This window comes from Tursiops truncatus, chromosome 3, assembly GCF_011762595.2.
Source record: "Tursiops truncatus isolate mTurTru1 chromosome 3, mTurTru1.mat.Y, whole genome shotgun sequence".
NCBI classification, from domain to species: Eukaryota; Metazoa; Chordata; class Mammalia; order Artiodactyla; family Delphinidae; genus Tursiops; species Tursiops truncatus.
Window position 1 is genome coordinate 72123437 of NC_047036.1, and position 1135618 is coordinate 73259054.

The 1135618-nt window shown below is 37.2% G+C and overlaps 2 protein-coding genes, 5 long non-coding RNA genes and 1 pseudogene across 12 annotated transcripts; 4 read left to right on the forward strand and 4 right to left on the reverse strand.

The window, feature by feature from the left end:
- The first annotated feature begins 4176 nt into the window (after positions 1-4176).
- On the forward strand, positions 4177-568246 carry ADGRV1 (adhesion G protein-coupled receptor V1). Its single transcript, XM_073801943.1, has 90 exons — positions 4177-4204; positions 40775-40959; positions 43190-43339; positions 44429-44524; positions 47266-47370; positions 48791-48904; positions 51185-51750; positions 52122-52392; positions 52762-53091; positions 59523-59699; positions 61895-62118; positions 66767-66893; positions 67878-68063; positions 68819-68999; positions 69721-69884; positions 71182-71305; positions 72336-72602; positions 82783-82909; positions 83559-83776; positions 84293-85036; positions 87486-87859; positions 103507-103683; positions 107217-107397; positions 108382-108584; positions 116203-116332; positions 118979-119059; positions 120469-120608; positions 124300-124909; positions 128263-128478; positions 129931-130146; positions 130853-131097; positions 132361-132542; positions 133366-134177; positions 136490-136699; positions 144807-144937; positions 146034-146133; positions 146778-146957; positions 147593-147756; positions 151313-151406; positions 154530-154608; positions 154713-154851; positions 155497-155638; positions 156664-156926; positions 159042-159217; positions 160028-160152; positions 162823-162980; positions 163071-163217; positions 163552-163659; positions 166730-166994; positions 167742-167864; positions 173599-173821; positions 174154-174358; positions 179310-179456; positions 181681-181936; positions 183611-183813; positions 184882-185058; positions 185428-185610; positions 187741-187920; positions 191051-191215; positions 194231-194348; positions 196213-196336; positions 203659-203797; positions 203970-204155; positions 204423-204655; positions 206824-206972; positions 208791-208992; positions 209511-209730; positions 211787-212026; positions 213692-213841; positions 220080-220553; positions 223523-223666; positions 226127-226301; positions 226957-227092; positions 228553-229589; positions 233194-233311; positions 234167-234338; positions 239435-239677; positions 243626-244033; positions 259107-259291; positions 264319-264568; positions 265096-265235; positions 266764-266924; positions 274192-274292; positions 394098-394214; positions 404198-404376; positions 482954-483111; positions 509649-509770; positions 555468-555659; positions 558069-558246; positions 567787-568246. The coding sequence occupies exons 1-90, from the start codon at positions 4177-4179 to the stop codon at positions 567903-567905; spliced, it is 18864 nt and encodes a 6287-aa protein (XP_073658044.1). The 3' UTR covers positions 567906-568246.
- Positions 459575-470243, reverse strand: LOC109549094 (uncharacterized). Its single transcript, XR_002175285.3, has 3 exons — positions 468707-470243; positions 467807-467896; positions 459575-465052 (listed from the first exon to the last, which is right to left on the reverse strand). It is a non-coding gene; the product is annotated as an uncharacterized lncRNA (long non-coding RNA).
- Positions 568247-656303: 88057 nt separating the features above from the next.
- Positions 656304-665860, reverse strand: LOC141278297 (uncharacterized). Of its 2 annotated transcripts, none has more exons than XR_012330753.1 (2): positions 665332-665860; positions 656304-664553 (listed from the first exon to the last, which is right to left on the reverse strand). It is a non-coding gene; the product is annotated as an uncharacterized lncRNA (long non-coding RNA). The 2 variants fall into 2 exon arrangements; XR_012330752.1 differs by having other exon boundaries at positions 665328-665860.
- A 62819-nt stretch (positions 665861-728679) lies between these two features.
- Positions 728680-743069, reverse strand: ARRDC3 (arrestin domain containing 3). 5 transcript variants are annotated; one of them, XR_002175283.3, is made up of 8 exons: positions 742552-743069; positions 738520-738601; positions 736221-736368; positions 735051-735153; positions 734445-734701; positions 733953-734115; positions 733528-733720; positions 728680-731422 (listed from the first exon to the last, which is right to left on the reverse strand). XR_002175283.3 is itself a non-coding variant. In XM_019929705.3 (8 exons), exons 1-8 carry the CDS (start codon positions 742829-742831, stop codon positions 731366-731368), a joined length of 1245 nt encoding a protein of 414 aa, XP_019785264.1. In that variant the 5' UTR covers positions 742832-743068; the 3' UTR covers positions 728680-731365. The 5 variants fall into 5 exon arrangements, 4 of the variants coding, with proteins under 4 accessions (XP_019785264.1, XP_019785267.1, XP_073658390.1 ...); XM_019929705.3 differs by having other exon boundaries at positions 733528-733682; positions 742552-743068; XM_019929708.3 differs by lacking the exon at positions 736221-736368 and adding an exon at positions 738706-738790 and having other exon boundaries at positions 733528-733682; positions 742552-742676.
- Positions 740141-790795, forward strand: LOC109549093 (uncharacterized). The gene is made up of 4 exons (XR_002175284.3): positions 740141-740632; positions 746381-746471; positions 755356-755491; positions 781096-790795. It is a non-coding gene; the product is annotated as an uncharacterized lncRNA (long non-coding RNA).
- Positions 790796-839227: 48432 nt separating this feature from the next.
- Positions 839228-850441, forward strand: LOC141278195 (uncharacterized). Its single transcript, XR_012330542.1, has 3 exons — positions 839228-839319; positions 846450-846533; positions 850404-850441. It is a non-coding gene; the product is annotated as an uncharacterized lncRNA (long non-coding RNA).
- A 124750-nt stretch (positions 850442-975191) lies between these two features.
- On the forward strand, positions 975192-980950 carry LOC141278196 (uncharacterized). The gene is made up of 3 exons (XR_012330543.1): positions 975192-975247; positions 979933-980354; positions 980850-980950. It is a non-coding gene; the product is annotated as an uncharacterized lncRNA (long non-coding RNA).
- A 27862-nt stretch (positions 980951-1008812) lies between these two features.
- Positions 1008813-1009955, reverse strand: LOC101322783 (protein tyrosine phosphatase type IVA 2 pseudogene; annotated as a pseudogene).
- Positions 1009956-1135618: the final 125663 nt, after the last annotated feature.

Consider the following 1135618-nt stretch of genomic DNA (forward strand, 5'->3'; position numbering starts at 1 on the left):
CAGGGCGTGCTTCAACCTTAAAACAAATGTCCTTTTAGGAACAGAACAAGACTCAGTAAATGTTTTTTCTCTCCGGAAAGAACACCAGCAATTGCTTACAGTGGTGTACGTAGGGCGGAGTACCCCGCTGTCTAGGCGTGTGTGGGGTTCTTGTGCCCAAGGGGTCAAACTAGCAAGTTTCGTCAAAGCTGTCTACCAGAAAGCGCAGTCCGCTCTCGAGGTCGAAGACGCGCTGCTGCTGCAGGACTCGCGTGTTCCTGCGCGCAGGCAGGTCAGCTCGGGGGCCTAGCTGCTGGAAGAGTCCATTAGGGACGGCCAAGACAGGGTGTTCCCGCTGCCGGAGCGCGGACCTAGCTGCCCGCTGCGCAAACGAGGGCGCGCTGCCTTGGGTGGCCACCCCCACTCCGCTGGTCAGGTGAGCGCAGCCCGGGGAGCCGCGAGTCCTATTGGAGCAGACGAGGATGGAGGGGTAGGAGGCGGGGGAAGGATGAGAGGGGGAGGATGGAGCCACCTTCCTGAGCCGACAGCGGGAGAAAGACTCGGCAGCCCCGGCGAAGCGTGGGGACAAGAGTGAGAGGCAGAGCGAGGCTGTGCGAAGGGAGGACCGACGGGGACCTCGGGGAGCGTGCGGATGTCGGTGTCCCCGGGGCCAGGTAGGCTGTGGCTGTGGGGTGGTGCGGCGGACATCCCGGTGGCCCACGGGAGCGCCGCCTCATCCTCGGCGGCACGGGGTCGTTCGCCAGCACCTGTTGCTGGAGGTGGGCGGCGAGCGTGCCGCGGGCTGCGGCTAACTCAGCCGCGCCGCCCGCGTCCGCCCTATCTACGGCCGCGGCGGTGCATTGAGCGTGGCGTTCCTGTCACCCGCCCTTTCCACAGCTGCCTCATCTCAAAGAAGGTGAGAAGAGAGTGAGCAAAGGGAAAAGTTTCTTTTATTCTCTTTCTGCCTGTTTGAAACTCGAATCCTAGCTTTAATTTTAAAAAGTCTGCCTGAAAAATAACCGATCAAGAAAGGCGCGCCTTAGGAAATAAATAACGGGAAGGTTGAGATAAATTTAAGGAGTCTTATGTTCCAGAATAACCGCTACGTCGAAGAACTTTCAGGGAATTGATTTAAGGGAATTAGAAATTAGCCTGGAGCTGTAGAATAATACACATTAAAAACTTACACATTTATAATGTTTTAAACTATTTTAAAATTGATTTTTTTCTTAAAGCTAAAACTAAGAAATTATGGCAGTTTTCATCGGGGTGCAGCTGATTTTAAGGTGCAGTGTTTTTTAATTCTGTGTAACTACTGTTTTAAAGTAAAACAAAAATTTCACAAAACCCAAAACCTTTAAAAACTTGTGTAATGTGTTTATATGTTAGATGCACACTGTTTTAGAGATTACTAACATCGAATCTTGAAGGTGCATAATTACTGACAATTAGGATAAAGCTCAAAAAGTGTACTGTAACTGATGCATTCAGCATTATATACAAATTCTTGCAGAAGTTATTACCTTACATCACCAAAGTTCTTTTTCCTCCGCTGTGTGTCATTTATCAAAAGAGCCAGATGGAACCACACAAAAGAAAAAAGAAAAAAAGATGTTCTATGTTCTAGTCATGATACAAATGAACACCAGCAATTTATTTATTTTGGGGTAATTTCCTAGGATGCTGGGACGTGCCAAATACGTCTTGAACTGTGTTGCAATAAAACGTTTTAAATATATGCGTTTAGGTATAACATGCAGGCTTTGCCATTAACTTACCGTGACTTTGGACATTCACCCATCCTTCTGTGCCTTAGTTTCTTCATTTATAAAGTAAAGGGATTGGACTAGGTGCTTAGAAAGACTTATTATGTCTCAAGATTATAACTTTTTAAAAAGGAGCAACCAAACTGTATACGCTGAAAATAAGTATGACCGAAGCCTATCTCCATGATGAATGACAATAGCAGTCACCCAGTATTGAACGCTTGCTATGTAATGAATTCTGAGAAGGCCTTTATATGCGATATTTTATGTAACACTCACAAGACCATAAATTAAATAGTATTATCCCAATTTACAGATAATGGCACTGAGGCACGGAAAGTTTAAGCTCCTTGTCCAAAGTTAATAAGAGCTGGATCAAGGATTTTTCCCAAGTGCTTTAAGCATCTACACTATAATGAATGTGAAGATTAAAAGCTGAAACCACCCATAAACACCAGCTAAGAAATAATCTTAGACTAAAATGCAAGTTCATAATGGAGTGAAAGTAAATTATGAAACAACACTGAATCTTGATATCATCACATATAGAAATGATGTATCAGTCAACATTTATTATATTTTAATAACAACGATTATAGTTTATATTGTATATATATTTATCAAATATTGAGTGCTAATTGTATTCATTGTCCCAAAATGAAAACATGAGGAATATTTGGAACACAAATGCTTTTGTGGTAATAAAAAGTAACAATTAGAAATAATATGGGAAGTCAGAGGCTAGTGTTACACAAAAGTATTTCAGATTATCTTTCTACTTGGAGGTGCCCTTGCCTATGCTACACTCAAAGAAAAAGTGTTCATAGAAGAATCAGCTGTGAGTAAATCCTTTTGTACATATTCCCACAATGAATGATAATAGTATGCCACATATTTTGAAGGTCCGCTATATACCAGGAATTCTACTAAGCCCTTTAAATAGAGTAACTTTATATTTAGTTGTCAAATACTATTTCCTTGATTTGCAGATGAAGAAACTGAGGCAGAAAGATCTATGCTCTGGGAGAGTCCACAAAGAAAATACATTTTGACTTAGATTAGGTGTGTGACCCTTTATTGTTCAGAAATTCATAGGCGGTGAATATATCATTGAACTCCTCAAGTACTGGGAGGAGACCTGGAGCCAAACTAGACCAATTCCTTTATTTTATATTTGGGGAAACTAAACTTAGAAAAGTTAAGAGATTCACTTAAAGACATATATTCTATTTTCCCATTTATGACTTTAGTCATCTGTACATTCCTAGAAACTAATAAGTGAGAAGCATGTTACCATTAACTTGGTCATTAAATGTTGAATTTATTGCCACTCAACCAAATGCTGCCCCATGCCCTTTTTTATATTGCTGTCTTACTGTTATTGAAGATTTCAAAGTTGCCCCAATTAGGATATAAAATCTTTGAGGACAGTGACTGTATTATATATTTCTCTAGTATCTCTAGGGTTTAACAAAGTGGTTAATATATTGAACAAGTGGCTTTGTTAACTATTTACCTGTGACAAGGGATTATTTTATGTACTGGGTCCAAAATCTGCATAGTGGAAGCACTATGCCATCACCACTTTGACTTCATGTAGAGGGTAACTAGACAGTTTACACTTGCTTATAAAGCATATTAAGCTGCTTAGATCATGATTGTTTAATTTGACTATGAAATATAGTATGTTGGAGAGATGTGGTTGGGCATTTCTCTGATGTTGTGAGAAAAAAAGTCACACAGCTAAGTATTACACACAGTTGAGTGTACATTTCTCTCTCGCTGATTTGCAAATAACTTTTTTTTTCCAATTGTAAAGATAATACAAAGTCATGTAGGAAATTCAAATAGTACAGAAAAAAAGAAAAATTACCAGGAACTCCACTATCCAAAGATTTTGGTGAACATCCAGCCAGAGAGATGTCTTTCTTCCCTTAAATCCTGCCGAATCAGGGTGAGAACTGAATTATTTATTTAACCGTTTACGGTTTAAAGCTCTATTTAGTCTTAGTATTCTCTCACTCTCAGGCAGCTCAAACATTATATAAACAAAGATATCTGTTGAGAAATGAAGATAAACATACTGCTAATAAACCAGACTCTTTCCCTCTCATGCAGAATGAAGTAGTACAGAAAGTTGATTTTGCCACGTATGCAGGCCTGTTTTTTTTCCCTTCAGAAGGCAGGACTGGGGGGACAGGAGGCATCTTTGCAAGTTTGGAGGGTTCCCCAATATGCTAGGATCTCAGGCCACACAGGAAGCTGAGCTCTGTTGTCCTGATAGAGGTGTGACAGAGGAGGAGGAGGGTGGAGCTGGGACACAGGAGGCTGTGGTAATGCAAAGGCTGTGTTTTCTGATCGCACTGTGACACACTATACACTTTAAAACGTACCACACCAAGTCCCTCCCCCAGCTGTTGGGCAGGTGGTCATGGGGGCCCTTTCTGGTGCAGTCAGGCGTAAGTCTGCCTGTACCTCAGAATGAGGGCAAGATGCTGAAAGGACATTTCTCATTCATTTATTCAGGATTCTGAAAACCCAGAATGGACGTTCTTTCATATAAATGGCTAAAACTGACTGTTGGAATAGATGTCCATAAATGAGTTTTGAACTAATACAAAATTATTAGTTAAAAAGGAGGGCCGGGGGCGGGGGTGGGTTCTCTTTGAGAGAGGCAATGCCAGCTCTCCATATGCATTTGAATGTAATTACGTTGAAAATATTCATTTTAAAGATTATATTATTTGACTATTTAAATTTAATAAATGTATTTGTTATTCAAAATTCTTTTTCCCTAGGCATGTTTTTTTGATTTGTACTATGTATTTGGGAGTAGAGTTCTTTCATGCTTTACTTTATTAGGGGCTTAACATGGCTTAAATCCAACCATCTGTTCGCATCTTGGCACATCAGGTTGGAGGTGGTGGTACAGGCTGAATAAAATTCCCACAATTTAAAGGTTAGGGAAAGAGCTACTTTTATGAATAGATTTCCAGTGATTCTCAGCAAGACAATAGTGCAGAAGTGGAATAAAAATGCACTTCTTTCTCTGAAGCACAAGGTCCCCTGTCTGTCTTTAGTTTTGCTGAAAGGCAATTAGCATTTCAACTAGCCAATTTGGTTACATGCAACGAAGTACTTGGGTTTATAATTTGCTGCTCTCTGTCTGAGGCTGTTGAGCTCCAGCTCTTATGTAATCCTCTCCAAGTAGCCTTCTCTCCAGTATAGTTATTGTTGCTGGTCTTAAATAACTAATCAACAGAGAGTGTTCCTTGCCTTCAGCTGTAGGGTGCTATAGGGCAAGGAAAATGAAATGCCAAGCTACTAAGGGGATGATTGTAATTATTAAATAGTCATTATTGAAGTGTGGCACAGGTTGAAAGATACTGAATAGCTTCAAATCGAATGCAACTTCAAAAAGGCATTGTGTGATACTCTTAATAGTTTATTTCTGCATGTAGTATGTGCAATAAACAGAGGGTATATATATTGGAATTAATTAAGATGACTCAAAATTAACAAAGAAGAAGCAATTCTTAATTATTTATATTGACTTTGCTCCTTTCTGCAAGAAAGAATTCTGTGGGGAATATGTGTAAAAGAGAAAATAATTTTTTTCTTAAGGGTTATAACAAATGAACAAGTGCTCTGAGGCATATTCTGGAAATAATTCAACAGTTTGTATTTGTGTGCTAATCGGAAATAAGATTTTGCTAGCTTCTTTAGTCATGAATTCTGATAATTATAGTACTGTTGATATATTTCATGTATATAGTCATATCCCTCTGAAGGAACCACTGTATGTTATGATAATCCTTTTGTTAGGATAAGTGGAATGATATCCTTTAATCCATGTCATGTGGCAATAATTCAATTTAGCTCATCTTTTAATGCAGTCCTGTTTTTGCAAAGTGCTTATGTAATTATTTGGAAAAATAATACATTTCTCATTTTTTTCAAATAATGTTTAACTGAAAGAAGGCATGTATTAGATACAAGCCTTGCACGTGATCATTATAATTGAGAACATATATGAAAAAATTGCCTGAGCTTCTATATTTCCAATCTGCGATATAAAGTGAAAGCCCTATCTGCAGCTACAGTTAGAGTCATTTGTATATTATTCAACTAAATTCAGCAGTGTTGATGATTAGGAATGAAACAAAGAAGGCTTGCCTGTCCTCTGGCAGACTAGTCAACTAAGGATGGAAAGTGTTCTGGAAAAAGTGGGACTTGATCTGGACTTTGCAGAGTGGTAAAGGAGAAGGAGTGGGGAGAGGTAGGAAGAAGGGCCTGGGGAGCATCTCAGATCAAAGGTGCAGAGATAAGAATGTTCCGGCTGTCTTGTCCCAGATACACATTATATCAACTTGACTGGAACTGTTGACAGAAGAGAAAAAGACGACAATGTACAGGGTGGGATGGATTTTTTTTTTTAATTGAGATATAATTCACTTAACAAAACAAAACAAAAAAATCACCTTTCAAAGTAGATAATTCAGTAGTATTTAATGTATTTACAAAGTTGTGCAACTGTCACCACTGTCATTCCAGAACATTTTCATCACCTCAAAAAGAAATCCTGTTCCCGTTAGCTTTCACTCCCCATTCTCTCCTCACCGCCAAGTCCTCAGCAACCCATCTACTTTCTGTCCCTATAGATGTGCCTGTTCTGGACATGTCATGTTAATGGAATCATCCAGTATGTGGCCTTTTGTGTCTGCCTTCTGTCAGTTACTATGATATTTTCAGGGTTCATCATGTTGTAGCATGTATCACTACTTTGTTCTTTTTTATGGCTGAATAATATTCCATCGTATGAATATACTACTTTTTGTTTATCCATTCATCAATTGATAGACATTTAGGTTGTTTCTATGTTTTGACTAAATATTATGGACATTTGTGTACAAGTTTTTGAGTGAACGTATGCTTTCAGTTCTCTTGGTTAGGAGTGGAATTGCTGGGTCAATAGAGAGGTAAATAAAACAGCCAGGATGCATTTAGAAAAACTTTATCCCTTCTATACATTCTGTTAAGCTTAGGGTCGCATTATGAGGCAAATGCATCAAGTATGGCCTGAAGGTTTATCACTTAGAACTCTGCTTGCATAGATCTCTGCCAATTATAAGACATTTAATACAACCAAACTGTGATAAAACAAAAAAAAGGAACAATTTGCAGCTTCTCCCTCACCACTGGCTGTAGGTTTTCTTAGGAAGGGAAGTATGGTGATGGCTGGCATAATGCTTGACCTATCTAGGATATGCTGAAATCGGAAATATGATTGTATATTATCTGATGCAACTGAATTCAGTTTTCTGATGACTTCTTTCCTTTTGGTAGGCACTCATCTAAATGATATGGTTGAATTGACAAAATGAGATAATTTTTTTTTGCTACTAAGACAAATTACAGAAGCTTTAAAATGTTATTTTGTTAATGAGGGTAATTCATTAAATCGCTTGATTGAGAATTGGGCTTTAAGTAAAAGACATGTCCAATTCACTAATGTATAGTTTGCTAGATATCACTAATTCTGGTGTGTGTGTGTATGTGTGTGCATTCGTGTATTTGTTTATCTGAAACCTTAAGTAGTTTCCTGAAAGGGTCTGGTGTACTTTATAAAATAAATTGACATTTGAACAAATTTGTCTAATTTTGGTTGAGGCAAAATATTTTAAGCACTTTTGAAAAAAACCTAAAAAATATATTTGCTTAGTGCCTTATGATTTGGAACATATGTTCACATAAATTAATTCATGTCATCTTAATAACCACTTCATTGTAAGTTAACTGTTTTTACTTTATAGATGAAAGGAAGATTCATAAAGGTCAACAAAATTAATTAAAAACAACAAACCCAGATCTTCAACTTAATGTCCAAAAGTTGTCCACTCATTAATAATAATCACAGTAATGATCGTATTGTAATATTTTGTTATTTTTGGTGTCTCACAAAAACATTTTTCTATTAATTTTAAAATGAATTGACTTCCTATCTTAAATCTCCTAATATAAACAAATCTGTTTCGTTGGGTAGCATTACACTAAAAACCTCAGTGTAATAAAAGTATAAGGAAAACCTCAGCCAAGACTTCACTTCTTTTGAACATTTGTTACCAAAATTATAAATAATTGGAGATAATCTTTGCATACCAGTGTAAAGCAATTTGATCATTGTGTAGCAGTTTTACATAGTATGTAAATACCTTTCTTAGAGAAAGTCGGCAAATTTTGGAAATTGTTCTTGTTTTTAGGTGACTAAAATGCCCTAGCTTTTATAAGTCAGTGCTGTACCTACTACTTGAGACCTTGGAATAATATGAGTAATAGAATTTCCAAAAGCTGTTTTAGCTTGCAGGGAATTTTATTACTAATATTCATGAAAGATATTATATTGGCGGTTGGTCATTCATGCATTCATTGTTCCCTGAAGCACTCTACCGTGGACTTGGAAAACACACTGAGCTGGTAGTGTCTACTTTCATATTTTATTATATCTATTGACCTCAAAATTTATTTCGATTTTATAGTGATTTTTAATGATACAAAATTCCAGTGATTTCATAGCACTGCGTGTTTAGAAATCCTAATGCTACTCTTCTAGGCAGCCAACACCTTTCCCCTCCGCCCCCAGGCTCACTTCTTTCAGCACAGGAGATGAATGTAGCCATGGAAAGAATTAGGGCTGCTTATTTGCCTTCTTTCATTGCTTCTGCTCTTATTAAAGTATCATGTCAGCTACAAATAAAATCTATACTCACAACTAATTACCTTGCAAATGGCCAGTCACTCTGGGTGTGAAATTGTACATAATGTGACCATTCTTATTACGTCATTAAGCATTGGGTATAGGGCTGTTCTCTTCACTAGACTACGAGAGTGAGTAGGTTGTGGCTGCCAGTAAGAGGATGAGTTTGACTATAGAGAGAAGAGAATAAAGATGTGCACTTTTCATTTCATGGCTTTTTTATATGGTAGGCTGTATGGAGTGGTGACTTTAAAAATTATCTTCCCTGGGGCTTCCCTGGTGGCGCAGTGGTTGAGAGTCCGCCTGCCGATGCAGGGGACGCGGGTTCGTGCCCCGGTCCAGGAGGATCCCACGTGCCTCGGAGCGGCTGGGCCCGTGGGCCGTGGCTGCTGGGCCTGCGCATCCGGAGCCTGTGCTCCGCAACGGGAGAGGCCACAGCGGTGAGAGGCCCGCGTACCGGAAAAAAGAAAAAAAATTATCTTCCCTGTATGACTGTTAGCAAGATTTTATTGTTAATAGAGAATAGTAATCTAATATTTACTTAAGACCATAGGACCTGGACCTTGAGAGGCTGAGTTTGTAACCTGGCTTTGCATTTCCAGGGTACAGTCTTGAAAAATATATGTAATCTCTCTGTATCGCAGGTTCCTCGTCTGAAAATGAGTGTGATAATAGTACCCATCTTATATTTCAAATGGTTGCTATGAGGATCAAACGAGTTAACACATGTGAAGCAATTAGAACAACATCATTACCTAGCTTAGTAAAGTTAGCTGCTATTAGCTAATATTGTCACACATGAAATCCAAATTATTGATGATTAAGGTGCCTAGGGATATCTTCTTCCTTAGCTCCTTTTGCCTTCTCTAGATCCCTGAGGAGGATTTAAATTTACCTCGAAGATACTGGAGCTCAAGCTTCAGGCCCTAACGTTTTTTTCTTTTTTACTTTGTAGGCTTATTTTGGATCCTTAGAACATTAATCTTTAGCTTTTCTATTTTTTAATATAAGCACTTCCTTGAGAAAGTCTTCCACAAACCCTCAAATTAGGTTTTACATCATTCAGGGTCCTGTGTCTATAATGATTGCTGCTTTGACCCATGAGATTTTCTAGAACTTGTTTTTTTAAAAAAATTTACAAGTAATGCTGCTCTATTTTTGGTTTTTGGTATTATTAATTTATCGATGAATTTTATTGTATTCAGCATACAAGCTCAATATGATAACCAGTTTTTGGAACTTACTGTCAGTTTTTATAAACCTTTCCTGTGTGTTCAAAAGAACATTGTGTTCTCTGATTGTTGGGGATGTATTCTATATGCCCATCGGATCATCACGTCAAGCTTATTAACTGTGTAGTTCAAATCCTCCAAATCCTTCCTAATTTTTGTGTACTTGATATAGCAACTACAGAGCGGGGGCGGGGAGCGGGGAGGGAGAGGTGGAGGGAGAGAGAGATAGAGGATATGAATTGAAATCCCACACTTCTTTTTGGGGTTCTAGCAATTTTTGCTTTATATATTTTGAAGCTATGTTTTAGCTTGTAGTATCTCCTGGTAAATTGATATTTTTGTTGCTGTATAATGACTGTCTTTATCTGTAGTAATGCTTTTTGCCTTGAAGTCTGTTTTGTCTGTTAGTAACAGACAACAGTAATATTTCAGTAGTATTTGCCTATTATCTCATGAACTTCAGAAAGAAGGGAATGATCCCAGAAGGATCTAAGGTATAAGGAATGTTGACTAAAGTAGAGAGTAAACATTTGGATAAATGAAGAAAATAAGAATGATTAAATTCTATAGTCTAATGTTAAATATTGAGAGTTAAGTAAAACAAGATATAGCTTATGTTGTGAACAAAATTAGTATGATAGTGGGGTTTGTGTGACAGATGGTTGGGTTTAAGTATTCTAAGATATTTTTATTGTTCAACAGTAAGGTGAAGATATTAACTTTATTATTTTTAAAAATTAATTTTTGGCTGCATTGCGTCTTCATTGCTGCGCGCGGGCTTTCTCTAGTTGCAGCGGTGCATGGGCTTCTCACTGTGGTGGCTTCTCTTGTTGCGGAGCACGGGCTCTAGGCGTGCAGGCTTCAGTAGTTGTGGCTTGCGGGCTCTAGAGCACAGGCTCAGTAGTTGTGGTGCACGGACTTAATTGCTCCACAGTGTGTGGGATCTTCCCAGACCAGGGATCGAACCCATGTCCCCTGCATTGGCAGTTGGATTCTTAACCACTGTGCCACTGAGGAAGTCCTGAAGATATTAACTTTATTTATTTTCCATTTTAAAATTTAATTTTTAATAAACATATAATTGACATATAACATTGTATTAGTTTTAGATGTACATAATGATCTTTAAATTGAGGTAAGATTGACATACAACATTGTATTAGTTCAGGAGTGCAACATAATAATTTGATGTTTGCATATGGTGTGAAATTATCACCACAATAAGTCTAGTTATCATCCTTCACCTCACATAGTTACAATTTTGTGTGTGTATGAGATGAGAACTTTGTTTTTGAAAAAGCTTTATTTTTTATTATTATTTAATAAATAGGTTTTTTCTGTTTTTTTTATACAGCAGGTTCTTATTAGTCATCAATTTTATACACATCAGTGTATACATGTCAATCCCAATCGCCCAATTCATCACACCACCACCCCCATGCCCCGGCGGCTTACCCCCCTTGGTGTCCATACGGTTCATCTGTACCATTTTTCTGGGTTCCACATATATGCGTTAATATACGATATTTGTTTTTCTCTTTCTGACTTACTTCACTCTGTATGACAGTCTCTAGATCCATCCACATCTCAGCAAATGACTCAATTTCGTTCCTTTTTATGGCTGAGTAATATTCCATTGTATATATGTACCACATATTCTTTATCCATTCGTCTGTTGATGGGCATTTAGGTTGCTTCCATGACCTGGCTATTGTAAATAGTGCTGCAATGAACAGTGGGGTGCATGTGTATTTTTGAATTGTGGTTTTCTCTGGGTATATGCCCAGTAGTGGGATTGCTGGGTCATATGGTAGTTCTATTTTTAGTTTTTTAAGGAACCTCCATATTGTTCTCCATAGTGGCTGTACCAGTTTACATTCCCACAAACAGTGCAAGACGGTTCCCTTTTCTCCACACCCTCTCCAGCATTTGTTGGTTGTAGATTTTCTGATGAAGCCCATTCTAACTGGTGTGAGGTGATACCTCATTTTAGTTTTGATTTGCATTTCTCTAATAGTGATGTAGAGCAGCTATTCATGTGCTTCTTGGCCATCTGTATGTCTTCTTTGGAGAAATGTCTATTTAGGTCTTCTGCCCATTTTTGGATTGGGTTGTTTATTCTTTTAATATCGAGCTGCATGAGCTGTTTATATATTTTTGAGATTAATCCTTTGTCCGTTGATTCATTTGCAAACATTTTCTCCCATTCTGAGGGTTGTCTTTTCGTCTTGTTTATAGTTTCCTTTGCTGTGCAAAAGCTTTGAAGTTTCATTAGCTCCCATATGTTTGTTTTTCTTTTTATTTCCATTACTCTAGGAGGTGTATCAAAAAAGATCTTGCTGTGATTTATGTCAAAGAGTGTTCTTCCTATGTTTTCCTCTAAGAGTTTTATAGTATCCGGTCTTACATTTAGGTCTCTAGTCCATTTTGAGTTTATTTTTGTGTATGGTGTTAGGGAGTGTTCTAATGTCATTCTTTTACATGTAGCTGTCCAGTTTTCCCAGCACCACTTATTGAAGAGACTGTCTTTTCTCCATTGTGTATCCTTGCCTCCTTTGTCATAGAGTAGTTGACCGTAGGTGCGTGGGTTTATCTCTGGGCTTTCTATCTTGTTCCATTGATCTATGTTTCTGTGCCAGTACCATATTGTCTTGATTACTGTAGCTTTGTAGTATAGCCTGAAGTCAGGGAGTCTGATTCCTCCCACTCTGTTTTTTCCCCTCAAGACTGCTTTGGCTATTTGGGGTCTTTTGTGTCTCCACACAAATTTTAAGATTTTTTGCTCTAGTACCGTAAAAAACACGATTGGTAATTTGATAGGGATTGCATTGAATTTGTAGATTGCTTTGGGTAGTATAGTCATTTTCACAGTATTGATTCTTCCAATCCAAGAATGTGGTATATCTCTGCATCTGCTGGTATCAGCTTTAATTTCTTTCATCAGTGTCTTTTCCTTTTTTTAAAAAAATTATTTTATTTATTTATTTTTGGCTGTGTTGGGTTTTCGTTGCTGAGCACGGGCTTTCTCTAGTTGCGGTGAGTGGGGGCTACTGTTCGTTGCGGTGCATGGGCTTCTCATTGTGGTGGCTTCTCTTGTTGTGGAGCATGGGCTCTAGGCGGGTGGGCTTCAGTAGTTGTGGCGCGTGGGCTTCAGTAGTTGTGGCTTGCGGGCTCTAAAGCGCAGGCTCAGTAGTTGTGGCGCATGGGCTTAGTTGCTCCCCGGCATGTGGGATCTTCTCGGACCAGGGCTTGAACCTGTGTCCCCTGCACTGGCAGGCAGATTCCTAAACACTACGCCACCAGGGAAGTCCTCATCAGTGTCTTATAGTTTTCTGCATACAGGTCTTTTTTCTCCCTAGGTAGGTTTATTCCTAGGTATTTTTTTCTCTTTGTTGCAATGATAAATGGGAGTGTTTCCTTAATTTCTCTTTCAGATTTTTCATCATTAGTGTATAGGAATGCAAGAGATATATGTGCATTAATTTTTTATCCTGCAACTTTACCAGATTCATTGATTAGCTCTAGTAGTTTTCTGGTGGCATCTTTAGGATTCTCTATGTACAGTATCATGTCATCTGCAAACAGTGACAGTTTTACTTCTTCTCTTCCAATTTGTATTCCTTTTATTTGTTTTTCTTCTCTCATTGCCGAGGCTAGGACTTCCAAACTGTGTTGAATAATTGTGGTGAGAGTGGACATCCTTGTCTTGTTCCTGATCTTAGAGGAAATGCTTTCAGCTTTTCACCATTGAGAATGATGTTTGCTGTGGGTTTGTCGTATATGGCCTTTATTATGTTGAGGTAGGTTCCCTCTATGCCCACTTCCTGGAGAGTTTTTATCATAAATGGGTGTTGAATTCTGTCAAAAGCTTTTTCTGCATCTATTGAGATGATCAAATGGTTTTTATTCTTCAGTTTGTTGATATGGTGTATCACATTGATTTGCATGTATTGAAGAATCCTTGCATCCCTGGGATAAATCCCACTTGACCATGGTGTATGATCCTTTTAATGTGTTGTTGGATTCTGTTTGCTAGTATTTTTTTGAGGATTTTTGCATCTGTATTCATCAGTGATATTGGTCTGTAATTTTCTTTTTTTGAAGTATATTTGTCTGGTTTTGGTATCAGGGTGATGGTGGCTTCATAGAATTGAGTTTGGGAGTGTTCCTTCCTCCATAATTTTTTGGAAGAGTCTGAGAAGGATGGGTGTTAGCTCTTCTCTAAATGTTTGATAGAATTCACCTGTGAAGCTATCTTGTCCTGGACTTTTGTTTGTTGGAAGATTTTTATTCACAGTTTCAATTTCATTACTTGTGATTGGTCTGTTCATATTTTCTATTTCTTCCTGGTTCAGTCTTGGAAAGTTATACCTTTCTAAGAATTTGTCCATTTCCTCCAGGTTGTCCATTTTATTGGCATAGAGTTGCTTGTAGTAGTCTCTTAGGATGCTTTGTATTTCTTCAGTGTCTGTTGTAACTTCTCCTTTTTCATTTCTAATTTTATTGATTTGAGTTCTCTCCCTCGTTTTCTTGAGTCTGGCTAATGGTTTATCAATTTTGTTTATCTCCTCAAAGAACCAGCTTTTAGTTTTATTGATCTTTGCTATTGTTTTCTTTGTTTCTATTTCATTTATTTCTGCTCTGATCTTATTGATTTCTTTCCTTCTGCTAACTTTGGGTTTTGTTTGTTCTTCTTTCTCTAGTTCCTTTAGATGTAAGGTTAGATTATTTATTTGAGATTTTTCTTGTTTCTTGAGGTAGGCTTGTATAGCTATAAACTTACCTCTTAGAACTGCTTTTGCTGCATCCTATAGGTTTTGGATTGTCGTGTTTTCATTGTCGTTTGTGTCTAGGTATTTTTTGATTTCCTCTTTGATTTCTTCAGTGATCTCTTGCTTATTTAGTAAGTAGTGTTTAGCCTCCACGTGTTTGTGTTTTTTACATTTTTCCCCTGTAATTTATTTCTAATCTCATAGCGTTGTGGTCAGAAAAGATGCTTTCTTAAATATACTGAGGCTTGATTTGTGACCCAAGGTGTGATCTATTCTGGAGAATATTCCGTGTGCACTTGAGAAGAAAGTGTAATCTGCTGGTTTTGGATGGAATGTCTGATAAATATCAAATCTATCTGGTCTGGTGTCATTTAGAGCTTCTGTTTCCTTATTTTCTTTTTGGATGATCTGTCCATTAGTGTAAGTGAGGTGTTAAAGTCCCCCCACTACTATTGTGTTACTGTCAATTTCCTCTTTTACAGCTGTTACCTGTTGCCTTATGTATTGAGGTGCTCCTATGTTGGGTGCATATATATTTATAATTGTTATATCTTCTTCTTGGTTTGATCCCTTGATCATTATGTAGTGTCCTTCCTTGTCTCTTGTAACATTGTTTATTTTAAAGTCTGTTTTATCTGATATGAATATTGCTACTCCAGCTTTCTTTTGATTTCCACTTGCATGGAATATCTTTTTCCATCTCCTCACGTTCAATCTGAATGTGTCCCTGAGTCTGAAGTGGGTCTCTTGTAGACAGCATACAGATGGGTCTTGTTTTTGTATCCATTCAGCAAGCCTGTGTCTTTTGGTTGGAGCATTTAATCCATTCATGTTTAGGGTAATTATCAATATGTATGTTCTTATGACCATTTTCTCAATTGTTTTGGGTTTGTTTTTGTAGGTCATTTTCTTCTCTTGTGTTTCCCACTTAGAGAAGTTCCTTTAGCATTTGTTGTAGAGCTGGTTTGGTGGTGCTGAATTCTCTTAACTTTTGCTTGTCTGTAAAGCTTTTGATTTCTCTATCGAATCTGAATGAGTTCCTTGCCGGTTAGAGTAATCTTGGTTGTAGGTTCTTCCCTTTCATCACTTTAAGTATATCATGCCACTCCCTTCTGGCTTGTAGAGTTTCTGCTGAGAAATCCGTTGTTAACCTTATGGGACTTCCTTTGTATGTTATTTGTTGTTTCTCTGTTGCTGCTTTCAATAATTTTTCTTTATTTTTAATTTTTGCCAATTTGATTACTATGTGTCTCGGCGTGTTTCTCCTTGGGTTTATCCTATATGGGACTCTCTGTGCTTCCTGGACTTGGGTGGCTATTTCCTTCCCCATGTTAGGGAAGTTTTGGACTATAATCTCTTCAGATATTTTCTCGGGTCCTTTCTCTCTCTCTTCTCCTTCTGGGACCCCTATAATGTGAATGTTGTTGCATTTAATGTTGTCCCAGAGGTCTCTTAGGCTGTCTTGATTTCTTTTCATTTTTTTTTGTTTATTCTGTTCTGCAGCAGTGAATTCCACCATTCTGTCTTCCAGGTCACTTATCCATTCTTCTGCCTCAGTTATTCTGCTATTGATTCCTTCTAGTGTAGTTTTCATTTCAGTTATTGTATTGTTCATCTATGTTTGTTTGTTCTTTAATTCTTCTAGGTCTTTGTTAAGCATTTCTTGCATCTTCTCGATCTTTGGCTTCATTCTTTTTCTGAGGTTTTGGGTCATTTTCACTATCATTATTATGAATTCTTTTTCTGGAAGGTTTTCTATCTCCACTTCATTTAGTTGTTTTTCTGGGGTTTTATCTTGTTCCTTCATCTGGTACATAGCCCTGTGTCTTTTCATCTTGTCTGTCTTTCTGTGAATGTGGTTTTTGTTCCACAGGCTGCAGGATTGTAGTTCTGCTTGCTTCTGCTGTCTGCCCTCTGGTCCGAAGATATTAACTTTAAACCTTTAAAAGTTTATAGGATGAAAATGAAATCTCTCAAAGAACAAACACATCTGCAAGCACAGCGAAGGGAAGAAAGAGAAGAAATAATAAAACTGTAAGAGCAGGGCAAAATAACCACAAAATAACATGACAGAAAAAAATCTAAATATAAGACTAATTGTAATAAATGAATATAAATTTAACTCTTCAGTAAGAACACAGAGATTATCAGAAATGACCAAAAAATATAGAAATCAATTATATGTTGTTTACAAGAGACACACAATAAACGTAAGGACATAAAAAGGTGGAAAGCCAGAGAATGCAAAGAGAGATAACAACCCCTGACAATTTTGTATTTAACTTTGTACTCTTACTTGCAGAGGAGCCCTCGCTTATGTATGCTTCAGTTACAACCAACCACTCTAAAACTTAATGGCTTAAAATAAACACTTATTTTGCTCATGAATCTGCAACTTGGGTAGGGCTTGATGGGCACAGCTTGTCCTGCTCCACACAGTGTTTTCTGGGACAGCTTACGTGGAGCTGGAGGGTCCTCTTCCAAGGAGTCTCCCTCCCAGTGGCTGGCAAGTTGATGCTGGCTGTCGGTTCCTCTCCACGTGGACTGCACTATGAGGAGACTTGGACTTCCTCACAGCATGGTGTTAAGTTCCTTGAGCAAGCAGTATTTAAGAGACAGGAAGTGGAAACTGTCAGTGTTTTAAGGTTTGGGCCTGGAAGCTAGTACAGTATTCACTTCCACTGAATTCTGCGGGCAAGTGGCCACAGAGTTTAGATTTAAGAAGAGGGGGCATATAAGCCCATCTCTCAATGGAGAAGGGTCAAAAAGTTGTGGAGCCATATTTGAAAACTACCACACTGCTCTTGTTACTAAAAACATAATAAGAAAAGTAGCTCTCATGGAGTGCTTTGTTGAAGTGATGGCAGTTTGGCAGAGGGTATGTTTTGTGGGTTATTTAAAAGGGGAAAAAGCCACTTTGACTTCCCGATGGCAGTATATTCATGCATTTTTTTAGACTGGAATTTTCAACTGAGGCACCAAAAAATATGCATATTAAATGTCAAAGCAAATTGTGAGAAATTACTGAGACTCAAAATTTCAAAGAAGATAACAAACTTATTGCATAATTAAAAAAATTCCTCGTATAAAGTGTATAAAAATTCAAAAGAGTGAAGTCTGAGAGAGGATTTTCTGAGGAGAATGTATATTTTAAGAACCGTGGAAGTGCTGTGACTGTCCCCTTTCCTGGGTATATCTGTGCCTTATCTTAAATGTGGTGAGGAGGACTTCAGCTCCCTTTGGAGAGTTTGATTTGTGGATGAGGACCATAGCAAAAAAGTTCCTGAATAGTTTCTGAGAGGGCTCAGCACGATGGAGGGACGTGTCCAGGCTGAATGCATCACCTCCCACAACAGGGTAAAGGGAAGTAAGCCTTAAGGGCCAGCCATGACACTTACAGTAGGGATGTTAGCCTGAGGTCATTTTAAAGAGATCTTGCCTAAGAGGACCGCTTGCAGGCAGCCCTAGTTGGGGTAAAAGAAAAGTTACTGTTAAATTAATTAGAGCTTTGAATTGTTATGTGGGTTTGCCAGTAAATATGTATTATTATGAAAGCTTTCAAACATACACATACATAAAGAGAATAGTAAAATGGACCCCTTTACAACCACTGCCCAGAATTGGCAGTTTTCAAGATTTTGCCATACTTGTTTCATGTATCTCAACATATCACAGAAGGAAGCTATAAAAAATGTGGTTATTTTCTTACATAACCACAATGCTATTATCTTACCTAACGAAGTTAACAATAATTCCATAGTCTCATTCAGTAATGAGTTCATATTCAGATTTCCTTGAAACTCAAAAATGTCTTTTAGAGTTTGATTCTTCTATTTATTATGTAAATAATTCTTAGATATTCTATCTGACAGCCTCTTAAAGTCCCCTTGAATCTCCCCTTTCCCCCATACCTTTGATGTGTTGAAGAAACTTGGTAATTTGTCCCCTAGAATGTCCATGTTCTGGATTTGATTGTTTCTTTCTTTTTGGAATACTTAATGTTTCTTTATTCCCTGTTTTATTTTCTTTCCTGGTAAACTTGGAGTTAGCTTTCAAGCCTCCATTGGATTCAGGTTCTGTACTTTGGGCAACATAAGTGGTGCTCTGAACTTTATATGATATTTGTATGGTCATGTCTGGTTCTCTCTCTTTAGCGATACTAGGAGTCAGCAGTGCGTTTGGGTGGTAAAAGCCCAATCCCTCCATTCACAAGTTTCCCATTAACCGCCCTCTGACCCCCGGCAGTTTTTATAATTGACATGTAACATTGTATTAGTTTAAGGTGTACAGGAAACTGATTTGATATATGTATATATTGCGAAATGATCACCACAGTAGTTGAGATAACATCCATCACCTCACATAGTTACAAATATTTTTTCTTATGATGAGAACTTTTAAGATCTACTCTCTTAGCAAGTTTTGAATATATTGTCAACTGTAGTCACCATGCTGTGTATTACATCCCCAGGACTTATTTTATAACTGGGAGTTTATACTTTTTGAACACCTTCACCCATTTCCACTCCTACCCCGCTCTGGCAACCACTGATGTGTTTTGTTTCTGAGTTTGTTTTTTAAGATTCCACATGTAAGTAAGACTGTGCAGTATTTATCTTTCTAGGTATGACTTGTTTCACTTAGCGTAAAGTCCTCATGGTCCATCCATGTTGTCAAAATGGAAGGATTTCCTTCTTTTTTATGGCTGAATAATATTCCACTATATATATATATATATATATATATATATATATAAATTTTCTTTATCCATTCATTCATTGATGGACACAGGTTATTTCCATGCTTTGGCTATTGTAAATAATGCTGCAGTGAACATGGGGGTGCAGATATCTCTATGATGTAGTTAATTTTTTTCCTTCAGATATATACCCAGAGGTAGAATTGCTGGTTCATATGGTGGTTCTATTTTTAATCTTTTTGAGGAAACTTTTTAATGTTTTCTACAGTGCTGCACCAATTTACATTCCCTCCAACAGAGCACATCCTTCTCAACACATGTCTTGTCTTTTTTGATTATAGCCATTCTAGCAGTATGTGATATTTCATTGTGGTTTTGGTTTTCATTTCCCTGATGATTAATGATGTTGAGCATATTTTTATGTACCTGTTGGTCATTTTTATGTCTTCTTTGGGAAATGTCTATTTAGTTCCTTTGCCCATTTTTTTTAATTAGATTTTTTTTTTTTGGTATTGAGTCTTATGAGTTCTTTATATATTTTGGATATTAACTCCTTATCAGATATATGATTTGCAAATATTTTCTTCCATTCTGCAGGTTGCCTTTTCATTTTTTTTGATGGTTTCCTTTGCTAAGCAGAAGCTTTTTAGTTTAATATGGTCCTACTTGCTTATTTTTGCTTTTGTTGAATTTGCTTTTAATGTCAAATCCAAAAAATCATTGCCGAAACCGATGTCAAGGAGCTTACCCCCTATGTTTTCTTTTAGGAGTTTCATGGTTTCCGGTCTTATATTCGAGTCTTTAATTTATTTTTTGATTTTTATCTAATTGTTTCATCCATGAATGATCATTTCTTTAGTTATTTTTTTAGGAGTTGCAAAAAGGTGCTTTTCCAACTCTGTCATTCTTGCCACATTAGCTGGAATTCTTTAAGGAAAAACTTTTTCCTTAACTAGGCTATTTGGTTACTCTGTAAAGGAATTTACCCAGGATAGACAGGATAAATATTTAATTGTTCTTCTTAAATGTTAATTTCAGAGTAAGGAGTTGTTGCCCTAGTTGCTTTCAGTGGTGACCAATGAGACAGGCAGATAGATTGATTTTAGTATCCTTTTGAACATAAGGATTTATATATTCAATGTGTTTCAAACAATTGCAGTCATTACCCTTTTAGATGCACAAAATTTTAATCTTTGATCAGTGGGAATCCTTTCATGTTCCTCTTGTGTCCCATTGGCATGACTTCATTAATCTTCAGTAGCTTCCTTGCTGGTATGAGATGTTGAGGTTCATTTTGTGTATTTCCCTCCCCAGACATCAGTTATTCCTCTAAAGAGCCCTGGTTCCTTTTGCGGGGGGGGGGGGGGGGGACGGGAAATGGTGTTTAGAGACAAAAATCTGGACACTAGTGATGCTTATTGTTTTGGGTTTGTCATTACTTCTAAGCCTTTTTAATGCTCAATAGTCAGGAAATACCTATTTTTACAAAGAAAACTCATGAAGTGATACTGCTATTTCCAACTTAAGTTTAACCTTATATAGACTTGGCATAATTTCTTTGGTTTTATTGTCGTTTCTTTCTTTTCTTATGTAGTTACTTATTATTTGTTCTATTCTACAACATATATAGTTTCAAAATATATTCTACAATGTATAAAGTATGGTCCTGAAATGTATATTCTACAATATAAAAATTTAATTTAAACAAAATAATACTGATATTACCACTGACAATAAGAATACGGAATGAAGTATAAGCTTTCTTTGCAGGTGTATTTGTCCTTAGAATTTATTCTACTTAGGGCAGACAGTTGAAATACTATGTTCTAAACACACTAGAGATAATTATTTTGTCTGTGTGATTATATCACCACCTGATATACAGTTACCTTATTTTGTTTCAGTTTGTTTGTCTCTATATAGTTATGTTTGCCAAAGAAACATTAGCAACATAATTCCAGGGCTAGTAAAAATGGTTTCCTATAGGGAGAAGAAAGGAATAGGTGGACGGAGGTGAGAATTCTTTGAATACACCTTGTTATACTGTAGGTTTGAGCTTGTATTCATAGAAATGAGTTATATATTTTGAAAATTAAAATTAGATTAAAAGATTACCTACACCTTGAGGTGTCAAATAGTCTGATTGACATCTTCGCCCCAAATTTAGGGCGAAGTTTGGCTGGAGGTGTAAATTTGGAAGACTTATGTTTAAAGCAGTGAGGTGAATGAGATCACAGTGAGAGTGAGTGTAGATGGAGAAGAGGTCTGGGCCTGAGAACTGGAATATTCTGTCACGCAGACATCAGGAAAACAATAGGGATCCAGCAAAGGAGGCTGAAGGGTACCTAGTGAGTGAGAAGGAAAACCGGACGTGTGTGGCGTCAGGAAGCTGCATGAGAAGGTGACTCAAGAAGCAGGAAGTGTCCACCTGCTCTTTCAGTCACATTTTGTATTGCTAGCTTTCTAGTATATCCTAAACCACAAGAGCGTATTTAAAGAGTTATAGGAGGTTGCTGAACTTAGGGAAATGGGAGATATTTAGAGTGGGAGGAGTTGTGCTCTGATAACGGGAAAGCAAGTCCAAGTTAGAAGAGAAATTCAAGTAAGCCAATTTTTGTAAACCCTTCACTCCTCGTCTAACTACCTCCTCACAACCTCAACCTTCTCAGTGGATTTTGTAAGTGTAAATGACACTCGGGATTTAAAATAGGATGAAGTTAAAATTTAAAGTTGAAAGAATAAGAATTAACAAAGAAAGTATTGTCTTTCATGAGTTGTAAAAAAAAATTCAGACAGAAAAATGATACATCTTTTTAAAAAAGCCAATTAATCTGATAAATTTTATGATGGAAGGAAGGGACAATTACCATGCTAGAAAGTGAGGGCCGAGTGGGTAGTATAACTTCAGAGTATTCTGTACCCTGGACACATCGATCAAAGGCAACATAAAAAAAGGAGCAAGTCTGAGGGAGTCATTGCATTATGAGAAAAAGACTCCCTGTATTTCAATTCGTGACACCAGATCTCCTAAGGCAAAGTCAAGAGATGAAAGATATTGTAGTTGATACACACAGTGAATTCTATTAAAGGCTTCCTTTCATTTGTGAATTTTCTTCAAAGGTAAGTTTTGGGTATAAAGGATTTCATAGAAGGATGTGAAATACATGTGTGTGGGGGGAACTGTGTTCTCTTCTCAAGTCATGTAATGCAGCTGAAAGAAGAAAATGGAGAATGGAGCATAAGGAAGAAAACAGGTAAGGTACAAAGATGATGAGAGATTTGTTTGTATTCGTATTTTGATTAAATGATGTTTCTGCCTTTTTTGTTTTATAAACACACTTGGGTACTAAACATATCTAGAAGTTCCGTATTTTGATAATGGGTTGAGAATACATTCACAGAATTCTAAGGTTGTAATTCTTGGATTATAATTAAGCCCTGGGGATTTATATCCACAATTCAAGTGTTAGGATGGGGGTAATAAATGATCTTAGTTTTCGGGTTTAGTTTCAGAGATCTATATTTTGCTCTTCAAAAACAGGATCAGGGACTTCCCTGGTGGTGCAGTGTTAAGAATCTGCCTGCCAATGCACGGGACATGGGTTCGAGCCCTGGTCCAGGAAGATCCCACATGCCGCCGAGCAACTAATCCTGTGCGCCACAACCACTGACCTGCACTCTAGAGCCCACGAGCCACAACTACTGAGCTTGTGTGCCGTAGCTACCGAAGCCCGTGTGCCAAGAGCCCGTGCTCTGCAACAAGAGAAGCCACCGCAGTGAGAATCCTGCACACCACAGTGAATAGTAGCCCCCGATCGCCGCAACTAGAGAAAGCCCACACAGCAACGAAGACCCAATGCAGCCAAAAATAAATAAGTAAATAAGCAAATAAATAAATAAATAAATTTATTTTAAAAAAAGCCCAAAAAAACAAAAACAGGATCAGAAATGACCAAAGTAAAACATACTCAAATGCGGTAACTATGGGAAATGTAGAAAAGCACAAAGAAACAGCAAAATCACTTCAAATTTTTTTTACCTGAAGTTGACCACTGTTCTTTCAGTACTTTTCTATGTGGATACTCACTTGTATACATAAATGTGTGTGTATGTTTAGTATTTACTTTTTACATAAAGTATTATGTTTTAGGTTAACATACTGTAGCATAAAATTCAGTTAAAATAGACTATAGTATTTCATAATATGATGTTCTTCATTTTTTTTAAATAATTATGTAATAAGAACTAAAGTGACACATTATATTTGATTTGGGGAATTAATATATATTAAAATGGCAGGATCATGAACAGAGATATTCAAGTTGTCTATTGCTGCATAAATGAACCATCCCAAAATTTAGTGGCTGAAATTAATTTATGATTATCTCTCACAGCTCTGGGGTTTGAAGGGCTGAGGGGTCATCTTGCTTAGGATTCGTCACAGAATTAAAGCCAGATAGTGACTGAGGATGAGTCCTCTGACACTTAATTACTCACATAACTGGTCTGACTTATGAGGTCTGGACATGGCATGTGTGGACAACTAGAAGCTGTCTAGGTATCTCTCTTTCCTTGCAGCCTTTCCATGTGCCTAGCTTGGGTTTCCTCAAACCATGGCAGTCTCAAGGGAGGCACGTGTCCTAAATCGTGGTTGGCTTCTGCTGGGGCAAGCATTCCAAGAGGACTGGGCAGAAGCTTCAAAACTTTTTATGACCTAACCTCAGAAGATCCAGAATGTCACATTTATGCTACATTTTATTGGCAAGATTCAAGAAAAGAGGAATTAGATTCCACTGTCACAGGAGGAGTGGCAAAGAATTGGCAGCTATCTGTAACCTGCTGCAAGTGCCCTCATCCAATTTTAAAGTGGAATAATGCACTTCAGTTCCAACTTTCTATGATAGTAGACTCATACCAGCCATGGTATATATTCATCTAACTACTGTTTGTGAACACGGACATTTAAAAATAAAAATGCTCTCAGTGTAATATTGTATTCATCCTACTTTTTTTTTTTTTTTTTTTTTTGCGGTACGCGGGCCTCTCACTGTTGTGGCCTCTCCCGTTGCGGAGCACAGGCTCCGGACGCACAGGCTCAGCGGCCATGGCTCATGGGCGTAGCCGCTCCGCGGCATGTGGGATCCTCTCGGACCGGGGCACAAACCCGTGTCCCCTGCATCGGCAGGCAGACTCTCAACCACTGCGCCACCAGGGAAGCCCTCATCCTACTTTTTAACCTTGAACGTTTTCTCATGCCTATAAATATTTTTATAAAAAATGTTTAAGGACTTCTTATTGCTCTGATGCAGTACTTCTTAAAAAATAGGTCTTTGCACAAGGATTATGTACTGGTGTTACTGTATTAATGACAAAATAGTTTAAATTGTTTACTCTAAATTGCAGAGAGGTTAAGCAAACCAATATAAAGGGCTAAAGTAACTAGAGATCTGCTAAAGGAAAGGTATAACTGCTGATGGCTCATTACTTAACTAGCCACTAGGGAACTGTAAATGATTTAGGAAGTCAACTAATCAGAGACATTTAAAGTGAATTCCTGTCTTAGTTGCTAAAAATAATTTCAACCTGGTGGAATTACTACTTTTTGATACATCCTTATAGAAGCTATGGTTTTGTTAGTATTATTTGGGTGAATTAATAACAGTAATGCACAGTTACTGAGTAGTTACTCTAAGGTAGACAGTGTGCTAAGAGTAGCTAGATGGAAGTGTCTAGGTAGTTGAAAATATGAATCTAGTTCTTCATAGATACCAGTAGGGGTGAATTGTTCTGTGGTCATTATAGGCTTGGGAGATGATGGGTTAAATAAAGTTAAGTCTGCTGTGTTTAGGTCATCTTGGTGCTTGTTGTTTGCTTTAAGTATTTTGAATATTTAGGAAGGTATGTATAGTATCTATACAACTGTTTTTCCTAAACATAATTCACAACAGGTTTCTTTAGTCTGATCAAAATGTGGGCATAGCATTGCATAGCATATTGGGGAATATTGGTTGGAGCTTACATGAGAATTTAAGAGTTGGACTTGGGAGTCTTTTATAGGGGTTAGGAAAAGTTGAAATTGCTAAGAGGGAAAGTTTAAATTTGATATTGAAGGGAAGGATAGAGTTGAGGTAGAAGCTTGAAGAGGAAGCAAGGTTGAGGACTAGGTATTGTTTGACTGCGTCTGGGGCACAGGGAGGGCTGGAGAGAAGGAAGGAGAGGGAGAAGAGAAAAGGTAGAGAATAGGTAGAGAGACAAATAGGGGTAAAGTCTTAAGGAAGCATGAACGAATAGGGTCAGAAGCATAGGTGGTGGATTAGTCTTAGCAGTATGGGTGTTCCATTTTGGGAGACAGTCATTGGTGATGGAGGAAGAGAGGGAATTTTGAGGGAAGGGAAATAAAATCCCTAAAGTGTTTGAAATATAAAATTTTAAATGTGGGCAGTTAGTATTAATAGGCATTCTGATGCAGTAATGAAAGCAAAGAAGAATAAACCTTAGTTTAATTTTGAATTTACTAAGATGTACAATCCATTTTCCAGTTACTGTTTACACATCCATGTAGAGTGCGTAGTTGGGAGGCAAAAACTGATCTAAAGAGGATTTACCTTTCATTTACCTAGGAAGAAACTCAAGATGAAATTCTATTTTAATGTCTTGATTTTGGTCACGTTAACTGCTGTGTGCTCAGGCCTTAGACAATGCCTGGCACATAGTAGAGACTCAGTAAGTATTTTTTGAATGTTGTTGAGTGATGAATGAATGTTAGACACAGCCACAGTACAGCAATAGGGTCCACGTGCTGCACATGGGTTTCCTTTGAGCTCTTTCAAACTTGTGTGCATGAACGAAAAAACTAAGCTCTTGAGAGGACTTGACAGTAAACTCTGTTGCTGGAGGGAGCTGGTTAGGGACTCTGTGGGCTGAAGAAGTGGTACAGTCCGTGCAGTGGCCCTCCTCTGAAAGGTGGTGCTGACCTGTGCTGGGAGCTCGGAGCAGTGTGGCACGAGGGCCACAGCCTGAGGCAGCAGGTCCAGGCAGATGGAGGAGGACCGGGTTCAGACAGTGTACAGGGTTCTGAGGCTCAGTGGCAGCTGGAGCACTCGAGTCTGCGAGACACCAGACCTTTTTTTTTTTTTAAAGAAGATGTTGGGGGTAGGAGTTTAGTAATTTATTTATTTATTTTTGCTGTGTTGGGTCTTCATTTCTGTGCGAGGACTTTCTCTAGTTGTGGCAAGTGGGGGCCACTCTTCATCGCGGTGCGCGGGTCTCTGACTATCGCAGCCTCTCTTGTTGCGGAGCACAGGCTCCAGATGCACAGGCTCAGTAGTTGTAGCTCAGGGGCCTAGTTGCTCTGCAGCATGTGGGATCCTCCCAGACCAGGGCTCGAACCCGAGTCCCCTGCATTAGCAGGCAGATTCTCAACCACTGCGCCACCAGGGAAGCCCACCAGACCTTTTTTAGGAATGCATAATCCACTCAAATTCTTGGAGCATGCAAGTAAAGAGCCTCCAAGAGGTAAAACTGGCTTTCCTTTTAGCATGGTGCATGGAGCCTTGAGTAGGATTTAATTTAATTTGGAGAAATAATGGCATGGTGACATATTTGCACCATGGTTGTTTTGGACTAGTTCATACTTATTACATACTAAGGATTCCAAGGAATTAATAATTTTCATTATATCATAGCCGTAAGAAAATTTTAATCAAATCTAACTCTGTCATCCTCCCAACGCCCAGCATAGCGCTGAAATAGAGTTTGGGCTACATTTCAAACAACAAACACTATATCCTTTAAGAGGAAGAAAGAAGAGAAATATTTAATTTTGGAATACGTGTAGGCAGTGGATCATGGCCATGAAAGGCCCAAAAGAGTGGAAATTTAAGGTAAGAAAAGAAAAAAATTAGATGAGTTAGAAAGAATGCTTTGAGGGCTTCCCTGGTGGCGCAGTGGTTGAGAGTCCGCCTGCCGATGCAGGGGACATGGGTTCGTGCTCCGGTCTGGGAAGATCCCACATGCCGCGGAGCGGCTAGGCCCATGAGCCATGGCTGCTGAGCCTGCACGTCCGGAGCCTGTGCTCCACAACGGGAGAGGCCACAACAGTGAGAGGCCCGCGTACCACAAAAAAAAAAAAAAAAAAAAAAGAAAGAATGCTTTGAGGAAAGCACAGATATAGTTACCAAGCATGTTTATGAAAGCAAGAAAGAGTAAAGTCAATATAGTTATTAGGCATTTACTTTTCTGTAAAGATGAGTTTAAATCAAACCTAACAAATATGTTATTTATAATGAAAAATCAGAAGATCTTTCAAAATGTTTTATACAGCTCAGACCAATCTCAACGATCTATTAATGATAAACTCCTGGGCTTTCCCTGAACTGGAAAAATTTCAAACTTTGACATAGAATTTTGAAGTGATGCTTTGATGGATGTTATAACATTAATAACATCTATCAGAACATTAGTCAAAATCCAGCCTGAAATGAATTTACTCTGGAGTCAGTGGCACTTCCGGAGGGTGCTTAACAGTATATAATGAGTTCAGTGAAGAGTATTTTAGCATTTGGAAGTTTTGACCTGCTTGATAGGGATACTTTTGTAATCTACAAAGTGTTTGAGAGATTTATCAAAATGGATTTTTGGCTTTATCGTGCTGCTTTTTATTTGTAAACCATTCTGTGTAATTGGACAGTGTGAGAAGCTTAATCTCAGTGATTTCCCTTAGAGATACAAGTATATAGACAAAACATGGTAGCATACCGAGGTGACATTAAATCTATTTCTCACAAGTACAGTGTGTGTGAGACAGATGGAGAAATAAATTAATATTGAAAGATCATTGGCTTCAAACTTTTTGGGATGGAAATGTTTGTAATCCAGTCTTAAATTTTACAAGTTTCAAAGTTGCTGAGGACTATGGGCGTTGAAGGAAGAGTAGAAGGTGTTCAGACATTTTGGTTTCAGATTAATTTTGTTTTAACATTAAAATTTTGAACAGCTCTTGAGGCCCTATGGAAAATTGTTAATTGAAGGGGTTGGGTATCTAAATTTGTTTAAATTAGAAGAGGACTCCTGGCAGTTGTAACAGATTGCATGGCACGTAATACCTTACAAATGGAAAAGAGGAATTACTCATCTGGACCATAGGTGATTTTCTATCATTTTACCTAATTCATCTGAACATTACATATTTAGGCAGTGTAGTTACTTTAAAGAAGCTATTTACTTTACCTTAACAAAATTTTGGTGAGACCAAAGAACTAAAGGCTTTTTTTCCCCCTTTTTTCTTTTTTTTCCCCATATATTGTTTAGCTCACACAATTCAGTTTTGTTTCAAACTTAATAAGTGAAAGGGATTAACAGAAAACAGAATGTTATGAACAAAATTAAATAAAAGCCTACTTTTTATTAAAACAAAAGTAAAAATGATAATAAAATTTTAAAAAACCTCCCTTCTGCTTGGAAACAAGAGAAAACCCAGCTCTTCTAAGTAATCCTTGTTTTACCGAGGAACTAATATCTGCAGTAACAAAATTTTTACAATATCATAACAGCAAAAACTTAGCTTATCAAAACCTATGAGATGCAGCCACAGCTATTCCTGTAGCAAAACCATAGCTGTAGAGGCTAAGGAGTAATGAAAACTAAAATAATTTTTAATTTATGAATCTTAAAAAAAATACTATAATAAACCAGTCAGGAGAGAAATTGATAAAGATTAAAGAAAAAATAGGTGAATTCAAAAACAGAAAATTTGTGGACTTGGTAGATAAATGCAAGGTCAAATTAGCCAGATAAAGTCAGTAGACTTATTACTTCATTTTACAGATGAGGAAAGTAGACTCACAAGGGTAAGTGACTGCCTGAAGTGGCTCAAGAGTTTTATTAACAGAAGCAGGAATGAGCTTATGCACATATAACTTCAAAGAAATTGAGGAGCAAAATCTGAAATTGTTAATTAACCAACCATTTGGCTACATATCTCCATAATGACCCTATATTTTATTCTATTAGACTTCCATATGTATCCCTGAAAGATACCTATCTTCCAAGGATACATATGGAAGTATCTGCATCTTTCAATTAGATTCCATAGACAAGTTATTACAGATTTACAATACTATATCTAGAAAATGTTTTGATGCTTGATTTAGTTTTTTTTTTTTTTTTGCGGTACGCGGAACTCTCACTGTTGTGGCCTCTCCCATTGCGGAGCACAGGCTCCGGACGCGCAGGCTCAGCGGCCATGGCTCATGGGCCCAGCCGCTCTGCGGCACGTGGGATCCTCCCGGACCAGGGCACAAACCCGCGTCCCCTGCATCGGCAGGCGGACTCTCAAACACTGCGCAACCAGGGAAGCCCTGATGCTTGATATAGTTTTTAATAAGTGGATGGATGGATGAAAGGAAGTTGAACTTGTTTGATTTAAAGGAAAGCAATAAGAAGCTTAAAAAATAAAAGGGTAGTTGGCTGCACATAGTGACATCCTTCCAAAGAGTATAGTATGGAAAGGGGCAGAGGCAGGGGCTAGTAACTGTGCAGTGGAGAATCTGACAAATAGTACCTCAGTCAGGCGATCAAGGGTGGCAGCAGCAGTGATGTCATTTTGATAGAATGTACCTTGGACACCATGTGATGAGAGTGTCACTATGTCTGAAGTCTTCCCCATAACCCCAGTCTAATCATGAGAAAGTCATCAGAGGAATTTCAGTTGAAGAACATTCTACAAAATACCTGGCCAGTACTTTTCAAAACTGCCAAGGTCGTCAAAAATAAGAAAAGTCTGAGAAACTGTCACAGCCAAGAGGAGCCTAAGAAAACATGACCACTAAATGTAACATGGTACCCTGGATGAGATCCTGGAACAGAAAAAAGACATTCGGTAAAAATTAAAGAAAATCAGAATAAAGTGTTGACTTTAATTAGTTAAAATACGTGTTTTGTTTTTCTATTTCATTATGAAAATGATTAATATTTATTTAGAAACCATGATATAAAGTCATGGTGATGACCCAGCAGAAGCCAGGTGGTTAAAGGCGTGTAGTGTTTAAGCCTGAAGATATCACTGGGCTCTGGCATAAAGCGGCTGTGGCAGGGGTTTTGACCTCAAGACACCGTCAGGGCTTCTTGGTCTGTCTTCTGTTTTTCTACCCTTTTTTTTTTTCCTCAGGAGGAACCTCACTTTACTACAGATAGAATACAAACCAATTCTTCTAACTCTGAAAAGTACTCTCTTTCTGGGTTGATAGGTTGGACCAGGAGGGTGGGCATTTCCCACGTTCCCAGACCTCCCTTCTACCTATGCTTCCCATGCCAGGTACAGTGTTGTAGAGGTAAGTTGATACTGTGGTTCAAGTTTTGCAGGTCATCCAGGAACATCAGGAACCCCATTATTTTGTTCTTCAAATACTGTGTTGCAGTTCATTCCCCTTCTGACCTTGAAGTTAGAACCCATGATGGGTTTTCATTGTGCTTTTTGAACTTTCCTAGGTTCTCAACGTTTGCATTTACCACAGACATCCTCCTTTCATTCTGTTGTTGCTGCTGTGAGGGTGAGTGGGTGGGAGGATGGGCTTTGCACGGGCAGTCTAGGATACCCAATCTATTTCCTTTGGTCTCTTGACCATATGGACGTTGAAGGCCTAGAGCCTGGGATCTGGCACTTGGTGGCATGCTGGGATGATTTCCTTCCCCTGAACCTTACAACTACCCTAGTGCTGTAGCTGTTCTTTTTTCCTCCCTTTAACAGTTGAGGGAACTTGAGGCCCAGAGAAGGGAATTGATTTGTCCAAAGTCACCCAGCTGGGAAGATGGTTGAGACTAGAGTAGAGCCCATGTCTGACTCCAGAGCCAGTACTTACCTCCTGCTTTAGAGGCATCTAGGGGCTCATAACCCCCAGAGGCCTTGGCAGTGTCCAGCTACAGGCTTCATAGCATCTATAGCAGGATCTTCAGGTATAACAGGAATGCTTTCCCGTTGTCTTATAAAATCAAATTCCTGAAACTGCAGGGAGGCAGTCTGCAAAGTGTGTGAGTGTGTGTATCCATATGTATGTGTGGGCACACACTTGTGCTTGTTTTTCTACCTTTGATTGGCATAAATAGTCTGAGGAGACGTTGGCAGGGTACTGGAGAGCAAATTGTCTGTCTAAATAACAGCTGCTGGACAGATCCAGCCAATTGATGTCATGTAAAAATGTGGACTCAGATTTGCCAGTTCTGTAATTTTTCAAAATAGTCTAGAAATCCATTTTTTAAAATGCAAAATCTTCACATTTGATCTTGGCAAAAATTCTTGCAGTATTATTTTGTAAACACAGTTTAGACTAAAAAACACACATCTCTAGGCTTCTTTGGGTTGAAACCTCTGGGTTTATATCATGAACCTCTCTCCCTTACCTGCCATGAGTGCAAATAATTCATTTAGAAAATACAAGCACCTACCTGCTCAGTAAAAACAGTTGATATTCATTAACTAGGTACAGAATAGAAAGAAACTCACACAAAGTGACTAAGAGAACCTTTCCCCACCTTTTTTCTTTAGGTTAATACTGAATCTAAGAGGAAAGATGAGAACTATTAGAGCTCTCATAGTGAGATCTTAATTTCAAGAAAATTACTCTTGTGACTTTTGTCTTTGAGTTCTATGAAGAATTAAAAATCGTATTTGTAGAGAGTTATGGGTGGCAAAAATCTATCTTTAAATTCTCATAACCTCTTTTCATAATTTGAGAAATGGTTTATAGATTGTTTTGGAAGATGGAGGGGTGCCATCTAATGGTGGTTCAAGAAACCTTCCTTTAGACACAGGATCCTTGTATTTCAAAGGAGCAAAAAGGCAAGTATGTCTTACTGCTCCTTGACAGCTGCCTTTCACACACTCAGATTTGGCGGCTGCGTGAACATATCTTGACTTAATTTATTGCTTCTGAGTTTGTCTCAAAGGGTTTAGTATAGTGAATCTTTCATTTTGCGTTTTGCCAAAGTGGCGTTGAGAGAGCACAGTTGAAATCCATAATCTTCTAGAGCTCCACATATGTGCTCTAGAACTGAAGCATCTCTACACTGTTCATCCTTTTTCCTTGATGGGCATTTGTAATCCAGATATGAGCAGCTTGAATGGTTTTTGTGATATGCTTATTTGGTGACTTATGAAAATGAGAGTACATGATCTCGTGGAAAATGAAGAAATTTTACATAGAAGATAGATTCCAGAGTAAATACCAAAGCAACTTAGAGGTAACAGAGACTATAAAGAGAATAGAAAATTTTAAAAAATAAGTACTTTCTGAAAGGTAAAAGAACGTTTAATGGGATAAAGGAAGAAGAACAGGATACCACTAAACTCTTAGAAATTGAAAACAGAGGGGCATAAATTAAAAAAAATTAGTAGAAGAATTGAAATTTAATGATGAATTAAATTCTCTGAAAGGGCAGAAATCAAAGGATTGGAAATTAGAATTAAAGATTAGAAAATCAGAGGGTTAGTCAGAGAATACCAATATCAAATAATAGGAGTTTTAGGATGAAAGAACAGTGAAAATGGAAGGAGGATAAATCATTGTGAAATAATATAAGAAAAATTTCCAGGTCTGAAGGATGTGTGTCAGATTGAAAGGAACTGACTGAGTGCTTAGCCAAATGGACAAAAATAAACCCATTCCAAGAAAAATCCTCTGCAATTTCATAACACTTTTGGACAAAGAGGAGAACATTCCAGAGAGGGGATGACACAAATATGCAAACACATATAATACTTCAGAATCAGAATGATTTTGGATTTCTTAACAGCAACACTGTTCCATTGAAAACAATGGAACAAGTCTTTCAAAATAATGAAAGGAAACTGTTTTTACCTAAAATTCTATACCCAGTGAAAGTATTAAGTGGAAGATTAATATTACGGTAATTTCTAATATGCAAGACCTAAAACATTTATCTCTACACACCCTTTCTTGGGAAGTTACTGGAGGATGTTCTCCATCAAAACAAGGGAATAAACCAAGTAAACCAAAAAAGAGGAAAACATGGAATCAGCAAACAGGACGTCAAACACAGGGAAGAATCAAAGGGAATCCCAGGATGATGTTAAAGGGGATCTCAAGATGACTCTTGTGTTTCAGGTGTAGAGATCATGCTTAATGTAGGTCTTAATTAACGTAGGTTTTATAATGTGTGATCTAGGAAGGTGCAGGTTTCCAGATTTGTGTCTACCATTCCCTAGAGGGTGAATTGATAGGTATAGTAAAAGTCAGCAGAAACCATCATTTTATTGATGAGATCTACAATATTGACGGGGATGTAGTTGAGACGATAAATATGTTTCCATTATGAATGTCTACATCGAAGCCTAGTATTTACCTCTCTGTTAACCACTGTCTTGAAAAAATGTGTTGATTCCTGTAGTCTGTATGTAGAAGAAAACAGAATTCATTGCAGGCATTTTCTCCTATAGACGTACATTTTTTTTTTTACGTGGACCATTTTTTTTTTAAAGTCTTTATTGAATTTGTTACAATATATCTTCTGTTTTTATGTTTTTGATGTTTTGGCCACGAGGAGGCATATGGGATCTTAGCTCCCCAACCAGGGACTGAACCTGCATCCCCTGCATTGGAAGGTGAGGTCTTAACCACTGGACCGCCAGGGAAGTCCCTAGACATACATTTTAATACGTGTATAATAGATTCTCTCATGAGAGACAGACGACATTGATAACTGTAATGGACTGTGGGTAGAAGAGGCATTTGGCAGGTGGGGGCTGGTGTGAGGGAGACTGACTTTTTATTGTTTAATTTTTGTTCCTTTTTAATATTGTACCACCTCTACGTATGTTAAAGATGAATAAAAATATATTCCTTAAAATTGCGAAGTAAGTAAAAAATAAAGGTAAGAAACATCATTTATAGTCTGAATAACTATGAGACTATTCCCTTTATCATTTTTTTTTTTAAGATTTATTTATTTATTTGGCTGCGTTGGGTCTTCTTTGCTGTGCGTGGGCTTTCTCTAGTTGCGGCCAGCAGGGGCTACTCTTCATTGCGGTGTGCGGGTTTCTCATTGTGGTGGCTTCTCTTGTGGCGGAGTACGGGCTCTAGGCGTGTGGGCTAGTTATGGCATGCAGGCTCAGTAGTTGTGGCTCACGGGCTCTAGAGCACACGCTCAGTAGTTGTGGCGCACGGGCTTAGTTGCTCCGCGGCATGTGGGTCTTCCCGGACCGGGGCTTGAATCCCTTTCCCCAGCATTGGCGGGCAGATTCTTAACCACTGCGCCACCAGGGAAGTCCCTCCCTTTATCATTTAAAAGTATTTAGCATTTCCTCAATTTGTAACATTAGATTATTTTGCTTTTGAAAGTTGCACATTTAAATTCTATTTTGGTATGGAAGAAGGAAACGGCTAATTTTTTGTAGTACTCGCCAAATACCAGTAACACAGATTAAGAATTCTTAGAGGCTGAATAATTGATGATATGAATGATGAAACTTCTCTTGTTCCACAGGAGTAATTCTATAGTTTTAGAATGCTCTTTAGTAAATGTAATAGAATTCAAGTAATTCTAAACTTGAAAACCTTGCTCCATTAGGATCATATTTTCAGTATGAATTACCTGGTGGTCACACCGTGGGAAGATGCTTGCTATGGCATTGACAAGGCAACAGCTGAAGCTGAAAGGTCAATGTATCTCTTCAATTCATCACTAGTAATGTTTGTCTTTTCACCTTCTCCTGTCATTCACAGAGGTTGTACAGTTTTTATTGTGAAACTTAAAAAGACCAAGTTAACTTTCACATTGGTGAAGGGTTATGTATGAAAGTTGATCACTTCAAAATCATCAAAATCAGTTGAATTCTCCTGTTTTTCTTTACACTGTCGTCTATTGGGTTCTGATTCTCATTTATATATTTTATTCTATTTTGTTTATACAGACTTATCGAAACTTAAAGTAGAAGACTATTCCCATTTATTCAAAATATAGTATACTTGCTACCTTTCCTGAGGTACCTATTAATAAGAGGCAAGGTGGGAGGAAGGTAATATCCTAGATAAACAGAATTTAGAATTCAGTGATTATTATAACTTATTGTGGGGGCAGGTATTTTTTTATAAATGAAATTTAGTATGTTTCTGTGCTAAGTAATACAAGTGAGGAATGAAATTAGCAAATACCAGTAGATTTTTAGAAGGGAAGAAGAGCTAGGCATCAAGGGAAAAAAGCAAGAGAAAGGAATTAATGCCTGGCTAATTTGAAGAAGCATGATATTGGGGTTCCTTAGGACAATCAGAAGGGCATTAACTTTTTCAGAATGCTGAATCAGTGTGGTATACTCCTGTCCTGCTTTGTTCTATTGTGAAAGCATTTTTGGTTTGTCTGTGTGTCCTAAATTTCCTCACTAGTAATTGTCCATTTCAAGGTGGAGGAGATAATATTGTAGATGGTGGTAATAATTGCATGAGAACAGGAAAGATAGCTGGTGTGGTGTCCTTTCACAAATGTTTAGAAAAGACCGTGGCTGTTGAGTGTGAGAGGGGAAGAGGAGGGATCTTCCACTTGGTGTATCCTGACATGAGTTCACAATATTACAGGTTTGAATTTAATGGATAAATGTTGATGCTGGAAGTGACCGAATATCCAAACCAAGCTGGCTATAGCAGAAAATGTAATTTATTGCCTCAGCAACTGAAAAGGCAAGGGTAAAACTGGATTCAGGAACCTGAGCTCGATTATCAAGACTTGGCTCTTCTCCACCTCTTAGATCTGTCTTTGGCTGTGTTGGCTTCATTTTCAGACTTCAGAGAAAACTGGCCCCAATCAACATGATCCTGAGTCCAGCAGTAGAGGGAATCTGCATCTTTATGCTTAAGCAAAAGTCTCAGAATTGTCTTTAAAAATTTTTTTTTAAATTTTATATTGGACTATAGTTGATTTACGAGGTTGTGTTAGTTTCAGGTGTACAGCAAAGTGATTCAGTTTATACATATACATATATCTATTCTTTTTCAAGTTCTTTTCCCATTTAGGTTATTACAAAATATTGAGCAGAGTTCCCTGTGCTATAAACTAGGTCCTTGTTGGTTATCTATGTTATATGTAGCAGTGTGTATATGTTAATCCCAAACTCCTAATTTATCCTGCCTCCCCCAGCCTTTCCCCTTTGGTAACCATAAGTTTGTTTTCTAAGTCTGTGAGTCTGTTTCTGTTTTGTAAATAAGTTCATTTGTATCATTGTTTGTGTTTTAGATTACACATATAAGCGATATCATATTATATTTGTCTTTCTCTGTCTGACTTACTTCACTTGTGTGATAATCTCCAGGCTCCATGTTGCTGCAAATGGCATTATTTCATCAGAATTGTGTCTTGTTGGCTTTGATGGCCGATCTAAATCCTTTGCCCACCCCTGTGAGTATCTTGGAACCAAGGGCCATCTCTTGTGGGTCTTTGTGTCCTCAGTGATTAGCACAGGTGTTATACAGTGTATAGTAGGCACTCAGTATACAGATGTTATACCAAACTGTAAGCTGCTCTTCTGAAAGCAACCAGTTTGCATTGTTAGAGCTGTTCTAATATATTCCTGATTTTAGTTTTGAAGTAATTTTTGTAGAATTAGGTGACTAGTTGGTTAGGCTGAATATGCAAGAACCTGAGACTTTGTGTCTGCATGCTATCAGGACTCTATGCAAACTTCATAGTGTAATCCAGGAAATAAGAAAGTAACCTAAATCTCATATTGTTTTAACACAATAAGAGATTTATTAAGAGATAAGAGATCTACTGGCAGGAACAATTTTCATTTTTTTTTTTTGAATCATGCTGATCAGGAGTGGGAGGTGTGAGGGTAACATGGGTGATAGCTGGAAATGAGAGGATTTGAATATTGGAATATCATGCCATTGCAGAGCAGAGGAATGATTCAGTGAAGCTAAAATTATTCTTTCACAATTGTGACAGAATATGAATTAAGCACATAATGATATTTAAACATATGTGGTTTGAAATTCATTTCATAGAGACGTTTAAAATAGGTGGTCTTGTGGGTCATGTAAAACATTCATTAAATCTAATAAGAGAAAAGTGACCTGAAATAGACGTAAGATTTATGTGTTGTGTCAGTTACTAATGCCTAGTTTTCTGAGTTTAATAAAGGGAATTCCAAAGACTAGATTTTTAGTATGATAGAGGAAGATGTACCTAGTTACCCTAAAAAAGAAACTATTCAGCATTTGTGTAATTATGCCTGTCTTCTAATGGGAACTTCACTTTCAAAGCTTTTTCTTCATCTTCTAACTTCTATTGAATGCCAACTTTGCCTCAACAACTTTTCTTACAAGTTGAAAAGATGAAAGCAGAGGAGATTCAATTATCAATGATGTCACAGAATTTGAGGCATTTCCAGTGATGCTTGTTTGTTCATTTTGCATAATCTCAAAACTCACTGATGTGAGTCAATTTAAAATGAGTTTACTGACTTAACCACAAGATCTAATTGCCTGGGAGACTGTAGGAATGCACCATTTGAGCTCATTGGTCCTGACATTAAAAGACGTTAAATATTTAAAGTAGTCAAGAGAACCGTAGTTTTAGTTAAATAAATTTCATGTTTATCAGAATAATAAGGTGCAGACCTTTAGGAGATGCATTAAGTATGCAGTTTTATGGTAGTTTTGGTTATTGTGCATGAGTTTAAAATAATAGAAAGCTTGGAAACATGTAGCATAAATTACCTACCATGTTATTAAAGACAGAGATGTGTGATTTGTAGGAATAATGTGTAAGAGGCAGTCTAGTGTGGTTATGGGTAGAGTGTCTGGAGGTAGACTCCTGGGTTCAAATCCTGCGTAGCCACTTACTTAGCTAAGTAACACTGCCTGTGTTAACTAATCTGTCTGTGACTTAGTTCCCTGAGCTATAGAATAGGGTTAATGATATCAGCACCTTCTTCACAGATGTGTTGTGAAGATTAATTGTGTTATTGTGTATAAAGTACATAGAACAACACTATATAAGCATCTGCTGTTATGATTTCGTTCTATAGGTCATGACATCTTTTCTTCAGGATATATGGAATCATAAAATGCTATATAGTAATATGTAGAAAAATATATGAGGACGTCTGCAGTAAGTTCAAGCGTATTGCATTGAAAAATTCAGTAATTAACTTAAAGCTACAAATGTGATCTATTTCATGTCTCCTCCAAGACACATCCCTCATAATTTCTCACACTCTTGGATAATGTATTTCAAAGGGTGTCTCAAGGATCAGTTGTATTAGAATCGATAGGGCTGTCCGTTAAATGCAGATTCCTGGGCCCCACCCTAAACTCACTGGATCAGAATTTCAGGGTTTGCAAATCAGCATTTTAACAAATGTTGGAGTTGATTGTTATGCATGACAGATTTTGAGAACTTATGTTCCCAGTCATACATGATTTGCCCTTCTCATGCTATAACTCAGTCTCACTTTTTCTTACTTAGAACTTCAGGTGTCATCTTATTTCTCTCAACTCATGGTTCTATTACATCTCATGTTCAAGGATTTGAGATTTTTCTTTCAAAATTGCAACAGACCAAAGTTGTCTTTTTCTTACACATCCAAGGCCTGGGTTGCTACCTCCTCACCCCTCCATTCTGTATTCTCTTTCTTGGCCCTAGTTTCTTTCTTTCCCACTATTTGTCATAAGTGAGATGTAAAATCATCCTGGCTTTAGAATTCCACAAAAGATCTGCAATTGTCTCTGGTTTAGCCCAGAGCTCCCAGTTTCCCACCTTACCTAGGCTTTCCTGTTTTCCTTCTCTTTCATCTTTTTTCTTTCCTGCTCTCTCAGTACACACTCTTGGCTTAGAAGTCGAGGAAGAGTTTGCAGTTGGTGAGGGTGAACTATTTTATTTCTTCTCCCAGGTCCCTTAGCCCCATGGCAGCTTTCTAAGAGAGAAGGCACAGGTGTAAAAAATGCCTCAGTGCTCCAGAATCTCTGTCCCTGTTGGTCTACGTCTGTTTCCTGGACTCTATCTGAACTCTGCATCCCTGTCTATGGATTTTGCAGCCATAAACATGTGAGACATCATTAGGCAATCCCAGACTGCACTGTTTGAATATACTCGACTGAGAAAATTGCATTTTAACCCTAAAATATATCAAGGGCTGGTTTATGTGGTAGTTCCTAAATAGAAAGCTATGTTTCGCCATGTGGAAATGCCAGATACATGAGAATTTTATTACTTCTTGACCAAGGTAAAGATTAATAGGAAGCATTTTGGCTCATAGAGTACATAATGCAACTCTTCTTTAAAACGCATGAACTTGTTATGTTCGTGTGACTGATCACATAATCCTTTGGAATCTTAATGATCCGTGAGATAAATTGTTCACATTTTTAGAGGTACATCTACATTACAAAATAGCAGCTCTTTCGAGAGGCCACTGCACTGTTAGGCTTTTGAAAACTTGAATTACACAGTGTTAAAAGTAGGAACAATATTGATGACTCATAAACACACACATTGTACTAAGAAAACTATAAGAGTTATGGAAAAGAAAAACACTTTGCCAAATTTCCTTAGTTTTAAAGCAACGTGGACATTTTCTAAGAAGTGATATTAGTATTTTAGCCAGGAAAATGGGAGAAATTTAAGTCCTGGAAATTTGTGTGTTCTTTGAAAGGATTAGCATTTCCTTGCAATAACTAAAAAATTAAAAAACATTCTCAAGACAAAACTATGGGAAAAGTAGATATAAACAAGATATAAACTTTTAGCTTCAGCTGCTTTATGTAACAGTTCCAAAAGTTTGCTCATATTTGTATAATCATCAAATAAATAATGTCCCATTAAGATTATCAATCCATTTGGTAATTTTTAGTTTTGACTTGTATTTTACGGTTTGATTTGGGAGAAGATGGGCTTTAACTCAACTTTCATGTTGTTGCTTAGGTTTTACTTAGAATAAATTGGAGGGACTTTTTTTTTAAGATTATTCTTTTTTAAATTAATTAATTTGTTTTTATTTTTGGCTGTGTTGGGTCTGTGTTGCTGCACGCGGGCTTTCTCTAGTTGCGGCGAGCGGGGCCACACTTTGTTGCGGTGTGCGGGCTTCTCATTGTCGTGGCTTCTCTTGTTGCAGAGTACGGGCTCTAGAGCGCAGGCTCAGTAGTTGTGGCACACGGGCTTAGTTGCTCCGTGGCATGTGGAATCTTCCCGGACCAAGGCTTGAACCCAGCTCCCCTGCGTTGGCAGGTGGATTCTTAACCACTGCGCCACCAGGGAAGCCCTGGAGGGACAAATTTTTTTAATAAACTAAATTTAATAGATAAGTTTAAGGCAAGTTATAACTATTATGTTAATATGTAAATTAAAGAACAAAAAGTACTTATGGATAGTAAACAGTACCGAAGAGGGTTGTGATTTTTGACTTATTTCTGTGATCACACATCTGCATTGGGTGGCTTAATATTTGATGGATTTTTATGTCTTAGTTGCTTACTAACTCTTCACTCTTATCTGTAGGTAATGCAACGTAATGAAAATATATTGGATATATTTTGTGAACGAAATCTTTTTTTGTTTTTTCCCTGTAGGGATGCCCTCTGCATCTTTATTAGTAAATCTTCTTTCAGCTTTATTCATCCCTTTTGTGTTTGGAGAAACAGAAGTAAGGTTTGCCGGACAAACAGAATTTGTAGTTAATGAAACAAGTACAACAGTTATTCGTCTTGTCATTGAAAGGATAGGAGACCCAGCAAATGTCACTGCAATTGTATCGGTAAGAAATGACAATAGTTCTGTTTTTACAGAAGTAGATAGGAAATGTTTTAGTTTCAGTGATAAGAATTTTTTAACTCTTTGAGTAGTTCCATTATGATAAACAATTTGCAGATAAACGATTTATTCCTTTTATATCTGTTAGAGGTTTATAGAGTGCTCTAAGGTAGCATGTGCATTTGACAGTAAAGATACAGTATTTTAAAGATATAGGCTGATTATTTTAAAATGTTCATATGTTTATTTTAAAACAAATAAACCCCCAAGATATGAAGAAGTATTTCTAAGTAAAAGAACATTTTATTTTGAATAACTTGAATTCTCATTATCTCTGCTTGGATTTATTACTTAGTATCAGGTGGCTTAGAGAAAATATATGAAATATTTAAATGTAGAGAAATGGCAAATTAAAAAAACCCTTATGTCAGAGAGCTCCTTTTTTGGGAGAAATTAAGTATATTAAGTAGAAGTTAGATGGAATTTGTTAAACTATTGCTCTATCTTGCACACAGTTTAGTTAGTAGATAGATTATATGTACATATATTTGTGTTTAACCAGAAAATCATGTCATATGACCACTAAGGACATTGATATATTTGAGACCCAAACTACTTGGAATTTTTATTTTAAAAAATAAGTTTTTTTTTTTTTTTTTTCCGGTACGCGGGCCTCTCGCTGTTGTGGCCTCTCCCATTGCGGAGCACAGGCTCCGGATGCGCAGGCTCAGCAGCCATGGCTCATGGGCCCAGCCGCTCCGCGGCATGTGGCATCCTCCTGGACCGGGGCATGAACCCGTGTACCCTGCATCGGCAGGCGGACTTTCAACCAATGCGCCACCAGGGGAGCCCCTCAAAATAAGTTTTTAAACAATAGGTTAAATCGTCACATTGGGACACACTGTAAAAAGACACAAAGAAGAAAAACTATCTATGAAAGAAACACAGTATTATAATTTGGTGCATTGCTTTTAGTTTTTAATTTATGACATGTATATATATTTATTGAATTTATTTTTAGTTTGAGTATATATTATATTTAATAACTTTTTACATATAATTTTGATTGTATCGTAATAATTTTTTCAGGTTGCTCTGTCGTATTCACAACTTTTCTTGATGGTGGGGTCATCATTTCCCAGTCATTTCTCAGCAGTTTTTCATAGAGGTTGCTTCCAATTTTTGCTGTTGTAAATATTGCTCTGATGAAACTGTTTACGTACATATCAATTTTTGTATATTTTGGATTGTTAAATGATTTTTTGGGTTGGATTACTGTGGTTTTACTCTTTATTTGTATCAGTGTCTCTTGATATTTAATACTTTCTAAAGAGACTGTGCCACTTTTTGTGTCACTTTTTATATTAAGGTGTGAGAACAAGTTTTCCAACACCCTTAACAACTTACTTGGATTTTTCAAGTATTTAAAACTAACTTTATTTTGTAAATGAGAACTAGAAATTGACTACAATATCCCTATAGACATCCTTCATTTTTAGTTTATACTAAATGGTTTTTTTTTTTCTAGTAGCTAAGTTACTCATTTTGGGTTCTTTGGCAGAAGAAATCTCATTTGGATTTGCACAAGAAGTTGCTCCATTATAATTTCATAATTATTGCTCCCTTGAGAATCTTAGCAATGCTGATGTTACAGAATGAGGTCTTAAAAAGTTTTGAGGAAAAATTTATAATGACTAATAACTTGGTATGCTAAAAGAATTGGGTCCTTATTGGTGTTGTGGGAGAATATAAATAAAACTTCAGGTTTAAAGTTTTGGAAAGAGTAGTTTCTTTAAAACTGATAGGGAAATAATTGATTTTCCTGATGTATTTTGGCTACTTACACCTCTTCTTTGGGAGAGTTTTAACTACAATTTGTCTTCCCTGTTAGGTTTGCTGTAATCCACTTCACATCAATCAAGAGGCAGAGAAAAAAATTTCACATCATTACTTTCCTTTATAATTATTACTTTTCTGTGAGGAATCTAATGATTCCTTTACCTTCTAGAGCGTAAACAAATGTTTTTATATAGAATCATTTCTTCTTATAATGCTTTTTTTAAGGTGATTTTTTTTGGTTGTTAGATATTCGTTTTGTTTTTCCACATCCTGTTTATAAACATCAGTGTCATTTGATGATTCATGTTTGTTTTGCCTGTTAATTGCTCTAATTAGCATCAATTTTGCTTGTCCTGACACTGTGTTATGTAAGAACCGTGTTTTGCATTTGATAGCTGTATGGAGATGACACCGGTGACTTTTTTGACACATATGCTGCAGCTTTTATACCTGTTGGAGAAACAAATAGGACAGTGTACATAGCAGTATGTGATGATGATTTACCGGAGCCGGATGAAACTTTTATTTTTCACCTAATTTTACAGGTAAGTCCTTTTTACCCCAGTAAGCTTAAACTCATAAAAATCTTACAATGCTTAAAAATCATTTTCTCTAGAGATGAGCCAATTTAAGTGCCTGGCGGTGGTTTTCATAGAAGCCAGAACTGACAGTCTCTTTGGCAATTCCATGGTCTGGTTATTCCTCAGACAATCTTGTTTAGAAGATTCTACAGCTAGTTTTTGGATTAATTCAGCTTATTTAGGAATTGCCATGACAGATGCTCAGGAAAACCTTGTCTTCCCTTTGGCCCTTTTCTCTTTTATCCCTCTTCTGCTACCAGATGCACAAAGAATGACCGTGACTTCTGAGTTCAAAGGAGAAGGGTACAAAAAGCAGGCTTGGCAGTGGGAGGTCCCTGTGCCTTAGAATAAATTTGGAGCGCCCCTGGGAAAAATGCTTGACTAGCCTAAGGTTTAATTGTCCTTTATGGCTGAGGCAGTGATGGCTAACACTGCTCTACTTAATTTTTCTGAAGTGAACTGAGAATTTTTTTGGAATGACTGGGTTGGTGTGATTAAAATTTTTGTGAAAATGGCACTTGAAGCAGTCATGTTTTACTTTTGTAAGACACTCTTTTTTCGTATTTCTTTATGCTGCTATTGAATGTTAATAGAAATGTAGCAAACTCTTCCCATATTTATTAGAAAAATTGCTTTAATATTTTAGCTTTAATTTGGTTCTATGATTTATGGAATAACTAATTCTTAAGTTTCAGTACCTTCTATAGTGTAAGAAAAAATCACATTATGAATAGAATTTCATACTGTTACTTAATTCTCTGTTATATTGGTAATGAAATTAGAATATATTACTAGCCAGTGATTATTTATATTTATAACAATTTATATTTTAATAGTGATTAATGGTTTTCAAAACTCTTTTGAAGAATTCTTGTTTAGAACTTAACCACGTTGACTTAGTTTTAATGTATTTTCTTAATCTGTGCATTAAAAATATACTTGTATTTTTATTCATATTCTGAATGATTACATAAAGACCAAAATCCTTTTAAAATAATCTCTTTTTTCCTCTTATGTTTAATTGCTTAATTTACTTTTGGGCTTTTATTTTAGAAACCTTCAGCAAATGTGAAGCTTGGATGGCCAAGGACTGTTACTGTGACAATATTGTCAAATGACAATGCATTTGGAATTATTTCATTTAATATGGTATGGTTATAATTTTTTTTTTTTTTTCGGTATGCGGGCCTCTCACTGTCGTGGCCTCTCCTGTTGCGGAGCACAGGCTCCGGGCGCGCAGGCTCAGTGGCCATGGCTCACGGGCCCAGCTGCTCCGTGGCATGTGGGATCTTCCTGGACCGGGGCATGAACTCGTGTCCCCTGCATCGCCAGGCAGACTCTCAACCACTGTGCCACCAGGGAAGCCCTATGGTTATAATTTGATGAATCTTGTGGTTGCTTAGATAACCGTCTATTAAATTTTGTGATTACTTTCTATGCTACCTAGAATCATCCTGTCTTTTGATATATAAATAAAATTTGGTCTAACTCCATCTGTATTCCACATTCTGTAGACTGTCCTTTTGTTTTACCTAAGATTTCTGTGAAATGAGGGGACCCCTATGATCGTGGTCATCTCTTGCCCTAATCTCTTTCTGCTGATCATTTCACCTGACTCATTTGTTACCTCCTCTGGTGGTCTCTAACTCACATGTTGTCCTTGTCAGTTTGGTCTGCTATAACAAAATACCATAGACTGGGTGGCTTAAAAACAACAGAAATTTATTACAGTTATGGAGGCTGAGAAGTCCAAGATCGGGGCTTTAGCAGATTTGGTGTTTGGTGCAGGCTGACTTCCTGGTTCATAGACAGCTGTCTTTTTGCTGTGTTGTCATGTGGTGGAAGGGGCAAGAGAGGTCTCTGGGGTCTCTTTTATAAACATACTAATCCCATTCATGAGGGCTCTGCTCTCATGACCTACTCCCCTCCCAAAGGCCCCAAATCCTAATAACATCACTTTGGGGGTTAGGATTGGAACATGAATTTTGGGGGGACACAAACATTCAGTCTGTAGCAGATGTAACACAGTTCCTTGTGCTTGATGTCCCCAACTGGCACTTCAAAAAGCATTGTCTCTTAGCCTCCTCTGAAAGTTTAGAGTGATTCTAGACAAGAAAAATATATTGAAAGAACACTGAAAAAACCTATAGTAAACTTACAATTGAATAGCAGATGTTATAGCTGTTAAATATAGTTATTCTATATTTATTCCCTACCCTGAGATTTTCCTATTAATTACTATTTCTTGAAGGTTAAAACTCCATGTCATCTTCCTCAGTTTTGCTCAACAGTTCATTTTTTTCTCCTTTATCACCAAATTCCTGTGTCCCTGGCCAGTCCTGTGTTCAGAGGGTTTTGTTCTTTAGAAAAAAACACACAACACAGGTCCCCCCCACCTTTGAGAGAAATTGTTTTCAGCTCTGAAATAAAAGAAAATTTATCTCAAGTAAAATTGGATATTGCAAGTAAGTTTTAGTCTACAATAAACTTCCTGGTGTGGAGTCTTTTTGAATCATGTTATTAATTATCATTATTAAAAGGTAATGTGACACTCCCCAGCTTTTTTTTTATTTTCCAATTTAGATTGCTACTTCAGTTGGTGTATTGTATGTCATTTTCTTAGCACCTTGAATTATCTTTGAAACAAGGTGAGCTTTAGATAAATATGATCTTTATAGTTGCAGTATCTTTATTAAAATGGATATGTGAATAATGCCAAGGTAGTAGACGTTTTGTAACTTCCATTATATCAACATTTACAAAAATTAATTAATCAATCGCTTCTATTTGAATGATCTGGAATTTTTAGTTAATTATGAACTAGGCTCCCTTAATTGCTTAATTTTTCTCCCTACTTCTTTTCCTCTACACTCACTCCCAACTTTCATCCCGCACCTCATACTGACTTGTTTAAAGGTTTCTTTCCTTCTTTCTTTTGACATTAAATTAAATATCTTAGCCGCTGGGAGTGAGTCCTAGTCTCTAGCATTTGTCCTAGGTCCCTGAGTGTTGTGATCTCAGAGCTGCCAGGAAGCCTCTGACTAGGCACCTGCCCTGTGTGATTAAAATTAAACTAAGTAACTGTTGAGCTCACAGTCGTTACTACATAGGCTGGCTTTGTTTTCCAGACTGCATGATGATTATATTGATGATGAAGGTAACGATGATGATGATAACAATTATAGCCAACATTTGCTGGGTCCTCACTGTGTGACATGTACTAGGATAGGCACTTAGACGTGCATTATTGACACCTCATCACAACTGTTTGAGACAGGCATTCCTATTCCTGTTGATGGATGGGGATACTGAGACTTAGTGTCACCTGCGGCCTTAGCTAGCGTGTACCTGCCCACTCATCTCTTCTACCCTGCCATGCCAACACTGTGCAACATTTGAAGTCCTGGCTTTTTCTTCCCCTCAGTGATCATGTCCTGAAAAAGTCATTAGCAGATGTCTGTTTTCAGTGGCTAACTGACCAATGAGGAGGGAACAGTGGTTGGGAGCAAGGCTGAACCGTAGTCCCAATGAGCTGCCCTGGCTTGGAGGCACAACTCATTTCTGTGACCTCCTGGGCCCCTGGGAGCATTTGAGTTCATCATCTTTCAATGAGATTATCTTTAAGATTCCTCAGCGGAACAGCTGCTTGTTGCTGGAAGCAGGAAAAGAACCTACGTCTTTTGCCTGACTAGTTTTATGTTCCCTTTATACTATTATTTTAACCTTTTAAGCGTTATTAGCTACAGTTAGTGAATGCTAGGAAACCCCACATTTTTAGAGCACAATGTAGATTGATTTGTCTGTGGAAAATTAGGATTTCTAAGGTAACAGTTTGCATGAGCTCCTGTCTCTGAGTGATCAGCACCTAATGGTCTTTGCTCTTCCAATAGCCTTTCTCAATCACAGTGAGTGAGCCCCCGGGCAGAAATGAAACTGTGCCTCTTACTCTCATCAGAGAAAAAGGAACCTATGGGATGGTCAGTGTGACTTTTGAGGTAAGTTTACTCTGAAATCATTTTAAATGGTAACGCTTCAGAGTTCATACCAGATGGCTGTACTTTTAAAATCAAGGTCCTTTGTATAATAAGCATGACTCTTAATGAAAATAAAATAAAAGTAAATACTTTGATCATCTGATAAATTTCATGTTTAATATAAAACTGTTTTCCTTGCTTCTTGGATATACTGTGCTTATGTGAAACACAACATATCATTTTAGATTACAGGATAATAATAAACCACAAATTGAACAATAATGTTAATTCTATAAAATTCATAGAACGTTTATGATAAATCTTTTCAAGGATATAAAATTTTAAAATGCTCATGGGTTCCTTAGGCTTATATAAAATTATTTAATATGTAGTCTTCCCCCATATACATTCCCCATTTTAAAAAATATACTTAATGGATGGTGTTAACAGCAGTTGTACTCCAGAATTTGGAAGAAAATTGGCTGTAGAAATGATGAGGCATCATAGTGTTTTCACTATGTTTTCACTATGTGTTTTCAACTCTCTATGGATGTCTGAAGTTATTTTATTAGCTCTTGAGCCTTCTGTTATGTTGAAATAATTACAGCTAACATTTGTGGAGCACTTAATATTGCCGTATACTGTTCTAAGTGCTTTACACTGATTATCGCTGCATGTAAACTGCAACTCTTCCCAGCACTCAATCTCCCTCATGCCCTTTAAAATTTTTTCTCCATAGTACTTACCATCATCGGACACACATTTATTTATCTTCCATTTGTTCCTTTTCATTAAATGTAAGGTCCTGGTGGGTAGAAAGTTTGCCTTGTTCACTGCTGTATCCTTAGTACCTAAAAAAGGGTTAGACACAGAGTACTTAATACTTTTCAAAAGGAATATGATTTTATTAAATATTCATATCTAGCCTGGAAAGTGGACATTATTACGCTCATGTTAAAGATGAGGAAAAAGCTGGACAGAGTTATTAAATACCTTGTCCAAGGTTACACCGCCAGTGGTGGAACTGGTATTTGATTCCGTTACTTAAGAGAGTACACTAATTGTGAATACATTCCGCTCCAGAAAAAGTACTTATAAGTTTTTTGTCAGGTTTAATAGTACGGTTGAGAAAAAAAGAGAAAGCTCTTAGAAACCATGTAGTTTAATGTAATTATAGTCAAGATCTGTAATTATATTACAGGCCTTGACTATCAGTTAGAAGGGCAGACTTAATATAGGTTAGTATCATTCTTCTTCTTATTCTTTTTTTTTTCTTTTTGGTGGAAGTACCAGGATATATTTGTTTATTAAAAATTTTTTTTAAAGTATCATTCCTCTTGCAAAACATTTTTAACTAAATATGTCAGCTGATATCACAATAATGCTTTCTTATTCTTCTGAAATATTTCATGTTTATTGATGGCACTGTGTTTCCTTGCAGGTAGAGGGTGGCCCAAACCCACCTGAAGAAGATTTAAGTCCAGTTAAAGGGAACATCACTGTTCCTCCTGGCAGTGGAACAGTAGTTTATAACTTGACAGTTCTCGATGACGAGGTAGGATGTGTTAAGTGCTTAAAAGGGACAAGGCCTCTCTCTGTGTTACAGACATGTTAGAGAATATTATGTCAAGTATTAAATTATGTTCAGGATTTAAAATTATTCAACATAGTCCTATGTGAAGTTAGTGTATTATGGCCAATTATGCCTTAGCTATAAATATCTCTTTTGAATATATCTTGTTAATATTTATCTTATTTAATTCACATGAAGTTGTGTATCTAAAAGGTGATGAACTTGCATGTAACTGACAACCACACTTAATACAAACATTTAAGCATTTTGTAAACCTTGATGATTGATTTTGCTTGTGATTTCAGTTTTGAGCAGGTACAGTACTGCTTACCCAGCATAAATATTTTACTATAAAAGCAAAGAAAATTTGGTTGCATATGATATTCATTTTTTTTAGATATTTTAAATGTTTACATTCATAGGAAGGCTTTTGTTATTTTTAATTTCACATTGAAGCTACCAAGGATTGAGATACATGACACAGCTAGTTTAACTGGTAAGGAAAGAATGAATTTGAACAATATGTACAAGGATGTCCCCCATGAGCTAACCAAAAGAAAACATGACTTTTAATAAAATAATCTTAGTATTATTATTAGTAGTATTACTTAGTAGTATTATCAGAAAAAAAGGGAATAGCTGGGAATTTATCCCCCTACCTTCCCACAAAAAAAATCATGAAACCAAATCACAAGAGAAGAAAAATGAATTAGAAGACATTATTAGAAAAAAGTATTTCTCTTGAAAAAATGAAATATTAGATAGCATTGATAACTCTTAATTCATCTGGTTGTGAAAGCTAACAAAAACCTTTTGTCTATAGATCCTGGAACATTTAACAGGTTATAATTTGGGGGCAATGATTAATTATACATTTTAATTATAAATTTAAAAGATCATCCTCTGAGGATCTACTATACAGCATGGTGACTATAGTTAATAGTATGGTATTGTATACTTAAAAGTTACTGAGAGTAGGATTTAGGTATTCTCTCCACACACACACACACACACACACACACACACACACACACACAGAGTTAACTATGTAAGGTGATAGATGTGTTAATATCTTGATCTTTGTAATCACAATTTATATGTATATCAAATCATCATGTTGTACCCCTTAAATATATTAGTTATATTTGTTGATTATTCCTCAATAAAGTTGGGGGGAAAAGATCATCAATCAAATCATTACATTTTCTTTTTTGAGATAAATAGCTTTACTTTTTATATTTCTATTGATGGAGGTAAAACTATATATTTTTTCACTTTCAATCATTTATAATGAAGTAAAAACTCAAATAGCACAGTAGAGATAAGTCCTAGGATTTCTGTGTAGTTAAAAAAAAAAAAGTTTTGGGACTTCCCTAGTGATGTAGTGGTTAAGAACCCGCCTGCCAATCCAGGCGTCACGGATTCGAGCCCTGGTCCAGGAAGATCCCACATGCCTCAGAGCAGCTATGCCCATGCGCCACAACTACTGAGCCTGTGCTCTAGAGCCTGTGAGCCACAACTACTGAAGCCCGTGCACGCCTGTAGCCCGTGAACTGCAACTAGAGAAGCCACTGCAATGAGAAGCTTATGCACCGCAATGAAGAGTAGCCCCCGCTCGCCGCAACTAGAGAAAGCCTGCGCACAGCAACAAGGACCCAACACAGCCATAAATGAATAAATTTATTTATTTATTTATTTATTTTAAAAAAGTTTCATTTTAACAGTGTCATCATTTTGCCTAATAGTGACTCTTGTAGCTTGTTCTCTATAGAGACATGATATGTATTTTGAAAATCATGTGATTGGTATCATATGTTTAAATCTTGAGATAGAAACTGTTTAGAGAGAAGCAAGAATAATTTGACATGATTGAAAACTAACAATTTGTATGTGATGTTAATGTAGTTTTCCAGATTCTTATCTATTATCAGACCTTGAATGCTGCTTCTGACCCTACCCACCTGATGAAACTAGTTTTTACTGTCAGATCTTTAGTTATCTAAAGATTGATCAAGGTTGAAAGCCATTATACTGATACTTGCTTACTTGTTCTTATCATTGCTTTATCTAAAATATGTTGTTTACCTTTGGAAAATATTTTAGTAAATAGACACTGAACAACCCTCTTTATCTACTCCCTTCAGGTAAAGATTTTTTTATTTCTATGTAATTGCATTGAAACAGAGGGACTTTTCACACTTTGGTTTTTTTGCAGGTGTTTTGGTTATTGATGTTTTACCACTGTTTATATTTCTCTGACAGGTACCAGAAAATGATGAAATATTTTTGATTCAGCTGAAAAGTGTAGAAGGAGGAGCTGAAATCAACACCTCCAGGAGCTCAGTTGAGATCATCATTAAGAAAAATGACAGTCCTGTGAGATTCGTTCAGAGTGTTTATTTGGTACCTGAGGAAGACCACATACTCACAATTCCAGTGGTTCGTGGAAAAGATGACAAGGGAAATATGATTGGATCTGATGAATATGAAATTTCGATCAATTATGTTGTTATAACTGGGAATTCAACAGCACACGCCCAGCAAAATTTAGACTTCATTGATCTTCAGCCAAACACAACTATTGTTTTTCCACCTTTTATTTATGAATCACACCTGAAATTTCAAATAATTGATGATGCCATACCAGAGATTGCTGAATCATTTCATGTTATGTTACTAAAAGATACCTTACAGGGAGATGCTGTGCTATTAGTCCCTTCTGTTGTACAAGTCACCATTAAGCCAAACGACAAACCTTATGGTGTCCTCTCATTCAGCAGTATCTTGTTTGAAAAGACAGTTATAATTGATGAAGATACAACATCAAGGTAGGGTTTATTTTAAATGTTGTATTGCTACAATTATTTTAATATGTTATTCCAAGATTTAATATTTGTGGTGTTGGACACAGTGCTGAACTGTTAGTGTATGTGTCATTTCCTTGACCATGGTTTCACTGTTTTTTTTCTATTTTGGGAGTGATATTTAAATCACATATTTAAATATGCAAGTTAATTCACATTATGGTAGTTTCCTAGGGCACATCTACATATCTACTCCTTCATATTAAAAACAGTCATTCTTTATGATTTGGATTCTGCTTTTACCAGTGTCTGGTGGCCACCTTGACATTGAAAATGCCCATTTTAAGGGAAATAGAGTGTATTATATGACCATATATATATTTTTTTAATTCTAGATTTGAAGAAATTACAGTGGTTAGAAATGGTGGCACTCATGGGAATATTTCTGTGAACTGGGTATTGACACGGAATAACAGTGATCCTTCACCGGTAACAGCAGATATCAGACCAAGTTCTGGAGTTCTCCATTTTGCACAAGGGCAGATGTTGGCATCAATTCCTCTTACTGTGGTTGATGATGATCTTCCAGAAGAGGCAGAAGCTTACCTACTTAAGATTCTCCCTCATACAATACGAGGAGGTGCAGAAGTGAGCGAACCAGCAGAGGTAGATCTCTTATTATGCTTTACTTGTGGGAATATTTCTGTGTCATAGAACAGCTGAAGAACTTGACCACACAAAGCACATTTATGTTTAGTTTGATGTGACAGGAAGAGCACTGGTTTTAGAAATGGTGGTTACTTCCCTTGCTGAAGGTTGTCCCTCTGTAAATAAAAAGTTTGCTCTTAAAAAAATTCCACAAAGTTTTCAAATGTGTTTTTGATTCATCTGTTACTCTATTACCTATGAGAGTAATCATTTTTAGATGTGATACATAAGTAAATATTAAAATTCAAAATAGCCTAGAAAATAAACCGTTTGGTAATCTCAGATGTGAGAATTCTGCACTTTAATATTTTATTCCTTTATCTGCAGCTTTTGTTCTACATTCAGGATAGTGATGATGTTTATGGCCTAATAACATTTTTTCCTATGGAAAACCAGAAGATTGAAAGTAGCCCACGTGAACGATATTTATCCTTGAGTTTTAAAAGACTAGGAGGAACTAAAGGAGATGTGAATATGTTTTATTCTGCACTTTATATTCCTGCTGGAGATGTGGACCCTTTGCGAGCAAAAGATGGCATCTTAAATATATCCAGGAGAAGCAGCCTCATTTTTCCAGAACAAAAAACTCAAGTCACTGTAAAATTACCACTAAGAAATGATGCATTCCTTCAAAATGGGGCCCACTTCCTAGTACAGGTATTTGAATGATTAAAATAATCTCAACTTTGGTTAAACTACAAGTGTGCTTATCTGTGTGAGAGAGTTAACCAGTCATTATTTTGCCTTCATTTATATTTTGGATTCTGTTGCTTACTAGAAGTTATGTAGGGAGTCCAAAGAGAGCCTGTCTGCCCCAACACATATAAGGATGAATAAAACAAGGATTATACTAAAGTCTGTTTTAATCATGTGATAATAAAAGTAGATCAGACATGAAATGTAGGTCAGAATATAATGGATGATGTAATGGAGAAATTCATGAACTGTGAGTGGGGGAGGGCCAGGAGAGAGTGAGCCATTCTTTTGAGTTGATTTAGGAAAATTTGACGTAGGAATATAGTTTGTAGAATAAATATGTTTTTCATGATGGATGCTGCAGGGAAAGCATTCCAGAAATAAAAAAAGCAATATGAGAGAAATTGTGTATATAACTTTAAATAGTATACTAAAAAATCTATTAACTGTAGATAGAATCTATGGACTTCTATCTACTTAGTAAGAAGAAATAAGGGCCCTATATTTCTCCATCTTATCTCTTTTATTTCTTAACTTTTATTAACCAGAGCATATTTTTATTGCCAAAGTTTGAAACATCTGTACTTATTTATGCTACCATGGTTATGTTTTCCATATGGTTGGTATTGGTTGATTTTGAAAATTAGAAAGCAATAAAGGGTGCTTATCAAATTTTGGTTATGTAAATAAATTTAATGCAGAATCAGATAGTGTGAATAGATCAATAAAGAAAGAATGTATGATCTATGTCACCATACATTTTGCTAAGTGGAATATATATGAAATGAAATCTCATATTCCATTAATTTCTTTGAATAGTACTGCATTTAAATTTGTTTCATATTTTCGCCTAGGCTTTGTTTTATACTTTATTATTGCTTTCTCTGGAGTTTCTAATTGCCCCTTTTATTTATTTATTTATTTTTGGCTGCACTGGGTTTTCGTTGCTGCACGCGGGCTTTCTCTGGTTGCGGCGAGTGGGGGCTACTCTTCCTTGCAGTGTGCGGGCTTCTCATTGCGGTAGCTTCTCTTGTTGTGGAGCACGCTCTCTAGGCACACGGGCTTCAGTAGTAGTTGTGGCACGCGGGCTCAGTAGTTGTGGCTCGTGGGCTCTAGAGCGCAGGCTCGGTAGTTGTGGCACACGGGCTTAGTTGCTCTGCGGCATGTGGGATCTTCCCAGACGAGGGCTTGAACCCGTGTCCCCTGCATTGGCAGGCGGATTCGTAACCACTGCACCACCAGGGAAGCCTTGCTCTTTTTTATATGCCATTCTTACCAAATTAGGTCTTCCACCTGTCTTAGATGTGTTGAATGCTGAGTTTAGCTGTACCAACTGCTTTCTTCACTTGCTTCACGCCTGCTACTTGGGACTGTTTTTTTCTGAACTCCTCAGTTTTCTTGATTTCTTGCCTTTTACTTCTTGGATTGTGTTTTAGTTTTTTTTTTTTGCGGTACGCGGGCCTCTCACTGCTGTGGCCTCTCCCGTTGCGGAGCACAGGCCCCGGATGCGCAGGCCCAGCGGCCGTGGCTCATGGGCCCAGCCTCTCCGTGGCACGTGGGATCCTCCCGGGCCGGGGCACGAACCCGTGTCCCCTGCATCGGCAGGCGGACTCTCAACCACTGCGCCACCAGGGAAGCCCTGTGTTTTAGTTTTGTTGAAATATATCTATCCTCAAATACATGTGCAGAAAAAGTATGTGCAAGGTAAACTTTTTGAGTCTTTGAGCACTGAAAGTGAAATTTCATACATTGATAACTGGCTTCGTAGAATTTCTAGATTAAAGTAACTTCTTCTTCAGAACTTGAAAGGTATTGCCTTTTAGCTTCCAGAGTTGCGATTAGAAATTTGAGGGGAAAGAAATCATTTACCTTTAGGTTAACTTGCTCTTTATCTCTGAAAGCTTTTTTTTAAATCTTGGCATTCTGAATTTCTCAGGGCTGTGTCGTACCTTGCTTAGCACTTGGTGGGGTGGGCCCTTTTATTTTGAAGACTTTTGTCTTTTTTTTTGGCTAAGTCACTGCTCACGCTTGTATGGTTTGTGCATTAATTGCGGACTCCTAGTGGAGGTGTCTAGTGAGTGGCCCGTTATGGGGATATATGATTTGTCGGTACGTAGGGATGCCTTTTTGCAATTGGCCTACATGTAGGGAGACCTTTTGTCAGCATTCCAAAAGCTTTGTGGTGGGAGATCTGCTTTTCACCTTTGTTATTATAACTATTATTATTATTCTATTGTGTCTCCTCGAAATGGGGAAATTATGATACGATGCATCCTTCTGTCTATGAGGATAACCCACTTTTATGGAGGACCCTTGAATTCTCTTCTTGGGGTGATGGGTGAACAGAACATGGTGTCATTCACAGTTGTTTCCATTCCCCCTGCAGCTTGTGGAATGCTCTTATGAGGTGACTGGCCAAATGGTGGGGGATCTGGGTCTGTGAAGTGGAGTTGAGCAAGTGGTCAAGCCCATGGCCCTGACCCCATTGAGCAAGAAGTTAAGGCAATTAGAATGCTGCCATCAGAGCACATTTAGAGAGATATTTAGAAAATTTTAAAAAGCTTTAAGTTTGACCTTCTAAAAAACATGTCATAACTTACTTTTTAAAGTTGGTCCTTTTAATATATGGAAATACATACTAATTTCACCAGTTTGCAATTAGGGTAGCATTTCCCAAACTTAGGAATTCTCAGGTGCCTCTGGGAGATTTAAATAACTTGCTGAGAGGAGTGTCAGAGTTTATTGTGGGTTTTTGTGGTTTTTTTTTTTTTTTTTTTGGCATCAGTGCTCTCCTTTGCCTTCTCTGTGGTTGGTGTCCTCTGTATTCAGAGCATTCTTATTAGTAGACATTGTCTTGGTCAGTTCGGGCTGCTATAAAGACTACCACAGACTGGGTGGCTTAAACAACGGACATTTACTTCTCACAGTTCTGGAATCTGGGAAGTCTGAGATCAGAATGCCGGCATGGTGGGGTTTTGGGGAGAGCCCTCTTCCTGGTTTTCAGACTGATGTCTTTGCTTTTTGTCCTCACATGGTGGAGAGAGAGAGAGAGGATGCAAGCTCTTTGGTGTCTCTCCTTATAAGGGCATTGATCTATCATGAGAGATCTACCCTCCTGACCTGATCACCTCTCAAAGGTCCCATCTCCAAATACCATCAAATTGGGCATTAGGGTTTCAACATATGAATTCTGGGTCTGGGGATACAAACATTCAATTCATAGCATATATGTTTAAGGCTTTTGTCCCTAGAACCTCAGTATTCAGTTCTCCCTCTGTCTCCTATCCTGCATAGGTCAAAACTCATATAAGAAACAAATTATTAAAACAAGTGAAATGAAGCAAAGGTTTCACACAGTTGCTTTTGCTTTCATGGAGGCCTGGGCATCCTGGAATTCCTGTAGTAGTTGCAGTGACATGACATGAGTTTGAGAACTGATGATGCAGAAGGATTGATTTTGAGTTGTAGAGAACTTTTCTGTTTTACATTTCTGATATCTTTTTTTACTCTGCCTCAAAACCAGTTTTTACTGTGGATAGAGACCCCGTATATCTATGCCAATATTAGTAACCTTTATATTAAGCTTTCAGTCTCTTGAAAATATCCAGTATCTCTATCCAAGTTGCTGCAGAGAATCCTTTTGTAAACAAAACTTTATTAAGAACCTTCAATTGGTCAGATATTATTCTAACTATTTTATTTCAGCATTCTATATGAATATGACAGAATTTATTTTAGACAACACTTGAAAAGAAAGGAAAAGCTTGAAGAAGCATGTAATATCTGAATTTTGGTGATCCCAGGTTAGAAATCTGTTTGCACCACTAATTCCAGACTCAATTTTTTATCTATCTCTGTATTGAGTTGAAAAACAAAGGTCTTACAGTGCAGACAGTCAATTTAATGCTTTAGGACAAAAGGTCATTATTAGTCACTGACACAATTCCTTAAAGTTCAAAACAGCTGTAGGTTCTGGAAGGCTAGTTGGAATTAGAAGGTTGTGTAGTTTGTATAGTACGTAATGGATGAGCAACTCAAGAATAGGAGGCATCAGACTCTGCATGGAAAGCTGAATGAGGCTGAAGAAAGGAGAATCTGAGACATGAGCTCCTCATTCTTCAGTAAGCCTCTCAGCTAAAATACGTTAGTCTGGGATACCGTTTTTGGCAGGCATGGGGTTACTAATGTGCTGTCTCAGTTGCAAACTGTCTGGAAGCAAAGAACGACTCTTTATGAATGGAGTAGTTTGATTTAGCAGATGCTTAAGGAACCCAGACAAAAAGGCTTAGAGACTAGGAAATAAGCCATGGGAGATTAGCATTTTTCTTTTGATCAGTTCATTCCGTAGCCTTCTATATCTTCTTTATCTATATTTTCCAAAAATACTATATTTAGAATTAATTCTGTAACTGTTTTGATAAATGTAAGTAGAATATGAATTTTCTTCCTTTCTTTTTGAAAAGTTTTGAAGTAAAAATAAATCATTATTTTACTTGATATATTCAACAGTATTATCAGTTTAACTCTTTGTGAATGCATGAGAATGAGAGTGTTCATTCACAAACACGTGCTAACTCACACAAGACCAGTGTATTTTAAAAAGTCTTCACCTCCATCCAATGCACACTTTATATTTATATGCCATTCAAATATATATTTTTAGTTTCTTGTGCTATTTTTAAAGATAACTACATATATATGGGTATGTATATTCTTTTTCTCTAGAAGGAATGACAGTTATACTTACGTGGTTTTAACTATGTATCTTTATGTTTCATTTATTTTATAAAGTAAATGCAGTATCCTAAAGAACCGCATGTTATATATTTTACTTGACTTAGTCCACATACCAGTATTTAGCAAAATTGGTCAGTCTGATTTCTTTTTTTTTCTTTTACCTGAGTGACTATTTACCAGTCATGGAATTTTTGATATTCTTCTCCTGTATATTATTTTCAAAGCAAAGTGTGTTACATTTAAAAAGGCATTCACTTTTACCCTTAAAATATGTATTGTTCATCACAAAATGTGAGCGTATGTGCAGGATCAGTACAGTCCTTGTCCACAGATGTCCACAATATCAACTTAAATCACCAGTCTCTACAGGTGGTTACTTAGTATCATTGTTTCCACATTACAAAGCCTAACAGAGGGCTCTGAAGAGTGAGCAATCCATAATGCCCTGTTAAGTTCACAGTTGCTTTTTAACTTAAAATCTCTATGCTTTTTGCAGTCCTGTAATGATTGTCTATGCCTATACTCATGTGAACACTGTGAGGATTGATAAGTTGGATTTTGAAAAGTTAGAATATTAAGATGTTGAAAGTTTTGATATATCAGGATTCTTATAGAGCTCATTTTGTCTTGTAGGGATAAATCAACAAGTCTATTGTGTAGCTGCTGTACTTAATGTCATGTTGCAGGAAAATACTGAGAAAGACACAGACACACAAGAGGTTTATAGTCCTGTTGGGAAGTAAAAGTCTAGAACACACAAAATGCTGATAAGCAAGCAATATGTGAAGTTTAATGTTAATTTCCACGTTTAGTGAGTGTAGCAGTAGAAGTTCAGGAAGAGGTAGAAGAAAGAGGGCTGGAGAATCCAAGGAAATCTTCATGGGAGAGAGGGATATTTAACTAGTCTTTAAGAGCGAGTACATTTTGACTTGTGAGATGATGGAAGGAGGCCATTCTACATGAGGAGAAACTGTGAAAGTTACTCTGAAGGTCATGTTCATTAATCACAGGGACATTATATGTTATACATGTGTCACATTTCTTTAAACATAAAGACATATTAAGTCACATTTGGAGTTCTGAATGGTCTTCTGATCGTGAATTTTCTCTGGCAGAGAAGGGGAGTGGGTGATTTGATTGGAGGTGTGGGTCAGTGGAAGAGAGGAGGGAAATGTGGGCAACTCGCCAATATTTGGCTTTACATCAAGGTAGTTGGGTATAGGTAACAAGGAGGAAAAGCGGATGGTGATATTGGTGAAAATAGTGGTTAGAGGACATGGAGCAGAGATAGTGATTTCTCTTTGGCACGTTCTATCTGCAAGGTGTCTCTGTGATGTTTATGTCATATTCAGTGGCAGTTGGTTATAAAGATTTGGAATTTGAAGGAGAGATCCAGAGGTTATTATGGAGAGGGTATGGAATTATAAGATAAAGGTCTTAGGAAGAACCCTGGGGAATAATAATAATTGAGGATCAGAAAGAGCTCAAGAAGCCAGTGTGGGAGGTTGAATCAGATGGTGAATGAAAAAGGAAGTTGCCAAGTTATTGGTGGCCTTACCCATGCTTATTTTGTTTTCCCATGCAATTAAGACTTTAACATTTTTCTTAAAAATGTCTTTTCTTTCCATTTTTATGGGTTTTTTTGTTTATTATAGTTGGAAGATCTGGAGTTGGTGAATATAGTTCCCCCAATCCCACCCATAAGTCCTAGATTTGGAAAAATCCGAAATATTTCTTTAGTGGTTACTCCAGACATTGCAAATGGGGAAATTGGCTTTATTAGCAATCTTCCAATCATTTTGCATGAACCAGAAGATTTTGCTGCTGAAGTGGTAAGTAGGCTTTTTCTTATTGATGGGGCCTAATGAGTTTGAGATAATGTAAAGACACTGTTTTTTTGAGGGGGAGGTCGGGTTAGTTTATAGAGTTAACAGATCTTGAAAAGCTTCACCATTTACAGCAAGCCTTCAATATGTAATTTGACATAAGTAACTGATGAATGTGTGATTTTCATCATCTTTTGCCATATTCGATAGAATAAAATTAGAATTAATTGCTCACAGCAAAAGTAGGATATTTTGATGACGCTGCGTTCAGCTAGTGGTATGACATTTGGTAGAGTAATAGCCAAACACAATTTTTTTTTATTGGCCAAGTCATATGTACCACAGGAATCCTTGACCTTTTCTATTTCTGAGCACTCCTCATGCTTGCCTTGGGCAGGATTCAGGTGACGTCCTATACTTGGTGGTGGAGGTGATGGTGGTAAAGTAGTGGATGCCAAATCTTCGGAATTTTTTATATATATATATGTGTGTGTATATATATATACATATATAAAATTTTATTTACATATATATGTAAATTTCTGGATACACACACACGGACACACACAAACATGCTCACATATACAGCACGTCTCCCTGCCTCCCCCCACCCTGGTTGAATTTTCCTGCCATCTATATAGGGACCATACTTGTTTTTGACCTTACCATTCCCTGAGCCACAGTCTGTCCCTAAAACCCTCTCCAAGTCTCTTACACTTAGATTTAGTTTAAACTGGGTTGCAGTTGAGATCAGGAATGTGGAGAGTTGTTTTTGTTATCAAAGCCTCATATCAAAATATGGTGACCACAACTTCCTTTGTTTGTATATTTGATTCTGTGAATTGGCAGAGAAGCTCTATTTTTCAAGATGGTTTTGACTTTTTATATTTTCATAATATTTTAATATTTTTCTTCTAAAAACTAAAAAGTATTCAGTTTTTTCTGAAAGAATGGGTTGTTTTTATTCATTTATCTTACAAAGCTGTACATTTACCATTTCATATTTTTCCCTAGAGGGAAATTAGTTTCTAGGGAAAGTTTTGGGCTCTGTGAAACCTGCATTCTTCCCATCCTGGGAAACAGCAGAAAGAGTGAGAATTTCCCTTTGTTCTCTTTGTCCCCATCTACAGCCTGGCCACGCCCACCCTCTTGGGGTGATTTAAGGGCCCAGTCCTTTCTTACTTTTTTTTGTCTTTTCTAAGAATCTTACTTTGCTTGCTAGTCTACAGACTTGACCGTTGCTAGCCAAATTAGAAGAATGGTTAGTGAGGAAATATCTTCCATGTTTTTCAAGACAGCCTATGTTCAAGGGCAAAGAGCAGAGGATACCTTTTTTAGCCACTTAAAAAGAATAGCATTATATACTATTAAATATTTGTTTACATTCTTTGTTTGAAAAAAACTTCATTATGATCTTCAATGATCCTTTTCTTATACATATTTAAAGTGTGCTGCACTTAAATAAAACTACCGAATACAATTTGTTTCAGAATTATTATAATAGTTTACATTTATTTAGCTCATGCTATGGAGAGACACTTTAATCTTCACCAGGAACTTGCAAAATAGGGAACCACTAGCTTCATTTCACATGTGGAAATTGAGGTCAGAGAGGTTAAGTAACTTGCCCAGGGTAACCCAGAGCCATGGTTTGAGCATCTGATTTTGTTTCTGCTGCATTTGTTGTGTTGGTTAGAAACATTTCTTATTTGTATTATTATTTTCTTATTTTGCCCCTTATCACGTTAGGATGCATTTGACATAACTGTGTACTTCCCAGATTTAGTCACAAAAGCTTATTTTTCAGTTTGTACTGTGATATTAAATTAATTCTTTTTTTCAGAGAACCTCTGATGGAAATTTATTCTTTAGCCATTGTTCTGTGTTTTTCATGGTTCTTTGGCTTTTAAAATGAAGTCTTTTTGTTAAGACAAATCCCAGGTTAGGCGGGTTTTTGGGTGGGGGAAATTTAATAGAGAAGTTTGATTAGCAAAAACTAATATAAAATAGTCAAATCTGAAATTATCATCATACTTAAAGAAAGCTTGTTCAGTTGTGCTTTTAATATCATTTTAATTGTTCACTTCTCTATGCACAATACCTAAACATATTCATATAACAAGTGTATGCACTAACTGAAAAGCTTATGTAATTTGTGAGCATGTATTTCAGAAGAACTTGTTCTGTTTTCTTTTTATAAGGTATGCATTCCCTTACATCGGGATGGAACTGATGGCCAGGCTACTGTCTATTGGAGTTTGAAGCCCTCTGGCTTTAATTCAAAAGCAGTGACCCTGGATGATATAGGACCCTTTAATGGCTCTGTTGTGTTTTTATCTGGGCAAAGTGACACAACAATCAACATTACTGTCAAAGCTGATGACATACCGGAAATGAATGAGACGGTAACACTTTCTCTAGACAGGTAATAACCCATTTAGGTAATGTTTAGTGACATTTATATGTTCACGTTCTCTGAAATAATTTTGTTTCTTGTTTTAATTCTTTTCTTCACATAAAGTAAAAAGAAAAAACTAACTAGATAATGTCATGCTGACCTTCTTCTGACTTTTCTGATGTTTGTTGATGGCTTTTGGTTAGACTGTTACAACATAGTGAACTCTTACCCTGCTATTTATCATGAAGAAACATTACATAGAGAATTTATAGAAGGTATTAGATACATCTTAATCATAGCTAATATGTTGCTATGTTCAAAAAATAGGCAGCAGCAAACCCAAAATGTTAGGTTAGGCAAACATCTCTGCTGGCTTCATTTTCATCAGGGAAGAGGATTAGAGCTTGCTTCAGTGAGTAAAAAGAAAGTGTTAATCTTCATATAATGAAATTTTCTTTTTTACATGGAATTTAACATTAAATAATACTAATTTTCCAGAGAATAAAAAATAATACAAATTTAAGGGGTATTTTTAAGTAATAATAAGGATTTAGTTAACATTTCTCAGTAAGTAATTTATATCAAGAAAATATCACAATCTCTCAAAGAGAAATTTTTTTCAGCGATTCAGAAAATTCCAAAAATAAAAAACTACTGTGCATAATTGATGTTAATTAAAAAAATTGAAACCAAGCTTATCTACTACAGGTCTCTATATTAAAGTTGATACATATTAGAGAAGGTTAATATGTGACTTGAGGGCTTTGCAAAATTTTTATTTTAGAAACAATAAAATTCATAGATGAATCAATACCTGTTATTTTATACTGTTTTAATGAGGACTGAAGTAGTAATAATTATTTTATGTAACCCCTGGTCCTCTCCAAATTTTACTCTCAGTCTGTTGTAGGTTTTTCTATGTTGGTGTATTGTGTAAACACATTTTATAAACCTTATGAGTAGTTGTTTTTATTTTTATGTGGAAGAAAAATTCAGAATATAGGGAACAAATCTGTTGAATGTCTGCTGTTCATTTTGTGTGCTTTCAGTACCACATTGTGTTTTCTTCCTTTTTCTTAACATAAAAATTAAAACAAAACAAAATAGGCAAACAAACCAAAAAAAGCAAAAACCAAATACAACACACACACACACACAAACACACATGCACAGTCTAAATGACTTATGGTTTTAATATATATTTTCCATTAAATCTTAAGGAAAGATATTTCATATGATGAAAAAATTGGTGAAATGTAAACTGAAAATTATTAGTTTTTCACTTGTGTGCTTTTTTTCCTTAAGTTAGATTTGAGTACTTATTAAATCAGTGGACAGTCTTAAAAACAAACTAAAGAAAAATGAACAGCAATTATAAACCAAAGAGGTAGCAATCTATAGGAACTTTGTTAGCTAAGCTGCAAGTTTCTGCTCTGAACTAAATGTCTAAAGAATGATTTAAATTATACCTCTGCAAGTTCATAAGTGACTATTCTTCATATTCTTTCAAAATAGTCATTTTCAACCTTATCATGTAAGTCTTCGAAATTAACTAAATATAATTTTAAAGTATTTTCTCTCTCTTTCCTCTGGGTTAAGGCAGTACACAAGAAAGTATAAACCATGGGGCAGAGAATTTCAGAAATTAATGGTTCCTCTCTTTTCAAGCAGAAGAAATTAGTTCAAATTTATACTAAAATGTTTTAATGCAATTAGTAACTAGTGCATACTTGTATTATCTCAGTTGTGCATGAACAAATTACAATTCAGTGTTCTAAGACATTTAATTAAATAAATGTGACAATCTCCTATTTTATCAAAATCTCCGTCTCAATTTTGCAAATTTTTAACAAAACTAAAATGAAAGAATGAATGAATGCTACTGTGATTACAGTAAGTTACAATAAAATATTGCAACAAAAAATAATTAACATTTTACTGTGATACCATTTACGATTTTCTTTTAATGTCAAATTCAAATGAAAATTCTCTATATTTCAATTAAATAGAGATAAAAGTTACCCTGGTACTGAGTGATTTATGATGCTTCTAATACCATACTAATTAAAAATATTTTGTTGTTTAGTTCTCACCAAATCAGAAACAATATTATTATGCCAATTTATTTCAGAAAAAATTGTAATATATGTAGTATACAACTCCTTATTTATAGTGTTATTTGACTTGAAAAATGAAGCACTAGGACTCTACATTCTGACATGTTTCTCAAGGCTGTTTAAAAATACAGCACATTGGGAATTTGGCAAAGTGTTTAGATTTCCTGATATGAAGTTATATTTAAGTAATATTTGTCATAATTAAAAGATACAGCGATATCTTTTGGCTTCTTGAGTATATTCCTGTGCAAATGATGAAAGATATGTTTTTCTCTGCTGATAGAGTTTTTATATTTTCAAAGAATAACTGGCGTTAGATCTGAGGATGTGGGATTTTATTTTTTTGAAACCTAATTAAAGCTACTAAGTAATTAAAAGTCGGGCTGAATGAAATTTGCTCAGCTGCCGTGGTTTTGTGAGCGTGCACAGTGCTTGGCAGCCTCCAGCGCCTTGGAGCAGGCCTGGAAAGGAATGTCTTCAATGGGTCTTGACGTGCTGGCTGGTCATGGGGTCATCTTGCCTAAGTGGGAACTGCCGAACCTTTTGCTAGCATTTGTGAATAGCAAAGAACCCAGTGTGCAGAGTTCCCTTAAAGTGAATATGACTAGCTTGTGCGGGGGGAGGGAAAAAAGAGAGCTTTCTTTAGCTTTATTTTTACCCTGCCATTCACATTTCTAACAGTATTGGTGAGATTTTGGCAAATAGTGTCTCTGTCTTACCCGCCCCCCCACGCCTCCCCTTCTTTCTGTGTTGACAGGGTAGAAACCGAAAGGTTTGTCGTGTATTTTGGGTAAGTGTGCTAAAGAATGTCTTGTTTTTGGTGATTCAACATTTTGCTTTGCAAGTCAGTGTTTCGGACAAGGCTGCTGTTCTGCATGACCACCAGTCTTGAGAGAGTTTGCTTGTCCACCTGCCTGTGCATGCTTTGTGTGTCCTTTCATCTTCTAATGATAAGCTTATATGAAGAGTTTTTTTTTTTGTATTAAGAGTTTTAAATTATGAATGCATTTAAGATATCTGATAAAATTTTTGAGAATTTATGTAATTTCATGTTTTGAAGAACTTAAAAATTTTAACTTTCCTTATAGTGTACATATAACCAAGAGAACAATTAGTGTCCTTTGCTTGTGAGATTCTTATTTAACATCTTTTATGAATCTTGTGGTTTAACAAAGAATTCAGAAGCAGGGCACTCATCTCTTCCATTGGTTTTTGAGTGCATCTAAGCAATTTCTTGCCTACATTCTCTCAGTTGTCGTATAAAGAACTTTTCAAAATTTTGCCTTTTTCCAAAAGGGTAGCACATTAAAAATAAATTCATTTGTTTAATGCTCAGAACGGATTTTTATATTTCACATTCTGATCGTGTATTTTTTGTCTCTTAGCTTATATAGACATAGGAAATTTTAATTGATTAAAATATCAATGTAAATGAAATATGGACAAATTTGCGATGAAAATCATATGACTGCATTAATAATCCAAAAAGGATAACTATCTTATTATTTGGATTATATCTTCTGTGGCTACTAGTATGCTAGGTATTGGCTGTCAGATTTCCAAAAGCTGGGGAAAGATGTTAATTCAGATTCTCTATTACACAGGAAGTGTGCTGTCCTTTTTATATATTAATTGTGACTGCATTGTAATTTTGAGGTCTGATCAGCAGTACGTTTTGATTCAATAGAAAGTGACATTTGGAAAGGTTTAGAGCAGCTTGCAGGATTGAGAATTCTCAAAGAGTATGCTGGCTTTTAAACCCTCAGAGCGTTACAGTCCTAGTCCCTTTGATCATTCTAATTATAGGCTGAACATAAAAACCAGAAATAAAAAACATCTTGTTTTAATATGTTCTTCTGAGATTTGTATAGGAATTGCTATAGCATGTCACGTATCTCAGATCTATTCTATTCCATTTTTTTCATGTATGTCACGCATTTTCTTTTGTAATAAAACAAAAGAAAATGCGTGAGGTTAAAATCAAGGTGAATAGAATCATATTAAAGGTCACAAAGTATCTCTAAAATCTAATCACAATTTTATTTTTGGTGTGTCTTGCTTTAGTCCAAGCAGTTAACCAACTTGTATTCAGTTAGTATAATCTTACGTAATGAGTTTTTTTTTAAAGAAATTCATGTGTATGTAAAGTTAAAACAATTTTATTTAAATTATTTTTAAACTACATGTTACAAATTAACTTTTGCTAAAACTGGAAACAAATTTGTGAATTTGATACTACTTTATAAAATATATTTAAACCTTTGATTAATGTATTTTTAAGGTACACATGCAGTGTTTGGTTTCAGTCAAATATGAAAGAACCAATGAATTCAGAAATAGAAGTTTTCCCATAAATGTTATCAGTAAAACTGTTTTGATCTGAAGTGATTTTAATATACTTAAATTCAACTTAAATTTTACCTCCTAATAACCTTCATATTCATTATCTGAAGTGTTGTAAATATTTTAAATAAGACTTCAAAATTCAGAAGTAAGACTATAGGTAGTCTGTAAGACTTAGAAAGCCTGTAAAACTTTTTCCCCTCTGACTTCCCCAGGGTCAATGTGGAAAACCAAGTGCTGAAATCTGGATATACAAGCCGTGACCTAATTATTCTGGAAAATGATGATCCTGGGGGAATTTTTGAATTTTCTCCTGCTTCCAGAGGACCCTATATTATACAAGTAAGTATGAAAGAAACTTCAATCTATTCTGTACTCACAGCTTCAAAAGAACAATCTCGAAAGATTTAAGCTTTTGTGGACTTTTTTTTTCCTGTCCTATATATGGTACTTTACTGACAAGAACACAGTTATCATCACTATTATTGTTATAATCATATAGATAGCATATAATGAGGGCCTTCTATATTCTCTTCCCTGTTCTAAGCACTTTGTAGTCACAGCCCTTACTCTTCACAATGAGTTAAAGAGGTCTGTGCTCTATTTCACATTTTACAAACGTGAAAAAGAGACACATTGGCATTTCTAGCTGAGCCTTAGACAGACTGCTTAAAGTTGTGATGCCAAACCTATTCAGTCCAAAATTCAGGGTGTGTGATTCTTTTGTTTTTTTTAAATACAGTTTTGAAAGGTTACTTTCCATTTACAGTTAGTACAAAATATTGGCTGTATTCCCCATGCTGTACTATATATCCTTGAGCCTGTCTTACACCCAATAGTTTGTACCTCCTCTCCCCCACCTCTCTGTTGCCCCCCCACCCACTGGTAACCATTAGTTTGTTCCTGTATCTGAATCTGCTTATTTTTTTGTTATATTCACTAGTTTGTTGTACTTTTTAGATTCCACGTATAAGTGATAACATACAGTGTTTGTCTTTCTCTGTCTGACTTATTTCATTCAGCATAATGCCCTCCAAGTCATCCATGTTGCTTCAAATGGCAAAATTTCGTTCTTTTTAATGGCTGAGTAGTATTCCATTGTGTGTGTGTGTGTGTGTGTGTGTGTGTATATGTGTGTGTATATATATGTGTGTGTGTATATGTGTATATATATATATATATATATATATATATATACACATACCACATCTTTATCCATTCACCTGTTGATGAACACTTAGGTTGCTTTCATATCTTGGCAATTATAAATAATGCTGTGAACATTGGGGTGCATGTATCTTTTTGAATTTTGTGGATTTTTTTAAGGAAGGAGAATCTGTAGAGCTCCACATCATCCGTTCCAGGGGAGCTCTTGTTAAGCAGTTTCTACACTACCGAATAGAGCCAAGAGATAGCAATGAATTTTATGGGAACACAGGGGTACTGGAATTTAAACCTGGGGAAAGGGAGATCGTAATCACCTTGCTATCAAGATTGGATGGAATACCAGAGGTATGGGATTTTATTTTTTCCGTGTGCTTTTGTGGAAAGTTGATCGTATCTTGTATATTATGAATATAAATATTTTGAACACTGGCAAGGAGATACAGGAAAGGAAGTGGGCAAGAAAGGATTGAGAAGTGCTTATGTTTGGAAAATAAAAAAAAAACAAGCTTAAGAAACAAAGTAAGACTTATTCCAATTTGAATTGTCCATGTTTGTTGTACGTAAAGCAGTACCAAACAATCTGAAACGTTCAGTGTGTAATCAGTTTTCATCTCCTTTTAGGTTTATATATGTTAAACCTTATTTTATGTAATCTGTATTGACTGAACTTTCAGTGATACAGTTTTGAACTGAAGAAATTTTTCTGTAAAATTACTCTTTTAAAGGAAATAAATTTTAGTTGTATATTAAGGGAATCAGATATTGTTCCATTATGTTTACATACCATTGCATATGTAGCTTTTACATTAATTTTATTTACTCTTATTATTTTAAATGACTAGATCATCAGTGATAAGGTTAAGTCTTCTTACAATTTTAATATAGTATCATGGTTTATCTTTTCCCTTTTTGAATAATGTATACTTATATCTGATGTCTCTCTTAATTGATGGAAGGATGTTAAAAATTAAAAAAAAAATCAGCTTTGTTTTTTCAGTGAGTGGCATGTTTGTGAAAAGCTGATTCTTGAATATATATATTCTAATTTCCTCTGAAAATTTCAACTTTATATTTTTCCTAATTTAACATGTTCATTTTAGTTGGATGAACATTATTGGGTGGTCCTCAGCAGCCATGGTGAACGGAAAAGCAAGTTGGGAAGTGCTACAGTTGTCAACATAACGATTCTAAAAAATGATGATCCTCATGGGATTATAGAATTTGTTTCTGATGATCTAATTGTTACGATAAATGAAAGTAAAGGAGACGATACCTATAGTGGTAATTTATTCTACTTTTTATTTTCTATTACTGTTTACTAAAGAAGAAATTAGTCATGTGTTTAGTTTATTTTTTTAGTAAATAGTTATTTGTAGTTGTCCAACTGCTGAGAAATTACATGTAGTACAGAAATTGGTGTTTTAGAAAATCATATTTAAGATTGCTAGTTTTATTTCTTACATAGTATTGTGATGATGACTTCAGTTATATTTTGATTTCAGTTAACCATATGTGGTAGAACTCAAACACTCAAAAGAATGAGTTGAGTCAAATAGGAAAAGCTTTAGGAGTTACTGCTAGGGAACTATTGCAGTGGCACAAAATGAGATGTATTGATAGGTTATTTTTAGAGCTGTGTCTCTCTGGGTAAGATAATCACTTTTGAGTATGCAGCTTCCTCTAGCTGCCCTTAACAAATATCCTTATAGGACTTTGTGATAGGTGTACCTAATTAGTCACCATTCTGCTCCTTTTGCTGAATGACTTTTAAAATCGCAAACTGTGATAGAAAAGATCAAGTCCATTTATTTGATCAATTGTATACCTACAGAGGGAAGACTAGGTTAATTTATATATATACCTTGAGGCTGGGCTAAGGAAATAATTGGTTTTTATTAAAAAGAGGGCTTATTTTTACTTTTATTTGAACAATTTCTTCACTCATCATTTTAAAATTGTTTAATATATGCTCATATATGTTATACCCATTTGTATTTCACAGCTGTTTATGGTGTAATAAGAAATCGAGGCAACTTTGGTGACGTTAATGTATCATGGGTGGTTAGTCCAGACTTTACGCAAGATGTATTTCCTGTCCAAGGGACTATTTTCTTTGGAGATCAGGAATTTTCAAAAAATATCACCATTTACTCCCTTCCAGATGAGGTAAATGTTACACAAATATTTTGTTTAATAATTATTTTTTAAAATAATTAAACATCTGGTAATTTACTCTGTCATGAGAGTATGTGATAAAGCAGCAGTCCCCAACCTTTTTGGCACCAGGGACCGGTTTTGTGGAGGACAATTTTTCCCCTGATGGGGGTGGGGGTGGGCAGGGGGCGGGGGATGGTTCAGACGGTAATGTGAGCGATGGGGAGCGGCCGATGAAGCTTCACTTGCTCACCTGCCGCTCACCTCCTGCTGTGTGGCCCAGTTCCTAACAGGCTGCCGCGGCCCGGGGGTTGGGGACCCCTGTAAAGAACTCATGTGTGATAATGTTTGACTATAAGCCAAAATAGAAATATTATTTTTGGTTTCCCTGAAGGCATTTTTAACTCTTAGAACTGATAGTCGCTGGTGACACTGCGTACGTGCCAAATATCAGGGATTCATACTTGTGAGAGAGGTTAAGCACTTGGTTTGTACTTAGGCCCTTTGAGGATGAGGTCACCATCTACCAGGTATCCTATGATGCACTCTCAGAATCAGGACATTGGACCAGATGGATGGTGGATTCAGGATAATGCAGAGAAAGAAGTTAGTAACAATGGGGTGGACCTTTCTGAGGGACACTGTGCTTCGAATAGGTATGGAAACCTGTCTCCTTTCCTTCACACTTGTGCCTTGAGAGACAAAATTCCAACACTGTTCCATTTTAGGGTCTGGAGACCGGCTTACATGGATGAGAAAGAGAAACAGTGTCCATCTGGGGAGCCATATAGGCTCAGAGATGTGGGGAGTCTCATCTTGTTAGGACAGGAGAATGAGGTCTTTGTGATGTACTTCGGTGAAACTTAAGTAAGGTTTGTAAGGGGCCTTTGAGAGCTAGCTGAGCTTTTGTTATGATTATGAATTCTGTTCTAAGTGTGTCATAAAGTTATTTTTCTGTTCCATTGTTTTTCCTTAAAAACAATATATATCCTATTTTCTTATAGAAATAACTTAAGCTATGTAGTATTTCTGTTTTTAACTTACGTAAGGCATAATATCTCTATTTCCATTAAATTTTATAGTGAGTCAAAATAAAGTGACTGTTTGGATGAATGTACATTAAAATTTTGGGGGGTTCTGAGGCCTACTTGAATAATTTAGAGTGGTTCTGCCTCAGAAGTAGAAACAAACATTAGTACCGTTATTAATAACGCTCTTTTTTAAAAAAGATAAAAATAATTTAGGAATATGTAGTGGAATTATTTATACAAATCACCTGACTAAAAGCATGTGTAACATTTTCCAAAAGATTCCAGAGGAAATGGAGGAATTTACCATTATCCTACTTAATGCCACTGGAGGAGCTAAAATAGGAAATAAAACTACTGCAACTCTGAGGATTAGAAGAAATGATGACCCCATTTATTTTGCAGGTGGTATTGCTTTCTTATTTGAGTGAGTTCACATCTTTCTTGAACAGTATAAAAATACTTTTTTTCAATAATTGTTTTAAGTGAACATTTTCAATAAAGCACAATTGTTGCTTGTTTAAATAGGATTTCATAATTTGTTTGGATGATCATTATTCAATTTCTTTGACATTTTAACAAATACTTTTAAGGATCTTCTGAAGGAAAAAGAAAATAAAATAACTACTATTTTATTAGCTTTGTTCTCCTCCCACTTTTAAATTCCAAGGTATTTTCTTTCCATTGTGCAAAAATGAACACTCTTCCACATAACCTCTTCCAGTACACAGTGTAGCCAGTTCAGGGTCTGCATATTGTACTTGATGAATGGTTACTTACTATAATTACTATTACTTAAGGGACATATAAGTTAACATATAAATTAAGGTCTCCCCATTTTTGCCACTTTAATGCTTTCTTTAGAACTGTCTTTTCCACCTGAGATATCTTTTAGTTTTATTTGGTATCTAATCTATTGGTATCTAATTCTTTCTTAAATCATTTTTGCAAGATGTTCAATTTACAACTGTAGGACTCTTAAACCTCTTGAGTATTATTGAGTTATATTTTAACCTTCAGTTAACATGTACTTAATGAGTTAGTCCTGTGTTCAGTCTTCTACTAACCCTGTAGAAGAAGTGGCAAAAATAAAACCTAAGATATCTGGGCCTATTGTCAAGGAACTTATGGTCTAAATTTGAAAATAAAGTGTATGAAACAGTAGTCAGAGGATTCCAGACAGTATGTAATTTACTGACAAATTGGGTGTTGAAGACAATGGATTCCATAGGAGTCAAGGCAAGAGGAAGGCCATTGACTAGAAGTAATCAGAGGAGACCTCATGTAGGCGTTGGGATCAGAGCTGAGTCTTTAAGTAAAGACACAGTGGAGTTCATTTCTTGTGGGGGGCAGGGAGAAACATATGTGATCTGAAAATATGGAGATGGAATCAGAAAAGCTCACACGTTTCTTCTTATCTTTATGAATATTTCAGAACCTCGTGTAGTGAGGGTTCGGGAAGGTGAGACTGCTGACTTTATAGTTCTCAGAAATGGATCTGTTGATGTTGCCTGCACCGTCCAATATGCTACCATGGATGGGAATGCTACCGCCAGAGAGGGGGACTTTGTTCCCATTGAAAAAGGAGAAATGCTTGTTTTTGCGGTTGGAAGTAGAGAGCAGAACATATCTGTATTCATTAATGAAGATGATATCCCAGAAACAGATGAGTTCTTTTATATAATCCTCTTTAATTCAACAGGTAAATAAATTACATTTATGGCATATCTGTTGTTTCAGTGCTTTTATGAGATGACATTAAGCATTTAACTGTCACCTGGGATTGTTCAAGAGCAAAATTGTTTATTTCATTGCTTTCTTGAGGGAAGGGCTGAGGAATATATGTGTTGAGACTTCGTGTACCTGGTATACTCTGTGTCATTATTCTTAATCTTTTTTCACAATATAGCACACATAGAAAATTATGTTATTATTATATGAGGAATAGAAATCTTTTAGCTAAAGCTACCCTAAGTCTTTTCTAGTCATCCAAGGGCTTAGGGCATCTGTAGTCTCTTCCCTCCTAGCAGGGTGCTGGGCATGGTGGTTGGGAAGCTGCATTCTGTGGGTGACTTGAGCCCAATTGGCTCTACAGCCACAATGCATGACAATTTGCAGGAGGGGAAATTCCTTCTTCTCCATGCTATAAATGAAGCAGGATGTTTTGTCCCCATTATATGGGTCCTGAGAATGTTTTGACCCCATCTTTAGTAAATTAGAGGGATTATAGCTTCTTTTGGTATTTATTTTATTCTTTTAAGAGTACATAGAGTTATTTTTTTCCTTAATCTTCTAGATTAAGAAGACATGATACTCCATCACCCCTGAATACGCGAGTGTGTTTTTTCCTATATACTAGGACATTGTCCTACATAACCACAATATAGCCATTGAAATCAGGTTAACATTAATACAATTATTGCCTCAGACCCCATTCAGATTTCTCCAGTTTTCCCAAAAATGTCCTTTCTAGCAAAAATGATCCTTTCCTAAATCATGCATTGCATTTAATTGCTGTGTCTCTTAATCTCTTCAGTCTGGAATAGAGTCTTTCCTTGACTTACATGACCTTTATAATATAGAAGATTACAGGGCAGTTGTTTTGTTGAATGTCCTTCATTTTGGTTTGTTTGATGTTCCTCATGATTAGATTCAGGCTTTGCATCCTTGGCAGGAATTTCATAGTTGTAATTCTGTGTTCCTATTATATCTCTTCTGTTGGCACATGATTTTGTTTTGTCCCTTTACTGCCATGTTTACTTTGACCACAGTTTAGGTGGTGACTGCCAGGCTTCTCTACTGTACTTTCTGTTCCTTTGTAATTAATAAATATTTTGTGGGGGAGATAGTTTATGTAAATATCCTGTTACTCATCAAACTTCCAATTTTTTCATTGATATATTTATTAGTATGGACTCATGATTTATGTTTAATGCAGTGGGTTATATTTCGCTATCATTTCTTTTTTAACATCTTTATTAGAGTATAATTGCTTTACAGTGTGTTAGTTTCCGCTTTATAACAAAGGGAATCAGCTATACATATACATGTATTCCCATATCTCCTCCCTCTTGCGTCTCCCACCCACCCTCCCTATCCCACCCATCTAGGTGGTCACAAAGCACCAAGCTGACCTCCCTGTGCTATGTGGCTGCTTACCATTAGCTATCTATTTCACATTTGGTAGTGTATATATGTCCATGCCACTCTCTCACTTAGTCCCAGCTTACCCTTCCCCCTCCCCGTGTCCTCAGGTCCATTCTCTACATCTGCGTCTTTATTCCTGTCTGCCCCTAGGTTCTTCAGAACCATTTTTTTTTTTTAGATTCCATATGTATGTGTTAGCATACGGTATTTGTTTTTCTCTTTCTGAGTTACTTCACTCTGTATGACAGACTCTAGGTCCATCCACGTCACTATAAATAACTCAATTTCGTTACTTTTTATGGCTGAGTAATATTCCATTGTCTATATGTGCCACATCATCTTTATCCATACATCTGTCAATGGGCACTTAGGTTGCTTCCATGTCCTGGCTATTGTAAATAGAGGTGCAATGAACATTGTGGTACATGACTCTTTTTGAAGTATGGTTTTCTCAGGGTATATGCCCAGTAGTGGGATTGCTGGGTTGTATGATAGTTCTATTTTTAGTTTTTTAAGGAACCACCATACTGTTCTCCATAGTGGCTGTATCAGTTTATATTCCCACCAACAGTGCAAGAGGGTTCCCTTTTCTCCACACCCTCTCCAGCATTTATTGTTTGTAGATTTTTTGATGATGGCCATTCTGACTGGTATGAGGTGATACATCATTGTAGTGTTGATTTGCATTTCCGTAATGATTAGTGATGTTGAGCATCCTTTCATGTGTTTGTTGGCAATCTGTATATCTTCTTTGGAGAAATGTCTGTTTAGGTCTTCTACCCATTTTTGGATTGGGTTGTTTGTTTTTTTGATATTGAGCTGCATGAGCTGCTTGTATGTCTTGGAGATTAATCCTTTTTCAGTTGCTTCATTTGCAAATATTTTCTCCCATTCTGAGGGTTGTATTTTCGTCTTGTTTATGTTTTCCTTTGCTGTGTAAAAACTTTTAAGTTTCATTAGGTCCCATTTGTTTATTTTTGTTTTTATTTCCATTTCTCTAGGAGGTGGGTCAGAAAGGATCTTGTTGTGATTTAAGTCAGAGTGTTCTGCCTATGTTTTCCTCTAAGAGTTTGATAGTGTCTGGCTTTACACTTAGATCTTTCATCCATTTTGAGTTTATTTTTGTGTATGATGTTAGGGAGTGTTCTAATTTCATTCTTTTACATGTAGCTGTCCATTTTTCCCAGCACCACTTATTGAAGAGGCTGTCTTTTCTCCATTGTATATTCTTGCCTCCTTTATCAAAAATAAGGTGACCATAGGTGTGTGGGTTTATCTCTGGGCTTTCTATCCTGTTCCACTGATGTATATTTCTGTTTTTGTGCCAGTACCATACTGTCTTGATTACTGTAGCTTTGTAGTATAGTCTGAAGTCCAGGCGCCTGATTCCTCCAGCTCCGTTTTTCTTTCTCAAGATTGCTTTTGCTATTCGGGGTCTTTTGTGTTTCCATACAAATTGTAAAATTTTTTGTTCTAGTTCTGTGAAAAATGCCATTGGTAGTTTGATAGGGATTACCTTGAATCTGTAGATTGCTTTGGTAGTATATTCATTTTCACAATGTTGCTTCTTCCAATCCAAGAACATGGTATATCTCTCGATCTGTTTGTATCATCTTTAATTTCTTTTATCAGTGTCTTATAGTTTTCTGCATACAGGTCTTTTGTCTCCTTAGGTAGGTTTATTGCTAGGTATTTTATTCTTTTTGTTGCAGTAGTAAATGGGAGTGTTTCCTTAATTCCTCTTTCAGACTTTTCATCATCATTAGTGTATAGGAATGCAAGAGATTTCTGTGTATTAATTTTGTATCCTGCTACTTTACCGAATTCATTGATTAGCTCTAGTAGTTTTCTGGTGGCATCTTTAGGATTCTCTATGTATATTATCATGTCGTCTGCAAACAGTGACAGCTTTACTTCTTCTTTTCCTATGTGGATTCCTTTTATTTCTTTTTCTTCTCTGATTACTCTGGTTAAAACTTCCTAAACTATGTTGAATAATAGTGGTGAGAGTGGACAACCTTGTTTTGTTCCTGATCTTAGAGGAAATGGTTTCAGTGTTTCACCATTGAGAACGATGTTGGCTGTGGGTTTGTCATATATGGCCTTTATTATGTTGAGGTAAGTTCCCTATGTGCCTACTTTCTGGAGGGTTTTTATCATAAATGGGTGTTGAATTTTGTCAAAAGCTTTTTCTGCATCTATTGAGATTATCATATGGTTTTTCTCCTTCAGTTGGTTAATATGGTGTATCACATTGATTGATTTGCATATATTGAAGAATCCTTGCACTCCTGGGATAAACCCCACTTGATCATGGTGTATGATCCTTTTAATGTGCTGTTGGACTCTGTTTGCTAGTATTTTGTTGAGGATTTTTGCATCTGTGTTCATCAGTGATATTGACCTGTAATTTTCTTTCTTTGTGATATCTTTGTCTGATTTTGGTATCAGGGTGATGGTGGCCTCATAGAATGAGTTTGGGACTGTTCCTCCCTCTGCTATATTTTGTAAGAGTTTGAGAAAGATAGGTGTTAGCTCTTCTCTAAATGTTTGATAGAATTTGCCTGTGAAACCATCAGGTCCTAAGCTTTTCTTTGCTGGAAGATTTTTAATCACAGTTTCAATTTCAGTGCTTGTGATTGGTCTCTTTATATTTTCTATTTCTTCCTGGTTCAGTTTCAGAAGATTGTGCTTTTCTAAGAATTTGTCCAGTTCTTCCAGGTTGTCCATTTTATTGGCATAGAGTTGCTTGTAATACTGTCTCATGATTCTTTGTATTTCTGCAGTGTCAGTTGTTACTTCTCCTTTTTCATTTCTAATTCTATTAATTTGAGTCTTCTCCCTTTTTTTCTTGATGAGTCTGGCTCATGGTTTATTAATTTTGTTTATCTTCTCAAAGCATCAGCTTTTCGTTGTATTGATCTTTGCTATCATTTCCTTCATTTCTTTTTCATTTATTTCTGATCTGATCTTTATGATTTCTTTCCTTCTGCTAACTTTAGGGTTATTTTTTGTTCTTTTTTCTCTAATTGCTTTAGGTGTAAGGTTAGGTTGTTTTTTTGAGGTGTTTCTTGTTTCTTGAGGTAGGATTGTATTGGTATAAACTTCCCTATTAGAACTGCTTTTGCTGCGTTCCAGAGGTTTTGGGTCATCATGTTATAATTGTCATTTGTTTCTAGGTATTTTTTTGATTTCTTCAGTGATCTCTTGGTTATTTAATACTGTATTGTTTAGCCTCCATGTGTTTGTATTTTTTACAGATTTTTTCCTATAATTGGTATCTAGTCTCATAGCATTGTGGTTGGAAAAGATACTTGATACGATTTCAATTTTCTTAAATTTAGCAAGGCTTGATTTGTGACCCAATATATGATCTATCCTGGAGTTTGTTCCATGAGCACTTGAGAAGAAAGTGTATTCTGTTGTTTTTTGGATGGAATGTCCTATAAATATCAGTTAAGTCCATCTCATTTAAAGTATCATTTAAAGCTTGTGTTTCCTTATGTATTTTCAATTTGGATGATGTGTCCATTGGTGAAGGTGGGGTGTTGAAGTCCCCTACTATGATTGTGTTACTGTCAATTTCCCCTTTTATAGCTGTTAGCATTTGCCTTATGTATTGAGGTACTCCAGTGTTAGGTTCATAAATATTTACAACTGTTATATCTTCTTCTTGGATTGATCCCTTGATCATTATGCTGTGTCCTTCTTTGTCTCTTTTTGTAATAATCTTTAAGTCTGTTTTGTCTGATATGAGAATTGCTACTCAGCTTCCTTTTGATTTCCATTTGCATGGAATATCTTTTTCCATCCCCTCACTTTCAGTCTGTATGTGTCCCTAGGTCTGAAGTCGGTCTATTGTAGACAGCATATATACGGGTCTTGTTTTTGTATCCAATCAGCCAGTCTATGTCTTTTGGTTGGAGCATTTAATCCATTTACATTTAGGGTAGTTATCGATATGTGTGTTCCTATTTCCATTTTCTTATTTATTTTTGGTTTGTTATTGTAGGTGTTTTCCTTCTCTTGTGTTTCCTGCCTAGAGAAGTTCCTTTAGCATTTGTTGTAAAGCTGGTTTGGTGGTGCTGAATTCTCTTAGCTTTTGCTTGTTTGTCTGTAAAAGTTTTAATTTCTCCTTTGAATCTGAATGAGATCCTTGCTGGGAAGAGTAATCTTGGTTGTAGGTTTTTCCCTTTGATCACTTTAAATATGTCCTGCCACTCCCTTCTGGCTTGCAGAGTTTCTGCTGAAAGATCAGCTGTTAACCTTATGGGGATTCCCTTGTATGTTATTTGTTGTTTTTCCCTTGGTGCTTTTAATATTTTTTCTTTGTATTTGATTTTTGATAGTTTGATTAGTATGTGTCCTAGCATGTTTCTCCTTGGATTTATCCGTATGGGACTCTCTGCACTTCCTGGAGCTGATTATTTCCTTTCCCATATTAGGAAAGTTTTCAACTATAATGTCTTCAAATATTTTCTCAGTCCCTTTCTTTTTCTCTTCTTCTTCTGAGACCCCTATAATTCGAATGTTTGTGTATTTAATGTTGTCCCAGAGGCTCTGAGACTGTCCTCAGTTCTTTTCATTCTTTTTTCTTTATTCTGCTCTGCAGTAGTTATTTCCACTATTTTATCTTCCAGGTCACTTATCCATTCTTCTGCCTCAGTTATTCTGCTATTGATCCCATCTAGAGAATTTTTAATTTCATTTATTGTGTTGTTCATCATTGTGTGTTTCATCTTTAGTTCTTCTAAGTCCTTGTTAAATGTTTCTTGCATTTTGTCTATTCTATTTACAAGATTTTGGATCGTCTTTACTATCATTATTCTGAATACTTTTTCAGGTAGACTGCCTATTTCCTCTTCATTTGTTAGGTCTGGTGGGTTTTTATCTTGCTCCTTCACATGCTGTGTGTTTCTCTGTCTTCTCATTTTGCTTAACTTACTGTGTTTTGGGTCTCCTTTTCATATGCTGCAGGTTTGTAGTTCCCGTTGTTTTTGGTGTCTGCCCCCAATGACTAAGGTTGGTTCTGTAGGTTGTGTAGGCTTCCTGGTGGAAGGGATTTGTGCCTGTTTTCTGGTAGATGAGGCTGGATCTTGTCTTTCTGGTGGGCAGGACTGCGTCCGGTGGTGTGTTTTGGGGTGTTTGTGACCTTATTATGATTTTAGGCAGCGTCTCTGCTAATGGGTGGAGTTGTGTTCCTGTCTTGTTAGTTGTTTGGCATAGGGTGTCCAGCACTGTAGCTTGCTGTTCGTAGAGTGGAGCTGGGTCTTAGCATTGAGATGGAGCTCTTTGGGAGAGCTTTTGCCACTTGATATTACATGGAGCCGGGAGGTCGCTGGTGGACCAGGATCCTCAATTCGGCTCTCCCACCTCAGAGGCCCAGGTCTGACACCCAGCCGGAGCACCAAGACCCTGTCAGCCACACGTCTCAGAAGAAAAGGGAGAAAAAAAAGGAAGAAAGAAAAAATAAATAAAGTTATTAAAATAAAAAAATAAAAATAATAAATAAAAAAGTTATTAAAAATAAAAAAATTTAAAAAGTAATTTAAGAAAAAAAAAAGAAAGAAAGAAGAGAGCAGCCAAACCAAAAAACAAATCCACGAGTGATAACAAGCACTAAGAACTATACTAAGAAAAAAAAAAGGACAGATAGAACCCTAGGACAAATGGTAAAAGCAAAGCTACACAGACAAAATCACACAAAGAAGCATACACATACACACTCACAAAAAGAGAAAAAGGAAAATAAAAGTACATATCTTTTGTGAAGTCTGAGGTCTTCTGCCAGCGTTCAGTAGGTGTTCTGTAGGAGTTGTTCCATATGTAGATGTATTTCTGATGTTTTTGTGGGGAAGAAGGTGATGTCCACATGATACTCCTCCACCATCTTGAAGGTGTCTCAGGAAATTTATTGCAGATGACCTCATCGTCTGAGGGGCCCACACGCCGCCAGGGTGACTACCTTCGCCTGCCGTCCAGTACCTTTCATGGTGACTGTGGCCGCCACCTCCAAGCAACTGACACTAACAACTAACTACTTGCCCTATTTCGCTATCATTATTTACTTTGATGGTCACATTGTCCCAGATTTGGCCAGTGGTAGCCTGTGCAAGATGACTTCTTTGTCTTTGTGACCTGTCGCTATTATTCTGTGAGCATTTTCTTACTTCCTGAAACAGCAAGCTATTCCAGACTCATCTTATACTTTTCCTGTCAAAACCCTGAAATCAGTCATTTTTTCAAGAAGCCCTGACTCCTCTTAGGGAGGAATGTTATTTATTTATTTTATTATTTTTATTTTTTGGCTGCGTTGGGTCTTTGTTGCTGCGTGGAGGCTTTCTCTAGTTGCGGTGAGCAGGGGCTACTCTTTGTTGCGGTGCAAGGGCTTCTCATTGCGGTGGCTTCTCTTGTTGCAGTGCATGGGCTCTAGGTGTGCAGGCCTTAGTAGTTGTGGCTCACGGGCTCTAGAGGAAAGGCTCAGTAGTTGTGGTGCACAGGCTCAGTAGTTGTGGCTCGCAGGCTCTGGAGCGCAGGCTCAGTAGTTGTGGTGCACGGGCTGAGTTGCTCCGCGGCATGTGGGATCTTCCCAGACCAGGGCTTGAACCCATGTACCCTGCATTGTTAGGTGGATTTTCAACCACTGCACCACCAGGGAAAGCCCAAGAATGTTATGTAGAAACCAGGACCTCTGCACTAGGTATGCTAATTATTATTGAGTTTATGGTCCTCCTAGGCCCTCTTACAGAGATAGAGAATATATGTATGTATGTATGAATTTATGTATATACACATGCACATTAACATCTGTAGTTCTGTACCCAACTGTATACATTGAAGACCATTAGTTCACCTAGGGTCTCCATTTCTATCCAATACCACAAGTTTCCTTCTCGTTTTCATATTTATCCCTTCCTCCCCTGGTAATGAGCAGTCCAACTCCGATTATCTTTAATATCAATATATTTACTTATTTGATTAATTCACCTTGTGTGTAACCACTTTCCCATTGCTTCGTTTACCTTCTTCCCACAATGAGTCTGCTTTTCTTACTGCAGTAGTATTCTAGCTTCCTGCTCTAGGCCAACCCCTTACCCTCATGTGGATGCCCTCCCACACCACTCAGACTCCAACATCAAACCCCAAGCTTTTCTCTGTTGGAGATGCCTTCCTTACCCTGCGTGAGCTCTAACCTTGTGTTGGGTCACTGTGGTATCGTATCCCTAACTCACAGTGTGCCTGCATTGTGCTCTACCTCTTAGACTGAAATATTAAGAAAGAAGAAGAGGAAAAGAAAGAGATCACTTAATTTTTGTTTGTGCTGTGTTTATCATTCTCCCTATTCCTTTGTCTCTTTCTCTTTGTGTCTTTCTTCCTATTCCCCTTCCTCTCCATTATTTTCAATACCACCTATGACATGTTGCATAACAAATGCACATTATAGCAGAACCCTGCCAAAATTAGGCGTTCTTGTTTTTATTTGTTTTTGTTAGATTTTATGATATATTTTAAGTTATTTTATTACTCCATAATGTCAGGATTTTCTATACAGTGATTTACTGTCTGTTTTTATGTTCCTTTCCTCTTTCCATTTGCTAATCATCAAGTAAGGTTGAGTACAATTGTATATTTATATAAATTATTTTTAATGTGCTGGTTTGCCACGTATTTCTTTTTCTCTAATTTTAGTTTTAGGTGTTGTCCTCGTCTAATTTTCAAAGTTTTATTTGTATCAGTTCAGCGAACTTTGATAAATACCAATGACTGAGCATCTACCCTGCTAGGGGATGAAATTGATTGAGAAGCATTTGTACAAGGACTTAACAGTAATATTGTGTGTGTGTGTGTGTGTGTGTGTGTGTGCCTGAGTGTGTGTACGTGTCAGTGTGTGTGTGTATTAATATAAGGTGATAATCACTATGCCAGATTGAAAGTGCTGTAGGAACACAGTGGAGGATGCACTTAACTTGGGAATTCAAGGAAGAATTCCCGGAAGAGTTGTTGCTTGAGCTGGGTCCTGAGGAGTGAAAAGAAGTGAATAAAGGTTGGGAAGACTTTTGCTCACAGAGGGAACAGCTCCAGTAAGAGGAAAAGCTATGGACCTCAGGGGAGTGATGAGAAGAGACCTAATTTATTGGCTGTAATGGTGCTAACATACTGTGGAAACAATTGGAGTAGAAAGGAATCAAGTTCAACATCATAAAGATTGCTTTGTTCTATGTATGACCAGATCAGACTCTGCTGCCTAAAGGCTGAGATCTAAAGGGAAATAATTGGGTTGCCCAAAAGGTTCGTTCAGGTTTTTCCATCAGATGTTTTGGAAAAACCGGAATGAACCTTTTGGTCAATCCAATATTTAAGCCAGTGATTCTAATTAATATATCTTATGGGGTAATACTTTAATTTTTATGAAATGAAAGAATCTACCTCAAAATGTTGAAATTTGATAAAGCTATGTTTTTAATTTCTAATTAAACTATTGAGGTGATATCCCTATTGCAAAGAAAAATATGTATGTTTTTCAGTAAAGTAGTTCTTCTGTAATTAAACATTTCTTCAGAGACAGGTCACATTAAACTTATTTAGCCATCTCTTTCATTTATTTATGACCTTCAATGAGGAAATTCTTCCTGGAATTTGAACATTATTTTAAACTGTTTCTTAGTTTAAAAATACAAATTTAACAATAAGTCAAGTACTTTTTTGTTATTTTGACTTTTCCATTTTTAATTTAGGTGATACAGTAGTATATCAATTTGGAATAGCTACAGTGATAATTGAAGCTAATGATGACCCAAATGGTATTTTTTCCTTGGAGCCCATAGACAAAGCAGTAGAAGAAGGAAAGACTAATACATTTTGGTAAGTATATTTGGACAAGGCAAATTCAAAATTGGTTAAAATAAAATAAAATCTTTATGTATGCAAAAATTTGAAACATTGTTAATCTTTCAAAATTAAAAAAATGGTTAAGAATGGAATAATTTCAAAGTTGGTAGTCTGAATGAATTGTAAACTTTGTTCATATTGTTTCCACTTGTTAAAAAAAACCCTGACACTTTAGATGGAAAGCAGAAAATACTCTCCCCACCCTCCTTTACCCCACTTCTGTTCCTCGTCAAGACTGAGAGACTTCAATTATTCAAGGTCTTCTGGAACTCTTCTTTTAAATGATATGTGACTACCCTCACCCTAGGCTTTGCTTTTGAAGAACTTTTGCCAATTCTCATCTAAATATTTTTCGATTGGATTTATCTTAGACTTTATCTTTCAGTTTGGACTTCGAAGATTATGAATTTTAAGACTGCTTCTTTTTATTATTTGAAGTTCTACTTCGTTCTTCCTTTTCCATGAGATTCTTCTTGGTTGCTCAGTAAGAACTGGCTGGCTGGTTTATATTAAACATGATAAATAGACAAAGTGTATTTCTGAGATAATACAGAAAGTTCTCAGTAGAGTTACTACTTATACATTTTTCATAAGAAATAATTTTCTTTAATTTGTTATACAGGATTTTGAGGCACCGAGGACACTTTGGCAATGTTTCTGTGGCTTGGCAGCTCTTTCAGAATGATTCTGCTTTGCAACCTGGACAAGAGTTCTACGAAACTTCAGGCACTGTTAACTTTATGGATGGAGAAGGAGCCAAACCAATAATTCTCCATGCTTTTCCAGACAAAATTCCTGAATTCAATGAGTTTTATATTTTAAAGCTTGTGAACATTTCAGGTGCTGTGTTTTCTCATCTCTTTTATTTTACCACCAAAATTTACTATTTTATGCTGGAATAATTAGAGCTGTATAGAAAATGCAGTTAAATGAAGTTTTATGGATGGAGACATATCCATCCTCAAACTTGTAAATAGATTTTTTTTCCACACCAAATAGAGTATCTCAAACAAAACATTAATGGTAGTTAGGAAGTACAGATTCATGGTAGCTTAAAGTTGGTCTTCATACCATAATTTAAATAATCAATTTTCCCATCACTTTTGGTTTTAAGCATGGGAATTAAACCTTTCTAGTTAGTATCCTCTTTTCAGGCTCAACTGGTTGTTAATGAAATACTGAACCAGAATACCCTTGAAAATGTGGTGAAGGCCATATGGTGACACTATTGTTCATTGATAAACAAGTAAATTACTTAATGAGAAGTTTGCTAAACAAATTCTTTTTGTCTTCATCTTGTACTAGAAAGTACTCCCAATGCTGGTTTTTCATTCCTTATAAATTATCTTATTACAGGTGGGTCCCCAGGTCCTGGGGGCCAACTAGCAGGAACCAACCTCCAGGTGACAGTAATGATTCCATTCAATGATGATCCCTTTGGAGTTTTTATCTTTGATCCAGAGTGCCTAGAGAGAGAAGTGGCAGAAGATGTCCTCTCAGAAGATGATATGTCTTATATCACCAACTTTACTGTTCTGAGGCAGCAGGGTGTCTTCTGTGATGTACGAGTAGGCTGGGAAATACTGTCTAGTGAGTTCACTGCTGGTTTGCCTCCAATGATAGATTTTTTGCTGGCTGGAATTTTTCCCAGCACTGTGCATTCACAACCGCACATGAGGCGTCACCATAGTGGAACAGATGCTTTGTACTTCAGTGGACTAGAGGGTGCATTTGGAACTGTTAATCCAAAATACCATCCCTCAAGGAACAACTCAATTGCCAACTTTACATTTTCAGCTTGGGTAATGCCCAATGCCAATACGAATGGATTTGTTATAGCAAAGGATGATGGTAATGGAAGCATCTACTATGGGGTAAAAATTCAAACAGATGAATCCCATGTGACACTTTCCCTTCATTACAAAACTCTGGGTTCTGATGCTACATATATTGCCAAGACGACAGTCATGAAATACTTAGAAGAAAATGTTTGGCTGCATCTTCTAATTATCCTCGATGATGGTATAATTGAATTCTACCTTGATGGAAATGCAATGCCCAGAGGAATCAAGAGTCTAAAAGGAGAAGCCATTACTGATGGTGAGTGTTATCTTTACAATTAGGACCCTGAATTTTGAGTTTTTAAAAATTTTGACGTCTTAAAAAGGCTAGTGGGTATTTAAAAATCTGCTCATGTATTATTGGTTTATTTTTTTAAATAAAGCTACACGTCTACCAAGACCATAAGTTCTGTGCTGAGTGTTGCAGAAATGAATCAGGCAGAGTCTCTGCCCTTAAAGTACCTGAAATAGGCTCTGGGAGAGAGGTGTGCAAACAGATCACTTCAACACATTGTAGGAAGAAAGAAAAAATTAATAAGGAAGAAAGAAAAAAATTCCTCTTGTGATAGTAGGAGGGATGGGTGTGATAATTCCAGGTAGAAAAGAGAACAAAGGTGTAGAAGTGTGAAGCAGAGTATTGTATCTGGAGAACTGCTGTCAGCTCAGTGTTCTGGAGGTAAAGGGTGGTGGAGATAAGGTTAAAGAGAAATTAAAAGAAAATCATATTGAACAATCCAGCAATTACAGGGGTTTATAGTATCAGGAGTTAAATTGATGAATTCTATGGTGTGCTTTAAAGAGAGAGAATCCTTATCTTTAAGCTGAATTATGTGCTGTTTCCTTGAGAAACACACTTGTGTGCATGTTTATGTCCAAATATCAGTTATTTCTGTTATAATGACCAGTTCCCTCCCAGCCCCTCTATCCTATAATTTGATTTTGTTTTTTTATTTAGTAGGAAAGTAGAGCAGAGCTTATATGGTTATATCTTAACAGAATATTTTCCTTCTGAACCTCCTGCATTAAATATCTGATTGTATTTTTTCTTTCCTAGTAGGAAAAAAGATGGGCAAAAGAATAACATACCCACATTACTGATTTCAGCCTGTAGAACCGTGCTTACAACAATCTGTGGCATTAAATTATTAATCTTTTTTTTTTTTTTTTTTTTTTTGCGGTACGCGGGCCTCTCACTGCCGTGGCCTCTCCCGTTGCGGAGCACAGGCTCAGGACATGCAGGCTCAGTGGCCATGGCTCACGGGCCTAGCCGCTCCACGGCATGTGGGATCTTCCCGGACCGGGGCACGAACCTGTGTCCCCTGCATCGGCAGGCAGACTCTCAACCACTATGCCACCAGGGAAGCCCAAATTATTAATCTTTTGATTGTGTGAATATATACATATGTCTGTTAACATTGATGTTAACATCAATTTTTTTGACATGATGTTAACCACCATGATGACATGGTGGTAGAATGGGAAAGATTGGGGAAAATAAGAGCTGGTGTTTCTTTATGTAGCTTACTGCAAGGAACTTATATTGTCTATGTAATTTGTAACTTATAAATAAAATTGAAAAGGTATATATATATATTTAGGTTATTAATGAAATATAGGATATTTTATGTATATTATAAAATATACAAAAGTGTATATAGGTGTACAGGTAGATGAATTTTAAAAAATTTAAAATTCATCAGTTTCAGCACTCCATGTAACCAGCCCCCAGATCAAGAAACAGTGTTCCAGAAGCCCTCTTTGGCTCTTCTCTAGTCATTGACTCATCATCATGCCCAACTACGATTGCCATTTCTAAGAGCATAAGATTAGTTTTAAATGTTTTTAAAATTTATGTACATAGAATTGAGCAGTGCGTACGCTTGAGTGTCTGGGGTTTGTTCAGTATTGTGTGTGAAGTTCATCTGTATTTTTGTCTATTGTAGATATTTCACTCTCATTACTATATAGTCAGTCCAGAACCTCTGGAGAAGGCATGGAGGCAATCCCAAATCACTGCCAAACTCTCATCTTACATAAATATCTTAGTTGAGTTATTGGAGAGGGAATAAATAAAGTAATAAGAATTGGTGAATTCCTAAAAAGGGTTATTATTGATGCATAGTAAAGAGTTGAGCTGCATATTGTTACTATCATGAAAAAGTCCTTAAAACTCATATAATGTTGTTCCTGGGAAGGAATATTTCTTTTTCTACATATATTGCATTAGTTGTTTGGATTAAAAGTTATTTTTGGTCCACAAAAACTCCTTTTGCTGATTCTCACAACTTCATTTAACTCAAGGTGAATTTCTAACAGATCAAGAATTGAAGTTCTCAAAGAATAGTAATACTAAAGTTTTAAAATTGTGACTGAATTGAATCATTCCATTCTTAGATGTGCAAGGAAATTTTTAGATTTCCCATAAGAAATGTCTATCCAAATATATACATATACATACGTATATACACATACCTACGCATGTACAACATATCCTTTGGTACAAAATATCTTAAATCCCAGCGATTACTTTACTGATTCATTTTTCATTATAATAGATAGCCTTTATTTAATTGTGTTCTAGTTATGTGAAAGCTTTACTTACCTAATAAGACTTTTTAATAAAATCGCTTCACTTTCTGAATCACACTTGTAATTTAGGACAGGATAATTGTGGTTATTGTAGCATTTAAACCCATTTCTAATTTCAGGTCCAGGAACACTGAGAATTGGGGCAGGAGTGAATGGCAACGACAGATTTACAGGTCTGATGCAGGATGTGAGGGCCTATGAGCAGAAATTGACCCTTGAAGAAATTTACGAACTTCATGCCATGCCAGCAAAGAGTGATTTACACCCTGTTTCTGGATATCTGGAATTCAGACAGGGAGAAACTAACAAATCATTCATTATTTCTGCAAGAGATGACAATGAAGAGGAAGGAGAAGAATTATTCATTCTTAAACTAGTCTCTGTATGTGGAGGAGCTCGCATTTCTGAAGAGAATACTACAGCAAGATTGATAATACAAAAAAGTGACAATGCCAATGGCTTGTTTGGTTTCACAGGAGCCTGTATACCAGAGGTAAGTAGTGAGTCTGGTGAATTTCAGAGTTAGTTCGTGGATTTGTTCGGGAGTGGGCTTTCTTTCATTTGGTAAGATTGCCTGAGTATTGACACTAGGCCCAGAAGTATGCTATAGCCAGCGGTGCAAATGTAAATTATAAGGTCTTTTCTCTTATAAGTTCACAGTTTGAATCAGAAGCTTAATAAGCTGAGAGAAGTAGTAATAAGTTAGCAAATGAAACTTTAGAAATTATCTTTAAAGTTAATGCATTTCACAGAATGCATAATTGTACTCCACATGTAATTTACGTTTTGGCTACTGTGTAAGTAAATGAAATAATATATATTGAAAGCTTCTATGAATAATTGTAATTGAGGCTTTATTAAAATATGATTTTTTGAGGGTTTTTTCCCCACATATGAAACGTTCTTGAGTAGTTACAGTGTTCTTCCATGTTGGATGTAAATGCCTTTCTTATCACCCATCTTGGCCAGCTTAATTCATTAGGCAGTTTTACTGCCCTTATCAGTCCTTTCCAAGCTTTCAAGGATTCGTAATCATCTTGGTTTCCTGTTCAGTAATGTGAGATCTTATGAAACCGCTTCACAGGTGTTCTGTGTGAAGCAACAGCTCAGTGTCCATGAAAGGATGCCAACGAACAAGAGAGGCTTTCCTTTTGCAAGTTGATTCTTGGAGGTTTAGAGGGGTGCATATGTAAATTGAAGCAATTAAGAAAAACATGAATGGGTAGAGCTTGAAAAAAATATCTAGGTCATAGGGCTCATTGTATCAATAGCTCAAATTGGGGTGCCTGGCTCTCTGGAGTGTTTTATTGCCCCTCTTATTCTTTGGTTTGGTGACAATCATAAGAGATCTTCAATAAGTGTTCTTTTTCTATACCAGAAATAGAATATCCTAGACAGGGAGGACAAATGTCATACAAATCTATGACTTAAAAGAGAAATATGTTTATCTATAATGATAATACTTTTAGATACTTAGTTGTCAAACAACTTTACATGCTAGTTTTTTATGCACCTTTCTGATAATTTATAATGTAGCTGCAACAAATATTAATTATTACCTTCTCCACTTCGAAGGGTTAGAAACGGCAGCTTAGAGACCTGAGAAAATAACTAACCCTAGTTGAATTAAATGAGATAGGATCAAATACCTGATTCAAAGTGTGGCAATTGGGCTTCCCTGGTGGCGCAGTGGTTGAGAATACGCCTGCCTATGCAGGGGACACGGGTTCGTGCCCTGGTCCAGGAGGATCCCGCATGCCGCAGAGCAGCTGGGCCCGTGAGCCATGGCCGCTGAGCCTGCGCGTCCGGAGCCTGTGCTCCGCAACGGGAGAGGCCACGACGGTGAGAGGCCCACGTACCGCCAAAACAGAAACAAAGTGTGGCAATTACTAGTATTTAATAAATACTAATTTTCTCCCCCTGCCTTCTTTTGTTTCTAAGATACAGTGGGAAGAACTGGAATTTGAACTTATGTCTTGTGAATTCTAACCTGTTGTCTTTCCCCCATGTATGTTTGATATCATCATCTCTATTTTTAAAAAGACGAAGTGACTTCCATCAGGTTGTGAGAACCATTCTGTGCCATCTAAAATCAGCTTCCCTTCATATCACTTCATGACCTGGCACCTGCCTATGGCTCTGACTTCTTGTGTAATTCTCCTCTTTGGTCAGTATGTTTCAGTCAGAGTTTCCTTGTTTCAGTTCCAATCTCAGGGCATCAGCACTTCCTAGCCTTTCAATCTGGAACACTCTTATTCCACATCCTCAGAATTAGTCATTCAAGTCTCAGCTCCAAAGACATCTACTCAGTAAAGACTTTTTAATTTAAAGTAATCCTCCCACTTCTCCTAACTGGTCACTCTCCATCCCTTCACCTAGTTTTACTTTTTTTTTGTAGCATTGATCACACGCTTCAATTCCGTATGTTATTAATAAGCCTGCTTATATACTGCCTATCCCTTTCTACCACAGAGGTGAAAGAGTTTTATTATTGTTCATTATTGTATCTCTAGGACCTAGCATGGCACATAGTAGGTACTCAATAAATCTTTGTTGAACTTGTGAATGTATTTTAATATCAAGACATGAAAAGGCTCATAGTTCAAATAACAAACACAACCAGATTCAGCTAAGCTGCATAAACAGCCAAACTGAAAAACAAAACAAAACAATACATAAGTTTTTAAAACCTGCCTAAAATGAGTAGTTTTTGAGTGTTTCTCTGACTTTCTGGGACATGATAGTAAGTCTTCAGTGCTGGCTTATCTCACAATTTCCATTGATAGATTGTGTTGGTGTTGGTTTAGTTCCACCTAGGTATTCCACCTTTGTTCCCAGATATTTCAGAATTTGAACAGGGCCAGTCAACCTTTGATTGCAGAAGAGAACTTCCTTATAGGAGCCACAGCATATATAGTTGTATAACCGCTGGAAAGAAAAAGAAAACTTGACTGGTTATTCTCCAAGCCCACCTGAGAGAGAAATAGAATACATCTATACTGGAAGGAGTAAAGTTTAGATGGTTAATATAGGGAAAGTGTTGTGTCTAAAAGATCAGATATTGGAATTTGATTGTCAGGAAGATTACAGAATTTTCATTCTTGAAAGTCTTAAGAATTGAAGTATAAAACTCGTACTTTCATCTTGGTGTGATATGAAGACAGGAGTGATATGAAATATTTTTGTCGTGATGACCGTCATCAATATTTATTGATTGCTTACTGAAGTCATTCTCAAAGTGTAGCGCAAGGACCCCTAGGGGTTCCTGAGATCTTTCAGGAGTTCTACAAAAGTCAAACCTAATTTTATAAAATGCTATGATCTCTTTTTCATTTTATTGACATTTGCACTGCAAAAGCCACGGTTGCCGAAACTGCTAGCTGCTAGTGCCTTTGTATGAATCAAGGCAGTGGCACAAAACTGTACCAGTTGTCATTGTTTTATTTATCACCACACACCTGTAGTTTAAAAGGTGAATATTTCACTTGAGTATCTTTGATGAAACAATACAAAACATTAATTTGATAAAATTTCTACCCTTGAATACCCACCTTTTTAACATTCCGTGTTGTGAAATGAGAAGCACAAATAAAGCACTTCTGCTACATTAACAAAACATGATAGTTGTGAAGAAAAGCGTTTGTGCAGATACTGAGTTGTGAGCTGAACTGGCTGCTCTTTTCGTGGAACACCATTTTTACTTGAAAAATGACCAACAAAGTTTGGTTATTCAGACTTGGGTATCTGGCAGGCATTTTCATGGAAATGAATGAAGTGAGTCAGTGACTACCTGGAAAACAACTGATAGTATTTGTTGCCAGTGATAAAAATTTGAGCTTTCAAACAAAAATTAGGGTTGTTGGGACATTTTACCTGCCAAAGTGAACTTGATGGTTTCCCAATACTTAAAGACTTTTCAGATAAGATTGGTAGTGATATTAGCAAGTGTGATTTACTTATTTTGTATAATGAAATACATCAACATTTGGAAGATCTGTATAACTCAGTGAACCAATATTCTCCAAATAATCCACGTGTATTGTTACAGAATCATGCATGGGTAAAGACTGATTTAAAGTGCAAGGTAGACCAATGGATTTTAATGTCTTAGAGTATGATTCCACATTGCAACTAAACTACCACTTGTCAAATTTTGGTATAATATTGAGGAAGAATACCCACAGCTGTCTGAAAACACTATTGTAATCCTCTTCCTTTTCCAGTTATATATCTATGTAACGCTGGATAGTCTTCATATACTTCAACCAAAATAACAAATAGCAACAGACAAATTGATTACAAATGGAGATATGAGAATCTAGCTGTCTTCTGTTAAGCTAGACTTTGAAGAGAATTGCAAAAATGTAAAAACAATGCCCCCATCATTATTTTTTTGTTTTAGAGAATATAGTTAGTTTTCATAAAATACGTTGCTTATGTTAACATGAGCTTATTATTGCTATTTAAAATGAGTTAGTATATCAATATTTAATTTTTTTTCAATTTTCATTCATAAAATGGTAAATATCAGCAGATTTCACCAACATAAGCAAGAAACTCCTTGGGGTTCTCAGTCATTTTTATGAGAGCTCAGGAGTCCTGAAACTAAAATATTTGAGAACTGGTGGTTTATACCTGGAATTATCTTGAGTTTAAATTTTATGGTTACTTGCTTCATTTTCAGAAATAAAAACCACTGTCACTTCCATAGATTCTTCTGCATTGTGATGTTTCAGTGACATTGAAAAGTTAACTTTTTTCTTATTCCTCCAAAAATGCTGAAGCCGATAGAGATCGTTTAAAGACTTCTCTCTGAATTATGTTATGCTTTTGCATTTTTCATAGATTCATATGACATAAAGTAATATTAAGGTTAAAATGAAAGCATAATAAGATCTTAAACAAATAATGAAAATATGTGGAATATGACATAGTCTACTTGATGGCATATTGAAAGAGATGAGATTATTTTGTGATTTGTTTCCTCCTAAACAGGTACACCGTGTCCTGTCAAATAGCAGGTGCTTAATAAATTTAATTGAAAGAATGAACAAATGTAGTTTAGAGCCCTGGTGGGGTATGCCAGATAATTCTTTGGATTCCTAGTGGGCTCTGTATTGAACAGATGGCTGATTTTTGTTGGACGTATTGCCTAGTAGTCACATTATCATGTTGCCTTCCTGTGTTTTGTTATTCTTCGTACTTAACAATGTTATTTTCTCTCCACCTTCTTTTCGCACTGTTTTTTTTATGTCCTGCAGTCTTGTATACCACATAATTATAGAGTTGCTTTTCCTAATGATTCATAGAATTTGCTAGTCTTACTTTACTTTTACAACTACTATTTGGATTATGTTTTATATTTATAAACTCATGGCTTAAGAATAAATTTAGAGATATTTTGAGAGGATCTTTTTAAAAACGAGAGTATTATTTAACTTGGACTGTGTTTGTTTTTATGTGCCTGCCCTATGTTATGTGAATAGATTCCTTTAGATATAAGTGATATTGGTATAATCTGATATCCCAGATCATCAGCCAAGCATGAAACAAAATAAAAAATTAAGTGGATGTGTAATTGTTTAGCTTTAATCTTCTGTCTCAATAGAGAAAGCCAAATTCATGTGGAATAATATATTATTTTTTCTAGGAAAATGTATTTCAAAAACTCTTCTCATTGTTAACCTTTATAATTACTTTTCTGATGGTCTGAAGATGTGTCAGGTTCCTGACTCGAAAGAGAAAACAGTAGCGGCTGCTACTGTTTCTTGTGAAAAACTGAGTGATGATGGTTCTGATGATTATTACTTGATGTTATGCCCCTTCATATATACTGGCCTGTACTTTTGCTTGATTTATGATTCTAAAGTCAATTAGATGGGGGCTTCCCTGATGGCACAGTGGTTAAGAATCTGCCTGCCAATACAGGGGACACGGGTTTGAGCCCTGGTCTGGGAAGATCCCACATGCCGCAGAGCAACGAAGCCCGTGCGCACAACCACTTAGCCTACACTCTAGAGCCCGCGAGCCACAACTACTGAAGCCCACGGGCCTAGAGCCCATGCTCCGCAAAAAGAGAAGCCACCGCAGTGAGAAGCCCGCACACCACAACAAAGAGTAGCCCCGGCTCGCCACAACTAGAGAAAGCCTGAGCACGGCAACGAAGACCCAACGCAGCCAAAAATAAATAAATAAATACATAAGTAAAGTCAATTAGGTGAATTTCTTTTAAATTTTTTTTTTTTTTTTTTTTTTTTGTGGTATGCGGGCCTTTCACTGTTCTGGCCTCTCCCGTTGCGGAGCACAGGCTCCGGACGCGCAGGCTCAGCAGCCATGGCTCACGGGCCTAGCCACTCCGCGGCATGTGGGATCTTCCTGGACCGGGGCACGAACCCATGTCCCCTGCATTGGCAGGTGGATTCTCAACCACTGCGCCACCAGGGAAGCCCTCTTTTAAATTTTTTGATCAGTCTTTTTAAATATAGAGCAGTTAAACCGTTTCCATTTTTTTCTTTTCTTTTTTGACATTTTTAGTTTTTTTTTTAATTTTATTTTAGTTTTTTATACAGCAGGTTTTTGTTAGTCATCCATTTTATACACATCATTGTATACATGTCAATCCCAATCTCCCAGTTCATCACACCACCACCGCCCACTGCTTTACCCCCTTGGTGTCCATACGTTTGTTCCCTACATCTGTGTCTCCATTTCTGCCCTGCAAACCGGTTCATCTGTACCAGTTTTCTAGGTTCCACATATATGCGTTAATATACAATATTTGTTTTTCTCATTCTGACTTACTTCACTCTGCATGACAGTCTCTAGATTCATCCACGTCTCTACAAATGACCCAATTTCGTTCCTTCTTATGGCTGAGTAATATTCCATTGTATATATTTACCACATCTTCTTTATCCATTCGTCTGTCGATGGGCATTTAGGTTGCTTCCATGACCTGGCTATTGTAAATAGTGCTGCAATGAGCATTGGAGTGCATGTGTCTTTTTTAATTATGGTTTTCTCTGGGTATATGCCCAGTAGTGAGATTACTGGGTCATATGGTAATTCTATTTTTAGTTTTTTAAGGAATCTCCATACTGTTCTCCACAGTGGCTGTATCAATTTACATTCCCACCAACAGTGCAAGAGGGTTCCCTTTTCTCCACACCCTCTCCAGCATTTGTTGTTTATAGATTTTCTGATAATGCCCATTCTAACTGGTGTGAGGTGATACCTTATTGTAGTTTTGATTTGCATTGCTCTAATAATTAGTGATGTTGAGCAACTTCTCATGTGCTTCTTGGCCATCTGTATGTCTTCTTTGGAGAGATGTCTATTTAGGTTTTCTGCCTATTTTTTGATTGGGTTGTTTGTTTCTTTAATATTGAGCTGCATGAGCTGTTTATATATTTTGGAGATTAATCCTTTGTCTGTTTATTGGTTTGCAAATATTTTCTCCCATTCTGAGGGTTGTCTTTTCGTCTTGTTTATGGTTTCCTTTGCTGTGCAAAAGCTTTTAAGTTACATTAGGTCCCATTTGATTATTTTTCTTTTTATTCCATTCTCTAGGAGGTGGATCAGAAAAGATCTTGCTGTGATTTATTTCAAAGAGTGTTCTTCCTATGTTTTCCTCTGAGTGTTTTATAGTGTCCAGTCTTACATTAAGGTCTCTAATCCATTTTGAGTTTATTTTTGTGTATGGTGTTAGGGAGTGTTCTAATTTCATACTTTTACATGTAGCTGTCCAGTTTTCCCAGCACCACTTATTGAAGAGACTGTCTTTTCTCCATTGTATATCCTTGCCTCCTTTGTCATAGATTAGTTGACCATAGGTGCGTGGGTTTATCTCTGGGCTTTCTATCTTGTTCTATTGATCCGTGTTTCTGTTTTTGTGTCAGTACCATATTGTCTTGATTAGGGTAGCTTTGTAGTATAGTCTGAAGTCAGGGCATCTGATTCCTCCAGCTCTGCTTTTTTCCCTCAAGACTGCTTTGGCTATTCGGGGTCTTTTGTGTCTCCATACAAATTTTAAGATTTTTGGTTCTACTTGTGTAAAAAATGCCATTGGTAATTTGGTAAGAATTGCATTGAATCTGTAGATTGCTTTGGGTACTATAGTCATTTTCACAATATTGATCCTTCCAATCCAAGAACATGGTATAGCTCTCCATCTGTTGGTATCATCTTCAATTTCTTTCATCAGTGTCTTTTGTGCATACAGGTCTTTTGTCTCCCTAGGTAGGTTTATTCCTAGGTATTTTATTCTTTTTGTTGCAATGGTAAATGGGAGTGTTTCCTTAATTTCTCTTTCAGATTTTTCATCATTAGTGTATAGGAATGCAACAGATTTCTGTGCATTATTTTTGTATCCTGCTACTTTACCAAATTCATTGATTAGCTCTAGTAGTTTTCGGGTGGCATCTTTAGGATTCTCTATGTATAGTATCATGTCATCTGCACATAGTGACAGTTTTACTTCTTCTCTTCCAATTTGTATTCCTTTTATTTCTTTTTCTTCTCTGATTGCCGTGGCTAGGCCTTCCAACACTATGCTGAATAATAGTGGTGTGAGTGGACATCCTTGTCTTGTTCCTGATCTTAGAGGAAATGCTTTCAGGTTTTCACCATTGAGATGATGTTTGCTGTGGGTTTGTCATATATGGCCTTTATTATATTGAGGTAGTTTCTCTCTATGCCCATTTTCTGGAGAGTTTTTATCATGAGTGGGTGTTGAATTTTGTCAAAAGCTTTTTCTGCATCTATTGAGATGATTTTATGATTTTTCTTCTTCAGTTTGGTAATATGGTGTATCACATTGATTGATTTGCATGTATTGAAGAATCCTTGCATGCCTGGGATAAATCCCACTTGACCATGGTGTATGATCCTTTTAATGTGTTGTTGGATTCTGTTTGCTAGTATTTTGTTGAGGATTTTTGCATCTATATTCATCAGTGGTATTGTCCTGTAATTTTCTTTTCTTTTAGTATCTTTGTCTGGTTTTGGTATCAGGGTGATGGTGGCCTCAGAGAATGAGTTTGGGAGTGTTCCTTCCTCTGCAATTTTTTGGAAGAGTTTGAGAAAGATGGGTGTTAGCTCTTCTCTAAATTTTTGATAGAATTCACCTGTGAAGCCATCTGGTCCTGGACTTTTGTTTGTTGGAAGCTTTTTAATCACAGTTTCAATTTTATTACTTGTGACTGGTCTGTTCACATTTTCTATTTCTTCCTGGTTCAGTCTTGGAAGGTTATACCTTTCTAAGAATTTGTCCATTTCTTCCAGGTTGTCCATTTTATTGGCATAGAGTTGCTTGTAGTAGTCTCTTAGGATGCTTTGTATTTCTGCGGTGTCTGTTGTAACTTCTCCTTTTTCGTTTCTAATTTTATTGATTTGAGTCCTCTCCCTCTTTTTCTTGATGAGTCTGGCTAATGGTTTATCAATTTTGTTTATCTTCTCAAAGAACCAGCTTTTAGTTTTATTGGTCTTTGCTATTGTTGTCTTTGTTTCTATTTCATTTATTTCTGCTCTGATCTTATTGATTTCTTTCCTTCTGCTAACTTTGGGTTTTGTTTTTTCTTCTTTCTCTAGTTCCTTTAGGTGTAAGATTAGATTATTTATTTGAGATTTTTCTTGTTTCTTGAGGTAGGCTTATATAGCTATAAACTTACCTCTTAGATCTGCTTTTGCTGCATCCTATAGGTTTTGGATTGTTGTGTTTCATTGTCGTTTGTCTCTAGGTATTTTTTGATTTCCTCTTTGATTTCTTCAGTGATCTCTTGGTTATTTAGTAAGTAGTGCTTAGCCTCCACATGTTTGTGTTTTTTATATTTTTCCCCCTGTAATTCATTTTGAATCTCATAGTGTTGTGGTCAGAAAAGATGCTTGATATGATTTCAATTTTCTTAAATTTACTTAGGCTTGATTTGTGACCCAAGATGTGATCTATCCTGGAGAATGTTCCGTGCACACTTGAGAAGAAAGTGTAATCTGCTGGTTTTGGATGGAATGTCCTCTAAATATCAATTAAATCTATCTGGTCTGTTGTGTCATTTAAATCTTGTGTTTCCTTATTAATTTTCTGTTTGGATGATGTGCCCATTGGTGTAAGTGAGGTGTTAAAGTCCCCCACTATTATTGTATTACTGTTGATTTCCCCACTATTATTGTATTACTTTTGATTTCTTTTTGAGCTGTTAGCAGTTGCCTTATGTATTGAGGTGCTCCTACTTGGGTGCATATATATTTATAGTTGTTATATCTTCTTCTTGGATTGATCCCTTCATCATTATGTAGTGTCCTTCCTTGCCTCTTGTTACATTCTTTATTTAAAGTTTATTTTATCTGGTATGAGTATTGCTACTCCAGCTTTCTTTTGATTCCATTTGCATGGAATGTCTTTTTCCATCACCGCACTTTCAGTCTGTATGTGTCCCTAGGTTTGAAGTGGGTGTCTTATAGACCGCATATATATGGGTCTTGTTTTTGTATCCAATCAGTGAGCCTGTGTTTTTTGGTGGGAGCATTTAATCCATTCACGTTTAAGGTAATTATCGATATGTATGTTCCTATGACCATTTTGTTAATTGTTTTGGGTTTGTTTTTGTAGGTCCTTTTCTTCTCTTGTGTTTCGCACTTAGAGAAGTTTCTTTAGCATTTGTTGTAGAGCTGGTTTGGTGGTGCTGAATTTTCTTAGCTTTTGCTTGTCTGTTAAGCTTTTGATTTCTCCATCGAATCTGAATGAGATTCTTGCTGGGTAGAGTAATCTTGGTTGTAGCTGCCGCAGTGAGAAGCCCGCACACTGCAACAAAGAGTAGCCCCGGCTCACCTCAACTAAAGAAAGCCTGCGCGCAGCAATGAAGACCCAACGCAGCCAAAGATAGATAAATAAGTAAATAAATAAATAAAGTCAATTAGGTGAATATTTTAATAGTAGAAAAGATCTTTTAATTATTTATTCTCCATGTCTTAATCCCCTTCTTGTATTGCTAATTCCATCCTCTGGTCTGCTATTTCCCAAAGTGCTGTGTGTGGATGGCCTTGGTTGGAAATATCTAACGCATTTTCCTGGATACCATTCCTGAATCAAGATCCCATTTCTGAGTCACAATCTCTATTGGGGGATGGGATGGGAGGCAAAAAGCTGAAATTTAAAAATCTTTTACAATGGAAAATATCATACGTACAGAATAATAGAAAAAGTAGAATAGTCACCCCAGTGACCCATCACCTAGCTTAAACATTTATTAGCCTTTTGCCAGTCTTGTTTCTTATATTTTGGCTGAAATAATTTTTAAAGCAATGTAATGCATTATGTCATTTCTCTGTAAATTCATAAGTATGCAAGGTGGATTTTTACCAGGCATCCTATGTCATTTTTTTTTAATGGATGCTTGGCTCTTGAAGCTTCTTCCCTTGTTAAAACTTTACAGAGTTTACTTTATTGTGTAAATTATTAATTCATTAAAATTTCTATGCAATTTTGATATATACCACACGTCTGCACTTATTTGTATTGAATATGGATAGTCTTTTTTTCTCTTCTTTTTCAAACTGAAAATAGTTAGTAGGTGATAGATTTTAATGAAGGCTTTACTAAATGAAAGTGTGGTTAGATAACTTTTCCCCATGTGATTCCTGCAAGCAAAATGCTTAGTCCTGTACGCTGCATGGTATTGTCATTGACTTGGTAAAAAGCTATAAGAAAACATCACACTCCCTAGTGTGTCTTTGGATCTAATTAATCTATGTCTCTTGCTGAAAGGGAAAGGCTGAATACTCATATGTTGGGATTAATGATTTATTAATTTAACTCATTCAAAATAGTCATTCTGATTAAAATTTGGGGTGGGAAAAGGGAGCAAATATGTCCCCACTCTGATAGGAATCTAAATACATGGGAATTTGCTTTTTTTAAATATGCAAGCATTTAAGTTTCTTGATAAAATAAGGGAATGTTTTTATGTGGCATTTTTTTGTTACTGTGTTTGTGTATCTGTATTTTAAGGGGAAGAAATATAAGATTTGTTTAGCACTTACTATTTTACTAGGTACCATGTAAAGCACTTATTTAACCTCCACCAAAATCCATGAGACATTGTGATCTTCATTTTAAGAAGAGATCACTGAGACAGAGGACTTTTGGTAAGTGGTGGAGTGAAACAGTCAAACGGGACTGTTTGACCTTAAAGCCATGCTGTTTCCACCACACATATGTTTGTATACCATTCAGCTATGATGAAAATGCTGATGTAAATGTCTAAGTGGAAATTAAATTAGTTGCTGTATTGAGCACCTATGTCTTTGCTGCTTCCTCTTCTCTTCAGCCTCTTAGGGTTGGAGGGCCCCACCTTCAGAACAGTTAATTCTGCCGTAACATGATAGATGTGTTCCTAAAAATCACCACACTGTACCAAATTGCATAGTGAAAAACACAAGAACTTATGGGAAAGATGAGTTAGGCGAACGCTATCCAAAAATTTGGTCAGTGATATGTAAAAAGAAAGGTAGGGACCTAATAAAAAATAGGTTTACACAATAAGTGTTTAATTTTTAAGTATGATAATAAATATGGCATATACCTTGAAAAAACCTTAAGTTTGCTTGTGGAAGTGAGCATCAGAGGAATGTAGCTTGCGTGCTACTGTGAAGTGATGGAAGGAGGTTTATTCGAAATCAGAGGGAACATTGCCACATTCACTGCAGATAAATGTGGCTGGTGACACATGCGTTGAACTGAGGTAACTGATGTTTGGAGTGTGTGTGTGTGTGTGTGTGTGTGCGTGTGTGCGTGTGTGTGTGTGTGTGTGTGTGTGTGTGTGTGTGTGTGTGTGTATTCCCATGTGGCTTGTTTCAGGTCGTACAGTTTTCTGTGTTCACCATGTTTCTTGTGGATGAAATTATACATAAACAAATGTGAAATATGTTCAAAGTGCTCCCTGATGTATCAGTTGCATTGGAACAGTTTCATTTCAAAACCAGTGTTACAGCAGAACTGATTGTACTTGGTCCTTTTCTATCTATACTTACTTCCCTCATTGTCTTATCCAGTCTTTAAATATAATTTATTGTAATGGCCTTAAAATATACCATTTGTATATGGCCTTAAAATACCAGACCATATGTTAAATACCATAACATTTTTACAATGTTATGCCAATCTCTGCTCTACAGCAAAGTGACTCAGTTATACACATGTATACATTCTTTTTTAATATTATTTTCTATTATGGTTTACCCCAGGAGATTGGATATAGTTCCCTGTGCTATACTGTAGGACCTTGTTGTTTATCCATTCTAAATGTAGTAGTTTGCATCTACTAACCCCAAACTCCCAGTCCATCCCTCTCCCTCCCCCTCTTCCCCTTGGCAACCACAAGTCTGATCTCTGTCTGTGAGTCTGTTTGTGTTTTGCAGATAGGTTCATTTGTGCTGTATTTTAGATCCCACACATAAGTGATATCATATGGTATTTGTCTTTCTCTTTCTGACTTACTTAATCCCTAGTTGCATCCACGTTGCTGCCGATGGCATTATTTTGTTCTTTTTATGACTGAGTAGTATTCTATTGTATATATGTACCACATCTTCCTTATCCATTCATCTCTCAATGGACACTTAGGTTGTTTCCATATCTTGGCTATTGTGAATAGTGCTGCAGTGAACATAGGGCTGCATGTATCTTTTTGAATTAGAGTTTTCTCTGGGTATATGCCCAGGAGTGGGATTGCTGGATCATATGGTAATTCTATTTTTAGTTTTCTGAGGAACCTCCATACTGTTTTCCATAGTGGCTGCACCAACCTAATTCCCACTAATAGTGTGGGGGGGTTCCCTTTTCTCAGCACCCTCTCCAGTACTTGTTATTTGTAGACTTTTTAATGATGGCCATTCTGACTGGTGTAAGATGGTATGTCATTGTAGTTTTGATTTTCATTTCTCTAATAATTAGCGATGTTGAGCATCTTTTCATGTGCCTACTGGCCATTTGTATGCCTTCTTTGGAGAAATGTCTGTAAAGGTCTTCTGCCCATTTTTTGATTGGGTTGTTTTTTTGTTGTTGAGTTACATGAGCTGTTTGGAAATACCAGTTTTTAAATTGAACTATAGTTGATTTAAAATGTTGTGTTAGTTTCACGTGTACAGCAAAGTGATTCAGTTATACACACACACACGCACATATATATGTGTATTCTTTTTCAGATTCTTTTCCATTACAGGTTATTACAAGATATTGAATATAGTTTCCTGTGCTATACAGTAAATCCTTGTTGTTTATTTTACATGTAGTGGTGTGTATCTGTTAAGCCCAAAGTCCTAATTTATCCTTCCCTCACTTTCCCCTTTGGTAACCATAAGTTTGTTTTCTATGTCTGTGAGTCTGTTTCTGTTTTGTAAGTAAGCTTATTTGTATTATTTTTTAAATTCCACATATAAGTGATAGCAAATATTTGTTTTTCTCTGTCTGCCTTCACTTAGTATGATAATCTCTAGGTCCATCCATATTGCTGCAAATGGCAATATTTCATTCTTCTTTATGGCTGAGTAATATTCCATTGTGTGTGTGTGTGTGTGTGTGTGTGTGTGTGTGTGTGTGTGTGTGTATTATATGACATCACCTGAAGCAGCTGGCCTAGTGCAGCAATGGGATTGCCTGTTAAAGACTCAGCCAAGGTGCCAGCTCAGGGACAACATCTTGAAGTGTTGGAGTTTTGTGCTCCAGGATCCAGCATGTGTGCCCAATGGCTGATATCTAATTCCTTGCCCCCAGTAATTAGATCACATGAGCTCAGGAAGCAAGAGGTAGAAGTGAGACTCTTAACTCCATCACCCCCAGTGACCCACTGTCAGAATTTGTGTTTCCTGTTCCCATGTTTTAAGTTCCACTGGATTAGAAGTTCTGGTTGGACCTGGAGATGGACCATTTCCATCAAGAGACAGACTGAAGGCTCTTTTGAACAACCGTAGGGTCATTTTGGGCTTCTTAGGCTGGCAGACGAGCGGACAAAGGAGATATTGCCCCAGGGGTCCTTGATCTTGTGTACTATGAGGCAGTAGAGTTTCTGCTGCATTTTGGAGTAGGAATGCTGATGCTCAGTGAAACTCGAAGGATTTACTGGAACAACTCCTGGTGCTTCCATGCTCATTGATAACTGTTTTGACTATTGCCTGTTTGCAGACAAATTTCAAATCTGTTCTTTCTAGCTCTGATGTTGGCACCAAAATAGCTCTATTTAATGCTGATCAGAGGTGCTTATGATTGATGTGAAAAGTAGAGAATGCCACTATATATATTAAGATTTGTATTTTGAGCTCTATTTATTCAGTTTTAGTTCTTTTTTCTATGAATTTTATGTTAGATACTATAAAAATAGAATTGAGAGATGGAGAATTTAAGAATAGGAAGACCTATTCTAAAAGATATTCCAATTTCCTGCTCCATGTAATTTCTAAACATTATCTTAAATTATGTAAAAAAAATACTTTTCACATGAAAAACGCACACATGTATGTATACATATGTATATGTATATATGTCAGAAATAGCAAAAAGATATTAAGCATGATATCAGTGCCCTCCTTTACCTGACTGTTGTCTCCCCACCAGGAATTTCTCCAGGCTGTCCCCACTGGATAGTTTATAATAACCACCCTCAAAATGATTTCACCAAATCCACTCGATTACTTCTTGTGCCTGTGCCTAGAAAGTTCTCCCTGATGTCATGTTCCACTCTTTACACCCTACTTTTTGTGCTGAACTCATCATAAAATCATGAGTTTGTTTTCCTCTTTAGACTTACCCAGATAAAGGATTGTGCTTTTTTAAAAAAAATCGTTTGTAACTGTAGCATCTAGCATAGTGGCTGACACACAAGAGGTTTCAATGAATGAATTACATTTGTAGTTAATTAATTATTATTGTTTCTGCTTTTATTTATCCCTTTAAAGGAATGAGTGGAAAAACCAATGATTGTAAATACTTTTTAGCAGTCAAAAATACATCCGGAGGAATGTAGAGGCCGCCTTAGAGAGGTAGAAAGTTATAGAATTAAGTTTATGGTAAAAGGATTTCAGGAAAGCCTTGTAATTTTATCACTGATTTGAATTGGTGTATACTTATAAAGAACTTATGTTCAATTTCAGATTGCAGAGGAGGGATCCACCATTTCATGTGTGGTGGAGCGAACCAGAGGAGCTCTGGATTACGTGCATGTTTTTTACACCATCTCACAGATCGAATCTGATGGTGTTAATTACCTTGTTGACGATTTTGCTAATGCCAGTGGAACTATCACATTCCTTCCTTGGCAGAGATCAGAGGTAAACTCTACCTTCTCTGTTTCTTTGAAAGCCTCCTGGAAAGCTTTTCCTGATCTGTTTGTTCTGTAATTTATTTGCAGCTTCCTGCTTTTTAAGCAATTTAGAATATTTAGACAATTAGTTATATATCATGGCATAAAATATTTTTGTATTTATTTCTGCAGTGAAAAATTAAGGATGTTAAGTAATGTCTGTTATATCTGTTCTTTAATCTCAATATAATAAAAATGGTATGGCTTGAAGATTTATCATTGTGGGTTTTTGGTTATTACTGATACAATGAGAAACTGCAGAATTCTTAATGGTACTCTTCCGGTCAGCCAAGAGGAATTCCTAAAACTGTAATATTTTATTTTTAAATTTGGAAAAAATAGGTAATTTTTCTTTGTTTTGAAAGTACAAGCGATCACCAGTTTTATCAGAAGCTTTCTGTGGATCGTCTGATTTCTGAATAGATGCTCCAGAAATAAGTGACACTTATTGTAAGTGAAATTGAGATGAGACCTTCTCCTATATAAATTTTTTTTACATTCTAATATAAAATGTCTGATATGTTAGAATATTCATATCAGTATAACTTTTCATTAGAAATGTAAATAGTTTATAGGTCATCAGGGATAAATAGTAAAATAACTTAAGACTTGCAAATATCTTTGAAGACATTTCTAAGGGACTTAGGAGTTGATTGGATGAAAAAGATAAAATTAGGAAAAATTTAAAATATTCTTAAGATTTAAAGAGTTCAAGCTAAAGAAAAGTGATCAAATCTCTATAATTTGGGGTAAGAAGGAAACAAATTAAATAACTTACAACAGAAGTTCCCAATAGCAGTCTGTAAATAAGAGCCATGATAAATGTTTTACTGGTCTTTGGTAAAATGAGGAAAATTAGGACAACGAGTAAGTTTTCGTAAGGCTGAAATTATTCCATTTAAAGGACTATAATTTATTCTGATCCTGTCTTTTTCACTTCTTTTTTGGATTTAAATTGCTATTTCTTTTATCAAGTAACAGTGATGATATGTGATAACTTTTTAATGTTCCCACTTGGAAAACAGAGTTGATCCTCAAAATATTCCCCTGGAAAATTTACCCTCTATGAAATAAAAATATAGCTGGGAACCACTGTTTTATAAAGAGTATTCATATATATTTTGGAAGAGCTAAGAGTTAATAAAAGTTTGGTCAGGAAAATAGTCGTATACGCTCCTGTCAAGATTTATTTAAAATATTTTCTTCTGTCATTTAAAAATTTCTTTAAAAACGAATTGACCTTTAAAGCAACAATAACACTGAATACTGGGGTTGGTTTGTAATGCTGTGCCTGCTGGATCTACACTAGCTTCTCAGTCTTACTAAGCCAGAGACTGGATACTGTGGTGTCTGCTGATGCTCCGTGACTATGCTTTCCAGCACAGATAGCAGTCAGGTGACCTCCACTTTGCTATTGCCTTCCAGATGTCTGGGGAGTACATTTAAATCACATCTAGAAACCTAGCAGCAAGACAGTCTGGGAAGGGTGTGTGTGTGTGTGTTTTGCTGCAATACAGGAATGTCTACTCGAAATGTGTTTTTCAAGTGTTTTTAAATGGCGCATTAGTTATGAAATCAATTTAGTGAGTTATGAGGAATATTTTCAAAAGAGAATAGAAAATAGCAGAGTGTATAACATATAGTAAAGGTAAATACTGTTTTGTGTACTGAGTCACCATGTGAGATACATTTATACCTTGATAGGGTCTTCAGTTTCAAACTCTTCATTTCACTAATTGAATTGAGCGAGTACTGTGGTATGCTTCAATACTTTAAAAATATTAATTGCTTCATTTTTAATGTACATCTTGATGTTTTGGTATTGCTTTTCATAGCAACATTTGTCAGCTTACTTTCTAGGGGCAAGATATTGTAAATCTTCAGACCGCTATTGTTCCCTTTAGTTCAAAAATAATGACAAGATTTGGATAGAAGTGTCATTTTTATACTTTGAGCACATTGGCCATGCCATGTATTACTTTATTAATTAAAATTTTGATTAAAATGAACATTGAAACCAAATTCAGATTCTGTCTTGGGCCTACGTTAAAAAAAGTTCTTCAAATGCTTTTAGGCCTAATGACTAGTGTTTTGGAGATTGCATTTGGAGTTACAGTTTGTTTTCAGACTGTTGTCACCCTCCTTTCTGGAAGAAACCAGGAAATCATACATCATTCCTTCTTGTCCCTCACTCCCTATGCTGAGTCTTTAAGGCCTCGGTCTTCTATTTCCAGAGCAAATTAAAATCCATCCATTTTTTCTCATCTCCGTTGTCACTGAATTAGTTCAGTACCTCATTAATTCTGGTCAGTCGCCTCCTGACCCAGCACCTTGCGTCCTTTCTTGCTCTGTCCACTCTGTTTACATTCTGCCATGGTATTGATTCTAAAATGGAATTCTCATTTTGTCAGTCCCCTGCTTATGATTCTTCCATTTTCCTTTACTGTCTATGGAACGAAGTTCATTTTTTTAATGATAGCATGAACGGTCCCTATGACCTTGACTCCTGTTTATCTGTCCAGACTTCTCTCCCACTCCAGCCTTAGTGGTCTAATTGTAATTACCCAGATGTCTTATTCTTTCATGCTGTTGTTTCTTTTACTTGGAATGCCCTTCCTCATTATTACTCATAACTACAACTAATTCATTAAGACTTGCTTCAGACTTGTCTGTTGTAAAACCTTTACCAGATAGAGTTGATTGTTTTGTTCTCAGTTTACTTTGTACATAACTCTATTATGACATTTTTGCATTGCATTTTAAATGCTTTTCCACAGATCTCTCTCCTACAGAAGACAGTGAGTCTCTTAGCGACTGGGGCCATTTCTAGCCCTGGCATATTGTAGATGTCAAAACATGCTTGTTCAGTTAATAAAAGAAGGAGGAATGGTTTTTTTCACTTCAAATTTTGACTTATATATTGTAGAGCATGGCTGAGTTATTGCTACTTCCTTTCCTAATGTTTTTTGAGCAGTTTGTGTATGCCAGACTTATAGGGCTCATTGTGGATCTGTTTTCTAGCATTTATTGTGGATCTGTTTTCTAGCATGCAGATGCTAGGTATGTCAGGCTTTCCTTAGGCCAGAACTAGACATGGCTACATTGTCCTTTCCTATTGCCTTACCACATTCTGTCAGATAACGTGCAGTTCCTTAACCAGGAACTCTATACATGAGGTTGGTAATACCACTGTCTTTGGTACAAAGAATATATGATACTATATTGATATATCAATGTATAATATATGGTATGATATTAATATATGACTAGGATATTTTTTACAGAAAGTATTACTCTTCAACACCCATTATTGATTAAAGAATTAATTTCTCAGATCTCTTTCTCTCTTACTTTCTCTCTCGCCTCTATTTTTATGTCTAAGTTTGTGTAGAAATCTGTCATGTTAAAAAGTAACTTTGGCTGCTTTATTTTCTTCTGATAAGTGGCAAATAATTTCTACATGCCTCATTGCTTAATGCCTTTGGATTTTTATATTTATAGGTCCTGAATCTTTATGTCCTTGATGATGATATTCCAGAGCTTAATGAGTATTTCCGTGTGACATTGGTTTCTGCGGTTCCTGGAGACGGGAAACTAGGTTCAACTCCCACCAGTGGTGCAAGCATAGACCCTGAAAAGCAAACAACAGATATCACCATCAAAGCTAGTGATCATCCATATGGTAACCAAGCCCTTTTGCAAGAATAATCCTCTCTTCTCTGGGTGTACTTGATCTCGCTAAGGGTTTAAGGGACTTCTGCACATGATTGAAGTAGAACTCCTTCGGATGCTCTAACTTCCAAGCTCTTGGAACTTCTAAGCTGCCATTTTGAGGGACAGTGCTTGTGAAAAACATATAAGGATCGATTTCTAAAGTTTAGTAATATATTTTGAAAAGTATTTTTAAATGCAGGATAATTTTAAATGAAAAAAGTATTTTTATTCATGGTAATCAAATTTTTTTTAATTTTGAAAATTGTCCTACTGTGATATGTTAACACCTAATTGGAATACTTTGTAATTTATATTTTATTTAACTTCAAGAAGTAGCGTTATCACTGTCTGTTTATATTAGTTTCTTTTTGTCTTATGCTAAAAAGTGATAATTTTCTTAATTGGGAAACTATCATAGATGTCTGTCATAATAAGTTGAGACTGTTTTCTGCATTGAAAAGTAATAGTTCTTTTGTAGGAATAAAGCAAGACCATCCAATAAAAGATCTGTGAAGGAAACCTGGGAAGTTCTTCAACTCTGATTTTCATACTTAAATTTTCAAAAAAGCGTGTTGCAAATCCTTTAGGGTGCCATTAATTTTGTTCTATAAATTTAAGGATGACTTCTAGAGAGTCAAATATGAGTAAATATTTGATAATAATATTTTAAAACTCCATCACTATTCTTTTTATTGATGCTTCCATTAAAAATGCTTTCTTTGAGTAGAGACAAGGAAAATTAGCATTTTAATTTTTAACATACTGAAAACTTACTAACATATTCGGTCAAAAGCATGTTAGTCAAATCTTCACTCAAGTCTTTTCTAAATGAGAGCCCTCTGAATTTTATCCTGGTGATCAAAATAATTGTGTAAGATTGTTTCAAGTGAATAAGAGATTCTTCCACAGATAATTGGGGCAAGAATGCCCTGCTTCTCTTTGTATCTGCCAGGCTTGCTACAGTTCTCCACTGGGCTGCCTCCCCAGCCTGAGGACACAATGACCCTGCCTGCAAGCAGTGTTCCACACATCACCGTGCAGGAGGAAGATGGAGAAGTTAGGTTGCTGGTCGTCCGTGCCCAAGGGCTCCTGGGGAGGGTTATGGCGGAATATAGAACAGTATCACTGACGGCATTCAGTCCTGAGGACTACCAGGTAAATCACTTAATCCTTTTGAAGCAGTATTTATGCTCATAAAACAGACACAGTCCTCTTGGGGGTTTTGAAGGGACTTGGCACTGTACCTGGAACTTACTAAACAAGGAAAAGAAGCATTGATGGCTTTTTAGCCTTTAAATTTCTGTGAATTAAAGTATTTCAGTCCACTAAAGCCTGACACTTAAATAGCTGTCATATTGATTTCTCTTGTACCTTATATTTGTCGTAGGCTTCATTTGTATTATTTATTTTAAGTTCTAGGTTTTAATCATATATATTTAAAATTATGTTTCTTACACATTTTAAATCCTTTTGTCTGTGTCCATTGAACAACACCAAAATTGTAAAAATATTATATGTCTATGTCATTTCAATTTAAATTTTTTTTTTCTCCAAATGAGAACCAGTGTGGTACTGGCAAAAAACCCAAACCAAACCAAAACAAAAAACCTGGAATTTGAAACTGGGCAGAACTGGGTTTAAATTGACCTTCTAAATATGTAGCCTTGGGAGACTCAGTCTTTCCTGACCTCAGTTTCCTTATTTGTAAGGGAGAGATAATATCTGCTGGGCCAGGCCACTCTGAGGATTGATGGCAGCATTTTAAGTGTCACGTGTAGTACGTGGAACATATATAGTAACCCTCAATAACTGTTGCCTAGTCGTATTATCACCAATACTCATATTAAGTGAATGCTCATAATTTCTTCTCAGCTATACTTCTCAGGAAGTATTTTATATCCTTCAACATTTGTTTTCCCAAAGAATCTTTCTCTTTAAATTTAATATTAGTTTTCTTGATTTTCCTCTTATTCCTAATAAGACCTGTACAAGGGTGTAGTCTTCAGTAATTTGTACATACTTTTTCTCCCAAACCCCAGAAAACTTGGCTAATTGAATTCAATTAATTTTGGCTGTATTGCAGTTAGCAGAGTTTTCTTTGCTAACTGCAAGAAGATGATTTCTTCTTTCTCAAACGCTTTTATTGGGCACGTTATATTTCTCTTGCCCTGACACTTATTTCTTTAGTTTGGTATGTCGTATACTTCATAGGGCATCTCAGCTTGGCTTAGTATTGTCTTCTCTGTGTTCTGTTAAAGAAATACTTTAGTCCTTATATTGATGGTCCTTTAAAATTTTTTTTAGCTTTATTGAGGTATAATTGACAAATAAAAATTATATATATTTAAGATTTACAACTTAATATTTTGATACACATATACATTGTGAAATGATTACCACAATAAGCTAATTAACATATCCATCACCTCACATAGATATAATTTTCTTTCCCTCCCTCCCTTCTTTCTTTCCTTCCTTCCTTTCTTCCTTTCTCTCTTTCCTTCAAGATGCTTAAAATCTACTCTCTTAGCATATTTCAAGTGTACAATATAGTATTGCTCCAGAACTTACCTTGCATAACTGAAACTTTGCATCCTTTGATAACTTCTTATTTTCCCCTTCTTCCAGTTCCTGTCAAGCACCCTTCTAGTCTAGTTTCTGCTTCTATGAGTTTGACTGTTTTAGGTTCCACGTATTAGTGAGATCATGAAGTATTTGTCCTTCTGTGTCTGGCTTATTTTACTTAGCATGGTGTTTTTCAGGTTCATCCCTGTTGTTGCATATGACAGGATTTCTTTCTTTTTTTTTTTTTTAAGGCTGAATAATATTCTGTTCTATCTACTATCTAATTTTCTTCATTCATCTGCGGAAAGACATTTAGGTTGTTTTCATATCTTGGCTACTGTGAATAATGCTTCAATGAACGTGGGAATGCAGATATCTCTTCAACATAGTGAATTCATTTCCTTTGGATATATATCCAGGAGTGGAATTACTAGATCATATGACGGTTCTATTTTTAAGTTTTTGTGGACCCTCTATGCCGTTTTCTATAATTGCTATATGAATTTGCATTCCTACCAACAGTGTACAAGCATTTACTTTTCTCCACATCATTTCCAATACTTGTTATCTCTTGTCTTTTTAACAGTATCCATTCTAACAGGTGTGAGGTGATATCTCATTGTGCTTTAGATTTGCATTTCCATGATGATTAGTGATGATCTGCACCTTTTCATATAGCTGTAGCCCATTTTTACGTCTTCTTTTGAGAAATGTTTATTCAGGTCCTTTATTCATTAAAAAAATTAGGGCTTCCCTGGTGGCACAGTGGTTGAGAATATGCCTGCCGATGTAGGGGACACAGGTTCGTGCCCCGGTCTGGGAAGATCCCACGTGTCGCGGAGCGGCTAGGCCTGTGAGCCATGGCCGCTGAGCCTGTGTGTCTGGAGCCTGTGCTCCACAACGGGAGAGGCCACAACAGTGAGAGGCCCGCGTACCGCAAAAAAAAAAAAATTAAAAAATATTTTGTACGATTTTTAAAGGTTATGTTCCATTTACAGTTATTATAAAATATTGGCTATATTCTACATGTTGTACAGTACATCCTTGAGCCTATCTTACACCCCATAGTACCTCCCACTCCCTCAACCCTATTTGTTTATTTATTTATTTATTTGCGGTACACGGGCCTTTCACTGCTGTGGCCTCTCCCGTTGCGGAGCACAGGCTCTGGACGTGCAGGCTCAGCAGCCATGGCTAACGGGTCCAGCCACTCCACGGCATGTGGGATCTTCCCGGACCGGGGCACGAACCCGTGTTCCCTGCATCGGCAGGCAGACTCTCAACCACTGCACCACCAGGGAAGCCCCCTTTTTCTTATATTCACTAGTTTGTTGTATTGTTTAGATTCCACACATAGATAATATCATACAGTGTTTGTCCTTCTCTGTCTGACTTATTTCACTTAGCATAATGCCCTCTAAGTCCATCCGTGTTGCTACAGATGGCAAAATTTCATCCTTTTAATGGCTGAGTGATATTCCATTGTGTGTGTGTGTGTGTGTATATATATATATATATATGTATGCCATATCTTCTTTATCCATTCATCTGTTGATGGACACTTAGGTTGCTTTCATATCTTGGCAATTATAAATAATGCTGCTATGAATGTTGGGGTGCATGTATCTTTTCAAATTAGTGTTTTGGGTTTATTTTGGATATATATACTCAAGAATGGAATTGCTGGGTCATATGGTAGTTATATTTTTAGTTTTTAGAGAAACCTCCATACTGTTTTCCACTGTGGCTGCACCTGTTTACATTCCCACCAACAGTGTATGAGGATTCCCTTTTCTCCACATCCTTGCCAGCATTTGTTATTTGTGCTCTTTTTGATGATAGCCATTCTGCCAGGTATGAGATGGTATCTCATTTTGGTTTTGATTTGCATTTCCCTGATGATTAGCTGTGTTGAGCATCTTTTCATGTGTCTGTTGTCCATCTACATTTCCTCTTTGGAGAAATGTCTATTCAGTTCTTCTGCCCATTTTTTTATTTGTTTTTTTTTTTTTCATGTTGAGTTGTATGAACTGTTTACATATGTTGGATATTAATCCCTTGTTGGTCATATCATTTGCCAATATTTTCTCCCATTCAGTAGATTGTCTTTACATTCTGTCGATGGTTTCCTTTGCTGTGCAAAAGCTTTGAAGTTTAATTAGGTCTCATTTGTTTACTTTTTTTTTTTTTTTGGCGGTACACGGACCTCTCACTGCTGTGGCCTCTCCTGTTGCGGAGCACAGGCTCCGGACACGCAGGCTCAGCGGCCATGGCTCACGGGCCCAGCCACTCCGCGGCATGTGGGATCTTCCTGGACCGGGGCACGTACCTGTGTACCCTGCATCGGCAGGTGGACTTTCAACCACTGCGCCACCAGGGAAGCCCCCATTTGTTTGCTTTTGCTTCCATTGGTCTAAGTGTCTGTTTTTGTGCCAGTACCATACTGTTTTGATTACTGTAGCTTTGTAGTGTACTATGAAGTCAGGGAGTTTGATTCCTCCAGCTCTGTCCTCAAGATTGTTTTGGATATTCACTCTTTTGTGTTTCATACAAATTTTAAAATTATTTGTTCTAGTTCTGTGAAAAATGACATTAAGGGACTTCCCTGGCAGTCCAGTGGTTAAAACTTCACCTTCCAATGCAGGGGGTGCAGGTTGGTCCCTGGTTGGGGAGCTAAGATCCCACATGCCTCGTGGCCAAAAAACAAAAACATAAAACAGAAGCAATATTGTAACAAATTCAATAAAGACCCTAAAAAAATGGTCCACATCAAAAAAATCTTTAAAAAAATGACATTAATATTTTGATAGGGATTGCATTGAATCTGTAGATTGCCTTGGGTAGTATGGTCATTTCAGCAATACTGATTCTTCCAATTTAAGAACACAGTATATCTTTCCATCTGTTTGTGTCGTCTTAAGTTTCTTTCATCATCATCGTATATTTTCGGAGTACAAGTCTTTTACTTCCTTAGGTGGGTTTAGTCCTAGGTATTTTATTCTTTTTGACACGATTGTAAATGTGACTGTTTCCTTAATTTCTCTGATACTTTGTTGTTAGTGTATAGAAATGCAACAGATTTCTGTATATTAATTTTGTATCCTGCAACTTTACCAGATTCATTGATGAGCTCTAGTAGTTTTCTGGTGGTCTCTTTAGGATTTTCTATGTATAGTATCATGTTGTCTGCAAACAGTGACAGTTTTACTTCTTCCTTTCCAATTTGGATTCCTTTTATTTTTTTCTTGTCTGACTGCTGTGTCTAGGACTTCCAATACTATGTTGAATTAAAGTGGTGAGAGTGGGTATCCTTGTCTTGTTCCTGATCTTAGAAGAAATGCTTTCAGCTTTTCACCATTAAGTATGTTGTTAGCTGTGGGTTTGTCATATATGGCCATCCCCAATCTCCAGTTGGATTATCATTTTCTTTAATAACTAAAACAAAATGAAACAAACAAACAAAAATCTATGTATGTATCCTTCACGACTTTCAGAAAGCTAATACCCTTGGAGATGTTTCTGAGAATTTTCAGGCCATGGGTTGCAGAATGGATGTTGTGTTAGCAGGTATGAAAGCAACATGAATCTCATTGTACATCTCCATTAGAGCTCTTGTGACCAGGTGCATTGTCAATGAGCAGTAATATTTTGAAAGGAATATTTTTTTTCTGAGAAGTAGGTTTCCACAGTAGGCTTAAATAATTAGTAAACCATATTGTCAACAGATGTGCTGTCATCTAGGCTTTGTTGTTCCACTTACAGAGTACAGGTATAGTAGATTTAGCATAATTCTTAAGGGCCCTAGGATTTTTGGAATGGTAAATGAGCATTGGCTTCAACTTACAGTCACCAGCTGCATTATTAGCCCCTGATAAGAAAGTTAGCCTGTCTTTTGAGGCTTTGAATCCTGCCATTGAATTCTCCTGTCTAGTTACGAAAGTCCTAGACGGCGTTTTCTTCCAATATAACACTGTTTTAACTACATTGAAAATCCCTTGTTTAGTGTAGCCGCCTTCATTCTTTATCTTAGCTAGATCTCCTGGATAACTTGCCGAAGCTTCTGCATCAGCACTTGCTGTTTCATCTTGTACTTATGTGTTATAGAGATGGCATCTTCCCATCAACCTTATGAACTAACCTCTGCTAGCTTCAGACTTTTCTTCTGCAGCTTCCTTACCTCTCTCAGCCTTTATGGAACTGAAGAGAGTTAGGGCCTTGCTGTGGATTAGGCTTTGGCTTAAGGGAATGTTGTGGCTGGTTTGATTTTCTATATAACGACTAAAACTTTCTCCATATCATCAGTAGGCTGTTTTGTTTTCTTATCATTCATGAGTTCACTGGAGTAGACTTTTAATTTCCTTCAAGAACTTTTCCATTGCATTTAAAACTTAGCTAACTGTTTGGCTCAAGAGGTGTAGGTTTTGGCCTGTCTTCGCTTTTGGACATGCCTTTCTCACGAAGCTTAATAATTATTTCTAGCTTTTGATTTAAAGTGAGAGACATGTGACTCTTCCTTTCACTTGAACACTTAGAGGTCATTGTAGGGTTACTGATCAGCCTAATTTCAATATTGTTGTATCTAAGGGAATAGGAGGCCCCAGAAGAGGGAGAGAGATGGGGAATGGCTAGTCAGTGGAGCAGTCAGAGAGCACACACAATTATTAAATTAGCTGTCTTATATGGGTGTAGTTCCCTGTGCCCCAAAACAATTACAATAGTAACATCAAAGATCACTGATCACAGATCACCGTTAACAAATATAACAATTAGGAAAAAGTTTGAAATATTGTGAGAATTACCAAAATGTGACACAGAGATAAGAAGTGAGGGAATGCTATTGGAAAACATGGAACCAATAAACTTGCTCTACGCAGGGTCGCTAAAACCTTTAATTTGTAAAAAAATACAACATCTGCAAGGTGAAATAAGGCGAAGTGCAATGAAATAAGTTTTGCCTGTTGAAATTTGGAAGGTGGGAACATATACATGACATTAAAAGCCTAGAATATGGTAACCTTGTCTAGAGATAGGGTCTAGAGGGAATCTGATGAAAAATAGTTTTTCCAGGTCCTAGGAGAATGTTAAAATTCAAAGAACACAAAGATGAGCTAAAAAGGTAGGAAAAATAAGAAATGTGGTATCATGGAATACCAGAGAGAGAGGGAGCGGCCAATTGTGTAAGATATTGCTAAGGTCAAATAATATGGTTTCCTAGGACAGTCAAATGTTGTTTCTGCTGTTAAGATTTGTAGAATTACTCCTTTGATGACTGCACTGTAGGCAAGGTTAATTACTTTTTTTTCTTGAGCTGCTGTATGTCTTTTATAGCAGTTGTTTTCTATCCTGTGCTTGATACTCCTTAGGGAATGTTTTCGTGGAGATACAGATATGATTTGGCTGTTTTTGAATCCCAAGCATCTAAAAGGGTGCAACGCACATGCTATGTGTTTGAAAATATTGAAAAAAATTAGTAAGTGAGTGATTAAGTTCATTGGTACTTGGGTTCCTCAGTTTAACTTTAGGATCATTAATTGCTCCGCAGGATGAAATATACTTGTCCACAAAAGCTAACCCTAGAAAAAATTTAAACATCTTTATTTATTCTCATGACTTGAGCGGAAAATGCTTATATTAGATAGTGGGAGAAAAAGGGCCTTAAGGCTTTAAAAAACTACTTTTCTAGTAGCTATGAACTTTTCTGATGGGAGATTTGTATCGCGAATTGCAATTGTGATATAATCAAGGAAAGATTAATGCCCAGTGGATTGATATTTATTACTGCTAGGGGAAATTTTTGGAATGAAAATACCATTATTATTATGCAGTGAGTATTTAAATTACTCAATGACATAAACCAAATAGTTCTCAATATACTTAATCAAAGGAATTCCATGCATCTCGTTGACTTAATTCTTTAGGAATTTGTGGATGTCACCTATTCAGATTTCTCATTTGCCTTAACAGGTTTTTTTTGATGAATAGGAAAATAAGAGAGATAAAAATCCATCTGCTTTATTTAGTTTGAGGATATTTGTTTAGAATTCATATTGAACACTATTCATATCTACTTCAATGTTTTCAATTTTATATTTTACTTCATCTGTTTCAGTATTTATAACAATTTGGGATATAGTAAACATTCTCATTTTACACATTCACATACAGAATAATTATAATCTAATGGATAAATCTTTTATTTATATTTCAGAGTGTTGCTGGTACCTTAGAATTTCAACCAGGAGAAAGATTTAAGTACATTTCTGTTAACATCACTGATAATTCTATTCCTGAATTGGAAAAATCCTTTAAAGTTGAGTTGTTAAACTTGGAGGGAGGAGGTAAGACTCAAAAATGTCAAATATTTACTTGTGCACTCACCATGGTGGTAGTAGATTCTATTAAGGAAATAGGTTCTTTTGAATTAACCTATTGTGCTGGTTTTCCCCCTTTCATTACCCATTGGTCTTTTCCTAAAGTCGGTGTGCTTTTACAATGAAATAATTTAATTATACTGAATCACCAAATTATAGCTATCATTCAGAGTAGGTGCCCCTAAAAATCACCTCTCTACCTTCTTCCTTATTTCAGTTTTCACAGTAGCTCCTTTAGAGCTACCTCCAGCTGTAGAACAGGTCAAAGTTAATCTCTTTAGATAATCCATTATGAGGTGACTATCAATAAAACAGGTTAATAATACCTTACTCTCAATTCTGTAATGCCCAAAACTCTGATTATCACAGATTTTTGGAGTCAGAAATCCATTTTGTGGCAAAACTCATCTGTATTGAAGAGAGGCTACTTTTAATCTTTATTTATCCCACTTAGATTAACTATATATGTTTCTTTGCAGAAGTATCACTGTGTTTCATTATCAGGTGCTACTGGGGGTGTTACAGTATACCTGAGATGTGTACCATATTACCTTTATAAATGTAAGAATTTGGGAGTTGGTATGGTATTCATCAGGTCAGTCTCTTCCATTACAAAAGCTGGTATTATTAGCTTATTATTAGTTTTACGTTTTGATGAAGAAAGTCATAGTACTGAATAAGCCATCCAAAGGGAGAAATTGGGTAAGACAGAAATACTAAGATTGTCTTTTAGTATGCAGTGAGACTTTGGGGTGAGTATGACAAAATTTTCCCATGTTTCCCTTCCTTGTTTTCCCAAAGCCCAGGTGGCAGCAAAGGAGGACAAGCCAGGGAAATGATTAAACAGCGCCACAGCTTGGTTGACTACATAAAACAGTGAAAGTATGCTGGACAACCTGCTGGGCTGGTGTCATGTAACAATACCAGCGTTGCTTGTCTTCTAGAGACAAGTCCTTTCATTTCCAAATCATTATTTTCATGAAACGACTTCATTAATCAGAGGTCACTATAAAGTATTTGAAGAGTTGTTCTTTGTATTACTTATAGCTAAAAATACTTGTGTAATAGAGAAACTGTTAGTGAGCATTACCTAATATTGACTAATAAGGAGCATCAAATATTCTTCAGAAATGATATTTGTGATCATAGTGATACTTCTGATTTTATATAGAAACTTCCTCCTATATCTCTAGAGTATGCATCGTTATGTATTAATTGGGCATGAGTACTCATTTGAAAACCAATCTTGCACCGTAAGTGGGCAATACTGGCAGAGAAGCTGATCCTCTCCTCCCCCTTTGAGTGTAGATTGGAGGTAGAGGAATCTAGACGCTGGCCTCCATTCCTCCATTCGTAGCTGGGACTGCCTAAGAGGTGAAATAGCTTGTAGAGCTAAATTCTTTTGAGGATCAAAGGAGAAACCCTTATTCCATACTGTTTTGCCTATAAGACTAATTCTACATATGATAGCCACCTGAGTAGATGTTTTATGCTAGCCAGGGTACATTGCTGTTAAATTTCACCCCTCTTCCTCACAACTTGTGGTTAATATGGAAGCCAAGCCATGCACTGGATAGTCCCTGAAATCCATTTTGCCTCCAATGTCTCTAAGATCATTTCAGGTTTTGGGCGCCATAAATTCTCATGTATATCCCAGTCCTTTGGAGGGGAAGCACAGAAGAGCAGGGCAGATCTTAGACTGGCATGTCAATCAAGGATACTGGTAGAAGCACATAGGTGTGGATGTGGTCTTGCTATTCTTACTCCTTTTCCACTGCTGCCATCGCTGCCCTTCCTGTCTTCTATGTTTGCAAATATTTGGCAAAATAATGGTTGGCTTGTGAGATGCAGTGGAAGTAAAGTTAGAATCATTTTCTCTTTATTATAATCTTTATATATTGCCAGGGTACTTCATTTTCTACAATATTATTTATTTGATCTTTACAGTAGTTCTGTAAAAGGCAGCAGGCACCTTTCATAGGTGAGAAAAGTGAGGTACCAAGAGGTTTAGTGACTTGCTGAAGGTTTGACAACTGCTGTCTCTCACAGCCAGGGCTGAAGCTGAAGTTTTTAGGCTGCTTGTCCAGGGTTCTTTGAGAAATGTCAGTGGCAAAAGGGTGATCAAGCCTGAGAATAGTACATACGGTGGGAATTTAAGCATGTGGTTGAAGGGAAATGTTAGATGCCTCTCCCTTATTTTGAATTGGTGGTTGTAAGTGGTAAGGTGACTGTCAAAGGTATATAGGACTCAGTGTAAGCTGATACGTGCACACAGATGTTTAAAACATATTTAAAATGTTAAAAACAATTTACACTGTTGTAAAGTGAAAATTTAAAAATAAAACTAGTTAAGTTGGCAGAAATGGGACATGCCAATTACAGCCTACATGGAATATTTCCTGAAGCTATGAATGAAAGTTTTATGTATTGGTAGGTTGACTAATATTATACTATTACCACCTAATATGTTGTTGTTGTTTTTTTTTTTTGAAGAATGCATGTCTAATATTACTGTATTTTCCTCTTTGCTGGATATGTTTTAAGAGCTCTCAATTTTCTCATTGTGTCAACGTGTGTTGCGTGGGTTGTGTCTCTGTGTTTCTCCTTGTGAAGTGACTGAACACTTTAGGGTTGATGGCAGTGGTAGTGGTGATGGGAACATGGAATTCTTCCTTCCAGCTATTCACAGACGTGGTAAGCAGCTGTTCCAAGGCCCCTTTACTATTCTACATTTTAACTTTTCTTTTTAGAGACAAGAAAATTAACCATTTATTGATACCTACTACATGCAGGTCCTTTATGTATTTCATCTCATTAACCAGCACAACTTTAAGAAGTATTCTTTGTTCCATGTTATTGTCAGCCAGCTAGAAAGTGATCAAGTCACAGTCAGGTCCTGTCTGCCTCCAAAGCCCAGACTCTCCTCCTCCCTGTGTGAACCTAATGCAGTTTCCTGATTCTAATTATAACAGAAATTTTGCTTGGTATCATTTACAAAAGTGATTATTGAAAAAGATTTTACATCGCTTTGAGTACCTGAAAGAGATAAATAGAACATTTATACTTTCATGTAAAATGTATCACACTGATTTTCTTTACAAAAACAAACGGGTCTTTATATGTAACTTTTAATCAGAACAAATGGGAAAGAGAAATTAAGAAGAAAACAAATGGGGAGAATAAGTTGCCAGTTAATGGGTGGGAATATTGAAAAGAGGATACCTTTTGAATCATATTCATATACAAACATGATTCAGCTTTTTACCTCAAATATTTTTCACATTAAGGGAGAATACATAGAATACTTGTTTTCTTTAGGGAGCACTCTTACTAACCCTCAAAAGGATTCCTGTTGAGGAATCCTCAAAACATTCCTTTTTCACCATGTCAGGTTTTATATTTTAGTTTCAGAACTCATGTTCCCACCCCTCTCATTCCTGACTTCCATCAACGCCTCATGTAACTTCTGTATTTAATTACTCTCCTAATTTTGGGATTGTTTATTTTCTCATTCGAATCCATTAATGGAACATAAAAGTTGAACATACTTCTTAGGAAAAAATTAAATACTTCTTTAGATCTCGGCATCTTTTTAGTTATAGGACTGGATGAGACCAGGAGAGGTAGATCTATAATATCATAATATGATGAAAATAGGCCTAGAATTAATGCACATTTGGAAACCAAGAATCTGTGCAGTCAGATTGATGAAAATAGTAGGGAAACTACTGTTTCCTAAGTGTAAGAATCATTTTGGCTCACGTTCTTCTGAGGTTAGCAAAGGTCATGGGAGAATTTCCTCATATGCTCTATGTGGAAGAATGTTCTCTTTCATAGAGAAGAAAAAGAAAAACAAGTTTTCCTTATTCATCTTCAAGTGCTTATGCAGCACTTGTATATCACGTTAGTGCCCAGACAGAGGAAGGTCATAAAAGCATGAATATGTGTGGCAGCCATTTGTGTGTGCCTTTCTTTCTAAAGCAAATTAGAACATGCTCAGTGAATGGTACATCTCTTTTCAAAAAGTTGTTCCTTGCTTTTCCCTTTGGTTTGTAAATTACTGATTGACATTTTCTTCTGTTTGTTGGAACTTATCCATGCAGCCAGTCTAGGAGTGGCTTCCCAAATTCTAGTGACAATTGCAGCCTCTGACCATGCTCACGGTGTATTTGAATTTAGCCCTGAGTCACTCTTTGTCAGTGGAACTGAACCAGAAGATGGATACAGCACTGTTATATTAACGGTGAGTACGTTTTCCTCCAGTCCTAGACATTGCTTTTAACACTGTTTTATTGTATTATTAAGGTGTACTTTTTGTTAATTTTTTTTCTATTTAAGTGGAGGGGAATGACCCTAGAGGCACAGACAATTCAAACTGATACTTAAACAGCGATTTGGCACTTGTCTTTGTCTTTCACTTTGCATACAAATTCATCTTATGACTCTGAGGATTCCTGACTCTTTAAGGAATACAGTGGCTCTGTCCTACATAGATTTTTATATTGATTCGCATAGGCTGTGGAAACAAACATCTCCAAATCTCATTGGCTTACTACAACAAAGATTTATTTTTCACTCATGGTTTATGTCCATCTGAAGTGGGCTGTCATCAGTGACTTAGGACTGAGGATTGTAGAGGCTACATCTCAACAGGTGCTTCTTTCTCCACGGAGTGGGGAAATGTGAATGTGAGGAACTGCACACTGGCTCTTCAGCTTCTTTCTGGAAGTGATTCACAGCATTTCCACTTAACTTCTTTGGTCAAAGCAAGTGCAAGTCACATGACAACGCTAATGTAACCAGGTAGAGAAGTGCATTCCTGGCTTGTATCTCTCCCAGAAGGAATGAAAATCTAAAACATTTGTGAACAGCAATAATAACAACTCTATGTGTGTGTGTGTGTGTGTGTGTGTGTGCGCGCGCGCACGCACGTGTGTATGTCTGTGTGTGTCTACTCTGCATTCATCCAGTAGGAATTAAGTAGGATTCTATGGTTAAAGAATTTAGAGGAGCTAGAAACTTGCTCAGCTTTCTCAGATTTTATACAAGTGATATGAAGGATCACTCAAAATATATCCTTTCTGTATTCTCATGGCAGATCTTCAGTAAACTGTTGTGGAGTAAATTAAACAACTTCAGAAGGGATAACTAATTTATTTTATTATTATTTTTTTGGCTGCTTTGGGTCTTCGTTGCTGTGCACAGGCTTCTCATTGCGGTGGCTTCTTTTGTTGCGGAGCGCAAGCTCTAGGTGTGCAGGCTCAGTAGTTGCAGCATGTAGGCCCTAGAGTGCGTGGGCTTCAGTAGTTGTGGCGCATGGGCTCAGTAGTTGCGGTGCGCAGGCTCTAGGGTGCGTGGGCTTAAGTAGTTGTGGCGCTCAGGCTCAGTAGTTGTGGCTCATGAGCTTAGTTGCTCTGCAGCATGTGGGGTTGAGTGGGGGTTACTTTTTGTTGCGGTGCGCGGGCTTCTCATTGCAGTGGCTTCTCTTGTTGCAGAGCATGGGTTCTAGGCAAGCGGGCTCAGTAGCTGCAGCATGCGGGCCTTAGAGCACATGGGCTTCAGTAGTTGTGGCATGCAGGCACAGTAGTTGTGGCTCATGGGCTTAGTTGCTCCATGGCACACGGGATCTTCCTGGACCAGGGATTGAACCTGTGTCCCCTGCATTGGCAGGCAGATTCGTAACCACTGTGCTACCAGGGAAATTCCAGTAACTAATTATTGGATTGGCCAAAAAGTTCCTTCGGTTTTAAAGTAAAAATAAAAGACATATTTTTCATTTTCACCAAGAACTTTATTGAACAACATATTCACCCTTCTGTTCCACTACCTTCCGCCATTTTTCAGGCAACGTCATAATTCCATCTTCCCAAAACTTTATCTTTTTGAGCAAAGAACTATTCCAGGTGTCTTTTACAGTCTTCCAGGGAATTGAAATTTTTCCATTAAGAGAATTTTGTAAAGACTGAAATAAATGGAAATCCGAAGGTGCAGTGTTTGGTGAATATGGCGGATGAATCAGAACTTCCCAGCCAATCTGTAACAGTTTTTGCCTGGTCATCAAAGAAACATGCGGTCTTGCGTTATCCTAATGGAAGATTTTGTGTTCTCTGTTGACTAATTCTGGACGCTTTTCGTCGAATGCTGCTTTCAGTTGGTCTAGTTGGGAGCAGCACTTGTTGGAATTAATCGTCTGGTTTTCCGGAAGGAGCTCATAATAGAGGACTCCCTTCCAATCCCACCATCATATACACATCACCTTCTTTGGATGAATACCGGCCTTTGGTGTGGTTGGTGATGGTTCATTTCACTTGCCCCACGATCTCTTCTGTTCCACATTATTGTACAGTATCCACTTTTCATCGTCCATCACGATTTGTTTTAAAAGCAGAACATTTTCATTACGTTTCAGTAGAGAATCGCATGCGAAAATGCAGAAGGTTTTTTTTCCCTTGACTTATGCGGAACCCAAACATCAAAGCGATTAACATAACCAAGCTGCTGCAGATGATTTTCAGTGCTTGATTTGGACATTTTGAGTATGTCGGCTATCTCCTGTGTGGTATAACGTTGATTGTTCTCAAGTAATGTCTTTATTTGATCGCTGTCAATTTTAACTGGTCTACCCAACCGTGGAGCATCGTCCAGTGAGAAATCTCCAACATGAAACTTCACAAACCACTTTTGACATGTTCAATCAGTCACAGCACCTTCTCCATACACTGCACAAATCTTTTTTTGCATTTCAGTTGCGTTTTTACCTATCTTGAGATAATACAGCTATGTGCCAAAAATGTTGCTTTTTTCTTCCATCTTCAATATTAAAACGGCTACACAAAAATTCACCAATTTTGTTAAGTTTTTTTTTTTTTAATGCATGCTGATATGATAGTCGTTACAATACAATCTAACAAAATTGTTTCTAATGAAGTTAAAGACAACTAAGCACTACTAGAGCCATCTTACGGAAAAAAAACAAATGAACTCTTTGGCCAACCCAATACTAAAGAAAGAAAAAAAAAGGATTAAGGGAAAGCATCAAGTTTTATAAATTCCTGTCTCTAACTTTATTTTGAGCCAGCATTCATATTTTAAGTATAAATAAAAATTACTTTTAGTTGGGACTTAACTTTAAGTGATTTTTTTAGGGTTTTCATTCTTTTTAATATACTGTTGACAAAATATTTCTTGCTTCTTAAATGTGTTTTATATAACCTTGGGTTATGTACTTTTTTGGTGAATTTTTTGTTTTGTTTTGTTTTTTTGCGGTATGCGGGCTTCTCACTGTTGTGGCCTCTCCCGTTGCGGAGCACAGGCTCCGAACGCGCAGGCTCAGCGGCCATGGCTCACGGGCCTAGCCGCTCCACGGCATGTGGGATCTTCCCGGACCGCGGCACCCGTATCCCCTGCATCGGCAGGCGGACTCTCAACCACTGCACCACCAGGGAAGCCCGAATTTTTGTTTTTTATATTATATTGAACATACAATTAAATATAATTTGCTTTTAAAAATGAGTTTTATGGCTAACTTTTCAGAAAAATTATCAGTCATCTATTCCTTACAGTAAAGTATATACCTTCTTTGAAGGAAATGTAAACATTTTCATGAATATACGTAAATATAATACACTGTTAATTACATTTGCTTTATTACTAATGTATATTATAGTTGCAGAAGTGATAGAGCTATAGTTTAGTTAGAAGCTAAAAATGTTCAGTCTGTCATTTCATGCCACAATCACTTTTTAAGTGGGACTCCCTGAGGGTCTTCAAATATGGGTAGTACATTGCTTTCAAGAATTTTATATTCTTGAGAACAGCTTATATATAAAATAAAATAAAAAGTTAATATCCCGTTATCATTCTGTATTTACAGACCTCTAAGTCAATGGTTTTAATTCCTCTTTTAATACATTTTAATATTAAATATTTTAAAGATTATGAGACGTCATGGGACTCTGTCTCGAGTGACTTTGCTTTGGAGCATAGACTCTGATCCTGATGGCGATCTGGCCTTCACCTCTGGCAACGTCACATTTGAGATTGGACAGAAGAGCGCCAACATCACAGTGGAAATATTGCCTGATGAAGATCCAGAATTGGATAAGGCATTCTCTGTGTGTATCCTCAGTGTCTCCAGTGGCTCTTTGGGAGTTCATACTAATGCCACATTAATAGTTCTGGCTAGTGATGATCCTTATGGGGTCTTCATCTTTTCTGAGAAAAATAGACCTATTGAAGTGGAGGAAGCTACCCAGAACATCACTTTGTCAATAATAAGGTTAAAAGGCCTCCTGGGAAAAGTCAAAGTCACATACGCAACACTGGATGATATGGAAAAACTGCCTTATTTTCCACCTAATTTAGCCAGAGCAACTCAAGGAAAAGACTATATTCCAACTTCTGGATTCGCTCTTTTCAGAGCCAATCAGAGCGAGGCAACAATAACTATTTCAATTTTGGATGATGATGAACCAGAAAGGTCGGAGTCTTTGTTTATTGAACTGCTCAACTCTACTTTAATAGAGAAAGTACAGAATCGCCCAAGTAAGTAACCATTAGTGTGTTGTTATTATTATTAGAGGTAAGAATCCTGAAACAATAAATTAAGAATTTGGTATAGTAGAAAATTCTATAAAAATAATAAGTTCTAACTTTGAAAACATCTTCTTACAAAAGTTTATCGATAAGGCAAATGGAAGTGGGACACTTGAAAACATGAAATCATGTTTTAAAAGCCTGTTATATTCCCAGACTAAATTTTTAGAAGTGTCTGTGTAATCCAGTGTAACTGATCTCTAGTACTATTGTACTTGATATTGTAGCTTCCAAAACATTCTGGAATCAATCTGGGGATTCCAAGGACAGTCCTGGTAGCAAGATCCTGAGTCTCTTTTGCCTTGATCCACTTTGGAAGATTCCTTAACCAACAGAGTCTCCTTGTATTAGTGAGGAGCATGAGTGAGGATTTGGCAACTGCATGAGGGAAGTTGGGGGACAGGGCTATGTAGTAGTAAGAAATCCTGGAAATATTGTAGGTCACCATGAGAGCTGAGAAGAAGGCAGTGGTTGGGGATAAGAATGAGGAATGCAGAGTGACCCGTGTTGGGCAGAGGATCTGGTGCAGCGGCTTCTGTTGGAACATAGCAGCCTCTACCCCTGGGGTTGTGGCTCAGTAGCTTTGTAGAGAGGGGGGCTACTAGTTGAGGGCAGGGCCTGAGCTTGGGGAGCTAAAGGTAGTTATTGCACTATAGCTTGTTCATTAGTCACATCTCTCTGCGAAGATGTATAACTTTAGAAAGGGGGTTTGAAATAAAGAGAAGAATCTAGATTCCTGGAACAAGACAACAAGGAAAGGAAGAATGGTGATATTAATTTAATATCAGTTTTAGGATAATATTTGTAAATATATGTAAGTGTAATACAGTAAATAAATATTATATATCTAACAATATAATAAAACCTTCTTAAGGAAATTGGAATTAAATAGTCCAAAGAGTACAATTTAAGATCTGCATGTTGACTGTGTTCTGCCATATAGATTAAGGTTTCTTACAAGTAAACTTCTTCACCTTACTGATATACTGTGTAGTGAGCACCATTCTTGCCCACAGTGTAATTGTAGTCCAGGGTTATAGAAGGAAATTTACTTTCTAGGACAACTGCTAGCATTAAATTTTCAGGTTACAGTCAAGGTTAAAATTCTCACACAATAACCCATCCCTTTTTTTCTTAGCAAGATTTAGGATCAGTTATAATAGCAAATACATTGAAATAAAACCCAATAATTAGTCTTATTAAGTAAGAATTATAAAATATAGCCCTGTTTTCAAGGAACTCACAGTTTATTGAGTGAGCTGGAAATAAAACCGGGAGGGAGGATCACGTATAGCAGTGACTAGGAGCGATGGTTGCTGGTGCAGATAACTTAGGTTCAAGTGTATAGTAATAAATTGTTGCCCATAAACTTTTAAAGCCCCAGTGTCCTAATCTATAATACAGAATTATTATAGGGCTTAAATATCATAATATATGTGAAAATGAATACAGTGTCTGGCACGTGGTAAGCATTCAATAAATGTGAACGATTATTATTAATAAAATGGTATATGCAAAATATTAATGTACTGTGGAATGGGAGAAACAGTCAACATGTATTTATGCTTGATATGTTCCTGGAACCATGCAGCATACTTGGGGCGATTCAGAATAGGCATAAGCTATGATGTGAAATAATTAAAGAACAATTAAGTGCATTAGAAAGACAACAGTAAATGTCATTAAAAATGAAAAAAAAAAGAACAATTAAGTGCAAATCTATGTGATATTGTTTCAATTTTAATAGCAAAATCAGTGTAGGACTTGATGGGGTCTCTGTACTCTGCTCTGAGTGTAATCATCAACCTTCCGGAGAGCCGTGTGAGAAGACTGGTGATGAACAGGCGCAGGGCAGGATGAACAGTCATGAATAATTGAAGGTTTGATGAGGAATTGCATATAGGGAGCAAGAGATTAGACAAACCCTTACATGATGCCTCTTAATTGTGTCCAGCAGGTACTAGTCTAATGCCTTAGCTTACTTCCTCAACATCCTTGTGCCCTTGATTCCTCATCTGTAAAATGTGGACAGTGCTACCCACCACATAGAGATGGTATGGGAATTAAATTCCTAGATGCAAGAAAAGTGCTTAGAACAATGCCTTTTGAATAGGGCATACTCAGAAAATGTCATCTGCTTCTACAACTCTGTGTTACTGCCATTTTTTTCCAATGTAGTTAAATTTAATTGTTATATTGATTTATAGTTTTGTGTTTTTAACTATATAATTTAGTGCAGTCTGGGCCTGTATCATTGAAATTAAATTGTGTCATTACTTGTTTAGACAAGGGTGCCAGTTGGAATTGAATCTAGAAAGTAAGTCAGGGAGTTTGTGGAGGGTCTTACATGCCTTCAAAATAAGTTTTGCTCTCTCTAAAATCAGTGGCAAGTAAGAAGAGAGTCTTAAAAGTAGGCTTAAAAGCATAGCCTTAAAGTATAGCCTTGAAAGCCTGAGTGAGCACACTCTATTATAGCAGCGTTGGGATAGCATGACTCGGCTTTCTGGATGAGGTAGTTGCATAACTATTAACTGAGATGGGGCAAGGAGAACAGGTTTGTGAGGAAGGACAGTGAAGCAGGGAGAGAGGCAGTAATTGAAATAGAGTGTGATGATTTTCAGCTCCTCTTTGAGGGCAAGTAACTAGATTACTTACCTACTCAATTTTGTAACTGTAGTGCCTTTAAAAAAATTTGTGGCATGCTGGTAACTAATTAAAAGAGCATAATTCTGTAGGTTTCATCATTTTCTGTTATATTTTGCAAAGTGATGATTAAATATACTCTATTCATTTTTTTGCCTTTTTACAAGTTTCCAATAGTTATTAAAATAATTCTTGTAGGGTAACTATTCCTTTGCTATAATAAAAATCTCCCTATAAGTTATAGGAGAGTTGGGACTTTCCGTTTAGTTTATTTTTGTATCCCCAACATCTAGATTAGTGCTGGTACATAGTAAACGATAAATATGTTTTTGCTAAAAATAGTAGAAAACACAAATGATTATCCCATTTGGCTGATGGATCTTGCCAAGGCTTTTTTTTAATTTAATTTTTTTATTGAAGTATAGGTGATTTACAATGTTGTGTTAACTGTACAACAAAGTGACATGGTTATACATATATATACATTCTTTTTCATCTTCTTTTCCATTATGGTTTGTCACAGGATATTGAATACAGTTCCCTGTGTTATACAGTAAGACCTTGTTGTTTATCCATTCTGTATATTGGCTGAGGCTTCTTGATGACTTTTTGGCCAGTTCTTAGAATTTTGCTATATTAGCTTTTCTTCTGTCTTTCAGTTCCAAACTCTCCACGCCTTGGGCCTAAGGTAGAAACTATTGCTCATCTAATTATCATTGCCAATGATGATGCGTTTGGAATTCTTCAGCTCTCAGCCCCAATCGTTCGAGTTGCAGAAGATCATGTTGGACCCATTATCAATGTGACTAGAACAGGAGGAGCATTTGCAGATGTTTCTGTGAAGTTTAAAGCTGTGCCAATAACTGCAATAGCCGGTGAGAAAAGACAGCTAAGGAGCAGTGAAGTGTTTTGGAGGGAAATTGTATCCTTGATTAACAAAGCCCCTTAAAGATGTAGTTAAAAAAAATCAACTAGAAAGCAATAATACCCTTGAATGTTTTTAAGGCACAGACCTAGAGTTTTTGTTATATATTTATCACATTGATTTTGTAGAATTTGTGAAAACTGTTGGCAAATTATATATGAATTTAAAAGCTTTGATGACCCAAATATGCACAAACCAATGAAAAGTAAACCCAGGAAAGCATTGTTAGGCTTTCTCTGTGTGTACTTTTAAGGTTTTTGGAAGGGATTCATGTGTAAATAATACTGAAGAATGCAGGATAAAATGTGCAGCCATATGATTGCAGTGCTTGGCAACAGTCTTGTCTCTCAACTCATCTTGCTTATTTATTTATTTATGAAGAACATGGTAGAGGCAATGATTAGCATTAACTATTTTATGTATTAGCAAAAGGATTTCATTGTCAAGTGCAAATATTAGGAGACAGCCTTCTTTGGTAGTGCAGTTACAGCATCTAGAGGGAGATTTGCCTAAGAGCTATTCAATCAGAACCTCTCTAGTGTGCACTCAAAGGACATGAGTGTGAATGGATGGGATAACATGATTGATTTTTTGAAATAAATCATCTGGATGTGATACTTGCTTGAAAAGACAATGAACCAGGCTCACCTAGTCCTTAAATGACATGTGTGTAAGGGGTGGGGTGAGGAGGGTAGCTCAGAGGAGTGCCTGTCTGTAGAGGGCTTTACACATTGACAGATGGTGAGGGTTGATCACTGTTCTAGAAAATTAGCACCCAAATTCCATAGGAAGCCTCTCTCTTTTCCTCATTCACTTTTTGACCAGAGACAAAGCCACCCCGAGTGGTATGCAGTAGCAGCTTTTAATCCAACTTTGTAGAAAATTTCGTAGCTTCTAACCATAAGATTGATGACGCTGACATGCCTGTCTCTGTGCAGCACTGTAATTTATCTCCCCAGTGAGATCAGAATTCTAGTTTTGTTCTTTGTTTTAAGGTACCATACACATTTTTTTTTACTGTTGTAGATAAGGGGCCATCTCTTGCGGTAATGAATGACTCTCTATGTTCATGTGCATATCCATGTCCGTATCTATATGTCTGTGTCTATATCTGTATCATCTATATGTGTATATGGCAAATAGAACACATTATGTATACATTGTTCTAAAAATGAACTTGAACAACCCAGATGTCTCTTTTGTTATTTTGTTGTATCAAACCCATTTTTTTTCTTGCAAGAGAGGTGAATCTTGTTTAGAATAAATGTAGTCACTATCCTCAAAAAAGTCTTTCAAAGTATGTCCATGGAATGTGATATGTCATAGTATTTCCCTAGAGTATGGGATGTTTATTATCATATACTGGAATAAGTCTTAGCATTTTTCTTTTTTGTCTTTATAGGTGAAGATTATAGCATAGCTTCATCGGATGTAGTCTTGCTAGAAGGGGAAACAAGTAAAGCCGTGCCAATATATATCATTAATGACATCTACCCTGAGCTGGAAGAATCTTTTCTTGTGCAACTGCTGAATGAAACAACAGGAGGAGCCAAACTAGGGGCATTAACAGAGGCAATCATTATTATTGAGGCCTCTGATGACCCCTATGGATTATTTGGTAATGAGACTAGTTTGTGTCTCTCTTTTACTTGTCTGTATAGATTCATACCTTTCTTTATTTTTAGAGACTCAGAATTGATTTGATCTTGTTCCGTTTTAACCTGCTATTGCTGATATATAGGACACCTATGTGTGTTCACTAGCAGTGGTTAGTAAACCTAGCAGTGGTTAGAAATCAACCTCTCAGAATAAATCTGGAAATCATACACTTTTAGGCTTTTAGGTCAGATCTGGTTCCTAGATGTGTTTTGTGAAGTTTAGACGATTCTTTAAAAAACTAATTTAATTCACAGAAATTTGTACAAAAATCTGAATTTCTGGCCTATCTTTATAGTAGAAAAATATGGTGACCTCAAGCCCCTTTCCTTCACAGTATCAGTCTTAGGAGAAAAATCGCAACTGCCAGGTTTGTCCCATGCAGTTGGCCCCCGAACTCACTAGACCTACTTCACTTATGACTGGTATATTCCTGACCTCTGTGGACATCTGAGTTATGCTTTCTGCTTCTATCGTAATGAAAATAATTTGGAAAATTTGGCAGGCCTGACCAATTTGTATCACAGCATGTTTCTCTGATTTTGTAGGGTTTAGCTTCTTAGATTGCTTAGGGGAAAAAAAGAATCAACTGTAGGACAGCAATTGGTTTGTTCTACATTGACTTAGTTTCACTTTGTATTTGAAATTATCTCTGCTTTGCCCTTTAGGTTTTCAGATTACTAAACTTATTGTAGAGGAACCTGAGTTTAACTCAGTGAAGGTAAACCTGCCAATAATTCGAAATTCTGGGACACTCGGCAATGTTACTGTTCAGTGGGTTGCCACCATTAATGGACAGCTTGCTACTGGCGACCTGCGAGTTGTCTCAGGTAATGTGACCTTTGCCCCTGGGGAAACCATTCAAACCTTGTTGTTAGAGGTCCTGGCTGACGACGTTCCGGAGATTGAAGAGGTGAGAGGAATGGCTACTCTAGAATGACACTGTAAAACGTATCTTGTCTTATAGTGACTAGAACAGATGGCTGTTATTGTGACATTTATAGAGGTGTCTGATAAATTATTTCTGCAAGAATGTTCAAAATATGTTAGTGTGAAAGTGATCCTTAGAGATAACAAAAAACAAGAATGTTCTAGAAATAGGTCTCATACACATACTAGTTTACTAGTATAAGATTTTTTTGGTACAGTTATGTAATATTTTTCTACATTTTGGTTAAATGATTAAACATGTATAGTCTGTCATAAGTTTTGCTGTATTGTTTCATATAAACTCTTAATTTGTTTGTATTCAGACTTCCTTTTGACTTGAGTGTGAGCCAGTCAGTCTTAATTAAGTGTAGATTTTGATTTTCCACTCATTCGTTTATTCTTTAGGATTTACTATGTGACAAATACCATGCTAGATTTATCTGCCTGATGTTTATTTTTCATCATGAAGAGGCAAGGTGGCAAATAAAGATAGAGTCTCAGTGGGGAAATTGATTCATCACTAACATATATTGGCTGAAGATAATTTTATTTTATTAAATTCAAGTATTAAAAGCTGGAGCTCATAAAATTACATTTAATAGCATTTATTCTTTAATAGTGTCAAATTTTTGTAGAAGGGAAATCCATAAAATTTCTTTTTGGGTGCTAATTGTGTCATTACTCACTTCTTAAATATTAGATATTAGTTAATACATATACAACATTTCTCTTTCCTTTTCTCTGAATTTAGGTATGAAAACCTAAAAACTTATCATAACTTTCTCTAAATTTATGATATGTTTTTAGTTTTACGTTTTATCAGAGAATTTTCATTATGAGAATGTGGGAAATAAAGCATAATAAATGAACTATTCATAAAACACATATGCAGTATCCTCCCTAAGTAAAAAAAGGTATAGGGGTTAAAAGTATATTATTGAAGTGGTAAACATAAACAGGCCTCTTAAAATTGATTCACAAGATTGTATAACAGAATATTAAGGAACTTAAACAGCCTGTATTTCTTCTGTGCCATCATGCTCTATCGTTAAAAGTTGGTGATGGATTGTTCCGTTACGTGTTGGGATTGTAAATGTAATGGAGGAGTTTCTTTGAGTCCATTTATATTTTACTCCATTTTGTTCTTGTACTTGTATGGATAGTTTTGATTTTTTTTTTCCTGCATCATTTTTATTCTAATTTCAGAACCGGGATTCTGTTAAGGAAGTTTTCACTGTATTTTTAGGTTATCCAAGTGCAACTAACTGATGCCTCTGGTGGTGGTACTATTGGGTTAGATCGAGTGGCAAATATTACTATTCCTGCCAATGATAATCCTTATGGTACAGTAGCCTTTGTTCAGTCGGTTTATCGTGTTCAAGAGCCTCTGGAGAGAAGTTCCTGTGCTAACATAACTGTCAGGAGAAGGTATATGAGATGTGGCTGCTTGTATCCGGCGGGGGAGGGGGGCAGTGATGGAACTTGTGGGGTGGTGGGAAAGGATCTCTTACACAGTCAAATAAAGTTTGGTAGTTTTTGTAGAATGTAACTTATTTTATACGTTGTTATAATTTGTTAATTGAGTTATGCCTATTAATATAAAGAGCTCATTGTATCTATCATACCTTTTATTAGTGAAATGGATTATACATCATTGGGCTTTGTAGCCCCAGACACTTATTGCTTTAATTGGTGATGTGTTTGAATTAGAACTTGAATACAACTGGCTTCTAAATTAAAGAACATTCAGATGCCATATGAAGTGGTTGACTTTCAGGTTCCATTTTGTCTGGATTTCTCTTGTGAGACAGCATCCAGTTCACTGAGCTCCTTCAGAAATAGAAAATAGCTGGTCTTGCTTGTGACCTTGTGGCAAGTAGTTACATTTCCTTAAAATGTACTCAATGTTGGTATCATTGTTACTTTGTTTCAGTGAAAGCTAGTAATGAAGATTCATTTTCTAAGTCTTTGAAAATTCTGAAATGGATATGATTTGCATATGGTGCAAGATATTTTCATAGCTTGGTTAAAAATAAGTAGTATTTGATTGAAAATGAGCCAGATTTCCTTACATGAGAAAACATAATGTGAAAGACAAATGTTATTAAGAAACATGGTTGTGTTTGCGCTAGTACGTTATCCACTTAAAAAAAAAAGTGAAAACCACAATCAGCATTCTCTTCTCTATTATGTAATCCACAGATGGCTTTGAGTGCTTAACCTGTCTTTTAATTGTCACTCCACATTTTAGCGGAGGGCGCTTTGGTCGGCTGTTGTTGTTCTACAGTACTTCCGATATTGATGTAGTGGCTCTTGCAGTTGAGGAGGGTCAAGACTTACTGTCCTACTATGAATCGCCAATTCAAGGGGTGCCTGACCCACTTTGGAGAACTTGGGTGAATGTCTCTGCAATGGGGGAACCCCAGTACACCTGTGCCACTTTGTGCCTCAAAGAACACGCATGCTCAGCGTTTTCCTTTCTCGGTGCTTCTGAAGGCCCCCAGTGTTTTTGGATGACATCGTGGATCAGCCCAACCGTTAACAACTCAGACTTCTGGACCTACAAGAAAAACATGACCAGGGTAGCGTCTCTTTTTAGCAGTCAGGCTGTGGCTGGTAGTGACTACGAGCCTGTGACAAGGCAATGGGCCGTAATGCTGGAAGGTGATGAATTTGCAAATCTCACAGTTTCTATTCTTCCCGACGATTTCCCAGAGATGGATGAGAGTTTCCTAATTTCTCTCCTTGAAGTTCATCTTATGAACATCACAGCCAGTCTTAAAAACCAACCAACCATAGGACAGCCAAATACTTCTACAGTTGTCATAGCATTAAATGGTGATGCCTTTGGAGTGTTTGTGATCTACGGTATTAGTCCCAATACCTCAGAAGATGGCTTATATATTGAAGTTCAGGAGCGGCCCCAAACCACAGTGGAGATGATGATCCACAGGACAGGGGGCAGCTTAGGTCAGGTGACAGTCCAATGGCGTGTTGTTGGTGGAACAGCTACTGAAGGTTTAGATTTTATAGGTGCTGGAGACATTCTGACTTTTGCTGAAGGTGAGTTATGGTTCTAAATGGATTTCAGTTCCCCCTGGTAAAGTCGTTATAGTCAGTTTTTATGACAAGGTTCATATGAATTCTTACTGTATACATTCTTGCTAATGTGTAAAAGTGAATGATGGTTTTGAAATAATAGTAGTTGGCTTGTTAATGGTTGACATGACATATGTAGGCCCATGGCATAGGGCCCTACATGTGTATCTTTTTTAGTTTATTAAAAAGATTTTCAGGGAATGTGAGAATTTTATCCCTTTTATGTGTGGTAGCAGAGCCTTCAAGGAAGTGTAGAGGCAGCTCTAAAGCAACTTTTAATTTTGTAAGGGAAGTTACAAGAATGAGCCGGGTAGCTACAACCAAATGTGGGTAAGAAGTATTGGTAGCTAGGAAAATGGGTACTAACTGGGAAGCTTTTTCATATGCACTAGACAAATCAGGATAAACCTCCAAAGAAAATAATTTGTAAGTATAAATAGCATAAACTTTGGTGACTTGATTCATATTAAATTAAGACTAGTGGTAGATCAACTTATAATACTGTTCTTAGCCTTGGATGGGACCACTATTTAAAATTTTCATGAACAATGAAATTACAGAGAACTTAGACGATAATTAGAATTAGGGTCAGATTCACTGATTCTTTTCCAGGGTTGGTTGAATCATTTATATTTGAAAATTTCAAAAGTTCATATATTTAAAATAGTTTTCTTTGGGTAGAAGAACGATATCTTTACTGAGATCATTATTTAAATCCTGATTTAGGCAATTATAAATTCCATATAGTTTTTTAACATAGTGTTTTTCTGATTGAAAAGTAATATTTATTCATGAAAACTTCAGGTTATACAACAAAATGAAGGAAGTAAATGTTACTCACAATTGCATATCTTAGAGCATTCATTCATTGCATCTTTTATCATTTAATTTTAATGCATATACTTTTTTGGAAACAGTAGTCAGGGGTCATGATACATATAGATTATATACTTTTTGAAACATCTAATAAGCATTATATTTTAGAGTAAATTTTTAAAATAGTATAAAACTTCTCAAAATGATTGTTTCCTAGTAAATGATTTTGGGAACGATAGAATAATGATATGCTTGATATATGGGTTTGTGTGTGTGCACAGGTTAGTAACTGGTAACATTTCTCCCTATTTCAAAGGAAATATTGAACTTTGAGGAGGGAGTGGAGATGAAAATTTAAAGTTAGGTTTTTTTAATGGCTTTGGTAACAATAAAGAAGCTATCATATAAAGTAGTGGCATTATACAAATTAGTATTACCTTGAATTGTAACTTTAGAATCACACGAAATGGACTATATTTTATAGTTAACCTAGATTCTCAGATAACATACACTCTCTTGAGGCAGTCTTGACACTGAATTGATAAAATATACCAGGGTCGCGCGAGAGAGAACATGCATTCACATCCATTTTCTCCTTTCTCCTGCCTTTTCTCACCCTTTCAACATCTTTCCAGAAAGTGGCAAAGAATTAGATGGGGAACACTGTAGGTGAACAGCAGAAGCAGTGTTGGGTTTGGGGGTTTTCAGTGATGCCCTATCTACTAGTGGGGTCCTAATTGCAAAGTAGATTGCTTGGCCCTTGTTGCTGTTATGTGTCCTAATTGCAAAGTAGATTGCTTGGCCCTTGTTGCTGTTATGTGTCCCTTTGAATTCCTTTTCTGCCTCCTTCCCTTATTGCCCGAATCCTGGAGACTAGTATTTGATGTTGTCATCTCATCTGGCTCCCCGAAGACTTATCCCATTTACGTGGGTTCTCTTGCTCAGAATTTACTGTCCTTTTCTGTTTCCCATTTTGACCACTATTCCCTAAGTGTTCCTGGTCTTTCAGGGAAGTTTTGGCTTGATTACCTGAAAACCATTCATGGTAACGTCAAAATGAGAATGAGAGCCCACTTTCTAGAGGGATCAGTTTCTAAACAGTAGATGCTTCAGAACCTCTTCCCCTAGCTAGGTCATGGTTCTAGGCTAAAGACCAGGAAGTAAAACCATGATTCCTTGAAATAATTCTACCCTTTAACTTTGCATAATTCAAAATGTCCTTTTCCACAATCTGCCCATATTAATGAAATTTTTACAGTGTTTTATAGGTGAAAGGGTATACATACTTACATACAACATTTGCTTATAGTGGCACTAATATTACTCATGGTATTGAACTGTTATAATTCACTCATGTATTTTTACTTAACTTTTTTCTTTGAAAGAAGTTATCTTGGACCTTTGTGAATTCTCTATTGATGATTTTCTTACTTGGGTTTTATTCCATTAATTCTTTATAGGTGAAACCAAAAAGATAGCCATTTTAACCATTTTGGATGACTCTGAGCCAGAGGATGATGAAAGCATCATAGTCAGCTTGGTGTACACCGAAGGCGGAAGTAGAATTTTGCCCAGTTCCGACACCGTCAGAGTGAACATTTTGGCCAACGACAATGTGGCAGGAGTCGTTAGCTTTCAGACTGCTTCCAGATCTGTCATAGGTCATGAAGGTGGGTTCCTTTCTTTGTTGAGCACATTCATTCTCTTTTCCATGGATGTCATTTTTTGTCTAGTTTTTTAAAGTTTCCCATTTTAAAAATTCTTCCATTATTTTGTACAGCTGGGTGTGTTAATGTACAGGGAGCTTATTTGGGAGAGGGCTGTATAGGGAACTGTTTAACTAGATTTAGGAGACTCGCAGATTGGTATTGTGTTCTAGCTTGCCGCTCCCCACTAGTGTGATTTTGATGAAATTGGTCAAACCTAGGATGCTCAGCTTTCTCATCTGTTAAATGAAGGGAAATACTACTTCCTTCGTAGGTTTCTGTGTGAGGATTAAGTGGATAAATGTAAAGTGCTTAGCATAGTTCTGGGCACATAGTGTATATGTGCTCAGTGGTAGCTGTTGATGTTAAATGGTGAAATATTGGCTCTCTGTTCAAAAAAAAAATAGCAGTTTCTGATCAGTGAATATTTTAGCTTGGATTTTATATGTTTGTATATTTTATGAACAAAGTGCCAAACTAGAAAAAAATTATACAATGTCCTCTTTTCCCGTAAAAAAACAGTAATTTCCATGAATCTTAATATTTTACATCATCTATAGGGTTTACATTTATAGGCTACTTTTTGTTTAAACCATTATAGCAGTGTTTTTGTCTTTGAATAAGTCTGTTTGAGATAAAACTGTTATTTATAGTCTGTTTCACTATAATTTGTGTTTAAAATTAAAAAATAATTGTACCTAAAAGAGTTAAGAAATGAAAAGGATATAGATCATGCATTTGGACTTCGACTTTATGGATGAGAAAACTGAGACAGAGAGATTAAGTGACTGGACAGAATCATACAGCTAGTTAGTGACTGTGCTGGAAACTGAATGCATTTTAGTGTGCATCACCTTTTACCTTACTGTACTCCCAACTTGCAAGTTTGTTTAACTTAATGCAAATATCTGAGCCATTTTCCAATACTTTTTCCTTTTATTAACGGTTTAAAAATCTCATGTTGTCATAGCAATAGTGAGTAAAAGTGACTAACAAATTGCTATAAGTCAATCTAAAGACAGATCATCAACTCTCGAAAAATTATTTGTAGTATAATACAAGTAAAAAGTCACTGGAAGATAAGTTAATCTCAATAATAATGACAACAACAATAACACTTATTGAGTGTTTTCTGCATGCCAGACATTTTACATCCATCATTTCACTTAATTTTAACAAAGCTATGAAGTGGGTATGACGATATACACCAGTTTTTCACACAAGGGAACTGAATGTTAGAGAGATTACCCAGCACATAGTTATTCATGGTGGGGCTTAAACCTAGTGTTGTCTGAATCCAGAGCTTACGCTATAGGGCACCTTGTGAGAAGAAACTTGTTTTGCTTGAACTTACATCTACTGCAGAACCTGACAATGCAGGAACGTCCGGTAAATATTTCAGGATTTGAGTTGGAAGAATAATGAATTTGAGTAACAGTGTCCATGTGAGAGGAGGAAATTTGGTGAGAAAATCTGACTCTATCTTAAGCTAGGGGTGGAAATTGGATTTTTAGAGATAATCGTTGAAATCAGGAAAATTAAAGATCTAAAATTAAGATCTTAGTGGATAGAGGGAGAAAAGCAAGTTGTCAAGGATGGAGCTATGTGGGGCACCAGGGTAAGGTGCTGGGACAGGCAAAAGGCAAAGGGGAAAGGGGAAAGAAGGCTCTGCCAGAGAGGTGGGAAGAGACCAAAATAAGAATGTGTTTTCATTAGTTATCAGAAGAAAGTAACCAGCGTGTCTCGTACTACATGGGCAACAAGTGAGATTAGATTCCCAAATGGGCTAGAGGGAACAGTAGTAACTGCAGAGGAATTGTAAAGGAAAACTTCGCATGGAAAGCAAATAACTAAGGATAACAAAAGACAGGACTGTAGAAGCCTTGGGGGCAGTGCTCCTCAAAGTACGGTCCTCAAGCTGACACCTGCACACAAAGTGTTTGCTTTTTGTTTGTGACAAGATAAGTTTGAAAATGGAAAGAATCTTTTCTAGAGACTTTTATAACGATTTCATTTTGCTGTGATATCCAAAAGTGATATCTATGGGCTTACATTTTGTATGTGTGTTCTTTTTGCCATTTAACTTATCTAGTCATTTATTTTATTGTGTTTTACAAAAATGTCAGTTTATGATAGATCAAGGAAAACAAAACAAAACAAAAAACAGACAAAAACCCCTTGTCTGGGACTTCCCTGGTGGTCCAATGGTTAAGAATCCACCTGCCAATGCAGGGGACACAGGTTCGACCCTTGGTCTTGGAAGATCCACATGCTGCGGGGCAGCTAAGCCCGTGCGCTCTAGAGCCCGTACACTGCAACTACTGAGCTCACGTGCTACAACTACAGAAGTCCATGTGCCTAGAGCCAGTGCTCCGCAACAAGAGAAGCCACCGCAATGACGCACACCGCAACAAAGAGTAGTCCCCGCTCACTGCAAATAGAGAAAGCCCGTGTGCAGCAACAAAGACCCAGTGCAGGCAAAAAAAAAAAAAAAGTGCTCAAAGCAGAATAAAGGCAACCCAGAATTCTATACTAGTGAAAACATTTGTCAAGAATGAATGTGAAATAAAGATATTTTCAGATAAAAGAAAACTAAAAAAAAGTATTAAAACAAAACCAAATCCCATCCTTCACTGCATTAGGGTGAGAAGCACTGCCTTAGGGGATATTCTGTTTGTTGGCTCTGTGAGCAAGGAAAGGAGAAAAATTGGTGAAACCAGATTAAAGCGTAGAGTATTTTGGACTTGCTTTGTTTTGTTGAAGAAATATAGAGAAGAAGGCAATGTAGAAGAGAAGAAAAGTGTTAGTGGCATGGGGGTGGGTATAAATAAGTTCAGGGATCAGAAAGGATTAGATTTAAGGGAGGACACAGAGCTGGACTAGGTATGTGATTTTCAGCAATATGATGGGATTTTTTTTTTTTTTTAAGAATACAAAAGTATTTGGATGTCCAGGATCACTTGAAGGGCATTTTAACCGTAAAGGAGCTAGTGTCATTACATGCGTCCTATGGAAGTCTGGGTGGTGACAGTGGTGGTGGGTTGGAGGCTCTGAAGAAACCCAGGCTCTTGTGCTGAGCACCAAGTCATCTTGGGGAGACTGCAGGGTCTTGGCACCTGTGTTCTCTTTCACTGGAACGAACTTAACACCTGAAAACCAGATTGTGGTCTCTTTAGTCTCCAACAGCTAAATATCTGCAGGGGATGCAAAGAGAAAAAATGATTAGTCGTTAAAACACGTGGTCCAAACGTGTTATTGGTTTATCATATCAAAAGCATATCCTATCTGCTTCATCATATCAATCTATGAGCATGAGTTTGGTACAGGAAATAGAACAATGAATTGCTTTCATTAATCAGTACTCCCTAGAATTTTTACATTTTCTAAATAAAAATTGGTAGGAATTTCTATTTTTTTAAATTTACTTTTCTTTCCCTTTTCTCCTAAACCTTTTCCTAGAGTCTAAATTAATTTTCTTTTTTCAAAAACATTATGTCTAACCTCAAGAATTCAGTATTTTGTGCATGTATTCTTTGTATTACTGCAAAATTGCATAGAGAAATGTATATCAAGCAGATGTTTACAAAAATGAAAACTTCATGGTGTTTCTTCAAAGATAACTGCTAAAGAAATGGGGTAAAGAAATCATGCCATGTAGGCTTTTGACAGTGTTAACATTGCTTTTGACTTAGTGTTGGAGTTTCATTTATGTGATTAGATTTAAAATGTGGACAATGCTGAATTTCTGGCTCTAGAATACATTTTCATTTCATGGGGAGGAATTGCCTTAGTGTTTAACAGTGTTTTGAATTCTGTAGACTCCTATTTCTACATTTTTGTCCTAAAGCAATTGGACAGATGCCCAGTGTTAAATATTACTTTCTTTCAAATGTAATGGGCAGACTTTAGAAATATAGGACAATAGATTTTTACTGTGGTTGCAAAGTATGTATAAACGTGCTCTTTATAAATCTGTGTTAAACGTTTCACTTCACACATCTCTGCAGCATCATAATCATTATGTCATGTTCAATGGATTCAAAATTTCTCCTTTTCTCAGAGACAGCATGTATTTTTTCTAGGTAAAGATTTGAACAAGAGATGTGATTCTTTAAAAATATATATCGAACTGCTGTATTAGAAACACTCAACTATTTTTCTTATTGACAGTTTGTGTTTCATATTATCCCTGTAATTGTTTTAAGTCATTTTCTATTAATTGTAGAGCACAATCAGTTTGGATGGTTCTTGTATACCACATATACATGAATCTATTAAAATATATTTCCTGTATTTTAGTTTTCCATTATTTTTGTACACATTGTAGCTGACGTTTATCTTTGTAAAAACAATCCTGATTTGTTTTAGGAAGAAATACACGAAATACTCTGGGTTATTAAAATTAATTTTATATTCATATTATTTGTGTTAGGCTAGGTCTAGAACCCATATGATAGATCTTCCTCTTTTTTGGTCTTTTATGGCCACGCCACGTGGCATGTAGGATCTTAGTTCTCAGACCAGGGATCGAACCCATGCCCCCTGCAGTGGAAGTGTGAAGTCTTAACCACTGGACTGCCAGGGAAATCCTTTTTGTTTTTGGTCTTAGATCTTCTGCTTAAAGTTAAAATGTATCACCGATTTTTTGGTGGACTCTAGATTTCATATCAAGATGATCTTACAGGAATTAGACTCTTTAGTGGGGGAGGGCCCTCTCTAGGTCTTCATTCTGGGCAAAAACTAGAAGGCAGCGTGGTAAAATATTGGCTATCTGAAAATTTTACCTTCCTTCTTTAGGACCTATCTTCTGTCCTTCCCTCGTATTTAGAAGACTGAGCACTTGTTTCTAATTTTTTCCTTTTCCTATGTTCTTTGACTTCTCCTCTAGGTAGAAGGTAGCTTTCTGGTAATTCTTCCTAGAAGGCTTTTTTTTAAAAAAAATAAATAAATACATTTATTTTTTTATTTATCTTTGGCTGTGTTGGGTCTTCGTTGCTGAGTGCAGGTTTTCTCTAGTTGCGGTGAGCGGGGGCTACTCTTTGTTATGGTGTGTGGGTTTCTCACTGCGGTGGCTTCTCTTGTTGCAGAGCACGGGCTCTAGGTGCGTGGGCTTCAGTAGTTGTGGCTCGCGGGCTCTAGAGCGCAGGCTCAGTAGTTGTGACACACGGGCTTAGTTGCTCCATGGCATGTGGGATCTTCCTGGACTAGGGGTCGAACCCTTGTCCCCTGCATTGGCAGGCGGATTCTTAACCACTGCACCACCAGGGAAGTCCCTAGAAGGCATTTTAAATGGACCTGATTCTTGGCAGTCTGCCTTAAAGAGGCAGTTAATACCTCTATTTTGATTCTTAGGAAAATCTTCACACTATTTATGCTGTGGACGTGATTTTTAATAGGCTCATGAAATTATGTGTTTAAGGAATACTTGGTTTACCTTTTATTTGTGTGTGTGTTGTGCTTCAAATTGTGTTTCTTGTAATATTTTCTTGCAAGTTAAATTCTTGCATGGTAACATTAAATTTTCAAAGGTGATATTAAGTGGTATTAGACTGAGCATTTTAAAATTAATTAATTAATTAATTTATTTATTTATGGCTGTGTTGGGTCTTCGTTTCTGTGCGAGGGCTTTCTCTAGTTGTGGCAAGCAGGGGCCACTCTTTGTTGTTGTTTTTTTTTTGGCGGTACGCGGGCCTCTCACTGTTGTGGCCTCTCCCGTTGCGGAGCATAGGCTCCGGACGTGCAGGCTCAGCGGCCATGGGTCACGGGCCTAGTTGCTGCGCTGCATGTGGGATCTTCCCGGACTGGGGCACGAACCTGTGTCTCCTGCATCGGCAGGCGGACTCTCAACCACTGCGCCACCAGGGAAGCCCGGGGGGCCACTCTTCATCACGGTGTGGGGGCCTCTCACTATCGCAGTCTCTCTTGTTGTGGAGCGCAGGCTCCAGATGCGCAGGCTCAGTAGTTGTGGCTCACGGGCCCAGTTGCTCTGCGGCATGTGGGATCCTCCCAGACCAGGGCTCGAACCCGTGTCCCCTGCATTGGTAGGCAGACTCTCAACCACTGCGCCACCAGGGAAGCCCTAGACTGAGCGTTTTTACATGTAATAAGTTTGTAGGAGGATTTTACTTTTTTCTCTCCTTAGCATTTCATTTTTAGTTTTGCCTTTAATGGTGTATTTATTCCCAAATCTCTATGTACCATCTTACAACCATAATTATTTTTATTATGATATTTACAGGTTCCCCTTCAATATGGATTTTCATTGACCTACATTTTTTTTTTTTTGCCACTTGTATTCCCACTGCATTTTTAGCACTTGTTCAAACTTCTATAATTTTCATTTTGAAATATTACTGGGTTTTGTGATTTAAAAAAAAATTGAAAACCATGACTCTATACCTTTTTATTTGGGTCACCAGACAACACTGTAGGCGAAAGAGCTTAATAACTCCAAGGTTCTCTCTCTGCCATTCAGTAATAAACCCTTGAGAAATTCTGCCTGGTATACAATAGAGAGACTCCAGCGTTTCATTGTAGTGCCTGTGTTTTATTCATATGAGTTATATAAGTATAAAAATTTTAAATGGCATGGCAATTATGGCTGATTGTACCCATTCTTTCAGTTATATCCTATCTTCGGACACTCTTATTTCTAATAACATTTCCTTTATGTTTCAATAAAAACATCCAAGTCATAGTCTGCTATTGTGATAGCAATTAAAAATTTTTTTTTGTACTGAAATATTTTAAAATGTATACATTAAACATTGAACTGTTTTAGGAAATTTTATTTAGAAGTCTGTTTTTGCTTTCTTATATTTTCTGCTGTCCCAAAATAATTTATGTAATAAATGTATTAAAGTTATGTATGCTTAAATTTAGTATGAAAATTTTATTTTGTTTTTTAGTAATTGAAATAAGATAATCTCTAAATTAATGAATTTATGATACTTTAAGAAACCTTTCTATTAGAAATAATTATTTAATTTTATTATTTAAAACATTTAAAAAACTGTGGTAGTTAAAACGTATTTGGAAAGGGTGTTTATATTTTACTGTGTTATTGCTACTCTCATTTAAAAGTGTCAGAAGTGTGTATTTATTTGGATAACTAAGTAAAAGTGATATTTTTAATGAACATGCATGGATTTCAACTATACGTCTATGCTATAAGGATGTGTTCTTTAAAGCCTTTTAAACATGAATTCATTTATCTTTTAACAATTATTAGTTTTTAGTAATATAGTTCATTAATGTACCTCCACTTCTGTTCATCATCATAAAATTTTTGAATTCAGCATATTTTCAGCAAGACACATGGCCATCACCAGTACTCCCTAGGAGTTACTTTTCAATTCCAGCAATTTAGAAGAAATGACTTTTATGATTTTCTTCAATTTTACAAAATATTACATGAGGATAAAAGCCAGGAATGGAAAGTATCTAAAATGCCTCATTTATCCAGGAAGGATAGCTGTAACTTTGGTGAAGTTACAGAGGTTGATATACAGATTTGACACCTTTCCTTTGTATTTCTTTCTATAAAACAAAATCATTGATGGTATATGTAAGTTACAATTTCAAGAAATGTGATTTTCAGGTATTTGCAAGCATTTTTATGCATGCATTATGTAAAATCACATTGCATACCAGTGTAAGGAATTTTTGTCCTTTTGGGAAGTGAAGGAAGAATTTACTTGTGTTATTACTAGTTTTGACCACGAGGACTTAATTATTTTCTTTAATTTACAGAACATTTATGTTCTGGTGCATGTTTTGGAGTGAATAAAAGTTTGTGTTTTCCATTTTAGCATGTGCTTTTGTAACTTTTACATGTTAAACTTCCTGAAGTTCTACTAAATGGAAGTATTTAGAAGTGGAATAAACAATAATGTGTTGATAAACAATAAGCATGTATAAAGCTTCTAGAAAATTGCAAACAGAACAGCTTTGTAATATTCTTAGAAAAGGTACTGTAGTAGTTGCATGTTTGGGATTTGGGTTTTGTTGACTTCAAATGTTAAGCTCATTTTACACTAAACATTCATCAATCTGTACATTTCACCTGCAGGAGAAATTTTACAATTCCATGTGATGAGAACACCCCCTGGTCGAGGAAATGTTACTGTTAACTGGAAAATTATTGGGCAAAACCTAGAACTCAATTTTGCTAACTTTACCGGACAACTCTTCTTTCCTGAGGTAATACCACCAAGAAAAGCTTTACTGCAATATCTGGAGGTAACTGTGTTTTGTGAGGAAAATGGGAAAACTCTGATTATGTAATACAAAGATGAATAGAGATCCATGAGGGAGCTGCTTCCTTAGAAACCTAAAGGAAGAACATTACTCAAAGAATTTCTAAGACTTAAGGAGGGGGTTTGTTTTTCCATATGTACTAGGTAGATCTCCTTTAAGGAAACAGAAAAAGTTGACTTTGTATTTGAGACAAGCCCTCTTGTTGCTTTCTTGCCCTCCCACTGTTGGTGTCAACTGTGTCATTAAGAAGATGATTAAAAAAAAAAAAAAAAAAAAAGAAGATGATTACTGCTTGTCCCTCTTCTCTTACCCCTCACTGTCTTGGAACTTTCAATGCACTTGGAACTTAAATGTTTCACTGCTATGAAACAGCAAATATAGCCTGAGAAACAAATGTCTTTTTATCTTCTGTTCACACAGTATTTTTGAGGTTACATTTAAAAGCTCTTGCTGACAGTTTGAAAGAAGATGATTGGTGGAAAATAACTATAAGAAAGCAGTTCTTGGGTAGAAAGTTAGCACTACTTTATTGTTTCTCTTCGTCTTCTCTTCTCCACGCTCACTTGATATGAATTCCTGTTTGGTAAATTGTTTCATTCTTTTTCTCTTCATTTTCACTCCCTCAATATTAAGCCTAACCCCTATAACCTTCTGCCTTGAGGACTACATTTGACTTCTAATAACTGGTTTCCCTACAACACTGGTCTTCTTTTCCATACTCCAGTTTTTCCCATTAACCACATAGAAATCTCTCCAACTTATTGCTTTGTCTGGAATTTTCAATAGGGCTACATTGCTCACTAGATAAGATCTATATTCATGAGCTCAGCACTCAAAATCTTCCACAGTTGTTCCCTATCTACTTTAAGCCTGTTTTCTTATGAGTCAGTGGTTTTTTATTTAATTTATTTTTTAAGCCACAGAACACTTTGTTTAAGTGAAAATATAGTTGGATGCACAATTTATAAGGCCAGTAAAAGCAGGAGTTAGTTTGTGCTCAGTGACAGTAGAGGGATGAATTTCTTTCTGTTTGACATAGGGGTCATTGAATAAAACAATATCTGTGCATCTGTTGGATGACAATATTCCTGAGGAGAAAGAAGTATACCAGGTCATTCTGTATGATGTCAGGACACAAGGTAATGCAGAATTTAATTAAATTATTTTTCCGGTGTATTATTCTTTTCAGAAAAAAATAATAGTTGCTGTCTCTATATTTAACAGTTAGATGCATAGCGATTTTAAAAATGTTATTTAAATATCGTCTGCCCCATAACATTTAGATCCAAAAGAATCAGCTCAGAATGAAAATACTTATCTTTATGGATTCAAGTTAAAACCTCTAAAAATTTTGCTGAATATTTCCTATGGAGTAAAATATATTTCCAAAGGTAGAATTTAATGAAATTAATTTTATGCTAAGCTGACCAATTTGGATTCTGGATCAGTTTTATGGATAAATTAGATTTACTAATTTGAGCAAGTTATCTGGGTATTTTCCTCAGTTTCTAATCAATTTCTGTAATTCAGATGACCAGTATAGCACATAATGACAATAATAGGTCAAGCCAAAAAAAAAAAAAAAAAAAAAATTTGCTATCTAAGAAGAAAAAAAAACTAAAAGGTAACTTCTGTTTTTCACACTGAAGATTTCTGTTAGAGGAGTGAAAGTAACCACTTTCTGGTTACTTTAATATGTTTCAAAAAGTGGGGTTATATTTTAAGTATTTAGAAGTTAAGGTCAAGTCACTGTTAGATTTCTTGTGGTCCCTGACTTTCTTAGGAGTTCCACCAGCAGGAACTGCTCTGCTTGACGCTCAAGGATATGCAGCTGTTCTGACCGTAGAAGCCAGTGATGAACCACATGGAGTGTTAAGTTTTGCTCTTTCATCAAGATTTGTTTTGCTACAGGAGGCTAACATGACAATTCAGCTTTTCATCAACAGAGAATTTGGATCTCTAGGTTTGTGTTACTCTAGAATGAATGGAGTTTCCAGGCAGGTGCTTTTTTAATATTCTACTAGGGTGGATGAAAGCCATTGCTAGAATAAATCAGGGACAGGAAAACAATTAATATTTCTTAATTCAGGACAGGATTTTATAGCTTCTTTATTTTTGAAAGATTAAACGAATTTATCTAGTGTCACAGAATGCTGTGCAACAAACAATCATAAACTCTCAGCAGCATATGGTAATGAGCCAGCCGTGGGTCCACTGAGTCTGGGCTTGGCTAGGGTGGCTGTATTCCACGTGTCTCTCATTCTTCTCCTGGAACCAGTAGAGGCATAAGAAGGCAAGCAAAAACACGCCAGACCCCATGAGGTCTAGGCTCAGAACTAGCGCACCATCACTTTTACCTTGTAGCCCAAATAAGTCACACAGTCAAACTCAAAGTAGAGGTAGGCAGGGATGCCTTGCCCACAGTGCAACATCACTGAGCCATTACATGGTAAAGGCCAAGAACAGAGGAAGGGGTGAAGAATTGGGGCCAATAATACAGCTACTGACGTGCTTTTAGGAAAGTCAACAAGTTCATAATGAGATAATATTTTTTAATTTTAAATAATTTAAAAATCCCTTCCCATCCAATTCAATTAGGAGCCATTAATGTCACATATACCACAGTTCCTGGAATGTTGAATCTAAAGAACCAAACAGAAGGAAACCTAGCTGAGCCAAATGTTGACTTTGTCCCAGTAATTGGCTTTCTGATTTTAGAAGAAGGGGCAACAGCAGCAGCCATCAACATTACTATACTTGAGGTAAAACGCTTATTTTGCTATTACTGTATTAAACGCGAATAACCAGATAAAAAGTAGAAGTTGATTAAATGTTCTGGTGTCTTTAAATCAACTTACTTCTTTTTGTGACTTTTTTTTTTTTTTTTAAATTACACAGGGGATTCTTTTCTTGTCTAGATAGGCTGGTCTGTTGTTGTGTATTTTATCACAGAAACAACTTGTGATAAAGAAAATTTCCTTAGGGCAGTCCCGTTTAAGATGTCATTGGCCTAAGAGATTCCAAAGGAGCATTTTGATTACTCCAAAGGATTCATTGGACCAGCAAAGCCATGTAGGTCAGCGACTTAGTTGTTAGGACCAGTTAAATTAGAGATAGTGAGAAACTCACTAGAGGCTGATGGTATAAAATGTGATTATGGTCAAACTTAAAGTAGTCATTTCTGACTGAAATTGTGTTTTAAATGATTTTTCATGTTGGGAAATCTTGTGTTGTTTTGGGACTTAGTGTTTCAACTACTTAAATTCATTTCCAAGAAGTTTATGAAAATAGTACATATGGAGAGGGTAGGACATGGTGTGTGGGGTGGAGGGGTAGGGGAAGGGAGAAAGAGAATGAATATTGCCTTAGAAAAATAATTTTCAGTTACTATGTATTTTGGGGTTCTATTTTTTCAAGTTTTAATTTTCTCAGAGGCCTTTTACTTTTACAAAATTATAAGTACTGTAAACCATCTACCATCTGAAATCAGTAATTCTTATTTTGTTGATTACTGTGGCACTGTGACCTAATATGGTAGTATGAGAACTCTAAAGCCGTAAGATGAAGGGTAATGTTATTTCAGTACGTGACATACAACACAAGTTTCCATAAAACTTTAAGGTAAGTCTTCTTCCAAATATATAATCTATTAATGTAATTGAATACAAATAAATGGATTATTCCTTAGATACGTTAGTTTTTTTTTGTTGTTGTTGTTGTTTTTTGCGGTACGCGGACCTCTCACTGTGTGGCCTCTCCCGCTGCGGAGCACAGGCTCCGGACCCGCAGGCTCAGCAGCCATGGCTCATGGGCCCAGCTGCTCCGCGGCATGTGGGATCTTCCCGGACCGGGGCACGAACCCTTGTCCCCTGCATCGGCAGGCGGACTCTCAACCACTGCGCCACCAGGGAAGCCCGATACGTTAGTTTTTAAAGCAGAAAATATATAGCCACCTTCAGAGGTCTGGTTTACAGTCTTGTTTTATGAACACACGGTTTCAAAGTTTCCTTTTTTCTCCCCAGGTTTTTGCAGTCGTTTCTGTTCTCAGAGTAGCACAAGATTAAGAGACTGTAAGCCTGTATTTACAGAAATAAGCCAGCCTGGGGCATGATAGGGGAGAGTTGTTGCATGGAGGTGGGGAACAGTGCGGGTAGGCTGGGGACAGTCCCTTTTACATCGCTGATTCTGTAACTCACATTTGTCCCTGTTTTACAGAAGATAGAAACTGTGACCTTCATTTTCTTATTTTTTCACATGCCAACACATCTCCATTAAATACAATGAAGAGAGAGGTGTATGTACTAATATTATATATTCATATATATACATTGGGTTTCTATGTCACAATATTGTTGGCTGTCTGGTTACTACTGATGTGGGTTTTGCTCGTCCTCATGTTTTGAGCAGCTGCCTTATTAGTGATTAATAGTAATATTGTATTAAAATTAACCATCACAAATATCTGTCACTTTGTAGGGACTCTCTCTAGGCCAGGTACTCCATACACATTATTTTTAATCATTATTAAAATCCCCAAAGTAGCAGTTACTTCCCTCATTATAAAGATGCCAGAATTGAGGCCTTAAAATTTAAGTAACTCACCTAAAATTACAGAAATTTGGTACTAGTTCTCTTTGACTGCAAAGCCTATATTTTTCCCATAGTATTATTCTATTCCTCATTCTAATCATTGGATTAGAATCATTTTTTTAAGATAATTAAAAAGGTAATTAAGGTAATTAAAAATATTCAGCTCTTATTATATTTAAGGTATACTAAGTTTGTATATTTATATAATTGGTTTACATATTATATTAGTCCAGGTAAAAAATGATATAATATTAGCAGTTTCATGTGGTTCAACCTAATAACCTATACAACCAGGTGTAAGTTTAATAATTTTATGTTTCTTTAAAAATTTCAGCTTTACTGAAGTATAATTAACCAGCACTGTATGGTAAACTTATGCAGAATCTAAAAAATATATAAAATTATAAGATATTTGAAGTGTATATTCTGTTGATTTGATATATGTTTACATTGTGAAAGAATTCCCCACATCTAGTTAATTAACACATCCGTCACCTCATGTATTTATCTTTTTTTGTGTGTGAGAACATTTAAGTTCTGTTGTCCCAGCAAATTTAAATTGTACAGTACAGTGTTGTCAACTGTAGTCACCATGTTTTACCTTAGATCCTTAGGCCTTACTCATCTTATAGCTGAGTTTGTACTCTTTTACCAATCCCTCCCTATTCCCCCTGCAACCCCAGCCCAGCCACTGGCAACCAGTTTTCTGCGCTCTGTTTTTACGCATATGACTTTATTTTAGATTCCACGCCATGCAGTATGTCTTCCTCTGTCTGGCTTATTTTGCTTAGCATGATGCCCTCAGGGTCCATCCGTGTTGTTAAAAATGGAAGGATTTCCTTCTTTCTTGTGGCTGAATAATATTCCATTTTATATATATACCACATCTTATCCATTCATCTGTTGATGGACACTTGGGTTGTTTCCATAACTTTGCTGCTGTGAATAATGCTGCAGTGAACATGGGAGTGCAGATACCGCTTCACTATTGTGTTTTCATTCCCTTTGGATAAATACCCAGGTGTGGGATTGCTGGTAGTTCTATTTTTAAGTTTCTGAGGAACCTTCATATTGTTTTGCACAGTGACTGCACCAATTTACATTCCCACCAACAGTGTGAAGGGTTCTTCTTTTTCCACATTCTCACCAACACTTACCTCTTGTCTTTTTGATAATAGCCATTCTAATAAACGTAAGGCGAGGTCTCATTGTGGTTTTGACTTGCATTTCTATGAGAATTAGTGATGTTGAGCACCTTTTAATGTACAGGTCGGCCGTTTGTATTTCCTCCTTGGAAAAATTTCTATTCTGTCCCTCTTCCATTTTAAATCAGATTATTTGTTGTTTTGCTATTGAGTTGTATGACTTTTTTAGATGAATTTTGGATATGTATGATTTGCAAATATTTTCTCGCATTCCGTAGGTCGCCTTTTCTTTTGTTGATGTTTTCTTTTGCTGTGCAGAAGCTTTTCAGTTTGATATAGTCCCACTTGTTTATTTTTGCTTTTATTGCTTTTGCTTTTAGTGTTAAATCCAAAAAAATCATTGCCAAGACATGTTTATTTTTTCTGATTTAAATCTTTTCTACTCTATGTTTGCATTTTATGTTTTCTGTATACTATTTAAATATATATATTTATATTTAAAAGATAATTTTTCAAAATAGATTGTAAGGTAATTAATTTGAGAGCATAATTATAGATAATTTAATGGGTGTAATTTTTGCAGGACGATGTACCAGAACTAGAAGAATATTTCCTTGTGAATTTAACTTATGTGGAACTTATCATGGCTCCTTTAACTTCATTTCCTCCTAGACTAGGTATGATGGGCTTTTTTGTTTGTTTCTGTTTACTCACTGCAAACGAAGTAAAGTTTCTTCATTTTTTAATCAGAAGTGATCATTGTGAAGTTTGCTAATGTCAGCTATATGTGTAAATATGTGAGCTTTTAGATTTATTTAAATTTAAAGACCATCGTATATTGTAGCTTTGTACATTGGACAGCATAAAGAAATTTAAAAATTGTGTGATGCTTTTTAAACATTACAGTTATTTTATAACCAAATTTGTAATCTTCAAAATAGAATTAGTTCTTATGAAGGCATTTTCCTTTTAATATTTAATTTGCTATTTTCATTAGATCTCCAAACTCTCAGATGTTTTTATTTTCTCTTAGATTGAGTAGGGTGTTTGTTTGCTGTGTTCTCTGCTTCTTTTTTGACTTTTTATCTCTTTCTTTTCATGCTTTAGAAAAGACTCAGTTAATTCATTACAGACTGAAAGGTAAAACTTGAACCTTAGTACAACTTTATATAGATTACTTTAAAAAGATATATTCCTATTATTAAAACACAAACTCTTGCTTACGATTTGGACATTTGATATTGGAAATTTTGTCTGCAAGTTTTAGGTGTGACGGCCTAGTGGGGGTTGGTGGTGAGTTGCCCTGAAATAGCCTGCTCCCCATCCCTTGGTTAGAACAGCGGTCCCTAACCTTTTTGGCAACAGATACCGGTTTTGTGGAAGATAATTTTTCCAAGGACCAGGGCGGGGGTGGGGATGGTTTTGGGATGATTCAAGCGTATTACGTTTATTGTGCACTTTATTTCTATTATTATTACATTGTAATATATAATGAAATAATTATAGAACTCACCATAATGCAGAATCAGTGGAAGCCCTGAGCTTGTTTCACTTGCCACTCACTGATACGGTTTTTTTTTTTTTTTTACATCTTTATTGGAGTATAATTGCTTTACAATGGTGTGTTAGTTTCTGCTTTATAACACAGTGAATCAGCTATACATATACATACATCCCCATATCTCCTCCATCTTGCATCTCCCTCCCACCCTCCCTATCCCACCCTTCTAGGTGGTCACAAAGCACCGAGCTGATCTCCCTGTGCTATGTGGCTGCTTCCCACTAGCTATCTATTTTACATTTGGTAGTATATATAAGTCCATGCCACTCTCTCATTTCGTCCCAGCTTACCCTTCCCCCTTCCCGTGTCCTCAGGTCCGTTCTCTACATCTGTGTCTTTATTCCTGTCCTGCCGCTAGGTTCTTCAGAACCAATTTTTTTTTTTTTTTTTTTTTTTAAGATTCCATATATATGTTAGCATACGGTATTTGTTTTTCTCTTTCTGACTTACTTCACTCTGTATGACAGTCTCTAGGCCCATCCACCTCACTAAAAATAACTCAATTTTGTTTCTTTTTAAGGCTGAGTAATATTCCATTGTATGTATGTGCCACATCTTCTTTAACTGATAGGGTTTTGATATTAGTCTTCAAGCAATTGATTTATTATGATCTCTGTGTAGTCAAACCTCTCTGCTAATGATAATCTGTATTTGAAGCCACTCCCCAGCGCTAGCATCACTGCCTCAGCTCCGCCTCGGATCATCAGGCATTAGAGTCTCACAAGGAGCGCGCAACCTATATCCCTCGCACGCGCAGTTTATAGTAGGGCTTGCGCTCCTATGAGAATCTAATGCCGCTGCTGATCTGACAGGAGGCGGAGCTCAGGCGGTAATGCGAGCGATGGTGAGCGGCTGTAAATACAGATGAAGCTTCACTTGCTTACCTGCCTGCCGCTCACCTCCTGCTATGTGGCCTGGTTCCTAACAGGCCACGGACTGCTACTAGTCTGTGGCCTGGGGGTTGGGGACCCCTGGGTTAGAAGGTGCTCTGGGCAGAGGGAAAATTAGTCTGAGTTAAAGGGGCAGAAGCATGGCCCAGAGCAGGGGCCTGAGGAATGGGAGTTCCTCACTCACTTCTAAGGCTCAGTATGACAACTTTGAAAATAGCAAAAGGGAATAATCAGTTTTTAACATATTATTATATTATTACTTGGAAAGTTTCCATTTTTATGCAAAAGAAATATATGATTCCAACAACTAGGCTGTTTACATCATGCAATTATTACCAAGTTAATTATTGTTCACACTAAGAAAACTGACAGAATACATCGTATTTCCTTACACTCAGAGGTAATTTGAATAGTTTAACTTTTGATAAGTGCTTTCTAATGCTCCTGTTTCAAGTGCTTTGTATATTAGTACCATTATTCCTTATGTTTGCCCATTTTATAGATGGGGGAGCTGAGCTAAGTGCCATGCCGAGGTCAAACAGCTAGGAACTGGTGGGGCTGGGCTTGTGCTCTGTAGCTTCTAGCTTGATGGGCACAAATCCTGATTTTATATTCTTTCTTCAACATTGTTGATCCCTTCACTCAGAGAGAATTCCACTTTCCTTACCCATTCTTCACCCAGACAGCTGTCATACGTATCCGAGAGTAAGGTGGACCTTCTGAAATTTAAAAGATAAAGGATGAACATATTAAAGAACAGAATAAAACAGTAACAGGGTTAGTTACTATTTCAAGATTGAATAATGGAAATTGGTAACATACTGAGCTTGGTGGACAGAATACAGAATAAAAAGGGATAAGAGAAATCTACTTTAAGCTTAGTCTTTATTCCACCTAACCTTCCCCCATCTTTCCTACCTTCTCAACTTCTGTTTGTATCCCTGTATCTCTCTGTCTCATTTTCACACCTGTATTTTTCTCTGCAGCACGTCCTGCCTTTCTCTTCCCATTTTTTCCCTCCTCTTTCTACTCCTTGCAACTATCCCCATTTTCCTTTCCTCTTGAAATGGATTAAAATAATAGAAATTAACCGTAACTTCAGTTGCTTATTTTATACTGTTCTCAGTTGATTAGATTTCTGTAAGTCAGTGGTTCTTGTTAGCAGAAGTTTCCTCATTCACATGTTATTAAGTATTTATGTCTTATTTTCTGAAACATCTTTTGAGTAATGTTGGCAATACCTCTATGTTAGGAATTATATAATACCAAAGGTCTTTAAATTCTATATCAACGAATTCTCTTTTTAACTACTTACATTTATTTAAAGGTATGTTTCTGTGCTTTTTCAGATTCAGAGGGCTTGACTGCACAAATTATTATTGATGCCAATGACGGTGCTCGAGGCATGATTGAGTGGCAACAGAGCAGGTAAACCGAAGCCTGCGTAAGAGCCCTTTTCTGAGTTGCAGATTCTCTACTATCTACTGAATAAAAGCTTATAAGGAAAAATGAATGTATTCTTTTTATTATAGATTTGAAGTAAACGAAACCCAAAGAAGTTTAACATTGGTAGCCCAGAGGAGCAAAGGGACTCTTGGCCACGTTTCCTTGTTTGTGTATGCCCAGAATTTGGAAGCACAGCTGGGGCTGGATTACGTCTTTACCGCAATGGTGAACTCATTGAGAATTATAGTGATTTAGGCCCTGTAAATAAGTTAATCTTGAAATAATAAACTACTGTATATTCCATAGTAAATTAGGGCAGAAGATTTCCACATGGTGGAATAGCTCTCTTCACTATTTTGGTAAATTCTATAAATTAAACTTTCAGTACTGTTTTAAAGATTCTTCTGTATTTTACTTCATTCATTATTTTATTGTAATATTTGATACCCACTTCTTATTAATTTACTACCTTATTGCAGTATTTGATACTGGAGAACACACATTATTGTGTTACACAATTTATATCATTAGATGACCTTTCCAGAGTGTTTCTTAACGCTTCTTGAAAATGTTAACTCTTCCATTTCTTTGTTTTACTTTACCGAAACACCTTTAGTGTTTGAAAATGTTTATCTTGTCTCTTCGTGCCTTTTACTGCTTAGTCAAATGTTTCCTTTCTTCCTCCACAACTTCTACTTTTTAAACTTAATATTGTCAGTTTAAATAAAAAGAGATCATGAAAAAGTAAGGGAAAAATCCTGTAAATAGGTTAGTTCACATTCAAAAGTATATTGTATTTATTTCCAAACATTTAAAAAAAACTCAGAGTGTATTTAAATATAATACTGCTACTTTTACTTTTTTGACCAGATTCTTCATTTTGCTAATGGAGAAAGGTATAAACATGTTGACATCATGATTCTTGATGATGACATTCCGGAAGGAGATGAAGCATTTCAGCTGATTTTAACAAATCCTTCTCCTGGACTGGAGTTGGGGGAAAATATAATAGGTAGTTGATGATTTCTTATACACAGCTCCTTTTCACCCCTTCACTCCTGAGTGAGCCACAGGCTATGGGTGATGCACTGACACCATCTGCCGCAGTCACACATTAGCATTTTACAATTTTTTTCATGTAGGTCTTACTTTTTTACTTTGATTGCTAGGTATTGTTGCTATTATGAACGAGGTCCGTTTTTATTATATTTTTAAATGGTTATACCTGATATATAGAGGTATTACAATAATCTTTTTGAATGCATGCTCCAAAGCAGACTTCCTAGCTTTGAGTGCCAGTACTGCCACATCCTAACTTGTGAATTTCCACAGATTGCCTGTCTGTGCTTCAATCATCACTTCTTAAAATGAGAATGATAATATAATCAACCCCATAGGGTTATTGTGAGAATTAAATGAGTTAGTAATATAGGTTAAGCAACTTGTAAGATCTCAGTAGTATTAGTTGTTGTTTCGGCTATTATTATTAACATTATTAGTAGTGGTGGTAGAAAATAGAAAGCTCTTGATTTCTGAATGTTACTCACCTTATATTTTAAACTCTTATAATAGTTCTAATAATGTTTTTCTCTAGTCTTTTCTAAGAAGACAATCATGATGTCTAGAAAATAGTGACAGTCTTGGCATTTCCTTTCCATTGCTTTTATACCTGTTACCGGCCTGTTAGCTCCAGGACGATGCTGAATAGTAGCAGTGATGACAGGTGTCCTTGTCTTGTTCTGTTTTCAGTGGCAACCCTTCTAATGTTTCAACATTAAGTTTAATACTTTCTATTGGCTTCTGAGACATATCACTTCATCAGGTTGAGGAAGCTGTCTTTTATTTCAAGTTTACTGAGTGTTTTTATTTATATCATGAGTGAATGTGGAATTTCATTAGATGCCTTTTAAAATTTCTCTTGTTTTTAAGATGATCTAGAAAAGAGTTGGCCTGGTTTACAATGAAACATGCACATGCTTCTCACTACTTACAACCCATTCTATTTTCATTTATTGTTTTAATATTTTTATTTGACAGCCTTAATCACTGTCCTTGCTAATGATGATGGCCCTGGAGTTCTAGCATTTAACAACAGTGAGCACTTCTTCCTACGAGAACCGACAGCTCTCTACATCCAGGAGAGTGTGGCAGTGTTGTACATTGTTCGGGAACCTGGACAGGGACTGTTTGGAACTGTGACAGTTCAGTTCATTGTGACAGAAGTGAATTCTTCAATGGAGTCGAAAGATCTGACTCCTTCCAAAGGCTATATTGTTTTAGAAGAAGGTGTTCGTTTCAAGGTACAGGATGAACCTTTACTGAGAATGAATGATTAATAGTTACAAAATAATTTTCTCTTGGAGGAATACCCTAGATCTTAGAAAGAAAAAAAAAAATCCGGGGGCTTCCCTGGTGGCGCAGTGGTTGAGGGTCCACCTGCTGATGCAGGGGACACAGGTTCGTGACCCGGTCCAGGAGGATCCCATGTGCCGCGGAGTGGCTGGGCCCGTGAGCCATGGCCGCTGAGCCTTTGCGTCCAGAGCCTGTGCTCCGCAATGGGAGAGGCCACAACAGTGAGAGACCTGAGTACCAGGGAAAAAAAAAAAAAAAAAAAAAAAAATCCAGCTTAGGTGATTGGTAAAAGCGTGATTAGATTACCACATGAAAGTGCTCTAGTGCTGTATTGTCTACATAGAGTGCAACCGGAGAAATTTGTTCCATTAATAGAGTAGTGGAATGCGCAAATAATAAAGAAAATATGCATATTGCTGTTTTAAATGTTAAGTATATTTAAATGGCATACTTCACTATATATTGTCTATAAATCATAAACTAAAAGAAACTCCAAGCAATTCATTGCAGTCATTAAGCCATAGCCAGTCATTCTTTTGCCACATTTTCATTAAACAAAATACAACTGCTTCCTTCAGACTGCTTATTTGAGGAGCAAATATCCTATGTAAACAGGAATAGCTTATTGGGGGAAAAATGCTGGATTTGGGATTAATCATAAATGTGAACTATACTTGTAGAAGTTTACCTTCTGACACTTCAATTTCTGTATATTAGTAATTTTTTGTTCCTACTACTAAATTTTATTTTTAAGACACAGTTTAAGTTTAAAATAACTAATTGTATTAGCTTAAGATATTTTTTAAGCCAGCTATATGAAGTATAATTCTAAAATAATATACTTTAAACTATTTCATGTAAAAACAGTCCACCTAATTATTAATTTTATTTATGATCAGTTTGTATAAACTTCAATACATTCTTGAATTCATATTCATTTGCATGTCTACTTTTTTCATGTTTCTGGAAATTTAAAACCTTTAATTGATTTATTCAAGGATGCTTACATCTTGATATAGATAAAAAGAATTCAAATTTGAAGTATTTTATGAATTTGCTATTTTTTTACATTCACATGCCTTTTTTAAAAAGTTTTAAATTTTATTTCATTTAATTTTTTGTGTATTTTAAATTTATTATATTTCTATTGTGTTTTATTCTTAAAAGACTCTTTTTCAAAGTGTGTTTAAAGACCTTTCAGTTCATTAGGCAAATTAAATTTTTAGAGCAAATTGGATTAAATCGATTTTTCTCTCACCCACATAATTATCTTTTTGTCCACATGTTTTTATTCTGAGGTATAAACAGTAAAATATAAAAATCTTAAGCGTATGGCTCAGTGACTTTAAAAATATGTATACACCAGTGTAACAACCACTTGAATTAGTATATTAAACATTAAACAAACCATCACACAGAAGTTTCCTTCTTGTCCCTTACCCTCCCCAGAGGAAAGTGCTTTCTGGTTTCTGTCACTGAAGACTCATTTGCTAATTCTTGAACTTCTTATAAATAGAACCATACAGTATGTATTCTTTTTATGTCTGACTTCTTTTGGTCAACATCATTTTTGGTTGCACACATGAGTAGTTGGTTCTTTTTTTATTGCTCAGTAGCATTTCATTGAATAGACCACTGTTTGTTTATCCATTCTTCTGTTGATAAATATGTGGGTTGTTTCTGATTTGTGCCTGCTGTGGCTATAACTGCTTTTTAAGAGTGAATTCTAGGCTAGAAAGAGACTTAATGCAGTTACATAGCCAGGGCAGGATAAAGAAGTAGCAAAAATGAAGATCTAAATTTAATTTTTTAATCTCAGTGATGTTTTCAAATGCCATAGATTTTATTTTTAGACATTTCAGTTAGACTGTGTCACAGTGTTGATAATCTTGAAAGTTGTAACTTGAAACAGTTGTAACTATTACTTTATGAGGATCAGTATTAAAGTAAAAAAGAGGTACTGTTTTCCAAAAATACTATTTTGTTGTCATAAATGTTTAGCAAATTACTCTGTATGTGTGTTGCTGAATTCTAGTAACTTTATCTTTTGATTGTGTTTTCAGGCCCTACACATATCAGCCATATTGGACACGGAACCAGAGATGGATGAGCATTTTGTCTGTACCTTGTTTAATCCGACTGGAGGTGCTAGACTAGGGGCCCGTGTTCAAACCCTGATAACAGTTTTGCAAAACCAGGCCCCTTTGGGGCTATTCAGTATCTCTGCAGTTGCAAATAGGTATAATTTATTCGTAAGGAAATTGTCACTTCTGAAGCTAAGTAGGAAGTAACTTTTGACGTAAAGAAAATGCAGAAGAAAACTGATCTCTGACTCTCGTAATGGGGACTTTTAAAATGAGCTCTAGCAGATAGATCGAGAGAGGCCATATGCCCTCTCATAACAGGGAGCATCAAAAACCTAATCGTGTGCTGTGCAATGGTGTCATTAGAATTCTTATTTTCTCAGAATCCACACTTTCAGGTAAAAGCACTATTTTGTGTTTTCAGTAATAATAAAAAGCAAGAAATAGTTTAACTTATATTTAGCTGCTCAAACCAAATGAATGACTCTTCAAACATATATTAACATGATTTTAGTTAAAAAATTCCCTCTGGAAATTGACAAATATTTGTTTTTTTTTATATCTTAGAAATATTCTAATAGATCTAGTTTTATTAATATGTCAAGAATTTCCTGATTCATTTTTTCTCTGTAAAATGTTTTTAGTTTATGTGAGAGGAAACTTAAGAATGACAAAGCTTTATTTATTTTAGAATATGTAAGGTGAAGTTACTGAAGTTACTGACCCTCAGTATTTTCTTACTATCATAAGTATCAGATAATAGTGCTTTTTAAATGTCTTCATAAATGAATATTTTTGAGCTCTAGAGTCTAGCCTTTCTCCTGTATAAAATTTGTGGATGGATGTCACCTTGACTTGCGTAAATTTAAAAGTGTGTTAAATATATACTAGCAATGTGATGTAGGTATTTACCGTGTAGAAATTACATGCTTTTTCTGCTTTCTGCAACTGTTTGTTTCTTTTAGAGCCACCTCTATAGACACTGAAGAAGCCAACAGGACTGTATATTTAAATGTGTCACGTACTAATGGCATTGATTTAGCTGTGAGTGTGGAGTGGGAGACAGTTTCTGAAACAGCCTTTGGCATGAGTACGTTTAGTTTCTTATAAAAACAAAATTCTATAACCAAGAAAGATTGCATGCATAAGATTTACATTTTCCCCCATGAATTGTATCTTACAGATCTGTTGAAAATGGAGAACAGATATCTAATTCTTTTACTGCATTCACAGATATTTATTGAATGCCTGTCCTGTGACAGGCATGGTACTGAACTCATGGAACTTAGAATTTAGGGGGAGACAGAAATAAATAAGTAAAAATCAATGTGTAGTTTGAGTATAATAAATGTTTTAAAGGTGAAGTTCTAAGTGTTGTGAGAACATCAAGGAATGCCTCCGAGGGGAATCATTGTTTGAACTAAGACTTAATGATGAGTAGGGATTATGCAAAGACTTGAGTTGGAGGAACATAGAAGAGAAAGCGAGAAGCTATCAAGGCAGAAGTCTAGAGCGTATAAGTGAAGAACTGAAGAGTGGGCACTGGGTTTAGAAATAAGGGGGAGTGCTGAGTTTGGAGAGCTAGATAAGACTAGATCATTCAAGAACTTGAAGAATATATCACGTACATTAGTCTTTATCTTAGGGTTATGGAAAGTCTCTGAGTGGTCTAGGCATGAGGGAGGGTTCCCATGTATAGATGTGGGGTGGTCTGATCACATTTGCACTTTGAAGGTATCATTCTTGGTGCCAGGTAAAGAATGGATTGGCACAGGAGAAATTAGAGGATGAAGGGAGACAAACAAAAGGGCAACAGATGATGGTAGCTTGGACTGGGTGATGGACTGGATGTGAAGAAGGTACCTGAGATGACTCTTATGTTTCTAGTTTCTGCAGTTGGATGGAGATTCATGCCGTTCAGTAGGAAAGGGAGTGCCTAATGGAAACAAGGTGTTACTTTGGTGAGGGGAGTAAAATATTTGAATTTGAGTTAACTTTTTAGAAGATATTTCTCTAGACTCAAAAGAAGATCTCTGCTGGAGAGATAAATTTGGGAGCCTTTAGCAGGCATATTGTTTTTAAAGTCATGGAAGTTGACGTAAAAACCTGGAAAGCGAGGATGAAGATAGAGAGGGAAGAGGACTCAGACTGAGTCAAATTGAATGACCAGGGAGAGGAGAAGGGGACTTCAGAGACCTGGTGAGAAACCCAGGGGAATGCAGGATTGCAGGCAGCAGTGAAAGAGCGTTTTAAAAAGAAAGGAGTGGTAAATCGTGTCAATTGCTGGTGAGAAGTCCAGTAAGTTGAGAACTGAAAAAATACTCATTGTCATCAGCAATGTAGAAGACATAAAATCACAAGAGCTATTTGTATAGAGGGATGTGGACCGAATAACATTTTGAGTGGAAGTGAGAGAATGCAGGCCTCAAATATGTACAACTAGTTCAAGAAGTTTGGCTGAGAAGGGTAGGATCTAGTAAGAGTAGTGATGGGGTGTAGGAGTCAGGGTTTTTGTTTATTTGTGTAATTTGAAGAGACCTAAGCATGTGTAAATGCTGATGGAAAAGGCCTGGTAAGTAGAGAAGGACTGAATATTTAGAAGAGAAGGGATAATTAATAGTGGGACAATGGCCTGGAAGCCAGGAAGAGATGGGATCTAAAAAAGAAAGATTATGTTTTCTAATTCAGAGTTATCTCATTATAGTTTGGGCTCTGCGTGTGTTTTGTGGACGTGCTTGTGGGAATATGTGTTGGAGGTTCTTAAATGTCAGCAAGCATTGTTTATTCTTCATTCACCATCTTCTGGAATTACGGTAGGGCAGGATTTGACCATGTGGTCGACTTCAGTGCAAAACATTCAGACTCTTAATGCAAAAGCTGTAGTGTGCCTTTAAAAGGTGGCAAAGCAGGAATCTAAAATATTGGATTTCTAGGAAAGGATATTACCAATGGATAGTACCTAAAAGACACTGACATTATGACTTCATCAACTGGTAATCTAAAAATGATCAATAATTTACAAGGAGCCTAGGTTTCAACTTGGACATTTGTTCTTGGTGCATCACGTTCACACCATTAACTAAAGTTTAAAAAGAACTAACTTTCTATGGGAAACTGTCATGATAATAGGACACACAAGGTGTTTTAAAGGTATTCTTCATTAAGCAGGAAGTTTTTGTTTCTGTCTTTGTTTAGTTGTAGCACAGAATTTTAGGACATGTACCTGTTATAGCAGGCTGATAAAACTTGATAGCTACTTGTAGTAGGTGAATCTGTTTTGGCATTCTTAAAATATACAACATGTAAAGTTAGAAATCATTGGATGGGGATAGCTTCAAATTAATAGTGTAAGTTTTAAAAACCTGTCATTTAGCATGTTTCCATAAAAGGTGTTTATTATTTCTAAATTTCTCTGTTATATTTTCATCATCTTTATGAAAGCTGATAAAAATCATACTGAACATATTTCCTTTTAAAGTATAAATTCAGTATTTATTTATAAATATACCCTGGAAAAGTCTTTGTGGGTTTAGAGCACAGTGTTAACAATTTTTCTTGTCTTTGGGTATTGATATTTTTAGTTACTATCTATTTTGAAGTTCTCTAGTTTGTCTCTTCTCTTTCTCATACACATACACTTACCATGGAAGCATTTTCTCTTCTAGTAACAAACTCACTAGTTTCACTATTTAAACAATAAACAGAATAGATAAAGTTTGAGAGGATTTTACAGAAACAAATCACGATTTATGTTTTTCAGGGGGAATGGATGTTAAGTTTTCTATATTTCAAAGTTTTTTGGATGCATCGGCTTCTGGCTGGTGTTTCTTTACTTTGGAAGATTCAGTATATGGTATAATGTTAAGAAAATTGTCTTCTACTGTTTACCGATGGCAAGGGATTTTTGTTCCACTTGAGGTAAACATCACTTATTTTATGGTACACAAACTATAATGTACATATAGATTTTGGATGCCCCGTGAATTACTGTTATTCCTTGTTTCCTAGGATTTACATATAGAAAATCCTAAAACTTGTGAGGCCTTTAATATGGATCTTTCCCCCTACATTGTGATTACTCATGAAGAAAGAAATGAAGAAAAGCCTTCTGTTAACAGTGTGTATACATTCACATCTGGATTCAAATTATTCCTGGTAAAAAAAACACTTCACTTTTTTTTGTAGATTACTTTATTTAAAAGAAAAATCAGATTCTTGAGATTGAGCTAAATAGAAGATAGTGTATGTTCTATGTTAATGTGATAAGGGGTTTTTGGCAAATTGATACACATTTTAGCAAGGTGTCTTAATCCAGGGATATTTTGGTCTTTCTTGAAATGACATCTGGATATGCATACCTGGGGATCAGAATGATTTTTCAAGTTTTGAACTTCAAATATTTACTCAGACTATTAACTGTAATTCAGAGCTTTTCTTAGTTAAATTTTCCTTTAAATTTTTTATTCTCACTGTTCTGTCTTCCTTGCAGGTACAAACAATCACTATTTCAGAAAGTTCTCAAGTAAGATATTTTACTTCAGACAGTCAAGATTATGTAATTGTTGCAAGTCAAAGGGATTATTCTGAATTAACTCAGGTTTGAGTCTTTTAAAATGAATTTTTTTAATGCCATAATTGAAACACATCAAAGATGTAGTCTGTAGGTTTAGTATAAAAGAAAACCATAATTTGATTATGGTAACATAGTAAAAAGAATATAGATATTGATTAGTCATAGCTAATTTTTAAATGATAGAGTTTTGAATATTATATTGTCTTCAAGAACCAGAGCAAGTATAATAATAAGCATGAACATTTAATTAGATTTTAATTGCATTGGAAAATTTGGAGAAAAATCACACAACTGGATAGATGGTATCACTAAAAATTCATGATTAACATTGCCAGATGGACACACAACGTCACTCCAGAAATCCCGTATTTCTCTAGTAAACTATATCACGGTGTCTTAATAATATTTATTTGATAATTTTCGTCACTCCTCAGATTCCCATACCTGCTTCTCATCTCTTCACTTTCAGCTCATGACTTTGTTGAAATGAAAGCTACCAGAAAGATTACTCATCTTCCCAACAGCAAATTCAGAAACTGTCTTGAAAACCAGTCTTATTCCTGCCTCCTGTTACAATGGCAGAAGTGTTGCTTCTATAAAAGACAGGCGCCTAACATAGGCTCCCCTCTTGCCTTCATAAGGGTCAGTTATTCCCTCTAGTGCCACCGTAACTAGCATCTCTCTCTCTCTGTAGGATTATTACAGTCAGCATAAATGCAGGATTTCCAAGCTTAAAAAGTGATTTCTCTTCTGATCTTATCCCCCTTTTCTTCCTGCTTCATTTCTTTTATCCCCTCTATATTGAGACCTTGAAAGAATTTTCTACTTGCTTTGCAAACTTCTTCATGGTCACCAGTGACAGCTGGGTTGCAAATACAGTGGGTGTTTTCTTCTGTCATTATTTTGCATTGCTTCCCATCTGCACTTGACAGTCACCTCATCCTCAAATTTAAACCATCTCTTCTCTTGATTTTTGAACTACCACACAGATTTTCATTCTTTCTTTCTGTATCTCCTTCTCAGTCTCCAATGCCACTTCCTTCTCCCTTTTCTGAACTTAGATCTCTTGAAGTTTTTCAGGTTCAGTTTTGGTTCACATTTCTTTTTTCTTTCTCTTCACTCACTCTGAGTACTTTTATCAGTCCTATGGCTTTAAATATCAACTATAGGCTGTCTTCCAAATTTATCAGTAGCCTTTCCTGTGTACTCTAGATTTTGTGTCTAACTGCCTGTTGGCATGTACACATAAATATGTTCTAGGTATCTAAGATTTAACATATCTCAAATTAAACTGTAGATTTTCTCTATGAAACTTGTTTCAAGTGTTTGCTTTCATCTCGGGAAATAGTAACCTCATAAATGCAGTTGCTTGAGATAGAGTGCTGGGTTGTATCTTTTTTAAAAAATATTTATTTATTTATGTTTGGCTGCGTTGGGTCTTTGTTGCTGCGCGCGGGCTTTCTCTAGTTGAGGTGAGCCGGGGCTGCTTTTTGTTGCGGTACACGGGCTTCTCATTGCAGTGGCTTCTCTTGTTGCGGAGCACAGGCTATGGGCGTGCAGGCTTCAGTAGTTGCAGCACGCGCACTCAGTAGTTGTGGCTCGTGGGCTCTAGGGCACAGGCTCAGTAGTTGCGGCGCACGGGCTTAGTTGCTCCACGGCATGTGGGATCTTCCCGGACTAGGGATCGAACCCATGTCCCCTGTATTGGCAGGAGGATTCTTAACCACTGTGCCACCAGGGAAGTCCATAACTTTCTTGATTTCTGCTGATTATTCATTCCCATCTAATTTATTATTAAGTGTTTTTGATTATATCTCCTGATACTATTTTGAGTACAGATGTTTCTTTCCATCTCTGCTTCTTCTTCCCTAATCTAGGTCCCCATCACTTCTCACCGTGCTAGTAGAATAGTCTCCTAGCTGGTCTCCAAAATTCTCTGATCTCCTCAGATCCATGTTTCAAGTAGCTGGAGTAGTCTTTTAAAAATATTAATTCATGTTGCTCCTCATTTTGAAATTATTCAATGATTTCCAATTATGTTTGGAATAACTTCTAAATTATTTAATATGGACTGTAAATAAGGTAACCATATGTCCTTATTTGCTCACCACAGTGCTGGGTTGTGCCTGTTGTCCTACAATGATTAAGACTGTCTCTTTCACTCTCTAAAGCATCCCTGTGTTAAATTATATGGGCACCTTAACAAAAGGTACCTCTCCAGTATTATCTTCATTCCCCCAGTGCTGTCAACTGCATTCTAGCTGCACCAGTCTTCATTCAGGTTATGACAAACTTTTTCTGCATTAGAAACTTTGTCATGTCATTCTTTCTAATTTTATTTCTTAGGACATTCATAATTCTCTATCATACCTTCCTAATTGTTGAGTACTTGTCTCAGTTTAGTAGTCATACATTTATTTAATGATTGATGTATTTATTGTTTGCCTTTCCCTAGTAGTTAATAAGATCCATAAAGGAAGAAGTGATTCTGTCCCTTGCTTCTTGCATAATGCTTGGCTTATATAAGATTCCCAGTTTTTACTGAATAAATATAATTCTTTGTGAAATTGACTGGATGGCGTAAGAAATCAGGTAGATTCAGGGTTTTCTTTCAGTTTAAAATACATGAACACTCACCTGAAACCTTGTATGCAGTGCCACCTTCAGGACTAAAAAGTTTAGATGTTTTTCTTTATATTCTATTGCTTGAGCAGTGGGTAATGATAATACAGCATTAGAAAGTTTCTTATCTCACTCTGAATTTTTCATATTTAAATAAATTTTCTCCTATTTTTGGCTTCCCCTTCTCTTGCTGTCACCCACCCCTGCCCAGATGCATATTTGAAATTGATTTATTTTCAAATAACTTCTCTTTCATTCTCTGTGTGTGTACTCAGGCACACACACATACACACACAGATAAAAAGAGGGAGAGAGCAATGAGAGAGGATCAGTTTTGATATTTTCTCATTTATGAAAGTATCTTCCTAACTAAGTTAAGGGGTCTAGGAGAGTAAACATGTGATATTGGCTAAATTCTCACAAGTGCTGAATTCCTAGTCATGAGTGTTTTGTGTCTGAACATTCCCTGCAGGTCTTCAGATGGAACGGAGGAAGCTTTGTGTTGCATCAGACACTCCGTGTCCGAGGTGTGCTGAGCATGGCCTCATTCACCAGAGGAGGTGCTATGTTCTTAGCCATTTCCCAGGCTAATGTCAGGTCAAACTCCCTTTTACTCAGGTGGTCTGGAAATGAGTTTATTAACTTTCAAGAAGTTCCCATCAGTGGAACAACACAAGTTGAAGCCTTGACTTCAGGCGATGATATTTACTTAATTTTTGCCAAAACTGTTTTTCCAGGTAAGACGATTTAGTGTTTGCAATGCATACATAGCTGTTATCGAAATTATCTTCCATTCATTTTATGTTCATATGAAAATGCTCTTGTAATAATTTTTTAGCTAATCCATAGTGTGTTTCTTGATGGATCTAAGTATTGATTGTCAGCTAACAGACGGATTTTGGGAAAAAAGAAAAACATTTTAAGTGTTATGTCCATAACCTGTGGGTGTTCTAAACCACTACTTTAAAGATATTAAAATAAAATTGGGGATGGGTGGGTAAAGTAGAAAGAATTATGAAGATTTTACACCCAAGGTACAAACAGGTAACTTTTTATATGGCTGTACTTGGGATGCCATGGATAATCTGCAGTGGTAATAAATAGTGCCAAGCAACATTCAATAAGACCATTTAAAAATGTTCTCTGAATACAAATATGCATTTTTCTGCTTAGTAGGACTTTCATAGGTAACATTTCAACATTCCTGAAAAATAAAACATTTGTTACTATTCTTTTTTTGATATCAGATCATGATTAATGGTTAAACCATGTATCAATATATACTTCATGTGGTAAATGCAAGAAGACTTTTAAAGTGTTTCCAACTAAATTGTATTTTTGTTTAATTGAATGAATTCTGAGAAATGTCCTAAATTTGTTTCTTTAATTAAGTTTAATATTTTTATTATAGTTTTATTGTGTAATTTTGTCATTTTTTTCTGTAACTTTTGCCTTCAGATTTGCCTTTTATTCTGTTATTGTAGGAGATCAGAATTCAATTGAAATTTTCATCTGGGAGGGAGGACAGTCTTCTTTCAGATATTTTCAATCCCTGGAATTTGCTACTGTTAATAAGATCCACTTCTTCACACCAGCCTCAGGAATAGGTAAGGGCATTTAAAAAAATTTTTTTATTTATTTATTTTTGGTTGCGTTGGGTCTTTGTTGCTGTGCACGGGCTTTCTCTAGTTGCGGTGAGTGGGGGCTACTCTTCGTTGCGATGTGCAGGCTTCTCATTGCGGTGGCTTCTCTTGTTGTGGGGCACGGGTTCTAGGCGTGCGGGCTTTAGTAGTTGTGGCTCGTGGGCTCTAGAGCGCAGGCTCGGTAGTTGTGGCGCACGGGCTTAGTGGCTCCACGGCATGTGGGATCTTCCCGGATCAGGGCTCGACCCCGTGTTCCCTGCATTGGCAGGCAGATTTTTAACCTCTGCGCCACCAGGGAAGCCCTCATACGTTTTAATTTTAAAAACAAAACCTTTTGTAAGAAGAGTTTTCATTGCTTTTTTGTTTTTGCAGATCTCTTAATGTCTGGTTTAATAGTTCGATTCTCATGTTTGCATCTGTAATTCAGCCTTTTTCAATAATAGTCATCTGGCCTCTGGAAGATCCCACTGTGCACTCATGAGAGAAGGAGAGTGAAGTAGACAAACAGCATCTTAGTATTATTAGGGAAACAGTTTTGACCTCACAGAACCTCTTGGAGGGTCTCAAGGACTCTTAAAGGTCCTTGGACTCTCTCTGAGCATTACTGAGGTAGAGAAATCCTTGAAGGCATTTCAAAGGCAGGTGATGATCCAAGGCGTGTTTTTCAACTCCACCTAGCTTCAGTGTGTAGAACTGGGTGCAGTTTGCAGTGTGTAGATGCTGGGTGCAGTTTGCAGCTGTCTGGGCAAGAACAATGGAGAAGGCTTTGTGTGTGGTTAGAGGTGAGGGACTGAAATCAGGAGGACATTAGTAAGAGGACATGTTGATGCATGGGGGTAGTTCAATTCACAAAAGTTAAAAATCTACAGAGGGAGTGCTGTTGAGAAGAGTAGAGGATTTCGCACAAATACAGGAATCTATTCTTGGGTTTTTCTCTTAGGTGCCGCACTGCTGCTTTCTCTATCAGGTGTTATATACTTTAGTCACCTTCAGTCATCTCAACTGCTGACCAGGACTCAGAGGTTATTTACCTCATTTTTCATAGTAGATTGTTTATCTCATTGTACTTTGCTTCCATGTGTCCTACTCCCCCCTCCTTAGCCCTGCGTCCTCCCAGATGTTCATGCCACGTGCTCCTCTCGCTCTGGACTCTTACATCATTTTCCAGCCTCCACCCCAGGTTTACTCTGCTGACAGTCCTGTGTCTGTCTCTGCTCTGCTCTGCTCATCCTCTTCTTAAATAACTTTCCTTTACATTGTCAGCCTCTGACAGGCCATATAAACCTGTGATGTTACCCTGTGATTTCCAACTCTGTGACTTTCTTATCATTCACTCAACAATTGATTTACTGAATAAATTATGATCCTTCATCATGTATTTGTTTGGCTTTTGTTTACTTGTCCTTTAATTTTTGTGCCTTTATCATTTTTGCTTTCCTTATACCTTAGGTTTTCAAGTGGACTAACTATATCTACTTGAGTCACTTATTATGATTCAAAATAGTTGCTTAATGAATGTTTTTAAGGATGAAGAGTGCTGCCTGAATGGGCCATTAATTGAAGTCATAGAATTCTCTTTAAAGGCTTAAAAAAATAGAATAGGCACTCTTTCTAAAAGAATTTGTGAAAAATTCTGCCAAAGGCTTGTTCCCTTTATTTCTTTTGTTTCTGTGACTTGAGGATGTAGAAATATGAAAAGATTGTAGGTAATTATTTAGAATGGCTTATTATAGATCCCCTGAAAGCTGAAATTATGCATTAAATAATATTCAAGGACTTTCTTATTTTGAATGTGTCAAATATTTTATTAAATGTATTAGATTAGAGCCATGACTGTGAGGCTTACATATTTATTCTGGTTAATGGCTTGACAGAGATTATTGGGTAGTGACTGAATTCTTTAAATGGCAGAGGAAGAATGAATATGACAGAGACTGCAAAGACATATAAACCTAGCTTCCCCTTCTCCCTTTTCTCCTTCATTATTTAATAGATATTTCTTAGTGCCAGTTATGTGCCCAGCACAGTGGTAGACCCCAAGGAAAAAAGGGTAAGCAAAATCAGGTATAGCCCTTGCCCTGAAGAAGTTTAACATCTAATAGGGAAGAAGGCCATTATATATAATCACACAAGTAAGTTTTTAGGTACAAACAGATAACTACTATGAAAGAATAAAGTACTTGCATAACACGAAATGGAGGGGAGATGAATGACCTGGTCTGAGGGATGCCCAGAAAGCTTTCTTAAGGAAGAAACATTTAATTGTGGACTATAGGATGAGTAGGAGTTAATGAGGCAAAGACTTGAGCATGAGGCAGCCTCTAGGCACAAGGAGCAGCAGGGGTAAAGAGGTGAGAGTGTGGCAAGGGACCAGGAAGAGGCCAGTGTGGCAGTGAGGGGAGAGTGGTCCAGGGTATAACTGAAGATGTAATCAGATAGGCCAGATAGGGACTTAAAGGGCTATGGTCTTTATCCTGTAAGTATTAGGGTGCCTTTTATGAGAACATAATGAGGAGATGGAAAATAGAAGGGTTCAGAGAGAGAAAGAGAGAGGGAGACAGACACAGAGACAGATATTGTGTGTGAGAGTGAGCGAGTGTTTATATGTGTGTGTGTGTGTGTGTGTGTGTTTTAAAAATGGAATGTAGGGCTTCCCTGGTGGCACAGTGGTTGAGAGTCTGCCTGCCAATGCAGGGGACACGGGTTCGTGCCCCGGTCCGGGAAGATCCCACATGCCGCGGAGAGGCTGGGCCTGTGAGCCATGGCCGCTGAGCCTGCGCGTCCGGAGCCTGTGCTCCGCAACGGGAGAGGACACAACAGTGAGAGGCCCGCGTACCGCAAAGAAAAAAAAAAAAAAAAGGAATGTTGACTGCCAATAGGAGAAAAGCTTAGAGGCTGGTAAGAGAAAATGTCTGTAGTCAAGCTGGAGGCTCTTAGCACAATTCAGACTGAAGATCTCGCATGCTGGAGCTTGGAAAGTGGTCGGTGATACAGGTGCAAAATCAGAGAAGTAGATTAATCCAGAAGCTGTCTCTCAAGTAAAATCCTGGGAGTTGATGATAGATTGCATATGGGGGTAGGTAAGAGTGAATATCAAGGATGAGCCCTAATTTCTGCAACTAATGGATGAGTGGTAGTCCCTTAACTATTATGGTGATCACGGGGAGGAAACCAGGCTTTTGGGGGCAGAGATAATGAGTTTTGTTGGGATAATTTGAAATGCCTTTGAGTCTTGATATTTAGATACCAATAAGTGTTATTGGTTGGAGCTTAGAAGAGAAGCCTAGACCACAGCTACACATTTTATACGTACAGAGGGTCATTTTACTACAGACAGAGGTGAAATTGTCTAGAAAGAGACGGTGTAGTATGTATGAGAGAAGGGGGCCTTGAACCAAGTTTTGCTGAATTCCACTTTTTAAAGAGAATATATGATAAAGGAGTCAGGAAAGATGGAAATCTATAGCTAACACATGCTGAATGTTTATTATGTCCAAGGTCCTATTCTAGTCCTTTACTTTATCTCATTTAATCCTCAAAGCTCTGTATGCTGCTGGAAAAATTCACCCCTCCCTCCCTAGTCCCTGAGCACTCTCAGTTTCCTCAAAACGATTACCTTTGGAAATCATGGCCTTTGGAGATTATTTGTATTCATTCATCACTCTCTTCATCCCTGTTTGATCATCCTAAGAAGACCAGGCCCCCTGGGGATAAAGAGACTGTCTTCCCCATGTGGTCTATGCATGCTGTAGACCATATGAGCCCTAACTTCCAGACCAGATGCTCAACTCGCACCTCCCCCAACTCCCCTTCCGTGATGCCCTGTGTATTGTATCTCAAACGTTTGTCAGAATCTTCCCTTCATCTCAGTGCTCTGGAGCTCAGCACTCTCCTGAGGACACCGCTTCTCATGCAGCCCTCTCTGGCTGCTCTGTCTCTTACTGGTTTCTTTTATATTCCCAGATCTCTAAATGTTAGGAATGCTTGCTCTTGCATTTTAGTCATGGAACTTTTCTTTGTCTGCACTCACTTTTTAAATAATATTATCCAGTTTCCTTCCTTTGAGATATTGTTTCTTTTCTTTTCTTTTTTTTTTTTTAAATAGTTGTGCTGTATGGAAGAGAATTCTGTAATCAGTACTAGTTAAAAATCCTGTTCCCCAGAGTAGATAGAGATTTAGGGAGGTTTTTTTTTCCCCTTATAAATTCCCTGTCTCATATTATCTTGAACAAATATGAATGTCTGTTTTCTGAGAAAGTACTCTCTGCATACATATATGTAGATTTGAGCCCCTACAGGTCCTGCTCTGAATGTCTGATTATCTGTTTGCTGCCTTGTCATTCCGATCAGATTGCGAGGAATTGAATAGGGTATATCTCTAAGGGTTAAGATAAATAATCAGTGATGTTCAGAACACTTTAGTTTATGATTTTGGTTAGACTATAGCATCACTTAAACTTGAGAGATGTGATTCGTCTGAGGAATTTGCTCTTTACTGAATGTATATAACTTTATAAAACTTGGTGAAAAATGTTTGATCAGTTTTAAAATGAAAGTTTATTAATAACAATCTTTTTTGATCTTTATTATGTAATATTTACTAAACTGAAATAGTACTTAAATTAATTACCATAAGTAAACATTATCAATAGTTTTTGATATTTAAGAGTAAGGATATGGGATTTTCCATTTCAGCCTATTGGCTAAAATTTTAGAAGAGTCTCATGGTTTCTGGTTCTACATGTTATTTTAATGCCCAGTAAAACTTATTTGATATCTTCAGATTCCAATGTGTGTTTCCAAGTACTGGAATTTGTACGTTTCTCCATGATTTCCTACTTTTCTTCCCAGTTTTAAGTCTGAAGATTGCTTAATGGTATACACAGAGTAGTAAGCCCCCTTCCCCTCCTAATTTCTGCAGATATAAATATATGCATATATAAATATATGCTTTCCTACTAACATTTCAGAAAGCATTGGCAGAATATACTCTAAGATCATAAATTTGTTAATATCCTTTGGACACCTTTAAGAATTTATCAGGTGGAAATAAATAAAATGATGAATGCTGTCTCTAATTAATATTCACAAGTTAAATAGAATACAACAATAAACGTCCAATGTAGGGGAATAATTAAATATATTTAAAAAATCAACTGTAGATTAGTATCTGTATATTAAAATTATAAATCTGAATGCTGTATAGCAAAATATAAAGCTATATATATGTATAAAATGTATACTATAAATATAGCATTAAGCTTTTTAATTAAGATTTTTTGTATTTAGACTGTGTCGATTATGAATTCATATGAATGGTGACTGGAAAGGAAAATATAAAAATGAAACATTTAGTGGTGGGATTATGAGTCTTTTTCACTTTAAAAATATCCTACCATGCTATCCAATAAATAAATATTAAGGTGAATACAAAAGAGTTCAAAATTCATTTCTGTTTTATCATCCAGTGATTTTTTTTTTTTTATCAAGTGGATTGTGGGTACACTGTCAGGCTGACTTGTACCTTCCACAGTATTTAAAAATTATTATTTATATCTAGTTATTTCAGAAATTGAATCATATTTATTTACTGCAGCAATCAAAATGGAACTTTGAGAGGTGGGAGGGTTTTGCTTTGGGGAGCTGGTGAGGTGACATTCACTTTTCATTCTCGCTGCCTTTTCTTTCCTTCCTCTAGTCCACATACTTCTTGTTGGCCAAGCTGTGTCTGCTCTTTACTGCTGGAATTCAGAGCTGAATCAATTCTCTTTTATTCTGGAAGCACCATCTGCTCATGATGCAGCCTCTGTTACAGTAAAGTCCCTTAATTCAAGCAAGCATTTAATTGCTCTTGCGGGACCCATCCACTCACACACATATGAACTGGCCTATGTCTCGAGCCAGTCTGACTTCATTCCTAGGTAGGTTCAACATTTTATGCTGAATGTCTTTGTCTCACCATAATTTTATATGGTACCTAACTTCTGAGTCTTTATCTAGTGATGGAAGCATATACAAAATACAAGAACTATTAATAAGCCAGAAGTTCAGTTATTATCCATATTTCTAATATCTATTCTACCAAGTTAATTAGTGATATATGAACATTTTGGATTAAAATTTTACTTACGAAATGTGATTTCTGCAAACTTTTAATAGTAATCAGTATTATGAGAATTTTATGATTAATCTACCATTTATATGTCTTTAATTTGTTGTAGTTGACTTATTTTATATATACTTCTTATGCTAGTTCAGGTGAATTGATATTTGAACCTGGAGATAAAGAAGCTATAATAGCGGTAAATATCCTTGATGATACAGTTCCAGAGGAAGATGAATACTTCAGAGTTCAGCTTAAAAATCCCAAAGGAGGAGCAGAGATTGGTATTAATGGTTATGTAAAAATAACTATTCTGTCTAATGATGATGCCTATGGAGTGGTTGGATTTGCTCAGGTAAAGATTCCACACTTTGACGTCAAATGATTTATTCATTGTATTTATTTATTAGCTGCTATCAACACTCAGTGAGTGTCTTAAGCCTCTCTTCTCTTCCTTTCCCTGCTTCATTCCGAACTCTGCATTATAAGGTGAATTCTACTGATGATTGAAATTTACAGACTTGCACAATGGACCCTTGAGTCAACTTGTCTTAAACTTTTTTTTGGTACTGATTCCTTTCCTAAGATTGAATTTATAATGTTACCAGTTGGCCTTGGTCCAGGAGTTTGGCTCTGCTCTTATCCTTGTTTCCAGAGGGTAATGGTGAAGCAGATTCCAAATACATACTACACACTGTGTCTTGTCACGCACATCACCTACAAATATATTACTGTCCTTTTACGCCTTTGTTACTTCTGTGTATTAAGAGAAAGAGAGAAAGATGTTTGTAACTGTATGTGCATTGTACACATGGAGATGCTTTCTCCTGAGGAAAGAGAGCTATCCAGTTATTCCAGTTTGACTTCCATACCCAGACTTCATATTCCTTTACCAGTGAGCAAAAGGACAAACCTTCATATTGCATCATTTAGTCCTATTTGCAAAATGTATCACGATTTCTTAGTTAGAGTTACAGCTGCAGGTATCTTGTGTTTTTCTCTGAAATATTCTGCAGATAAGGAAAACTGAACTGAAACTGACTTAAAACACCTAGGGCGTGTCCACAGAGAAGGTGGGCTTGGGGTTGACTGGATACTCTGCTGTGTCACTATGGCTCAGATTCTTTGCATCTGTGTATTTTGCCAGCAAAAAGCTAACCTTTCGCTTTGTTGTTTGAAAGCTGATGCTATCATTAGGGCTACTGCTTTCTTGTTCATGTCCATTTGCAGAGAGAGAGATGCTTTATGTGGCTCTCTGTGTAAGGGAGAAGTTTCCCAAAAGCCTCTTCTTATGTCTCATTGGCTGGAACTGGGTAACAGGCCCACTTACTGAGTCATTTATTCATTCATGTAGCAGGTATTTAATAAATACCTTCCATGTACCAGATGCTGTTTCAGATACTAGAGATATGTTAGAAAATAAAACAGTAAAAATCTCCATCCTCCTGGTCCTTAAATTCTAGTGTGGACAAGGGGAGACAGACAATAAGCAAAGACAAAAGAAACATCTGTACCATAGCTGATGTTAATAAGTGCCATGGAGAAACAGACAGGGAAGGCAGATGGTGAGTGAGGGAGGAGGTGGAGGTTGTGTGCTGGGAAATCAAAAAAATCAGGGAGGGCTGCGCTGAGCAAGTGACATAGGGCAAAGGCCTGGAGGAGATGAGGGAGGGAGTTTTGTGCATATCTTAGGGGAGAACATTCAAGGCAGGGGCACCCATCAGCAAGGACAGAGGCCCGGACGTGAAGCCTTGCTCCTCTGGTGCAGCGAGAAGGCCAGTGTGGCTGAAGCCAGTTACTAGGGGAGATGAAGGGCCAGGGCCCTGTGTCGGGGTCCCCACCAGCACCCACAGTTGTGATGACTTGCTAGGAGGACTCACAGGATCAACATTTAGTCTTTCTCATGTCTCTGATTTATTGGAGTGAAAGGTTACAAAGCACAATCAGCCAAGGGAAAAGGCTCATGGGTGAACTCCAGAGGGAACCAGGTGCCCTCTCCCCCAGTGGAGTCACACAGGACACACTTAAATTCCCCCCAGTGTCAAGTTGACTTGTGATAACGCATGTGAGTGTTGCTGACCAAGGAAGCTTATTAGAGACTCAGCGCTCAAGGTTTTAACTGGGGGCTGATCACATAGGCACCCTGTACCTGGCATAGAACAAAATTCCAGAGTCCCAGAAGGAAACGGACTGTTTAGTATCAACCACATTGTGTGTACAAACAGTTCAGGCACAAGAAGCTGGTTATCAGTTCTGTGGGTGGTGAGAACCCTCCCGATATTCCAGGTTCCCAGACATCAGCCAAGAAGGAACCCCATAGGCCTTTTGAAGTATAGCGGTCAGGCCTGCTACCTTAACTCTTTCCTGCACGGGCCCCTTAGTGTTTTCATGAATTTGGCCTCTGAGGGAAACTGGGAGCTTTTGGAGGATTGGGGTAAAAGAGAAATTTGATCCAACTAGCACTTTTTTTTTTTTTTTTTTTTTTTTTTGTGGTTCGCGGGCCTCTCACTGCTGTGGCCTCTCCCGTTGCGGAGCACAGGCTCTGGACGCGCAGGCTCAGCGGCCATGGCTCACGGGCCCAGCCGCTCCGTGGCATGTGGGATCTTCCCGGATCGGGGCACGAACCCGTGTCCCCTGCATCGACAGGCGGACTCTCAACCACTGCGCCACCAGGGAAGCCCCCAACTTGCACTTTTAAAGGACATTCTCTTCATAGAATTGAGACTAGATTGTAAGTGGGCAAGGACAGAAATAGACTAGGAGGCTATTGCAGTAATTCAGCAGCAAATGATAGAGCTATGGGGAACAGGAATGTGCCTTTCACCAAGACACAACCACTGTAAGAGGAGCAGTTTGCGGGGGATAAGATTGGACTTACTAATACCCTGAGTCAATTCCTTGCAAGGATCGTAGGGTCACCCTGTTACCCGCTCTGTCCCATCTCTGGAGCCAAAGGCAGGTCAGCTTCCTCTGAGGCACCTCTGCCCAATAGAAATATAATATGAGCCCCTGGGTAATTCTGAGTTTTCTAGAAGCCCTATTAAAAAAGTAAAAAGAAACAGATGAAGTCAGTTTTCATATTATATTTCATTTAACCCAATCTATTTGAAATATTATTGTTTCAACATGTAATCAATGTAAAATTACTTATGAAATATTTCACATCCTTTTTTTCCCGTATTTTGTCTTCGAATCCAGTATGCATTTTTACAGTGAAAGACTAGTCACATTTCAAGTGCTCAGTAGCCACATGTGGCCAGGAGCTGCTGTGTAGGACAGAGTAGCTCTAAGATGTGAGCTGCGCGGGTAGGGTTAGAAAGAAAGCAGACAACTTCTTTCCCCACCAGGTATTCACATGACTTGTTTCCTCACTTTGTTTCCTCTCTGCTGAAATGCCATCTTACAGAAAGGCCTTTTCTTGCTGAACATTGTGACTCCCACCATCATTCTTTATTACACCTTAATCTTCCTTATTGGCACTTACAATGGCCTGATTGGTCTATTGCCAGTTTCTTTTTCTACTAGAATTAAAGACTATGAGAGCTGGCATACTGATTTCCTCGCAGCTTTCCCTGAACCAGACAAGTGCCTGGCACTCTGTAGGTGCTTCCTGTGAGCCTGTCATTATGCAGGGGAGGAAACAGAAGACTCACGGGGCCTTCTCAGGATCTCATACAACTATGGAGGGCAGAGCTGGGGCTCCTGGGGCAGAACCCAAATGCTCTGCAGCTCAGCTTCATCTTCTCACCAGAAGCTGTGCTGCAGATGGGGAGTACATTCTGTTCCTCAACTATTTAAGCATAGATCGTGCTTTATGAAGCCTGTTTCACAATTGTTCTAGAGACACGAAGTCACCGTGGCCTGATCCTTGCCAATAGATATAGTATCCTAGGTTTCTTCAATCCGTTCAGGAAAATTCCTCAATACAGGCCTCTCGTGTCTGGACAGCCTGGTTCCAAGATGGGACTTTAGATGTTGAGAATTTCTTGAATATCTTCTGGCTGTATTAATCCTCATTTTACTAATCCTTGTTAACAGATGGCATGAAGCCTGAGAGAGGCTTCTCTTTTTAAAAAGCATTTTCTTTCTTTCTTTTTTTAAAGGCATTGTCTTTTGTGAGCAAATTATATGCATATTTTAAAATCAAAGCATTTTCTGTAGGAATGTGTGATTGCCTTGAGCAAGATTTTACTACTATGTAACATCTGTAGCAATGTGTTAAAATGCTGTGTAAAACGCTATAGGATTGGATATCTACTCAAGTTAGCATTCTAACTGGAAGCTTACATAAGCTTAAATGAAATTTCTTAATTTTATTTAAGAAATTAATAGGGGAGTCTTTTTTTTTAGATTAAGTAAAAGTAAGTAAAAAGACGAGAACAATATTACTGGAAATATTTTAAAAAATCTTTATACTCTGTGTTCTTGCTGTATTGCCTATGGAGAAACAAAAGTTATTGTAAGAAGAGAGTTTTTGGAGTATTAATTTTGAGGAAGCATTCATTAAATGGCTGGCAAGAGAAGTCTACAGGCCTTGGACAAAGAATGTTATAGTCACACAGAGGCAGAAATCAGTTTGGAACAAAGGAAAGAGGCTCAGAAGTATAGGTGAGAAGAAGAGAGTAAGGGTCTAACATGAGGGAAAAGGATCGTTCTGGCAGGAAAAACAGTTGTAAAGACCATGAGCTAAGAATGAAACATCATCCATGGAAACATCACAGCCTATAGAAATGTTTCAGAGGATATGAATTTAAGGATAAGAGACTTTTGTAAATGATCAGAAAGAGCTCACTGCTTCTCATGATGTCATTACATTTGGATGGGTCCTTGGGGACCACATAGACCAAACACTTATTTTACAAACAGGAAACAAAGACCTAGAGGGATTGCCAGAGCTTAACATAGGGGAGGAAGAAGATTTCTCTGTTCTCCTAACTCTCTCTGTGACACTTCTGTTGTATAAGCTATTTACATGCTATGTATACTCCTTTTAAAAATGTGTATGCTTTCTGAGTATAAAAATAATATGTTTATTGAAGAAAATTTGAAAAATATAGAACCTGGAAAAAAATCCTATAAAAATTAACCTTTTCATTTACTTTAACTTAGTCTTTTACTTATTCAGACACGCATGTTTTAAAGTAAAAATCATGGTCATCCTATATTACTGTTTTTTAAATATTGTTTTTAACATAATATGTCATGTTGCTTGGTACTGTGAAGTTTGCAAATGCATAATAGCATGACCTAAAAGTCTGCCTAGATGATTTCAAATAACCCCTTATGACTTCCTGTGTATTTTTCAGAATTCATTATATAAACATGTGGAGGAAATGGAGCAAGATAGCCTAGTAACCTTGAACGTTGAACGCTTAAAAGGAACATATGGTCGTATAACTGTAGCGTGGGAAGCTGACGGAAGTATTAGTGATATATTTCCTACCTCAGGAGTGGTATGTAATTTACAAAATTATAGGAGAGTCACTTTTAAATTATGGTTACTTTTGATGCATGGGACCAAACCCTGTCTTGTGGGTGAAGTGTTTGAGTTTGACCATGTCAGCATTGGATTCCTCCTAATCACCATAGAGAGGGATACAAGTTAAGGTTAGTTTTATTGTTGTGATTCTTCTTTTTTCCCTATAATACCAAAATTATCTGTAAAAACATCATCCCTTTTGAGATTCAGTACACTGGTTGGCCAGATTATGGATGTATTACGCTGTCAGAAAGATAAAAGTAATCCAGCTGGGGCTGGAAATGTGGTTTTGAGATTTGGGTAGAATAGAAGCAGTAAATCGGGAACAAGTCCAGTGAAATAACAGGAAGTATGGAAGAGTAGACCAGAGTTGCTGAGTGATGTAGGTTGAGTTTCCTATAAATAGACTCTGAGATTGAGAGTTGTGGGCCAAAAGTTCATTGGGAAGAGCACGTATAAGGAAGTGAGGAAGGCAATCATGAGCAGAGGGAGAAGTTGATCCACAGACAGTTGTCCCTGAGGTGGAGTTTATGAGGGAGTTTTGGAGCTGAGCTTGTCCTCTGGAGTTGTTTCCAGTTGGGGCGAGGGGATATAATGTTGCATCCTGTTTTAGCTGTCCTTGACCTCTGGTCACTTTTTGGTTGAGGCATAACCTGGGGTGAAGAATATTATGGCAAATTTTATTGCAGTGAATATTTACTTTATTCAAGCTACCAAAACTGCAAGTTGTATCTCTCAGGTTCTGTGTGTTCTGAATTATAATATGCTTCCCCAATTAATATTTCTTATATAAGCATGATTAAAATGATTTCTAATTTAAATACACAATAGTATCTTAGGTATGGACTGTATTTTTTTTTAATTTATGTATTTATTTTTGGCTGTGTTGGGTCTTTGTTGCTGTGCATGGGCTTTCTCTAGTTGTGGCGAGCAGGGGCTACTCTTCGTTGCAGTGTGTGGGCTTCTCATTGTGGTGGCTCCTCTTGTTGCGGAGCATGAGCTCTAGGTGCGTGGGCTTCAGTAGTTGTGGCACACAGGCTCAGTAGTTGTGGCTCACGGGCTCTAGAGCGCAGGCTCAGTAGTTGTGGCACACGGGCTTAGTTGCTCCGCGGCATGTGGGATCTTCCCAGACCAGGGCTCGAACCCGTGTCCCCTGCATTGGCAGGCAGATTCTTAACCACTGCGCCACCAGGGAAGCCCTGGAGTGTATTTTGGAAGAGAATTATTTTATCCAAAGGTCAGTAAGTTCTGTAAAGGGCCAGATAGTAAATATTTTAGACATTGAGGGCTATATGTTCTCTTTCCCAGCTATCAGCTTTGCCCTTGTAGCACAAGGGCAGCGATGTTATCAAATGACCTTTTCTGTTTTCCAATAAAGCTTAATTTATAAAAAATGGATTTGACCAAAGGGCAGTAGTTTTCTGACTCTTGATTTTATTAATAAAGCTCTTGAGTTTATATCCTGAAGTGCCTTCTTTAGGTAGAGAGATGAGTGTCAGCAGAATAGGCCTGTAATGCTAGTTTGAATTGTTGTAAATAGTATGTGTCCCTATTACTAGAGAATAAAGTCTGAAATGGGGAAAAAAGGGAAATGACATTCAAGAAGCAGACAGAAGCCCTATCAGAAAGGACTTCAGATGCTTTTTAGCAAATTTAGGCTTGACTCTTCAGACAGTGGAGACCCAGGAGGAGAGAGAGACTCTGATTTGTATCTCTGCCTATCTTTCTCTCTCTATTTCTATTTTGATTGATTCATTGTTAAATAATACATCTATTCAGAGTTTAGGTGAGGGAAGTGGAAGTAGCACTCCTAGCAAAAGTTTTGTAGAGAAAAATGTTTAAACTATATGCCACCTTCTTTTATGTTTTTAGATTTTTATATATGGTATCCAGGGCTTAAATTTCCAGAAAGAGTATGTACTCAATATTTTATTAAGAAGGTAGGTTTCAGGATAGGACAGTTTGGCTACATGTTTTATTAGCTAAGTTTTAGTAGTGGTTTACTTTTTCTTTTTCCTAACAATCTTCTACTTCTCATGTGAAAGGCATTTGATTGATTTGTAGGATCATATTATGTTGCTTAAATATCTCATTATTTAAGATATGGTCGATATTAAAAGATAATCTAACCTTTTGGTATTCTTACTGCACAGTGATAAGTAGAATATAAATAAAATCTTCTTTCTTTAAAATTTTAGATTTCATTTTCTGAAGGCCAGGCACTGTCTACAATTACTCTGACTGTTCTTGCTGATGACCTACCAGAGTTGTCAGAGATTGTGATTGTAACACTCATCCGTATTATCACAGAAGGGGTTGAGGACCCATCAAAAGGTGCTACTATTGATCAGAAAAGAAGCAAGTCTGTGATAACCACTCTGCCCAATGACTCGCCCTATGGCTCGGTGGGCTGGCATGCTGAGTCTCTCTTCGTCAGAGTAGCAGAGCCTAAAGGTAAATCTTGTTAAATATTTTTCAGGTTCTAGTAAGTTTTATTGGATGACTTAATTCTAATATTTACTAGGGATGTAATTTTCTTTTTTTACATGATATTTTTCAGTTTGACAGGTCATACTCAATCCTTTTTTACTTCTTGTTTGTTTCTATTAAATTTTCTGATCCTGTCGTTACACAGTGATATGGCTATATGAAATACTTTTACTTTTTTTTCTTTTTTGCGGTACGCGGGCCTCTCACTGTTGTGGCCTCTCCCGTTGCGGAGCACAGGCTCTGGACGCGCAGGCTCAGCGGCCATGGCTCATGGGCCCAACCGCTCCGTGGCATGTGGGATCTTCCCGGACCAGGGCTCGAACCCGTGTCCCCTGCATTGGCAGGCGGACTCACAACCACTGCGCCACCAGGGAAGCCGTACTTTTACTTTTTGAGACATTACTGTCATAATAGAAATAATAATATTTTAGTAAATCATTATAGTAGAAGTGTTTGGGTTTTATTTTACTTTCTCTTTTTCATTTTTGATATATCTGTTCTCTTTCCTCACTCAGATTTCTCCGCTATAGATTTTCAATAGTTATAGAAAACAATGAGCAGCACAGAGAAATGCATGTGGTACTCGAGGTGTTAATTATTAAACCCAAAGCAGTAATTAGAATAATATTTTTTCTGTGAAGCATAAGTGATCAGTGCCTCTTTTCCTGTTTCCTTTGAGCTTAGTGTTGACATCTTTGTCTAAATGACTATTCTTATCAACTGTAGAATAAATAGATTTTTATAGATAAAGGTCATTTGACTTATTTGAATAAAAGGTTATATATAATATATATGTATTAAGAATATGTGAAGGCTCTAAAATTTTCAGATAGGAACATGGACATCTTTCAAGGACCTTTTATTTAAATAGTTGATGGAAAAAAATGACGTGTAATTATGCATCTAGGTCTTTATATATCTGTACATATCGGAATAGAAAGAGTAATCTTAAAATAAAATGATCTGTTCATTTATCCATTCAACAGTCATTTTTGAAGCACCTAGTAAGTACCAGAAATTGTGCTATGTGTTCTGGAAACAAAGACACGGTATTTCGTCATTAGAAATTCACAGACTGGTAGGGAAATTGACAAGCATTTTTTTCATTTATATAGCAAACTAAATTTTAAAAATCTAAGATACGAAATAAAAAATATGTGCTGGGAAATACTTTGAGCTTTGTGATAGCCACCTTTACTGTAAGAACGAAATTGCTCTTCTTCTAATGATTAGTTATTAAATGATGACTCTGTGTGCTTAATTTTTCATTTTCAAAGAATCTTCCTGGCATTTGTAATTAGCCCCTCTGCTCAACCAGCAGGTATGCACTTTCCTAAGATTTTCAGCAGTTTCTGTTAAAGTGTATGACATGTGCAACATAGGAGAGTGAATTAGAGTACCAGAAGTGGGGGTTTAGAACTGGGATATAATGCTAACAGCGTGTGGTGATTCTCACCACAACTTTGGAGACAAGGGATAAAACACTAAATACTCCTTGGGAGTATACATTGTCTTTGTTTTACCTCTCTTTTTTACCTGTCTGAAAGGGGTAGTGCAGAACATTCTATCCTAAGTGCTTGGAATAGCATCAACAGCAAGTAGAAAAGCTTACTTACTTAAGGCATGTCTGTCTCACAGAGAACATCACCACTCTTCAGTTACAAATTGTTCGAAATAAAGGACTACTTGGAGACATAGCCATTCAGTTGGTAGCTAAACCCAATTTCTTACTGCACGTCAGTAATCAAGCCACTGAGAATGAAGATTATGTGCTACAAGAACCAATGATCATAATGAAAGAAAACATAAAAGAAACTTATGTCAAAGTTGCCATTTTGCCGGTGAGTCTAAGGCTGCAATGAATGTGATGTAAAATAAAGGAAAATACTCTTGAAGGTAAAATTTTTAAAAAGGGTGCCTTTTAAATATAAAGATACAAGTACTCTAATGCTCCCACCCACCCTAATATTTAATAATGAATGACTATTTAATAACTGAAAGATAAAATAACAAGTGTATTAATTGTTTATATTTATTTGTGAACTGGAATATTGTTTGAATGAACTTTGAAGCATTGAATCTGGATTGATTATGTGTCTGGTTGGATCCTCTATTCTGTTGCTTTGTTAGTTGTTTTCAACTAATGATTGAATGAATAAAATACCCAAGTCAATCTGGTTATTTTTATTATTGCTTTTACAGGACAGTGTTTTCATTCCATGATACAATCACTTGAATTAAGATTAGTCTTCAGATGGGGTTTAGATCTGGTGTTAGTGCTCTCACTCTCTTTCTCTCCTTCGTCTAAAGAGAATGTGTATATACGTCTGTAGTGATGCCCAGGAAACTGAAATTTGTTAATAGTATTATCACTAATATATAATTAAATATTGTATTTATATATTATAGTCCTACATATATTAATTATTATCATTCTTTTGAAATTTTTTATTACCTATTGAAAAATAAGGTAACAATTTTTAAAAAGTTAATTAAAATATAGGATTATAATTAGATTTACAAGTCCAGAGCTTTCACTTTTTAAGATGTATGTAGCATTTACCAGTTTCTCCTAAATTGAGGGGATGTTATATATGTAAAACATATTCAGTAGGATGTGGTCAAAATTGTGGGATAGATACTTTTAAAGAATTATTTTACTTGCTCATGAGTATGTGGCTTCCATTGAAACATCACCAATAAGCTTGAATATCCCCTAAGATTCTGAAGTTGTCAGTGGGGATGTACTAAAATATAAAAAGGAATCTTTTTTTATATGTGTGGTAGAGCTGCCCGTGCCTGTGGACAGTCGTTCTTTACTGAAAAATATTGTATTTCCAATGCAAATCAAATATATTAAAAAAAATAAAACACCATCTCTCTCCCCTCCCCCTGTTCCTTACCCCCAGGATGATGCCCCTGAGCTGGAGGAAGGGTTTATTGTCAACATCACTGAGGTGTACCTGGTGAACTCTGACTTCTCTGCAGGACAGCCAAGTGTGCGGAGGCCTGGGATGGAAATAGTTGAGATAATGATTGAAGAAAATGATGATCCCAGAGGAATTTTTAATTTTCATGTTACCAGAGTGAGAGGAACTTTCACACATTTATAGTAATAACAAAAGCTTGTATCTGCTGATTTGGCCAGTATCATATATTTTCTGAAAAATAATTGACTTTTCTTGTAGGTATTAATAAATACCCATCTTGAAGTTTTTCTTATAGACTAATTCTTAGTTCTCTTTGAGCTAGAACAAAGGATTAAGCAAGTTTATTTACATTACATTTAAATGTAAGAGTTCTGAAGACCGAATATGCATACTTATAGTCAACTATTGATTTCTACTTTGAAGAGTGAAGTATAAGAACTAATAGTAGAAATAATAAGTTTAGAAAGTGATGACTTACATGAGTTACTTTTGTCTTGCATTTTAACTTATATTCTTTATTTAAAGGATGTTGGTGGAGTTATTACTGCCTATGAGGTACCTCCACCCCTGAACATTCTTCAAGTTGCTGTAGTCCGGCTGGCTGGAAGCTTTGGGGCAGTAACTGTTTATTGGAAAGCAACACTGGACAGTGCTGGCCTGGAAGACTTTAAGCCATCTCACGGGATTCTTGAATTTGCAGATAGACAAGTATGCTAGTTACAGACATATTAACATTTTTTGGTTGTACTTGAAACATTTTATAGGCATCCACCAAATGAATGTGCAGCAGTGATTGCTGAATGTATTAAATTCTAAATTTCCATGTCAAGCCAACAGAGGTATCGTTAGTTAATGTATAATTTTTTAATGGACATGGGAAGAGAATATAAATAGGCAAGAATCTTACCCTCTCTGAAATTCCCCACCTTACTCTATTTTAAATAGAAGTTATAAAATGATAATAACTGGCTTGGAAGTGCCTAAGAATGTATAAAATACTGCCTGATGAACTAGACTATTCCTATGAACTTTAGGTTCTTATATTCTATTTGTTTCTTAATGATTATAAATATAATTTTTTTTTAGGATTTGCAGTAGAAGTGTATGCATTTATTACTAAAGACATTTATTATTATGTACATTTATTATTACCCAAAGATTTTTTTACAATTAAAAAACACTAAAATGATAGAAAAGGAACAAAGTAGTTAAAACTGGAAAAAATTGAAAAACAGTATTCTAGATTTGGGCCAACCAATCTTAAAAATTACAAAATATTCTTTAAGAATTGTAAGCTTGTGAACTGGGCATTTTGCAATATGTAAGAATTTTTGATAAATTTTTAAATCAGTAAGTGGAAAAAGCATGTGAACAACCATGAAAATGTTAGTAACTTCAAATAGCAGTATCTGTTTACATGCAGTCTGATTTTGCCTGCACAGATTTGCACAGTGTGCATCAACTTATTAGTTGCCGTTAGGGGGATAGTAAATACTGCTAAAAGATAAGCATACAGATCTAGATTTTCCTACACATAAAGGTCTATTGTTAATATTTGAAATCATGAGATTTTAACAAATTTAAGACTTTAAAACATTTCCTACTAAAAGGAGGGGAAATGCAGATTTTCATGTTAAAAGTAGAAACAAATAAATTGATTTTTCATTGAAGTAACCTTCCAACTTTATATTATCAGGACTTTATTCTTTTCATGAAGTTAAAGTCCCATCACTTAGCAGCACCCTTAGGATCATCATCATTCTTAAATTTAACATCCTGTAGGGAAAGTATTCTGTGTTCTACAGTACTGATTTGAGGTGCAGACATTTTGACAAGCTTATATTTTAGCATTTGATTTTGTTCAGGTTTCTCTTTCTCTGAATGTGACGTCCAGATTTCTCACTTTTCTCTGTTACTATATTAAAGGTGGATTTAGATAGGAAAACTTTTTTTTTTGATAAATGTCTGTGTCATTTCCCTTTGGGATATAGAAAATATTTTAAATATGGACATACAGCTGGGCTATTTTTATGACTAATAGTGAAATCACAAGCTGGACCAAAGTTTTACTCATTTATAAGTTATAAAAACTTGTAACATAGATCCAGACAGATGAATGAACTCCTGATCACAGAGTTCTAAAAACATGAAATTTGGGTTTTCTTCCTGCCTTTTCCCCTACATTATAAGAACAGTAATTTGAAACCGAAGGGATTTATTCTAGTTACAGAAGACAGTAATAATTTATATGGTACCATTTTATATCAGGTCGTATTAATGCTAAGTATACTAAAATTTATGTTTGTGCAATGGTAATTAGAGCCTGCATGACATTTTAAATATTTTTCTTCAAGAATAAGCCTTCATTGTTTTTTTGAATCTATAAATTATCCTATATTTTATTACATATATAATTTCCTCTATCTTGGAAACAATAGACTGAAAAGTTTTGACTTTGAAATACTATAAATATGTGACTTTTTTTTTTTTTAATTTTTAAATTTTTATAGAAAAGTTTTGGCCACACTGCACGGCTTCTGGGATCTTGGTCCCCTGACCAAGGATTGAACCCAGGCCCTCAGCAGTGAGAGCACAGAGTCCTAACCACTGGTCTGCCAGGGAATTCCCTGACTTTTAAATAGTATTATGAACACCATAATAAAAAAGCAGGCAAAAATTCCTGCTTTTTTCTTTGGTACTATGTTTCTAAGTTTCAACTAAAAGGTTAAAATATATGCGATCAAAAACTGCTATTACATTTTACCCTCTCTGCCTCTCTCCCTCCCTTTTTCCTTCTCTCCCTCCCTCTTTTCCTTCTTTCCTTCTTTTCTTTTATAGGTTATCGCAGTGATAGAAATCACCATAATTGATGATGCTGAATTTGAACTCATGGAGATATTCAATATTTCCTTAATCAGGGTGGCTGGAGGTGGCAGACTTGGAGAAGATGTTGTGGTAACTGTTGTTATTCCACAGAATGATTCTCCATTTGGAGTGTTTGGATTTGAAGAAAAGACTGTAAGTGAAATATATCAGGAAGGGGGGGGTGCCTTCCCCTAAACTAATTTTTCATGTAATTTATAGTAGAAAGGTCTTTTTCTTTTTTTAAAAAAAAAAACAACTCTGCATTACTCTTTACTTACAGTTCTTTTCTCAAGGCTCTTTTGAGTTGGCTATTGAATTAGGGGCCAATCTGCTAACCTGTGCACACAGTTTTTTAATAGTGAGAGCTCTTAACATCAGGCAGTTACAAAGGGGTGTAATAGACTATGAGGTACTTTTTGTCTATACATTCTGTTCTGTACCGGCTCTGCTACCAGACTGCCATCCTGGTTACAAGGCAGGATTCTGTCATGCTCCAGTTTTACACCCCAGGAATGGATTTAGCTGAGGAGGGATTTATATTCCCCACCTTTCAGGCCCTCTATCTTGATTTATACTGAACAAAACACTACAGTCGCCCCAGCTCCTGTGTTTCTATGTATTTCTTCTCTCTCTCCCCTCTTACTTCTCATGGGCTGCCTACTTCTAAGACCTGCAAGAGTGAGCCTAAATATTATTATTAATATTCTCTCCCCTGAGAGAGAAAAAAAAGCTTTGGCTAGTACAAAATTATCTCTCTACCTTAACTATACAATGAGGTGCTATAAACTATATCATAATTATTATGACATAATGATTATATCATCATCATTATGACTTTACCTTTCAAAGGAAATTTCAAGATGAAATAATCATACAAATATTTAGATAATTTCGATAGACACAGCAACTTTTCTGGCTTCTTTGTCACCATTCCCTTTATTTAATCACTTATAGGTAATCAGTAATTCACCATAGATCATTTTAAATAATAGCAAATTGTCTAATGCCTATTGTCTTTACTGTTCAGTGGATGCAAGGCTAGACCTGCAACTTGCATATCAGGGCTGGGCTTCCTAGATGCTCCAAAATTTAGATAAACCCTAATAATTGCCTAATTATTTGATCATTGAAATTTCAACTTCATAAGAAAATGGAAACTATAAAAGGAACAGAACCCTTCTACTGCTGTAGCCTATTTGAGACTCTTTTTCTTCCTTGAGAAAGGAATGAGCAGAAATAAATGTAAAGAGTGGTAGATTCACAAAAGAGTAGCTGTGAATGTTTTCTAGGCAACCTAAAAAGTCTGGAAAATACAAAATGTATAAAGAAAAGTGTAAAAGTACCCATAATATTATTGTTCTAAGATAGATATCGTTAGTATTTTGTCATATTTCCATCCAGGCCTTCTTTGCATATATGCAGAGAAATATTTTAATATATACGAGTATGTAATTTATTTTTATAAAATGTATTAAATGTACTAAAAATGTATTCTCTGTTACCTTCTGAGGTTAGATAAAAGGTTCAGGGTTTAAGTAGTCCAACCTCCAACTGATGAAATGTTATAATAATGTTTTTGCTTTTAACTTTGTCACACTTTTGGACTTAGCCATTGGATGGTATATTTACAGGTTTCTCTCACCTTTTGAGAAAATGAAGGAGTTATGCTACTATCCATAAATAATTTCTGTTTATTCATTTTATCTTAACTGCTGTCGTAAACCTTACTGCAATAACTTTAGTGCATCCTTGATCTGGGAACTACTGTCTTATTGTAATAGCCTCAGATTTCCAACTTGTCTTATAGTCTAAAAGTAAGATTTAAGGTACCCAAACCCTTGTTGTGAGGAGTGAGTTGATACATGTAAAGCACATATAATTGGGCTTTACCCTCAATAGGTGTCAATTGCTGTTTTAATTGTTGATAGTATTAGTAGTAGCTTGTGGCTCAACCCTTTGTGGCTACTTTCCTTGTATCCTATCTTTCTTATAGCCGATAGCTCTTGATAACTTGGAGTTTATCTTTTAACCTGTATCTAAGATACACAATATTGTGCACATAGTGAACATTCTGGTAGCATTATTTGGTGAGACAGATTATATTCAGAACTGAAGAACACTGAGAAAGGATTATTGGTATTAATCTGTCAAAATTAATAAGCTTCTCACAGGGAAATGTGCTGAGTATACCAAATCACTGGGAATCGCAGAGACTCCTGGAAATATGCTTGTGAAACTGAAACTAGAATATTATTATCTATGGAAACGAAAAGGACTTATATACGCAGTTTGTTTATAATGGATTTTTTTTCTTTCTCACTTTGCTTTTTTCTTACTTGATATTTCTGGTGTCTGAGGAGTGCTTTGAACAGCACTGCGTGTGGAGTCAAACATCTGAACTAAATCTCAGGCTCCTTTTCTCCAAATACATGTATATTTGTGCTCCTCAGCTTTCTTAGAGTTTTTGTGAGGCTTAAATAAGATAAAGTATGTGCAAGAACTGACACATAATAGAAGCTCAACAAATATCGGTTGGCTCCAAATCCCTACTCTTGGCACCAATGCAAAAATCTCATGAAATAAAAACCCAACGAGAGTGAATTATACACTCGTTAAGTGTCTTTCTTGAAAATGGAAAGCATTGTGTTATATTTTTGTATTTACATAACAAGTGCATAGTATAGGCTCAGTTTGGACTTTGCTTCACAGAGTCAATTTGTGTAATTCATATTAGGTCTGTATTATGTGGGGAGCCTGACTGCCGTAAAAGAACCCCCAAATCTCAGTTTCTTAATCTAATAAGAGTTTATTTCTTCTTTATGCAAAAGTCCTACATCACTGTTCCTAGTTGGGGTCTTATGGACACCTCTTCTCCAACTGGCATCTCAGGCACCAGAGTCTCTCCATCTGTGACTCTGTCCTCCTCTAGTCATCCAGCAAATGGAGAAAGAGGGAATGTGGAAGATTGTGTGAAGTTGATGGCCAGACAATGATTAGCATACTTCACTTCTGCCTGAATTATTTTGGCCAGAATTCAGTAACAAGCTCCACCTAATTGAAGAAGGGGCTAGGAAATGCCAAGTAGCTGAGTGTCTAGGGCAAAAAGGGAATGGGATTTGGTGAAACATTTTTTTTCTGCCACATGATTGTAACATGCTGTGATTAGAGTTCTAAATTCAAAAATTGCCGTCATTGAGAAGAGAAATGAGATTCTGTTTGTTCTTCCTGCTGCTTTTCACTCTTTTTTTTTTTTTTTAACCTTACTGGATTTTCTTTTTTTCAGGTAATGGTTGATGAATCCCTTTTGTCTGATGACCCTGATTCATATGTGACATTGACAGTTGTCCGGTCCCCAGGAGGAAAAGGAGCCATCCGACTTCAGTGGACCATAGATGAGATGGCTAAAGACGACCTCAGTCCTTTGAATGGGACACTTCATTTTGATGAGGTATGATCGTCATCAGGACTCCTGTAGTTTTTCTCTAATTTGTCTTTGTTTGATTTTCTGAATTTTTTGAAATCATATGCACCGTGGAGAAAAATCACACACACACACACACACACACCACACACACACACACACACCCCACCCCAAGATGTCTGAAATTTATTTCAGGCACTACCTACATCCCACCCTTAAAACTGCTCTTTTCTTGACATATCCTCCCCTGATTGAGGGCAAAACCAGTCAACTGAGCCGGACATGTGGGTGTCATCCCCATCTCTACCCATTCTGTAACTCTTGCATATATTTGACAGCTGAGTTTAGTCACTTTTCCCTTTTAAATACCCTTTCTGTTCTCATACTCTGTCATGGCTGTGACAATCCGAGCCTCCACCATCTTTCCTTGGATGGTCTTTTAACTGATATTCCCACTCCATGTCTTTTCCCTTTTCTGTCCAGTATCCGTGCCACTGAGTAGGGTTATTTTTCTATAAGGAAGATCTCGTTATGCCACCTCCTACTTAAAATGATCCAGTGGCAGCGTCTTACCCACAGAACTTCAGGCTCTGAAATGTGGAACACAGAGCCTCTCGGAGGGAATACAGGCTGTACCTTCCCCCCAGTTAATCTGAGCACAGAGTTTCACTGTGAATGCAGTGTAACCAGAACCAAGGAGCATTTATCTATCAAACTCTGAACTCTTTTTTTCCTGGAAGGAGGAATGGAGAGGTGGAAGAGAATTGACAGGCTGATTCTTAAATCCATATGGAAATGCAAAAGACCAAGAATAGTTTCAGAAACTCACAAAGAAGAATGGAGGGTGCCCCTTCCTAACTAAACTTAAGATAATATGTAGCACAGGTAAATGTGACAGTATGATATTGGCTCTGGGATAGACAAATAGACCAAAGAGAAGAAACTGGAGAGTCCAGATTTATCAATCTTTTATGGTTTTTGCTTTCATGTTTTCATAAATCTTTCCTAAATTAGTAAAAACGAAAGCAAAAGGAAATTAGTTAAAAACCAGAAAACATGATGAATAAGTTTTTTTAAAAGCAACAAAAAATAACTTCACAAAATAAGAACAAGCAAGAAAGAACCATTAAAAGAGAAAGTATAAAATTTTAAGAGATTACTTTGTACATATCTAGACAAATGAATGTAAATATCTATATGAAATTGACTCTAATAGGTAAATAGTAGATATAGAAAGTCTAAGCAGATGAATTTCTGTAAACGAAATAGAATTTAAAAAATTAAATAGGAGACTGGAAGGTCCCCAAGGTGGTTTTCTAAAAGAAATTTGGCCAAACATGTAAAGGTAAGATGATCCCAATGAAACATGGTCAATCTATTTTTTTTTGAGTCTATTGACCTTTTATCAGAGCTTTCAACACCAAACAACACAAAAGCAAATACTTTTTTTGCATTCAGTTTTCTAATAGGTGATGAATAAATTAATCGGTGATGCCCTCTGGCAATCCATTTGCCACTTAGACATTCTGCCACCATTTTTGAGGTGTTGGTTACTCTAATAGAATTAAAGATCTCAAGCCAGATGGCACAGATATTTCATCCACTCATTTCTTAGGTTCTGATATGCAGTGCCTCAAGAAACATTTCGGTTGCATGCCCTAAACCTCTATAAACTTCTCATTTGTCATGAGAAGAATTTAGAAATTACTTTGAAATTTCTGTAAAGATTTTCCATAGTAATAATGAGCAGTCATTTCCCAGTTACTAGATCTACTTCCCAGATGATTAGAAAGATTTTCTGATGTTGAGCAGGATATCTGTACCAAAATGGCAAATAGTCTGATCTTTTACCCCAGGGAATAAGGCCATCCTTGTTCAGAGTACTGTATCAGGAGGGGTGAGTTTATGGGTCACCCTGGACTTGACCCTCTCCGTCTTGTTCTTTGCTCACCAACCTGGTGCGTTCCATGTACCTCTGCATAATAGCTTTACTGTTCTTGTATACTCAGCTACTGACATACCTACGTCTCCATTCTAACAAATGGCTTTGTACCTAAGCATATAGTTCAGAGCCGCTAATTGACAATGTGCAGAGAGTAAAAGGGATGGGAGTGATTAATTGCATGCCAGGAATTATAGATTTTCCATGAGTGCATTTAATAAGGTCTGAGGCAGGAAGTATACATTTTCCTAGCAGCTCTTATAAAATTTTTAAGAAGTACAGTTACTGTAAAATATAAAAAAAGGACTCTTATGAAGAGAGGACAGCTTGAGTGAAGAGATTAGAATAATGCTTTTAATAATAAAAATCTCAAAGAAGAGATGCGATTGCGGAACTAAGATGTACATAAGAAGCAATAAACAGCAGAATTCAAACTATAGAAAATTAATCAGTGATGCATAGGACAAATTTGAGGGTTTTTTATCAGTATACGGAGGAGGCGGTGAAGATAAAAGTGATTTCTGTCACGGTTATGTCTCGAAGTATTAAGCTGGTTGTCTTCTATATATTTGCTTTTCCTTATTCTTTCTCTTCCAGCCTAGACTGAAAACTTAGCCCATGTTCCAAGAAATTACTGAGCTAAGTTTAAGCCAAGAGAGGGAAGGAATAATAGTGAAAATGCTTGAGATCAACACCTATGGAAGGAATGGGAAGGAAGCAGGAGTGGGTAGAGGGCAAGGAGTAAAAATGGGTAGTAGAAAGATAACCTTTATAAGTATTAAACCTATGACGTTCATCTATTTACATCATGCTATGACCATTTAATTCTAAGTGATCGAACTTTGAATGGTTGAAAATTTTCAGGAAATTTAAAAGTTGTGTTAACATTTCCCCCCCTTTTTCCTATTACGAACCTTAATTGGATTTATGCTCAGAGCTAATTTTTACATAGTAATTCTCTCTAGCAGAAACTCATAATTCTAGGGCACAGAAAGGACACACTTTAAAAAATGCTTATGAACATAAATGTTATTCTGCTAATGAGAATTCAAAACTTCGATCAATCTGGAAAATGTGTTATTCCTCCTCATTTGATATAGACTGAGTTCCAGAAGACCATTGTGTTGCACACACTTCAAGACGCCATGTTGGAGGAGGACAGGAGTTTCACCATTCAGCTGGTACCAGTTGATGAGGTAGAAATATCTCCAATAAAAGGTAAGAGAAATCGACATTTTTGGAAAAAAAGTAGATTTTTAGAAAAATGTAACCAGATACTCAATAGTTACAAAGATAGGTAGTATTAGTTTTTATAATTCCTAAAACATTTTCTAAATCATAAAGATGTTATTTCCTACTTGTATAACAGCTAAAGACTTTTTAAAGCTAAAATTACCATACCCAATGTTGGTAAGGTCATACGCCAAAGACTTCATACTACTTAGCTGTGTGATTTTTTAAAAGAAAAAGATGTTTGTTTTAGCAGTGTTTATAAAGTAAAATATGAAAGCTTCTTAAATGATCCTACAGTAGGAGACTGGTTAAATGTAACAGAATACTATGCAACTATTCAAAAAATGTGGAAGAAAAAGCCTTACTTACATTAAAATTAAGAACACTTCATTACATGGATAATTGTTACATTAATAAAATAGGCTTTGTAACAACATGTTCAGTGTAATCCCGTTTTTGTCACGTGCATGTCATAAACATGTTTGGAATTATTTATTTGAAATGTTGATAGTTGTTTTTGATTACCTATATTTTCTACACCTACTTACAATGATCACGTTACTTTTCTAATAAAATGTTATTTTAAAACTTAGCATCTTATTATGTCTCTTTCAGCCTATCTATTGCCTATTTTGATCAAAAAGTAATTACTTAGATTTTGACATTTCAGAAACAGGCATCATAATTCTCACTTGCCTGTGGTCCACGTGAAAATTTGTTTCTTCGGTCTGGAGAGAAAGGATTACTGGATCTAAAATGGTTTCATTATAGTACAAATAGTAATAACCATAAAAAATGGTCCAGCAACTTTGATATGAAAGCTTAGTTACTGTTGCATGTCCTTTTTTGCCATCAAGAACTTCATCCTATGCAAGGGTTCGTGGTCAAAGAAGCAGAATTCCGTGGCTAAGGAAATTCGCAGAATTGTAGAGTATTGTGTACTGTCACCTATGAAATCACCTAGGGTAGTTATTCCTTTTGCATTTATATATAGAGTACTTCCAGCAAGCATTTGAGGGAATCATATCTTTGCATTATATTCTTCCATAAGTCTTAAGTCAGCTCAGTTGTCTACATCGTGTTAAATGTCAGGGTTGATATTATATAGACTAATTAGACGCAAGAACAAGAATATACCAGTGGATCAAGGTAAATCATTTGTTAATATAAAAGATTCATAATATATTTCTAACTGTGATATACTTGCACTTGACAAACCACTCTTGATCCCATTAATCCATTGCCAAAGAAAGTGATAGTATAGTAATCCAATCCTTTATGTGTGCTTCTGCAAACAATTTTATTTAAGTTACTGCTAAATTATGATATGAATTTTATTTAAGTTACTGCTAAATTATGATATGAATACTCAAATTACTTGATATGGTTTTTATTTCAATTTTAGTAGGAACACTTAGAAGCAAATGGCAGAGTCAGAAAATTAAAAATAAAAAAGGGCCCCCAAGAATTCTAGTTTTTGCTACATAGCTAATACATACAGCCACATAACCCATTTCAGTGAGCTACAAAATGGTAGAAGTGGATTAATGCACATGGTAGAAGAGTACTTACTTATCATGGGAGTGATAGTGGAAGTACTGCCCACTTTATCCCTTTCATTAAAACGTGATCTTGGGCAAGTCATTTGCCTTAGTGTCTTCAATGCCTCTATGTGCTTAAATGTCTGTGCTGGTAAAATGAGGGTAATATTAGTACCTAACTTATATGATTGTCATGAGGACTAACTCACAAGATTAGTATATCAAAGCCCTTAGAACATTGCCAGGCATGTACTAAGTGAATCCATGTGTTTTCTACATAAGTGGTATATATATCATCTTCAACTCAGGTAGCGCATCAATAATCATTCGAGGAGATAAGGGAGTGTCAGGAGAAGTTGGGATAGCTCCATCATCTAGGCACGTCCTCATTGGGGAACCCACTGCAAAATATAATGGTACTGCTATCATCAGGTAAGGGTTTTCTAATTTTTGTTTGCCTAGGTGAGGGTTTTGAGTTTTATTTAAATAATTAGTATTATTAATTAAATACATTGTTCTGAATACAGACATATTCTTCAGGCATTGTCTTTTTATATATTTGTAAAATCCTGTGGAGAGTAGAACATATTTTTGATAAAAACTGAAGGTATGTTTTGAGTTATCTTGATGTTAGATCCTGAGAAGTTTTCTTTTCTTTTTTTTTTACACCTTTATTGGAGTATAATTGCTTTACAATGGTGTGTTAGTTTCTGCTGTATAACAAAGTGAATCAGCTATACATACGCATATATCCCCATATCTCCTCCCACTTATGTCTCCCTCCCACCCTCCCTATCCCACCCCTCTAGGTGGACACAAAGCACCGAGCTGATCTCCCTGTGCTATGCGGCTGCTTCCTACTAGCTATCTATTTTACATTTGGTAGTGTTTATATGTCCATGCCACTCTCACACGTCGTCCCAGCTTACCCTTACTACTCCCCGGGTCCTCAAGTCCGTTCTCTATATCTGCATCTTTATTCCTGTTCTATCCCTAGGTTCTTCAGAACCTTTTTTTTTTTTTTTTTAGATTCCATATATATATATATGTGTGTGTGTTAGCATATGGTATTTGTTTTTCTCTTTCTGACTTACTTCACTCTGTATGACAGTCTCAAGGTCCATCCACCTCACTACAAATAACTCAATTTCGTTTCTTTTAATGGCTGAGTAATATTCCATTGTATATATGTACCACATCTTCTTTATCCATACATCTGTTGATGGACATTTAGGTTGCTTCCATGTCCTGGCTATTGTAAATAGAGCTGCAATGAACATTGTGGTGTATGACGCTTTTTGAAGTATGGTTTTCTCAGGGTATATGCTCAGTAGTGGGATTGCTGGGTTGTATGGTAGTTCTATTTTTAGTTTTTCGAGGAACCTCCATACTGTTCTCCATAGTGGCTTTATCAATTTACATTCCCACCAACAGTGCAAGAGGGTTCCTTTTTCTCCACATCCTCTCTAGCATTTATTGTTTGTAGATTTTTTGATGTTGGCCATTCTGACTGGTGTGAGTTGATACCTCATTGTAGTTTTGATTTGCATTTCTCTAATGATTAGTGATGTTGAGCATCCTTTCATGTGTTTGTTGGCAATCTGTATATCTTCTTTGGAGAAATGTCTGTTTAGGTCTTCTGCCCATTTTTGGATTCGGTTGATTGTTTTTTTGATATAGAGCTGCATGAGCTACTTGTGTATTTTAGAGATTAATCCTTTGTCTGTTGCTTCATTTGCAAATATTTTCTCCCATTCTGAGGGTTGTTTTTTTGTCTTGTTTATGTTTTCCTTTGCTGTGCAAAAGCTTTTAAATTTCATTAGGTACCATTTGTTTATTTTTTTTTAATTTCCATTTCTCTAGGAGGTGGGTCAGAAAGGATCTTGCTGTGATTTATGTCATGCAGTGTTCTGCCTATGTTTTCTTCTAAGAGTTTTATAGTGTATGGCCTTACATTTAACTCTTTAATCCATTTTGAGTTTATTTTTGTGTATGGTGTTAGAGAGTGTTCTAATTTCATTCTTTACATGTAGCTGTCCAGTTTTCCCAGCACCACTTATTGAAGAGGCTTTCTTTTTTCCATTGTATATTCTTGCCTCCTTTATCAAAAATAAGGTGACCATATGTGCATGGGTTTATCTCTGGGCTTTCTATCCTGTTCCATTGATCTATATTTCTGTTTTTGTGGCATTACCATACTGTCTTGATTACTGAAGCTTTGTAGTATATTCTGAAGTCCAGAACCTGTTTCCTCCAGCTCCTTTATCTTTCACAAGATTGCTTTGGCCATTTAGGGTCTGTTGTGTCTCCATACAAATTCTAAGATTTTTTGTTCTACTTCTGTAAAAAATGCTATTGGTAATTTGATAGGGATTGCATTGAATCTGTAGACTGCTTTGTGTTGTATAGTCATTTTTGCAATTGTTGCTTCTTCCAATCCAAGAACATGGTATATCTCTCCATCTGTTTATATTATCTTTAATTTCTTTCATCAGTGTTTTATAGTTTTCTGCATACATGTCTTTTGTCTCCCTTGGTAGGTTTATTCCTAAGTATTTTATTCTTTTTGTTTTGTTTTTGTTTTTATTTTCTTTTTGCGGTACGCGGGCCTCTCACTGCTGTGGCCTCTCCCGTTGCGGAGCACAGGCTCCGGACGCACAGGCTCAGCGGCCACGGCTCACGGGCCCAGCCGCTCCACGGCACATGGGATCTTCCCGGACCGGGGCACGAACCCGTGTTCCCTGCATCGGCAGGCGGACTCCCAACCACTGCGCCACCAGGGAAGCCCGTATATTTTATTCTTTTTAAGGCAGTGGTAAATGGGAGTGTTTCCTTAATTTCTCTTTCAGATTTTTCATCATTAGTGTATAGGAATGCTAGAGAATTCTGTGCATTAATTTTGTATCCTGCTACTTTAACAAATCCATTGATTAGCTCTAGTAGTTTTCTGGCGGCATCTTTAGGATTCTCTACGTATACTATCATGTTGTCTGTAAACAGTGACAGTTTTACTTCTCCTTTTCTAATTTATATTCCTTTTATTTCTTTTTCTTCTCTGATTGCCATGGCTAGGACTTCCAAAACTATGTTGAATAATAGTGGTGAGAGTGGACATCCTTGTCTTGTTCTTGATCTTAGAGGAAATGCTTTCAGTTTTTCACCATTGAGAATGATGCTTGCTGTGGGTTTATAGTATATGGCCTTTATTATGTTGTGGTAGGTTCCCTCTATGCCCACTTTCTGGAGACTTTTTATCATAACTGGGTGTTGAATTTTGTCAAAAGCTTTTTCTGCATCTATTGTGATGGTCATATGGTTTTTATTCTTCAGTTTGTTAACATGGTGTTTCACATTGATTGATTTGCATGTAGTGAAGAATCCTTGCATCCCTGGGATAAATCCCACTTGATCATGGTGTATGATCCTTTTAATGTGTTGTTGGATTCTGTTTGATGGTATTTCGTTGAGGATTTTTGCATCTATATTCATCAGTGATATTGGTCTGTAATTTTCTTTTTCTGTAGTATCTTTGTCTGGTTTTGGTATCAGGGTGATGGTGGCCTCATAGAATGAGTTTGGGAGTGTTCCTTCCTCCATAATTTTTTGGAAGAGTTTGAGAAGGATGGGTGTTAGCTTTTCTCTAAATGTTTGATAGAATTCACCTGTGAAGCTATCTTGTCCTGGACTTTTGTTTGTTGGAAGATTTTTAATCACAGTTTCAATTTCATTACTTGTGATTGGTCTGTTCATATTTTCTCTTTCTTCCTGGTTCAGTCTTGGAAAGTTATACCTTTCTAAGAATTTGTCCATTTCTTTCAGGTTGTTCATTTTATTGGCATAGAGTTGCTTGTAGTAGTCTCTTAGGATGCTTTGTATTTCTTCAGTGTCTGTTGTAACTTCTCTTTTTTCAGTTCTAATTTTATTGATTTGAGTCCTCTCCCTTGTTTTCTTGATGACTCTGGCTAATGGTTTATCAATTTTGTTTATCTTCTCAAAGAACCAACTTTTAGTTTTATTGATCTTTGCTATTGTCTTCTTTGTTTCTATTTCATTTATTTCTGCTCTGATCTGTATGATTTCTTTCCTTCTACTAACTTTGGGTTTTGTTTGTTCTTCTTTCTCTAATTTCTTTAGGTGTAAGGTTAGATTTTTTTATTTGAAATTTTCTTGTTTCTTGTGGTAGGCTTGTAATGCTATAAACGTCCCTCTTAGAACTGTTTTTGCTGCATCCAACAGGTTTTGGATTGTCATGTTTTCATTGTCATTTCTGTCTAGGTATTTTTTGATTTCCTGTTTGATTTCTTCAGTATCTCTTGGCTATTTAGTAACACATTGATTAGCCTCCATGTGTTTGTGTTTCTCAGTTTTTTTCCCTGTAATTGATTTCTAATCTCATAGCGTTGTGGCCAGAAAAGATGCTTGATATGATTTCAGTTTTCTTAAATTTACTGTGGCTTGATTTGTGACCCAAGATGTGATCTATCCTGGAGAATGTTCCATGTGCACTTGAGAAGAAAGTGTAATCTGCTGGTTTTGGATGGAATGTCCTATAAATATCAATTAAGTCCATCTTGTTTAATGTATCATTAACAGCGTGTGTTTCCTTGTTTACTTTCATTTTGGATGTTCTCTCCATTGGTGAGAGTGGGGTGTTAAAGTCCCCTACTATGATTGTGTTACTGTCGATTCCACCTTTTATTGCTGTTAGTATTTGTCTTATGTATTGAGGTGCTTCTATGTTGGGTGCATGAATATTTACAATTGTTATATCTTCTTGGTTTGCTCCCTTGATCATTATGTAGTGTCCTTCTTCATCTCTTGTAATAGTCTTTGTTTTAAAGTCTATTTTGTCTGATATGAGAATTGGCGACTCCAGCTTTCTTTTGATTTCCATTTGCATGGAATATCTTTTTCCATCCCCTCACTTTCAGTCTGTATGTCTTCCTAGGTCTGAAGTGGATGTCTTGTGGACAGCATATGTATGGGTCTTGTTTTTGTATCCATTCAGCCAGTCTATGTCTTTTGGTTGGAGCATTTAATCCTTTTACTTTTAAGGTACTTATCAATATGTATGTTCCAATTACCATTTTCTTAATTGTTTTGGGTTTGTTATTGTAAGTCTTTTCCTTCTCTTGTGTTTCCTGCATAGAGAAGTTCCTTTGCATTTTTTGTAGAACTGGTTTGGTGGTGCTGAATTGTCTTAGCTTTTGCTTATCTGTAAAGATTTTAATTTCTCCATCGAATCTGAGTGAGATCCTTGCTCGGTAGAGTAATCTTGGTTGTAGGCTATTCCCTTTCATCACTTTAAATATGTCCTGCCACTCCCTTCTGTCATGCAGAGTTTCTGTTGAAAGATCTGCTGTTAACCTTATGGAGATTCCCTTGTGTGTGAATTGTTGCTTTTCCCTTGCTGCTTTTAATATGCTTTCTTTGTATTTAATTTTTGATAGTTTTATTAATATGTGTCTTGGCATGTTTCTCCTTGGATTTGTCTTGTATGGGACTCTGCGCTTACTGGACTTGATTGACTATTTCTTTCCCCATATTGGGGAAGTTTTCAACTATAATCTCTTCAAATATTTCTCAGTCCCTTATTTTTTCTCTTCTTCCTCTGGGACCCCTAGAATTTGAATGTTGGTGCATTTAATGTTGTCCCAGAGATCTCTGAGACTGTTCTCAATTCTTTTCAATCTTTTTCTTTATTCTGCTCTGCTGTAGTTATTTTCACTTTGTAGAATGTTCCTCTGCCTCAGTTATTCTGCTCTTGATTCTTTCTAGTGTATTTTTTGATTAACTATTTCCTTTCCCATATTAGGGAAGTTTTCAACTATTATCTCTTCAAATATTTTCTCACTCCCTTTCTTTTCCTCTTCTTCTACTGGGACCCCTATAATTTGAATGTTGGTGCATTTAATGTTGTCCCAGAGGTCTCTGAGACTGTCCTCAGTTCTTTTCATTCTTTTTTCTTATTCTGCCCTGCAGTAGTTATTTCCACTATTTTATCTACCAGGTCACTTATCCGTTCTTCTGCCTCAGTTATTCTGCTATTGATCCCTTCTAGAGAATTTTTAATTTCAATTATTGTGTTCTTCATCATTGTTTGTTTGCTCTTTAGTTCTTCTAGGTCCTTGTTAAACGTTTCTTGTATTTTCTCCATTCTATTTCCAAGATTTTGGATCATCTTTACTATCATTATTCTGAATTCTTTTTCAGGTAGCCTGCCTATTTCCTCTTCATTTATTAGGTCTGGTGGGTTTTTACCTTGCTCCATTCATATGCTGTGTGTTTCTCTCTCTTCTTATTTTGCTTAACTTACTGTGTTTGGGGTCTCCTTTTCGCAGGCTGCAGGTTCGTAGTTCCCATTGTTTTTGGTGTCTGCCCCCAGTGGCTAAGGTTGGTTCAGTGGGTTGTGTAGGCTTCCTGGTGGAGGGGACTAGTGCCTGTGTTCTGGTGGATGAGGCTGGATCTTGTCTTTCTGGTGGGCAGGACCGTGTCTGATGGTTTGTTTTGGGGTGTCTGTGACCTTATTATAAGTTTAGGCAGCGTCTCTCCTAATGGATGGGGTTGTGTTCCTGTCTTGCTAGTTGTATGGCATAGGGTGTCCAGCACTGTAGCTTGCTGGTCGATGAGTGGAGCTGGTTCTTAGCATTGAAATGGATGGAGATCTCTGGGAGAGCTTTCGCCGTTTGATATTACATGAGGTCAGGAGGTCTCTGGTGGACCAGTGTCCTGAACTCGGCTCTCCCACCTCAGAGGCTCAGGCCTGACAGCTGGCTGGAGCACCAAGACCCTGTCAACCACACAGCTTTTCTAAAAAATGCTACTTTAAGGTCCCTCTACCTCTTTCTTTGCAGAATGGGAGTGTGTACCTTCTGCCTTCTGCCTTGGACCTGTTAGTGTTGGAGGGTCTCCTGCAGAGGTGGAGGGGTGGCTGTGGCTCCCCGTGGGGACAAAGACACTTGCAGCAGCAATTCTGGGTAGTACTCCTTGGTGTGAGCTCTCCCAGAGTCCACCATTATCCCCACCGAAGAGCTGGGTAGGCCATGAGAAGGTTTCTGACTGTTCTTTAGATTATTTGCACAACCCCATGCCAAGGAGAGCACACTGAGTAACATCAAGAGATCTGTGCTTTCAGCCCTGTTCTGTCACTAACCATGTAAAATAGGAGTTACTTCATCTCTGTAAGCTTGTGTGCCTCAGCTCCAGAATCATCCCTTAAAAAATCATCTGGATCAAAGATTTGATGATTCTGATTGTTCTAAAATTAGGACCTATTATTTAACTAGGGTAGTATGATCATAGGCAGTTTTGTTTATCATAAATTTTCTCATGAGGAGTGAGATAGCAGTTATCAATAAAGTAGCTGAATTTGTGTCAAAACTTTATCTTTTTGGTAGTTTTTTCATTAGCACTGCATGTGTGAAGTGTTTACCGTTCTTTATTCGTATTTTGTATCTTGTGTAGTAAGTGGAATGTCCATACGTACTTTTTTTTTATTCCTTTAAACCTTCTACTTTTAGTGTTCTGCTTTTCCTAGTATTCTTGTCAAGCAGATTTACACAAGCTCAGTATTTTGGGTGTTACTGTCTTGGAATTAAAAGACTTTTTTTGCTTTATAGTTGATAGATAGGGTTATTGAAATTCATAATATTCTTGAAATAATTGAAAATTGTTTATTTTTGAAGGATAGAGCAAATATTTAGGAAAAGCTCTTTTCAATAAAAAGTGAAATATACATTTGTGTGTTGTTATAGCCTCGTTCGCAGCCCAGCGATTTCTGGGGAGGTCACAGTGTACTGGAGGATATTCCCTCCTTCCATGGGGGAATTTGCTGAAACTTCAGGAAAACTAACAATGCGAGATGGACAGTCTGCGGCAATTGTAGTGTTACAGGTATCAGTATTACTGATTGCTGTTATGCCCTTTGCTGTGTGTGTGTGTGGTTGGGGGGTGGGGTGGTGGGAGGTGGTCAGTATTAGAGAGTTCATTGTTTTGCTTATATGATAGATATATTTTTTTAAATGTTCAGATTCTGCTGCTCATGGCTCTTTCTGTCCTTCTCTAGGCTTTGAATGATGACATTCCCGAGGAAAAGTGTTTCTATGAGTTTCAGCTCACTGGAGTCAGCGACGGGGGTGTATGGCGTGAAGCCAGCAGCACTGCCAACATCACAGTGGTGGCTAGTGACTTTCCCTATGGACGATTCGCCTTTTCACAAGAACAACTTCGGGTGTCAGAGGAAGTGCAAAAGGTGGAGCATGAAATGCTTAAAATGTTAAATATCATTTTTATTTTTTATATCGTGAGTGATCTTTAAAATGTGTTTCTCTGTTCATATTCCAAAGTGTTCACAAACTGATTAATGTGTTCCTGATATCATTTTAACATAGAATTTATATACTTTGATACATTTACGTGTAACTTCGACATAATCCTGGTAAATAGGATTAGAGACACTCAAAATTAAGTCTTGTCTGGTAGAGTACTCATCCAAAATAAAAAACTGCTTCTTGCATAGGTTAACCTCACAATCATCCGTTCGGGTGGCTCTTTTGGCCCCGTGAGGCTCTGGTTTGAGGCTGTGAGTGGGACAGCCGAGGCCGGCGTGGATTTCATCCCTCCACCAGGGCAGCTCCTCTTTGAAGCGAGGGAGACGGTGAAAAGTGTGCACATTGAAATCCTTGATGACAACCTTCCTGAAGGCCCTGAGGAATTTTCCCTAGTGATTACAAAGGTGGAACTCCTGGGAAGGTAAAGTAAAAGAGAAAAATAGGAAAAAGGAAACAAAACAGAGAGAAAGGATGAGTGAAAGCTAGGTTGCGCAGGGATTAATACTGAACTGACTGTAAAACAGTCTTTCCCTGCTTTGTCTCACATTTATGTGACACTAGACCAGGACAGTGGTGGCAAAGACTGTTAATTATACAATGTTCTAAGTAAAATTTTTTCCTGAAAGTTGAAAGTATGTGTTTCTGTTGTGTGAAGGCACGCTGGGCAGCAGGGGAATTGAACATGGTGTGGACTTGTAGTAATTTGGTGAGGAAAGAGAGGAGCTGTTCTCTAGGTCAAAGGTCAGCTGGTGGGACAGATTTTGGTTCCTCCGTCTCTGTCTCTACACCAGGGAACAGGCTGGACTGAGAGATTTCTTTCCCTGATGTCTCTGAAGGCTGTACAATATTGTCTTCTTTGTGATGAATGAGGTAGATGTTTGCCCAATGGCATTTTTAAAGCAGGGGAGAAAATTTTGAGTAAAAGATGGTTGGTAGTTAATGCACCATGTTTTCACTGAAAAACAAGAGTTAACCATATTGAGTCCCTCTCATTCTCTGATTTAGTGCAGTGACTTGATTAACAAGGGTGGGAAACACGTGTTGCATGATGAAATAGATGGAATACCTACAGGTTAAGTGGCTCAAGAAGCACCTCTGCACCTATGGCTTACATACAACCTTCAGCTGGAATAATGTTTGCACTTAGATATGTCCTAAAGGAAGTTTACTTGTGCATGCAATGAAAATGCTTTTGCATGTGTGATATTAATGCAATGCTTTAAAGCTTTTTTTAACTAAAATATTTCACTGAATGACTTAGGCAGAGTGTATATCATTCCCCTGGGAAAAATTATTGTGGGCTCACTAACACTTCAACTCTTAAATTTCCCAGGTATGATTCTGTGTCTGACGATGGGAATGAATTTGTACTTATATTAAATGTATTAAAACTTGAGATGGTCACTGACTGTTTTAATTGAGTGAAGTTTGGTAAATGTAGCTCATTATGTGTGAGATTATATCTGTGTTTTTGACTAAGTGGGGCTTGAGGCATTTGTCCTCGCTGCTGCCCTTTAAAAAGGGCAATTCCTACTTAAGCTTAATTCTGAGGAAACAAGTTTTTCTTCCAGATAAATTTCTAGGCTTCCTTTGATCTGAAAAGGAGAGTAGTATAAACCCAATTTGCCTAGTTGCTAGAAAGTTTACTGCCTTGATATTCAGTTACGGTAAGCAGCTAAACCATGATCCATCTCAGACTACTGATAACGGTTTCTCTTATCATTTAATGTTTTAACCCCCAGTTTTCTAATTTTGTCTTGTATATAATCTAATTAATGAGCGTTCAACCTTTCCAAACTAGGTAGGTTAAAAATACTAGGTAAATAGAATTTGGGAATTGAAGGAAGGACTAAAATGGTTTAGTGCCATCTTTTTTGGTAGCTTCAGGAATTAAAGCGATGTAAAGCCCAGGAAGTCAAAACTTTTCTTTGATGGGAGTAATAGCAATCTTTAAAAGAGACTTTCTCAGCAGAAATACATTGCTAGACAAGTAAGCTACCATCTATGTGAAAGAATAGAGGCATTGATTTAATTGATATTCACAGAAACTGGAATATTTTCTTGAATCTTGATGGTTTAGCTTAAAATTTCTTTAGTGGCATGACACTCATTATATCCTTAAAGTAACTCTCTCTTCCATAAAAAAAATAAATAAATAAAGTAACCCTCTCACCTAACACTGTAGATCTCTAACCAAGCTGGTTTCCATCTTTGAGTGCACTACAATTTCATGTACATTCCCTTCCGTGACCCATTACTGTAGCATGTGTTCAGCAGTACATTCCCAGCCCCAGAGGTTCATTTTCCAACTTCTTCCCAATTTCCTAATAGTTTTATTATCTTTTCCTATTGCCTAAGTTTAATAACTTTATATTAGTTCTGGTTTTATGCAGGCGGTGATAATTGGGAACAGCACAGAAATATATTTCAAACATCATTTCAGAAAAGAAAAGTATTTTCGTGTTGGGATCTTTAAAAGGATGAAAAAGCTTAATAGGACTAAATTATAGGAGCTAATAGGACCCTTCTTCAATTCATGCTAAACAATTATACTCAATTTATTTTATTTATTTTTTATGACTCTGAAAGAGGGTATGATTTTACCATCCAAGAAAATGGACTTCAGGTGGATCAACCTCCTGAAATAGGAGACATCTCCATTGTCCGAATCATCATAATGAAAAATGATAACGCAGAGGGAATCATTGAATTTGACCCAAGTTATACTGCCTTTGAAGGTAGGTTCAGTAACGTTACTTATAAATTTACCACCAATTTCTGAATTAGAGTACCTCAGCACGACATTGTCAGTTTGAATTGCTGTATGCAAATTTTCCTGATTTGGGGTGTGTGCATGCGTGTGTGCGTGCGTGTGTGTGTGTACACATATATACACCTTTGTATGTATTTATATATGCCTTTATATATATTTACATATTTATTTTAAAAATATATTTTGAATTACCTTTGGGCAGTCTTGAATCTCACTTTTGTATGGCAAAGTGGAATGGTTGGGAATAAGGCATTTAGAGAAACTATGTTTAACTTTAAGATTGTTGAAATGTTTATATTTCGAACACTTATATTTCTAATTTATGTAATGCTTAATTTCCTTTGTGATTAGAAATCAGTGAATATTCACTTCCTAATGAATAATCACCTTTGAAATATTTTACTGGACCGCAGGTGCAGGTAGTATCTGGACTCCTAATCATGCTTTCTTGAAACAGTATCTAATAGCAGCTTGCCTTATCTTGCCAATTCTCCCCTCTTATAGAAGCAGAATGCAGAATATATGGTTATATTTCCTCCTGGTAGAAGGAGGTGGCTGCTTTTTCTGATTTTATTCAAAAGCAGAATATGAATATACCTTTCAAAATAAACATGGTATCTTGTTGCAATTAATTTATTGGCTTCATTGCCTCCGTGAAATTCTTTCATTATCTAGCCATTTTTTAAGTTCATCAGAAATCACTTTAGGAGTTGATTTGTATTGACTTCATGGGTAAAGTCCTGGAAAACATCACCATTTTGTGAACTTCAGTCTACAGCAAGTAAAAAAAGGCTGCATTTTTATACCAGCAGAAAAAAGGGACTTGGATCTTTTTTGTTCACTGATTTCTGTTTGATTCACTATCTTTGGGGATATTTGGGACAATGCATTTATAATTACAATGTAAGTTCAGTACTGTTTAGCCCTGGCTAGTGTGAACTCTATTAAATGATATTTTAATATACATATGTTAGCATAACTGAAGAAGAAATAAAATATGAATAGAAATTTTAAGTTGAAATCAAGCACTGAGGAAACATTTTCAGATTTACAAGTAGATTTCATAGGAACTGAAAATGTAACAGAATCATCTTTATATCTGGAGTTTTCAAACACTCATATGATATAAATAACATACACCTTATTTTTTATATTACTGATGTTTCAGTTAAATATGCAGAAACAATCCAGAAAGGTTTCCTTTTTTTTTTTGCGGTACGCGGGCCTTTCACTGTTGTGGCCTCTCCCTTTGCGGAGCGCAGGCTCTGGACGCGCAGGCTCAGCGGCCATGGCTCACGGGCCCAGCCACTCCGTGGCATGTGGGATCTTCCCGGACCGGGGCACGAACCCGTGTCCCCTGCATCAGCAGGCGGACTCTCAACCACTGCGCCACCGGAGAAGCCCCCCAGAATGGTTTCCTTTGAGTACACATATTTTAAGTGTTTTTTGTGCTCATCTAGCATTGTCAAAAAAGCAAGGGTTATTTATTTATATGTGGCACACAGAGAAAGAATGGCTATGCTAATGATTAAATCGATTATTTAAATTCTAACTTACACTGCTCACTATAATTTTCAACTTGTGACATACTGTAGTTCTCCTAAAAAAAAAAATAAGTCATGACATTTTCACTAATTGTTTTTTAAAGCAATAAATGAACTGCGGAAAAATTGAGTGCTTGTGTTGTACTGTTATATTTAATTGTCATGTTTGATTTGACTGAATCTTATAAAAGTCACTTGCTTTTTCTGGCGTACCAATTAATTTCAAATTCCTGTTACAGTGGAGGAGGACGTAGGGATGATCATGATTCCAGTGGTGAGGCTTCATGGCACTTACGGCCGTGTGACAGCTGATGTCATCTCTCAGAGCTCTTCTGCAGTTCCTGGTGGTGTTGATTATATACTGCATGGTAGTTCAGTCACCTTTCAGCATGGGCAGAGCTTAAGTTTTATAAATGTTTCCATCATTGATGACAATGAAAGGTAAAACTACTTAGTGATATTGGAAATAACATGGGCATATGTAAAGCATGAGTATTGTGCTCCAGTCCTTACCTGTGTTTTGCACTGATAATAGAATTTTAGATTATACTTGTACCCATTGAAAAATGAGTGAGAAACTTTAGGAGGTGCTGAGATAGGGAAAAAGGGATTGGGAGTCCATTGTGATAGTGCCTCACTTTTTCTCAAACAGAAGAAGAAATAATAATTTTTATTCTTCTAGATTTGAAAAGTCTAATCAGAATGTGGAAACATCCTGCAGATCACTTCCTTAATGCATTAAGCAATTAAAAAGAGGGGAAGAAAGTCTAATAACTATCCCAGTTTATGTAATATTGAAGTGATCATTTGTGCTTTTAGCTAAGCACCCTCTTCTTACCACTTGGTGTGTGACTACTGTGCCTTGAATATGTATGACCAATTTTGAAAATGACTAGTTATTTGGATTTTAGAAGCATTTTAATATGTTTAGACTCACAGAATTGCTCCTTGCTATGCAGTGAATTTGAGGAGCCCATTGAAATCCTGCTCATTGGAGCTACTGGTGGAGCGGTCCTTGGGCGCCACCTAGTGTGCAGAATCACGATTGCCAAGAGTGACTCTCCCTTTGGTGTAGTAAGATTTCTCAATCAAAGCAAAATTTCTATTCCTAATCCCAATTCTACAATGATTTTACCCTTGATGCTGGAGCGGACTGGAGGACTCTTGGGAGAGATTCAGGTAGAGTTATTCTTCCCATGATTTAAAAAATAATTTGGATTGATAGATATGGTGTTGGATTTTCTTATTCCTCAAATATAGTCATTTATTTATTCACAGTCAGTAATACTTATTAATTACCTAGTAGGTATAAAGCAGCTTCTAAAATCCTTTGAAGTACATAAAAATGCATAAGGCATATAGCTGTCCTCAGGACACTCTTGAGAGAAAGTTAAAAATTAAATGAAGGATTCTGGTAAAAGTCAACAAGTATTTGTAGAGGGCTTTCCATGTACCAGACCCTGTTATAGGCCCTGAGAACGCACTGGTGAACAAGACAGACTTCATCTCTGTTCTCATAAAGTTTTCAAACAATAAACAAAAAACTGAAGAGAAAATGATCTGATAACACTAAGTTTTTTGCAGGAATGTAAAATCAGGAGACACAATCATAAGTGACCTGCTGGCCACTGTTGATTGGATGGTAAGGGTGTGATATTAAAGCTGAAAGTTGATAAGAAAGAGGTGCTCAAGTAATTGTTAGAGGGATGAGCATTTGGGCAGAGGGATTAGCTAGTGCAGATCTACAAACTTGGCATGTTTGTGGTATGCAGAGGTCCATGTGGTGGATGGGCTTGGAAATGAAGGGATAACAGCACAAGATAGATCAGAGGGGCCAGTAGGTGTTTGGTCACAGAGAACTTTCTAAGCCAGGTTAAAGATGATGAGTCTAAGTGCAAATAGGATGCCATTAGAGAGTTTTAAGCAGGGGAATGATGTCAGTGTCACCAGGTTGTCAGTGCACTTATAACTGCTGTGAGGAAAATGGGTTGTCAAGAAGCCGGAGTAGAAGCAGGGAGAGCAGTTAGAAGGCTCTTGCCCTCTATAGCCCAGGGCAGAGCTGACGATGGCTCAGACAAGGGTGGAGATGGAGCTGGCCAGATGGGAATGGGCATTGAGTATGTTTTGGAGGAAAAATTCACTGGGCTTGTAGAGGGGAAGAGAGTAATCAAGGATAACTGCTAGAATTTTAGTTGAGCAACTGGTTAAATTGTAGTGCTGTTTACTGAGATGCCGAAGCTTGGGGGGAAAAGCAAGAGTTCTGTTTTGGCCTTGTTGATTTGAGATAGCTACTAGACACCCCAGTGGAGGGGCAGGTAGGCAGGGGGAAGTTCGAGTGTGGGTTGTGGGGAGGTCAGGACTGCACACAGATTCAAAAGATGTTGACACACCTGGAGGCATTTGAAACTCTGTGACCTAAGGAGTGTAGACAGGGATGTAAGGGGTATAGACCCAAGCGCGGGCTCCCAACATTTAGGGATCTGAGGAGGGAGAGCCAGCCAAAAAGATTGAGAAGTAAAGAAGGAAAACTAGGAAGGTATGTGTTATGTGAGTAACATGTAAGCCAAGGAAGACAGGACACAGTGTTTCAAGAAAAAGAAGCGGTCAGCTGTGTCCAATGCTGATGAAAGATGAAAGAAGCAAAGAGAAGTGCCCAGTTTTCTTTCTTTATGCATATGAAAAGTATACAATTTTAAATTATAGAAACTTTAAAAAATGCATTTGTTGCAATATAAAATTTTTGTTTCTTGTAACAATTTATGAAAATTTCTGTTTCTCTTACACTAGGAATTTAAGTATATTTATTGCTGCACGCCCAGCAGACCTTTCACATGGTTTTATAGTCTGATTCAAATAGGTTTTGATGGACAGAAGCTGTGCACTAGCAAGACAGTTTGTACTCATATTTTTAAAGTTCATATTACTCTAATATATATATTTAGAATATGTACCTTTATGTTTTTGTTATCCTGTGGTGATAACAAATGACTGGGTATTCAGATCTTTCTTTACTTGTTAGACATTGCTATTCATGAAAACAGATATTCTATATATACATAGCTTATATTTGCAAATATTGTTTTAAACAACATGAGTTGATAACATAGGAATTTGCTGGAGGTATTCTAGAATAATTTTCACATGTATTATATATATTTTAAATACTACATATCCTGCTAAGTAATTCTTTGTTTAAAGCTGATCGTTTCTATTAAAAAAAACAAACACCCTGCAGGTAAACTGGGAGATAGTCGGACCCAATTCTCAGGAAGCCTTACCATCACAGAACAGAGACATCGCTGACCCGGTGAGCGGGTCCTTCTCCTTTGGAGATGGGGAAGGTGGAGTGAGAAGCATCACTCTGATAGTCTATCCTCATGATGACATTGAAGTTGAAAAGACTTTCATTATTAAACTTAAACTTGTGAAAGGAGAAGCTAAATTAGACTCCAGAGCTAAAGATGTTACATTAACAGTAAGTCCGAATTTGTTTCGCCCACAAAATTTTGGATTTAACGATTTATTGGAAAATGCATTTACATTTGTTGAAACTCTATGGGCTTATGATGAATTTAAAGTTATAAGACCAAATGAAGTCATAGTAATTCCTGTGGGTCAGATGTTCTGGTTGTTATATTAATTTATTCCATAGCCTTATTATTGATATATATATATATATATATATATTTTTTTTTTTTTTTTTTTTTTTTTTTTTGCGGTACGTGGGCCTCTCACTGTTGTGGCCTCTCCCATTGTGGAGCACAGGCTCCGGACACACAGGCTCAGCAGCCATGGCTCACGGGCCCAGCCGCTCCGCGGCATGTGGGATCCTCCTGGACCGGGGCACGAACCCGTGTCCCCTGCATCGGCAGGCGGACTCTCAACCACTGCGCCACCAGGGAAGCCCCGACTGATAATTTTTAAAGGCTTTAAGATAATGAGAAATACTTATTTTACACTTTCTGAGAAAATCTGATGTTTTGGGGATATTTGGCACTTTTAGAGAGGAGGCATTTGTCATATCATACGCATTGGATATCTTTGCCATTAAAGTACATAAAAGTTCACAGATGTCACAAGTCAGATTGTTGGAAGGAAGAATGGTACTTGTACAATTAGGGCAATGATGGTGTGGATCAGATCCGAGTTCAGCATATTTTGCATGAATCACCCAGTCCATTGGGGAAGAAAGTACTGGGGACCAAGGTTACTGAAAAAAAGACTGAAAGATGCACCTTTTTTTTAAGTTTGTAAAACACTCATGTCTGGGGTCTGTATCAGTCAGATGTCTCCAGAGAACCAGAACTATTAGGAAATATATATGGAGAAGGAGTTTTTTTTTTGTTTTTTTTTTTTTAAGGAATTGGCTCATGGGATTGTGGGGTCTGGCAAGTCCAAAATCCATAAAGCAAGCTGGCAGGCAGGAAGCCCAGGAAAGAACCGAAGTTGCAGTCTTGAGTTTGAATTTTGTGGGGCAGGCTGGAAACTCAAACAGGATTCCTAAATTACAGTCCTGAGGCACAATTCCTTCTTCTCCGGGAAGCCTCAGTGTTTGCTCTTTAAGGTTCAACTGACTGGATGAGGTCCGTTCACATTATTGAGAATAATTTTCTTGACTTCAAGTCAGCTGGTTGTAGATATTAATCATATCTGCAAAATGCCTTTACAGCAACATCTAGACTAGTGTTTGACCAAACAATTGGACACTGTAGCCTAGCCAGGATGACACATGAAATTAACCGTCACAGGGCCTTTGCTACTCTCCGTATTATATTATATCATAATGAGTAGAAAGAGGTAAGCTAAACTTAATGAAGCAAATGAGAGGTGAATAAAGCTAAATTCAGTCATTGAAGTATTATCCTTTGGTGATTCTACAAATTGTAGTTTTCTGAACACTTATTCCCATTATCCTTGGGGGATAAGAATCTACCTGTTTTGGTAACAATCAACGTAACAAAGGTTTTTAAAAATCAGGTAGCTAGGTGGATTATATCCAAGTATCGTGATTGTGTTTCTTTCATTTCCTCAGCTTATCTTGTACATACACAATACACCAGTGTGTTGATATATTGGATACCGTAATTTCATCCATAGCTGTTATATACATTTTCACTCTGCTCTCTGTTTCTCTTTCTAGATACAAAAGTTTGGTGATCCAAATGGAGTGGTTCAGTTTGCTCCCGACTCTTTATCTGAGGAGACCTATTTGGAGCCGTTAGCTCTGGAAGGGCCCCTGATCATTACTTTCTTTGTCAAAAGAGTCAAGGGCACTCTGGGAGAGATTATGGTATCATTTTTCCTTTGATTTTTAAGTAGAGTAGTAATTTGCCTAACAACTGCGGTTGAGAGGAACAGAGAAACGGCGTGTGCTGGAGAGTTAAAGTTTTAGATATACTGAAGTGACATGAGTTTTCACGCACGCTGAGAAGGCTCATTGGAGCACGTTTGGACTCTAGCCGGCACCAACCTCTGGCTGTCTTTCTAAATTCAGTTACAATTAAGTTAAAAAGATCTTTCTCATATTTAATGATGAAGAAAATGAACTATTTTATAATTTTTTGTTTGCTATAATGTGAAGCTTTTCCTACTGAACAGGCGTATCCATGATTTTTATAAATTGTTTAATATAGTCTTAATATATCCTTTTTTTGGATATACCTCTTTAAATGTGTTTATTATTTTAGAAGTTTAGAACATTGTTTGAACTGAGTTAAATGTTTGTGGAATCCTTGAAACATTTCAAGAAAACATGGCTTGGAATCACTGCTCTAGATCTATTACTCTCTTAGATCAATATGCATATATTCTTTATTTTCAATATAATCGAGATGCTCTTGTAAATCATGAGTATATTCATCGAACTGATCAAGGTTATCTGTTTGCTAGCAAAACATATTTTGTGAACTCTCTCTATAAACTTACCTCTTTTCCTGTATTGGTGATTAATTGTTACTTCTTCAGTTGAAACTTTATGGTTTGGAGGTAAAAAAATTCTTAGAAGATAATTTTTTACAGATTTTGGGAGGGGGAAATTCTTAATTTCTGAAATCTTAGATATCCTCTTTTTTTTAAAACATTCCATTTTCTCTCAAGGTTTTTGGTTTTTTTAAAAAGTCTTTATTGGAGTATAATTGCTTTACAATGGTGTGTTAGATTCTGCTTTATAACAAAGTGAATCAGCTATACATATACATATATCCCGATATCTCTTCCCTCTTGCGTCTCCCTCCCTCCCAGCCTCCCTACCCAACCCCTCTAGGTGGTGACAAAGCACCGAGCTGATCTCCCTGTGCTATGCGGCTGCTTCCCACTAGCTATCTATTTTACATTACGTAGTGTATATATGTCCATATCACTCTCTCACTTTGTCCCAGCTTACACTTCCCCCTCCCCGTGTCCTCAAGTCCATTCTCTTGTAGGTCTGTGTCTTTATTCCTGTCCTGCCCCTAGGTTCTTCATGACCATTTTTTTTTTTTAAGATTCCATATATATGTGTTAGCATATGGTATTTATTTTTCTCTTTCTGACTTCACTCTGTATGACAGACTCTGGTTCCATCCACCTCACTACAAATAACTCAATTTCATTTCTTTTTATGGGTGAGTAATATTCCATTGTCTATATGTGCCACATCTTCTTTATCCATTCATCCGATGATGGACACTTAGGTTGTTTCCATCTCCGGGCTATTGCAAATAGAGCTGCAATGAACATTGTGGTACATGACTCTTTTTGAATTATAGTTTTCTCAGGGTATATGCCCAGTAGTGGGATTGCTGAGTGGTATGGTAGTTCTATTTTTAGTTTTTTAAGGAACCTCCATACTGTTCTCCAAAGTGGCTGTATCAATTTACATTCCTGCCAACAGTGCAAGAGGGTTCCCTTTTCTCCACACCCTCTCCAGCCTTTATTGTTTGTAGATTTTTTGATGATGGCCATTCTGACTGGTGTGAGATGATATCTCATTGTAGTTTTAATTTGCATTTCTCTAATGATTAGTGATGTTGAGCATCCTTTCATGTGTTTGTTGGCAATCTGTGTATCTTCTTTGGAGAAATGTCTGTTTAGATCTTCTGCCCATTTTTGGATTGGGTCGTTTGTTTTTTTGATGTAGAGCTGCATGAGCTACTTGTAAATTTTGGAGATTAATCCTTTGTCAGCTGCTTAATTTGCAAATATTTTCTCCCATTCTGAGGGTTGTCTTTTCGTCTTGTTTACGGTTTCCTTTGCTGTGCAAAAGTTTTTAAACTTCATTAGGTCCCATTTGTTTATTTTGTTTTTGTTTCCATTTCTCTAGGAGATGGGTCAGAAAGGATCTTGCTGTGATTTATGTCATGCAGTGTTCTGCCTATGTTTTCCTCTAAGAGTTTGATAGTGTATGGCCTTACATTTAACTCTTTAATCCATTTTGAGTTTATTTTTGTGTATCGTGCTAGGGAGTGTTCTAAATGCATTCTTTTACATGTAGCTGTCCAGTTTTCCCAGCACCACTTATTGAAGAGGCTATCTTTTCTCCATTGTATATTCTTGTTTCCTTTATCAAAGATAAGGTGACCATATGTGCATGGGTTTATCTCTGGGCTTTCTATCCTGTTCCATTAATCTGTGTTTCTGTTTTTGTGCCAGTACCATACTGTCTTGATTACTGTAGCTTTGTAATATAGTCTGAAGTCAGGGATCCTGATTCCTCCAGCTCCGTCTCTCTTTCTCAAGATTGCTTTGGCTATTTGGGGTCTTTTGTGTTTCCATACAAATTGTGAAATTTTTTGTTCTACTTCTGTGTAAAATGCCATTGGTAGTTTGATAGGGATTGCATTGAATCTGTAGTTTGCTTTGGGGAGTAGAGTCATTTTCACAATGTTGCTTCTTCCAATCCAAGAACATGGTATATCTCTCCGTCTATGTATCATCTTTAATTTCTTTCCTCAGTGTTTTATAGTTTTCTGCATACAGGTCTTTTGTCTCCTTAGCTAGGTTTATTCCTCGGTATTTTATTCTTTTTGTTGCATTGGTAAATGGGAGTGTTTCCTTAATTTCACTTTCAGATTTTTCATCATTAGTGTATAGGAATGCAAGACATTTCTGTTCATTAATTTTGTATCCTGCTACTTTAACAAATCCATTGATTAACTCTAGTTGTTTATGGTAGCATATTTAGGATGCTCTATGTATAGTATCACGTCATCTGCAAACAGTGACAGCTTTACTTCTTCTTTTCCAATTTGGATTCCTTTTATTTCTTTTTCTTCACTGATTGCCGTGGCAAAAACTTCCAAAACAATGTTGAATAATAGTGGTGAGAGTGGGCAACCTTGTCTTGTTCCTGATCAGAGTGGAAATGGTTACAGTTTTTCACCATTGAGACCGATGTTGGCTGTGGGTTTGTCATATATGGCCTTTATTATGTTGAGGTAAGTTCCCTCTGTGCCTACTTTCTGGAGGATTTTTATCATAAATAGGTGTAGAATTTTGTCGAAAGCTTTTTCTGCATCTATTGAGATGATCATATGGTTTTTATCCTTCATTTTATTAATATGGTGTATCACATTGATCGATTTGCATATATTGAAGAATCCTTGCATTCCTGGGATAAACCCCACTTGATCATGGTGTATGATCCTTTTAATGTGCTGTTGGATTCTGTTTGCTAGTATTTTGTTGAGGATTTTTACATCTATGTTTATCAGTGATATTTGCCTGTAGTATTCTTTCTTGGTGATGTCTTTGTCTGGTTTTCGTATCAGGGTGATGGTGGCCTTGTAGAATGAGTTAGGGAGTGTTCCTCCCTCTGCTATATTTTGGAAGAGTTTGAGAAGGATAGGTGTTAGCTCTTCTCTAAATGTTTGGTAGAATTCACCTGTGAAGCCATTTGGTCCTGTTCTTTTGTTTGTTGGAAGATTTTTAATCACAGTTTCAGTTTCAGTGCTTCTGATTGGTCTGTTTATATTTCTGTTTTTCCTGGTTCAGTCTCGGAAGGTTGTGCTTTTCAAAGAATTTGTCCATTTCTTCCAGGTTGGCCATTTTATGCTTGTAGTAATCTCTCATGATCCTTTGTATTTCTACAGTGTCAGTTGTTACTTCTCCTTTTTCATTTCTAATTCTGTTGATTTGAGTCTTCTCCCTTTTTTTCTTGATGAGTCTGGCTAATGGTTTATCAATTTTGTTTATCTTCTCAAAGAACCAGCTTTTAGTTTTATTGATGTTTGCTATCGTTTCCTTCATTTCTTTTTCATTTATTTCTGATCTGATCTTTATGATTTCTTTACTTCTGCTAACTTTGGGGTTTTTTTTTGTTCTTCTTTCTCTAATTGCTTTAGGTGTAAGGTTAGGTTGTTTATTTGAGATGTTTCTTGTTTCTTAAGATAGGATTGTATTGCTATGAACTTCCCTCTTAGAACTGCATAGGGTGTCCAGCACTTTAGTTTGCTGGTTGTTTAGTGGAGCTGGATCTTGGCGTTTAGATGGAGATGTCTGGGAGATTTTCACTGTTTGATATTACGTGGTGCTGGGATGTTTCTGGTGGACCAGTGTCCTGAACTTGGCTCTCCCACCTCAGAGGTACAGCCCCGAAACCTGGCCAGAGCACCAAGACCCTGTCATCCACATGGCTCAGAATAAAAGGGAGAAAAAAAGAAAGAAAAGAATAAAATAAAGTTATTAAAGTAAACAATAATTATTAAAAATAAAAAAATGTTTATCAAGTAATTTAAAAAAAAGGAAGGAAGGAAGAAAGAAAGAGCAACCAAACCAAAAGAAAAATCCACCAATGATAACAAGCACTAACTGTACTAAAAAAAAAAAAAGAAAAAAAACGGACCGACAGAACCCTAGGACAAATGGTAAAAGCAAAGCTATACAGACAAAAATCACACACAGAAGCATACACATACACACTCTCAAAAAGAGAAAAAGGACTTTAGTTGCCCCCAAAGTCCACCTCCTCAATTTGGGATGATTCGTTGTCTATTCAGGTATTCTGCAGATGCAGGGTACATCAAGTTGACTGTGGAGATTTAATCCGCTGCTACTGAGGCTGCTGGGAGAAATTTCCCTTTCTCTTCCTTTGTTCACACAGCTCCTGGGGTTCAGTTTTGGATTTAGCCCTGCCTCTGTGTGTAGGTCGCCTGAGGGCGTCTGTTCTTCGCCCAGACGGGACGAGGTTAAAGGAGCAGCTGATTCGGGGGCTCTGGCTCACTCAGGCTGGGTGAGGGAGGGGTACGGGTACGGGGCGAGCCTGTGGCGGCAGAGGCCGGCGTGACGTTGCACCCGCCTGAGGTGCGCAGTGTGTTCTCCCGGGGAATTTGTCCCTGGATCACAGGAGCCTGGCAGTGGTGGGCTGCACAGGCTCCCGGCAGGGGAGGTGTGGATAGTGACCTGTGCTTGCACACAGGCTTCTTGGTGGCTGCAGCAGCAGCCTTAGCGTCTCATGCCCCTGTCTGGGGTCTACACTGATAGCCGTGGCTCGCACCTGTCCCTGGAGCTCATTTAGGTAGCGCTCTTAATCCCCTTTCCTCGTGCACCAGGAAACAAAGAGGCAAGGAAAAGTCCATTGCCTCTTAGGCAGGTCCAGGCTTTTTCCCGGACTCCCTCCCGGCTAGCTGTGGTGCACTAACCCCTTCAGGCTGTGTTCACGCAGCCAACCCCAGTCCTCTCCCTGGGATCTGACCTCTGAAGCCCAAGCCTCAGCTCCCGGACCTCGCCCGCCCTGGTGAGTGAGCAGACAAGCCTCTCAGGCTGGTGAGTGCTGGTCGGCACCGATCCTCTGTGCGGGAATCTCTCCGCTTTGCCCTCTGCACCCCTGTTGCTGTGCTCTCCTCCACGGCACCAAAGCTTCCCCCCTCCGCCTGCGAAGGGTCTTCCTAGTGTGTGGAAACCTTTCCTCCTTCACAGCTCCCTCCCACTGGTGCAGGTCCCGTCCCTATCCTTTTGTCTATGTTTATTCTTCTTTCTTTTGCCCTACCCAGGTATGTGGGGAGTTTCTTGCCTTTTGGGAGGTCTGAGGTCTTCTGCCAGCATTCAGCAGGTGTTCTGTAGGAGTTGTTCTACACGTAGATGTATTTCTGATGTATTTGTGGGGAGGAAGGTGATCTCCACGTCTTACTCTTCCGCCATCTGGAAGCTCCTCCTCGATATTCTCTTTTTATTAAAAACAAACAAAAACAAATTCCAATGTGAATGTCAGATTTTCTACTTACTTTTTACCTTCAAATATTGTCTGTGGTTCACTATTGAATGTATTTGTGGTACTGGTATTTTAAAGTTAACTTGTTTATCTTTTCAAATTATGTTATTTTAGAAGCAGGTGAAATGAAATTTTATAATCCTGTCTTGCAAATTGCATACAACAGCCTGAAAGAGTTAAGATACTTTCTAAATTACCTAACTACTTGGAAAGTTTCACTTGGAATATAATGAGGCACACTTAATTTCTTTTGTATATAGTAGAGGAAAACTAATTTAAAGGATTTTTGATTCAGTATACTGAATTGTATAACTTTGTTGGGGTTTTTTTCCTTTTATTTTAGGTTTACTGGGAATTAAGCAGTGAGTTTGATATTACTGGAGACTTTCTGTCTACAAAAGGATTTTTCACCATTGCTGATGGAGAAAGTGAGGCCAGCTTTGATGTTAACTTGCTACCAGATGATGTACCTGAGATAGAGGAAGTTTATGTGATTCAGCTTGTTTCTGTAAAGGGAGGAGCAGAACTTGATCCAGAAAAATGCATCACACGGTTCTCTGTTTCTGCAAATGATGACCCACATGGGGTATTTGCCCTGTATTCAGATCACCAGTCAATACTTATTAGGCAGAACCTTAGTAGATTCCTCCAAATTAATGTAACCCGGCTTGCTGGAACATTTGGAGATGTGACTGTTGGGTATCGAATATCATCTGATCCTAAGAAGCAGTCTGTTGTTACTGAAGATGCAGAGAGGCAGCTGGTGGTCAAAGATGGCACCAGATATAAAGTGGACACAGTGCCAGTCAAGAGTCAGGTTTGTAGCATTTCTTTAATTTCCTGATCATTCCAATAAAACTCCTTCAGGAAAGCCCTAGTTAATCTCATGATCAGTTTAAAGTCTTATTCTGATATTTAAATGGAACCATGAAAAATACCTTAGAAACTGCATGCTAATTATTGGATAATACATATACTGAAGTATTTTCAGATTATAAGTAAATAAATATATTCTTATTTGGAGATAAAATATTTTTGTCTAGATAGTAGCAGGCACTTATTTAGTACTTCAGAGTTCCAGAAATTGTTCCAAGTGCTACACAAACACACACACACACACACACACACACACACACAGTCTGGATGCTTGTTGAAGGGAAGATATTTGTAGACTTCCTAGGACAGCAGACTGTTCTGCCGACATATCAGGTGAGAGTGCTAGGAATACATGGATTTTCTGTGGGTCAAATAGATACCTAGCAGTCTTTCTCAGTGTGATCCACAGAAAGTGATTGGAGCAACTGTTTTCATCCTCCCAAGAAGATAACTAGTATCATTCCATATGCATGGCAGAGAAGTTAATTTATTTCATGCATGAGATGCATTATAGCTGTGAGGATTAATTATCTCATGGTTGAGAAAGTCTGTACCAGAGGACACTTTTAGATTATCTCCTGTGGTGGTACCTGGGACATTCTGAAGGATGGTAGTCCTCTTGTCATTTTACTTTGAAAACTTAATGGTATAGTTGATAAAGATACTTAGCTTTCTTAATACCTGTTTGAATTATCTATGGATTTCTTAATATCTGTTTTGAAGCTCTATTATTTTTATGATTTCTGTCTATTTTCAATAAAGAGTAACAAAAGTTTACTAGCTTACCCATATATGAAAGCTTCCTCTTATTTGCTTACTTTAACATCTTTCATTAGTGTATTTAAATTTGCATGGGTTCCTTCTGTCTCTTACATTCCACTATGTGTAGTGTAGACTGCACATAGATTATTATGTGAGTTAGACTTCCAAGGTGACTATTTAGGGCAACATGTGACATGCGCATAAACTGAGGGGAGGATTTTTCCAGCGGTCCCTTTCTCCCCTCACACCCTGGGTGTAATGCATTGCTCTTTAAAGTTTGGGATGTTAGTTACAAGTTACATATAGATCTACCTGATCTACTGCCCTGATAAAAGTTAGGACTTCGGACAGGTCCGCCACAGAGAAGGACCTTCAAGTGGGTCTTGGGACAGAATGAGTTTCCATTAGGCTCTGAAAACTAGAAGACTCTTGATGTTGGTTTAACATGAGGACCAGGGAGTGAACAGTTACCTCACCTGGGTAACAACAGGCTTCTCAGATGAAGTACTCACTGATGGTAAGAATCATTGGCACGATAAAGAAACAAGTCTGCGTTTAAAAGAATTTAAGTTAGAATGCAAGATAAGATTATATTCACGGCTGTCATTTATTCAGATATTTATTGAGCACTTGCTGTGTGTCAGTCATTGTGAGAAGCACAGCAGCTACAGTGATCACAAAGACATAATCTCTGTTGTCAGGTTGCTCCCTGTCTAGTGCAGGAGAAGGCCCTTGAACAGCCAATTATAAAAGCAAGCAGATAAGCAGTGTTCAAGATGCACACAGGATATTATGGGGCTGTAAACTCCATTTGTGCCCAAAGCCATCAAGAATGATGGGAAATATGTAGAATAGTATTGGTGATGCAGTCCTGGATCAGGGACATGGAAGGGCAAAACAGAACACCCTCAACTCCTAAAAACCTTCAAGGTCGTTTTCAAATTAGTCTACCTGCTTTTCTTCTGTAGGCAAACCAGCGTTTCTCCAAATCCATCATTACTCCTGTTCAACTTTAATGTTTAATTACTGCACCTTGGGGACCTGCCACACTCCATAAGTCTGTGTGCTGCACGGACCCATGAACAGAAGAATTGGGTAGGAAGGCACAAATGCCTGGGAGCTTTGAGCTGACATCTGGCCGTTCATTCTTTAGGAAATAGGGACAAAAAAAATCCTTAGCTGCCCAGCCAGTGAACTGCATGGGGAAGGGGCACACCCTTCAAGGAGAGGAGGGAGGCACATGATTGAAGTCAGGACACCATGATTTATTTCTGTTTCCTCAGCACTTGATCTATGCTTCATGTTCAGTGAATGTGATTTTGAAAAGATGAAGGTTGATTGTATGAATAAAACATCTGTTCCCCTCATGTTGCACATTTGAAAGCACTATAGTACATATTTTACACATTTCAGAGTGTGTTTTGTGTTTTAAGTACATTACATTTAAAAGAAGAACAGACTTCATAGAAATAGTTATTTGTACATTCAGTAAAGATGTACAGAGTTAGTAATATTCCAGGTTACGGGGACTTATCCATTATCAGTAACAAGGTTTCTATGGAAAAATGTATTATATCAATAAGTGTTAAAAAAATCTTTTAAAGTAATACCAGGTTTTAAATTCAGGATTTCCCTATTTTGTTGGATTCTAAAACTTTGAAAATTGGTAGTCTAATAAATGGTGTTAGTAGTCTTTATTTGTCCAAAGTATTCAAATAATCAGTACACCTAAATCATTATCTGTTTTAAGTAACTGTCATTAGAGCTCTTAGTTTCTACACAATGAAAAGGGAGAAAGTGAGTTTTGCTGGTTTTAGGAGCTGACACTGTTCACCAGTGAGCTCTTTCCATTCCTGTGGCACGTGATTCTATCACTAATACTACTTCTGAGATTCTCATCATTCTTCAGGTCATTTGGGCACACAGAGAGTATTTGCAGATTTGTGTTTTTTTAATACTGTATGGCTCTCAGTGTTAGCGTCAAAGTCTTCCTGCTGGTGCTTTGTTTTGTAACATGGGGGAAAGGGCATATACTGATGAAACTGATACAAAAGGAGGAAATGCTAATGACTCATTTCAATTGTCAGTATTTTTCTTTGAAAATTATTTTTTACTATTAAAAAAGTCATTGATACTGTTTATATATAGGTCTTCCTACCCCTGGGCTCTAATTTCACCTTGCAACTGGTGACTGTGATGCTTGTTGGTGGAAGTTTCTATGGCATGCCAAGAATTCTCCAGGAAGCAAAATCTGCTGTCCTTCCAGTCCCTGAGAAAGCTGCCAATTCTCAGGTAATTGGCCCTGGGTATGGTACTACCTCGGAACCACTAGAGGGCAGCTCTTATAGGAAGGACTAAGATTCTTAGAATTTCTTAAGATTCACTATTTCCTTAAATCTAAGTAATCCTATGAATATCAAAGTAGACACTGTGGATACACTATATGAAAATAATTTGTCAGTTTTCAACATTAGATAGAAAACTATATCTCCTTTCTGGAGTTTTAGAAAGTTTCTGTCTTGTAGAATGTAAGGTGTAGAATTTTTAAATTAATTAATTTTTGGCTGCATTGGGTCTTCATTGTTGCACGTGGGCTTTCTCTAGCTGCGGCGAGTGGGGGCTGCTCTTTGTTGCGATGTGCAGGCTCTAGGCGCTGGAGCTTCAGTAGTTGTGGCTTACGAGCTCTAGAGCGCAGACTCAGTAGTTGTGGCGCATGGGCTTAGTTGCTCCGCGGCATGTGGGATCTTCCCAGACCAGGGCTCGAACTCATGTCCCCTGCCGTGGCAGGCAGATTCTTAACCACTGCGCCATCAGGGAAGTCCTAGAGTTTTTAAAATAACAGTCACCTAGAGTCAAAACTTCAGGTTTTTTCTTGAAAATGAATATTTAACATTGAGATATTTTATGCTAAATAATTAAAATTAGAATGAAACCTCAGTTCATATTTCAGACTTTCTCATTTACTAAGATTGTAAATATTTAACTTGTGGGGCTCTTTTTACTGTGGCAAGTTTGTTCTGATATAGGTTAATGCTAGTGGTGCACCTAAGTATTTGAACCTTCTACCTGAATTCATTTTAGGGAAGATTGTTCCCTAATCACTTTATAAATTCACATGAGAACAAAGAATACCTTGAGGGCTTTGCTTCCTGTGTAGGCCAATTCTGTCAATATAGGAACAAGACAGGGCTCCTGTCTCTGGCTACGGTAATGTGTGTATTTTATAAACCATAATAAGGGATAAGCATGCATCCTACTCCTTCAGGTGGGAGTTCCTTCAGTTCCTTGACCAGGATGTGGAATCTGTACAGGAGGGGCAGGAGTGTGGGCAGATCTGGCCACCAGCTTGTGTAACAGGGTCTCCGGCCATTAAGGGGATGCTCTCCAGTTACTCCCACCTGGGCTGCTTCTCCCCAGGGAATGAATTTGCTTTGCTCCCTAAAGTGGAATCCACCAGCATTAAAATTAACTGAGAGGAATTGTCTTCTTTCTGCACCTCCTCTTTTCAAGAAGGAAAGAGGGTATAGAATTTAATGCTTTGACATTTTCTTACCTTCTTTTTGTTCACAGGTTGTTATAACAAAGATCCCTTTCAACCTGAATCCTTCGTTTGGTGTAGTAAACTATTTTCTTCTCCTTCTCCATGCATGTTGTCACAACATTATGTCACATCAAAGGGCCAGATCAGGGCCAGTCATGGAGTATTCCTGTCCTTGGTGTATCCTCTGTACTCCTTACCAGTATTTGTATGGGGTGTGTGTGTGTGTGTGTGTGTGTGTGTGTGTGTGTGTGTGTGTGTGTGTGATGTGCCTAGGACACTTTCAAACAGCCTCTAGCCATTTGGCAAGCATGAGCTCAGATATGCCAAAGATTTTGGCAGTTGCTAACCAGAAGCCTCACTGTAATAAGGAATCTAGGCAGGTGTCAAATTGAAGTTGTTGTTTTTTCTTTTCTGTGGCTTCAGAAGCTGTCCTGTGGCCCCTCTCACACTTTCTGCTCCTCTCCATTCCAATTTAAAATGGGGAGAATGAGTCTTAATATAGAACTGTTGATTCTATGGTATTCCAAATGTATAGATATTGGGACCAAAGAGGTAAACTGAGTTGTCTAAATAACAATGTGAAGCCAGGAATCTGGTTTTATTCTTATTCTTTGACCAGAACTTATTTCATCTATGAATCCCAGGGTACCCTGGGAAGGTTGCCCTGAAAACCAGATCTTACTTGGTGTGGATGAAAAAGATTGTTATTTTAAAAAAATCTTTGAGGGTTTCTGATCCTCAAAAAAAAGATATTGTATTGAATCAAAGAGCTGAAAAGAACCTTAATAGAAAATCTAGTTCATGGTACTCACTTTATAAATAAAGAATTTATTATTATACCTTAGAAAGAAGTCAGATTTCAGTTCTAGACAAATTAGGTTCTATAAAGACCCGTCAACAAATCATATTAAAATGCCATGTTTAATCTTTCCTTTCATTTAACCATAATTACCATTATATTTTTAGATATGGTTAATTCAGGGGTTTACATTTTGATAAAAAAATAAAGCTGTAAACTATAATCAGCATTATAAAATAGAATAAATTTTCAAATTTCACATGTCATTTCTTAACTACTACTCTTTAATTGACTATATTTTAGAACAGGAAATATACTGTGTAAACAAAGAGAAAGTTGACTTTTAACCCACTCTTCAGAAAACAAGAACCTTTAGAGAGAAATAAAATGTTCTAAGCATGTTTTTCCTCAGGTTGGATTTGAGTCTACTGCTTTTCCACTCCTGGACATCACCGCTGGAACAAGCCAAGTTGTGATTTCTAGGAGAGGCACGTATGGCTCTCTCAAGGTTTCCTGGGCGGCTGGATATGTTCCTGGGTTAAAAATCCCTGAATTCGTTGTTGTTGGCAATATGACCCCCAAAGTGGGTGAGTTGTGGCTTTTCTAGGATTTTCCCTATAGAACATGGAAATGTGTAATTGGCCACTAATTTTCCTGAATCCTCTTTACTCTGGACAGTGAGCTATTTGCCTCCTAATACAGTCCTCTCAGATTTAAGTGATCAGAATTTCGCAGGCTGCTTGATGAGAATGAGAGGAACTTTATTCGTTCAAATGGAAAACTTCATACCTCACCTGGAAATAATGGTCACTAAGCAGACTACTCTGTTTATACCTGAGGAGTTAGTTCTAAAAACCTAATGTGGCCCATACGATAATCAAAAAAGACACACCTTTATATCCATTTACATGTTCATCTGAATATTTCTGACAGTTGAGCAGCTGTTATTTCATCTACTTTATTTTTAGTTATACCATAAGCTCTGTGAGGATCAGTGAGGTGCAAAAGTTAGGTGGTTTGACCTCTACCTTGTAAAGGAGGCATGATTAAAGGCAAGGTGTGTGGTCTACGGAGCTTCCTCTATTTACACTCCCTCCCCCACTGACTTTTTAAATGTTTTACCTTTTGTAGACTGTCATAGAATTTTGGAAAAGGAAAGATTTCACTCTATTTTTAAGAGTTGAATTCCAATTTAAGAACTCAGAAATGAAACCCAGCTTCCCTTTTCATGTTCCCTGTCAGGGAGTCTTTCATTTTCCCATGGAGAAGAAAGTAAAAGAGTCTTGCTGTGGACATTTCCTAGCCCTGGTCGGCCAGAGGCCTTTGTCATTCACCTCTCAGGAGTGCAGAGCAGTGCCCCTGGTGGGGCTCAGCTTCGGTAAGACCAACTTGATTTTCAGCCAAGAAAGTCTCTGAGGAATAAGCTGGAATTTACCTGTTGAAACAAAAAAAAGACGCAAGGATCTCTCTCCTTGAAGCAGAGGTGAAAACAGTTTTAGTGTAGAGCAATATATGGCCTGCATTGCCAAAGATGCCACCACCCACTGCTTGCTTGAAGAGCGTTTCTCATGACCTCTCACTCAAGAATGTTGGCCTGAGGTGACATCTCCAAAAAGAACCATGATGGCAAAGCCACCTTTTTTTTTTTTTTTTTTTTGAAAATGCATTTATTCAGGGACACACATGGTTTAAAATACTCCTTCTACAGGGAGAATTCCAACCTGGGTCTGGCAGCTTTCCATGGTTTTGGTTGGGTGAACAGTGTTATTTCAAGAACAGTCCTATGAGCTGCTGAGTTGGGGTTCAAGTTGCTGAATTCAGGAGGAAAGGAAATTCTGATTCCCCTTCAATCCAGGAGCCAAGAGACTGAAAGCCACAGGAGTCTAACTTAAAATGACAAAGCCACTATTTTTAAAGGAAACTGTCTTCTGAAAGGTAGCCAAAAATACCTGATTTCTCCAAGAGATAAAGAATAAGAAATCACAGTAGGATAATAATGTGACTTGAACTAGTAGTTCTTTTGAGTTTAATTTATATCAGTATATTTGCAGATAAATATGTCCTGGTCGAAAGCAATTGACTTTTCTCATACGTGAGATGGATTTGATCAGAACAACAGAGGACCGATCTTAGAGCCAGACTCCTGGGTTTAATCCTGGCTGTGTCACTTACTTTCTGTGTGACATTGGGAAAGTTACTTGATCTTTCTGTTCTTTAGTTTACTTATTTGGAAACTGGGAAAAATGTGCGGGCAAAACCAGTGTGTGTTCAAGTGTGTTTGTATACATATTTATGTATAGGAGATATTGGTTGGAATCCAATATGGCTTTTGATTATACATATGCCATTCAAAAAGTGTTTGGACACAACGTATTTTAGCTTAAAAAATTCACATACCTTTAACAATAACAATAATAGCTAACAGGTTTTTTTAATTTCTTATTTTTAAATTTATTTTATTGAAGTATAGTTGATTTACAATGTTGTTTTAATTTCTACTGTACAGCAAAGTGATTCAGGCTAACAGTTTTATAGTGCTTACCCTAGGCCAGGCATTGCCTGCCTCCTCTCTCCATATATATATATATATATATATATATATATATATATATATATACCTTGTTAGGTCCTATCACCTGTGACTGCAGCTCCTGTTCTTATCTTTCTTATGCTCTGGTATATTCATCAATAAGTAAATAGGGTTTTATGGAATTTGAAAGGGCATGTCATTTTTAAGATGTCCTCATGAGCAGTATCTTAAGTGTGTGAAAGTTGAATCTCTATAGTGGTATTCCTGTTTTTCATCAGTTCTCTCATGGTTTAATTTTTTTTTTCCAGATCAGGTCTCACCGTTGCTGAAATTGAACCAATGGGAGTCTTTCAATTTTCCCCTAGTTCAAGAAATATCATAGTGTCAGAGGATACACAGATGATCAGATTGCATGTACAAAGACTGTTTGGGTTCCACGGGGATCTTATTGAAGTTTCCTATCAGACAACTGCAGGAATGGCAAAGCCCCTGGAAGACTTTGAGCCTGTTCAGAATGGGGGGCTGCTTTTCCAAAAATTCCGTGCTGAGGTTGATTTTGAAATAACTATTATTGATGATGAGCTTCCTGAGATAGAAGAAATTTTTTACATTAATCTAACTTCAGTAGAAATTAAAGGATCACAAAAATTTGATGCTAATCAGAGACCTCGCCTGAATCTAGATTTCAGTGTGGCAGTGATCGCAATATTGGATAATGATGACCTGGCAGGAATGGATGTTTCTTTCCCCAAGACAACTGTGGCTATAGCAACGGACACAGCTCTTCCTCTAAAAACTGACTCCTCTACCACACACCCTGACACAACCAAGATAACTGCCGAAGTGTTTGCGACTGGTACGTCTGCTATGTCTGAGAAGCCTGATGTGCTCACTGTAACTGCAGATGTTTCCCCTCATGGAACATTTAGTCTTGGGCCATCTGTTGTTTATGTCGAAGAAGAAATGAAGAATGGCACGTTTAACGCTGCAGAAGTTCTTGTCCGAAGAACTGGTGGGTCTACTGGTGATGTCAGTGTAACAGTTAAGACTTTTGGTGAAAGATCTGCTCAGAAGGAACCAAATGCATTGCCCTTTCCTGACATCGATGGGATTTCCAGCCTAAGATGGGCAACTGAAGAAGAAGATTTTGAAGAGCAAACTCTTATCCTTACATTTGTAGATGGAGAAAGAGAACGTAAAGTATTTGTTCAAATTTTGGATGATGATGAGCCTGAGGGGCAAGAATTCTTCTACGTGTTTCTCACAGACCCACAAGGGGGAGCACAGATTGTGAAGGGAAAGGATGACAGTGGGTTTGCAGCTTTTGCCATGATCATCATTACAGGTATATATTTGGAGTGATGGAGTTAAAAATGTACTTTTGTGATACAGAATTTGTAATAAGATCATTCTATCTTTAATTTAAGAAGGGGAATTACTTGACTCACCCATAGTGAATCATTAAAATTTTGTTTTCCTATGGCATGAACCCATAATATAAACTCATGATGTTGTTCGGAGGTGCCAGGCTAGAGTTTAATGGACTGTAAATGTCACTTAGCTCAGAGCCAGCTAAACAGTTACACAATTTATAAATCTGTACTTTCACAATAAAGGGAAAACCTTAAAAATACTTAAGTTCATATACTTCTTCTGAAATATATTTAATCACCCAAACATGATTGCCTGTCCTGTTTTGAAACCTCATTCTGAATTTCCCAACCACTTTCATTAATCTATCCCAGAGTCTAAGATTTCATTGTCAGAAAATTCTTTATATCTGTTGGGAAATATATTAAAACTGTTTCCTTTTGTTCTGCTTTTGAACCAGTGCAGTTTATATAAGTTTTGGACTATTGGGGAGGTGTGTGCATATATAGAGTTCCTCATGCATGTTATAAAATTTTTTGGTGATAATTTGCAGTTTTCCTCTGAAATCATACTATATTTCTTTAAGTGGCTTAGCTCAGCTTGTCAGTACCTTACTGTAATTAGAGTATTGACAAGGCTGTCTCATGATTCTTACCTACTCCACTCTTTCATACAAACAGTTATGAGTTTTACACAGTGTTTTAGAGTTTCAGATAACACTATGGTAAAACATAGTAAAAAGAAAATTAAAAGTTATGAAGCCTATATTTTGACCCAGCTCAACCATTAATTGAGGAATTAATAAATCATTTAGTGTTTATGCTTTGTTTTTTATAAAAGGAAATATTTAGAATAAACATGTTTATGATCCCCTTTTAGGATTTGGTGCTTCCTAGAATTTTATTTATTTTAGCCATTCAGTTATAATTCAGTCATAATTTTACAATCGTGTAACTTTTATACCCAGCATCATCTCATTTATGCTACCCTGCAAATTTACACCAATTAGAACTGTCATTTATTCCTATTCCTTCAGTTTATTGAATATTGTAAAGTCAAATTCTGTTCTCCAAATTACTTACTGATTTTGATTCACATTAGCTTAATGCCATCTATATATTTCTATTAAAATTGTTTTGGCACTCAACAGCCTCCTCCCCCATTCCATGAAATAGATATTTTATTACATTTATTTGAATAAGACCAGAGCTGACAAAGTATTTAGCAATTAGTTTGACAGAGGCACAGACCAATCACAATGGTTGCTGGAGGCTTTTTGCTGTCCCAAACATTACCCCATTAGTTACTGGATCACAGGGAGATCTCATACTGGTTAGGCTGGTGACAGAGGGTTCTCTGGGGGCTCAAGACAGCAGCTGTATTCCAACTGGAATGGAAGTGCTCCTCAGTTCAGTTTGGCATACCAACGCATACCAATATGGCGTGCTGATACTATATCAATATGGCGTACCAGTGCCTACCCATGCATCAGCTCTGAGCCTAACTCACCAGGCAAATTCCCATTTATCAGCTCTGAGCCTAACTTACCAGTCACTCAGTTGAGCCTCGATGAAGTTCTCTAATGAGAACTTCCCTACCTAACACATGGCATCATACATACTTGGCAAATGATTGGCTCCTCTTAGCGTCACATGATGTAATTCACCAGCACTTTTGCATGTCGTGTACCCTAAGTTCCCTTACTCTGTCTGTGAATGTTCCTATCATTTTCTCCTCACCTGGCTTTTTAAAAAAAATATTTTATTTTACTTTATTTTATTTTATTTTTTTGGCTGCATTGGGTCTTCGTTGCTGTGGGCTTTCTCTAGTTGTGGCGAGCAGGGGCTACTCTTCATGGCGGTGCATGGGCTTCTCATTGAGGTGACTTCTCTTGTTGCAGAGCACGGGCTCTAGGCGTGTGGGCTTCAGTAGTTGCGGTGTGTGGGTTCAGTAGTTGTGGCACACTGGCTTAGTTGCTCCACGGCATGTGGGATCTTCCCGGGCCAGGGATCGAGCCTGTGTCCCTTGCATTGGCAGGCGGACTCTTAACCACTGTGCCACCAGGGAAGTCCCTCCTCACCTGGCTTTTTATTTTAACATAGTATTTCTGTTTTAACTCTATCATTAATTTTGCTGATTCCTCTTATTTTTATTTGTCTTACCTTTAATCTTCATAATCTCACATTTAGATTTTAGAACAAACTTTCAAGATAAATCAGGGGAAAGTAGTTTATTTTGTTTTGTTTTTGATCATTGGCACATTAGAAGTTTTGATTCATCTTACTAGAAATTTGACATCAACCTCATTATTGTAGATGTGGCAAGGGAAGTATTATACTCATTAGAACCATGCTAGTTGCTATTGCATTGAAAAAGAAAACGAAGGTTCTGCCTGTGGGAAGCTTATAATCTATTATTAACTGAGAGACCAAATTCCCATTAAAAGTGACAAGAAAACAGTTGCTGCTGAAGAAAAAAAAGTTGAGGTCTGGTTCTGACGCAGGGCTAAGAAGCGATTGTAGTGATTAATTGGTGAGGATGAGGATGGGCATCTGGCTGAGACAAAACACACATGAGGCACCAGGATAAAAGTCGTCCATCACCTCCACGTCCCTAAGCCATGGGCTCCACATTTGCTCACACTTCAGACCTGCAAAATATGGGCTGGTAACCACCAGCTTTCCCCTTTCGGGACAGTTCAGTGGTTTTCTGTTTCCTTACAGAAGTTCTGTCTACTTGGAATCTCAGGAGTCAGGTTTCAGGGTGAGGGGTACGAATGGTTTTTGAGGCTGATTGATTTGGATCATTGCTTTTAGGATCACTTTGCAAAACTGAGTCATTGAGAAATAGAAAGCAGCAGGAACTGTTTATTGGTATTTCTCTCGTCTGAGAAGCTAGTTTACCTTTTGGCAAGGATTTGGAGTGACTATTTCAGTGTAGTGTGGGCCCTAGGTTTGTTCCAGTTTAAACACAATTTTGTAGAATGATGCTGCCTGTAACCTCAAGAGTTGCTCAGAGGAGTTTCTTTTACTCAGAGGTTCTCAAGAGTTCCTTAATAGTTCTGTTTTTCTCTGGGGAAAATAACCAAATGTGAAACATAAATGGTCTTTCGGGTCAACTCTCTTATAGAAAAGTAAACAGTCAGATGGAGTTCATGTATTCACTAAATATTTATTAAACACTGTTTTGGTACCAGGGATACAGCAGTAAATAAAACAGTTGCTTCTCAGAAGAACTTACATTCTGTCAGGATGCACTGATTTTAAACAGTAGTATCAAGGACTATGAAATAAAAAGTAGAGCCTCATCAGAGAGAGATGAGCATGTTGTCATTATGGGAAGCAGGATTTGATGTTTTTTTCCTTTTCATCTTCTGTTCTCAAAGTGTCAGCTACCTTGATGTGATCATTTTGATTCTAGTCTGTTTTTAGTAAAGATCATTAAATGTTGTAGCTCCCGCCCACCCCATTCACTTTTGAATGTCTCAGTTTTATACCATCTGAGCTGGAAAGATTAGTGAAGCATTGGAGATCGTTTAAAGTCTTAAGTATATTATAATCTTCTATTTTTCTTTTCAGGGAGTGATCTTCACAATGGCATCATAGGATTCAGTGAGGAGTCCCAGAGTGTACTGGAGTTGAGTGAAGGAGCTGAGATGAGCAGACTGCATCTTGTTGTCACAAGGCAGCCAAACAGGTATGTTTATATATATGTGGAAGAAGTAACATCCTGTGTATCTAATTTGAATTCATAAAATGGTAGAGGCAGGATGAAATGTTGGTAGAAGAAGGTAGGGTGGAATTTGGCATGTCAGTGTTCAGATGCTGTAGTTCCTAATCTGTGGTTTAACACACTTGGTTTATGAACATAACTTGGGGCTGCCTTAACATTTTGTACTTTATAAAGTACCATACAGATGTTAGATTATGTAAGTCATCACTTTATCGTATTTACTCTTCTCTGATCACTCTGAATACACAACCATTTACTGTTAGGGAGACTTGGATTACCTTCGTTTTGCTTGCAACTTAGTACAGTATAGTGTACATGAGTGTTCATCATGTACATGCACTTGGTATGCACACATGTACATGTATTTGTATTACCTTTTCCATTTTGGGAATGAATATTCTCTGAAAATGTAAGTCATCTCTTGCCCTTTATTTTTATAGTAACAACCATTTTGGCAGTAGTGTTTTTCCTTTAGAAGGATTCTTGTTAAAAGACAAATGAGGAACACTTAGTTGAAGGCAAAAGTTCTCTATAATTTTTATTTTCATATTTCTGGTACATAGCATCAGGAATCATAGTTCAATAAATACTTAATTAGTACTGAATAAAATGTGGTTAAAGAAATGCCATGTAAACTCTGGCCTTAATTTCTTAACTGTAGTGGGGAGAATTGGTTATTTTTGACATTATCAGTGGGAGAGTAAGTGCTCTGCTTTGGATGTAGAGGTACACTCAGGCACAGTGATAACACATTCTGCATTAGCTACAGGAATAATGCACTCTGTGACTGCATTTGCATAGGTTTTGCTTTGTTCCTAGAGCCTTTGAAGATGTCAAGATCTTTTGGCGAATCACGTTTAACAAAACAGCTGCTGTGCTCCAAAAAGATGGTGTGAACCTGAGAGATGAATTTCTGTCTGTGTCAGGGACCACAATCTGTACAGCAGGTCAAACAAAGTGCTTTATCACCATTGAGCCCAAACCAGGGAAGGTAAGACACTATGAGACACAGTACTGGCAAATTCTGATTATATTTCTTTACAATTAATCATTCTAAAGCCACTTTGTTGAAACTTACACATTGCTTATGTGGAGATTCTTTGTGTCTCGCGTAGCCGTAATGTCTAAAGCTCTTAGATGAGCAATAGATGTCACACTTAGAATTTATTACGTTATGAATTTTTGTAAATAATCTTATCACTTGTGCACTTAAGACTTACACAATGTTGTAAGTCAGTAATAAAAAAAAGCTTGAATCTCAGTGCTAAAAAAAACAGCTCATCAGTTTTCTCTGTTCTGTTTCTTGTCATTTCCATGATTCTTCCTGGCCCACCTGCTCATTGTGTGAATGATCCCTTGAGTCATTTTCAGCCAGAGTAATATCTCTGATTACTCTGAATGTTTAGTGTTTTGCTTTTATCATATTGATAGATTTGGTCACATCGTGTTATATCCATAGATTTCATCCAGAATGAAAGTTCTCTCGTTCTCTAGAGAGTTCAGTTCTGACCCACTGAAGAAGCACCGAGGCCATGCTTGATGAGCCTTTGGATACACTTCTATTGGTTCATGTTGCACATGGCACCCAGGAGCCAGGTGTTCCCCCCTCTTTCTAAAGGAACCTCCATTATTCAAACGGTATCGGTCACTGATGACCTAACAGAGCTTTAGTCATTTAGTAATCATGTGTGGCTTTTTTTAATGACTATTTCATGATACTTTAATGCCTAAGGAGCACTCAGTAGTATTTGTTCTTTGTCTACTACTTAATTTATTAAACTCAAGTATTTATACAAAAACTAGCCATAATATTATGAATGTTCAAAAGTATCATGATTTCTTTGTACATGCCAAACACTTCAAACAGCAGAAAAAGCATTGCACAAATAAAGTTATTTCCAGATGTATAGCTATATTTAAACTCATTCTAAATAGCAGTCCTGTAGATTTAACTCTTTATTCATTTTTTCTCTACCTGTTTTTTCACTTTTTGAGAATTACTGAAACAGTTATATTGATCTTCTCTAAGATTACAATGATACATATTTTCATACCTTCCCAGAACTGTAGTAATTGTATTGGTTCCAGAAGAGAAAGAATAATCGTCCCAGATCACTTAAGGTTACATGCTCTTGGTTATCAAGAGCTCTTTGTTCTTTGCTAGGACCACAGGTCCTGGTGCTTCTCTGAAGCTGTTTCAAATGCGAATTGCTGGTCATCTAATTGGGGTTCATTTTATGACTTGACTTGTGAGATCAACATTTTTTTTTTAAGTTCATGCTTTACAAATTAATTTTTTCAACACCATGTGTTTTCCTCAGAATGATTTGTTCTTTAAATTTTGCAGTGCCAGCTTTAACTTAACCATTGCCCTGTCACTGTTGAACATGGAGCTGGTCTATTAGTGGTATTGGAAAGGTAGACCTGCCTTGTTAATATCTTGTTAATTTTTAAGAAGGCAACCTAGAGGCTTTACCTCATAAGAAATGAGATAACAAATCTGTGATCTTAGTGCATCTCTGCAGTTCATCTGTTCTGTCGTATTCAGACAAACATACAATTGCATCATCTTTCAACTTCTGGGTGACCAACAGTACTCTTTAACTTCTTACTTGTTTTCATCTTCATTTGTATGTGTTTCACAGGTCCTAATAATTTATTCCTATTTTTGGTGCAATTCTTACTTTTTCTAGGAATAATTGTTTTATTAACATCTTTTATTAACTCTTTACTAACATACAAAGAGAAGAATGTTTATCATTCCTTAATAAATGAATATATACTGAATAAAAGATATAACTGTCTTGATATGTTAACATTCTCCTACACATTAAACTTAATAAAATATTAGGTACACACTATTATACTCACATTTTTCATTTTAACCATTTTTTAATACATTACAATAACTTTTCTCCATTAAGTACCATTATAGATTCAAATTCAACTAATTTTAATTGCTTACTAAATGCTTTTCTTTTTGCTACTCAAATAGTCATGTCATGGACACTGAAAGATCTATTAAGCTGGTCTTTTGTCTTTTCATATTGCTTTAAAAATCTCTGGATGCTTATTTGCTTTATAGCAATAACCTGTGTTCTAGAGCCATCTTGATTTTTCCTGCTCTAAGACATCCAATCGACTGTTGTCTAAGAACTTGATTTCTTTCATCAAAAAGAGTTTCAGAGATCTGAGTGTATGTTCTGGAGATAGGCATGAGAGGTCATGGTTGACAAAGATGCTTCTGTGAGCCATCTTGGTAGTGACAGAGCTAGAAAATATGTTTTTTAAAATATTGAGTTCCCGCTGATTTTTTTTTAAACTTGGGAAATTCCAAGAATTTTCTTTTTAAAAGTTTTTAAGGGGCTTCCCTGGTGGCACAGTGGTTGAGAATCCACCTGCCAGTGCAGGGGATACGGGTTCAAGCCCTGGTCCAGGAAGATCCCACATGCCGCGGAGCAACTAAGCCCGTGCGCCACAACTACTGAGCCTGAGCTCTAGAGCCCGTGCACCACAACTACTGAGCCCATGAGCCAAAACTACTGAAGCCAGTGCGCCTAGAGCCCATGCTCTGCAACAAGAGAAGCCACCGCAATGAGAAGCCCGCGCGCCGCAATGAATGGGTAACATTAGACAAGTTGCTTAGCCTTCCTGAGCTTCCCAGACTTGGTTGAGTTAATAATAGGGCTGTTAGATTAAATGAGATAATGACTAAGAGGTTTTTTCACACGGTTCTTGGCAAGGAGTTGGCCCTTCACAAGGGAGGGTTACTATTATTCCGAATGGATGGGAACAGAGCCTGAGGTGATTCAGTGACTTGAGTAGTAGCCACATCAATCCTGGTGGCAGGGGAGTGACAACAAAACAACACAGCAAACACAATGCACACTTTCATCTGTAGAGTTACGCCAGTGATTGATGGTGGTTTCTCCTAAAGACGCTCAACTGAAAGTTTTTCTACTCTATCATATCTCTAATTATCGTCCCTATAGTTATTCAAAATTTTCATTTTCAAGTTATAAAGAATTTGAGTAACTTTCCCCAGGTCAATTACTTGGCAAAGATTAGAACTCATCTTTTGAATTCCAGTCCATTTACCCTTTCTCTGCTGGGTATCTTACTGTTCTGTGGTTCTGTCTTATGGTTCTGTATTAGCAAAATGTATAAAGGTCATAGTTAATTAACTTAGGATGCATTTCTTAGCCCACAAAATCTGTTTAAACCAAACAGATTGTCTAAACATTTGTTGCAAATATTTTTTAAAAGTATTTAAGTAAGACATTATTTCATTATTATTTTGTTTGCTTCTGAGCAGGTCTGGGCCCAGGAAAAATTATTTTATACTAGTTGGGCAAAACATCATCCTGGAATGCTGCTGCCCTAACTAGGAAAGGAACTTGAGTTCTTGTGAGGTCTCCAGTCATATTTAGGTCCAGAGAGGTTCAGATAATGATCTGTGAGTTTTGCTTTCCCAATACACTTCAGGCATATTGTTTGAAGAGAGTATTTTGTTGTAAGACTGGAAGATTCCTTTTGTCTCTTCTAATTATGTGTTGGCACCCATCTGCACACTGTTCAATTTGCGTGGTTCCTTACTTAGATTATAACATATTCTTTTGACTCAAAGTAGTTATAAGTAATGTTTTAATCATCATCACAATGAGAAGAAATATTATGCTGAAAAACAAAGACAGGAGTATGTTGGAATGTAATATTGAAATCCTTAGTTAAATGAAACTATTGTGAGTTCAAGCTCATTGGCCATTAGGGAATAATAGTTATTGAATATAGTTACCCATACTTTTCTAGTGCTTCAGTTTATTGTATTTGCCAAGTTTAGTTTCTCAAAAGTGGGAAGAGTGCATGTACCTTCATTTCAATATTTACTGAGAGTTGATCAGCAAAAGTAAAGCATAATATATACCACAGGAAAACTAAATATATTTCTTTAGACAATAAAAAGAGATTAAGTTCACTTATTGTGCTACTAAGAAGCAACTCATTTTGAATAATACTAAAGAATTTGTTGTATTGCTTCATGACATAATGATTCTCATTAAAATGATCACAAAACAAATGATGAATAAGGTCCTTGCTGATAAATAAAAATGATGCATTATAACAAATTAGACAATGATACATGCAGTTGAAAATGCTTCAGCTTAGCTCTTGGAGTTATGCTAGGAAGCTAAAAATGCTGCTAAGATTTTTAGATTATTGTGTAAGAGCAAGTAAGTAAAAACAGGTGATTGACAGTATGTTATAGAATTGAATTCAGGCTTTGAAACATTATTTGAGATTGTTGAGAAAGAACCAAGGTAAAACATGAGCAAACTGTAACCAACAGACTAAATTTAGATTTCTTGATACAGAATTTAGGGAAATTTTGAAAAATACATAAAATCACTAAATTAACTCATCAATATTTGGTCATATTTATGTAAAACCCTTTAAAAATAAAACCTTACAAAACTGAAGCTCCCTTTCACTCCTATCCCATGTTTTTTCAATTCCACACCCTGCCCTACCCGCATTGCCACCCGTCCACCTGAGATAACTACCATCATGGTGTCTTATTTTCCTTTTTACTCTTTAAATAAATATGTATCCATTAACAAAGTGTAGTAAGCTTTATGTAATTTAATATTTTACATTTATTGTAGCATGCCATACATATCATTATGCAACTTGATTTGTTACTCATTATCATGATTTTGGACCCACCCATGTTGAAAAATATTGAAATAGTTCATTTTTTTTAACTACTAGGTAACATTTCATTGTACGAATATATCTTATGTATCCTTTTGTTTATTGAAGTATGCATAGGTTGCTTCCTGACATTGATTTTCTAGTAAGAAGCTCACCCAGAGAGAGTAAAGGTATTAAAGAAAGACCAAAAATAATCTCATGGTAATCTAACATAAGAACTTAATTCTGTAATTATACAGAATGTATCTCTATATGTATACTTATTTCTGTAATAATGTATATGAATAATACTATTTCTTAATATCAGAATTATCTTAAAATAGAAATCTATTAGTAATCATCCTTTTTTTTTTTTCCCTTTTATCTCATTGTCAGATACGTCAAGTTGGAATGCAGTTTTTTGTGGAACTGTATGAAGTAACTGCTGGAGCAGCCATAAACAATAGTGCCAGATTTGCACAGATTAAATTATTACAGAGTGATAAACCTCTAAGTCTCATGTATTTCTCTGTGGGTTCTCGGCTGCCGGTGGCTCATAAGAAGGCCACTCTAATCAGTCTGCAGGTGGCCAGAGACTCTGGGACAGGACTAATGATGTCTGTTAACTTCAGCACCCAGGTAAGCATGCAGTGTGTATTATCACACAGTAAGGTTTTCTTCTTTAACTGTAGCATGTATAATGAAACAGAAGAATTGATGTATTATTTTCTGAATTACCATCATAATTCACATTATGTTTATTACATTAAGCTTTATCCTTGAAACAGTTCAATTTTTTTCACTTAGATCATGTTTTAAAATGATAGTATTTTGTCTTTTTTTATCTTTTGGAAAAGTTGATTATACAGTGCAAAGCGTCTTACATAAATCTGTTCTATAAAATCTGTAGAGAGTTGAAATTTCTTCAGAATGAAACTGTATAAGACCAGAAACAAAAAGTATGGGTCTTTGTTCTGATTTTTACCTGAACTAGTTGAAAATCTTCTTCAGGACTTCAAACAGTAATTGATCTTTATGTTTCTTTAAATCCATGAGTTCATGAGGTCTCACAGCCACTTTTCACATCCATCATATTAGGTGACATCAAGTGAAAGAGAAGGAGCAGGTGGGTATCCAGGGATTCAGAAGAGTAATGCTACGAAACGCTAAGCAACTAGAGCCTGGGGCTGGTCCACACAACATGCTATACCTTCCGAACATTATGTTTTAAACTTTGTTTTAGGAGCAAAACTCTAACATATTAAAGCAAAAGTGTGCATCTACTTTTCTTCAAGCATGATTGTAGAGGTTGGAGCTTGCCCACCTTAGCCCTCTCTTATTTCCCCTTGACTCGTATAACTCCCAAAACCCCACAATTTGGAAACTACCATTCCGGACAGTGCTACCATTTCCCCGGTTTCAAGATTTCAAAGCTGATGACACTTTAGGCCTCAAGGTATCAAAGTTGTTTTCTGTTTTTTTATACAAAGTGCTGTTTAGTATGTCTTTGGTTGTTGAGTGGCTCAAACACATAGAACATTCTGTGTATATAAAATACAACATTTGTGCAGCCAGTTTGCTGTAGCAATCATGTGAGTCAGGGATAGGAGGTTAAGACTGGAGCTGTGGGTAGTGAGCTGTCCTGGAAGCTTGCCAGGAAGAAAAGTTGTCTTTATGACAAAGTCTACAGCTTGGCAGGTGAGAAGACACTCTATATCATATGAGACTCTAGAAATCAACTCCATCCTAAATAACGTTGAAATAGTACGAACATGAAAAGAAGTACTTTGATTCATGGAGATTTTGGCTTTTTTTTTTCTTTTAAGCATTTAATATCGTAAGAGAAATGAGAAAAAAAATTGTGCTTCTTTCTTCTCCCATGAAATATATATCATCATATGCTCACTACTTTGTAGAGTGGAAGACGGGAAGAAGGGATAAAAAGATTTGAGGCATACTTTAGTTCACACACTCAGTTGAAAGGGGAGATGAAAATGCCAATATAAGAGTGTGAATGCCAATATCTCTTATCATATTTATTTATATTCTTTCTAGATTATCCACAAATGATTCCTTGCAAAATACATGCTGTCACTAGCATGTAACTCATAGCATTTTTATAACACTATAAAAATCAACATAGAGGATCTCTGGTGATGAAAATGTATCTTGACTCTATCAACGTCCATATCCTTGTTGTGATATATTATAATAATGCAAGATGTTACCAGCGAGGGATGTTGGGTAAAGGGCACAGGAGACCACTCTTTATTATTTCTTATAACTGCATGTGAATCTATAATTATCTCAAAATAAAAAGTTTCATTTAAAAAATTAGAAATAAAAGTTTTACCTCTCTGGTATGATTTTATTTTCCTGTTGCTTCATTGCCCCTGCATTTTCTCTCTCAATGCTAGGCACCTTGTTAGAAGAGAAAGTCATACAATTCTAGTTTCCAGTAGCTGACAAGGATGAGAAAATAATTATGGACCAAGTTGCTATTCTGTTACAGTGATATTAATTTTGCTTTTACTTTAAACAGATTTTAATAATGTAGGTAAAACAATAGCTGTAGCATACCTACACTTCAGTAGGTCAGCACTCCTGGTACATAAATACTATGTGGTACATAAGTTCCCTTATATCTACATATTTGTGATCTAAAGTTAAGGGATATAAGGATTTGAGATAATGAAAATATCACTCATTCCAGTTATCTTTAAATTAAATAGGCCTATAGCTAAGCCAAATTTGAAAACCAATTCCAGATATTTCATTTGTATCTATGTGTACTAGACCAAAGCCCTACAAGTTCAAGAAAGAATATGCCTTTCCTTCTTATTCTCACATTGCTTATTCTATCAAAGGCTATTTCTGTATTGATTTTCGTTGTTGCTTTTCAATTGCATAGTGCTTCTTGTTTGTGTTTGTTATATGTATTTTATAAACACAAGAACATTTTGATTGTTCCATTTCCTTTAAATGTCTGAATTGTGAAATAACTTCTACCAGAAAATAGTGAACAGAATGTATATGTGCAGTTTATAGTAATAAAATCATCACCACCTACCTTAAGAAATCCAACTTAATCAGAATCTTAGCTGCCATGACCTCTTCTCTGATGCCATCCTGCTGTTTCCTTTGCAGAATAACCTCTCCCCATCTTGCAGATAACCTCTACCCTATATTACGTGATGAATTATTACCTTGTTTTTATTTATAGTTTTACCACATACCATATGCTGTTTAGGTTTACCTGTTTTGGAAATTATGCAGATGAGATTCTTCCAGTTGTATTGTCTTATGGTGCGCTTTTTTTGCTCAACAGTGTTTTTGAGAAATATGTGTGCTAATGTGTATAGTTCTTTCATTTTTCCTGTTATATGGTATTCCAGTGGATAGTTTCTCCATTCTGAGGCCAATAGACTTTTGTGTTTTTTCCTTCAGCAAGGCTTTTTTTCCCTATCATTATGCTGCAGAGGCTCTTGAAAACCCTTTTTCTTCATTGATTTTTCACTTTTTGTAACACTTGATCACTTCCTCCTTCTGGATGTGTGCTCTCCTTTGGGCCTCTGGAGCACCACACTTTCCTACTCTTAACCTTTTCTCTCTGGCAGCTCCTTCCTGTTGCCTGTGTTGGTTTTCCTGACCAATAAATATTGGGGTCCACCTAGACTTACTCTCTAGGCTAGACCATCCATACCTGTTTTCTTTAAACATCATCTATAAAATGAGAACTCCTGAATTTTTATCACTACCCTCCTCACTGCCCTGGATCCAGACTCATATATCTGATTGCTCTTACCTGACATCTTCATTTGAATTGTCTAAAAGGCATCTCAGGCTTAGTACATATAATACATAACTCTTGATTTCTCCCTTAGCACTATTTTCCCCCAGTTTACTGCCTTTCATTCAGGCACACAGCCAGGAGTTCTCCTTGCCTCTCCATCCAGCACTGAATTAATCAGAAAGTCCTGCTGACTCTACATTCAAAATATATTCCCAGTCTGAGTACTTCTTACTCTTTCTACTTATACAACCTAAACTACTGTTTGTTTTGTTTTTTTTTTTTTTTTTTTTGCAGGAACTAATGTAAAAACGTTCTATCTCTTCTTCCTGCTTCCATCCTCATCCCCTTCTACAGCCTAACTATCCACAAGAGCCAGAATACTCATGAAAATATGAAATAAAGTGTGTCTCTCTCCTGCTGGAATCCTCCAGTGTCTTCCTGCCATACTTTGTATGATGGACATACATGATCTGACCCCTGGGCATATATGCCTCTGAATATCTTCAAATTGTTAGTAAGCTCACAATTGGAGAAATTCTGTGAGGCAGTAGTGACATTTCTTTTCTAATTCTCTTTCTTGATCTATTCTAAGGCATCTGTCTTTCCTGATCTCATCACTGTATGATGTGTATTTATCTCTCTAATTTGTTTTAGGAAATTAGAAAAAGTATAAAACCTCCCGTTTTAATAGTAACATTGTTGTGGCCCATCAGATTGTTTAGGAGAAATAAAATTTGTTTAGGACTAGATCAGAGGTTTATAGTTTCACTTAAGTGGTGTTGTTTAATTTCTAGGAGTTAAGGAGTGCTGAGACAACTGGTCGTACTCTCATATCTCCAGCTATTTCTGGGAAAGACTTTGTGAGAACTGAAGGCATGTTGATCTTTGAACCTGGCCAGAGAAACACCATATTGGATGTCATCCTAACACCAGAGACAGGGTCTTTAAATCCATTTCCTAAACGCTTCCAGATTGTGCTTTTTGACCCAAAAGGTGGTGCCAGAATTGATAAAGTGTATGGGACTGCTAACATCACTCTTGTCTCTGATGCGGCTTCTCAGGCCTTTTGGGGGCTTGCGGATCAGCTGCAGCAGCCCCTGGATGATGACATTCTCAACAGGGTGCTCCACAGCATCAGTGTGAAAGTGGCAACGGAGAACACAGATGAACAGCTCAGCGCTGTGATGTATTTAATAGACAAGGTAAGAAGCCCTCGCAAATGTTAGCAGTTGCAACACTGCTTCATACACTTTTTTTCATAGAAATTTACTTTATGTGGGGAAGTTCTTTCTAAACATAAAACAAAACCCCAAAGTCATAAAGGAAATGATTGATAAACTTGACCACATAAAATGTAAACAAAATTTCTCTTTGCATATACCACAAGCAAAATCAAAAGACACCTAATGGTTATATATCAATTATATCTCAATAAAACTGGGGGGGGAGTAAGAAAAAAAGCGCTAATAGGTGTGGGGAATATTTATGCAATTATATATATAATAAGAATGTTTATTTCAGCGTTACTTATAATAACAAAAATTGGGAAAAATAGCTATTAAGAGGGGCCTGGCATATCCATAAAATGTAAAACTTTTTCATGATTTAGACATATAGTAATTAGAATAAGACAATAATGAAACCGGCATTGAAAATGTAGATAATCACATGGTAGGGTTGAAATTTTAACAATAAAATACAAGATGCCCAATTAACTTTGAATTTCAAATAAACAATGAATATATTTTTTATTATAGGTATATCACAAATAAAAATATTTTTATTTACAGGCAGTATTTGGGACATACTTATATCAAGCAGTTATTGGTTGCTTATCTGAAATTCAAATAGAGTCACTTATACTTTATCTGGCAACCATTCTTATGTCCCATATGTACTTCATATGTGCTCTAAGATATCCTCGAATTCAGGAATACAGAATAGAACTTCCAAGTACTGATACAATGTCATTCTATAAGGTCTTGTATTTTATGTGAAATTGTTTCATATTTGTAAGTTTTATTATCCCTCAGATTCTAACTTCTTTGAAACAGAATCTGCTTTATGCTATATATTTCTTTATAGGAAGAGCTCAACAGATCTTAGTTATTGTTTAGTTAGTAGTAGAAGTGACTACTTATTTATGTTCAGTAGAAACAGCTACTGTGCTAAAAAGAGCAACAGCCTTAAATGACTCACTATAAAGATGTTCTGGATAAAACTCAGCTGTGGTTTGGGCAAATTTTTGTCATGACATAATAGTCTATCCCTTGATTTTCCTAGGTGTGGTGCAATGAAAATTATTTAAAACACTGTCATTTGCTTTAATAATAGTATTTGTCTTTTAAGACTGCTGGATTTGATATGCAAATTTTTAATTTCATTGGGTTTTGGTTTCCAGGTCATTGAAGCTTGGTAAAACACAAGTCAGGAGGCATTGCCTCTAATTGTGTGTTGAAAAACCACAGGAATAATTTCTTCTGTGAGACTTTGATAGACCCTCCTTTTCCATAAACGTCCCCCACTTTTTTGTTTCTCTCCTGACAGTTTTTAAAGTTTTCCCCATGGTTGATTCAGGTTTTCCACTTTTTCGAAAGACAGTTTTGATAATTTGGGGAGTTCTTTTCATTGCTGTTTATGTAAAATGGCTACTTAGATCCAGCATATTTCTTTTTATCATATACTTTTTAATATTATATATCTTATATTTCAATAATTACTTTTTACATTTGATTTATTTTATAATCATACGAATGATGATATAGACTTGGCTCTGTATTTTCCTACCTGGTTTTGTGTTTCATGCTTGCAATAATTTTGACTGGACTGTCTGCAGACTGAGTCAGTCTGTGTTGTTATTTTAGGACGAGCAAATGGGGGGATGTTTTGAGTCAGGGAAGGGTGGCTGTCACAGGTGCCTCCTGGGATTGGCTGTTCATCATCTCTGTCTCCCTGGAAAAGCTAGGCATCCTCTTTCTGCCTCAGGTTCCTTATCTGGAAACAAAGCAAAATAACACTAGCATCTTCCTCACCGGAATGTTGTGAGAATTAGAGAAGTTAGTATAATGTGCTGAGAACAGCACCCTTGCAAACCAAGGGTTACATGAATAGCCTTTTTGGTTTTATTTATTTATTTATTATTATTTTTTAAACATCTTTATTCGAGTATAATTGCTTTACAATGGTGTGTTAGTTTCTGCTTTATAACAAAGTGAATCAGCTATACATATACATATATCCCCATATCTCCTCCCTCTTGCGTCTCCCTCCCACCCTCACTATCCCACCCCTCTAGGTGGTCACAAAGCAGTGAGCCGATCTCCCTGTGCTATGCAGCTGCTTCCCACTAGCTGTTGGTTTTACATTTGCCACTCTCTCACTTCGTCCCAGCTTACCTTTCACCCTCTCAATGTCCTCAAGTCCATTCTCTACATCCACGTCTTTATTCCTGTCCTGCCCCTAGGTTCTTCAGAACCATTATTCCTTTTTAGATTCCATATATGTGTGTAAGCATACGATATTTATTTTTCTCTTTCTGACTTACTTCACTCTGTATGAGAGTCTCTAGGTCCATCCACCTTACTACAAATAACTCAATTCTGTTTCTTTTTATGGCTGAGTAACATTCCATTGTATATATGTGCCACATCTTCTTTATCCATTCAACTGTTGATGGACACTTAGGTTGCTTCCATGTCCTGGCTATTGTAAATAGAGCTGCAATGAACATGGTGGTACATGACTCTTTTTGAATTATGGTTTTCTCAGGGTATATGCCCAGTATTGGGATTGCTGGGTCATATGGTAATTCTATTTTTAGTTTTTTAAGGAACCTTCATACTGTTCTCCATAGTGGCTGTATGAATTTACATTCCCGCTAACAGTGCAGAAGGGTTCCCTTTTCTCCACACCCTCTCCAGTATTAATTGTTTGTAGATTTTTTCATGATGACCATTCTCACTGGTGTGAGGAGATACCTCACTGTAGTTTTGATTTGCATTTCTCTAATGATTAGTGATGTTGAGCATCCTTTCATATGTTTGTTGGCAATCTGTATATCTGCTTTGGAGAAATGTCTATTTAGGTCTTCTGCCCATTTTTAGATTTGGTTGTTTGTTTTTTTTCATATTGAGCTGCATGAGATGCTTGTAAATTTTGGAGATTATTCCTTTGTCAGTTGCTTAATTTGCAAATATTTTCTGCCATTCTGAGGGTTGTGTTTTCATCTTGTTTATGGTTTCCTTTGCTGTGCAAAAGCTTTTAAGTTTTATTGGGTCCCATTTGTTTATTTTTGGTTTTATTTCCATTTCTCTAGGAGGTGGGTCAAAAAGGATCTTGCTGTGATTTATGTCATAGAGTGTTCTGCCTATGTTTTCCTCTAAGAGTTTGATAGTGTCTGACCTTACATTTAGGTCTTTAATCCATTTTTATTTTATTTTTGTGTATGGTGCTAGGGAGTGTTCTAATTTCATTCTTTTACATGTAGCTGTCCAGTTTTCCCAGCACCACTTTTTGAAGAGGCTGTCTTTTCTCCATTTTATATTCTTGCCTCCTTTATCAAAAATAAGGTGACCATATGTGTGTGGGTTAATCTCTGGGCTTTCTATACTGTACCATTGATCTATATTTCGGTTTTTGTGCCAGTACCATACTTTCTTGATTACTGTAGCTTTGTAATATAGTCTGAAGTCCGGGATCCTGATGCTTCCAGCTCTGTTTTTCTTTCTCAAGATTGCTTTGGCTATTCGGGGTCTTTTGTATTTCCATACAAACTGTGAAATTTTTTGTTCTAGTTCTGTGAAAAATGCCATTGGTAGTTTGATAGGGATTACATTGAATCTGTAGATTGCTTTGGTAGTATATTCATTTTCACAATGTTGCTTCTTCCAATCCAAGAACATGGTATATCTCTCTATCTATTTGTATCATCTTTAATTTCTTTCATCACTGTCTTATAGTTTTCTGCATACAGGTCTTTGGTCTCCCTTGGTAGGTTTATTCCTAGGTATTTTATTCTTTTTGCTGAAATGGTAAATGGGAGTGTTTCTTTAATTTCACTTTCAGATTTTTCATCTTTAGTGTATAAGAATGCAAGGGATTTCTGTGCATTAACTTTGTATGCTGCAGCTTTACCAAATTCATTGATTAGCTGTAGTAGTTTTCTGGTAGCATCTGTAGGATTCTCTATGTATAGTATCATGTCATCTGCAAACAGTGACAGTTTTACTTCTTCTTTTCTGATTTAGATTCCTTTTAATTCTTTTTCTTCTCTGACTGCTGTGGCTAAAAATTCCAAAACTGTGCTGAATAATAGTGGTGAGAGTGGACAACTGTGTCTTGTTTCTGATCTAGAGGACATGGTTTCATTTTTTCACCATTGAGACCAATGTTGGCTGTGGGTTTGTCATTTATGGCCTTAAATTTTGTTGAGGAAAGTTCCCTCTATGCCTACTTTCTGGAGAGTTTTTATCATAAATGGGTGTTGAATTTTGTCGAAAGCTTTTCCTCCATCTATTGAGATGATCATATGGTTTTTCTCCTTCATTTGGTGAATATGGTTTACTACATTGATTGATTTGTGTATATTGAAGAATCCTTGCATTCCTGGGATAAACCCCACTTGATCATGGTGTATGATCCTTTTAATGTGCTGTTGGATTCTGTTTGCTGGTGTTTTGTTGAGGATTTTTGCATCTGTGTTCATCAGTGACATTGGCCTGTTGTTTTCTTTCTTTGTGACATCTTTGGTTTTGGCATCAGGGTGATGGTGGGGCCTTGTAGAATGAGTTTGGAAATTTTCCTCCCTCTGCTATATTTTGGAAGAGTTTGAGAAGGATAGGTATTAGCTCTTCTCTAAATGTTTGATAGAATTTGCCTGTGAAGCCATCTGGTCCTGGGCTTTTGTTTGTTGGAAGATTTTTAATCACAGTATCAATTTCAGTGCTTGTGATTGGTCTGTTTATATTTTCTATTTTTTCCTGGTTCAGTCTCTGAGGGTTGTGCTTTTCTAAAAATTTGTCCGTTTCTTCCAGGTCGTCCATTTTATTGGCATATATTTGCTTATAGTATCTCTCATGATCCTTTGAATTTCTGCAGTGTCAGTTGTTACTTCTTTTTCACTTCTAATTCTATTGATTTAAGTCTTCTCCCTTTTTTTCTTCATGAGTCTGGTAATGGTTTATCAATTTTGTTTATCTTCTCAGAGAACCAGCTTTTAGTTTTATTGCTCTTTGCTATCGTTTCCTTCATTTCTTGTTTTAAATTTTATTTCTTTTTAAATTTTGTTTCTTCAATTTTTGAATTTTATTTATTTTTGTATACAGCAGGTTCTTATTAGTTATCCATTTTATACATATTAGTATATATATGTCAATCCCAATCTCCTATTTCATCACACCACCACCACCACCCCCTACCGCCACTTTCCCCGCTTGGTGTCCATGCGTTTGTTCCCTACATCTGTGTCTCTATTTCTGCCCTGCATACTAGTTCATCTGTACCATTTTTCTAGGTTCCACATATATGCATTAATATATCATATTTGTTTTTCTCTTTCTAACTTACTTCACTCTGTATGACAGTCTCTGGATCCATCCATGTCTCTACAAATGACCCAGTTTCGTTCCTTTTTTTGGCTGAGTATTCTTCCATTGTATATATGTACCACATCTTTATCCATTCATCTGTCAATGGGCATTTAGGTTGCTTTCCCTCACCTGGCTATTGTAAATAGTGCTGCAGTGAACATTGGGGGGCATGTTTCTTTTTAAATTACGGTTTTCTCAGGGTATATGCCCAGTAGTGGGATTGCTGGGTAATATGATAACTCTATTTATAGTTTTTTAAGGAACCTCCATACTCTTCCCCATAGTGGCTGTATCAATTTACATTCCCACCAACAATGCAAGAGGGTACCCTTTTCTCTACACCCTCTCCAGCATTTGTTGTTTGTAGATTTTCTGATGATGCCCATTCTAACTGGTGTGAGGTGATACCTCATTGTAGTTTTGATTGCATTTCTCTAATAATTAGTGATGATGAGCAGCTTTTCATGTGCTTCTTGGCAATCTGTATATCTGCTTTGGAGAAATGTCTATTTAGGTCTTCTGCCCATTTCTTGATTGGGTTGTTTGTTATTTTAATATTGAGCTTTATGAGCTGTTTATGTATTTTAGAGATTAATCCTTCGTCTGTTGATTCGTTTGCAGATATTTTCTCCCATTCTGAGCATTGTCTTTTCGTCTTGTTTGTAGTTTCCTTTGCTTTGCAAATGGTTTTAAATTTCATTAGGTTCCATTTGTTTATTTTTATTTCCATTACTCCAGGAGGAGGGTCGAAAAATATCTTGCTGTGATTTATGTCAGTGTTCTTCCTATGTTATCCTCTAAGAGTTTTATAGTGTCCAGCCTTACATTTAGGTCTCTAATCCATTTTGAGTTTATTTTTGTTTATGGTGTTAGGGAGTATTCTAATTTCATTCTTTTACATGTAGCTGTCCAGTTTTCCCAGCACCACTTTTTGAAGAGACTGTCTTTTCTCCATTGTATATATCCTTGCCTCGTTTGTCATAGATTAGTTGACCATAGGTGTGTGGGTTTATCTCTGGGCTTTCTATCCTGTTCCGTGATCTGTATTTCTGTTTTTGTGCCAGTACCATATTGTCTTAATTACTGTAGCTTTGTAGTATACTCTGAAGTCAGGGAGTCTGAATCCTCCAGCTCCGGTTTTTTCCCTCAAGACTGCTTTGGCTATTCAGGGTCTCTTGTGTCTCCATACAAATTTTAAGATTTTTTGATCTCGTTCTGTAAAAGATGCCATTGGTAATTTGATAGAGATTGCGTTGAGTCTGTAGATTGCTTTTGGCAGTATAGTAATTTTCACAATGTTGCTTCTTCCAATCCAAGAACATGGTATATCTCTCTATCTGTTTGTATCATCTTTAATTTCTTTCATCAGTGTCTTATAGTTTTCTGCATACAGGTCTTTTGACTCCCTTAGTAGGTTTATTCCTAGGTGTTTTATTCTTTTTGATGCAATGGCAAATGGGTGTGTTTCCTTAATTTCTCTTTCAGATTTTTCATTATTAGTGTATAGGAATGCAAGAGATTTCTCTGCATTAATTTTGTATCCTGCAACTTTACCAAATTCATTGATTAGCTCTAGTAGTTTTCTTTTTTTTTCTTTTTTTTTTTTTGTGGTACACAGGCCTCTCACTGTTGTGGCCTCTCCCGTTGCAGAGCACAGGCTCTGGACGCACAGGCTCAGTGGCCATGGCTCACTGGCCCAGCCGCTCCGTGGCATGTGGGATCTTCCCAGACTGGGGCACGAACCCGTGTCCCCTGCATTGGCAGGCAGACTCTCAACCACTGCGCCACCAGGGAAGCCCTCTAGTAGTTTTCTGATGGCATCTTTAAGATTCTCTATGTATACGATCATGTCATCTGCAAACAGTGACAGTTTTACTTCTTTTGCAATTTGTATTCCTTTTATTTCTTTTTCTTCTGTGAATGCCGTGGCCAGGACTTCCAAAACTATGTTGAATAAAAGTGGCGAGAGTGGACGTCCTTGTGTTGTTCCTGATCTTAGAGGAAATGCTTTCAATTTTTCACCATTGAGAATAATGTTTGCTGTGGGTTTGTTGTATATGGCCTTTATTTTGTTGTTGGTAAGTTACCACTATGCCCACTTTCTTGAGACACTTTATCATAACTGGGTGTTGAATATTGTCAAAAGCTTTTTCTGCATCTATTGTGATGGTCATATGGTTTTTATTCTTCAGTTTGTTAACATGGTGTTTCACATTGATTCATTTGCGTCTATTGAAGAATCCTTGCATCCCTGGGATAAATCCCACTTGATCATGGTGTATGATCCTTTTAATGTGTTGTTGGATTCTGTTCGCTAGTATTTCTTTTTTTTTTTTTTTTTTTGCGGTACGCAGGCCTCTCACTGTTGTGGCCTCTCCTGTTGTGGAGCACAGGCTCCGGATGTGCAGGCTCAGCAGCCATGGCTCACGGGCCCAGCCGCTCCGCAGCATGTGGGATCTTCCCGGACCAGGGCATGAACCCGTGTCCCCTGCATTGGCAGGCGGACTCTCAACCACTGCACCACCAGGGAAGCTCTTTTTGCTAGTATTTCATTGAGGATTTTTGCCTCTATATTCATCAGTGATATTGGTCTGTAATTTTCTTTTTTTGTAGTATCTTTGTCTGGTTTTGGTAACAGGGTGATGGTGGCCTGGTAGAATGAGTTTGGGAGTGTTCCTTCCTCTGCAATTTTTGGAAGTGTTTGAGAAGGATGGGTGTTACCTCTTCTCTAAACATTTGATAGAATTCATCTGGTCCTGGACTTTTGTTTGTTGGAAGATTTTTAATTACAGTTTCAATTTCATTACTTGTGATTGGTCTTTTCACATTTTCTGTTTCTTCCTGGTTCAGTCTTGGAAGGTTACACCTTTCTAAGAATTTGTCCATTTCTTCCAGGTTGTCCATTTTATTGACGTAGAGTTGCTTGTAGTAGTCTCTTAGGATGCTTTGTATTTCTGCGGTGTCTGTTGTAACTTCTCCTTTTTCATTTCTAATTTTACTGATTTGAGTCCTCTCCCTCGTTTTCTTGATGAGTCTGGCTAATGGTTTATCAATTTTGTTTATCTTCTCAAAGAACCAGCTTTTAGTTTTATTGATCTTTGCTATTGTTTTCTGTTTCTATTTCATTTATTTCTTCTCTGATCTTACGATTTTTTTTTCCTTCTACTAATCTTTGGGTTTTGTTTGTTCTGCTTTCTCTAATTCCTTTAGGTGTAAGGTTGGATTGTTTAGTTGAAATTTTCTTGTTTCTTGAGGTAGGCTTGTATTGCTATAAACTTCCCTCTTAGAACTGCTTTTGCTGCATCCCACAGGTTTTGGATCGTTGTGTTTTCATTGTCATTTGTTCCTAGGTATTTTTTGATTTCCTCTTTGATTTCTTCAGTGATCTCTTGGCTGTTTAGTAATGTATTGTTTAGCCTCCATGTGTTTGTGTTTCTCATGTGTTTTTCCTTGTAATTGATTTCTAATCTCATAGCGTTGTGGTCAAAAAAGATGCTAGATATGCTTTCAATTTTCTTAAATTTACTGGGGCTTGATTTGTGACCCAAGATGTGATCTCTCCTGGAGAATGTTCCATGTGCACTTGAGAAGAAAGTGTAATCTGCTATTTTTGGATGGAATGTCCTATAAATATCAATTAAATCTATGTGGTCTATTGTGTCATTTAAAGCGTTTGTTTCTTTATTAATTTTCTGTTTGGATGATCTGTCCATTGGTGTAAGTGAGGTGTTAAAGTCCCCCACTATTACTGTGTTACTGTCGATTTCCTCTCTTAGAGCTGTTAGCAGTTGCCTTATGTATTGACGTGCTCCTATGTTGGGTGCATATACATTTATAATTGTTATATCTTCTTATTGGATTGATCCCTTGATCATTATATAGTGTCCTTCCTTGTCTCTTGTAACACTCTTTATTTTAAAGTCTATTTTATCTGATATGAGTATTGTTACTCCAGCTTTCTTTTGATTCCATTTGCATGGTATATCTTTTTCCATCCCCTCACTTTCAGTCTATATGTGTCCCTAGGTCTGAAGTGGGTTTCCAGTCACAGGAGAGGGGAATGACATTTTGATCAGTGATAACTAGACTAATTAGGTTCTATCTTCCTGGACTCAGAATTTGGCACGTTATTACCTGAAAGAAAGGTGGATGGATAACCCAACACATTGCGGTTCTTGGAATGACTCTTCACACCAGCCAGTAAGAATCTGTTTATATGAAGATCTCTTTCCTGCTAGTGTTGGAGGGTTCCTGCGGAGGTTGGGGGTGGCTATGGCTCACCGTGAGGACCTCCTTCATTTCTTTTTCATTTATTTCTGATCTGCTCTTTATGATTTCTTTCCTTCTGCTAACTTAGTGTTTTTTTGTTCTTCTTTCTCTAATTGCTTTAGGTGTAAGGTTAGGTTGCTTATTTGAGATGTTTCTTGTTTCTTGTGGTAGCATTGTATTGCTATAAACTTCCCTCTTAGATCTGCTTTTACTGCATCCCATAGGTTTTGGGTCATCGTATTTTCATTGTCATTTGTTTCTAGGTACTTTTTTATTCTTTCAGTGATCTCTTGGTTATTAAGTAGTGTATTTTTTAGCCTCCATGTGTTTGTATTTTTCTTTTTTGCTTTTTTTTTTTTTTTTTTTGCGGTACGTGGGCCTCTCACTGTTGTGGCCTCTCCCATTGCGGAGCACAGCTCCAGACGTGCAGGTTCAGCAGCCATGGCTCATGGGCCATTCCGCTCCACGGTATGTGGGATCGTCCCAGACCGGGGCACGAACTCTTATCCCCTGCATCAGCAGGCGGACTCTCAACCACTGCGCCACCAGGGAAGCCCGTGTTTGTATTTTTTACATATTTTTTCCTATAATTGATATCTAGTCTCATAGCATTGTGGTCAGAAAAGATATTTGATATGATTTCTATTTTCTCTGATTTACCAAGGCTTGATTTGTGACCCACGATATGATCTATCCTGCAGAAAGTTCCATGAGCACTTGAGAAGAAAGTGTATTCTGTTGGTTTTGAATGGAATGTCCTACTAATATCAATTAATTCTATCTTGTTTAATGTGTCATTTAAAGCTTGTGTTTCCTTATTTATTTTCATTTTGGATGATCTGTTCATTGGTGAAAGTGGGGTGTTAAAGTCCCCTACTATGATTGTGTTATTGTCGATTTCCTCTTTTACGGCTGTTAGCATTTGCCTAATGTATTTAGGTTCTCCTATGTTGGGTTCATAAACATTTACAATTGTTTTATCTTCTTCTTTGATTGACCCCCGATCATTATGTAATTTCCTTCTTTGTCTCTTGTAATAGTCTCTATTTTAAAGTCTATTTTTTCTGATATGAAAATTGCTACTCCAGCTTTCTTTTCATTTTCATTTGAATGGAATATGTTTTTCCATCCCCTCACTTTCAGTCTGTATGTGTCTAGTTCTGAAGTGGGTCTCTTGTAGACAGCATATATACAGGTCTTGTTTTTGTACCCATTCAGCCAGTCTGTGTCTTGGTGGGAGCATTTAATCCATTTACATTTCAGGTAATTATCAATATGTATGTTCCTATTACCATTTTCTTAATTGTTTTGGGTTTGTTATTGTAGGTCTTTTCCTTCTCTTGTGTTTCCTGCCTAGAGAAGTTCCTTTAGCATTTGTTGTAATGATGGTTTGGTGGTGCTGAATTCTCTTAGGTTTTGCTTGTCTGTAAAGGTTTTAATTTCTCTGTCGAATCTGAATGAGATCCTTGCTGGGTAGACTAGTCTTGGTTATAGGTTTTTCCCTTTTATCACTTTAAATATGTCTTGCCACTCCCTTCTGGCTTGCAGAGTGTCTGCTGAAAGATCAGCTGTTAACCTTATGGGGATTCCCTTGTATGTTATTTGTTGTTTTTCCCTTTTTGCTTTTAATATTTTTTCTTTGTATGTAATTTTTGATGGTTTGATTAACATATGTCTTGGGGCTTCCCTGGTGGTGCAGTGGTTGAGAGTCCACCTGCCAACGCAGGGGACACGGGTTCGTGCCCTGGTCCAGGAAGATCCCATATGCCATGGAGTGGCTAGGCCCGTGAGCCATGGCTGCTGAGCCTGCGCTCCACAACAGGAGAGGCCACAACAGTGAGAGGCCCACGTACCGCAAAAAATACATATATATATATATATATATGTCTGGCGTGTTTCTCCTTGGATTTATCCTGTATGGGACTCTCTGCACTTCCTGGAGTTGATTATTTCCTTTCCCATATTAGGGAAGTTTTCAACTATAATCTCTTCAAATATTTTCTCAGTCCCTTTCTTTTTCTCTTCTTCTTCTGGTACCCCTGTAATTCTAATGTTGGTGCGTTTAATGTTTTCCCAGAGGTCTCTAAGACTGTCCTCAGTTCTTTTCATTCTTTTTTCTTTTTTATGCTCTGCCGTAGTTATTTCTACTATTTTATCTTCCAGGTCAGTTATCCATTCTTCTGCCTCAGTTATTTTGCTATTGACTCCTTGTAGAGAATTTTAAATTTCATTTATTGTGGTGTTCATCTCTGTTTGTTTGCTCTTTCGTTCTTCTAGGTCCTTGTTAAACGTTTCTTGTATTTTCTCCATTCTATTTCCAAGATTTTGGATCATCTTTACTATCATTACTCTGAATTCTTTTTCAGGTAGACTGCCTATTTCCTCTTCATTTGTTTGGTGTGGTGGGTTTTTACCTTGCTGCTTCACCTGCTGTTTGTGTCTCTCTCTTCTCATTATGCTTAACTTACTGTGTTTGGGTCTCCTTTTCGCAGCCTGCAGTTTTGTAGTTCATGTTGTTTTTGGTGTCTGCCCCCAGTGGGTGAGGTTGGTTCTGTGAGTTGTGTGGGCTTCCTGGTGGAGGGGACTGGTGCCTGTATTCTGGTGGATGAGGTTGGATCATGTCTTTCTGGTGGGCAGGACCGTGTCCTGTGGTGTGTTTTGGGGTGTCTGTGACCTTATTATGATATTAGGTAGCCTCTCTGCTAATGGGTGCGGTTGTGTCCCTCTCTTGCTAGTTGTTTGGCATAGGGTGTCCAGCACTGTAGTTTGCTGGTTGTTGAGTGGAGCTGGGTCTTAGCGTTGACATGGAGATCTCTGGGAGAGCTTTTGCCACTTGATATTACATGGAGCTGGGAGGTCTCTGGTGGACCAATGTCCTGAACTTGGCTCTCCCACGTCAGAGCCACAGGCCTGACACCCAGCCAGAGCACCAAGACCCTGTCAGCCACATGGCTCAGAAGAAAAGGGAGAAAAGAAGGAAGGAAGGAAGGAAGGAAGGAAGGAGGGAGAATAAAAAAAAAAGGAAGTAAAGTTATTAAAATTAAAGAAGAAAATTATTAAAAATCAAATAATTGGAAAGTAATAAAAGAAAAGAAAAAAGAAAGAAGATAGCAACTGAACAAAAAAACCAATCCACCAGTGATGAGAAGCACTGAATACTGTATTAAAAAAAACAAACAAAAAACGGACAGACAGAACCCTAGGACATATGCCAAAAGCAAAGCTATGTAGACGAAATGACACAAAAAGTATATACATACACACTCACAAAAAAAGAAAAAGGAAAAAGAAATCTATATATAAAAAAGAGAAAAAGGAATAGAGCAACCAATCAATAAACAAATCTATTAATGATAATAAACTCTAAATACTAAGCTAAGTTAAACATAAAACCAGAAACAAATTAGATGCAGAAAGCAAACCCCAAGTCTACAGTTGCTCCCAAAGTCCACCACCTCAATTTGGGATGATTCGTTGTCTATTCAGGTATTCCACAGATGCAGGTACATCAGGTTGATTGTGGAGATTTAATCCACTGCTCCTGAGGCTGCTGGGAGAGATTTCCCTTTCTCTTCTTTGTTCGCACAGCTCCTGGGGTTCAGCTTTGGATTTGGCCCCGTCTCTGCATGTAGGTCGCCTGAGGGCATCTTTTGGGAAGTCTGAGGTCTTCTGCAAGCGTTCAGTCGGTTTCTTATAGGAGTTGTTCCACATGTAGATGTAGTTTTGATGTATTTGTGGGGAGAAAGGTGGTCTCCACATCTTACTCCTCTGCCATCTTGAAGGTCTCCCTCCTTGTTTTATTTTTTGTGTGCTTTGCTGAAAGAAACTTTCTCTTACCCTTGAATATGTATGAAAGTTTGAGTGGCTCTAGAATTCTTGGATCACAGCCTTAAAATCTTGAAACTGCTTATGTTGCTCTGTTGGCTTCTGTCATTTCATTAGCAAAAAAAGTCTGATGTCAGACTGAATTTTTATTTCTCTGTTAGTAATTTTTTTCCTGTCTGATTTCTGGTAAGATTTTTAAAAAACTCTTGAAATTATATTTAAAAATCACCCAAATACATCTGGTGTTGTTTCTTTTCCTAATTTTCTCTGGAAGAAAGCAAACTCTGCATTTTAGACGTATTTCTTTAGCTTATCAAGGATCTATGTTGCTTTTTTCTTTTACCTAATATTTTATATGCTTGTTGTATCTTACAGGTTTGTCCCATTTGTCTGTAATATTTTCTCTGAGTTCTGGGAGTGTTTCTTGAGCTTATTTTTCATTTAACATATTCAGTTTGATCGTTTTAGTAACCAATGGGCTGTTCCCTATCTCCCCATTGTAGTTTTTACCTTGTTAAATTTCATTTTGTACCTTTTATCTTTACCCTGTGTATTATTCTCCATTATTCCTAATTGTCTTTAAGATGGTTACTCTTATAAACTTAAATCTTGAGTTCAGCCATCATCTCGGCACTCTATAGATTACAAAGTTATTAAAAAATATATAGAGAATATTGAGCCACTTTCTCAGTGAGCTCAACTAATAGCAGTAACAGAAAAATCATTTCAACATTGTCATAAGTTCATTAGTAAAAGTATGTGCAACTTACAGAGTGTAATCATGTATGCCAGCAGCTGGGGCATAGGGTAGAAATCACAGAAAAAGTGATGACTAATTTGGATTTTGAAGAATTAATAGGGACTCCTCAGGTATCTAAGAGTGTAGTGGAATAACAAGTCAGTGGCTTCACACCCATGCTTACTCTGACAGTAAAAATGTGTCCCCCATCATTCACGTGAGGGGTAAAAATTAAATCATGAAGGCTATTTTCCTCTTACTCTCCTTGTCCCTCAAACAACAAATAACCCAGTCCGTTCAGGTAGGAAGGCTCATACTTACCAATAAAGGCAAGAGTATCAGGAGCTCTTGACTACTCTTGGTTGGAAAAGGATTTTCTCCTTTGATGTTTGAGAAATTTAGTGATACGTGGTGGCTTCTGTCCAATAAAAAACAGATAAGAATAAATTTTGTTCTATTATAGACATATATTCTTGTGTCTATTTCCTTAGTTGTTGGTCGAAAGAAAACAGAATCTTGGGGTAGGTGTAAAAGTGAGATTAATTTGACTCGTGATGTTAATTATTGTAGTTAAAATTAAGTGACCAATGCAACTGTTTGGGGCTTTATCTAGATATTAAGTAGAAGATATTTTGGTGATTATGCCTTTTCTTTATAAAATGATTATTTATTGCTTTTTAAAGTACAGATGCATTTGAAATATGATTTTGATGCTGACTTCTCTTAAATTCTTCATAGGTTCATCTTCATTTTTGTTAATGTTAGTAACTGGTAATAAAGAACAAGTTATACCATATATATTATTTAAGCAGTTTATTTTTGAACATATATTTTCATACTTGGATTTTTTTCCAGATAACTGTTGAAGGAAAGAAGCAAGCATTAAGCATTGAAAGCCGAAATCTTTTCTATGAGATTCTTTGTGCTCTTGTTAACCCAAAACGCAAGGACACTAGGGGATTCAGTCACTTTACTGAAGTGACAGAGAATTTTGCCTTTTCTCTACTGACTGATGTTACTTGTGGCTCTCTTGGTGAAAAGTAAGTATCATTTAATATAATAGCAGTACCTTATATGTATTCCTTCACAGTTTACAAAGTAATATGCAGTGCAAGTTGATGTTTAACTGATGTAACTCAGGATTATACAATCAATACATTGTACCTAATGGGCAAATTCAGTTAATTATTTGAAGAAAACATAGAAACTACATCAAGAGAAATTAACTTATACTGTCAGTTATATATTCCTCTTGTTTTGAAGGTTCTTTTAAAAATAAAAATGTGTTATTGCTTACTCATATTTATATAATGAGTAGAAGATACATTTCTGAATGGAAAAAAAAGTAAGATGATTCCAACTTTTAGACATATTTTAGGCCATATTTTTTATTGTGGTAAAATACACATAAGATGAAATTTACCATGTAAACTGTTTTTAGGTGTACAGATCAGTGGCATTTAGTATATTCACACTGTTGCCACCATCACCACTTGCATCTCCAGAACTGTCATCTTCTCAAATTGAAAATCTTTACCCATTAAGCAGTAACTCCTCTTTCCTCCCTTCCCCCAGCCCTGGTAACCTCTATTCTACTTTTCAGTCTCTATGAATTTGCCTATTCTAGGCACCTCATAAGTGGAATCATACAATATTTGTCCTTTGTGTCTGGTGTACTTTGCTTAGCGTGTCTTCAAGGTTCATCCATGTTGTAGCATGTGTCAGAATTTCACTCCTTTTTAAAAAAAGTTTTTTTAAATTGACTTGTAGTTTATTTACAACGTTGTGTTAGCTTCTGCTGTATAGCAAAGTGATTTAGTTATAATATATATACATTCTTTTTTATATTCTTTTCCATTATGATTTATCACAGGATATTGAATATAGTTCTCTGCTCTATACAGTCGGACCTTGTTGTTTATCCATTCTATATATAATAGTTTGCATCTGCTAACCCCAAACAATCCGTCCCCCTACCCTTGGCAACCTTTGTCTGTTCTCTATGTCTGTGAATCTGTTTCTGTTTTGTAGATAGGTTCATTTGTGTCATATTTTAGATTCCACATATAAGTGATATCGTATGTTATTTTTCTTTCTGACTTACTTCACTTAGTATGATAATTTCTAGGTCCATCCATGTTGCTGCGAATGGCATTATTTCATTCCTTTTGTTTCTATGTAGTATTCCATTGTATATATGTACCACATCTTCTTTATCCATTCCTCTGTTGAAGGACATTCAGGTTGTTTCCATCTCTTGGCTATTGTGAATGGTGCTACTATTAACATAAGGGTGCATATATCTTTTTGAATTATAGTTTTGTCTGGATATATGCCCAGGAGTGGGATTGCTGGATCATGTGGCAACTCTATTTTTAGCTTTTTGAGGAAGCTCCATTTTGTTTTCCATAGTGGCTGCACCAACTTACATTCCCGCCAAGAGTGTAAGAGGGTTCCCTTTTCTCCACACCCTCTCCAGCATTTGTTATTTGTAGGTTTTTTAAGATGGCTCTTCTGACTGGTGTGAGGTAGTACCTCATTGTAGTTTTGATTTGCGTTTCTCTAATACTTAGCCATGTTGAGCATCTTTTCACGTGCCTGTTGGCCATCTGTATGTCTTCTTTGGAAAAGTGTCTATTTAGATCTTCTGCCCATTTTTTGATTGGGTTTTTGTTTTCTTGTTGTTGAGTTGTATGAGCTGTTTGTATATTTTGGAGATTAAGCCATTGTCAGCTACATTATTTGCAAATATTTTCTTCCAGTCTGTAGGTTATCTTTTCGTTTTGTTTATGGTTTCCTTTGTTGCACAGGAGCTTGTAAGTTTGATTAGGTACCATTTACGTACTTTTGCTTTTGTTTCTATTGCCTTGGGAGACTGACCTAAGAAAACATTGGTATGAGTTATGTCAGAGAATGTTTTTCCTATGCTTTTCTTCTAGGAGTTTTATGGTGTCATGTCTTATGTTTAAGTCTTTAAGCCATTTTGAGTTTTTGTGTATGGTGTGAAGGTGTGTTCTAACTTCACTGATTTACATGAAGTATGTGTCCAACTTTCCCAACACCACTTGCTGAAGAGACTGTCTTTTTTCCATTGTATATTCTTGCCTCCTTTGTTTAAGATTAATTGACCATAGGTGTGTATGTTTATTTCTGGGCTCTCTATTCTGTTCTGTTGATCCATATCAACTTTTAGACATACTTTAATATACTGTTAATTGTGTTTCTCCCTGGAGTTTTGGTTCAATTTCATCCATTTGGAGGCAGTTCTCTGAATGTTGTTGAACTTCAGAGTCTTTTGTTTTAGAACATATTGCTGAACTTCAGAAATGTTGTTTCATGGCTGGAGTTTCAGGGCAGAGAGCAAGTAAGAGGAAAAGGAAAAAGTAAAATGTGGTTTGTGTATTAACTGTATAGTTAATTTTGTAACTATATGTTAATATTCTCCAGTTCTGGTGTTTTATTGATAAATTACATTCATAAGGTAAATTGGATCATTGTAGTACAAAGACCTGAATCATGTTTTAATTCTGTTTGACTTAACATAAAAATAGGTCATAATAGAACATGGTTGGAAGTTGATATTTCCCTCCAATTTTCACAGAGTACTATGTTATTTAAAAAGCAATTATTGTTATTTAGCGGGACATGTCTGATTAAAAGTGTTGTTCGGTGAAGTCAGATAGTTCATTGCTTTGTATAGTCTCAGTCCTTTCTCTTTGTTTTTCCATATTTATGCAAGATCACCAGGATGTTGAGATAGTGGTAGACGTGAACCATCTACCCTGCTGTGAATGTTGATTCCATCTTTGCTCTCAAAGGCCTGGTGAGAACTCAAAAGGGTATAAGATGCACAAAAGGAGTGGCTTTTTCTGTCTTGTTGCCTAATGTGCTCTCAGGGCCTAGAACAGTGTCTGGTACATGGTAGATTCTCAGTGGTTATGGTATAATGAGTGAATAGAATGAATAAAGGAATCAGTATGTTTTGGGCCATGTGCATCGTCCCTGCAGGCTTGCTGTTTCGCATGTATAATGGCAGTCAGGCAAGAGGAGCAAGCATGGCACATTTCGGGAAATCATCACTTGGGGAGATCATCAACCTTTAAATATTGAATATAGAATACGTTAGGTAGGGTGTGTGTATGTGTGTGTAGGAATCCGATTTAGGATTTTAGAGCGATCGTGTTGAGGACTATGTTAAAGATGAGTTTTTTTTAACTCAGGGAACTCTAAAGATGTTGACCATTCTAATATGCATTATTTATACATTGTCTTAAGCAGTATTCAGGGGCATCTACTGGGAGTGAAGGGTTTGGGAATAGAGCAGGGATATTGAGGAGAATGATGGTATCTAGAACAATCATTTGGAAGCCAAGTAAAAACAATGTCAAGTGGCATTGAGGGTCTGACTGAAGTCGGTCATTGTGGATTTGTAGTGGTGCCAATCTACATGTTAATGTGGGTTTTTCCCCCTCATTTAAACCTAGGTGTAAAGCAGATTTGGGGATTGATCAAAGTTAGTGCATTGGAAGGGCATGGATATAGGAGGTTAAAGTGTCAGGGAGAGTGTAGTTGTCGTCAGGCCCTCTTAAGGGGCCACGGATTTGACACACTTGTGTCAAGGTTGGGTAGAGTCACTGTACCTGTTGTGTTCGTCTGAGAATGCCAACGTAATGGGGTCCCTGATAGCACTGATGGGTTAAATATCAGAAGATTCCAGGGTGGGTGGGTAGGGCGTAGGTTCACTGGTCTCAGTCACATTGTACCTGGTCAGGGGTGGGGAGGTCGACAGTGGCAGCTTTTTAGCTCTGAGTCACCAGTGAAGATGTAGGAAGCTAGATGGGAAGATGAAGAGATGAGCTTTTTATAAGCTGTTGTGGAGGTGCAGATGGCCTATATGGATTGAACTGTTTTAATAGGAGTCTTGGACACAGGGGTCTAGAGCCTGGATGAATGGCTGGACTAAAGATAGATTTTAAAGGTACCAATTCAAATGTGGTAGTTAAAGATTTTTTTAAAAGAGAGTATATAGCTAGAGGAAAAAGTTAGCCCTTACCCTTTCTTTTCTTTTTCAAATCTTCTGTTTAAAATTCTCAACTCCATTTCCCAGGTTAGGGGCCTTGACGAGGTATTTGTATCCATGATACATTTATATATACTCAGCATCTCTTGTGGCCCATGTAACTTTTAAAACTTAATGCATGATTTTTATCCTAATATATTCTCTATTCTTTTTGAGGCAGGTTTCGGGTACGATTCACCTTTGTGTCTCTTCATTGTTTGCAAACATGATAGATCCACAGAAAAAATGTATCAGATTTTTTGGAGGACTGGTTAAAAAATACAGATTCGTAGAAACTCTAGCCTCCCCCAGGCAAGGTTTCTGATTTAGTAAGAGTGGGATGTGATCTAGAAATCTGTGTTTTAAAACAAGCTTCAAGGTGATTTCAACACACACTGAGGTTTGGAAGCAATTTCACTGAGCACAGGATCTCGTGCCTAGGGAATGTTAAAAACAGTTGTTAAATGGATAAAGATCCCTGCTCAGGGCTGTTTCTTTTATCAGATAATATGGTTAAATTGGAAATGCTCTGATGGCTTAGAAAGGGGTGAGGTAAACTTGATGAAAACATGGCTCTAGGTATATAAGTTTTATGATATTCTTGAATATAAAGCAGAGTTTCAGTTTAGTGGTGCATCCTTTCCTCAACCTATTCCACCAATGCTGATGTGACTAATACAGAAAAGTACATTTTATAACCACAGATCTGATATCTGTGAAACAGCTTGCAAAAGCCCATGTTTTAGGTTATAAGGGGGATCAGGCAAGAGGATGCAGAAAGTTCTGTGCAGAAAATCCTAACAATTCACCGTAAAAGAACTGAAAGCACATTCTCTTTACTGCTCCTGGGTAGGTAGTGTCATGGTTATACATAAAGGAAGGAGCTCCAAGGTGATGAATTTTAACAAATATGTTTTTAACAAATATGTTAAAAAAATTTAACAAATATTTGCAAATACATATGCAAATGCATGCCATTTTAGCAGAACCTTTGCTTTTCTGTCATAGAAGCAAAACCATCCTTGACAGTTGCCCGTATTTGTCCATACTGGCTCTTCACTGGTACCCTCAGCAAATCAATGGGCACAAGTTTGAAGGAAAAGAAGGTGATTATATTCGAATTCCAGAGAGGTTATTGGATGTTCCGGATGCAGAAATAATGGCCGGGGAAAGTATATGTGAATTAGTCCAGTTTACAGAGTATAGCAGCCAGCAGTGGTTTATAACTGGAACTAATCTTCATGCCCTGAAAAATAAGGTAATCTATCATTTAAAGAATTATGTGGTTAGAATCTGATTTTTCCTTAGCAAACATATTCCTCAGGATACATTCACTTGATCACATTTGTGGTAAATGCTAGACATGGTGAGCTAATTACGAAACATGTCCTATCTTTATGAGCTAGTTGTAGAATGTTTAGTCTCAAAAATAGTTGGAAATATTTCCTTCATGTTTTATTAAGTAAAAAATATATATATAAGTGGAGAAAGTGAAAAAAAAAAACATAGCTTTCTCTAATGCTATATTGTATTGTATATCCCGCTTGTGATGAAGTCTGACAATAAAGTCTGTCAGCTGGAGACTGCTCAGCAGCTGGAGTAGAGGTAGAATGTTTGCAGTGGAAAACCAACCAGACAGCCTGCATTCATAAGCTACGAATAATAGTGACAGTAAGCAAGTAACTAAAATGCCTGGAAAAATGAAGCGAAGTTCAGAATGGGAGATTCAGTCATGACATTAATTTGAAAAAATCATTACATTTTCTATTCTTTTTGGCATTGTAGGTATTATCTTTGAGTGTGAAAGGCCAGAGTTCACAACCCCTGACCAACAACAATGAGATTCTCTACAGGATTTATGCTGCTGAGCCTAGAATTGTTCCCCAGACATCTCTGTGTCTCCTTTGGAATCAGGCTGCTGCAAGGTACTTGTTAATAATGCTTTAAAATCAGAATTTGTTCCTTCCCCATTCCAGTATCATTAAGCCCAGTGGTTTTTTTTGTACTGAACATAGAGGTCTCAGGTGAGATTTTAGACTGGAGAATAACCTCTACACTAAATGAGACAGAGCAGCATAGGAAATGGTCTAGCCTTGTGCAGGTGGCAAACGCAACCAAACAATTTAAATATGTGTTTAACACATTATGTACTCCTTTATTATTACTACTTTCACGGGACATAGTGTGAGTTCTACTCAATTCAGATAACCTCCCTGTGGTTATTGGTTAATTTATTGAGCAGGGAAGGAATTTCTTTTGACCCCTTCCATCTGGGCTTGTGGTTCTGGATCTGCTGCTCTATGTTTAGAGGGAGTAGTAGGGATTTATAATTCTAGTCCACATATGACTTGGAGTACATTTTGGGATTAAAGCCATGCACAAGAATGAGAAGAAGGGCATGATTCTTTCTTTAACTCTCCTTGGCCTAAGACATGTTTCTGAGCAGTTCTCTCTCTGGGAGCTCAACCAGGGCTGCAGGGTCAGGCATTGCTGGCTTAGAAGGTTTAGGGTTCAAATCAGTCACTAGGTTCTGTTTGTTACTGACTTACAGCCACACCAACTAAAATTCTAAAGAGGGTTCAACAGCTTAGTTGGGTAACCAACTGTCCTTCAAACACCAAAACTCTCCTTAGTCTCGTTGTGAGAAAATAATTTTCCATTGAAATTCCTAATGTCCGAGGACACATCTTAAACCTAATACACTCTACAATCCTCAATATATAATTAATACTGAATGTTTCAAGCTTGAATCTGCAGTTGGGATTAAGAAGTTTTATGTCCTTAGAAAAGTAAAGGGATCAAGAGGCACTGGAAGGGAAGAGGCTCAGTCGGTAGTCACTGAGGGATGCTCGGAAGGCATGGAATGTGACACTGTATTTGCTATAATCATGACAGTTATTGTGGTAAAAGCCAAACCTTATAGAAGGAAACACCTGAAAGAACCCTGCGAAACATTTACATAATACAACTGGCTCAAAATCCAAAAAAGCTGAGCTAGGAAACTTAGAAAAGCATGTAAGTAATTTATGTGGCTCAAAATAAAGGAGTTGTGAAAAATGAGGAAGGGTGAACACTGCACATTTGATGGCTATGTTGACCTTTTGGTATTCTTGAATGCTAGGGAAGAGTACTTTCTGTTGAACACCTTGAGTGTGTTTGCTTTAGATTAGGTAGGGACTGATACTGCTCTTTTGAGAGGACCAGCTTCTTTGGTATTGGGAATGCTTCTGCAGGTTTAGTTAGTATTTAGGCTGCTTCTTAAAGTATCTGTGGGATCTTTGTGTCACGTCTTGGACAAGGTGTTCCCTCCAATGTTTCTTCTTGAAAATGTGGTCTGCTTACGTCTTGAGTAAAGAATACTTAGGTTCAGTAAGTTATTTTTTCTTTAAAAGCCATCTCAACGCCTAAAGTATTGATGAAAGAGGAGTAGTGACGATTGTGTTTTTGCCCTAGCTGGTTGTCTGACAGTCAGTTTTGCAAAGTGGTTGAGGACACTTCAAACTACGTGGAATGTGCCTGTTCCTACATGTCCGTGTATGCAGTCTATGCCCAGACTGACAACTTGTCTTCATACAACGAAGCTTTTTTCTCTTCTGGATTTATATGTATCTCAGGTGAGTTACAGTATTTTTGAGTCAACAATTTAAAATATCGATGAGAATAAAACCCATTTTCCCGGAGTCTTTTTATATATGCAAGATGTGGGCATACTGTAATTCGTCAACACAAGGAGAAAATAAACTTTCCCATGGTCTTGTTCATTAATTCATACAGCAGTTGTTTATGGAGGACCAACTTTGTACTGAGGGAAAGGAAAGAACAAGACATAGTTCCAACTCATCTGTAATATAAAGTACAGTGTGGGATAGAAGCTAGATAGTAAGAAAGGGTATAGTTGATAGTGCTGTGATTTAGAAGGCAGATTCTGCAGTGGAATATCAGGATTGTGTGAGATAATATAAACAAAGCATTTTGTATTTTCATTAGAAAATAAACCTATCCCTTGGCTTGATTTGTATTCTGCAGTCTAGAAGCTCTAAATATGGCTTAACCACTGTGTTAAAAAAGAAATTGTCTTTCACCTTCTACATCTAGGTCCCATTTCTGGCAGGAATAGGAACTTGAGTTGTGTTAATGTCTGTCAAACTATTTACCTATAACTTAGCTTTGAATAACTATAGAATTATTCTCATTTGCTGTTTTGATTTTGTGGTTGGGAGTCTGAGAATTCCTTACACTATATTTCTGTCCCCACCCTCATCCATTCTGTGCCCTGAGTCATCTTTTACAGACGTACAGCAGCTTCTGTGAACAACATGCTACATAGAGGACTGGGTATAGGGTAACTCTGAAGCCAGATGGCCTGGGTTCAAATCCTGGTCCTGCCATTGGCTAGTTGTGAGACCTGGGCCTAATACCTCCATTTCCATACCCACAATATATGATTTTAAATTGTGTTAGGGCTTCCCTGGTGGCGCAGTGGTTGGGAGTCCGCCTGCCGATGTAGGGGACACGGTTTCATGCCCCGGTCCTGGAGGATCCCACATGCCGCGGAGCGGCTAGGCCCATGAGCCATGGCCGCTGAGCCTGCGCATCCGGAGCCTGTGCTCCGCAACGGGAGAGGCCACAACATGTGAGAGGCCCGCGTACTGCAAAAAAAAAAAAAATGCTTAAATTGTGTTAACAGGGTGGTAGATATACTAAGTCAGACATTCTGCTTTCATGATATTTTGTGTGTAAATGTGATTATCATTGAATTTATGTCTTTTACTTGGTGTGCAAACAGTCCCCTAGCAATCTTTATCGATTAGGAAAATTTTGTGGAGGTAGAAGCATGTAGTTAATTATTCTTCTTTATCCTGGTTGTTAAATCTTTCTACTATAATTTAATGTTCTGTGTCCTAGTTAAAATATTTTCATTATAATTTCATTTTATAAAGTTATACATTTTCCTTAATGTATCTTAATTCTAAACCTAACTTAGATTCAGTAGCAAAAGTTAACAATTTCTTATTCTTAATAGCATCTTCCATAAGAATGATGTTTCTTGCTTAATAGATTCTTCTAGGTACACAGAGTTCCAAAATCAGATGGAGACATCCTATTTTACTTTGATGCAATCTATTTACAGAAATTTCATAGACTGATGAAATAGAGCCAAAAGGTAAAATCCTGAAATAAAATCTATTTAGATATCATTTCATGTATTTCCATAGAGACATAAATCTAAGTGCTAATATAACCCACAAAATCCTTTGCTTGTTCTAAATACTAAACATCAAAGCAAAGAGTTTTAAAAACTAAAGAGAGAATGTTACCTTGGTTTTTTTTAGAAGACTAGCAGGACTGTAAGATATTTCCTGAGAGGATTGTTAATAAATATGCATTTTTGCAACTAACTCTTGAAAAGGCTGCATAGATTTACTCATGTATTTGAGAACCAACACCCAAATATTAATATCTACATTTATTACTTTTGACTTGGACTCATATTTGAAATTATTGGTTTTTTTCCCCTCTGTCCATGACATATTGTAACATGGATTGCACGTTCTGTGGATCAGGAGACATAAAGTCCTATCTTTGTGCTCAGTTTCAGCTTCTGGGGAGGATGACATTCTATCACTCTGAGGGCCCCCAGGAACGAGGCAAGAGACTTTTATATATCTTACATACACATTCTGTAATTTAGGTCAGGCCACACCAAATATCCCTCTGAATTTGGAAGCAATCTGACAAACTCTTTTCATGAAATGCGGTAACATACAAGTAGACAGAAATTAAACCCTTTCTAAAAACAATCAGGATAGATCACAGTGTATCTGTTCCAATTCTAGTTTACAGTTCTGGTTACTTTACTAGAGCAGAACAACTAAAATGATCCAAGTGTATGAAATGGGCATGTAGGCCAAGAAGTTAATAATCCTCCATTTAGAAAGGTGAAAGACTAGGCTATATACCTGTGACTTTTAAAATTGTAAACCAGTTTATCAAATTCCAAGAAATTAAAGTTATCCCTTGAAGCTAAAAAAAGATAGAAAGGACGAGTAAATAACTGCACAGCAGTGTAACGTTATGGGACTCACCTCAAAGGTGATTTGGAAGAATCACAACTTACAATAACTTTAGATGATAATGCCATAATTTTATAGTTATTGAGGAACCTAAGCATGGTTTGAGGTACTATTACTATTCGGAGAATAATATCAAAGAAACCTGCTCTGCTTCCCATAACTCTGTTGATGTTGATCTATCAGAGGTAGACATTGGGTTAAAATCATCCTAATTTTGACTCTGGAGTACAATCCATATGGCCTTATGAACTTAATGAGACGCTGTAACGTTCCATAATCCACTTCGTTTTTAACATCAATACATGAACTAGGTCATGTTTGATGTACTTGTAGGTGGGTGAGTCTCCTGTTTTGAAGTGCTTTTAAGCTGAGACCTCACATTTGTTCTTTTTTGTTCTCTTATGATGGAGAAATGCTTTAATACATTAGTCAAACTAAAGCTTTCCCTTTTAAATGATGAATAGTTTTATTTACTCTATAGATTACTAAGTATGTAAGTGCCAACACAATGTCATTGTTTACAGTAAGTAACAGGAGATAATTGTCTATAAATTGCTAAATACTAAGACTTACAGGATAAGTAAATCAGCCCAATCCAGAATACTTTGAAGCATGCTTATTCTTTTGTTCAGGTTTATTAAACTGCAAGACTATTCTAAAAAAAAAAAAAGAATATTCTAGTTGTGCTTTTATATTTTACCAGCTGATAGTCTAATGGTTTTTCTAGCGGAAAAAAAAACTATCAGGTGCCACCCATTCATTTTTAATTATTTTTAAATATAAGAGATATTTACTCAATTTCTGTGTCAGATTCTTCTAAAGATACTAAGTTCATATTCACAGTAATCGTTGTCCTAAGATAGCCATTATAATTATCAAAACAGTTTCATTCTATCTAATGGGGAGTTATTGACAAGAAGAATCGAAAAAATGTCAGAACTTAAAAAAAAAGCAGTTTTAAGGGGTTACTGCAGGTGATAGAAGTCAGAGAGCTTAGTCTAATTCTGACATGGCATAAAAATGTTGGATTTCTCTAGCTATGTATCGATAATAACATGTATTGTTTAGGATGGCCCTGATTGCAAGTGACAGAAAGCAAATCAAATATCTTAAATAAGCAGAATTTAGTTTCAGGGTTGATTAGTTCAGCACCCCAATGGCATCATCAGGGGCCCAGCCTCTTTACATTTGTCTGTTTTGCTCTCTCAAAGGTTTTATTTTATTTTCTCTGCCTTGCCCCTTCGTGGTCTTGAGCTGGCTGCAGCAGCTCTAAGCATCCCACAACTCTGCCTAGGCTTGCCAAGGGAAAAGCACTTATCTGGATTCAGTTTTAAGAGCAATGAAAACTTTCCTGAAAACCACCCAGAGCGTTTTCCTGCACATCTCTTTGACCAGAATTGTGTTCTGTGACCCTTCATAAACAGTCTTGGGACAGTTTAACACAGCATTTTTCAGTAGATCTTTCTTCGATGATGGAAATGTTCTGCCCTCTTCAGTGTGGTGGCTACTGGCTACATCTGGTTATTGAGTCCTTGAAATATGGCTGGTACAATTGGAGCCTGAATGTTTAATGCTATTTAATTTTAATTAATTAACATTTAAATAGCCACATGTGGCTAGTGGCTACTGTATTGAACTTCATAGGTCACCCAGAGGCTGGTCTCCTGGCAACCTCTTCCCTCTGGAGTAAACCCTTCCCTCTAATACACAGAACTTGTGCACTCTAAGGTGTTTCATATTGACTTTTGTTCACCCTAGAAAACTTTTCAGGATTGACAACTTTGTTTTCCTGTCCTTAGCTTATTAGTAGCTGTAATCAAGAGGCATCACGCTGAAGGGAGAGTTGCAGGAATATGGGAATCAATAGAGATGAGCAACAAAAAGTAAAAAAGGTGACAGTTACAGCTATCATTAGGTGGGAGAAGAGAAAAAAACCTAAGCTAACAAGCGAATAACTGATTTAATAATCCAGTGATCATTTGGGTTTTAGATTGATCTGTAGAGAAGACAGAGATACATAAGTAAAGCAATACAAAATTTATAAATATTTTAAAGAGATTTTCCTGGGAAAAAGTGTTAATGTTTGGCTTGTGGAGGGATAAACTTCAGTGATTTGGACAGTATGTCCCGTTTGTAAGTGATGCTAAACAGTAGTTATTTACTGGATATCTATATTCCTATACAAACAGTACATATGTATATACACATACAAACATTCGAATATTGTATAGATAGATAAGATCTTTGGTCCACTTTGGTAATAGCAAAAGAATCCAGCGGTTCTTTAGAGTTTTTCTTATCTAAATCAAAGATTATCAATGTTATTATTTTGTTAAGGGTAATTTATCTTCCATCTTACTGTCTAATCATATAGAAAAGTTATTTGTGTTAGTAAACTGATTAATTGCCTTTTTCCAACGGATTCTGTAACCTACATAGTGCTAGGGGAAAAAGCAAATGAAAATTATTCAATCAGCAACTTGTTTTTCTACATAATTGCCAAGGAATCAGTTTTTACAAACCTGTTTAGAGTATACCTTTAGGTAATACCTGGAATTGTTACACTTTATTTAAAAAAAATTTCTATTTATAATTATACCTTTTTGTACCCTGTGATTTACATATTAAGGGAATGTAAACCAGAAAAAAGTTATAATTTTTAAAAAACTGACTTGTAAATTTAAATTATGTTTGATGAATACAGCTCTTCAATATCAGATAAGAAAATAAAAGATAAATACTTAGCATATAGTGTTTAGGAACTTGGTAATTGAAGTATTTATTTCTTTAAATCTATTCAGTATCTCTCCCAAGGCCAGTTGAGGCTAGGCTGCTTGAGGTTTTTTTAGCCGCATTCTTTTCTCCTAAATAAAAAATGCATCTAGATAATCATCATACATTACACTTACAGGCTAATAGAACCTAGCCCATTCTCCTGCCACTGGCTTTGAATCCTGGACTGCCACCAGGTGTCATGCTAGCATTTTAATTGAAGCTTAATAGACTTAATTAAATATTACTGATCTGGTCAAGTTTAACTGTACTAAATTTATATCATGAAATGGGAGTATAGTGGAGAATTACCAAGTTAGGGGAAAAGGCTGTGAATAAGTTCTTCTTGTGAACTAGAAAGAAACAGCTGGCTCAGGAGTATTTCTCCTTTGCCCAGCCCTAATCCCCTTGCCTCATATTGTTACCATCCACCACAGTAAACTCACAGTAAAGCACATATTTGTGATCATGTGGCCGGCAATGAAATGAGACTTCCAAGGCCCTGCTTTTAAGTCAGTGTGGTAACACACACAGACCCCCTCCACACACACACTCATATACACACACTGTCACACTCAACCTGAACCTTCAGTTGAAGGTGACTCTGACCATCACAGGAAGTTCAAAGTGTACATTTGTGAGTTTGGAGCAACAGCTTAAATCGTTTATAAGCTACCTAAGTAACAATGCAGTTTCTGGCTACACTGTGTACCTGTGTGGGAGGATTGGGCAGGCAGCCCCAGGACCTGCGCACCTGTCCCAGAACACCTCATGGCAGCCTTCCTAAAAGTGGATTACTCCTGATTTCTTGGCCAAATTTCTAGGCTGAAAGCCTTGGCTAATGCAAAGCCTCACTTCTTGTGTGGAACTTTGTCTACCTAACGCGAACCTAAACATATTGAAAGCTTTTCCCAGAAGGATTTCTGAGAGGCATTTCTGTGCTGACAATTAGTCACAGACCCCATGTGCGCATTTTGCAGATGCCCAGTCCACTTATGCCAACGTGTGGTGTACGTACTTGAGAAGTTTGTTCCATGGCTTCAGAAAAGATAATGAAGAAACAAAATGTTAAACAAATGCAGCGTCTCCTGCTTGCCACGGAGGCGTTGATGAATGAGCTAATGCATGCAGAGTACAGGGCAAAGCAGCATACACAAGCCAGTTGTTATGTTTCAACACTTCTTAGACAAAATAACCCTACTGAGGATGAGAGTGGAGTAAAAGGCTTAAGTGATAAAGCAAATAGGTTACTTTGTGCAGCACATTTAAATTTTAAAAGGCAGGAAATATTTTTAAAATATATATACATTCTACATTTAAAACCTAACATTAAAAGAAATTTATACAAATTGCAAGATAAAAGATTTATGCGTTAGTCTTGAGATTCTGATCTTCCCCTTGAAGTAGTATAGGTAGGTGAATTCAAGTAGATTTAAAGAAAATAAGAATAATGTTCTTCACACTACTTGGAAATGTAGATGTTTAGGTTAAAAATCATCTCAGTGAGAAAGAACACATTTTGTTCCTGGTTTTGGCACCCAGGAGCATAAGGTTGCTTTAAAAATTCATAATCACCACTGTTGTAATTACATAATTATTTCTAGTAGACAAAAAGGGGTAATTACCAAACCTGAGTTTTGGTAGCACCATTCACAATTTTATGCCTGAAAAATCCTATTCACCTCCCTAAATATCTCTATTTAGCAAGCCACCTGATCATGGAAAATTAGATTGGAATTTGATTCTTTCCTTAAACAGTAAAACTTGTCTAAATTATTAATCTGCTTAATTTGTGCTTTCCTTTTAGTAGGGAAATAAGCAAGTAGATATTTGAAATTTAAAGTTACCCTTGGGCTTAATAAGTGTGAGGATTTTATATGTCTTGTCAAGTGGACTGGATTAAAATTGGAACATGAATGTTCCCTGAGATGTTGCGCTATGCGGCCTTATGTGCTTACCTTTTCCAGAGATTTTACCATGCTTCTGTTTATTCATGGATTGTAAAACCACACATGCGCTTTTTTTGTTTCTACAGGTCTCTGCCTGGCTGTTCTTTCCCATATCTTCTGTGCCAAGTATTCCATGTTTGCAGCTAAACTTCTGACTCACATGATGGCAGCCAGCTTAGGTACACAGGTAGGAGAGCGCTGGGATTTCCCACTTTCATGTGATGTTCATGTTTCTTCTTCTGTGATCCTTGAGTATAAGTAAAGTTTAATCTCAATTTAGTTGAAATAAGCTTGTTTAAGTTGTAGTGGAGGAGGCTGGGGAAGGAGAGCAGTAAGAGGAAATGAGAGTATCAGGTCTAAAAAGTGTCTTTTGTGAACTTTCTACAGAGAAATACCTTAGTGTCGCCGCTTACAAGAAAATAACTGCTGCTTATCGTGAAGCATCATATTGTCAATTTATGTATTACTAATGTGTATATATGTTAAAATGAGCACATTTTAATTTAATCTGAATAAAATATGCTCTGTTACAGATCCTTTATATGGAGGGCATTAAAATGATATATTTTATTTATTTATTTATTTATTTATTTATTTATTTATATTTGGCTGCATTGGGTCTTTGTTGCTGCGCGCAGGCTTTCTCTAGTTGCGATGAGCAGGGACTACTCTTCGTTGCCCTGTGCAGCTTCTCGTTGCGGTGGCTTCTCTTGTTGTGGAGCACGGGCTCTAGGTGTGCGGGCTTCAGTAGTTGTGGCACGGGGGCTCAGTAGTTCTGGCTTGCGGGCTCTAGAGCACAGGCTCAGTAGTTGTAGTGCATGAGTTTAGTTGCTCCGTGGCATGTGGGATCTTCCCGGACTAGGGCTTGAACCCGTGTCCCCTTCATTGGCAGGCGGATTCTTAACCACTGCGCCACCAGGGAAGCCCAAAATGATATATACTTTAAGACATCTGGATAATATATTTTGCTTCATTTAATATTATAGAATACAGTTTGGTAGAACATTCTTTTTTGAAAAACCGTTTCTATGGCAGAAGAAATAGTGTGAAAAGCATTGAGTCATTCATTAGCATGCATTTTAAACCACACAGTTTAAAGCCCGGAAGGCAGATCAAAAAGATGAAATTAAATGCCTTTTCTGTCCATAAGATATTCACAGTCTGGAACAGTAGATGTACATACAAATAACTCTAATGCAGTGTAATTAGTGTGAACACAGACTATTTGTAAATATAGTTGAGGACTTAATATTTCTGCGAAGGTAAGGGAAGTCTTCACAGAGGAGGTGATATTTGGGGTGGGCTCAAATGAGAAATTCATGCAGTTTGTTGATTAGGAGTAAGATGGGCATAGACATCTATATAAGCAAACAGGAAAAAGCATAATCACTTCTACTTAAAGACTGTAATTACAGTTTCAACCGGAAGAATACACTATATAATGTTATTATTGAGAAAACTTTGTAATATTGTTTTATAAAATTTCCTCATTTCTGGGTAGGTGGGTGCACTTCTGAAGTGCAGAAAATGCTGGTGCCTGATTGTGTGCTGGTGTATGCATGTGTTCAGTTTACGTAAATTTATTGTGCTGTCCCTACACTTAGGAGTTGCACACATTTTAGAATGCTAATGGCATTCTATTGAACTCCAAACAGAACCTTTAAAAATAATACTAGAGGAGGAGCTGAAATATAAAATGGAAGATTATCTGGGACATTGGACTTCTCTTGCCTTTTTTGGTCCCAGGAGTGAAAATGACATGAGTAAATTTCATAACTCTATTTTTTAGGGAACAATGAAGTGCTGAATTCTAAGTAGAAGATCCCAGATTGTGCTTTTAAAGTACCTATGAACTATGAGAGGTAACAGCTGTTACCAAAGGGGGGCTTACATTGAGTTTGACAAGACTATTTATATTGCCTTGGTAGCTATCTTAGTTGTCTGATCTTGCCTTTGCTTCTTGTATTTAAGATCTTAGAAAACCCACCTTCCATAATTAGAGTTTACTTGGCTGTATTCACCACCCACTCTGGTGATTTTTTGGCAGCAGAATTTGTACAAGTCTTAATTATAGAACCATAGAATTACAGACAACTCTTCAGTGTCCTAGCAGACAAATTTGCTCATGTCTAGGGATGTAAAAAAAAGACAGGATTTATATCTTGGGACACTGCCTTCAGATTCACATTATACTTAACATTAATTTTGGAGAAAATAGTCAAATCCATGTTATTCAGTATATTTTTAGAATAGATAAAGCAACGTGGCATGAAAAATCCTACAATGTATGACTTATCATGTGACGTAACTAAAAAAGAACTTCCGTAGTTTATTTTTGGCAGGAAGAATTGTTGATAGGTTGTGGATAGAAAGTACTGTTTCCTCAAAATGTTTTACCTATCTACTTTGATTTTTAAAAATACTCTCTAAATTAAAGAGAATAATTTTCTCCTTTAAAACCTTTTAGCAAAGCCTTTGAAAAATTCTTAGACTCTCCAAAAAAAAGGAATGAAGCTGACTGCAGGAACTTGAGCCTATCCTTTCATTTATGAATTTTAAAATCACGTTTATATCTCCAGTTACAGAATCTTGCCAGTGGGAGGATTCCAGTTCCAGTCTTGGACCTCTCATTTGGGATCCTCCATCAACTATATGTTCACATTCTTACAGTTTAAGTTTCCTGTAGAGAAGTCTTAAAAAATACAGTTTGGCCTGTGGGTCTTTGGCTAAAAGAGTAAAATTTCTCTAGCTGACCTCAAGTGTTTGAGTTGTGAATACTCTGTAGACAGGTCTGCCAAGACCATTTGGTTTTAAATCTTTATTGCTGGCCTAGGACTAAGTCGAATGGCTTTTGTGGAAAGGGGAAGAATAAAAATGTAATGGCCTCTGACTTCCTTTTAGGGCAGTGTGTCAGTGAGGGAAGCAATCAGCATCAGGAAAATGTGATAGTCTGTGTTTCTCGAAACATATATTGTATCTAATGTTCTTCCTTTAAAAGACAAAAGATTCTGCTTTAATCTAGAATTTGTGTCGTTCAAGCATCTTTGAGAACCACTGACTATAAATTACCAGCAGGTGGCAGTAAAAGATTTTTTTTTTTTTTTTGCAAAACCGGTTTTTAGTCTCTAGCAAAGATGGAGTTCAGTAGAGAACTTAAGATGTTTTCACAGCACTTCTTGCACTGGGCTAGAGAGTATTCTGCAACTTAGCAAACGTGCATTTGTGATTTTCTACCTTTCTCTTTTTATCCCCTTTGTTCAGAATTGAACTAATGAGTCTGAAAGGCACGGTAAGAAAGCTTGTGCATCACTAGCTTGGACTATATCTTTCTGTCATTTATCATTTATAGTTAAATTCAGGGGTATAACATTATTTTCATTATATTTATGTTGTATAAGCTTTAAGAAGTGCGTTGTTGGAGAAAAGTATGTTTAAATGTCGCAGAAGTTTTAAGATAAGATCTGTGTTTTCAGTATTGTTTATTTTAAAAGTATGTATTTTTCGAGGCTTCCCTGGTGGCGCAGTGGTTGAGAGTCCGCCTGCCGATGCAGGGAGCACGGTTTCGTGCCCCGATCCGGGAGGATCCCACGTGCCGCGGAGCGGCTGGGCCCGTGAGCCATGGCCTCTGAGCCTGCGCGTCCGGAGCCTGTGCTCCGCAACGGGAGAGGCCACAACAGTGAGAGGCCCGCGTACCGCAAAAAAAAAAAAAAAAAAAAAAAAAAAAGTATGTATTTTTCTTCAGTGCCAAGTTAATGTTTCTCACTCATCTAAAAGAAAATGATTAAATGGCAAGAAATTGTGAGATCATTATCTTTAAATATGAAGGAGAAGAGAGCAAACAAATTTTCATGGCATTGGTGATATTTCTTGGAAAAACATCTAATTATATCTTAGGAATTTTTATCTTAGAATCACATTGCCAGCCCATGTGTGCCCTGATAAGGCTGGTAAACAACTAGGACAAAGGACAAGTTTGCAGTTCAGGGTTCTCAGTTCTGGGGGTTCTGTCAGTAAAAGCAATTCTCCAAATCTAAAAAAAGAACAGAAGTTTCCTCATAGAAAGATGATAAGATAGAACTGCATTTACTCTGATTAATAAACTTAACCAGAGGGAAACGTTTGTTTGTTTGTTTGTTTTCTCTGTTTTTTGTTTGCATGGCTTAAGCACCTTTTTCTGAAACTGAAGAGCAAATTAGTCTAGAAAAAAATGTATGTAAAAATACTCTCTGAATTCAGATGACACCGAATATCTGAGAATTTGAAATACTTAAATATGAATTTTGGGTAGCCGCTGGATGTATGGGAGTTTTAGCTTCCATAGGCCCTCTCCATAAGAAGGGACAAGGAAATCGCCTTAAAATTCAGAGGACAGTCCTCTGGAATTTAGCAAAAAGTTGGACTGTAAGTGACTTGTCCAGTTTCCTCATTCTGTAATGCTTTGGGATGTCGTCTTGCAATGTCATTTTGTTTCCCGGGTAGGATTCTGTGTAGATACTCCTGCCAATAGATTCTGCTTTAATCTTCAATTTATGTTATTATGTTATTTTAGCTTTGAGTATCTAGCACTTTTGAGATGCAGAATCATTGACTGTACGTGAAGAAAGCCAGAAGCCAACTGTGACCTCTTCAGTACTGATTCCTTATGGCTACTCCAGGGTCTGGTTTCTCTCCTGGCAGCTTGTGTTGTGTTGAGTCTGTCAGCTCAGGAAAGTCATTGTGTGTGTAGGGTCTGAAAACATGTATCTTATAGGCATATCTTTTTGGATTGAAGCAGAGTCAGACAGAAATTGTAAAATGTTCATTACTCAGAACAGATTTTTCATTGGCTGGAAGTTTTAGTTAATTGCTTGTTAAGCAGGGTATCCTTTGTTATTTCTGCTTTTGTTATTTAAGAAAAAGGAATTTAAGAGTTTGAGTACAAGAATAAAAATTGGACCTTGTTTTGAGGATTGGGAAGCACGAAGGATCATTATTCAGTGAAACATTTATGATCATTTGTTCGTGTAGATGTAAATGGATTAGGAAAGTGTTTCCTAAAGTTGGATGTAGGCATCTTGTTAAAATTCAGATACTAAATCATTAAATCTGGGTGGGTTTCTGGATCCCACTAGTTGAGAGATGAGGTTAGCTCTGTTAGGACCCAGATACATTTCTGGTTGTTGTTGCTGCTGTTGCTGTTATTGTTTTTATTATTACTATTATTATTATTACTAAACCCATAGTACTAACCTATTTTCTTTACTCTAAAAATAATTTCTGTAAGAAATTCCATTAATTAAATTTTTACTTCATTTAAAGTGTCATTGTCTTGAAACCGCTTACAAACATTTATCTTTCCATCCTGAAGGGAAAACTTCGGCTACCGTTTCCTTCTGGCTTTCTTTTCTTCCTCCTGGGTTACTAAGAAAAGATCCTCAGACATGGGAACTAATGTAGGACTGAGAGTGCAGACCAGACTTTTATTTTGGTCTTTCTCATAGCATTTCACACTTGCAGAACTTCTCGGTATTGTACGTGGACGTAAACCACTAGAAAGAAGGTGTAACCAGCACCTCCACCACCATGTCTTTCCTATAAAGAGCTTGTAAGCTCCTCCACTTCAATAGTATTGAGTATGTAAGGCTTTTATTTTTTATACAAAAAATTGTTAGGTATTTAACTGTACCTTTCCTTCACATAGACATTAATTTGGTGAACATGAATAAAGAGCATTCTGCACACAGATATGAATATACATTTGAGTTGAACTTATTAAACTATTTGATTCTAGTTTAGGTATGCTTATTAATGTGGCCAAAATAGTATCACTATTCATGACTATGAATGCCCATTCAATGATCCAGCAGTGAAATTAAAGCAAAAAAAAAAATTGAACAAACCCGACTTATCCCCCATCAAGATCATCATTAATCTATGAACTCATCTGCTTCCACCTCATCTACCATATGCACAGTATTGAGATTGTGCAACGGGAAATACCAGGCAAGATATATACACATGAAGCATGTAGATAACAGTCTGAAAATGAACCTTATGGTGAGAACCAAGTTGTATGTAGAAGAAAGTCTCCTCTTCTCTAGGATACTAGGTAGTATTGCATAAGCTGTGGGTGAGGGCCTTAGCTTGAAAAGGCTCCACAGAGCAAGTGGAATCAGACTTGGTTGTTGAAAGATGGATAAGATTTGAAGAAATAGGATGTGGCACATTCTAGGCAGGGGAAAAGAACAAGAATAAAGACCTGAAGGGTTTAGTGACCCTGGGAATTCCACTTAGGTAAGACCTGCCCCTGGCATAGGGAACTAGATAAGCCATCGAAGGTGAGGTCGTTGTATATTGTCTGAGAATTGGTGGGAGTCACCGATGGAGTAGTCCGAAAGGGCACAGTGTGAAAGGATTGTTCCAAAGGATTGATCTGGCAATTAGGGTTTAAATAAAAAATGGATTAAAATAGAAGAATGCCTGGAGATGGGTTTAGAGAGGCAGGGTGGGGAGCTTCTACCATCATCTGGTTACCTTGGGTCACGTAACCAGTGGCAGTGGACAGTGGTAGTGGCAATGAGAATTCAAAGGAAAGAAGAGGAACTAATAAAAAACACCCTGTTTTGTGCTATGAAAGTATTACTGTTTTAGTTTTCTATTTAAATCAATACAAAGGTCACACTGTAAATTTTATTTTATTTAATAAACGTGTTAATAAACATTAATATAATACCTACTAAGCATTATATGAGGTTGGCACTAGTACTCTTCCTATTTTACAACTGAGGAAACCGAGGCACAAAGAGTTTTAAGTTATTTGTCCTAGGTCACGTAGCGATACGTTACAGAACTGGAAATTGAGCGTAAGCACCCTTTAACCACTACGTATACTGCCTCATAAATCGTGAATTAATGAGATTTACCCTATCACCAAAGAGATAGATAGCCTTTTCTTATTTAAGTCATTTGACTTAAATAGAAAAGGCCAGAAGTTTTAATAGATGGAGAAGGATACATGCAATTTTGGGCATTAGGAATTTAGAGTTCTCATAGCACATTTAAGCTAGTGATTTCAATGTTAGCTACATAAACAAGTGTTGACACTATAAAATAGTTCTTTGGGACAGGTTGAGGAGAGAACCTGATTATAGAATACATGTAACTAATGTCACAAGGGCTTGCCTTTATGGCACTGAACTGTGCCGTAAAACATTTACATGTATTGCTTTATTCACTCCTTGTAACAACCAGATGAGGTGGGTACTTTTATCATCCCTATTTTACAAATGGAAAGAAGTTCAGTTACCTGCCCTAACCTTCAGAGCTAGAATGTGGCAGCTGGAAGGGTCTGAACTCAAGTCCATCTGCTTCCAAAATCTGTGTGTTTTAAGACACTGTGCTGTGTGGAATGAGAAGGATCGTTAGAAGCAGCTAACTAAAGCATAGTTAAAGTTTCTGAGGCCAAGGAAGGAAAAGATGTTTCAAATGGAAGGATTTAGCATCAGTGGGAGATTAGTCCTCCAGTTTGGCAAGAACAAAGTCACTGGAAACCTTGGTGAGAGATGATGAAAATAAGACACAAAAGGTTAGGGAGTTCAGTCGATCGGGAGGAAATGGAAGGGTTGTTTCAGACCACACCTGAGAGAAGATTGGCGGTGAAAGAAGGGACCTGTTGGGGCACAAGAAGCGGGAACAGCTCTGGCGCCTCTGATATAAAAAGCTCGCTGAAGGGAAGCTGGACCCTGGGGCTACCAGCTACCACCCACCAAAGGGGTAGGTCTCCTCTTCTCCCATCCCACTCCCCCTCCCACATTGGTATTTTTATTTTCTTGAAATAGAACTTTCTTTAGCAGTTTGATGAAAGGGTAATAGGAATTGGTAAATTTCTCTGTGATCCATGTTTTTATTTATACTTTTTGATTACTTTGACATTTTTTATGCCTAAGACAAGTAACTTCCTGCTCGTGTGCCTAACCTAATCATGTTATACCTAGGAGACAATTAAAGCTCTAGTTTGAGCTCGTTTTTTCCCTGCATTTCTTGAATCCAAATTTTCTTTGATGACCTTACATTTTTGGTATTATTATTATTGAATTTCACGTAAACTTGCAATCAGTCATGAAGTAAATCTGTAGCTAGTGTTTATCAAATAATGTTATAATCCATTCTACAACCAAAAATATTAATATTATGCTATTCACAAGTATGTGCTTTGAGGGATTAAGATGATATTGGTATTTAAATGGAGGAAAACTTGAAGAAATAATAAGTTTCATGTTTGCTTTCTTCTTAAGAACATATTTATATATCAAAATTTTTTATTCTTAAAATCTTTTAATAATAAAATCCAGCTCCTTTTTTCCAGCAAGCTTTCAAAATTCAGCTCAACCGTAGATTCACTAAATTGAAAATAAGTGGACGCTGAAGATACAAAAATAGTATCATGGTCACACTACTGGGAAATTCAAACTTTCCCAAGTGCTGAAGTAGCAAAGCAACAGAAAGAGTGAGTAATATTCTGAATGAGGCTACAGTGACATTATCATGTTTGCAACATGGCTTTTGTTACTAGGAAAAATTGTGAAGCAAATCCAGACTTTACCAGAAAATACCAGTTTGGAATCTTCTGTTACAGCCTCAAAAATATAAACTATCCTTGACTTTTAAAAGTCTTCTTTTGATCTCCCTAAGTAAGGAAAATCAGCATCTGAGAAAAAATGTTTTTATGAAAGTTTAATGATAGCTCTAAAGAACTTTAAGTAACAAATATGGAATGTAGGAGGAAGAGTCCCATTTTTGGAATTAGAGGACCAAATGGCGGAATATCTCTGAGCTGCAATCGGAAAATCATTGGAAAAATAATAAGAATGCCTGGGCTTCCCTGGTGGCGCAGTGGTTGGGGGTCCGCCTGCCGATGCAGGGGACATGGGTTCGTGCCCCGGTCCGGGAAGATCCCACATGCCGTGGAGCGGCTGGGCCCGTGAGGCATGGCCGCTGAGCCTGCGCGTCCGGAGCCTGTGCTCCGCAACGGGAGAGGCCACAGCAGTGAGAGGCCCGCGTACAGCAAAAAAAAAATAAGAAAAAATAATAAGAATGCCTGCCTTGCAGAGTTGTTAAGAGGATAATAGGTCATGTTCAAAAATCTTAAAACACAAGGCCTAGGGAACAAACGAGGGGCAAAGGCGGAGGGTAAGGATGATTCCTGCTGCCACACAACACTGCAGAGGCCCGTTGGGTTCTGCTCTGAGTCCAACGCTTCCTAATGCCCTCTGGAGAGCTGAGCCTGCTTTTCTCTTCCGGAGGTTTTCTTAAATCAACAGCAAGGGAGGTGAAAGTTTCTTCGGCCCCACTGTTTTTAAATAATTGGCTCTATCATGCCTATTATCACACCTCTCACTGTACTCTCCCAGAAGGGTTTTTATTGTTGGTCTGCATTATCTTTAGACACTATTAATTTTTGCTTTGTTTATATTTTTCAAATGTGATTTTTTCCTCCTAATCTTAAGTATCTTCTAAGTGTTGTGTCTTTATTGCTTGTGTTGCATTGTTAGAACCTTAAGAACGGTAGAGATATAGATAGATATTTGAAAAAAAACTGCATGTGTGTCTGTGTGTATATGGTTTGACCTTGGGAATGTGGATGTGTGTACATTTGAAATTTGCAATAGGTATTTAAAAAAAATTTATAGAAGTATAGTTGATTTACAATGTTGTGTTAATTTCTGCTGTACAGCAGAGTGACTCAGTTATACATATATTCTTTTTCATATTCTTTTCCATTATGGTTTATCACAGGATATTTTTATTTTAACATCTTTATTGGAGTATAATTGCTTTTCAATGGTGTGTTAGTTTCTGTTTATAACACAGTGAATCAGCTATACATATACATATATCCCCACATCTCCTCCCTCTTGCATCTCCCTCCCACCCTCCCTATCCCACCCCTCCAGGTGGTCACAAAGCACGGAGCTGATCTCCCTGTGCTATGCGGCTGCTTCCCACTAGCCACCTTTTTTACATTTGGTAGTATATATAAGTCCATGCCACTCTCTCACTTCGTCCCAGCTTACCCTTCCCTCTCCCCGTGTCCTCAAGTCCATTCTCTACGTCTGCATCTTTATTCCTGTCCTGCCCCTACGTTCTTCAGAACCATTTTTTTTTTTAGATTCCATATATATGTGTTAGCATACGGTATTTGTTTTTCTCTTTCTGACTTACTTCACTCTGTATGACAGTCTCTAGGTCCATCCACTTCACTACCAATAACTCCATTTCGTTTCTTTTTATGGCTGAATAATATTTATCACAGGATATTGAATATAGTTCCCTGTGCTATACAGTAGGACCTTCTTGTTTATCCATGCTATATATAGTAGTTTGCATCTGCTAATCCCAAACCCCCAATCCTTCCCTCCCCCGCCACCCCCTGACAGCCACACATCTGTCCTCTGTGTCTGTGAGGATGTAGATGTGTTAATTTGTGCCGTATTTTAGATCCCCCATATAGGTGATATCATATGGTATTTGTCTTTCTCCTTCTGACTTATTTTGCTTAGTATGGTAATCTCTAAGTTCATCCATGTTGCTGAAGGTGGCATTATTTCATTCTTTTCTATGGCTGAGTAATATTCCAGTGTGTGTGTGTGTGTGTGTGTGTGTGTGTGTGTGTGTGTGTGTGTGTGTGTGTATCTATCTAGATAGGTAGATAGATACACACACACACACACCCCCCATATCTTCTTTATCCATTCATCTTTCAGTGGACATTTAGGTTGTTTCCTTGTTTTGTCTATTGTAAATAGTGCTGCTATGAACATAGGGGTGCATACATCTTTTCCAATTATAGTTTTGTCTGGGCATATGCCCAGGAGTGGGATTGCTGGATCATATGGCAACTCTGTTTTTAGTTTTTTTCGAGGAACCTCCATGCTGTTTTCCATAATGGCTGCATCAGTTTACGTTCCCACCAACTGTGTAAGAGGGTTCCCTTTTCTCCATACTGTCTCCAACGTTTATTATTTTTAGACTTTTTAAATAATGGCCATTCTGACTGTTGTGAGGTGGTACCTCTTTGTAGTTTTGAATTGCATTTCTCTAATAATAGTGATGATGAGCATCTTTTCATGTGCCTATTGGCCATATGTATGTCTTCTTTGGAGAAATGTTTATTTAGATCTTCTGCCCATTTTTTGATTGGGTTTTTTTTTTTTGTTGTTTTGTTTTTGAGTTATATAAGCCATTTGTATATTTTGGAAATTAAACCCTTGTTGGTCGCATCATTTGCAAATATTTTCTCCCAGTCCTTACGTTGTCTTTTCATTTTGTTTATGGTTTCCTTTGCTGTACAGAAGCTTGTAGGTTTGATTACGTCCCATTTACTTATTTTTGGTTTTATTCCTATTGGGAATAGGCATATTTTTAACAAAGGGACACTATTTAACGAAACAGTACAGCTAAGGACTACCGTAAGCCCTTGATCTGCGTAATTCCATGTAATCCTTACGACACCCTGTGAGACCGTCAGTATTATTATGATTGCCTCTGCATTGCACATGAAAAATCTGAGACCCCAAAAGGTTACATTACTTGCCCAGGCCCAATGCCCCATCTCTGTCTGAGAAAGACACCTCAGAACCCTTCAATGGTGCCTTTCCCCTCCACTTCCATGGAGCATAACAGCATGGTCTCCTGCAGACAGCTTAAAAAAAAAAGAAAAAAAAGCCTTGTTGAGATTGAATTCACATGCCATACATTGCAGCCATTGAAAGTGTACAATTCAGTGGCTTTTAGTGTATTCACCGAGTTGTGTACCCATTTCCACAATCAGTTTTATTTTTGTAGCTTTATTGAAGTATAGTTAACATTTGCTACTAGAGTAATCATGTTAGTAGGCCTCTCTTTAATCTTTTTAGCTCCTCAACATCTTGCTTCCTTTTGTGGCTCTTTTCAATGACTGGCCCTCACAAAATTGGTTTTTATGTTTCCATATACATCTGTAAGTCCCAGGAAGCTGTGCCTGAGTTTTAGCTTCTTGCTTTACCTACAGTGTCTTACACTTAATTGCCTATCTGCCTAACTGAACTTTAAGTTCCTGAGCAAAGCAACTATTCTTTTTTTACATCATATACTATGCCAAAAGGTGTATAAGAGGGCCAAAATAACAGCAGTTATACAAGTAAAGTAGCGTTTTCTATCGGCTTGTTAGTTGTGTGAGTCCAGAACCACCTTTCTGGCAGAGCCCCATTTGGATCCCATCTCCTGGGAACGTGTACTTTGTGTTCTGCCAGGGATGAGGAGGAACCTGGTTTCAGGCACTATGTTTTTGTTGTAAGCGTGAATGTTATTGCCAAGTTGAAAAAGTTACATGTCACATATCAACAACCAAGTGCATTTCCTGGCCAGGTTTCACGTGTAGAAGATGGCATGTGCAAATGATTTTATGGGCCTGGAAACGGAGAAATTCCACAGCAACCCCAGACCTCACCTCTAAGCCGCACCCCAACCCAATCTATGCCCTTGATCCTTCTGGAATACAGAAATCAAAGTTAAATGAAAGTCAGCTTCTGAATTGATATTCTCAATTTTTGCATGTTTTAAAACTATTTTAGTATGGATATCCCCTTTGAAAAATATGTATAGGATTAACCATATTTGGAAATTAAATGCATTTTATCTCTCTTCTTCCAGAGGATATCTCAATTGTATCCTTTTCTGTCAATCTTTACCTTTATCATACTCATCTAAGCCATCTCTCTTTTATAGTAGTGTCCAAATTATTACCCATGGTTTTGCTTTGGCCCCTTTCTTTATAATCTATTCTCTTCTCAGCAGCCACAGTAGTCCTTTGCAAGACTAAATCAGCTCAAGTCACTCTCCCACCTAAAATCCTTCAGTGACTTCCTACTGCACTAAAAGAGAAACTTCTGACCTGCATCCAACAGACCATGAGGATCACGCCTGCCTACATTGATCTCTCCTCCTCCCATCTCCACCCGTTCACCCAGCACCAGTGACAGTGGACTCTTTTCAGGGCCTTAAACATGCCACCTCCTTCTTGTCTTGGGTCTTGGGTTCCAGTTAGTCTCTAAGCCTGGAAAGTTCTATACTAGTGCTTTGCTCATTCATGTATTCATTCATCCATCCTTCATTCACACTCAGCAACCATAGTATCACCTCAGAACAGCCTCCCTGAGTAGCTCTCCCGCCCCACAATATCGCATCCTCATTATGTTTGCTTTATATCATATATCGGTATCTGAATCCTCTTGTTCATTTGTTGTATTCATTCCCCTTCCTCGCTCCCTACTCCCCTTCTCCTAGAACGTAAACTCCATTAGATCAGGACTCCCCTGTCTTGCTCATTGCTGTGTTTCTAGCACTCATAAAAAACTTTTTTGACACGTACTAGATTTCCAATAAAAACTAGTTAGAATAACAGAACAAACAGTGAGGTGAAAGAAATTGCAGGCTTGCTCCTAATGAACATCTTCAATTTAAAACTAACCTATCGGGCTTCCCTGGTGGTGCAGTGGTGGAGAGTCCGCCTGCCGATCAGGGGACACGGGTTCGTGCCCCGGTCCGGGAAGATCCCACATGCCGCAGAGTGGCTGGGCCCGTGAGCCATGGCCACTGAGCCTGCGCATCCGGAGCCTGTGCTCCGCAACGGGAGAGGCCACAACAGTGAGAGGCCCGCATACGGCCAAAAAAAAAAACCCAAAAAACTAATCTATCACCATTTTCTCATGAAAATAAACTTCCTGTATTCTCAATTCCTTAAAAAAAGTCAGAATTAAAAAAAAAGGTTATTCATATTCTTAAAGAATTGTAATGTTGTAGTGATCTACAACTTATAAATAAATTGTAGTATAAATTTTGGTTTATAATTTAAATGTGTTCAATTCACAGTTAGCTTTTCCCCCAAAAGTAGTTATAAAGAGAAGTTAAGATCCCAAGCCAGCCACTAAAGCCCTTTAACTCTTAATCTAGCTATTGTGGATTCTATTAGTCATTTTTCTTCATGTAAAACACATTTCGATGTCTGGTGGGGAACTTCAAGAAAATCCTCCCTCCTTCCACAGCCTCTGTTACCTGGGTCGCCTTCCTTCAGAATTCCATAGAAGCAGACATGACGGCTCAGAATGGGGCAGGGAGAGGGGAGAGGAAACTTGAGGGGAGAGGGAGACTTCTTGAAACCAGCTTCCTGAGTTTGGGTGGATGCTTGTGCAAGTGAGTTGGATAGCAAATGTGAAGGTTTTCTGGAGCTTGGGGACATAGTGTCAGGATAGAGAACTGGCTCATAAAGTAGCTTCATTAACTTCTTATTGAGAAGCAACGTTAGAGATGAGAGACCCGCCACTGGAGTACACAGAAGAAGTTTTTCAATATTCCACAGTAAAATTTCTGTATCCCATAGGAACAACGTTTTGTGCTAAGATTGAGTGTAGACACTCAAGATAGATAATAACTAATTATAATAGCTACTTCTGATAAATAGTTAACTAGTAAATGTCTGTAGTGCCAAAGTAATTAAAATGGGCCGTTAAAAATAAGGATACAAGTAACAAGGTTGTCATATTGGTAGTGTGTTGGAATTAGGGCTGGGATGACATACCCCAACATACTGTAATATGTCTACACATAATGAACAATCCTGCCTTGGTTAGAGTCATGATGAAACCAATGTTAGTTTCTGAGCTTATTGTATATATCTAATACAACATCCCCAAAGCCTTTGAACTTATGAGTAAAGCATTCATTACAATGCCTGGTATTACAAGTGAGTTAATGAGACAAAACAGTCACAAAACCCCATTCCTTCCCCCCAAAAAATATTGTAAAAAATTAGAGACTTTGCCTTTAAGGAGTATGGTTTTGTACCTTGGAAATCTTTAATTAAAAAAGTAAAAGTATTGGTTAAGTTTCTTTGCCTCTTTGAATCTGCCTAGAAAAGTGTTCAATAAATATTTGTTTTAGAAGGGCAATATAAGCATGTTAAATTATATAAATAGAGGCGTGTAGGTATTGCTTACACAGTTTCTTCACTCCACAGAGGTACAAAGGCCAGAGGAGTTTAAGAGATTAACCCCAGGAAGACAGAGTAGCTGGAGTGCTGGAGTTAGCTCAGGCCATGGTCATTACTATTGTTAACTCACTAGGTGCTTGTGAAACTCCATAAAAAATGGTCTTATATTGTACAAACAGTCCTTACTTGAGCAACTTTCAACTCTTAGGATTAGGGATTGCTCTTGAAAATGTTTGTCAGGGTAATTATTGAAGGCTCTTGTGTGAATGTAGACAAGTCAAATGAGGACAGGGAGGTCTGTCTATTACCTTGTGTTTGAGTCTAAATCAGAGCAGCAGAAAAATATATTTATTCTGTAGGTAACAAAAAGACCTTTTGTGAAGTTTTTGTGGAAACGCAATTTAAATTTATCTCCTTGTATATGCAACCACCATTCATTGTTCCCATTCTGCAAATATTATTGTCATATATAATGTATCAAGCTCTTTGGTAGTAACTGCAGACATAAAGATAAATAAAACATAGTTTAGACCCTGGTGCATTTATAGTCTACTGCAAAGGGGATAAACATGTAAATAAATGAATGCAATAGAGTGTGATAGGCAGTCTGTACAGCATACAGTGGGAACCAAAAATAGGGGAGTTTTTAATTCTATCCAGGATGAGGGGTGGCATCAGGAAAATCTTTATAGCAGTGAGAGTGCTAAAGCTGTCTTGAAAGATGAGAAGTCTTTACCAGGTAGACTCTACATATAATTAAAATACAGACTTTAGTAAAGGCAGAGGAATGGGCAGTGTCTGGCAGGATTGCTCTGCATTGGATTATATTCTGTTTATTTCGCAGGGCTTTTGGGATGTTTCCGCTGGTTAAGGGTTGATGGTGACAGAAGGAGAATTACTTCTGCTGCAGACCTGGAAGAGCTGGAGAGTAGTCTCCAGACCTGAGCAGAACTGATATTTGGGGAAGAAACAGGAAATGAGAATTTCTTACAGGTTTTTCTAGGATAAAAATTTGGAGGCCACAGATATATTTTTGTGTCTCATGAGCATTTTTCTTAGAAGTGTGTTAACTGGTCTAACCTGAAAAGGCTAACATATCCAATTCTATACCACAGCTCATAAAAAAATCAGAAGTCTCTATTCTGTAAAGTGTCAGTAGAAGTTCAGATGGGTTTTTTTTGGTCGTTTATTAATGCATGAGGTAATATGTTTTAGAAATCGAAGCATTCATTATGCATGGAGATAAAAAGCTATTTCATATTTTAAAGAATAATTCCTCAGAACAATTCTAATGAACTCTTTGTTGTTAGCTTTGGTGAAGAAATAGGAAAAAGCTGATCAGGTATAAAGTATTTTTCAATGTTATTTCAAATATAATCTGCAATCATATGTTAAAGACCCATAAAGGCCTAAATCATTATAGTCATATATATTGCAATATTTAAACTTATTTAAAAATATTAATACACCACTACATTTTATATGCCCTTTTAAGTAAGCCCTAGGGACAAAATTCCAGAAAAAAAGCTACAGTGAAATTGTGATAACTCCAACTGTATAACAGTAGGAAATATATCCTGTGTATATTTTCTGTGATACTACCCTTTGTGAACTTCCTATTGAATTCATATTCTTGAGGTAAAGATAGAATTCAGAGCATAGAGAAATGCAGTGAAAATACCACAGGAAAGTATTTGTGGTGTTGTTTAAAATTCAGCATGTGTAAAGTTATCAACAGGCTTGAGAACAACAATATAAGCAATTTTTTCCTAAATAGAAGCTAGTCTGAGAGAATAGACTTCCGTCAGAAGTGGCTGCTGTTAGGGAGAGGGGAAGCTGAATTCAAATTGTTTTGTGAGAAACTAGAAAAGAGGAAGCAATTCAGTTTCACAATCAATCCCTGACGTTTGACTTACTCTCTTCAGGGTTTACAAGTAGCTGACAAGTTACATATAACGCACCCTGCCTAATCCTGGGCGGCCTCTCTTCCAGCTGATGTCTGCGTCAGTGGTGGCCATGAGAGAGGAAACAACTTGAAGAAAAGATTGTTTACCACTTCGGTGTAACATGAAATTTAGAAGGAAGTGGTTTAGAGCACCCTTGGAATACTGCTTTGTATAAATCTAAAAGATGTACTTAGCAGACAGTCCTAAACGATAATTAGGATCTCATTCTGAAGGGCACCTTCTTACTACTTCTTCGGGGGTAACTACAAAAAGTCAAAGACATACTTTTAATAAATACCTCTTATCTTTATAGTCATTTGTAAATTCTGCATGAGACTAAACAAATAATCAAACTGACTAGCAAACACCAAAGTAGTCACAGTCATGTCCTCAAGAAGATTGTAATCTAAGAAGTACTGGGCCCACTTATACAGATACGGAGTAAGAGAAAATAAGGAGAGCATGAAATCAGCTACATGAATGTGGTGTAGCTGTCACACATTCTTTGTTGCTGCACATTTATACTTCTTGCTACTTAGAGATGATAATTTACTTGAGGGTAAGGACTCTAACCACATTTGTTTGTTACATCTCTTTTGGTGGACAGACTGGAATAAATGGGGAAAGAAACCATTGACCAGTTGCATGTGAGTAATTCTTTCCCTGGAATAAGCCTACTTCAGCTTTCAAGGGGAGAATGACTTGGGGAAGGTGTTGTAGAAATAAGGTCACAGACTCAGACTTGTTTGAAAGGAGGCTTTTGCTGCTGTTCTCCCAGTCTGCAAGCAGGAGGAGGGGAAGGGAGCACCCACCAGCAAAAGCAGGGTGAGGACTCCGAAGTCACTTCCACAGTTCACAACGCAGGAGTGGAACCCAAGATTCCCTGCCCCCACTATCTTTCCAGAAATCATTTTGAGAGCGACAGGAAAGATGGGTCTTACACTCACAAGTAGGCCCACTTCACATATGCATCTGAAGGGCGATACATGTGCACATTTTTTTTTTCCCCCGGTACGTGGGCCTCTCACCGCTGTGGCCTCTCCCATTGCGGAGCACAGGCTCCGGACGCGCAGGCTCAGCGGCCATGGCTCACGGGCCCAGCCTCTTCGCGGCATGTGGGATCCTCCCGGACCAGGGCACGAACCCGTGTCCCCTGCATCAGCAGGCGGACTCTCAACCACTGTGCCACCAGGGAAGCCCCCAACATGGATCTTTTGATTGTGGAAGATCCGATTCCCCTCATCAAAGGAAGTGTGGCCTTTCCCCCAATTCCTTTCAAGGTTTAGCCTTGTTTCTTGAAGTTTCAATTTTATTTTTCATTGTGCTGCTTTGATTTGTTTGCTTTTTTCTCTTCATTTTCCTAAATGGTAAGTGACATATATTTAATTTTAAATTTAATTCTGTTAAAATAAATTCTTTTAAGAGTCTGTGTTTAGGGCTTCCCTGGTGGCGCAGTGGTTGAGAGCCCACCTGCCGATGCAGGGGACACGGGTTCGTGCCCCGGTCCGGGAAGATCCCACATGCTGCAGAGCGGCTGGGCCCGTGAGCCATGGCCGCTGAGCCTGCGCGTCCGGAGCCTGTGCTCCGCAATGGGAGAGGCCACAGCAGTGAGAAGCCCGCGTACCACAAAAAAAAAAAAAAGAGTCTGTGTTCAGGATTTTTTCCATTTCATTTATATAACTTTTAGGGAGGTAATGGCATTGTTAATAATATTCTTTTTGAGCTCCTGGTATTATCCAGAGACTTTTAAGTATGGCTACTTCATTCTGTTCTCAAAATAGTGCTCTCAGTAGGCATTATCATCTTCACTTTATAGCCGAGACTTAGTTGAAGGCTCACAAAATACAATTAAATTTGCCCAAGATACCACAACTATGAAGCAGGACTAAGATTTTAACCCGTGTGTGTCTGATTCTCTTTTATCCACTAAACTACCCCAAAACCTGTATATGCACATATATGTCACAAGTACATGAATGTGTGTCATATAGAGCAGTACTTTTCCCTTTTCTTGGAAATTACTGAAGGCTTTAGCCAGATAGATGAAATTGGAATAGTCAGAGTTAGAAGGTGACTTTCAGTGGGAAGAAAGCATTTTGAGTAAAGGAAGCAGCATCAGTGACACCTTGGGTCTTTGAATGAGGGTGTCGAGGGAAAAGCTTGGAAAGGCAGATCCAGATTAGCTTATGGGAGACCTTGAAAGCTCGATTTTCCAGACATTGGAAGGTGTTGGTCAGAGAACTGACATGGTCAGAAGGTCCCGGAGCTGCCTCTCAGCTCAGCTTCTTTGGGCATATGGAGTTACTGACTTCACACCAACAGTTTCTTAGCTCTCAGCAGCGGCAGCCACCATCCCAATATGTCAGTTTTCTGGAGACTGTTGTTGCTGTGTTACGATATGGTAGTAATCTCAAATTTCCCATTGCTTTGTAGTCTCTTACCCTTATAAGTGAGCTTGCACTGAGCAGTAGACAGAGTTTAGCAAGGACCTTTTCTGATCAATGACTGCTCTATAAACCCCATGGCTCTGCTTGGCCACTTAGAGTTCTGACATCCCCTGCTATCACTCTTTGGGGAAACTTAAACTCTATCTGCTTGGTGATGCATCCTTTTCTTCATAGCTGGATGATGTTTGGAGCTGCTTTATAGCCAAATCAGACTCTGAGGGTGAATACCAATGTGAAGAATTTTGTTGTACATTTCATCCCTAGTTGATAATTGATGGAATATTTTGTATTTCTTGGATCCTACCTCAGTCCATTGCCAAGAAACTGCTGGATTCCACCTGTGCAATTTTTAAAAAGAAATTAAACGATGCGTTCCAGGAAGGGTTCACATTTGCTCATTATTTCTGGCTTAATCAAGTTAAGGAGAAAGAATAAAAAATAGTTAAGACCAGAGCACCCATAACTAGTGTTGCCGGAAATTATGACCCTGTTACTTTGACATTTTTGTGTATGTGGCAAAGGGGTCTAATTATTGGGGTGTTAATAATATTATTTAGGTACTCATTAAATGTGCTACCATTTAATAGACTTGTCTCATCACAAACCTTCATTAAAAGTCTTAGAAAGTTTTTTTTTTTTAATCTTGTATTTTTCCAAAAAATTCATGTCATTGAACATGCTCAAGAGAGGTGGACCTTGGCCAGTGGGTCACAGTAAAGGACAAAGATTGGGTATTGTGTGTGAAGGATGCTCAAAATTTGTAGTATTTCACAGATGTCCCTGCGGTATTAATGCAAATTGTGGAAAACAAAATCTGGAAAATGATTAGTGATTGGAAAGAAGAGATAACAAGAATAAAATTTGGGGGGGATTTCATCTTTAACATTTGACTATAAGCTAACTTTTACTGAGAATTAAGTCAATGGAAAAACTTCTAAAATTCATCTTTGGGAGAAAATTGCAGATTTTCTCACAGGCGTAAAACAATTAGCTTTTCCATTAATATGTTTGCTTCCACACAGAAAGCTATTTCTGGATTTTAAAATTGAATTTGATTTAATGTAATTATTTTAAAAGAATATTCTTCTCATTTCTGGAAGCAGTTTTACAAAGCTCTTCAGTGCTTGTGTGTCTTTCTCATTCATTTTGGAGGTGAGGATAGGAAATAATATTGAATACTGTGTTGAGAAACAGGTATTTTATCTTTTTGAAATCCCCATTTTACAGGTGTGGAGACAGACTTACCCACAGTCACCTGCCTAAGTAACTGAGGAAGCTGTGAATATAACTTGTATCTGGCTCATTTCAAAGCCTATTTTTTTTTCTATTACACATATAACTGTATATATATTTTTCGCGACAGACTTTTAAAAACTTCTGTGTTATTTGTCATTTAAAGTTTTCAAGAAAGCTATTGTTCTGCTTGGGAAAACACCACCTGTGCCCAGACAGGCCTTTGGACACACTCACCACTTACCTTCCTGTTTAGACATGATCAACTGCTCACTGTGTTTGCATTTCACATCTAGAAAATAAATGCCTTTCCTTTTTCTAAAGAAACTTGTATATATGGATCAAGTTCATGGAAAATGAGAGACAACATCCAAAAATACACAGATGTTTTTAATCAATAAGTACCTAAATATATAACAAATAATTTTTACTGTGTACGAATAGTGATTTGAAAATTCTAAAGATTCTATCAATGTCCTTAAAATCATGTTGAATTAAAAAGTCTTACTTTAAAAAATGTCTGTGACCATATTATATATTATTCTATTTGTAATTAGAGATATGTAAATTAGATTTATTTTGGTAGTAATATTTCTATGAAAATAGCAGTGCAGTAAGAAAAAATTCCATCTCCACTTCGAAGGTTCAGAGAGCCTTCAGAGGTTAGTGGATATGTCCCTAACACTACTGTTTGCCTTAATTATCTCTGAATTCATTTTGTTTGTTCAACAATATGATTTTAAAGAATCATGATTCTTTCTAAAATATTTTCGGATGAACCCTAATAGATTTTTAGTAATAGAGATATTATACTAAAAATTACATATTCATCTTTGGGTACCAGAAAGAAGGCCATATCTTGCTTTGTCTTCTAGACTAGCTGCATGGTATTTCAGGCCTTGAAGAAAAGAGGCAGCAAATATGTGTTGATTCTTAAATAGCTATCTGGCTTTTTTCCCCTCTTTTTCATATTATTTCAATAAGTATAAAGTCCAATATTGAGTTATATAGAAAATGCTGGTCTGCAAATCCCTAGTTAGTACTTTGAACATTTCATTTTAATTAATGATTTCCTTACCAACTGGTCCTTTTTATGATACATAGTTCCCTTTCACAGCTTCCAGATATAACTGGGAGAAATACTTGTCCTTTGTCAACCTAGCAATCACACTCCTAGAATAAAAATACTTTTCATTCACTTTAATGTCACTGGTATTAACTAAGTGGTTTTTATAAAGGTTTTATGGACCTAAACTAAGATTTCCCAACCTCTGCACTATTGACATTTGGGCCAGAAAATTAGTTGTGAGGGACTATCCTGTGCATCGTAGAATGTTTAGCACCATCCCTGGCCCCTCCCCACTAAATGCCAGTAGCACCCTGCCACCCAACTGTGATAACTAAAAAAGTCTTCAGGCATTATCAGATGTCTCCTGGAGACCAAAATTGCCTCTAGTTTGAGAGCCAGAACTCTAGACAACCAGTCTATTCCTTTTATCATTTTTATCTACATGCTTTATGAAATGTATCCTGTTGTTTTTATTTTATTTTTTCTTCCAGTTTTATTGAGACATAATTGACTTACAGCACTGTATAAATTGAAGGTGTATAGCAAAATGATTTGACTTCATGAAATTAGCACTGCAAGTTTAGTGAACATCCATCATTTCATATAGACACAAAAGATAGAAAAAAATTTTTCCTTGTGATGAGAACTCTCAGAATTTACTCACTTAATTACTTTCATATATAACATACAGCAATTTTAATTGTATTAATCATGTTGTACATTACATTTCTTGTACTTATTTATCTTATAACTGGAAGTTTGCACCCTTTTTTTTTTTTTTTTTAATTTTTTTGGCTGCATAGCAAGTGGGATCTTAGTTCCCTTACCAGGGATCAAACCTGCGCCCTCTGCATTGGAAGCGCAGAGTCTTAACCACTGGACCACCAGGGAGGTCCCAAGTTTGCACCTTTTGACTGCCTTCATCTTATTCCCCCTACTCCCACCTCTGGTAACCACAAATCAGATCTCTTTTCCTATGAGTTTTTTTGTTGGTTGGTTGGTTGGTTTTTGAAGAATAATTGACCTAGAACAGTATGGCAGTTCCTGGTGTACAATATAGTGATTTGATATTTCTATACATTTCAAAAAGATCACCACAGTAAGTCAAGTTACCATCTGTCACTATACAAAGATATTACATAATTATTGACTATATTCTCACTACACTACATACCTGTCACTCATTTATTTTGTAACTGGAAGTTTGTACCTCTTAATCTCCCTCACCTATTTCTTTCTTCCCCATCCCACCTACCCTTCCCTCTAACAACCTCCTGTTTGTTCTCTGTATCTATGACTCTGTTTATGTTTTGTTATGATTGTTCATTTGTTTTGTTTTTTATATTCCACATACAAGTGAAATCTTACAGTCTTTGTTTTTGTCTGACTTATTTCACTTATCGTAATACCCTCTAGATCCATCAGATTGTTGCCAAAGGCAAGATTTCATTCTTTTTTATGGCTAAGTAATATTCCATTGTATGTATATACCACATCTTCTTTATCCATTCATCTGTTGATGGACACTTAGGTTACATCCATATCTTGGCTATTGTAAATAATGCTGCAGTGAACATAGGGGTGCATATATCTTTTCTAATTAGTGTTTTCCTCTTCCTCAGATAAATGCCCAGGAGTGGAATTGCTAGATCATATGGTAGTTGTATTTTTAATCTTTTTTTGGAACTTCCATACTGTTTACCATAGTGCCTACACCAACTTGCATTCCCACCAACAGTGGGAATCCTCGCCAACATATGTTATTTGTGGTCTTTTTGATAATTGCCATTCTGACAGGTGCGACGTGATATCTAACAGTGGTATTGTTTGCACGTCCCTAATGATTAGTGATGCTGAGCATCTTTTCATGTGCCCATTGGACATCTGTATGTCTTCTTTAGAAAAATGTCTATTCAGGTCCTCTACCCATTTTTAAATGGGTTGTTTTTGTTGTTGTTGAGTTGTATGAGATCTTTGCATATTTGGACAGTAACCACTTATTGAATATATCATTTGCAAATATCTTCTACCATTCAGTAGTTAGCCTTTTCATTTTGTTGATAGTTTTCTTTTGCTGTGCAAAAGCTTTTCAGCTTGATACAGTCTATTTGTTTATTTTTGCTTTTGTTTTCCATGTCTGAGAAGGCAGATCCAAAAAAATGTTGCTAAGACTGATGTCAAAGAGCATACTGCCTGTTTTCTTACAGAAGTTTTGTAGATTTGGGTCCCACATTTAAGTCTTTAATCCATTGTGAGTTTATTTTTTAAACATCTTCATTGGAGTATAATTGCTTTACAATGGTGTGTTAGTTTCTGCTTTATACCAAAGTGAATCAGCTGTACATATACATATATCCCTATATCTCTTTCCTCTTGTGTCTCCCTCCCTCCCACCCTCCCTATCCCACCCCTCTAGGTGGTCACAGAGCACTGAGCTGATCTCCCTGTGCTATGCGGCTGCTTCCCACTAGCTATCAGTTTTACACTTGGTAGTGTATGTATGTCCATGCCACTCACTCACTTTGTCCCGGCTTACACTTCCCCCTCCCCATGTCCTCAAGCCCATTCTCTAGTAGGTCTGCGTCTTTATTCCTGTCCTGCCCCTATGTTCTTCATGACCTTTTTGTTTTTTTAGATTCCATATATATGTGTTAGCATACGGTATTTGTTTTTCTCTTTCTGACTTATTTCACTCTGTATGACAGACTCTAGGTCCATCCACCTCACTACAAATAACTCAATTTCATTTCTTTTTATGGCTGAGTAATATTCCATTGTATATATGTGCCATATCTTCTTTATCCATTCATCTGTCGATGGACACTTAGGTTGCTTCCATGTCCTGGTTATTGTAAATAGAGCTGCAGTGAACATTGTGGTACATGACTCTTTTTGAATTATAGTTTTCTCAGGGTATATGCCTAGTAGTGGGATTGCTGGGTCATATGGTATTTCTGTTTTTAGTTTTTTAAGGAGACTGCATACTGTTCTCCATAGTGGCTGTATCAGTTTACATTCCCACCAACAGTGCAAGAGGGTTCCCTTTTCTCCACACGCTCTCCAGCCTTTATTGTTTGTAGATTTTTTGATGATGGCCATTCTGACTGGTGTGAGATGATATCTCATTGTAGTTTTGATTTGCATTTCTCTAATGATTGAGTTTATTTTTTTATATCATGTGAGAGAGTAGTCTATTTGATTCTTTTGCAGGTAGTTGTCCAGCTTTATCAACACCATTTATGGAAGAGGCTGTCCTTTCCCCATTGTATATTCTTGCCTCCTTTGTCATTGATTAATTGTCCATGTAAGTGTGGATTCACTTTTGGTCTCTTTATTCTGTTCCATTAATCTGTGTTTCTGTTTTGTGCCAGTACTGTGCTGTTTTGATGACCATAGCTTTGTAGTATAGTTTGAAATCAGGGAGCATGATACCTCCAGCTTTGTTCTTCTTTCTCATGACTTTTTTGGCTATTTGGTTTTTTTTTTATTTCCAAACAAATTTCAGAATTATTTGTTCTAGTTCTGCAAAAAATGCCATTGGTATTTTGATAGGGATTTCACTGAATCTTTAGATTGCTTTGGGTAGCATGGTCATTTTAACAATATCAGTTTTTCCAAACCATGAGCATGGTATCTCTTTCCATGTGTTTGTGTTATCTTTAATTTCTTTCATCTTTGTCTTATAACGTTTTGAGTACAGGTCTTTTACCTCCTTAGATTTACTCCTATGTATTTCATTCTTTTTGATGCAGTTGTAAAAGGGATTGTTTTAATTTCTTATTCTGATAGTTTGTTTTTAGTGTATAGAAATGCAACAGATTTCTCTATATTAATTTTGTATCCTGCAACTTTACTGAATTCATTGATAAGTTCTAAAAGTTTTTTGGTGGTGTCTTTAGGATTTTCTCTGTATACTGTCATGTCATCTCAAATAGTGACAGGTTTACTTATTCCTTTCCAATTTGGATTCCTTTTATTTTTTTTCTTGTCTGACTGCTGTGGCCAGGACTTGCAATACTATGTTGAATTAAAATGGCAGGAGTGGGCATCCCTGTCTTGTTCCTAATCTCAGAGCTGAAAGTGCTTTCAGCTTTTCACCATTAAGTATGATGTTAGCTGTGAACTTATCATATATGGCCTTTATTATGTTTAAGTATGTTACCTCTGTAACCACTTTGTGGAGAATTTTCATTGTGAATGAATGTTGAATTTTGTCAAAAGCTTTTTCTGCATCTTCTGAGATGATCATATGATTTTTGTTCTTCAGTTTGTTAATGTGGTGTATCACATTGATTGACTTGTGGATATTGAACCATCCTTGCATCCCTGGGATAAATCCCACTTGATCATGGTGTATGATCTTTTAATATATCGTTGGATTTGGTTTGCTAAGGTTCTATTGGGGATTTTTGCATCTGTATTTATCAGTGATATTGGCCTGTAATTTTTTGTGTGTGGTAATTTTGTCTGGTTTTGGTATCAGAGTAATACTGGCTTCATGGAATGAGTTCCAAAGCATTTCTTCCTTTGCAGTTGTTTAGCATATTTTGAGAAGGATAGGTGTTTACTCTTTTTTTAAATATTTGGTAGAATTCACCTCTGAAGTATCTGGTCCTGGTCTTTTGTTTGTCAAGAGTTGTTAAATTATTGATTCAATTTCATTCCTGTTTATTAGTCTGTTCATATTTTCTATTTCTTGCTGATTCAGTCTTGGGAGATTGTACATTTCTAGGAATTTGTCCATTTGCTCTAGGTTGTCCATTTTATTAGTGTATAACTGTTTGTAGTAATCTCTTTTGACTCTTTGTATTTCTGTGGTGTCAGTTGTACCTTCTTTTTCATTTCTTTTTTTTTTTTGAGGTATGCAGGCCTCTCACTGTTGTGGCCTCTCCCGTTGCAGAGCACAGGCTCCGGACGCGCAGGCTCAGCAGCCATGGCTCACGGGCCCAGCCGCTCCGTGGCATGTGGGATCTTCCCGGACCGGGGCACGAACCCATGTCCACTGCATCGGCAGGTGGACTCTCAACCACTGCGCCACCTGGGAAGCCCTTCATTTCTGATTTTACTTATATGGGCCCTCTCTCTTTTTTACTTGATGAGTTTGGCAAAAGGTTAATCAATTTTGCTTACATTTTTAAAAAGCACCTCTTAGTTTCACTGATCTTTTCTATTTTTTAAACTATATTTATTTCTGCTCTGCTTTATTATTAAATAAACTATTATTTCTTTCCTTCTACTAACTTTGGGTTTTATTTGTTCTTTTTCTAGTTCCTTTAGGTGTAAGGTTAGGTTGTTTATTTCAGAATAGGCTTGTATCGCTGTAAACTTCCTTCTTAGAACTGCTCTTACTATGTCCCATAGGTTTTGGATTGTTGTGCTTTTGTTTTCGTTTGTCTACAGGTGTTATATGATTTCTTAGTTGATTCCTTCAGTGACTTATCGGTTGTTCAGTAGCATATTGTTTAGCTTCCACATTTGTGTGTTTTTTGCAGCTATTTCTTGTAGTTGATTTCTAGTCTCATAGCATTGTGGTTGGAGAAGATGCTTGATATGATTTCATTTTCTTAAATTGACTGAGGCTTGTATTGTGGTCTAGCATGTGATCTATCCTGGATAGATGTGCACTTGAAAAGAATGTGTATTCTGCTACTTTTGGATGGAATGTTTTATATATATATATTAAATCCATCGAGTCTAATGTATCATTTAAGTCCAGTGTTTTCTTACTGATTTTCTTTCTGGAGGATCTGTCCATTGAGGTAAGTGGGGTGTTAAAGTCCCCTACTCTTCTTATATTACTGTCAAGTTCTCCCTTTCTGTTTGTTAATATTTGTTTTATGCATTTAGGTGCTCCTATGTTGTGTGCATATATATTTACAATTGTTATATCTTCTTGTTGGATCAGTCCCTTTATCATTATGTAATGTCCTTTGTTTCTTGTTACAATCTTTGTTTAAAGTCTGTTTTCTCTGATATAAGTACTGCTACCCTGGCTTTTTTTTCATTTCAATTTGTGTGGAACATATTTTTCCATCCCCTCACTTTGAGTTTGTGTGTGTTTTTAGACCTGAAGTGAGTCCTTTGTAGGAAGCATAACATATATACAGGTCTTGTTTTCATGCCGACTCAGCCACTCTCTGTCTTTTGATTGGATCATTTAGTCAATTTCCGTTTGAACTAACTATTGATAGGTATGTACTTATTGCCATTTGTTGATTGTTTTGAGGTTGTTTTTATACTTCTTTATTGTTCCTTCCTTCATCTTTTGCTCTCTTCCCTTGTTATTTGATGACTACTTTAGTGTTATGTTTGGATTCCTTTCTCTTTTTTGTTTGTGTATCTGTTATAGATTTTTGGTTTGTGGTTACCATGAGCTTTATATATAGCAATCTATATATGTATATGTGATTATTTGAAGTTTTTCATTTCTTACATTCAAATGCTGTTAAAGAACTCTGTATTTTTACCTGTCCTTCTGTTATATTTAATGTTTTTGACATAATACTTCACATTTTTTGTTTTGTGTATTCCTTAAATATTTATTGTGAATATAGATGATTTTACTAATTTTATCTTTTAGTCTTCTTACTAGCATTATAAGTGGTTGATTTACTTCACTCTATATTTTCCTTTACCAATGAGAGTTTTCCTTTTGTAATTTTTGTGTTTCAAGTTGTGGCTTTGTCTTTTCTGCTTAGAGAAGTCTGTCTAACATTTCTTATAAAGCCTGTTTTGTAGTGTTGCACTCTTTTAGATTTTGCTTATCTATAAAACTTCTAATCTCTCCATCAAGTCTGAATGAAAGCCTTCCCAGGCAGAGTATTCTTGATTGTAGATTTTTCCATTTCATCACTTTAAATGTATTATGCCACTCCCTTCTGGCCTGCAGAGTTTCTTTTGAAAAGTCAGCTGATACCCTTTTAGGAGTTCCTTGTGCATAACTTATTGCCTTTCCCTTGCTTCTTTTGATATTCTCTCTTTATCTTTAATTTTTGCCATTTTAATTACAATGTGTCTTGGGGTGGACCTCTTAAGGTTGATCTTGTTTGAGACTCTGTGCTTTCTGGACCTGGATATCTGTGTTCTTTTCCAGGTTAAGGATGGTTTCAGCTATTATGTCTTCAGATATGTTCTCTGCCCCCTTTGTTTTCTCTCTTTTCCTTCTGGGACCCTATAATAAGAATATGAGTATGCTTGATGTTGTCTCAGAGGCTGCTTAAATGGTCCTCATTTTTTAAAATTTATTTTTATTTTTTTCAGTTCAGCTTGACTGATTTCTACTACTCTGTCTCCCAGTTGGCTAATTTGATCCTCTGTACCATCTAATCTACTATTTCTTCTAGTTCATTTTTCATTTCAGTTGTATTCATCTCTATTTGGTTCTTCTTCATATTTTCTAACTCTTTGTTAAACTTCTCACTGTGGTTCATCCATTCTTCTCCCAAGTTATTTGAGCATCTTCATGATCATTACCCTGAACTCCTTATCAGGTAGATTCCTTATCACCACTTCACTTAGTTCTTTTTCTGTGGCTTTATCTTGTTTCTTTGTTTGGAACACATTCCTCTGTCAGCTCATTTTGCCAAATTCCCTGTTCTTATTTCTATGTATTAGGTAGGTAGTTACAGTTCCTGATCTTGGAGAAGTGGCTTTATGTAGGAGATGTCCTTATGGGCTCCAGAAGCACACTCTGCTCTGGTCACCAGAGCTATGTGCTCTAGGGGTGCCCTCTATGTGAGCTGCATGGGCCCTTCTGCTGTGGTGGGGCTGACTACTGTGGGCATGCTGGTAGGTGTGACTGGCCCCCAGTCCAGTTGGTAGCCAGGCCCTACCTGGTGGGGAGGCTGCCAGCTCCTGCAGGGTGGGGCTGGAACCTGGCACCATTAGCTGCTTGGCCTGGGGAGTCCCAGTCCTGGTTCCATCCTGCTGGTGGGCATGGCTGGGTCACAGGATAGCTGTCTGTGGGGCTGGGGGTCCTGTGCTGCTGTTGGCCTGCTGGTGGGCAGGCCAGGTCCCTGCTCGGCAGGCTGCAGGGCCCAGGAGTTCCCAGGGCTAATGTTGGCCCACTGGCCAGTGGGACTGGGTCCTGGGTTCTCTGGTGGGGAGGGCCGGATCTCAGGCACCTGGGGTCTCTTGAGTTTCTCAAGAGCATTATTCATTCCTTCTTCTGCATCACCCACAGTATCTGATCTATCAGCAGGTTCCATTGATTCTGCCTCCAAATTATGCCATGACTTCATCTACTTTTTTACAGATCTATCCAGTACCTTCTGTGCAACCCACCACCCAAACTTATGTGACTACTGAAATTGGCTTCTAATTGGTCTGCCTACTTCACCTCTGGCTCCCTTCCAATTTGTTGTCTCTTGAGGAGCCAGTGTCATCTTTTAAAAATGTCATGTGTATCCTCTATTGAAAATCTTTAATGACTCCCTGCTGCTCTTCAGATCCAACTCAGACATCTTACTGTGGCTGGTAAGATAGTACACAGCCAGCTCAGTCTGCCTCATCAGTCAGCCCCCACCTCCATCACTCTGCCCCTTGTTCACTGGGCTCCAGCCACACTGGCCTTTCTTGGTTCCCTGTCTTGGAACCTCTGTGGGTATGGTGGCCTCTTCCTGAAATGCTCTTTTTCTTGATCCCTGGCTCTTCACATTGCAGATTCCTTCACTCACTTCAGGGATCAGGTTGAATGTTACCTTTTTAAGGAGGCCTTTCTCATCACTCTGCTTCACTCTGTTTAATTCTCCCTCATCCTCAGCACATGATATTCTCTCAGTTCATTTTTCCTTCCCTCTATAATGCTAAGCATGTTGTGGTTATTTATTCATTGCTCTTTCTCTCATGAGACTGTATACTCCATGAGGGCAAGAACTATGGCTGTGTTCATCACTACTGTACATTCAGTACCTGGAACAGTGCCCGGCTAATAATAAACATTCAGTGCACATTTATTAAATTAATTAATTAAGGTTTAGGCTTTATTTGTTTGTATTTAATGTAGGCCCAAGAAATGTTAGCTGGGGAATAGAATCTGGGTGAGATTTTTAAAAATTATTGATTTCATATTGAAAGTGGATACCTACAGACTAAAACCTAATGTGGAGTTGTAATAATTCAACTCTGTGTTATCTGTCATCTATCATGCTTTTATGTAGTTTAGGTGTAAATATTTAACAGGATTAACTAGCCAACACTTAACTTCCTTTATTTGTATAATTCACAGTAAGATTCTTGTGCTACTTTTTTTTCACATACAGCGTTCCAGACACAGTAACTCATTTTTTTCATTTATGTGGAAAAAGAACAAATACAGGCTTGACCTTAAATACAGGTAGAAAATGACCATCTGCCTGCATACTCCAACTTCAGGGAGGTTATAAAAGCAAAAATAACTGAAAAGTATTCTTTTACTCTTGATTTTTGTGCCTGAAATTTTACCATTTTGCATATTATCTTGTCCCTGGGGTTCTGTTAAAATTATATATACATGAGGGATTATTACACTATCCAAGTTCAGTATACGTGAGATCTATTGCATCACTTTTATTTTGACTAGTGGAACTGGATAGCATTAAAATCATTTTTTTTCCCTATAGAAGGAATAATGAACTTTAGGAGAAAACTGATCTCCACATATAGGCATACCTCAGAGATATTGCAGGTTTGGTTCCAGAGCACCCAAATAAAAGTGAATATCACAATAAAGCGAGTCACACAAATTTTTTGGCTTCTCAGTGCATATAAAAGCTATGTTTACACTACACTGTGGTCTATGAAGTATGTAATAGCATTATGTCTAAACAACCAACGTACATAGATTAATCAGAAATACTTTATTGCTAAAAATGCTAACCACCATCTGACAATGCAGGTTTGCCACAAACCTTCAACTTGTACAAAAAGAAAAAAAGAAAAGTACAGTATCTTCTTAGACATATCTCATTTTACTGTGCTTCACTTTATTTTTCTTTGCAGATACTGCATTTTTTTAAAAATTGAAGGTTGTGGCAACCCTGCATTGAGCAAGGCTATTGGCAGTTTTTCTCAAACAGCATTTGCTCACTTCATGTCTCTGTGTCACATTTTGGTAATTCTTGCAGTATTTCAAACATTTTCATTGTTATATTTGTTATTGTGATCTGTGACCAGTCATTTTGATGTTACTATTGCAAAAAGATTATGACTTACTGAAGGTTCAGTTTTATGACTTACTGAAGGTTCAGTTTTTTTTAGACATAATGCTAAAAATTACATAATTGCACACTTAGTAGACTATAGTGTAGTGTAAACATAACTTTGATAGGTGCTGGAAAACCAAAAAAAAAGTCATGTGACTCTTATTGCAGTATTCTGGAACTGAACTTGCAATATCTCTGAGGTATGCCTGTATATATTAGCAACTTCTTGTAGCTGTTCAAATTATATACACAAAAAACTTGAGAACAATTGGACTGATATATTAAAACATGCACAAATATGCTTATGGACTTTGGAGGAAGAAATGACTCTAGTTGGCCTTTTTTCATAGATAATAAAGTATTTGATGTTGGATATCACGTGTCAGTTACTTGGTGTTTTTAATCATAGTAGTACAGATTAGCCTAGTCAACTCTTACATTAGTTTTCTTCTTTCTTATCTAGCCATTTTCACCTTCTATGCTTGGCTTATTTTTGTTAAGTGGTACAAACATTGAGTAACATTTATTGATGTTGGCACACTTTCACAACCGCCCCCCATTGTGGCCTTTCTCCTTATTACCTTATCTGACCTTAAGCTGTATTTTTACTATTCTTTTACAACTGATTCAGGTGAAACAGAGAAACCATAGTTTCTAATCCCATCTACTCTTTTTCTCACAACAGAAGCTGTGGCTACATCTGGGGTATCACCAGTGAGTTAAATGCTGAATATCACATCTTGGATTGTGGCCTCTTATGAGTCATTTGTCTTTTGAACAAGGTGTGTCCAATGTTGGAAAGAAATCATAGCAAGGTGTACACTGGAGTGCCAACAAGTTTTTCAAAAGAAGTTGCCACACCTAAACCTAAAACATTTTTTCAACGGCTAAGATTAAGAATAATTAACATTAAATATAGCCCCACTTATTTGTCCATTAAGTTTCCATGAAAACTAACATTTTAGCCATGTGTGTCACTGCTTACTTTAACTTCTTGATCTTTCAAAGATTTGTCTTTATTAGGTTGGTCTTTTCTCCGTAGAAACCTTTTTTTTTTTTTTTTTTTTTTTAATATTACTGCTGTTCCATAGAGAGTATGGAACTGCTCTGTGGAGGCTGATGGTCTAGATGAACTGCCATCAACATTGTGATCTCTTGACAGGCCTTCCTTGTTCATTATGCAGAGAAGTCTCATTTGGGGAGTGAGGGAGAAGAGCTCCATGTTATGACCTTGTACAGATCATTGTTTTCAGAGCTAGAATCTCCCTTAAGTATATCTTCTTAAAGCAAATACTTTTTTGTTAAGAGTCTATTTCAGTAGGAGGGAAATTCCTTGATAGGCCTATCTTCTCAGACTATACAATATGAAAACTATTACATTTTATTTTGTCATCATTTGTTCATCTATTTTGGTCATGTAAAAGTAACCAGATTTCTTTTTTATTATATGGTTTTCTATGAATACTTTTTGTATGCAATTTGGTATGTAAAAACATTTCCATGTATTTGTGAAAACCATGTCTACTGTGTGTTAAAGCTTAGTGAAGTTGTTATACTGTTAAGGTTTTTGAGTTTTGTATGAAGATAATTGTCATAAATCAAGAATATAAGCCTTAAGATAATTATGTGCCCACGCATTTGATGAGAAGCCTATGGAGAGATGATAGAGAACATTTTCCTTCCTTGCACATAAGCAGATTTCTTTAATTACTTGAAAGACTTTACGTGCCTGCTCCAAACAGCTACAAAATCCTTCACCATGCCAGCTGCTCACTCCAAAACCCAATCTAGTTAGTCAATCTTGCAGTTCCCGGAACTGACACATTTTTTTTGAGGTGTTATCAGTCCTTAACCCAAGGGCAAGAAAAGGAGCCCTTTTTTTGCTCTTGATTCTGTATTTTTATTAATATGTATAGCCTAAGAGTGCTTTAGCTTCTTTAGCTATTGGTAATAAATCATAAACACGGTGTCGTGCAGTACAAATCATTTTGCACCTTGCCTTTTCCCTCCATGCCAGGCTGTTGGCATGTATGCAAGCTACTGTGTGCAGTCTGGCTTTTGCATCTTACTGGATGGTCTCTTCTGCTCCATGTGAATGTACTGCCAGGTGTTTGTTCCTTCCTCTCTGATGGGCTCTTGGATGATTTCAACCCTTTCACTCTTCCATGTGGTACTTCAGTGACCCATACATAGTGATTAACAGACTCCAGAACTAGATTGCTTGGGTTTGTGGTCCCACCACTACTAGTTATGCGACTTTGGCAAGTCATAAACCTCTGTGCCTCAGTGTACTCATCGGTAAAATGTGGTATATTTCCTCTGAGGAAGGCATGTTATGAGGGTAATAGAGTGAAAACATAGGAAGGACTTAGAACAGTGCCTGGCACATAAAAGGCTCTGTACAAGTCTTAGCTATAACATTTATTAACGTGGTTCTTTTACATGCCTTCTGAGGTCTAAGGTGACACTTTCTCATGAGTAAATGCCTAGAAGGGTAATTTCTGGGCCATAGCATAGGAATATTTTCAGTTTTGCTTGAAAATTATTAAGTTGTTCTCTAAAGACATTGTACCAACTGACACTTCTGCTTGCGGTGTGTAAGTTCCTGTTTTTCCTCATCTTCACCAACACTTTCAGTCTGATAGGTGACAGGATATTTCTCTGTTATTTTAATTTACATTTCTTGAGGAAGAGTGAAGTTGAAAATCTTTTCTAATTGGCCTTTCTGGGAATTGCCAAGTAATATTCTTTGTTCGTTCTTTGTTCAAAACAACATGTATAATGCTGGATACAAGCAGATGAAATTAAAATGTAAGGAAGATCACTTTTTACCTCTAGGAGGAAGGAGCAGGAATGGAATGAAAGAATAAGACTTAAATGTATCTGAACATTTTAAACAACAAAAATTTCAAGAAAATTTGGAAAAAATTTAAGTTATATCTGGGTGATGAGTAGCTGGTTATAGTTTACATTATTTGTCATTTTCAATATTTTATAATTTTTAAAAGAGAAATCAATTAGGTTTTATTGTCAAGCCAGGTCATGATGTGTTTGAGATTCAGACCCTCTTTTTGATTGGACATACTTTTGTACTTTTCTTACTTTTGGGTGGAAGGCATTGGTTTTCTTAGTATCTCAAAGAGTAGTTAGCAATAGGTGTGTGTACAGAGGTAGTCATGCACTGTCATGTAACACAAACTGAAAGATACTGTCTTAAAATAGCCTTTATATGAAATCATCTTCCCATAGATAACCAATAATTAAGTGATAGCAATATTCTAAATATCACTGATGAAGAAAATTTAGTATGTACATGTTACTACAAGATAACCAGTTACTTACAGTAAAATCTTAATTATAAAAGTATAAACAGTAAATTAAAATGATAACATTCACTTTATTAAAAAATATGGAAAATATATTTGGAACGTAATAGGATCAGAAAAGGGAAAATCTTCAGCTTCTTCACGATACAGGATGATTATGGCGTGATTAAATAATAAAATATCCTATAGAATATTCTATTTTAAATGTTTTATTGAATATAAGTTACAAGAATTAACTATCAGTTATTATACTTGGACATCTTATAAAAGTACTAGTCTTCTTCATTTTAGAATGACTTCTGTTTTAGATAACATCATTAAAATAGGTTAAATGTTATTGCCGATGTAAGGAAACAAATCACATAAACCCACTTGCTCCCATTGCTTGTCTGTTGAGCACATTTCAAGGCTCGTGTGTATTCAGCCCACAAAATCCACTTTAGCAGGGTCCATTTGCCTAATATTTATTGGCTGATTACATAACAGTCTTACAACGTCTTGAATAATAATTTTTAAAAGCACATATTTATTTAACAGTTTACTAATAGCCATTGAAAATAACAATGTTGCATTTCCTTTAAATATCCTCTCTATTTCAAGAACTTTTTAATCTGGTGTATTTTGTCCCTTTCTGTTGATTAAACCTGCAGCATGTTATGAAAGAATCTGATTCTATTATTTGTAGTTTTACTCAGAAGGATTAATATTAAATTAGAAACATTAGCTAATTCAATATTTATTTTTCCCAAACACTACTGTAGCAAAAAGTTGTTCATTTTGAGGACTGTTATTGTGTTGTTCACACTTTTCAATGTATCTCCTATATTTTAGGTGTAGATACATTTAAAATTCCTTCTTAGCGTTGCTTTGAAAACTGGTATAGGGAGAAATAAAGAGGAGGATTTGAGTGTAAAAATATGCCCCACTTAGAAATTCAGCATACTTTTAAAAGATCATCTAAAGTTAAATTATAGCTTACAGTTAAACTCTAATAAAGACTCAAAATATTAATAGATGTTCTCACATATTAACAGTAATAGAGTATGTGACTCAAAATAGGCCCCCAAATGCAAACAATGAAACTAAATGGAGCACAGCATCAAAAAATCTGGCAGTAAAATCATTTTGCCCCACCCTATAGCTCATGCTGCTCCCAAGGAAGAAGCAGCGAGTTCTAAGGCTTAAGTTTTGGCAAAGGTTTTCATCATTCTCAGACCTCCTTCAAACTCCTAGGTCTGTATTCAATTTCACCATTCTTTCCATACCCCTGTTCCATTTCCTTATCCTCCGCTCCTACTGACCACTTTATAAACATCAGGAATACCTGCACAACTTGATGTAATTTAACTGCACCCTAAAACAAAGCAGCATCTGAAATGAGTAGGTAAAATAGCTTGCCTTCGCTTAGTAACTTTTTTTTTTTTTGCGGTACGCGGGCCTCTCACTGTTGAGACCTCTCCCGCTGCGGAGCACAGGCTCCGGACGCGCAGGCTCAGCGGCCATGGCTCACGGGCCTAGCCGCTCCGCAGCATGTGGGATCTTCCCGGACCGGGGCGCAAACCCGTGTCCCCTGCATCGGCAGGCCGACTCTCAACCACTGCGCCACCAGGGAAGCCCATTTTGCTTGGTAACTTGAAGACTCACTTGTTGGGTGGTAAGGGTAGGAGGGAGACTGAATTTGTTGACTAACTGACAAAACTGAGTAGACTAATACGTCTTGACTATTCTATTCCCAGGGCAATTCTTTATTTCACTGATATTTTATTACTTTGTTCGGAGCTCAGCGGTCACAGACTCTGCAAGGCAGACTGGTTTCTCAGACTCCAGCAGGTTCCCTGAGTGTTGGCATAGATGCACCAAGCCCAGCACACGGCAGAGCATAGGGCACTGAGTATCATTTCCAAGAATGAATGTGGAACCTGATTCATTCTTTACCTTGAATTTCTTCAAGGTAGATTTTGATTAAATGTCAGTATTAAGGAACAGTGTCTTATTTCCAAAATTTGGTCCTTAAAATGCTTTTATTAGATCAATTTTAATCACTCATTACTTATCAAGTTTCTAATAAGGGCCAGGCAAGGTTCATAGTGGTGAATTTTTCATTCACATGGGATATATATTTTATAATATTAGTTTCTAATAATATAATTTACTTTTAAAAAACTATCATAAATTAGTTTAAATGCAGTAGATCTGCAGTTTCTTTCTGAGATATTTCAAAGTCATTGGAAAGAAATTTATCTTGTTCTTTCCTGAAATTGTGAGTTTAGCCTGAAGTGATTAAATTTAAAAACAAATCTGATATTACAGTGAATTATTTGTATACTCATTATATAAACATCGGGGTTTATTCTTAAGAACTGAGTGGTTCTTAGTTTGTTCACTGTGGTGAACAAAAAAGGGCAAGGTCTCTACTTTTTGTGTGTAAGTATCATAACATTTGAGACAGACGTAAAGAGGTAAATAAACACACTTTACATACTGGTAAGTGTTAGGGTGAAAATCAGTTGGAGGGAGGTGGGGTCAGAGAAGACATTATCACTGTAGAGGTGACGCGTGAACTGAGAGGAAGCGCAGAGACTGGGGCAAGAGCATTCTTGGCAGAAAAAACAGCAAATGCAAAGAAAGGCCCAGAAACTAGAACAAGGTTGGCATACTTGAGCAGTAGAAATGGCAGTGTAGCACTTGGTTAGTGAACAAGATGGGAAGTCTTAGAAAATGTGGTCAGGAGGTTGGCGGGGCCTTGGTAGGACATATCTTTAAAGCTTAACATTTGTTTTCTTTTTTCTCAGTTCAGTAAATGCATAGGTTATCTGCCTCTTTTTCAGCAAATTTTAGGTTAGAGGGCTAGCTGATAATAATGTCATTATTTTGGCTATTTAGGGTTGAAATAATTTTTATTTTGCCGATATCTCCAGCTTGGGAGATGTACTATATAACATGGAGTGAGCGTATAGCCAAGATCATCCCAGACACTTGTAAGCAAGCAGTCAGGAGGGACATATCAAAAAGAAGGTAGTATCCACACTTTGCTTTAATTGAACATGCATTTTTCTATTAATTTTGTGCTGAAAGTTGTTTCATCTATAGATCTGTGACTCATTAGAATGAGATGTACTCTGATCTGTCTAGACTCAGGAGTGCCTGTGGAGTGACAAATAACTCCTTGAACCCCAGCCTCTGACACAGCTGACAATCAAATGGTCAAGCTAAGCGGACTTTACTGCAGTTGAAAATATAAATTGTTGGACCATATACTTTTTAAAAACTATCATAAATTAGTTTAAATGCAGTAGATCTGCAGTTTCTTTCTGAGATATTTCAAAGTCTATGGAAAGAAATTTATCTCTTTGTTTCTTGAGCTTGTGAGTTTAGCCTGAGGTGATTAAATTTGAAAACAAATAGGCTGTTACAGTGAAATTATTTGTTACTCATTTATATAAACATCAGGATTTATTAAGAATTCAGCAGAAAACAATTTGTATTGTTGTAGCTAATATATCCGGCAGCTGATACCTATTCAGTGTGTTTGGTCCCTGACTGCTGTGTTTTATTCTTATGGTTTCAATATACATGTATTAGAAGTGAAACTAATATTATAAAATATATATCCCATGTGAATGAAAAAGTAAGCACTATGATTTCTCAAGGAAGAAAACTATTAAAAAATAACCTTGTCATGAACTCCTTTTTACTGCACCAGCACAAAGCAGAATTAAATGCAGAAGAGGGAACTGCCAGGTCTACATGTAGCTTTCATTATGGTGTGATCTTGGTGAGCAAACCAACATAGGGTGTAGACGGTGAAGTGCCTAAGTGCTGAAGCTCCTTTGCAGACAAAGACAAAATAATGGATAACACTTTCTGTTCATAACCAGAACACAAGGGTCTCTTATGACTTTAATCAGTATGCTTGGGCCAAGAATTAGGGATCCAGCAATTCAGTCACTTTTTTGGGGTCTTCAGTGGTCATTTCATTGCCTTAAATGGTTGATATATTTTAATTTAGCTCTGCATTTCAAACTGGTCATAGAAATTAGTTTTTAAAGCTTCATAAACACACAAATTCCAAGGTTTGGTTTGCTTAGTCAGTCTTGAGTCATCAGTGTATTCTCACTTTCGTAGCAAAATGTCATCATTAGGGTTTGTTATACTGAAGTACCTTCCTTCTGAATAAAAATGTAGGTTAGCGTTTTCAATGTGTCTCACTTTCAGGCATGCTTGAATAAATTTAAATGCTGGTAACTGGTTGAAAGTAACTGAATCAAAGGAACTGGGGATGGTGTTACTGATTCTTGGAAGTCAGTTATGGTTAAAGATTAGAATGGACTCTGCTGCTGCCTTTCTCTCTTATGCAAACATAAAGTACAAGGATCACATGATATAAAAAAAAAATTACTAGCTTCTACAAAACTTTTTTTTAACTCTTTCTTTAAATAGTTTCCTGATAATATCCTGTTTGCAAAGCCAATGAAACAGTTGAACTAGCTGGCTCTTGGGTTTTAGCAGGAATATCTCATATGGCACACTCACTGGCCTCGTTCACCCACGGTGAAGGAAGATGCACTGCTCTGTCTTGGGTCTCTGCTCTGTCCAGACCTGTGGGACAGTATTTCTGGCCTCCAGTCTACTTGGGGAACAGATCACCCCACATACCTCTCTGTGGTTGTGTTCTCTCTTCTATCTTGACCCTTCATAGGTAAACATCCCTTACCTGGCCAAAAGCAACAAAGTTGGAAAAACTTGGCTGAATCGGAAACCTGTTATTAGTCTGCCTCTTCCTGTTTCCCAGGGTCCAACTTCAGGCCACTGTGCTTCCTCGCTGTCCTTGACCTCAGCACGCATCTAGTATATGAATTTGGACCTTCCTCTCTCTGCCTCATTTCACCCTCTTTCTTTGTACCCTGCCACAAATCTTTACACTCCAGATACCTTTGGTTTTTCTTCTTTCTTTGAATGGACTTTCAGGTTTCCCCAGGCCTGGTACGCCTGTCCACTACATCTTCTAGACTCTCACTCTTCCTTCTTCCCACTCCTCCCCCACTGTTTCCCCATCTATTCCACCTCACCTGAACAGTCTGGAATCAAGTGTGAGCTTCTTGCATCTCAGTCTGATAGAATTTGGGGCAGTTAACGTTCCCCCACCATCTAATGGACCTCACCAATTTGTCTTCTGTCCACCAAGGGTGACACCCTTTGCCACTGGTTCTTTAGGAGAGGGAGTTCTTACTGTGGATTTGTCCTGATTGATCCCTCTGGTTTCCTTTCTTTGACTTACCTTGTCCTTGCACTTTTTCTCACCCCAAATTTCATGTTGGATGCACAATATAAGAAACATACGTACTTCTTTCATTTACTATTTTAGTAAATTTTACCACCTGGCCCTCATTTTCGATCACTCCACTAATCTTGTTCAGTCTGTTAACATGTGATAGAAACTTAATGATAAGCAGAATGAAATCAATTTTACTAGCAGAAAGTAATACTTTAGAAATGTCTACTGTTAGATAGGGATGTCTCCATTTAGATAGGGATTTAATAGTTCTTTTAGTCTGCATATAGACTACTGTTGTTCTTTTCTTTGATTTAGAACTGTGCTTCTCAGACTTTAATGTGGATATGGATTTGTATACAAAGCAAGTAAACAAATATGTATCTCATACTTGAAGGGCAAAATCACCCTCGAAAATCACTTAAGTTTTTTGGCCCCTAAGAGAGCTATGTGTTTTGTTTTTTATAATTTAAATCATTTGCCAAGATTTAAAAACCAGGAAATTTCAACAAACATCCAGATTTCCAGTGTCAAAAAAATTTTTAATCTGGCAACTCCACTACCTGCATTTCTCTGCAGCAGCTGTGTCCTGGCACTGAGGAACAGCTGCCTCTTGACATGGGATTATGCTCACTGGTTTGACACAATTCCCATCTTGCAGGCCTCACTCCCTTATATTAGCTGCTGGGCCTTATAGGCATTTGAGTTCGTGATCCTTGTCTTAAAAGGAAAAGAAGCGTTGGAACCAAAGAGTTAAAGGCATAGATTTCCACCAGGCAGCACTTTTTTTTTTGAAGAATTAAAACGTACAAAAAAATTACAAAGAATAAAATGTCTTTTGTATTGCCACAACCCAGAATAAGTTACTGTTAAGTTCTGAGAAATTTGCGTTCAAGGTTTTTTTTTTTTTTCCCTTCTGTCCAGCACCATTTTATATCCTGTAGAATTTTATTATGCTGTACAGGGCTTAATTTCTCCCTCAACAAGTTCCCCCACAGTTCTTAAAGATTTTACTACCTTTTTCCTCAGGAGATTCAGTAATCTCAGGTTTGCAAAGTTCATTCACTTTGTAACTAGGGCATTAGACGTTCTCCAAATCAGGAACTTGAATGGTTCCCAGTCAGGATTCTCTCTGGCCACTAGGCGCAAGTAGGAAATGTGGTTGTCACTTGGTTTCATGGTGAACAGCACAGCCCTGAGTCCTTTTAACAGGTTAATTGGTGAGTACTCATAAATGTGGAATATTTCAAGGCAGTTGGATTCATCTTAGTCCTGACCTCACCTGTTTAGGTGTGTTTTTCAAAGATTCTGGCCAGCTTTGGGCCAATGGAAGAAATGAATACAATCCAGTATTCATCTGGACCAAAACTGGGAGAGTCAGCTGCCATTCTTGTGTGATATGATACCCCCAGCCCCACCTCCATTGCCTTCAAACCTTTCAAACCTTTGCAAGCCCTCCCCTTGGGAATGAACGTGAACCCATTTGACTTTTGTTCAGACTACGTATACAGTTATCAACCTCTGATTTGTATTGAATAGTTGCTGTGCATTTTAGCAGTTTACCTTACTTATACGTAGGTGTTCAGGATGCAACTAATTTTTTAAAATTCGTATTTAGACTCCTTTGCTTGCTCCCAAAAAGATAATTTAAAACCATAATATGGCTGTGACATATAAATACATATATATTAAGGTTATAAAATCAATTTTTCAATGAGTTATTAAAGTGTAGAGCTCAACACTTTAGTATTTAATTGGTGTTCAGTTGAGGTCAGTGTCTTCCTTATTAAAAATGTGCACTGTCCCAGCAGTATAATGGATTTAATAGGATTCTGTGGTCTGTTTGGGAAGCCTCGCCATCTCACAGCATGGTTTCTATGGAAAAGTGCATTCTGTACTAAGCATGTTAGAAAAGGATGCAAAGATGCTGGGATGCTTTCTTACTCGGCCACAACCCCTAGGCATGGTGGAAAAGTGTATGTAACAGCCACTGCCTGCTGACTCTGGAATCTTAGGGATTAAGACTAGAGCCCTATCTCCTCCCCTTATCCCAGCCCCACATAGTATGTACGGCACATTTTGGCACCTATGCTACACCTCTCTTCCTGTCTCTCTTTTCTTACTATCTCTCTCCTGTTTGCTCCCATGCATGCAGTATTGGTGAACATATCTCATGCTTACAAGGAACATATTCACCCATAGGCCATTTCTGTGTGTCTTTCTGCTTATTGTTCTTATCTTAAAGATAAATTTGAAAATGCCTGTACTGTACTGCTTTATTTGTTCTGTAATCAGGTAAGTCACCACTGCTGTTATTTCCAGATGTAGATTTGTACAATTCAATTCAATAGCAAATTCTCCTAGCTAAGAGAGGACACATGATTAAACAATTCTGTACGTGGTCAGGTTTTAGTGCTGCATGAAACAGCAGTTAACTGGGATTTTGAATTGAGTACCAGCAGGAAGTCCAATATGTCTTGGCTGGTGAAAGCAGGGCAGAGAATGGAAGAGGGTGAATTTAAATGGAGAAGTAGGGTCCAGATAATGTAAGGTCCAGTCGCTTATGATAAACAGTGTGATGCAAAGTCACTATAAAGTTTTGGCTGCCGGGTGGGGTATAGACCGTGGTGAATAGTGGATGATGGGGAAGAGTGAAAACAAAGAGAACAGTTAGGCCTTTGCAAGAGTCCAGGTGAAAGATAGTGATGGCTTGAGCTAGGGGATCCATAGTAGGGAGAAGAGGTTTCGGGTTTGCACTATACTTTGAAGGTAAAACCAATAGGATTTACTATTGGTAAATAGTAAATTTACTGGATGAGATAGATGTGTGTAAGGGGAAACGAGGAGTTCAGGAAAACCCCTGGTTTGAGTCATTTAATCTAATTGATTCCTTTTCATCACACCAGTTATCCAAGCTCCTCCTTCCTATGAGAAATCAACTTTGAGCCATACTCCATTACTCAGTTGCTTCTCATCACTTCTGTCACCACCCACCTCTGGAAGCTTGCTGATTGTACCTGTTCTGTGAACTTTCTAACAGATTTTGAAATCCTTGCTCTTTCATCAAGCTCTTCTGATTGACCAGAGACCAGACTATTTCCACATAGTTTATTCAGTTGGGAGGAAGAATTTCCATAGCTTTTCTGTCCTCGACCCAGTTACATATGTTGCCTCCTTGCTGCAGTGCGCACTACCTGTAACAGAGAAATACTAATGCCTCATTTTCCGTTCATATACTTGCTCTGCAAGTTTAATTCTGTGTTTCAATATATGTGCATTTGTGTAAGTGTCTGTCTTTGGTTTGTAATACCTAGAGGGCACTTCCTGCCTTATACTTGTGTAATTTGGTTTTAAATAAATGTGTTTTAAGTGATGATAATATTTTGATTCCACTGTAGTGACAGTGTTTGGTAAGAATTTTAATCACACTTTTGCCAGTAGTCAGGCTCTTTCCCTCCCAACATATTAAGTGATGATACATGTGGGTTTTTCAGAAGGCAGCTCTGTGCTGTCAGGTTTCAAGGGCTGTTCTCTTCACCACACTGAGTTTACTATACTCTCCATTATGCCAACCTCATATCTTTGCTAATCTGCACATTCACCCTATATTTCCCAATACTGGAAAGCCACTTTTGTGTTAGAAACTGTTTGGAAAGGGATGGAAAAATCTCTTGTTTTATAAAAAAAAAAAAGATGACACCTCATTTTAGTAATAAATCTAGATTTTTTTATTGAGTTCACTTTAATAATATGTTTTTATGAACCATGGTTAGCAAAGGGAATTAATTTCCTTTGAGACTCACCATGGACTTTTAGAAACCAAGAATGATTTATTTGCTTTGTGTCTAAGATTAACCAAGTTAAGAATGGAAAAATCCTATTAGATCATAAGAGACTGTTCCCTTCCCCACTGCAGGGTTATGCGCGAGAGTATATTTCCTAATCTTTGTTCTTTTTAATAACATTCTTCCTGTATTCATTTGAAAGTCATTACCCCAAAATATTTCCACGAAATTATAATATCGTGCATGATTTCAGGTGGAGATAAATTCCTTATGTTTATTTTATAAACATAAAGTTTATTTTATAATACACACCAAAGTTTATTTTTTAAAAATATTGAGTAATGTTTATCTCTTTGAAATGGGACAATTATGTTAGCTTTCTTTTAAACTAATTTTAATTTCTTTTAAACTCTTTTTCTTAAACTTTTAATATAAGTTTAAATAATAGCAGTACTTTCTTTTACTTGAGTAACTTTCACTGTTATTTTGGAATAGTGATATTTTGTTTGGAATATACTGTGGACTATGGATTATTGTCAGATATGCTTTACAAAGAAATTAGAATGTACCCTAAACTGAGAGGCAAGCAGATCAGGGTTTTTTGTTTTTTTTGGGGGGGGGGTCTTTTTGGTTTCCATTTTTTAATATAAAAAGGGCAGAATTGGTAGACTAATGATCCATTGGGACATGAATAACTCAAATAATAAAATAGTAGTTTTGTAATACTCCATATATATAAATGGGTATATAAATTATATATATTTATATATATATATAAATTACTTCATCTATATCTCCATGTGTGAAGATGCTCATGTAGCCCACCAGACCTTTCAGCAAGTGACTTCTGCTGTGGTTCATGATTCCCAGATGATAGTCCAGGTAGGACTTAATTTTTTCAAAGTTAAGATATGTCTAGAAAATGCAACTAGAAAATAGTCTAAATTAAATTAATTAGCAAATTATTAGGCATGTCATTATTAATACATTAAATGCTGTCACTGTGGACATTTCTCTTTCAACCTAAAAGTGTGTATGTTTTGAATTATTTTCAAAGATAGTTTGGAAATCAGCTGGCTTTTAAAAAAAAATAGCTAACTTGGAAACAAAAGAATAAGCCTGAACGTTATGTATCACTTCTGACTCTCATATTATCTTAGTAACAGTTTGAAATTAATCACTTAAATCAATAAATTTTAATTTTTGTTTACCAACCCAGATGAAATCTACTGATTTACTACTTAAAATTAGCCATGGCTCATCAGGGCCTCCAAGATGAAACCTAAACTCCTTAACACAGTGTATGCTTCGACACCAAGCTATGCTTCAGTCTCACATTCCATCCCTTCTCTTTCTCACATACCCCTCGTGCCCCACACACATACTCTGGTGGTCTCATATCTTTGCCCCTGTGGATTGTGCTGCCACGTGCAGCTTCTCCCCTTTCTTTATCTAGTGAGTTACCACTCATTCTTCATGCCCAATATCAAATGGCTGGACAGCCTTTCTGGGCTTGATTAGGTGGACTTGAAATATTTCGTATTGTCTAGGTTTTTCTAAGGCTGAGATGATGCTTTATTCATCTCTGTACCCCTCTTTTCACCTAGCATCTATCCCAGTGTCTTCAAAGTATTCAATAGCAGGGATATTGTGGAGGTTTATGGAATATGTCAATAAATTAATAAGTGAATGTTATGGTAATCTTTCCCTGAATGGATAGTAATCAATGATTTAATGACTAGTGTCTAATATTTCCTATTCTAATCTTTCATATTTCACAGAAGTGAAGAAATCTATATCTATTGTATTTTGGTACAGAAGCCTTTTTTTTTTTAAATTTGCTAAATAACCTTTACTTTGAATTCAGTGGTAGAATTTTGTTATAATTATCTCAGGTAAACTAGGTAAATTACCTGATCTTGTATAATTATATATTAAATAGTGTGTGCATGCCCTTCTCTGCATTTATGTGAGTAAAGAGTGATATCACAGTATTCAAAGAACTCAGACATTTAAGAAGCACTGACTACTAAAAGTCAAAGTGTACCGTGAATTCATAGCTCACCACTTGTTTGCAATCTCTTTGGGAATGCTGACACATGGAACAAGAAAAAAGTGCAAGGCTTCACAGAGTAGTATCAAAATGCTCAGAGGATAAAATAATTGCTGTAGGAATTCATAGAGTGGTATGTTGAGATGGTTAAAGAAGGACTAAGAGAGCAGGTAAGATTTGTATGTGATTTTAAGGATGAATAGGAGAGGCAAATACTCCAGGAGGATGGGAGCATCATAGCAAAGGTACAGGCTATGGAGAATATTCCCTTGATCCCTCCTCCTTATTCCATCTTTTCCTCCATACACTCACATCTGTACAGGGTCACACTAGCCAAGTTCTGGGAAAGGATCCAGTAGGAAACGTGTAAGAAACTTCCTGGCCATAACAGAATTGCTTCAGTATCAAATTGCTTTGTTGCTTGGGTCTTGCATCTGTTTCCTTGTCCTTTCACCAGCCCCTGTGCTAGTTAAAGTGGATCTCCTGATTCCTGACTCCTCGACCTTTTGACCATCCCTGAAGCTTTGCCATTGTGACTTGAGGTTCTCATCTGCCTGCTTGATTTCTTTTCTGCATTTGGTACCTGAGCTCCTCTGACGTGTGTGGTCTAATTTCTGACTGGCTGAGGTTTCTGACTTGCTGTTCTCACTCAGACCCTTGGCTTGTTAGTATAGTTAGCTTACTATCTATCTAGTTGCTGACATACTGCATAGACTACATTTCCAACCAGAGACTGTTGTAATCTCAGTTTTCTGTGCAGTTTCTTTTTCTATTGTAACAACCAGCTTGCTTGCCATGAAAGATTCATTTGTGGGAATACTGAAAAATATTTGTGGAAATACTGAAAGAAAAAAGGTTAAATTTGGGCTGTGAAGGAACTTTCAAGACAGGTTGAATTTTACATTTCTATGTCAGCGGTCTTCAAAGTGGGGTGTTGGCACCTGAAAAATATGCAGAATGATCCATTGGGGTGTGGAAAGATATTATTATAGTGATTACTTCAATGTATTTTTATCTTTAAAATTTTTTAATGAGTATAATTAAAGTACAAGATAAATACAAAATTAAAATATTTAAAATAAAAATAAATCAAAAATACAAATATTTAAATTATAGAATGGCCCAAGTTACTCTGTATACTAGATAATCATGTATCAATTGTGGTAACAGTTTTCTGGAGGGAGCAGTCTAAACTCAACAACCTAGAAGGGTTGACAGTGGGGACCTTATGTGTTTATTCACTTACAGCTTTTTTGGGGTATTGCAGTTTATATGTGCCTAGATATACAGATTGTGTTTCTAGCTTTAACCAAAATAGCACTCACAAAGTGATCAAGAGCCTTAAAAAGGTTCTTGCCTGAAGACTGAAGAGACATTTAAGAAGCACTGACTACTAAAGACTGAAGCTACTACTGCAGACTGAAGCTACTACTCATGATGCAGTCACATGTTGAAGCTGATACTTATACTCCTAATACTCCTAATACTCCTGATACTCATACTCCTAATACAGACCCTTCCTTAACTACACGTAGAGCAAAAAATCAATGGTATTTTAGTCAGGTGTCACAGAAACCCCACCAACGGAAATAGATAATTTCCAAGTAGACTATTACAAAAGTAGATATATACCAGTATCTTGGAAGAAGAACCTCATCCTAAGTGTATATTCTGTTTTGAGATAGTAAGCACTGTGAGTGTGATATTATCATTTAAAAATAGTGTTTACTTCATTTTTATACTCAACCTTTAAAATGTCCACTTTTCCCCACGTTTAGTAATGTATGTATTTAATTCTGAGAATAGATGCATATATATTATACGTAAATAATAGTCATGTTTTGAGTATATGACCAAACATTTTTTTAGTGATTGGGGTTATTTTGTGGTCAGCTGATTGAAAATGTTTGGAGACCCACAGGTTCTCCCAGAGAGGGGTGGTTTCAATATGGGAGTGACAAGATGAATTTAGACTTTCCTGAAGTTTATTCTGAAGAGGTTGAAAAGAGAATATACCATTTATTGAATCGTTAGGTTCTCATTTGAAATCATAACCCAAAAGAATTTAGTTCTCTTGGAAAATTAAATTGTGTATCATTTTCCTGAATACTCAGTATAGGCTTAATGTGAACTAATTAATTTTTGAGGAAGAGGATATATGTGGATGGATAGATAGATGATGATGATAATAGATAGATTGATCAGCTTTGACATGTGATCATGAGTCTTCAGGTTCTTGGAATCTTTTTAAAGACACATATGTATATAATTTCACAATTTTACTTTAATCTTTAATAGCAATAAACTGATTACTGACTAAAAATCTGGTTTTTTATGGGAATTAATTTTTTTTTTTTTTTTTTGCGGTACGCGGGCCTCTCACTGCTGTGGCCTCTCCCGTTGCGGAGCACAGGCTCCGGATGCGCAGGCTCAGCAGCCATGGCTCACGGGCCCAGCCGCTCCGCAGCATGTGGGATCTTCCCGGACCGGGGCACGAACCCGTGTCCCCTGCATCGGCAGGGGGACTCTCAACCACTGCACCATCAGGGAAGCCCGGAATTAATTTTTTGACAGTGGTGATGGCAAGTTCTTTTGTCAGCATTTCTATTTCCTACTAAAATTTTGGTCAGATATTTGAACTTTGCAACTAACAAGAGAAAGAAGGATAATGTTAACCTAGTCTGAGATGGTCCTTATGTTAACTAAGTAGTGGCCAAATCTTATTTAAAATAGAAAAATAGAGTTCTAGTTAATGTGTTTTCTGTCTGTTCTACAAAGAAACATGGTGAAGAAGTCTTAATAGAGAACTATAGCATCTTAAACTTATTTGATAATGGTTTTACCAAGGAAAGTAATGATGGCTGTAAAATCAGTGTGGCTCTATTTTTAAGTGAAGTTCTTCAGGAAAAGGAGGTAGGCAGCATAATGAGAATTCTATTTTTAACTTAGGTCAGTTCTTTCATGTATTGACAATATGTGACTCTTTCAGACAGACAACTTGGCATTTACCTTTTGAACTCTTTTGTATTCTGTAAACATTAGGAAGGATCAGTTTGTCTCTTGATCCAGACATTCTCATCCAGACCTCATGTGCTGAATCTCTGATCAGTTAACCTTTGTTTATTCAAAATCTATTAAAAGGTGTGATTTGGATCTGTTCTCTCAATATTTCCATAGAAACTAAAAAATCGGTCTGTAATATTATTTTACATACTGGCTTATCTAGAAGGAGAATAAAGTTTATTTTAGCTTTTGGTAATTTTTGTTAATATAAAACATAAAATGAATCACACAAAAGTTGACCTTGAAACTTCTCATTTGTTATATTAGTGGTTTTAATATTATTACAGCTGAATTTCAAATAAGAAATATTAGATATATAATATTTCCTCCCTTTATTTATGTATTTATTTTGGCTTCTGCCTTCTGCCTTCTTAGCTTTCTGCATCTCCAAAAGAATACACAATTTTTGAATCAGAAATGGTATCATGGACTTTTTTCCCCTTGTCCTCTCAGGAAGTTAATTAAAATGGGAACTGTCTCAGGTCCCACAAAAAGTGTCTTCCTATAGCTCAGGTTGAGGATACACTATACATAGGAGAACAATTGCAAAGTCTCCTGTGGGAGCAGCCCCATAATGATTAGAACATTGAGTCTGCAGTGCAACTACCTGGGTTCACATCTTGGCTCTGCCAATTCTGAAATGCCTGCTGTGGGCAGCTGACTTAATGGGGCCAATCTCAGGGAGTTGTTAGGAGCATAAAATAAAAATTAAAAAAAAAGAAAGCATATAAACACCCTCACAAGGTGCCTAATACATGGTAAGTACCTTATAAATAAAAGGTGTTGTTATTATCATCATGTTTGTGGAGAGGAGAGAACCTTGTTTAACAGAGGTGTTTAAGGAGATAATTAACTTCTCAAAAAGACCAGTGATGAAAAGCAGAAAGCTGATACCAGGTCTCCTTGTAATGAAGGAAGGGGGAAGGGAAAGGAAGAAGAGAAGCAGCTGAATGGGAGGACCTGAGTAGACTTGTAGCCCCAGTGGCCTTTATGATTTTAAATGACAGTACCAAACATTTCTCTTGACCGTCTGCCGGCATCAACTTTTGCTCAAAGTTATTTAAGTCCAGTTATTCAACCTATATTGTCCATGCTTACTGCTGTAGAGTAGAAATTTGGGACTTTGAAGTTTCAACGTGAAACATATTTTCATTCTCCGTAACACTCCTTTTCATACTGTATGAAAAGTAAGACTAGATAAACATAGTAGGTCTTGAAAAACTATTTTCTAGATTGAATTGAATAAGAAAAATTGTTCAGAAGCAAATCCTAAAATCAAAGGATGACCATTCCTACCTTTGAAGAAGAGAACTGGAATATTCACAATTGTATTATTAGAAACACATTTTAATGCTTTATTAGGCACTGTTCTAGTCCCTTTGTACATACATACATATATATATACATATATATATATATATATATATATATATATCAACTTATGTAATCCTCACAATTATCCTAGGTACTTACTGCCATTTTACAGATGAAGATATTGAGGCACAAAGTATTTAACTTTCCTGAGGTTAAACATCCATTAAATGGCTTAGGATGTAGCTAGGCTCCAGAGCTCATGCCCAGACCTCTGCGTCCCATCACCTCTCTTAACCTTATTCTGTGTTAATAAAATACACATAGATTTCTGATCATTAAAAGGCTCACTGTAAAAATTATGTGCTGCACTTAACCAGGAGTTGGTGGTTTTGCCGGGCAATTTGCGCCCCAGGCAAACTGTGTGCAGAAATGAAGGTCAAGTGCCTTCTCAATGAGTTAATACTGAGGGCACGGTGGAAGCAGTGCTCTGCATTGATCTGGGTCCACCCTTGGAATGAAGTGCTATCTCACATGGTAGCAGCACTTACACTAGCCATCAGAGAATTAGCACTTTCGTGGATTTCACTCCTAACCTAAAGCATAAGCCTGAATTTGTAGACTTTTTACTGCAATTATCCTGTTATATCAATGTTTGCCATTTTCTTAATGAAATTTCTTATTTTTATGGTTTGGTATAAGTTACCTAATTAGGTCTAATAGAAGTTTTACTTCTGAAAGTGGTAGCATTTAAAAATTAGTTTTGGGGGGACTTCCCTGGTGGCCCAGTGGTTAAGAATCTGCCTGCCAATGCAGGGGACACAGGTTTGAGCCCTGGCCCGGGAAGATCCCACATGCCGCAGAGCAACTAAGCCCGTGCGCCACAACTACTGAGCCTGCGCTCTAGAGCCCACGAGCCACAACTGCTGAGCCCACGCACTACAACTACTGAAGCCCGCACTCCCAGAGCCCGTACTCTGCAACAAGAGAAGCCACTGAAATGAGAAGCCCGCGCACCGCAATGAAGAGTAGCCGCCGCTCGCCGCAACTAGAGAAAGCCCACGCACAGCAACGAAGACCCAACGCAACCAAAAATAAATTAATTAATTAATTTAAAAAATAAGAAAATAAAAATAGTTTTGGATTTAATGACTGATATAGAATTGTAAAATAACTTTAGAAGAGTACTGATTATATTAAAATTTTAAGAAATGTCAAGTTTTTTTTCTCAATTGCAAGAAATGTAAATTTGATATGGAAACCTAGGTATCCTTCATTCAGAGTTTTTCAGCTGTGTGCCTTGTAAGCCCCATTGTCACAATTCATGCATATCTTCCCGTTGCAGAGTAGTTTTCTAAATATATCACAAAGGGTCAGCTTCCTTTCTGTAGAACCTCATTCTAAAATGAGTTCTATGTGAGTGTCCACAGGGAAAACCAAGCCAACCCAAAGTCACTGTCGTGTTCATTTTATTTGAAAATATTTAGAATTAGTTGTTCATAGATGTGTGATACTTTTGTCCTGCTTCAGCGTCATAAATCTTTGCAGGTGAATTATCATGCTATACTGTTTTGTCACATGGCACAGATTTTAAAGTTTTGATAAGACCCTCTTATTAGCACAGTTACCCTGACAGTGAAAATCTAATCCTTTGTTAGGTATGTGTGGTAGTGGGTGGGACTAAGGTAGTGGATCCAGGCTTAGCTGAATAACAACATAACTTTATTGAGGGAGGCTTGACTCTGTGCCAGCCACTGTGCTAAAGCTTTCCTGGAGACCATATCATTCAATCACAACAAATCTTTCAGTGAGCTTCTCTTATTGTCCCTATTTAAAGAATGATAAACCTGAGGCTCAGAGAGTTTATTCAGCTTGTTTAAGGTCACACCACTATTAAGTGGTGATAAACTCTTTGGTCCTTAATTCCAGACTAACGAATTTGGATATTATACATAGTGAAGCATAATTGTACAAGTGTATTACTAAAAATTATATAAGAAAAAATTTTGTAAATATGATTATTTTATCTAATAATTAACCTTTAATAAAGGAGATATTTCCCCCATTTCTCATTGGTTTTCATTTACCAGAAGCTGCTAGATTCTGTTCATTAAGTTTATAGGTCAAGTGGTTAACAATCTTTACACAGAGCTTTAAATCTGCCAGATACGTTTATTTATTAACAACAATAAAAACAAAAACAGCCTGTTTTCCAAGAAACCTTTTCTAATTTAACAGTAGTCATAGTATCATGATATTTTAATTACCTTCAAGATCTCGTAAAAGACAAATTCTCTAAGTAACTGTTGGAATATTTATGGACAAGGAGAGTTTATAGTCTCTGCCTGCATGCTCTCTTCAAAACTGGATGTTGTGATTCTTTTTCAGTTACATATTTTATGTATATATATGTTTGTATATATTGCTGTTTGCCACACTCACCATCCTGTGCTGGCTCCTGGAGTCCTTGTCTCTCTCCTTACTTCTCTGCCTTGGCTAACAAAACTGACACCAATCATAATTAATAAGTAGAGGCAATGTCCGTTGCTGATATCCTGAAGAATGCAAAATGATCTGATATTTCTCCTAACTATACAATAATGAGTTGGACCCCATAGGCCACTACTGTTTTGTGATTTATTCTTGTAAAAACATTCAGTGTATATTATGCATAAAAATTCTCCAAAGGCTGTCATTTTGCAGTGGCAATGCAAAATAACTAAATAAAACCTTGGGAATTTTTTTAAAAAGCATATTATATGTGTATATATATATATTTATATATATATTCTTTTTTGGATTCTTTTCTCTTATAGGTTATTAAAAGATATTGAATACAGTTCCTTGTGCTATATAGTAAATTCTTATTGTTTATTTTATATATAATGGTGTGTATCTGTTAATCCCATACTCCTAATTTATCACCCCCCTCTTTGGTAACCATAAATTTGTTTTCTATGTCTGTGAGTCTATTTCTGTTTTGTACATAAATTCATTTGTATTATTTTTTAGATTCCACATATAAGTGATATCATCTGTTTGTCTTTCTCTGTCTGATTTAACTTCACTTAATATGGTAATCTCTAGGTCCAACCATGTTGCTGCAAATGGTGATATTTTTTTTTCTTTTTATGGCTGAGTAATATTCTGTTGTATACACATACCACATCTTCTTTATCCATTCATCTGATGGTGGATACTTAGGTTGCTTCCAGATAAGTTGTGATGTTTATAATTTTTTCTTTTGCTTTCTTTGTTTTTCTTTTAACTTTGAGAAATTTAAACATAGTTAAACTTTTTTTTAATATTCATTGTTATTAATTGGTGGGAATTATTACCTAGAAAAGACTAATTATCAAGACTGTAATCTTAAAGTAATCTTAGAAAATATAATGTCTTCAAATGTAGTGTAGGATAACTTTTAAAAAATTATTTGTTATAGGGTATTATCATTTTTAAACAAGAAATAAATAATTTAAAATAATCAATATTCTGGTTTAAACGGACATTGACGTTAAAATATTATTTTTAAATCTGTGTTGAGTGTGGAGTTTGGCTTAAGAATTCAGTGGTTGTTTAATTCTCTGACTTAATATTACTTATTAATCTCTGTGACCTTTGATCAGAAATCTGGGAAAGAGCCACATGAACTGAGCATGATAAAGTCCATGACCTTGTTTGTTTGTTTTTTTCATTGTGTCTGAAGGCTAAACTCTTCTAGGAATGCAAAAGCACTCTGCAAAAATGAATGCTGTGAGATTGGTAGAAAAGGGGTGGGAACAAAGTAAAAAATACACATCGAATTCTAAAATTAGCCACTATTAATCAATGCGCTGCCCACCAGGGGCTGTTGGCTGGCCTGTGGACCCTCCCCCTCCCACTGGGATGCTCTGGGGAGGAGGAGCCCAGCCTCGTAATCACTGGCTTTGCCCGTGTAAGTGTACTACGTGGGCATGCTTCATCCTTAGGCAGAAAAATTACCAAAATCACTTCAGAAGAGTAGATTGGTTGATTTTACTCGTAAATATACATGTAATTAACAGTTCAGCATTTCATAATTTATACGTGTAAACATTCAGACTCCAATAATAAGTCTTCTGGCCCTCCTTAACAGCATCATTTGTTCATACTTTCAAGCCCTTGAATGTTTCTGATGCTCCTATATTTGGAGTTGACAGGTTGTTGTTTAGGTGAGTGTGGGCCAGGAATCTTGACCTCCTTGCAGTGTTGCCAGGAGGTTTTCTCTGAATGTGGACTAACACCAGAGCTTGGAGAGATGTGGAGGGGATATTGGGATGTGGGATGCTTTTGGCTTCCCCACTAAGTATTCAGTGTAGCCACTTTGTAATATTTTTATGGGATTGCTTCTGGAATCCCATTCTAGTGAGTTCATTGAAAGTAAGGATTATATTTAATAAGGCAATGGCAATTTTTGAAAACATAGATTTAAGATAACAATTTTTATTTAATTTGAAGTGGCAACAATTAAGGTGATTTAATAACATTTAAATCAACTATGTGATTTAATAACATTTAAAAGTATGAAGGTATTTTGAAATTGATAACATCATTACACTAAATAAAATCTAAAAGAAATGTAGATTTTCAACAGTTCCACCATCAGTAGATCAATTGATTAGGATCCTTTTGTGATAGAGCCTTGGCATTTAAATATTTAGGAATCTCTGCAGGTGGTCTCATGTGCAGCCCGGTAAAGAACCAATGTTTTACATAGTTTTCACTACAGTGTATATATTATTTTATATCTTATTTATATATATGCTATTTTACTTAATGTTATAGCAAATACTTTCAGTGCTTCTTCATAGTCTTCAAATGTTTCATTAAAATGTCCATATATGTATATATCATAATTTCTTAAAATCATTCTTACAACGTCGAGTGTTTCACGTGTAAACCAGTAGAAAACAATGGTGCAGTATCATTTGATTTCTGTTGGATCATTTCCAGACCAAATCAAAGAGAATGAACAAACCTTGCTTTTCATGGTTGCCACATTGCTTTCATAAGGGATGTAGCAATCACAATACTATCAGCAGTGAGTGCTTGTTTCACCACAAATTTCCTGGAATTGGGAATTATCATTTACTAAACACATGTTAAATCTTCATTATTTTGGGGACTCCAAAAATGAGAAGAGGGGGAAAATGCTGCAAATAGCTACATTTACAAATAGAGCCATGGGCAGTTCCCTACGAGTAGGGGGATGTACGTAATATGTGTCTGTAAAGATAGATACAGGTATGTTATTCTAATTTAAAAGTGACTTTCTAAATCATTACCAACAAAAAAATTTTTAAATGCAAATTACCTACAGCAACCAAGAATGGATGAAAATTGACTACCGTGACTTATGCTAGCCATGTGTTAGCAGTTGGAATACTCAAAATAAGCAAACAAGATTGTGGTAAATCAAAACAAAATGAACAGGTGAAATCGGCTTCACATTCTTAAGGTTTATATTAAGCTCTAAATCTGACACACTGCTGAAGAAGTAAGTTTCAAACCCAATAATCTCTTTAATTGAGAGACCAAACTTCTTTCCTTAAAAGAAAAACCACGTAGAGCGTCTCATCTTATGTTGTTTATTACCCCTTGACTATAGAAAGCATGCTTCCGAGTAGAAAGAAGGTTATTGGCTAACAAATACATAGAAAAGCAGATGTAAAGAGAATATCTCTGAACCTTTGAATTGGACTCCTCTTCTTCCCCCTCCTCGTCCTCTATCATTTTTATCATCATCATCATTTTTGTTAAAGGAGCATTTGTACAGTACTATACTGAGTACTTTCTCTGCCTTATTTTATTTCGTCTTTATCATAGCTGTTAGGGAGATGTATTTCACGGTTTCCTTTTTTAGATGAGGAAACAGCATGGAGAGAATAAACACCCAGTTCAAGGTTATACAACCAGTAAGAGCAGAAGCTGGAATTTGACTGAGGCCTATCAGATCCTAGAGTCTATCCTTCTAATCCCTGCAATCAAACATCTAAGTGGACTTTCTGAGACTGTTTGGCTCTCACAGATGCTATGATTTGGGTGCTAGATCATTCCAGTCTGGTGGCTATAGAAGGTGCTAATTCCTATAGGAAGTAGTCCCAGAGTTTTGGACCAGCTCTGGCTCTAATCATTCTCCAGAAGCATTCCTTGACTTTCAGGAATCCTGCAGTGGTTTTATGACAAGCCACATCTGCTAGAGTAAATGAAGGCCCAGATCCAGAGAGAAATGATCTAAACTTCTATTTCCCAGACGCTAGTTCTCTTTTATTAACATTCACATCACTAAGTTTAAATCTTGAGGCTATTTTCAGTGATTTTAGCTCTTGCATCTTCCATGTCTGTGAGTCACCAAGTTCAGTAGGAGAGGTAGGTACAAAGATTAGTGTGGAAAGACTAGATTTTGAATGTAGCTATTTCCGATTTTGAAATCCAGCCCCACTATTTACTGTTTTTGTAACTTTGGACAGCTAAGTTACTTAATGTCTCTGTGCCCTGGTTTTTTGTTCTTAAAAATGTATATAACAAGTGTTAAATGAGATATCTGTATATAAATTTTTTATACAGTTTCTGGTACATGTAGGCTCTTTATCCCTGGTATTTTTCACTCCACAATGATTATTTAAACCGTTCTTTTACATTTCCACTTCTAATATCACTACAGCCAAGGCTTCCCTCTCTTCACTTCTTAGTTAGTGGAACATATACATATACCAGCCACCAGGATCTTCTCAAATAATCCTTTAACTATGTCTTTCCTTAGTTTAGGAATTCGGTGTTCATCACCCAGAGGCTTAATCAGTCTGCCCCCAGGTCCTACACTGGACCATCCTGCCTAGTGTGCCTTTCTCTGATAGGGATTTAGGGATATATATTGTGTCTAAAAGTACTCATCCCAACCCATTTTGTCAGCCTTAGGAAACAAGGCACGTTTCCCAACATAGTCACTGCTCCTTATTGCTGTACTCCATTAATTGCTATAGATCTGTTTTTTTCTATAACCACTTTTTTGTGCCGTAACACAAGCTTCTCTAAAAGTTTACCATCTTTGATCTTAAAAAAAAAAAAAGTAATATTGGGGACTTACCTGGCACTTCCACTGCGGGGGACTGGGTTCCATCCCTGGTCGGGGAACTAAGATCCCCACATGCTGCGCAGTGTGGCCAAAAAAAAAAAGTAGTGTTTATTTTAAAGTGAATGCTTTAGGCTTTACTGATGCCTTCTAGTTCCCAGTTTCTATTTGTGCTTATTCTTTCCATATTTGTGACTGTATAGTCGATTCTGTCTCCTCTCAGCCTTCTCCTCTTGAATCTTAAAGACTGACTTTGTCAGGTAGTCACTGCAGCACCTCTTCCATCCCCTTCAGCATTTTATTTGATTGATTCCAGATATTATTACACATTGACTTTTACAAGCATAAGAACTTTTTCTTTCTGGGTCGATTATAATGCATAAACCTTTGCTTGGGCGCTTTGTAGCAGCATAGGGCTTTGAGGAAGTAGCCTTCAAGGACCATAATATTTCATGTTTATCTTTTAAAGCTGGCAGAAAGCTCATTAATCAAACATGGAGTTTGGGCTAAGTTTCTCCAAAAGTTTTTTTTTTGTTGTTTTAATTTGCCTACTAAAGATCATCCCTCGGTTTTCTGACTACACATAAAGCATTGTGAACTACCCACTACCCCAAATATCAAACCCAAACCTCTTTTTCTAGTTTTTAATATTTTCCAGCTACTAATAGCATCCTTCCTCTCACCTGTATTTAGAATGACGGAATCATAAAGGACCAAGGAACTCATCTGGTCCAATCATTTCCTTTTTGCCCAAGTCTACACTCTTGTTCCTATCTCATCTCTTATATACTTCTCTACAGTGTCTCTATATTCACAAATAGTAGTGAAATAGAAAATCTTGTCCAGTCATAACAGCAATTTATTCTAATGATTGTAGGGATGGTATTTAGATGGAATTAGAAATTTCAAAAAGAAGTCGATAAGAGAAAATAATGTTGGGAAATGTAGTTCGTATATATAAAATTCTTGTACTACAGATTCAAATTAGAAGTTCACTTTCTTTTATTTTACCAGAATCTTATAGTGATTGTAATTTTAAATAAGAAGAAAAACAACTGAAGTTTGAAAAATTAAAGTTCTTCCTTGAAAGTAATCTCTTACCTTGATAAAATATACTACAATTACTTAATGTACTTATCTGCGATTCAGGTGAGATTTAGTTTAAGCTTTGAGCTTAGTTCCATTAGAGGAAATACAGACAATAGCTTGAGATCATCACTGCTAGAATAAATAGGAAAAATGTTTTGAAAGAGGATTATTTTGCAGTACTCTTGAAAGTTATTTGTATAAAACAACTTGAATAAAAAAGATATTTTTTTTCCCTTCAGAGTCAGGTTTTACTTTCCATTATTCTAAATTCTGCTGCCTCCTAGAATTTATATAATTTTATCAGATATGGGATTTATTTTTAATATGCTAATGGAGAATGATTAACACTTTATTGTTTATTCCTATAATGAGCTAAGCTAATCAGAAATTTATGTTTTGTTAGATGAATTGAAGTTATAATCTTGTTAGTATTTTTTTCTCTAATTACTGAAGAAACAAAATTCATTTTTTTGTCATAAAATAATTATTTAATTTCCTTTAAACTGAAAAGCTCAACAGAAACAGTGCAGCTAATGTTTAAAATTTAAACATGGAATTCTACTCCATTAACTAAAAAAAAATCTAACTCAAGTTCTTCTGTACTTACTAAAATTTTTCTTATAAATGTCATTAACAAACTGCTGTCTGCCAAATTCAGTTGTTTTTCCATTTCTCATCTTTGAAACTGTTTACAACATCCTACTTTGTGAAACTTTTTTTCCACCCTTTTAATTAGTTTCAAAATTTTATTATAAAGTAAAAATGTGAGCATTGGGCTTCCCTGGTGGCACAGTGGTTGAGAGTCCGCCTGCCAATGCAGGGGACACGGGTTCGTGCCCCAGTCCGGGAAGATCCCACATGCCGTGGAGTGGCTGGGCCCGTGAGCCATGGCCGCTGAGCCTGGTGCGTCCGGAGCCTGTGCTCCGCAACGGGAGAGGCCATAGCAGTGAGAGGCCCGCATACCGCACCAAAAAAAAAAAAAAAATGTGAGCATTCATGTGCCCCCTACCAGTTTGATAAATAAAATATTATCAACAGAGTTCAAAGTCCCTGTGTGTTCTTCCCTGATGGTAATTTCCTCCCTGCCCAGACAGAAGTGTAACCATTATACCAAAATTTGGTATGTATCATTCTCATACATTTTTTATACTTTTACTGAGTATGTGTGTACTCCTACCTCAGTATGTCATATGTCACATTTTTATGTTTTAACCTTTATGTAAATGATATGAAAGTGTGTGTGTGTTATTTAGCACCTATTTTTGTATTTTTTACTTGACATTGTTTTATGAGATTTGTCCTCTCTTTTGCTTTTTTAAACTTCTTTGACACTGTTTTCTATTTGCTCATTCACTCCCCCTACTCATCTCCTTTGGTTGGACCCTCCTCTTCCATTGGTTTTGTTCCTAGGACCCTATAACTGACAGTACCTGTATTTGTAACTAGTACCCATGTGATCTGATACTGCTGGTGCTCAGGCTTTAGAAATAGTATCTATATATTTGGTTCTTGATGCATTGACAGGAACTGTATCTTGTTCGATTTGGAGTCCTCAAAAACTTCTACAGAGCATCTGTTACATAGTGGCTGTCAGTACATTTATACTGAGTGACCAGGTTTGTATTTCATCTTGTCTTCTCTGGAAATATGTTGTCATAAGAAATTATGCTTGGAATTTGGGTGTTTTCAACACTAAACCAACCAAGTTGTTTATCTCCATGAGAAATAGAAGCATATTTTGCCCCACCCAGACCATGTCCTTTTAAACTTGTGAGCATTACATGTATGTGTCACATAAATTGGATAGAATAAATTGCAGGTTATGCTCATAATGTTTGCTATGCTTATAAGGGATCCATTAGCTAAAAGGATATTTTCATACACAAATGTTAGGGTAAGATTTAATATATTGTATATAAAAGATAATCACCTCTAATTTAATATGTACTATAAAATTCCATCACAAGTTACAGATTTCCTATGAATTCAATTTAAAAGGAATTGCTTTTTTTAAGAGTAAGGGAAGCATAATCTAGAATTTAAAAATATACTAGAATATATATATGTATATATATATGTATGTGTATACACACACACAACTTGGAAGTTGAAAGGTACTGTTAGTATTTTTCTTTTTTAATTTTGCTATTTATGATTAGGCAGATCTTCTCTAAATAGGTTTTGGTCATGAGTTGGTCCAATGTGGATTATACTGCTCTGAGTATATTTAAGTTGTTGACTAATATATAGACACATGAGTATTTTTTTCTGTACAGAAACATTTTGTTAAGGAAAGTAGGGTGATAACTATGGGCTACAATCAAGGAAGATTTGTATTTATGTTTATATTTTAGCTTATTTGTTCATCCATGTTCTGCTTTAAAATAGAGGAATTTAAGGTGGCCAGTCTATATTTAAGTATGCATTAAATTCGGCCATGGGTTTTGGTTTTCCATTGAATGGACTGACCTGTTAAGATTTCTTTTGTTGTTTGTTTCTGTTTTCTTTAATATGATTTACCTAAAATTCTTTGGAAAAAAAACATGTTTCGTAACAGTACTGGTTTAAGGACAGATCATGGTGTGATTCTTGATTCGACAGCTTCCTGAGCTATAGGACGTGAGGTGCAACTTTCTCATTAGATACACTTGATGCCAATATTTACTTTCACTGTTGGTCTAACAAAATTTAACAAAGGTCCTTTTGGCAAACTGAAAAAAAAACAAATATAGTGAAGGAGTATGCCAACTTAAAAAATTGTTTTCATTATGGGCTTATTTGTCCAGGAACATTCGTACACAATCTTCTACACAATTCATAATAACCAAGTGGTAATGCCTTTTTATTGTCTGGTAGTTTTGTATGCAGATTTTTATAACTCAGTATTTAATGTATGAATTTGTCTAAATGCAATAATATTGTTTTATGCATGTGTGTTTAAGTTTCTTACCCCCAAAAAAGTGGCCAAATGTTGGTGTTAGCCAAATTTTTAAATGTTAGAGAATTATTTTTAGATTTACATGAGTCCACATTTCTGAGTGGGTAATATAATTCTCCTTTGCTCACGTGTTAATTTTTATTGTCCTCATCAGCTTGGTCTTGCACTCTTTTTTAAAATTTTTATTTATTTATTTTTGGCTGCGTTGGGTCTTTGTTGCTGCGCGGGGTCTTTCTCTAGTTGTTGCAAGCGGGGGCTACCCTTTGTTGCGGTGCACGGGTTTCCCATTATGAGGGCTTCTCTTGTTGCGGAGCACGGGCCCTAGGCACGCGGGCTTCAGTAGTTGTGGCTCGCGGGCTCTAGAGGGCAGGCTTAGTAGTCATGGCCACACGGGCTTCGTTGCTCCATGGCACGTGGGATCTTCCCGGACCATGGCTCCAACCCGTGTCCCCTGCATTGGCAGGTGGATTCTTAACCACTGCGCCACCAGGGAAGTCCGGTCTTGCAGTTTTATAAATGACTCCATTTAATGGAAAAGAGGATATATTGTAGTTTCAAGTTTAATAACAATTTTCCTGGGTTTTGAAGAAGTTTCTCTCATGATGTGAGACCCTATATAATATGGATTATTCAACTCAATGAACACTTGCAGAGAACCCACTATGGGCAGTGCATGTTGCGGGGGGCTAGGGATAAACAAAACCTGACTTTGAGAAGGAGAACCCTAAACAGATTGGTTTACTACAGGGTATCAGTGCTAGAATATGACTTAAGAACAGGTGCCATGAGAGCTCAGAGAGACGGCTACTTCATTGATCCCAAGGTAACTTGGAATAGATGACATCCCAGCTGATCACTGAAAAATTAGCTTAGTAGACTTTTGATAGGTGAAGCAGAGGAGAGGGGAAGAGGAGCTACTGGCTGCAGTGTGTCCAGGTAGAGAGAGTAGCCTTGGTAAAAGCAGGCAGCTCTGACAGAATTTGTCATGTGTTGATGGAGAAAGAAGATCAAAGTTCAGTTTAAGATGACTGGAGTGAGTGTAAAGTAAAATTAGGCCAAAGTGGGAGATGAAACTAGACTGGTAAGCAAGAGCTAGTCGTGAAGGTCCGTGTATCCAAGAAGCTTGTATTTTACCGTCGATGGGGAGACAGTGCAGATTTAGAGTAGAGGGGTGATATGAAAGGAATCAATTATCCAAAAGTTCGTCATTTATCCAAGAATATAGCTAGCTAACTTAATGGAGCTTCTGTAAAACAAGTGTCTTTTTTTTTTAGTTCAGTTCTTATATTGCTGCCTAAATCGATGAATTTCATTAGGCAAAAATGTTTAATTTCCTAAGAGTAATACAGTTCTATTTAGAAATTAGTAAGTCTTTTAAAATCACAAATGCTAAGAATAACTTTTTGGTATTATCAGTGCTTTTGAGCAAAATTTTATACAATGATTAAATTGAAATATGGAAAGTAGAGACCATTCAACAACATGCAATTGATAACACAGTTTCTTAAGAGAAATATTTTAATAATTTGTCCATTCCTTCTTCTTTGATTAATTCATAATTAGGTATGTTTCCTACCTGGTGGGCAGACATGAAATAACTATTCCTGGGCAGGCATATGCTTGAAAACCTTTGCTATATATTGACTGAGAAAAATCACTGGCAATTTACTGCTGATCTAAATTTGAGCACCTGAAATCTTAACACTTAATTGAATATTTAGTGGTCATAAAATAAGTGGTCCATAGGAGCAGAGGTACCAAGTTAGAACAGCAAGAACCATAAAGAACTCTGGCTTTAGGTTTTCACTTTACTCACTTGGTTTTGTTTTCCTTCACCACACAAATTGTTATAAATTTTCCACTTGCTAGAAAGGATTTCTCAAGCATTGCTGGACAGTTTAGATTATTTTCCTCGTAGATAAATCTGTATGTAATCATTTTAACAGGTGAGAGAATTCAAGGAAGTGGTGACTTGCTAGGAAATGAGTTTGCAAGGCTGTAAGTTGTTTTTTCTTTATTGGTATGATTTCCCAAATATCCCATTTCATTTTCACGTGAAAGGTACTTTTCCATCTTGTCACTTCTACATTGAACAAGTCTACCCGCTAGGAGGCGCTCTTTCCAAACTCTATTTTTCGAAGCACCCGGAAAACTTCCCCAATAAACCTTGTGGGTATTTATTCACCTTTTCTGTTTCTGTTTCTAAACGAAAGATGTTTGCACGCAGTCTCTATTTGCTAGTGGAGACAGGTCTTTTTATTGTTGTTAAAGCAACAATAACAAAGACTGCCAAATGTTTTGGTTGGTGCCTGTTTTTCTAGGTGCTAGTTTTTGGACAGAGATATTTAATTTTTTAGAAAAACACAATCTATTTGTTAGCACATGTTCACTAAAAGTTCTATTAATACCTTTAAAATAGTGATTCTCTCCCCAGTATTTTTTTCTCTTAGGTAAAAACATATAGATCTCTAAGTTTATCTCAGTTGTGAAGAGTTGAGGATACTAAGCCACAATAGCATGCAATGTTACAAAAACTAAACATTGATTTGCGTTAGAAAGAGCTTTCAGGTTCAAAAAATCGTCAGAGACTGTAAGATTGGTGTGTAGTATATATACACAAACATAAATACAGTTTAGAATGACCAGACCATAGAGAACATTTTCTTAGTGGCTTGTGAAGGTCAGTCTTATTACTGCTGGTCACAGACTGATATAGGCAGGCCCCTTGTGATAAGGATGCATATAAAATTAAACTAGAGTTATTAGTGATGTCCGAAAAAAAAATCACACTCTGAGTTTTAGAGATAGTAATTAATGCAGTTATTGAATTTTTAGATAGTTTCAGATTTCTATTATCAAAGATTGTAACTGAACATTTAAAATGCATTTCAAATTGAAATTGGTTGGTTTACTTAAAAAGCATGATTTTTCAAATTTGTTATATCAGAGTTAGAGGCCTGGCTCCAGGTATTCATTCATTTATTGAGTGCGGACTGTGTCAGGTCCTGTTCCTGACTTGGTTTATAGCAGCAATCATAAGGACAAAATCCCTTTACCTGTGTTTGTATTTGGTAGTGGTGGTGACAAGGGACAAGGGTACATTCCAGGTTGCAACAAAAAAGGGTTAAGCACTTGTAAAAGGTTGAGAGTAGTAGAAGCTAAGCTACTTTATACAGAGAGGCCAGAAGGGTCTCACTGAAAAGGTATTATTTGAGAAGAGATCTGAAGGAAATGAGAAAGAAAGTCATGCATATAACATTCTGGATAAAAGGAAAAGCAAGCAGTCCTGTGGTTTATTTTAGGAAGAGTCAGAGAGCCTGGGCCTGGAGTGTGGAGGAGAGTGGTAGCAGAGGAAGTCAGAGAGATGTGAGAGGGCCTAGTAGACGGGATGTCACGGGTGGGATTTGTGCAGAAGAATGGGCTGATCTGACGTAACTTTTCAGAGGGTCATTCTGACTTCTGAGGTGAATCTCAGAAGGGGCTGGGATGAAAGTATGAAAACTAGTTTAAATCGTTTTGCAGTAGTCTAGGCAAGAGATAATGGTTCTCCGTGAACGTGAGGAAGTTCCTTAACTTTGTCGAGGCTGTTTCCTCCTGTTACTGGGAGATAACGAGACCTATGTATCAACTTGTTTTGAGGATTAAATGACAGAACATGCTGGGTTAATTTGGCCAAGACTTTGTGGGACTGATTCATGTAGAAGGTCATCTGTTGAGTTTTATATGCAGGTACACGTGCACACACACATATATATTGTATATATATTTCACCCAGTCAAAATCATATCTTTGATTATTGCAAGAATCAGTCAACTTAGTGTTCTCTCAGTCTCCTGTCTTCTCCATCAAATACATTTTACCATGAATTGTGTTTCTCAACACAGTTCTGAGAATGTGTTTCTTTGCCTGCATGCTCCCAATTCCCAAACCTGTGATGGTTCCCTGTAACTTAGCATAAAATCAGAACTTTTGAATCCAACGTTTGAAAGTCTTCGGTGTTCCGTTTCCTTTACCCACTGTTTAAGCAATGCCAAACTTATTGCTATTTCCTGTAAATGCCCGGCTCTCCAATCCTTCTGTTTTATTTAGGGTCCTTCTGCCTGGTATGTCGAGGGTGTGAATCTCAGTTCACCCACACAGATATGTAAGGAATATAACTCTATTTGATCATAGCTGAATTGAGCCCCATTCTGCTTGGGGCGGAGGTGGAAACTTAATCTGGCAATTCTGATCTCCCTTGGCTTTTTTCCTGTGGCTGTACTTAGGTTCTTGGGGACTCTAATAATTGTAAGCCATCGGGGGAAGGAAGGCAGGGACATCAGTCTGGTCCTCTGCGGTGATCCATTGGCAATAACATGCTGGCTGGCATCCCTGAGATGTCTGCCACTCAGCTGCTCTAGAGTTGGAGACTAAGGTCTTCACTTCTGCTCCCTCAGAGTGTGTAGTTATAAGCACCACCCTTCAAGGGTGAGTAGTACTGGGAGTTTGCATCTCCTTATAACACTCACTCCCAATTTCTGTAACCCCTGGGCCCTAACTGCTAGCAGTGGACTGAGGGGAGTAGCTGTAACTTATCTGGGCAAGTTTTGCTGTCTTATATAGAGAGGAGAGATTGATTATGCTCTTGAAACTTCTGGAAATTCATAGTCTGTATGTTCAACAGGAAAACATGGGCATGTGATTTTCTAATAGTTCTTTTGTTATTGTTTTTAGTTACTAATTCTGTAGGCACCACAGAATTTATACCTTTACCCCTATACACACACCTATGGTATGTGTTCACCACAGTTAGGAAGATATATTGAGCTTTTATAGATAGATGTCCAAATGTCTTATGTCTTAAAGCAGTGTTTCTCACAAGGTGGCTGGAGGGCCGACTCTATCAGGGTTACTAGGAATGGTTGTTTAAAATGCAGGTGTTACAGAATTTTTGATTTAGAATCTCCCATGATGAAGATTGATAGTTTGTAATAAATTTCCAAGGTGATTCTTTTGTACCCTAAACTTTCTGAATCATCGCTGTAAGTTGTAGAGAAAGACAGTGACCAGAAGACAGTGTTCTTCCAAACAACCCTTTTGATTTCTTCTGGGCCAGGATATTATGGATTGTGGATCACATTTGGTTAATTGTTACTGGATTATTAATTATTTTATTATCTGTTTATTTCCAGCTTAAATTGTAGTTTTCTAAATCTGTATTTACATCTATACCTTTCAAATTTGTTACTTTATGAATTTTTGTATCTCGGTATGATTTTTAAAGTGCTATCAATTTACCTATAAACATCTTCCCCTTTTCATACCCAGTATTGTTTATTTGTGCCTCTTTCTTGATAAGCCTTTCTCTAGGTTTATCTATTTTATTTATATTTTCAAAGAACAAGGTTATGGTTTTGGTTACTGTCTCTGCTTTTTTCCAGTAAGTTTTTTTATTATTTATTTTTCTACCTAATTTATTTACATTTAAATCTTTAGCTTTTGAATTAAATTATCCCTTTTTAGTTTTGTTTTGTAAATAAGTGCAATTAAGGCTATAAATTTAGCTTTCAGTGTCACTGTAGCAGCTTTACAATATAATTTGGTACCTTCATTTAGTTCTAAATATTTTGTGATTTTCATTTTAACTTCTTTAATTAGTTTGAGAACACTTTTTTTTTTTAATGTTTTTAGGACCCCTCCATGTGATCTTCAAAATCTCAACATTATTATGTGGTAAAAAAAACTATGAATTCTGTAGTAAAGAATCCATTACAAATCCAATGTTTGGATGATGGGATTTTCTGGTTGATACAATTTTCTGGTTAAAGAAAAGCTATCTTAAATCCTTAAAAGATTTTCACAAATCTTTTGAAGTTGTGTTTGTTCAAGTTACTACCCTACCTGCTCGATAAAGCCCTAAGGGCTTCCATCATCCCCTGAATAATCTGACTCCACTGCCCAGTTTACTCTCACACCCCTCTCTCTCCCTTTTTTTTTTTTTTTACACCTTTATTGGAGTATAATTGGTTTACAATGGTGTGTTAGTTTCTGCTTTATAACAAAGTGAATCAGTTATACATATACATATGTTCCCATATCTCTTCCCTCTTGCCTCTCCCTCCCTCCCACCCTCCCTATCCCACCCCTCTAGGTGGTCACAAAGCACCGAGCTGATTTCCCTGGGCTATGCGGCTGCTTCCTACTAGCTATCTGTTTTACCTTTGGTAGTGTATATATGTCCATGCCATTCTCTCGCTTTGTCACAGCTTACCCTTCCCCCTCCCCATATCCTCAAGTCCATTCTCTAGTAAGTCTGTGTCTTTATTCCTGTCTTTACCCCTAGGATCTTCATGACATTTTTTTCCCTTAAATTCCATATATATGTGTTAGCATACGGTATTTGTCTTTCTCTTTCTGACTTACTTCACTCTGTATGACAGACTCTAGGTCCATCCACCTCATTACAGATAACTCAATTTCGTTTCTTTTTATGGCTGAGTAATATTCCATTGTATATATGTGCCACATCTTCTTTATCCATTCATCGGATGATGGACACTTAGGTTGTTTCCATCTCCGGGCTATTGTAAATAGAGCTGCAATGAACATTTTGGTACAAGACTCTTTTTGAATTATGGTTTTCTCAGGATATACGCCCAGTAGTGGGATTGCTGGGTCACATAGTAGTTGTATTTGTAGTTTTTTAAGGAACCTCCATACTATTCTCCATAGTGGCTGTACCAATTCACATTCCCACCAGCAGTGCAAGAGTGTTCCCTTTTCTCCACACCCTCTCCAGCATTTATTGTTTCTAGATTTTTTGACGATGGCCATTCTGACTGGTGTGAGATGATATCTCATTGTAGTTTTGATTTGCATTTCTCTAATGATTAATGAAGTTGAGCATTCTTTCATGTGTTTGTTGGCAGTCTGTATATCTTCTTTGGAGAAATGTCTATTTAGGTCTTATGCCCATTTTTGGATTGGGTTGTTTCTTTTTTTGTTATTGAGCTGCTTATAAATTTTGGAGATTAATCCTTTGTCAGTTGCTTCATTTGCAAATATTTTCTCGCATTCTGAGGGTTGTCTTTTGGTCTTGTTTATGGTTTCCTTTGCTGTGCAAAAGCTTTGAAGTTTCATTAGGTCCCATTTGTTTTTTTTTGTTTTTATTCCCATTTCTCTAGGAGGTGGGTCAAAAAGGATCTTGCTGTGATTTATGTCATAGAGTGTTCTGCCTATGTTTTCCTCTAAGACTTTGATAGTTTCTGACCTTACATTTAGGTCTTTGATCCATTTTGAGCTTATTTTTGTGTATGGTGTTAGGGAGTGATCTAATTTCATACTTTTACATGTAGCTGTCCAGTTTTCCCAGCACCACTTATTGAATAGGCTGTCCTTTCTCCACTGTACATTTCTGCCTCCTTTGTCAAAGATAAGGTGACCATATGTGCGTGGGTTTATCTCTGGGCTTTCTATCCTGTTCCATTGATCTATCTTTCTGTTTTTGTGCCAGTACCATACTGTCTTGATTACTGTAGCTTTGTAGTATAGTCCGAAGTCAAGGAGTCTATTCCTCCAGCTCCGTTTTTCGTTCTCAAGATTGCTTTGGCTATTCGAGGTCTTTCGTGTTTCCATACAAATTGTGAAATTTTTTGTTCTAGTTCTGTGAAAAATGCCAGTGGTAGTTTGATAGGGATTGCATTGAATCTGCAGATTGCTTTGGGTAGTATAGTCATTTTTGCAATATTGATTCTTCCAATCCAAGAACATAGTATATCTCTCCATCTATTTGTATCATCTTTAATTTCTTTCATCAGTGTCTTATAATTTTCTGCATACAGGTCTTTTGTCTCCTTAGGTAGGTTTATTCCTAGATATTTTATTCTTTTTGTTGCAGTGGTAAATGGGAGTGTTTTCTGGATTTCACTTTCAGATTTTTCATCATTAGTATTTAGGAATGCCAGAGATTTCTGTGCATTAATTTTGTATCCTGCTACTTTACCAAATTCATTGATTAGCTCTAGTAGTTTTCTGGTGGCATCTTTAGGATTCCCTATGTATAGTATCATGTCATCTGCAAACAGTGACAGCTTTACTTCTTCTTTCCCGATTTGGATTCCTTTTATTTCCTTTTCTTCTCTGATTGCTGTGGCTAAAACTTCCAAAACTGTGTTGAATAAGAGTGGTGAGAGTGGGCAACCTTGTCTTGTTCCTGATCTTAGTGGAAATGCTTTCAGTTTTTCACCATTGAGGACAATGTTGGCTGTGGGCTTGTCATATATGGCCTGTATTATGTTGAGGAAAGTTCCCTCTATGCCTACTTTCTGCAGGATTTTTATCATAAATGGGTGTTGAATTTTGTCAAAAGCTTTTTCTGCATCTATTGAGATGATCATATGGTTTTTCTCCTTCAATTTGTTAATATGGTGTATCACGTTGATTGATTTGCGTATATTAAAGAGTCCTTGCATTCCTGGAATAAACCCCACTTGATCATGGTGTATGATCCTTTTACTGTGCTGTTGGATTCTGTTTGCTAGTATTTTGTTGAGGATTTTTGCATCTATGTTCATCAGTGATTTTGGCCTGTAGTTTTCTTTCTTTGTGACATCCTTGTCTGGTTTTGGTATCAGGGTGATGGTGGCCTCGTAGAATGAGTTTGGGAGTGTTCCTCCCTCTGCTATATTTTGGAAGAGTTTGAGAAGGATAAGTGTTAGCTCTTCTCTAAATGTTTGATAGAATTCACCTGTGAAGCCATCTGGTCCTGGGCTTTTGTTTGTTGGAAGATATTTAATCACAGTTTCAATTTCAGTGCTTGTGATTGGTCTGTTCGTATTTTCTATTTCTTCCTGATTCAGTCTTGGCAGGTTGTCCATTTCTAAGAATTTGTCCATTTCTTCCAGGTTGTCCATTTTATTGGCCTAGAGTTGCTTGTAGTAATCTCTCATGATCTTTTGTAATTTCTGCAGTGTCAGTTGTTACTTCTCCTTTTTCATTTGTAATTCTATTGATTTGAGTCTTCTCCCTTTTTTTCTTGGTGAGTCTGGCTAATGGTTTATCAATTTTGTTTATCTTCTCAAAGAACCAGCTTTTAGTTTTATTGATCTTTGCTATCGTTTCCCTCATTTCTTTTTCATTTATTTCTCATCTATCTTTATGATTTCTTTCCTTCTGCTAACTTTGGGTTTTTTTTGTTCTTCTTTCTCTAATTGCTTTAGGTGCAAGAGAGCACATTTTTAAAAAGGTTTTAAATATTTTATTTTTATTTTCCTGCTGAGCCCTAATTTAGTAATATTGGGTCAAAAGCATAGTGTGAATGACATCATTTTGAAAAACTTTTTTTGAGATTTTAGTGGGAATCTTGTACATAGTAGTTTTTATCAATATTTTCTGTTAACTTGTCAAACTTTTTGTTTGTTCACACCTTTTCTGTCCTTGCTATTATTTTATCTGCTTGATCTATCAGTATCTGATAAAAGTGTTTTGAATCTTTTATTTTGATTGGGTATTTCTCACTATCTCCTTTGAATTCTGTCAAGTTTTACCAAATATGTTTTAAGATTACATTGATATTTTTCAAGAATTTTGATAGTTTTTTCTATTACAAATATCCTTTTATCCTTTTAATGCTTTTTTTCTTTTAAATTATATTTTGTCCAATTTTCTTATTGCTAAGGTAGTGTCTTGTTCTTGTTTTAAGTGTATTTCATATTTTATTTTCAGCCTTTAGTGTGTTTTTGTTTTAGATTCTTGTAAACAATTAATAGCTTGATTTTTTTTTAATAAATTCAAGTATTCTCTCTCTTAATAAGTCAGTTTAGTCTATGTACATTTATTGTGATTACTGATACACTGGATGACGTCTACATTATTTTATGTTTTCTGTTGATCATCTTTTTTTTCTTTTCTTCTTAATTTTTCTCTTTCCCTATCTTCTGGTGAACTGATAGTGCCTTCTTCAGCCTCTTATTTTTTTTGATAATTTAGAAATTGTGGATTGTATTAATGTTTCCTCATAAATTTTAACATGTATATTTAATTGTGAAAATTTTAACAGTATCTATATTTATTATTTTTGTCCTCTTTCTAATTGAAACAAGTCATCAATGTTTTGTTTATAGATTTTTTCAACAAGAATTATTATCATTTGTTTAGTACATAGATAAAAATTTTGGCCCATTTTTGCTGTGGCCGAAACACTTGCTGTGTTTATCTTTGTTTCTTCTATATTATACCTTCCTGATGAGTTTAATTTTCTTGTTCCAGAAGAATATACTTTAATAAGTCTTTTGGTAAGTATGTTGGTGCCAAGTATTTCAGTCTTTTTGTGTCTAAATTATATTTATTTTTCCCTCAGTTCTTGAATAACTGTTTGGGTCAGTATGAAATTTTAGGTTAAGAGTTATATTTCCTTGGCACCTTGCAAATATTGCTTCATTGTTTCTTGACATCTGTTGCTGCCTATCTGTCATTCTAACGTAGATAATTTGTATTTTACTCCCTCGGGTAGTTTTTAATGTTCGCTGTTTTATTACAATATGTTTAGGTCTATATTTATCCTTATTTATTCTACTTATACTTGAAGTGCATATCAAGTAATGACATGTTTTTCATTAATTCTGAAAAATTCTAAGCAATTGCCTTATCACAAATTTCTTTTTCAATTCTCTTTTTCTGGAGGATATATTAGGATACTTTCCAGTATCTTACCTATTCTTTCATAATTTTTAACCTTGTCTTTCTGTGCTGCATTTTGGGTGAGTTTTTCAGTATTTACTACCCTTTCATTAATTCACTCTTTGATCCCAGCCTAAAATTATCCCATTTATTGCATCTTTTAATTTTAATAACTGTATTTTTAAATGTCAAGGTTTATATTTTTTCACATTTACCTATTCATATTTCATTTCTGTGTATATTTTGTAGACTCTTGTTATTTTTATTGATAATTTTGTCTGCACTAATTCTGGCCATTGTTAACCTACTCTCTTAAGATCTTTGTCAGATTGTTTCATGAAATTAATTTCATCTGGAGCACATTTATATTCAAATAGCTGATTTTATTGATTGTCTTTATTTTCATTAGATTTATTCATGTGTTTTGAAATACTGGTTGGCAGACTCATTTTGAGCAGCAGGTTTTTTGTTTTCTTTCTCCTCCTCTTTTTCCCTTCCTCTATCATCTCTTCACGTCTAATAGTACTGCAGTGGCTTCCACCCAAAATTTAGAGCCCCCATTCTGGAACTCAGACTTACAATAACAAAGTAGTACGGGGGATATGGTCAGTCTAATCTTGGAGCCAAATGATGACTTGGCTCAGTTTCTGGTCAGGAGGCTGTATTGGTGTTTTCACTTACCCAGTCTTACAGCTTCATAAAACACTAACACAGGCGACAGTTGACAGAAACTGTTTCAGTCTGTTTTCAGCAAGTTGAGCTAGAGAGGCGTCAACACATGCCACGTGCAGTCCCCCATCTCCTGTGAAACATTTTAGTTTCTCTTTATCCCACAGGAGCTGAAATTTCTGATGTCTCAGCATACTTCCAGACCCATAGCCCAACAAGATCACTACTTCAGCACCTGTCCAGTTCCTTGATTTTTGTTCCATTTCCAGTTCACTAAAATAGTCGATTATATTTGACCTTGGCTGTAATTTTTACTCTTCCCACCCTTTTTTAAAAAAAACTCCATTGTTGGTCTGTATTTAAAGTGGACTTTCCTCTGTGACGCTATTGTGCATCTTGAATTGGAAGTCCCGAACAGCTTGTTGGAGCAAGAGGAAGAAATAAAGAAATAATTTTGAGTTGTCATTCAGTAATTTTTAATGTCAGTTAAGGCAAAAGTAACTTTTTTATTTACTGGTTTTCATTCTAGTTGTAGAATTCATTGCTCTGAAAAATTCACTTTCATTGCCTTGAAGTGTTTCTTATTTAGATTGACTCAATTTTAGAACTGCTTGGTTTTGACTTGTAATTTGTTGCCAAATTTAATACACTACCATAAGTATTGAAGAGTATGCTTTTTGGAGGGAAAGTATAACAGCAAGGCTCACAATGTTTCACTGTCAAAAGAGGTATTATTTTATTAAAGGCTTCCCTACTGAACACTTCTATTAAAGCTTTTTGTGATCTACTCTGGATAATATTACTCTGCTTAATTCCCTAATATTTTTCACTCAACAAATATTTTATTGAGTGCCTATTATGTGCCAGGTACTGTTCTGTGCATAAAATATGGGCATATGACAGCAGACAAATCATATAAAGTCTCTAACTTCTTGGAGCTTACATTCTAGCTTATTGTTAATAATAGCTTTGATCAAGCAGCATTTTTATTAATCACTAAACACTGAGGAAAGTTATAATTCTGGGATTGGTTATTATGTACTGTATTGGTAAGAGAAGTGCAGTTGGTGCTTCTAGGTTTACTTTTATTATCTTTCTACGCAGGTGCTATATCTAGAGGAACTCAATTGACTCTTCTTGTCACATGCCTAGAACACTGACAAAAGAAATAACTACCCAAATCTGTACATGCTTGTGTCTTTCTATATATTTTCTATTGTAAATCTACAGTGGTAGAAGACTATCAGTTATTCCAATGCTATAGTTACGGAAGTTATGGACTTAAAGGTAATCCAGGAAAAGATAGATAATATATTTTGTTTGTCTAAAAATTAAACGTGCCCCTTTTAGAAAACCACATTGAAATCTTCTAGCTTGAAAAACAAAGTTAAACTAAGACGATGAAAGAAAAATGTATTGTCAGTTTAAGCCTTGGTATTATGTTTTAAAACATAGTAGTCAAAGAAGGGTCCCATTTTTAATGAGGTACAAGATGTGGATTAGAGTTTCTCTCATTAATTAGATAGCTGTGTGGGGAATGACACTTAAAAGCAATTTTAGGGTATTTATTAGTTTTCATTGACTTACTCATTTTGTTCAGATTTGCTGCTGTGATTAACGAATTTTTGAGCAATGACGATTAGGTTAATTTGAGTTCATTATTCAAATACCAGGGCCTAACAGATGGAACACTAAACTGAAGGTCAGGAAATGTGGATTCCTGTCTAGGCTCACTGTTTACTTTCCCTGCAATTTGAATTTCTTCCTGCCTTATAGAGATATTGTGGATTAATGTTACTGTGAATGAAATGCTTTAAAGGACAAGGATATAAAGTAGTATGAAAGTACATGTGGAAAAAAATAATAATTTAGAGAGAAAAAATTTTCTTGTTCACCTGGGAATAATATTTGGAATTGATAAACAACTTTTCAGTGGAAATTTAGATACTGTGCTCTACAGTTAGAAGAATAGCTTTTCCTTTCTGTTTTTTTGTTTGTTTGTTTAATAATCATAATACCTAATATTTTGAATAGTGATTTCTAGATTTTTAAGTACTTTCTCATCCTAACTTCATATAATACTTACAAAAGCCCTGTAAATTAGACCATTTCTGTATAGTCTCATGAAAAAAAAAGACAATAATCTTTTCTTGGAGAGCTTAAGAGTGACTGGACACATTTATCTTATCCTTCAGCACTGATGTCATTTTAGAATTTCCCCATACAGCCAGGAGATCCTGTCATTCTTACCTCACCTCACCTCACCTCACCTCACTTCACCTCTTCATGGAGTTCAGAAATAACATATTTCCCAAGCATGCAACTTGATATTCTGATTCTCCTTAGGCCTTCAAAACACCATTGTTGACTTTGTTCTCTTAAGACCTGTTCCTGTAAATAGCTCCTAGCATTTATTGCAGACTAGCAGAACAGCAGAAGAACTGCAGTTATTTCAGACAAGGAATGTAAAATAGGCTAAAAATCTACCACCCTCCGCCGACGGTCCTTTGGACGTGGATATAAATCTGATCCTGTCTTATCCAAAATATGAGCTGCTCTTATTTTGTGACATACGGAAGCACACTCTGCATTCAAACAATTTCACAAAGGGAAAATACATTATTTGTATCAATTTTTAGTTTTCTCTAAGAATGCAAGGTAATTCAAAAAGCCAAGTTTAGTTTGGCATTTACTCTGAATTTATGAGTCATCCATGATTTCGATGATGTTACTTCTTATTCCAAGTTTGTCCATTGCTGGCAAAGGGACGCTACACAGGTGAACTGGCTAAGTTTCAGTACAAAGCTCTGTTGAATTGTAAACGTTTACACTGGGGACAGACAGTGTAGGATTATGTATATATGGTCGTGTCTGTTGTCACAGTGAATTTGCTTCTGAGATGAAATTCCTGAAATAGAGAGGAAAATATGTGTCAGGACCTTGGAGGCTGGCTTTAGAATGTGGTCAGTGGAGATGCTGGGGCATAGGACTCAGTTTCTGAAGTGAGGTCACAAAGTTTAAGGCCTTCAGGGGCCAGTTACGTGAATGAAGACAAATATAAGGCAATGGGGAATGGTGACAGTGGGGACCCGAGGAGTACAGGCGCTGCCTAGGGGCATTCACATTCAGATTATTAAAAACACTGTACTGGCCAAACAAAACACACGTGCAGGCAAAAGTTCACTTTCCAGCGTGTGACGCCTGCTGTTAGGCCAAGTTCAGTTCCCTCAGCTGGTTAGTGTGGTAGATCCCATTAGATCTGTCAAGTGTATGTTAGCATCTGAGGGGCTCTGGAACCTTGCCTGAAAGTCACCGACCCTGTCACAGTGTCCTTACTGTTCCTCTGTGCCTCCTCATCTTCCCATAGTGCCCATGCACAGCCACAACAGGCCCAGAGATACAGGAGCCTGAGGCCAGAACTCCACTCACAACAGGCTGGCGTATGAATCCTCAGCACTAGAAGGGGAACTGCAGTTAATATGGGGCGGCAGATGTTTGGTGTTATAAATAATGCAAATTTTTATTTTATCAGAACAGACTATTTCTTTTTTTTTAATTATTCAAACAGAAAGTCACAAAAATTATAATCATCCTCATCAGTTCACTCAGTCCCATGTAATTTTTTTTCATCTTGATCTTTTGTTAGCACTTTTATGAATTCATCACTTTTCCATTAGAGTTCTGAAAATGCTTATTCATTCAGTTCAGCAGTGTAGTCAGTTACCAGAAACCTGTACTTGTCAGAGTCTTTTCCATGAATTCCTTGAAGATGAAACCGTTTTATAGGAACATTTTTGTGAAAGCATCAGAGTACACCCAGAACTGTCTGTAAATGACGAAAGACTTAAAAATGACCATGGTTAAAGATTTGATGAAGGTTCATAATAATGCAGTTGACAAGAAATTTAGTTATTTCTGAGATACACATTTTAAAGTAATAGCTAGAATTATGACTTATAACATTATACCAGAACATATAAGATTTTTAGAAATTTCATGTAATGTCTGAAACATTTATTTTAACATATTTCCATACAAATAACCCAAAGAAAGTTTAGTATTAGTTGTTTTTTTGTTTGTTTGTTTTTTTATACTGCAGGTTCTTATTAGTCATCAATTTTATACACATCAGTGTATACATGTCAATCCTAATTGCCCAATTCAGCATACCACCATCCCCACCCCACCACAGTTTTCTCCCCTTGGTGTCCATACGTTTGTTCTCTGCATCTGTGTCTCAACTTCTGCCCTGCAAACCGGTTCATCTGTACCATTTTTCTAGGTTCCACATACATGCGTTAATATATGATATTTGTTTTTCTCTTTCTGACTTACTTCACTCTGTATGACAGTCTCTAGATCCATCCACGTCTCAACAAATGACTCAATTTCGTTCCTTTTTATGGCTGAGTAATATTCCATTGTATATATGTATCACAACTTCTTTATCCGTTTGTCTGTGGATGGGCATTTAGGTTGCTTCCATGACCTGGGTATTGTAAATAGTGCTGCAGTGAACATTGGGGTGCATGTGTCTTTTTGAATTATGGTTTTCTCTGGATATATGCCCAGTAGTGGGATTGCTGGGTCATATGGTAATTCTATTTTTAGTTTTTAAGGAACCACCATACTGTTCTCCATAGTGGCTGTATCAATTTACATTCCACACCAACAGTGCAAGAGGGTTCCCTTTTCTCCACACCCTCTCCAGCATTTGTTGTTTGTAGATTTTCTGATGGTGCCCATTCTAATTGGTGTGAGGTGATACCTCATTGTACTTTTGATTTACATTTCTCTAATAATTAGTGATGTTGAGGAGCTTTTCATGTGCTTCTTGGCCATCTGTATGTCTTCTTTGGAGAAATGTCTATTTAGGTCTTCTGTCCATTTTTGGATTGGGTTGTTTGTTTCTTTAATATTGAGCTGCATGAGCTGTTTATATATTTTGGAGATTAATCCTTTGTCCGCTGATTTGTTGGCATATATTTTCTCCCATTCTGAGGGTTGTCTTTTACTATTGTTTATAGTTTCCTTTGCTGTGCAAAAGCTTTGAAGTTTCATTAGGTCCTATTTGTTTATTTTTGTTTTTATTTCCATTACTCTAGGAGGTGTATCAAAAAAGATCTTGCTGTGATTTATGTCAAAGAGTGTTCTTCCTATGTTTTCCTCTAAGAGTTTTATAGTGTCCGGTCTTACATTTAGGTCTCTAATCCATTTTGAGTTTATTTTTCTGTATGGTGTTAGGGAGTGTTCTGATGCCATTCTTTTACATGTAGCTGTCCAGTTTTCCCAGCACCACTTATTGAAGAGACTGTCTTTTCTCCATTGTATATCTTTGCCTCCTTGTCATAGATTAGTTGACCATAGGTGCGTGGGTTTATCTCTGGGCTTTCTATCTTGTTCCATTGATCTATGTTTCTGTTTTTGTGCCAGTACCATATTGTCTTGATTACTGTAGCTTGGTAGTATAGTCTGAAGTCAGGGAGTCTGATTCCTCCTGCTCGGTGTTTTTCCCTCAAAACTGCTTTGGCTATTCGGGGTCTTTTGTATCTCCATACAAATTTTAAGATGATTTGTCCTAATTCCATAAAAAATGCCATTGGTAGTTTGATAGGGATTGCATTGAATCTGTAGATTGCTTTGGGTAGTATAGTCATTTTCACAATATTGATTCTTCCTGTCCAAGATCATGGTATATCTCTCCATCTGTTGGTATCATCTTTAATTTCTTTATAGTTTTCTGCATACAGGTCTTTTGTCTCCCTTGGTAGGTTTATTCTTAAGTATTTTATTCTTTTTGTTGCAGTGGTAAATGGGAGTGTTTCCGTAATTTCTCTTTCAGATTTTTCATCATTAGTGTATAGGAATGCAAGAGATTTCTGTGCATTAATTTTGTATCCTGCAACTTTACCAAATTCATTGATTAGCTCCAGTAGTTTTCTGGCAGCATCTTTAAGATTCTCTATGTATACTATCATGTTGTCTGTAAACAGTGACAGTTTTACTTCTTCTTTTCCAATTTGTATTCCTTTTATTTCTTCTTCTTCTCTGATTGCCGTGGCTAGGACTTCCAAAACTATGTTGAATAATAGTGGTGAGAGTGGAGATCCTTGTCTTGTTCCTGATCTTAGAGGAAATGCTTTCAGTTTTTCACCATTGAGAATGATGTTTGCTGTGGGTTTGTCATATATGGCCTTTATTATGTTGAGGTAGGTTCCCTCCATGCCCACTTTCTGGAGAGTTTTTATCATAAATGGGTGTTGAATTTTGTCAAAAGCTTTTTCTGCATCTATTGAAATGATCATATGGTTTTTCTTCTTCAGTTTGTTTATATGGTGTATCACATTGATTGATTTGTGTATATTGAAGAATCCTTGCATGCCTGGGATAAATCCCACTTGATCATGGTGTATGATACTTTTAATGTGTTGTTGGATTCTGTTTGCTAGTATTTTGTTGAGGATTTTTGCATCTAAATTCATCAGTGATATTGGTCTGTAATTTTCTTTTTTTGTAGTATGTTTGTCTCATTTGGGCATCAGGGTGATGATGGCCTCATAGAATGAGTTTGGGTGTGTTCGTTCCTCTGCAATTTTTTGGAAGAGTTTGAGAAGGATGGGTGTTAGTTCTTCTCTAAATGTTTGATAGAATTAACCTGTGAAGCCGTCTGGTCCTGGACTTTTGTTTGTTGGAAGATTTTTAATCACAGTTTCAATTTCATTAATTGCGATTGGTCTGTTCATATTTTCTGTTTCTTCCTGGTTCAGTCTTGGAAGGTTGTACCTTTCGAAGAATTTGTCCATTTCTTCCAGGTTGTCCATTTTATTGGCATAGAGTTGCTTGTAGTAGTCTCTTAGGATGCTTTGTATTTCTGCGGTGTCTGTTGTAACTTCTCCTTTTTCGTTTCTAATTTTATTGATTTGAGTCCTCTCCCTCTTTTTCTTGATGAGTCAGGCTAATGGTTTATCAATTTTGTTTATCTTCGCAAAGAACCATCTTTTAGTTTTATTGATCTTTGCTATTGTTTTCTTTGTTTCTATTTCATTTATCTCTGCTCTCAGAGCAGACTGTTTCTATGCTTTAACTTGCTTTTATTTCCTTTGAATTTTGATAATGACATACAGGGAGAGGGAGGGGAAGCTGGGACAAAGTGAGAGAGTGGCGTGGACATATATACACTACCAAATGTAAAATAGATAGCTAGTGGGAAGCAGCCACATAGCACAGGGAGATCAGCTTTGTACTTTGGGACCACCTAGAGTGGTGGGATAGGGTGGGTGGGAGGGAGGTGCAAGTGGGAGGGGATATGGGGATATATGTATATGTATAGCTGATTCACTTTGTTATACAGCAGCAACTAACACACCATTGTAAAGCGATTATACTCCGATAAAGATGTTTAAAAAAAAAAAGAGACGTATTCTTATTCCAAAACCAGAAATTGCTTTGCCAGAGTTTGCTTCCCACAGGTATTGTTACAGAATGGACACATATTCTGTGCTTCAAATAATTGATTCTAAAACCAGTGCATTGCTTAAAATAATGCCACTGTATCAGTGACATTTTTCCGTTTTCCCTTTGTTGGATGATTCAGGACTGTTCTGTTTACTCTTCCTGTCTGTCCAGTGGAAAAACAGAAAAAGTTAGGATATTTGAATGAATTTTCCTTGGATTCTTTTCAAATTCTTTATATAAATATTTCTGTAGGACTTTATAAGCAACCAAACAATAATTATACTGAATGACTTATACAGAATCAGGAGAATAGAGGAAATACAAATATGTCTGATAATAAACAGTAAAGATGCAGTTATATTTGCTTTAGATTAATATTATCTTTTCAGCTAATTAAGACATTAATAGGTTATTTAATGAGGTGTTTCAGTTTGGTGGTTAATTGCACAGGCTACATGGAAGCAAAAAGCCATGCTCTGTTCTAACTCAAACAAAAGCCCAGAGAAAGAGAGGAAGGATGATGCAAAGACTGGAGCCAGCCAGTTTGAACCGGCACTAGTTGGTAATGACAGGGAGAGCTGAGGTGGGACCCGCAGAGAGGAGGAAGGCGCAGAAGGGGAATTACATTCATTCAGCCTGGGCTCGTTTCAAGGTTCGCTGTGAAGGCCATTTAGAAGCTCTCATTTAAATGTGTGGTTACGGGCATCATGTTCTCACAAACTTCTTATTCTTCTGTGAAAGAAACACAGAAATAGCTGTTTGTGCTAGAGCAGAGCTGTCTATATTCCCCCCCCGCCCCCCAGGATTTGCCCTTGTCTCCCCATCCTGTTTAGAGCAGAATATGAATACTGATAAAAGGGAATCCTTAATTTTGAACATTTCCTGAGAAAAAAAAACAAAAGCAAAATATAAATAGAACCTGCTTCTAGAGAATTCCTAAGCAGGCTATGCTAAGTAAAAGCACTTCTTTTAAATGTTGTAAAAGCAGACGTCACTATGCAAAGCAAATGAAACTTCACTTCAGATGATGTCTAATTGCAATGTTGTAGACTGTGCATCAGAGACGCCCATTTGCCGTCAGTCAACAGACAGGAAATCACTTATAACCTTCTGTGAGGATTAAAGTCACAGAAGATTTTAAGGAAATGAAATTGGTTGATGGTAAATGATCAGTCTTGTGAAAATGTGTAATACACATAGCTATTTTTTAAAATGAGAATGACCTTTAGGAATGAGTTAAATTGAGTGGGCAAGAGTGTGGCTATGGGGCTTCTGGTATATTTCAAACTCATTATTCTCAAATCAGTTCTGTCTCATTAATTTTGGTTTTACTACTACTAGGCAACAATCCAAAACCATTTAGAACCTGCTAGACGGTTTCCACTCTAGGAGTCACTGCCAGCATGGTCCCCCAACTGAAAATACAAGAGACAGAACTCGGAGAACGGTCTAACCCCTATTCTCAGCCACGCACATATCTTAGGAATTTAAAGATGTGACTTCAGAGCAGACTCTCATGCAGATCAAGGGTGGTCTAAATTCAGGTGCATATGAAATAAAACCCATAGCTAACTTGACATTGCATTTCGTAGAAGCCATCCAGGATGAGCTCATAGTGTTAAAACGATTTTGGAAGCTAAAATATGATGATGAAATTGATTTTTATTTTTCCATGGTAATTGTGATCACAAAAATCCTAGGTAATCTAATTATCTTATTTTATCCATCGATTTCAATCTTTCTCCTCATAAAGCCTTATGTTAGAGCAGTCACGAGAAAACCATACCCTTCTTTTTATTCTCCCCACTCTTTGATAGATGCCCATCAAATAAGGAATTGTCTAGAAGTAAGAGGGTGAAGCCAAAAGCCTAGCTAATCTAATCCAAAGTGTGAATAATTAGAATTATTAACTAGCCAAGTCACTAACACCATTCACTCATCAAGCAGTTTATGGAACTAACCACGAGTATTATAAGTGTTAAGTGCTAAGATGATAGCAAAGATATTCATGATGATCCTATATAATCTTTAGCTTAAATACATGTACTTGACAATTAACTAGCAATGCCAGTCAGCATTCAGTTAAGAAAACTCTAAGTAGCAGACACAATAAGGAGTTAGTTCTAGAAAAATAGTGGGCCAGGTATATTTGGAGAAGATGCCATAACTTACGTTGTTCCCTGGCAGAGGGTAGATTTGACTAAAAGAGAGATGAGGAGGAGAAATGAATATGAAGTATTTACAGAAGAGTTGAGGAATTTCTCAGAGTTAATAGTAGGTTCTGAGTTTGAGACTAGTGAGAAGTTTAAGTGTACAGATAAAGTGGGGTCAGGTTGGAGATTGTAAAGTTAATCTTTACGGAGCAAGGCTCACAAACCCAAGTGCCTGCAAGAGACCAGAAAAGCTATTTAAGTGAGTCTCTAGGGACTGTGGTAACCCATAACTGCATGCCCTAAGTGAAAGCCATTTTCCAACTCAGACCAATCATTCCCTATGGCAACGGCTTCTGACTTTTTAAGAAAAATTGAGTATCTGAACTGTTGTGTGAAGTATCCGGATTTTTTTTTTTTTTTTTTTTTTTTTTTTTTTTTTGCGGTACGCGGGCCTCTCACTGCTGTGGCCTCTCCCGTTGCGGAGCACAGGCTCCGGATGCGCAGGCTCAGCAGCCATGGCTCATGGGCCCAGCCACTCCACCGCATGTGGGGTCCTCCCGGACCGGGGCACGAACCCGTGTCCCCTGCACCGGCAGGCAGACTCTCAACCACTGCGCCACCAGGGAAGCCCCAAATATCCGGATTTTTAAAACAATAAGCAGATCAAACAAGACCTACCTGGAAGCTGATTTCAGCCTATGACACTACAGCTACAATTTGTGTAGGAAAAGGTGAGCCTTGCAGCTTTTTCATCAGGCCAGAGAACGTGATGAATATTTCAGGAAGGTTTCACAATGGTTGCCTCTAGGTGGTTTTGAATAGGAGAGAGCTACAGCCTCCAGGAAGCCTTTTCTGCCCCTCTCCAACCAGGAGCTACAAATAATCACCAAGACTTGGAGTCTGATTAAGCTAGTTTTCATGTGTGTTTCTTGAGGATGCCTTGGCCTGGAGGGAAAATTATAGAGTACCTCTTTAATACTAGCCTTTTCCTGTCCCTCATAAAAATGTCCTTTGTCAGCAATATCTGCACTGCCTGCCTCTAGCCATACTTCACTTTTAATTACCAATAACATTGAACAGCGAGGGGTGAATGGGTGGGTGAGTTGGCTGGTTGGTTGGTTGTTCTGAGGATGTTCTGAGATCTGGGATGTAGTAGGAAAGCTTTAAGCCCTGGTCTTTGAATTAGAAGTCTTGGAACCAAGTCTCAGTTCTTCTCTTCCTGGCTTTATGACCTTGGACAAATCATTCAGCTTACTGAACCTGACAGACTCTTCTCCATCCTGGGGCCAGACTCTTCTCCATCCTGGGGCCATGGCACATGCTGTGTTTCCTTGGCCTGCAAAGCGTCTCTTACCTTTACCTGACTGCCACTTTCTTGTCTTTAAGATGACAGCTAAAATGTCATTTCTTCAGAGAGGCCTCCCATGACCTTCCCATCTAAAGTGGAGCCTGTATTCGTTTCCTAGGGCTGCTGTAGCAAAGTACCACAACTTGGAGGCTAGAAATCTGAAATCACAGTGTCAGCAGGACCGTTTCCCCTCTAAAAGCTCTAGGGAAGAATCCTTCCTTGCCTCTTCATAGTTTTTGTTGATTTCCAGCGATCCTTGGCATTCCCTGGCTTATAGCTGCACTACTCCAGTTTCTGCCTGTATCATCACATGGACTTCTTCCCTATGTGTGTCTATTTGTCTTCATATGGTTTTTTTTTAATATTTTTTATTATTTTATTATTTATTTATTTAGGCTACGCCAGGTCTTAGTTGCGGCACGCGGACTTCTTCGTTGTGGCATGCAGACTCTTAGTTGCAGCATGCGGACTCTTAGTTGCAGCATGCATATGGGATCTAGTTCCCCGACCAGGGATCGAAACTGGGCCCCCTGCTTTGGGAGCATGGAGTCTTACCCAGTGAACCACCAGGGAAGTCCCTATATGGCCTTCTTATCAGGATACCAGTCATTGGATTTAGGGCCCACTCTAAGCCAGTATGACCTCATCTAAACTAAGACCCTGCTTCCAAATAAAGTCAATTTCTGAGGCTCCAGGTAGATCTGAATTTTGAGGTGACACTATTCAAACTAGCACAAGCTCCCCTTTTATTTTTAAAAATGCAATTCTAAAATTCCTAAGCAAAACGGTACTAGGCCTTACCTGGCCAACGAACTGAATTTCTTCCTATTCAAAGGACAGATTTTTCTTCTTTCTTTCTTTTTCTTTAGTATTCTAAGGAGGCCTAAAATATCAATATTTAATAGAGGTAGGAGGAAGAGAATGCAGGTTCTGAAACAGCATGGAGAAGGTCATGGTAGTCTATTCTTGTCACAGGTATATTTATCCCCCAGATAAGGAGGACAGTGTTACAGGGTGAATGAGAACCCATATGTCTGTCCTATCTTCCTACATCATCAGTTATCAATGTTATTTTACAGCATAATAAAATTAATATGTAGTTAAAGTTAAATAAGCATGATGATATTAAGCAACATGTAAATTCACATAGTATTTAGGATTAAGTATGACACACACACAAAAGAAGTCTTTGTCAAGGATACAGCCCCAGACTTCCCAAGAAGAGTCAGACATGCATATTCTTCTCCAAAAGAGGTACATGAATAGAAAAGTTTGAGATATGCTAAATGTGTTATAACTTATTCTTCACAACAACCCCACAAGATAAATATAATTTTAAAGATGTAGATACTGAAGTTCGGAAAGTTGAATAACTTCCCTGACATCGCTGTTAGCTGATGATAATATTAAAATTTGAATCCAGGACTCTGATTCAGAAGAATGAAATCTTTATGTTATATAAGGAAGAAATTTAGGAGCAAGCAAGTGCAAAGGAGGGCATGCCAATAACATAAAATATCAAACAGATCAAGTTGGATGAGGACTGAAAAGTAGTTTTGGTGGCTACTTGGTGACTATGGAACCTAGATTAAAGAAGGTTGAAAATGAATGTGAACCAGAACGATATACAACTGTTCATCAACCAGAATGACTAAAATTAAGAAAAAAACAAACATACAATTCCAGGTGTTGCCAGTGGGGATTTCTGCTAAACATATAAATCACATGCCTATCCTACAACCCATCAATTTTACTTTTAAATATATACCCAAGATAAATATGCCATAGAAGACAAGTCTGTAAGATATTAATTGTAGCTTTATTCATAGTATTCCCAAATTGTAAATAACCCAAATGTCCATAGGAAGTAGAATGGATATATTTTGGTATATTCACTCAGTGGGATACTACACAACAATTAAAAATGGAGTGAAATAGTATTACATACAACAACATGGATGAATCTCACAGACATTTGTTAAGAGAAATAAACCAGACATGAAATAGTACGTACTATAGTTCAAGAACAGGCAAAACTAACTGATGGTAATACAGGTGAATATGGTGATTTCCTTAAAGCTGCAGGGTACTGACAGGGAAGGGTCACAAGTGAATCTTATAAGATGTTAGAAGTGTTCTATATCTTGATCTTGGTGGTGGTTTGTGGGTATATATAGATGTAAAGTTTTATCTAATTGCAATTAAAGATTCCTGAGATCAACTGTATGTAAGGTAGACTTTAATTTTAAAAATTTGAAATGAACATTTTTCTTACGGTATCCTCATGAGCTGGATGGGGAACAAGGAGGTAGTAAATAAAGAGAATATATTTTTTAAAGAAGAAAGAAAGAAGGAATCAGGCCAGAAGGTCCAATATCTGGATAATAGTAGATCTAGAAAGTATGAAAAGAGAAAATAGAGGGGAGGAAATTATCAAAGAAATAATAAAAAATTCCCAGAATTGAAGACTGTGATTCATAAAAGCCCTTCAAATGCTTAGCAAACAAAACCAGACAAGGCACATAATCATCATGACATTTTAGAACACTGTAATAAAAAAAAGCTGTAAAAGTTTCCAGAGAACCCCACGCCCAGTGTCGCACATCGGGGATCGGAATGGTGTCAGACTTCTTAACAGCAGTGCTGGAGGACAAAAAATTAGTAACTTTAGAATTCTGACAGTATATTGTTTCTGTATCACTGCTACTTTCCCAGCTAAATTAGTATTCAATTGACAGAAAAAGTAAAACATTTTCAGTCATACAAGACCTCAAAAAATGATCTCTGTGTACTCTCACATAGCTACTAGAGATGTGCTTCACTAAAAGAAGGAGGGAAACAGAGGGAAATATGGAATCCAGAATGCAAGGGAAATCTCAGGATGATAGCTGCACAGCAGGCCTTAGAGAGCAGCTGGTCTGTTATGAACCTTCTAAAACAATTTTTCTCTTAAAACCATGTACATGAATTTCTTTTAACCATGTACATGAATTTCTTTTAATGAATTTAAAAATTAATTGGGCTCAGATGGTAGAGGTAATAAATGGAAGAGCAGAGTCCCAGAATAGGTTACCAGAAGAGGGATTTGGTTATGAGCACAGGTGTAGAAAAGAGATGGGACATGCCTTTCCCTGTTACAGGGAAACTCTAGGGGTTCTTTGCATAATAAGATGCCTGTGCACATGATGGCTAGATTTGGTTTAGAGTCTGACCCAAGTATTCTGAGATGCTTTTATATAAGTCAGAAAATGAAGGGAAAAAATCGTGGTATTTTAGAGCAGTATGGTAAGGTATGTTCGCTTGCATCCAGCCCAACCCTCTTAATTTTAAAATGGATTGTGTTCCATTGACTGTTTGAAAGTGACTCAGTAAAGTACACGGTGCTCTGATGTGGAGTTTCTTTGACAAAGGAAGGATGACTTCACTCATGCTTGATTAACCATTTCCAGAATAATGCATTGTTAAACATGGACTTTGTACAATGGCTGGTCCATAATTCCTATCAGTATCTTAACAATCAGATGTTTCTGAATATAGGAGAGCTGGCAATCAATTCATAATTATGGTAGTTATCTCAATGAAAAATATAGTAATGCATAGATTTAAAAGTTTCATGCTTCATTTTAAACTGTTTTTATCTCCTGGATCAAATTGAATATATTATATGGAGAGAAAGAGAGAGAGAGAGGTATAGAGTGTATATATTCCTGTACATTAAGGTAATTACACCACCCTGTTCACCATGGAGAGGAAGTAGTCCAGGTGAAAGATAATAATAGAAGGACGGGGAAGGATTGACATATTCCAGAGGTACTTGAAAAGTATAGCTGATAGAATTTGAGAATTAATTGCACAGGATGAAAAATAAAAGGAGTCAAGGTCTTGAGTAACTGGTTGAATGGTGGAGCCATTGACTAGGACACAGAACACTGGAGTAGTAGGAGTACTTTTGATGGAGAGGATCAAAATTTTAGTGTGGAGCATTGTAGGGAGAGGTTATACCTGAGTATATATCTTGCATTAATTCCATAATCATAAATAATCACTTTATAAATAATGTTCTCTTATCTGTATCTCTCTTTCTATAGATGAGAGGCTAATTGAATAAAACATTAATGCTATTTCATTTTACTGCCATCAACAGAAATAAGCCTCAGTCTTCTTTTATATCCTTATTCCTACTTTGCAGAACAAAGAATAAACCCTTTATAAAGTTTGTGGTTAAGACATAAAAACAGTAGGAGGGAGGGCATCTGGTGTGTGACCCAGCCTTGATATAAATCGGCTCATCTTAGCTTCTAGATGATCCACTGTTCCCAACTAAGTAACGTTTCTTCTGATCTTTAATCTCTTCCATAGAGCCCACCTCAATGCTAGTTATTCTCTGCCTGCTAGGTAAGAACTAGTTGGATTGGGTTGTAGAGAGGTAATGAGACTGCTAGTTTTTCAATGAGTCAGAAACAAGGCAGAATTATGGATTCTTTTTAAAGTGACACAAAATTTTGAAGATGCCTGTTCCTCCTACTTTATTGAGGAAAGAATGAATAAAATTTCATCAATTACTGTGGATCCTTGAAAATAGACTGTATGATTTTAAACATTTCCTTGAAATCTTAAGTTTTAAATTTAGTACCATTTATCATTACTTATCTCATAAGCCTACTAAATTCTATTTTATTTTAGTCACTGCTTACTCGTAAAAATTAGCATTTTACTTAAGTTAATGCAATTTCTGTTTTATTGGAAACAAGGACTGTGAGTAAATTGACACAGTTAATATTTAGAAAAAAAAAACCAAATAACTTTAAATGGTGCAAGCAATCAAATGAATAGGTCTCCAATTCAAATTTAATTTCTAAATCACAGATTTGTCAACATTTCCAAATGAGTTGATATCCTACATGAAATAAATTCAACAAATATTTTAAAATTAAATAATAAATATTTTATTTTATTTTATTATTAATTTTTATTAGGGTATGGTTGCTTTACAATGTTGTGTTAGCCTTCACTGCACAACAAAATGAATCAGCCATACACATACAGATATCCCCTCTCTTTTGGACTTCACTCCCTTTTAGGTCACCACAGTGCATTAGGTAGAGTTCCCTGTGCTATACAGTATGTTCCCATCAGTTGTCTATTTTATACATAGTATCAGTAATGTATATGTGTCAATCCCAGTCTCCCAATTTCTCCTTCCCCTTTCCGCCTTGGTATCCATAAGTTTGTTCTCTACATCTATGTCTCTATTTCTGCTTTGCAAATAAGATCATCTGTACCATTTTTCTAGATTCCACATATATGTGTTATTATATGATATTTGCTCTTCTCTTTCTGACTTCACTCTGTATGACACTCTCTAAATTATTGCTTTAAATAATAAATATTTCTTTAAATTAAATAATAAATATTCAACAAGTATTTATAAATTCTCACTAGATCTTAGCCAGTGTACTAAGTATTAGGGTTACCTCAATAAACAAGACATGAGCCCTGCTGCCCTCAAAGTGCTTAAATCTGAGCTGAGAATTTATTAAATCCAATTACATGGAGTTGGAGCTATTTTTAAGGATATATATTATGCTGTATATAAAGATATATTAATTTTTCCACACAATGGATTATTTGCTGTAGTACTCTCATGCCAATCAATGGCAATATAGATAAAGCTCAATTGTCATTATTAAAGTAGAAATTTTCTCTAAAGATGAAAGGTGGAAATTTCTATGCAGGCTTAAAATTAATGAAAATTTTTTATGCACATCCAAAATTCCATTATACAAAAAAGTGATAGTTGCCCATAGTCTACACTGAATCTTTAAAAATTCTCTCTCTCTATTTTAGTGCTGACTTTGCTGCCAAGATAGTGCTCCACTTCTAACCTCTGTCCTGCTGCCACCCCTCCACCTCAGTGTTTTCTCTCTGGTTTTCTTTTGGTTTCTGCCACTTCTCCAGAGAATCCTCACTTTAGTTCCACACAGCTGACTGTTTATGGACATCATTAGGCAGTTGGCATGCTCTTTTCCTTGTGATCAATCATGGGCTACCATTTATTCTCTCTGAGCCCTTTTTATTTTTCTTACAACTTTCTGTCCAAGGGTGGTCATTGTGTTAAATCTCATTTGTGCCTCAGGGTGCGACCATGGGAAAGATTGGGATATGTGGGAAGGTGAACAACTTTGAAGTTTGAATCATCCTGGATACCTGAAGCTGCTATAAGGCTGATCTGTAGATACCCAACATGTATAATATGATCAAGTACAATTCATCTTCCCTAAGTCCTTGTCTTATTTCAAATAGTATTTTTTTAACCCTCTCAGGAGAATAAGATTTTCTTCTTTGGGGCACAAATTCTCTGTTTGGATAATAATAAGAGGATAATACCAAAATATCCCCTCAAATGCCTACCATTTAGATACAGGAGTAAACTTTTATGTAGATCTTGACCTGTTTATGTTGACTCGCCCTGTTTTCTTATACATAGCCCTCTTTTGTGTTATTTCCTTTATGCTGCTGAATGGTCTATAGAAGGAATTCTTCATTTTTAAAAATTGTAAAAGAGAGGCACTTGGATTTTATGTTGATAATTATGTCACCTAGTTTATCAGTTCAAGATATAAATTTTAGTATTAATATAAATTTAAAACAGTTTAATAAAATTTATTCATTGAAAAGAACAGGTTGAAGCACTTGTGAGAGTCATTAGCTTTGACCAAGTATATGAGAACACTGGTATTAACAGAAATATTCTTTAAAGCCATGCAGCAAATCTCAATTCTGTCTCCACATTCAAAGAACTAATGGCAGTCCTTGCCTGAATTTTAGCAGTTATCATTGAAACAGCATAAAAGCAGCAGAGAATGGCAAAAAGAGCATTGAGTTAGTGGTCAGATAAGTCCAATCCAAATTCTGTCATTGGTTAGCTGTAAAGCCTTTGAGTTTCTGTTTCCTTAGCTATCACACAAGGGTAATAACCTAATAGGACTGTTAGGAAGATTAAAATGAAATAACCTATCTACAGAAACCACAGAAAGCCCACCACACCTGAGAAACCCAATAAGTGTTGATTACTTTCCTCCCTGTTTGAGTCAAAACATTGCCCAGGGACTTCCCTGGTGGCGCAGTGGTTAAGGATATGCCTACCAATACAGGGGACACAGGTTTGATCCCTGGCCGGGAAGATCCCACATGCCGCGGAGCAGCTAAGCCTGTGCACCACAACTACTGAAGCCTGTGCACCTAGAGCCCGTGTTCCACAACAAGAGAAGCCACAACAATGAGAAGCCCACGCACCGCAACGGAGAGTAGCCCCACTCGCCGCAACTAGAGAAAGCCCGCGCACAGCACTGAAGACCAACGCAGCCAAAAATAAAATTAAATTAAAAAAAAAAAACATTGCCCTGGGGCTTCCCTGGTGGCGCCGTGGTTGAGAATCTGCCTGCCAATGCAGCGGACACGGGTTCGAGCCCTGGTCTGGGAGGATCCCACCTGCCGCGGAGCAACTGGGCCCGTGAGCCACAACTACTGAGCCTGCGCGTCTGGAGCCTGTGCTCCGCAACTAGAGAGGCCACGATAGTGAGAGGCCCGCGCACCGTGATGAAGAGTGGCCCCCGCTTGCCGCAACTAGAGAAAGTCCTCGCACAGAAACGAAGACCCAACACAGCCAAAAATAAATAAATTAAGTAATTAAAAAAAATATTAAAAAAAAAAAAAAAAAACATTGCCCAATGTCCCCATAATACTGAATAGTTTCAGACAGTTCTGAGGTTTATGTACTCACTTCTAGACCCAGGAATATTGGGTCTTCTTGGAGGAACTAGTTTATTTTTAGTGCAGGTTTTGGTTTTGGTTTTGCATTAACTGACCTACTCAAATAATGAAGACTCTCGACAATTGCTAAACATCCTGATGTTTCTACTTTAAGAACAATTATGCAAAATTAAAACACAATGCAAACTGAGAAAAATCTGAGAAACTCGTAGGAAATGTGACTTCATTTATACCATAGTATCCTCTATTTCTTTAAAATATGATTTTATTAACTAACATGTTATTTACTGATTGGAAATAACTGGAGTCTTTAGTTGCTAGCTGTTCATCAACGTTCCAATTTGAGACTCTCTTTAACTTCAATTTTTTGAAATTAATTTTAACTTGCCCTTTAATTTCAAATATTAAATGTCTTTAGCAGATTCTCATGACAACACAGATGAAATTTGCATTCGTGGCTTCACTTTTTTCCAAAGATTTTTATGAACTGGAAATACTAAAATAGGCCAGCCTAAATTCTACAATTCTGGCCCTTTCCTTCATCCCATCAGGCAATGAGCTTTGTTACTTGCAGTGTCCAGAGCACAACCTTGCTGGATTAATGGTACAGTGGAGAAATCTAGGTATACACACTTATTCTTCTGATTTGAATAAAATGTGTAATCTTAGTTTTTGTTTTCATCATAGATTTATGTTGTCTGATAAAAGAACATGGCTTGTTCATATAATACTCAACTTCTCAGTTTCCTTATGAGCAGATGATTAGATGCTTTAGTTCTTGTGGGCTGACTAATGCGATTACAAACTGCTATAATACCTCAGGAGCCCTCACTCTGTATCACAGGTATCCTGTTTCTTCCAGAGGGCCACATGTTCTACACGTAGAGCAGGCTTCATTTATTTGAGCTGTCTTTTTCTAAATAATACATATCCCTCACCAGAATTGATTCAGTCATGTCACTTTCCAGATATGCTGTTGTTGCTCTAGACCCTGCAGATGCATCTATTTTGCTACTAATGAATCTAATGACCTCTGTGAAATTACGGATAAGGTCAATGCAACTTGCCCTGCATTTGAAGAATAGCAATTCAAGTGAAAAGTTTAAAAAGTTGTGTATAGAAGTTTAGCTATTTGATTTGATTTGAAGTAAAAGTATGAATTGAAACTAATTAACCATGAAAATAATGTATGCCTTTCCTTTGTAATAATTGTTATAATTTTCTTGCATAATTCTAAAAGGGGAAATGGTGCAAAGAGTAACATAAGAACTTCAGTTAGCTGTACAGTAGAAACTAACACAACGTTGTAAAACAACTATACCCCAATTAAAAAAGAAAGAAAGAAAGAAAGAGTGTGGTACTGGTTGTAGAAAATGTATTTGCTTGGCCAAAAAGTTTGTTTGGCTTTTTCTGTAAGATGTTACCCGAACAAACTTTTTGGCGAACCCATATTTTGTTTTTTTATTCCTTAAAAATCTAGATGAAAGATAAAAGCTTCTTTCTTTAAAGGTCTTTAAAAATGTGTTTAGTTTTCCTAATTGTGAATTAAATTTCTGCCATGCTTATTTAATTTTAACTATGCCAGTGGATTGATCAAATAATTATCAATAGTAAACAAAAAGTACTTCATATATTTAAACAAATATTGGGGTAACTGTTAATCTGACATTGATTTTTAAAGATAACAATATATTAGATACCCACAAACTATGTAAAATCCTAAAAAGTTTTTTAAAACTTTTATAAAGCCTCAGTGTTCTCCTCTATAAAATGGAAGCAATGATCTCTAAGTTGCCTGGATTATTTAGGAATAGGATGAAATAATATCTTGTAGGACATTTAGCATAGTACCTGGCACATAATAGCCATTCATTAAATGGAAATTATTATTATTACCATTAAAAATAAGTTTTTACTTCTTTGGCTATGTGCCAGATAAAAAAGACTGGTCTTGGTGTTAATGAATGACTCCTAAAGATATGTTTCTCAGAGAGATTACTCTTTAAAGAAAAACAAAGAAGTAAAAACACAATAAAATAACTCAAAAAATCAGAAATGGGGACTAAGAGAGTGTTAGATTTTTTGGAAATTCTGGTGTCTTTTACAAGATGGCCTTTTAAAATGTCTTTTTCTCTCGGTGGCATATGTCCCAAGCAATCTACTTTACCAAAGATGAGCTAGGAACAAAATTAAGATGTTTATAGACAAGCCATAAGGTTTTTATTTTTTAATGATAATTAACAACATTTTATAGACCAACTTTTTTTAAGTCATATACCTAAACAGATAATCTGACTGTGTCTACAGTTTGAGTGAACACTCCCAATCTCCATCTGCTTCTGACTAAGAGCTACTGATTTACTTGTGTTCTGACAGTACCATGCAGCATGAGTAGGAGATCTGTGTTATTTACAGCAGTTAGGAACAAGGATACACTGAAGACAGGACATGTACAGAATGTGCCATGTGAAAACTATAAATATGTTGATTCATTTTTTTATTGTATTTTCACTATGACAGCTATAAAAAAGTAATAATTATAAAAACCTGTTGAGACCAGTTTGTGACATTCAGTAGTTGCCAGAAACTTGCATAAAACACCTTCCTGACACACCTAGGCATTCACAGCCATATTTACTTTATCATTCAAGGGTCTTTGATTCCATGCATTTTATATAATAGTCAAAGTAAGTATAAAGTACAGGGAGTTGGGATTTGTTTGAGACGGAAGGAAGAGAGGGAGGGAGGGAGGGAGGGAGGAGGTTGGGAGGAGGGAAGAAAGGAAGGGAGAAAGTCGTGAAAGGGAACATAATAGATTTTGTATTCCTTGACATGAAGACCATAAGAAAGCTATTCAAGAATGTTTAAAGTCTTCTAGCCAATGTACGACAATAATAGCTGTGTGAAATCGGTGAAAATAATTAGAATGTTAAGTCAGATATTTTTAATAATAGTGAAAATTAAGATTTGGTATTGACAGAACATTCCTGACACTTAAACACTCTCTTAAGGGTTAGGGTAGAAATACAAGTGAAAAATACGCTAGCCCAGAAAAAAAAATAGTCGCAAACATACTGTGTGATCACAAGGTAATGAAGAAAAGATATAAGAAATTAAGACATTATTCCAAGTGCTGTGTTCTTAGGAACATCCTCCTGGCAACCTCTTTTGGGCACAGTCAAGCAGGAAAAAAAAAATTGATAACCTTTCCTCAGAGTTACTTTTCCACTTCTGGCTTCTATACTACTGCATAAGGAATTAAGGATTATCACTAAGTTCTCTTGATATTTTATGTTTAATACTGTGTTAAAGTTCTTCAGACAATTTTAAATGTTTTTTCAAATAATTTTTAAAATTGCACAGGTAATGCTGATAAAAAGTTAAACAAAAGGGAGTCTGTTACCACAGAATGCATTAGTGTCATGGAAATGTCATTACACTTGTGATGACACACTTGGCATTGCCACTGTGGCCAGTGCATCAGCAGCATGCAGAGGTCTCTTTGTCTCTAGCATCAGATTAAAGTTATACACAATTCTCCATGAATAAGTATTTTGCAGACATAAATGATTTACAAGTAACCGAGATAATTCAGAGCTCAGCATTTTGTGATTTTTTTTTAAACTTAAAATATCTTGTTTTTTGTCATTGAAACTAATGTGTAAAATAGCTTACTTACCAGCTAACTTTGAAAGAAGAGAGTGTAAAACTTTTTGTGGTCAAGAGAAGCTGAGTATGTTAGAAAAAGTGAGCTATAAAAATTCACAAAAGAGATTATATTGATAATCTAGATTTCAGTGCTTTTTAGTTGAGCTTAAGACAGAGCACCATAACAACAGAAAAATTTTAATTAAAAAAAAAGTGTACTAATAACAAGATCCAATACCTTGAATACCTACTGGATTCTGCCTCAAGCTAAGATGAAATGACAGGGATCAGATTTACCCTCGAATCTGAAACAAATAAAAAATATTTTAATATTTTAAATTAAAAAACTGAAGTAACAATTTTCAAGAGACTGGAGATCAAGCAGTGAAGTATAGTGATTCCTGAGGTGTGGGAAAGAAAGTGAGCTTAACAATTGTCCTGAAATACTGCCTTATGAGAGTTTCCAGCCTGTGGCAGAAGGAGGAGGAACCCAGGTGGAGTCCAGCAGACTCACAGAACTTTTTTAGCATATAGTTTGATGAAGTTTTATATATATATATATATATATATATATATATATACATATACACACACACACACACACACACACACACACGTATATATGTACATATACACACACATTTGTGTAATCAGCAGCTAGATTCACAAAAGATATTTCCAGCACCTCAGTCAACATAGAGATAAATAAATATAAGATATATGATATATGATATAATATAATGTAATATATGAGGTAAACCCTTGCCTTTTTTTGTGGTAAGCACTCTTCAGATTTAGTCTTTTAACAATTTTCACACATAACATAAAGCACTGTTAATTATATTTACCATGTTGTACATTGCATCCCTAGTACTTATCCTATAATTGGAAGTTGGTACCTTTTGACTGCCTTCATCCAGTTCCTCATCTGCCCACCACATGCTTCTGATAACTACAAATCTGATCTCTTTTTCTATAAGTTTGCTTGTTTTTGAAATATAATTGACCTACAACGCTATGTTAGTTCCTGTTACAAAACACAGTGATTCAGTATTTCTGTGCATTTCAAAAATGGTCACCATGAGAAATCTAGTTCTGATGTCACCATAAAATATATTACATTTTTATTGACTATATTCCCCACACTGTACATTTCATACATGTAACTTATTTATTTTGCAACCTCTTAATCTCCATAACCTACTTCTTTCCTCCACCCACTCCCCTCCAGCAACCTCCTGTTTGTTCTCTGTATCTATAGTTCTGTTTATGTTTGTTCATTTGTTTTTTTTTTACATTCCACACACAAGTGAAATAATGCAATATTTGTCTTCCTCTGACTTATTTCACTCAGCCTAACATCCTCTAGGTCTATTCATGTTGTTGCAAATGGCAAGATTTCATTCTTTCTTATGGCTGAGTAATATTCCAATATATATCACATCTTTATCCATCCATCTATTGATGGGCACTTAGGTTGCTTCCATATCTTAGCTATTGTAAATAATACTGCAGTGAACAGAGGGCTGCATATATCTTTTCAAATTAGTGTTTTTGTTTTCTTTGGATAAATACCCAGGAGTGGAATTGCTGGATCATTTGGTGATTCTATTTTTAATTTTTTGAGGAGCTTCCATACTTGCATTCCCACTAACAGTGCCCAGGGGTTCCTTTTTCTCCACATACTTGCCAACATTTGTTATTTGTGGTCTTTCTGATAGCCATTCTGACAGGTGTGAGGTGATATCTCATTGTGGTTTTGATTTGCATGTCCCTGATGATTAATGATGTTTAACATCTTTTCATGTGCCTGTTGGCTATCTATATGTCTTCTTTGGCAAAATGTCTTTTCAGATCCTCTACCTATTTTTCAGTCAGGTTGTTTGTTTTTTTTTGATGTTGAGTTGTATGAGTTCTTTGTATATTTTGGTTATTAACACCTTATTGGATGTATAATTTGCGGATATTTTCTCCCATTTAGTAGGTGGCCTTTTCATTTTGTTCATAGTTTCCTTCACTGTGCAAAAGCTTTTTAGTTTGATGTAGTCCCATTTGTTTATTTTTGCTTTTGTTTCCCTTACAAATGAGGAGACACATCCAAAAATATATGACTGAGACCAGTGTCAAAGAGCTTGCCTATGTTCTTCTCTAGAGGTTTTATGGTTTCAGGTCTGATATTTATGTCTTTAATCCTTTTGAATTTATTTTTGTGCATAGTGTGAGAGAGTAGTCCAGTTTGATTCTTTTGTACATAGCTGTCAAGTTTTCCCAATGCCATTTATTGAAGAGGCTGTATTTTCCCCATGTATATTCTTGCCTCCTCTGTCATAGATTCATTGTCTGTGTAAGTGTGGGTTCATTTCTGGGCTCTCTATTCTGGGCCATCCATTTTTGTGTCTGTTTTTGTGCTAGTACTGTGCTGTTTTTGATGATTGTAGCTTTGTAGTGTAGTTTGAAATCAAGGCATGTGATGCCTCCAACTTTGTTCTTGTTTGTCAAGATTGTTTTGGCTGTTCGGGTCTTTTATGATTCCATACAAATTTTAGAATTATTTGTTCTAGTTTTGTGGAAAATGCTATGGGTATTTTGATAGGGATTGCATTTGAATCTGTAGATTGCCTTGAATAGTATGGTCATTTTAACAATAATAACTCTTCCAATCCATGAACATGGTATATCTTTCCATCTGTTTGTGTCATTTTCAATTTCAGGTCTTTTACCTCCTTATTTATATTTGTTCCTAGGCATTTTATTCTTTTTGATGCAATTGTAAAAGGGACTGTTTTCTTAATTTCTCTTTCTGATAGTTGCTATGTATAGAAATGCAATAGATTTCTGTATTTTAATTTTGTGTCCTGCAACTTTACTGAATTCATTGTTGAATTCTATTTTATGGTGGCATCTTTAGGATTTTCTATGTATAGCATCATGTCATCTGTAAACAGTGACAGTTTTACATCTTCCTTTCCAATTTGGATTCCTTTCATTTCTTTTTCTTGTCTGACTGTTGTATCTAGGACATCCAATACTGTGTTGAATAAAAGTGGTAAGAGTGGGCATACTCGTCTTGTTCCTGATCTTGGAGGAAATGCTTTCAGCTTTTCACCCTTGAGTATGATGTTAGCTGTGGGCTTGTCATGTATAGCCTTTATTATGTTAAGGTGTATTCCCTCGAAACCAATTTGTTGAGAGGTTTTTTATCATACATAGATGTTGAATTTTATCAAAAGCTTTTCCTGCATCTATTGAGATGATCATATGTTTTCTGTTCTTCAGTTTGTTAATATGATATATCACATTGATTTATTTGCAAATATTGATTCATCCTTGCATCCTTGGGATAAATTCCACTTGATCATGGTGTGTAATCCTTTTAATATATTGTATTTTGTTGAGGATATTTGCGTCTATATTCATCAATGATACTGACCTGTAATTTTCTCTTTTTTTGTGTGATATCTTTGTCTGGTTTTGGTATCAGAGTAATGCATTCCAGTAAGTTGAGAAGCATTCCTTTCTCTGAAGTTTTTTGGAATAGTTTTAGAAAGATAGGTATTAACTCTTCTCTAAATGTTTGCTAGAATTCACCTATGAAGCCATCTGTTCCTAAACTTTTGTTTGTTGGGAGTATTTTTATCACTAATTGAGTTTTGTTATTGGTAAGTGGTATGTTCATATTTTCATTTTCTTCCTAGTTCACTCTTGAGAGATTGAACATTTCTAGGAATTTGTCCATTTCTTGTAGGCTATTTTATTGGTGTATAGTTGTTTATAGTAATCTCTTATTTTCCTTTGTATTTCTGTGCTGTCAGTTGTAACTTCTCCTTTTTTCTGATTTTATTGATTTGGGCCCTCTGTTTTTCTTGATGAGTCTGGCTATAGGTTTATTAATTTTGTTTATCTTTTCAAAGAATGAGTTCTTAGTTTCATTGATCTTTTCTTTTGTTTTTGTAGTCTCTATTTATTTCTGCCCTGATGTTTATGATTTCTTTCCTTCTACTAACTTTGGGTCTTGTTTGTTCTTCTTTTTCTAGTTCCTTTAGGTTTAAGGTTGTTTATTTGAGATTTTTTTCTTGTTTCCTAAGATAGGCTTGTATCACCATAAACTTCCCTCTTAGAACTGCTTTTGCTGCATCCCTTAGATTTTGGATTGTTGTGGATTTTTTTCATTTATCTCTGGTAATTTTTTATTTCTCTAGTGATCCTTGGTTGTTTAGTAGCATACTGTGTAGCCTCCATGTGTTCGTGGTTTTTGCAGCGTTTTTTTTCTTGTAGTTGATTTCTAGTCTCAAAGCATTGTGGTTGGAAAAGACGCTTGATATAATTTCAGTATTCTTAAATTCACTGACTCTTGCTTTGTGGTCTAGCATGTGATCTGTCCTGGAGAATGTTGCATGTGCACTTGAAAAGAATCTGTATTCTGCTGCTTTTTGATGGAATGTTCTATGTATATATCTACTAAGTTCATTTGGTCTAATGTGTTATTTAAGTCTAGTGTTTCCTTATTGATTTTCTGACTGGATGGTCTTTCCATTGATGTAAGTGAGGTGTTAAAGTCCCCTACTATTATTGTGTTACTGTCAATTTCTCCCTTTATGTCTGTTAATATTTGCTTTATGTATTTAGGTGATCCTATGTTGAGTACATATATATTTATAATAGTTATATCTTCTTGGATTGATCCCTTGATCATTATGTAATGTCCTTTTTCTCTTGTTACAGTCTTTGTTTTAAAGTCTATTTTGTCTGATATAAGTATTGCTACCTTGGCTTTATTTGCATTTCCATTTGCATTAATACCTTTTTGTATCTCCTCACTTTCAGTCTGTGGTGTCTTTAGATCTGAAGTGAGTCTCTTGTAGACAGCATATAGATGGGTCTTATTTTCATATCTGTTCACCCACGCTGTGCTTTTTGAGTGGAACATTTAGTCCATTTACACTTAAATTAATTATTGATAGGTACTTACCACCATTTTATTAATTGTCAGGGGTTCTTTTTTGTTCCTTTCTTCTTCTTTTGATCTCTTCCCTTGTGATTTGATGATTACTTTAGTGTTACGATTAGATAAAAGTGAGTATATAGTATATATAGTATACTATATATATTTGATTAAGTTGCTGATCTCGTAAGTTCAAATGCATTTTAACAACCCTACATTTTTACTCCCCCTACCCATTTTTACTGTTTTTGACATCATATTTATCATCTTTTTGTTTTTTGTATTTATTAACTACTTACTATGGATACACATGAGTTTACAGTTTTGTCTTTATCCTTCCTACTATCCTTATACATGGTTGATTTACTACCTATACTGTATATATGTTTTTAATGAAGAAACTTTCTCTTTTGTTATTTTCATGTTTCTAGTAGTGGCCTTGTCTTTTCCTCATAGAGAAGTTTCTTTAACCTCTCTTGTAAAGCTGGTTTGCTGGTACTGAATTCTTTTAGCTTTTGCTTGTCTGTAAAACTTCTGATCTTTCCATCAAATCTGAATGAAAGCCTTGCCAGGTACAATATTCTTGGTTGTAGACTTTTCCCTTTCACCTTTTTAAATATATCATGGCACTCACTTTTGACCCTCAGAGTTTCTGCTGAGGAGTCAGCTTATAGCATTATGGGAGTTCAGCTGTTTGTAACTTGTTGCTTTTCCCTTGCTGCTTCTGAAATCCTCTCTTTATCTTTAATTTTTACCATTTTAATTACAAGGGGTCTTGGTGGGTTGCTTTTATCTTGATCCTGTTTGAGTCTCTTTGTGCTTCCTGGACGTGGATGTCCTTCCTAGGTTAGGGAAGTTTTCAACTGTTATGTCTTCAAATATATTCTCTGCCTCTTTCTCGTTCTCCTCCTTCTGGGACCCCTGTAATCCTAATGTTAGTACACTTGATGTCCCAAACTGTCCTTATTTTTTTAATTCCTTTTTTCTGTTCAGCTTCAGTGATTTCCACTACTCTGTCTTCCAACTCATTGACCCATTCCTCTGTATCATCTAACGTTTTGATTCCTTCTAGTGTATTTTTTATACCTATTATTGAATTCTTCATCTCTGTTTGGTTCTATTTTATTTACGTTTTCTAACTTTTTAAAAGAACTAATAACTTTTCACTCTGTTCCTCCAATCTTCTTGCTCGTTCTTTAAGCATCTTTATGATGATTGTCTTCAACTCATTATCGGGTGGATTGCTTATCTCCATTCTACTTAGTTTTTCTTCTGGAGTTTTATCTTGTTTCTTCATTTGGAACATGTTTCTATGTCACCCTATATTGTGTGACTTGCCGTTTTTATTTCTGTGTATTTGGTAGGATTGTTTCATTTCCTGATCTCAGAGAAGTGGCCTTTTGTAGGAGATGTCCTATGTGTCCTAGAAACACATTCACCTCTGGTCACCAGAGATGTATGCATTAATGGTGCCCCCTGTTTGGGATGTGTGGGTTCTTCTGTTATGGTGGGCTGCCTACTGTGGGTAGCCTGGTCAGTGTGGCTGGCCCTGTCCATTTCGTTGCCAGGCCCTGCCTTGTGAGGAGGCTTCCAGCCACTGGTGGGTGGGGCCGGGTCATGAAGAGACTGCAGAGCCCCATGGGGTCCTGGGGCTCGTGCCATCTGGCTGATGGGCAAAGCCAGGTACCAGAGTCTCTGGCTACAGAGCCCTGGGGGTCCCAGAGCTGGTGTCTGCCTGATGGTGGGTGGGGCCAGATATCAGGGCAGCTAGCTGAGGAGCCCAAGATATCCCAGAGCTGATGTTGGCCTGCTGGTGTGTGGGCCATGTCCTAGGTTCTCTGGCTGCAAGGCCAGGGGGTCTTGCAGCTACTTTTGTGTTGCTGGTAGGTTGGGCTGTGGCCTAGGGGGTCTCAGGGCTAGTGTCAGCTCACTGGTTGGTGGAGCTGAATTCCAGGCTCTCTGGCTTCAGAGCCTGAAGGGTCCCAGAGTTTCTGTCAGCCCACTGGTGTGCAGGGCTGGTTCCTGGGCCCTCTGGTGGACAGAGCCAGGTCCTGGTTTGGCGGGGCTGGGTCCCTGTGCTAATAAGCTGGAGTGAGGTTTGCAAAATGATGCTTGCCAGAACCAGTGTTCACATGGTAGAACAAACTCCCAGAAGGAGCTGCCACAAGTGTCTATGTCTCCAGGGTGAATTTCAGTTGCTCCTGCTTCTCTGGGAGGCTCTTCAAGATCAGCAGGTGTGTCTGACTCAGGATCCTTTCAAATTATTCCTTCTACCCTGTCTCCCAGGGCATGTGAGATTTTGTGTGCACCCTTTAGTAGTGAAGTCTCTATTTACTACGGCCCTCTGGGACTCTTAAAATTAAGCACTGCTGGCCTTCAGAACCAAACATTCTGAGGTCTTTCTTCCCAGTGCAGGACCCCCTGGGCTGAGGAGCCCTGTGTGGGGCTTAGACCCCTTGCTCCTTGGGGAGAACCTCTGCAATTGTAATTATTCTCTTCCATGTGTGTTGCCCACCTGAGAGTATGCAGCTCCGCCCCTCCTTCCCATCTCGATGTTGTTCCTTCTTCCTATCTTTAGTTGTAGATCTTTTCTGCTAGTCTTCTAGCCTTTCTCATCAATAGTAACTGTGTAGATTGTTGTAATTTTGGTGTGCCCATGGGATGAGGTGAGCTCAGGGTCTTCCTACTCCATCATCTTGGTCACTCCTCCCAGACCCACAGAGTTAAGAAGACAAGATGAGAGTCTTGGGAAACCAAGGCAGCTAGAGTTTGCAGGACAGAGTACTGGAGAAGAAAAAACTATAAAAAAGAACTCCGGAGATATGCAGAGGACTTGGGGAAAAGCATTTGAAAAAATAATGATTTAGGGCTTCCCTGGTGGTGCAGTGGTTGAGAGTCTGCCTGCCGATGCAGGGGACACGGGTTCATGCCCTGTTCCGGGAAGATCCCACATGCCGTGGAGCGGCTAGGCCTGTGAGCCATGGCCGCTTAGCCTGCGCGTCCGGAGACTGTGCTCCGCAACGAGAGAGGCCGCAACAGTGAGAGGCCCGTGTACCACAAAAAAAAAAAAAAAAAAAAAAAGAAAGAAAAAGAAAAAATAATGATTTACAAATTTTCAAATTTGTTGAAAGTGTAAACCTACAGATTCAAGAAGTTGAAAGAACTGCAATGAATCACAAACAGAAGAAACATAAAGAAACTGTACCAAGGCACATCATGATCAAATTGCTTAAAACCAGTGATAAAGAGAAAATATTAAAAGCAACAAAAATTACAAAAAATAAATAATTTCATACAGCAGATTTCTTGTCAGAAATCATGTAAGTGAGGAGATAGTAGAAACCATGCTTAAGTACTGAAGGAGAAAAAAACCTGTTAACCAAAATATCTTTCAAAGTAAAGATGTTTTCACATATATTAAAGCTAAAATTATCACCAGATAATTTTCACAGATGTGACAACTAAAAATCAAATAATGAGATGATAGATTTTAACTTTAGCCCACAAAATCACATTAAATGCAAGTGGTCTTAAATATGCTGTTTAAATGGAGATTTTTCAAAATGAATAAAAAGCAGAGCACAGCTATATGTTGCCTGCAAGAAGCATCCTTCAAATGTAAAGCCACATATATTTAGGTTAAAAGTAAAAAGATGGAAAAAAATTGGATTGACTGTATTAACATCAAAGTAGATATCAGAGCAAAGAATAATATAAGAGAGAAAGAAGTTTATTCCATAATAATAAAAGGGTCAGTTTGTTGAGAGGATATAGTAATTCTAAATATTCACATACTTAATAACAAAGCTTCCAAATATACCATGTAAAACTGATAGAATTACAAGGAAAAAATGACAAATTCACAATTACAGTTGGTAATTTAAAGACCTCTCTTTAATAACTGAAAGAAAAAGACCCAGAAAATCAGTAAGAATATAGAATATCTTTAAAATGTTATCATCCAACTTGACCTAATTGTGATTTATAGAACACTTCGCCCAGCAACAGTAGAATATACATTTTTATCAAGTGCACGTGGAATATAGGCTAGTAAATTTAAAATGATTAAAGTCATACAGAACATGTCCTGTGACTACAATGGAATTAAATTAGAAATCAACAACAGAAAGATTGATGGAACATCCTCAAATATTTGGAAACTAAATAGCTTACTTTAAAATAATTCATAGGTCAGAAAAGAAATCAGTATGAAAATTTCAGAGTATTTTGAACTGAATGAAAATGAAAACACGATATAAAAAAATTTGAAAGATTCTGTTAAAGCAGTATTAAGAGGAAATTTAAAGAACTAAATGCCTATATTAAGAAATATATGATTGCATAAAACGAAAAACAATTTTTAAACTCAAAATAAATAATAAATAAATGATAAAGAGAATTACTGAAATAGAAAGAAGGAAAACAATATAGAAAATCAGTGAAACCAAGATCCAGTTCTTTAAGAAGATCAATAAAAGTATCAACCTTTAGCCAGAATGATCGGGGAATAAAAGAAAGTAGATCCAAATTACCAATATGAGGAAAGAGAGAAATGACATCACTACAGGAAAGATCTTAAAAAGATAATAAGGAAATATCATACATGACTTTACATCAATAGATTTGCCAGTTGTGGTGAAACAGACAATTTTTTTAAAAGACACAAATTACCAAAATTCATTCAAGAAGAAATAGATTGCCTGAATATCTCTATGTCTATTAAAGAAGTTGAATTTATATTTAAAAATCTTCCCACAAAGAAAATTATAGTCCAAAGGTGGTTTTACTGGTAAATTTTCTCAAAAATTTTAGGAAGAAAAAATACCAATTCTACACAAATTCTTTAAGAAAATTTAAAAGGAGGAAATGATTCCCAGCTTACTCTCTGAAGCCAATGTTATCCTGATAACAAAATGAAACAAAGATACTACAAGAAAAGAAAACTATCAACCAATGTTCCTTATGAACATTGATACAGACATTCTTAATACAATTTTAGCAAATCAAAAGGATAATACATCACAGTAAAGTGATAACTATCCGAGTAATGCAAGGTTGGTCTAATATTCAAGTCTCAATCAATGTAATTTATCATTAACAAACAAAAATAGAGTGATATTTTTCAATATCTCAATAGAGAAATAGCTTTGTCAAAATTCAACATCTATTCCTGATAAAAACTCCCAACAAAGGAGGACTAGAAGGGGGAACTTTCTCAACCTGATAAGGGCATCTACAGAAAAAAAAACATAGCTAACCTCATACTTGTTTTAATTTATTGGGGCTTCCATTACAAAATCACAGACCAGATGGTTTAAATAGCAGAAATTTATTCTCTCACAGTTCTAGAGTCTGAAGTCTGAGATCAAGGTATTGGCAAGGTTGATTTCATTTTGACCCCTCTTTTCTTGCTTTTTAGATGTTCATCTTTCTCCTTTGTCTTCATATGATTTTTTTCCTCTGTATGTCTGGATTGCTGTATCCAAAATTTTCACTTCTTATAAGGACACCATTCATATTGGGTTAGGTCCCACCCTCAAGACCTCATTTTAACTTAATTACCTCTTTAATGACATCATATTTGAATATAATTACATTCTGAGATACTGGACTTTGGTACTTGGACATATGCATTTTGGGAGGACACAGTTCAGCTCATAAAAATACTTATGGTGAAAAACCAAATGTTTAGCCTTAAGATGAGAAGTAAAACAAGGATGTTCATTTTCACCACCTTTGTGTGTATATATACACTGTATCTGTATTTGTATCTATCTACCTGTCTATCTATCTATTCATCTGTCTATATCCAGTGAGTATAGTAAGGCAAGAAAAAGAACTTAAAGCCATTCTGATTTTAAAAAATAAGTAAAATTTCCTTTATTCAGAGATCCTTTATGTAGAAAATATAATGTTTTCTACAGAAGAACTATTCAAACTAGTTAAGTGTGTTCTATAAGTTTGCAGAATATATATACAGAATCAATATGCAATCAATACTTACAATCAATACAATATATAAAATTAATATACAAAATTAATTCATATGTATAGTCAATATACTAGCAATGAACAATCAGAAATTAAAGCTTAATGAAATACCATTTATAATAACAGCAAAATATAAAATACTGAGGGATGAATATTTTTTAAAATATATGAAGGACGTGTGCATAGAAAATTACGGAACACTCCTGAGAGAAATTAGAAAAGACCTAAATAAATGGAAGGATAAAATGTTCATGAGCCTCAAGAGTCAATATTGTTAACATGTCAATTCTCCCAGGTTGAGATTCAACACAGTCCCAATCAGAACCCCAGCAGGACTTTTTTGTAGCAATTGAATACCTGGTTCTAAAATTCATATGGAGGGGCTTCCCTGGTGGCACAGTGGTTGAGAGTCCGCCTGCCGATGCAGGGGACGCGGGTTCCTGCCCCAGTCCGGGAGGATCCCACATGCCGTGGAGCGGCTGGGCCCGTGAGCCATGGCCACTGAGCCTGCGTGTCCGGAGCCTGTGCTCCGCAGCGGGAGAGGCCACGGCAGTGAGAGGCCCGCGTACCGCAAAAAAATAAAATAAAATAAAAAAATAAAATTCGTATGGAATGCAAATTACTTGTAATAACCCAAACAACTTAGACAAAGAAGAAACTAGAGTCTAGTACTACCTGTTTTCAAGAACTACAGCTACAGTAATCAAGATGACGTAGTATTGTGTAAACGTAGACAAACTGATGAATGGAAAAGATTAGAGAGTTTAGAAATGGATCCCCATGTATATAGGAAAATATGCAAAGATAATTCAGTAGAGAAAGGGTAGTGTTTCAAAAAAATTACACTGAAAAAAGTGGTTATCCACCTGCAGAACAAAAAGCTTTGGACCATACTTTGTGTTGTATTCAGAATAGCTCAAAGTTAATCAAAGACCTAATTTTAAAACCAAAAACTGTAAAACTTCTAGGAAACATATGAGAAAACCTTTGTGAATTTGAATTCGGCAAATTTTCCTTAGATATGATAACAAAAGTATAATCTATAAAAGGTCAAAAATGTATGACACAATTCGTAATTGGGTTTCATCCATGTTAAAAAGTTGTTTTTCAAAAGACAGTGTTTAGAGAATGAGAACACAAGTCACAGACTTGGAGAAAATATTTTCAAACAAGTATCTGATGAAAGACTTTTATCATAAATATAGAAAGTACTCATAAAACTCAATCACAGAAAAACAAACCAACTTTAAAAGTGGGCAAAAGAGTTAAGTGGGAATTTCTTCAAAGAAGAGATATGGATTGCAAATAAACACATGAAAAAATGATCAACATCATTGCTGATTAGGAAAATGCAAATTAAAACCACACTGAGGAACTTCTGTGTACCTATTAGAAAGGCTAAAAATTTAAAAGCTAACCATTACAAGTTTTAGTGAGAATGTGGAATAACTGGATACATACATTTCTCATGGGAATGTAAAATATTACAGCCACTTTGGGAAAATAATTGATCAGTTTCTTAAAATATTAAATACACACTTACCATATGATCCAGCCATTCCTCTCCTAGGTATTTACTCAAGATAAATGAAAGCATATGTCCATACAAAGACTTGTACGTTCATAGCAGCTTTCTTTGTAAAAGCCCAAAACTGGAAACAACCCAAATACACATCAGCAGGTGAAAGGATATGTAATTAGAACACTATTCAACAATAAAAAGAGAATGAACCATTGATACATTATTTTGGATGAATTTCAAAATAATTATACTAAACGAAATAAACTAGAGAAAAAAGTACCTATGATTCCATTTGCATGCAATTCTAGTAAATGAAACTAATGTGTAGTGACAGAAAACAGGTTGTCTGGGGAAGTGAGGAGTGGTGGTGGTGTGGGGGGGGGGGTGCTGCAAAGGTCATGATGAAGATTTGGGGATGAGGTATACATTAATTATCTTCCTTGTGAGGATGGTTTCACGGGAGTATCTATGTGTCAAAATCATACACTTCAAATATGTGCCATTATGTATTGTCTGTCAATCATACTTCAATAAAACTTTTTAAAATAGCACTTACTATGCTCAAAATCATGATAGGGTCTGTATGGGATACTGAATACTTGCTATGTTTTCCTTCTTAAAAAAATGTATTTCAAAATAATAATACTAGAGAATATGATTGAATTGTTGCCTTTAAGGAGTTGACAGTTTTCCAAGAGCTTAAGGCTGATTTTTGTATAAGAGTTGGGAGAACTGGGTAGGAAAATCAATCCTTATGTTAATAAAATCCTGTTTTAAAAATTCAGAGGAAGGAAGAGTTATTTATGGTTGAAAGCAATAGCCGTATATTCATGACAGAGTTGACATTTCAACCACACCTTGAAAAATGGACTTTCAACAGAGAAAGATGAGAAACAATTCTAGCAACACAGAAGACAAAGAACAAAGGCAAAGCGTTGAGAGATGATGGAACGTGTTTTAGGGAATGGCAGTCAATGCAGTTAGAGTAGCAGGTTTGGAGTATGCAGGGTCCTGTGGAAGGTAAGCTTAGGAAGAGAAGGTGGGGCAGATGGGACTTGTAGACAAAGCCACTGCAATTCTGTTTCTTTGAATATTTCTTTGACTTCCACAAGCAGAACTACTCAGTCTTGACTTTGCATTCCCCTGATATTTTACCCCATATTCTATTACAACACCTGTTACATTTTATTGCATCATGTGTGTCTGGCTTCACCCATACGCACTCTCCTATTAGAAAGGACAACATTTGGCCCATTATAAATACTCGACAACACGTGCTGTTAACACTCTAAAAAATAGGGAAGTCTAGGAGTCTGTCATGATCAGAGTAGGCAGGCGGAATTTGAACTGCTCCTGTAAAAACTGAGTAGGTTTTGGGTAAGATGGAGAGTAGAGAGAAGAGCATTTCATAGAGAGAGGAGTGAGAATGTCCATAGTAAAATGTGGAGGAGGGGTGGGGAGTGTATATTAAGAAGTACTGAGAATTGAGGTTTATAGGAAAACCAGTTTTTATTATTTGTTATTATTTAGCCCAAGTAAGAAAAGACATGTGCTATATTTTTTTATGTTTTTTTATCTTTATTACAGTTTTGTCCAGCAGTAAATAGTATATAATGTTGTCTCTTGTGTATAAAATTTTTTAATAGATCTTTATTGGAGCATAACTGCTTCACAATACTGTGTTAGCTTCTGTTGTACACCAAAGTGAATCAGCCATATGCATACATATGTCCCCATATCCCCTCCCTCTTGAGGCTCCCTCCCATCCTCCCTATCCCACCCCTCTACGTCATCGCAAAGCACGGAGCTGATCTCCCTGTGCTATGCCGCTGCTTCCCACTAGCTAACTATTTTATGTTCGGTAGTGTACATGTGTTGATGCTACTCTCACTTCGCCCCATATTCCCCCTCCCATCCCGTGTCCTCAGGTCCATTCTCTACGTCTACATCTTTATTCCTGCCCTGCAACTAGGTTCATCAGTACCGTTTTTTTTTTTTTATTCCATATGTATGCGTTAGCATACAGTATTTGTTTTTCTCTTTCTGACTTACTTCACTCTGTATGACAGACTCTAGGTCCATCCACCTCACTACAAATAACTCAGTTTTGTTTCTTTTTATGGCTGAGTAATATTGCATTGTATATATGTGCCACGTCTTCTTTATCCATTCATCTGCCGATGGACATTTAGGTTGGTTCCATGTTCTGGCTATTGTAAATAGTGCTGCAGTGAATATTGTGCTACATGTCTCTTTTTGAATTATGGTTTTCTCAAGATATATGCCCAGTAATGAGATTGCTGGGTCATACAGTAGTTCTATTTTCAGTTTTTTAAGGAACCTACATACTGTTTTCCATTGTGGCTGTATCAATTTACATTCCCACCAACAGTGCAGGAGGGTTCCCTTTTCACCACACGCTTTCCAGTATTTATTGTTTCTAGCTTTTTTGATAATGGCCATTCTGACCAGCATGAGGTGATACCTCATTGTAGTTTTGATTTGCATTTCTCTAATAATTAGTGATGTTGAGCATCTTTTCATGTGCCTCTTGGCCATCTGTTATGTCTTCCTTGGTGAAATGTCTATTTAGATCTTCTGCCCATTTTTTAATTGGATTGTTTGTCTTTTTGATATTGAGTTCCATGAGCTGTTTGTATATTTTGGAGATTAATCCTTTGTTGTTTCATTTGCAAATATTTTATCCCATTCTGAGGCTTGTCTTTTTTTCTTGTTTATGGTTTCCTTTGCTGTGCAAAAGCTTTTAAGTTTAATTAGGTTCCATTTGTTTATTTTGTTTTTATTTCCATTTTTCTAGGAGGTGGGTCAAAAAAGATCTTGCTGTGGTTTATGTCAAACAGTGTTTTTCCTATGTTTTCCTCTAAGAGTTTTACAGTGTCTGGTCTTACATTTAGGTCTTTAATCCATTTGGAGTTTATTTTTGTGTATGGTGTTTGGTAGTGTTCTAATTTCATTCTTTTACATGTAGCTGTCCAGTTTTCCCACCACCACTTATTGAACAGGCTGTCTTTTCTCCATTGTATGTCCTTGCCTCCTTTGTCGTAAATTAGGTGACCATAGGTGTGTGGGTTTATCTCTGGGCATTCTGCCCTGTACCATTGATCTATATTTCTGTTTTTGTGCCAGACCATACTGTTTTGATTACTGTAGCTTCGTGGTATAGTTTGATATCAGGGAGCCTGATTCCTCCAACTCCATTTTTCTTTCTCAAGATTTTGTTGGCTATTTGTGGTCTTTTGTGTTTCAATACGAATTGTAAAATTTTTTGTTCTAATTCTGTGGAGAATACCATTGGTAGTTTGATAGGGATTGCATTGAATCTGTAGATTACTTTGGGTAGTATCGTCATTTTTACAATATTAATTCTTCCCATCCAAGAACATGGTATATTTCTCCATCTGTTTATGTCATCTTTGATTTCTTTCATCAGTGTTTTATAGTTTTCTTAGTACAAGTCTTTCACCTCCTTAGGCAGGTTTATTCCTAGGTATTTTATTCTTTTCGTTGCAATGGTAAATGGGATTGTTTCCTTAATTTCTCTTTCTGAGCTTTTGTTGTTGGTGTATGGGAATGCCAGAGATTTCTGTGCATTAATTTTGTATCCTGCAACCTTACCAAATTCATTGATTAGTTCTTGTAGTTTTCTGGTGTCATCTTTAGGATTTTTTATGTATAGTATCTTGTCATCAGCAAACAGTGACAGTTTTACTTCTTCTTTTCCAACTTGTATCCCTTTTATTTCTTTTTCTTCTCTGATTGCCGTGGCTAGGACTTCCAAAACTATGTTGAATAGGAGTGGTGAGATTGGACATCCTTGTCTTGTTCCTGATCTTAGTGGAAGTGCTTTCAGTTTTTCACCATTGAGTATGATGCTTGCTCTGGGTTTGTCATATATGGTCTTTATTATGTTGAGGTAGGTTCCCTCTCTGTTCATTTTCTGGAGAGTTTTTATCATAAATGGTGTTGAATTTTGTCAAAAGCTTTTCCTGCATCTGTTGAGATGTTTTTTTTCCTTAATTTGTTAATGTGGTGTATCACATTGATTGATTTGTGTATATTGAAGAAACCTTGCATCCCTGGGATAAATCCCACTTGATCATGGTGTGTGATCCTTTTAATGTGTTGTTGGATTCTGTTTGCTAGTGTTTTTTTCAGGAGTTTTGCATCTATGTTCATCAGTGATATTGGTCTATAATTTTCTTTTTTTGTGACATCATTTTCTGGTTTTGGTATCAGGGTGATGGTGGCTTCCTAGAATGAATTTGGGAGTGTTTTTCCCTCTGCAATTGTTTGGAAGAGTTTGAGAAGGATCGGTGTTAGCTGTTCTCTAAATGTTTGATAGAATTCGCCTGTGAAGCCATCTGGTTCTGGACCTTTGTTTGTTGGAAGATTTTTAAATAAGATTTCAATTTCATTACTTGTGATAGGTCTGTTAATATTTTCTAAGTCTTCCTGGTTCAGTCTTGGAAAATTGTACCTTTCCAAGAATTTGTCCATTTCTTCATGGTTGTCCATTTTATTGGCATATAGTTGTTTCTAATAGTCTCTTATAATCCTTTGTATTTCTGTGGTGTCAGTTGTGATTTCTCCACTTTAATTTCTAATTTTATTGATTTGAGCCTTCTCCCTATTTTTCTTGATGAGTCTGGCTAAAGCTTTATCAATTTTGTTTATGTTCTCAAAGAACCAGCTTTTAGTTTTATTGATCTTTGCTATTGTTGTCTTTGTTTCTATTTCATTTATTTCTGCTCTGATCTTTCTGATTTCTTTCCTTCTCCTGACTTTGGGTTTTCTTTGTTCTTCTTTCTCTACTTGTTTTAAGTGTAGGGTTGCATTGTTTATTTGAGATTTTTCTTGTTTCTTGTTGTGAGATTGAATTGCTATAAACTTCCCTCAGAACTGCTTTTGCTGCATCTTATAGGTTTTGGGTCATCCTGTTTTCGTTGTCATTTGTTTCTATATATTTTTTATTCTTTGATTTCTTCAGTGATCTCTTGGTTATTTAGTAGTGCACTGTTTAGCCTCCATGTATTTGTGTTTTTTACAGTTATTTTCCTGCAGTTAATTTCCAATCTCGTAGTGTTGTGGTCAAAAAAGGTATTTGATACAATATCAGTTTTCTTAAATTTTCCAAGGCTTGATTTGTGATCCAAGATGTGATCTATCCTGAAAAATGTTCCATGTGCACTTGAGAAGAAAGTGTATTCTGCCACTTTCGGGTAGAATGTCCTGTAAATGTCAATTAAGTCTATCTGGTCTATTGTGTCATTTAAAGCTTGTGTTTCCTTATTTATTTTCATTTTGGATGATCTGTCCATTGATGAAAGTGGGGTGTTAAAGTCCCCTACTATTACTGTGTTACTGTCGAGTTCTCCTTTCGTGGTTGTTAGCATTTGCCTTATGTATTGAGGTGCTCCTATGTTGGGTGCATAAACATTTATAATTGTTATATCTTCTTGGATTGATCCCTTGATCATTATGTAGTGTCCTTCCTTGTCTCTTGTAACATTCTTTATTTTAAAGTCTATTTTTATCTAATATAAGTATTGCTACTCCAGCTTTTTTTGATTTCCATTTGCATGGAAAATATCGTTTTCCATTCCCTCACTTTCAGTCTGTATATGTCCCTAGGTCTGAAGTGGGTCTCTTGTAGACAGCATATATATGGGTGTTGTTTTTGTATCCATTCAGCCAGTCTGTGTCTTTTGGTTGGGGCATTTAATCTATTTACATTCAAGGTTATTGTCAATATGTATGTTCCTATTACCATTTTCTTAATTTTGGGGGGTTAGTTTTTGTGGGTCTTTTTCTTCTCTTGTGTTTCCCGCCTAGAGAGTTTTCTTTAGCATTTGTTGTAAAGCTCGTTTGGTGGTGCGGAATTCTCTTAGCTTTTGCTTGTCTGAAAATCTTTCGATTTCTCCATCGAATCTGAATGAGATCCTTGCTGGGTAGAGTAATCTTGGATGTAGGTTTTTCTCTTCATCACTTGAAGTATATCCTGCCTCTCGCTTCTGGCCTGCAGAGTTTCTGCTGAAAAATCAGCTGATAACCTTATGGGGATTCCTTGGTATATTATTTTTTGTTTTTCCCTTGCTGCTTTTAATATTTTTTCTTTGAATTTAATTTTTGTTGGTTTGATTAATATGTGTCGTGGTGTGTTTTTCCTAGGGTTTATCCTGTATGGGACTCTCTGTGCTTCTTGGACTTGAGTGACTATTTCCTTTCCCATGTTAGGGATGTTTTCGACTATAATCTCTTCAAATATTTTCTCAGACCCCTTCTTTTTCTCTTCTTCTTCTGGGACCCCTATAATTTGAATGTTGGTGCATTTAGTGTTGTCCCAGAGGTCTCTGAGATTGTCTTCAATTCTTTTCATTCTTTTTTCTTTATTCTGCTCCTTAGCAGTTACTTCCAGCATTTTGTCTTCCAGCTCACGTATTCGTTCTTTTGCCTGAGTTATTCTGCTATTGATTCCTTCTAATGTATTTTTCATTTCAGTTATTGTGTTGTTCATCTCTGTTTGTTTGTTCTTTAGTTCTTCTAGATCATTGTTAAACATTTCTTGTATTTTCTCAATTCGTGCCTCCATCTATTTCTGAGATTCTGGATCATCTTTACTGCCATTACTCTGAATTCTTTTTCAGGTAGACTGCCTATTTCATCTTCAGTTATTTGTTCTTGTAGGTTTTTAACTTGCTCCTTCTCCTTCATCTGTGACATAATTTTTTGTCGTGTCTTTTTTTTTTTTTTTTTATGAGTGTGATTGTGTTCCTGTCTTACTGGTTGTTTGGCCTGAGGCTTCCAACACTGGAGTTTGTAGCCTGTTGGGTAGAGCTGGGTCTTCATGCTGAGATGAGGACCTCCATGAGACCTCCCTCCAATGAATATTCCGTGGGGTCTGAGGTTCTCTGTTAGTCTAGTGGTTCAAACTTGGAGCTACCACCCCGCCTGACCCCTGGCTCATGAACCAAGATCCTGTAAGCCACATGGGGTGGAAAAAGAAAAAAAGAACAATAACAAAGTTAAAAAAATATATTAGACTAGGAAACTAACAGGTATGTTAGAAAGAATATAAAAGTAAAACTATAGATGAATCAACAACTGGAAGGTATAACAGTATCACAATAGTAAAAAAAGAGGAGGAGGGAAAAGAAAAAAAATTGGGGGGGGGGCCCTTGGCTGTGGAGGGTGGGGCCTAAGCAAGGGTGAGGTTTGGGCCTGGGCAGGGCCTATGCTTCGGACCCACAGGGCTGGAAGAGGCCCTGGGGGCTGTGAGGGGTGGGGCTTAGGCTCAATGGAACAGAAGGAGCCCAGGCTTGCCCCTCACCCCTGGTCTCAGAGGGTGGGAGACTTCACCTGGGAGCCCAGCAGGCTTCCTGGGCTCAACTGGGTGGGGCAAATGCCCTCCTCTCTGTTCCTGACCCTCCAGTCCAGAGGGCCTCTTCCACCTGCCTCTCCTGTTCTCCCCTTGGCCTCCTTCCCATGCCCCCAGGACCAATGCGGCTGGGCGCAGTGGGGGGTCTTGGAGGGCAGGGGACTGGCCTGGGAGCTCAACAGGCTCTCTGGGCCCAAGTGGATGGGGGAAACGCCTTCTGCTCCTCTTCCGCTCCTCTGGGTGGGCCCCTCCCGCCTGCCTCTCCTGATCTCTCTTGGTCTCCCTCTTATGCCCCCAAGACCCACATGGCCTGCACAGGACTTTGGAGGGGGTGTACCAGCCTGGGAATTCAGCAGGCTCCCTGGGCCCGAGTGGGCGGGGCGATTGCCCTCCACTCCTCTCCCTCTTCTGGATGGCTCCACATGCCTGCCTCTCCTGATCTCCCCGGCCTCAGGGATGCTGATCCTGTCTGGCTTCCACTTCTTCTCCCCACCTCAGTCCCCCCACATCCTATTGGTTCACTTGGGGGTTCCTCCCGTCTCCTTGGGTGTCAGGGTACCCCACCAGCGGCCGGCTCGCACCCTAGTTGTGGAGAGACGCTAACTCTGCCCCATATACATATATATATATATATATATGTATATATATATATACATTTTTTTTTTTTTTTTCGGTGTGTGGGCTTCTCACTGTTTTGGCTTCTCCCATTGCGGAGCACAGGCTCCAGACGCGCAGGTTCAGCGGCCATGGCTCACAGGCCTAGCCACTCCGCAGCATGTGAGATCTTCCCAGACCGGGGCACAAACCCATGTCCCCTGCATTGGCAGGTGGACTCTCAACCACTGAGCCACCAGGGAAGCCCTGCCCCGTATATATTTTAAATGAAAAAAAAATTAGGTATTTCCTCCCTTGGTTATTATAGTAGAGCTCTAATCAACCAGAAGAAGAAAGAATTTTACAAGTTGTTATCAAAATATATCAGATACTCTCTTCTGGAAATATATATATATATATTTTTTTGGTTAAGACGTACATATAGTATATCAATGTAGAATTAAGAGTAGTATTATATTTGCCACGGGCATTATGTTCTATTGCCATTGTGAACCTGTGGTGGCCCATGGGTTAAAAAAGATTGAGAAACAATGAACCAGAATTTCGGCACTTTGAGACAGGGCTCACGCTGGATGTAGCTTGGTGGGCAGCAGTGTGATGTTCTAGAAAGAACGCTGGCCTCTCAAATCAGAACACCAGGATTTGAATCCCACTTTAAAATTTGTTCAGTGACCCTTGAACAAGTTAGTTCCCCTATCAGACCTTCTTTCATCTTTAATTAAATTGGGATAAAACAATAATGACTTCACATCATTAATATGTGGCGCGTCTGCACGCACACACATGGACAACAAAAAAAAACCAAGAAAACATGTAGCACCATGCTGGTACATGGTACACAATTTTCCACCATAACATTCTTCATCTTGCATAGGTGGCATAATGCTCTGTAGATAGTAGGTATGCCAACACTTGCTTACTGAATGAATCAACACATGAATGACTGAGAACCATTGAAAAATTCCTTGCTTTCTGTTATGGTGTTCAACTTAGTGTATCCAGAGAACTGACTGAAAATAACCTTTTTCCTGATCATCTCTAGGTGTTTGAGTAAAAAAGCAACGGTAAAACTTCCTCTCTTCCTTGGTTATGTACCTTAAGAATATGTGAACTAAATATGCTAGGAGATCTTATTTTATTTTACTTTAACCATTTAATTTATATTTTAATTCAGTTTAATTTTAGATAGGCCCCATGACACATAATCTCTGGTTCTCCAAGTATTCTTAGCTCATCCCTGTTGTAGTAATGTGTATTGAGAGCTCAGCCTTGTCTTGCTTACCAGCCTTCTCCCATACAGAGAGAAGCATTTCTCATATTTTAGAGAACATTCTGGAAGAATGTTCATAGTTTACAAAAGTAGGTATGTAACTGGTCTTATGATTTAGAAAAAGAGATTAAAACGTAATAAAATATGAAGAAGCCATATCTTAAAAATGGAATTTTGGATGTTAAAACTGTATTCTGGAAATAAATATAGTTTTAAGCAATAACTTGTACTAATTTGCTTCAAAGAAAAAATATTGAAAAGAATAAGAGTTATTTAAATTAGCATACCATTTATAAATAGTTTCATAGTTAAAACTAAACACATTCAATTACAGTTTGGATTACACTATTGTTTTACCTAGCAAACCATTCAGGTTGATTCGTACAAAACTAGGAAATAAATTCAACACAATCCATATTATAGAATCTGAATTAGAGAGGCTCAAATTTATTAGAAGTACACATATAAAGACTTTATGAAAAGATGCCACTTTGTGCAAATAAAAAGCATAAAATGTTAAAATTATTCTTTTTGTTTTTTGGATTTTTTTGTTTGGCTGAATCTCACAGTTCTGTGTTTCTAAGGTCTTTTAAGGCATAGTTTTCAGTTGTTTAGTGTTCATTGTTAGTGTTTTGGTGAAGGTGTTCAATGAATTTTTGTGAAATTTAGGAAGTTTAAATGTATGACCTATAATATATTACAATTCAGAAGTTTGAAGCTAAAATCTAGGGAAATCTAGGCGTGTTTTTAAAATAAGCTCTAATAATTCAAAAGCTATTTGTGATACATTCTGGAAAGGCAAATTTGTTGGCTTTACTTTTTCCAGGGAGCTAATTTGTACCAGATTGTTAGGATATAACCAGACATACATTTCTAGTGTCTGCTTTTTTTTTTTTAAATTGTGTGTTACAAATACTCCAAAACTAGAGTTAAAATAAACAAAAAGTTGAGTCAGGAATACTTCTCATTTAAAAAATAATCCTGGAATTTTGGAGTAGAAAGAGACTTTAGAGTTTATTTTTCCAACTTCCTCCTCCTACTAATGAGGGAATTAGTCCCAGAAGGGTAAACTGACTTGTTTAGAGTCCATAGCTTGAAAAAGAAAAAAAAAACGGAAAAGGTTTCCTTTTCTTCTATACTTGGTACAGGAAGTACTCAATAAATAATTACCAAGAGGGAAGTCAGCATGGCATGAGATATGTATTATTGTGAATTTATTAATTAGCATTTTGGTTCTTCTGTAATTGACTAAGGAGACTGGTTAAGGTAAGTTTTTCCCCATGAAATAGAGATGCTGGGAGCATGCAAGTTCTTATCCCAGATCCTGACATTCGCCACAATGATGCCATCCTGGGAACACTCCTGGGCAGAAATTTTCAAGACGATTTAACATACACACCTTTGAAATAAAAGGTTTGGGGAGGGGTATATTTCATTTGAAAATAAAAACAATATTCTGATTTGATTTTGAGCACAGTATTCATTTTTTAAAATCCAAGAAACATTAATGACATTTGCATTTCCTTTTTAGAAGTTGAGAGATTTTGAGGCCTAAGTCAGCTACTTTTCTCCTTACAGCACCCCTCTGTTGTTTTGGAATCAATCATTCTTTCTTTCAACAATTATTTATTGAACATTTCAGGCATATTCCAGGCATAGTGGTAGTTTATTAAAACATTAAGTTAAAAAGACTTGGTCTGTGTCTGAAAGAGGAAGGGAATTTATTCCTTGAGAGGTTACAGTCCACTATTATTGCTCCAAATTTTCCCTTGCCATCTATACTTTCCATTATAAAATTTGACATAGTAGTCATATAGTAGAGAAAATGATAGATAGAAATCACAGGAGTGTTTCACTGCATTTATTTATCCATTTATTCAACAAGTATTTATTGAGTACCTCCAATAGAGACTTTGAGAGTACCTACTGTGTTCCAGACACTGGGCTGTGTGAGTGTGGGGTATACCAGTGAGTAAAACATTAAGTGATCCTGCCTTCATAGGGATTACATTCTAGTGGGTGACACTAACAATGACCAAGAAACATAAGAAATAAACAAATGACAGAGCATGTTAGAAAATGACAAGCACTGTTTAAAAAAGAAACAGAAAGGTAGAGTAGGGAGATCACATATGTGGGAAGGAGAGAAGAAAAGAGGGTGTAATTTTAAATAGTTTGGTCAAGAAAGATCCCATTGTGAAGGTTACTTTTGAAGAAAGACTTGAGGGTAGTCGAAATAAAAATCCAAGAATTAGGGTAACCATAGGGTTTGAAATTTTACATTTATTTTAAGTCTATTTTGTTATATGTGTACTTCCTGACCAGAGGATGCAGATGATGGTAGCCTCAGAGCTTTTTTTCTTCTCTTTCTTTTCTCTCCTATTAGCTTTGACTTACACAAGGAATGGTATTTCCACTCTATTTTCTCTTTTGTACTTAACTAAAATAAATGTATTTCATATGATTTTTGTCCATCTGTAAGAACAGAGTTTACTTTGAGAATTTCCTCTTGACAGTCCGATGCAGTGTGTAGCATAATTTCATATAATTCATTGTTTCTTATAAACATAAAAATCCATGTATTGCCATTTTTAGAGTGACTTAGTCATCTCATTTTGGGCAACAAATCAAATTCTTTTCCCTTTGAGTCATTGAATCGTCGATTCAGATAAGAAAATGTTTTATTTTCTTAATATTCTTGAATGACTTTAACATGATTTTAAAATAAAAGTATTTGTTTCTTACAGATTGTATTTCTGGCATCTGCATATGCAAGTCCCCAACTCACGGAGGAGAGCTGTTCAGCCGTGGCTGCTGTCATACATTACCTGTATCTTTGCCAGTTTAGCTGGATGCTCATCCAGGTTGGTACCTCCTTTCCTCCCTCTGCCCCCTTCAGCTTTCCAATGTGTCTGGATGGAGTGGCCTTTATATCTGATATTCTTTATACTGAAATGGAAGTAATTCCATATATCCGTCACTGCATTCCCAGGAGATCAATGCAAGAGAAACCTTATAAGCTGTACAACATTAGAAAGTGTAGTGAATTTGAGGAAATGAAAAGAAATCTAATAGAGTTGGAAATAAGAGAATGGTAGGAGATGAGGCCCTATAAGGCACAGTAAGAAATTTTAACTTTTTTTCTATGAGAAGTCATAGAATTATTTTTAAGCAAGAGAGTGACATGATGAGATTTGGATTTTAGAAGGAACTCCCTGTTTGTAGTGAATTGAGTTCAGCAAAGAGTTGACATGGGAGCCAATTAAGTAGCTTTAGCTGTATTCAGGGGAAAGAACGTGGTGGTGTGAACCAAAGGGAGCAGAAGAGACAAAGGGAAGTGAACAGCTTCTAAGAATTGTTTTTTTAAACTAGAACTATAGGATGTAGAGATTGGTTATAAAGAACGCAGAAGGTGGAACCGAGGATGTCACCCAAGTTTCTGGCATGAATGAATGGGTAGATAGTGGTGCCTTGAACTAAAATAATGATCCCTGGAGACTGGGAGAAGATGATGGGTTATTTTTAAGGACATGCTGAGTGTGAAGTTCTTGTGAGATCTCCAATGGAGACTCAGGGAGAAGTGGAATATGCAGAGCTAAATCCCAGAACAGAGGTCCATGCTAGAGAAATACATTAGACAATTACTGACTTAGAGTTGGAAAATGGAGCCATTGCTTTGGAAGAGATCACTTTGGGAGAGAGTACAGAGTGAAACCCAAAGAGATCTAGCATACTCTCCTGAGGAAATAGTAAGGGCTGGGGAGAGATTTGAACTCTCCTTTTCTGACTAAAGTCCCAAATTCTCTCTATTGTCTAATGCTGATTTGCTTGATAAAGAAGGTGATGTGAGAGTTGGATCCACTTAAGCACTATTAATTTCACTAATTCAATAGCTCAACTAAGATGCTGCCTTCGAAAGTGATTTCTGCATGGTGGTATTGTTCCATCTTTCACGTGATAGAAATAGTTTCATATGTGTTTCTGAGTACGCAGGTGAAGTATACTATGTAAACAGATGCATTCAGGCTCTTGCATATTCTTTTCTCTTGTTGAATAAGAAGGATGTGGGATGTCTACCATCTGGCAATATTGGAGGAAGGTGAGGTGATACTATTAGTAGAGAATACCATACAGATTCAAGGAAGGGATCTTTTCCCAAGTATCATATTATAGTTGTCTCTGAAGCAGAAGAAAACTGAACTGTTTAGTTAATAGAACTACTTGGAACAATTGGAGGCCTGCAACTGGGTTTGAATTCTGGCTCTGTTATTATCTTTGTAACCTTAATCAAGTTATTGACTCTCTCCAAGGTTTGTTTCTAAATCTGCATATGGAGATAATAATTCCTACCTCATAGAATTATTGTCTTATAGCTCTTTGAGCAGCTCTAATTATGGAAAATTTATGGTGTTCTCCAGTCCCCCACCAAACAATTAAAAAATAAATCTAAACCATACAACATAAAATAAATACTTGCTGAAATTACAATAGCATTTGCAAGATTCTCTGACTCCCTTTAGTAGTTTATCTAAGTTGAACTTTTTATGTGTGCCCTGTGTATGTTGTCATTTATCTTCCTGAACTGAGGTCCATAGTGGTTTGCTGAAGGTCTTTGTCCATGTCCCTGACCTATTCAGTTCTTGATGAATGATCTGGATGAAAACACAGGGAGCTGTCTTATCAGGTATGCAATGATACAGAGCTGAAACAAGCTAAAACAGCAAGCTGCCTGTGTTAAGAGTACAGGTAGAACAAATATAGAAAACCTGTACTGCGACAGCTTGAAAATGAGAGTGCAAGAGGCATAATCTGATGGGGGTTAATGTAAACAACTTGAAATTTTAATTTAACCCAAACTCAGTAGCAATCAAATGTGTGACCAGATTACTTAAACCATAGCAACTACGGTAACTACAAAAACAACACAGACCTGGGTTACATTAATAACAGTATGAAGGCAGCTGGGGGAGCCATGTTTAAATTATAATCTACAATAGTCAGACAACCCTGGCTCCCTGTAACCACTTTCAGCAGGAATATTAACCAGCCAATGAGAAGTTGGAAGACAGTCCTATAAGAAACTTGGAGGCAGCTGGAGACAACTAACCTGGAAAGAACTTAGTGAGATGTGATGGCTGTCTACGGATACTGGGAGGGCTGCTACAGGAAAGAAAGAATGGACTATATAGCTTCATCTGGAAGAACCAGAACAAATGGGTCAAAAATTAGGGAAGCAAATTTTGAATCACGTTAAGAACTTTTATAGTCAGTAAGAATTTCAAAGTTGAAAAAGCTATGTCTAAAAGTAGAGAACGTCCAATCACTGAAATATGTTCAAAATGGGGGAAATGACCAACTTTCAAATATGTTGTAGACAGATTTCCTGCTTTAGGGGATGGCATATAAAATTTCATCCAGCTTAATAGAGATTGCTGTATTCTGTATGTCTTCTTCCAGTTTTGAGTAAATATGATTGTGGCTGATGCACATTTAGTAAACTAATTAGATTTCTGTATGGCTGATGGTTTAGGAAAACTATTTAAAGTACCAGTGAAGTTTAATGTGTTTCAGATGGTACACCACACACTTTCATGGTTTGTGGTGTGACCACAAGGGAAAAATTCAATAACTTCTGATTCTAGGTAGGTTACTTCTAATGAGTTACTTTGTGGTCAGAGGTTGTCGCCTTTACTAACCTGTGTTTTCCTGTTTATAAAATACTGTCTGCTAAAATCTTTTTTTTTTAATGAGAATTCGTTTTTAAAACATTATTTAAAAGATAAGACTACTGTTAATCCAATCTTGTTAGTCAAACAGTTGAAAAAATTGAAAGAATATTAACATTTCAATAATTCTACTTTGTATTTCTAGCAATGTAGGAGAGAAATTGATATATGTATGTGTGCATAGCTTATGATGAAAAGTTAATCACTAACTTTTAATCATTGAGCTAAGCATGCAAGAATTATTTATTTTGATCTGTATTATATCTTCAATCTTAGAATAAATACATTTAAATGAATTTATCTTGAAAAGTTATTTTACTTCTACATCATACTTTTAATACATTGTAGTAAAAAGGGATTCTATTTTAGAGTAGGTAAAGAGCAATTTTGTTGGTAAACATGTTACATAACTTCTCTGAGCCTAGATTTTCTTATTGAATGATTAGATTTGTAATAACAATACCTCTCTTTGAGGATTGTAAAAAGACAAAATGAATGAATACATGGAAAGAGCTTGGAATGATTCCTGGTACAGACTGCACACTCCATACGAATTTACCCATATTATCGGCTAAGCAAATATGTAGACTAATAATTCTTAGATTTTGAAACATGTTGAAATACTCTGTTTTTCCAGTATAATTTACACTTTTTTTTTTTTTTTTTGGCAAAAGAGAATTAGCTTGATATAGGAGAACGAGAGGGCTGACAGTGTGAGGCAGACATGAGCTGAAAAGCCTTAGCAAGCTGATAACCTCTAACCTCTTTACTGAAGTGCACGTGTGGCTCATAGCAGGCTCCAGACCAGAGCTGGTGGCCTTTACTGTTTCTTTAGACGTCCCCTTTCCTGAGTGTTTCTTTAGGCTTCCCCTTTCTTTGACAGGGAAGTCACACTGTGCATGATGGGAATAGAGTAACAAATTATTTTGCATATTTTTTTAGAAGTATACAACTCACAAATTCCTTTTTGCCCATGGAAATTGAGTTAGCCTTCTGTTTGCTCTTCATGTAAGATCACTCGGAAATTACTGAAACAGCAGGGTTATGTCTACTCTAAGAAAAATTGACAGTGAGAATTTAAGCTCTCATGGTACTTTTGCTCTATTTTCCTAGTTATTGTTCTAACTTTTGTTTCTTTTTTCTGTTTTGATTGGCTTTCATTTTAGAAATAGCATATACTAATTGTACAAAACATAATCAAACACTATAGAGAAATATTAAATGAAAAGTACATCTATTTCTCCCTCTTTCATATGCTCTCCACTCTCTGCTCTACCCTCAACCCTACTCCCAAAGTTAAACACTGTTAATGGTTTACTGTGTATGCCTCCAGATATATTCCACAAGTATATAAATATTTATAAATATATAAAGAAGCACATGTGTGTGTTTGTGTGTATATAGTGTATATATGTTTATAGTGTGTATATATATATAAGTTTACCCCATACTGATATACTTTTTTTTCTCTTCTATAATATGGTTATTCCATAATTTTTTTTCTGATTCCTATTAATGAAATGCTGGTTATTTCCAGTTATTTTTGCTATTATAAACAATGTTTCTTCGAACATCCTTACACTCTGAATATTTGTCTATTTACAGAATATCCATAGAATAAATCCCTAGAACTAATGTCTTTGCTCTTAACATCTACGTGAAACATGCTGCCAGATGGATTGCCAGACCATGTGTGAATTCATGCAGGAAATAAATCACAAGTAAATTATTTGAGATATTAGTATTTAATATAGGTAAATAGAAACTTAATTTTGCCTGTATATTCATTTGGCCCAGTTTTATGATCGTTTCCTGTCACCAAGTTAAATTATATAATAATCTGCTTCAGTTATGATCAGTATCCAAGCCTGGATTGTCCTTGCAGTCTGTTCATTTCATGCCAAGGGACACAGCTTACTCAAAACTATAACATTTTATTTTGAAACTAAAGCTTACTTGAAGAACATATTTCTTAAATGGTAGAATAAAGTTAGAAATCATTTCACAGTTGTACTTGAGCATTCATAAGGAAAACAGACTGGTAATTATCAAGATAAAAATGATATATCCAGGAAATACTGAATTCTCCAATCCTCACAAAGCCTTGTAAAAATTGTTAAAAGGGAGGATAACTGGAACAAGGACACATGGTAACATTTCTTAGACTCTCCTCTGAAATGAATGACTAAGAACGTATGGTGATGACAGAATTAATAGCATCCGTGATCTCTGACTGAACTTGATGCTATATATCAGTGCATGGTTTCTGGTGACACAATTAATAACCAAATATTAAACAACAGGCTAGATTCCAATCTTATTCCACACATCATGAAAATGTATGGGATTCAAGCAGCCTATTTTAACTTAAAAAAAGAAAAGGCATTTCTCCTTTATATTTTATAAATATAATATGTATTATATTAGCATATATTATATGAGCAAACTAATGAATCTGTGTTTATGGAGCATAGGAAAGCATTTATGACTTATTACCATCAAACAGTTAACGCAGTATAGCTTCAATTTTCCTGTGCAGACGCTTGGAAGATAGTAGCGGTAATCACTGAAAATGTTACTCTAAAAATAAATAGACATGTACGTATACGAACGTAAGTAAATATGCTTATAGACACACCATCTTTTAGTTTATTCCTATCTATATTTGAACTAAATTGTATCTGGGTAATTCATTTGGTTGGTTTGCATCTTAATCAGAATCAGTTTAAATTCTAACAGCCTCAATTCCCAATTCTGAGAAATACGCTTCTCCTGTCTTCAGTTTCCTCCTGTATTAATAATAATAATAATAAAACTTAGGAGAGCAGTTGTCTTTATTAAATGAGATATAGCTTAATGTGGGGTCTACATTTATTAACCAATTAGTAAATACTGATTCCATTCTTATTCTCTTAAACTGTTGTATTTAACATTTGCAAGTTTCCACCAGTTTAACATTGACCCCCTTCATTAGGAGTTCAATCAAATCAATTCTACAATTCTTTCTGAGAAGGTAGTATATAAATAAATAAACTCAACAACTAAACCAAATTATGAAATTGTTATTAAATTCAATGAAAACTTAAATATTGAAATTGTGTACATCTTCGTTTATTTGATACTTCTCAATAAAGATTGTATGCAGAGCATTTTACTAGGTACTACAAGGTATACAAACACTAATCTACCATAGCTCACAGATATGTTTCAGCCATTTCTATTCTGATTAAGCCCTTTATAAGTTCTCATTTAGTGCTGGCAAAAAGTGGAGAGGGAGAGAGAATGGGTTATCTCCATACTTGAACCAGGAAAATACATCTCCACTGGCACATACAATGAGTGCGGGAAAATGAGGACAAAAAAATAAGCTCTCATGGAAACAATAATATTGTCAGCATTTGTGTGACCTTCTATGGAAATAAATCTTAACCTTAGTCTTCACAAGATGCTTTGTTCTATAACTAACCCAAATATGAAAAAGCTATGTTTTTCTCTCGCTGCCTCAGCTTCCTTATCTCTAAATAAGATGTCTTGAGATGGTCCATAAGAGGGTTCTAACAAAGTGTTTAAAGCCTAGAGATAGAAATGTAACTGGAGACCTAGGTACTGAAATTTCGATTCACATTTAGTCTTTAGCGATAAATATGTAAGTGTGGTAAGCTGTGCTCAGTCAGTATGAAGCATGTTGGTGAGAGTGACACCTTTAACTTATACTGAATTTTCATAATTCTTTTAGTTCTAACATTGGATAAACACAGATACTGAGGCACATATGCTATATATCTGGCAACATAAAAATATTAAGCAAAGATAATGGTCTCTTGATACTCTAACCTTCGATTACAAAGGAGGAACCACGATTACAGGGAAAGGAATGTATCTCAAATGTTCCACTCCCACCTTATTGTGGAGAATGCAGTACTGGAGCTTTTAACCCAAGTGCTTCAGAGGAGCAATATATGCCTCAATGTTTTTAGAACAATGAAGAAAAACTAAGTTAATCCAAGCAAACTTTCAAATCATAAAAGGAATAATAAGCATATAGGCTAACTCATTGAACCCAAGTTCTGTAAGTACAGTTGGACCTCAAGGAGCTGTGAGCAGGAATGGAAGGCTTTGTCCCTTCTTCTTCTCTACAAACACACTTTCTCTCTTCACTGTGCCTTTGGCTACTCCTACCACTAAAGTTCATATGTTTTCTTTTCTCAGCTGACCAGCTTAACTATCACAAAATTTCAGGGAACTCAATGAGAGATGATTGGTTCAGCCTGGGTCAGGCTTTGTCGCCAGATCCACAGCTGTGGGCAGAGGAACAGGGTCGTGAGCCCACCCTGCATATGTTGGCAGGGGGTGGGGGAAGGTAAGGAGGGAGACAGGGTTCAGAGAAGAGTGCTGATGGCCTAGGCATACATCCCAAAATATACCTACCATACATACTATATTAAAATATTTTAAATTTCAAGTAAAACTTGAAGTGAGTTAGTCAACACAAGTCTTAGGTTTAGGCCATATGGTATTTCCAGAATAGTTAGATGTTGTTTCATTACATAGTGTTTCCATTCTTTAGCAAAAAAAAAAAAAAAGTCATATAGTGGTAAATACTGTCCCTAGAGTATACCTCAATGATTGGATTCTTTTGAGAAGGAAAGAGATTTTTTTTTTTAATTAACAAAAGCTTATGACATTTGGAGCTTGATTTGCTTAACTGAGTATTCAAGAATCAGTGACCCTGTACCTTGAGCTCTTTAGAGCAGAAGCATTGTGTGTGTACATCTAACAAGCAGTTACATTTGTCTCAGTCTTATCTGAGGCTGTGGTAAAGGTCAGACGGTTGCTGAAACGTTCAGTGATTCTAAAAAGTGTAAAAGTGGACATTTTGGAAATGCCCCAATCTTTATCATGATGAATCAACTTACAAGTCATTTACCAATCTGTGCGCTCCTTCCTGATTCTTCCACCGACTGCACCACTGAGTTACCATGTTATAAGGATACATACAACATCGATTTAAAATAAATAATCCGTACTTTTATTTTGGAAATGGGTTAATCATCCTTACTTTGCATGAATTTTCATTCTCTTAACAGGCAGTATTGACCACTCCAGCATCAGACACTTGATACAGTCCCACCTATTTGAGTCATGTCCCTACACTAATAATAGAAAGGAGGAAAAAAGCCTCTTGGACCTAATAATTTTTAAAAAGAAGTTAGAACAAATTTACATAAGCAGCAACTCAAAACATCCTCCATAATTTCAGATAGATGCAGATGTACATAAAGATATGGAGTGCTGACAGGAAATAAAATTCAGAGACAAAAATCTTCAAGTAACCAAACATTTTTATCCTTTCCTGGTTTAGGCCAATCAATACTAATCCTTCAAGGCTACTTTGGTTCAGATAGAATCTTACCTGGAAGCCTCAGTAAACTATCTGAAAGCCTTCCTAGGAACATTAGGCATGTTGTTTTTCACATAGAAGAGTTTCCATTGTATCACTGCTTACTTTTGGTCTCTATTTATCTTTTGTTTTTCACACTGTCCGACATCCTAATAGGAGATTTAAGTGAGGTGGTCACATTTTTTAGTGCTGACTATGTGCTTAGCACTTTATATGTAGTGTCTTATGTAATCTTTGTAATAGCTTTGTTGTACACATGAAGAAACTGAGATTGTTGTCACTTGCTCTGGGATTGTTGTCACTAATGTATAAAAATATACATATATGATTAATCTGTACTCACACTTCACAATATGAAATTGAGAAGGGGGTTTATCTAGTGGATAAGCATCATGTGTGAAATATATATGATATGCCTTTCAATGTTGTTTCTGTAATAAAAGATAATTAAACATAAGTGATCTCATGGGAAAAGAACACTAGAAGGCAGAATATATAAGTTCTAGATTTGGCTTATATACACGCTAGGTGTGATTTGGGGCCAACAGTAACATTTCCAGGCCTCGGATTCCTTCTTCTATTTATCTAATATATCCCTTCATCCCCCTCACTCTTTATATACACTTGTCCCCTATATATATATATATATATATATATATATATATATTTTTTTTTTTTTTTTTTTTTTTTTGCGTTACGCGGGCCTCTCACTGTTGTGGCCTCTCCCGTTGCGGAGCACAGGCTCCGGACGCGCAGGCTCAGCGGCCATGGCTCACGGGCCCAGCCGCTCCGCGGCATGTGGGATCTTCCAGGACCGGGGCACAAACCCGTGTCCCCTGCATCGGCAGGCGGACTCTCAACCACTGCGCCACCAGGGAAGCCCCCTTTTATATTTTTATCTTAAGAAGATAAGAAATAACATATAAAGTATGATATAAATTTAAATGTTTTCCTTAATGATTTCTTCCCATTTGTTTGGAAAGTAAGATTCAAGAAGGTAAATACCCCTACCACCTCTGTTACTGTTATAGCCCCAGTGCCTAGACGGGCCTTTGAAATGCAGTAAGCACTCAATAAGCATTTATCAAGCGAATGAATGAAAAAGAGAGAGTGTAAATTGAGAAAGGAGAATGGCCGCAAAGCCTACCCCATCACAGTACATTTTTCTCTGTGCAAACATTTTCTGTTTACTTGTCTGTCTCCCACTTGGGACTGAGACTGGGGCTGTTGTCACAACTATATCCCCATTCCCTGGAACAAGTGTCTGACTCTACCACGTGATAAACCCTCAATAAGTAAACATTGTTTAAAAGTCTGGGACATAGGGCTATTTACTTCATTATCATCATGAAGCTGTTCATATAGAAAGTAAGTTTGAGTATCTGTGTGTTTCTTCAAAGACATTGACAGAACAATCACAGACGATTATGACTGAGTCAAATCGTCATAATCAAAACAAATTAAGCAAAATATAAAGTACAGTAAATAAACTAAGTATTTACTAATGTTTTCGGACTTTTGAGATACCCTGAATTTCTCGGGTATATGAAAAAAATGAATGTGTGAACTGACTTAAAAAATCAAATCAAAACTATAGTTATTGAGTAGAGCCTGGCCCTTTGTTGATCTGTTGTCACTCTTTATGCCTAAGCCAGGTGAGTGTGTTTCCTGTGCCACTAGACCAGAGCCTGTTCATCTTATGTTCTGCTTCTTTCCGTAGTCTGTGAATTTCTGGTACGTGCTGGTGATGAATGATGAACACACAGAAAGGCGGTATCTGCTGTTTTTTCTTCTGAGTTGGGGACTTCCAGCTTTTGTGGTGATTCTCCTCATAGTTATTTTGAGAGGAGTCTATCATCAGAGCATGTCGCAGATCTATGGACTCATCCACGGTGACCTGTAAGTACATCCAGGCAGAGCACACTGCCTCCTCAGCCTTTCTGTATCCAGGCAGCTTTACTGGTAGAAGGTGGGAGCAGTTGACTAAGGGGTCTGACTGAAGGAGCACCATGAAGACCTTTGCCTTCCTGCCACACCTTCTAAATCTCTAATTATCTCTATAAGTAAGAAACTATTGCCTCTCCAGTCCCTTTGATAGGTGCAGTTTTCTCAGGTGAATTGGTGTATCAAACAGTTCACAGCAATTTATACTTTACCATAATTTAGTTTGTTAGATTGGGGCAAACAGAAATACCTAGTGAAATCAGAGAACTATGAAAATTTTGGTGAAGAATAGAATCAGTGACAAATTTTGAGTGTGGCATGTTATCTAAGGAGTCTGATATTTGGGGCAGGTGGATGGGGAGCACGGCAGGCACCATCATTCATAAAATCCCTAAATACCAAATCAGAGTGAATGGAGAGTGTCTGCAAAAGTACATGGGAAGGAGGCAAGGTCAGCTGGGTCCTTCTGATAGATTCTTATTAAAGTACACTGTAGTCTTGAAATCTAACGGATCTTTATACACACATATATATGCACGCCTTAATCCTGAATCTGGTATCTTACAGCTTTGAGGACCACTCAGCCCCTTTTATTGACTCCACATTAAAAAAAAAAGACAACTTTGGGTAATAAAGCTTAATCAACTCCCTTGGTGTAATGAGGATTTAGAGGAAAAAGTAACATTTCTAAATAAGAAAGAATAGCCTAGTCACAATCTTATGAAGACAGTATTACCTAATTATCTCACAGGTTATTGTGAAGATAAAAATTAGTTAATAGATGTAAAGAATCTTTTAAAGTAAAAGTACTATATAAGCAGAAGTCATTTTCATATTATTATTGCCTCTGATCAATTATGATCATCCATTATATACTTAATCAACACTTGTTATTGATGTATGCAGATACACTTCACACGTGGGCAGTCGCAGACTAATATCCCATACCACATTAAACCAAAGGAGATGAGCTATGTAATACACACACACCCATTGAGATACCATATATAATAATTTAGTCTTTTTATTGCAATTCAGTAAGATTCCCTCATACTGATTAATTTATAGCATTACAACAATAGTATTGAAATATAGTATTCTATTTTGTTGATATAAAACTCTAAAAGCCTGATCTTCTAGAAGGGAATGGTTGTGTCTTTTCACAGTTATATTATGACATATTACTACTCCTGGCATTAATTTAAACCTTGGGCTGCCAGGATTAATTTCAGAAAGTTCTGCATCTTTCTTTGTCAAGTACAAAGTAACCATGAGACAAGTCCTGGTGGCCAGTAGCCATCTCTTTCATGAGCTCCCTGGCAAGATCGGGGTTATTTGGCAGCAGTTTTAGCATCACATGTATACACACCCAGTCTGGATAAATGGGTGTGTATCACCCGATGAAAGTGATGTTAGCTAGAAGAAACTCCCTCTTGATGCTTCTAAAAGGATTTTTAAGAGAGAAATAAACTGTTATACAAGAATGTCCAAATCAACTGACTCTTAAAATATTTGCCTTCTGAGGCTTTTGCAGAAAGTTCTTTATTACCAGCTCAACTATAATAAATGCAATGAAAAATACATTAACCTTTACCCAATCTTAAAATTATAGCCTTATTCAACCAAAAGTGACTAACCTTTGTAAGTAGTATAGGTTACTTTTCTTCTTCATTCACATAGAATGTTCATGTGAATTTATTCCAGCTTTTAAGAAATTCTGTATTTTTAATATTACTTTAATCTCAATGTAAGAATAAATTACTGTGTTATTTTTGTAAAATATTGTATACTTATATCATCATTCAAAAACATGCCTTTTCTCTGGAGATAGTAGGATTTGTGGTTGTAAAATAACTGGACATCTGTTGTGCAGTGGTTGTTTTCAGTAATAAAACTTCCTTTTTAGTGAGGAATTTTCTTTAAGTAGATCTCTAATGTATTAATATGCTCAAGTTGTTATATTTACAATGTTTTTGCCAACTTTTGGAACCAAAATTATGATAATTTCGTAAAACCAGGAAGTTATTGCTCTTTTCCTATTAGCTGAAAAAGTTTGCAAGTTTAGTGATATTTCTTCTTTATTATTTTGGAAGAAGTCACACATGAAGCCAACTAGGCCTCAGGTTTTCCTTGTAGGAAGACTTTTAATTACAGATTCATTTTCTTGTAAACATATAGAACTATTCATATTTTCCATATGCAGTTCTTTCTGTGTCAATTTGATAAATTGTCTTTTTTTCTAGGAATGTTTCCATTCCATCTAACTATTCAAATTTTTTAGTGTTTGTAAGAGATCTGTAGTAATGAACCTTTTTTCGTTCTTGATATTGACAGTTAGTGTCTTCTTTCACTATTTTTTCCTCTCCTCATCAGTCTTGCTGGGGTGTTTATGAATAGTACTGTTTTTTCCCAAATTCAGCTTTTGACTTCTTGATATACTCTATTGTGCATTTATTTTAAATTTCATTTCAATTTCATCAATTTCTAGACTTATCTTCTTGATTTACTTTTGGATTTTATCTGACTTTTCTCTTTCTTTATTCTATTTATCTTATTTATTTTATTTGCTTTGCTTACTATGTGCCATGTACTATGTATTTATTTTGTTTATTTTAAAAATTTTCCCCAGCTTTATTGAGATATGACTCACATATATAATTTTGTAAGTTTAAGGTGTGATGCTTTGATACCCACATCTATTGTGAACTAATTACCACAATAAGGTTAGTTAACACCTCCATCACCTCACATAATTACCTTGTGTGTGTGTGTGTGTGTGTGTGTGTGTGTGTGTGTGTGTGTGGTTAAGAACATTTAAGATTTCTTCTCTTAGCAACTTGCAAGTATGTAATATATTATTGTTATAGTCACCATGCTGTACGTTGGATCCCCAGAACTTATTTGTCTTATGCTAGAAATTTGTACCTTTTGACCAATATCTCCCCACTTTCCCCATCCTCAGGTCATGGCAACCACCATTCTAATCTCTGTTTCTATGAGTGCAGCTTTTTTAAGATTCCTCATATAAGTGAGATTATATAATATCTATCTTTCTCTGTCTAAAGTACTTCACTTAGCATAATGCCCACAAGGTCTATCCATGTTGTTGCACATGGCAGGCTTTCCTTCTTTCTTGTGGCTGAATAATATTGTAGTGTATTGTATATATTGCAATATATATCTCACATCTTTATGCATTCATTCATAGACAGACACTTAGGTTGTTTCTATATCTTGGCTATTGTGAATAATGCTGGTGTGAACATGGGGGTGCAAATATCTCTTCAAGATCCTGATTTCATTTCCTGGATATGATGGTTCTATTTTTAACTTTTTGAGGAACCTCCATACTGTTTTCTGTAGTGGTTGTAACAATTTACGTTCCCACCGAAAGTATATAATCTTTATTATTTCCTTCCTTCTGCTAACTTTGGGCTTAGTTTTTTCTTTTCCTAGTTCCTTGAGGTGTAGAGTTAGGTTGTTTGAGATCTTTCTTTTTTCGTCATGTAGGCTTTTATCACTACAGACTTCATCTTAGAACTGCTTTTGCTGCATCCCATAAGTTTTGGTATAACTTTTGGTATATTGTGTTCCATTTTTGTTTGTTTCAAGATTTTTTTTATTTCCCTTTTGATTCCTTCTTTGACCCATTGGTTGTTTAGGAGTGTATTGTTTAATTTCCACATATTCGTGAATTTTCCAGTTTTCTTCCTGTAATTGATTTCTAGTTTCATACTATTGTGGTTGGAAAAGATACTTGATATGATTTCAGTCTTTTAAGATTTGTTAAAACTTTTTTGTGGCCTAATATATGATCTCTCCTAGAGAATGTTCTGTGTGCACTTGAGAGGAATGTATATTCTGTTGCTGTTTGATGGCATGTTCTCTATGTCTTTTAGGTCCATTTGGTTTAAAGAATAGCTCAAGTCCAACATTTTCTTATTGACTGTTTGACTGGGTGATATATCCATTGTTAAAAGTGGGATGTTGAAGTCCCCTACTATTATTGTATTCTCGTCTACTTCTCCCTTCAGATTGGTTAGTATTTGCTTAGTATATTTGGGTTCTCTGATGTTGGGTACATATATATTTATGATTATTATATCCTCTTGATAAGTTGACCCTTTATCATTATATAATGGCCTTCTTCATCTCTTGCTACACCATTTGAGTTAAAGTCTATTTGTATGATGTAAGTATAGCTACCCCTGCTCGCTTTCAGTTCCACTTGATGGAATATCTTTTCTCATCCCTTCTTTTTGAGCCCATATGTGTCCATAAAGCTGAAGTAAATCTCTTATAGGCAGCATATATTGGACCCTTTTTTAAAAAAAATCTACCCAGCCATTCTATGCCTTTATATTGAAGAATTTAATATATTTACATTTAGAGTAATTATCGATAAGGACTTACTAATACATCTTATTAATTGTTTTTTTGCCTATTTTATTGTTCCTTTCTTCCTTTTTCCTCTCTTGCTATTTTCCTTTTTGAATCGGTGCTTTTCCATGGTGATATGCTTTGATTCCCTTCTATCTTTTGTGTGTCTACTGAAAGTTTTTTGCTTTGTGGTTACCATGAGGCTTACATAAAATATCTTATTGATGTAACAATCTATTTTATTGGTCAACTTAACTTCATCTGCATACAAAAACTGCTCTTTTACTCCTCCCCTTTTCTTTTTTGGGTCACAATTTACCTCTTTTTATATTGTGTATTTATTAACAAATTAATGTAGCTATAGTTATTTTTAATACTTCTGTCCTTCAACTTTTTTAGTAGAGTTAACTGGTGAACACACTACCTAACTACTGTATCAGAATATTCTGAATTTGACTACATGCTTACCTTTACATGTATTGTATATTTTTATATGTTTTCATGTGACTAGTATCCTTTCATTTCAGCTTGAGGAACTCCTTTCAGTTTTTCTTGTAAGGTGGGGCTAGTGGTAATGAATTCCTTCAGTCTTTATTTCTCCTTAATTTCTTAAGGACAGCTTTGCCAAGTAGGGTATTGTTGGTTGGTAGGTTTTTCTTTCAGTGCTTTGAATATATCATCCCACTCTCTTCTGGGATACCTCTAAGGTCTCTGATGAGAAATCCACTGATGGCATTATGAAGGTTTCCTTGTAAGTTACAAGTTTTTTCTCTTACTGCTTTTAAGATGCTTTCTTTGTCTTTGATTTTTGACAGTTTTATTATAATGTGTTTTTCAGAGAAGATCTCTGTAAGTTGAGTTTGTTTAGGGACTTCTATTATTTATTCAGAAGTCCAATAAACATCTTTACCAGAATGACATGCAGCTATCTTATATTTAACAGGTTTAAAATTAATCTCTTAGGGCTTCCCTGGTGGCGCAGTGGTTGAGAGTCCGCCTGCCGATGCAGAGGACACGGGTTTGTGCCCCGGTCTGGGAAGATCCCACATGCCGTGGAGCGGCTAGGCCCGTGAGCCATGGCCGCTGAGCCTGCGTGTCCGGAGCACAGTGAGAGGCCCGCGTACCGCAAAAATAAATAAATAAATAATAATCTCTTAAATGTGTGCTTTGACCTACATTCCCTAGGAAAAGTCCACCATCTACCTAGGTACCCATGTTGTGAACTTGAGAGTTTTTCTACTATTTTCCCCTTACATTTCACATCCTATTAATCACAAATTGTTTCCTAGTCTAACTCCTAAATGTCTTCCTACTACTTTCTCATTTTCATCTCTTATTTTATCACCATCTCTTCAGTTCATTTGTGTCATCTTTGTCTTGTCTGTTGGGTTGCCTCTTAACTTGTGTTCTTATCTCTAATTTCTTCCTTTTACAGTCCATTCACTAAATTTTGAAAAATGGAAATAACCATATCACTCTGATGCTTAAAACCCAGGAGGTGCTCTTCATTACCATCAAGGTCATGGATTGTTAGGTTGTCCACGGTTTGACTCTAAACTATTGAACCAGCTTTTTTTAGCATCCTTCCCACCCATCCTTTCCAGTTATCCTTTGTAACTGAATCACTTGATATTTCCCATGGTCTCCTATGCATATACCTTTAACTATATCTTCTATGTCTCAAATACTTTTCTTTCTTTATATCTGCCAAAAAAATACCTATTTTTCCTCTAAACATCAACTTAAATATCAACTCTTTAAAGTGTCTATTTTCAGATTAAAACACTACCTCTTATATATAACCTTGGTAGACTCAGAACCCGTCATAAATCCTATGATTGTGCCAATCATACTATATTATGAATACTTGAGTAAGTTAGCTATGTAAATTGAAATTCATCCTGGAGGTCAGTGATTAATTACAGAATATATGGTAAAAATAATAAATTTATGAAGAATGTGGGGCTTAATTTACCCCTTGATGGAAATATCTGAACTGGAAAAAAGAAAAGCCTTAACAACCAAGGCAAGTTTACACAAATGTGGGTTTAGAGAAAACTTTCATGATTTCTCTATAATATACCTAATAAAATCTTACACAGTAATATGGTTAGCGAATTGTATCTAAAATACCTGGAAGTCACCAAATGATACTAATGTCTCAACATTTTAAATACTGCATGAGGCATGTCATATCTTATGAGAAAAAAATCTTCTTATACATATATAATAGATAAAATTCTAATTTACCAAGCGTAATGGATTTTTGAATCTAGATTTAAATCACACAACATGATTTAGAGAAAGGTTTTAAAGAGCCTATAAAATTTTAAATTTACTTTTGTCTATGAAGTAGAACACCCAATATAGACTTGTTACCGCTTCTTTGTCACTGAGCCGGTTAATGCTATGAAACTATGAAAAACTGTACTATACTCAAAGTTAACAAAAGAAGGCTTCCTATACCTTTAAAAAATTTTAAAGACATTTTCATCACTTTTTGAAAATTGTGCTAGAAATTCTTCTAGCTTTCTTTTTTATCGTATAATTGAACAGTGTTTAACTAAAGTAAAGCCAAAGTAAATGAAGTCTGTCCTTAATTGATTTCCATTGGTTACCAGAAGTAACTCTGTTGAGAGTACCTAGAGGTAGTCTCTATTGCGTGGTGTATATTTAGTGTCTTTGGAAGTAGCCACCGATTTTTCTTGGGTTGGCTTCTCAACTGCTCTAGGAAAAGGAACAATCTGAAGAAAAATCCCTAGCTTTATCATGCCAAATGCAGAGGAAAGAGAATACAGAAGGGTCAAGAGCCAGGGTAGAAGCCAAGGGAATATGGCCCTGAGACATTGTCCCTAAATAGATAATATGCTGTTAATCTGGGGTCACAGTTACGTGACTATGGAAGGATAGAGTAATTGAGAATGAGTGGCAGAGTCATGTCATACAGAGGGGAGGAGAGTGAAGACTTACTTATCTCCATATTCCTACCTCTGAGCTGTAAGACCCTGACATATTAATAAATGTCAGTAACAGTAAAAATGACATAACAAAAATGATAGGTTATTTTGTACTTCCAAAACAGTTGCTTTTTTCTCTTTCTTGCTAGGTCATATGAATTCAACTTTAAAGAAAAAATCAGCAAATTGCTTACTGAATAACTATTATGTGCTAAGGCCTAAGTGAATTCTCTTCTATTTAAGCTAAGAATTTGTTTGCTCATGATGAAAAAATGCATAACTTAATTTAAAAATTTATTACAGTTTTTTAGTTTTTCAGTATTTTAGTTTCTTAATATTTTGGCATCATGTTTTATTTTAGATACTCTTAACAAATCTTAATTATAACCTATTCTGATTTTCCTGCTCCTGAACTGAATTACTTGTTTTATAAATAACTCAATCCTCTGAAAACAATCTAATTTTGCTAACTATATTAGGAGAAATGTTGTTAACGTAGAGGACAAATCTGTGTATTCTGAATTAGAACTAAGTAGGAGATACAGCTCTGTATGGGAAGTATGATATCATATGAGAGTCTTTATTTTCATTGAATTACTTAAAAAGAGAATCATGAAAAATATTTATAAATACAGGGAGCCTATTTACCTATCGTCTGAGGATTAGAGAAAATTGCAGTAAATCTATGGAAGAGAGATGTTGTCAGGATCTCTTCAAGGATTTTCTCAGGTGGGTGGTATGTTATTGCACACGGGTGTGTACACACACACACACACACGCACAAATACATGAATAGAAATAGCAGCTTTCGACTCGCATTTTCCATTTATTCAGAGCTCCAAATAAAAAAATATTGAGAGTATGCTTCTCCACAAAGTCTTAGAATCATAGAATCAAAGGGTTGGAAAACTTCCAGGCATGTCCTCAAAGGCATATCATGATTCAAAACCCTGTTCAAAGACTTGTTAGCTTCTTGAACTTCTTACTGTAAACATACTCAGTTTATATGACCTTTTATAGCTACTGATTATACAACTCATTCTACTACCCTTACCTCATTCTCTTAGCTTATGTTAGCTTTAGCTCTCCTAGCACCAGCCTCAGCTTTTCTGACTACTGCTGTATCTCTCCGAGAAAAATTCCAACTGATGCTTTGACTTACACCCCTCATGACTTCTCTTAAGTCCCTGGATCCTCTTCTTCACATGCAAGATGGAATCTAGGTGAAAAAGAACTTTATAAAGCATTGGATCCAGTCTCCTTTACAATCCTTGGGTAATCTTTACAGCAATCCCTGACAAATGTTCATTCACTTTATATTTGAACTCCTCTATGAGAAAGCATGTATTTCCTCCCAGGACTTCCCACATAGAGTAGAAATCTTTTAGATTCTGGCTCAAAATCTAATTGCTGGATTCACACCAGAAAAAACCCTAAACATTTCAATTAAATAATCCTTCAGTTTGTCACTGTTATTTTGTTTCCAGGCTAAACATTTCTTATTTGTTCAAATATTTCCACATATAGCATGGTTTTGCATCTTTTCACTATCTTAGTAGCTCTCCTCTAAACTTGTTCTGTCTATCCATCTATATCCATCTTCTTCTCTTACATTTTATTTTGGAAAGAATTTTAAACACAGAAAAGTTGAAAAAATTGCCAGAGTTCACATATATCCTTCACTCAAGGACATATATATACATACTTATATAACCATAGTATAGTGATCAAAACCAGGAAATTAACTATGATAAAACACTATTAACTAAATGGCAAACCTTCTTCACATTTCACCAATTTTCTCCATCTTTGGAGACAAGCATATGATTTTATTAATGTACCTCAATATATTAATGTGATGTATGATATTATTAGATAGAGCATACCTACCATTCCTCGAAGAAATCCCTCTTGGTCATTGTATTATTTCTTTTTTTTTTTTTAACATCTTTATTGGGGTATAATTGCTTTACAATGGTGTGTTAGTTTCTACTTTATAACAAAGTGAATCAGTTATACATATACATATGTTCCCATATCTCTTCCCTCTTGCGTCTCCCTCCCTCCCACCCTCCCTATCCCACCCCTCCAGGCGGTCACAAAGCACCGAGCCGATGTATTATTTCTTAATATGGAGTTGGATTCTCTTTATTTTTATTTCACTTAGTATTATTGTATCACTATTCATGAATGATGTTGGTTTATAGTTTTTTTTCCCCTTTGGACTGCCTTTATTTGGTTTAGGTAACAGTGTTTTACTTGCTTTATAAAAGGACTTAGGAAGTTTTTCTTCCTTTTAACAGTGCATGAGACAGTCTGGTCTCAAAAGGTTTGGTAGAATTCCCCTGTGAAATCATCTGGGCCTGTTTCTTTTTGTGGAGTTGTCCCTCAATAACTTTTTCTAGTTCTCTGTAGAAATTGGTCTGTTTAAGCTTTCTAAATCAAATGGGAACAATTTTGATAGTCTGTATTAAACTAGGATTTTATCCATTGTGTGTAGGTTTTCAAATTCATCTGCATGGAAGACTGAAAATCCTCATCACTTCTTTATGATATACCCACAAACATAAAATTCTGTTCTCCACAAATGGTGTCACCATAGTGACCTAGTTTGGCTAATGTCAGACAGCATGACAGAGTTCTTTATTAATTGCTTGTATCTGTGGATAATGAAGAGAAGGCATATAATAGCCTTAAAATGTGTCTAGCATACCTTTGCCATTATTCAGTTTAATTTGAATAATAATTACAAGGGTTTTTGTATTCTGTACCTGTGTCCCCATGATGTGGTGTATTACTTAAGATACACAAGCAAAATAAGTTTTCTTAGTCAAGTAAGAGAAGTTGCCGTTAGAAGACAAAAGATGAGAATTATCTGTGATCAATTTAATATTCTAAGTTAAATGACCTGAGTCATTTTAATTACTGTACAAATTCATAGATAGATTACCTCCTTACTCCTTCTTTCCATAAGCATTCATTGAATACTATATAGGATAACCAAAAAACCAATTCTACCATGTCCTATATTTGAGTAAAAATTACACATTTTTTAATACTCATTTAAAATCCACCTGTAATATCCTTCTATGTAAAGGAGATAGCATCACCAAATAGCATTATCAGTAAAAAGAATATGTATTTAGTCACTCTAGCTGGTTGACACTTACAAATAAGCACCCATGGCCAGATGCAACTCTGACTCTTATTTCTAGTACACAGGCATCCAACTCTTAAGTAAGTGTCCTTAATATTTGGCACACCCAGGTACTGAAATGTAGGGACCTAAAAAAAGTGTACTTTAGCCAGTTCACTGTACTCACTCTGTGTAGGGAGGTGGCTGTAAAATTTTTCTTGATCGGAACACAGTGGAAAGAGCAGAGGCTTTGGAGGTAGATAGACAAGACGTCAACTGCTGGCTCTCCTATGTTCTAGCTCTGTGACCCTGAGCCGGTTACTCTCTGAGAGTTTGCTGTTCCCCATCTGTGGAATAGGTATAATAAAACCTGTGTGTCATAGGATTGTGATGTGGATTGAGTGAGATAATGCATGTAGAGAAAATGCATGTGCAGTACCTGGCACGGGGGTGGGGGGGGTCAGTTCAAGACAGCCTTGTGATGGGTCTGTGAATGTGTGTCACACGTGAAGTAATAATTACATGTAATCTGTCAGACAAGCCTGGCTAAACATTATTGACCCTATGAATTCCTGAAGGGCAGCTTATCATTTTACTACCTCCAGTTATTCTGAAACTATTATTTAAATTATTTCTATCATTTTCTTTTGCATCTTTGACATTAGGATTACAAATAATACACTCTTTAATATTTCTGAAACTCAGAAGCTTTTATCAACCAAAGTCAGGACTTTGGTTTATTTTGCTTTCTTTTGTGTTTGTCATAAATGAGAATAAAATGCCTCTAAAGTTTGCAATCTTCTATGATACTATCTCATTTGGTTTAGGTTGATATAACAGAATACCATTGACTGCTGGGTGACTTAAACAACAAACATTTATTTCTCACAGTTCTGGAGGCTGGAAATCCAGATCAGAGTGACAGCAAGGTCAGGTTCTTGGTGAGGGCCCTCTAGCTGGTCTTGTCCTCACATGGCCTTCCTTGGTGCATGCAGAGAGAGATCCTGTGCTTCCTCTTATCTCAGAGCATTAGTCTCATCACAAGGCTCCACCCTATGACCTAATCTAACAGAAATTATTTCCCAAAGCTGCCATCTCCAAATATATCACATTGGGGGTTAGAGTTTCAACATATGAATTTGGGGAGAGGAGGAACACAAACATTCCGTCCATAGCTGGTATTTTTATAGTTTATCTGAATGTAAATACAATCTGAAGTGAAAGATTAAGTATCCATTTAGTTCCAGGGAGTCCTTTTTGGTAAGGCCACAAGTTGTAAAAAATAAGAGAACATAAGCTTCATTTATGTTGAAAGATGAGGAACTGAATCCTTCCATATCCAGAAACAACTAGATTTATTCTAATATTATTTTCGGACAGTAGTGTCATATAAATATTTTTATTTGTGATTACTTCAGTAGTATTAGTAATAGCTTTTTCCAAGTCTCAATACTTATAACAATATTATAATAATATGTAACTTCAACTATAACTTCATATTAAAGGTATTTGGTATGTATTTTTCTACCTTTTCTCTGTATATTCTAATATATGTATATGCACACGCTCATACCTACATAAATACGCACTGACAATGAAAACAGGATATATTCTGTTTTGCAATCTACTTTTTATTTATGGGACAATTTTCTATATCCGTATATATCAATCACATTTTGTACTGTAATGTTCTATTATATTTATTTCACCAAACTTCTATTGGTAGACTTTTGGACTATTTCCAGTTTTTCTTTAGAACATTGTAATGAATATCCCTATATACTTGTATACTTGTGTTATTGTTTGCCATAGGATGAATTTTGAGCAGTGGAATGGCTCATTCAAAGAAGACATATATAATTATTTACTTTAAAAGATATTACCAAAGCGTTTTCTAAAATGGACATATCTATTTACACTCAAATCACAAAATATGACAGAACCTGTTGCTCCATGTTCTTGACAACTCTGGGCATTGTAAGTTTTTTTTCAGTGTTTGCCAACGTGAGGTAGGTAGGTAGGTAGGTAGATATATAGATAGATAGATATACACATACACACATAGACATATATGTTTATATATATATATACATATATAGATAGGTATGTTTTATATGTATATATAGACATATATGTTTATATATACACATATATACATATATAGATAGGTATGTTTTATATGTATATACAGATATATGTTTTTATATATATGTTTTAATAACATCATTTATTATGTATCAGACATCATCCTAAGTACACGTCTCATTTATATATCATTGCATACACTTATTTACCATTTTTATCTATTTTGTGACTTGCTTGTTCATCTTCCTCCATTAATTTTTCTGATTGTTCATGTTTTCCAATAATTTGAAGAGTAGTGTTTCCTTGTTTTCTTTTTCACTTTTTTTGGAGGTGAGGTGCACTATATTAGGGCTATTAGCTTTTGTCTCCCTTGAATTTTTATTTCTCTATTAACACATCTTTCTCCTATCCATTTGTAAGGAAAATTTACATTTTAATGTATGAGATAAGCTTTTGTGTGATATCAGATTATTTCAGAGAATTAGTTTAAATGTTTTATGTGCTAATTAAATTTTCCAAGTACAATAATGGTACAGTTAACACATTGAGAACATTTAAAGTGATTTACTCAGGGTCAAAATGGTGAAAACGTGTTGCCACAAGAATCTCAGTCTGTGTTCATCCTAATTTATTAACTAGAGGCAGAATCAGGAAGAATAATGATTATGTTTTAATGCAGAGTGCTAAGAACTTAGGCATTTGAAATATCAAGCTGAATAAAGCATTAGGAAAGAGGTAATTGTAAAACTGCAGGAGGTGGAGTTGTAATGAGAGATGCTTGTGAATTGCATTTCATCTTGCTTATTTTCTTTAAAAATTTTACAGATGAAATGAAAAAATTGATCAGCTTTCATTTTCAGATGCTCTGCATTACAAGGTATTTTGCAATATATCAAAAACTCTCATTTGGAAATCTAAGAAACCTCGTACAACCACAAATGGTCAATTGTGTATTAGTTCAGGAAATAAATCAGTTATTTATAGGGGAAGTTTTGTTGAAGTCTCTAATGGAAAAGGAAATGCCCACAAATATAAACAGTTTGTCCAACAGGATATTTAGTGACTTAAGAAAACCATTCCTGGCTCAAAAAGATTTTCTGACAGTTGATTTGGGGGTTATATTTTCTACTTTGTGGCTTTTCAGGAGCAAGGAATCTGCTTGCTTTTTTTTTTCTTAAAATAATATTTTTTTAATTATAAAATTAATCATTGTTTTAGAAATTATGGAAAACTTAGAAAATATAATTTAAAAAATAAAAGTCAGATATATTCCCATCATTCAAATATTAGTACTTCTGTTTATATCTAGATTTATAGATTTTTATTATGTAAAATTGAGGTCACACAGTTTTATCTCCTCCTTATTTCACTTAATGTCATATCATTAGAATTTCCCATGCCATTGGGTATACCTCCACATTTTTTTAATGACATCACAATATCTGTCTCAAGATGGACTTTATCATAGTGTGTTTACCATTCCCCAGCATTGGACATTTAAGTTCTTCCCTTTCCTCATTTTTAATATAAAAGGTCTGCAGTGTGTGTGCTGTGTCACATTTCTACGTCACAGATTTCCTGAAATGAAATTACTGGATTAAAACTATGAAATTTTTAGAAATATTGCCAAACTGTCATCCAGAAAGGTTCAAAATTTAGTCTTAATGATGTTTCTGGAGAGTACCGGTCTCCCAACAGCAGTGCTAGGCTTGATTGTGAGCTTTATGGTTTTGACAGGTAAATGCAGTGTGTTAGGGTTGTCCAGAGAAATGGATCCAATAGGATGTAGGTAGGTAGGTAAGGAGATAGATAGTTAGATAGATAGATAGATAGATAGATAGATAGATAGATAGATAGACAGACACAAATTTATTGTAAGGAGTTGGTTCATGAGATTACGGAGGCTAGCAATTACCAAAATCTGCAGGGAAAGTCAGCAAGTTGGAGACCTGCGAGAAACAATCGTGTAATTCCAGTCCAGAGGCTGGCAGGCTTGGGGCCTTAGAAGAGGCAATGTTTCAGTTGGAGTCTGAAGGCAGGAAAAAAGCCAATGTCCCAGTTCAAAGACCATGAAGTAGGAACAATTCCCATTAGGAAGAGCAATCTACTTTATTCAGTTTATCTACCAATTTAAATGTTAATCTCATCCAAAAACACCCTCACAAACACAGGCAGAATAATGTTTGACCAAATATCTGAGCATCCCATGGTCCAGTCAGGTTGACAAATAAAATTAACCATCACATGCAGTGATTTATTATTGTTTCTATTGCTATTTCTTTCATGAGACCAGGGAGTTTGAATACAATCATATATTTATTCGGCCATTTGTACTTCTCTTATAAATTGTTCATGTTGTTTTTCTATTTTTTTTTTATAGATTTGCGAGAGCTTTGTCCCTATTAAAGACATTATCCTTTGTAGTATTTGGTGAAATATTTGTCACAATTTGTGATCCACGTTTTTAAATTGTAGTAAAACCTATCTACCTTTTCCTGCATTGTTCTTGGCTTATTATTTGTATGCTTAGAAAAGTTTTGTGTTCTTTCAGCATGAAGATTTATTTCTTCCTTAATTTCAGAAAATTTTTCTTCAATTACACCTTTAATGCCTTTCTATTCCCTTCCATTTAGGGAGGTTCTTTATTTCCTGAATGCCAGTTAATTTATTGGATCTTTGTATCTCCCGTATCTGCATTATATTCTCCCTAATTTCTTTTCCCTTTGTGTTTTGTTTCTCTCAAACATTTTCTACTTTTTGCTAATTCAGTTGCATACTGTATTTTTTATTTCTTACGCTCTTAAATAATTTATTATTTTTGCTGGATATTATTTTTCACATCAGAACTCAGGAAATAATATATTATTATTGTCTGGCATTTCGTGTTACAGAGATTAGCCTGATACTGTTTTTCCATTCAGGTTAATTTATTCTTTACCTTCTTGGATGCTTGTAGATCTTTAACATTTTATTTCTATAATGTAAAAATTGGGACTGAATGTATATAGTTATAGCTATTTTTTCCTTTAAATGTGTCTGGTACTTGGGCTCTTAACTCCACAGACATAGCGTGTTCTGCTTCATTGAGTTTTTCAATCATATACATTTTCTTTGCTATTTTCCCATTGTTCTAGAATCAGAGATAACAAAGTATTATGAGTACTTATCACTATACCTTGTCTTCTGTGATCATAATAATCACACTTAATCGTTTTCAGCTCTTTGACTTTTTCCCATGCATCCTGCCACAGCTTCTCAAGTTTGTCTGCTCTGTTAGTCAGCTGAGTTTCTGCATTGCTATTCTGCTTACCCCTGCTTCCAATGCAGATTTCAGTTGTTACACATTTTTTTCCCATTTCTTTTGCTTCTTTGACAGTTCCTTCAGACCACATTTGTCTGGGCCTTATTTTGCTGCTTTTCCTTAGGCTTTGCCTTCTTATATTCTATTTAAGTTCTAAGCAGTTAGAAAAAAATTTTTTCTGGCACCTTAATAATTTTCAAAATCAGTATCTTTTTACTATTTTATTTTGGGGGTTTCACTGTTTCTTCTCATGTATCCCATGTTGATTTTTCACAAATTATTTACTCATCCTAGAATGAGATTTCCATGGAGCCGTCTGTTGTCCAATACATGAAGCTGTGATGGTTAGCTCTGTTCGCTTTGTTCTTAGTTAGAATCTTCTTTTTAAATATCAAGGTTGATTTAACGTCTATGTACATAATAATAGCCCAATTAACAATAATGTATAGCATACCTCTGCTGCAGGTCTATAGGATAGAAGTGGCATTTTCATCTGCCTGCATAGCCTAGTTGTCTGACACTTCAAACCGATAAAATACGTGAAAAATGTTAGACCCCAACAGACGTTGCTGCCAGGGTTTTTCCTGTCTCTGTACCTGTGAAATACATCTTTCCTAGGAACCATACCTCTCAGAGTACCATGCCCAACACAGTCCCCTTACTCCTACTGCTCCTATGGATTTGGTGAACTGCAGGCTTGGAAACAGTGGCTAAAGGTCATTAGTATCAATTGGATGAGTAGACTGCTGGCAGGAGGAAAAGAACTCTGGCTACCTCACAAGGAAATTTCTGTGAGCTGCCTAGCTTTCTAGTGATAGAGATCCTGGCTGTTATTAGCTAAATGAATGCCATGGGAATTTTTAGGTAACTTGTTTCTTCATGAGAAATTAAGGTGCAAAGAGGTGGAAAGTCAGAAAAATTATGGGTAGCACAGCCGGGATTAAACCCAGTGGGTTTGATTATCCATAGGTCCATAGCTGCTCTCTCACATGCACACTGGAAATCCTATTCTGCTTAAAACAGAGTAACTAATGATATTTTATTTGAATATCTGACAATTTCTCAGAAGGTAGAGGAAGCAGTGAGGCAAACTTGACATAATTCGTTCAATTCGAGAAATAGAAACAATAAGATCCAGCAGCTATCAACCTTTGCCAAATGGAGCCCTTGATAAACAGAGGGAAAGCTTGAACATAATTAGATATGTGTTCACACTAAAATTTAGGAAGTTCAATTTTAAAACACTCAAATAAAAATTAGACAATATTAATATTTCACGACCAGAGACTGTAAAAGGAAACAGTACTAGAGGAGAAAGTTTAAAAATTAAATTCAAATGAAATGGTTGAAATAATTTTAAAGACAAAAAAGGGAAAGATAGTCATAGAATCAATAGGGTATATGTATTCTTTCTGGTGGGCTCAAATGAAACAAGGACAGGCGTAGTGAAAGAAAATAGGAATATATCATTAATAGAAAAAGAATGGCTAATATAAGAAAAAGGGAAGCTTAAACCTCAAGTGACGTGAGGCTTGCTAAAAAAATGATAAAATGACAACTGAAGGGAAGGAGGGGCCATTTAAAGTTATTGTTCAGATTAAAGATACACTAAAGAGTGAGGAAAATGTCTACTATAGGAAGGCATTTAATATTAGAAAAAGAAATCATGATTAAGGTAGATTTTGCTTTACCTTTCTCTGTTAAGTAGAAAGAGTCTCTAGAGGGAAGGAAAAAGAAGGCTGCTGGTAAAAGACTTGAAATCTCAAAGAGGTGAACTGTTTATGAGAGCACCTAAGTGTTCTAAATAACTTCACATTTCTCTTCCTGCATTAATGATAATATTCAAATATGAGAGAATTTGCTGAACTGACACTGAGGAATGCAGGACAGTTAGGGAACAAATGGAGAATAAGCAAATATTGTCCCCAGTTTCATACATTGGATTCTCAATCTTCCTGGTCCTGAAAAAAGTTCCCAAAATATCTTCTTAAATTGATTCCTTAGGAGCACTTAGAAAAAAGAAAGTGGTGATAAACTAAAAGATAACATATACTCTTAGACCAATTTCCTTTATAAGGGGTATATCAGTATATCAAGAGAATCCTATAAATATTGTAATCTGTGACATATTTTCCTATGATATTTTTTTAAGGATAAGATGGTAAAATATGGATTGGATATGATAGAGTTGTCTTATGCTTGCTTAAATAAATGTATCTAACGGGTATTGATTTAATTACTTGTTTTGAATTCTGAAGGTAGAGAGACATGCAAAAAACAATAGGCTGTCAGGAGGAGAATGGCCATGATGGTTAGGAGGATGTCAAATGACATTATGTAGGGGTTTATGAATAGAAGCGGGGCCTTGTTATAAAGGAAAAGTCTTAGGGGACACAATACAGCTTTCTTTAAATGTGTGAAGGACTGACATAACAAAAAGGGAGACCGGGAGAGTCAAGCTTTGATTGAAAGCTAATTAAATGACCATTAAAGTTCTTCTACACTCAATGGTTTATAATTTGATTCTCTTTTATAAACCTGAAATGCTGATCTGTATTTTTTAATTGCTTTTAAACGTAACATACTACATTTAATCCTCCACTAAAAGAGCATACTGTGTATGCTTTTTCAGAATTTATTTTAAACTTTATAGCTTATCTGTTCTGGTTTTAGAGTAAATGCTCAATAAATACTCAATAAATATATTTGGTTAACTTGATTTGCTTTAAGATTCTATTTGTTGCTAAAATATCAACAAGGATATAACTGATAACCCCAAAATTGACTTCTCCTAAGGGGAGAAGACAGCCCAAGATAATCATAAAGGAGAAATTTGACAGTATTTTAACCAATCTATTTGAAAAGTGTACAAAACTTTTTAAGGCAACAATTCTAATTTGTTTGCCATTATTACGTATGTTGTGAAAATCTGCTTATGCTGCATTCTCCAACTTATTATCAGCCGTATTATTCCTCTAGGTACTCAAGCAAGAAAATTGAGTCATCTTTGGCAGCTTCCTCTCACCTACTTTCCACATCCTGTTAGTCACAGAGCTGTTGATCCTTTTGATAGCACTTGAAACCTGTTCCCTCCTGTCCTGTTCTCTTTCATAGGTCTAATTCGGGTCCTCATAGTCTTGAACAAAGTCTACTGCAATAGCTTCAAAGTCAGTTATTTTATTATTTACTCCGCATTTTAATTCTTTCCTTGTACTATCACCAGAGTTATTCTAAAACAAGTTCTGCTTAAAACGCTTCGGCAACTCTCTGGAAAAAAAAATTCAAACTCCTATAAACAGCAAGCAGCACCATTAACGCCTATGCTTTTCTCAGCCGTTCATATCCACTTGTGTATGCTAAGCCCTGATTCTATACTTTTCAAACTAGAGTACTTGTAGAATGCCCCAGAGTCGTAGACAGAGCCTCAGAATAGACGTGGCTTACCTTCCTGAAGTTTCTAAATATCTAGGGTAAACATAAAATAGTTTAGTTGGTACATAAATTAAAATATTATTTTTATACTAGACATAATATTATGCTCTCTGACATTTGAGTGGGAATACAGGCACAGGGCCTTACAGGGGCTGATCCAGATTCCAGGCAAACTGTGGAGAGACTGAAAAGATCAGTGATTGCCAGGGGTTATTCTGTATTATATTATAATGATGGAAACATCATTATACATTTGTCCAAACTCATAGAATGTACAACACCAAGAGTGAGCTGTAATGTAAACTATCGACTTTGGGTGATTATGATGTGTCAGTGTAGGTTCATCAGTTATAACCCATGTACCACAACTATGGGGAATGGTGATAATGAAGCTATGAGTGTGTAAGGGTAGGAGATAAATGGGGACTCTTAGTACCTTCCCCTCAATTTTGCTGTGAACCTAAAACCATTTTTAAAAAATCAAGTCTTAGTAAAAAAAAAAAAAGTATATAGAGTATTTATCATTTTATTCATTAGATATATTCTGACAGAAGAGAAAAGGGGTCTAATCATAATTGGAGGCATTTTCTACAGGCCAACTTCTGAGTATATACATTCTAAACCTTGTTCCTCCACCATGCTCTTCTAAGGCTGCACTCATTTGCACATTTTCATATTTCTGTATAACCTCTGACCCTGCATGTCCCCACCACTGATGCCCAGCGAAGTGGTACCATGGATGATGTCTAACAGTAACTTCATAAATGGAAGTGACTCTATGCCGCATGAATATATCCCACACATTCCAGCGAAATTTACTCCCATCTGAACTTCCCCTTAGCCACATCCCAAATTATCAATCATTCCAGTATCACCTAATGCAAGAGGTAATGTGACAGAAGGAGAGTTGGGATTGAAAAGACAGCAGGCTTAACTGACTGCAATTAAAATATCTTAGTTTCATAAATTTTACAAAAACTCATAACCAGGTGAACATACTGCTAGGGCCATTCCCAGGCCCTTGAAAAGGGTTTATGCAAGTGAGTAGTCCTAGAGTTTAAGCTTAAGCTTCGTTAGCTTCCTGGTACATCCAACGGTGGTTCGTTATAAGAAAGAAAGTCTGCTGATACCTGATCATATACATATTTGGAGTCTAGGGGACAGTTCGAAAACATATCTTTACAGTGTAGCTTTCAGTGCTTAGAATCATTCCAAGAAGCTTTCCCTCCTTGATCTCTCTACTTGTTTTCTATCTCATTGGCCCTGCTCCATCTTGCTACTGCATCTTTGCCCATTTTTCTCTCCATCCTGGGAGATTATTAATGGGTGCTTACACCCTCAGAGCATAGCATATACAAGAAATACGAATATTTCCCTTCATAATATTGATTTTCCCTCATGCCTTTAAATACTTGATGTGTTGAAAGACCTTTTCCCTCCTAGTGGAGAGGTCAAGGTGGAAAAAAAGATGAAGAAGGCAAACCCTATCCCAAGTGTAAATATCAATACATAGGGATGATGGAAATTTTTGATGAATTTTAAAGGCAAAATAGATGAAATTAAAGAAATATCTCTTAGTAGTGAGCCTTTTCAAGCTGCAGCTTCAGATCACCCGAATAACCCATTCATTCTTTGCCATTAATGGTTCTGAGTGGGAAAGTCTCACTGCCCTCAACATATTCAATTATTAGCCCTTTCCAAAACATGCCAGGGCATTTCATCCTTTACCCTTTGTTCTTTTTTTGGAAGAGCATTTCCCTTCTTCTCTGCTAGTGAATTTTTACTCAATGTTTAAGGTCTAGTCAAAGGTTGTTTACTCTATGCGACCTTCTAAGAACACCTCAAGCAAAATTAATTACATCTCTTTCTTTTCCTGTAACACCTTTAACCCCTATTTTGTCACTTACAAGACAATCTTATAGTTAGATATTTACCTGTCTCCCAATTAGGTCATAATTTCTATGAAGGCAGGGTCTTATTCTTCTTTGTAATCCTGGAACCCACCCTGCCAGTATTGTGCTGGTAAATGTTTAACAAGTGGCTCATGGGAGCAGGGCACAACTGATTGTAGCATTAGTTAGCTTCCATGTTGTAAATGCTCCCACTATGGCTGGGTTCAAGCTATCAGTGTGCCATCCTTGAAAACAGAGGTGGAAAGGGATGCATAATAGCACACCATTATATGACATTTCCACCACACGAATATAATAGATGCATGGGTAATAATCAAATGAAGTAAAATAATTAGAAAATGGTGAGTTTTGAGTATTTATTACCTTTGCTTTTAATATAATTAACTGTAAGTCTGTATAATTTCATTTTTAATAATGGGTCTGTTTAACAACTGGTTCACAAAATTCTTGAAAATTTAACAATCACTTCTCATGAGCTTGTACAAGCCAACCTTAGCACAACACTGTTTGTAGTTCCTTAGAAGCAAATGTTGACAAATCATAACAATCATTTTCAGAGGATTCTATTAAAAAATCATGTTGGTAGTGGAGTAGGGACGCTAATACCTCCCCCAAATTGATAACTGATGTTAGCCTCATAATCTGTTGCATTTGTATGTGACTTGCTATCTCTTCAATTCATAAAAGTCTTCAAAATACGTAGTCCATAGCGGTGAATCACAGACTAAGGAAAAGACTATTGACTATTTCCTAAGGTTCCTCCAAGTGTGACTTTCCCCTTCATGTAGATATGAGGTGAAAGGAAGCAACTATGACCTTCTACTTTTAGGATCTCTGCAAAATGATCTTTCATCAAGGAAATGATGGAGAGAATAGATGTGGTATCCAGAGCTGTCAGTATTTCCTCTGATAAGGTTTTACTAGCCCAGCATCATAATCAGGCCACATGTCCTCAGATTGTACCTCCTGGTTCTGTTGGACAGAAGTGAAACAAGACGAGGAGAACCATACAGTCCTGGCAAGTCCCCAGAATGACTTACTGCTGATTTCCCTTGACATGAAATAATATACTCCTGGGAGATTTCAGAATGCTTTTTTTTATTCCAAGTGTTCATACCTGTGATGTTTGCTTTGTCATAAATGTCTGTCTGTGACAGATAATTAGAGCCAAATAATGAAAAATAATTACAAATTTTCTTTTGTTAAAGCTGTAACTTTTGAGTATGATTTTAATAAAAAGAATTCCATTTAAGTTTTTTTTTTCCATTTTGTAATGGCAAAAGAGTGGCAAGTCAGTCATGTCATGAACTAAAGTTATATAATATGTGTTTATTAAGTTGTGGTATAATGCCTATGTCACTAAATTGGGTGGATTTGACAACACTCTATCATAGCCCTTCAGGTATTTGGAGTCAAGGAGGAAGAGAGACTAAAAGCATCAGAAAATTAAGGCCATATATTTAAATATGTATCAGTAATTTAAGGGTAGTTATGTGAATTATAATTATGCATTTCATGTGTCTCTAAAACACTGAAAGTTGCTTTTATTTCTGAGTTCCATTAAGGTGTTACAGAAACAAAGGGACACCGACTGGATCAGGGTCACCCTAGTAATACTGCCATTGTCTTAGCATCTCATTCACAAAAATTTGTCTATGGTAGGTCACAAACAAAATAGTCTTTTAATGTGAGTTACTGAAAGCTGGATGGGGTAGGAAGTAGATGTTAGTAGGGGAACAAAATGAATGGGAATGTATAAAAGCTAAATGCAGCATGACACATGGGCTTTCTAAGTAATGAATAATGATCTCATTCAGAGTTTCCGAGAAGCGGTAGTTACATACGCAGTTCCTAGGGTGGATCAAAGAACCACCTAAATATGAGCATACATCTGTCCATCTTCTAAAAGAAGGGGCAATGCTTGACTGAACACAAAGCCTGAGTTAAAACACCAGTCTTGTTCTCAGAGATCAGATGATCTCTGAGGCACTTTTCATTGACTCTTGTTTGCCCTTGTACAGGCATAGTTATGAATAGTAAGTGAAGTTTTGTTTTCCTCCGAGCCCTAAAATATTTGGAAATAGAGAAATCAGTGTTCACAGTTGTTCAATGGATTTTTGATGGGGCAAAAGTAAAATGACAATTTTTAGGTCAAAGATGTTTTCAGTAATTAAAACCACTGGAGAATGAACACCTTAAGTGATAGTCACTCTGTAATATAAAGAAACTTTGCCTGACTTATCTGAAAATGCCTGGCTAACTCTTGTACTATTTGCATTAGAAACTTTCTGAAAATCTAGATTTGCATCCTAGAAATCACCTTTCACTCAAATATGTTAATTTTAATTTCTAAACATTTTCTGAAGTTTTTGAAATATTCAATATGCATTAGACAAAGTAATGATTCTCATACTACTAAGTTCTGTATTATAATAATTAACTTCTCTCTCTTTCCTGATAGTAAATTCCCTGAAAATAAAATCCAGACACTTTTTGACTTTAGATTCTCAGCATAGTGCAGAATTACTATTTGATAAATGAATGATTTCTTGGAAAGAGATAGCAACATATATTATTGAATTCAATTTATATTACAAATGTTAGTATGCATAGAACAAATCTGTAACAGTGTACAGGAAACCACTAACAGTTGTTTTCTCTAGGGAAGGAGATGGGGAAAGGGGTCAGGAGGCCTTTACTTTCTGCCTTGGAGTCTTCTGATTGTGTTTATCACAGACTTGCTCTATTACTTTCATAATAATAATGTTTAAGGCTAAAAACTTATGGCACCTTAAAGCTTCATAGAACGGAAAACTTGGCAACTAACTCTCTCTTACATTCATATTGGAGGCTTCACAAAGTTTTGTTACTATTTATTTTGTTTCCAGAGGAAGAAAATTTTAATTTGAACATTTTTATAATTATGAATGTGTCATTTCTAGTTCTTTTCTGATTCCTCAGATTCAGCTTCTTTACATAGTTCTGTATCCATTTCCCTTTCTTCCAGTTTCCTCATTTAGTCATATCGCCTTACTAAGTGGCAAAAAACACTGTATCCTAGAAGATTTCACTCCACATTTTTCCTCATTCATTTAGAACACTATTAACTTCAAAATATTTACTTTCATGGACCCTTTATATGTATTAGTATATTAGCATGTTGTGTACATATACAGCATTTCTCATCTATAAAACTAGAAAGTGACGAATTTTAAATTTCTGTATTCTTCCTCTTACTATCCCTGTATCATTGTCAATTTATCTGTTAATAATATGTACTTTGAACAAGTCCTTGAAGGATTCTAATGCAAATTGAAGTTTGAAAGCTAGGGACCTAGAAGCAAAAGAATCTTTTCCTGTCAGTCAATGTAACTAACTGGTTAATAGAAATAAAATTATAATAATTACATGTTCAAAAGTAGAGAATATATGTCATACACTGAAAGACAATGTAAAACAAATTTATCTTATTGAAACTTCATAATCAGCCCCACCCAGTTTTTGCCAAGTACATGCTGGGTTTCCCATATTTGTTTAGAGAAAGAAAGCAACCTCCAGAGACCCAATAAAGAATCTGGTCCCGAAAGGGAAAGGAAAACCTTTTCTGCAAGCCTCTGAGCCATCTCCTGCCCCTTCTGACCGTGTCTGTTTTAAGAGCTGGTGTCCTGCAGGAAGTCCCAGGTGGGCTTTCTGGAATGCAATTTCATACTCTGCCAGCTCTCCCTGCCCTTAACTACTTGGAGTTAATTGAAGCTCCAGGCAGCTCTGGCAGCCAGCTGCGTTTCTCGAGCAGTTCCGTCTGCTGTCCCAGGACCTGGATGTAGATTCCATGAGAGATGCCGTAAGTAAACTTGATATGGGAGATTTACTAGCTTGTAGGACAGAGGTTTTGGCAGAGCCTCTTCAGAGAGGTGTTGATAGAAAAGTTGAGATTTATGTTACTCAACATCTTGACCTCAAACAGTGTTTGTTTTGGGTTCTTAGGTGTGAAAGGCAACTTTTGCCCTTCTAAAAAGTAACAGACACTGTAAGTCTTGCATCTTATGTTTGCTTTAAATCAGCTAATAGAAAAAATGTACTGTATATTCATGCAAATAAATTAAGAAGTGAGTCTGAAATCCTTTTTTGCAATAGTCCAATTGATACTCCTTTCAAAAGCAGTTTTCTAAAGTACATTGATACCGATTCAATAAAAATCCCCACATTTTATGAAGCAAGATTATATTACTCAGAATTCATGCTAATACAAAAAAGTTTGCAGAAACCCAGTGCAAACTGGCAGGGCATAAGCCTTAAAGATTATGTATGTTAATTGATGTGCTGTGAATGAGTGGCTTCAGGCATTGCTGAATCCAGGGGTTCAAGATGTCATAGCACTGTGACTTTCACCATCCGGGGGTGGAACTCATGTCATAGCGATCAGTCTTTCAGTCATTTATCACTGCGAGATGCTTCCCTTATGGTGGCAACATGATAGCTGGTGGCTTCAGACTCTCATCCTACCAATATAGATGAAAGAGATTTTTCTTTTCAAGAGTTCTAGGGCTTCCCTGGTGGCACAGTGGTTAAGAATCTGCCTACCAATGCAGAGGACATGGGTTCAAGCCCTGGTCCGGGAAGATCTCACATGCCGCAGGGCAACTAAGCGCATGCACCACAGCTACTGAGCCTGTGCTCTAGAGCCCGTGAGCCACAACTACTGAGCCTGCATGCCACAACTAAGTGAAGCCCGCGTGCCTAGAGCCTGTGCTCCACAACAAGTAGAAGCCACAGCAATGAGAAGCCCACTCACCGCAGCAGAGTAGCCCCTGCTCGCCACAAGTAGAGAAAGCCCGCGCGCAGCAACGAAGACCCAACCCAGCCAAAAATAAGTAAATAAATTAATTTAAAAAATAAAAACAGTTCTAGCAGAAGTCCTAAATATGAGTCTCATTGGCTTCATAGAGTCAGTGTCCAGCTCTGAGCTTGTCCCTGTGGACAGGGGAGTAGGTGACATCAATTGGCCAGGTCATAGGTCCATTCTTAGAGCAAGGAAGAGTGAGGTAAGCCATGACCAAATCACACGGATCTCAAAGGAAATTCTGAAGTGCTATGACCAGAAGAAGGAGGAATAAATGCTGGTCAGGCAACTAGCAACTGTGTCTATTACATAGGTACATCATAAGTAATAATATGTAAAAATCTACAGGAAATTAATCCTAGGGTTAGGAAATATAAGGGAAATAGCAGTGGACTTTTTGATCCCCACTCTTCTGATGAGATTGCGGTCTAATTTGATCTAGTATAGATGACCATTCTTAGATAGAATACTTTTAATAATCTCTTCTTCCCTTAAACTGTTGAATAAGCAAGGATGTTACAGTTTAGTGTAAAATGAAACCAATTTAAGATTGCCCTTTAGTACACTTGTCTAATGGTAATAGATGTGGTAGCTTGACCATTGCTGTGTCATTAATTCACTTAGTTTTTTTCTCATTCTCTGGGGAAAAATTTGAAATGATGGCATTAGGTCTTCACTTTTTTCATAGGAGTCTAATGATTAGGAAACTGCTTTGTTATTTATTTTTAATTATAAAACACCCAGGATTCTTTGTGGTAGATGTCATCCAAATAAAATGGCTGTTGGTGAAAATACCATCATCCAAGCACATTTTTTAAATGAATATTTTTAGTTCTTCACATATTAACTCTTTAGATTTGCATAACTATTTAAATATGTATGGAGAGAGGTCCAGTTCTTCTTTCTCAGAGAATTTCCTTATTCATTTGTCTAACTATTTCCTACTCTCTGCATCTCTCCCACTCCCAGGTCTCCAATACTTCCTCGTTGTATAATTATCATTTGAGCAGCTGGAACTTTAAAATTCTCATCAAATAAGTTGGGCTTAGCTAGGCCTTGGTGATCAAAAACGGTCATGTTTAAGAAAAATTTAAAGAAAATACGATGATGTTTTTAAATGTGATTTCTTCGTGGCTTATAGTTATGGCACAATGACTGGTTTCTTCCCCATAGATTGCATATGATGCTACATCTGTGTAATATTTGCTGGTTTACGTTATTTCTGGGCAGGTCCCAGTAGTCATTCTTATCGGGCTGCCATGGGTATATGCTTTTGGAAGCTGGCCTTGATCCTAAGGAGTGAGACTAGGAATCCAACATGTGTCCAGTTCCATTCTCAGCCCTCTAAACTATGTGACTTTCTTAGTGCTGACATAGGCACTGGCCTGCATTACCTAATCAGTGGATCACAGAAAAAAGAACTTTCCAGACAGCTTCCATTTGTATGTGACTTTCCGTTTTAGAAACTATTTTCATGTACATTATCCCACTTGAGTCTCATAATAGATGAGGTATCGTTTTCCTAAATTTTCGGGTAGACTGGAGCTTGAGGACCTTTCGTAAATTGTGCCAAGTTATGTAAGTAGGAAATGACAGTGTCAGGACTTTGACTCTGGAGTGAGTGTGTATTCTTTCCATCATGCTGTTGCCTGAAATCCATTCTGGCATTGTAGACTGTGAGACAAAGCAAAGCATGTGTGGAAGACCCTCTGCCATTGTTCATGTGGAAGGCTGCAAGGCTGAGGAATTTCAGTTGGCAAGCATAAGGGCTTGAGAGAAATTGAGACACTGGGAAGAGAATGAACCAGTAGGAGACATCTTAAAGGACATTAAACCTACTGAATGCCATTGCCTTGCCATCTAAATTTCTGAAATATTATTTAAAAGGTACTGACTGCGTATAAGTTCTTGTGCTGCTTGTATCACAATTCAAATAAAATATTTTCATTGAATGTCATGTATTTTGAAATATGTAATGTTTAACTTCGAATTCTTTCAAACTTATCCCGTTTACTAGTATGCAAAAAGAAAAAGCATGCTTTTTCTCTTTTAAGTCCTTTTTATATTTTTTCAAATTTTAATGTAAATTTAGAGCATATATTTCCATATCAGAAAGAGACACAAATCAATGATTTGGATCCCTAAGGGCAATTATTTTCTGTCAGTTACTTTATTGTTGGGACTTAGAATTGCAAGAAGAAAATATTTTATTTTATCTAACCTGATTTTTATCTTGTTTTAAGAATGTCAATTACCACTGTCACAACTGATTTTGGGGGGCTATAATGCAGAATGGCATAAGTTTGTCAGTTTCATTCATCAGTAAGTAAGATATGACTTGATTTCTAACCAAGGGCTACTGTCTTTCCCTTGGTGGTATTATTTTTCTCTCGATTTCCTCACAACGTTGTAATTACACAGTTAAGCACATAAAATCCAATTTGAGTGGCTGGAAGTAGATCAAATGGTTTAATAAACTCAACTTTATTTATATTAGGTGAGGAAATCAAAGCTGAGACTGATAATTTCTGTGCCCATGAAAGAATCAGAGACCTAATTAAGCCCACACAGAGAACCAGGTTAGAGACTGCTTATCTTCCACATTTCCTGTATGAAATAATCCTGTGCCATCTCATCAGCTTTTATGTGAATCTCTACCAAGGAAGTGCTAAACCAAGGTAAGTGTAAATCACACTGGCTCTTGACAAAGGCTGGCAGCAGGTAGATATAGTGTGGTTCTACCACCAAATCATTACATCTGTGTGGCACAGGCCCATGGTGACCCTTGCCCTGGTTTTTCAGAAAATCCTGCAGCAGTTCTGAATTTTATTTTAAAAGAAGGGTAGTGTCTAGGTAGAGAGCATAATAGTATCTGCACCTGGAGCAACTGCAACACTCGGAATTCAGATTTAGGTGCTTCATATGAGCCAGGGTATCGTACATCCAGGGAGGGAGCCAGTGAGGATCATTTTTTTAATGATTGCCTACCCGTGAGAATAGGGCAGCATGATTATTAGTGTCCTCTTCAGTTAGCACGATGGCAATTGAGGATGGGAATACAGTGACAGATTGTAAAGTTGTGCAAGCAGTTGTATAGCACGCAATGCAAAACACTTTGAAATTTAAAAAAAAAATGGTGGAATGGTTCATAAGGTAATCACCACCTTCAAAACAATTCCATTTTGAACTAGTTAAAATAGCATAATCATTGTCTGTCTTGTAGCCTTATGTGTCCAATTCAACAATCCACTGTGTGTATCAATGCAGTCTCAGTTCTGTGATAACAGATCTTTATGAGTAGAATTTATAGCCAAGTAAACATTTCTGCTAAAGCTAGACTTAAGCTTAGTTACATCCAACTGCTTATAGAATGTCCATGGAGCTCAGGCGTGAAGAACCACTAAGATTACCATCAGAGAGAGTTGAATAGTTGAGCTATAAAAATTTTCTATGACTTCTAAGAATTTCTTTTTTTTTCCTGCCATGAAAATAGGCAGCAGGAAAAAGAAATCTGACTGAAAGATTTGATTCAGATGCTCAACATAGAGTACCCCCTGTGCTTTAAGATTTATGGAAAGGAAAGCCTCTAAGCAATTTTCTAAGTCCTGAATACATTTGGGTTCTTATTTGTGTAATGCCTGTAATCGAGGCTAAATAAAGACAGCTAAGAGTTTAGCTTGGCCTCTGTTTTCTTGAAATGGCTAACATCCATTTATAGGCTCATAAATCCTTCAAGTGTCTCCAACTGGGGGGTTTGCGGAACCCCACCCCCATTTATGAGCAGCTAGAATTGGGTCACAGATAAGCTTGATTACTGGTAGAGATACAATTTTGGGGAGATGAATACAGCAAGTTAGTTTCCCTTAATGTGAGGACTAAATTTGTTCCAGTAGGTTTACAAGTTACACTTTTAGCCTACAGCTTTCTGTATTGCTGTTTTAAGATGTTACATTTAAAGAAGACAAAAGAGCTAACAATTCCTAAATTTAGGTGTGAAATCCTGGGACCTTTGAAAGGAAATTTGAGATCCTATGATTATTTCTGTCATTTTTAAGCTCCCTGTTGTCTCAGGTCTTACTTCCTTTCTGTGCAGTTAAATTAGAAGTGATTTCTTTTTCCCTATTGAAGATCCTGCAGGTGAATTTAAGATCTCATAATTTTAAAAGGGGATCGATGCTTAAACAGAAACGCTTACTTATAAGCAAACTTACATATTACAGTTTTACAGTTAATAAGGCCAGTGTTTAAATGTTAAAAACAGTCTTATGACTAAAACACTGTAACATGTAGTTAAACTATGACTTTAATACAAGCACTACATACTCAGAGCATTAAGATTAATCTGCAGATGTTCACAGGCTGAATTAAGGGTGGGATATCAGAGCCCAGGGGAAAAGTGTGATAGTCTAAAGAAGTGGTAAAGGTGAGATGATAAAGACCTTACTTAGAGATGCAGTGGGAATGGAATGGAAAACAAGGACCTGACACCAGAAATAACAATTGTTGCTATATTTTCAAATTAAAAGGTGTATGTTTCCTCTCCCTTTCTTTTGTTTGGTTTTTGAGTTAGAGAATTGTTAATTTTCCTGAACTGTTGCAGGTTTAGTTGCCCAAGAATAGTGGGTGAAAGATATTTGGAAATGCTTTCTGGTATCAGATTCAAAAATAAATCATATCCACACCTATGTTTTCTATCATAATCTCAAAAGGATCCTAGGCCACCCCCAAGATGCAGGGGTAGCTTAGGGGACAGGGAACCCAGAGTCCTAGCAAAGCTTCCCCCTGGAGCCCTGAGCAAGGCTGTTAGAGCTACATTTCCTTTTTTGAAAATGCAAGTGTTTATACTGACAGAGATGGGATGAAAAACACAGAGTGTTACTTAAATGCTTTTAAAATATTATTTTTGTTTATTTTTAGAAAGTAAATGTAATAATTAATATATAGCAACTAGTAACTACCCATACTAGAACTTCACACATTAAAGTTTATCCCTTCATGGTTTTCATACTATAGACCAGTGGTTTTCAACCTTGACTATACATTAGAATCACTTTTTGAAACTAGTACTAAACCAGTTTCTGCACCTAAGGCCTAGGGCCCAGATGTGAGTAGGTTCTAAAAACTCCCCTGCTGATTTAAATATGCAGCCAGAGTTGAATTCCTCATCTCTGGATGCCCAACCACGTAGCATTGCTTTGTCTCAGCTGTTTGTTCTCTTGGTGATCTTAGCCATTTCCTCCATGGTATTCCTAGCCTTATTTACTGTGTGATGATTTTGAGACAGAAGAATGGCAATGAAATTGAAGGTTTGAGCATTTTCACTCAAGATGAAGAAAGGAAATTCATGTTCGTAATATCCTGTTTTAGAAAGGGAAGCAATCTCTCTATTGCCTGAATTATTTTTGTAGATTAATAAACCCGAAGGTAATGCTCTATGAAGTGCTCTTTTTACTCTGCCAACATTTAGGGTTTGAAAACATTAAACCTTTGTTTGCATCCTCTATAAATCAGCAGCGATTTGTTTCTCTCCTGGGATTTAACTAAGAGCAGTGCTCAGTTACACACACATATTAACAGACTGAACAACTATACAAAATGATTAAAAGATGTAAAATTAAATTCCTAATCCCTAGAATATGCCTCTGAATATGTGCATATTTCATAATGAGGGCAACTAGTTTCCACTAAAACTTTTACTTTTTGGTTAAAAAAAAATCAGTTTGTTCTCATAGACACAAACTAAAGCATGAGCATTCCTGTAGGGTTTAGAATGCTGCTTATTGCATAATGGGCTAAAGAGGTGAAATCTTTCATTTAAGGAGAAAGCATGCCCTTTAAATTCCACGCCAGGCTAAGTGACAGAGACAGTTTGCATCCACTGAGATTTCAGTAACTTGATGCAATAGCCTTGGCAACAAAATTCTACCAAATGAAAAGCGTCAAATTGCACAGAATGGTGTTGGTAGCCAGTGGGTCTCCACATCGACTTCCCTGGGAATTGTGCCAAGATAAAAGGCTTTAAAGTTTCCATTGCTACTTCTGAGTTATAAACTGCAGCTTTTTGAGCTCTCATTAGACTAGGAAAGTTGAATGCCTATAACAACGTTCTCTGACCAACCCCAGTGACCTCGAGAACATTCCCAATCCATGCAAGTAGGAGACCTACTACACACTGAGTAACATATCGCTATTCTGCATAATTCTCCCTCCCTTCTCTCTAGCATCCCCTTGGTTCTCTGTTCTGTTTTTCCATTTACTCTTTCTCCCATTCACAGTCCCCCACCTCCTCCCCCATGCAGAACTTAGCTAACTTACATAAAAATCCCACAAAATCAGGAGCTAGCGTTATTGTAAAACAATAAAGTTGCCCAAGGGCAGAAGGAAGATTTTGAGGCGTGTCTTACCTAAGCCTGACGATTAAGCATTTTAATACCAATTATCTAAATGGATGCACAAATACCTTTAAGAGAACTTGGGATTAATTTAGGATAAAATGATTGACCTTTGTGGACAGAGTTGGAACAATGGATATAATTACTTTTGAAAATGTAGGATCTTTTCGGTTGTGAGAGACCTTGAGGAAAGGCAAGCTCTGAGATAAATAAGGTTTATTTCTGCTGATCTCTCAATGGACTGCCACAGGCAAAAGACAGAGCCAGTGGTGTACTCTTCCCCTCCCTTCTGCCACAACATTCAGCCTGTAAACCACAGCCATCACCAGTCAGAAGCAGTGAAAAGACACCACACAAACTCTTAATTTTTGTTTCCATGAACGGCCACTGCATTTATGCCAGTACCTCCACTGATAGCCCAAACAGGGAATGGAAAGAACACTGTTTTAGTGCTCTTATCCCACTGTGGTTGGCCCAGGAACTCTGGATATACTGGTAAAAAATAAGGCATAGTACGTAGAAAAGCTCAGCAGTTGAGCTTCAACACATGAAAGCACCTCAATTCTCAATAAGGCAGAGATGACAAATTTGAAGAATCAGGCACATTATATTGATGAGATGATAACCCAAAAAATGCCATCTAACAATAATAATAAATACCGATTGAATGCTTACTACAAAGTGCTGCTATGAAGTACATACTATTATTATCATGTCCATTTTAGAAATGAGAATACTGAGGCACAAAGTAATGACGTAAAACTTGTACAAGTCACTCAGCTAACAAGTAGCTTAGCTGGGATGTGAACCTGCTCCCAGGTCAGTGCTTTAAACCCCTAGCCTACCATTCTGCTAACTTTTAGGAAACTTCTGTGACTTACAGACAAGATTAAATATTTGCAAATGCTTTAAAGCAGAATCAGTATGATGCCAACAAATGAAATGTAAAGTATTTCATTGGAGCAGGGCATACAACAATGCCTTTTACTTTCTTTTATTGGAGTATAATTGCTTTATAATGTTGTGTTAGTTTCTGCTGTACAATGAAGTGAAACAGCTATATGTATACCTGTATCCCCTCCCTCTTGGACCTCCCTCCCACCCCACCCCTCATCCCACCCATCTAGGTCATCACAGAGCACCTAGCTGAGCTTCTGTGCTTTATAGCATGTTCCCACTAGCTATCTGTTTTACACATGGTAGTGTATGTATGTCGATCCTGATCTACCAATTCATCCCACCCTCCCCTTCCCCCTCTGTGTCCACATGTCCCCGTCTGTATTCCTGCCCTGCAAATAGGTTCATCTGTACCATTTTTCTAGATTCCACATATATGCGTTAATATACAACATTTGTTTTTCTCTTTCTGGCTTACTTCACTCTGTATGACAGACTCTAGGTCCATCCACATCTCTACAAATGACCCAATTTTGTTCCTTTCTATGGCTGAGTAATATTCCATCGTATATATGTACCACATCTTCTTTATCCATTTAAATGTCCAAATGTCGTTGGACATTTAGGTTGTTTCCATGTCCTGGCTATTGTAAATAGTGCTGCAGTAAACATTGGGGTACATGTGTCCTTTTGAATTATGGTTTTCTCAGGGTATATGCCCATTAGTGGGATTGCTGGGTCATATGGTAGTTCTGTATTTAGTTTTCTAAGGAACCTTCATATTGTTCTCCACAGTGGCTGTATCAATTTACATTCCCACCAACAGTGCAAGAGGGTTCCCTTTTCTCCACACCCTCTCCAGCATTTATTGTTAGTAGATTTTTTGATGATTGCCATTCTGACCAGTGTGAGGTCATACCTCATTGTAATTTTGATTTGCATTTCTCTAATAATTAGTGATGTTGAGCATCTTTTCATGTGCCTCTTGGCCATCTGTATGTCTTCTTTGGTGAAATGTCTATTTAGTTCTTCCACCTATTTTTTTAATTGGACTCTTTGGTTTTTTTTTGATATTGAGTTCCATGAGCTGTTTGTATATTTTGGAGATTAATCCTTTGTCTGTTGCTTAGTTTGCAAATATTTTCTCCCATTCCGAGGGTTGTCTTTTCGTCTTGTTTATGGTTTCCTTTGCTTAAAAGCAAAAGCTTTTAAGTTTAACTAGGTCCCATTTGTTTATTCTTGTTTTTATTTTCATTACTCTAGGAGGTGGGTCAAAAAAGATCTTGCTGTGGTTTATGTCAAAGAGTGTCTTTCCTTTGTTTTCCTCTGAGAGTTTTATAGTGTCCGGTCTTACATTTAGGTCTTGAATCCATTTTGAGTTTATTTTTGTGTGTGGTGTTAGAGAGTATTCTAATTTCATTCTTTTACATGTAGCTAGCTGTCCAGTTTCCCCACCACCATTTATTGAAGAGGCTGTCTTTTCTCCATTTTATGTTCTTGCCTTCTTTGTCATAAATTAGGTGACCATATGTGTGTGGGTTTATCTCTGGGCTTTCCATCCTGTACCATTGATCTATATTTCTGTTTTTGTGCCAGTACCATACTGTCTTGATTACTGTAGCTTTGTAATATAGTTGGAAGTCAGAGAGCCTGATTCCTCCAGCTCCATTTTTCTTTCTCAAGATTGCTTTGGCTATTCAGGGTCTTTTGTGTTTCCATACGAATTGTAAACTTTTTTGTTCTAATTCTGTGAAGAAAGCCATTGGTAATTTGATAGGGACTGCATTGAATCTGTAGATTGCTTTGGGTAGTATAGTCATTTTCACAATATTGATTCTTCCAATCCAAGAACATGGTATATTTCTCCACCTATTTATGTCATCTTTGATTTCTTTCATCAGTGTTTTATAGTTTTCTGAGTACAGGTCTTTTGTCTCCTTAGGTAGGTTTATTCCTAGATATTTTATTCTTTTTGTTGCAGTGGTAAATGGGATTGTTTCCTTAATTTCTCTTTCTGATCTTTTGTTGTTAGTGTATAGGAATGCAAGAGATTTCTGTGCATTAATTTAAGCTTAATTAAAATAATTAAAAATAAAGCAGTCAAAGAGTATTTGACCACTGTGTTGCTTTGGAAACATTAACCGAACTACTATTTTAAAAGCCTGCAATTTAATTATTACATTATATATATTTTTCTATCTTGGTGCGATTCCCTTTCCCTATGTTGGAACACAAGTCTTGAAAAATGGAAAATGTCAAGATTAAATCTCTGAGCTCGATACTGAGAAGTAGTAGGAAAATAAGTATATGCTATTAACTAGGGATGACTTTGGATTGGTGCCTCCTTGGATTTCAGTTAATAGAAGGAATGTGTTCAATGTTGAAGCTCTTAGGGAGGTTTAATAGCACTTTGAACATGAACATTCCTGAACTCATAGGTGACACAGCCATCTGTGCTGCGACTGGATTTTAGAGGCATGCCAAAGAGACCTGGCAGGTGGGAGATGGGAACACAGAAAGCCTTAGTCAAATACCTCGTCTATCAGTAAGAATGAATGTTTTCATGAAGACAAGTTAACCTCAGCTCTTATAGTGTGATGAGGATAGGACCAAAAGTCCACAGGACTAGAAATCAGTCCTCCCTGCCATTAACGAGCTGCCTGACTGGAGGAAAGGAACAATCTCTCAGTTATTCATTTTCCAATCCATAAAATAATTAATGGACTAAGTAATGGTTGCTAACCTCTTTGATAATCTAATGAAAGCTCAGAACTCTCTCTTTTGAGAAACGTGCAGGCATAAATTCAGTGGTGTTCTTGGCTCCTAAACCTCATCATAGAACCTAGGTTAAAAACATATAGGTTAAATCTCTCACGTTCTTTACAGTGCCTACTTTGATGTAATGCTGAGAAGTTGAGATACAGTGTGTGTGTTTCCTTGTTTGGGATCAAGGCAAGGCCACCCCAGAATATGGAAAGATATAGGAACGGCATGAGAAAGGGCATCAGAAGGTTATTGGGTTAATTGGGACAGGCAGTCAGTGACAAGAGGGAGGTCATTGAAATGAGAAGGCTCAGCTCTTTGCCGAGGATAAACTGGAGTGACTTGACAGTTGTGCTTGCAGGGGAGGGGGTGACAAAGATTTTAATTTTGCTCTACTGCTTTGGTGTACTGTGCTTTATACCTTCGTCCAGACTGTCTAATCGGGATCTCATTAAGGAAAAGCTTAGCATTGTTTGAGTTCTCTTTCCCACAGCAGAGCGAAAAGTAAACAGCAGCCAAAGATAAACAAGGAACATTGCTCTTTTCCTGCGTTGTACAATAGTAAGTCTAACTTATTGACACTATTGTTGGTGGTGTAAATACTGAATCTTACAATGAACTTTTTTTAAGAGCCTGCTGGTTTCTACGCTTTACCAGGCCAGTAGACTTTCTTTTGTTGTTAATGGTATTTGTTTTCTAAATCGGGATTTCTTAAATAACGGGCTTTGTGTACTAGAAGACACTAGAGACCATTTGCTATTCAGGTCCAGTGGTTTGTTTTGTTTTGAATTCTTTAAACCAATGAATGGCTGAATTTCAGCTTTTCTCTGTTTTTGTTTCTTGTAAAAAGAGTAGAAAGACAGATTTATGAGTAAAGAAGAGTTATACATCCCTGCTCTTGAATCTGTTCTGAGGCTGTCTGGATCATGGTGTAGGGAAGGATTCCTACCAAAATCCATTCCTACCAAAATTCCTCTTCACCCTCGTACCCAGTTATCTACATAAACCTAGATAGAGGGCCTGACCCCATAGAACCTAGAGTTTCAAACAGAGCCACGGCTGGCCTGGGTTACAGGCCGGGTTTGTGCCAGAAAATTAATTTACCGAGGTCTGCTTCACCATTCCATCTTGACTGCTTGCTTATTTACTTGTGGCTGTATTTTCAAAAGAATTTAAGCTGTCTTTGATATTCTTAAGGTTGGTTTTGGTATCCTTTTATTTTGCGCTTTGTCTGTCTGACCCAACTGACATCCTGCTCCTAAGCCGATTCTCCCAGCAATAAGGCCCATTTAAACATGGCCGGAATCTAACACACTAGAGACATCCTAATCATCTGGTGATGCCTTGCCCTGCCCCAGTGTTAAGACATCTCTACCATCCAGGACAAGACTCTTTAAATACAGCCTGTCCCAGACTTACCAGACTCATTGAACATGACTGAACCAAAGTCCAACAAGTGAAAATGTTAGACTTTTTTTCTTAGTTTTCTTTTTTAAAGGCATACTACATAGGTACAGTTCAACTTCCCTTTCTATCCTCTATAGTATGAAGGTTACTGTATATCTTTTCTACCAATGTTTGTTTGTTTTTTTTATAAATTTATTTATTTTTTGCCTGCGTTGGGTCTTTGTTGCTGCGTGCAGGCTTTCTCTAGTTGCAGCGAGCAGGGACTACTCTTCGTTGCGGTGCGCAGGCTTCTCATTGCGGTAGCTTCTCTTGTTGCGGAGCACGGGCTCTAGGCGCGCAGGCTTCAGAAGTTGTGGCACGCGGGCTCTACAGTGCAGGCTCAGTAGTTGTAGCGCACGGGCTTAGTTGCTCCTTGGAATGTGGGATCTTCCTGGACCAGGGCTGAAACCCGTGTGCCCTCCATTGGCAGGTGGATTCTTAACCACTGCGCCACCAGGGAAGTCCTCTACCCATGTTTTGTTTTGTTTTGCTTTTTTATTTTTGGCTGTGTTGGGTCCTCATTGCTGCACGCGAGCTTTCTCTAGTTGCGGTGAGCAGGGGCTACTCTCCGTGGCGGTGCACAAGCTTCTCATTGCAGTGGCTTCTCTTGTTGTGGAGCACGGGCTCTAGGTGCACAGGCTTCAGTAGTTGTGGCATGCAGGTTCTAGAGCGCAGGCTCAGTAGTTGTGGCACATGGACTTAGTTGCTCCGCGACATGTGGGATCTTCCCAGACCAGGACTCGAACCCGTGTCCCCTGAATTGACAGACGGATTCTTAACCACTGCACGACCAGGGAAGCCCTATCCATGTTTTTATACTGTTCATGAGCTACATAGAGTATTGATTTATTTAAATCTACCTATCCTTCTGCCATTTGGTTGTTTAATCAATGCAATGTTTTAGAGGTTATTCCAACGTGGTACATATATCTTTAGTTTACCTATTTAAACTATTCTCCTATATGCCAAGGTATAAATAGACTATGATTTATTTCTCCAATTTGTTAACTATCAATAGATAGACATGTAGATTTTCCCTAATTTTTTGTTGTTATAAATAATGGTTCAGTGAACACATTTGCATATGCAAAAATGTGCATATGCAGAAAATAAACAAAAATTTCTCAGGGACTGAGAAATGAATGGAGGCACATCTCAAACACTAGCGGAAATTGACAAATTGCTCTTGAAGATGGTTGCAGCCATTTATACCCCACCAGACGTATATGAGCATATCCCCATAGCTCTGTCGACACTTGGTAACTGGTCCTTTCAAATAATTGCCCATTTTTCCAATAGATAGTTTATCCTTTTCTAATTGATTTTTAGGAGTTTGAATAACTTTTTTTCATGATAATAATTTGTCTTAAATATCTGCTTCCAGTCTGTCCCTTGTCTTTTTAATTCTGTGTATCTAGTGAATATTCAAGTTGATGTAGTCACATTAAACAATATTTTCCTTTAACATGTACTTTGCTTAAGAAAAAAATCTAGCCTGATACCATTAATAATCTTTTATGTTGTCTTCTAAGATATTTGAAGTCTTACTTTTTACATTTAGATATTTTATTTATCTGGAATGTATTTTTGTGAGTGGTGTCAAGTAGGGATTTATTTTTTTAAAAATAGCCACCAATTGTCTCAATACCATTTATTGAGTAATTTATTCTTCCCCCATTTATTTGTCTTATACTAAAATTCCCCTTCGCATGTGGGTAGACTCTTTCTTCTGTTCCTTTTGCTTATCCCTGTACCAAGATCATACTCTTTTAATTGCTGCATGATATTCTATAATCTGTGCATGATAAATTATATTTATAGATATCCTTATGTTAAGCTATCTTTGAAATCCTTGGATAAACCCTACTTTGTTTTGGTCCACTCTTGGATTCAAATTACTAATATTTAATTTAGATTTTTTGCATGCATCTTCATAAGCAAGATTGGTTTATTATGATCCTTCTCATATATTTCTGGCCCTTTGATACCCAGGTTATGGTAGCATCAAAAAATGAGGTGGAGAACTTTCTATTTTGTAATATTATTTGTATAAGATGGAGTTATCAATTTCATAAAAGTTTATTTAACACTCACCTGTAAAACCTTAATGACCTGAAAATATGGGGTGAGTTTTTAGTTTCTAATTTCTTTAATAATTTTTAGTCTATTCATGTTTTCTATTTTTATTGAGTCACTTTAGAACTTTTTTTCTAGAAAACAGTTTATTTCACCTAAGTATTCAAATTTTTTGACATAAAGTACTTGATATTATTTTCTAATACCTAAAGTTATATCCCCCTTTTCATTTTTAACGTGTTTTTTGGCTTTCTTTCTTTTTAATGACCAGAAATGCCAATGATTGTTCGTGTCTTTTCAAAGAAGTAGCTTTTTAAACAATTACGCTTCATTAAGGTGACTAGTAAACTCCACTGAATAACTACTGTATGCCAGACTCGGTTCTAAGTGATTAGGTTGGGGATAAAAAGAGAGCAGTGAAAAATAAACAGATCGTGCATCCCTGCTCCTGTGGAGTTTATGAGGCAGAGATGAAAAACAAATGTAAAATATAATTAATTATATGAAATATCTTAAGAAAAGCTATGGAAAAAAGTGGAGCAGGGTAAGCAGGATCAGAAGTGCTATAGGGTATGAGGGGGCATGTGGGTTGCAATTTTAAAGAAGGTGGATAAGGGAGGTGTCACTGAGAAGACAAGAATTGAACAGATTTAAAGGGGGTGGGGAAGTTAGCCATGTGTGTACCTGGGAAGAAATTCCTTGTAGAGGGAACAGCCAGTGCAAAGGCCCTAAGGCAGGAGCATTCTTGGTATGACTGGAGATTGAAAAGAGACCAGTGTGGCCCAAGTAGAGTGACTGAGAGAAAGAGGAAAGGAGAAGTTAGGGAAATAGGTAAGTGTAATCACTCTGGGTCTGAGTGATTACACTGAGACAGCTCTGGTGGGAATGACAGGATCTGATTTCAAATGTAAAGGAAGCAGGGTGAAGTTAAGAGGCTATTGCAATGATAGAGACAAGAGATAATGACCACTTAGCCCAAGGTGGAAGCAGTGGGACTGCAGAGGTAAACTTGGAATCATCTCTCTCTGCTGTTTTTGTTTATTCATTTCTATTTTAGCAGTGTTGGCTGATATCTTTATTATTGTCTTCCTTCTACTTTCTTTAGTTGAATAATTAACCACCCTTTCTTCTTAACTATTTTGTTCTACTAATTATAATTAAACATTGTATTTAGCCAAATCCCTAATTATATAGTTTATTCTTTCATTGTTTTTCTAACTTTTTTGTTTTTGTCAACTGGATCTATCAGTTTCTGAAAAGAATGAAATTTCCCAATTAGATTGTAGGTTTGTTGATTTTACCTTATATCAGTGTTTGCATTATGTATTTCAAGACTATCTTGTTAGGTGCATATAGGTTTCAAATTGTTATATCTTCCAGGGAGGAATTGTTCTTTTTATCATTAAATAATATATCTTTGTATCTCTATCAATGCTTATAAGCTTTCTCCTCTGTTTGGTTTTGTATTAGTATTACTATCCCAGTTTTCTATTTTACTGTGGCATTTCCTGACCTTTTACTTTAAACTTTATGGGTATGATTTTTAGGTAAATCTCATGTGGCATGTATCTGTATTTGCTTAAATCAAATCTAAGCTTTATTAGCTAGTGGGTTTAATACATTTACATTTACTGTGATTGTTGGTAAACTTTGAGTTATTTCTACTAATTCATTTTGTGTTTTTTGTGAATCTGAGCTTTCTGTTAGCTTTTCTTTTTGCTGTTCTTTCATTGGTTTAATTAAGCAATTCAATTTTTACTTACAGGTTTGTGTAGTTTTTGAATATATATACTTAGCAAAATTTTTAAAGTTAATAATGTCTTTAACATTTTATTGAATGATACAAGGACCTTTATTTCCTTGTGTGGTGTATGATTTTTTTTAGTTTAAGTTTAGCTAGACAAGGGTTGCTTTCTACAGGAATTCTCTGTGCACTTTAATGGGTCCTATACAATTAACATGTTCCAAACCAATTTTATCTTAATTTCTCAGCTTGATATTCCTGATTATATGAGTATGTGAATTTGGATGCCACATCTAAATACATAGGGTAGGGGTTGGAGTTCAAATTTCTGGCTGGTAACTGTTTTCCACTTCTTCAGGGCAGTGAGCAAAGATTTTTTTCTGTTTCCCCTTTCATGATCTTGGCAGCCATTCACGGGTCCTAGATTTCTGCATGTAACTCAGTTCTACAGCTTGCAGGCAAAGCCCTGCCACCTCCGCACAGGCATTAAACCCAGACCTCCCTGGTTCTGATTGCTCTGTGTCACAGGACTTGCAGCCCCCATTGACCAATGTGTGGCTTTAATTTTGGCATGTAAGGATTTGTTGTGTTATATGTTCAGTTAGACTATATGTTTACATTTTTAGTATTCTTATTTATTTACTTATTTTATCTTGTTTATTTTTAAAGTAATTTATTTGGAGTAGAGGGGAGTTCAGTATAGTCAACCATATTGACTTAAAGTCCACTTCAACATTTTTACTTTAAATTGATATTCAGAATATTAGTGATATTGTTTCATATTTCTAATACATTGTTCACTGTTCAAATACATTGTTCATTTAAAGTTTTTTTTTCTTCTTTTGGGTCACCAAATATTTTAATTCCTTTATATAAGGAAAATAAAATTCAGTATGTAGAAATTCTCAACCAGCTGCTGTTTTGTGATAACTTGTTTTTATATATGAATACCAAAATTTAAAAATTTTTTAACTTTTAATGTTTGGTTGAGTGCTTCTAAGAACATGGGAACAGTGATTGCTTTCTCTAAATCTTCCAAACTGCAGCTGGAAGACCGAGGCCAGGGTAGGCTAGGAGGTTACCCACACATTTTTCTGAGACTTGTAAAAACCAGTCAAGGTCAGTCTAAATACAAACACATAACATTTGAATCCAATAAGACCTGGATGCAAACTTTAAGCAGGTTAAAATCTGACTACCACGAAACTCATAGAAGAATTAACACAAAAATTCATAGATTACTGCACTGAAGCAAGGTTTACTGAACATCTGAAGAGAGATTCAAGAAGGGTGACATTATTAACATCAATTAATCTGTTTTGTTTTTAAAAAAGGATCCTTTTAGAACTTTTACTTATCAAGTATTCCATCCTCCCGCGGTCACCCTTCCATTTAATGGTTTTGAGAACTTGACCCGATTCCCCATCACAGGAGAGGTGAGGAGTGCAGTGTCCTCACCTGTATCTCCATGAACACTTGTGCTTGGATTCCTGCATTTCTTGTATTCCCTCTCTACTCTGCATCTAGCTTCTTTCATGAATTTTCTTCTCTCTTTCTCTTACCGATAAAGACAGAAAACATAGACTTCTTTTACTTTTTTGTGCCCTGCCAAATTCTACAAGCATAAGTCAGGGTAAAGAGGAGACAAAACAGTATAATGGACATCTTGCTTGAGATCCCTACTTTTAATTATTCTCCTGTCTTCTGCAACATAGAGACTTTCTCTGTGGCTCTATCTTCCAGCCTGGTCCTTCTTCCATCATCCAGCTTTCATATCTTCTCTATCCTCCACCCTCTTTTATGTCCTAAGCTTCCACTACCTCCCACTTGGCTGCCCCTGGAAAGGAACCAATTTTTTCTCACCTTCTTTGAAGAGCAAATCAATCTTCCCTTGGTCTCACCTTTTCTTTCTCTTGAGGCCCATGCATTTACCTCCCAATGGCCTATTAAGAAGTGTTGCTAACTAAATTAGATCCATAAGAAGAATTCTGTTTATCACATTTTGAAATCAGATTTTTTTCTTCCTCAACATATGTTTTAGAATCATTTTTGCTTAATCTCAATTTTCTGAAATTCTTCAGCCAACTTTGATTTTGTCAAATAATAAAAATTATAAGAATGTAATTTTCAAGAATGTGATTGGTTAGCTCTTATTTCATAGTTATATTATTAACTAGCCCAACTTAGTTAAATCAAATCAAGTAGCACACATAGGCCAATATGTAACAGCAAAAGGAATCCAAAAGATCTTGAATTTTTAATCAAATTGAAAATCTAATATAGCTTATGTGTGAAGGTCATATATAAATTCATGTATCTCCCTGTCTAGTTTCAAGTCTTCCGTCACTTACTAGCTGTGTGACTTTGGACAAGTGATTTAACCTCTTTGCTCTTCAATTTTCTCATCTGTAACATCCAATAATAATAATAATAATAATAGTACCTACCTTATATGGATGCTGTAATAAATGAGTTAATACACGTAAAGCTCTTAGAACAATGCCAGGCACCACATAAGCTAAGATTCACATATTCACACCACACACATTATTTCAAGTACTTAAGAACAAAAATATGATATAAAGAAGGTTGACCAATTGGGATTTTTAGATTAAGTATCACAGATATCTGACATTTAAAACATACTTAATGAAAACATTGCTGTTTTTCAACCTATTCTAGTATATCATAAATAAATATAAAATATTCATAAGGAGATAAGGCATACACCCTTAAATTGTTCTTAACATTTTTTCTGGCCTTTTGGAAAATATAATAAAAAGCAGTTTACTCTTTTCAAGAACTCTGTTAAAACAGTAGTGCTTATATATTGGATTCTTTATTCCCATGAAGCCCATCCTGGTACCTCAGCTTAAGTATTCATGGCTTAAATATTTTCTTAGATCAGTCTCCTAAGGCAAAAGAAATAAAAGCAAAAATAAACAAATGGGATCTAATTAAACTTAAAAGCTTTTGTACAGCAAAGAAAACAGTCGACAAAATGAAAAGACAACCTATAAAATGGAAGAAAATATTTGCAAATGATGCAACTGACAAGGGCTTAATTTCCGAACTATACAAACAGTTCATACAACTCAACACAATAAAACAGACAAACCAATCAAAAAATGGGCAGAAGATCTAAATAGACATTTCTCCAAAGAAGACATGCAGATGGCTAACAAGCACATGAAAAGATGTTCAATATTGCTAATTATTAGAGAAATGCAAATCAAAACCACAGTGAGGTGTCACCTCACACCTGTCAGAATGGCATGAAAAGATGTTCAGTATTGCTAATTATTAGAGAAATGCAAATCAAAACCACAGTGAGGTATCACCTCACACCTGTCAGAATGGCTGTCATCAAAAAGTCTACAAATAGCAAACGTTGGGGAGGATGTGGAGAAAAGGGAACGCTCATACACTGTTGGTGAAAATGTAAATTGGTGCAGCCACTATGGAAAACAGTATGGCAGCACCTTAAAAAACTAAAAATAGAACTACCATATGACCCAGCAATTTCACTGCTGGGTATATATCTGGAAAAAACAAAAGCACTAATTCGAAAAGATACATGCACCCCAATGTTCATAGCAGCCCTGTTTACAATAGCCAAGACATGGAAGCAACCCAAGTGACCATCAACAGACTATTGGATTTAGAAGATGTGATATACATTTACAATGGAATGTTACTCAGGCATAAAGAAGAATGAAATACTGCCGTTTGCAGCAACATGGATGGACGTAGAAAATATTATGCTCAGTGAAATAAGTCAGAGAAAGATAAATACTACATGATATCACTTATATGTGGAATCTAAAAAATAATACAGATGAATCTATATGCAGAACAGAAACAGACTCACGGATATAGAAAACAAACTTGTGGTTACAGAGGGAAGGGGGGAGGGACAAATTAGGGGTATGGGCTTAACAAACTACTATACATAAAATAGAAAAGCAAAAAGGATAGGGTATAGTGTATATAGCACAGGGAATTATACCCATTATCTTGTAATAACCTATAATGGAGTATAATCTGAAAAAATACTGAATCACTGTGCTGTACACCTAAAACCAACATGATATTGTAAATCTACTGTACTTCAATAAAAGAAAATCATGGCTTAAGAGTTTCTAGTAGTGGGGATATATGTATACATATAGCTGATTTACTTTGTTGTACAGCAGAAACTAACACAACATTGTAAAGCAATTATACTCCAATAAAGATATAAAAAAATAAATAAATAAGAGTTTCTAGTAGGAAATCAGATGCCAAAAGAAGTTTTAGCATTGTTTTTTGTTTGTTTGTTTGTTTGTTTTTGCGATATGTGGGCCTCTCACTGTTGTGGCCTCTCCCGTTGCGGAGCACAGGCTCCGGATGCGCAGGCTCAGCGGCAATGGCTCACGGGCCCAGCCGCTCCACGGCATGTGGGATCCTCCCCGACCGGGGTTCGAACCCACGTCCCCTGCATCGGCAGGCAAACTCTCAACCACCGCACCACCAGGGAAGCCCAGCATTGTTTTTAATGTTAAGGATTACAAAGAATAGATGATCTCAGGATCTACAAGTTTACCTTCCTTCCTAGCCTGCCACAGCTCCTGGATACTGGCAGATATGAGAATTCTGGGTCAGAGACAAAACAACTTTAATACTCCTGACACAGCCAGCAGTTCAGCTCCTTATAGCAATTCCCCTTCCCCTGCCCACTGCCCCCTGCCCCAAGATGCACAGGGGCAATGCAGGGCAACCTAGGTGGATGCTGTGCACAGAATGGATTTGCATCCCAGCTGAAGACCCTCAAGTTTAGGAAACCTCAATCTTTTATAATGGGCTGCAAGCAAACCTATCTGATCTTTGCACAGGAAGGACAAATATTTATTATACCAGACAGTAACTAAATCCGCCTTCTGCTCCACAAGGAAGCAGTACCTCTACCTTCCAAAGCTGTCCGTACATTCTTCAAAAGATAGTCCAGAACAAAAGCTGTCAGTGCCTCTGTTTGCAAGCCATCCAGAAAGAGAGAGACCCATGGAGAACTGTCTCCCAGCATTTATCCCATCAAGTCAGGGGAGAAAGGTATTGTCATATGTTCTTTGGGGGAGGGGGATTAAAGTTAGTTATATGGATAGATAAACAATGATCTCTTCATTATAATAGGAGGAATATGAAAGGAACAAGATACACATAGTGTTTGCCTTCAGGAAGCTTACAGGTTTTAAACAGATAGGCCTTAAAATGATTAATTGCTATTTGGATAAATTCTACCAGAGAAAATTAAATGATGAAATTATATATTGGGGGGCCTTGATCTAGTTCATGATGTCAAAGAAGGTGTCACTGAGGAAGTGACAGTTGAAAACAAGGCCTAACAGAGTAGTAGGAATCATCAGGTTAAGAGTAGGGCGTACAGTGTTCTAGGTAGAAGGAAGATCCTATTCCTACTGGATGAAGGAAGCCTAGGTTATTGGAGGAACTACAAGAAGCCCAGGTTTATTAGATCAGAATAAAATAAACAGGGGCTAGATTGGATTTTGGACTTGATCCAGATGACAGTGCAAAGTCACTGAAGGGTTAAGAGAGAGAGTGCCATTATTAAGTTTGTGGGTTTTTTGGGGGTTTTTTGTTGTTGTTTTTTTTGCGGTACGCGGGCCTCTCACTGTTGTGGCCTCTCCCGTTGCGGAGCACAGGCTCCGGACACGCAGCCCAGCGGGCCATGGCTCACGGGCCCAGCCGCTCCGCGGCATGTGGAATCCTCCCGGACCGGGGCACGAACCCGTGTCCCCTGCATCGACAAGCAGACTCTCAACCACTGCGCCACCAGGGAAGCCCTATGTTTGCGTTTTTAAAAGCTTCCCTCTCACAACCATTGTTGTATAAGAAACAGGTTGTAGGGGAATAGTGAATGCAGACAGTGGAATTGAAAGTTTATTTCCATAAGCCAAGCAGGAGGTGATAGTGATCTGGTCTATAGACAGTGGCAATGTAGATGAAAAGAAATGAATGGATTCAAGAAATATTTATAAAGTACAGTATAGTTGTCAGGCCTGGGTGATTGATTTGATTTAGAGAGAGAAAAATAAAGTCATGGATGATTCTCAGATTTCTGGCATGGGCAACTGCACAGGCAGAGTGCCTAGAAAGAATTAACTAGCCTCTTGAGGATTTATCTCATAAATTCATTTCTATTTCAGTGACAGCAAGCATTTTAGATATATACACATAAGGAACCTGATTCTCTCCAGGGCTCTAAGAACTAACTTTGGTGCGGATGAAAGATGAGCTGTAGGGAATTGAGATATTGCATATACCTCTTAACCTCAAAATATAGTGCTTTTTTGCTTAAGTTCATTGAAGAAAGAAGACCCTTATGCTATCAGTTGGTAAAAAATAATGCCTCAAATTTTCCTACCAGTATGATCCCTTCCAAACTCCTACAATTAAAATTAGGGTATAATGCCATCATTAATGCTCCCTAAATTCCCAGCATGTTAATTCTGAGGTTTATGTCCTTTTCTCATATTGTCTTACTGCTCAGATATATAGTAGATAAGCAACTATATCAAATATGTATTGAGCCTGATGTTCACAATGTGTAAATTATTTCTTAGCATTTAGGAACTCCTAGAAGCGTATTCTTGGAGTATTTAAAATGTAATTGACAAAAATTCAATTCAAAGTAGCATAAGAAAACATATAGCACATGTATGTAAAATCCTTCAGAGCAGAGTAGGATTCAGCAGCTATGAATACAGAAGAAGTCATCAGGGTTCTGTCTCACTCCATGACTCACCTCTGGATTCCTTTGTTACTTTCATTATTGGCAGGCTTTCTCCATGAGGCAGGAAAAGAGGCCACTGGCAACTCCTAGCCTATGTGGTCCTTCTGGTTTCCCAATGGAAAACTGTATTGTTTACCCACCATGAAAACAGGGAAGACCATTTGAGTCATGTACCTATCTCTGAACCAATCAGTGTGGCCAAAGGATGAAGCACTTACTGTCCAACTGAAGTCACCTGTTTGCCTTGATCAGCTTAACCAGTGTTATATGTGATCTCCTCTCCACAAGAATGGGGGATGTGATCCCAGAACATGAGGAAGACATGATGGATGGGCATGCAAACTAACGAACAATAGATGTCATTTCAGGTAGGAAAATAGGAAAAGTGCTGAAACATCACTGAATGATTTCAATAAGGCCAAAAGCAGAATTACAGACCTGAAAGGTTAAAACAAAGTATATAAATGTAAGATGAAGAGGAGGTAATTATGCGATAATATAAATAAAAAGATGAAAAGACTATATATTGTGTTGCATGTGAATCAGTAGGTGCCAAAGTTTTAAAGTCAAGAAAGTACAAGGATGAATACAAACTATGTATAGGACTTCCCTGATGGTGCAGTGGTTAAGAATCCGCCTGCCAATGCAGGGGACGTGGGTTCAATCCCTGGTCCGGGATCGATCCCACATGTCACGGAGCAGCTAAGCCCAAGCGCCACAACTACTGAGCCTGCGCTCCAGAGCCCACGACCCACAGCTACTGAAGCCCGCACACCTAGAGCCCGTGCTCCGCAACAAGAGAAAGCCTGCGTGCAGCAACGAAGACCCAACGCAGCCAAAAATAAATAAATAAATTTATTTAAAAAAAAAAAACTATGTATAGAATATGGGAATGATGATTTAGTTTTACTATTTTACTACCCTTAGATGCTTGTATCTAAGCTGGTACTCTTCAACTAAAAAAATAGACTGAAAACAAATTGGAAAAGATTCAGAAGAGTTTTACGAAGATGTGTAGTGGGTAGAAAATGAAATTTAAAAATCAATAATATGAATGTAGTGCTTTGTCTATGCAAAACAAAGCCTTTTGAGATAAATAAATATGTAAAAGTATTGCACCAGTAAAAGAGAAATTGAATACTTTTATATATATATAGTTTTAATTCAGAAAATAATGCATCTGTACTCAAGATTTAAAAAAAACAATACAAGAAGTTTGAGAAGAAGCATGGGGCTTCCCTGGTGGCGCAGTGGTTGAGAGTCTGCCTGCTAATGCATGGGACATGGGTTCGAGCCCTGGTCTGGGAGGATCCCACATGCCACGGAGTAGCTGAGCCCGTGAGCCACACTGATGAGCCTGTGCATCTGGAGCCTGTGCTCCGCAACGGGAGAGGCCACGATAGTGAGAGGCCACGATAGTGAGAGGCCCATGCACCGCGATGAAGAGTGGCCCCCGCTTGCCACAACTGGAGAAAGCCCTCACACAGAAACGAAGACCCAACACAGCAAAAATAAATTAATTAATTAATAAACTCCTACCTCCAGCATCTTCTTTAAAAAAAAAAAAAAGCATGAAACATTTGGATTTGAGATAGAAAAATTTTTAGCTAAGAGTTAATAAAGCATTGGAATGAATCAGAAGCCTTTCTGAAATGTTTTAAAACAGCTGTTCCTTCTTATATGTTTGATTGGTGAGGACCCTGTGCTGTTCAGAGTCAGAGTGAAGAGTTAGATGAATATAGGCTTCATGAGGGCAGGAATCATGTGTTTTGCAAATTTGCATCTCAGGGGCTGGAGCATAATAGACCCTAAAATATTTGCTGAGTAAATGTGTGTCGATGCTAATTTGTATAATATACTCAATTCTTAATTATCTGTGTATGGAATCTGTTTTGTGGATCTGCCAAATAAATATTATATTTATGCTGGTGTTGTCATCATGCACAACAGATGCCTAGACTGCCAATTTTCTAGCTGCTGTGTTTTCAGTGAATAGAAGCATGATATGCTGTTAATCCAAGTGAAAGATTAATGGCAGTGTGAAACGATATAATTTCTAATTATTTGCAATTTTGGATCCTCTGGTCCATAGTCTCCCTCTATTATTGTCATCAACTAAGAGTTCATTTTAACAATAATTATGAAAGATGGCACTTATTAATATCATAAATTATACTAAATAAAAAGCACATGTTCATAGCACCTTTATAAATAGATTTAATATTGAATCCAGGTTAAAATGGAATTGAGTGATAGAATTTGGGTTACAGAAAGAAACTGAAGGCCCATCTTCTACCTAACCTCTCCTTCTATAATCATCTCATTATTTACGTGATAATGAGATTGAGGCCTAACTATGTTAAATGATTGCCCAATGTGAAATAACCTCTTTACGGCAGAACCTGGACTAGAACCTGCTTAAAATCTGAAAATTTCCTGAAGTCAGAGGAGAGTTTTCACAGGCTCTTTCTTCATTGAAAGATTCATTCCAATTGGTTAATATAATCCGTACCTTAATACCATCTTGAGATTGATTTGTAATTTTCTTTTTCGCAATGCTCTGAAAACAAATTCCACACATGCAGATAAATACAGGCTTAATATGTTTTCCTTTCTCTTAGAAACATCTTAGATTTGAGAATTGTGGTTCTTTTTTTTCTTTTTTTGGGGGGGGGTTGGTGCACACCAAGCAGCAGGTGGGATCTTAGTTCCCGGACCAGGGATTGAACCCACGCCTCTTGCAGTAGAAGCACAGAGTCTTAACCACTGGACCACCAAGGAAGTCCTGAGAATTGTGTATTTAAAATTAGGTCTCCGTTAGAAGGTGGTTTTAAGGATAAAGAAATAAGGAAGTTGGGCTTCCCTGGTGGCGCAGTGGTTGGGAGTCCGCCTGCCGATTCAGGGGGCACGGGTTCGTGCCCCAGTCCAGGAGGTGGGCCCGTGGGCTGTGGCTGCTGAGCCTGCATGTCCAGAGCCTGTGCTCCGCAGCAGGAGAGGCCACAGCAGTGAGGGGCCCGCGTACCGCAAAAAAACAAAAACAAAGAAATGAGGAAGTTATTTAACTGCATTTAAACTTGAGGTTCTTAGTCAATTTTACCGATTTACCTTCAATCTGATTACACCACTGGCCCAGGAAAACATGCTCATTCAGTTCAAAGATCTCCCCAAGCTCTGCCTAAACTTTTCTGAAATCAGTTCAGTAGTTAATGCATTATGAAAAGATTGTGCTTTGCTACAGACAATAGCTTTTATTTTGAATAATAAAGTAATTCAGTAATCGTGCTGTTGGGAGCCACCTAAGTGACAATGGGTTATATTAAGCATCACAGTACAGTTGGTATATTGAAAAATAACACCTTTCTTACAGCCACAAAGAAAACTGTTTTATTTCATTCACAGCTGGGCCAGAGCTGTCCATTTGGACTTCACAAGACACGTCTACCACCTTGGACATTAAAGCAAATGTTACGCTGCTTCGGCATGATGCATTTTGGTTTTTAGCCAATCATAGTGCAGAGAGCTATCTATTAAATCAGGATAATTTAATCTGAATAAAATGTCAGCATTAGAAAATACAGCAGACTTTAAAAAATAATACCCTACACATTAGCAAACAATCCCTTTCCTGTTTCCTTTATGCATTTCTAACGTTATGTATGTCAGAGCTTTAATAAACTTTTGCTTGTACATCCATAAATGGGAGGCACCCTAGAAGGCAGCCTGATTTTTTTTTTTTTTTTTTAACATGGGATTCCTAGTGCTGAAAGCATTCACTGTTTCATTCCAACTCTTTATTGAGATCCTTAAAACTTGATTTCTGGCTTTTTTTTTTTCCTTCCCAAGAGAACAAACAAGCTATAGTTTGAGCCAATAGTAACCCCCAAGCATTTTTATTAATGTGTGCTCAGCAACAGGCTGAGCTTTCTATGGTTGTTTTATCCACAGTCCAATGTTTATCTGCAATTTCCTGTTCACCATCTGGGAAAACCAGATGTAACTCTTTTGAGAGGAAGCACCGAAGTTTCATCTCTGCTTCATTATTTCAGATGTAATCAAAGAAGTAAGCCTATGGAGTGTTTTTGACTCTAATACAGTAGAGTTGTCCCTAGCCTGGACAAAATTCCATCTGTGTTCATTATTCTTTTAGAGGAATTTCTATTCCAGATATAGTTATATTAAGTATTATGTTGGTTCAAGCTGATAAATCTTAAGTTTTTAAATTAAAGCCAGTATCTTACATCTTGATAGCAATACTCTTTGAAGCTCTGGAAGTTCTTGCTACAACTTTTTAAGGAGACTTCACTCAGTGCCCAACCCCCAGAGCCCCCTTGTTGAGACAGGGAATGTGGTGCAGTGGTTAGAGAAGGGACTCTGGAGGTAGACCAACTGCTTGGGTTCAGACTCTGGAGGTAGACTAACTGCTTGGGTTCAGACTCTGATTCTGCCTCCTCTTAGAGTTAACCTGAAACAAGTTATTTAACCTCTCTGTGCCTTGATTCCCCCATTTGTAGAATGGAGATGATAATACTAGTACTACCTCTTAAGGATTAAGTGTTATTCCACTCATTCTGCCCTTCTACTACTGAGAAGAGTGCCTAGCATTTAGTAAATAACACTTATGCGTTACATATTTTTACAGCTATTCCTGTCTCAAAACCTTTGCACTTGATGTTCCTTCTGTCTGGAATGTTCTTCGTTCAGATACTCCCATGGCATGCTCTTTTTTTTTTTAACTTTTTTTTTTTAATGTATTATTTATTTTTGGCTGCATTGGGTTTTCATTGCCGCACGTGGGCTTTCTTTAGTTGCAGCGAGCAGGGGCTACTCTTCGTTGCCGTGCGTGGGCTTCTCATTGCAGTGGCTTCTCTTATTGCAGCACATGGGCTCTAGGAGCGCGGGCTTCAGTAGTTGTGTCTCACGGGCTCTAGAGCGCAGGCTCAGTAGTAGTGGCGCACGGGCTTGCTTGCTCCGCAGCATGTGGGATCTTCCCAGACCAGGGATCGAACCCGTGTCCCCTGCATTGATAGGCAGATTCTTAACCACTGCACCACCAGGAAAGCCTCCTATGGCATGCTCTTTCACTTCAACTATCACGCCTCAGGGAAGCCTTTCCTGACCATCTTTTTCACTCTCTATCTCTATTCGCTACTTTAGTTTATTATAGCTTTGATCACCACCCGATATTATATATTATATTTATCTCGTCTTTCTAACTCTTTGTTTCTTCAAAAAGAATGTAATCTCAGTAAGGATTTTTGTGTAATGTTATATTCCTTGAGTCTACAGTGGTGTCTGGTGTGTGTATGTATATATATATAGTAGGTGCTCAACAAATATTTGATGACAGAATAAATGAAGACTTTGTGTTCAAAGGATATTTACATTAGAGTACATTTCTATAGATACATGGATCTTTCTAGCAGAATTCTCTAAAGCACAAAATAATCACAATTACTCCAAAATGAACTAAATTAAATAACTAGGTAAATACATGCATACTACATCAAATGGCCACATATGGACACTCGTTGCCCTATGTCTTAATGCAGACTTGTAACAAATACTATTATTCAAAGTATTTACTGGATAGCTTGTGCTCAGGCAAATACTGGGATTTATGGGATGACTATAATCAAATGAATTGGATTCTAATAAGATAGAAAAAAATGTCACCCTCAGGCAAATTTAAGGCTCAAATCACCAGTGTCTTCTGATCATTTTTGAAGGGAGAATGCTTCAGGCAAAAGATATAAACTGACGGTAAGTGAGAAAAACAATACAGTGTATGAGGTCTCGAAATGCCTCATATAAATCTGTAGACTTATCAGGTAGTCAGTGCAACTATTTTACTGACATGGGTCACGTGCTGGCCTGTCAGGGAGAATTCCAGATGTCCTCCTCCAGATCCTCCTGATAAGAATTAGAAAAATAATTAACCATACCCATTTGGGTACATATGGTGACAATGAGGATCTTTATGTTTTAGAAATAAAGTGATAGGATTTTTTTCCAGTAGAGTAAGGTGTTCATTGGGTGATATTCTGCCTTTTCAAGACTTAGCATTAATTTGTTCAGGACAACAACATGTTGGTAATAATACTGGAATATTACTATCTTTTCCTGTTGTTTGAAAGAGACATTCAGTTCACTGATTTGTTTATAGAAAAATCTCATATCTCAGTTGAGATATATCTCTCTGACTCTTTCATGTAGTATTAGTAATTCCCAGAACTTCCTAGTGACCTTTTCCTATTTTATTTTCCGTCATGGCATTATCACCATCGGATGTAGTATCTATTTATTTATTTGAATGAGTTTTTTTCATATTTTCTTTCTCTCAGGTATCCATGTCAGATTCCAGTTGTGGTCTAAGAGGAAGTTTTTACTTTTTAATTTCTTTCTAATAACTTAGCTCAGGACAAGGTTGATTACAAAGAATTAAGAAAAAGCAGTATCCACTAGAAAGTAAGCTCCAGAAGGGCAAGGACTTTTTGTTGTGGTTATTCACTGCTCTAGTCCTGGAGCCTTGAATAGTCTCTGGAATTTAATAGGTGCTCAGTAAGTACTCACTAAATGAAAAAAATGGAGAAAACACTGCTAGTCTTACGGATTTGTCCTGAGGATTAAACTAAAGGTTGTGTGCAAAAGTACCTAATACAGGAGGAGATGGAATCCAAAAACCCTGAAAGGACTGATGTGGCACCCAGAAATGCCAGACCTGACTTTAAGTGTATGAACGTCAGCCCTTAAATATTGATACTGATTAAATGCATGTTTCAAATAAATTTGACTTCTGAAAATTATATTCAGCATCCTCATTTTTATAGTGAATGACTTTTTTATAATGATGAGAAGCTCATTATGATTTTCATTAGCAATTTGCTTTATGTTTGGTTTATACAAGCTTCCCTCTTATAAAAGACGAAATAGTATCCTAAACATTTTACCAAACCATAGACAGAACTACTCATGATCTTTATTTGACTGGTGTCTTGGCACTGTTCATTTGATAAAGATGACACTTAAACTACTGAACGAATTTGTTGGCTTTGCTTTTCTTTTTTTTAAGTTAATATCAAGGAAGGCCAGAGACAGTGCTCCACTTAGGACTCTAAGCAAATGCAAATATTAACATCAGGACCTCTGCAGTGAGATTTTACAAGGATTAAAGAAAGGGAGTTACAAAGCATTAGACATCTGATATTAGTGTGTGTGATAGGCTGATAGCCTCTTTATTTTCTTGATCCTTTCTCCTCAAAAAGATGCATCTTAGAATCTAACTTTTCAAAATTGCATAGTAATTGCATTTATTAGGTGGACTGTAGTGTTTTATACTCTGTTCTTGTTGAAAGCATTGACATACAGGAGAAGCTCTGCCGTATTTCTTTACAAGATAGATGCTTTACATGCTGATGGTGACACTTCTTTCAGGCTATCAGGAGAGTCTAGCTTTTAGACCTAGCACTTTAAATATCTTGTGACTTGTTAAAGATGTCTATGTCAGAATCCAGTTATAGCTTAGGAAAAATTTTTATTTAGCAATCAAGGACAAATTTACCTTGAAAAGATATGGAGGGGGGGAAAGCAGTATCAAAGGCCTCTTCTCCCTCCAGAAATATTGCTTCTTCAGTGTTCTTCAGTTTGCTGGTCATGTCCATTGGGTTGAAGGGTCCTAAGAAGAGAGCATTGGTTCAGTAACTGCTTCCTTCCTGAGGCTGCTGTGATTTCTGGATTGTCTGGGCTTCTTCTGAAATTCTTATATGGCAGTTCTCTTGAACTTTCTTCCATAATTATCCTTCACACAAACTGTATTGGAGGGGTTGTGAAATGACATGTCTCTCTTTTACTCTGGGCCTTTTTTCTAAAATTAGTAAAATACACAGTCCTTGTATCTTTGGACCAATCAAGCCTCTGTTTTAATTCTATGTAGTTATTAATTTTGGTCCCTGCATATGCCCCAAATCAGGGTCTATACACAAATCCTTGTCCTTGAAAGTTTTATAGCCCCAGAGGAACAAAGATTAATCATAATTATGTTATCTTCCTGAAAATCTCAGACCATGCTTCCTTTTTAAGAGCACAGATGATTCCTGAAGCAACAGGAAACAAAGCTGAGAAGTTTCTGAGCATTGCCTTTTCTTTGCCATTGTCCGGGAAAGGGAGTATGGCTCTCCCAAGACTGTCCAAATCATTTTCCTATCAGGTGACTTGAGTAACAAATGTCCTTCTCGATTCTCATCTCTTTTCTTTCTTGGCAAATATGATTTCACCATTCAACTCCCCTTGCACACAATAACTCACGCCTTCCTTTGAGCTCCCGCCACCCTCCAGGTGGCTGTGCTGTCACATTTAACGCGTTGCAGTAAAATTTGGCACTCTCCTCCACTGTAGACTCTAATCTTCTCCAGGTCAAGAGGCATGTATTATTCATCACTGATGAATAGCTTGGCAAATAGAATGCACATAGTTTTTGCTTAGTAGGTGTATGTTGAATGAATGAATAGCAGTCATGTAACATGAACATTGTAACATGTAGCAAGAACATTGACCATTGTATGACACAGTAACCATGTTGCTCTCATATTGGAAAGAGTTGTACTTCTCTTGAACTACTGTGTGTGCGTGTGTGCGTGTGCACACACGTGCGCATGTCTCTGAAACATCTGCTGGAAAAAGCACACTGGAATGAATGTATAGCTGATTTTTAGCCAATAGTATTTTGATACCCCACTCCTGATGCAGTCTTAGTTTATTTTTTATTTGCCTCGTTTCTCTCATTTTTATTTTATATTATCTAGATTATATGTCTTTATAAACTACTTAAAACAATTTTAAGAACATTAGTTAAACTTTCGTATTTTATAGGAATAATAAGGAAGCATAAAGAGGGTCCAGTACCTCTTTGCTGAGGAGGAAAGTAGGGGAAAAAACACCCTGAAAATGCTATTTACTATTACCCAGGTATTGAAATAACATGATAGGCAGCTTATTTACAAAGTTGCCTCAGCTGCCAAAGAAAATGTCTTCCAAGGACAGTAACATAGCTGTGAAAATAACAGCTTAGTCATAACAAAGGAGACCACTGTGATGGCATGTGTTCCTTTACCCTTCAAAACAGCAACCATAGGGACACACATCCCTAAGCAGTTAGGCAATCTATATCCCAACATGAAGACTTCACCACACCTGACCTTTCTGTGGTTTTAAACCTAGGATTTAGTGCAAACAATTTTGGGTTACCTCAGCAGTACCAATTGAAGATTTAAACATACATTTTTTAAAGATTTCACGTCTGTCTTAGCTTTCAAATGACTACATATTGACCCAGAGCTTTAACATTTTTTTAAATTAATTTAAAAAGTTTAATTTTTTTATAATTGACTCACACTATATATTAGTTTCAGGAATACTGCATAGTAATTCAATATTTTTATACATTACAAAATGATCACAATAACTGTAATAGCCATCTGCTACCATACAAAGTTATTACAATACTATTGCCTATATTTCCTATGCTGTACATTGCATCCTTGTGACTTGTTTATTGATATTTTATAACCGAAGTTTGTCCCATTTAATCCCCTTCCCCTACTTCACCCAGCCACTCCCCCTTCCTGGCATCTACCAGCTTGTTCTTTGTTTCTATGAGTCTGTTTCTGTTTTACTATGTTTGTTCGTTTGTTTTGTTTTTTAGATTCCCTATATAAGTAAAATCATATGGTATTTGTCTTTCTCTGTCTTATTTCTTTTAACATAATACCCTCTGGGTCCATTCATGTTGTCATAAATGGCAAGATTTCTTCTTTATAGCTGAGTAATATTCCATTGTGTGTGTGTGTGTGTGTGTGTGTGTGTGTGTGTGTGTGTGTGTATACACCACATCTTCTTTATCCGTTCATCTGTTGATGGATACTTAGGTTGCTTCCATATCTTAGCTATTGTAAATAATGCTTCAGTGAACTTTGGGGTGAATATATCTTTTTGAATTACTGTTTTCATTTTCTTGGGATAAATACCCAGAAGTGGAATTCTTGCTGGGTTATATGATAGCACTATTTTTAATTTTTTGATTCAAGTCACTGCTATGGGTGTTAAAGGAAATGCTTGCTCTTCTGAGAAATGGTGTTGGACCTTGGGTTAGAGGTGATGATGACTTTGTGGATAAGCTTGCTATAACAAAAAAGTCAGTGATATTAACCAAATACATGAAACAATCTGAGTATAGTTAAATGCCACATATAATTTCTATTCACAAGTTCACATTACAGTGTTTCAGCAAAGTAATGTAACCAATTCACATGCTAAAGTGAATGGTAACGGCTGTCCTTTATGGAGTCTTTACCACATGCTAGGCATTGTGCTAAGCACTTTAATCAAGTTAATCTAATTTCATTCTCACAGCACATTTATGAAAAAAATAGATTTTATTCATATTTTATAAACAAGGATACTGAAGCTCAGAGAGGTAACTTCACTTGCCCATAGTCACACAGCTATTAAGTAGCAGCGGAGGTTCAAAGCCAGGCCCATCTGATTCAGAGTCCACATCTGTAAGCACTTCACTTTCTCACTCCCTGTTTTGTGAAATCATCATATTCTTCCTGTCTTCCATTTAGAATGTCCCAGACAGTAGTGGGTTTTGATGCATTTTCACCCATGATCAAAGCCAGTTAGATTAGTCTCTGTTTTTAGTGATAACAGGCAGCAGAATCTTCAAGCAAGTGTTTGATTTAGAGGAGATGATATCTCCTGACTCCTCTCTCCACACACCTGAGTAATAGGCCTTGACATTTGGTCAAGAACAGTCTTGACATTTGGTAAGATTTTATCATAAAAATACATGATACCCTCCCAGACAGCATGTATATCACACTCTTGCATTTTCAGCATGTTTTTTAAATTATTTCCATTTTGTGGCACATGGAACTTTCATTTGAAGAAAGAGAGACTAAGAAATAAAGAAGAGAATACACTAGTATACCATCATGAAGGCAAGTTTTTCAAGACTTTAGCTGGCCCAGCTCTACATTTAAGAAGTTTGGCTACAATGAAAAAGTTAAGAATTTTAGCCAAAACAAAAAATCTTTACTGCATGTCAGATCATGATATTTTTTAATTAAAAGAAATTCAGAAAATTCATGAAGGAGATAGGCTTTTTTAAAGACAGGTTTTAGACTACTTGGGTTTTCCTCATACATTCATGATTATGCTCAGAAATTAATATTACTCTGCTGTTCCCATTTCATTTCACTGCCCTGAAATCCTGTTGTTGAAACTACAGGACTTGAAAATAACAGGAACATCCTGTTGTCAAAAATAAATTCCTTAGGATAAAGTATTAATTCAACTGAAGCCAATTTTTTTTTGGAGGGTGGGAAGTTCCTCAGTGGGAGGGGAGCTTATGAATGACAGAGTGCCATTCACTGCCCTTTCTTCATATCTTTGGATTCACTGGCCTTTTTTCATATCTTTGCTATATCTCTAACTAAATGAAATTTAGTCTTTTATATGAATATTTATATGTTGCAAAAACTTAATATGTGGTGTCATTAAAAACTTTCATGAGAGGGATAAGTAAGGTCTAAGCTGCTTGGGTCACTACTATTGAGTATTATATTCAGAAATATGCATGTTTATTGTTTCATTCTATGATTTATTTAGTAGTCCCCTAGCCCCTGGGAATTCATATGCAAGGTAAAATAAAACACTGGGGACACTTCCTAAAAAAGGAATTTTTAGATTATTTGCAGAATATGGCCCCTGAAAACATTGGGGTTATTTTTCTTGAGTCTGACTTATGCTTTGGACCCTCATTTGGAACACTGACTTAGGAGTTTAGACAGTCAGGTTCTGGGCAGGCCTCAGAAGTCCTTGGTTCTTGGGTTCTTCACCCATACAGCTAGAGGGAGGGTGGAATGACCTTTATTATTTCTTCTAGTTTTAAGATTCCATGAAGAAAAAATGCCTTCGTGAAAGGAGGAGGTACAGTTATCTTTCTGGTGGACGGGTCAGGTTGATGGGACGTTCACAATGCCTTGCTTTCTGATAGTCAACATTGGGCGTCCTTCAGCAGTCACCCAATCCAGACTGTGGGCTTCCCAGTGGCTTGAAACTCTCCCTCTTCTAGAAAACCATCAGCTAATTGGCCTTTTCCCTCCAGAACTGTTTGCCTTCTCCTTAGAGGACAGCAGGTAAGAAACCATCTGTTCAAATGCCTAGAGAAGCCCCTGAACCCAGCTCTGTCTCCTGCTGCTGACACTTCTGGACCAGGCCGGTTTGTCAGCCTGTGGCAGTGCAATAATGTTATGTTGGACTTCCTTGAGGGTTACCTACCTCTTTTTGAATGACCGACCCATAATTACCTTGACTTTTCAAGTTGGAACCAAGTTTCAACAACTAGTTTTGCAGAAACACAGATGAGTCATGTGGAAAAGCTGCAAAGGGAAAGTTTTCCTCTTTCCCCTCTTGCAGAGCCTCTGTGGACAAAGGCAGATCATCTTATTTGCATGACTAAATCACACGAAGTATCTGCTGATTGGCAAGGAATTCCAGAGGGAAAAAGCTGATTATCAAATCCCACGTCTTCCATGAAGTCTTCCCTGACTACCCCAGTTTAAAGACTTTTCTATCATTAAACTCGTACCATTCAGCACTTTTCCCTAACAGATAAAAAAGGTGCTAGGTGTTCACACTTCCCTCTGTACTATTTGGTATCTTCCTTTTATTCAAATACAGCCAAGTCTTGTATAGACATAAGAGGATTTGGGGCTTAGTAATAGATGATATATATGTAATCATTGTAAATATCTTTATTGAGCACCTACAGTGTTCTAGGCTCCCATCCAAGAGCTTTACATTCAGTTCTCACTCTGCTCTTATGAGGCAGATGCTGTTGTTCACTCCATTTTATTTTTTAGGAAACTGAGGTATAGAGAAGCTCAATACTGGCTCAGGTCACAGAGTCAGTAAAAGGTATACCTAGGATTGACTCAAGACAGTCTGCTTCCAGAGCCTTCATTCTTAACAGTACACTCTTTTTTTTGTAGGCAGTATTATCCTGATCCAGTAAGAAACTTTTTCCTACTCTGTCCTTCTTCCCGCACATAAATTGTCAATAGCAACATCATTTTCTTTTGAGAAAATTCTTTACATAAATCATAAAGGAAATCATTTTATATCTATGTATCTGGTATCTAGTGTAAGACTTTCCAACTTCGGACTTTCACATATTGCTTCTACATCTGTATGATCTAATCCTTAAGATTTCAAAACTTCAAGGAAAGTGAAATGTGTCATTTCCCATCAAAGCTGGGGATTCCCCATAGAGTGGACAGAATTTTGCCCTCCATTTGCTTCCAGTTTTACTTTCCTTTTCTGAAATTAATCCATAAACTCTATCTCCTTTCCCCCAGATATTTTGGCCTGTATTTCTTAACCATTTAAGCATTTATTAGATATCCCTCACATGTTGGCAGTGTATTATGGGATTTTACAATGTTCTCTCATTGTTATATTGTACGTCTCTTGCCCCAAGACCCTTCAGGGAAGAAGTTATGCCTTTCACATTTGCTAAGTTTCCAGCTGTAACTGTAACAGTGCAGGAGGTATAAAAATACTCAATAAATATCCATTAATTGTAGTATCATAGGCCAGCTGTAACAACCACCCAGTATGAACATATTAAGGGTGTTTAGCTATCTTAAAACACATCTTTGATGTGCTAACCCATTACTCTGAAGACCAACATCCTAAAATATTTGTTCAATAAAAAATTCACATCAGATTGAATTGAACTCAGCAACAGAGTGAGTATTGGAGTTGAGACATAACTATGTTTTCTACAACTTGACATAATGACCTTGAAATAATTGACGTTATCACCTCATCTACTTAACATTATCCTGTTCTCTCAATAGTTAAAAGTTAACACTGTTGTTTCCAGGATTAAAATTTTACAGAAAGCACAAGGAAGTGTATAGTGTATTTTAAACAGGGTATGACTAACTTCAATTAACAATTTCTTAGTGATTTTAAGTCAATATTTAGGAACATTACTTATTGCAATGTGTTATAAATGTTAATGTGAGTATAAATGATACAAGATGTGGGTATGACTGAGCATTCACTCCTACAGGGAATGCTCTAGGCATTTTTTCTTGGAGTATCTGCAACTTTCACATAAAGCCAGAGAAATCTGTGGGCCTAATCTTCAGGACAGTGTAATGTGGCTACTGTTCAGTAGTATATAGTCGATTAAAAGTTAGATTATCCTTCTACCAAGTGATTTTGCCCTTTTGAAAAATGAGTACCATTGCTCTCAGGATTTTTTGCCACTTGAAACACCTATATCATTAATAGAGTGGCCACAGTGACATAGACATGCGTAGACATGCACTTCTACCTTTCTCATAATATCCATGGGCTCTAAATGAAACACTACAAGTGTGTTCTAAGACTGTTTGTGGAGGGAGCAGTACTCCAAAGTCTACAGAGTCTTAATCAGGAAAAGGAGAGAATATTTATGCTCTCATGAAACATAGCCCCTAACTTCTTCTAAACTATCCCTTAATGTTTTGAGTTTATTGAAATCACAGATTCAAAGCACAAAAAATAAAAAATTGTATCTTCAACATCAATCTAAGATCAGAAAGTATGGATACTTCATCCTGCCTGTGTGATGAGGGATTACCTCACCTGAATCTGCTTTCCTGCTTTCCTCACTCTGTTGCTGAGTCCAGTTCAATCTGATGTGAATTTTTTATTGAACAAATATTTAAGGATGTTGGTCTTCAGAGCAATGGGTTAGCACATCAAAGATCTGTTTTAAGGTATCTAAACACCCTTAATATGTTCATACTGGGTGGTTGTTAGAGCTGGTCTATGATACTACAGTTAATGAGTATTTTCTGAGTATCGTTGTCCATAAGTACAATTGTGAATGAAGATAGGGGGTGCAAAAAGATAAATATTTCTTGGACTTTAATCTTGTATTCCCATGGTCACCTCTATCACCTTTTCAGATACAAGAAGGTGATAGGATTAGTCAGAAAAACACTTTTTAGCCATCCATTCAGAGGCTTGGTAAGCAAGAGATTAAGGAGGACAATGACATTTTCCAGTACCTATCAATTTTGTTTTATGAGGACATAGAGCATTAGTACGTGCAAAAAGTAACGAGTCAGACCTTATTCTGATTAAATTCTGAAGGGGCTTGATTCACTGGAACCTACCTGGAGCGCAGTTGACAATCGCTGTCCACTGGACCAATTTCAACAGTATCATCAAGTTGTTAAGGGGACAGACTGCTCAGACTTGAGTTTCTTGGAAAAAGAACAAAAAGAAAAGGTCATTTGGGGGTATCATGATTTTCAGACTGTTTTTTATCTATTCTTTCTACGCTGTTAATACTTGAAGTTTTTAATGAGCTAATTATGAACAATACAAGGCTGCATTTTAGTGTATGTAGTATATCTGACTACTTCAAAATTGTAGGCAGTTTAATATTCAGTGAATCAAAATATCTGCTCCTTTTGAAGTAGATGAAACAGTATTGCTTGGATATGTCCACATTTTTCTTAGCTCAATCTTTTCAACTAATATAAGCATGTGGATACATTGTAAATACTAAAAGGTGAGACTGATTCTTATTCTTTGATCACTTGTCAGTGCATAGAAGTAGATAGCAATGATAACCATGGAGTAGATTTGAGCTCTAAAACTGGTAGACATGGCAGTGATATTGGCAGGAAATGAGGTGTAGTTGGACCTCAGAGGACCTGGAATTAAAATGCTGAAGACCAGACCACACTCTTCATCTCTTAGGGACCACAGAGCCTCACTTCTTGTTGTGGTGAACATCGCAATGCCCCTCCCAACCCTTGCCTCCCCCCGCCATTTTTCTATCCATTTATACTTGATATTCGTTGTATGTTTACTCCAAGATGGCTGTTTGCCCTGAACTTAGAATGGTTCTGGTGCCCACTACTAACTGGCAATTATCCATGTGAAATTCTCAAGACCAAAAAACTGATTGGCTCAGCTCAACGTTTAGAGCAGAGCCACCAAGTTATAAATCAGAGGCAAGCCAGAAGAATGTCTAAAGGGTTGTTTAGATGCAGCTGATTATTTACCTGCCATCCACACCTGTCACAGCCCAGCACTCCCCTTCTTGTTTTGTTCCACCGGTCTGCAGATCGCTTGTGTCCTCTCTCACTTTATTTGCTTTCTCTCTCTCCTTTTCTGTAACGAGCATGTTCAGGTTGCGAATCACAGGCTTCTAAATGTGACAGGAGCTAATTGCCAGACTTCTAAATATGGCACATCTCTGCTTCTCTATCCCTTTTGCTTCCTGCTGCTTTTCCCTCTCTGGTTCTTCAGGCTGCTGTGACCACCATGTGCTGCAAAATCTCTGGGCCTAATTCTCCTTTTGGGGTTACACTTGGCTTCACTGCCAAATAGATGTAAAGATTAGTTAATTTTGTTAATTAGTTTAAGCTACTTTATGCCTCATGAGTGCGCTAGAAGAGTGCTTCTCCAACTTTTCAATGTGCACATGAAACACGTAGGGATCTTGTTAAAATGTAGTTTCAGGAACTCTGTCATGGAGTGTGAGATTCTGCATGTATAGCAAACTCCCAGGTAGTGTTGATGATGCTGATGAATTAACAATGCTTTGAATAGAAGATTAGATTGACTTATTGTAACTATGATCTTCTTGATGGGAAGGACCGTGCCTTAGGCATCTTCATCTGCCCTTCCATGGCCAGCACCGTACCTGATACGTGGTAGATATTCAAATGTTGCTTGGATTTTGAGTAAACTAAGCACACAGGAAATACAGGATTTTCTATGCCTACTTTTTAAAAAAGTGAGTGGTTTCAAAGACTGCTAAAAATCAGTGAAATAAATAAACATTTCTTAAGGGTCTGATTATGCAAAGGACTAGGAGAAATACTAAAAAAAATTACAGTCCAAGTCCTCAAGGAAACACTGTCCTACTAACTCTAATATGTCTTTGCTAGAATTGTGAAATAATTTTAGAACTGTAGGGGTAGCAGAATGAGCCTATTTATGCTATAGCATTTGACCTCATATACTTTGTGTCATATACTCATATACTTTTGTGTACGATGAGGCTAAGGGGACTGTTGTGATATTTATGTGTGATAATACATGTAGGGATTGAGTTTCATGCCTGGCACACAGTAAATGATCACTGCTAATACTGTTAGTAGTGGTAGAAGAAGTAGAAACAGTAGTAGTAATATTTAAGGTTGTTTTCATTACTAGCTAATTCAGTTTAAGAAAATACTTTGCTCTTCCTCTTCTTCTCTAAGTCCATACATTATCCTAATACGAGATTTCACTTTGTAGGGCTTATCTGCAATTTAGTCTTAATATTGTTCTTGTTTAGAGTTTAAAGGAAGATGAATTTTAGAATTCAGTTGTGTGCAGTACAACAGAAGGACTTCTAGAAGAATTTGTTTTCCTAACTTGCAGCTCGTTAAACAGTTATTTTCTCTTCACTCCAATGTCTTCATAAATTTATTCCTGAGAAAAAAATGAATGTGCTTAAAGGGCTCTCTCGAAACCTCTCCAGTCATTTTGAATGGGACAGGAAATGCACACATATACACAGAAATACATGCATACATACATACATAAATTCACAGGTGAACTATAAGTGTGTGTTAAATAATAACATCATCTTTGGAAAGAAAATAAATTGAGCGGGCAAGGAAAGGAATATTGAACTCATAAGTATTGGCTTAGATATTATTTATAAGCATCGACATAATGAATAACATCTGTATTCTTCAACTAATAGGGCCAGTACATCGATGTATTGTACTTTCTACACAAAGTAGAACTCAGTTTGCAATAAGTGGACAATTCTTGATCCATCATACATTTTAAAATTTCTGGAATAAAACTGACAGACCATCTCTTTTTTTCCCATATAAAGTAGGGCATCACTATGAGCTTCCATGTGGAAAAGAAAAAGCTGGTTGCAGCGGCAAATGTAACTGTGACATAGGTGCCATCATTAAAGAAATCTCCCCTCCTGGGGGAGGTTGGCATATGAACCTATGAGTCATAACTATCATCATTGTCTTGTTGAGGAGAAGTACTTATAAAGACCTTAGAAACAAACATCTGTTATTCTTTCATTACCTAGTTCCTTTTTCATTACCTATGTAACCCAGATGTAACGCACATGTCTGCTGCCTGGATTGCTTCATGTCCTCCAGTGCGCCAGGGTCAACTTGTTCTCTAAAATATAATTTAAATGGACTCAAATTACAGTTTCACGTACAGGGAGTTCCCAGCATCTCTTCCAATATTTTTAGCAGTTGTAAGTGAAGCTTTTGTCTCTCCTGGACTCTTTGCTTCTGAGCCCCGCCTTATGCTGATTTCATACAAGAATTAAAAAAATTGAAATACCGTATACCACCCACATAATTTTTTTTAATCAAGTTGGATAATACAAGTAGAAACACTTCAATAAGTATAAAGAACTACCTGGGAGTGGTGGGGTGAGGGGGTAATAATAATCTTACTAAATGAGAAAGTGAGGGGCTTCCCTGGTGGCACAGTGGTTAAGAATCTGCCTGCCAATGCACGGGACACGGGTTCGAGCCCTGGTCCAGGAAGATCCCACATGCCATGGGGCAACTAAGCCCGTGCGCCACAGCTACTGAGCCTGTGTGCCACAGCTACTGAAGCCTGCGTGGCTAGAGCCCATATTCCACTACAAGAGGAGCCACTGCCATGAGAAGCCCACGCACCACAGCGAAGAGTAGCCCCTGCTTGCCACAACTAGAGAAAGCACACGCACAGCAATGAAGGCCCAATGCAGCCAAAATAAATAAATAAATATATATATATATATATATATTTTTAACATCTTTATTGGAGTATAATTGCTTTACAATGGTATGTTAGTTTCAGCTTCACAACAAAATGAATCAGTTATATATATACGTATGTTCCCATATCTCTTCCCGCTTGCGTCTCCCTCCCTCCCACCCTCCCTATCCCACCCCTCCAGGCGGTCACAAAGCACCGAGCTGATCTCCCTGTGCTATGCGGCTGATTCCCACTAGCTATCTACCTTACGTTTGGTAGTGTATATATGTCCATGCCTCTTTATCGCTTTGTCACCGTTTACCCTTCCCCCTCCCCATAGCCTCAAGTCCATTCTCTAGTAAGTCTGTGTCTTTATTCCTGTTTCACCCCTAGGATTTTCATGACATTTTTTTTTCTTAGATTCCATATATATGTGTTAGCATACGGTATTTGTCTCTCTCTTTCTGACTTACTTCACTCTGTATGACAGACTCTAGGTCTATCCACCTCATTACAGATAACTCAATTTCGTTTCTTTTTATGGCTGAGTAATATTCCATTGTATATATGTGCCACATCTTCTTTATCCATTCATCGGATGATGGACACGTAGGTTGTTTCCATCTCCGGGCTATTGTAAATAGAGCTGCAATGAACATTTTGGTACAAGACTCTTTTTGAATTATGGTTTTCTCAGGGTATACGCCCAGTAGTGGGATTGCTGGGGCATATGGTAGTTCTATTTATAGTTTTTTAAGGAACCTCCATACTGTTCTCCATAGTGGCTGTACCAATTCACATTCCCACCAGCAGTGCAGGAGTGTTCCCTTTTCTCCACACCCTCTCCAGCATTTATTGTTTCTAGATTTTTTGACGATGGCCATTCTGACTGGTGTGAGATGATATCTCATTGTAGTTTTGATTTGCATTTCTCTAATGATTAATGAAGTTGAGCATTCTTTCATGTGTTTGTTGGCACTCTGTATATCTTCTTTGGAGAAATGTCTATGTAGGTCTTCTGCCCATTTTTGGATTGGGTTGTTTGTTTTTTTGTTATTAAGCTGCATGAGCTGCTTATAAATTTTGGAGATCAATCCTTTGTCAGTTGCTTCATTTGCAAATATTTTCTCCCATTCTGAGGGTTGTCTTTTGGTCTTCTTTATGGTTTCCTTTGCTGCGCAAAAGCTTTTAAGTTTCATTAGGTCCCATTTGTTTACTCTTGTTTTTATTTCCATTTCTCTAGGAGGTGGGTCAAAAAGGACCTTGCTGTGATTTATGTCATAGAGTGTTCTGCTTATGTTTTCCTCTAAGAGTTTGATAGTTTCTGGCCTTACATTTAGGTCTTTAATCCATTTTGAGCTTATTTTTGTGTATGGTGTTAGGGAGTGATCTAATTTCATACTTTTACATGTAGCTGTCCAGTTTTCCCAGCACCACTTATTGAATAGGCTGTCCTTTCTCCACTGTACATTTCTGCCTCCTTTGTCAAAGATAAGGTGACCATATGTGCGTGGGTTTATCTCTGGGCTTTCTATCCTGTTCCATTGATCTATCTTTCTGTTTTTGTGCCAGTACCATACCGTCTTGATAACTGTAGCTTTGTAGTATAGTCTGAAGTCTGGGAGCCTGATTCCTCCAGTTCCTTCTTTCGTTCTCAAGATTGCTTTGGCTATTCGGGGTCTTTTGTGTTTCCATACAAATTGTGAAATTTTTTGTTCTAGTTCTGTGAAAAATGCCAGTGGTAGTTTGATAGGGATTGCATTGAATCTGCAGATTGCTTTGGGTAGTATAGTCATTTTTGCAATATTGATTCTTCCAATCCAAGAACATAGTATTTCTCTCCATCTATTTGTATCATCTTTAATTTCTTTCATCAGTGTCTTATAATTTTCTGCATACAGATCTTTTGTCTCCTTAGGTAGGTTTATTCCTAGATATTTTATTCTTTTTGTTGCAATGGTAAATGGAAGTGTTTTCTTGATTTCACTTTCAGATTTTTCATCATTAGTATATAGGAATGCCAGAGATTTCTGTGCATTAATTTTGTATCCTGCCACTTTACCAAATTCATTGATTAGCTCTAGTAGTTTTCTGGTAGCATCTTTAGGGTTCTCTATGTATAGGATCATGTCATCTGCAAACAGTGACAGCTTTACTTCTTCTTTTCCGATTTGGATTCCTTTTATTTCCTTTTCTTCTCTGATTGCTGTGGCTAAAACTTCCAAAACTATGTTGAATAAGAGTGGTGAGAGTGGGCAACCTTGTCTTGTTCCTGATCTTAGTGGAAATGCTTTCAGTTTTTCACCATTGAGGATGATGTTTGCTGTGGGCTTGTCATATATGGCCTTTATTATGTTGAGGAAAGTTCCCTCTATGCCTACTTTCTGCAGGGTTTTTATCATAAATGGGTGTTGAATTTTGTCAAAAGCTTTCTCTGCATCTATTGAGATGATCATATGGTTTTTCTCCTTCAGTTTGTTAATATGGTTTATCACATTGATAGATTTGCGTATATTGAAGAATCCTTGCATTCCTGGAATAAACCCCACTTGATCATGGTGTATGATCCTTTTAATGTGATGTTGGATTCTGTTTGCTAGTGTTTTGTTGAGGATTTTTGCATCTATGTTCATCAGTGATATTGGCCTGTAGTTTTCTTTCTTTGTGACATCCTTGTCTGGTTTTGGTATCAAGGTGATGGTGGCCTCGTAGAAGGAGTTTGGGAGCGTTCCTCCCTCTGCTATATTTTGGAAGAGTTTGAGAAGGATAGGTGTTAGCTCTTCTCTAAATGTTTTATAGAATTCACCTGTGAAGCCATCTGGTCCTGGGCTTTTGTTTGTTGGAAGATTTTTAATCACAGTTTCAATTTCAGTGCTTGTGATTGGTCTGTTCATATTTTCTATTTCTTCCTGATTCAGTCTTGGCAGGTTGTGCATTTCTAAGAATTTGTCCATTTCTTCCAGATTGTCCATTTTAATGGCATAGAGTTGCTTGTAGTAATCTCTCATGATCTCTTTTATTTCTGCAGTGTCAGTTGTTACCTCTCCTTTTTCATTTCTAATTCTATTGATTTGAGTCTTCTCCCTTTTTTTCTTGATGAGTCTGGCTAGTGGTTTATCTATTTTGTTTATCTTCTCAAAGAACCAGCTTTTAGTTTTATTGATCTTTGCTATTGTTTCCTTCATTTCTTTTTCATTTATTTCTGATCTGATTTTTATGATTTCTTTCCTTCTGCTAGCTTTGGGGTTTTTTTGTTCTTCTTTCTCTAATTGCTTGAGGTGCAAGGTTAGGTTGTTTATTCGAGATGTTTCCTGCTTCTTAAGGTGGGCTTGTATTGCTATAAACTTCCCCCTTAGAACTGCTTTTGCTGCATCCCACAGGTTTTGGGTCGTTGTGTCTCCATTGTCATTTGTCTCTAGGTATTTTTTGATTTCCTCTTTGATTTCTTCAGTGATCACTTCATTATTAAGTAGTGTATTGTTTAGCCTCCATGTGTTTGTATTTTTTACAGATTTTTTCCTGTAATTGATATCTAGTCTCATGGCGTTGTGGTCAGAAAAGATACTTGATACAATTTCAATTTCCTTAAATTTACCAAGACTTGATTTGTGACCCAAGATATGATCTATCCTGGAGAATGTTCCATGAGCACTTGAGAAAAATGTGTATTCTGTTGTTTTTGGATGGAATGTCCTATAAATATCAATTAACTCCATCTCGTTTAATGTATCATTTAAAGCTTGTGTTTCCTTATTTATTTTCATTTTGGATGATCTGTCCATTGGTGAAAGTGGGGTGTTAAAGTCCCCTACTATGAATGTGTTACTGTCGATTTCCCCTTTTATGGTTGTCAGTATTTGCCTTATGTATTGAGGTGCACCTATGTTGGGTGCATAAATATTTACAATTGTTATATCTTCCTCTTGGATCGATCCCTTGATCATTATGTAGTGTCCTTCTTTGTCTCTTCTAATGGTCTTTGTTTTAAAGTCTATTTTGTCTGATATGAGAATTGCTACTCCAGCTTTCTTTTGGTTTCCATTTGCATGAAATACCTTTTTCCATCCCCTTACTTTCAGTCTGTATGTGTCTCTAGGTCTGAAGTGGGTCTCTTGTAGACAGCAAATATATGGGTCTTGTTTTTGTATCCATTCAGCCAATCTGTGTCTTTTGGTGGGAGCATTTAGTCCGTTTACATTTAAGGTAATTATCGATATGTGTGTTCCTATTCCCATTTTCTTAATTGTTTTGGGTTCGTTATTGTAGGTCCTTTCCTTCTTTTGTGTTTCTTGCCTAGAGAAGTTCCTTTAGCAGTTGTTGTAGAGCTGGTTTGGTGGTGCTGAACTCTCTCAGCTTTTGCTTGTCTGTAAAGGTTTTAATTTCTCCATCAAATCTGAATGAGATCCTTGCTGGGTAGAGTAGTCTTGGCTGCAGGTTTTTCTCCTTCAACACTTTCAATATGTCCTGCCACTCCCTTCTGGCTTGCAGAGTTTCTGCTGAAAGATCAGCTGTTAACCTTATGGGGATTCCCTTGTGTGTTATTTGTTGTTTTTCCCTTGCTGCTTTTAATATGTTTTCTTTGTATTTAATTTTTGACAGTTTGATTAATATGTGTCTTGGCGTATTTCTCCTTGGATTTATCCTGTATGGGACTCTCTGTGCTTCCTGGACTTGATTAACTATTTCCTTTCCCATATTAGGGAAGTTTTCAACTATAATCTCTTCAAATATTTTCTCAGTCCCTTTCTTTTTCTCTTCTTCTTCTGGAACCCCTATAATTCGAATGTTGGTGCGTTTAATGTTGTCCCAGAGGTCTCTGAGACTGTCCTCAGTTCTTTTCATTCTTTTTTCTTTATTCTGCTCTGCAGTAGTTATTTCCACTATTTTATCTTCCAGGTCACTTATCCGTTCTTCTGCCTCAGTTATTCTGCTATTGATCCCATCTAGAGTACTTTTAATTTCATTTATTGTGTTGTTCATCGTTGCTTGTTTCATCTTTAGTTCTTCTAGGTCCTTGTTAACTGATTCTTGCAATTTGTCCATTCTATCGTCCATTCTATCTCCAAGATTTTAGATCAACCTTACTATCATTATTCTGAATTCTTTTTCAGGTAGACTGCCTATTTCCTCTTCATTTGTTAGGTCTGGTGGGTTTTTATCTTGCTCCTTCATCTGCTGTGTGTTTTTCTGTCTTTTCATTTTGCTTATCTTACTGTGTTTGGTGTCTCCTTTTTTTTTTTTTGGCAGGCTGAAGGTTTGTAGTTCCTGTTGTTTTTTGTGTCTGTCCCCAGTGGCTAAGGTTGGTTCAGTGGGTTGTGTAGGCTTCCTGGTGGAGGGTACTAGTGCCTGTGTTCTGGTGTATGAGGCTGGATCTTGTCTTTCTGGTGGGCAGGTCCACGTCTGGTGGTGTGTTTTGGGGTGTCTGTAGACTTATTATGATTTTGGGCAGCCTCTCTGCTAATGGGTGGGGTTGTGTTCCTGTCTTGCTAGTTGTTTGGCATAGGATGTCCAGCACTGTAGCTTGCTGGTCGTTGAGTGAAGCTGGGTGCTGGCGTTGAGATGGAGATCTCTCGGAGATTTTTGCTGTTTGATATTATGTGCAGCTGGGAGGCCTCTTGTGGACCAGTGTCCTGAAGTTGGCTCTCCCACCTCAGAGGCACAGCACTGAGTCCTGGCTGCAGCACCAAGAGCCTTTCATCCACAGGGCTCCTTAATTTGGGATGATTCGTTGACTATTCAGGTATTCCACAGACGCAGGGTATATCAAGTTGATTGTAGAGCTTTAATCCGATGCTTCTGAGGCTGCTGGGAGAGATTTCCCTTTCTCTTCTTTGTTCTCACAGTTCCCAGGGGCTCAGCTTTGGATTTGGCCCCGCCTGTGCGTGTAGGTCGCCGGAGGGCGTCTGTTCTTTGCTCAGACAGGACGGGGTTAAAGGAGCCGCTGATTCAGAGGCTCTGGCTCACCCAGGCCGGGGGGTAGGGAGGGTCACGGAGTGCGGGGCGGGCCTGCAGCGGCAGAGGCCGGCGTGACGTTGCAGCCTGAGGCCCGCCGTGCGCTCTCCCGGGGGAGCCGTCCCTGGATCCCGGGACCCTGGCAGTGGCGGGCTGCACAGGCTCCCCGGAAGGGCGTGTGGCTAGTGACCTGTGTTCGCACACAGGCCTCCTGGCGGCGGCAGCAGCGGCCTTAGCGTCCCATGTCCGTCTCTGGGCTCCGCACTCTTAGCCGCGGCTCGCGCCCGTCCCTGGAGCTCTCTCAAGCAGCGTTCTTAATCCCCTCTCCTCGTGCACCAGGAAACAAAGAGGGACGTAAAAGTCTCTTGCCTCTTCGGCAGGTCCAGACCCCTCCCCGGACTCTCTCCCGGCCAGCTGCGGCGCACCAACGCCCTGCAGGCTGTGTTCACGCCGCCAACCCCAGTCCTCTCCAGGCGCTCCGACAAAAGCCGGAGCCTCAGCTCCCAGTCCCGCCCGCCCCGGCGGGCGAGCAGACAAGCCTCTCGGCTGGTGAGTGCCGGTCGGCCCGATCCTCTGCGCTGGAATCTGTCCGCTTTGCCCTCCGCACCCCTGTTGCTGTGCTCTCCTCCGCGGCTCCCAAGCTCCCCCACTCCGCCTCCCGAAGTCTCCACCCGCGAAGGGGCTTCCTAGTGTGTGGACACTTTTCCTCCTTCACAGCTCTCTTCCGCTGGTGCAGGACCCGTCCCTATCCTTTTGTCTCTGTTTAGTTTTTTTCTTTTGCCCTAACCAGGTACGTGGGGGGTTCCTTGCCTTTTGGGAGGTCTGAGGTCTTCTGCCAGCGTTCAGTAGGTGCTCCGTAGGAGTTGTTCCACGCGTAGATGTATTTCTGGTGTATCTGTGGAGAGGAAGGTGATCTCCGCGTCTTACTCTTCCGCCATCTTCCTAAATATATATTTTAAAATAAATAAATAAATGAGAAAGTGACATAAGGCGTTGTGAATGCTCCAGGGTAGACTTGAAGAGGAAAAACTGAAGATAGTGAAACAACATCTACTTATTTCATCTGGCTTAAAATAGAGAAAAAGATGAAGTCCTGGCAAGATTTTGAAATAAAGTAGGATTGTCTGAGGGTTATAATAAGAAAGGAAATTTACCCATGAAACTTTAAAAGGGAACAGCAAAAGTTAGTCATGTGATTACAAGAACCCAAAAGAATATTTAACACCAAAAGAGAGAAGGGTCGCCAGAATGCTTTGAAGCTGGTTGAGCTAGTAATTACAAGGAACAACTTTCCTTGCCGTTTTTAAGACAGCAAATCCACATGGCCTTTGTCTCATTTTCTGGTAACTGCCACAGCTGTCCTTGAAGCAATAGTTGCCAGCAGGTTAATCAGCTGCTTCCACAGCCCTGTGTATGCATAGTATTCAGTCTGCTTGTTTCTTACATTACATTGTTTTTCCAAGAATTTGTTCCCAGCCTTACTTCAAAAACTGTTTTGAACATGATATTCAGTTTCCTAACTCCCCACATCACTTTCATGTGATCTAATCTTCAGACTACCTGGATGTACTGTACATCTTAGTCAGTTGGACTAAAGAAAATTCTGGTTAGTGAGGCTTTTTTTTCCTTTGAGGGTAGGGTACAGTTCATTTATCTTGGGAACTTTTAAATGTATGTCGCAAGTTTTATTCTACATCAGTAGAAATTCCATTCAGAAAAGATTGATCAGAAACTTAGAATACGTATTAGCTTTAAAGGAAAAGTTCAATGAGAATTTAAAACAAGGAAGTGTTAGTATATAAGATAGAATGTAGAATGACATAGCCAGCTCCACCTGCATTCCATGGCCCAGGTCACATGAGTAGGGGCCCTGACTGCGGCCTGCGCTTGTGGGTTTACCCTTTCAGCCCTGTCTCATTTGCAATTGTTAGTGTTTGTTGCAGGAGAGTTGTCTGACCCCCTAACCCCTAAGAGGGGTGGTACACAAGGCAGAGAGTTTGTTGGAGGGAGACTGGGATGGAGTCACAGCTGGACAGGAGTGGGCGAGGGAAGCCCCTGCCGGACTGTAGTACCTGCGCAGGAGAGGAAGGCAGAAGGGGCTGCAGACAAGGCAGGCGCGCTGGGGGCCCAAGCCCTCCTCATTCATGATCTGGCCCCACGCTGACCAGGACAAACTTAGGGCACTCTCACCAGCCTGATGCTAATGAGAGGCCACGATTTGTAGGGCTCTGAAGAAACAGAGGGGAAAAGGGTTGCTTCAGGATTAGATAATTTTCCTGCCCCTTTCTCTGAAAGAATGGCCCAACATGGCCAAGTCACTGTACAAACAGGGAGAATTGCAAATGAGATTGTGAAGAGCTGTGACACTTTGGGAATTCTCCCCCTCTTCCCAAAGCCACTGCACACATGCCTGGTTACTTCTAACCTCCCAGAGGTCCACTTTGCCCAATTTATTTTTTGACCAGGATCGCACGGCATTCATTGAAGTCCTCCTTTCAAATGTTTTCCTCTATAATAAAGGAAAGTTTTCAGGAAAGCACTTCAGATAGAGATGAGAACCAAACATGGCCAGCCACCGGCAAGTGTAGATGTTGGAGAGCCAAAGCTATACGCCATAGCACTGTGTACAAAATGTTTATTATCCTAAAACAGCTCACAGTAGATTCGGTAATTATCCCCATTTTACAGCCTGAAATTGACTTGTGATGACATTTTTCAAGATAAAAAATAAAACACTGAAGCCCATGTGACTTCCTTTGTCAGTGTCTGTGTTTGTCTAACCTGCTTTAAGCCAGCCTGTGGCAGTGAATCCACAATTCAGGTGAAAACAAATTAGCTCAATAACAAAAAAACAAACAACCCAATCCAAAAATGGGCAGAAGACCTAAACAGACATTTCTCCAAAGAAGATATACAGATTGCCAACAAACACATGAAAGAATGCTCAACATCATTAATCATTAGAGAAATGGAAATCAAAACTACAATGAGATATCATCTCACACCAGTCAGAATGGCCATCATCAAAAAATCTAGAAACAATAAATGCTGGAGAGGGTGTGGAGAAAAGGGAACACTCCTGCACTGCTGGTGGGAATGTGAATTGGTACAGCCACTATGGAGAACAGTATGGAGGTTCCTTAAAAAACTATAAATAGAACTACCATATGCCCCAGCAATCCCACTACTGGTCATATACCCTGAGAAAACCATAATTCAAAGAGAGTCATGTACCAAAATGTTCATTGCAGCTCTATTTACAATAGCCTGGAGATGGAAACAACCTAAGTGCCCATCATCAGATGAATGGATAAAGAAGATGTGGCACATATATACAATGGAATATTACTCAGCCATAAAAAGAAACGAAATTGAGCTATTTGTAATGAGGTGGATAGACCTAGAGTCTGTCATACAGAGTGAAGTAAGTCAGAAAGAGAAAGACAAATACCGTATGCTAACACATATATATGGAATTTAAGAAAAAAAAGTGTCATGAAGAACCTAGGGGTAAGACAGGAATAAAGACACAAACTTACTAGAGAATGGACTTGAGGATATGGGGAGGGGGAAGGGTGAGCTGTGACAAAGCGAGAGAGAGGCATGGACATATATACACTACCAAACGTAAGGTAGATAGCTAGTGGGAAGCAGCCGCATAGCACAGGGAGATCAGCTCAGTGCTTTGTGACCGCCTGGAGGGGTGGGATAGGGAGGGTGGGAGGGAGGGAGACGCAAGAGGGAAAAGATATGGGAACATATGTATATGTATAACTGATTCACTTTGTTATAAAGCAGAAACTAACACACCACTGTAAAGCAATTATACCCCAATAAAGATGTTAAAAAAATTAAATTAAATTAAATTTTAAAAAAAAGAAATCATTTAAAGCCAATGTACATAAAAACAAGTAGCCAACATGACCCCTATTTTTAGTGCAGAAATATATTCAAGATCAAAGCCATTAGTGTTTGCCTGTTTTATTTAATCACATACCTTTTACCTGGAAGATGTGGGTCTTATGGCATACAAATGAGTGTACAGGAAAGGATTCAGGCTTTATGCTGTCCAAATTAAATTCTAAAAGCCAGAAAATTCATCATTCTGACATCTCTTTGCAGATGCAGAATGTGTGTTGAAATATCTCTTGAAATGTGTCTTGTTTACTTGAGGAATACATTTAGCAGATCATATTAATTAGAAATAATATCTGAGTAAAGTCTTTAATAACGTATCTCTTTTTAACATAAATCAAAGGGACTGATTTCCCAAGTTGCAAGAATGGGTGTTTCCCCTGATTACCTATAGTTTGGATTTTGAGGTTTTCTTCTTAATAAGTTATATTTTTTTCCTTGCGTTATCAGCATCCATTATTTTTGGCTATATTGCAATCTAGGTTTGCAGATATTATGTATTAAAAAATGGCGAAGTTGGGGAAAATATTTCACAAGAGACATTCTCTACTATTAAGATTTCTTGTAAAGTATTATTGCCATTATAAGTTGTAGGAGGTGTGTCCTCTATAAGAATACCTCAGAAGCACAATTTTAGATACTGAGAACCTATTTAACAGTCCTCCATTTGGAGATTTTTTTGTGAAAGATTTTATGTGAACAAGATGATTTTTATAACCCGTGAGTAAAATCTTCCAATTACATCTCTAAAACCTTTTTCCGTGGAATTTCAGTATTACCAAAATATATAAATGATGTTAAGTTTACCTTAAACCTCATTGATCTAAATAAACTCCAGTAATAATGGATACAGTTATGCAGTATAGCTTCTAAATGGAAAATTGTCATCATTTTCAAGAGAATGAATGGCTCTAGGGAAATGTACAGCTTAGGAATGACAAAACTGTCATCCAAGCAGAGAACAAAATTGTGGAAATTACAGAGTTGAGCCCTGGGAATCCTCAAATTTGCCTTTAAACAATACCTTCTTCAAACTAGTGGTTACCAGTGGGGAGAGGGAAAGGGGAAAGGCAACATAGGGGTAGAACTATTAGGTATAAAAGAGGTAGGAACTAAGAGGTTACACTATTAGGTATAACGTAAGCTACAAGAGAATATTGTACAACACAGGGAATATAGCCAATATTTTATAACAACTATAATTGGAGTATAATCTTTAAAAATTGTGAATCACTGTATCGTACATCTGTAACTTACATAATATTGTATAACAACTATACTTCAATAAAAAAATTTAAAAGATAAAAGAAAACAATTACCTTCCCTCATGTGGTCCCTAGTGAAACCGTGGTCTCATTAGACGAAGAAGACAGAGCTGGAAAAGCAAATATGCATCTCTGAAATTTGTTTGGCCGTAACCTTTTTTGAAGTTTTCTGAGCACCTCAGGATATGCATGTTCCATGGAACCTACTTTGTGAAGCAGTGGGTTAGATTTAGTCATGTAGCCTCTACTCAAACAGAGCTCCAATTTGGCAAGCCAGAAAGCTGCTTTTGCCAACATTTAGATACAAAGAGCTAGTATAAAGCGGTGATGTAATGCATGGTGCATTTAGAAATGTTTGTGTTGAAGCTGAGTAATCTCTTCTCTTGTCTCTTCCAGGTGTTTCATCCCAAACATCTATGCAGCTCTGTTCAGTGCAGCTCTTGTTCCGTTAATGTGCCTCGTGGTAGTATTTGTGGTGTTCATCCATGCCTACCAGGTGAAGCCACAGTGGAAAGCATATGATGATGTCTTCAGAGGAAGAACAAATGCTGCAGGTTTGAAAGAAACTGTATTTGTATTTTAAGATGGGGACTTTTAATAGAGGGAAAAGGTCACTGAATATTCTTTATCAAGAAAAGGAGTGAGGGCTTCCCTGGTGGCGCAGTGGTTGAGAGTCCGCCTGCCAATGCAGGGGACCCGGGTTCGTGCCCCGGTCCGGGAAGATCCCACATGCCTCGGAGAGGCTGGGCCCGTGAGCCATGGCCGCTGAGCCTGTGCGTCCGGAGCCTGTGCTCCGCAATGGGAGAGGCCACAGCAGTGAGAGGCCCGTGTACCGCAAAAAAAAAAAAAAAAGAAAGAAAGAAAAGGAGTGAGGTTTGACTTAGCTTTCAGCTCTGAAGCCATAAGTTAAATTATAGTTCTCCAATTTCTCCCACTCCTTGGGACTTCCTGACATCTCTCTTTCTTCAGGGCTCTGTAGGTTTTATTCTGATGCCAGTTTTGTCCCTGAGATATTAATATTCAAGTAAGTGGCTCACAGCCTTTGGGAGCTGCTTCCCCAAGTGTTCTTCAACTCAAGCAGTAACAACCTGTGTTCAACTTGTGAAATCTGTTCATTTCTTTCAGATTCTGAGACTTCTTCACAAACCTCCATAATGCTTGGGAGTGCTGTATTTTGCATGTGGAGTTCTGACTGTGCTGACAAATGTTTAAAAACATATGTGACCAGACAGCTTCATAAGTGGCTACACATGTCTGGTTACTTAAGAGTACAGTCTTTCCAGCTCAAATTGGCTTTCACTACAGCTCATTTTTTCCCTTTGAATCATACTTAACACAGGTTTTTATGATGTGTTTCTTTTTCTGTTGTTAGATTAGCGTCTCTTAGGAATTTTTTTAAGGAACAATAACCAAACACCTTCATACAGAAAAGTCACTCTAAAATGGTTTGAGTGATATTAGGGAGAATCTAATGAGCTGGGGGTGGGGGAATCCCACTTGGGCCAAGAGGAAGACTAGTCTTTTCTAAGCTTTTGAAAGCCAAATGAATGGAGAAGTTCTTCACTTTTTAAGTGCTTTTCAGAGTTTAAGCAAGATACCATATATGAAGTCCCTAGAATACATAATATAATAATGTCTAATACATTATTAGAGACTCAATAGATATTGTCATTTATAGGCTAATAAAAGGATTCATTCTAATATAAGAAAAGCCTGTAGTTCCTAAACTGTGTAAGGGAAGATGCAAAACGATTTTCCTTGTTGTGTAAAAAGAAGGGACTCTTGGGCTTCCCTGGTGGCACAGTGGTTGAGAGTCCGCCTGCCGATTCAGGGGACACGGGTTCGTGCCCCGGTCCGGGAAGATCCCACATGCCGCGGAGCGGCTGGGCACGTGAGCCATGGCCGCTGAGCCTGCACGTCCAGAGCCTGTGCTCCGCAACGGGAGAGGCCCCAGCAGTGAGAGGCCCACGTACTGCAAAAACAAAACAAAACAAAACAAAAAACAAAACAAAAAGAAGGGACTCTTTTATATTAGTCTGTGGGGTAGTTTGTAGATAGTTGTATCTAGCCAACTCTTCCCTCTTCTGTCTCATTTAGCATGCAATTATTATGTGGGCAGAAATATTATTTAAGGTTATGATTAATCTTAGATTCTTCAGTTAAAAAAGCAACATTCAATGTAGAAATCCACCTTTTTCACGGGATATAGAATTTATCTAGAAGCTCTGCTTTTATTCAACTTAAGATTCATTTTATTAAAATGCATATTCTCTTTCGAAGGAAAAGTTTGTTTCTTTCCCCAAATAACCAGATTTATTTTGTTCTGTATATTATGTAAAAGTGCCAATGTTTGCATGTTTTCAATAATGATAACATCATAAGGGCCTAACCTAACGAGTTAGTCCTTTCATGCCTGAATCACCCCTGTGCCTTTTTGGATATGATCCATCATGGATACAGTAGATAAACAATGCTCTGATTATCTGAAAAACAGCCCTCAAGCATTGAACATAATGCTAAAAGCCCTAGCACACTTCTATCTCAACTAGCGAAACCTCTCTTGCAATGAAATATTAATAGAAGCATTGCTCTTATTGTAGCTTTTCAAATAAAAACAATTATGGCAGTTCTGATTCCCCTATTCCCACTCAATCTAATAGTCATTATCTCACTTGGACTCTTACAGTGTTTTCCTGATAGGTCACTAGTTCTAGTTCTTCTCCAGTATCATTTTCTCAGATGTCTATATTTCAACAAAGTGGCTCCCCTCACTCTCTAGCTTTACAGTCATTCGAAGTCTCTCTCATTGCCCAGAAGAAAGTTCAGTCTTTTTATAACACAAGAGTCTCTATAAGTCCACCCCTGGGCCATCTTTTCGTCCCCAAGTTAGTTACCATTCAGCCTGCATTCTGACCATGCCATCAACTTACTCCTCTTACTCGTTCTTTTTTTTTAATAAATTTTATTTATTTATTTATTTATTTTTGACTGTGTTGGGTCTTCACTACTGTGTACAGGCTTTCTCTAGTTGCAACGAGTGGGTGCTACTCTTCGTTGCAGTGCACAGGCTTCTCTTGTTGTGGAGCATGGGCTCTAGGCATGCGGGCTCAGTAGTTGCAGCACGCGGGCTCACTAGTTGTGGCTCGTGGGCTCTAGATTGCAGGCTCCCTAGTTGTGGCGCACGGGCTTAGTTGCTCCACGGCATGTGGGATCTTCCCAGACCAGGGCTTGAACCCATGTCTCCTGCACTGGCAGGTGGGTTCTCAACCACTGTGCCACCAGGGAAGCCCCTACTCTTACTCATCCTTAAAATTGCCTGATACTGTCATCTTTGCTCATGTAAGGCGCCCTCTATGAACTCCTCATCATCAGTTGATAAAACTCATGTGTTTAGTAAGTAATGTGAGAAAATGTGGATGAAAGAGAGGTGGAAGGTGCTTATTACCCTTCCATAATCTTCATTATCTCCCCAAAGCTGTCCTAAAGAAACCCATAATCTAAGTAAAAGAAGTGTGCTGAACAAACACAAGTTAATCCCTAGGAAGCCCTTCCAGCAAGATACTGCTCACTCTTTTATAGAAATCTTGGAAGCTCCCAACATGCTACCTCTTCTGTGACGCCTTTGGAATTCCCTCTTTACAGAGCCACACCAAATAAGCATTACTCATTCCTTCTTCTATGCTTTTAAAGCACTTTGTTCCTACAGCCATTACAGCACTTAGCATTTATTTCAGAATTAAATGGTGACTTGTTTTGGTGTGTGTGGCTGATTTCCTTAATAAATTATGAATTCCTTGAGGGTAAGGACCATTTATTATTCATCTCTGTATCACCAGAGCCTGGTAGAGTGCTCAGTAGATAGCAGGAGCATAATTAATATTTGTTGACTAAATGAATAAATTAATAATCATCAATGCACCATAAAATCTTATGATTATGGGAATGGATCCCAAAGCTAAATATAGCTTTAAGAAGAAAAGGAATCTGTCATATCATCAGAAGTAGAAATTATAGAATTTATCTCATTGATCTGTTTGTAGGTATCCCTTTAAAAGTTATTATTAGGACTATCATTTTTGCCTTGACTTCTCTGATTCCCAAAACTATGTGTTCAGCTTTGACCTCTAAGCTGATATCTTACATTTTATTTGAAACCTCCTTTAACTCTCTTCCATCTGAACATGTGCCACATACCTCGAATTCAAATGTTCAAGAAAAAAAAAATGTCAATCTACTCTACCAAGGAGCATTTGATACTCTCTTTGAATCTGTCTACTAGAATTCCATTTCATTGACCTGAAAAATATCCAGTCCAGAAGGACTGTAAATTCATGTTTTGCCCATTTCCCTGCTCCATATACATAGCAGTTAATGACAAGATATAACAAGAGAAAATTAAAAAGAAGATGAATTGTGGATCAGAAAGAGCAGAAGCACAAAGTATAAGCTGGGCTACTGTCAAGGACCTGATGTTTTCTGGGTCCACAAGCCTGTGAATGCAGGAGTATCTCAACTGCTGTGGTGGTAAGTTGGGAATTAAAGGTCTCACCCAAGGCCGGTAGACTGGAGCAGTAGCACCTGTAGGAAAGGAACCTGAAAAAGAGCTGCCATAGTAGCTTGGGCTTTGGCTGAGGGATCTGGGAGCCCAAAGAGAAAGCAGAGGAAGCATCTCACCAAGTTCCTGGGCCAAAATCTCTAGAGTTCACAGAGTTTATCTGCCATATTCATATGTATATGTCATTATGGGGACAGAAGACCCATGACACCAAACTAGTCCTTTTTGGACAGAAGGGTTAAGTGGAGGCCACCACAAAACCATTAGACAGAAAAAGGTAGCCAGAGAGAAAGACAGAGAGTGAGTGAGAGAGAGAGAGAGAGAGAGAGAGAGAGAACAAGCAAGGAAGCAAATGCTTTCTACTCAAGATTAGCTGCAATATAAAAGTCCCAAACATTGGAGGAAAACTAACAAAGATAGCCCTTAAAATCAGCAAAGAGATGAATTTAGCATAGAAAAAAATATAAAAATAGAATAAACTATAAATAACTTTCTCAAGTTATTTAGGTTCCTCAAAAATATAAAGTAGGAATCATCAAACTATGGCCCTGCCAGCCACTTACCTGTTTCCTCATTTTATCTATTTATTTTTTTAACAGCTTCATTGAGATATAGTTTACATCCCATAAAGTTCATCTGTTTAAATTGTACAGTTCATTGGTCTTTATTATATTTATATAGTTGTGTAACTATCGCCATAATCTAATTTTAGAATACTTGCATCATCCCCAAAAAGAAACCCCATACCTGTTAGCAGTCACTCCCCATTCTCCACTTCCCTGAAGCCTAGGTAACTGCTAATCAATTTTCTGTCTCTATAGATTTGTCTATTCTGGACATTTCATATAATGGAACTATAGAATAGGTGGTCTTTTATTAAGTCTGGCTTCTTTCACTTAACATAGTGGTTTCAGAGTTCATCCATATTTTATATCATGTATCAGTACATAGTTCTTTTTATTGCCAAATAATATTGCATTGTGTGAACATACTACATTTTGCTTTCCTATTCATCAGTTGATGGACATTTGGGTTGTTTTCACCTTTTGGCTATTATGAAAAACATTCCTATGGTCATTTATATATAAGTTTTTGTATTAACATGTGTTTTCGTTTCTCTCGGGTATATGCCTAGAATTGGAATTTCTGCGTCATACAGTAGCTCGATGTTTAACATTTTGAGGAACTGCCAAACTGTTTTCCAAAGTAGCTGCAGTGACCTGTTTTTGTAAGTAAAGGTTTTTCTTGACACCCAGCCACACCCATTTGTTTACATATATTCTATGGCTGCTTGCAACAAAAACCATGTGGCCTGAAAAACCTAACATTTAATATCTGGCCCTGTACAGAAAATGGTTGACCATTGACCCCTGACATAAAGGAAGATGTATCCATTCAAAGCACTTAAACATTAAAAAAAAAAAAAAAAAAAGATATAAGCAAATAAAATTAAAAGAGACCAATATGAAAATGAAAAAATTTCAATAATCTTGACAGTGAAAAATAACACTAGTCGAAAGTTTTAAATATCTTTATATTTGAGATAAAATATAGATGAGACACAGAGAAGAGAGAATTAATTAATTAGAATCCGAAGCTAGGATTAAGGAATTCATGTGAAAGATACAAAAAAAGAGAAAATATGAAAACAGAGCTAAGAAGTATGAGAATACATTGCCAGGAGAAAAGAATACAGGGAATGGAGAGTAATCAATATTTGAAGAGGTAATGTTGAGAATTTTCTAGAATTAAAGAAATTAACATAACTACCCATAAATATCTACTTTGTTTAAAAATTGGGGGAGGGGGTAGGGGAATGCTGAAAAGTCTACTATATTAGTAAAGTTCCCACATCTGTATTTTTGAAAACTGGATAGTAAGTACCCTTTCTTTGCTTCTAATATTCTTTATTGTTAGAATAATTGGCACAAACCCCACTCAGGAGTTTGAGTCCACAGTGCAAGCAGTTGCCACTATGTTCTCTAAAAGCCAAAGCTTCAGATGCAACACAGACTGGTACCAGGCCTCTTCTCTTCTTTCCTCTGAGATTCCTGCACTTTTTATACCCCGTGTGTACGTGGTATCTGAGAAGGAGGGCAGTTCCAATTACAGTTGGCCCTCTGTATCACCAGGTTCTGCATTTGCAAATTCAACCAGCCATGGGTCAGAAAATATTTGGGGAAAAAAAATTCCAGAAAGTTCCAAAAAGCAAATCTTGAATTTGCCACACACCAGCAACTATTTACATAGCATTTACATTGTGTTTACAACTATTTACGTTGTATTAGGTATTATTTTAAGTATTCCAGGGGATGTGCATAGGTTATATGCAAATAGTATGCCATTTTATATAAGGGACTTTGAGCATCCTTGGATTTTGGTATCTTGCAGGGTCCTGGAACTAATCCCCAATGGATACAGAGGGAAGACTGTAGTCTCAAGCAGATCTGGCTTAGTTCTCTACAATTCCAAACATGCAAAATAGCCCTTTTTCCTATGGCAGCTGAGATGGTTTATAGTTTAGTTTTATTTTGCCCTGCATTTTTTAAAATTTATTTTAATTTATTTTAAATTAATTTATTTATTTTTGGCTGTGTTGGGTCTTCGTTGCTGCGCGCAGGCTTTCTCTAGTTGCGGTGGGCGGGGGCTACTCTTCGTTGCAGTGCACAGCCTTCTCATTGTGGTGGCTTCTTTTGTTGTGGAGCACAGGCTCTAGGCACATGGGCTTCAGTAGTTGTGGCACGCGGGCTCATTAGTTGTGGTTCTCGGGCTCTAGAGCACAGGCTCAGTAGTTATGGCAGATGGGCTTAGTTGCTCCACGGCATGTGGGATCTTCCCAGACCAGGGATCGAACCCGTGTCCCCTGCATTGGCAGGCAGATTCGTAACCACTGTGCCACCAGGGAAGTCCCCTGCATTTTTTTAATTGGATGAGTATTTTCAGATATTACAGTTGACCGTTGAACAGCACTGATTTGAACTATGCACTTATATGCAGATTTTTTCAATAGATACGTACTACAGTACTATACCATCCACCGTTGGTTGAATCCTCAGATGCAGAAAATATATATATATTAGTATATATATAATTGTAAAGTTATATGTGGATTTTTGATTGTGAGGGGGTTTGGCACCCCTAACCTTTGCATTGTTCAAGGCTTAACTGTATTAGATAGTAGCATGAGAAATATATTCTCAAATAATAAATCAAGAGTTGAAAGTAAATCCCCTTTTATTACAGAAGCACAGTTTCCTAATTTTCCAAATTATGTTAAATTTTGAGTATTTTTGGTCAAACCTTGTCAAGAGTTTTTTGTTTATTTATAAATTACCTTTAACAATGAGTACGATGCATTATGAGAAGGAAAGGTCAATTTATAGTTTCCTTATAGCCAAGCTGTTTTCTGTTTTTAGTAGCTAGGATGATTATGGTTATTTATTTACCTTAGAGTTTTAGGTTTGGTAAACAGATGTGATTAGTTAACACCAGCATCAGCCCTGTTTGAATAACTGAAGAGCTTATATCAGTCATTTTGTTTGGGCTGGAATCTTCCATATTTCTATAGAACTGTTCTCTAGACTGTTCACTCTGGTGCAGATTAGATGTGCCTGACAACAGGAGCAATTTTACATCAACACTTGTGTGTTGGTTATGTCTGCTCAGTATCAACCCCTTTATACTCTATATTTTGAGTGACTTCTTCACTCCTGACATCCGTTAATTTCAGACTCAAATTTCCACTGAAATCCAAAGGAAAGGGGGAACAGAGGAAGAGCTGCTAGTAAATCAAATACACTCTGTGCTGTAGTCTCCAAAGACAGCCACTGTCAGTCCCTCCCTTTCTGAGCGTGGCTGGGACAGCGATGTCAGCTTTGCTTCCTTCTGTGCCCTTTTTGCTGCTCGACTGCTATGAACCACATTTTCGAAGGTCGGTGGCTCCTAGTGAAATTTACTGGCCTCCTCCTCCTTCAGTGAAGTGAGTGTGCAGTGAGAATGAGTCAGGATAAAGGTATGTTCCCTGAACTAAACTTCAGTGTCTCAAAGAGCATTTTAAACAAAGCCTGTAATTTTAGGGTTTGGTTTTGATCTCTGGCAATGATAAGCTTGTCTCTCCTTTTAGGCTCATTAGAATTTACTGACTTTTCTGATTCTTCAGCCAGTTCTTATGTGAGGAGTGATTCATGGATCAGGGAAGGAAAATTAATTTGAATAAAAAGAGGAAGCAGATTACAAATCCCTTTCTTATAAAAATCCCATGCATATGTTTCAATATGATATATAAAAAATGTAAAGGTGGCTTGATCCAGCTAGCCATGCATAACATGAATCTGAGGTATTTGGAATCTCCCCGTACAATAATGGCCACTTCTGTGCTTGGTAATATATTTGAGGATGAATGCTTCCACTTCTTCTGAGTCTCCATGTCTTCATATTTACAGAACAACAATACTAATGTAAATCAAGATTCCATCGCTATTATGAAAATCATTGGAAACTTGCTCTAATGAATATTATGAAGTATCATCCCTTTCATCTTAAGGTTGAGTAACTTTTCTTCTCCTGACATCTTAGAAATTTCAAAAAGAGTTCAGAGAAACTCATATAAGCCAAAGGAAAAAGAAGAAAAGGAAATAGCTCCTAGTAAATGCAGTACACTCTGTGTTGTGTTCTCCAAAGAGGGCCGCCATCAATTATTTCCCTCCCTTTACATGTGTGCTTCTCCTCACATACAACAGTGGAGTCTATTTCCCCTCCCTTTAACTCTTTGGACTTGCGAAGTGATACTGCCCCATAATGGGTCTAACCTTTAAGAGGACTAGCAGTTTCAGCTTCCTTTCTCTTGGAAGCCAGTCACAGTGTAAGAAGTCCAGTTACTCTGAGACCACCATGATGTTAGAAACTCCAGGCTAGTCATATGGAGTGGCCATGTGAATAGGCATATTTGACCAGCCTCCAGTTGTTTCAGGCGTCTGATTCCAGACATGGGAGTAAAAAGCCTTCCTGTAGGTTCCAGCCCGAGTAGACACCACACAGAGCAGAAAACCGCCCAGCACAGATTGTAAATTATTTTAAGCCACCAAGTTTTGTGGTGGTTTATTATGTAGCAATCAATAGCTGAAACACTCTGGTTCTAGTATCCTTATTATTCTCATATCAAAATTCTAAGTATGTCATTGTCATTTTTAATTTTATTTTCATTCTGATTTTATTGTGCTGTTTTATTTTAGTTTTTATTGCTTGTCATTTCAAATACATATTACAGAATTCTAAGTGTGTCATTATCATTTTAAATTTTACATGGTTTATAAATATAAATGGAAAAACACAATATGATTTTTTTTCCCTAAACCAAAATTAAGGCTTCCACTAAAGCAAAGTAAAAGTAATCTTACCTAACAACAGTATGTACTTGAATCAGATCCAGAATGACCAATATAACAGGTTTCACATGTCCTTGGCAGTAAGCTGCTTGTTTGCAGTCTACTCCCAGTTCCATTGCTGAAAAGAAAATAAAAAACAATGCCTAGGGACCTAAGGAAAACCCCAGAGCTCCCCACTACACAATGAACAATCTCTTCCACTTGAGCTTAAAAAAATCTTTGTGAGCACAGTTTAGTCTTCCCACATTTTGTCAATAGTGCTGGGGAAAATCCAGAATATTTTTAAAAACATTATGCATGCTCATCCTCTGCTTAGAATTATATCTATGACCTCAGTCTTCAAAGATTCAAATCAGAAATCTTTGAGCCTGAAAGATGATGTGTAGTCATTCAGTGTGTGTTGGTTTTTTTCATTATTGTTTTTGAAAACATTGGGGATTTGATATTGCTCATTAAAAACTCCTAGAACAATAGCATCAGGAATTAGTTTCCTAAGGCTTGGAACCTCAAGATAAAAAGTAAAAAATAAAATCAGAGAGTTGAGAGAAAGCTTGAATTTCTGTTTGAACTCCTGATTTACACATGTAACCAATGAAGAAAATGGACTAGTAATTTGTGGCAGAGCTGGATCTTTCTAAAACTCAAGTTTCCTGAATGTCTATACCTCAGTGACTGCCTTTTACCTAGTCTGTTAAAACTGATGAGACAAGGATGGTTCTCTCTTCAGACTATTTCAGTACTAAACTGTTAAATTCAATTTACATTTGTTTTCTAGGTGGGCAGCGGGCATAGAGCATGGATGTGGTAGGTTTGGGAGAGAGAGTAGAAGACATGTAAGTGGCAGCTGTGAAAGGACTTGGGCCCTGGTGGCAATCATCATTATCCTCATCACCTCTACCAATCACCGTATGCCAGACACCGGGCTAAGCATTTCGTATATATTATCTCAATTTTTACAAGAATCTTGTGAAATAGGCATTTCTATTCCTATAGTGAGACAAGAAAATGAAGGAAATGAAAGGCTTAGGAAGGTGTCCAGATTTGCAAAGCCGTTAAATTGTGCAGTTGGATTAGAACCACAGGTGACTCTGGCCAACACCAATGCTTCACAGTTTACCATTTTTTTATCAAAACTTTCATTGAGAAAAATAACATGTAAACATTAAATTAAACCTAGAGAGCTCTAATTCCATAAAAGGAATTGTTCGATTTTATTCCTGAGAAAGAATTTGAAGTGATCCAGGCTAGCAAATTATTTCTTCATCTTATTTCCAAGAAAGACTGCCCCCTCTCTTTATGGTACTGAAACATGCCTAGTTTTCCTCACTATTCTCATATGTAGTGCAGGCATAATAATAATATATAACTTTATAGCACTGTTTGAAGGATTAAAGTATTAAATGTCAATTCATATAAAGTCTTTAGCCCACTCTCTGAAACACAGTAAGCAGTCAGTAGGCTTTGGTATTTTTGTTAGCATAACAACTCTTTCAATATGTAATTGGTGCAGAATATACTCAGACTTTGTCCTGTATACTTACTAAATGTCTCTCAGATATGCCTCTCTCTTCCTTTCTTCATGATTATGCCTGATGTATTAATCAGCTCGAGCTGCCATAACAAAATGCCATAGACTGGGTGGTTTAAACAATTAAAATATATACCTCACAGTTCTGGAGGCTGAGAAGTCCCATAATCTGGGTGCTGGCCAATTCAGTTCCCGATGAGGGCCCTCTTCCTGGCTTGCAGACAATCATCTTCTTGCTATGTTCTTACATGGGGGAGAGAGGGAGAGAAAGAGAATGAGGAAGAGAAAGGGAGAAAGAGAAATGTCTCATGTCTCTCCTTACAAGGACACTAATCCCATCACGAGGGCTCTACCCTCATGACTTAACTCCGTAAGTCCCTATTTCCAAATACCATCACATTGAGGGGTGGGGCTTCAACATATGAATTTGGTGGCGGGGGGTTGGGGGGGGGGACTCAATTCAGTTCATAGCACCTGGGTTATATCCTCCATCATCTCACAACTCTCTTAAACTGATATTCCTTGATTCTTGTCTGTCCCCATTCCACATTGAACATCTAAAAGGTGAAATTGATCACATCATTAATTCATCCAGTAGCGATCCTTAGGGACTTCTCTGGCCCTCCAGTGGTTAGAACTCTGTGCTTCCAGTGCAGGGGACACATGTTCAATCCCTGGTTGGTCAGGGAAAGAGGATCCCACATGCTGTGAGGCGTGGCAGAAAAACAAACAAAGACAATAGCAATCCTTAAACCGTAGGATAAAAGGAAAATTCCAATACTTCCTGCATAAACTCTCCATATGCACAGCCATACTGAACTAGTGCTGTTGCCTAAAAGTGACATGATGTCTGATAAGTCTGGACTTAAACAACATAACTGAATTCACTCTCACTTGCTGAGTTCATCATTTATGGTGGTTGGGGAGGAGAAGGAATGGAATTGAAATTAATTTCTTGATACCCATCATGAACAGGCTTCAGTAGAATGTTAGTGGAAGATGTGGTCAGTATGATATACATTTAAAGCCAGTGTCTAAGAGCATCACAGTGGCATTGCTGCTCAGATTCACTGCAAACTCTTTGCCCTTCATCTCTTATTGACATAGGCTTACCATTGCCATGCGAATACCATTGCCATGCCTCAGCTTGACCCAGAGGGTCAGTGAAACTTTCCCCATTGTTTATAATTTTTATGCATAGGCTGAGTTTCCCAAATATTTCCTTGGCAGTTTTTTCCCAAGTTAATTAAAAGTTTACATTTTAACTTTCCTGGCATACTCCACTCTTTCAAAGGACTTTTCCCCCCTTAAATCCTTTTTTTAGTTATCTTGAAAAAATTACAGTGAGGCATTACTTTCTACTCTTTTGAAAATTAGGTGAAACAGTTATTCATATTTATTACTTTCATCTAAGAGCACATTCAGTTTTTTAACGGGTGACTGAAGTCTTCCATTCATCTCTTAGCTAATGAAAATACAATTTCTGATTTTTTTAACATGTCTCTCAAATTTGTATTTAGACCATTGCCAAAGAATGTATTATAAAACTCTACTGAAGAGTAGAAAAATGAGTTTTTCAAGCCTGTTTTATCTTGGAATATTTATGGCATTGAAAACACTATATTCCCACTCAACCTGGTCTGTGAGCCACCTCAGTTGGTGTCAACATTGTGATCTTGTGATACTCCATGGTTCTCTGTAATCAGGCAAATCCCAAGTTCTAAGGTGTAAATTCCATTTGTGATTTGCAACTTTTTTCATGTATTATTTATTACCATTCTCATTATTTAGAGACACTTTCAATTATTCAGTGCCTATACAATTCTTTAAAGAATACATAGCCACAAAATAATAGTTTGTTTGATCACACTTTAATAAATCAACTGGTACAGAATTAAAGGGAAGATCCAGAAATAAAGGAAAATAGCGTTGATAGGTCTAGGGAAATAGGCAGTGGGGACAAGTAATCTGGGGAATCAGCAATTGCATCATAAATTTCTTTAAAAATGTATAGTTGGCACATCTGTGATCACAATGGTATACTTAATAGTTTATGCATTATAAAACTGAGAAAGTTGAATAGTGAAAAAGGACATCTTTATAATAAGTTGTTTCCTTTTGGAAGAAAAGGACATCCATATCAAAGGTGAAGTTTGAATTTCGTTGGGCCAGAAAGGCAGTAACAAACTTGGTCTGATCCTTTTATAAAAGGACTCAGTTGCCTTCTCATAACCAAAATGGTGGCCTCGTAAACCAATCGCTTTCCCTACAACCAGTTGTAAGAGGCTACTCCTTCCAACTAACAGGATGTCAAAATATTTTTGTTCCATCTTGCACTTGCTTCAAGGTCATGATGTCCCTGCTTAATAACTTTCCCTATTTTTAAATTTTTGCATTTTGCTTACACCACCCTTTCCCTATTCATATTACCGTGATTACCATTTCTCATGATATCCTCCCTTCCTGGGTCAACGTTTCCCTCTTCATATCTCTCCCTGCCCTCTTCTCCCAGTTCCTCACTCCTACTGGTCTTCATCTTCACGTGACCGCCCTCTCTTTGACCTTGTGATTGAACATCCAAGGATATTTTCATTAGCTCCCTTGATTTCCTCACCAACTTGGCTCTCTCCTTAAGCAATTTTGCCAATCACCATTCCAGTCTATGTCACGTACTTCTCTTCTTTTTACCAGCCAATTAATGCTACTGTGTAATAGATACAAATTTAGTCTAAGTAATCTTAGCTGAGCCATCTCTGCTTCTCAGTAATCCTTTGGATTATTTTTAATTGATTCTTTGGTAATCTTTGAAACAGATTGCCCGTAAGTCTTATGCTTAATACCTTCTATTCTCACTCTCTATATAAGATGTGAAAACAACCTGATGATCACTCACTCAACTTTCCTTATATTATCTGATCAATTCTTTTTTTTTTTTTTTTCTCCCTTCTGTGCCATTTTTCCTTCCATTTTAGGAAGGGAGTAAATAACTCATTCTTACCAAAGCCAACCCTCCCAATTGTGCTCTCCATCTCTTTTTCCTTTTTTGGAACTTGTTTCATTAAATTTTCCACAATTGCCTTACATCTTAAACATCTCTCTATTCTGGGTCTTTCCTCTCCATCTAAAAACATGCATCACTTTTCAGTGCCTGAAAGAACTTACTCATAATGCTGCTGCTTTATCAAGTTACCTCCTTGCCTGTCTCCTTCACCAACAAACTTCTTGTAGAGTAGTCGTTATGAGCTATCTATACTCATCACCTTATGTTCACTGCTAAGCCTTGAGAGTATCTTGCTTATTCTCTTCCATTCAACACCTATAACCTTGGACACCAAATCTACTGACCACTTTTCTGTCCTTATCCTTAAACTTGTCTGCGTAAATCGATAACTTCCTTTCCTTGAATAGTCTATCTCCCTTGGTTTTCATGATGCTCTCTTCTTTTTTATTTTCCTGTTAAATCCCAGGCCATGACTCACTCTTTTTGTGACTCATAACTCTGGAGTGTATGTGTTTTCCAGGGATTGCCTTTGCCTTTTTCACATCACAGTAGTTATTTTCAAACCTGTCAACTTGAGCTCAACTTGTCTTCCCATCTTCTTTTCTGTCCTCTTCCTGGGAATAATATCTTGTCCTCAGAATGTACAAAACTTGTCAACAACTTGCCTACCCCAATTGCTCTGATCTCTGTGTTACTCTTTCTCCCTCTTCCTTCTCTTCTTCCTCTTAATCCTTTTCTCATTTTCCTAATTTTGATGCCAGTGTAATTTCTTTTACTCCACACTCCTAGACTTTCAGGTCAGTAGTTGTCAAAACTGATCATCAAGATCACACTTTCACAAATGATTGTTTGATGAGTCTCTCTAAAGGCTCAGTGAATTGGAACCTCCAGAGATGAAGTCCCAATATCTGTATAATTTTTAAAGTTTCTCACTGTTTTCTGATTTGGGGGTACTTCACCTTTAGATTCTCTATAATATTTTTGTGTCCATCCCCTTCTTTCCATTGTGGGAGTCCCTCCTCCGCCACTGCCCCAGGCCTTCAGTATGTCTCACGTTGAGCACTGCAACAGTTACCTAACTGGAATCCCTGCCACCAGCACTCTCTCCACCAATCTGTTTACTTTCCTGTGAGATTAAGGAAATTTCTGTTTTGATTGGGCCACACATCTTCTCAGAAATTTTAAATGTCTCTCCATTTCCTGTAAAATAATTCTGTACTGCTTAACCTGGTCCTCAAGATCCCTTCATGACCTCATGCTACAAATATTCTTCTCACTATTTACCTTCATGGACCTTTCACGCCAATCAAAAGGGATATTTTACACTAATTTATGCATTTGCCTTTTTGCCTCTCTTTCCACTACCTTGAGTTCAAAGTCCACATGTTCAAATATGGCTCATCTTTAAATCCCAGTTGAAATGCCAGTGGCCTCTCTGATACCATCAATGGTAAGTAACTGCTGCTTTCCCTGAATTTTTGTATAACTTTATCCCTCTTTTCTAATATTGATCTTCTACCTTTTGTTATAGTGGATATATATTTTTTATATATATATAATATTTAAAAGAAGACCCATACGTAATTCATCCTTTTACCTGTCACATTTTATCAAATACATTTTTGAATCTTAAATAAATATATATTTCTTGAATAATAAGCAATAGCCAAAGTTTATATAAAACTGTTCTAAGCGTTCTGCATTTTAACCATTAAATCCTAACTGAATTCAGTATTCTGTATTTAGGAGGTACTAGTGTTATTCTCATTGTACAGTTGAGGAAATTGTGCATCAGAGCAGTCAAGTAACTCACCAAGGTCACACAGCTAGTAAATGGCCCTTAAGTAATCTGGCTCCAGAGTCCATGCTCATAACCACTATAGTATTCTGCCTTTTGATGAATAAATCCCACTCAGTCAACCTCAGCGCATGCTTTTTATTTTTCATTTATTTATTTATGTATTTATTTATTTTGCACGCGTTGGGTCCTTGTTGCTGCATGCAGGCTTTCGAGTTGCAGCGAGCGGGGGCTACTCTTCGCTGTGGTACACGGGCTTCTCATTGAGGTGGCTTCTCTTTGTTGCAGAGCAGGGGCCCTAGGCGCACAGGCTTCAGTAGTTGTGGCACATGGGCTTAGTTGCTCTGCAGCATGTGGGATCTTCCGAGACCAGGGCTGGGACCCGTGTCCCCTGCATTGGCAGGCAGATTCTTAACCACTGGGCCACCAGTGGAGTCCCAGTGTGTGCTTTTTAAAAAAGTTTATTTGACTGACTGCCCATATTCAAAACAGATCTTTTTCTTTTAATTGAATTTAACAGAAGGAAATTAGAAAACTTAGTATAAATAACCTTCAGGAAAGCAAATGATGTGATTTATAATTAGGATACATCAACTTCAAGAAAGAAGTAGAAATTGGGTCATAGGAAACACTAAAAGTATTGAAGAGCAATTTGAAGCTCTATTGTGCAGTTTTATAAAGACAGTATAAATCCATGTGGTTGTAAATTAACAAGTAATTGAAATGAACAATAGTTGATACTTACACTCATTTAATTTTATGGTTTCCAAGAAGTATGGTGATCTCCCTCTCTATCATTTTCCCACTAATGCCAGAGTCTTTGCAAATAAACACTTAATCTATGGTTATAGTAAAGCTGCTTTGCCACCGTGAAAAAAAATTGTTTTTTACAAATGTGGCTCACAAACTTTGTAACAGAATAAACTTCACCTGGTTTAAAAAAAAAAAAACAGGACAGAAACAAATAAATGAAAAATATAGCAGGATCTGTCTAACCTATTAAAGATGGAATTGAATAGTAAAAATAGCTCTATGTTGGGGGCTTGGGAAGCAAGGAAGGGAGGGAGGGAGGAAGAGGGGAAGGAAGGAAGGAAGGGAGGAAGGAAGAAGGGAAGGAGGAAGGAAGGAGTGGAAACATAATTTTGAGCCTGAGGCAAAAATAAGCTCTAGTATCTACCTTATATTTGCTACTAACATCTAACACTTGTGAAACAGTGTAACCATTAACAATTTTAATTCCACATGAAAGAGGAGAAAGAGTTGGAATTAAAATCTTACAGATTTTAAGGTCTACACATGACATTGACAAACAAATACAGAAAGAAAATTTTAAAGTTTATCATTGGGTCCAAATCACTTCGTTAAAATTACTTTGATCATTAATATAGAAATATTGTCAATGTAGATGTTTTTTTGGACAGCTTCCTTCTCCCTAGATCATACACATGCCATTCAATCTGGGGATTACCTTTCTTTCTTAGCACAATGGTTTCTTTCTTTTCTCTGTAAGGGCTTGATCCAAGGTTGTTCGTAAGAATGAGCAATAAAATATTAGTTCATTCCCATATGCATAGACCTTCCTGGCACAACTGTTTCTGTGCCATTATTTAATGGTTAACGATAAGCTTTTATATAACACAGGTATTATACCACTTTATGGTCTGTTCTTGTATATTCCCGAAAACAGCTCTCTATATGGGTTTGATACTAGTTTTCTGTATTTGCAGATGTAGTTATTTAACAACAGAGGGTAAGTAATATCCCCAAAGCTTTTGAGAAATACATAACATTATTTTTATGACAAGACAATGCCCTGATAATCTGATACCAGAATATCTTTTGGGAGAAGAGATGCAATTAATCACATTGACAGAGAGGAACCGAAAGATTTCATTCAATTAGACTTTTTAGGATAGTGACATGGCAAAGGAAATTAAAATAAACTAAAATTTTAAATTGGTGTTACAGTTTTGTAATGTGAGGGCTACAGAGCCCAATTAAAGAAAGGAAATAACGCGTTGAGGTCAGCTGGCATTTATCCAGATTGAGGGTCTCTACCAGGAAACAGTTCTGGGAACTGACATACTTAACACACTGTAAAAATATTTTCTTGAACATATAGAGTTATTTTTAGTGTTAATTTTTCTGAGACATTGTGTCAGAATTGATTCAAGACTTCAGTGTTGAATTTGAGCCTATTAAATGGTAATGACTGCTCTGTGATGTACTATCAAACTATCTTTAAAACATAACTGGCTAGTCATGGCCAAATACATAGCAACCTGATTCCCCAAATTATGGGACCATCTAGTAAGACTTAAAATATAGATATAGCAGGTTGAAAGATGCATTGTGTGTTTTCATTGTGTTACGAAAGCAGAGTGTGTTGGGAATTGCTGTTAGGTGCCTGAGCATGCCTGGAGATGACTGTTCTGAACTCCTTAATGGCTAATTAACTGGAAATGTAGTTAGGAAGCTAAGTTAAGCCAGTCTTCGATTGTTGGTTGGCTGACTTCATGGTTGTTTTAGAACTCTGATCTTCTAAAAACGTTTGTCATAATGTGATTGTATGAAACATTTCTGAAGTGTGTAGAAAATTACTATGTTGGCTATGAAACCAAATGGTAATTCTCCTTCCCATAGTTTCAAGACATTTTCCCTCACAAGAAGAAAACAGATCATTTAACCTTTTCCTTAAGAATCACAGAACTATCTGATCCCCGTCAGTAGGATATTCTCTGGCAACTTTGAAGTACACAGTTCAAATGGTATTACTCTAATAACAGTGCGTGCAAGGTCCATGTGGGTAGGTCTCATCTAAGTTGATTATTCTCCTTGGATTCAAAATTATAGCCTGCAAATTGAAAATTATACATAGTTTTTGCAAGGCGAGACCATAATTCTAGGCTTTTGCCATTTTGTTTCAATCCCAATAAATCACCCTCAAAGTAGGCCTGACACTGAACTGTCTTTAGCATCCAGGAGAGCCTCAAGTCAGCCATTGACAAAGTACCGCTATTTAGGGTCCCAGCGGTCTTGAGACTCCTCTGAGAATTTGCTCACATTCCTCCTCTTTACCCCTGGAAAATATACTCTAGGCCAGTATTGACTCTCTGTTCTGCCTGCAGATCTAATGTGTCACCTGTACAGATCCCTCCAAATTAGGCTTGCCTCCTTCGTATAGCCGGAAGGGTCAGGGTAAATCCATGTCCGAACATGGTGGCTGTAGGCCTCCCACGATAGTTACATTTACTCTATCTACCTTGTGTCTGAGATATCCTACTAGCTACTTAAATGACCTTTTAGAGCAGAGTTTTACACATTGTGGGTCACAATACATTGGTGGGTCTCATTGCCAGCATTTTAAAGTGGAGTGGGATGAAACGGGATGGGATGGGAGGGGATGGGAGGGGATTGGAGAGAGTAAAGTAGAATAGAATAGAGTAGAGTAGAATAAAAATAGAATAGAATAGAAAGTATCAAAGAGAGACAGAGGGGAATAGAGGATACGGAGAGGTCCATGTTAAATAGGTTGGTCAGGAAGTTTTCAGTGACAGTTTGGATGTGTTGGAACTTAAGAGTCTGCACATTGAAAGCAACCCTCCTCTCTATGTGATCATCATATTACATCAGGATAAACATAAGTGTTCTAACACCAAATAAGTTTGGGAAATCCAGGTACAAAAAAGTTAAACGTGTTTATTACATGATTTTTTGGCCTTTTAAAGATGCAAGAGAAGGCTATCTATAGCCATATGCTGTTTCTCTAACTTGACTAAAGTCATGGTGGTGATGAGGGTGAGGATGATGGGATGAGGGTGAAGATGACAGGAGGTAAGGCTCTTTAAGCACGTGCTTTGTGCCAGGCTCTGTGCTGACTGCTTTCTGTGCGTGGTTCTCTCCCCCTCCCCCCCATTTGGTGCAGTGTATGAGGAAAAATGAGTCATGGGGTAAATGCATTTGGAGGGTGGTACCTGTACTCAGAAGGAAGAGACAGTTTGAGAGGAAGGATAGCGAATTTAGCTTTGAATGAACTGAATTTGAGATGCTTTGAGGATCTCCAGACCTGGAGGTCTAGAACTCAGGAGAGATGGAGATGCATATTTGGATATTGTTGGCCTAAAATGCTCATTGAAAGCAGGTGACACTAGAGATTATGAGTTTGATAAGGATGGCTAAATAAAGTGAAGAGCCTGGCACATCATCCAGGTGACATACACACAGTCTAGCCTGCTGCAACAAACGTTTGCAGCTGTGTCTGGACACCAGCGCCACAGGACTCAGAGTGGGTTCCCTGTTGCCCAGATGGTTCTCAAGAGCTCTTTTGGGAACGTGTTGAAGTACTGAGGCAAGAAGGAAACTCTTAAAACTAGAACCAGGTATAGGACTAGTGACCAAAGGTTAGGAATGCAAACTACCCAGATGAAGTATGGAGTGTTTCTTTGAACAATTTACAAATCCAGTCCATAAGTTTATTGTTATCTGTTCCAGCCACAGTATCCTAATACTGATTTGGCAGTTCTGTGAAATATGTGCCTTGTTCTCTTCTACAACATTAGGTTTATTTGCTGAGAATACAGGTGGGTGACTATACATTGTGTATTAACCCTTGTTAAGAAAGCTCAAGAGCACATTTAATATTTTCTCACCAGGAAATGGATCAGATCAATGAAACTTCTTGACCTTCAAGTATCTGCTCATTTCAGAATAAAGGCCCATATTTTAGAAATAAGACCTTTTGATGCCTTTTTTTGATTACCTTTTTTTTTCTAATTTAAAAATAATGCATGATTATTGTTGGAAATAGACCCATAAATATCTTAGATCCACATTATTTCACAGTTGTGTTCCTTGTTTTACGTTGATGAGTTTGTTTTAGTAGCACATCCAAATTGTTAGAATCAGAAGATCAGTGAGGTAAAATTAAAACAAGTACTTTAGAAGATTGTAAACACAGAATAAATTTCAGCTTCATGTAAATGAGGTGTGATTTCCATAATAAAGCCATTATTGTTGTCACTGGTGCATAGCAATAAAGCCAAGACTGCAATTACAAAGAAAAGACATAATATAGAACCACACTTCCTTTACAAATGGCAATTCATTGAAATCATATTTTCCACTAAAAAGTAAAGAGATCTTATGGAATCTACTGACTCCCATAAGTAGACTTTACTAATGATAGTAGTACTAAATAACAAATCCACTTGTCGGGCTTTTTTTTTTTTTGATACTTTCCACAAGTAATTTCTTTCACTAAAACCTTTTCAGATTACTTTGTTTATCACATGAGTGACTCTTGCTAATGTAAGTATTTTAAGTACTTTGAGGATTGTTTTCTCCCTCATTGTGGAACTTCATCTTGACACAAGCCTGTCTTTTTTAGCATGTAGTAAAATATGCATAACACAAAATTTACCATTTTAACTATTTTTAAGTGTACAATTCAGTGGCAGTAAATGCATTCACAGTGTTGTGCAACCATCGCCACCATCTATTTTCAGAACTTTTTCATCATCCCAAACATAAACTCTGTACCCATTAAGCAATAACTCCCTCTTTTCCCCCTCCCAGTTCCTGGTAACCTCTATTCTACTTTCTGCCTCTGAATTTGCCTATTCTAGGCACCTCATGTAAGTGGAATCATACAATATTCGTCCTTTTGTGTCTGGCTTATTTTACTTAACATAATGTTTTCAAGGTTTATCCACGTTGTAGCATATGTCAGAATTTCATTCCTTTTTAAGGCTGAGCAATATTCCATTGTATGTGTACATTGTATTTTGTTTATCCTTTCATCTGTTGAGGGACATTTTGGGTTGTTTCCACCTTTGGGATACTGTGAATGATGCTGCCATGAACATTGATGTACAAGTCTCTGAGTCCCTGGTTTTAATTATTTTGAGCATATACCTAGAAGTGAAATTTCTAGATTATGTGGTAATTCTGTGTTTAACTTTTTGAGGTACCACCAAACCATTTTCCACAGGAGCCGCACCATTTTACATTCTTACCAGCAAGGCACAAGGGTTCCAATTTCTCCACATCTTTGCCAACATTTGTAACTTTCTCGTTTTTTGACAATAGCTATCCTAGTGGGTACAAATAATATCTCATTGTGGGTTTGATTTGCATTTCCCTAGTGACTAGTGATGTTGGTCATCTTTGCCTGTGCTCAATGGCCATTTGTATATCTTCTTGGGAGAGAAATGTCTGTTCAAGTCCATTGCCCATTTTTGAATTGGGTTGTTTATTTTTTGTTGACTTCGAGGGGTTCCTTGTATATTCTGGATAGCACAGTCTTTATATAGATACCCTTATTCCATGGGTCCAATACTGTGTTTTTAGGGTTCCCTTTTATCGGGAACATCGAAATGATTCTGTTTTCTATTAACTAATTCACTCCTAAACATATATTTCTAACATTACCTATCATAAATGCCTGCTTCAGTAAGCAGTGACTTATATAGGCAACAGAAAAGTTACTAGTATTTCACCAAACGTGAAGTATCAGCTTAGGAAATATATAACTAAATGATTTTCATTAAAAGGACATTAATTTTCAATTTGCCAAGTGGAATTCATAGTAGCTTTTAAACAACAACATGCTCCTCCCCACTTTCATCACCATCACCCACTCTCACACCCCTTCTCCCTTTGGTCATTGTTACTCTAGGCCCCAGAGGTGAAAGGTACCTCCTTTAGGTTCACCATAAAGCTGATGAGGCATACGTTTTAGGGCCTGTTACTTGCATGGACCTCTTCCAAGATCTTCTACCTAATTATGCTTTTGAAATTCTTATTTTTTAAAGAAGGCTTTCCAAATTTTATAAAAGTTCAGGCCCACAAAATCCGGATGTACCTCTGGATATGTTTCTTCCATCTGAAATCATGTCTTCGTTAGTGTTGCACTGCTGGAAAACCAGCCTGGGGTCTGTTGTGCAGTATACTGAGTTATTTATGACTGGCTTTCTTTCCTTGCAGTTTCTGATCTGGGTTGCCAAACTACCACACTTTTCTGCAGAGTTCCAGAAAAGCATGAGCCCTGGGTGTTCCTAGTCAGCCCCGGTATGCTCTTCTGGCTTCCGCAGGGAGCTTTTCAGCAACACAGCACTTGTCTGGCTCTAGGCACTCGCAGGAACATGCGGGCCAAATTTTGAAAATTTGGTTCCTAGCTGTTCATGCAAAATATGCATGTCCTTTTACACTGTACACAGAGACATAAATAGAATTTTGTACTTGCACAGTGAGAGCAAAGGATGCAATTGCCAGACTAATACCTAATCTCTGAAAACTTTCACGAGCATAGCTTAGGCAATTTCCTAAGTATTAAGGTATCTTGTCAGAAGTAAAATAAGAGCCTTCTGGCCCTTTATCAAATTGTATGATTTCATTAAACAAAAATGATGTTTTTTAAAAAAATTAAATAAATCTTAATATATTTGCTCCTGTCCTGTGGTAAGGCATCGATGACTCAGGAACTATTCATCTGCAGAAACTGTGTCTTATATTATTCTTATTTTCTCTGTGCAGTTGTAATAACTTAGACAATTGACATTTTTCTAAAAAGGGGATATCTGACAAGATATCAGTATGGTGTCCTTCGAAAGCCTTTTTTCTTCTCAAAAAAAAAAAAAAAAATGCTCAGGTTCCCTCTTCCTTTCTTTCTTTCCTTTCTTTTCCCTTCCAGAACAATTCCATCTTAAAGCCATTAGTTTGACAGAGCCAGGTATGCATCCAGTGGAAGGTGTCAAGCATGGAGTGTCACAAGCCAATCATTGTGAGGGGGCATCCGTGTGAAGGGTGGAGTGTACTCACGGGGCTCCTAAGAACCTGAGTGGATTTGGGAGGCCATCTGTGCAAGGCAGGGACAACAGCAGTGGGAGACTGGTTACAATCAATAGAGTTGATCAAATAGGTAAATATTTTAAGAATAATGAGAAATACATTTCTTGCCAACAGAGAAGGAAGTTACAAATACAGAAAAAGATACAATTCCAATTAACCTTGTGGCATTGGATTGGAATTGGAAATATTGGTATACTATGATTTTCATTGTACAGAGATAGATATAGAAATCTAGATGGAAATGAGTGTGTGTGCAGATGTGTGCAGACAGGTATTCCCCAGCTCTGTCTACTGAGAGGACGTAGGAGCAGCAGCGCCCCAATAGCAATGACCATACCCAGCCCCAGATCTTGGTTTCTGAACGCCATTCTACCCTAAAGGAAGCCAGGACTGGGGCAGGGAAAGTACAAGATGAGCTTGAAACATCTTGTTGGGCCAAAGCAGAATGATGAGGACATAACAGAAGTCACAGAAACCATCTTCAAGGGGTTCCCACTAATCAGACTTAGGACAATTTGAGCATCAAAATAAATGGTAGTAATAGATGATAACCCATTACGTTGAGAATATATGAGTCCATATTATAAAAATAAGTAAACGCATAAATCAGATATTTGATAAGTGAAAGGATAGTTACCTAGTTTCAAAGTAATGTCATGCAAGATACATACTAATTACAAAAGGAAAAAGACTAACTTTACGATGGAGAATTCATGCAGCCACTACCTTAATCAAATGACCAAAATGAGCCTCCTAGATAATGGGACAAATAGAAATCTTGTGCCATCCAATAGAATGTTATGAAAAGAACCCAGGATCACTTCTGTGATTTCTGGCAAAGCTTATAATCTAAATCATAGGAAAATATCAAACTCAAATTTAAGGGCACTCTACAAGACAAACTGGCTGGTAATCTTCAAACATGCCAGAGTCACAAAAGCCAACGACACTCAAAGGAGCCATTTTATTTTTATTTATTTATTTTTTAAACATTTTTATTGGAGTATAATTGCTTTACAATGGTGTGTTAGTTTCTGCTATATAACAAAGTGAATCAGTTATACATGTACATACATCCCCATATCTCTTCCCTCTTGTATCTCCCTCCCTCCCACCCTCCCTATCCCACCCTTGGGTCACAAAGCACCAAGCTGATCTCCCTGTGCTATGCGACTGCTTCCCACTACCTATTTTACATTTGGTAGTGTATATATGTCCATATATACACTACCACTCTCTCACTTTGTCCCAGCTTACCCTTCCCCCTCCCCATGTCCTTGAGGACATTCTCTAGTAGGTCTGCATCTTTATTCCTGTCTTGCCCCTAGTTGCCCCAAGGTTCTTCATGACCTTTTTTTTTACATTCCATATATATGTGTTAGCATACGGTATTTGTTTTTCTCTTTCTGACTTACTTCACTCTGTATGACAGACTCTAGGTCCATCCACCTCACTACAAATAACTCAATTTCGTTTCTCTTTATGGCTGAGTAATGTTCCATTGTATATATGTGCCACATCTTCTTTATCCATTCATCTGCCGATGGACACTTAGGTTGCTTCCAAGTCCTGGCTGTTGTAAATAGAGCTGCAGTGAACATTGTGGTACATGACTCCTTTTGAATTGTGGTTTTCTCAGGGTATATGCCCAGTAGTGGGATTGCTGGGTTGTATGGTAGTTCTATTTTTAGTTTTTTAAGGAACCTCCATACTGTTAAAGGAGCCATTTCAGATTAAAGAAGACTACAGAAAAGTCAACTGGATTCTTCTGCTACAGAGGAAATTACTGGAATAATCGACTGATCTTGAGTGGGATCTGAGGATAGTTGTAACATATCAGTGTTAATTTTCTCATTTGATGGTTGTATTGTGTTAATGTAGGAGAATGTCTTTGTAGAAAATATACATTACAATGTTCAGAAGGTGATGGGGGATCAGGTTCGCAACTTTCAAATGGTTCAGGGAAAAACAAAACTTTCTTGTCATACTGTACTTGCAACCCTTCTATAAGTTTGAGATTGTTTCAAAATAAAATAAGATTTTTAATTTGCTAAAATTGTAAATAACTGTTCAGATTTCTACAATGTATGTAGATTTTAGGCATTAATTGATGTTGAATATATATGGACTTTGAGGTCTGTCATGAGAGTTGTCAGTGATGTGTGGTCCTTCCTGATGTCTTTCAGTAGCTTGAAAATGTGTTTATGTGCAGCTGCTAAGATCTGATTCAGTTTCCAAATATTCTATAGCTTGCCATTTAAATATTAATAACCCTTCTTTAAGATTGTTATTCTAAATCCCAAATATCAAAAATAAGTAGAAAGGGTAATGAAGTCCTTTGGCCCTGAAGAAATCTGTTCTGGAAACTATTAAAACAAATTGCACAATAAAATGATGGGTAGAATAAGCTTAGTGTTGTCAGTAGTGAATCCTTCACTTCATCTTTGCTCTTAACCATAGCTGTGACGTTTGGTGTCCACTCAGAAAAAGAGATAAATATGTATTTTTCCATTACATACAAACAAGTTATATCACTTAAGTTTTAAAATGTCAGACTGGACTACAGTAATTTTGAGAGCACACTGCTGCCTACCATTTTCTGGTAGAGAGCTCTTTCAAGGAGATTTATATACCCGGTCTTCCCTGGGATTGAAATGTGATTGCATCTCCCCAGTTGTTGGTGGCAGTTCCTGAACAGTCCAGCAGGTGGTAGTCTAGGAGAGGAACAGTTCTCATCCTTCTTCAGTCCCCTGCCTACCAGCAAAACAGAAGGAAGGTGGACTCAGCAACGTTACCGTTGCCTTCTCTTCTCTGTTGTAAGAATGGTATTTCCAAGGTTGTTCTTTCAAAATGAGTGCTTAGACATAGAGAGTATCTCCAGAAAGTAGCTAAAAATAATTTTGTGTATATGTATGATTATGCAGTATTCTGAAGTTCAAAAATTCTTTTTCTTTTCTTTTTATTTTATGGTGTCTAGAAATTCCACTGGTTTTGTATCTCTTTGCCCTGATTTCAATGACATGGCTTTGGGGAGGCCTGCACATGGCTTACAGACACTTCTGGATGCTGGTCCTCTTTGTCATTTTCAACAGTCTGCAGGTAAGCCTTACAGTTTGGTTACAGCACACATAAACACGAGGCAGGGAGTTTCAACGTAAAGAAATCAAGTGTCCACATGTAGGTGAATTCGTATGCACAAAAACGTCACGCAGAGTTTTAGAATAAAATGACAAAGATTATGTTAAAATTTTTTAACACCTGAAATATGGCTGGACCCTCTAACTGCTGGTTATACAAATAGGGAAGACATAAAATATTTACCCTCCTTCATTTTGACAACACCTAAGTAGCTACAAAAACATGTTTCTTTTTCAATAGGATTGATGTTTATAAACTTCACAGATGGCAGCCATCTAGGGCATATGCACATATTTGGGGTGGGTCTGTGTCTAGAAATTAGATCAACTGAGAGTAAAATAACAGTGATGGTCAAGCAATTCCCTCTTGAGTCTGGTGCTTAGTGTTTTGGTTCACTGAAAACTGATTGACATCCTCCAAGTCTGGCAATGCCTAGCTTAAATTAGCTTTGTGAGAATGTTTGGATAGCGTAACCAGGAATTATATAACTGTAACAAAAGTTAAAGCTGACTTTTTTAGTGCTTTTGTTAAATGGAAAAAAAGTTGTACCCTGAAATTAGCAAACTGAACAAATGAACACATTTTTTCTTATTTTTCAAAGTGAAAAGATGTGTCCTAGACTAAAACAATTTATTGAATTTGCCAAGGATATCTGTAAACAGCCCTTGTTTGGACCACCATCTTACAAGAAACCTCTGTAGGAAAAATATTAGGATTATAGCATAAAACTGAAACATGACTCAAAACATATTTAGGTTTGCTTTGTAGGAGACAGATTCATTAGTGAGATCATATCTAACAGCATGGTGCCTAATCAAAACATAATATCGATTTAGGGAGGGAAAAATACAAAGTGGCTTAAACATTTGGAATGAAGTTGATACAAGTTGATATATAGACACCTCCCAATAGAGTTATAATTGAGTACCAGCTACTAGCACAGTGTGCCAGTGCTACCATTACTAGGGTGAAGATGACAGCACTGCTTCTCTAGGATCTGATGATTCAGGGAGTAAGCAAACAATTAGCTGTAAGGGTATACTCTGGCAGGTGCCATGTAAACAAAGTGTTATGAGAGCAGAGTAGAGGACTTGTTTACTCCTGCCTGTGCTAGTGTTTGAGCTGGACACCAAAGGTGAGCCACTCAGGTCAGAGGCCCTGTCTTGGTCACCTTTGAATACCTAGGCCTAGCAGAACTAACACCAAAGTCCACACTGACAGCCTGTAGATGTGTTTTATTTGGTGGACACACAATGGTACACAGAGCAGGGTTTTAGATTTTTTTAATATACAGAGTGAAGTAAGTCCAAAAGAGAAAAACAAATACCGTATGCTAACGCATATATATGGAATTTTAAAAAGTGGTACTGCTGAACCTAGTGGCAGGGCAGGCATAAAGACGCAGACGTGTGGAGAACAGACATGAGAGCACCGGGGATGGGGGGAAGGGGGAGCTGGGATGAAGTGAGAGAGTAGCACTGACATATATACACTACCAAATGTGAAATAGATAGCCAGTGGGAAGCTGCTGCATAGCACAGGGAGATCAGCTTGGTGCTTTGTGACCACCTAGAGGGGTGGGATAGGGAGGGTGAGAGGGAGACGCAAGAGGGAGGGGATATGGGGACGTATGTATATGTATAGCTGATTCACTTTGTTATACAGCAGAAACTAACACACCATTGTAAAGCATTTATATTCCAATAAAGATGTGAAAAATAAATAAATATTTGCTCAATTTTTAAATTGAGAAATTTCACATGAAAACCTGAATGTCTGGCTTTTCTCTAATGGCAGTATTTGCATGGCAGCAATTTTCAAGTCTTGAGTAGATGCTGCCCTCTTTAGATGGGGCACGTTACCTCATTATACTCGATACATTCAATTTGTTCATTTTACCTGCCCCTGAGTTTGTGTCATATTTAATGTTTATTAAATAAGTGATGAGTAGATAGTTAGAGATGGGTATTCCAGGCAGAGAATACAGTGTTAGCCTAGGCTGCAAAAAAGAAACGTGATTAATCTTGCCTACATTTACCAAAGGTTTGGGGGAGGAAGAAAGGTTTTGCAGTTAGTGGTGGGAGAGGAGACAGAAGGCTAGGTTGGCTTAATCACCATGTTACCATGCTCAGAATAGGATGTTAAACTTCAGCCTTTAGGTAAAGGGAAGCCATAAAAGTTGGGTGTTTTGTTTGTTTTATTCTGATTAGTTTTTTAAATTTTGTTAGGGTTTTTTTTTTTTAATTTTTAAATTTTGAATGGGAATGACATGCTTATACCTGCTTTTTAGAAGGATAACTGGAAATGTTTAGGATGGTATTGAAAAGAAGAGCAGCTCCAGGCAGGAAGGCTGTTATCATATTCCAGCCTATAATGTTTGGGAGTGCACCTGGGGATAGAGATAGGTGACAGGTTTGAGAATATTCTAGAGATAAATATTGACGAAATTTGGTTAGCCAATTAAATGTAGGAATGTAGGGGTCAAGAGAGCAACGTCACCTAGAGATGCTGGCTGTGGTGAATGGCTGGGCACTGACTCCTTTGGTCAACATGGAGATTACAACAAGAGAAGGTCCTAGGGAACATGCAGCAAAGTTGGTGAGTTGGTGAGATTTGGGAGACATTGGTAAAGCTAACCAATGTTTTAGCAGGAAGGCTAGTGAAAGAGATTGTTAGTGAAAGAGAATCAAGATATAGTAGTTTGGAGTTTCTGGTAGAAAAGAAGGCTTCAAAAGAAAACACCTAGCTCTGTCAAGTGTAGCAGAGAAGTTAAATAGAATGAGAACAGAAGGGCTTTGTGGTCTAGTGCACTGGTCCCCGCACTGTAGTGTCATCAGAATCTCGTGAAGGGCTTGCTAAAACACAGATTGTAGGTCCCACACCCAGAGCTTCTGATACAGTAGATCAGGGTGGGACCTGAGAATTTGCATTTCTAACAAGTTCCAGGAGATGCTGATACAGCTGCTCTAGAGACCACAGCTTGAGAACCATTGGTTAAAGTAAGTGTGATCGTAACTCCACCAGCCTACTATCTGGTTGACTTCAGCTGAGTCACAGATGTTTACCCAGTTCTACTTTCTTCATCTGTGAAACGGGAATAAATACCATTTAGGATTACAGTGTGATTTAATTAAATGGCATAATGAACATAAAACAATTGTACAGTAACTCACAGTTAAAGAGCAGTTTTTTTTGTTTGTTTTATTCAAGAAGTTTAATGGAGAAAGCAATAATAGCTTAGGAAGGAAGGTTGGTTGGTTCAAAGGAAACTTGGGGGTTTGGTTTTCTTTCCTTGTGAAAAGAACCAACAGAGAAGAAGAAACTGACAACTGGAGGAAAGGCTCATTGCCTTGGCAAGATCATGGACAGGGCAGGAAAACAGAAGAGACAGACGGCCTGTCTGAGGGAGGAATTAGACATGTTTCTTTCACTGAGGCTCAGGAAAGAAGGAAGGATAGGTGTACACGAAAAACTCTTCTGGAGCTGAAAGTCTGGAAAGTTGGGGTTTGTATGTAATGCTCTCTCTTATCTCTGAAAGGCAAAAAGCAAGGACATTTGTTGAGAGGAATGGATTAAAAGCTTGTGGTAAAAATAGTAAAAGGTAAGGAGCAGTTTCTAAGCAGAAAGTAAATAATAAATTACAGTGGGTTGGAAGATGGTAAAGAAATGACTGCTTAGAGAGAAATTGGTGGGATTCGGGTTGGACACCTGAAATCTGTAATTGTAATTCAGCAGTAATTAAATAAATTAAGCCTTACGATTGAAATGGTAGCCATTGTAACCTATCAAACCACACACAAGAGAAAGGTTTATTGAGCTCTTATGGAGGTTAGAGGTTTGGTAATAAAGGAGGATTGTTGAGGATTAAACTATGTTTCACAGGCAGATAAAAAAGGAATTGTTATGATCTCTTTCTTTGAGGAACTGAAAACAAGCTAAGTATAAGTAAAAACTAAAAATATTTCAAATTCATGTTTAATGAGCTTAATTCCATCTGTGCGGCACCATTGAAGCAATGACTTTTTGTATCACTGTTGCCTGGTATCTGGTGCACTGGCATATTCCTAGCACCAGTGCTCAGTGAGTCAGTCCTAAAAGGAATGCCTGTTAAGAAACACTTGGAAAATATGGTTTCTCTAGGGTTTATTAAAGTTCATTTAATTTATAAACTACTTCACGTCTTCAACTTGGGCATTTCCATGATTCCATGCTTTTTTAAAATTAATTAATTTATTTATTTAGGCTGCTCTGGGTCTTAGTTGCGGCATGCGGGATCTTTAGTTGCAGCATGTGGGATCTTTTAGTTGCGGCATGAGGACTCTTAGTTGTGGCATGTGGACTCTTAGTTGCGGCATGCAAACTCTTAGTTGCCGCATGCATGCAGGATCTAGTTCCCCAACCAGAGATCGAACCCAGGCCCCCTGCATTAGGAACACGGAGTCTTACTCACTGGACCACCAGGGGAGTCCCTGACTTTTGTATTTTCTTATTGGCTTTTGTCAACACCTGTGACCGGAAAAGTGTACTATATATCTTACGCTTGGCTTTTATATTTTGCTCAGAGGTGATTACTGCCTCACTTTTTAATTCAGATTATTATTATGCCATAGGTGCTCTGAAACTGACAGATGAAAGTTATATTTTTATAATATTCTGATATTTGATATTTATTATTGGGTACAATTTAAAAAAGAAAATCTTGATCATTTGAAATATTATCAGAAATTTCTTGATCACTTTCTGAAGATTCAGGGTTGAGCTACCAAACTTTTAATATGTTTGAGCATTTTAAGAAAATGTATATGAAATACTTTCTAAAGCATGATGGATGCAAATGCAAAAGTGATGTAAAAAAAGTTATCATTCTAAATATGTCTACTGTTATTTTTATTACTTCTTCCTTGAACTCTAAGACGTTTTTTCCTCAAGAACTGAACTTTAATTCAATTTTTTATTGATTTAGGCATGTTATTTACATCTTCTTGACTGTTTAAAAAAATTTAAACTGTTGAGTATCGAGTAAGCAGAACATAGAGAATAAAGGGGGAAATGTCCTCTGAGTTTATTTCCTGGGTTGTTTTTTTTTTTAATTCTAGGAGTTGCTTGCTAGCATGTCAGCATGTTTATGGTATCTGCTGTTTTTCCACTTCCCCATGATGCACTTGATGTGTGGATGTGAGGTGAACAAATCCTGATTTCCATTGCGCTTTCTTTTGTATCAAAAGAGGGACTCTAAAATTTCCAAAAAGAAAAAAGTAGTTCTGTACATACTTGCTTAGCAATCCCAAATCCCAAAGGCCTCGGGGCTCTATCTTGTTTTTTGCTAAATGGGCTTTCTGAGTGCGCTGAGCATGGTAGCCACCACCAGTCTTAATTCCTACCGGCTTTCCAACCCCAGCAGGGAAAATCCTGTGAAGGACTTAAATTACCCTCACTTTGAATCACCCATTATCCAGAAACCAGTCACAGGGTGGCAGGTACTCTGGCCAGGCCTGGGTCATGAGCAGACGCTAACAGTGGAAAGATGAGTTGATCTCACAAAAACCACATGGAATGGAATTCCCACCAGAAGAAAAGAATCTCTTACCAATAGAATGGTAACAATGCTAGGCAGACCAAAGTAACAGGTGTCCATTATATATATTTTCTAAATTTTCTTGTTCATCGATATGTTTGGACAAGGCCCAGGGCAGCTATTGTCAGACTACTAGGAAACTTAATCAATGTGACATAGGTTTATTATGAATATCCTTGGGATCCATCATATAACCAAATGTCTCTGTATTGTCCACAGAAAAGTCATAAGGGACTACATTATTTTTCTTAATTTTCTCATCCATTAACTCAATAACCACTATTTTTTTAAAAATAAAAAGTTGAGTTTGTCATTTCTAAGTAGATTTATGCTAAAACTTACAGATGACAACTTTCTTAAAATGTTTAGTCCAAGGTATATCCACATTTGTGTAACAATTAAAGAAAATAATCACTAAGTTTGATACTCAGCTGGTAGTCACTAGTAGAACCCTATCAGTCATCATAATATTGAAATAGGTACTGTCTAAACCCCCTGCAAGTGTCCCAGACTTCTAGCTATTTAAGCTAGAAGCACCACAGACCTCTAGCAGCTAAAAGGCTAATGTTGGCTAGACAGGGAGCGCCAGGACCCTGCTCCAGCACTAGACCTGCAGTCTGATGGGTCAGTGCCTATGCCACACTCTAAACGTTTTGTGCATCGCTCCTAGCTTAACTATGTTCTAAAATACATTTCTATTTTTAACCTAACCACTCAGCTTCAGACTTACATACAGCATATATTTCAGGTTTCTCTAGGGCTCGCACATTGACTACGTCAAAATTTCACTAACTGACAATCTTCTTACATGTAGGGAATCCCAGGTAAGATAATGAGGGTAGCCGGCAGTAAAGAGGCATGAGCTTCTTGGAGATGCTGAAAAATAAGTTCTGGAGAAGATTCATATACAGAGAAGAACCTTTCCAAAAGCTGAAATGCATTCTTCTTGGAATGCATAAGTTGGCAAGGGAGCAGAACTTTACATAGTATGGGGATATGACATTTCTCAGTATGTGAGTTATGAGACCATTCTTCAGAATCTTATTTGACTGTCTCCCTGTAACTGACTTAAGTACTTGTTCGTTTATGTGAGCATCTGGTCTCGAGATGTTCCCTGGCAGTTTTTGAATCATTCCCTATTTCAGAGAAGGGAGTTACAACATGGAATTTGTAGCTAAAAATATATAGCCTGTATTCAAATTTAAGGTCAGCTAGTTAAAATCATTTTCATTCCTAGCCCCACATCTTTAACAGCTAAATCGCTAGGGAAATAAGTGACTTAAAGGTGGGAACAGTTTCTCCTACATTTTAAAAAATTATTGTTTTTTAGTGGCCACTAGATTGCCTTGAACACATAAAGCATTTTTCTTCTACTAAAAAATAGTGTTTCTTTTCTTTATCCTCCTTCTTTCTTTCTCTCCCTTCTTCCTTCCTTCCCTCTCTTTCTACCTTCTTTCCTCTCTTCCTTCCTTGCTTTCCATGTCTCTCTTGTTGTTCTATGTTGAATTTCAGCTTTAAAACGAAATCCATCTTTCATGAAGAGATTTTCCCAATAAAAATAGTCCTTGAGGTATCATGAGAAATGGAATATGTTTCCTTGCTCACGGAAAGGTACAGGGTTCATTGCAAATGGAATAGAAAAGAAAATAATCCTCCATTAATTTTCTTCTGTGAGAATCCCCGTTTCGCATCCAGAGGGCTTCAGTGCAGGTGTCTACATAGATACAGTACCTATTTAGTCTTGGCTGCTTCCTTTTGCGGATAAACAGCTCTTGGGAAATATGCATTGTTAAATAATCAGTTACAGAGGACTAATTGTTTCAAGGCACTCCCTTTGCCATTGCTTTCCAAGGGCCAGCAATAATAAGAAATGTCACTTTGTTTCCATTGGAGACTAGCACATGAAGAGTGGAAAACCAGTGTTCCCAGAAAACCCTGGAATAAACATGTAGAAGCCAGAGGAGGTTGGGATTCTATCATTGATTTGTCCCAGAACCATGTCAAGTTCAGTGGAAAAAAATTACTACACTTGTTTTGTAGAGTGAAATTCAGAAACTAATGAATGCCTCGTGTGCTCTTCAGAACGTCCCAGAACATTTCTGTAACTTTACAAATAAATATACAGAAGCTAGCTCTTCAGAACGTCCCAGAATATTTCTGTAACTTTACAAATAAATATACAGAAGCTAAGACAAGTAGCTGTATTTAAATTGTCTTGATTAGGTCATGCAACTCTGTTCAGTGTTCAGTAGCATCTGGGCTGATGAAATATCTTTGAGTTTTCATGTAATAAACTTCTTACTCCATTTGACAATGAATGATAGCGTTACCTTCTCATTAACCTGTTGATTGGCCAAGCAGGGCTCTTAAGACAGACTGCAGGGTTTTTACTTTTGTTTGTGCTGGGTTCTCTAAATACAAATGTCGGGATCTGATCTGCCAGTGAATGTCTTCTACAAATACAGGTTTAGAAGTGATGGGATTGAATAGACTACGTTTTGACACCTGGCTGCATCCTTGCAAAACAGGTACCCCATTTCTCCTGCCCTAATCCTATGTTAGTTTCTTACTCAGTGGTTTTTCCATTTCAAAGTTTTTTCCTGTGCCCTCTATGACTGCATGTTTTCCATTTTAACCGTGTAACACGGCTTCTTGGGCTTTGTGAGCCTTTACTTTACCTGTGAAAGGATTTAGCACGCTCTGATTCTGAATTATCAAACCTACAAGAATTAGAGTAAGCGAGACACATACCTCCCCTTGTTAAAACAGTTTTGGGAGAAGAAAGCAGTTAACGTTTGAGCCAGTTTTTACTCAGTCATTCAGATTCTTTGTCTTGGTGTTAATTTATAATTTTTCCAGGGTCTAAAATTTTGTTTTTATCTCATGTATTACTCAGACATTGGGGTGGGGAGAATACATTTTTTTGGTAAATACATTGATATGCATCTTTTATGATAACATTCTTTAATATTGAGCTGTTTAGGTATAGTAGAAGAAGCATACAATTAAGTGTCGTGCAACCTCTATTCTACCAAATGACTTGACATCTCTGAGCTTTAGTTACCTACTTTCCAGAGAGAGATGCTAATTCTTGCTCTCAGTTTTGTCCTAAGTATTATATAAAAATATATGTATAAAATATAATTGGTAAACTACATGTTTTACAAATACAAAGTTCTATAAATGAATAAATGGACAAAAGAAATGTTTGTCAGAAGCTACATGAAGGCAAATGAGAAGCCAAAGAGAGGAAGTTTGTAAGCTCAGTCTTTTTTTTTTTTTTTTTTTTTTTTTTGGCGGTACGCGGGCCTCTCACTGTTGTGGCCTCTCCCGTTGCGGAGCACAGGCTCCGGACGCGCAGGCTCAGTGGCCATGGCTCACGGGCCCAGCTGCTCCACGGCATGTGGGATCCTTCCGGACCAGGTTATGAACCTGTGTCCCCTGCATCAGCAGGCGGACTCCCAACCACTGCGCCACCAGGGAAGCCCCTCAGTCTTTTTTTTTTATTGAAGCATAGTTGATTTACAGTATTGTGTTAATTTCTGCTGTATAGCAAAGTGATTCAGTTATACATATATACATTCTTTTTTAAAAAATATTCTTTTCCATTGTGGTTTATCATAGGGTATTGAATATAGCTCCCTGTGCTACACCATAGGACCTTGTTGTTTATCCATTCAATATATACTAGTTTGCATCCGCTAACCCCAAACTCCCACTCCATCCCTCCCTCAGTCCCCCTCCCCCTTGACAGCCACAAGCCTGTTCTCCATGTCTGTCGGAGCTCAGTCTTTAAATCCTCTCTTCAGCCACTGGTTCTCCCCCTGAATGGTCTCATCCCCTCTTGGGTATTCGCCTCATGCAGTCCCTTGCGATTACACTCACAGTGCTTGGCTTACAACATAGGTTGTTGTCATCACTCATCTGCTTTTAAATGTGTAGCACATGCCTTCAGTTTCAGGTAAGTAACTTGTGGGGGCAAAATAGGTTTATTGTGAGACTGCAGGGATTGGTGGGGACTGTAGAAGAACCAGACAGTAGAGCCTCCTCCCCAAAGCATGCAGATGAGAAAAGCAAACATTGTGTGGGCCAAACAAAAGCTTTGGCAGGTAAATTCTCATAGGTGGCAGTCAGTGTGCAACTCCCATATAAAAAGTTCAAATTTCTTTCTCTGAAGAGGATTTAATTTTCTTTTGGAAGCCAAAAGAGAATACGGGCTGATCACCTCTTCGGTCCAGCAGAAACTGGGTTTCAGGCATTGCGATGGTTACTCTAGTTATGTTTTGCCCCCTCTCTTGGGGCAAACTAAAAGTTTGTTCAGGGGACCCAGGTGACTCAGCTGACAGCCTGTCGTGTTTCCTGGAACTCCTCTTCCTCTCAGTCTCTGGACTCCGTTGTTTCATTCCCTGGTACTGTGAGCCGACTGAATTCTCTGCTTAGCTTTTGAGCCTCTGAGCAGCTGCTTTCTGCTTAGTTTCTTAGCCTTTCAGCCCCATGCAGCTTGAGAAGTGGCAAATGCCTTTACCATTCCCTTTCTCTTTGGAGCCTTGGCCCCTCAAGTCCTGGTTGCTTTAGTAGATTTGAACTCTATTTTTTGTCTCCCCAACTTAGTCAGATTGCTGCAAGTCCCAGCTACAACTTTCTGTTCAGCCTCTGGGCATCTCACTTTGAATTGGAAAACTCCCTGAAGAAAAAAAAAAAAGCAGTGAATATAGGGCTCCCCACGCAATGGGTTTTGCTTCTCTCTAGGGTCTTGGTCCCTCAGATACTAGCTGTTTGGATGCCTTCCCTCTGCTGTTTTGTTACTGTATTTGTTGTTTTGTTATTGTCTATGTGTATCTGAAAGTGTATTCTCCAGCTTGTAGAATTGTAATCAATTAGAGTTAATCTGATATAAACTCTATCAGAGCCAGAAACCAAAGTCTCAAATTTATTTCAACAAGTATCTAATAAATGTTTAATATAAACAGAATGCACATTAATAAATGAAGATATTTAGAGTCACTGCAGTTCATCAGATATCCAGTGGATACCTCTTAAAACATATGCACTGGGCTGGTGGTGCTCCTGGGAACACTGATGAGGAAGCCTATACATGCAGCTTCTTAAGGTCAACTGATGAGGTGTACTTTATGTCTTCTATATCACCAAAACATATATATAGTATATATATATATTATATATATTATATATATTATACATATAGTATTTTGAAAAATAAAAACTGAGTAAGGTCTTAGAATTTATAATCCATCAGTTGAAGACTGAGATTCAAAAAGGATTTTCTGGCTGTAGAATAACCTCATACCTATTTCACAAAACTAAAATACACCAATAAGACAAACAGACAAACAATGCAGAGGAGCAGCTAAAGGTGCGTATTTTGAAAGGTTACTGCTCTAGGAAACAGGTCGGCCTTCTCAGAATATGGATTTTAAAAAATGCCAACTAAACTCCTACTGAAAAAAGTTTTAATGGCATGAATTCAAATATAAACTGAAATTTTTAAAGAAATCATTTTAGCTAGATGGATCCAGGAAGTTCTCTCTTCATCCTGCAGAATAAATCAATTCCATGTTACTGTTTTCCTCTGCAAATATTTAAATAACATTCTCGTTAGCTTGAGAAATACCATGAAATAGTGAGGTAAACGTATTTTGGAATACAGATACTGTCCTACAGATTTTCAGCTTTGTGGTCTTAGGCAAATTATTTAATTCTTCCAAAATGGGAATACTACAATTTACTTTGTAAGGCATCTGTGGACATCAAGCAAAAAATATTTTTAGATTTCTAGCATGTAATAGGTGTGTAGTAACATTAACTGCACCTATGCAGGGGCCACGGCAGTGAGAGGCCTGCGTACCGGGGGGGGGAAAAAAAAAAAAAAACATGATCCCTACCTTCAGAGGCAGTAAGAGCTCTAAAAACACATGTGATGTTGGTGGTATGTCTATGGCTTCCTTAACAGATCCCTTGCTTTCTCTTCCCATCTCTCATTGTCTCTGCCACTCTCAAAGCCCAAGCTCTTAACTGCTGCTGCAGCTGAACTGCCTTCCATCTGGACCAATTGCCTAGTCTGTCTTTTTAAATATCATATAGACCTTACTGGGTAGGAAAAAACTTACATATGGGACACAATTAGAGACTAAGACAGGGCTAGAAGAAATCAAGTGTTGGATTACATGACCCAGGCTCCAAGCATCTAGGAGGATGATCCTTAAAGGAGATCCAAAAACCATATGCCTTGAGCTAAATAGGCCAGATGGAGTGGTTTCCCAAACCTCTGGTAAGACTCTTATCTATGAACTCCACTGTTTTCTGAAATCCCTAACACATTACTTTTCAATGAATATCAACTAAGTTTAAACATGGCAGCAAAAGCACAGTACAGTTAACATTCTTCTAGGAAAACATGATAAGTCTCTGGCTTTATTTTTCTCCACTTACTTGATATTTACAGTGAAGACAAAGACATAGTAAACTTAGCACTAACTAGGGCTAGACAAGCCATCTGAAATGATGGAATTGCAAAAAAAGGAATGGAAACTTTAGATTCACTGGCTGTATTCAATCCAAGGAGCGATTGTCCCAGATGTGCTTGGGTCTCTTAAAATGAAGTCAGGGAATTGATGCTTGAGAAGCCATTGTCTCCCTTTGGCTTCTCTGCTTTCTCTCCTCTTTGAGGGTTTAGGCAGTCTCTTGTCTGCTGATGTGGTCGCAGCACTTTGCACTGAAGATTCCTTGTTTCATCACTGAGTGCCCACCTCCATCCCCAGCACTAGCAAGAGTTGGAGAATCTTAAGTGAAAGAGTGCAGGAAAAAAGATTACTAGAACTGTATAACCTGATTACTAGAGCTGTATTAGTGACCTGATCACTTGCTAAAAGGAAGTTTTTCAAAGGAATTTTTTTTTCTTTTTTCAATGAAGAGTGATAGGCAAATTAAAATTGAATAAATTTATCCATGATTGTTTTTTTTATCAGAAAACCCTCGAATACTTTTCCCCTTTAAAGTCTAACAGTTCATGGGGTAACCAGAGCTATTACAATGAGTTGGACAGGGTATAGTCTTACTAAATGAATTTTGCAATAGTTGTAAATGTTACCGAATTACAGATGATATGCTTTTAAGTTATCCACTTTTCATGAAGAATCGCTATAAAAATAAAGGGGAGGGCTTCCCTGATGGCGCAGTGGTTGAGGGTCCGCCTGCTGATGCAGGGGACACAGGTTCGTGCCCCGGTCTGGGAGGATCCCACATGCCGCAGAGCAGCTGGGCCCGTGAGCCATGGCCGCTGAGCCTGCGCGTCCAGAGCCTACGCTCCGCAGCGGGAGAGGCCACAGCAGTGAGAGGCCCACGTACCGCAAAAAAATGAATAAATAAATAAAGGGGAGACTGTACAGGGATGCCTCCCTTTTCACTTCTCATCCCAAGTGTGAAAACTTAGTTAGGTGTTTCTGAGTCTGTGAGGAATCTGCTTCTTTTTAATTTTCTCATAATAATATTGTATTAGTAATAGATTTATTTATAATAATTTTCCTATTAATAACGCATTTATATTTCTCTGGGTCTTTTAAAAATGTACATGCTTGAAACAAATTTAAGAAAAGTTGTCATCCCCATGGACGCTTTTCAACATCACATTCCTATGAGATACTTTTGAGAAATTTAACTTTCTGCGATAGCCTTTTGCTTTTCTTTTATTCATATTATCTCATTCATCATATTTTAAAGGTTTGCTTTCTTCCAAAGAAGCCAATTAAGTAGCCATTATAGAAAAAAAATCTGCAAAAGTTTTTCACATCTACTTGAATTTTGTCCATTTGCAAATTTGGTTACTTCTAGTCTAGTCTCAATATTTTAAAGAAACATCCAAGAAAATATTTTTTATTTCTAAATGCATACTGGCCTCAGGTAAAGTGTTTGGATGTCTCTCATCAGTGCCAGTGTGACTTTATGTGTGTACAGTCTTCAGTAAAATGAAATAATATACTACAGGTAAAGAGAGAGTGACAAGTTCCTGTTGACTACACTAGTTGAATACAGGTTCTATACGAGAACCTCTGCTCTGTTCTTCACTCATGAGCTCCACTTCAAAATTAAATTACCTGAAAAACATTAACCTAGAATAATATAGATGTGTACTGCCAGTGCAAGAGTTATCTTGAAGAATGGGTACCTTCAAATCATTGCTGCAAATTTTGTGGACTTGCTGTGTTTATCACCCCAACTGTTGTAGGTTTTATTACGATGTGCTTGTAAAATTCTTATTTCGTCCTCTTCGTCCATGCTTCAGTATGTTACTTACGTATAAATGATAAAATCCACAGTGTTTTGTAACTGGTATGTTCTCTTAGTACACTATAATTTAGTACTTTCGTCTTTGGACAGAGTCCACAGTGTTTTTCTATGCCTCTAAACCATATAAATCAAACATTTTATTCGGAAAAGTAGAGTCAGAGAAACAGAAAGGTCATCTCTACCAAAACAAAACCACATTTCGCTAGTCCTTGATACTTAATTTCATCATGTGCTCTTCTCTCTCAAGCATGGAATGCACATTTTTAATGCAAAAGTGAATTGAAACCATATATAAAATCTGTTTGAAATCTGGCTTTGTTTGAATCACCAGATGGGTTCATTAATTGGTGTGAATTAACAAAATCCTATACACCCCTGACCTTGACGCTCACTACTCTGTTCCTTTCTCCTGCCTCCCTTTACTGACTTGAGGGAAAGAGACTTGTTCTGTCGTGCTATAGTTATAGCTGTGCTCCCCCTCTACCTGCCACTGTGAATTTTCTGAGAATCCTGTCTGGTTGCCACTATTACCCCACACACCTGTAGGATTCATTCCAGCTTGTTCTTTCTTTTACACATTACTCTTCTTCTGCAGACCTCTCCTTCTCATTGTATACAACCATAATTCTGAGAGATTCTGCCCTTTTCTCCATTGGTATCCATACTGTTTATAATTCCCTTCTTCTGCTTAAAACAGTCACCTGCCCCTGCCTAACCTTCTTTGTTTTCTGCTCCTCTGGATTATTATCTCCTATTACATATATTGCATTTTTTGCTCCTTTCACTATGACAACTTGGGTAATTCTTGGGCACCAAAAGTAGTTTTATCATTCTATCAGATTCTCACTGACTTAGTAATCTTATTTATTTATTTATGTATTTATTTATTTATTTTAGGCTGCATTGGATCTTCATTGCTGTGCACGGGCTTTCTCTAGTTACGGTGAGCAGGGGCTACTCTTCGTTGCGGTGTGCGGGCTTCTCATTGCGGTGGCTTCTCTTGTTGCAGAGCACAGGCTCTAGGCACGCGGGATTCAGTAGTTGTGGCACATGGGCTCAGTAGTTGTGGCTCGCGGGCTGTAGAGCACAGGCTCAGCAGTTGTGGCACACGGCCTTAGTTGCTCTGTGGCATGTGGGATATTCCCGGACCAGGGCTCGAACCTGTGGCCCCTTCATTGGCAGGCGGATTCTTAACCACTGTGCCACCAGGGAAGTCCCCTGATTTAGTAATCTTGCATCAACTACTTTACCTTATGGATGAAGAAGCCAAGGCTGGAGAGGTTGACTTGCTAAGTCACTAAGTTTTCTTTCTAAAATTTCTCCTTTTCCTCTTTATTTTCATTTGGGGCCAAAATAGTCTTTGAAGAACACCATCATAAAAAGAAATCAATTACAAATGTATTACTATATCGCCCAAGTACAAAAAGACATGTATAGACTTGCATATACAATAGGTTGTACTTATGGGCTGTGATAACCCATGAAGAAAGCTTTGAACTAAGAATTAGGAAGCACAGATATGTCACTAGCTAATTGTGTGGCACTGACCAAGTCATGAGAGCAGAATTTCTTCATCTATGAAACAAATAGAATCAAATAATATCTTGCCTAGCTCTGGAACTTAAAGATTCTTTTCCAAAACTTTATAAAAATGACTGATGCTCTGTGTGAGGAATCAGAAAAGTTTTAGAGACATTGCTTTTTCCATTCGTTCTTTTTATAACTTGTGCAAGTACATGTTTTCAGCTATTCTTTTGTTTCAGTTGGAAAACCGAGACCTCAGAGAGTAAGATGAGCTCTAGGGTAACTGACCAATGAGGGGTTGGTCTGGGAACTGAACCCGGGTTTCCAGCAAACAACCACTGGTCCCAGATGACATCCCAGTGTTCTTCTGTGCTGTCACTGCCCTTTCTTCACTCATAGGTGCTTTCCACGCTTCTCTTTGCTCAATCTCAGATATCTCCTAAGTCTCCCAGAACCCTGAAGAGCAATCACAAGATTAACAGAAGAGTACCTTTTGTATTTGAAACCCCAGTTTTGTTTCATACTAAAACCCCTTTCCCAAACAGTGCATTTAAAATAGTTTAATGGGGCTTCCCTGGTGGTGCAGTGGTTAAGAATCCGCCTGCCAATGCAGGGGACATGAGTTCGAGCCCTGGTCTGGGAAGATCCCACATGCCTCGGAGCAACTAAGCCTTTACAACACAACTACTGAGCCTGCGCTCTAGAGCCCACGAGCCACAACTACTGAAGCCCACGTGTCTAGAGCCCATGCTCCACAAGAAGAAAAGCCACCGCAATGAGAAGCCCGCACACCGCAACGAAGAGTAGCCCCTGCTCACCGCAACTAGAGAAAGCCCACACATAGCGACGAAGACCCAACGCGGCCAAAAATTAAATAAATAACTTTATTTTAAAGAATAAATAAAATAAAATAGTTTAATGACAGTAACAAATAGCAGCTCAAGAGACACAAATATTCATAGTTAAATGCTAAATTGATGATACTGACAAGAATGCTCTATCACTTACTAGGTGTCACTGGGAAATGTACTTCACTTCTCTAAGCCTCAGTTTCTCTCTTCTGAAAAATGGGGATGATAATAGTACCTACCTGAAGATTGAATAATATGAAAACATAATATATGGGAACCATGGTCAAGTTTGTGGAGTTGAAAGACTGCTCAGAAATATTAGTTACTCTTACTGTGATGGTTGTGATCTAGTCTTATTCGTAATTATTCTTAGCAACAATAATAATAATTAGAGAAGTTCGCTGAAAGGTCTAGAAAAGGCAGAGATGACTTCATGAAAGATGTGGTCCTAGAGCTGGGCTGCAAAGGATTCCAAATTTGGATGAGTTTGGAGGAGAGGAAAGTCTCTTCAGGGTCTTCAGATAGAAGAAATGGATCAGTCAAAGGCACAAGATGGGAAAGAACATGGTCATCTTCATCTAACTGGAATGACGCTTATGTAGGAGAATAAAAAGAAATAGCATTGAGGGCTTCCCTGGTGGCTCAGTGGTTGAGAGTCCGCCTGTCGATGCAGGGGACACGGGTTCGTGTCCCGGTCCGGGAAGATCCCACATGCCGCGGAGCGGATAAGCCCGTGAGCCGTGGCCGCTGAGCCTGTGCGTCCGGAGCCTGTGCTCCGCAAGGCCACAACAGTGAGAGGCCCGCGTACCGCAAAAAAAAAAAAAAAAAAAAAAAAGAGCATTGAAAAGGCCCTGGAGTGGGAGTGGGGAGGTGGCATGAGCAAAGTCTTTTCGCCACATTGTTATCTATTAGAACAGTTTCAAGAACTTTTTTTAAAACTTCTTTAAAAAAATCATTCTTTTGTAAATACCTTAACCACTGTAAATATTTAATTCAGTTCTTTTGCATTCCATCTATAAAGGCAAGTTCAAAGACAGCCACCAGGGTGTTTATTTTGCTGGAACACAGAACCATAACCACGGATGCCCTTGCTCCTTCCACTGTCACTGCCTCAGCATGAGCTCCAAGCAGCATGGAAGAAATTTATTATAAATAAATAAAACGTAAATGCATAAAATAAAATTGTGATCCAGAGTGTAATCTTGAGATCAGGGGCCATGATTTGTAAATCTTCCATGCATCTCACAATCCCAGCCCTCCCGATAGTGCTGAGAACCTGCTGAATTGAATCCAGAAAGCACTTACAGTTTTGGACAGTGCACCAAGGGGCACTGCTGTGAAAGAACCTCATCCCAACCTTAAGGCACGGAGAATGGCACCTGAACTTCGCACTGTTGTTATCCATCTAAAACCACTGGCCGTTCTCTTTTTTCTCTTCTTATCTCAGTCTCTATTCCATCAGCTGGACTTTGTTATCATTTTTCTTTCCCTTTCAACATCTGTTTTTGATTGCATCTGTTCTCCTTGTTTTTTAATCTGTCTTGATCATTCTCACACATTCGGGGTTCCGTCAGTAATCCTCAAGATAATTATGTGTGTTATCGTCTGAGACAGCAAGGCTTCCGCACACAAGGACCCATCTCTGCCCTGAAAACACAAAGCCAAGAAATCCACCTAATAGTGTTCTGCAAGGCATTGTTTGTTTGTTTGTTTTAGGAGACATGCTGAATTTCCCAGTTCAGGAAGGGTGAAAAGACGGAATAAAACATCCAGATGTGCGCGATTTCAGAAAGCCAGTGCACATTCCTAGTAGCAGTTAATGATGGCCGGTGCTGTGAGGAATCATAGGCAGGCAACTGGATTCCCCAAGTCAGCCCAGAGTTGATTGCTTGTGTTTTCAGAGCTGTGTGAAAGAAAGAACTGTAGCTGCCTCACTGCTGTGCAGTCAACGGGCGTCTTACAGCTGCAGGCCCTGAAGCACTTTGAAAATCACCCCAATTGTCTTTTGCCTCTGTGTTACCAACTTATCACCTAGCCCTGCAGCAGGTTTCATGCTGCGTTTCACCAGAAGCTAGCCTCTGCTGTTTTCTAAGGAGAGAACTGGCAGCTGTCCTGAATACGGAGTCTAAACGTAATCTCCACAGTTTCAGGTTGAAGCAAAGAAACTATTTGAGTGCCCTTATCTTGACTTCGGACATCAGGCCTTACGTTTATCAACTTTGCATTCCAATTTGGGGCCCGCATTAAGAAATAAAATAAAATCACACACACACACACACACACACACACACACACACACACACACACACACACACACACACACACACACACACACATTTCCCCTTTAGCCCTTAGCACTCTCTCCCTTAGCATGACGTTACATCTTTTTATCGACAAATAGTTGGCTTAGTTATACGAGTTATCTGTCTTCCTCACTAATAAGTCTTTTCCTGCCAAAGCAATTCGATTCACAGACACAAGGCCATCAGAGAGGGGAGGAATTTGGGCCTTTCTTGAACTTCTGACCCTTTGGCAGAGGAATATGGTTCTTACTAGTAAATGCCCGCATGCAGCTTCAGGGCAGCTCCGAGGCAGGTAGAAAGGGGAAGGAAGAGGTTAGAGAAAGTACCAGGCAAATTGCCAAATATCTGCTGACAACAGCCTAGCGCTTCCACCAGGTCCTCTCTTAGGAACTTCGGCTGCTTTCTCGAGCAGCTGCACACACTCCCACGCTCCAAGGCCTGAGAGCAGACAGGCCGGGCCTGCGGTCAAGAGGCAGCGTGCATTGTCTAAAGGGGCAGCAGCTACTTGGCTCCAGCTAAGCGTTTACTAGACAGGAAGCAGTGCTGCTGTCAGCCCAATCGTATGATTTTTCTAGAGAAGCCAGAAACCAGATTTTGATGTGCAAGCTCCTAACTTGTTAATGTTGGCAACTAATGTAAAGGCAACCTTGAAATAGTGTACAGGCCAATCACAGCGTGTTAGCAGGCGATGCTCAGCTGCCAGGGTGTGGCCTCTGGCTTTACCTAGGAGGCACTCATGGAAGGGCTTCTTCCCTCGTGGTCCATGTGGATCAGGGACAAGAAACTCTTTCCCGGCTTCGCTGTCATTTACACATTTTTTTTTATACCAGACATTTTTTAAAAAATCAGAGTTGTTTTAAGAATTCTTGGACCCCTTTTCTGAACATAGTCTGGAACGAGCCCCAACTCCCAGGGTGGCCACAGGATGGTCCATCCCCTCAAGTGACCTCCAGTCCGTGGCTGATCCGAGAGGGGAAGGGGAAGAGGCTGGCCCTTCTGGATGACTGCGAGACACGTGGTTCAACCTTGCTCAGATCTACAGCCCGAGAGCAGGCGCAAATCCAGTTATCCTTGATAGATGGGGAAAAGCACACGCCTGGCAAGTCGGGCCAGGACCTCCTCAGCTGTGCTTGGCAACCTGCAGTTATGTCCGAGCATACGGGAATGAGATGCTGTGGGAGACGGAGGAGATAAGGGGCGATGGAATGGGGAGTGTCAGGGAATGGTACTCATTCCTATTCCTCAACTGGAGCTAAAAACAGGCCATGAAAATCAAAAGTAAAGGAGCTCAGTAACCATGCTCTGTGCTGCTTCCTTACGTGTTCCTTGAATGTGCCCCTCCATCCACCAGGCTATTGGAAATTTTCACCAAAAATAGAGGCAGTGCCAGTGGTCCAGTGGCTGGGATGGAGACAACAGACGATTTTTGTTCCAGGTGGAGGACTGGGGCATGTGAGCAGATGAGACGTGGGACAAGGCAAAAGAAATGTCAGTCCCTGGGCTCATGGGTGTATTTCTTCTTTACGCTTCTTTATGGTGTGTGAGAGTTGGGCCAGAAGTCTAATTAAGTGAGTCAGGACCTGCAGTTTTGGCTTTATCCAGCCGCACTTCAAAAATGCAGCTCAGCATTTGAGACGGTGTCATCTGTGTCTTGTATTTGTTCCTTTGTTTCTTTTTAATTGATTTTTTTTTCCCAGAGAGGCGAGGCTGACATCAGTCAAGTATGTGAAGCAAGCTTATCTAATTAAAATTTTGTTTATTTACTTGTGATTTTAAGAAGAATATGAAGCATGTTTGTGAGACGTTTGTGTCTGGAAAGTGTTGAGCAACTCTAAAGCTCTGTAGCATGTGGCTATTGGCTAAAAATTGCTAAATTATGTTTCTTTATTTTCCACAAAATGTCAGATGTTGTTCTTGTGCTTCTATAAAGGTCAGTATGACTTAAAGAGAGGGGAAAAAATGAAACTTGGACCATTCACTTGTTATTGAACTTCAGAAGTGTTTTATTTACCAGTAAAATTAAATCTAAAAATGTTTTCCTGGCTCTGAAACAAGAGGAACTAGATTGCAATAAAGTTAATGACTTTATATTACTTTCCTCTTCTTTCTGGGCCTTTCACTGAAAAAGCAAGGAGAAAACTAGTTTGACAGGAAAAGTTGTTTATGATTACTCTGTGTGTACATATATGTGGAATATATATTATCATGTGGTGTGGGTGCGTTTTGTCATAATTTTTCTCTTACGCTTTTCTACCCTTTGTTGTTCTTGAACAGAATATAGTTGTGGAGATAAAGTCTATTACTGAATACATTGCATAGGCAGTTACCAAATGCTAACCAGGGACTTGCTTCTCAAGCAGAGAGGTCGTCTCCTGTTTATAATTGATGATGAACAACCGAGCACACACACACACACACACACACACACACACAGGGCTAGAAAAAGAGAAAATACTATCTGTTCTAGGTTATTTCCAAATTACCATTTTTATTTATTAGCAATGTTTGATCTGGTCATGGTGCACTGCCACCTCATAACCTCTTTTGGGGGGAAAAAAAAAGTGAAGATAATAAAATAGCATTATTTAACAGTGAGAAGCCATAAATTTCTATTGAATTGCCTCTTCTGATCCTGTAACAATGGCTGAAAGTAGTCTGGCAAAATACAGGTCAGGAAACTATCATTGAGATCAGTGACAGAACACATACTGGTAACATTTTCAAGGCAGAGTATGCAAAAGTTTATCTTTAGTATCTCCCCACTCAGCTTCCCATGTCGTTTTCCTTCTCCTGCCCCGTCTACCCCCTACCCCCTAATTGTGCTTTTTTGTTGAGTGTGGTTCAGTGTTACTTAAACCCCGATGACAGTTTCAAGGTGCCAGTCTCAGGTGTGCCTCTTGCCAGAATATTGGCATCTTAGAAAGGGACCCCCCCGCCCAGCCCTCCTCCCATTTCTCCTATTGCCAGAGAGAAACAACCTCCTAAAACCCATGTACCTCAGTTGTCCACCTTCCAGCGTGTGCAGATAGCAGGCACAAGCTCTCCACCACACTTCCTGGGTTCAAATCCCAGCTCACCATTTGCTAGTCCTGTGATTTAAGATGAGTTACTTAACATCCCTGTGCCTTGGTCTCCTCATCTGTAGAGTGAGCATGATAAATGGTACTGATCTCACAGTGCTGCTGTGAGGATTACATGAGACGATATATGTAAAGCATTTCAGAGTGGTAGTACCTAGTAAGCATTCAATAAATGTTCATCTTTTTTGTTTTTACTGTTATTCTCAATGTTACCTCCTGTTTTACAAATCTCATTTGCTGAATTGACTTGTAATAATTGCTTCTCTGTTCCTGGACTATGAATTTTCTGTAGTTAGCACTAGAAGATGGTTAATTTTAATTAATTGATTGACTAATTAATTAATTTACTCTGTTTCAAGAACTGTTATATGTACTTAGGATAAATCAATTAACAAAACAGACAAAAATGCCTACCCTTGAAAAACTTGCACTTGGGGGTGGGGAGTTGGGGTGGGGGATGGATAGATAATACAAATAAACTTAATAAGGAAATTAGGTAGCGTGTTAGAAGGTGATAAATGCCAAGTTCAGGAGAGTGAGGGTCAGGCAAGTGGGCTGCAGTTTTAAATTAATGGTCGGGGATGCTCATTGAGAAGGCAAGTGATGACCACATCTAAAAGGAAACAAGGGAAGATCTCAGAGTCCAGCTTCAGTTGCTTTTACTTCCTTGTCTATTTATTTTTAAAATTTTTTCCTGACTAGAAGTTTTTGTTTGTATTATTTCTAATTTATTTATTCATTTATTTATTTATTTTGGGGCTGAGTTGGGTCTTCGTTGCTGTGCGCGGGCTTTTTCTAGTTGCAGCGAGTGGGAGCTACTCTTCGTCGCGGTGCGCAGGCTTCTCATCGCGGTAGCTTCTCTTGTTGCGGAGCACGGGCTCTAGGCATGAGGGCTTCAGTAGTTGTGGCTCGCGGGTTCTAGAGCGCAGGCTCAGTAGTTGCGGCACACGGGCTTAGTTGCTCCGCGGCATGTGGGATCTTCGCGGACCAGGGCTCGAACCCATGTCCCCCGTGTTGGCAGGCAGATTCTTAACTACTGCACCACCAGGGAAGTCCCTGTTTGTATTGTTTCTGAGTAGCCATTAGTGAGTTCCATTACATTATTAGTATCACAAAGTGTCTCTTAGACTAGCTCTTTTCATCTATTTTTTTTGGCCTTTATCCTAAAATTTCCCATTGCATTAATTCTGGTGTATTTTGAGTTCATCCATCCAAAGGCACCACAAAATTAATTTTTAAAAATGTTTGTCTTGTTTTTCTCTCCCAAGTAAGTAGGGTAAATGTTAGGTTCATTATGTAAAGTTTCAATTTCACCTTAGGCCAATCTAGTATTGCTGCATCAAAAGGAAGTTAAAACTTATTTGCTTCACATCACTTATCAAGATAGGTGCAATGTGAGGCAAAGTAGGACTAAAATACTAGATCTGGAGATTGAAGAGTGCCAGTGGTGACTTTACCACAGCTGTGGAGAAAACGTTCTCTCTCTAGTACAGACACCTGAAGTTAACTTAATGAAGGACAGAAAAGGTAACAGATGGGACAAAAGCAAACTTTCTGTAAAATGGAGTTTTCCTCAAAAATATCTCTTCATAACAGACTTCGGCATTCCCAAAAAACAGGAAGAAAAATTTTAGATTGGTTTAGTTCAGGGAAATTACATAAAAATATATGACTCTAAAGTTTTCCATAATACTCTCTTATATTTGAATTTGTATGAGTTTTTATAATGAACATCAAAAGAAATATTTTAATTATTTAATATTAAAATTAAGTTTCACTTCAGATGTGAAGTTGAAAAGTCTCTGGGACTGAGATGGTCCCTCAGAGACAGGGTTTCAGCAGTTTTGCTGCGGGCAGTGCAGACCTCAGAGTGACCAAGATAAAATCAACAGAGTAGAAGAAGGGGAGTCACGCACTGCTTTTCTCTCTACTTCCTGTTGAGGTATTGTCAGCTCTCAAGACTTGCTTCCCCTGAATCTATGCAGGGAGAGAAGAGCGACCATTGCCGCTCCCTGAGTGTGTTGCTTCCCAGGCATTTTAAACTGTGGGCTGCTGACGTGATCCGTGAACACTGGTCATTAAAAGTACATATCTTTCACCCTGGGTGGGTCATGTTATGCAATACCATTTGCCCCAAAAGTAGGCTTTCCTTTGCTTCTCTGCATGGATCAGGAGTGTAGTTAGAAGATACAGTGAAAGCTGTAATCTGGAGCAGCACAGCACAGCATTAGTAGGGTGAAAAACCTGAATGCATTGAAAATCCCTAAGGTCCAGAGAGAATCCGGGCAACACTAGCCTTGATAGATTACAACAAAGAGTTAGGGATTTGGAATCAGACCCAAGTTTGAATTCCAGGTACAGTGCCATCCCTAAGTCCCAGTAAATGAAATAATACACATAAAGTGCTTAGCCCAGCACTTGGCACATAAGTAAACACTCAGTAAAGGTAGTTTTACTATTGGGGAAAAAAAAAAAAGGAAAAAAGAAGAGAGGAAGAGAAGAGTTGCACGGCCTTAAATAATTCTCCAGATTTATTTTGAGTAAATACATTTTGTGCTAGAGCTTTTCATGGTAACCAGGTCACCGAAGCATGAAAAGCACTGTTGCTAGGGCATACTGGCTGGAATGAGCAAATACAGCAGTTATGGTCGTTTACGATACAGAGGGGTTTTATTTCATTCCCATCTCCTTGCCTTCAACCACGCTGTTACGTTCATGTGTAATTGTGTTCCCCTTTAAAATTTTTTCCCAAATCTTACCTTCCTTAAGGATCCAGCTTTAAACGTCCATTTCCCTGAAATCTTCTGTTCCTCCCTAGTTTACCATAATCTCCTGATCGCTCCACATCGTATTCTGTATTTTCACTCACTTGGTACATCCTACACCCCCTGGAGGTGTTCCCCAACCAGTTCCCTGAAGACCCACTCTCCCACTTCTTTTGTACTGCCCAGAATGCCTAATTAGAGGGCTGGCAGAAGGTCCTCAGTAAATTCTTGTCGAACTAAATCTCTTATTTGAAATTTCCAGTGTTTCCACTTCCCTCCCACAAATCTCCTCAATTTAGGGAAGTCTCTTGAAATGACTCACAAGTTTTAGCACCTCATCCCAAGCTGACCTTTTCGAATTATTTACATGCTTCATAGTTTTCCAACATGTACCACCAAAATATTTATATTAAAATAACATATTTAATTATCAAACATTGGCCTTAAGAGCTGTGTGATAGCTGGAACAGCAGCATTGTTCCAGTTAAGAGCTATTTTAATAGCTAAAGGTTACATGCTTTGCCTCAAATCATAGACTTAGTGGTGGGGTTAGGAGTAAGAGTAAGAGTAGCCTCCCAGGGCAGTCGGGTGGCCTTAACCAACCAGGAAGGTGAAGTCGGTGCCTCAGCTAACTCACTAAGTTTACTGGAAGTGCATATTTTCCACGTGCCAAATTCATTAAGTCATGGAGCAAATGTTGATTTTGCTATGCTTTGAAAAGTTGCTTTGCTTCTTGTACGTTTTCATGGTGGAAGAATTACAAGATGTGACTTACTCTATGTTTGCAGCATTCAACTGGAAACAGGATTTGTTATGTGACTTGGCTCTGTCGTTTATGGGCCACTTCTGCAGGGAAGGTGTGTGGAAGCAACAGGAGAAATGCCTGTTTGAACAGTTGTCTCTCTCACAGAGGCAATAAGCAATATACCCATATTACCAAGTTTGTTTTTTTTTCTTTTTTTCATAAAACCAAGTTTTTGATTTTCCAACATCTGAAGGCAGGCATGCAACCTTAGAGAAGAGTCATGTGTCCATCTTGTGGATTACTGTCACTTATTTCCAGAATTACAGTAACCAGGTTATACATGGGGTCATCTCATTGGACTTCCCAATAACCTGGACAGAGTACACTTTTGCACTTTGCTGTAGCTATTATGGTTTGACGGTTTTTATAAACTGCCTCAGGCCAGAGGTGAGCCAGCCATCACAGTAGGGAAGCCCATCCCGTCAGGGCTGTTATTATCCCTTGAACTTACTCTGCAGGCGTCCTATAAAGCATTGAGACTTAGCTTGTTAACTAATAATAATCTTCTTAGAGATTTGATTTATTACAAAAGGGACTACTAAACAGTTTATGTCTCAGAAAAATCTCTCCTCAGCTGGATAAATAGTCCATGTAGTCACACAGTAGACAAAGCCAAAGCAAGACTTTCTGACAGCTTGAATCCTGGGTAAGAAATTAGGAAGCTAACTTCATAGGTGACACCAGCACTTGGCCTGCACCATTTCAAGTTTTTTCTATTTTCATAATACAAATTTGGGCTGTTTTCAAAATCAACAGACTGTCTTGCCGTTGATTCACCAGCTAAACAACTTTGTTAAGCCTTTCCTAAAGTCACTCTGATTCTTGCACTCACTGGAAGTGTAGTAGCTTTACAAGTCTTCAGAATTCCTCAGGCCCCCCGCAAAGCAACACTCCACAATATAGTTTAAAATCTAATCAGACTTCTTGGTACTATAATTTTGAACAATCAACAGGATTCATTTGGGGTTTGCAGTGTACTCACTGGAACAATAATGCCCCTTTAGTAACCATCTGTGATTCCCTTTAGTTGTACACTGAAAGTAATATGCTACATGAAGATGTGGTTCAGTCTGATATCTGAAGCTTCACTGCTCTTCTCCACTGCTTGCTTGAGCATGAACATGTTGTCTGGTCCTCTTGGAGGACCCTTCTACTGCCCCTTCCTCCTTCCTCCTGCCTGCTGCCTGGCTTCCTAATTGTTTTTTTAAAAAAACTCACTTAGGAGTCAAGTCTTACAAGGGGTCTTCTCTGCTTGCCCTCAACCACTTTTTGTTGTATTTCCTCTGAGTTCCTACAATATGATTATCTTTCCTGATTCATATGCTATAATAGCATTACTTTTGTTTTTCTCTCACTCACCTGCTGGCCACTTGAAGACAAGTGTTATGTGTTTTATCTCTTGGTTCCAAGCTCTAACAATGCCTATGCCCAGTAAATATTAAATGAATGAATGGATCCATGAATTAATGAATACTTGAATGAATGCTAAGAATAATGAAAGGTTTATTGTACCTTTCCAACATGTTGACTTATACTGGTGTGTCCTAAATTTAAATGGCTCTCTACCACCCCCCAACCCACCATCCACACACACACACACACACACACACACACACACACACACACACACACGGGAAAAACTAGTAAAGACAGGAAGGCCCATTCTGCTGTTCTTGCAGTGAACTGATAAGGACCACACTGATTCCAGAATGGTCTATCCTGTATTCCCAGTACTTAGTACTCAAATCATCAACATTGGTCAGTCCTAGGCAAATCTGAGAGGCTTTACTGGGAAATAAAACTTCTGTTTAAGTTCCTAGAGGATTATTATAAAAACAATGAGGCAAGGATTCTTTAATGTTAAAAAAATAAAGCAAGACTTCTGTAATGAAAACCAGAAGTTATAGTATAGATGAAGAAAAACAGTAATCAGCCTGAAATAGGAAAAGCCTGAGTTTAAAGTATTTAATTTTCTCTGGACTAAGAAATTGATGCAGACTACTGTCGGTGTTTTAAGATCAAAATTATTTAGACAGATATATGCAGAATGTTTTGCTATTTTATTTATGGGTTAGAACTAACTCTGAAATTCATTTCCTTTCTTTATAAACAAATATGGTTGACATTTACTAGAGATGCTCTTTCTTCTCTGACACATAAAATGCGGATCTACGTAACAAGAAGAGCAAAAATCACTATTAAAGATCTGGTTCTTAATCTTCCCCTATTACCACTCTCAGTCATGCAGGCCATGAGCCAGGCTAAATGAGAAAGCACTTTGGAAAGAAGGTAGACTTCTTCCCTTCCTATGAATTCTATCATGACTTGCTGTGATTGGATTCACTAGTATTTTTATGATATGTAGGATGAGGAATTACTTGCTTTTTCTCAAGTATCAATATATTGTAGAAACTGCCTTTATCTTTCAGGACACCATAGATCAGAGTTTGATCCTTAACTTTGCAGGCTCAAAAACTCACACTTAACAAGGCTCCAGAAAGCTGATTCACTACTCAAGTATTCATGATGTATTAATTTACAATGAGATTTGTGTATGGCTGGGAAATAGACCAGTTGTCTACAGAAAGTAAATTTGTAGATTCAAACCTTCTTTGTGATAAGCCCTAAGAGAAGACAGAATATCTGCAACTATGTTATGTTCTGCAACGATAGAAAAAAAAAAAATCAAACTTTTCATTCTAGAAAGATTCATATAAAATCCGGTCTACAGAACACTTTGGTTTTGCACATAAGAAACTGGGACCCTAGGTTTTCGGCACTATTTGTTGACAGAGCTGAGACGAGAATCCAGGTCTCCTGGTTAGAGATCTGTGTACTTTTCACGGCCCCTGCTGTCTCCCTGATTTTAGAGTGAAATGAGTAGTCAGAAGTTGGACCAAGAGATGGTTGAAATTCTTTAGTGACTATAAAATTAAACAGGACGGGCTTCCCTGGTGGCGCAGTGGTTGAGAGTCCGCCTGCCGATGCAGGGGACACGGGTTCGTGTCCCGGTCCGGGAAGATCCCACATGCTGCGGAGCGGCTGGGCCCGTGCGCCATGGCTGCTGAGCCTGCGTGTCCGGAGCCTGTGCTCCGCAACGGGAGAGGCCACAACAGTGAGAGGCCTGCATACCGCAAAAAAAAAAAAAAAAATTAAACAGGAAAAAAAACTCAAAAATAATACTTCCATTAAGCTAAAGTCGTCTGCTAAAGCACCTTGTCTCCACTTTGGGTTGGGGGGACTGGTAAATTTCTAAATTTAAAAATGGAAAGGACATCAAGAAATAAAGGGTCTGGGTCACTGGTTAGTGATGGAGAATCTCTGGCAGATTCTCGCCTCTCACTGGCTACCTAAGTGATCACCTGTCATTGATTTCCTAAAAGTTTTGTCTTTATAGAACAAACCGTTAAACTTATTTTAACTGTCTACACTTTCGATTAACGTGTCTTTAATTATAAGGTCCTCTGGAGTTTCTGATAAATTTGAGTTTTATTACCTTCATCAGTAACACATTTCCAAATCATATTTTAGGTTGTAACTGAAAAGAGTTCAACAGGTAGCTTCCCTCATCATTTATTCATTCGAAGGTATTTATTAAGTTGGCCACTACATCTGGTTCTGAGGGCAAACAAATGGTCTTAAAAAGAATGCATAAAACCACAGAGGCTGCTTCTCCTGTAGGAGGCATATTTTGATAAGATAATCACACAGACATTGTTAAAAATCGTGATAAGTTCTACAAGAGAACAGTGCAGGGTGCTATTAAGGAAAGTGTAAACAGAAAGAAAGCAAAAACAGAAGAAAGTCGTCTTATCTGGGGGATTCCTAAGGAAGTGAGGTCAGAGGTTTGAGTAAAGTGGCACCAGGCCCAGGAGGGACTATGTGTTTTAGAAGAGTTTTCCAGAGGGAGCAGCACTTAGAGCTGTGCCTGGCCGTTCTACCTGTGTAATACACACTCATGGAATGATTGAAAAAAGGACTATGCAAAGGCCCTGAGGTGGGGCATTTGAAATCAGACTAGTGTAGCTGGATGTGATGAATGCAGGCTGGGTGGTGACGATGAGCTTGGAAAAGTGGATAGAATCCAGGTCATGCAGAGGCTTATAAAACATGGTGGGACTGGGGCCTTTATCTTAAAAATAGTGGTAAGCCTTAAAGGGTTATAAGGAGTCAAGTGACATTTTCTTTTACGGAGAATTAATTATTGTAGGAGAGGAAGGGAAGTGAGTAGGGGCAGGTTGATACAGAGATTCTTGCCATGAGGAAGGTGTGAGATTCTGGTTACTTTGACCAGCATATGAGCAGTGGATTTGGAAAGAAGTCCAAGGTTCAAGGAATGTTTTGGAGGTAAAATTGACTGGACTTCCTGATGAATTGGATTAGGAGTGGGGAGGATGTGAGAGAAAGTGTCCTCCCAGGTGTCCCAGGCCCTCCTGGGGACCTCAGTATGCGTAGGTGATCCACCCTACACAGCTCTTGGTGCGCTCCGGCCCCACTCATGCAACCTGATGCCACCGGGACTTTGCCATCACCTCCAATTACTTCACTGCTCCAATATAAGGGAAGCACAAACTCCTGTGCTTCCAGCCGCTTCACACCTCGGTTTCCGAGCCTGCTAAGGAGAACTGTGTACTTGAGGAAGTTACTGAATCCCTCTGAAGGAAGGCTTCATAGCATTGTTAAAAGGTTTGAATGACAATGTTTGCAAAGCCCCTAATACAGTGCGTGGCACACACAGAATGCGATAAGATAGAGATTACCTTTCCTCTTTTTTGTGCTGATTCTTGTATCTTATGCTTCTGAGAATCCCCACTAACCTTGTCTGATTTGCTACTACAGTAAACAAGTATGTTTTTACTACAGCACTTCTTTGATCAGGTTCTTGTACAGAGGTCAGCTCCACCACACAGCTAATTAAAGATACATACTTGCTATCAATTAGGCAGTAATAGGTGTTCTGAGGCCAGATTCCAATGTGTTTGGGAGAGTGTTTTCCCCACACCACCAACTAGCAATTCTCAGGACACCAGTTGGATGTCCTACCATTCAACTCAATTCTGACACTATCTACCTGGAGATAGCATGAGATTCCACAGGTTAAGGGTTCAGTATTATAAGACTGCCCATCTCGGCACCTCCCCCCCAACTTCAGATGTAGTTGCAAGCCCAGATTTTTACCTGTACTTCTTTTTTTTTTTTTTTTTTTTCGTGGTACACGGGCCTCTCACTGCTGTGGCCTCTCCCACTGCGGAGCACAGGCTCTGGACGCGCAGGCTCAGAGGCCATGGCTCACGGACCCAGCCGCTCCGCGGCATGTGGGATCTTCCCGGACCGGGGCACGAACCCGTTTCCCCTGCATCTCAACTACTGTGCCACCAGGGAAGCCCTACCTGTACTTTTGACTGTCTATAAACCAGATTCCCAAGGCCCCCGCCTCAGGTTCAATTAATTTGCTAGAGCAAAACTCAAAGAAACATTTACTTACTAGATTATTGGTTTATCGTTAAAGGATGTACCTTGGCGACAGCCAGATGGAAGAGATACAAGGGCACGGTGTAGGGAAAGGGTGAGGAGCTTCTGTTCCTTCTCCAGGTGCACCATTCTCCCTGAATCTCAGTGTGTTTGCCAACCCAGAAACTCTCCCAACCAGGTCCTTTGGGGTTTTTATGGAGACTTCATTACATAGGCATGATTGTTTAAATCACTGGGCGTTAGCAACTGATTCAACCACCAGCTCCTTTCCCCTCCTTGGAGGTCAGGGGGTGGGACTGAAATGGCACCATTGGCATCCAGCCCCCGTCTTAGGTGCTTTCCAAAAGTCACTTCATTAACCTAACCAAAGACACCTTTATCACTCTCCTCGCTACAAAAATGTCCAAGGGTTTTAAGAACTCTGTGCCAGAAATGAGGGTGAAGACCAAACATATATTTCTTATCACAATATCACAGGCAGTAACTCTGTTTATAGCACCAAGAGGGTGCTTGCTCCTTTCTTTAAAATGTAGCTACAATTTTTTAAAAAAACAAAAGGTAAATGCTCAGGATGCCACTGACTTCAGCTTTCTATATTAAAGATTGAATAAAATGGAAAAGACCCAACTACCAATATCTCAAGCCTGTTAACTTCAAATCTATGCATAAAATATGTAGGAACGAGGAAACAATATGTAACCTGCAGAGATACGTGTCCAAAATTCCCGAGGGAAAGAAAAATAGGCAAGCCTACAGCAATCTGTTTTACCCCATGTAACGTATTGTCAAGGCATGGCCTGATGCTTCTCTGTGTCCAGATTTTGTTATTATTGACAAATAATATAAAGGACCTCAGTCATCCTTTTGCCATGTGGTAGAATACATAGATTCATTATTTTTCACCGATAACACGTAAATAAATATTTTTAGATTGTTTTTATTGACTGTACAAACATTTCCTTATACAAACTTAGAATGCTTTCTTATAATTTTTAGATTATTTTTTCAGAGAATATGGGATTTCATTTCTTTGTCTTGTAAGTCCCACATTTTCATTTGTTTATAAGACTTTTTTTTTCTTTTGGCCACGCCGCACGGCTTGCGGGATCTTGGTTCCCCAACCAGGGATTGAACCCTGGTTTCACAGCAGTGAAATCTCTGAGTCCTAATCACTGGATTGCAAGGGAATTCCCCACATTTTCATTTGTCCTAAAGATTACAACCTAGGTTAGAATAATGTTGCAAAATACGCATTCTTTTATAAGGGTGGTAAAATTTAAAGTCAAGGTACAAACCCCTTTCTGCATTGAAAGATTTGCAGAAGTACATAAAGTACAAAATTTGGTGTTTGGAGTTTAGTTCCTTAATTTTAGCAAAGCTTCATTTTAGACACAGCTATTGCTTCATATACTTAAATTAAAAGTATTTTTAAACCAACAAAATAGTAAAATGTATCATGCTTTCACATATACTCCCAAGGGCTTTAAACACACACACACACACACACACACACACACACACACACACACACACACGCACGGGGTTCAGCTTTTATTGCCTTTCCCATAACATGCCTTTCATCCTCTCCCACTATAGGTGGTTTTTGTTCCAACTTAATAGCCTATAAAAATTTGTGATTACATACCCTCATACCCCCTACTCACTTGGGATCTGAGTCATGAGAGCGGCTGCCAAAGAGAGCACCCCAGTTTGTCTTCTAGAATTTCTGGGAAGGTGTAGTAAAGAAATGGCATAGATGGTACAGCTATACCCATTTCTTAGTTAAGAGTAAGCCCTTAAGGCATCAATGCTGTTCGTAGTGGGATCCTGGTTTTTCTTGCCCTTATTTTTCAAGGACCCAGATAATACAGATTTGGCGGGGGACTTCATATATTCACTCACCCACTCAACAAAGATTTATGAAGAACTTGGTCTTCACAGGGTGCTGTGCTGTGCTTATGGCAGTGATGCCCAGGGTGTGGGACAGAGTGTTGGGTTACCTAACCCAGAATGGAGTGGTGGGGTGGCCAAAGAAGCATCTCAGTGTCCTGGAGGAAGCTGATACTTACTTAAAGCCTTAGCCAGGCTAGAGGAGGAGGAGGGAGCAGAGAGAACAGCAAGTCCACAGGGCAAAGCTGAGAAAAAGTGCAGCACATTTGGAGGAATTGAAAGTTCCTGGTGGTTCATTTTGCCCGGAGTGTGGAGTCTGAGGCAGGGAATGGTGACAGACAGGACCAAACCGCGGAAGTCTTTATTAGCCAAGTTACAAATTGTATACTCTGAAGGTACTGGGAACCACTGAAGCATTAACACCTCACCACTACCTTCGCATTTTTGTGAAATGACTCAATAAAGAATAAACCGTATCAGTGAAGAAACTGATGCCCACGGTATTTGTATTCTCTACCAGTTCTGGGAAAGAAGTGGTTCTTAGCCATGTAAAATGTTCAACCACCAAGAGCCTGCTTGGCTTTATAGTGTGACATTATCTCTCGGAACACGACCTTGTGGCGGGCCACCTCAACTGGTAGGAATGTGCTACACAAAGGAATAAACCAACCAGGTTAAGGATGAGACTAACTTTGTGCAAATCCTTTTAGCATAAAAACAATATCACCTTACATTTATAAAGCAGATTTACAGTTTACAAATATACCTTGCATTTCTTTTATCTGAGCCTTATAATAATCCATGGAAGTAACAGTTATTGATTCCCATTTTATAGATGAAGAAACTGAGGTTCATATAAAATATAACTCAATATAACAGTATTTAGCAAATAGCAAAGCAACATATACTAATTATACTAATTGGTATATAATTATACTTATTTACTAATACTACCTATTACACATTAAATTCTAAGACATATGACTTTAAATCCCATTCTCCACAAGAGAATGATTATAACCAGTCAAGAAAATTAAGTTTAGGGCTAGAATAAAATCCTTATTTCAAGTTTTTGTTAAATTATCAATCGTAAGAATTAAACACTCTACTTCCTAAAAGAGTAGAAGATAATACATAGTGTTCTTGGACTCCAGATATAAAACAATATAATACACACTTTGCTGATTGGTATACTTGTTTTGGTCTAAGGAAGAGAAATGCTCTGTTTAAAGTGTTCTTTTTTTTTTTTAACATCTTTATTGGGGTATAATTGCTTTACAATGGTGTGTTAGTTTCTGCTTTATAACAAAGTGAATCGGTTATACATATACATATGTCCCCATATCTCTTCCCTCTTGCGTCTCCCTCCCTCCCACCCTCCCTATCCCACCCCTCCAGCCGGTCACAAAGCACCGAGCTGATCTCCCTGTGCTATGCAGCTGCTTCCCACTATCTACCTACCTTACATTTGGTAGTGTATATATGTCCATGTAAAGTGTTCTTTTTTTAAAAAAAAAAGAAAAGTTAATTGATTGACTTAAGGTCATGGTCATTAAAAGAGGCACTAACTAAAAAATTTTTCTTTTACTACCAGTATAACATATATATAAATTGTGTTCTGAAATATTGGCTATGGAATCAATACATGAAACGAAATCTTTTTTTCCTTTGACATTCATCACAAGAGATAATACATGCCCACATTTTAAACTTACCGACTATCACAAAGTTGAAAATTTCTGTTGTGAAAGAAGTTTGGGAGTGTGGACCTGCATCATAGGAAGCATTTTAGGCCACAGGACTTAATTAATTTATATGCCTCATATTTTTAACTCTAGTGTAAACTCTTTGAAACAGATACCACATCTTTTATATTATTTTACGAATCACAGAATTTTCCTATACTAGACCCTCAAAAACTTTTCAAAGAATAGTATACAACATTATTTTGAGTAAGAAAGATAAAATATTTGGAAGAGTATCCCCAAATTTAGGTAAGGCCAGTCACTGGACCCATCTTCCACTTCACTTATTTCCCCCTCAGGCAGCGATCTGAGATTTAGGAAGCAGAGGAGCTCCTGGTGGAGCTCCAAGCATTGAACCATGAGACTGGGCATGAAATACTCGAGAAAGCACTGAGCCTGTCTGTCCACTGCCTGTGTGGAACCTAAGTGCACTTCTTGGTGGACACTCAGCTATTATGTATTAATGAATGAATTGAAGATCGTTAGGAGAGAATTTAAATTGCAGACCATCCTTACGTAAAGAGGGCTGGTTAGAATCTGGATTTTTATTAGGATATACTCAATAGCTCTGTTGTTTCAAATAGGATTTCTTCCACAATGCAGGATCCTTCTTGAGCCCTATCTAGCCCTACTAAATTGCCATATAATTCACTGTCATTGACACTTGAGTGAAAGGGGGTGATGTTAATAAAAATGCTGAGACAGCAGGCTAAACCAGGAATCCCAAGCAAACCGGGACTATTCCAGGCAAACCGAGATCTGAGGTTTCTTCAGCTATCGCCCAATTGTAAATCCAACCTTCAGCTCTCTTTCCCCAAAAAATGCTTACATATAAAAATGTGTCCTTACATAATTAACAGCGTGGGGAAAATAAACCCTCTCTAGAAATTGTAGTTTTAAGAAAGGTCATAGACAAGATAGAGTGGTATTTCTGAGTGTTAAGATCTGGTATAAATTTGGGGTGCAGGGGGGTTGACTTCTCTGTATTTTCTTTTCTTTCTTCTTCCCCCTTCTGCAATAAATGTTAACAATTGAACTTGGGCTGCTTTAAATTTTTGCTCTTTAAAATTAAAATATCCATACATTTTTAGAGCTTTGTTAGTAAATTAATTATTCCGTAGAGCATTCCTAGAGCTATCTTAGTGTCCTTGTTTCACTGACTAGAAAATTGCAATAAAAAGATACTAAATGATTTCTCCCTATTAAGTAGCTCATTAATCATCAGAAAAGAGTATTTGAAAATAATAACAAATAATATTTTGATAATATGTAATCTGGTTCTTAATATCTAGAATTATTATTGATATCCGTTTACATGCTATATTATCTCAAATCTATAAAGGCAAAGATTCCCAGAAGTGTGGTAACTCAGAGTTTCTGTCTGCTGGTGAGATGTCTCAGAATTTGCCAGTTTTGCCAGTTATAAGAAATCTCTTTCTCCTCAGTGCATGATTTATAACCTGTGAGTTTCAGTACAGCAAATCATAGGATGTTGAGTTCCACATTTCTATAAAAGTCTCTATGGACTGTATCCTTATTTTGGAATTGACTCATCAAGAATGTTTCTAAAACAAGGCCATTTAGATCACCTTTGATATTTGATTAACCATGTTATAATGAAATGAATAATTTCTTAGAAGCTTACTAGATTTTTTTCCTTTCAAAAGTGATATAAAAGATGTAGAAGCCCAGTAGTTACATGTCATTGGCTGACTGTCCGCCTTCAGCAACCTGTGGGACAGGAATAAGTCAAAAGTACAAAAATTGGGCATTTCCCAAAGGGGCCTTGGTATCAGAGTTGACTTAATATTGGCAGGCAGGCACACCCATCGTAGAAAATGTGAAATATTCAATGTTCATTGAGTATCTTCAGATGGAATGCCTGAAGTTTGTAGTTTAAAGGAATTAAACTCTGTGCTATATAGTCTTTTGCTCTAAGAATAATAATGAATGAAGTAGATGAGGAGGAAGGAGGAAAACCCCCCATCCAGTGTCAGCATGTAGTTATCAAACTGGCTGATCTCATGTCGTGTGTCAGATCATTCTGTAGCCTAAGGGTACCTTTTTCTTGACAACTCTGTGTATTATGTATTTCAGTCTCTTCTCATTGCTCTCTGGATGGGGGTGACAGTAGACTGCAATATATAATGTATAGTGCTATCAAGGAAAAGCTACCCTTAGGTTAGGGAATGATCTGGTTGTGTTTTTCCCAAAGATATCAGTTACATCTGCAGTGAAGAAATGCCTCCTTTCGCTTCTTCTTAATGTCTGTTTGTGCTGATGTGGACCACCTCGCTCTCCTGGAACAGTTCTCTTGGGGTCCCTGATATAGTGAGCTGTGGCTGTTCTCTCATCTGACCTGCCTGACCAGTCGGTCGTTCCTTGTTTACTTCACTTGTTCCTCTTCCTGTTCGTGTTCTCCAGCTGTGCCGAATCCTGAGCACTCAGCATTTTCCTCTACATAGTGTCTTCCTTAAAAAAATTATATACCATATGGCTTCAGCTTTTACCACTGCACAGCTATTTGCACACTTATGTCTCTAACCTTGCCTTCTCTCCTGATCTCCTGTCTAGTACTTACAATAATCTTATTTTCACTTCAGCATGGATGGTATGTAATTTAGTTTCCACAGCAAAATGATCACTTCTCCTCTCTTATTTTTATTGTCACTGGGTCATTTAATTTTCCCTTTTCATCATCATCAACATTATTCTTTGGTCTCCTGTCACTGCACAAACAAGATTAATCCATGGAGTTGTTAACAGATACCTGAATGCTAAATTTTTAAGGCCTTTAGAAAAAGCAATTTAAGGATGCTGACCAAAACTATGTTAAAAAGTCCTTATAGGGTTAAGAATGGTTTTTTCATTTTTAAATGCTGGAAAAAATAGAGAGGAGAATGATATTTTGTGACATGTGAAAATTGTATGAAATTCAAATTTCAGTGTAGTTTCGACAGAGACCATATGCCCTGCTAAGTCTAAAATATTTACTATGTGACTCCCTTCAAGAAAAACGTCTGCTGACCCTTAGTTTAAAAGATTAGTGTTCACTTTATTAAAACAACAAATTCAAAACTCTAGTTTGTTCTTCAGCTTTTAAAAAAAACCAGGTGGTTACACACTTATGAAACCACAGTCAAGATACAGGACATTTCCATCACCCCCAAAAGATTCCCCAGGCCCCCTTGCAGAACATCCCTCCCTTTGCTTCCATAGCCAGGCAAATACTGATCTGCTTTCTGTCACTGTATATTAATTTGTAGTTTCTAGAACTTTGTATAAATAGAATCATACAGTGGGTACTCCTTTATGTCTGGCTTTTTTTTTTTTTTTTTTTTTTGCCGTACGCGGGCCTCTCCCTGTTGTGGCCTCTTCCGTTGCAGAGTACAGGCTCCGGACGCGCAGGCCCAGCGGCCATGGCTTACGGGCCCAGCCGCTCCGCGGCATGTGGGATCTTCCCAGACCGGGGCACAAACCCGTGTCCCCTGCATCGGCAGGCGGACTCTCAACCACTGTGCCACCAGGGAAGCCCTATGTTTGGCTTTTTTTTACCCAGCATACTGACTTTGAGATTCATTCATATTGTTACGTGTATCAGTAGTTTGTCCTTTTTATTATTAAGGGGTTTTTTTTTTCAGCTTTATTGAGGTATAATTGACAAATGAAATTGTAAGATATTTAAAGTGTACATCTTGGTGATTTGCTATAAATGTACAAATTGGCAGTGGGCCGATTTGACCCATCACCATAGTTTGTTGGACATGCTGCAGACTTTTTACTGTTAGACAAAACAAATAGTAAACTTTTGAATAATCTCTTCTGCATAGGAAAACCACCCCAGAGGACCAGGAAACGGCTCACTTTATTTTATTATTGTCGTTGTTATTATTATTATTAATATTATTCTGCAGACTCTAGGTATTTCCAGTGCCTGTGGCAGAGATTTCTCAGAGTAAACCAAAAATGGTTCAAATTATTTTTTAAGTACTTATAAATATAACAATATTTAAATAAATAGTCATGGTACAATTTAGCATTTTTGTCATTTAAGTTAAAAACATTTTTCACATTCAAAGCTTAATCCAACTTGAATCCCTTCTCCACTTTTTATTAAAACCTTTAAAAAAAATTATCCTCAGATTCCAAACCTCTTCTCCATTATTTAGTTCCATCCCAGTACTGTCATGACCACTTCCAGCCTTCTCTGCCCCTCAGTCCTACCACCAACTCAATTTGTACTTCTGAAAATTTTCTTATCTAGGAACTCTCAAAGCAGGGTGTTGGTGGGATCAGGGGCTTGTGTTGTTGTAACTTAAAAAAAAAAAACACCTTAATTTTCAGTTCCTTCTATCTTGTCAAAAATAGTCTGGCTCCTGATAAGTAGTATCATGATTGATTAGCACTCCATGCTTTGAAACTTAACAGAAGCATAAAGAACATTGAGAGTCTCTGTGATGAAGTCCTGTAGAACAAGTTTCAAGAAGAAAAGCTGAAGGAAAAGGGACCATACCATCTGGAGATGAAATTGCTGAGGCATAACCTAATAATTGTCTTTTGATTCATGAGTATTAATCTCAAAAAAGACTGACCAAATGTTTCTCCTGTCCATAAGTGACACACACAGAAATATGTTCTTAAATTGCAGATAGAAACTTCAGTTGTATAAAAGAAAAAATATCTTGTCTATGCTCTGGATATTTATGATAAAAAGAACACATAGAATTGTTGCTCCTAGGACTTAACAATATTTAGAATAGACGTCTTTCGAAGCCCCAACCTTGAAAGTGAAGCCCTGCTACCCAGATATTTCAGTCACAGACATGTCTGAAGCCAGCAGACTAAGTTAACTGAACTTCTGTTGACTCTCCTTGTTCTGAATAAATCGTGTCCCTTAAGTTAATAAGAAATTTTAGAAGAACTTGACATAACCCATGGTGAACACTAGGTAATTACTGATCCCATCGAAGTATTTGTAAGAGCAGTTGGGTGATAATTGTTCCCAGAGAGTTCTAAATGTTACAATTGCACTGATAACCAATGGCCATCAAGATGACTCACTTGTTTCCTTTCTCTGTATATTTAATGCACATGTTAGATTGAAGATTCTTACTGTAAATAAGAACATTAACAAAAGCAACTTAAACTGTGAAAAATAAGAGCAGTTCAAAAAATATGAAGCGATGAGAAATGAAATTCCTCCTTTTCTCACACCTAAAAATATGTACAAATGCATATACTGCATTTGTCTTTTCAATTCTGTCATTGGCATGACATCCAGTCTTTGCTGCTTAGTCACTGGTGATGCAAAACAGCAGTAGGTCAGCAGCCCAAGAGCTGTGTGAAGCCAAAAACAAGAAATCACAGAGACTTCACAGGGGTGTCTACCAAGGGAGAACAAAAGCAGAAGCTGTGAAGCCCTGTAAGGAGAAGTAGTCACAAGAAAAAGCAGCAGCATTATGCAAACCCAGTCCCAGCAGAGAAGGCAGAGACAGCCAGGAAGTCACCTGGGGATTCAGCACCAAACAAGCCTACCACCAGAGGGTCACAGACCCAGAAGAGCAGAGACCCAGCCAAGAGTGGATGCTTCACTCTCCCATAAGAGAGTCTTGGCACATGTAATGTATAAAACACAAAGACTGAGCCAAAACAAAATTTTATTGAGCAACTACCAAATTACCTAACTATAGTGAGAAAATTAGAGGACTAAAACGAACACTTGCCTGTCCCCACTCCATCGTACTCTCTCCCACTGATGAAACTTAAACACCAGAATTTCTTATTTAACAGATATTTCTTAAGCTCCTCCTGTGTGCCAGGGACCATGCTATAAACTAAAAAATACAAATGTGAGCTAACTGGACATAATCTCTTGCTTTCTAGGAGGTTACAATTTAATGAAAGATATTCTTTTTGTAATCCCAAATTTGTAATTTTTGAGTTGAAAAAAAAAAAAGCCTAATTTTAATGAAGATTTCATTCCTCTAAGTCCTTTCTCCTACATTGTTTTGTGCTCCTTCTTAGGCTATCCAAAAGATAGGTGGTTTTGATTAGGCCATTTGTAGGATTACACTGCCTATTTCTTAACTATTTTTCATAACAGAATTAACATATACCTGGAGATTTTGAAATTATACATTTTCCCTGGGTCTCCAAAAACAATATTCCTATTATTTTAATATCTTTGTGCTACAAAGTTTTAAAAACATAGAAAAGAAAAGCAGCATTAATAAATGGTCCCTGTGTCCATGTTCCCTTTATTACTAATATACTGACAAATTTGCTTAGACTTTTTTTTAATCATTATTATTTTTGGAAAAATGATAAATATTTATTATAAAGAATTGAAACAAATAATAAAAAGATTAAAAACTTTTAAAGTCACTTCAAACTTCATCCATAAGTAATCCTCATAACTATTAGGTGACTATAATGATGGCCAGGAATTTTCCAAATTTGTTAGTACAAACCACAGATCCAAACAGCTTAGAGAATCCCAAGCAAAGAAAAATATGCCTAGGCATATCATAGTCAAACTCTTGAAAATCTGAGTAGGAAATCATGAGGGCAGCTTGGGGATGTGAAGGGAACATTGTATTCAAGAAAATAATGATAAAAATTAATACCATTCTCATCAGAAACTCTGGAAACCAGAAGACAATGGAATGACGTCTTTAAAGTCCTATAACAAATGAGAAAACAAAACCTGTTAACCTAGAAATCTATGTCCGGTGAAAATATCCCTCTAACAGGAAGGTGCAGTAAAGACATTTTCAGGCAAAAGCTGAAAGAATTATTTTCAAAACATCTGAGCTTTAAGAAATCCTAAAGAGAACTTATGCAGGTTGAAGGGAAAGGGAAATGATATAAGAGAAATCCAGTTATATGGAAATTAGTGGAGAACACCAGAAAGAGTAGGTCATTAAATATACAAGATCATTTAACAAATCATTCCTACTTTATACATATGTATGTCATTTTGTCTCAAAGACTATTGACTATTTTAAAGTAAAAATAACAACATTAAGTGAACATCATTTCAGGCATCTTTCTAGACATACTAAATATGATTGGATGCCTAATTATAAATAAAATTTAAATAATGTGACCATATTATAGTTGCTATAATATATTGGGTGGGCCAAAAAGTGCCTTTGGTTTTTTTAAGTAAAAATAAAAGACACATTTTTCATTTTCACCAAGAACTTTATTGAACAATGTATGCACTCTTTTGTTCTACTACCTTCTGCCATTTTTCAGGCAACTTCATAATTCCATCCTCCCAAAACTTTTTATCTTTTTGAGCAAAGAACTGTTCCAGGTGCCTTTTACAGTCTTCCAGGGAATGGAAATTTTTTCCTTTAAGAGAATTTTGTAAAGACCGAAATAAATGGAAATCCGAAGGTGCAATGTCTGGTGAATACGCAGATGAATCAGAACTTCCCAGCCAAGCTGTAACAGTTTTTGCCTGGTCATCAAAGAAACATGCGGTCTTGCGTTATCCTGTTGGAAGATTATGCGTTTTCTGTTAACTAATTCTGGACGCTTTTCGTCAGGTGCCGCTTTCAGTTGGTCTAATTGGGAGTGGTACTTTTTGGAATTAATCATTTGGTCTTCCCGGAAGGAGCTCATAATAGAGAACTCCCTTCCAATCCCACCATATACACAACATCACCTTCTTTGGATGAAGAACAGCCTTTGGTGTGGTTGGTGGTGGTTCACTTCCCTTGCCCCACAGTCTCTTCCGTTCCACATTGCCGTACAGTATCCACTTTTCATCGCCCATCACAATTTGTTTTAAAAACGGAATGTTTTCATTACGTTTCAGTACAGAATCACATGTGGAAATATGGTCAAGAAGGTTTTTTTCGTTTAACTTGTGTGGAATCCAAACATCAAAGAGATTCACATAACCAAGCTGGTGCAAATGGTTTTCAGCGCTTTTTATCGGTTATATTTTAATATCTAGACTGATTCAATTCTTTGTGTTTTAATGGCTAGTGAGACACTATCACCAGCATATTTTTATCACATATAATAACTCTTTGCCAGAATCTAAAATAAATACTAGAAATAGAGGCCATGTGGAGTCAATATGTCAGGTTGCTGAACACATCAGGTCAGGATTGCTGAGAGCTCTTGCTGTGTGGGTGTGTCCATGCTCACTGTTCTGTCACACTAGCTCCAACTGGCTGTGCATGCAGGCCAGCATTCAGAATGCAGACAAAATAATGAACTAATATTTCACTTTATTTAGAGACATAAAAGTAAAGGAATGAGCCTGGGCAGCTGTTAAATGGGTTCATTTAGTGCATTTGATAGTTTAACCACTTTTCTGTAACCTGAAGAAATTATGGGATGGGAGAGGCAGAGACAAAAAAGACTGCTGCCTAAGACTGTGCCTTTAGTTACAGTTTGATACCTGGTTTAACCCTCCTCTGAGATCTTTTTACAAGTCCTGAGAAGCTTAACTATTCTTACTTAAGGGCTATATCCTAGTCCTCAGAGGGGATAGTCAGATCAGTATGAAGCCCTGAGACTTCACTTCCTTCAGAGATAGGCAGCTTAATCAGCTTCCCATTTTACCCACTTCTCCTCTGCCATCACTTCTCGGGTAAATTTGGCAAATGGCAATGTTGATTCTTTCGCACCTCATATGGAACCAACATAAATTTTTGAGATAGGCAGCCAAAATCTTCTGTACTTATTGGCTCCTTCAGATGTTAAGAGTATTTATTAACTCCTTTAGATCATTTTGGTCTCGTTTGTGTCTCTGCTAATAGGTTTAAATTCCTGAATCAAAAGGAATCCAAGGTTGGCCAATCCAGATACAATCTAACTAAAGACTTTTGAAAGCATTTTTCATCATTGTAAGTAGGAGACCCAACAAAATAATCAAAACAGCAATGCACAGAAAGAACTTCCTTCTCTGTAAGCTTTCACTAAATAAGGAAAAGGAAGGACAGATGAATTATATACGTCCTGCTTCTGGAACAGTTAACCTATTATTTTGTAGGATATTGTCGTTGTGAGCAACTTGGGAGTAGCAGGCAATGTTCTATCCTTGCATCTCATTATCTGGCAGTGCACATAGGGGTGGTCTGCAGATTGGATTGAATAATTGAGATTCTAGATTCTCTCTTAAAATTCTTTCACAGAACATCATACAAAGGAGAGCCTGAGATTTAATATACAGCGTTTGGAGTAGGGACTTGTTTTTACTGTGAGGTCAGAAACCTCCACAGCTGAGTACTTTGGATAATGAAGGTCCTTTTTCTATATTCGCCCAGGCTGGGCTGAGCACAGGCAAATGTCATACAATCTGCGTTTAAACATTCTTTTCTTTCCATTTTAACAGTGTTTATGTTTCCTGGCACATGTCTAAAAGATTCAGAATATTTACTATATATGTAAATATGCTTTTAAGGAAAAAAAAAACATGCAGTTTTCACATGCAAGTTGTTTTCAGCAGACAGTTCCTTCTCTGAAACACAAAAGACTAGATATAAAAACAAACAAGAGAGAAGTGCTGTTTTAACAAATGGATCCTTGGAGATGGATTTTTAGGTCTTTTTTTTTTTTCCTGATCCAGCTTTTACCCTATCACTTAGTAACGCTAAGAGAAATCCTGAAATAAATCGGTGACATTCTCACAGTTTTTAAGGCTGACAGTTTAATTTTTTTCCTGTTTTGTCTGTGGCCAATATAATTAGGTCATACCCATGTGAAAAATTACTTGTACAAGAAAAATTTTGGATGTGTATGTTTTCAGGAAGATTTGTTTCTGCTAATGTACATGACATCATTTGCATGTGAAAGTAATTCACTTACCCTACATAATTTAGAATATTAATGTTGTTTCCAAAAAACCAAAACGAGCCCAATTCAAAAGGAAATGAATGTTTCTGTTACTAATTTTATATCATGGTTACATTTTAAATGTAAATGGTTACATTTTAAAATATTTTTAGCAGGTAAACCACTGATTTTAAAACATATTTGTTAATTACATAGACTGGAAGCCAACTCAGGAAGGGGTCATTCCAGTAGAAAGAGGAGAAAGGCCTAATTTATAACAGTATTCCAGAAATGGCAACAGAGATCAAATGCTAGCATTCCTACCTTGCAGACTGTCCTCTAATTTCATTTTACATTAAAAGTTAGTTGTAATTCTTGTGCCTTGAGGATTTTCTAATAGACTTTTTACTATTTATACCAGCAGATACAAGTTTTAAGCCCACAATATTGTTTGCTTTACTGCTTCTACACTGCCAGAAATATTAGGAGATACGGGAGAATGCAAACTTAAAAAAAAATGACCATACTTATTTGTGTTTTATGAAGATCTTGACATTAACTCCTTTTTTTTCTTTAACAAGCTGAGTGTCTTGCTTTCATTTTTGTGGATTAATTTAAAAATTTTAGTAATTAAGGAGATTCTTATTTGCTTCCAAAACTTAAACACCAGGATTAACAGACACAAAAGTCACAATTTAACATATTTTATTGGCTGAGTGTAAAGGTCAAAATTACCAAGCTTTGTAGAAGCACCATTAGAAGTATACAGTAGATCCCTTGTAGAAATCATGAAGGAAAGCCAGTGTAGGCAGTGTCTGGAACACAACTATAAAATGTGAGTTGCTCTCTGTGACGGAAGCAGAGCAATTGTCAAGAGTTTGACTAGATTGCAAAAGAATTTAAAGGGCCTGCAGATGTTTAAGAATGCACAAGATAGCTTTGTCATTCTCATGTAACGTTTACTGAGAAGCAAGGCATGCTAAATATTAAGCAATCCATATTGAGTCCCTACCCAGCGATTTTATTTCCAACTGAGATAAGTAGGTGAGATATTTAAACAGAATTAGAAGGCTTAATTAGTGCTGCCCTTCCCTGAGTCACCAAGGTGGCTGGAGCATTACTCCCCATTTTGCTAAGGAAAAAAAATGAGATTAAGTGAGATAGGTGGGAAAAGATAGTAATTTTTCAGAAGGCAAGAGGTTTGCCCTCTAAAACAAAATGTACACAGCTAATCAGATATACTTCTGCAATTCTGTTTTCATGTATTCGTAGAGCTGGATTCAGTTACTGATGTTCTAACCAAGAAAAAAAAAAAAAAGACTTCTAAGTGAGAGAGCAGTTTTCTCAAATGACACTGAAGAACTTTTGTGACATTCAGAAATTTACAGGGGCCTGTTGGTAGACTTCGAACATGTTCTGTCATTCCCAGCTTTGGGTAGCATTTGGAGAACACTTGTAGAAAATCAGCTATGCTTACAATCATGTTTATTCTTTAGCTATGGTAGCAGGACTTCCTTTAATATGCTAGTGGTCTCTTCTTTTGCAGGGACTGTACGTTTTTGTGGTTTATTTCATTCTGCACAACCAGACGTGTTGCCCTATGAAGGCCAGTTACACAGTGGAAATGAATGGGCACCCGGGACCCAGCACAGCCTTCTTCACACCCGGGAGTGGAATGCCTCCTGTTGGAGGGGAGATCAGCAAGTCTACCCAGAATCTGATCAGCGCTATGGAGGAGGTGCCTGCCCTTGCCCTTTCTCCTTCTCTGTTTCTCTCTCTCACTCTTTGATATACAACCTTTCCATTTTATGGAGTACAAGTTAAATGGTGCCATGTAACTTTTAAATCCTTTTCCTACTGACATTCTCTGATCTCTGGTATTTGCTGTGCTCACCATGGTATCATGTCTGTTATCTAATTCTTTTTCCTCCTTGCTTTGTGAGCTCTATTAACCAGCAGTTTGTACCGGGAAATCAGAGCTCTTTCTTCAAAAGCTTCCTAATTGGTTACGGCAGTGACTGAATCTGCTTCAGAAATGGTTTTTCAAATACTGTTTCTTCCTGAAAATATTTTCACAGCTCTCTTCCTTTACTCATGCCAATCCACTACTTCAATCCCAACAAAAAAATAAACCTCCCAATGTTCTCCCTCCACGTCATTTTGGCTTCTTGTGTCTAAATCACATTGCCACCAACCTCTCAGTAGTGCCACCCATAGCATTGGTACCACTGCTTGTATTTTGAAACATACCTGAAGACATTTGTCCAGGAAGAGATGGTAAACAGGTCCCTGACAATTTCTGCAGTGCCTGAGTTGTGCTTGCCTACCATTCCTTACACAGCCCATGTTAGTGTCTCTGTATGAAGGAGCCAAGGCGAACAGTATTTGTGTTTGCATCCTGAAAAATGGCAGGAAATCAAAGTGCATATGTCTGAAAAGAAAACAGTTTATACATAGTTAAGTAGGTAAATAGATAATCTACCTGCTCAGTGATTTTTTTTTTTGTCTTCCGTGTTAATTTAGAAAGTAACTTTATTCATGTCAGGCGAAAATTAAGGTAAGTGATCACAAATAAAATACCATATTTAAAAATCTTGATATGTGTTTAGTACCCTAAAGGGTTCAGCAATCTAGCACCATTTCTATATCCCATAAGCTCTTAAAACTGAATTATTTTCACATCCCAGGTGATAACAATAGAAACAGATATTTTTAAGATCAGCAGTGTGGGAGTAAATCTTTAAAATAATGGTTTTTGTCTCTTTACTTGGCTACCCAGTTTAGCATTTGTCTAGATCGAGACTATACATTAGCCATTAGCCATGTATGTCTGTTTAAATTTAAACTAGCCACAATTAAATAACAATAAAAATTCACTTCATCAGGGCTTCCCTGGTGGCGCAGTGGTTGAGAGTCCGCCTGCCGATGCAGGGGACACGGGTTCGTGCCCCGGTCCGGGAAGATCCCACATGCCGTGGAGCGGCTGGGCCTGTGAGCCATGGCCGCTGAGCCTGCGCGTCCAGAGCCTGTGCTCCGTAACAGGAGAGGCCACGACAGTGAGAGGCCCATGTACCGCAAAAAAAAAAAAATTCACTTCATCAGTCACCCTGGCCACATTCTAGTGTTCCATAGCCACATATATCTGGTAGCTACCATAATGGAGAACAAATGTCTAAAACATTTGTGGCATCACAGTGCTATACTGAACTGTATTGAACCATCACTGTGTTGAACAGTGGTAGTCCAGATGTTCCACTTCTTCGTAAAATCCTTTAATGTTTCATGTTCTCTCAGATTTATTTCTCCAGCACTCAAATCATTTTTCTCAGTGCAAGGCATCCCCGCAGTGTCTCAGAGAACCTTATATTGGGAGGCAGCAGCTGTGACAGTTCAGTTCCTGGCCTGAGCCACTACTTAAATGTTCACTGGGGGTGGAGCGCAGTGGCATACCCTAAAGTGTGCTCTGCATTCCTCAGCGGCTTAGAATTGGCCTTGATCCAGCTGTCAATGAGGCACTGGCAGAGACATTCCAGAAAGCCACGCAGAGAAGGGAAAGCATTAGGAAAGGAAAGATTAAGGGGTGTTTACCAGTAACCACAAGGGAAGCAAATACATTTACTCATTTCAAGATAGAATTATCTTTTTAATCATTTAATTTTTAAAAAGGAGGACTTTAGCATTCTATCAAAGAGCTTTTCTTTTCAATTCAGTATATCCTCATAGATAGCTACTATACTTAAAATTATATGTTGTATCTTAAAGATTTAGGAGGGTTCTCCAGTTCTTATATTTTTAACAGCTTTGTTTGCACATATTCTATGAAAAAATTTAACGTACTGATTGGGTTAAAAAATAATTTTCTTCTTCCACGCATGACAGCTTAGAAATCTACAAGTAATCCTCGTAGAGAAATTGTTTAATCCTCGTAGAGAAATTGTTTAGCATCACCAGATTAGACTGTCTCATGGAGAGACATACTTTTCTAAGGAACAAAGGTAAAATGAAAGGTCAATTCTAAACAGTTCAGCGGCCCTTTCACTTAGTCTTTGTAATGAGATGCAGAGATAAATAGCTCATACAGATTTCAGGATAAGTATGTATGTATTCATATTATGGTTTCCTTTTCTCCCAACCCCCACCCAAAAAGGTGCCACCTGACTGGGAGAGAGCATCCTTCCGACAAGCCAGCCAGGCCAGCCCTGACTTAAAGCCAAGCCCACAGAATGGCGCCATGTTCCCTTCCTCTGGAGGATATGGCCAGGGGTCACTAATAGCCGATGAGGAGTCGCAGGAGTTTGATGACTTGATATTTGCATTAAAAACTGGTATGTGAACCCACAGACCCCCTTGGAAGTAGGCACTCTCGCTATGCTACAATTTGTATCTTCTTCCCATGAAGTTGCAAAAGTACAATCAGTCACCCGTACCACATCCCAATTCTCATGACCCATTCCTAATCCCAGCCGAATTCTAGGATATTTTGTTCTTGGCACCAAATATGAGACAACCTAAAAATAATTGACAATTTGCTTTTAAGAAAAAGGAATACTCTAACCAGATGTAACTCTCTGTGCACTGGAATCTTGCTAGAACACCAAGATACTGCTGAGTCATAAGAATCTGGTAGTGATCTCCCTGAGAGAGTGTTGCCTCTGACCTACCAAAGAGAATTTCTTATGGAGTATCTTTGGAGCAGAAACTTTCAAAGGCAACATAATGGGCCTCATATAGTTCTACAGTTTTCAAAGTGCCATCATATATATAGTATTTCATTGGCTCTTCCTATACGTTCAACTCCATTCAACCTGTGACCCCAATGGAGAGTTGTTTTCAGATCAAATATGCAACTTTTTTCTTTTCTTTTTTCCCTCAGAAAAATGTTGAACTGTCACTGTTAGAAAAAGTTCAGTGAACTTTTTCATTTCTAGATGTACAAACATGCAAGAAGATGTGTCCGTGCTCAGATGAACCTATTGAAATAGTTATTCAAAAGTGCATGCTACTATATATATATTCCCATGTCAGATCAGTGCTTGGCAGTTGGTAAACCTTTTGTAGATGTTGTTGGAGAATGAATGAATGAATTCATTTCATGAATGAGTGAAAGAAAAATGAAACTTAGAGTTTGCTTGGAGGAGTAGACATTAGATAAACATGACATAAAGAAGAGTAAAATAAGTAGTGGAAAGAGTTATTAATTATTGAGAATTCAAGGAAATGTTTTTAAAAACCTGCTCAGCTGATTCTTGAAGATATATAGAGCTTAAGTAAGTAAAGAGTGGAAGAAAAGCATTGCAGACTGAGGGAATAGAATTAGCCAAAGCCCAGGGCTGCAGGTGCATGACCTGCTTGGGGAGAAGAAGCATGCAGTGTGGCTGGGAGGGAGGGTGAGTAAAGCCAGGCAGCAGGAGAAAAGCCCAGAAAGTAGTTTACCTACATTGTTAATAAGTTACTGTAGTTCCTCCACTGGGTTTCAGCAAGCACCCTCCTTGGGATATTCCTAGACATCCTTGGTGAAAGGATCCCCTGACCAAGTATATTTGGGAAACTGCAGAGATTCACAACTCACTTGAGCATTTTAGCAGCTCTAAAAAGTCCTAGAGTAAAGAAAACCACTTCACTTAATTTAACTTGGGGCTTCCAGAATACATTTAGTGATAGATTCATTTGGGGGAGCAGAAGACTTCCTGATACCCTGCATAATATTAAAATGCTCTTCAGATGCCATGCTAAGGGATGGGATTTTTATAGAACTCAGTGAGCCATCGAGGTTTTTGAGGAGAGGCACAACATGTTCCCACTGGTTTTGAGGCAAAATAACTCTTAGGGAAGTCTGAAGAATAAATTTAGAAGCAAAATCAGAAAGGCTGAGAGGTGTTTACCATGGTCCCAGGGAATAAGGTTTAGACCTCAAATCTGGTGAGTGGAAAGAAAAAGGACAAGAAGAATGCTGAGGAAACACTGAGAGGACAGTCACCAAAGGCTCCTGCTTCTCACCTAGGTGACTGAGGGATCATACATAGAGCATTTGCTTGTTTATTTGTTTTCAAGGGGAAACTGATGAGTTCAGACTTGGATAATTTGATCATTCTGCCTGGTGGCTCTTCAGGAGTCAAGTTGGGATCTTTGGCGAGGGATCGGGGTTGGAAGTAATGGTCTGAAAGGCATCATGCAGAGATTACATTTGAAGCTATGGGGATGAATAAATTTAGTCTGGAAGAGTGGAAGCTAAGAGATGAGAAGAAAAGTGAGGGAGGGAGAGGGAAGAAGGGAAAACACGAGAAAGGAAAAGGAACAAGAAGAACATCTGAGATGATACCTACGTTTAAGCGTAAATAGAAGAGGGTCCCACAGAGGACACTGTAGCATGGTCAGCATGAAAACTGGAGAGAAGAGTTTCACGAAGGAGGAAGGAACAACTGTATAGAATGCCCATTCGAGCTAGGACTGAAAGGGGGCTTTCAGATTACAAATAGTTCCCAGGGTAGATTATGTCCCCAGCACTGCAATGCAGTGAGTTGATGTTACAGCACTGGAAGCATAAAATGAATTCTTGCGACGTAATTAAATTAGATCTGGGTCCTATATATATATAACAAGTACTAAATGCATTCCATTCCGGAATGTATGGAATGACTTACTTACTTATAGACTGAGTTTAGCATTCCTTAGAGTTCACTAAACTCTTTAGGAAGTAAATACTTTAAAAGACCACAATAGCAGTCTCTAACACTGGCCCCCTCTATTTTTAGAAAAGGTACGATAATAATCAAGTTCCACCCCCTAGATGCTTTCCATCATACAATATGGTCAAATCAAAGGAGCAGTCCACCTGCCACTCCATCCACAGTGGAATTCACAATTGATACATAGGCCAGATGTGGACCAACAGGGAGTTTTATTTGACCTTCATTGCACTTTAACAATTTTTTGTGGCAAAATTTTAAAATTCAGAGATATCCTGTAAAAATCCAGAATATGTTTTTTAAAAAAAATCTACCAATAGAGTGCTTAAAATCTAACACAACACTGCTTGATTGGAGCTGAGTAATGGCTGCCCCTTTAGACAGGACATGAGCTCTTTAGTTTGTCCAGTGCCCACCAGACGACCTGTGTCAATGATTTACGTGAGCCTCCCTGGCACCTGTGATGTTTGAGTTTGCAAACCTTGACCTATCTCAGGTCCACCTTAACTGCGGGCCACTCCAAGTCAACTACTGGGAACAGTGGGACTTCCAAGTCTTTTTCATCTGAACCCCTAAACAACTTTGAAAAGTTATATTACCCTTTGCATATATCTAAATAAACATCCAAAGGTTTTCATAAGTTTAAATAGAATCAAACAATGTCATTTCTATTATAAATTTTAGGGTTTAAGGGCCTAAGTACCAGAGCAATTTGATACCCACTGCTATTCATTTTATTTTAAATATGTACAAGAAAGCTTTTCTTTTACATTTGGGGATTTTACACTATGCTCTTTTCTCTTTGAACTTGTATTACCATTCTACTCCCAACACAGAATTTTATCCTAATGTAATATATTTTATGTTTGAAATTCATTTAATTGGTATAAAATAGAAGCCCTTGTCCCAAAGCCACTCATGGACTTGTTTTTCCATTTGAATTTTAGCCATATTGAATTCCTTAAAGCAAAAAAAAAGGACACAAAGGAAAACACTTGACCTTTTTTCATTTTTAAAATAAATTATCTTTCTATGAGAAATTCACATTTCACTCTAAAAAGAGGACATCATATCTTTCAATTAGTTGTTCTTGAAATGCATCAGCCTCTCCACAGGCAAATGAGACACTCAGTTCTAGACTAGTGATGCCATGGTTATTATTAGTTATTTTAATAGAACTTTCCAATGTATCATCAGTGTCCCCAACCAGGACTGTGGGAGAATGAGAACAGTCACCCTGGGACAGCCTCCATTTAGGAAAGAGGAGAAGGTAGAGAGCTAACTAGAACAGATTCAGCCTACACAGAGTGTGAGTCCAGGATGGAGGGGCATGTATTCTATTTACATCCCTAACAAGAAGTGTTTTTTTTATTTTAATGTAATAAAAATGATTTTTTATTTTAAATGTATTCATTTTTAAATCATGGCATTTTTATGTTGATCCAAAGCTGACAAGACTCTAGAAAATGTCAAACTGGGAGCCTGTTGGGCTTAGAAACAGGGTGTTTTTCCACAGGGGCTTCTCCCAGAGGGACTAATCTGATTCTCCATCATCCTTAGTCCCTTAACTTCCTTATTTTACCTCAGACCAATGACACTAAAGTCATGGTAAACGTTTCCCTACTGGAAACGTTTTGTTTGTTTTTTTGTTTTGTTTTTTTTATTTTTGGCTGCGTTGGGTCTTCATTGCTGTGCACGGGCTTTCTGTAGTTGTAGCGAGTGGGGACTACTCTTCGTTGCAGTACACAGGCTTCTCACTGCAGTGGCTTCTCTTGTTGTGGCACGTGGGCTCAGTAGTTGTAGCTCGTGGGCTCTAGAGCGCAGGCTCAGCAGCTGTGGTGCACGGGCTTAGTTGCTCTGTGGCATGTGAGATCCTCCTGGACCAGCACTCGAACCTGTGCCCCCTGCATTGGCAAACGGATTCCTAACCACTGTGCCACCAGGGAAGCCCAAATTTGGAAAGATTTTGATTTTTTTTTTTCCTCAGAAGAAGACTGAAGGAGTATGACCTTTGTATCACGTCCGCATTTTAAAAGGCCATAGAAAATAAGAATGGGCTCAAAGAGGGTTCAGAGAGCTCTGTGTTGGAATCCTAGCTCTGCAGTCAACTACCTGTGTGACTTTCAGTAAGGAACTCAACCTTTCAGTTTCCTCATTTATCAAATGTTCTTTTTTAAAAATTTTATTTATTTTATTTATTTATTTTTGGCTGCATTGGGTCTTTGTTGCTGCACGCAGGCTTTCTCTAGTTGGGGCGAGCGGGGTCTACTATTCCTTGCAGTGTGTGGGCTTCTCATTGCAGTGTCTTCTCTTGTTTGCGGAGCACAGGCTCGAGGAGCGCAGGCTTCAGTAGTTGTGGCATGCAGGCTCAGTAGTTGTGGTGCATGGGCTTAGTTGCTCTGCAGCATGTGGGACCTTCCCGGACCAGGGCTCGAACCCGTGTCCCCTGCATTGGCAGGTGGATTCCTAACCACTGTGCCACCAGGGAAGCCCATCAAATAAGTGTTCTTATTGTAAGTTTTCATGAAGTTTGGAGATTGTCTATGTGAAAATTCTACCACAGTGTCTGGCAGAATTTAAATTCAGTATGTGGTATAAATTATTTGTTGGGTTCGATTTGTTGTTATGTTTAAAAACAGTTTTAACTATTCATAATGTGTTGTGTAACACCTGGGTGTTCACTGCACCATAACTATTGAGTGAGGGAGGTTCGTGCTTGAATGTGTGCCAAGGAGTTTGAAATTTATTCTATAGACAAATATGAACACGTGAAACCTGTGGGACAAAGAAGTCACACGAATAGAGCTGCCCCCATAAGAGGCTGTAGGATGTAAAAGACAACACCCTACGTCTGGGGTCAGAAGTCCAGTTGGGGGACTTCCCTGGTGGTCCAGTGGTAAAGAATCTGCCTTCCAATGCAGGGGACACGGGTTCGATCCCTGGTCAGGGAACTAAGATCCCACATGCCGCGGGGCAATTAAGCCCACGTGTCACAACTACTGAGCTCGCGCTTCAGCTAGAGCCCACATGCCACAGACTACAGAGCCCACACGCCCTGGAGCTCACACCACAACTACAGAGAGAAAACCCACACACCACAACTACAAAGAGAAAACCCACATGCCACAACTACAGAGAGAAAACCCGCACACCACAACTACAGAGGAGCCCACGCACCATAAGGAAGAGCCCACACAACAAAAGATCCCACACGCCTCAGCGAAGACCCCGCATGCCTCAACTAGGACCCGACACAGGCAAACAAAGAAAATTTTTTTAAAAAAATTTAAAAAGAAAAGAAGTCCGGTTGGATATCTTCATTCTGTGACTTCCCTGCTGTGTGACGTGGGCAACTCAGTGAACACCTGTGATCCCCATTCAGTCCCTATGTCTGTAAAACAGGACTAATAATCATGCTTTCCTAATTAAAGCATGTTTGAAATGTTGAGGAAAGGAGAGACTCTAGATGAATGTGAATTATTACTTGTAGTTCCTTTGACATTGCCCGTTCAGTCTACCAAGGGGGAGAGTTAACTGTTATCACAGTTGCTGGATTTTTCGTGAATTTTTGGCTTAAAATTTAAGCATGAAAATACCTTGCAGAAAATCAGGATACTTACTGCCAAATACCTTCCTAGACCATTGAATGAATTACAAAGAGACAAGAAACCTGGGCTGTGTTCCCAGTTCTGCCGTGTTATACTTGTATGTAGAATGTGTCCTTTCTGAGTCTCAGCAAGGGATTAGGATTTGGGTATTGTGCATTTATGTCAACTGGGAGGAAATTGAAAAGGAGGACGAGGTGGATCATACAGATGTGGTGACTCAGGGGAGGCTGTATCTAGAACTTGCTGACATCTTCCAGGGCTCTGGGCTACTGAACAAGCTGGTGACACCCAGTCGCTTGTAAAGCTGCACCCCACATTGAACCTTCCAGCCCAGTGTGCTTCGTCCCTCACAGTCTGCTCAGCAGGCTCTTAGTTCAGAACTTCTAGTGTGCTTTGTCTCCATGCTGGGCAGGTGCTTATGCATTCCTAGTGGCATTTAGAGCAGGCCAACCTTGAAATCAGAGGAAGTCGGTGCTCATTTGTTCATTAAACCCCACTCTTCCCTGGTGCTAATGCTGGGGTCCTCTCTGTTTCTCTGTAGTTGACCCCATATTGGGCAACTCTGTTACTCACCGAGATCTAAGCTGCTATAGGCCTCAGGGCCTCAGTCACCTTCTCTTTATAAAATGGCAATGTGTCACTGGTCCACTTGGAGGTTCTTCTAAGTCAGACAGTTCCTCTGCTTCCCTGGCAGAGAAACATGGGCCCTTTGTCCTTCAAAGGCAGTGTGGCAAACTCAAATGTTACTCACATGTAGGGTCAAACACCATAACTGATTCAAGAGAGCTGATAAAAAACAGCGGCATACCAAAAGGTAGTACCTGGTCCATGTTTTGGTGGTTGTTGTTTTATATAATCCAGAAATACAGGCCCAGTGTTGCCTTGTCTTCTGCTTTTTAAAGAGAAACCCCAAATCTGATTTTTTATTTTAAATGTATTCATTTTTAAATCATGGCAACTAACTAAATTTTTGAATATACATTGTCATTGGTAATATGCTAGTTCTTAATTGAGGAAAGAGTTCACAGGTGTTTGCCATGTTTTGCTTCATGACTTACATGTACATTATATATAGAGGTACCCTACAATTTATCATCCATACCAGGACAATTCAAGAGAGTAAAAGGGATGGGATTAATAATTTTTTCAGGTATAAACTAGGACATTTCTTTTCAAATATTGCATCCTCCAGCTCCCTGCTTGAAGGAATAGTGAAAGAAGTATTTGTGAAAGGGTGTGGAAATGGGCCTTGACGGATAGGTAGGAAGACGCTCAGGCTGGATTTACATGGCACTGCAGGACCAGTCAAGAGAAATCACTTTGAGAAAGCTCTCCAATGGGCAAAAGTTGGAATATGTCTATCTGGTGAGGTCCAGCTGGGTTAGGAGTATCTTGAAAGGCAAGGCAGAGGGTTCCAGGCTGACACAGTTGACAATAGGAACTAATGTTTGTTCTTGAGAAGGCAGTGGAATGCAGAATGGATCAGAGGAACAGAACAGGCAATACAAATGGAAGAGGAATTTTCAAGAACTAGGATGCAGAGCATAATTTATTAATACACTGAGCAAACATTTACCGAACACTCACAGTGTGCTGGGCACTGTCCTATTAGCTAAGAGACATAATCCAATGGGAGAATCTGAAATTTTAAAAGAGAATCATCATGTTTCCAAGGGTAGCAGAGGGGATACTACCTGAGTTGATAATTTATAGGAAGAGTGGAAGCAGCCAAGCTAAAGCATTGAGGGGGCAGGGAAAGAGCATCCTAGGCAGAAATGCTTGAATAATAACACGGTGGGGAAAGGGAGTGACCAGCAGCTCTAGTGAGACATTAGGCTAGAGAGCAGGCAAGAATCAGGTGGATCGTGCCTTGAAGCTGGGCTGAAGACAAGCCCTCCAGAGGTCAGACCGCAGGAGGAGATGCAAAAGAAAGCAGAATAGCTTTGGAAAGGGTCAACAGAGGACTTCCCTGGTGGCGCAGTGGTTAAGAATCCACCTGCCAATGTAGGGGACACGGGTTCGAGCCCTGGTCCATGAAGATCCCACATGCCGCGGAGCAGCTAAACCCATGTGCCACAACTACTGAGCCTGCACTCTAGAGCCCACGAGCCACAACTACTGAACCTGCACTCTAGAGCCCGTGAGCCACAACTACTGAGCCCACGTGCCACAACTACTGAAGCCCACACACCTAGAGCCTGTGGTCCACAACAAGAGAAGCCACTGCAATGCGAAGCCCGAGCACCACAAGGAAGAGTAGCCCCCGCTCGCCACAACTAGAGGAAGCCTGTGCGCAGCAACGAAGACCCAACGCAACCAAAAATAAATAAATAAATTTATTTGAAAAAGGAAAGAAATAAAGAGTCAACAGGTCAATGGATGAGTGGATGAGATGGGCCAGTGCAGTGTCAGAGAAACAAAGCCAGGAAATGGGGTTTCAGCAGCAGCCTTTAACAGAAAGAGGGTGGGAAGGACAGAGACCCAAAAGAGGGAGGGTTTGGCTAGAAAGAGGTCATTAGTGGGCTCCTGCTTCCATCTCCGAACAGGTTAAGAAGAAGCTAATCCACTATCTTCCCATAGCTACTAACTGCAGAATTGCCTTTCCTACATGTCAGACAGATAGGGAAGTCTCAGCTGCCCAGGCAACTGGTTTTTCACTTCCCTTCTTGTTTGCAGTCTTGTGCCCAGCAGAGGGGGTGGGGCTGGGAACTGTAATCTCTGGTGATTCAGCCAACAGCACACCCTGTGACCACATACCTAGTCCGTGTGTGTTTGTGTGTGTGTGTGTGTGTGTGCATGAGAGAGAGAGTGTGTGTGTGTGTGTTTATGTGTTCCTCTGCACATTACAGAAGAAAACAACAAGGTGTTAGTCTAACATCGTGTCAAGTTTTCTGAATTATTCTGAGTTGTGAAAAAAGTAGTAAACAGTGGAGCGTCCTCAAAACAGAGATTCCAGGCGCTATCTTCAGTTAACAGCTAGCTTTGTGGGATTCTTGTGCGGATCTGTTTTGGCACTGTGTTACATAATTATTTTTATCTTAGGAGCAGATCTGAGTCATTGAGAGCCAGTGTCTTCTGGGCACTGATATGATACCAGGTGTTGTCAGTGCACAGTTTTCTTCTCGGATGCCTGCCACACTGAGTCTCAGCTGAAGGACTTACTAGGTTTGGTACATGTAGGGTTGGAGGTTATATGTTTTCTAACAGCAAATCCTACCCCCCTGCTGAAAAATTCTAACAACTTGCCTGATCTTTTTTATTTTAGTAATCCCCCCATTAAGAAATGCTATTCTTTGGAGTAAGTTATACCTGTCAGCCATGTAGAAACAGAAAAAAAGATTGAGAAGCCAAATTCATGTCTTTAGAAATTAATTTGTACTTATAAAAACTACCAAAAGGAATTTAAAATACAGTTTTATAATTGCTAGGTATTAATAATATTTATTCTAAATGTATAGCTCACTTTTTACTAATATAATAGAAGTAAACGTGTGTTGACTTACTGTAACTTGACCGTTAATTTGCTGGACTAATAGTTGGGCGTTTTGTGTTTATTCTTTTTCTATTGCAGGAGCTGGTATCAGTGTCAGTGATAATGAATCTGGTCAAGGCAGCCAGGAGGGAGGCACCTTGACTGACTCCCAGATCGTAGAACTCAGAAGGATCCCCATCGCCGACACCCACCTCTAGCACCTCAGTAACCATTAGAATAAGGGTACTTCCCTGTTTGTATTGGCTCTGTGCTAAAACTTTCTAAGTACATGCAGCCGTATAATAGGACTCTGTGAATTGTACTGGATGACTAACCCAGAGGTGATTGTTGTGTTTGGAATATAAATTACTTATCTTTGTGCAATCTGAAAATTAACTGCTATAATGAAAGACTGGATTGATTTGTATCAGTTAATAGGATTGGCATGTCAGTTAATAGAATGTACATATTCCAAGAGTATTAGTTGTTTTTTAATGATGCTACATGGCTAACATTGTTTAATAAAAGTAATAACAATCAATAAAAACCATAGAATCCATTTGGCATGACCCAGGCTCATTATTTATGAGGAAATACTGTGCCTGAGCAAAGAAACAAACTCTATCTAGATGATGTCCAGCACCCCATTTCTTCCCGCATTGATACAGGTGATCCAGATTTAAGACTTCACCTTCATTCCTAAAAACTGTAAAATGTACTGTCTGTTGATTTTGTACCTGAGTGTCGACGGAGTACTGTAGTTTACATAGTCTTTCATCAAAAGTATGTATTTCTGCTCATTATAAAATTAGGGATCTGGGGCTTCCCTGGTGGCGCAGTGGTTGAGAGTCCGCCTGCCGATGCAGGGGACACGGGTTCGTGCCCCGGTCCGGGAAGATCCCACATGCCGCGGAGCGGCTGGGCCCGTGAGCCATGGCCGCTGAGCCTGCATGTCCGGATCCTGTGCTCCGCAACGGGAGAGGCCACAGCAGTGAGAGGCCCACGTACCACAAAAAACAAAAAAAATTAAAAAAGAAATTAGGGATCTGAACATTTTCCAGAATGAATGTTCTGTTCCCGGTTAAAAATAACTCCATCAAGCATTTTAGTACAGCTAAGAAGAGGATCATCCAAACAGTGCAGAGTTTGTTTGGGAGAAATATTTCTTGGTTTGGATTTTTCAGTCTTTGTCTTGGAATGAGAAATCAGCAAGTCTGTCCTAGAACAAACCCTATTATGTTCAAGATGATTTCATTGACTATGGTTCCAGAGGAATCATTAAGAACAGAACAAGTTTGTTCTAAGAAAGCCTTTTTGACCTTTTATTTTTGAATTCCTAAGTATTTGGGGGAAAATCAGTAGTCATTTCAAGAAAAAATTTGAAAATCTGCCTAAGGGAAAATTTTGTTCTGTTAATCATTTCACTTAAAACCATAATTAAAACACCCAAGTGTTCTATCATCACTGTGAAGCATGGCTTTATTTTTTATAAAATAAGGTGGCATTACTGATCTTGATGAATTATAAAATGACTCTCCTTTCTTCTTCCTGTTGGTCCTCCCCTACTTCCATCTCCTCGTATATTAAGCTTTGATCAGTGACTTTTTAGGTAGGAAACAGAAGCTGCACAACAAAATCAAACAGCCTAAAAGACAAAGGCAGCATCATTGGCAGAGTTATAATCCTTTTTAGGAAGTTTAGAAATGGTGCTAATAAGATTGAATTTACGTTACATGACAAATAAGTTAGTGTCTCTCTCAACCTACAGCATTGTACTGTAGTCTCTTCCAAAATAAGAAGCAATTGATGGAATTGATTGTAAAATAAAAATTTAACATGAAAATTTTGAAATTGGTAATAAGCATTTTAAAATTGTTAATAGGTTTTAATGAATTTGAGGCTAAGATAATGATTACAGAAATGTGAGATTTCATGGTGTGGAATCCATGAGTCATAATTACTATAACTTTTTTTTGCAGATTCCTCGATTCCTATTTGTCACTTAAGGTAAAGTTATTATCAGCATTTTTGAAGTGCCTAAATGGATTATAACTACACCATAATGAATTCTCTAACAAAGACAATTGTCAGTAGCTATTTTCATTTCTACGTGTTGTCAGAATTTGGGAAAATCTGGCCAAAAACATGACCAATCACAGACACCTTTCTTACTTCAGCTTACTGAATTTCTATTGTTATCCCAAACGCCATCTTGATAAAGAATCAAAAGAAACTCCTGCCACTGATCAGCATGATTCTTTAAACATTAGAAGGAAAGGGCAAGATTTCTAGAAGCCGCAGTGCTAAAACAAATAAGCTTCATATTCCAACAGCAGCAATATTTTGCCATCCGGTTTCCTCTCAATGTAGAGTGAGATGGGACATCAGCCAGGGAAGGATAGTACCAGGTAGGAGGAAGCAGATCAAATCAAAGTCTTAAAAATGAAAACTCGAAGACTAGAACTAAAACACCTTGTGATCTTTGTTTTTCAGGAGGTTTTATGCTCCCTTTCTCCATGACTTTTTTTTTTTTTTTTTTTTTCCGGTACGCGGGCCTCTCACTGTTGTGGCCTCTCCCGTTGCAGAGCATAGGCTCCGGACGCGCAGGCTCAGCGGCCATGGCTCACGGGCCCAGCCGTCCCGGGGCATGTGGGATCTTCCCAGACCGGGGCACAAGCCCGTTTCTCCAGCATCGGCAGGCGGACTCTCAACCACTGCGCCACCAGGGAAGCCCCTCTCCATGACATTTTTAAAATAGCTTTATTAAGATAGAATTCACATGCAATACAACTCACCCATTTAAAATGTGCAATTTAGTGGTATTTGATTATATTTGATTATTGGGGGGTTTTACAATTAATTTTTATTGGAGTATAGTTGCTTTACAATGTTGTGTTAGTTTCTGCTGTACAGCAAAGTGAATGAGTTATACGTATACATATATCCCCTCTTTTTTAAAATTTCCTTCCCATTTAGGTCACCACAGAGGATTAAGTAGAGTTCCCTGTGCTATACAGTAGGTTCTCATATTGGGTTTTTTTAATTGTTGTAAAATATGTGTAACACCAAATTTGCCATTTTAGCCATCTTTAAATGTAGTTTTTAAATTCAGTGATATTAATTATACTCACAATGTTGTATAATCATTACCTCTATTTCCAAAACATTTTTATCACCCTCAGACAGAAACTGTGTATTCATCCCATCTCTTTGACATTTCCTTCCCTCTGTCAGTAGACACCTAATATTTCTTTGGGAAATGTCTCTGCTTCTGCACTTTTGTAACTATTTAAAATTTGTTTTTCTTGTTGCTTTAGTTTTTTTCTCAACTTTTTTTTTTTTTTTTTTTTTTTAAAAATGTTAAGGCAAAAAAGAAGGATTTTCCTAATTTGGATGCAAGTGCAGACAGGTATGCATTTGAGGTATGGAGCAGCAGTAGAGCCCACAGAATTCCAACCAAGACGGGAGCCTAGGCAAATGAAAATCATAGTAAGCAAAACACAGAACGAATTCCACCCTGGAACTGTATCTTTGTGTTGGCTTTCAATCTCTTGAGGTGTTTTAGGGTTTAATTAATACTTTCCATGGTTCCTAAATCTGACCAGAGAAGTTTAAATACGCAGTGGGGGTATGGCTGGAAAAAGAAAATGCCATTCAGGAATATAGCTCCCAAACAACTTAGCCTTGTGTTTACCAGCACTTAAGATCCACCTTGAGTTTAGCCTTAAGTACTCTGGGTAGATCGTTTGAGGGTAGGTCTCAATCAGATCGGTAGGTAATGTTGAGTTTTCAAAGCAGCTGGGTGGCAGAGTGGATCTCCTCTAGACAGCCTGACCTTGATAGGAACAGAGAAAGCAACGTGGGAAATTCTGTGTTTCATGTGGTTTTTAATTGTTAATGGCATGGACTCAGTTCCCCAGTACTGCTCTAGCAGGATGTAAGTCAAAGGACCACATTGCCTATAAGTAACATATTTAAAGAATGGACCAAGTGACTGAGGCTTGGAACTCTTCCATTATCTTGAATCTCTTTTAGTCTAATTGACTAGTGAAATAAAGGTGAATGATATTCTTATTGGTAAGATTTAGTTGGTACATTGATGTTGTTATTCAATACATCTCACGTACCTAAACTTTTCACTCATAAAAATAATTTCAACATCATAATAGAAAACCAAACTCACCTTTGCAAAAATCTAGAAAGCCCCAGATGCTTTATTAAACTATAACACATACTAGCACATACAATGAATACATGCACAGTATTTTTAAGAAATAATAGCCCTGAGGGGGAAGAAACTTTACTTCTGTTGTGGTCTGTAACTATTCAAATCACCCTGACAAGTTTGGCAACCCTCTTAATTAAAAATTACTACACTGGAGATAAAAGAGTTTAACAATTATGGTTAATAAACATCTTTTACTTAAGTAACTTACATGGTTTCAGGAAAAGAAGCAAATGGAGAATAACTTTGTTGCCCATCATCTATGACAATGGGATGCAGTTATCAAACACTGTTGCCATGGTCCTTGGGAGCACTATGGGATGCTTCAGTTCAGTGCCCAGCCTGCCCCTGCCAGGGACTCAGCAATGGGGCCCAATAGCTTAGGCAGTGCTGTGAGCACCAGGGTTAGTGCTGAAGTCCCTAGAAAGACTCAGCTCAAGGAAGCTGTTAGCATTTGCAGGGCATGAAATGGTATGTTAGTCCTGTGAGAAAAGATAAGTACTCACTGTTTTCTAACAGATAAAAGGATTCCAACTTAAGCAGAGTAAACTATGTTCTTCCCTGTGATTAGCCTTTAGGAGTCTGAGCAAAATCACAGATTTGATATTTTTTTAAAATTTAAGAATGTATCGATACCATTTGTTTTATAATAAGAATGAAGGGAAGAGGCAATGCAAATCATTTCAGTATCACTTATTTGATTATATTTATTTCAAAGGTAAGGGTGTATGCTCATGAGAGAGAGAAACAGAAAAGAAAAAGGAAGGAAGGGAGGGAGGGAAAGGAGGAAAAGAAAGAGAGATTGAAAAACGAATAAAAGAATTCTGGGAGGGCTTCCCTGGTCGTGCAGTGGTTGGGAGTCTGCCTGCCGATGCAGGGGACATGGATTTGTGCCTCGGTCCGGTAGGATCCCACATGCCGCAGAGCGGCTGGGCCCGTGAGCCATGGCCGCTGAGCCTGCGCGTCCGAAGCCTGTGCTCCGCAACGGGAGAGGCCACAACAGTGAGAGGCCCGCGTACTGCCAAAAAAAAATAAAATAAAATACTGCACGATTCCACTTATAAGGTATCTAAAATAGTCAAATTCACAGAATCAGAGTGTGGAATGGTTGTTGCCTGGGGCTGAGGGCAGGGAGAAATGGGGAGTTACTAGTAAACAGACATAAAGCTTCAGTTAGGCAAGATGAATAAGCTCTAGAGATCTGTTCTTCAATATTGTACCTATAGGCAACAACACTGTATTGTACATTTAAAGTTTTGTAAGAAGGGTAGACCTCATGTTCAGTGTTCTTACCACAATAAAATAAACAATTTTTCAAATTGTTAGCAGGACTGCTTGCTCACTGTTCTTCACTGCAAGTGCTAGCATTGCATGGAGAAGGAAGTTCAAACAATTTTTTTAAATGTTTTCCAGTCTCTTCTGGAACTCCTAGTTAACCTGTCACAGAACCCCTAATGACATCTGCAGAGCCCCAAAAGAGAAACGCACATTTGCCTGTAAGCTCCTGAAGAGCAGGAACTATGTCTTACTCGTTTTGGTATCCTGAGCACCTAGCACAATGCCTGGAACAAAATTGATGACCAGTAAGAACTTGTTCAACTGAAAAATAATTACCCTATTCGGATAGCTAATTAGAGAATAATTTTTCTTGATCTTTTATAGTTTTAGTTACAGATGTTTTGCCTTTAAGAATCCAAATGAATGGCAGTTATTGCACAAATCAGATGCCGTATCATCTTCACGTTACCAACAGCTTTCATTTCCAAAGCTATAATTTGTTGAATTATATATATGTAATTCATGCTGCTTCCTAGTCATCCAAGGAGTCTTGAAAACCACTGAAGACTATGAAAAACTTGTCATTTTCATTTTGGCAGTAGTCTATATAACAAGTTTCAAACTAGGATAGTTTTTTTAAGGCTTACTAGGCAAGGAGGAGGCCAAACCAAAAGTAAACAGACAACAAGAGGTGATGTTTACTCTTCATATCTCATTGTTATTCCATGACCTGTTAGTCATAAGGGCTTTGTGTGGGAAATTACATATGCATGAATATTTTGTAACCAAAGGGTTATAATCTACAATCTTTCTCATACTTAATTGGTTCCACAGTAGGAAGTCAAAGAAGTATATATGTGTCATTTCATGGTTGATTCATTACGCCCGTACTAAATATATTTGAAATAACGGTCTGCATTGTAACACTCAAACCTAGATAACATATAATTTCTAATCTTAGTGAGCCAAGGGAATAAGACTAATTGTACTCTGAAGCTAAGAAGTCAGTGTCTACCAGATTAATTGTTAGTGTCCAAGGTTCAGAAGAACACACTATCATCTTCATAACTGAGCATGCCTTTACCCCATGCTGTTAAGAACTGATTATGAATAAGAGTCAAGACCTTCCCATATTCAACCACTTCGTGATTTCTCAAGACAACCCAAAAGATTATGAGTCAAAAGTCATTGTTTCTTGTCATTATCCAAGATAAAGACTGATCTGTGGAAAGTAGACTTTCTTTCTGGCAAAGGACAAAAATATGTTTGAAGAAAACAAGTAATTTTTTAAATAAACATTTTAAAGTCAGCCAAAAATAGTTGATAAATTGCTCAAAAATCACAGTTTGCCTGTGTAGATGCTATAGACTATATAACAGAATTGCCAGATTGGAAGGATGAACAGAAAGATGAACAGATTTTATTTGAATTTATCTTTGGTCCAAGTATTTTAAAACTCTGTAAATTAGAACTGTATAAAATATTTTGAAAGAGAGAAAAAACATTTGTTTAATTCTACAAAATCTCCCTTTTTGTCTTAGCTTGTAAGACTGCTCACATAATAAAGAAGGTTTTGGATCTTTATCCTTTGTCTTCCTATTTACCGTTTCCCCTTTTCCTCATACTGGCACACTTATTTTATATGAGAAACAATTTCTTAAAATTTATATTAAAATCATGTATTTTGGACTTCCCTGGTGGCGCAGTGGTTAAGAATCCGCCTGCCAATGCAGGGGACACGGGTTCGAGCCCTGGTCTGGGAAGATCCCACATGCCATGGAGCAACAAAGCCCGTGCGCCACAACTACTGAAGCCTGCGCACCTAGAGCCCGTGCTCCGCAACAAGAGAAGCCACCACAATGAGAAGCCCACGCACCGCAACGAAGACCCAATGCGGGCAAAAATAAATAAATAAATTTATTTTAAAAAACCCAAACATTAAAATAAATAAATAAAATAAATAAAATCATGCATTTAAATAAAGTATATCACATTTTTCACTCCATATGAGAAAGTTTGATTATAAATAAGGATTCTGATGGATAAACAACAAGGTTCTAATGTATAGCAAGGGAACTATAGTCAATGGAAAAGAATATGAAAAAAGAATGTCTCCATGTGTATAACTGAGTCGCTTTGCTTTACAGCAGACATTGGCACAGCATTGGAAATCAACTAGACTTCAATTTTTTTTAAAAGGAAAAAAAAATAAGGATTCTGATAAAAGTTTAGCTTATATTAAGATGAAGTGCACCTGCTTGCTCATCAAAAAGAAAAGAGAAAAAAGACAAAAAATGGAGATGGGTGATGTTCAGCCAGTTCTCCTGAGAGCCTAAGTCACCACCTGATCATGATTCATCTGCTGGAGATGAGCTGTAGGCTCAAGTACAAAAGCATGCATTAGAGGCTAGACAGCCAGACAGGGAGAGCAGAGCAATAGAAAATGTTTCTATTTGTGTTTTTATCTTATCGTTAGGGTTTGTTTAAGGCTGATAGCAGCTCTAAAATATTGCAGTTTACTCCTTAACACAGAGATGTTGACCCTTAGATTGGATTAGCTACTGCGTTAGAGGCACTGTTACAGTATTCAATCACACTAACTTCTTCACAGCAAGGAAGGTCTTCTGTCCCCAGAGAACAGATTGACGTTGGAGATCTGCAGCCCAGAACGAGAATCTCTCCCCTCCCAACCTCAGCTGCCCCGATGCAGGCACCTGCATTTGTGCCTCAGGTGCTTGGGGATATTTGAGAGCCAGAAAGGCCCACTTTTGTGTGCTGATCGTGCTCAGAACAAGTAAAGGACCAAAACGGTCAGCATGTTCTTCTCACCTCACATCACTTCCACTTTGTAGCTGGAAATACCAGGTAATTTTTTTCCTTTCACCGTTCCCACCTATATCCTCCCCACTGAGTGTTGAAATATGGGGTATGTAATCCACACTGGATTTTTTAGAAACTCATTTCATAAATACCCCCACTCCATTACTGCCTTTAGGGAAGTGAAAAGCAGTTGGTGTTTTCTACCTTCTAGGATTTTCACCAACAAACTATGTTTTCAGCGTAGATGAGGCAGAAAGACACTTAACTGTAAGTGTTCTCAATGCAAGTTGTGTTTTTGGTAAAGACAGGCAAGATTTTTCTGTATGTGGGTGAATTATTTTGATATAAGATAGAGACAAGAGGCGAGATGGGATGAACCTCTTTGCTCTCTCCTCAGCTCAGGAGGTTTTGGGATACTCTCCTCCCCTCCCCTCCCCTCTCCTCCCCTCCTTTCTTCCTCCTCCTCCCTTTAGGTTCTCTGAGGTAGTTGTTAGGGGTTAACAAATTAGCAAGTCCAAACAATTATTCATAGTAAGTTTAATAATGATTTATTTTATTTAAACAGTGATCAGTTTCCTTATGACATTCAGACTAGTAGACTATGCTTGTTAATAGCTAGGAAACCCTATAAGGAAATTACTTTCTTGGACTTGAAAGGAACTTATACAAATAAATATGACCAATTGTATACTCTACAACTAAAGAAAAATGTATAGAACATATACTGGATTTTCATAATAGAGCAAACAATAAAAGGAATGAATCCCAACAGGTGGAGAAATTTATTTTTTGAAGGGTCACAAGTAGATGCAGTTATTAGAAATAAAGTAGGAATTGAACATGCTTTAAAGACAAGGTAGGGCTTCCCTGGTGGCACAGTGGTTGAGAATTTGCCTGCTAATGCAGGGGACACGGGTTCAAGCCCTGGTCTGGGAGGATCCCACATGCCGCGGAGCAACTAGGCCCGTGAGCCACAACTACTGAGCCTGCGCGTGTGCAGCCTGCGCTCCGCAACGAAAGAGGCCGCGATAGTGAGAGGCCCGCGCACCGCGATGAAGAGTGGCCCCCACTTGCCACAACTAGAGAAAGCCCTCGCACAGAAACGAAGACCCGACACAGCAAAAATTAATTGATTAATTAATAAACTCCTACCCCCAACATCATCTTAAAGACAAGGTAAATTGGATTTATTTTGCAATACAATTATTGAAGTCAAGGAGTAAAAGACAAAAGCACTATAAAATATCTGACAAATTTGGAACACAAAAGATTTGTGTTGGAAAATGGCAGATTAATGTCTGCCTATTTTACTTAAAGGTGAGCTTAGAAGCAGAATTATTCACTAAGTGATTACTCTGAAAAGCTCTCTTTGCAAACGCCCAAAATTTTCTAAAATTCTATTGGATTTAGCCTGCTGCTTCATTTCTACAAGAGAGTAGCTTATATTTTCTATTAAAACACATACAACTGCTTACTTTTCTTGGCTTCATGGTACCGTACTTGAGATTATATACTCCTATCTCATCCAATCAACAGATGTTTATAGGCAAAGTTCAGTGGATTTTGTATTTTGCTCAAATATTATCTCTAGAATACAGGGTTGTCCATTTGGAATTAAAAGATTCCTTCACTTTCCAGCACTTTAGCTATTTGTTTTGCTGTCCTTGGAGAACAGCCATTCTTTGCAGGACTTAGATCGCAATAAATAACACTGAGACCACAAGCTAGAAACTCTCTAAAGATGACAAGCCTTTTAATTTCAGTGATTTGTACTTCTCTTTGCATCCACACCTCCAAAGCATAGTTGCTGAAGACTTAGACCTTCAGAGTGGAAAAATGCCAATCGGATATATAATAAATTTCATGCATTTCATCAACTCGATTCCAGTTGTCATATGGTACAATCTTAGAAACCAAGGCCCTGTATGGCTTTTGGAATACACAATAGTTGGTTACTGTTTTAGGACTAAACTGTGTAATGTGAAGCAGAGTGGGGAATTGCTCACACTCTGCCTGCTTCAAGGCAAAGTAAAAATTAAGCTCAGCATGTCATCACATATTTACAAGTGACTTATGTGAGCATTCTTTATAAATAGATTTTGACAGTGCCAAGGTTTCCAATAAAATAGGAAACCATTAAAATGGTTTATCGTTTATCATTTTTATTATGGGAAAAACAGGGAGAACCCTGATTCACCTCAGGCAGTAATTGACCCTTCAGGAACTGTAAAAGAATCATAGACAATGGTGCAAACTATTAAATTCATTCCCAAATGAATTTCCCAAATAGGTAGGCTTTTTAAAATATGGCTTCTACAATGACCACCTTGGCAGTACGTATGTTCATGGCATGCGAAGAAGTACACATAATAAAAGATTTTATAAGCTTTCTTTCGATGACATTGATGAGCTGTAGTTCAGTTTTCTCTAATAACTCTAAAGCTTCATTTCAAAGAAGAGACCATCATTTGTTTTAAAGAAAAATGTAACAGGGGTAAGATTAGAAATGTACACATGATACGTGCCCTTCTATGGTACAAATTTTATGGACAGTGAAATAAATGTAGGAAGAAAGCTCTTGTGAAGTCACTTGAGAGAGAATATTTTTAGAGTGTCTTAAAAATATGAATGAATAGGACTTCCCTGGTGGCACAGTGGTTAAGAATCTGCCTGCCAATGCAGGGAACACGGGTTTGATCCCTGGTCCAGGAAGATCCCACATGCCGCGGAGCAACTAGGCCTGTGCGCCACAACTGCTGACCCTGCATTCTAGAGCCCATGAGCCACAACTATGGAGCCAATGTGCCACAACTAATGAAGCCCATGTGCCTAGAGCCCTTGCTCTGCCACAAGAAAAGCCACTGCAATGAGAAGCCCGCACACCGCAACGAAGAGTAGCCCCCGCTCACCACAACTAGAGAAGCTTGCCACGCAGCAACGAAGACCAAACACAGCCAAAATAAATAAATAAATTTATTTATTTATTTAAAAAATATGAATGAATAAGACAACTTTTATAATACAACCAAAGTTTATAGCTAACAAAGTTATATACAGTAAAATTCTACATATTTACATATATGCAAATATAAAAATATATTTCCATATTATATGTATATAAATATATAACATATACATTTATATATTACACTTACAATGTAAGTATATATTTACACACATCTTCACAGACACACAGCATACATATATATATAAAACAAGTTAATAGTGTTCAGAGATTTTCCATTTTTTCTTAGGTTTTCGTGTATTTTTCAAGTTTTCTACAAAGAACACGTATTATCTTTGAAATCAGAGAAAGTATATAGCTTTTTCGAAATTATTTTAGCCCTGAATTTAGCACAGGTGGTATTTAAGACACCTCTTTTTTTTTGCTCAATTTCTAGTGAAACAATTATAGCTAGTGAGATCTTTTTAAAAGCAGTTTTAGGTTTACAATAAAATTGAGAGGAAGGGACAGAGATTTCCCATATACCTCCTGCCCTGATACTTGCATAGTCTCCCCTATTATCAACATCACTCCCCAGAATGGTACTTTGTTAGGACTGAGGAACCTACGCTGACACATCATAATCATCCAATATCCAAAGTTTACCTTACAGTTCACTCTTGATGTTGTAATTCTCTGGGTTTGGATAAATATATAATGATGTAATCCATCATTATTAACTCATACATAGTATTTTCACTGCCTTAAAAATCTTCTGTGCTCTACCTATTTCTCTCTCCACCACCCACCCCTACCCCTGGCTGGTGAGATTTTTAGACTGAGGTGAGGACCTTGAACACCCTGTTCCTGGAGGAAATTACCTGCTTTTATAATCTGCTCCGTAGATGATATTAGGAGACCTCAGTGATTGACTCACAGTGACCACCATGAGCCTCGGGACCACTGGAGCCATGGGCGCTAGAGTCTTGGGGAGCTCTACTCATAAGCTCTTAGACTTCCCTCTCAGCCTAAGGAAATCTTGAATTTGTGTGTGGAAAGCAAGGGGGAAAAGAAAAGGGAAGCTCCAACCCACAGGAAAGGTCTGTCACTGGCAGTTTATAGACGGAACAAAGGAGTGCTTTTATCCCAATCAGTGCGTGCCACAATGTTAGCATACTTTAAAGATAATGACATATATTTGGTGGTTATTCACCGAAGAGTGAACATTTGGGGTATTATTTTAGATGTTTGGATTTTTTATATGTTTCAGAAAAAAAAAAAAAAAAAACTTCTATATTTTAAAGAAACTGTTAGCTCTAATTTTTTACCCTTCAGATGTTTGGAAATTTCAAATAACTGCTCCAAATCTGATCACTAAATATTTCTTTTGTTGCACAGAAACTGACTTTTAAGTCACTGTATTTAAGTACTAAAAAGCAAAGGGAAAAACGGGTCCTCTTCTGCCACTTTCTCTGGACTCCCAGGCCCAGCATGCTTCATATCTAACTGCATGCAATCCACACCTTCTCCTCATACAGTTCCCATCCTCACAGCACCCTCTACTCAGCAAGCTCACAGCTTCCAGCCTCTCCTATTTTGAAATACATGTAGCATAACTCAGTATTGTTTTAAAAAATCTTTTTCTATATTAAAGAACTTTATAGTTCTTTGATTTTTTCCTATCTTATATTTTTAAATAAACTTAATAGATTGTGCTTCATTTACAGTTGTATGAAATAGATATTCTTTTAATTATAGTTGTCAAAAATAAGTCAGTCTACTTTTATACAAATTGAGGTCCATTGAGAGGTGTCCTGCTCAGTTCTAAAATTAGATCAGTACATCCACAAAGTGTTTTCTATCTAGGGAGGCCCTCCATGCCCGATGCCATCTGTTTTCTCCTGCTTTTCAACCCACCCCCCTCCCCTTGAATATTCTCTCTCTGAGTAATATTTTTCGGCTTCTTTATTCTTTCTTTTATTCTCTTACTGTGACAATATCAAAGACAATATCATAACCAAAGAGATACTATGTTAATCAGGATAATTAATGTTACCTATTGTAAGAAACAAATAGCAACTTTCAGTGGCTTAAGTTTATTTCTTGTTTTGCAAAATTCAATATTCCTCCCCTCCAAACAATGACTTAGGAGACCCAGCTCCTTCTATCTTGTGGTAGCATCATCTTTCAGACCCTCAGAATCCTTCATTTTTAGCAGAGTGGCCTGGGAAAGAGAGAGAGAGTAGAAATCTTCATGGGATATGTTGTGATCAGAACTACAAGTTCATTGGCCAGAGCTCAGTCACATGACTGAGTACAAGAGGGGCCAGGAAATATGTTGAACTGTGCACCATGAAGGAGTGTATCTAGGTAAACACCAAGAGCCTATACCACTCAATTCTTTCCATAATCACACCATCTCAGGTGACCAACCCTTATCTGGGACATGTTTTATGCACACCCTCCTCTTACCATCCAAGCCACCCTGTTGCCTTCTCTGTCTTACCTCTCTGGCACTATCATTTTAACTCACCCATAGCTATTCGTCCCACAATCCCAGTAAATTCCTTCCTGCCAACCCTCACCACTGTACTTCAATTTCCAGGTAAGAATCAAACACTTCCAAAGCTAATATCCTTGCCTCAGTTTGTGTTTGTCCTTTCAGTGTTTGTAAAGAACAAAAAAATGATGGAGAAATAAGCCAGTAGAATCATCACCAGCCACCATAGGAAACTATTAATACTAAGAATAAGAAACAATAAAAATGGCTATGATGAAAATTCTAGAGAAGAGAGAAGCTGAAGTAAGAACTTAGAGTTTTTCATAAAAGATTAACACAATATTACTTGATACTCTGATACAGGTCTACAATCCTTCAAAATTCCCTGAGATGAAAAGGTAAATCCTCAGTGCCAGAATAGAATGCCTGGGGGTAGAAACTAGAGTTATGAAAGAGAAGTGCTCCAAAGAACAAGCTACATGAGGAAACATCTTTTCAGACCTGAGGTCAATGACCCAAAGATGAGTTGAAATATTCTGAAATACAATCTCTTACACCAGACGTCACTACTAAAGCAGATATTTTTCTTCCCCGGAAACAAAAAAAAAAAAACCATGATGAAAAGACCTCACAACTCTTCTGGAATTCAAAATCATACAAACACTGCTGGAAAAATAAATAGAGGGAGGTACTAAGGGATTTCCTAGCCTTTGCTTGTATCCATTAAATTAATCATATACAATAAAATTAAAATGTTCCTATTTGACTTTATAATAAGTCAAATTTGACTTTTCTTTATAAGGCATTTTATAGTTTTTCAAACTTTGTTTAGGTTTATCTTATTAACTTCTTTATCTGTATCTCTTGAATAACTTAAGGGAGTATAACAGTCCTTCTGATTTAGATTGACTTGTTGCTATTGAAACTTTTTTTTGATCAAAATTATTCTAAAGCTTTACACCAGGTCAGATTTTTCTTGGCTGATTGGGGCAATAGTAGGTATTATAATTAAAAGTGAAGAAACAACTTAGATCAGAATAAAAAATTTTCCCTGGCTCTTTTACGTACAGGAAATCATAGATTATTCTTTTCCAAAGGGTAAAAAAACAAGCTTGTGTGAGTAATAAGACAAATTTTTACACAAATAACCAATAACATGAGCTAGGCAGATGTTTATAAATTCTTTCATTTGTGCCATTTCTCTGGGAAGTTATTCAATTTAGGAAAAAGAAAATCATTTAAAGCGCAAGAGAATAGATGCTTTGCTCTTGGGACCTTATTATAATATGCCAGAGACAAAGTTCGAGTCATTCTTATTGTTAATAAGTCTGAACTGTAAAATCATGAATAGTGTGATAGATTCTTTTGGTTGCAGAAAGATCCACATATAACCAGCTTCTGTGATAACAGGAAATTGACAATTTATTATAAAATTACTGGTCATGGTATGGAACTCTTTTCTCTACCCCTCTGTCTCCCTTCAGACTAGATTTCTGTGCTTCCTGGGTAGCTATGAGAGAAAATGTGGCTGACAAAATATACCAACCTATCCTCCGTTTAGGAAAGTACCTCGGGCTTCCCTGGTGGCGCAGTGGTTAAGAATCCGCCTGCCAATGCAGGGGACACGGGTTCGAGCCCTGGTCTGGGAGGATCCCACATGCCGCGGAGCAACTAGGCCCGTGAGCCACAACTACTGAGCCTGCGCGTCTGGAGCCTGTGCTCCGAAACGAGAGGCCGCGATAGTGAGTGGCCCCCGCTCGCCGCAACTAGAGAAAGCCCTCTCACAGAAACGAAGACCCAACACAGCCAAAAATAAATAATAAATAAATTAAAAAAAAGAAAGTATCTCAATCAAGTCCCAATTCTTAATTCCTGCAAATGAATCTCAGGTTGTTGCAGTTTGAATCAGGGTTTCAACCTCTGATTCAATCAAATTTGGGGCTGGGTCATTTCATACAAATGGGGGTTAAAGGTGCACTGCTGGTACAGTTCAAGAAAAAACACAATATACAGTAATAAACAAGGGCAAGAACAATGTTAGCATTAAAGGCTGGAAAAGTAAGCTTGCACAATGATGAATCAACCACCTTAACTAAAATTATTTATTAATCTGGCTGATTAGCTGTCAGCTTTAGTAGCACATTACACACAATCTCAATGAGCTACTTAAAGAGCCAGGTTAATGTACTAGTTGCATCATTGGCCTCCTCAGACAACTCACAACCACGACGAAGATTCCCAAGGAATGGCTCATCCATCTACCTATCCATCTGTCTGTCTCTGTCTTCTGTCTCTGTCTCTATCTGATCCACTATTTTGTGTTGCCACACAGGCTCTGAATTGTTTAGCTTTAGGGCACTCAATGCACAAAGACTGTGATGTGTATATCATCTTCTGGTTCTACTGTACAGCAGTCCTCTTCATATGACACAACAATTAAAGGCTTGTTTTTGTATCCATTCAGCCAATCTGTGTCTTTTGGTGGGAGCATTTAGTCCATTTACATTTAAGGTAATTATCAATATGTATGTTCCTATTCCCATTTTCTTAATTGTTTTGGGTTTGTTATTGTAGGTCTTTTCCTTCTCCTTGTGTTTCTTGCCTAGAGAAGATCCTTTAGCATTTGTTGTAAAGCTGGTTTGGTGGTGCTGAACTCTCTCAGCTTTTGCTTGTCTGTAAAGGTTTTAATTTCTCCATCAAATCTGAATGAGATCCTTGCTGTGTAGAGTAATCTTGGTTGTAGGTTTTTCTCCTTCATCACTTTAAATATGTCCTGCCACTCCCTTCTGGCTTGCAGAGTTTCTGCTGAAAGATCAGCTGTTAACCTTATGGGGATCCCCTTGTGTGTTATTTGTCGTTTTTCCCTTGCTGCTTTTAATATGTTTTCTTTGTGTTTAATTTTTGACAGTTTGATTAATATGTGTCTTGGCGTATTTCTCCTTGGATTTATCCTGTATGGGACTCTCTGTGCTTCCTGGACTTGTTTAACTATTTCCTTTCCCATATCAGGGAAGTTTTCAACTATAATCTCTTCAAATATTTTCTCAGTCCCTTTCTTTTTATCTTCTTCTTCTGGAACCCCTATAATTCAAATGTTGGTGCATTTAATGTTGTCCCAGAGGTCTCTGAGACTGTCCTCAGTTCTTTTCATTCTTTTTTCTTTATTCTGCTCTGCAGTAGTTATTTCCACTATTTTATCTTCCAGGTCACTTACCTGTTCTTCTGCCTCAGTTATTCTGCTATTGATCCCATCTAGAGTATTTTTAATTTCATTTATTGTGTTGTTCATCGTTGTTTGTTTCATCTTTAGTTCTTCTAGGTCTTTGTTAAATATTTCTTGCATTTAGTCCATTCTATTTCCAAGATTTTGGGTCATCTTTACTATCATTATTCTGAATTCTTTTTCAGGTAGACTGCCTATTTCCTCTCATTTGTTAGGTCTGGTGGGTTTTTATCTTGCTCCTTCATCTGCTGTGTGTTTTTCTGTCTTCTCATTTTGCTTATCTTACTGTGTTTGGGGTCTCCTTTTTGCAGGCTGCAGGTTCGTAGTTCCCGTTGTGTTTGGTGTCTGTCCCCAGTGGCTAAGGTTGGTTCAGTGGGTTGTGTAGGCTTCCTAGTGGAGGGGACTAGTGCCTGTGTTCTGGTGGATGAGGCTGGATCTTGTCTTTCTAGTGGGCAGGTCCACGTCTGGTGGTGTGTTTTGGGGTGTCTGTGGACTTATTATGATTTTAGGCAGCCTCTCTGCTAATGGGTGGGGTTGTGTTCCTGTCTTGCTAGTTGTTTGGCATAGGATGTCCAGCACTGTAGCTTGCTGGTCGTTGAGTGAAGCTGGGTGCTGGTGTTGAGATGGAGATCTCTGGGAGATTTTCGCCATTTGATATTATGTGGAGCTGGGAGGTCTCTTGTGGACAAGTGTCCTGAAGTTGGTTCTCCCACCTCAGAGGCACAGCACTGACTCCTGGCTGCAGCACCAAGAGCCTTTCATCCACAGGGCTCAGAATAAAAGGGAGAAAAAGTAGAAAGAAAGAATTAGTACAAGCAGAAAGAAAGAAAGGAGGGAGGGAGGGAGGGAGGGAGGGAGGAAGGAAGGAAGGAGGGAAGGAAGGAAAAAAGAAAGAAAGAAGATAAGTAAAATAAAATAAACTAAGATAAAATATAATAAAGTTATTAAAATAAAAAAATAATTATTAAGAAAAAAAACGGACGGATAGAACCCTAGGACAAATGGTGGAAGCAAAGCTATACAGACAAAATCTCACACAGAAGCATACACATACACACTCACAAAAAGAGAAAAAGGGGAGAAAATCATAAATCTTGCTCTCAAAGTCCACCTCCTCAATTTGGGATGACTCGTTTTCTATTCATGTATTCCACAGATGCAGGGTACATCAAGTTGATTGTGGAGCTTTAATCCGCTGCTTCTGAGGCTGCTGGGAGAGATTTTCCTTTCTCTTCTTTGTTCTCACAGCTCCCAGGGGTTCAGCTTTGGATTTGGCCCCGCCTCTGCGTGTAGGTCCCCGGAGGGTGTCTGTTCTTCGCTCAGACAGGACGGGGTTAAAGGAGCCGCTGACTCGGGGGCTCTGGCTCATTCAGGCCTGGGGGAGGGAGGGGCACGGAGTGCGGGGCGGGCCTGCGGTGGCGTAGGCCAGCGTGACGTTGCACCAGCCTGAGGCGCGCTGTGCGTTTTCTCGGGGGAGTTGTCCCTGGATCCCGGGACCCTGGCAGTGGCGGGCTGTACAGGCTCCCCAGAAGCGGGGTGTGGATAGTGACCTGTGCTCGCACACAGGCTTCTTGGTGGCGGCAGCAGCAGCCTTAGCGTCTCATGCCCGTCTCTGGGGTGCGCGCTTTTAGCCGCGGCTCGCGGCCGTCTCTGGAGCTCCTTTATACAGCGCTCTTAATCCCCTCTCCTCGCGCACCAGGAAACAAAGAGGGAAGAAAAAGTCTCTTGCCTCTTCGGCAGGTCCAGAATTTTCCCGGACTCCTTCCCGGCTAGCCGCGGTGCACTAGACCCCTGCAGGCTGTGTTCACGCCGCCAACCCCAGTCCTCTCCCGGCGCTCCAACCGAAGCCGAGCCTCAACTACCAGCCCCACCCGCCCCGGCGGGTGAGCAGACAAGCCTCTCGGGCAGGTGAGTGCCGGTCGGCCCTGATCCTCTGTGCGGGAATCTCTCTGCTTTGCCCTCCACACCCTGTTGCTGTGCTCTCCTCCGCGGCTCCGAAGCTTTCCCCTTCCGCCACCCACAGTCTCCGCTCGCGAAGGTGCTTCCTAGTGTGTGAAAACCTTTCCTCCTTCACAGCTCCCTCCCACTGGTGCAGGTACTGTCCCTACCCTTTTGTCTATGTTTATTCTTTTTTCTTTTGCCCTACCCAGGTACGTGGGGGGTTTCTTGCCTTTTGGGAGGTCTGAGGTCTCTGCCAGCGTTCAGTAGGTGTTCTGTAGGAGTTGTTCCACGTGTAGATGTATTTCTGGTGTATCTGTGGGGAGGAAGGTGATCTCCGCGTCTTACTCTTCCGCCATCTTTCCGGAAGCCGTCTGATTTTTTTTTTTATAAATTTATTTATTTTATTTTTGGCTGGCTGCGTTGGGTATTCGTTGCTGCACATGGGTTTTCTCTAGTTGCGGCGAGCGGAGACTGCGCTTTGTTGCGGTGCACGGGCTTCTCACTGCGGTGGCTTCTCTTGTTGCGGAGCACGGGCTATAGGCTTGTGGGCTTCAGTAGTTGTGGTGCCCTGGCTTCAGTAGTTGTGGCACACAGGCTCAGTAGTTGTGGCATGCAGGCTTAGTAGCTGCACGGCATGTGGGATCTTCCCGGACCTGGGCTCAAATCCGTGTACCCTGCACTGGCAGGTGGATTCTTAACCACTGCGCCACGAGGGAAGCCCCTCCACTGATTTTCTACATAGCTCATGAACAGGAGAGATCTTAAAGTTACAAAGACTTGGAAAGACTTATTTTTATGGAAAATTGAGAAACTGGATTTTGAGAATGAACCTAAGGGTTTAATTAATCTTTACAGTCAGCTTGTGACCTTTCAATATATTGATGTCTCTAGGATCTGTGAAGGGCACTGGCATGAGATTAATACACTCCCCTTAATCCCTACCTCAAGGGGACTTTTGTTTAGCTACCTGTTCCCAGCAGCCCTGCACTCCTGCCAGCAGTCCCAGGCCTTCCCAGAGGTCTTTTAGAGGTGCTTTATCAATGGAAAGAACCAAATGGTAATTCCTACCAGGCTCTGGAATTTCCAGATGCTCACAGAATTTTTATCATTATATATAATACAAACTTGGGAAGCCCTCACAGCTCCTAGAAGCAACACCCATTTAGAAAGGTAAACTGATTTGTTTCCAACTCAAGCAGGTAGTTTCAGTTAGAGCTCTGCTAATCGGGCAAATAAGCATTTTAATCAGTCAACATATAAAATGTATAATAATAAAAGTAATATATATAAAACATATTTACTTTTATAGAGTGAATATAAAATTTATCATTTAAAGCAAGATACTTAAGATCAAGAGAGACCACTAATAACAATCACACCAGGACAACAGATATAAACCTGGACTGCCCCAGGCAAAATAGGACATGTGGTCAACCCACCCATCAGTGAATATTTAAAAGTTTTTCTCTGTTTCTAATAATATTTTTATTACAGTAGAGTGTGGCAAGGATCTTCACTTTCTTTTTTATACTGAGAAGTGGATGTGTTCTAATTTCTTGAAAAATAATCCTACATTCTAAGTCTCCACTAATCTGTTCATCGTATAATTTACTTCTGTGAAACTGAGCTGTAGGTTTCCCACATACATAAGTTTCTGTGAACCCTTCAGAAGATTATTTTAAAATACTTGAAGTCCTTCCCCTGATTTCAACATTTATTCAAAGATTTTAGTTTTATTTTGAACAAATTCAAAGTTTATTTTGGAAGTAAAGTGTCAGGTTTTCCCTAAAATGCTCCAGTATTTAGTAGAGCAATGGACTTACCTTTGGGACGAACTTTGAGTACCTGAGTATATCAGCAATTTACTGGTCATCAAATGTTATAAACTAATTCTCCAGCCCCCGCCCCATGGGTCACTTGCCTGCCTAGTTTATATATAGATGTAGATGTAGAAATATAGAGACAGATACGCAGGTAAATTGGTAGACAGATACATACATTCTATTGGGCCTAGGTCAGACAAACATACAGGGAAAATCAGTTTGAACATCCTAGATTTTAAGAGGGCTTATTTGGCTACATTTCCAATTTAATTTTATTTAACAGTGTGCTATGTATTTTTTCTCCTGCTGTACATATTTTTGTAAGCTTTCTCAAGTTCTTTGGAACTAGGTAGAGCACAAAAAAACAATCACAGGGTTGTGACAGAGGGTGTGAAAGCAGGGGGGCTTAGAACTGGTAAATTCAGAGGTTTAAGCAATGGCTAGTTAGGGGCAAAAGTGACATGTTACCTGCAAGAAATGGAGAGGATTCCTAGCACATGGGTCCTCCAGGTTGCATTATGAGGTGTTTTTAATTTACCGATTTTTCTCCCCTGTACTAGCATCCAAATATTAGTTTGCATTTTTGCATTAGTTGACACAGTTGCTTAAGGTAAGGGCACTACTCTAAGGGATTTCTGGAATACCTGTTTTCCAATAAAATTATCAGTTATTTATGAACATTCTAGAATCTAACTTGTTGGTATTGGGAAGCTATTCTGGATTTTTTGTGTGTGTGTGTGGTACGCCTCTCACTGTTGTGGCCTCTCCCGTTGCGAAGCACAGGCTCCGGACGCGCAGGCTCAGCGGCCATGGCTCATGGACCTAGCCGCTCCGTGGCCTGTGGGATCTTCCCAGAACGTGGCACGAACCCGTGTCCCCTGCATCGGCAGGCGGACTCCCAACCACTGCGCCACCAGGGAAGCCCTATTTGGATTTTTTTGAGCAAGCGATGACATGATAAAATATGCTTAGGAAGATTGTGCAATGAATAAAATAACATTTACATAGTGCTTGCTCTGAACTGAGCACAGTAAGTATTTTATATTGATTATATCACTGAATTTTCAAAACAATATATGTAAAGTAGATACTTTTATAATACCCATTTTCCAGGTGAAAAAATAGGATCTATTTTTATTGAAATAACTTGTCCAAGTTCATGTAACTATAAAAAGGTGGAGGTGAGTCAAACCTCTGCAAGTAGTGCTGAAGGTTGTTTGATCATCCACTATACTATCAAGACTAGATTGACTAGAAAAAGATACTGAAAGCAGGAAAATGATGTAACTGACTATTGCAATAGTCCAGACACAAGAGGATGAGGCAAATGGAAGGGGTTGGCAGTAAGGAAAATGTTACAAAGGGAGAAATAGTAGGATTGTGATGTTCCATGGATTTGTCAGGTTGTAAAGAGGGCACTAGATATGATTAGCTTGATTAATAGTAATTAATCGACACTGATAAACTGGTAAACATTGATAAAAGAGTAGAGGTTTTTTGTTTGTTTTCTGGTAAATTTCCTTTCAATCTTTATTCCATGCATAGACTATTTTTTTCAAAAATTTTGAGTCATATCACATACAATGTTTCATTTCTTAGCCTTTTTTTAAAGATATAATTTACCTTAGCATAAAATTTGTAACATAACATTTACCCTTTTAAAATGTACAATTCACAGAGTTGTTCAGCTATGATCGTAATCAATTTTAAAACATTTTCATCACTCCAAAAATAAACTCTTGTACCTATTAGCAGTCACTCCCCCAGACCTTGGAAGCCACTAATCTACTTTGTGTCTCTTTGCTTATTCTGGACATTTCATATAAATGGAATCATACAATATGTGGACTTTTGTGACTGACTTTTTCACTCAGCATAATGTGTTCAAGGTTTATCCATGAGTAGCATGTATCAGTACTTCATTCCTTTTTTGGCTGAATAAAATTTCGTTGTATGGATATACCGCTTTTTACTTATCCATCCAGTAGTTATTAGACATTTGGATTGTTTCTACCTTTTGGCTATTGGGAATAATGCTGCTGTGAATGCGTGTACCAGTTTTTTGTGACTATGTCTTCAATTCCCTTGGGTATATACCTAGGAGCAGAAATGCTTGGTCATATAATAACTCTATGTTTAAAATTTTTAGATATCTCCAAACTATTTTCCAAAATGACTGCACCATTTTCATACTGTTTTACAGGCTGCTTTTTTTTTTGAGAGAGAGAGAGAAAAAGACGGAAATGATAAATGTACTTCCCACATCAAAGTTTAGTTACTAAACCATTTAGGTTCTTACTGAAGAGTAGAGGTTTTGCTGGGTGGGGGAATAACTCCTCTTTGGATGTTTTGAATTTAAAGGATATCTAGAATAAACCAAGATACTTGATATATTGATATTGTTTGCAAAGCAAAACTAAATACCCAAATGAATGTTTGCTGGACTTCTGTACAATATTTTACTTCATTATGAGGAAATCCTGTTGGTAGGACTTATGGGATGTCTAACAAGAATCATATAAAAGAACTATGATAATTTTGTTGCAGAAATAACAGGCCCTTGAGAACTTAAATAACTTGTTCAATATCACACAACTTGTAAATAACCAAACCTTTTGTGTTTCTTTGGTTGTCAATAAGAAGTCAGAATACTTACCACCAATGATGATTCTCAATCCCTTAGGCAAGGAGAGCTCAAAGTGTGAAGAGGACAAGGGAAGGAATGAACAAATGACAGACTGATGAATGAATGCATGGTATGTAAATTACAGGAAGAAAGAAATTCTCACCACTTGGAATTTACTTTTCCTGCTTTCCACTAAAACCTGTAGGTTGTTTTTTTAAAAAACATTACTCAAAATTTAACCTTGGTTTCTTAAATCTTTCTAAATGGAAAATCATTTGCCTCTTATCCCTTTGTTGTTGTTTAGCAACCCTTCATACACAGAGTGTAATCTCAAGATATTTCTACTTAGAGCCTATGTCGATGTTGGGCTTGGTCTCCTTTAGGAAATACTGCTGTCCCAAAGGATTGGGCAGGAACTTTCTGTCTTCACTTTGTTCAGAAATTCATGCTAGGCCATATTTTATGGTTCACTGGACGAACATATCTTGGACACTGCCTGTGTCTTTGTATTTGTATGCAGATTCGCTTATCTTTTGGCTTCTAAAGCACTAGTTGTGGGAACAGGTTTCCTTCTGCTAACTAAATCTTGACTGGTGAACTCCTCCTTGTTTGGAGGTATTTTAATCCTTTCCAAATAGATGTTAATTTACCTAGTTGATTGACTGGAGTTAAAATTCAACTGCAAAGTGAGAGCAGCTTGTTCTCTTCCTTCTGACAGATTCATGTCCATCAGAGTACATAATCTTCAACAAAAGATGACCAACCCAGGAGGTGACTCTGAGGGTTAACAAGGTTTGGCAATGTTTATACAACTTTAAGCTCTTATTGGAAAAGTGCTTTGGTGACCATAAAAAGTTGATCTTAATCTATCTATGCTTAGAATAAGAATGGCTTTCACAAATTCAACTTTTTTCCAAAAGTAGTTTGCGTTAGCAAGTTGCTCTTTTCCAAAAAGGTCAACCTGTGTTTGAGACCAGTTTAAATTATAGCTGGTGTGAATTCAGTTGTTCCCTGGAACAGAGGTCCTCAAATTTTAGCATGCCTGCAATCACCTGGAGGGCTGGACCTGGGCCCCAGAGCTTCAGATTCAGCAGGTCTAGGAAGACGCCCAAAATGGTGCATTTCTATCAAGTTTCCAGGTGAAGTGGATTCTCCTGGCACCAATACTTTGAGAACCACTGCCCTGGGAATTGCACACTCCCACCAGTGGGACTGAGGGCAAAAACATCCAAGGGAAGTTGTATAAACTTCTCCAGAGAGGTTCATATGTGGTCATTTTAAATTAGATCTGGTTTTTGTTTGTTTTCTTATCGTTTGTATATTATTTGTCTTGGAAGGGAGCTATGAAGGAAAAAGAGATAGATTCTAATACTCGTATCTAGTTCTTTTGTTACTTGATCGAATTTCTATCAATGCCTGCTTCTAAATCCAGTATCTCCACTCACATCTTCTCCCTCCACTCAAAACAGAACAAAACAAAGCAAAAACCTAAACTGAATGTGTTGTCTCTTGCCAGAACTTAAAAAGTTACCAACAGCACCAAACAGAATCGCTCAGGTTAGTGGAGGGTAAAACCAGCATTTGGAAATGCTATGAGAACACAAATAGTTTAAACTGTAGAAGAGGCCTGAGGAAATTACAGCAGGAAAACTTGCCGTCCAAGGTTCCATTTGCCAAGGAGTTTGTGTAGGTTGCTGGAGACCTCACCCCTCCATGGCTCCGCTGTGACTCCCTGTGTCCCTGGGAAGCCTCATATTCAGCAACCAGAGAGAACTCAGAAACTCTGCCTTTGATCTCACTGGGATGCACCAGAGAGCTTGGTTTCTAAAACATGGATGTTTCTGATCAAATAGATGGTAGGGCTTCCCTGGTGGCGCAGTGGTTGAGAGGCCGCCTGCCGATGCAGGGAACACGGGTTTGTGCCCCGGTCCAGGAAGATCCCACATGCCACGGAGCGGCTAGGCCCGTGAGCCATGGCCGCTGGGCCTGTGCGTCCGGAGCCTGTGCTCCACAACGGGAGAGGCCGCAACAGTGAGAGGCCCGCGTACCGGGAAAAAAAAAAAAAAAAAAAAAAGATGGTAGCAGAGCCAATACTCCAATTCCTAGAAATCAGTCTGATTCTGGCCCAGGTGCAGAGGTTGAGATTAGAGAAAGCTGTGTCATGGGTCCCACTGCAGTAGCAGGAGAGAGGCAGGCAGGGTTAGAACACACTTGGATCCAGTTTAGATGTCTGGCTGGGTTTGGTACATCAAAGTCACTCTTGTTATGTTCTTGGAATCCAGCTCCCAGACTCCCCTGTTTTAGACTTGGATGGCCTCCTGCGGGTAGAAACTCCCACCCCTGAAACAGTTTTTCTTTCTGGATACATCTTATTCTTTGCCATTTCACATTTGCCCTTGCTGGTTCAAATCAAATACTAACCAGAGGCAAATATGTTAATTGTCTTTTCCACAGCAACGAGGAGAGTATAACCTAATGCTGCAGTGCTTAATCAAACATTTTCTGGGTTTACGTGAGTGCTTCTGACACTTCAGTGTGCGTGTAAATTATCTGAGGATCCTGTAACGTAGATTCAGTAGGTCTGGGTTGGGGTCTGAGACTCTGCATTTCTAACAAACTCCCAAGTGCTGATGCTGCTGTTCTGAAGGCCAGGCTTTTTTTTTTTTTTTTTTTAACATCTTTATTGGAGTATAATTGCTTTACAATGGTGTGTTAGTTTCTGCTTCATAACAAAGTGAATCAGTTATACATATACATATGTTCCCATAACTCTTCCCTCTTGCCTCTCCCTCCCTCCCACCCTCCCTATCCCACCCCTCCAGGCGGTCACAAAGCACCGAGCTGATCTCCCTGTGCTATGCGGCTGCTTCCCACTAGCTGTTTTACCTTTGGTAGTGTATATATGTCCATGCCGCTCTCTCGCTTTGTCACAGCTTACCCTTCCTCCTCCCCATATCCTCAAGTCCATTCTCTAGTAGGTCTGTGTCTTTATTCCTGTCTTACCCCTAGGTTCTTCATGACATTTTTTTTCTTAAATTCCATATATATGTGTTAGCATACAGTATTTGTCTTTCTCTTTCTGACTTACTTCACTCTGTATGACAGACTCTAGGTCTATCCACCTCATTACAAATAGCTCAATTTCGTTTCTTTTTATGGCTGAGTAATATTCCATTGTATATATGTGCCACATCTTCTTTATCCATTCATCCAATGATGGACACTTAGGTTGTTTCCATCTCCGGGCTATTGTAAATAGAGCTGCAATGAACATTTTGGTACATGACTCTTTTTGAATTATGGTTTTCTCAGGGTATATGCCCAGTAGTGGGATTGCTGGGGCATACGGTAATTCTATTTGTAGTTTTTTAAGGAACCTCCATACTGTTCTCCATAGTGGCTGTACCAATTCACATTCCCACCAGCAGTGCAAGAGTGTTCCCTTTTCTCCACACCCTCTCCAGCATTTATTGTTTCTAGATTTTTTGATGATGGCCATTCTGACTGGTGTGAGATGATATCTCATTGAAGTTTTGATTTGCATTCCTCTAATGATTAGTGATGTTGAGCATTCTTTCATGTGTTTGTTGGCAGTCTGTATATCTTCTTTGGAGAAATGTCTTTAGGTGGCCAGGCTTTGAGTAGCAAAGGGATTAGTTCTCAACTTGGGCTCCTCAATAAGATCACCCTGAGAGGGCTGTTTGTTTGCTCTTTTTTGAGACTAATACCCAGGTACCCAGAGATTTTGATTCGACTGCTCTGGAGTGGAGCCTAGTAGCTCTCAAAGAACTTCCTAAGTGATTTATTATGCAACCAGGATTGATAAAACAGATAAATTAATGTCTCTCAAACTATGAGTAGCAATCATTAGTGGGTCAGAATCAGAAATAACATTAGAAATACTGTTTAAGTGAAATATAATGTGTTCTACTGTGTGCTGCTCAATTCTTAGTGTAAAGGTTGTTTTGTGAAACTTTTCAGCTGTGTGTCTGTGTCAATATATAGCTCTCAGTGTAAAATATATTACTGAGGCGGCTTCCCTAGTGGCGCCGTGGTTAAGAATCCCCCTGCCAATGCAGGGGATGCGGGTTCAAGCCCTGGTCCGGGAAGATCCCACATGCCACGGAGCAGCTAAGCCCGTGCACCACAGCTCTTGAGCCTGCGCTCCAGAGCCCGCGAGCCACAACTACTGAGCCTGCGCTCTAGAGCCCGCGAGCCACAACTACTGAGCCTGCGCTCTAGAGCCTGCGAGCCACTGAAGCCCGCACACCTAGAGCCCGTGCTCCACAACAAGAGAAGCCACTGCAATGAGAAGCCTATGCACCACAACGAAGAGTAGCCCCCACTCGCTGCAACTAGAGAAAGCCTGCGCACAGCAACGACGACCCAATGCAGCCCAAAATAAATAAATAAAATATATTACTGAGGATTACAGTCCTCAAATTTCAAAAATTTGAAAGTTTCTGTTGCAGCTACTTAACCCTGCCATTATAATGTGAAAGAAGACATTGACAAGAAATGAATGGGCATCGGTGTTTGAAATTTGTATTTCATACTAATTTTTACATATCACAAAATATTTTCTTTTGTGCTTTTCAGCCATTTGAGTATATAAAATCATTATTAGCCCATGAGCCCTGTGTAGATTGCCTACCCAGATTAAGATACCTTCTTGGTTTTGACTTTCAACCTGATGCAATCAGTTATAACCAATTGCCTGAGACTTGGTCCCAGAATAGCCTTCTATTATGGTTGGCTACTTTATCTTTTTATTTTGATTAAAAACACCTGGATTTAGACACGCGGCCTTTTGTGGTGGTAGTAATAATAATTGTTGTTGTTAAAACAAAATAGTATTTTGGGCTTTAAAAATCTATGTCAAAGCCCTATGTTAAATATGGCAAAGTAGTTTTGGCAAAGAAGAACTGAATCACTGGATAGAACATGTTTGCTCACACTTTGTGTAGCAGCATTTCACTTTGATAATGAAATCCCAACACCTCCCTTAATAAACCGGCAGTTTATCATAAGGAATAGATCTAAAAGGGTGTGCTTTGCAAATGCACAATTGATGACAAATAATTACTAAATGCAGGTAAGTTCCTTACCAAAAAACATGATTCTTTCACACTATTTACAGGAAAGTTTTCTTGAACCAAAAACGAAACAATTTCAATGAAAGCCATGGTTGAAACACCCTTCCCTTTTCTCAGTTACTTGGCGTATTGTACATTTTGTAGTAACCTGTTATTGGATTTTACTTTAAGCCATTCAAGGGACCAGAGATAAAAGCCCGAAGGGTACTTTTTGGGGTGAGGGAGAGGGTTCCATTTATTTTGGCTACAATAATAAATACTTAATGATTGCCCACTGTGTGCCTGGTACTCAACTCAGCCCTTGAAGATATGGAGATATGTTAAAAAGTAATAGACCATAGAGTTTACAATTCATAGAGTTTACAATCTCACGGCAGATGCAGCTCTTGGGCAGTTACAGATAAATCTGTAATTACCAACCATGATAAAATTAAATGTAAGTGCTGTAAAGAGAATGCATTAGGGAGACTCAGTTTTTTTGTTTGTTTGTTTTGTTTGTTTGTTTGTTTGCGGTACGCGGGCCTCTCACTGCTGTGGCCTCTCCCGTTGCGGAGCACAGGCTCCGGACGCACAGGCTCAGCGGCCATGGCTCAGGGGCCTAGCCGCTCCGCGGCACGTGGGATCTTCCCGAACCAGGGCACGACCCCGTGTCCTCAGCATTGGCAGGCGGACTCTCAACCACTGCGCCATCAGGGAAGCCCAGGGAGACTCATCAGTTTTGATGAGGTGTTTCACGGGAGGCATCTTTGAAGAGTGATATTTTAGTCAAGGCCTAAAAGAAGTGGCAGTTACTCAGGACAAGAGTGAATTTTCCCCAGACTGGGAGGATCCTATATGAAAACTCTGAAGGGAGAGGCAGGTGGAAGTTTCAAAGGGCTGTGAGGCTATTGCAGTCAGAACGCAGAGAGGTTGAAGGAGAGCTCTACAAGCTGAAACTGTAGAAGTAGCCAGACCACACAGGGCCTGGTGGCCAGGTAAGAATATTGTCCTTTATTCTAAGGGCAATGAGAACTAATCTTTAAGGACTTTTATAGAGTAGTTACATGAACAGATTTGCATTTTTAATCTCCAGGGGAGCCCAAACCCATGTTGAGTTTATTCATCTTCAAGTGCCAATAGAGTAACACATAGTGGAATCCAATACCCGTTCACTACTGTGATGAAATACCCAGCATCACTCTGGCTACTGCTTAGAAAATAGTTGGAAAGGTGTGCCAAGACTAAAAGTGGGAAGATCTGTTGTTAAGAAGCTGTGCTCCAGGCCAGAGATGATGGCATTAAGGACAGCAGTGGTAGAAATGGACCAAAGAGGACAGAGTCATGATGTGTTTCGGAGATAGAATAAGAAGATTGCTTATTGACTGGATGTAGGGAGGCAAGGAAGAAGGGGAAATGAAAGGTGACTCCCAGATTTTGTTTGAAACACTATATGAAGGGGAGCATGGGAGAAGACATACATTTCACGGGATAGATTAATCAATTTGGAAACTTTCACTTTGAGATGTCTATGAAAGAGTCAAGGGGGACAACGTATGTGTAAGACATTGGCATGTGCATCGTATTTCAGTTTTGGTAATAAATGCTAACTTAGTACCTACTATATGCCAGGCACTGTTCTAGTCACTGAGGATATAAAGAGAAACAAAACAAAAGCAAAATTTCCTATATGAAGTCCTTTGAAGGCACAGTGCTTATAGTAACCAGAATATACAGTTAGAGAGAACTAGAGAAAGAGGAGTGCCTCAAGGTGACAATTAAGAAGGTAAAGATGAAGATGGAAAACAAGCCATTCAAAGATGTGGAAAAGTGTGCTCCAGAGCAAGGAGCCAGCAATCGCAGAGTCCCTGAAGGAGAAGTGAGTAGGTGTGTCTGAGGAGTGGCAAGAGACTTGGTGTGGCCGGAGTGAGGTGAACAACAAGAAACTGGACGAAGGAAGAGGGTCTGAATCATATGGAAATTTGTAATCCACCGAACAATGGTTTCTAAGTGTGATTGGAAGTCATTGGAGGATTTTGAACAGGGGAGTGATGTTATCCGATCTATATTTTTCAAAAATCTGTCTCTGAGAATAGATTATAGGGTCTAGTGAGGAAGAGGAAGATCCATCAGGAAAACTAGTAGAATACTCCTATTCATGTATTATGTTAGTGGTTTGCGCTGAGTTGTGTCCTGCCCCGAATTAGCATGTTGAAGCCCTAACCCCCAATGTGATAGTATTTGGAGATTGGCCTTTGGGAGGTAATTAGATTTGGATGAGGTCATGAGAGTAGGGCCCTTAGGAGAACTAAGAATAGGAATTAGATACCTTATAAGAATAGACACTGGAGAGCTTGCTTTGTGTCTCTCCCTCTGCCTTGTGAAGACACAGCTGGAAGGCAGCCATCCGCAAGCCAGGGCAAGGGCCCTCACCAGGAACCCTGGTCATGCTGACACCCTGATCGTAGACTTCAGCCTCCAGAACTGTGAGAAAATAAACTCCTGTTGTTTAAGCCAACCAGTCTATGGTATTTGTTATGGCAGTCTGAGCAGACTGACAGAACCAAGCAGAAAGTGAAAAATGACCTGTGGGGTGTGGTAGGGTCCAGAAATATTCCCTTACTGAGTTAGCTAATCTAGGTACTGTGCAGAGTTCTAATTTCCAGTGTGAACAAACAAAAGTCGTGAGTGTGCTTGGCATGGGAAGGAAGTTACTATGGTTTGGAATAAGATTCAGCTCCTGAACAGTACAGACAAAAGAACGGCTTCTGGGCTTTCCTTGTGGCGCAGTGGTTGAGAGTCCGCCTGCCGATGCAGGCGACACGGGTTCGTGCCCCGGTCCGGGAAGATCCCACATGCTGCGGAGCAGCTGGGCCCGTGAGCCATGGCCGCTGAGCCTGCGTGTCCAGAGCCTGTGCTCTGCAACGGGAGAGGCCACAACAGTGAGAGGCCCACGTACCACAGAAGAAAAAAAAAAAAAGAACAGCTTCTACACTCTGGCAGCTAGTTTTCCTTCTGTCAGTTTCCCTGTCATATTCATTTTCGGTCTCTGAGAAAGACCAAGACTTAAATGTAAAGAGAGCAGTTCCACAGGTTGTAGGATCAGTCAGTTCTCCGAGGAGACTCAAAACGCCATCTGCTGCAATTTATTAGATCACTGTGAACCACACGAATCTACGGATGAATGGTAGCCAATGATACCCCATTACAACAATGGAGATAATGTAATAGCCATGTCATAAAACGATTACCATCATTATGGTTATGTTTCAATTGTTTCTCAATGCACTGAGCATATTAAAGGGCTGTATTTCTACCTGCTAAACAGAATTCTGGTGCTGGAGCTCCTTGGAGACACCTGCTGTGAGCGAGAGGTAATATTGTGATGATTATTTCTGCCTGGAGAGCGATTGCACAGACCTGTGCCAGCTGCCTGTCCCTGTGCTGGACTATGTAACAGTGGGTTTAAATCCAACTGAAAATCAAATCAGTTAACTTTAAATTATTTAAATTTCCCAACGAAGCAAAATTGCAGATAGGCTGACTTATCCTGTCCAATTTTGTGGCCATACTTTGGGCAACAGGCTGTAATGAGGCTGTAGTGAGGCACAGATATATTACTATTATATATCTATTACTATTATATATTACTATTCTACACTATTCCTAATATTACTAATTCTAGACTATTTCTAGGATACCAGTTTCACAGTTCATTCAGTATTTATTTTTCCTTCTGAGGAGCACAGAGGCCTGCAAAAAAAAAAAAAAAAAACAAAAACCTCATTTTTTGTCAGATGTTTGAATCTGTCCAGTCTTATTTCTCAGTTCAGATTAATGAAGAAAAGCATCCTACCCTTGCAATATTAAGTGAATGACAACTGATTTCTAATCAGTTTCCCAGGGCTGCATCAAAGCGACCCTCTGAGCTCAAGAATGAGAGGTTTTCAAACATGCAGCCTAGATTCATGGGCTAACTGATCGTAGGTCTGGGATAGCTGAGAAGCCTACAAGTAGCCCCAAACCTAGGATTCTACCCCAGCCTTTGCTCTCCTAGTGCAATCTCTGAAAAGCCTGAAGGAGCCCTAAAACACAGAGCCCTAGATGAGATCTACATAGTCATCACCCAGGAATGTATCCCCACCCCACTGTGTCTCTGTTATCTCCTGCAACTTTTTTTTTTTTAATTTGAGTGTTTTTTTTAATTGAAGTACGGTTGATTTAGAGTGTTGTGTGAGTTTCAAGTGCACAGCAACAATGATTCACATATATCTATATATAGATATATATAGGTATATATATTCTTTTTCAGATTCTTTTCCCTTATAGGTTATTACAAAAATACTGAGTATAGTTCTCTGTGCTATACAGTTCCTTGCTGGTTATTTTATACGTAGTAGTATGTAAATGTTAATCCCAAACTTCTAATTTATCTCTCCCCTCCCTTTCCCCTTTGGTAACCATAAGTTTGTTTTCTATGTCTGTGGGTCTATTTCTGTTTTGTAAATAAGTTCATTTTTATCTTTTTTTTTAATTTTTTTTTTTAAGATTCCACATATAAGCAGTATTATATGATATTTGTCTTCGGCTTACTTCACTTAGTATGATAATCTCTAAGTCCATCCATGTTGCTACAAGTGGCATTATTTCATTCTTTTACATAGTTGAGTAATATTCTATTGTGTGTGTGTGTGTGTGTATATATATATATATATATATATATGCCACATCTTCTTTACCCATTCATTTGTTGATAGACATTTAGGTTGCCTACACTGTTGTGAATGTAAATTGGTACAGCCACTATGCAGAACAGTATGGATATATATATATATATATATATATGCCACATTTTCTTTACCCATTCATTTGTTGATAGACATTTAGGTTGCCTACACTGTTGTGAATGTAAATTGGTACAGCCACTATGCAGAACAGTATGGAGGTTCCTTAAAAAAAGGGCTAACATATGATCCAGCAATCCCACTCCTGGGCCTATATCTGGAGAAAACCATAATTCAAAAAGACACATGCACCCCAGTGTTCATTGCAGCACTACTTACAATAGCCAAGACATGGAAGCAATCTCCCATAGCTTTTGCTCAGGAAACCTATGGAGATGGAAGTGACCTTTCCTTTTTTTTTGAATTTTATTTGTTATTTTATACAGCAGGTTCTTATTAGTTATCCATTTTATACATATTACTGTATATATGTCAATCCCAGTCTCCCAATTCATCACCCCCCACCACTTTCCCCCCTTGGTGTCCATACGTTTGTTCTCTACATCTGTGTCTCAATTTCTGCCCTGCAAACCGGTTCATCTGTACCATTTTTCCAGGTTCCACATATATGCGTTAATATACGATATTTGTTTTTCTCTTTCTGACGTACTTCACTCTGTATGACAGTCTCTAGATCCATCCAGGTCACTACAAATGACTCAAGTTCATTCCTTTTTATGGCTGAGTAATATTCCAATGTATATATGTACCACATCTTCTTTATCCATTCCTCTGTCAATGGGCATTTAGGTTGTTTCCATGACCTGGCTATTGTAAATAGTGCTGCAATGAAAAATGGGGTGCATTCGTCTTTTTGAATTATGGTTTTCTCTGGATCTATGCCAAGTAGTGGGATTTCTGGGTGATATGGTAATTCTATTTTTAGTTTTTTGAGGAACCTCCATACTGTTCTCCATAGTGACTGTATCAATTTACATTCCCATCAACAGTACAAGAGGGTTCCCTTCTCTCCACACCCTCTCCAGCATTTATTGTTCATACATTTTTGGTGATGGCCATTCTGACCAGTATGAGGTGATACCTCATTGTAGTTTTGATTTGCATTTCTCTAATAATTAGTGATGTTGAGCAGCTTTTCATGTGCTTCTTGGCCATCTGTATGTTTTCTTTAGAGAAATGTCTCTTCAGGTCTTCTGCCCATTTTTGGATTGGGTTGTTTGTTTTTTTAATATTGAGTTGCATGAGCTGTTTATATATTTTAGAGATTAATCCTTTGTCTGTTGATTTGTTTGCAAATATTTTCTCCCATTCTGAGGGTTGTCTTTTACTATTGTTTATAGTTTCCTTTGCTGTGCAAAAGCTTTGAAGTTTCATTAGGTCCCATTTGTTTATTTTTGTTTTTATTTCCATTAATCTAGGAGGTGGATCAAAAAAGATCTTGCTGTGATTTATGTCAAAGAGTGTTCTTCCTATGTTTTCCTCGAAGAGTTTTATAGTGTCTGGTCTTACATTTAGGTCTCTAATCCACTTTGAGTTTATTTTTGTGTATGGTGTTAGGGAGTGTTCTAATTTCATTCTTTTACATGTAGCTGTCCAGTTTTCCCAGCACCACTTATTGAAGAGACTGTCTTTTCTCCATTGTGTATCCTTGCCTCCTTTGTCATAGATTAGTTGGCCATAGGCGGGTGGTTTTATCTCTGGTCTTTCTATCCTGTTCCATTGATCTATATTTCTGTTTTTGTGCCAGTACAATATTGTCTTGATTACTGTAGCTTTGTAGTATAGTCTGAAGTCAGGGAGTCTGATTCCTCCTGCTCGGTCTTTTTCCCTCAAGACTGCTTTGGCTATTCAGGGTCTTTTATGTCTCCATACAAATTTTAAGATTTTTGGTTCTAGTTATGTAAAAAATGCCATTGGTAATTTGATAATGATTGCATTGAATCTGCAGATTGCTTTGGGTAGTATAGTCATTTTCACAATATTGATTCTTCCAATCCAAGAACATAGTATATCTCTCCATCTGTTGGTATCATCTTTAATTTCTTTCATCACTGTCTTATAGTTTCTGCATACAGGTCTTTTGTCTCCCTAGGTAGGTTTACTCCTAGGTATTTTATTCTTTTTGTTGCAATGGTAAATGGGAGTGTTTCCTTAATTTCTCTTTCAAATTCTTCATCTTTAGTGTATAGGAATGCAAGAGATTTCTGTGCATTAATTTTGTATCCCGCAACTTTACCAAATTCATTGATTAGCTCTAGTAGTTGTCTGGTGGCATCTTCAGGATGCTCTATGTATAGTATCATGTCATCTGGAAACAGTGACAGTTTTACTTCTTCTTTTCCAATTTGTATTTCTTTTTCTTCTCTGATTGCCATGGCTAGGACTTCCAAAACTATGTTGAATAATAGTGGTGAGAGTGGACATCCTTGTCTTGTTCCTGATCTTAGAGGAAATGCTTTCAGTTTTTCACCATTGAGAATGATGTTTCCTGTGGGTTTGTCATATATGGCCTTTATTATGTTGAGGTAGGTTCTCCCTATGCCCTCTTTCTGGAGAGTTTTTATCATAAATGGGTGTTGAATTTTGTCAAAAGCTTTTTCGGCATCTATTGAGATGATCACATGGTTTTTCTCCTTCAGTTTGTTAATATGGTGTATCACATTGATTGATTTGTGTATACTGAAGAATCCTTGCATCCCTGGGATAAATCCCACTTGATCATGGTGTATGATCCTTTTAATGTGTTGTTGGATTCTGTTTGCTAGTATTTTGTTGAGGATTTTTGCATCTATATTCATCAGTGATATTGGTCTGTATTTTTCTTTTTTTTATAGTATCTTTGTCTGGTTTTGGTATCAGAATGATGGTGGCCTCATAGAATGAGTTTGGGAGTGTTCCTTCCTCTGCAATTTTGGGATGAGTTTGAGAAGGATGGGTTTTAGCTCTTCTCTAAATGTTTGTTAGCATTCACCTGTGAAGCCATCTGGTCCTGGACTTTTGTTTGTTGGAAGATTTTTAATCACAGTTTCAATTTCATTACTTATGATTTGTCTGTTCATATTTTCTATTTCTTCCTGGTTCAGTCTTGGAAGGTTATACCTTTCTAAAAATTTGTCCATTTCTTCCGGGTTGTCCATTTTATTGGCATAGAGTTGCTTGTAGTCTCTTAGATGCTTTGTATTTCTGTGGTGTCTGTTGTAACTTCTTTTTCATTTCTAATTTTATTGATTTGAATCCTCTCCCTCTTTTTCTTGATGAGTCTGGCTAATGGTTTATCAGTTTTGTTTATCTTCTCAAAGAACCAGGTTTTCGTTTTATTGATCTTTGCCATTGTCCTCTTTGTTTCTATTTCATTTATTTCTGCTCTGATTTTTATGATTTCTTTCCTTCTGCTAACTTTGGGTTTTGTTTGTTCTTCTTTCTCTAATTGCTTTAGGTGCAAGGTTAGGTTGTTTATTTGAGACATTTGTTGTTTCTTGAGGTAGGATTGTATCACTATAAACTTCCCTCTTAGAACTACTTTTGCTGCATCCCATAGGTTTTGGATCGTCATGTTTTCATTGTCATTTTTCTCTAGGTATTTTTTTTTTAATTAATGTGTTTTTTTTGGCTGCGTTGGCTCTTCGTTGCTGTACGCGGGCTTTCTCTGGTTGCGGTGTGCAGGCTTCTCATTGCGGTGGCTTCTCTTGTTGCAGAACACGGGCTCTAGGTGTGCAGGCTTCAGTAGTTGTGGCTTGTGGGCTCTAGAGTGCAGGCTCAGTAGTCGTGGCACACGGGCTTAGTTACTCCGCAACATTTGGCATCTTCCCGGACCAGGGCTCAAACCCCTGTCCCCTGCATTGGCAGGAGGATTCTTAACCACCCCACCACCAGGGAAGCCCTGTCTCTAGGTACTTTTTGATTTCCTCTTTGATTTCTTCAGTGATCTCTTGGTTATTTAGTAATGTATTGTTTGGCCTCCATGTGTTTGTGTTTTTTACGTTTTTTCCCCTATAATTCATTTCTAATCTCATAGTGTTGTGGTCAGAAAAGATGCTTGATATGATTTCAATTTTCTTAAATTTACTGAGGCTTGATATGTGACCCAAGATGTGATCTATCTTGGAGAATGTTCTGTGTGCACTTGAGAAGAAAGTGTAATCTGCTGCTTTTGGTTGGAATGTCCTATAAATATCAATTAAATCTATCTGGTCTATTGTGTCATTTAAAGCTTGTGTTTCCTTATTAATTTTCTGTTTGGATGATCTGTCCATTGGTGTAAGTGAGGTGTTAAAGTTCCCCACTAGTATTGTGTGACTGTTGATTTCCTCTTTTAGAGCTGTTAGCAATTGCCTTATGTATTGAGGTGCTCCTGTGTTGGGTGCTTATATATTTATAATTGTTATATCTTCTTCTTGGATTGAGCCCTTGATCATTATGTAGTGTCCTTCCTTGTCTCTTGTAACATTCTTTATTTAAAGTCTGTTTTATCTGATATAAGTATTGCTACTCCAGCTTCCTTTTGACTTCCATTTTCATGGAATATCTTTTTCCATCCCCTCACTTTCAGTCTGTTTGTGTCCCTAGGTTTGAAGTGGGTCTCTTGTAGACAGCATATATATTGGTCTTATTTTTTTACCCATTCAGTGAGCCTGTGTCTTTTGGTTGGAGCATTTAATCCATTCACGTTTAAGGTATTGATATGTATGTTCCTGTTACCATTTTCTTAATTGTTTTGGGTTTGTTTTTGTAGGTCCTTTTCTTCTCTTGTTTTTCCTACTTAGAGAAGTTCCTTTAGCATTTGTTGTAGAGCTGGTGTGTTGGTGCTGAATTCTTTTAGCTTTTGCTTGTCTGTAAAGCTTTTGATCTCTCTGTCAAATGTGAATGAGATCCTTGCCGGGTAGAGTAATCTTGGTTGTAGGTTCTTCCCTTTCATCACTTTAAATATGTCATGCCACTCCCTTCTGGCTTGTAGAGTTTCTGCTGAGAAATCAGCTGTTGACCTTATGGGAGTCCCCTTGTATGTTATTTGTCATTTTTCCCTTGCTGCTTTCAATAATTTTTCTTTGTCTTTAATTTTTGCCAGTTTGATTACCATGTGTCTCAGTGTATTTCTCGTGTTTATCCTGCCTGGGACTCCCTGTGCTTCCTGGACTTGGGTGGCTATTTCCTTTCCCATGTTAGGGAAGTTTTCGACTATAATCTCTTCAAATATTTTCTTGGGTCCTTTCTCTCTCTCTTCTCCTTCTGGGACCCCTATAATGCAAATGTTGTGTTGAATTTTGTCCCAGAGGTCTCTTAGGCTGTCTTCATTTCTTTTCATTCTTTATTCTGTTCTGCAGCAGTGAATTCCACCATTCTGTCTTCCAGGTCACAGAATGTGACCTTTCCTAATGTTCCTGAGTCTTAAAGGAGCTGCAGTGGCAAAGTTGCCAAGGTTTTTCTCAGTTTTAGTTAAAAAAAAAGAAAATCACCGTTTGGCCTAGCGATTACAGTACTCAACAAATATCCATGTGCTTTCCACATTTCCCAGGCTCCCTGACAGTAGATCTGGGCCATGTGGCTAGCTCTACACATAGGATAAGGGCAGAGGAACACAGTCACTTCCAGGCCTGGCTCCTTAATATCCCCATCCCTCCAGCTCTTCCCTGCCTTCCCCTTTGGAGGCACTGGTACAATTGTGAAACTACAATGGTGGAAGCCACCAGATCTGTATCAGACCAGAAAGTGAGGGAGAAATTCTTTGTTATATTAAACCACTGAGATTTTAGGAGTCGGTGTTAAACCTGCCAGCATTGGTAATCCTGACTGAAATAGTCTTCTGGCTGCCTCATTGAATTAGTATCCAGGCTCTGTACCTTGCAGTTTGGCCATTCTGATCAAGTAGTAGTAATCTTAAGGCTTGTACTAGTGGGCAGGAAAACAGGTAAATGCTTACGGTTAAGCACATTATGTATTGCTGACTATATGTACAAAGCAGTGAGGTGAAAGTTGTGGGAAACACCCAAAAAAAAAAAAAAGAAAAAAGAAAAAGCTATATTCAGTGAGATTATGTGAGAGACAAGGATAAAACAATTAACAGATAAAACAGATAACAATGGTTCTTAGGAAAAATTTCAAAGTATGGGAAGGCCAATGTGGGTTGGACTTATCTGAGGAATCTTCAGGTATAATCTAAGGTACAGTCCCAAATAAAACAAAAAACGAAACAAGTTCAGGAAAGCCCAATATTGAGAGTGTGTGTCAGTATGAGCTCACTTTAGTTCAAGAAAAGATTGTCCCTAAACATATAAACCTGGAGAGATGCCCTATGTACTATTCTTATTTTTTATTATAATAATCAGAATCATTATTTAACTGAGTCAAATGTGAACATTTCTAACAGAGCAAATAAAACCAATCAAAAAATGTTCAGTAAGACTCTATAATAGATATCAGGTTGCTTACAGCACAGATGTTGCATTGCCTTCTGAGAAAATAAAAACACAGTATTCCAGGCAGCAAAAGAAGAAACATAATAAGTAGATAAAAAATAGGTGAGAGGAAGCATATACACTGTTTAAAGATCAAAGTTTAAATGAGCTCTAGGGCAGCTGGTGTAATCGAGTCAAGTGTTAAATTTATATGAAAAAAGAAGAAATAAAGGCAAACTGAAAGTTAAATTTTTGTTTATGTAAAATATATCCACATAAAGATATAAAATGCCAAGCCACAAAGACACTTAATTTTGGGTCAGTGTGTCCATTTTCTATCTTTGGGCTTTAAATTCTCAACTGCGTCAATATTTCACTGAAGGATAGAGACTATTTGTCCAAATCTTACTTTCCTTACATTTGCCCAGATAGCAGCAATCCCTGTGGCAAACTTCAAAGGACATTTTCTTAAAGCTCACTTCTCTTTGCTGGGTGATTTTTGCTGTTTACCTAATGAAATAGATATTATCTGTAGAAATGATGTTATTTCCTATTTAATAAGGATACTATCCCACTAGTTTCTTAGAAGTCTATATTTGTATGGACCTTCTTCACACATGTCTCACAATCGTCCAAAAAGGACATGTATTTATCCTTCCTATGGTACAGATAGGGAAGCTATGCACATTTAGTGTAAGGTAGAGCTGGGACTCAAACTTGACTTCTTTGACTCTAGATTTGTCACCTCTGTTCTATGTAGCATTCAAAACTAGAATAAAACTATCTTATTAACTGTCTAGCACAGCAGATAAGTAGCAGTAACTTATTATAAGCGTTAGAGAAGTAGAAACAAAAGAGAAAAGGGTTTTTTTATTGACTTGACTAAAATGACACAAAATTAGTGGCATTGAAATACAAAATATTTTATTTTCTTTAAATTATGAATTATAATAAAAAATTCTTAGAGAACCAGTTGAAAAGTAGGAATGAAGCAACATGGATCCACAGATAGTCTAAAAAAGAATTGTTTTTCCCATGAGAAATGGCTTCTATTCTCTGCCATTAATTCACAAGATAAAAAAGCAAATAAAATGCACTTGGTTTGTACTTCAGATACACGTCTTTTGGGATTTTAGAGAATTAAAGAAAACCAAAACAACAAAACAGCAACAACAAAAAAACACTGTGCTATAGCCTCTAAAACAATCCTTTCAACATTAATTTTGCCTCACTAAGCTAATTTAACTGCAAACTTTTGATATTATGCTTCTTTTCAGATGAGTCAGGTATATCCAATAAATCAACATTTAATGCATATGTTGAGTTTACAGCTCTGTCTATGGTGACGTCTCCCCCCTTTCAGTTTTATGCCAGAGGTCCCACTGGCTCTGAAGAGCACAGAATGGTTAGTACAGAAGGGACTTTCTCTGTAGAACCTTCACGAGAAATGGTTTCATTTCAGAGCCAAAGTACTGGAAGCTGCCAGAATGATTCTGAGTAATGGAAAGAGGCCTCACATGTACCTCATGGCTCATTTAAGAGTTTGCCCTTATCCCCAGGCTTTTTCATCTTTATCATAGATTGCTTTCAATCTCCAGCCATTTTGCAAAATTTCTAGAAAGAATAGTGATATCGGATGCTTCCATATCTATACTTCCCTCTCAGTCACCATAATTGGCTTTCCTCCATTCTAAGAAATTTTTTCCCCAAAAGGTCTCCAAGGGCTTTGTATTAGTAAGCATGGAAGCCTCTGGTCCTTCCTGTTGTGGCATTTCAAGCGCCTGACGGCTTGCCATGACAGCCTTGCTCTGAACTCGAAGGCTTGCTTCACAGCTGCTTTCCTCCTTCTCCTTTAGTCTCTCCTTTTACTTAGTTGGATGCTGAAATGTAAGTGGCTCCTAAGCCTCCATATTTGGCTCTCCTTTCTTTCTGCTCACCGTGGACAATCTCTCTTGCTTTCATGCAGGCTTCTACAGGGACTTCTATATACTGATGACCCTCTGCAATTTATCCCCCACTTCCCTGATCTTTGCGAGCCTGAGCCTGTATTTCTTTCCAAATAAAAGCTCAACATTTCCCCTTGGATACCTCAGGATCAGTTTTCCAAAAATCAAATGTTCTGTCCCCCCAATTTTTCTTTTCCTATGTCTTGGGCCCTTCTTGGGTGAATAGCATTGCCATCTCCCTGTTCATTCAAAATCGAGAACTTCAGTCATCTTCGATACTTGCTTCCACCTAAGGTCCCTCCTTAAGTTGTTTAATCTGCATCTCGAGTTCTTCTCCTCTTCTCTCTTTCCTTTGACTCCACCTGAGCTCAGACTCTCACCACCAGAGTTCTGAACAATACTGGTAGCCTCCTAAATTGTCCCCTCACTTCCACTCTTTCCTAATCCAGTGCATGATGATCCCCATGGTGATCCACGAGCACCAAAACTATTATTTCTTATCAAATGATAAGGTAAAATTCAATGGGAAAGCTCATCTCAATAACATTTTTGATAGGGGAAAAAAAAAAACAAAACACCGCCTTATTGAAAGTCTTCCTGAACACCAGTGTTTTCCACATGACTCCCTGCCAGAGGAATATTTGTAAGGTGAACATAAGTTCCATTACTTCCCTGCTGAAAACTCCTTAGATGGTCTTATCTTCCACTCCCGTCTCAATTTCTTACCGACCTTATTTTCCACTCCTACCTCACTCCATCTCTGCTAATTTGTGTTTAAATCTCTAGAGATCACTATGCTGTTTAATAACTCTGGGCTTTGTACTTTCTGTTTTCTCTGCCCAGAATGTTGTCTTCCCACCTGTTCTTTGCCTGTCAGATGTCTATTCCTCTCTCATTAGCTAGCTCCACTTTACCCTTCTAGGCTCCTGTCTCACCATTCTCCTTAAAGTAAGTCAGCATTTAACCCATCCCAAATGTCTTTTAGTCCTTTGACATTACTCTTTCTTGCCTGGGGGACTTTGTACATACAAGTCTGTCTTGAACACTTCTTCCATACTTAGCTTGCCTGACATTTACTCAGCCTTCAAAATTCAGTTCAGATGTTATCTCCTCTGCCCCTGACTCCCCAGGCCATCCTCTGTTCTTGGATCAGAGCATGTTTTACCACTATCAGAGCACTGTACTATATAGTGGGGTTTTTTTAATCTATCATCCTGTTTGGTTTGGGGTGCAGTGTATTAATTAGGGCACGGCTAGTTATTGTAGGAGATAAACTCTTACATCTAAGAAGTTTAATGCAATAGACGTTTATTTCTTGCCCATAAGAAGTCCAAAACAGATGTTGCTAATTGTCAGGTGGCTCTTCTCCAAGCAGGAGTCAGGGTCTTAAGTTCTATCTTGTGGCTCATCCAGTTTCGATACATATTTACTTTGAGAAAGGGGAAGGAAGTGCTACGGATCAGGCCTGCTAGCATCACACTTGACTAGCGCCCACAAGCCACTGGGCTTGGGCGCACGGCCACACCTAATTAGAGGGGCTGGGAAAAGTGGTCTAGCTGTGCACACTGGAAGAAGAGCAAATGACTTGAGTAACAGTCATCCAGTCTCTGCTGGAGTTAGACACTACTTTTTATCTCTATCACCAGTGTCTGGCATAAGCCTGACAGTAGAAGTTGAATGGGTGAGTGATTGGAAGGTAATAGAGCTTCCAGTTCTCAGCCCTGAGCAAACAAGTACAATAATCCATAAATAGAAGCCCATGGAGAATCTGGAAAGATTCAGAGAAGAACAAGAAGAGATTACTAAGCAATTGGAAAATAGGTATCTGTGGAACAATGAAAAGTTCTGGATTGTTACTCATGGAATAAAATAGCCCGAGAAAAAAATTCATTGTGTTCCTAAAAGTTATCAGTCTAATAAAAGTACTTCAAATATTATACTTAATCATTCCACCACCAAGCTTTTTTTCTTGGTTGTTGAAGAGTTTGGGAGGTATAACTAGGATTTCTAACAAGAGATAATACCTTTGGTAATTTTTAAAATGTGCAGGTGATATGAGATTTGCTGAAAGAAGGTCATGATATATAAATCTCAAGTAACATCTGATCTGTGGATCTTTGGAAATGCCAGGTAGGGACATATTTATCTTTTTTTTAATTGTAGAAAAAGAAGTAAGTTTTCAGATTAAAAATAAAATCTGGAATAGGAATTCACTCTGTTGGTGCTGTATAATGATTCTTTCTTCTGCTTGCTTCTACCGTGTGCAATAAGAGCAGAAAAGTTAGGCATAATGAACTAGGGTAGAATTTCTGTGTGATTTTCTTCTCACTAGCAGTTTTGTCTCTTGCATGAGAGAGAGGAGGAAAAAATGAAGAGAGTGCTGATACTTCGGTTGGTCTAAAGTTCTGAGGTTGAGATCTTAGTCGCAGAAGATGTCTTTTTTCAAGATCATGGTCAGGGTTTTAGACAGGAGCACTTTTAAAAATCAGCTTCCTGGGCTTCCCTGGTGGTGCAGTGGTTGAGAGTCCGCCTGCCGATGCAGGGGACATGAGTTTGTGCCCCGGTCCGGGAAGATCCCACATGCCGTGGAATGGCTGGGCACATGAGCCATGGCCGCTGAGCCTGCGCGTCTGGAGCCTGTGCTCTGCAGCGGGAGAGGCCACAACAGTGAGAGGCCCGCGTACCGCAAAAAAAAAAAAAAAAAAATATGCCTCCTGTTAACCATGTGAATGACAATTAAATATATAAGACAAAGACATCAAACTTTAACTCAGGAATTCTTTTTGGTATATATAATCTCTTTAGGCATAGAGCCCAGTAATATTGCTCTAGTTTATGTCTCAACTAAAATGTACATGGATAAGCTGTATAATTGGAAGAAGCGTAATCTAATGGGAAAATAATTGGTATGGAAATCAGGACACCTGAGTTCTTCTCCCAGTTCTGGCATAAACAATGTAATCCTAATAAGTATAAAATTGAATTCATCTGAAAGTGTCATGGTTATAAGTCCTATGTATCTGAATACTAGGCAATATAGAGCTTTTCATGTAAAAGCACTAAAGCGTAGTGGTTTAAAGATGGGGCTTTGGAATCAAATAAACTGAGTTTACTTCCTGAACCTAACATATACTAAATGTGTGACATTGGGGAAGTTACTTAATCTCTCCAAGCTTCAGGAAATGAGGATAATGAGGGTATAATAAAATGACCCACTGCCTTGCAAATAGTTTGTGTGAAAGTAAGATGAGATGATGGATATAAAGCTTTAAATTCAGGGCCTGGCCCTTTGTTGACTATCTTATACACTTAAGCTCATATGTATTAAAAACAATTCTGCACTCATCTGGCTGCTGATGCTAATTTGTGGGCAAATAATTTAGCATGAAAGAGTGTCCAAGAGGACTTACCTGGTGGTCCAGTGGTTAAGACTCTGCACTCCCAGTGCAGGGGGCCCGGGTTCAATCCCGGGTCAGGGAACTAGATCCCACATGCATGCCACAACCAAGAGTTCGCATGCCACAACTAAGGAGCCCATGAGCCTCGACTAAGACCCGGTGCAACCAAATAAATTTTTTTTTTAAAGTCTCCAAGAACGCTGAATTGCAAACAACCTCACAAGACAGAGGTTACTTGATTCTCACTTTCACAAAGAAAAAACTATAACATTGAGAAAATGGGTTATTTAAATGCCGAAGAATGTCTTTTTCATTAATTGTAATTGTTAAACACGAGAATGGCTTATTTAATTCCAGAGCATTTTACAGCCATTCAGATTCAGTTTCTATAGGATTCTTTTTTCCATTATCTCCAGTTTTAAAGATCTCAAGTCTTATATCTGAATTGATAAAATAAGAGGACTATAGGCAAAGGAAATCCTTAGTAAATTAGGCTTTGCTACATTGGGAAGCTGGTCACACACATACACACACACACACACACAATCTGCTTATAATGCAAAAATTAATATTTCAGTTACAACCACACTTGCTTCAGGTAAAGGTAAAATCAATTATATCAGCCACAACCACTAGCCAGAGAAAAACCTAAATAATTAAATTTACTTCTATATTTCAACTGATATTCACTCATAATAAGAGCTTAAAATAATAGGTCCCTGGCCACAATTAGGAGTATGTGAAGTATATCGCCCTGGATATTTCTTTCAAATTGCAGAAGAGTGATGAAATTTTGTCAGGGAGTGTGGAGTAAAACTTCTTTATGTAGGCATTATAAGAAAGGCTAAAAGAAAAGCTGTAACAGGCTAATGTTACTCTTAAAATGTTTAGTGGGTGGAATATAAGGAGTGAGGTGGAGAGAAATTAATATCAATTCTACGCTTGGGTACATATAGGTCATTCACTCAACATACTTTTAATCACCTATGGAAGATACCATGCTTGGTACAGGTTAATATTATACAGAACAAGATAGAAACAGTCCCTCCCTTCATGGAGCTTAAATTTTAGAAGGAGAGACGTATATGAAACAATGAAATCCTTAATTATTTGTTTAATTGGAATTGTGACATGCTAGGAAGACGTACAGAAAATTGATAGAATATAATCACGGAGACTCTCTTGGTTTGGGAGGATCAGAGAAAGCCTTTAAATGAAGTGTCATTGAGCAGAGCTCTGAAGGATGAGCTGGAATTAATTAAGAAAGGTGGGGCAGGAGAGAGCAAAGTGGGGTATGTTTCAAGCAGAGGAACCTCTTTGCTCGGAGATGCAGAGATAACCAGTATAACTAGAATCTGGCTATGCTAAAGGGGTTGGCAGGGGACGTGAGAAGATTTTTGTCTTTATCCTAATAGCTGTGGCAGATCATAGAAAGGATTTAAACGAGGAAGTTAATTGATTGTGTTTGTATTTTGAAAATTAAATTTTAAAAATTTACCTCATTCTGGCTGCAACTAGGAGAGTGGTTTGGAGGAAGCAAGAGTCATTAGGGGAGTTAGGACCTTTTACAGTGGTCTAGAGTGAAAGATGGTGGTGGCTTGAAAGAGGCATGCAGGGGAAATAGAAAACAGTGAATGGATTCACAAGTTCTTTTTGAATCCTGGAAATTTCTCTTATTTCCCTAAGAAGTCAATTATGCATTTTAAAGGATATTTATTATATTTTAACTCAGTACCTCTAATGGTTTTTTAAGAACACTTAGACCACAAGTCCACTTAAAAGTCTTCTTCTATCCAATTACCTAAAAAAGAAAACCAAAACAAAACATTTTTTTTAAGGAAAATGTAAAATAAACAATACTGGTGATGTGTACTATAGCAAAAGTCATGAAAATGTTACTCAAATGACATTTAAGAAATCCCCTCTGGGGCTTCCCCGGTGGCACAGTGGTTGAGAATCCGCCTGCCAACGCAGGGGACACAAGTTCGATCCCTGGCCCGGGAAGATCCCGCATGCCGCGGAGCAACTAAGCTTATGTGCCACAACTACTGAGCCTGTGCTCTAGAGCCCGTGAGCCACAACTACTGAGCCCACGTGCCGCAACTACTGACGCCCGCGTGCCTAGAGCCCGTGCTCCACAACGAGAGAAGCCACTGCAATGAGAAGCCCGCACACCGCAACGAAGAGTAGCCCCTGCTCGCCGCAACTAGAGAAAGCCTGCGTGCAGCAACGAAGACCCAACACAGCCAAAAATAAATAAACAAATAAATAAAATTAAAAAAAAGGAAATCCCCTCTAGAAAATTAACAGTAATGGTAGTTGTATTCATTTGCTGGCACTGCCATAACAAAGTGAGTGGCCTAAAGAAAGCAAACAAAAAATTGTCTCACAGTTCTGGAGGTTAGAAGTGTGAGATTAAGATGTTGGCGGTATTGGTTCTGTTACCAAATTGGCCAACTGGACCCACGCTGGGGTCCTAGCCTGGGCCAAGACCCCCTTTATAGGCCAGGGAGGTTCTTTTTCCAATTGGATTCACACAGCCAGTAATGATGCTGAGACTAGAACAGCATGAGCTTTGTTCAACAGCTAAAGAATGAAGAAGTGGAAGCTTGTTCGCTGCAAATCAACTTCCCAACCCAATTCAGGTAGAGACACCAAATACATAGGAGGGACCAGGTAAAAGAGAGAGAATTGGAAAGAGTGGGAGGAATATTCATGAGAACAGGGGTGTGGTTTGGACCTGGAACTCATGGCAACTCTCCTTTTCAGTCCTTGTATGGGCTTTTCTGGTTGTTGTAATGGCAACAGTCAATTGTCATGGTGCTGGTGGGTGTGTCTTTCAGCATGCTAATGTATTACAATGAGCGTACAATGAGGCTCAAGGTCTACTGGAAGTCAAATCTTCCTCCATCTTGGACCTAGCTGGTTCTAACCAGTCCTTGTTTTTTTCTCTTTGCAGCCTCCTTCTGAAACTTAGATAAGAGTGATTGGTTTCTATTCGAGGGAGGGGCAGGAGTATGATTCTGGGGCTACAGCCTTGGTAACACTTCCTTCTGAGGGCTGTGAGGGAGAATCTGTTCCATGCCTCTTCTCTAGCTCTGGTGATTTGCTGGCATTCTTTGGCCTCTGCTATATCACCCTGATCTCTGCCTTCATCTTAGCATGCCATTCTCCCTGCATGCCTTTGTCCAGATTTCCTCTTTTAATCAGGACCCACCCTACTCCAATATAACCTCATCTTAACTAATTACATCTGCAGCCAATGACCCTATCTCCAAATAAGGTCACACTCTGAGGTACTGGGTGTTAGGACTTCATCCTGTGAATTTTTGAAGGACATAGTTCAACTGATAACAGTAATATTTGTGAAGTTCAGATGTGTTAGCCTCCCAATTTATCCTTACCTTGACATAACACTTAAAAAGAATCTCCCCATCTGGATTAGACTCTTTTCTGTTAAAGAGCAAACTGTGATTCCAAAGGACCTTACTAGCTGAAGAGGGACGATGAGATGGAAGGCAACCCTGACACCAAGTGCACAAGCCCCACTTGCAACAACAATACTAAGAATTAACCTTCCCAGATTACTTTCTTCCTTTGAAACAGAACTAATTAAACCTCTAAATGCCCATTGTAAGTCTGGTACAAATTTCAAATTGGTCAGAGAGGCATAAAACATACTGAAGACCTGATATAAAGCACTCTTTTTTTTATGTAGTACAATGAATCATTTCTGATGATGGATCTGTAGCTTGGATTAATTCAAGCATTTAAGAAGAAAAGGGCTAGTCAGTACAAGAAAATGTGAGTTTAGCCCTTATTCAAATTTTATAATTTTGAATTATCAGAGAAAATTTGTATTATTTTAATGCTTATGGATCTTAAGACTACAAATAAAATAATTCTATGACCAAAAAAAAAACTACCTTCCCAACAACTGATACTGAGCTCTTAGAAGAGACATATTTGGAAACCAAGGTAGAGTACTTTGCTTTGACTGGAAAGTCAATATCAACTGTTCTTTATGAGTACATTTTATTCCCCTGAAGTTCCATCTAAATGAAAATACATGAGGAATCTTCTCTTTTCAACAAACACATATACTAACTGATATCTAGCAATTAAAGTAACAGCTTCAATAAAAACCTGATTTCCCACATCATCTGGTCCTTTAAATCATAAATATCACAGTCATCAAAGAGCCTTGACAAACACTAACTGGAACAAAAGACATATTTTCTCTTCTTCTGTAGGGTTTTCATTAAAGACCTCATAGAATTGTAGAATTAATGAGCTTGAAGCAATTGTGGAGGTTATCTGGTCTGGGGAATTTCCAGGTGTGCTCAGCAGAACTGTCAGAGTCCATGGGAGTCCCAAGGACTGGAGGTAGATGGGGGGGTGGGGCATGGGTAGAGTAGTGGGGCATTGGGAAGGGAGCCAGGGGAAGAGGGTCCTGGCCTTGTCAGCCCAACCCACCCCGACTGGACCTGGGGCAGTCTATCTTCATCATATCCACAAAGTACCTATTTGTGGCTTTGTTTGAAGAAAGGATTTCACACTTTATAAAATGAGAAAATTGAGACCCAGGGGAATTGTGACTGGGGCATTTTTAGCTCAGCCCTCCCTCACAGCATAGTGAGGATTTTCATGATCTAAAGTCATAAATCTTATAGATGACCTATTATATTTCAAGTTAATAACAAATCTAGACCTTTATTCCTCATCTGCAATTCTTTTTCTCTCAGTTCAATGAAGAGCATCTAATTTTTAAAGACCAGTTAGTGCCACTGAAGCTGATTGAGCCAGAGAAGTGTTTCATCAAGTCAAACATTACAAAAGGTTAAATTTCAAAGATAGTAACAAGCATTTTCAGTTGCTACATATAAAGACTGTCAAGCCAGCCTGAAGCTGCTTCTTAAATTCAGTGTACTTAACAAATGGGCTATTTTAAATAAATATACTCCACGTATTATATTTTAGTATAAGCAGTCACTTTCTCATTTGTGCCCGAGTGGTCCTAGGAATGTCCCTCTGCTCTTTTCCTCTCCATCCTGGCCATTTATTTCTATTTAGGGCAGAAAGAGTCAATACTTGTAGAAGAACAGAGGTGGGAAAAGGAAAAAAGGTCCTCTTGCTCTTTGAAAGGGAGAACAGAAGAATGTTAATAGTAGGAAAGGAAGAGCATCAAAAGAATCAAGGAGCTGGAGAAAGAGGAAAGGGAGAAAGAAAAGTGAGATGGAGGAGGCAGCAGAGAGAATAAGATACAATTTTGTCTTCTCTTCTCCCAAAACCTTGTTGTCCTGTCATCAGGAGCACATTTAAATTAGCTTAAGTGAAAAAGAGGAATTAACTGGAAGGACACAAAAGATATTTCACAGAAAACCCAGACCACAGGAGGGACTGGCATCTACAGCAACAAATTGACAGGTTTCAAGGAAAACTCTCTCCCTCTATTTTTTTTATTTGTTTGTTTTCGCTCTTTCTCTCTCCCTTGTCTACTTTTTCTCCCTCTCCTTCCCCACCCACAACGCATGGTTCCTCATCTCTTCTCTCTCTCTGTGTCTCTCATTCTTTTTCCATGGATGCTGGCCCCCTGCTGGTCCATTCCATTGAAATGACTGGCCCCCTTGTAGCCCCTGGAAATCTCTTCATTTCAGGTAACGAGCAGGGGTTAACTGGTGTATCTGTCCCCATTTGCAAACTCTTAAGTTAAAGTATCTGGTTGACTTACCTTAGGTCATGTGTCCACCCATGGTTCCATCAGTTTTCGCCTAATTGCCAAAGTAACTACTCTTGTTGGATATCGTAGTAGGGAAGGCAGTCGACTTAATATATTTCTACACCCCCTGGTAACCCTGTCTTGGGCTCTCAGCCAATGTCCTCAGTCTCCTGCCCTTATCACAAGGGTCTTCACCCTTTTATAACAGTGTTTCTCACAGTATTGTTCAGATCACTTGCATCAAAGTGTGTTTACAAAAAAAAAAAAAAAAAAAATACAGATACTCAGGCCCTTACCCCTCATCTATTCCAGATATCCTATGTGCTGAATACTTTGGGGACTGGCGTGAAAAACTCACTGTTAATAAGATTTTTTGTATTGGAAACCATGCTCTGAGTTTCAAAAAACCTATAGACAAATTAACTTCTGGAACAAATGTATTCCAGATAATAAATATAAAACACTAGTGACAAAAACTATATAGCACTTTGAAGATTAAAAAGATATGTACTTTAATATTTCAGATGCTATCATGCAAAAATTAACATGCAGGATTTTCTCCTTTATTTATTTGCCATGCCATTGACTTCGTACAGCTGCAATTGCCGTAGGTCTATAAGGAATCTAGGAAATGTGCACTGGTTTAATCACATTTCTGCCTCTTCCCCATCCATCTTTATGACTCTGTATTTTGACTTTATTGTCTCTTCAACTCCAGTGCTATCTAGATACTCTTAACATCCCTGTCTCCTACAACTATGTACTAGATCTTATCATCAAAAGCCACTGTTCCCCTGTGAATGTCATCCACAGCAGAGGGCTAATCCTCCTTACCAACAGATTAATCATTAATACCCATTCTTCCCTGACTAGATCCTCTCCCTCACTATTCTTCTAAGTTTGTGCTTCTCAAATTTGAATACATGTAATCCTGGGGATACACAATTTTAGATCATAGGAGCCACAGGTTAATAGTGATGTTTCTTACTGGAACATTTATTTAACTGAAGATTTAATAACTTACCTGAAAGCAACCTACACGTTATTTTTGTCTTAAACACGGATAGGTTAAAGAGAAAGATACAACTTTCACATTAAACTTTTAAAAAAAAGGTAAGCCTTCAAAAAATTTGAGCTATGTTTTCCAGGTTCCCAATCTCAGGCACATTATTAGTTTGATAATGTGTTATGGATTTAGCTGATCTTCATGAAACACATGCATTCAACAGTTATGAGAATACCAGCTTAAACAATGAGAAAGTTTAAAAAAGCACATCAAGTCCAGCTGTCATCTCCCCTCTCTATCTAATTCTAATTGAGCCTCAAGGTTCTCTGGTTTTCAAGGGGCTGGGTGGGAGCCAAAAGAAAGCAATTTCATTTTCAGGCAAGTGTATCTTTCAGTAGATCTTCAACGAAGTAAATATCCTCTGGAGCTGGTTTCATAATAGGTTCCTCTTACGAAGACTGGCTCTAACCGGTTCTTGGGAAATGTGCTTGCAGACGGGGATTGCCCAACTGATTTCAGTAGACAAGAAAGTACATAGGGCAACAGAGGTCATGCCAGTGAATGTACACCCTATACACATCTTTATGGACAAACTAATCCACCAAACAATGCCACATACTTACCTATTATTAGTATTTAGATAATACCCTCTAAAAGAGGTATTCTTCATAAAAATTAAAAGTAAACAAAGTTGTTCAATCTTTTCCTGCTTAGCAGATTAAAAATTACCTCTGTGAGGGTTGGCCATATAGATAGCTGGAGTGCACAGCTGCCCGCACAGTTTAATTTGATTTCTCAGAACATAGCCTTCTTCATATGCCTGGCCTCTAGTCCCACCATTAATCACCAATAAATTAGACTCTAAGTTGAAGTGTTATCTCCATGAGGTCACTGTGGAAACATATACTTAAGTGATCTGGGAGGGGTGTTGTTTTTTTTCCCATTTATACAATAAAATACATTACTCATTGACATGGGTTAATTTACCTGGATTAATTGTCAGCTTGGAAAACAAATCTAAGATTCCGATGACATATGACATAAAGTGGTAAGTTTTTAATGAGTGTTGAGCCATGGGTTTCATGGGCTATTGCCCAGAATTAGAACTCCTGGTTGGAGCCCAGCAGAGGGCACCCTAGGAAACCAACACAAGGAGACTAGATATATAGTAGTGGAGACAGATTTACTAAACCTAACCTTTTTCTCCTTTGTAATTTTTGCTAAGCCAGCCCTGATCACCACAAAGCAAACTGGACAACTTCAAGGTTAAATGGGCATGAGTAGAGTGGTCAGGAGGCAGCCAATCACTTCTGAATTCTGTAAAATACTAAGATAACAACAGTCATCATCATCATCATCACCATCACTCCTGTGAGCCATATATAACTTCTCAATTGCCTCTGGTAGAATCAGTCATTTTCATTCCTCTGGTATGTGATATAAAGTTGCTGGCAGCCACAGAAAATATAAAGAAAGATAATTAAGAAGGCACAGAGGGGAGTCAGGACTGATAAGCACAGTCAAGGGAAAATAGTCAAAGGGTAGCTTAGATAACATTCTCGCTGATTGCTCCATAATGTCTATTGCTGGAAAAGCCATCAAATTCCTTTTCTCTTTTAGACCTGTTTGCACACATACCTGTAAGTTCTTTATAGAAACTGACAAATGAAGCCAGATTGGTTTTTAGAGAGCCAAAGGATACCTTATCTGCACGCATACTAAATTATTTCTAAGGAGAAGTATGGAGTTTGCTTTACATTCACGAAGATGATCGCAGAATTAGAATTGAGTGTGTGCTTGCACTATGTCAAGGAGTAGGAAATGAACTTTGAAAATGTATCAAAACAAAATTAATCCTTGGACTTCCCCCTGGTGGACCAGTGATTAAGACGGTGTGATCGCACTGCAGGGGGCGCAGGTCCGATCCCTGGTCAGGGAAGTTCTGCATGCTGCGTGGTGCGGCCAGGAAAAAAAAAAAAAAAAAAAAAAATCTAAATCATCCCGATCGTGTAGAGCAAAACATGAGAATCCAACATAACTTAATATAGCCAATAACCATTTTCCTTGCCATTCTCCCCCCACAAGAATTTAAAATAATTTTTTAAACAACGATCCTATTTTGTGACATAAACAAATGTAAAAGTGTTAAGCTTTGATGAGAAAAGAGGATATAGGGATGATCAAGGCCTACAACTGTCCCTGCCCCTGTACTTATTACACCTTCTGTTGTCCATCTTCCCCCACGATTCTGTAAATTGTGAGTGCAGAGCCAAAGTGATTTGATTTGGCAAATGCTCGACAAATACTGATTTAATGAATAAATCCAATATATTCCCTAAGATCGAGGCAGTATTTGTGGTGATACCCAATCAGAGGTACTAAGAAGAAGTCTAGTTGGGCGGTGGAACTTGGTGCCAAATACGTGTACTTAGAGGCAACAGGTATCAGTGATATCCAGAAAGTAGTTCTGGAATGTGCCAGTGGTTGAGTGGCACGAGCCCAGAAACAAGAAATCTAGAAGGGGCAGCACACAAATGTATATGTGCATGGAAAAATAAGATCAGGATAATCTGTCAGCAGGCAGCAAAATCCGAACCTCAAGCTGGTGTCAAGGAGAGATAGTCATTGAGAAAGCATCCATACAAAGAAGGCAGAGGCTAAGTCCTAGAATATCAGATGATCAAGACAGGACTCTAGATATTTTAGGAATAGAAGCTTCCAAAGCTAGGTTAAACAGGAGAAGAGGTTTGGTTTCATTAACAAGGCAAGCAATTGTAGCAGATCAGCAACAGGTGTTATTGGTCCTTTTACAGATGGGGAAGCTGAGGCTCAGTGAGAATAAGTAACATGTCCAAAGCCTTACAGCTAATTTAAGTCTCTGATCCCAGGTTTAAAAATAAAGCCTACTACAGTCTAAAGCTAATTATCCCTCTTTTTCTTACTTCCACTTGCAAATCTAGGAAATCAGTTAGTGGAACTAGTAAGTCAAACTAGCTTTGTAACTTGGGTTTGACTTCTCCAGACTCCTCAGAGCACTGTGCTAGCACTCCTCAAATCACCCCTTAAATGATTCCAGAGCTAGGGATGGAGCTGGGTCTGCAGTAGTGTTTCTCAACTTTGCCTGCACACTGGAATTATCTGTAGTGTTAAAAATACTGGTGCCGGGGTTCTGCTACCAGAGCTGATCATTTCATTGGCCTGAGGTGTGGCCTGTGCCTCAGTATTTCTAAGAAGCCCTCCAGGTAATTCTAATGTGTAGCCAAACTGGAAACCACCGGCTACCAGCAAAAGTCAAGAGCCCTCTACTGCTTGTGGAGGAGAGATATGAGGGCCAAGCTTGTATAATTCAATGAGCTAGGAAAAATACTACAAGACTCATAGGCTTATTTTTTTTCTTGGACAAGTGGACCATAACTTACTCTTTGCTTTTACAGTTTAACCTCTTAGAAAATATGCCAAAAGTAAACAGGTGTACGATTAACCTTGCAAATCAAAAGGTTCCATGTTTTTAGATTCTAAGTGCTAGTTGTGTGACCAAAGGCAAGGTTTTAGAACTGGATCTCCCAAATTGCTCATTACTATTCTATGCTTGGTTAGAACTCTTACATCATTCCACAATGGAATGTGACCCAAGTTAAGAACAAAATTAAAACATTTACATCGCTTTCATGATTAGTAATGATATTGGAGAGGGGTTGAGGTGTCTCAAAAGAACTTGTAATTTTCCCAACCTATTTGAGAGATGATTCATGTTATTTACTAACTTTGATGCTCCCAAATGATATAGCAAATGTATAATTTCTGGATATGTAACTCTAGATGTGCAATTTGCTTGGACTAAATCCAAATCCAGAAACTCATTTATTATTTAAGATATATTCTTTTTTTTAAATTAACTAATTATTTTATTTATTATTTACTTTTGGCTGCATTGGGTCTTTGTTGCTATGCGCGGGCTTTCTCTAGTTGCGGTGAGCAGGGGCTGCTTTTTGTTGTGGAGCACGGGTTTCTCATTGCAGTGGCTTCTCTTGTTGCGGAGCACGGGCTCTACGTGCACGGGCTTCAGTAGTTGCAGCACGCAGGCTCAGTGGTTGTGGCTCGCGGGCTCTAGAGCACAGGCTCAGTAGTTGTGGCGCACGGGCTTAGTTGCTCCACGGCATGTGGGATCTTCCCGGACCAGGGCTCGAACCGGTGTCCTCTGCACTGGCAGGCGGATTCTTTACCACTGTGCCACCGGGGAAGCCCTAAGGTATATTCTTAATACAGCAAATACAACAAAGCCCCTACTTCCAACTTCCATTTTCAGAATTCTTGTCCACAGCTCCCTAATAAAAAGCAATTAACTATGAAACAAGTACACATTTGTCTATGGTGACAATACATCCTGGTTTACCTAGGGCAGTCCTGGTTTATGCCTATTGTTCAAGCATAATTATTGATAGCACCCTCTCTCATTCTCAAAAATGTTTCCATTTGGGTGATAAATTATCTGGTCACCCTACATATAGCTCACTCAATCTGCATTCCCTCTACAAGTGTTATAGGGAAACCTCATGATTGGAGTGTGGCCCCTTTATATTTAGAATGCTCCTGTAGCTATACACGAAAGTAAGATCATTGAAATATCAATCAGCTGATCAATATTCCTTCTTTAAATACAAAATAATAGAGATTTCTAAAATATTTTCCTGTTTAACTCCATTAACACAGAAGATCCCATTAAACGAAAGTAAAAACCCTGTACTTTTCCAGCTTAAAACCTGCTTTCTTTATCTATTTCTGCTAGAAACTAACCATGTGGCCTTGAACAAGAAGTCTATTCTTTGTGATCAAGTTTTCTCCTTTGCAAAAAGAGTAGATTAAACTAGGTGGTCTCTATCATTCTTTGAGTGACAATTCTGACAGTCTACATTGCTACTTTCTCTAAGCATTTTATTTTAACCAGTGTTTTGCCAGTTCTGTACTTCTGCACTGTTTTAAACTAAGCTCATATATATCTAAAACCAAATCTATTGAATTCACTTTTTCAGTCTTTACTTTACCATCATAATCTATACATGTGATAGTTAAATATTTTTGAAGTTAGTCTTGATTCCAGCAATATTTATTTAATATTTACTATCTGTGAAACTCTGTCCTGGGCACATGGATACTCTAGTAGTTAAGTTTTTACTAATTAAATTTCATTTATTTGGCCATTGTTCACTCTCTATGGCATTATCTATGAAATATTTAGGCTATTTTGAAAAATATGTAGCAAACTATTTTTAAGCACTTAAACATATCAAAACATATCACTTGTTTTAAAGCATGCATCTGCCAGTTATATGTGTATTTTTAAGGGCAAGTGCAAAGTTTTGTGTTTAAGCTAAAAACAATATGATTAGATTTATCCACCCCCTTATTCAATAAGCATGTATTTAAATATCTACTATATCCTGGAACTGAGCTAAGCTCTAGGAATACAAGGTCAAATATAACATAGTCCCTCAAGTAGCTCACAGCCTAGTGCACCTGTGCCTGTGGAATAACCTGTCACATCAGTAATAGGTAGTGGTTCAAGACTAGGGTGACCAACATGAGATTCTGAAAGTGAAAAGGGCACCAATCATAATTACACTACCCCAGAAGGCATAACTGGGGCTGTCCTAGGCAATGCAGACTATGGTCACTCTAGTCAAGACAAAATATAAAGTGGCCTATTGCAGCCACTTTATGTCTAAGTCCAAGGATTGGTATCCTAACCCAACTGGACTGCTTGTAGAAAGATGGGCCCCATTTAACAAAATGACAGTCTGTATTTCATGGTGTAATCTTGTTTTCTTGTTGTTTCATTTATCCTTTCCCAAAGCATTCTTTTATAGGAGCATATTTTTGATACCCTAGTAAAAGGAACATAGAGAAATAAGAAAATGTCTTGAGGAAAAGTGTCCAAGACAATGAAGGTAGTAGAAGATGTGTCATTTGAGAAATGGCTGAGGAAACAATACTGGGTGGGAAGCATGATTTGCATCGTATCTGACCTCTTACACTTGAAAGAACATCATTTTTTTTTTTTTAGATGTTGGGGGTAGGAGTTTATTAATTATTTTATTTATTTTTGCTGTGTTGGGTCTTCATTTCTGTGCGAGGGCTTTCTCTAGTTGTGGCAAGTGGGGGCCACTCTTCATCACCGTGCGCGGGCCTCTCACTATCGCGGCCTCTCTTGGTGCGGAGCACAGGCTCCAGACGCACAGGCTCAGTAGTTGTGGCCCATGGGCCTAGTTGCTCCGCGGCATGTGGGATCCTCCCAGACCAGGGCTCGAACCTGTGTCCCCTGCATTAGCAGGCAGATTCTCAACCACTGCGCCACCAGGGAAGCCCAAGAACGTCATTTTAAAGTAGGAAGGGGCAAATGCTATACTCCAGAGAGCAGAGCGTAGATAGATTGATGGTTTCAAAGTCCAAGGAAGCAAATTTTAATTCATTATAAGGAAGAACTTTATCACTTATTGGCAACAGAATGGATTGCCAAATGAGAAAAAAGGTGTATCAACACAAGGAGTGTACAAGTGGAAGCTGAGTAACAGTCAGTGGTGTTAGAGAGGAGCCTGATGCTCCAGGTGGTTCTTAGAATCCAAGGTCCTCTAGTGAAATGGCTGTTATTTCTGCCTGGTCAGCATCCCATTCCTTCTTCTTCTGGTAGTAGCATCCCAATATTCTTTGCTGAACAACTTCTCCACTTCTACGAGGTTTGAGGTTTGATAGAGCTGAAGTCATCCGAGGGTTCTAGCAATGGGAATGTGATCCCAATACAGGCATTCAGTGTCCTCCATATTCTTGGCCAAAAATGGCACATGGATCATGTTGGGTAAATCTGTGTCAGACCTAGGACTTTTTAAAAAACTATTGGGGAAAAGAAATTTTTTTTGAAAAGATTGCTGGAAGAAAACGACGTAGGCCCAGAACTTCTGGCAGCCAACTTGCGAGCAGTAGGGGAGGGCTTGCCCAGGAATGAAACCAATACAGAGGAAAGTATAGCCCAACAATGGGGAGAGTAGACTTGAGTTCTAGTGATGTTTAGCCCCTACATCCAGCGATGCCTGAAGCCAGACTAACTGGATTTTTCAGTTCTGTATGCCAAACACGTTCCCTTTTAAAATTTAAGCCAGTTGAATTGAGTTTCTATTATTTGAAACAGAAAGAATACTGAAAAATACAGGTCCCGCTCAACAAAACTTGATTGTATGGTCATGTATTCTATAAATCTAGCTTGGCAGATTTCTAGTAATTTCTAGTAGATTTCTATCATCTCCAGTAATGCTTTGATGGTATTTAGATGTAGTTACTTATTGTAAATACTTGGAAATTATAAAAGTTCATTACTTTAAAAATTGGTATTTTTACATTGACATGGAAAGTCCTTCCTCCTGTTTAATTTGAACTAATGAGGCTTTGTTGCATAGTGTGTACATTATCTCAACCTGGTGATCCTCAATCTAAAAGTAGTGATGAAGGCATATATCTTATTTTTAGGATTTTTAAACTGATGAATGGTGTAATTTCATCTGAGCTAAAGTTGCACAGACTTAATAAATGCATTTTGCTTAATATTAAAATACTTTAAAATATGAGGTCTGTGACTGACTTTTTAAAACAGCTTTTTTTTTAAAGGGATTGTTTTGAAGGTATTTTTAAAAAGTGATTCAGAAGGTTGACAAAATGTTGGAAAGTACCTCAACAGATGATATATTAGTTGGGACTCTTGATTTCTAACAATTCCAGCTAGAGTTAAGTAGAAAAGGAATTTATTAAAAGGACATTGACTAGTTTACAGACACACTGGGAGGGCTAGGGAGCCCAATTTCAGGCTAAGAATCCAAAGGAAAACCTCCAAACTAAATCTCAGTCTTGTTTTTCGTAAGGAAATTATTGCTGTCATTGACACGGTCACAAACACACAGAAAAAAGCCTCCTATTCTTGGTTTCTTGCATTACTAACTACTTGGTCAAAGTCCAGCTATGAATTTAAGTCTCACAGTAGTGTTCTATCTTTAAGGGAAATTGCTAAGTATCTAACATTCTCAGCTTCTATAGCAATAGACTCTTTGCCCCACTCTAATACTCCTAAGTGGAGAATTCCTCAAATATAGAAAGGGGCTTGGTTGCTATATAGCCACATGAATCACAAATGTCCTCTATAAGTCAAACCTTTTGCAGCCCAATATCAATTTACGCCTTCTCTTGCACTTAGCCTAAAGTAACTACTTTTCCCCATATAAAGGGAACGAGCTGAAGTCTTATCCAAATTGAAATCCAGGCTTTCTGGAAGATGTCCAATTCTTCTGGAGTTATGCCATGGTCTTGTCTCAATATTCTATAAAATATCTACTAATATTTAAGCTAACCACCAGTAAAATACACTACATAAATCTCAGGAGAAATGGAGAGAAAATGTAGGAAAACCTGATAAGATATATAAATACACACCTGAAAGAATATATGCGTAGATGCAATCCTTATTTCTGCAACTCATCGTTGGTGCTGTATTTATGTTGTTGGCTTGCCTCCTCTATCATCAATTTCATGTTTCTTTTGCCCTTACCCATACCTTATGGGTATGGGTTTTACCCAAGAGTTTACCTATACCTTAATCCCTGAGAAAAGGGGCCCCTGGACCATCTTTCCCCTATTGGGTTGTTGTGGATTTCCTTTAACTTTTTTTTTTTCTTTACATCTTTATTGGAGTATAATTGCTGTACAATGGTGTGTTAGTTTCTGCTTTATAACAAAGTGAATCAGCCATATGTACACATATATCCCCATATCTCCTCCCTCTTGCGTTTCCCTCCCACCCTCCCCATATCCCACCCCTCTAGGTGGACACAAAGCCCTGAGCTGATCTCCCTGTGCTATGTGGCTGCTTCCCACTAGCTATCTATTTTACATTTACATGTCCGTACCACTCTCTCACTTCGTCCCAGCTTACCCTTCCCCCTCCCCTTTAACTTTTAACACTGGAAATGGCAGTATTAGAAGGCACCTCAGAAGATCACTGGGTTTCCATTAACACCTTTGTGATCCCATTTTGTAATAGCAGCACTGTTTCCCCATTATAGCTAGGATCAATCATTCCTGTCATACCGTAATCCTCTTTTTGACTATTCATCCTGTGGTTTCAGAATCAGAAATAGAAAAGTGGCAATCTCAGCTTCCAATTCAGTTAAACCAGTCTTTACTTGATTCATGGCAGCAGCCTCCCCGAGCCTACTAAGACCCCTAAACCCATGGAGCCTAAAGGGACTGGAATAGGATGCAAAATTTTTGTGAATGAGCCATTAGGTGAATTTGTGGGAGGTGTCACTTCCACTTTTGCCCCTTGCTTACCTGATTCATGTATTCTGGCTGTGGAAGCATCAGTGCCATAAATGTTTCCTGGTTCAGAGCACATACCATATGTATACTATGGTATATAGTATACCATATATACTAGCACCCCAACTTCCAAGCTAACATAAGAACTGAGTATTTCCAAAATTCTGTAAGGTCAACTGCTGCTGGATAACGGGAATACATGGTAAAGCCAGTAGTACTGTAAACACTAGTCCATTTTCTTACTTCTTTCACCGTAAGTTGCTTGATTGGAAGTTATGTTGTATGGTGTTTCATGATGGAGAATACATACACTAAATCTATGAATGGTGATTCTGGCAGAATGGGCAGGAAAAGCAAATACAAACATAAAATAATCATCTAATCATTTATTCCCAAATAATTGTGCTCTTCATTATGGAAGGAGTCCAATATATTCAACAGGCCACCAGGAGGCTGGCTGGTCTCCAGACAGTATGGAAACTGAAATGTTGGTAGTTCAAGCCCAGCTGGGGGCAATATCATCCTAAAATGTATTTAGCAGTTTTCTTCCCAGGGCCAGTTCTGGTTTTGGGTGTTTGGGGGAGATTTTCTTGATTAATTATGCCAAATTCTGGTTCTTCAGCCATCCCAATAATGCCATGAGGTACCCAATATGCTACCATAACTGCTTAATTCAACAACAGTTAATTTCAAGTGCTTATAACTAAGTCATAAGTAACCTTCCTGAAATAGATGCTTTTATGAAAGTTGGTTATGAATCAACATTCCACAAATTGAATATTCATCTAACTGCTTATTCCAAGTCACCAAATGACTGTCTAATATGCACCTCAATCTTAACATGTTTAAAATGTAACTCTTGATTTTTCTGCCTTTCCTCCCCTAGTCCTGTTTATCTTAGGTTATGATACCACCATGCTCCCTCATGCTCAGGCCCCAAACCATGATCTTTTTCTTCCTTGCTTCTTCTCATTGTTTTATCCACCCACATCTAGCAAGTTTCTACAGCTCTGCTTTCAAAATATAATCTGAATCTACATATCATCCCAATTTCCACCACTGTCATACTATTCAGAGCCTTTATCATCTCTTACCTGGACCATTGCCTTAGACTTATAACTAGTCTTTCTGTTTTCACTCTTTCCCCCATGTGGTCTATTCAGCACACAGGAGCCAATGTGATATTTTTAAAAGTTAAGTCAGATCATATTATTCCTGTTATGGCCTGAATGTTTGTGTCCCCACCTCCAAATTCATATGCTAAAGCCTTACACAGTGTGGCCATACCATAGATGGGGCCTCTAAAAGGTAATTAAATTTAAATGAAGTCAGAAGGATGGAGGCCCTGCTCCAATGTGATTAGTGTCTTTATAAAAAGAGATATCACTAACAATAAAATATCTGAAAATGAAATAAAACAATTCCATTTACAATAGCATTTACAAAAAAAATTAGGAATAAGTTTAACCAAGGAGGTAAAAGATCTGTACACTAAAAACTGTAAGACTTTGATGAAAGAAATTGAAGAACGCACAAACAAATGGAAAGATATCCCATATTCATGGATTAATATTAATATTAATTAATTCAAGAATTAATATTGTTAAAATGTTTACTCAAAGCCATCTAGAGATTCAATGCAATCCCTGTCAAAATTTCAATGTCATTTTTCACAGAAATAGGAAAAATAATTCTAAAACCTATATGGAACCACAAAAGATCCCAAATAGCCAAAGCCATCCTAGGAAAGAACAAAGCTGGAGGCATCACACTTCCTGATCCCAACTATATTGTAATGCTATAGAAATCAAAACAGTGTGGTACTGGCATTAAAATAGACACAGAGATCAATAGAATAGAATCAAGAACCCAGAAATAAACCCATGCATGTACCGTCAACTAATATTTGACAAGAGTGCCAAGAATACTCATTGGGCAAAAGATAGTCTTTTCAACAAATGGTGTTGGGAAAACTGGATAATCAAATGCAAAAGAATAAAATTGGACTCCGTCTTACACTACTCACAAATATTAACTCAAAATGGATTAAAGACTTAAATGTAAGACCAGAAATTGTAAAACCTGAAGAAGAAAATGGGAAAAGAAAGCTCCTTTACATTCATCTTGATTTTTTGGATATGACACCAAAATCACAGGCAACAAAAGCAAAAATAAATAAATGGATCTACATCAGACCAAACGCTCTGTACAGCAAAAGAAATAATCAACAGAATGAAAAAGCAACCTACAGAATGGGAGAAAATATTTGCAAATTATCTATTTGATAAGGGGTTAGTAACCAAAATATATACGGAACTCATATAATGTAGTAACAAAAAAACAAACAATCCAATTAAAAAATGGGCAAAAGATCTGAATAGATATTTTTCCAAAGAAGGTACATAAATGGCCAATAGGTACATGAAGAGGTGCTGAATATCACAAATCGTCAGGGAAATGCAAATCAAAACCCCAATGAGATATCACCTCACATCTATTAGAATGGCCATTATCAAAAAGACAAGAAATCACAAGTATTGGTGAGGATGTAAAGAAAAGGGAACACTTGTGCACTGTTGGTGGGAATGTAAATTTGTACAGCCACTATGGAAAACAGTGTGGAGGTTCCTCAGAAAATTGAAAATAGAGCTATCAACAATGATCCAGCAATTCCACTTCTGGGTATTTATCCAAAAGAAATGAAAATATGATCACGAGGAGACATCTGCACCCCCATGTTCACTGCAACATTATTCACAATAGCCACGGTCTGGAAACAACTTATATGTTCATCAACAGATGGACAAAGAAGATTTTATATATATATATATATATACACACACACACACACACACACACACACACACACACACACAATGAAATATTATTCAGCTATGAGAAAGAAGGAAATCCTGCTATTTTCAACAACATGGATAGAACTTGAAGGCATTATGCTAAGTGAAATAAGCCAGAAAAAGAAAGACAAATACTAGATGATCGCACTTATATCTGGAATCTGAAAAAGCCAAGCTCACCTAAACAGAGAGTAGAATGGTGGTTGCCAGGGGCTGGGGGGGTGGGGAAAACGGGGTGATGTTAGTCAAATGTTACTACCTTCCCATTAGAAAATGAATAAATTCTAGGAATCTAATGTATAACACAATGACTCTAATTAACAATACTGTATTATACACTTGAAAATTGCTAAGAGAGATCTTAAATGTTCTCACCACAAAAAAAAGGTAATTATGTGATGTGATGGAGGTGTTAACTAATCCAATTGTGGTATTATTTTGCAATGTATAAGTGCATCAAATCATCATGTTGTACACCTTGAACCCACAAAATGTTTTATGTCAATTATATCTCAATAAAGCTGGAAAACTAAGAAAGATACCAGAGCTCGCTCACATGCTGACTCTCCCTCCCCCATGCAAGCACATATGGAGGAAAGGCCATGTGAGGACACAGTGAGAAGGGGGCTGTCTGCAAGCCAGGAAGAGAGTCCTCACCAGAAAGCAACCATGCTGGCACCCTGAACTCAAACTTCCAGCTTCCAGATCTGTCAGAAACTAAATCTCTGTTGTTTAAGCCATCCAGTTTGTAGTATGTTGTTATGGCAGCCCCAGCTCACTAATACGACTCCCCACTTTTACATGAAGAACAAAATCCAGAATTCTCAGTGTTACTAAAGGAGACCAACATTATCCTAACTTGTCTGTGACCAGCTTCTCCTGCATTGACTTAGCACCAGGCACACTGGCCCTCTTGATGTTCCTTAAACACACCATGCCCAGTTCAGTCCCATCTCATGGGCTGTGCACTTGCTTCCCCTCTGCTTGAGTCAGCTTCCTCAGGCCCTCCAATGTCTCAGTTCCTCACTTGGTCTCCGTGTAAAATCTTCTCTTCACAAAGGTCTTCTCTGACCACCTCATCTAAAACAGCAACTCCCATTTTCACTCATGCTCCATCATTTTATCCTCTCACTCTGTTCTATTCTTCTTTGTAATGCTAATCCCCACCTAAAATTGTTTATTTATCATTTTACTTATTTTCCTAAAGTATCTCCCCCACTGGAAGATAAACTCCATCGGGGCAAGAATGTAGCCTGTCTTGTATACTACTGTATTATAGGAATGTACATATTCCTATTGAAAATTCTAGCCTTCCAGATATTGGTTTTAAAAAGCCATGCATAGTCCAAAAAAAAAAAAAACTTTTGCACATGAAACAACAGGCAAAGTTTTAAAAACTACATGTTAAACAGAGTAATGAAAACTTTCTAGGAAAAATCAATAACATTTTAAGTCAAGCATTGTGCTAAAAATGTAACACTGCAGAGTAATGCATAGCATGACTTCATCAGAAATCCATAGAAGGGAAAAGCCCTTGGTGTACTATTTATGATAGAAACACCTAAAAAATTATGTTTAAGGGACTATTAAAAATAGGTGTAAAATGAATGAACTTACCTATGAAACAGACAGACATAGAGAACAGACTTGTGGTTGCTAAAGGGGAGGGGAGGTAGAGGAGGGGTGAATTGGGTGTTTGGGGTTAGCAGACGCAAACTATTATATATAGAATGGATAAGCAACAAGGTCCTACTGTAGAGCACAGGGAACTATATTCAATATCCTGTAATAAACCATAATGGAAAAGACTATATATATGTATATATGTGTGTGTGTGTGTGTGTGTGTGTGTGTGTGTGTGTGTGTGTGTGTGTGTATAACTGAATCACTTTGCTGTACAGCAGAAATTAACACATTGTAAATCAACTATACTTCAATAAAACAAATTTTAAAAAAGAAAAATAGGTGTTCAAATATAGTTGCCTTGAACAATTTCTTAACCTGTGGTTATAGCTTTAACCCACTCATCTCATCCCCAAAATTTTTGTTTTTGATAATGAAGCTATAGTAAAAAAAAAAAAAAAAAAAAAGGAAAAAACCCAAATAGCATGTATCTGTGATACTTTCAGGTTGAGAGTGTAATTAAGATTAGCAGCTGGAGACAAAAAAAAAAACCCAGCTAGAGATTTCTGTACTTTAGTAAATTCTCCTAACAGCAGTAGCACTGCCACTATGAGCAATGCTGCAAGATAGTTTGCTCACACACCCTGCTTAGCCAGGAATGGGTGGCTTGAAGCAACCAGGAAGCCAGGTTTAAATTGGCAACATCATTTTCCTGCTTTGACCCTGTGACCGAAGCATCCTCACAGAACTTGGGTCAGTGAATCAGCAGGTATTTATCCGGTGCTTACTTGGTGTCCAGAGGCTATTAACTCAGCAGGATAACACAGGCAAGGCAAAAAGTTAGAGGCAAGAAAACAAAAAGGCAAAGGAACAAAAACTGAGAATAGAAAATCATATTTCACTGAAGAAAATTTTAGTACCACTAAAAAGTAGGAGATAATTATATTCACAAATACATGAAGTAAAGAATCGGGGCTTCCCTGGTGGTGCAGTGGTTGGGAGTCCGCCTGCCGATGCAGGGGACACGGGTTCATGCCCCGGTCCAGGGGGATCCCACATGCCGCGGAGCGGCTGGTCCCGTGAGCCATGGCTGCTGGGCCTGTGCGTCCAGACCCTGTGCTCCGCAACGGGAGAGGCCACAAAAAAAGAATCATCCACAGCTATAATCTAAACGTACCTATCAAACATATGCTAAAAACATTGAATGAATATATATATATATATATTTTTTAAGTGTTTTGCTTGTTATTTCTATTGAGAACAATAGGAACTGCCTAGCTATTTATTTTGATGATAGAAAATTCCATACATCACCCCTCCCCTCAAACTTCTCATTCCTCTCAAAATTAAGCAGTTGTTTAAAAACATTTAAAAGTTCAAATTTGAGTACAGTCAAGCATTATCAGACAATGCCTCAAATTGTAGTGATTCCTAAATGCACTCTAATGGCAAAAAGAAGGTGGTGTCAAGGCCTACACCAAAAAAGAATCAGTCTCTATGACAGTCTGATGTGCACATTCAGAGGGGATCTCACCTTCTGTCCCAGCTACTTTCACATCCTTGATCTTGGAACCTCCTCCTCTGGCCTTGCATCCCTATTTCTGGTCCAAGAGAGACATGTCTGCAGCAATGTCACAGCCTTGAATATTTTATTTTTATGTGTGGGTCAAGTCCTCATAACCATTTATATATAATACCATTATGGCTTAGCACCATGAGATATATCTGTAAAGTTACTGAGATCAAGTTGCTACTTTCACATCCTCTGGCCTCTTAGCAGTGACCACATCTCCTACCCCACTGAGGAGAATTGCAGCTAACAGATGTGTAAGGAGCCCATGACTCATTTCACCTTTTTTTCCCATCTCAAGAGTTTGTTCCTGCACTAAAAGGTAATTCTTCTTGCTTCAAAAGTAGATCCCCGGGCTTCCCTGGTGGCGCAGTGGTTGAGAGTCCGCCTGCTGATGCAGGGGACGCGGTTTCGTGCCCCGGTCCGGGAAGATCCCACATGCCACGGAGCAGCTAGGCCCGTGAGCCATGGTCGCTGAGCCTGCGCGTCCGGAGCCTGTGCTCTGCAACAGGAGAGGCCACAACAGTGAGAGGCCCGTGTACTGCAAAAAAAAAAAAAGTAGATCCCCTACTCTCTCTTGCAATATTTTGTTTCATAAATTATTTCCTCAAAAACTGTATTTTAGTATCACACTTCTTTCCCCTGTAAAACAGATGTAGTCTCACTACTATAAAAAATATAATTAAAACACTCTTCCTCAACTTTGTACCCACTTCATAGCTGGCCGCCCTGTTCCTCTACCCTTCACAGCCCAGCTCCACAAAAGAATGGTCTTCAATCTCTGTCTACATTTCTTTTTTTTTTTAATTGAAGTATAGTTGATTTATAATGCTGTGTTAGTTTAAGGTGTATAGCAAAGTGACTCAGATATATATATATATATATATATATATATATATATATATTCTTTTTCAGATTCTTTTCCATTATAGGTTTTTACAAGATATTGAATATAGTAGCTCCCAGTGCTATACAGTAGGTCTTTGTTGTTTATTTATTTTATATATAGTAGTGTATATCTGTTAACCCCAAACTCCTAATTTATCCCTCCACCCACCCCTTTCCTCTCTTGTAACCATAAATTGTTTTCTACATCTGAATCTGTTTTGGCTCCACTTCTGTATATCCCAGTTCCTCCTCAATCTCCAGCTACTTTCCGTGTGGCTCAGTTTCTCATATTTTCCTGGTAAAACTCATCAAAGACTTTCCTATTTCTAAATCCCTGTGTCCTTTTAGTCTTCACCTTAATTAAATTATCTTCTGTGTTTCTGCGGTAAGAAGTGGACCAATTCCTTTTTGAAACCCTCATCTCCCTTGTCTCCAGAGACAATTTCTCTGACCACTTCTTTATCTTCTTTACTGGTGCCTGATATTTAAATGTTGGCATTTCTTTTTTATTACTCTGCAAATTTTCCTAGGAAATTGTATGTGCTGATAACTCCTAGATCTCTATATCCTTCCCTGCCTTTTATGTATCCATCCCATAATCTTCCCCACATACCCAGTTGCCTATCTCTATCAATCTCTATCCTGCAGTCTCAGATAAATCAAACTCAACATGTCCAAAGCAGAGATCATTCTATCTCTCAAAACTTAATCCTCAGTCTATTTTTCTTATTTTAACAAATGTCAGTGATATTTCTATGTCAGAAGGTTTCTTGCCATCTGTATTTTATCTATTCTGTTCCCTCTGCTGAAATTACACTTTTGTCCCACATGTCTGACTAGGAAAGCTTATTCATCTTCAAGTTTGAGAATCACTCTGTCATGAAGCATTACCAGCCTGGCCCAGTAAAACTAACCACTGCCTCCTGACCCTTAAAGAGATGTCTAGAATAGTACATGCAGCACTAAATTGTGAATGAGAAGCATATTCCAGGGAGAGGGAAAAGCACAGGGGAAAGCCTAAAGATAAGGAAGAACCACAAGAGCTCCAAGTGCCTGGAGTCAAAGGGACAGTGGCTGGAGAAACAATTGAAGAAGGAGGGTCCTAATCAAGCAGGGTCTTATAGGTTATGGCAAAATTTTTGCATTCTATCTTAACTGCAATGGGAGGCAAAACTTTTCAGTCTCTTGTTTAGATCCAAATTAGGTTTTAAAATGATCTCTAAGACTAAAGTGTGAATAGACTTCAGGGAAGCAAGATTATTAAAGAGGCAACCAGTTAGTAAGTCATTACAATAATTCAGCTGAAAAACAATGGTTACTTAGTCTGGCATGGTGGTAGGAATGATAAAGAACAGAGTCAAGATCTCTGACAAATTCTCTCTTACAAGCAAACAAATGAGACTATGTTGCTTGACTAAACTAATAATGTTTCAGGATGTTCCATGGTCATTACTGGCTGCATCCTGTGACCATCTGGAGATCAGAATGACCAGCCAAGCCCTGTGTCTTCACACACACCAAAAAACAACTTTTACAAAATTCATTGGCATGTTCCTCAAAGTTTGCTGTGTTCTTTGAACTCTCCTGACCTTGGGAAAATGCTTTGCCCACAGAAAACTTTTCAGCCAATAGAGCTTGGACTCTTCTTAAAGGTCACATGGACTCCTGTATTAAAAATGCTATTTTGTACATTTCTATTTCCTTTTTGGCTCCAGATTCTACATTTCTCTCATAGGGCAAGCAAAGCATAAAGTGAGATGCATGAAGAAAATGGGTTGTAGGGACCAAAGTACCGGGTCCAGCTCTGAATTCAAAGTTATAGGCCTAGTTGCAATGATATTTCATTATTAAATCAGTTATGCAACGTTCATTCCATAAATATTTATTGAGAACTGATTATGGTCTCAGATCCATGCTAGGTGTTAAGGATGACAAAGCCGTTGCCCTCCAAGGAACTCACAGACTATCAGATGGAGACTTTTTGTTAACCATTCAGCAATTTAAGCCCTACAGACACACAGATAACTCAATTTTTTAAGTATCATATAAGAAAGAGATAGAAGTATGGCTTTTTTTTTTTTCTACTAGCTTTATATAATCAAAGCCAAGCGAAAAAAATAGGCTATTTTCTAATGGATTTACATATCTTGTAAATCTGGATAATCTGAATTCATATGGGTTGGCTATCTTCCCACTATCCAACCCATGTCTGCTAGTTAGTTATCAATTTTAATCTGTTTCTACAGTGGATCTAAAATGATTTTTCACATTTCCTTTATAATATAATAATGGTAAGAATAAGTAAATAGGGAAAGTTGTTGAAAATGACAGCATATCTACATGGGAATAAATTTCCCTAAGACCACCTTTAAATATTTTTTAAAAAAACTCTCAATGAGAATATGGATCTCCAACATAAGGAAGGAAAATCATCTTATTTCATTTCATTGTTGAAAAGTGTCTGATCTCTGGGACTTTTAGGGATGACTGAGTTTGTTCTTTAAAACAAGGTTAATTAGGACTTCCCTGGTGGTCCAATGGTTAAGAATCCTCCTGTCAATGCAGGGGACACGGGTTCTATCCCTGGTCCAGGAAGATACCACATGATGTGAGGCAACTAAGTCGGTGTGCCACAACTACCGAGCCCACATTCTAGAGTCCACGAGCTGCAACTGCTGAGCCCATGCACCACAACTACTGAAGCCCATGCACTCTGGGGCCCGCGTGCTGCAACTACTGAGACTGTGTGCCACAACTACTGAAGCATGCGTGCCTAGAGCCCGTGTTCTGCAACAAGAGAAGCCACCTCAATGAGAAGCCCACGCACTGCAACAAAGAGTAGCCCGTTTGCTGCAACTAGAGAAAGCCTGACGCGCAGCGACAAAGACCCAGTTTAGTTATTTGTACTAAGTTGAGATGTGACATCTGAAACATACTTTCAGTGTTTAGTAAGCTAGGTGCAAGTAAGCAACATTTTTATGCTGGGTTTATTTGTGTATCTTCTCTATTTCTGATTTTAATGGTTGCTGTGGAATCTCAAATAGAGTAGAATCCTGAAAGTTTTTAATCATTGAAATTTCTTCATCAATCTCTGTGTTAATTATTTCATCTACTTATTCAGCAAATATTCATTATCTATCATGTGCCAGTTGGTAAAAGAACATAGCAGTGGCAATAAAGTAATGAGCAAACAGAAAAGGCCCTTGCCTGCATAAGCCTGCACATTCTAGTGGATGGAAATACATAGTATAAGAACAGTCAGAAAACTATGTAGTGTGATAAATGCATGGAGAAAAAATAATCCAGGAAAGGAGATACAGCATGGTGATTAATAATAGAACAGTAATTACAAGAATAGGCCTAATTATCTGGAAATCACGGTGGCTTCACATACTTGAATATACATCTGTTTATTACTTATAAATATTTTTGATAGCTGGGTTCATATTATATTCAAAATAACTGGTTCTATATTTTATATATAATCAATCAAATTACATATTGAAATTGAGCTATGATAACTATAAGAATGAGTCTTTCTTCATGAATTTCCACTGTGAAACTCAACCGGAGTTAAATTATAACATCTTAGAACTTTGTCTGTTTTCATTGCTCTGAAGTGAAAGCTGACTTCTGTTGGCTCTACAAAGTGAAGAATATAATTACCTGGCCCCTGCCAATGAGTATGCATTTACTTTCCAGTGTACACCAACCTACACCCTACATTTGAAGGACTTCTGGTCCTCCACATCAGGTTTGGCTGAGGTTCTAGGGAAGACTAGTCTTGTTTCAAATCAGGATAACCTGCAGCAGACCAGAACCAAGGTGCTTGATAAGATACTCATTTAATTACATTGCACATCCCTTTTACAAACATACTAGATTCCTCAGAACTTCCCATAACTTAAAATTCCGAGTAGCTGCTTCCAAATTTTCCAAAACTAATTGATCTCACAGTGCTGAAAATATTCTTCAAGTACATGACATTTTGAATATACTCCAATTCTAAATCTGACTAGTCATTCTAAACTCCAGTTCCAAATTCCATTGCCTTCTTACAACTAAAACCACATCCATGTTTTCTTTTCTTTTTTCCCCCTAAATAGTGATATGCAGGTCAGTGTTTAACAGCTGATACTCCAGGGTAAGAAGACCGGATTTATAGTGTTTTCCCATTCTGTGGTATAACTCCTCTTGCCAGGGCTGATTCGAACTATCAGTATGATGTCACTGAATGTGGGGTTAGAAAACACCCACATTGGTTCTCAAGAGTCAGTTTGCACCAGCTCTAACACACCATGGACATAACACACCTCTTTATATCGCACTGGAAGGTACACAGAATTTGACCTGTGAAAATTTTTGTTTAACTGTTTCAGGCAGCTTTGGGGGTTGTAGTTGAGAAGGTTGGGCATAAGATATTCGGATCTGGTATCTAGTTTATAAACCAGACAACTGCCCAAGATACAGTCTTTTTTAGTATCAATAATAATGATTATTAATGATAATTTTACATCTCAAAAGAAAGAACTAAAGATTTATTTGAATTACAAATTCCTGATCTTCAAATACCCCCAAATACATTCTTGATAAAAAAAAAAAAAAACTATTATTTTTCATTGAGAGGTAAAGGCCTTATGAAATTTTGTTCTTGGCATCCTCACACAGAAATACTAGCCAGTTCACCATCAGCTGGCCAGCTCATGATTAACATAAAAAGTATTATAAACATAATATTTAATTACAATGATGTTGGGTTACTTTCATTGTTGAAGGAGAAAAGTGTGTTTTTCTTGAAGATAACTCAAAAGGAGCTATTTTGAAATTTTATGCAGTCTCCAATAACAAGTATTTTGACAATTCCAGCAAACTGAATTTAGAAATAGCAACACTTTAAACTTTCGAAATATTACACAATACATTAAGTTCTACCTCATGCTTATAAATTACACATGAAATCACACAAACACACAATTTTTTGTCACTGCACAGATATGCATGACCTTCCATTTGCAGTCTGTCTACATGCCTGGGAGAGAGTATATAGTTGACAGTGGCCTTTGCACAAGTATCACTGATAGTAACATGCAAACACAAGCAACACATACATGCAGAATGTTGCTTGTGCTGAGCTGGAAGTGAAGAAACTGTTCAGAAAATATTTGTTAATCAGTATCACACTTAGTAGAAATATATGAGATATTTTTATTTCAACTACTAATTACTTGAACTATGAATTGGAAGTAGACGAAAACACAGTATTTTTGTTTTCCATTACATTTTTAGACAGACATTAATTCATTTGATAATTTCCATCTATACATGTCCTACAAAATTATCTGAAAATGGAAAATTTTTTCATTTAATTTTATTGGCCTATCACCCCTCCAAAATTTAAGTGTTTTTCTCACAAACTAGCTAAAATTTCCTGTCAAAATCACTAGCTTAAAACTCTTATTGGTCTTATCTCAAAGGAGACTGAGCTTAATACTAATACTTTTCACTTTAGAAATGTTTGCTCCAGTGATTCTAGAATTTTTATTCCCATTTACACACGTACACACTCGTGATGTGTGATGAGTTAGAACTGAAGTGCAGATTGTTTTTAACTACAAATTCAAAGCATTTTATAACACTTGTTGGAAACAGCATTTATTTCAGAACCTATTACTAGAGGCTTCCCCCAGATTTTATGGATATATTATGAAATCTCCTTTGAATGCTTTTCTCCTTTTACCTTCTTAAATGTTGATGTTTTGAGGGTTCCCCCTTCTTACATTATATTTTTTCTTGTGTGATGTCGAGTAGAATTCTTCTTACCTTGTTTGCCATATGTGTCTTACTTACACTTGGCCTTTTGTATTTTCATGGAAATTACAGACTCAGCTTATTAAGTCATATGCACACGCTAGAATTGGAATGGAAGATGGAAAAGTGTACTGGGAAGGAGAATGGGAAGAGAGATTGGGAGGTTTTGTGGGGCATGTAAAGTACAGTGGTCGAGAGATCCACACCTACAAACTTGGGCTACTCTGCTAACTTGTGTCAGGCAAAAGGAAGAAAAACAAAAAATAAATGCTCGTTTTTCCCTCTAATAATCCAACTCCTCTATAGATAAAATTGTTTCCCTACAAGTAGCTAACTCCACCACTATGCCTCCAAAGATTGTGATGCTCTTCCCCACCATTTGAGGTCGTTGAGAAAGAGATTAACATTAGAGTTAATGGAAAAGTCCATGCTTAGCACCATAAAATCTCAAGGCTGTGTGATAGAAGAATGCAGTTGAATAACATCGGCTGGAAAAAAGGACCAATATGCTTTGCTTTTTAATTCTTTCTGATAAGACATTAGACTCATAAATGACCAGATTTCCAGAGATTTTCATTTTAGGGACTGTCAATCAGGAACAGAATTGAGGACCTAAACGTGTGCATGTCTGGACTCCAAGACTGCTAAAAATGTTCCAGCTGCCAGAGGGAGTGAATATTTTGTCAGCATGCAGCTGAGGGGTAAATGAAGACAGCCAGGCTGGGTACACTGTCACAGTTGCCTCTGTATGTTCAGCTCACGTCATAGATTTCCTTCCCCCACCAGTCGCCTCCGTCTTTCCCTCCTTTATGCTTAATAATACTCGTATACTTAAATTTAAATATGTTCTTTGTATATTTGTGTATGCATTTAGATGTGTTTTTTATCTCTTTTTGAGATAAAGCTGGTTAAGGTTAGAGATCATCTTTCTTCCCTTATAACTCATGTGATCTGATTCACAGTAATATGAACCATGGAACAGGGCTGTGATATAGACCAGGAAGTTTGTTAATTTCCTCAGCTCTTGGGTGGGGCGGGGCAGTGCATGGCAGACTGTGATCTACTAATTCTAAAGAGTCTAGAACTTCAGATTTAATGGTTTAGTACAAGAGATAGGATCCATTCAATATAGAAATTCTTTTATGAGACACTCCTCCGACAATTAAAATTTGTTCCCTTCAATAAGACAACTAAGAAAAAAGAAAATAATAAAGAAACTTGCCTCTCTTAACCTGCTGTATAAAATAAATAAATAAATAAATAAAAATAAATTTAAAAAATTTTTTAAAGCACACTTATTACAAAAGTAAATATTAATGGGACAAATGAAAGATAACAATGATTACCAATGTTATCTTTATGTGGTAAGTCTATGGATAAATTTTTTATTCTAGTTTTTCTAGGCTGTCCAAATTTCTATAATTAGCACTCATTACTATTACCTAAGTAAAAAGTCATTATTAAAACACTCCACAAGGAAAAAAAAAGAAAGAAAGAAACTTGACTCTCTTGATCTTAACTCTGGATGAGGGTGGGAATTCTTCCTTGACAATATTTAACCTAAAGCTAGCCCTCAACCTGAGTTTAGGTCAAACTTTATTCTCAGTGTCACTCAAAATGCCCAACCTAAAAATTTACATCAAAGTGGTCCTAGGCTGACAATGTTCCCAGGTAGCACTGATAGAAGGAAATGTAGGGGGTTCAAATCCAGGTCTCAAAGAGTACTTACAGATACATTTCCAAGGAACAGGAGTACAAAATGAAAAATCTCAAAACATATACCACAAGAGGCCACTCTGAACAGGAGAAACAAGAAGAAGAAAACAAAATGGCATCACCACAGCAGAATCAAAACTGCAAAGGCTGAAGATGCTGATATTATAGGCTATAGAATATAAGATAATGAGCATGTTTAATGTATGTAAAGTAATTATTTTTAGAAGAACTAAATAGATTCTAGAAATTATATAATAATTAAAATAGAAGCTCCACATTCAGTTTAAAGCAGTTTATAGACAGAGCTGAAGGGTGAATTAGTGGGCTAGCTTGTTACTTTAAAGAAGTTGCCCAGAATTGTGCACAGCTTTGTGTACATTAAAACTGTTAGTAGAAGATAATTTTTAAAGATGTAAATGAGAATATTCTAGGATTGAGAAAAGATACAAATCTTCACATTCAGGAACATAAGGAACCCCAAGCAAGACAAATGAAATCTACACCTAAACTTGTATTTAAATTGCAGAACACCAAGAACAAAAAAAAAAAAAAAGGGGGGGGAGTCTAAATAGGACTCAGAAAACTAGATGAATTTAGCAGAACTCAAGAAGCTTCCTACTCTAAAATGACAGTAGAGAAAGTAAAAAGAGCAATCCAGTATATACCCCAAACTCACTGATATCTCAGCATTGCTAGTATCTGATCATTTTGGAAGTGGGAGTAAAGTTAGGCCTAAAAAAGGAGGACCTAGCTACCCAGAGCCTTGCAGCTCTTTGTAGCCAGGGGGTTGTTGTTTTCCTACCCCAGCAGAACACTGGAGGTTTATGCCCTGGAAAGGATAGAACAGAGTGTTTCTAGACTGGAGGGCTCAGGGCACAGCTGAGGACAGAACTGGCTACCACCCTGAAAACAGAGGGATTAAATGAAATGTTTACAAACTGGCTATTGAGATACCACCATCCCCCACCATCCTCCTGACTCTGAAACGTTAGCAGTCAGGTTTTACAGGCAAGGGAGGAGAAAGGAAGAATCTCTTCTGGGGAATCTTCCAGCTCTCATAAAAACACTGATAGGCAAGATGTCAGAGATTCCCCAATAAAATTGTTTAGCCAAAACATCTTAAAATAAGCTCACAGTCAATAAGTCCAAGACATGAATATGGAACTCTGAACACATTTTTAATGCCCCATTCTTAGGACAAGGATCACTATAAGATACTAAAGAATGTGAGAAAGAGTCACCAAAACAAAGAAACAGAAAACATTTCCAAGAAAATAGAGACCACACAAAGAGGAGAAAAATATTTTTCAAGTTATTTATATATTCAGAGAAATAAATAAGATAGTGTAGCCATAAAAGCATCTGAGACTTTAGTGAAAGAACAGATGAGGAAAAGGCACTGTATAAGAAAAATCACCCCATTTTTCCCTTCTGTGTCTCTCCTTTACTACTCACATAGAACACTTCACTTCTGACATTCTGGTCACCAAATGCATGGAGGTTTTTCCCCACATCAAGCAATTCTCCATGACTTCAACTGGGTGTCCTACTTTTTAAATTAATTCTACCTGGAGATAGTGTCAGATGCCACATGTTAAAGGCTCAGTCCCACAAGACTGCTCCCACCCCACTTCAGATGCCAATCACAAGTAGTAGGTTCCCAGGTTACCCACAACTTCTGTCCAGTTTGTCTACAAATTGAAGGTTCCCATGACCCCCTCTTCAGGCTTGATCATTTCACTAGAGCAGCTCACTGAACTCAGGGGAACACTAACTTATGTTTACCAGTTTATGAAAGGATATGATAAAGGATACAGATGAACAGCCATACGAAGAGATACACAGGGTGAGGTCTGGGAGCGTCCAAGAGCAGGAGCTTCTGTTCCCATGGAGTTTGGGGTGTACATTACCCTCCTGGTGTGAATGTGTTCACCAACGTAGAAGTTCTCTGAACCCCTTACTACTGGGATTTTTATGGAGGCTTCTTTACGTAGGCATGATCAATTATTAACTCCATTTTCAGCCTCTTTGCCCTCTCTAGGGAAGTGGGGGACAGGGCTGAAAACTCTAAAGCTTCTAATCATGGCTTTGTCTTTCCTAGAGTCACCTCATTAGAACAAGAGATGCTCCTAGTGCTCTTATCACGTAGGAAATTACAAGGGTTTTAGGAGCTCTGTGCCAGGAACCAGGGGCAGAGACCAATACATATATTTTTCTATTATCTCATAGGAGCCATTGGAAATTATAAACATGATAGAAAGAAATTAGAAGGGCTTAAAGATAGAATTAAGAAAATGTCCCAGAAAGTACAGCAAAAAGGCAAAGAGATAAAAAAAAAAAATGAGAGAAAATGTTTAAAAAGTTAGGACACCAGCCCGTCGCATCCAAAATTTAAATTAAGAGCAGGGAACATAGGTAATCGTCAAAAAAGTAATCTAATAACATTTCATGGAGCAGAAGTTCATGAATTTCCAGAGTGGAAGGGTTCAAAGACTGCTCAGCACATGGATAAAAATAAAGCCACACTGAGACATTGTTGTGAAATTTCAAAACACTGCAGACAAAGAGCTTCCACAGAGAGCAAAAAGCAGGTTACATACAAAGGATAAAGAATCAGAATGGCATCAGGTGTCTGAACAGCAACACTGGAAGCCAGAAGGCAATGGAACAGTGCCTTCAAAATCCTGAGGTAAAATTCTTTCCAACCTAGAATTCTATACTCTGTCAAACTATCAGCATTGGAGAGGGAAACACAGGGGTTTCTAAGATAGGAGTAATGTTTTATCTTTTAAACTTGCTGGAGAGTACATGAGTAGTCATTTTATTACTCTTTAAGTCAGTTTAAATATACTATTTAAACTGTCTAATCTAGCACATAGTTTAAAAGAATAATTTTTAAAAATGAACAAGTAATGTTAATGTTAAAACAAAATGTTAGGCAAAATTTAAGAACTTGATGGAGTTGAATGATGGGTATGTATATGTGTGTTATGGTATTCTCTGTACTTTTTGTATACTTAATAGATATTATGATAAAATATTAAAAAAATTTTTTTCAAAGAATAAAGGTTTCGAGGGGAGATGGTGTGGAGAAAGAGTGAGAGAATGAGTGACAGCACACCAAAAGAACGTTCTCTCTGTCCCGAATTATAAAAAGACTCTTCTTCATGGTGGGCTCTGATCCTTACTACCTTATCTTTACCATTTTTATAGGTGTAATCCTAAGCAGTGGACTCAATGAGTAGTCTATTCCACTTACAAACCACAACATGACCTCTTCTATCAACTTATTGACTCTTGGCTTTTTGCATATGCCATTCAAAATTCATGTTGGAGTCTTTCTTCTTCCCGTATTCTACACTAGAAATAGGCAGGCTGTCATGATCCATGCAATGCTGTCATTATGTTCGTACAGTTTTTACCTTGTGTAGACTAGCTGGGTTCTAACCACTTAGTCATAAATTTCTTAGTAAGTGTCTACCCTCTTTTTCAGTATCCTCATCAGTATACTGGGAATAATAACACTGTCTGACTTGTAGGGGTTTTGTGAGGATTAATGTTAGCTATTGTTATTATCACTATTTGCAAATGGCAGAGTTGTATTGTCATAAACTAAAAGTGGTCATCATAGTTCTCTAACATTGTTAAATAAATGCATAATGAGTATTTTGACTTGTAAGCTTAGATGTAAACATAGTCATATTGCAGAGAGACAATAAAATAATACTAAGACAAATATAAATATGACAACACTAAAGATTGGTATACATCAGTACTAAAAGGGTCTCTCTGAACTACGGCACTGTTCATTACTTTTGAAATAATTTTGTTAGCATGGAATTTTGGGGTTTTTCCCCAATCAATACTCTTTACTTCTTACAGTTCAAGGTAGTTGAAGGACAGCTAAGGACTTTTGGTTTGCTAAAAAAATATATTACCAAAAAAGAGGGAATAAATGAAGATGGCCTTACCTCCTTGGAAACCAAAATTGCAATTATTTCTACCAAACAGGAATTGTTTGGCTGAAGTCTTACAGAGCAGTAGGATAGCCTAAATACTAAATTTCCTATAGCCAACGGTTGCCTCATAACAGGTTGTGTAGGTCACAATACTCATCAAAAATAATATTAAATACAACATTTAAAAGATCAAGCAGGGGCTTCCCTGGTGGCGCAGGGGTTGAGAGTCCACCTGCCGATGAAGGGGACACGGGTTCGTGCCCCGGTCTGGGAAGATCCCACGTGCCGCAGAGCGGCTGGGCCCGTGAGCCATGGCCACTGAGCCTGCGCGTCCGGAGCCTGTGCTCTGCAACAAGAGAGGCCACAACAGTGAAAGGCTCGTGTACCGCAAAAAAAATAAAAAAATAAAAAATTAAAAAAAAAAAAGATCAAGTAAACTGCATATAAACATGTTGGTAGTACTAAAATTTGTCATAAATTCATATTGTCTTAATTTTAAATTATATAGCAATTTCTGCTCTTTGACTATTAGTACAATATTCCTGAATAAACTCTAAAATTATAATGCTGTTTAAACTCAAAAACTTATATAATACTTCCTTAACCTGAAGGCATCAATTATAGAGAGCTTAACATTAGTGAATTTTGGTGGTAAATCTGGAATAATTTGGTTATGATCCTGATTACATCAGAGGAAAATATTAAATGAACTCTTGTCCTTTCTGGCCTGTGCAATCCTAAGACTTTTTTGAGTTTGAGTTATACTATAGTTATAGATGCAAATACAAAATGCATTAAAAATTTTCCAAGCCTATTATCTTTTTTTTGTCTGACCAGACTCTGCTCATTCTCAATCCATGAGGCTCAGATAAAACTGACATCACCACTGGCTAAAGTGTTGACTCAAGAAAACAAAAAGAATAGCACATCCTCTTGGGCAAGAGATTGCTTCCCTCACTGGAGCTACTGAGAAAAAAACCTCCCTTTATCTGCTGAGGTTTCTAAACCATTAGCATATAAGTCTGGAGCTGCTTAGAGTATGTTTGCTGGGATTGCCTGCCTGAGAACGAAGGTAACTCGGAAGAAAACAGAGCAGATCAAAGGAGTGACATCGTTTCTTAATGACAATGTCTGAATCTCTGTATCTGAAGTAGGTCAAACCACAAACTTCCCAATTTCACAAATGAAGAAACAAGACAAAGACCGACTCTAAGGAAAACAAAAAATTATGCAGGAAAGAAGAAAAGAAATTATAAAATGCTACAGGGATCAGCTGTGAATAGCTTGTACGTAGTCATAATAATGTAAATATTGAATATTGATTTAACCAGAATTGCAATATAATTATATTAGGTGGATTTGAGGATGAGAAGAGAGAGACAGATGAAGGGGGTAACGGTGAAACAACACTAAATCTACATCTATCACGTTAGGGAGTCAATAGATAATACCTAAAGCTGCAAAATCAAGAAGCAGCAATATAAGCACATTATACTGGAATATGGCAAAAAATTACCCCCCATCCCCCCCAGAAAAACCACTGGAAGATTTAGTAATCTTTGTTGTGCGTACTTGGTAATCCCTTTTAATGGGGGAATTCAAATCTTTCATTTCTGCAAAATGTTCTTGATTTACTTATTTGATTATTTTCTTCTAGCCATTTTCTCTTACTTCTGTTTCTTAAATTTCTGTTACTCAGATATTGGACCTCCTGGATGGTCTGTAGTCCTCTGATTTCAAAATCATTTCTTCCTTCTTATCCTCTCATTGTCTTTTTCCTCCACTTTCAGAGAGATGTCCTCAACTTATCTCTTTATATTTCAACCCTTTTATTATTTTTGTTTTAAATTTCTACTCTCATAATTTGAATTTTTAGGAGCTCTTTATTTGTTCTCCTTAGAGATGAGATAGATGATAGATAGATAGGAAGGTAGGTAAATAGTTAGATAGATGATAGATAGATAGTCAGTCACCCTGTTCTAATTTATGGCTACCATACTACCTCTTGTCGATCTGGGATACGAAAGACAGTATTTTCGTTTTCTTCCCTTGCCTATGTTCATCTCTTCAATGCTGCTTTTATCTGATTGTTTCCATCTTTGTCTTTCACACAGAGGCTCCCCTCAAATATTGAGTGACCTCTGGTTTTCTAAGAGTGGGGGGACTAGAAAGCTGATGGGAAGCTCTGAGCACTTCTGGGTGCAGTATGCTGAGGGGGGCTTTGCTTTTGGTGGGTGATTTGGGTGACTCATGTCATTGAAGGAACCCTGATGTCAGGATCCTAGGGCTGATCAGATTCCCCAGAGGTGACTTTTCCATTCCTAGGCCTAGGAAGTAGTGGGTGGAAGCGAGCACTTTAGGAACCAAGTGTGAGAAGACAAGATGGGTGTTCTTAGAATTCCATATGTTAAAGTTCACTTAATTCTACTTTTTAGCAAGGTACCAGTAACTACGATTTTGCCTAGTGTCCTTCTTTTCAAAACTCCTCTTTAGAATAAACCTGTGATCTTCTGTACTAATTAGGAATGCTCAAGTGGTCCATTTTACAGATAGGGAGAGAGCTCTGTGGGGGGAAGTGTCCAACTGCATCCCACTGACATTCAACCCATTCTCCTGTTTGTAGCCTCACATTTAACACAGTTCAAAATCACCTAGTGCCAATAATTTTGAGCCCTCAGAAAATCTGAAATGTAAATTAATTTGCTTCTTGACTTTCCCCACAGTTGCTTTCTAAAGTTTTAATAGGCAGTTACCACTTCTGAGTCTGCTTCTCAGTTTCTAGAATTTTCTTGTATTGACTCCTCTTCCATCCTCTTTGTCTTCATGGGTTTGTTCTTTTTAAATCACTCTCTATCATTTTGATGATATTATAGAAAGGAAGCAAACACAAGTACCTATATTTGGTCCATTATCTAGAAGTCTAATCTCAATTTTTCATCATTTTAGCTCTTATAGCAAGCACCCTAAAACTATAGATATTAGGTTTATATAAAATATCTGAAGATAGATATCTTTTAAATGGTTTAGATTGAGCAGATTTAGGCAAATCATGGAAACTCCTATTTGGCCACCAAAATTTTATTGAGTATTATTAGCTTTTATAGCAGTTTATGAATTTCTTAAATTGACTCAGAAAAAGTTCCCCTCTCATTTTCTAGGTCCTAAAACTGATTTATTCTTTTTTTTAAATTAATTAATTTATTTTATGGCTGTGTTGGGTCTTTGTTTCTGTGTGAGGGCTTTCTCTAGTTGTGGCAAGCGGGGGCCACTCTTCATCGCGATGTGCGGGCCTCTCACTATCGTGGCCTCTCTTGTTGCGGAGCACAGGCTCCAGACGCACAGGCTCAGTAATTGTGGCTCACGGGCCCAGTTGCTCCGTGGCATGTGGGATCTTCCCAGACCAGGGCTCGAACCTGTGTCCCCTGCATTGGCAGGCAGATTCTCAACCACTGTGCCACCAGGGAAGCCCTAAAACTGATTTATTCTATACATAATTTCCTCCATATTTTGAATTCAATAGGAGATTGTTTCACTAACATAAGAGAATATTTTCAAATCTGTTTTCACCAAAATATCTGTGTGTGTGTATATATATATATATATATATATATATATATACTTAAACATATATATAATTTTTTTATGGCATATAAACAATGAGCAAGCTCTAAAAACTGTTTTCCCTTCAGTCCTCATTCAATTTTTAATGATAAAAGTAATATTAGTCTATTTAGTTTGACAATAACATATCCAAAAGTGCAGTTTTCAGGTACATCTTAGTATAAATTCAACTTTATAGAATTTATGGGATTATCTCTGCTAGATGGTAAGCATCTGGACATCAAATATAGGTTAATGTTTGTGTTTCTTTCCATGTCTAGCACAGTGAATTGTACCTCGAACTTGGACAATAAATGATTATTGAAGTGCAATTGATATTCAGCATAATGATCATGAGTCAGGATTACATATAAGAAATCTAACAGATTAAACCTTTACCAGTCTCTAGGTAATTTTTACCAAAAGTTTGGAACCAAAAAATGATTATTTTTTTTCCTTCTAAAGAACAAGAGGAAGCATTTCGGACTATGTAGGGATTAGGAGAGATGATTGGGCAGAATGTCCAATAAGATTGTATAGTTAGTCAAATTTTATTTTTAAGCTGTCTTCCTAAAACTTAAAAGCTTTCCTCTTTGATGTTTTGGGAATCTCTTTGTTAGTGACATTGGAGTCCTTGGTGTACAATTGCACATTGTCTCATGTGTTCCTGGCCAGCACCAGGTAGCAGAACCAATATTACTCAATGTTTTTTTCTTTCTAAGGGTGAAGAAGTTCACGTAAGCCACCTGGCTGGTCTAGGCTTCTTCCACACTGAGATATTTCAAACAGGTATGTGGAATCTTTACTCACTGAATAAAATAAGAACCTTGTTTGAAGCAAATGTTTTCAATATTGTTTATTTATTCCATGGTATTGTCTGAAGGAGTCCTGTGATTCTGACAAAATTTGGTTCTCTAAAGAAGGGTATCAAGAAGCACCTAAAGCTTTTATCTACCAATCTGAAGCAAAACCGTCACTAAGAACTAACTAGATTATAAATCCTTTGAGGGCAAAAACAATTTCATTTTATCTCTCATATTTCTTCATCACTCTAAACCACTGATGGACATAAAATAGATGTTCAATGCCCTTGTTGGCTGAATAAGCAGTTTCCAAAAGGGCTTATCTTTTCCAATTTTAAATGGATTTTATTGAAATTTACTACCTGGGCAATGTTAATTTGTTACTTCATTGAGGAAGAGCTATAATTCACATTTCTACTGGTTAGTAAGTTTTCCAAAGTTGTTTAGCAAAATGAATTTGATGTTAAATCAGCACAAAGGTTAGAAAAGTCACTAAGAAACTTTGCTTATTATTTTATTTATTCTGCCTATTCTGGTATTCCAGAATTACATGAATCCCAATTTTGCTTGTTCTTAGAAGCCTGCATTTTATTTGGAAAAGGAGATCCTTCCCACTAACAATTTATTCCACTCTCAATATACACCAGTATAGAATGTGCATTTGTAATCTCTCCATCAGCAGATTCAGCAAACATCTTTGCCAAAAGAACAGCCCAGAAACAGAGATATTTGGGGCTCACTGATCTGTAAATCTAAAATTAGTGAATCATGTTCTGGTACTCATTCTACTGTTTGTGTGATTTTTAGCTTGTTGTACCACATTTAAATAATTATACCTCTGTCTGTAAAATAGAAATACTACCTCCTGAATAGTTTCAAGGAATAACCAAGAAGATCCATTTTAATACTAAAATATATGTGTGTGTATTGATGTAATGAGTCATGATTGATTACAGAAAAAAATGATCAAGTATCAAATTGTATGTGGCACATTATTAGGTAATATAAAGAAGGTTAAAATTTCAGCCTTAGGGACTTCCCTGGCGGTCCATTGGTTAAGACTGTGCTCCCACTGCAGGATGCGCAGTTTCAATCCCTGCTTGGGGAACTAAGATCCCTCATGCTGTGTGGCGTGGCCAAGAAAAAAAAAAAATTCAGCCTTGGAAAGAAATGTTCTCCTTTAATTTTCCCCAAAATTAGGTAAAAAGCTTTCTTTATAAAATTTTAAACTATGTAGTCTTCACTATTTAATAAAATATGTTTATATCATATCAAGTAAACAATAAGAGTCTTGCTAGCCATCTTTGCTTTGATAAACAAGGCTCTGAGAATTACTTAACCTAGTTATCCTTAATCTTTCCAAATATACACAGCTCTTGTGTTTAAGAGTGGCAAGTTACAATTATGGACTAATTACTGGTGCTTGCTCTAAACATATGCAAAATATTTACAGTGGAATAAAAGAATCCACACATCCCAATTGCTTTGGTACAGATAAATTCTACAGCCCTCTCTTTTTTAATTTTTAATTTTTAATTTTAGGGGAAATGCATGCTCAGCATCAAAGAAGTAAAAATTACAGTTCTCAACCCTGCTTTGTTTAAATGTGTTTGCAAATGTTCTTTCTGTGTGGATTTCTAAACATCCCCCTCACTCCACTACCAGCAACACACACATATTTGGACATATTTTGCCATTGCAAAATAAATCTACACAATTGTAGTAGCATTAGATGTTTTAAAATACTTAGAGTTACTGATACAGATCATAGTTTTCCTAGAAATTGGTTTGTCCAAGTTCTTTGTACTTCACTGAGCTGTCATTTTGTGGATCTTACTAAATGAGCTAACATGTAGAATCTTCTCATAGTCATCTATTGAGGTTTCAGGACATATGTCATGGGTATTAAAGATATTGATATTTGATATCCTTCATTAAAATTGGCAGAAATGATAGGCAGCCCTGAGCAGCAGTCAGCAATTGATCAAAGAGTATAACTGAGCTAGAATTCGAATCAGTAGACTCTGATCCTAGTCTCTGACTCATTAGATTTGGCCATATATTTATCTCGTTTTTAAATTTATAACCTATAGAATAGTAGGACTAATAGTTGTTCTTCTCATATTTTGTAGGATTGCTATGATTCTCATTTTACTCTATTATTAGTTATTTTCCAAACTTTAAGTAAAGTATTTTTATATGCTCAGAACTCTAAAGCATTCACAAATCAACATACAACCTGTATATTACATTTTTTCATAACATTGAATTTACTTTAGGCACACACCATGAGCCATTTAGATTGAAAATATTTGGGGTGATTAAAATGGTTTGGATTCACCAGTGACCATGAGTTTCAACTTAGTTTCTTACAGTTTTTAAGCATACCAACTGTGTGGGTTTTTTCTCCCTTTTTCTTCTTTAAACAGATTTTTTTCCTATACTTAGAGAAAGTATAGGTTTGGAATTAAATTGATCTGAGTTTGGCTCCTCTTTACAGAATAGTTCCAATCCATTGGGTATATTGTCAGCTCTGCCTTCAGAATATGTCCAGAACCCCACTACTTCTCTTCAGCTTCACTGCTACCATACTGGTCCAGTCTTTCATCTGGGCAATTGTAATAACCTCCTAACTGGTCTACCTACATCAACCCTTGCCTCCTATAATTTATTTCCCATATCAGAGTGATCCTTCTAAAATACAAGACACATTGTATCTTTTTAATGTTCAAAATCCTAAAATGACTTCCTATTTCATTCATTCCAAAGTTCATTCTCCTAAAAGCCCTTTATGAGCTGGGCTTCCTACCTTTCTGACCTCATTTCCTGTGCTCCTCTCTCACTCCACTGCAGCCCCCTTGGCCTCCCTGATATTCCTCAAACACACCAAGCTCTTTTGTACATGCTGTTTTCTTTGCCATCTGAATGCTGTTCCCCGAGATATTTTCATGGTATTCTCCTTCACTTCCTCCAGGTCTTCACTCAAATGTCTAGAAAGCATTTTTTTTTACCATCTTCTGCAAATAACAATGTATCATCTAGGCCTTTTTTACATCTCTCTATAGCACTTATTCTCAATGAATATATTATACATTTATTTATTAGTTTATAATCTGATTTTCTCCATTAGAATGTAAGTTCCATAGGCCAAGGACCATGTGATAACTTCAGTAGATGCCAAAAAGGCATTTGACAAAATTCAATATCCACTTATAGTAAAACTCTCAGCAAATAGAAAAGAAAGGAGTATCCTCAGTCTAATGAAGGGCAACTATAAAAAACCTACAGGTAACATCATACTTCATATTGAAATACTGAGTATTTCCCCACAAAGACTAGGAAAAATGCAAGGATGTCTGCTTTCACCACATATATTCAACCTTGACTAGAGGGCCTAGCCTTTGCAATAAGGCAAGGAAAAGAAGTAAAAGACAAAATTGGGAAGGAAGAAGTAATGCTGTACTTACAAATAACATGATTATAGAAATAGAAAATTAAAAGGAATCCACAAATAAACTACTGTGACAAGTGAATTTAGCAAAGTTATAGAATACAAGGTTAATATAAAAAAGCAATTGCATTTCTACATGCTAGTCATTATCCTCTGGAAGTGAAATTAAAGAAAAATTATATTCACAACAGCACAGAAAAACATGAAATACTTAGGGATAAAATTAACAAAATATGTGTAATACCTGTACATTAAAAATTTCAAGATACTAATGAAAGAAGTTTTAAAAGACTTAGGTAAATAGAAAGATATACTGGATTCATAGATTAGTAGACTCAGTATTGTTAAGATGGAAATTCTCCTCAAATTAATTAATGCAATCTTAATCAATAGCTCAGCAGGCTTTTTGTAGAAATTTAAAGTCAATTATTTTTAAGTTTACATGAGGTTGCAAACAACCTAGAAAACACTTTTGTTAAAGAAGCATAACATTTCAAGACTTCTATTGACTGATCTCAACATTTACTATAAAGCTAGAGTAGTTTAGGCAGTCTGTTACTGGAATCAGTATATATGATTCCATGATTCCATTCTATACACATATATTTCAATATAATCAACAGTAAATTTTAAAAAATTGGCTCAAACGATATTGTTAATTGATTTTCAACAAAGTTTATCTTTTAATCAAATACTACTTGAAATGAACCTCAACACGTACTTTATACCGTAAACAAAAATATAACTGGAGGGCTTCCCTGGTGGTGCAGTGGTTGAAGGTCCGCCTGCCGATGCGGGGGACACGGGTTCATGCCCCGGTCCGGGAAGATCCCACATGGCGCGGAGCGGCTAGACCAGTGAGCCATGGCCTCTGGGCCTGCACGTCCGGAGCCTGTGCTCTGCAACGGGAGAGGCCACAACAGTGAGAGGCCCGCATACCGCAAAAAAATATATATATAAAAAAAAAAAAAATATATATATATATATATATATATATATAACTGGATATTGATCAGAGACTTAAATATAAGAGCTAAAATCATAAAACTTCTTGAGTAAAGCATAAATGTTCATGGCAAACTTGGGATAGGCAATGCTTTCTTAGGGCATAAAGCATACAAGTCATAAAAGAATGAAATTGATAAATTGGACTTTCTCAAAATTAAAAACTTTTGCTCCTTGAAAGACACCATTAAAAAAATGAAATGACAAGCCAAAAGGTAGGAAAAATATCTGTAATACATATATCTGATAAAGGGCTGGTTTTCCGAATATATGAAGAACTTTCACAACTCAGTAAGAAAATAACAATCCAAAACAATATCGGCAAAAGATTTGAACAGACATTTTATTAAAGAAGCTATCCAAAGGGCCAATAAGCACATGAAAAAATTGTTTGATGTCCTTGGTCTTCAGAAAACTGCAAATTAAAATCACAATGAGACAGCTCTATAAACCCACTAGAATGGCTAAAATTTTAAAAAGTTGACAAAGCCAAGTGGCGCTGAGGATACGAAGCTACTTGAATTCTCATATATTACTTGTGGGAATGTAAAATGATGCAATCACTCTAGAAAACAGGTTGTAGTTTCTTAAAAGCTTAAATGGGTACTAATCATACAACTCAGCCATTTGCTCTTAGAACTTTGCCCAGGAAAAAGGAATATATTACACAGAGAATTATACACAAAGGTCCATAGTGGCTCTACTCATAACAGCCCCCAAATGGATACAACCCAAATGTCCCTCAACAAGCAAATGGATAAACAAATGGTATATCCATAAAATGGAATACTTCTCAGAGGGGAAAAGAAAGAACAAGTTACAGATACATGCAACAACACTGACAAATCTCCATAAATTTATGCTAAGTAAATAAGCCAGACCCAAAAGAATACATGCTGTTTGTAGGAAATTCTGGAAAAAGTAAAACTAATCTATCATGTTAGAATGCAGATCAATTGCCTGAGATTGGGAGTGGAGGTAGGATTGACTGAAAAGTGTATTAGGAAGGCTTTGAAAGGGGAGATGCTCTTATTTGTAGTGATGGTTTACTCAAGTATATACATTTGTCAAGATGGTACACGCAGTATGGGTGCATTTTATTGTATGTAAACTCTAACTCAATATAGTGTTTATTTTTTAAAGGAGGCTTCATGAGAAGAAAAAGAATATAATCCATGGCTGAAAACAGTATTTTTAACTATATATCTTAGAAAAGGGGGGGATATGAGAGTACATCATTGAAAATGTTTATTCTTTTTTTCAAATACAATTTCACTGTGCATTACAACTTAAGATGGCTGGTAAAAGCATCCTAGTTGGCATGATAAGAAAAGTGAAGAAGTCACCCTGAAATCAAAGCTGTGATTCCTGTTAAGCTTCTGAGCTAGTACAGAAGCTCTGGTCCTTGTGAACATACAAAGCAGTGTCCTGGAGATGCAATGTCACAAAGAATAAAACCCAAAAGGTTGGGGAGGTGGCGAAAGGGGGATAGTGCTAATACCAACCTGGCTCCTTTGCTGGGAATTCTTGTTATCTTGTTCTGTACTTATCTAGTGCCGTATTTAGAAAAGATTAAATCAAAACTGTGAAATTAAAACATGATGAGTGACAGTTGTGAGAGACAATAGCTGTGGCATTAGATTTTCATCATGTCAGGCCTGAGATCTGTATTTCAGATTACTTTTTTCCACTGGCACCAATCTTGAACTATATGTAGAAAAAAACAGATCACTCACTGCTGAAGGTTGGGGGAAGGTAGGACTTGACTTTAAATGAGTTGGAGGAGACTTTGAGGAATAATGAAATTGTTCTGTATTTTGACTGTGATGGTGGCTGTGTGTCTGTATGCATTCGTCAGATCTCACAGAACTGTGCACTAAAAAGGGTAAAAATTACTGCATGTAAATTATACCTGAATTTTTAAAAAGAAAAAAAATCAGGATTTTCCTAGAACTATTTCCCCAAAAATGTGTTTTAATGCGAAGGAGCTATTAATGGTCATCATAGGTATTACATATCTAAACATCCTCATTAGACTGTCAGTGTAAAAAATGAGTCATCAGGCTGTTCTATTAATAGAAATTGAAATGTGTGAATAGCAATATTTTAGTAAGGATATAAGACATAAATAGCTGTAGATACTGTTGTGGGTTTTGGTTGATTTTTTTTCTTTGCATTTGTGTTCAAATGTAGTAAGTATAAGAGTTATTGTATATTTGAATGTTGCTCTTTTACATTTGCAAAATTAAGACACTTGATTGAAAGGAAAGCAGGAACTTCCCACCAGTAGATTACTCACGTTTAGTTTTAGAATGCTCTATATATGCTTTTTAATTACCTTTGTAAGTTGTTTAAAGTGAATAGATTGTTTTGTTTGTGCATATAAATACTAGTTCTCCAGCCTGAAAATGTATTTACACATCTATTTATTCATCATTCTATTGTATCTAACATCATTCTTATTAGTAATCTTTCTACAAAAAGAGCACTTTAGTAATATTTTGTGGGAGTGGCACTTAGTACAATATCTGGATGTAAAAATCAGGAAGAAAGTAAAACCTACCCCTCTGATCACTTTCCTTTTTATGCTAATGGAACTATCACTCTGGGAGTCAACTCAGGCTTAAAACCTAGTAGACAGTTTTGATTCCTTCCTCTTTGTTCTTTCTGTACCCAGTCATTTGCCCAGTCCTGAGCCTCCTACATCTGCTTTATCTTATATAGTTACCTCCTCCTCAGGAAACTAGTAACTTCTTGGTAGTGCCGGAAACTGAATGTGTGCATGAGCCAGGGAAGGTATTAAAAAAAATACAGATATCTAGACCCATCCCAGATGTGCTGAATCAGGATCCCTAGGTCGAGCCCAGGAATCTGTACTTTTTGAGAGTTTCTAGGAAAATGCAGAAGGCTGCCTATTTGTACCACCCAAACAGTCTCTCTTCTTAGAGACTGAGAGATGTAAGAAAGGATAACAGTGAAAAGTGGGACAAAAACATCGAGAGAAAGTGAAAGTCCTGTGGAGAACAGTGAATGAACAATGTTCCCCATTTCCCTACTTCCAGCCATCTAGCTCAAAACATGTAACCATCAGGCATTTGTGCTAATCCAAAACAAAAAGCAAAAACTGAAGATTTTCATCTAGGGGCATTGAAAACAAACATTGCCTGGGAGAACTATGACAGCTAGTAGCAAACTTGATTCTCGATGCCCTAAAATAAGATCATTTTGGAATTTGAGGACCTAGGGGCTTATGTATCCTAAATTGATGTATTTCTGGTGCTTTTCATAATACAAAAACACAATCAACGATTCCTAGACATTAGAAGAAAACCTGCAAAATGAAAGAAATGCATCAATAGAAAACCCAGCATAAGTAAACATAAATAATTCAGGGAACAAAGAACTCTTAAAAAAAAAAAAACTCTAATAAGTTTATCAGAGAAATTCGAGCAGATAGGATGTTATAATAAAAGAACAATCAGACACTAAGTAAAAGTTCTCAGAAACTGAAAGTATATTTGCCAAAGTGAAAACATAATTGGAAGGATTAAAAGATAAAATTAAGTAAATGCATGAAAATAGAAAAAAATCAAGAAAACATAAGATAGAAGAAAGTTATAACAAAAATAGAGAGTTCATCCAGATCCAAGATCTAAATAATAACAGTTTCATAAAGAAACATCAGAGAAAATAGAAACAAGAATTATTTAAAGAACTGAAGGGAGCCATGAGTCCTCAGACTAAAAGTTTTTACTAAATGATAAATAGAATAAATGAGAAAATGCCTACAAACTCCATGAACTTACAGAAAGTTAAGAATAAAAAGAGATTCAAAGGTTGGAGAAGAGAAAAAAAGGATTGAGATTCTGGCTTTCATATGATTTCTCATCTGCAATATTATTACAAGAAAATAAAGTAGTGCTCTCAAGCTTTTTGAAGAAAAGTTATCTTCAACCAAGAATTCTATAGCCAGCTTAAATATCAATTAGATGTAAAGGCAGAATAGAAACATTTTCAAATGTGCAAGAATTAGTACATGTATCTCCCAAGCATTCTCTCTTTAAAAGATATTTGAGAGTGAAGGGAGTAAGTTAAGGAACAAAGATATGAGATCCAGCAAACAGTGGCTGTAACCTACTGCTACAATGCACAGGAGTCTCAGAGGGATAGCTGTGCACCAGGCCTAGAGAGCAATCAGTTCAGAGGCTGAAGGGGGACCGGAGGCTGGAAATGTCCTAGAAAAAGAGGTTTCCACAGACCAGGTAGTATGTTTGACAATTTTTAAAAAAAATTATGGGAGATAATGGAAGAAAAAAATAAAAGGGCAAGACAATAAGAAACTTTAGGAAAAACAAGAGACTGTAGAAAAGGATATGTAATCATACTACACTATTTTCTCTGCTGTAACTAGTCATATAGTCATAATATAATGAAAATGCTGTTTAAGAATTTTTTTTAGTTGTGTCCAATCTATAGACAAACCTCAGAACAAGTATATAAATGTTATCAATCTCAATAAGATAAAAGGAAATATACAGATGACAGAATTTAACAGAAAGAAGAGAAAGGTAAAGAATGGGGAGCATATACCCTCTTCTAACAAAGTAAATATTCATATTGTCTGTCATTGATAAAAAAAATTTTTTGAGTCTTAAATATTTTACATAAAGTCATAGGTGGTGTAAGAGCGCGAAATCCACCTATCATAAGCAGGAAATCAATGGATAATGTAGTTCCAGGCATATAATATGTACTCAGTAAATGTCACTATCTTGATCAAAAACCATTAAAGAATTATGTTTATGTACCTCTCCATGATATTCATGATTCACTATAATTTCAAAACAGCTACCTTGGTGGCTTATTCTCCCTATAAACTCCCTACTCCAGCCAAATGAAACCATATCCACCATGCAACTATTGATACAAGCATGTGGTGGGAGAGAGATTAGTAAGAGTAAAGACTTAAGGATTCTGGGAAGCTGATGTACCTTGATGAAATAAAATTTCATCTGTAGAACTCAAAAGACACACATTTATTTAGTATTGGCCAATATGAAGCTTGCAAAGAAAAGATCACATTTAATCTGGCATAACAGGGACTCTGTTTCTATTTTGCCAGTTAGCCCCTAGTAAAGAGCTCTAATTAGAAACTTTGGAGTACTCTTCTTTAATCTCCTTAATACTGCAAATATCATGAAAACCACAGTGAGGAGCTGGAGGCAACATAAAGAAGATTATTGGTGTCCACAAGTAGCATAACAAGAGTGATTCTCCCTTTTGCACCCATTGGCAATTTGGATGGTCCAGAGGGAAGAATGATTCAGCTTGAAACACAGGACAATAATGATAGCTGAAAAAATCAACTGAAATAAGCTGAAAAGAGCTTCATTACATTTCAAGAGTGCATATTTTGTTCATCATGAATGCAGACGACTATTTCAGGTTGTCTTAGTATGGCGGCTGTAGGCAATATGTGTTCTCCCCATCAATATATTCATGGTAGTTATGTTCCTTTGGTTGTAAGCAATAGAAACCAGCTGGAGCTAACTCTTGGCCCCATTAAAAAATAGTTGGTAATAAATTGTAATGAAATAATAGAAAATAATGAACTGAAAAGAGTAAGTTAAAAATAAATATTGAAATTTTACATTTTTAAATACATTAATATTTGGAAAGATACTGAGTAGCTCTCAGAATAAAAGGAAGAGTTAAACAATTGGGACTTGGGAAGACTGTGACTAGGGTTACTCTGGTATTCTCCATGCTGAAACGAACAAACAAACAAAAAGACCTGGTTGGTGTCTTTGAGCACTACCACTGAAATGACTCAGCTTCAACCACTTCTACAGTTTTGAAACTCACCCAGATTCAGATTCAGAAAGTAAACAGTCATGTGTTTTAGCCTTGGGAGGAAGGGGGAAGGGAAACCCTGCGGTTGACAGTCCGGCACAAAAATGTTGGAGTGGATGACGAGAGCTTTCTCAAAGGAAAGAGGGAAAATGCATGATGAGCAAACAAAATCAGGTGCCCGCTACAAACTGTCAAGGGCTCTTAAAAGACGTCATTCTCTTGCAGCTGCCTCTCTGGTCCTATTCTTATCCTTTCCTGCGGTTATAAGGATTCCCTTCATTTTCTTGCCCTGGTCGTAAGGTATTTTCAGTTTGCCCATCAATGTGGTTATAGTTTTAGCTGTAAGTATTTTTTTTCCTTTATTTTAGGGCTTAATTTTTATGGTCAAACTAATCTTTGTGGTAGAATTTTCTCTTACCCTGTACCATTAATAGATTAAAACATGTGAGATTTTATATATTTGTCCAATAGTATCTCATAGCTTGATTATCATAATTAATAACTACTAAGTTCTTACTATGAACTCAGCATCATGTAGAAAGGGTGGCAAAGAAAGTTGGTTTTGGAAAGAGTTCATTATCCAGCTGAGAGAATACAAGATAATAGTGTGAAATAACAGCCAATGGGAGAGAATAGTTTATAATTATTTTATAAAATGTGATCAGGTTATTTTAAAACAATAATTATTTTTAATGTTATTTTGCACATAATACATTTTACTTACTGAAAATGGAATTTCCACATCTTCCTGTCGTGGGTTGAATTGTGTCCCCCAAAGAGATATGGTGAAGCCCTAACCCCTGATACCTGTGTATGACCTTATTTGGAAATAGAGTCTTTGGAGATGTAATCAATTTAGCATGAGTTCATTAGGATGGGCCATCATCCAATATGACTGATATCCTTATAAGAAGACAGAGAGAGACACACAAGAAGAATGCCATGTTATGACAGGGGCAAAGATAGGAATGATGCAGCTATAAGCCAAGGAATACCAAGGATCCACCATGACTATCACTAGAAGCTAAGAAGGATTCTACTCAGTCTCAGGGAAAGCATGGCCCTGATGATACCTTGATTTTGACTTCTGGCCTCCAGAACTGTGGAAGAATAAATATCTATTGTTATAAACCACTTAGTTTATGGTACTTTGTTACAGCAGCCCTAGGAAACAAATATACCCCACTTCTGTCTCTTCTCTTTTCTTCCACCAGCCCCAGATTATAACTCTTACCATTACTGTAAGACAGCACCTCCCAAATTTTAATATGCATACAAATTGCTTGAGGATCTTACTAAAGTGTTGATTCTAAGTCAGTAGTTCTAGGTGGGACCTGAGAGTCTGCATTTCTTATAAGTTCCCGGGTAATGTACATGCTGCTGGTCCAGAAACCTCACTTGGAGAAGCAAGGCTATATAAGAAAGTCAGCATGGAGATGCCTCTGTCAGGTGTGTGTCAGATCTAAGCTTTTTGACACAATGCTAACAATGATGAAGTGAAAAATATATCCAGTGAGACAAAAAGAAAATGAGTAAATAGAATATCCAAAGAAAAAGAATAAGAAAAATTTCAAAATCAACTCTCAGATTATTCTCCAATCATCCACCATTCTCCCCACCCGCTCCCCTCCAAAGATTTAGAATACAAATATTTCAAACTTGCTTTCTGAAGAAGTGAATTTACCAATATAAAAATAAGTTGATATTTTATGTGGTCACTTTTAACTTTATTTTTTAAATGGTGATTTCAAAAGCAAACAGTGCAGGGGACTTCCCTGGTGGCACAGGAGATAAGACTCCGCACTCCCTATGCAGGGGGCCCAGGTTTGATCCCTGGTCAGGGAACTAGATCCCACATGCATGCTGCAACTAAGAGTTCGCATGCCACAACTAAGGAGGCTGCCTGCCACAACTGAGGAGCCCACGTGCCCCAACTAAGGAGCCCGCCTGCCGCAACTAAGACCCAGTGCAACCAAATAAATAAATAATAATTAAAAAAAAAAAGCAAACAGTGCAGACTGAGAGATGAGTGAACGCCATAGAACAACACAGGCCAACCACCCTGCAGTTAATGACATTTCTATTGTATTTGGGAATAGTCGCCTTTTGCAAAGGAACAGAGACTAACTTTCAGAGCTTTTCAAACTGCCTGTTCTTGGACTTCACCTTCAGATAGTGGTTCTTTAGGCCTAGAGTCTGGCCCAGGGATTAGAATGTTTTAAGGCTCTGTGGGTAATTCTGTTGCAAAGTCAGGTTTGGGAAATACTGGTCCGAAATAAGAAAATTTACTCAATAGGTACTTCATTTTATTCTATACCTGAATTTCTAATTAAAAAGAAAAAAAATCTGCCTATATTAATACACAGTTAAAGCAAACACAGTATTATATATAAAACTAATTTTAGAAATATGATTACCTGGCATCAGAACTTCAATATCAATTTTAGAACAGAGTGTTCTTGATTATAAAGATTTCTCCTAGTCTTCACAGAATAATATCTCATACCCTCATCCTCTGCCTAGTAGTTTACAAACCTAAGTGTACATTGGAATTCCATATGGGCTGATTTCCAGGCCCCAGCCCAGGACATTCTGAGTCGGCACTTCGAAGTGGGGTCTAAGAACATGCCTTTTGGCCATGTACCGCTGGCACTCTCCATACAGGTGGCCGGTGGGCTACAGCTGGAGAAATACTGCCTTGTTATTGCCCTCTGTGCTGAACCCTGCAGAGGAAGAAATGAACATGACTGCTCAAGAATCTGGCTGTTAACAATCTAAATCTATCCCAGGACCTTGCAAAGGGTAGTGACAGACTGAAAATGAGCATGGCATCTAATCAACAAGCGAGATGGCAGATAAGGACGTCTTTATGAAGTGTTCCCTGGTTTTTACAGTAAGCCACTCAAGGCCCACACATAATGCCAAGTTCCAACCTGATTTGCGTCACCACAGTTGTGGGTTTGAGCCAAGGCTAGTTATCAGACGTATTGAAAAGATAACCTCCCCAAATGTGGGACAAAATAAGACGCGAGCTCGGTGCGCCTGAAGCAAAAATCTGAGTGGAGGTCATCTCTAAGTCACTGTGGAAGGACGACATTAGGGATTTGTTCCAACAAGCCTTTGAAAGAATTTCATCAGTGGACTATGGAGCTCTTAAAGTCAAAGACAACAAAGCCAGTTAATTCCCTGCTTGGTCGGGATTCAAAAGCTATAAAAATCTGTCCCGCTCTGTTGAAAGCGCCAGGACTGGTCCGCGTGCAGGAAAGGACGGGGGAGCAGGCGTCTTCGAGAAGTGGCTGAGCGCGCGGACCGGGAAATCCACCGGCAGCGGGTGCGGTGAGTCAGCGCTGAGTCACGCCGGGCGCTACGTGCCGGCCAAGGCGCCCCAGCCCGACGCGCAGCCGCTCGCGCAGCCGAGCTCCGGGCTTCCTGGAAAACCCTCCCCGAGCCGTTTGCCCCCAGGTTCCCATCCCGGACCCCCGCCGTCACACACTCACTCGCCTGCACGCACGCCTTCTCGTCCCAGCCTGGTGACATCTAGACTTCAGCACCGAAGAGTCACAGATGACAGTCGGTGACAGAGCTCCGGCGGATGCTTCAATCCCATGTGTTTCCTCAAGACGGAGATTCCAGTTGCTCTGGCTTTTTTCGTGTTTAGTTTTTTTTCATTTCTTTTCTTTTTTTTTTTTTTTTTTTCCTGGCAGGGGAGTAACACACTGATCTTTTTATAGTTTCCAGTATTTTAAATGAAGCTCAGGAAGAATGGATTAATAAAACATGTGTTGAAAATTATGCATCAAATGGTCACACTGCTTTGGGGTCTAAAATTATTACAATGTGACTACAGTTAGAGCTTTGAATGCTGGGTAACTGGAGAAAAAGACTAACTCTGTTCTGATTTGCTTTTTGTTAGTGAAAAAAAATCTTTGCTGGTTTGTCCAATCACCTTTCTAATAACTAAATTATTTTGAAGACTGGAGACGTGTTTGGTAGCGATTTGATGTGAGGTTACCAAAGAACGGGGAGCCGTGTCTTTGTGTATCCTATTATATCCCACTGTCCTGAGGTACAGATGATACTTTGTTGGTCTTACAAAATATGGCAGTGATTGCATTTGTGCTGAAAGTTGATAGCAGGTATTATGTCATTGAGTGGCTAGTCAATGAGATAGTCCTGATGCAGATGGGGTAATTATTATTTAAGGGCAGTTTGAGGCTGATTTTCAAGACAGAGTCAGACTGGATCTTTAGAAGTTGTTGTACCGGCTGTTGCCAGTTGTTTTGCTTCTTTGGGAGAATTATATCCCTCCTTATCCCTGTGTGCGTGCAAGATGATGCAAAACATTGGAGTGTTTTTGTATTTTGACAGCCTTTCCTGCAGGGAAGGAGACTGAAGTAATTAGAGGTTGAACTGACTCACCAAGGTTACAGAGAAGCATGACTATCCAATTTTTTAAAAGGAGGGAAAAGCCACCAAACTGAAAAAATAATAAGGAAACATGAAGATATGAGAGCCCAGAAAAGCAAAATGAGTAGTTTCAACCAGAAGTAGAATCTATTATACTTGAACTGTTCATAACCAGAGATATACTTGTGTGCAAGGCTTTTAAAAAAGCATGTTATTCTCGTATAAAATATCTAAAATTTTAACTAAGCATATACAGATCTTCCTCAACTTACAATGCGCTTATATCCCAAAAAACCCATTGTAAGTTGAAAATAACATAAATCAAAAATGCATTTACGATACCTAACCTACTGAACATCATAGTTCAGCCCAGCCTACTTTAAACATGCTCAGAACACTTACATTAGCCTACAGTTGGGCAAAATCTATTTTATAATAAAGTGGTGAATATCTCATGTAATGTATTGAATACTGAAGGCAAAGAACAGAATGGTCGTAAGTGTGTTGGTTGTTCACCCTCGTGATCGTGTGGCTCACTGGGGGTTACTACTCACTGCCTCTGCCATTGTCATGGGGAGTCTACACCTCATAGCTCATGAGCTCGGGAAAAGATCAAAATTCCAAGTACCATTTCTACTGAATGTGTATCACTTTCTCACCATTGTAAAGTCAAAAAATCATAATTTGAACCATTGTAGGTAGGGGATCCTCTGTACATCATTTGTTTAAAAAACTGTGCATGGTTCTGATTCTTTCTTACTACCTTATCAATATTGATACTATCTTGGCACTTTATGGAGTCATACAGACTTCAGTTTGAAACCCAAGTTCACGTTATAACAGTGCGAACTTGGGCTACTTACTTGGCTTCACTAAACCTGTTTCCTTCTCTGTGAAATGGAGATTAAAATCACTATTTCATGGGCTTGTTAGACAGGATTAAAAGAGATGATGCCTGTAAAAGATTTAGCACAATGCTAGGCACATTAAAAACAAACAAATTCCTTCAGTAAATGAATGCTTGCATCCTGCTGTCATTGTTATTGAACTTGATTAAACTATAGATTAGGTCACAAAGAGGTAGTATTTTGTCCAGATCACAGAACTAATAAAGGCTTTGGGAATATACATCACAAACTGACCTTAGGCAAGATATTTGGGTAAGATTGTAAAACAGCTGGGTGAGTGTTTGATGTTCTTTGATTATGAAAGGAGAGCTGAAAGAGAATGCCTACAGTCATCAGTTGGCCAGAAAGGTGATGCAGAATAGCCAAGCAAGAGCCCTTTTCTTCTGTCCTCAGAGAGAACAAGTTGGCAGTGTAGAATGGCAGTCACTAGGCAAAGAGAATATAACATTTGCCCTTTAAATTATAGATCAACTCCCTTGACATGCGATTCTTCATTATTTTGCAGAGACAGAAATTTAGTTCTTCCCACGTATAAAGTAATGAGCTTAGCTATTAATGGAGATTAGCAGCCAATCTCCAAGCAGCTCTGAGCCCCCCACCTATAAGACGTAATAGTCATTCTCTTGAAATAATAAAATAAATATTTCTTTTATAATTACCTCCCTCCCAAATAAAGCAACTGTTTTGTACATGATTGTAGTCTCACATTTACAGAATCAAGAGGTGAACATGGTCACGAAAGCAACTGCATTTTATGATAGTTACTCTCTATAATAGTTTTCCATTTATTTCCTTTTGCTAATCCATTGAGTATTCTCTGCAATCTTCAGTATAGATCCTGGAGACTGAAAAATGAACAAGACAGACAAGACCTAATCGTCGAGGTTATGTTCTGGTAGGGAGAACAAACATTTTAAAAGTTAAGAAACTAACAAATTCAGTAAGTATCCAGAATTCTCAAAAAATTGATAAGTGCTAAAAAGGAAAATTCATAGGCTGCCATGTAGAATCCCAGAAGGAAATTATTTATATAGTTAGATCAAAGAAGAACTCTCAGAGGAGGTGACATTTAAGCTGAAGCTTGAAGGGTAAGAAGGGTTGCATAAAGCAGGGGGAATAACAGCTCAGGCAGAGGGCACAGGGATCACAAAGACAAAGACCTTGAGCCTGAAAGCACTTTGTTCAAAGAACTGCAAGTGAGGGGATGAGTAACATGACGTTAGGTTTGAGAGGCCAGATTCTGCAGAGCCTTGAAGGCCATAGTAAACATTCTGGATTATATGCTCAGTAAAATTGGCAGCTGGTTGAAAGGTTTTAGCAGAGGGTTCCATGACGTGATTTACATCGTCAGAAGACTGCCCTGTGGAAAATGCATCGCAGGGAGCAGGAATGGAATGGGGGTTCCTTTAGCATTGGTACAACAATGGCTAGTGAAGGCTGATATTGGGGCAGTGGAAATAGAGAGAAGTGGAGGAATCTGAGATATATGCTGGAGGGAGGAGAGCCAGAATGAGCTGATAGATTAGAGTGAGAGCCAGGAGCATGAGGAATCAAAGATGACCTCTGCTTTTCTGGGTACTGAGCACTTGGGGAGTCACCAAGTTCTTGGTGTTGTTTCCCCGCCAGTATTTAAAGTTGAGAGTTCTGAAATGTGTGCTCATACGTACACACACATACACACTTGTGAAAACTCCCACTGCCTCTAGAGAACTAAGTTCCACATAAGGAATGACCAAGTGAACGCTTAAGTGAATGCCCCACACTTAATGGTGTTTGTCTCTACCTGTGTACTTTTGTCCAGGCACATAAAGTTGCAAGGCACATAATACCTTCCCCTCTCCTCTCCTCTCCCCTTTGAATCTGTGTATTCAAATCCAGCTCAATATTCATGCACAGGTAAAGTCCTATTTTCTCTATGAAGCCATCACTAACAGCCAGGTCAAATGGATCTTGCTGTCCATGTCCAATCCGCTTGACACTTGAACTTTGGCCTTGTCATATGGCTATACCAAAGGTTTACATGTCTCATAAATGTCTATATAAATGTCTCTCCAACTGAACTTTAAACCCTCTTAAGACCAGAGACAGATTCTCATACACCCATTATAGCACCCACAGTATCAGCAGCATGTTTTGAACATAGGAGGGGCTCAGTAGCAATGCAATCACTGGCATTTTTACATGGATGGAAACTTGGTGATCACCCAGGCTAAGAGTCCATATATTTGGTAAATAGATTAGGTCACAAAGAGATAGTAGTCTGTCCAGATCATAGAACTCATAGAATGTTTGGGAATATACATCACAAACATGTGGGCTCAGTCACCTTAAGTGGGATCCTTTACTTCTGGGCCTCCATTTCTCATTTTAAACAAGAAGGAGTTTACACCTTGTGACCCCAAAAGTTCTTTTAGGATTTCTTTTTTTTAAACCATAGTTTACTGTCTATTGTTATGAGCCAGATACTGAAGTAAGCACTTTAGACATGCTTTTACTTGATTCTTGTAAAAGCAACTTTGTGAGGTGAGACGGTACTATTCTCATTTTCACAGACTGGGAAACTAAGAAATAGGAAGTTTAAGTAGGTTGCCCAAGAGTACTCAGGTAATAAGCAGCAGAATATATTTGAATTGGAATCCTGGCCTGTCCAACTGCAAAGGCTGAGATCTTCATCATAATGCTATGCTGCCTCATTTCTACACTCTTCATTTTTATAGAGACTGAGAAAAGTTAGATATTTTACTCAGAACTTCACATCCAAGAACTGGTAGAGGTAGGCCTGGATTCCAACACCAGCTCTCTTTCCTTTATAACATGCTTCAGGTATCAATTTTATCAATGAGTATTCAGAATGGGAGGTAGTTTTAACCTATTTCAATGAATATACTGGTATTGAATATAATTCAACAATGAACATAGTCGATTGTGTTTGTTGAATAAATAAATGAGTTTATCTTCTAGTTTACAAAATACCTCTATGCTTCACCAGTTCTATGTCAAAGTCAATGAAAAGGCAAGTAACTGATAGATTCCAGTAAGTAACTGTGGGAACACCCTGGAGTGTGAGGGGTGGCAGTCATCACTATAGTATAGGAGACAGCCTCTGCGGGCAGTTTGTTGAGAAGAATAGAGTATAAATTATATTCCCTCTTAATCACGTCGACAGGGAATGACCTAGTTTATGTCATCTCTATCTCCAAGGAAGAATAAACGTGGTTCCCTGCCCTAAGTTCAAACTCTGATGTGGATCACCCCAGAACCCACTTTTCCTCAGGGAAGGAGAATCTCTCAGGGTGTAGCCCATGAAACACATAAAAGAAAAGCATGGACCGCCCCCCCCCCCCCCCCCCCCCCCCCCCCCCCCCCACCTGCAGGAATTTGTAATCTACTTTAGGAAACAAAGTAAGAGAGGAATTCTAGGGCCTAACAGGTCTATCCTTGATCACGTTCTGTCCTTTGAATAAGTCCCTTGAAATGACCTTGCTGGGTGCTCTGTGAAGCCAAGCAGGCCTGGGCCCCACTCAGCATCTCAGGCCTTCTGGTTTCTCAGGTCTGAAGTCAATGAGGGCAGCATTAAGGTGACAAAGACCTTCTGGAGAGCCCTCTGTGAGAAAGAAACAATTTTGAAGGGAGAGATCAACACTAGAAGGATGATGACAGTGATGATCTAATCACGTGTCCCAACCAAGTTATTCCTAGAGCTACCCTGGGATTTTCCACAGCCAGACCAAAGCATAAAGCTGGCATTCATCCCAGTAGACCAGGGCTTGTTTTGAGTCTCCTCAGCAATTCGACAGACCCTGAGGAAACTTAAGTAATAGTGAAAAAACAGACTCTCCCATGGCTTCAAACGTCAGAGCGTTGCCCTTAGAGTTAAAAATGATCATTTGCAACTTTGTGTGTGTTTTTGCTACAAGTGTACATAACGTGTATTTATAAGTATGACTGGAGAATGATTCACCAACATTTCCAGATGAGTTCTAAAGACGAACTTCTGGGTAGCTTGAATAACATATGTATATGGCAAGGAACGTTTATTCTTATTAATAATTGTCAGAAAGCACAGTTCCGCTTACTAAAGCACTTCCCAAATGTTAGTCTATATACATATTTTCTTTTCAACAATATAATCAGATGAAATGAAAGATCTGTGTGTGAGGGCAGGCCCTAATTCAGCTGACATCTGGCCACTTGCATTTGTCCTCTTTCATATGGCCAAGACTTTGCCTCTAAACTTCAGACTTTGTGGGACAGAACCTCCTTTCTAATGGAAAAGGTTGGTTTTGTTTTGTTTCAGAATCTAGGAGAAAGACTCAGAGGCCCAAATGAGTTCTATGTCTATCTTGAATAAAATCTAGAGACCCACATTGAAAATGCTGTTATCCACACTTTACATTAATATAGGGAATGGCTGTAGTAAACAGTAAACGAATTCACCATTAACCAGTGCTGGTTAATGATAATCACAGCATTTGCATAGTGCTTTGTCCTGCGACAGTGCAATCTTTAGTTTTACATAATACCCTTTTGAGGCAAACTGGCATGATATCATTATCCTCCCTTTGTAGATAAATTAACTAAGTCAAGAGATTGGAAGCTTTGAGGCCACCCAGAGATCAAGCAAAGCCAAATACAGACTACTGGCCCCTGCGGCTGTTGTTTTATTACCTGAGGACATGGCAATTCCTGCAGACTTTGTACTTTGATAGCCTTAGGGGGTGAAACTAGGATTGCCCACCCACTCTTGAATAAGAGGTGTAGGGTGTTTAGGCCAGAGGTGTGGTGAGGCATCTTGAATGCTTTGTCGGGTGAAGTTTCTCAAATCAGAAGGAAGCCCAGAGGCATGGATATTGCTGCCACATCAAAAATGTTGAAGTATAGTAAATACCTGGTTACTATATAAGGGCAATACATTAATAAAACCACAATATGACTGAATGTCCTAAAGGAGCCTTCAGGATGCCAGGAACAAAGCAGTGCTCTTAAGTGTGTGCTGGGGTGAAATTCAAGGGCACTGTGCCTCTGATGAGTTTGGCAAAGAGGAAACCAAATGTGAACCTTTGGACCACCCACCGTACTTCCACCTAAGTGATGGGGGGGGGGATGGGGAGGGGGTGGAGCTGGAAACAGACTTTCCTTGTTTAAAATTTAGATTTTTATCTTGGCTCAAAAGGAATTTTACCTCAAACGTCCCCAAATCTAGAGGCACATATCCCTCCTTCAGAACAAACTCACGGAATTAAACAATAAACCAACATGTAAAAGGGGGTGCACATTACATACTGTCACTAAAGACGCGTGCATGAACGTCCCTTCACCTCTAAGCATTTACAATCTTGGTAGCTGGATGTGCAATGCTATGTGTACAACAGGTAATTAAATCCTACCAATCAAAAATTCATACTCAGTCAAAATGAGCAAATGTACAATGATAATTATTGTCATGATCACGACAAATAACATTTACTCTGGGCTTACCATATGCCAGATCTTAGGGTAACATCTATATCTCATTTAATCCTCACAATAAGCCTAGAAGACGCTATTATTCCTAGTTTTACAGAAGCAGAATCTTGGATCAAAAAATTTGCCCAATGTTATCCAGCTATTTGTTTGCCACTAGGGTCTATGATATTATGACTGGGCATATATATTTCACTGGGCATGAAATTCCAAACACAGACTCAGGTATAGCATTGTTACTGAATTGGTCGTATAGACGCCCCCCTTGGGCCCTAGCCTGACAGAAGCCCCCTGCCTCAGCTGGGAAGGTTCTTTCTCTGTTCAGATTCACACAGCCAATAAGGAAACCGTTGCTGAGACTGAAACAGTACAAGCTTTATTCAATGGCCAGAGAATGGAGAAGGAGGACTTAGTTTGCAAATCAACTTCTCAACCCCACTTGGGCTGAGACACCATATACATAGGAGGGTCCAGGTAATAGGGAGGGAACTGAGTAAAGAGAGAAATATTCATGACTTAACAGTCCTTATAGGGCTCTTCTGGCTGTTGCCATGGCAATTAACTATCATGGCACTGGTGGGTGTGTTGTATGGCATGCTAATATATTACAGTGACTCTATTATGAGGTCAAGGTCAACTGGAGGTCAGGTCTTCTGCCATCTTGGGCCTACTTGGTTCAACCAGTTCTGGTGGACTCTTGTTTTCTTTTCTGGTGGTTTCCTGTAAGACAAGGATAATGCTTCTCCACAGCCTACATTTTTCCCTGGAGGAAGAGGGAGGGTTAGAGCTGAAGGCTAACAGCCATGGTAACAGCATGTAGTTTTATTTCTCTATCATTAATCTTAGCCTAGCCCTACTTCCACTGCCAGTGGAAAACTGCATTTTGCTAATTCAAAACTCATTTTCTATTGAGTAATTCTCACTGAACTCAAGATTACTCTTTCTCTATCTTTCCTATCCCCTTTTCTGGGGATGAGATATTGAAGAGAGGAGAGTAAAGCATATACATCATCCTGACATCTGACGGGAATGGGGCCCTTGGTCTTCCATCATTCTCTGTTCCTGCTGGCCTTGGTTGATGGCGAACCCAATCTGCTTGGCCCCGCTGGCCTCTGCTGCTGATGCTTACAGTCCATATACTGCAGATGTCATGTCCAGCATTCTGTATCCTCCTCATCCCACCCCAGGCTCCTTTGGGTCCCCTGGCTATTCTCAGCCACCCCAGTGCTCTTGAGAACTGGGGGATCTGGTGGGTCCTTTCCTGCCCCATGTAGGGTGAGACTCGCCTCAGTTCTGACCACCCAGACCCTCCCTCATCCACTCTGTTGCCTTGCTGGATGTGACAGTTCTCTGAAATGTCTGGAGTCTCCTCTGGGCATACTCTACAAATAGAGGCAAGATTTCCCACATTCTCCATCTCCAGTCTTCCTAAGTCTGTATGTGGCTTCTACTGCCCCCTCTCAGGGACCTAGGCACTAACTAGGTCTCCCTTTGAATTTCTCACCCCTTCAAGCTGGAGGAACATATATCTCCTATCTTTTTTTTTTTTTCTTGCGGTACACGAGACTCTCACTGTTGTGGCCTCTCCTGTTGCGGAGCACAGGCTCCGGACGCGCAGGCTCAGTGGCCATGGCTCACGGGCCTAGGCGCTCCGCGGCGTGTGGGATCTTCCTGGACCGGGGCATGAACCCATGTCCCCTGCATCAGCAGGCGGACTCTCAAACACTGCGCCACCAGGGAAGCCCTATCTCCTATCTTAATGATAAGGACACTAGCCATTTTACCCACTTTATGTCTTACATAGAAACTCTGTGGGGCTCTGGCTCCTTCAGGCTCTAAGCCTTATGGAACTTAAAACACCCTTTATTCTTTTGTAAATGTTGGCTTTCAAGATAATTCTATCTATCTGAAAATTCATAAAAGCTACTGAGTACTTTAATTTACTTTTTTACTCTAGTCTGTATCTTCCTGCTTTATGAGGCAATATTTTCCCCTAACTTACAGGTCGATGTGGGCAAACAAGAGAAATGCAAAAACTAAAAACCTTAAACTTTATCTCTAAATAGTAACTCATAAAATTTCTGTACAGAGATATGTATTTTGTGAGTGTGAACAATACTTTATAATTGTCTTCTATGACATCAGTGTCTTAACCTCAACTTTCCCTATAAACGTGTGTCTTTTAGTCATTTTTCAACAGTATTCAGGATATGTTACCTGTTAATTAAATGAATGATGCCACACTTTTATGATCTGCGGTTTCACTTTCCTTAGCAGAAAAGCAGTTAAGATGTGTGATAAGCACTATATTTGTGTGTGTGAGAACTAGTCAGGCTACCATTTTGCACATACATCATAATTGCCTTTTGTGCTAAGAGCCGTGCAAAAGTGAGCCATAAAATTTTAGCCACTGGGAAGTTTCATTCCAATTTCACTGCATTCAAATCATTGACATTTTCAGCTGAATCACATATCACGGATTCATTCGCATGTTCCCTCCTGGCTGGTTAAAGTCGGTCTGATGCTGGCCTGTGTCGGGCCCTGAAACACAAGTACCTGACACTTGGCTGCATGACTTGTATTTGAAAACCAGATGTTCTTTGTGCCATTGGACATACCTCTGCTGCACGGCCAGATCCTGGATGCTACACCAGAGAGCTCTCCTTTGTCATGAGGTCACCCAGAACCAGCTCATGGGGCAAGCCTGAGAGGGAGGGGAGGAAGGCAAATTGCACCTGAGTCTCTTCCGCTTGTTGTCCACACACATTTTAGCAGATAAAGTGAACATTGAGAGCCCATTTTTGTAAAAATAAGCCCCCAAAATCACAAACTCATAGAATCACCTACATATATATATATATATATATATATATACACATACATATACACACACACATATGTATATATTTGCATGTATTTAGAGAAAAGTCTAGGAAAACACCAAGACACTGGAGGGTACAGAAGGGCAGAAAGGTGGACTTCTACCTTCAATTTATATACTCTGGGCTATTCTGACTTTTTTCCCCATAAGTACAGTCTAGTAATCTTTTTTATAATGCAATGGACACCACTATACCCATTAACGCAATTCAATAACTGTCTTTTTTAATTAATTAATTAATTTATTATTATTATTATTTTTGGCTGCATTGGGTCTTTGTTGCTACGCGTGGGCTTTCTCTAGTTGCGGCAAGAGGGGACTACTCTTTGTTGCGGTGCACGGGCTTCTCGTTGCGGTGGCTTCTCTTGGCATGCAGGCTTCAGTAGTTGTGGCACGTGGGCTCAGTAGTTGTGGCTTGTAGGCTCTAGAGCGCAGGCTCAGTAGTTGTGGCTCATGGGCTTAGTTGCTCCATGGCACGTGGGATCTTCCCAGACCAGGGATCAAACCTGTGTCCCTGCATTGGCAGGCAGATTCTTAACCATTGTGCCACCAGGAAGTCCCCTAGTAATGGTTTAATATGTATATTTTACGAAAGAGAACATCAGTGCCAGCATTATAAGGGAATAGGTCATGCCAGAGGGGGAGGTTAGAAGATGTTTCCTTCCTTCAAATGCAGAGTCAGCTCTGGGAACTGGTGTTGTAGAAGCATTTGGTTATACAAAAGGAGCAAGGGAGAAACATGAACACTTTACTCTTAAGAATGATGAAACAAAAGGGTCCAGGAGAAACTTTCAGGTACATGATGTAGACAGGTGGGCTGAAATCTACAGGCTACAGCCTGACTCTTCTCCAAAACATGCCTCCCAAGGCTGAGATAATAGACTCAGCACATAAGTCACATCTTGACTCTGTCTCAACAGCATCTCTGCCCAGTCGCCCAGAAATTCAGTATATTAATGAAGTGAAGGATGTGTGGCATGCCCAGCTCTGCAGTTGGGACACAGCCCTGGCACACCTCCTGCTGACATGTGCCACTCCTGGAATGTTGGGCCACTCCACCCTCAAACTAACTTCTGGCTGAACTGGGGGTGTCCTGGCTCCAGCAGAGAAGAAGCTTCAGTCCTGGTTTTCACACTTGAACTTTCCAGTTCAGGAGTGAGAGCCAAAAAATGCAACCTACCCTGAGCAACAGCCAGGATGTTGATGCTGCCAGGCAATTCCTGGCTCATTGGACCACCGCCTCCCACTTTCTGGACCAAGAGGATACACTAGAGACCAACCTCCTTTGATTCAGGTCTTGCTGACAAATCACTGATCCAGCCAGATTGCTTCCTTTGCTTGAGTTACTACCTGCTAATGAGTTACGCACTTTGTAAAGTGTATTAATACTCTTACACTAGCAAGATGTGGAAGAAATTCATATGGCATTTATTTTAAAATGACGGCCTTAGGGACTAGAAGAGTTGTAGGGGAGGTGGAATTTTATTTTTACTACCATATCTGCTCTAACAAGTTTAAAACTTCATATAAGTTGCTACTGATATGATTCATCATATCATCATTGCAATTCTAGTGTAGTGGTGTTTTTGTTTTTGTTTTTTTACATGGAAGTGTTAAAAATGCATGGGACTTAAAATGCTCTGATCAGGCCACAGCTGTATGGGAGGATAATTCTTAATCTCTTTGGAAAAGTTGACTGTGACTCAACTAAACTAAATAAACATGGTTGTGGTACCCATTAATACAATGTGGTATAGTAAAGATGAGAAAAATCTAAGAATATTGAAAGAATATGCAGTGAAGGATTCTGCAATTATAATAATGAAGATTTCTTAAAGCCTTGTTTCTGGTTCTGGCAATAATACACTTAATTTGCATTTTATTTCCATATAATCTATTTGTGCCACTTTAATTGGCAACTTTATTTTTAAAAATTAATTCATATCTTCATGTTCTTTTTGCTTTATTTTGAAAATCGAGTCACGAAACTTTGACTAAAGTTTACCAAATAAATGCTCAATAAAGACAAATTACAACCGTCTCCTGACTCCAAAACAAATATGATGCATTTTATTTGACCAACCTGCCTCCAAGGCTCTGATTCCCAGGCAATTATGTTTTATTGCTGCTATTCTTAATGCCATTTCGAAACTTTATTTTTTTTTCTTTCCTCCTCACTTACCTGTTATCACTGAGCCATCTCTACTATACAAGAAATGCTCAACAGAGGTTGGAAAAACAGAGGTTGGAAATAACCTTGGAAAGCATGAGTAGGTTAACAGCTTACGTACCAGCAAAAATTCTCATAGGTGCTTGGAGTAGTAGAACATGAGAAAACAAGAATGTGTTTGCTTGTTTACAGTTACATTGGCTTTGTCACAACGATGAGAGCAGAGAATTCAAACTTTAAATATGGAAATGGAAGAAGTTAATAACCATTTTTTACATATTTCCAATTTCATCACTGTATATATTAGCTCTGGAAATTTGTTGTATCTTTGTACTAACTATAAGAGGTTTGCATTCTTTATGAGAATACTGACTACAAGAATGATGAAGAATGTCAAGTAAGGAAAACTGAATTCCCTCTACTTGTTCCAATTTTGACCTTGGAGAAGACAGAAAGTTTTCTTGTTAGGCATTGTTTATGGTTCATGTGTTCAGATGAAGCAAGCTAGTAAATTTGTCAGAGAAAAATTAATGTTTCTCAGGAGACTGAACATTAATGCAAGCCAGCATCCCATTAAAGAACATGATTATATATATTCATATAATTAAAACTCTGGGGCTTTGTTTATAGCATTTTAAGCTTCAATTCACGAGCTTGTTGACGTATGAGAATCTTCCTTTTTGGAAGTCCAAACAGATGGAAAAACAAATTGTGAAATTACATGACACTCAGAAATATTGCATCACTTTATTCCCACTTTCTGTCTCAAAAGATTTCCTAACATCTGAAAGCATCATCAGTGTGAGTAAACTGACATTTAAAAAGATGAAGAGATTTTTAAAGCCCCCAAAGCATTTACTCTTAAAAACCATATATAGAATGAATTTACCATTGAAAGTTAATCTCAAAGGATTTCCCCGGTGGCAGTGGTTAGGAATCTGCCTGCCAATGCAGGGGACACAGGTTCGAGCCTTGGTCCGGAAAGATCCCACATGCCGCAGGCAACAAAGCCCGTGTGCCGCAACTACTGAGCCTGCGCTCTAGAGCCCGCGAGCCACAACTACTGAAGCCCATGGGCCTAGAGCCCGTGCTCCGCAACAAGAGAAGCCACTGCAATGAGAAGCCCGCGCACCGCAACGAAGAGTAGCCCCCTCTCGCCGCAACTAGAGAAAGCTCGTGTGCAGAAATGAAGACCCAGTGTGGCAGAAAATTAATTAATTAATTAATTAAAAAAAAAGTTAATCTCAAATATGCATGTGCTTTATTCTGTCTCAAGCACAGTTGAAAGGACACAGGTGTTTTGTGCTAAAACAATGTTAAGATGGCTTTTATTTTATATATCTCTTCCAGTATTTGAGTAAGTAGGAAACAAAGAAGTAAAGTTAGAAGAGCTGGTTCTAGTAATTTTAAAAAATCACAGTAAAAAAAGTCACAATACTCAGTTCCAGTTGCCTCTCCAAGGACAGTGAGCGTAAGTCTGTTCTCATTGGTAGACGCATCACCAGCAAGAGGCAGGCCCAACAACAGCTGCTTCTGATAGAGGGCCCTAAACCTGGAGAATTTCAAAGTAGATTAGCTGTCTTATAGTCAACGGATGCAGCCCCCAAAAGAATGTTAGTTCACACTGAGTTCTGACATTTTATTCAGCAAACTATTATTATTATTTATTGATATATTATTAGTACTTGCTCATTAGCTGTTATTATTATCATCTGCTTTTGATCATTGTTACATTTCCAATACAGAGATTAGTACTTGGCACGTAAAAGGCAATCAATAAGTATTTGTTGAATGAATAAATGAATGACTCAATTAATCAAGAGTTAAGAATTACTACTTAAAGAGTAATTTTGCCCTTGTTTTACTGTGTAAAAATAGCACTTAATAATCAGCTATATTTATTTTCTTTCAGACCTTTCTTTGCTAAAACTTTACATTTCTTCTGTCTCTTTTGCTGAGTCAGTGAGAGTAGACACTCAGCTTTAACTTGATTTTCCTCCTATTTGTGGATGTCATTCATATATATGCCTTTTCAGCCAGTGTAATCTTTCCAGAAGTTCTTGTTGACGGCAAGAGCTTAACAGCTCTTTATTGTTGAAGGGATGAGAAGACTGATATCCATTGTGTTTCATTTGGTGCATGAAATGTGTGACACATGACAAGGCCTTTATCCTCTGTTTATCCATCTGGAAAATGAGAACAACAATACTCACTAGTCTGGTATGGAAGTGATTGCCAAGGACTTTGCGATCCACGCAGGGAAGGTGACATTTTAGTTGGTACCTAATACCGATGTTTCCCTTTGATTAATTGGGTATTCAGGTACTAAAGCACTTTCAGAGATGTTAAGCAAACTACAGGAACAACAAAAAGCAGAGTCTGGCTTATAGATTTTTAATGGCATTTACATGCTTCTACCTTAACGTATTAACTTTATATTCAATAATTCTTTAATACACAGCCATGGATTAGAGACCATTGAGTCTAGCGCTTCTTAACCAGGCTGTGTCCACACTCCCCTGTGGAATCTTTAAGTCTACACATGCCCTGTCCGCACCTTATTTTCTCCTAGGTAAGAACCGAGGATCCAACCTCTTTCCTTCTTTATGAAATAGCACATTAAGGGCCAGCTGCTAAGTGTAACATCAGGACTAAAATCCTCATCTTCTGACTTCTGATGGGTTGTTATTCCCCTACTATGATTGATAGTTTGCATTGTTATAGAGTTGACCCTCGAACAACACAGATTTGAACTGTGAGGGATCACTTATGCGTGGATTTTTTCAATAATAAACACCACAGTACTACACAATCCTGGACTGGTTGAATCTGAGGATGCGGGACTAAGTTTCTAGAGAGCCAGATGTAAGTTATACCTGGATCTTTGCACAGGGGGTCAGCGCCCCTCACTCTCGCATTGTTCAGGGGTCAACTGTATTTTAAATTAACTGTCTAGATAGAACTTTGCTGTAACTACTAGAAGTTTAACTATCTCTGCTGCTTTTAGTTCATAGCTATTTTCCCCTTTTCCATTTCTAATCTATTCTATAAAGCCTTCTGAGATTCATCTTGTTAGAAATAAATTCAACCCCTTAAGAGCTTTCAAAGCAAATTAATATACAATGGAATATTACTCAGCCATAAAAAGAAACGAAATTGAGCTATTTGTAATGAGGTGGATAGACCTAGAGTCTGTCATACAGAGTGAAGTAAGTCAGAAAGAGAAAGACAAATACCGTATGCTAACACATATATATGGAATTTAAGAAAAAAAAATGTCATGAAGAACCTAGGGGTAAGACAGGAATAAAGACACAGACCTGCTAGAGAATGGACTTGAGGATATGGGGAGGGGGAAGGGTAAGCTGTGACAAAGCGAGAGAGAGGCATGGACATATATATACTACCAAACGTAAAATAGATAGCTAGTGGGAAGCAGCTGCATAGCACAGGGAGATCAGCTCGGTGCTTTGTGACGACCTGGAGGGGTGGGATAGGGAGGGTGGGAGGGAGGGAGACGCAAGAGGGAAGAGATATGGGAACATATGTATATGTATAACTGATTCACTTTGTTATAAAGCAGAAACTAACACACCATTGTAAAGCAATTATACTCCAATAAAGATGTAAAAAATAAAATAAATTTTTAAAAAAAGCAAATTAAACCTGTATTAGAACATTTGTCAAACAGTATGGTCCTGATTAAAGAACTTAATAAAGAACTCTGTCTTTCCCTAGATTGTGAACTCTTGGAGATAGAAGTCAATATACTCATTGTCTTTGGAACAATAACGAGAAATAAAAGCTTAGGCACCAGGCAATGTGTTAGACCAGCAGTTCTCAAATTTTAGCAACCATCAGAATCACCTGCAGAGCTTGTTAAAGTTTTTTTTGCTGGACTCCACCCCCAGAGCTTCTGATTAAGTGGGTCTCGGGTAGGGCAGAGAATTTACATTTCAAACAAATTCCCAAGTAATGCCACTCTTCTGCATTGTTTCTATTTGAATATTTGCTACTATTTCAGTAAGTAGGCTTTATAATCCTCATTTTCAAAGAAGTTACACAGCTAGTAATGGGGTGGGGGGGAGGAGGGCAAGATTGTAATCTCATCTCTTGATGCCTAGTGCTGTGGTCTTTCCCTTAATTCTTCCTATACGTCATAAGCTTTCAAGAAATGCACACGGAAGATAATTTAATGGTTAGAATGGAGATAGACTTTTAAGATTCAATTATGATCTTGGGCAAATTACTTAACCTTCCTCCTCTATGCCTCAATTTTCTCATCTGTAAATTGGGAATTAGCAGTATTTACTTGTAATGCACATTGTAGTTGGCTCCCCCAAATCTGCTCTATTCCTCTTCCATTGTGTACTAGGCAATGTGGTTCAGAGAATCTCCCCACCTCCAGGAATAAATTCTAAATCATCCAAATCAATCAGGATAATTGGATTCAGGAAGATGAGTTAATTATACGATAATATTCCTCCTTCCCCTGACTTCCATCCACAATAGCTACTGTTTCAGAGCTAAGCAGCTGACTAGTTAGGCAGATCGTGAGGAGGAGAAAGCAATTTTTTCATTGTTTGCGCGGGCACTACCTCACGTTTGCTAGATATAAATAAGGAAGCAGATTTCCTGTTTTGTTTTGTTTTGTTTGTTTTCCATACCTCCCGGCATGTGGGATCTTAGTTCCCTGACCAGGGATCGAACCAGTGCCCCCTGCCTTGGAAGCATAGAGTCTTAATCACTGGACCACCAGGGAAGTCCCCAGGTTTCCTGTTGATGGCCATCCTACAGAGGGGAATTGGTGCTAGGAGGAATCCAACACTGGATGTCAGGGCAGAGAGAGAACCTGGGGAGCTGGTGACAATGTGAAGCTACTGGATCCATAAACCATTCCCGAAGCTGCCCTCTCTTTAGACTACCAGTCATGTGAGCCAACAAATGCCCTTACTGTTTAAGTCAGTTGGAGGTTGTTGTTTTTTATTTCCTGTCACTTATAGTCAAACACCCTGATACCCTATCTCAAAGGATTACTATAAGAATTAAATGAGGTGATGCATTAAAAACAAAAACAAAACCTTGGCCTTAATAAGGACATAACAAATATGAGCTAAATATCATTATCAGGGAAGTTACTAGGTCCAGATTTTTAAAAGTGTATATTATTGGTGGTTGGACCCTGGTTTCCTTTCGAATTCTCTTTCTCTGCCAAGAGCACAAGTGACCTTAAATGCCATGGTCAACTGCTGACCAAAAGCTCCCTTGGAGGTGTTCTCACCAGCAGGATTAGAGAAACCAAAATAACCAGGTGAATATCTCTGTCAATGATAGAGAATGTGGCTGGAACAGGAAAAGATTATTCTGAGAATTGACAGCTCATGAAACAACAGACACAGTTAACTTTACTTTAGTAAGGAAAGCTATACAATGAATCAAGTATATCAATACTTTAGTCATAGCTGAAGAAACTAAGGCTCATATTAAGTGAACTGTCCCCAGTCTCATAGCAGAGATGGTTCTCATCCAAACCTGGCACTCATATTACTTATAGGGGACGTCTGTTCCTTTGGCTGTCGGGCATGCCACTCTTTCCTTTAGGGCCCTGCCCCTCCTCTACATCACATGTTTAATAACATGTGATTCTTCTGGGGCTGCCAAAAAATTTTAGTTCCTTTTTTATTGGGCTAAAACAAAATTGTTTCTTCAATAATTACATTTATATTCATTGATTCACTCCCAAGCATGTTAAAATCCAAGTTTTAAAAGGAAGCAAGAAAGGATAAGTAGAGGACACACTACCTTTAGTCAATAGATGATTCCATTATGATATCTTTTAGGGTCTGGAATACCCTGACCAGGGTATTAGACAAAAAATTTCATAAGAATGGGCTAGAGAGAGAGAGAATAGATCCATTTGAAATTAAAGTGTATGATTTTGAGAGTAAATTTCAGAGGGGAGAAGCTTGCAAGTCACCAGAACATGCCCTGGACTCTGTGTCTGTGTCTGCCTTGGTAGTGATGTTGTCTCATTGCCTCATTCTTGGCCCTCGGTCTGTACTCAAGAAAACCAGATTGAAAATTTGGAATCTGTGCTTTAGTGGATTGAAACTGACCTCCAGTCACTAAGGAAAAATCAAAACAAAACACACAGGAGTTTAGAGAGGACATTTTTCTGCCAAAAAATAATTTTTCCTTGATGTTATTTCTTAGCTGGGCCAATATTCCAATGGAAACAATAGATAGATTGGTCAAGAGTTCAGTATAATTTTCTGTAACATTTGACCTAAAGTGACATAATAAAAAATTAATGACAGAAAATTGTATGCTTTCGTATGGATGCATGTGTGACAACTTGTCTCACACACATTAAGAGAAAAAAATAGAAAAGGTGAACTAATGATATTTTGTTTTACTTCAAATGTTAACTCTCAAACTAATTTATTTATTCAATACGTATTTATGCCAGGTGTTCTTATAGGCACTTAGGATACACCTGTGAACAGAACAAAACCAGTAGCAAAACTGTACGTGGGAATGAGGGTTTAAATTATTGTTGGGCTTCTGAGACTCTTTTGTGAACTAATTTATTTGATTGCTATGATTGCTGTAATAATTGTTGTCTACTATAATGTCTTGATTTTGGGAAAACTTCACTTGGGATCTAACTTCCTGTCCTTTGTGAGCCAAATGACATGACAGGGAGGCTGAGAGGAGGTTAAACTGATCTTTGTGAAAACAGAGGGGCAAACTGGGATAATTTGGAGGAAACAGGGGAAGAAAATTGTCATCCAGGTAAGGAAGAACCTATATGAAGGGAGATGTTGGGATTTCTTTTTTTTTTTTTTAACATCTTTATTGTAGTATAATTGCTTTACAATGGTGTGTTAGTTTCTGCTTTATAACAAAGTGAATCAGCTATACATATACATATATCCCCATATCTCCTCTCTCTTGTGTCTCCCTCCCACCCTCCCTATCCCACCCCTCTAGGTGGTCACAAAGCACCGAGCTGATCTCCCTGTGCTATGGGGCTGCTTCCCACTGGCTATCTGTTTTACATTTGGTAGTGTATATATGTCCATGCCACTCTCTCACTTTGTTCAGGCTTACCCTATTTTACATTTGGTAGTATATATAAGTCCATGCCACTCTCTCACTTCGTTCCAGCTTACCCTGCTACCTCCCCGTGTCCTCAAGGGATTTCTATAGAAAGAGAAATTCTGAGAAAAACTGTTCAAGGTTTCAACAAGGTATTCATTATCTTTGTGGTGTGAGGTACAGTACAAATGCCTCAGCAATACTTAAGAAAACTCCAATAAAACCTCCCTTTCTCTTCAGTATTTTTGCTGGGGATGTTTTTTTCCCCCTTTGTATCTTTTCTTACTTCTCCTCCTCTTCTTTTTCTTCTTTTTTTCCCCTTCCTCTTCTTTTAGGTCAAATGTGCAGAGAATAGACCTTAGGGCAGGGGCAAAACAAACTACCTTAATTAAATTAGGAGGTTGTTAGTCTGAGGTGGTTCTAACGCTTTAGCAGCCTAGTAAACAAACCAAAACATAAGCCTGTAAATGGCTCAAGGTTAAGAAATCAAAACCTAAGGACACCCAGTCACAAACAGCAAACCAGGCTTTTCCAAATTAGGCAACCACTTAATCTATAGCCAATAATTTCCTTGCTTTCTTCCACCTCTTTTCTATAAAACTCTTTCCCCTGGCTCCTGTTGGTGGAGAGCTCCTAACCATTTCTGGTTTGGCACTGCCCCATTTAGTTCAATCTTTGCTCAAATAAATTCTTTAAATCTTTTTAATATGCCTCTGTTTATCTTTTAACGCTACTATATTTGAGTTACATGTAATTTAGAAAAATTCAATATTATAATTTTATGTTTGAGAAAAAATATTGCTCTCATAAATTGAACATTGTAAGTAACCCAGACAATATCTTCTTGACTGGGATTTTCAACTGGAGGTCAATTTTGAGTTTTTATGATTGTTCAGAGAAGAATATGGATTTAGAAAGGATGAGAGAGGTAACTCCCTGGCCATCCAGTGATTAGGACTCTGTGATTTCACTGCAGCGGGCACGGGTTCGATCCCTGGTGCAGTGAAGCCAAAAAAGAGAAAGAAAGGATGAGACACACTGAACCATAGAATTCTATCATTAAACATAAGACCACTGGTCATACCCTAGAAAAACTGCTGGCTTTATACGGGCAACCTAAGTAATAGTAGTAGAAGTAGTGATCATAATGATAATAAGAGAAGTTGCAGTTGTGATGGCGTCTGTGTACAAGGAGCCTATTGTGTGCCAGGCACCATTCTAAACATTGTTTCATTGAATTCTCACAACTCTTTTATGAGGTGGGTAAATTATTTCTTAATGTTACACAGATTTGCAGCCATTCTTTGACACATCTGTTGGGCATGGACCATCAGAGAAATGATAGATTTTCTACCATTAGGGATTCTGACCCATTCTGAGGAGAGGAACAAAGAGCCTTTTACTCTCAGAGGGGATTCTCAGGACTTTAAGTGTTGACCTAATCTCAGAATGGGCCTCCTCGATTCCAGAAGGCCCCTGGTTAAGAGGCTGCGAGTGTCCTGAGGCACTATAGACTCTCCAGATCCACCTAAGAGCAGAAACCTGTAGTCTATTTGAAATTCTCATTACAGAAGAAAAAAAAAAATTAACTGATGCTTTCATCTTCCAAATACAGCAAAAAATAATAGTGAGATGATTTTTTTTCCCTCCTCCCTCTCTTCCTTCCTTATTTCTTTTCTTCTTTCTTTCTCCTTTCATATATTTATTCCACAAACAAGTATTGAAGAGGCTCCTTCATGTAAGGCCCAGTGCTAGATGCTGAGACTGCGTGATTGTGATATAACAAGAAATATGTATTTTGGTCTTCATCCCTGGTTTCTGGCACAGAGCTCCTAAAACTCTTGGAATTTCCTGAGTGATCGTGGTGATAGGAACATCTTTTGCTATTCATGGTAAGCTCCTTTCAACCATACTTGATTTTATGATAATAAGGTAACGCTTGGAAAATGGGGGCTGGCTGCCAGTGGATCCAAGCATGTGATTAGAGGGTTGGAACTTTCAGCCCCACTCCCTGACCTCCAGGGCAGGGAGAGGGCTGGAGATGGATTTAATCAATCATGCCTACATAATGGAGTCTCCATAAATATCCTAAACTAGGCGTTTGGAGAGGTACTAGGTTGGTGAACAAGTCAAGGTACTAACAGGGTGATGTGTCCAGAGAGGACACGCAAGCTCCACTGCTCACCCCTCCACCCCGCTCCAACCTTGTCCCGTGTAACTCTCCCATCTGGCTGTTCCTGAGTTGTATCCTTTATAATAAACTGGTGAACATATGTGTTTTTTTCTGAGTTCTGTGAGCCATTCTGGCAACTTATCAAACCTGAGGAGGGGATCGTGGGAATGCTTGCTAGAGCCACTTAGTCATAAGTACAGGTGATAACTGGGACTTGCTGTTTGAAGTTGAGGCTAGTCTTATGGGACTGAGCCCTTAACCTGAAGGGTCTGTGCTAACTCCAGGCATTTAGTGTCAGAATTGAGTTAAAGAGTAGGATACTCAGTATTTGCCAAGAATTGGAGAATTTCTTGGTGTGGAAAAACCCACACATCTTGCTGTCAGAAATGTTCTGTGGGTAGAGAGGAAACAACAGTTTTCCTTTAGTTGATGTTCCTTTTAATGGTATACAAAGCACAGCCCCTGCCTCTAGAGGGGAGAGTATAAATTCCGTAGAGCATAGAGTATCAGCACCATGAGGTCAGGAGCTGGACTGTTTGCCACTGTATCCTCTACACCTGCCCAGGACAATACCTGGCAATGAGCACGTGCTCAAAAATACATTGAATGAATACAAGTCTAGTGTTGCTTCATTGCAAGGCAATCTTGCCACTTCATCTGGGTAAAGACACCCTACAGACTGTTCAAGTTGCCCTCAGGAAAAACAGAACTAGTGTACATTCAGATCTTGAGAGTGGTCATCCAGAATACATACCCTATGAAGTGGTAAGGATATGCAGGTTGAGTAATGACACACTTGGTTTGCAAATAACACATGTTCGTTTTTATGTTGCTGAAGACTCCTTGCTAGGAAATGAAACACTTGTAATTTAATATGCAGTGTTCTCAGAGTCTGAGGCCAAACCACCTCAAGCTGTAAACGCCTGGGCTCTGTAGAGCCAGTCAGGGTCAGGGCAGGGCAGTACTTGGCCTGATGCCCCTCCAGAATAAACCAAACAGCTACAGGAAGTGGTTTCCGTGATTCAGTAGGTGGCACACTTCCTTTTGAGTCAGAACTGAATCACAGCTGTGAGAGGCGAGAAAGACCTATTTCTTTATCCCATATTTTTTTCCCTATTCCCAGTAGTCAATTTATCACAGTCTGTCATATGATATATCCCGTTTAGTTTAATGTGTTTAACTGAAAAGAAAAAACCAAAAAAAACAACAACAAAAAAGTCAACTACAAGGAAGCAGGAAGGGAGTGGGAAACCTCACAGATTATAATGAATCGAAGCATTATTATTTCATCAGAGGGCCATAGTCTCTGAGGAGATGGAAAGAAAAGCCATAATCTGATTTCACTGGTGTCATTAAGGCTCCTGGTTCTCTTGACTCAAATATGACCCATTTCCAGTGGAAGCAATTAGATCACACTTACATAAACCGTGTTGCTTTAAATGGCCCTGCTCTCCACTTCACTCACTGACCCTGGATTACTCCCTGGCATGTCTGCTGGAAGGCTGTTCTCAGTGCTGTCCCAAGCATGGCCCTAGTTCAGCTGTGGGTGAAATGATCCTGTTCTGAATGTACTGAATGCTGTTGGCAATGTTGTAAATTGTTTTGAGGCTTAAGGAAAAACCCCATAGATATCAACAAGTCATAAAAACAGACAGATTTTCCCCTCATCTTTTTCCCAGTGGGTCTTTCATTCTTCAATATTAAAAGTTCTGCGAACGTAAACATATTTATCCATATTTTCATCTGATGAATTAGATTTTACTCTATGTTCTTTGCTTCCTTCTACTCCAATTTATTCCAATTGTTTTCATGTTTCAGAGCAAAGATTCAGAAACTTGCGCTATACATCCTGTATTTATATCACTCTGAGAAGACTGATAATCAGACTGGAATCAGAAATTTTATTGCCATATTAATATTCCACAGCTCTTTCTGTGAACTCTTCCAGTAGTTTAAAGAATACAAGAGTCAAAGTCACATAGTCCTGTGTTCAGATTCAAGCTCAACAAAAAACTGTAAAACTGTGTGACCTTGGGTAAGCCTCTTGACCTCTCTGAGCCACAGTTTCTCAATCTATAAAATGGGATTCTGACATACAGACACTATTGCTGTGAGAACTAAATAAGTCTTTTACATAGTGCCTAGGACAGCTCCTAGTTCATATTTGGTGTTTAAAATAAGGTAGTGCCCTTTCCCTTTATTTACAGTACCTTTCTGTTGGGAGGTAAGGACAGCATTTGGACGCAACAACTGCATGGGCACGCAGTCCCGTCCTTCCCAAAGACGTCAGTCATATCCAGCAACTTTAGCACTTTCATCAACAGCACCTGTAGCACATGTGATACCAAACAGTATCCTTAATGTAGTGGTGCAGAAGCCCAGCCAGGAAGCAGGCTTGAAAGCCAAAGCTTTCTGGACAGTCATGGCTGATAGATGAGAGCCAAATGTGAAGAGAGTCCTCATCTGACACACTAAAGGGAGCACCTAGAGGATGGGCAAGGAAAAGAATCAACAGTACTCACAGCCAGACAGAGCAGCCGTGAGGGCCCAGGTCAAACACGGTAATGGCTGGCAGACAGGTGGAAATGCAAATACACTCAGATTTGAAAAGCCCTTCTAAAACGTCCATCCTCCCACATCGCTTTGATGTCTCCCACATCCCTTCAATTCCTCCCAGAGAGCCACACACAGAGCGTGATAGGTTTTAAAGAAGAGTAGTGGTACCTTCCTCTTTCCCCAAAATATCATCTTGTACTTACCTATCTTGGAGCCATCACTCCATAAATTGTTGTTGCCTGGTTACCTGTCTCTTCCACTTTAGCCTCTAAAGGCAAGGAATATGTCTCGTTTATCCTTTGACCAGCCCTTACCTGTAGGTCAGTGCCCGACCCATAACAAGTGCTCAACCAATGTCTGCTGACTTGACAGAAATATTAGAAAGACTATGAAAAAACTTGAAACAGGAATTGGTGGCCTCTGGGGCCAAGGTCCCATTGGAGGATCGGCTGGATAGGCTCATTTTGAGGAAAGGAGCCAGAAGTCAGAACGCCCTAGCGTGACAATACTGGGAAAAGAGGATGGAAACTGTTTTTGGAAATTGTCCTTGTCGTGGGCAATCCAGGGTGGACACGGTTTCTGGAGGTCTGGGCATTGTCTGCGTGGAGTGTTGATTGTATGTCTGCTGGAGGCTTCCGTTTAAATAGCTACCAGAGTAGGATGACTCAGCAGCCGCGATGGGACACTCTCAGGCTTCCTCCTCCTGTAATTGACAAATCACATTGCCCCGGGTGTCTGTGGCGGTCTCTGATATAGCTCCTTTCTCGCCAGCCCATCCGCCTGGATGCCAAGTCACCCATTACTAATCTGGAGACTGACAGAAACTATTTGACAGGCCTGATCTCATGCACCAAGTGTATCCCTATTTCAAATGAACTCTTATCAACGGATTCCGAAATTTTTTTTTTATTCTATCTCCTTATCAAGGACCTCTGATTATCTTCAGGGTAAAGACAAAATCCCATCTCCTGGCAATTGAGATCCTGCAGAAACTGATCTGCCCCTGCTTCCCAGCACCATAGACCCTCACAGTGTTTGGTTTGTTGTTTTCCTTTAACACTGGCTTGCTACTTTTTGTTTCTTTGTTTTTGTCGCTGGCAGATAAACAGGAGCAAGACAAAGCTTTAAGAAAGAGGCCTGGGAGGAAATCCTACCTAGTAGTTATTTCCTGAGAATTGTGGAAGTTAGCATTATTCATATTGGTCAGAGAGAACTGTGTTCTCTGGATTTTTTGTTTGACAGATGCTAGTCACTTTTCAAGTAGGGATCCAAGAATAGCTCAGATACAAGGATCAAAAACTATACCTAAAAACCAAACCAAACCAAACAAAAAACTATACCTATAGGAGCACATAAATTAAACTTTAGAATTGGACTAGCTGCAAAGTGCTATGCCTGAAAAGAACTAAATAAGATTTCAAGCCTTTATTTTTAAGCGCTCTAAGTGTTTAAAATACCTGCAGGACTGAGTCAACTTTCAAATCACATTTTTGCAACCCTTGGCTCAGATTAAGGAAGTAACACACACCATCCACAACTCCACTCTTCATCTCTAGCACCATCCTTCCCACATACTCAAAACAGCCTTCCTGATGAGAAGGTTCTCGGCTGCACGAGAATAGTCACTGGTCAGCAAGCACTTTGCAACACACGTTCTGTGTTTCTTAGGGCTTAGTTCTGTGGGTCCAGCATAGGCAGGGTGCTTACTACCATTTATTTGATTTGAATTTGACAGAGGACGTCTTCACTAACCTCCGCAGATTCCACTCAAGGATAATGGTGAATTGTGGGTTTTGTATTTACCCCCCAGGGTTTTCAATGTCAGCCTAATTATTGTTTGTAATAATAATTTCTGTTGGCAGATGGTGGTAATTCTACAAATCCCTTTTGGAGACCAGAGAGAAATGTGTTCCACTTGAGATAAATATTGGATAACAGAAATAGAGAGAGAAAATATTCAGACATTTTTGTGATTCCAACTCACTTGAAAATTTCATTTTTCCACTTTGAGATATGCTGTAGTTACGAGTCCTTAGGAAATCCGTTCTGGATTGCTTATAATAATTTTTAACACTATTGAAAAATGAAATAAAATGAAGCAATACTTTGTTTCAATAGTTTATTGTAGACATTTAAAAATGTGTAGATAAGCACACAAAAGAAACTCTGAAATGTCTATACTCTCACAACCCAGAGATAACCGCAGTTAATATTCTGGAATTCCCAAAGTTTTTCCATGTGTAAGGAATTGGACTGAGCATGCTACTTTGTTACCTACTTTTAAAATTTAATAATATATAATATACCTCTTTCTACAGCAATTTAATTGCTATAATGATTTAATATTTTATGGCTTCTTCATAATATATCTAACCAAGCCTCCTTATTTTTTTTTTGAATCAAATATAGGGTATTTTATTTTATTTTATTATTATTATTTTTTAACATCTTTATTGGAGTATAATTGCTTTACAATGGTGTGTTAGCTTCTGCTTTATAACAAAGTGAATCAGCTATACATATATATATATATCCTCATATCTCCTCCCTCTTGAGTCTCCCTCCCACCCTCCCTATCCCACCCCTTAGGTCTCCCTGTGCTATGCAAGCCTCCTTATTTTCCATGCTATTACAGAGATGCTGCAAAGACACTTTTGTAAATAAATATATGAATCTTCTATTAAGCCCTACAAGTGGAGTTTCTGAATCAAAAGTCATGATTTTTCTTGTTTATTTTTTAATATATGGTAAAATTTCTCCTTAGAAATTTTGAGTCAATTTCTATTTCTACACATGGTGTAGATTTTTTAAAATCACCATGACAATCTTTGCCATCACATACCTTTGAAATAAAAGAGTGTGTGTGTGTGAATTAATAGAATTTTTTGAGCCTCTTCCTCATGGCCAGCTTTGGTTCTAGGCACCGGAAGAATAAACAAGTCAGGCAAGGACTTGTCTCAGAGAGCTTAAATTTTATTGATGGGATTGAACAATAAGCAAATAATATAAGTTCAGGCTTATATATGATATATATAATATATGATATATATATGATATATCTGTGATATATGCTGTAAAGAAGGGTAAAGTGTTTTGCGTAGGCATTCGTGTGAAAGTAGGGCAGGAGGGAGGGATCACTATTTTAGATAGATGGCCGAGTAAGCCCAGTCTAAGGGTGCGATATCAAAATAGAAACTGTTTCTAAAACTAATACCTGATTAACTCAGAAATCTTTGAATGTGGACAAGTATAAGCAGAAAATTAAAAATTACCCATAATCTTAGCAATTTGGTTTTTATCTTTTCAATTTTTGCTTCATCATACACACGCACGCAGCTGTATGTTATTGAGGTATTATTGAATATACCATGCATATTTGCTCAGCATATGTAGACAGTAGTAGTCAGAAGATTGTATGGCCAGTGTTTCTAAGTGAGAAGATTCAGTGCTCAGAAATTTAGGTTTTGCAATTGCAACATCCCTTGGTAATTTGGCTTAAAATATTCCTTTTCCTCCTTTTTCCAGAAAGGCTGTGTGACATGTGTGCAGGTTTGCTTTTTTAATTAAAATGGGTTAAAATTCATTCCCTTGGGTGGAAATATCTGCAACAGTCTAGAGATGATTGGAGAAACTGCAGAAGGCCCCAGGACAGATTCTAGGAATTCCAATTTTGAGATGAACACTACCAATAGGAAAACTCTTGCTAAAGCAATCTTGAAAATTCTTGGAGGGTATCTTCCCACCTCTGAAAAAAACCACAGTCAATTCCCTTTCTGTCAGGCCTCTAAATAGCACCATTTTGTTCCACAGATTTATAAAATGAGGAGTCTTTTCTGGCACTTTTTTCTTAGTGCCCGTAATTAGTGCATCAGCAAGTCCTGTTGGTTCTATTTACATTCAATGAATTCCGGACTCTGACCGTTTCCCACTACATCTGTTGTTACTACTGTGGTGCCCAGCACCAACCTCTCTCACCTGGATTGTCGCCATCGACTTCTAACTGATCTGCTTTTATAGCCTCCTCCAGCACCCTTCCCCCCCAGCCAAGTAATCTTTTCCCTACAAAACAGCCAGGGCGACTATATCTCAATGATATCAGGGTCTTAGTAGGAAACAGATGACACTCAACAAACTAATTTGAAAAGTTTAATAAAGGAACAATTTACAAAGGTAAGGACAGGTTTGAGGGAAATCAGAAAGGAATGATGTGGTATCTCAGAGCACAGGAAGCGGTTACCAGAATCCAGAAAGGGGAATACTCAGACCTCGCCCAGCCTGAGCTCTTTGATGCCCCCCTTACCACCCAGCCAGAGGAGGAGAGTGAAGAGTGGATCTGGAGGGGCAAATAGAAGGAATCCTCAAAAATGTAAATCAGAAAGTGTCCTTCCCTGTTCCAGATCCTCGAATGTGTGTTTATCTCAGTCATTTGAGGATCTACTTTTTCTCCTCTCCTGGTTTCCATAAGGAGGAAGTATTACTAAGCACACTCCTGGCTTCCGTCTCTAGACACTCTGCTCCTGGGAAGACGGACTGACTTATCTGATAAGTCCGGGCTGATAAACCAGTCCTGGTACTTCATCCCCTTAGGCTCTCTCCTCTGCTCTGGCATCACATAACTCTTCCTCAGGCTGCTTCTGAAACAGGAGGGAAGGGGGCAGGGCACATTCTTTAAAAGAATGACAGCCCGAGGTCACGACATAAACTGATTAGAACCTAATAGGTCCAAGAAGGAGGACAAGTCCACTTCCACTAGACCTTAAGCCTCAGTATACACTCATTGTAACACATCAGCAAGCTAAATGACATACCCACAGGCACCATGACAGTATTCCAAGGCCAATCATAAAGGTCAAAAAGTGGGTGGTGGCCCAGTTTCTGGAAATCCCCACCCCTTTCCCAAACTAGCTGGAATACTCCTCCCACTCATTAGCCTATGAAATTACCCACTGCTATAAAAACTGACAGCCCCATACCCTGGTGTCACTCTCACCTTCTGAGATGGCCCACACTCTGTCTGTGGAGTGTGTTTCTCTCTAAATAAATCCACTTCTTACCTATCACTTTGTCTCTCACTGAATTCTTTCTGTGAGGAGACATCAAGAACCTGAGCTTCATTAAGTCCTGAGATCAGGTGTGTTACCTCAGTTAAAAGACTGTGGGTTCAAGTCCCAATCTGAGTGGCATGGTTTCACTTCTGCCCCTTTCAGTCGATGCACTGATCATTGGTTCTTTCTGCCCAATACTGGGATTCAATATTAGTAAGTCCACTTGGCTAACTAACCCAAAGCAGCATCTAACAGCTGCACCTCTATCAGTAATAAAGCTGACGTGTTGGTTTCCATCTTTACTTAAAAACAGAGTTTCTTCTTTCATTCGCTCATCAAATATTTGTTGAGATCCTACTCTATGCCAGATACTGTTCTGCTGCTTGTGATACATTAGAGAGGGGGAAAAAAAGGAGAATCAGATAAAAATCCCTTGCTTTATTTCACCAATTATTTAAAAACTGGGTGGGGAAGGGGGAGGCAGCTTACTGGGGATCTCTTCCTGAGGCCTTTCGCTTTATTCAGAATAAAGTTCTAATTAAAATAGAAAGTTCTCATCATAGCCTACAAGTCTCTTCCTGATCACGGTCCTTGCTTCCTTCTGTCCTCATCTCCCACCATACTCCCTTTCTTGGTTGTGTTGGCTTCCTTTCTGTTCTCCGAACATATAGCGCACACCTCCTCCTCTGTCCTTTGCTGTTCCCTCCACCCAGACCCTTCCTCCCCTAGATGGCCATGTGATCTGGGCTCTCACTTCTGTCAGGTATCTGTTCAAATGTCCTCGTCACAGTGAGGCTTTTCTCAACCAACCACTTGTATAACATGAACAACCCCCCCCCCATATCTGTTTCTAGTCTTTCTCTCTTTTCCATACCCAGTTTTATTTTATAACTATTGACTCATTAATATCATACCATATCACTTCATATCAGCCTTCTAAGGTAGGAACTGTTATTCTCTGCACTTTACAGATAAAGCAGTTTAGGCACAGAGAGATTACATAATCTGCTCAAGGTCACAGAGTTTGTAAGAGGTGAAGCAGAGATTTAAACACAGAGTTGTACTCCTGATGAGAGTTATAAACTGTAGCAGAGCAGGGACTTTGTTTTGTTCATGTTCTACCCCCAGGGCAAAAAATAGTGCCAGGCACTTAGTATATGTGTATTAATAAATGAAGGGATGATATTATATGCTTCTAATATTCATACACATAAAGTGTTTAAATCAGTGCCTGGTACATAGTTAAGCACTCAATAAAGATTAAACAAAAAAAAAAGGAAGCTGCCCATAGATGCCTTCTAGTTAACCTTGGCCTATATTAATACCTTGTCTCTACCTTCTGAGCAGCAATTAGATGTAATGCAGTCTCAATTTAAAATTAGAGGAACAGTTCTCAAGCTATGCGCAAATCTATTATTGCTGGACTAATGTCTTCAGTGCTAAAATCAAAAAATGGAATTTTCCCAACTCAGAAAAATCTCAAAATAGATAGAATCTTAGAAATTTTAGATTTTTCTCTCATAAATTTTTCTTAAAACATCAGCTATTCCATCTTATTTGCTGGGTACAAAAGTGAGTGAACAAGTAACAAACAGGAACTAACAGGAAAAGATGGAAGCAGCCCTAATTGGAAACCAAGAAACAGCCTTGTTGTATTTATAAATATAAGATCAAGAGAATGCTATTTACAACACCAACACTGAATAATCTTGAAAAACAAAATAAATGCATAACTTTTTATATATCTCTGTAGAGATCTGTCTCTAGAGAGAGATACATAGTTCAGTCTTTTTGTACTAAATCAGAATAAATATATCTGTATTTCGTCACGTGGCACGAAGAGCACCTTGACTTCTAGGGTGTTCTGCTTTAGAAACAAATTAGAAAACCGTTGAACTGGGAAAGAAAGAATAAAGAAAAAGTGAAAACCTGGCAAACTCAGTGTCAGAGATTTCCCACTGGCTCACTCGTCACTTAAATGAGGAAACCCACAGGACTTTAGCAGAACTGTATTTTCAGTGTAATTTTTGGTCTGAAATTTCTTCTCCACCCACGTGGAACTCATTTAAGTGTTCACAGTGCCAAGAAATGCAGTTTTACAATGCTACTCAGACACTATAAAGATAACTCATAGATCATTTAAAAATGTATATAACTAATCAAGAAAATCATGACTTTTTTCCATTGGTAAATCTTATCAAAGAATAGCCAAAATTGGGACTTCCCTGGTGGTCCAGTGGTTAAGAATCCGCCTTCCAATGCAGGGGATGTGGGTTTGATCCCTGGTTGGGAAACTAAGATCCCACATGGCATGGGGCAACTAAGCCATTGTGCCACAACTAGAGAGAAGCCTGCATGCGATGTAGAGCCCGTGCACCACAACAAAGACCTGATGCAGCCATAATAAATAAAAAAAAAAAAAAAAAAAAAAGCCAAAATACATTTTTTAGAAGTTATCCTGTAGCCTAGTATTATTTTGCTTAATTGTTTTTGCAAAGGAGTAATCTCAATGCAGGCAGAGGATGGCAAGAAAAAGTTTGCAGCTTAAGAGTAAAAATGTGAAAATAACATGTCATTTGAAGGGCCTAATTATGCTTTTGGAAAGAGCACTGAACTGTAGCTATTTTCATTAGTAAGCATTGACTGTGCAAATTCCCACTTCAGTCGGGTCTTACCATTGCCCCCAAACCATGCCCTTTGTGTAAATATTAGTTCAATTTCCACCACAGGCATAAATCATGGTGATACTAACCAGATCTCCTTGAACAGTTCCACTGAGTTCCTTCTGGCTGTAATGAATCTCACCCAGCAGTCAGCTGAAACATGTTTATTTTAAAATATTTAAACATTTACTTGGTGCAAAATAAGGGAGTAGCAGCAGCGTGTTTAACGGCAATTTTCTTAGCAGAAAGAGGAGAAATAGACATATGTATTTACAGTAACTCCTCCTTACCTCATGGAAAGACACATTCCAAATCTAAAAAAGAGGAAGATATAAAATCCGCCCCCCGATGCCAAAAGTTACAAAATCATTTCTCAAAAACACCAAACCAAACCAAAACAAAACCAAACCCTCAAAACCTGGAATATCCCCTTTCCCTAATGTTCCTCTCCTCATCGATGTTGGCACTCCATTTCTCTCTCCACTGTATCTTTCATCTTGGTAAATCGCCTTACATCCTCACTATTTTAAATTAAAAAAAAAAATTTCTTTTCTCCCATGGGCAGTGTTATTGAAAGCAGTCTAGTCTCCTCCGTACAGGCTAGGCAACCCCGGGAGTTGTCTGTCCCTCCAGCCGAATGAGTCCTGCTCACTCACAGAACCAGCCTGTCTCTCACAAGCAAAGGGCAAGACAGGTTCACAGGTCTCTGGATCAGATTGGGGCCCGCTCAAGCTTCCTGGGACCATTTCCACACCTAAGAAAGTAGTGTATAATGTGATTCAGGAAAATGTATGTAGATAGAACTGGCTCTGAGAATCCCCTTTTAAAATATGGAAAAAGAGATAAAATATTGCAAGCAGCCTCTTATTGTGAGCCTTGTCTTCTGACCACAGCATACAGCTCCTTCTCACTGGTGCTCAGCCTCATGGAAGATGTGGCTCAGCTTCTGTTGTATTTTAAACACATCTGGTCATGTTACACAACAAAATCAACAGGTAGTTCCATATCTCTACTGCAGTCTAGTCTCCTATATTGGTGGCTTACACAGCAAACAACCCATTCTGTTGCACCTCAACTTTGTTTGGAACATAACACACATGTAAACCTCAATATATCTGAAGAGCTAATGCTTAAATTTCATTTTTCCCTACATCTCCATTCATTAAGATGTGAATGTTTTTAAAAATGTTATAAAAATAACTTCTGTGTTTCTATAGAGAAAGTAAAAGGATAGAATGCTGGAGTTAGCATTTCTATAAAAAGGTTAGGCACGTTGCTCTTGCAGTGTAATTACAAAGCCACCGATGATTATTGTGAGTTAAGAATCTGCATTTGTAGCGTGTGATTGGCATTGACAACAAATGCAGAGGTTTATAAAATTCAATTGTTGTACTAATACTTGGACCACATCAGGCAGTCATAAACTAACTTCTAGAAAACTTTCAATACAAGTTCACATTCTGCGGTTGTGCACCCTGAATTATAAGATATATTCTAAAATCCAAACTCAAAAATAATCTCTATTTTTTAAAAGATGACTATTGGCTTGACCAGGACTAGTAAGTCTATTTTGTTTTCAAATTAAAAATTGGTCTCATGTTTCAATAATAATAATAATAATTCCTTTAAAAAATTGGTCTCATCTGCGTTATTTCATACAGTTCATAAAATTTTGCAGTGAAGAACATAGTACAGCATATATCCTGGCATCTTCACGTTTATAGATGGAAATAAGGATGGGAAGAAAAACGAGTATCCAGCACTATTTACCGGGGAAGGATTTCTCTATTTTCCACTTCCTCACATCCAATCTACCACAAAGTGCTTTCTATTCTAAATAAAGATCTACCTTTCATCTCCTTTGTTCCTTTCCCACAGGCCTAGTTACCATCCTCTGTCACTAGTGCAGAGCCTCCTGACTGTCTTCCCACCTTTATACTCTCCCCCAACCCCCACCTAAATCTATTCAGCACCCAATAGCCAAAGAGATATTTTACAAATTTAAGTCAGATTACCTGACTCTTCTTAAAACCAAAGGCATCCCATTGCATTTAAAGTAAAAATCCATACCCCTTGCTTGGCCTTCCTGTGCTACATCCTCTAACTCCTCATGTCCTATCATGTTGCTTCTCATTCACCGTGTCCCAGCCATGCCCTGGGCTCTTCCCTGTTCCTTTACTATGCCAACCACTTGCTGCTCCCTTTGCCTGGAACAATTGTTCTTCTGGTTTTTTTAAGCCACACTAAGTACTAAACACTGATTACATTTGCAAACAGGTAAGTTATCATTTAGCCATTCCCTTTTCTTTGAGCCACTGGGTAGATACTACGGGTTCACCATGATCCTCTTCCCCTCCTTCTTGGGCTCATAGGAGACTCTACTTCCCAGCTCACTTGTAGTCAGTTGAGGCCATGTGACCAGTGCTAGCCCAATGAAATATGAGCAGAAGGAAGATGTGTTTCTTCTGGGCTGAGTTTGTACAATTCTCCATTATCATTCTGGTCTTGATTCAAATGTCACCCACTCAGGGAGTCTCCTCACGTCTAGTGCAGTCACTCCACCCACGAGATCCCATTTTTTTTTTTTTTTAATTTTTCTATCTCTATTACATTATTTGCTATTTGAAGTAATTTGCATGTTTATGTAAATGAAGTCATTTAGTGTCCTCCCGTCCACTAAAAATACTAAAATATTAAGTTTTATTAAGACAGGGACCTTTTAAATCTTTTGTACTGAGTTACACCTATGCCTAGTACAGTGGCCAGCACATAGCAGTGCTCAAGAAATGTGTTAAATGTGTGAACAAAATGAAAACAAAAAACATTCGACCCAGTCTCACTCTTCAAGACCTCAAATATGGTAATATGCAAACCTCACGGTCAGTCATTCATCCATTCATCCATCCTTCCATTCTGAAACTCACTCAATAACTTTCACTGAGCAGTACTATGAGTTAAGCACTGTTCTAGAAAATGCAAAAGTGAGGAAAATTGGGTCCTAGCCATTGAGGATCTCATATTGTAATAAGACAGTCAGATATGTGAGCATATAATTATGATTCCATGTAATATGTGGTAAAATTAAGATCAGTGCAAAGTGCTGTGGGAGTGACATGGAGATTCCTCATGTCTATTAGATCTGAAACAATTAATGAAAGATTTCATTAACAATACTCTGGAGTCAAGTGGATTAAAGTTTTACTGAGCTCTGCCCACCAGAGCAACAGCCAGCTCTACCCACCACCAGTCCTTCCCATCAGGAAACTTGCACAAGCCTCTTAGATAGCCTAATCCACCAGAGGGCAGACAGCAGAAGCAGGAAGAACTACAATCCTGCCTGTGGAACAAAAACCACATTCACAGAAAGATAGACAAGATGAAAAGACACAGGGCTATGTACCAGATGAAGGACCAAGATAAAACCCCCAAAAAACAAATAAATGAAGTGGAGATAGACAACATTCCAGAAAAAGAATTCAGAATAATGATAGTGAAGATGATCCAGGACCTCGGAAAAAGAATGGAGGCAAAGATCGAAAGGATGCAAGAAATGTTTAACAAAGACCTAGAAGAATTAAAGAAAAAACAAACAGAGAAGAACAATACAATAACTGAAATGAAAACTACACTAGAAGGAATGAATCGCAGAATAACTGAGGCAGAAGTACGGATAGGTGACCTGGAAGACAGAATGGTGGAATTCACTGCTGTGGAAAAGAATAAAGAAAAAAGAATGAAAAGAAATGAAAACAGCCTAAGAGACCTCTGGGACAACATTAAACGCAACAACATTCGCATTATAGGGGTCCCAGAAGGAGAAGAGAGAGAGAAAGGACCCGAGAAAATATTTGAAGAGATTATAGTCGAAAACTTCCCTAACAGGGGAAAGAATATAGCCACCCAAGTCCAGTAAACACAGAGAGTCCCATACAGCATAAAACCAAGGAGAAACACACTGAGACACATAGTAATCAAATTGGCAAAAATTAAAGACAAAGAAAAATTATTGAAAGCAGCAAGGGAAAAACAACAAATAATATACAAGGGAACTCCCATAAGGTTAACAGCTGATTTCTCAACAGAAACTCTACAAGACAGAAGGGAGTGGCATGATATACTTAAAGTGATGAAAGTGAAGAACCTACAACCAAGATTACTCGACCCTGCAAGGATCTCATTCAGATTCGATGGACAAATCAAAAGCTTTACAGACAAGCAAAAGCTAAGAGAATTCAGCACCACCAAACCAGCTATACGACAAATGCTAAAGGAACTTCTCTAAGTGGGAAACACAAGAGAAGAAAAGGACCTACAAAAACAAACCCCCCAAAATTCAGAAAATGGTAATAGGAACATACATATCGATAATTACCTTAAATGTGAATGGATTAAATGCTCCAACCAAAAGACACAGGCTCGCTGAATGGGTACAAAAACAAGACCCATATAAATGCTGTCTACAAGAGACCTATTTCAGACCTAGGGACACATACAGACTGAAGGTGAGGGGATGGAAAAAGCTATTCCATGCAAATGGAATCAAAAGAAAGCTGGAGTAGCAATACTCATATCAGATAAAATAGACTTTAAAATAAAGAATGTTGCAAGAGACAAGGAAGGACACTACATAGTGATCAAGGGATCAATCCAAGAAGAAGATATAACAATTATAAATATATATGCGCCCAACATAGGAGCACGTCAATACATAAGGCAACTGCTAACAGCTCTAAAAGAGGAAATTGACAGTAACACAATAATAGTGGGGGACTTTAACACCTCACTTACACCAATGGACAGATCATCCAAACAGAAAATTAATAAGGAAACACAAGCTTTAAATGACACAATAGACCAGATAGATTTAATATTTATAGGACATTTCATCCAAAAACAGAAGATTACACTTTCTTCTCAAATGCACACGGAACATTCTTCAGGATAGATCACATTTTGGGTCACAAATCAAGCCTCTGTAAATTTAAGAAAATTGAAATCATATCAAGCATCTTTTCTGACCACAACGCTATGAGATTAGAAATGAATTACAGGGAAAAAAAACATAACACAAACACATGTAGGCTAAACAATACGTTACTAGATAACCAACAGATCACTGAAGAAATCAAAGAGGAAACAAAAAATACCTAGAGACATATGACAATGAAAACACAACGATCCAAAACCTATGGGATGCAGCTAAAGCAGTTCTAAGACTGAAGTCTATAGCTATACAAGTCTACCTCGAGCAGCAAGAAAAATCTCCAATAAACAATCTAACCTTACACCTAAAGCAATTAGAGAAAGAAGAACAAACAAAATCCAAAGTTAGCAGAAGGAAAGAAATCATAAAGATCAGTGCAGAAATAAATGAAATAGAAACAAAGGAAACAATAGCAAAGATCAATAAAACTAAAAGATGGTTCTTTGAGAAGATAAACAAAATTGATAAACCATTAGCCAGACTCATCAAGAAAAAGAGGGAGAGGACTCAAATCAAAAAAATTAGAAATGAAAAAGGAGAAGTTACAACAGACACCACAGAAATACAAAGCATCCTAAGAGACTACTACAAGCAACTCTATGCCAATAAAATGGACAATCTGGAAGAAATGGACGAATTCTTAGAAAGGTATAACCTTCCAAGACTGAACCAGGAAGGAACAGAAAATATGAACAGACCAATCACAAGTAATGAAATTGAAACTGTGATTAAAACTCTTCCAACAAACAAAAATCCAGGACCAGATGGCTTCACAGGTGAATTGTGTCAAACATTTAGAGAACATCTGTCACCCATCCTTCTCAAACTCTTCCAAAAAATTGCAGAGGAAGGAACACTCCCAAACTCATTCTATGAGGCCACCATCACCCTGATACCAAAACCAGACAAAGGTACTACAAAAAAAGAAAATTACAGACCAATATCACTGATGAATTTGGATGCAAAAATCCTCAACAAAATACTAACAAGCAGAATCCAACAACACATTAAAAGGATCATACACCATGATCAAGTGGGATTTATCCCAGGGATGCAAGGATTCTTCACTATATGCAAATCAATCATTGTGATACACCATATTAACAAATTGAAGAAGAAAACCATATGATCATCTCAATAGATGCCGAAAAAGCTTTTGACAAAATTCAACACCCATTTATGATAAAAACTCTCCAGAAGGTGGGCATAGGGAGAACCTACCTCAACATAATAAAGGCCATATATGACAAACCCACAGCAAACATCATTCTCAGTGATGAAAAACTGAAAGCATTTCCTCTAAGATCAGGAAAAAGACAAGAATGTCCACTCTCACCACTATTATTCAACATAGTTTTGGAAGTCCTAGCCATGGCAATCAGAGAAGAAAAAGAAATAAAAGGAATACAAATTGGGAAAGAAGAAGTAAAACTGTCACTGTTTGCAGATGGCATGATACTATACATAAAAAATCCTAAAGATGCCACCAGAAAACTACTAGAGCTAATCAATGAATTTGGTAAAGTTGCAGGATACAAAATTAATGCACAGAAATTTCTTGCATTCCTATACACTAATGATGAAGAATCTGAAAGAGAAATTAAGGAAACACTCCCATTTACCATTACAACAAAAAGAATAATATACCTAGGAATAAACCTACCTAGGGAGACAAAAGACCTGTATGCAGAAAACTATATGACATTGATGAAAGAAATTAAAGATGATACAAACGGATCGAGAGATATACCATGTTCTTGGATTGGAAGACTCAATATTGTGAAAATGACTATACTACCCAAAGCAATCTACAGATTCAATGCAATCCCTATCAAATTACCAATGGCATTTTTTATGGAACTAGAACAAAAAATCTTAAAATTTGTATGGAGACACAAAAGACCCCAAATAGCCAAAGCAGTTTTGAGGGAAAAAAACGGAGCTGGAGGAATCTGACTCCCTGACTTCAGGCTACACTACAAAGCTACAGTAATCAAGACAATATGGTACTGGCACAAAAACAGAAACATAGATCAATGGAACAAGATAGAAAGCCCAGAGATAAACCCACACACCTATGGTCAACTCATCTATGACAAAGGAGGCAAGGATACACAATGGAGAAAAGACAGTCTCTTCAATAAGTGGTGCTGTGAAAACTGGACAGTTCATGTAAAAGAATGACATTAGAACGCTCCCTAACAGCATACACAAAAATAAACTCAAGGGCTTCCCTGGTGGCACAGTGTTTGAAAGTCCACGTGCCCATGCAGGGGACACAGGTCCGGGAAGATCCCACATGCCGCGGAGCGTCTAGGCCCGTGACCCATGGCTGCTGAGCCTGCGCGTCCAGAGCCTGTGCTCGACAACGGGAAAGGCCACAACAGTGAGAGGCCCGCGTACCGCAAAAAAAAAACAAAAAAAAACTCAAAATGGATTAGAGACCTAAATGTAAGACTGGACACTATAAAACTCTCAGAGGAAAACATAGGAAGAACACTCTTTGACATAAATCACAGCAAGATCTTTTTTGATCCACCTCCTAGAGTAAGGGAAATAATAATAAAAACAAACAAATGGTACTAAAGAAACTTGAAAGCTTTTGCCCAGCAAAGGAAACCATAAACAAGACGAAAGGACAACCCTCAGAATGGGAGAAAATATTTGTGAACGAATCAATGGACAAAAGATTAATCTCCAAAATATATAAACAGCTCATGCAGCTCAATATTAAAAACACAAACAACCCAATCCAAAAATGGGCAGAAGACCTAAACAGACATTTCTCCAAAGAAGACATACACATGGCCAAAAAGCACATGAGAAGCTGCCCAACATCACTAATTATTAGAGAAATGCAAATCAAAACTTCAATGAGGTATCACCTCACACAAGTTAGAATGGGCATCATCAGAAAATCTACAAACAACAAATGCTGGAGAGGGTGTGGAGAAAAGGGAACCCTCTTGCACTGTTGGTGGGAATGTAAATTGATACAGCCACTATGGAGAACAGTATGGAGGTTCCTTAAAAAACTAAATATAGAATTACCTTATGATCCAGCAATCCGACTACTGGGCATATACCCAGAGAAAACCATAATGCAAAAGGATACATGCACCCCAATGATCACTGAGGCACTATTTACAATATCCAGGTCATGGGAGCAACCTAAATGCCCATCAACAGATGAATGGATAAAGAAGTGGTACATATATACAATGGAATATTACTCAGCCATAAAAAGGAACGAAATTGGGTTATTTGTTGAGACGTGGATGGATCTAGAGACTGTCATACAGAGTGAAGTAAGTCAGAAAGAGAAAAACAAGTATCGTATATTAATGCATATATGTGGAATCTAGAAAAATGGTAGAGATGAACCGTGTTGCAGGACAGAAATTGAGGCACAGATGTAGAGAACAAATGTATGGACACCAAGGGGGGAAAGCTGTCCAGGGGGGTGGTGTGATGAATTGGGCGATTGGGATTGACACATATACACTGATATGTATAAAATTGATGACTAATAAAAACCTGCTGTATAAAACAAACAAACAAAAACCAATACTCGCTTATCCAGTAGTTTTATATAGTAAAAGTGCTACCTTGTGAAGCTTATGTTCTGCTGTGATTACAATGATCCTTCAGATATCCTCTGAAGGAAAAGCATTACCCAGTCTCATTTAATAAGATGTTAGGAATAGGAATAGTTTGGCAAATGCACATTTAAATGGCATGCCACTTATTTTAGTAGAACTGCTATCCTGTTTGTATCCACAGAGTATGATTGTCATTATGACTGGGCTGTGCCATTGGATGTTGAAACTGCTGTTCTTAAAAATTGAATTTGTGAGACTGGTTAGTAACTTAATGTCTTTGTGCTTTGGTTTTCCCATTTGATATAAAGTAATGTCTATTAAAGTCTATTAACTTCAAACTAATGATGTTTGAATTAAGGTTTTAAATGTAAAAAAAAAAAAAAGAAAAAAATCAAATAAACCCCTTGTATGTTTTGAAAGAATATTTAAGTTGTCTGAAATAAATTTTGAATTCTTGAATCTCACTTTGATATTTAGAGTGCTATGATCTTGAGAAAATTAATAATCTTTCTAAAGCCCAAATTCTTCAGGTATATACTTGGGTTAAGAATTAAGTGATTTAATGACTGTGCTTGGTAAAATGCAAGCCCTCAATAAGTGGTAACTATATTATCATTATTAGTGTTTTATTTTGAAAATATGCTCAATCCTTATTATTCTTGGAGTCTATATTTACGAATTTGTCTACTTGCTACAATTTATTTGTAACCCTAAAATCAATACTTGTGGTATCTACAGTTGTTTGCAGATATGTGCATGGAGAGAGCAGTGAACAAATTGTTACCTGAAATGCATGTTCCCAGCTGAAGTCAAACAAGGTGACCTTATGTCTTCTTATTTATTTATTTATTTATTTGTCTATTTATTTATTTATTTATTTTTGTTGTGTTGGGTCTTTGTTTCTATGCGAGGGCTTTCTCTAGCTGTGGCAAGCGGGGGCCACTCTTCATCGCGGTGCCCGGGCCTCTCACTATCGCGGCCTCTCTTGGTGCGGAGCACAGGCTCCAGACGCGCAGGCTCAGTAGTTGTGGCTCACAGGCCTAGTTGCTCCGCGGCATGTGGGATCCTCTCAGACCAGGGCTCGAACCCGTGTCCTCTGCATTAGCAGGCAGATTCTCAACCACTGCGCCACCAGGGAAGCCCCCCTTATGTCTTCTTGTTTCAGCTCTCACAGTGTAAACAAATGTCCTTTATGTGATCTGTTTAGCCATGTTTTCCCATTTTTGTGCTTTTTGTTGACGATATCAGTGTTTATGCTGGCCACCAAGCATTGTGCAGTAGTGCTATTCCTAAGAGCAAGAAGGCTGTGATGTATCTTACAGACAAAATACATGTGTTAGATAAGCTTCAATCAGGCATGAATTATAGTGCTGATGACCATGACATTATTATTAAGTTGTATTTAAGCAGAAAAACATGTAAACATAGTTATATATTGATCAATTGATAAAAATATTGTGACCAAAGTCTTGTAGAACCTAACCCTGTGTCTCCCCTAAGAGCAATGTTTCAATGTTCACTAATTCAGTGTTTGTGGTGACTTTATAGAACGTAACTACCAAGAATAATGAGAATCAACTATATCTCTATTCGAGTCTGGCTTTAAAAAGCACCTGCTATTTAGTGGACTTCTACACAAACAAGACTACTGGAATTCTCAGAATAACTTTATTCTTATAAATACCAGAAGTACCTACCTATATCAATATTTGATATAACCCAGCAAATATTAAGGATCAAGACCAAATTTAATTTATGTCACTCTAACTAGGGTTTCCCTGGTTTTGTCTTGTCAACCTGGTAGCTGGAAAAATAAAGCATAAACATAGTGTACAAGAAAATAGTTTTTATTTCCAAATATATGACTTAAATGAAAAGACATTTTGGAAAGAAGAAAGATTATTTCTTACAGAGAGAAGCATCCTTCCCCTCAGTCAAACCTGCACCAGGGCAGAACATTAGAGAGAAAGAAATGCCTTGAATAAGAGAGCTGTTGTCATAAATTCTCTCCCCTTCTGAGCCTGCGAGTTTACACAGTCGTGGCATTGGTTACTAGTTTGCATCAAAGTATTGAATGCAATTATGGAAAGGAAATCTTGGGAACTAGCACACTAAAACATTATCCATAATTATTGCCTCAACATCTCTCAGAAGATTAGTTTTGACAGAGAATTGGGCACAAGGAAGTGAGAAGAGGGAAGGGCAAATTTGTACCTGGGAGAAAGGTCAGGAAAAGTCTAGGCCAAGATGGTGGTTCTTAAACATCAGTGGGATTTAAGTATCACACTAGACCAAACTAAAACACAAATGCCCAGCCCCACCTCTTGGATTCTAAATTAGTAGGAGTAGTTGGAGCACCGGGAACCCAGATGAGATTGTCCTGGACCACACTGGGTGCTGATGGGATGGGCATCCAGCTTGGAGGAGCTGTGACGCCTGCTGATAGAGCCCTCACCACTCACCTGAATATGTTCCTATGCATTATCTCGAGGATATAACGCACAAATGGAGTGATTCTCTGGGAGAGGAAAACTTACAAGGATATGCTGAACAGACTGAGAGGATGAAGGGTTCTGAAAAACAGTGCTCATGTATAATTTTTTTTTTTATAACTGTTCCCATTCCTTTTGGGGGCCTATAAGGTGAATAGGAAGAGGGTATTTGGATTTTTTGCTGGAACGTGGAATTTCATGATTAAAGCTGTAACATTCATTGCTTCTAAATTTATATTTTAATGTTGCTGATTCATGGGGAAAAAATTTAAGTCCTAAAATTCCAAACACTTATGTCTGCATGCCAAAAACGGATGCACTCAATAGTAATATATTTCACATACTTCCATAGACAAATTATTGACTTTAAAAACCAGCTGTACTCATTCTTTAGGGCCACTAACTATGACCACTTACTCTTTCCTTCATTCATTCAACAAATCTGTATGGCATTTAAGATACATTAATGTTGACAAGCTTAAATTCTGGTAGCGAAGACAAACAATAAGTAAGTAGTAAATTAGATATTATATTAGAAAGTGGTAAGAGCCATGGGAAAACAGAGAGTGAAAGAGAGAGTTGGGGTTCAGCAGGTCCAGGGAGAGTAGTAGTTTATAATTTTAATTAGGGTTTTCAGTGTAGGCTTATCATTTGAATAAAGACTTGTAGGGGGCTTCCCTGGTGGCGCAGTGGTTGAGAGTCCGCCTGCCGATGCAGGAGACACGGGTTCGTGCCCCGGTCCGGGAGGATCCCACATACCGTGGAGCCGCTGATCCTGCGTGTCCGGAGCCTGTGCTCCGCAACGGGAGAGGCCACAACAGTGAGAGGCCCACGTACCGCAAAAAAAAAAAAAAAAAAAGACTTGTAGGAAGTGAGAAAAATGACCATGCAGAATTTTGGGTAGAGGGACTGGCCAGTGCTAAAGCCCTAAGACAGAGAGCCTGTGTGGGATATTCGAGGACAGGAGGAACAAGTAGTCCGGTGTGGCAGGGTGGCTGTGTACGTGGGAGGGGACGAGGTCCCTCCAAAGAGGGAGGAAGAGCAGAGCAGAGCGTATGTGGCCTTGTAGGCCATTGTAACAAGCTTGGCTTTCACTCTGAATGGATTAGGAAGCCACCGAATGGTTATGAGCCGAGAAGTGACTTGATCTGACTTTTGGTTTTAAAGGATCACTCTTGACTACCGTGTTGAAAGCAGCCTGTTAGAGGGCAAGCCTAGAAAATATTTGGGAGGTTAGAGCAGTAATCCAGTGGGGAGAAGGCAGTTATTTAGACCAGGATGGTGGTAGTGAAGATGGTGAGAAGCAGTTGGAATCTGGGTATATTTTGAAGTTTTCTGACAAATTGAAGTGGGATGTAAGAGAAAGACAGAATTCAAGGATGTTTCTCTGGATTAAGCAAAAGAAGGACAGAGGTGGCATTAACTGAGATGTCATCCTGTGTTTTGCCTAGCAATGTACCGTATTCAAAAGCCTACATTGGTTAAATGTGTAACCTCTGGAGGCTGACTGCCTAGGTTCTAATCTTGGCTCACCACTTACTAGCTATGTAACCTGGAGCAAGTTACTTAACATTTCTGTGCCTCAAATATTTTTTCTGTGAAATGGGGATAATGACAGTACCTACCTCACAGAGTTGATGCAATTCAATGAATTGATATATGAAAGCACTTAAAAACAGAACAATTTATATACTAGCTGTGAAGAAGTTGCATCTCTTATTCCCACACTTCATTGGAGTTGGTTTTTCCCATTTCTTTCCATAATGAGTCATTGGTGACTTTTAGTTAGGAAGTTGTAAACCTTTCTGGGAACTTCAGAATAAAGGGTAAGTATGATTTCCATTTGCCAATTTGTGAGATGAGAATTCAAGGAACAAAAGAAATAATACTTGGACATGCCAGAGAAAATGTATACACATTCAAATGTTAAAACCAAAAGCAATTATTCTCAGATTCATGCTTCAGCCTTTAATGTTAGAAAGAATAAAGAGGGGAAATGTTTGAAAAAGAGACCTTAGATATCATCTAGCTTCACCCTTCCTTTATTCATTCCACATTGTTATGTAGCACAGATGCCAGTGCCCAGGTGTCACCTGCTTGGGAGCAACTAGACCTCTAATATTAAAGTAAGATTGACTCAAGCCCTTTATATAAATATGGGGAAAACCCAGCATCTATCTCAATATCTTCAGTAGCCCTCGAGGGGCGTACCTTTCTCATCAGTCTACTCCAATTTTCTGTTATCTGCTGAGATCTCAGGCTACTCCCCTCTCTGATGTCTTTTTTACATCCTGTTCCCAACATTGGACACAGCCTGGATTATACTCCCATTTCACAGCGCACCACTAATACAAGGTTGAGAGTGCAAAGTGTTTACTGGAATTCATGTTAATAATTAAATGTTACAGAGCTGTACGGTATAGGAAACAACTTCAAAATCATTACCAGAACTCTCCAAAAGTCTGGCAGTTAGTCCCTGTCACAGAGAATTTCAGTGTCTCCTGAACATACTTTTGTGCCCCCAGGTCTCTCCTCTCTCAAGTCACCTCCCCCACCTCCAAATCTTCTAATTCTTATTTCATCACACAAAGCAGTTTAATACTTTCTTCCCATCTAAACTATCACTGCAAGCCAATACATAGTAGTATGATGATAAAGACATTTATTCCAATCACCATCAGTTACATTAACTCTTAGAAGGCAAAACCTGGGATTCGTTCATTCAGTTGTATAACTGAGCTACTATATCAGGTACCATGCTGGACCTTGGAGAGGAAACCATGGGCAAAGTGACTCTGCAGTCACAGACTTACGGTCAACTGGCAGAGCTGGTTTACACGAGTGTATAATGCAGTTAGGTAGAGTATTAAGGAAAAAGTACAGGGGGCTATGAGAGTTTATAGCAGATTGACTTTATCTAGTGAAGATGGATTAAGGAAGGCTTCCTCGAATTGAGATTAGATCTGAAAGGTAAGAAGGAATTAAGAGGGGCGTGTGCAAAACTGGAAGGCTCTGAGGTGCAAGGGATCAAGGTGATGGGAGCAACTAGCAGGCCCGTGTGTGTTGAGGAGAGAGGGGGCAGGAGGGAGCTCCTGCAGGGTCTCATAGGACATTGACCTCAGTAGGGTCTACAGCAAGGGAACCCCCCATCATTTAAGCCATTCTGGCTGCTCTGGGGAAGACTGGAATAGGGGGGAGCAGAAGTAGAAACAGGGAGGCCAGTGGGAAGGCTACGGGAGTAGTCCGTGCAAGAACGTATGGTGGAATGGTCTAAGGTACAGGCAGTGCACATGGCGGAAAGGGTGTGTGTTAAATTGTTTTCGCTCCTTGTGCGCTAAATTCTGTCCCATGGGCCCTGTGGCACATCACAAAGTTCAAATAAAGAGAAACAAAGATGTGTCATGTCAAGGTTAGTCAACCTCAGTACTCTCTACATTTGGGGTGGGCCAATTCTGTTAAGGGGCTGTGCTGTGCATTGTAGGATGTTTAGCAGCTTCCCTGACCTCTGCCTACTAGATGCCAGTAGCACCTCCTCCTCTCCCCCAGTTTTTTTTTTTTTTTTGCGGTACGCGGGCCTCTCACTGTTGTGGCCTCTCCCGTTGCGGAGCACATGCTCCGGACGCACAGGCTCAGCGGCCATGGCTCACAGGCCTAGCCGCTCCGCGGCATGTGGGATCCTCCTGGACCGGGGCATGAACCCGTGTCCCCTGCATCAACAGGCGGACTGTCAACCACTGCACCACCAGGGAAGCCCCTCTCCCCCAGTTTTGACAGCCAAAAATGAATCTAGACTTTGCCAAATTTCCCCTAGGGTATGGTAAGGGTTAGGGGTGGGAGGAGGCACAATTGTCCCTGTTGCAAACCGCTGGTCTATATGAACGTAACTATTTTTTTATTTGGAATTATCTCAGAAATGTTACGAATTTTCAAACTGGCTTCTCTGAAAATAATTGAGATGAAAGTCACAGCAGACCTGAATGTGTTTGGAAGTATTCTACAATAACATTTCAGTTTGCGCAAATAATAAGGAAAAAAGGAAAGTGATTTGGAAAAGGGGTTTTGTCTATTATCATATTTTATGTTTGGTTTTTCAAACTAAATTTTCTATATGCCTTCTATTACTGTAGGAGAAAAATTACCAAAAAACTTGTTTTGCCTAACTTTTATAAGAATTTAGTGCTCAAGGTTTTCTTCTTTCACCTCCGACATAATGTCCAAGAATGACTGAGATGTGCTCCTGATTATTTACGTAACACTTCCCTAAGAGGAAGTGGGTACTTTGTAAACACAGATACAGACAGTAACTTAGAAGAATTTTTGCTGCTGCTGATTATTTCCCCTTCTTGAACATAGGGCCTGGATGTTTTAGATTCACACTAAAAATAGTTCAGGCTGAAGGGCATTGGAGATTACACCTAACACTTTCTAATTGAGGACTGGCAAAAAATTGTGTTGAATACATTACTTACTATCTGAAAATCTCTACATTTGACTAGCTGTTGAGATTGCATTGAGAGAAAACATCTAGCCCCAAAATAGTTTTTTAAATAGTTCATAATTTGCTTTAACAATAGTAACATTCGATCAGTGTAAGGATTTTAATATCTTTGGTCTGACTCAGAGTGGACCTGTTAGGATTTTTATGGTGCATAAGGTTTTCCTTTCTCCCTGCCTCCTACCTCGCCCTCTCCCGAAGTAGCACAGCCAAAAAACTGTCCACTTGGCAGACGGCTCTCACAGGCCTCACGGCAGGAAAAATTCTCTTGGATTTTGTCCTTTCCCTTCCACAGATCTGCTCAACGGAATGATCTGTGCTTCAGTTTCCAAATCATTACTGGCGGATAACTGAAGTTTAGAAAGATTTATTGTTTTCAATTTAAAGCACTGCATTCTGAACGTAGATTACAAAGTATAATCCTTGATAGACCTCTTTCTTAAACCCCGAGCACTTCGGCACCATCACGCGGTCCAGGAGCTCCTTTATGGTTTCCAGCTTCTCTCCCAGGATGTATTTTTCTTTCAAAGAAAATGTTTACTTGTGGTCCAGCAGGAGCTTATAAGAATCTGAGCTTACAAACACTGTGGGATCAAACTAGAATTCCCTTTAGGCACTTTCAGATTTTAAATTTGGGAAGATTTTGATCACTCCTTCACATCCTTGATCCCTGAAGCTAAACTCTGAAACATAATCTAGAGATCCTCAGAACATTTTGCACTATGTGTTTTGCACGTCAGCCTAGCAAAAGCTTGTCATTTTCTCCAGGGGCTGACATGCTCTTGCTGGGGTAACATACATGTGATAGCAGCAGAGCATGTGTGTACAATGTGGCTTTCCCCTTAACATATACAGTCTATGTCTCACATGACTGCAGTCCCTGCCTGCAATCTGGACAATCAAGTTCTTCCTTCACAGTGATGTACATTAAAAGAAAGCATCATCCTTGCTATGTCATTTTACATTTCACCGGCACTGGGTCTTAGAGAAAAAATACACATAACATTCCACACGTGGCAAGTACTGTCTCCAAACTGAATCCTTGGATTAGAGGAAACCTTAAGGAATCTGCTTCATGCTCAGCGTCTCACCAAAGGAGAGGCAAAATATTGCAGTGTAGAGGAAAGACCCGTCTTCTAGTCCTGCGGAAACTGTGTGCATGTGTGTGCATGTATGTATGTGTGTGTAAATCATTTAGCTTTTCTGATTCTGTTTGTTCTTCTATGAATAATATCATATTCAAAGACTTCAAGATGTCATTGATGTGAAGATGCATCATAATTTTAGGTTTCATTAAGAAAGGAAAAAAATGATGCCAATTAAACTGAAATCTTTTTATCACTTAGAATTATTATTTTTGTAGTTTAAAGAGTTCTTTTAGACTTAGATATAGATTTTTGTCATATTTTACTCTTGTAAACAGAAAAAGGAAAATAGAAGCCAGATAATTAGTTAAGGTATTCCTAAAGTTTTTTGGAGTCAGCCTTTCAGATTCATTTTTTTAAAAAAATTTATTTTTGGCTGCATTGGGTCTTCGTTGCTGTGCATGGGCTTTCTCTAGTTATGGCGAGCGGGGACTACTCTCTGGTGCGGTGCGTGGGCTTCTCATTGCGGTGGCTTCTCTTGTTGCGGATCATGGGCTCTAGACACGCAGGCTTCAGTAGTTGTGGCACGTGGGCTCAGTATTTGTGGCTTACGGGCTCTAGAGAGCAGTCTCAGAAGTTGTAGTGCATGGGCTTAGTTGCTCCACAGCACGTGGGATCTTCCCGGACCAGGGCTCAAACCTTTGTCCCCAGCATTGGCAGGCAGATTCTTAGCCACTGCGCCACCAGGGAAGTCCCTTCAGATTCACTTTTGAATCAGATTTATCAATGCCTGTGGATGTTGATGCAGCATTTTCAAAAAGACTGCTTTACTGTTGTCATTATACATCTTCCCCCCAAGCTTCTGACACCTGTTTACAAGTTTTTATGCTGTAGCTTTTTTCATCTTACCAAAAGACATCAACAGAAAGTTTTTAGACAATAAGCACAACTCAAGTGGGCCTAAAATGACATGAGTTTAGAACTTTTCCAGTCTTGCCATCAGAAATAACTAAAAGTCTGTGCACAGTCAATGGCAACTGCATCACAGTTCCTGCTTGGCCAACAAAAATTGCAAGATACTATCCAATTTCAAAGACTCTAAAATGTGAAATAAAAGTGTGTTTCTTTCTTTCTTTATTTTTTTTTATTTTTTAATTTTTTTTTGAGGTACGCGGGCCTCTCACTGTTGTGGCCTCTCCCGTTGCGGAGCACAGGCTTCGGACGCGCAGACTCAGCGGCCATGGCTCACGGGCCCAGCCACTCCGTGGCATATGGGATCTTCCCGGACCGGGGCACGAACCCGTGTCCCCTGCATCAGCAGGCGGACTCTCAACCACTGCGCCACCAGGGAAGCCCCTAATGTTTTAAAAATAAATTTATTTATTTTATTATTTTATTTATTTATTGTTTCTGGCTGCGTTGAGTCTTTGTTGCTGCACGGGCTTTCTTTAGTTGCGGCGAACGGGGGCTACTCTTCATTGCGGTGCGTGGGCTTCTCATTGCAGTGGCTTCTCTTGTTGTGGAGCACAGGCCCTAGAGCTCGCGGGCTTCAGTAGTTGTGGCACACGGGCTCAGTAGTTGTGGCTCGCGGGCTCTAGAGTGCAGGCTCAGTAGTTGTGGTGCACGGGCTTAGTTGCTCCGTGGCATGTGGGATCTTCCAGGACCAGGGCTCAAACCCATGTCCCCTGCATTTGCAGGCAGATTCTCAACCACTGCGCCACCAGGGAAGCCCAACAGTGTGTTTCTTAAAATCAAAATATTGATTTAAAAACCTAAATGAAGTTGTTGTGAGTCTGTAAAATGACTTAGTAAATGTTAAACATCCTGTCTCTGTAATGCTTTTTTATTTAGGTATGCCTGTGTTCACTGAAGTAATAAGAGAGTTTGCCATGAAGAATATTATGCCTGCTAGGTTTTGGAAGAGAAATGTAGGACTCAGAGTCCAAGGCAGCTCCTTGAGGGGTGCTAATTTTAGGGATCAAAGTGGTCACCTTGCCTGCTAAGTATCTCTTATATCCCTGATAGAGTCTCTGAAATTGCAGAGTATTTAAATTCTTTTAGGGAAGATGCATGTTAAGAACATAAACAGTCTGAAAATAGGGATATGTTAATCTATTATTAGTCAATAACACCTTGGATTAAGATTGTTTATCAGAATAATTATGAAATCGACAGCCCAGTTAGAGAAAAACTAATCCATAGACGTGTAATAAGAAGAGAATAATTGCAAAGTAATAAACATGTACCAAGTGGCAGAGTGTGGCACAAAGTAAATATGTACATGCTGTGCGTATTAACAAGATCACAACCTACCTACTCCCAACAAATGATCATCTTAACCCACCTTAATGGTCTTGAGATGGACAACTGATTCTGGAAATGTTTTCCAAATGTATCAGTTCATAACTTCAGGGTGTTTAAAGAAAATTATTATGTATTTTTTAAAGATGAGGCTATGGTAGCATAGTGGATAAAGAATAGGTGGCTTCCTTAGTGTGACTTTTGGAAATTTCCTATACTTGCTTGATCCCACACCTTCCCCTTTCACAGTGGAGAGGGTAACCATACCTACCTGCGTCCACGTGCATGCCTTTCACTTTGTTCTCTTTGGCTTCCCTCATGGTTGCCAAATGAATGCTGCAGTTTCTGGCATCACATCTAGACATAACAACCACACAGTGCAAGAAGATAGGATGTTTCTTTCTTCTGTTTTACTTTAAGGGAGAGGAAACATTTCCCAGATGCCTCTTGGTTCACTGGTCAGAGATGAATCACATGCTCTTCTTTAACCCATCACTGGCAAGGGAGGAGGGTTTATTGTGATCACCTTACCAACTAGAATTCACTCCTGAATCACTTGTAAGGAATGGATGCCCCGAGTAGATTGGAATTCTGTCAACAAAGAAGTAGGTGGGAACAGGTGTAAACTGGACCACCTGACAGTTCTGCTATACTATCCCATGGGATTATTAGAAAGCTAAGTGATACGACTCCTACGAAGTACTTAGTAATAATAATGACAATGACAAACACTTCTATGACACGTGTTGTGTGCAATACGTTGTCCTACACATATTCAGATTTATATATACAGCAATCCTCACAAGAGCCCCATGAGGCATTTGTATTACTGTTATATCTGTTTTACAGATGTGGAAACAGAGAAGTTAAGTAACTTGCCCAAGTTTCACAGCTTTTAAGTGGTTTTGCTGGGATTAGAATCCTGCAGTCTTGTCCGACAGCACATGTGCTTGACCATACTCCTAAAAAATAGAAATGCTCAACCCCTGTTAGCTATTACTATCATCTCTGCTGATCTACATTCCTCCAGCAACATTTACGGGTTTTTTTGGTCTTCTTGTTTTGTTCTTTGAAGAGATGGAAAGATACATTTGAAAAAGTGTAATATAAGGGGTTTGAATACAAATTTAGTGGAAGTATTTTTCAAGCTTTGTATCATCACTTATTAGTGGGTCAAAAAAACTCTTTAATGAGTAATGATCAAAATTAAAAAAATACAATAGGCTAAATAAAATAGTGGAACTGGATAAAAATATAAAGGTACACTCCATAAAATAACTTTTGTCTCTGTTTCAATTATATGTCTGTTTTGTATATGTTCTAGGTTGCCAAGTAAAATTTATTTCTTATTTTAGACTGTGGTCAAAAAAGTTGGAAAAACCTACTCTAAAGTGTGAACCAGCAGTTTTGCAACATCTGGGAACTCCTTAGAAATGCGACTCTCAGTCTCCGCCCTAGACCAGGCTCAAGTCAGAATCTACATTTTAACAGGATCCCCAGGTGACTCTCATTTGCACTTTGGAGGTCAAGAGGCCTTGTTCTGGGGCTGGCCATTTTCTGCCTAATGATACCTGGAGGGCTACTCTCAGGTGTGGGGGAGAGGAGATGTGAGAATAGTTTGAAAATCATGCTCAGATGATCTGCCCCTCAGGCTCCTTGAAGATGACCTCTCTAAAGGATAACTTAGAGAAATGGCTCACTGACTTTCTTTTTTCCCCTCTTTCTTTCCCCCCCCTCTTTCCTTTCTTTGGAATGAACACTGATTTTCTTTTTCTGATTAGTTACTTTTACAGACACACACGCACACACTCCATATACACACATTTTCAGCTTCTCTTGAAAAAAATGGAAAATCTGACAACACAAGGGTAACATTTCTATAGGGCAACAAAGTTCTAGAGCTAAGTAGCCCCTGTGCACTTTGAACAGAGCACTAATCCTCAGCCCTCTGCACTCCCCGCTGCTCACAGTTCACTCATGTGCAATACCTGCCTGGTCACTGGTGGCATTTGATTTTTGTGATCTCTGAGCTACATTATTCCAGTTTTAAACTTTCCTTCGTAGATCTTAATCTGCAGTTGTTAGGTCCTCTTTGGACTTTATTTTTTTAAATTATTATTATTTTTTTAAAAATTAGGCGTCTGACCCATGAATCAGCAACAGAGTTTAGTTAGAGTGTATTATTGCAACCATGACAAAAATATATGGCTCTGGACCTCTTGTGTTTGCAATTGGCTTCCACAGTTTTTACACTGCTGACTCCCATTCTTCTGCTAAGAAAGCGGGACCCAGACTTTTCTCAGTGGTTTTACAATTATTTCTCAATTCTTCTTCATGGAGTTTCGGTTCTTCTAATATATGCCCCTGCTTTGCTTCTTCAATTGTTCATTCCGTTGTTCTGTTTATTTTATCAGAGACTTTAGTTTGTTCTGAGAGGACAAATTTATGTAATTTCTATCTAGTGTACTCAGTAAAGTGCCTCAGGCTCTGGGATGGGCCAGCACTCACAGAGATACAGTATTGGAGGGTTAGGACAAATGTCCTTACAAAGCATTTGGGGGATGAATTGGGTCAGATTGAGATACAAAGTGAGGTCTGAATTTTCTCCTGTGAATAATAATTTCCCAATTGTAATGGGTTTAGCTCTCCTTTCTATAAGAAAGATATTTCTGGTTGCAAGTATTTGAAGGCCAAGCTCACACTGACAATGAAGGAAATTTATTAGCTCACAGAACTAAAAAGTACAGGGGGAGGTCAAGATTCAGGTGTCATCTGATCAAGGCTCCAGCTCTACTTCTCTTCTCTCTCTCAGCTCTGCCCCTCTCTCTGGGTCTGCTTCATTTTTAGCCTACCTTCCCACACAGTAAATAAACAGTCAAAGTAATTCCACACACAACAACTTAATGTGAAGAAAGAATAGCTGTTCTGACAATTCTTTGTTGAGAGCAAGGAATTTTCCCAAAAATTCTCACAAAATTCTTGTTATATACCTCTAGTTGGTATTGGATCATTTACTTATCCTTGAAGGATTCACTGTGGTCAATGTAACAAGACTAAGCTGACCAAGGCTTACTTTTTATTAGTTTATTCATACCGTGTGGCTAAAAGGTGTTGGGTAGCAAAATAAGATAGCCTGGGTGACTTAAACAACAGAAATTTTTTTCTCACAGTTCTGGATGTTGGGAAGTCTAAGATCAGGGTGCCAGCATGGCTGGGTTTTGGTGAGAGCTTTCTTCCGGGTTTGCAGAAGACTGCCTTTTTGCTGTGTCCTCACATGGTACAGAGAGAGAGAGAAAGGGGGCAGGAGGGAAAGAGAGAGAGAGAGAGAGAAGGAGAGAGAGAAAGGGAGAGACACAGGGAGAGATCTCTCATCTTTAAAAGACCAGAGACCCATCAGAACAGAGTTCTGAAGACCGTATCTTCAGATAATGACATTGGGTGTTAGAGCTTCAACATATGAATTGGAGAGGGCGGGGCACATTCAGTCCATAGCAGTGCCCAGACATTAACCATTGCCTTGTATTTTTTGAGCATCTGTCCTGGACCAGGCTGGAATAGGCATTGAGAAAGCTGGTAATGGGGTGGGGTGATATACTCATTGGGGAGGTAAGAGCAGTAAATCACAAACTAGAATAAATGCTGAGGGAACTCCAGAGGAGCAGAGATCAATGAGTGTTTGGAACAGTCCAGAAAACTTTATGAAGGAGTTGAAGCATAAGCTGGGATTTTAAAATGGGTAGAAGGAAGAAAGAAGTGTGTGACACGATGAAAACCTAGACCAGGAGGGTAGCAATGTGAGTGGAGGGACAGGGACAGGGACCTTACCGACGTCTCACCATGAAGACCTTCTTGGTCTTACCGAGAAGACCGAGAAAACTTCATAACTGACTGGCCTGCAGAAAACCTCAGTAATTGAAGCATGGAGTAAATGAGTGAGGAGAGTAGTTCTTTTAAGAGAGATCAGAAATTCCAGAAAAAGGGAGGGTAGGGGAGTGGTGGTGGTTAGCTACCTGGGGAAAGATGACTTCATTTTAGAAATATCAGGGTTTTTTGGTTTGTTTTCTTTTAATTTTTTTCATTTTATTTAATTTATTTTTTTATACAGCAGGTTCTTATTAGTCATCAATTTTATACACATCAGTGAGAAATATCAGTTTTTAGGAACTGAAGAATTTACTAAGTAAAATATCTTTAATGTCTTTGAGATTAAGAGCAAAGAGACAAGAAAAAGTAGATAATGGAGACCACAGATAATGGTTATTTGAATCATTATCATAGAGTTGATAATTGAAGCTAGGGAAATGAAAGGTTTCTTTGAGAAAATATGTAGAGAGATGTATGGAAAGCAAAGAGCTATTAGCCATCATCATTACCCTGAAAAATCTAGCAATAGCAAATGACGTAGTGGTGTAAAACTATAGAAAATTCAATGGACTTAGTTCTGATTTTTCTCAGGACCTACACAGCACTTAGTGCTACACAAAATGAATATTTGTTGGTTGGCTTGATGATTGAATGAGTGAATGTTAGAAGTTTAAAATCCAAAATGCCTAGTGGGCATCAGGGATGTTTCGAAGTCAAGCAGCTTTCCCACCTCCATTGAACTGAGTGTTCTGAGCACTATTTATTATTTATTACTCCTGCACTGAAGAAATGATTAGCTGAATGAAATGAAATTCATTTTCGAAATTAGCTGAAGAAATGATGAGTTCTGCCATCACATGAAGGGATTAATTAGCTCAGTTTTCAAAGGAGTCATCTGACTGTCAGACTAGTCCAGGTACATTCACTGAGGCACTCCCAGCGGGCAGGGAGCCTGGGACAGTGCGGCACTGCACTGTGACGTAGTTTTCCCCTTGGAATCAGGTCCTGTCTCCTGGGCCTACTGTGGTCTCTCCCCCTGGCAGTTCCGCTCTCACTGACTTTTCTCCTGTACTAGTAGCTGCTGCCGACAGTCAGGCTCTGGTTCCCTCGGTGAAGACAGTGTGTAGTAGTCTGCCCTTAAACTTCCTATTCCTCCCCTAGGAGCTCAGGACTGCCTACACCTGCACCCAGCATTTAGATCCTCCAACCACTTCTGCCTTCCTACATGCAACATTCACCCTTCTAGTGTCTAGTTCTTCAGGGCTCCTGGTGAGGATAAATTCTAACTGGGAGCTTTCTGAAGACAAAGCCTTGGTTCAGATAAGGGGTTAATTAATTATATACGTAGTGTTATAGCAAAATGCCAGGGCTTTAAATCCAGACAATCCTGGATGTGAATCACTGGTCTTTAACGTGACAGGTGTGTGGATTGAGACAGTTGCTCAAACTTTCTTTAAAATGGTTTCCCCAACTAAAAAATACTACATGTAATAATTATCTTTGAAAGTGGCTGGAAGGATGATTAAGAAAATATACATAAAGAGACCTTGAACAGTACCTGACACATTGTAGGAGCTTCGTAGGATGGTATTTACAAGACAGGCCAAAGAAAAACACACATGTGCCGTTTCTACACTTCACAAATCATTCTACACAGGCTTAGGAAAAAGAAGATTAAGGCAGACAGACATACAATCTTTCCCCTAATTTAGGAATATGTACTCCAGGCTGTACCTGGTCAGAGATTTTTGATTTCTATGATGTTCTTTTGTAAGCTAGTGCTTCGGCATACAGAAGAATAGTACCTTAGAGAATGAAAGGAGTTAATAGATTTTCCTTGAATTGGAGCAATTTTCTTCTCCTTTATTGAATCAAGAAAGCTAACTGTCAAAGAGACATAGAACGGTGTAGATAATGCTCTAAGGTAACAAAACTCTATTATGCTGTATTCCATTAGCACCGAGCCAAGGGTATTTTGGAAGGAAATTTCGCTGTGTAATAAGGGGGCATTGTAGCTCAAATTTTATACTGCATTTTTCCAGGTTTTTCTACTTTGTACCATAGTAACATTGTCCCAAATGGAAATGTCCCAGGTTAATTTTTCCTCTTGAAAGAATCTCCTGTTAACACTAAATTGGAGATTATCTTTGAAGTAATCTACATTAAGGTGAACAGAGAAATATTCAGTTTCCCTTAGAAGGAATGTTTCGACTTATCATCTTCCTCCCTCCTTTTAGGGAAGCCAGGGTCACCAGTGTCTTCACCGTAAATAAGCAGGCAGGTGGCCTTGAAGCTTCTCCTGAGTACTAGCCAAATCTTCTCGGGGAGTTTTACTCTCTTCTGACTCTTATACCAACGAAGACTCAATGGCTCTTTCTATGAATTAATGTTTGCTGTCATAAATCTTATAAAACCAAATATATTTCTTATTTAATAGTCATATCCTAAAATTTAAAAAATGATATCCCTATCTTAGCATTAGGAATACGTATTAAAATTGCTCAATGCAAAAAAAAAAATTGCTCAATGCTAGGTAAAAACACACATCGTTGTGCTGGAATTGGGAAGATTCTAGTTACCTAGAATCTAGGTAACTAGTAAGAAAGAGACTTTTGCCTTAATAATCGAACCCATCCCAAATCACACAGTTTGATTATGTGGTACTCTGAAAGCAGGGTCTCACCTGCGTTTCATACCCACTGAATAAGAAAGAGGTATGTCTAGAAGAAATTGCAGAAGTCATGGAAAAGTTTCACTTTTACTGTTGGAGAATGAAGAAACTGAGGTCATGAGAGTTTACTGATGTGTGTACTATGATCAGCTAGCTAGTTAGAGGACTAGGATCTAGGATTCTCAATTCCTGACGCAGTCTGCTTTCTAAAACACAGTGGCTATTCGATGATATCCTGGGCTAGCTTTAAACGAAAATGGTGAGTTTTACTGTTTTGAAGTAAAGTATTGGCCTACATACTACTACAAATTATTTTTGAGAGTGAAATTCAATTGTATAAGTTTTAAGCTACAGTATTGGTTTAAGTATATGGAAATTATAAATTTTGTAATAATTATAAAATCTTGAACACCAGAGCCTGAACGCAAGGCTAGGTATTTTCACTCCATTATATCAGGTAACCCAAGTAGAAAGGTATTGTTGGAAGGGCCCCAAAAGACTTTTGTTTCTTAAATGAGGAAACAGGAAATGGGGGCCCCAGAAAATTCAAATGACTTGTTCAAGTTCATTCAGCTACTTTGTGTCTCTGGACCAGAACTTAGGTTTCTTATCTCCCAGATGAGTGGTTGCCTACCACAGTATCTAATCAGGAAAAAAAAAAAAAAAAGTGGTAGCTTTTCCTTATAAATACTGCATTGTTATTATGGTTTCATTTTTGAATGGAAGGAAGATGGTATGAGTTGAATTGCATCTCCCAAAAAGATATGTTGAAGCTCTGATCCCCAACATCTCAGAATGTGATCTTATTTGGAAAACCGTTCTTGTAGATGTAATAGTTAGTATAATAAGGTCATACTGGAGCAGGGTGGGTCCTTAATCCAATATGACTGTGTCCTAATGAGAAGAGAGAGTCAGAGAGAATGCTACATGAAGAGACGGAGATACACAGAGAGAAGATGGTCATTAGATTACAGTGGCAGAGATTCCAGTGATGCACCTACAAGCCAAGGGAGGCCAAAGACTGACACCCGCTACCAGGCAAGGAAAGATTTTCCTCTCCAGGCTTCAGATGGAACTTGGCCCTGCTGTGATTTTGTACTTCTAGCCTCCAGAACTGTGAGCAAATAAATTTCGGTTAAGTCTCCTGGTTTGTGGTACTTTGTTAAAGCAGCTGCAGGAAACGAATACACACGGCAATGTAACGAGGCAATTTATTTGGCTTTTTCAGATCAGTCTGCTCAAGGCACTCAAAAAAACTCACCAGCCTGAGGCATTTGTCTACTGCTTCCCTACACAGTATGTACTCCTATGGCTGTTTCTTCGCAAGGGTTTTGTAGAATTGGCTTTCCAAATGGGAGGAGGAATAGTGAAGGGGAAGGAACATTTTCTCCTCTGCTTTTGTAATTTTGGAAGGCAGCTATGCTTACCACTATACCACCAGCGCTGCTTTTGTAATTTTGGAATTGACAGTTTGGAGAATGCCTGTGTGATTTTGTTGTAGGTTCTGGGTATGTTTTTATAGGCTGCTGGCATACTGTTTTGTTTGCAAGATCCATGTGCTGTATTTGAGTTTCCTATTATTTTCCTAATATTCTAAACATCTTGAGTACTACTTTTTGGGTTTCAGACCTGTTAAGATGTCTAGATTATCAAAGTGGGCCTTGTACTAGAAGATGGAAATATTGATTTTTTTTTTTTTTAAAAAGGCAGAAACTGACTGCTTATTCTAACATTTTTTTGCATTTCTATCATTGTTTAAGCTACTAATTCATGTGACAAAATTGACCTAATAAATCCAAATTCCTATACTCAGTAAGAATCAGATAGCTTTTGCTTTAGACAAAAATTCTTATCACCTAAAGTAATAACAGTGTAATACTTTGATTTTCACTAGTTGTATCATCACTGTTAGACCTACAAGTTGCCTACAAGGCAAAAGTAACATCATCTTATAAGGTTAAAAATTAGGGCAGTATATTTTAATTTTTCGCAACCTTCTGTTCACTGTTAAGACTGTTCTGTGCAACTGGTAAACAGACCTCTAAATTATACAAAGTGATGTTCTAACTCATTATTTTAACTTTATTAGTGTTCCCAGAGACTTACTAGTGCCAGAGGTAATAATTATTTTGTTTAGATTGGAAATTAATGTTGAAAGCATATGTAAGTCTTGAATTTAGAACTAGCAAAAATCCATTTCCAGTTAGAATTAGCTATGATGTATCAGAAGTTCTTAATATAGGTGTCATACATATTTGTTTTCTTGAATCACATTAGACTATACACTTTTTTTTAAAGGGATGATTTTTTAAAACTAATTTTTTATAAATTTATTTATTTATTTTATTTATTTTTGGCTGCATTGGGTCTTCGTTGCTGCGCGCAGGCTTTGTCTAGTTGTGGCGAGACGGGCTACTCTTCGTTATGGTGTGCGGGCTTCCCATTGTGGTGGCTTCTCTTGCTGTGGAGCACGGGCTCTGGAGCACAGGCCCTAGAGCATGCAGGCTTCAGTAGTTGTGGCTCATGGGCTCTAGAGTGCAGGCTCAGTAGCTGTGGCGCGCGGGCTTAGCTGCTTTGTGGCATGTGGGATCTTCCCGGACCAGGGATTGAACCTGTGTGCCCTGCATTGGCAGGCGGATTCTTAACCACTGCGCCACCAGGGAAGTCCCTCTTTTTTTTTTTTTTATAAATTTATTTATTTAAAAACTAATTTTAAAAAATATATTTATTTTTATTTATTTATAAATATTTATTTATTTTCCTTGCGGTACGCGGGCCTCTCACTGCTGTGGCCTCTCCCGCTGTGGAGCACAGGCTCCGGACGCGCAGGCTCAGAGGCCATGGCTCACGGGCCCAGCCGCTCCGCAGCATGCGGGATCCTCCCGGACCGGGGCATGAACCCGCGTCCCCTGCATCGGCAGGCGGACTCCCAACCACTGCGCCACCAGGGAAGCCCTATTAATATTTATTTAGGCTGTGTCGGGTGTTAGTGGTGGCACACAGTATCTTTGTTGCGGTATGTGAACTTCTTAGTTGCGGCATGCGGATTTCTTAGTTGCGGCATGTGGACTCTTAGCTGTGGCATGCATGTGGGATCTAGTTTCCCGACCAGGGATTGAACACCAGCCCCCGGCATTGGGAGCGCAGTCTTACCCACTGGACCACCAGGGAAGTCCCTAGACTATACACTTTTAACATATAAATGCTATAAACTATTGCTTTTTGGCTCTATATATTACCTTGACATTATTTGTCTAAGTTGGTTATTTGTGAAGCTAGTTTGAAAAAAAAAATCTTCTCCTTTTATGTTTACCTTTGTGCTGTTCAACAGTCAAAGACAGTGATACTGGTTCCATTTCCAGTTGGGCATGTGCTTTGGATTTTTAAACTACTAGTTGTCTTAGATTTGAGGTGATCTTTCCACATTCATGTGTTTACCACATCTCTGGGTTATTTCCCTAAAATTTTTTTCTTCAGAATATTGCAGACTTACATTCCTCAAAAGTCAAAAAAAAAAAAGTAAAAATAAAATTTCTTATATCAATAATTCTTTTCTCATGAATTGAAAAATGTATTTCCCCTCTGTCTTGATTTGATATCAAGAAATGAAAAGGCAAATTTCGTTATTCAGTCATGGAAGTTTTGAGAAATGCCGATTGTTGACATGGGAGTTCCAAAGGTATAATAATTGCCACCAGGGACTTCCCTAGTGGTGCAGTGGTTAAGAATCTGCCTGCCAATGCAGGGGACATGGGTTCGATCCCTGGTCCAGGAAGATCCCACATGCCACGGAGCAACTAAGCCCGTGAGCCACAACTACTGAGCCTGCGGTCTAGAGCCCGCGAGCCACAACTATTGAGCCTGTGTGCCACAACTACTGAAGCCCGCACACCACAACGAAGAGTAGCCCCCTGCTCGCTGCAACTAGAGAAAGCCCGCGCACAGCAGTGAAGACCCAATGCAGCCAAAAATAAATAAATTTTAAAAAATAAAGAAAAAAAATTGCCACCATCTCAGTAGTTACAAAGTTCTATCTCAAAAATATCAAGCCGTAAATATGCCTTGGGATTTAAAATGGCATGGTTATTTTTCACATATTAAGTGGCCCAAATCCTCAGCTCTGTTAAACCTTGGGATTCATGAAAACAGCTGCCTATTGTTTTCGTCTCATAACGTTTGTTTGGTGTGCTGCAGTTTCTCAAACATTGCTGTACTTATTGTACAAATCACCTGGGAATCATGTAAACAGGTGTTTTGGGTCAATATTCTGTGATAGATCTTGATATTTTCCTCTTCTAATGAGCTCTCAGGTGATGCCATTGCTGCTGGTTTGGACAGCACTTGAATAGTAAGAATATAGTGATCTCTTTTCTTCCTTCTTCTGGAAACAGAACTCTGTCTATTGGGAAATCCATTCTAGGTAGCATGAAACATGACTCAGGTATTGGCCAACCAGGATTTTCCCTAACAAGTGATTTGGGGACTTGAGATAGTATTTCTTCTGTGAGCTATAAACGCTGAGGTCATCTTTTCTGACCCATCAAACATGAAAGAATAGGCTGATAGGAAAAAATAATGCTAATATGAAAAAGGGTAAGTGAACGGAGATGAGAGATGAGGGTGTCCCCAGAGGATTATTTGGATTTCTGGATCCAAATGTGCTTAATATATTTCATCCCTGGAATTACTATTTAATACATTTTACTTAAGCTAGTCTGAGTTTCTCCCTCTGTTTACAATCAAAAGTCCTGATAAATATACCAATGTTGGCCATTCAATAAATTATAATTAATGACAAAGGGAGTTTGATGAGTATAGGTGATATAAGGCAAAAATTAGACCCAGATAACTGTCTTTTATATAATGAGACATGTACTGAACTGTCTAAAAGTATTCAAATGCAAATTTAGAAGCAGCATGGTTAATTTCCAATGTTTTAATAATTGACAGAGCATTATTTCTTTACCTAAATATGTATTATAACCTCATATCTGCAGTCACGAAAAGGACTTTGGATAGCTACTTTTCCACTTTGCAGATGAAGAAATCAAAATTCACATATCTTGTTCAAGGCTACATCTAAAGCCATAGAACCCAGAACCTAGGTCTCCCCTTCTCATGCTATGATTCCTCTTCTTCTACTCATTTTTATTTTCTTATCGTATTAAGATATTATGTAGATTGCTGTTAACAAGGATGATAGTATAGTATTTCTATAAAATACAATATTAATGTCTGTCTCTAAATGTCTCTTTGTAACACAGTTTTTTCCATGTGTGTATACATTTGAGAAGAGTGGAGAATCATATACTAAGGCACATATACAACTTGATAGTTCATCCGTGAATGTATAAACACTGAAAGAAGATAACTTCTAAATGTGATTCCAAACGTACTTCTTAATGTTACAAATCACTATAAAATTCAGACATTCTTTGAGAAAAAGGACATTTTAAAATTTAGAAAAATTGTTTTAAGATTAGATTAATACAACTTTTAAATTTATGTGCTCTTAAAATATTAGAAACTTGGACACATCACAGAGAGAAGGAATTAGTACCTGAAACTATACCTGGTTAAGTTTGGTTCATATATAAGATGGAAATTTATATATCTTTTTTCTAACTTTTAAATTTTATTAAAAAAATCCATAGCTTAATGAATCATTAAGGAAAATGACAATTTGTACTAAAAATTCCTGTAAGCCTTCAGTAATTTTCTTTAGCAGAGAGCTAGAAACAATTCTTACCCAGAATGGCTTAAGAGTTTAATTGTAGTCTTCATTTTATTTTTTTAAAATTTTTGGTCATGCTGTGTGGCTTGTGGGATCTCAGTTCCCTGACCAGGAATTGAACCCAGGCCATGGCAGTGAAAGCACTGAATCCTAACCACTAGACTACCAGGGAACTCCCTAATTGTAGTCTTAATTGTGTTTGCACGTATGATGAGTTACTGATATGATCAGATTCAAATAAATCTCCAAACAAGTTTACAAAAAGGAAAAAAACCGAAAACACTTTTATTTTCCACAAGGAAGAGCAATAGGAAAAATTAAATCATTTCCCACATATTGTTTTCTTAAAACAGCCTACAAGGACATATTCAGCACCAAATAAAAAAGAAAAAAAGAGAGAAATTACAAACAGCCACAGAATATAATCTATAAAGCAAACATTTAATATTGCACTTCGTTTTGCTAACGTTTTGGATTTTACTTTTCCTAATTGAAAAATCAGGAATCTATCTTGAATACTGGAATACACCTGTGAACCTCACATCTTATATCAAGAATTGACCAATATTTAGAAAGAGTAATGCCTCTAAGTAAGAAAGTAAGGGAATACTTTAATGGGGAAAATAAAACTTTATTTGATAAAGTTTTATATATTTGAAACTTTATCACATTTTGTAACCCAGTGCCAATTATCAGAATATTGGTCATTCTTTCCTCATGTGTTATTTAAAAGAGTACATGGTGATAAGTATTCCAATGCTATGCATATCAATAATTGTTCCCTAGTCAGTTAGACATAAGAAGAGAAAAGGGATTTTCTGACAATCCCCCCACCCCCCGCCCCAACAAAAATAAAACCACCAAATGCCCTTTATGCCAAATATTCCATTAGCTTCTTTTGAGGGGGACATTCACAAAATGATTTAACAACAATAAAAAAATATTTCACCCCCATTTCCTTATTATCTAGTATTAGTTTGCTATGGGAGCCCAAACCCTTTAACCGAATCACTTAAAACGCGATTCATTTTTACATGGGCTTTCTTCACCCTGTCAGCATTTTTCAAACATGAATTGTCTTCCATGTTTTCTTAAAGGCCACTTATGGAAAAGCCTATTTGTTTTGTATGAAGCTTTAAGACAGTATTTAACCAGGTCAAGCACCAAGCCAGAGTTACTATTATTTTCAGCCACTTTATTAACTGTGGGATTAAATGGCAGGATAGATGTTAAGACCCATTTCACGCATATGTTGCAACACCAGAGATGCTGATTTTCATTAAGATACATCAGAGCTGAATTCCTTCTAGAATAAGACAATCAGTACAACTTGGTACCTTGGAAAATGCAGTTATAAGTGTCTTCATGAATGCTGGTATATTTATGAGCCAACTGTAAATTATCTTTAATATAAGCTATAATTTACTGATGTGATCGTTCTTCATAACTATATATACTCAAAGTGTATGATTTCTCATGCTTAGCAAAATCTTCTTTAGGTAATGGAAGAAAATACTTTCATTAAAAGAACCACAAAAATATAAAAGTTATTATTCCAGCACATATTCTAGTATTTGTAATTTTGAAGTTATACACTTTTAGAATAAACTTGGGTTTTCAAGCTCTGTCAAGCTTGAGCAGGATAGGAAATGTATAAATTGAGCTCTCTAATCATAATCTGAACATATATATTCCTGCTCATGAAAATACTCTGCACCAGCAAAAACGATTTCCAACATATGTGTTTTGGAGGTAATTATGTAACTCTGTATAAAAATAAATGCACTTTCTCCTCCTTTCCAGTGACTGGAAAACTTCCATACTTTTAAAATAATAATAAAAAATAACAATAATTTTAAAGAGCAACAGCCCTTAACTCTTTGCTGGTGCCTGCCATACTGCCTCTCTTTACTCCATTCTTAGCTCTGCTAGTTTCTTCTCATATGTAATGATAAAAAGGCAATGCGGGTGGGTTATCACTTTTGTGTATGTCCCTTTTCCAAATTTCCCTCTTCAAAAAGCCAACCAAACAAACAAACAAAAAAACTCAACAGTGCAACAAAACACAAATAGCATTCCAACAGTTTGGCAAGTGATGCGTTCACCTGAGATTAAGTGATTTTAGGCAGTCAGTAACAAAATGCTGCTTTGCTGTAATAGTAGAAAGGCAACAAATTCTTAAAAGAAACCAAGAAGGTATACAATCTTGACAGTCTCTTATTAGCTTCCTCCTCTTATCTCTTTTCCCACATATCTGTTGCGTATCTACTACAGTAGGCTGCAAAACATACAGCAAGAAGGATTGGCTTGAAGGCATTTGATGTTTGTAAATAAATCCACAATAGGATCCAAGCTGAAGAGGTGATACATGGTCAGCCTAGTAGGACAATTCTGAGCATGTGCATACGCAGGTAAAGTCCAGGCTATATTAAATTAAAAAAAAAAAATGTCAGTGCGTTTTTTTCATGTTAAAGTTTTTTTCAAAGCTTTCTTTTGTTCCTTGTTGTGCTCACTGCAAACAAGTTTTAAAAGAGTATCAAGAGTCTGGCATAAATGGAAAAAAAAAGCTGTAGTGACATGGAACCGCACAATGTAAGCATTGAGCATGTGCAAATTTTCAAATCAAAAGAAGGAAATCATCCCTCTTTACAACATGGTGTCTTGACACGTATGACCATAGGCTAAGAAGACTGCTCTTAGTATGTGCCAGTTTTAAAGGAAAAAAGCTTAGATCTTCAAGCATGTTGGAGCAGTCCCAGGACGTTGCTGTAGGCTTCTAAAGCATGATCACTGGTTGTTTCATGTATTCGCCATTTTTCTGGGCAAAAGCAATTCCACTTCCTCTGAAAACGTGTCTCCAAGATACTTCTCTGTCCTCAGCCGGGAAGGGAAGAGATACAGTTCGGAACCCACATCAACTTGATTTAATCAAGTATTCCTTCAACGAGACGGGCAGGATGGTCTATCATCTGCTGACTGATCAGGATTTGGATCAATCTAGAAAGAAAAGAGAAAAAAAACCCAAACCAAAGTTAATTGATAAGGTTTAGTAAGAATGCAGCAAATACACTAATATTCTGAGTACTGGTTGAGAAATGTAATCAGAAAGTACAGAGTTTGTATGGGGAAGAAAGGGTATTAGTATCATCTATAAAGTACTTGCTATTCAATCACTAGATTAACAATTAAATTTAGAAAGGTATGCTGGAATAGTTTTATTTGACAAAAGCTAAAGGTAACATTCTATCAGAGAATGGAGTTTTACTCAGCACTTAGTCATACTTAAGACTCAAATACACAATTGGCCAACATTTTCATAGCGGTAATTTTCTTCTGTAAAGTATCCATTTCATCCTGTTACAAAAAAGTCAACTCATCTTTTCCCGAGCTTTGGGAAGAATGTAGTTGTGTAAACAAAGTTCTTGGTGCTTACGTGAGGTAATAACTCATGGGTGTAAAGCCCTAGGGAGGGCCTAGGAATACAGTGTATATCAAGAAATAGGAATGGTGAACCCAAAATGCTCTAGAGGCTTCCCACCTTGCCTCTTTCTGTAGAGACTTTCATATGCACATACACTTAATAGAAGTGAACATATTTTAGTTGCTTCTCAGGTACAAAGAGAATGGGCACAGGAAGGCAAACTGTTGGGTTTAATACATTTCTTTTACTGAAAGATCTTTTGGACAAGACCCATTTACAATACTTTGCCCCCTCTATGTGGCTAGATGTAAAATAATTAAATCACACCGTGAACCAATATAGGGTTTTAAAAGTTTTGAATTCTCTTAATTATCTTTAGTTCATTTTAAAAGAAGGAGGTAGATTTTATGACAAATTGCTTAAAAGTGGATACTTAGATTGCCATTCTTTTAAAATGCCTGTCAGATCAAATCACAAATGAGGGACTTAATAAGCAAGACAGAAACGTCAGAATAAAAATGTAGTGACAATGTTTCTAAAAAGTGGGAGGACATTTTTAGCATCTAATAATTTTATGAATTGAAATAGTGGGATAGAAAAATTATGTCCAATCAAGAATCTGCAGAGAACAGAACAGATTCTGAACATCCTATAATAAATGAATAAAGTGGATTTCATATTAATCATATCCAAAGGAAAATTAACTCTTCTAGTCATGGTATTAAGGGGGAAAAAAATAAAAGCAATTCGTTGAAGAGTGAAACAATCCTTTTATGTCTTTCTTGGGAGTAATATTTCACTGTAAAATAGCTATCTAAACTACAGCAACCAAAAAGAAAAAGCTGATGCTAGTGATTTACAAAATCATTTGGTATTAACATTGGTATCAAGGCCAACTCTAAAGTCCCTACAATGTGTTATTATGTATATATATATTCTTTAGTATCCCGACATTGCTGGATTGCTCCCTACCTCCTTTCCTTTGCACATATTTTTCTTCCTGCCTGGAACATTCTACATTTTGAGAATACTTACTCTTCAAGAATCAGTTTAACAATCACCTTCTTAGGGAAGCCCCTCCTGATTCTCAAGACCCAGCAAGCTGCTCCTCAAATGAACTGTGCATTACTATTACATTGTTAGGTAATATTTTGCTTCTAAGTTTGTTTTTCTCACCAGTCTGTACGCTTCTCCCAAGGGCCATGTTTTATTCATGTAAGTGCTTAGTTACTTGAGATGAATAAAAATAATCTAAGAGTACAGGAATGCTGTTTAAGATGTTATTACATATGTTATTTTCCCTTATGACTGAGAATATTAAAATATGAATATTAAATTGGAAAAGGATGATAAGATAAATTCTAGCTATTTAATCAATGACTGTAAAATGCCAGTTCTATAGATGCTTTAAAAGATGATTTATTCCTTTAACTGGCATTTTGGAAGTACGAGGTCAGATCATTATCTTTATTTCCCCAATAATATAAGAGACCAGTCCTACCTCTGGGTCAAACTTAGTAAATAGTGACAACTTTATGATCTAACTTTTAATAATCTGTTGTTCAAAATTATTTGTTTTTCTCTTATGATAATCAAAACCTAGCTGTGTTTTTAAAAAGTCTGCAATACTGTTTACTAAGAGAGTCACAGCCCATTTTGTACTTGAGGGTTTGATGCTTACCTCTGAATAAAGAGGTGGAGGCAAGAAACGAAACTCCTGAATATATGCAAACAGTGGTCCCTGAAGCGCTCTCTCAAAGTCATCACAAGCACTCACTGGTGCAAGATTATTCCGCCTTTGTTCCTCTGTTACCACTTCTGCATAGCTGGGTGGTGCTGAAGGAAAAAGATACACGCAATTCGAACAGCACGTTCTTATGCATGTCAAAATACACAGAATAGAAGGTATTAAAAAGGACTGTCAAGGTAACATAATAATAATCTGTCTTGTGATCACAACTAGGGGGATATACATTTTAAACCTAACATTAGGGGCACATCGTCTCTCTTCAAGTATAGACAAACTTTAATCATAAAATATCAGAAGCAAAATTATGTTCTTGAAAATAATAGATTAAGCTTAGATATGCATTATCAAATTATTACCTTCAGGTCTTTCAGGTAGGGATAAACCAAGCCAGTTCATATTCATGCTACACTGACTGCTTACACTTGAGGTTCTGCTACCAAATGGATGTAGAGGAATGGTACCAATGACAAGTGGCAAATTAAGAAATAAATCCATAGCTCCAGGAATATCCACGTATACCTAAACAATGAAAGGAGATGTTAGGTTTAGAATGCCAAGTACTATTTCCTCTAAAAAAATGAATAACCCAATCTAATGTTATTTGAGGCTCTCATTTACTTCATTTTTTAATTTATATACATATGATATACTTGAAAAGTTTCTCCATCGTGTACATTTACCTCAGGTAAAATTAGTAATTATATTCCAAACTATATAAAGAATTACATATAATTATATATATCACACATGGAATAAAAAAAAATCAAATCCTGGATAAGACAAAATGATACCCTTACGACTTTAAAACCTAAAAAAACCCCACCCCAAACCCTTAAATCTATACATACCATTAGTGAATATTCCACACGGATTATACTACAGTCGAGGATAGAGGGAGAAACTGGTGGAATTTTCAGCAACTTGCCATTCCACGTCTCTGTCTTTCCAGATGATAAGGATTCCCCACGCAAGTTAGCCACGAGCTGTTTGACTTCCTTCATTTTCCCTTTGGCATAGAAGGCCTGTGTTTGGTAAATGGCTGCCTTTGGCACCACCATTCGGGAGGAGCAGTTCTCAATCTCAGCAAATATCTGAATTGATTCACCTACAGGAAAAAAAAAATATATCTACTGTTAAAAACCAACCAACCAACCAACCCCAAAACAAATGTAGACTCTCAGGCTAAAGTCTGAAAGTTCAATGAACTACATGGATAAAAAGCTATCCTAAGAGTGGCGAATAACTTATAGTTATAAAAATAAACACATTTACAGTAGCAATTTAAAAAAGAAGACTACATTCCAATTTATAAAAGGAAACTGGATAAGCACAATTTATGATATTTTACCAAAGAATACTGTATCATGTCTTCATTTAGTAGAAATAATGTAAATTTATACACAAGAGCTAAGTGAAGAAAGATCATTTTTTGTGGGAATCCACCTCATACATACCTGGCGTATAGCCCTTCCTTTCAATTTTGGCACTTAAGGATATTGGGCCTGAGGTACAGAACCAGCAACAGAGAGTCTTTTCTTTTGTGCCTGCTTGGGGTGACTGTAAGAAATAAATTTATAGAAAATGATCAATGTATGAATTGAGACAGTAATAGAATGTTTTAAAATACAATCTTAAATTCTTGAAGAATTTAACATTAAAAGTAGTGTTGTTTTCTTTTCAGTATCCAAATATACTTTTGCACTAACCAATGGGCTTCTGATTTATATTAGTACTTTTATCTTTATATATATATTAGTATTTTTGTCTTTATACAAGTTTCCATTCAATTAAAGAAAAAAGGGTACAGGGTTTAACACCATATTTCATAAACATAGTTTTAGCCCAGGCTATTTACATACACAATAATTAAAAAACAACCAAAAAAACAGAAAAAAAAAAAAACCCTTTCCACATTCCATTTAAACTGCCTTTAAAAAAAAAAAAAAAAAAAGCAGTTTGGAAAGCAACTTGGTTATAATCCCAAATGATAACATCTTTCTCTGAGACTGTAAAACTCAATACATAAAAAAAGAAAACTGCTCATTTTTAAGATTAATTTTACTTGCTTAAAGATGTTATTATTTGTTTAAACCAAGTAAAGTTTTTGAAATCAAATTTGAATCTTGTGAAAAAATACAATTAAAAAAGATTTCCTTTAAAATAGAATTTAAGTTTTTTCATGAAAATAATTATCTCCCCATCATTTGACAACTATCCCTATATTGGAATAATGCAATAAATAATACAAATTTTAGATTATGATATTTTCAAGTTAAGTGATATTGTTATAATAATAATTGATACTACTCTTCTTTTTCCACTAAAATTATTTAGGGAACAGATCTATTCTTTTGTTATTGCTGTTACCTTCTGAGGAAGATATTTCATACCAAATACTGGTCTTACTTTAAAAATTTACTTAAGGTTATTACAGTATCAGAAAATGTGAGCATATCCTGCATTAATTTCTGTGCTCTTAACTATTTTTTTGAAAGTGGTATTTATTTAATTCAAAAATGAAGTTACTATTTAAAAATTATAAAGAATGTGTATGTAGTTTAGGTGATTATTCTTTAATATTTATATGCCAAAAACAAAAAATGAAGAATTCAGTTAGTTCTTACCAGTAATGAAGGAGTGTTGATATCTATATGCTCAAAGACTGTAAATTCCTTCTTTAATTTTACTGGTAGAAGCCAAGGCCTGTGCAATTCGGCTTTCACCCAATAGCGCACACTGCCATGTCGGCCTTCGAATGAGGTAGCAAGTGGTCTGTGCAGAATATAAAGGTCAATATATTAATCTTACACCTCTTTTTAATATTTATACAGTAGCTCATCATAGAAGTGTTAATATATTGTAAGTTTATACATCAATGAGTTATCAAAGGCATAATTTACATTTCCAAAGGGATAAGTCACTGGGGAAAAAACCTTCTGTTTCCAAATAATAACACAAAGTTGTTAAATATTACAGAAATTTGGTTAAAAAAGCCAGAAGAATACAATCTCTTTAAACTAAGAAGAGGCTACTTTTAATGCTGGTGGCAAAATTACGAAAGTCTGGAAATGAACAATTCTTAAAAAGGTCAAGACTTTAGTTTAAAAATAAAGTTAAGAATGGTTTAACTATTTCTATTGAGATATTCTGGACACTGGTTAAACACTCAGACCAAACGACTCCCTATGGCGTTCCATTTTTCATTAACTAAGAATTATTATTATCTCTTATTATAGTAACTAACTAAGATTTAGAAAAGGCCTGGAATAGTCGTTATAGTTTCAAAAGTTTTTCACATTTCATTAAATCCACTGAAGCTCTAAAAAAATGCTTTTACATTTCCCAGTTTACTTATGTTCTAACTCTTTTTGGCCATGCTTTCTAACTATACTATAGACTTAAAAAGAAAAAGAATTTTTTCTGTTGACCTGTATCAAGAGAATCATAATTCTTTTTCAACTCTCCCAGATTTTATTACTTGTGGAAGATTTTATTTTAGTGAATTTAGTCTCTTTTTCATAATTTCATTAGGAAAATGCACAAGGTTCATTTATTTACAAGGTAGAGTGCTTTTTATGAGGAATAGTGGTGTTTTTGTTTTGTATTTTAGACTTCTGCATTAACTTGTATAGCAGAGAAATAAAACGCAGGATCTATGCTAGTCTTCTAGAGTTTACTTTAAATGACTGGTTTATAGATAGAATTTTTAAAAAATATATTAAATTACTTCCATGCTTTGAAAATATTCAGGCCCAAATGTATTAGTCCGATTGTATTCAGACTTAAAATATTTCTCTCAGAAAGTAATTAGGGCATTATATTAAAAATCATGTTCTTAAGCAATATGATACACAGGATACTCTGAAAAATACCCTTTATGAACTCTATCCATATATAACAAGTACTAGAATTTAAAAAAATACAGAATTATGTACATTTGGCACTTGACGTTCTTATGTAATGCAAGTTTACCTTTCAGAGCAAACAGTACAAGTGCCACTTTGCATGTTTTAATATCTGTTAAGGCATTTTTTTCAAAAATTACTCTTTGTATAATTTCCTCTAATGATTTATTATTACATTAACAATATACACAGGCTTCCCTGGTGGCGCAGTGGTTGAGAGTCCGCCTGCCGATGCAGGGGACACGGGTTCGTGCCCCGGTCCGGGAGGATCCCACATGCCGTGGAGCGGCTGGGCCCGTGAGCCATGGCCACTGAGCCTGCACGTCCAGAGCCTGTGCTCCGCAACGGGAGAGGCCACAACAGTGAGAGGCCCGCGTACCGCAAAAAAAGAAAAAAAAAAAGAACATACTACTTTCCTTCTTCCTTTCATACTAGATTCCAAGCGTTATATTAAGGTATCTCTGACGGATGTTTCCTTTTAAGTACAGGTCATAATATCTCGAGTGACCTTCTCAATAGCTCTTTGCACAGAAGCTAATGAATTCATAACAGAAAAAACACATCACTTCTAAAGTGAGGATATTCTTAATTATTTTGACTTTCTTAGCTTACTGCTGTTGGGTACCATCAGTAGAGAAAATGATCACTGAAGTTTTATAAACTACTAAATGAGAGACTTGTTATGTTCTACCTTTTCTGCTAATGCTGATGATAAACTAAGTATTAAATGCTTACTATTTTACTGGCACCTTCCAATTCACTCACTTTAAATGAAATACTATTCAAGTTTTAAAAACCATATAAAACTTGAGACAGCATACTAAGAATTGAGCTTTGCTTTCTATAATATTGCCACTCTAGATTAAAAAAATAGCTTCTTTTCTGAGTATATGTTTTCCTCTAGCAAGTTTCAGTAATGAAAAGGGTTTTTTTTTTTAAACTAAAAATATTTAAATTTAGAATGTTTCATTTGAAAAGAATGGATGTTTATGAAAAATGCCTGTTACAAAATACTTACGTCTGTGGAAGCTCGAAGCTGAACGCATATTCATGCCTTCCTGAATGAATAGTGTTGAAGCCTTCTTCGGAATTATCATCATCTAAAACAAACAGAAAAAGAAAACAAAAAACTTGTTAAACCTTTACACTCTCTTCCTGGTGGCAGAACTTTAAAGATGCTCACATAGTAATTAAGGCCACAAACTTTAGAGTGTGAGAGATCTGAGTTCTAATTCCAACTTCATCACTTCCTCTGGGTAAAATAAAAGTCCTGTCTTCAGTTGCTTCATCTGTAGAATGGGGATAATTAATACTTATACCCCATAGTTGGTTTTTCAATGGAAAACAACCTAAACTGTAAAGCATCTATGTGTGACAATACAGGCTCAACAAAAGATCCAGATTTCAAATCTCATACTAAGATGTTACCTTTCTCTTCATCCACTTACTTAAATAGACTATATATAAAATGAAAACTGTTCATGTAAGCCTTTTAAAATATGTCAGTTTTGATGCAGAAGATGTGAATGTTAAAGCTCTAAAACCATTAGAAAACTCTGTCAAATAGATGTTGGAATTAAAAAAAAAAGGAACAGTGATTTTAATGTCAGTTTCATAGCTAAAAATAAAAATTCTTATTGAACCTAAAATTATGACAATCTCAGTCTGTCCTAGCAACAGCTAAAATTTCGCATATATATAAAATATACCTTAGATTTAAAAGGTGCCTGCTTAATGGGAAACAACTGTCACACATCCTTGAAAAATGAAGACTAGGTTTGTTTCCCATTGCTAGAAAAAAAGGGATGACTTTATTTTACAACCAATTTCTTTTGCTCAAATAGGTTTATCTCCAAAACAAATATAACGAAATGTGGGAGGGTGTTCTGGATTCTTAAAATGATTTTCTAAAGCGTTCCGACCGGGTAATTTAATTACATAAACGTCTACTAGCGCAGTTTTCTCGGTGTAGAAACCTTTATCATTAACCAGGAGACTAAGAGAAACGGGTATTATCATTTAACTTTCCCTCACCAAAGTAATGAATTCACACAAAAACCGTGATGCTTCCCTTCCACCACAGGAGAAAAGGAAAAAAGCGCCTATATGTGGAAACTTGTATTCAAAAAAAATCACCAAGACTCCCTTCTATCTCAGTAGTATTTTCTTCTCCCTCCGTGCAAATCCTCTCTACGGTATTTCAGCACGGAAATCCCGCTGACGAGCTGGGGGCCATTTAAAATCGCTCCCCCCGACAGCGCCCAAAGTTTGTCTCCCTCTCCCTTTCTTCCCGTCTCGCTCCCTTTTTTTGTGCCAGCTCAGCAGTCTCATCGAGGCGAGCGGCGGCGGCCGCGCCGTGGTAAACAAGTGCCGGGCTGTCAATCAAGAACTAGACCGGAGCAGGAGAGGACCGGCCTAAACCGGCGCGAGCAGATCCCAGCCGGCCCGCCCGCGCGCCGCCGCCGCCGCCGCCGCCGCCGCCGCCGCCGCCGCCGCCCGCGCGCCCCGCTATACATACGGCATATGTCGCACGGCGCTCGCGCTCGCGGCCGCGCAGCCTAGCCTGCTGACGTGGGGCGGGGCGAGCACGCTGCGGCGCTTCCGCTTTACACGCCCCGGCCGGTGACCGGTTCGATCTGGCTCGGGCCACCCCGACACCTTTACAGTTGCGGTGACGGCGGCGGGGAATGGTGCGCGGGGTGCAAGAGCCCCAAAGAAACAATGACAAGTGGGCAAGGAATACTCGCCGAAGCCCCCACCTCACCCCGCTTTCAATGTTAGTGTCACTTTTCCTTCCCCGTCCCGGCCAGTCTTGGCGCTCTCTCCCCACTCGGGTCACATCAAGGTAGCCAGTCTACTGACTGCATAGAAAGGGAAACACGCTGTTTCAGCTAAGAAGACAAGCGCTTACAGAAGCTGCCTGGCAACTTCCACCCGAAAACGTGGAAAATGGGGTCCTGCTAACGCTGCCCACCCAATTTCTCCGTGAATAGAACTGGCAGCTAAAAAGTTGCGCCCAGGGCCATCCGGCACCTGTAAGGCCGGCGGAAGCTTCTCCTCTCCACTCTGTTGAAACCTATAGACGCTCCTTTCGGTGCTGCAAGCGGGCCCAGGTGAGGGGCAACAGAACGGTATGTGATATGAGCCCCGCGCGCCTCCAGAAGCCCGGGCAGGGATGCGAGTAGGGGCGGGGGCCGCAGCTCAGGAGGAACCTTTACCGGCGCACGCCGGTTCCAAGCCTCGCCCCAGCCGGCGAGCCCACTCTCCCCACCCGCTCGCGCCCAATCCAATCAGAGCCTGGCATCGCCTTAGCAACAGGCTAACAAACCCGGCTCCGCCTATCGCCGGCCGCCCGGGGCGGGGTCTCAGTTACCAGGCTAGTTTGAGAGGTCCCAGTTTTAAGTCATTGAAACTATTCCAAGCGAAGCTCGTTCTAGCTTGCAGGGGTTGAGGGGTGTCTCGTGGGGGTGCGGGGCACGTAGTGTTCTTTACTATGAAATCGTGGCGCAATTAATGAAATTGTCCCCATAAGTCGTTATTGTACTTTTACCCCACTGCAAACCTCAACTCCTTAAAAACCTTTGTTTCTTCTCACTCATCTTATAAAAAGCTGCCAGTCCAGGAAGGATCAAATACAAACTTGTGTGTCCTGTTCAACAAATACCAGGACTGTCATTAGGCAGTTGCATTTCTTATCACTGTCACTGCTTAGAGAGGTTAACTAAAAATTATTTCAGGATGCAAATTACCTATGTGTAACTGAAAATCCAATTAAAGATTGATTTCATCTTAATATTTTAAAAATAATGCATTCATGCTGTAACTCAAAGCACCCTACGTTTCTACATTTGCCTTAGTTCAATTAGCACTTCCTCGTGGATGTGTAGTTTTTAATTAAAAACGGAGGTAAAAATGTGCTCTACTCTGAAAAGTCATCAACATTCGAGTTAAATACTGCATTAAAAAGGAGAAGGACAAAATTACATAACCAGTTTTAACACTATATTCTTCTTGGGCTAGGAATTAAGTCATCGCCACCACCTGACGCGTGTAACCAATCTGCTGAGAGCAGAACAAGCGCCCCTCCTCACCACCCCCCAGAACTGGTCCGAAACAGGATTGAACCGCTTCTAACAAAGGGTGGAAACTTAGAAAAACAAGCTTAGAGTCTGCTATATTTCCACAATGTAACCATTTAAACAATAGATTTGAAATCTCAGGACCCCTTCTCCCTTTGACAACCCTTCATCTCCAGTTTCTAACCAAAAATCATATCCAACGAGCCGAATACTTTTCAATTCCATTTGACTGGCACGGGTTTCATTGAATGCACGTTCCAAAGTTAGGCATGATGCTTGGAAAAGAAAATTTCTGGCCCTAAATGGCTTCTAAAACTGACTTTAAACATATCATAATGATAGGTGCTGTCCTTTAAAATAGAGAATGCTTGATGTAAATTTCTAAAGGAACTGGAAAGAATAGGAAAAAACACGTGGGGTGTTGATACCATATGTCAAAATAAACCACAGAAACCCATTATCAAAGAACAACGATCAATTCTCTTAAGTCTTTTGCGTGTCAATATTAAAAATGAAATACACCTATTAACCCACTTAAAAATGTTACTCCATTTCTTCACTGAAGCTTAGTTTTTAAGATCTAAGGTTGCAGAGTACAAGGGAAAAACCTAATATTGGATTGCAGCTTTTAGCAATTCATTTGAAAACATATTAGTAAAATTACTGAATTGCACATAAGCAGAATTTATACGTAAGGTGGAAATGGATTGCAAGTGTGTATGGCACAGACCAAGCCGGGTATAGAGGTAGTGGAATAAGTGCAGTTTGCAGTCACTTTGCAGATGCCTGCATGCATTACGGCTTAACACACGATGAATGTCAAGGAGAATTCAAATCTTCCACCTTTCCAACCTTTATCAAACAGCTATACGTTATGGTAGGAGTAGGATTATATTAATTCAGGAAAATTGAAAAGGTACTTTGCCAAAGAAAACAGGTCTAATAATTTCTGAATAATGTAAAAAACTTACCTCTTTCGTGTCCAATTAAGATGTCTTTATGGTTGAAATATTCTACTTCTTCAGTGTAATTCTGTGTATAGGCAGTATTGGAGCCGGCGTTTCTCGATTCGGTCCAGCGTACTTTCGCATGTCCTCTTGCATGAATTTTAAGAGATTTTACTCTGATTTCCCCAGTAACTTCTAAATTCACCCTTCCTGAGACTGTATCCCCACTAGAATACACAGGGACATTGCTGTCATTAAGACAGTCAAAGCTTATTGTCAAACTCTTTACCTTTCCCAGCACCATGTTTATAACAAAATCTATAAAAAATATAATGTAAGACAAAAAAGTCAAGATCACATATAAAATGTGATCTTCACTTAACACTGATCGATGTCTTTGCCGTGCAAAGAGCTTGCAGGCAGGATCAGTGATTCTTTACAAATAGTTCATTGAGATTTCTTAAAAACTCAGGGCAGCACACAGGCTGCTGCTCCGCGATCCTGCTAGTCTCAGTGGTCTCCTTACAAAGACGGGCGGCTGGAAGCTGCCAGCTCACTTTAAGAGCAGCTTTGTGAAAAACAACCCTAGGGCGCATGCGCACGCCGCGGCTGCTGTCCGCCCTCCCTGCGCGCCCCCTCCCGCCCCGCGCCCGGCTCGCTCGCGGGTACAGTAGGTGTACAGCCAGGGGAAGAAGACACTGGGGATGCCGGGAGGCTGAACCTGACTTCTCTTCATTGTAGGCTCCTATTGGTAGGCAGGCTACCGTAAACCCTCGACGTGCAAGCTGGAGTCCCTTACTGAGCACAGTCTAGTAGAAAGATAATGGCCGAGGGAGGGAACTGGGGGACAAGGTTGGGTGGGGAGCTGTTTGCAAAGACAAGTGAGAATAAACTGCTGAGTGACCGGCCCGAAACGTGCGTTCCCAGCACTGCAGTGTTTTGCCCACTGCCCTGATGGGAGGAGGAAAAAGTGATGTGTGTAGAGAGATGGGGGAAGGGGAGAAACCGGTTGGGCAAGGGCTGGTTGTTGAACATAATCTAACGAATTTCAAAAGAAAATGTAATAAAAACCAGAGAAGAGATAATGTTCATAGACAAGAGCATTCTTGGCTTGGAATTTTTTCTTTTTAAAACCAGTGCTTTGTAGGCAGGGTGGAAATGAGCCCAGTCGAGGTCAGGTCGAGACCTTAAAAGAGAATACTATAAGGAGCAAGGAAGAGAAGCAAGTATAGTTTAATCAGTATATTTTGCTTTCTCCTGAACTGCTTTCTCTTCCATCTCTTAATTCGATAGCAACGAAAAACAATCAAGTTGCGAGGGAAAAACAAGGTTTGACCACTTCCTAGAAGGAAGAAAACGTCCTTTTTTGAGACACCACCTACCGCTAGATTTGCAGGGTATGACATGATTACAACTCCTGTGTCCAGAGGATTAAGAATAGGATTCGGCCTAAAAAAGTATCACCTTATAAAAGGCAGCATGACATAGTGTTTTAGCTGACATAATGTTTACAACAGCGTTGAAAAATCTTTGTTAGAAGTTAGTGAAGTGCAGAATGTTTTTTTAAAAAGCATGGTTTGTTATATAAATAGGGCTTAATTCTGTAAAGCTTTAATTTTAATTTTCAGCTTTGGACTGTTCAACATAATTCTCATTATACATTTTTCTTAAGGACAGGTACATTTGTCTCTTTACTGTGAACGTTTTGGTAACAAATTTCAGTGCTTTTGTAAAATCACACCGGGATTCAAGGCATAACAGCATAATTATCTAGATTTTTTTGCAATCAATGAAATTGCTTATAGGAGAGAAATATAGGGAAAAAGAATATGAATCTGGAAGTATATATACATAACCAAATACACTTTGGAAGATTCTTGGCTGTCTGTGTCTAAGCCGTTTTAGGTTCTTTTGTGCAGTGTATTTGGATAGGTTGAAACTATGAGTCACAATACATTGAGCTCGTTCATTGGTCTTGCTGGTTTTTTTGTTGTTTTTTTTAAAGAAATTAAATTTTACTTAGTTGGGTTTTAGTTGAAAGGCAGTATCTTGGAGTCAAGAGCATTGTATAAATTATATAGCGTATAAATATGCAAACTATTTAGACAGTTAATGGACAGGGTATTTACCTCTGATAGAGCTTAGATGGTTGTGCTTAAAACTGAATTTTTGTATTTGAGTGGGGAGAATAGTCTTTTTTTTTTTTTTCCCCTCTCTTGGATGACACCTGGTGGCTATTTTAGTTGTTCAAGTACTTGGGATCTTGTACTAGCTTTGTTAACAGATACTATTTGGGTTTTTTTCGCCACCTAGTGGTAAATTTGTTAAAGTGTTAGCGTTAAGGTCAAATATACTAACCATTCAAACAACTTTGGGTGTGGATTTAAAAGCACAGTTCACAATGATGCCTTTATTACCAAAGCTGTTTTAAATTATTAAGGGCTAGTGAACAATTGCTGAATTCTTCAGAATTTTTAGTAAAATCTCTCCAGTCGGAATATAACTTATTTTTGAAAAAATAAGAATCAGCTGTTTAAATCAAACTAGAATTCCATTTAACCAAAAACTTGAGATTTACTCGTAGTTTGGAAAATTGTTTAAGCACATTAAATGATTCAACCCTGTCACTCTATTACATTATTCCTTCTGTTTGAACCCTTTAGGATATTATAAATCATTATCATTATTTATTTTTCTACTTCTCTTTATTTTTTTTTTTTACAATGTCTTCCTAAACACTTTAGTAACTGACAAGTTGCCAAGAAATTCTTATCCCCTATAATTTTTACTTAAGATCCTTCTCACTTACCCTAATTATCACCTTTCTTCTCTTTGGATTCAGTCATGTGACTATTTCTTAAACACCTAAACTTGAGTTTACTTGCTTCATTTTGTTTTCCTCCTCCTATTTATTCAAACTATGAAAACATCAGAAACAACCAACCAACTCTGGCACCTCTAAATCCCTGCTTGTGTTTTCATTTCCATGAAAACACTTGGACTAAGTTTTGAATGTTTTCTCTCATGACTTTTATAACCTCCCCTTTTCAAGACTCCTTATCTAAATATCTACCCTGTAAACAGCTTGAAATGCTGTACTGTAGCCATTATTTGCGGCTTCTGGACTTGCTTTACTGGGCCTTTATTGTATTTTGCGTGAAATTGAAGCTGTTCATCTTTACCACCAAGGCTCTTTCCTACCACACCCCAGCCTACGTCTCATATGCCATCTCCTCCTACTCATCTGCTAACCCTCTCTACTGTCAAGTACATCTTCTGTCCCCTTTGTTAGCCTGTCTCCCCCTTGCCAACATGCAGTTACAAGCTGCTTTCCGTGCCCAGAACAGTATCCCACGGCTGTGTTGTCTCCCTCCTTCTGGCACAACTGAATAAAACTCTGACTAGGCAGAGTAACCAGTTCCCTCCCCTTTTTATAGCTGCTTCAGAACTTATATGGGAAGCTCTTCTTATGGTATTTGTTTCTTGGATTTTAAACTCCATGGCTGTTCCACCTTACTGTATAAAGGTTTAAACTCAATCTCAAGAACTCTGTCAAAAACAGACAAATGATAATTGCTATCACGGTATATAATACTGAGGCAACGTGTCAAAATTACTGCCAAGTCTGGAGTTTTTCACATTATATCAAAATGCTCAGTATCATTAAAAAAAACCCAACAATCCATCTCAACTGAAAGTTTTGCTTTGTGGTTGTAAGAAAAACTGTATCAGCAGTCGAAACCTATTTCTTAAGGAAAAATATGAAATCCATGCTTACTCCTTATTTTAACTAACACCTGACAGGCTTGAGTGCTGTAGAACTAAGGGAGGTTTTGTTTGTTTGTTTTTTAAGTCTTAACTCTGCCTTTCAAGATTTTGCAACTCTGGCTCAACTCTAACATCTTCAAGATGCAGCAAATTTGACTTTGATGTGGAGATTAGAGGTAAGATTTGTTATACATAGTATTAGCAAAATGAGTAAGATTTGTTTTTTATGTTAATTTTATATATGTTTGTTACATTCTTTGTACTTAATACATGTTTTAATGTCTTGTGGATTTTGTGATAAAATTCAGTACCAAATTTGGTTTCTGTTTTCCATCGTTAAATAGTGTGGTATGTGTTATGTGAATGCCATTTAATCTTCTTATTTTTGATTTTCGATTTAATATAAAATCATTTGTAATTCTACTATTCACCCGGAGATGCCACTGTCAACATTTTGGTACATTTCCATCTAGATGTACAACTAAGAAAGAAAAGCATTACCAGTTAAGCAATGATAGTGCTTCTTATCAAGTACACTTTTTAAACTTTAAAAAAATTACATAAGCTTTAGGTATATAGCATTATAATTTGACACCTGTACACACGACAAAGTGATCACTACCACAAGTCTAATTGCCATTCACCACCATCCCCTTCCCCATTTTCACCCACCCTCCAAACCCCCTTTCCCTCTGGTAACCACTAAGCTGATCTCTGTATCTATGAGTTTATTTTTATTTTATTTTGTTTGTTCACTTGTTTTGTCTTTTTAGATTCCACATATGAGTGAAATCATAAGGTATTTGTCTTTCTCCATTTGACTTATTTCACTTAGCATAATGCTGTCCGGGTCCATTCATGTCGTTGCGGATGGCAGGATTTCCTTCTCTTTTTATAACCAAGTAATAATCCGCTTTGTATATATAACGCACCTTTATCCATTCATCCATCTATGGACACTTAAGTTGTATCCATATTTTGGCAATTATAAACAATTCTGCAGTGAATATGAGGGTGCACGTATCTTTTCAAATTAGTGGTTCCGTGTGCTTCGAGTAAATACACAGACATGGAATAGCTGGGTCATATGGTAGTTCTTAATTTTTTGAGGAATCTCCCTACTGGTTTCCACTGTGGCTGCACCAATTTACAGTTCCACCAACAATGTATGAGGGTTCCTTTTTCTTTGCATTCTCTCCAACATTTGTCATTTCTTGTCTCTTTGATAGTAGCCATGCTAACAGGCGTGAGGTGAGATCTCATTGTGGTTTTTGTTTGCGTTTCCTGATAATTAGGCAATTATCTGCCTGTTGGCCATCTGTATGTCTTCTTCGGAAAAATGTCTATTCAGACCCTCTGCCCATTTTTTAATCGGGTTGTTTGTTTTCTCGTTGTTGAGTCCAGTAGGCTATTTTGACAACAGATTTGATTAGTAGCTCCAAAGGTATAGTCTCTTTAATTAATTTGTAACACTTAGGCCCTGCTAAGTTAGATGAGTTGAAAAACTTTATTCATCCAGGCTCAAAGTGGCATCAGGCCTACAAGAAGGATCAGAAATGCTAAATTTCTTTTCTGAACTATTTTATGATTTTTGACCAGGCACAGCATTATGTAATGAGGGTAAAAGAATTCTAATTATAATAACTCATATTTTCTGATGGATATTGGGTTTTAGTGGCAAAGTATAATTGAAAGGAACGAGTTCTCAGTTTTTTACATAAAACTCATATTTGGCTAACTGGAATTTCATGTTCAATATCTTACTTGGAGAATTTTACCCTTCCAGTCATCTACATTTTTTCTTTTGATGTTGAGGATCATTATGAATGATTTAAAAAACCCAAAACTTGTTACTCACTGCCACTACCTTTTCAATACTGTTTAATGGAAGCATTTTACAAAGGTCTGCCATCTAAGGTTAGTTTTATTTATTGTGGTTAATTATTATTAATATCGTAATTTAAAAATTGTAAGAGAGAATTCTTGCTCCTCACCCATCTGTAATCAGCTCAGTTTTCATGTTACTTTCATTTCTGTTGTTGGGGAATTTTACTTGCTACCACACTGAAGAAGTAGCTATGATGAAGGAAGTGTTTCATGTGAAAAGCTGTAAGGAGGAGGGGCAATTTAAGTTTAAAAGTTTGCTGAGGACTCACTGTCTCCAGAATTTTACGAATTTCAAATGACCTTGTTTCAGGATTATGGAACAGGTTAGGTGATAGCTAAACCTTAAAATCACAGTTTCAGTCTATGACATAGTAAATTCATATGTGGATCATCAGCAATTAGCTTTATATTTGTCGTTTTTGTAACATAAACATCTTTGTAGTTCTTGTATAAACTTCTTAATACATTTCAGTGGAAACATGAGGCAACTAAAATTTTCTTCCTCAACTTGCTATAACATTTTGTGGTCATGTAAGAGTTTCAAATTATTTTGCTGCAGAGAATCTGATTGAAAGAAATTTAATGCTTTAATATTTTGGACTTTGAAACATATATGAAGGATTTTGTTGGCAGGGAGGTACACATGCTGTCGTGAAGATGTATAAAGCAAAGTATCCAAAGTGAAGAACAGAATTAAATCATGAATAATTTACAAATTAAAATAATACAGTGTGTCTTGGTTTTTAGAAAGTGGGAGTAGTGCTTAGATAAAGCCAAAACAATTTTGTAAGGTATGTGTTAAAAACAGAATTTGGAAGCTAGAGTAGATGCCCTTTTACCCAATACTTATAATGTCCAAATCATATCTTTTGCACTCTTAGAAATAAGGAACACTTAGTTCTACCAGTGAGCCACTTGAATAGGGAAACATCTTTTAACTTTAATTTGTCATTTATTATTATTATTATTTATTGCTATCATTTGAATCTGTTTTGGTGAAACTTGGTAAAAGCCCTCAGAAAGGTGAATGTGTAAGAAGAAATTGAGTTGAGCCCCGCCCCTCCCATAGGTCTTTCTGCAAATGAATAGGAGGGAGAAAACCTTTCAGAAAGGGTCACTTGATAGAAAACTAGCCAGTGGGAGATTATTGCAGGCAAACACTGGATTGTAAAATAGAGTCATGATCCTAAAGAGGATAAAGTAGGAAAGAACAAAAGACCCAAATGTTATTCTTTTTCTAGCACTAGCTTTTCTCAACCTCACAAAGCTTGATGATTTTGTTCTAATCATATATATATATATATATATATTTTTTTTTTTTTTTTTTTTTTTTTCTGTCTCTGCAATGATGGTAACTCCAAATGAAATGAAATGTTGGCCACTGGCTTGGAGACAGTGGTGGCCAATAGTTAGAGGGCAAAGCTGATTAAGTGAAATGCATAAAAATCACCAAAACGCTGGTAAGAAAGACCCATCAGAGACTAGTGTGGGGCTGAAAGCCAAGAGATCTGTCTCCTGGCGGATATGGGGGACAGTGAAGGATGAGAGGAGAGTGGTGGTGGACAGGTAGTCCAGAGATGCCTCTGTGGTCAGACTCACGTTCAACGAATGGGCATGGCGCAGGCATGTCTGGTAATGACAGCAAGTCAAGCAGACTTTTCAGGGGACTGGGAAGCCTGGATGATAACAGAAGATGGGGGTGAGGATGGAGCAGTTTTTTCTTTTATAGCTGTGTGGCACATGCATACAGTGGCCAAGAAGTCCAGAAACTACCAGGTTCACTGAGTGGGGTGTGTATGTGAGAAAGAGATCATCATTATAACAATCAGAATACTAGCATATCTTACAGCAGCCATTGTGCTTTCTACTCTTATTTGGTGTTTCTACTCTTATCTTATTTAGTCCTCTTAACAGCCCAATGAAGTGAATACTATTATATCCATTTTGTAAACAAGGAAACAAGCTTGGGATGATGAAGTAAGTTGTCCAAACGTATACAGTTGGTAAAAGGTGGTGCTAGGATTTGAACCTGTGCTCTTAAATCATTAGGCCATACTACAAGCAAGTCAGTAGGCTTATTTGTTAATAACTCCTCCAAGAAGGCTCCTGTAACCATCCTTTCCTCCCCTAGTTTGGATTATATATTTCTCTTCTTTGTACACAGCACCTTTTAAGACCCTGTTCCTTAACAATCTTTTATATAGTTTGTACATTAATTGCCTCTTGCATAATACTCCAAGCCTCTCAAGGGCAGTCTCCATATCTTATCTAGTGCTCAAGCGTTAATCATTTTTATATTTCCAGCACTTAGCGTAGTGCCTGGCAAATAATACACACTCAATAAGTATTTATTGATATGTGATATATTGATAATGGAGTGTTACCTTTAAGCAATTTTCCATTGTAAGATTGTAGAATCTTTTTTTTTAACATACACATAGTAAAGTGCACAAATTGTAAATTTACAGCTTGATTTTTACTTATTTATTTAAATTTATTTATTATATTTATTTATTTTTGGCTGTGTTGGGTCTTCGCCGCTGCGCACGGGCTTTTCTCCAGTTGCGGTGAGCGGGGGCCACTCCTCGTTGAGGTGCGCGGGCCTCTCATTGCCGTGGCTTCTCCCGTTGTGGAGCGCAGGCTCTGAGTGCGCGGGCCTCAAGTAGTCGTGGCACTCAGGCTCAGCAGTTATGGCTCACGGGCTTATTTGCTCCACGGCATGTGGGATCTTCCCAGACCAGGGCTCGAACCCGTGTCCCCTGCACTGGCAGGCGGACTCTCAACCACTGCGCCACCAGGGAAGCCCCTGTAAGATTGTAGAATCTTATGGGAAGTTTTCCCAGAGGACCACATGAGACTGAAGAATTAAAAATAAGATTTAAGTTTCAAACCATCATTTTATAAAAGTATGCCGATTGCCACAAGGTCACCATCATGATGTATTATCCAATACTAGTTAAAGCAAATAAGGATTACTATTTGCTAAAGTTTTATGGTTATAAAGTAATAATCATATTAAAATTCATATATCCTCTTTGGGCATTTTTCTACTTATATTACATTTGGTATATTGTTTACAACTGATGAACAAAGAGTCTTCCAGCCTGCTTTTGATTGCTTAGGAAAAATCCAGTTGTGTGCCACAGCAGAGAGCAAAATACAAGACTGTAAGAATTTGGGAAGTTAAATGAAACTTGTAATATTGTTTATCTGTATTTTAACAGTGTTTCACAGCTGACATTTAATAAAGTATTCTGAACAGATTTGCAAGTAGGTAATAGGTTTATTTCAAAGATTTCAATTATGTAATATTTTATTTGCTACATATATTTAGATTATGTATCGGTGATATCTCTCTTAGAAATAAAATCACTAAAAACATTTATGAAGACAAACACTTCTTCATTCATACGTTTGGTAAATTCATCAGTCTGGTATGTGAAACCCTGGTCATTAAAAATATATATTATTTTAAAATGACTACATACATTGTTGACTCTTGACCAACTTGAGGGTTATAGGCACCAACCTTCCCCCTCCCCTGTGCATATAATCCGTGTATAACTTTATAGTCAGCCCTCCATTTCCCAGGTTCCTCCGAATCCAAGGTCCTGCAACCTCTGATTCAACCAACCCTAGGCAACCTTGGATAGCCTAGTACTCTAGTATGTATTTAGTGGAAAAAAATCCCCATATCCATGCAGTTCAAACCCATGTTGCTCAAGGGTCACCTATATTTTTAAGTATGTTTTTATTTTTAAAAATAATGAAACAATTAGGTGGAAAATAGTGCAATTTTTGCTGTGGAGAAGCAGATTTTTATGCATTTATGACTTGAGATGTAACATTCTAGATGCTTGCAAGATATCACAAAGCATGAGCAATGGTTAGTACTGTGGATTAAATTTGTTTGTATAAATTTAACTCTGAAAATATGAATTACTTTTTCTTTAATAATGAAAAGAAAAGCTTTAGGGATGTGGTTAGTGTATTTATATGCTTTACTAAGCAAAGGGGATCTATGATTAAATCATATAATTAACAAAGATAAAACAATGATAGTTAAATTTAGAGAAAGTGTAGTCAGTGAGTAGAAATATACAATCATGTAATTCTGAATTTTCACTTCTGGAAGACGAAACACAATATAAGGTAGAGAGCTTCAAAATACCCACATATTTTTCTTCACAATTATGAGACTCCAAAGAGCTTTAAATATATTATATTCAATGTCCAGTCTGTCAATGTAGGACTCATTAATTGTTACTGTTGAATTGTTATTCTTTTTTACAAGAGGACTTTCTTTCCCAAAACAATGTTTAGTTATTAATAAACAACTCTTTAAGTGATTGAAAACATTGTTTTCCACAAATTTATATATTTGGCACTCATTGTTTTGTAATATGTTAAAAGTGTATTTTCTTATATATATATTTATATATTTGTGTATATATATATATACACACACACACACACACACACACACACACACACACACACACTATATTTGCTATACTATATATATGTAGAATTTGCCGTGGGGACTTACATGTGTTTATTCACTAGAAAGGAAGGAAAGAAATATCCCATTGCCTGAGCAGAGCTAATAGTTTCTGGTATTATTTCCCAGAAGATAACTTTCTGTAAGAACATGTGTTTTCTTTAAAAAAGTAAATAAAATTAAAAAGAACTCTAGCCTGCATGCAGCAAAGAAGACCCAACGCAGCCAAAATTAAAAAAAAAAAAAAACAAAAACTCTATCATAGAGACTTGTGATATTTGTGTTAAGAAGAAACAATCTTTACTTGCTTGATAAATAGGGTACATAAAAAGATTAGGTATGAAAAGAAGACAGCTAAGGAGCTCTAGAGAGAAAAAATACGTTTGACTATTTACATAATTCTTAAAACATAAAATGATGAAGGTGGTGGGCTAAGCTCTTCATGCGCTTTATATCATTTGATCTTAACAACAATACAGTTATCCTTGTTTTACAGATGAGGAAATTGAGGCTTAGAAAGGTTGAGTAACTTGTTCAAGGTCACACCCTGAGTGGCAGAGTTATCTGTACAGAAATGCAGTTTAAGAGGGAATATAAACAAATAGTTACAATAGAGATATGTATGCAATAGACAGAGTTACTAGTAGGATTAGTATAGCATTAGGGAGCATCTAGCAAATATAGTGAAGCCTGATCCAGTGTTCAGGCAGAGCTTTCCCAAAAGAGTTGAGATTCACTAGCGAGGAGAGGGAAATTGGGGGAGTGCTTAATGATCAAGCTAGAGAAGTAAACAGAGGCCAGATTTTCAGAACCTTACAGTGAGAACATTTATATTATGATTGTCCTGGTTGGGACACTTGAGAGTGAAAAGGAGACCAATAATGTCTGTGTTGGTACAACAGAAATGAACAAAACCTGTTTGGGCAAACCAGGAATTCACTGAGATGAGGAACATGAGAAGGAGTGAGGATGATAGTGAATTTGTATTTGTTCAGTTTCATATTTGTTCATTTAAAATTTTTTTGATTTTTATAATTCTGAAACAATTAAAAATTGATAGAAAATTTCCAGGCATAAAAAAGTACAAAGACTTTTTTCCCTGAACCATTTGGAAGTAATTTGCCAGTATGCTGCTCCACTACCCCTGAATACTTTACTGTGTATTCCTATAAATAAGGACATTTGCCTACATAAACATAACACAACCGTGGAAATCAGGTCATTGACATTATACATGACTACCATCTACTCCACAAATCCCAATCAAGTTTGTTGTCTTAATACTATCCTTTAGAGCAAAAGGATACAGTTCAGAATCACCTGCTGCATATAGTTATCATGCCTCTTTAGTCTCCTTCAGTTGGGAGCAGCAAAACAATCTTTCCTGGTTTTTAATGACCTTGACAGTTTGAAGATTACAGATCGGTTGTTTTATGGACTATACCTCTGGGCCTTTTCCAGCCTGGGTTCTGGAAGGGAATGAAACCCTAACATCCTAAAGCATCTATTGTATGAAAAAATTAACTTCTCTCAGTACACCTAAAACAGTATTAGTTATGAAGCATTCTTGAGAGAGTTGAGGAAATAGTCACTGTGTTCTCTGGCTCAGCTGAAGAAAGCTAAATTATTAGATTTTGACAGGAATACCTCGAAAGTGATGATGTTTTCTTCTCATTGAACCCTATTAGATGACATACAATTTTGATTTGTCCCATTACTAATGGTCACTTGATTAAGGATGTGTCTGTCAAGATTCTTAACAATGAAGTTTTTTTTTTTTTTTTGGTAACTAGTAAGTATTTTGCAGGGAAGTTCTTTGAGAGTGCAAGTATATCATTCCTAATCAAACTTTCAGTATACTCATTTATTTATTTGTAGTACTATTGGGCCTTAATTTATTGCTATCATTATTTATCTTGATGTTCAAATTGTGCCCAATTTAGCTACAGGAAACCCCTTCCAGGTAGCTTGTGTGTCTCTTGACATGTTTCCATCACTTTTTGACTACTTTCTTTCTTTCTGGTACAAGATATTAACAAGTTTATCTTGTACTTTCCCTACCCTAGCCCTGGACTCAGCCATTTTAGACCTGAGTCTTTTTAGTGGCGAATAATATTTAGAAGACAGGATCTGGGCACTAGGTGTGCTCTTTGCTTTTGGAGTATGGTGCTTGAAGGCTCAGTGAAGAGAGCTAGGACATATATGCATGTATATATGAATGTATGTATACACCTTTGCATTATATCTATCTATCTGGCCATGAATGTACACTGATACCATTAGTTCTAATCTAGTACCTCAGAGTTTCTTCTAATTTTCTTCCTTTACATATATGTTACCCCCCTTTTTTTTTTTTTTGCGGTACGCGGGCCTCTCACTGTTGTGGCCCCTCCTGTTGCGGAGCACAGGCTCCAGACGCGCAGGCTCAGTGGCCATGGCTCATGGGCCCAGCCGATCTGCGGCATGTGGGATCTTCCAGGACCGGGGCACGAACTCGTGTCCCCTGCATCAGCAGGTGGACTCTCAACCACTGCGCCCCCAGGGAAGCCCTACCCCCTTTTTTGATGCTGAGAAACCTGGCTCCCTTTGGCCTTATTAGATTTACTTGTTTAGCCAATCTCCCTGTATGTAATCAATCTCTCCTTTCCACTGCCATCCCTTCTCCCATATAGATGCACTTTTCTCCTGTGTGGGCTCTGTTATCCGCATCAGACTGACCCTCTACATGGATGTATCCTCACCCTACTCAGGCTGGGCCTCTCCACACTGGACTGACCTTTCTGTGATGCTGTCTTCACCCTGTACCAGGTGGGCTCTGACTCGCATGCTGCCATTGTTTCTTCTTCCTGGGCCCTTCCTTCCACAAGCAGGGCAGATATACAACTACTTTAATTTAGTTGTGAATGAGAAGAGAAAGGGCAGTAGCTAAAAGGTGACTCATTCAGGAAAGAATTGTTTTTTTATAAGATGCCCATCTGGAGGGTAAGTTTAAAGATATATCAATAGAAGAGACAGAGATAATTGATAAAGCTGCTTCTCTCAGAAGGTAGAAAAGAGTGGGATCTAAGAGCATAATCCTAAGGATTAGTTTTAAGTATGAGAAAAGACCATGTTCCCACTCCAGCAGAGACCAGGAGGGAAGAATGGGTTTAATACAGGTTTGTTTGAGAGTTTCCTGCCTGGGAGAGGAGTAAATTTCCATCCTATGGCTTTTACTTTCTCTGTATGGACATTCTTGAGAAGGAGTCATTTACTTGGAGATTTGAGGAGAGTGGAGAAGGTTCTAAAATCACTGTGGAAAATGAGAAGTGAAATGAGCAAAAACACAGGAAGATTTCTGTGTGGCATGGAAAATCTAACTGAAAATAGAAACTGAAAATGAGTGAAGACACTAACCCAAACGGTTGCAGTATTTTCTCCAGCAGTCCCAGCACTAGGAGTGGAGAAGGCAGTTTTTATCAGGCAAACAGTTAAATAGAAAGACATGGTGCAAGTAAGTTGAGGATATTGGCTAGAGAGAGGTTGACATGAAGGAAATGAATATTGAATGTTGAATAGTTCTTTTGTAAAGAAAAATTTATTGAAGTGTAGTTGATTTACAATGCTGTGTTAGTTTCAGGTGTACAGCAAAGTGATTCAATTATATATATAATTATGTATATTTAGATTCTTTTCCATTATATGTGATTACAAGATACTGAGTATAGTTCCCTGTGCAACAAGTATGTCCTTGTTGGTTATCTATTTTATATACAATAGTGTGTATATTTTAATCCAAAGCTCTTTTAATTTATCCCTCCCTCTCTTTTCCCTTTGGTAACCATAAGTGTATTTTCTGTGTCTGTGAGTCTATTTCTGTTTTGTAAATAAGTTCATTTGTATCATCATTTTAGATTCCACATACAAGCGATATCATATGATATTTGTCTTTCTCTGTTTGACTTACTTCACTTGGTATGATAATCTCTAGGCCCATCCATGTTGCTGCAAATGGCATTATTTCATTCTTTTTTATGGCTGAGTAATAGTCCATTGTATATATATTACCACATCTTCTTTATCCTGAAATGAATAGTTCTTTAAACTGTTAGAAAAGTAAGGAAAGAAAGGAGGGTTCTGGAATAGGGACAGTAGATGGGTCATGCCTATCCCAAGGTCCTTGTGTGATTTGGTCCCAAACAGTAAGAAACCAACTCTGTCTAACTTAAAGGTATGTGTGTAGAGGTGGGAAGGGAAAGGATTTATTATATGTATATTGAGTGACTCACAGAATTTAAAATCAGGCTGAACAGTCATGCCTCAAAGATACAGGAAGCATGCAGCTTTGGTGTTAGAGGTTTTAGGAAGCCTCTTCAGATGATCACTATGGGGATGAATCTGCTCTATCATAATTTATTCTTATGTTACTGCTCAGGATTCAAATACTGAGGGAAAGGTTAAAGTTTCATGGCTTTGCTTGGGTCAGCTAGGTGGTTGAGGGTTCTACCAAGACTGCCTGAAATGGGATAGGGGTAGTTCCTCAAAAGAAAACAAAGGTGCTGTTAAGAGAAGGAGGAGAATGGATGCTATGCCGGCAAAAACAAAAGATGTTCAGCACTAGTAGATTGCATGTGTGGTATTGAATTTACGCAGGATAAAGCATGATTTGATACAGAAGGGAAGATGATGAATAAAATACTAATCCTTGTTTTTTTTACTTTTATTTTTCTTAATCACAAAAATAATAAATGTACATAGTAAAAATAATTAAAGATATCTCCTTTTCCCCAAGTCTTTTGTGACTGTGTAACAATGACCAAGATATGACAGCAAAGGGGAGAACTGGGTAGAAGGTGATAGATTGATTTGAAAGTCATGGCTTGAACATTTTCTGTGGTTCAGGTCTGTCAGGTGTACTGTGGATAGGAAAGTGCATAATGAGAGTTTGGTCTCTTGCTCATAAGTTAAAGTACAAAGCAGTGCATTGAAAACTTTAAAGTCAATACAAATCCAAAGTTGGTTTTACTAAAAATGTCTCCTTTTGGAAAAGACATAAGTAAGTATGTGTCTTCAACTTATATGATAAAATAAATTTATATGATTTTTTATTCTTTTAAACTCTCCTTCCATAAACCCTACATTTAAGAATTGACTTTAAAAAAAAAAAAAGAATTGACTTCTTTTTTATCTTTGTTCTTTTTATTCATTATTTTTGAGACAATGCGTAACCTCCTTTCCCCCCTAAAACAACCCCTCCCAGCTTGCTTTCAGAAGTCAACATTTTCATGCAAACAGTTTATTGAGTAGACTCTACATTGTGCATATTAACACAGTAATGTTTTTATTTTTCCCCAATCACAATTCCCGATAGTGCTATATAGAATCTCCCAAGACAATTTCTTGGGTACATTCCACAACTTTCTCATCACTTTCAGTTATTAAAAAAACAAAGCAGAACCAGACTAATTTCACTCCAGTGTAAAAATCCAATCTCAAATCTGATTCAAATGTAATCCTCTCAATTCCCTCTACTAGCATCTAACTCCTTTGTTGGGGAGGAGGAATATGAGAGATGGCAGGGGTTGCTTACTGGAGATGAAGAGTGCCCCTCCCCACAAGACTACATGATTCTGTTGCTGCTGGTATTCTTTGAGGATGTGGTGGTCTCCTCATAACTTTGTGCAATTTTTAGAGTTGTTTAGCTTCACCTTGGGTCACCTGCAGAGGGGGCACCCATGTCTTCCTGTAGTCTTGCCTTTGGTCCACATCCCAACCATTTCTCCTCTCTTCTTTATATTCCTTCATATGGTGTCAAATATGGTAGTTCTCGTCTGTACCCTCTGAAAGACGAGGAGACCTGGAATGGGTTGGAGGTTTTCTCACCTTCTTCTTAAGTTCCCTATAACATGGTCTCTTTTTGTTCCACTTTCCTGGGCTCAGACAGTAAGTCCTCTTCCTTCAAAATCTCCAGAAAAGAAGCAGGCACAATTCTTGGTGTTCACATATGTTCCCAAATTCCAAAGGACACAAGTCAAATTCTCCCCCAGACTCTCCCACGGGGCTCACTGCACTTTGAAGGCAGGCATCAGGTTGGTCTCTAGGTACCTGACTCTGCAAGTCTTCAGCCAGGTAGCAGGCTGTCAACCTTCCCTCTTTGCCAGTACTCACTTTCTGTTTTCCATTGAAACTCCATGCTCCCTTGGCTTCTGGAGGGTTGACGGGAAATACCTTTCGGCTGACCTAGGACTGAGATGTTGGTTGGGAGGAGCAGAGGTGGTTCTGAGTTAGTCCTTCAGGAGGTTTTTGGCCCCAGTGGTTGGAGAAGCCTTTTTTTTCTACTTTCAAATTTTATTTATTTCTACAGCAGACTCTTATTAGTTATCTATTTTATACATATTAGTGTCAATTATATGATATATGTCAATCCCAATTCATCCCACCCCCCCAGTCCCCCCCTGCTTTCCCCACTCGGTGTCCATACATTTGTTCTCTACATCTGTGTCTCTATTTCTGCCTTGCAAAACGGTTCATCTATACCATTTTTCCAGATTCCACATATATCCCCTAATAAAAGATATGTGTTTTTCAGTTTCTGACTTACTTCACTCTGTATGACAGTCTCTGGGTCCATCCACATCTCCACAAATGACCCAATTTCGTGCCTTTTTATGGCTGAGTAATATTCCATTGTATATATGTACCACATCTTCTTTATCCATTCATCTGTCGATGGGCTTTAGGTTGCTTCCATGACCTGGCTATTGTAAATAGTGCTGCAGTGAACATTGCGGTGCATGTGTTTATTGAATTATGGTTTTCTCTGGGTATATAGTGGGATTGCTGGGTCATATGGTAATTATATTTTTAGTTTTTTAAGGACCCTCCATACTGTTCTTCATAGTGGCTGTATCAATTTACATTCCCACCAACAGTGCAAGAGGGTTCCCTTTTCTCCACATCTCCCCAGCAATTGTTGTTTGTAGATTTTCTGATGATACCCATTCTAACCAGTGTGAGGTGATTACCTCATTGTAGTTTTGATTTGCATTTCTCTAATAATTAGTGATGTTGAGGAGCTTTTCATGTGCCTCTTGGCCATCTGTAGGTCTTCTTTGGAGAGATGTCTATTTAGGTCTTCTGCCCATTTTGGGATTGGGTTGTTTGTTTTTTGACTATTGAGCTGCACGAGCTTTCTATCCTGTTCCATTGATCTATATGTCTGTTTTTGTGCCAGCACCGTACTGTCGTGATTACTGTAGCTTTCTGGTATAGTCTGAAGTCAGGGAGTCTGATTCCCCCAGCTCCGTTTTTTTTTTTTTTCCCCTCAAGATTACTTTGGATATGTGGGTTATTTTGTGTCTCCATACAAATTTTAAGATGTTTTGTTCTAGTTCTGTAAAAAATGCCATTGGTAATTTGCTAGGGATTGCATTGAATCTGTAGATTGCTTTGGGTAGTATAGTCATTTTCACAATACTGAGTCTTCCAATCCAAGAAGGTATCTCTCCAGGTATCTCTCCATCTGTTTGTGTCACCTTTGATTTCTTTCATCAGTGTCTTATAGTTTTCTGAGTACAGGTCTTTTACCTTCTTAAGTAGGTTTATTCCTAGGTATTTTATTCTTTTTGTTGCAGTGGTGAATGGGATTGTTTCCTTAATTTCACTTTCTGATCTTTCGTTGTTAGTGTATAGGAATGCAAGATATATCTGTGCATTAATTTTGTATCCTGCAAATTTACCAGATTCATTGATTAGCTCTAGTAGTTTTCTGGTGGCATCTTTAGGTTTTTCTAGGTAGTGTATCATGTCACCTGCAAACAGTGACAGTTTTACTTCTTCTTTTCCAATTTGTATTCTTTTCCTTTTTTTTCCTTCTCTGATTGCCATGGCTAGGACTTCCAAAACTATGTTGAATAATAGTGGCAAAAGTGGACATCCTTGTCTTGTTCCTGATTTTAGAGGAAATGCTTTCCATTTTTCACCATTGAGAATGATGTTTGCTGTGGGTTTGCCGTATATGGCCTTTATTATGTTGAGGTAGGTTCCCTGTATGCCCACTTTCTGGAGAGTTTTTATCATAAATGGGTGTTGAATTTTGTCAAAAGCTTTTTCTGCATCTATTGAGATGATCATATGGCTTTTATTCTTCAACTTGTTAATATGGTGTATTGCATTGATTGATTTGTGTATACTGAAGAATCCTTGCATCCCTGGGATAACTCCCACTTGATCACAGTATATGATCCTTTTAATGTGTTGTTGGATTCTGTTTGCTAGTATATTGTTGAGGATTTTTGCATCTATATTCATCAGTGATATTGGTCTGTAATTTTCTTTTTTTGTAGTATCTTTGTCTGGTTTTCGTATCAGGGTGATGGTGGCCTCGTAGAATGAGTTTGGGAGTGTTTCTTCCTCTGCAATTTTATGCAAGAGTTTGAGAAGGATGGGTGTTAGCTCTTCTCTAAATGTTTGATAGAATTCACCTGTGAAACCATCTGGTCCTGGACTTCTGTTTGCTGGAAGGTTTTTTTTTTTGGGGGGGGGTACGTGGGCCTCTCACTGTTGCGGCCTCTCCCATTGTGGAGCACAGGCTCCGGACACACAGGCTCAGCGGCCATGGCTCACGGGCCCAGCCGCTCCGCGGCATGTGGGATCTTCCCGGACCGGGGCACGAACCCGTGTCCCCTGCATCAGCAGGCGGACTCTGAACCACTGCACCACCAGTGAAGCCCCTGCTGGAAGGTTTTTAATCACAGTTTCAATTTCATTACTTGTGATTGGTCTGTTCATACTTTCTGTTTCTTCCTGGTTCAGTTTGGAAGGTTATACTTTTCTAAGAATTGGTACATTTCTTCCAGGTTGTCCATTTTATTGGCATAGAGTTGCTTGTAGTAGTCTCTTAGGATGATTTGTATTTCTGTGTTGTCTGTTGTAACTTCTCCTTTTTCATTTCTAATTTTTTTGATTTGAGTCCTCTCCCTCTTTTTCTTGATGAGTCTGGCTAAAGGTTTATCAATTTTATCTTCTCAAAGAAACAGCTTTTAGTTTTATTGATATTTTCTATTGTTTTCTTTGTTTCTATTTCATTTATTTCTGCACTGATCTTTATGATTTCTTTCCATCTACTAACTTTGGGTTTTGTTTGTTCTTCTTTCTCTAGTTCCTTTAGGTGTACGTTTAGATTGTTTATTTGAGATTTTTATTATCTTGTGAAGTAGGGTTGTATTGCTATAAACTTCCCTCTTAGAACTGCTTCTGCTGCATCTCATAGGTTTTGGATCGTCGTGTTTTTGTTGTCATTTGTCTTTAAGTATTTTTTGATTTCCTATTTGAATTTTTCAGTGATCTCTTGGTTATTTAGTAACGTATTATTTAGCCTCCATGTGTTTGTGTTTTTTCTTTTTTTTCCCCTGTAATTTATTTCTAATCTCATAGCATTGTGATCAGAAAAGATGCTTGATATGATTTCAATTTCATTAAATCTTTTTTTTTTTTTTGGTGGTACGTGGGCTCTCACTGTTGTGGCCTCTCCCATTGCATAGCACAGGATCTGGACGCGCAGGATCAGCGGCCATGGCTCATGGGCCCAGCCGCTCCGTGGCATGTGGGATGTTCCCGGACTGGGGCACGAACCCGTGTCCCCTGCATTGGCAGGTGGACTCTCAACCACTGCGCCACCAGGGAATTCCCAGTTTTCTTAAATTTACCAAGGCTTGATTTGTGACCCAAGATGTGTTCTATCCTGGAGAATGTTCCATGTGCACTTGAGAAGAAAGTGTAATCTGCTGTTTTCGGATGGGATGTCCTGTAAATATCAGTTAAATCTATCTGGTCTTTTGTGTCATTTAAAGCTTCTGTTTCCTTATTAATTTTCTGTCTGGATAATCTGTCCATTGGTGTAAGTGAGGTGTTAAAGTCCCCCACTATTATTGTGTTACTGTTGATTTCCTCTTTTATAGCTGTTAGCATTTGCCTTATGTGTTGAGGTGCTCCTGTGTTTGGTGCATATATATTTATAATTGTTATATCTTCTTCTTGGATTGATCCCTTGATCATTATGTAGTGTTCTTCCTTGTCTCTTGTAACATTCTTTATTTTAATATGTATTTTATCTGATTTGAGTATTGCTACTCCAGCTTTCTTTTGATTTCCATTTGCATGGAATAGCTTTTTCCGTCCCCTCACTTTCAGTCTGTATGTGTCCCTAGGTCTGAAGTGGGTCTCTTGTAGACAGCATATATATGGGTCTTGTTTTTGTGTCCATTCAACAAGCCTGTATCTTTTGGTTGGAGCATTTAATCCATTCACATTTAAGGTAATTTTTGATATGTATGTTCTTATTACCATTTTCTGAATTGTTTGGGGTTTGTTTTTGTAGGTCCTTTTCTTCTCTTGTGTTTTCCACTTAGAGACGTTCCTTTAGCATTTGTTGTAGAGGTGATTTGGTGGTGCTGAATTCTCTTAGCTTTTGCTTGTCTGTAAAGCTTTTGATTTCTCTGTCGAATCTGAATGAAATCCCTGCCGGGTAGAGTAATCTTGGTTGTAGGTTCTTCCTTTCATCACTTTACATGTATTGTGCCACTCCCCTCTGGCTTGTAGAGTTTCTGCTGAGAAATCAGCTGTTAACCTTATGGGTGTTCCCTTGTATGTTATTTGTCATTTTTCCCTTGTTGCTTTTAATAATTTTTCTTTGTCTTTAATTTTTGTCAATTTGATTACTATGTGCCTTGGTGTGTTTCTCCTTGGGTTTATCCTGCCTGGGACTCTCTGTGCTCCTTGGACTTGGGTGGCTATTTCCTTTCCCACGTTAGGGAAGTTTTCGACTATAATCTTTTAAAATATTTTCTTGGGTCCTTTCTCTCTCTCTTCTCCTTCTGAGACCCCTATACTGTGAATGTTGGTACATTAAATGTTGATCCGGAGGTCTCCTGGGTTTTTTTCTTTTCCTTTCATTCTTTTTTCTTTATTCTCTTCCATGGCAGTGAATTCCACCATTCTGTCTTCCAGGTCACTTATCCGTTCTTCTGCCTCAGTTATTCTGCTATTGATTCCTTCTAGTGTATTTTTCATTTCAGTTATTGTATTGTTCATCTCTGTTGGTTTGTTCTTTAATTCTTCTAGGTCTTTGTTAAATGTTTCTTGCATCTTCTCTGTCTTTGTTTTGCCTCCATTCTTTTTCCGAGGTCCTGGATCATCTTCACTATCATTATTCTGAATTCTTTTTCTGAAGGTTGCCTATCTCCACTTCACTTAGTTGTTTTTCTGGGGTTTTATCTTGTTCCTTCATCTGGTACATAGTCCTCTGCCTTTTCATTTTGTCTGTCTATCTGTGAATGTGGTTTTTGTTCTACAGGCTGCAGAATTGTAGTTCTTCTTGCTTCTACTGTCAACCCTCTGGTGGATGAGGCTATCTGAGAGGCTTGTGCAAGCTTCCTGATGGGAGGGACTGGTGGGGGTAGAGCTGGCTGTTGCTCTGGTGGGCAGAGCTCAGTAAAACTTTAATCCACTTGTCTGCTGATTGGTGGGGCTGGGTTCCCTCCCTGTTGGTTGTTTGGCCTGAGGCGACCCATTACTGGAGCCTACAGGCTCTTTGGTGGGGCTAATCGTGGACTATGGGAGGATCACACCAAGGAGTACTTCCCAGAACTTATGATGCCAGTGTCCTTGTCCCCAAGGTGAGCCACAGCCAACCACTGCCTCTGCAGGAGACCCTCCAACACTAGCAGGTTGGTCTGGTTCAATCTGTGGGGTCACTGCTCCTTCCTCCTGGGTCCTGATGCACACGCTACTTTGTGTGTGCCCTCCAAGAGTGGAGTCTTGTTTCCCCCAGTCCTGTCAAAGTCCTGCAATCAAATTCTGAAAGTCTGATTCTCTGGGAATTCCTCCTCCTGTTGCCGGACCCCCAGGTTGAGAAGCCTGACATGGGGCTCAGAACCTTCACTCCACTGGGTGGACTTCTGTGGTATAATTGTTCTCCAGTTTGTGAGTCACCCACCCAGAGGTTTTGGGATTTGATTTTATTGTGATTGTGCCCCTCCTACCATCTCATTGTGGCTTCTCCTTTGTCTTTGGATGTGGGGTATCTTTTTCAGTGAATTCCAGTGTCTTCCTGTCAATTATTGTTCAGCAGTTAGTTATGATTCTGGTGCTCTCACAAGAGGGAGTCTGGAGAGGCCTTTAAAAGCATGAAATCCTTGTGCCTTTTTGTCATCATTTTTCAGCCAGAATAACTAATTTCAAGACAACAGAAAAAGTTCCATTCAACATTCTATTATTATAAAACTAAAGTAAATGATAACCTTTATTCTTATTTGATTCTGCAGTTTACAATGAAAAGAAAAAAAAAACACACAAACTCTAGCCCATAGGATATGGCAAACCAGATCTTTTCAGTGCCTAAGATTTTTAGTTAGGCATGTTTAAAGTACCATTGATTTTCCACAGTCATCAGAAATATTATTAATGAATAATATTATAGTTGTTTTGTCTGACTTCCTATTGGAATATGGCAGGTATAAGAGGGGTCAATGAGGGAGAGAAGTTAGGCCTATTATTAATCACTGGTCAGTTAAGAATATAGATCAGAACAATGTTTAACTATTTTTATTAGAAGGGCTTTGAATATAATAAGTAGAATTGGCGTCAGTTAAAAAAAATAAATAGATCTTCGCTTAGACCTTTGAAAGACACTTTTTTATTTAAGTAGATGTTAAAATGTACTTGTTAATCTTACACCTCATAGTCCCCTTAAGAGAGGTTTGAATAAAGAAGTATTTTAGGTTCTGGCTTAAATATGAAGATGATTTTTAGTGTTCCCAGTGGCCAACAAATATAATGATTATCATTCCCAGAATGGTACTGTCTTCAGACTGTCTCAGCTGAATTCTTTCTGAGTGACATTTCTGTTATCCATATCGTTCTTGTTAAGGATTCAATAATGACTAGGTTAATTAGAGATAGGTAATCTTATCTTATATTAATCATCCTTTTGTCAGAATAAATTAACCTTTTTAGCTTCTATTTTGTGGAATTCCCAGCCTCTGCAGACTCTCTTCTTGAGGCATTAGTCTCATAAAATTTTAAACTCATTTGAATTTAGAAATACCCATTACTGATAGAGTTATTACACTTGATAATCAGAGCTTTACTCTGAGATCACTGAAGGTAAGCCTAGTTCATGCACCTCACAGCCTTGTTCCTTCCTAGATGTGTGATCTGGGGAAATTCAGTGATCATCTCTGAGTCTTCATTTCCTGACTCAGAAAATAGGGATAATTATAGCCACCTCAAGTTGTGGAGATCAAATGGGATAACACCTACAGTAGATTCTTAATGCCCTGCTGAAATGTTTGAGATTATTTTGAAATGTGATCAAGTCAGAGGACTTTACTTTTTCCAGTGTTGGTGTTAACTGACCCCTGATATCATGGAGTCTTTTTCACTGGATCCCCTGTATCATTGGCAGGGAGAAAAATCATGGTAAAATGTTGTGTGAGAGAGTATTCTGACCACTTGTGGCTCCCACAATTCTTTGGTATGTGTGTGATCCAGGGAGCAAATGTGTCAGTCCATCAAAGATTAGAGCTTGGGCCATCTGTGGTAGAGGTCCATGGCACCCCGTGACAAACACACTGAAAACTAGCATGCATTGAAATAAATCTATTAACAATGTACATATAAGTTCATCTGCTTTTAAAAGACAGAATTTGCAGTGAATTTCATCAGAGGTAGTTTGGGATATATTGAAATATTTGGCTTTAATTAGAAAGCAGGAAAATATATCAGAACTAGATTCCGTTTGGAGAGGATTTGTTTATCCTTCTCATCTTGAGTTTGAGCCCCAAATCCTAAGTTTTGACTAGTTCTTAAATGTTTCTCCCAATTTGGGTAGAGCCTTTGGCCTATTTAGATGTAGATGAAACTTAGTTCATGTTAGACAAGAGGGATGGTGGCCCATGCATATCAGGACCCACCAAAATGAAGAGCAGGGGCAAATAATGCTGTGTGTGTAGACAGAGGGTCACCACTAGTGGGTAAATGAGTACTTCATGAGGTGGAGGAAATCCCATTCGTTGGAGTTTCTCTTGGGCAAAGAATGTATGTATTTAGAAAAAAATGCTTTGATAAACTACTTGGGAGTAGTTGTCAGAACCCGCCTTCCTCCCCCTACCATTAAGGGAGCATCATTGCCTTCCACATAGGGCCCTTTGTTTTGGTCACTTCCCTAAAGAGTTGGTAAGTAGGTTTGGAGGTAGAATTTAGGAGAGGGCTGAGTTCTGGGGTATATTTGAGGAGAATGGAATATGAGTTTCTGAGGAATACTGGGAGGAGTGAAGAGCCAGCTTACCGGACCCTTTAGAGAAGGAGTAAAGGGAAGTAACCACTAGGTTAAAAGAAAGACTTTGAAAAACAAAAATGTTTAATGAGGGATTTTTAAAATTAATTTTTTAAATAGAAGATAGAAACACATGTTTCAGCAGAAGTATAGAAACACGGACCATAAAGTTTCCTTAATATCCTGGTACCTCAGTGCTCACCCCTCTCTCCACCAGCTAACCACTGTTATTGTTTTTTTATGTAAGCTTTAAAATTTCTTTACACACATAAAAGCAAATATGAATATTGCTTTTTATTTTCCTTCTGTGCTTTTTTTAAACACCGAATTTAGCTTACTACATACATTGTTCTGTACCTTAATTTTTTCTCATTATACTGTATATTTTGGACATCTTTCCTATCATCACATAGAGAGCTTTTTAGTTCTTTTTATTGTCTCACTCTATTCCATTTTATTGATATATCATAATTAATTGAACCTATTTGTGGACATTGGGTTATTTCCAATGGTTTGAATTTACAATATTGAGTACACTTATATAGAGCTTATTTTGCATTAGCACATGCATACCCACAGAATAAATTTCCAGTGTTGGTATTGTTGGACAACATATATGATATATGCAGTTGGAATTTTGATTGACATTGCTACATTTCCCTCTTAAGGAGTTGTACCAATTTATACTCCCGACAGAAATAAATGAAAGTTCCTGTTTTCCCAAATCTTTGCCAGCACAATATATTGTCAGACTTTTACATTTCCACAAATCTGGTAGGTAACAAATGGCATCTTGGTGTCTAGGTTCAATTCTCAAGTTCAATTTTTCAAAAATTTCAAGCTATCTCAAACTTATAGAAAAGTTGCAAGTACAAAAAACTTTTTTTCCCTATTTAAGAGTAAGTTGCCAACATGATATCCCTGCACTCTGGAAAACTTTAGGGTATATATTTTACAAACAAATACATTCTTTTTGTAACCAAAATAAAGCCATCAATCTCAGGGCATTAGCTTTGAAACATTACTACCATCTAACCCTCAGACTCCATTTATGTTTTGCTCATTATCTGTAATACGTTCTTTATGGCAAAAATATCCAGTGAGAATCATGTGTTGTGCTTAGCTGCTGGGAGTCTTTAACCTCTTTCAATCTGAAATGGTTCCTTCTGTTTTCTTTACCGTGATACTTTTAAAATTATAGGGTAGATATTTTGTAAAATTTCTCTTAATTTGGGTTTGCCTGATGTTTCCTTTTGACTCAATTCAGATTATACATCTTTGGCAGGGATATCACAGAAATGATGCTGTGTTCTCATTGTAACCTATCAGATGGTGTATAATTTTTTTTTTAAATTAATTAATTAATTTTTGGCTGTGTTGGGTCTTCGTTTCTGTGCGAGGGCTTTCTCTAGTTGTGGCAAGTGGGGGCCACTCTTCATCGCGGTGCGCGGGCCTCTCACTATCGCAGCCTCTCTTGGTGCGGAGCACAGGCTCCAAACGCGCAGGCTCAGTAGTTGTGGCTCACGGGCCTAGTTGCTCCACGGCATGTGGGATCCTCCCAGACCAGGGCTCGAACCCGTGTCCCCTGTATTAGCAGGCAGATTCTCAAACACTGCGCCACCAGGGAAGCCCAGATGGTGCATAATTTTGAATTATTGTATTAATGATGATGTTCATTCTGGCCATCTGATTGAAGTCATGGCTGCTAGGATTCTCCACTGTAAATTTAGTCTTTTCTTTTTGTAATAGGTAATGTTTTGTGGTAGGGTACTTTGAAATTATGTAACTATCTCTTTCAGTATTAAAATTTTGATTTATTAATTTGTTTCTTTTAGTTATATCACTATGGACTTATTAGTTTCTATTATGTTCAATGAATTATAATCTTTTATTATCATTATTTATTTTGTTGGTCAAATTATCCTAGATTTGGTCAGTGGGAGCTCTTTAAAGCTGGCTCCTCTGTCCTTTTGACTTATTTCCATCATTCTGTGAGCATTTCCTTATATTCTGATTCAGAGAGATGTCCCAGGGTCATCTTGTACTTTTTCTGACCCGGACTTGGAATTATTATTTTTTTTTTCTTTTTTTTTTCGGACTTGGAATTATTAATTTCTTCAAGGAAGCTTTTAGTGGAGAATGGTGTTTGGAAGTCAAGATCTGGCGTTAGGTGTGCTCCTTCCTATTGGGGTGTCTCTGTTCCCAGGCCCTCTTAATAAACAGACACATATTTACATCTATATTTGTTTATTTACTTCTATATTAAAATTATGAGTCTATACCATACCTTCATATACCTATACCACACCACATGATTGATTTTAGTTTTCTCCCTTTCCATATTTTTAATTCCCTTCTCTGACAGTGAGAAAGCTAGCTCACGTTATCCTTACATATTTACTTACTTGATCGTTCCCCTGTGTGTAACGCATCTCACATCACTGCCTCTCTCCCACATAAAGACTTCCTACACTCCACGTGGGCTTTTTGTTTCCCCTTCCATATTCCCTCCCCCCATCTCCTGAGGAAGTTCTCTTCACTCCTCATTGGCTCCTCAAGCTTCTTGGTGTAGTTTTTTTTTTTTTGTCCTATAAATTTATTTATTTATTTATTTATGGCTGCGTTGGGTCTTTGTTGCTACACGTGGGCTTTCTTTAGTTGTGGTGAGTGGGGGCTACTCTTCGTTGCGGGGCGCAGGCTTCTCATTGCAGTGGCTTCTCTTGTTGCGGAGCATGGGCTCTAGGTGTGTGGGCTTCAGTAGTTGTGGTGCATGGGCTCAGTAGTTGTGGCTCGCAGGCTCTAGAGTTCAGGCTTTGTAGTTGTGGTGTACGGGCTTAGTTGCTCCGTGGCATGTGGGATCTTCCTGGACCAGGGCTTGAACCCATGTCCCCTGCATTGGCAGGCAGATTCTTAGCCACTGTGCCACCAGGGAAGTCCCTTGGTGCAGTTTTAATTTATATTCTTTTTGTTGTAGTTAGGCTGAGCAATTTTTAATGAAGAGTACTAATATAAACCCTATCTTCATTTCCCATACAAAATGTTCAGTAAAATCAACATTGCCCAATAGTATTTTTGTATGAGTGAATTATTTAGTAGTTCTTGAATCAGAGCTGAGTTTTATGTTCAGCTGCACAGAGTGAGTACAATTATTTAAATCATTTATTCATTTAACAAATTATCTGTTGAAATCACTGTACATTCCAGCCACTCTTCTAGACACTGAGGATCAAATGGTAAAAATGAGAGACAAATTGCCTTCCCTCATGGAATTTATATTTTTAATGGTGGAGTCAAATAATGAACAAGTTAACCTATCAGCTTAGAATGCAATTTCAAGTAGTAAAAAAGCTACAGAGAGAATAAAGCATAGTGACAGCATTTACAGTTACAGGTGCCAGAGCATCAGGGAAGCCTCAATGGGTACCCAGTGACAGAATGGAAAGAAATGTTTTGTGCATACATCCCCAAGGATCAGCATCTGGTGAATCACATCTACCTGGAAAGAATAAGCCAATTTCTGGGTTTCAGAGCCTGGGTCAGAGATCCAAACCACATAGGAGGAAAACTACTCAGTAGTCTGTGGACCTCTTGCTAATTAACCCTGGAGTCACTTCCCAGACCCAGGCCTGTGCAACACTGCCTGCTCAGCTTTAATTCTAATAAAAACATCAGAAACAGCAACTTCATAAGAAACCAAAAAAACTTTGTCTTAAAAACTTTTTAAACCTATTTCTCATCTTTAGGACATCATCCTTGCAAGTTAGAAGATATTACTTCCTTCTTACATATGAGGAAACTGAGACTTTTAAAGATTAATAACTTGCTCAGTATCATGCAGCTGGTAAGACACTGAGCAGTGATTAATTCCAAAGCCCAGCTCTTTCAACTGTTGACAAGGGTCACACCCTTTCCTGTTCTTTTAGGGAAGTGCCTTGCAGAGGCAGCTCCACTATAAGGTAAACTAGGGCCTTAAAGGAGCCAGGATTCTCTAGACTATGGGCCTCTTGCTAAAACTTAGTTAACATCCTCCTGTCATGTAGATCTGTTTCCATTTCAGTTACAATAGAATGTGAACAAATTTTTATTCACCTTTTTAGGCTGAACATTATCCTCTAGTGTCCAGAATCCAGGGTATATTAGATGGTTCGTTATATACTTGCAATAAACTAAAAGCATACATCCTTGTAAGATATAAAAATGCATAATATTATTTCACAGCAAGTGCAACTACCCCATCTGATACTCTTGTAAATGTGCATCTCTGAGCTGTATTACACCAATGAGATCGTAGATAAATTCAACCAATCAACTCAGCAAAGCCCTGATCACAGATCAGTTACTTAAATAGATTTATTTAGATTAGATATGAGAACTCAGTAATTAAACTGTAATGGTGGTTAATATTACACTTGAAAGCGTCAGATAATTGAAAAAAAGCAAATTGTTCATAATTGGGGACTGAATAAAATAATAATATTATACCCATCAAAAATCAAGTTCAAAAAAACACCACCAGGAGAGGTAATAAGAATCACTTTGTGTATAATGAGAAAGACATGTCACTGTGGAAGAATGGAATTTGCCTCATCTGTGCTTTAGGTGAAACCTGGGAGAGTGTAATCTTCCTAGTCATTGGCAATCACTTGGGAGTGCCTGCCTAGAATGCTGTATTGAGAGACTGTGAATCCTAATCAGGTCTCAGCAGCATAGAGTGCAGGGATTGAATACCTGATGTCTACCTTGGGAAGGTGAATAAGGAGTGGTGGCTTTCCTTTTGCCTGGGGCTACACAGGCCCTGAAGCCACCGCCAAGCCTCTTTCTGGAGCTAACTCTGCAGCTCTTTCCTTGTGGTAACTGCAGAACACAATGAAAATAAGCATGAGACCTAGAAATGCTGGCCACCCAAATTTACTTTAACTTATAGTCAAATAGCTTAGTCTAGCACCCACCACCCTATGAGAAGAGTTTGTCAGTATACTTGTCCTGTTAAAGGGAAAGAGCTGGAGGAGTCTCCGGTGCTGGGGAAAAGGAAATCAAGACTGTGTGAGGAAATGGCCTGAGAGATGGAAGTATTGCTAGGGTCTTCAACAGCTGTGCCCTCTACAGGCCAGTACCAGTGCACCGGTTACAGCCCCGCAAGAGAGGCATGTGGAATTGGAAAGGAATTCTGCTTAGGAAAACAAAATCACGCCAGAAATAGTAGCAGTTGGTGAAATGAAAAGAATCACTTGGCAGTATCTTTTTCAACACAGAAGCATAATGATTAAATCAAGTACATTTCTGAAGCATAAAACTGAAAATTAAGATAGGCTATTGCAATATTTCAAATCTTTTCTGAATTCTGACTCTCCTGTCTGTGAAACCTCGAACCCCAGTTCCTTATCAGTAAAGTGGAGATAATAATTACCCTTGTGGGTGATCAGGGAAACCCACTGAATGATTTCATAGAAATGGAACACTACACAGCCATTGAAAAAAAGGAATGATCTCCAAGATATGTTGCTGCTTGGAAAAAAGCAAGGTGCAGGACAGTATTACTGTATGCTTGCATTTTTAAAAAGGATGTATAAGCACATGTATACTTGTATACTTTGGCTTCCAGTGTGGTAAGAGAGAACTCTGTTATCAGTCTGAGATTTTCCTCCTTGTAGAACCTGCTCTTTCTGCCTGAAGTTCTATTAATGATTGGAGTTCAGAGATTTTATCATGATATACTAAGTGTTTTCCCTCATCGCTCCAGCCTAGAACCTGGTGAGATATGTACATTTTTTGGAGTGATACTCAAGAAACTGTTAGTACTTGGTGAGGGGCAAAATGAGTGGTCCATAAGCCTCATTTTCACTATGTACCTTTTTCTTTCTTTTTTTTTTTTTTTGCGGTACACGGGCCTCTCACTGTTGTGGCTTCTCCTGTTGCGGAGCCCAGGCTCCGTACGTGCAGGCTCAGCAGCCATGTGGCTCACGGGCCCAGCCGTTCCGCGGCATATGGGATCTTCCCGGACCAGGGCACGAACCTGTGTCCCCTGCTTCGGCAGGCGGACTCTCAACCACTACGCCACCAGGGAAGCCCTCACTATGTACCTTTTTGTACTGTTTGAAATTTTAAATCATGCATGTGTACTTTTTAATTGCAAAGAAAAAGTTCAAAATTAAGAATATATAGAGGTAAATATTCACGCAGGGCAGACATTTTTCCAAAATATTGTTTCACCTATTGAAATAGAAATTTTTCATTGGTAAATTATGAAAGTGAGCTACTGCTAACAGAATGATCCTTAGGAATTCCAATAGATATGCTTGAATACTGAAATCTATATAAAATTATCTGTAGTCAATCATGATCTATAACAATTTATGGTATGTTATGGTGAAATATTTGTTGGATCTCATTTTAATCCTCATCTTTAATTCAGTAATTTGGATTAGAAGTGTATTCTAATTAATTGAAACTAAATCTTAATAGTAACTTATTTATCATTTATAAAGCCTGTGACACATTTCAGCCAATAATAAGCATAGACTTTTAAAATAGCATACGAGCAGCCAACAGCTGGCTTTAAAATGAATAACAACATGTAACTTTCTTGTTTATTAAAATCATGTGTATTCATTTTAGAATATTTGGAAATTGTAGAAATAACAAACATGTCCCCACCCATAAAATTTCTATGTGGTACACCTACTTCTGTGAGTGTATTTTCTTCCAGCCTTTTTCCTCTTAGTTTTTATAAATTGCATAAGAAGTTGCTGGGAAGGTAGTATATGGGAAAGTTTTTGCTTCATTTTCACTCCCAGTTCCACTCTTTGTGCTTCTCCTGGATGTAACTGAGAAAGCTGAGTGCAGGTAGGGTGTGAGGCCAGTGGCTGAGTGGGCAGAGGAGAGCCAGAAAGCAGTGGTTTCAGGGGAGGCTTCGGACCCTGGGGTACAGGGTCAGTCCAGGCTTAGCATGAGTAAACCCAGTCTCCTTGGTTTCTAAAGTCAAGAAGGAGTTGGGGCTCAGAAGCCAGAGGGAAAATCAGGCAGAATATTCAGTGAAATAGAGCTTTTGGATGGAGAAAAAGGAAATCCTGAATTCAAAAACAAGAAGAGCACCCAAGGAAATAAACATGCAGCACAAAAGAGGCTTTCTGGAGCCAAAAACAAAACAAAACAAGCAAACCAACCAAATAAATAATTTATTAGAAGAACTTGGGGAGAGGGTGCTCATTGTTGAAATCTGAAATTGTCTGAAAATCGCACCAAGACATTTCTCCAAGTGCAGAGTAAACAAAGAGCTGGGAATCTGAGAAAAGCAATTAGATACCTAGAAAATGTGTCCAAAAGGTCTAACAAGTGAATAATGGTAGTTCCAGAAGAGGAAAAAGGAAGTCAGACAGTAATTAAACAAACGAAGTCAGTTTCCATAAAATGAAAGAAATGAGTGTGCAGATTATAATATCTCACCAGGTTCTAGGCTGGAGCAATGAGGGAAAACACTTAGTATATCATGATGAAATCTCTGAACTCCAATCATTAATGGAAAATGGTACATGACTTCAGGCAGAAAGAGCAGGTTCTACAAGGAGGAAAATCTCAGAGTGATAAGAGAGTTCTTTCTTACCACACTGGAAGCCAAAACACAGTGGAATAGCATCTATTGGCACTTGTACTTCTTAAATGCCTTAGAAATATTACTTATGCTAATTCATTTATTCTTCACAACAGCCCTGTGAGGTAGGTATCATTTTAATCTACATTTCACCAGTGAGGAAACTGGGGCACAGAGAGGTTAAGTAATAGGACCAAGGTCTTACAGCTAGAAAGTGACAGGCAGGACTCAACAAAAGCGGTCTGGCTCCAGTGGCGCCTTGCTTTTTCATCACAAGTTGGGTCTCAAATGGGATACCAGATTTAAGGAAGATGCATGGGAAAGAGTCTAAGCAAACAGCCGATGAACTAGAAGAGAAAAGAAAGCAGTGAGCCATGGTGTGTGTGTGTGTGTGTGTGTGTATATGTATGTGCGTGCACCTGCACTTCTCCCCTAACCCCGGCTTCTCTCTCATTCTCTTTCTCAGCAAATTCTCCCTTTGTGGACAATGGTTCATCTCACTGCCACCGCAGGTGGAAGGGAAAAAGGGAAAACTTGGAATTGATTGTTCTGACTTGAAATGATCATAAGAATGTGAAGTATTTCTCAGGGAATCAGGTTTTTGTGTTAAAATTTATGCTGCTAAGTGATAAAGTATACACCTATTTTATTAAGTTCATTCCTCAGTCTTTTTGAAGATGTAGTTGTAAATGTTCTTGTAATTTACACTTCACCTATAGAAAAAAAATTCAGATAATGAGTGATAAAAGTTAGATAAGGCTTTGTTCTTTGAAAATTTCCTAATGCTGGGAAAGAATACAAGCTCAGAATCAGATCCTCACACATATAGAAAATTGATAAATGACAGAGATATTATAAAAATCAAGGAGAAAAGGATGCACTGTTTCATAAATGATGCCACAACAATTCTTGGCCCATATGGAAAAAAAATTAGATTTTTATCTAACATCATACTCAAAAATATATTTTTGGTCCATTAAAGTCTTCAATGTGAATGAAAAACTTAAAAAATTTTAGAATAAAATATAAAGAAGTATCTTTATGCCCTCAGAATAGTGATTATTATTTTAAACAAGACACAAGGTATAAAAAGTACAAACCATAAAACAAAGAGATGAAGCTGCCTGGTAGGTATTCCTCCTCATATTACTTTATGTGCATTAAAAAAGCATTAAAAAGGAAGAAAATGAAAATGAGCCACAGATGGAAAGATATTTGCAGTGCTTATTACTGACTTTCAAAGGAATGATATTCCAGATGTACAAAGAATCCTACAGAATCAATAATAAAGACATCAGCAACTTGATAGAGAAATAGGTGAAGATATGAAGAGGCATTTCACAGAAGAGAAAAACTTAATGGGCATTAACACAAGAAAAGATGCTTAACCTCACTTGTAATCATGAAAAAGGAAATTCAAACCTCATTGCAACACTATTTCACTCTCATCAAACTGGCATAAAATTTAAAAATTTCATTTAAAAAAAGTTTTGGTGAGGAGGAGAAACAGAAAGAATTCACACTGCTAATGAGAGGCTGTGTCAGGTCAGCGATGTACCTTGAAATGTGGAATTCAGACAAAGTCTTGCATATGTGTATGAGAAGACTGGGGCAAGAAGGCTGATTACAGCATTGTTCGTAAAATAAGTATGGAAAAATATCAAATTCCAACAATAGAAGAGTGGGTAAGTAAATAGTATGTGGTAGAAAATCTGAATGACCTATAGTGTCATATGTGTCAATTTGTAGCTAAATACCAACATTATATTGGATGAAAAAGCAAAATGGGGAAGCATCTGTACATTAGAATACTATGTGTATAAAGTTTAATAATATGCCAAATAATATTGTACATTGTTTGTAGGTGCTTATATAAGTAGTAAAGATATAGCAACATGCAGGATCATAATGATAAACATCAAATTAAGATAGAGTTTATCTCTGGGATGGGATTAGGGTGTGTGTGGAGGTACACAGGAAATTTAATTTTCTGTTTCATGTTTTAAACTCGGGTGGGGGTGCTTAGCTATTTCTGCTGTTACTGTCTGTATGTTTTGATAGGCCTGACAATTTTTACGTTTAAAATACTCTTGGTATTTTTTAAAAACATATGGCAGCAGGCATTTTCCAAAATGATGCATAACATTATAATGAACTTGATTGGATGTTGGATTTTTATTCATCTTTTAAAAATTAAGGCATCTGTCAATTTATTTGCAGTGGAGAAGAATGCCCTGTATAAAGAAATATGATTTTAAAGTTAATGCAACAAAGCTTTTATTTTTTTAGAAAAATAAAGCATTATTTTACCTCAAAGGAAAACACTGTGATTTAGAGTTAGGTTAAAACTACTTGAAGATAAAAAATATACTCATGGTTTCAATAACTCCTGATAAATACTTGTAGTCTAATCTAAGTAATGCCTTCTTTCTCCAGAGTTACACACGTATAAATAACTAACCATTTAGTGCTTAAGTAGTATTGTTTTCATAGACGTTGTGGTTGAATGGGTCACAATGAAAGTAAAAACACAAGTGAGATTAGCATTATGTAAACATGATTAGTTTGCTGCATTCCCCTGGGGTCAAGTCTACTAGATGAAGGTTTAAGTGATAGCCCCAGAACAGTGGAGGATGTTGAAATACTTTCTAATTGCCTAGTTATAACTTTGTTTATATAGCATTTTTTTCAAGATCTATGGAACATTTTGATGTGTCAGACATTTAAGAACTCTGTTTTTTTCTGTTTTTTTTTTTTGTGGCACGTGGGCCTCTCACTGTTGTGGCCTCTCCCGTTGCGGAGCACAGGCTCTGGACGCGCAGGCTCAGTGGCCATGGCTCACGGGCCTAGCCGCTCCGCGGCATGTGGGATCTTCCCAGACCGGGGCATGAACCCACGTCCCCTGCATCGACAGGCGGACTCTCAACCACTGCGCCACCAGGGAAGCCCAAGAACTCTTTATTTTACAAACCATTAGAAGAAAACCTTCCTGGATAGGAGGTATCAACGGGGGGAGAATAGGTTTATTTATTTTAAATTAAAAAAATATTTTTTATTGGAGTATAGTTGCTTTACAATGTTGTGTTAGTTTCTACTGTACAGCAAAGTGAGTCAGCTATACATATACATATATCCCCTCTTTTTTGGATTTCCTTCCCATTTAGATCACCTCAGAGCATTGAGTAAAGTTCCCTGTGCTATACAGTAGAGGTGTATTTTTATTTATTTAAACAAATAAATTTATTTATTTATTTTTGACTGCGTTGGGTCTTTGTTGCTGCACGCGGGCTATCTCTAGTTGCATCGAGCGGAGGCTACTCTTCGTGTGGTACGCGGATTTCTTATTGCACTGGCTTCTCTTGTTGCAGAGCACAGGCTCTAGGCGCGTGGGCTTCAGTAGTTGTGGCACGTGGACTCAGTAGTTGTGGCTCACGGGCTCTAGAGCACAGGCTCCGTAGTCATGGCACACAGGCTTAGTTGCTCTGCAGCATGTGGGATCTTCCCGGACCAGGGCTCAAACCTGTGTCCCCTGCATTGGCAGGTGGGTTCTTAACCACTGCGCCACCAGGGAAGCCCAACAGTAGAGATTTATTTTTAAGGTTCTCTTTTTGGTTTCTTTCCACCATGCCTCTCCTTTTCCTCTGTCTGCATCCTAATCCAGGCCCCCGTATCTTTCTGAGTTACTGCAGGTCATTCTGGATGTTCTTTCTTCTAGGCTCCCCTTCCACCTCCACACCCCAATTCTAGTTGGCCCTCTACTCAAAGATGTACAGTAGTTACTGGTTGCCAACCAGGTGAAATTACTCAGCTTTGTTTTGAAGATGTGCTCACTTTCTCATTCATCTCAATTTGGACTCTCTGTATTCAGGTCAGTTACTCACAGAAGCTGGCTTGTGACAAAGTTTTCACTGGCCCATAGTAAAATGATAAAAATATGGAAAATGTGGTTAGAGTAGTATACTCAAAAAATTTGAGATTATTTGTCCTGCTTTTTGTGATAAAATGTTCATTTTTCATAAAATGCTGGTAGTTGATGGCAGAATTTTAAAAAACATCTTCCTTGGGAAAAGTACAAGTTGGCAACTTTGATGGTTGCCTTCTTCCCACCTCCCTACTCCTCTACTTCTCCCCACCATAAAAACACAACACAGATACACACACACACACACACACACACACTCTCTCTCTCTCTCATTCTCACTCACACACAACATACTTATTCTGTTAAATTTTTTTTGTTTTTGCAAGTCAGGGAAACAATGATCTTAGTCGTTTTACATAATTCATAGTCAACAGTTGTTTATTCCCACTTCTATGTCCTTTCTCATGGTCATTCCCATTGTCTCAAATGTCCTCCTGGTACATCAATACAAATTCTACACTTCCTGTAATGCTCAGATAAATCTCCTCTCCTTCAGCTAGTTTTCTTTATCACTTTGTGACAGTTTTATTTTATCACTTTATTTATTGGCATGGATATTGGTTGTCATAAGAATTTTGTTTTTTAAATATGTCTTTTCTATCCAACCAGTTTTAATGCCTGTGAAAGAAAGACCTTTTGCATTTCTTTAACACTAGGAAGATTTGGTAAGGCCATAAAAATTCATATAAGATGTTTTATATTATAGAGTGATGTAATAGTTATGATTTGCATATAGTGTCTCTTCACCATGTATTTCCAGCTTTCGGCTTTATAGGTCTCCTGGTGTTAGTTGTATCCATGTGACTGGTTTTGGCCAATGAGATGTGAATGAAAGTAGAGTGTTACTTCCGGATGGAAGCTTTTGAGCAACTGTAGGAATATGCCAATTGGCAATTGATCCCTAGCTTGGGTCCTAGAACGAGTTTGATGCGAAAGAGAGCCCCAAACAGCCTGCAATGGGCTTGTAGTGTGAGCAAGAAATAAACCTTTGTTTCTTAATGCACTGAGATTTTGGAGGTTGTAGGTAATAGCACAACTTAAGCTATCAATACCGATACAAACTTTAGTTAAAAAAAAAGATAAAATTTCTAATTTTCTTTACTAATAATTTAAAAATTCATTTATAATGTTAAATATCTACAGTTTCAATATATTCTATTTCTTATATTTAAAAATAAAGAAGAGAATATTGAAACCTGAATTATGGTAATGAGATCAATACCAAAGTCTCAAAATCTCATAGTCTCATCCAGAAACATGTAGATTGGATTTTAAAATATACAATGGAACATTGAAAGTGTCAAGTTGAAAACTAAGATACATATGAGGAAGAAGATTCATCTGTAGATTAAAATATTAACAGCAAAGCGAGAATCTGGTAAGATTGCATAAAGGAGTCTTGACCCTTAGGAAATAATTTCCCCTGACTCTTCAAGGTGGTGGTGTATGTAACCACAAAAGTCAGTAAGCACAATAGCCCAGAGATGGAAACAACCTAAGTGTCCATCATCGGATGAATGTATAAAGAAGAAGTGGCACATATATACAATGGAATATTACTCAGCCATAAAAAGAAACAAAATTGAGCTATTTGTAATGAGGTGGGTAGACCTAGAGTCTGTCATACAGAGTGAAGTAAGTCAGAAAGAGAAAGACAAATACCATATGCTAACACATATATATGGAATTTAAGAAAAAAAAATGTCATGAAGAACCTAGGGGTAAGACAGGAATAAAGACACAGACCTACTAGAGAATGGACTTGAGGATATGGGGAGGGGGAAGGGTAAGCTGTGACAAAGCGAGAGAGAGGCATGGACATATATACACTGCCAAACATAAGGTAGCTAGCTAGTGGGAAGCAGCCGCATAGCACAGGGAGATAGATCAGCTCGGTGCTTTGTGACCACCTAGAGGGGTGAGATAGGGAGGGTGGGAGGGAGGGAGAGGCAAGAGGGAAGAGATATGGGAACATATGTATATGTATAACTGATTCACTTTGTTATGAAGCAGAAACTAACACACCATTGTAAAGCAATTATACTCCAATAAAGATGTTAAAAAAAAAAAAAATAGAACTCAGGCCCACCGGACCTACTGAATCAGAATCTGCACTTTTACAATCTCCCCAGTGTACCCATGAATAATTGAAAGGTACATTCCTACCTCGACGTGTCTTTTCTGTCTGAGAAATACACACATTTTATCCAATTTGATATAAATAGAAAACGCAAAAATGCAAAAAAAAAAAAAGTCAGTAAGCAAATGGCTCACCTTCTAGACCTAAATTAACTTTTGAATGCTGTTTTGTTTGCCTGCTACAAAGATTTTTGGGACCTTGGCGCCATCTTCTGGTCAAATACCAACTTTTTGGACTTCCTTTTGTGACTTTTCAAGAACTACTGTGATTATACTTTCTAATAAGTACCATTAAGTAAATAAGTAAAAGTCTTTCAAATATAAATTTCAAGAACTTATGCACATAAAACAAAGACATATTTCTGTACGATATAAGCTACCTATATTTATATGACCGAGTTTCAATCATGAGTGAGTTTTTTAATATTTGTATTTGATTTATTTTTCAGAACCTTACACAGAAAACTGCCACCTTTTTCTTAATATAAAGAAGACTCTTTTCCAAAAAGAATTCAAATTTGTCTGTGTTCGATAAGATTTAAGTTTATTTTATGACATTTCTGTAAAAGCTTGAGCTAGGGGTGGTGTGTGTGTGTGTGTGTGTGTTTTATTTCAGAAATTATTTTTAAAATACAAGAAAGAGAAGGGGCGGGGGCTGCAAATAACTTTGTTAATTGTCTGCATTGTATTCAGCCTTGTGCTAGATGCTTTCAGGAGATGGTCTCATTTACTTCCCACCCTTACCCCTCAGGTTAGGCAGTGTTGCCTCAGTTTTATTGCTCAAGAAGTAAGTCTAAAAGGTTAAGGACATAAATGCTAATGTTTTGGGAGAAAGCAACTTTATTTTAATAGAATGATTACAATTGCTCATTTATTAAGCTGTGCCAGAAAAACTGAATTGACAGATTTTTTTGGTCTTTTTTCTTTTGTAGGGACTGATTTTTGTCATTGTTAATTAGATTAGGTAGATATTTGATTTAATTCTATTTTCAGGATAATGAAAGGCACAGGGTTGTTTGTGTTCTTCCCTATTACACTTTTGTTCACTGCTGTCTCCAGTATCTAAAGGGAGTGGCAACATTAAGTGTAAAGTAGGCATTCAATTTCTATTTCAAAAGAAAGAGAAAAAGAATGTGAGACATATATATAATAATATTATTATTTTATATATTGCTATCAATATTTTATATATATATATCAATAGAAAGAGAGAGAGAAAGAGAAAGGAAAAGAAGGGAAGGCAGGAAGAGAGAGGAGATAATCCTCTACTTGGCATATAAAAGGCTTCAGTAAAAAAATAAAAAAAGATACAGTAAGAAGTTTCACCCATGGCATTGGGGTGTTGTGGACTTGGGGTGGTGGAAGATTAGCACTTATTGGAATTTGCTATATGCCATGCACTGTTAAGCACATTATACCCATAATTTCATTAGTCCTAAAACCAACCAAGTGAGCTATTTATTATTATTTCCATTTTTACAAATGAGAAAATTGTACTTAGTGTGGTTAAGTAATTTACCCAAGGTCACACAGCTCACAAGTGGCACAGTCAAGATGTAAATCTATATCTGTCTGACTTATAGACATATTTTTTAATGGGCTGTTTACCTATTCATTTAGCAAACATTTACTGAATCTATATCACTATATCTATATTACTATATCACTCTTGTCAGATAATCTCATTTCTTCTCATACCTTGCAATATCACATGTAAGGTAAATACTCCTGAAGTATTTCTTCATATACCCAGATGCCTTTTTGACATTCCTTACTCTGCCATCTGTACATACTTTCACCTAATATGTAAGATCAAATTCTAGATTTTAGCCCCCAATTTGTCTTTTCCTGGGTCTCCATTTCCTCTGCAGATTATACAACTATCGATATAGTTAATAAAATCATAAAATTGGGAGTCATCCTTAACTCTTTTCTTTTTTAAAAACTCTCAAATCCTAATCTCATGTTTTACAAGACTTTATAAGGCCTGTCCACTACCCCCATCTCTACCTTCATTTCTCTCCTGCTTCTTATCTGCTAGTCACGTGGGCATTCTGGAAGTTTTGAGAACAAATCAAGCTCTTTCTTTTTTTTTATTACATTAAAATTTTTTTTAAATTTTATTTATTTATTTTTTGGCTGTGTTGGGTCTTTGTTGCTGTGCATGGACTTTCTCTAGTTGCGTCGAGCGGGGGCTACTCTTCATTGTGGTGCGCGAGCTTCTCATTGCAGTGGCTTCTCTTGTTGCAGAGCATGGGCTTTAGGCTCACGGGCTTCAGTAGTTGTGGCACGCGGGCTCAGTCGTTGTGGTGCACGGGCTTAGTTGCTCCACAGCATGTGGGATCCTCCCAGACCAGGGATCGAACCTGTGTCCCCTGAGTTGGTGGGCAGATTCTTAACCACTGTACCACCAGGGAAGTCCCAAGCTCTTTCTTACAAAAGGATTCTGCATTTGCTATCATCTTCCTGGAATGCTTCCTTCATCTTTTCTCTCAGGTCTCAGCTTAAATGAAACCTCCTCAGAGAAATTTGGTCCTGACAAACCATAATTAAAAAAAAAAAAAATTTCTAACTAGGTCCTTGGTTATTCTATCATAGCACTCTACTCATTTTCTTCCTAGTACTTGGAATGGTGTAGAATTAATTTACTTTGTTTACTTGTTAAATGTGTCTCCACAATAGACTGTAAACTCTTTGATACATTAAATCTGGTTCTTTGCTGCAAACCTGTGACCTAGCACTGGGCTTGGTACCTAGAAGGTATTGGATGAATATTCGCTTAGTCAACAAATAAATAATTTTTGGTAGAACTTCTTGAATCCTGTCTGTGCATTCAGAATGTTTCTTTAAGACCCATAATGATATCCATTTTATGAACAGGAACACTTTTGTGTCTACCAGGATTTTGTCTTCAGCCTCTTCTATTTTCTCTCACAGCTCTCCATGGATTAGAGTCTCCTAACCTAACCCATTATCCCAGACATTTCTTTTAATTTTAGGCTGCTATTACTGTGAGTCTTCTGAATACAATACAGGTAACTTAAACATACTTTTTTCAAAGCCAAACTGTTATTTTCTCCCCAAACTTTGTTCTTTCTGTATACCAAGATCAGAGTCCACACAATTCACCCAGTCCGCCAAGCTAGCAATGTGAGTCCTCTGGACTACTGCTCTACTTCATCCCACATCTGATCAAGGAAGTCCAGCCCACTTTAGCTCAGATATGTCTCTCAGTCTGATTGCTTATTTCACCTTTGCTGCCTGTGCTTTAGCACATGTCACACTCCATCTCAGAGACCTTTTATCTCTTTATTGTCTGCAGGATAAATTCTAAACGTCTTCCCATAGCGTGCCATGCCATGCTTACCCTTTAAGAATTAGCTCACATATTATCTGTGTGAAGCTCCTTAGTGAATTTCCCTTCTGATATCCTATACTGCATTGTGCACACATTTAATTGAGCACTTATCATGTTGAATTGTTGTGATCTGTCCATTAAATTTTGGACTTTTAAAAGACAGTGTCTGATCATCTCCAGCATCTAGCAAGGTGCTTTTTGCATAGTTTCAGTTGGTGTTTAATGTCTGTTTTCAAAATGAATGATGATCAGTGAGGTCAGATGGGTTCCCCAAGGTAACATGCCTCTCTGTGGAAGATTGAGTTTAGGTTCTCTGATGCTTTTGCCTGCTGTAGTGTTGGCATAAGAGGCACTTTGAGGAGAAGACTTTACACCCTTCTGTAATCTACAGCCTTTCTTCCATATTTATCAATCCCACATAAATTTACAGTGTAAAGGAAAATAACATGGTTATCTTGCAAACATAGGCCAAGACTAGCCCCACCTTCCAACCAGTTCACCTAAGTCCCCTTCTATAAAAATCACATTCCATACTTGCTTATTTAGATTGCATTACGTAGACTTCATAGCTGATTTAAATATGCAGATTAGCACAATGCACTTATGACTGATGAAAAACTGTCTGTGATTTACTAATTCATGTATTTTTTTAGTAGTCATCAGACATGAGATTACTCTGACAAAAGAACAGGTTAATGACAAGTCTGAGGTCAATTTGTATCACTTGGATTTTCATGTACACGTTCACTACATTTAATAACTCATTAGTAACTCCAGCATAGATCAGTAGACTAAAATGGAAATACACTGTTTTTCAAAACACTAGGGCAGTTTTTGTGTTAGATTGGTTATTAAATACTATCACATGAAATTCTTGCAAATTGAATGTTATCTCACATGGGATTTTATAAATGTTTGTTAAATAACTTCATAGTCTGAAACAGGGGCTGGCAAACTGGCCACTGGGCCAAATACAACCCACCTCCTGTTTTTGTATGATTGCACACTAAGAATAGTTTTTGCATTTTTTGTGGCCTCTGTTGTGGCCTCTCCCGTTGCGGAGCACAGGCTCCAGACGTGCAGGCTCAGCGGCCATGGTTCACGGGCCCAGCCGCTCTGCGGCATGTGGGATCCTCCCGGACCGGGGCATGAACCCATGTCCCCTGCATTGGCAGGCGGGCTCTCAACCACTGTGCCACCAGGAAAGCCCAGTTTTTGCATTTTTAGGTGGTTGAAAAAAATTGCAAGAAGAATGATATTTTTTAACACTTGAAAATTACATGAAATTCACATTTCAGTGTTCCTAAAGTTTTATTGAGACTCAGCCATGCTCATTTGTCTATGTATTGTCTATGGCTACTTTTGTGCTACAACTGCCCAGTTGAGCAGCTACAACAGGGATTGTAATGGCCCACAAAGCCTAGAAGTTTACTCTTTGGACCTTTACAGAAAACCTTTGCCTACCCTTGGTCTGAAATATAGCAGAGACTGTCCAAATCCCATCAGGTCCCACCCACCCCTGTAGTACAAAGTCCTTGTCACTGTTTGAGGGCTTTCTCTGGGCCTGAGCCCCCTTGCCTGGGTTCTCAGCAGGTTGGAAACAGCCACAAATCAACACCTTTGGGGAATAGCTTTGCATCAGTGACTATTAATGGATAGATACCCAGGCTCCCTTGTCCCTCGACTGGGCATGTTCAATACTGACTGTCAGAGTCCTCTTTGGTTGCCCACAGTGTTAACTGCCTCAGTAAAACACCCTTCACTGACTTCTGCTCCACCACACTGTTTCCTGTGTTCTCCTTCCAGATCAACTAGTTGTACTAGAATCCTTGTTGTAGAGTGTGCTTCTGGGGGGAATCCAAACTAAGACAAATGTGAATTATTTGTGTATATATATTATTTAGGGTGTCACTTTGATATGTAAGCTACTCAGGTGTGATGAAAAATTTCTAACCAAACATTTGGGCCATTTTTTTTTCTTACTACTAAAGGAACTGCAGGTTTTATTAATTGATAGTTTTATTCTGTATGACATATATCGGCCAAATTTATCCTGAAAGATGCAGTTTGATAATTTTCTCATATTTTTGAACATAATGCCTGTTCCAGGAGAGTGATTCTTGAAGTATTGAATTAATCTTTCATATTACAAAATCTTCCTTTTATCTTTTGTAAAATTTATATTTTCTCCTTTTATACTAATAAAACTTTTCTGCTTCCTCTTCAGAGAACTTCAGTCCAATTTTATTTTGCATCAATAATAGATGGAAGCAAACTCAGTATAAGAGGTGGCCAAGATAATTTTTTTCCATATGATAATTAGCTATAGGTTCAGAATGTTTAAAAAGAAATATTTCATAACTCTATGGAAGATGTCCATATTTTGTTCTTTGTATACACCTCATATTTTTTTCCCTAGTTGTTAGTTAAAATTAATTAAATGTGTCAGACCTAAACCCCTGCCATTTATCCTTTAAGATTCTGTGGGTGTCTATTGCTTGAATAAAACTTTACCACTTAAGTTACATTGCCTGTTTTTATTTTCATTTGCTTAATGAACATAATATTTGATGCTCCTAAACTGTTTCAAGGAATAGAACACATGTTTAAGAGACTTAATGAAAAAACTCTGGGACTTTCCTGGTGGCACAGTGGTTAAGAACAGGGGTTCAAGCCCTGGTCGGGGAAGATCCTACATGCCGTGGAGCAGCTAAGCCTGTGCACCACAACTACTGAGCCTGTGCTCTAGAGCCCACAAGCCACAACTACTGAGCCTGCGTACCACAACTACTGAAGCCCACACACCTAGAACCCGTGCTCCGCAACAAGAGAAGCCAGGGCAATGAGAAGCCCGTGCACCCCAACGAGGAGTAGCCCCCGCTCGGCACAACTAGAGAAAGCCCATGCACAGCAATGAAGACCCAACACAGCCCAAAATAACAAAAAAAAAACAAACAAACAAACCCTGAGGAATAAAGTATTCTGTTTGTTTTCACCACATTAATGTTTTATTGTTTAAACAATTATACTGCCTCAAATTACTTTGATATTTTCCAGTTTTTACCTCTTTTTTAGTGTATATGTTAATGTAGTATATTGTTTAACAATTTTAGAGACATGGTTATATGAAAAAAAAGTTGAATTACGTTTAAAATACATTTTAAAGTTGCATTTAAAATACTACTATTTGTGTAAAAAAAGATACATATATTTGTATATGCGGAGGATATATTTAGAACAATACAGGGGAAACTAGTGGCCACATTTTTCTTTGAGGATGGGAACGGGAGACCAGAATCAGAGGTGAAAGGGAGACATACTTTTCACTGTACACTTTTTACACTATTTGTGGGGTTTTTTTTTGACTGTTTATATGAATAACTTTAAAAAGGAAGTTAAAAAGAAATAAAAGAAAGAAGGAAGAAGGCAAACAAGGAGACTCTGGTGTTAGAGGGATCCAGGTTTGAATACCAGTTAAGCCACTTACTGACCACATGATTTTATTCACATCACTTAATCTCTCTGCTCTTATTTATAAAGTGCAGATAATACAATTATAATACATTCATAAAAGCACTTTGCACACTGCCTGGTACCTAGTAAGTCTCCAATAAATGGTATGTGACCATATGCATTATTAATATTTAAAGTAATCTTCTGCCCTGACTTCTACACAGAGTAGGTTTTTGTTTATCCACTCACTCAGCACATGTTTTCTGAGCATTGTCTTATTGACAGGTACAATAAGTAGCCTGGGAAGTCACACTGCATCACTTCTGCTCTACTCTGTTGGTCAAAGGAGTCATAAGATTTGAGGGGAGAGGCTGTAGACCACGTTTCAATGGGGGGAGTATAAAGAATTTGCTGTCATCTTCAGTCTACCTCAGTCTGCTTTTTGGTTGCAGATTATTTATATCCCTCTCACTTGCAAAATATACGTACCCCTTCCAAGGTTTTCTAAAATGTCATTCTACTACAGCATCAGCTCATAATCCAGGAGCTCTTTATCTAAATCAGATCCAGATGTGGCTGAGGTTCCTCACGTTTGGTAACTTGGGTACAGTTCCTTGAGTTCAGATCCAGTTGCTCTGAAGACCTGTTCATTAAAGAGACTGATTATCTGTCCTCTTCCACACTGTTAACCCTCCCCACCCCCGAGCATACCTTGGTGAGACAGAGAGAGGATCACTGCAGAAGATGTTCCATTAAAAAGGGGGAGAACAAGGGCTTCCCTGGTAGTGCAGTGGTTGAGAATCCACCTGCCAATGCAGGGGATGTGGGTTCGAGCCCTGGTCCGGGAAGGTCTCACATGCCACGGAGCAACCAAGCCCGTGTGCCACAACTACTGAGCCTGTGCTCTAGAACCCGTGAGCCACAACTACTGAAGCCTGTGCACCTAGAGGCCATGCCCCACAACAAGAGAAGCCACCACAGTGAAAAACCCACACACTGCAACAAAGAGGAGCCCTTGCTCACTGCAACTAGAGAAAAAGCCCACGTGCAGCAACAAAGACCCAATGCATCCAAAAATAAATTAAAAAAAAAAAAGTTAAAAAAAAAGGTGGGGGGAGAACAGAAGGCTTATACCCCTTAGTGATTATGGTAAGCAGAAAAAGGGCCCCCAAAGGTGTCTATGTCCTAATCTCCAGAATCTGTGAATATGTTACTTTACATGGCAAAAGGGACTTTGCAGGTGTGATTAAGGTTAAAGGACCTGAAATGGGAAGATTATTCTGGATTTTCCAGGTCACTTGAGCCACCTGAGTCCTTAGAAGTGGAAGAGGAAGAAGAGTGAGTCAGAGAAAGGCTGCTGCTGGCTATGAAGGTGGAGAATGGAGGCTATGAGCTAAGGAATGTGATGACCTCCAGAAATGGAAGGAAATGGCCATCCTTTTACAGTTGGAAATGGCCATCCTTTTACAGCTGGCAAGAAAATAGGAAACTCATTCCTATAATCTCAAGCTATTGAATTTTGCCAAACACCAGAATGAGCAGGAAACAGATTCTGTCTTAGAGCCTCCAGAGAGCCCTGCCAACATTTGGTTTTAGTCTGGTGAAAATTGCACCTGATTTCTGATCTAGAGAACTATAAGATCATAAATTTGTGTTGTTTCAGTTCAGTAAATTTGTGGTAATTTGTTATGGCAGCAGTGGAAAATGAGTCCCCTGATCAATAGCAATTCTGAAATCCAACTGGGCACAGGCTGCCAGTTCCTTGATCAGGCCCTGGCTCTGCCCTGGTTATACGTCTCTGTGCTCTTGGCTCCACACTCTAAGATCTTTGGTTCTGCCCTCTGTATCATCCTTCCTTTTCCATGGCCCATGTGGTAGTTGGGCAGACTAAACCTGCTTTCCACCCTCTGTAGAACATTGGTGGCACTATGGCTCTTCTTCCTTGTCCCCTTTAGTCTAAGTCAATGGTGCTCCTGTTAGTACAATTTTCTTAAAAGTTTTGTGGGTTTTCTATGAATCTTATTGGTGTTTACTGCATTAGATAAATTCATTCCCTCTGAATTAAATCACAGCAAATATTCTTGTCTGCTCTTGCCTGCCAGCTCATTACAAATACAGTGTAATGCAGTTGTTCTTACTTTTTAATGCACATCAGAATCACGTGGGACTGATGCCTGGGCCTTATATGCAGAAATCCTAATTAATTTGTCTGGGGTGTGGTCTGGACAGTAGGAGTTTTAAAAGTTCCCCAGGTGATTCTAACAAGGATCCAAGATTGAGAACAGCTGCCTTTAAACAACATTTTACTATTGCTTGTAGTCAGAGTTTCAAAACATTTATTTTGTCTTGAACTCCTAAACTTCTTTTTTCTATAGGAATTTCCTAAAGGATTAAATGAGTGATAAAGCAGTATTTTTAGGTCTCCACGTTGTAGTAAACTGTTAAATTCAGAGTAACAAAAGCTATAGTTAGCTTTTCAATTTTATAAAATGATTTTGACACAAACCAGAAATTTTACAGCCATCCTAAGAATAGTGTGAATAGATGCTTTCAATTAACTCTATGGAATTATTGTTTCTATTTCATGGTTTTTAAATCTAGCTTCTATATTAGGCACTTTGGAAATGATGATCAATTCTTCAGTACTGTTTAGGATAGAACATTACATTTTACATTTTAATAAGATTTATAAGTTACATTTTATAACTTTACATTTTATAAGAATGAAATACAGTGAATAGGAAGACTTCCCCCTACTGCCTGCAAATTAATGTATCCAGAGTTGCCCACGTTGCTATGTGTGGCTTTAAATATAGGATATTCTAGTTCATTACATGCACTCTTTGTGAGCAATGTCTTTTTAAAACTGATTTTGGTTTGCGTTAGAAGGAATGCTTTTCTTGTTTGGCAGCTGGGTATGAATTTAATTATTGAAAATAAATATGATCTAATGTTACATTGAGCTTTCTGAATAACAGGATAATTTGGTCAGCACTGCTATCTAAAAAGGCCTGGAAGAAAGCCAAATCACAAGAAGCAACTGCTCTGGTGAGGAGGAAATTATTGGCAAATTCATGTGATTTACTCCATTTAACATACATTTTAAAAGCAGGTGTAGACATATATATGGAGTCTAAAAAAAAAATGGTTATGAAGAACCTAGGGGCAGGACAGGAATAAAGATGCAGACATAGAGAATGGACTTGAGGACATGGGAAGGGGGAAGGGTAAGCTGGGACGAAGTGAGAGAGTGGCATGGACTTATATATACTACCAAATGTAAAATAGATAGCTAGTGGGAAGCAGCCGCATAGCACAGGGAGATCAGGTCTGTGGTTTGTGACCACCTAGAGGGGTGGGATAGGGAGGGTGGGAGGGAGGGAGATGCAAGAGGGAGGAGATATGGGGATATTTGTATATGTATAGCTGATTCACTTTGTTATACAGCAGAAACTAACACACCATTGTAAAGCAGTTATACTCCAATAAAGATGTTAAAAAAAAAGCGGGTGTAGATTTGCTTGATACTCTAATGCTTCTGTATCTTGTGACTTGGTTACAGAGAAATGTTATAGAAAGGAAATGGCTGCTGATGTGTGTTCTCCATTTAACACGTGGTTTCACAACCAAAGCTATTGTCCCTGTGTAGAACTGCTGTCTACAGTGGCAGCTGGATTTGAAGGTGCAAGACCAGGAGCATTTGCAATGTGAACGTGTTCTTGGCACTGAAACTACATAGGCAGAGGAGAGAAACAAGGTTTGAAATGCGTAGAACCAGAAACCAGTCATATATGAAAGAAACTTAATGAGAAGAGTTGTCAAATTTGAAGAAAAAAAAAAACTAAAAATTTACTCAACATTCTGTATTAGGTGTTGTAAAAGAAACGTTTAGAATCTATTTGTAATAAAAAGCAAAAATCTGCCAACCATGCTAGAAGAAAGATTGAATTACTTTTCTATTCTCTCTGTAGAAAATATGAGCTAATTGTTGTCATTTAAAGACATGGTCAATGAGTGTACAGATTAAAATATGTAGTAAACAGTCTTAAAAATCTGTCAGATATGTCAGCTTTAAAAAAATGAGTAATTCATTGTTATTTATTTTCTCATTCTAAATAAATATTCACTTTTGTGCCAATTTAAAAAAATTGAAAAAAAATTGTAAGTCTGTGTATTAAGCAACCGTGGGTCTGCCCCTGCCTTTTTTTTTTTTTTTTTTGCGGTACGCGGGCTTCTCCCTGTTGTGGCCTCTCCCGTTGCGGAGCACAGGCTCCGGACGCGCAGGCTCAGCGGCCGTGGCTCACGGGCCCAGCCGCTCCGAGGCATGTGGGATCCTCCCAGACCGGGCACGAACCCTCGTCCCCTGCATCGGCAGGCGGACTGTCAACCACTGCGCCACCAGGGAAGCCCATGCCCCTGCCATTTTGATTGAAGAAATTCACCTTAACAGACTTTTCCTTATCTCCTTCTGGATCATGACTTACTTCTTATACTTTCCTATGCCTTCACTCCTGCCTTTAAATCTGTGCTTTTACTGATGACTGGATCACTTCAGGGCTAAATGTCTGAGTCTATAGTATTTACTGCTTGTGTTTTTCATCCCAATAGCACAAGACCCCCTTCCTTGGTAATGGCTATTCATACACTAATTTACCAAGGGTACCTGTAGGTATTTTAACAGAGTTGATCCAGAGAGACCAGGCCTTAAACTTCTGTGGCTATTGGTGTGGGAATGTGAGGGCAATGTGAACAGTTACAGAAAGGGAAAAGCACCGTGGAGGTTTTTAGCAACTCGTTAAGTCATAACATTTTCTCTTCCTGTGTTTGTCTCTGTCTGGGAGCTAGTTTGTTGAAGAGGGATTGATTGATCCAGAACATTGAGATGGAAACCTTCAGAAACTGGGAGGGAGAGAGGGAGGAAGAAGGGGAGGGGGTGGGGAGAAAGGAGGGCAAGGTAGGAAGTAAGGGAGGGAGAGGAAAGGAGAGATTTTGATTTGTAGATTTGTAGTTGGGCAAAATAAATATTAGCTCTGGGGCTGGTGATGGGGACACCTGCAAACTTCCTTGGGCATAGTACACGATAATAAGGCTTTTCTGCTGATCCTGTTGGTTAACCTACCTTAGTAGGTGACTTACTTCACTGGAATATAAAAGGCTATTCCTAATACTTACTAACTGAGGTTAACAAGCTGGCAGGGTGAATGATGCGCAGTTACATAAATGATGAAATCAGTTTAGATTGTGGCTTATAAAGCTTTTGAAAACTGATGTACCAGTTCCTTGATGGATAAAGAAAAGCAGAAACTGCAAGTAAAAAATCTCCCAGGTGTTAGAAAAAAGTTAAAGAAATTTAATTTCTAATATAGAAGGAGGATGGAAAAGTAAATGAAAGCTGTATTGATGTTTTAAAATTTAAGCTGAAAAAAGTTATGTTAATTCTGAGATCTAATTGTATTACCTGGCTCTAGGCAATTTTGAAATTGTGACTGATGGGGATTGGGAGAATATATTTTTTATAAACTTTATGCCAACAAAGTACAAGTGATACAAATAATAAATGCAGAATAAGTAATTTTCATTGTGGGAAATTACTGTTTTGGCAAATAGACAGAACTTTGCATATTTCTTGTGTAGTGATATCAGTAAACAGTGCTATTGAAAGTGATTTTAAAATTCTTTTACCAAGTCATGTTATTAAGTCACGTTGGTAATGATGTAGATTGTCTCTGTGGAAACCATCTGGTCTGGGGGTTGAGAGTTCAGTAGGGTAAAGTTATTGTTGCAAAACTCCTGTGCTTACTTGCTGTCCAGCTCCTTGTTAGCCATGTGCCATAGTGCACTGCAGGTACAAACTCTGACCTAGTTACGGAGCAAACTCTATACTTCTGTAATTCGAATTTGCCATGCACTGTTTTCTCTTGCCCCTAATTTTCTTATTAAGTTCTGTTGGTATGTTGCAAAAGTCTGTTTTTATGTTAGCCTCTGTTCTTTGACCTTTTTCATCTGTGAAATGGCATTGTCACCTACTGACATTGGATAGGTGTTATGGAGAGTTTTATTTTGCAAGGCATTTTCAGACTTTTTTTTTGTGAAGGAGCCCAAGAATATACAATTAACTCATTTATTAAGAGACTATCATGGGAAGGACTTGATTGTACAAAATAATATGTGTATCACTGAGGTGTTTTTGGCTTCAAGGAGAGAAGACTGTCCCTTACTGAGCTTAGGCCAAAAAAGGGAAAGAACTGGTTCAGAAGAAGAGGAAGAGTTGAAAATTCAGGGCCTTGGGAAGGTCAACAAGCAGAGTGGCTCCAGGGATCTCTATGGTAAGAACTCATGGAGAATCTCTTTAGGGCACTAGACTTGAAATGCCTCAGCTCCAAATTCCTTCTGTCCTGTGTGACTGCTCAGATTTCAGATCCTAAGAGAGCGAGGCTGATTGAATGCTTGGTCCGGAAGTCTCGCCTGGGCCAACTGCAGTGGGAAGGATCTTAGGATGCCATAGTCTTGGTCACGTGCTCACCCTTTGCTTAGCAGACCCACAAGGACTCCATGGAATAGAAACCCTTAGAGAAAATGGGGTACTGTTGTCAAAACAGATATCCATTACAAGTCCATTGGGCTACACTGTCCAGACTTGAGTAAATCTCAAAAGAATCAGGTAGTAGGGTAAAATAATTTACTTACTATGTTAGTTTGCTCAAGCTGCCATAACAAGTACCACAGACTGGCTTAAACCACAGATATTAATTTTGCTTACAGTCCTGGAGGCTGGAAGTCCAAGTAAGGCCTTTTCTTGGCTTGTAGATGGCTGTTATCCTCCAGTGCTTCACATGGTGTTGCTTCTGTGTGCGTTTGGGTCCTAATCTCTTCTTATAAGGACACCAGTCATATTGGATCAGGACCCACCTGCATGACCTCATTTTTTTCTTAATGACCACTTTAAAGACCCTATCTCCAAATAGAATCATATTCTGAAGTACTGGGGGTTAGGACTTCAATGTATGAATTTTGGGGGAACATAATTCAAGCCATAATACCTGCCTAGTAAGTTGTAGGTTAAATGACAGTGTATTTAAGTGGCCAGCATAGTCTTCAATCAATGGTAGCTAAAATATTGTTACACAGCTCAGAATATTTGTGTTGACCATAACGTGCCAGGTTATTCACTGGGTACTCTGATACAAAGATGGCTAAATTATGGCTCTTGCTTTTGGGAAGCTCTGTTATACATATTTTGTGTGAATTATGTTAATAGACATATGTATGTGTGTGTGCTATATGTCTAGGTGCATATGTATAATATATAGCACTTGGTAATCATACCACCTGACTTCAGAAGACAATCCGTTCCTGCTCTGGCAAACTACATCCTCTCTTCTGTACTCAGAGAATTCAAAATCCTTCATCCATCCCTCAGAATACCTATTGTTTAATTGTCTAGTTCTAGGAAAGGCCCAGAGGTGACAAGCAAGTTAAGCAAACCAAGAGTTAAATTTAAAATAGGAATTATTTTGTATTATATCTTTTATTATCTTTTTAAAAGTGATTTTCCCCACAAATTCTCATGGTTCTTGTAGTTTTTTTTGAGGGGAGAGGAGGTTATGTTTTAAATAAGGCCATACGTTTTCTTAAGCAAATCTTTTGTGTATGAGATTTGTTGTTCCTTAGATTTCTTACATTCAGCAAGTTATTTTTGTATGTATTTATCATAAGCAGAAAACCTTGAAACACTCACACATAATATATGAATATATGCTCATTGTAAAAATCCAAACAATATACAGAACTACACAGGGAAAAAGTCAACATCTCTCTTTACATTTTCTCCCTCTAACTCCCTCCAACCCATTCTCCTCTTGAACAGCAGCCATGATAAGAATTTAGTTTCCATCCTTTCTTACCTTTTCAAAAAGTATTTTCATAATTGCATAAGAACATACACAGAATTTGGGGACATTTTTATTTTGACAGAAACAGAATTATAATATAGATATTGTTCTAAGGCTTTTCTTTCTTCTAAAAGATTTTTGCTGGAATTTTTGATGGAATTTTAATACTAAATCCTACCACTGGCCCATCTTCTCTCCAGGACTCTTGACTAGTAAACAACCGCCCAGAGGCAGGGAGGAGGGGTCAAAGTACAAGTAATGACTTCTAAGATAGACTAGCTGGGTAAGTGCCCATATCTTTGGAAGGAAGAAGGTTTCCCTGTGAAGTGGCAGTGGTTCAAGAGGAAGAGGCCAAGCCATCTAAGCAGGTATTCTTGCCCCTTGCTTCCTAAGTCCAGCTACCTAGCCAGCCTATGGCTGGGTGTGCTGGCTTGCCTCTGAGACTAGGCTCTGCTCTGTGAACCAAAAGCATAGGAACAGGTAGCAGTAGAAAATCAGTGGAACGTATTCTTACTTTTTTTTTTTTAGGTACGCCGGCCTCTCACTGTTGTGGCCTCTCCCGTTGCAGAGCACAGGCTCCGGACGTGCAGGCCCAGCGGCCATGGCTCACGGGCCCAGCCGCTCCGCGGCATGTGGGATCTTCCCGGATCGGGGCACGAACCCGTGTCCCCTGCATCGGCAGGCAGACTCCCAACCACTGCGCCACCAGGGAAGCCCGGTAATCTTACTTTTAAGCAATAGTAGCCCTGCTACTAGTCAAATTTGATCCAAGCATCAGGCTAATAACATTAACAATTCCTCTTCTCACAGGAGGCAGAAGAGTAGCTGGGAAGTGGGTGGAGAGATGGCCTGGGAGCATAGGTGGGAGTATGCCCTCTCCCATGGGCTGACATGGAGATGTGAAGCAGAAGGAAAACATCTTCGCCAGCAAATATATCTTGGAGACCTTACCATTTCAGCACATGGAGATTTAAATCATTTTAAATGGGTGGTATTATTTTATAACTTACATTTATATAGGGTTTTAGAGTTTTTTTTTGTATTTTTCTCCTAATTTCACTCTCATAACAGTTCTGTGTAGGGCTTATTTGATAGATAAAGGAGTAAAGCCTTAAGGGGGGTCCAGGCATTTGTCAGTGAATTCAAGATCTATGGTCGTCTGATTCAGTTCCCTTTCCACCATAACATACTGCTTCTTGTTAAATTCTAGTTTATACTAAATTGGACAGGCAGCCATTAAAGTTATTTGTTAATAAGAACTCCTCTTCTGGAAGGCCTAATTTCGGCTCTCTGTTGTAAATCTGATCCAACAAGTATTTACTGAAAACTATCACTGACATCTTTATTTTGTATTAGTTTTTATGTTTTGATGCCCAGCATCTGAACCCATGCCTACATTCAGGATAATTTTCTACCTTATTCATGTTGTTGGGGTAGCATTTGTCCATAATTATAAAGCAGAAACATTGGTGTATCCAGCCTCCCTTGCAGCTAAAATATGTGTTCATAATCTAGATTTAGCTAATTTTTGCACCCACATTAGACATTGAATTGGTAGCTACTGGCCTGAGAAGTCAGGACAGCGAATCCTCTCATCTGGCAGGTGGTTGCTGTGAAGTGTTCATATCCAGTTTCCAGGGGCTGTAGGGATAGCAAGGGTAGTGAATCCTGATGGAGCTTTGCATGTTCCATGCCCCAGATGATGGCGGTGCTGTGGTCTCTGGCATCCAGTCTCCAGAAATAGTGGTTCCTTGTCCACACAGAACTGATTTGGGCTGTGGTCCTCAATATTGACTGGCCTTTTAAAATTTCTGCTCAGTTCTAGATCTAGTTCTCCAAAAATATAGTGATTATATGAGCTTTCAAGTAACCTTTCATTTTTTAAATTTACATGCAATGAATTCATTCTTCGTGGTAGACAGTTCTATGGATTTTGATAATATATAATATATAGTATATATAAAGTATAAGTAAAGTATATATAAAGTATATATATATATAAAGTATATATATATACATAAAGTATATATATATATAAAGTATATAAAGTCTTGTACCCACCATTGTCGTCACCCCTCAGCCACTCCCAAACCCTAATCTGTTTTCTATTCCTATAGTTTTCCCTTTTCTAGAAACATCAAGTATTACCCAATAACCTTTTAGTAGCTTTTCATTATTACATAAATAACCTTTAAAATTGGTATTAATACATTTATTTTCTGCTTAAATAAGAATAGTCAAAATTTATTGGATGTTTAACATTTGCTTTGTTCTGTTCTTACTAAGTGCTTTAGATGAATAAACTCATTTAATCCTCACTACAGTTCTAATAGGTAGATCCTCTTATAATCTCCATTTTACATATGAGAAAGCTAAGGCACATGGAAAATAAGGACGCTGTCCAAGGCCACAGAGGTAATAGATGGCAGAGTCAGTATTCAAATCCAGGCAGCTTGGTGCCTGATGTAGGTTTTAACCCTTATGTCTCCTGTGTTGTAAATCAGTCATAATTGGTGTCTGTTGCTTGCACCCATGAATTTGAGTGATAGAACTGGTGAGCAAAAGGTTCAAAGTACACACTGTAATGGATGTTACCACTGAGTTGCGGACACAGACATTATTGAAATAATCCCATCATGAATGCATAATTGCAAATGTAGATAATTGAAGGAAAGGATCATAATCCTTTAGAGTTCATAAACAAACTTGACCTAGACTGGGGGGTTATGGAAAGTTTCCCTGAGGAAATGATACTTTAACAGAGATTGGAATGACTTACTTGGTCAAGACTGTGTGTGGGGGCCCATGGAGCGTGAGACTGCAGCCTTCCAGAGGGAGCTGCAGATGCCGGGGCCCTGGGGCAAGAGGCGAAGTGGCTGGTCCACCTGGAGCAGCGAGGGCTGGGGGAGTCCCACTGTTTGCCAAGGCAGGGGGAGTTAGAGGTAGGCAGGTGGCCAAATCATGCTGGACCTTGTAGATCATATCAAATACCTGTGAGGCTTCGCCTCCTTCTGGTTCGAAATGACATGAGAGTCTTTAATCACCCACACAAAGTAAGAAAACCAGACAGAGGGCAATGTACCTAAAGGACTATGCTTTCTTTTTTTCTTTTTCTTTTTAACATCTTTATTGGAGTATAATTGCTTTATAATTAGTTTCTGCCGTATAACAAAGTGAATCAACTATATGTACACATATATCCCCATATCCCCTCCCTCTTGCGTCTCCCTCCCACCCTCCCTATCCCACCCTTCTAGGTGGTCACAAAGCACTGAGCTGATCTTCCTGTGCTATGCAGCTACTTCCCACTAGCTATCTGTTTTACATTTGGTAGTGTGTATATGTCAATGCTTCTCTCTCACTTCGTCCCAGCTTACCCTTCCCCCTCCCTGTGTCCTCAAGTTCATTCTCTACATCTGTGTCTTTATTCATGTCCTGCCCCTAGGTTCATCAGAACCATTTTTTTTTTTTTTTAGATTCCATATATATGTGTTAGCATACAGTATTTGTTTTTCTCTTTCTGACTTACTTCACTCTGTATGACAGACTCTAGGTCCATCCACCTCACTACAAATAACTCAATTTTGTTTCTTTTTATGGCTGAGTAATATTCCATTGTATATATGTGCCACATCTTCTTCATCTATTCATCTGTCCATGGACACTTAGGTTGTTTCCATGTCCTGGCTATTGTGAATCTTGCTGCAATGAACATTGTGGTACATGACTCTTTCTGAGTTATGGTTTGCTCAGGGTATATGCCCAGTAGTGGGATTGCTGGGTCATATGGTAGTTCTATTTTTAGTTTTTTAAGGAACCTCCATACTGTTCTCCATAGTGGCTGTATCAATTTACATTCCCACCAACAGTGCAAGAGGGTTCCCTTTTTTCCACACCCTCTCCAGCATTTATTGTTTGTAGATTTTTTGATGATGGCCATTCTGACCGGTGTGAGGTGATATATCAGTGTAGTTCTGATTTGCATTTCTCTAATGACTATGCTTTCTCATGGAACAAGACTCTTGTGATGGGAAGGTAGTGGGCGCAGGATCTCTTGCATATTTCCTGGAAGGTATTCTTGGACCACCTGCCTTACCTCAGGAGGTTTCTGGGAATATATTGGGACCCGCTGATGTGCACAGGAGCACTATAAGGATGACTTCTGTTCATTGTTAGGCCTGAAATTGTTACAGAATTTCTCCAAACCTCACTGCAGAGTGTGTATTTTGTGTCCCTTAGTGACTGGTAGGTCTCTCAATCAGTACAACAAAATCAGCAAACAGACACAGGCTCTTCACTCTGGGCGCTTCATAGACCCAGACTTCAGTGAACCATAGCCATGTTAGAATGAAGCATTATTTTGCAAATAAGGACAGGTTAACCCAACACAAAAAGACAGGTTAAGTTGGCCAGGGTTACAAAAACAGTGAATGAAAGATCACAACTAATTCTCATGCTTTTTGACTTCCAGCCTACTTGACATGTACTTTGACACACATATTTCTAAAACAGTTCAACAACAATCATTGTTTAAATGGCTTAATTTGATAACACTGGCCAATGCATTTGTATTTGATAGAAAGTAGATCTAGGTGCTCAAGAAACACACAGTTGAATTTTTCCTAGATACTGCAAGTGATTTTCAGAAAACTAATTTAAAAATCAGCAACAGAAGGCCTATGGTAATTTTTAAAAACTTTTTTTCATAATTTTACGTTTGACTAATCTTTTATAACATCCAAATGTATGGGCATGAGTTCATGCTGAGAGGAAAACTTTCACAAATCTAGGAACTGAGGAAGACCGTAAGGCATTCAGAAAATAAGTTAATGTTCTGAGGTGCATTAATTAATACTTTTGACTACCCTGACCAGTCAAGATCCTCAGAGACATAAACCCCAATTTCAAATCCAATTAAAATGATATCCATTATGAAATTAACCCATGTACATTCAAATCTTGAAATAAAATGGCATAGTCTCAAGACACCAATTAATCAAACATGCAAAAATATGTCAAGAAAATTATTAATCCATCTATTCTGATTTTATATCTCAAAGGTCTTCAAGCTTCTTATGTATTAGAAGTATTATATACTACATCAGTTCTTCTTCACTTCATTTAAAAGATAACCCTGAAAAAATATTTCACCATATGCTTGTTTTAGATGCAGTGAAAAAATGTTCTTTTCAAAGCATGTGGTGATATAATTAGGTGTCTCTGAATCCAGCAATGTTGGAAAGAGAACTGTATGAACTAAACTGAAACAATTTGCTCCTCTGGTGTTCCCCCCACCCCCATCATCACAGTATCTTCTCTGGGTTATCGTCGTTTTAATAAAGAAATACTATCCTAAGCACTCGAAGATGAGAAAATCTGCTGTCACCTCCCATGGCTATGGCGAATAGAATCCCAGCCTGCTCCCTCTGCCCTTTCCCTGTGTAAACCTGTGTGACTCATGTTTGCTAGTTGAGGAGTTCTGGCATCACTCCAGCATCATTGACATTGGTGTAAAGTTCTGTGGCCAGGAGCCTGCTTTTATCTATGGCTTAGCTACCTTTCTTCATCCACCTCTTGGGATTATCTTCTAAATACTAATGGTGAAAGGCCTTGCATTTCTTTTACTTCAATAAAAGGGTTTGTTTTAACATACTTCTTCCTGTTTTGCTGTACTCAATCTCTAAAGAAAAGAAAAAGTTTGAAAATAGATTCTATATGATATAATGATAAGGACATTGGTTATTTGTTAGGAGAAATGTAAAGTTAAAGATTCATGTTTTGAAATCTGGGAAACAAAGCATCATGGCTTCAGATGGATTTGGGTGTGATCTTGTATACTGTTTTTTCTTCATTTTTCCAACTCATTAGCATATACGTTTACCAATGCATTAAGGGTAGTAGGATTTGTCACATTTTAAACAAATTCATGAGTATATTTGAATAATGAACCTTTCATTTTAGGACATCAGTGTTTAATATTCCACTGATTATCAGAGTCTGGATTCTTAAAAAAATTTTTTCTTTAAAGTATCTGACTGGAATGAATAATATGTGTTTATCTTAGGCATATGTTGTTTGCAGCCAAATTCATTGCAAACTGATACGGTAAGTTTCACTAATTTTAAGTCCTATTTTTACATCATTTATAGTGAGTATTCTTGGTTTTGGTTAACAAGTGAAACTGTCAGAAAACAAATGTGGATTGTACAGCAATATACATAGAAGATAGATGCTACCGAGAGCGGTGAATCATGATCACTCAATGGATTATTTGCCTTGTTTCTTTTGTGACATTTTGGTAGGTATTGAAGAAATGAATCATTTTCTCTAGCTTTCCCAGTACAGTGACTTTCTAATCAACTTGTTGTTACCTGTATCAGGGGACAAGTACCTCCTGAGGTGAAATGCTGGCACGACGAAATCCTATTCCCTAGCACAGTGGTTTGCAAACTTGTGCATATATCAGAGTCACCTGGAGGTTTATTAAAATACAGATTACTGGGCCTCAGTCCCAGAGGCTTTGGTTCAGTAGGTCAGCAATGGGGCTGCAGTGTTTGCTTATCAAATAAGTTCCCAGGTGAAAATGACATACTGGCCTGGGAACCACATTTTGAGAATTGCTCCTATAGTACAGCTCCAAGTACCTGTCCTCTGGTCAGTCATCTCTGTGTCCCAGGGGAGATGGTGAAGTGTCCTACTGCTTATTGATCTTACATATACCATGTAAAGAGTGTGAACCTTAGTTTCCTCACCTGTAAAGTGGAATAATAATACTTAACTCATATAAGTATTTACATGAGACAACATGAGGCACTTAGCATAAAGCCTTAGAAATATGAGTTTTCAATGGTTGGCAGCTATTATTGTTAGTAATAATAATATTATCAATAAAAATACAAAGTGCCCAAATGTTAGGGATACTAAATGACTTTCTTCTAAATGGACCCCTGGTAAAATGACAGAATCTTGGATTTGGATGAGATCCCTCAGAAGAACCTTCTCTCTATCATTGCTTCATCTGTTATTTATTGAGCATTTACTAAGTGCCGGCCACTGTTCACTCTCTGATATATAGTCTTTGATATAGCAATTATTGATCCTCTGAATAAACACCTACAGGAGCAGGCTACTCAGTACTTTAGACCAGTCCCCATTCCATGTTCAGATTACTTTAATGGTTAGAAATTTGTTCCATAATGTAGTAAAATCTGCATCTCTATTAACTTCCACTCACCGAACATTGTATATTAATCTAAAAGCAACACAAAGCTCTTGTTGTCAGTATGTGGCAGTTATTATGTGGTAACTTCCTTTAAGAAGTTTGAAATAAAATTTATTCTTTGAGTGTTAAATTTAAAGAACAATACAAAAGAGGACATATAGATACATACGTAGCCACCTTACAAATGTGAGTGATTCCAGCCTACAAAAAATGGACTCTAGGTTGCAAACTCAGAAGCTCCAGAGAACAGTTAAAACAAACAAACAAATAGTTCAGGGCCTATGAAGTGGGTAAATTTTTTAGCACCATCAATCGGGAATATTATTTTGCTGAGTGTTAGGTGAAAGTCCTATTGATAACAGGAATATACTCTCTTGAGGTAAACTAGATTATATTGTCCGTGGAGGAAAATAAAGACTTAATATTGTTATGGGTTGAATTGTGTCCCTACAAAGATGTTCAAATCCTTACGCTTGTTGGTATCTGTGAATGTGACATTATTTGGAAGTAGGTTCTTTGCAGATATAATCGAGTTAAATGAGGTCATACTGGTTTAGGGTGGGCCCTGATCAAATGACTGGTGTTCTTATAAGAAGAGGGAAATTAGGACACAGACACAGACACAAGAGAATGTCATGTGACTATGGAAGCAGAAGTTGGAATGATTCATCTATAAATCAAGGAATGCCAGTAGTCCAGACAGAGTTTTATGTAATTTACTACAAGACATACACCTTCCTCAGAACGTGACTTCCACCTGGTTGGATGAATGTCATAATAATATACAAATATATGAAATCCATATGAATGTTGATGATGTTGGTTGTGGTCATTGTACACTGTGTAATCCATATAATCCGCATAACTGTCCCTTGCCTGGCAAATTTGCTTTGCAAGAATAGCCAGAAAACAATGCATCAATCAGAAAGGTTGGTCAGCTTACCCAGGAAACAGAAGAGAGTCTCTGGGGAAATATTAACATTGCTCATCCAGTCTTTGTTCTGGGGAGTCAGATTTGCAGGTCTGTTCCTACTGTGCAATGGTAACGCAGGCTCAGTTACTCTGGTGCTGTTCAGCATCCGAATCATACTGTCACTCCTTTACATGGGTTGTATGCTCATGTGCTAATTGTCGTTTGACCTCCATGACTTGAGCTGGGCAGGCAGATTGAGTGGTTGGTTCCCTGTGATTGTTCTTTCACTAAAGGCCTTAAGTTTGCCTTCTGGTATCAATGTTGTTGTTGCTCTCTTGCACGGATGGAACCACTCTCTGTGTTCTGACATATCAGATTTCGTAGCTGTTGGCAGCATTCACTTCCTTGCTGGCTGTTGGACAGAGACTGCCCTCACTTCCTTGTTATATGGCCCTCTCTATACAGTAGCTCACAACATGGAAGCTTGCTTCTTCGAAGCCAGCAAGGGAGAGTCTCCTAGCATCATGGACATTCCCATATTAATGTGGGAATATTCCCACATTCTTCATATGTAATCACATGCATCCCATTACTGTTACCATATTTTATTGGTTAGAAACAGGTTCTGCCCACCGTCAAGCAGAGGGGATTATACAAGTGTGTGAATAACCAGGAAAAATGGATCATAGGGCCATCTTAGAGTCTGTGTGCCAAAACTGAATATATATCTGCTCGGCTAGAGTCTATGTTTCCTAGCCTTCCTTGTAGCTAGGGATGGCTCTAAGTTTTGGCCAATGGGAAGATAGCAGAATTAGTGGGTGGAAGTTTTGGAATCTATTTAAAAAAGGATGTTTCTTGCCTTTCACTGCTCTTTGCCCCTTCCTATAAGTGACAATGTGAATACAGTACTAGTGAGTAGTGTTGACCATGCAGGTGAAGATAACCCTAGGAGATGATAGAGGAAGAGCATGAAACGACTGCATCCTTGGATAACCTTGTACAGCAGAGTCACTTTGCCAGCCCCGGAATGTGCACTTCTGAACTGTTACATGAGAGCAAAATAATTCTTTGTTTCCCTAACTGTGTTTTGGAGCCTCTTTGTTATAGCAACCTAACTTTTACCTATTCATAGCAGTTCATTCTCAAGATAGACTATCTCAGCATGGTGGGTCAGCTGCTTGGCACTCCCTGAATCATGGGAACCACTCACAAACCTACCTGAACTGGAGGATAGGGTACAAGACAAAGAGCAACACGTATTCACTACAACAGACTTCATAAACTTTTATTTTATGTGAGAAAGACATCACCTTAAAAGCAAACTTTTAAGTTTGTACAAGAAAGACATTACCTTAAAAACATGCTTATAGGGAACAAAAAACAAGTTTCTAATATTAACTTAATCTTCCTGACATTAAAAAATGATTTTAATAGGTAACTTCTAGTTTTCTATTGCTATGTATTAAATTGTTCCAAAATTTAGTGGCTTAAAAGAACAGGAATAATTTTAGTTTTCTCTCTCATGATTCTGGGGTAGTTGGGCTCAGCTAGGCGGTTCTTACTTGGGATGTCCATTTAGTAGTGGTCAGATAGTGACTGGGGCTAGGTCATCTCCAAACTCACTCCCTCATGTGTCTGGAGGTTGATGCTGGCTCTTGGCTGTCACCTCAGCTGGGGCTGTTGACCAGAACACCTTCATGTGGTTCTCAGTGAGGTCTTTCCTCTTCCTCCTGCTGTGGTGACTGATTCCAAGAGGGAGTATCCCAAGGGGCCCAGGTGGAAACAGTATCACCTTTTATAGCCTGTGCTCTGAAATCGAATCACTTCTGCCATAATCATAGACCTTGCCAGATTTAAGGAGAAGGGAACATGTACCCTCTCAGTGGGAGAAGTGAGCTCTCAAGGTCACATTGTAAGAGAATCGGTAATGGGAGGTCTCATGGTGGTCATGCTGGAGAGTACTATCAGTTGCAGTCAACCCTTTGGCCATAATAATTTAAATTCCTCCCTTGTGCAAAATACACTTATTCTGTCCCCTTCCACTGAGTCTCACTCTCTGATGGCATTTGCTCGAAGTCCAGGATCTTGTCATGGAAGTGAGGCTCAGGTACAGGTGCAGCTTCTTGAATGTGTTTCCTCGGGTACATCTCCTTGAGTCCCATTCCTCTCAGTTTGTAGACCTATGAACTAAAGGGACAGACTTCCTTCCTCCCGCACCCCAACATACAGCTATGGGATAGTGCCCCAAGGCTAAAACAAGAGGGACAGCCACTGATTTACAGCTTGTTTCCTGAGTCAGTACACCTGCTTGGCTCCTGGCTCCATCCACCTTCTGTGCTCTTGGTTCTGCCCTGAGTCATCCTTTAAAAAAAATTTTTTTAATAAGAAAACTTGAGTTTGCAATTGAGAAGCCTTCTCAGCCTGCTTCCTGCCTATAAAATAGTAGGGATTCAAAGTCCTCTTTTTATTTAATATTAATCTGTTCTTTTTGTTCTAAGATGGCAGTGGTTCCACCAGAATAATTCTCTTAAAAACACTGTGAGTTTGTGTGTCTTTAAACGTAATAATCCTATTTCTTGAAGCGAAACTCTTCTTTACCAGAGCTCGTGTGACACTGGTGTAGGACGACATCCTTAAGATTCTGATAGGCCCAATTATTCAACTGAGAGGATCTTCAAGGCACACTCTCAAGAGCCTTGAAAAGCTTTGGGTCTGATTGAAGGGGTCTATGAGGTACTATTTTAGATATTTCTAAAATCCTAACAAAGCATTTTAGTCGTGCCCTCGGTTTCATTTTTAGACCGTGTTTTCCTGATAGTGCACTGGATTTCATCTTTGCCCAGAAGCTACTTTTAATTTTAGAATCATTTGCTGTCTAGAGAGGCTGGAGTAAGAAATCGTTTTATTTTCAAACCCAGCAAGTCTTGGCACCTCTATATTAACAGTTCATTCTTTAGCTCTTTCCTTTTGCATTTTATCACTGGCAGGGAGAAGGAACCAGGTGGCAATTTCAGTATCCTGCCTGAAAATCTCCTTAGCTAGACCTTCTAGTTCATTAGGTACATTTTGCATTTTCCACTTTACCATAGGCAACAGTGTTGCCAAACTTTGCGCCTCTTCATGACAAGTGCACCGTTTCCTCTTGCTTCCGGTGACATTGGCCTTACTTTGCTTGAGCCCTTGCTGGCAGCCTCCTTAAGGCCCTCAGGTGCCACTAACGCGTTCACGGAGGTTCTTTAGTTTTCCACCAACAGTCTCCTCAGTGTTCTTCCATTTTCTGCTCACAACCTGGTCCCATAGACAATGCTGCATGTCTTAGGATTTTGTTAACGACAGCATCCCAGTTCCGGGAGCCAGAATCCTTCTTAACTATCTACTGTTAGGAAACAAATCACTCCAAGGCATAATGGCTTAAAACAACAACAGTCTGTTCATTATTACCTCCTGTGGTGGTGGGGTAGACTGGGCTCAGTTAGGCATTTCTCACTTGAGATCAATCTTGCGATGGCAGTCAGATGGTGGCTAGGGCTGGGACTTCAGCTCAGGCTATTTTTGTTGCCATGTTGAAAAATACAATCTGACACACTAGCTGTATCAGAAGAGTTTAAAATGTAAATCCTGTAGAGAAACCCTCACTGATTAATTAAAACAGGAAAGAAAACAGAAAAGAACTCACTGAGAGTATATTGTATAAATTATAGTACTGATGGACTGGCAGGAAAACCAGCCTCAGAAAATTCGAACCAAAAAGCCAGTAGAAGGTAATGACAAGGTTGCACTGGATGAAGGATGGAAGAGGAGAAGGACATAATCATTTGAGGAGCAGAATCTACCTGGTCTCTTACCCTGAAATATGGAGGTGATAGGAGGGTGCTCCTACTTTGGACAAGGTTTGATGTGTGTTAGTAGCGTCATGATTTCCTTGTATTTACATTTTGATTTTGTTCTCCTTTCATTGTAATAACCACCCTATAATCTCCCAATGTTAAAATCTACTCATCCTTAAAAAGTCAGCTCCAATGCCAATATTCCCTAATGCTTTGCTGGGTTTGCCAAGCAGAATTGATTTCTTTCTCTTCTAACTCATAGTGCACTTTCCCCTTCTCTTATGAAACTTATTGCAAGATGTCTAGTATTAAAGTATGTGTTAAACTGCCTTATCAACCTAACCATATGTAAGTACCTTGAAGGCAAAGGCCTTGGCTTAGTTTTTTTTATGTCCTAGCGTATCTTAAAGCAACAGGTGCTCAGACATATTTGAGCATAATGAGGCTGGGTACCAAGGTAGAGATTTTGTAAATAGCTTAGCAATAAGTTCTGCATGAATATTTCCTGTTTATTGATTAAAAAGCCCATAAAGATCATTCTGTTCCCTTAATGTGTCATTAATTAAAAGCTTTCAGAAGATCAGACATATGCAGAAACTTTTTTTTTAAATTTAAATATACTTTGAGATTAATGATTGATATTGCCTCGGAATATTGAATAAGATAAAGCAGCAAAATCTCTCCAAGTAATTAGTTTCCTTATCTATAATTTTAACCAATGACTCAAAGTGATTTTTGTTTTTGTTATTAGGTACGTGCTTTCAGTGGATTACAAATAGCTTTGCTTTAGATCAGATACATTTTTTTCATCAGTTAAATGTGGATATGCTTGTAATTTTTAGATTGATTAAATTATTATGGTTGAGAACCTCTATTTTTACCTTTATGCCATTTTAGTGCTCAGCCAAAGCAGAAAAGTGAACATGTGCAAAATCAGATTTCAACCAAATAAAAGTGTATGTACAATGGAAGCTTAAAAATTTGAGTGTGGTAACCATCCTTCAAGATGGCCCTCAAATATCCTCACCTCTGGTATTGAAGCCCTTGTGTAGTCCCCTCCCATATTAAGCTGGGTTTGGTTTGTGTGACTGTTAGCATATGGCAGAAGTGATGGCGTGTGACTCCCAAAGGTAGGTTGTAAAAAACTGTGCCTCTTCTGCCTTGTGCTCTTGGATCAGGCATTGGGGAATCCAGCTCTCATGTCATGAGGACATTCAAGGAGCTTTCTAGAGTTTCACATCAAAGGGACTGATACCTCTTGTCATAAGGGTTAGCACCAACTTGCCAGTCACCTGAGTGAATCATCTTGGAAGCAGATCCTCCCGCCGCAGTCAAATCATAAGATGCTAACAGTGCTGGCACCTAAACTGCAACCTCATGAGAGATCTTGAGCTGTAACTGCCCAGCCAAGCCACTTCTGATTTCCTGACCCACTGGAACCTTGAGATAGGAAGTTATTATTGTGTTTTAAGCCATTACGTTTTGGGAGTAACTTGTTACACAGCGTATAACTAATACAAAGACATGTTTGTTCAACATACAATATGCAAATATAAAGCAAATAAATACCTGTAGAGACTGAGGACATTGTAAAGATTTCTTTAATTAGATAACCATACAGCTCACAGTGCAGATATTTTTACAGTAAGTAGTATAGTTGTCAAGAACTAAGTAGAGAATGTGTTGGACACAGATTTGGCAAGGAAATTATTGTTTTTTGCTGTATGATGACTTGAAGATGGGTACCATACCGTACATATGTTCAACTGTGACAGCTAAAGTTATTTCTCCATTAGACTTTTGCAACAGGTTCTACCAATATGTATTAAGCATATAGCTCTATTGGTAAGAAACATATGTTCATTTATAGATAAAAATATTTTCAGAAAGTATCATCTTATTATTTTTGAAAGTTCAGCATCATAGCAAATAATGCATGGGTTTTGTGACATTGCTGGATGCCTCTCATATGGGGAGCTGAGCCTGCACACACGTGGTAATGCACGCATCACCACATATTCACTAATGAATCAAGGTAAAGAAACAGAGAAACTTTCATTCCCTCAACATGCAGCTGGTGTGTGATGCCAGATGTAAAATCATTGATGCTCTTGCCAAGTTCTCAGGAATATGTCATGATTTATTTAAACTCAGTCAAGAATACATTGATTTAAAAAAAATAGTCAAATTCAAGGAGACTGATTAGTAGGTGAATAGAAATATATCTTTTAAAATAAAATATTGGCTGTCTATTAAATATGAAATTCTTATTTACATCTTTCATTCTTTCTTTGTGGGTTATTGTGGTTTTTCTCTGAAGAAAGAGTTAATGACTTTACTTTCTAATCCCTCAACTCCTACAGAATTACTTTATAATGAGGCATATAAACTCACTAGAGCTGTAATTGAAAAAAAAATCGTTATTTTGAAACAAATGTTACAGATGCCTATCCAAAATGGATAGTAAATGGCATATCTTCTTTTAATAGTCTCAAGCATTTCCTTTGATACTTTGTAATTTGTGATTAGAATTGATTATAATAGAGACCAAGCTGTAGGGTTTCTTCCAGAGCTGCTGTCTCTGCCATCTGCAGTATCAGGACATGAAGCACTACAAGAGTTAGAGATTTTTTTGCCCCAGAGGAAACTTTTTATCTGGCAATAGGAACTGCAGGCATTCTGGGTGACTTGTCACAATCAGGGGCAGCTATGATCTAGCACTATTGGAAAAGGGAACTAACTTTATCGAGCTTCTGCCCTGTGCCAGGCACTCTGGTATCTCACTCCATTCTCAAAACAATCTTATGTTTCAGTAGCACAACTTCCCTTTCTTCTTACCATGGCAAAAAAGTGGTAAAAATATGGACATTTAAAAAAAATTGTGGCAAAATCTACGTAACATGAAATATACAATTTTAATCATTTTTAAGGGTGCAGTTCACTCAGTTTGGCAGCATTAAGTGCGTTCACACTGTTGTGCAACCATCAACACCATCCATCTCCAGAATCAAGGAGCCCTTCTCCTCTTAAGGAAAAATTACCCAGGAAAGGAACAGTGTTAAAAAAGCAACTCTATGCCAATAAAATGGAAAACCTGGAAGAAATGGACCAAGTCTTAGAAAGGTATAACCTTCCAAGACTGAACCAGGAAGAAATGGAAAATATGAACAGGCCAAACACAAGTAATGAAACTGTGATTAAAAATCTTCCAGCAAACAAAAGTCCAGGACCAGATGGCTTCACAGGTGAATTCTATCAAACATTTAGAGAAGAGCTAACACTGATCCTTCTTAAACTCTTCCAAAATATTGCAGAGGAAGGAACACTCCCAAACTCATTCTACGAGACCACTTGATACCAAAACCAGACAAAAATACTACAAAAAAAGAAAATTACAGACCAATATCACTGATGAATATAGATGCAAAAATCCTCAACAATGTACAAGCAAACATAACCCAACAGCACATTAAAAGGATCATGCACCATGATCAAGTGGGATTTATCCCAGGGATGCAAGGATTCTTCAGTATACACAAATCAATCAATGTGATACACCATATTAACAAATTGAAGAATAAAAACCATATGATCATCTCAATAGATGCAGAAAAAGCTTTTGACAAAATTCAACACCGATTTATGATAAAAACTCTCCAGAAAGTGGGCATAGAGGGAACCTACCTCAACATAATAAAGGCCGTATATGACAAACCCACAGCAAACATCATTCTCAATGGTGAGAAATGGAAAGCATTTCCTCTAAGATCAGGAACAAGACAAAGATGTCCACTCTCACCACTATTATTCAACATAGTTTTGGAAGTACTAGCCACGGCAATCAGAGAAGAAGAAGAAATAAATAGAATCCAAATTGGAAAAGAAGGAGTAAAACTGTCGCTGTTTGCAGATGACATGATACTCTACATAGAGAATCCTAAAGACGCCACCAGAAAACTACTAGAGCTAATCAATGAATCTGGTAAATTTGCAGGATACAAAATTAATGCACAGAAATCTCTTGCGTTCCTATACACTAACAACAAAAGATCAGAAAGTGAAATTAAGGAAACAATCCCATTCACCACTGCAACAAAAAGAATAAAATACCTAGGAATAAGCCTACTTAAGAAGGTAAAAGACCTGTATGCAGAAAACTGTAAGACACTGATGAAGGAAGTCAAAGATGACACAAACAGATGGAGAGATATACCATGTTCTTGGATTGGAAGGCTCAATATTGTGAAAATGACTATACTACCCAGAGCAATCTACAGATTCAATGCAATCTCTATCAAATTACCAATGGCATTTTTTACAGAACTGGAACAAAACATCTTAAAATTTGTATGGAGACACAAAAGACCCTGCATAGCCAAAGCAGTCTTGAGGGGAAAAAAAATAAAAAATGGAGCTGGAGGAATCAGACTCCCTGACTTCACACTATAGTACAAAGCTACAGTAATCAAGACAATATTGTACTGGCACAAAAACAGAAATATAGATCAATGGAACAGGATAGAAAGCCCAGAGATAAACCCATGCAGCTATGGTTGACTAATCTATGACAAAGGAGGCCAGGATATACCATGGAGAAAAGACAGTCTCTTTAGTAAGTTGTGCTGGGAAAACTGGACAGCTACATGTAAAAGAATGAAATTAGAATGCTCCTTAACACCGTACACAAAAATAAACTCAAAATGTATTAAAGACGTAAATGTAAGACTATACACTATAAAACTCTTAGAGGAAAACATAGGGAGAGCACTCTTTGACATTCACAGCAAGATCTTTTTCGACCCACCTCCCACAGTAATGGAAATAAAACCAAAAATAAACAAATGGGACCTAATGAAACTTAAAAGCTTTTGCAAAGCAAAGGAAACTACAAACAAGATGAAAAGACAACCCTCAGAATGGGAGAAAATATTTGCAAACAAATCAACGGACAAAGGATTAATCTCCAAAATATATAAATAGCTCATGCAGCTCAATATCAAAAAAACAAACAACCCAATCAAAAAATGGGCAGAAGACCTAAATAGATGTTTCTCCAAAGAAGACATACTGATGGCTAAGAGACACATGAAAAGCTGCTCAACATCACTAATTATTAGAGAAATGCAAAGCAAAACTACAATGAGGTATCACCTCACACCAGTTATAATGGACATCATCAGAAGATCTACAAACAACAAATGTTGGAGAGGTTGTGGAGCAAAGGGAACCCTCTTGCACTGTTGGTGGGAATGTAAATTGATAGAGCTGCTATGGAGAACAGTATGGAGGGTCCTTAAAAAACTAAAAATAGAATTACCGTATGACCCAGCAATCCCACTACTGGGCATATATCCAGAGAAAACCATAATTCAAAAAGACATATGCACCCCAATGTTCATTGCAGCACTATTTACAATAGCCAGGTCATGGCAGCACCTAAATGCCCATTACAGATGAATGGATAAAGATGTGGTACATATATACAATGGAATATTACTCAGCCATAAAAAGGAATGAAATTGGGTCATTTGTAGAGACATGGGTGGACCTAGAGACTGTCATACAGAGTGAAGTAAGTTAGAAAGAGAAAAACAGATATCGTCTATTAACGCATATATGTGGAATCTAGGAAAATGGTACAGATGAACTGGTTTGCAAGGCAGAAATAGACACAGATGTAGAGAACAGACGTATGGACACCAAGGGGGGAAAGCAGGGGTTGGTGGTGGTGGGATGAATTGGGAGATTGAGATTGACATATATACACTAATATGTATAAAATAGCTAACTAATAAAAAAATATCATGGAGGGGCTTCCCTGGTGGCGCAGTGGTTGGGAGTCCGCCTGCCGATGCAGGGGACATGGGTTCGTGCCTCGGTCTGGGAAGATCCCACATGCCGTGGAGCGGCTGGGCCCGTGAGCTGAGCCTGCACATCCGGAGCCTGTGCTCCGCAACGGGAGAGGTCACAACAGTGAGAGGCCCGCGTACTGAAAAAAAAAAAAACAAAACAAACAAACAAAAAAACTATATATACATATATATATATATATATATATATATATATATATATATATATATATATATATATATATATATATATCATGGAGAAAAATCCCCCCCCCCACCAAAAAAGCTATATTAATGTATCTTAGGTTTATTTAACCTTATAGCAGCCCAGTCAATATTTTGGTACCTACAAGAAACAAGATATCATACTAAGCTGTTTAGAGGATATACAGGCTAACGAGGTGAAAGCCCCACTCTCCAGTGTAGATTGGAATTCTGTAGTCTGACCTTGATTCCTTTAGGAACTTCATTCATTTGACAAGTCTAGAATATTTTCTCCATGCCAGGAGCTCTGCTTGGCATTGATATGTAGTGGAGCATAGTTGCAGCTGCCTTGGAACTACATTCAAATCATTGTCAGTGTGGCCCTCATCTGTTCCTCCTCAGCTTTTGCGAAGGGAGTTGGAGGGGTAATCCCGAAACTATGCAGAAGTAGTAACAGCAGCCTTTTGTTATATATTTATTTATACAAAGCACTTTATAAATAGCTATAGTCTTTTTGAATTCCTACAACAACCCTAAAAAGTAAGTACATTTATCATTTTTATTTTAGAGATGAGGAATTCTAAGCACACATATGTTAAATAAGGCCTATAGTCACACAGTGGTAGGACTGGGGTATAAGCTCAGGTCATCTTATTCTAGAAGCTAGATGTTTAACCCTACCCCAGACTGCCTCTGTTATGTGACCTTCATGGAGCTCCTAAATTAATTGTTCAAAACAAATCACTCTTCAAGGGAGGAGTCTGGAGGGAGGGGCAAACAGAGGCTAGGAGAATTACTCTAGGGGATCTCCCTCCAAGTGGAAGGATTTCCTACCACAAAACAACAAGGCTAGCCCAAAGCTCCTCTGTGGAAATCAGAAATAGGTAAACCTTCCTCCCAGAAGATTTCAGTTATAAAATTTCCTGCAGGAAAATTTTCCATTAAAAAATACACAAATTTGTGATAACTGTGATGTGGGTAACACATTTTGCTGTTGTATAATGCATAACTGACACAACCATATGTGGTAGCCTTGCCCCCTAACACCCTGTTGTGGGCTGAATTTTGTCCCCCCCCACCCAATTTTTATGTTGAAATCTCATCTCTCAGTACCTCAGAATATAACTGTATTTGAAAATAAGGTTTTTTAAAAGAGGTGATTACCTTAAAATGAGGCCTTTAGGGTGTGGTCCTAATCCAACTTGGTGTCCTCATAAGAAAAGGTAATGCCAGGGGCGACATGCACAGAGGAAAAACCATGCTAAGAGATTGCAGGAGGGTGGCCATCTGCAAGCCAAGGAGGGAGGCCTCAGAGGAAACCAATCCTGCCCAAACCTTGAACTTGGACTTCCAGCCTCTGAAACTGTGGGAAAAAGAAATTCTCTTGTTTAAGACACCAGTCTGAGGTGTTCTGTTATGGCAGCCCCCGAAAACTACTATGCATCTGTAACATTTTCAACTGACTAATTTAAAGCGTGGGTATGGATATGCCATGATGGGCATTGAAAGAGAGAGAGAGAGAAAGAGAGAGAGAGAGAGAGAGAAAGAAGAGGGGAAGGGAATGAAAGAAATATCTATACTGGGGTAGAGAACCCTCAGCATCTTAAAAATTTGATGTTTCTAATTCTTCACCTGGTAGTGTATTACCTTGCTTTTGTAGCATCAATGACAATTATTTATTTGTGTACTTATTTGAATAGTTTTCCCCCACTATGCTTTATGCTTCATAAGAGACCTTCCTTGTGTCCTCAGCATCTACATAGTGAATGGCATATACTAAGTGATCAATTAATATTTGTTGGGTTAAAGAATGAAGGAAGCAATGAGTGTATCTCTGAACTTGTGAATGTTTTCAATCAGATTATTACCTGATTAATGGTGATACATACATCCAAGAAAAATGAAAATATAATAATTATACAGAATAATAATACATTTTTTTCCCAGTTAAAATAACTAAAGTATACCCAGAAGTAAAATATGGCTTCATTAGAGTACTTTTGCTTAAAAGATTTATTTTTATTTGATGACATACAAACCTGAGGTCTGGACCATTTTCTGTCTTTAGAAGTCCCATGACTTTTCTTAATGCACTAGGTTCAATATGCCAGCCAAATTCTAGTAATTATGTGTTTCCTTTGCAGAATTCCCAAAGAGTATGGATTTGGAAGATAATTCTTTTCTTTCCCCTGTTGACCATTATGGCAATTTATTGAAACCACCAATGTGTAATGCAGCTGGTAGAAAATATCAACTTGAGCCACAGCCATAGTTATGTTCGTTGGTTCAACAACCCCCCACAAGTTACTGAAACAATTATCTGATTTATGAGAGTTTGAACTCAAGGGTAGACTGGCTTGATGGTTAAAATGATGAAGAATAAAAAAAGAGGTAAAAACTTGAAATTCCTATAGAACCTCTTTAGCTGGTCTTTTCAAACTCCTATTTATTCATGTACCAGTGATAAGAATTTTACACTTATTATATCATTTATTTTAATTATTACTTCACCTTGTACAGTTGGTACAATTATTGGCCCACTTTTTTAGATGAAGTAACTAACTGTAGTTGGGTGAGTTAAGCGACTTGCTCAAGGTGACCCAGCTATCACTAGAATCCAGACTTTTCTTTTCTTTTCTTTTTTGACTGGTAAAAAAATATTACATTTATTATAGGTGATGTATAAAATATATAAGGTATTAAGAACAAAATAAAAAAATCAACAATAACCCCCAAAGCCAGAAATAACCGTGATTGACATTTTGGTGAATGTCTTTCCAGTGTTTATCTTCCATGATTATGTGTGTCTTGTAAAATGTTATAATATTATATACAGTATTTTTTAACCTGCTTCTCAAAATTTTTTATATTATTTCACTGAATACATTTATACAGCATCACTTTTAGTGATTATATACTATTCTAATTTATTAATGAATTATATTTTACTTTACCAATCTTTTACTTTTAGACATTTAGTCTATAGTTACTTTGCTATTAAAAATATTGTGATTAGGGAATTCCCTGGCGGTCCAATGGTAAGGACTTGGTGCTTCCACTGAAGGCGGCATGGGTTCCGTCCCTGGTCCGGGAATTAAGATCCCACATACCCACAGTGCTACCAAAAAAAAAAAAATTGTTACTAAATCTTTGAACACAAAGTTAGTTGTATTAACATTAAATTGCTAAAATAAAAAAAAATTTAGCATCTTTATTGGAGTATAATTGCTTTACAGTGGTGTGTTAGTTTCTGCTATATAACAAAGTGAATTAGCTGTAAGTATACATATATCCCCATATCCCCTCCCTCTTGCGTCTCCCTCCCACTCTCCCTATCCCACCCCTCTAGGTGGTCACAAAGCACTGGGCTGATCTCCCTGTGCAATGCAGCTGCTTCCCACTAGCTATCTATTTTACATTTGGTAGTGTATATATGTCCATGCCACTCTCTCACTTCGTCCCAGCTTACCCTTCATCCTCCCTGTATTAAAATTTGAAATTTTATGTAATTCACATTGTCCATCTCTAAATTCTATAGAAAAAATAGTTTTCTCTGAATTCATGGACTTCTTATGGAAGGAAAAGTTCAATTTTTCTCTGTTTACTTAATCTCCTTGCACTAACAGTGTCTTCCCTAAGAACTAGTGAGCAGGGAAGTCTTCCCTAAAGAAGACTGACTCTGTGGCAAGGGTTCCAAAGTGCAGGTGAACTTGACATAGATGGGAAATTGTCGCAGAAAAGCAAGATGAGGCCAGAGTGCAAATAGGCAAAGTCAAGTTTCTGTTCTATTATAAATTAGGGGAAATCATTTTTCTTTTTACTATCTACTATTGTACAATTTTAAAGTACAAGTTTTTTCTTTTTAATTTTTTTTTTTTAATTTTGGGGAGCCACAAAAATTTATGTTGCAAACAAAAGCCTTTCTGTAAAGGAATAGATTGTTATTTTTGTGCACTTTTTGGTAGTGCATTATAGTAAATATTCAAGAACTATTTTTTGCTTGGAATGCAAACTATTTTCAGTAGAAACTACCAACTGAAATTTTATCCTACTTGATTTACTTGACCTAATAAATGATCCTTAAAATATAAAATTTAGGGGCTTCCCTGGTGGCACAGTGGTTGAGAGTCCACCTGCCGATGCAGGGGACACGGGTTCGTGCCCCGGTCCGGGAAGATCCCACATGCCGCGGAGCGGCTGGGCCTGTGAGCCATGGGCGCTGAGCCTGCGCATCCAGAGCCTGTGCTCCGCAACGGGAGAGGCCACAACAGTGAGAGGCCCGCGTACCGCAAAAAAAAAAAAATAAAAAAAAAAAAATATATAAAATTTAACTCCAAATAATATCTGTGTTTAATATGTTATTATTAAACATCAGCTTATCATTTTATTACTATTATTATAAATTTATTTATTTATCTATTTATTTTTGGTTGCATTGGTTCTTCGTTGCTGTGCGCCAGCTTTCTCTAGTTGCGGCAAGCGGGGGCTATGCTTCATTGAGGTGCCCAGGCTTCTTGTTGTGGTGGCTTCTGTGGTTGTGGAGCACGGACTTCAGTAATTGTGGCACATGGGCTCCATAGTTGTAGCTCATTGTCTCTAGAGTGCAGGCTCAGTAGTTGTAGCGCACGGGCTTAGTTGCTCCACAGCATGTGGGATCTTCCTGGACCAGGGCTCGAACCTGTGTCCCCTGCATTGGCAGGTGGATTCTTAACCACTGCGCCACCAGGGAAGCCCTGTTATTACTATTATTGAACATCAATTGTTTTGCTAGGTTGAGGTGTGCAGTTTTTTTTTTTTTTCTTTTTTTAAAGAATGATAGCTTAATGTGGAATCTATCTCAGCTCTCAGACTATGAACTACATACACAACACCTTTTTCCATGGAAGCTAATGGAGTTATTTATTTATTTATTTTAAACATTTTACCCCTTTATTTTAAAAATTTTTTTCAGTTACACACACACACACACACATATATATATATATATATATATACACACATCCATTCTTTTTCACATTCCTTTCCCATATTGGTTATTACAGAATACTGAGTAGACTTCCCTGTGCTATACAGTAGGTCCTTGTTGATTATCTATTTTATGTGTAGTAGTATGTATATGTTAATCCCAAACTCCTAATTTATCCCTCCCCCACCACCTTTCCCCTTTGGTAACCATAAGTTTGTTTTTAAAGTCTGTGAGTCTGTTTCTGCTTTGTAAATAAGTTCATTTGTATCATCGTTTTAGTTTCGCATATAAGTGATAGCATATGATATTTGTCTTTCTCTGTCTGACTTACTTCACTTAGTTTGATAATCTCTAGGTCCATCCATGTTGCTGCAAATGGCATTATTTCATTCTTTTTTTATGGCTGAGTAACATTCCATTGTATATATGTACCACATCTTTATCCATTTATCTGTCGATGGGCATTTAGGTTGCTTCCATGTCCTGGCTATTGTAAGTAGTGCTGCAATGAACATTGAGGTGCATGTGTCTTTTTGAATTATGGTTTTCTCTGGATATATGCCCAGGAGTGGGATTGCTGGATCATATGGTAGTTCTATATTTAGTTTTTTAAGGAACCTCCATACTGTTCTCCATAGTGGCTGTATCAATTTACATTCCCACCAACAGTGTAGGAGGGTTCCCTTTTCTCCACACCTTCTCCAGCATTTATTGTTTGTAGAATTTTTGATGATGGCCATTCTGACCAGTGTGAGGTGATACCTCATTGTAGTTTTGATTTGCATTTCTCTAATAATTAGTGATGTTGAGCATCTTTTCATGTGCTTTTTGGCCATCTGTATGCCTTCTTTGGAGAAATGTCTATTTAGATCTTTTGCCCATTTTTTTGATTAACCTGTTTCTTTTTTTGATATTGAGCTGCATGAGATGTTTGTATATCTTGGAGATTAATCCCTTGCTGGTCGGTTCACTTGCAAATATTTTCTCCCATTCTGTGGGTTGTCTTTTCGTCTTGTTTATAGTTTCCTTTGCTGTGCAAAAGCTTTTAAGTTTAATTAGGTTCCATTTGTTTATTTTTGTTTTTATTTTCATTACTCTAAGAGGTGAGAGTTTTAGTTTGAAAACATTTAAAATATATGTTCTTGGGTCTCAGATCATATATTTTTTTAAAAGTTGAAGTATAGTTGCTGTACAGTAATATGTAAGTTATAGGTGTACACTATAGTGATTCACAGATTTTAAAGTTTATAATCCATTTATAGTTATAAAATATTGGCTATATTCCCTGTGTTGTACAGTATATCCTTGGAGTTTATTTTATACCTTATAGTTTGAACCTCTTAGTCCCCTACCTCTATATTGTCCCTCCCCACTTCCCTCTCCCTGCTGGTAACCACTAGTTTGTTCTCTATAACAGACCATATCTTTTGAATCAGAATATCTGAGCAAGCATCACAGGTAATTCTGTGTCATTCTAAAGCTTGAAAACCTCTGTTTTTAGAAACAATATATCTGGAGTAGTCATTTTTTTCTGCATTTATTCACATAAAATAGTTTCTGAACACTCAGTATATGAAGGTATGAGGGGAACTATTTGAGGCACTGAGGGGATAAGAAGACAAATTAGACATACTCCTTCCTTGCAAGAGCAGAGACCTTAGCAGGGAAAGAAGATCCTTGAATAAAAACAACAATTACAATACAAAGCAATATGTTTTCCTATCAAATTACAGCAAATAAAGGCTCTAAGAGAGAACAGGAAAAACTTCTGATGGGGGATCTGTGGAAATGTGATGTGAGACTTAAGGTGTGGAGGACATCTGAGCTGATGCCAAAACGTGTGTGTGTGTGTGTGTGTGTGTGTGCGTGTGCGCGCGCGCGCTTAGGGGTGGTTGGAATGTGCTGGGGCTGGGGAGATTGTAGTACAGGAAAAGGAAGTGGCAGGAGTTAAGGCAGTAGTGTGTGGTACCAGGAGGAGGATTATAGTCAGCATGACTGGTACCCAGAAAAATAGGAGGTAAAACTAAAAGGCAGTTTAGGATGCATTTGGAAGTAGCTTGGAATATCTTTGTATAGCAGACAGGGGAAAATCACAAAATACTTCTGATAAAAATAGTGACCCAATCAAGGCAGAGCCCAAACTCAAAGCTGAAGCTACCTGCCAGATGGATTGTTTGGAAGAGTCAAGGGGCTATAGTCAGGGAGCCAAGTGTGAGGTCAAAACCAAATTAGAGATGAAGCAATGGGAAAAGAAAGCAGCAGAGAGCTGCAAAAAAGTGCTGAACAAAAAACCGTTCCGACTTGGTGTTTAATTAGATATGATGAGGGTGGGTGAGGAATGAGGCAAGATGACTCATGTTTGGAGCTTGAGAGAACAAGTGTACCCTTAACAAACAAGGAAGTCAGCAGAAGCTGGTACTTGGGGAAGTTTAATTTTAGAAATTTAAAGTTTGAGGTGCTTCCTGGGTATCCAGATTTAAACCTTTTATTGCCAAAGCTAACAGGCAATTCTATTCCATTACCAGAGAGTCCTGCTGTTAACCAATCACCTATCTTACTTTTTCCATTGGGTTCCCTACCTTCTCCCCCAGGGTTCTTTAAATCCTTCTTGCACCGGCAATGTCAGGTCTTTTCTGTACATTCTTGGACTAAGACACTGGAGAATCTGCAAGACATATAAACATTTTTTTCTTGTTAATATTGATTAGTTCCCATACTAAAATGTCAAGGGGTCACTATGGCAGCCCATGATGGTTCTTTTCTCTAGGTCTTACTAAAGATGCCTTCTATACTAGCAGGAAAGCCATGAAGAAAGGACAGAGTGAATCATGGGGAAAGAATATTCCATCTCACCACCCAGTACAATTATATAGTTATATGAGTGGAATCGGAACTCTTGGAGAGGTCAGGGTTAGAAAGAGAGATTGATTGATTTGGGAGTTTTTTGAATGAAATTGAGTAGGAAAGCAGAGAAGCAGTAGATTTTCTGAGTGTATGCTTTAGCAAGTTCTGTTTTACAATTCACATTTTGTTGGTGACTGGCTCTCTTCTAAAATAGATCACACTGTCCTCGGGCACAGTGAGTCATTTCACGTTATTGTCTTCCTCAGTTCTACTCTGCATTTGTCCCTTATCAGCTTGCTCTCATCTCTAACCCTTTGCCAGTGTTTCTGTCTAAGCATTTCTCCTATCTCCACTAAGGTCAGAGAAAAGGGAAATACACTGAAATCACCATCCCATCAACAGGGTCTATGGAGTAACTTGGTTGCGCTTCGCATCATTCTGGGTCTTTCAGTCATATCATATGAGTGAATGAAGTTAGTTTAAAAAGGCTTACCTTTATATGACAATTGTTAAAAGTTGAAACGAGTTATCTAGAGAGGTCGTATAGTCTAAACATGGAAGAAATGGTTAGAGTGGGTACTGCCCGGTAATTGATAGTGGAACACAATGTCATATATATTCTTGGGATAATATAAATATATTTTCAATTATATTTCTTGCTGACATGTGGGTCGATTGTTTTCCACTTCTTTCCACACTTGGGTAAGCAGAACCCTTATCATTGAGCTTGCATCAAGTTTTATATATGATTACTTTATATCTGCCACATCTTCCATATTGGCTCATGTGTTGGCCAATGCAATAGGAAATTCTGTTCTTTCACTTAAAGCTTCTTTTTTCAGTCATTGTGGAATAAAGTAATCAGTGCTGAATCATGTTCTTTAAATGAGACTGATAAATATTTTTTTTCCTATACACAGTGGATATTAAGCAAATGACAACCTTTCTACTTGCATTAAGAGAGAAAGAAGAAGCAGTGTCCTACTTCAGCAGGAGGTACTTTTGTTTTGTGTAACTAAGGCATTTCCAATTTAGGGAATAGCAGTAGGTCAAGGTCCAGGGAGGAGGTCAGTGAAAGACTAATAAAATGTATTTTCTCTTTTTCTGTACGTTTCTCTGACTAGAACAGAAACTGACCTTTACAGGATGTTTGGGTGAAGGTAAGGCTAATTTGAGGTAAATCTACTTTTTAAGTACCACAGTCTCACCTCCCTCTAGCTGGAGCCCCAGCCCCTGAGGGCAGAGTTCTTGCCAGCTTCTTCTCTTGGACTGTCCCCTCCGATAGCTCCTATCCTAACCCTGGCCCCTGCTGTTTTCCTTGGTGCCTCTGATGGAAGTAGCAAAAGCACCTGGTACATGCTGGACATGGGGGATGTATTTGGGGGCAGTATTTTTCCTCTTTAGCATCTCTATTCTAACTACTCTCTTTGGGTGTAGCTTCACTCTAATTATAGTGAACACTAAACAAAGTGAACTTCAGTCCAGGGACTTTTCAGTTCCTCAATTTGAGAGAGAGAAAAGTTTTGCAAATAATTTCTTCACTTACTGCTTTTCATTCTGCTTTGTGGGATACATCTAGTTAATTGATTAATCATCTAATTACTGTTGTCAGGATAGCAGACAAGTAAAATCTCTAAGCTTATTTACTATCTAAAAGTGGGCATAGACACACTTTAATTTTAGGTTTGTTCTGAGGATTAAATAAGATCATGCATAATACCTAGAACATATATTTGATAAAAGAATCGATTCAGTTCAATTTACCACCAGTATTGTGATGTGCTAAATCCACTGTTAATTCTGATTCAGAGTTTTGAGAATGGCTCAAATAATTTTATATTGACTTACTATAATAGCAACCACTTATTTGAGTGCTTACTATGTGTGAGGCTCTGTGTTAAACACCAATATTAACCTGTTAAATTTTCACTACAACACCAGGAGGTAAGTCCCATTATCTCTGTTTTATGAAGCTTGGGTAGAAGTAGCTTGCCTAGTGGCAGCTTCTTAAAGTCTGTTTGACACCTAGGTCTGTACCCCTAGCTATAATATACTGCCTCCCTGTGACCATCTTCTAAATACTGGTGTCATATTTTGAAAGTACAATACTCAAACTTGAGCAGCTGTTCTTCTGTAATGATTGTGAAGTTGACTCAGGTAGGAAAGTGTTGCAATTAAAGTGAAAAAAGACTATGGACTTGGAACTCTATGATGGTGTATGCCGTGGATCAGGTCAGCTGGGGTCAGCATCTCTTTCCTTCTAGAACATTGGCTAAGAACCGGGCTCTAGAATCATATTTCCTGGGTTGTATCCCAGCTCTGCCACTTAGTAGCTTTGTGACCTAGGGCAAGCTCAGCTTTCTGAGCCTCAGTTTTCTCATCCATAAAATGGGGATAAAATTACTCACCTCACAGAGTTGTTGTGAAAATTAAATCAGTTAATACATATAGTTTCCTTAAAATAGTGGCTGACACTTGGTGAGCACTACTAGGTATTATTAATGTTTCTATGTCCTTCACTTTATATCTCCCTTCTGGCTGCCTTTCTGTGTGCATACTTGCACTCTTGCTAAGAAAGGCATAGATTTACTTAAAAATGTTGTGATGCCTGTTCCTATGATCATAATCTGCTTTTGTAGTTTTTAGTAAATTATATAAAGAGAAAAGTTGATTGTTACTCTTAATAGTAGCAATTATTGCTTAAGAATTAATGAGATTAATAATCTTTTATGTGTTTAATTCTGACTTCAAATTTATGAAATTGGAACCTGTTTAAAATCAATATTAACAAAAGCCAAAAATATTAAGTGACCCAATTGGCCTTATCTTTAGTCATCATTTCAGATTAGAAGCAAAAGTGAATTTAAAATATGTGGCTATATAGAATCTTTCCTATTTTTGTACATGCTTTGTGAGTGAGGTGCATGGTTAGATATCTTAGCCTTTTTGCCCAGCTCAAGGAAGAGTTAATGAAGTAAAGTTATGTAAAGTGCATCGAACTCCTCAGGAGAGAAGTCTTATATTAATACCTGCCTCACAGTGATGTTCTCAGACTTAATGACAGAAAGTTTGTAAATTGCCTTGGTACTCCCAGTAACATCTTGATGAAGCATCATTTTGTTTTATTGCAAGGAGCTCTAAGTTACACAGAATGCAAGTTAAGGGGGAAATAATATCCCAGTCTTTATTTTACAATCAGAAGTACGTAAAATAAAAAGGAAACATTTTGTTTTAGTTGTGAGTGGTAGAGTCGATCATTTTTATATTAGCTCTTTCCATTACTTTTGGGAGGGGGAGGAATTTATAATACACAGTTTAATCAGGCACTCATCATTAAAGTATACAATGGCAGAAATAGCGATCATGATAGAGACCTTTAAGACACTAGTGTTCAAATATTTAAAAATCAAATTCCAGTTTTAAAAGAGTAAAACTCTTTTTTATATGATTACTATTAAGTTTGGCATTTTTGAGACATGTCTTCAATCGATACCTGTAATACTTACAAACATCAGTAGGGAGAATAGTATTGTAAACACATATTCTTGCTGTAGGGTACTTTTTAAATGTCTAAACACTAATCAATATAGAGAAATTAAGTATTGACTAAAATAGCTTTATAATAAGTAATTATTGGTTTGCTCTTTTAGAAATTAGACATTTTCACTTTGGGAATAAAGAGTAAATTTACTGTCATGAAATTAAAGTGTTTTTGACCTTTTTGCACAACTTTCCTCTCTCTATGAAATGATTAGGTTTAAATATGATTGCACAGCTGTATTATGTTGCAAGCATCAATTTTTAATTATTATAAGGTCAATGTTAGAACAAATGTGATTAGTATAGTACCTCAGTGCCCTTATTTGCTTTCCACTCAAAAACCACCTGGTGTTTACCAAAACCAACCTGAACCTCTCTCTGTTGATATGACTAATTAGATATATGCCAAATCCTTTATTGTTTTTCCTCAGTGTTCATCCTATATATGTTATTTTGTTGATTCTTTCAGGTTTAAAAAACACACATTGCTTGATTTATCTCTTCCCTATGTGTAGGGTCTCTACCCTATGTAGGTTCTCTGTGTGTATAATCATAGCTGTTAATAACTTCACAATTCTCCTGCCTTTGTATGACATGTTGTCCTGGTCAGCTCAGGCTACCATAACAGAATACAGTAAAGTGGGTGGCTTAACAACAGACATTTATTTCTCACAATTCTGGAAGCTGGGAAATCCAAGATCAAGGTGCCAGCAGATTCAGTGCTGGTGAGAACCCTCCTCCTGATTTACAAGTGGCCATCCTCTGGTTATGACCTCATATGGGCTTTCCTTCGTATGTGTCCATGGAGAGACAGAGAAAGAGAGAGAGTTCTTACTTTTCTTTTAAAAGCATTAATTCTATCATGAGGGCACCACCCTCATGACCCCATCCTCATCATGACCTAATTACCTCCCAAAGGCCCCACCTCCAAATATCAGGACTGATTTGTATGAAGTCCATTTAAAAATTAAAGGAGTTTCATTTCCAGACATGGGTTTATTTGATTACATGTTTGTACAGATTTGACATTCGCTCTTATTTTTCCTACTGCTCTATGAGACTTTGAATTTAGCTCTAAAAATGAAATGGTATTACATATAAAACCTACAGAATAATACATGACCTACACACTAGCCATTAAAATTCCCCAAATGTTTAGCATGAATAGTGATTCAGGTTTTAATGCAAAAGTAGTTTTCTAATTCTTAAAGAGTTTTTTAGATTTCATTTTCTGTTGATTTATTATTTACATTTAAAAAATAACAACACTAGACAAAGAACATTTGTTGTATTTAGTAAATGAAGTAGCATATGGTTTCCTATAAACTCGAAACGTGCAGGCCAGATATTCCATCTCTGTGGCTTGGGGAATGAATGTTCAGAAGCTGGTTGGGCTCCAGTGGGAATCTTAAGATGTTGTAGTGGAGAACAGACCTCACCAGGCTGTGACAGGGGCCAAGTGGCTGGTGGGGAAATGACTCATTAGTATTGATCAGGGTGGGCTCTGAAGAAGATAAGTCTTGCCTTTGTTTCCTCCATACTTCTTCAGTCAATTGAGTAGAGGCATAAAGGCCACTTATAAGAATTACAAGAACTTACTCCAATGTTAGATGACGCAGCTTCCCCCTCCCCCATTCCCTTCTCATCTACTGTGTTATTTTTGAGTCACATATTCTGAAAATAGTTGCTTTTAAAAAAGAAATATGTAGGGCCTAAATTTCTCTTGTTGAGAAATTTTAGGGCCTAATAATTAGGGTCTAATGATCAAATTCTAGGCATTGAAACAAAGGAGTTAGGAGATATTTTGGGATTGTATGGTTCTCTTCTGAACTTCTTAAATTTTGTTACCCAAGAGTAAGCTTATTCGAAATGGTTTTGCGAGCCACTTTTTCTCCTACTCCACTACCTACTGCCTCTACTCTCACTACCTACATAGCAGAATATTTGTGAATAATGTACCACAAACATTGCTAGAAAAATTCTTTTTATTTTAAACAGGACATTGTGAAAGTAAGGAAAGAATTTGTTATACACTAAACTTGTAGAAAGATCATGAATGTATGATTTGCTAGAATGTAAAAGCCACAGAAATATTGATGATCAAGGTTAAAATCATGCTTTATTCCTCCCAGCCATGGAATTTGGGCAAAAACTTTTTGAACTAGGAAAATGTCACTGATTCAAGAGATCACACATCTGATGAAGGAATTACATGGAGTCTTTCTCAGTTACCTTCACTGAGCCCAACCCTTTTCCCAAGATATAATTAAACATCTTAAGATGAGATGGCCAGCTATGGCACTTCATTTTCAGTCTCTAACTGCTTCTAGATTTGCTTTACCTTTCAAGACTATGCTAATTGTTTTCCAGCTTTTAGATGTGTAATTGCATGGATTGTACATTTAGAGAAGATTTTGCTCTGTTCAGTTTGGTGGTCAGGGGAGTCTAGTGAAGGGAGTATAAATAGGGCCCACAAAATGGAGGTGTAAGCAGTATCATACTGATATGTTTCTAGGTCAAATAAAGTCCATGTATTCATTATCCACCTCAGTTCGGCTAGTTAATCAATATTAGTCATAGTTTGTTGCTCTCTTCTTTTTTTGTATGGAATAGGATGCTCAGGTGTTCTATCCAACCTGAAAACACGAGGGAAGTGCTTTCGGGTACCATTTAACTTGTTTTTGCCATTGTGATAGATGCTTTTGGTACAAACTTTGATGGCCAATTTGGAGGTGCAGGGCTCCCATTCTAAGCAAAGAAAGGAGAGGGAATCTTTCTCAAGTGATGGTCTTTAAAAGACTATTGGAAAATGAAATTTTTGAATAGCCTGGAGACATTTTACCTACCCTGCTTGTATCAGCCCTTCTCTGGCATAGTGATTTTTTTCCGTGAAGCCACATGAATAGTCAGTTATCCTATGAAACATGATCAATCACATTAGGAAAATGAAAATTAATATTAGAATGAGATATCATTTTACACTCCTAGATAGCAAAAATTAAAAATGAGGACTGTAACAAGTGATGGTAAGGACAGGGAGAGATGAAACACATAAGCTGCTGGTGGGAGAATAAACAGGTGCAATAACAGGCCATAGTCACAATGTTTAACCACTGGGTCAGGCATTGACCCTTTAGTTACTGAACTGTGGGAAGGTCTCTGACATCTAGGAGGCTGGCCAGGTAGTGTGACCAACTTGTCCCCATTTGCTGGGAACTTTTTTGGTTTAAAACTGAACATCCTGTGTTCCCCAGACCCTCTCAGTCCCAGGAAAACCAGAATAGTTTAGTCACCCTATGGCCGTATTAACTGCAAGGGGACCCTCAACGGACCCAGGGTAGCAGCTGTTTCTTAAGTGTGGAATTATTTCAGTATTTAAAAAACTGGTGAAGCCATACTGGTGAGCACCTGCTGAACACTAGTACTGGATACACACACGTTGGAAGACAATGTGATGTTATCCTATGAAACTCAATATACACGTATGCTATGACCCCCAAATTCCTCGCTATCACAAATGTATTAGGGCATCTTTTGCACATGTATACTAGGAGATATGTACAAGAATTTGTAGCACTGTTGTCTGTAATAACAAAAAAAAATTGGAAACAACTCGAACATCCTGCCATAAAATACTGGATGACTATATATTTAGCTTTTCACACAATGGAACACTATGAAGAAGTGAAAATGAAAGGACCATGACTAAAAGCAACATGTGAGTTCATCTCTCAGATATTATTGTGCCAAAGAAACAAGTTGAAAAATATACAGCATATGGTTCATTTATATAAAGTTAAAAGTAAGCAAAAGTCAACAATATTTCTAAAGGGATACAAACATGCAAATTATAAAGAAAAGCAAGTGGATGGAAAATACAAAAATTCATGATAGTGATTCCCTGTGGGGAAGGGGCTCACAAAGGGCTTTGAAATTACTTGAAATGTTCCATTTCTTAAGCTAAGTAGTGATAAGTGTTCTTTTTATTCTTTTCACCTAACATATATGATTTACAGTTTATTTATACACACACAGTATTTAATAAAAAATATGAAAATCCAAAAAAGTTAGAAAGAAACTTTGGGGAGTTCCTAAAAAATACATTTGCGTCTTTCATGTCCTTCAAAGGGATATGGGAAGCTAACCATTTAACAAATAGTTATTGATTCCCTACTGGGTTTTAGTTATTTAAGGTTGAAAACACCCAAATCCTGCCTTCATAGGACATAAATTCTAGGTGGAGAGAAGAATGATAAGCATGAATAAATATATAAGTAGATAGATACAATACATATGTTATAACATTTCAGGTTAAGATTAGCATTAGAGAGTAATAAAAAGCAAATAAGGGGAAAGAAGGTGATGGTGGGGTGTCGGAGGTGGATATTTCCAAGTGGTTAGACAAGGCCTCCGGAAGCTCGTGGCATGTGATAGAGGCCTGGAAGAAGTGTGGAACCAGTCATATGAATATTTGGGGGAAGAGCATTTTAGGTAGAGTGAAGAGCCCACTAACTCACTGTGCAAGGACCACTCTAAAACCTTCCTCCTCATCCAGGGCATTGTGTGCAAAAAGCAGAGGTGGCCTCTGCTCACATATCCAGATACCTTCCATTTTTCCAGGCTCGGGGGAGTTATCCTTTTGTCCTCAATAAGGCCACTTTCCATCCTCTCCAGACTCTATGGCCTCTTATAAGTAGAAGATTTTCAGAATGGAGCCCTATTAACTTTCCCCTTTAACAAGAGAGTTCCCAGCCCTCGAGGAGTCCTGGGTTCATTTGCTCTCTGGTAGGGGGAAGAGGACAACATCTCTCATCCTTTTGAGTCTTGAAAGAAGCAAGAAGAAAACATGGATGATTATTGCAATAGACTATCTTGCCACGTTATGCACGATACAATGTTTTGAAGTCTGGTTGATTACGATGTCTGCTAAAGCCCAAGAACCAAGCTTCAAAAAGTCGGGTAGAGGTCTTCCCTGGTGGCGCAGTGGTTGAGAATCCACGTGCCAATACAGGGGACACCAGTTTGAGCCCTGGTCCGGGAAGATCCCACGTGCTGCGGAGCAACTAAGTCCGTGTGCCACAACTACTGAGCCTGCGCTGTAGAGCCTGCGAACCACAACTACTGAAGCACGCGCGCCTAGACCCCGTGCTCTGCAACAAGAGAAGCCACCGCGATGAGAAGCCCGAGCACCGAAACCAAGAGTAGCGTCTGCTCGCATCAACTAGAGAAAGCCTGTGCGCAGCAACGAAGACCCAATGCAGCCAGAAAAATAAATAAATAAATAAATAAATAAATAAATAAATAAATAAATAAATAAATAAATCTAGAGTAGGTTTTCTATAGTCTTTATCTTTAGGTTAGGAAGTTTATGCTTAGCTGTGGGTGATAGATGCAGTGAAAAGATGCATAATATTGTCAAGCCACCTCTATTTTACTGAGCCTCAGTCTCTCTTCTTCTCCTACCCGAAATGGTTATTGTGCAGATTAAATAAACTAATGAGTGTGAAGCTGCTTTGTAATTGATATTATCTCTCCAGTAAAGGTAAGAATAACCATTTGGAATGAGAGACAAATTTAATTTTGAATCCTGATCCTACTTACTAGTTGTGGTTAAGTTTCTCTTCTGAGTTTTGACTTCTTCATCCATAACCTAAAAATTCATTCAAAAAATATTTTGGTAGCTTACATAACCAGACACTGTATGAGGCATTAGAAAATAATAATAATGGTAATAATACTCATTATTAACTCAAAAGTTTGTCTTGAGGAATAAATAACTTACCTACAGCATCCAGTACATTGTTTGGTGAGTAGTGGTGGAAGTACCTGTTATTAACATATTACATGAGTAATGCTTATATCTTCAGTTCTGATATTTTTCTTGCACTCTAGACTTGTATATCCCATTGCTGTCTTGGTATCTCTGCTTGGAGATATTATAGATCTTTCAAATTTCACATGTCCAAAAAACAAACCCTCAATTCTTTGCTTAATGTTTTCTTGCCATCTTTCTTATCTCAGTAAATAGCAAAATCATCCTTTATTTTGCTTAGGCCTCAAATCTCTTAATTATCCTTGACCCCATGTGTTCTATCACATGCTATATCCAATTTAGCTGACACATTCATTATGATTTTGTAACTAAATAAATGATGGCTTAGAGAGTTTAAGTAATGTGGGCATGATCCCACAGCTAGTAAAATAAATGGGGGCATCAGGATTTCAGCTCAAGTCTTCTGATTTGTAGTCCAGGGCTCTTTCCATTTTACTATTATTCTAATTATTCTATTATTTTGAGGTGTCAGGGCATGAGTAGGGATTCCTCTTTATCATCTTGGTTAATTAAATGAACGAGTGCATGTTGACTTAATACTCATAATAATTATCACCTCTAGCAAATACCAGAGGATATAAATGCAGCCAGAAAATTATGAAGTACCATTCAAAGAAAACTATTTGTTTCTGAAAATCCAATTTCACTAGAAGGACAAAAGCAAATTTATATTATCAAATAAATAGGGCACTGATGGAAAGCAAATTTTGTATGAGCTTACACTATGAGATACTGTCATATAAAACCAATGACATCTTTCAGAATCGGTTAAAAGCCACAACATAAGCAATAGAGGGAACTGGAAATCTCTGTTTAGTCATGAGGAAATCTCCAGGACAGTAGGAATGGCAATTATATTTTCCAAGCAAAATAAACACTCTTCTCTGTTGCCAAATGTTAGTAAGAAACATAGCAGCCAGAGAGTAAGGTGAAGCGAGAAAAGCACGAGAGAATTTATTTATGCTGATTTAAAGAATGCTGAGTGTCATACTTATTAACTGCAACAAAGAGGCACTAATTAGACTTACATTTGATGTTGAAAGCAGCAACTTTCTCTTTGATTTCTCAAACTAATTTTTAAATAAAAATATAGGAACCCAAGAAAGTAATTTGATTAAAACTCTTTACTTTTGACATTGGTAATTAACACAATATTTTTTTATTGCATTCTCTTTGAATACCATGATCTATTTAACTTTATGATGGCTTTCACTGACATACTAACTGCTAGAAGTTGATATGGTAGTACAGTTATCATTAGTACTTACTGATGTGTGAATTAAACATTGGTATAAAAGATGCTTCTCACGGTCACGGAAATGTTAATTAAATTGGTAAGAATAAAGACACTTCTCTGGAGGAATTTTTAATTTTAGCAGTCAGAATAAATGCATTACACATTGGGAGAGTCTGATTCATGTATTTTGGGGTAGAGGAAAAGTGACTTTGGCAGGTTCCCTCTTAAAGTCATCAAATAGGCGTCTGTTTTTCTAATTAAGTATTTTGACATAAACTTTGAATGTAATAAGGTAATATTAAAAGATGACTTATAGAAAGATAACTCATAAGGCAATAGGATGATGAGGCTGCCAAAAAAAGCTAGTACAGTTTTTAACTGTTTTAAAGCTATGGTATAAGGAAGGAGAGGTGGTGCTGTTGCTGTACTTCCTGTTGGTGGGATGGATATGGGCTGTTGTCTTCATCGGTGAGGGCTGTGGCTTTGGGAGAGGAGGACAACGACCAGTGTTGGGAGAGGACTGGAAACCATGACAATGAAGCCAGTTCTGAAAGTCATGGGAATATTTAGTCTAGAGAGAGAAAGACATAGATGACTCTTTCTTTCCTTTTTTTTCTTTCTCTTTCTCTCTTTTTTTCTCTTTCTCACTCTCTTTTTCTTTGTCTCTCTCTCCTTTTTGTTCTTTCTTTCTTTCTGAGAAAGAAGCATTGGTTAACTGGTGTCCTTGTTATAGTGGCTAGTAAATATTAATACTTTCCTCAAGTGTGTCAGAAAGCCCATTAAAATGAGTGAAAAAAAATTTTTTAACCACTGGACAGTCTTTTTCTTTTCTTTTTTATTGAGATATAATTGAAAAATAACATTATATTAGTTTCAGCTGTACAACATAACAATTCAGTATGCAAAATGATCACTACAATAAGTCTAGTTAACATCCATCGCTATACATAATTACAAAAATTCTTTTCTTGTAACAAGAACTTTTAAGATCTACTCTCTTAGCTGCTTTCAAATATGCAATACAGTATTATTAACTATAGTCATCATGCTGTACATTACATCCCCATGACTTATTCATTTTATAAATAGAAGTTTTTACTTTTTGATCTTCTTCACCCATTTTGCTGACCTCCCACACCCCACCTTTGGCAACCACCAAACTATGAGATTTTTTTTTTTTTTTTAACAGAGCTACTGAAAGATTCTTCACTTGAAAGGATCTATTCTCCATAAAAGGCAGTAGGGATTATGAACAATGTGTATATATATATATATATATATGTATTTTTTTTTTTTTTTTTTTTTTCCTGGAGATACGTATATTCAAAACCAGGAACTAAATGAGGACAGGACTCACTTATATGGAGTCATATATTAAACCTCAATTGACTGGCGCCATGTTCTCAGTTTATTTAGGGGATTTTTGGTGACTGTTATGGTCTGGCACTCTGGCAGCTGTCTAGCTTACCAACATCTTAATTCAACTTTGATTGGATGACATGATTATTGGAAAGATACATAATAAAATTAAGTGGAGCTTAAATGTCTGGGATACAGGACTCTTAAGTGCATCCCAGCCCTAAAATACTGTAGTAGAAAATTACAAGATAATTTGGTACTCAGAGATACACAGAAGCATCTTGACTGAAACCATTCAGCTAACCAGTTGATCTGTCTTCTTATGTTTCTTGAAATTAGGACAAAATGGTTAGAACTACAGACTAATTACCAGAAAGAAGAGTCAGTAAAATTCACGCACTGTTCTTCTTCCTTTTGTGCTGTCTCTCAAAAGATTTGTGTTAGTTTTTGATTATAGAATCTTCCAAATGAAAATGATTGCATTTATAACTTTTCCGAATAAAATTTTAAAAAAAATTTGAAGTTGATATCCAGAGTGGAGAATAAGCACTTTGTTTCATTACTAATGTAACTTGTGACTTCTAATTAAGACAGAGGCAGTTTGCTGAAGAGACAACTTGGGTGAAGTGTAAACAGAGGGTGGTTTGTAACTTGCAGATGGGGTTTTCCTGTTTTTGCCTCTAGTCAGCTTTTTATTTTAAATCATTTAACCATGAAAACAATGTGTGTGTGTGTGTATTTTAAGTTACTTCTTATAACATATTCCAATCAAACATTTATCAGGGGATAAATAGAATGCTTTTTTTGGTCTATTAGTGACCAGGGATCCGCTGTGGTTCACTCCTACTTTTTGCCGGCTGGGTGTTATAACTGGTCTACAACTGGGATTGCCCTATGATCTTCACTTTGGTAATGCAGGAATATCATTAGCTCAGCTCCCTAGTATAATTCTGATTGAGAACTTGGTCATGGCCCATGCTAATTATCCAGGAGCCAGAAAACAAATTTGCAACTTAGTTGGGCTTATTTGCTCTTCACTACCACATTAAGTAGGAAAACTATGAAATAGTAGAGATAAACTTATAAAGAAGGAAACTATACCTATATGAAGAAAACTGTAACATCTGTTGAAGTCCATTAACCAATCTGAAAGACACTGTGCTCTTGAATGGGAAGACTCAATAACATAAACTGTCAATAATACCAAATTAATACATATATTTAATGCAACTTCAACTAGAATCTTAATATTTTAAGAATACATTGGATAAAATGATACTAAGTATTTGAATGTAAAAGAATGAACCACAAAAGGTAGCCAAAAATGTTAAGATGAACAGTGAGAATAAATTTGTCTTAATACATATTAAGACATTAATCCATTAGTAACAAATAATATGGGTTGGTATAGTATCAGAATTTATATATATATATATATATATATATATATATATATATAAATAGCTCAAGGCAGTATACAAGGGATTTAATATATGGCAGTTTTCTGGGAACACATGTTGCATTTAATAAATAGCATTAATACAGCTGGTTATTTATTTTGAAGAAAGTAAAAGTGGTCTCTTCATTCCTTTTATCATATACAAGATATAAATTCCAACAGGAATAAGGAATAAGTTATTAACTTTCTACCCTCTACCAGCTGAGTTGGAGAGATTTTCAAAAAGTAGAGATAAACCATGCCAGTCCCCACCCACTCCACCACACACACACAGTGAAAGCCACAGAAAACTATCTTCCAGGTTTCTAACACTGGTTATCTTGATGAAAATGTGATGACTCATAGCAAGGTAGAGGGAAGACAAGGAAAACAAACACATAAGCAAATAAGTAAAGAAATAAAGTTGTTCACAATAAAAAAATACCTTGGGTGATATAAAAGTGTGTGTGTGTACAGATGCATAGAGACCCATGAGGCAATGATCACTAAAGTATTAATGGTGGTTGTTGCAGTGTTAAGGAATTTCTGATGATTTTTGCCTTCTTCATTATGCTCTTCTGTATTGATTAAATTTTATTCATAAACAACATTTACAATTATATAAGCAGAAAAACAACTGACGAAGTTGTTCTGACTGGAGGGCAGTCAGACCTGAGGGATAACAGGAGGAAAAGTGTAGGGTTTTACATTCGCATAAGAAGATACTAAGTCACTATGTAATTCAGCCACTGTTAATAGTTTTGCCTATCTAAAAATAGACATGCTAAGAAAAAAAAATCACAATTTGTTATAGAATATGAATCTTTTACTTGTTTTCTCTAAGCATTTTTGCAGTGTTTGTGGAGAAAGAGGGATAAGCTTATAACAAAGGGAGGAACATAATTTTTGCTGCCTCTATAGCTGTGATAATTTTGTACTGTGTCAGTTAAGCTTGGTCTATATTTCCCATTGTTCTTTTTCCTGTTTGGTTCTGGGTTAGAGTTGCCACAAGAGAAATATGAATGAGATTTGGGAGGCAAAAGTGAAGCAGCAGCCATTACACCGTGATATATGTGCCTAATGAACTTATGAATATTGCTCAATAGATTTAGACATTACCAAATAGTTTTTTAGTATTTGTAGTAAAGCGAAATGAGGAGAGAGAAATGAACTCAAGAAGGAACCTTTTTGAATATAATTTAGAGAAATTTAAGGAACAGTTTTAAAGCAAAATTAGAGGAAATATAAAGAAGTCAGGAATTTCTGTGTTAGAAAAATAAAATTGTTTCTCATCTTCAATGTCTCATCTTCAAAAATTCTCAAAGTCAGTGATGACATCAGAAAAAGATCAAATCCAGGATGGTACAAATAAAGATCTCAAGAATATGTCTGTAAGATTCTTTGTTATGACCATAGAAAAATGTAAGGGTGTTTTTTCTTTTTAGTTTGACATTAAGTTCTACTTGTTGAGAGGCTATTTTTTAAATGACAGAAAGTCTAATCTACATCCAAGATAATCTTTTTTAAAAAGAATTTTATTTTATATTGGAGTATAGTTGAGTAGCAATGTTGTGTTAGTTTCAGGTGTACAGCAAAGTGATTCAGTCATACCTATACATGTATCTATTCTTTTTCAAGTTCTTTTCCCATTTTTGTTACAGAATATTGAGCAAAGTTCCTTGTGCTATACAGTAGGTTAAGGGTGTGCTTAAAAGAACTTCTAAGAATATTCTGGTATATCTTTTCTGCTAGAAAGTAGAGCCTGTGAGGAACCTTAAGAGTCTGACTCAGATATTTTCAACTAGACAGACTCTAAGTATGCTAAGGTCACTGTCCCATGGGATCTTGGTGCATAGGCCAAGTCTTTTTTGGAAAGAAATTGGGGTGTGACTTTTGTTGAATGGAGTGGATTATAATTTGACACACAGGAAGCCCCTAAAGCTTTGAAAGAATTGTATAAACTTGGAATGAAAGGGGTGAGGTAATACAAATGAAAAGTTTTTGTTTTCTTAACCTGCAGGAGGCAGGCTGAAAAAATTAGTTATAAGGATGGTTATTCTCATGGGGAAAGAAGGATGACTCAGAGGGCCAGAACCAAGATCCCAGAAGGAGCAACCAAAAGCTCCAGTGAATCATTCTCAGGAAATAGGACTGTGCCATGATCAAGGAACTGGTGACCCATGCCCAAATGGATTTCAGAACTATTGTGGACCTGCTGTGTCCTTCCCATCTAGTCTCTTTGTGACAGGGAGTATCTATTTCAGTTATCCTATGCCTTCTCACCATTGTGTGGGGTGTGCATGTGGCAGATAATTTGTCTTTTAATTAACAAGTCTTCAGATTGATAAGAACTATACTGGAAGAACTAAACCTGAGGAAACAACACATCTGATTTAAATGACAAGATTTTTGGCCCTCAAGTCTGAGCCTTAGGTCACAGTGGGATGAGAATGCTGGGAGTCTTAAGAGAGTGAGTGGGAGGAGCATGGATTTTGGTGGCCAAAGGGTAGATTGTGATAGATAGTAAAATATTACCCTTGTGAATTCTATTCCTCTTTACATATACATGCTCCTACTCATGTCAAGGGGTTGAGTTTAATTTCTTTCCCCTTGAATCTGCGCTGACCTCAGTAACTTGCTTGACCAATAGAATGTGGTGGAAATGATGTTATGGGACTTCTGAGGCTGGATGATAAGAAGCTTTACAGCATCTGCCTTGGTCTATGGTGATGCTTGCTTATGAGACATCTCCTCTTAGAAACTCGCTGCTGCTGTGAGAAGCCCAAGAGACACAGGGAGGCCACTTGCAGGCACTCCAGTTGAACACTCCCTCTGAGCTCCCTCCATGAGCCAGCATCACTGCCAACTTGGATGAGCAGCCTGGCTGAGCTTAGCCAATGTTTTACTCCAGTTGCATGAGAGACCCCAAGTAAGTGCCACCCAGCAGAGCTCAGTCAATCAATAGAACCATGAAAGACTGTAATAAAATGCTTAAGCCACTAGATTTTATGTTGCTTTATTACATAGCAATAGCAAAACAGTAACCATTTTCCACACCTTGCACACCTTTCACACATTTTCCCATGTGGAGTACCTTGCTGTGACACTTTTCTAGCATTCCACAAACAAACCTTTAATCTGGATTCTACTTCAAAACTCTAAATAAAGTTTACTCTCTCCTTTACTGAGTAATTCACTTGTTTCTGACTGTCTCCTCTGTACTTGAGATATAATTTGTCTCATTTTAATTTGCACTTAGTTACATTTTGTTTTCAAAAGTCCTTGATTAATTCTCAGGTGGTGTATCCTCTGCTTTTTCTATTTAGTTGTAGATTTCGTAAGACAGACTCAATCTCCTATTTTCCTCCTCACAGCCTCCTCTTCACAGTCCCCAAGTTTACACTGATCACTCAATAATTTTAACTGCCTAAATTTCTTCTAAATTGCTTTTTAGAACTGGATGGACAACACTCTCTGTTGTCCTAGCAGCCCTGCTGAACTGGCTTACTATCAACTGTTAATCACCCCATGAAATTTTCTGTTCTATACCACATTAATGGTGTGGTATTCTGGTGACTACTGACTTATCTTGAGCTGCTATTAATCTGTTTCCTTATTTTTCCCTGATCCTGTCTTGACCTGCTCCATCTACCCGTCTTCCTCATTTCTTACCTGTGGCCCTGGTAGTTTTTCCTGTCTTAGGACAAGCGTTTTCCTATCTTAAGACCTTTGTCTTTGGGGTTCCTTCAACCCTGACTTCAATCCTTCAATCTTTGCATTTCTTCTCTTCCTTGGCTTCTTTATACCCTTCTGCTCTCAGATCAAATGTCATATCCTCAGAGAACTTTTCTGACCACCCACCCCAAAGTAGCTCCAAACTCCACTCCTGTCTCTATCCTTTTATTTGGCTTTTCTTCATTGTGTTAATCATTACATGAGATTATCCTCCTCGTTTGTTTGTTTAATCTATGGCTTGTCTTAATCTCGTTTGCCCTCCTCTCTCACTAGTATGTGAGGGCCAAGAGAGAAGAATTCTTCTTTTTTTTGGTTGTTTATTTCAGTTATATGTAGCTACATGTTCAGAGTATGGCAGATTGCCCGGTGCATAGCAGATATTCAATAAATATTTGTTGAGTGAATAAATAAACTCATATTCTTCTCCCCCATCAGCACTGGGTGAGCCTTGGGGAACCAGCTCTATCCAGGAGTTCTTGATTCTGCCTACTGGGAACTGCAGTGACAGCACCTGGGCTGACTGGTGGGAGGGGTAACAATGGGGAAGGAAACTACTGTAACAAGTTTAAAGAAGTTCAACTCATTCTGCTAAGGTTAAATTAAAAATATTGGAGTCTTATATTTCTTATTAATATTTTTGTGCTTAAAATCTGTGTTTATGGTTCAGTGAGCCAGAATTGGGATGACTGAGTGTCAAAATGAAAAATTTTATTTTAAATTATGTTTATTACTTTGCCAATTGGAGCAAGTTTAAAAAATTTTAAAGATAAGTATTTTTATTAACTTAAACTATAGGCAGAATATTTGCTTTCCTCTTATATATATTTATGTGGCAGCTTAAATAATGGAATCAGTTGTTAATCTTAACTTATCTGGTGTCATATAGGTAATTTTCTTTCTGAGTGTGTAACATTATAGATTCCAGAGGAAGTACATGTTTTTCAAGATTCTACAAGGAGAGTTGCCTGTAATAAACTTGGAAATCTTTATTCTTTAAAAACATGTAAGTCTGTCACTTCTTAAGCTCACCCATATCCTATGTTCTTCTTCCAGGCACATAGGTGGCTTATGTTTTCTCCCAACCTTGCAGTTAGGAAAAGCCATGTAACTAGTTCTGGCCAATGGGCTATGAGCACAAGAGACTTATAATTTAGTCATGTAATCACTGTCTCAGGACCTGCAGCTCTTTCTTCTACAGTGTCTTGGGAGGCTTTATACTCCAGATGATGCAGCTATGAGATGGTAGGGCCTCCACAAACCAGGCTCCCTCAGTGACTCTCTGGTGACCTATGTGGAGTATGTAGAACGGGTCCCTGAGCCACTGAGTCCCTAAATGACTGTCTGTGGACCTGTTTGGGGTACATAGAATGAACCAAAAAGTATTGTGTTTGGCCACTGAGACTTTGTGGTTGGTTATTACTGCATTGTAGCCAATTCTAAATGCAAAATATAGTTGAGAAATGGAACTGAGGTTGATTTTTATTAGCTTATCTCTAATAGAAAAGATTTATAAATGTTTAAGGAATCACTTTAAACTATTTTGCAAAGTTTTTTAAAGAACAAAGAAATTTGTATGATGTATGTCTGAATTTAATAACGGGGAATACTTTGTATGTTCCCAGTTTTTCTTGATAGTATTGAAGAAAAAACTGTGTACTTAAGTACCTGGTTATAGCATTACAGATGCTTGATCATATGTGGATACAGAGGAAGAAGCTCTGGGTCTTCTGTGGCTTTAATTCACAAAAGCGTCTTTTAATTCCACTTAAAACTGGCTGTAGCTACTGTCACTTAAGATATTTTTTCAGCTTTCATTGTGCGATGGAAATTAACATTTTTATTAGCACAAATTATTCTTGTTTATTAATTCCAGAAATGTCCAAAAGCAAGAACAGCCTTCTGGGCTGTTCAACTTTGGAAGAGAATAGAATAGTAAATCAACGGGTGGATAGGACCATATATCATATTAAACACAGGGAATTCACCACAAAATCATTACACTAAAAAGCGACAATTTTGATTGATTAAAATGGTATGGGCTGGATAATGTTAAATCACTCTGAGTGATATGACATTATAATTTTATATAGCATATTTCTGCCAAGACAATGAAGGTAAAAGGCATTGTCATCAGATGATAATAGACAATAAGAAGAATACTGATGTTAGATTTATTACCTGGTTTAGATTTAGAAAGAAGTAATTCTTGTCCTGTTCCACTTATCAAGTGACTGTAAATTCAGTGATGATGTAAAATTCTAAGGCAGAGCCACTTACAGGTTTGACAAAGTGCCAGCTATAAAGTATTTATTGTTCTCAGTGTTTCTGTCTTACACACTTAAATAGTTATCATAAACATAAGTCCCTCTGATAAATGTTTCTGATCTTTGTGGCTAGATTATTTTTTTTAACATCTAGATTTTTCATCAGAAAGTACATCTACATTTTTATTATGTTAATAACTTTGAGCTGATCATTTGAAAAGGTAACAGGTGAGTTTTAAAATTTTGTTCCTTTTAGCTTCTGTTTTTTAAAAAAATATTTATTTATTTATTTGGTTGCACTGGGTCTTAGTTGTGGCAGGCGGGCTCCTTAGTTGTGGCTCGCCGGCTCCTTTAGTTGTGGCATGCGGACTGTTGGCTGTGGCACGCATGTGGGATCTAGTTCCCTGACCAGGGATCTAACCTGGGACCCCTACATTGGGAGCGTGGAGTCTTAACCACTGCGCCACCAGGGAAGTCCCTTAACTTCTGTTTTTAAGTGTGAAAATTTTGAGGTGGTATTCTTAGTATAGAAATGAGGACTTCCTTATTTTGCCTTTGCTATAAAGGCAGTCTAGCCAAATATTCTAAATTTTATCCTTATGTTTATACCAAATGAGATACAGGTTGATGATGGTCTAGGTATAGTCTGAGAAAATGTATGGTGTCCAAGTACATTAGGTATTTATTTTAATGCCACTTAACTCCATATCCTGTTTCTGAAGAACACAGGCACAGGGCAATCCTTACCCTGGGCCCGGGGGGAAACTTGCTTGGGAGCATAGCTAACTGGTTCAAGGATTAGCATCCGAGTCAAAGGAAGGCAGCACTATACTGGCCAGTGATCTGTGGGGAGGCATGTCATTCGCATGAGAACCCTAGGAAACAGGATGCCCTCTGCAGGAGACAGGAGACTGGTCCTGGTTAGATCTTCTGAGGGCATTCAAAGAGAGACATGCAAATGGTAAAGCAACTCGGAAGCACAGAGACTCACAGAAAGAAAGCGATTAGTAGACTCCAGAAGGTTGCCAAGGCCACCACATACAAAAGCCAGAGGGTGAAGAAAGAAAAGCAGAGTCACTGAGTGAGTAACAAGAGAAGCAGATGTTGTGTGAGCTGAAGTAGAAAGTAGTGGGACCATAAAGAAATTGAAACTTGTGATTAAGGACTGAAAGTAGTCTAGGGTGCTAGAAGAAAGCTGTTCTTCAATTCCCTGGGTATCCGTACAGGAAAGTAACTTTAACCATATTAAACTGGGATTCTCACTCTTCTTCCAACTTCAAAAAGTCTAACACATCTAAGAAAGTATAATGAAGTCATACGATCACAGAATTTTAGCTCTCTACAAGAGAACTTGGAGATGTCTTGCCAAAATGCTCTCCTATTTATTTATTATTACTTTTAATAAATTTATTTATTTTATTTTAAATTTATTTTTGGCTGCATTGCCACTTCGTTGCTGCGCACAGGCTTTCTCTAGTTGCGGCGAGTGGGGGCTGCTCTTCGTTGCGGTGCACAGGCTTCTCATTGCGGTGGCTTCTCTTGTTGCAGAGCACGGGCTCTAGGCTTCAGTAGTCGTGGCATGCAGGCTCAGTAGTTGTGGTGCACGGGCTTAGTTGCTCCACGGCATGTGGGATCTTCCCGGACCAGGGATTGAGCCCGTGTCCCCTGCATTGACAGGCGGATTCTTAACCACTGCACCACCAGTGAAGTCCCCCCAATTATTTTTATTATGAAGAATTCCATAATAAAAATAAAGTCCCTCTTTTTGCTCTACCAGCTGATCCTATACTGCGATCATGAGCTTCTTAAGGCTTGCAGAGCTGGTTAATTATAAATAGTTAAAAGAGGGGGTATAGTAAAAAATGAAGTGAAAAAACTAACCCTCCCTAATCTATTTTATTAACACTTTCTCCTTGGTGTACCACACATACACACACTCATACATACACTCAGATAAAGGAGTTCTTAGCCTTGTCAGCTGATTAAGGAGGTTTTATATCCATCAAAATTGGTCCTGGAAAATTCATTGCACAAGGCTAGCATTTGGGGTTCAAAATTGCATGGGCAATGGGGCACTGACAGCATCCAACTAATTTATAGTTAGGTCCCCACAGTTGCTTAAATTCATGGATTAAAAGTGAGAAAGCTTTTACATTTGGAACATTTTCTGACTCAAGGATAAGGAAGGTTAGTATGGAGCTAAGTTCTCTGACCCTGTAATAATTTATGTGGAACATTCAGTATCAGTGTCATTTTCTTGAATATCAAAGGCTAAAGATTATTTTGAATAAATCTAAACTTAAAAGAAGGCTCTGGGAAATATGACATGTCCGTTGAGCAGGCTGTTTCATAGAAGGAGAACAATTAGTTGAATTCAGGGACATTTCTTCAATTTTAGCCATCTCTGTGAAAGAACAACAGGGAGGGCTGGCTGTCAAAGTTACATCTGTCACTCAATTTTGTTTTAACTTTCAGTTTTATATTCCCTCGAGATAAATCCTTCAAGGCCATAATAAATAATTCTCCAAAATAGCATATAGCAAAGGAAGAATGCTATTTCTGATCTTTATCTGGGTTTTATCTTAGGAGTTATAAAGACAGATCCTTAGTTTTGGACTAATTTTGAATTGTTGTCAGTATTGGAGAGTTGGGTTCCCTTTGCTAAGAAAGTGTTTAAATTTCCTAGTTTAAATTTACTTCAAAAGGACTTCTGAGGGCTTCCCTGGTGGCGCAGTGGTTGAGAGTCCGCCTGCCGATGCAGGGGACACGGGTTCATGCCCCGGTCTGGGAAGATCCCACGTGCCGCGGAGCGGCTGGGCCTGTGAGCCATGGCCGCTGAGCCTGCGCGTCCGGAGCCTGTGCTCCGCAATGGGAGAGGCCACAATAGTGAGAGGCCCGCATAGCGGGGAAGAAAAAAAAAAGTACTTCTGAGAATTGTGATGGTTTATCAGACATTATTAAGGGATCGGGCTTAGGAAAGAGAGGAACCCAGCAATTTCTATACTGTGCTATGTTGGAGGAGTGGAAGTATTTCAGGGCAAGGGCACACACAAGGACAAATTCTGACCACTCACAAATTACTTTACTCATTGTGCTAGTTGGGGTGTTTGGACTGTGTATGACACAGTAGTTTTTGTCTAAATTCTGGAACAAAATAAAACAAAGGCAAAGTCAAGAAAGTTTGGAGTCCTTATTTGTGTGAAAAGAAAGAAAGAATAAAAGTGATGAAGATCCTGTAAATAGGTAAACTTTATATCATGTGTTGAGAACAAAAAAAGCATTTCAAACGTTGAAATGTGTCTGCTGAAGGAAAACTTAAAATTGTCCTCCCCATGGCTCAGGACTGTTAGCATTTGTGAGGGAAATCCGAACCCCTACTGAGGAGACAAGATCACTTTCATAATTCTTTATGAGCCAGACCTCTGTTTTAAGAATTAGTTCGAAGGGGCCCAGGGAGTTGGGCCATCCTAACTTCATAGAACTTCAGAGTTTGAAAATGTTTCTTTCTAGTTGGATAAATTCTTATTCTGTATTAGCTGAGTGGATTTTCACCCTTCTTTACCTAGGGCTGTTCTTGAGTCTTGGGAGACTGACTTAGAGCGAATAAAATGTCATATAAAGCTCCCCTGAGTGCTGTTGGTGTCCACAACAAGATGTGGGCTATGATTATAGACCTGCCACAGGACCGTTGGACAGCAGCACAAGAGCAAATAGGATTGGTGAATATTGAAATTCTAACTAAAAATTGGTCCTTTAATTAGCTACTTAATTGTGAATGTTTGATATCCTTAAATTGTTGCTTTTTATTTATTATTATTAATTAATTAATTTGTTTATGTATTTATGGCTGCGTTGGGTCTTCGTTGCTGCGCGCGGGCTTTCTCTAGTTGTGGCGTGTGGGCTTCTCATTGTGGTGGCATCTCTTGTTGTGGAGCACAGGCCCTAGAGCGCGTGGGCTTCAGTAGTTGTGGTGCATGGGCTCAGTAGTTGTGGCACGCGGGCTCTAGGGCGAGCAGGTTCAGTAGTTGTGGCCCATGGGCTCTAGAGCACAGGCTCAGTAGCTGTGGCACGCGGATTTAGTTGCTCTGCAGCCTGTGGGATCCTACTGGATACACATCGAACCGTGGATCAAACGGTGTCCCCTGCATTGGCAGGTGGCTTATTAACCACCACGCCACCAGGAAAGCCCCTAATTGTTGCTTTTTAAAACTGAGATTGTTTTGAAGCTTAATTTTTGCTGTTTGTGTTATCACATATCTATTCTATCTTTCTATCCATCAATCCATCCTATATTTTTTGACATATTTCAGAAATAAGTTGCAGATACCAATCAGTAGTCTTTCTCCCTAAGCACTTCAACACAATGAACATTAGAATTCAGTATCTGTGTTTTTTTTGAGGTAAGATTTGTATACAGTGAAATTCTCAAGTCTTAAGTGTACAATCTTGGCAAATGAATACTCCTGTGTAACCCAAACCACTTCCTGTCACCCAGAAAGTGTGTCCTTGCACCCCTTCCCAGTCAATCCCTAATCCCATCCTACTGTTGTGATTTTTTTCAGGGCAGATTAGTTTTGCTGTTCTAGAACTTCATATAAATGGAATCATTCATGTCCACACTGTTTGTAAGATATTCACTGAGCAGCTTTTTAAAATTCAGCTGTATCATTATGAGTATCATAGTTCATTTCTTTTTATTGTCAAGTGGTATTACCTTAAATGTAGTGACTGTAATTTCTTTATCCATTCATCTGTTGATGGACGCCTGTTTCAAGTTTTTGACCATTGTGAGTAGAGCCACTACAAGTCTTTATGTGGCCAAATGTTTTCATTTCTCTTGGGTACATACTTTAGGGTAGAACTTCTGGCTGTAGAATAGGTGCGTGTTTAGTTTTGTAAGTGTTTCCCTAGGCTGCTAAAGCCTTTTTTCCTCAAGTCCCATCTTTAATGATTTTAATCTTTTAGTTCCTCTAGGCCATATTGTACTTCTCTGAAGTCAGGGCCTGAGATAAGTACAGGAATATTGCTTTTGTGATAATGCAACAAGCCTGGGCTGGGCTGGGAGAAGGAGGAGGAAGCACTGCTCTGAATTATTTCAGAGCCTTCAGTGCATTACTGTGGTCTCTTCATGATAGGTAGAGGATATGCTACATTATAATACTGTGACCCAGTTGACAGACGAAGCTCCACCCACAAAATGTGGTACAAGAGGCTAAATATGATGTAGTGTAATGGTGTCTGTGTTTGCCCTAAATCTATAAGCCTATTGAAGACATTAGTGGCTATAAGTATAGAAAAATATGCATACAGTTCTATAAGTTAAGTTCATTTCTACTACTCAGATTCAGCATATATATATTTTGTACTTCATCGAATACATGCTTATCCTTCTCTATAAGCAGTATAAACAAGACCCTGGTTTATAAATTTGTCAACTTTTCCTAACCATAAAAATTGGCTAATGTATGGCAAGACCATAGACATTGCAAATCTAAACTCTTTTTTATTAACACAGGATAAAACCTTTCTAAAACTGGTGCATGCCTGTGAAGTTTCCACAAAGTAGAAAATACATATGCTTTTCTAATTTCTTTTTATAAATAAATGTCATGATTGTTGGGATTTTCTAGATGTAAGTTTTTTCACAGGCTCCGGACGCGCAGGCTCAGCGGCCATGGCTCACGGGCCCAGCCGCTCTGCGGCACGTGGGATCCTCCCAGACCGGGGCACGAACCCGTGTCCCCTGCATTGGCAGGCAGACTCTCAACCACTGAGCCACCAGGGAAGCCCCTAGATATAAGTTTTTAATGACTTTACCTATTCTTGCCTAACTTATTTCCTTTTTTCTCCCTTGACTGTTTAACTATAGGATCCTTTTTTTACCAGCGCTGTTCTAAAGGACTCGTGATTACATTGACTCACCTGGATAATTCAGGAGACTCCCTATTTTAAGGTCAGCTGATTAACAAACTTACTTCCACCTGCAACTTTAATGCCCCTTTGCCATGTAACTTGCCTTATTTACAGGTTCTGGGAATTGGGATGTGTGTGAGAGGGTATTATTCTGTCTACCACACGTGACTTACTTATGAGCTTCATTTAATTATCAGAAATCAATTCATTTTGTGATCAAAGTTATTTGCTACTCTTTGCTATCTCATTCCCAACTGGAATCCTGAGTGGTTCTCACTTGGACAGAAAGCTCCATGGCTCTACCCGTCTTGCTTTTGTTGTACTGTTGAGAGCAGAAACTTTAGACCCTGGGTCTGGCATTTGCTAGGATGTCCTCTAGTGTATCCTGCTTCTTCCCAGACAAATTGCTAAAGGGACCTCCCCCCCACCGACCCCCACCACGAGGTGGGGCAATTAGCAAGGTGCCAGGATGCACAGATTGGTTAGAAATTAAAGGACAGATTACAGCACCATCTCAGCAGGGTACATCCTATACACAGCAGCCCTCCTTCTTCACTTATAATTTCTCTAGACTGAGTCCCATGCTTCGAGCCTCTGCCTTAAATTGGCTTCACACTTTGAACCACCAAAGGGCGACCTGTGTCTTACGAGGCTCCCTAGGGCTTAGCTTAGCGCTGAGCACAGAGTAAACCCTCTGGACCCTGTTCTGCCGGCATCTGTGGGTGGAAACACAAGACCATACCCTCTCTTCAGACAAAGTTTAAGCATCTTAAATTAAAAGTTTACAAATCTCTAGCTACTTAAGATGATTAAGAGTCATTAGAAGCAATATTATTTTATAGTAAGTAAAAAAATATATATGGGGCTTCATCTTGTGTGATGAAGACAAGGCTGAGTGCTCTGTCATCAGTGTAGGCCCAAGGAATCAGCTACTCAGAGATCCCAAATATGGCCAGGGACCTTTAGAGGAAGAGTTTCTGTAACCTCATGAATTCTGAGTTCCAGGTTCCCTGGAGAAAGTAGAGTGAGTGTCTGACATTTTATGAAGACAAATTTTCTCAATAGGGTTCACTCAAAGTAGAATTTCGCTGCTATTAGCTTTATTAAGCTTCCCGGACATTTGGGGGAAGAATTCTAGATGGCATGCAGTCATTTTCTTATTCCACAGCCTCTCCTAAAATCAGACATGTTAAGGAACAGTTGGTGACTTGGACCACAAGAAATATGTTGTGTTATTAAACATTCTATTTGTCATAAGACAATGCTTAGCTTTCTATGTGGGAGGATTTGCCATCCTGGAATTGAAGGTTCTAAGGCACAGACCAGCCAAAAGAATTCAGGAAAAAATAATAATTGATCTCAAAAACCTTTAATGATGAAATCCTGAAATTGCTCAAGATTCTTTTGGACACATGTGAAAAAATCCAGTTCAAATTACCTTGAGCAGAAAGGAAATGTGATGGTTTTTGTAGCGGGAATAGCTCACATGCCTGAAGGAACTGCTAGAGGAACCAGGACCTCAGATCCTAGAAGGGGTCTCAGTACCACTGTGCTCACGGTCTCTCTCTATCCTGCTTTTATCTCTGCTGGCCTCTGATTGGCTTTGTTCTGCACACAAGCCCTTTCAAATGATGGAGAAGATGCCTGCTGAGCCCCAGTCCTGCCTCCCAGACTTAGCTCAGCAGCCTCAGCAGAGTGAGAGAACTCTTTTCTGCCAGTCCAGTTCTATGGAAGGACTCTGGTCTTCCTTACATCCTGTGGCAAATACTCGCCAACAAACCTCTCTCGCCAGATAGATGGGGCACCATGATTTGACCGTCCTGGCCCATGTTTCCTTGAGCCTTTCGCTTACCTATTGGTAGGAAGCACCCTGAGAAGAAGGTTATAAGTCAGAGGGGCCAGGACTAGGGTGAGGAGAGTGAGGCACTCATTTCAGATGCAAGATATAAAATGACATCTAACAATTCAGAAATCAAGAGAAATAATGTTTTAATGCAATGTTTAAAAAAAGTCAAATCAGCCACCTATGCCTTAAGGATTGCCTGCCTGTTTTGGTTCATAAAGTTTTATTGGAATCAGGGCTGAGATGGGGGTGGACCAGTGAGGTAGGGTCATGTGAGTGCAGGGTCAGAGTCCATCTTTGTTTAAAACTGATATTTTGTTCAAAAGTCTTTGCAGAAAAACATAAAATGATGTAAGAGTCACAGAAGCAGCTTGTTAGGGTTTTAAAAGGCTAATTTGATACTCTTTTCCTCTGCCTGAGTTTAGATGAGAGATCCACATATACCTATCATGTTAGGGAGATAACTTTTTTTTTTTTAGATTTTATTTATTTTCCTCCTGTCCTACAGGATAATCTTTTTTTTTTTTTTTTTTTTTTTTTTTTGCTGCACTGCACAGCTTGCAAGATCTCAGTTCCCTGATCAAGGATTGAACCCGGGCCATGGTAGTAAAAGCCCAGAACCCTAACCACTACACCATCAGGGAACCCCCAACATTTTAAAACATTACCTTTTTTTTTTTCCTGATAAAGCTTTTGGAGAAAGTGGTTTCATAACGATCCACTGACCTCCTCCTTACCCATTGGCTATAACGCTGGGGACGGCACACCTGAGGCGAGGGAAGGTCAGGTGTTTAGAGGAGTTCCTTCCATTTGCCTGACTGCCTGGTTTACACTGGTTCAGGGCAGCAGGAAAGAAAATCCCTGCTCTTCATTCCTTTTAGATTTTAGTAAATAAGCACCACCTGCCAATCAAGGCAATCTCTGGTAATTCACAGAAGGAAAATGGGGCAAGAGGTGAGGGGTGCTACCACAGGGTCTCTGCCTGGAAACAAGGAGTCAGAAAGAAAAGTTGCCACTAATAATGACTTGAAAGCACCTATTCTGTATTTACTTTCAAATATTTGAAAACCCTGTTTTCCTCAAATAAAATAGATCTGTGGGTTGTCTTTGGAGTAAAGGCTGCCATTTATACTTCTGCTTAAGGCTAGACAGCATACATCTGAACATCTCCACTTCCCAGCTACTGTCAGGGTTGTAAACTGCTGGTGATTACTGAGTACCTCCTCGAGGAAACTGCTCAGTGCTGTACTCTGGTTATGGAGTCGTGCCCTAAAGGAGCTTACATCCAGTCGAGACGGGGGTGGATATTAGTGACCAAGGTGTGAGTCAGGAACCCAGTGACTGCTCCGAACCAGAGAAAGGAGAAATTGGGAGGAAAGCAGTGTTAAGAAAGTTGTCATGATGGAGGATGGACTTAGTCAAGCCTTGAAGGAAGGGTGCTCCAAACAAAGGGAACAGTGTGAGTAAAGTTACAGGACTTAGAATATACGTGGGGTATTTGGGAACTGGTAGGATATTTCACTGGTTGTGAATCTAGTGGAAGAAAGTTACCACAGCAAAAAAAAAAAGTTACCAAACACATTAAACACTTTCTACAGACCAAACTCTATGGTGCTTTTCATGTAGCATTTAATTTAATCCCCTAAAACCCCTATGAGGTAGGGACTAGCTCATTTTATCAATGAAGAAGCTGAAACTTCCAGCGGTTAAATAATGTTTCCTGGCTACATAGATAATATTTAAGACATAGGAATAAAATCCAGGTCTGTTTAACTTCAGTTTTCTTGTTCTTAACTTCTTCAATATGGTGAAGCTGAGGATAAGAAGGCAGGGAAGAGACAGGCTGGAGAGTCTGCCCCTAGGTTTGCTCAGTTGCGCATGAAGAACGAGAAGGCAAAATGAGATCGCTACTGGGCAGGTTTTGTGCTTGTGTGTGTTTTTAAAAAGTTTGTTCACTTATTGAATACTTGTTTTAATCATCCACGTTGTACATTCATAACATAGGTATGAGTAAAGAACCTGAGTAGAGCAAACACAGCCTTGATCTTGTTTTTTTGTCTCATGCAGGCAAGAGAGCCAAGCCAGTAATCGGGAGCTAAAGGCAGTATAAAATTAAGTCTCCTAAAGAACACACAAAGTGGTAAGGTCTTTGTGTGCTTCCAGAGAAATGGGAGATACTCACTGAAATAACCTTTCGTTTTCAATGTAGCAATTTCTACTTGTATAAGTAAATTGGAATAGATTAGCAAGTCTTACCACTTATCACCACTAGATGGCACCATGAGACTAAAGTTAAATGACTTTTAACTCCACGCTCCCCCGCGGCACCCCACCCATTTGTTTTTCACTGAAAAAGTGGATTAAGAAGTAATAAGGCATACACTTTAACGCGAGAGGGCTTAAAAAAAGAATGCTTTTATCCTAAATATTATTTTTTATTCTACTGCATTACCTCTTGGAGAACATTATATCACTTGTGGAAAAATGAAGTAATTCACAATAGGTATCTGTTTAGAGTTAATATTTTAAATTAGTTTTGGTTGAAAATATACTCATTCACTCAAAACTAGGTAGAGCTTTAGACCTAGACTTTGGGTTGTCAGTGTGTGATGGTATTTTAAATTGTGGTTTTAATAAAAAAAAAAAGCAGACATAAGACAGTGTTCTGTGACTATTGCTAACCACATTTATGAAAACAGTATATCTTCAGAATGATATGGTGTTGGGGAGATGTTCTTTTGACTCTAAAGCCTCAGTGAGTTTAATAGAAGGTAGCTCAGCACCTTTTATGAATGCCATTTGACTCAAAGATATCTAGCTTGGTTAAAATTCACAGAATTTTATTGCCTAAATTATGTGATGAAGATTTTTCAAAAGGAGGAAGATTTTATTTTTTCCCTCTGCTGTTGTAGTCCTTGCCTTAATAAGCAGATTTTATTTTGGATAAAATATTTAGGATTTTGGACTTCTGATTTCACTTTTTAAAATTTAGAATGTTAATATTGTTTTATGATCATTTCCTTTATTCTAATGGTTTTATTATATTTCATCTCAGCTCTGACACATGAATCTCTTCTTCCTCCCTTCCTTTGCCTGAGATTCTTTCTCTGTTCTTCCTCTTCGGCTCCCTAGCAGAGCAAGTCCATCACAAGGGCCTCTCTACTGCATTCATGGTGCGTGAGTGCTTCCTTTTCCTTATTTTATTTACTCTTATGAATTTACTTTTTTATGTAGTCTTATCCTTTTCTTACCAGCTTTCTTTCTTAGCATCTTTCATTAACCTTAGATAACAGTAAAGAAGATGAAAATAGCAATAGTTTATTTCCCCCAATTTACCTTTCTCATCATTGTTGTGACTACATGACACCAAAGCAACTAGTTGAGAAACCAATTTAGAGGACCAGCGGCTAGTTTTTACAACTTCCAATCAAACACTTACTTGGATTGATATTTATTCCCAGTGAAAAGACTGGATATTTGGATTCATATGGAATTAGCCTTTGTTTCTTTCCATTTCCCACAGTTCCTCAATTTTTCACTGTTACTACCCAATTTCATCCAACTATTTCCTACTGCCTTTAATTGAGTTTCTTCCTTACAGTTCTGAATCTTTGGAATTACACAGGACATGAGAACAGCGCTTACGTTTCTCAAGGCCCACTATTAAATAGTTTTTTTCTATCATGCAAGCAAGCATAGGACGAAACCAGTACCTCAGAGAGCTAGGTACAGGTTAACTCCTCCCTTTCATTAAAACTTCACTTTCTTTAGAACCTGCTATTTGCCACATAGGGATACACTGTTCTTCCCGGTCCTGGAGACCTCATCTCACCTTGAACCCAGCTTTTCTTAGGTGTGGCCAGTGCTGGCTTGTTGCAGCCAGCCTGAAACTGTTTTCTTCCTTCTACATTAGGAGGAGATAGGTTTGAATGTTTCATCAGTAATTAGATAACCAATATGCAGGATATACAGGGCATAAGGGAACCAATAACCAAATAACAATTATCAAATTGTTCCTGTGGAATGCAGTTAGGAAACATGGAGAATATGACCAATATTACACAAAAGAGAAACAACTGAGATGTCACAAAGTTAAGCCCAATGTTAAGTCTACTTTAAACATCTGAGAGCAGCACAGACCACTTACAACTTTTGTTTGAATGAATCCATCTGGTAGGAACTTCTGTTGATATGCAGGGGAATCTAGGTCATTGCTACTCAGTGTGGTCCACGGACCAGCACCATCAGCATCCACGAGGATCTTTTTAGAAGTATGGACTCTCAGGCCCCATTTCTGACATACTGAATCAGAAGTTGCATTTTGGCAAGATCTACAGGTGACTGGCATGAACGTTATAGTGTGACAAATACTGATTTCGGTCATGATTAGAATGAAGACTGCTTTGTGTGTTTCAGTTCAGCTGCTTCAGACTTTGAGTGCCCCCCTCCCCTCCCCCCCTCCCCCCTTGTCATCTCTCCTCTCTCCCACTCTTCCTCCTCCTTTTTCTTCATTTTCATAAACCATTTGGGAGAATATTGTTAAAGAAAGAAGTTTCAAAATTTTTTGAGACATCAGAAAAAAGAAGAGCACCGCTTTAACTTTTTCCAACTCCTAACTGAGATTCTGTGCAAGAGGAAATGTAAAACAGCTCCAGTGGTTTGAGGAGCTATATGACTTCAACTTTGCTCTGTCATCCTCTGTGCCCAAATAAAGCGATTTTACACAAAGCCCCACTACGTTTATATTAATTTTCGATTGTCTCCCCTGCCCCTTTCAGCTGTGAAATGACTTTCTTTCTTTTCTCCAGTTTCTTTCTCCCAGGCTTCACCTCTGCTCACCGCCCCCCCCCCTTCCAGCTGGTAACAGTTTATGAAGCACGTTGCGGTGTTAATACCCTGTTAAGGTGGTTTCAGCTGTTGGGTCTTGGCGATGTCAATGTCAGGACTGTTTCACCGTGAACTCTTGACGTGTAGGGTAAATCTGGGGCCGTGCTGAACTTCTCCCTTCTCACACTGCAGGAAGCCGTACAACTATAGGCATCTCTTCCCATGATGTGGTGCTGCTGGCTGGGTAAGCAATTAGAACTATTCTGCTTCTAGTCAAATAATTAGGACAATTTTAAAACTTACTTAAAATTATTAGTGGACTAGACATGGCATTATTGGGATCCCCTGCTTCAGTGCAGTCAGGTATTGGAGTTAAGGATGGGATGCATCTTACAATCTTTATTTCTAACAGGTGACATGTAACATTATAGAATTTATAACAAAGAAAAAAAGAAAATAATTTTTTTCTCCAATTTTTTCATACTGGCATGTTGTTTAGAATTGTCTTCAACTTCATTAGGTTGTTTTAGTTTGGCGGTTGATATTTTAGATTTTAACAATAATATTTTAAGTATTTAAAGAATTTTTTTCAATGTAGCGTAGTTTCCTGAAAGCAACTTCTTTTCTTTTTCTTTTTTTTGTTCAAGAAATATACATTATCCAGCTCTCCAACTGTGAGAAGAAAGAGGGATAAAAACACTTTGGTGGTTCAAATCTAATATAAGCCAGTTTCACCTAAAATGCAGCATACCTAGTCTTTTTTTTCCCCCTCCACAAAAGAAAATGTAATGTGCAACATGTAATTTTTTTTCACACTCTTTTTTTTGGTTAATTTAAACATGCAATTTAGTCAGTTTTTACTCTTGCTTGCAAGGTTAACTATAGGCCAGCACTGTTTGTTTCTTTAATATTGACTTAACTTTGACTGCTGTTGACATTTTTTAAGGTCTATTTCTTTTAATACTGCATAATTTAAGGAGAAAAATCAAAACTAATTAGTTGTTAATGAGAAACGTGTATAATGAGAAACAAATGTAACATTAATGTCATGTACAATGTATGTCTGTGTGGTTTAAAAGGTAGGAACACAACCATTATTCAAAATTACGGAATAAAATCATCGTAATAATCACTAGCAGATGTGTTGTAACTTGTGTTGCAAGTCAAAATTTCTTAGTCAGGACAATGTGTTGCAGTGTTTGGTAGCATGGCTTTGATAGCATTTTTGAAGGGTTTATATGTTTTTCACCCAAATCTGTTTTTAATCCAACTGCCTGGCATCTTTAGCAGATTGGAAAAGACTTAAGCAAATGTTTTCTCTTCCTCACAACTTTATTGTCCTCTCATAAGCACAGAGATACTTGTTGCCACATGCTGTTGTCAGATTGGGTTGTGGCAGCCCATCACTCTGCCAGGTATCTGTTCACTCATGGTTTGAGTATCTTGTGTGTCCCAACTTCAAGTTTAAAAATCACCCGGTTACTACAAGAGACTGTTAAATTCCACACAATGGCTGGAATGTAATGATCAGATGACCTGACATATTCCTGACAAACCTGAGGCTGGTCACACTAATTCTCAGCCTCGCTTCCCAGATCCTGCACTGCTGAGCAATCAGTCGGGTTCAAGCAATAGTCTTGCCACTTAGGGAACTCTAGATGGAGGCAACTCTGAAATACCATCCTTTCAGAATTACAAACCAGAAGGACTATATGTTTTGGCTGGGGGTGGTGAAAATGTGAGGGTGAGGGTAAGGAGGGCAAAGAAGGTAAGAAAGATGGTAAAACCATCTAAAATATCAACAGGTGTAAAGTTTTAACTGTTGAGCTTTTGAGTGGTGTAAACCTGAATAGGTGATAGTGATAACAACAGTTTTCATAGTCCTGCTCATCCCTCCATCCATCCATCCAACAAATATTTCTCAAGTGTCCTCTGTGTGTTGGAGCAAAAATTACAGCAATGATTAAAACACAGAAAGTCTCCGGTCTCATGAGACTTATGGTCTAGTGAAGAATAGCTAATAGTATTGAAGCTTACTGTATTCTAAGCACTCTTCTAATTACTGTACATATTATACCTCATTTAATCCTTACAACAATCCTCATAGATTGTTCTAACTGAAAAGGTAATACGACTTTAAAATATGACATCACTGATACTAAAAATTAAAATAACACATCCTCATAGAAATACATACTTGTTAGAAAAATATTTTTGATTATTGCAACCAAATATACATTCAAGCTCCTGGAAGAATTATGTAAATATCAGTATAAGTGTAAGAAAGCATACATATATATATTGTATAAAGGGAGAAAAGAATTTTGTAGTACAATAAAATTAACTCTGATGAGAGAAATTTAAAGGTAAAGGCAAGCATTGGAGTATGCGTGGGGAGGGTGTTTTGCATTTATGTTGGAGCCGGTTACTACCAGGCTCCTAATAATGGACACGTACGTACCTTTTCCCCCAAAGGAAGGCACATAGACCACTTGCATCAGAGCCACCTGGGATGTTTGCTAAAACTGCCAGCAGGGGGTAGTTTCTTAGACATAGAGTATACGAATAGCTGGAGGTAGAGCTCAAGAATCTGCGTTTTCCACCAAATCCCTATGTGATTCTTATTCACATTAAAGTTTGAGAAGCACTGATACAGAAGGTCATTTTCACAGTCTAGTATCTCACATGGTCTCTCTCTATTTGAAATTCTCAAAGAGTTATATTGTCAGCTGGTGAACATCTGTCTGGAATTCTAATACAGGCAATAATAGTGCTTAATAACATACAATATCCATTAATGTTGAACAAGGGTGTCTGTTCTCTGGCACTACGAAACCTACAATATTGCTTTTCTTTCTGTGTGTGTTATGAACCAGTGGCATAAATCTTAATTTTTGTCTAACTTTATTTTTGATGGCTACTATTTCGTTTATCATACCCAATGCTTTAGTTTTTTTGTTTCCTGTTATTTTATTATGTCCCTAATCTTCTCGCCAAACCAATTTCTTTAAAGTTATTCTGGAAATTGTTTTTGTAAGGGTGAAGACAACTAATTGCTAATCAATCTGTGATCAGGATCCTTAAATTATTAAATATATATTTTTTCTTTTTATTGGTCAGGGTAAGAGAGGCTGAGTTGTAGTAACAAATAATTTCAAAATCTCAGTGACTTACCGCACATGAAATTTATTTCTCCCTTAGGCTTCTAGTCTAGCATGAGCGTGTGGGGTTCTGCTCTTCAAAGTCACAAAGGAATGTGAGCTCAAGAAGGCTCTGTGTTTTGTGGCTGTGCTGTCTGAGACTCGTACCTCTTGGACAAGGTTTGAGAGTTGAAGGATCCCACTTGGACTTGTAAATGCTTTGGTCTAGAAGAGACATGTACCATTTCCTCCCATAGACCATGGGCCATAACTAGTCACCTGGCTTTACCTAATAACAAGGGGGCAGGAAAAGGTGGGGGAGTGCTCGTGTCTTTGGTGGGCAGTAACACTCTTGCCATACTTCCGGTACCTTTAAATTTCCGGTTCGGTTCCATGCTGCTTGTCATGAACAAAGCAGATGTGGGTTAGTGTATTTCATTTAACCAGGAAGGAGGCAGAAAGAAAAAGCCTTTGCTAAAAGACATTGTTACTTGTATCTGTGCATCTGTGAACACAATTTTTCTTAAACCCCTATGAAAAATACAAATAATGTATACGATATAGGAGAAAAATCATGATATGAAAGAGAAACAGAATACTTGACACAATGAAACCCAAGTGATAGTTTTTAATTCAACAAAACGTTTTTAAAAGCATGACAGTGCTAACAAAAAGGCATATTGGTAAGGCACTACAAGAAACTGCATAGAAATTATTTTTTGGTTTGTATTTTTTAGTAAGTAAGTTATATGAAATTACAATATTGTTCAAGTAGAAGTTACAGCAGTGAATAAAACAAATGAAGTGCGTTACATTAAACAAGAACATAATAATGGCTAACATGTATTCAGGCTCACTATTAGTCCTCTTGTTACTACTTTATGTGCATTACCTCTTTTAATCCTTTATAACAATCTCATGAGGTGGTTGGAGTTGACGAGGGAATAGTAAGATAAACTTTGAGGAGATTGGCACCCTCTTTAAATTTTGTTTTGTTTTGCTTCTTAATTCCTGTGAATCAGCCATGGACTTAGAAACGTTAGGTTGGACCATATGAAATGATCATTTTTATAGGTAAAAAAAGATCAAATATTGGCAGTTTCATGAATTTAACCTAACAGTCAAAATTTCTAAAAATTATTATCCGAACAAAAATATTCATCTTCATGTTAACAACATTTATTGAATACTTCCATGTCTCAAGCGTTATACTAACACTTTTCATCTATTTTCTCATTTAATTCTAGATTAGTTTCCTATGGTTTCTGCAAACAAATTACCACAAACTTAGTGGCTTAAAAAACCCCACAAATTTATTATCTTACAATTCTGGAAGTCAGAAATCTAAATAGGTTTCACTGGGCTCAGATTAAGTTATTGGCAGGATTATGTTCCTTCTGGAGACTCCAGGGGAGAATCTGTTCCCTTGCATTTTTCAAAATCTAGAGTCTGTCTGCATTCCCTGGCTTGTGGCCTCTCCCTCCATCTTTAAAGCCAGTGATCACATCGCCTGACTCTGATGTCATGGTCACAGCTCTTCTTCTGACTCTAAAGGACATTGTGAATCCATTGGATTCACCAGGATGCAAAATAATGCAAAATAATCTTCCCATCTCAAGGTCCTTAACTTAGTTGCATTTGCAAAGTCCCTTTGTCATATAAGGTAATAAATATACCCACAAGTGTCCTTTTGTGGAGTTAGATAAGTTCATAGCAAAGTTCATACTGAAAATAACATGCAAGAATAAGTAAGATAACACTGAGAAGGAAAAGCTATGAGGCGGAGTAGCTCTACCATATTTTAAAATACCCCACAAAAGCCTCTGTAGTTAAAATGGTGTGGGTCTGGTGCATGGATAGGTAGACAGATCAGTGGAACAGACTGAAACATCTAGAAATAGTCCCAACTATATGTGGAATTTTAGTATATGAAAAAGTGTCAAATCATTGGAGAAAGGATTGACTATTTAATAAATGATGTTGAGACAACAGGATAATTATTTGGAAAAAGATAAAATTATATCCTTTTCTTATACCAATAAACAAAAATAAAATTAAAATGGATTGTTATCTCAAAGTAAAAAGTGAATCCAGGGACTTCCCTGGTGACGCAGTGGTTTCTTTATCTGCCTGCCAATGCAGGGGACATGGGTTCGAGCCCTGGTCCTGGAAGATCCCACGTGCTGCAGAGCAACTAAGCCCATGCACCACAACTACTGAGTCTGCCACTCTAGAGCCAGCAAGCCACAACTACTGAGCTCACATGCCACAACTACTGAAGCCCACGCGCCTAGAGCCTGTGCCCCACAGCAAGAGAAGCCACCACAACGAGAAGACTGTGCACTGCAAGGAAGAGTAGCCCCTGCTCACCGCAACTAGAGAAAGCCCGCGTGCAGCAACAAAGACCCAACGCAGCCAAAAATAAATAAATTTATTTAAAAAAAAAAGTGAATCCATATAAGCCCTAGAAGAAAACAAGTGAATGCTGCTGAAATCTGGGTTTAAGGAAAGATTTCCTAAATATGATTTCAAATCCAGATGAATTAAAGAAAAAAATTTGATAAATTTGACTATATAAAAATTTATTTTTGTGTCAAAAATAGTACCGTAAGCAAAGTCAAAAGTCTAAAATCCCTAAAACATAAAGAACCTTCAAAAATTGAGAGAAAAAAGACAAAAATCCTATAGGAAAATGGGCAAAAATACATGAAGAGACACCTTTTAAAAAAGTGTGAGGACCTTCAATATGTGGAGAAATATTAAACTTCATTCATACTGAGAATAATCCAAATTAAAACTACAATGATATGCCATTTTTCTCACACATAAGATTGGCAAAAATGCAAAAGCTTGTTAATATCACTCTGTTGACAAGGCTCTCGGGGAGAAGGCTGGAAGAAGTGCTAAGCTATCAAGCTCCATGTGGACTCCCTGTGCATTTACTGCTTGGGCCAATGGCAAAATTTTCTGTCTGCTTTCTTTGGACATCTCAGCATTTAACAATGTTGATACTCTCTCTCCCCCCATCCCAACCTTTAAAAACATATTCTCTGCTTCCATGATTTTCCAAGTCCATTCTCTTGTAGAATTTATACATATCGGATACCATCTTCTTTATTACCTCTTTAGCCTTATCTTTTTCTTTGGAAATATTAACACATAAGGGATTTCTAGTGGAATGGTCTTTAGTTACCTATCACTGTAATGTTTGATGTTCTACCTGTTTAAATTTTGGTCTTTCCTTTCGTCATCATCCTTGTGCTCTTCCTGGATAATCCCATTTACTTCTACAGCTTTAACCATCCCTTGCATGCTGATGGTGTCAGTTTATTTCCTAACACCTTAATATGTTCAAGTTAAATTTCTCTTCTCATATATACCCCTTCCAAACGTGCTCTCTATCCCTTGCTCTCTATTTTAATTACTATAATCCCTATTTACTCCATAACCTAGTAACTTTGAGATCATTGCTGTTTTTTTTTTTTTCCTTTCTCATTACCCACATTAAAGGATTACGTAGCATGCAAGGTATCCTTTGAACTGGTTTCTTTTATTTCTGGTATTATGTTAGTTTAGATCATCATCTTTTCTTACCTGAGTTAATGATGAGTTTTTAACATTGAAAAAAATATTATCTAAATTCATATAAGGTCATCTCTGTGCTATATTGAAAGTAATTACATGTAATAGTTTTTCCTTTAACTTAAAAAAAATTCCAAAATAATGTCTTATTGGTACCAGATACAACAATCTAAGGATGTAAAGGAAAAGTGAATGATTTTCTCATCTTTCTACTTTCACTTTCCTGAATTCAGCCACATGAATAGCAGAGCGCATGACATTTTCCACCTGTCTTCATGTCTGTAAAAAGATATCAAACATAAGCAGGTTTTTAAATAAGAAAATATTAATGTACATGTTATTCCACACTTTGCTTTTTAAAAATAGACTTCCAGATTTATAGAAAACATTCTTTTTACTGGCTGGTGTATATTGCATAGAATGAAAATACTATATAGTATGTTTCATTGTCTTCCTGTGTGTAATAGTCAAGTTGATTTCAGTTTTCCTTTGACACGTAAAAATCCTTGTGCATATATACCAATATTCTAATGCTTTTATTACTGTCAAATATTTCTGCTCTTAAGATTTCTGCTCTTAAGAATATTTGGCATCTTATGTTTGTTTGAATTTTCATTTTCCTGAATATTAGTGAAATTGTACGTTATTTCATTTGTTTGTTCTCAGTTTGGATATGTGCTTCCTAAGTTTGCCCACTTTTATGTTGGCTGTTTTGTCTTTTATCAGTCTGTAGGAGTGCTTTCCACTCTCCTGGGCTAGTAATGGATGAGTTGGCCAACTCTCAGTCCTCTATGATTTATTGGGAAGAATAGTCTCTGCTCTGAGATTTTTAAGGTGCAAGGGGACAGTCCTCTCATTACAGAAACTGGCAGTGATTTAGTTTTCTCATGTGGCTAGCTCTCTTGTAGGACAGCTGGGCCCGGTGGGATTGTGCTGCTGGCTCAAGGATTCCATGTAGAAAGTACCCTGGAGAAACTTTCTCTCGTTGTTTGATGGGTCAGTGGGTTCTGATGACTTGCTAGCTGTACTCCTTTTGAAAGCCAAGAAATTTGAGGTCTCTGCCTTGGGCTTTAAAGAGAAGCTACTGATATTTTTGTGTGTGATGTTTTCCTTGGCTCTCATCTGCCTCTGGGATGAAGAAGCTCTGGTGATGGTCCTTGGAGATCCAAGTAGAACTTGGGACTATAGGGATATCCCCTAGTCTCTGCCAGCATGCTCGCAGTGGTTGTTGAGTTACTCCAGTGGGACCATGGAAGGCAGATGTGTCAGAGGTATTTGCTAAGACTGCTCAGATTCCCTGTGCTCAGGTTTTAAATTATAGATTTGCATGACTAATCAGACATTTTTTGACTTGTGGTTTTGAAATTGTTTTCCCAATGAAATGCTTCTCAGTTTGGGGTTGTCTAACCCTTAGGGTTGGTTAGTGAGCATAGCATAGCAGTTAAGAACCAGAAATTTTGGAAAGAGATGCATTTAAGGTCCTAGTTGCTTTACTTGTCAACAGGGCTTCCATTTATTTATTTATAGAATAAGCATAATTATTATTACATTGTAGGATTGTTTTAAAAAAATGGGAGTTAAGTGAAAAAGAAAGTTACTTAAAGTGCTTAGTAGAGTGTTTAACATGTTGTAAAGAGCTAGTAAGTAAAAGCCTTACAGGAATATTTAAGATTAAACCTATCAGTGTGTATTCACATCCTTAAATTAATCTCTGGTTCTGGCAAGTCTAATTACTGTGAATTCCTTTTACTGATCAGTTTTCACCCTTGCTGTTCTAGCAAGCATCTCTCCATGTCATTCCTTTATATGTATCAAAAGTTTGCCAAGCAGTTTAGTCCTTTCCCAACTCTATAAGTGGCCAGGTTTCCTCCACAGTTTCAGAATTTTCACTTAAAATGCATTAAAAGTAAAAGGCGCATTGCTGTGGGCTCTGTGAAAATCAGTATTTTACTTGTGTGCTGCTTTTTGGGGAGAGAATCTTAACCACCACTTTTGAAACTATTTATTTTTAATGGATTAAAATCGGTTTAATATTAATAATGGCAGTGGCAGACAGCTCACAGAATGGAATACTAATAAATCTTTTCCCTTTCTTTAGTAAAGGTTTCAGGTAAAACTTGAGTTTAAAGTAAAGTCTTCAGCAGCCTCAGGCTCTGCAAATAACAGCTCCAGCAACAAATCAAAGAATGATGTTTATGTTCTTCTTATAGAAAGATCATTACCAATTGATCTTTTTCAGCAAAACCTACTCACATGAATAGCTGTAGAATAATTGAAGTAGAATCGGTATACTCTTTGAAAGTGACCAACAATGTAATGTGATATGATTAACCCTTTGAAAGCATTCTCTCTGGAGCACATGAAAATGCTGAACTTTATTTTGATTATGTGTTGTTAAAAATTCCTGTTGGTTTTTTTGTCTTGGAAATTCTGTTATTTTTCATTGTGTATTTCATCATGAAATGTGCCTGTAGTGGCCATCAGTGATTCCGGTAAAAGGCAGTTGACCTTAGAGAGTTTAGAGGAAAAAGACTTGGACATCCATTCATTCAATGAGTACCAATTAACTGCTAGCTCAGTTCTGAGGCTGCAATGAAGGAAGACAGAAATGGACATGGTGTTCATGGAGTCACAGCCTAGTGGAGGAGAGTAATTAATTACAGTTGTGAGAAATGCCATGAAGGAACATTATAGTTAAAAGGAAAGCAGGGTGACAGAGCATGGTTGCCTTAACACTCAGATCTTGCACAATAAAATTCATACCAATCCTCTCTGAGAGATGATATCTGGGAGTTTTAGATGTGATACTTATACCTGGACAAGGGAACGGGAGAGGATTTATTGAGCCTTTACTGTGTGTCATGTACTTTAAATGCATTATTTAATTTTAAGAACACCTTTAAGATAAATAATTATTCCTATTTGCACACGAGGAAACTGAGATACAGGGATCAGGTTACTTCTCCATGCTCTCCCAGTGACTATGCAGGACGGAGCTCAGCCCCTGCTGATCCCAACATGCTACTTCTAGATACTTTAGCTCTTCCAGTAGATTCTTCTCATTAACCAATAGCCTTCTTTTGCATTAGGCCAATATGCTTCATGGATATTTTCTGTAAAATGTTATAGAATTCTATCACACAAGTTCCCTCTCTTCACTAGAGGCTCTCAAAGCAAATAGAAAATGAGACATGATTTATGTGTCCTAAGTCAGTAGAAAAAAATTTAACACTCTCATGATCATTTGAAATAGTTTCACTTGAAAAAAGTCTACAGATGGTCAGGAAAACTTGTAAAAACAGAGATAATTCAGGAAGTACTGTTTCTTTGGTATTTACCAGGGAAAATGGTCAATTTCATGAATACTCTTTTAATTATGTGCTTTATTACAATGCAGGACCTGTAAATTAGATTTTATAAAGTCTGGCTCTTAAGAAATTATTCAGTTAAATGAAGGCATAATGCCAGGCATATGGGGGTGAACTATTTTACATGTACACAAACTTTTGATTCATGTAATATACTCTATGAATGAAAAGATGATTCACAAAATAGAAAAGACTGACACAAATACAGGAAAGAAGAAAACTGCTTTCAGGTGCAGAGTATTCAATGCATAATTCAACAGTTAAAAAGAATAAATTTATGGCCAGCTGATCAGTTAACATTATTTATGGCTTCCTGTGGTTAAATGATACAGCTAATTCCATTCTCTTTCATGAGCCACAAACAAACATTCGTTTGCCAATATGAGAATTAAACTGACACAGTCAGTAAATGGGTCTAAAAACCAACTAATAAAAGTGGAAATTTGTGAATATTGGCCTATCAGTGTCAGTTTCAGGCTTCATGCAAAACACCAAGCCTGCTTTCTAGAAATCTCTTTCCATTGGTATTTATTTGGTATTGAACATTAGTTATTTACTTATAAAGTATGTGTTCATTACAAAGGTCTGTGAGTGCAGTTGCATTAATTATTCATCCTAAGATTCTGAAACATGTTGGAGGTTCCGAAAGGTAATTTCAACTACTGATGGGAAATGTTCCACATGAGAGTCCATGAGCAAGGTTTCAGGAAGTGGGTCATGGATTTGGAAGGTTGCAACCAATCAGGCACTTTTATCTTCTCCCTTAAAGTTCTCTACCATTTAGAAAGATAGAAGAAATAATTAGGAAATTAGATACACTTTTTTTTCCCTGAAAAATCGATACATTAAAATATGTTGAAAATGCATAGATTTGTATCTTATTTACCTCCTTCTCCTCCCCCACCACAGTCCCTTGAGTGAATATAGACTAAGAATTATAATATCATGAGATTGTAGAAATCAGGTTTGCTTTGCTATATTTACTGTTGTAATGGAATCAGTGTGAACCACACGTTAAGTAGTCTATACCAATGTAGAAAGCTAGGCATGAAGACAGATAAACTAGAAGATTGTTAATTCATTTTAAGAAATGTTTTATTTTCTTAAATTCCATATATATGTGTTAGCATATGGTATTTGTCTCTCTCTTTCTGACTTACTTCACTCTGTATGACAGACTCTAGGTCTATCCACCTCATTACAAATAGCTCAATTTCGTCTCTTTTTATGGCTGAGTAATATTCCATTGTATATATGTGCCACACCTTCTTTATCCATTCATTTTATTTTTTCAATGTTTAATAGTTTCCATTGTATTTGTCTAAAAACTAAGCTCTCAATGCCTTAAAATGATTTCTTTTATTTCTTTTTTTTGGAAATTTTAATTACTCTAAAACACTCTAAAAATATTACTCATTAATTTCACACACACACAAACATGTTACACAAAGTATAAATATATCTCATTGTTTAAAAAATCAAATTATACAGACCTATAGTCAGAAAAATGTGGAAATCTCCCTTTCTTATTCTCCCACCTCCATTCTCCTCCTGAGAGATAGCACTGTCAATTATTTTATGAGCTTCTTTTCTATCCTCCTCCTATTCATTTGCTAATACTAATACACACATGTACACATACATATATATCTCTTTGGCTTGAAAAAATGGGATAAAGTATTTTAAAAATTAAATTTATTAGAAATATTAGGATAAACAATCTCTTACATGCGGATGAATCTAGAAAGTATTATGCTTAATGAAGTAAGACAGAGAAAAATGTTATCACTCATATGTGGAATCTAAAAGACAAAACAAACGAATGTATACAACAAAACAGGAACAGACTCACAGATAAAGAGAAAAAACTAGTGGTTACCAGTGGGAAGAGGGGAGGGGAGAGATAGGGGTATGGTATTAAGATACAAACTACTATGTATAAAATAAATAAGCAAGAAGGATATATTGTATAGCACAGGGAAATATATCCATTATTTTGTAATAACTAACTGGAGTATAATCTATAAAAATATTGAATCACTATGTTGTACACCTGAAACTAATATAATACTGTAAACCAACTATACTTCAATTAAAAAAAATAAGAGTTTAATACTTGTAACACACACACAAAATGATTAAAAATAAAAAGTATACATTTGATTCTTTTTCTTGGAAGTTGTATACTTTAAATCTGTTAGTTTATAACCTAGAAAAAAAGCCTCTCATATAAAGTGATGACTATTTTTATAATCATTATTAACTCATTCTGTTTTCTTTTGGGTTAATTACCTAGTGTAAATTTGTAGAGGTCCTTCATTAATGGTAATTCTTTTGTTCCATGTAAATGCAAAGTGCTTGGAATATATTACTGTTTAAAATTGTTTCCTTTGTAATTTTTTCCTTTTCCTTTGTAATTAACAATGAAGATATATTTGCATTGTCTGATTAGATAATCTGTGGAGGCATAGTCTAAAATAGAAGCAAGTATGTAAATATATAGTATGTGATCTTGCAAAGAGAAGAAAGATATGTAATAAGAAATCTCTAACTTCCTTGAGAGACTTAGTGAACTGAAAATGAACCCTAGTATTTCAGGAGAGTTAGAGCCCTTTTGTTAAAGATACTGTATGTGTAAGGGGAAAATGAGGAGAGAGAAGAAGCAATTTTTAAAAAATTTAATATATATATATGTTTATTTCCAGAGGATATTAAAATATTTTATCTTATTGTAAACTTTCTTTTAATTTTAAAAGGGATTTATGCACATGGATAAAACAATTCAAGCAGTACAGAATGGTACCAAATATAACGTAAAATCCTCTGACCTTGACCCTATGTCTATTATCAATACCACTCTAAGAGGTGTGTTTTAAAGTGTTTCTTTACCCCCTCAACCCCAACTCAAGAAGCAAAAATTTTTTAAAATTTTACTGACGCTGAATTTGATGGAACCAAGAGAAAGAGAAACTTTATTCTATAATAATAGAGCTCTCTGGTATCAAGACACATGAACCCTTAGCCATAGGTTAGAATTTTTCCATTGTTAAAATGGTTCTGGGGTTCTGACTGTCATAGCTGTGGATGTGCCCATGGTAATGGATGCAGATAACAAAGGGTTACCCACATTTATCTGTTCATATGTTTTTGTGGCACATCTGTGAGTAAGAAGTATGTGGATGAAATGTTCATTCAATAAACCTTTATTGAATACCTATTATATGAAGCTATATGAAGGCATGTTCTAGGTTTTGGGGATACAAATATGAATTAAACAAACTATGTGTCCTCATAGAGCTTACATCTTAATAGGTCATTCTGTCAATAAACAAGAACAAATTTGTAGTATAATGTGAGATAGTAATAAATTCTATAAAAATATAATACACAGTAGGGTATATTTAGATAGAATGTCAGGGAAGGACTTTATGAGAAAGATATATGTCAACAGAAATTAGAATGAAACTAGGAAGTGATCCATCAGGAGGAAGAGCATTCCAGGTGAAGGGAATGTCAGTGCAGAGTTCCACGGCAGGAACATAGTGCTTTTGGGGAATGTGCAAAAGGCCAGTATCTTGGAGTGGAGTGAGTAGAGGGGGGAATAGAAGGATTTCATCTAAGAGAACAGAAATGTGACCAGGGGACAAACCAAGCAGGGTTTAGAGGCCATGGAAAGAACTTTTGATTTATTTGATAATGAGGGGAAGCCATTGGAGGGTTTTGAGCAAGAGATTGGCATCATCTATCAGTATTTTACATTTAAAAGAATTGGTCTGGCTGCTTTGTGTCTATGTGCTGTGCTTGGAAGTCTTGGTATAGAAAGCATCCCGTAGAGGGTAAATGCAGACTTTGGAAATGTGGGCAATATCAGGTTCATCCTGGAGCTATTATATGTGAAGCTCTCCTTTGTAAGTTTCTTTAGGCACAGGATGCTTTTTTCAGCTATTAAAACTGGTCGAGAAACAAACAAAAAACAAAAAACAAAAACTGGTCGAGGAGCAGGAGGAGTGGAAGCTAAAGGCAGGCTGGGAGAGCAGCAAAAGCACATCCCAGAAGCAAACATGCTCCTAACATGTGCAGGGCCTGAGGTAAGCATTTACTATGAAGGACCACACATCATTTCTAAAGATTTAAAAGTTATTAATCAAGCTAAAAGTGTATTCTATTCTCATTCTTTGATGAGTACACCTTCAAAATTACCTGCAAGACAAAGTTTAAGATTCCTTGACTTCTTGGAGTTGCTATATTCAACTGTGTTACAAATAAGATTACTCTCTCATCAAAAGACATTATAGAGTCAAAAGATAAACTACAGAAGATAAAATACAAATGTATTTGAAACATATTTAGCTGACAAATTTGTTTTCAGGTATATGAGAAGAAAAAAAAAAGGAACCTAATATCAAAGTGGTCAAAACACATGAATAGGTATTTCACAGGGGAAAAAGAGAAACCATGAAATTATAAAATATTTTATAATCTAATTAAGATCAAGGAAATACAAAGTAAAACTAGAATGAGATATGACCTTTTAACCACTTGATAGGAAAAAATTAAAATTGGAAAATACAAGTTTTGAAGATGATGTAGAGCACTAAATACTTTTTAAAAATGTTCAGGTGTAGTTGATGTACAATATTATGTAAGTTTCTGGTGTACAGCATAGTGATTCACAATTTTAAAAGGTTATATTCCATTTATAGTTATTATAAAATGTACATAGTATAAAATAAATAAGCTACAAGGATATATTGTACAACACCTGGAATATAGTTCATACCTCTTTACTCCCACCCCTATATACCCCTCCCCGCCTTCCCTTTCCCCATTGGTAACCAGTAGTTTGTTCTCTATATCTGAGTCTGTTTTTGTTATTTTCTCTAGTTTGTTTTATTTTTCAGATTCCACATATGTGATATCATACAGTATTTATCTTTATTTCTCTGACTTATTTCACTAAGCGTAATACCCTCCAAGTCCATCCATGTTGTTGCAAATTGAAAATTTTCATTCTTTTTTATGAACTTAACATGCAGCCTCTTTGAAGAAACTACTTAAAAGATTGGCAAACACTGCAAGATACTGATCCACTTTATCCATTCATCTGTTGATGGGCACTTAGGTTGCTTCCATATCCTGCAGTTGTAAACAATGCTGCTTTGAACATTTTGACTCCTTGCATATCTGAAAAAGTCTTCAGTCTATTTTCATAGTGCTTTGATTAATTTTTGTGAAGGATTTTAGGTTCAAAACATTTTTTTCGGAATTGCATAATTTTTTTTTTTCACATTTAGTCTAGCATTTAGAACCCAAAAGTAATACAGTGTAACTGCAATATTGGTCTCGCTATAGGTAATATTTTTTATTAGTTCTCATTTCATCAGTTGTATTTTTTCTTTTTTCAAAATACAAATCAATTATATTTTTAAATTTACAAGGATTCTTGTTCTGTGATTGCGTCTTTTGCCCATAGCAGCTTATTCTTGCTCTGTGGATACAATAGCCACCTCAAATCCTCTGATAAGATCCATTATAATTTTTGTTGTGTATTCTCTTTTCCAGATTTATCTCTGTCTACCATGGGTCATATTTCCCATTTGTTCAACTTGATCCTTCTCCTTTTTACTATTGGTTTTATTTGTATTTCAGAGCAAAAGATTAGGTAAATTAATATAAAATCAGATGTAATATGAAAGAAGGGTGAACATACTAAGTTACGCTTAATTTTTTTTAAGTTAAATAACTAGGAAATTACGGGTGTTTTGCTCCATTAAGCATACGTCTGTTTGTAAAACATCATATGTACTTGTTTCTACCTGTAATCAAGAAAGAGAATCAAAACTGGTGAGTGAGCCATACACTTCTGGGGGAAAAATGTGACTGTAACAGAATTGTGACAAAGAATTTAGGAGAGATTAGAATAGGGTAGACAAGGAGCCAAGTTTATTAACTACAGATGTCAAATACACATTAATCAATTCGAAAGAGGATCCAACATTGTGTTCCAAAAATGATAAAATAGCTAAATTTCCTTTTCTTTTATTGAGGTATAGTTGATTTACAATATTATATGATCTTCCCGTGTATAACATAGTGATACACAATTTTTAAAGGTTATACTCCAATTATAGTTATTATAAAATATTGGCTATGTTCCCTCTGCTAAAACAGCCAAATTTTCTTGAAATGCTAGTAACTGTATCTCATCAAATCTAGGATGCCTTTGAACATAAGACGTATCATTTATTTTATACCACCAGGAAAAAGAAAATCACTGCCAATTACACCGTAGCAAAATCATTCTTTTCATTTAGAATATTTAGACTTGGTTAGATGTAATTTTAATCCTTGAGAATACACAAAAAGAGAAATCTAAGTAATATAAATTAAGGTATAACTAGAACCTTTTCACATTCTGAGTCTTCTAAGCCACTTCTTGACTCAAAGTCATCAGTGTCTGAGTTTTTCTACACAGTTTCACCCTTTGACTCTTCAGAGTATCGAGGCAGCGTCTTTTAGATGTGTGCTCCACTCATTATCTCTGGGAGTTTCTTCCAAGCCATTGGCATCCCTTCAGTAAGTTTTGATGCTGATGTTTTCCTGTTCTTGACAGCAGGTATCAATGGAAAGTTTTCAGTCAACAACCGAGGCTCGTAACACTTCCTTAAATATTTTGTTCTCTGAAATGTTGAGGGCTTGCTGTTGTCCAGTCATGCCTCTAGGGATAACAACCAAGTAAGTGCATGACAAAGCAATGGCCACACTGTGTCACATCTACACCGGATGGAGCCACACTACATGATGCCCTTTTTTATAAGATGCACCTGGATTTCAAAGGTGTTAATGTGGGAAAAAAAAAAGAGTGTCTTAGGAATGATGAAATAAACAGAATTTATTCTTTACCTCTGAAGACAAAACTTCTAATTTCTGTAACCCCTACAAATTTTATTTATTTTTCTTTCCTTCTTTCTTTCTTTCTTTCTTTCTTTCTTTCTTTCTTTCTTTCTTTCTTTCTTTCTTTCTTTCTTTCTTTCTTTCTCTCTCTCTCTCTCTTTCTTTCTTTCTTTCTTTCTTTCTTTATTTTTGGCTGTGCTGGGTCTTCATTGCTGCATGAGGGCTTTCTCTAGTTGTGGTGAGTGGGGGCTACTCGTCCTTGCGGTACGCAGGCTTCTCATTGGGGTGGCTTCTCTTGTGGAGCACAGGCTCCAGGCGCACAGGCCTCAGTAGTTGTGGCGCGTGGGCTTAGTTGCTCTGTGGCATGTGGGATCTTCCTGGACCAGGGCTCAAACCCATGTCCCCTGTATTGGCAGGTGGATTCTTAACCACTGTGCCACCAGGGAAGTCCCACCCCTATGAATTTTAGTAAAATACTGATAAGAAATACAGGTATTTTTAATAATACCAAAAGCCAAGTCAGTAGATGATAATTATAGGAAAATTGGTCAGATAGAGTTGGTTTTTTCACTCTTAAAGAACATATTTCTGAGAAAGGCAAAATGTCTTAAAGAGTGAAATTTTATCAATAATTGGACTTCTCTTCATATGCGCTCCTTCTCTCCACATGTAGCTGTGTAGAGTCCGGATTTACTTCCATCTCCACTCTACCTCTGTCTCAGGAGTTTTAGCCTGCCCCAGAAGATCCTTCACTTTCTCTAGAATGCATTCTTATGGTTTTATCTTGAGGCAGTGCTGCTTTCTGGTCCCTTGTGAGAAGCAAGAGAAAGGCTTGAGGGAAGAGCTCACTGACTGGTCCGTGCAAAGTCCTTTCATTTATCTCCTTGAGTACAGCTCCACAGCATGCTGTTGTTCCCTGTTCTTGTTCACTCCAAACTTGGCACCCCTCTGGGACTCTGCCATTAAAATAGTTTCCACACCTGCTGCCGTCTTCTGCAGCTTTGCATCCTGTACTATCTTTTCTTTTTTAATTAATTAATTTATTTTGGGCTGTGTTGGGTCTTCATTGCTGCGTCTGGGCTTTCTGTAGTTGTGGTCAGTGGGGGCTACTGTTTGTTGTGGTGCACGGGCTTCTCATTGCGGTGGCTTCTCTTGTTGCAGAGCACGGTCTCTAGGCGCCCGGGCTTCTGCAGGTGTGGCACGTGGGCTCAGTAGTTGTGGCTCATGGGCTTAGTTGCTCCACGGCATGTGGGATCTTCCTAGACCAGGGATTGAACCCATGTCCCCTGCATTGGCAGGCAGATTCTTAACCACTGTGCCACCAGGGTAGTCCGATCCTGTACTGTCTTATATGCCTCTATTTATCCTCTAAGTTGAGAAAATTTTCTGGTCTGCTGATTGCTCCTATTCTCATCTCAGTACTACTCAACATCTAGTTCCTTCTGTTCATATTTCTGTTATTTTAATGTGATTTTAGGAAAGAGGAAAAGTGAATGTTTATAGTCTGCCATTTTGATCTGGAAACCCCTAGGATTTTAAAAGATGGCAAGAATCAAATTGTACATTCCAAGAAATGAAGATTTTTTTTTGTGGTTTAGATGCACGTTAAATTTTAAGATATAAATAGTTTGAGTCTTTAGCTAGGTATGATGTTCAGGTTATGTTCTCATGTTGTACAGATATTGTAGGTGCATGCATCAGTTTTGCACAAATGTTTGGATTTACTCTTTAAGTAATTCCAGTTTAGTTTGGGATATCCCAGTTGAACATCTCAAATTTAGAAAAATTTTAAGTTCTTAAGGAACAGATTATGTTTTAATTATTGCATTTCAGAGTCACAAAATACTCAGTCATTTTTACCACTAGAATATGTTCCATGAGGAAATAAAATCTAAAGTGAAGTACCATTCCTTCTGTTGCTGAGAGAAAAATGTTCTTAAAAGGCTTACCTCATAGAGTTGGATTTACAGACTACTTTCTAAGCAGCTCACCTCACAGCCATGGTTGACTTCCATAACTTAGTATAAAGAAAATCTGTTTCTTCATAGATTATGGTTGTAAGATTTATTGGTGACTGAAGCATATAATTCCCATAAATAAGCCAGTTGTGTGTTAGATTCTCCAAGGCCAAAAGGCTCACGTGACATTTTTCATTTGGGTACAGAATGGCCATTTGGGCTTATAGGATCATTGAGCCTACATTTCTAGTAGTTGACACTGATCCATTAAAAGTCTATAAAATACAGCAGATGCCTCAGATGCCTTTAAAGTTTTAAGATAAATAATTCAGACACCTTATAATTTTTTGCCTGTAGGCTCTCTGAAACTAAGTGAAGGCAAACTTGGTCAGTACTTAAATGGGAGATAGTCAAATAAAGAATAAAACAAGGAGTGGCTAAAGTATCAGTAATGTTTCCCCCTGTATTTTTACAATCTTCATGGAGCAATTTCTGGTATAGTATTAATATTGTTTTGCTGTGAGTAGTGGTTTTTAGATGGGGTTTTTTAGTTCTTAGATGAAAGCAATACTACAAAATAAAGCTGCTTGGACACAAACTATTTAATCTCTATAATTTGACTAAAATAACCTGCTAGGAATTAATGGAAGCATCTCTAAATGTTAGTAGAATGGTTTTTCTTTTTTCAGAAATTGCATTTCAGTATTTTTTCCATTTTTCTTTTATCCTGTTCACAAGTCTCAGATGAGTGAAGAAGTAGATTAATGCATCTTCTAAACACTTTTAATAGAAAAGTGTAGTAAATTCTGTACTATTTACATGTATATTTGTATATAGGTGCAGGTATAGTTCTTCAACAGTTGGGTAAAATTTTTATATTTTGCAGGATATAGCATTTGGGATGCCTCAAATTCCTTTTGCAAAGTGGTGGGATATAAAAGAATAAATATGATCACAGCATCTGAACTTTTTATTTAGTAGGTACTCATAGTGGAGAAAATCAGCTGCGTACATATGTGCTACATGATTGTAGAATAGAATAAAGCAACACTAGTTATTTCCTGTCTGCCCTTTACATTTCCTGCATCTGACCAAAGATGATAGAGAAATAATAGTGTTAGATGTTCCTTGCTGTTATTTTTCAATAACACATATCCAGTCATATTTTCAATATTTCTTAATCTTATATATAATGTTACAGGAATAATATAATCAAATAAATATTTGGATTAGGTCTGGTGGTGGTTTAAAGGGAGTTCTCCACTCATTCTTATGACTTGAATCATAAATTGACAGTCCTCAATCCTATCTCCAAAATTGCGTTTCTCCTGAGCTCCAACAACTGCTCCATACTCAACTGCTCTTGTTTTAGGATCCCTCTAATTGCAAAGGAGTTTGGGAAATGTAGTCCACTGGGATGTCTGGGCAGAAGGGGAGCATGGATTTGGTGAACTGTTACCAGTCTTGGACACAGTGCTTCCCCTTCCTAACTTTAAGTTTAGTTAGTGGTTTCACTTTTTTCAAAGTTAGAAGTCTTGGATATACTATGAATTGTTTCCACTCTTTCCACAATTATTTGAAATTGGTCACCAAATGCCACCAATTCTATATTTTTAATCCAGTTTCTCTCCATTCCACTGCTATCTCACTATTTCTTGTGTGGCCAATTGCCTCCTACCTATTTCCCATTCACCTTGGTCCTCCTTCCACACTGGTGGAGCAGTTATATTACTCAAAAATTAAATGAGAATTAAAGAGATCATCTTACCTCACTTCTTTTAAGACAAGACCTCATGACTCACTGAAGTGTAAAATTTAAGCAGAATTAGTTTGGTGTATACATTGCTCCTTGCAATCTGACCTTTATCAGTGTCTGCAACTCACCTATCACTTCATGCTCCAGTAACATTGAACTCTGTATATTTACCAAATATATTATTCCCGCTGTGTCCTTATGAATGTTGTTTCTCCTGCTAGCAATGCACTTCTCTTACCTCTCCAAGTGGATGAATACCTACTCATCCTTTTACCTAGTTCAGATGTTGGCAAGGATTCTCCTATGTTCCTCCATAGCCATGATCACATTTTTCATGCATTTGTGAGTAACACTGATAACATTCTTTGACAATTTGAGTATATGTGTATTATGTTAACATTTAGCACAGTACCTGGAATATTATAGATGCTCAGTAAATGTTTACAAAATAAATAAATACCTTAAATTGATATTGCTAAGAACTCATCACTGTTATTGTATAGCTGTCCCAAGGCTTTTAGATAACTAGATGATGAAATTATTTAACTTCTGATGTATGAATCAATAATATTTAGTGCTAAAGAATTGAACTGTGACTCATTCTGAAATCACATGGTCCCCTAGAGAAGGTGATTGTTGAGAAGATCGACATTTGAGTCAATAGGGGATCTACTAGTAACCTGGCCATGCCACATTCCCTGTGATTGAGGGCAGTATCAATCAGTGTGCCCTCCAGCCATATCTTTCCATGTGTCAGAAATAAAAATGTGTTAAAAGATTTTTCTGGGCTTCCCTGGTGGCGCAGTGGTTGAGAGTCCGCCTGCCGATGCAGGGGACACGGGTTCGTGCCCAGGTCCGGGAAGATCCCACATGCCGCTGAGTGGCTAGGCCAGTGAGCCACGGCCGCTGAGCCTGTGCGTCCGGACCCTGTGCTCTGCAACGGGAGAGGCCACGACAGTCAGAGGCCCGCGTACCACAAAAAAAAAAAAAAAAAAAAAGATTTTTCTTTAATTTGAGGCAATAATCTCATAATTGTTCATGATTAGGATTGACTTGTTTAGGTCACCTGGTCTCATCTATTTAAAACTTTCAAAGCCCGAACCTCTTCCTTTTCTTCAAATAGGATTAAAAAAAAAGCACATTGGGAACCCGGTTGATACCTTTGAACGGAAATATACTTCCAGTTGATGAGACCTTGTCTTTATATACTCAACATTCAGCAGAAATTTTAAAAGACTGCAAAGAACATCATTTTCCTTAGAACCACAGTTTCCTGTTTTCTATAGTTGTCCTTATTAAACCTCTGAATTCCCAGATTCTGGATCCTGTCTTTATAATCCCACCTTCCGACTTTGTTGGCTTCCTGAAACTTTTTTATTCATGTTATCTATCTAGTTTCTTGCTTACTGAGTTTTATCCCTGGCCTCTTATGACCATCTCTGCTCTTACGTGAACTTTTAGGATAGTTGTTATAACCTATATGTAGTTACCTGTATGTAACTTCTCTCTCCACTGTTCTGCAATGGACTGTCGTAGAAAGAATTTTTAACCTGATTGGATCTAAATAAGAAAGAAAGGAAGGAAGTATGTGGAATGAGTCTGGAGCCAAGAAACGCTCATGATGATTTTGCCAGCAATACAAGAGTTGCCATATTTCCCATTGGCTTTAGAGCATTGGCCAGAGCATAAATATGGTAGAGTGCCCGTTCCTACAGAGAGTACAGTTCACTTAAACTGTGAAATGTCGTTTTGTTAAAAGTGAATGTATAAAATACTCAAATTCATAATACTTTTATCTATGGAGTGAAAAATATGTGTTTTTCTGCTCCTTGTCTCTTTGGGGGTTACCCATCCTTCATTGTTGGTCAGTGTAACCCAGAGGACTGAACTCACTGGCTCCAGGGCTGGGTGTGTGGTCCAAGTCTTGTCAATCAGTATGACACACACTTGGACAGAACAAACAATTCAGAGCTGGGTGTTTACTCAAGCTCAATCCGAGTCAGTTTGAGATTTTAGCAGAAACTACTGGGAGAGAGACATTCCCTTTCCACTTGGGTTACTAAACTGATAGAAAACCCTCTTGGAGCTATCAGAGGGCGTCCTTACTGCGTGGGGAAGGCATATTTGACAATAAAGCAGACTGAGGAAAATAGGGTTAAAAAATAAAGAGACAGGAACAGTGTTCCAATGAATTTATTGAAGCAACTGGATTCAGCACACGATTTAATCATGTGAGGTGGTAGATTCCTTTTTTGTTTTAAGCTGGTTTGAGTTGTTGTTGTTTTTTTTAAATAGATCTTTACTGGAGTATAATTGCCTAACATCATACACAAAAATAAACTCCAAATAGATTAAAGACTTAAATGTAAGACCAGACGCTATAAAACTCTTAGAGGAAAACATAGGAAAAACACTCTTGGACATAAACCACAGCAAGATCTTTTTTGACCTACCTCCTAGAGTAATGGAAACAAAAACAAAAATAAACAAATGGGACTTAATTAAACTTAAAAGCTTTTGCACAGCAAAGGAAACCATAAACAAGACAAAAAGACAACCCTCAGAATGGGAGAAAATATTTGCAAATGAAACAACGGACAAAGGATTAATCTCCAAAATATACAAACACCTCATGGAGCTCAATATCAAAAAAGCAATTCAGTTAAAAAATGGGCGGAAGACCTAAAAAGACATTTCACCAGGGAAGGCATACAGATGGCTAAGAGGCACATGAAAAGATGCTCTACATCACAAATTATTAGAGAAATACAAATCAAAACTACAATGAGGTATCACCTCATGCAGGTCAGAATGACCATTATCAAAAAAGCTAGAAACAATAAACGCTGGAAAGGGTGTGGTGAAAAGGGAACCCTCCTGCACTGTTGGTGGGAATGTAAATTGATACAACCACTGTGGAAAACAGTATGGAGGTTCCTTAAAAAACTAAAAATAGAACTACCATATGAGCCAGCAATCCCACTACTGGGCATATACCCTGAGAAAACCATAATTCAAAAAGAGTCATGTACCACAGTGTTCATTGCAGCTCTATTTACAATAGCGAGGACATGGAACCAACCTAAATGTCTATCGACAGATGAATGGATAAAGAAGATGTGGCACGTATATACTATTGAGTTGGTTTTTTGTCCTCTGTAACTAAAAGAAACTGGCCAAGTCGGTCATTTGAATATAGCCTTTAGATGAGACATTTTAATAGTTTTGTAATTGATAGGCTTTTTCTTTTTGGAAATACTGTAAGGCTTTAAAGCCATTTTCCTTTTCTTACAAAATATGAAGTCCCTCTGAGAAGGTACTATCTTGTTAACAAGACAGTTGATTACATCTTGCTGAATTTTTAAAATGCAGTGGTTTTCAGACGAATTTGAAAACAAATTATTTAGCTTGTCTTCTACTTGGGCTTTATGGATCATAAGCATCCATTTCCTGAACATTATGGAGAACACCTTTTTTCTTTATTTTCTGTGATTGTATATAAGTAGTTAATGATCCTTGTAGAATGTACCTAAACAGTGGTAACTTGCTTAAGTCCATTTAAAGTTTCTCTGGACCTGGAATTGTATATGTCCTATAATGGTTAAAGACATCGTTAGCTGAAGGATTTTCTACCTTCTGTGTCTTGGGAATCATTTCACTCTTTGACCCATCACTGAACTTGAGAAGGCACAGTGGCCATTTCTTAAGTCAGATCTTATCTTTTCAGATTTCTAAGGCTGCCTTTTGAACTTCTTTGTTGTTTTATGACTATATAGGCTTGTCTCTGAGTAAATTTCCAGAATGAAAGGGAGCTTGGAAAACATCTCATTATCACGAAAACACGGTTTCTTATGAGCTCTATTCCATATGTAAATACCCACTCATTTGAGTTTCTTTTCAATGTTTGGCATTTCAGTTTGTATACATCTACATATTTATATATAAATTATTCCACACATTTTAGGAGAAACTATTATGGGGGTGGGAAACATTATGTTAAATAATTATCATTTTACAATTTGAAAGACTTTCCTTTTCTGTTTTAAAAACACTACCCTTTAGAGCTTATGTAGTAGTGACATTGCAAGTTCTACATTTCAGATCCCTGGAATTCAGATAACATATTTTATTCTTGCATAATTAAAGTTCATTGTAATTGGAGATTTCTGTGGAGACTATTCAGCATATTTCCATGGTCTCTCTACCTTGTCTGTTCAACTGATGAGTTACTGTTTCTAAACTTCTCTGAAAGAAATGCACCTAATAGCTTGTGATGCAAATTATGCACATGCAGGATTATATATTTATACACATATAGCAGTATTTGTGGTGGCACTTGTGTATGAAAATGATGCTTCTGACCTCTGGTTACTTACCTGTTCACATTACACCACTGCTTGAAATTAGGAAATGACACTCCATGGTCAGAAAGATAAGTCCAGCACCCGTGCATGCTGACATGCCTAGTGTCTTGCATTCCCTGGTTCCAGTCCCATTAACATGTCCTTGGCTCTCATGTGGTTTTAGGCTGTGGGCTTTTACACAGGCTGTTGTCTCAGTCTGCAGTGCTCTCTCTGCCTGCTTTTGTACCTGGCAAGCTCAAGGCTCAGTTTAAGTGTAGTATCTTAGATGAGGCCTTTATTGACTGCTCTGAGTAATCTTTTCCTCTTTGACCCTGGTGTACTTTTTACACACTATTATCAGAGCAATTATAGTATCCATATTTGTTGAGATGTAATATTAATATGGTAGAATAAGAAATGAGGCAAACTTTGACTACCCTTACTTTGCTGAATCTTAAGGCAGGGTGGCTTCAATTAAGGAGTCATGGTTTCTTTCCTCACAACTGGTGGAAATAGAATACTTTGTGCAATAAACATACTTCCAAATCTAGACCTCTTTTACAGAACTTGCTTTAAACAAGTATGATTTTATAGTTTTGGATTTGTTTACCCCTCCATGATTCAATCACATCTACTTCCAAGGACCTTTCATCAAAGAATATTCTTCTCTTTCCCTTGATTTGGAACCGTAGGACAAATGCATGCAGTTATCTGTATCTAAGTTCAAGGCCTTGGTTTATATGTGAGACAAAAGTTCAAGGTGACATGATTAGAAGTAGGCTCTAGATCCGTCTTCTGGGCTCTGTCCCAAAGTACTTAGCCCTGCCGAAGTCAGGGCAGAGCCAACACTCAGATGAATCCATCCTCTGCTTGATTTATAGCCATATAAAACTCATTCCCAGGAATTACGACAACTGTTCTTCTTGTTGATATAGGTGGTGATTGGCTGTGGGATACAGCCACTGCTTTGGGCCTTACTGTCTCATATGCCCTAAGGATGCTCAACTCTGTTTGACTCAACCCATGTGGACAAGTGACCTCTCTTTAATGACCTAGGACACTATAAAGCCAAGAGTGGAGGTGGGTCTGGGATACAGGGACCACAGCCTGCACAGTGTTAGACCATAGCAAAGGTGTTGAGGGGGAAAACACCAGCTTTTTCCCTCAGTGTTTCTAGACGGATGAAAATGATCACAACTATATCAATGAAACTGAAAATGACCGGGTAGAATCAGACATCTCTCAGGGTAAAGGACAAAGGGTGTGAGCCCTCCTGATTACATTCCCTCTCACGCTCTTGGCTTTGTATGAGTGGTGCGTTGAGAGAATGGTGGGATTGGTAGGAGGAGACTTAGAGAAGTCATTGCAATTTAAGAATTGGTCTAAAATGGGACCTGACTCCTAGATATAGATGGTAAAATGTCTCTTAAGATTATGGAGGTCAAATGTCTCTACCTCCCATATCTTTATTTCTGTTATTCCAAGACCCAGGGGCCTGACTACAGGGGGAAATGAGTCCTCAGGAGCAGTAAAAATATTCTATTTGTCTGTTACATGTCTTTTAAATGTCTTTTTCCCCTTTCCCTATGAACATATTGTAGCATATACTTAGTCTTTTCATATCTGTATCCTCATCATCTAGCATAATGCCCAGGTCTCTATGAAGTAAATGAATGCTGAGTGAATGAATGGCGACACATGGTTTGCTTTGATAAAAAACATACATTTGATGACACTGCTGGTGTGCTTATTTGTATCAAATTTATGACCTCTGAGCACAGCACTCTGTAAATGTTCCTTTATGAACATGCCCATTGCTGACTTTTGTTTCAAGACCTTTTTGCAGTTTTGTAAGCTAGCAAGATCAATGCAGGATTCTATGAATGCCATTATTTTCAGCATTCACTCATTTTAGAAGAAAAGGAAGCTTCTTTTCCTCACCTCCCACAGCCTGAAGAAAATTTCCTTTTTGAGAACAAAATTACCATTTGTTTCAAGCTTTCTCTTCATTTATAGCAATTTCCACATGTTTTAAACTATTCTCAGCGAAAGAAAAATCAACACGTGCACTTTTGATACATAGACTAATCTGGTTGACACAGGTTTAAAGGCATCATGGCTGCAACATGTAAGTTGGAAGATTTTTCTTTATTTGCTCTCGGCTATTGCCAATGCTGTCTATGAACTCAGAAGCAGGACAAACTGAACTTTTTTTTTTTTTTTTTTTAGTGTCACTTCGAGAAAGGGGCTGGGAGGGCTTATGGATGCCCATCTCACTTGCCCTTTGCCTTGTGCTGGCTGTCCATCTTCTTGGGGAGCAACATGGCCTAGAAAACTGAGCTTTTTTTTTGAATGCTGTTAAATGGGCCACATAAAGTGGACCTTGAACTATACTATCAAATAGCTCAATCTCTTCTTAAGGATGAGACAGCATACGATTTAGCTGAAGTTTTGCCTGCATATTTTTTATCATCCTCCATAGTCACCCAGCTGTGGCCTGCCAATTCCAGCTCCTGACAGGTAGCAAGCTGGATTCTTGGCTGCAGAGAATCTCAAAGCAGTTTCGATATGCTCTAGGGAGGGCAACTGTTTAGCCTAAGCAATTCAAAGAAGCATAATTGTGCTTCACACTACACAGAAAGTCACCACATCTGTTTCATATTTTTGGCTTTCAGAACTGAACTAGAACAGAGAAATAAACATACAGCTTTGAATATAGAGTAAAAACAAGTTCATGGTGCACAGATGAGCATATTGTATGTAACTCAGTGAAAATTTCCTTAATGAGGGTTTCTTTTGGTTAAGTGAGAAATATTTCTGGTGTTAATCAAGGTTTTTTAAAAAAGATTTAATAGAAAATATTATCTATTTAAATGTCAAGGCAGCCTATCATTCCCCCTTAAATCTATTACAGTCAATTGTTGAGATGCTGCAGTGGTGTTCACGTGACCTATTGCAAATATTTGGGGAGTCATCTGCACTGCATTAGCCTTTCTAGTGGCAGTTATTTAAAAAAAATAATTTGGATGTAGTAGGCTAAAAACATTCAAGGCAATGAATTAGAACTTCATTAACCACTTTCATCTTTTATTTTGGTTCAAATGTAAATGCAGTCATTTGATATCTAAGTGTATATAATATGTGATGACTGTCTTTTAAAAATGTAATCTAGCAGAAAATACATCTTAATTTGAATGTAACAGTGTCTTAAATATAATTCTAATATTCTTCAACATCTGGCGTCTCGAAGAATGAGGTCATTTGAGGTTAAGAAACTTTTCCCTGAAAAAATAATAATAATAATAATCTTCAGACAAACAGTGAAAAAAGCAAGCACTTATCTAAATGATCAGATACCATGGAGAAAATAGAAGAAAGAAACTAACCTGCACCAAGGTTTTCCTTTTATAGGGGGTTTTACATTATAATACTTATGTATTTCCTACAATAGCTATTATATAGGTAACATTTTTGAAATCTTTCAGATGAAGAATCTGACATGAAATAATTAGTTCAAATATCACGAGATCTGCTGTCCTCTCTTACTTTCTTTCAATTTTGCAATTATGTGTTTTTGTGGGGTTTTTTTGTTTAAACCAAATCCTGTTCTCTTAATCCTTTTTTTTTTTAAGATGTTGGGGGTAGGAGTTTATTAATTAATTAGTTAATTTTTGCTGTGTTGGGTCTTCGTTTCTATGCGAGGGCCTTCTCTAGTTGTGGCAAGCGGGGGCCACTCTTCATCGCAGTGCGCGGGCCTCTCACTATCGCAGTCTCTCTTGTTGCGGAGCACAAGCTCCAGACATGCAGATTCAGTAGTTGTGGCTCACGGGCCTAGTTGCTTCGCGGCATGTGGGATCCTCCCAGATCAGGGCTTGAACCCATGTCGCCTGCATTAGCAGGCAGATTCTCAACCACTGCACCACCAGGGAAGCCCTGTGTTTATTTTTTAATGTCTATCTTCCAGCAATCTGCAAGCTCCATGAGGCCAAAGGACTCACTGTGTACTCAGGGACCTGCTCACATATGAATAGCAACTGATTGATATATATTGATAGTAATAGATTCCAGGCCCTGTTCTAAACTACTCAAATATATTGACACATTTGGTCCCCTCAACAAAACTTTGAATGGATTATTATTACCCCTACATTATAAGTGAATAAGGACAGGCACAGAGAAGTTAAGTAGCTTGCCAAAGTTACACAGCTGTAGGTGGAAGAAACAGGGTTTAAGCCTCAGCAGTCTGATTCTATCTAGGTCCAAGCTTTTAACTACCAAATGGACTCTTGACAAAGTAAGAAATACTCTGAAGTTCATCAAGATTGAAAAAACCTCATAGAGAAAATTACTCACTTAAACGTTAAGATAGCTTATCATTACCTCTTGAAAGCAGGCTTGCCCAACTCCAAAATCAGTGCTCTGTGTCATCGTATAGTGCTCAAATCTCTTTCCCTTCTCTGATTATTAATCCAGTAGAGGCAGATCTTTTTAGCCAAAATGTGGTGACACCTAGGAAGATATTAATCTTCTTGATTTTTGGCTTCCTTTTTTCTTATTTAAAGATTTGGGCTTTGTGAGTAATGTGGGTCTTTTTTCCTTGCCTTGAAGGAAAAGTAAGATGGGGCAGAGGCTCACCTTTGTGACAGATTTAGGCTGACGGGAGTTTAAAGTGTAGCCCTGAAGTTATGGGCCTAGAACCGCCATGGTTCTGTGCAGTAAGCCAGAAGGAATAAATTATTCTGTTCCCTTCTTCTGTCATTTTAAATCTGCAAAGGAATTGTGTGCTATAAAAACTCAAAACCTGTTCCCTATTGTTAACATCTAATTTTTTTATAGGCTGTCAGAGATTAGAGAGAGGCTGCACAGTTCAAGTGTTATTTTCAATCAGGTACCTATCATGCGTTTTATATCAGAAAGCCAATGAGTATTTGTTAATGACAGCGATCATATAATCTTTCAAATGCAAATAGTCTGACTCAGATTTCAGTTTGTTTGGTACCAAGTGATGATGAAAGAATGGTATAGCCTGAACGTTGTTTTACTCCCATCTGTGTGCACCAGGCAATCACCACTTACAGATGGTTGTGATTCAGAGACAGGTTGCCACATGCGAAAAAAGTATGTTTCAGTTATTTTAATAAGATTTATTGCAGTAGTCACAGTTAAATGCTTAAACCTTAATGATAATTGCTGCTAATCTTTCAAGAAAATGATTAGAGTTTAATAAACCTCAAGAAGGATATTTTGCTATAAACTTCAGCAAAATTACAAAGGTAAATTTTATGTTTACTCCCTGATCTCATAAATTAGAACTCTGCTTACACCCTTTTCCAGTCTCTGAAATTAGATTTTGTATATATATACACACGTTTATATTATATGTATTGGGGACAAATTAAGACACCCAGCTGCTCTGAAAAACATAATTGGTCAAGTGGCAATGAATAATTCTGAACAAATATACTAAAACAATTTCTATTAGCCTTGTGAGCTTTTTTGTGGTAAAATATATATAACATATTTATCATTTTAACTGTTTTTTAAGTGTACAACTCAGTGGTATTAAGCACACCTACGATATTGTGCATCTATCACCACTATCCATTTCCAGAACCCTTTCATTTTCCCAAGCAGAAACCTTGTACCCATTAAATAGTTAATCCCCATGCCCTATTAGCCCAGCTCCCAGTAACCTCTATTCTGCTTTGTATCTCTATGAATTTGCCTGTTCTCAGGACCTCATATAAGTAGAATCATACAATTTTTGTTCTTTTGTGTCTGGCTTATTTCATTTAGCATAATTTTTTCACTTAGCATGTCTTCAGGTTCCTTCATTTATCAGAATTTCATTCCCCTTTATGGCTGAAGAATATTTCATTGTGTGTATATACCACATTTAAAAATTCATTTGTCTGTTGATGGACATTGGCATGGACATTGGGAATAATGCTGCAAGGAACGTGGGTGTAAATCTTTGAGTCTATGCTTCCAGTTCTTTTGGGTATAAACCTATGAGTGGGATTGTTGGGTCATATAGTAGTTCTACATTTAACTTTTTGAGGAGCTGACAAATGTTTTTCACATTGGCTGCACCATTTTATATTTCTACTGGCTATGCACGAAGGTTCCAGTTTCTCTACATCCTTGCCAAAACATGGGTAAAGGGTATTTCTCTTTTTTTAAATAACAACCATCCTGATGGGTATTAACCTTATGATTTTTATGTTAAATAAATACTTTGAATAATTGTATGAAAATTTTTATTTACTAATTTTGTACAAATGGTCACAAAGTTGTTAACTTAGAATGATCTTAATTTTAATTATTCCATTATTTTTATTTGTTTGGTTAATTTCCGTGACTCTGAATAGGAAAGTTGCTTTACTTAAAGGTGATGCCAAAAAGGCAAGTATAAATAATTTTTAACCCTTTATGAAAACCTAAATATTTTATCTTAGTGTATAAAATAAGGACAGCAATAAAATGCATAAATACATGAAAGAGATAAAGCAATATAGCTTATAATTCAGGGCATTTCAGTTGTTCAGGTAGGAGGCTGTATGTTTGCTTAATAGGTTGAAATAGTATATACATATATGTGTGTGTATATGTGTATATACATACATACATACAAACAGACCCACACACATATACAGAAATCTCTATAACCAGGAGACTATTGCAGGGGAGATATGGGTAGATATATTGTGATCCTGATAGGTGTCAAAACCTGGGATACCCTCATTGACCTTGGATTTCAGGATTTGTCTTTACTGAGGAGGCACTTGTTTTCTGGGGTTAGCCTAACAAACAGGTGTAATCTATTAGGCACATTCTAATTATGGCTATTTCCTTTTCAAGCCAGGAACCAAATCTGCCTCTTGATTTGAGTGAAATTAGTGCCTCTTTAAATATTGTGTTGTGTTAAGTCCATACTTCTGACTGGGGGAAATGTGGAGAGTGGGTGTTGGGGAAGAGTTCCACATGAGAGAGGCCACTCAGAGGGGAACTGGGCCTCCTGTTTTGGGAAAAAAATCAGTGGGTACTGAGTTTTGATTGAAGATGGCTACAAACCATCCGTTAGACACATTTTAAGGCTTAGTGTTTCATTTCTTGTACTAAGCACCAACATTTTATCACCACATAATTCTAGGTTTATATGGATTTGGAACTTCAACTTTGGGTTCATGTCTGAAATAAAAGTCCTTAAATTAATTTTTTGTAGTTTTCAGATGAAATAACTTAGCTGTATTTTTTTCAGAATCAAGTTCAACATGTTTTGTAGAACTATTATGTAGAAAAACTCATTTAAGAAAGTAGATACAAATGAAATAATTCTTCTTTGAGATCTACAATTTTGGTAGCATTTTCATTGATACCATTCAATGTTTATTTATAAATACATTAGTTTATAATAACACTTAATAAGATGCTAGCACTAAAACAAATGTTTTGCACCTCTGATCGGGGCACTGAAAAATATAAATTAAAAAAATCGTGTTCTTGTCTTGGGCAACTTACCTTCCAAACTGCACTGAAGTGCACTGCAAGATGAGCTACTGTACACATATTTAAAATGCAACCATAAATGAGAGACCACATTGTCAGGAATAGCCAATATTCTCATTGTACTGGAAATGCATGTTAGCCTGGGTAGTTGTGGAAAGGAATGAATCATAGCCTCTTTTCCAATGAATGAGTCATGGCTGGCTGAATGGAGGTGGGAGTTTCAAGTGCTCTTTCTTTCAGTGATGGAAAGAATTTTTCATTGTTTTATATATTATTCAATATCTCTGTCACTATCGCTGTTGAAAAATGATATGAAAAATGATCATTTATCACTTAAAATCAATTGAGATATTTACAACTATACTTTTTTTCCATGGATCTAAAAGTGCTTTCCAAAAATCAATTAATTTGCACAATATACTACTGTAAGGTTAGTCTTATTATCACCATTTTATGGACAAATTCAAAGCAAGAGAGGTTAATTAACCCATCACAGAGTCCAAAGGGCCAGAATGGCAAGGCAAAATGGACTGAGCACCAACTTGAAGCCCAGGAACTCTGCTTTTAGCATGAATTTTAATTGATTTAGATCAGTTTCTCTTGCCTAAAAAGCACAAGCAATAATTCTGAATTATCATGCAGCAATATAGTGTGGATTAAATAATTAATATTCTGAAGCCCTTTATAAATGTGAATTATTATTACTCATTCTAGCCTAGACCGCTAAGTCGGCCAAGCTACCTTCCAGCCCTGGTGACTACAGTGTAAATTAATTGACTAAGTGAGAAGTTCATCTCATACATTTCCTGCTGAGAGATAAGACTCCTCTGTTCTGTCTGGAAATATATATATATACAGGGGTGCATTTTACTCTGCTTCTCTTAATGTATATATTTGCATCTGATTCCCTAATAAACTGGGAATTCATCTTACACAGAGAGATACATGTTTAAAATACCAGTATAAAATGCTCATGCTATTAGAAAAGCATATCTCTCATCTTTTAGAGATGTACTGTTAAGAATATTGTCATGTGGCTAGCCAAACAGTAATTTGCTTTACTAGTCTTTTACACACATGTTTGGAAGGATTACCAAAAATAGTATTTTCTCCACAAATATACTGTCCTGGGCTATTAAGCTTTGTGCTTATGTTTGGTGCTTTTTCTATAAGTATACTTAGGGAACATTACAATATTGGAAATCCAAGGTTGCTTGATTGACAGTTTTCTCCCCCTAACCATTTGATTAGAAAAGTTATTGTTAGAGAGGAAAAAAGCCCCAAACACTTCGTTTAAAGGAAAGGAAGGCTAGGGATTGAAAGGTATGAGGACTAAAACTAATTAGTGTTTTATGCCTTTTCAGAGACATAAGGAAGACCATCTAAATAAGTCTCCACAGATTATTGGATAGATGATAAGAATAATTTTCAAGATTGTGTTAAGACAGCATTTCAGTCATTTATTCAACAAATATCTTTTGAGCACCTATTATATGCTTGGCACGGTTCTAAATGCTAAGAATAAGAAGCAGGCCTGTGACTCTGTCCGCTATCACTTACAGTAAACAAAAGAATGAAAGTGTGTATGTATGTATATATGTATTCTAAGTTGATTAGGTAAGGGCTAGGATGAAATGATGAAATGGTGAAAGGGGACAGAGTATAGTGGGAGTACTATCTTCAAAGGAGTGGCCAAGAAAGGAGGAGATTGACAGTTGAGCCGAAGTTTGAACAAAGTGGGAATGCAAGCCTTATGCATGTTTTTGGAAAGCACATACCACCACACAGAGGCAATAGTCATGCAAGAGCCCTGGGAAGGTGGCATGTGGCAGGAGTAAGCATGGTGGTGATTCTGTGGGTCATCACAAGGCTTAGATATTTGGAAGTGTACTCAATTCTCAGAAAACAGCTAAGAGACCTTTGGAGAAGGTAATTGTGCACATGTACCTGTGGGAAGACAAACTGTAAACAACTTGAACATTGGTACAGACTATCAAGAGCTAGCAGACGCCTGGTTTATATAAAGCTAGCAGAAGCTTGACATTAATTTCAAGGATATGTAGAGAATATTCTTAAATTTTCAAAACATATTCAAGAATCTGATTTTGAAGACCGAAGAGTAAGTATATACTGGAGAAATCTATATAATTTGGACAACTGCAGGTTGGGTCAAAAGGTCCATTGGATAACCCAGACAAACCAGTAGAGTATACAGTGATTCATGAATCAGTAGATCATCATTTTTGCTTTCAATTCTTTTTATTAAGATAAAATTCACATGCCATAAAATTCACCCTTTTAAGTATACTATTTAGTAGTTTATAGTATATTCACAAAGTTGTAGAAACATCACAACTATGTAATTCCCCGAGGTTTTCATGATGCCAAAAAAACCAGGTACCTGTTAGCAGTCACTCCTCTTTTCCCCTCTCCCCAGCTGCTTGCAATCCTTAATATACTTTTTGTTTCTGTGAATTTGCCTACTCTGAACATTTCATATAGATGGGATCATACAGTAGGTGGTTTTTTGTGTCTGCCTTCTAAAACATAGCATAATAATTTCAAAATCATCCATGTTATAGTATGAATAAGTAATACTTCTTTCTTATGGCTCAATAATATTCCATTGTGTGGATATATCACATTTTGTTTATCCATTCATCTGTCGATGGACATTTGGGCTATTATGAATAATATTGCTATGAATATACCTGTACAAGTTTTTGTGTGGACATATGTTTCCAATTCTTATGTGTATATACCTAGGAGTGGAATTGCTGGGTCATATGGGAGCACTGTGTTCAGCTTTTTGAGGAACTGCCAAACGGTTTTCCAACCTGGCTACACCACTCTACATTACCACCAGTCACGTATGAGGGTTCCAATTTCCCCACGTCCTCTTCCATACTTTCTGTCTTTTTGATTACAGCCATTCTAGTGTGTACAAAGTGATATCTACCTCACTGTGGTTTTTATTTGTGTGTCTGTAGTAACTGACAGTATTGAGCATCTTTTCATAGCATGTTAACTAGTTGTAATATTTTTTTTGGAGAAGTTTTTATTCAAATCTTTTGCCCATTTAAAAAATTGGGTTATCTGTTTATATGTTGTTGAGTTGAAAGAGTTCTTTATTCCTCTGGATGCTAGATCCAGATATGCGATTTGCAACTGTTTTCTCCCATTCTGTGGGTTGTTTTGATAGTGTCCTTTGAGGCATAAATGTTTTTAATTTTGATGAAATCTAATTTATCTTTTTTTCTTATACTGGATCCCTTGCATTTCCATATTCATTTTAGGATCAGCTTGTCAATTTCTGAAAAAAAGTCAGCTGGGAGTTTGATAGGGATTATATTGAATCTGTAGATCTATTTGGGGAATATTACCATCTTGACAATCCATGAGCACAAGATATAGTTCCCTTTATTTTAGGTTTTCTTTAATTTCTTTCCACAATGTTTTATAGTTTTCAGTGTATATCTTGCACTTCTTTTGTTAAATTCATTCCTAAGTATTCTTTTTAATGCTATGGTAAATAGAATTGTTTTCATAATTTAATTTTCAGATTGTTTATTTCTAGTATATGGAAATATAGTTGACCTTGGTGTATTGTTCTTGTACCCTGAAACCTTGCTGAAGTAGTTTATTAATTCTAATAGATTTTTAGTGGATCTCTTAGAATTTCCTATATGCAAGATCATGTCATTTGAAAGTACAGTTTAATTTTTCCTTTCCAATCTCGATACCTTTTGTTTATTTTTCTTGCCTAATTGCCTTGACTAGAATCTGTACAATATTGAATAGAAGTGGCTTGGGTGGATATGCTTGTCTTTTTTGTGATCTTAGGAGAAAAGTGTTCAGTTTTTCACTGTATGATATACCTGTAGATTTTTTGTAGATAGCAGTTGAGGAATTTTTCATCTAGTCTTGGAGTTTTGAGTGTTTTTAAAAAAAATCTTGAAAGGGTGTTGGATTTGTCAAATGCATTTTCTGAAATGGTTAATTTTTTGTCCTTTGTTCTATTTCTCTGGTGTATTACACTGATTAATTTTCATATGCTGGTTGCATCTTTGCATTCCTTGATTAAATTCCACTTAGTCATAATGTATAGTCATTTTTATAAGTTGTTGGATTTGGTTTGCTAGCATTTTGTTGAAGATTTTTGTAATGTCTTATTCTGTCTGATAGATTTTGTAATGTCTTATTCTGGTCTGATAGAATGAATTGGAAAGTGTTCCCTTCTCTTCTATTTTAAATTTTTAGGGAAAAATTTGTAAAGGATTGGTTATTGGTTATTTTTTCTTTAAACATTTGGTAAATGACCAGTGATGATTTCTTGTCCTGGGGTTTCTTTTGTGAAAAGTTTTAAAGACTACTCTTCCAATCTCTTTACTTGTTGTAGGCGTATTTATATTTTCCACTGCTTCCTGAGTAAATTTTGATAGTTTGTCTTTTTAGGTGTTCATCCATTTCAGCTGGGTTATCTAATTTGTTGTCATATAATTATTCAGAGTATTCCCTAATAATTTTGTTATTTCTGTAAGGTCAGTAATAACATGTATGCCCATAGATACAGATTTATAATTATGGTTTTAGGCTGTTGTTTTTTAAATCATATAAGAGAAAAATAGAGTTAAGATAAAAAATAGGTTTATACTGTCTTTTAAATTTACTTATGTAGTTAGCTTTACCAGTGCATTTTCTTTATGTAAATTTGAGTTACTGTCTAGTGTCATTTTCATTTCAGCCTGAAGGACTGACTCCTTTTTGATTTCTTGTAGATCAGGTCTGCTAGGAACAAATTCTCTCAAACTTTGTTTATCTGTGAATGTATTAATTTCTCCTTCATTTTTGAGTGATAGGTTTACTAGATATAGAATCCTTGGTTGACAGTCTTTTTCTTTCAGCACCTAGAGCGTCATCCCACTGTTTTCCTACCTCCATGATTTCTGATGAGAAATTAACTGTTAAGCTTTTTGAGGGTCCCTCTATATGAAGATTTACTTCTCTCTTTCTGCTTTCAAGATTCTTTCTTTGTCTTTAACTTTCAGTATGTGTCTAAGGGGTGGGCCTCTTTAAGTTTATCCTACTTGGATTTCATTGAGGTTCTTGGTTGAGATGTATAGCTTAATATTTTTCATCAATTGGAGAAGTTTTTGGAAATTATTTCTTCAAATATTTTTTTTTTTTCTGCCTTGTTCTCTCTCTCCTCTCTTTCTAAGACTCCTATTAAATGTATGGTGGCATGCTCAGTCATGTCCCCAGGTCTGAGGTCTGTTCACTTTTCTTCATTCTTTTTAAAATCTCTGTTCTTCCAATTGGATAATATTGATTGACCTGTCTTCAAGTTCACTAATTCTTTCTTCTGTCTGCTTAAATCTGGTGTTGAGCCCTTTTAGTAAATTTTTAATTTCAGTTATTGTAATTTTCAACTCCAGAATTTTTATTTGGTTCTTTAAAATTTTTTTTTCTGTCTCTTTATTGATATTCTGGATTTTGTGAGACATAATTCTCATACTTTAATTGTTTGAACATGGTTTCTCTTAGTTTCTTTAATATAATTAAAATAGTTAAAGTATTTGCCTACTTAGTCCAACATCTGAGCTTTCTCAGGAACAGTTTCAATTGGTTGATTTTTTTCTCACTGTGTATGTGCCATACTCTCTTGTTTATTTGCATGTCTCTTGTATTTTTATTGAAAACTAGACATTTAATATAATGAGGCAACTGAAAAATCAGATTCTTCCCAGTATTTGTTGTTGCTGTTGCCTGCTTGCTTCATAACTTTTCCTAACTAATTTTGTAAAGTCTGTATTCTTTGTTATATGTAGCCACTGAGGTCTCTGTTCAATAAGCTCAGTGGTCAGATAAAGATTCAACAAATATTTCCTTAGATTCTTAGAACCAGTAAGTCTCCCCATTTTTTCTGAGGGGCTCTTTGTGTCATGGGGCATGTCTTCAACACTTAGCCATGAAGTTGACAACTCTACCTTAGCCTTCACTTCCCGTTGTACAGAGTGTCAAAGTCTGACAGAGGTGAGAGTTTATGGTCTTCCCAGGTCTTTCTTGAGTATATGTACAGCTTTGGTCATGTGCACAGCCCTATGAATGCATGACCTTCCAGATTCCCAGGAACATGTCAGAGCTTTTCAAAGTTATCTATGGACATCTCATTCCTCATATTTTCCTTTCAAGCTTTTTGATTAGCTTATTGTTTTTATCAACCATTATCCACTGTCTCAGACAGCTGATTTGTTCAACAATTGCTTCTGATTGTTTTCAACAAACACCCCCAGGATAAAGGCTATTTTGCAGTGAGCAAGCTCTGATTCAGGTAGCATAAAGCCAGTCTTGCTAGCGGGGTTTTCCAAGGAATCAGGTCAAGTAATGACATTTGTCTGGGAACAGAACTTTGAAAGCACTTCAACCATGTTTTTTCCCCTCCAGTGACTGCCAGGCTGCTGATTTTCACCATGAGTGCAGATTTTTGGCTTTTAAGTTTACCATGGATTAGCAGAGGGAGGAATGAAAATAAAGCAAGTCTAAATGTCACAAAGCTTATCAGGACTCAGCTGTTTTTCTTGAATAAACACTCCCCAGATTGCTACAAGCTTTTGGTTAATTTCAATTTGAAAAAATTGAATCTGACAATTTTTGCCAATATTCTTGTTGCTTTTATGGAGGAGAGAATTTTCAGAGGTCCTTACTTGCTATTTTCACTGATGTCACTAGAACACTTATTGTAAACCAGTTTGATCTCTCACCTTTTGTTACACTGTTCCAAATTAAAGCCAGTTGTCTTAGCTTGGATTTTATTGGAAGCAGAGCCTGAGGTAAAGACTTGCATGCAGGTAGTTTATTTGAAAGTTGATTCTAGGGAGCAGGGGTGAAGTAGCAGAAAAAAGGAGGATGGGAAGGAGGACAAGCCAATATAAGACTGTGTTACTGAGGTAACTGCTACAAACAATTGAGGCTTAGCTGCACCAAGACCTCCATGGAAGCACATTTTCCCAGACCAGAGGTTAATGCATTTATCCATCAGCCTTTGTCTTTCATTGGTTGAGGATTACCTGCAAGGTTCTTAACTTCCTTACACTTCCAAGTCCCAAATTGCTATGGAGTTAATGTGCCATCCAGACATTAGTGGGAGAGGATAGGAGACACTATCAGCACAAAATTAATCAAAGCTTTCAATGATATTGTCTTCCCTAGCTGAGATGGCAGTCAGAGGTGAGGGCAAGAGGACATGAATTGGAGTACCTATGTGTGTTGGTCAGGGTTGTCCAAAGAAACAGAACCTGAAGGAGAAACAGAACAAATAGGGTGTGTGGATGTGTGTGCATGCACGTGTGTGGTGTGTATATAATAAAGAATTGGCTCACACAGTCATGGGGCTGGCAAGTCCCAATATATGCAAGGTTAGCCTGAAAGCTGGAGATAAAGGAGAGCTGATGACGTAGTTCCTGTCTGAAGTTCAGCAACCTTGAGACCCAGGAAGAGCTGATGTTTCAGTTTGAGTCCAAAGGCAGGAAAAAAGCCCATGTCCCAGAATGAAGGCAGTCGAGAAGGAAGAACTTTCTCTTATCTGGAAATGAGTCAACCCTTTTGTTTTATTCAGACCATCAGTTGATTGGATGAGGCCCACCACTTTAGGGAGTACAGTCTACTATACTAAATCTACCAGTGCTAATCTCATCCAAAAACATCATCACAAAACACCCACAATAATGTTTGACCAAATATCTGGGCACCCTGTGGCCCAGTCAAGTTGACACATACATTAGCCATTATGCTATAACAGTTAATAAGCCAGTCTACTTGTCAGGCATAACCAGAACAAACTAGTTAATGATTATGACAATATAATATATGGCGTTAGAAAATTCTAAGCCTTAGCTAGTCAATGTCCATAGATAAGAATAGAGCTCAAGTACTCAGGTAAGGTTGAATGACATTCCCAAAGTAATATAATGCATTGGAGGAAAAATAAGCATTAAAATATTCTGTTTTGGTTAAGACAACTCATTAGTAGCTGTAGTTGTAAAGGTAATTTATGAAATAAATAAATCATAATAAAAGCAATATAAAAAGTTTTTACTATGAATAACATATATACTATATTTAATGTCTCCATCATCTCAAGTGTATATACTATTATTATATTATTATTAAGGTATACTTTATATAAATTTATATAGTATATCAATGTTTATTAATTTATGACCCAAGTTTCTCTAAGTACAGCTGTGAGTTATTTTCCATTTTATTTGCTACCATAATTTTAGGTGCTATTTTATATTAATGCTGCAATTCATTAAATTTGTCCTTAACAATCTAAGGTTCTTCTATTTTAGTGCCATGTAACAGAATTAGATTTCTAGCCCTAGGATACTGAAAGGTGGCAGCAAGTTTCTGTTGCATTTTTGCAATTTATTAGATATCTTTGGAAGAGAGAGATACCAGATGCTTAGATTAAAAAAATTTGGACTTCCAAGTTCCTTATAGTCCTGAAGAAAAAAAAATGTGTTAGTAAAGAAGTTTCAACTCTCCAACTGTTTCTATAATTTTCTTCTTCTTTTTTTAATAACAAAAAATTTATGGAGTTATAAGTTATGTTACGTTGCCCTAGATTCTGTCAGGTGGATAAGATATTTATTTCATGCCAATGAAGTACTTTTTTCAGATTATTAAGTTATTATCTCTTTATTAGGTAATATTTATATATGATTAAAAAATGACTTCCAAATTAATGACCAAAAGGGCAGGGCTGCCCTAGAGGGCCCAGAGGACAGAGTGTCGAAACAGCATTATTCTCAGGCTTTGAAACCAAATGGAATTTTCTCTGCTGGATTTTGGACTCCTTAGGGAACTGTGACCCCTTTCTGCTTTCCAATTTCTTCCTTTTGTAATGGGAATGTCTATCTTATGCCTGTCCCACCACTGTATTTTAGAAGAGGATAACTTGTGTTCTAGTTTTCACAGATTCACAGATGGAGAGGAATTTTGCTTCACAGGGGACCATACCCAGAGTATCAACCATACCTGATTTAGATGATTTAGATGACCAGATTTGGAACATTTCTTACTAATATTTAGATGAGATTTTGAATTTAGAATTAATGCTAGAAATGTTTAAGACTTCTGAGGATGTTGAGATGTGGTGAATGTATTTTGCATGTGGTATAAACATAAATTTTGGGGGAGAGCAGAGGTGGACCATATGGCATTGAATAGTTTCCTTCCAACATTCCTGTCCACTGTGAACCTCAGGATGTGATCTTACTTGGAGATAAGATCTTTGCAGATATAATTAGTTAAGATCAGGTCATACTGAATTAGGATGGATCCTAAAGCCAATGACTGGTGACTTTATAAGAAGGCCACGTGAAGACACAGAAATACACACAGGCAAGATGTTCACGTGAAGACAGAGGTAGAGATTGGAGGAATGCATCTATAAGTCAAGGAACACCAAGGATTGTTGGCTGTCACCAGAAGCTGATGGAGGCAAAGAAGGATTCTTCCCTAGAGTCCTCACAGGGAGCATAGCATTGCTGACACCTTAATTTTAGACTTCTAGCCTCCATAACTTTAAAAGAATAAATTTATGTTATTTTAAGACTTCTAGTTTGCAGTATTTTATTAGAGCAGCCTGAGGGAATTAGTGCAATTTTGGGCTCAGACATTATAGGAATGACTAAGTAAACAGAAGTTGGAGGTTTTAGAACACATAGATACAGGACAATCAAGCATTTACATGTCAGATATAGCATTGATGACTAAATTCACATTGTAGTATTGTTAGCAAGTTGCTAGTTTATATACAAAGACTATGTACTTTCAACTATTTAAGAAATTGTGCTCTTATAATATAACATTTTTTAGGGATCCAGGACCCAATTAAAAAAATTTCCCAAGAATCTCTACCAAGTATATGCTTATCAGGTAGCACCAGGTATATCCTTGGAGAATGCCCAAATGTGCCCACCCAATTTGCCGCTGCTAAGTTAACTAGATACTAAAAAATTTTGTTTTCACCTAGCCTTGCATAGTTCATGATCATGTGTGCTTCATCCATAAAACAAAAAACATTTAACAGTGAAGCCTGAAAAAAGGAGAGGGAATAAATATATGTGTGAAAAGGACACATGTCATTGAACATTTCTCATAAGCAGAAACTATAGTGGAGCTGATTAAAATGTTATTTTTAACAATACTATGAAGCTAACCAACCAAAACTAACTTTTAGAGGGCTCATCCTTTTCTGCTTGGAGTTTTATCTCTATTGTCATCTTACTTCAGGACACATCAGGGGCATGATTTCTTCCAGGATGCTTTCCTTGAACTCCAATTCTAGATAATCACCCCACAGCTGGTGGCTGGCTCTTCACTGCTCTTTCAGATCTCTTATTGCAGTGTAATTATTTGTTTCTGTGATTGTCCTCTCCACTTGACTATCAGCCCCAAGGAAGTTCATCGGACTAAAAAAGGCTGGTTAATTATTTTTTTCAGTCTGAACATTATTTATTATTTTTAAAACAGCTTTAACAGTGTGAGTGACATAAAATAAAATGCTTATATTTAAAGTGTACAATCTGATACGTTTTGACATATGTATGCACTCATTGGACCATCACAACAGGAGAGCAAACATATCCATCATCCTCGAAAGTTCCCTCATGTAGATGAGATATATTCAAATGAAGCTCTAGAAGAGAAGTCTATTGTAGAGAATTTAAAGAATTCTGGCCAAAAAGGTCAGTGAGTTGGTGGAAATTTATATAATTTATAGCAGCTAAATCAGAAGCACCAGGCAGACCATTGAGCTAGATTTCAGAGACTCATTCTGACCTGTTGAAATCCTTTCCCTGAACCACATCTAGTCAATAAATGGTGTCTTGGTTTTGATGCCAACCTTTGTGGGTCTGGAGCTCAGTAAGAGGCAATAAAAGCCAATGCTGTTGTTCATTAATTCTAAGTTGTACATATTTTGTTCACATATTAACTCCTTGAAATGAGAATACATCTTGCAATCATAATATATTAATAATATGTCATAGTTTAATTAGCATTTTTCTTGTCATTAGTATATAAAGTAATAGTCTTAATATCAATTTTGCCTTATATCTTACCACAAAATCTTCTGCTTCTCCATGGTTAAGAGATCAGAGACAGAATGCCCATATATTTTCTATAAGTGTCAGTTCCCTTCTCAGCATGCTTGACTTTGTATTCTTGGCCAGTCTCCAGAGGTTTGGATTGTGGGGCTGTTGCCATAAGGTGCAGTGACAGCCAGTTGGGAAGACCCGGGAAAATAATAGAACTATATGATGTTAAAATGACCTGATGTACAATTGAGATGTTAATTTTTCGAAAAAGAAATTAAAACCATATTAGAAATTCTTCCAAGTCATAGTATAAAAAAAGACATGTTTCAGGGCCCCACCAAAAATAAGAAAATAAGTGGGACCAGAGTAAAGGACTAATCAAAGGGTGGTAAGGAGAATATGAAAAATGAACCTTTTTACAAGTTTTATCTGGAGCCACTCTGTCAAAGTAGAAGTTATAGATCAGAAAATTTATATTCTTGTTGTTGAGTGTGTTTGGGGATGCTGCTCATTTAGGTGCACCAGTTTGTTGCCTGGCAAGTCCCATAGACTGTTGTAATTTGAATGAAAAGACAGTAGTAAAGAAATGATACTGATTGCATGAATGGCTGGCTGTCCTGGTGATGTCGAGGTGGAATTTACTTTGTGTATGAACCTCAATTCAGCATCTTTTGTCTTGTTCTTTAAGATCAGAAATTTGATTTTGTTGCACTAAAAGTGGATCTGTTTCTCAGGATCAGAGTTATGTTAGTCAAGGACCTAAGACCAAATTGTTAATGAACAATGAGGAATGTGACTGTCAAATGGACTGACCTATTCATGTTAGCATGAAACACATTCTTTCATTTTAGGCAGAGCTACATGGGAAACTAAATTATAATCAGAAGACCACATGATTAGGACAGAATCATTACAAGCAGAGTTAATTGTGTGATAAACATCTGAAATAGTGCATAAATCAGTGGTTCAGGACATCCTCTCTCCATGTTACGCTTGTTCAAAAATCAACCTCTGGTGTTTAATCTTCTTTTAATTGTGCTCCAGAGTTGACCATCTATGTACCTTCTATTTCTACCATCCTTTTTAGGCTACTGTGCAATTAGTTATGTTTCAGATTGACTCACTTGTCATTATATCTCTGTCTCAATTGATGTGTTTATGGTACCTGAACTCTGTAGTCATGTATCACAGACAATATCTTGATTCACTCTTACATTTGAATAACCACTTCTGCTCTGTGTGTTTGTGACTGTGTACATACAGGTTTGTGTGTATTTAAATGCTTAATATTTTATTTTTCAGATCATGATCTAATTCTTGGACAGGGAGACACTTTATCATTGCCCAAACATATTATAATAAGATATCACACTCCACAGTACTTTCAGATATTTCTGGTCCTTGGAAATGTTTCTGGAATTTGGGTAGGTCATGTGAAAAAAGGAGATTTAAAGAGAGGCAAAAATATTGGTTTGGCAATTTCCTTAAAGCAAGTTTCAATGTTTTGGTACAATCAAAGAGATGGCTTAAAAATGAGGTGGGTACATCAAGCTTTTCTCGAATATCCATGTTTCCTCCATTATAGTCACTCTGACAGATTTATTAGTCTCTTTATCTTCCTTTTATGTTTCACTTTTTTTTCTATCAGTAATGGAGAATGATTCTCAATTCATGCAAATGAATATTACTGTACAGATAAGCGTAGCTGACATTCACTGAATGCTAATTTTATTATTCAGATTTAGCATGTGCATAAATTAAGTTGTGTTGTTCAAGTTTCTTTATACAATTGTTATGAAATGAATACTTCCTAAGCTAAAGTCATTCTCTACTAACTTTGTTTTTACACTTCTTTATAAATATACCTATGAAAACTATTTTCCTTTCCTATTTTTTAGAAAGGAAGAATTGTAAGTAGAAAGTTAATAATGGGAAGGATGTGCACTCATTTGCATAAAATTATTGTTAAGGAGAAAATTACAAGTATTTTAATGTTGAGATTGCATGCAGTACATAATGATTATGTTATTATACTTTAAATATTCTGTTATTGGTCATAATTATCAACTTTTAAGAATAACCTTTGAGGAAAAATAAGTTAAGGGAAACGGTTAGAGTAGATCAGTGAGAAATCTTACTGGAGAGGTAGTGGTGTGGTAGAGAACGACTAGCTATTCACCAAACCAGTTTCTCTTATTTTTTTTTAAATTTTTTTTAAAAATTAATTTATTATTTTTGGCTGTATTGGGTCTTTGTTGCTGTGCATGGGCTTTCTCTAGTTGCAGCGAGCGGGGGCTACTCTTCGTTGCAGTGCATGGGCTTCTCATTGTGGTGGCTTCTCTTGTTGTGGAGCACGGGCTCTAGGCGCGCGGGCTTCAGTAGTTCTGGTGCGCAGGCTTCAGTATTTGTGGCTCACGGGCTCTAGAACGCAGGCTCAGTAGTTGCGGCACACGGGCTTAGCTGCTCTGCGGCATGTGGGATCTTCCCGGACCAGGGCTAGAACCCATGTCCCCTGCATTGGCAGGCGGATTCTTAACCGTGGCGCCACCAGGGAAGCCCTCTCTTCTTCTTGACCACACAGTTAAACCACATTTTCTAGTCTCCTTTGCACTCAGGTATAGCCATGTGTTGGAGATCTATCCATTGTTATGTGAATAGAAGTGACAAGTTCCATTTCTAGCTTTGGCTTGTAGATTCTGATAGATAATTCTCCAACTTCTTCTTCCACCAACATGGCATAGGTAGGCCCAGGGTCCTTGGAAACCACATGCTGGAGATAAGAAGTCACAAATAGACTCCCTGAATGGCTACTTAGGTGAAGTTTCCTTGCTGCTCAGAAAAAAAAAAATAAGTTGGATTATATATGAGAAATTAACTTCTATTGCATTTGAGCCATCATACATTTTTTAGTTTGTTACTATAGCTAGTATTACCTTAATGCATACAAGTGGAAACAAAGAATTTCTAGGTAATTCTTTCTTAACTTTTGGTATGTTATTAAATCCATCAAAACTGTACATGGCCTCAAAAAGATATCTTTTTTTTATTTGTGAAAGACTTTATTGTAATGACACAAGCAGTTATTATTTGTAGGGACTCTTTTATTAGTAGGTGGCAACAAAAATCAGGAAATCTTTGACTTGTAAGGGGACTTTAAAATTGTATAGAAGCAAAAGTCATAGGTCTTTATTGTATGCACTGATTCTTAAAAAGAAAAAAAAAAAAAACGAACACCATGAGAAACATGTTGATTTCTTCATTGTTGATGTTGTGTTTGGATTGTGTATGTTATCTTCATATTCAGCAGTATGTGTATGATTTCTCTCCCTGCCTTCCTCCTTCCCTCCCTTCTCCCCTCCCTTCTTTCCTTTCTTCCTTCTTAACACACAGAGTATGCCAGGCAAGCACAGGATGGTTGGGATACAGCCATTTTGAGATAAACACACTTTCTGCTTACAAAAACTAAGTTTATTATTAAAAAACCCCAATAATTGATTAATGACATATGACATGCACAGGAGAATTACATAGTACTAAGTGAGCATAGAATGAGAGATTCTATCTGAAGAGAGGGTTAGGGGGAATCAGAGAAGTCTTATATGAGAAGTTAACACTGAAGCTGAGAACGAAAGAATGAGTATGAGCTATCCAGGCAAGTAAGTGAGGGAAGTGGACTGGGACCATTCAAGGAACTAGGAAGCCAGAAGGGTTGGAGAATGGAAATCATGCAACAGCAAGGTATGAGGAGAAGTTGCAGAAGAGACAGGCATTGGATGAGGCAGGGGCTTCATTAGGTATCTTGAAGACTTGGTCTTTATATTAATAGTAGCAGGTTTCTCTGTCTTTTTAAGCAGATATATAGCATGAGGAGATTTGTATTTTATTTTATATTTTTTTACATCTTTATTGGAGTATAATTGCTTTACAATGGTGTGTTAGTTTCTGCTTTATAACAAAGTGAATCAGTTATACATATACATATGTTCCCATATCTATTCCCCCTTGCATCTCCCTCCCTATCCCACCCCTCTAGGTGGTCACAAAGCACCGAGCTGATCTCCCTGTGCTATGTGGCTGCTTCCCACTAACTATCTATTTTACGTTTGGTAGTGTGTATATGTCCATGCCACGCTCTCGCTTTGTCACAGCTTACCCTTTCCCCTCCCCATATCCTCAAGTCCATTCTCTAGTAGGTCTGTGTCTTTATTCCTGTCTTACCCCTAGGTTCTTCATGACATTTTTTTCCTTAGATTCCATATATATGTGTTAGCATACGGTATTTGTCTTTCTCCTTCTGATTTACTTCACTCTGCATGACAGACTCTAGGTTCATCCACCTCACTACAAATAACTCAATTTCATTTCTTTTTATGGCTGAGTAATATTCCATTGTGTATATGTGCCACATCTTCTTTATCCATTCATCCGATGATGGACACTTAGTTTCTTTCCATCTCCTGGCTATTGTACATAGAGCTGGAGTGAACATTTTGGTACATGACTCTTTTTGAATTATGGTTTTTTCAGGGTATATGCCCAGTAGAGGGATTGCTGAATCATATGGTAGTTCTATTTGTAGTTTTTTAAGGAACCTCCATACTGTTCTCCGTAGTGGCTGTACCAATTCACATTACCACCAGCAGTACAAGAGTGTTCCCTTTTCACCACACGCCCTCCAGCATTTATTGTTTCTAGATTTTTTGATGATGGCCATTCTGACTGGTGTGAGATGATATCTCATTGTAGATTTGATTTGCATTTCTCTAATGATTAATGATGTTGAGCATTCTTTCATGTGTTTGTTGGCAATCTGTATATATTCTTTGGAGACATGTCTATTTAGGTCTTCTGCCCATTTTTGGACTGGGTTGTTTGTTTTTTTGTTATTGAGCTGCATGAGCTGCTTATAAATTTTGGAGATGAATCCTTTGTCACTTGGTTCATTTGCAAATATTTTCTCCCATTCTGAGGGTTGTCTTTTGGTCTTGTTTATGGTTTCCTTTGCTGTGCAAAAGCTTTGAAGTTTCATCAGGTCCAATTTGTTTATTTTTATTTCCATTTCTCTAGGAGGTGGGTCAAAAAGGATCTTGCTGTGATATATGTCATAGAGTGTTCTGCCTATGTTTTCCTCTAAGAATTTGATAGTTTCTGGCCTTACATTTAGGTCTTTAATCCATTTTGAGCTTATTTTTGTGTATGGTGTTAGGGAGTGATCTAATCTTATACTTTTACATGTAGCTGTCCAGTTTTCCCAGCCACTTATTGAAGAGGCTGTCCTTTCTCCACTGTACATTCCTGCCTACTTTATCAAAGATAAGGTGACCATATGTGCCTGGGTTTATCTCTGGGCTTTCTATCCTGTTCCATTGATCTATCTTTCTGTTTTTGTGCCAGTACCATACTGTCTTGATTACTGTAGCTTTCTAGTATAGTCTGAAGTCAGGGAGCCTGATTCCTCCAGCTCCGTTTTTCATTCTCAAGATTGCTTTGGCTATTTGGGGTCTTTTGTGTTTCCATACAAATTGTGAAATTTTTTGTTCTAGTTCTGTGAAAAATGCCAGTGGTAGTTTGATAGGGATTGCATTGAATCTGTATATTGCTTTGGGTAGTAGAGTCATTTTCACAATGTTGATTCTTCCAATCCAAGAACATGGTATATCTCTCCATCTGTTTGTATCATCTTTAATTTCTTTCATCAGTGTCTTATAATTTTCTGCATACAGGTCTTTTGTCTCCTTAGGTAGGTTTATTCCTAGATATTTTATTCTTTTTGTTGCAATGGTAAATGGGAGTGTTTTCTTGATTTCACTTTCAGATTTTTCATCATTAGTGTATAGGAATGCCAGAGATTTCTGTGCATTAATTTTTTATCCTGCTACTTTACCAAATTCATTGAATAGCTCTAGTAGTTTTCTGGTAGCATCTTTAGGTTTTTCTATGTATAGTATCATGTCATCTGCAAACAGTGACAGCTTTACTTCTTCTTTTCCGATTTGGATTCCTATTATTTCCTTTTTTTCTCTGATTGCTGTGGCTAAAACTTCCAAAACTATGTTGAATAAGAGTGGTGAGAGTGGGCAACCTTGTCTTGTTCCTGATCTTAGTGGAAATGCTTTCAGTTTTTCACCATTGAGGACTATGTTGGCTGTGGGTTTGTCATATATGGCCTTTATTATGTTGAGGAAAGTTCCCTCTATGCCTACTTTCTGCAGGATTTTTATCATAAATGGGTGTTGAATTTTGTCAACAGCTTTCTCTGCATCTATTGAGATGACCATATGGTTTTTCTCCTTCAATTTGTTAATATGGTGTATCACATTGATTGATTTATGTATATTGAAGAATCCTTGCATTCCTGGAATAAACCCCACTTGATCATGGTGTATGATCCGTTTAATGTGCTGTTGGATTCTGTTTGCTAGTATTTTGTTGAGGATTTTTGCATCTGTGTTCATCATTGATATTGGCCTGTAGTTTTCTTTTTTTGTGACATACTTGTCTGGTTTTGGTATCAGGGTGATGTTGGCCTCATAGAATGAGTTTGGGAGTGTTCCTCCCTCTGCTACATTTTGGAAGAGTTTGAGAAGGATAGGTGTTAGCTCTTCTCTAAATGTTTGATAGGATTCGCCTGTGAAGCCATATGGTCCTGGGCTTTTGTTTGTTGGAAGATTTTTAATCACAGTTTCAATTTCAGTGCTTGTGATTGGTCTGTTCATATTTTCTATTTCTTCCTGATTCAGTCTTGGCAGGTTGTGCATTTCTAAGAATGTGTCCAGTTCTTCCAAGTTGTCCATTTTATTGGCATAGAGTTGCTTGTAGTAATCTCTCATGATCTTTTGTATTTCTGCAGTGTCAGTTGTTACTTCTCCTTTTTCATTTCTAATTCTATTGATTTGAGTCTTCTCCCTTTTTTTCGTGATGAGTCTGGCTAATGGTTTATCAATTTTGTTTATCTTCTCAAAGAACCAGCTTTTAGTTTTATTTATCTTTGCTGTCATTTCCTTCATTTCTTTTTCATTTATTTCTGATCTGATTTTTATGATTTCTTTCCTTTTGCTAACTTTGGGTTTTTTTGTTCTTCTTTCTCTAATTGCTTTAGGTGCAAGGGTAGGTTGTTTATTTGAGATGCTTCCTGTTTCTTAAGGTAGGATTGTATTGCTATAAGCTTCCCTCTTAGAACTGCTTTTGCTTCATCCTATAGATTTTGGGTCATCGTGTCTCCATTGTCATTTGTTTCTAGGTATTTTTTTAATTTCCTCTTTGTTTTCTTCAGTGATCACTTCGTTATTAAGTAGTATATTGTTTAGCCTCCATGTGTTTGTACTTTTTACAGAAATTTTCCTGTAATTGATATCTAGTCTCATAGCGTTGTGGTCGGAAAAGATACTTGATACAATTTCAATTTTCTTAAATTTACCAAGGCTTGATTTGTGACCCAAGATATGATCTATCCTGGAGAATGTTCCATGAGCACTTGAGAAAAATGTGTATTCTGTTGTTTTTGGATGGAATGTCCTATAAATATTAATTAAGTCCATCTTGTTTAATGTATCATTTAAAGCTTGTGTTTCCTTATTTATTTTCATTTTGGATGATCTGTCCATTGGTGAAAGTGGGGTGTTAAAGTGCCCTACTCTGAATGTGTTAATGTTGATTTCCCCTTTTATGGCTGTTAGTATTTGCCTTATGTATTGAGGTGCTCCTGTGTTGGGTGCATAAATATTTACAATTGTTACCTCTTCTTCTTGGATCGATCCCTTGATCATTTTGTCGTGTCCTTCTTTGTCTCTTCTGATAGTGTTTATTTTAAAGTCTATTTTGTCTGATATGAGAATTGCTACTCCAGCTTTCTTTTCGTTTCCACTTGCATGGAATATCTTTTTCCATCCCCTCACTTTCAGTCTGTATGTGTCTCTAGGTCTGAAGTGGGTCTCTTGTAGACAGCATATATATGGGTCTTGTTTTTGTATCCATTCAGCGAGTCTGTGTCACTTGGTGGAGCATTTAGTCCATTTACATTTAAGGTAATTATCGATATGTATGTTCCTATTCCCATTTTCTTAATTGTTTTGGGTTTGTTATTGTAGGTCTTTTCCTTCTCTTGTGTTTCTTGCCTAGAGAAGTTCCTTTAGCATTTGTTGTAAAGCTGGTTTGGTGGTGCTGAACTCTCTCAGCTTCTGCTTGTCTGTAAAGGTTTTAATTTCTCCATCAAATCTGAATGAGATCCTAGCTGTGTAGAGTAATCTTGGTTGTAGGTTTTTCTCCTTCATCACTTTAAATATGTCCTGCCAGTCCCTTCTGGCTTGCAGAGTTTCTGCTGAAAGTTCAGCTGTTAACCTTATGGTGATTCCCTTGTGTGTTATTTGTTGTTTTTCCCTTGCTGCTTTTAATATGTTTTCTTTGATTTAATTTTTGACAGTTGATTTATATGGGTCTTGGTGTGTTTCTTCTTGGATTTACCCTGTATGGGACTCTCTGTGCTTCCTGGACTTGATTAACTATTTCCTTTCCCATATTAGGGAAGTTTTCAACTATAATCTCTTCAAATATTTTCTCAGTCCCTTTCTTTTTCTTTTCTTCTTCTGGAACACCTATAATTCGAATGTTGGTGCGTTTAATGTTGTCCCAGAGGTCTCTGAGACTGTCCTCAGTTCTTTTCATTCTTTTTTCTTTATTCTGGTCTGCAGTAGTTATTTCCACTATTTTATCTTCCAGGTCACTTATCCGTTCTTCTGCCTCACTTTTTCTGCTCTTGATCCCTTCTAGAGTATTTCTAATTTCATTTATTGTGTTGTTCATTGTTGCTTGTTTCCTCTTTAGTTCTTCTAGGTCCTTGTTAAATGTTTCTTGCATTTTCTCTATTCTATTTCCAAAATTTTGGATCATCTTTACTATCATTATTCTGAATTCTTTTTCAGGTAGACTGCCTATTTCCTCTTCATTTGTTAGGTCTGGTGGGTTTTTATCTTGCTCCTTCATCTGCTGTGTGTTTTTCTGTCTTCTCATTTTGCTTACCTTACTGTGTTTGGGGTCTCGTTTTGCAGGCTGCAGGTTCGTTGTTCCGATTGTTTTTGTTGTCTGTCCCTAGTGGCTAAAGTTGGTTCAGTGGGTTGTGTAGGCTTCCTGTTGGAGGGGACTAGTGCCTGTGTTCTGGTGAATGAGGCTGGATCTTGTCTTTCTGGTGGGCAGGTTCATGTCTGGTGGTGTGTTTTGGGGTGTCTGTGGACTTATTATGATTTTAGGCAGCCTCTCTGCTAATGGGTGGGGTTGTGTTCCTGTGTTGCTAGTTGTTTGGCATAGGGTGTCCAGCACTGTAGCTTGCTGGTCGTTGAGTGAAGCTGGGTGTTGGTGTTGAGATGGAGATCTCTGGGAGATTTTCTCCGTTTGATATTACGTGGAGCTGGGAGGTCTCTTGTGGACCAGTGTCCTGAAGTTGGCTCTCCCACCTCAGAGGCACAGCACTGACTCCTGGCTGCAGCACCAAGAGCCTTTCATCCACACGGCTCAGAATAAAAGGGAGAAAAAGTAGAAAGAAAGAAAGAAAGAAAGAGGATGAAAGAAAATAAGATGAAGTAAGATAAAAAAATAAAGTTATTAAAATAAAAAATAATTGTTAAGAAAAAGTCTTTTTTAAAAAATAAAATAAAAAAAAACAAAAAACGGACGGATAGAACCCTAGGACAAATGGTGAAAGCAAAGCTATAGAGACAAAATCTCACACAGAAGCATACACGTACACACTCACAAAAAGAGGAAAAGAGGAAAAAATAATAAATCTTGATCTCAAAGTCCACCTCCTCAATTTGGGATGATTCGTTGTCTATTCATGTATTCCACAGATGCAGGGTACATCAAGTAGATTGTGGAGATTTAATCCGCTTCTCCTGAGGCTGCTGGGAGAGATTTCCCTTTCTCTTCTTTGTTTGCACGGGTTCCGGGGCTCAGCTTTGGATTTGGCCCCACCTCTGCGTGTAGGTCACTGGAGGGCATCTGTTCTTCGCTCAGACAGGACGGGGTTAAAGGAGCAGCTTCGGAGGCTCTGGCTCACTCAGGCCAGGGTGGGGGTGGGGGTGGTGGAGGGAGGGGCACGATGCCGGGCGAGTCTGCGGCGGCAGAGGCCGGCTTGACGTTGCATCAGCCTGAGGCGCACCGTGCGTTCTCCCGGGGACGTTGTCCCTGGATCCCGGGACCCTGGCAGTGGCGGGCTGCACAAGCTCCCCGGAAGGGAGGTGTGGATCATGACCTGTGCTCGCACACAGAGTTCTTGGTGGCGGCAGCAGCAGCCTTAGCGTCTTATGCCCGTCTCTGGGGTCCACGCTGTTAGCCGTGGCTCGTGCCAGTCTCTGGAGCTCCTTTAAGCAGCGCTCTTAATCCCCTCTCCTCTCGCACTAGGAAACAAAGCGGGAAGAAAAAGCCTCATTGCTTCTTCGTTAGGTCCAGACTTTTCCCCGGACGCCGTACCGGCTAGCCGTGGTGCACTAACTCCCTGCAGGCTGTGTTCACGCTGCCAACCCCAGTCCTCTCCCTGTGCTCCCACCGAAGCCTGAGCCTCTGCTCCCAGCCCCCTCCCGCCCCGGCGGGTGAGCAGACAAGCCTCTGGACTGGTGAGCGCTGGTCTGCACGGATCCTCCATGCAGGAATCTCTCCGCTTTGCCCTCCGCACCCCTGCTACTCTGCTCTCCTCCACGGCTCCGGAGCTTACCCCCTCCGCCACTCGCAGTCCCTGCCCGGGAAGGGGCTTCCTAGTGTGTGGAAACCTTTCCTCCTTCACAGCTCCCTCCCACTGGTGCAGGGCCCGTCCCTATTCTTTTGTGTCTGTTTTTTTTTTTTTTTTTTTTTTGCCCTACCCAGGTACGTGGGGAGTTTCTTGCTGTTTGGGAGGTCTGAGGTCTTCTGCCAGTGTTCAGTAGGTGTTCTGTAGGAGTTGTTCCATGTGTAGTTGTATTTCTGATGTATCTGTGGGGAGGAAGGTGATCTCCACGTCTTCTGCCATCTTCCCCCTCTCTCCGAGGTTTGTATTTTATTTTATTTTATTTTGAATTTTATTTATTTATTTATTTTTGGCTGTGTTGGGTCTTAGTTTCTGTACGAGGGCTTTCTCTAGTTGCGGCAAGCGGGGGCCACTCTTCATCGCGGGGCGCGGGCCTCTCACTGTCGCGACCTCTCTTGTTGCGGAGCACAGGATCCAGACGCGCAGGCTCAGTAGTTGTGGCTTACGGTCCTAGTTGCTTCGCAGTATGTGGGATCTTCCCAGACCAGGGCTCGAATCCGTGTCCCCTGCATTGGCAGGCAGATTCTCAACCACTGCGCCACCAGGGAAGCCCCGAGATTTGTATTTTAAAGTGATCACTCTGTTTCCAGTGAGGTGAGGGATTTAGAGAAGGGAAATAATGACAGTGAGTCTCATTTGGAAATGATGTCAGTAGTCAAGGTGAGAGATCATGGTGATTTGGACTAGGGTGATGGCACTGTCTGTAGAGACCTGAGGACCAATTTGAAAGATATTTTAGGGAAGAATTATCAACATTTTGTGATTAATTTGATAAGAGGGTAAGAGAGGAATCAAGGATAATTTCCTGTTTTCTGGGTTGTGTCACTGGGTAGATGACATGACACTTTACCAAGACAGGGAACACTGACAGAAAAAAAAGGAAGAAAGACAAGTTTATTTTCAGACATGTTGAATTTAGACCTCTTTAATGTAGCCAAGTGACTTAAGTATTTATATAGTTACCTAATGTGTGTCCATAATTAGACAGTTAGATTAAGGGTTTGAGATTCAGAAGATGGATCTGGGCTGGAGGTAATATTAGAATTTAATGAATCCTTAGAAAAAGTTTCATCCTACCTCATTATTTTATAGATGAGGAAAATTATTCCTAGGAGGCATGTATTCTTATAGTGCTTACTATTTACATAACACTTTATATCATCTCATTTATTCTTTACAAATTATCATTTGAGGCATTATCTCCATATTTGTAATTGAGAAGTTCAAGACTTAAAAGTAAACATTTTTACAGTTTCCTTCTACTCTGAAGATGATGAACCCTTCTACAAAGGATTAAAGTGATTTACACACCTAGTGACAGATATAGACATTGTAAGAGCAAGGACAGAGATTTAGCTGGTCCTGCAAGGTCCATTTTCTTCATTTCCCTTCATTTCCTTCCCATGGATTCTGAGTGGAATTGCTGAGTAGAGCAAGGGCAAAGTAATGGAACGTGTTATCTGCTCTTGAGACAAAATAACCTCACCTCTAATTCATGGGACACGCCTAACTGGAAGTCCAGCCTTCATGGCTGCTTTTCCATTGGTGAAAAGAGTAAGGGTTGTGTCTTCGTCTGTTCAGCTGCTTTAACATAATATCATAAACTGGGTGGCTTATAAACAGCAGAAATTTATTTCTCTGAGTTCTGGAGGCTGGGAAGTCCAAGATCAAGGTGCTGGCAGATTCAGTGTCTGGTGCGGATCTGCTTCCTGGCTCATAGATGCTGCATTCTCCTTATGTCCTTACATGTTGGAAGGGGCCAGAACACTCTGGAGTTTCTTTTGTAAGGACATTAATTCCATTCATGAGGGCTCCACCTTCATAACCTAATCACTCCCCAAAGGTGCTGCCTCCAAATATTATCACATTGAACCCCCACTTTTCTAGGGGATCATAGCCCCATGTTCTAACTACCTAATTGTTACATAAGCCAGAGTTGTGCCCCATGTTTTAAACCCATTCCCCAGTTAAAGAGTACCTGTGGTTTCCACTTCCTCAGAATCCTTATTTCTGAAATTAACCGAGTTGATAAATTAGCTTATGTGAAGATACTGACAGGCTTCCAAGTACCATTTCTGGTTTCGTGTTAAATTCTAAACTGGACCTTGCTTTCATCAATTCATAAACTTTTAGATTTGTAGGGGAGATCACCTGATTTTGAATGCTAATTGTGTAAATAAGGAAAATGAGGGCAGGAAATTTAAATAAATGATATTTCTGATTTCCTTTCAAGATCTTGTCTGCTGATGCTCAAACCAGTTAGTAGTCATAGATATGCTAACTGCTTTAACTATAAGATGATACTTTATATCCATAATAGAGGGAATTGTTTATAAGTACAAGAAAATCTATTGTTGACTGGAATATGAGGATATATATAGTCACCTACCATAGGAGTGGAAATTTATACTGTTACAGATGTCTTGAAAGCAATATGACATCTATTAAAAGTAAAGATACATACACCTTTGACATAATAATCCCCACTTATAGTAGTCTAGCCCACAGAAATGAAAGCTTCAGTATATAAGGATCTATTAGCTGTTTATTGTAGCATTATTTTAATAGAATATATAATCTGTAACAAGTTGAATACTTATTTCATAGGAAAATGGTTAATTAATTAATTCAACAAATATTTATTAGGTACTTTCTAGTTCTGTGCAGTTCTGTGCCAGGAACTGCTTTAGGTACTTGGAATACACTAGTGGACAAAACAGTTGAAGATGGAGCTTACATTATAGCATGGAGGAGAAAAATAAATGAATCATATAGTGTGACATAAGTAAGTGTGTAGTATAATCAAATGAGATGGTGATGCAGGTTAACATTTTAAATAGTGTGTCATGATGGCTTATTTGGGAAGGTGACATTTTAGCAAAAAAATGCAAGGCATTATCAGAAGAATATTCCAGACAGAGGGATTAGGTAGAGCAAATGCCTTGAGAAAGAAACATCTCTGATATGATTTGTATGAGGAAGTACTATGAACAATGAAGAGAAGCGTAGGAGGTACATCAAACAAACATCATAGTAGAAAACGGCACCACCCATGAGACGGAGCGGTATCATCAATGGAGTGCAAAGCTCTGGAGAACTGGGTCCTAGGACTGCATCCTGGAGTACTCAAATATTAAGAATTTGGGGAAAAGAATAGGAACCAGTAAAGGAGACAGAGTAGGAGCAAACAGTGAGGTAGAAGGGAAAACCAAACAAAGTGAGGAAAAAGGAAAACTTGGAAAAAAAAAAGTGAAGAAAATGTATCGAGGAGAAGGAATTGATAAACAGGATTAAGTGCCATGGATAGGTTAATTAAGGTGAAGACTGAGAATTGATTACTTCTGTAATGATTTTGGAGGTCATTGGTAAACTAGATTAGGACAACTTTAGAGGAGATATAGGGGCAATATGGAGGAGGGGGGGGAGATATGTCCAGGATATATTATGAGTGAAAACATGCGTGTTTGGAGCAATATGTATTTAATGATTCTATTTCAGTATAAACAATGAAACAAAAAAAATCAAAACTCTTTAGCATCATATATATGCTTTATATATACATATCAATTTGTATATGTCTGTGAACAAGGAGAAATATATGAAAATTACCACACTAAGCTGTTATTGCCACTCACTTGGTATGATAAGTGGGAATAAGCGACTTAGTGGAGGGTATGGGTGTTGTTGGAAGGGGATGTTGTTTAGCTTTGCCTTAAAATATTTTTGTATTTTATAATTTTACTGGCTTCAAAGAGTATGTATTAGAGTTAAAATTTGATTTTTATTTAAAGAAGTAAAATATGGTTAAACCAAAGAATTTATGAATTATCAAAGATAATTATTTTACAATTTGTTTCTTTTACAAAGAAATTATTTTACAATCCAGAGCAAGGAATTGCAGCATGTAATTGAGAACTTGCAATAAAACTGGACATTAACAAAATGATTCTTATATTAGAAGTTTAAATAAGAAAACAATAGTTTCATATTTGTAAATACTAAACCTGAATTGACACAGAAGAAAATGAATATATCTTTACTCTCTCCATGAGGGACCCTTAGGGGCTGCACTGCTTTCTGATCAGTTTTGATAGTGTTTATCTTAAGACATAACAAAGAGAAAACTACCAACATCAACAATTCAAGTACAGTTGTATCTCTTGTCTATGGACTTTTGAGACTAAACGACAGCAAGATTATCCATGGAAAGACCTATCTGAAAAATAACTTTATTAAATCTGCATATTATTCAAGCATATGTTGCCTTTCTCTTTTCTTTCCTCAGTTCTAACCAGGAAAAAGACCTGCTCAGGATTTCAGGAACTGTGATTGAGATACATTCCCAGAACTAAAAGAGTTTTAGAGAATGCACCATTTACCTAAGCTGGTTGAAGTCACCCATTTACATGGTTGGACAATGATCAGGATTTAGAGGTTTTCAACTTTAAGAACGTTTAGAGGGGCTGTTAGGTAACTGAGTCTGAAAAATAGGCTTAAGAAAACAGTCTCAGGTGTCTGTCATCCTGGAGTGCACATGCTCCATTCAAATTTATTTTATAACATCATGAAAACCAAATAAAGTGTTATAGATTGGGCTTAAAATGTTCATTTTTAACTTTAATGGGTCCATGTACTACTGACATTTTGGACAATTCTTCCTTGTAAAGGACTGTCCTGCACATTGCAAGATGATTATCATTGTGTCCCCTCACTGGGTTTTGCAACTATATGCATGTAGCACCCCACTTTCACCCCCATCTCCCATCTCTGGATATTACAACAAGCACTTTCCTCTACATTTTAGTACTCCTGCTAGGGGGACAAGTCCACCCTGGGTTATGGGCCTAGTGTTAGGATTAGGAAATGAATAATGTTATTTTGTAGTAATGTGTGTTGTTTCAACTAGACCAAATCTGAAATGTTGAACAAGTAATTTAGTTTTGCCTTTGCTGTTGAGGTCTGTGACATTCAGTGACATTGACTCATCTTTCAGTGGAGACATTACCTCTTATATGGACAGAAGTCTTTTAAAAATGTTAAAGTTTAGGGCTTCCCTGGTGGCACAGTGGTTAAGAATCCACCTGCCAATGCAGGGGACATGGGTTCGAGCCCTGGTCCGGGAAGATCCCACATGCCGCGGAGCAACTAAGCCCGTGTGCCACAACTACTGAGCCTGCGCTCTAGAGCCCACCAGCCACAACTACTGAGCCCGTGTGCCACAACTACTGAAGCCTGCGTACCTAGAGCCCATGCTCCACAACAAGAGAAGCCACCGCAATGAGAAGCCCATGCACCAAAACCAAGAGTAGCCCCCGCTCGCCGCAGCTAGAGAAAGCCCATGCGCAGCAACAAAGACCCAATGCAGCCAAAAATAAATAAATAAACAAATAAATAAATGTTAAAGTTTATTATCTTAGCCAAACATTAATTAGGTTTATATATTTCTTGCATGTATTAATATATTCCAACAATTCATTAAAGGTTGATGGGTTTTCCCCTCAATTAGGCACTCAAAAAAAAACCTTACTGATTAATTTTTTAAAAAGCTAATGAATCAAAGAACTGTTTAAGGCACAGGAAGTGAACTAAGTCTCTGACCTTTCTGGCACAGGCTTTACCCCCATCAATAGAGCTTCACATTTACAATAGTACATAAATAAAAAATAACAGTGGGTGACAAACCCGGAGGGAGAAAAAAGCAGGAGGTGAGGCATTCTACAGTCTTTCTTTGCATTATCCTCACCACGTTTGTTGCATTGTGGTTTTTTGAAGACTAGGCTTCCAGAGTGTTGCTTGCTTGCTAATCAATACTAACTAGAAGGTGAGAAATCTCTCTGTCATTTACTGTGGTCAGAGAAGGAAAAGGTATTTGTTGAATGCTTAGGCACATTCAGTACTCAACCGACTGTCTATTGCAGGATTTATCGGAAGGAGTTGAACCTTCCCCACAGGACAGAACTTGGCTTTAAGCACGTGTCATATTATTCCTAAATCAAAAAGTAGGTGTCAGGAGAAGGTATCCTGGGGATGAGAAAAGGGGACATGGACTTTGGATTCAGCAAAGACCTGGGTTTAAATACCAATTCTGTTATGTATTTACCTTGAATAAAATGTATTTCCAAGCTAGTTTTTTCATATATAAAATATAGACCATAACATCTCTCCCTTATGAGTCTGATGTGAACCGATGGAGGTAATGTCTGCAGAATGCTCAGTTCCTTCCAGGCTTTCTTCTTTGTCTCCTCTTCTCTTTCCTTCCTTTCCCTTCTACTTTCTTTCTTCTTTCCTTCCAAATGTTACATGGTAAATTTGACTATAATGCACTGAGGTATTTCCATACAAGTATTTCTTGTATGTAACACTTCATGTAGTATTTCTTTCTACAAAAAGAATAGTAGAACTAGAAATGATTTTCCATATCAGATTCTATGTATTTGATAGTGATATTAAAATAAATGTACAGCGGTGTGGCTTAGTTTGTAGCAATATCAACGTGTGCTCAATTCTTAGGAATATTGCACTAGATTGACTTAACTTCTTAGCACCAGTTTCTTCATGTTGCACATATTGATACAATCAGTTTTTCTCTTGAGGGGACTTTGTGGCAACCACAGCAGTTTGTCTAGGGCCATATGTAATAATTATTAACAAATATTAATTGAATAGATTGAGTATTAAAAAGAAGTAGAGAGAAAACAAACTTTTTTTTTGAACCTGCTATTCAAATACTCAGCAGGAAAAAATTCTATTGCTTATACTTTGCCACGGGGTCCATCAGATATCCTAGCACTCTAGTTCAGAGTTTATTATAGAATTATTTTTAATTCTGGTTTTTGAAGTTTTGGAAATACTTAGCTTTGATTTTTTTAGATCATATTAGATTTTGTCAGGCTCGTGTTGTGCTCTCTAGGATACAAGATTAAAGTCAAATTACCACAGTAAGAGTATCTAAGAGGCAATGAAATCCTGGTAAAGGAAATTTCAAATCTGCTTCTTTCTATAAAGAAAATGATGGCAAATATACATGCATGTGCATATTTTATGTATACATTTTTCCACTGTAATAATGAGTCAATTTGTTCTCAATAATAATTTTTTACAAACTGATCAAGAGCAAGTTAGTGGTGTTGAAAGATTTAAATGTGAAAGAGAAAGTAAATAGTAAAGGGAGAAGTTCCTAGAAAATTACTATTCATGAACATAAGTGTGTCAGGAAGCTCTTTTTTGTTAGAAAAACTTAACTGAACGTAGGAAAAAAAAAGGTAATTTAAATAAGTGTTTTATCTCCTAATAAGGTTTAAATATTCTGGATACTAAGTTTATTCCATTTTAACTAGGTATCATATTTCATATGAAAAATAATCTATTGTTATAACTGCAGAGTGATGTTTCACATATTTGAGTTTGAGATATATGATTTTTTTGCCTTAAATGATACTGTGCAGTATGTCTCTACTGTCTCTGTCTCTGTTCAGCCAGGACTAGCAGGGTGTAGCATTATGCAGTACTATATTTTAAACTAGGTACTTATAAGTTGTAGTATTTTCTGATATTGGACGCCTTTTAAATATAAAAAAGATCATACTTTTACTTGTCCTCTTTTAGCAAATGTTTTAATTATGAAACATCTGATGCTGAAATTTGAGGAAATTCTTGATGCTTGGAATCAAGTTCACTCGGAAGGCAGAGAAGAAATTTTAGTAATTGTAGAAAAGGAAATTTTATCCATTTCTACTAATAAGTTATACCTATAACATCATGCTTGCTGCCCCATATCAGGCTAAGGGTGCCATTCATGAATGAGTCATTCTCTGTTCATGCTTCTTTTTCATGTAGTACATGAAAGTTTTACTGAAAAATCAAGTAATGTGCCTTTTTCTTTTAAGAACATACAACATGAAAAGGGCATACTCCAACATTAAGTGGTGTTCTCTATCAGTATAATGACAGATTTTTTTTTACCTCTTTATTGGAGTATAATTGCTTTACAATGTTGTGTTAGTTTCTGCTGTATAACAAAGTGAATCAGCTATATGTATACATATATCCCCATATCTCCTCCCTCTTGCGTCTCCCTCCCACCCTCCCTATCCCACCTCTCTAGGTGGTCACAAAGCACCGAGCTGATCTCCCTGTGCTATGTGGCTGCTTCCCACTAGCTACCTATTTTACATTTGGTAGTGTATATATGTCCATGTCACTCTCTCACTTTTTCCCAGCTTACTCTTCCCCCTTCCCGTGTCTTCAAGTCCATTCTCTATGTTTGTGTCTTTATTCCTCTCCTGCCCCGAGGTTCTTCAGAACCATTTTTTTTTTTTTATAATGACAGATTTTTTCAAGCTCTCTCCCACGTTATGAAAGCAGCATTCAGTTTATTTTAATGTAACAGCTCTATTGAGCTTTATTTTTTAATATAACTGTTTTTTAAAAATAGGCTTTGTTATTTAGAGCAGTTTTAGGTTCAAAGTAAAATTAGAGGGAGGTACAGAGCTTTCCCATGTACTCCCTGCCTCCACATGTCCCCTTTATCTACATCCCCCACCAGAGTGGTACGTTTATTACCATTGATGAACCTACACTGACACCTCATAATCATCCAAAGACCATAGTTTACAATAGGGTTTACTCTCAACTTCTCTTTTTGAATCAATATGTATAATAGCATTTTCTTAGATCTCAATTTGCATATTACAGGGATCTGATGTTCCCCAGTATATTTGAATCATTGTGATGGCTTTCTGACCTGGGTAGGCAAAGTGGTGAGTGCAGTGGAAGCTACAGTTCTTTGTTTCCGGAGATGGTCTTATTGATTTTGAACATTTTGTGAAAGACAAAAGAAGACCAAATAGTAATCCTCTTTAATTAATTTAACTAGTAATATGGATTATGAAGAATATTTCTTTGAATCTTAAAGGATAATATTCAGATTACATTCTTCTTTACTTTAACTTCAAAAAACAGCTATATATGTTTCTCAAACTGGAGCAACATGCATTGATATTTGACATCCAGACTCTCTTCTGTCTTTCTAAACTGAATATTAGATGCAAAGTATTTTGATACTTTTCTACCCTTTAGACTTAACACTCTGTCTTCTACCAATGTTGCTAATACTGCTATTAATGATGACCAATATTTACTGTTTTCTACATGGTGGACATTCTGCTAAGCAACTTACATATAGTTGCTCAATTTCCCTCCCAAACCTGTAAGTTAAATATTATTTTACTCTTAAGCAGAGTTAAAAAAACAAACAGAGAGAGAGAGAGAGAAAGATCTAATATCTTTCTCAAGATTCAATTTGAATGGGATTTTTCTGAATAAAGAGCTCATATCCTTAACTTATACAGTGATTCTTGGCCTCTGGTGTAGGACAGTTCTTCATTGTTTAACTCTTTGTTGAGTGTTGCAGGACAGTTAGGATCTTTGGTCCACTCTCTAAATGATAGTAGCATTCCCCCATCAATGTGTACCAGTAAATACCTCCACATTTCCAAACATCCCCTGGAGAAGGTAGGGTCCCGATAAAGCCCTGTTGGGGGAAAATCATTGCTGTAGTTACATGGTCAAAGAATAAAAAGTTAAAACAGACAAAAAAAAGGAAAGGCCCAATTAGTTGTATAGTCATCATATCTTTGAATCTGACTATGCTTGGCTCTCCTAGCAGGAGTAGGGCTATGGAAGGGACCAAAAGGTAGGACTACTTCCAGACTTGAGAGGCTCAACTGCTTTTATAAAAACTACATAGTGTCCTTAAGATATTGCTGGCAGCTATATGTATTTTATGATCATAGTCAGAAACGGGAGAGTTTTAACAGTCCAAAGCCAAAGCTGAACCCCAGTCCCTAGAAGAGTTAGCCAGGGTTATAGAAGGGATAAAGTTACCAGAACCATGCACAAGGTAGAATGCCCTCATTTTCATTAAAAAGCCTTCGGTGCAGCTCTTAGATATGGGATATGAGGTTCAGAACAGTCCCTAGCAGAGAGCATGACACACTACTGAGTATTGGGGCAGACAAGGTAAATTTTTACACATTCATCTCAGGTCAGGATTGGTCACAAGGACTGGGCAGGACTGAATATATTCAAGATGCTAGAAACCAGGTAAGACTTGTGAATAATGAGTATGAAAAAGACGTACTGAGGAATTTAGCTACCTCTGAGCCAGGGTGGTCTGGTAGCCTGAAGCAGGTTTATATGGAAATCGCAGGGGGTAAGATGAAAGTGCACAATGGGAAAACGGTTTGACCATATTCTTAGTTCCTGAATTGTTCACAGTGCACCACAGGCAGGAGCCAGGGCTGTAGGCAAGTCTGATACAGAAACTCTTGATAACAGTAGTGTTCACATTTACCGTTTGATCTCTGAAAAAATTCTCATTTTAAAACTTTAAAAAAAATGTTGGTGGTTAGTGTTTTCACCCTGATATATGACACAGTTATAAGTGAGTTTGGAGGATATTTGTTAAGTCTCTTTGACCTTTCAGTGTCTGAAGTCTCCTCCTATGTGTGAAGGATTACTTGCAAGAGGTAGAGTTTACTTCCTGAAAATGCCAGTTATTCACTTTCTAAGCTTCCCTTCTGTGGACACATAACCTGGGTGCTGTCAATCAGATCCCTTCCCCAGAGTCTTTGACAAGAAGCCTGTGAAGGGACAAAGGATGCACCTTGTAGAACCTACTCAGGAGATGATGACTACAATTGTGTCACTATGTCCAGTTTATAGAGGCAGCCTTCATGGTGTCCCCAGTGGCTGCATCCACAGTCCAGTGATGGTCGTTATGGATGATCCAATCTGTGACATATTGTGTGAAGTAGAAGTTGTGAGTATTGTTCTTGGCTGTTGAGTTGTTTTTTTTTTTTTTAAATATTTATTTATTTATTTGTCTGTGCCAGGTCTTAGTTGCAGCATGTGGGATCTTCATTGCCATGTGCGGGATTTCGTTCAGGCATGTGGGATCTTTTGGTTGTGGCATGCGGACTCTTTTAGTTGTGGCATGTGGTATCTAGTTCCCTGACCAGAGATCAAACCTGGGGCCCCTGCATTGGGAGTGTGGAGTCTTAGCCACGGGACAAATGGGGAAGTACTGTTGACTGTTGAGTTTTTGACTTGGTCTGCAGCCCTTGCAAAAATTCTATGGGTACTTGAAACTGAGGTATAATTTATATATGTTAAATTGCATACATCTTAAGTGTTTACTTTGATCAGTTTTGACAGCTTTATATACCTGGAGACCACAACCCCCTAAAAGATATAGAATGTTACATCATCCTGTGCTCCTTTCTAGTCAATACAACCTGATCTTCTCACGAAAGAAAAACAGTTTCTCATTTCTACTACCATAAATTAGTTTTGCCTATTCATGGGCTTCATATAAATGGAATCCTAAAGTAAATATTCTTTTGTGTCTGGCTTCTTTTGCTTTGAGATTCATCCAGGATGCTGTGCCTTTCCATAGTTCATTTCTTTTTGTCTCTGGCTAGTACTTAATTGTATAAATATGCTACAATTCATGTAACTATTCTATTATTGGTGGCATCATAATCATTCTTACAGATATCCTCTGTGAGCATATATTTTCAATTCTCTTGGGTAAATAACTGGGAGTAGAATTTCTAGTTAATATCTGTTTCCCCAAATTTTGATATGCTTTATTTTCACTATGATTCTGTTACAAATAGTTTCCAATTTTCCTGGAATTTTCTTCTTTGACCTGTGGGTTATTTAGAAGTATGTTGCTTAATTTCCAAATATTTAGCAATTATTTTAGAGAACTTTTTGATATTGATTTTTAGTTTAATTCTACCATAGTCATTGTTTAGTTTTCTATGGCTGCTGTAACAAATGACAACAAACTTAATAAATCTGTGTTAAGCCATTATCTTTCAAGTTAGTAGTTCAGGATTCCAAAGTGGGTCTCACTGGGCTAAGATCAAGAGGACAGCAGAGCTACATTTCTTCCTGGAGGCTCTAGGGGAGAATCTATTTCCTTGCTCTTTCCAGCTTTTTTAGGCTGCCCACAGTTATTGGCTCATGGGCCTCTTCCTCCATCTTTAGAGTCAGCAGTGTTGGGCAGAGTCCTTCTCATGTTGCTTTCTTTCTGATTCACCCTCGTCTGTTTCCTCCTACTTTTAAAACCCTTGTAGACAACACTGGGTACACCTAGAAAATCCAAGATGCTGTCCCTCTTCTAAGGTCAGTTATTTAGCAATCTTAATTCCATTGGCAACCTTATTTCCTATTTTTTTGTGTAACCCAGTATATTTACAGGCTGCAGGGATTAGGACGTGGATATCATTGGGGTGGGGGGTTCATTGTTCTGCCCACCCCACTCAGAAAACATACATTGTATGATTTTAATCCTTCAAAATTTTGAGATTTGTTTTATGGACGGGAATGTGGTGGATCTTGATGAATGCTCCATGTGCACTTGTTTTCTGCTGTTTTGAGTTGGAGTATAAAAAGTGTCAGTTAGGTCAAGTAGATTATATTCTCACTGATTTTGCTATTTGTTTTATTAACTACTGAGAGAAGAATGTTGAAATTTCCAACTAAATTAGATATTTTCTATTTCTCCTTTCAGTCCTATCAGTTTTTGCTTTAATATATTGAAGCTTTATTATTAGATATGTACACATTTAGTATTATCTTGTCCTCTGGTCCTTTTTGTCACTCTGAAATGTTCTTTATCTGGTAATATTCCTTGTTCTGAGAAGTACTTTGTCTGAAATTAACATAGTCACTCTAGCTTACTTAGGATTCATTTTTCATCCCTTTATCTTATCTGTGTCATTATATTTAAAGTAGATTTCTTGTATGTTGTATATAGTTGGATTTTCTTCTTTTTAAATATATTCAATAATTTGACAACTCTGCCTTTTAATTTAGGCTTTTAGACCATTTGTATTTAATAGAATTATCTATATGATCAGATTGAAACCTATTACCTTGCAATTTTTTAAGTAGACTTAATTTTTTTAGAGCAGCTTTAGGTTCACAGCAAAATTGAGCAGAGACTACAAAGAGTTTCCACATACCTTCTGTACCCCTCTCCGTAGCCTCTATCAACATCCTACACCAGTGTGGTACATTTATTACAATTGATGAACCTATATTGACATATCATTATCACCTAAAGTCCAGAGTTCATACTAGGGGTCACTCCTGGTGCTGTACATTCAATGGGTTTCAACAAATGTACAATGACATGTATCTGCAATTACAGTATTGTATAGAATTGTTTCACTGCCCTAAAAATCCTCTTTTCTCTGCCACTGATTCCGTCCTCCCTCCCAACCTTAGTAACCACCTTGATCTCCTTGCCATCTCTACAGTTTTGCCTTTTTCAGAATATCATATAGTTGGAATCACACAGTGTATAGCTTTTTCAGGTAGGCTTCTTTCACTTAATAAAATGTATTTAAGATTCCTCCATGTCGTCTCGTGACTTGGTGGCTCATTTCTTTCTAGCGCAGAATAAGATTTACCTGTCTGGATGTAGCAGTTTACTTATCTGTTCACCTACTGAAAGACATCTTGTTCGTTTACAAGTTTTGGTAATTATGAATAAAGCAACTACAAACATTTGTGTGCAGGTTGTTGGGTGGATGTAAGCTTTCAGCTCTTTTGGGTAAATGCCAAGAAGCATGATTGTTGGATTGTATGGTATGTTTAGTTTTGTAAGAAACCACCGAAACTGCCTATAATTAAGTATCTTGATGATAAGAGTGTTATCAAGATTTAAAAAATAATTGAGTATAACATTGAATGTATTTGTTATCTATGCTACTTCAACTGTGTTTATGTTTTATCCCTCATTTCCTTGCATATTACTGAAAATTAATGCTTGAGTGAGTTGTTTTCCTTCCTCACATTGTAACTTATAATGAAATATAATAATGACTGCTATTTAAGATATCCTGATGTTTGTACTATGAGACCTCCTATTTAGAATGTTGTAAAGAGGCTTTAGATCACTTTTATGGGGTGGATTCATTCTGATCTAATACCACTCAAAATATGGAGAGTTTCCTTAAGGGATGCCCAAATATCTCTTGCTTACCTCTTGCAGTTCTGCTAAAATATACCACTGGAAAATCATTGAAAACTTAACTGTTTTCTTATTGTTATGTTTTAGTGAATAAGGAAAAAATAAACTTGGTAAATCGAGAATTTGTCTTGAATCGTTCATGAAGTTTATTAAGCCTACACATTTCCCTTTCTTCTTCATCTTGATTAATTGAATTTTTATGCAATGAGTCAGTCATTTAAATCAGTTATTCATGATTCCTACGTTATCCTCCAAATTCAATTGTCATGAAGTCCTATCTTGTGAATATGTCATCTCCTCCCCATCTTCTCTCCACGTCACTACCCTAGTCCAAGCCTTCATTGCTTCTCATTTTACTTTTATTGACTGCAATAGAAGGCGGCTACATGATTTTGCAGTTTTCAAAGAAGAGTCTCATTACTGATAGCGCTTATGGTTCAGCTTTGCACTACAAAGAAGGCAATTTTCAAAAGTTAACTGAAAAGAGCACACATGAATTTATCATCAGCAGCTATTGGTACAAAACCACTTTTGGCTTTAGCTATCATTTACAAAGAGAATAGCCTAGAGGGATATGCTTTAATAGGCAACTCAGATTTTCAGAAGGCTGTTGACAGTGGGCTATTTCTGGACAAAGGCAAGATTAGAAATGGGATTCCTGGAGTATAAACTATCTGGAACCCTAGAAACCTAGAAGACTGACTTGGACTTGGGAAGACGTTCTCCACTGAGTTTCAAATGCTGGTGTAACTCAGTTGACATTAGCAGGCATAATGTACTAGGTAATTTTTCTTTGCCCTTCCAGAGACGCTCTCCACCCTCCTCTTCTCTGCTTTCTGTTCCGTAGGTGCAAAGAACCTTGATTTCTGCATCAGTGGGTTTTTCTTGGACTTTAGCTTCCGGTTGGGCATGGCCAGTGAGAGACACTGGCAAAAGATCAAAGTGTGACAACTCAGTGAGGTTCAGGGTATTTATTCACCAAGTTTTGTCCTGCCACATTCACCAAAGTGTTGTCTGTGTCTCTCTCTTGTGGCTCTTCTCGCCTCTTCAGTTTTAGGGGTGGTTGCAGTCCCACAAGTACTGGCCCCAAGGCATTGCACTATACCTTGATGGTTTCTCTTACTCCCACCTGCACTTTCTGAATAGTTCTTCTCTTCAGTTACCTTGTTTGAGTATCTCATATGTTTTGTGCTGGGACTGTGACTAATACAGGTGATGCTCAAAATATTTAATAACTTGTAAGGCAAGGGCAACAACTAGTTAGAACAGATGCAGCTGTAAATAATCAGGAAGGTGACACCAGTATATACTGTGTAAATATCAGTGCTGTTTGTGCAGTGTTGAAGAAGTATTTTGTAAGTACTAGTAGGTAATGTGTCAGAGTTCACAATTTTTAAAGAAAGTGGATTCAAGATCTGTGATACCAGCTTTCCTACTCCAATGTGCTACTTAAGTCGTAGAGAAAGAGGATGGCATAGGCATCAGCTGAGGAGGGGCACCCAGTAACCAGAGTGTGGCAATCGCATACTCTTGGCTCCTGTCTATTGGGTTGAACGCCAGGTGTGTTTTTGGCCTACAGCATTCTTGTGAGGCCATGAAAGTAAACATTCCTCCAAATCTAGGGTCCTAATTTTACTGACATTTTGTTCTTAAATCCACTAATACATTCTATTTCTACTTACATAGAAACCGTTTTAAAGCATACATGATCAGGTAATTGCAACTCGACATACCTTCAACCAAATTTTTACATCCACTGTGTTTATATCCTAACGCAGTGTATCTTCCTCTCCCAATACAATAGATTTCCATTTGATTAATACTTCCCATCAGATCACATTCCATTCTGTCTGTTGGTGAAATGCTCACAACACCCAGCACGGTTATTGCCATGTCTGAGAACCTTTCCTGGAAACCATCAGGCAAAATTGATCACCGTTCTCTGTGCTTGAAAGCACTTCTCACTCTGTGTTGTGATTAATAGTGTGTTTCTGTCACCATTGCTAGATTTTGATCTCCTTGAAAACAGGGATCAAATCTTTTTCAACTTTATGACCTCAGGGCTTACAACACTGTACACAGTGGAACTCCATAAATGTTGTTGAACTGAATTCAATGAATTCGGTTCCTGCAGGTTTGATGGTGAGTACTTGACAGAGCAGGGATTCCAACCCAGTTCTCTTCTCACTCCTGGGTCCAAGCTCTTACCCACTATAATATGGGGTGTTTTCTAATGGTTTCACATCTGGTAGATGCAAGTTTATATTTGTTAATGTTAAATTTTCCTTATAGTTTAGGAACTTGATGATTTCTTGTGTGGATTCTCACATCTAATTTACATGTACATTGGTTAGTTTTGTGTTCTTCGTACCATAAATCCAAATAGTAAGAAGAGTTTCAAAACATATCACTGAATATATGACTTTTTAAGAAGCTTTATTTCAGATTATTTTCTTTCATGGTGGGGAGCAAGAGCAAAATGAAAGGCAGAGGTATATAAACTACGTGAAGAACACCACAGAGAGCCTGATGTATAGTAATGGGTCCAGGATCGTAAACGTCTCTCTTGGCACTCTTACCACTGTCAGATTATTACTGCGTTCTCAAATTCAGCTGAATGTGTTCAAGGATCTTCTTTGGTCTGAAAGGTCAGCTGCTTTTAGTTGTGCACTGGTAGAATACTAATATGTCCTTATTCAAATTACCTGCTGCAGCACTTATTAAATTGACGGCCTTGTGCTCTAATTTAATACTGATGTCGTTCAGTGGCAGGCTGCGGCAGCACTCTGTGCTGAACTGGGTGATGCCGAGGCAAAGTTCAAGCCGAAACCATGGTTTGGGGCTGCATTTTCCCACTAAATTAGCAGTCAGATGCGGTGTATAATTAATTAGCACAAACCAGGGAAAGCTTGTCATTTAATAAGCCTTTTTTATTTCCACATTACACAAACAGTGGGAATTGATCCATCAAGTGCCTGGCTATTAATGCTGTTTAATGTATGCCTGGTTGTTAAATTGAGATGTCTAGGTACATACGTCCAGAGTTTAAGAGCTCCTCTTAGTTTGTTCAGTATTTGCTCAGATCTGAAGTCATGTTCCACAGAATCAATAATAGCTTCATTCCCGAATCTGAACCCGGTTCAAACATGCATATGGATTGAAACGGATAGTTTCATCATGATCTCAGAAATAAGGTTTCGTATATGTCTTTCTATGTCTTAAAATTCAGCTAGTCCCCCTCCTCCAGTATTAAATATTGCATTGTGTTTGCAGCATTCTCTCTTTACTTTCTTTTTTATGTAATCCTTGCTCACAATTGCCTTAGGCAGAGAGTATCTTTATCTTTGCAGTATTCAGCATAGTATCATGGAATTGTAGAGCTGGAAGGAGCCTTATGAAATATACAGAATGAGATTTCAGCTGTGCTGCCAAGATTTCTAGAAGGGCACACAGTCTTACTCGTGGTCTAAGAATAATCCAAAGTGTTGAATATTTGAAACAGTCCTTAACCTAATGTTTTTTTCTAAAAATGATTAAGCATGATTCACACTGTTTTGTGAACTGGCTGTATTGTTAAGTTATGAGGTGATTAACAAATGTGTTCTTTAGAATAAGTGTCATTACATCTTACACACAAATGAAAACATTAAATGCTTTTTTTCCTTTTTTTTTGTTAATGCAGATAGGAAAACTAAAAACCTGAATGTGAAATTACTTCAAGAATAGGATAATTTGTTTGAACAGTTGATGAGGGTCATTTGCTACATGGAGAAATTATTATACTTACCAGTGTCAGTAACATTTAAATTAGTGAAATTAGTCCCTATATAAACTGCTAAATATCAAAGAAGTTAATTGTGTGTTTGTGTATATGTGTGTATGTGTACACACATATGTATGAAGAGGTACCTTGAGCACTTTTAAGAAGACCAACAAACATAATCATAAAACTACATTAACATCTCTGATTTTTTTCTTATAAACTGAGAAAACTTTCTGCAGGTTTACACAGGGAATGTTAAGAATGCATTTTTGTTAAAGGATACCACTTGGGATTATTTTTCCTTCTATAATTAGAAGAAATATTTGCTCTGCAGAAATTACTTGAGCTGTGAACATTTATTTTGAAAAACATGGTGAAGTAAAATCCCTGTGGCACAAAATACTCATGTTTTGGGGCCAGTTCAGATCTGTGTAATTGTACTTATCTCATTCTGCTCTATATTGCAATCAGATGTTTCTGTGCTTGTTTCCTATCCCAACTGAAAAGTCCTCTAATGCTGGGACAGGTCTAAATATGGCATTATACTTTAAAAAAATTTTTTTTCTGCAGAATCAAGAACAGTATTACATATTTGGGTGGTACTGAAGGGAACACTGTTTAAGTGGATGGACAATTACCATAAAAGGAAGGCAAGTTAGGAAAATATTTTATTTCCTCATGCTTAATTCATATAATGTCAAAACAGTAATTTATTACACTAGCAAATACAAAATTTTGAATCTTCCATTAAATTTTCTGCCTGGCCAATTTCTCATACAATATTAGAATTACCTTTATGATGTCATTGTCTTTTTCTCAGTGAGAAAGGTTTGTGATTATTTACTCATTAACCAACTCATTCATTCATTCACTCATTCATTAATTCTCCAACATTTAAGAAAGGCCTATGTTATGGCAATAACTCAATTCACAAATGCATTGAGAGTTTTTTTACTATTTCCCTATTTTGGTATACATTGCTTTTTCGTTAATTGTCCAATAAAATGCATTTTTATCACCTACCTAGCTTGTTAACTTTTTGTGCTAGCATTAAAGCCAGTCACCCAATATTTCCAGTTCTTCTTTGCCTCCTCAGACTTAGGTATATGAAGTGTAGCTTTGGCAAATGGGTTGTGAGAAGTGTGTGATTTGTCACATTCTCTGCTCCCTGGCATTGTGATTATGGAATCTGTGTCGAGATAATCTTCATCAATCTGGGTCCTGGGGCCTTTACAATGAATAGAACCTTTTATCCACCTGTTGACTAGGACTAATTGTGTGAGCTAGAAATAAAATGTTGTTAGCATAAGCCACTAATAGTTGGGTATTGTTTGTTTCTGCTATATAATCTTATCTATCCTAATCTGTACAATGATTGTAGATGTAAGTTTTCTTCTTGAATGCAATACCTGAAAATCATGCTAAGGTAAAGGAAAATCTTTGAAATGTATATTCAAAAACATTTTAGCTCCATATAATAAAATTTGGTGGAGTATCCACATTTGTCGTGATTTTTAGATTGTACATAAAAATAGTAGCCTATGTACTAACATTTAAACTATACTGTGACAATTTTTAATTTTTAGTTAACCAAAAAAGTGCTACCAATGACTCTTCCTAAACCCCAACAAGATTGTGATTTACCTAATTCTGTGAATGGCATGTCTAAGTTGTAAAACTGGGTCAAAAGAAAAAATGACATATCTTACTTTTCATTTAGTTGATCTATCTAGTAGTCTTTTTCAATATATTTGGATAATTGTTAATCTAAAAATGAGCAAATAAAACTCACAAACAACATTAGGTTTGGTTATAAATAAAATTTACTTCACAGTGAATTCTGTCAACTTTATCCTTTGACTATTTTTGGTATATAGTGTTTATTGATATTAACAGTTCTAAATTAAAATTTTCATAATTAGTAATATGATCTAAAAACTTTTATCCTATTGATTTTTTGCACGATCAAAATCAATCAAATATCACTTTAATACAATTATTTTCAAACTTGGCATCTGAAAAATTGACTAACTACTGATGAGTTAATATGAGAATATTTGAGTTATTTTTTAATGTCTTTGGATTAAAGGGCAACTTTAATTTCCACATGTATATAATAACAAAAATATTTAAAGTTAATTTTAAGTTAATGAATGTTGATAAACAAGCAAAGGGCAATATATAAATACTTAATTTTTTTCATTTAATTCCATACTATAGAAAGGAAATTATACCAAAAATACCTTTAATTTGGATTTTGTTTTCTGTTGGGATTTGGAAATAATGATTTTTTATGTCGAATTTCCTAACATAGTTGACTTTAACTCATCTAAATAAGATTTGTGGTTTGGTACTTATTCATTTTATTATTGTACATTGTACTGAATAATACATAATCTCAGTAATAGAGTCAAACTGTGTCTTTAAAATGGCTACAAACTTAAGAATCTAGGACATTCTAGAAGGGTATACACTTGTTATACTCTATTCAACCTTTAAAAGCTGATGAAACTTTCATAATTTCCCATTGTGTGACTGAGGAAGGTTATATCCAGTATTGCCTATTAAAAATAAATTTTTGCACAAAACAGTGAGTGGAAACTTATTAGTTATTGACTACTAAGAAAAATATTAGAACATATAAAGCCTACTGTGGAGCATATTACAGTATCAGGGAAATTATGTGTTTAGAATGGTCAAAAATGTTTCCTTCCTTATTTGCTTTATGAAGTTAACAATGAAAATTTTCATAATTTAAGACATTACTCCTCCACCCTGTCTGAAGTTTTATGAGTTTTTATATCCTTCATGCCTCTGATTCTTTTTCTAGTATATTTCTCCTAAGTAAACTTAGTTGAAAATATGTTTATCACAGCTTCATCTGTAATAGTAATAAAAGGAAAATGATTTTAATGCTTAAGAGGAGAAAAAATGGCTAACCAAATTACTGTGGTACATCAATAAAGTAAAATTTGATATAATCATTAATATCATACCTAAGAATACATAAGTATGTGCAAAGATATTCATACTGTATTCCTAGGAGAAAAATTAAGTTAAAAAATGATATGTACCACTCTGACCCCATTATGAACACATTATATTTTAGATATTTTTTACATATACATACGTATAATGTATATATGTCTATATCTTTGTGCATATATGTACAAAACACTGGATGTATGGATAAATACATAAGGTTAAAGGTCTTTTAATTTTATTTTTTGCTTATTTGAATTTAGTTTTTAAAAATTTGAAAATATTTTTCCAGCTTTATTGAGATAAAATAGACATAACATTATGTAAGTTTAAGGTATATACGGTGATGATTTGAAATACTTATATATTGCTAAATGGTTACCACAGTAGCATTAGTTAACACCTGTATCACCTCACATAATTACAATTTCTTTTTTTGTAGTGAGAACACACAAGATCTATTCTCTTAGCAAATTTCAAGTGTATAATACCATATTGTTTATTATAGTCACCATGCTGTACTTAATTTTCTTAATTTTGTAAAATGAACAAGTATTGTCTTTGTATTGAGTAAAAAAATATACTTTATTATCATTTTGTGACTCATTAGTGAACATTGTTATAGAAAATTCATTTTATAGTGGGAAGCAGCTGCATAGCACAGGGAGATCAGCTTGGTGCTTTGTGACCACCTAGAGGGGTGGAATAGGGAGGGTGGGAGGGAGGGAGACGCAAGAGGGAAGAGATATGGGAACATATGTATATGTATAACTGATTCACTTTGATATAAAGCAGAAAGTAACACACCATTGTAAAGCAATTATCCTCCAATAAAGATGTTTAAAAAAAAAAGAAAATTCATTTTATTAGAATATCTGGCAACTTCATTACAATAATAGTTTGAACCTTTGAATAAAGGTTTTGTGAATACTTTTGACTAATAATTTTGAAAATATAAAGGAAAGGGTTTTTTTTTTTCCTTTTTCCTATTTAGGTATTTTGAAATTGGTATACTAAAGGAACTTAGCTACAGACGTGTTCCACAACAATTATCCAAAAATCAGCCTATTAAGCTTGCTGTCCTGACCTAGGTGATGTTTTTATCGAAGGAAGCACAGTACTCAAGATAATTCCCATATAAGGCACTAAAATCAGCATTAAAGGGTTTTGAATTATGGCTAATGAGTGTGCAAGGCTGAAAAGAGACATTAATTTTTTAAAAGTTCTTAACAGTTTTTAACTTCTTGCTTAAGCATTTATTTGTTGGTGCAGGACTCTCTAGTGCTGTCTTTTCCTGCCTCAGTCATATAAGCACATACAGAGAGAGGAGACACAAGTCAGAACAGCCTGGAATGCCCAGCCCCCACATTGGAGAGGTGTATCTGTTCAGGGGTGTCCCCCAGACCTATAATAGACTTTGTAGGAATAAGAAATAAACTTTTGTTGTGTTAAAAAAAAATTTCTAAGAGATGCATTAATAGAGATTCATAGGTACCTTTTTCTTCCTTTTTTTTGCACATATGAACACATAAAAGAAGAGTAGAAAAGACAATGACCACACTTTTTTTATACTTTGTTAGGATCTGAAGAGACGATTACTATTGAAATATAAAAAGTACACTCTTAAAAATGTTTTTTCTCAGTCTTAAACCTTACTTAAACCTGAACAATTGTTTATATTTCGTAATTATGACTATAGGCAAAAAACAATGTAGCACATTTTATTCAGGTCATTATATACATGTTAAATGCAATTGTAAAACTCAAAATATGCAAATATTTTATTAGCTATTCAAAATGATCACATTATTTGTAATTTATTTAGCAGTATTTGAAATGCAAAATTAGACATGCGCATATTTTCCTTTTAGGCTACTTGTTTATCCATTTCTGAATTAATTGACCTATATTTCCCAGTAATTATCTTTAGCCTGAAGTACAGTGTATGGGAAACTTATTGAGTAAAAACACCTTTGGAAGATTCTTGAAACATCCCATCTTACCTACTCACAGTCTTTTCTTTCGGGTGCTTAGGTCACTAATGCTATTTTTGCTAAAAATAAGCTGATGTATTTAGTCTGTTGCTCTTTTTGTCTTATTTTCAAAAGCTTTGTTCTTAATTACCTTTCTTTTTTTTTCTGTTATAGGTCATTTTCTATTATATGGCCTATAAAATCATTTCCATTGGGAAAGAATTGCAGAAAAGTCATCATCCTTTGAAGACAAGTTTAATTAAAAGGTAAATTCAGGCCTCTGGACATCATATAGGTGATTGCTGTGCAATGAAATTGTTGTTCACATCAAAATTACTGATTGTTACCCATTTTGTTTATTTGTAAGGCAAACCCTGATGTTGAGGACTAAAAATAAGTTTTCTTGAATTATACAAATGCAAAAGTTATTTTTAATGCATAACATTTTACATATACTTTAAAATAATTGTTTAAAATAGTTTGAGGTAGGATTTCTGAATTAATCATTGTTTTGAATAGTTTAGATTAAGAGTTCTGAAAACTGTATCTCCTATGAAAAGAGGGAGTGGAAGGCAGAAAATTTATATTGGAGTGCTTTACATACTAATCATCTAGAATGGGATGTAATAAACTGTTTCAAATATCCTTCCACTTGTAATGATAGGACGTCTTTAGATAAATTCACAGAATTTTATTTTACTAATTAATTGGTATATATAATTCATCCACAGATATATTAGTGAAAGCTGGATTCTAAATGACTTTCCTATATAAGCTTTCCAATTAATTCTTCTCACACTGTTTTCCTAGTGACATTTGAACTTCTTTCATTGTATAAAACACATCTGGAATGAGACATTGCTGAATAATAATCATGGATGCTAACATGTTAAAGATTGAACCCCTGACATAGTCAAATGTGTTCTGGTTTAAAACAGTGACCTCAACTAATGCTGCTTTAAGTGAATCATATTTAGAAAGAATATATAGGGATATCTGTTCAGCTTCCCTGTCTTGTGCTAGAATTGGTGAAAAAGAAAGAAATCAAATTGCAAACTGTGTCTTCATTGTTTAGTAGAGTTGACTATATTAATTCATATTTTTCCTGCCATCTGTAAATATTTTTCCTTTATTTGATATGAAAAATATTGCATTAAGTAAATATTAAAAAGCATTATCTAAAACATATGTTAAATCACATATTACTTATAATTTACATTTGTGTCATAGGGTTACTAAATTTCATTCATGGTGTATTTCATAAAAGAGATGATGCTGGTAAGATCTTGTTTAAATGGCTTGCTAATACAAGAAGCAGATCATTTAAAATGAACCTTACGTCTTCATAGGTTGTTAGAAATGAAGACATTACCTCAAAATGTAGGTAATTATTGCCTCCTGTTTTATCAGTGCTCTTTTCTGAGGTATTATCATAAGAGAGCACTTTAGTATTAAGCAGGGCCTTCGAGTGGCAATAAATCAGTCCAACTGAGTCATTATTGTCCAAGGCATCTGAACTACTGCAATGTTGTGGATCCTACTGAGAGTGTGAAATCACTTGACCCTTGGCATTAACCTTTGCTGAATGAATAGACACTGCTTTCCACATCGAGGAACAAAGCAGAAGACTATTGATTAAACACCACATTCACTTGATATTAAATACTGGCTGAACTCACTTCTTGCTTCCAATTCCAGAGGGAGAAACCCAGAGAGTTGCTGAGTCTCACGAGAATGGATGTTTGTAATTCAGAGCAATGTTTTTCCTGCAAAGTACTTTTTTTCTCTTTTGATCAATAACTAGCAGCCATGATCAGCCATGAGTATGTATTCTCAATTCTGACCTGTGTATTTTATCACCTAAGGTGAAAGGTCACAGTGCTGTGACTAATAGTTCTAAGCATGAATTGTTTCCTGGCTTCAATATCTCTTTGAAAAAGCAATTTGTTTTATTTTATTTCTTGCTTATGAGTCATTATTTTGGCAATTGATTTGTTTGCATTAGTAAAATACATGATTTTTCTAAAATTCTTTGGTTTAATAACGTTTTTGCAGATGTTGAATTTTCTATAACTCGACATTATTAGAAATCATAAAAAAGTACATTTTAGGATTTATGATTTATGTTATTTGGGAAAGAGAAACATTATAGTTAAATAAATTTCTCAAGTTAGAAGAAAGCAAAAGCTTTGGAATAGAGTGTAGCAATACCTATGAGCATAAAGCATTGCTAATAGAGTGTAGCAATACCTATGATATTTTACCAGAAATCTCAAACTAATTACCTTCTGATCCATTCCTTGTCCTGCACTATTGACAGCAGTTTGACAGCTTCTTTGTAGACCTATTTTAACCAGAAGGAGAACATGTCTTATGGACAGATAAATCAATTCAATTCAAGGAACTAAAGTTAAATTTTAAAATTTTACCCACAGTTGAAAAAGTCATTTTTATTTTAAATTTAAATAGTTTCTTTGTGCTCATATAACTGGAATTACTTTACTGTAGGAAGCAACATATTAGCTACAAGGGTTTTCTTCTTTCTCCAAAGTTTCATATTCTTTTGGACCCAGGATATTGCACCAGTAAAACTCTTTATAAATAATTGTTTTCATTGCTGACTGGCTTGTGTTCAACACCAAGAATTCTAGATCAGGTAGCTGCAAATCTGTCATGGTTGAGCGAAGATCATTCCTTGGCTGAAAAATAGAAAATATTTCCTCTGAGGACATAATGGTGTAATATACTCGCAGTCTCACACAGGTTGCACAGTTTTTGAAAAGGAGTATTAGAAGGCTGGGGAAAGTTGATAAGATGAATCATGCAGCTAAACGTAATAGTCAATCCTTTTGATTTGATGCTTTCTACAGGATGTGTAGTCCCTGAAATCTTTCTTTGAAAGCTACTGAAGCTGTGAAAAATACGAAAAACAGTCTATGTCATATATTGTTTTCTTTATTCCTAAGGACATTTGTATAGAAGTCATTTTTACTTCACTATTATTTTGAGCACAGACATGCTATATGTACACAAGAACCTTGAACTTGACTTGAGGGTACCTACGTACAATTTACTTGACTGATATAATATAGTACCAACTTGCTTCGTGCATGACAAATATACAATTCTAATATTTTTAAGGTTATATTTAATGAAAACATTTAACTAGAATTTGCTGCTTTGAAGTACCAAATAATTGTTTTTTATTCTGCTGCACATGCCAGTGAAGGAGATATTTTTGTGATATTTTAGACTAATCAGACTGAGTAGAGAAGTGGCTGGGTCAAGGTCACACAGTAAGTTTGTGACATAGCTGTGATTAGAATCCATGAAGCACATACTGCAAACCCATTTATAATCTCTTTGGTGTCTGTATGGGACTTCTAAATGGAAATTATTGTAAATGAGGTTGGTGAGATACAATAAAATGATAATTATAATTTATTATAACAGAAATATTAGAATATTACAGGTTAAAATTGGAAGAATAAGGAAGCAAAAGAGAGAAAGAGGAAAGAGAAGAGAAAGAGAAAGAAGAAAAAGGAAAACACTTTTGGCTTTACCATACCGATTTCAAAAGAAAAGATCAGATAAGCATCTCACTTGAGACATATGCAGAAATAGTGTTTATGCTAACAGGGGTGAGGAGTTTGTAATTTTTTTTAATGCTCAGAAGAGTAAGTAGGTCCTCATTCAACTGATGGATTAACGCCCCCCAACCTGCCATCCCTGTTCTTAAAAATAATCCAGAGATTGTTTAGAACACACTTCCATAAAGTGAAGAGCAACTCTTTCTACTGTTCAGAGGTAAGGTCCAGGACGAATTACTCATGAAAGTCTGTTGTTTCTATATTAAAAACAAAAGTTCCTATGGCGGTTTTGGAAAAGTTGAGATAGCAAAAGCTCCAAAAGTATTCTGCCACAGGTAGATTATTCAAAATTGATCTTTTCTGAGGTTTGTTGCGCTTCCCATTTTTATCTGCTACCTCATGAGAAACTTCTTTTTAAAAGTTCTCTATAACCGTTCATAGCTAAAAAGGATAGCTCTCAAGATGTCCATAGCTCTGAACATAACAGTCTTTCTCTAGCCTGGTCAGGAATCTTTTTAGTGCGAGTTTTTTGTTTCCTTGAATTAGCAGAAGACATTGAAATTGACTACATGTTGTTAAATCTTTGCTTGGGATCTAGTAAAACCCATATAGTTTATCTGACACAGTAGAGTTTGTCTTTTTACATTTGTCATTCCTCATAAAAGATATCGACCAGAATTTTTGTGACTTTGACCAGCAGAAAACCTTAGCTGACACACTCAAGGCTGAAATGCAGTCAGCGGAAATGGAAACACTCCAACCCTGCCCCTGTGGCAAGAATGGCTTCCCGTTAGACAATCTGGTCAGATTCTTGATGGACCAAAGGGAGGTACATATGCTGGGCATTGCGTTTGTATTTTTCTTGACCTACCTGCTCCTTAGAGCTGCATCCTAAGACTGCTGCTTGTGTAAAACCTTTCAGAACTATGCATCATTGATCTAGCTATAATCACACTGATCTGTTGGCTTTTCACTGAACTTTACTTAAGTGAAAACTAACCCTCTTCTTCCTGTTCGGGGTTATGATTGACTGTATGTCTTTTGAATGGTGTGAAGATGCTGGCTGTGAAACTGGAACACTGCTTTTAAATGTCTTTAAAAGAAGGAAAGAAAAATGTATCCCCTCATCCACTATAGAGCAAGATAAAAGAAAATAATGATGGTGCACACTGCATTGTCAATGCTGAACTTTAGAGAATCTTCTTAGAACCTCTCAACAGCTTGAAAAAACATTTCACCCTCCCCCCCCACATTTATTTATTCCCAAATTATTTTTTAAAACAAGGATTTTACAAGGGTAAATTTTAATTCATTGATGCAGTTTTTCAATTATGCTGCACACATATTTATTGAGAGTCCCTTAAATATTTCAGTTTCCTGGATGGCAAACAGATGCCACTCCCCACCTGAGATATAGAACCAGGATAGCTGACAGAAAGGAAAAGGAAACACAGGGCCATGAGGACATGAAAAACTGGTTAGAAAAAAGAATAAGACAACCAGGAAGCTATGGGCATGAGATCTAGTATAGAAGGTTACCAGTCCTGTTCTCCATCCTGACCCTCCCACATCACTTAGAATCTGTAGACTGGATATATGAAGTTAAGCTTCACCAATACATAGGTAGCAAAATATAAAGTGCATAATAATAAAAACTGTGTTAAGTGTCTTTTATGTGGGCAGAGTTGATTTCAGTTGCTAAGCTTTCACTATATGCATCTGTAATTTCATGACACTAAGGGAGTCTAAGCACTTAGTAATATTTATGGGCCTCAGTCATTTCTCCCAGTACATGTATGTAATTTTTCTACAACTAATGGCTTATTTTATAAAGAATGGTAATGGGAATGAGTAATTATCCTCTAGCTGCTTAGGACTGTACTTTTGTGTATGCAAGGGCAGACCTCTTGCTCCACCTTTCAAAATAGCATTCCTAAACATCACAGCGCACCCAGAGCTGCTGAGTGGGGGCATGTGTGCTGACCCAGATTATTAGCGCATCCATCCATCCAGCAACACTATGAAATACTTTCCACTTTGCACATTGCACATCCTTTCTGTGAAAACACACACACACACACAATGGCAGCTTTAATCAACAATGTAGCTCTGTTTAAGAATTAATATTTACAGTCATGATTTCTTTTCACATGTTATCCTAGTAATAATAAATAATAACTATCCTAGTTCTAAAATTAATAATAATAAAATACAGTGCTTAAATAAGCAAATATTAAAAAAATCTTGGTTTCTTTCACATTTTTCTTTAGATTATTTCTTTTTCCTTGTTTTGTTTTCAATTTTACTATAAAGGTGGGTGTTTAAAAAAATACTTTCTGGTTGGGTCTAAAAATGGTCTACTTGGGTGTAAATAAAGACTGATGAGTCATTCACCATTACCTCCAGATTAGTTTAATAAGTAGGTTAGAGAGCACCCAGGAACCAAAACAGTGGCTGTAATATATTGACGCAAGGGAATATTTTTAACAGTCGGTTACATAATAATCGACTGTGACTCTTGTTAAGGGAAAAGTTTTATACCATAATGAAAGGAATGATATCTGATACGCAGGGAAGAATTAAAACTTTCAGAGAACTTTGAAACATATTTAAGGTCTTCTCTGAGAAAAGAACCTAGAGACTGACTTTATCAAAGAACTGTTATTCTTCCATTTCTCCAGTGTTCAAGCTACTACATTTAATGTTCTTTGAATACATTTGTTTCCTGGTACGGTAAAAAAATTTCCTTTTATGATTTTTAGAATGGCCATGATTCTCAAATCAGGTTACCAAATATTATTAAATTAGGCGATAGCATTATCTATTTAGAATTAATGTGAGGTAACATCCTTCCTGATTTATAGTATCTATTCTAGAAGATGCTTCTGGGATGTATCATTGTCATGAGTATAAGTGATAAGGAATATGAAACCATTCCTGGCAAAGAACTTATCACAAGATATTCAGTGCAAAGGGATATCTGATGCTTATCAACATGTTATAAAGAACTTTAAGTAAAAAAAAATGTCTTGGGATTTTGTGTGAGAGACAGCCTTCAAGATAAGTTTGGGCGGTTCACCTTTTGGAAGGAAATTGAAACCTCACTGTCAAATGGCATTTTCATCTATTTGAGAGGTTATTTTATCCATCGAAGGGGACCCTATAGCAGATGTACAATCCATATCTTAGCCCATATCGTACTTGATTATAATTGCTTTCCATCTCCCCACTAGGCTGTGACTCCATGAGAGAAGAGAGGAGTCGGTCTGTCAGTGTAATTGAATTCTAGTCTCAGAAATTGGATGTTTGTATATACCCTTAGCATCTTTGAAGGGGTCCTGAAACTTCTAGCAAACTGGGCAAAGGGAGCCCCAGAACATTAGACCTAATTTAAATGTGCAGGTGTGACATTGAGACTTTCTTTTTAAAATACCTTCAACATTCTCAGCTAGTTTTTTCCCAGAGTCATTGTTAAGTCTTAATCAAGTTAGATCTCTTTTTAAAGACATTCATTGAAGTAGTAACTTCCTACTAACAAAAAATAAAACATAGGTTAACAATGTATGTGACTCTAATCCAATTTATTATCACAAACTACAAATATAGTTTTTAAACAAGTGAAGTTGTATTCCTTAAGGCATTTACAGTGTTTGTCCCAGGTGAGTTGATTGTTCATCAGTACTAAGGGATCCTTTGTGAATTATTGATGTAGAATCCTAGATTGCGTGTGAAGGGTCAGATAGCTTACAAGATATTTCTAGATGGATCTACCTTCAAGAAAATCAACTTATACTAGCACTCCATCCTAGTATTTGCACTTTAACTCATTTTAAGTGTCCCTATATATAATTTGCTGATATCAACATTTTATTTTCTGTTTTCTGTGTAATTTAAAATCTAGGTACTCTATTTTCATTTATATCTTCTCGTCTTTAGAACAAACTTTTTTCTTCCCTTGGGAATGTACCACTGGCTATTAATGGAACATCTTGTTTCATTATAGATATCTTAAAACAAGTTTTCATAAATAATCTCATTCATGCCATGAAGTTTACTAATATGGAAGTCTTTTGACTAGAACACTAACACTTCCTAGTTAACCTTTGTCTTCAGTACAGCAAAGGGTATACATTAATAAGGGTATTTGTGGTTTAGCTGTAGATTGGTTAAATAGAGCTACAGTTTTTTAAGGAAATAATGTATACAGGCAGTATGCCAAGCACTTGATGGACGTTATAACATTACTTTTTACAGTTACCTGGAGAGGAAAGTATTATACCCAATCTCTTCACTCCGTTTGCAGAGGAGGAATAAACTAAGACTCTAGCTCAAAGATGTTAAGTAACTTTCCCCAAACCACAAAGCTAATAAGTGACAGACCGAGGATATAATTCCAAGATAATTCCACTTTTTAGTCACATTATTCTTCCTTCCCATCACTTTTTATGATAAGACAAATGCTTATTTCATAAATAGAATTTAGGTTTTATGTTTATATTTTCTGTGTCTGTGCATAGTAGTGAAAATATTGCTGGGAAACAGAATTAAAGAGCTTTTCCATTTCTTGGTTTGGAACATGTTTGCTTACTTAGTGCTTTGGTCAAAATCATAGTTTATCTTCTCTTCTTATTTTACTAAAAACGCCCTTTCTGTATCACTCTCAGCTTTGAGTCAGTATCTTATTATTCATTAATATAATGAATAATCCTTAGCAGCTTTTTGATAATATACTTCTCTATATATAATGGGAGAAAATTCATTATAGAATGCTAATATAGTAATTTAAAATTAATTTTTAGGGCTTCCCTGGTGGCACAGTGGTTGAGAGTCCGCCTGCCAATGCAGCGGACACGGGTTTGGGCCCCGGTCCGGGAAGATCCCACATGCCACGGAGCGGCTAGGCCCGTGAGCCATGACTGCTGAGCCTGAGTGTCCAGAGCCTGTGCTCTGCTACAGGAGAGGCCACAACAGTGAGAGGCCCGTGTACCGCAAAAAAAAAAAAAAATTCTTTTAAAAAAGGTTAAAATATACATTTTCACTATAAAAGGTACACATGTAAACTAGTTTGATTTAAGGCTAGTACACATTTTCAAGATAAAGAAGGAAAATAATGGATCTACAGTAACACCAGGACTTTTATACCTGAGCGTACTTGCCCAGACCTTGTATATTTTCTTGTCTGTCACCATTTGTCATTTCGATAAAATTTCAAGGTATTGATTTTTTGAATTAAAGAAATCCTTGTATTGTTTTTCCTAATTTTGTCACTGAAATAAACAAGCAACTTATCACAATTATGATCTACAATTTCCCCACAAGAGAAAATCATTTTAAAAATTTTATTTTTTTATTGAAGTATAGTTGATTTACAATATTGTGTTAGTTTCAGGTGTACAGCAAAGTGATTCAGATATATATATATATATATATATATATATTCTTTTTCAGATTCTTTTCCCTTATAGGTTATTACAAACTATTGAGTATAGTTCTCTGTGCTATACAGTAGGTCCCTGTTGGTTATCTATTTTATATATAGTAGTATGCATATATTAATCCCAAACTCCTAATTTACCTAATTTATCCCTCCCCCAATTCCCGTTTGGTAATCATAAGTTTGTTTTCTATGTCTGTGAGTCTGTTTCTGTTTTGTATATAAGGTCATTTGTGTCATTTTTTTTTGTTTCCATATATAAGCACTATCATATGATATTTATCTTTCTCTGTCTGGCTTACTTCTCTCAGTATGATCATCTCTAGGTCCATCCATGTTGCTGCAAATGGCATTATTTCATTCTTTTTTTATGGCTCAGTAGTATTCCATTGTATATATGTATGACATATTCTTTAGCCGTTCATCTGTCAACAGACACTTAGGTTGATTCCATGTCCTGGCTATTATAAATAGTGCTGCAGTGAACATTGAGGTGCATGTATCTTTTTGAATTATGGTTTTCTTCAGATATATGCCCGGGAGTGGGACTGCAGGATCAGAGAAAAGCATTTTTAATTTTATTTAATTGATCCATACAAACACTGAGCATTTACTACTATGTGTTAGGCACTGATCTGGCACTGGGAATATAACAGTGAACCAAATAGACAAAAAGTTCTGCTCTCAAGGAAATTATATGACAATAAACAAGAGTGATAAGTATATAGTATGACACATAGTAATGAGTGCTAAGAAAATAATAAAGAAAAGAGGTAGAGGGAGTATTGGGGATGGTAAGTCTTAGATAGGGTGGCCAAGGAGGACCTAAATGCGATGGTGTCATTTAAGTAAAGACTGGAAAGATGCGTGAAGTAGCAAATCACACAATCTTCTTTTTAAAATTTTTGTCCTACAAAATATCTTATAAGTTAATGTAGGTGTCTTGTTTACTTGGCCTTATGTAACTACTATAGTGACATTAGTGTTTAAGTGTCTTGCTCTCAGCCCAATTTTAATAATTTTTAAATGATACTCTCTATGTGTGTGTATTTGTGTACATTCCTTAGGCTCACTTGGTTTGGTTTTTTTTTTTTTTTTGCTTTTGTTTTATTTATTTATTTATTTTTACTAGTGCCTGAAGAATTTAGAGGCAATTGGTTAAGTATTGAGAAAAGTAGTATCCTTGCCATTCAATATGTTGACTGTAGAATATTGGGATATAAGACAGAATCCCAGACTACAGTTTTTTTTCCTATCAAAAGAATGCATATTGCCAGAAAACTAGAGAACTTCTCTTTTCTCCAAAGTAAACAGTTGCTAAATCTCATCTCCTTATTTCATCCAACTCAAAGTTTAGAATTTCTAGGTGGTGAACAGTTCTCTCCATTGGTCAAGATGTGGTTTCCCATGACGGAGATTCTTAAAACCAAAACTTATCTGCCCCCTACATGCCCAATACACAATGGCAGAGAAAAATCAAATCTGTAATTTGATTGAAAATACTTTATTTTAAGCATGGTGCTATATAGATAGTCCCCAATTTATGATGATTCAACTTACAATTTTTTGACTTTACAATGATGTGAAAGCAATATTCCTTCAGTAAAAAACATACTTTAAATTTTGAGTTTTGGCCTTTTCCTTGGTCAGTGTTATGTGGCACATACTCTAGATGCTGGGTAGAGGTAGTGAACTACAGGTCCTAGTTAGCCACTCCATCAAGAGGGTAAACAGCTGATAACAGTTACACTGTTAAGTACCCATACAACTTCTGTTTTTCAATTTCAGTACAGTATTCAGTAAATTACATGAACTGTTCAGCACTTCATTATAAAATAGTCTTTGTGTTAGAAGATTTTGCCCAACTATAGGCTAATGTAAGGGTTCTGAGCATATTTAAGGTAGGCTAGTCTAAGCTATGATGTTTGTTGATTTAGGTATATTAAATGCATTTTCAGTTTATATTTTTGACTTACAATGGCCTTATCTGGACATAACCCCATTGTAACTCGAGGAAGATCTGTGTGTGTGTGTCATTTAAATATATATCCTATGAGTAATTGGTTAACATTTGAAGCACTTTATTTGTGCTTGCATTCACTAAAACTTAGCTCCACCGCTGAAGCTATGATAAGCCCTTGGATTTTTTTTACCTCACCACCAACAAAGGATTTATGAATAGTTGACTTTAGAAATGATTACTCATTCATGAAATAAGCGATCTTTAAGATATGTGGACTGTCTAGAAATGTTCACACTTACCTCTGTCCTTGCATGAATAGGGTCTAAGAATCTAGCGACTTCAGTAGCCTTACCTTTCTATTTGCTTCCCATTCCCTTTGAAATGGCACTCTAGGCATGGGATTTTGTATAGTTCTGTGTTTAGATACATATGGAGGGGCTCACTGACTTAATCCAACTCTATATACAGTTGAATCCTGCTGCTAGAATATTTGCTCAATGGAAAAGTCCTGTTTGGAATGGGGAGAAGGGAGCACATGGCAGTCACATGGTTCTGCAATGTTTGAGTCTCATTGGAAGTAGCAGTGGGCCTTCCTGTCTTACAGCTCCTAGTCCTGTTTTATCTTTGCGAGGAGCTTTGATACCCAGTGTCACGAAGGCCACATCTGATCTGCATTTTAGGGTGAGCCCCCTTGGTAGTTATGCACCTTTCCTCCCACTTCCTGTGGTGCAGATCTGGAGGCCTGGGAATTCCTTTGCCAATTGCGTAGTCACAAGTAGTTCTCAGCCCCTGGTTTATTTCGTAGTTCAGTTCCCTACAGATCTTAGTTGGAATTTGGTCTGTTTCTGCCTATGAAGAAACTCAGCCAAAGATCCTGCCTAGATGTAGCCTTAAACCCCAAAATTTTGGATCTTGGGGATTGGCCTCCATGCTCTGACCTTTTCTCCCTCTATTAAGAACCCCAGCCTTGAAGCCAATCAGAACAATAGGATGCTGTGGTGAGGCTCTTCCCCAGTCTTTGCTGGGCTACACTTGTTCCCATTGTTCAGCAGAGGACTCTTAAGGAAGTGTGCCCCCTGCCAACATTTAGGGCGTAATTTTATCTATTTCCAAGCCTACCATTTTTGAATAATCTTTTAATTTTAGAGCAGCTTTAGATTTATTGAGAAATTATGAAGGTAGTAAAGAGAATTCTCATATACACGGTAACCAGGTTTTCCTATTTTTAACTTTTTATATTAGCCATATATGATACATTTGATTAATTAGTAATCTTGATAATTATTAGTATCTGCATACTTTATTCAGTATGCATAAAAAAAAAGTTAATTTAAAATTAACTTTTTCTGTTCCAGGGCCTCATCCAGGATGCCACATTGTATTTAGTCCTCCGGTTTCCTTTGGTTAATCTCGGCTGTGACCTTTTCCCAGACTTTCCTAGTTTTGTCGTGACTTAGCTTTGAGGAGTGCTGGTTGGGTATTTGTAGAATGTTCCTCAACTAAGAATTTTCTGATGTTTTTCTCATGATTAGGCTGGTGTTATAAGTTTTTGGGAGGCAGACAACAGAAGTCAAGTGCCGTTTTTATGACATCGTATCATATCAAGAGTATATGCTATCAACATGAGTTGATTTTGAAGTTAACCTCAGTTGCCTGAATAAGGTGGTGACTGTTGGAATTCTCCACTGTATTCTCTAGAAAGAAATCACTATGCACAGCCCACACTTAAGGAGTGGGAGTTATGCTCCACCTTTTTGAGGGTGAGGTATCTACATAAATTACTTGGAATTCTTCTGCATTGGAGATTTGTCTTTTCTTTCCTATTTGTATATTTATTAAATCATCTATTTATATCAGCATATTTATTGTATACTTTGTGTTATAATCCAATATTCGTTCATCTATTATGGTTCTCAGTGTTCCAGCTTGGCCACTGGGAGCTCCAGGCTTATCTTGTATATTTCTTGCCCCAGTCTTAGAAGTAGCTTTCTCTAAGGAGCCCTGGTTCCTTTTTTTGAATGATGCTGTTAGAAACTAAAATCTGGGTACTAGGCATGCACGTTATTAAATGAGGTTTTCTTAATATTTCTAGGCCCTCTTAGTTGACAGAGCAAGAAAGTACATGTGTGTGTACTAACCATACACATTTATACATGTAGATAAATATTTCTATATATAGCCATCTGTATCTATATTTAGACAGATGCAACTCTAACCTATTACTACATGGATCATTTTAGCCTCTTCCCCTTGTTCATCTGTAACCTCCTACTACTATAGTAAGAAGCCTAGCTTCCTCCATCCACCTTCCATTCACTTAATTGTTCAAGTACGGTATACATGTATTGAGATATCAGAATTATAAAAACATACCACCTTAGAAAAGAACCTTATCAACTAGAGTACAGTGCTTATGTATAGTTTCCTTTATCTTTAGTCTTATAGGTTCCACTCATTTCCAAAGTGAGGTTGCTGTATACATTTGTAATACAGTTAGATATTTTGTACATTCTGCATTCCATCCCCTGACCTCTTAAATAATTTTAAAAACTCTGCATACATTGAGGTTTGTTCTCTGTGTTATACATTCTATGACTTTTGACAAATGGCTAGTGTCATGTATTTACTGTTATAGTATCATTCAGAATAGCTTCCCTGCTCCCCCAAATCCCCTGTGCTTCACCTATTCAACCCTTCCCTCCTCAAATCCTGAAATCACTGATCTTTTTTACCAACTCTGTACTTTTGCTATTCCAGAATTTCATATAACTGGAATCAGAATGGCTTCTTTTACTTAGCAATGTGTTTAAGATCCACCTACATCTTTTTAGGGCTTGATAGCTCATTTCTTTTTATCACTAAATAATATTCCATTGTACATATGTACCACAGGTTGTTTATCCACTCAGCTGTTGAAGGTCATCTTAGTTTCTTCTGGTTTTTGGCATTTGAAAATAAAGCTGCTACTGTTTATGTGCAGGTTTTTGTGTGGGCATATGTTTTCCAATCAGTTGGGTAAATAATTAAGATCATGATTGCTAGTTTGTATGGTAAGACTATTTTTAGCTTTGTTAGAAACTGCTAAACTGTCTTCCAAAGTGGCTTTACCATTATGCACTCTCACCAGCAATGAATAAGAGTGCTTCAGACCAGCCATTAGTATTATCAGATTTTTGGATTTTAGGCATCTAACAGATGTGTAGTTGTACCTCATTATTTTAATTTGCAGTGCCCTAATGACAAATGATGTTGAGCATCTTTTCCTATGTTTATTTATCATCTGTTTATCTTCTTTGATGAGATGTGTGTCTGTTCAGATCTTGTGCCCATTTTTAAATAGGGTTTTTGTTTCCTTATTATTGAGTTTTAAGAGATCTTTTTATATTTTGAATACAAGTCCTTTATCAGATACATGTTTTGAAAATATTCTCTCATAGTGATTTGCTTGTCTTTTCATTCTCTTAACAGTGTCTTTTGCAGAACAGAAGTTCTAATCTTCAAACTTACCAATTTTTCTTTCATAAATCATGCTTTTGTTTTGTCTTCTTGGCCTTGTGATGTGTGTGTGTGTGTGTGTGTGTGTGTGTATATATATATTTAATTGAGGTATAGTTGCTTTACAATGATGTGTTAGCTTCAGCTGTACAATGAAGTGAATCAGCTATATGTATATATATATCTAAAAATTCATTATGAAACTTCAGGTGGCATGAATTTTTCTTCTATGTTTTAGAAGTTTATAATTTGCATTTTAAATTTAGTTCTATTACTGTTTTGAATTACTTTTTGTGAAAGGTGTAAGATCTGTGCCCAGGTTTGTTTGTTTGTTTGTTTATTTGTATTTGGACATCCAGTTGCTTCAGCACTATTGGTTGAAAAGACTATCCTTTTTCCATTAAATTGTATTGCATTTGTTTCTTTGTCAAAGGTCAGTTGACTATATTTGTATAGGTTTATCTCTGGGTTTTCTATTCTGTTTTATTGATCGATGTGTCTATTTTTTGGTTAATACCATGATGTCTTGATTATCATAGTTTTAGAAGTCTTCAAATTGAGTAGTGTGAGTCTTTCATCTTTGTTCCTCTGAAGTATTATGTTGGCTAATATAGGTCTTTTACCTTTCCTTGTAAATGTTAGAATCAGTTTGTAGATATTCACAAAATAACTTGCTGTGTTTTTGCTTGGGGTTGTGTTGAGCCTATAGATCAAGTTGGAAAGAACTGACATCTTAATAATATTATCTTCTTATCCATGAACATGAACTATCTCTCCATTTATTAAGATCTTTGTATTTTTCATAAGCATTTTATAATTCTCCTTCTATAGATCTTGTTATATTTTGTTAGCTTTATACCTATGTGTTTTATTTATTTTTGTGGTGCTAATGTAATGACATTGTGTTTTTAATTTCACATTCCAATTATTGAATGTTGGTATATACGAAAGTATATTAACTTTATATCCTACAGCATTGCTATAATCACATATTAATTCCAGGAGTTTTTTCTGTTGATTTTTGGGGATTTTTTACATACACAATCATGTCATCTGTGAACAAAGACAGTTTTATTTCTTCCTTTCCAATCTGTATACCTCTTATTTCCATTTTTTTGTCTTACTGCGTTAGCTAGGATTTGCTGTACAATGTTGAAGAAGAGTGGTGGTAGTGGCATCTTTGCCTTGTTCCTGATCTTAGAGGGAAAGAAAGCATCTGGTTTCTCACCATAATGTATGTTAGCTGTAGGTTTATTGTAGATGTTCTTCATCAAGTTAGGAAGTTCCTTTCTATTCCTAGTTTGCTGAGCACTTTTTATCATTAGGTATGGCTTTTTGTTATCTCTTTAGGTGAGACAGAAATGTTGGAGGGGCTGCAATTATAGGAATGCTCTTCCCTCCAGCTGTGATAAGAATAAGGTAACGAATAAGAATAAGGTTAAGTCTTTTCCCCTGGAAAGAAGATCTTTGTTATGCAGAATGCTTTGGGTATATCTCACAATAATTACTCGTCCTCTTCTTCTGCTGCAACCATGAGAGGATTTTTCTTGGATTTTCACCATGAGAACCTCGTGACATTTCCAGAGGTAAATCTCACAAAACTCCGGGGGCTCTCCTAAGACTGATGCCCCCCAGGAGTTTCTCACTTTCATGCTAGTCAACAGTCAGTCTACAGCAGTTCATCAAAATTACCATTTAAGTGTTATTACCACTTTATATTCTAGTGGCTTGCATCACCGGTAGACAGTTCTTGTGTAACTTTCTGGATTCTCCTATCTCTCCAGATTTTGGAGTGGCAGTTTTTCTTGCAACTTATGTTTTCTCATGGGTCTAAGAAAAGTCAGTGAGTGTAAGTCCAAGCATGAAATTTTTGATTGCTTCTATTTGGACTATAGGAACAACTTGTACATATCCAAAGTAAAGAACATTCAGTCTATTTAGATTTTGCCTTAGGAACTAGGGCTATATTTCAAATCTAAGAAAATGGCACATCCCACGCTCCCTTTATAAGATGCAGGAAAACAGGTCTCCAGTTCTGCTGCTACCCTGTGTTAACTGTAGCACTTATGACTTTCAGTTAGCTTCTATGATTCTGATTTTCCTTGTTGGCAATAAGTTATGTTCAGATAACATTATGTATTCATTAATTACTTTTCTGCTTGTTTGTAGGGCACTGTGTTAGATATTAGAGAGAGAGGAGTCATTAAAAAATGAGCCAGATATGAATTTGCCATCAGTCTCAGACTATAAGAACGGAGATGAGATAAATGCTCCAAAGTGGAACAGATGAAGTGTTATTGGAAAGGTCACTATTGACCAGTAGGAATTGGGAAGAGAGAATTAAAAGAGGTGTCATTGGAACTCTTCATTCTTGAAGAATAGGTAGGATTTAGGCAGGCTGGAACAGGAAATAAGGGCATGCCAGGCAGAGCCATCTGGTATATATGTCGGAGGCAAGTTTAATTTTTAGAGAACAGGCTGAATGGAAAAGAAAAAAAGAAGAAACTTTTATTGAGCATCTACCATGTGTTAAGAAATACACTTTTCAAAACCAGTTTCATTTAGTGGCACAAATAACCCTTCAAATTTGGTAGTATTAGCTCCATTTAAAAGATAAAATAGAAGACTTCATTTTTATTGTGTGTGATTTATCTAAAGTTACTATAGCTAATAAGTGACACAGCTTATTGGTCAAACATTGCCTCCTATAGTCCTAATTAAGCTATAAGTGATACACACACACACACACACACACACACACACACACACACAGGTTAAATAAACAAATAAATAAATAAGTAAATAAATTTTACTGTATCTTATATATTCACAGTATAATTAATGGCCTGGAATCCAAATGAATTCTCTTTTCAATTACCAAGCAACTATTTTTTGAGCACTCTGATGCTGTAGGCCTAGGATTGCATCAATAAACAAAATTGACGAAAGTGTCTGTTTTCCTACTTATGTTACTTCCCCATCATATTTCTATTTCACTATTTCTTCTACTTCACACTCCCTAGAGAAGATAGGAGGCATGAAAATCATATTAGAAAATAATATTGTGGCCAGATGTGGGAATGTTGGCAAATTTGAACATCAGACTGAGGAGCTGAGACATCAGTAATTTTTTTCCTTTGATATATTTGTTTCACCTCTTAAAAACATTTTAGTTGGAGGTATATTCTGCTGTCAACATATAGTTTTTTGAGTAGTGAGTAGAGTTTAGAGCTGTGCTTTAAACAAATTCAGTGGGCAAAAATGGGAAGATTAAATACTAGATGAAAACGTAGGAGGTAGGGAACCAATTAGGGAGCAAGTGAAATAGAACAGACAAGAGAGAATAATGGACTGGATGAGGATAGAGATTTGGGCAGTAAAGGGGAAGGGGAGGACGCAGCTGGACTTGGAAGGGCTGGGTGTCATAGACAAGGAAAGGGATGTCTCTGGTAAGTCAAAGTATTGAGCCTGTTGCTAGGAGGGTGTTAATACCATTCTTACGACTAGGGGTACAAGAAGAAAACTAAGCTTGGAACGAAAATGAATTTTTTTCTGGACATACAATATTTTTGGAGTTCTGGTAGAGCACATGGATTGTTTTGCCCAAGAGAAAGTGGGGAAATTGAGGCTAGAGATTTAGAGAGAGCTTGGCGTTGCAGGTGATAACCGAGGCTGTGAAATAGCTCAAAGGATAGAATGGTTTTGCATGTGGGGGCTGTGGGAGAGAGGAAGAGAGGGGGAGAGAATGAGTGAGCACTGAGTATGAAGAACTACCTCCAATCACACTATTTAGTATTAAGGCTAATTATCAATTATTTGAAATCTTTAAATTATCGATGAAACTTTAAAAACAATAGTTGTTTTGGGTATATTATAGCTGGAAGTTCCATCTCAACACATTGTGTTTTTTATCTTAATATAGACAATTACAGGTTTGTAGGATGAGCAGTTTATGATTGCATATAGGAGACATGTTTGACAACCCCCAAATCAGAAAATCAGAGGGATTTACGGTGGAATCCATTAAGGGTATATAATATAAAAACTGGTTTACTACTTAGGTAAACCACTAACTCTGAAAATTATCAATGCTGTTTCTATTTGTTAAAGTAATTTTAAAATTGAAGGACTTCTCAACAAGTTGTGTGTGTGTGTTTAACAAAATATGTTTTTGAATTAAATAGTCCAAGGACAAAAACTGCTGGAAAAAAGTATTTATTCATCTAAATGAAACACGTGCTTAACCATTTCTCACTGGTATTCTAAAAAAGAAAAAATTGCATCTGGACTGAGAATTTTTATTTCACTTTGTACCAGTGTGATGTGAATTAATAAAGTGGATAAATAATCAACTCTTGAAGCTCAAGTGTTACTGAGTTAACAAAGATGTATGATATTCGTGTTTTAAGTAGTCCCAATATCATTTTTCATACTGAGCTACAGAAAAAAATAAGGTGACTATTTATTTATGAATTGCTTTTAATTTGTAGTATCCTTTCTTCTTCATATTTTTCCTCCCATATCACTCTAATCTGAAGAGCCTGTTGATTTATCTTGTGTCTGGCATTTTTCTTCACATGATTTAAAAATAATTAATTGCAGCACTCAGTGATGATTTATGATTTCTACTGACGTAATTAATGATACACATCAATTTTCCTTCTTAATTGAAGGAGTCACTACAAACTTTTCATTAAATATGTTGAAAGGGCATGCTGTTGTAGTTCAATAACCTTTGGAAATCTTAAGTGGAACTTTATAATGTAACAGCTTTCAGAGAAATTAATGCTTCATAGGAAACAAAGTTATATGCAACATGTGAAAATTGCCAGGGAAGATTTTTGTAGAGATTTGGACAACTCATTTAAGTAATTTACGAATCAAGCTACACTTAGCCAGAAACTAAGGATTAACCATTTACAATGTCTGAAAATAAAACATTTTATTCATAGAAGATGTTAAATATTTTGGTAGTAAAACTGACTAAAGAATATGGTCAGATTAGTTGAAAAGAAAGCATACATTATGGTTATCCCAATTTATATAAATCTGAAAAATTGAATAAAATTGACAAATTGGTCAATTTTGAATTTTTAAAATGTAAGCATATTTCTGATAATTTCAAAGCCTCAAGTTTTTCGTTGTAATGTCTAAGATTGTTGGCCAGCTAGATGACATGGATATATATTTGAAAGACAGTATAGAAGAACAAAGAAATCTACCCTATTTATTAAGCTGTGAAGATAGAATGAAAAATATTCTAATCCTTACAAAATACATTTTATTCATATTTGTTTCTCGTGTATTTTGTTGGAATTTAGTATTTAATTTGACATTTAACAAAGCAATAGTTAACTATTTCTCTATGCCCCAGCTATTTAAAGGAACAAATAGGACTCTTAATATATAAGGTTTAAATTATAATATTTTTTTAAAAAAAGCAACAGTGTGTGCTTCAAGTGTTGCAAACTTGATTTGAGCATTTTATGGTACTCCAGTCAGCTGCCTATTAAAAGTGTGATCAGGTAGTTTAGACTGTGACTAGCTGTGTCAACAGAAGGAAAGTGAAGGATTAGTCTCTATGGCAACGACAAAGTATCCCTGTTTGTAGACAGACAAATTCTGCTACATCTGAAACTGATTGACAGGTCTATTCCTTTGCAACTGACCCATAGAAATTAGCAAGTAAAAGTTATTATACTGGGTTGTATTGAAGGTTTCTCAATATCTTAAAGTGCTCTTGTAAGTTTTTCTGCAGCATTTGCATGAGAAATCTGGCAGGAATTGTTCTGAGGTTTGTATCTATGGTTTGATAGATTCTTTGTGGGGGAGTATTGCTGGTGAGAATAACTTAATTTTCAGTTCTCTGTATGACAGAATTGTTGGAGCATGGATTGAGTGGAAAACACACATCAAAGACCCAAAGCTGAATAATATGCCACGTTTCAAAATCACAAGACCTTATAAGAATATTATAAATGAATATATTTTTGAAACTGCTTTCAAGAAAAAAAAAATTACCCAAAAAAATAGGGATAATTGTTGTAGAAATAATGATGTGATTTTTACAAAAAGGTTCTTACAAGAAAGATTGACTTAAAAGTTTTAAAAATACTTCTTTAACTTTACTGTTTAAAACAGCAAGGATCATATTTATTATTGCAGAGAAAGTATTTTTTTCTATAACTTTCAACTCTTCTAATAAAGGAAAACACTTGTCGTAAAACATAAAAAGTATTTGCCTTTAAGATAATTACAGAACTATAATTTAGCTCATGTAGCTTTACACTGAGGAAGAAAAAAAATTAATTTCCTTGCTTCTGCTTGATTTTCTTAAATTTTGGCTATTCTAAATGCATAATAATATTTTAAATATATTCTTTAAAACACTTAAAAATTGGTAACCTTATATCTGCTTTGTGTAATTTTATATGTTTATAATTTCATATATTCATTGTAACTGCATATTTTTAAAAGAAATCATAATCGGCAGAGGTAGGGTTAAATAAATACTCAAAATTTAAAATTTTTATTTAACATAACATATATTTGAGCTGAAAGAACCAAGTATCTATGACTAATCTATATTATTTATTTCTTAGGAATTATTTGCATAAGAACATCTTTTCTTTGTTTCATATCTGCTTAGTTTGGTTACTTTTCTGAAGGAAAACAAAAAATAATACAAAGCAAAACAAAACAAAAAAATCTATTGGGAAAAGTGAAGCCAGAGCAAAAAGGAAATTGTCAGTTAGAGAGTTACTTTTGGATGCTAAAATTTGAAGTAAGGTTGATTAATTTTAACATATTTATTCTGTGAGCTTTGCCTATTGAATAAGAATCAAAAAGGAAAATTAGGAAGAACAGTTCTTATTTTTAAAGAATTCTTCTAGGTGATATGATTTTTTCTTTTAAAGAGGGAGCATAAAGAAGCCCTTAGCTTCAATGTTCCGAGTTCCAGCTTTTGATCCAGGAACAAGGTCTAACTAAATCAATGAACTGCCCTCCTTTATTCGGAGTGTCTCAGCATACCTAGATTTATCGATACTGTTGCAATATTTGAACTTTTCCATTTGTTTTTCTGATGCAGCTATAGTACAGTATGTCTTTTCTTTGGAAATTAATCTCTATATTTCAAATACAAATGAACACATTGCAGGACCTTCTCTTCTGTTTCAGAATGAGACTTATCTGATACATCTATTTTGGGGAAAAATGAAACATTTCAATAAAATCCTTATATGTACTTACTTAATTTTGAATGCTAATTGCAGATTTTGAGAAAATGTCCAATTTTTCTAAGTTTTCCATATACCGAGATTATTCCTGGAAAATAAAATGACTTGGTGCTCTCTATATTAGTGCTATATCTATATTACTGCTAGTTCTGGGTTCCTGAAGAGGACTTTGCATATCATATTAAGATGATCAAACCAGAGACTCTAATTTTAGGGCTATTGACAGCTGAGACAGTATTGCCTTTTACCAGCTAATTATTATGTTTAGGGGAAGTCCCTACTAGGAGGAAAATTCATGTTTCGGCTCTTACCTTCTTTATAGTAAACACAGAGAAGGTTCATTTTCAAAGCCATCCTTGCTACACTGAGACTTGATTAAACGTAAAGCAAATAACAATGACAAATAGAATGCTCAAGTAGTAAAATTCTTAAAGAAACTTGAGCCATAAAAATTTCACCCTTAAAACATTTTAATGTAATTGTTTCTGGTCATTTTAGTCTCTACTTAAAAATTTTGCAAGTTTAATTAGGAAAATTAATTTTGTGCTGTGACTTATTATCTATAGGAATATAGATCATCTCAAATTATCCATATAAATCACATTGCTGCCAATTTTGGGGTATATTTTTGCTATCTGAGATAAAACATATTATTTCCACGGTTTTTCAGGTCTTCATGCCATACCATAATTCTGGTGAAATAATGTACTTTAAATGAGAGCTCCTAATTCTTAGGCCTGTCATATATTTCTAGTTTGCATATTAATTTGATATGAAATATACAGTAGTGTATACATATGAGAGATCTGAGACATCCAGATTATTGCTATTTTTAATCTGTCCATAGCTTGGCATTTCTGTAAAATCTTAACCAAAAACAGGGGATTAAAAAAATCTGTTAAGATTTGGGGTACCAAAGGAAGACAGTTTAAATCATTTATTTTTTAATGTTAATTGCAAACTTGCTTTGCTCTGAAAATGTGTCTTCAATGTTGTGAAGTTGTTCACTTGTACATGAACCTGATTTAAAAATCACAGTTATCAAAATAAAGGCTTGATATGGGTTTAACTGAGTGAGATCATTAAAATATACTGCCAATTATTTTTATTTAATTCAAATAAAAGAAACTTTGATTTCAAATTTCACTTTATTCTTGGTTTTGTCATGAAAATTGCTGACAACATATTCTTAAAGTTTTGATAAGTATCTACATTATAATCTTTACACAAATGGTATAAAAAAAAAATAAGGCTCCGAGCCTGATAAGACAAGGTGGACTTTAGAGGGTTCAGCATTAGAGAGAATTGGGTTGACTGGTCATTTTGCCTACAGATTGCAGGCCTGTACTCATGAGAGACTGACTGTCCGACTGGGACACACCTGACTGTGGGATGTCTTGCCTTTTCAAGTTTTACTGCAAGCAACACTATGTGATGTTCATTCTGTACCATCAGAATACATGGTGTGGTGCTATTCCCAATCCATAACTGCTACTTGCAACACGAGGGAAAACACTTTTCCCCTTTTAATATTATAGTGACTAAAGTGCTTCTAAAGAAAGAAGACTTAAAATTTGAAACCAGGAATGTAAGACAGCTTTAAATTATGTGATTCACACTTACGCCAGATGCTGCTAGAGGAATTCCTTGGTTTCTCATTAACATGGAGCTGTCCCCTTAGACTTCACACATAGTGGCCACTCACAAGCACATACACATTCATGCAAATACTAGGAACGATCAACTGCATGTGTCCAACTGTACAAGTTCCAACAGAGGAAATACAAGAAAACAATTCATTTCAAGGAGACGAGCTGCCATTAAAAAGCTGTCATTCCTTTCCAGGCCTTGATGTACTTGGAATGAATGTCCTTAATGAACTAGGCTAATTGTTTTATGATGCCATTTCTGAGTTTATTCAAAATCCATTTAGAAAGGCACTGCTTAGACATGGGTAAAATTAAGAACTTTTCTCCAGGTGAAACTATGAAAATGATCAAATGTTAATTTCTGTTGATAACTGCTTTCATGTATACAATACTTGCATTTATAGAACTGCAGCTTAAATGCTGACCTGAAGATTTATGTCAGTAAATATTTTCAAGTTACATTTTCTTTTAGTTTTTTCAGTTATAAATACATTCTTCTCTGACTGTGCCTTAGTCCATGAACTGATGTTCGGTTTTCTTTTTATTCGTTTATTTTTTACATGGTCATTTATTGAGTTTACATGTGCCCATTTATTGAGTTCTATGATAGAACTGTGATAGGTCCTGACTCTCCAGTTACAATTTAGGATTAGAAAGAATTGGTTGGTTGGTGTCAAATTCGTAATGGTTTTGTCCAGAGATGGTAGGACTCCTTTGCTCTCTTTTTAGAAAACTTCAAAACGTGCAGCAAACTGGAGAGTAAATTAAATGTATCACAAATATGGGTATTACTATACTAAAGAATTCTTTCTCCCATTTAACCAAAATCAGTAATGTAACACAGCTCAAATCTTTGTTTGTTTGCATTTCTAGCATTTATCTGTTTACCTCTCTACCTATTGCTCAATCTGTGTGTTTAAAACTCCTTTGCTGTTCTTTTTCCTTGGCTCTATTCAGGAAACATTTGCATCAGTTAATGGAGAAAATATTTTTACCTTTATTCTACTAGATACAGTACTAAGTGCATAGTTTTAACTTAAAAGAGATTATAAGAATCTCCATAGCCTAGAGACTTTGTGTTATATTTAAGTTATTTTGCTTTAAAAGAGAAGGTAATCTCTGTGAGGGTAAAGATATCATGTAATTTCTTTCCTTTTAGTTCATGTATAGTCATGATTTGGCTTATAATGAGTATTGATGCATTCACTGACTTGCTATATATATTCAGCCTTGCAATACATAAAATTTATAAAAGTCAAATAGGATAATAAGTAGTTATCAGATTATTCTTTCCGAAGGAATGTTTGGAAAGAGAAATTTAAAAATTATAAAATTTGGAGTTGAACAGTTTATTAGCATTCAGTCCAGCTCCCAAATTGAAGTTCTCCTTTTTCAGGAACATTTGTGAAAATAATAATAATGTTTTTTTATCATTATCATCATCATCATACTCATCATCATGTAATAAGTGCCTAAATATACACATCATTGTACAGAGGATAAATGGTTCTTCTGGAAGGTTTTTCCCTTTTTCATCTAAAGAAATAGCATACAAATGGGCAGACTTACAAAAGAACCTACTGATAGAAATAATGAAAGATGTTTCACAGGTAGCATATCAAGGAACACATATATATTTACATTGAAGTCAAGTGGGTTGTTAATTTCTGGTAGTAGAGTAAGTGTTGACTGTTAAGATATCAGATTTGAGGAGAGTTTGGATTAATGTCTCTTAAATGATCAAGACTTCTTGGAGGAGTAGTGTTTCAGGCAATTTTTGAAGGAAAAAAAGGAAAGCTTTCTAGATCTTGGGGACTTGGTAATGGGAACATAATGAAGTTTTGCTTAAATAAATTCTTTCTTAGAAGTTAGATTATGAGAAAGATGAGAAAGATGAGTCAGTTTGACATAAAAAAATTTGGAAGCATATATAATTTTTTTAGAATTATGATAAGAGAGAGGGCAATTTACCAAAAGTTGGTATTAAAAAATCATAAATTTGCAGATAGATTCCATGACATGAGCAAAATTTTGGGGAAATACTCATTTTTCCTTTATGTCAATAAACCAATTGATGAATTGTTGAGTCAAGAGACACATCTCTATACTTAAAAAAAAAAATTCTAGGGGAGAGAGTATTACCAAAGTTTAATTTAAAGAAATCATTTTGACTAAGCAAATAATTTCTCCTGCTATCTTCCTAACATCATTCAAATGTACTTTTGTAAATTATACTCTTCCTGGAACTATTAAAATAATCTACTAATTCTGATTCTAGTTACAGCTGTCACTTAATCTATTCCTGATAAATTGTCACACTTGTAACTTTGTTCTTTTTCTCAGTTTAAAATTGCACAATGTTAGTGAAATGTTTAGACAAGTAACCTTATGAAGGAAGAAGTGTAGGTTAAAATAAATGTAACATTATATAATTTTGTGTTGTCTCTGCAAATAGTTTAAAAATAAAAGAGAGTAAAATTACTCATTTGACATTTCAAAGCATTGAAATAAGCCTTGATCATACCTATATAGTTATCATGAACTCCCACGATCTACTGTGGAAAAAAATCTTTACTTATATTTGGAATTCATCAGTAACAAGTATAACAGCTGTATCTGTAATTTTTTGAAGCACCTTTTTCTACCTCAGTTTTTTTCCTGTTTGAACACATTTTATGATCCTCATACTTAGTATACGAGTCTACCAAGTTTAGAATATGGGTTGGAGAATATATCATAAAACCCATAAGAAGCAGGCTGTGCCCAAATACTAAAATATTCACAGAATAGGGAAAGCCTATTTCCTTTCCCAAATATTTTAAACATTTAGATAATTGGTACCTATGGATTAAAAATTAGAATTAAAGGTTGAATTTTTTAGTCTTTTCCTCCCATCTACATAGACCATAATTTGATCTCTCTTTGGCAGTCCTTTTGATTATAATAGTGATATTTTAACTGTACATATTGCTGTTTCATTTACGACTGAAATATTTGGGATCTTCCTTCTGAATTGCAAGAAGCAAATCAGAAATTTCTGAATGTAATATATAATATGCCTTAAAGGCTTCATATGCCTGACACCTTAATGCCTGGCTCTTTTTTAGGTAGACATCCAACTTAGGAACAATTGCATTTCTGTAGTGTCCCCATACCAGCAGCAGCGCTCTGCAGCTGTACTGTGTGTAGTTTGCATTCAGAGAGAATTGGCCTCTGAGTGTCAGAGAGAATGTATTCAAAAAGGTGCCCCACATATGGCTGTTGGTAGTGATAATAAAATGAGGGCTATAATTAAATGCAGTCGAGGAGTTAAAGCTAGAAATCAAATACATTTTAGTTTTTCTGTGATATGATGCCATGATTATTGCTTCTTAAAAATAGGATTATAATTTAAATTGCTTTCTCATTTGATTTATTATTCTGAATATAGAGAGATTTCTTTGTATATTTTTGAAAATCTGAAGAGAAAAAGTGGAATGGAAACATCTGGATCACGCCACAGATTTTTAGTAGCTAGAAGTGATTCTGTTAGAGAGCCCCAGGAAAGGAGAATAACTAGCCAAGTCAGCAATCCTCACCCTACTGCTAACTCCTGGTCAAAAGGATGAGCTATAGGAGAGTCACTAATTTGACAGATAAAAACATATCCATTCAGAAATGATCCCCCGGTACTACTTCTAGGTTGCCCATACTTTCCCAGAGTAGGACTTTCCATTTTGAGATATAGCGTTGAGAAACATGTCATTAAATCCAGTTATGCCTGATGTATTCTGTTCTTTTGCATCACCAAATTGGAGTGGTTGTCATTTTCAATGTGTGAAAGTTAAATTGCATCAGTGGAAAGGAAACACAACCCTAAAGTAGGCAGAAGGAAAGACTGAAAAAATACGAAGTGATTATATTTTTCAGAAAGCAAAATTATTTTGAAATGAGATATGGGTAATAATTACATGGAATAAGAGTCCTTTAGCAGTAAAATATGAATTGAGCCTAATAGGTAACAGGAACATTTAACAAGCTTATTTGAAGGTTCAGCATGACATTCCTGATAGAAGCTGAATTTTTTTTCTGAGGTTGATCTTAAATACAAATTCATAGCTTGATGAAATATGATCTAAATATTGAATATTTTTATTTTGACATATTTAAATGGTATTATAAGATATTGTTGATTTGTGTGCAATTTTACTAATGGAAGGTTTCATAAGTTTACTGTAAAATGCCCAACACTAAGAAAACTTGTAATTTAAGAATACAGTACAATTATTTTAATATTTCACTTCTGAAAATGATTATTTTGTTATACTTCTATAAAATTCTTTGGGAAAAGGATATCAGAGTTTTAGTTTTATAGAGAAGAATTTTAAAATTAAATGTTTCTATTTTATTGTATTTGGTCACCTTATGATTTGTATAATATCTCCCAATCTCACATTCTTAAAATAATTGCACAATAACCAAATTGGGCTAAAGACAGAGATTCCAAATTTTTACTTTGGTCATGCATGGTGCCATCCTGACATGAGAATATCCAACCAGAATTCCCATTTACTTTGTCTATGCAATGGATCCGTTCTCCCTCAAAGTATATTCTGAATGTAAAAACGAAAATAGACATTTATATGCAGTCTGAGCTTGAAAAAGTTGCCGATACTAAATATTGTACCGTAATATCTTTTTAATCTATCATGCTGACTTTTGCCCTTTATATTATGTCATAAAGGAACGTAATGAATGAGTGTGTCTGTGAGTATCAGCTTGAATTTGGTGAAAAGCGAGGCAACATGACATTTAATGTGATTAAGGCAGGTATAGATTCAGGTTTATTAGCTTTCACATGATCAAATATAAAACAAGAGATGATAAAACCTCAAATATTTTTTAAGAGATGATTTTTTCCCCCACGATTTAATTTAAAGCTCAGTTTGAATAAAGGTGTTTGATTATGTTTAACAATTAACAGGATTCCCTGACTTTATAATGTTTCCTAGGAAGGTAGCTCACAATAGTAAAACATTAGAATATTCAATATTTTGGGAGAAAAATGAGGAATTTATTAGTAAATCAGCAAAGAATTGGCATAAATCTAACTTGAAACAGCTGTTTAGGGGATTAGCGTAGAGTGTCTTTTCAAGTCCTGAGAATAATTGTTCTTCATTTTTCATATCGGAAGGGGGCACTAGTGGTCCACTTTTAATAACAAGAAAGCTTTTCTTTTGTTATACGACATTTGGTAATACATAAATATCATTTTGTATTTAACATTGAGGCAATTGTATGAACAATTAAGATTGTAAATATCTATTGCTTGGTTAAAAAGTTAAATAATTAGAAATTGGTATGCAAATATAGTCTTATGCCTTTTGCTTTTCATCTAAAAAATATGGCACAAAAATAAGAAGTTTTGTTGAAGCTGGACTAGAGTACCAATTTTATTGTTTAATACCCATACTAATGACTGGGTGGTGGAATAGATTTTACACACACACACACACACACACAAATACAATTTTAGTGAACTATATTTTAATCTCTCACCACTCAACAAACTGGAGCCAATACCCACAATAAAAGCACTTTAGTATTTATGTAACTTGCTATATCAGTATTTATTTCCAATGTCAATTGTGACTTAGGATAAATTAACATAGTGTATTATGCTATAATTTCCAGTTTGGTTAAACGAATGGTCCGTGTGCATACTTAATGGAATGATTGCAATTTACATCTCTCCAGATCTCCGTTAAAAGATAAGATGCAAACACAATGGTTAAGCTTATTGGCCGACATCTCTCTGTGTGCAGATCATCTGTTTAGAATAAATGTGGCTGGACAATGTGATATTCTAAGTCCACAAACTGAGTAGATGAAGAATTTCAGAGACGCAACAAGAGATGGGCTAACTGTCCTCATTCTGGTTTAGAAGGCAAGCAGGCAAATACCCAGAGCAAGAACAGATGAAAGCTGGCAGCCTCTTCATTTACAGACAGCACACTTTTCTGAATTTAGCAAGACTCTTCCCCTCCCCCCAGAGCCTTCCATAAGAGTGTTGTTGAGACATGCATTATGTTTTACATTTTTGGTTAAGTTTTGCAGAAAATCATATGGCTAAGTAGTACTTGTATTATAATGGGAAAAGGTGTTAGGAAAAACCCTCCAAAAATGAAATCCACTTGTCAGTTTGAATTTGACATGTTTTATTACATAGTAAAACCTGTCAGCTAAAATTTTAGAGATTTACACCTAAGTTGTGACTGAAAACAGGTAATTGTCCTTTCAAAACAGGTATTTTGAATACATGAATAGAAATTTTGGTAGCTGTGTGCTTGTAGTGTTGTCTATTTTGCCTGTAAAGTGAATTTAAAAATTTAAAGAAATGTTTCTGGTATTTAAAAAATACTGAGGGGCTTCCCTGGTGGCGCAGTGGTTGGGAGTCTGCCTGCCGATGCAGGGGATACGGGTTCGTGCCCCGGTTCGGGAGGATCCCGCGTGCCGCGGAGCGGCTGGGCCCGTGAGCCATGGCCGCTGGGCCTGCGCGTCCGGGGCCTGTGCTCCGCGGCGGGAGAGGCCGCAACAGTGAGAGGCCCGCGTACCGTAAAAAAAAAAAAAAAAAAAAAAAAAAAAATACTGAGAACAACTTAAGAGAATGAGAACTTAGGAGACCTGCTTGTAACAACTGTTTACAGATATATGTATATTTGACTTTTATCTGGTCAGTCAACTCACAATGCCATTAGTATATATTAAAAAGCATTCCTTTCCAAGATTTCATAATTAATTCTGAGTACTTATTTAATGATGAAAAGGTTTAGGAATACATTTATATTTTTTTAATATTAATAAATAAAACTTTATCTCCAACAATTAAAATGTTTTATAGCTATTAAAATCTTTAATTCAACACAAAATTTTTTTTTTCCTATTAGATTTATTTTTTTCTTTAACGGTGAAGGTGTCATCCTCAGTTTTTGAAGCTCAGTCTGGAATTATTTTGTAGGAAGAAAATATGACTAAGAGGAGAATTTGCTTGTTATATTGGGGTCCCCCAAATTTCTTTTGGCTCTCTGATTTTGAAAGGTTGTCCTTACTTTTCTCTCTCTTGGATCCTAAATAAGAAACACAAAGGGAGGGATAGAGAGGGAGAGAGAAAAGAAGAATAGAAGGAGAAAAAAAGCAAGAAAGAAAGGATAGAAGGAAAGAAAAATGTGGGAATGTCAGAAGGAAGTAGAAAAAAAAGGAGAAAAAGAATGTCTTGGAGAGGTGTATGCATTTTGATGAACTGTCACTGGTAGTTTTTTGGTACTAACGAACAGTGTGGTCCTGGCAGCAGCTTTAAGACAGCACATCTCAACTTTCAGAATAACATGATTTAAAGAAACTGTGTGACTCAGAGGATAGTTTTGGCATTGAGTTTGTGAGAGAGGGAAGTTTTGCTTTTGTATTGCTCTTCAAATATAAGAGAAAATCTGTTTCTGCCAACATAGATAAAAAAAATCTATCCAATTATTACAACGCCAGCTTTCTCTTTACAAATATCAAGTGTAATTAAAGCAAAAAGCTAAATATTATAGAGAAAATAAGATGGAAAATGTTGGCTGTTGGAAATTGGCTTGGTATGGGCTTTGCGATGGATGGCATTTACTAAATTGTACCAAATCTGCTGTACGTTTTTAGACAGTGTTAAAGGCTGAATTATTGATTTGCCTGTTCTTTAGATTAGAGGCAGCTAGAAAGGATGGATCATCTGCTCAAATATTTTTCCTACCTGATAATTTTTTGTCAGCCTCCTCTACAACCAGGCATATTTTGGCTTTGAATAGTCATAGCTTCCCATGTTATGTTAGACTTCTGTGCAGTTTTTTTAAACCATTATTTCTGATAGGCCTGTTCTATATTCTTCTGACCTTTGCCTAAAGGGCTGGGGCTACCTTGTGCAGTCCTTTTACTGGCATTTCACTATTACTACTCAAGTTTCTCTGCTTTCCTTTAATGCCTTCTTAAATATTTTCTCATCTTACCCTTAAGGAAAATATCAAATTCTTGGCAGACAAAACATAAAAGGAAGGCAATATCCATTTCAGCGCTTCATCTATCTATTTAGCAGTAATGTGCATCCTTTGGGCCTTCTGTAAATACTGAGCATCCACCTAAAATAGTATATGGTTAGCTGACAACAGCATATATATAAGGGTGTGTGTGTGTGTGTGTGTGTATGTGTGTATTCAACTTTTTATATGTGTGTGTATAACTTTTATGCTGATTAGAGTCTGTGAACATTTTTTTCTTTTCTTACACATGCCTAGATGTTGCTCCAAGTGGCTGTTAAGAGGGTGGAATTATACAACCACTAAAAAATGTGGTAAACCTACATATATGTAATCAAATGAAAAATTGCCTGAGATACATTGATTAAGTTAAAAGAGAAAAAGTGTCATAGAACAGTATGTGAGATAACATCCTTCTGTAGGTTTAAAATATTTAGAGGAAAATATCAAGAAGACACAAAAGAAACTTACCAATGTTTGTCCCAGATGAAGAGAACTGGAGGAGCCAAGCAAAACAATTTCAAATGCATGCCTCAGTCAAAATAACACTGTACTGGTGGTGGGAGGGTTCATCTGGAAGCTGAGTTTTACTCTTTTGATTTTATCTTTATGTGATGGCAAAGAAACTTCAATAGGCTTCAAAATATTTTATGAAAGTATATTTAGAATCAAGAGCATAGAATTACTTGGAGGACAAGAAGGAAATTATAGAACTGATTTATTATTAGCAAGTAGTTTATATTACCTAATCAACTACAACACAATTCCCTTTCTTCTTTCCATCACTTGGAATTCTTTTCCCTAAACAGGCAATTGGCCTTCCCAGTGGTGTTTGGAAATTTCTAGTCAGCTACAGGATTGCTGATATTTGTGATGATGAGGGTGGGGGTGGGGGGAAGTGGATGGGTGGGTTTGGTACCAGGATACTCAATTACAGAATCCCTGGACGACATCAGAAGAGTGGGTCCTTTGGCATTGTTTTTGGAAAAGTGCCAAGGTAGAAGAATTTGTATTTAAGAAACAGACATTAATGGAAAAAAGAGCGTTACAGTGACTGAAGTCAGTAGAGACTCTGGGGGTGAGGGGATTTATTCACCTGATCTAAAATAAATCGAGTTTGTACACTAATCAAAGAAAACATTAAAAAAATCACCCTCTAAGATAGAACTTTTGTAGAATTTATCTTTCCTTTAAATTCAAAGAAAATTTTGTGAATTCAATTTGCTACTTGGAATTTTTTTTTGAACACATCAACAGACAAACATTTTTGTTACTGCATGCAAAGTTCAATACCTTTCTAACTTGAGAAAGCAGAATCTTTGCCTTCTGCCTCCTGTATTCTGCTTCCTAGATGCCATTTTCTAGATTCCTGTGTCCCCAGAGATGCAGAAAATCCTGACTCTTGATAATAGGAAATGTATTGGATAACTTGTTTTTCAGAAAGTTCCCCTGGTATCCATAGTTCTAGGGTCCTGGTTAGGCCCATGTCAGTCCCATGAGCTCTGGCCATATCTCCAGTCACCAGTGAAGGATAATTCATTTTATTCAGTTTATTGTCCCAAAGATTTGTTGGAGAAATTGAACTCCTCTTGCACTGAATACACCTATCTTATCTCCTGCCTAGTCTCAGTCACTGCTTCACTCTTTCGCCAATTATTCTAAATAGAAGTGATCATCAATGGCTATAAATTGAAATTCCTATGGCTGCCTCCTCCAAAAAAATAAATAAAGGAGAAATGCATTTCTCCATATTCAAATTTCCCATAATGTAACACATGGTTGGTGGAGTTGCTGCTTTGATCCCCCTTTCTCTATGTTACTGACGGTAAAGGAGCTATTTATTGTTGCTTCTGCATTTTGGTTTGCAGTATGTCTCTGAGGATGAGGATGTGTTTATGCTGTTGTTCTTGTTCTTTATGAGTCCAAAAGATGGTCCCAGCAAGATTGTGATATTCAACAGATTAAATACAATAAAATCATTTATTCAAGAACTCATTATATATGCCTTTATTCGTGTATGTATAGACCTATAAAATTTTGCTCATTAATATGCTGAATTCCCAAATTTGCTCAGCATTTCTGATAAATATCCTATAAATACACTCATCTCAAAGCAGATCTAAAGAGTATACTCAAATGCTTGTGGAAATGTAAATAAGATACAAAAGTGGAATTTTTTCTGTTTACTTAGCTCCACCTGAGACCCCAGTACCAAGAACAGACTAGGTACTATATCTTCCACATTGGAAGGCAAGGTGCCAAACCTCCATGTTGGACCTTCGGTGAGATTGGGAAATGATTACTGTCAGCATTAGTACGTGCCCAGCTCTATGCTGTATAAAAAGGGGTTAAACAGGGTGATGAAAAATACTTTAATAAATCCAGGAGATTTTTTTGGAGAGAGTTGTCAGGGTAGGAATGGGAAGGAGTAGGAATTATAAACACTTTTATAAATTAACAAGGAAAAAAGACATTACCTGTTGGAAAAAGTATACAGATATGCAGACAATATCTGCTTCAGAGAAGCAGAAACCCAGATGGTCAATAAAAATTATGAAAAGTTTTCATTTTTTACTACTAACAGGATTAATGCCAATTAAAGCAAAAACAAGGTACAATTTTGACCTTTTCAGATTGAGAAAAAGGGAAATGTCTGACAAGCACAAATGTTGTCCAGAGGGTGGGACAGTGGTAACCCTGCTGGTGGGAGCATCAACTGGCACAGTCACTTTGGAGAGTAAAAATCAGTAAACTTTTGTAAATGGATATGCCACAGGGCCTAGCAGTTTTCCTTCTGGGCATAGGTTCTAAAGCTCTCCTGTCCACTATGGTAGCCACTAGTCACATATAGCTATTTAAATTTACATTTAAACTAATTAGAATTTAAAAGAATGAAAAATTCAGTTCGTCAGTCACTTTAGACACATTTCAAGTTGCTCTCTAGCCACGGCACAGAGAATTGCCATCACTGAAAAAAGTTATCTTGGACAGTGCTACCCTTAAGAAAATCCTTCCCATGTACAAAAGAAGGAGAAGTGAAAAGTTGTTCGTTACAATGTTATTTATAATATCAATCTATATGTCCATTAGTGGTAGAATGGAAAAATCAATTAGGATGTATTCATACAATGGATTATTAAATAGCAGTTAAAATAAATGAACCAGATGTAACTTAACATTAATAACTCTAGAAAATATATAAGTGAAAAAAGCAACTTTCTGAGTGTTATATAGAGTAGAATCCTATTTACACAAATTAAAAGCAATGACAAAAATTACTGAACTCTGTGAGTGTGTGTGTTTGTGAATTGTTTGTCTTTCTCTGTTTCTCTCCCTCTCTCAAAACATGAATAGTCAAATTAACACCAATTACATAATAATGATTATTTCTGTGATGGATGGGAGAGAAGAGAATGATATTGGAACTATGACTTTATGTGGAAGTTTATATATTTTAATTTGAAGCATAGATGAAATAAATGGTAACTTTTGTTCTTTTTTATATGGATTAGATGAATGCTTTTTATATTATCTATTGAAGCTTTCTGTATTTCAATGTTTTTTCAAAATAATAATAGGAGAAATATTAGATGATAGAACATATCCAAATTTTACATAAAGGACTAAAATTATAGCTGCTATTTATTACCAAAATATAATAATATTAATAATATAGAGAACATTATATAAGGTAAACTAAACTTCTAATTATATCTACTAATAGATTAGCAGATAATTCCCTAAAGTATTATTGAGGCATTGGAATGCATATTTTATTTAGGTTTGCTTATGCTAAAAATAAAATATGTTCATATTGCCTAAAATATGTAACTGATCGACATATGGAAGATGATGGAAATATGGATGATGGGGCAAATAAAAATTGGAGTGTACAGATTATAAAGTGGATAATTAAAAATTGACTATGGTTCTTTTGAGTATATTGTTTTTTCTTATGCAACATACTCCCTAAGAAAAAGATTGATTAACCAAAATATTTAGGAGTATAGGCTATAATTTTTCATAAATGTACACATTGTTTTTTGCTTTATGTGTATTTTTACTCTTTCCTATTAGATTTCCCCCCCTCCCTTTTTCTTTTTGGCTGCATTGGGTCTTCATTGCGGCACGCGGGCTCTTCGTTGCAGGCTTCTCTCTAGTTGTGGCGTGTGGGCTTCTCTAGTTGAGGCGCGGGCTCAGTAGTTGCGGCACGCAGGTTTAGTTGCCCCGTGGCATGTGGCACCTTAGTTCCCCGACAAGGGATTGAACCCGCGTCCCCTGCATTGGAAGCCTGGACCATCAGGGAAGTCCCTCCCCCTCTTTTTTATTGAGATATAATTGACATACATTGTATTAGTTTTAGGTGTACAACATAATGATTTGATATACGCAACTATTGTGAATTGATTACCACAATAGGTTTAGTTAACATCCATCAATACACGGAGTTATAATTTTTTTTTTCATGTGATGAAAACTCTTAAAATCTGCTCTCTTAGTGACTTTCAAATGCACAAAACAATATAGTTAAATTATTAGATTAGAAAAAGTCTTTGAGAAATTTCTGTTCTTTATTGATCTTTATATTAGTCACAGGTCTTAACATTTGTAAGATGATTTTATGATACATTTTTTTAACATCTTTATTGGAGTATAATTGCTTTACAATGGTGGGTTAGTTTCTGCTTTATAACAAAGTGAATCAGCTATACATATACATATGTTCCCATATCTCCTCCCTCTTGCGTCTCCCTCCCTTCCACCCTCCCTATCCCACCCCTCTAGGTGGTCACAAAGCACCGAGCTGATCTCCCTGTGCTATGCAGCTGCTTCCCACTAGCTATCTATTTTACATTTGGTAGTATATACGAGTCCATGCCACTCACGCACTTCGCCTCAGTTTACCCTTCCCCACCCCGTGTCCTCAAGTCCATTCTCTATGTCTGCGTCTTTATTCCTGTCCTGCCCCTTGGTTGTGCAGAAACTTTGTTTTTTTTTTAGATTCCATATATATGTGTTAGCACATGGTAATTATTTTTCTCTTTCTGACTTACTTGACTCTTTATGACAGTCTCTAGGTCGATCCACCTCACTACAAATAACTCAAATTCGTTTCTTTTTATAGCTGAGTAATATTCCATTGTATATATGTGCCACATCTTCTTTATCCGTTCATCTGTCGATGGACACTTAGGTTGCTTCCATGTCCTGGCTATTGTAAATAGAGCTGCAATGAACGTTGTGTTACATGACTCTTTTTGAGTTATGGTGTTCTCAGGGTATATGCCCAGTAGTGGAATTGCTGGGTTGTATGGTAGTTCTATTTTTAATTTTTTAAGGAACCTCCATACTGTTCTCTGTAGTGGCTGTATCAATTTACATTCCCACCAACAGTGCAAGAGGGTTCCCTTTTCTCCACATCCTCTCCAGTAATTGTTGTTTGTAGATTTTCTGTTGATGCCCATTCTAACCAGTGTGAGGTGATTACCTCATTGTAGTTTTCATTTGCATTTCTCTAATAATTAGTGATGTTGAGGAACTTTTCATGTGCATCTTGGCCATCTGTAGGTCTTCTTTGGAGAAATGTCTATTTAGGTCTTCTGCCCATTTTTGGATTGAGTTGTTTGTTTTTTTGATATTGAGCTGCATGAGCTGCTTGTAAATTTTGGAGATTAGTCCTTTGTAAGTTGCTTCATTTGCAAATATTTTCTCCCATTCTGAGGGCTGTCTTTTGTCTTGTTTATGGTTTCCTTTGCTGTGCAAAAGCTTTTAAGTTTCATTAGGTCCCATTTGTTTATTTTTGTTTTTGTTTCCATTTCTCTAGGAGGTGTGTCAAAAAGGATCTTACTGTGATTTATGTCATAGAGTGTTCTGCGTATGTTTTCCTCTAAGAGTTTGATAGTGTCTGGCCTTACACTTAGGTCTTTAATCCATTTTGAGTTTATTTTTGTGTATGCTGTTAGGGAGTATTATAATTTCATTCTTTTACATGTATATGTCCAGTTTTCCCAGCACCACTTATTAAAGAGGCTGTCTTTTCTCCATTGTATATTCTTGCCTCCTTTATCAAAAATAAGTTGACCATATGTGTGTGGGTTTATCTCTGGGCTTTCTAGCCTGTTCCACTGAGCTATGTGTCTATTTTTGTGCCAGTACCATGCTGTCTTAATTACTGTAGCTTTGTAGTGTAGTCTGAAGTCAGGGAGCCTGATTCCTCCAGCTCCATTTTTCTTTCTCATGATTGCTTTGGCTATTCGGGGTCTTTTGTATTTCCATACAAATTGTGAAATTTTTTGTTCTAGTTCTGTGAAAAGTGCCAGTGGCAGTTTCTTAGGGATTTCATTGAATCTGTAGATTGCTTTGGGTAGTAGAGTCATTTTCACAATGTTGATTCTTCCAATCCAAGAACATGGTATATCTCTCCATCTCTTTGTATCACCTTTAATTTCTTTCATCAGTGTCTTATAGTTTTCTGCATACAGGTCTTTTGTCTCCATAGGTAGGTTTATTCCCAGGTACTTTTTGTTGCAATGGTAAATGGGAGTGTTTCCGTAATTTCTCTTTAAGATTTTTCATCATTAGTGTATAGGAATGCAAAGGATTTCTGTGCATTGATTTTGTATCTTGCTACTTTACCAGATTCATTGATTAGCTCTAGTAGTTTTCTGGTAGCATCTTTAGGATTCTCTATGTATAGTATCATGTCATCTGCAAACAGTGACAGCTTTACTTCTTCTTTTCCGATTTGGATTCCTTTTATTTCTTTTTCTTCTCTGATTGCTGTGGCTAAAACTTCCAAAACTATGTTGAAATAGAGTGGTGAGAGTGGACAGCCTTGTCTTGTTCCTGATCTTAGAGGAAACGCTTTCAGTTTTTCAACATTGAGAATGATGTTGGCTTTGGCTTTGTCATGTATGGCCTTTATTATGTTTAGGTAAGTTCCCTGTATGCCTACTTTCTGGAAGGTTTTTATCCTCAATGGGTGTTGAATGTTTTCAAAAGCTTTTTCTGCATCTATTGAGATGATCATATGGTTTTTCTCCTTCAATTTGTTAATATGGTGTATCACATTGATTGATTTGCATATATTGAAGAATCCTTGCATTCCTGGAATAAACCCCACTTGATCATGGTGTATGATCCTTTTAATGTGCTGTTGGATTCTGTTTGCTAGTATTTTGGTGAGGATTTTTGCATCTATGTTCATCAGTGTTATTGGCCTGTAGTTTTCTTTCTTTGTGACATCTTTTTCCTGTTTTGGTATCAGGGTGATGGTGGCCTCACAGAATGCATTTGGGAGTGTTCCTCCCTCTGGTATATTTTGGAAGAGTTTGAGAAGGATAGGTGTTAGCTCTTCTCTAAATGTTTGATAGAATTCACCTGTGAAGCCATCTGGTCCTGGGTATGTGTTGGTTCGAAAAATTTTAATCACAGCTTCAATTTCAGTGTTGTGATTGGTCTGTTTATATTTTCTTTTTCTTCCTGGTTCAGTCACGGAAGGTTGTGCATTTCTAAGAATTTGGCTAATGGTTGATCAATTTTGTTTGTCTTCTCAAAGAACCAGCTTTTAGTTTTATTGATCTTTGCTATTGTTTCCTTCATTTCATTTTCATTTATTTCTGATCTGATCTTTATGATTTCTTTCCTTCTTCTAACTTTGGGTTATTTTGTGCTTCTTTCTCTAATTGCTTTAGGTGTACGGTTAGGTTGTTTATTCGAGATGTGTTGTTTCTTGAGGTAGGATTGTATTACTATAAACTTGCCTCTTAAACTGCTTTTGCTGCATCCCATAGGTTTTGGATCATTGTGTTTTCATTGTCATTTTGTTTGTAGGTATTTTTTTATTTCCTCTTTGATTTCTTCAGTGATCTCTTGGTTATTAAGTAGTGTATTGTTTAGCCTCAATGTGTTTGTATTTTTTATAGATTTTTTTCCCTGTAATTGATATCTAGTCTCATAGCATTGTGGTCGGAAAAGATATATGATACAATTTCAGTTGTTTTTTTTAAAGGAGAAAAGCTGTGGTTTTCTTTCTTTTTTTTTTTTTGAAGATGTTGGGGGCAGGAGTTTATTAATTAATTAATTTATTTTTACTGTGTTGGGTCTTCATTTCTGTGTGAAAGTTTTCTCCAGTTGTGGTAAGTGGGGGCCACTCTTCATCATGGTGCGCGGGCCTCTCACTATCGTGGCCTCTCTTGTTGTGGAGCACAGGCTCCAGATGTGCAGGCTCAGTAGTTGTGGCTCACGGGCCTAGTTGCTCCGCGGCATGTGGGATCTTCCCAGACCAGGGCTTGAACAGGTGTCCGCTGCATTAGCAGGCAGATTCTCAACCACTGCACCACCATGGAAACCCATAATTTCAATTTTTTTTAACAATTTACCAAGGCTTGATCTATCCTGAGGAATGTTCCATGAGCACTTGAGAAGAAAGTGTATTCTGTTGTTTTTGGATGAAATGTCCTATAAATATCAAATAAGTCCATCCTGTTTAATGTATCATTTAAAGCTTGTGTGTCCTTATTTATTTTCATTTTGGATGATCTGTCCATTGGTGAAAGTGTGGTGTTAAAATCACGTACTGTGATTGTGTTACTGTCTATTTCCCCTTTTATGGCTGTTAGCATTTGCCTTATGTATTGACGTGCTCCTATATTGAGTGCATAAATATTCACAATTGTTATATCTTCTTATATTTATCCTTTGATCACTATATAGTGCCCTTCTTTGTCTCTTGTAATAGTCTTTATTTTAAAGTCTATTTTGTTTGATATGAGAATTTCTACTCCAGCTTTCTTTTGATTTCCATTTGCATGGAATATCTTCTTCCATCCCCTCCCTTTCAGTCTGTATGTGTCCCTAGGTCTGCAGTGGGTCTCCTGTAGACAGCATATATATGGGTCTTGTTTTTGTATCCATTCAGCCAGTCTTTGTCTTTTGGTGGGAGCGTTTAATCCATTTACATTTAAGGTAATTATCGATATGTATATTTCTCTTACCATTTTCTTAATTGTTTTGGGTTTGTTATTGTAGGTCTTTTCCTTCTCTTGTGTTTCCTGCCTAGAGAAGTTCCTTTAGCATTTGTTGTAAAATTGGTTTGGTGGTGCTGAATTTTCTTAGCTTTTTCTTATCTGTAAAGGTTTTAATTTCTCTGTCGAATCTGAATGATATCCTTGCTGGGTAGGGTAATCTGGGTTGTAGGTTTTTCCCTTTCATCTCTTTAAATATGTCTTGCCACTCCCTTCTGGCTTACAGAGTTTCTGCTGAAAGATCAGGTGTTAACCTTATGGGGATTCCCTTGTATGTTATTTGTTGTTTTTCCCTTGCTGCTTTTAATATTTTTTCTTTGTATTTATTTTTGTTAGTTTGATTAATATGTGTCTTGGTGTTTTCTCCTTGGATTTATCCTGTATGGGACTCTCTGTGCTTTCTGGAGTTGATTGACTATTTCGTTTCCCATATTAGGGAAGTTTCAATTATAATCACTTCAAATATTTTCTCAGTCCCTTTCTTTTTCTCGTCTTCTTCTGGTACCCCTATAATTTGAATATTGGTGCATTTAATGTTGTCCTGGAGTTCTCTATAACTGTCCTCAATTCTTTTCATTCTTTTTTTTTTTACTCTGCTCTGCAGTAGTTATTTCCAGTATTTTATCTTTCAGGTCTCTTATCCGTTCTTCTGCCTCAGTTATTCTGCTATTTATTCCTTGTAGAGAATTTTTAATTTCATGTATTGTGTTGTTCATCATTGTTTGTTTGCTGTTTAGTTCTTCTAGGTCCTTGTCAAAATGTTTCTTGTATTTTCTCCATTCTATTTCCAAGATTTTGGATCATCTTTACTATCATCACTCTGAATTGTTTTTCAGGCAGACTGCCTATTTCCTCTTCATTTGTTTGGTCTGGTGGGTGTTTACCTTGCTCCTTCATCTGCTGTGTGTTTCTCTGTCTTGTCATGTTTCTTACCTTCTTTTTTTGGTGTCTCCTTTTTGCAGGCTGCAAGTTTGTAGTTACTGTTGTTTTTGGTTTCCGCCCCCACTGGCTAGTGGGTTTTGTAGGCTTCTTGGTGGAAGGGACTAGTGCCTGTGTTCTGGTGGATGAGGCTGGATCTTGTCTTTCTGGTGGGCAGGACTGCATCTGGTGGTATGGTTTGTTGTGTCTGTGACCTTATTATGATTTTAGGCAGCCTCTCTACTAATGGGTGGGGTTGTGTCCCTGTCTTGTTAGTTGTTTGGCATGGGGTGTCCAGCACTGGAGCTTGCTGGTTGTTGAGGGGAGCTGGGTCTTAGCATTGGGAAGGACATCTCTGGGATAGCTTTAACCATTTGATATTACATGGAGCCGGGAGGTCGCTGGTGGACCAATGATCTGAACTCAGCTCTCCCACCTCAGAGGCATGGTCCTGACACCCAGCCGGAGCACGAAGACCCTGTCAGCCACATGGCTTAGAAGAAAAGGGAGAAAAAAATAAATTAATTAATTAAATAAAAAGAAATAAAGGTTTATTAAAATAATAAAAATTATTAAAAATAAATAAATTAAAAAGTAATTAAAAAAAGAAGAAAGAAAGAAAGAAGAGAGCAACCAAACAAAAAAACAAATCCACCAATGATAAGAAGTGCTAAAAACTATATTTAAAATAAAGGGAAAAAAGGACAGACAGAACCCTAGGATAAATGGTAAAAGCAAGCTATACACACAAAATCACACAAAGAAGCACACACATACATACTCACAAAAAGAGAAAAAGGAAAAAAAAATGTATATATATATTAAAAAACAAAGGAAGAGAGCAACGAAATCAATAAACAAATCTATCAATGATAATAAACTCTAAATACTAAACTAAGATAAATATAAAACCAGAAACCAGTCAGTCGCATACAGCAAACCCCAAGTCTACAGTTGCTCCCAAAATCTATTGCCTCAATTTTGGGATGATTCGTTGTGTATTCAGATATTCCACAGATGCAGGGTACATCAAGTTGATTGTGGAGATTTAATCCGTTGCTCCTGAGGCTGCTGGGAGAGATTTCCCTTTCTCTTCTTTGTTCGCACAGCTCCTGGGGTTCAGCTTTGGATTTGGCCCCGCCTCTGCATGTAGGTCACCTGAGGGCGTCTGTTTTTCACTCAGACAGGATGGGGTTAAAGAGCAGCTGATTAGGGGCCTCTGGCTCACTCAGGCCAGGGGGAGGGAGGGGTACGGAATGTGGGGTGATCCTGCGTTGGCAGAGGCCGGTGTGACGTTGCACCAGCCGGAGGCGTGCCGTGCGGTCCCGGGGAAGTTGTCCCTGGGTCACGGGACCCTGGCAGTGGCGGGCTGCACAGGCTCCCGGGAGGGGAGGTGTGGATAGTGACCTGTGCTTGCACACAGGCTTCTTGGTGGTGGCAGCAGCAGCCTTAGCATCTCATGCCCGTCTCTGGTGCCCGTGCTGATAGCCGTGGCTCGCGCCCATCTTTGGAGCTCGTTTGTGCTGTGCTCTGAATCCCTTCTCCTCGCGCACCGCAAAACAATGGTCCCTTGCCTCTTAGGCAGGTCCAGACTTTCTCCTGGACTCCCTCCTGGCTAGCTCCTTCAGGCTGTGTTCACACAGCCAACCCCAGTCCTCTCCCTGGGATCTGACCTCCAAAGCCCAAGCCTCAGCTCCCAGCCCCCGCCCGCCCACCCTGGTGGGCGAGCAGACAAGCCTCTCAGGCTGGTGAGTGCTGTTCAGCACCGATCCTCTCTGCGGGAGTCTCTCCACTTTGCCCTCTGCACCCCTGTTGCTGCGCTCTCCTCCGTCGCTCAGAAGCTTCCCCCCTGCCATCCCCCGTCTGCACCAGTGAAGGGGCTTCCTAGTGTGTGGAAACCTTTCCTCCTTCACAGCTTCCTCCCAGAGGTGCAGGTTCCATCCCTATTCTTTTGTCTCTGTTTTTTCTTTTTTCTTTTGCCCTACCTGGGTATGTGGGGAGTTTCTTGCCTTTTCAGAGCTCTGAGGTCTTTTGCCAGCGTTCAATAGGTGTTCTGTAGGAGTTGCTCCACATGTAGATGTGTTTCTGATGTATTTGTGGGGAGGAAGGTGATCTCCACGTCTTACTCCTCCGCCATCTTGAAGGTCTCCCAGTATGACACATTTTTGAATCAACTGTATTGAGTGATAATTTACATTAAATTGCACTTATTTTTGTTGTACAGTTTGTAAGTTGTGACAAATATATTCTCCTTGTAACCTACACCAAATATAGATCTATGGTCCTTGACTTTGACCCTTACTTCATGCCTTATATAAAAATGAGCTCAAAATGAACAAAAAGTCAACAGCTAAAAGTAGAAAACATCCAGAAAAAAAAATAGAAGAAAATCATTGTGATCTTGTGTTACATAAAGATTTCCTAGGGAGAAACAAGCAATACTGTTAAGGAAAACATTAAAAATTGGACTTAATCAAATTAAAACTCTTGCTCTTCAGAAGTTACCACTGAGAAAATGAAAAGTTAGAGAAAATATTTGCACTATGTATATCTGACAAAAGACTGGTATCCAGAATATACAAAGAGCTTTTATAACTCAATAATAGAACAAATAACCTAACTAAAAATGAGCGAAAGCTTGAAAAAGACACTTTATAAATGAAGACACATAATCTGAAGAGATGCTTAACATCATCAGAAATCAGAGAAATGCAAATTAAATCCATAATGGGATACTATTGCACATCCACTAGAGTGGATAAAGTTAAAAAAACTAACCACGGTAAGTGTGGGAGAGGATGTAGAACAATGAAAACTCTCATAGGTGGCTGGTGGAAGTGTAAGATTGTACAGCAACTTTCGAAAAGTTTTGGCATTTCTTAGAAATTTAGATATACTCTTACTATGTGACCCTATGATTTTTCTCCTAGGTGTTAGAAAAGAAAAAGTATATCCACACAAAGACTTGTACACAAATATTCACAGTAACTTTATTGACAATAACCAAAAAGTAGAAATGATCCCGAAGTTCAATAGAACAGCTTCTGAGTGTAAAGTAATCAATAAATAGTATGATTTCCCCTTCTTCATTTCTAATTATTCTGTGGTCATAAAATCAGACAAAATCATGAATTATTCAACTGGATGTTATTTTATTGTCTTTAGGAATTGTATTATTTGATCAGACAGGAAGGGAGAAAACAACACAATATTCCATCAAATTCAATAGTCTTTAGATTTAGAGTGGGAGATATTTAAATATCAGATAAGTGAAATAATGTGATATAAAATCAATTGATGTAGCAACCCGGGCAGGTTTCATAGACCTCTGTTATAGATGAGCTACAACATTCAGTGACAGTAAGGGATATGAGCCAAAAAACTTCTTCTTTTTGTTTTTTTAAAAAATAACTTAGCTCCTTTTATGGACTATAACTAGGACTCAGTATGTTTCATCATTTTCAGCAAAAGGAAGGAAATCAGCATACTAGACCAACTCTCTGGGTATGATGCAACCTCAACAGCTAAGAAGGTAAGCCTTCAGTTTCTTTGAAATAGTGTAATTGTTTCCTTGGTGGGTAAGCATCTGTATCAGTGTACTATTGGCGCTGTGACAAGTTTCTACAGAGTCAGTTGCTGAAAACAACACGAATTTATTATCTTATAGTTTTAGAAGTCAGAAGTTCAAGGTAAGTTTCATTGGGCTAAAAGCAAAGTGTTGATAGGATTAAATTCCTCTTGGAAGTTCCAGGGGAGAATCCCTTTCCTTACCTTTTCCAGCCTCTAGAGGCTGCCAGCATTTCTTCACTTGTGGTCCCCTTCCACCTTCAAAGCCAGTCATCTCATCACTGTAACCTCTGCTTCAGTAATCACGTCTCCTTCTCTGATTCTCCCACTTTTATCTATCCCTTCTAAGGAGCTTGTGATAAAATTGGGTCCACCTGGTTAATCCAGAATAATCTTCTAGCTCAAAGCCTTAATTTAATCATACCTGCAAAGTTTCTTTGCCATGTAGGGTAATATATTCATAGGGTCCAGAGATTAGGATGTGGCCATCTTTGGAGACCATTATGTAACTTATTACAACATCTTTTTTTTTTTTATTAATTAATTTATTTTTGGCTGTGTTGGGTCTTCGTTTTCTGTGCGAGGGCTTTCTCTAGTTGCAGCAAGTGGGGGCCACTCTTCATCACGGTGCGTGGACCTCTTACTATCGCGTCCTCTCTTGTTGTGGAGCACAAGCTCCAGACACGCAGGCTCAGTAGTTGTGGCTCATGGGCCCAGTTGCTCCGTGGCATGTGGGATCTTCCCAGACCGGAGCACGAACCCGTGTCCCCTGCATTGGCAGGCAGATTCTCAACCAATGTGCCACCAGGGGAGCCCTACAGCATCTTTTAGCCATGGCAAAATTTATATGTAGTTAAGGAGAAAAATGTTCAAGAAAATCGTATATTATTTATGTTTTTTTTTTGTGTGTTGAGAAATCTAAGCATATTTGGTACTTCAGTTACTTGAAATATTTAACAGATTTTCACCTTTTAGAGTAGTAAGTCAGTCTTACACATCCAACTTAAAATGTGCTATTGAGTAATTGATTTAAATTTGTGACTTTAAATTGAAATCTCACCAATTTATAAATAGTATCAGAACATTTAGTAGAATATTACATAAGCCCTACTGGATTTTAAAGAATTACTTATATACCTGGGAAAATTTATTCAGCCAGAGAATTAAAAAGTATTTAAAGGGTAATAAGATATATTTATGAATTCAGTTTAAGTGACTAATGAAGTTAAATTAACAAAATTTATAAATGGGAACACATATTAATTAAAGCCTTCCTTAAAATGGATCACTAAAATTTGCTACACTTAAATACAATCATGATATTTGTAAGTTAGGCTTATAAGTTTAAGGAAAATTTTGGTTTTAAAATAGGTAACTTTAGTAATTAAAGTGTATTTTTAAAAGGGAAGATTCTTAATAATCCTTGTGTGGTATGTGCATGTGTATGTATAAATAAAAGCCATCTGAACATCAAAATGATGTTTTCTCTACCTATAGGCTGACATTTCTCATAATGTTTTGCACTCTCTTGCTAAGGATTATTTCCAGAATAATTTTGAGGGTCTTATAGCAAAGTGAGATCCGTATTGTATAGTTGGGTAATTAGAACCATTAGGTTTCCAAGAAAAGAGACAGGGAAATTAGTTAATCAGGGGTACTCTATTCTTGGTAAAAAATATGTAAACTATTAATTCTTTGAATAAGAAATGAAATCTATGTTCATTATCATTACAGTTGGGGATAAGGTAGAGGATCATATCAATGGCACTGTGTAAATTTGCTGGTTTTCATAATACATACTGAAAAACAAAAGAAAATTTCTTAAGACTAACTTCTTCATCTGAAACATTAGGTCAGTGAAGATTTTTTAAAAAGTGGGAATAAAATAATAAAAGTATTTGTTGGAAAAAATGCCATCCTTTGCAGTTTGTTTAAATAAAATATAATTATTCAGTATGACTTAATTTCCCAAGGTAATTTCATCTGAATTTATGCCACTACAATTAAATATTTCCTAGTGCCTGAGTACTAATATATAGTCTATAATGATCCCATAGTAGTTGCTCAAGACATAATTTCCTTTGGGGGTCAAATGCTCCTTTGACTTTTTATTCATTCATTCCTTTATTCATTCATTCATTCAATTATTTGTTCACTATTGACCTATTCATTCATTTAATTATTTGTTCACTATTGACCTATTGTGAATTAAATATTTTGATGAATGCTAATGAAACAAAGATAAAAAAGACATGGTCTCTGGTCTCTATGTCCCTGTGTTTTCCTCTAAGCACCAGGAAGTAGGAAAAGGAACCAAATGATACTTGGAAAATACAGGTGGATAGGATTACTAAAAAAATATAAAAATACGAAGATGACACCAAGTAATAACAACATCTGCATTTATATACATCAATAAGGTCAACAGAGATAGCAATAGATAGCTTGTTTAGTTTTTGGTGGATAAAAACAAAATTATTTTCTTGAACATTGTTTTGGCTAACAATTATTTTTTGTTCTCATGCTTTAAAGCCATATTTGGTTTTTCAAAAGCTCCTTTAAAATTTATTTATGCTGGGCTTCCCTGGTGGCGTAGTGGTTGAGGGTCCGCCTGCCGATGCAGGGGACACGGGTTAGTGCCCCTGTCCGGGAAAATCCCACATGCCGTGGAGCGGCTAGGCCCGTGAGCCACGGCCGCTGAGCTTGCGCGTCCGGAGCCTGTGCTCCGCAACGGGAGAGGCCACAACAGTGAGAGGCCCGCGTACCGCAAAAAAAAAAAAAAAAAAAAAAAAAAAATTTGTGCTGAATGCTTACATTATTGTACCTTCGTCTATTTGACCTCTAACCTCCCATGTCTCCAGAAGAGCATCAACAAAATAAACCTAGAAAAAGAGCATGTAGGCAGTATCCCTTATCTGGACTTTCATTTAGGAAATTGTAGCCAGGTCATTACATTCTGTTTCAGAATTTCTTACAAAGATACATTCATTGTGTAAAATTGTTGCTTCATGATTTTGAACCTAAGACAAAAAGCAGCTTTCAATTCTTGATTATAGCTTCTCAAAAGGTACAGTATAATTAATGTTGAAGGAACAATTATATTCCAAGTCCTTGTTTCACATCCATTCAAACTTTCTCTTGGTTTAAACTTTGGGAATTTTGGTCACATCACATTTTTAGAACAAAGGTGAATTTTGTGGGAGATAGTGAGAAATAAAGGGCAGGGATATTATAATTGCTGTTAATGCACATGAGAATATTTTACACACATTATATTATGTTTGCATTTTGAATGGCTGAAGAGTCTCACTCCTTGATGTTCAACTATTCAGGGAGACATTCTCTGTTTATGTGAATAATTGTTCTCCACCCCAACCCGTCTTTCTGTGTCAGTGCACACAGGTTATTTCCTATCACACATTATTTGTTCACTTACTTAGTCTGGGTCCTTCTACTTGGAAAATTAGCTCCATGAAGCAGTGGCCTCTTCTGTTCTGATACATAACAAACATTCAAAATATATACGTTGAATGAGTAAATGGATGAACAAATAAGCAAATCACTCCATTTCCAAATTAAAAAAAATTAAGGTGGTACAATTTGAGGTATTTGATAATGGTTTTAAAAAATTATCAACCACAGGCAGGCCAAATATTTTTCTCATTTTTTTGTTTGTTTCTCAAAGATTTTTGGCAGAGGTTATTTTGGAATAATCTGAAAATTAATGACTATTTTCCATACTTTATCCAGAAGGCTTGCATTTCAAGTCTTGCAAATTGTTTTTTAGTTGCTTTCTCCAGTGTTAAATGGTATATACATGTTTAAACAGGGCATTTGACCTGACCAGCCATCCCACGATAATTTAAGTTCTTTGAGAGCTAGAAGTTGATCTGTTATTCATTGCCATGTTTCAGCTCCACAACAATGTATGGCACATAGTAGGTACTCAGTAAATACTTGTTTGAATTACTAAGCAATAGTTATATGGGTGCAATGAGGCAGTCTTCATGACATGGAAGCCAGGACTAGATGGTATACTGGAATACTTTTAGGAGAACAGATCCTAGACAGGGAAAATAAGACTTGAGGATTATTTAATTACCAAGTTCAGGAAGAATTGGGATGGCAAAAATCCAGGTAGATAAGTAAAGAGGTGAAAGTTAGACTGACAGTTGTGATCAAGATAGTAAAATTTGAATTCCAAGAGATAGAGAAGTCTGATCTAGGAACCTGCAACTAGAGGACAGTAATATGAACTTGACTCTAAAATATCATCTGTTTTAGTGAGCAACCCTTACATCTTTACCTGCTGAGGTCATGGGTATTTAAGTTGACATGTCTGTAGATAAAATGAGGGATCTGGTCAAAAGCAGGTGAAAGAGTTATTCTTGAAGCTGGATTTTAACACAGCAACTCTGTGTAAAGATGACCAAAGATTGGCTGGGGCAGATTAGGTTAAAAAAAAATACTGAGTTGTTTCTGACTTTTACATACTTATATTAATACCACTTATGATTTTTTGTATGTTATATTTCCTGGTAGTGAATAATTGTTAAACATGATCATTAAACCACTTAGAATTAACAAAATAATCTCAGGGCAATAAAAATGCATGTTGTAATGCCTGAGTAATTTTCTTGTCCCGCTGAGTTCATGAGAAAAGAGAGAGAGATGGAAAAGATGGATTGCAGCATGAGGGAAGTGGAGACCACAGACAAGAAGAATGACTGGTTGCCCAGCTGAGGTGGACATAGTATCAAGAGAATGGTGACTGAGGCTGTCACTGTTGTTTCCTGCTCATACTTCCTCTGTCTACCCAAGAAGTCACCTGCAGACAGTTTCTATACATCTTTAAGGCTTCTGGAATCTTTCTACCTAAAGGCATTTTCTCAGCTAAGGAGCATGCTCAGCCTGGGCATTGGGCAGGAGGGAAGTGCCAGGGACTTAAGAATGAAGAATAGAAGTTCACAGACAAATATCTCATGTTCTTCTCTCTTCAGTGGGACAGTTCTGTGGCATGTTCTACATTGTTTGTGATGATACGCTGCAGGATTGAGCCTCAGTGTCCCATGGTAACTATTTATCAACACACCCTTTATTGGCCTTCTTCCTTTCCCTGTCTCATTCCCTCACTCTCTAACTGTGCTTCCTGAGATTATATGCCAGATAAACTACTTGCATCCCAACCCTCATCCTAAAGTCTGCCTTGGGAGAACTAAAACTAAATATCAATAGTAATCACTTAATGGAAAAAGCATAACTATGTTGAACTGTCTTCTAGACACCAGCATATTCTCAATCTTCTAATAACTCAGGCTTATTTCTTATTGATTATGAACTATATCTGAGCATCCTTCCAAATGCTGATGCTATGCCTAATAGATTACCCATTATAATTATGATCACTGAAGGCTTATCAATCTATCAAGACGTATGTGCCGAATTAGAATGTTCAGTATTAAGGAATACAATTCATTTTAAAAGAGCTAACATTATGCTTTGTGATTTAAATTAGATGAAATTTAGGCATGCAGAATTTAATCAATCTTTTTTTTTTTTTAAACGAGATTACCAGTTTATTATAAAAGGAAACACCTCAGGAACAGCCAGATGGAAGATGCACAGGGCAGGTATGTGGGAAGGGGCACAGAGCTTCCATGCCTTCTAATCAATCTTTATATACATTTCTAGATAATAAATTGCTTGTAAGAGATTAAAATTTGCTTAGATTTTATACAGCCTTGACTTAGTTATAAATATGTAACAACTTGTAACCACACAAAATTTAACTTTAGTGTAGTCTTTCTTTACAAATTGGTTCTGAAATAAACATTCAGTTAATTAGATTTTGAAGCTAGATTAGGTAAATTTTTTAAAAAAACAAAATATTTAAAAAATTTCAAAACATGACTAATGGATTTTCATTTTTCAGTGTGTTTTCCATGATTTTCTTGTAATTTCCCTCAAAAGTAATAATACATAAATTTCTTACTTTGTTTCTCTTTTAAAATATAACTGTTTTGCAATAATGGGGACAAAAGTTCCTATCTGTGAAATGGACAAATTGGAAATTATAACAAATGTGAACAGATTTCCAAAATATTTGAAATCAAGTGTTGTAGATAGTAATTTCTAAAATTTTCAAGTTCAAGGGCTCCTTCCAATTTAAAAGAAAAAAAGCAGTTTTAGTTTAGTTTTTTTTTTTTTTTTTTTTTTTTGCGGTACGCGGGCCTCTCACTGTTGTGGCCTCTCCCGTTGCGGAGCACAGGCTCCGGACGCGCAGGCTCAGCGGCCATGGCTCAAGGGCCCAGCCGCTACGCGGCATGTGGGATCTTCCTGGACCGGGTCATGAACCCGTGCCCCCTGCATGGGCAGGCGGACTCTCAACCACTGCGCCACCAGGGAAGCCCAGTTTTAGTTTTTGATTGGTAGGGCAGGTGGTAAAATCTACTATAAATTTAGTAACTTATTTAAAAATATTAAAAATTTTTTGCAAGACATTCATTATTTTAGCCCCTAGAGAATACTTTAAAAAAATTGTACTTGGTAATAACTTCCAGTGGTGTATGGGCCACAGATTGGGAAATGCTACTCTAATCTGCTGGTTCTAAAACATACAACATATCAGAATTGCTTGGGGAGATTATAAAATGTATAGAGTTTTTCTTCTACCCTAGACACATTGAAATTATAGTCTCTGCTTGCGGAGCCCTAATACATATATATTAACCATTTTAGGTTAACCAGGAGATCTAGCACTGGTATTCAGACTAGCAATTTGTTAGAGAACTTTTTGGCTTTTGCTAGTATATAAATACCCTTTCTCTCCATCCTGTTTTTCCCACACGCCAACTTCCTGGTCCTAAACCATTTGCAAATTCCCTTGGGATATTATTCCACAATTAAATGGAAAATATCATCCATCACAATTTCCTTTAACCAGTTTCACATCACAGTCATGCGCAAGTTGTAATAGTCAGTGGATTCTAGAGCTCCAAGTTTCTGGTTTCGAGTACTGTGATCATACCATTTCACCAGAGCTTAAGGCAGCTAAAGATGTATAGGAGATGTGTTTTAGCCTATTCCTTTGAGGTTTTCTCTGAGAAGAAAGAATTTTGGTTTCTTTGAGAGGTAGCCTGGAGCTCAGGAAAGAAGTCTGGCTACAACTACAGATGGGGGGAATCATCAATATCCGGCTCAAACTGTGGATAGGTAAAGCTCACGAAGGATTAAAAGAATAGTGAATCAAGAGCAAAGTAATGAGAAATCGTGGGGGAATTTCAACATTTAAGCAGTGAGCAGAAGTAGAGGATACAGAAAAATAATTTCTTTATTTCTGAATATTTGTATATTTACTAGTTTTTATTTTTAATTAAATTTTTTTTATTTTTAAAAATTGTATACAATATTTAAAGGTTACTTTCCATTTACAGGTATTACAAACTAGTAGCTCTATTCCCTGTGTTGTGCAATACATCCTTGAGCCTATCTTTGAGCACATCTGGTAGTTTGTACCTCCCACTCCCCCACCTCTATGTTGCCCCCCCACTGATAACTACTAGTTTGTTCTCTATATCTGTGAGTCTGCTTCTTTTTTGTTATATTCCGTAGTTTGTTGTATTTTTTTGATTCTACATATAAGTGATTACATACAGTATTTGTCTTTCTCTGTCTGGCTTATTTCACTTAGCATAATGGCCTCCAAGCCCATTTGTGTTGTTACAAATGGCAAAATTTCATTCTTTTTTATGGCTCAATAGTATTCCATTGTATGTATGTATACCATATCTTCTTTATCCATTCATCTGTTGATGGACAGGTTGCTTCCATATTTTGGCAAGTATAAATAATGCTTCTGTGAGCACTGGGGTGCATGTATCTTTTCAAATTCGTTTTAAAATTAAAAACATCTTCTCAGTGATTTTAATACTTTAAAATGAGTCATGTTTTTTGTGCAGCACACAGTCAATTTTGGTAAATGCTCCATATGATTTGGAAAGAATGTATATTCAGTTGTTTTCTACTGCATGCCAATTAGGTCAAGTTATTAATCTTTTTGTGTTTGCTGATGAAAAAATTCTCTATTTTGGTCTGAAAATATTTTAATTTTAACTTCTCTGTTGCTGGATATTTTTGTAGTGTATAAAATTTTGGTTAACAGTTATCTTCTGTCAGCATGTTAGAGCCTTTTATTGTTTTCTGGCTTCCATAGTGTCTGTTGGAAAATCAACAGAGCATGTCTCAGATACTCAAATTCTGCCTGCCTTGGTTGATGTCCTGTACCTTTAATCAGCTATGATTTCAATATTTCTCTACAGTTGGGTGGGGGTATTGGCAGGAGATTGGTTGGCTAACTCTAAGCTGCTCTATCATAACTGGAAGTGGGACTATATTTTTGTTATCACCATAGTCAGCAAATTTATAGTATTTCATTCATGTGTAGGAATTGAAAAGGGAGCTCAGTGTAAGTGGTTTGGGAAGAGAAACATGATGGAGTTGACTGATTTGAAGTCAGTTCTATGCTGTAATTTCCCAAGGCTTTGTTGGCAACTGTGTACATGCTGGGGAGGGTAGTCTTCAGGAAAATATGGGTTCCCATGTGAGAAATGATATATTGAGAGTCTGAATAATCTTGAGGATGTGCTAAAGACACATCAATTTTTGTATGAGAAAAGTAATATATCACAATGAAGTATTCTACCTCTGAAATAAAGTTATGGTTCAAAATAGACTAAAATATGGAATGATTTTAATCACTTGGAGGAATGCAAGAACAGGACATTTATTTGTCATTGATGCTAGGAATATTCTTCAAGGTGTCGAGAAACCTGATATTTCACACATAGAGAAGAATTATAATGTTCACATACCATGTGGCCTTACAGTGAAGAAAGCTAACGTTAAGTACATACAGTTCATTGGTTTTGAATTTTTATAATCAGCCTATAACGAAAGCATGATGAAAGCCCATCATGGTTTAAAAATTCGTTTAAATACAAACAACATGGACAGTGTAAAAGTCAAAAGTGAAAGTATAACTTGCAGAAGGAGGAAAATAGAGAGGGAATGTGGGGAAGGAAGGATTTATGTACTACATCATCATTTTACATAGAAAAGACTCAAATGATACTGGAATTTAAAAAAGGTCTGAATGCATTATTAAATTTACCAAGTTACCTAACCAAAAGTTTTAAAATAATAATTTGTCTATCAGATATTGCAGGATAAGAGGAGGAGGCATGGAGACATTGCAAGTGCATTTGATCCTTCTATTTTATAACAGGAATTCATTAGATATTACTTGAAGTTATAAAATACGAATGGCATAAGCATATTATCTAAAGTCACGCAGTAGCTGTATGAGGAATTCAAACCAAAAATAATTGAGAGAGGTTTACTCTGCAGGGTGAGGTGGGATGGATAAGGAATAAGGAAGGAGAAATTTGGGTCTCTATGTAAATTCTGATTATTTTATCACCTTGTGCTTATGTCACTTTAATAACAATTTAAAAGTATCCATAAAAATACCATAGCTTTCTCATGTGATAACTTCAATAAAGCAAGCTAAAACTTTTCTGTTTTAAGATCAAGCTTGAGCCAAAAGGATTCTGGGATTGGAGTGAAGAGGAGACTTAAGGAGGGACAAGATTCTTTATGTCTCTGACAGAGGGAACATGTGAAATGAGAGTGAGAATGCAATATAGAGGGTAAGAGACTGCTAGCGAGAGAAGGTGATAAACTAACTTGATGAATAAATACATGAAGTAAAGATTTAATTCCTTTTAACATCTTTGGGTTGTTAAGACTCTTTCTTTGAATGAGATTCAGCAGAGTCAAGATTACAAAGAACCACTGGTTATATTTTGAATACACATATTTTGTTATGAATTTATTTTTTCTCAATTTATTTTCTCTCAATTTATTTTCTTAACATTTCTCCTTACATTCACATTATCATTACTTTTATCAAATGATTCTTCTTCTCTCTAAACTATTATTTTCTGAAATTCCCATTCTATCTGAGTTCATATTGCATTCCAATGCCAAGTGTATTTTAGTAAAATACCTCTTTTATTATAGTAATTCCTTGTTCAGGAATTCAAAATGACTTTGTACTGTGTAATGCATTCAGAAAAGCATTGCCATATAATTTATTACTAATAATGAATTACACTGAGACAATAGGCATGAAGTGGCGGATGTCTTGGACAACGTGAGATATATATGGTCACCCTTGCTTTTAATCTATGATTATCTGCAGGATTTTCTTTATCAACGACTTTTCTCCTCGCTTGGAATTCATCCCTGCCATCTTCTCTCTCTCTCTCTCTCTCTCTCTCTCTCTCTCTCTCTCTCTCTCTCAGTCCATCCTAATTTTCTGGAATAAGAAATCCTCCCTAATGCTTTCCTAACTGTTTGGTTCACACCTCCTCTCTTAAAAACTTAGTCCCTGTTGCATCACATAGTACTTCATTAAAGAAGTCTTATATTGTTTTCCCACTGTTCTGCAGAAACGATTCCTGTTTTCTCAGAATCATAAACTCCTTGACAACAGAGGTTGTTAAATCTTGTGTCAGTCAAGGGCCCAGAAAGAAATAGTCAGTCATTCATACTGGGAAAATGTAATATTTTCATGAAGGGAATCTTTGCAAAGGTGTGGGTAACAAACTCAAAGGGATGGCACTGCATCCTGGGGCTATAACAAAAGGGGAATGTATTGCAAGTACCCTGGCTTGAGGGGACAAGTAGAGGGAGCTGTTCTCAGAGCCCAGACAGTAGCTGTGACTGGCAGAGGGACACAGCTACTTGGAGAAAGGCCAGAGTAATAAGTACCCGGATCTTATTCTTCTACCTCTGTGATGCTATTCTCCCCCATTCCCCCAAATATTAGTTCCTACATGGATTGATCAACTGGCCAATCCTATCATCCTGGTATCACAGTGAGGGTTACTGCTCTCCCCACAGCCCTCAAATGAAGCATCAGGAATTGTTCTCAGCCATCCATATCCTTTCATCTGTCAGTTCTTTTCCATTTTGGGAGGGGTTTTTATAACATTTTTCACATCACAAAGCAGAATATAGGACTCAGAACAGATAATCCATAAATAGGTGTTGACAGATTGTTGATCTGATATCAAGTTTTGACATTTAATTTAATGATTTTTAAATGTTAATTGGTATTTTTCTTTTTCTTGTTTTCTGCAAAAACAAACAAAAATACTACATAATTTCCCAGCTCTCACAATTAATATTTTATTACTAAAGGTAAAAGAATGAATCCACTTTTAGAGTTATTTATTTCTTGTTTCCTCTCACTGTTGATTGGTCTATTTGAAAAAAACAAAAGCTCAGTGTTAGCATACACTATAGAGTTTACAAATCACTTTAATATATATATCATCTTTTTGCATCTTTAGCTCTTATTTATTTATTTATTTTTTTGTGGTACGCGGGCCTCTCACTGTCGTGGCCTCTCCCGTTGCGGAGCACAGGCTCCAGACGCGCAGGCTCAGCGGCCATGGCTCACGGGCCCAGCCGCTCCGCGGCATGCGGGATCTTCCCGGAGCGGGGCACGAACCCGTGTCCCTTGCAGCGGCAAGCGGACTCTCAACCACAGCGCCACCAGAAAAGCCCTCAGCTCTTATTTTTGAGTTCACTATAAATAATTTTCTTTAGCCATGTTTCATATCATTTTTAAATTCTTATTTTTTCTACCCTGGTTTAATTTCTGTTGATGATAAATACTAGACTAATGTCTTACAGATTTCATTCCCTTCTTCATTAGCTCCACAGATTTTTCTTGGCCTCAGGAAAGGTGTGGAAGCTTTTTGAAAGATGCATTTTTAAAGATGCAGATTTCTACTCTTATACATTGGAAATAGTGTATTTCATATCCATTTACATTTGCCCTGTAACTACAATATTGAATTTCTTTAATGTTTTAGCAATGAATTTGTCTATAAGCAAACTCTTTGCTATACTGAATTTCAGTAGAGCAGTTTCTACTAACTATATATATTTTTTCTTTTTGCAAGAATATTTGTCTCCTTTTTGTTTTCTCAAGTATGGATTGATCTTGCCTTTATTGCAACCTGAGAAACATTTGTATTTTCAGTATCCCCTGGTGCTATTAGAAGACCAACTCCAGTGCAGTATCTACTGTGATTTAATCCTTGTCATTAGCATTTCCACAGACTTCCCTATTTCACCATAATTCTTTCCTGCCTCCAAATTTGCTCACTTGTATGGTTTGGTCCCATTCTTTGAGTTTTAATCAAATGGTTTCCCACTAATTCTTGGTGTATCACATCTGAATGGCATTGAGTGCTAAATTTCCACCCACCTCCAGTTTTCTCCTTCCATTTCTTTCCTTCTTTTACAGATTATGAGAAAATGCTCACTTCTGGCTTCAGTTTCCCCACTTAACCAATAATCTCTTCATTAGATCCACAGATTTTTCTTGGCCTCTAGGAAGGTGTGGAAGCTTTTTGAAAGATGCATTTTTAAATTCATTCTATATTCTTTTTTTTTTTTAGGTGTTGGGGGTAGGAGTTTATTAATTTTTTTTTTTTTTTTTTTTTGCTGTGTTGGGTCTTCGTTTCTGTGTGAGGGCTTTCTCTAGTTGTGGCAAGCGGGGGCCACTCTTCATCGCGGTGGGCGGGCCTCTCACTATCGCGGCCTCTCCCGTTGCGGAGCACAGCCTCCAGACGTGCAGGCTCCGTAGTTGTGGCCCACGGGCCCAGCTGCTCCGTGGCATGTGGGATCCTCCCAGACCAGGGCTCGAACCCATGTCCCCTGCATTAGCAGGCAGATTCTCAACCACTGCGCCACCAGGGAAGCCCCCATTCTATATACTTTTAATTCATTTTGCTTTTTCTTGTGTCACTTTTTATTTAGTCATTTTATAGTTACTACCTGTGAAAGTCAATGCTGGCTACATCTGATGAAAAATTTTTGCTCACAAAGAAGGCCATGACGATTTGTTCTCTTCTGCTCTTGCATCACGTACATGAGGTTAGCATGCTGCTTTATCCCAGTCTGAAGTAAGAGACTTGATATAGCCTGATGCTTGGTTCATTTTAAACAGGTATTCTACTTAATAGCAAGGTTAAGAAACTCCTGCCAAGTCTAATAGGCATAGATGCTTTCAGGTAAATAGAGCTCAAAGCTTCACAGCCCAGAACAGCAGGAGTTGAGTGAACTAAATTTTTTATTATAGTCATTTAGAAATTCATTTAAATATTGCTCATCAGCATCCATTGATCTCAACATTTTTCATACAGGCTGAGAGGCTGGTATATATGCAGCCCTAATGTGTTAGACTCTATCAGATTGTTTATGCAAAATTTCTTGGTACAATGTGTTGATTTCATTTTATGGTTTGTTTTAGGCTGTAGCAGTACTGAAGTAAATTCCTTTTCAACTTAGACTGATGTGTCTTGTTTAGTTCTAGTTACTTGGAGTTCATTGGTGTAATGAATTTCTCCTTTAGTGATCCACAAATTAATCCTTTTGAAGTCAATAAGTTTATATGCATAATAATACAAGTACACATTTCTGTTGTTTCTGGCTCAGTACATTCTTGCAGAAAGAAATGGTTTTGCTGCTTAATGAATGAAAATCATTGCTTAGAACTAGGAATATGGTAAATGTTCCTCTGCATCGAGTGAATGAAGTTAAAAATATTAGGCTTCAGCTTAATCTGGCATATTTACATTTTATAATACAGATATGAATTTTGGGATGTATCATGTCTTTCATTGCTCAAAAATGTTATATTTTCTATGACTTATCCTATGAAAGGTTGTGAGAAATTTTACGAGGAGTCTGTGACTATTTGACATGTGTATAATTGATATAGTATTCTTGTCCACCCAGAAAGAATAGAAGATTCATCCTGTTAAACCCTCATGGCTTGGCATAAACTTCAGTGTTTCAAAGAAGCATCTATCAAAGAAAACATAGGAACACCTGTTAGAACTTTGACACTCTCTGCCCTTGTACTATGATGCAAGTTGAAGGTGGTAGGACAGATAATGAGAAAATGCTTCTTTCTGGTTTCAGTTTCCCCACTTAACCAATAACCTCTTCATTAGCTCATACCCATTCTAAAGCCCTCTGGCCCTCTTTATGGAGTTATGGAGACAAACCAGAAATACCTGCTTTAATGTTATCTGGTTTATCATATTGTATTACAAATGCCTATTTCCATATCTATACATCTCAAGAAACTATTCAATTTTCAGGGAGGTTCCTAGAGAGGATGTATGTGGGCTTTTTTTTCCCCACCAGTTTTTTTCTGAAGTTGGCATGGTGCCTGGTACCTTATAAGTACTAAGTAAATTTCCTGAATGAAGTATTATTATAAAGTGTTTACCATAAGTAAGGAAGAATGAGAAAAGTTTTAGTGAGGGATATAAAAATATACCACTGAACATAATCTAGTTGTTGAAATGGTAAATGTGCAAAAAAGGCACAAGGCCCTGAATGATTAGTGCCAAATACATATATCCCCTGAGGATTAGTTGGGGAAAGACTTCACTTTAGCCTGGAAAAGGATTTGCCATGGAGGAAGAATTTGAGCAGATTGTTCAAGAGTAGTTTTTATCCACCTTTAGTCCAATGTTGATTAAACACAGGGATTTTATGATCATTTGTTTTTGTATTCCTATTGCCTATCACACTGGTACAAAGTAGGTGTTTCAAGAAATCTGTTGAAAGCCTGTCAGATGAAAATGGCAGAAAGTATGCTAGAGATCAGAGCATGAGGTGTACAGAGTTATGAGATGGCATGGCCTATTTAAACAAGGAAGGGTTACTAGACCTTCCTAGTGATAGCATGGAATTCTTGTGGCTTGAAGAATAGACCACAAACATGGAATGCAGATTCTATTCATGACAGCAAGCCATGGCTCTGTAAACTCAGAGGAGCCACTTTACCTCTCTGAGAGTCAGATGATATCCCATAAAATGAGAAATTTCATATCTATCACCAAGTTTGTTATGGAAATTAATTGAAGTAATGTATATGTTATGGACTGAATGTTTGGGTCCTCCCTGAAATTCATATGTTGAAATCATAACTCCCAGTATGATGGCTTTAGGAGGCAGGGCTTTCGGGAGCCAATTAGGTCATGAGGGTGCAGCCATTATGAATGGGATTAGTCTCCTTATAGGAAGAGATAGGAAAGAGCTCCTGCTTCTTCACAACACCCAATCTCTTTCTCTTTCTTTCTCTGTAAGGGGATGGTGAAGCCATCATGGTATTTGATCCTAGGATAGAGAGTTATATGGCATTTAAAAATTGTTCTAATGCTCTCTTCTGGGGAACACTCGAGCGATGTATCAACACCATCAGAAATTGTCCTTGTGTCTTATAAGAATTGAGCTCATAATGTTTGTCTAGACATTGCTATGATTGCAAATCCCTAGCCTTGATTTGTCACGAGAACGAGGATGTACATGTTTGAGAGAATGATGGTTTTCTCTTCAAATTCTGGTACATATAATAACTCTTGGTCTTAACTTGTGGAGTTTATGTGACTCTCATAGGAAGGGATTCAAGACATTCTCTAATTATCAGATCTTTACGGTTATCATTTGGTGATGGGGGAAAGCTGCACTACAGAGAATTAATGTTAATAAAATATTCCTTGAGCAGCATTGTTTTGTAAAGGCTAGTGCTCAGTCAGGCAAACCCATCTCAGATTTGAGAGTCAGGGTTTGTTACTCTAAAGTTTGTAACTCTGTTTGTATAGATGCAATAGTGAGTTTTGCATATTTGTACTTCTTACCTGATTTTTACATGTTAATAAAACCTAGAAAGTGCTAGCACTTAGGTCTTATTTACTTTGAGGAGCAGATTTGCAAATGTTGAAAAAGTAATTGGAAGAATGCTGGAAATCAAAATTATTTACACACTGAAATGAGCAGCTAGATGCCAGGTTTGGCATGAGCGAATGTTTGTTCCTGATAAAAAGTAGATCTTTGTAGAGGTGTTAAGAAGATGTTACTCTGTGATCAGCCAGTTTCAGTTGAAAGTTTTGCCTCAAGTTGTGGGCTTTTCATTAAACTTGGTTCAAATGAAAAGCTTTTTCCTTTCGGCTATTAGGTTTATGCTTGAAATATTACTATCTCTGTATTTATTTGCTTTGTGTTTGATCCAAAAACACAGAAAGAAATGCATCACTAGGATGTTAAAAGTACATATATTAGTGAGTAGAAGATGGAATGAGGATGCTTGTGGATATTCATATTCGTTGACAAAAGCCACATGATGTGAATTTATATTGTATTCAAGATAAAGCCATCATTAGGCATGATTAGAATTTATGTGAAAAAGAGAGATAGAAGAAATAAATTGTTGGTTTGAACAAAGCATTATCTTTTTCTTTGAGGGAACATATTCCAATGCTTCTTTTTTGTTGTTAGTCTCATTTCAATAGGATATATTCTTGAATGAAAGATGATTATTTGACAAAGAAATTAGTATCTTAAGCAGAATGATCTAGCACCACATTGTGAAGGTGATGGTATTTAATGTTTTATTTTTAAAGTATATATCATATTATTAACAACATAGTAGCTTCTCTATCCTGTGTTGTCTTGGTCCATGCTGACAACAAAAAGATAAATACAGTGCATACCAGGGTTCCTCTGGTAATACCAAGAACATGACACATGTCATCCTATGATAAATTGGCTCTGTGTCTGTTCAATTTCAAATCTAAAGCTCTGGAGGCAGAAGTGTTAGGAAGCAGGCATAATTCTGGCATACAGAGGCCTCAGATGCACAAAATTAGTGTGCATGGAACAGATAACAGAGAAAGAGATCCACAGTGAGAGGAAGTTTGCACAGGTTTGTGGACTTCCTGGGGTTTAGGTAGTACTGGCAGATGTTAGGTGGGAAAAAAACATCTGTAAGCATGATAATGAGCATTCCCAGAATCTGAAGTGACAACTGTATCCAGCACAAATGCTGTCTTGTTGCCCTATTTGCATACCAATTAAATTTTAAAATAAAGAAACAAATATTGGGTTACTGAATTTGTTTGACAAATAATCTTCAGGGCTTACTCAGTACAACTGGGTCAGGCATGTTGGCTGTTTGACAGATGTTGTATCTATGAAAGATTTAAGCAAAAAGTGTATCCAGATTGTTACCACCCACAGTTTTATAACTAGGAATCTGAAATAGGTTAGAGATGGTTTGATACCCTGAGGCAGCCACAATAGAGTGCTTTTTCTCTGTGGTCTGCTAATGCATTCAATAGATAGTATTTAATATTTAGTATTCAAAGTAGGAAGTTTAAAAAAATCATTGTAAATCTAACATTGCATTTCTTGGTATCTAGTATTCTAGATTTGAATTGTACATTATACATTAAGAATTTGATTTTTTTAGAGATAATTCAAATCTTCACAGTCATTGGAACCTGAGGATATGATTATATGCAATGAGGTTGTCAAGACTCTTCTCTAGAAGCTTGAAAAGAAATACAAATATATATATACTCTCCAATTTTGGGTATTTCAGGTATATTTCACAATTTCTAGGTTATATGAATTGTGTTTAAAAACATGCCTTTTGAAGGGAGAAATTTATTGTCTACAGGATGTGACATATTAAATAGAAGAATAAAATTTCAATATAGAGTTCAATTCAATAAACATAGAATATTTGCTAGGTACCAGGTACTATGTTAAGTCCTAGTGATATAAACATGAATAAGACATGGGCTAGGGTCTTAAAAACTTTATAACTTTGCTTGGAAAATGGATACAAACATAGATTATTTCATTATAATCGATATGCACAAGACGAAAAGTAACACACCATAAATCTTACTTCTAGGGGTTTATAAGTGAAGTTAGATACCAATTCATCTTTGTTTTATACAATGGACATTTTTCTGAAATGTGTGCTAATCAAACATGTAAATCGAATCATATTTCCCTGGTAAAACTTCAGAAGCACATTTTATTGCTATTTGCATGTTCTTTTTATTTGGTTTATTTTCAGTAGGTGTTGGATTTTCCTGTTAAAATTCTTTCTATCTCTATTCCTCCCCGTTTTCCTGTAATCATTTAAGCCCTTAAATGCACTAGAAGTACTTGCTATTTGAAGGACCCCTGAGGTGAATCATTATTTAAACTGAAAATTGCTTTGTTTGAACAAAAGTTACCTTTTCTTTTATCTATTTTGAAAAAATAACTATCCATAATATTTTCTTCAGGTAGGGTATTCAAATAACAAAAATTAATTTTGGTGAATATTTTCTTAATCACCGTACGTTCATTGATTCAACCAACATTTGTTGAGATGCTGTCAAGTACTATGATAACTCAGCTGTATGAGGCTTTTCCTTCTCTCAAATAATTCATACTCCTGTGGTAGATGTAAACCAATGGGCAAAACATTGGAGGACAGAGGGGTAAATGTCGTAATAGTGGTATATTTGAGGTACTTTGCCAGCTAAGAGAGCCTAAGAATAGGAGAGGGACAGAGGTGGGAAAAGAGCAAAGTGAGACAGGTGACCTAGAGAGGATGGCCCCTGACCTGCTTCTTGAGGGGCTGGTAGATGAAAGCGGGTAGAAGACATTACAGGTAGAGAATAACTTGTGCAACGGCTTGGCAAGTAGAGAGCATGGCATAACAAGGGGAACTTCCAGAGAGTCTTGTTGATCTACATTCTAGATTAAAGGGCACATATGAAGTTATAGCAGGAGAAGAGGCTGGAAAGATGAGACATTAAAGGGCCTTGGATGCTACATTAAGTAAGGAAGATTGCTTTATCCTAAAGGGATTAAGGGGGTCACTTCAGTATTTAAACAATGGAATGATACCGTCTCATTTACATTTTATTTTATTTTTTTTACAACCTGAATTTTTTATTAGACTAGGAAATATAATTTATTCCATAAAAATTAATTTTGTTACAGTAGGAATGCTAAGTGTTATTTACAGGCCGTAGTTTACAGAATAAACAGAGGTGGGATTGGGACCATCCCTGCATCCCTGCGGGGGGAAACCATGTCCATGGCTCAGGTGGGTGGTCCAGCCCTTTGCTCCCAGGAGAGCTGCTCCCTGCACCCAGGCTCCTGGTCACCTCTCCTCAGAGGGCCTGCTAAGGGACCTGGCTCAGCTGCCTGGTTGCCTGGGGAAGGGGACCAGAGGGCCCTGGATCGTCCGGTGGATGAGGAGGTCCCTCTGGAGCCCGGGGCACTGCGAGAGAAGGCAGAGGGAGAGCCACGTAGAAGATGCATCGACTGACCCTGTGGACTCAGAGAGGGCAAAATTTTAGAAAGAGTACTATGACAACAGTTAGTGGGTCTAGAAGTGCTGGAACAAATGATACAGGAAATGAAAAAATGAAGGTTATTTGAAAAAAATCCTTAATGCTGCTGTGCTTTTCAAACCAAGCATTATCAAGTAGCCTAATTAGGTTTGGACCACATTATTTTTATCAGGTAAATGAGACTGGAACTTCACAGAAGCTTTTGTATTAGCAAGGTTTCTTGTTTCCAGCTGGCCTCCCTAATCCAACCATGCATCTCTAGTCACACGGGAAATTTCAGCTTAGGTTGGATGGAGGCTTCTGCTGGCTGACCCAGCCCCTGGCCGACCACCCTTCCTGCTGCCTGCTCTCTGTGGAAAGGCTCTCAGAGGGCAGACGCTTCCTTCTTCTTTTTGTAGCTGACATTGCTATTGCCAGAGCACCATGGACGGAGGCCCAAGTTCTTTCAACAAAGCAAAGACTTGCATGAGATGTGACAGATCTATAGAGCTGCTTATCAACAAGGAAGAGGCAAGGGGGTTAGCACTTCCAGGAATATGACAGAAAGAAAAGGAAGAGTAAAAAGCTGCTATCACACCTGCCACAGAGGGCAATAAAAGATATGTGAGATGGCAGGGCAGAAAGCTAGTGAGGGAGTGGAGTGCTTGGTGAACAAATGGCATATTTGGGTTACCGAAAGTATGTTAGAAACATTTTTTTTAGGTCATATCACTCCTGTGATGAAAGAGGAGGGTCATTCTGAGTCACATGATTATCACAGTGCGGTAGATCATCGCCAGCACTAAGGACCTGCAACACAGCTGCATATTTGCTTTCAATTCTCTGGTCTGGAAAAACAGAAGCCCTTATATATAGATTATCTAAAAAGGACCAAACAACTTTGGAATGCTGTGGATGAATATCCCATTTTAGATCTTGTCTGTAGAGGATTAGAATAACAATGGATTCTCATCTGGAAATCCACTGAATCATAGGTCATGGGCCAGAAACTTTGGTAAAAGTTCAGTCAGGCTCTTTAAACACAGTTTTATTAAGGGCTAAATCATGCCATAGGTGCTGGGGTCATTGAGATAGAAGTCACTCACTTCTCACCATTAATGAGTGTACAGAATCCTTGATAGATAGTTGAAATTCTATTTGATAAGAGCTGTTTTAGAGTAATTAGTGGGATCATGGGTTAGATTTGGGTTTGAGGAAGCTGGAATGACATTATCATAGCAAGAATGGTCAATGATATCTTTCTGAAGAAGGTAGAGCAGCAGTGGGTGTGGAGGTGAGCTGAGGGGCGTTCTAGAAGAGACAGGGGACATGAAACTGCAAAGTGGTGGGGGAGTGCTGCAAGGTGTTTTATTTGGCTGAAGCCTAAACTGGGAGGAACGGCATATCAGAATTCAAGCTGGAGGCATGGGCTGGACCTGGAGCTTGGGAAACTTATATGCCTGCTAAGGAGGCATGGACAGTTTGGGGGTGAGAATCACTGATGGATGGTAATCAGGGGAGTGAGTAATTTGACTAGTTGCACATTTTATAAAAGTCTCTCTGATGGCTTTATCAAAGATGGATCTGGGGAGAGGGTCTGGGGAGAGGAGATGCTTGGTCTGGAGCATTGGTAATTGTGATGTAAGATCTAGCTGAGAAACATTTCAGCATTTAAATGGACAGTAGGTAACTGACATGGACACAGTCAGGGTTATTGGAAGAAAGGGGAACCAATTTTAGTGAGAAGGTAATTAATTCCATTTGAGACATGTTGAGGCAGAGAAGAAGATACTTTTTCACCTTTGATTTTTGAGCAGAAGTATCAGTCTGTGAGGTACAGTAGGATCAAGAAAGGACACGGGTCTTATAAACAACATCCAAGTGTAGAGAGAGAAAGTAGCACAAAACTCAGGAAAGAGGTATATCAGCACATGTCAAAGGGCTGAGTTTCAGTTTTAGAGATTTCTGCCTTGTGAGTTTTTGTGTTTGTATGTGGATGTGATTTAGGGTGGCAGAATTTTTGAACTAAGGACAGGCCATGATGAGAAGGTCCTAAATGGCTTTCAGTAAATTTTGTGTGAATAGAAATAAACTAATTTCATATGAGCAATATTGATGATTCTTTTCCTTTTGTCAGAGGTTTAGTCAGTAATAACTAAAATGTCTAAGTTCCTTTTCACTGTAACTCACCATATGAGCAAATTGTTTAGAAAAACAAGATTACGGTTCTAGCTTCACTTCTTATTTCTTTTCATGGCACCTTTCTGATGGGTCTCTCTTCCATAGTTTGTTTCCCTCTATTTATGGATTTTGGCTAATTGAGATAATGTGCCTATTTATATTAGTCCCGTTCTATTTTTTGGAGAGGTTTTCTTCTCATCAACAAAGTAGGGAACATAAATTACTTGTCCTACTTCTTCTAGCTGGTATTGAGTTCTTATCTTTACCTTTGATCCTTCAGTCTAGTTTCCCTCTTGTAACCTATGCACTGAGCAGAGGAGAAATTGTCTTTTTGAACATCATGTGATGTTCAAATCTTTGAGGTGGCTATTTATTCATGCAAGCTTAGCAATAAAAATTCATTTTCATCGGGAACATATTTTGCTAAAAAGTGTTTTTAAAAAGGAAATGTATCCTTTGAAGCCATTATGTCAAAATCCTCAGCGTATTTGCCACCCATGTTTGGATACAAGATTTTCCAAAACAAAAAATATCACCAAAGTCCTCTGTTAACTAAGCAGACAGGAATCCCGGTAATGTCAGAAGTCTGTATGGCTCGGTGATGATCCAGGCTGGGTAAATGTAAAAGAAATTTGGGGCTCTGGAGAGCTTGTGGCCACTGAAAGACTGAGCTGTATCGGGCCCTTCTGAGCCTGTTCTCTCCCTAAGAGCTGGCATATCCTAATAAAACAAGTTACTTCAGATTTAATTTCTATTTCAATAAGTGTTTTAAAGTTTTTACAGATATACTTAAATTTTTACTATTGTCTACATCTACATTATAAAAGTAATTTATACTCATAATGATGACACCCAAACAGCATGAAGTGTTGAATCAAAGCAATAGCACATTTGTTCTATAGTATCCGAGGCTGTAAAGTGTATTTTCATAAACAATGTGGGGTGAAATTCAAAGGTTTGTTTAATTTAAAGGTTATATCTAGTTCAGCCAGAATGCCTCATATTTGACCTCTTTGGGTAACTGTGGTTTTGCTCTACAGCCTTGCTGAGAGCACAACCTTATGTTAGATGGACAGAGGGAATTATCGAGATTTATGGAAGGTACACGTGATAATGAAATATTTAAAATGCAAATGGAGGAAATGCTTTGCACTTCAATGTATTGGATGTGTTCAAGTCCACTTGGCATAAGGAAGCCAAGTAGGAAATTATGTGTTTAAGGATGGCAAACTACCCAGTCACCTGGAACATCACATCACTTCCCTATGCAGAAGAGAAATTGAAAATGCCCTGAATAAAGGCAAGCGGAATGGTAATGTGCCAACCCAAACTATCAAAGAAAGAAATGGAGAAAATGTGGGGTTCTCAAATTTTATATCAAGACAATAATGTTTCACAATATATGTATACTTAAGTATAGAAAGAGATAATTCTAGCTGCTTGAAGAAACAAAGGGGCAAGTTGGAATGCAGTGACAGCTTTATAATACAATAATAGGATGCATGTCTTTGGAGTGGAATGGAGCAACTGAAAAGTTGGGTCAACATCGTTAATTGTGATGAGTTAATCAGATTAGCCTTTTGACAAAATCTATTGGAGTTTGAAATCTTCTACTAAGAAGCACAGAAACTCCCATATTTCTCGAGGAAGCTTACTCACCTGAGGTGCAAGAAGATGACTTCCTATTAGGGAGTTGACTACCTGTCTTTTACAAGGTGAAGATCTGAGCCTCTAGGGGGAAGGTGTTTTGTTTTTTTTTTAATTGAAGTATAGTTGATTTACAATGTTGTGTTAATTTCTGCTATACAGCAAAGTGATTCAGTTATACATCTATATATATATATGTATACATTCTTTTAAAAATTCTTTTCCATTATGGTTTATCACAAAATATTGAATATAGTTCCCTGTGCTATACAGTAGGACCTTGTTGTTTATCCATTCTATATATAATAGTTTACATCTGCTAACCTCAAACTCTCCCTCCATCCCTTGGCAACCACAAGTATGTTCTCTGTCTCTGTGAGTCTGTTTCTGTTTTGTAGATAGGTTCATTTGTGTCATATTTTAGATTCCACATATAAGTGATATCATATGGTATTTGTCTTTCTGACTTCACTTAGTATGATTATCTCTAACTCTATCCATGTTGCTGCAAATGGCATTATTTCATTCTTTTTTTTTAATGGCTGAGTAGTATTCTATATATGTACCACATCTTCTTTATCCACTCCTCTGTCGATGGACATTTAGGTTGCTTCCATGTCCTGGCTATTGTAAATAGTGCTGCAATGAACACTGGGTACATGTATCTTTTTGAATTATAGTTTTGTCTGGATATATGCCCAGGAGTGGGATTGCTGGATCATATGGCAACTCTATTTTTAGTTTTTGAGGAACCTCCGTACTGTTTTCCATAGTGGCTGCACCAGCTTACCTTCCCACCCACAGTGTAGGAGGGTCCTAGAGGAAAGCTCTTTTGCTCTGGTAGTCAGAACACCCAAGAAGCCCAGGTGTTGATGTGATACCTAGATGTACTACATCATCTAGGCTTTCTCAGAGGACCAACCTGACCAGCATTGGTACCCCATGCTTCCTGACTTCCATTTTGATTTTCTAGTTTATCACAATTCCATCTATCTGAGTTCTACCTAAGCCAATAAAATACGCCCAAATAAAATATGTTTTAGGTTCATTTGATTTTGCTGGGACATTCAGGTTTAATTCTTGGACTCTTAACTACCTTAAAAATGTCCTCCTGCCAGATATACCATCCTGCTATCAGCTGTCCTTCTAACGAGTTTACATGTTCTGAAAACAATGAGAGATTTACTTATTGTATGCAGTTTCCATTGCGTCTGTAAAAATCCCTATTTCTGTATATATATATTAAGTTCTATCTACCAAGAGTTATCAAATGATCTCTTTGTTCTCTTTAGGTGTAACAAATGAAAATGTTCTGTTTTATGTGGGACAATATTAGACCTACAGTAAGTGTCCTTCAAAAAAATGATATATTGAACAAATATTTATTGAATAAGTTAGGTACTACACATTAGCTACTCTGAATTAACTACTATGATACTAATAGCTTTCTTTCTTTTTTACTTAATAGCTTAATTTTCCTGCCACATAGGTGACAATTTTTACCCCTGTTATATTTATTTATGTTAAAGCTCAGTCACTTTGGTAAAATAGGTATTTGTGTTGATTATTCCACATCAATTTATCCTTGGGTACAATGTACCATTTCAATCTGTATATTCAAGTGTTCTTTTACTTTGAAATGATTTCCCTGATTTATCAATTTAAATATTTGGCCCACTGTTTTATTTCTCATCTTTGGTGTTACCAATATGAATAGTCAGAATCTCCCTGGCCTTTTAAAATTAATTAATTAATTATTTTTTGCGGTACGCGGGCCTCTCACTGTTCTGGCCTCGCCCGTTGCGGAGCACAGGCTCCTGACACGCAGGCTCAGTGGCCATGGCTCACGGACCTAGCCGCTCCGCAGCACGTGGGATCCTCCCTGATCGGGGCACGAACCAGTGTCCCCTGCATTGGTAGGCGGACTCTCAACCACTGCGCCACCAGGGAAGCCCTAGAATCTGGTTTTATAACAAATAAGATGTCAGGGAAAATTATAGGTCTTACAATACGAAAGTAATATCATTCATTTAAGAACTATTTTAAGAGAAAGAACCTTGAGAGAGAAGACCTGAGCTAATTAAATTTTCTTTTATGGCTTTTGTAGGAGACATTTTATTTTCTGTTGGTCTTTTGATCTTGATAACAATCCTTAGACTTTAATTCATGGATATATAAACATGAAAGGCATATTTGATACAACATTTGGCTGGTATTGATCTACATAGCTATCTGAATAAATCTTCAAAAATCTGTCATGGCAACAAGAATGCTGAGCATAAACTCCTTGACACATGTGACCTGCTCATGTTGGAATTGTTTGAAATGTCTCTTCAGTTTCAGCCCAGTCCTGCCCGATGGAGCTTTCTTTATCACTTCTCACTTTCATCCTTCTGGATGTTTATATCTAATAACAGCACACTTGTTTACTTGTTTTGGTTAAAATTATTTTTACATTTTTTTTTCATATTTCAAAAGAGCAAATATCACTTTAATTTCCAAGTCAGGTTATGGGGTAAAAAATGTCTGTGTTTTTTCAAGACATGAATTATGTTCACAGAAATAAAATATCATTAAAGATACACACTGAATTGTCTTCATATCTAAGCTGTGAATCCTTGAGAGTAGGGAATGTATATTTTGTTCACTCTGGTTTTCTTTTGCTTAGAAAATAGAGGATCAATAAATACTGGTTATGAATAAATATCATACTTACATTGTGAAAAATCAACCTAATTAATAGGGTGTCAAGATAATCTAAGTGAATTAGACGTTCTCAAATTCTCTCTCTCTGTTTTTAAAGAATGCTTATTTTATTCTAGTTATTAGAAAGTGGATATATGAAAAATACAAATGAAGGAGCATGGAGTTGATCTGACCAAGCAACACTATAGCCTTTGCTCTTTTCTATTCTTCCACATGTCATTGCATGACTTTTTCCTTGTTTCTAAATTGAATGATTCCCTTTTGTTTAAATCCTGCTAAGCAACTAAGAGTCATGGAACATTTTGGTTCTTTTTCACTTGAGCACTGTTTGTGTTCATAAAATGCTTTCCAGGCTGACATGTCTTTAGTGTTTTATGAATAATTAGTTGGTTATGATTATAATTTGAGAAAGGGACAAGATCTTACATTTCAACACTACCTGGGGACTTTGAGATATTAAGATTTTGCTGTCTAGCATAATCTAAGCCTTATTAGGACCTTTTGTCAGTAATAATTACTGGGATTCCGTTAGTCAACATATAAATAAAAGGAGAGAGGGTGACTGTAGACTCAGAGAACAAACTGATGTAAAATCAAGTTTGTGTATATTTTTGGTAGATCATGTTCTAAATTAGATGCTCCTTAGCTATCTCAACTGTATGGGCTAGTTAAACTCAAATCCAAACTCTAGGAAGTCAAGTGTCTCTATGGGTCAATTATACCCTTAAATCTTCCTTTCCCACCATATCAAGTCACCTTGCTACCATTAGTAAACTCTGCGTTTTCTTTGTCAGTGTTGTTGTTGATGCTGAAAATGCCACCATATCAAGTCACCTTGCTACCATTCGTAAACTCTGCGTTTTCTTTGTCAATGTTGTTGTTGATGATGAAAATCTGGTTTGTTTCTAACAAACCTCTATCAAGACTGACTGACTTCCGTGATGAAATACTTCCTGGATTAGTACATCCTTTGGGCTGAGATTCTATCACATTATCAAGCCTTTGCTTAAATGATGTTTGGGAATGCTATTTGTTTTATGCTCATTGTTATAACTACACTGTGGAAACTTTCAAGACTGAGACAGAAATATAGACATTAGAGGAACTGAAAGAACAATTTATTTTCTGAGACATGCTCCCCAAAAGTGGCACTTGTTCAACCCTTTCTTCAAGAGGAAATGTTGAACTTATGGATGGTAACACATTATGAAAAGAAGCATTATAATGGTGGTGAAACACTAAATGATATTTTCAAATAATGCCTCTTTTAATGTACTTGTTCCCCAAGGATGAGGGAACAGCCATGGCCCTGTCTAGACCCTCCCCAAGCTTGCTCCATAAATGTAAGAACTCTTTTGTTTTTGCCCCAGGCACATGATAAATGCTTCTGTTATTCATAGGCTTGCACGTGTGTATATGCTGTCACATTGTCATGGGAAGGACAGAAATGGCATGTGAGATTTCCTGAGAATCTTAATTTTCCTATGAGAAATTAATCAAAGCTCTACTTAAGGTGAAAACCTGTAGATTACTACATAAATTCTAAATTGGCAAAATGTTATTTAGGAAAGTTCAGCATATCAGATGAACTGTATATTTCTTTGGAGCCTACTGGCTCCTATTAGCTAGCAGAAGAATGGCATATATAGAGAGATAAACTGTATCTTCTTAGAGTTGTATATTTTTATTTTCAAGAATGTTCAGGAAAGATCAAAATTGGGAACTCTGTTTGTAACCATTCTTCTTTTATTCCTATGGCCTGGGAAAATGTGCCTATTTTGTCTTAACTCTAGATTAAAAATATATATAAATAAATCAGAAAAGAACCCAGGTTTTCCACTCCTCTTTGAAAAGCAGGACTTAATAAAATTTTATTCAGGGTTTGATTCTTTACACCAACACTCAAGGTTAGATAATGTCCAAGAAGATTACTGCAAGTCAGTAGTCTTTTGCCACGTGTGTTTCATCATTGAGCTTTCACTCCATCCTTGACTGAAGGTCATGCTCTACTAGAAGCAGGACAGTGACACCAGTCAACTCCACGTCAGATCTGCTGCTTGAGGTTTGCAGGATATTCCAATAAAGGTCCTTCAGCTTCTGACAAACCACACTAAAATGGGCTCACCACTGGATTGATGTTTTTATGACTATACTGAAATTTTGGTAGGGTCTTTAAGCTATGCAATTAGCGAGATTCTTGAAATAAACTAGTCTGGATGGAAATGAATATTGGCGGTAATTCATTTTAAAAGAAATGAGCAGTTTGACTAAGTCTTACTGTGGTAGAAAATGACTTGCTTTTCACGCCATCAAAGGCAAAATTGCTGATCAATGGAGAAATGAAATTAGCTAGAAAAAAATCTCCTTTACTGATTGACATTGTTTATAAGAAGACATATTTGTGTTATGTCGCTGAACAAGACAGATATTTTGATCTGGCATCTTAAAATGGAGATGCATTTTCTTTTCATAATCAATTAGTTTTTTACGATTGGCATAAGTAGTTAAAAAAAGGAGATTAAAAATAAATCTATAAGGTACCCTTTCCTAAAAAATAATTTGTAAGTCATAACAAAATGTACCATTCATATCCTTCAAATTAATTATTTCATTGATAAAATAAGAGCTGCTTAAAGGCTTGATCAATGCAAATGTGGCATAATTATTGTGTCTGGGAAATTTTTTGTTTACTTAGAAAAAAGTAATATTTGAAAAATTCTCTTACTTATTGATTTTACTCTGGGATATTTGTGAAAATAAGTGCATTGATAATTTATGGATGAAAGGAGTTTCTGCTTAAAATTTCAAGATCGTTTTACAACAGTTTTTTTTTTCTTGCTATTGTTTCTCCATCTCCTACCCCTATCTTTGCTGCCAATTCCTGTGTCCCCTCCCCATTAGGAGTTTGTCAGCTTCGGAGAATTGTTTTGCTCCAGAGTCAGCATGTGGTGAGTTGATTATTGTAACATATCCAGAAAGAAGCTTACAAGAGGTATTATATGTGGGACACAAGGATACCTCTAAAGACTCTTTGAGAGATTGGCTGCATAATTTGTGAGCCCCTTGAAAAATGAAAATGCAGAATTTCTTGTTCACAAACTATTAAGAATTTCAAGATGGTGACAGCAGAGCATTAAACCAAGTGAGGGCCCTTTGTGACTGCACAGGTCATTGCCCATGAAGTTGGTCCTGGCTCCTTGTCCTGGGAGCCTCTTAACTCTTCTCTTCTGTTCAAGTCACTGAGGAACATCTATTCCCTCGTTTGTCATAGAATTTGAGCAGCTGTATTTCCTGTCCCTTCAGTAGTTGGGATCCTTATTTTTGTCTTTCTGTCAATTTTTGATTCATGTGCTGCCTAGAAACTGTCAACAGTATCTTTTTTGACAACTTATTGCAGTACATCTTCAATTTAACCACCTCTTTGGTTTTCTTCTTTTTTTCTGAAAGGAGCTTTTCTCCCATCCTGCCTTGTGTGATCTGGTTCCCACATCCTACTCTTTGTCTTCAATCCAACACTTTTATTGCCTTGGATTGTTAACTGTTCCAGGGGGCTCTAGGATGAGTCACATGTCTTCAGACTAGATGGCAGGACTAGAGAGCAGTGCCAGGGTTCCATTAGCTTCAGGGTCCTCTTTCCCTACTCTCAGGATTTAAGGAGCTCTAAAACCCAAATATGCATTTTTAATTTCTGGATGTGGTTTAGCTCTGAATTTATGACCTCATTTCTACCTTTGTGACCTGGACTAGACACTCATTTAGAAGGAGACTAAATTTCCCTTTCATCATCACCAGAAACTCTTAAGAAAACCCTAAGCTTTGGGCTTTTTGTTTGTTTGTTTTTCTCTCTCCTGGGCTCCACCCAGACTACTCTAGTTCTGTAGATCAGAAAATAATTCTCAAGGAGGAAGAGGAGGACAGCGCAACAGAAGAAAGAGGAAAAGGACATCTTAAAAGAGTAAATCTTAGTTCAACTCCTCAAGTATACAACCCAAACAAGTAAAGTCAAGGAACCAAAGGACACATCAAGGTTCTTTTCAGTATTATCCTTCCTAGCAGATATGTTTTCTCTTCCTGACAATAGTTCAAGGACCTGAGCCCAGGGGGCGAGTGAGATCATTCTATTTCCTCCAGCCCTTTGTGTTCCAAAAGTAGTTCTAAGCGTCTAAAGCAACTTCTTAATCCCTCCCAGTAACCGGATAAGTTAAGGCAGGTAGCAATAATCACTCTTCATTAATAAGGCAGCTGAGGCTCAAGTGACTTAGTTGATTTTTCCAAGGGCACAAAATGAATTTGAAAAAAGTTTTGAGAACTCAGAATTCTCAAATGCCCAATTAAAAAATCTTAAGAAAAAAAACTTGCCATGTCTTGCTGCTGGCATCAAGATGTTTGCCACTAAAAAAAAAAAAAAAAAAGAAAAAGAAAAAGATATTCGTCACTGTTGATGTCTGTGTTAATCTGTCTAGATTACCGTCATCTGGGTCTCTAACATCATTTGCTATATTTTACTCCTTTCCTTACTCATCATTCCTAAACATGGTAATCTTTATTTTATATCCTTGTAATTTTTAAAAATGAATTTTTTCAACATTTGAGGTTAATTCTTTGATATTCATTTTATCAATAGTGGGGCAATATAGCAACTCATTACTACAATTTTAAGCTGAACCAATAACTAAAGTTTCCATATGTGGCTGGATGCCACATATGATCTCTCAGAGTTGCCCTTAATACTTCTTTGCCCTGAGCTTTTGTTTAGCATTAAATATCATCGTGCACTTAGATGGGGATCTGAAGATTGTACAGTTGCTTAGTTACTTGCTTTTTTCATTGCTTCCCATTTAAACCAATGACTAAATGAACAATTAGGACTTGGGTTGTGTGAGAGATGTGTTTTATTTGGCATGGACCCTAATGATCAGATAATGAACTGCTTCATTCCTATCAAGAGGATATTCTAAAGGATGGTTTCATTTCTTAATGCTGACCCTCACTCTGAGAGGCAGACTGCTCTAATCATGATAGTTAATGACCAATAAGTGGCCATTTGTCACATTTTCATTCTTTATTCCAGGCCTCAGCCAACCTCTAACATAAAGAATTCAAACTATGATGAAATGCTTTAAACAGGTAATGATGAGAGAGATGATGAGAATTTTTAGGGCAGTTCATGCTCCATATGTTCTCTGTAGTAATCAAGTTGAAAAATAGTAGTTTGGTTCCGAGGCACTACACAATTTGATTCACTGGACATTTATTGACTACCCTACATGTACCTCATAAGAGCAGAAAGAGAAATGAATATCAAGGCACAAATCTCTGCCTCTCATAATTCAATAGTAGGAAGTTAAGTTCTAATCAAAGTTTAAGTAAATTAGGTTAAGATATACTTGGTTACTAGATTTGTGTGCAGAAAATATAAATTCAGAGGAAATATCAGAAGTCTCTAGAAGCTATGAAGACCTTTAAATTGTGTCTTCTGTACCCTTGGCTTGTGCGTACTTGACTTTGAATATAAACATAACCCGACATTTGGAAAGTTCACAGTTAAATTGTGGAAGTTCATTAACTGCATGATTAAAGGTGATTAAAGGTGTTTAAATTTCCATAATCCATTTACAAGTTTTATCCATTTAAAATCTCTAAATTAGCAGTTTTCTCTGCTTCTATGATTCAGGTCATTGCACCTTAGTTGAGCTAAATGTTTAAGTGTTCCCTGTAAAGAAAGCAAACAAAATTTAAATATCTGCCGTAGGAATGTCAAAATAGGAAATTAACCAGTAGTCTGAATACAAAACTTCCGTTACTCTTTTATTTCATCTTTCCCTCCTCATCACCATATATAATTATAACTGAAATAATAAAATTTTGTAAAATATTTCCTTTTAAAATAACTATGTATAAAACTTAGGTCACTTGGATTCCTTTGGCACATAGTATTATAAATAACAAAGGCACTAAAATAGTAAACTTTAGTTGGAAGATAAATCATAAGAAATAATGTAGAATATATGGTACATAATATCCAAGTGAAAAATGACATAACATTTTATTTTAAAATACTGTTATTAGAATATTTTCTCTAATAATTTATATTTTATGCTATTGATTAGCTAGAACAGTAGGATAAGCATAAGTGGAAATCAAAATTACATTGATAAAATGCAAAACATTATTGGTCACCAAATATTAATCTCTCTAAAAGGGGTTTTGGTAATAAGAGAGAATTAACAGTTTGTAACTTTTTTTTAAAAAAAGTAATTAAAGTTACGAAAGCATCAAGATAAAATTATTATTGACTGAACTTTAAATTAACTTTTGTAATGCTGATAAGAACTTTTTGATTCTTTAAAGAAGTATTTATTTAGTGTCTATTGTGTGTGTCAAACTTTGTGGAAGGTACAAATATCTCTCCCAAGAATCTTAAAATCTAGTTTCAGAAATGTCAACATAAGTAACTACGATAGTTGGTAGAACACCAAAGACCCATAATCGAGATGCAGAAAAAGTAATATGAATGTTGAAAGGTGGGAGTATCACTCCCAACTGGTGAGATGGGAGGTGAGTTGAATCGCCAAAGATTCCACAGATCAAGTGGCACTGCACCGAGATGGATCTTTTAGGGATAAGTCAGTAGTAATTCCCCTATAGGAATGAAGGGAGTAGTGACATTCTGCCTGACTGAGACATGGAGGAATTGAAGATCAGGAGCTGAAAAGTTTTGGAAAATATGTGTGTGAGTTTATGTATGGAGAGCCTTCAGTGCCAAGTTGAAGAGAATCCTTTGATTCTATTCAGTGAATATATATCAAGCACTTTACTCTTTGTGTTGTGCTAAAATCTGTGGATATTTTAAAAAATCCAGGCAGCAGGGTCTTTCTCCTCAGGAAGTTCACTTTGTGCATTTTGTAGATGCCATAGATGTCCGGACTGGAGTAGGTTAGATGGATTATTGGATACTTTTGGTCAGAGGAGATCTGGGCTATGATTTGGAAGTAATAATTTGAAGGTGATATGTGAAATAAATCAGAATGGAGAAGACTTGGGCAGTACACCCTCAAATGTCAGCTGTCCCAATTTTATTCAGTTCTGAAAAGGACATCTCTTAAGAAAATGAAAAATACCAAATTACGTTTGCAGGCTGGTGTGGAGGACAATTCTAAGTGGAATGAGGCTTATTTTCAAGAATCCCACGTTAATGTTCTAATTTCATGTAAGTGAAGGTACTTCTGACATGGAGTAGTCACTAGAATGATTTATTTCTTTAATCTGCACAACTGCATTTACTAATGAGGGCAGAGGCATGGTGGCAGACCATGCAGGTACCAGTGTTCTGCCCTCGCAGGTGATCTTCTCAGCAGCCCAAGATCACAGCAAGAGAAAATAAGTGATATCAAGTTCTTGGGTGAGAGGGGAGAGAGTGTTGGAGGAGAGGAAGAAAGAGACTTTGTTGAAATTGAAGAATGGAATAAATTGGTAAAAAATTAATACAACAGTTTTAGAGCAAAGGAATATGGCATACTTTTTTTTCTTAAACATTTTATTCACATTATAGAGGGATTTCTTTTTTGTTTCTTTTTTCCAATCATTAGGAGAATGGTTGAGGAGTACTGAATCCATCACTACTTTGATGACACAGTTAAGATTCCAGATTAACATTTCCAGGTACCAAGAGTTCCCTCTAAATGCCACTATCAAGTCAGCCTTCTCATACATTTCTTTCTACTGAACGCAGCAATGCCCATTGGTATCTCTGAAGCATAATCACACCTTAGGTCAGTATTCCTCCAGGTAAAGCAGCTGTTTGGAACTGAATGCTCCCCTTCTTTTTTGTCTTAGAAACTGAACTGCATCTTCGTACTTCATTCAATCAAAGCAAGTGCGACCAGCACAGGTGCCCTTCCCAGTCCTGCAACACAATGCACTGCAACACAACAACCTGGCTTTTCATGAAATTTGGTTTTTAGTAGGTTTAGCCAATCGTCAACTATCTGATTAGGGGGTGGTGCTCCATCATCAAAAGGCCAATCTAGAACGTGGATTCCTTCTTTTTCAACTGGTGCTTTGTCATATGTAGCATCACCAAACTTGAACCAAAGTTGTCACTCCATACTTCTTAAATTCCTCTGTGAACTTGTTGAGGGTAGCATTGGTAGGGTTGTGGGTTATCAGAAAACGCATGTTCTCATAGGAGATCTCCACAGGGGCTGGACGGTTCATTATGGCAAATAAAAAGTGTGAGCATGCGTGTGTGAGTGTGATGGGGAAAATGAAAAAAAAAAGCAATAAATCTTGAAATGTTTCACAGCAGAAAACATTAAAAAGACCACTAAAATGCCTATTATTGATCAGTGTTTTCTCTATTCAACTTGTTTATTCTTTAAGAAGCTTCTCCCTTCAAGGTAAGCAGAAGTATTTAGAATCCACTTGAATCCAAATTCAATTTGGGCCTCAAAGTCTGCTGATGGATACCTTCGGACTCCAAAAAAATCCAACTACATACGAAACTTAAGCAGCCTTTACTACATTTAGGCACTAGTGAGACAAGTTAAAAGAGTAGGTCGCTTTCCACTTTTGTTTACTTGATGCTTAATTTTACTGGAGTCATTAAAAGGTATATGCTTGCAATAAAAAAAAAAGCCAACTATTTCTGAGGCCAGTCTCTGTCCAGAGTGTTCAAGGCAATGTTAATTATGGCACATAGAACCTCCAAGCTCACTTGTCAGCGGAAACGCTGTGCTGAGCCTGGCAGAAGTCTGCCCTCACGCTCAGAATCGCCATAAATGTGCAACGTATATTCCAACGAAAAACGCTGGCGAGCTGGGGACTGGGCATTGAAGTCCAGCGGCGGCGGGAGCGGTGACGGCGTCGCCCCCCCTCCCCGCTCCAGCCTTGGCGCGCAGGAATATGGCATAATTTAATGCTAAATTATTGCTCTAAAATTCTGCTGCTGAATTATTAAACTAATATGACTTTTCTCCATATGCTAGGTAGAATTCTAGGATGTCCCCTAAGACTCCTACTCACTGAAGGGCATGTCCTGTATAGTTCCTTCTCCTTAAGGCTAGATGGAACTTCTGAGTATGAGGATGTCTCCCCCATGAGCAAATTAAATCGTAGTACAAAAGTGAAGGGATTTTTGCTGATGTGATTATGATTCCTCTAATTAGTTGACTTTGAGTCATTCAGAATTCTGAGTGAGCATGAACTAATCAGATGAGCTCTTTAAAAAAGGGTCTAGAAGTCAGAAATGCTCTCTGCTACTGGATTTGAAGAGTAAGTCACAGTGACTTATTCAACATTGAATTCTGCCAATGACCACATGGCTTGGAAGAGGATCCCAAGCCTCAGATGTGACCGTTGCTCTGGCTGACACCTTGTTTGCTGTCTTGTCAGATCCTGAGCAGAGGCCCAGCGAAGCACAGTCCAGACTTTTGACCTACAGAAACTGTGAGATAACAAATGTTTTTGTTTTTTCTAAGTTGCTTAATTTGTGGTTATTTGTTAACACAGCAATAAAAATTTAACATACTCCTCATTAGATAGGTATTCTGAGGGCGCAGGAGAGTGGGGATAATATATATGGAAAATATGTTTACTAAAAATTGAATGAAAATCCATTGACAATTCTTAGTGGATTACTTAACCTAAAAATATTCAGGCTAGTAGATTTCTTTCCCCTACATCTGGCTCTTACTTCTAAGAGTTAGGTATAGTTTGGGACAGAGCAGTGCATCAAGCAGGGCATAAAATGGCCATGTGATACTGTGTCAGAGAAAAAAATATGCCCCTATTTATCTCACTTGATTATCACTGGGAAATTATCATTGGTTTGCTAAAGGGAGGAAATGGGCTTATTTTGGTTAGAACTAGACATGGATTTGTTGACCATCAGTTAATTGTTAATTTAAAGCAAAACTACATGACTCATTCTATGTCTTTGTTTCTATCTGGAAAATATTAATATTTTCTTTATATTCACTGACGAATGTGATTAAGAACTGAATCAAGCATTGGTGTATCATAGAGACATAGAAATGATGGTCATAAGTTTTATGCAAGTGTAATATTTGTGGAGAGTTCTGCTCCCTTCCCTCCCCGCTTTCTTGTTTGATTCTTGGGATAATAGAAACTGATTCTTGAAAAGGATGAAGAAATTAACAAAAACACTGTAAGCAGAGTAAAGCTCCAGAGTTATATTAAGAAACAATTTAGCAGTCTTTAGGAAGGAAGAGAAAATAAGGTGGTTCTCTATAGGGAATTCAGTTATAAGCACATGGAATTCGGTTATAAGAAGTGCTTCAATGCAGCAGTAGAAAGGTTTATTTGTCCATAAATGTGTCCTCAGCAGGATGAACTTGGAAAGGCTGCTTCCTTCACCCATTCCTTCTGAAGCCTGGATTTGAAGGCCAATGCCTGATTGTAACAGTAAGGAGTGGAAATCAGATAGTAACAGAATCTCTCAAAAACTGACTGAGAGGAGATAGAGGATCCCAAGAAGGGAGGGCAGAGGAGTAAGAAGGCGGGGAAAAAAAAAGAGGGAGCAATAGAGAAGACATACCCTAATGTCCTCTGATGAACATGTTTTGTATTGTCTACAGAAGAGGAAACAAAACAAAGTTTGGCATTATTTTCTGGACTCTGTGTATTTGATCTTAGAATTTTAGAACTCTTTGGTAATGAAGTGTATTTTTAATTCTTTCAGACATTAAGGGTGTAGCTATAAGGTTATACTTCTTTGTTCATTAGGATTATAAGTGTCTGGAGAATGTGTAAGTCAACAAACAGGATTTCAAGTAATTTTATTATTAAACTACAGAGTTTATATCTACATGCATGTATGTAGATATGAACAACATATAAATCTGCAGCATTTCCTAGCTAATTCTTATACATAATGCATATTATATCATATTAAACAAAATCATAAGAGTTCAGCAATAGTCTTCTGTATTCTAGTAATTATATGTTTGCCTTGCCCTCAAATCATCCTGAAATTGCCAGGGCCTAATCACCTCTGAGCTCATTATCTGGTCGGCTCATGGTAGACTACAACACACTGTCTTTGGGAGTTTTAAGGCGGAAGTTAATTCCTTCTTTTCTCATGTGAGGGAGTGGAATGATTCCTACACTATCCCTTCAGCTGCCTGGATGGATGTCTCCTTAAGCAAAAATGGAATCTGGAGGAAAGAAGTTGTGGAGAAAAGTGAAGGGGAAGACTTTACAGTAATCCCATGACCCCATAGTGAGAGGTTTTCTTTGTCCTCATCTACTATGTTCCTTACTGAATAATATCCAATTCAGTATTTTTCATCCTTATGGGGAATTAAAATTCACAAATCATTTTTACTGGGATTATGGCATTTTAGGGTACAAAGTATATACATGCACACTTTCATATTCAGTTAGCTTTATTCAGCTTAAAGTTTCTCATTCTCTTTATTGTTTTCCTACAACCAGAAGTTGACTAGCTGTGATCTTTGGGTCATTCTAAATTTGGGGGATAACACAATTGTACTTCTCATCCTACCTAAGCAGAAGCACTAAAGGTATTTTTTTTAAACCATTTTTTTCCTATTGAAGTATAGTTGATTTACAATGTTGTGTTAGTTTCAGGTGTACAGCAAAATGATTCAGTTATACGTATACATATATCTATTCTTTACCAGATTCTTTTCCCATATAGGTTATTATTATAGCATTGAGTAGAGTTCCCTGTGCTGTACACTAGGTCCTTGTTGTTTATCTATTTTATACATAGCAGTGTGTATATGTTAATCACAAACTAATTTATCACCCCCACCACCTGCTAAAGGTATTTTTTTTTTTTTTTTTTTTTTTTTTTTGCAGTATGCGGGCCTCTCACTGTTGTGGCCTCTCCCATTGCGGAGCACAGGCTCCGGACGCGCAGGCTCAGTAGCCATGGCTCACGCGCCCAGCCTCTCCGCGGCATGTGGGATCTTCCTGGACCGGGGCACGAACCCGTGTCCCCTGCATCAGCAGGCAGACTCTCAACCACTGCACCGCCAGGGAAGCCCTAAAGGTATTTTTTTACTACATAATTTGTCCTGAAAATGCAGAGTACTTTCTCTTTGGTCTCTATTATTTTATGACAAAAATATTATCCTTTAATTATCTGTATGTGAATTCATTTATGTATTTTGCAGAGAGATGTGAATGCAAATGGTTCTAATAGAGCCAGATCAGTGGTAACAAAGGCACTGAGTTCTTCAGGAAACTGAGGATTGAAAAGCTTGAAAGGCTGAGCTTGAAAGGCTGAAGGCTATCTGAGGCCTCTGACCATAGAAAGTTTATCATAACTTCTTGGCTCACCTGCGCCTTTAAAAATTCCTTTGTCCTTTGTCTAAAGTGGTATCTAGTGTAGGGCCATGACTTGCACTAATCATCAACTCTTCCTTTAGAATCTTAACATGTAACTTCTTCTAAAGAAATTTGGTTCCCCATGCTCTCCATGGCTCTCTGTTCTCTGCTCAAACCCAATGTGTAAAAATCATGAGTTTCTAATCACAATCTATCAGGAAACCACTTAAGACAAGTTTTCCTTAGACATTTATCTTTCAAAAGGAACACCAGGATATGATATAAATACACCTGTTACTATTATTGTGTGGTTATTCAGACTCCTGTCAGCCTTGTAGTTTTATTTTTTAAAATACTGTATTTTTGAAGAGGGGAAAAAAAGCTCACCACACAATTAGTAGGACAGTATTAATCGGGATAAAGGGATTTTTGAACTGCGTGAAAGGCTTTCTTAAAGCTGATGTCCTTTTTTACAGTTCCATCACTGACTTAGTTGAAAATGTGGAAAGCAGGCTCATTAAAAACATGGATGATCAAAGCTTGAAGAGGGAATGGAGATATTTGAGGACAGAATTAGGATTTCAAGAAGATGAATGATGGCTAAAATAATCAAGTGGAAATATTATAAGGATATATGTAAATGCTGAACTTGAGCTCTAAAAGTCAACTGCACAAATACAGGTTAGGGCAATACCTGGCTTGAGAGCAGGTGAGCAGGTGTTCATCAATACTAATTAACAATAAAGCAAAGCAGGAAACAGAATAAGCTATGGCGTTTCCATTTAAGCCAATAATATGATATGTTCTCTAAAATAGCTTATGTAATCTTACCCTACATAATCTTATTAAAAAAGAATAAAACATCCTATGTAAATATATATATTTCTGTAAATATATTTATGATTCATGTGTGTTGATATAAATTGTAGAGTGAGGCATGTGAAGCCATACAGATAACAATTACATTGGCTAGCTTAGGGGACTTAAATTTTTTTTTTATCCAATCCTGTTTTAAGAATTTAAAATTACAATTACAGTATATAAAATAAAATAATGTCGGGCTTCCCTGGCGGCGCAGTGGTTGAGAGTCCACCTGCCGATGCAGGGGACACGGGTTCGTGCCCCGGTCCAGGAAGATCCCACATGCTGCGGAGCGGCTGGGCCTGTGAGCCATGGCCACTGAGCCTGTGTGTCCGGAGCCTGTGCTCCGCAACAAGAGAGGCCACAACAGTGAGAGGCCCGCGTACCGCAAAAAAATAAAATAAAATAATGTCAAGGGTACATGGAACTCCTAAAGAAGTAAAAATAATAATAGCAACAATAACTATATTCCTGTTATACTTGTGTAGCAAACTACAGTTTATGTAATAAATTATTTTATTATTAATTAAAATTATTCTTTAATTTTAATTGGTTCCTTACAACTCTATAAGATAGGTAAGGTAGGACTTCTTTTACTTCTAGGTATTAATGCAAACTCAGGGAGGCAAAGTGATTTAATTTGATCTGAGTTCCAGTGGTCATAACAATAACACAAATATGTCTTTCCAGAAGCATTGCTGTGGATGAGTCAGAATAGCATCCAGAGGAAGAAAGGCCTGGTTTGGTATTCTGTGTTGAATGTATGCATATCTAAATGGGAAAGTATAATATACAGTGTAAAATAATATCTTAGCATATATTTTATATAAATAATAGAATAGAAAATAATGCACTGTAATGTAATAAAGTTAGAGATTTAATCATATATTCATTTCATTTAATGTTTTAGTAGGCATATTAAAAAACTGAAATTCATCAAAGATAAACATAGAAAGTGTGCTAACATTCTAAAAACCATGGCTTAGGAAACTAACTTGAAGGAACCAAGAAATGGTTTTAAAGAGCAAGCTCCAAAAGAGTCGGGATCATTTCTGTAGGCACAGAATAATTATTTGTTCAATGACATAATTTCTGTCATTATTTATTTGAAGAAAAGACATTTGAGTTATTTCAGAGGATAGTCATAGAAATAAGAGCTGAAAGTTATATTAAGACAAATTCCAGCTATATTCATAGAAAGAAGAAATTTCTCATGACCAATGCTTTTTTGAGGCTTTTAAAAGTATTTGGGATCACTCCACTGCAGGAGTCTCTTAATTTTAAGTGTCTACATTTTAGTTTAAGTACCAAAACCTGTTTTGCTAACAGTAGAATATTTTTCAGGTAAAGAATAAGCCATATACATCCAATAATTTTCTATTGAAACTTGGACGATTGTCAAAACTTATAAAATAATTTCCATGACCTCAAGGAAAGACTAAATAATTCATTGTGCTTTTGAACTGAAATATGCCATGTCAGGAGTAGGCAAGAGTGGACTAGGATTAGAAGTTTGTGAACATAGACAGTATTCAAAAATCTTAATTTAAAGAAGTCCAACTTCTCAATTATCTAGGTATGCTTTCTTCGTCTAATCTTTCTAATTTTTAATGTGAAGTGGCCAAAAGGAAAAAGGACCATAACTGGAGGAAAGCTTCATGTTTGGGTTGGAGAGTGATTATGGATAACATGCATAGTAGACTTTGTTTACTGGGAGAAAAAAAAGTTTTGATGACATATCAATAATTGTTAAATTTCATTTTTACAGTTTTCTTGATTATGGATAAATCCACTGAGTTTTGAGTATATCAGGAAATTGTATATGGGATACTGTTAGTGGGGCTTCATGTCACCTTTCAGAAGAACTGAATTCAGAACAGTGCAATATGCTTTAAGCATGTAATGGATCTTTTTTAAAACTTTTATTTGTTTTGGCTGTGTTGGGTCTTCGTTGCTGCGTGTGGGCTTTCTCTAGTTGCAGCGAGCGGGAGCTACTCTTTGTTGTGGTGCGCAGGCTTCTTATTGTGGTGGCTTCTTTTGTTGCGGAGCACGGCTCTAAGCACGCAGGCTTCAGGAGTTGGGGCACGCGGGCTTAGTTGCTCTGAGGCATGTGGGATCTTCCCGGACCAGGGGTCGAACCTGTGTCCCCACAGAGCCAGGGTACAGGCACTTGATGCTTTCTATAATTTCTCAGCATGTAATAGATCTTGATAGTCACCAAGAGAACATATTTTTGTCTTTCTTGTTTTAAAATAAATGGCCTATTTTTTCTTTGATGATCAGTTTATTTCTTAAATATATATCAAACTAAATTGATTTTGTTGAGAGTTAACCTCATTATTCAATTCATTTAAGAACAAATCTGTGAAATGCGAGTTAAAAAGTAACTTGAAATTTAAGACAAACAGTACTTATGCTGACAGATATATGCATTATCAAATTTTGGAACACATTTAAAAATCTACAGATTAAAGAACAGCAATTTATGCATGAAAGACAGGCCAGAGATCTGATTTTTTGGAGCAATAAAAATATTTATTTTGTAAATTCCAATATTATATATTGGATTATATATTATATATAAAATATATATATATGTGTAAATATATGTATATATATATATTTGGGGATGTAGAAGGGTTATAGACTTATTTTCTTAGGACATATTATATAATAACTTAGAAATAACTTTTTTGATCAAGTAGGTATAAACTCGAGGTTCAGGACAACTTAAAGTTTTGTGGTGGGTGTATTTCATAAATATAATATATACTAAAAAGTGTCATGGTAAATATAAAATGTGAACAAAACTCTTGCAAAAAATTAAAATGAATGTTTATAGTATTATAGCTTGTATTTCTCACTAGTATTTACTGAAGTGAATGTGTTACCTGATCATTGCTTCAGTGTTTATGATTAATTGAAGACTCAGTTTGCCTGTCTGAATGGGGAAATTTTGATCTTTCTATTTAGCTTGTATTTCCGGAAAGGTACCCTTGTATCCCTTGCCTACTTTCATAGACGAAGAATGGCCTTCCGAGGCTGTACAGAAGCAACAGAACAGAATTCATAACTATGATTTTCAGAGTAATATTGTGTCTCAGGGGGCAATACAAATAACTGACTCATTTTCTGACTAGACTAGTTGTATGGTAGGACAGCAATCTTTTACTTAAAGTTTCTCCATCTAAAAAAAAATGGATATATCATGAATACCATTTATCTTTCTGGGGATGAAAATAATTTACAGGATATGTTAGAGTACTTTGTAAGTGTATAATGTTCTGCAAATGCTCAATAATTAAGAGAACAGCTCATTTAAAAATATAAATCAAGTATCTTAGAGGAAGAAGAATTGCAGGAAAGAAACCAGGCAAAGTGCCACTGTGTCAGTGCTCTCGGCAGATTGTCTAGCTGCAGCGAGGTATGGTAGTTTTTATCAACTCCTCCTTGCAGCATAAACCTGGCAGACACCAGATTACCCTTTTTTTAAAAATTTATTTTTGGCTGCGTCAGGTCTTAGTTGCGGCACGCAGGATCTTTGTTGAGGCATGTGGGATCTTTCATTGCCCCGCGCGGGCTCTTCCTTGTGGTGTGTGGGCTTCTCTCTAGTTGTGGTGTGCAGGCTCCAGGGCGCGTGGCCTCTGTAGTTTGTGGCATGCAGACTCTCTAGTTGAGGTGCGCAAGCTCAGTAGTTGTGGCGCATGGGCTTCTTTGCCCCTCGGCATGTGGGATCCTAGTTCCCTGACCAGGGATGGAACCCGCCTCCCCTACGTTGTAAGGTGGATTCTTTACCTCTGGACCACCAGGGAAGTACCCCAGATTACCCTTTAGAGCTCCTTGACCTTGCCCAGTGACAAGATCTCTGACTTAAAAGAAGTAATATGCACCCACTCAGTATGAGACATGCTGGGAATAGAGAACATGAAGGTTTTCATGGAGCTTTGGGGAAGGCAGGGGATTAAATAAATCTTGATAATATCTTGCACCGAATTGACAAATAGCATGGGAAGTGCAAGCTGCTCAGAGCACACAGTAGGAGCACAGAAGCTCTTTCAACGTGAAGGTAGAGTTAGTTGGGGAAAGCTTTCCAGGGAAGTGTCTTGTGCTTAGCTCTCTGCTACTGGGCAGAAATTTGTGCTAGGAAAGGGGCATAGTGCCCAAGGAGGTAACAATATGTACCAAAAAAATTCCAAATAGAATTATTTTAGAATTTTTATTTATTCTATTTTTATCATTTGTTGACTGTCATCTCTCTTCAGTCTGTATTTGATCAGGTGTCATTCTCTCCTACCTTCCAGGTTGTAAAATTTCCTTATTGCATAATAAACTCCTGAGTATCTGACACTTACTCATAAATCTTAAAATTCAATCAAAAAGAAGCACCCTCCAGACATGATGGTATTTGAGCTTTCTTGTATGTGAATTTTGGTCTTCACATATCTATGCCTGTAAAAATAATTTAAGACATAACCCAAATCCTATCTTCTTCATAAATTTTCTGATTCCACTCTTTGGAAGAAGACTTTCCAGAAAAATACATTTATTGTCTATAATGTTAAGTTGTTACTTACCCCTTGTTATGTTTTCTGGGACTTCCCTCACAGAAAATATTCAAATCATAGAATTATTTAATCTGAAAAGAAAGCATGACTGCTTCAAAAAAGAAATGAAAAGTTATTTATATGCCATAATTATATTTTGAGCTTGTGAGTCTTAATACTATAAAGTTCGAATGTATCCTTTTACTCTGCTCTGCCTCAAACATTGACTGATTCATTCTGAAGAATATAGCACATCTATTTTATAGCTTGAGAGTTTTTTTTTTTAACAGTTCTGGTTCAAAGCTATAAAATTATGCCTAAGATATTATACTTTTCTGTGTGTTTATTTTTGGTTCTCCAACTAGATTTTAACAAGCCCTATAAGATAAGAATTTTTATTCCTTCTCCCCCTCTTCCTTTTCTTTTTCTTTGCCTTTTCTCTCTCTCTCTTTCCCTCCCACCTTTTCTTCCTTCTGCTCAGGCTTCCATATTTATTCAGTAAATATGATTAAAATACACATGCACTTAGGGAGGTTGTGAATGCTAGAAAGGCGCTGGCTTAAATTAAATAGTCTAACATAAAGAACTACCAGGATATATCATGGAAACAATGTGAAGGTAATACAGTTAGATTTCAAGAGATGCTAGCATTGGGAACTGGAAGATGTTTACTTACTAAAAATAGCTACTTGATCTTTTTCTCTCTATAAGAAAAACATATTCTCTAATCTCCAGTTTTCTTTTTTGTGTCTACCCCAATTTTTTCATTTTCTTTGTAAATCTGACTCAACTAGGCTTTTCATCACACACACGACACAAAAATGGCAGCACATCTTTTTCTGAGAAGCATGACCTTCTAGATTCAGGACCACCACCAACTGACTCCTAGGCTTTTTATTTCAGAGTCCAAATTCTGGAGAGAGAGAGAGAGAGAGAAAGAGAGAGAGAGACAGAATTGAATTGAATCTGCTCAGCTCATGGGTCAGTTCTCCACTCTTGATTCAAACAAAAGATGGGGAAGGATCATGAAGGGACAAACTTGGCAAGAGACACTATCCCTTCTGGCTAGAATCACTGTAGTATGGGGACAGTTCATCAGATAAGAGAGCATCCTAAACCTGTCAGCTGTATTTGTTATATGTAGGCATTATGAATATCAAACGGTTACATTTCAGGAGACAAAGCTTGAGCTAGAATAAAGGAATGAGATTCAAAAAGAAATAATGAGCATAAAGCTTCACAAATACATCAATAAATTTAAACTATTATTGACACATTAAATGAAAATATGTAATCTGAGAAGAATAAAAATTAAGTGAAATATATTTCATTTGAATTACTTTATTTTAAACATAATAAATATGGATTAGAAGTTTCAAGATGATTCATTCAGCTATATAATGAAATGTATATGTCATATGTGTACATATATTGCCTACCACATTCTCTTTTCTGTTCTAGATTTTAAGGAGATGACAGTGAAAAATATTATAGTAGATGATTTCTACAAGTAGTACTATTACTAGGGGAAACAGATAAGTGAACAGAAAGTTACAGTGCATTATAAGTTATGTGAAAGGACAGGTTGATTATGGGAGTACATGAGAAGAAATTACCTCCATCTTGGGAGTCTGGGAAAGCTTTCTGAAGGATATTGCATATAAGTTGAGACCCAAAGAATGAGTAGGAATTAATCAGAGAAGGAGGTAGAGAAAAGAATTGCAAGCAGAGGAACTGCATGCGTAAAATGCCTGCGATTAGAGAGATGATGACTGGTTTAGGGAACTTAAAGAAGTTGATTAAGTCTGAAATGTGAAAAAGTAGCAAGGGATGTGGCTCAGGAGAAAAGGAGGCACAGATCAGGAAGCACCTGGTAAGACATTCTAGAGTTTACCTTAAGAGCAATGTGGAGCCATTATAACATTTCATTCAGGGGCAGAACATGATCAGATTTGCCATTTATAAAGAAAAAGAGCTCTGCTCAGTGTGGCAAAAATCGGAAGGAAGCAACATGAATTTTGAGAGTATTGCAAAAATTCTGGTGCAATGTTATTGGAGTTTATAAAGAAGTTGGCAGTGGGAATGGAGAGAAGTAGAAGGAGTCAAAAAGTATTTTGGAAATAAAATCTATAGAATTTGATGGTTGTAGGGAGTAATGAAGATAAAATTGTTCCCTATGACTCTCAGGTTTCTATTTGAGCGTACTGTCTGAATTGTGGTATCATTCACTAATATAGAGACACTGGAAGAAGAAAAGCAGGCTTGTTGGAAGAGAAAAACAATAATTTCAGTACTGAATAGGTAAAGCTTCAAGAACCTGAAAGGCATCCATGTAAGTGTGTCCTTAGTCCCTGGAAAGCCACTGTTTGCTACCAATATTTAGTAGCAACTTCTTATTTTTAAGACACAGTTTAGTCCTGATAAAAATACATTAAATACCTTCTAACTTTCTAACTTTAGTCTAACCAAACTCCACCCCTCAATTGATTTTTCTAAAATACATTTCTGATTATGTCACTGACCAGTTCAGTATCTTTAATGTTTAATAAAGATTGCTGCTAAATGGAAATTACTTATTCTGCTACTATTCTGTACATAGAAGATACTCAGATTTTTAATGATTCATAGTTTTCATTTCTTTAAATTCACTTATTGAACACCTGCAATACACAGCACACTATTGAGATACAAAAGTAAATAGGATGAGGTAATGATCTTCAATAGAGTTTAAATCTATATAACTTTCAAATTAACTTTAAATAATTGTGTATCACAAGAGTGAAGTAGAAATATCAAAAGGAAGAGTGCTTTGAAAGTGCTGTCATTCATTAAAGCCTCAGGAGCCCAGAAATGTTAGGGAATTCATAAGGGAATAAAGATTTACCATGTGGGTATTGAAAAGATAATAAAAACATGAAAAAAAATAGATTCTCATTTATCTAGTGATGAAAAAGGTCATTCATTACTTTTGTGAGGACGATTTCAGGAGATCAGTGAGTCCCTAAGTCAGTCACAAGAATATCATAGAGAGAAATGAAGAGAGCAACCATAGTCTACATTCAATTGGCTTTTAAATAAATGGATGAAGTTGATGGTTAAAAGCTGGAAGGAACTAGAACTGTGATTCAGATATGTGTGTGTGTCTGTATGTTTATATTTACGTATGAGTGTATGTATATCTTTGTAAAGCTTATAAAGAATCCAGACAATTGGGGTCTCCAGAGAGAATGTGGTGGCAAGGGTTATCAGTTTAAAAACGTATTCAGTATCCCATGCTCTTGGATTGGAAAAATTAATATTGTTAAAATGGCCATATTACCCAGAGCAATCTATAGATTTAACGCGATCCCTATCAAATTATTCATGACAGTTTTCACAGAATTAGAACAAATAATCTTAAAATTTATATGGAACCACAAAAGACTCAGAATTGCCAAAGTAATCCTGAGGAAAAAGAATAAAGCTGGAGGCATAACCTTCTCAGACTTCAGATAATACTGCAAAGCCATGCTAATCAAAACAGCATGGTATTGGTGCAAAAACAGACATATGGATCAATGGAACAGAATAGATATCCCAGAAATAAACCCATACACCTACAGTCACTTAATCTTTGACAAAGGAGGCAACAATATACAATAGGTAAAAGACAGTCTCTTCAGCAAGCGGTGTTGGGAAAGCTGGAAGCTGTATGTAAATCAATGAAGTTAGAACACTCCTTTACACCATATACAAAAATAAACTCAAAATTACTTAAACACTTAAATATAAGACAAGACACCAAAAACTCCTAGAAGAGAACATAGGCAAAACATTCTCGGACATAAATTGCAGCAATGTTTTCTTAGGTCAGTCTCCCAAAGCAAAACAAATAAACAAAAGGGACCTAATCAAACCTATAAGCTTTTGCATAGCAAAGGAAACCATAAACAAAATGAAAAGACAACCTATGGAATGGGAGAAAATGTTTGCAAATGATGCAACTGACAAGGGTTTAATTTCCAAAATATAAACAGCTCAAACAGCTCAATATCAAAAAAATAAACAACCCAACAGAAGACTTAAATAGACATTTCTCCAAAGAAGACATATAGGTAGTCAACAGACACATGAAAAGATGATCAATGTCACTAATTGTTAGAGAAATGCAAGTCAAAACTACATTGAGGTATCACCTTGCACCAGTCAGAATGGCCATCATCAGAAAGTCTACAAATAATAAATGCTGGAGAGGGTGTGGAGAAAAAGGAACTTTTCTACACTCTAGGTGGGAATGTAAATTGATGCAGCCATTATGGGGAACAGTGGGGAGGTTCCTTAAGGAACTAACAGCAGAGTTACCCTATGATCCAGTATTTCCACTCCTTGGAATACTTCCAGAAAAGATGAAAACTCTAATTTAAAAAGATACCTGCACCCCAATGTTCATAGCAGCACTATTTACAGTAGCTAAGATATGGAAGCAACCTAAGTGTCCATTGACAGATGAGTGGATAAGGAAGATGTGTAACATATATATAATGGAATATTACTCAGCCATAAAAAAGAATGCAATAATGCCATTTGTAGCAACATGGATGGACTTAGAGATTATCATACTAAGTGAAGTAAGTCAGACAAAGACAAATATCATATGATATCAGTTATGTATGGAATCTAACAAAAGATTCAAATGAAATTGTTTCAAAACAGAAACAGATTCACAAACATAGAAAACAAAATTATGATTACCAAAGGATAAAGGAAGGGAGAGATAAATTAGGAGCTTTGGATTAACAGATACGTACTATTTTAAAAGAGATAAACAACAAGGTCCCACTGTAAAGCACAGGGAACTATTATATTCAGTGTCTTGTAATAACCTATAACGAAAAGAATCTGAAAAAGAATACATATATATATACACACATATATATATGAGTGATTCAGATTTATCTGAATCACTACTGTACATTGGAAACTAGCACAAGATTATAAATCAACTATAATTCAATGAAAAAAGTATGCAGACATATGTACAAATAATAAAAATTGACTGCGTGTGATTAGACTATGGGCATGGAAAAATAAATTACTGCATATTTAAGTTAAACCAGAGGAGAAGAAAGATTGAGAGAATTATTATTGATAATATTCTATTTCTTGTGAATAAGCTCTGTAAAGAAGGATGAGAGATTGAGGTCAAGCAAAATATTGAGAGTTCCGTTATAAGAAGAGAATCCAAAAGAGTTTTGGACAATCTCATATCTGTGGAAATACAAAACAATAGAATTCAGGGCTGTCAAGCAATCAGGACTTGAGGAAGCAATGTCCTAGATAAATGGCAGATATAGCCAAGCATCCAGTGTTCACTAGCTTTCTCTCTTGAGGAATTTGTGGAATTCTTAAGTTCCACAAGGTAAAACGTAAGCATAAAACCTCTACAAAGCAGAGAGGCAAGTTTAAAATTCTAAGCAGACAAAAAGTATAGATCAGGAATTGCCAAGGAAGAAGGGCCCTACTAAATGACCCAGACTTTTAGATCTGAAGGGCTAGGTTCTAATCATAGTCATGAATTAGAGGTAGAGAATCAACCTTACAAAAACTGCAGCCCAACTCCGAGTCATGCAAAGACAAGGAAAAAAATATTGTTAGCAGAGAGAACAAAAAAGACATAAATTTCACAGGAGCAAAATAAAATTGTGGAGTATATTTTCAAGAAAAATGAAAGCGATCAGAAAACAGTGGAATGGCATGTTTTTTAAAGTGTTGAAAGAAGACAACTGTCTACTTGCAGTTTCATAAACTATCCTTCAAAGGTGAAGATACAAATAAATATTTCCTGACAAAAATGGGAGAATTTTTGCAATACAAATTAAATTTTACACATTGAAAAATACTAAGGAGCATTCTTCAGGTTAAGGAAAATGCTAGGATATGGAAATACAAATATGCATGAAGAAGTTAGAGCCCTGAAAGGGCAAACATGTGATTCAGTATGAATGAATATTCACTGCACAAAGTAGCAAAAATGACTTATGGTGTCTACATGTTAAAAGGCATTACTATACTAACACAAAATATGGGATAGGTACATGGAGCAAAGGTGTTTTAGAGCCATAGCATTTTCTGGGAAATGGTAAAAGTTATAACTTACATTGGAAGGTAATAATTTAAGTATGAATATTATAATCTCTAGGACAGTCTTTCTCACTATTTTTATCCTAGAAAAGCCCTTGAAATAATAATTTTCGGATCTCAGGAAAGTTATGCATAACAATTATCATAACTATATTTCCCAGAACATTAGTTTGATCAGTAAATTGTAGATATAATGATGTAATATTATTTTCAATGCTCTTTTTATTTTTTTATTTATTTTTTTTTTTTTTTGCGGTACGTGGGCTGCTCACTGTTGTGGCTTCTCCCGCTGCAGAGCACAGACTCCGGACGCGCAGGCTCAGCGGCCATGGCTCACGGGCCCAGCCGCTCCGCAGCATGTGGGATCTTCCCAGACTGGGGCACGAACCCGTGTCCCCTGCAACAGCAGACGGACTCTCAACAACTGCGCCACCAGGGAAGCCCATCAATGCTCTTTTTAATAGCGAATGATACTTTGTATTTTTTTGTCTATTATACTAGCCTTTTCTTCTTGTGTTATTTCTCTTTCCCACAAAAGCTATCAATCTAATGAAATTCAGTAGTGTAGGTAGAAAAAAATTTAGTTTTCTCTTTAAAAAATTATAACTTATTTTTATCTTATCCAAGATATCTACAAAGTATACCATACCTAATAAAATATGGTACATAGTATGTGGTATGCACAAGAATGGTTTTTACTCCTATTTAAAAATAAAAATAATTTTTTACTCAACTTTCCTTTAAGATAATCAAGCTTAGCTTAGTTTTCTTAAAATTAATCTTCTTCACAGATTTTAAATATATATAGTTTTACATATATATAGTTTATAAACTAACTAAAGTAACTAAAACCATCAAGCCAATCTCTAGCTTACCCTTTCTCAGAAACCTACTCTATTGTCCCTCCTTCTTTCTTAGTAATAGAACTGCTAAAATAAAGACCTCAATTTCCTGTTCCCTTACAAATTGGTGTGGCCATGTGATGAAGTACTGCTTATGGGATTTAAGTGGAGGTAGTGTGTACAAATTCCAGGAAGTGTTTTGAAAGGGAATGCTCTTGGCCTTCCTCTTCCTTTTCTGTAGTATACACATAACAACGGCGGAAGCTCGGGCAGCCATCTTTCACTGTAACCTGGTGTCCCGGGAAATGAAAAGCAAACAAGGCAAAGCAATGAGATCAGAGGATCACTTTACCCCGGGACCACTCTTTTGCCAGTGATAACTAGACTCTTGTTTGACCCCTTATGTTGAGTTTCTGTTTCTCAGAAACAAAGGGAATTCTCACTCAAAGGGATTCTGTGAAAGGGCATTGAATACAAGTGACAGAGGAGATCTCCAGAACTGATAATGAAGAAAAATCTTAGGTTTTGAGGGTGTGGTGTTCAAAAAGGGCTATACTTTATTTTTTATCATAGAAAGTCAAAATGTAATATCTGAAACTGGAACATTTTGATTTAGCAACATAAACACATTATTTAGGAATATGAGTTTAACATACCAGAGAGAACATCTAAGACAGCCAAAATGAGTTGCCTTTGGGGAGTGGAAAGCAAAGGTGAAAAGGGGTGAAAATGAGTGGCACAGAGGAATGTTATTTTCCATTATGAGCCCTGGTGAACTATTAGATCAATTAAACTCTGTAAATGTATTACCTTATCATTTACTATATTTATAGTGATAAACACGAAAAATTATTTTTAAAGATGAAATAGATATTTAAACTTGTGATCTGTATTTTCTACTGCACCTGTATGAGAATGGTAAGAAAGTTCTATTGTTTGTGCTAGTTGACTTACCAGAAGGTGATTTAAAGAAATGGCATTCTTAAATTGAGAGACAAAGGTCAAAGACAAGCAATGCCTTAGCTGTTAAAACGTATATCATGAAGCACGGATCCTTAACTGCATACAGTGGCAGTCCACGGGGAGTGAGGAGGAGTGCCTTTAGTTTGTATCTGTGACTTATTGCTATGACATGACACTATTACATTTTGGTTTTTAGCATTTTTAAAGAGGAAGTAATAGTTATGAGAGATGAAGAACTCAGAATTAAGTACTGTAGTTATACACAGAAGGGTAATTTGGTTTTGATGTATTGGCTCAAGCCTGTTAACGAATAATACCAAATTTTAAGTAGCATCTCACCAGTTTGAAAAAGAGGTAGCATCATTATTAATGTCTAAACTATAGTGTGTTTCACACAGGATTATGGTAAAGGTCAGGCCATGTTTCTCTGAATTAAAAGCTATTCTGAGCTATCGCATTCCTAATCAACTGAGACCTAAAGGTGCATAGCTCAGTTATAATGAGGCACAATGAATTTAAATAAACTGCAAGATACAGTACAGTGATTTATATGTGCACTGTGGTATCCTTTTAACTCATTAGCATGAATGATACTATGTGTTTGCAACTGTTTTTTGCTGTATGACTATTTTTTAATCACAATATTTCTTAGTAAAAATGCCTTATGCTCCCATTTCTTCCTGTATGTGTAAAGTAAAAGGTAATGGGTGCTTCTGGCATGTACCCAAACATGAGTTACAGCAGAAAGGAACCAGCAAATATCCACTCAAATAAATTTCATAAATTAACCATTTGTAACTATGCTTACATGTTTATGGTTTCATGGTATAGAATTGCCATGAGAATTGAGAATAAGAATTGAAGGTTATATGTAGGTTTCTGAATTATACTTCAGACTTATTTTTGTGGAGGAATTAAAAAAAAATCATTAAACACATTGGAGCATTTGTTAAATAACACCAAAATTTAGCCAGAAACTCTCTGCTTAATAATTCAGAAGTCTTATTTACCATCTTCCATCATCTTATGTTTACCCAATAATTTTTGTAAACAACAAATCCCTATAGCTTGCTTATATATCAGGTTTACATAAACTATGGGGTTTATTTCATTTCGTAAAAGCCTTTTGTTTTCTTTATTTCTAGATGAAGAGAAAATCTTATGCATGACATGCATGATCAAACTTTTAACTAAAAAAGGGGAGTGATTGAATTGATAAAATTCTCTTTATAAATGGCTCAATTATATCTACTTTTTGTGGTGGTCAAAAGAGACTAGTTATAAGATCCTGAGAAATCTGTTTCTCCTAATGCTTAGGAAATCTATCCATATTATATTTATCTTAAGTTATGTTCTCTACACTTGAAATAGCCTCACTACTCCTAAAATTGAGTCAATTTAATACCATTGTATTAAAACAGGATTTTTGTCTTGGGGTTCAACTGCTTTTGAGTTTCATTATCAGTTACTTATCCTTCCCATTCTTTTTCTTGGTGAGTTTTTGCCTAATATACACTTGGCCTTTTACTTATTAATTCTAGAATAATGTGACAGATGTTTCTAAATATTCCTCAATATCTATTCTCCTTTCCTTCCTTTTAGAAATAGGCGTAAAGTTATACTTAGCTAAATGACCATCCTACTACAAGCTTCATTTCTCAGTCTCCCTTGAAGCTAGGTATTATGGGCTGAATCGTGTCCTCTCAAAATTTATATGTTGACATTCTTACCCCTGTACCTCAGAATGTGACTGTTTTTGAAGATTGGGTTTTTAAGAAGGTACTTAAGGTTAAACGAGGTCATTAGCATGGGCCCTATGCCAATATGACTGGTGTCCTTATAAGAAGAGGAGTCTAGGAGACAGACAAATATATAGGAAAGACCAAGTGAAGACACCAGAGAAGGCACCATCCATAAGCCATGAAGAGAGGCCTCAGAGGAAACCCGCCCTGTTAATACCTTGATTTCAGACTTCTAGCCTTCAGAATTGTGAGGAAAATAAACTTCTGCTGTTTAAACCACTCAGTTGGTGGTACCTTGTTATGGCAGCCCTAGCAAACTAATACAGTAGGAGTGGCCATGGGATTGAGTTTGGGTGACTGGGGTATAAGCAGAAGTGATGTGTGAAGTTTCTAGATAATTTCCTTAAAAGACAAGGTGGAATATTCTGCCTTATCTCTTTTTCCTTTCTCACAGTCTTGAACACAGATATGGTAGGGACTCCACTTTGAGTGTTCAAATAAAAACAACACTTTGGGTGTGGTAGAGCAACAAGATGGAAAAAACCTGGCCCCCAAATGACCTTGTAGAGAAGAGCCAGCCAGCCAGGCAGGCAGAACGACTCATACCTGGACTATTATGTAAGAGATAAGTAAACTTTTGTCTTTTGTAAGCCACTGAATTTTTTGGGTCTCTATTATTGTAGTTTAGCCTTTAACCCTAACTAATAAAACATGTATGGCATAAGTACCAGGCACAGGACCGCTATTCTATATCCATTTTAATTTTTCATTTATATTCCATACATAATAAATAATACAGTTATATGAAATAAACTATAACATTTATAATTTAAATATATAAAATTATAATATCCATATACTTTTTGATTGTATATTACATTGTCACACTACTACCATTTTCATTACAATTTCCTTTCAGGTCCAGCAGTAATATATCTAATGGATACTTGTCTTTCTTTCCTTTTCTTGGTCATTCTCAGGTGGTCTTTATGAACTATTATTAAACTCATTTTCATCCTTCATGAAGACCATCTGAGGGACCAAAGATATCACATAGTCATCATTGTACATTTGGAAAATGGGGTCCATCCACCATCACATACCCCTGGCTCCTATCCAAGCACTTATCTGAGGTGTTTCTGATTAAGTTCTATTATTATTATTACTATTATCAATATTTCACCAAATTATGAAGCTGGAAGCCATGGCCTTTTTTCCACAGGCTTATTGATTTTCCACACATTTACTTCAAATCATGCCATGTGATTTTTTTCTTTTTTAACAGATGTTGATAACCATGGTATGTGAGTTCAGTGGACATAATACCCACCCCTGCCATCTCCTACTAGTTTCTAATCATACTAGATGATTTATAGTAATTTTAAGGACCTTCATTATACAGAGCTCTTTTCTTATTTTTTTTGTAGTCAGAAAGTCCAACTCTCTTTCTAACCTAACTCTATATAATATTGCTGCTCTTTTTTGTTATCTGTTATGTGTTGAATAAGTGTGTCTTAATGCTTAAAACCTAAGATTTGCAGCAAAAGGAAAGATGATGCTCCTGGAATGAAGTAGTGCATCAAATGCTGCTAGTAGCCATTTAGAAATTCTTTCCATTGTGACTTACATAAAATAACTTGCAAGCAAAGCAGCCTCACAAACGTGTTCAACTGGAGTCCTGTTGGGAACTAAAAGATGGGCAGTTTCTTGCTCTCTAAAGAAAAGGATAAGTTTAGCTTGACTGAATGGTGGTAATTCTATCTCCCCACTCTTGGATTAAGTGATTAACCCACTGGAAGTCTGTGATCTGATTTGAAGTCCCTAGCTTCAAAAGACTCTCCACATGAGACCTATTCACATAAACCTGAGTTCCTCTAAATAGAAAAAAAAAATCTGTATTTACTCTTAATTTTTTTTTTCAGTTGATGAAATGTTTTTGAGTATCAATAGGATTTTGATAGTACCATAATTTCTTCTCAAATGCAGTACTGGGAAAGTAGAGCTTGAAGGTCCTGGCACATAGGGTTCTGTTCCATGGAATTCAGGCAGGAAGGAGATAGTAAATCACTCTTAGGGCTTTTTGTCCTCCCATCAGATCAACTCTCATTCTAAGGAACAATGAATTGAGTTTGTAATTCATTGTAAGGGGGTTTTAACATGCCAAAATAAACATTTATTCTTTGAATTTTGAATGGGAAATGCAAATTTTTTGACTATCTGAACCCTGAAGAGTGTACTCAATTTGATAATTTCAGATTTAATTAGGTAATTGGGCATAGTTCTCAGTGGAGTAGGGCAAATAAAATACTCTTGGCTTGAGTGATCACTTTAATAAAGTGAGTTTCTTCCTCTCCATTAACTTTTGTTGAAAAATAATTCATTTAAAATAAGAGTTGAAACCACCATAGTCCTAAAACATCTCATAATTGAATGTCCCCCCACTCTCCAAATTAACACAGTAAAGCAAGGAAAATAAGGAGGCCTAAATACAAGCAAGCGTTTAACAGATACCCAAAAGGTTTGAGCTTCTGACATTGTATATGTATTTATGCTGTTAATTACCATCAGTATATGCTATATGCTGAGTATTACAATTTATGAAAATAGAATTATGTGAAAATTGTAGACTCAGACTTTATGGAATTAATAGTCTAAGGGAGGCATTTCTTTTATAATGACTTATTCAGGTATGTTGTGGTTGAAAGATTTCAAAGTCTAACTAGACTCCTAAAATATTTGGAAGATAAATCTATCCATTTGTTCAGAAAATATTTGTTAAGCAAGTACTACATTCTGATTAAAATGGCCTTAAGTTTCCCTTCAGCTTGACTAAATTTTAGACAAGTTTCTTTCTGACTATAGGCCCCTGACCTCCCTTTTCATGGAGCATTTACTTTAGAAAACTTTCAGTTATAAATTCTTTCTCTGCCCCTTTGATATGTTACCCTTCTCCCAGCTCTTGCCAGTTTTACAACCCAGGAATATCTTTCTCAAGAACCTGGCAGCCGTCTCTTTGACATATAATCATCAAAAAGATAGCATCCTTAAAAAACAGAATTTTTGCAACTCAGAAATAACCTTGTAAACAGTAAAGAGCCTGTTTTACTCCAAAGAAGAATCTAAAATTTGAGTTAAAAAAAAAAGAAAGATAGCATCCCTATCTTTCAGTCTTTGTAGGAGGCTAGGAGCCTAACTTCGATTAGTGCCAATTAGCAGACACAGATGGCCTAATCACATTAACTACCCTCCTCCCTAACATTGTCCAGTACTTTTCCTGTAGCTTGCCCCAGTACTTAAGATCTCCCATTTTTTGTTTCAGTTGAGTTCATTCTCCCTCCCCTATTGCAATAGTCTTGAAAAAAGTCTTCCTTCCCTATTTAACTTGTACAATGTAATTTTTCTTTGACAATTCCAAATCCTGTATTAATAGGGAAAAAAAATAAGACATGTTTGGGATAGGTGTTGTCCTTGCCCTCAAAGATCTTAGAAACTATTAATGCTGTAACAATTTCTTGAATGTAGCGGCAGCTTCAAGGAATGCTTCAGATATTGTATATTGCTTCAGATTGTATATTGCTTCAGATATTGTATATTGTAGATTCCATTTAATTTACATTTGAATTTATCCACAAACTTGGGTATTCTAGAGGTCCTCCAGACTGATGATGGTTATCTCAAAGTTTCTGAATCAGAACCCAGCCCAAATTTACACTCAAAACCAGGTTTACATGCAGGATGAATAATGGTGTTATTTAGAACATAATAAAATGGTATTTTACTTAGAAATATCTTCACTAGGATTATTGGATGATTGAAATCCCATATGTAGACATATGTCACTTTGTATTAACAATTACCTTTCTTTTCAAATATGATAATTAATTTATATCTTATCATGAAATAATACATCATATAGTCCTTTGCAACATGAGGGAGCCAGGGTATCATAGGAACTTTGGGAAGTTGGCCTAGAGAGAAGTAGAGGGAGAAGAATGCTGAGAGTGCAGTTTTTGAAAGATTTCTGCAGAACTAATAGGTGGTGTTGAAGTTTTATTAAATAATTCACATAAAATGGATGCTCATAGAAATCAAAAGCATTAGCATTATTTGTAAAATTAGAGAATGACAATGGTAAAAAAAAAATGGATTGATTTGGGGTCAGGAGTAAACCTTCCAAAAGTACTTGATAAAATGTGCTTATTTATCTTGCTTTTTGCTTTGGTATATCTGTTTCTTACCATCTACTGGGACAAATGTGTTTTGGCTTCTCCCAATATAGCTTCTCCCAATATAGGTATACATAGTTACCTTTCTGTTTCTCTCTTCTTTCTCCGTTAATCTCTATCTAACTTTCCTTCTAAAAGTGAAATATTTGTGTGTATATGTTTGTATGTACGTTTATTTTTAGCTTTAATGAGGTATAATTGACAAATAAATTTATAACATAGCTAAGGTGCATGATGTGATGATTTGATACGTGTATATGTTTTTAAAGGATTCCCACAATCTACTAAAAATTAATACATCCATCACCTCACATATTTCCCTTTTTTTCCCCCAAGATTACACATATAAGTGATACCATGATGTAGTATTTGTCTGTCTTTGTCTGACTTATTTCACTTAATGTAATGCTCTCCAGGTTCATCCACACTGTCACAAATGACAGGATTTCCTTCTTTTTTAAGGCTGTATAATATTCCCCTGTGTGTGTGTGTGTGTGTGTGTGTGTGTGTGTGTGTGTCTGTGTCTGTGTAGTATAAAATACTGTTTTTTTATACATATATATATATATACAGATATATATATATATTTTTTTCTTTTGCTGTACGCGGGCCTCTCACTGCTGTGGCCTCTCCCGTTGCGGAGCACAGGCTCCGGATGCGCAGGCTCAGCGGCCATGGCTCATGGGCCCAGCCGCTCCACGGCATGTGGGACCCTCCCGGACCGGGGCACGAACCCGTGGCCCCTGCATCGGCAGGCAGACTCTCAACCACTGTGCCACCAGGGAAGCCCCTATATGTAACTTTTTAAAATCAATTCATCCACCAACAGGCATTTAGGTTATTCCCATACCTTGGTTATTGTGAATAATGCTGCAGTGAACATGTGAGCACAGTTATATCTTTGAGATAATAAATTCTTTAGCTTTGGATATATACCCAGAAGTGGGATTGCTGAATCATCTGGTACTTCTAGTTTTAATTTGTTGAAGAATCTCCATACTGTACAGAGGTAAATTATTTTTAAAGTAATGTAAATGTGTTTAATATGAAGAAATTCCATCTGATAGGAACATTAGCCTAGGAAGGGACTTGCATTTGCTGTATGTCAATCTAGAATGCCCTGCCCACAGGCCTTCACATGGCTACCTTCTTTTTGTCATTCATATCTCAGCTCACATCACCTCTTTTTGAGGTCTTTCCTAGTTGCCAAAGATAAAGTAGCTTCATCCTCATACTCTGCTAAAATCACAGATAGATTCTGTCCCACCAGTCTAGTTTATATTATTCTTCAGAGCATTTATTACTACCTGGTATTATTCTTTCTCTAATTTATTTACTTCTTTATTAACTGTTTCCCCCACTAGTAAATAAGCTTCATGAAGTAATGGATATTGTCCGCATTGTTCAGTGTTATTTAGGAAGTCCCTAAATTATTGCTGATGCATAGCGCACTCTCAATAATTAAGGAAAGTCCATATTAAATTCTTTTTTTTGCCATAAGTATATTAACTCATTTCTCTCTCCCTTTCATCATGAATTAATTCACCATTATTTGAATTCCATGTTTTATATTTCCACTAAAAATTTCTTCTTCTTTTTCCAATTAAGGCTTCTAAATTCTAGTTGACAAATAAATGTTTGTTTGCAATTGTGTTTATTTTCCATTTTGTGGCCTAGACCGTTGGGAAAATACATGAAAGCTAGAATCTGTCTTATTATGAACAATTTATTTCAAAAATATGAAGGTTATATAAGGAACAGGGCTTTATCAAAACTTAATTTGTAGGATGAAAGGAGTTGACAGGTTCCATCACCAACTCATATATGCAGTATGAAAAGATTAGTCCCCATGAGAGGTCCTTCAAAGACGTACTTTCTGGTTTTGTTTACTACAACCCAGTTTGCTTTGTTCTGTAGATTGCTTAATATATCATTTGGTTCTACATGTTTCTTTTTCCTGATATTTCTTTTATACTGTCAGATCCTGCCATGTCCATTCAAATAGAAAATTGTCTGAAACTACCTAAGTCACAACAAATCTGCTGTGTGAATAAAATCTTTATGGAGAGCTGTGAGGTTTCCAAGGCACATGCATAATAGAAATTCAATATCACTTCATTTGAGTACAGGCAGAACTACCAATAGCTTCATATCACAGAGACCCACAAATTTGTGCTAAGAAAAGAATGATTACAACAGCATGCCAGGCCTGTGTATGGGAGCCTGGTAATGTATTCCACAGTCAGCAGTGTGAGTCACCCCAGGGTGCTGGTGTTAGGAGAGAGGGCCACTTCCGAATTCACAGTGGTATTAGAAGCTTCTAATATTAATCAAATCTGTTTTTTAATAGCATATTCCTCAGTATAAAAGTTAAATTCAAATAGGAAAAATGGCAATCTGTAAAAGCTGCTTTAAAATGGAGAATCTGGCATTAGCTTCTTTAACTTTAGTGCCAACGAAGCAGTTAACAAAAAAAAGAAAAAAGCTTATAAATACAAAGTTTAATATGTTATCCATTTTTTGCTTAAAGTATTAATAAGTAATTCTCTGGACAAAAACTAAGGTAGGAAAAATGTCTTACATGTTTGTGAGCATGTGTACAGAAAGGAAGAGAGAGAGAGCTCAAATGGGATTAGAATAAATATTAAGAAATTCATTGTCTCCTTTCTCCTTAGGATAATTTGTTATAATAAATGTTGCTGAAAATAAGCAGGGAAAAAGTTAAAGTTAATGAGGATTAAAATTATTTAAGGGCTATTTTAGACCAATTTATGATTAAATTTACCTTATGTAAACTATGACCTCTAAGAATATAGCTAATATAAACTTTAATACAATGAATTATATTTGCATCAGTATTTCACTTTGGGGGATATTTTTTTCAACAACATTTTTACCTAATACCTACATTATCAAAATAATTACAATCTAAAATCTAAATTTACTATATTAGCTAACAACATATATGAAAAAAATAATGATCTAATAATACTCCTTGGTTAGTTCATACATCATTTTCTAAAGATTTAAATGAACAACTAAAATATATATTTATATTTATAGTTCTTAAAGTCATATTAAAGCTCAGAAGTCTAAAGTCATTATTACAGTTGATCTTAATTTAGCATGAAAATGTGTGTCTATATAGTGCTCCAACTTAATAACTAGAACACTTTTGGATGACTGACACAATTATCTTTTTATAACTTCTAAAAGCAAAATAACTCATAACAATATATGATTATAAAGCAATAATTAATTAGAATCTTTGTTAGGTTGATCCAAGATCAACTTTATCTACTGATTACTTTGAAATAGTTACCATTTCTATGAGATCTGAGTCACATAGAGTTAAGATAATTTTAGACAGAAATGCATTCAAGACAGAGATGCATTTTTTTAAATTAAAACATGGTAAAAGGGTACAAAATTTTAGTTATAAGATGATTAAAGTCTGAGGATCTAATGTCAAACATGGTAACTATAGTTGATAATACTGTATTATACACCTGAAATTTGTTAAGAGAGTAGAACTTAAATGGTCTCATTAAAAAAAAAAAGGTAATACGTGAGGTGATGGATGTGTTAATTAACTAGTTGGTGGGAATCCCTTTACAATGTGTACATATAGGAGGTCACCAAGATGGATGTTTTAGATAGATTACAATTTTGTTGTCAGTTATACCTCAGTAAAGCTGGAAAAAAATAAAATTTGACTGTGGAATGAAAAAACAAAAATAAAAAATAAGAATCTAGCCACAAAATATGACGAGCGAAAATTCTCCAAAAAACCCTCAAAAACCCATTATTTAGCAAACAGTGTTTTGATTACCTAAGAAAACTACTTCTATTGTGTTAACCTGATGTCTTAAGATTTAAAATGACAAACTCTAGAAGTGTAAAAAGTGGTTTTTTTCCCATTCAAGGAGTGCTGCCAACAAATTTAATCCATTTAAAGTAGTTGAACCATTAGAGGGAGAGTAAGTGTGATTTGATCTCTGAATTAGTTAGTCTCTATGAATTTTGGACCAAATCTGAAACTCTTTGAAACACTTTTAAAAAAGTGACTAAACATGAAAAATGTGATCCTAAATGGTACTGTTGAAGTAACATTTTACCAAAAAATGAAAAATTCATGTGCTGTATTATCAAATATTTTAAAAATATGTCAACGATTAATGTGATTCTGACTATACATGTAGTAAATTGGTTTGTCAAACGCAATACGCTATTCATCAGTATTTCTGAACATCTATAGGATAATTATAATCATTATTTGTATTGACCCGGATGATAATAACAGCTGTCACTTACTGAACACCTGCAATTTACCCAAACACTGAGTGCTGGTATTGTATGATGTTTAAGGCTATTGACTTTTTAGCCAGAAGCTGCATTCAAATCTTGTTTCTGTCACTTACTTGTTGTGGGAACTTAAGAAGATGATTTGTGCCTCAGTTACCTTTTCTGCAAAAGTGACAGTAATTTTATCTGCCTCATAATGTTGTGGTGAGGAAGCATTAAATGAGTTAATTCATTAAACCCCTTAGACCAATAATTGGAACATAGTGTTCAATAAATTTATCAACTGTTAACTATTACTTGATAGTTTAGATATTTAATCATGATAAAATATTTGTTATAATTATCTTATAGATAAGGAAACTGTGGCTATGAGATTTTATGCAAGTTGCCCCAAGTCACGTAGCCAGTAATAGAGTTAAAAACTCCCAAGTTTATGTTCTTTCCACTTTATTGCACTGTCTCCAGAGGTATTGTGAGATTCTGAATTTTCTTTTTTTGTACATTTATTTTTTATTTTTTTAAATTGAAATATAGTTGATTTACAATATTAGTTTCAGGTATACAGCATAGCAATTCAGTATTTTTACAGCTTATACTCTATTAAAAGTTATTATAAGATAATGGCTATAGTTCCCTGTGCGGTACAATATATCCTTGTTGCTTATTGACTTTATAGATAGTAGTTTGTATCTCTTAATCCCATACCTCTAATTTGCCCCTCTACCTTCCCTCTACCCTTTGGTAACCACTAGTTTGTTTTTCATATCTGTGAGTCTGTTTCTGTTTTGTATATTCATTCTATTGCATTATTTTTCAGATTCCACATATAAGTGATAACATACAATATTTGTCTTTCTCTGTTTGATTTATTTCAAACAGAGAAAGCATAATATTCTCTTGGTCTGTCCATGTTGTTGCAAGTGGCAGAATTTCATAATTTCATTCTTTTATGGCTCATTAATATTCCATTTTACACACACACACACACACACACACACACACACACACACACACATACTACATGTTCTTTATTCATTTGTCTGTTGGTGGGCCCTGGGGTTGCTTCCACATCTTGGCTATTATGAATTGTGCTATTATAAACATTAGGGTGCATGTATCTTTTGAAATTAGTGTTTTTGTTTTTTTCTAGATATATATACCATAGATCATATGGTAGTTCTGTTTTTAGTTTTTTGAGGTGCCTCCATCGTGTTTTCCATAGTGGCTGCACCAATTTACATTCCTATCAACAGTGTATGAGGATTTCCTTTTCTCCACATCCTCACCAACATTTGTTATTTGTAGACTTTTTGATGATGGCCATTCTGACAGGTGTGAGGTGATATCATATTGTTGTTTTGATTTTCATTTCTCTAATGGTTAGCGGTGTTGAGCATCTTTTCATGTGCCTGTTAGCCAAGTGTATGTCTTTTTTGGAAAAGCGTCTACTTAGGTCTTCTGCCCATTTTTTGATTGGGTGGTTTATTTTTTTGATATTAAGTTGGATGAGCTGTTTATATATTTTAGGTATTAACCCCTTTTCGGTCATTTCATTTGGAAATATTTTCTCCCATTCTGTAGATTGTCTTTTCATTTTGTCAGTGGCTTCCTTTGCTGTGCAAAAGCTTTTAAGCTTAATTAGGTCCTATTTATTTTTCTTTTATTTCTTTTGATTTAGGAGACAGATCTAAGATAATATTGCTATGATTTATGTGTAAGAGTGTTCTATGTTCTCTTCTAGGAGTTTTATGGTTTCTGGTCTAACATTTAGGTCTTTAATCCATTTTGAATTTATTTTTGTATATGGTGTGAGGAAATATTCTAATTTCATTGTTTTATGTGTAGCTGTCCAGTTTTCCCAGCACCACCTATTGAAGAGAGTGTATTTTCTCCATTTTCTATTCCTGCCTCCTTTGTTGTAGATTAATTGACCATAAGTACATGGATTTATCTAGGAGCTCTCTATTCTGTTCCATTCATGTATGGTCTGTTTTTGTCCCAGTACCATGCTATTTTGATTGCTGTAGCTTTGTAGGATAGTCTGAAATCAAGGAGGGTGATACCTCCAGCTTTGTTCTTTTTTTCTCAGGATTGCTTTGGCAATTCAGGATCTTTTGTAGCTCCATGCAAATTTTAGAATTATTTTTTTCTAGTTCTGTGAAAATGCCATTGGTATTTTGATAGGCATTGCATTAAATCTGTAGATTGCTTTTGTTAATATTTTAACAATATTAATTCTTCTAATCCAAGAGCTCAGGATATCTTTCCATTTCTTTGTATGATTTTCAATTTCCTTCGTCAGTGTTTTATGAATTATTCTTAAAATTCAGAAAAATTCTTAGTTTTCTGAATTATTTCTTAAATTACTAAAGAAATAATATAAACAACATCCATGATGTAATAGATGTATGTGTCCAACAGGTATATTAGCTCAATCCTCACATCAACAATATTATCTCTATTTTACATATGAGGAAACTGAGACATTGAGGAGATTCCTCACTTGCTCAATATCATACAGCTAGTAAGTGGCAGAGGTACAAATACTCCTTCAATATCTCTCTATGTCCCCAGGTATGTCTCTGTATGTCTTACATTTGCTCAGAAAGGGGTCAGCTCCTAAGGTTTCCACCTACTTGCCCAGCACTGATAGGCTCTATTCTGAACTACAGCTTCTGAGGTAACAGAGACTTCCTATTCTTCCTATTCTTTGTAATATTTATGGACCCTGCTGCTTCCCCAGAACTACTCTGCACAGCACAGTGGACACTTCCACTGTTCCTCTGCTGCACTGAGCTCTCTCTCCCAATTTTTATCATTAATGACTCTGTTAAGGGATCCTGAGGGAATGCTGCTGTGTTCACTATGTATTGCAGCTTTCTAATTTTTCACTTTGCCTTCTTTTGCCTAAGATCTAATCATGCATGCAGGGACTATACTGGCAATGGATTCAATCAACAGCTACTGTATTTTACTCAGAGTGCCTCTCATCTAGATTGACTGAGGATATGATGCTGACTTAGGGTAATAATGTCTAGTCTCTTAAGACTTTATTCACCCCTAGTTTACAAGACATGCTTACATATAGCTGGAACCCAAGTGCACGTAGTTTAAGTTCTTTCCTAGGATTCTCCTCTGCATACATACAAATGAAATTTTGCCGGTTCATCAAATATACCCAACCATGCTTGGATCCTGAAAGGTGCTGATAGAAGGCAGCGACTCAAGCTGTAAACTCCACTATCCACACATAAAAGGAATTAATGGTAATGCTAGTTTGGAGTACTTTACTTCTTGACCATGTCAAATAACAGACTAGACTGTACAATTTTTTGAGCAATACTCCTGAACTATATTCAGAGCTTAGTAAACTTATGGTACTGATATACAAGCCAAAATATAATATGGAAATATAGATACTACTACTCTATTTAAATACTTGGGAAAGTGGTTGTAGTCTTAGGCATTTTATGAAATGTTATAATCTATATTCTTATTTAACAATTAGGTGTGCATATGTAATCACCAAATATATTATATATAGTTAAATATATATATTTTACATGTATAGTTAAATATATATATTATATATATATAGTTAAATATACATATATAGATAAATATATATATACATAGTTCAGATGTGCTGACCCTAGCTCCTGGCTTTAGATTGGCATGCCACTCAGATCAATGAACATATACTGCACCACTTTAGTTGGTTCAGGGCAGGGAATGTGAGATGAACTGTGACAGTGAAAACTCTGAGCCTTTTGCTTGAGCTATTAAGAGTACTATTAAGTCCAGTAGAATCACTGTTGACCATCTTCATCACCACATAGGAAGGACACGCTTGGGAATAAAGCCAACAGAGAAAATAGCCAAACAAGAGGGATGGGGAGGAATAAGTCTTGAGGATGCTGACTTTTAGTTGTGGGACATTTTAGTAAAGTGAATTGATACCTTCCCTTTTTTGTTTAAGAATTGAATTGGGTATTTTTATCTGCAAATAATAGAGTCATGACAAAGAGGGAAGAATAATTTTGGAATTTTAAATAAACTTTACTAATGAGCACTTAAAGTAAAAGCTTGAATTCCCATTGGAAAAATTGGCCTTGGTGTTTAACCTTACATTTAAAAAATATCTGTAGATATCTTTTGTCTTAATATTACTCATGTCAATGATAACTTTTTAATTAAATATAATAAAAGTTTCTTCTTTCTCTCTTTTTTCTCTCTTTCGCCTTCTCACTCTCCCTCTCTTTTTTCATACATCAAATTTAGAGATTAAAAAAGTTAACCCCCGTGAATAAAATGATAAATAAATATTGCTTTCATTTTTATAATATTAGATTTAAAAAAGCTATCCACCCAGGCAAAAAAAACAAAAACAAAAAAGCAACTCTGTCAAAACTCTGTTTTCATTACTCATTAATTAATTAATAATTTGGGATTGCTTCTTGATTGAGTAATAATGCTTTATTTTACCAAAGCCCTGTATGCTATGGTGCAAATCTCAGTTAGTCTTACTTCTTGAGACATTGTTCACTACTATGTGTGCCTTTTGCAGACTCAGAAATTTAGAAATAGATGGAGCAATGTTAAATAACCTGCGATTATGACACTTCAGATATAAATCCACAATTTGACGTTCAAGAATTTCAAAAGCTTCCCGGTTGTGATATTGTGCTCTTGATTTCTGTTGTATCATTTGAAAATGTTTTATTCAAAAGTGTCTGGTTTTGTTTCTCCTTGTTAAAACAGTAAATAGTTACAAATATTCCAAGTCACCTGTGCTGAAAAAAAGTCATCCCATGCTTTCTCTTGTGACTGAAGATATTTAATCTAAAGAGTGTAATGCAGGTATATGCTACTTTTAAATATTAAAATTATATAGTTAATTATATAAAAAATAATTTATAATGCAATTGTTTAAATTCCAAATGATAGTCCTTAAGGATTTACTGAAATGGCAAGTTCTTGGAAGGATTAAATATTTGATAATAATACTCTGCTTTATTTATTTCTTCTATATTTGCATAATAAGTTTCCATGTTGTAGAAATAATAGATCAAAAGGGAAGTTTCACTTTATTTAATAGTCAAACAGAATTTCTTTCTTTCTTTTTTTTTTTTTTTGCGGTACGCTGGCCTTTCACTGTTGTGGCCTCTCCCGTTGCGGAGCACAGGCTCCGGACGCACAGGCTCAGCGGCCATGGCTCACGGGCCCAGCCACTCCGCGGCATGTGGGATCTTCCCGGACCGGGGCACGAACCCGTGTCCTCCGCATCGGCAGGCGGACTCTCAACCGCTGCGCCACCAGGGAAGCCCAAACAGAATTTCTTGAACGTTGATTGTGAACCAGGAATTTTTCTAAGTATTGTAGTATCCCTTAAGGAACTCAGAGTGTAGACAAGGATATAGAGACATTAGTATCCGTGACATTAGTATCCGCATTAGTATCCGAGACATTAGTATCCGAGACATTAGTATCCGCATTTCTCTGTGTATGTAGAAAAATAAATTAGAGTATTATCTTCCATGAAACTTAAAATGTAGTTTTGGAAAGAACACATGCAAACAGTGAATGATAAAAATGTTGCCATAGGGTAAATTATAAATAAGATTCTATGGTGTTGGCAATGCTATGCAAAACCAGAGAAAGATCTCACTTTTAATTGAGAACACAATTAGTAAAATTTGGATATGCATGTAGCAAGTGGCAGAGGTATTCCAAATTAGAATACACAAAGGTGTATTACAACCTCAGAGATGTGAGAACTCCAGAAGGGATACTTAAGGGAGAGTGGTTTTACTTGATTGGAACATAAAACAATTGGCAACTAAAGTGTAAAGTTGGAGTGATTTTGAGATGGGAAGTTGGGTGATGGGAGTGGTACTTAAAAAAAAAAATCTGGTGGTGCGTATATAAATAGTAATAAAGAGGAGCTGCCTAGAGAGAGCAAGTCTACTTTTCTTTGAAGGGTATTATAGTAATACTGAGGGATAGCAATATGAAGTAGGAAAGGGTAATGTAAAAGGAATGCAGGGAATTAATGGTGGCATCATTATTATGATTCTAGAGTTTATGTGTTTTTCTGGCTAACTAAATGTGAAAGAGAAATAGTAGAATTTACATTCCAAGGTCATATCCAGTATTACTAAGTTTAGTGTGTTAGAGAGTGGTAGTTTTGAAACTATGGCTAGAGTCAACATCATTTCTCTAACACTATCACGACTACCGACCATACTCTTAGCTGCTCTTTATCTACAGATGCCATTTCTCTCAGTGGGAAGCTGTGGTGTGGATGTGTCTAGGCAAAAGTGCTGGAACAATTATGACACCATTTGGATAATAGAACAAGATGTCAGTTCACATATAAAGATTATATACTTGGTTTATTTCACTAACTAAAGAATTACATTCTCAAAACTCAAGGTAAGAAGAATATTAGTTTCTTTGATGATACTGGAAGTAAAATTATTATACCAATATATACTTATAAATCAATTAAATATTAATAAATCATGAAATATTAATGTGGTTCTTGGAACTTTGTCACTGGAATATATTTTTTAGCCTATTGTGTGATATTTATTTTTTCTTTATTGTGTAACATGATAATCATATAATAGCTATTGAAGAGTTGTTTCATTTGGAAGCGTGAAACAGTTAAATCCTTTAAAAAACATTCTAGGTTGAAATTTCATAGATAATCTGATAGTAAAAGAGTACTTTCCAACAAAACTTGAGGAATTCCTCTTGGGGCCTTTTTACACCCAAAGCAAAATTATTTTTCTCATTTGAATTTTTTTCTAATCTTTTTTTAACTCTTGAAAAACTTATCTAATGACTTTAATTTAAAAATGGTGACTTCCTATTGGTTTTTAATGACAATGTCAGTTTTAGAACAGTTTCTGGTTTCTTAAAAGAAGACAAAGGTTAATGAATCCTGTAAGAGCCAAGTAAATGAGTTTTTCTAATTTTTTAACAAGTAGAGAGTTTCTGAACTGTAGATTTTATATATATATATAAGTGTGTGTGTGTATCCTTGAAAGGCCACATGCATCTGGAGCTACTCCATATAATGAAGTAACTAAAGCTGTGTGGAGTATGTGTATAAACTAACTTTATGTTTATGTGACTCATACATGCATTCGTTTATTTCAATGTGTGATTATTTGAGTTTCAATTCACACACTGAAGATTTTTTCTTTTAAAAATATGTAATGAAATCCAGCACCAAGAAAAATCTACAACCCTAAGGTTTGCAATATCAAATACCCTCCAAAATGTTGGAATCAAATGTTAAATACTCTGGGTAAATTTTGTTTTTGACTTTGGATCAGGTCATCAACTGTTTTATTAAAACTGTTACATAGCTACATTATATAGAATGTACTATTAGTGAAAAATTGTAGTCAAGTCCTGATTTTCTCTTTGGGTTTAACTCTATGAGTTGGCTCTGATTAGATTATGAACACAAATTAGTCTCTGCCATTACTTCCATTTCCACTAAGCAAGCTGGCAAAGGGGAATCAGAAGTACCCTGGCCCTGGACATAGATAGGAATGCAGTAGAGGAGAAAAAGCAGATAATTTTTTTCTAAAACTAACACAGATTCTAGTTAGATTGTAAGGATTAGGGCGAGGAAGGTTGTTTGACAGTAAGAGAGGGGATCAGTTGCAGGACTCAACATTGTAAAACATCACCCTCACACAGAGTCATTTATGGATAACTGTGAGTTCCTACAATGTGCCCAACTTTGTTCTAGGTGTTTGGTGAACCATGGTGAACAAAGCTGATGAAGGAGGGCTTAAACCTCACTGCAGGGTCAAATGTTAACAGGTGTTTTATGTCTAACAGGGACAGGAAAAGTCATATTTATTACTTACATACTACGATGTGACCAATTCTTACTTCTTCCAGCAACTATGTGAAGCAGGTACACTGACCCCAATTTATACATGAGAAAAGAGCCCATAAAATTTAGGTAGATTGCCCAGTCATATAATCAGTAAGTGATAGACTTGGATTTAAACATATCAGTCATATTCAAAAAGCTGATAGATATCCTTTTCACCAGAGCACACATGCCTTTGGAAGTTTGTGGAATATTATGAACTTATATAATTCAGCAAAATCACTGGGAATATGGAATATGGTACTTGGGGAGGCAGTCTTTTTTTTTTTTTTTTTTTTTTCGTGGCACTCAAGTTTGCCATTTAGATCTGTGACCTTAGACTGGTTACTTAAAATTATTAGCCTTAGTGGAGTAATCACGTATCTGTCTCATCAAATTATTGTGGGGATAAAGACAATAAATATAAAACATTTAGCACAATGACTGGGACGTAGTAAGTTTTAAAATATGCTGTCTCTTCTTATCATGATCATCATTATTTACAATATTTTATTATTCTTTCCTGGTGAGAAAAGCTATTTGCCCATTTAAAATTTGTAACTAGAATGAAGGACCCTGGCTAGAAAGGGCAACAAAGAATCTAAGTAGATTTAAATATATAAAATTGGAGAAATACAAAGTATGCAAAAAGTGTACTCTTGATTTCAACTTTTAAAAAATTTAACAGAATTGTCGCCAAATACATGGATCATTTTGGTGTTTTCAACATTAACTATTTAAATTAGATACATATTTTCCATTATAAAATTATTTTCATGTGAGAATGAGTACATTTAATGATGCCATTGTTAAAAACACAGCATATTTAACTGAAAACATAAATAAGTTATTTATAATATTTACATAAATATATTTGTGCCATAAACATTCCTCTTTTCTAAGTTTAAAGTAATGCTGTACTGCAATTGCATATTAACCTTACTATTATACACAAAATATGCAATTAAATGCTCACTTAAAATTAGCAATTATAAATGTCCCTGCATATATAGTAGCTCCTAAAGAATGTAATGCACTAGCAGTAATATCTACTATACTGTGTGTTGCTTTTCTGCTGTTCAGCTAAGGGATTGAATGGGGAAATAATTTCACACTGCATATAATGCATCTGATATGAAGGAAACTTGAAAATTATTTAGTTACAGATTTCTCTGACCAGGCTTGCAAAGTAGCATATATTATGTTAATGGGCAAGCATTTGAAAATGAATTTGAATATTAAATGCACTAAGTTTGGGTTCTGACATGAAAGAAGGCAGAGTTGATACACAATTTACAAACAGGTTTTTGTTAACTCTTTCATTGCTGTGACTCACCATCACGCTTTGTGCTTAAAAATTTTACAGTTTTATGTTTCCATCACTGAAAATTCCATAATATTGAAACCTAACCATTAGCTTGTACAAATGAAGTTCTACTATAGTATTAGATTTTTAGCCATGTTTTATGTTTAGTTATACTCCACGTTGTTCACTGAAAAGTAGTTGCTTATTCATGAAAGTTATAAGTAGAAAAGAAATGAGCAACATCAATCACTGTATTAATGGTATACTATATTTTCTAGCTTTCATTTTTAAAGTAGCACATTTGAGTTGGCATATATTGGAATGTATGCTACCAAGCCACTATTGTATATTCAACCAAAATATCTTGTTTTCAAGTCTCAGCAGAGATCACCAGTTCACTACTAGTGGATTCATTGTGTTTAAATTTACAGAAAATGAGTAGTTAGTAGTAAACCTAACCACCAAAGCATATTTTTATTGAAAACATTACAGTACACCGGATGTTTTAGGTCATTTATTTTGTTTTTGCTCTGGGTCATTTTACAAAAGCACTTCTGCTCTCTAGCGTTAAAATGAGAGCCACTCTACTCCCCAGATATTACCCAGCAGCACTTGGGGGCTCTTAATGATTAATACCATCACCGTCCAGCCACAAACCTTTCTGCCGCAGATAATGCCAGGCAGCAAGCGCGCTTGACACTTTTAATGTATAATTAAGTAGGAAAAGTCAGCACTCAGTATGCAAATTTTTCAAAATGATAAATGATGCCATACAGCAGTAGGGATTGATTTGGTGTAAATGAAACTAATTAAGGAAATGTCAAACATAATTAATAAAACAGGTTTAAGCTGCAAAACATTGTCAATTGAATGAATGAGGAGGCATTGGCTCCCATTGTTTCTGCTTTATTTAGGGCTTGTGTTTAGCTTGTACTCTGTTCCTAAATGCACTTTCGCTACCTCACACCCTCCACTACCAATTCCCAGAGAGGGGGAAAATAAATTTGCTTGTCTCTCCACTGACTGCAGAAATTAATTGCAGAAATCTTGTCCCATCCAAGTGTTACATTCACTCACAGGACATTAACATAACTAATTTGAAAGAGCCCAAATGACTGCATAATAGAGCACTGTCAGTATGCCTGACAGTCTTTGGTCATACCAAATTAGCTTGGTTTTCTAATTGAAATTTTTTTCCTTGGACTCTTTTTATAATTTTTTCCTCAGCTATTCATTTTTGATAAGAACAAAGGTTTTATAATTTACAAAAGAGTGCTTGACCTATAATTACTATGAGGAAATTAGGGGAGGTAGAAAAGTCAGATTTAGTCCTGGTAAATGATGCTAGAGACCTTGTTCCCTCTAGGGAGCCTGAAGAATAATGGAATCTTCTATTTTTATGGGCGACCTGTGCACTGGTGCTGACTCTAACTGTGAATCCACTTTACTTTGCAGATCACTAGCTTAACACTAAAAGTACCAGCCCAATGGCAGGCCATTACTCCAAATGTCATTCAAACCAGTGCCATTTCCACATGCCCTTCCCACTCAAAGAGTGAATTGAAGAACATCTGCCAGTCCTCACATCACGCCCTTGTAAATCTTCCATGTAGAGTTTTATGCAACTTAGTTTGTGAACCCTTTGGGTATATAAGGGTGAGAGGGGGTAGGGGGCTTGTGGAGAGTAGGAAATTTAAAGAACGCTAAAATGGGTTACTTGAAAGAGAATCCAGTGGTTCTTGATTTTAAAATCTGTCACCTGCATGCTATGGATGTAATCTTATTATACCTGATATGGTTTTCAAAAGAAGGATTCTGGTACCACTATATCTTCAGTTTAGAGATCTTTTCCCTGAAGGACAGTTTTCCTTTCGAGTATGTCCTAAAATGACTCAATATATAAGAATGGAATCAGTCCACTCTTTTTACACTTTAATTATGAATTATATACTAATACGTTATTTTAGATTTATTGAGGAAATTGTATGGAACCGAAGACATAGATTATACACACTCTTCTTAGTCCACAAAGTTTCTGCTGAGTAGACATGTAGAGGTACAAGTGCCATGGCACGGTTTTATTTGCTTAAAGTCTTGTTTCTATAAAACCCTCTACATCTATGGCTTCTTTCATTTGATTCCAGGAATATAAGTAAAGTTTACATGTATACTATATGAGATTATAAAGATTCTTGACTTTGACTCTCCAAATCTTTTGGGGCTCATTTCTAGACACTCTCCAATATATTCTCTCTATTTTTAAAATAATACACATGTAGTTATCTATTAATTCTATAGCATTGATTGATTGCATTTACTTTACTGATATATGTGTTATGAGCTCTCTTGTAATATCTTCTGTGTTGTACGCAACTGAAAGGAAAGATGGGTTGTCGTTTTATACTTCAACTTTAAATGGAGTGGATATGGAATAAATCAGTGGGATTAAAAATAAATCATTATTACTTCACTTTTTTTTTTTTGTCTAAAAAGGACACAAAGAAGTACCTCAGGTTTATTTTATCCAACATGTACAGTGATAAGTTTGAAGAACTTTTTCTCAAGCAAATTTCATATGATGTAATTCTAATCCCCCCCTCCCCAAATTATGAAATAGGAGTTAAGGAATTTATTTACCCAGAAATGTCTGGGGTCAGTTTTCCAGACTGATCTTTAGACATAGCTAAACAAAGTAGATTAAACAATGTCATCAAGACCAGACATTTCTCTTTCTCATTTTCCTTATCTCTTGGCTCTGCTTTCCATTGTGTTGATTTCATTTCCAGACTCCACCTTGTGAGTCCCAGTAGCTTCCTGATTAAGATTATAGCAGTCCTTACAGTTCATTGCAATGAGAGAGAATTGTTTTCCAGGCAATTGAAGTTCCAGGATTAGCCTTGACTGAACCACCAAGAGAGATGTACTCATCCTAAAATCCGTTACTAGTACCAGGCATCCGGAACCAGGTTAAAGGTCAAGTATTAAACTTTATGCATCCCCTAAAATAGCCCCACCTAAAACCAAATGGACTGCAGGTGGAGTAGAGGGATTCCCTAGGGAAAATTGTGGTGTTTTTATCAAATGAAAGAAAAAATGAGAAAGCATTGGTAAAAGCAATAGATATACACTCCAAAAGTATATAGTACACTTTCTAAGAGCAGAATATATATTCAATGTGGTCTTCTTATTTGTGCTGGATGTTACTTAATTTTTTTTTTTTTTGCGGTACACAGGCCTCTCACTGTTGTGGCCTCTCCCGTTGCGGAGCACAGGCTCCGGACGCACAGGCCCAGCGGCCATGGCTCACGGGCCCAGCTGCTCTGCGGCATGTAGGATCTTCCCGGATCGGGGCACGAACCCGTGTCCCCTGCATCGGCAGGCGGACTCTCAATCACTGTGCCACCAGGGAAGCCCTGGATGTTACTTAATTAAAAAATGGGAAAATTTAAGTTTTCTGTGAGTGAAAGGATTGTTTTATGCTTATGATGAATTCATTTAAAAGAGGATATAAACAAAGAGAATGTTAATTTTTAACTGTTAATACGTAGGTATTTATAACTGAACAAAGGGAAATATGGTTTTTTAGACTTTAGATTTACAGAAGAGTCGCAGAGATAGTATGGAGAATTCACTATACACTTCACAAATCTTCCCCAAATGTTAACTTACATAACCATGGTGTATTTATCTAAACTAAGAAATTAACATGGTACAATGATACTAACTATATACTTTATCAGGTTTTTACCAGTTTTTCAGGTTTTTTGCTGTTGTTGCTCCTTGTTGTTGTTCCTTGTTTTTGTTCCTTTTTAATGCAGGATACCCTGTGTATTTAGTCATCATGTCTCTATAATTCTGTCCAATTTGTGACAGTCTCTCAGTTTTTCCTCATTTTTCATGACCTTGACACTTTTGAAGAGGACTGGTATTTTATAGCCATTTGGCTTTGTCTTATGTTTTTTTCATGATTAGTTTAAGGTTATGCACCATTGGGAAGGATACCACAGAGGTGATGTGCCCTTTTCACTGCATCATATCAAAGAAACTAGTACCAACATGATTTATTACTGGTGATTTTAACCATAATCACTTGGTTAAAGTGCTCTCTGCCAGTTTCCTCCACTATAAAATAATGATTTTTCCCTTTCCATATTCTATTTGTTAGAGCTGAATCACTAAATACAGCTCACACTTAAGGGAAGAAGAATTAAGCTCCACCTCCTTCAGGGAGGAGTATAAAATAATTTGCAAATATACATTAAAACCACCATAGTAACTTTGGGAAGATACCTAAGGGCCATGCAACTATCCTGTTTCTCCTTAATGTTTTGCCCATTAAAAATTTGAACATTCATCAGTGGATGTTGCCTGGAGCAATTATTAATGTGGTGGCCAAATGATGATTTTGTATTTTCCTCATTCCTTCCATATTATTTTCAGTTCTTTAGTAAGAAGTTTCCACCCACCCACCCTCCCTCCCTCTTTCTTTCCTTTTTCTTTCTTTGTTTATATTATAATGCAAAATATTTGGTAAATAATAAATAGCTTTGCAGAAGTCACATTACCCAATTTTAAGACTTACTATAAAGCTACCAGAATCAAGATAGTGTGAGATTGGTAAAGGGACAGACACTTGGATGAAAGAAACAGGAAAAAAAGTGAACCTTAGCCTAAACCTCATACCTTATACAAAAATTCACTCAAAAATTCATTCAGTCAATTCACAGATCTAAATGTAAAACATAAAATTGTAAAACTTTTACAAGAAAATATAAGAGAATATCTATGTGGCCTGATGGTAGATGAAAAAGTCTTAAATGTGACACTAAAAACGTGATTCATGAAGGAAAAAGAAAAGACAAATTAGACTTTATCAAAATTAAAAACAAAACTTTTGCTCTATGAAAGACAATTTAAGAAAATGAAGACAGGCTACAGACTGTGTAAAAATATTTGTAAATTACATATCCAACAAATAAAATGTATTCAGAATATACGAAGAACTCTTAAGTCTCAACAATCAAAAACCAATACATTTAAAAATAGGTCATAGGACTTGAATAAACACATGCAAAAAGAGATACAATGATGGCAAAAAAGGCACATGAAGATGCATTCACCTCGATGCATTAGCGAAATGCAAATTAAAATCATGGTAAGATACCACTACACATCGATTAGAATGGCTAAGGAAAGAAAATACTGGCAAGCAGGAAGACAAAGCAGAGATCATACATTGCTGGTGGCAAACTGGTATAGTCACTCTGAAAATGTTTTGGCAGTTTCTTATAGAGTTAAACATGCACTTACCATATGACTCAGCAGTACGACCCCTGGGTTTTTAGCCTAGAGACTTGAAAACCAATTTTTACACAAATATCTGTATAAAAATGTTTATAGCAGCTCTATTCATATTTGCTAGAACCAAACCAAACCAAACATAAATGGAAAGAACCCAAATGTCCTTCAGTGGGTGAATAGATAAAATGTTCTTACCCATACAAAGGGATATTACTCAGTAACAGAAAAGAACAAACTGCTGATATGTTCAACAACTTGGGTGAATTTCAAAGGTATTAGGCTGAGTGGAAAAAGCTGGTTTCATAAGGTTACATACTGTATAATTCGATTGGTATGACATTCTCAAAAAGAAAGCAAAAATCCCCTATAGTTTTAGAGAACAGATCAGTGGTTGCCAGGTGTAGGGTTGGGGGAAGAACTAACTATAAAGTCATAGCACAAGAGAGTTCTGTATTGTGAAGGACCTGTTCTGTATCTTGTCTGTGGTGGTGGTTACACAAGTCTATACATTAAAATTTACTGGACTGTACTTTGAAAGAAAAACGTCAATACTATTGTATGAAAATGCTAAATATAAAAATTAAAAAATAAAATCAATACACGCTCAAAGCGAATTATTTTGTTCTTTGTTAAAACCCAGTACTTTGGTAATATATTTATTTTTGCTCGGATTATTTCAATTTTGGCTATTGGGAGCTCTTTCAAAGATCCTGTGTAAACGTGGTTTTTATTGGCACTGTTTTATGAAGATTTCATCAATGAAATTCTAATCTTAACTAAAAGGTCAAAAAGGGCAATTAATTGTATAATTGTTCATTGGAAAATGATTAAATTCTTCTGATTATTCAGTTCTATTAGAGATATCTGGTTGGTGCAGATTAGTTTCTAATAGATTACTTCCTTTGATAGACATTCTTGCCAATTTGTGAGCTCCTGCTTTGTAACAATTATTCATACTTTCCATTTCAAAATGATATATATTGATCTGTACAATTTTCTACCCTACTTTGTAGGACTCTCTTTTAACTGATTTTCCCCCAGTTAATGCACTGAGTAGGTGGATGCTTACTTGAGATCCAAAGAAATAATTACTGATAATTGTGTAATATTATTTGATCAGTTTATTTTTTAACATCTTTATTGGAGTGTAATTGCTTTACATTGTTGTGTTAGTTGCTGCTGTATAACAAAGTGAATTAGCTATACGTATACATATATCCCCATATCCCCTCCCTCTTGCGTCTCCCTGCCACCCTCGTATCCCACACCTCTAGGTGGTCACAAAGCACCGAGCTGTTGATCAGTTTATAAAAAGCAGAAAATGTCTTTGAGCTTTCTACCAGGGATTGATACCAATATATATATATATATATATATATATATTTTTTTTTTTTTGGTACGTGGGCTTCTCACTGTTGTGGCCTCTCCCGTTGTGGAGCACAGGCTCCGGACGTGCAGGCTCAGCGGCCATGGCTCACGAGCCTAGCCGCTCCACGGCATGTGGGATCTTCCCGGACCGGGGCACGAACCCGTGTCGCCTGCATCGGCAAGCGGACTCTCAACCACTGCGCCACCAGGGAAGCCTGATACCAATATTTCTAAAGCATAGTTAAAGCCTGCATAATTCATTTGGTTAGCATTAATTTTGGTAATTAATTATTTCCTTTACTTGGTAAGTAAAGGAATACTAAATGATGTATGTACTAAACAATTATGTTACAAAGTAATATTTATAGGTAAAACGTTTAATATAATTTGACAGAAAATTATTTGATATATTTTTAAAGGAATAATTAAGCTTCCATGTACACTTGGGACAATATTATTCTGGAAATAGTGTAAACAATTCTAGGTATAATCAAAATGCATTTCAGGCTTGCAAATAGATTTCCACTGCCCTTTTTAAAAAATATAACTTAATCCTTGTTTAATAGCTATCACTTTTTCTAAGATGGCAAAAAGAAAAACATTAATGGGTATGTGTGAGGGTAAGTGTGTGTGTGCATGAGAAATATAATGACCCCTTCTATGGTGGACTTGTGTGGCCTCCATACTGTGTACCTTTTGGACATTTAGAAGGATTGTTATTTGTGGGAGAACACGATATGGTTGCTATAGGCTATGGACAAAACAAACAAATAGTTTAATTGTTGCTGATAATAACAGCAGATTGACCCTAAGGCAAGCAGAAAATTAAAGGGATAGAGGCTCCATTTTCTATACAGTTATGTGTTTTAATATCTTGATGCTTTGATTATCCGTTAGAAATAGTAGTAACAGCTGTAACCAGTCAAAATAATATCAGCATTACCTGAGTCCATCTATATTCATCAAAAATATTGGCCTGTTTTCTTTTCTTGTAGTATCTTTGTCTGGTTTTGGTATCAGGGTAATGTTGGCCTCATAAAATGAATTTGGGAGTGTTCCATCCTCTTCCGTTTTTTAGAATAGTTTGAGATGGATAGGTATGAGTTTTTCTATATATGTTTACATATATGTGAAGCTGTTCAGTCCTGGACTTTTATTTGCTGGAAGTTTTTTTTTATTACAAATTCAATTTCACTACTAATGATCAATCTGTTCACATTGTCTGTTTCCTCTTGATTCAGTCTTAGCAGCTTGTAAGTTTCTAAAAAAAATTGGCCATTCTTTCTAGGTTGTCCAATTTGTTGGCGTATAACTGTTCATGGTATTCTCTTATGATTTTTTGTATCTCTGTGGTATCAGTTGCTATTTCTCCTCTTTCATTTCGTATTTGTTTCTTTGGGTCCTCTCTCCTTTCTTCTTGGTGAGCTTGGCTAAGTATTTATCAATTTTGTTTATCTTTTCAAAAAACCAGCTCTTGGTTTCATTGATGTTTTCTATTGTTTATTTATCTCTATTTTACTTATTTCCTCTCTGATCTTTATTATTTACTTGCTTCTGCTGACCTTGTGCTTTGTTTGTTCTTCTTCTTCTAATTCCTTTATGTGGTAGGTTAGGTTGTTTATTGAGATTTTTCTTGTTTCCTGAGGAAGGCTTGTATGATGATAAACTTCCCTCTTAGGACTGCTTTTGCTGCATCCCATAGACTTTGGAGTGTTGTGTTTCCATTATCATTTGTCATGATGTAATTTCTGATTTTCCCTTTGATATTCTTCATTGACCCAATGGTTTTTCAGTAGCATGTTGTTTAATTTCCACATGTTTGGGTTTTTTTCCCATTTGTTCTTCCTGTAATTGATTTCTAGTTTCATACCATTGTGGTCAGAAAAAATGCTTAACATAATTTCTATCCTCTTAAATTGGTTGAGATTTGTTTTGTGGCCTAGCATGTGATCTACCTTAGAGAATGTTTCATATGCACTTGAAAAGAATCTGTATTCTGCTGTTTTTGGATGGAATATTTTATATCTGTAAAGCCAACTGGTCTGTTGTATCATTTAAGACCAATATTTCCTTATTGCTTTTCTGTCTCGGTGATCTGTCCATTGATGTCAGTGGGGTGTTAGGGTCTCCTACTATCATTGTATTATTGTCAGTTTCTCCTTTTATGTCTGTTAGTATTTGCTTTATATATTTAGGTGCTGCTGTATTGGGTGCATATATGTTTATGCATGTACTATCCTCTTTTTGTGTTGATCCCTTTATCATTATATAATCCCCTTCTTTGTCTTTTGTTATGGTCTTTGTTTTAAAGTCTGTTTCATATGATATGAGTATTGCTTTCCCCACTTTCTTGTCATTTCTGTTTGCATGAAATATCTTTTTCTATCCCCTCACTTTCAGTTTGTATGTGTCTTTAGCTCTGAAGTGAGTCTCTTGTAGGCAGCATATAGAAGGGTCTTATTTTTTAATCCAATTAGCCACTCTGTGTCTTTTGATTGGAGCATTTAGTTCACTGACATTTAAATTATTGATAGGTATATACTTACTGCCACTTTATTACTTGTTTTGGGGTTGTTTTTGTAGTTCTTATCTTTTCTGTTCTTCTTTTTTGTCTTGTGATTTGATGATTTTCTATAGTAGTATGCTTGTGTTCCTTTCGTTTTAGTTTTTGTTTATCTGTTATAGGTTTTTGATTTGTGGTTACCATGGGGATCCTATATGTTGACCTATGACTATATCTACTTGCAGTCATTTAAGTTCAAACTCATTCTAAAAGATCTACATTTTTTACTCCCCTCCCCTACATTTTTGTTTTTCGTATCCTATCTTACAGCTTCATGTTTACCCATAAACTGTTTATTGTAGTTATAGTTGCTTTTACAATTTTTTGTCTTTTAATCTTCATACTGGCTTATTTAAGTGGTTGATCCTCAGTCCTTACTATTCAGTTGGCCAAAAAGTTTATTTGGGTTTTCCTGTAACATGTTATGGAAAAACCCAAACAAATTTTTGGCCAACCCATATATATATATTTGCCTTCCCTAGTGGAATTTCCCCTTTCCTATAGATTCTATTTTTCCACTTAGAGAAGATCCTTTAACATTTCTTTTATGGTATGTTTAGTATTGATGAACTCTTTATGGTAGGTTTAGTATTGATGAACTCTTAGTATATCCTTGTAAATATACTTATATACTTAGTATATCCATGTAAATCCATCATAGACTAATAAATATTTACTTCTAATATAAAGATAGAAATTTTCCTTTATTTTTATATTTCAGTAATTAACAGCTAGAAAATATAATTTAAATAAGGAGAGATTCATTACAGTAACAAATATATGAAATATTTAGGGTTACAATTGAATTTTAATATGTGGAGGAACTTTAGATAAAAACTATATAATCCTATCTTAGAAGATTTCAATGAAAATTTGAATAATTTTAGATATAGAACATAATCTGGAAAGAACTATTTTATATTATCAAAAATATCAGCTCTAATGAATGCATATAAAACATTCCAATTTAAATACTTACATCAAAATTTGATTTGGACTTGGTAGTGTGACTCTTCATAAAATGTAAACTTGAAAATGTTTATTTAGAAAAAGTATGTGGGATTATAAAGGAATAAAAAAAGTAACCTTCCCCATCAGACACTAGAACATGTAATTTAGCATCAGTACATAAAATACTGCATAATTTGCTCAACATTTTGAACATAGACTGAAATGTAAGATAAATATTTAAAATATCAATAATTATATATCAACTCTTGTTATATGATAGCAGAAACTTTTATTAACAGAATTAAAACAGAATTATTACATAAGTATGTTTGGAACAGATAATAAGTATAAGATGTACCAAACACTGAGGTCTTGGAGGAGAGAGGAGGTTCAACTTTAAAGAAAAAAGCAATCTGCTTGGAAGTTATGACATCAAATAAGAAGGTAAACAATCCTACTGCTTTTAATGGCTACGGTGCACCAGACACTAGAAAGCCACAATTGTATACAATTTTCAAATGGTTATTATTGTGCCCCAAACACATTAAAATATAACTGAAAAAGGTAAATAATAATAAATAAAATAATAATAAAACAACTCCTGTATTTCAATGTTTATAAGACAAAGTAAATTTAGCAAACATGCCCAGCATGATTATATTTGAAATAATTCTATTTTAGGGTGTACAACAGTGTTTATCTATTAAAAGGCACACTTATTTTACAATTCTCTTTATGTCCATAGAGAAAAAGACAGAAAGGAATCAAACAACTTGTTGAAGATATCACAGAAACACTATGGCCGTTATGACAATCATGCATATATTTAGGTTCTTGTATTCAGGCATTATTTTAAATGATAGAATCTATAATTTTTGAGAATATAAATAAAACATTCCTCAAGTTCTAGGACAATAAATTAAATATACAAATGTGATATTTGTCAAATCCCTTTGGAAAAGTTATGTTATAATATAAATAGCTTTGTCAGTATGTTTATATGATCAGTATCTTTGGATGATCTTCATTTTACACTTCTGAATTCCGTAGGTACACAAGAGAAAAAAAATAGTCTATAGTATGGCAGAATTTGAAAAAGTATTTATAAACATTGTCTTTTTCTTTTGGACTTAACGGTAGATAGAATTTATATCATTGTTATTAAAAGCATTTAAAAAGTTATAATAGAAAGCATTTTCCAAACATTTGCAAGAGAAAATAGAAAAAGGAAAATATTTGCACTAAATAGTGGTTTAAATGCCATTGTACGTGGAACTATGGTAGGGGTTAAGTATGCAATTATTTTAGTAAATCTTTTTTTTTCCTTTTCTTTTAAAAAAAGTCAGCTCAGCTAAGAGCTCCGTTGGCTCCGTTGTACCTCAACAAATTGTAAAACTGAAGGACTCTTGGGTCCATGGCTCTTTGAAGGAAATAGACTAGCCTGATATTATACTTAGCCCCACAGTAAATTAATTACTTAGGGCATATGTGGTTTTATGCAGGATACACTCATTCTGAAGATGGGACTTTTTTATATGAAAAGGTGCATTGAGGTCAGAATCTAGGCAAGAAACTCGTGAGTAATATGCAAAATAAAAATGTTAAGCATAGTTAAATAAAAACTTAAAAATTCCAGAATGTAAAATTAGATTAAATGCTGTAGAGATTTAGCTGAGAAAACTGTATTCTTAACATTATTACGTATCACTTTCTGATGAGTAAATCATCTGAAGCTTATGCATTGAGGAACTCCATGCCCAAGAGCCTAATAATTGAATGAGGCAATGTAGAGTAAAGCAGGCTCACACTCCAGTTGAGGAAATGGGGCATAATAAAATTAATGAATATGATGTTAAAATATAAGTGCACAATATTATAAATAATAATGTACTCAGTTTTATAACATGGATCGTTAGAGAATGAGACACACTGTAAACTTAAAATTTTCATATGTGGTATTTAATATCTCCAAATATGATACATAAAACTCATCTGTGTGACCACCACCCAGCTTAACAAGTAAAATAATACGCACGTCTTTGAAACTTAGTGAGTTCTTGTCCCTGATAATGTATCCCTCCTCCACTGAGATTATTGCTATCTTGAAATTTGTGCTTATTAATAATTCCTCTCTCTTCTATTATGGATTTATCTCACACATATATCCCTGTGCTCCATCACATTATCCATTCTCTTATCTATGGATATTTGGATTGTTTATAGTTTTCACTATTTTGAACAATGTACAAATGTTTTGCTATGTACATTCAGTTCACATTTTCAGAATTTTAGAATAAATTTTTTCATGTGAGAAGGGTCTTTAATTTTGTAATAAAGTCTTAATTTTGTATTAAGGAGATATATCCTCAGAATGAATTTGAGAGTCTTCCTACTTTTCCTATTCTATGCAAGAATTTGTGTAGGATTGAAATCATCTGTTCTTTGAGTGTTTGGTAGAACTTCCCTATAAAACTGTGTGGCTTTCTTTGTAGGAAAAATTTGAATTACTAATTATTTTTCCTTTTGGTTATAGAACTCTTCAGATTCTATTTCTGATCAACTTAGTAACATTATTTAGGAATTTGTCTTTTTTTGTATGTTTCAAATATATTGGTATAAGTTATTCATTTATTATTAAAAAATTTCTACTGTATCTGTGTTTATATCCTTTTATTACCTAATAATATTTAAATGTTTTATTTTATTCTTCTTAATCAGTTTTGCTAGAAGATTCTCAGTGTTATTAGTGAAGTCTTTTTACAGCACCAACTTTTGGCTTTGTTGTTTGATCTCTATTGTGTCTTTATCTTCTATTACTTTGTGATATTATCTTTATCCATGCCTTATTTCTGCTTTCCTTGGGTTTATTTTATTATGTCATTCTTTTAGAAGTTCCTTATGTTCTATACAGCATGGAGAAAATTTAGTTGAGTGAGAGAGGTCATGAGACATAGAGAAAAGAAACATTCAAAACTCATCAGAAAATTCTAGGAAGAGAGGAAGACTAGAGAAAGAGTATTTACAGAATGTTGGAAAGGCAATAAGAATTTTCCAGAAAGACATAAACTCAAATACATGAAGGACAATAATCCTCAAGGAGGAAAAATTTAAAAATAAGCCAATACCTAGATTCACCTCAGTCAAATGTATAATGCTAAAGAAAAAGACAATATTTTAAAAGACATCAAAAAAATTGAGAGACTTTGCTAGAATAAGACCTTTACTAAAGGAAATATTCAAAATGGACTGACTGATGGACTTCAGAAAAAAGAAAAATCAACCACAAAAGTATGATGAGCATATGGGTAAATCTAACATAATGTGGGTGGAGTAAATAAATAAACAAACTGAAGTTTATTAACTTCAGTTATATATGTGGAGTTGTGTTAAAATCTCCCATTCTTGTTATGGACCTGTCAATTTTTTCTAGTCACTCAATTTTGCCTTACATATTTTGAAGCTATGCTTTTAGATGCACACCAGTTTGGAATATTACATCTTGGTGAATTAAACATATTATTAGTTATTATATAGTTTCTCTGTAGCTCTACTAATTATTTTGCCCTAAAATTTATGTTATCTAAAATTAAATGGTTATATTGGTTTTCTATGGTTACTACATTTTTTTGGTATAATATTTCCCCCATTCTTTTATTTTCTATCTTTCAATACCATGGTTACTAGTGTTTATTATAGGTAGCATATAGTGGAGTTTGGCTTTTAAATGAGAGCTCAGAATGCTTTAACTCTTATCATTTCATCCTCCCTCTCATCTTACATGGTATTATTGCCCAGGATTTTTTTTTTTTTTTTTTTTTTTTTGCGTTACGCGGGCCTCTCACTGTTGTGGCCTCTCCCGTTGCGGAACACAGGCTCCGGACGCGCAGGCTCAGCGACCATGGCTCACGGGCCCAGCCGCTCCGTGGCATGTGGGATCTTCCCGGACCGGGGCACGAACCCGTGTCCCCTGCGTCGGCAGGCATACTCTCAACCACTGCGCCGCCAGGGAAGCCCTGCCCAGGATTTTTTACTTTTTTTTTTTTTTTTTTACTTTTTAACCTCCTAAACTAGATAGTAGTAGTATTTACTCCATTCACATTACTTTAGATTTACTCATATGCTCATCATTTTTTCAAGGTTGATTTTTCTTTCTTCTAAAGTCCATCAGTCGGTCCGTTTTTAATATTTCCTTTAGTGAAGTTCCTAGTCTAGTAAAGTCTCTCAATTTTTATTTATCTAAAAATACTCTTCACTTATTATTGAAAGATAATTTCTCAGGGTATATAATCCAATTCTGATTTATGTTATCACTTAAATGTAATATTCAATTGACTTATGGCTTAACAGCTCAGGTTGCTGTTAGTCAGATTTCAATTTACCTTCAAAATTATGGGTGCATTTTTTTGATGTCTTTTAAAATATTGTCTTTTTCTTTAGCATTATACATTTGACTGAGGTGAATCTAGGTATTGGCTTATTTTTAAATTTTTCCTTCTTGAGGATTATTGTCCTTCATGTATCTGGAGTTTACGTCTTTCCGGAAAATTCCTATTGCCTTTCCAACATTCTGTAAATACTCTTTCTCTAGTCTTCCTCTCTTCCTAGAATTTTCTGATGAGTTTTGAACCTTTCTTTTCTCCATGTCTCATGACCTCTCTTACTCAATTAAATTTTCACCATGCTGTATTTTCTGTAATTTCTTCAGATCTATCTTACAGTTGACTAATTTTCCATTGACCTTAATTTGATGGGCTTTTAAATTATGTCTGTTTGCCTGTCTATCTCTATCTATCTATCTATCTATCTATCATCTATCTAATGAGGCATTGCAAAGAAAACAAACAAGTGCATAAAGGAGAGAGGAGTGGTTTTGACTTCTCAACTTCATTTGGGATCAGCAAACCTGAAGTTCTAATCCTGAGGTAATATAGTAATGTATCTATCTATCTGCAGAGGATTCTCTTTCTGAGCTGTTTTCTGCTAAAGCATTAGGTTTTAAATGTTTTTTTTTAAATATTATATTCCCATTCTAAATGTTAGTTTTTTTCCCTTTTTATGGTTTTACTGAAAAAAAAAGGCTATGCTCCTAATAAACTTTAATAGAAATAAGAGAAGGTTCATTACCCAAAGTACAAATAATTTAACTAAGAACACTATGCAGGTTGGCCAAAGGTAATGTTTCATCTGAGTTCCTTTAAAAAAAAAGTTTCTCTGTACAACCATCCTCAGGCAGGCTTTAGTTTCTGGAGAACAATAAAGGAAGGTAATTGGATTCTAACGTTCACTATGGTCTGACCCTGGGAACATCCCAAATACCTTTTTGGGTCTTCTAAAATCATTTCACCAGAACTGAAATGCTTTCACTGAAGATGGCCCTACACACTAACTTTGACTTAGTTGCTCTTCTAATTATTAGTAATTTTTAGTAAACTAGGAATAAGTGATAGAATTTGGGCAGTAGGGTATGTCTAAAGTTGACTGCTATCATTATTGCAAACTTGCTGGCTGTCCATTTGAGATAAGGGAAATATTCAGGAGTTGAGATTATCGATTCATCTAAATACATGGAGGATTTAGAATAACAATATGTTCTTATTCTTTATCTTTGGCTGTAACATTTTGCTAATATTTTTATTTGGAGTGAGAAACACGGCAGTCTTCTTGGTTATAAAGGCTCACTCTTTCCAAGGTTGTGCCACTTGTGCTAGTCAAAATGACAAATGCCATATTTTACTTTTCCTTTAACTCTTCCCCCACAAGCAGTTCTTAGAAGAGACAAAATTCTCCCGTGCCTCTTAGGCTTTGTGTAAGGTTCTCAACCAGTGAAATCCTCCTTTTTTCACCACCATTCCTCACCCTTACTTCTATAGTCCTCCCAGGATTTCTCTTTATCTTTGTAACTTGTGATTGTCCTGTGGGATACAATCTGTATATCTTCAGTCTGAGATAGATAGATGTTCTCTGAATTCTCTTAACACTGTATGCAAGGTACTTTATTATAATTATCTATTTATTTGATGGATTCTCTTTACGATTCTCTAATTATTAGATTAGGAGCTCATTGAAAGCAGAGGCCTCGATCATCTCAGTTTCTGTAGTGCCCAGCATAGTGACAAACATAAAGTAAGTAAAGAAAAAAAAAAACAAACAACCTTACTTAATTACTAGGCTTTAAATAAAAGCTTTATTAAATTATAAAAATGATCCTCGAGCGCACCTGCTGTAGAGCTTCTACTGTCCTTCTAAGAAGGACAGCGTTTCATGACAGCTATGTTTAGATAAATAGAATCATTAGCCAATCTGAGTGTCGACATAGGCACAATCTTCTTAATTTCCTTTCTCAATTTATCTTCAGTTAACTTGCTGACCCATGTCAAAACCTTTTCATGGTAACAATGGTGGAATTAAAAATACTTTATTCTCACTATATATAAAATTTGTGGACTTGGAAACTGGTTCAGATTGGAGAATACAGAAGTTTACTATTTGCTCTGACTCCTCTCTCAATCATTAAAATCTTCATTCTGTTACTTCTTGGTCTAGAAAAGCTGACATAAAAAACAAACAAAAACTCAAACCTTGTTTAATTAAATATTTTGTGTACATTTTCACCTTTGGTTAACTTATTTATGGATATATTTATATAATTTACATAAGGAGATGTTCATTATCTGTCTTACAGAAATTCAGTTATGTCTTAACTGGAAACTTATAGAGGGTAATTTTCATAAATTCAGTTTACACAGTGCCTGGTTCAGCACCATAACTGATGTGTAATACGTGGTTTTTTATAATGATGTTAAAATGTTCAGTTGCAAAGGTGGGCTGTGGTCACATAATCTCCCTGTTCCCTGTTCAATGAATAATTCAAGTAGTAGCCTTCACACTCCCCATAAGATTGAGAAGATATATCTATTCCCAAGTCTTGTTTTCTATTATTGAGATGTAAGGAGCTACGGCAAATGCAGAGTCTCTGGGGCCTTGTTACAGGGGCCAGCTTCAGTTTTCCTTTGTGAAGCCAGAAGGATATGCCGAGGGAAACTTTAGAATCACTAGTGAAAAAGCAGGCACAGTTTCAGGGGCAGTGTCCCTGTTACATGGAAAGTGTATGTGCATTTAGCAAAATAGTGTGTGTGGGATGGTGGGGTTCCTTTACTTATATTGTGTTTTATGAACATGGCCATATATTGAATTCGCTCTCTGGATGTTATTTGGAAATATGTAATCTTATATAGAGAAACATGGATGGTAGGTTTTAAAATTATTTGTTTTATGTATGGTTATAATATGGCGCTAAACATTAATTAGATAGTTGTAATTGACATATATGAGAATGTAAAACATACTTGTGTGTTTATGTATGGGAAGAAAACCAAAGAAGAAACTGGAAACTGAAATGCAAAGCTATATGTGATTATCTGAGTGATCTTGTAGCAATTATCCACTGGGCAGCAGCAAAGTAAGCCATTCATTAGGTTCTTGGAATCTGGGGAGAAGTTATATTTATATTTAATGAAAAGTGTTCTGTCTTGAATCAAAAATTTGCATCTGTACATTATCTGAGCCTTTATATTTCACTCCAAATATGTAAAAATAAATATAACAAAACTATCTTTCTGTGTTTCTAAAGGATATTAAGTGTTTCATGAGAGAAAATAGCACTAAACTTTAATAACAAATTTCCCATAATCATGGACAAACAACTTACTGGGTTTTTTCCCTCCCTAGGTTCTGATTTAATGAAACCAACCATTTTGTACACTGCTCTGTTTCCTGTCTCAAGTGTTGCCTGGAAAGAAAGTCCTAGGTGAGTATTCCCAAAAATATTGCTTCATTTACAATTTTAAATATTATTTTCATAAGAAGTCTGTTGACAAAGACAGCCCAGACAGGAAAAACAATAGAAAACTTTATGATGTATAAAATGAATTCTTCAAAAGAATTTTTTTTCGAAATGCCAAGGGTTATAAGTCAAATATATGCAGCACATATTACTATTTATTACCTTGCATTGGCTGAAATTCATCTCTTCTGACAACCCTGGGTAAATCATGTTACATATTTCATAAAATATGAGTGCTGGTCCTTTTCTGAAGATGCCACTTAGTGTGTGAACTCACTGCCATTGGCTGCCTCCCAGTTGCTGTAAGCTCCCTTAAGACCACTCCTTCTGCAGAGTTCTATGGCAGTTGAATCAGAGAAGAAAAGGTATTTATAGAAAACATATGCAAAAGGTTGATAGCTTGTCCAGTTTGTAGTGCACAGACTGACAGCTAAATACAAATTGAGAAATGTAAGTTTCAGTTCAAGCAAATTTACTGGGTGAAAACCTCATTTTTTCATTTCATTTGAATACGTTCACTGGCTTCTCAGAATATGCAACTTTATAGTGAGCATATTTTTTATTCTTGAAGGCTCATTATTTTACTGTGAGGTTACTGAACCTAGACCACGTAGAGCAGATTACCCAGCATAATATTAATCAAAATATACATGGCAAATGGGATTCCAAACAGTGCCAAATAGGCATCTGTTTTTAACAGAGAATAAAAAAATGCATTTAGCTCCTTTATTAAAAGGTATTATGGACAATTTATTTTTAAGCCATCTCTCTAGGACTATTAACTAGCATATAATTTAATGTACTCTCAAGCAACTTGACTTCTACTGTTTCCTTCAAAACAATGATGTATAAAAGCAACTTGATATAAAGATACATTTGATGCTGAGAAAAGATTTGCGTTATTAAGAATAAATTAAATAATCGTTTAGACACATGTAACAGTTACTCTGGGTCTTGCAAAATAACATATTTTCTTTTCCCGTGTATGACTTGATGTTTCATAGGGAAAAATGAAGCCAGTGCCATTTCTAATTTTATAATTTATGTTCTCTGAATAAGCCATATCAGTTTTGTAAATTTTGCTTAAATTTGAACAGAGTCGCTAAATGCTTAAATATTTCTAAACAAACAAATGAAAGGAGATGCTCCAACTTTCTATAAGAGAGAAATAAATTCTATTATATCTGCTTAGGAAATTTTGGGTAGGTTTGAGGGAACTCAATTTTATACTGTCTTTATAGTGTTTTCTTTATAGAGAAAAGGAAACCAATTCACTTCCATCAAAATGTAGCCAGATAATTTAATACTAAATAGGCAATTGGAATAATGATAGGAAAAAAAAGGAAGCTAGGCTAAGAAGTATAAACAAAACTAAGCATTGTGACATTTTTAATTGGGTAAATTTTTTGAATGGTAAGTGGAAAATAAAACTTAAATTATAAAGGTAATGCAAAGATGCATGCTCCTTTTAAAGAAGAGAAAATATTCAAGGACAATACTGTTAAGTGAAAACAGCCACAAAAGCAGCAATAAAAACTTGACATCACCCCTTATCCTCCTGAAATAAGATTCTGCATCCTGCTCTAGGTAACTAATATGAACGATTTGAAACGTATCCTTAAAACACTTTTCTTATATATTTACATAATTATATTATTTATATCTCTATATTGGATGTGCATACATGCATGTTTACATAAAGGAATTATATATTACATATGTTTATACCTATATATAATCCACATATAATTTTTTAAAATTTTCACTTGAAATCAAATGAATCAATACTTTGGTATATATGTCTTTTATTTTTCTTACTTTTTCATTCTATTATTATTATTTTTTTTTTTTTTTGCGGTACGCGGGACTCTCACCATTGTGGCCTCTCCCGCTGCGGAGCACAGGCTCCGGACGCACAGGCCCAGCGGCCATGGCTCACGGGCCTAGCCACTCCGCGGCATGTGGGATGTTCCCGGACCGGGGCACGAACCTGTGTCCCCTGCATTAGCAGGCGGACCCTCAACCACTGTGCCACCAGGGAAGCCCCTTCATTCTATTTTTGAGCGCGGATGGGACTAAGTATTTTAAACCATTTCCCTGCTAATAGACATTGGATTGTTTTAAGTTTTTGTTTACAATGTAAAGAAATCTTTATGTCTGTGAGATAGATTTCTAAGTGACTGATTGGTTTTCCTAGATACTGCAAAATTATCTCTAAGGAGTTTATACTCATCTGTATCCCTCCCCCCCCAACAGTAAAAGTACTACTTCTTTCACAGCTTCATCAAAACTCTGTATTATCAACCTCTATTTTTAATCTACTGGTAAAATTTTTGATTATTTTAACATGCATTTCCATTATTACTAGTGAGGTTGAGCATTTGTACATGTTTATTGTGTACACACACACAGACACACACAGTCTCACATGGATTACAATCGTAATCTTGAATCCCCCAAAAACGACTTATCCTGGTAGATTTTATTTTCTTTACTTTACCAAAGAAAAAAATGTTCAGAAGCATTAAGTGACTTGCCTAAGGCCATCCCACTAACAGGTGCCAGGGCTTGGATTCAAACCCCCTGCAAGCCACTGCACGGCCGGCTACCACCTCCACCCTCCGGTCATCACTGTCTGAGAGCTGAAACTAGCAGGCTGAGCATTGCCTTGTTCAGCCTCAGCTGGGAACATGCATATAGGGCAACTCAAATGTTTCACAGCTCTGTGCGTGTCTGCAAATGAGTGCAAAACCTCCTGAGTTTTGATTTTGAAGTTCCAAATAAATTTCAGGGAGCGGAAGAATTCTCAAATATGAAATTTTGAATTGACTGTATACACACACACTGTATACACACATACTCTCTATATACAATGTACATACATACATCTATATTTGAATTGCTTTTAAAAACATTCTATGGAGTTATTTTCTTTTTCTTATTCTTTTGTGGAATATATTTCTAGATTATGTATATTACCCTTTGTTTATTAGATATTTTCCAAACATTTTCTCCCAGTTTGGGCCTCCTGCTTTTAGTCTGTTAATAGTATCTTTAATCACAAAGGAGATTTCTATGTAGTCAAATATATCTATCTTTCCATGTCTTTTTTTTAGTCTTACCTAGAAAGGACTTCTTCATCACCTGAAAAACACATGAAACAACAACAAAAAAACATAGTCCTCTTTTTTAAACTTTTAGCACTTTAATTCACCTTCAATTAATTTTTTGTATATGTAATGATGTTGGCTTTTTTAGTCATTTTTTTCCAAGAGGAAACTCATTTATCCTGAAGATATTGTTTAAATTATCATTTCCCCTCATTTCAAATCCTCCCTTTACCCCTACATATATAATCCTTTGTTTTTGGACTCTCTATTGTCTTCCATTGATCTGTGTCTCTTCCTAAATTAAGAAACATCCTGTTTTAATAGATGTCCTTTTACAATGTATGATAGAAATAAATCTCTCCTTACTGCCCTCCTTTGTTAGAATTGTCATAATAATTCTTTAACGTTTTCTACAGGTAATTTAATGTTAGCTTTTTAAATTCCATAAACAGTCTTGTTGTCTTTGTATTGAAACCTAAATTAATTATCCACTGCTATGTAATTACTCCAAAATTTGGCAGCTGAAAACAGTACACTACTAACTTTATTAAATTAAAAAACATTATCTCAGAGTTTCTGTGGGTCAGGAGTCCTGGCATGGTTTTTCTGGATGCCTCTACCTAATTTCATTGTTTTATGTACAGCTGTCCAGTTTTCCCAGCACCACTTATTGAAGAGAATGGCTTTTCTTCATTGTATATTCTTGCCTTCATTTTTTGTAGATTAATTGAACATAAGCATGTAGGTTTATTTATGGGCTCTTTATTCTGTTCCATTGATGCACATGTCTATTTTAATGCCAGTACCATACTGTTTTAATTACTGTGGCTTTGTCAGTTAGGCTGAAGTCAGGGAGGGTAATACCTTCAGCTTTGATCTTTTTTTTCAGGATTGCTTCAGCAATTTGGAATCTTTTGTAGTTCCATGCAAATTTTAGAATTATTTGTTCTAGTTCTGGAATACAAAAATACCACTGGTATTTTGATAGGGATTTCATTAAATCTGTAGACTGCTTTTTAAAATATTTTAAAAATATTAATTCTTCCAATACAAGAGCTCAGGATATCTTTCCATTTCTTTGTATCATCTTCAATTTCCTCCATCAGAGTTTTGTAGTTTTCAGAGTATAGGTCTTTCACCTCCTTAAACTTATTTCTAGGTATTTTATTCCTTTTGATATAATTTTGAACAGGATTTTTTTTTTTACATTCTCTTTCTTGTAGTTCATTATTAGTGTACAGAAAAGATTTCTGTATATTAATCTTGTATCCTGCAACTTTACTGAATTCATTTATTCCAATAGTTTTTTGGGGTAGACTTTAGGGTTTTCTAAATATAGTATCATGTCATCTGCAAATAATGATAGTTTTACTATTTCCCTTCCAATCTGGATATCTTTTATTTCTGTATGACTGCTATGGCTAGGACTTTCAATTATGTTAAATACCACTTCCAATATATGTTAAATAGGCTGTGGGTTTGTCATAAATGGCCTTTATTAGATGAGGTATGCTCCCTTTATATCAACTTTGATGAGAGTTTTTATGAATGGATATTGAATTTTGTCAAATGCTTTTGCTGTGTCTACTGATATGTTCATGTGTCTTTTTTTTTTTTTTTTTTTTTTTTTTTTTTAACATCTTTATTGGAGTATAATTGCTTTACAATGGTATGTTAGTTTCAGCTTCACAACAAAATGAGTCAGTTATATATATACATATATTCCCATATCTCTTCCCGCTTGCGTCTCCCTCCCTCCCACCCTCCCTATCCCACCCCTCCAGGCGGTCACAAAGCACCGAGCTGATCTCCCTGTGCTATGCGGCTGCTTCCCACTAGCTATCTACCTTACGTTTGGTAGTGTATATATGTCCATGCCTCTTTATCGCTTTGTCACCATTTACACTTCCCCCTCCCCATAGCCTCAAGTCCATTCTCTAGTAAGTCTGTGTCTTTATTCCTGTTTCACCCCTAGGTTTTTCATGACATTTTTTTTTTTTTTAAATTCCATATATATGTGTTAGCATACGGTATTTGTCTCTCTCTTTCTGACTTACTTCACTCTGTATGACAGACTCTAGGTCTATCCACCTCATTACAAATAGCTCAATTTCGTCTCTTTTTATGGCTGAGTAATATTCCATTGTATATATGTGCCACATCTTCTTTATCCATTCATCCGATGATGGACACTTAGGTTGTTTCCATCTCTGGGCTATTGTAAATAGAGCTGCAATGAACATTTTGGTACATGACTCTTTTTGAATTATGGTTTTCTCAGGGTATATGCCCAGTAGTGGGATTGCTGGGTCATATGGTAGTTCTATTTGTAGCTTTTTAAGGAACCTCCATACTGTTCTCCACAGTGGCTGTATCAATTTACATTCCCACCAACAGTGTAAGAGGGTTCCCTTTTCTCCACACCCTCTCCAGCATTTATTGTTTCTAGATTTTTTGATGATGGCCATTCTGACTGGTGTGAGATGATATCTCATTGTAGTTTTGATTTGCATTTCTCTCATGATTAGTGATGTTGAGCATTCTTTCATGTGTTTGTTGGCACTCTGTATATCTTCTTTGGAGAAATGTCTATTTAGGTCTTCTGCCCATTTTTGGATTGGGTTGTTTGTTTTTTTGTTATTAAGCTGCATGAGCTGCTTATAAATTTTGGAGATCAATCCTTTGTCAGTTGCTTCATTTGCAAATATTTTCTCCCATTCTGAGGGTTGTCTTTTGGTCTTCTTTATGGTTTCCTTTGCTGCGCAAAAGCTTTTAAGTTTCATTAGGTCCCATTTGTTTACTCTTGTTTTTATTTCCATTACTCTAGGAGGTGGGTCAGAAAGAATCTTGCTGTGATTTATGTCATAGAGTGTTCTGCCTATGTTTTCCTCTAAGAGTTTGATAGTTTCTGGCCTTACATTTAGGTCTTTAATCCATTTTGAGCTTATTTTTGTGTATGGTGTTAGGGAGTGATCTAACTTCATACTTTTACATGTAGCTGTCCAGTTTTCCCAGCACCACTTATTGAATAGGCTGTCCTTTCTCCACGGTACATTTCTGCCTCCTTTGTCAAAGATAAGTTGACCATATGTGCGTGGGTTTATCTCTGGGCTTTCTATCCTGTTCCATTGATCTATCTTTCTGTTTTTGTGCCAGTACCATACCGTTTTGATAACTGTAGCTTTGTAGTATAGTCTGAAGTCTGGGAGCCTGATTCCTCCAGTTCCTTCTTTCGTTCTCAAGATTGCTTTGGCTATTCGGGGTCTTTTGTGTTTCCATACAAATTGCAAAATTTTTTGTTCTAGTTCTGTGAAAAATGCCAGTGGTAGTTTGATAGGGATTGCATTGAATCTATAGATTGCTTTCGGTAGTAGAGTCATTTTCACAATGTTGATTCTTCCAATCCAAGAACATGGTATATGTCTCCATCTATTTGTATCATCTTTAATTTCTTTCATCAGTGTCTTATAATTTTCTGCATACAGATCTTTTGTCTCCTTAGGTAGGTTTATTCCTAGATATTTTATTCTTTTTGTTGCAATGGTAAATGGGAGTGTTTTCTTGATTTCACTTTCAGATTTTTCGTCATTAGTATATAGGAATGCCAGAGATTTCTGTGCATTAATTTTGTATCCTGCCACTTTACCAAATTCATTGATTAGCTCTAGTAGTTTTCTGGTAGCATCTTTAGGGTTCTCTATGTATAGGATCATGTCATCTGCAAACAGTGACAGCTTTACTTCTTCTTTTCCGATTTGGATTCCTTTTATTTCCTTTTCTTCTCTGATTGCTGTGGCTAAAACTTCCAAAACTATGTTGAATAAGAGTGGTGAGAGTGGGCAACCTTGTCTTGTTCCTGATCTTAGTGGAAATGCTTTCAGTTTTTCACCATTGAGGATGATGTTTGCTGTGGGCTTGTCATATATGGCCTTTATTATGTTGAGGAAAGTTCCCTCTATGCCTACTTTCTGCAGGGTTTTTATCATAAATGGGTGTTGAATTTTGTCAAAAGCTTTCTCTGCATCTATTGAGATGATCATATGGTTTTTCTCCTTCAGTTTGTTAATATGGTTTATCACATTGATAGATTTGCGTATATTGAAGAATCCTTGCATTCCTGGAATAAACCCCACTTGATCATGGTGTATGATCCTTTTAATGTGCTGTTGGATTCTGTTTGCTAGTATTTTGTTGAGGATTTTTGCATCTATGTTCATCAGTGATATTGGCCTGTAGTTTTCTTTCTTTGTGACATCCTTGTCTGGTTTTGGTATCAAGGTGATGGTGGCCTCGTAGAAGGAGTTTGGGAGTGTTCCTCCCTCTGCTATATTTTGGAAGAGTTTGAGAAGGATAGGTGTTAGCTCTTCTCTAAATGTTTGATAAAATTCGCCTGTGAAGCCATCTGGTCCTGGGCTTTTCTTTGTTGGAAGATTTTTAATCACAGTTTCAATTTCAGTGCTTGTGATTGGTCTGTTCATATTTTCTATTTCTTCCTGATTCAGTCTTGGCAGGTTGTGCATTTCTAAGAATTTGTCCATTTCTTCCAGATTGTCCATTTTATTGGCATAGAGTTGCTTGTAGTAATCTCTCATGATCTCTTTTATTTCTGCAGTGTCAGTTGTTACCTCTCCTTTTTCATTTCTAATTCTATTGATTTGAGTCTTCTCCCTTTTTTTCTTAATGAGTCTGGCTAGTGGTTTATCTATTTTGTTTATCTTCTCAAAGAACCAGCTTTTAGTTTTATTGATCTTTGCTATTGTTTCCTTCATTTCTTTTTCATTTATTTCTGATCTGATTTTTATGATTTCTTTCCTTCTGCTAGCTTTGGGGTTTTTTTGTTCTTCTTTCTCTAATTGCTTGAGGTGCAAGGTTAGGTTGTTTATTCGAGATGTTTCCTGCTTCTTAAGGTGGGCTTGTATTGCTATAAACTTCCCCCTTAGAACTGCTTTTGCTGCATCCCACAGGTTTTGGGTCGTTGTGTCTCCATTGTCATTTGTTTCTAGGTATTTTTTGATTTCCTCTTTGATTTCTTCAGTGATCACTTCATTATTAAGTAGTGTATTGTTTAGCCTCCATGTGTTTGTATTTTTTACAGATCTTTTCCTGTAATTGATATCTAGTCTCATGGCGTTGTGGTCAGAAAAGATACTTGATACAATTTCAATTTTCTTAAATTTACCAAGGCTTGATTTGTGACCCAAGATATGATCTATCCTGGAGAATGTTCCATGAGCACTTGAGAAAAATGTGTATTCTGTTGTTTTTGGATGGAATGTCCTATAAATATCAATTAACTCCATCTCGTTTAATGTATCATTTAAAGCTTGTGTTTCCTTATTTATTTTCATTTTGGATGATCTGTCCATTGGTGAAAGTGGGGTGTTAAAGTCCCCTACTATGAATGTGTTACTGTCGATTTCCCCTTTTATGGTTGTCAGTATTTGCCTTATGTATTGAGGTGCACCTATGTTGGGTGCATAAATATTTACAATTGTTATATCTTCCTCTTGGATCGATCCCTTGATCATTATGTAGTGTCCTTCTTTGTCTCTTCTAATAGTCTTTGTTTTAAAGTCTATTTTGTCTGATATGAGAATTGCTACTCCAGCTTTCTTTTGGTTTCCATTTGCATGAAATACCTTTTTCCATCCCCTTACTTTCAGTCTGTATGTGTCTCTAGGTCTGAAGTGGGTCTCTTGTAGACAGCAAATATATGGGTCTTGTTTTTGTATCCATTCAGCCAATCTGTGTCTTTTGGTGGGAGCATTTAGTCCATTTACATTTAAGGTAATTATTGATATGTGTGTTCCTATTCCCATTTTCTTAATTGTTTTGGGTTCGTTATTGTAGGTCCTTTCCTTCTTTTGTGTTTCTTGCCTAGAGAAGTTCCTTTAGCAGTTGTTGTAGAGCTGGTTTGGTGGTGCTGAACTCTCTCAGCTTTTGCTTGTCTGTAAAGGTTTTAATTTCTCCATCAAATCTGAATGAGATCCTTGCTGGGTAGAGTAATCTTGGTTGCAGGTTTTTCTCCTTCAACACTTTCAATATGTCCTGCCACTCCCTTCTGGCTTGCAGAGTTTCTGCTGAAAGATCAGCTGTTAACCTTATGGGGATTCCCTTGTGTGTTATTTGTTGTTTTTCCCTTGCTGCTTTTAATATGTTTTCTTTGTATTTAATTTTTGACAATTTGATTAATATGTGTCTTGGCATATTTCTCCTTGGATTTATCCTGTATGGGACTCTCTGTGCTTCCTGGACTTGATTAACGATTTCTTTTCCCATATTAGGGAAGTTTTCAACTATAATCTCTTCAAATATTTTCTCAGTCCCTTTCTTTTTCTCTTCTTCTTCTGGAACCCCTATAATTCGAATGTTGGTGCGTTTAATGTTGTCCCAGAGGTCTCTGAGGCTGTCCTCAGTTCTTTTCATTCTTTTTTCTTCATTCTGCTCTGCAGTAGTTATTTCCACTATTTTATCTTCCAGGTCACTTATCCGTTCTTCTGCCTCAGTTATTCTGCTATTGATCCCATCTAGAGTACTTTTAATTTCATTTATTGTGTTGTTCATCGTTGCTTGCTTCATCTTTAGTTCTTCTAGGTCCTTGTTAACTGATTCTTGCAATTTGTCCATTCTATTGTCCATTCTATCTCCAAGATTTCGGATCAACCTTACTATCATTATTCTGAATTCTTTTTCAGGTAGACTGCCTATTTCCTCTTCATTTGTTAGGTCTGGTGGGTTTTTATCTTGCTCCTTCATCTGCTGTGTGTTTTTCTGTCTTTTCATTTTGCTTATCTTACTGTGTTTGGGGTCTCCTTTTTTGCAGGCTGAAGGTTCGTAGTTCCTGTTGTTTTTGGTGTCTGTCCCCAGTGGCTAAGGTTGGTTCAGTGGGTTGTGTAGGCTTCCTGGTGGAGGGTACTAGTGCCTGTGTTCTGGTGGATGAGGCTGGATCTTGTCTTTCTGGTGGGCAGGTCCACGTCTGGTAGTGTGTTTTGGGGTGTCTGTAGACTTACTATGATTTTGGGCAGCCTCTCTGCTAATGGGTGGGGTTGTGTTCCTGTCTTGCTAGTTGTTTGGCATAGGATGTCCAGCACTGTAGCTTGCTGGTCGTTGAGTGAAGCTGGGTGCTGGCGTTGAGATGGAGATCTCTCGGAGATTTTTGCTGTTTGATATTATGTGCAGCTGGGAGGCCTCTTGTGGACCAGTGTCCTGAAGTTGGCTCTCCCACCTCAGAGGCACAGCACTGAGTCCTGGCTGCAGCACCAAGAGCCTTTCATCCACAGGGCTCCTTAATTTGGGATGATTCGTTGTCTATTCAGGTATTCCACAGATGCAGGGTATATCAAGTTGATTGTGGAGCTTTAATCCGCTGCTTCTGAGGCTGCTGGGAGAGATTTCCCTTTCTCTTCTTTGTTCTGATAGTTCCCAGGGGCTCAGCTTTGGATTTGGCCCCGCCTGTGCGTGTAGGTCGCCGGAGGGCGTCTGTTATTTGCTCAGACAGGACGAGGTTAAAGGAGCCGCTGATTCGGAGGCTCTGGCTCACCCAGGCCGGGGGGTAGGGAGGGTCACGGAGTGCGGGGCGGGCCTGCAGCGGCAGAGGCCGGCGTGACGCTGCAGCCTGAGGCGCGCCGTGCGCTCTCCCGGGGAGCCGTCCCTGGATCCCGGGACCCTGGCAGTGGCGGGCTGCACAGGCTCCCCGGAAGGGCGTGTGGCCAGTGACCCGTGTTCGCACACAGGCCTCCTGGCGGCGGCAGCAGCGGCCTTAGCGTCCCATGTCCGTCTCTGGGCTCTGCACTCTTAGCCGCGGCTCGCGCCCGTCCCTGGAGCTCTCTCAAGCAGCGTTCTTAATCCCCTCTCCTCGTGCACCAGGAAACAAAGAGGGACGTTCTTAATCCCCTCTCCTCGTGCACCAGGAAACAAAGAGGGACGTAAAAGTCTCTTGCCTCTTCGGCAGGTCCAGACCCCTCCCCGGACTCTCTCCCGGCCAGCCGCGGCGCACCAACGCCCTGCAGGCTGTGTTCACGCCGCCAACCTCAGTCCTCTCCCGGCGCTCCGACAAAAGCCGGAGCCTCAGCTCCCAGTCCCGCCCGCCCCGGCGGGCGAGCAGACAAGCCTCTCGGCTGGTGAGTGCCGGTCGGCCCGATCCTCTGCGCTGGAATCTGTCCGCTTTGCCCTCCGCACCCCTGTTGCTGTGCTCTCCTCCGCGGCTCCCAAGCTCCCCCACTCCGCCTCCCGAAGTCTCCACCCGCGAAGGGGCTTCCTAGTGTGTGGACACTTTTCCTCCTTCACAGCTCTCTCCCGCTGGTGCAGGACCCGTCCCTATCCTTTTGTCTCTGTTTAGTTTTTTCTTTTGCCCTAACCAGGTACGTGGGGGGTTCCTTGCCTTTTGGGAGGTCTGAGGTCTTCTGCCAGCGTTCAGTAGGTGTTTTGTAGGAGTTGCTCCACGCGTAGATGTATTTCTGGTGTATCTGTGGAGAGGAAGGTGATCTCCGCGTCTTACTCTTCTGCCATCTTCCCGGAAGTCCCATGTGTCTTTTAGTCTCTCTTTTGTTAATGTGGTGTATCACATTGACATTGATTGATTGGCTGATATTAAAACATTCTTGCATCCCTGGGATAAATGCTACTTGATCATGGTGTGTGATCCTTTTTATATATTGTTGAATTTGACTTGCTAGTATTTTCTTGAGGATTTTTACACCTATATTCATCAGAGATATTGGTCTGTAATTTTCAATTTTTGTAGTTTCTTTGTCTGGTTTTGGTATCAGGGTAATGGTGGACTCACAGAATGAATCTGGGAGTGTTTTGTCCTCTTCAATTTTTTGGAATAGTTTGAGAAGGATACGTATTAATTCTTCTTTATGTGTTTAGTAGAAATTCCCCTTTGAAGCCAGCCAGTCCTGGACATTGTTTTGCTGAGAGGTTTGTTCTTTTTTTTTTAATTACAAATAAGCTTCACTACTAGTCATCTGTCTGTTCATATTGTTAAGTATTTCATCCTGATTCACTCTTGGAAAGCTGTATGTTTCTAGACATTTATCCATTTTTGGCTACAGGTTTATCCATTTTGTTTCTCTTTTCAAAAAACAGCTCCTGGTTTTATTGATCTTTTCTATTGTGTTTTGACCTCTATTTTATTTATTTCTTCTCTGGTTGTTAATATTTCTTCTCTTCTCCTGACTTTGTGCTTTTTTCCATTCTTTTTCTAATTCTTTTAGATGGTAGTTTAGGTTGTTTGAGATTTTTCTTGTTTCTTGAGAAAGGTCTGTATAACTACAGACTTCCTTCTTAGAATTACTTTTGCCTCATCACATAGATTTTAGAAACTTTTGTTTTTATTTTCATTTGTCTCAAGGTATTTTCTAATTTCCTCTTTGATTTCTTCATTGACCCATTGTTTAGTAGCATGCTGTTTAGTTTCCATGTGTTTGTGTTTTTCCCATTTTTCTTCCTGTAAGTTAGTTCTGGTTTCATACTGTTTTGGTTGGAAAAAATGATTGATATCATTTCTATCCTCTTAGACTTGTTACAACTTGTTTTGTGGTCTAGCATGTGATCTATCCTAGTGAATGTTCTATGTGCACCTGAAAAGAATGTATATTCTGCTGTTATTGGATGGAATGTTCTGTAGATGTCTATTAAGTCTAACTGGTATAATGTGTCATTTAAGACCAATGTTGCTGTATTGACTTCCTGTCTGAATGATCTGTTCACTGATGTCAGTAGGGTGTTAAATTCCCCTTCTGTAATTGTATTATTGTCAGTTTCTCCCTTTATGTCTGTTAATATTTGCTTTATATTTAGGAGCTCCTATATTAGGTGCATATATGTTAATGGGTATAATATCCTTTTTATGTATTGATCCCTTTATCATTATGTAATGCCCTTCTTTGTCTTTTGTTATAGACTTTGTTTTAAAGTCTATTTTGTCTGATATGAGTATAACAACCCCTGCCTTGATGTCATTTCCATTTGTATGAAATATATTTTCTCATCCCCTCACTTTCAGTCTGTGTGTGCCTTTAGCTCTGAAGTGAGTCTCTTGTAAGCAGTATATAGATGGGTCTCTTTTTTTTTTTATGTCTAATCAGCCACCCTCTGTCTATTGATTGGTGCATTTAGGCCATTGACTATTAAACCGATTATTGAGAGATATGTTCTGATTGCCAGTTTTTACTTGTTTTCCAGTTGTTATTGTAGTTCTTCTCTGTTCATTTCTTCTTCTTTTCGCTTCTTGCCTTGTAGTTTGATGATTTTCTTTAATAGTAAGCTTGTGTTCTTTTCTCTCTAGATTTTGTGTATTAATTATAGGTTTTTGGTTTGTGGTTACCATGGGGTTCCTATATGTTGACCTATAACTATGTCTGCTTGTTTTAGACTGGTAGTCATTTAAGTTCAAACAAATTCTAAAAGATATACATTTTTTAACTCCCCCTCACACTTTTTGTTTTTGATGTCATATTTTACACCTTTATGTTCATTGTAGTTCTACTTTTGTCTTTTAAACTTTGTACTAGCATATTTAAGTGCTTGATTCATAGCCTTTACTAGAGGGGTTTTTCCTTTCTTATAGATTCTTACTTCTTGTTGTAGCCTTTTCTTTTTCACTTAGAAAAATCCTTTTAACATTTCTTTTAGGGTAAGTTTAGTGTTTATGAACTCTTTTAGTTTTTGCTTGTCTGAGAAGTTCTTTATACCTCCTTCAATTATAAATGATAATCTTGCTGAGTAGAGTATCCTAGGTTGTAAGTTTTTTTCCTTGCATCACCTTATAACCTGCAACTCCCTCTGGCCTGCAAATTTTTTCAGAAAAATCAGCTGATAGACTTCTGGGTGTTCCCTTGTATATGACTTTTTGTTTTTCTCTTGCTGCCTTTAGAATTCTGTCTTTACATTTAACTGTTGCCATTTTAATTATGGTATTTCTTGGTGTGGATCTGTTTGGGCCCATCTTGTTTGGGATCCTCTGTGCATCCTGTACCTGGATATCTGTTTCCTTTTTTCTGTTTGGGAAATTTTCAGCCATAATTTCATCAAATCCTTTTATGACCCTTTTCTCTGTCTCTTCTTCTGGGACCCCAATAATGCTAATATTGGTATGCTTGATATTGTCTCAGAAGTCCCTTAAACTGTTATCATTTTAAAAACATTGTTTTTGTTTTTGCTCTTCTGATTGGGTGATTTCCATTATTCTATCTTCCAGATCACTTCTGCATTTTTTTTTGTATCACTTAGTCTTCTGTTAATTCCTTCTAGTGTGTTTTTCATTTCATTTATTGTAGTCTTCATTTCTGATTGAATCTTTTTTACATTTTCTAGTTCCTTTGTTAACAATTCTCACTGTATTCTTCTATTCTGTTCCCTAATTTGGCTAGTGTTTTTATTACTAATGCTTTGAACACTTTATCTGGTAAATTATTTATTTCTGTTTCATTAGTTTTGTTTTTTTTTTCCAGGGATTTTCTCTTGTTCTTCCATTTGAAATAAATTCCTTTGTATTCTCATTTTGCTTAATTTTCTCTGTCTCTACAAAATAAGTGAGACAGTTACCTATCCCAGTCTTGAAGGGGTGTCCTTGTGTGGGAGCATCCCTATAGAGTCTGTGAGTGCCCAGTTACTTTGGTGGAAGAGTTGGATCTGATGTGATGAGTCACCTTTCCCCCAGGGTGTGCGGCATCTGTCACCATGGTAGGAGGTAGGGCTGGAGATGAAGAGACTACAGCCAGAGCCAGGTGTGAGCTGGGGCTTTCCTACTGCTCAGTGGCCAACACCACTCTATTGGGTTTGGGGTCAGGTTCCTACGTACTGAAGGGGAAGTGCTGAGGGTTGGGTCTGAACTAACTCTGTTCCCTCTAATTGTGTGCTCTTCTTCATCCCAGCACCAGCACCCTTGCCCCAGAGGAGAGTAGGGCTAGAGCAAGAGGAGCTGGAATTGGCACTTTGTGTGGGTCAGGCTTGGGTGTGGTGATCCTAGCACCACTCAGATTTCTGGAATGCTCCCAACCTGCTGCCTCTGTAATCACCAACAATGGCCACCTCTCCCCATTCAGATGCCATGCCAGGTCCAAACTGGCTCTGTCCCTCAGAACTGTGCACTTCCCTTACACTTGGCTGCTCTTACCCTAATGTGGAGCTGTGTCTTGGAGCAAGCTGGGCTAGAGCAGTCACTCAGCTCAGGCTGGTGTGCTTGCTGGAGCAGTTGAGGGAAACTGGCCAGAGACCTGGGCAGTTTCAATCTGCTTCCTCCACTTTGTTTCAGGAGTAAGCAAATGTGTGGTGTGCTCTTCATGAGTGGAGTCTAGGTTTCTTACAGCCCTGCTGTCAGTCCCATTGGTTTTCAGACCCATTGGTTTTCAGTGGATACATGTGATAAAGTATACAGAATTTGCAAAATTAGTCTAGGATAGTCACTAAACAAACAGCAACAACAACAAGCCCTGGGAGGTAGGGATCTAATATCCCAAGTATTTTATATATATAATTAAATATATATATATATAGCATAATAATATAAATATATAATGAATATATAAATAATATACAATAAAATAATATAAATAATATAAACATTATATTATCTGAATGTCTAGTTTTCAACAAAAATTACAAGATGTGCAAAGAAACAGACAAGTATGGCCCATGCACAGGAAAAAAAATTAATCAATAGAAACCATTCTTGAGTAAGCCTAGATACTGGATTTTAGAAAGATGTTAAATTACCTATTATAAGTATGTGAAAAGAACTAAAGGAAACAGTGTCTAAAAAGTTAAAGTATGAGAATTAAGTATCAACATATACACAATATCAATAAGGAGATAGAATTTATTTAAAAAGGACCAAATAGTTATTCTGAAGCTGAAAATTATGATACCTAAAAGGAAAAATCCAAAGTAGAGACTCAAGAGTAGATTTGCATTGGCAGAAGAAAAAAATCAGTAAACTTGAAGACAGGTCAACTGAGATTATCCAGTCTGAAACAGGAGAAAAAAAAGAATGAAGGAAAATAACCAGAAAGTTAGAGATATGTAGGACCATCAATAATAAAAATATATATGTAATGGGAGTCCCAGAAGCAAAGGAGAGAGTGAAAGGATCAGAAAGAATATTTGAAGAGATAAGGGTCAACAGTTTCCCAAATTTGATGAAAAGCTTTGTGATGAAAAGCTTTAATCGATATATACAAGAAGTTCAAAGAGGTCCATGTAGGGTAAACTTGGAGATTCACATATAAGCACATCATAATCAAACAGTTAAACTAAAGACAAGGAGAGGAGTCTTGAATGCAGGAAGAGAAAACTGATTCATCACTTGAAGTTATCCTCAATAAGATTAACATTTGGTTTCTCATCAGAAAACACTGGTAACCAGAAGGCAGTGAAATGACCTATTTAAAGAATTCTATATCCAACAAAACAGTCTTTCAGAAATGAAGGAGAAATTAAACGTAAGAGGGAAGAGATATGGGAACATATGTGTATGTATAACTGATTCACTTTGTTATAAAGCAGAAACTAACACACCATTGTAAAACAATTATACACCAATAAAGATGTAAAAAAAAATGCAGTTAACATAACAAACATGAATAACATCTTCAGTTGCAAATAAAACACAAAACCAGTGTACAAACTCAGGTTTTAAATAAAAGAACTTCTCATAAATTAAAAAAAACCCAACATTCCCAGATAAACAAAAACTAAGAATATTTATCATTAGCAGACCAGCTCTACAAGAAATACTGAGGGAGTTCTTTAAGCTGAAATGAAAAAAAAAATTAGGCACTTACTTCAATGCACATAAAAATGTAAAGAGCACAAAGAGGAAATGCAGATAGCCAACAGGCACATGAAAAGATGTTCAACATCATTAATCATCAGGGAAATACAAATCAAAACCACAATGATATATCACCTCACACCTGTCAGAATGGCAATCATCAAAAAGAACACAAATAACAAACATCGGTGAAGGTGTGGAGAAAAGGCACCCTCCTACAATGTTGGTGGGAATGTAAATTGGTGCAGCCACTGTGGAAAACAGTATGGAAATTTCTCAAAAAACTAAAAATAGAATTACCATATGACCCAGCAATTCCACTCCAGGGTATATACTTGAAAAAAACAAGAACACTAATTCAGAAATATACATGCACCCCAATGTTCATAGAAGCGTTATTTATAATTGCCAGCATATGGAAGCAACCTAAGTGTCCATCAACAGATGAATGGATAAAGAAGATGTGGTTTGATATATATATCACATATATATGTGATGGAATACTACTCAGCTATGAAAAAGAATGAAATTTTGCCATTTGCAGCAACATGGATGGACTTGGAGGGCATTCTGCTAAGTGAAATAAGTCAGAAAAAGACAAATACCATATGATATCACTTATATGTGGAATCTAAAAAATGCAACAACCTAGTGAATGAAATGAAAAAAAAGCAGACTCATAGAGAACAAACTAGTGGTTACTAGTGGGGAGAGGGAAGGGAGGAGGGGCAGTATAAGGGTAGTGCATTAAAAAAAAGCATTATTATGGGACTATATGAAATCATGTATGTGAAACTTTTGAAAACTGTAAAGCACTATAGAATTTAAAGAATCTTCCCTTCAATAAAAAAAAAGTTACCAAAAAAAAAAAAAAACCCACCAGTAAAGGTGGCTAGATAGATAAATCCAAAAGTTCGCATAGATATACTTTGTTACCCTTTTCTTCTCCTAAATGACTTAAAAAAGAGCTTCACAAAGCATATTTAAAACTGTGTTGATTATTTTGGAGAGTCTGAATCCCTGGCATTTCCATATGAATTTTCATATTAGTTTGTCAGTTCTGCAGAAAAGCTAACTGGAATTTTGATATGAATTACTTTAAATCTGTAGATCAATTTGGAAAGTATTCCCACTTTAACAATATTAAGTGTTAAATGTTCTTATGAAGGAGCATGAGATGTCTTTCCATTTATTTAGGTCTTCTTTAATTTCTGTCAACAATGTTTTGTAGTTTTCAGAGCACAAATTTTGTACCACTTTTGTTATATTTATTTCTAAGTATTTTATTATTTTTATGCTATTGTAAATGACTTGTGCTCTTAATTTTCTGTTCTATTGCTCATTCTTGCAACTGATTCAAAATAGCTTTATAGTAATAAATTTATTCACTGCTTAGGTATCTTGGATACTAAATTTGACTTTATTAATGGGGAAAATAGGTTGATTCAAGTTCTTATTTTTACCTTGAATAGTGATCCTAAAATTCTTATTTCTACCTTGAGTAGTGATCTTAAAATTTGAAATATTTTGGCCATGCCACCATTTTGGAAGAGAGGCTATGAGATAAATAACCATGCCAGTGTTTCAGTGCCGAAATACATTTTTATGAGGGTTGATACAGACTTTACCAGATGACCTTATGGGTTTGAGGACAATGATATTAATAGAACTCAACTCACATTCTTATAAAATTCAGTTGCTCATTTATACAATTCTATAAGGATGTTGTAAAGTGAACCATGAGAACTCTGATATCATTTACTAAAGTATGTTTATTTGAATTTTGGTTTTAAAATCTTGCTACCACCAAAATACAAAATCTGAAATCATTTAATATCTAAATAAACTGAATGTACCACACATGTTTTTAGCTTCTCAAGCCAAACAATAGCAGCTGTCTGCTGAAATTAACTTTTATGCAGAAATAAAGTTTATATTTGATTTTATTTGTGTAATTTGCTAAAATTATTTTTCAGGAAGTGTTATTTTGCATGAAAAATTAGAATGAGAAAGATCGTAATTTTGTCAACAGTGTCTTTATGGCTTATGTGGATAAAATCAAATTTCCAAGCGTAAAAATTAAATGTATGCACATTCTGTGCGCATGTGTTCATATGTCTGTTATCAGGTTCTGAAAATATCCCAAATATCTAATAAGTTAGAAACAACTGATGTATACAATTGGTTCAATTAACTCAATATAGGCCCCATAGATTAGTACTTTCATTTTGGAATTACTGATTTGTATTCTTTCTTCTCTAGTCTACATCCAGTTGCTTGCCTAAAATATACATTCAACTATTTAATAGAATTTCCAACTTAACATTTCCAATATTGAGCTCTTGAATTACTTCCCTAAAAGTGTTCTTCCTGGTTTTCCCATCTCAGTTTATAGCAACTCCTTTCTTCTAGTTGCTCAGGAAAAAACCTTAGAGTCATCCTGGACTTTGCTTTCTCTCATATCTCACACCCAACTTACCAGAAAATTATTAGTTGCTTTACATTTATTGTCTTAGTTAGTGCCTATAAATCTATGGAGTAGGTATTATTATCCAATTTTCAGATAAATAGGAGATATTAATAATTATCATAGCAAACACATAGCACTTACTATACCAGGCACCCTTTAACCCTTTGAGCTATTTTACTTATTGTAACCCAAATAATACTCCTAATGAGCCTACGTGGTAGGTACAATTACTATATCCATTTTACATGTGGGAAAATGAGGCATAAATTGTTAAGTATCTTGCCTAAATTCTCATAATTAATGAGTGTAGGAGCCAAGATGGAAACCCAAACATGGCACACAAACACAGTAAGCTCCTTCCAACTGGAAGGAGGAAGTTTTAGGAAAACTAAAGTGAAGTACTACATAAAGAATAGATTCTAAACATATGAAATTTTATTTTTTCTTCCTTACCAATATCCAACAGGCATTTACCTAGTACCCAATATGTGCCAGGCATTAATGCTCAAAGACCTGTACAGTGTGCTTCTTGTGCACAGGAACATTATAATCATGTTGGAGAGGAGAGAATAAATGAAGGTAAATAACTGAGTATATTAGCATGATTAAATATATGAAAAATATGGAGGTGAGTTAGAAAAAGAGAGAGGTTGCAATAAACACTTGTGATACACAAATCATTGTTTGTAAAAGAGTAGTCAAGGTACTTATATATTCGTGTAAGGAAGAATATATTCTATTCTTACCTTTCTGCTTACACTTCTCCCTGGGACCCTTCTAAATCTAAGCTGATGAAAGATAGAGACTCTTCATGGTACCTTGGTTACTCAAAGTGCTCAGCCTTTAGAACCGTTCTATTCTCTTTTCCACTAAGAAATACAAAAATCACATCTACATGGTATGATAGGAAATAAAATGAAAGGTCTCAAAGATGAGTTTGTAACTGAGCGAAATATAACCTTAGATTTATTTATTTTTTTTAATGTATGAGTACATTGCATTTTTCTTACAGAGCATTTGTCAGTTAAAATCTAGATTTTAAATTGTATAATTGGGACAGTATTATATGAGATGTTAAATATATTAAATGCAGTAGAGTATTTAACCAGGGTCCTTCCTCTTATTTTACTTTAACAAATCATATGCAGAGAAAAGTTAATAATTGACAAAGATTTTGAAACGTGGATCTTAAATATTTACAGACATTTAAAAAAGCAGTATCTTCAGTTTTCAACTACATCATGTTTGTGGCTTCTCAGATTATTCAGGTTTTTGATACCTACCTCTCTTTATTTCTCTAGCTATCAAACATACAGTAGAGAAAAAAGAGAAATTGTTCAAATTCTCTGGAAGCATGTTAATTTTAGCAGTAAGTAAATCTTGCTGCTTGAATACCTTCTTTTAAAAGGGCAAGATTCTTGTAAAGATGTAAAACAACAGTCTAGTAGAATAAAGTACATGTGCTTTCTATGTAAATTGCAAAGACGGAAAACATTTTACTTCATGGCATTAATGTCACAGGTCAGAGTCAAGAGTTTATTGCCAATTCAGAGGAAATTCTCTTTTCAATGACATATGGCATGACCTTCAACTTCCAGCAGTTGTAGAATGGTTAAGGTCAACTATTCTTACATTCAGAAAATCTAAATGATGTACATGACAAATGGTAGAGTAGATTGTAACTGATTTCAGGGGCAAACATAGTAAAATATTGCACTGTGGGATGAAAGTTTACTGACCCTGTGATATTATGCCTGACATTGATCATTATTTCCCAATTGAGTTATTTGAAAGGATAGTTAATATTCTGTTTGTTAGACTTCTCATTTTATTGTATATGAATTGGAAGGATGCTGCCCCCTCCCTGTATCTCACCAAATGGAATATAGCTATTGGAATTTTATCAGCTAAAGACAAGTTGTAATGAAGAGCAGGATATTTTTCTTTCTGTACATTTTTTCTTCCTTTTTGCTCCTGTTTTAATCAGAATTTTTTTCACCTTACTCAATGGAAAAAAAATTAGAAACTTTCATATAGAACTAAAATTTCAATGTTAATCATTTACCATTTAGAAATAAAAATAAATATTGAGCGTCCATCCTTTATATACTGTATACTGTACTGATTTTTTTTGTCTTCCTAAAAAACAGCCTCAATAGACACTGATTTAGAATTGCTTAATCTTCCTTATCTCTAAAATTTGCTGTTGCTGTGTTCTATAGCCCTGCAATGGATTTTCTTTTTTTCTGTTCTCCAAAGTTGACATGTTCTCACCTCTTGTCCCTTTCTACAGCTATCCTCCAGCAGTCCAGCTGCTAATTAATACTCCTGCCCAGATATTTTCTCATAACATACTGGATTAAGGTTGTTGTCCTGTTCCACTATATGACCCATTCATTATAGCACTTGTCCATTCTATGTTTTGAGAGATTAATGCATCTAAGTACCAGATATGCATTCATTTGCTGCTCTTTTTGTGTAAACCATGGTCTAATCTTATCTAATCTAGAAATGCATTAGAGATCACCATTTACTTTTATTTTAAGCAAAATCAGAGAGATGAAGAGAAAGAAGTACTACATGAGTTAACGTGTTTGATTTCTAAATCCTCTGATTGGTAGGGGTTGTGAAAGAGACCTTCCAGAATCTATAATACCATTGCTTTACTTAGCTTCTCATTTCACCCCATCCATGATTCTCATAGTTTATGGCACATGACCTACAGCAGTGAACTTGAACTACTTAGAGAACTCACTACTACACCTGGGGCCACACATAGAAACAATCCTAGGAGAAAAACAAAAACAAAAAACAAAACCTGCTGTGTCTTCCATTATGCAGGGTTTGTCTTTAGACATTTCCACTGTTGTTATTAATTTTCTTTTTATGTCTTTTTCTATGTTTGTTGCTACTACTCTGCCTATTACTATTACTGTCTATTAATATGGTATTTCTACTACCCTGGAATTAACATTACTCTGCCCCTATCTTTGAAGCAACAAAGGAAAGATTTTTCTCTTTAAAAACCAGTGCTGAGATGGCTCTAAAATAGACTGTAAAGAATTCACAATGTGGGAGCAAGCATCATAAGAAGCTTTCGAGCTAACTTTGCCCTGAGGGCTACAAGAAGTTGTATATCATCACTATGCAACTAGAGTGAAGTGAAGCATACTCATGAGATTATAATATAAGCCAAGCTGAATTAAAGGCATCCTTTCTTAGGTAGGTGCACAAGAAAGGAACTCAAAATGCCTGGCTACTTTCTTAAGAAGAGTGATCCAAGAACAGAAATGTCACAGGTAAAAGGCAACAACCAATCCTCATTACTTTTAAAGGTACATTCTAGTGCCTTCCCTCCATTAAAGCATCATTCAACCTTGTCAGATGGTTTGAGAAGTATCCCTCTCCCTCCAAAAAGCCCTTTATTTTAATTGCTTAATTAATAGATTAGAATTGTTTTAAATGATAAACTAGGACACTGATGATACTTGAGGAAGTTGGTATATAGGCAGCTGTGATTGGGTTGTCATTGTTTGGGGCAAATAAGAGTGATGATCTTCTTGAGATGAGAGGATTTAAAAAATAAAGAAGAATTAAAAAGTAAAGAGCATAAAAAAGGTATGTTCCTCAAAATTTGGCCTATGGCTAGCCTTGTCCATGCCTTCATCATTCAATCAAAGAAAAAAGATCTCTTCTCTTCCCATATATAAATATCAGTACATGAAGAGTGCAGTTTCCATTCTGCATATTTCTGCATCCATCTTATTACTTCTCAAAGTAGCTGAGTTTCAGTTGGGTGCCTTAACAGAAGGAAACCCTCAAATGCCCACATCTATGTGAAATCATCTGTACTTTGTGAATGCCATGCAAATAATAGTTTTCCTTTTCTTTTGGAACCAGGCATCTATGTGATAAATCAGTTGCTCTGGGTTCCGCATGTTCTTGGCCAATTCTTGTGTGAAAGAGAGAGCCTGATTGGAGAGTCTACTAGTGATTACAGTACTTTTAAATCCAGCAGGCATTTCAAATTACAGATAAGAAAACAAGACCCAAAATCTTTAAGCTATTGCTCTCAGGTCATAAAGCAATCATTAGATAAAGCTAGAAATGACACCTGAAATATTTGGTTCTTTGATTGGTACTTTAGCCTTCAGTATATTTCACTTCCTCTTCAACCTCAGTTGACCAAACATTCTCTTAGTTAATTAAGCTCTCACAAATACCTATTTTTTATATATTAAAATGAGGAAGTAATTCTTGAGATTTGTTTTTACATCTGTAAGGAATACTGTAATTATTTATCTGTACTTCCAAGATAGATAATCTGAATCTTAAGGGAATTTTCCAGGCCACATCATGCATCAAACTCTAGCCTGTGAATTTCATAGGGAACTATAGATGTCTTAATTTCCATTATCATATTACAAGTAATGAAACTGGTCAGAGAGGGAAATAATTTATGCAAGTTAATAGGGAAGGTAATATCAGGATCTGGGTGGATCCCATGTGTTCTGAGTGCCAGTTTCATGGGCTCTGTACTCATGGTTTGATCTAATCCTACAAGGAAAGTGTCATAGCCTTGGCCAAGTTCAATTCATTTGAGTTTCACCCACACAGCAGTTAGTCAGAAAGAAGTGGAATCCAAGGATGCTGTAATATAGTACCTTTCCACTCAAATTAATCATTTTCAGAAAATAAGACTAAAAGTACAGTTAAGAAGCAACAAGGGCAAAAGTGAGATTTACTGCTGATAGAAATGGACTAGTAATTCTTTGTTCATCCTCATAAAAATCAGGCAGTGCAACAGGAGGAAGAAATTAAAGGAGCATTTAGAAGGCCAGTGGCAATGGTATATCATTGTAAAAAAGAAAGAATGAGAGTGTATTAGGTGAACCATAGCACCAAGGAAAGAGAAGCAGGTGTCTGCTGTCCTCCTCTGATGTTGTATTATTCATCACAGGGAACTTGTCCACATAACATAGAAAGTTTCTCCTTGTAAGGAAAGAAAAATATTTTGAAAGAGACACATAAAATCTTTTTGTATGCAATTCTTTATGTATATGTAAAAATACATTACTGCTGCCAGAATCAGAAGGGGAACAATATTTGTGACATTTGCTAAAATGTTTAAATTTTTATTGACAGCAGAGTTGACACCAGATATACCTGATTTAGGTGAAAAAGACTACTTTTGTCATCACTCTTGAAAAGTAAATGTTTCTATAGATATTTTAATTTCTGTAGATATTTTAACTTTCCCAAGTGCTTTCACGTGTTTTATGTCCTTCATCTATTTGTTTACAGGTATTTATTAAGTCTCTACTCTGTGCTAGGCTCTGTTCTAGATGCTGGTGATGCATTGGTTAGTAAAACAGACTTGGCAGTTGTCCTCAGAGACTTATATTCTCATGGTGGAAAGATAAACAATGAACAACTAAATGAACAAAATGTTTTCGGAGCGTGCTAAAAGAGCTAAAATCAGATTGATAAGAGAGTGAGTTTCTAGTCGGGGCCATTTTAGATAGAGTAATCCCGGAGGGCCACTGTGATGCGGGGGCTCTAGAGCGAGAAGAAGCCAGTCATGAGAAGGTTATTATTAGTGTCTTTTAAGAACTCTGGGAGGTATCTTGATCCTGTGTTAATGTACTTATTTTATAAAATAGGAACGTGAGACACAGAGAAAATAAAAGACTACCCAAGGGAGCACAGTATATTAGTAGTATAGCCAAGTCTAAATCCAGGCCTCCTCATTTTCAGGCCAACACCATTTTTGTTATACAAGCAATAAAGGACAAATTAAGATTTATAGTATATGTGGTAAAACAAATGCAAAACAAAGATGGTCACTCTTCTGGAGTGATGTATGTTTTTCTCATTCATTATTATTGGATTTGTTTTCTCTTCTTTGTTTTAATTAAGCTTATATCTGCTTGTATATTAGGAACCAGTGCTTTAGAATATTCATTTCTAGATGAAAAAAAACACTAGTAAACTTAAAAATTATGTATATTTAAAATTCGCTATTTTACTAATAAAGAGAAGGATTTCCAAGTAGCTTTATATTAGTAGGGACTCAGAGTCAAATATGTATACTTATTTGTCCAAAGTCTGGGGTGTACCCATCGTCTAAACTTCTTAATTTTGAGAACCCCCCCCCACCAAAGATGAAACTGCCAGGTACTCAGTCTCCCAGCACCTCTTCTGGCTTGTCTGAGCCAATTAGATCCATCACCCAGCTTCTGAATTAGGAACTAGTAAACCAAAGAAGAAGGGTGAAGATCCATTTTCATAGTAGGTGGCATAGGGCCATCACCATTCATGTTCCAGGTGTAACAAAAGAAGCAGGGCTGTGCGCATGCCAAGTGCCCAGAGCCAGTTACAGTGGAGCCCGTGGGGCAGCGTCTGGTACTCAGTGACCAGCAGTGTGCTCTTGGGTTGGGATTTGGGGTGTGATTTTGATTACTGCCCCGGCTCTTGCCCAGTTTTTTTGGTTTGCCCAATTCTGAATCTGCTAATCAGACTGTTCAGCAATTCTTTGAGCTTCAAAATGTACTATCAGTAAATGTCCTCTCTGGTTAAGTAGTTCAGAGGTGATCTCTACTGCTTGCAACATTGAAATCATTACAATTTTCTGAAGAAAAGTTATGTTTTTTTTTACAGATATCAGTTCTATTAGAAATTTCAGGTTTTGGGTAGGCAGAAGGAGACAGATATATGAATTAAAAAAATCTCCCCAGGTAATTCTAGCAAATTCTGCTCCTGTTGAGAACCTCTGGATTAAGACACCTTTCCATTGTTTTAAATGTCATAAAGTGATTATTAATTCATTGAGTTCTGAGGCAGAAACCTGGAGGGGAAAAAAATCAAGGGAACATTTGGCTGAATCTTGGCTTTTGTGTGTGCAGATCCTAGGCATTGTGAAAATGCATTTTGAAAACACAATTGAGGGAGCTGGAGACTCATGGGAGATTCCATCTCTGTAAACAAAACCAATCTCAGTTACAAGTTAATGTTAAATATATATAAAAATATAAGTATAAAATATTTTTTAAAAGTTCAGAAACATGTTTATAGCATATGTTTTGTGAAAAATATATTGAATGTAATGAGAGATGATTTCTTTAACAATTTTCTCTAAATGAAAGCATCATTTTTCCTATTGGTTTTGATCTCTGTAATTAAGAGTCTCATGTTTGGGGGAAATGATAAAGCCTTTCAATAAACAAAAGTAACAGAAGCAGCAAAAAAGAAATGAAAGTAAACAAAAGAACAAATAACCACTGCTCCTCCCCAAAAAGGAAAAAAAAGAATCCATTTGCCATATTCTGAATGGCAAAAAGCCCCAACTTACAAACTTGTGAAATAATACGAATTTACTTTTATTAAGTTCCCAGATTTAATTGTTCCAGCCTCTGCAAGGAATCACGTTCAGGGAAACAAAAGTACATGTAACCAGAAGTAATAAAAACCTTTAATTTAGGTCTTTAAAAAAACTTAAAATAGACCCAATTCAAAACACTGTATAGTCATTCTTATATACTTCTTTTCTTCCCTCCCAAGATTCTCATACTTCTCACTGGCTCATTTTCTAAGTCTCATGCAAATCATCTCCAAACCCAGCCTTGGAAACCTCTTTTCTTTTCTCTCCTGTTCTCCTTCTTCCTCTCTCCTTCTTTTGTTACATCATCTTTACCTGAGTATAGGCTTTATCTCCATTCTGCATGAAGCCTCTGTCTTTCATTCATTCTCTGCCAGTTCTTCATTTCCACCTTTTAAAACTTCAGGAACTCTTTTGGCTGAGACGACCCCTCCTCAGAAGGTGAAGGAAGATGAGGGAAACTTGACTGAATAGACAAAGACTGGTATGGGATGGGGAAGAGGAGGTTGATGTAAGCTCTGGGTAAAAATAATAAGTTTTTACCCTGTTGTCCTCCAAATGCATGTAATGTTGTTGTGCAGGGTAAAAATGTATTGATTTTCTTTGATTCTTTAAATATCTTTCACTTACCATTTTGTAGGCAATGTTGCTCTTCTGTTTTCTGTTTTTATAAATCCCAACTTTCATTTTATTTTCTATTTTGCAAGAAAGCAAACTCCCTGAAGTCTGAATAATAAAATGAAGATATGTGAAAACCAGATGTCTATTAGATTTTTATAATCCCAAATTATGTGTCATCTAAGAAATGGCATAATTTGTGCAACCTAGGTAACTGTACATTCCTGCCTTCAGAGACCCAGACCTAGAGTGCTACTCTATTTAAATGCCTAAGTTTTGTGTTACTAATTCTATGCAACTTTATAGAAGTATCTTGAGAAAAATGTAAGTAATGTCCACATCATTTAAATTCCCTTTTGGTGAACATCCTATGGACTTTTCTAAAATATCAGTATCTGTCTATCTATCTGTCTATCTATCTATCTGTCTGTCTATAGATATAAAATATCTATCTGCATCTATATCTATATACAAATTATAGCTCTTTATGCACTCTGAGAGCCTCGGTTTTCAGAGTTTGAGACCTTTTACCTTTGGATCTATGTTTCAGGTTGAACTGGTGTTGGAGACAATATATAGTTAGTTGTGTTTCTCAGTTGGGAATATACTTGCCCCCTACACCTAGGGGACATTTGGCAATATTTGATTGTTACTATTAGATGAATACTACTGGCATCTAGTGGGCAAAGTCCAAGAATGCTACTAAATACCCTCCAGCGCACAGGACAGCCCCCACAGTAATCATCCCGTCCAAAATGTTGATAGTGACGAGGTTGAGGAACCCTTGATTAAAGATCTGTGACGTGGTCTCACCAATTATGTTTTCTCTATGCCTTTGACAGCAGCCAATATGTGAGACTTCAAACTTGAGGTTTTACTATTTCACATCCCCTGTGGAGCATTTTTGTCAAATATAATTTTTTAAAAATGTATCTTTTAGGCACAACCTCGTAATGTAATCTAAGAGAGGTTTAGTTAAGAATATTTTAATCAATTATTATGGTTAATGAATGACTGTAATACTTCAAAATTGATAAAAATATTTCTCATGTGTATATTATTTTATATTTCTCCATTTTAAAAGATTACATATTCAAATATATCCTAGTGATGAGAAAAAAAGTGAGTTTCAGATGGTTTCTGAACATACATAGGTTGACAAAAGATTCTAAAATATTTCAATGAATTATCATCATATAGACTAGATTTTGACTTTTAACATTCATTTAAATAAAAGTGTAAGATGCCGGAAAGTTAACTTTGCATAATTTATTACGATTTTTAATTGCTTCCAAAAAAAGAGACTTTGAGCTTTTCAGTACTGTAATTGAATCAAGATACTGATAATGAATATATTACCTCCACAAAAGAGTTACTTAGATATTATGTCTTATATATGTAGGTAATAAACAATTTTATTAAGTAAGTCTTCTATGGATGGTTTAATATAGTTTAGTTTATTGAATTATAAAATTATAGTGTTTGAGATCACAGAAGTTTATCTTCTGAATTTAACCTTGCTCCACAAGTGAGTTAGATTTGAAATATTTACCAAGCACCTTGCATGTAAAAAGTGTCGTGTGAGGGCTTCCCTGGTGGCGCAGTGGTTGAGAGTCCGCCTGCCGTTGCGGGGGACGCGGGTTCGTGCCCCAGTTTGGGAAGATCCCACATGCCACGGAGCGTCTAGGCCCGTGAGCCATGGCCACTGAGCCTGCGCGTCCGGAGCCTGTGCTCCGCAATGGGAGAGGCCACAGCAGTGAGAGGCCCGCGTACAGCAAAAAAAAAAAAAAAAGTGTCGTGTGACTTGTATCTTTACAAATAATTTACTTAGTCATTCCCATCAAAGGTCAGAAGTGACTTCCTAAAATGTTTCAATTTAGGTGTTTCTCTTAGGACATGGTAAGCCACAAGAGAATGTCACTCCCATTCTAAGAACAAAAACAAAAACAAAAAAGCAGATAGTGTATAAAGTTATAACTTAGGGGGTGCATTAGTGAGTTGAAGCCGCAATGCAACCAAAAGAGCTGACTTTCAAAAGTGACAAGACTCTCCAATGAGAAGAAGCAAAAGCAGATGCTGAGAAAACTCCCCAGCACTAGCACTTCAAGCAACACATAAGTCCAAGAAAATAGCAGCCCAATGATGGAAGAATTTGAAGTTGCTGGAATACTGTACCCAGTAAGAAAGAAACTGTACCAATAACAAATCCCAAGACCAACGCAACTACTGCTTAGATGGATTCAGCCATTCATACAGGTGGCCTAACCAAAGACAAGGCAAACTCTTTTTTTCTGCCCATAAATTCTATTTACTTCAGTCTCTACTGCTCTTGTATACATAGTTTCTAACATTTAAACAAAATATAAGATATACCAAAAAACATGACCTATTGTTAGGAAGTTGAGCAATCAACCAAACAAAACCAGAGATGCTATTTATTGAGCTTTCTTTGTCAAGCCCTGTGATACATACTTCATGGATATAATACCAGTTAATTCCATTATTCCTATATTATATCTGCATTATCTATACTATATCTGTTATACATATGAGAAAAATTGATGTAAAAAGATAAATATTCCCAATTCACAGAACTAGTATATGTTGGAACCAGGATTTGGATACGTGCCATTCTAATTTCAGAGCCCAAATCATAGCCACTATGCTATAGAGCCTTCTGGATATGGCAATATAAGAAGTCATTGGGCTCGAATTGGTCTAGTAATTTTTTCTCCATGTACTTTTAGAAAGAGATATAGAAGTGTGCTTTTTTCTAAAATAAAATTAGAAGAGGAAGAATGTTGAAGAACATCCCTCTATATGCCATTTCATCTGTTTCTATATCAGAAAATAAAATATCTACTTAATGCTAGGAGATTATATGTACATGGGTTAACTTATTAAACAACATTGTTTTAATATTTTGATATTTTAATATAAAGCCTTAATGGTTCTGGCTGTAAAGGAAAATCTTTTATTGGAGAGTCTGCTAGATTACTGAGAACATTGCTTTTAATTGTCATTTCTTTTATTTCCAAGGATGCAGATTCCAGACTGGAAATATTGTTTCAGGTTAACAGGAGGTCTATCAGCCAGGCAGATCTTTCCTCTACAGCCTACTATTGAGTTAATGTCATTCAGAGGGGGTAACAAAAGGACTAGGAGAATTCGAGTATTTATACTTAATTGCTTGGAAGACCTTGCAGAAAGTCTTTTTTTTTTTTAGAGAATTGGATCCCATCATGAACTAGGTCATGAGCAGAAGACCTGTGTTGAGTCATGCAGATTTAGTTTTTACATATTTGCTGAGAGGTCTGTGCTAGGTACTAGGTACAAGTGGTACGTGGATACTTTGTTCAGCTTTTTTTTTTTTCTTTTTTTCTGTAATATAGAACCAAGGAAAGGTATAGCAAGTTGCTACTGCTTAAAGCATAGCCAGCTGGTTCCATAGCCCCTCATAGTCATAGTCCTAACTACCCAAAATCTTTGGTAACATAAATCCAAGATTATCATACATTCAAGAAAGTATAATTGTTCTGAGAATTGAGACATCATAGGAAGAGGAGATACAAGGTTGGTGTAATTCACATTGTTAGTTGCCTACAAAATACCCATTGAATACTTTCTACCTTGCCTAGAGTTCCTATTCCCAACCCGAGGAAAGTGACGTTGGTTATTTTAAGTCAGTTGTAATAGTTAGACCTGTGATATCCAAAACAATAGCTGCTAGTCATATGTAACTTCTGAGAACTTGAAATGTGACTAGGCCAAATTAAGATACGCTATAATGGTAAAATTCACATCAGATATTGAAGATTTAGTATAAAATAATGTAAAATATTTTGTTACTTTTTTTTTTTTTTTTTGTGGTACATGGGCCTCCCACTGCTGTGGCCTCTCCCGTTGCGGAGCACAGGCTCCGGATGTGCAGGCTCAGCAGCCATGGCTCACGGGCCCAGCTGCTCTGCGGCATGTGGGATCTTCCCGGACTGGGGCACGAACCCGTGTCCTCTTCATCGGCAGGCGGACTCTCAACCACTGCACCACCAGGGAAGCCCTTGTTACTATTTTTAATGGTAATATATTGAAATTATATTTGGGTTATATTATATTATTAAAATTAATGTTATCTGTTTCTTTTTACATTTTTAATGCAGGTACTAAAATATTAAGGATTACCTATGTGCCTTGAGTTATATTTTTATTGGCCAGCAGTATGCAGTGGTGAATTCTTTGAGTTGCATTCACCTTAAATCTTATTTTGACTTCAGGTTTGAATGAAAAAAATGTTAAAAAAAAAGAGTCCTTCTGGAAGAAAGAAAATGATACCAAGTGGAACTATGAATCTACACAAAGATGAAGAGTTTTAGGAGAGGTAACTATATGGGTAAATATAAACTAATTGATTTCTTATTTTTTTCTTATTTAAATTGAGATATAGTTGCTTTACAATATTGTGTTAGTTTCAGATATACGGCATGGTGATTCAGTATTTTTGCAGATTATATTCCGTTATAGGTTTTTACAAGATAATGGGTATAGTTTCCTATGCTATATAGTAAAACCTTGTGGTTATCAATTTTATATGCAGTAGCTTGTATCTGTTAATCCTGTACCGGTAATTTGTCCCTTCTCACTTCCCCACACATCCCTGGCTCCTTTGGTAACCACAAGTTTGTTTTCTGTATTTGTGAGTCTGTTTCTGTTTTGCATATACATTCATTTGTATTATTTTCTAGATTCCACATATAAGTGATATCGTATATTATTTGTCTTTCTCTGACCTATTTCACTAAGTATAATATTCTCCAGGTCTATCCACATTGCTGCAAGTGGCAGAATTTCATTCTTTTTCATGGCTGGATACTATTCCATTGTATATATATACCACCTCCTCTTTATCCAATCATCTGTTGGTAGGCATTTGGGTTGCTTCTATGTCTTGGCTATTGTAAATAGTGCTGCTATGAACATTGGGGTGCATATATCTTTTCAAATTAGTGTTTTTTTCCAGATAGGTACCCAGGAGTGAAATTACTGGATAATATTTATTATTATTATTATTATTTTTTTGCGGTATGCAGGCCTCTCACTGTTGTGGCCTCTCCCGTTGTGGAGCACAGGCTCCAGACGCACAGGCTCAGTGGCCATGGCTCACGGCCCCAGCCGCTCTGCGGCATGTGGGATCCTCCCTGACTGGGGCACGAACCCGCGTCCCCTGCATCGGCAGGCGGACTCCCAACCACTGCGCCACCAGGGAAGCCCTATTTATTGTTTTTAAAGAAACTTCCATATTGTTTTCCATAGTGGCTGCACCAATTTACATTCCCACCAGCAGTGTACAAGCGTTTGCTTTTCTCCACATACTCTTCAACATTTGTTATTTGTAGACTTTTTAATGATGGCCATTCTGACTGGTGTGAAGTGATGCCTCACTGTAGTTTTGTTTTGCATTTCTCTAATAGAGATGTTGAAGATCCTTTCATGTGCCTATTGGCCATCTGTATTTCTGTGTTGGAAAAATGTCTATTCAAGTCTTCTGCCCATTTTTTTGATTGGATTGTTTTTTTGTTTTTGTTTTTTGTAATTGAGTTGTATAAGCTGTTTATATATTTTGGATGTTAACCCCTTGTCACTTGTATAATTTGCAAATATTTTCTTCCATTCAGTAGGTTGTCTTTTCATTTTGTTTATGATTTATTTTGTTGTACAAAAACTTTTAAGTTTAATTAAGTCCCATTTGTTTATTTTTCCTTTTATTTCTTTTGCCTCAGGGGATTAAGCCAAGAACATAGATAAACAAACAAAATGATCCATCAAAAAAATTGCTAAGTTAAACTTCATCAAAATTAAATACATAAGTTCTTGAAAGACACCTGTTGAAAGAATGAAAAGATGAGCCGCAGACTATGTGAAAATATTTACAAATGTTTGCAAATATTTTTATCTGGCATAGGATTTGTATCCAGAATATATAAGGAATTCTCAAAACTCAATAAGAAACAATCATCTCAATTAAAATATGTTTAAAGAATTTGAACAGACATATCACCAAAGAAAATAAACAGATGGAAAATAAGCACATGAAAAATTCTCAACGTCATTAACCTGCAAAATGCAAATTAAAGTCATACCTGATAGAATGGAAAAATAAATAGAAAATAAAAACCAATGATACCAAGCACAGGATGTGGAGCAAATGGTAATTGCATCCATTGGTGGTGAGAATGCAAATGGTACAACCACTTTACAAAATTATACCATAGAAAGTTACCACACCCTTACCACAACCTACCAATCATGTGGTGAAAACTTATGTTCGCACAAATATCTATATGTAAATCTTTATAAAATTATATTTCATATCCACATAATCATACACACACCTAATCCAAGATTATTCTAAAGGGTTAGACATAAAAGAATGGACTTCTGCTTTCAACCATGATGGAGTAATAAGCGTTGGCTTTCACCTTTCACTGTAAACAGCTAGAAAACTGGAACAATGTTAAGCAATTATTTTCAGACATTGGAAAATGATGGTAAAAGGCCATTATCCCTGAGAAAAAGAAAACAAAGATGGTGAGCCCTAATACCATCCAGGATTTCTGCCTGGTGTCAGTTCGCAGACTGTGAGCATGGCCAGAAGATCCAGACAGTGTCTGGTGGCCTTGCTGAGTTAAGAAGCTAGAAATTGGAGTTCAGGGAAGCTGAGACAGCTAGAAATTTCATCAAATAGTTCTAAGACAGAGGGGGTTATACAGAAAAAGCTGCATCTGTGTCCTTTAGTATTTGATGGGAATCAGGATGCACATGAATAGAGCAAAAGTCCACAAGGCTACACAGAAAATGACTGACGTTCATTTTTATGTGAGCAATATCAGTCTTTAGTATCTACCCACTTTTAGATGTACTCCTTGGCCCAGTCTTGGAGATTAGGACCACACGAACACTCTGTACGTACTAAAAAGGATTGCCCTCTCTAGCTATTCCCTCATCCCAACCAAATCAAATTTTCTTTTCTCTAAGGGCTCTGATAATACCAGCTCCCCACAAAAAATGCTGCTAAACAAACTTATTTGAATAAAAAATAATTTCTCAGTAGAAATTATAGACAGTTATGAAGATGGTGTAGTATTGGCAAAGAGACAGACATATGAATCACTGGAACCACATATAGACCTACATGAATATGGCCATTTGATTATTTATTCTTTTAAAGGGTGGTGTGTTCTTTTTTTTTTTTTTGTATTTTTTTATTTATTTGGCTGTGTTGGGTCTTAGTTGTGGCATGCAAACTCTTCGTTGCAGCTCGTGGGCTTCTCTCTAGTTGTGGTGCGCGGGCTTTCGAGGGCATGGGCTCAGAAGTTGCAGCACGTGGGCTTAGTTGCCCTGCGGCATGTGGGATCTTAGTTCCCCAACCGGGGATTGAACCCATGTCCCCTGCATTGGAAGGCAGATTCTTAACCACTGGACCACCAGGGAAGTCCCTGGCCATTTGATTATTGACAAAGGTGTAAAGAAATTAAACAAAGATTGGTCTTGTGAAGTACTTTTGGAACAATTGCTCATCCATTTGCAAACATGTTAACCTAGACCTAAACTTCATTCTTTACTCAAAAATTAATACAAAATAAATCATAGATCTAAATGTAAGACATAAATCTATAAGCTTTTAACAAAATCATAGAAGCAATTTTTTTTGTTTGTTTTTTGGGGTTTTTTTTTTGCGATACGCGGGCCTCTCACTGTTGTGGCCTCTCCCGTTGCGGAGCACAGGCTCTGGACACTCAGGCTCAGCGGTCATGGCTCACAGGCCCAGCCACTCCATGGCATGTGGGATCTTCCCAGACTGGGGCACGAACCCGTGTCCCCTGCATTGGCAGGCGGACTCTCAACCACTGCGCCACCAGGGAAGCCCCATAGCAGCAATTTTTATCACCTGGGGTTAGGCCGAGAGATTTTAGAAATGGCTCCAAAAGCATGATCCATAAAAGAAAAACAACTGAAAAATTGGACTTTATCTAAATTTAAAACTTTTCTTTGCCAAACTGTCAAGAGAATGAAAAGACAAGCTGCAGACTGTGAGAAAATATTTGTAAGTCATATATCTGACAAACAGTTTATATCCAGAAAATATAAAGAATTCCTAGAACTCGATAATAAGAGCACAAACGACCCAATTAAAAATTAGACAAAGACTTGAACAAACACTTCACCAAAGAGGATATAAATATGGAAAATAAGTGCATAAAATACCTTCATCTTTATTATCCAATAAGAAAATTCAAATTAAAACCACAGTGGGATACCACTACACAACTATTGAAGTGGCTAAAATTAAAAAATAAATAATGATAGTATAAAGTGTGGTGATGATGTAGAACAACTACAGTCCTCATACATTGCTGGTGAGAATGCAAAATGGTACAGCTGCTTGGAAAACAGATGGGCAGTGTCTAATGAAGTTAAACATATACCTACCATATGAGTTAGCAATACCACTTTTGGATATTTTCCATAGAGAAGGGAAAACTGACATTCACAAAAAACCTGTATGCAAATATTGATAATAACTTTATCTGTGATAGTCAAACCCCTGCTGGGGGTCAGGGACAGCAGCACTGGGTGAGGCTGGGCAGAGAGTGGCCAAGACTTGTTTCAGAGAGGAAGAGACATCCCAGGGAGGTAGGATCAAGAGTGAGCCAAGGCTCCATGCCCCTAGCACAGGTTCCATTGTACCATTGAACTTCTCTTTCAAAATGCAAATTCAAAGATAAAATTTTTCAGAATTTTAAAGACGAATTTAATATTGTGACTGCAGAGCCCCAAGCATGGGGCTACCTTCTGAGTGTGAGGCTTGTGTGTCTGCACCGGTCACACACCAATGAAGCCAGTCTTTATTCCAAGTTATACTCCTAAAAAGGAATATACATATGTCCCCCTATGTCCATTTGTCCTTTCCATTGGATAAGATATGAAGAAAGCTTGAGCAACCACCCTGACCCCAAAACAGAGACTCCCCTGTTGAAGATGTAGAGCTCTCCTATTATTAGAAGATCTCTTGTCTGTGGATGTTATATGAAAGATAAATAAACTTCTGCATTGTTTCAGTCTCCATATTATTGAATAGTTTGTGATAGCAGCTCAACTTGTTCTTAACTAACACATTTATTTTTCCTGGCTTATCTTGGTAAGACCCAGTCCCATTGAGAATATGCAAGGTGTCCTGGAAGGTATGATGGGAGAAAATGAGAGAGGTGTCTCTCATGTTGAAAATACTCCCAGAGACTTGGGGAGAGAAAAAATTGGTATATAAGCTATAAAATTAGCAAATTTTTGTTACAGCTCCCTGCTGACAGCACACTAGGTACTGAGAAAGACACTGAAACAGCAGAAATGGCAAAACTGAAGTGATGACAAGGACGATAGAATTAACAGAGCTGACTTTCCCACATTTCAGTGGGATGGGAGAATATAAGTTATTGACTGAAAGAAAATAATGAAAATGACTTTTATTCGCACACCTGAACTTATGGCCTTTGGTTTATACCCACGACAGGTATGAAATCTTCCTTTTTTTTTTTTTTTGCGGTACGCGAGCGTCTCACTGTTGTGGCCTCTCCTGTTGCGGAGCACAGGCTCCGTACGCGCAGGCTCAGCGGCCATGGCTCACGGGCCTAGCCGCTCCACGGCATGTGGGATCTTCCTGGACCGGGGCACGAACCCATGTCCCCTGCATCGGCAGGCAGACTCTCAACCACTGTGCCACCAGGGAAGCCCCCATCTTTCTATTTTTTATTCTTAAAAATATGATTGAAAACAAATCTTGGAGAAATACATAAGACATCTCTGCATATTTTGGAAAGTTTTGTTATATTTAGTTTTATTATCTTGCTTTTTATCTGTTTTATTTCAAGGGCTTACTTGGCTCTGCTTACACATATAATTGAGGAATTATATGCAGACTATACTTTTATTAGAAATGAGAATACTGTAACCTATTAGCATACTATTTTACATGCCTTTTGCTTCTCTAGTTCATTGACTGTTGTATAAAATTGTATGCATATATTCATTCAACAAACATTTAAGGAGTATCAACTATGTGCCTGCTAGACTCTGATACAGATTTTCTAGTTCTTGTCTCTTCTAGGAAATAAAAAAGAATGGAAACTTGTTTGATATTTTGCCTGAAGACACAATTATTTATGCTTAATATTTGATAAAATTCCAACCTGGATTTTGGGGTGTCCATTACGTTACCAGGGACTACCTGTTTATCTTCAGTGATATGTGAGAGTTTCTGGGAAAGAATGGATGCCTGCTCTCAAAGTTAGGTCTGTCACTCACCTTTGACACAGTAGACAGTGATATATTGTTGGATCTTCCAGAAACGTGAGTAGGAATTCTGAGACAGCATTAAATTGGTTTGAAATGTAATTATCTTTGTCAGCAGACACAGCATACTCTATTGGGTAGCAGCTCATCGGAAATAGTTATTGTAAAATGTGTGGTCCCTCAGGGTTCTGTTCTTGTCCTTTTATTTTTATATTTATATGCGTGTCATGGCAGTGTCATTAATAGATCTGGATTTGATTATCATATCTATGCCAGTATTATTCAGATTTACTAACTGGTTCTTGTAGAATCAAGTCATATGATTTTCCAACTCACTTTCTGCTTTAGTAAGACATGGAATTGAATGATAAGGATAGTTCCTTCAAAAGAATGTTCATAAGGAAGCATTCATATTGACTTATCCAAGTTATTTTATAGATTTTTTTCCTACTTTGCACTTTTCTTCAGCTAGATTTCATGACTTCAATTGAAAAATTATTTTAGAGGATACTATGCTGCCCTTATTGGTAGTTTTCTTATTTTGATGTGGCATAGGAATTTCACAAAAGGATTTTTCATTGTATTATTAATGGAAGTTGTACATTATGACTCCTTTACTCTGAAATTCTATAATTTTTGAACCAAATGCAGGGTTATGTAAATCCAGTGGGACCATTCAATTCTATCACATTATAATAGAATCACTAATAGAAATGTCCCTATAGGAAATTTTATCATTCTCAAGGTTTGAAGTGATTACAAATGTGTGATTGGGAATATAATGTGTTTTTTAAAATAATCTCACAGTAGAATCCTATGGTGGTTCCTTTTCGACTATAGGACCAAATTTCACCTCTTAAGAATAATCTTCAAGTCTCCAACCTCCCTTTTCAGCTTTCTCTCTCAATTTTTTGTTTGTTTGTATATGTATGTGAGACTTTTGCATCCATCAAGTGGTTATTAGGTTATCTCCAGTACAGGAGGACCAGAGGTTCCCTGATTCTGAATTATACATTAACCTTGCTTTTTTCCCCCTAAAATATGATGTTAAGTGAGTGCCTCTCTTTTAGTTTTATTTGAGGCCACAAAGGCTATACCTACAAAAGAGTCAGATATTCCTTCATCCTTAAGTGAGGTGTTTCCTTATCCCTGCGGCACATGCTAAGAGACAGTAATGTCAGTTCTAGATAGTGTGATTCAGGCTAAAAAGAGAGATTGAGGAATTGAAAGAATTTTATTATTGCTAAAGAAGAGGAAGTAAAAAAGAATGAAAATACTAGAGAGATAGGCCTGGAGTTAATGGTAGAGAGCCCTGCAATCCTTGTATAATAAACTTGCATCTACTCATATCTCTTTTGGTAACAAAATAGCCAAGTTTTAGCTGGGTATACAAATACTTGAGCTAAATATTATATTTTCCAGTCTCTTTGCTAGCTAGGCGTGACTTTTGATTAAGTTTAGGGCATTGTGGTGTGAGAAAATGAGATGTATTACTTATAGAATCTGTCCTTCAAGGCAGAGGCTGTTTTTCCATCTCTCTCTTTTTCTCCATTCTGCTCTTTGGAATGTGTTTGGGGTAGTGAACCATCTTGGATTATGGGAGCCAAGGGTATAACCTAACAAAGAGCAAAGCAGTAATGTAGAAACCTGGGTCCCTTGATGATGCTGGAAGTATGCTGCCATTAAATCCTACACTGCCTTCCCCAGAGTTCTGTGTTAGTAAGAACTTAGTTCCTAGTTTAAATCACTCTTTTGTTGGGTTTTGTTACTCAGAGTTTAGCCATATACTCAGTAAAGCAACATATTAAAGATTTTTCACTTTATCTTATGAGCAAGCATTTAATTGTTCTATGCAGATGAAAGACAAGGACTAAAGACTGGAAAATGGATTGGGGAGGAGGCAGAAGAGGCCAAAGGCAAGGGATTTTCAGATGAATGAATGATTTGTGGGGTACAATTTTACAAAAGTAGTAAGCAGTCTGGACTCAGCTGCAGAAAGTTTCAAGAAGTAGAACTTGAACAGGAATATAGAAGAAAAGAAGACACTTTTAGAAAAAAGTCTACTGTGTGGTAGAGAAGCAAGGCAAAGAAGCAGGGCTTCAGTGTTGAGAAGTAATGGGAACTGAGGGAGAAGGATAAAATGAGGGCAGATGATATTAAAACTCTGAATGTTAGAATGACATGGATTTGTACAGGAAATCCATGAGGGATCATGATGTAAATGCTTGAGAGGACTGACGCAGTCTTTAGTAGTTTTATGAGTGTTGGTCTGATAGTATTATACAGTTATTGACTCCATCCCATGTGTGTGTGTGTGGTGGTGAGGCATGCATTGACCCCAGAGGAGTACCCAGTATACTGTGTTAGAATGCTAGATGTAATCTGTATAAAAAAATCAAACTTGATTCCTATTTAACATACAGATCAACACTGGCACCCAATCTTGGACAACATGTCAAAAGAGTCACCAATTACACATACTGTATGTGGACTATTCTCAGGGCAAGGAGGATGCTCCACATTATCTTATGGTACACACGCAGTTGTTCGTTTGCTTTCTGTGTCTCGCTACGTATTGCAGTTGATGAGTATTCAATTAAGATGATTCATATATTTTCTGGTTTTATCTAATTTAAGTCTCCAACAATTACTAGTGAATTTAAAAAATCCTATATAGAAAGTTCATATTTAACTAATAAGAACCTACTGTATAAAAAATAAATAAAATAAAATTCAAAACAAAAAACAAACCAAACCCAAAACAATTAAGAAAATGGTATTAGGAACATACATATTGATAATCACCTTAAATGTGAATGGGTTAAATGCTCCAACCGAACGACATAGGCTCAATTAATGGATACAAAAACAAAACCCATTAAAAAAAAAAAAAAAGAAAGTTCATATTGAAGGCAATACTAATAGTACTAGCACAAGTAAACTATAAGAAAACTGCTGTGTTGGCAGTTCTTTTACACTTAGTTGAAGTTTCTGTCTGCTATATTATCAGGTGAAAACAATGATGGTCTTGGTATAATCAATATGAATCTATCAGTAAGTGTTAAATCAAGACATTAACAACGAGCCTTTTTGGTCATAAGTCTCACATATTCATGGTCAATGATAAACAGAATATCTTTGTGGAAGGACAGATGCAAGAGGCCTGAGGACTAGTTGAGTGGCTATTTTTGTAGCTTCTAGTTTTTTATTTTTTCCCGAAAATCAAGTGCATTTGTGTAGATGAGTGATGCAGTAACCCAGAATTAAACTGAAGAGAGCAAGGATTAGAATAGGCATGAAAAACTGGTAGATCTTAGATATATTTTGAGTTTCATTCCTTCGTGATTATCTTCAAAATGTTTCATCTACTATAACTAGCAGTTTCCTAGACTGTGAATATATTATTTTATACTTTTACCTTCCAGTTAGTCAGTCTCTATTTGAAACTCTTCTGTGCTTTTAATCTTGAGCTCTGGACTTTCCCTGGGTTCTTCCTATGTCTTTTGGTTTAATACAGTATTTTGACAGGATCTTAAAAAAATACAGGAAGGTTTTAGTCCTTTCCTTACCTAATAATACCTGCCCCCATTTTTGTGAGGTTTTATGATTTTCCAGTCTCACATCTCCTCTTTATATATTGATTTTTTATAAGTATTTTTTCAGTTAGTCAGGATATAGTAAGAATTATGTAATATTATTCAAATACCCTAGTCAAAAGAGGCAGACATGTAGGATGGGGTTTTCTTTACAAAGGCAAGTGTTTTTCAAAAATGTACATGATTTAAGTTATTGCTACTGTCTTAGTCTGTTTGAGCTGCTATAACAACGTACCCTAGACCAAGTGGCTTATAAACAACAGAAATTTATTTCTCACAATTCTGGAGGATGGGAAATCCAAGATCAAGGCATTGGCAAATTTGGTGTCTGATGATAGCTGCTTTCTGGTTCATAGATGGCTATCTTGTTGCAGAATGGGCGAGAGAGCTCTCTGTGGGCTTTTTTATCATGACACTAATCCCATTCAAGAAGGCTCCACCCTCACAACCTAACTATCTCCCAAAGGCCCACCTCCCAATACTATCACATTGGGTGTTAGGATTTCAACATATAAACCTGGGGGCGGGGTACACAGATATTTAGTTTATAACAACTACACTTAGTTTGCTCAACACATTTTGGTATGCAAGGAATTAAACTATAGCCTTTTATAGCCTTTTATGGTCTATAGCCTTTTATGGTCTATTATGGTCGTGATATCTTCAATTTAGCTACCCTTTCCTGCCTCTTTAGATGCTAGAATTATAAGCAGAAGAAATGGTTAAATTAGGACTATTTCAATGTGTTTATGTTTTGTTGATAATTCTTCGTGAAATCTATTACACAATAACTTAGAGGAATGTACAATACCAACCTATATGTGAGTAGTCAAAATCAGATGAAAAAATCGGATTCTATGTTTTTTTTAAATTAAGTAAAATGTCTAATGGATTTTACTTTATAATGTACAGAAGGCAATCTGGTCATGATTTTGGAGTGTTTGAACTCTTCTAGGACAGGGGGCTGGGAGTTCCATTCCAATGTGAAAGTCTATGTTCACCTTCAAACTTGGAAAATTCACTTCCTTTTTATAAACTAGTTTATATGCAACTAAAAAATTACATCACAGGGAAGCAAAAGTAGACTGCACTTGATTTTTAGTATATTATTAAAAAAATTTGCAACATCAAATTAAAGCAAATTAAGTTCACCTAGAATCTTCAGAGACCACTGGAGAGGCAAATAGCATCTGACCTGTGTGATTTAGAAAAGTAGTCACAAAACAAAACAAAAAAAAAGAAAGAAAAATAGTTATCATGCTTTTTTTCTCAATCTTGGTCTCTGACTTAAATGTTTACTTGTAAGTCATTATTTTGATTATTTTTATGACTGTATTATAAAGGCCTTTCCTAAAAAGATCATATACACACAATTGTGTGTCTGCGTGTGTGTGACCAAAGTAAGCATTTTCCTTCCCACTGCCTGGGAAGATCATACTCAGTCATTAGTATTTACATAGTGCTTGCTTCCATCGAATTCTAAGAGCAGAGGGATTCTGTTTTAAAGTCATTGGTAAGACAGTTTGTTTTTCCATGAACATACTGCAATTATGCACTGGGCAAATTAGTGAATTTTACCAAATATGTCTCAAGGATAAATATAGCGATTTTCACAGTGAATGTTTTCCATCTCTCAGGAAATCTATGTTTGTCATGAAATGAAGATTTTTTTTGGAGAGTTGGGGGAGTGGGGCGATTGCCTTTGCAAACTGATTTTGAATTTCATTAAATAACAAGGCAAACCTGAAAAATATTTTATATTTAATGGAAGTACTTAAGCATGGTCTTTTAGTGGAAAGCAAATGGAAAGAATTTTTAACACATCCACTAAAGAAACAGATTTTCCTTTACTGCTCCAGGGTGATCATTATAAACCGTAACTTTAAAATTTTAAATTATGAAAAATATCTCATCTTGGGAAGTTCATGTGAATTTATACCAGTAAACTAGTCTTGTAATGTTGTAAGTGAGAATTAGTGTGCTTTTTTTGTTTTGTTTTGTATATACTGTGATTTTATTTCAATCGCACAAATGAAGTTAGCGTGTAGAGTGTGCTTTTATAAGATGACAATTTTACTATTTTTCTGTGCAGTTATGCCAAAAAATAATCAGGTTTAAGAGATGACGACTTATAGTGTAAATTGGCATAAAATATTTCATATTTGTATCTCTACTGCCATATTTTTCGTAAGAATGAAATGAATGAAATACTAAATGGAGAAGTACCTAAGATTTTATGTCCTCTAAAGCATCTAAATGATAAAAAATCCAAAGTGTAGAGATGACCTAAATTCTACGTTTCACCAGTTAGCTCGCTGAAAGACCCAGATCTTCAATCCAGTTATTAAAGCCATAGTGAAAGTTAACTTTGAGAAAGTTAATATGCTAATTATATGATAATACTACAGGGATGTGAGTGGAGAAATACTTGAAAACAATAGCTGTTACAGAGTTCTCACAGTTATTTCACTAAGAAGTGTTCTTTCTGGTGGCAATTTAAGAAAAAGGCAACGAAGCACTGTTGAAGTGTTTTATAAATTGCACCCCAAATCAAACTGAAGTAACAAAGCTTTCATTTTCTTTCCATCTCTCCGACCCCTATGAATTTCTTCTATTCTGTTTGAGTGATCTTTACAAGGAGGCTTAAACAACTAAATGCTGTCGAAGCAACCTGTTAGCTTTTCTTTTTGCCCATTTCTCCTATTTATGTGACAACTGGCTTAGTGGCACCTTCCATTGTTGCTCTGTGTTTCTTCATGCCAAAGATATGCGGATTTTAATGTTGCTAGTTGTTTAAATTTTGACATCATGGTGTAGTCAATCCATGTTTTAAGCCAATTTCTGGCTAGGACGTCTAATTAAGACACAATTCTTAATGTAGAAAGGAAAGAGCACGTAAAGACCAGCATTTTTTTTTCTCATAAAATTGCAGTGCTGTCAATCAGAAATTGTGTTTTACGTGGCTCTCCTGTCATAACCGTAACAGAGGTTTGATTGACCAGAAAGTTTTTATAAATTGATATGATTTGTCATTAGTTTTTCACAAGGGTTCTGGCTGACAGCTTAACAAAAGGAATATAACACCACCTAAAGTAAAGAGTAGTCATAATAATAATCATTTGTATACAAGGCAATAGTAGGACAACTGACCAAAAATACATTAAATTACATATTGTCTCTCACCAATCTACAGCCAATGTTTATCTCCTATAAAACTGATGCCACCCATATAAACGTAATTGATAATGATCAACAAAATTCCATGATAGTTTTAATAATTTATATGCTAATTCCTTATAAGTTTCCTAGCGATTGGCAGAATTCTGCATTTGCACCTGGAGGGTGTTTGAGATTCTGCATAACCCAGGTTTATTTTCTGTGTATTGCAAAACACGGGATGTTCCCTTTAATAACCTGAAATTTTAATAAGGGCCTAAGAAATAGTTGAAAAAATGAGTGAACTTGTATTTAAATTAGGTCTTTGAGAGCTCGGAGATTCTAACTTGGTGAACTCTAATTAAATCCCTTAAGGCCACTGGGTCTGCCTCCCTAGTTCTTGATGGTAAAAGTAAGGTCTTCAAAAAGAGTCCCTTGGCAGTATACAAGTAGAGGGGAAAAAATCCTGCAACCCTTCACTACAGCGTTTTATAAAGCTAGAATTCCAGAAGGAGTAGCAGACAAGGGGAACAACACAGACTGAAACCTGAGAACTAGTAAAACAAGGAAAGCAGAGGAAAAAGAATTTGGAAAGAGAAATAATTCAAGAACATCACTCACTGAGACTGCAGTATGGCTGTAAAGCAAGACAAAGGAGCAAATGAAATACACATGTGCTGGTAACAATGGAGCAAATCTTAGCTGGCACGTTTTGCAATTAACATTTCCAGCAAGAAATGCTCAAATACAAAATTGTCATTTTTTAGTTATGACATTAGAATGGTTTTTTCCTCAGGGTATATTTTCCATGTAAATATCTAAGCTTTTTTTTGCCAATTAGATTTTAGTTGTGTGGGTGAGTTTAACTGTGATTGTGGGAGCAAAATAGGCATTGAATGTTCTTAGGGCCAAGAGGAAATAAATAACAGGTGATCAAAGTGTGGAACTTAAACTTGACTGTATTCTCAGTAGCTTTGCCTACTCAATAATACAGAAGATATGAACCAAACAAACCATCGAGTGAATGCTTATTTTGTCAATGTGCTAGAGGATGGAGATGCGGACAGATTTTTGTACTTTCTCCTCACATTTAAGATACATTTGAAAGTAATATTTATTAATATTATTCACAATTTAATCTCCTTATCCCATTATGCACTAAATGACCCATATCACCTCTTAAGAAAATAGAAATGTCAGCCTTGCAGAGAGCTCCCCCCCCACACCAATCATTCATTTTCTACCAAAATATCCATTTTGATTGCCAAAGTGTGCGTCAGTCCTTGCCATGGATACCTGTCTTGTGTTTCTTTTTACTTTTTTGGCATTTAAACTCCCTTTTACTAGTTTGTATTTCAATAGGTTAAGACAAGATAAGGATCTGTTGGTGGTGGCAAATACCCACAAAGTTTCCTCCCCCAGTGTATTTCTGTGAAAATGGACAGAAAGCTAATTGAAAAGGAGAGGCATGCGGCTGGGTTCTCATTAGTCTATTCCTGTGCCATGGTCACGTGGATCAGTGTGTTCTTTCATATGTGATTGATATGTGATGTCCTGGCAGCCCCCATCCTGACCAGATGCTCTACAAAGTAGGAATAATGTAGGAAAATTTAGAATTTATACTTTTGTAGTTTGCTCTGCTTTTTATTTCAAAAAGGCTTTCAAAGTCCTATGAATGCTATTTAGATCACTTGTATGTCTAAATGGAAATACTGATTCTTGATGCTCTGAATAAACCCCTAATCCCAAAGGCATATTGAGCTACTGGGTGCTAGCTTTGTTCTTGAATATAAGTTCCACAAAGTTTTATTTACTTTTTGAACTCTTTACTACGATGAAAGTGCCATAGTGCTTTTGTGGTCTGCTACTTAAGTAGCTTCATCTTTTCTTGAGGGAAAAATGAAAGTAACAAGAAAAATACGAGGAGGTTTTAGTTTGTTCTCTGATCAAAAGGGTCATTTATTGATCTGGTGCTTAAAAGGAAAAGATCTGTTTGGGGGAAAGTCATTGTACTATCGAGAATTTGAACTCTTATTATCTATTAGAGCATGCATGATAAGTCTACATTTTTCTTTCTGCAGAAGCAAAACTCATAATTAAAATAAGAGCTCCATCACCATTATGACCATATGACTGTTGTCAGTAAACTTGCAAAACTGAAAATAAACAACATCCATGCTAATCGAAATGCTGATAATTTTCAATTAGTCTTAAATGTAGATGATTTCTTCCAAGTGATAGTTTCACACTACATTTTTGTTGTTTCCTCTCTTACCCAAAAGAGAAAGTTAGAAAGAATTGTCCTTTAAATATTATCTACTTTCTATTCTCTTTCCTCACTTTCCAGAACTCAAAAGTTAGCTTGAATAGACTACTGAAGGACTGCCCAGTGACTGGATAAATAAACTGAAAGCAGAAACTTCAGTCTCATTACAACTATAGACCCACTATGTCAACTTGAACAAGTTAATAAATCCTTCCTACATTTGTTTTTGTCTTGGAAACTGCTTATAAGGACAATAAGGAACTAGAGTTTAATGCGTATTGAGAAATTGAGGTACATAGGGCATTATACAAAAAAGACATTTGACCCCTTAGAATCAAGCCTAAAGATTTTTGGATGTCTCTAATATATATCTAGATAGATAGATACATGGACGGATGGTTAGATGGATGGATGGGTAGATAGAGGTATTTATGTGTGTGTAGTATATATAAATCATTGTAGTAAGTGATGAACTGTAGTATGTCACATAAATATTGAATAAATACATGCAATTGTGCTGATACAGCTTTCCCAAACTTTGTTCTTTGTAATACTGGTGTTTCATAAGACGTTGATAGGTATTCTTTGGGAAAAAAAGGGGGTCCTTGTTGAAATAAATGTAAATTTATTTTTTATTTTGGGAGATTATAACATTAATTGGAAAATTAAAGACTCTGGGAAAGAATGCAGAACTAGAGCTAATGTTTCCAAAACCTATTTGGTCTCATTATAAGGATTAATGTAAAACCTTTATTAAAAATTTCATCACTGTTCCAAATATACATTTGGGAAAGAAAGCTTTATACTGGCAAAAATATACATGTTAAAACCTCATAACAATTGTGTTTAAATACTGGCTCAACCATTTAACTATAACACTAAAGAAGAAAATATTTAGTTCTTTCTTAGGTGTCAATTCTTATTTGCAAAGTAGGGGAAATACTAATATTTATCCTACACTTGTATTTATAATATATGGCTTATGTGATGTATCAATTTACTGCACATTCCAGTTCTGCTCTGCTATTTTAGTTGGTTTTTTTAAAATTTTCCTATTTTTATGAGATTGAAGTCAATGTCATTGTTAGATAAGTTCCACATGTGAAATCATGGATTTCAAGAAGTTGTCACTCAATACACAAGATGCAGTTAATGATGCATTTGGCTATAAGTCTCAGGAAACCTAAGTACAATAGTTTAAACAGAGTTTTTGATTGTTTTTTCACATTGCAGGAAGTGCAGACCAACAGTTTTATCTTTCTATTCCATCATCCTTGGCATGTTTACTCTTCCTCTTCTTGCCGTTTATGATGGGTAGGTGGCTGTTGAAGCTGGTGGATAAATGATATTGCATCTCTAGGCATCATGTCTACGTTCAAGAAAGAATGGCTAGGGAAGTGTCAGACTCTAAGCCAGCCCCATCTGTACTTCTTTATTATTAGAACAAAGCTTTTCCAGCACCATCCCATCCAGAGCTGGGACAGGCAGCACCCCTCTTCAAGGGAGGCTTGGAAATTTGGGAGTAGTGTTGTCATTGCTGAGTTAGACCAATCATGTTTCATTGCCTGTTTCTAAACATATCTCTGATTCTAACAAAATTGGTAGTTTTCTTAGCATGGAGGAGGAAAGCAAAGCTTACTACTTGGGAAAATTGAGTTATTCCACAGAATCTCTTTTAAATGCATGGATTAATGTGAAACAAAGAGAGCATCTATAATTAAATAATGACCCAGAAAAGTTTCCATTTTTAAGGTAGAGAAAGTCAACATTAGGGAATTTTCATTTTAACAATCCCACGTAGTAATTCTTAAATTCACTAAATGACTTTGTTTGCCAGTTTCCCTAGAATATGGAGCCTGAGGCAAGGATTAAGTGCCAGTGTTTTATTTTGTATATGCAAACCTAAGAGAAGGAGAGTGAAGAATAAGGGCAATGAGACAAGAAAAGATGTGGAAGAAAAATGAAATGTTGTGTTTATATGTCTGACTACTGCTTCACCTTGAGCCATGATGTTGCCAGGCAGGTGTATCTACTCGGCACACAGTATATTCCTGGGCATGTTGCATGAGATAATCCACAGTAGGTCGTGCGGGAAAGAAGAAATTTGTCTGCTTGGCTCCTTCCTGTCTTCTCTTTTCCATTGGTGAATGTTTTCATGTTAGTGAGTTAACTCTCCATCATTTGCACATTGTACCATCCAGTTTCTTTGCATGCCAACTACTTTTGGTGCAAATCAAGGTGTGCCAGATCCCATGTCCTGAGATAAGGGATTTTATTCAAATCTAAAAGTAGAGGGAAAGGCTAAAAACTCCAGGCACTTTTGATCTGCCTGCCAGGTGTGTGGTGGCTGCCAAGAGAGGACATCTTGACATCCACAGAAGATGACTGGTTGGGCTCAGTGGCAGCAGTGTGATCCAGGATATGGGAGGACCATGGGAATTTGAAAAAGATAACATTTTTTGTCTGATTCTTTTGTGCTGTACGCACGAAATTACAATTTGGTGTTGGTGGTCAGGGGATGGGGCAAGGGTGGAGACGATGTTTCCCTCACACATCCAACAAGCAACTTTCTGGACACCGACTGGGTGTCCTACAAGTCAAATCAATTTTGACACTGTCTACCTGGAGAAGAGTGTCAGATTCCACAGGTTAAGGGCTCAGGCCTAGGAGACCGCCTCCCCCCCCCCCCCCCCCCCCCCGCCCCACAACATAGGTTGTTACCTGTGCTTTTGACTGACTGTTCACAAATTGGAAGTTCCAGTAACGCCCTCCAACTCAGGATGCTGACTGAGAGTCCAGGTTGTTGCCTGTACTTCTGACCAACCAGCTATAAATGAGAGGTTCCCACGACTTCCTCCTTGGATTTGACTACTTTGCTTGAGAGGCTCACAGAACTCAGAGAAACATTTCACTGATTAGATCACTAGTTTATTGTAAAAGGACATAACCCAGATTGAAGAGATGTATAGGGCAAGGCATGGGAAAGGGCGAGGAGCTTCCATGCCGTCTCCAGGAGCGCCACTGTCCCAGAACCTTCAAATGTTCTCCAACCTGTCCTTTGGGTTTTTATGGAGGCTTCATTACACAGGCACAGTTGATTAAATTATTGACTCCATTTGCAGCTCCCTTTCCCTTCCCCAGAGGTGGGCGTGGGACCAAAAGTTCCAACCCTCTAATCACTGGATTAGCTCCACTGGCAACCAGCCCCCATCTTTCAGTGGTTTCCAAAAGTCATTTTTTAACATAACAGAAGACACCTTCCTTGCTCTTTGCGCTTAGGCAACTTCAAGGATTTGGGGAGTGTGATCCAGGAACCAAGGGTAAGACCAAATACATATTTCTTATTATAAATCGCAATATCACACTGATACACGAAATTTGAGAATTGATGACTTTAGAAGTAAATTTATCCCTGGAGCCTAGGCTAACTCCAGGTCCAAAAGAGGCTCATTTTGGGTAGCCCTGCAACTTCTACAGAAGTTTTAAAGCATCTTCATTATAAGCTATATAACTGGTAGACAGTGTACCACACTGGTTAAGAATAGAACTTTGGTTTCGTCCACAATTGGGACTTGAATCGGACCAGTGCTGTGGTTTCTGTTTGTCACCTTGAAAAAGTCATTTTGCCACTCAGCCTCAATTATTTTTTTATCTAAAAAAGTGAAAATAGGGCTTCCCTGGTGGCGCAGTGGTTGGGAGTCCGTCTGCCGATGCAGGGGACGCGGGTTTGTGCCCTGGTCCGGGAGGGTCCCACATGCCGCAGAGCGGCTGGGCCCGTGAGCTGTGGCCGCTGGGCCTGCGTGTCTGGAGCCTGTGCTCCGCAACCGAAGAGGCCACAACAGTGAAAGGCCCGCGTACCGCAAAAAAAAAAAAAAAGTGAAAATATTAATACTGCTTTCCCTTTAGGGTTTTTATGGAAGATGGTATCTAAAAATCTATTAAATGGACTTGGTACAAAATAGCTCCTCATGCATAAATTTCCATTCACTTCCTTCTCCCTTGAACATTACTAAAATTTCAGGAAACTTTACTTCTCAGATGGATTCACGTTTGAGAAGTCCTAGTGGCCAAAATGGGATGGGAATTTCTGTTTCTTCCCATCTGCTAGTCCAGACAGGCCAGAATAGGCTACAGAACTCCCTAACCAATTCTACTTTCAGAAGTGCACACTACTGAGCACATTTTGCTTTCCTTGGGGAAAAGCCTCAGGTAACAGATGAGGATGTTGAAATAACACTGCACCCACCACTTTCCAGAGCAGCTAATTTAAAATCACTTGCAATGTGAGAGAATCTGTCTCCATATCTTCTTGTAAGAACCTACAGCTAACTGTTTACTGAAAGGTTTCCTGAGAATAGGATTTTATCCAGGACTTGTGACAGTGGTAACTTAGAATGAGGCTACAGAGATCTAATTAAAAAGATGATTTCCTAACATATGGAGCTCCTATGTGAAATCCAGAGGATGTGCTGTGCTGGGGGGAGATGCTGACCCTGTAAATTCTTATGACATTAGGCTTAAATCTTAACTGCTAAACACCTTTCAAATACTTAACTCTTCCCAAGTAAATGCGCTCCCTGCAAAGCTCTATTTGTTGACTTTTATCCCAGTTGCATTGACTTTGGGGACCGTCTCACTGAGACCTGTGCATTAAGTGGTACATATGTTGAATAAACAGCCAGACAGCTACCAACTGTCAAGTTGCTTTACCAGAGTATAAAAAAACAGCACATATGCCATGTTGAAAGCAAAGGAAAAACAAAGGTTTATAATAGAACTAGTAAATGGTTCAGGTAAAATTCAACCACATGCTATGTGCGTGATTATTTTTGTAAATAGCATTAGAATAATTTTGGAGAAGAAATCATAATCTTGAAGTGATCTCAGATATGGCATTAGATATGATACTTCCTCTGGCGGCTCATAATTCATTCCTGTGTTAATAAAATGAAAGGGTGACAGGCCGTATGAATGTAAGCAAAGGCTGGGAATATGCTCAGTGAGGAAGTACAGGTTTGATTTTCTCACAGCAGCAGATGGAAATAAAGGCACAGGTTGTTCTTTGCAGGTATGGATGAAACAACAGAACACACCAGCTTTTCTGGCAAGGAGATTGGAAGTATTTATAGATAGTTTTCACTCTTGTTGCCACCCGCGTGCCTCTCCTGTGATGCTCTGGTGGAACAACATTGACTATGCATCCAGGTGGCCACCTGCTGAGCAGAAATTCCTGGTTACCAGCAATTGATTCGCATAGGAGGAAAAGTAGCCTTGTTATTTTAAAGTGTGTCTTAGTTTATTTTGGTGGGGAAGTGGACTCCTGAACTTCTTGTAATCATTGGAGCTTGGAGTGTCAGTTCAGGGGCAGTGGAAGCTGGGGCTAAGACTGAGTTACAAGTGCAGAAGATATACTGGAGGTAGGATGCATTGAAGATACGAGGAGAGGGAGGAAGAGAAGGGAAAAACTTCAGACTATGATGCAGGTCTGACACCTGTGAAATGAGGGAGGCAGGATGGAGAATTGGATGGAAAGAGTCTCAGAAAACAGTGCTTCCCACTGTTCACAATAGCCAAGACATGGAGATAGCCTAAATGTCCATTGACAGGTGAATGGATAAAGAAGATATGGTTCATATATACACAATGGAATATTACTCAGCTATAAGAAAGTGAAATAATGCCATTTGCAGCAACATGGATGGACCTAGAGATTATCATACTAAGTGAAGTGAGTCGGACAGAGAAAGAGAAATACCATATGATATCACTCATATGTGCAATCCAAACTACGACACAAATTAACTTATCTATGAAAGAGAAACAGACTCACAGACATAGAGAACAAGCTTGTGGTTGCCAAGGGGTGGGGTGTGGGGGAGGGATGGATTGGGAGTTTGGGATTAGCAGATGAAAACTATTATATATAGAATGGATGAACAACAAGGTCCTACTGTATGACACAGGAACTATATTCAATATCCTGTGAGAAACCATAATGGAAAAGAATTTTAAAAAGAATGTATGTATATGTATAACTGAATCACTTTGCTGTACAGCAGAAATGAACACAACATTGTAAATCAACTATACTTCAATAACATAAATTGAAAGAAAACAAGGATACCCAGACAAAGTGGCAACCAGCCCAGTGAGTAACTCCACAGGGGAGGGTGCCTATAAGAAGGGCCTGTGGTGGGCAAAAATGGCCAGGTCCTAGAACTTGTTACCTCTGCCGTCACTGGCCAGAGCTGCCCATGGAGAGTGTGTTCTCACAGCAAACACCTGGGTGGAATCCAGAGCTGCTGCAACTAGAGGCTGTTGGTTGACAGCACTTCTGTGGCAAGTCCTCCTTAAAAGGAGATCTGAGGGCAGCTCTGTGACTGGTGCAGCAGGCTTTCTAAAGAGAGCACAGAAGTAGAGTTCTAAGAAAGAATGACCTTTATACATTCATTTGTAACAAAGGGCAAAGATGACTTAGCCTATGTGGCTTCTCTTATGAGTTTATATCCATACAAATCCTCCAAACTTGCAAAACACTTCTGTGTTGGATCCTCTTCACTTTCTTATTCTTTCTTTTCTGCATGACTTGGAAGTAAAATGTAATAGACTGTCAGGGGACGATTTTCCTAGGGTGGAAGCGCTAGCCTTCTTAGAACACTATCAAATTCTAAGAAAACAAATGCACTTAACTGATCCAGTAATGAAGAGCCATAGGAACCTAAGTTCAGATCCTGGTTTTGCCACTCACCAACTTTAAGATTTTAAGTAACTTAATTTCTTTGTGTCTCATTTTCCTTAGAGTGAAAAAAGCAACTTAGTATCAAATATGGTTTATTTGAAGAATGATTTGTTGAAAGATTTTCTTGTTCTAGAAATTTTTTTTACAAGGTTGGTTGTTCTATTTTTTATGATAGTGATATGTACTACCTTTATGACATCTTCACTACAAATATATGAAAGACTTTAGAAAAATCATAGTTCAGAATCAATGAAAATAAATATACAATTATTTACTGGACTCTTACTTAGCTCCTAACACTCGGGGTGGCAAATGTTTAACAGGAGAAGAGGAATCTGAATAGAGTATGATGCTTTTTATTTGTAGATAATATCCACTTATTTAAGCACTTAGGTATGCTTATTCTTTTTTTGAAAATTTTTTTAACATCTTTATTGGAGTATAATTGCTTTACAATGGTGTGTTAGTTTCAAGTGAATCAGCTATACATATACATATATCCCCATATCTCTTCCCTCTTGCGTCTCCCTCCCTCCCACCCTCCCTATCCCACCCCTCTAGGTAGTCACAAAGCACCGAGCTGATCTCCCTGTGCTATGTGGCTGCTTCCCACTAGCTATCTATTTTATGTTTCGTAGTATATATAAGTCCATGCTACTCTCTCACTTCATCCTCCCAGCTTACCCTTCCCCCTCCCCGTGTCCTCAAGTCCATTCTCTATGTCTGCGTCTTTTATTTATTTATTTTTTAGATTCCATATATATGTGTTAGCATACGGTATTTGTTTTTCTCTTTCTGACTTACTTCACTCTGTATGACAGACTCTAGATCCATCCACCTCAGGCTTATTCTTTTCTGTGGCTAAAAACAGCACAGACTTGTTATCTTCCATTTATGTAGGTGAGAAGTCTGACGTCTCACGGGGGTACAATTGAGCTATTGGACTGGGCTATTGTTCCTTTTGGAATGCTCTAGGGGATAGTCCATTTCTTGCCTTTCCAGGTTTTATAAACTGCCCACATCCCTTGGATCTTGGCCCCCTACCTCTAACTTCAGATCCGAAAATATTGCATTTATCTGACCATTCTTCTGTGGTCATATCTCCTTTTGATCATGGTTGGGAAAGTTTCACTGATTTGAAGGACCCATGTGTTAAGATTGAGCCCAGCTGGCAATTCCAAAATAGTCTTTTTATATCAAGGTTCCTAACTTAATCACACCTGTAAAGTCCCATTTGCCATGTAGGTAACCTATTCCCAGGTTCCTGGGATTAGGTCGTGGGCATCTTTGGTGGGCTAAAGAATTTGGGCAGAGTCTAGAAGCTGGAAAATGTAAGGAAAAGGATCATTCCCTACAGCCTCCAGAAAGGAAAGCAGCAATAGAAAATGAACATTCTACTCAACCTACCTGAATTTATTTTTCACTGCACTGTGGTGCACTTCCCAATAGATACAGCCCTTGCCTGCTTTATCCCGAGGGGTGAATCTGCTGATCTGGCTGGCTAGCAGACATCCTATTCGATTAGTCTAGCCTCCAAAGTGTCCCTTGCACAGGCTATTTTGTTTCCTATCTCTGTCCCTTTCTTTTCTTTTTTTTTTTTTAACCTCTTTATTGGAGTGTAATTGCTTTACAATGGTGTGTTAGTTTCTACTTTATAACAAAGTGAATCAGCTATACATATACATATATCCCCATATCTCTTCTCTCTTGCGTCTCCCTCCCCCCCACCCTCCCTATCCCACCCCTCTAGGTGGTCACAAAGCACCGAGCTGATCTCCCTGTGCTATGTGGCTGCTTCCCACTAGCTATCGGTTTTACATTTGGTAGTGTATATATGTCCATGCCACTCTCTCACTTTGTTCAGGCTTACCCTTGCCCCTCCCCATGTCCTCAAGTCCATTCTCTAGTAGATCTGTGTCTTTATTCCAATCTCGCCCCTAGGTTCTTCATGACCACTTTTTTTTTTTTAGATTCCATATATACGTGTTAGCATGCGGTATTTGTTTTTCTCTTTCTGACTTACTTCACTCTGTATGACAGACTCTAGGTCTATCCACCTCACTACAAACAACTCATTTTTGTTTCTATTTATGGCTGAGGAATATTCCATTGTATATATGTGCCACATCTTCTTTATCCATTCATCTGTTGATGGACACTTAGGTTGCTTCCATGTCCTGACTATTGTAAATAGAGCTGCAATGAACATTTTGGTACATGACTCTTTTTGAATTATGGGTTTCTCAGGGTATATGCCCAGTAGTGGGATTGCTGGGTCGTATGGTAGGTCGTACTTTTAGTTTTTTAAAGAACTTCCATACTGTTCTCCATAGTGGCTGTATCAATTTTCATTCCCACCAACAGTGCAAGAGGGGTCCCTTTTCTCCACACCCTCTCCAGCATTTATTGTTTCTAGATTTTTTGATGATGGCCATTCTGACTGATGTGAGATGATATCTCATTGTAGTTTTGATTTGCATTTCTCTAATGATTAATTATGTTGAGCCTTCTTTCATGTGTTTGTTGGCAATCTGTATATCTTCTTTGGAGAAATGTGTATTTAGCTCTTCTGCCCATTTTTTGATTGGGTTCTTTGTTTTTTGATATTGAGCTGCCTGAGCTGCTTATAAATTTTGGAGATTAATCCTTTGTCAGTTGCTTCATTAGCAAATATTTTCTCCCATTCTGAGGGTTGTCTTTTCGTCTTGTTTATGGTTTCCTTTGCTGTGCGAAAGCTTTGAAGTTTCATTAGGTCCCATTTGTTTACTTTTGTTCTTATTTCCATTTCTCTAGGAGGTGGGTCAAAAAGGATCTTGCTGTGATTTATGTCATAGAGTGTTCTGCCTATGTTTTCCTCTAAGAGTTCGATAGTGTCTGGCCTTACATTTAGGTCTTTAATCCATTTGGAGTTTAGTTTTGTGTATGGTGTTAGGGAGTGTTCCAACTTCATTCTTTTACATGTAGCTGTCCAGTTTTCCCAGCACCACTTGTTGAAGGGGCTGTCTTTTCTCCATTGTATATTCTTGCCTCCTTTATCAAAGATAAGGTGACCATATGTGCATGGGGTTATCTCTGGGCTTTCTATCCTGTTCCATTGATCTGTATTTCTGTTTTTGTGCCAGTACCATACTGTCTTGATTACTGTAGCTTTGTAATATAGTCTGAAGTCAGGGAGTCTGATGCCTCCAGCTCCGTTTTTCTTTTTCAAGATTACTTTGGCTATTCGAGGTCTTTTGTGTTTCCATACAAATTGTGAAATTTTTTGTTCTAGTTCTGTGAAAAATGCCAGTTGTAATTTGATAGAGATTGCATTGAATCTGTAGATTGCTTTGGGTAGTATAGTCATTTTCACAATGTTGATTCTTCCAATCCAAGAACATGGAATATCTCTCCATCTGTTTGTATCATCTTTAATTTCTTTCATCAGTGTCTTATAATTTTCTGCATACAGGTTTTTTTCCTCCTTAGGTAGGTTTATTCCTAGGTATTTTATTCTTTTTGTTGCAATGGTAAATGGGAGTGTTTCCTTAATTTCACTTTAAGATTTTTCATCATTAGTGTGTAGGAATGCCAGAGATTTCTGTGCATTAATTTTGTGTCCTGCTACCTTACCAAATTCATTGATTAGCTCTAGTAGTTTCCACTAAGATCAGGAACAAGACAAGGTTGCCCACTGTCACCAATATTATTCAACATAGTTTTGGAAGTTTTAACCGCAGCAATCAGAGAAGAAAAAGAAATGAAAGGAATCCAAATTGGAAAAGAAGAAGTAAAGCTGTCACTGTTTGCAGATGACATGATACTATACATAGAGAATCCTAAAGATGCTACCAGAAAACTACTAGAGCTAATCAATGAATTTGGTAAAGTAGCAGGATACAAAATTAATGCACAGAAATCTGTCCCTTTCTTTATTCTCTTTCCAGCTTTGAAAATAACCTCAATCATTGTCTCTACTTTTTCAAATCCAAGGTGCTTCTCAAGGTTCTGTTAATGACTGAAATCCTTCCTGAAGATTTTTCTACCTACTCCATCCCACCTTGAATGCTTCCAACTGAAAATTCCACTTGTATTGGAATCGAAGATTGACAAATTAGCTCAAAGTTTTCATATTAGCAATGTCTCCACCAACCCAAACAGTGTTGAACTCCTTAAGAACAGGGACAATCTGTTCTATATCTTTTGTGTATCACTCAGCCAATGTTTCATAGCCAGTGCCAAGGCAGTGCTAAATTAATACTTTGTTTATTGAATAATAGTCAACCTTTAAAATATAAATATCTCTAGGAGCTGATTACATCCTTGCAGTTATTAACATTTCACTGTAGTTTATGTAATGAATTAAATTACATTCTAAATTGAGATCTGATTAGTGGGTTCAATGAGAAGACTATGTAGAGAGAGAAATAACTACAAGCAGAACTAGGGGTCATTAGCCTAGAAGGGGAACACATGGGCTTTTCTGAATTCATCGGTAGTCAGGGGACAAGGTGGAAATGACAGTCAGGCATACAAAGTAAGGAGGGAGAAAGAGAAGAGCCTGTCCTACCCATTCCATTATTTTGGCTTGACCAGACACATGTTTAACAAATCCCTGCATTCATGGAGACTGTGATGTAGGAAATGAGGTGGTTGATATGTTTGAAAGTAGGATAAAATGTATATTTCATCATGGAACAGATGGATTTTAGAAATTTTGTAAAGAAAAAGTGGTAGAATTTGGCAGTTTGAATGTTTGAATGTAGAAAGGGAATATATTGCATTGTGGAATTTCCCATTTCTTTTTCCATTTGAAATTACAGTGAATTTATAGTCATAACTCTTTGTCCCTTTAAATACACGTGTACATATATATCTGTATATATATAAACACATTATCTGATATTATCTATATATCTCATTACTTTTTGTCAATTGCATTGCTAAAAAGTGTTATGGACAGTTTAATTTTTTAACTTTGATACTTATAAAATGGATAACTGCATAAAAATGAAATTAAATATATAGTCATAGACTTATGTTTGCATTTTGAAAGAATGTATATGCTCAACATTTATTCAACCACCAAATAACCAAAAATTCTTCTGACTCTAAATCACTAATATTATGTGTACAAGATTGAGTTCCAGGATGGTTTCTTAGTAAAATAAAATTTACATTTCATTGTCCCTTCAATAGTTCTCTGAACAAAATTACATTAACATGACTTCCAATGGATAATTAGAGAATAGTATTTCCTTTTTTTTTCCTACAAAATTTCCTGAACAAATTAAGGTGTGACTTATACCTTCCATTTTCTATGTTGTTGAACACGACTTGTTTTAGTTAACTCTCATATTCCTCTAGAACCATATAACTCAAAAAATCATATTACTCAGCATTACCAGAAAAGCTTCTATGTTCTGTGTGTTCTTAAATCAAGCACTTTTTTAAAAAAAGCATTTATTTTCTCGTGCTTTGTGATTCAATATATCATGCTACATTCTGATTATACAGAGATGCATAAGTAGCACTTACCTTAATGAACCAACCACAATTTCTGGCTTTTAACATGTCAGCCAGGTGTTACGAGTTTGATATAAAAATGAGTAGGTGTTCATGTAGACTGTAACAGAGAGGTTCATAGATCAGGAAATAGAATGTATGCTCCACCCAGAATTAGTTTTTATTACCTACACTCTCTGGATATTTGTCAGTTAACAAGTCAAGAACTTATATGATTTTTAGTTAACTATGTGTGTACTTCTCTGCTTGTCATCTATATTTTAAACTGGGAATGAGTTTCATGTCTCTTTGTGCCCCAATCATGTCTCTTTGTGGCACAATCTCTTTGTGCCCCTTTGTGCCCCAAAGTACTTTGGCCTGTGATTCTCAGTAAACAATTGATTGACTGTAGCAGGTATGAGTCCACTGTGAGACCAGGCTCTGATAGCCTATCTGGACATCCTTATTTAACCAAAGCATTTGGAAAAACCAAATCCTTCTATGTTTCTTGGATATCTCAGGAAAAGGAGTCATATACCTATGATTGAATATTTAATTTCATTTTTATGCAGGTATCCTTTTCATAAGTATCAAAGTTAAAAAATCAAAGTGTCCATCATATTTTAGCAATGACACAAAGGAAAAGGATGTTGAGCTGGTTATGTGGAGTTAACTAAGAGGTCCATGATTTTCAGAAATATTCCAATGTAATATGAGTTCATTACATCAGAATTAACCAAGATTTGAAATGAATTCTTATTTCTACAAATCCACTTTATTTATTTATTTATTTATTTTTTCCCTACAGATCCACTTTAATCTGCACTTTACTGTTCCTCTCCTCTGGGTGAGTACTGTGTCATCCCTGGCATCTAGTACAATGACAACTGAGTACTGGGGGCCTCAATAAATATCAATTGAAGTAAGAAATAAATAATGTATTGATGTCAATGACTGATTGATCCAAAGTTATACCTATCCCAAAGATTAACTGGCCTTTGCCAGGGCAGTCTTTGAGGATGACCTCTAGTTACTTCAGGGAAGAGAAAAATGCCCCAAATATCTGTTACCTTAGAGGTTGCCTACCACAGGGAGCCACTTATTGGAACTGATTCCAGGCAATGTATTCAAGATGTTTGTGTTCGTCATGCCACAACCTACCTCTCAGCCACACAGTTTAGACCCCCCTCTTCTATCATTCTAGAAGTGCGTTGACTCTCTAAAGTGTATGGACTTAAAAAGATAGACTTCCTAGAAGTCTTTGTACTATAAAAGAGAACCTCCTCCAGGAGACTCTGATGTGTTTCTAATAATGAAATTTCAATATAAATAAGGGACACTTGAGACTCTGGACTTCATGGAAGTATTATGCTTCTTTGTCTACAAGGGCAAGCAGTTGTAGCACAAAAACATGTAAATGAGTTAGTTCCAGTGTTCTTACTGTGAGAGGGCTTCTGCAGCAGTAAAAAGTTTTAGAGGCAATAGTGGGTGACTGGAATCAAGTTACAGCTGGAATTGGGGTGTGCATTTTGATTTGAAGTAGACGTGTATGGTTTACTTAATGTGTGGTAGTGTTACATGGATTTGTAAATTTAGAGTAAAATTCATAATGATGAGACTGTCTGGGCCCTTTCCAGTGACTTCTTTGATCCACAGGGATTTCTCAGGTTTACGTATGGACGTGTGGAGAGTGAGGGGAGTGATGTGTTGCAATGAATAACGTGTCCTCAAGCTGCGGTATTCTTTCCCTAGGCTAGGGACTTGATTCTAATATTTTTTAATTCTCCAATTTTATTTGTAAATGAAAATCTTTGAATTTCAATCATCTTTATCTACAAAAATGAGATTTAGGACAAAGAAAAGATAGCTATAGGAATGATCTCAGGCATTTTTATTCCTATCATTTACATTTGAAATTAAACAAGTATATCAAAATAACAAGTATGCACCAGGGAATGAAGACAGCATGCTGTTTCCCAGGCCACCCTAATACTCCTTCAGCTCCTTGAAATACCCTTCCAGTATATATAATTAAGAGGGTGGCGTTATAAAATTCTCTAAAATCGTGGTTTGGGGCTGTGGCTCTTTTGCCTTTGTTGTGGTTTTCTACCTAACAGTGGGTTTTGCACATTCTGAATCTGTGTCTAGTTATGCAGTGGAGCTCACTGCCCACATTTCCAGGCTCATTCTGGTGGGAAGAACCAGACTCAGTGCTTTGGCAGTTTGAGAACACTCACTGCTGCAATAGAACATTTCTGAGCACACAGAAACCTTTTTCCAGCTAGTAAGATTCTTTGAAAATCTTTGGGGACATTTCCATTGCTATATTGATACATCTTCTGTGTTTTGCCAAAACCAGGCTGGGATATTTCCATTTCTGTTCCCTCTCTTTCAGCTATCCCCTGGGCTCCCTTTGCTCCTCAAACTATATCAACACTGAACATGATGTCTCAGTATAAGACAGGAATGGGCTATCCATCTGGGAGTCTAATCTTCCTCCATTCATTTTCAAATGAGTAGTTTCAGAAACTGCTATTTCTGCTTGTTCCACACAAGGACTGGGTTTCCTAGTTCTTAGATAGTTTTACAGACCATTTCCCTACATATTCAGCTGTCAGCTATTGTTACTTTTTACAATCCGGAAGAATATGCTAATTGTACTGACACATAATGCAATGTGCTTAAGAACATGCCACTCAAAAGTGTAGCTCTCAGGAGACTTTTACCTGCAAGAAACCTCATCTATAAGGAAATATCCCCTTTGAGATAAAGGCAATTCTTTTGTAATAACATTGGGGAAGGCTAAAATGTGATTTACAGCACACCACAACACACTATAGTGTGATTTGACTGTTGTATAAAAACATATAGATTTAGGTTGAATTTAAATAGATGGCTAAGAGGGAGGGAGAGAGAGAAAAAGAGAAAGAGAGAGGGAGAGATGAAAATACCAGATGACTTCCAACTATAAAAAGTTCTCTTAGAAATGACAGAATAGTTAATGCATAGATTTCAAAGAAAATTACTGTTTCATAGTGTTGGTTATTAAACCTCTAATTTCTATAGAAATCTCTAATTTTTCCACATATTAAGTAAAGGAACTAAAAATGTCTTCTGTGGATATTTTTATAATAATATTTTCTGTTATAAAAAAGGCTCTGCCAGACACTACCATCTGCCGTATAGACTGACAGTGTACAAATCTGATGTCTTTCTGTGACTTCCTATCTTATATAATTGGAGGTTTCAGCCCAGAATGATGCTTCATTTCCACCTAAGGACAACGAAGTTTAAGTTTGCCTGGAACATTTTAATCATTTCCCTGCTATGCACTGATAACACCAGTGCTCTGTATAGTTAAAAGCTATAAATGTGTCTACTGAGAGGGTGTTAAAAATTCTCCTCGGAGCTTCTGGCCATCATCCAGGATTCCGTAATACCTTCTGAAACGAGACAGAAAACATAATTCATTACAATTGATAAAAGTTTCATTTGTACTTTATTTTGGAAATTTTAAACACTCAGAATATCTTGGCTACAACAACATGGGGAAGTGCTTTTTAGCTTTTGTTTGTTGATTTTTTTTGAGATGAGAAAGATGTCTTTGTGAACTGTTTATATAAAAATTAGAATATTTAGAATATTTGTCTACCATGCTTTGAAAAGGTTCAAGGACACCCACAAGTACTCTGCTGACTCAGATGTGTGTGTGTATGTGTGTGTTTATAGGAGGAAATGTAATCATCCCGCTCAGTGAGACAAGATTACTGACAAACTTCTATAGTTACTTATTTAAAAAATAACACCATTTTCAATAAAAGAGAAATCCTTGTATTTAAAACCTGTTAATTGGAGGTAATGTCTGAGTAACTGAACATTGTCAAAGGGTAATGACCTCCTGCTGCTAAGCCCTGGAAATGTTGACTGGAAGCCATCACGTTTGTTTTCAAAACGGGAGACATGGGTCCTTTGACATGATTCCATTAAAATGGCTTTATTTTTGTTACACACCATAATAGAAATTTTATCATTCTAGGCCATATTAGAATGTGCTTCCATTTTCTGCCTTCAAATATCTTTGCAGGTTTTGTGTTCACTGCTCTTAAATCTACCAATTAGCACCTTTGCTGCTGCTGAGTGGCTGTTCTCAGAACGATACAGAGTTAGTTCAGTTCCTCCTGAGGTTTGCCAAAAAGGTTTGAAATGAGTTAGTATTCATTAAGGTATGCCACTCAATATAATAAATAATCAGTGCTCTATAATTCATTGTAGCTGAGAAAACAGGCTGGGTAATTAAAAGGAAACAGTGGAAAGCATCCCCCATTCCCTGTCCCCTTATACACTCCATTTAGCCAGTGTCTGAAATTTCATTTGGCTGATGTATAAACTTTCACTTAAAATGTTCTTCTGGGTTGACTGAGATTGTCTATCAGTAGGAATGAAAGATCTAAGAACTGGTTTCCTTATGGAATCAGATGCACGTGAGGAGTGTGCCCTGAGATGAGGAAAAGGGAGGTCTTAGAGTATTAAAGTATCTATAATGTGAGGATTAGAGATGCTTAAAAGCAACTCCACCTCCATTTTCATGCTTTTCAGAGGCATCCTTGGTGATGGCCTCAGAGCCACTTGCATCATGATTGTGTAGAGTAGATTAATTGCAGTGATTCTCTTTTTGGCTAGAGTAGCGGGAGGTTTTTGTTACCTTTTAAAAATATCTGTATTGTTGTCCCGGCCCCATCCTCAGTGATTTGATCCAACTGTTTCAGGATAGGGCACTGGCATCTATATAGATCTGTATTTAATTTCCACAGGTAATTCTAATCTGCAGCCAGAGTTCTCCTACTTGAGCTTTCCTCCGGGTCATGTGGAGGGTTGTTGAAACACAGCATGCTGTGTACACACCAAAGAGCTTCTGTACACCCTGTACACACCAAAGAGCTTCTGATCCAGTGAGTCTGCCAGGTGCCTGAGCATGTACATTTCCAACAGGTTCCTGGGTGATGCTGATGCTGCACTAGAATGTATGGTAAGTCAGTTAAATGATGTCAGTTTAGTCATTTCCTTACTCCTGATGACTTGGAAAAGAAGAAAAGGGAAAGTGAAATACAAGAAGGACAGACTAGGGGCGAAGTTAAGTTGTATTTTCCCATTAAATGCCACTTTGTTGTAGCTGTCACACTGGTTTCTGATTTCTTTCAGAAATCCCTTTAGTTTACCTAGATTTTTTATGCCTAAACACATAAAAATTAAAAAAAAATAATTTTGTAACTAATACTTACTGAACATTTAGTAACCACCAGGATTCAGTTTAAATGTTTTATACATATTAGCTCATTTAATCTTCATCATTAAACAAATGGTTTCTTATCATAATCTACAATTATGTTCTTAAAGTCACACAGCTAATAGGCGGTAGGGTTGGAATTGGAAGTCAAGCAAACTGACTCCAGAGCCTGAACTCTTAGTAATTTCTCTATACTACTTCTGCAAACCTAATGGTTTATGAAATATATTCTCACAACCCTTTGGAGGAAATATGTCACTGATTATTATTGAATTATTCCCGATGATAAAATCATGATAAAATAGCTTCCATTTATTGAATGCCTATATTGGGCCATATACTATATTAAGCACTATTAGCAAATCAGTTTAAGTGGCAAAATTAGGGTTCAAATTTAGGCCTGCTGGTTGGTTTTGGAGTGTCTGCCTCCAAAAGGAGTTATTCAGGTTCCTAGAAACATTGTAGTTTCTGGTCCAAAATTCTGAGGAAATTTAGCTACATTTCCAGCAACATCTCTCTATAACTCTGGTAATCTTACCTTTTGCCTAAGCATGTCTTATACAATTAAAAAACTCTGTTACAATTAAAAAACTCTTGACTAAAATGGTGGTCATTCTGATGTGAATATGAGGTCCCCAGGCTTGGGGAGTTGGAGAGTTGCAATGACTTAACTAAGATCACCAAACTTATGAACAACAGAGCCAGGAACCAAGAATAGAACCAAATGTACTCATGACATTTCAGCTTGTTTTCTCTCTGCTACAACAATCTACTCCTCATATCTGGTTTTGCATTTTTCTTAGATCACCTGCTGGATGATGTGTGAGATCACCATGCAGATCATAAATCCTGAAAATTTGTTTCCATACAGTATTTTTGAGAGCTGGCCCAATTAGTCTTATGAGCAGATAGAGGGAAGTGTTGCTGATAGTGGGTTTCAGGAGCTATGGATAGCCCTCCAAGAGCCATTATCCAGACCTCACAAGGTTGTGGTTGGAAATAAACAAGATAACAGATGCAAAGTGCCTGGTGCCTGGGAGGCACATGGCTCAACAAATGGTAGAGGTGGGGCTATATACAAAATGCTTAGACACAGAAGAGATATTTATTTTTCTATCAGTCTGCCTATCTGTATATATCCTCTCCTCACTCCCCCAGCTCAATTGACTTTCCAATTTCTTTATTGAAAAGCACCCATTTTGCAAAGTTAGGATAAAGTTAATACAAATCACTTACAAGGTTACTCAGTTTTTACTGCTTTCATCACAGTGCTCTGTTTAGTGTCACTTGCCCTGATAGTGAAGTTTTCTACGTTTTAAAGGTTTGACCTAATTATGTTCTCTTAGATAATTTCTTCACTCATCAGATACAAATGTCCTACTGGAGTCAACAAGTGTATGTGAATCCCGCTGGTAAGAGGCAATACTTAACAAAACATTTGTTATTGACTTTTATTGTCTGTCCCTGTTTATCTTGATTACGCTATTCCGTATCCCAGTGTTTAGGAATGCCTTTTCCGAACAGTTTTGTTTTTTTTTTTTTTTTTTTGCGATATGTGGGCCTCTCACTGTTGTGGCCTCTCCCGTTGCAGAGCACAGGCTCCGGATGCGCAGGTCCAGCGGCCATGGCTCACGGGCCCAGCCGCACCGCGGCATGTGGGATGTTCCCGGACCGGGGCATGAACCCGTGTCCCTGCATTGGCACGTGGACTCTCAACCACTGCGCCAACAGGGAAGCCCTTCTAACAGTTTTGATATATAACTTTTTTTTTTAACATCTTTATTGGAGTATAGTTGCTTTACAATGGTGTGTTTGTTTCTGCTTTATAACAAAGTGAATCAGCTGTATATATACATATATCTCCATATCTCTTCCCTCTTGCATCTCCCTCCCTCCCACCCTCCCTATCCCACACCTCTAGGTGGTCACAGAGCACCGAGCTGATCTCCCTGTGCTATGTGGCTGCTTCCCACTAGCTATCGGTTTTACATTTGGTAGGGTATATATGTCCATGCCACTCTCTCACTTTGTCCAGTCTTACCCCAGCCCCTCCCCATGTCCTCAAGTCCATTCTGTAGTAAGTCTGCGTATTTATTCCTGTCGTGCGCCTAGGTTCTTCATGACCATTTTTTTTTTCTTTTTTTAGATTCCATATATATGTGTTAGCATACAGTATTTGTTTTTCTCTTTCTGACTTACTTCACTCTGTATGACAGACTCTAGGTCCATCCACCTCACTACAAATAACTCAATTTCGTCTCTTTTTATGGCTGAGTAATATTTCATTGTATATATGCACCACATCTTCTTTATCCATTCATCTGTCGATGGATATTTAGGTTGTGTCTATGTCCTGGCTATTGTAAATAGAGCTGCAATGAACATTGTGGTACATGATTCTATTTGAATTATGGTTTTCTCAGGATATATGCCTAGTAGTGGGATTGCTGTGTTGTAAGGTCGTGCTATTTTTAGTTTTTTGAGGAACCTCCGTAATGTTCTCCATAGTGGTTGAATCAATTTACATTCCCACCAACAGTGCAAGAGGATTACCTTTTCTCCAAACCCTCTCCAACATTTATTGTTTGTAGATTTTTTGATGATGGTCATTCTGACCGGTGTGAGATGATATCTCATTGTGGATTTGATTTGCATTTCTCTAATCATTAATGATGTTGAACATTCTTTCATGTGTTTGTTGGCAATCTGTATATCTTCTTTAGAGAAATGTCTATTTAGGTCTTCTGCCCATTTTTTGATTGGGTTCTTTGTTTTTCTGATATTGACCTGCATGAGCTGCTTGTAAATTTTGGAGATTAATCCTTTGTCAGTTGCTTCATTTGCAAATATTTTCTCCCACTCTAAGGGTTGTTGTTTTGTCTTGTTTATGGTTTCCTTTGCTGTGCAAAAGTTTTCAAATTTTATAAGGTCCCATTTGTTTATTTCTGTTTTTATTGCTATTTCTCTAGGAGGTGGTTCAAAAAGGATCTTGCTGGGATTTATGTCATAGTGTGTTCTGCCTGTGTTTTCCTCTAAGAGTTTGATAGTTTCTGGCCTTACATTCAGGTCTTTAATCCATTTTGAGTTTAATTTTGTGTATGGTGTTAGGGAGTGTTCCAATTTCATTCTTTTACATGTAGCTGTCCAGTTTTCCCAGCACCACTTATTGAAGAGGCTGTCTATTCTCCATTGTATATTCTTGCCTCCTTTATCAAAAATAAGGTGACCATATGTGTGTGGGTTTACCTCTGGGCTTTCTATCCTGTTCCATTGATCTATATTTCTGTTTTTGTGCCAGTACCATACTGTCTTGATTACTGTAGCTTTGTACTATAGTCTGATGTCAGGGAGCCTGATTCATCCATCTCCATTTTTCTTTCTCAAGATTGCTTTGGCTATTCGGGATCTTTTGTGTTTCCATACAAATCGTGAAATTTTTTGTTCTAGTTCTGTGAAAAATGCCAGTGGTAGTTTCATAGGGATTGCATTGAATCTGTAGATTGCTTTGGGTAGTAGAGTCATTTTCACAATGTTGATTCTTCCAATCCAAGAACATGGTATATCTCTCCATATCATCTTTAATTTCTTTCATCAGTGTCTTATAATTTTCTGCATACAGGTCTTTTTTCTCCTTAGGTAGGTTTATTCCTAGGTATTTTATTCTTTTTGTTGCAATGGTAAATGGGAGTGTTTCCTTAATTTCACTTTCAGATTTTTCATCATTAGTGTATAGGAATGCCAGAGATTTCTGCATTAATTTTGTATCCTGCTACTTTACCAAATTAATTGATTAGCTCTAGTAGTTTTCTGGTAGCATCTTTAGGATTCTCTATGTATAGTATCATATCATCTGCAAACAGTGACAGCTTTACTTCTTCTTTTCCGATTTGGATTCCTTTTATTTCTTTTTCTTCTCTGATTGCTGTGGCTAAAACTTCCAAAACAATGTTGAATAATAGTGGTGAGAGTGGGCAACCTTGTCTTGTTCCTGATCTTTGTGAAAATGGTTTCACTTTTTCACCATTGAGTACGATGTTGGCTGTGGGTTTGTCATATATGGCCTTTATTATGTTGAGGTAAGTTCCCTCTATGCCTCCTTTCTGGAGGGTTTTTATCCTAAATGGGTGCTGAATTTTGTCAAAAGTTTCTTCTGCATCTATTGAGAAGATCATATGGGTTTTATTCTTCAATTTGTTAATATGGTCTATCACATTGATTGATTTACATATATTGAAGAATCCTTGCATTCCTGGGTTAAACCCCACTTGATCATGGTGTATGATCCTTTTAATGTGCTGTTGGATTCTGTTTGCTAGTATTTTGTTGAGGATTTTTGCGTCTATGTTCATTAGCGATATTGGCCTGTAGTTTTCTTTCTTTGTGACATCTTTGTCTAATTTTAGTATCAGGGTGATGGTGGCCTTGTAGAATGAGTTTGGGAGTGTTCCTCCCTCTACTATATTTTGGAAGAGTTTGAGAAGGATAGGTGTTAGCTCTTCTCTAAATGTTTGTTAGAATTCGCCTGTGAAGCCGTCTAGTCCTGGGCTTTTGTTTGCTGTAAGATTTTTAATCACAGTTTCAATTTCAGTGCTTGTGATTGGTCTGTTTATATTTTCTATTTCTTCCTGTTTCAGTCTCAGAAGGTGGTGCTTTTCTACGAATTTGTTCATTTCTTTCAGGCTGTCCATTTTATTAGCATATAGCTGCTTGTAGTAATCTCTCATGATCCTCTGTATTTCTGCAGTGTCAGTTGTTACTTCTCCTTTTTCATTTGTAATTCTATTGATTTGAGTCTTCTCCCTTTTTTTCTTGATGAGTCTGGCTAATGGTTTATCAATTTTGTTTATCTTCTAAAAGAACCACCTTTTAGTTTTATTGATCTTTGCTATTGTTTCCTTCATTTCTTTTTCATTTATTTCTGATCTGATCTTCATGATTTCTCTCCTTCTGCTAACTTTGGGGGATTGTTGTTCCTCTTTCTCTAATTGCTTTAGGTAAAAGGTTAGGTTGTTTATTTGAGATGTTTCTTGTTTCTTAAGGTAGGACTGTATTGCTGTAGACTTCCCTCTTAGAACTGCTTATGCTGCATCCCATAGGTTTTGCATCACCGTGTTGTCATTGTCATTTGTTTCTAGGTAGTTTTTGATTTCCTCTATGATTTCTTCAGTGATCTCTTGGTTCTTAAGTAGTGTATTGTTTAGCCTCCAAGTGTTTGCATTTTTTACAGGTTTTTTCCTGTTATTAATATTTAGTCTCATAGCATTGTGGTTGGAAAAGACACTTGATATGATTTCAGTTTTCTTAAATTTACCAGGGCTTGAATTGTGACCCAAGAGATGATCTATCCTGGAGAATGTTCCATGGGCATTTGAGAAGAAAGTGTATTCTGTTGTTTTTGGATGGAATGTCCTATATATATCAATTAAGTCCATCTTGTTTAATGTATCATTTAAAGCTTGTGTTTCCTTATTTATTTTCATTTTGGATGATCTGTCCATTGGTGAAAGTGGGGTGTTAAAGTCCCCTACTATGATTGTGTTACTGTCGATTTCCCCTTTTATGGCTGTTAGTATTTGCCTTATGTATTGAGGTGCTCCTATGTTGTGCGCATAAATATTTACAATTGTTATATCTTCTTTTGGATCAATCCCTTGATCATTATGTAGTGTCCTTTTTTGTCTCTTCTAATAGTCTTTATTTTAAAGTCTATTTTGTCTGATATGAGAATCGCTACTCCAGCTTTCTTTTTATTTCCATTTGCATGGAATATCTTTTTCCATCCCCTCACTTTCAGTCTGTATGTGTCCCTAGGTCTGAAGTGGGTCTCCTGTAGACAGCATATATATGGGTCTTGTTTTTGTATCCATTCAGCCAGTCTATGTCTTTTGGTTGGAGCATTTAATCCATTCACATTTAAGGTAATTATCGATATGTATGTTTCTATTCCTATTTTCTTAATTTGTTTCGGGCTCGTTATTGTAGGTCTTTTCCTTCTCTTGTGTTTCTTGCCTAGAGAAGTTCCTTTAGCAGTTGTTGTAAAGCTGGTTTGGTGGTGCTGAACTCTCTCAGCTTTTGCTTGTCTGTAAAGGTTTTAATTTCTCTATCGAATCTGAATGAGATCCTAGCTGTGTAGAGTAATCTTGGTTGTAGGTTTTTCTCCTTCATCACTTTAAATATGTCCTTCCAGTCCCTTCTGGCTGGCAGAGTTTCTGCTGAAAGATCAGCTGTTAACCTTATGGGGATTCCCTTGTGTGTTATTTGTTGTTTTTCCCTTGCTGCTTTTAATATGTTCTCTTCTGTATTTAATTTTTGACAGTTTGATTAATATGTGTCTTGGCGTGTTTCTCCTTGGATTTACCCTGTATGGGACTCTCTGTGCTTCCTGGACTTGATTAACTATTTCCTTTCCCATATTAGGGAAGTTTTCAACTATAATCTCTTCAAATATTTTCTCAGTCCTTTTGTTTTTCTCTTCTTCTTCTGGAACCCCTATAATTCGAGTGTTGGTGCATTTAATGTTGTCCCAGAGGTCTCTGAGACTGTCCTCAGTTCTTTTCATTCTTTTTTCTTTATTCAGCTCTGCCATAGTTATTTCCACTATTTTATCTTCCAGGTCAGTTATCCGTTCTTCTGCCTCAGTTATTCTGCTATTGATCCATCTAGAGTATTTTTAATTTCATTTATTGTGTTTTTCATCATTGCTTGTTTCATCTTTAGTTCTTCTAAGTCTTGTTAAATGTTTCTTGCATTTTGTCTATTCTATTTCCAAGATTTTGGATCATCTTTACTATCATTATTCTGAATTCTTTTTCAGGTAGACTGCCTATTTCCTCTTCATCTGTTAGGTCTGGTGGGTTTTTATCTTGCTCCTTCATCTGCTGTGTGTTTTTCTGTCTTCTCATTTTGCTTACCTTACTGTGTTTGGGGTCTCCTTTTTGCAGTCTGCTGATTCGTAGTTCCCGTTGTTTTTGGTGTCTGTCCCCAGTGGCTAAGGTTGGTTCATTGGGTTGTGTAGGCTTCCTGGTGGAGGGAACTAGTGCCTGTGTTCCGGTGGATGAGGCTGGATCTTGTCTTTCTGGTGGGCAATCCATGTCTGGTGGTGTGTTTGGGGGTGTCTGTGGACTTATTATGATTTTAGGCAGCCTCTCTGCTA

Coding starts and splice junctions, on each gene's coding strand:
- ARRDC3 (XM_019929705.3), bottom strand. CDS start 742,831: ATGGTGCTGGGAAAGGTAAAGAGTTTGACAATAAGCTTTGACTGTCTT. Junction 734,116..734,444: donor GTGTGGAATATTCACTAATG/GTATGTATAGAT, acceptor TTCATTGTTTAG/GTATACGTGGATATTCCTGG. Junction 733,683..733,952: donor CCTACCTGAAAGACCTGAAG/GTAATAATTTGA, acceptor TTTTTCCTTCAG/CACCACCCAGCTATGCAGAA.
- ADGRV1 (XM_073801943.1), top strand. CDS start 4,177: ATGGGGGCCCTTTCTGGTGCAGTCAGGC. Junction 71,306..72,335: donor TGACCCCATTTATTTTGCAG/GTGGTATTGCTT, acceptor TGAATATTTCAG/AACCTCGTGTAGTGAGGGTT. Junction 483,112..509,648: donor AGGAAGAACAAATGCTGCAG/GTTTGAAAGAAA, acceptor TATGGTGTCTAG/AAATTCCACTGGTTTTGTAT.